We start from the raw sequence: 1120000 nt of genomic DNA, 5'->3' as shown, positions 1-1120000 counted from the left end.
CATTTGCAGCAGTTTACAAGACGAATATTATGGAAAATCTATTACGGCTTCCATTAACACAAACATTTCTGCTCCTATAATTTAGTGGCCAGGGATCACTTAGCTGTCTAATCCATTCATGGAGATGCTGAAGCAGAAAATATCAAATGTGTATGATGAAATCTGAAATGTGTTTGAAAAATGAGTCACTCACCAGAGAGACTGAAACATCAGAGAAAGTCTAAATTTATGTCTACAGCAGCATGTTTCCTTCAGAGATTTGATTCAACATTCTTGCATCATGCTACTCAGGATTCAAACACCTTCTTAAAAATAACATCCAAGCATTTTTTTAAGCACTTTCAAGGTACCCAAAGCACCAGATGCAGAGCAAAGCAGAGCGGGAATTGGAAAAACACCCTCTTTTTTATCTTTTTTTTTCTTCTCTTTTCTGTCCAAGTCAGTCATTACGCTTCAGTCTGCTTCTCTCAGAGTCTGGTGTGAAACTCCAGCAGATAAAACAACCATGAAAACACAATCGTTTCATTTCAAAGATTCAAAGATTGCGGTTTAAACGAGGGATCGTGTGGATTAAACGTAACATTCTGTTCAAATTGAAGCATTTTACAAACTTTTAAGACTCGACACATCCTCCATTCAGTAAGGACGGACTCAAAGATGAAAGTTTCCTGAGCAACTCCTCTCCAAAAAGTTTCAGAAAACCTATAGATGATCAAAGTCTTGGTCAAACTTTTAAGTCAGGGTTTAAAACTTTGATGTGAGGGCATCCTGGTGGCTAAAGGCTCTTGAACACTGGCCATATGATCTTAACGTAGAAGTCTGGCGGGGAGCTTTGATGCACAGTGACGCCCCTTTTTTCTCCCCGGTCTGTTTTTCCACTGTGTACGTTCGAATAAAGGATAAAGCATCTGAAAAATACCCCTATGCTTTGTTCTGCTTTCCACTGAATCCTGAGCCCTCATCATTATCCAGCTGTGCTTCTACTCTGAACTACCTTCTACTGTGGTGATGTCTACTTCCCACTTGTGCATCATCTGCTCCATCTCAAGGTCTAATTCACAAACCATATTGCACCAAGCGCAAACACACTCATAGTGTTTCACAGCTCCGTACAGTGTGCTCTTGTTTTGCGTCTAATTATGGAGATAAGCTGTTTGCACCCACTCCTCCAAGAGTTCAAATCTGTCCTCATGTAATATAGATAATGGAGCTTCTTACAAGCGTATTGTGAGGCTGGCTCATGATAGAGGTGAAACAAATTTCACCAGTTATATCAAAGCTTCTTCCCCGGAGCGAGCCAGGAAGAGCAGCGTGTTCAGATTAAAAATAAAAACCTCTCGCCCCCCCCCCCGTTGTGCCGAACAGCCCAGACTGTCTCCAGACACACATGTAGGAGTGTGCCTGAATGTGCCGGGGTGAAGCCACGAATATGAATATATTAATGATAGTAGTGTCATAGTAATATAAACAAAATGTATGTTCAGAGAGGTGATATTGTCATGATCACTGGGAAGTTTGAGCGTGACACCACTTATAGAAATTGCAGCGCAGTTACCACCAACTCTCATGTGATGGTAGAAAGATGTTACCTAGCTGTGCATGGCTGTTAGTGCTAATGTTTGTGAGTTAGGGTTAATTTGCACAGAAAGGGACCAACTCTTCCCCAAAATAATGCATAATAATCCCTTACTTAGATATGTGCAAATTGCAGCACAGAGTTGTTATTTGTTGTGCAGTGCAGTTTCATATGCATTTAACCCTTTCTGTGTGCTTTGTGAATTAGGAAGTGCTTTCGGGGCCGCAAAAGCTTCGTAAGTCAGGCCCTCTGTTTTCCTCTGGTGTGTAACCAAAGTGCAACATAAGTGGAGTTGAAGACAATCCCGCTACTTCCTGACATTTCTTACTCTCCTCCAGCCCTCCATGAGTAGGCTGAGTGCTCACTAATCCTCTTACTGAGTTTAAAAAGGAACTTAATCAAAGCACATCAACACTTTTTAATGAATCGTTCTGACACAAAGAGTAAGAATGTAGCCATGGTGTGATAGGACATATATGTATAAGTACATCTTTGATATGGGACCACCACTGAGTGTAAGATACATGACGCGTCTTAACATCCTTCTGCTGTGTAAAACTGAAGCCAAAGTACCCTTGTGATGGGCGCTGGTGAAGCAGGTCAGTAGGGACTAGGGCTGGACGATTAATTGAATTTTTATTGTGATTTTGATTTTGGCTTCTCACGATCATAAAAAAATTCTAATCGAAGAAAAACGGTTAATGTGCCGCACGGCGCGGCATGGATGCAAGTTCCTGCGCTGTAAAAGCACCGTGAATCCACCTGTGTTGTGTGCGCAGCGGCAGTAAGCATGTGACGTATGTGGATCAACAAAACGTGGAGTGAGCGATTTAAAAACATGACAGAAAGATAGTCTTTGGTTGAAAAGAAAGGTCATCTGGAAACATTTTGGCTTCAAGTTGTCGGATGTCGAGCAGAAGGAAATTATTTGCAAAGTTTGTCACGCTGTCATGTCTGCACCAATAAATACACAATTTTTGAAATCAATGAATAATTGTGTTTATTAGTCGTGATTTCAACATCTATCAAAATAATCGTGATTATTATTTTTGCCATAATCGCCCAGCCCTAGTAGGGACCTACATGATATTGAGGTCACGCCCCTTTTTTCCAGAACAGGCATTTGATTTGTTGATAAACAGCACAGATCCCTCAGGTCATTACAGCCTACAGTGTCACAGCTTCTTGTGTTGATTTAAAGCTCACACTCACAGTTATGATGAGTTCAATGACTCTTTTACTCGTGCTGCTGTTCTGGGGCACACATCCCCACAGCAGCCTTATTCCAGACAGAGCTGTCAATCATGGCATCATACTCCTTTATTATTGCATCTAACAATTAATTAAAACTTAATTGTTAGAAAAACAAACACTTGGAAATAAACCAGCTTTTTCTTTTTTTTTTAAAGTTATATTTTTGGGGCTTTTTTATAGAGGAGAGAACAATTGATTGGGTAGGAAACTGGTAGAGAGTGGGGGAATGACATGCAGGAAAGGGGCTGCAGGCTGGAATCGATCAAGAGCCACCCACTACATGGGCTCAGGACTTAACCATTAGGCTAAAGCTCCATAAACTAGCATTTTGAGAACTAGCTATAATGACAGAAACCGTGTCTGAGAAAAATTTGAGGTGCAATCTGATTTTTAAGTCTGACCCTTTTCCTATCTGTTAACATGGAGGAGGCAGGCTTTATGACTGAACTCTAATTGATTTGGTTTCAGTTTTTTGGATTTCATGTCGTCCTACATTTTAGAACCCTAAGTGATCACACACAGCATGAGTTTACACACTTAAAAAATGCGTAATGGGTGTGCTCTTACCTGCTGCGTGGCGCCCTGTTTCCTGTTTGTGGCTGTGGTGGTTGTGATGTCGCTAATCGAAGGGGCGGAGTCAGAGCGGTTGCCTCCTGCTGCAGCACTAGACTGCGGGGTGATGGAGGAGGAAGGCATGTCGCCGACCAGCCGTGCGCTACCGTCCACTCTGATGTGCGGGTGCCCCTCGGCGGCCATGTTGAGGATTCGAAGGCCGTTGTAATAGAGGCCAGACAACTGACCCTGGAACATTCCGGTGTTTCGCTCTCCCCCACCCACGGTCACCGTTGTCTGGCTGTTGAAGATGGTCAGCTGGCGACCTGCATGGACACACGCACACACGCACGCACGCACACACGCAAACACAAAAAAACACCACCACAGACACACACCAGGAAGGAAGACGAACGGACGCGCAAATCCAGCCACACGCACAAACACACCAGTGTCCACATTCGTGCATACACACACACACAAGAGTGTTTGAGTGTTACACAATTCACCACCCCCAAGCCATGGTGAGAGGATGGGACAGAATAAGCATGGCAGAGCAAATCGAAGCCGTGGAGAACTGTGGAGAGGGCTGAGACTGAGAGAGAGAAGAAAGGAGGAGAAGAAGAGGAGAAAAAAAAGAAGAGGAAGAGGAGGGAAGTGGGGTGAAGAGGCTGAGAAATTGAGGAGGAGGATGAAGAGGCAAAGAACAGAAGGACGAGGAAGCGGTAGCAGATGAGAGGAGTCAGAAGGGCCCCGAAGAAGACGGGGCTGACAGATGGTTGCTATGGTGATGGCTGTGCGGCACGACATTGTATTTGAAGGAGCGACAGACAGGCAGACAGAGAGACAGAGATCTAGAGAACTGTTGTAACAGCCCTATGAAGCATGCACAGGTTATAAGCTCTAGCACTGCTCACTGTTAAAGGGACTAGAGGCTAATTTAAGGAGCTCTGCTGAAGTTTAGAAGGAAACTTTTACATTTTTACAAAAAAGCATTGCTCTATTAGTCACTTCAAATTTACATACTTCTTACATGTCACAATACTTTGCATTAACTTTAATTTGATGACAATATAATCTTTAGTAAATGCTTTATTTTTTACAATTTGATAATAAACAGAATTATTTACCAGCTTTAATAAAGCATCTTTTTATCAGTACTCTATTTTCTGATTTATTCACATTTAAATCTCCATCGTCCCTTTAACCTGATATTATCAGATACACACTAACAAGATACGTTCACAGGCACTACAGTTTACACAGTATTACACACTACAGCTGCCCAACTTTTAAATACTTAGTTATGGATTTAGATTTTTAGATGTTAGTTGATGGTGCACAATAAAGTAAATTCAACTGCCTTCAAGTTGTATTTTTTAAGCTGAAAGTTTTAAGGAATTTTAATCAGGGTTTTTACCTTTGTCGAGTAGCCAATCGTCAACTACTCGACCGAGCCGATAGGGGATTCGCTGTCTGGCGATGGCCAGGCGCTCGTTATCAATGTTGCCTTTAATTTAGAGATGAAAACACAGTAGTAATTACGCACATCCAAACGTGGTACAGGAGCTGGATACAAAAAGAACAGCAATGAAAAGAAAGTAATGGTCTGCTCATTGTTAGTATGTCACTGCGTTACGGTAAAGCTTGAGGAGAAGAGGAGCTGAATTCAGGATGTTTCCAGTGAGCGGACTCTTACTCTCTGTTCATTGGGTTTAATTTAAAGAGACATTTCAGGGGTTAACATCTGCAAGAGCACAGGGAAATAATGTTACAGCTGCCACATACTGCCTAAATGACTGACTGAGTTTAGAGTTACAGACAGAAGGAACCCTCACACACACCTCACAACAACTAGCATTTAGCATTTTAACTAACTGGACCTCATTATGTTAAAGACTACTAGCTAAGATTACCACTTTAAATATAAAAAAAGAAACAAATAGAAAAACAAAAGACAAAAACACTTTTTTCTTTTTCTTATTTTTTCTCTCTAGTTAAACATTTAACTCAAAATAAGACATTTTTAAATTATTGTTTGTCCAAAAATGCACCAACTGTTATTATTTTCTTTTATGGTGAGAAAAACATCTGACACCTGAATTAAATGTTTTCATAAATTACCTTTAACACTATTTAACAGGCCTAACATGACATAACTGACTAGTATACAACCTATTGTAAAGAATGACTTTCTCATTTTATGGTTTAAAAATTCATGTTTCATATCAGATCACACATGTTTCATTTCAAACACAATAACATAAAACAAAGCTGCAGTTATATTCCTCATTCTCAGTGTTTAAAATAGACATTGATAGGAACACTGATGTGGTTTCATCAATCAGGAGGGTGGGTTGATTTGGACTAAGGTGTAGTTAGCTCTGTCCCAGGAGACAGACAGTGCTGTGATCTGGTGGGTGAGTGGGTGAGGTTGGGCTAACGTGGGCGGGGCAGGGCCTACCTGAGGGGTAACGCTCTATGACGGGCAGGTCGTCCAGTTGGAGGGTGGCGTTGCCTCCGCTGCGGGTGAACCGTACTATGTGGTACTTCCCGTCGTTGACAAACTTGGCGCTCTCCTCGATGTTAATGTCGTCAGTGCCGACATTAAACACTACTCTAATGTTGCCTTTGTCCTGAGGGAGAGAGGAGACACTGTTGGAGCTTTTCATGAGGCTTATTTAATTTGATCATTTAACATTTATTGATTGATTTTGATTAAGGAACGTATTAGATTAGGTTTGATTAGGGTTATTAGTTAGAATAGCGGAGTATTTGTTAATTCTTTTAACTTGATAGAACTTTTGTTTTGGCACTGGGTGATGTGTAAACATGTCAGCAAGTAGGGGAAGGTGAACGATGATTCTTCTTATACCTGGTTTAAGAAAAAATGATAAATCGGCTGAGCATCGGTATTGTCTGACACTCGCCCTGATGACAGATATCATCTTAGAGGTGAATACGTTGACATTGACTGAGGGCAGTATTTTTCACAGTTCAGGTTTAAGGTTTCTTATTTAGAACCTAGAAAGTAGTGGTGTTATGGATCAAAGCTGATATGTGATCCAATCGGATTATTTCCCCATGTTTCAGACTGCATGTAATCCCTGGATCGATGGAGAATGTATCATCAGGGTGTAGATTCAATGTTGTGCCACTAAATGTTATCTAGCTGCATGGAAGACTATTATACACTACCAGTCAAAAGTTTGGACACACCTCATTCAGTGTTTTTTATTTATTTTAAATATTTTCAACATTGTAGATTAAAACTGAAGACATCCAACTATGAAATGGTTTTGCTATAATCTGGATTACAACAGTAGTCAAATAGGACTATCCATTGTGTGCTAACCCTACCCCTCTGAACAACACAACTAATGGCCTCAAACACATTAAGTAGGCAAGTCATTCTACAAATGAACTCTTGACAAGGCTCATGTTAATTAGAAACCATTCCAGGAGACCACTTCATGAAGCAGACTGAGAGAATGCCAAGAGTGTGCAAAGCTGTCATGAAGGAAAAAGGGGAATACTTTACAGAATCTAAAATATAAAACATATTCTGCTTTGTTTAACACTTTTTTGTGAATTAAATAATTCCATATATGTTCTTTCATATTTATAATGTCTTTGGTATTAATCTACAGTGTTTCAAATAATTAAAATAAATACAAACCCTTGAATGAGAAGGTGTTTCCAAACTTTTGACTGGTAGTGTATATTATTATTGGAATAGTATTAGTGTGCATATATAGTGAAGAAAATGGAGGTTGTGATACTATTAAGATCTATGGAGATGTATTTTGTTTGTTATGTTGTTAGAATGGACAGTTTGAGTCATGGCTGGCTAAGGAGTGGAAAACTTGTATTTGAAATATCTTTTGATTTTTAAGCAAAGATGAAAAAACCCCAGAAAAACAATCCAACCTGCAACAAAAACCCAGATCCCATCTGAACTATGAGGTTTGTGATCCACTAAACCACTACAAGGAAGGTAAGACGGGAGATTTGGTGTTCCAAAGATATAGACAGCATGTCACATCAGGACAAATTCACAGTGCAAAATACATGAAGACAAAATATGATATATTCAAATCAATTTGATATATGTAAAAGTTTTCCGGCTTAAATGTAATGATAGCTAGTTTGAGGACCTTATGTTCTACCCTAATGTAAGGGTTTAGCTTTTAGAAACACACAAACAAAAGAAAAACTGTTTTATCTTGTATGAAAAACGAAAGCGCTAAATGACAGCCCTGTTCACTTTTAACCATCATTATCTATCTATTTAACCATTTGAGTATTGATTGCAACAAAGCAGTCATTTGCAGAGGTGTTTGTTGAACTGTGAGAGGCTGTAAACTGTTATTATGAAAAATGAAAAAAAAAAAAATTAAAGGTTGTTTTGTGAATGTGTGTGATTTATTTTGTGCTCATTCCATGATAGTGTAATGAGGGGCTGAATGACTTTAACAATATCCACTAATGTTTTTGTTGTGAAGATTAAACTGGGTCTCTGGCCCTGATGTGGAAATCAATGCCAAGAATATAAAAAGCAAAAACAACTTATTTGAGAGAAACATGAGTATCTGAATCAGCTTTTTTTTTAAGTAGTATTTTTATTTTTGAGGCTTTTATACCTTTTATTTAGAGAGGATAGGACAGTGGATAGAGCAGGAAACTGGGACAAAGAGTGGGGGACATGCGGGGAAAGGGGCTGCAAGCTGGAATCGAACCTGGGCCTCGTGTGACTTAACCATTAGGCTAAATCTGCGCCTTAAAGCGGTATTTATAACATTGGAATCGCCGCCTGCTAAGATTTTCTCAGTGATAGCATCCCGACTTATAAGTACAGAAAGACAGAACATAGAGAGAAATAAGAGGAAGACAAAGATCTTTGATTTTGTTAAAAATGTACTGATAAAGTTCACATTTTGATATTGCACACAATCCACCCTCCTGGTGCCTCAGTGGCTGGTTAGAGTTCATCTTTGTTTGTTACCTGATGAGGAAAAATACTTTGCTGCTTTTACCCTTTGATGCATAAAGTGACTATCTCTGTGTTTGTGTCACATGGGCTTTGCAGTCGTAAGATTAGTCTCCGGCAGGTCACAGAACCGACTTAAAAGCACTGCTGCCTGTTTTCACATCACCACATGAGTCAGGACCAAAACACCTTTCAGGTATGTTTCAGTGGTTTAAACCTACAACACCTCTCTGATCACTAGAGAACACTCTGTTAGAAATACATGGTATGAGAATAAAAGGGGGTGAAGCAGCTTTAAGCTTTGTTACTCATATCTGGATCGACTTCCTGACTTTATCAAAGGTGCTCTAACTGTTGCCAGATTATAATCCTCACCTAAAATCTAAAATGCCTTGTATGCTTTCAATTTTTAAGCTGCTCTTATCATCTCTGTCTTCATAATCTGTCTCATTTGTTTCAAGCTTTGAATGTCCAATGTGTATAAATAACTTGTCCTGTCTTTAGAGTCTTGGGGAGAGCTACGACATAAGCAAGAGATGTTATGTAAAGCCTGTTGTTGCCTCAGACGGAGCTGTGCTGATTCCGATCGAATTGCCTCGAGTGACGTCAGCCTGTCACATCAGTGCGTGTCAAAGACTATGAGGAGTATGTTGAAAATATCGTGGTGGTGGAGCATACGAGACCGCTCCTCTCCACTGCATGAGGCCACTGACATTGTAACACACCTGAAGCTCTGTCAGAGCAGTGTGTGGGGTAGAAAGTGAGGAATAGAAAAGATGCTGCATCACTTTGACCCCTCTTTTGTAAAACTCTGAATCGACTGTGAGGTTCTGTTGGACTGCAGTGAAACAGAACTAACAAAACTGTCTGCTTGAGGAGATGATGGGTCTGTTAGATGCTGTGTGGTATATTGTGGGAAATATCTAAAAACTCATTCTTTGTTTTCTTTGTAAATAAATTGGATAAACCACACAGTGTTATGGTTACAATCAGATAATAAAGATACTAATTCAGGAGCTGAGATCAGTCATTTAACGAGGTAAGATATTGAATGAAAAGCATGACATGGCGTTATTTTAAATGAGTTATAAGATATATGATTTTCAAGGAGGAAATGTATCTGACCTTGGCTTTTAATATCATGATGTTTAGTATTTGTTGAATGCAAATCATCTACAACCTTATCTCCTATTAATGTCATAAAGAAACATCCAGGTTTGAGCGATGGCTTGTTCTGCCATGACTCTGCATTATTTGATATTCACATCTTATTCAACATGTCATTAAGTTAACTGCTGATGCATCGATGGCCATTCTGTTTGATGTTTTTCAGCTATAAGTTTTCCATGACAGCACATGATTATGAATGATATAAGTGTAATTTGTCATTTCCTTTGGACTCGAGTGAGCACCATAGACTGTTTAACCCTCCTGTTATGTTCATTTCTCTGGAACAGCAATAATGTTCCTGGGTCAATTTGACCCGGTGCATATTCAATTATCCAAAAGTGTCAGAACCCCAAAAAACCCCAATACACATTTTTTTATATCTAATTTTTAACTCCATTACTAAACATTTCAATCAAGATTTAGTCCACTGGTGTTCTTTAATTCTCACCGATCATGGTTCAATGAGGATAACTCACTTGTTTTTCATTAAAATTAATGTTAAAACTTTTTAAAATGTACGTTGGAAAGCCCTAAATATAAATACAATAGTTTTACATGACATAGATTTTTGTTTGTGTTATTTCACATTTTTATATATTTTTATTTTTATGAAGTGATGTTGATAAATTAACATGACACCTCTTCTGTCACATGCTGCCCAGATTTTTATGCTGCATTTAGCTGGTTTGGAAGGCAAATATTGCCTAAAATAGACTGTTAAAAGGGTCAATTTGACCCGCAACATAACAGGAGGGTTAATTAATGGACGTAGTATCCGTGACGTCACCCATCTATTTCTGAAGCGGGGTTTTGAAGCCAATCGTCGGCGGGAGCCATATTGGAAATGCTGAACGCAACCTAACTGTTGTTGAGCTAGTGTGACGTAAAGAGGCGGAGTTTGAGCCTCCTAGCCAACATCTACAGTGTTCCCGCCTGTCAGTCAAGTCAGTCATGTCCTTATTTGGGCAAAAACTCGTATTCCTAATATCTTCTGAACTGTCACGTTATAATAATAAAAAAAAAAACCCTTACAGTGTGTGCCGATAGAGAAATCAGCTACTCAGACTGAAGCTGTTTTTTGAACCAGGCTGTAAAAATGTTTATTTCTGCAGTAAAGATTGTCTTTTTTGAATGGGTGTGTATGGGGTTTTCGGTGTTTCTGCAGCCAGCCTCAAGCAAACGCTCAATAAACTGCAGTTTATAACACTTCCGCATGGGCTTCATATTTTGAGGGTGAGGTTGCCGCTTGATATGTACTTACTATCTGCAGCTGAAGATAGTCTCCGAGACCAGCTGCACTGTCCACCCGCAGCAGTATGGCGTGTTTCTGCTGGGTGCTAAACCCAAGGGCGAGCCTGTCTGCTCTGGTGCTGGGACGCTCATTAGGGGGCCACGTGTAAACCACCAACCCTCCATCACGGCCGAAGATGTATGTGGTGCCAGCTGGTCCAGACAGAAACAAAAAATGAATTACAGGCACATCTGTACGTCGTAAACAGTGCTATCTATCACCAATAATTCCCAGCTACTGAAAACGACACCCAGGGCTTTTATTTCCGCTAAATGTTCAACACTAAACAGACATTTTGATAAACTTTAATAACACAACTTAAATGTCACATTTGAAAGGCCTTCCACATCCTGCTTGTTCCTCCTACACGCTAAAAGAAAAAACAGTATTCCCCAGAGTACTTAGTTTCAACATTGCTGCAGGAGGCTGACTGCAGCGACTGACTCACACAAATAACAGCTTATAATAGTTTGACTCACTGTGAGATGACTGAATAATCAGCAAGTATCTTAGCTTGAAGGCAGCCGAGGATAATTCAGTGTCAGAGCTTGAAAATGTTTACAGGACTTTATTAAGTGTTACAGAGAGAGCAGAGATAACAGTAACCCGACTTGACTCAGAGCAGGTGGTATGAATCAGAATCAACATATGACAGTGCCCCCATGTGGTCATTTTCATGTAGTGCAGATAACAACGCTTTGAGTGTTTGAAATCATCCAGTTGCATGAGTTTTCAACCTGCAGTTCAACACTAAGGTAGGAGTTAGACTTTGAGCAGTGCAGTCATCTTCACTTCTGAAATCTGTCTGAGAGAGGAGAAGAGAAGCAAGCACTCACCGTCGTTGCATAGTGGCCCAGCGTACGAGGTCATACTGCAGTCACAGGTGAAGCCCTCCCACTGCTGCAAACACACGCCCTGATTTGAACACGAGTCCTCCTGACACGTCGTGCTGGGACCTGCAGTGACAGACGTAGCGGGGTGGGAGGGTGCGACAGTTAGGAGAGGTAGTACAGATCTTAGTTTCTTTTCTGGAGCCCAGTGTTCAAAACGACATACCAGTGTATTACTGCTAATTTTGCACCTCATTTCCTTATCACCTTTTTGAAATGGACGGGTACACTCCTGTGCTTCAGTGGTGTTATTATTAGTAGTATTAGTAGATACTCATCGTGGTATTAGGATTTGATGGATACAGGCTCCAGCTTTTTATGATTTATGCCAGGTTCAGACAAGAGGCGGAAGTGCTGCTATTTGCAAATCCCTGTGCGAGCGGTTGTCCGTCTGTTCTCACTGGAAGAGGATTTTTCTGCAACACTCACAAGCCTTTGTTCAGCTTCCTCTCCCTCTTCTTTAATCCCATGTAAAGCGCATATTCATCCTCATCTCCATCCCTGTCTGTTTGTGTGTGCTACCTCTCTGTCTCTTTGTTTAACTGAGGATATGTTATAAGAACAATCATCGACAGAAAGGAAACATTTCTGATGAATAAAGTGGATAGGCAGGCTGAGAAATGTTTTCATTTGGAAGTCAAATTTAAGTGCTGTTGGGAGGAAAATCAAAAAGATGTTGCAACTATGAGATGTATTTTTCATCAGACCCTTATCATTTATCTCTCATTTATCAAACTTGTAGTTTTCAATACATAACCAGTAGTGTTTTCATGCCAGATTTGCTCATGGCGAAGAAATCTTAGAACAGACGGCCAAAGCATCGCTGCAGCTGGCTGCAGAGCTCCAAGGCGCCACGCTCCCTGTCTGAGCCACCCGATTATGGGCGCTGAAGGAAGGAGGCGGCCCTTCAGGGCTCTCCTGCCTCCTGTCTGAACCCAACGTCACACTGGCAGCAGATGCTACATTATCTGTATGAACTAAACTGGAATCTATGTCACTAGGTGAAAAGAGTCAACTGAGGAATGCATGCAGGAGGTGAAGCTAGATGAGTGGGACAAAGGACATGAAGAGGTGTTAAACATAAGAAGGCAGAGTTATGTTTAAAGGCCTTCATCTCAATACTCCCTCCCCAGCAGTCTGTCACAGTTCACTCCCTGCCTCGTGCTGAAAGCACACAGGAGGAGAATGTCAAACCTTGTTTCTCCTTCGTTGCACTCCTCACTTGAGGCGTGGAGGAGAGGCTGTGACATGATTCACACATGGAGTATTGGAGTTGAGGTTGGGAGTCAGTAGTTGGGGTTAGAGAGCATGCTGCTGGAAGGTGGTGGAGCGGTGGTTAACTAAAGTCAAGCAGTGATGATGTCACTAATGTGATGATGTTACTACAGTGGCTTGGGGAGGACAGGTCACCTCTGACCTTTGACTCCGGATCACTGGGATCCACCACACAACACTGGACACCACTGGGTAGTTTTAGCACACACGCATACATATATTCACACACACACAAACTCACGCACGCAAACTCGCACGCATTTTTTCCCACGCTCGTACACGAGTCTCACATGCTCACACAAAGCGATATACCTTGCAAGTCAGCTTTCATCAATGTAACTTTTGTCAGCCAAACAAAAAAGCAAACAAGCAAATTAAGTTAGATGGTTAGTCGATGCACACGGATGCCTGTGAACTGCTGAAAGAGTGGAACAGACAGAGAAAATGTGCAGAAAGATTGAGGAGGAGATGAAAAATAAAGAAGGTAACATTTACATCTAATAGAGCAGAAGCTGGGTTAGTGGGTTATCTGATAACAGAGAGAATGAGTTCAATGAAAACTGAAAGAAAAGGCAGCAGGGACACGGGGACCAGGACAGATCTTACAGCTGTGTCGTCTGAGTGTTTTGCACCTCACCTTCACAGCCTCGCTCTACTTGTCCCATGGTTGCCAAGGCATCAGCCAAAAGGTCAGGGAGGCGGCCGTTTAGATCGACTGTTGCCAGGCAACCTTGAAAGCCTTCTCGGGAGTGGACGAGCTTGGGCAGGTCTCGGTACATCTCTTTGGAGACTCCCCCGATGTAAAGATCACCTGATGAGGAGTCACAGAATGAGTGGCAGCTTCATGAACCAATCACAGGTCAAGGCTGTACATGTTCAGCATTGTTAAGTCAAGAGTTTGATATTTCAAATCACTGACAACTTTTCATTTAGACAGATAGATTCATCAAAACATACTTCACTAATCCCTTAGAAAATTCAGGTTACTAGTATCTTACAAGACACATAATACATCTGTCATCTCTTACAGCACCCGCTGTCCCTTCTCCTCTCTTTGTGAGACCCAATTAAAATCCTTACAGAGCACCTGAACTGTAAAGATACACTTAAACCTTGATTCAGCAAAATAAAATGTTAAAAAGTGTTTAATTGTTGTTTTTTTAAACTAAAAGCAAAGACTTGATACAAAGATTAGCTGCTTTTTCGGCCTGCTTTTTTATTAATTATCAAAACAATTTATCTGTCATTAAATTGTTTTAATCATTTTTTACAGGCGTGCTGATTAATTGAATAGTTTCACATTAAGAAAAGACATATTGTCTTTATTTCTGAGTTATATAAGAAAATTAAAACTGCAAGCAGATATGAGCGGGCCCTTGCACAAGCACTGCCTGATGTGCAAATTTGGCTTTTAAGCAGTGGAAAAATCATAGCGTTCCTCAGGGATACAATAGGGCCTCGCCGCCACTGCGTGTCAGTGCTTGGGCCCTAATTAAAGCCACTGCTATGAGTGTTGTATCAAAGCTTCTGCTAAAAGATGGTTAGCTGGCTGTGTTGAATACTTGATTCTGATTGGTCGAAACCCCATAACAACCGTGATTGATTCTCTAAAGCAAAAGCAATGCTAAGGACAACCTGATCACACACGTCATATCAAATCATTTCACGGTAAGGAGTCCGGCACATTTTACCTCTGCCTGTTTACACTGTGGCAAAAACATTTCTGTACCAGGACTGCTCTAGGGAGTGGGGAAGTAATGACAGTTAAAGGCACAAATATGGGAGCAGTCTTAGGGGCGACTGGACCAAAACCAACTTTGATAGGGCATCACTACTAAGTAACTTAAGTCTTAAGTGGTAGCGATAATAGCATCAATGATAGAAGTTGTGACATTAGAAGAATCAGAAGAATCTAGAGCCCATTCTAAACAGATCATCCACTTCACAACTTCTTTGTGGACCAGAGAAACAGCAGCAGTTGACGGCTCATCTCTCTGCGCTACAGGACTGAGAGATACAGAAAATCATTCATCCCTGCAGCCATCAGGCTTCATAACTCTCTAGCCAATGGGAGATGAGCTGACAAACACTTGAGTTACTCATTTTATGTGATTTTTATCATTTTTATCTGCCAGACACCTGAATTTCCCCCTTGGGGGATGAATAAAGTACATTCTATTCTATTCTATTAGCCTCATATATGTTTAGAGGTGTCAAACTGCAAAGCTCAGAGAAGAAGGAGAGCTGAATGAGGACAGACATGCCAACACAAGTATTCCTGCAGATGTGTCCTTCACCTTCTCTGACGTTACCTTCAACAGAAATGTTCACTTCACTGTGAATTCTAACAAATAAGCAGGCTAATCTTTCACCTGACCATGAAACTGAAATGTTCAGTTAAATGTTAATTTGTCCTGCAAGGTGGCTGATCAGTATCTGTTGCCATGGAAGCATTACCCACTGTGAAATCAGGGGGGCTATGTTTTTGCTGTGAATCAGATGCAGTCTCAGTGATGTTACCCATCAGTCAAGGCTGACTGAGCCTCACTTTAGACTGATCTAGAACTTGTTGTAGTCCGTAGCCTTGCAGTGTGGCAAACAGCTACACGCCCTCCAGTCTGTCAGATCAGGCACACCGCTAATCAGTTAACTTATGCAGAACTGTAAGCCTTCACATAATTAAGATAGATGGTTTCTGAAAAAAACTAACCCCCAGACAGTCGTCATAAATAGAGAAATCTGCCATTAAGACCAAAACCTTTCTTTGTACCAGGCTGTAAATGAACGTATTCATGCTGTAAAATTGGGCATTTTAACATCGGTCCTAAAAGGGCTTTCTTGGCTTTTGCAGCCAGCCTCAAGTAGACACTTTGGGCACTGCAGTCTTTGTTTGTTCTTTGGCTTTACTTATATCACCTGAGGTTGTCGCTTGCTGTTAACAGGAGAAAAACATGTTGAAAATCTCTTTTCTGGCGCTTATAAAGTTCTCCAGATGACAAACCTTCTGGTGGATAAGGCCCCATAAATATTACGGGTGCTTACATTTTAATTCTTGCTGGGTTTAAATAACAAAGGGACAGTATAGCTTGATAATAAGTGCTTTAGAGGTGCTGGTTGCTTTCTACTTATCCAAAAAGTATGTGAAGTTCAAAAAGATGTTGAACTTTCCCTTTAACTGTAACTGCAATCTGTATTTACTAATACTTATGCAAAATCAGCCGCATACAAAGCACGTTACAAGTACATATGGGGTGTATTTGTACAGTTATGGTACACACTGTCAACTATGTGCATTCCCCTCCCCTGTTCAGTTAATACAATAAGTTTGCTGAATTTGTGCATACCCTTCAGGTCGAGGTTCTTAGCTCCCATGGTGGTCTGTGTGGTGACTTTGGTGTCAATCTTGACCGTGTGCAGATTGTTAGTGTCCCTGGATATGTGTACATTATGCCAGTGGTTGTCATTTAGGGGACTGTTAGAGTTGCCTTTGATCAGATGTGCTCCGTTGCCAAGGTCAGAGATGTAGTGTAGGTAGCTAGAAAACAAAACAAGGAAAGAAGGGAAGCGCAGAGGGTTTAAAAAAATGAGCGAAAAAAAAAGGAAAATCAACTGCATTCATAAGTGAAGAAAAACACAAGGTCATACACTCCAAGGCATTACACTCACAGTCTGTAGAAATATAATTATAAGAATAGAAAAAAAGCTTGAGTTGTTCTTTATTCATGTTCGAGATTTCAGCCTCACAGTCAAGAATTTTTCTTTTTATGCTCTCAAGGACGATGTTAACTATGAATCCTCTAATGGCAAGCTGAAAATGTAGCGTCTTACAAGACAGATATCACTGTAAACACTTATTAAAGCAGCATTTCAACAAACTTCCCATTCATTAGATTGTTTTTAATGTAAATACTTCAAATCTAAAGAGATAACTTTGCACTTATGTACTGGAGTTATGTAAATACCACACAGCGTGCTTATCGAGCTCACCCTTTAACCAGCTCTACCACTATGAAGTCATTCCCGTCTCCCCTGTTGTAGAGAACCAGGCCGTCGGGTGACGTCGTCTTGAACTGCATGAAGAGATGCATGGAGTAGTAGGCCTGCAGCGTGGGCAACGTGACAAAGCTGGAGCGCGAGCGGAAGGTGACGGGGTCCGCCACGATGCTCTTATAGCCGATGACAGCATTGAGCTCGCAGTAGTCTATGTCACCGTTCTTGCACAGGTCAATGTAAGGCATGCCGTTCAGCGTCAGTCCCTGGAGGTGGCCGATGAAATTGGAAGGTACGGCCGGCATGAAGCGTTTCTCTGTCACAATGCCTGTCTCCACATTGTGGAACTCCAGCTGGGTGTGGTCGCCCGCCATCTGACCTGGTGGTGTGGGGTAAACTTCAGAGATGAGGGCTACGGAAAGTTGAGTTTCAAGTGGGACTTTTTAATACTAGAACTAAAACTGATCTTGATGCAGATTAAGACACTTGAAGTATTTTAATGGAATGTTAAGACCTGTAGGGAATGATTATTTTCACTTGCACAGATACAGATGTTCTCTAAAAGAAGAAATAATCCCCTTTATGTTGGTTTTATAACATCAAATGAATAATCAGCCAACCAGCGGTTAAAAAAATAATCATATGAAGCATTGAGAATCAAAACAGACTTCACAGACACACAACTGAAGGATCTGGGTGGAGTCTTTTCATGGTGATTATGGTAAAAGAAGCACAGGTTAATGTGCTGTGGTTACCTTCAACAGGCTGCAGGTCGTCCACAGTGAGTTTGAGGCTCTTGCCACGCCGGACTACCCTCACCGTGTGCCACTCATTATCATTGAGGCCCGACCCCGCAAAGATGGTCTCTGGGCCTTTACCTACACATAGCCCAGAGCACCATTAACACAATGCACAGAGAGGTAAAGAGAGACACATAGAAGGAGAGAGAGAGAGAAAGAGAGAGAGATCCAAAGACAGAGACAGAAAGAAGAAGAAAGAAGAAGAAGAAGAGGCCAGGCAGGTTGATTTTTAAATTCAAGGACAGAAAGGGAGGAAATGGAGGGAAGGAGCGGAGGAAGAGTAGGAACCATACACATCCTGGGGAGACAAACACCTCAGCATCAACACGCTCTCACCACACATACACAGACAGGTCTCTTTGCCAGCAGGACAGATGATGTGACACAGACAGACAGACATAAAGATTAACATAAATGGATGCCATGGGCGCCTAAGATGGAGACTGTGAGTCACAACAGGCCCACGCTGAGACAATCCATCTGTGGACAGATCACACTGCCATGATGACCACCTACTTCCCACACATGCACAGACAGCACATCGCACCCCCTTGACTCCTTAAACCACCCCCACAGCCCTCCAACCTGCACACATTTTCACGTCTGGATCTTCTTTTTGATGTCGCGCAATACCGAAGAGCGCCTCATGATGGCAGTAGACACACAGCAAGTACATGAGAGAGCTCTCCAAGGTGCTGATGTGCAGCAGAATGAAAGAAGCTGAGCTGTCCCTCTCATGATGTCTCTCTCTCTGCCAATCTACCCGCTCACATCTCTGCATAGTTGACTGCACACATTTGACAGGCCGACTGTTCCCAAAACCTCAGCATCCCCTTCCTGCTACTCGCTACAAGCACCCCACCAACCTCGAAAACAAGAACCCACCATCCCACACCTCTCTCTCAAACACACACACACAGTCACTCCCTCTTCCTCCTGAGCCCTGTTGGTCTGAGCAGCCTCAGTGAGTCTGCAAACGGTGACCTATAGGAGGTAATGATGGGGGAGGTGAGAGGGAAACTGACCCGAACGGATTCTGCTGCAGAAAATGTCAAGCATGCCGACATCACTCATGGAGGCACGCAGGCAGCCACACACAAACACAAAGACACACACAGGTAGAAAAGCAGAAAAAGGATAGAGACGTACCGGCAAGCTCACACGCAAGTATAATTAAACGGATATGAGGAGTCAATCAAAATGGATTAAAAGCGTGTGTGTGTGTGTGTGTTTGCAGAGCAAAAGGAGTGTGTTTAGTGTTCAGAGAGGACACAGGGTTCCCCTGAGGAGACTCAGCTGTGCTCTGGGCATGAGCATCTCATCCTGTTACCATGGATCACTGCCTAACACTGAGTGAAGGAGAGAATATGTGCATGTATGTGTGAGTCCATGAGTGTTCCTGCATTCATAACCAAATAGTCAAAGAGCAGATTGATGCAAGAGATAGAGAGAGAGAGAGAAAGAGAGAAAGAGAGAGAGGCACGGATCTGTGTCAACCTAGGAGCAGGGAGAGGCAGGAACAACACACAGCAATAAACAGCCAGACAGACTCTCTCTCTCACACACACACACACACACACACGAGCACCTATTTTGGGTCAGTGCTAACAGCGCGCTGAGCAGCATGGTGAGCTCCAAAGGGTCAGCTGACAGTCGGCGGTCTGCGCTGTTAAACCGAGAGACGACAAGGCGAGACAATCCAAACAGACGGACAGAAAGAAAGAGGATATTTGTTGCAGTGGAATGAAAAAAACAACAATTCACATCACATGACATAAGCTACTGCAGATTATAAGAGCAGGATAATGAAAACAAAATGACAAAAAGCGTTTCATATTTCATTAGCTCCAAATAACAAATGGCTTTTCTGCTGGATAAGCCTCAATCTCTCCCTTGCTGAGGCTTTTTATTCCACTGCTGAGTGGACTGTTTCAGCGGCGCCTCACTGTTAAATACATTTTTTTCCCTTCCCCTCTCGAATAGAAGATGTATAATTTATTGTATGCACATGGTGTGCCAGAAAAGTGCCTACTGAAATGTTCATTGAAACAACTGGTCTAAAATTGGCCAACAGGCATGCGGGATAGCAACAGCGCTGTGTGGCTAGTAGAGTTTCTATGGCAACTGCAGTCGTCCATTTCAGCACCTTCTTCGCCGTCACACAGCATTCGTCTCTCTTTCTCTCCCTCTCCCTCTTTCTCTCGTTTCCTCAGTGGTCGTGACAGCGAGAAACTCCACGTGAGGGAATTAAACTTCATCAGGGATTCAGCTCCACTCACAGCACCATGAACAGAAACACACACACACACACACACACACACACACACACACACACACACACACACACTCAGTCGTTCGCACATCCACAGAGCACACAGATGAGCAAAGAAAAGAATGCAGAATGCACACTATAACACGCTGAATAAAACACTGCTGTGAAATCCCTCATGTACAGTTGAGAGAGAACAACAAGTAAACAAAGAAAGCAGCCAGACAGGAACGGGGGGATGAAGGTGCGACGGGGAGGAACAGAGGGATAACTCGTCTTTTGTCCGGGCATGAAGGAGAAGTAATTACCCTGCAGCCTTTAGTCACATTCATCCACCAGCCACCACTCTTTACACCTCATTTTACCTGAACGCTCTAAACTCTTGTCCTCCTTCTTTTCTTTTCTTTCTCCTCCCTTCAACCCCCACCATCCTCTCTTCCATCTATCCTTCTCTGCTAAAATGGCCGACCTGGAAAACCCTGGCCCTCAGCAAAAAATCGCACCACTCCTGTGGCGAAGCTGAACATGCAGAGACACCTCACACACACACACACACACACACCCACACACACCTATATATGCACACAGACACACGGTACAAAGATATGTTGAATAAGGGATTACGATCAGATGGGCTGACAAGACAGAGAGTGAAAAATAGTCAGACACACATTTATACACACACACCCACACTCTTAGGAGGAGGAGGAGGAGCAGGGGGAGGAGGAGGAGGGAGGGGTTAGGTGAGATGGAGGATCACTTACTGGCTGTACAGTTTATCCTGATACAGTCTGGAGGGAGAGCAGAGCAGAGGGTTAATGCTGCACACACACACATACTATCCACGCCCTGGGGACGCACACATCGACACACCCTGCACGCGTACGTATATACAAACACACACTGCTGAGAAAAAACACACACTCTCCTCCAGGCTGTGCCTAGTTTTATCCTGCAATAGTGTGCAATTTCTGTGATGTGGATTTTTTTTTTTTTTAGCCAATAAAAAGTCAAATCTGGATGAAAGTTGGTGAGCGGTGTGATTTAACAGTTGCATGCTAATGAGAGCGGTGTTTTTCCCAGCGTGAGCAGTGTGCTTCTCGGCTGCTCTGGCCTGAGCGACAGTTTCAGCCACCGATCAAAAACCACCAGGAGACCGAGATGGGTCATGTGTGTCGCTTTGTCTGGTGACAGCGAACACATCCCATAATTTTTGTCGCCCATCCAGAGCACAAATCTCCACAAATGGTTTGGAAGATTCAGCCCCATTATTACACATAAACTGTATCTATTTTTTTTTTTTTTACCCATGATGCTTTTGGTGTGTCGTGTGGCGTCAACCGCAGAAAAGACGTGGCTGCAGACAACCAGAGACCAACACATGCACCCCTCTGTCAACCTATGTGTGTTTCTTATCAATGTTCTTGTATTGATGTGTAAGCAGGAACAAGCGAGGGTGTCAAAGTGTGCTGCAGATTCGTGTCTCTTCTGCAGTTATGTGTTGCATTACAGTGTTTGTGTGTGTTTGTTGAAGGTGTTGGGGATGCACAGGTCCACTGGGAGTGAGCAGAGAATGCAGCTTTAGGCTTGACCCTCTGTTCAACATAGAAAAATGCAACTAACCTTCAGTTCTGTACATTTGTATGAGTGAGTAAGCCTGACATAAAGTCTAACCTGATGTTAAAAAGAGTCTCATAAAACCTGTAAAATCAACCTCTTTAACACTAAAACAGATCAGCACAATCATCTGTTTTGTTTTCCAAGATCAGATTTTTTTTAATCTAATTTCATTTATTTATTTATTTTCTATTTTTTTCTAACTTTTTAAACATATTAAAAAACAAAGACATACAGTGTGTAATGGGGAAAAATAAAATAAACAAATAAATATATAAATAAATGAATAATAAACATATGTGAGGAAACATATCAATAGGAAAAAAAATAGTTGAAAAATGATTTAGAATAAAAAAAAGTTAAGGAAAAAATGATGTATATATAGATAAATTAGAAATAAAAACAATTACATAAAAAATTAAACCTTATTTGACTATATATCCTTTTGATGTAATTATATAGGATAGAATAAATTTTATAATCTCATGTCAAAGTGAATGATAGGTTACACCATTCATGTTTAGGGATATTGAGATCATTTCTGTATGATCCTCAAGGTTTGCCCTGTTTTCTACTCGTGAGACCAGGGGTGTGTCCACTTTTTTTTTTCTGGGGGGAACAACTTGGGCACTGGCTAATTCAGGGCAGCAAGACGTATGTGTACGCACACCATGATAAGTAGCAATTATTAACCTTTTCTATTTCAGCTACTCACCTCTGGGGCGCTAGTTTAGCTTGGTGGTTCAATCACATGGTGCCTATGTACACATGGACAGAAGCTATAGTCCTTGAAGCTGGCTCAAGTCCTACTTGTGGCTCTTAAGGTGCTTATCAACTGCAGGAACTTAGGACCTTTTGAGGGACTATGATTGTTTCGACAGCAGGAACCAGGGTCTAAATTTTGTTCTGGGTAGTTAATCTCCCCCTGAAAGGTTTCTTGCTTGTCATCCCCCACTCTCTGCTCCCTGTTTTCTACTCTATCCACCGTCATATTCTTTGAATAGAGACATTAGAAGCCCCCCAAAACTACTTAGGTTTATTTTAAACATCAGAGTATCCTACTGATGCTGTATTCATAAGTTTCTAACTTTAAAAGGTAACAAAATAGAGCGGCAGTTTTCTTAGCTTAACTCTTTAAGGACTCAAAAAGAAGATGCGTGTCCAAAGCCACACTTTGAAGAACTTACAGAAATAATTATCTCCACTGAATGTAAGAAAGTCACTAGCAGCCTGTTCCACCACAGCCCTATAACAAACTTTCTCATAGATCCCACCTTTGAAAAGGTAAATAGATGATCTAATAGGACACATTTTTGAGTGGCACCCCTGGGGGGGCAATCAGATTTTAAGAAAGGGGGGTAATTCACTCTCTGGACACACCCCTGGTTTGGATGCTAGGAAGAGTAGTTGTTACTGCAGTAATACCTCAAGAGGATCCAATGTAAATAAATGAACACATCTAGCAGGATTATCAGAGTTAACGTTACAGCGGTGATATATTATTAATCAACATTTAATGACATTCCGAAGCGAGAAATAGCCAAGAGGCCATAATGAGCTGCACTCCCCTGACATGTAATTAAAACAACACTTCAGATTCTCCATGTTTGCGTGCTTGTGTGTACCTAAGTTGACAGTGAGTCGGACACGGCCCCCATCCAGCTCCAGACGAAGGGTGTCTGCGGAGTTACGAGATGTGGTTGCCATGAGAACGCCATAGGCCCGCTGGGAGCGAAAGCGTAGCGAGACGTCCTCCGCCTCGGTGTGCATCGCCACAGGCAACTGCACCTTCATAAACTTACTGCCGTCGTACGACAGGATAGTTGCATCTGTAGAGGAAGATGGAGGGGTGGAGATAAGACAGAGGGAAGAGGGACGGAGGAGAAAAAAGGGGGGAGGTGTGGGAAAAACAGAAGAAAGATTGGCAAGGAGAAAACTCATGAAAGAGGTAATTTGACGTAGAGTGAGTCAGATTTCAATTTAAGGAAGTGTATTACAGCGGACTACCCTCCTCTGTTTCGCTGCCACGTCACGCTGAAACTCAAAACCTGCTTCTTACAAAATTAGCCCACCACTTAGCACCCTTAATTCATCATCACACCTCACAAAAGAGCGAGTAAAAATAGCCGCAGCTGGTTGGCCGGCCCTATTATCCGGTTAAATCAGAATGCACGGTCGTGAGTGTGTTAGCCACCAGTCGCTGACACCCCAGACCCTGGAGTCATAATGTAACAAGCTCAGGTGATCCCGCTTTAATGTCTTTTGCATACTCATTTGCATATTCATAATCTTCTCTCCCTGCTACCTGCTGGGGCCAATCCCCGACCACTAAACTGTTTACCTCCGAGGACCTTGTTTTTTATTGGCCAATTACATCCACAGCTAAACACACTCTTCATGTCTCCCTGCCTTTATCTCTCCCTCTTCTTCTCTTCTTCCTCCTCCTCTTCTTCTTCTTATATCTCCCCACTCCATTCCTCCATTCGCTTTCTGTCCCTGTTTCTGTGGGAGACGGTCGGAGCCGAGGCAAAAAAAAAAAACAAGAGAACAGGAAGAGAGGGAGGCCTCATGAATACTGATGAGCTAAGGAGGGAAAGAGAGAGATAGTGTGTATGTGTGCGTGCATGTCAGAATAAGTGAGTGAATTTAAGTGTGAACAGAGGAGGGTTTAGTAAAGTGAGAGCAAGGAAGGGGGGAGAGAAAATAGGGACAGAGCAAGACGGAGAGAAAGAAGGGAAGGAGAAAGAGGGAGGGAGGGAGGGGAGAGAGGGGAGAAAAGCTTCTGGCTAAAATGCAAATGAACCCTCATTAACTTGAGGAAAAAAGGAGGTGGTTGGCCTGTTATATCACAGATAACATAACTAACAGCCACACATACGCCCGCCTGAGCACACTCAGACACACACACACACACACACACACACACACACACACACACACACATGCACACATTTCTGATAAGGGAGACAGCTGACTAAATTTTCCTCACCACGGCACCTGACTCACTAACAGGCGAGCAGAGGGAGAGAGGGAAAGTATGGAAGCCTGTTTATGCCAAAGCAATGCTCACTGGTGGTGTCGTATCATGCACCACATGTGTCATACAAACAGAGTAACAAGTTCAGGGATAAGACTTGAGTTTTTCTATAATTTAGGCTTTGTTTATGATCCAATGAGAAGACCAGATGCTCGTCTGTCTCGGCATGCTTTCTAACTTTCCTTTCCTGTCTGTGCCCGCGGTTTGATGTCGTTGGATTGTACTGAAGACACTAATATTTAAAAATAGGTAAAAGAATATGCTGTTTTTGGAATAAGTGGCATTAACTAAAACAGCTGGTCGTTGCAGTACAAAAGCACATTTGATTAGGACTTGTTGCACTAAAAGCAGCAGCGTTATGGTGTATTTGGGATGCACTCAAATTAGACTACAGGGTATTATTAAAGTGTTGAAGAGAATTGTTTTTATTAGCAACAATTGAGGGCTTTAGAAGAGATAAGAATATCATATTGGTTTTATATTTTTGTGATTTTTTCAGCTATGGAAAAATAAAACAGAAGACTTAAAGCTCCTGTGATGGGCTTTTGTTTTGGGTAAATGTTAGCGCCCCCTTTGGACAAAGCAGTTCCTATACTCCCAAGGGCGAAGTTAAAAACCAGAGGCGACCGGACCTTTGCTGTCAGGGCCCCGTCACTCTGGAATGACCTGCCGGAGGAGATCAGGCAAGCCAAATCCTTGTCCTCTTTTAAATCTCTTTAAAAACACACTTTTTTAAATGTGCTTTTATTTCTTTTCTCATCACTGACTTTTAATTTCTGCATGTTTTTTATTATTGTCTTTTACTTAAAGCTGCTGTGAGGAACTTTTGTTTTGTATCAATTCTGGCGCCCCCTTGTGGACAAAGTGATACCTCTTATCTCTTGTCCTAAACATGCAAATGTAGTGTTTTCAACAAAAACCTCGTCCTGTTGTCTTTTAACAGTCAACTTTATCAGGCAATGTGATTATTTTTCATGAAACATTAAAATAAAGTCTGTTTCTGAAGCGAGATGTCCATCATCTGGTCTGGCACCTACCCCCTCAGGGCGGTTTCAGGCATTAAAAATGACAACAGAGAAGGTGTCAGTGTTGTTGCTGATGGTCTTGTTTGCTATTGAAGGTCATAAAGAGGCATCGGTATCATTTTCAGACAGTTTCTCAGCCAGTTCAAAACTCCTCACAGGGCCTTTAACCCATTTTAGCTCTCCTTACCTTTGTCATGTGCTTTAGTGTTTTCACTTGCTATGTCTTGCACTCTTTAAAGCACTTTGTAAACATGTTTTAAAAGGTGCTATATCAATAAAATGTATTCTGATTATTATTATTACTACTATTCAATCTAAAAAAAAAAACGGCTGGCTGCATCACTCATCACAAATTTTTGCCTTCAGAAAAAAAAAAGGCTATTTCGGCAGCATGCAGTTAATCACTTTGTCTGTTACCTACCCCCTGGCGCTAGTCTCAGACACTAAAAATAATTCAATATGAATAGTCAAGCTTCACGCTGATGATCTTGTTTGCTTGAGTAGATCATAAAAAGGCATCAGTCTGTTCCATAACCAGTTAAAAACTACTCAAAGGAGCTTTAAAGATGTCTATACTTTGTCACCTACCCCCTGGCGGTAGTCCAAGACACTAAAAATAATTCTATATTAATAGTCAAGCTTCACGCTGATGATCTCATGTGCTTAAGTGGATCACAAAAAGGCATCAGTATGAATTCCAGTTTGTCTTATAACCAGTTAAAAACTCCTCAAAGGAGCTTTAGAGATGTCTATACTTTGTCTGTCACCTACCCCCTGGCGGTAGTTTCAAACACTAAAAATAATTGAATATAAGTAGTCAAGCTTCACGCTGATGATCTTGTTTGCTTTAGAGAATCACAAAAATGCATCAATATGAATTCCAGTACGTTTCATAACCAGTTGAAAACTCCTCACAGGAGCTTTAAAGATGTATATACAGGGAGAGACCCCTATAACACTCCTTGTTTTCTAGTGAGAGATTCTGCAGGAAGGAAACTAAGTCTTTTTGGGCTTGCCATCTTTTGGACTATCTCTATGTGACCCCACATTTCTTGGTTGACAGTCGTTTAATATCTCTGCTGCATTGATAACAATTATCTGGAAAATTTGCATTTGTTGTTTGTTAATCTGGTCTGCTTCTATGTCAATTGGTTCTGGACGATCACTGTGTCTCTCCATCTTTCATCCCCCTGGCGCTTCAGTTGTGAGCGACGGCTGGCCTCAATTATGAGGGGTACACATGCTTCACAGAAAAGAGGTGCTGTAATCCACTGTTGTGAATTCATATTGGCATACAAAAGCTGGACCCTTATATAGGATGATCCCACTTTTTTAGGTGAACATCAATGAAAAAAAGCAGTATTGCATAAGAGTCAATGTAGTAGTTTCTAATTTTGATTCAACGTCTTGTATGCAACAGAATTTTCAGTTTAGATCTCTTTTTTTGTCTCTTAATTGATTAAGTAGCTTGTTATTTTGGCTTAATTATCAATTATAATCACCATGAGGTGTAAGCAATATTAGCTTTAGTTATAAGTGATCAATATGATCAGGGTCCACCATGATTGACTAAGACATTAGTGAGGGTTTGCCTGAGTATGAAAGACTTTTGTCAGAGATGAGTTCAAAATAAGGGATAAAAAAAGATGAGAATTTCCTATTTTTAGCAGGAAAATCGAATGTATTGTCAAGCTGAGGTGAAAGTTGTATTTTTCAGAATTTAAATCCATCTTTCTTTATTCATCTGTCAGGAACGAGTTCCCACAGAGAAACCAGGACACCAAGCAAAGAACCCTCCAGTGTGAACACCAGCAAGAGAGCATCAGCAGTGTTAAGAGACGTGCAAACACGTCGCAAGAAATATGTGTGCCACCGCTCCTTAGAAAATAAAAATTCATCTTGGAGCCGGAGCGTGACGACCATCTTTGTTCATTAAAGAAGAGAGAGAGGGGGAACAAAGGAGAGAGTGAGAGAACGAGGGAGGAGAGGAAAAAGGGAGGGTGAAAACCGCAGGTAGAAGGCGTAAACATGGCCAATCACTCTCTCCATCTGCTTCTCCATCTGTGCTTCCTTTAATCCACTGTAGCACCAGTTAGTGACCCCTCAGTGCACACAGAGAGGGATGAAGGAAGATATAGAGGAGAGGAAGACAACGCTGACAGAGAATAAGAGAGAGGGAGAGAGACGGTAGGTACATTGGTATGATAAACATACACTGCGGATGTTTGTCCTCCGAAATAAAAATTTCATATCAACGCCTTTCAGAAAGTGTGTGTGTGCATGTGTGTGTGTCAGTATCTCCTGTTAGATGATAGTACAATCATCACTTGAGACGCGTCAGCAGTTGTGGCACAAACAAAATTTCTTCTCTTCTCCTTGTCTGACTCCATCTCGCCTCTTTCAACAGGCCTGTATCAGTCCCTCTGCCAATCTTTTTACCTACTTTCCATTTCTCTATCTCGGCCTGAATTCATACCTTTTTTTTCTCATAACTCTCTCTCCCTCTCTCTCTCTCTTTCTCTCTCTGTCAGATTTTCTTTCCCGTCTCCCATTCCTCCTCATCTCCTCACCTGCTGTCATACGGCGGTTCCAGCCTAGTGGTTCCACCCTCCTCTGTCACAGCTCCTGCTCCCTGCTTTCTGCACATTTCCTCCCCCATCGATTCCTGGTCTCTACATCCAGAATAGTCCGATAGTCCTGTCTGCAGCTCAGCTTCCTCCCCCCACCTTCTTCTCTTTCACCTTCTGTTTGATCCTCTCCTTTCCCAGCCTCCATCTTAACACCCTTACGTTCTTTCAGGCTGGGAATTTGTGTTATTTTTGAATTAAAATAGATACAGCCAGAGATAGAAAAGCTGCCCTATTATTACATCTCGTTGCTGAGCAAGCTGTCTGAGTTTAGCTGGCTTTTATTTTTATTATCTATGTTCACATATCACCACATTCCCTTCTCTCTACCTCTTTATCCTGCGTCACTTGTGTAGCTAAACTTACCTGAACTCAATTTGCATTTCCCTTTTATTTTAGATACACTTTAATCCGCTATAAATTTTTATGAGTGTACCTTTTAGAGCATATTAGAGAAAGTACTTTGAACTGATCTGTTAGGTTGAGCTTTGCAGAAAAAAACACATCTTAAAGGTATAATGGATAAAATTTAACTGCTCAATATAACTGGTGATCATAATATAATTTCACGAGTTATTTCTGACTTTAAAACTACAGACTCTCCACCCCACACCATCTGTCTTCTGTCATTCATCCCTTTGGCAAAACTCAATGTTCTGAAGCCAAAAAAGCAAATGACAAAGCTGTCAGAGTGACTGTTTTCTGCATCATGGCATGTTATTAATTTTCAGAAAATGTGCCTGTTTAGTGACTGTAATTAGCCAGCTTCCTAATCTCTATTGTTAAAAAAACGTGAATCCAGCATCTCAGCTATAATTACTACAAAGGCTGTCAGAAGTCGAGCTGAGGTGTTACTTCTCCTCAACCTCCCCGCCGCGTCTTTCTCACCTCTTTCACAGGAGCGTCCCAGGTACCCCGTCCCCGAGCAGTCACACACGTAGCGGTTCCAGCCCTCCCTGCAGATTCCGTTGTGCTGGCAGGGGTTGGACAGGCACTGTTTGGGAGGCTCTCTGGAGCACGAAGGCTTCACTCCCACCGCCCGCTGAGCCTCAGCCAGACGCCGGATGTCTTTGCTCTGCCCGTCCACAAACAGGTCTCTGATGCAGCCCACATAGCCATAGTTCAACAGAGCCGTCCACACCTGAGGAGGAAGTGGCTTGTGTTTGAGTGGGATCACTGGCAGGGAATTGAACCATGTTTTGGAGCGTTTGGTGCAAGTCTAAATCCAAATGGGTAGCTTTTTGTAGCCACAGTTGAAGCTATTTTGATATATTTTCAGCTTAAATTATCTTTCGATCTTCTTACAGTTCTTCTCAATCGCTTTGGTTCATTTCTCAGGTCAGAATTGAAATTGTCAAAACTACTTGTTCAATCTTCACATCATTGCGTCACTTGTGCACATCAAAAAAGCAGTTTCTCATTTCTTTAAACAAGTTGCAAATGCTTTGGTACATCTATGCAAATGATTATGTACAAATCTCTGCTGTTTCCTACATTATCAAGTGCTTATGTCATGTTGATGAAAATGTATTATAATGGGTCTCTGTTGAATAGTCTCGCCCTCTACAACATTTAGGCATTAGTTCATCGCATAAGTCTTCACATGCAAAATGGTTTAACATGTTGTCAGAACATGTCAGTCATATTTCTGTACATTTCCATCAGACTTTTTTTCTAAATCTTTCCTGAATTGGTAAATTGCTCCCAGGTGAATCTTGACTTTCTCTAACGAAGGCCCAACAGACAGGAACGTCAGGAGGTGTAGGAAGACTGCACTGTAATTCCTACAGCACTGCATGTACAGTTTCCGCTTTGTTCACATTTCTACTTTTGTTTTTTTGTTTTTTCTTTGTGCTATGCAGTGCTGTCCTTTTCTTTCTGTTTTGCAATGACACAGTCTGTCAACAAATTAAAGTACAAACAGTAAAAGCGTAAATGTGAATCTTGTCCAGTCTCTTGCAATCAATTTCCCACATACACTAAGGTGTAACTTACAATTTATCTGTCATCTGTCATCAGAACTTTAGCCATAGTTTACATCAGAACGTCCCTCCAGAGTACACTGTTATATTGACAACATGACTAAGCAATTTGACTGTCTTATCCGTACACAATGACACAAGGACTCGTCATCCTGATGGCACTGTCATGTTCATTGACACAGATATTTACTTTTGAGAGATGGACAAAGGATTTTGAGTGAGATACTGCAGAAATGCACTTACTGTTCTGCAAATGTCGAGGATGATTCGAGAAATGTACCAAAGCGACTGAGAAAAACTGTAAAAAAGTCTCATTTGCTAAATGTTCCAGGTTCATTAGTACCTCAGGCTAAAAAAATTTTGCATTTAAATGTTCTTTTTAACTGTTCTACATGTTATTCTTCAAATACCAATAACTAAAGTTGATGAAATGTGTCATCTATGCACACATTTATGTATATCAGCTAGTATTTAAATGATGTTGTCCCTTCATAACTTATTGTCCCTCCTACAAAGGTTCAAAAAAATTTGTCTTATTTTGTCTGTCAAACACCAAATCTCACTGGAATTCTGCAGGCACAGAGAAAGACTCTAATACCGGAATTAATACTTGACACATTATTTCAATGATAGGTAAAGACAGTTTCCAGGTATCTTACATAATATCATTTAATTGGAAAAGATGTGATTTGATGGTTCACAGACAGAGAGCTAATTTAACATGGAGGGTTAGAGTTACTCAATACTGACAGTATATCAAGCATGGCTGCAACTAATTCATTATTGATTAATATGGCAATTATAAAACCATTGAAGATAATGAAAAATGCCTCTTTGCCTCTTTGAAGGTGACTCAATTTCATTTATTCCTCCACCAGCATACCAAAACAACAACACTCCATTTATTTCATGTAAGATAGCTGGTCGCTAGAACCATCAAATGTGAAAGTCTTGTTAATAAATTTATCACCTGAAGCTTTTCTTTACATATTTGGAAATCATACTTGTTGGTACACACACCTCTGTTGGGAAGATGAGTCCAGCCCGGTCTTCAGGTAGCCCCCCGAGGTACAATGTGTCATCCAGGTCCAGGATCTCGCTGTCTCCAGGCGCCGTGTACGCCGTTCTTACACTGTTCACTGAGATGGTTCCTGCGTTAAACAGCGAAGACATGAAGACATTCAGTTCGACTGTAGGTACCACCTTCATTGTGAACATCCTCATCACAGTTATGACTATCATCAACATCATTGGCATCGTCATCATCACTCCCACGGTTTGTACTCCTCATCGTCATCACTCCCACGGTTTGTACTCCTCATCGTCATCATCACCTCTTCTTTGTGCTATTATCAGAATCAATGCAAATCCAAAACTACACCAGCAACAGTCATTTGGCAGTGTTAGTAATAGTAATTAGTCACTTTCAGATATTTCTACAAACTATTTCTTAGTTTAGCTGAACAAACAGGAACACTGACTGCAAACTAAAACCTGTACCAGTGCTGTACTTAAGTTGCACAAGATATACTGTATATTGTTTCGCTTTGATGTGTGTATGTGCAAGAATTTGACCTGGAACAACACGCTGCTACTTTTAAGGTGCCTAAGGCAAAATAAAAAATGCCAGTTTTACTTCTTCCACAGTTAATCCACGGGAAAAGCCGATCTTATATCACGTTAGACCTTCACCAGATGACGGAGTGAACTGACCGCTGTGCATGCAGAGTGTGCGTCACATGACTGTAAACAAGCACAGGATGCTACTGCCATCATAAATAATGTCAGCTGGATGCTCAAGGCGGGCGCTCAATTACGAGAGGCGGCTTTTCAGTACGTATGTGTGCCCCGTTGTCAGCAGCAGCTCGTCCCACTGCTGGGTAAAAGCTGCAGCCACACATGCAGAGCTTTAAGCGGAGCAGACATGCCGCCAGTGTTTACTTTAAGTGTCTGCACCTGGAGCGCATGTACAGCGAAGTGTTGTGCAAGTTGCAAGCACCACAAGACGCTGAGTCGTCGTCTTCATCTTAATAAGTTACAGTCACAGGGTTAATAAACGCTAATTAATAAACATTTAAACATTGTGGGAAACAGTTGGTGACATAAGTAACACAACCGTGACACACACACGTCTATTTGTGAAGCTTTTTAGAAACGTGTCATCCCACTGTTTTCTCTTTCTGTGTCTGGATTGGAGCTGCTGTCAGGAGACTGGAGCGAGTATGGTGAGAGTCTGAGCGGGGTTTGTTTGGTAGCAGAAAAAAAGAGCCTTTAAGTCTGAAATAATACAAATACGACTGTCATTTGTTGATTCTAAATGTGTACATGAAAAAACACTGAATCTATGCTATAATATATCATTTTTTTGCAATATACACCACAGAATGAAAGGCTTTCACTAGAATCCATTACTCCAATGACAGGTTAGACGAAATATATCCCACTGTTAATCCTAAGTGTCCCAGTCTCGTTAGACCATATGTTCTGGTCTTGCCACTCCATGGTCAATTTCTGGTCCTTAGAATTTGACTGCCTCTTAAGCCCAACCCACTCACTGCCATTTTTGGGGTGATGCCTGTGGACACTCATGCCACAAATGCACAGAAGAAGGCAATAGCATTTAGTAGCCTCATCCCTTAGAGACTCATCCTAAGGAATTTGAAATCTAATAAATCCCCTCCCTTTAGAAGATTGGTACATGAGTTGCTGTCTCTGCTCCAACTAGAGACATTTTTTTTTTAAGTTATATATTTTTGGCCTTTTTGCCTTTATTTGATAGGACAGCTGAAGAGAGACAGGAAATGTGGGGAGTGGAGAGTGGGGGAAGACATGCAGGAAATGGTCGAACAGCCAGGAATCGAACCGGCGACCCCTGCGATGAGGACTGTAGCCTCTGTATGTGGGGCGCTTGGAACGCTAGGCCACCAGCGCCCCCAACTAGAGAAAATTAGGCATACACTGAGAGGTTTCCCTGCCACATGTACTGAAGTATGGTCTCCATTTGTTGAATTTGTAAAGTAGTTGACTCTGATGCCTGCTGATTGATGCCCACTTGGTTGGCCTGTTTGCTGCTGTTAACGATGCTTATGCATTGGATCTTTATTTAGGTTTTTAATTATTTTCCTTTGGTATATCTGTGTTTTGTTTGACTTGCCACTAATCAATAGATGTAATATTTCTATATTTCACTTAATGTCAGATTATCTTCTTTCAAATTTGTTTTATTACCATCTGTTGTCTTGTCATTTTGTTTATTCTGTTTATTCCTCTTCCTGACTCTTCTTCATTGCTCTCTATTTAGGGTGTGCTCTTGGTCCGGGGGGTTGGGTGGTGTTAATGTGGGATATTGTCTGTACAAGTTCAATTTGTCGGTATGTGTGTGTTTATGTTTATATGTTGTATAATCTCAAAATGTCATAAATAAAGTAAAAAAAAAGAAAAAATAAAGAAAGGCAATCACAGTGTTATTTTTACTTGTATCTTTGAGCCCTAGTTTGTAGACCAAATTTGTTAATAATCACAAAAGTAATACTGATGAAAGGGACAAAAAAGGGTGCTGTGTGAGTCTGTTTTATGTATCTACCCATTATAACCATCAGTTTAATGGGAAATGTTGCTTTAAGCATGAAAAAGAGGCAACAAACTGCTTTAATTATACACCGGACTCAATAACCCCAGTTTGAATGAAATACAGACAGCAGGCAGAAGGCAGTTGAACAGCCTTGGTTTGCCGGTGCTTACTATAAAATGTTGAAGTACAATCTCGCCCACTCATTACACTCCACCTTCTCCTTTTCAACCTCAGTGGTCAAGGTTAGCATCAGTGTAGAGAGAGCTGTGAGAGTACCTGAGCGCCCGTCCCTCTGGAAGTCCACATGATACCATTCCCCATCGTTGACCTTCCTGTCAATAGCCTTGGTCTTAGTGGTTCCCGAGCCCATGTCCAGCAGCAAGTACAGGTGCCCATCCAGCATCTCAATGGCGAAAAAATCCACCTGTAAATCAAACGCATACATCATCAGTATTCTGTGGGAAAGCAAGGTCATGGCGAGCAATGAAAATGCTAATTATAGCAACAAGTTACAAAGAGGTGACTTGGCTCCAATTTGTGTCCACTTGTTATGTTGTGCTGTGTTGTGTTGTTGTCCTTCAGTGGAGGCTGCTAAATCTACACATTTTAAGAATACTCAAGAATTTTGGGATCCCAAATTTTCAAACACAACCAGGTAATCGTTAGAAGAAGAACATCACAGGCACAATTTGCATTCATCTTGGATTTTTCTTAAATGAAGTTCATCACGTCTGTGCCTAAATGTCACACAAGGTTTTGCGTTCACTCGCTAAATTCAACCGAAATAATAAAAAGCACTTATAGAATACTCATGGTTTCCAGAGCACGTGTCTTAAAGCTGGCTTATCCTCTGGGGACACCGTGGGGTTTGAATTTGTGATTTAATGGACACATTTCCATGAAAGAAGTGCATTGTTTACACCTAAATACCAACAAATGGCTTTCCTCTCAACTCCAGCTATACTTTATATTAACCGTCCTGCTATGTTCGTTTTTCTGGAACAGCAATAATGTTCGTGAGACAGTTTGACTTGGGGCATATTCAATTATCCAAAAGTGTCAGAAAATCCCAATACACATTTTTTTAATGTATTTTTTAACTCCATTATTAACGATTTAAATCAAGATTTAGTCCATTGGTGTTCTTTAATTCTCACAGATCATGGTTCAATGAGGATAACTCACTTGTTTTTCATTAAAATTAATGTTAAAACTTTTTAAATGTACATTGGAAAGCCCTAAATATAAATACAATAGTTTTACATGACATACATTTTTGTTTATTCTATTTTACATTGGAATTTTTTATGAAGTGATGTTGATAAATGAACACGACTCCTCTTTCGTCACATGCTGCCCAGATTTTTATGCTGCATGTAGCTGGTTTGGAAGGCATATATTGTCTAAAATAGACTTTAAAAAGGGTCAATTTGACCTGCAACATAACAGGAGGGTTAAGTGCCATATTACAAATGCTAACAGCACTAACTATGTTAATAAGTGGAGCTGCTTTAGGGGCTTTAGAGTCTGTTTCTGTGTGTATGTGGGCGTACGTTAAAAACATACATATCCTATTTTTACCTTGAGTGTTGGAGGTGTTCTTGGGTCCTTGCGTTGTTGCTGTCGGGGTTTACCATGACTGAAAAGCATCAACCCGTTGGGCTCTGTAGTCCTGAAGTCAAACGAGATTGATCCCGCCTTCTTTGCCGTCCACTTGCTCAGCGCCACAAAAGACTCCGGGGTGTCAAAGGTCACAGGGTCCAGCGTGGCTACACTCTCGCACTTAAAGGACACCACTCCGCTCACCTATAGAAGAAGAAAAATAAATGGCTTTTTAAGCGGATGTCCAGTGAAAATCAAGAGCAAAAAAATGCCTCCTTTGTAGTCTGGGAGTGAATTAGAGCCAGTTACTCCCAGCTGTGAACTGCCTAAAAGACAAAAGCTTCTGGCTACATCTCAAATATATAATCCCATTTACTTAAAATTCCTACAGCATAAGCCTTGCAGAGCCTGACAGGAGGTTATGATACAAAACAATGCCTGTGTTCTGTGTATAAGAGGATAATGTGGTGTCTGGCTCAAATTGTACATGCTGTTTAAAGTGCATACCTTCATCTTTGGGTCTCCCTGTTTCGCCAGTCTAGACAGCTCCAACCGTACATCATTGTTCTTGTACACCACCTTTAGGGGACAGAATTGAAGGGAAAGGAGGGGAACGTTATTTCCCTCTTGGAATAAACAAATCAAGTTTTTTGGCTCATGTTGGTCAATAGATGTACTATACTTCTATTTTGAGTTTGGTGCAGAAATGAACTGCTGTGACTTTGGTATTTCGCACATACAGTATGTAAGAAGAAAGGAACAACAGTATGACAGGCTTTGATTAACCTTTTTAGATGCCAGGAAAATAAGAACGCTGTGGAAATGAAAAAAAAAGGGGGTGAAACACTTAAAATATAACACATCTCTGAGCCTTTCAACCAAGAATGTCTTTTTTTTTTATATAACCAAGTGTTTGGTATTTTTTACATGAAAGTGACAACCTTAAGACAAGCAAGCCACTCCAGCCTCATCTTTTGATAACTCCCATTTGTCCCTGCCACTTGCTTGATCGCCTTTTTCTCTCCTCTCTTTTCAGTTTCTCTCGTTCCTCTCCCTGACACAGTACGCTCTCTGACTGAGCAGCGTGAGTGTAAAGGGCCTGCTTGTGCTGAGCATTCTGATGTCGAGAGGGCCGAGCACACACAGGCTCCGCTTTATTAATACAGACCTCTTTCTTTGACCTGTGAGCTACTTAGCAGCACTATAAAAAAAATCTATCTTTTTTGTATGACATGTGCTGTGTGTCTGTGTGTGATAATTGAATAAAAAGAGCTGCAAGTGTGCAAAATTGGGTTAGTGTGTGTGCGTGTGCGCCCATGTTGCATCAAATGCACCAAATTGTTACAGTTGTGATCGTTCATGCACGTGATTCATTGCATACATCTTAATTTGCTCACGCAGATTATCACATCATCGTATTAAATATGTAAATGTGCCAGTAGATGGGGTTCACTCTGACAGCGGCAGCCTCGTTTAAACACCATCAGTCTTAATGAAGCAACACAGAGCGCATTCACCACTGATACAGATAGCTCTCTGTTTGGCACATCATCTGTCGGCTTGTTTGGTTGTTTGTTTATGTCTCTGTGTGAGCCCGTGTGAATGAAAGCAAGAGTCAGACATCGTGTGCATGTAAGGAGCGTGAGGGTGTATTTGCTTGTGTATGTGTATGTATGTTCATTTTAGTTTAAAATGTTTTGTCTTTGTGTCTTTTTTGTAAATCTATTTTAGCATCCATTTTCCAGCATACGTCTGTGTCTACATTCTAAGTGAGTGTTTATGTGTGTGTGTGTGTGTGTGTGTATGTGTACTCGTGTGTTTCCATGTGTGTGTCATGTGATTTTTTTTTGTTTTGTTTTCCAGTGTTGTGGCCCATTTCGAGCACAGCGGATGGATGGAGCATCTCTGTGGCGTAGCTAATTAGCATGTTAGTGCTTAGTGCTGTATCTACTCCCTCAACGACACTCATCACTGATTCTCTCTGATGCTGTGGAGGCTGTGTGTGTGTGTGTGTGTGTGTGTGTGTGTGTGTGTGTGTGTGTGTGTGTGTGTGTGTGTGTGTGTGTGTGTCTGGGACTGTTTGTGTGAGTCTGCCAAATAGAAGCATTCTGTATGTGTGTGTGTGTGTGTGTGTGTGCGCTTTATAAAGTAATGTGTGTGAAATGTTTGCGTGATGCGTGGCGGAAAGGGGAAAGAGGAAGAGAAGAAGAAAAAATGGAGTGATATAAATAGAAAAGGATTTCTTGAAACCTGAGAGTAAACAGGAATCTGTGCGGTACGAGTGTATGAACCACGTTAGTACTAGCAATTGGATCATATAGTAAAAAAAATATTATATCGAGACAATATCTGAGGTTTATTCAGTTTGGATTCTGTCAAAACTTATAATAATTCTGAGAATTTTATTATGAAAAATCAACAAAATGAGTCGTCAAAGATGTTCTACATGTCTGCAGAGTTTGATATGATACGATGCAGGTTTGACTGATTTTCACATGATTTATGAGCATTTGCAATTTTAATATTTAGAATGTATTTAACCCAGGAAGATGCGGTAATTCAGTGCCATGCTCTCTGTCTCAAACATATTAATACCAAGCGGCAACCTCCGGTCTCAAACTATGAAGCCCATGCGGAAGTGTTATAAACTGCAATTAATCAAGAATCCTCTTGAGGCTGGCTGCAGAAACACCGGAAACCACATAGACCCGAATTCAAAAAAGACAATCTTTGCAGCATTAATAAACATGTTTACAGCCTGGTTCAAAAAACGGTTTAGGTCTGAGTAGTTAATTTCTCGACCGGCACACACTGTACGGGGGGGTGAATTTTTTTCTAACATGATGGATCATTAAGATTACAAGTTTTTGCTCAATTACGGACATGACTGACTTGACAACCAGACGGGAACACATAGCTGTTGGCTAGGAGGCTCAAACTCCGCCTCTTTACGTCACACTCTGCCTGGTTGAGTTCTGCATTTCAAATATGGCTGCCGCCGTCGATTTGCTTCAAAACAGCGCTCAGGAACACATGGTTGACGTCACGGATACCACGTCCTTATTTTATACAGTCTATGATTAACACAGTGCACTGACACTATAATGAAGGCATAAAAAGTGTGTTCTTTACACACGTTAGTGAGTCAAACATGTATCCCACCTCTTTGAGACATCCCATGAAGTTATTGCTGACGGGAGAGCCGGGCAGGTCAGCAGTGCTGGGACTCCCTCCCACGTAGAAGAAGTCGTCAGAGCCCAGCATGGTGTAGTCCTCCTGGGTGTAGCCCGTGGTGGTCAGGATGCCATCCACAGAGATGGTCACCTACACAACAAAGCACAGGGAAAGGACACGCTATATACTCACACCAAATCAGCGCTAAGCGCTAGCTAGGCGCTGACCAGCCAAATTAGCCCCCGTCACTCTGGTAACCAATGTGTATGCGTTGTGTTGTTGGGGAGAGGGCCTGATTGGTTTGGGGAATTGGCTAGTTGTGCTGTTGTTGCTGGGAGTTTGTTTTGGTGTGGTTTGATCAGTGTGTGGTGTGTAGTGTAAATGAGGAGTGCTGCCTCTTGCCTCTGCTGGTGTTGCTGCGTTTTACAAATGTTGCTATAAACGGCAGAAATGCCACTCGCTCCATCTGCCTACAATTAATAAAGCACTCTGCGGCCGGATTTCCCACCCTAACTGGAATCAGACTATGTGGTCTGCCTGACAACAGCAGGAAGTCTATTGTATAGAATAACAACTAGATGCTGTGTGTGATTAATAAAGATTCTCTGATACCGAAAAGCTTCAGGGCCACCACTGCTGGATTGAGATTGCACTCCTAGACTTCAAAGTCTGATCCTCCTGTCACTGCGGTGTACTGACTACAAAACCAACACAACTTCTGCATTAAGGTTAGACTTGTCTTCTGTGTGCGCTAGTTCAACTTTTATATAAAAGTCCTCCTCCTTGTGTCTCTGCCAGAGTCTCTTAGCTGCTTTATCTTTAAAATAGAAAGTGACAACAAAACTAACAACAACTTTCCTTAATGCGCTACCTCAGGTGGCTCTGACGCTGGTGTTCTTCTAATTTAAACAGCCCATTCTGCTGTATAATAGCCCATATGGGGGCTTTTAACTTGCACTGGTTGCAGACCCTGTCACACGTAATTCACAGTTAGTGGTATTTTATCACCCTGATATTCTACAGTACAATGCTAAGGTCTGTGCTTTCTCTCTGCAGTCAGCTCCCTCTCACTGGAGGTTTCCCGGGCGAGCTCGCCCAGCCAGGCAGGTGTTAGTAAAGTCTCCGCAGGCATCTTCATGCTCTACAGTTAGTGTTAGTACTATTCAGTTGTTAGTAGTTGTTAGTTGTTGCACTGCTGGCAGCCACAGTCATGTTTCTGGTGTCAGGCCAAGCTGTGTTAGGTTACTGAGGTTAGGGTTTATGATTGCAATGCTGTTAGTATTTGTGATGATGTCATGTTGCTGTGTTGTTAGGGTGATTTGTGATGATGGTGTTAGTTAGTTAGTTTGTGGTCTGGGGGGGTTTGTTAGATCATTGAGTCTGAATGAGATGACATATGGACCGATACACACACATTGATGTACACACACGCACAGGTGTTAGATGGGTTACGGCTCATTCCACACATACACATAAATATATAAACATGCAGCCTGCTCCTCTCTGGGCATGCAACCACTGGCGAAGAGGACACAGTAGATTAAATAAAAGAAAAACCCAGGACTGGATGAATCAGAGGCACCATGGTGAGCATGCAGTGGCAGAGTGGAGGACGCAAAATCAAAAGAATAAATAGAAGGGAAGGAAGGACCTCTCTATCCATTTAGCGGACCAATCAGAGAGGGGGGGGGGTTCTTTGTCACGCCATGCAGGAAAGGGGGGCTCGCTATTCGCGTGCAGGTGAGGGATGAGCCAATCAGTACACGCCTACATGTCACAGAGAGATGGGGTGAAAAAAACGGTAGAGAAAGGGGGAATTTAAAGAAAAAAAGTGGTTGGCAAGGAGGGTAGGGACGGGCTTTTTAAGCATAAAAGATTACCAACCGCATTATCCTTTTATTGGTTTAGTTTTGAGGTCTATGGCTCAAAAGGAAATAGACACGGGGCAAACCCAAACTAAGAAACAATTAGAATGATATCTACCGAACAATGGAGTTTGTTTACCATAGCGTGTCCAATGCCTGAGTGCTTTGTAGGAGAGGGGGAGAAAGGAAAGCAAAAAAACTGTGAACAGAACAACTTCGGGAACCAAAAAAAGGAAAAGCTAGAAGGCCTCTGGTGAGGTTAGTAGGTTGGTTGGTTGGTTGGAGTGGTCTCGCTAGGAGAAGGGCACAGGTTAGGTTAGTAGAATGAATCATTCCATGGATGAAGGTTAGTTTCACTAGCAGGTTAGTAAAGTTAGTAGTCAAGTTAGTAGTACAAACAGGCAAACGGTAGAAGGCAGGGCACAGGTGGGTTACAAGCACCTGAGTGCTAGTGTCCTCCTTGATGTTCTCTTGCTCAATCGCTCTCTCTCTCACTCACTCACTCACTCACTCACTCACTCACTCACTCACACCCACACACACAATTAAAAGATCACTCACCTAGAGCAGAGAGCAGGGCTGGTCTGGTGGTTAACCCACTGTAAACTAAGACCAAACCTCAGGTATTCTCTTCCTACCACAGCATCACTGCAGTTGGACAACAGACCACTGACCGTAGCCTCTACATTGATTAGTTTCTTGCTGCGGACTAAAGTCTTTTCTGCTGCCCACTGCCCCCTGAAACATCTGCAACGGTCACTGTGGTTCACCAAAGTCAGACACACATGAGATCTATTTCACAGGGACTAAAAGTAATTTAGTTTGTTGTTTAAATCTGCAGTAATCTCTCATCAGTAAGCATGTTAAACTAAATAAATATAGAACATATATAACATAAACAGACAAAAATGCTGAATAATGCTTCAAAGAACAACATGGATGTAGCGATATCTCACTAGACATTTAAAAATCTGCACATATATGAGACAATCGGTAAAATGAAAATCAACTCGCTATACCGTTTTTGAACACTAGAGGGCGCTCATTGCCGTCTGAAGCCAAACATAAGTGTACAAACATGGCAGCAGTTAAATTCTTTCCAATGATGACGCGCCGCCAGTGTTTCCCACACATAGACGACATCTGAAGTGGATCTACAAACCATTTAAGCCTTTTTTCCTTTTCCATCTAAGATTCCTAATGCTCTATTGATAAACTAGCGGAAGACGCCTCTCTCGTTCTACTCCGTGCATACACATCCCGAGTACCATCTCCACACCTCTCCTCTGCAGGTACCAGAGAGGGAGCGAAAGAGGGAGAGAGAGAGACGTAACAGACGTTAAAACAATGAAAGAGCTTATCCTTCTTTGGGGTGTGCTATTAAAGCAAACATTTTTTACTGTCCGCCTTAAACTCGTCTTTATAACTTTACGAAGGAGAACCTTTCAAAATAAAAGCATGTCTATCAATTCAGAAAGTAACTAGATGTGAGGCAGTAAAAAGGCAGAATAAAAGCATGATAAATAACAATTTTATGAGGCAATCTCATCTGTAGGGCTTGGACATAAACTCAGTTACTTTGACACATAAAAGAAGCATGATAAAAATCCTATAGTTGAGCTTATTGTTACATCCCAAAGAACAGAATCTGTTTTAAAATTCTTAAGTGGTTTAAAACCAAAAGTTCAATCCTCACATGTTTACTTTAAATGATAAAAACACTAGGAAAGGTGGAAATCCTCAAATTTAGCTTGATGAAACAGAAAATTGTTTAGCATTTAAAGCTGAAATTTGGCCTAGAAAGAAAAAAATGATACTTCCTGTAGATCACTTATCATTAACTTCAATCTGAAGCATGCTTCAGACCATTCAAAGCCTACCCATGTTGTCTCTATGCGCTCCCTTTCAATCTGCCTCCTTTAAGGCTGTATCATAACCCTAACAATCTTCTTTCCTGCTTGCTTACTCGGTTCCTGACTCCTCCATCCCCTGTTTCTGGTTACCTGTCTCAGGTTGCGGGTGACCTTGACGTCGTGCCAGGCGTTGTCGTTGAACTTGCCGTTGACAGGCTCCACCAAGGCCTCGAAGGCCCCGGAGCCGAGATTGATGACGAGCGACACAGCACCGTTCTTCAGTGCCAGGTTGACGTAGTCGGCTGACTTGCCAGTGTGCAGCATGAGGCCATTGCGCTGCAGCGTCTTGAAGGAGAGTGTGATTTCATCGCTGCTGGACTGGATAGGGTTGGGCGACAGGTCGTAGCAGAAGTACTCAGAGCCCTTGAAGGTGGCGACATACTCCTCCCGAGCTGAGATGGAAAAAGAGGAGCGGAGGAAGGAGGAGGAAGAACAAAGTAGTTTGGTGTCATTTTCTGTTGTTGAACATTATGATAATGATTAGTACAAACCAAGCTATGTAGCAGCTTCCCACACTGCTCTTCACAATATGCTGAAAGATGATAAAATGGTGGGTGTTCATCAGAGCCAGGCAAGTAAAACATAGCTCTGCCGGGCCTGGTTAAATTTGATTTGGATGTGCAGCACAAAACATATTGTTTAAGATGCTGCAAATGTTGTTACTGTCAAGCAAAGCCTCACTGATGCCAGCACTGGGAAGAAACACTTCCTTCCATACCTCTAATCGTACCATGAAGTGGTGTGTAAACAAGCTTTGATCACTCATGTGGGTTGCAGATTAAACAGTGTGGATGCAAGAGAGAGGGAGAGACAGTCGTGAGTCTGTAGCTTTCCAAACTGGTTATGAAACCTGCCATCCTCTCTTTTGAGAGAACAGCTGTGCTGGCAGTCTGAAGTGATGTGGTCTTGTTTGACAACATGGCTCATTTTGTGATGTTCAGCCAATGCCAGAATATGTGTGTGTGTGTGAGTATGTATGTGCACTAAGAGCACAGGTGAGGAAGGTTTTTAAGGACGGGTGAAGATGAAGATGGAGAACAGCACCTTGTAAGCATCCTGGCAGCTAAAGCAGGCGGGATCGGCCAATTAGAATTCAGAATAACAGGCAGACAGCCAATGGCGACTTACCTTGCACACCCTCAGTGACCCCCAAGGACACTAGACCAAGGTTTGGCAATCCATCATCCTTAAGCTTGCACTCTCTTATCTACTCTACTCTTACAGGAGTGCACAGCCGCATACGCAAGGCCTGCACCGGAACAAATACGCACACCTACACACACATCTGCCTGCAAAAAGAGATCATAGTATTGTGCTGGCAAGCAGGGGTGACATTATCTGTCTCCTTCGCACCCATCCCCCCATAAGCATCACCCTTTCCTCCGCTCTGCATCCACTCTCCTCACCACCATCCCTACACCTCTTGCACCTCCCCTACAAGCTTCACGCCACCATTCCTCCCCCTGCACATATCATTGCCCTCCTTTTTTTGTTGCCCTGTGGAGCCTCTGGCACAACCACTGCCTTGTAGTTCACGATAATGAGGAGAACAGAGGGGAATTTAACACGCACTGGGTCAGGCTGGAGCAAGACAGACACTTGGTGAGGAAACGCTGGAGAGGATGGATGGATGGATGGATGGAGGGAGGGAGAGAAGGGTGGTGGATGATTGCCACGTAATGAGTAGACTGAAGTGTAATAGCTTATTAAGGTAGTGAGAAGCAGGGAGAAGAGCGTTGAAATGGAGTTGGCCGCACTCGAGTGAATATAACAGAGAGAGAATAATAATAAGTGAGAATATATCACAATTCAAATAGCAATTGTGGCAAATTGTCTTTCTTTGCGTCTGCAGCATGAAAAAAAAACAAAGTGTGAATGCCAATATATGAGTGAGAAACAACAAGTTGCTTGCCAGCATGCGTGTGAGCTCCCCCAAGTGTGTTTCTTCCCTCCCAGCATGTTAATTAAGAGTGTGTGTGTGCGTGTGCGTGTGCAAGTTTGCACTCAAGAAGTGTGTATGTGTGCACGGACGAGCAGTATATGCTTTTTATGTGTGCATGAAATGTGTGTGGGGGTGTGGGTGGGTGCTGGTCTCTGTAAATATTGGTGTATTGCTGTCAGAAAAGCTATTACCAACTCAGGGCCTCGGGCTAGTCTTTACTGAGAGGAGTGAGAGGGAAGGAGGAGGAGGGAGACGTTGAAAAAAAAGACACACAGAAAGAAAGAACAGCCGCAAATGCTAACACAATCACACTGGCACACACAAGCAGACATGCAGACAAATGTAGATGAGGAGGCGGAGGGAAGGAGGGAGGGGGAGGGAGGGGGGGGGAGAGTTGTTCACAATGGGAACACACGCAGCCGTCCAGCAGCATTCTAGCAGTAATTTACAGAGGTGCCATTAGGTTTCAGTGTGCTGCTCCACCATTCTGTTACTAATTTACAGACATGTCATTAGAGCAGACAGGAGCACATAAAGCATCTCTGCATCGATCTGGGAGCCCTGGCCTGCAACAACAACAGGCGTATACGCACACAAATCAGGCAGGAAAATGCATATTGGGTGACACAAACACAATGAAGGACACGTGTCCTGCATGCCTGTATTCAGCAAACTCACACACACACATACACACCTATAAAACACATGCGCGCACACACACAAAGAGGGAGAAACACGCACACTCTCAAGTGGGCAGGTTGGAGTGGATCTGTTGTAGCTCAGATTAATGGAGTGAGTCAGTATTAGCTCAGAGTAAACAGTGAGACAGACACTGACATACACACCACATGTCACACTTCATCCTGTGGAGAGCTCTGTCGATCAAAGCGAGCGAGCAGGAGGAGGAAGAGGAGGAGGAGGAATGGATGCAGAGAAAAGAGGGGGGAACTCATATACAAGAAAGGAGGCTTCAAACCTGTAATGTTTTAAGAAGCTTGCAATTCTCCTTCTATCAATTGTATTTTACTGATTGTTCATTGTAGACTGATTGCATGTTAAGTAGTGATTTAATTATGCTGGGTTAATGATATCTTTTTATTTAAGGGTGTGAGTAACTGGGGCGCTGTTGGTGTAGCGCACACTATGTACAGAAGCTTTAATCCTCGTCGCAGTGGTTGCTGGTTCAACTCTAAGCCACATGCATTTGCTGCATATCTTCCTGCACCCTCTACTCCCCACATTTCCTGCCTCTCTTCAACCGTCCTATTCATTAACGTCAAAAATGCCCCAAAAATTACATAAAAAAGGGTGTAAATAACCCAGTTTATGTTCAAGTTTTGGAAAAGAGATGCCTCGTGAAACAGTTATTAATGAGGCTTTTATTTTGCTTCTTTAGCCGCCTTGCACCCTAATCTCTTTATTTCCTGGTTTGATGACAAAAGTGAAGAAAAGGCTTCGCACATCTACTTTGTGGGACACGTGCGTAGGAGAGGAGTGAGAAGCTCACAAAATTAGAATTACAACAATCCTACACACTGTCCAACTTGCAAGAAAGAAATTCTAATGGCAACATTTCGGTACTAGACCTTCATCAGGCAAACTTTATGAGCTACAGCATGTTTGCCTGATGAAGGTGTATGACCAAAATGTTGCAATTAATTATTTTGTTTGCAAGTTTGAACAGTGTGCCAGATTCTTTCAAATCTGAGTTGATGACAAACGAGCTATAATTTTGAATGATGCAGCTTTTTTTTGCAAGATCAACAGTGTGCCGGATTCTTGTGATTCTGAGTTGATGACAAACATGCTTTTATTTTTAAAAGGGTGCAAAAGCTTGTTCTGCTAGATCGTTCCTGGAGTGAATGATACTGCTTTTTTTTTTTTGCAAATTAGACAGTGTGCCAGATTCTTGTAATTCTGAGTTGATGGCAAATGTGCTTTTATTTTGAAGGGTGCAAAAGGTTCCTCTGCTAGATTGTTTTAGGAGTGGAAGTAAACAACTAAATGGCGATTACAATTTTAAAAAATGTTCCATGTATTAGCACCCCTCCCCCACCCACCCAAGAGGCATAAGCTGTCTGCTGCGTCTCTCTGTTACCTGCAGAGCGGGTGTGGAGACTTGTGTGAGGAGTAGAAAGAGAGAGAGAGATAGTCCTCTAGGTTTTCACATCCTGGACAAACAAGGTTGATGTTGTTCTATTCTATTCTAGATCACTGATGACACTCATACATGGAAATAAACCAAACAAACAAAAGAAACAAAACAAGAAAAATGTTAAAACTGGTGGGCCAGTATATTTTGGCTGTCTGCCAAGGTATCATCCATGTGTGGGAAACTCTGGTGGTGCATGCTCAACAAACCGGAAAGTCTTCACCTGTTGCTGCCATGTCTGTAAGCCTCTGTTCGGCTACAGATGTAAGAGACGTGATGATGACGTCAAACTAGAACAGTCAAGGGCAGATATTTCCATTCATTGTTTTATCTTGCTGATTTGAATCGCCCCTTTGTGCTCAGATTTTTCTACTGTACTGGGAGGTATCATTGCATCTGTAATGTAAATTCTAACTGCTTTCTATTGCTTGAAGGGTCTTCTTAATGAAACTTAACAGCACATTAAATACAGTTGGGAAGTAATGGAAAGTAAAAATACACCTCTCCAAAGCATATTCATTGTATTGCCTGTGCTGTCTGTTGATTACTCTTGTTGCTGATGTCTTGCTGTAGCCTAATTGTTCTCCTTTATTCGACTATAACTGCAAATATTGTTTTTATACGCTGGCCTTTCATATGCTAGAAAGACTTCTGTCTGTAGCCCAGAATGATACGTTGATTAAATAGTAGGTAACTTGACAGGAAATTAATTGGCAGTCAGTCCTGAATGCAAAGTTTTCCTTTGTTCTAAACTCTCTTTCATGAAAGGGTCTTTAATGCATGTCAATGAGACCACCTCATTAAATAGAGGAAAGGGAAAAAAGCGACAAACCTCAAACAATTACGAGAATATTTGCTTCGCTCTGAAAATCCTGAAGCTTTTTATCATATTTTGTGATCAGTTGTGTAATTGTTATTATTTCCTATTTCCAGTTAATCTGTTGTTGCTCTGAATTCACATTTAGTTCTACTTCTTTATGGGTATGCTTGTTGTCGTGTTGTATGTACAACAGCTGGTTAATCAAAACAAAGCATTTGTTTTCTTGTGCTTCTGAAATAAGAGAGTGTGGTGCATTTTGTGGATTTGTATGATCAGGAATGGATCACTTTAAGATTTTATACTTATTTCCTGGAAAGCTCAATCACCTCCCACCTTCACCAGATTGGATTAGAGACACAACGCATTTTCTTAAATTTGAAAAAATAAAATACACCTTGAAGGCTTTTTGCACAATTTTAGCAAGATTTGGACACCTTTTTAGAATATTATGACAGCTTAAAAGTCCCTCTGAATAGAGATGAACAATAGTGGAGTAGAAGGGTGGATGATGATTTTTTTTTTGCAATTTCAATTTCAAACTTTTTTTTTTGTGTTTATTTCTTATTGTTATTTATTTATTTTTTACTAATGTTTTGTGTTACTTCCCCTTTTTTTTACTGCTTCAAGTATATGTTCAATTTTGAAAAAAAATAATGATTTTCTCATCACAACATATACTGTATATGTCTGCCATTTTTGCAATCTTAGATTGACCACACATGAGATAATCACATAAGTAAGATCTAGGCCATGGGGTTGAAGGGAAGGCTGGGATGGGGAGGGGGATGGGGATGGGGAGGGGCATGGGAGGGGAGGGGAATGGCAACCTTAAATACTGATGACAAACATAAGAGCACAGAACTTTCTGTGCCAGAAAGGGTATTCTTTTAAACTGGATTACAGACAGGGTCCCTTCCAAGGTACAATGGCTGAGAGTTATACTTGAATATGTCCCACTGGACTACTTAACATGTAAACTACATTCCAGAGACAATGTTTTCCATAGAACATGGGAACCCTGCCTTGTATATAATGGGCTAAATGTTTCCACTATTCTTACAAGGGGCTTTGTGCTATAGACACAACTTTTTATTATCATTATTTTTTTTTTATTTAAGTATTCTTTTACTTTATTTTCTTTTACTATATTAGACAAGCCTCCTCACTGTCCATTTTTAAAACTCATCTTAAAACCCATTTTTATTCCTTGGCTTTCAACCCTGCATGAGACTCTGCTCCTGTTTTAGTGTTTTATGGTTTGTTTTTATTTATTGTTTTATTGTTTTTATTGTTTTATTATCCTGTGTTTTAATTGTTTTTATGCCTGCGTTGTTTGTCTATGAGCCAAGTGTATGTTTTGCTTGAACTGTTAAAAAAAACTAATAAATATAGATTTTTTTTAAAACCAAAACCTTAAATACTGTAACCAAAATACTGCAGCAGCTGGTCTATGATTTAAAAAAGTATTATGGTGAAGTTTATACAAAACACAATAAAAAAGGCATCATTTTTGCTTCTAGGACAATAACAGATCAAATAATTAAAAGGATGGAGAGAAAATGATGATATTGATAATCTTAGTTGCAGGCCAATGCTTCTTTTTCTCAGCTTTAGCTTGAAAAGAGATCTTCATCATTTAATCACGTTAGATTCAATTAAGCCACTAAAGGAAGAGAATGAAAGGAATGAGAGAGAGAGTGAGAGTGGAGAGAGGTGGGAAATCGTGTGCGATATGAGCAGGAAAAAAATACAATATGTTCTGTATTAGCATGGGGAAGAGGAGAAAAATTAATAACTATAGAGGCAGAGGGGGAATATGGAAAATGTAAAGATAGAGGGTGATTGGCATTAGACTTTGAAGGCTATCACTAAACTACTTCTCCTAATGAATAAAGCAGTCTGCAGGGAAGCAGCAGCAGGGAAAGAAAGAGAGAGAGAGAGAGAGAGAGAGAGAGAGAGAGAGAGAGAGAGAGAGAGAGAGAGAGAGAGAGAGAGAGAGAGAGACAAGAGACAGAGAGAGAGAGGGAGGGAGAGAGAGAGGAAGAGAGAGAGAGAGAGAGAGAGAAGAGAGAGAGAAGAGAGAGAGAGAGAGAGAGAGATATCTGATGGTTGATGCTACTGGGACCAGCTGCAACTGTACCGCCTCTTCGATGATCAAACACCCATCACATGGATTTTTTTTGGTGTGTTTGCGCGCATGTGGTGTGTGTATGTGTCTCATATGGCTTTGTCTCTTCCCATGGGTCTCCTCCTCAACATTTTCACACACTAATTTCTAATTTCCATGGCAACCCAGCATCACAGAGGGTGGTTACGGCGGATATGTGCGTTTGGGCATGTGTGTGTTTCACTGAGGGGGGGAGACAGGAAGAGGGACGGGGAAGGAGAGCGAGGGAGAAGGGAGGAAGAGTGATTGAGTGAACAGTACATTATCATGGACAGCTGTACTGAATCAAAATGGCGGATGGAGGCTGGGAGCACATCAGGGGAGCCTACATTATACAGCACCTGATAGAGGGAGCAGGGTGGAGAAAGAGAAAGAAAGAAGGGAAATGGAGGGACTCATTGAGATGGGTGACACAAAATGGAAGAGAAAAAGGGGTGGAAGGATAGAAAGAGAGACAAGGGAAGAAGGGAGTGGCAGAAAGAGAAGGATGGAGGAGGTAAAAGGGAAAAATGCTGGGGTATCTAAATCCTAGTGTAGCAAGCCTCAATCATGGCAGCCTTGTCATTCTGGAGATAGCACACTGCAATTCCACTGCACCTCGTTTTTAGCCCACCATGCAATTCTGCTATCAGCTTCTCTCAGACTGTCCACACACGCACACACACATACATTCACACATACGGAATAAACTCAAACACCCTGCATGAAGGCATCCCTCCTTAATAACAGACAGGTGGATTAACTATGCACTCATACAGTATACAGATAGATGACCAATGTGGGAAATGTATGTAAATGTATGCTAACGTATGCATAGTCTCTATATTAAGTTAAAGTGTGAAAATCCATACAGACAAGTTCACTAAAAGGCACTCAGACTGCCGTTTCCATCTCTATTCAGTGATATACAGCATCTGGCTCGGAAAGCGATTTCACTATCACATCACTGCCAAGGGAGCAATAGTGTAGAGGAGGATATTACTGTCAGGACACAAGTGACAGATTGGTGGTCGGCAATGTAGAGCTCTTATTCCTCTTTTTGTTGTTGTTAAATTGAAGGCATTCATTCCCCACACAAGATTTACGCTTTAAAACATCCAAGACGAGCGCTGGCAAACGTGGTGTGTGTCTGAAAGTTCAACCTGAGTGGATATCGCTGCATCCACAGAAAAATGAGCTGGATGCATGAATCAGGAATGCTTGTTTCCTACAGTTTTTGGTTTTAAAGAAGTGCTGGTATGTTTCAATAATTTGTGTCACTGAAAAGATCAATTATAGATGCTTTATTTACTTGGCTTCAGGGCTACAAGTGACAGTTACTCTCATAATCTATTGATCTGCTGAATGGTTAATTGTTTTGCCGACCTTTCTATTAAACAGAGGACATTGAAAATACCAGAGAACCTCATCAAGGCCAAAGGTGATGTTATAAAATGTCTTGACCAAGCGGCAACCTCCGGTCTAAAAATATGAGTCAATGCGGAAGTGTTAAAAGCTGCAGTTCATCGAGGATCCGCTTGAGGCTGGCTCCGGAAGTACCGGAAGTCACATACACATGAATGGGGAAAAGACGATCTTTGCAGCATTAATAAACATGTTTACAGCCTGGTACAAATGATGAGTGTAGTCTGGATAGCTAATTTCTCGACGTCCTCTCACTGTGAGGGTGGTGAATTTTTTTCTAATTCGGCAATTTCGAAGATATTGAGATTACCAGTCTTCCAATGAGAGGCACAGCTGCCTGTGGGAACATTGCAGCTGTTGGCTTGGAGGCTCAAAGCCCGCCTCTTTACGTCACACTGGCTCGACAGAAGCAATATGGCTGCTGCAGCCGATTGGTCTCAAAACAGCTCTTCAGAAACAGATGGGTGACGTCACGGATACTATGTCCATATTTTTTACGGTCTATGGTCTTGACTTGTAAGTCAAACAAGTGACAAATCGAACAAATATTGATTTGACAATAAACTTATGGAAATAAATTGAGTTAAGGCTCCGTATTGAGAACAACCTTAACATGTTGCTCATTATTTACATAGAAGCTACCAATTGTTTACCAGTTTATTTTACTTTCATCTAGTTATTAGAGGATAAAGTACTATATATTTAATTTAGTCAATTACACTTGTTTACATTTGGCTGTAAGTGTTATTGTTTGTATTCATTAATAGTGCCAAAAGAGGCAGCTAAATGTGTGATGCTAATCCCTAATGGGAAATTGAAGGGTATCGTAACATATGGTATAGTACATTATCATATGGCATGGTATCGTATCATATCGTCTCTTATCTTATCAGTTTGTATAGCTTCATATTGTATCGTATTGTTTATATTGTTTCATATCATATCGTATCATTTCGTATCTTATCGTTTCATATTGTTTTGTTTCGTATAGCTTCATATTGTATTGTATTATATCGTTTCATATCGTATTGTATCATATCGTACCTTATCGTTTCGTATAGCTTCATATCGTATTGTATTGTTTTTTATATCGTATCATTTCGTATCGTAACGTCACCTGTCACGCCATATCATATTGTATTGTATCATACTGCATCATACAGTATCATGTTATTTCAAACCATATTGCAATGTATTGTATCATCCGGTATTTTTATGTACTGTATGGTATCATAATGAGTCATAATACAATGTAATGCACTGTCCTGTGTGGTTTCTTTATGTATTGTATCATAATGTATCATATCGTATTGTTTATCTTCAATTATAGTTGCAGCAAAAATCAACTGATGAATAATTGACATATCTATCAGTGTAGAATATAAACCCATGGTTGCAGCTTTAAACCTCAGAAATTGATCTATTTTAGTGACATAAATAGAGAAACATTTTAAAACAGCATGTTTCAATATAATGTCTATATATAATAATGACATACAACCTTTCATGATTCGGTAAAACAAAAACATAACATAAGCAGAAATGCTTTTACCCTTTTAAAGGGAATTTACTTGGGACACAATTATAATTTAACTGAATAATCTCTTACATTGTTAATCCCTTTGAATTAAGACAAAACAATGGACAGAACACGTCCTGCCTTTGTGCTTAATCATTTATTTCTTGTCCCTTTTTGTTTCTTTTATCTGTGCTCATCTCTCCCTCTCAGTCTGTCTCTAGCTTGAATTTGGCCTTCTCTCTGGTACCCAGGGAAACCGGCTTGTTTCCATGACAATGTCTGCAGGCAGAACAGTGTATTTGTCTTAAGCTGGATAAGATCAGAGTCAGTTTCATCCGTGTTAGACACACACACACAAATGCACACAGACACAGGCAGGCGTGCACACAAGCACACATATACATACATGGTGGCACATATGCACGCAGAGTGTTGAAACACAGCGAGTGGAAAATGCGAATTTGAGCATACATAAAGCCAAAGTGTTCTGAAACAATGAGGTTAAATATAACTACGCAGACTAATTACAAAGCTAGGATTTGCATGGGTGTTGTTCGTACACACAGGCTGCACTGTTACACGCGCGCACAACTAATGAAAACCCTTACAGCAGGTTGTTAACAAATAACAGGATCATAAAGCCCTCTTTTCATAAAGGTAATGAAATGGGCTTTTAATGAAAGCTGTGGCTATTTCAGTTGTCGGAGTATTGCCAGACAAGTACCACAAATAATTAAATGTTCCTGCACAATACCTGTGACTGAAAGTGTGTGTTAGCTTGTTCACGTGTTTGTTCATGTTCTGGCAAACAGCAAAGAAATGAACTTCAAATGCCAGATGGGGTACTGGAGTGAAACGCCAATTGGGCCACTACCTTGAGCTCCGACGCAGACACAAAGGAAATTGCTAGAACTGGTGAGAGGCAATTGCAGCCTCGACTAGATTGTTTCTTTCTAAAAAAGGGTGTGTGTTTGTGTGTGTATGTGTGTTGGATGAGGCATCTGCATCTCTGATGAATACCATCCTGGCTGATGTGAGACTGTGTCATGTAGGGGAGCCCAAGGAGAGATGCAGCGCTCCTGCTGAGAAACGCTGCAGTCTTATCTCCCTCCCTGTCTCCCTCTGTGTCTCCGACCTTCTCTTTCCAAACCTCTTTGGCATTCCCACTCTCTGAAGGCGCTCCTATCTTTCCTCACCATCACTTTTCTACACTCCTTTACCCTACCCTGCCCACCCCTCCTCCCTCCCTCCATCCCTCTCCCTCATGCACCCAGCCTCCGCTCTATCTTCTCCCTTCATCCTCTGTAAATGGGGAGTCCGTTTGATGTCTTTATTTTCGAGGCGATTACAGGGTGCATCGGCTTTGTGTGTTCCTATTAGTGCTTCTGTGAATGTGCAAAAATGCTAATGTGTACACTTGCTAACAGGATGGTAATTGCATACAATTACCAATAAATGTATACATTTACTTGTGGGATTGCTAAACATTTCCCATGGTGAATTCGGTAACAGTGCATCTCCCTGATAATACGGGGTAGGGCTCTGTATGTGATGCTGTGACTTTCAATACAAGAGCTGCATGGGTGTTAAGCATTAATGAGTGCTGTTTTACGGCATTATAATGGCTGTTAGCAGGAGAGAGGAGGCAGAATTAGGGCATTACTGAAAAGGGTTTATCTATAAAAATTGAGTATTTTGCAATGAAAACTTTGTTGGAATCAGTGCTGATGGCCACAACAAGCACAACTTGGTTTTAACAGTTTTTTTCTGTTTCAGCTCAAGATGTGATGCTCAGAAGCCAAATTCATGGCAGTCAGTCGGCAGGCGGCCAATCACCAGACACATGCCTCTTAACACCAAGTGGCTCTCTCTCACCTCGAGTTGGGTGCTGCTCACTTGCCTGCTTGCTAAATTATGTAAGTCTTTTAATATGTGCTAAGGCTAGTTTGTTTTATAAAAGGTATTTCATTGACCATACATATATATATATATGTACACATATATTGTATATCCAAATATATTGATTCATTTCAATTAATCAGTTACATTTTAATCTTCCTACAACTATTTTTATATACATATATTTTGGGACATTTTTGCCTTTATTTGATAGGATAGCTGAAGAGACACAGGAAACATGGGGAGTAGAGAGTGGACAAGACATGCAGCAAATGGCGGACCGGCCGGGAGTCGAACCGGTGACCCCTTCAACACGGACTGTATGTGGGGCGCTTAGACTGCTTGGCTACCAGCGCCCCTCTTCCTACAAATTAAAATGTTTTAAGTTATATATTTTGGGGCTTTTTTCGCCTTTTTATTGACAGGACAGCTGAAGAGAGACAGGAAACATGGGGAATAGAGAGTGGGGGAAGACATGCAGAAAGTTTGTCAACAACCTTTCTGATCGGGGTGCTGGGGGCCTTGCAGTCTACGCGCCCCACATACAGAGGCTACAGTCCTCGTCGCAGGGGTCGCCGGTTTGAGTCCCGGTCGGTCGACCATTTCCTGCATGTCTTCCCCAGCTCTCTACTCCCCACATTTCCTGTCTCTTTTCAGCTGTCCTATAAAATAAAGGCGGAAAAAAGGCCAAAAATATAACTTAAAAAAAACCAAAAAAACAACCATTCTGATATTGACTTATCAGTTTCTGGTATCAGTGTCTCAAATATGAGTTTTCAATATTTTCCTTGTCATAAATGCAGGGGTGGGGCCACACTTTTTGGACTGAGGTAGCCAAACTGAGGCACCAAATTTAGCAGGAGTGGGAAGAAGCATGTCTTTAAAAAGTAACGCAACAGAGTGGCAACATTTAAATCATTTCAACTTAAATATTTAAGGACAAAAGTCTCTATTTAAAATACTAACAGTGGGAGAATATGCAAAGCTGAAATGCAAAGAAAGCTGCTAGCAGCCTGTTGCAACACAGTTCAAATAGTTCATTTCAACCGAAGACGTACCACCTCTGACAAGGCAAGTAGCAAGTCAATGTTTAGGATGTGGGGGTGGTCAATCAGATTTGAAAAGGGTGGTGTACAGCAACCCCTCAATCCCTTTATGAAGAGAATGTATCATTATTTATTTGCTCTTTAAAAAAAGCAGGATTACTAAGCAGCTAATCCTTAGAACAATCCTATAGAGGAAGAGATCATTACTTGTGACCCTTATAATCATGAACCCTGAAATGTAGCATATTTGTCCTTTTTTACTTTTCTGAAATGGCATTATTAACAAACCCAAAATATGTCTCATAATTAGGTCTAAGTGCCTGTTTTTTTATCTCAGAATAATCAGCCCCTTGTGTGAAATGTATTATTAGGGCTGTTAGATGATGATGAGTAAGAGGTAGGAGACATGCTGTACTTTGCTGGTACCGACTGGTTCCTCTTGTCTTGGCGTCTGCTACCACTCCCAGTCCCACATATGGTGGAGTCAGCATGGTCCTCTCAGTGTGTGTGTGTGTGTGTGTGTGTTTGTGTGTGTGTGTGTGAGAAAAGCTCGGACATTTGCACGTAGGGGGAAACTGTGCGAGAGAGGTGAAGGAGCAGGAAAACAAAGGAGATAATTTGAAGAGATATTCAAAGAGTGAGACACTGAACATGTGTGTGACTGTGTGTGTGTATCCTATGTGTGCGTCCATCTGTGTATGTGTATGCCATAAGACAAAGTGTTAAAATGAGCTGCTTTGATTGCCGACGCTTTATGAGTCACAAGTGATGACTCACAATCCACCTCCCATGAACAGGCACTCATGCACACACGCGCACACACACACACACACACACACACACACACACACACACACACACACACACAGAGACGCACCTCGTTCTCTTTCCTGCTTCATCCACTGACCGTGAAGAATATGTGCAGGCAGCCTTACTCATGCATATTTACACTGAACACACACTCACTCACCTACTCAGCGGCCATTCTCTAAAGGTTATTGTGTGTGAGTGTGTGTCTGTTTGACGGTCCGTTCACGTAAGCGCGCGTGTGTAAAGGTCACTTCAAGCGAGGCGGACCACTTGTTTATGCTGTGCACAGATTGTAGGATGGATATCAAGAACACTTGAACATTTAGACAAACAACAGTTATTAACAGGACAACCTGCCTGAAAGCTAAAAATAAATATATAAATAAACCAAACGAGCATCGCCGCCAATTACGCACGAGAGCCGCTCCTCGATCCTATTCAGAACCCGCAATCACCCATTCACCCAGAACTCGTCATGGTCTATTCTTGGCCAGACACAGAGAAGAGAAAGGGCAAAATCTGCTACTTGGCTTTAAGCACATTTTCCATCCAGATTATTGCTGCTCAATACTTTTCAGGGAGTAAAAAAAAGGAAAAAAATCCATTTCCCCCTCTTCCTTTGGCTGCTCGATACTTATGAAAATCCAATTTGGCTCCCTCTTTTCTTTCTTCCCTCCACAATTCGCGCATTTTCACCCACTCAAAGTGATTAGTGATCTGTGGGTATCGTTTCCAGGGAGAGTGATAACTGTGTTTTATGGAGGAGGGGAAAGGTCCAGGGCTCCCCATCAGGGCTGATGTCCCCCGGAGAATGACTGGGCTGGGAGGGCAGACGGGAGCACCGCTGTCCCTTTGCAGATACAGCCAGTTGCTCTACATCACAGGAGAGAAGACGACTCACTTTATCTCTCCCTCGCTTTCCTCCCTACTCCCTCCATCATTCATTCCTTTAGCTCTCCTCTCGCAGGCACACTCGCTTTTTCTCAATTTCTCCGGCACGCACACTCACAAGCGCACGCACGCACACACACACATGCTATATATCTTTCTAAGACACCCCTCCCCACAGCCAATCCGCCCCCTCAAAGAAACTCATTTCAGCTTTGCGGGCTCCTCAAAAAGCCTCTTTACGCTGAGCTAACCTAAGCTAGGCTTCGTCTGCACCATTTGACAGCCTTTACATCTCAGTATGCAGAGCAAACACACACGCGCGCACACATCCACCGCCTTTTCATGCGTACAGTTTGAGAAAGAGACATCAAAGGTTTAAGAAAAATAAAAGAAAAATAACTCAGCCACAGCTCTACATTCAACCTATCACAATCCAAACATCTGTAATAGTGAGGGCATCCACTATACACAAATACGCTGAATACATTCTGTAACAGTGCGAGAGACATATGTTAATACATGTCGGTCCTTAAGTAGGTGATTTAAAATGCTGAGCATAAGCCAGATGAAGCAATTAAATTTTCACTGCCACCTGGATGATTCACGGCAGACATTTTAAGGCAGGAACTCAAGCACTAGGAGTGTACTTAGCAATCAAAACACAGCAGAAAAGCTCCAATAGAAATATACTTGTCAGAGTAGAGATGTCTCCCTGTGATAGATGGTTGAAGACATCATTTGTGCTCCATTCAAGATATTTCTATCCGCCGGCTTTCCGTTAAGTAGCACATTTTCACTGAATACACGTGGGGGCCCGATCACAATGGGAGACAGCCGTCATCATGTCCTCTGTCATCCAATCAAAGAGCACAATAGACGCAGATCAGCGTGTCACGGTCAGGCCCGTCTTCATGTGGGTCAATCAGTGTATTCATCAGCATCATGCAGAGCCGGCTGATTCCGCAGCACCTACCTTCAGATTTTTCAAAAGCACAGTCGGCCCGAGCCCCCTGATCGTTCAGACACATGCTCACACACACACATGCATGAACAGCTTACCTTACAGTAAATGAAACATTCCAATTCAATGTCAGCCACCAAGTCGTCAAATACAGCAGCTTGAACAGAGGCCCAGTGCCACAAAATATGATACTGTATGAACCACTTTACTATCCCTCCTGAATGTTTGTATTTGGCCTGATGTCTGCATATATGAATCAGGTGATGTAATATAAAGACCTGAGGAGGATTTTGAATGTGCTGTACTATTGGATTTTTTAGATGACAACTTTAAACAACTGTGTTTGTTAAACCATGCCTTGTCTAAATCCAAAATGACTCCAAACAGTAAAATTGATGTTGTTATGCCTCTCCTTCTCTCCTCCCCAGTTATAGTGCCAGCTAACTTAGCAACAAGTTAACCCTAGCTAATCTAAAGGAAGCTGTGGGCTAGCTCGGGCTGTATCTGATGGGCCAAGTGTTGAAAAGGCCTGATTCATGTATCCAGGGCTCTATCTGATAGCTCAAATGCTTGCAAACTGACTGTGAGCGTATGGTGCGTTTTGCTGGCTGCTACGGTGTGCATTCATTTTTTATTATCCTTTGCATTTCAGACAGTCTTCAGTGTAATTGTGCATGTTACTATAGCAATAAGGCTATATTTTTTGTATGCTTGAGGTAGACACTGGGGGCTATGGATGGATGGTTAGCACCATAGAGTGAATAATAAATGGACGTAGTATCCATGACTTCACCGATGGGTTTCTGAAGCGCTCTTTTGAAGCCAATCGTCGGAGGGAGCCATATTGGAAATGCGGAAGTCAACCTAACTCCTGTTTAGGTAAAGAGGCGGGCTTTGAGCCTCCTAGCCAACAGCTACAGTGTTCCCACCTGTCAATCAAGTCAGCTGTGCCTCTTATTATGGAAAACTCATAATCTTAATATCTTCGAAACTACAATGTTATGAAAAACTGCACCCCCGTACAGTGTGTGCCAATCGAGAAATGAGCTATCCAGACTACACTTGTTTTTTGTACCAGGCTTTAAACATGTTTATTTCTGCTGTTAAGATCAGCTTTTCTGAATTGGTGTGTATGTGGTTGCTGGTACTTCCGGAGCCAGCCTCAAGCGGACACTCGAGAACCTGCGGTTTTTAACACTTCCACATTTTCTTTGATTCTCGGAGCCGCTTGGTTAGAACTGACACTGGATTTTCATCCTGGACACTGGGGTTTAATTCCTGAGCAAACAAGTTCATGATGATCTATCTGGAGAAGTTAATGTTTTAGTGTTTTTAAATTACTAATGTTAGTCATATGACTAGCATTCGATGTTTTTTTGTTTGACCTCATCTTAACCCAAATTATGTATATTTTTTCCCACCATGTACTTTTGTTGCCTAAACCTAATTAAATAGGAACTGCTCAGGAATGTTACATCTTCCACAATAATTTATTTCAGTCTATCAGTTATAAAATGGGAATTACTTTCCAGTAAGCTCTTGATGCTGCTTTATTGTAATTGTCAGCTTGGCTGCTTTAGTTTAGAAGTGTTACCTTGACGCTGCATGTTTATTAGATCTAGCCTGGAGTACTTGTCCCAAAGTGTTGCTACAGTTGTACCCATAGGTTGTATAAACCATGGTCCTAGTCTCAGTGACGTCATTCATTGGTTACTAGGGAGATGATTTGAAGCCTGTTGTTGGCTGGCACCATACTGGAAATGCTGAGTCAACCTAACTTATGATCAAAGCAGAAAAAGGCAAAGGAGAGGAGCTGAGGCAGGCTTTTAGCCTCCTTTAGATGTGCCTGTCTGTCCATCAATTTAGCCATGACCCTAATTATGTGAAACTCTTAGTGTTTGTGGATTTGTGATGAAAAACATGTATTGCATATGACTTACCTGAACTTGATTTCTGCACCAGGCTGTACACAAGTTTAATGTTTCTGTCATGTTGGGCATTTTACCACAGGACCTGATAGGGACTCCTTAGCTTTTGCAGCCAGTCTCAAGTGGATACTCAAGGAACTGCAGATATTTGCGCTTCCACATTGGCTTCATTATTTTAATAACAGAGGTTGCTGCTTGGTTGAATCCAAATAGTCATATTCTGAAGCTTAGGGCCTAAACAAAGCTTCTGTATTCAAAGAGTTGTGATGAAACCTGCATAAAAACTTGAAGCTGACAGGCTCTAAATGTCAGCATCACCATCCATACAAAAGTTCAAATCATCCAAAACAGCCCATAAGCCATACACGTGATAAAATCAGGGGTACCTCTGAGCTTTCCTAAATTCACAAAGGGTGGTGTCCCAAACAGTGAAAAAGAGAGCAGGAACAAAGGAGGACAGACAGAAAGAGGGCAGGAAGAGAAAGGAGGGAGGCATCGTGAGTTTGTTCACCAGCGAACAATTTGAAAAAGGCAGAGCATAAGAGCTGGTGTTTGGGGATGTGTCCAAAAACACCAGACCACTTTGGGGTTTAGGTAAAAACAGCATTGCTTTCATTCACAGAAACATCTGTTCGGATTCACATGTGCTTGTCAAAGTATGAGCAGGAGCCCATGTGATGACGAGCGACAGCGAAACGAGACATGCTGGAAGCCAATGAGATAGCCAGATTCACATGTGCTCACCTCAGTGTGAGCAGGAGCCCATGTGAGGACGAGCGATGGCGAAGCGAGACATGCTGGAGGATGAATGTGGATGAGTGTTCCTGTGAAAACTGCCACAGTCATTGATCCGAACCGTGATGCAAAAAAGCACACATGCACACATACCGGTATGTTTGCACCGTGCATACACACACTCCAACGCTTCCATCCCCTCAATCGAACTCTTACACACAGATGAGAGAGAATGAAATGAAGTGGAAGAGTAAAGACTAAGTCAAACCATCCGAGGAGTCAGTCGGTCAGTCGGCCCTTAGCTCCGTTCCCATGACCTGCCAAATCTAAGCCAGCCAAGCGCCGTCAAGCTGCAGCTGCCTACACCCTCCCATTACCCCCTCCTACATCAGCAGTCATGATAATAGGATTTATCACGGCAGAAGTTGCTCTCAGGCTCATCAGTCCCTTCAAAAAGTAACCTTAAAGGACGTATCTCATTTGATATTATTTAATTGTTCTACTGCAAAAGCCAGAGTCATCCATTTCAGTTTAAATTAAAACTGAAATTTCTGATGAGACCAAATGGGACCGTTTTAAAATGAAGAAATCTCAATTACAGAACTAAGAAAAAAAAAAAAAAAAACTGACCTTGGTTCAGTGCCTAGAGAGACAACTTCCTCCAGCGCCAGGTGGTGATGAAGTGTGGGAGGGATTCAGGGAGTTGTGAGTGTGGGAGTGAGGAGATTGAGGGGGGGGGGGGATGATGGTATAGCAGAGGACAACAGGAAGTGAGGTAAGAGGAGGCCATACCTTGGTCGCCAATCATCAGGTGTGCCAGACCTTAAAGGAAGACAAGAGCACAGTCAGCACAGCAAAGGATCATGGGGTGTGAAGTATGTGCTTGTGCATGTGCACATATGTGTTTTTGGGTTCTGTCAGTGGCATGCTGATGAAGGCTAAAGTGCTCTGTGTAAAAGTGTGTGAGCATATGTGTCAGTTTTCTACATTACTGTGTATTCCTACAGAGAGGGGGGGGGGGGAATGGCTTTGAAGACACTTACTCATCCCGGGCAGTGATCCTACGCACACACAGGTACGACACAGACGTTTGCACACAGCACTGAACTACTAGATCATATGCAGAGCAGAATCTGTGTGTGCTTCTGTCTTTTTTAATCTGGAGTCCCCTTCAGATGATTGCACATGGGATGTAAAACTTACCAGCCATCAGCGACCAATCCCCATATACCCACAAAGACCCACAAACATTTGCACTGGCTACCGTGAACAGTATTTTCACTAAAGAAGAATAGAAAAGAGTGAGAAAGAAAGGCTGAGAAAAGAATGTGGAGGACCAGACTTGAAAGGTAAAAAAATATGATGAAGTTGAATAAATTCTACAGTAGGAAAAAAACAAGAAAGGCATGAGGGAAGAGCAGAGAAAGAGATTTAAATGCAGGTGGACACAGACATAAGAGTGAGAAGGACAGATAGACAGACAGACAGATAGATAGATAGATAGATAGATAGATAGATAGATAGATAGATAGATAGACAGATAGACAGATAGATAGATAGATAGATAGATAGATAGATAGATAGATAGATAGATAGATAGATAGATAGATAGATAGATAGATAGTGCAACCTACCTGGAGTGTAGCTGTGCTCTGGAAGGGTGTTGCGGCCGAGCGAGGAGAGAGAGAGACAGACATTCATTAACATGCATGCTAAGCCCTTGGGTTACCATGGCTACTTACTGTACATGCACACCCGTCCATTGTTACCAGGGTAACATACATGCAGAAAAAAAAAAAAAGAAGAAGAAAAAAAAAAACCTACACAAACATCACAATGGATACCATGCTGCACTGGTAGCCAAAACTGAGGTTTGTTTATATATATATCTATATATCTATAATTCTATAGATAGATATATACGCACACAGCAGCATTATAAAAAAAATGTGTTCTTTGTGACTCCACATGTGTGCATATACACTTATGTAAGCACACACACACACACACACGCGCACACGCATTTCCACCCATGTTATCTATACAAAGGGTGGAGGGGGTGTGGGGCAAAAATACACGTTCCTACCTGGATGTTTGGATTCAAGAGCCGCTTTACCCCAGAACTTACCTTGCAGAAGCTTCCTCTCCCCAGAGGCCCCCGACAGATAGCATGCATTACACACACACACACACATACGCACTCACATTCAGTCCCAGGATTTCTCTTTCTTCCACACACACACACACACATACACTTACATCGACTATGGCAGTAATAATGAAGTAGGGAACATGTAGGGATGTATCAGCAGTGCAGAAAGAGGACGAGAGGCATGCATGGTTCAATATTAGGATGTGTGTGTGTGTGTGTGTTTGTGTTTGTGTGTGCTTGTGAAATGGTGCCTGTGTGTATTCTGAGCTGGTTCATCTGAGTGTTCCCTTTTCCTCTGCCCTTGTGCTCGTAGCATGGCAGAAACAGGTGGAGCCATTAGCATGCTAACAGCGATTTGCCCTCAAGGACAATGCAAGCCAGGCCAGGCCTAACAAGCTAGGTTCACTCTGCCTTCACTGCAGGGCAGAGCAGCTTAGACAGTAATTATATTTACGCATAACCTGATTCATACTCTGTTGACTTTTTTTTTCTCTTTCTGAATATCCTTAAGAATATTTATTTGCACACGCAGAAAGCTTGATGTGCTTTGAAAATAAAATCTCCTCACGCTGGTATAAAGACTGTGTTGTTCTTTCTTATCACGGAGAGAAAAAATGCTTACAGTATATATTACTTCATAAATATTTCTTGTCACATATCTGAAAGAGTATTGTGAGTAAAAAAAGATCATGTAAAAGCCTCGGAGATATCCTGTAATTGTAAACGTGTATGGAAAATAACACAGCCCAGCCGGATTGCTTATTTCTGGCTTCAAACGCTGTCCTGAGGATCCATTTTTTCCTCCAGCAGAGCACATTCATTCTGTATTAAAGATTCATAACTGGGTTTTTTTTCTAATTTTCAGAGGGTTATAATTTTATCTCAGAGCTTTATTGTGCAGCTTCTGTGAGGTGGCGGGGTTCAAAATAACAATAATTTCAAGGTAAGAAATAAACCTTTATTGCCAACTCTGCCTGACTCTCGCAGAACAACCGCACAGCCTGGACTCACACGGCTGCAAATAATGATCTCCCCATTCACCAAATAGAAAATTACAGCTCCATCAAACACAATCAACGTTTTACAAAGCCTTGGGTGCTATTTACATATTTTTCTTTATCTAAAAAGGGAATTTAGCTTCAGCTTTCATCCCCTACTCCCTTTACATGCACTGAGTTTTCACTCAGATACAACCTGTGAGTCTCCAAAGTCTGGAAAGAGATTCCTTCTGACACACTATAAGGAGATATGGGATACTCACTGGTATTGACTGATGCATGGATATTATTCAGCCTGCTGTTGGAGCTTTACCACTGAGCTGTTATCTTATCAGAGTGAAATGAACAACAGTGTATGGAACCAAGAAATATATAAACCATATAACAACACAGCACTCCTGTCATCTATCATCAGATCATCCTGTTTCCAGAGGATTAGTTTTAGAACTCATAGAGGTCTACATCCAGAACCAAGGATTGTTATTGCACTCGTCTAGCCATGGCTTCACCTGCTTTGCTGAAAAAGCCTCATCTTAACTGGAAACGCTCTTTACCTTGAATCTCTTGCCTGAGCTAATGTCCATGAATTACTGTACTATTACTCTGGGCGAGTTACAGAAGAGAAGACACGGAGTAACCTTTTAAAACCAGCCATTAAGCCACTCTCAATTACCACCATCTTAGAAGCGTTACACTCTAAACCCCTGCACCATTTTCCACCTTAAAGTGTGAAGTGTGAAATCTTAGAGAGAAAGAGGAAAAAACCTGTCCAAAACATCACACGCATACAAACAATCAAAAAGGGGAAAAAGCTACAAGGAGTCTTTATGTTTCTTATGTCATGTCACCGCCAAATTAAAGACAAATCACCACCTGTGCTCTAGCTCAGGGGTTCCCAAACTTGTCAGCCTGTGACCCCCAAAATATTGGTGCCAAAGACTCGCAACCCCCCACTGTCCCTGAAAGTGATTTAATGTGGATTCATTTAGCTGGTCTGCAGAAAATTAGCCTACCTATATGACCATGTGGCTGTGTTTCCTGAGCTGAATTAACCTACTGCTACTGATAGGGCTTGGCAATAATTCCATAATGATGTGATTTTTCTCAATATAAATATAACAAATGCGCGATAAAATTCTATATAAATAAACATGTCATTACAACCCCCTACCACTGGAAACGAAGGGGGCGCTAATGAGCCTTAAACACTAGCTGCCACCCAACATTAGACAGAAGAAGACAGCATAGAACAGCCAATCATGTCACAGGTTGAGAGGTAGGCGTGGCTTAAAATTGTTTGGAGCGGAATGTAAACACAGCTGAAACGAGTGACACTGAGAAAAACTCAAAACCTATCAGCTCAAAGCAGAGTTGTTAGTCTGACACTGTGTCGACTCTGCGTTTACTATTAACTTAATACACTTCATTATATATACTTTCAGGATGAGGGTAAAGGAAGAGCACAGAGACAACTTCAGCTGTGCAAACACGTTAAACGTCCACTGCGATCATCTTGAATAACCGTGATGCATTCACTGCACTGTGGGAAACAACATCACTGCCCCTAACCCTTGGTAATCTTAAAGGGGAGAGCACAACTCAAAACAATACTCTACTAAACTGATACACAGTACATCATTTGATATATCTGTGTTGTAAATTTAAATCAATTTATGCAAATTCTCTCAACCTGAGAAAAAAAAGAATCTACAAACTAAAACTTCACAAAAATCTCATCTTACACAAAAGACCTGCTTCCTGTTATTACCGTGAGAAATGATGGATTCAAGAAGCTAATCAGAAAACTAAATCCAGATACAAGAGAACAGACTGTTTGGTTTCTTCAGCTTTCACTCAGCCTCTGCCTTTAAATGAAATAATGATTTGATATTTATCATAATTATCGATATCCACTGATATTAAATATTTTATCATGATAACATAATTTTCAATATCACCCAGCTCTAGATACTGATGCTTTAATAATTAACTGTTCACTAACCCTAAACTTAGGAGTCATCTGGAAAAAAACAGGCAGAAAACTCATTACATTTTCTATTTTCAATGTTTTATTTCAAGGTTAGCTACTATTTTTGTCAATATTTTTTCTATAATGGGTAAAATGTACTATTTTGAGATAACTTAAAAAAAAACCTTCTGGAAGACATCTCACGACCCCCTATTTGTGTTTCCCAACCCACACTTTGGGAACCCCTACTCTAGCTTATGAAGAGATGTGTTGTCATTTTTTGCCATCAAAAAATAAAAATCAGGTATGTGAACTTGCACATTCATGTGCTGTCTCTCAAACCTGCTAAATCCATTTAATGTTATAATTCCTATACGTTCTGGCTTAGACCAAACCCTTGAACATAAATAATCTTTGTACAGAATACATAGCAAAGAACTTTCTTCCATTATTCAGCTTGATGGCTGTTGAAACTAAAGAATAATCTGAATTATTCTGGTGAAATATGTGAGTTTTTGAAACATCCCTCCTTCTCTTTTCACTGAAGTCAGGCACACAGATATCCCATGTGAAACTACGACTGTCTCCCAATGTTTAAATAGGAGAACTCTGAATTCAGCTCTTGTTCAAAACTGCCAGAGATGTGTGAAAAATGAAGAAAGTCTAACCTAAAAAACAAAATACAGCCAGAGGAGAGAGAGAGGGAAGTTACTGACGTCTGTATTCGAGTCACCCTCGTGTAGGACTTGAGCGTTATTTATCCTCGTAACTCTTAAATATCCATCATAAGTGGACCCGAAGATAAGTGGACCCCCTCACTGGAACTATTTTATAAGGCTACTACTGCTTATATCGTCGGCCATTACCAGGAAAAATAGCGTTTGCATTTGTTCTCCACAGCCACACTTGGCATCACTCACAATTGAAATGTGAATCTGTCTGTAAGAATATATAACAGCCCCTTAAAAGGTCTAAGTAGCCTCTTGATAAGCGACCAAGTGCCAGTCCCAAGCAGGTAGTGTGCATGGAGAGAGCCTTTCTATAAAATGTCTGCACACCTCGCATTTAGCCTGCACGGCTACACAGCTCGCAGGTACCTCAGTGGTGATGTGACTAATGGTGGTGCTGAAGCCCGCAAGCTGTGTGAATGTTTTCCTCCATGTGCTTGTATGTTTGTGTTAGATGTGTTTTTGTTCAGGTGTGCGTGTGTCAGTGCTGTCTGTGTCTCCCACTGTGATTCTAACCAGCAGCAAAACAGCAGACTGGATTAGACTGGCTTGGCTCACACATAATCTCAGCACAGCAGCACTGAGTCTCTGCAACGAGCTGATCATAGCTTCACCTGACACTTCCTGGATGTACACACACTCCACTTGCAGAGGAGAGTAACGGATCAATTCATCAAATATGTAGGTTTATTTTTGAGGTTTGTACAGGAATAAGTGAAAATGTCTTAGGTTAGTCGTTAGAGCATAGTGAGATCTTTAAGTTGCTTACACAGAAAGATAGTCACTTCACTATGATCATTTCATTCATTTTCAAAGCTAGAAGACTGGAGTGTTTGTCATGTCTGCTTTTAAAATGTAATGTCAATCAACCAGATCTATTCATCTTTGAAAGAAAATGTGAAGAATTTAACTGTTTTGTCTACAAAATGCCACAAAACTACGCAAAGAAACAAACGGTTTATAACTTTAGGGACGTGCGTGTTTAATCGACTAGACAATTACGCTGTCATCAAATATTTCCATTGCTGTAGGCCTTAAATGCCAATCCTATGTTGTGTCTAGTAGGGATGGGCAGTGATTTTCGAATGTTTGAATGTTGGAATGTTCGATTATTCGTTCACTTGTTACTTATATTTCTTATTTTAAAAGTACAATTTTCAATAGTTTTACCGGTGCCTGGTTGTAATACAGTGTTCCCGTCAGATGGTGGCTATATAGCGTCTTAAAGCTGTTTGCTAACCACATTAAGTAACAGAAGAAGAAGGATGCTAACTGCATTAAATAGTAAAAGAAGAAAAAAACATTAGCGACAGTCAAATAATCGTCGAATAGATGCCAATGGTTATCGAATAATATTTTGGCTAGAAATGCCCATCCCTAGTGTCTACGCTGTAGCACTGCCATCCCCTACTAGCTGGGACTGAAGCTACCATTAATGGTTACTGCCATAGTGCTCTAAAACTCTGGTACCTGGATGTAAAGCACATGTAAAGCTTTTTTTTATATATATATATATATATCTATATATATATATAGATATATATATATATCTATATATATATATTTTGGGGGGGCATTTTTGCCTTTAATTGATAGGACAGCTGAAGAGAGACAGGAAATATGTGGAGTAGAGAGCGGGGGAGGACATGCAGTGATTGGTCGAGGCTGGAATCGAACCTGCGACCTCTGCAACAAGGGCTATAGCCTCTGTGTATGAGGCGCACGCTTAGACCACTAGGCCAATGGCGCCCCGTATTTTGATCTAGAAAATAGAAATGAAGTTGTCCGTGTCAGGTTATAGTGGCACATGACAATCGTACCCAAGCAATACATAGCCAACACAGGCATGTACATGTTAAGCTGCAAGAGGGACCAAAGGCTAGTTGTGCTAATATTAGCATTACTTGACAAACCAATTTGACATTGTTTCTCTTGTTAAATAAACTGTGCTCCATTTTGACAATTTTCTGTGTTTTTACTTTTAGACTAATTATTAGTCAGAGTTTCAATGTCCGTTTGAACAACAAGGAAATTAGATCCTTTGTAATATCCCTAATGAAAAACTTACCTAAAAGGGGAAATGCCTCTTATCATTTCCCAGTAGGTTCTTGATATATATTTACATATATCCTTTTTAGGTTATATTTTTGGCCATTTTTGCCTTTAATGTATAAGACAGCTGAAAAGAGACAGGAAATGTGGGGAGCAGAGAGAGGGGGAGGACTTGCAGTAAATGGTCAAGGCTGGATTTGAACTTGCAGCCCCTTCAACGAGGCTCTGTATATGGGGCGCAAGCTTAGACTGCTAGGCCAATGGCACCCCAAAAAGATATTTGTAAAACTATATACTAAAACATAGTAAAAAGAGACAAAACCACTGATTTTAGAAGCTAGAAGAAGGGAGATTTGTAGCCTTTTCGCTTTTTAAATACAACGCCAAACCTGGCAGTAGTTTCCACAAATAATTCATCTACACATTGTTTACTTGATTAATGGTTTCATCCACAAAACTGTACAAAATTACTCGGTACAAAGATTTCTACTTGATCATCATAGAAATCAAGTAAAGCAACATTTCCTCACATTTTTGTAAACAGAGGAGAGAAAGGTTGGGCAGTTTTACACTTAAAATGTCAGACTGAAAAGTAACAGTATTTTTCATGATCAATTTATGTTTTAAGGAGAACAAAAGTAGTACAAAATCCAGCTTCCCAAAATTGTAAGAACTGCCTCTTCTCCTAAACTCAAAATGATGACATTGGATTGCTTAACCATCGTTTTTGTCTTGTTCTTCCTTTTTGTGTTGTCATTTTAGGATGCTGTGTTCTACAAAGCACTTTGTAATATTGGTTCCAATATGTGCCATGTTAATAAAATTTATTTCTATCATTATAAAATTCCTTAGTTATCAAAATATTTGCTGAATTCCTCTGCTAAGCAGCTAATCACCTGTCTCTGCAGCTCTACAACACTTATTTATTATTTCTGGGCAAATTATTCAGCACTAACGCACCACCGGCTCCAATCCCCACCTGCTTGGGAAATCAAAACCAGCACCTCTAGGCTGACTGTCTAACGTGAAGAATACACATCCACCACTTTTAACATGCAGATACAGTAGACTCTTTTGGCAGACAGGATGCCTGAAGGCGTTAACAGCTGGTTTAGGGCAGTGAGAAGCCCAGGAGTCCAGGAGGAAGAGGAGGTTGAAGCTGTGGTATGGGGAGGGAAGGGGGGGGCAGGGTGAAAGAGCGAGGACATAGAAACACTCCCGGCATGAGGTCTCCTTATTAGTCCTGTCTCCATGGTAACCCAGGCCATCCCACTATCCGCTAAATGCTAGGGTGTGATATGGTGGGTGGCTGAAGGGAGGTGTGATGCTTACAGCGGTGCTGGGCGGGGTGTGAGGTCAACTTGGTGACAAACTGCGGCCACACAGCAAGGCCACTCAGCCTGGTTTGTCAGATACAAATCTGAGTCATAAAAATATCAATCACCGAGGTATCGCAGAGTGGTACCATGGGTAAAAAAAAAAAGACACGGGTTGAGAGTGCTATTGATTAAGAATGCAGATTTGCTGCAAATGAACCAAACGACACACACAAGTGAGCAGGGGAAATGAAAGCATTTGCAGTCGTGGCCATAACAAGGTAGCTGAGTTCATTAAGCAGCTGTTTCATTTTGTAATGGCCATCATTACAATGCCCTGTGCTGTATATTGGCACTTGTATTGACCAAAGGCTTGTTTGACAGTGTTAAACGAAGGTAGTCTTTGTCGAGTTCAGATAACAAATCATTTGAGAAACAGCATTCACCTTTGCAAATTCAACGTTCTATTTTCACATCAGGACATTTATAGTCAAATTTCTGCCTGTTTGTAAAGTGCAACTAACAAGAGACTGTTTCCTCCTCTATAATGCAAATCCATCCTTAACAGACACTCACACATACTGTACACAAACACAGCATCTTAACAGGCTGCAAGCTGTTCAAATAAATGGCAGGCGATAGATTGTACACACTTCATTTCAACGCTCTGTGCATTGTACCTGTGAAGGCCATCTAGAATCAATGCAAATCCATTAACACAAGCAGCCAGATGTCAGCCATGTAACAACCACTGATTTCCAGCCTCTCAGCCAACTTCCAATTAAAGTCTCTCAACGCGAGCCAACAGCCACATCCATAATGGATCTATATGGTTATTGTGTTTTGCCAAACACACCAACTGAGCCCTTCCAGGCTTTGAAGCTGCAGACAGCCAGGTAAAGCTTTTCAGTCAATTCCAGGAATTTGTCTCAAATCTTCACACTCATGAGCTTGAATGCAGCTTGAATCAGGTTTTTAGCTCCAGTTAATCTAAATTGTACGCACTTTTAACTCTTTGCTCTGAAGGCACATATCTAATGGCTTCCATAAAAAATCAACCATAATCAGTAAGCATGTCTTGCACTGTATGTGAAGGCCGTTGGTCCAAACACAGGAGTCGAAGGCAGCTGTGAAGGTGTGAATGAAAAATAGATGTCTACACTGCAGCACCGGTGTCTGGAGTCGAACTAAAGTTCATGTGCTTGTTAGTTTTCACGTGTATGGGTGTAGGTGTAAAGGATGAGATGTATATGATGGGTCAGCATGGTTCTGGGCCTTACCTTCGCTGCAGTCTTTGCCTTGGTAACCAGTGTCAGAGCAGTCGCAGACAGCCTGGTCGTTGACCACACTGCACACCCCTCCGTTCTGGCACTGGTGGTCCGGCCCACATCCAGCTGTTACCGTGACGCCCTCTGAGCTGTCCAGCGTCACCTGCGAGCCATTGATGCTCACCGCCGTGATCCAGCCACGGAAAGAGGGATGTTCCCGAACAGAAGGGGACGTGAGGCGTAGCGGCGAAGAGTGAAGCTCCGGCGTCACCCCGCCCATGAAGGTGTGGCTGAATACAGTCATATCTCTTCTTTTGCTCTTCACTTCCGCCCATCCCTCCATTCGTCCATCCACCTCCAATGAGGTGTTTTTCCATTCCCGCTTGACACGCACTGCATGCCAGTGCCCGTCGCTCACCGCCACACCCGACTGAAGCTCTGCTGGCTCAGCACAGAAGATGGAGAACCTCAGGCGGAGATGGCCTTTCAGAAGAAGCAGTTCCAGGAAGTCGCAAAAGCCCTCATCGTCCAGGTAGAGCAGCAGGCCCTCCTGGCTGTGAGTCCGCAGGCTGAAGCTCAACACGCTCTCGCAGCACGCATTCCACACCGGGAACCGCCCCCACTGGCTGGACACGCCTCCAAACTCCAGGACCTCGCCTTGGGCATGGCCCCCCACACTGCACAGGCACAGCCCCAGGAAGAGTAGGGGGGCTGCCGCCCAAACACACACTGCCATCACACTCATACACACACTCGCTCTCGCACTCACACACACACACGGGAGGAGGTAGAGGCTAGAGCTGGGGTGTTCCCTCTAGCCTACAGCTCATGGTGACAACTGTAGGGCACTTCTTTGAACACGTTCTTTGTATCTCAAGTGTGCCCTGTTTCTTTAGGGGTCCTCTTCACAACAGGAAGTGACTAAACAATGAGGAAGGGGGTCAAACTGCAGCCCCCTCCGTCTTTCGACAACTCTGGGAATCTTCTCCTCCTCTATGTCGTGTTTGTTTCTTCTCTGGAATGTTCAGCGTCTTTTCTCCATTCAGTCTTTCATTCTTCACTTCTGACATATGAGACTCCAGGTGTGTGTATTTGTGTGTGTATCTGCAGGAGTGTTAGATACGTGACGAAAAGGATGCAAACTCCATCTTTGTGCCCTAGATAGGGCCTTATCCCCCATGAAGGCAACTCCCCACGGAGTACGTGTGTGTGTGTGGGAGTTTGTGGATCACACATTGGTAATGGAGAGAAATGACCCCGCCATAGCTGAATTTTCTCCCCCTCTTTCCTGTCTTACTAGGGCAAGACTTAAAGTGTGTGTGGGCCAATATGTGTGTGTGTGTGTGTGTTTGTGTGTGTATGTGTGTGTGTGTATGTGTATGTGAGTGTGTGTGTGTTTGTGTGTGTGTGTGTGTGTGTGTATGTGTGTGTGCAAGTGAGGTATGTGTGTCTCTCACTGCCACGTCATCACTCTCTCCAGCGACCTACAGAGAGAACAGAGATGGCACAATCAACCAGGGTCACACACTCACACAACACACGTAAACACCAATTCAAACTCACTCTCTCTCTCTCTCTCTCTCTCTCTCTCACACACACACACACACACACACACACACAGACACATACACACACAGTTATTCTCAAATTACTCTCTCTCATGCATTTTGTGCACACACACAAACACACACTTCATTATCACATTTCACATTTAACAGGCCCAAATAAAGACTGTCTACGAACAAACAGAATACATATAATAAAACCTGGATTCTATACCTCCACACAGCCCACACAAAATGACTTAAGCTAACACATACTGTGCAGTGAAAGCACAAACAGCACCTCCTCAGTCGGGCTCCCATCATGCCGCAGGAACATTTTATAAGGAGGCATACCTGCGACTGCCAACATCACATTAACATATTCTATCACTTCATGACACTTGACATTATTCTGAAGGAGAACCCTGAAGCGACTACCTTTGTTGTTTTTTTCACTTTTGCTTTTTTTTTCATTTTGTAAATGGAATTATTTTTGTTGGCTCCTCGCGCCACCTTCAAGGATTCTGTTCATCACAAAGAGCGCTGCGGCGGATGACTCAAACCGCCTCGTTTTATCGAATTAACGCTCCAGAGCTCGTTTTCTAACAACTCAACACACACAACACAACACACACGCATCCGAAAATGTACACACTAGCATTACAAAAATCACACTAACTGTAAAGCAACTTATAGTTTCTTCTTCGCGACTCCAATCCTTGGAAGAAAAGAAGCGACATCACAGTTATTGATAGACGGGGTGAATGACTGCGGTTGAAATATCGATTCTCGATTTGCGGCCATACCTCGTCTCCATTTTTCCTCCTACGCGCCCTTTACTTGGTTCAGTCTCATCACCTGCGCCGTCACTACACCTTACTTGATACGGTAATTACTTTTCCTTATTCCTCAACCCCGTAACAGCTTCAATTGACACCTTTACACCGCGCGTAAAGGTGATGTGACAGCCTCGCCCCGGCGAATTAAACAATAACCCGGGCAGCGTTTTTATTCCTCAGTGCGGGCACACACACAGCTTAGGAAACCAACCTACCTCCAGCACATCCTGTGGCTCCGTGGCAACAGTGCGGCGCGCAACTCATCGATTTCCCTTCCCATCTGAGGAGAATCTGAGAAGCCGCGAGAGAGGAGAAAGCACCCGCGCGCCTGGTGGTAGATAGAGCCGGTCTACCGGACAGGGACAAAATTATCACAGGCTCGCCTCCGGGCGACAAGGTGCTATTGGTCTCCCCCTCGAACGCGCGCTCACTCACTCTCTCTCTTTCTCTCTCTCTCTCTCTCTCTCTCTCTCTCTCTTTCTCTCTTTCTCTCTTTCTCTCATGCGCTCTCTTTTCCTCTCTCTGTCTGACTCAGTGTCTCTCTCTCTCTCTCTCTCCCCGTTCTCTTGAGGAGGAAAAGGTGCAGTCTGATGCTCTCCGCGAGACTCGGCAGAGGGAGAGTCACGTGGTCGCAGAGAGAGAGAGAAAAAGTGTGTGAGTGTGTGTGCGTAAGTGAGAGAGATGGGGAGGATGGGCGGGGCCGCGCGCTGCTGCAGCACCTTGGACAGCGCGCACTCACCGCCCCGCACGAAACAGAAACGCAATTACCGGAGGCAGAAAATAAGGCGAGAAACCGGGCTAGATCTGAATGATTAAATCCGTGAGTGACGGTGAAGATGGCCTTTACCTCTCTTGTGCTACAAGAACGAGTGTAAGGAAGAAAGCAATTCGGTGAACTGTGGGGGGGAAGGATACAGAGAAAGGCCGTCTCAATTTACAAATCTTTTTCACTCTGTTTGTTTCTCTCACTCACTCAGTTACACACACACACACACACACACACACACACACACACACACACACACACACACACACACACACACACACACACACACACACACAGCATGGGACACACAATTCACCTGACAAGTCCCACAAAGTATTTGAACACTGTTTAAGGACTACTCAAATGGTCTGGCCTCTTGGTTCACATAGCAATAGCTATTTTATTTTATTTATAAAGCACATGTCATTACACGTAAGTTCAATGTGCTTTACATGCAGAATTAAAAAAAATTTAAACATTTTTCCAAACAGAATAAATAAAAACAGAACAATAATAGATACACCCAACATACATCAGACACAGCAATCAAACAAACAGCAAGTGTTGCTGCACGCATCCAGTCAAAACAGTCATTATATCATTCATACGCTTGAGAAAATAAATATGTTTTGAGTCTTTTTTTTTTAAAGTGGAGACATTTTTTATGGACCTGAGGTCAGCGGGCAGTTTGTTCCAAAAATATTGGACCACGGTAACTAAAGGTCCCTTCACCGGACCTTGATTTGCCTCTGGGTACATTTAAAAGACTTCCACCTCCTGACCTAAGGATACTGGTCGGGTCATACACTGTGAGCAAGTCAGAGATGTACTGGGGAGCTGAACCATTGAGTGCTTTATAGACTAATAATAGGATTTTGACATCAGACAATCCTAATATTACAACAGTGATATTGAAGACAGTGTTGTAGCATATTCTGAACAAAACAGAGTCTGGCTTGATGGTCTGAGTCTCGTTTAATGATACAAAACACTCTGCTTTTAAACAATTCACAACAGCGTCACAATCTCGCCCTGGATGCAGAGCCGGCCCTGACCGACTTGGTGCCCTATACGAAAGATTTCAATTGTAAGGAAGAAAGCAATTCGGTGAACTTTGAGGGGAAGGAAACACAGAAAGGCCGTCTCAATTTACAAATCTTTTTCACTCTGTCTGTTTCTCTCACTCACTCAGTTACACACACACACAGCAGGGGACACACAAGTCACCTGAGAAGTCCCACGGTTCTGTTCGTCAAAAGTATGTAAGCTTTATTTGGAAAGACAGTTTGGAATTTGAGATAAGGTTAAAATATATTTATATTATTTATATTGTAATTATTTACATACAAGTTTATGTAAGTTATTATTTGTGTATGTACGTTGTTATAATTATTTCTGCAGCGTCATCTAGTTGGGACCAAAACATGTTGAGTGTACTTCTGTGGTTCCAATTACATTTACCTGGAGCTCGGTCATCCTAGCCTCTCATTGGTTGGTGCTGTGACATGTAATTGAGTGACAAGGAAGTGTTGATGTTGTGTCGATCAAGTGTGGCTAAAGTAAAGTGCTCTTGCGAAAGTTATCCGTCTCCATCCTGCTGTTTCTTATTAATAGAGTGATCCAACTACCACACATCGAACCCTTACTTTACAAGTATTTGAACACTGTTTAAGGCCTACTCAAATGGTCTGGCCTCTTGGTTCACATCAGATAATTCTAATATTACAACACTGATATTGAAGACAGTGTTGTAGCATATTCTGAACAAAACAGAGTCTGGCTTGATGGTCTGAGTCTCGTTTAATGATACAAAACACTCTGCTTTTTAACACTTCACAACAGCGTCACAATCTCGGCTATACCTGACCTGGATGCAGAGCCGGCCCTGACCGACTGGGTACCCTATAGGCAAGATTTCAACTGGTGCCCCTTGTATTGTAACCAACTCCACCAACAATTACATCACATATACACTTAAAGACACCTGACATACAGCTTTATGTTTTACACGTTTCCTTTAATTTAAAATGACCTCTAAAAGAACATTAATAAAATGGTAATAACACTAATATTTAGCAGGAAAAAATAATATAATTTCAAAATACAACATGTAATAGTAGTAGAATTTATTCAGTCGTTATATAACACAATCATTTTCACAGTACAGACACTTTCAATAAAGCAACAGTAATGTATTAAGTGATGACTGAAAAGGCATAGCTAGAAGCAAAATGCTTATTTAAAGCTTAGCCAACATTTTCTATCTATTTAAGCTAACAGCTTCCAAAGTGTCAAGAAAACAACAAAAACAAGTAAATCATGAACACTTATAGACTTCAAAGACTGCTTTGGAAACCATTTTTTTTAAACAAAAGTGATTCACAAGCTTTTAAATGTATACTGGCACCACTCAATTTCACCCAAAATTGTATTAGATAAAATAATATTATCTTTCCTATTATCGTAAAATTTTCTTCCTCATTCATTTAGGGTGCAAGCAGTGCCCCCTATGGGCAGCCGTGCCCCTACCATTTGCCTATACTGGCTATGCCACGGGGCCGGCCCTGCCTGGATGACTTCTTCATCTCCCGATGACTTAAAAAAAACCATCACATCCTGAAGGACTCATCTCACCCAGCCCATCAACTGTTTAAACTGCTGCCCTTCAGAAAACGCTACAGGTTCATCAAAACACACACCCTAAGATTTATGAACAGTTTCTATCCAAAAGCCGTCACCACACTGAACTCCAAACTGAAAACTCATCCCCTAAATAAAATACAGCAACAAGGTTCAATAACTATGTGAGTAACTATGTGCAATCTGGAATCTCTTTATTTTTTATATTTATTTAACTGCACACATTGGCAATGCATGTATGGTTTAATGATGGAATGTTGTGGGTGCGTGTCTGAATGTGTATTTAGTCATTATCTGTTTTTATATGTATGATTGAGCCTGGTTCTGAGTGCACCTTAATTTCGTTGTATGTTTTGTGCAATGAAAATAAAGAATGTTGAATCTACATGATGGTCTCATTGAACACCAGGTCAATGTTAGGCAACTTCTTGGTCCATATAATCAGTGGTGGTTCTAGACCCATTTTACTGGGGGGGCCAGGCTGGGGCCAAGGGTGTTGTCAGAGGGACACATTCAACCCTGACAGAAGAGACTGAGAAGGGCGAGGACCGGCTGAGAACAAACTAGCAAAACATCAGTGCATCCCTATATACTAGACATATATACTACTGTGTGCTATATCAAAATGCAGACTGACAGCAGCTGTTTGGCTGTTTACACTCAACATGAGTCCCTTAGCGCTCTAAGGGACTGGAACCAAGTGCCACACGCATGTGTACCGCCTGTAACATAGGCGCGATATAGAAGCTTTTTTTATTGTATAATATTTGTTTGGTGTGGAGGGGGGGCCACAGGGGGGTCCAGGTTTAGTTTTACAGGGGCACTGGCCCCTGTTGGCCCCTCCCCAGAACCGCCACTGCATATAATATCACATCTCCCAATAAGAGTTTCATGCATTTTAATAGTTGTAACAGCCATTTAAAGAAGGTATTGTCCTGTTGCAGTGTCACTGAGCCCTAGTCCATAGAAAAATGTTTTCCAAATTTGGTGATGACAACCTTTATGAAAATGTTTGCCTTTGTCAGAAAGGATTGTTTCCCCAGTTGCAAGTATATTTTTTGAATATCTTTGCCAGGGGAAAATCCCCAAACGATGAAGGGTTTTTATTAAGTCATAAAAATTGTATGTTCATAAGGGGGCATTTTAGCCAGTTATGTGAACATTCAATCAGTGTTGGGGGTAAATACTCAGTTGCTGTTTATTTCAGCCACATAGTCAGATCCAAGTCTTGTGAAAATTCCAATCAGCCTTCTGACTGCAAAGTAAAGCTGAAAACCACCTAATAGAGTGTATACTCACACAGAGTTTTGTATAAGCTAAATTATGTGGTAGTCATAGTTGATAGCCTAGTGTTGTGGAATTTTTACAGTCTCATAAATGTAAGCATGTTTCACACTTGTATCTTTCCAGCCTAAGTGTCTCTTAGTATTAGATTATGCAAAGGCCTGCTAGGTTAAGCTTCAGGGTTGCATGCTATTCAGGAGCAAGAGTAAGCTTCCTTCTGTTTAGTCATACATTCATTCTGCATGTCATCAGACGCAGCTGGGTGATAAGCAAGACAGGGTTACTTTGGTAAACAAGGCCCTTCTTCCAGCTACTGTTCATATCTGTTTTGACAGATAACGTGTCTCCAGGCTAGAACACTGTCCTTCTACAGATTGTTGTGTAAATCATTGTCTAGGTATGAGTATCTAGCTTTAGTGTCATCTTTGGGGATAAACACCTCGCCAGAAGGATTGTCTGTCAGAACTGACTTGGCATTGCACTGCACTCACCTGCCTGTGTTTTGTTATGTCATTTCTCCTCTACATAAACTATTTCAGTGTAAGCCATCAGAGTCTCCTGAGTCTTCTGTGTCCTGAGTCAGGTTTATTGATGAGTTCCACCACACCTAGCTTCTGTTCAGGTTCGCCATCCTCAACAAAGGGGCCCAAGCTGACCAGCATCAGTTATTGTTAGTATTGACAACCTCATACAACCCTGCTTAAATAGAAGGAACTATCCCTTTAACATAGTCTATACTGATGCATTGAGATGTCAACAGCCTGTTGTTTTTCCTTACAATCAAAGACTACTGAAAAGTTAAAGATAAGGTCTGAAAATAAGCGCAATGTTCCTTTAACTTGGGTTCCCAGAGCTCCAACCTCCTTTAACACTTCTGGGGTGAACTGGAATGCCAAATGTGATCCTTAGACTGAGATTGTAGATCCAAGTGTCTGAAGTGAGCTTCCTCTGTAGGGTCACTGGTCTCTGCCTCAGAGATAGCCTAAGAAGCTTGGCCGTCTTGTGGGAGCTGAGTAGACCTGCTGCTTCTTCACATGGAAAGGGGCAAGCTTAGGTGGCTCAGATATCTGATTAGGATGCCTCCTAGGCTAGAGAGGAGACCCCAGGGAAAACCCGGAGCTCGCTTGAGGGATTATGTATCCCATCTGGCCTGGGAACGCCACCGGATCCCCCAGGAGGAGGTGGAAAATGTTGCTGAGGAGAGGGGACGCCTGGGCGAACTTGCTTAGTTAGCTTCCACCAATGTGGGAGCAACAGATATGGGAGGAAAACTGATGAACGAATGGATGAATGGACAAATATCACACATGAGTACAATGACCAAGTATTGATAATGTGTGAGACCTTGGCAAGCAATTTTATCCCCTATGACACTTCACACAAAGAGCAGATTTAGACTAATCTGTAACATTATTAACTCATTTTCAACACTAACTTATCAGCGAGTGCTGTGCCACAGTGAAGTTTGAAACACTTTTTAAAAGGCAGAAACCTTAAGCAGAACCAGACTCATTGGGGGACAGCCATCTGCCTAAACTGCTTATTTGATTCTTGTGTTGCTTCAGGCTACACAATCCATTGACTGTACATTAACAAGGACAGCACGCTTCCATCTCCGCCCATTTTGAGGAGTGATGCCAACATGCACGTCACTGCTGTAGACAACCTGCTGCTGTGGACGTTCCAGACTCCAGCTGATACAGACATGCTGGACTCCAGACGCAACGGCTGCTACTACTACTACTACTACTACTACTACTACTATCTGTCTCATCACCATCATATCTCTCTCTCTTTCTCTTAATCTCCTCTATCTCTCTTTCCAACTCCAACTCAGACAAGGCAGATGGCTGTCTAACATGAGTCTGGTTCTGCTCGAAGTTTCTGCCTGTTAAAAGGAAGTTTTTCCTCGCCGCTGTAACTAGTTAAATACTGCGGGGTGCAATGGTGGATTAAGATGAGATCAGACTGAGTCCTGTCTGTAAGATCTGTCTGTAGGATCTTATCCTGTCTTGGTGTTGGGTCTCTTTTAATAATTTAACAGAGTACGGTCTAGACCTGCTATGTTTGTAAAAGCGTCTTGAAATAATGTTTGTTGTGATTTGGCGCCATGCAATTACAGATTGATCGATTGATTGATTAAACATACTGCCTGATGGACATTGATATATATTGTGCCGGTGGAGCAAAGGCATACACTGGTAGAGAGGTGGGACTGATGTCACACCCCTTACTCTTTCTAAAGCATGCATTTGACTTACCAAAAAACATTGTGCAAAAAGCAGAAATAACAAGCTGCAAACATACATTCAATATTTTGGAATTGTTGTAGGTGTTTTTCATTACATACCCTCTCTGAATTGGCAGCACGTTTGCTCCTGTCAGCCACCTTACAACATACATAGATACGAGTACACTCTGGGGTTTTTTTTAAGGGAAGGGACAAGCTGTTTCACCCAGCTCAGAGGTGCTCTCTCTGGGCTCCTGGGGCCATCTGCTGCTGCTGCTGCTGCTGCTCCTGCTCCTGACTCGCCCTCCCTCTGCTTCTGACTAGCCAGCACATCTGCTTCCTTCATTTCACCATGCTACACCACTCACCTTCATCAAGTGCTGGAGCTGAAGGAGGAAGAGTAGTAGAGCTGGAGCATTGGCATCGGAAGGCAAGGGGCCCTCTAGTCAAAAGAACAACCCTGACCTGATCGCAGACACGGCGATTCAAAATGTACTCTACAGAAACGATGAATGGAGTCGCATTCAGCACTTAATGATGTGAAGCCGTTGACTGCACACACATACATCATTCCTGTTTTAGCACAAAGGCTGTCAACTTTATCTGTGTCTGTTTGCAGGGGAATGTACAGTCTGTGCTAGCTGTTTAGTGCTATGATATATATATATATTTTATGTAGGTTTTCACTCCAGCACGGCGGGTCTATACTAGAGCAGCAGGTTTTATGGTCGTGTAGTAGTATATCATAGGAGCACACAGCAGGAAACAAAGCCTCAAATTGATTTCAGCAACTGATACTAAAGCGGAAAAATTGGGTTGACTGTAGAGACCACCGCTGGGATGAAGACTGGAGGTCTGAACATGCAGTGCACATGTTTTAGAGGGAAGAGGAGAGATACAGGGAGGAGGAAGAGGAAGAGGAGTTACTATGGAAACTATCTCAGCATCAGCACCTGGTTTCCCATTGGACTGACCACCACCACTCCTAAACCCCCTCCTGAAACTCTCTCCTCTCTTTCCATCCCTCAATTGCCGGGCCAGGCTGACCTTTTAGACCAAATGGCATTATCAAATAATAACATTCTTGCATCTCCTCCGCATGCAAAGGAAATCAGCAGGAAAAATTCTGGAAGGAACACATTTTCAGCAAAGAAGGAAGAGTATATTTGAGGGTATACAAAGATTCATTGCTGCTATAGAAGATTTCAACAGGATGGGAAATGAGGAATTGAACAAATAGTCATTTTAACCTGGACGTGTTGCAAAAACATCTCAATGATGTCAAGTTACTTTCGTGTAATGAGCCATCCCATTGTGTCATAGATGTTAAAAAAGCTGCACGTCAGTATTATAAATAACAGATGACAGAATGACGGAAGGATGCTGCTGCACAATGACTCACAAAATTAAAAAAGCAACACTTTCAAATGCATTTAAATAAAGTTGGAAAGATGTTTTGATTTTGGGAACAGGTTGAAGAAATCTAATAAAACAGGCTTTTTTACTACTTGAATTAAAGGGTTTGTTTGGAAGTTTTCAGTGTTATGTCTTTCGATTTCATTTAATTGCATTATAAGCGCCTGCTGGTGTTGTTAATGTTCTGAGTCTCAAGGCCGCAGATGCAATATTTGTTGTTCATCTGGTACCAGTGCCGTCATTCAATGTATTTGGTTGACGTGTTTGCTGTATCAGCTTGTGATGCAAATCAGCCACCAGTCCAAAAGAGTTGTTTGATACTGATACTCATGTGAGTGTTGGAAATTAAGAACACATTATGTATTGATTACCATCGGGACATAAAGATCATTTTAACCAGCATAACAAAAAGTGTATCTAAATCTGACTACCAACCCCGGTTTTAAGATGAATTATCTGGTTTTCAATGGGGTCCAACACAAAACATGCAATGCAATACAAAAGACACAAACACATTCAACAATACATACAAAGGCTTTCATGGACCAACCCACCCACACATTACTCCCACAATGCTGCTTCATTCACACAATGTAAACAGAACTAGATACAACAAAACATATTACTCTAAAAGCAATAATATAAATAGAAGTGATATTAGTAGCAATACAAATGGTGATAACAAAGTTAATAAGCATAAGCCTCACAGTTAAAGAGGCAGGGAGACATTACCATTGAAAGCGGTGGGAAGGTCTCATAAGAAAGGGAAACAACGATGTTTGGACAGGATATAAAGAGTCGACTGTTCTTAAATTCTCTGGCAGTTAGGAGCTTTGAATTTAAAGGCATGTCTGCCAATTTCTTGATTGGTTTTTGGGACATGGAGGAGAGGTTGTTGGGTATGTCTGAGAGGGTTTGAGGATGTGCATGGTATTGGATCTATGAATACATTTAAAGGTGCACTTTAAAAAGTGGGGAAGAAATCGTGCTTCAAGGGGTAACCATAGACCATTTAATAAATGGATGGATGTAGTATCCGTGACGTCAACCATCTGTTTCTGAAGCGCTGTTTTGAAGCGAATCGTCAGCGGGAGCCATATTGGAAATGCTGAACTCGACCTCACTTCTGTTGAGCTAGTGTGAGGTAAAGAGGCAGTTTTTGAGCCTCCTTGCTAACAGCTACAGTGTTCCCTCCTGTCAATCAAGCCAGCTCCTCTAGATGTGGAAAACTTGTCTTGATATCTTAATATCTTCGAAACTGTCACGTTATTAAAAAAAAATCACACGTACAGTGTGTGCCGATAGAGAAATTAGCTATTCAGACTAAACTAATCTTTTGTACCAGGCTGAAAACGTGTTTATTTCTGCTGTATAGATCAGCTTACTTTGAATGGGTGTGTATGTGGTTTCCAGTTCTTCTGGAGCCAGCCTCAAACGGATCCTCGATGAACTGCAGTTTTTAACACTTCCGCATTGGCTTCAATTCTCGCTGCCGGAGGTTGCAGCTTGGGGGTAACCAGTTCAAAGTTTTATACAATGAGCAATGATGAGTTTGATAAAGACATCTCAGTATAACTCAACAGAAGCTGTTGTAAACAACATTGAAAGGTTGACGATGAGCTTTAAAGTATTTTGATAAACAATTCCTGCATAGTCAAGTATAAGCAGCACCAGCTGAGTACAATTCTGTTTCATATCTGAAATGTGAAACACTTTTAGAACGACACAGTTTGCTTTAACAGCAGCTTAATTTGTCAACAATTGACTCAATGTGTGTTCTAAAGGAGAGCGGTGGATCAATCCAGAGGCTGAGGTACTTAAAGGAAGTCACAGGTACGAGGGATGAACCATCAGTAAGATAAATGGACAAGTTTAGTGAATAACAGAGGCATGATATATTCCAACAGCTTACAGAAGAACTTTTTTAGTGTTTGGGAGAAGAACGTCAGTAATTGAACTGATCTGATTTATAAGATCCGAGGTTTGGGGAGCTTTGAATTTTGAATTTTGAATGCTGGTCTGGGAGCTAACTTTAACATGCATAGTTTTAGGGGCGCTGTTGGCCTAGCGGTCTAAGTGCCCCACATACAGATGCTATAGTCCTCGTCGCAGACGTCGCCGGTTCGACTCCCGACCGCTACATGTCCTGCATGTCTTCCCCCACTCTCTACTCCCCACATTTCCTACCTCTCTTCAGCTGTCCTATCCATAAAAAAAAAATAATGCATAGTTTTAATTCAGCTTTTTTTGTTTCAGTTTTTTTTTCAGGGCTGTCAAAAGATTACAATTTTGATTGTGACTAATTCCAACATGTCAATAGTTAATTGCGATTAATCACATTTTAATCACAAGTTTAAAATTCCATTATTTTGCATTTCAAAACACTTTTTAAGTCAATTTTAACCATGTGAAGCAACTCTTACCAGTGTCAAAACAAATAAATGCAATGAAACTTTTAGATTTATTATTCAGTTGCTGCACTGCTACACCAGTGATCTAAAACCATGACTTAAGCCTGGTTTATACTTCTGCATTGACTTCATGCCCAAGCTACCCCAAAGTGGAATACCCCCGAAAAAAGCACTACAAAATGTGTGCATTGGAGTCTCCACTTTGCGTTGTAATTGTACACATTAACGCTAGCTGGCAGTGTGATTTCTATGCTCAGTAAATCGTCAGTTCCTGATCCTGTTACATTACTAAACTGTTTGTATGTGCAGACATATACAGTGTATTTCCCAGCTGTTAAAATAATAATAATATTAATTTTATGGCACTAGAATTAGAGGAGTGTTCTGTATTGGAAAATTCTCGTTATAAGAACATCTTTATGTCGAACAGCTTTAATTGCATCTCAGAATATTTGCAAAAGATGTTATGAATTCGGATTAAATTCTATCACTACTGCAGTTGCTCCTTTGCAATGCATCCTGGTTGATGTAGGCACAGAAAGCTCTTCTCAGTCAATATTCCCTACAGTGACAATTTACAGCTTTAGTTGACTACATTTACCTTAAGCGCTAAACTACATCGACATAAAGGGTAGAAAAAATCCTTTTCATCACTCAACAATTACACTTCATCATGTGGAGACTTTTGCAGCAAAGATGTTCTAAAAATATATTCACACTTGGAAAAACAATCCATTCTGAGAAAGCGCTCGCTAGATTAAAACCCAGTGACGGATATCTTTTGTGCCCTTTGTGGGAGTATTGCCAGAGCCTGATAAAATCACAACAGAGGACATAATTATCTGCAATAATTCTGAAAGATTAGCCCATGAACTTCAGGTAACTTTTGTTTTTTTTAATGGATGTCCAAATGAGACTTCCTTGTAGACGATTAAGATAAAAACGAACAAAATGGTCAGACATAATGGAGGCCTCATTCAGCACGCTGCAGAGCAGGTTATCTGTTTCTGCAAGAGCCATCAGGGCGTGATGTGATGCATCATCAGTCTGTAAGAGGCACGGGGAAATGCATTATACCATGAGCATTTTAAATTGCTGCGACTCTATCAGCCAACATTAACCGTGACAGATATGGGCCGCCTCTGATTGCATTAGTCCTTATTGAATGATGAGGAAAAGGAGCTCCGGTCTGTGCATTCCTCCATCCACGTTTGCTCTTCCCACTTCCCTGCTCCCTTCCTGCCTCTGACAGGCTGACAGCAGGCACTGACCCCTGACTCTTTGCCTACTCAGCAGAGAGAAGGTCACTGTGTATGTGTATGTGAGTGTGTGTGAGTATACATATTTTCTGTGTGTGTGCGTGCAGGAGCGCTTGTGTACGGGTTGTATGTGTCTGAACTGCCAGCAGAGAGAATATACAGCCAAAAATAAAAACTCATCTGTCAGCATCCAGCAGGGGTGTGTGTGTGTGTGTCAGTATGTGTTTGTGTGTGTGTGTGTGTGTGTGTGTGTGTGTGTGTGTGTGTGTGTGTGTGTGTGTGTGTGTGTGTGTGTGTGTGTGTGTGTGTGTGTGTGTGTGCCCATATTTTGTGCTTGCATTTATGTCAGTTTGTGCGACAGTGTTTGGAGCCGAGCTTGAGACAGGGAGGTTTACCTAGTTTGTGCTGCGAATGGTGACAAACGGCACAGAGGGTTGGTGAGAGGGAGAGGGAGGAGCTGCTGGTGCCTCATGCAGAGAAATATCAGGTTTTTAAACGTTGATTTTATACAAACAGTGGGATTATATTTATGTAGAAGACTGACTTGTGGTTTCAAACACTGTACTTACACAGTGGGGGGAGCGTATGATTATGAGGGTATGAATTTGTGAGTCAGACACCCCTCATTCACACAGAGAGGGTGGTCTCTGCTTTGTGCAAGCCACAAATGTGTATCTGCGCTTGTGCATAAGTGAGTTAGTGTGTGTGTGTGTGAGTGCGTTTGACAGGCAACCACCCTTTTCTAAATGAGATTAAATGGGAGGTTTGTCTCTAATCGGGTTGTAATGAGTTTCTGTGTAGCTCATACATTCACTAATTCCACTTGCCAATAGCGCAAACAGCCACGTGCGCATGTGTGTATACGTATGTGTGTTACTGTGTGTGTGTGTTTCCAGGAGAGGTCACCTCCCTGCAATCTTACTCTCATTTATAACAATAGCACTGACCTGTCCTCATCAAAGGATTGCAATTTCTGAACACAAATAACATTAGTGCATGTGCACAAGCATGCACACACTGATGCCCACACACATGCTCTGACACACACACACACACACGTATGCGCATGCACAGGGGAGCACAAGAGCAAGTGTGCAGTCCATCTGTGTATAGATCTGTGTGTCATTAGAACTCTCAACAGGCATTAGCATTGATCATCTGACCGGCAGATGGAGAGTGACCGACAAGAACCAAACAAAGCTAGTCTGGTTAAGTGTGTGTGTGTGTGTGTGTGTGCGTGTATGTGTGTGTGTAGAAGTTAGGAGGAGAGGTGTGTGTACATGTTGACTTGCTTACATGTGTGGCTAAACAGAAAAAAAACACTGAAGATCCATAGTTCATTAGCCCTCGCACCACCGATTTACGTGTATGTGTGTGTTTGTGTGTGTGTGTGTGCAGAGCTCTGTGTGCATCAGAATGACCATAAATCTCGACTTACGAGCTGCTGCTGGTCGTCAAGGCAACACAGTCACACTCTGCCCGCAGCACTCCATGCCCTACAGTAAGGGGTCAGAGGTCAGAGTGGTTTTGTGCAGTGGAACAGGATTTAAGAGCGGATAATGAACAGAGGAACCAGTAACAAGGAACACCATCGCTGCCTTTTACCTTTCACATCCCACCTTTTGCCTCGTGACCTCCTAAATGTCACGAAAGCTTCCCTCCAGCACCCTTCTGCCTGCAGCTACATGGACCTCACAGAGAGAGGGAGGGAATTCAATGAAGTGGATGCAGCTGTATACCTGACCACACATACAGTACTATATACACACACACACACAAAACACAAGTAAAGCAGGCGTGCAAAGAATGGCTGAAAAATATGCCAAAATCTAAAGATCAAAGCTATTGGACATGTTATAGCAGGAAATGCCAGTGTGTAAATAGGAAAATGAATAATGGCTAAACTCCATTTAACCGCTTAAAGTACGGAGTGCTGGTCATAGACTGCATACAGGAGGTAAAATACTTGAATTGGAAATGAGGCAAATGAAGCAGTTGCAAAATGAAGCCTGTTTTTATGAAACAAGATCATAAAATAACCCGTGATTTTTTAGATTAAGTTATATTTTATGGGCTTTTACCAAGAGGCAACCTCCGGTCTAAAAATATGAGTCCAATGCAGAGTTGCTAATAACTGCAGTTCATCAAGGATCCTCTTGAGGCTGGCTCCAGAACATGTTTACAGCCTGGTAAAAAAAACGAGTGTAGTCTGGATAGCTCATTTCTCGATCGGCACACACGGGGGGTGAATTTTTTTCTAACGCAGCAATTTAGAAGATTCTGGTTCTTCTGGTTCCAAAAATTTGATTTTGTGGCCGCCAAAATTCCAGACATGAGGCTTAACAGGGGTATTTAAAAATGTAATGGTAACCAGTCCACCAATAGGGATACAATGCAGCAATCCAACACATTTTCTTCAAAATTCCCCAAATATGCTTCAGCCTGGTTCTTCAAGTCTAATGGCAATCACCAAAATGCCAAGCTTGTTCACTTAAAGACAGCTTTTGTTTATGATAAAAGTACTTCAGGACTATGGGCTGCTTTAACAGCTGAGGGCATTTCACAGGATGTTGGATGCAGAAACGTGCTCCAATTCAGCCACAACAGCCTGAGTGGGGTTGAGTACGGATCCTGGACGGTGGCCTGGCTTGCAGTCGGCGTTCCAGTTCATCCCAGGGCTGCTGGATGGTGCACACCAGTTCTTCTAAACCCGACTTGGAAAACCATTTGTTTATGGATCTTTCTTTGTGTGTATGATGGATCTGTTGTGTTGAAACTGGAAAGGGCCTCCCTCAAACAGTTGCCACAGACTCTATTCTGGGAACCGTCATTGTATGCTGAGGCATTAAGAGTTCCTTTAATGAAAAACAGCCCCAGACCAGAAGCACAGCAGATACAGTTTGTATTGATCACACAGGCACACAAAGTGGCCCGTTTGTGTGTCTGTGTGTGCAAGTATGTGCACTCCGGCCATGCTGAAGAGGGGGATCATGAATTAGGAAGTTAGGGAGAGGAGGGTTACTATGACAACGGGGGGGAGGGAGGGACGTTCCAGGTGACAGTGAGATCGTTGAGATGCTAATTGTCCATTTTCAATCCTCCATAAAGTTTAACAGCCTCTCTGCCTCCACATGTTATTCTAACTCAGTCACAGAGTATACCTCTGGGATGTACAGCTATTCCCCTCTCTCTCTCTCTCTCTCTCTCTCTCTCTCCTTTTTCATTTATAATGACATCCCATCCTCCCTTCATCTCCTCCTCCTCCCTCCTGCCAGACAGAGGGAGGCTGTGTAAATATCATAGACGATCCGGAGCATATGTGTGCGTCTCTCTTGAGGCCATCCAACACCTGATCATCATCCTCTCTTTCCATCCGTCCTCTCTTCCCTTCATCCTTGCTTTCCTCCCCTCTCCTCTCCTCTCCTCATTTCCTCCTGTCCAAATTCATCTCCCTCTAAGTTTCCTCTCCATTTTCTCCTTTCCTCCTCCTCCTCCTCCACCTCCTCACTCATTTCGCCGCTGTTTATCTCCACCGCCGCTCCCTCCCAATGCACTGTGTTTAACCACTTTGTTCCCCTTTAAGATAAAGATAATTAAATCAGCAGCTAAATGAGAGAGAGAGTGTGCTGCTGGCGTCACCATGCTAGCACTTTGATGTTCTTTTTGCAGCACGATAGCATCAACATCAACTCATCAGTACCCAAACTACTGTTGCACACTTACACACAATCATGCATATGTGCACAATTTATGCATTCACACCCGGCGTTCCACCCACTGCCTCCCTCCTCCTCCTACTCCTCGCCCTCCTCTTACAGTACGCACAAAGACAGATTCGACACGCTAAGCTCTACTGTCTTAGCTCCCATTTCCTGTCATCCAACCACGGCATTCTTTACTGTTGAGCTCACCCACTTCCCTTCCTCCTTTCCTTCCCTCTCCAGACCTCTCCATCTCTCTCTTTCTCTAATCTTATGCCGCTCTCCCTCGCTCTACCCCCGCCTCCTTTCTTTCCCGATCAGCAGGTTGCTAGGCAACTGTGCTCCATTGATCTAGAGGAGCACGATGACAAGCTCCTATAACTGTCATGCAAACACACACACACACACACACACACACACACAGAAACACACACATGAACACACGTACACACACACACATACACACAGTTATTTGAGATGTCTAGTAGCACCTTTAGAACGAAGGCGTCCTCGCTAATCTGATAAGGACAAGGAACAAGGGGAGAGAGGGAGGAGGGACAGAGTGATACAAATGACAGAAAACTAAAGAAGGAGGAGGAGGAGAGAATGGCTCTTTAGTTTGCTTACCTACTCATATCCTCCCTCTCTTACATCCTCTTTCTCTCTCTCTCTCTCTCTCTCTCTCATTCCCTGTTTCTTTCCTATTGGATTTCCCCTGTAACCCCTGCCATCCCTGGAAAACAATTACCTTCCTCGCCGGCCTGGTTAAATTTCCAATCTGACCCATCACACAGTCACGGCCATCTCATCATCGCGAGCTGCAAACTGGTTCCATTCCATTTGCGCCTCCACTTCAGCGCATATAACACTTGCTGTCACAATAAAATGAAACAAAAGAGGCGACGGTGGGTGAGAGGAACAGCAGTAGAGTCTGTGAGTGGTAATAAGGCCAAGGCTGTGGTATAAAATGGAGGAATGTTTATTTAAAGTTAATGCAAATGTCAGTTTTTGTCTATAAACACTGCAGTGATGGCCCATCATGCTTGGCCTTTCGTTATTATTTTTGAATGGCTTGTTGAGCTTGTTGATATTTTTAAAGGCACTGTAAGGAGTTTTTAACTGATTTTGAAGTGGTGTCACTCATGCTGATGCATCTTCATGACATACATAGTAAAATGAGATTATCAGTGACAACATTGGTTATGTCTTTGCACAGAATTCTTGTGCCTGAGTTTGGGATGGATTTTCTCAACAAAAAAAAGCTTTGTCAATATTCAGCATTCCCCTAGGTATGGTGAAGTTAGCAAGCAGAATGAGGCTAATTTTCTTTTTACATAATGTTTTGTACTCACTACTGATACCAGAGCAGGGTTAGCAAAAGACATTTTCTGTTGAAGTGTAGTTTTAGATCATCAGAGAGGCTAAGATGGCTGCCGTGCATTGTCTCTGAGATTGCTGGAATCTGTCTCAATCTAACTAAACTCTGTTGAATCCTGTCTTGAGCTCTTAAAAACTGCTGCCGAGGGAATCTAGTTGATTTTGATCTACATTTTCTCTGGGCATTGTGGACTATATTTCAACAACTACTGAGTTTGTTGCTGTGGTCAAAGCTGAGGCGGTTTCAGGTCTACTAGGCCTCTGACAAATGACAAATCATGCCTCCTAACCATGCAAAAACCCTGCCTGTGAGGATGATACAACGGTTACAATGAGTGTTCTCTCCCAGTTACTTGAACAACAGAGATAATTCTACTAAGAGATGTTACTTCAGCAACAGGAAAACTTCAAATGCTTTATTCAGCTGATCATGGATGGAACCAACAAAAGGCTGGATGGAGTTATCAGAGATGTACAGGAGCTGAAAACCAGCCTGGAATTCACTCAAGATAAGTTTAAAGAGATCAAAATGGGACACAAGGAAATTGAGACAAAAATAAAGTTACTTGAAAATAACATTACAAATTCAAAGCAGGAAATGGATGGAATGTTTACCAAACTGGACTACATTGAAAATCAGATGGAGAAACTCTACAACCAGGGTTTTGTTAGCTACAAGAGCAAAATGGCTATGAACAGGTTTGAATGTTTTTGCCGGTGTGTGAATGCTTTAATGCTCACCGAGGACAAAACAGTTAACTTACATGCTCATTTACATTAATTGGGACACCATGACACACATCATGACACCAGGGTTGTGGCAAGTAGTGTTAAATTGGTATGTCTGACCGTCTTTCGTAAGCTAACTAACGTTAATAAATGAGAAGAAAAGCTTACAAAATGACACCTATCTCTTAGCTAATTGTGATCTTTGAGTATATAGACTTAAACAGTGAATAATTTGTTCTAAGGAAAGAAAAGAACATACCATAAACTGCCTCTTGTCCAATTTGATTATTTGGTCTGAACAAGCTTTTGTATAATGATTATTGGAAAGCACCATATACTGTTAAGATTAGCAGGATGTTCAATCAGCAGCCAAAGTGAGTGTGTATGCAATTCTGTGACTATCAGCTGACTGTTCTCATGGCCAATCTTTCAAACCGCTTTAATAAAACTACGAGGCAGGTTATAATAAAGGGAAATTAATGAATTCACTCATAAAGATGATTCAAATAATTTAAAGCATGAACTGTAATTTGAAAGAATACCAAATAATCATGTTTTTTAAGAATTAATTTACACTGTGTGCTATATTTCTTTCTTGATGTGTGATGATTTAGTTTGACAGAAGCTTTGTATCAAATGTAAAGAGATGACACATGCCAAAGGAACCTGCCATGACCATGAGCTGTTGTGTCCTTTTTCTTCCAGAGCTTCAATGCCATTTCCCTGTACACACATTAATACACTGCATGTTACAGTGCTATCAGCACTGACTAGGTGCAATATTTTCTGAACCACTTTCTCAGAAAATAGCTTATGCATAATCTCTTCTCTCAGACCTAGTTAAGAAAGAGTAGAAAATAAAATAAGCTCTTCACAAGGTTAGGGAGCAGACAGAGGAATGGTTCATTGAGATAAAACCTCGAGGTGCATCAGGAGAAAGACTAAAAGCACAAACTAAGGATGAAAAATACTTTATAGACAAATGAATATTTTAACCTGAAGTTGTTGCTTTTTGAAAAGAAAGTGATTATCTCTAGGGACCATCAATGTGAGTAGGAACCCAAGTGCTGTTAAATAGTGTTGCCAATTAAATGTTTTGCACAATAAAGCAAAGCTTAGACCCTTTTTGTGGCAAAAAATAAAAAAAGATGAAAAGCAATAAGCCAAGAGAAATTCATCCTCTGGGGACCATTAATGTCTGTACGGTACTTGCACCAACATATCTGGCTTATATCGTGATGTATTGCAGATTAAGTGAAAGCTTTGAGTTACTGACGGAACAAGAGTAACAGTCCAGTAAGATCATTTCTACGTGTTTTGGATTTATCCTCGAGGGATCACGAATGCCTGTACAAAATCTAGTGCCAATATTTCTTGCAGATACTGAGATGTTTAGCAGAGTAAGACAGAGCTCTGGCCTTCTGGTGGCACAAGAAGGAAAGTAAGAGGATTACCATGGTCATAATGATTCATCCTCCTAGAACCATGAGTGTCTGTATAAAATTGTATGCCAGCGAGTAAAGTAAAGATTGAGATGTTTGCGGCAGAAGTTAAAGCAAAGACATGTTGGTAGCAAAAAAAGTAAGGAGGGAAATTAAGGAAAGTTTAGTGGGCACCCAAAACAACAAGGAGAGGAGTCATCCTCTTGGGACCATGCATTTCAGAGATGAAGTACAAATCAAGCAAATGCTTTGATTTGCTGGTAGAGGAGTAACTGTCCAGCCAATGATTACGAAGATTTTGGGATATGTCCTCAAGACACCATGAATATCTGTGCAGACTCTAGGGCAAGTCACTCTCACAGATACAGAGATATATTGAATAAAGCAAAGCTCTTTCGTACTGACTTCACAAGATGTCAAGTCACAAGAGTACCTAAGTCATAAGGATTCATCCTCTGACAACCATGAATGTGTGCACAAAATGATTTGCCAATCAATGCAGTAAAGGGGAACATGTTTGCAGAAAATACCTGTTAAGCTCATAAGAAAGTTTAGCTGATATACAAAATCATGGGGATTCATCCTCTAAGGAGCATGAATTTCTGTGCAACATTTTTTGCCTATCACACAAAGACTCGTGTAGTTTGCAGATGTAGTACTGATTAAGTGAATGCTCTGAGCTGTTGGTGACACACGTCACAACAGTGGAGGACTACCAAGGCTGTGTGGATTCATCCTCTAGAAACCAAGAATCTCTGTACAGAATCTTATGCCTATCAATGCAGAGGACATCAAGATGCTTTGCAGATAAAGGTAAAGCTATGACTTGCTGACAGTATGGACAAGTCAGAGGACTACCTAAACCCACAGACTGTATAAATAATGGACGTAGTATCCATGACATCACCCATCTGTTCCTAAGCGCTGTTTTGAAGCCAATCTACGGCGGCGGCAGACATATTGGAAATGTGGGACTCAACCAGGTAGAGTGTAATGTAAAGAGGCGGAGTTTTAGCCTCTTAGCCAACAGCTATGTGTTCCCGACCGGGAGTCAAGTCAGTGATTTGCTTATTTGGGAAAAAACTTGTAATCTTAATATCTTCTGAACTGTTGCGTTAGAAAAAAAATCATCCCCCGTACAGTGTGTGCTGATCGAGAAATTAGCTCAGTAGAGCCAAGCCGTTTTTTGAACCAGGCTGTAAACATGTTTATTAATGCTGCAAAGATTGTCTTTTTGAATTGGTGTCTATGTGGTTTCCGGTGTTTCTGCAGCCAGCCTCAAGCGGATTCTCGATGAATTGCAGTTTATAACACTTCTGCATGGGCTTCATAGTTTGAGACTGGAGGTTGCCGCTTGCCTAAACCATATAGATTCATCATTTGGGGAAAACAGATGTTGATACACTACTTTAAGGTAATGTATTCACAAAGCAAGCAAATATTGATAATTTCCCACAGGTGGGAAATAATACTTAGGAATTACAGTGCTAACAAGGACTTTGTGGGATATTTCAACAAAGGTAATGTAAAAAAAAACATCAACAGAGAGAGAGAGAGAGAGAGAGAGAGAGAGAGAGAGAGAGAGAGAGAGAGAGAGAGAGAGAGAGAGAGAGAGAGAGAGAGAGCAACTAATGGTTTTTGTTTCAGGTCGGAGGAAATGAAAATGACTTTAATTACAGCCAGTGGGAAGAACAACAATTTGACTGAGTGAGACAAAAGCACAGAACTACCACCAAGGCCCTTCAATAGACCAACTACTACAGCAGATAATTACACCTGCATATTAGATATGTCTGATTTAATTTTCAGCTAGGAAAATGTTGTATGGTTAAAGGTCAGAATAAAAACAGCAGGTGACAGTATTTACAACCAAAAACAGACAGAAAATGTTAGTTTCCACAGCTACCAGCAGCCAGTCTGTCAAGTGTCCGTAGCAAAATGTTCTCTCTCCTGCCACTGTGACAGACTCCCTTTCATCATTTCAAATCAGGCCTCTTCACCTGCCAAGCTCAACATATTCTCTGACAGCACAATTTTTCTTCGTCAGCTTCACGCTGTTCCCTGCTTCTAAATTCAACACATTGTTAAGATCAGAAAAGGAATCAAATGGAGAAAGAAAGAGAGAAAAACTTTCATGAATTCCCAGTCTGTTACACCTCATCTCAGTTCTCCTCCCCCACTCCTGTTCTGTCTCTGACTTCAGTAGAGACTCCAGCAGCTTTACGCTGGCTCCTCTCCAGCAATTATCTGGTTGGTTTCACTCTGACGCAACTCAGACTCTACTCATCGTGTTCTTCGTCATCAGCTTCTGCTTCCTCTGTTTAAGCGAGGCTCCCTCACTGACATCCACTCCCACTCATCTTCAGAGTGGGCATCTGATCTAGCTTTGCACTATTTCCTCTCTGGCTCTGGCTCAATATCTGCTCCATCTCCTTCTTGGTTCTTCAGCCAGATTGGCGCCAAGATGGCCTCTTTTAGGAAATGGATATGACTCCACTTTGACCCTGACCCCATTTTGAACTTGTGCCAGCTGTCCACCAGTTCTGGCTTCTGACACATCTCTGCCCTTAAACCTTTAACTCCAGCCCATTTCCTCTACAGTCCAAAAGTTATGGAAGCAAATGAGTTGGACTTTCTTTGGTTTTCAAAGTTCTGTCTGAATAACATTAAGACAGCCTGTTTCCTGGTCATCTCTCAGCCATGTTAGCAGTGTGGAGCAGATGGCAATTGATAGCAATGTCAGTCTATGAAGTAAGTTTGGCCACCTCTTTGGTCCTGACTGACATCTCAAGAACTATTACGATCAAAATTATGCACCAACATTAATGGGTTTTGACAACTACTGGATTGACTGGGCTTCATGGTGGTGCAGTGGTTAGCGCGGTTGCCTCACAGCAAGAAGGATCCTGCTTTGAATCCTTCTCTGCGTGGAGTTTACATGTTCTCCCATTAGACTGTATAATTAATGGACGTAGTATCCGTGACGTCACACATCTGTTCCTGAGCGCTGTTTTGAAGCCAATCGTCGGCGGAAGCCATGTTGGAAATGCTGAACGCAACCAAACTTCTGTCAAGCTAGTGTGAGGTAAAGAGGCAGGCTTTGAGCCTCCTACCCAACAGCTACAGTGTTCCCGCCTGTCAGTCAAGTCAGTCATGTCCTTAAATGGGCAAAACTCATAATCTTAATATCTTCTGTTGCTTTAGAAAAAAAATGAATCCCGTACAGTGTGTGCCGATAGAGAAATGAGCTCTTCAGACCAAAGCCGTTTTTTGAACCAGGCTGTAAACATGTTTATTATTGCTATAAAGATCGTCTTTTTTGAATTGGTGTGTATGTGGTTTCTGGTGTTTCTGCAGCCAGCCTCAAGCGGAGGCTCAGTGAACTGCAGTTTATACCACTTCCACATGGGCTTCATATTTTGAGACCGGAGGATGCCGCTTGGTTCTCCCTGTGCATGAAGGGCTACTCTGGCTTCCTCCCACAGTCCAAGACATGCTTTTAAGGTACATATTAAAAATGCTATTTGCTTAACATAAGCATCTTACCGTGGTAATAGAGTTTTTTTATGGTTCTCTGTTGATTTTGTATGCTGAAAGTAAGATCCCTCCGATTTTGTCTGCTAGCAAATGACAGAAAAATACCAAAATCTGCTTTGTGGTGGGATGTACAACCAACAGGATAAGGAACCCAGAACTAATTTCCCTATGTGCATCCGAATAGAAAATCAGAGCCTTTCAGGGGACAAAGTGGATAAAGGCAATGAGACATGAGACATCAGCAGGAAGAATGAAAAGAATAAGGGTCCTTTACACTCAGTAATTTGGCCTGACAAGAGGTAGAGGTTCAAACCAAGCTAAACAAGGCCTGGTTGGTCATTCTTTAACTAAATGGAGATACAGGCGATCAAATCAGACTGCAATAAAAAAAAACTGTATTTTACAGTGTCTGATTCAATGGGAAAAGGTCAAGTAAAGAGAAAGTACAGTGAGACAGATAGTCAGTATTGGATTAAGTAAATACATTTATTCCTCTCTTGAAGAGGCGCTCAGATAACCCTTGATAGTATCTTGTGTTTTTAGCTAGCTACAGGCATTTTGGAGCTTTAACACTTGACTGCAAAATGTGGGTGTATTTGTTCCCCTTCCAGTGGGTCTGACCCTTTGATCTCTGTCTCTATTAAGATTTTATTAGCATGCCATCATCAGCATTTACTTTAGCATTAGTAGCTTACACTTTGCCCACATTGCCCAATAGCTTGGCCTCAGACTCTGTCCTTCCTCGATAGTTCACATCAATGTATCCTCTTTCAGGGAAAGTCTTAACCTTAAGCCTTCTAAAATACCACTTAGATGTGGAATACATGTCATTTCTGCTTAAGGATTTCCATCACTCCAAATAATGTAGCACCAACCTGAGCTGGGGTAATACTTATTGAATGGCAAGGGCACAGCGAGACCTAACTCTGAAGTTCAGAGAAAAGCAAAAAAACTCATTTTGAATAGTTTCATATTTTCTCTTTAAACCCAAAATCTGAGCCATTCATACTTTCAAAACGCAAAAACAATAATCTGTAATACCTCTAGAAAAACGATTTCTGCTCAGTGAACTAGCCCAGCTGGTAAACTCCTGCACCTCTGCAATTTATTGTATTTATTATTTTTTATAAATCATTATTTTTGAATTTCACACATCACGTCGGCCACCGCAAAGTGTCTGCCACTTAGGATTACTAAGCCTATGAGTTTTTGTTCTCAAGGAACCATGCATGTGTGTACTGCAGTGTAGTGCAGATCATTATGGTAGACACTGAGGTGTTTCACAGAATAGGTTTATGGTTTGACTTACTGGTAACATAAGAATAAAATTACAAACAAAATCATGAGGATCCATCTTCTGGGAACCAGGGGCGCCGCCAGGGATTTTGGGCCCCATGAAAAAACATCACATTGGGCTCAATCACCAAAGGCCACAAGAACCTTGTGCAACTGCTGTAACCACATCTCCAGGATCCAATCGACTCAGTCAAAGCTTTACATAACTCTACCTTTTCAGCTGTCTTGCCTCTTGGAGTCAAATACTTACTATATGACTGTCAAAAATGAAGGATTCCCTGCACACAAGGTGACTGATTTGCCCCTTCTTTTATTATGTTTTCATGGCTTCATCATGGAATCAAACCGGGGAAACCCATTTAGTATAATTACCTTAAACGTAGTTCATCTCATTGTGGACATCAAACTAGCAAACAGGTTGATTTTAACCACTCAAAGACTATATTAACCTTTCCTGGAGAAAAACTGGATGACATACTGTCGCCCTTTCTCCTCTCTCTCCTTTCTTTCCCTCCTTTTCTGTGACCCAGACTTTGTCTTTCCAGAGATTTTAGCTGCCTTTAGTGTACTGTGCAACTTCTGTCTGACTGCGTGGCACAGCTGATTAGCGACTCAGGCTGGGCTGTACCATTTCATGCTGATACGGGGGAATAATATGAATTTGCCCAAATAAAGTAGAGATCTCTGATATACATTTTATGAAGTCATGTATATTTATCCTCCAGGGATTGTGAGTGTCTGCATGAAATCTTGTACCAATAAATTAAGTCAATATTAACATATTGTCAGGACCACAAAACTGGCCTGCTGTTAGCACAAGAGGATGACAGAGGACTACCAAATCCGTTCGGGGTTCATCCTCTGAGGAGCATGAATGCCTATAGAATATTTTGTGCCAGTCACTGCACTAGATAGTGACGTGTTTAGCAGATGCAGTTAAAAGTTACACACGCAGGTAGTGTTACAGGAAATGTATGTAAATCCAAAATTACGAGGATCCACCTTCTAGGGACTATGAATGCATAAACAAAAATTGCACCAATTATGTTGACAATTAGAAGATGAAAAATTGTGGTCTACAAAAATGTCAGATATCACAAAAGTCAAGCAGAAACTACAAAAGTTGTGAAGGGTATATCCTCTGGAGAGCCATGAATGCAACTATAATATCTTGTGCCAATCAATTAAAGACATTTAGATGTTTTGTAGCCTAAGATTAAGTTTAAGTTTAACTTACTGGTAGCACAAGAGTCAAACTAAGTCAACAACAAAAATCAAGAGGATTCATCTACTGGGGACTCTGAATGTTGAATCAAAATCTTGTTTATGATAAGATGTTTCACAGGATAAGGCAAAACCCGGGCCTACAAGGCAAAAGTCTGATCACCAACAAAGTCATGCTGATCTATCCTCAAGGGAGCATGAGCGTCTGTACATACATAATTGATACTACATACATTTTCAGGACAAAATAGTGCTTTGGCCCATACATGGCACAAGAAGGTGTCAGAGAACTGAGAAAGCTGTTCAGGGTTCATCCTCTGGGGACAATTAATATCCATATAATATCTTGTGCCAATTAATGCAGTACACACTGAGCTGTTTTGCAGAATAAGTTTAAAGTTCAACCTGCTGGCAGGATGAAATTAAACTTAGATGGCAGAATAGGAGGATTCATCTTCTGGGGACTCTCAATGTCTAATCAAATTCTTGTGCTCACTTAGTTTATGATAAGATGTTTCACAGGATAAGGCAAAACCCTGGCCTACAAGGCAAAAGTCTGATCACCAACAAAGTCATGCTGATCTATCCTCAAGGGAGCATGAGAGTCTGTACAAACTCTTCAACCAATACATGAAGTTGATACTACATACATTTTCAGGACAAAATAGTGCTTTGGCCCATAAATGGCATCAGAGAACTGAGAAAAGTGTTCAGGGTTCATCCTCTGGGGACATTTAATATCCATATAATATCTTGTGTCACTTAATGCATTACACATTGAGCTGTTTTGCTGAATAAGTTTAACGTTCAACCTGCTGGCAGGATTAAATGAAACTTTGATGGCAAATTAGGAGGATCCATCTTCTGGGGACTTCGAATTTCTAAATAAAATCTTGCGTAAATCAATGTAATACATGAAGATGTTTCACATCTTGCATTCTCACACATTATCCATGCCACTTATGCAGCTTTTCTAAGCATACATCTGATTTAAAACTGGACAATCAAACAGACAGGAATGCCAACAGCAGTCGCTTTTGATCAGTCTCCTCAAACACTTCACGGTTCTCACTCAAACATGCTGATAAAGTTATAGACTTTGCTGAAGCTTGAGGAAGATTTAGAGTATTAGCTTACATTGCTGCGACTAGACTTAAGCCTTATTTATACCAATTTTGCGGGAAAATATCTCAAATCCCTTCAGCGATGTCAGCTCCAAGTGTCGAATACGCATCTCAGTAGTTAGTCACCACATGCAGGGGGAATATGAAATGCATGTTGAATGATTGGACACTTATTAAAAAATTTCAAAGGTTACAATGACCCCAATTTAGACTTTTAATTTATATAACTTAGAGATTAAAAAGAAGCAATGTTTTACGGCACTGCTGACTGAGGTTTTAGTTTTTAATATCAGTCAATGAGGAAAGTAGCCTGTGGTGCATTATTATAAAATAAATTAAGATCAGCAGTAATCTAATTTAGGTGTGAAAACCCCTCGTTTTGCAAGAAAATGAATGTAATTGATAGTTCTCTTTTCTCATTGGCACAGAAAACCCACTATAACAGAGTCTACATGGCCTCTGCTTCTTTCATTTTGTAGGAACCAGCTCAGTCAAAGACCATGACGGCAAGTGATGACTTCTGTCTTGAGAGTGTTTATGTCTGCAGAAATGTGGGCTATATATTCAAGCTTTTAATACATATAAGGTTAAGCTTTAATTATAACATGAGGCACACATTTTTGGGGGCTTTTGTTGCAAAGACAAAGGAGGTAACAGCGTTCATGATGTGTGAAATGTTAGCATCATCTCTATTATTACACCTACAGTGTCTGAAGACAAATGAAGAGTGTCTGTCATGCCAATGCGAACATGATTCTAATTCTATTATTCCGAGTCAATGCTTGTGCTGGTCTAACATTATTACAAATGAGGTTTAAAAACTGAGCCAAAAGAGATAATATTGACTCTCTAATAATGACTTTCTTATCTTACAGCCCTCCACATCATCATCATTATTAGTTGATACTCTCAGAATAGAATCTCATTCTCAGGCAAGTACATCAGCGCTGATAGATGTGGCTGCATTCAGGGAGAAGTCTCAGGAGTCATATGAGCAGTTCAGGATCAAACAGTGTGAGGCCTCACAGCCCAAAATGGCCCACTCAGCTCTGTTCTCTACATACACTGGACTGTTATGGCTCGCCGGGCCCATTCCTCACAACAGCTGCTGAGATGGAGTCAGAGGTTCAAGAGCCTCTTTTGTGTGCAACCACTGCTGTGGGAGTGAGTCAATACAGAGGAGACCTTTGGATGGGTTTTCCGGACCTCAATCGCTGCAGGAGAACAGCTAAATATTGGAGGTTAGTTAGACGATCTCGCAGGTGGAAGGCGGAAAAAAAGAAAGTCTTCTACCTTAAAAAACCTCTCTTTTGAAAGCGAGGAAAGAAAAGGTTAAAGATATAAAGACCATACAAGGATGGGCTGAAAGAAAGGAACCGTCGCTCCTGATGTTTACACCATGTGCACTAACATAGAAGAATTGATTAAGCTTGGCAGAGGAACCGCTTATGTATTGTCAAACCTTGGCTGGAACAATCAAACTCAAATGAAGATCTGGATGTTGAAAGCTCCACTCAGCTATGCACATTAACTGGGTTAATGAGAATACAGCCTTGGCACCAAATACAAAGGACTGAGAGGAGAACAGACACATTCTCCTGGATTTATTTTAAGTTTTAACAAGAAAACCCACTCAGAGCAGGATGGAACTGACAAGAAAACAAACAAAAAGAAGGGAGTGTAAGCTGTCATAACGCGAGGCATTGTAGTGTTATTTTTGTTGAAATTGTCTTACATCCAGAAAGTAATCAATATTTGGGATTGTTTGAATCTTGTTCTGAGGAGGTCCAATCATTTCAATTTGCTCCAATGAAATGATTCCGTTGAAGACTTACCTACCTGTCAACCCCTTAACCTGCCATTAACCAGATTAATAACATGACAGCTCCCAAAACATGAGGCCAAAATATTTGTAGCTCCCATCAATCGGCTTGGTGAAGTAAAGGTTATAAACCCTGCCTCCGCCATATTCACAGATAGGAAATGGGTCAAACTATTGCATCAAAATTCATGTCAAATTTAGTATTCTTAAACACAGTTTCTGTTATTATACTTAGTTGTTATCATGCTAATTTATGTCAACCTTTTTTTTCTGAGATATTTAGTTAATTTATTAGTTCATTAGTTATTTGACACTATAAAAAGATGGGTATCGCCATAATTGATAGCATTTTTGACATATGGAGCTCCTGTAGCACAACTCCTGTGCATCAACTTAGCAGAGTGGAGGAGAACAGCAAAAGGAAACATAAGCCTCTTACACACTGCAATTCCGCAACAGTGCTATAAACAAAGTTCCGCCATTACTAAGCTTTTTACTTAGATATGGAGTCCCTGAGCTCCGTTGTCTCATAGGTTCCTGTGAGCTGCTGTAGACGTCCTGCTGCTGTGGACGCTCCAGACTCCAGCTGATACGGACGTACTGGACTCCAGCGGCAACAGCTACTGCAACAGCTACTACTACTATCGCTACTACTACTACTACTACTACTACTACTACTACTACTACTACTACTACTGGTCACATCACTATCATTGCTCTCTCGCTCTCCTATTCTCCTCTATCCCTCTTTCCAACCCCAACTCGGTTGAGGCAGATTGCTGTCTAACATGAGTCTGGTTCTGCTCGAGGTTTCTGCCTGTTAAAGGAAGTTTTTCCTCGCCGCTGTAACTAGCTAAATACTGTGAGGTGCAATGCTAATGGTGGATTAAGATGAGATCAGACTGAGTCTTACCCTGTCTTGGTGTTGGGTTTCTGTTCATGATTTGACACAGAGTGGTCTAGACCCGCTATGTTTGTAAAAGCGTCTAGAGATAACGTTTGTTGTGATTTGGAGCTATACAAACAAAGATTGATTGATTGATTGATATAACAGCCTGAAAAGGTGTAATATTGGTGTCCCACTGTGTGATTACACATCACATTACGGCTTTGTGGAAGCATGAGAGGCACAGCAAGAGCATCACATACGCACACGCACTCAGACATGCATGTACACACTGCGCTGTAGAGCCCAACTCAACCTTCTTCCCCCCATTCCGCCTTATCAAAACGGGCACGGCTAAATCTTACTGGTTTCTTAAGTCAAGTTATGAAAGGGCGCTCCTCTGATTTGGTGTTGTACTTTCATGGAGTTGATCAACTAGCAGGCAGCAAACAGAAAAAATAGTTGAAATGAATGCAGCAAATGTCGATTGATATTTATTCTGAAGAGGGGGCAAGCTCTCAAAAATATGAAAACACTGGTTCCAATATTACCCATACTGCAATTCATTAACAGACACTTGACGGACCACATATGGTAGACGCACAACTTAACACTTCCAATTTGTGAAATAGGTCTTCTGTTCAACAGGTCTATCAGCAAAAGAAGATCTAAAGGGTGCTAGGTTAGCTTGGCAGTTGAGGTGCGCCCCATGTACAGCAGCTTTTGTCTTAGTTGCAGCAATAACAACAACTTAAAAGAAAAGCTCAGGGTGCGGACTTAGCCTAATGGTTAAGTTGCGCGCCCATGTAGCGGGTGGCCCAGGTTCGATCTAGTCTATGGCCTCTTTCCCTTATGTCAATCCCCCACTCTCTCCCGGTTTCCCACACTATCCACTATCCACTGTCCTCTCCTCTATAAATATAAAAAGTTTAAAAATTCAAAAAAGACAAGCTATGTTGCTTGATATTCTTGAAGAACAGATATGCCTTCTCTGGTCTGACTCCCCTTCTTGGCAGGTCCCAAACGTTTCTAATCCTACACAAGGTTTGCTAAGCTAAAGGCATACAAACAGCTTTGATGTCAGAAAGAAACCATGACTTGAATTAAAACAACGCTGTCACGGTGATGAAACCTTCATCATGGAGGAAATATTTACTTCTTGGTCAGTTTCAGGGAACAGCTGTGGCTCTTGTTGAAGTAGGAAACAGCAATGTTGACTGCTGGGATAAAAACAGAAAACAAAAAGTGGTCTCCAGTGGCAAAGTCTTACTTTGTTTTCGTCTACACTTTGGAGCTCTCCCTACAGAGCTGAGGATTACATTATTCCACTGTTTCCACAGGCTGTTTAGAACTTGTTATGTTGAGTAAACTAACTGATATGGACGGTTTGTGGAGTGCCCCTTTAAATGTAAGAAACATCTAAATATGTTGTTTTAAAGTCAAACACAGATTTTTCTGAATGAATGAAGAAGAAGAAGAAGAAGAAAGGATAAATCTTGGAAGCGTCTGGGGAAAGAGAAGAAGAGGGTTAAAAGAAACTGAAACTGCGCTGATGTGGAGAAGGAGGCCTGTGAGGATAAATTAAGTAGATTTAACACGTACAGAGTGTAAGGACAAATACTGATGGAGGGAGACACATGGGGAATGTCCTCTTCATATAGATAATGACTTATTTGATTGGGTGTAATTATTGTTGTGATAGAGTGAGATCAGGAATAAAGGGTGGATTACAGCAGATTAATATGGATTTTTCCAAGTCATTTAATTCCTGTGTTCTGTATTAGAATTGAAAGCGTAAGATTAATGTTAGAAAAACATTTTAGTTTTTTATTTAAAGAAGTAAATTTGTGATTTTTTAAAAATACAAATATTTATTTACATTAATTTGTTGTTGTTCTTCTTCTCATTCATTATTTTACATTCACTGCAATATCTCTACCGTCATCTAGATGCTAAATTGCCAAAGTGAAAGCACTTACAGCATGTTTACTGCAAATAAAGCTGATTTCTCATAACAATTACAAGTAGTTTATTGAGGAGATTGCATTTAAGTCCTTACATTTCTCATCAAAGTAAAAAGTTCTGTATTTTCCAGGAACAGCAGAAAACAAACATTATATTATATCCCATAGAAATGTGCCCCTGTCAAAGACAAATACTGCACATAAGGTCAGCCCACTGGACAGTTTGTAAGCATTTTGGTGTCAATCCACACAGTAATGAGACAACAATCATGTTTACCATAGGTTTAAGATATTTAGAGCAGGATTTAGCCTGTAAGTACACTTCTGTGCAGCTCTGTGGAGATTTATGCTTCATGTAAATAGCTCATAATCATTTCACAACAAGGAGCATTTTCAGAACCAACTCTGATACGTTTCCACTGAGTGTAATGACAGTAATTCAGCCCATTAATAAGAGGCTACAAAAAGTATAAGAATATGGTTTTGATTGCAGGTTTAAGGAGGATTAATCAGTTTTTTTATTGTAAGCATACCTCACACTTGTTTGTTTTTTTAACCATCTAACATTTTTATCCTTCATTGATGCGTCATCGTCTGCATATTATTTTTTTATTATGAAGAGGGATCTCAAGGACAATTAGCTTAAGCCATAACTAACAAATTGCTTAACAAGCTCCATGACTCTGTACTGATTTTAATATTCCTTTCTCAGTGAAGCTTAGCTTTTTGTGATTCTCTCTTCTTGGGGTCCCCCAGGGGTCTATTCTGGGTCCCCTCTTGTTCACTCTATCCAGTGGCGCCGTATAGGGGGAAAAAGTTAGGATGATTCTAAGGGCCCATGACTGACAGGGGGCACGAAAATAATAATAGAAATAATTATTCAGAATAAGGTCATTAAAAAAGCGGTCCCGTTGTCTTCATAAAATGTTTACCCCATATCGGCATGAACTGGTACAGCCAAGCCTGAGTCGCGCTAATCAGCTGTGCCACGCAGTCAAACAGAAGTTGCACAGTGCACAAGGCAGCTAAAATGTCTGGAAAGACAAAGTCTGGGTCCCAGAAAAGGAGGGAAAGAAAGGAGAGAGAGGAGAGAGAAGAAAGGGCCATGTCACCCAGTTTTTCTCAAGGAAAGGTTAATATAGTCTTTGAGTGCAAAATCAACCAGTTTGCTAGTTTGATGTCCACAATGAGATGAACTATGTTTTAGCTAATTATTCTAAATGGGTTTCCCTGGTTTGATTCCATGATGGCGCCATGAAAACATAATAAAAGAAGGGGCAAATCAGTCACCTTGTGTGCAGGGAATCCTTAATTTTTGACAGTCATACAGTAAGTATTTGACTCCAAGAGGCAAGACAGCTGAAGAGGTAGAGTTATGTAAAGCTATGACTGGGTCGATTGGATCCTGGAGATGTGGTTACAGCAGTTGCACAAGGTTCTTGAGGCCTTTGGTGATGGGGGCCAATGTGATATTTTTTCATGGGGCCCAAAATCCCTGGCGGTGCCCCTGACTATCTCTGGACTATATAGTACTTTCTCTTGTTTTCTGACCACTGAAAGCGCTTGATGTCACAGCACATCATAATACTTATCTTGCAACCCTAACGCTTCCCTTTGGTCAAATCATGCCAAGTCATATCTGCTTTTTCAAGTTTCCATTGCTATGCAGATGACGCACAACTATATGTCCAGTTTAAGGCTAGTATAGAGCCAATATATCCTTCATTTTCATTTCACTTAAATTAAAGATTGGATCTTAAGACCCCCTGAAGTACATTAAATCCAATTCAGAAAAAACTTTAATTATCCCTTTTGGTCATAGAGCTTTCGTTTTTTACTCTTCTCTTAAATCTTGGTGCCTAATCTAATTCTACTGAAAATACAGCTTCTAACTGAGGTGTTTCTTCTGATTTCTTTTGATGTCAAGTTCACTAGGTTGGTACACTCTGGCTTTGTGCAACTGAGGCATTTTGGCCAACATCAGGTCATTCCTTTCATCTGCACATGTAGAAAAGGTCATCCATGCTTTACTTTCCTCCAGATTTAACTGGTGAAGCGTACGTAATCTGGTATCAGCAGGCAAAATTTCTAAAAGCTGCAACACAACACAATGTTTCTTCCAGGTTTTAAACACGCATTAGGAGAACCAAAGACAGCACATCAATCCTTGCTGCCCTTCACTGGTTACCTGTGACTTTAAGAACTGATTTTACTGCTTGTTTTTAAAGCCTTGAATGGTCAGGCCTCTTCTTATACATCATCTATCATCTGCTAACTCCCTTCTTTTATATCCTATGTTTTAGATTTGATTTATTTTTTGCTCTGCTGTCAGTTTGCTCCACTGCACCAAGTTTGGTTTTGGTGTCTTGAACACTGAGGGTATGTTTATGGCAGATGTGTCCTCAGCAGTATTTTTCAGCCCAGCTGTGGATGTAAACAACAGATCTGCCCCTTTGTAAACAAGAGGCTGGTAAGACATAAAAGCTTTGCTGACTGGCTTCTTTTTTGAGGAAGAGGAATGAGCACGGCTGCTGTTCATGGGGCTTACATTACAGGCCAGACTGTCGCTGTCCACTTTATGTGGTTCTGAATCAGTGCTCACACGGCATGCATGAACTGCATGTTATTTTAGAGAACACAAAATGAGGGAAATAGAAACTCAGCACCCCCTGGTGTCAGGATGGAAGCCCATTTTCCCTGTGTTGTTTGTCTGAGCTTATGTTTTAATTAGTGCAAAGGCATGAGAAGTGCAGTCTTTGGGAATAAATAAATGGGTGAATATAAATAGTACATGTGAAGAGATCTGGGCGCTCAGGACAGGTTCATCAAGAGGTTATTTAAATCACTAAACAGAAAATATAATTGTTTCTTGGGCTCAGTGGAGGGTTTTCCCACCAGAAGACAAGGTCACATTAGCACTTCTGTAATGTGTTATTGTCACTTTTTTTTTTTTAAACTTGTGTTAGCTTATTATTTTATACGTCAATTACAAAAACACAAAGAGTGCAAGGTTATAAATATATCTACACTGCTTGCAAAATAAATTCTGGCACAGATTAAACAAATCAATATAAAGTAGTTTACTTAGGAAGAAGGCATCTTTATTTTTTTCTTTCTATGGAGCCAAAACGATGACTTTAATGTTTGGTATTGAAAATAAAATTTGGCATTGAAAACACACCATGAAACTGAAAAAAGAAACATTGGCATGGAAACACTTGTACTGTAAAAACATTGTAATGTCATCAAAACAGGTATTGACATTGAAAACGTTTCACTGAAGTTAAATCACAGACATCAAATGTTATAGTTTTTATAACGTATGCGTTCCTCACATGCCAACCACCTGTCCCCACCTCACAGAACCAAGCACCAAACCTGGGGGGACAGAGCCTTCTCAGTAGCCGCCCCCACCCTCTGGAACTCACTCCCCTCCCATATCCAAAACTGCTCTGACCCTTCAGCATTCAAATCTCTTTTAAAAACTCACCTTTTTAAGTTAGCTTTTGTGACTTTTTGTGATTGTACTATTGTTTTGTTTGATCTGGTTTATTTCTTTTTTGCTTGTATTGATTTCAACAATTGTACAGTGTCTTTGAGTTTTTGAAAAGCGCTATATAAAATTAATGTATTATTATAGTATTTAATTTCTAGAATTTTTTGCATTCCAATATGTTTATATATGTATATATGTTTTTTTGAAGGCATCTTTTGTTATAGGTATTATCATTTTACCAAGTCAAAAAGAGAAGGATGCAAAATAATTTTCCAAAGTAGGTTCTTTAAAAAAAAAAATGTACATGGATAGGTGCCATTTTTAGTGTTTTGCTTTTGACCATTTGCCCTAAAATTAGACTATACACTGAAATAGCCCACAACACCCAGAATGGTGGAATGCTTTCAAAATAAAAGCACCAAGCTCTACAATCAATGCTGAGAGTGATTGAAAATAAGCTGGGCAACTCAATATCACTTTAAAGACTCATAATTTTGTCACTGGCTTCTTAAACCCCAGGTTACATGTTAATACTGTTGAAATACACGGACGGTGTTAGGAAGGTGCGTTTTATTTTGAAAGGTGCAGAGCGGAAATCCGTGTAATTACGTAACCGACGTGACTTGACAACTTTGTCCTGGAGGCAGATGTGTAATTAGAGCGTTTTACGAGCGTTACACACACTTTACCTGTCAAAACCGCGCTACTGCTATTAACTATGATGTTATGATTAACGCTGTAGGCTGACTGATACCTGTCAGTGTGAAACATCGCCCTCTCGTCCGTGTTTAAGCCGTCCTTGCTGCCCTCTGTTAGCATTAAGCCTCATGATGTGGGTCTTCGGATACGGGTCCCTCATTTGGAAAGTGGACTTTCCGTATGAGGAGAAGAGAGTCGGCTTCATCACAGGCTTCAGTCGTCGGTTCTGGCAGGGCAGCACCGACCACCGGGGGATACCTGGGAAAGTGAGTGTTCATAATGTTACTGTGTTGGCTTGGCAATAACAGTAACTAATGCAATGTTGCACAGAGAGTTTGAATGGATGTAGACCTAAGAGTTGAATGTGTGCAAGCAGGGTGTTAAAAAGCTCATCTTACTGTGAGTAGTGGGCTAATGAGACAGTATAACTCACTTTAAATAGCTTTAATAATGACATTGGAGACAGGTGCGTGGTAGTGGGGGGAAAAGTGGGACTGGCTACCAAGGGCCCAAGTGGGGAGGGTGGCCCTAAATGGTCTGAAATAAAATGTGTTCCTACTTTTCTTTAGTTATAACTGCAATAAGATAACTAAAATTGTCTGAATAAATAAACATACATTCAGAATTTCTTTCCGTTCAGTGAGATGAGCGTCTCATGCCTAAAGTGGGGAATTGTCATATTTTCACAGCATTAAGTGTGGCTGAATCTGATTGAAAAGTAAACTGTAGGTTTTTAGAGTTTTATTTGACTCCATGAGGTTAAATTATTCCAAATAATGCCCCCTTGTTGTTATTCAACAAGTCGCTTGGCTTCAAATAATCTTGTTTAAAGAGGTGGACAGTCTGAAGGTCAATATTATGCAGTTACATTTGGAGAAATTGTAAATATATATATATATATATAAAAATTGATATGTAGCTTAGATTTGAATCAGTTAACCAGGAAACCAGATTTTTTTTCTAACAGGGCAATTTCGAAGATATTGAGATTATGAGTCTTCCGATGAGAGGCACAGCTGACTTGATTGACAGGAGGGAACACTGTAGCTGTTGGCTAGGAGGCTCAAAGCCCGCCTCTTTACGTAACAATCGCTCGACAGCAGCAATATCAATCAATCAATCAATCAATCTTTATTTGTATAGCGCCAAATCACAACAAACGTTATCTCAAGACACTTTTACAAACATAGGAGGTCTAGACCACACTATGTCAAATTATGAACAGAGACCTAACACCAAGACAGGGTAAGACTCAGTCTGACCCCACCTTAATCCATCATGAGCATTGCACATCGCAGTATTTAGCTAGTTACAGTGGTGAGGAAAAACTTCCTTTTAACAGGCAGAAACCTCAGGCAGAACCAGACTCATGTTAGACAGCCATCATGCCTCGACTGAGTTGGGTCTGGAAAGACAGATAGAGGGGAGTAAGAGAGAGAGGTGATAGTGATGAGACGAGTCGTAGAAGCTGTTGCCGCTGGAGTCCAGTACGTCCGTATCAGCTGGAGTCCAGATCGTCCACAGCAGGAGGACGTCTACGGCAGCTCAGAGGAATTTACGAGACAATGGAGCTCAGGGACTCCAGAAAGGTCTATGGTTAGTAACTTTAATGGGACAGGCAGAGAGTCAAAGTAAGTGATGAAGGGGTTGGGGGGAAGAGGGTGAGCTAGGATCCCAGTGTGTCAGTGTGCCAGTTCCCCCGGCAGTCTAGGCCTATAGCAGCATGACAAAAGCTGGTCCAAGCCTGATCCAGCTTAACTATAAGCTTTATCAAAAAGGAAAGTTTTAAGTCTACTCTTAAATATGGCTTCCACCGACTCAAAACAGGGCTTCAGAAACAGATGGGTGACGTCACGGATACTATGTCCATATTTTATACAGTCTATGGTCTAAACAAAAATACGCAGTGTGAGATTGTTCGATATTGTAATGACTTTATGAAGTTGGAAAAATGTACCAATAATGTTTCCATACGACTCATATCTCTCCTTGTGTTCTTTACAGCCTGGTCGAGTCGTGACACTGGTGGAGGATCCTGAGGTAAGAAAACCCCCTCTGTAGCAACTACAAAGACCCAAAAGCCGCTGAGAGGCTGATCTTGGGTCTAGTAAACTGTCTGACGTGCTAAAGCAAAAAATATCTGATCCAAAGAAAAATATGTCTAACCTTTTATTAACTAAAAAAGATAATCAACATTTGATAAAGTGCACAAAAAACTGATGAAGAAAGTGATAACAGTGATTAAAGAAAATAGCAGTCAACAAAACATAAAGCGACCCGGCTCACCCCCTCTCTCCAACTCCAACAAAACAGTAACAGGTGGCTTACATGAGTAGAATTTCCACCCCTAACACTTCACCAAGCCGCAACCTCCGGTGTCAAAATATGAAGCCCATGCGGAAGTGTTATTAACTGCAGTTCATTGAGCGTCCACTTGAGGCTGGCTGCAGAAACACCGGAAACCACATACACACCAATTCAAAAAAGACGATCTTTACAGCATTAATAAACATGTTTACAGCCTGGTTCAAAAAACGGCTTCAGCCTGAAGAGCAAATTTTTCTATAGGCACACACTGTACGAGGGTGAATTTTTTATAATGCGACGGTTCAAAAGGTATTAAGATTATGAGTTTTGCCCAAATAAGGACATGACTGACTTGACTGACAGGCGGGAACACTGTAGCTGTTGGCTAGGATGCTCAAAGCCTCTTTACCTCACACTAGCTCGACAGAAGTTAGGTTGTGTTCAGCATATCCAATATGGCTCCCGCCGAAGACTGGCTTCAAAGCAGCGCTTCATAAACAGATGGTTGACGTCACCGATACCACGTCCATAATTTTTACAGTCTATGGATAAAATAGGTGCCGGTTCATTTTTGGTTCCTTTTTCTCCCTGACTTTTTTAAAATAGATTTTTAGGTGGAGAAAACAAATAATAAAACACACATGAAGGACGAAACGGAAACACATAAGGAAATAAGAAAAATAATCACAATGCTGACACTGATTGAAGTGATGAAATGTTCAGCACCAATATAAATGAGTCATACAAACAAAACAAACATAATCTGTGGATTTTTGGTTGCTTAATCAACTCAGTTCTTAAGCTATTGCCTTCTCCATCCAAAACGAACATAACACATTTTATCAAACTTTTTATTTCAATGAATTCCTCGCCATTAAGATTGGTTACCACAATTAGGTGGTTGTCCCTTAATAAGTGATATTCATCTTTATTATATTGATTAATTTCCTCATAGTGGCTGGTAATGTGTGTTTCTATCCGGTGACAGGTTCTTTGGCTGAATAACAAACACATCAGATATTATTTTAACAGTAACTAAAAATGAATGGTCATAATTCACTGTATTATCCAGTGTAATTATGAGAGAACATACACACGTGAGCTAATAAACTAATAATGGAACTAGTCAACAGCAAGGTACTGCAAATGAGATTCTGTAACGACTCCACCTACGTTCGAGTTGTTTTTTTAAGCCACATACGTGCATGGCATGAGTCAAAAACACGTGCTGACCAAGGTGAGGAAGACTGTACCGCTCACTACAGAAGATAATATCTCACAGCGCTGAAACAAAGGAGAGGACAGTGTATTGTTTTCTGACCTTGGTTGAGAGATAATTTGTCGCAGGTGATGGTGAGGCGATAAAGCGATGCAGAGCGAGTCTTGTAATGCAGCGAGAACATGGAAAGCATCTGGAAAACATGTATTTAGAGGTGACTGATGAGTATCTGAAAGTGTTAGTTATACGGTGGAAGGAAAACCATTTATCGTCTTTCTGCAGCAGTCAGGTTCTGATCACAAACAGAGGCTGCAACTACAGATTATTTACAGGAAGTAGTGACAGGGACTTATTAGAGTGTGTAACGTTAGAGGAGATGTGCTCAAAAGAAAGCCTGTATAATGAGGAAAATATACCATGCTGCAATTACAATGGTCAGTATAGAATCAGAATCAGAATCAGCTTTATTGGCCAGGTATGCTTGAACACACAAGGAATTTGACTTTGGTCAATAAATCTATAAATATCAAAGACTGACGCATGTTTTAAACACAGGTTTACAACATGTTTCCTCTGATTATAAAATAAATCCAAAAGGTAGGATTTTTTTTGTCGCTACTTAAAGCTAGGGTTGGTAGTCTCGGAAAACCAGCATGAATTTGAATGTAGCTTTTCCTCATGACTCCGTCTAACCCCTCCCCTCCTCCCTCGGAGCTCCTCCAAAACGACGCCCCCCCGCTCACATGCACGAGCGCCGCTGATTCTCGACCATATGATCGTGACTGATTCAAAACCGGTCCTCACCAAAACATTATCATAGTGAAAGTTAAAAACACAAACAAACATGGCTGCTGTTAGTACTCACAACTATCATGCTAGCATTATCCAGTTGTACCGGTGACACGATGTCAGGAGAAAAGTTATAACACATATAAAACTGTAACAACTCTACTGTTTGTTAAATGTGTTCAGTGTAGATGTTCTTAATTCCTACAGTGTTGACGGTCAGTGAAGGCATCAGGAGAGGTGTAGAGTGTGCGAGTGGGAGTGGGAGAGACAAGAGAAGTTTTTCATTAATTCAAACATTGATTGTTGTTTTGTTGGTTGGCGTGATCACGGCTGACAGTGACCGGTTATTAAAGCTCAACGTGTTCACGAATCGGCTCGTCATCACTACAGCGTCCGGACGGACGCTACAATAAATATATATTTTCTGTAGGATTTACTGAACGTCATTAATTATTCTGCTTGTTGGTGAGAGCTTTTTAGACTCTGATCCGGACTACAGTCCTGAGCAAAGCACCTCATCAGGTCAGAGGGGACAGGCCCGAGGACGAGCGAGAGGGGCAGTAAATAGTGTCAGGGGAAGGCAGGCAGGAGACGGGGACTCGGAGGAGTGCACGCCGGGGAAATGTACGCGCAGGAGGAGGGCAGAACGGCTGGACGGGATTTGATTGGTTTAAAATTTGGGGAGCCAAAACACGGTGATTGGTTAGTGTTTTCCCAGGTTTACTCTGGCTGTAGATAGCAGTTTTTTTCACTCTTTTTTAGGAACACATCATGTAATAATTGCCATCAGGACATAAAGATCATTTTAACCAGTATGACAAAAAGTGTATCTAAATCTGATTACCAACCCAAGCTTTAATTGGCTCCAGTCAGTCTAGGGGGATGATTATTTATAATAATCCCTCCTAATTTAAATAAATAATAAGACCCAACACTATTTACTGTGTACGTTACATAAGTACACAGACAGAGTAGATCAAACATAACTGGCCTCATATAAAATTGTAATGTTTGAAGTGTTTGCTGTATGTTTTTTGTTGATTGTTACTGTTCTGATTTTTGTTTTTAACTCTGTAAAGCACTTTGAATTGCTCTTTGTATGAATGGTGCTTTATAAATAAACGTGCCTTGCCTAGAAGTAGCTGAAAGCTAGTTTTGTCTTCATCTGACTGCATCATAATGGAGTGAAGGGGTACTATACTTACCTTTGTTCACACATGCTGAACAATAAGCATTTTGTTTTAGGACATTTTTTGTGAAAGTCAGGCAGCTTCCATTTAAGAAGTTATACTTCAGCTGTGTTTATCAGCAGTCCCCAAAATATATCAACGATAATGTAATTTATTATGCAGCTGTTCTTAAGCATAGCAAATAGTCCCATAACCCCCAAATAATATTACCAAGTAAAGTTTTTAATTATTTGAGGCCTGAAACTTTTTGTTTGAATATAATCATAATAAGAATCTTTATTTATATAGTACTTTTCAAAACAGGGTTACAAAGTGATTTACAAATAGGAAAGAAACTTAAAGACAATAAAGGAGAAATGTGAGGAAGACAATGAAAAAGATAAAATCATTTAAAAAAAAAGCAATAACCTGCAGAGAGGTGACAGCAAGAAGAAATGACAGAAAGGAAGATAAAAACAAGCTAAGACAAGAGGTTAAAATAATCAATGTTGGAATACTAAAAACAACAAAATATAAAAGATTCAAATAATTAAAAGATCAGAAATATAAAATATAAAAATAAGAAGAATATAAAGAGTAAAAACCAGTGATACTGCCTGATAGATAATAAAACATCTGAAATAAAACACGCTCAGGTGACATCTCCTGTAAAAGTGCATCTATAAAAATGTGATTTTAAAGGAGATTTAAAAGAGGTGGCCAATCTGATCTCCTCTGGGAGGTTGTTCCAGTGGGTCGCCCAGTCACCTTTGGTCCTCAGCCTCGACTGCGGGGCGGCGAGAAGGGCCTTGGCTGAGGACCTCAGGGAACGACAGGGCACGTATGGAGTGAGGGAGAATGAGAATATGTCTACATTGATTAATCAATTATCCACTCCTGTCGTTTTAATTGATTGTATGTTCTAAAAACTGCACCTACAGCTGATCACAAACTATTGGGATATAACTCGTTCAATAAGCAAACACCTTCACTGGTAATGGCCTCTTCTTCCAACTTGAAGAAGGAACCCATGGTTGTGATAAGTATTTGACATTTTCATATTTCAGGTATTTTTTACAGTAAAAATACCAGTTTTTACTCTATAATTCTATGCCTATAGCATGGGAATTAAATGTAACAGGACATTTCAACACTTTCCCAATTATTTACCCTGAAATCACCATTCAATGCAAAAGTAAAAAAAAAATTCCATTCAAATCCCAAATAAAAATATTAAAAAATAATAATTAATGTAGCAAAATTCCCTTTTCCCAAAGAGGACCAATGAACAGTAATATTTTAGAAAGCCAAGAAAAAAAGAAAACTCTGCTATTTTAAACCTATAATAACTTTTGTTGATGACTTATTTTCCTTGAGTGACTAACAGACAGAGTGACTAATCATTTCAGCTCTAGTAACTATCTGCAGTTACATAACAATCAATCACACGCCTTTCTATATACAGTTTGTCGCTCTGCATTCACTCCACTGACGTCAAGCTACCACTTCTTCTATGACTCACTCTCTCTCTCTCTCCGCAGGGCTGCGTTTGGGGTGTTGCCTACAAGCTTCCGACGGGTCGAGAGCAAGAAGTGAAGAGCTACCTCGACTACAGAGAAAAAGGTGGCTATCAGGTCATTGAGGTGACCTTTCACCCCCGTCCACCTCTCGCCCCTCCACCCAGCCAGACGCTGCTCTACATCGGGTCCGAGGACAATCCTGACTACCTCGGCCCTGCCCCTCTGGAGGACATAGCCAACCAGATCGTCAGCTCTACTGGTCCAAGCGGGAAGAACACAGAGTATTTGTTTCAGCTGGCTGATGCTGTGAGGACTATTCTGCCTGAGGACTCAGACAAACACCTGTTCTCTCTAGAAACGTTAGTGAGAGAGAGAATACACAACGGGCAGGAACACTTGAACAATCAAATAGGCTGATTTTAATAAGTGAAGGAAATTAACTTGATGAATTGAAAACCTGGCCGGATCAGTCACAGAATCTCAGGGTTTGAGGTACAGATGGGGCCACTGGAATATTTGGCAGGTTCAGCAAAGAAGTCAACACTCTTTTTTCAATACTACTGTAAAGAAATAAACAAACTACACTGCACTAAATATGTGTTAAAAGCTGCTTCAGATTTAGAAGAATGACTACTTAAAAGGTACTGTACCTAGTATGAAACATACATGCTGAGTCATCTCATTATGCTGATGTTTTCCTTTCACATCAATCAACAGTACAATGACAGGATGGTTGGATTAATCAATGCTGAATGTTCTGGGTGACTATCTGCATTCAGTGATAACAGATACATTTTTCATCATTGTTAGAACATTGGGTGCACTTCTCTCCCACAGCTACAGTGAATTATGAGCCCACACACAATTAGAACCGTGTCAATTTTGTGAAAAAAATTGGATCCCGGAGAAATTTTGGCAGATTTAAAGCACTTGAAAACTTTGTTTCATAAGTTATTTGTGAAAATTAAAAAATTCATGAGCTACTAACTGAACTGCGCGACCAAAATTTTGTGTGTGTGTGTGTGTATGTGTGTGTGTGTGGAGTTGGTTGCTGTCAGTCCAACACTTTGGCAAAACAACTGGAATTGCTTCAACAGCAGTTTGATGGGTAGGTATTATTTTGGTTTGGACAGTCATTGTCTGCCAAACTGGATCCTGATGTTCTATGCTCAACTAAACAATAAAAACAAGTCTGTATATTAAATGAAAAGAGCTTCAGAAGTTGTGCCATAATTTATTCCCTGGATAATATAAACATTAATTTGGAATAAGTCCAAATGGACAGCATACCAGCAAAACTCAGATAAAGGCATTCAACTCAAACATGCTGTAATGAGGTCTTATAGGGAAATGTGATATCGCCAACATACTAACATAAGAGAGTGAAGATGTTATAAGCTTCTTTGAAAGAAAATAAAATGTTAGCATAGTCAATAGATTAAATAAATAAATAAATGTGAGCACGTTAGCCCATATACAGTACATGTTTGCTTCAGACTGTATAAAACAGGGGCATCAAACTCATTTCAGTTCAGGAGCCACATACAGCCCAAGTTGATCTGAAGCCCTCTCTTTAAGCCCTGAAACCTGCTGTGAACACACCCAACACACAGGTTACCCATTCACCTGACACAGAGTGTAATGTTTACTGCAAAAGAACAGATAGATTCTATTAATGAAGAAGGTAAAGTTGACTATTTTGGACCCCTCAGCTCCAGCATGAACACTCTGCCTGCTGGACAGTGTTGTATACAGGGGTGTAGAGCTGGTGTTAGTAGTTACTGGATCATCTTATAGTGCTCTAAAAAGTCTTTATGACTCTCAACCGGGTTATGCAAACAGCAAGTAATCTATTTTCTCACTTTGAGAAAAAAAGTCCTCTGGACGGCTGCACGTTTGACACCCCTGGTATAAACCCAAAGTTGATAGTCACTGTATTGAAAATTCTGTCTTAAACACACGTGACTTACATTATATTGACGTTGTCTTCCTGCACTGGAGATTGCTGTCTGATGTTAGCCTGTTGAATTTAACATTTAACACAAAAGTTGTCAGAAGCCATATTCAAACACACACACACAGGTGTCACACAGAAGAATGGGCTATAAAGACCCGAATCATTATTGATTCAAGGCTATAAATGTTAATTCTGCTGTAAAAATGGGTATTGAAATGCTATCCAAATGGACACTTGACGAACTTGATTTTATTGCACTTCTTAATTGGCCTCATTTTCATACACTGAAGGTTGCTGTGTGATGTTAGCCTGTTCGTTTTAGTATTTAGCACAAAGCTACGCATTATTGTAGCATTTGCAGATGCTAGCAGGGCTCCAAAATATACACTAAAGTGAAATGTCTGAGAGGGTTTCTTGACAGATATGCTTAGCACAACTCCACATTTTGGGTGTGAGCATGATCCTCTAGTCTGAATCTACCCTGTTCATTTCACAAGGTCAACATGACTTAGCCAACACTTATCATCATCTTACCTTACATCCACTAGGTTTGAACCACGTGGGTGGCGGATTAAAAGCCGTTTTTATAGTGGCAGCCATCTTGGTTGTGTCCAAAAATCAAGCATATGATTGGACAAGGACAAAAACGAGGAAAACTACACAGCACGAGGTGTGGCAGCCCTTCCAACACTTTCCATTTACAGTCTATGTTCCCACTATGGAAACTTGGCAAATTTGTAAGATGAGAAGATTTATAGGTAATCTCAAAGGTAGAAAAGGTGATACCAATCACATGGAAAGGCGACAAAAGGTTGGTAGAGCCTTGAATAATCAGCTTTATAAAATAGGACTTAAATACTATGGAAGAGGATTAGAGCCACTGGAAAAAATAAATAATTAAAGGTCAAATTTGTTTTTAATTACTATTAATCTGAGAAAAACGCCAGAATTCTGAGATTAAAGTCAGAATTCTGGGATTAAAGTTCTGGCTTTAATCTCAGAATTTTGACTTTTTTCACAGAATAATAATAATAATAATAAAACAAAAAATTTAACCTTAATATTTTTTTATTTCTCTGGTGGCCCTTAATCCTCATCCGTAAAATACATATTTTACACAGGAAAATTAAATGCAGTAAGGTTCTGAAGCAATCTGTAATGCTTTCAAAAACTGGACCTGCAAGTCAACATTTCTTATGTAACATTTTTACTGCTGAGTCACTTACAGACATGGTCTCCTCTTGTTTTCTTCTGTGTCTATTGAAGAAAAAATCGTTCTAAATCTGTACGTGGCTCATAAATGACAAATTAATTCATTTAAATTTTAAATTGGTTTATAAACCCCTGGACTTAAATAGATCATATTGATATCAGCACTATTTCTGTAGATTTGAACTACCCTGTGACCATGGAAGTAAATATTGTTACCCTGTTTTTTACTAAAATAATGCACACATCAGTCAAGCAGATGGCTGTTTAACATGAGTCTGGTTCTGCTCGAGGCTTCTGCCTGTTAAAAGGAAGCTTTTCCTTGCTGCTGTAACTAGCTAAATACTGCAAGGTGCAATGCTCATGATGGATTAAGATGAGATCAGACTGAGTCTTATCCTGTCTTGATGTTGGGTCTTTGTCAATAATTTAACATAGATTATGATCTAGACCTGTAATGTTTGTAAAAGCGTCTTGAGATAACGTTTGTTGTAATTTGGTGCTATACAAATAAAGATTGATTAGTGATTTATATGTTTTAACGGGAAATAAATATCAAGGTCTGGATTCTTTTGACTTTTTACACTTTTTTTCCCTCTCAGCATGAATTAATTTGCAATGCCAGTTCTGGGAATCCACAATTTTGCATTATTAAAAAGACAAAAAAGAAGACCACATACTCACCCATCTGCAACCACTTACCTGTGTTTATTGACTGTGGCCTGAAGCAACATCTGTACAACATCTGTACAACATGTGTGGTACAACACTTACCTGAGTGACACATTTCTCTGTGTGCAGGGCTGGAATATGCTGTGTGGACAGGTATGTTATGTTAAGTGCTTTTAAATAATGAGTATCTCTGACAAACATACAGCATACAACGCTCATTCTTCTCCTTCAAAATAAAATACACATCTCTTTATAAAGGATGTAGTGAATTTAATCAACAGTGAGGAACTACTGTACAACATTACATATTAAGTAGCACAGAAATATGATAGTGATATTACATCATGTTATACATGTTATTGTATATAACCTTATATATGCTTATGAGTAGTCAATTATGTATTTATATCAATAATATTATATATGATATAGTTATTAATAATATATATTTACTGAGTCAAGTTACTGTAACAAGTTAAGTCCACCCAATGAAGGGTTAATAACATCTTCTGTAAGTATTGAATTTCATATTAAATGTTGAATTATATTAGCAGTATGGTTATGCAATTTAAGTTTGTATATGAAACTATGTTTTTTTTTTTATTCATAAATTATATATATTCATGTCATCACATATAGTTGACTTGTATTTATAAAACTAAATAGAGTTCCATTTCCTCCAGTCTTATTTTAAAAACTTTCTAAAGCAGGTAAAGTGAAACTCAGTACTGAGAAATTCTGGTCTTTAAATATACAAAGGTTTCTGGCAGATATAAATATAGATTTTTTACAAGAACAAGAAAAAAAATACACCTGAAGGGTGGTTATCTTTAAAGCAAAGTTGCCACCTTTGGGGCTGCAGAGCTGCTTGGCGAGACAAAATAAACCCACCAAGTAGGTTCAATATTTGACATCCGTTTTTTCCCAGAACTGTTATTTCTTTTGTGCTTGGTTTACTGAAGGCCAACATTGGCTGTGAGGTTCCAGACGCAGGGCTCTCAGCCACTGCCACAACATTTGAGGTTATTTTAACAGGCGGCACAGAAGACATGAGTTCCAAACAGTGTTAAAAAGTTAAACTGTTTCTGTATGGTCTGGTCAGACAGTCTGTAGAGGACGTGACAAGGCAGCTGGCTGTCTAGGCGTAATAACAGGGTGACACGAGAAGGTCTGTGAGCACCAGCAGCTGGTCATCTGTGAAGCACTGGCGGTGCTCCTGCCAGTTATCATGGTGGGTGCGTCTGAACTCAGAGAGGGTCTTCTTTACCGTCAACTTGAGATTAAAGAGAAAAACAACAATATAAACACATTAGATGGATTAGAGAAGAATTATTGTAAATCAATGACTTAATGTATATACATCTATGCAGAGCTAGCATATTGCTATACACCACAAACTGATGCAAGCCAGATACAGATTGCAGAACTCAGATTTTACTGTAGAAATGTAATGGTGATGTGTAACTGAGGACCTTTACTCAAGTTCTGCGATTAAGGGCCTGTTTCCACTAACAGCGTTTTTGTGCAGGCAGCACCAAGGACTTCAATTTCAGAGTGCTTCTCACCAAAAATGACTGATGCTTAAAAGGTATGAAAAATATTGATACAGCAATCTATCGCTGATATAGATATTTCAACTCCTTATATCGATATTTTAGTAATAATAAAAATTCGCATTGTAGTCGAGCTGGAACTAAAATACAACTTAAGTATTTAAAAAAACAATAAAGTGGAAAAGTTGTTTTCAATCAAATAGTTTTGACTTAATTTGTCCTTTCAATTTTGAGTAATATTGTGTGATTTACATCTACGCCATCCCTATTATTTTCTTAGTTTACTGTGTAGAATTTTGCAATATATCACAATTTTGTGATATCATGATGTCGTGATACGTCGTATCGTGACCCAATTATCTTGATGCGTATCTTATCATGAGGTTCTTGCCAATACTCACCCCTACCGACGCTGGGTGACAAAAGTCTTCTCACAACACATTCATTTCCCTTTGTATTGACAGCTAAGTCCACTTTCATTTGCTCTGTATGCTTCATATTTACTGATGTTGAAGGAAATTTTATTTTAATACAAAGTAAAAACAATGAAAAGGATTTTTTTTCTGGCATTAAAGACAGCTCAGACCAGGAAGTTGTACCATCCAAATAAACACCAGGATTGCTATCTACTCTGCTATTGTTGTTGACGATGATGACAGCAAAAGTCACGCCTCTTCTTGATTTTGATTGGTCAGTGACATTGTGTGGGGCCACAGTTTTCATAGTTTCACTTATGTGAAAAGGATAGGATAGGCACTTTATTGTCATTGCAAGGAGATACAACAAAACTTAGTTTGGCAGCATTTCCATACAGCAGTTTTCAATCTATCTTTTAATAAATACAATTTAAAAAAGTACAACAAATAAATATTTACCTATATCAAAACATAAATATATAAGGGAAAAGGGAGCGCAGTGAGCACAGCACCAAAAACACAGATGCCTGTGATGTTTTTGCTGAATGCTAAAGCTCTGAAAATGCTAAAATGCTGAATTGCATTGTTTTTTTGCAGAAAATAGGTGCTAATGCAAAAAAAACCCTGCTGTTGATGGACACAGGCCCTTGGCATTATTCGACTTGTCTGTACCCTTTCCTTCCTTTCCTGGAGTACTTCTGTACAGTTTTGAGTAGAGGAAGTTAGTTTATTTGGCTTCTAAATTCTTTATAACAAGGAGGGAGGAAGTTCATAAACTTGAATGGCTTAATCAGAAGTTGCAGCCATGCAGCCGGAGCTGTAACCAAAAAGCAACCACAGAACACTTTTATTCACATTGTCACATTTGGAATTTTACCCAAAAGTGCATTTCATTAATTTGTCTGCCAGCAGACGTAATTTATTTCACATTTTCGGAACTTCATTGTAAACAAACAAAGACAAAAAGGTCATAAATCATGGACAAAAACATTTACTGTGCCAGAGGACACTCCAGTAGATACATATCTTACAGCTCAATGTTGCCCTCTTTTCCAGACATTTGAGATGAAATAGCAAACTTAAGCTATACTATACTAAATATATAACTATATTTGAGTATTTTAAATATGTGTACACTTGAGCATTACAGGATTTTGTAAGTTATGAAGTAAGCAGATATTTGCTCAATCTGAAGTTATTTGAATCTGCAAACCTCAACAGACACCAAAGATCTTTTGTATCCAGATTTCTGAATGTCATATAAAGATGTGACGATGAACTCAAGGCCATACTTTGCTTTAGTTATGTAAAGCACCAGTATAAAACACATGAGCTTTATTTCCTTTGAATTTGGTTCCAAGAAGGCACGTCAGCGCCTCTACTTTCTCTGCAAGCTGAGGAAAGCTAGAGCCCCTGCCCCCATCATGCGCGCCATCTACAGAGGCACCATCGAGAGCATTCTCACCAGCAAGATCACTGTGTGGTACGGGGCCTGCACTGCGTCCTGCCGAATGAACCTCCAGCGCATCATGAGAACAGCTGAGAAGATTGTTGGTGCCTCTCTCCCATCCCTCCATGATATTTACTCTTCCCACTTCACCCGAAAAGCCCTGCGCATAGCAGGCGACCCCTCCCAACCGTCTCATTGCCTCTTCAGCCTGTTGCCATCAGGAAGGAGACTACGCAGTCTCCGGGCGAGAACCAGCAGACTGAGGGACAGTTTTATCCACAAGGCAGTCAGGATGCTGAACTCTCTCCCTGTTTTGCCCCCTCTACCCATAGTGCCCCCTTTACTGACTTAACCCGGCCACTGACCCCCCCCCCAAATCAACGTTGAGGCCTGTCCTCAGGACAGGAGTGCACACTCACTTTGATTTTAAATAGCACTATAGCAAAGTTTTTGCACTGTTTTCAACTGTATTTTATTATTTTTATTAGCTTACTTCTTATCCTTTTCTAGCTTTCCGTTTATCTGTTGTTGTTGTTGTTGTTGTTGTTGCTAGGGTCTGAGAGAGAAACGTAATATCAAATCCTCAGTATGTCTGGTGCATACTACAGTTTATTTGACAATAAAGACGACTTTGATTCAAAACTTTACTTAAAGCATATAACAAATTATTTTCCCATATTCTTTAAACTGTATAAACTTTATACCGGCCTCCTCAAACACAGCATCAAGCTTTTCAGTTCAAGAGGAACTCTAATGCTCCATCATTGGAGGAAAGATTTGAAAGTGTTGTTTGTGTCTCACTATTTAGACATTCCCATTAGAGTCTGCAGTAAACCCCAGCAATAAAGAGGATGCTGATTGTTCTTTTTATGTTGCTTCATTTGTTTTTTTTTTAGGAATAAAAAGTTAAGCGCTGATAACAGCCTTTGGAGAGAGACACTTTCTTTTCCTTTGCACCCTCAGGTTTAACAGTGGAGCTGGAACGAGGCCGAATATTCAAAACAGAAGAGTTTAAAGTTGGCGTTGATTAACAAGGAATTCAACTGATGATCGATATAACCAAGGAGGATTTCATGACTTGAACGTTAAGTTTCTTTAATTTACACGATGGCCTTCAAAGGAAATGATTCGATTTTAAGCAGGTAGAGAAGTAGCCTGTTGCCTGACAACCTTAACAGACTACAGATTAGTCTGCCTGAGGAAACTAAGACATTATATCCTTCTTTATATCCTGCACAAAATCCTCCATTTTGCAAGGAACTATTCTTTTCTGTAGCTTTGGTAGCAGACTGAGTCATTCATCTAGTTGCAAATTTATTTTTTAACTGTGCTCCATTGTATTTTCTTTCTCATCTCTTTCACTTTGCAGCAGGAGAAGCGCTAAATTATCATCATCAGTGGCTCCCCATCACTGTAATGTATTATTCAAACTCTGCACTACGGATTACATTGTATGTCTTTTTCATGCCTGAAGTGAGACCAAAGACACAATTTTCTCCTCAATTGGACAATGAAATTGTGTTCTTTCAGCTCACACTGTGTTGAGTGGGATGTTTGTGTGTATGTATGTTGTGGATGTTTGAGTGTATGCACCTCTATAGGCTGAGGGTCATTGAGATGGTCGCTCAGGTCCATCAGTATCTGTGGCATCCAGTCTGGGACGTCGTAGGGGCTCGACAGGATGCACGCACTGAGGCCTAGCACTCCAGCATGGCGCCGCACCAAGTCTGCACACACAAACACACATTTAAACACACATTCAAACACACACATGGGAGGTAGAATTGGTCTTAGAATTTCAAGGTTCACAATTCCCCTGGGATAAGAAAGGGTAATAGGGCAAGTATTACTCTGATTGCCTCACTGTGTTATTTTGACGTGCATGTTTTCTGTGTGTGTTTGTGTGTGTGTGAGAGAGAGAGAGAGAGCAAGAGTGTGTACCTGTGGAGGACAGCTCTCCCCTGGCCTTGGGGAGGGGAGTCTGACTCAGCGTCTGGAGCTGTGTCTGCAGACTGGAGTCCAGGGGGAAGAACTGGCACTGCAGTAAACCACTGAGGGTGGTGCCTGCCATGTCCCTCACCTACAGGGGGAGGAGATCAGGAGGCAGGGAGGGAGGGAGGGAGGGAGGGAGGGAGGATGGGAGGATGGAATGTAGGAAACAAGGAGGGGAGGAAGAGAGATATTGAAAAAAAACCCAAATAGAGACCAGTGAATAGCAGAACGGACAAATAAAGGATGTGGTGGAGAAGGGGAGGCAGGTTTAGGGTGAGAAAAGCTTCTGTGATTTATTGAAAGAGGAAAGAAGACACACAGGAGAGAGGAGGAGAGGAGGAGGAGGGATGCTGAGTTGAGCTGAGGTAACATTCACTTGCAGAACATCGCCGCCTTCCTGCATCACTTTGCATAAATTATGAATAAGAGCTGAGTGACGGTTGATGCATTGAAATAGACAATGAGACAAAGACAACTTGTCCAGCAGCTGTACACTTGCTCTGTTTACAAAATATGAAGAGAAGCAACTGTTTTCTGTGGTGGAAAAATAAAAACGGGTGAAGCCTGGAGCTTATCGATTTTCACCTTCACACCCAGTTCAGTGGGAAAAAGGAGGTTTAAAAAGCACATAGAGCAAAGTGAGATGTGGGGAAAGAAGTCGATGTGAACAGAGATTTCTACGCTCCGTGTGCAGGGAGTAAAGTTCGATTTTATTGCACACAATCAACACTCATGAACAACAAATAAATGCAGCCAAAAAATGTGTTTCCAAATCATATTTGTGGAATTAGTTTGATTTATGCTGTTATTTTTGTACATAATAACCAGCTATGATAAGTGCAAGACAGCCGTGGTGCTCTGTCAACTCCCCTGTAACCACAGAAGAAGAGAAAGGCACCAAAACAGGAGAATAAATTAAAAGCCGAGCATTGAGGTGTGGTGTTATTTTTAAGCAATAACCGTGAACAGAAAGAAGGGATTAAGATTTAGTGAGGGGAGACTCGGGGACAATAAGTGGCCATTTATAATCCTGTGACTCCTCTACCTTACAGAGGGGCGATGGCTGTATTAAAGCCAGTGTTTTGCTGCCTTTTTCTGCATACATTACCTCGAGCTGTTCATCAAGCAGCAGCTGCATTACGAGCCCTCGGATGCAGAGAACCTCAGCAGGCACACTGAGCAGAGTAAACAGGTTGTAGAAAACCATGATCTGGAGGTAGGTCAGGACTGAGAAGCGGGCATGCCATGACCTGCTGCCTGCCATCTAGAGTAGAGAGGTAGAGAGAGAGAAACCGCGAGAGGTTGGTATGGAAGCATCTATTGTGGATACAAGTTAATTTGCTGTGAACACATGATTAACACAGAGTGTGCACCATAGATTGTATAAATAATGGATGTAGTATCCGTGGCGTCACCCATCTGTTCCTGAGCGCTGTTTTGAAGCCAATCGGCAGCGGCAGCCATATTGGAAATGCGGAACTCAACCAGGCATAGTGTGTCGTAAAGAGGCGAAGTTTGAGCCTCCTAGCCAACAGCTATGTGTTCCCGTCCACGAGTAAAAAATTCACCCCCAGTGCAGTGTGTGCCGATAGAGAAATTAGCTACGTAGTCCCAAGCCGTTTTTTGAACCAGGCTGTAAACATGTTTATTAATGCTTCAAAGATCGTCTTTTTTTAATTGGTGTCTATGTGGTTTCCGGTGTTTCTGCATCCAGCCTCAAGCGGATTCCTGATGAATTGCCGTTATAACACTTCCCCATGGGCCTCATATTTTGAGACCGGAGGTTGCTGCTTGGTGTGCACATGCTTTAACGAAGATAATGTTTCTGTTGTTATGCTTCTCCGCCAGTTCATCAAGTTTTATTTTCACCTGTCGTATAGTGAAAACATGAGAAGCCATGCTGTATGAAGGTGCAGCAGTGCTTTGAGCTAAAGGTAATATATTAACATTCAGAATAAGCATGCTTACGGGGCACTAGTGGCCTAGCGGCTTAGGTGCGCCCCATGTACAGAAGCTATAGTCCTCGTCGCGGAGGTCATTGGTTCGACTCTCAGCCGCGACCGTTTGCTGCACTCTCTCCTTTCCACATTTCCTGTCTCTCTTCAGCTGCCCTATCATTAAACGCCCAAAAAGATAAGCGTGCTGACATGCTTAAGCTCAGCAGATATGTTAATTGTAAGAGGTCTAAATAAGAGGTGCAATGACTGGTCAGTGAAGTCAACAATAATTGATGACATAATTAGTTGCAGATGAGTTCAATAGTTAATAAGTTGGTGACATCATCGCGTTGGTTTTATGCTGAGTGGGGATTGTTTTCTGGAGTTGAACAGCCGAGGAGTGAGACATCTTACATTCTTATTATCTTTGGTGAGAGTGGCACATGTGAATTAGCAAAAGGGGTGCAACGGGTAAACAAAACATAGCAAAAGAAATAAATAAGGAGTGAGATATCTTACTTTCTTACAACCTCTGCAGAGTGAAAAGCGTTAAAAAAAACATGGCAATATGGCGCACAATGCAACACCATCGTGTGTTAAAGTTTCTTAAGTCTTGGGTGCCATTCGCTGAGTGGTCTAAGCATGCGCCCCATGTAGAGAGGCTATAGCCCTCGTCGCACAGGTCGCAAGTTTGATTCCAGCCTCGGCCATTTACTGCATGTCTTTACTCTCTGCTCCCCATATTTCCTGTCTCTTTTCAGCTGTCCTGTCCATCAAAGGCAAAAAAGCCCAAAAATAGAACTTAAAAAATAAAAAAGTTTCTAAAGTCTGGAAGCATTTTACTATCAAAGAAGAGAGTCGGTGCAAGATCTGTAAACCAGAACATTCTTATCATAGCAGCACGACAGTCATTCACAAACATTTGAAGAGAAGGCACTTTGGATGTCTCACTTTCAAACGTCAACAGTGACATTCAGCTTAACAGTCCAAAGTTAGAGGCACAAGTTTCACATTTTCAGTCCCTTGCTTTAATATCTTTACCTTATAACACTTCATATTTTCTTCCCCTTCTCATCAGAGTAATGTTTCATTTAAAAGCTGATTGCTAAATCAACACCATTGAGTAGTTGAGCAATTTATTACACGATTAGTCAATTAACCGTTTCAATGATCAATGACCTGTGGACCATGAAAGATATCACTAATCACAGCCTTAGTATAAATAGCATTTATCTACCATTTCTGTCCTCTTGAACTATATAAAGTTAACATAATGATATCAAGGTCTCACATAGTTGTTTTATTGGCATGTATAACAAATTCAATATTTTAGCTGTAATATTTATTCAATATATTTATATTGCAACATTTGCACCCTGCGCTACCTCACTTACTGTTTTATTTATTTATCTATTCACTCCATTATCCATATGTAGTTTAGTTTTAGTTTAACTCACAGAGTCCACTCTTTTCTAGTCTGTCCTCATGTTGTTGTTGTTTCGTCCTGTTTTTTATATTCTGTGTTTGTTGTCCGTGTAGTGCTTGTCTGTCGTTTTATTTGCATTGTGAGAAGTGAGAAACGCAATTTCATTCAGCTGTATACAAGCTATCCAGATGAATGACAATAAAGTTTGACTTGACTTGAAAAATGACACAACAGAGTGGCAACATTGAAATGTTATGCTTGATACTTTGAGAACTCATTAAGATGTTTCTCCGAAAGGTAACTATCTTAATGTGATGTCAATAGGGACGGCAAATCAGATTATAGGGAGCTATGCCATCCAAAGCCACTCCTTGTGAACACACTTGCAAGCAGGTTTATAAGAATACATTGTCCTCCTAATAGTGTTGAGGCATGCCAGGTCATAAACTTGGCCAAAAAAAGAGATTAAAACTCTGATCTGATTAAAGCACTATGAAAAAGGTTTAAACTTTATACTGAGGATGAATGTCTGTATTAAGTATCACTGCAATCGGTCCATTAGTTAGTGAGACAGTGAAAGCCAAAAATGTCAAGCTGCTGTTTGTTCCCGAGGAAAAGTTGGGAATCATCCAAATAACAAACTTCTGCCTCTGGAGAACATAAATGTCTGTACAAAATGTCAGCCACTGAATAGTTGTTGGGATATTTCAGTCTGGACCAACAGATTGACTTTACAAGCAATCCAGACCCGCCGCCAGGTATCTGAATATATGAGACTGTCAGCAGAAAAATGCAGCTCTTACATTTCTAAGTAGATTAAAGTTTAAGTGGCAACATCCAGAGCTGTATTAGCTGTAATAGTACTAATAGAGACAAAAGAAGAAGAAGTAAGACTAATAGAAGTTGAGTCTTAAGTGCTAAAGGACACAGAATGCAGTGACTTTACAGAAAATGTACCAAAACCCAAATCAATACTTAAATTCATCAAACTATAAATAAGTTGATTGACAGTCCCACTGGATGCCTCCCTAACAAGCAGTAACCACAAAGTTATTTTAGATTTAAAGCTTTAGAGGTGATACTGGAAGTTCACATATTTTACACTCAAAATAGGCTAGCTGTTTACCCTTACTTTCTTGGTAGGCTATTTACTTACAGTTATGTAATTGTTAAGCAAGTATACTTTACGACGTTCACCATTTTACTTTAACCTTAGTGAAGTAACATTAGCTACTTAGCACTAAACAGGTCAACATTTGTAGATATCTGTTATAAAGCTGTAAATATTTTTTAAAGATCACTTTTCCCCCTTAAGAATCCAGCTAGCTGTGTACCACTGCTGCTATTGATAATGTGTTACTTTCTTACAGTGTTTTGCTAGACAAATGTTAACTGTGTCCACCACTTATGTTAGGCTTGTTAGCCATCTAACATTCCCTTATTCGCTTTATACTCAAACATAGAGGTAATAAGTAACATAAAAAAAATATACATAAAAGTATATCTATTCTGTTTTCTTGAAGCACCAGGATGGCCATTTCCCTTTCATGTTTTATAGTTAAATTAAGCTAGCTGTCTGTTAGCTCTGATTTAGAACACAACACTGAATAAGAGAGGTATTACTGACTCATGTTACTATTACTGACACATCAAAAAGTGACTGCATTTCTTTCTTTCTTTCTTTTTTTTTTCTTTTCTTTTGTGCGTTTTTGCCTTTATGACAGGACAGCTGAAGAGAGACAGTAAACATGGGGAGTAGAGAGTGGGGGATGACCATAGACTGTATAAAATATGGACGTAGTATCCGTGACGTCACCCATCTGTTTCTGAACGCTGTTTTGAAACCAATTGGCAGCGGCAGCCATATTGCTTCTGTCGAGCCAGTGTGATGTAAATAGGTGGGCTTTGAGCCTCCTAGCCAACAGCTGTAGTGTTCCCATAGGCAGCTGTGCCTCTCATTGGATGACTAGTAATCTCAATATCTTCAAAATTGCAGCGTCAGAAAAAATTCACCCCCCTCACAGTGAGAGGACATCGAGAAATGAGCTATACAGACTACACTCATCTTTTGTACCAGGCTGTAAACATGTTTATTTCTGCTGCAAAGATCGTCTTTTTCCCATTCATGTGTATGTGACTTCCGGTACTTCCAGAGCCAGCCTCAAGCGGATCCTCGATGAACTGCAGCTTTTAACACTTCCGCATTGACTCATATTTTTAGACTGGAGGTTGCCGCTTGGGGATGACTGGCTACCTCTGCGACAAGGGCTATAGCCTCTGTATGTGGGGCACTTAGACTGCTGGGCCACCAGCACCCTGAAGTGACTGCATTTCAATAACTCTTACACAACATGAGATTTTGTTCCTCTATGTTGAAAAAAATGAACTTAAGACCTACCTTCTTCGTCTTGCTTTTACCTGTGTTTTTTTCTATCTTGTCTTACATTACTGTGTATTTCCTTATTTATTTCGTTTTGTCTATTTTAAAAGTAATATTTTGTCTTATTTTAATTTTTTTTAAATACATATATATATTTATTTATTCATTTTATTTGTATTTAATTTATCCATTCATTTATAACTAAATCAGAATCAGCTTTATTGGCCAGGTATGCTTGAACACACAAGGGATTTGTCTCTGGTAAACTGTGCTCTCTTTGTACAAAGGCATAGGAATAAGGCATAGGCATAGGCATTAAAATAAATATAATAATAATAACACCAACTATAAACACAAAAGAATAACAAATAGGTATGACTACACAACTTTAAATAAATAACGACAAATAAATGTAATAACTGACTGGGGTGTTTTTGTGTGTTTACTCTTTTCTATTTCACTTTAACAGTATCACTATTTTATCTATGTCTGCTTTGTGTTACATTCTTCATATATGAAAAGAGCTTTCCATATGAAGTCTGATTGATGGAGTCTGACATGTGAGCTCACCAAACGATGGTTGCTTACTCTGAGTGCATTCTCACAAACAAAACCCACAGCAGAGAGATACTGTAACCGTCACAAAGTAGGCAAATTAAAATAGCACGGGTTGTTTTTAGTCTAACAACACTGTGGGCAGCATTAGGCTCAGCTCACTGACAGCAGGCAGGTGGGGCAATGTGAGTGTGTGTGTGTGTGTGTGTGTGTGTGTGTGTGTGTGTGTGTGTGTGTGTGTGTGTATTTTAGTGTGAGCATATTACCTCTTCCAACGCGGCCAGAACCAGAGGGATGTGTTCAGGATACAGCAGGCCCTGGGACATGAGAGAGAGACACGTGCGTGCATCCTGCTTCATCTCATCATAGCTCTCATCAATCTCCACCGGGGCGATCTGCAGGGAGAGAGAAACAGAGGGAGAGAGGTAGGGAGACACACAGCAACGCACCATTTTGAGTAAATGAAGAGAGAAATTGAGTTTAATGGGCAAGTAAGATTGAGTGGGTAATAATGCTGCGCTGGGACCTGTGCGTGCATGTGTGTGTGCGTGTGTGTGCGTGTGCGTGTGCGTGTGTGTGTGTATGTGTTACCTTGAAGAGTAGAGGCAGGAGCTGTAGTTGCTGCTGAACAGGAGTGGTGAAAGTTCGCCCCGCACTCGCCATCAACCATTTCAACACTGCAAAACACAATCACACACATCAACACACACACACACACACAGGGCATTTTGGGTCACTGCCAAATAATAAAAAACAACAGACTTGGCGCTGTGACCTCACTGCGTTGAACTGCTAATAAAACACAATCCATCATGGTTTAGTATCTAATGATTTGGATAATTTTCTAACAAGATATTTATCTGAATAATGGAGATTAGAGCCGTAACTGGAACTGAAAGAGCAACAATGCACAAACGAGGAACAAGAAAACACATTCAAATGTAGTCTTGGTTTGTCATGCTATGAAATAATAGGAGGCACACATGAACACAGCAAGAAAAATCTCATCCTGAATTAAATATGTGCTCTGAAACTGTGTAGAGTTGATTTTCAGATCATTTCTGTCTCTTCCATACACACCCCTGACCTCGAGGCGGGGAGGGGATTGAACGCCTCTTTATTTTCCTTTTTGAAAGTGTAAACACTTTTCTGCAGCCTTCTCTCTCTCCTCCACCAGAGATAGAAATCTGGTGTATTTTTCTGATTAGTGAAAGGACTTATAGTTGTTTTTGTGAGTCCCTGAAAGTTACAAAAACAACCAAACATTATTTAATAGTAGCCTAGCTTAAAGTGCCTTTAGTGGTTTTCAGCTATTTAGTTTTGATTAAAAAAAGTCCACACGTTTAAGAATATCAATGTGGAGGATTTTCTCTGCAACCTCTACATGGAAAGACAAGTCTCTGTTGAAGTTTGTGAATGTAACCAACAACAGAAATTGACCCCCAATCAAATTATATAGTTAAAGCCGGGGACAGAAACCTTCCCAAATTAAACCAAAGCTGCACAGTTAAATATCACTAAAAGGTAAGTGATGATAGATAAAGGAAAAAGGAAGTGTGCTTAAATCCAAAGTTAACTTCATTTAATTGATTACTTGCTAGCCTTGGAACCCATCAGCTACTGTCTGACAAGGAACCTGCGAAAGACGGCCAAATTTTCAGGCCTTCTGTTGTAGCCAGCAGAGAGCAATAAACAACTTCCAGCCATGATTTTCATTTCTGCATCGTTTACGGTTCAATAAGCAACCTTAGACAACAGTATCTGTTCGCAGAGCCAGAGGTCTCAGTTTCAGGACCACAGTTCTGAGGCCGGATCTCTGTGACTCTCATGTTATTGCAACAGTTGTGGTTAGGTCAAGGGTCATGATTAGATGCCAAATAATGACAAAGTTACAAATTAAAAATAAGTACAATAGACACTAAAAATGCAGTCCTTAGCGGTCTGATGCACTTGGTGGTGCTGTCAGAAATAACAACTGTCATTGAATGGCGGTCCCAGGAATGCAGTCCAGAATCTGCAACCTCTGGGTCTGCAGACACATGCTACTCACATTAAGGGTGACCTTGTGTCCAGATGCCAAATTTTACCTCAAGACATCATCAATATCAAAAAGTGCTCTTATTTCTTGGTTTATAACATCTCCTAGAGCAGGGGTTCCCAAAGTGTGGGAGAATACCCATTCATCTATTTCTGTTAAGTCTCAGTTTCACTGTAAATAGTTACACAAGGGCTTCAATCTGGTTTATGTCAGCAGTACAAACCTGAAAAACAGACAGATTCCCTTGTGGCTTATTTGCAATTAAGGGTTTAAGTTTGCATGAATAACAACACCATGATGCATATTTGTAAAAAGTTATATTTTGTCAGGAGAAGAAGAAAACTTCTAAAATGCTTATTTTTGTAGTGGATGTCAGATTGATAATTTCTGATGCATTTAAGGAAGTTGGAAATTCCAATTGCATATACTAATCAAGAAAGGATTGTTGGTTGCGTTTATCTCTTTATACAGGTAAATGTAGTCAATTGAAGACTTGTGCTTTTACAGGGTACTGTGAGTACACTTGATTGGTCAAGAGCCATCAGACTACAAACGAATTATGAATGGAAACCAGAACACTGTCCCTCACTAAAATCCCAATCCCCCCATACAGATTCTACAATTTATCTGAGAGTATCCTGTAACTGAGAGGGAAACAAAACTGTCTCAAACACAAATGATCACTACACTGTATGTTCTGGACAAATGTTAATATTGGAGACACCTCTAAAATATTGACTTAGACTCCTTCCCATGGTGTTTTTTTTGTAAAAGGCTTGAAAACACACCCTTGAAACTTCTCTTCATCTACACCTCACTACCTTTTAAAGTAGATTTTAAAGGTGAAATCAATAAGAGCTCACATCTTCCAGCTTGTTTCATCTGTCTTCAGTGTGTCAGTCTATTTCATCAAGAGAGCAAGCTGTCCTAGTATATATATATGTTTTTTTTTCTCTCGTCTCCCCCACAGTCTATCCCCGGCCTACACTATGTCAGTTTACATGCTTGCATATCCACATTCTGACCCGTCTTGAGCAGTTTGACAGCCTGGGTGCGCTCGTCCGTCTCCTGGGTGTTCTCCTCGTGGACGTGATTGTGGATCTCCGGCTCCGACGTGAGGGGCTTGAGCCGCTCCAGGACCCGGGTGACAAACTCTGCCACGTGGGGGGAGGAGGTGGGGGCGGTGTGGGGCAGGGCCACGTCTATCATAAAGATATAGGTCAGGACACTGGAGAGGGGGACAGAGGGATGAGGGGAGGAGAGGGGATAAATGGAGGGAGGAAAAATAAAGAAAGCAAGAGGAGAAAAAAAGGAGAGATAAGGAGGCTTAGAATTTAAAATCCAAACATTGCAGACAAGCTAATTAGTTTAACCTTTTAAACCTTGATTGTTTAATCCAGGGGAGATAGCACAGAGTTAATTTTGTACCTTCCAATGCGCTCCCTGACATTCTTATACACGTGGGTGAGTTTGGGCTCCAGGTACGCCAGCAGCCGGTGCAGCAGCTCAGAAACTCTCCACTGCTGCTGGGCCAGACCTCCCTGAAGCACATACAGCAAACTGACAGAGACAAACAGACAGCGGGGCAGGGGGTGGGTGGGGGTGGGGGTGGTGGTATTGGGGCACAGAGTGGGGGGGGGGGGTTGTTGAGTTACTGCAGTACGTCAGCTCAGGTTACTACTGCAGCCTGAAATCAGAAACCTCAGAAATGCTGCTAGACATAAACATATACTCTGTGTGCGTGTGGTTAGTCATGCACATGGACACACATACCTGGCGTCCCTGAATGAGCCGCCTTCTCCGCTCAGAGGGCTCTCCATCAGTAACTCCAACAGCCAGTGGAGTTTCCTGGGGTCCCTCCCCTCCTATTGGACAGTGAACAAAACAAAGGAGAGGGCTTTATTTCCTGGAAGTATCATTTCTGGTAAACAACATGTATTATTTACAAAACCTAATCCTTACTCCCAATGCAAACACAAAAACAGTCCAAGCTTTATAACTGTAGTTGGTCTTTTGTATTAAAACCATCATTTTGTGAACATTAAATAACCTCCTATAAAAAGAGGAGGGGGCCAAGTAGTAGTAGCTGATTTCAAACCAAACTCTATGTCCTTAGCTAGACAAAGTTATACTTCCTCCTGCAGTATAACCACGGTTGTTTACAGTACATATAGAGAGCAAATTTTTGAAATGTCTCTAGTATTATTGAGAAGGTAAAATATATCTGTTTCTGGTTAAAAGGACTACAAGCTACAAGCTAGGTGCTAGCAATGTGGCAGTACTAAGACAGCGATTAAGCTAAATGCTACATGTGATGGAATTCAGCAACAAACTGGACACTGGACACAGAAGACTCAGGAGACTCGGACGGCTTACATTGAACTAGTTTATGTAGAACTCGATCGAGGAGAAATAACATAACAGTACACAGGCAGGAGAGTGCAGTGCAATGCCAAGTCAGTTCTGACAGACAAATCCTCAGGCACGGTATTTATTCCCTCCGAAGATGATGCTAAAGTTAGATAACTTCTGGAGACAGTAAGTCGGCCATGAAACATAGATAAAGACAGGAGCAGGGGGAGAGACCTTGACTACTACCCGACACTATCTCACCCGTCACAGACTACATAGGAATCAACTTGACATTGAGACAGAAAGAATACAATCTTACATATATATATATAAGATTATGAAAATTCCACGACACTACACTGACATGCCAACATCCTCGAACTTAAACAAACATGCCGAGGTTCAGTTTGTGTTACGCTTTCTTTTATTGCTAACTCAATTTAGCATGATAGACTGTTAAAATAAGCTAATTAGCTGAGCATTACTGACTGAGCTTCTCTATTACCATGTCCCTGCTAGAACATTAAGATCGTCTGGTCAGTTGCTATTGGTTACTCCTAAAACAAGGCTTAAAACGAAAGGTGACCGAGCCTTTGTGGCGGCTTCCCCTGGATCTGGATCAATTGAGGTTTTTAAATCCTCTCTTAAGACACACCTCTTCTCCCTGGCTTTTAATCAAGGTTGAATGGACATCTAGCATAATTTTAATTACATTTTAATCTATCTTATCTTATTATATATTTGCAATGTGTTTTTGTATTTTAATATTGTATCTTAGTATTGTATTGTATGTTATGTTTGTCATTTGTGCTGCTTTTTGATCTGTACAGCACTTTGGTCAACCCCGGTTGTTTTAAACGTGCTCTATAAATAAAGATTGAGGTGAGGTGAGTTGAGTTGAGCATTAAACAATGATGTAAACCTGTTTTTAAGCTAATGAAAATATGGTGCTAAAGCATTGACTGTATAAACATAGGTGCAGTCTCAGTGACGTCACTCATTGGTTTCTAAAGCAGATTTTTGAACCTCAAAGATGGGGGTCGCCATATTGGAAATGCTGACTCAACCTAACTTTCATTCGCCCTAGCAACAGGAAAGAGGCGAAGTGAAGGTGGGCATTTAGCATCCTTGCTAACAGCTACAGTGTGCTTGTCTGTCAGTCAAGTCAACCAAAACTAATTATGCAAAACTTGTGAGTTATATAAAAAAAATTCCCCCTCTGTAGAGTAGAGTGGAAACTCAAGGAACTGCAGTTTTTGGCACTTCTGCATTTGCTTCATTTTTTTAGCACCCAAGATAGCCGCTTAGACTAAATCCAAAAAGTGGACAAATTAAACATTCCACTTGATAATAGCAGCAGATAAAAAGTCGACAGATTAAGACATTATTATTTATCTTTACACAAACATGCATGTTTGTACAATCTTTTATGATAATCTCTTCAATAGCTGTTGTAATATTTCTGTCTCAAACAAACAGGTGGAGAGACACACTGTTATCCCCAGAGCCATGCTAGATGCACACACAGCTCAAGGTAGTGAGGAGTGTTTGTGCTGAAGACAGTGTTTTCCAAATCCAATTTTCACTCAAATGTTTGTTTTATTGATTTTTAAAGGTCTGATCTTTCAACACACATGACGTAAGAAGGTTATTGTTTCATGAAATGTATTTGCTTGTGATAACCTTGAATTATTGTGCAAGATAGTCTCTTTAATTAGTGTACATTTTGTTCTTTTGATCATTGAATAGACATATTACACGCTCTGACCCTGGACTGTATAAATCACAGGCTTGGCATATAAAAATATGTATGACACTAATAAAATAAAAACGTTGCCCCTTCATAAGTCGATAAATTCCCAGTTTTCCTCCGTGACCCAGCAGCTTTGTAGCATGTTGAGTATTTGTATGCATGTGAGACACTCACACAGGCAGTAGCGATGCAGGTGCCCCAGTCTGTGTAGGTGTCCACTGTGATGTTGGTCAAAGCTGTTCTGATCAAAGGGCACAAAAGCTTCCACAGCCCGTCCACCTGACCAAACACACACACACGCACACACACAATAATGAAAGTTTTTATTAATATTGACTTTTCTTATCAAAAAGTAGTGCAGTGTGTGTTTGTCCCTGTGTTTGTGTGTGTATGTGTGTGTGCAGTACCTGGCTGAAGCTCCAGAGTTTGCTGCCCCTGATTAGTCCTGCAGTAATCTCACACACACAGCGCTGGGAGCTCTCATGGGGATCGCTGGCAAGCTGCTCCAGGTGAGGCCATAGTAACGGCAGGAACACGTCACCATAGTTACGAAATAGCCCCTGTCAATCAAACAAAGAGCGTTAAGGTTTGTTGGACGCAGAGGAACCATTCGTCTTTTTTTATACCACGGAAAGACAGATTACAGTCATTGGTTTGACGCAGGGAAACTGTCAGCTGCCTGATGGAAAACAATGAATCACAGGAGTTGATGACACAAATTCCACCTCTACGTTGCTCAATTCAGCCTTGGCTAGCAGTGCTATGCTGTGTCACTTCTTTGTTAAAGGTTGGCTGGATCGATAGAGGCTGAGAGTATAAATTGCACCTTGAAGAGGCAGTAGCGTCGTGGGTTGAAGCTGTCTTTTCCTTTCCGATCCTCCAGAGAGAGAAACTCTATGAGCTGGTCGATAAACTCCGTGTCCGAGAAATATTCAAAGATGATCTTTTCACCCTGAGTGACAAAACAGACAAGCAACAAAATGTAATAATAGCAATTTTGAGGCGGGGGAAAGGATGTTTTATGTTGTGTGAGCACGCACCTCGCTCATCTCTTCATACTGCAGGTCATCTTTTGACTTTTCAGAAGCCGCATAGATCATCATTTCCCTGAGGAGGAGTGAGAGACAATGAAGAGGCAACTGTGATTTATAGATAACAACAAACAGAGAGAATATAGATAGACGCAGACTGTCTTCAAATAAGCAGCAAGGATAAATGAATGATTAAAAAGTCTGTTAGTCAGCAAGCCCTCCACCTATACATCAATTCTTCTATCTAGGCCAAACAGTAAGCCGTTCAGTCAGCGTTATCTAGGCCAGGCTGTGACAGGAAGTCACTTCGACACCCTGCTAGTTATCCAGCCACCCAGATCAGTCACAGATCAGTCAGTCAGACACAAAGTTAGCAGCAAAGCCACAAAGAGAAGCATCAAATCAACCCGGCAGTTAAGTCAATCAGCTACTTAGCTCCGTCCAAGCAGGCAGTTAATCAGCCTTCCAGTCCCTGAATCCACTCCCTCCTTCTCCTCACCTCGGCCATGTGTAGTACCCGGTGTGTGTTTTCTCCACAAAGTGCTGAGAGTCCCACTGCTCCTGACTCAGAGGGAGGTTGTTGCTGTCGTACTGGAGCCAGCGGTTCCCCTCATGATCGCCGGCACACACACCCTCTGGATCCTCTACACCACCTGAACACACACAAACAGAGTGCAAACACATTCAAAGTTAAACATACATTTTTCAGCTCCTGATGACCTCCCTTCAAATGGGTCTAATACAGCCCAAAAGCTGGAATCTGTCACCAGCAAGTACACCAGTCAAAGCATTAATTTCTTATCATAGTTTATTATTAATGATTACACATCATGAATAATTGAGTTTGTTTGGATTAATACTACACTGGAGGCAGAAAAATGCATGCCACACTCCAAGACACAATTCCCTAAGTGGATACTAAAGTGAATGGTATCTTATCTTGTTTCATTGTATAGTACTATCCTGGATCATACCCTGTTATACCATACTGTATCAAATCGTGATGGATCAAATCACATTGTATTGTATCATACAGTACTTTATCGTATTATATTGTATCGTACTGTATCACACTATGATGGAACGGGTCATGTCATTGCATTTGTATAACATGTATAGTATCATAAGGTACTGTTTCACACTATATTGTATCTGCAGTATTGCACCGCATTGTATCGTATCATATCATGTTGTATCATATTACATTGTATTGTATCGTACCATGTTGTATTGTTTCATACCATATTTTATCGTATTGTACCATGCTGTATTGTATTGTATTGTATTGTATTGTATTGTATTGTATTGACTCGTATCGTATTGTACCATGTTGACTTGTATCGTATTGTACCATTTTGTATTGTATTGTATCATACCCTATCCTACAATGTTGATATTCATCAAATCGTACCATATTGTATCATGTCATACTATGTTGTATTGTACCTTATCGTACCAGGCTCTATTGTAGTGTATTGTATCATATTGTATCGTAAGCACCTTAGGCTGCATGCGTGAATGTATGAAAGGTGCTATATGAATAAAAATGAGTTGAGTTGAGAGGACCATGTTGTATTCTATTGTATCACATTGTATTGTACCATGTTGTATTGTACGGTAATTGTATTTTACTGTATCGTATCGTATTGTATCGTATCTTATCGTGATGTATTGTATCGTATTGTAAGAAGTTGTATTTTAACGTATTGTATCGTATTTTATTGTATCGTTTTCAAAGAAGTTGTATTTTAATGTATTGCATCGTATTATATCGTATTGTAACAACTTGTATTTTACTGTATTGTATCTTATTGTAACAGGTTGTATTGTATCGTATCCTATCCTATCGTGATGTATTGTATTGTATCGTATTTATTGTATCGTTTTGTAAGAAGTTGTATTTTAACGTATTGCATCGTATTGTATCGTATTGTAACAACTTGTTGTATTGTATTGTATCTTATTGTAACAGGTTGTATTGTATCATATTGTATCTTATTGCAACAGGTTGTATTGTATCGTAATGTGTCTTATTGTAACAGGTTGTATTGTATTGTATTGTATCCTATTGTATCGTATTGTATCTTATTGTAACAGGTTGTATTTTACCCCATTATACCATATTATATCGTATTGTATTGTATTGTATTGCATCATATTGTAACAGGTTGTATTTTACCCCATTATACCATATTGTATCGTATTGTATTGTATTGTATTGCATCATATTGTAACAGGTTGTATTTTACCCTATTATACCATATTGTATTGTATTCTATCATCTTTCTGTATTGCTATCATGTAAGGATAAAATATCAAATAGCATATCTACAAGAGAGTGAAAAATGTGTGACTATCGGAAATCAGTGTCCCCATCCCATAAATTGTAGCATTATATTAATTACTATTTTGTCTGACCTTGGCAGGGAATCTCTGTATTAAAACCAGTATCCAGAGGGAAATGTCATTCTGTAACTATGGGTGAAGGTGTGTTTGTGGTGACTTAGTATTGTTGGTTAGCTGCCCAAGAAAAGAAAAAAAATCTGTTTTTATACATGGATAGGTTTAAGAAATATTTAAAGTTTCAAGTTAGCTTTGAGTTAATAAGAAATAAGCAATAAGACCATGTATTTTGGTTGTTGTTAACATGTTGTGAAACTACCACACAGTGAGCCTTCATCATGATATTTTGTCTCATTTAAATTTGAAGCTGAAGTTTCAGCTGATACTGCATTAGTAGCTGCACTGAGAGGAAGCCATACAACTCAAATTACTGAGTTGCCCTTCAATAATTAATGAAATTAAGTTATACACTGCACACGATAGCTAATTCATGATGGTATGCTTATACTCACTGATATCTGACGGCTTCACAACTTCTTTTTTTGATGGTCTTTTCAACTGTTTCAGGATACCTGCTACCGCTGATATCGCCACCTATAGGAGAAAAGATTACGCAGCATTAAATAAAAATAGAGCCTCTCTCTGACATTGCAGCTTGTCATTTCAGTACCAGTGTTAATCCAGCTTTGGATTGTATTTCTAAAGCACACACACTTCTTGTGCTATGAATTGCATTGCTCATTGTGTTTAGCTACTAACATTAGCCTAATTAACACAGGTTTCTCAGGTCTTCGGTAATTGTTACCACCAACTATTTTGTCCTCTATGGTTAGTAAACCATGTTGTGCTTTTGTGCCACTTTGCTCAATTGTAAATGGAAAAATGTAATCAACTTGACCTTATACCCAAACTCAAGGCGTAGCTTTTGTTCAGCAGAAGAAAATAGCCACAGCCAGTTTCTAAAGATACACTTGATTGCACTGTCAATGCATAACAGAAATGGAGGATCAACTCATAGCTGGAAAAAATGTAAATAACATCCAGAGGGTGGTGTCAGCTCCAAGAAAAGATTGTAGAAATGAGGTATCAAATCTTTTCCAGAGATATTTTGCTTTCCCTTTGTAGAGTTTTACAAGAAGCAACAATCTAAAGTCACAGCTTGACTGACATTTAAAGATGTACCTTTAAAGACGTAAACCTGGTTTAGGTTCTGAGATATGTAACACCATGTCTGAATCAGCGTGAGGCTTGTTCCTTGAAGCCCTGTGCCATCTCAAATACTTCCCTTTAACCAGTTGACCTTTAATCCAAACACAAACAGACACACATGGCACACAGACAGGCGCAGACCTTGCGTATGCAGATGGAGTCATGTGTGAGGCTCTGTGTGAAGAAGAGGACAGCGTCAGGTGGTAGCGGGTGATCTTCTCTCAGCTGGAGAGACAACAGGTCTGTGGCCATGTGCTCAAACTTCCAGGGCCTGAAACCCCCAAAAAACACACCCAAGAAAAAACATTTTTGGTACTCAAAGACAAGATCATGACTGTAGTATCCTTTCTCTAAACATCTGTGGTGAATCTTGGCTCTAAAATCTTGAGTCTCTGTTTCATTTTTTTTTTTTTTTTCTTTTTTTCTTTTTTTTTCTCTTTTTTTTTTTCTTCTTTTGGTTTTTTTTTCTTTCTTTTTTCTCCTCTTGTCTGCATATATATTTCTGGTTTGTGTCATGTTTGTCACAAACTGTCAAATATTAATGCAATTTATTCTTGCAGCAAAAGAAAAGAAAGAAAACCTTTTTCTTCTGTGCTTGTGACTGTGTGCATGCAACCATCACCATCCCTCTTAGAACTCTGGCCTATCTTTTATTGACAGCTAATATCATGTTCTGTAAAAGAGGGAGTGAGTCTCTGTTTCAAACCATGTTTGTTTTTAAAGCAGGTTACAATCTTTGAAGCTGGAGGAAGAACGTGTCTGCATTTCAATGACAGAATAAATATACCTCACACAGCATATTCCAACATTTACTATACATATTTACAAGGCAAGTGCACACACACATATCTATAATGAAGCGTAGGCAAGAAAACTTACAGGTCACGGTCTTCAAGGCAATCCAAGAGATCATTGACCAGCTTCTCATATTTTCTGCACAAGAGAAAAAGAGGCTGTATTCAGGAGTACTCCTACAACTTACAGTACCAATGGTTATATAATAGAGAATATTGTGAGCTTAGCTGATGCTCTGACTCTTTTATAACCTTGAGAAAAACTGCATTAAAAGTGAATGAAAGGAGAAGAAACACCTACGCATGTTTATATTCCTACCTCGCTGCTACCACGTTTCTGATTCGCTGACGTTGAAGCCCCTCTTTCAGCTCCTCTACAGACGGTGCTTCTAAACAAAGGGTTGGATTTTCGGACTCAGCGATGCGATTGGCCACCTCTACACAACTTTCAGAAACCTAACAGAGAAGAGAACAAATGTGAGCTTAAAAACATAAAAAATGTGGCCACAATCGAGACAGTAAATGGGGACTTCTCTCACAGTGAAATAAATCCCCATGGTGTCGTGTTGGCGGTGGATCCTGTCAGTGATGTCATCCAGCAATCGACCGATGGAGGGCTCATCCAGGGTCATGGTGGGAGACAGTCCACAGCGGACCAGGGCGGGCCACACAGCCCCGACACAGTCCCAGTCTCTCATACCGGCCAGACAGACGCCGCTGTGTATCCCCAGCAGGCAGTAGAGAGCGCCCTGTGCGACACAGACACACACAGACACAAAGGATGAGGACGAATGACAGATTATACTGTATTTAACATCTGCAGCATGGGCAGATCTACAGTAATGGAGGATCCCAAACATTATTCATTAACTTTGTAGACTACATGGTATCACAACTAGTTATCCTTTCCACTTTCTGACCCTGTTGTACATCCGAACTCAGCAGGGATGAGCTCTTGCCTTGTCGTCTTTCTAACAGCTCTATTCCTACTCTTCTCTCTTATTTTTCTCTTTCCTTTCCTATCATGGTGTGTGGGTATGGCGGGATGTGAGAGCCAGCATGGAAGGAGGTGGTTCCAAGATACCGTACTTAGCTTTTAAGCCTCCCTGAGGTGTTATGGGCCTAAATGGACAAAACACCGGTGAGGGAACATGCCCGATGGATAAGCCCCGGGGATGTGCTGCACATCTATCTTCATTTATCTTCATACTTGGGTGCTGGGGGACATTAGGGGCCATGTATGTAGGATATGTATGTTCTGGTTTTTGTTTTGTTTTTAACTCTGTAAAGCACTTTGAATTGCTCTTGTATGAATGGTGCCTTATAAACTCACTTAACTTGCCTTGCCTGTGTAGCTTATAGGTAGAGTATAAATATTGGTATGAAGGTGTAATAGGATAGGTTGCTTCCATAGACTGTATAAAATATGGACATAGTATCCGTGACGTCACCCATCTGTTTCTGAAGCGCTGTCCTGAGGCCAATCGGCGGCGGCAGCCATATTGCTGCTGTTGAGCAATTGTGATGTAAAGAGGCGGGCTTTGAGCCTCCAAGCCAACAGCTACAGTGTTCCCGCCTGTCAATCAAGTCAGCTGTGCCTCTCATTGGAAGACTCGTAATCTCAATATCTTCAAAATTGCCGCGTTAGAAAAAAAGATCAACCCCCGTACAGTGTGAGCCGATCGAGAAATGAGCTATCCAGACTACACTCGTTTTTTGTACCAGGCTGTAAACATGTTTATGTCTGCTGTAAAGATCTTCTTCTTTGAATTGGTGTGTATGTGGTTTCCGGTACTTCCGGATCCTCGATGAACTGCAGTTTTGAGCACTTCCACATCGGACTCATATTTTTAGACCGGAGGTTGCCGCTTGGTTGCTTCACTTTATATTAGAGCGCAAGTACCATGTGTTTACTGAAAGAAAGGGCAACTGAACATTTGCTTCACACTTTGATTAAAGCCGCAATGTGTAATTTTCTAACTGGGGTAAATTAAGAGAGTACAGGGCAACAATGTAGGATGTAGACTTTCACGTCTGAAGAAAAATCAGTTCAACTATAACAAACTACAAAATGCATGTAGGATTAAAAGTAACAAGCGCATGGAGGTCGATGCAGCCGTTTCAGCACCATGGACAGCGGTCATTATATGAAAGCCCAGGGCAACAACTGTGATTGTCACCATGTATTTGTTTGTCCTTGAGTGTGTGTGTGCTTGTCTTACCTTAAATTGCAGCTGTGTGTCATTCGGGTGTTGTGGTGAGAGCAGTTGGAGAATTCGGGGGATCAGGTCTCTGTAGGAGAAGGTAAATGTTCCCACAGCGGCCATCAGCACATTCTGGGCCTTGCTACGGACCTGTGTGAACATTAAACATGTGCACACACATGTGAACAGATGCACATACATATAAATCCTTAATTAATTCCAAGATTTCTCAGGTAAATGGGAACCAGCAGATGTTGTGATTTAATTTTTATTGTACATTTTTCCTTGTGTGTGTTGTCAGTCTTACTTGGCTGTAAGTGCTGGTCGAAAGCAGCAGCAGATTACAGAGCAGCTCCTGATGAACCACTTTATATTCACTGCCGTCCACCACCAGCTTCCTCATCTACCCGCACAGAAAGGCAATTTTTAGAGCATTATAGAACCTCAGACTTGTCCCTTAAAATAACACAACACATTTTATTTCATATGCATGTTAATTACTGCTTCATCTGTGACCCTGCACAGCGTGTGGCTTTATGTGTTTTTCTTGTTATTAGAATAAAGAAATCTACCGGCACTTTTTCCCACAAGACCAAACTGAATAAAACAAAAGAAACAAACAGGTACAAAAACAAACATAGAGGCATAGCACATAAATTAGAATAGGACTCATCGGATATTGTCTGACTTTTTGGTACATATTATCAACTTGAGCAACGAAGATGCTTAATGCTGTGTCACCAGTCTGTGTTCTGATTTGCTGACTCACTGGAATGCATCCCAAATGGTTGATCTGACGCCCATTCAACTAACAAGCATTTCAAAAGTAGTTTTCTTCTTCTCTCCATGACACAGATATCAAAGCTTACATTTTAACTTTTTACAAATCTGCATCATGATGTTGTTGCTTTGGCCAACTTCGAACACATGAATTGTGGGTAAATCACAATAAAACTGGTTTCTTTTTTGAGGTCATACTGCTGAGTGAAGCCTCTATGAAGCTTATGTTTGTTTTTTTTATTTGAACTAAAAAAACAGATAATAAAAATTTGGAAAAACATGAGTACATAAGCATAAAGTGCAGAAAGCAAACTTAAACATCTGCTAACATTCGTAATAAATATAACACACGCTGTACATGTGTAAAAGGGAGTAGGGTGAAGCTTGCTATTTACAGCGAAACTGAGACCCACCAGAAACAGACACACAGCTGTACGGGTATGTAATGTACCAAAAAATTACCGCACTTATTTTATAGAATTATCAAGAAGGAAAACTTTTACTGTGCTTTATCACTTCTCAAACTACTCACTAGGCTGTAAACAGGATTTTTCGCTGGAATGTAGCTATTTATCACTACATTATATCCGCCATGGTTTCCCACAGCGATATTATCATCATCAAAAGATAGATATAGGATCCTCAGGGGATCTAAAGTTTAAGTTTAATGCATCATAACTGGATAATTTTGCTGATGCTTATAGTCCTTCAAGTGACCAAATATTTTGTAATGGCTTTGTTTTTTTTACTGGCAACCAGCCATAACTTAAGCATGTATGTAAAAATGTTTGTTTATTTATCTATTTATTTATTTGTTTGTTTATTTTTCAAACATATTTTAATATCATGTTCTTGACCTTGTATTTGGATTGTGTGATAGGTTTGGGTTGGGATTGTTGAAAGGGTTTGGGGGTGGGTCTGGGATTGTGGTGGGGAGTCTTTTTTGTATTTTCAATGTATTCTTTTTTATTACTACTATTACTATTTTTGTGTACAGCAAAAGAAAAAACAGGAAGCTGTGGTTGCATCCCATCCCTGTACAAAGGTTCCCAAGTGCAACTTCAATGTGAGACATTGCCAGAGGAGATCAGACTTGTAGAATCAGTCCCTTGTTTTATGTCATTACTCAAGACACATTTTTACAGAAAAGCTTTTATTGTGTGATTTTATTTAATTTTAACTCTGTTTTTAATGGTCTGTTTTATAAGCTTGCATGCTTTTTAGTTTTTATTTCATTTTATTTTGTATCGCTCCATTTTGCTTTGCACTTCTTCTTGTTTGTATTGCCCACTGTGAAGCACTTTGTTACCTGTATTGAAAAGTGCTATATAAATAAATAAAATAAAGAATTATTGAACTTTGAAAACTGTCTTTGTTCTATTCGTAACATTTGGTGTAGATTCACTTTCAGCCATACGTTCACCCAGCAGACCTTTTACAAAACCGCCTCTACTTTGCCGGCACTAAACAACCGTGTGCATTGTTTTTATTTAGCCTTTCTGGGAATCCCCTGTCATAACTCCTGGCCCCTCCAGGGGTCCCCTCCCACCAGCTTGGGAATCACTGCCCGAGCACAAAACCTGAGAACAAGAGTGGATGTTCTTTTTAAAACTTTGTGTGCATTGTTTAGCTAACCTCGTGCTGGAGCAGAACCCGGTCGATGAGCAGAGCTCTGATGTGCTGCTTTTTCCCAAGGAGCTGCAGAAGCAAAGCAGAAACACTCAGATCACCCTGAAACAGACTTATTGATACTGACAACAATAACTTTCCCTGACTCACCCTGTTTTCCATGGACTTCTTAACCAGAGTGAAGCTTTTCCAGCGCGAGTCAAACTCCCTCTTTTGAGTTCCTCGGAAAAACATGAGGTCACTGATGATCTGTAGTCAGGTAGAAAGACAGAAAGGACGCGGTGAAACCTTTTGCCAGCCTACCTACCGCAGGACGGAATAATAAGATCCCTAACATGAATAATAGAAAAATCACAAGGGCTGGACACCTTAATGATGACAAAGAGTGACTTTGTGTCATCCTCAGAGTGCTCCAGGATGTGATCTGGATGGAGAGGAGTGGATGCAGATTAATTATGCTTCACATTTCAAACAGAGAGAGGAGTTAGGAGTGTTTTTGGAGTTAACGTCTTCACTCACGTAGCAGCAGTCTCATGGTTTGGCAGATGGACTCTCTGTAGTTCTCCCGTGAATCATCTGGAGGGGAGGAGACACACAGACGTCCCGTATGGACACAGAATGCAAAATGAGCGGCCTTATCGCACGCTGAAACTGATGAGGGAGCTGCTGCTGCTTCTGCTGTGTGTGCTGTGTGTGCTGCTTGTTTGTGTGTTTTCTCTCTTACCATACTCGACGCCTATATGCAGCTTCATCTCCCCAAGATTGACCATGGAGGGCACGCTGAGAGGAAACAAAATGTTCGGAAAGAAAACGTGATAAGCCTGCAGGACAATGTGTGTTGCTTTATGTGAGTGTGTGTGTGTATGTGTGTGTGTGTGTGTGTGTGTGTGCGTGTAGCTGCAGGGACTCACAGGTCAGATACGTGTGGTCCATCCAGAGGGGGCAGCATGCTCCCGGCTCCAAGGAGGCAGTGCTGCACGATGGCAAGACTCTGCAACAGCTCCTCCCTGTGAATTAGAGCACACGGTACAGCTTTTTAATTGCACTCTGTGTGTGTCCATTATGGGGTTTCAATATTCCTGCTCTTTAACCCATGGAGCATGCTTCCCCCAAGCCTCTTTTAAAGTAAAAGTAACAAGTTGAGTTGAAGTAAAAGGTTAAGTTAAAAATATAAGACTTGTTGACATTCTTTGTCTCTGGTTCTTTTTCATGACTTGTCTTTTATTCCCCCAGTTGGACTTCGGAGAACTTGCATATAATAACTGGGCTGTAGCTATATTTCACATATTGTATGTCATTTTATCTTTAAGTGACAATTTTATCACATCTCAACTGATATAGCAACTAACTAACTAACTAACTAACTAACTAACTAACTAACTAACATGTTTAAAAAATCCATATATGATTACATTATATTTGCAATGCATACTTTACTCTATTTAAAGCTCCTGTAAGGATTTTTTTGCCACTTAAAAAACAGCCTGAACTTAATACTACTGCTTCTATATGAGTAACAAAATCAAATGAGACGATGAGTATGCAGACCGACTATCTCTATATAGTTTTTTTTTTATATCTGATGCTGCTGCCTGAGGGTTGGTGTAAGGCAAAGTGATAAACAGCATGCTGCAGAGATACACATTTGCACATCAAAGGAAAGCAGTATGAGATATTTTGTTTAATAAACAGTATTTTCACATGTACAGGATAAACCAACAAAAAGATAGGATTTACTTTTTAGTTTTATCCACAGGGGGTGCCATAATCAACCCAACCAAAAGTTTCTAATAGGAACTTAAAGTTAATGCTGCCGCACACGGCCTGCTGCTACGGCCGTGTCAGATTCCAGCTTCTACAACTACTACTATCCGTCTCACCACTATCATCCATCTACCCCTCTTTCCAAGCCAACCCGGTCTCAGCAGATGACTGTCTAGCATGAGTCTGGTTCTGCTCAAGGGTTCTGCCTATAAAAGGTATATTGTCCTTGCCGCTGTAACTTGCTATATGCTGCAAAGTGCTCTGATAATGGTGGATTAAGATGAGATCAGACTGAGTCCTGTCTGTAAGATGGGACTGGATCTTATGGTGTCTTGATGTTGGGTCTTTGTTAATAATATAACATAGAGTACAATCTAAACCTGCTCTGTTTGTAAAGCATCTTGGGATAACATTTGTTGTGATTTGGTGATATATAAATAAAGATTGATGGATTAAATAATTTTAGCAGCTATTCTAGATTTAGTCTCAGCCTTTAGATGGAAATAACTTTGAGTTTTAGTCACATTTTAGTCTTTTTTGACTTTTATAATTCTAGTCAAGTGTTAAGTTGACAACTCAAAACATTCTAGTCTAGTTTTAATCAATAAAAACTAATCACATCCAAAACTAATTCAACTAGTTGATCATAAATTAGTATCAAACATCAACCAAATCCCTGTTTTTACACTTTTACACTTACATTGGCTCCTAAATTAAATGCATACTTTTAGTCTTATAGAGTTCCCCTTAGAATCTGTATTACTGGTCAATATTTTGGATGCTAACTGGTGTAAAAACCCCAAAGAAGAAGAAGAAGTCGAAGAAATAAAGCTCATATGTGCAACAAAGAATTCTGAGGCCAAGGTTTCACTTTTATGACACATCTTGTATCATAAAAATCCCTGTATGGACATTATAAAAAGGATAGAACCAGATTGTAACCAAAAGGGGTCTTTAAGTTGTGAAGACTTTGTTTTTCCTTCAGCTTACTTCTATTTTTTGGTTGTTTACAGCTAAGACAAAGTTAATAAACTGTAAGATTCAGACCTCTTTCTGTCTTATGGAATCATTAACTGGAACTTCGACTTTAAATACTTAAGTACAATTAATGTCAGATACTTTAAGACTTTACTGTAGCATCATTAGGAGTAGCTAACTTTCCCTTTTAACAAAGTCATTGTCTGGTTTGCTACTCAAGTACGGCGTTAGGTTTGTCAACACTGGCTTTCTAAAAGAAGCTACCTTGACTCATCTGGTCTTAAGTGGCTATATACAACGTTCCCCCCCTTGTGATCCTGGTGAGACTTCATCACAAGTGCTACATATATTAAAATAAGATATCATCATTCAGCTTGGATATGGGAAAATCTAATTTATCAGTGCTGAAATGCTAAAGGTTTCTTTCTTTTGCTCGTGTGTTTTGCTTGTTTCTGTTCAAAAATGTTACAAAATGAGAAACTCAGAAAAAGGCGACAGCACACCTGCTCATTGGCTGTTCTCCAGAGACGTGGCTCTTGATTCGCTGCAGCTCGGGGTGCAGGAGGTGGGACAGCAGCTGGAAAACAAAGTTCTCCTCCTCCTGACCGGGCACGTGCCAACAAACACCCAGAGCTGCCACATTTCCAGCTCTGCCCCAGTCCTGCAGAGGGAGAGAGGGAGAGAGTTTTTCCACTGGAACAGCTGGCATAAACAACCAGCACAACCACAAATCTGTCTCGCTCTGTGGTATGGAAGTATTTGTTAAGGGAAAAGAACACTCAATAATTGACAGAATCAAACATTTAACACAAAAAGAATCTACTGTGTGGTGACAGATTAATCTAAAATAGTACCTCTAAGAGAAATAAATAGAAAGGAAATCAAATCTGAAGAAAATACAGAAGCAGGGACCATGAACTGTAGATAAAAAGGAGTCAATATTTGAAACTGTGCTGAGAGACAAAGGTGTAATTGCTACCACCTACATAAAAACACAAACATACTTTCCCTGCTCTCAAAACAATTTCAAAGTTTTGAAAAGATAATCTTCCAGAGAAGCTTTTCTCTTTTGAGAACAGAGAGAAACAGCAGGGAGGGCAGGCAGCTCAGCTTTGTTTCCCGCTGCCTTGAAGAAAAACAGAGACAAGCTAAACATCCTTGTGTTCAGCCTCTTAGTAGGGAGTTTCAGCAACTTTAAAATGAAGAAATCTGCACATTCATTCATTAAATAAAAATAAAAACGTCCAGTAAAAAACAGAAATTTGAGGCTAAATCCTCATATGGTCAGATGTAACCAGAAGGTAAATGTTAGCAAACAATATAACTGACATTAACATATAGCTGTTCTAACTTCAACACTTTTCTCTGTGTATGCTACTCTTTGCTAACCAATCAGAGCTGCTCATGTAATCATATGCAGTTAGGACATAGACTATATAAGAAGGGGTTGTAGCCTCAGGGTCAAGAAAGCAAAGCTAACGCCAGAGTGTCTTCAAACTGCATTCTATCACATGGCCAGCAGGGGGGTCTGGTTTTATGGATGTCTATGAGAAACTTTTCCTAGACTCACTTGATTTAATAACAGAAAGGTTCCAAATAAGTAATTAAGTAAGTAAGTAAGTACATTTTATTTAGTATAGCACCTTTCATAGAATAAAATCACAAAGTGCTTCACAGAAAAAATATTCAATTTAAAATTAAATCATAAAAAATAAATAGGGGTGCTGGTGGCCTAGCGGTCTAAGCGCCCCACATATAGAGGCTATAGTCCTCGTCGCAGGGGTTGCTGGTTCGATTCCCGGCTGGTCGACCATTTCCTGCATGTCTTCCCCCGCTCTCTGCTCCCCACATTTCCTGTCTCTCTTCACTATCCTATCAAATAAAGGCAAAAAGCCCAAAAAATATAACTTTAAAAAAAAAATAATAATAAATAAATAAATAAATAAATAAATCATAAAACAGTAAAAGAAGCAGACAATAGCATAATTAAAACATTAGTCTGTACAAGGTGAGTCGAAGGACTGTTTGAATAAATGTGTCTTTACAAGTTTTTTTAAAAGTGACAACAGAGACAGCTGAGCGAATATTTACAGGAAGAGCGTTCCACAATGTTGGTGCCAACCAGCAAGCCCTGGTCAGAAGACCAGAGTGACCCACTGGTGAGGTAGGGGTGGAACAGGTCTACGATATATTCAGGAGCCTGACAATGCAGGGCTCTATACACAAAAACAAGAACCTTAAAATTAATCCTAAATCTAACTGGAAGCCAATGTAGGGAAGATAGAATTTGAGTGATGTGAAATGTCCGGCTGGACTTGGTCAACAGCCTTGCAGCAGCGTTCTGGACTAATTGAAGACGATGGAGGGACGACTTACTGAGGCAGGTGAAAAGTGAATTACAATAGTCCAATCGGGATGAAACAAAAGCATGAATGATCATTTCGAGTTCAGGATGTGACACACAATGTTTCGTAAATGGAAGAAACATGACCAGGACAACTGTTTTATGTGGGGATCGATATAACTCCAAGATTTCTGAGTTTAGACAAGTGTATTTATCAAGCATTCTTTCATGTAGACTTAAAGCTCCTTTGAGGTATTTTGGCGCCCCCTGTGGACAAAACAGTCCCTTTAATCTCTTTGCTTTTTAAAGTGGTGTGAATGACAAAAAATATAATCCTGCATTATTTATAAATGTATCAATTAGTGAGAATCTGTACTGTGGAAAATGTTAAAGAAGGATGTTTCCATAGCTTGCGGTTAATCACTTGACATGACACCTACCCTGTGACAGCGGTTTGGAACATTAAAAATAAACACACAGAAACAATCCACGTTGTCAAAAATGGTCTGGTTTGCTCTTTTAGGTCATAAAAAGGCATCAATATTCATTTGAATGTGTTTAATGACCAGTTAGAAAACCCCTACAGGAGCTTTAAACAGCAGATAAAACACTGCATGCTTTGGAGTGTGGCTTCTTTATGATCGCCTGGTTTTTCCCACAGCAACATGGAAAATGTGATGTTTGGTCTTTAGCTTGACTCAGGAGGGTTCTGCTGTTTATCTTTACAGCTAGTATTTTTTGTGTTAAGCCTGTTTTTTTTTAATCCAAATTAGCATCATATGTACTATAGCAGTACATTACAAATTGCTAAGAGCAGGTTCTAGTGTTAGCTGATAACTGCTCCTCTTCCCTTCTACCCTCTGCTTGAAATAAAGTCACTAACATGGCGTCTACTGGCTCCAGGAGACCAGAATGGTTATAGTAAAAAAAAAAAAAAGATGGATAACATCAGTTTTCATGCATGAATGTATGTTATAGTTTTGAGTAAAGGAATAGGGTTTGTTGTTTTCAATATCTGATATTTTTCTCCATATTGCATATACGAGTTGATGCGTTTACCCGTATAGGGAGGTCAGTATCAAATCCTCCAGGGGTGCTGCGGTACTCGGTGGGATATATGAGGGACAGAGAGCGGAGTGTGTGCTCCAGTAGATTGCAGGCGAGTGTGTATGCTCTTTTACAGCGCAGACGCACGCACACACACAGGATCCGTTCCAGGTCCCCTTGGTATTTTAACAGCTGTTCACCATCCACACGGGTAACCTAAAAACAACACGAACGAACACACACACACACACACACACACACACACACACACACACACACACACACACACACACACACACACACACACACACACACACACACACACACACACACACACACACACACACACACACACACACACAGGCATAGACATAGGCAATTCAGTGCAGAGTTGTGTCTTAAATATTGAGGTTATCTAGTAAATCACAGCATCTGGCTCGCTCCCACTCACATTAAGCTCCCAGGAGTAATAAAACAAAACAGAGAGGGTATCAATATGTTCTGGTTAACGACAAAGCTCTTTGATATTTATGACCATGCAGGGTCCACACTGCAAAAAATATCATTTTGTCATCACTTTTTCTCATACAGTGTTGCTTTTGTGTTCCGGTTTTTCTACAAGTGAAAATCTTCCTCAGTTCTAAAGCGTTTTATTTGATCCTGGAGTTTCATGGAGACTTATCACAAGTAGAATAGATGATAAATCTTCAGTAGCAGTGAGGGAATGACACCTAACTCCAAAATATTCTTAACACAAAGTGATCTACAAAAGGATAAAGTAAATATCTAAACCCTAGAGGCTCTCTTTTCAATCAATTTGCGATTAAATAACATTTTAAGACAAGAATCACATCAAACACATGAGCAGGATTCATATTTTTGTGAGTGTTGAGACACTCGGGACTTGTTATATCCTCCTCTCACCTCAGAGAGCAGCTGGAGGTTCCACAACAGCTCCTTATCCAGCTCGTCTTCACCCTGCAGCTCCTCATCTATACACACACGAGCACAAAAACACACACAGGCAGTATGAGGAAGCTGAGTAATGTACTATATTGCTCCCTTGACAGAATGAGCTCTCACAGCTGAAGTTGGGGTCATTTCGGGATTTCAGCAGCGCTAGCAGCCTATACCAGAGCATCCACTGGTTGTACTGTGGTTAAATTTCCTGAAGAAAGTCATCTCTTTCTCTGGATGACTGTGACAACTTGTTTTTGCATTTGAAGCTAACATAATATCAATAGCCAAATTAATTATTTATAACCAAACAGCTGCAAAAAGACATGCTCATCAGCCTTAGCTAGCTAACTCTCTTTTTTGTGCAAGTTACTGCAAAGAGCTGCTAGCGTAACTGTTTTGTCAGAAGATCATAAAATAGAAAACAAATCTTCTTATTGAAAATGAAATATAGATTGCATCTAACCAGAAGTGCTTTAGTAGTAAATTAAATACATAATACAGAATATGCAGAGTTATGAATGATGAATAAATATAATATAATATAATATAATATAATATAATATAATATAATATAATATAATATAATATAATATAATATAATTTAATATAATATGATATAATATAATATAATATAATATAATATAATATAATATAATATAATATGATATAATATGTATCTACATGAGTGACTATTGACTACTGCTACAGGTACGTACAGGCTATGAACAGGCTATGACTATATATGGTTATGGTATACATCAGACTTTATGTTACTATCTATATTTTTATACCCACAAATTCAACTACAACAAATAGAAAACATAAAATAATAGCTAATAATATATTTCTCTCTGACTTACCTGAAATAAAGGTCGACATTCGTCAAACTACTGCTTATTTTTTATTTGTCACAATTAGCAACTAACTGCTATAACCATCTGTTACAAGGCTAACTTCAAAAGGTATTACTCTCAAATAATTACCACTTACAAAAGACATTTTCTTCCTCACTCTGAGGGAAATGTAATCTAGTATGTGTTATTAAGGAAATGTAGACTTGCTTCTGTACTGAATACAATGCTGCTGGTACTACTAAGAATTTTTTAAGCATATATGCAGTTTGCAAATGTAAAACACTAATTCTAATGTATGACTAAAAACTACAACTATGACAAAAGACTAACTAGTCCCCACTAGTGCTTTTATGCAGCCTAAATGTACACACTGTACAGTATCTACTATACTACACTGTTTTGCACACACACAGTGTGATACTGACTGTCTGTAATGTGGAAAATGACGCTGCAGCAGTGAGGTACGAACAGACGGAGAGACTCAGCAGGATGACACTGCAAACACACACACACACAAACAAGCACACACGTTTTGATGCCAAAGAGGAAGCATGAGAAACCAGATCATGACACTGGCAGAAAAACAACAACAACAGAAAAATATGACATGTGACATGAAAGCAAAGAGGCTGATGAATAAGTGAACATAATTTTTAACGTGAAATAATTCCTATGTAATGCATGATGAAATTCACAAATCAACAACATGCTACAGTAAAATGTGTGAGGTGGAACAACAAATATAAGCAGTAATATCTGGTTAACACAGAGACACATACCTTCGCTGCAGCTCTGCACATGTCAGCCACCATCCTACCCGACACACACGTCTCGAAGAAGTTGGAGGTGGCGAAATTATAAACTTTCTGCAATGCCATCTGACACAAAAACAGTGTTTGGCAAGTTCAGAAGAGACATCAGATTTTAATAATCTTCAACATTACAACTGTTAAGATTATTATTATCATAAAAACAATATAATTGTTTGTTTTTTGTTCTTAAAGTGTTAAAAATGAGAAAGTGTATGAACGTTTGTTATGAGGGCCTCTAAGGTTAGCAGTCTGTAATAAAAATTAGATTTACTAATGTTCTGGATTACATAATTAATGAACTTATAAGAGCTGATGTTGCCTTAAATTTAAGGATGCACATCTGAGTGTTTAAGTGTTTGACTGTGTGCGTTTGTACTACCTTGTATATCTGTTTGGAGCATTGCGTAAGGATAGTGCTAACAGTAGACGACAGGCCAAGCTCCACCAGGCTCTCCAGATGAGTCTGGGTATCTGTCTCCATCTCGTCTCTCGTCTGTTCCAGAGTGCTGCTGTCTATCAGAGCGAAACACCTGCACATGCACACATACACACACACAAACACACACAGGAATGCACTTATAGACTTGTCAGTAATGAAAATGTCAACAAATGGCGTTAAAGTGAAAAAACAAGAAGAAGACTGTTTTACATGGCCGGCAGAGCCAGTCATGCAGACATGTGGGTTTCAAACAGAAAGAGATACATTCAAATGTTGACAACGAGGCTTTACACAGAGACAGTTTGACTTGTTAAATTGTCTCTACCTGTCCAGAAACTGGAGAACGAAGTCTTCAAATTCAGCTGAAGCAAAACACAAATCTTTTTCAATCTGATGGAGAGAAACAGAAATGAGGAGTTAGCGTATGTGTGAAACATCAAGGACTCTTAATATTTTATTTAGTACATATTAATATGTAAAGGCTTATTTTCAAATCAGAACATTTTGAGGAAAAGGGAAACATTTGAAGCTGAAGTCAGGGAACAGTTAGCTTGGCTTAGCATTAAGACTTTTCAAAATTGATATTACCCGCCTACCAAGCCCTCAAATTGATTTTAAAATTTAGCTTTTTGTTTTCAAGCTCTGAATGGTTTGGCCTCAACTTATATAACTGACCTCCTGAGCCTTTACTAAACCTCCAGGCATCTGAGGTTCTTCTAACATGGGTCTCCTGGCAGTTCAAAATATAAACTAAAGTGCGACCACGCTTTTAGTGTCAAGGCCCTGTGTCTTTGGAACAGCCTCCCCCCTCAATCAGGGCCGCCCACTTTGTCGACTCTCTTAAGATTCGCCTCAAAACTTCAACGCTTTTATATTTTAACATTAGAGTCCTCTAACCCCGAATAGGTTTCAATCCCCAATGATGTGCTTTTCCTTGTTGTTTGTTTGTCTCTTTTTGTATGTATTGTACATCACTTTGGTCAGCTTCTGCTGTGTTTTTAAATGTGCTTTATAAATAAATTTGACTTGACTTGACTTGACTCTAAAGCTTTTAAATATGTCTGTTTATTTAATCTTTAAATAATCTGGAAACAGAAACAATAAGCAGTTTTTTTATGTTTTTTTGCTCAGGTAACATTCTCCTGCTACTAGCCTCTACCCAGTCAAAATAGGTGCCTCCGTCTCCAGCCTATGAGCTACGCTTAGCTAACTGGCTGAATAATTATTGAGCAGACAAACAAGTGGTATCTATCTCTCAAAACTTACAGGCAACTCATTTAAGAAAAGAGTAGACAATCTTCAAATGATTAATGCACTTCAGGAGTTTAGCTTCACCAGTTCCTAGCTAAAAGATCTCCTGTTAGCTGGATACTAGCCTCAAAGAGTCAATTAGAAATGGTTTCATCAACTTAACGAAGTGGTCAGCAGATTTCGTTAGCTATTAAAATCCTAAGACAAGCTGTTTTTATCAGTTTCAGTCTTTGTGCTAGGCTAAGCTAACTGGCTAGTTGTTCACTGTGAAGTGAGGATGATATCAAACTCTCAAAAAATGTCTGAAAATTCCTCTAAGAAAAAAGAGGTTCAACAGTTTTTGACCCAAATGTAAGAATAGGAGTTTTACTTTACTCTTGCCCAGCTAACTATCTTCTGCTAGCTGGGCTAAAACAAACTCACTGTGGCTTTTAGACTGAAGTAAATCTTCTTCTGTTAAAGAACTACTTGCCATTTTTTTTACTTTAGCTGTAACTAATGTAAAAAAAAAAAAAAAGAAGTTCACTTTTGGTGTGCTGGCTGGTGGGAAGATTTTGTTAGCTTTAAACTAAATAAAGCTAATTGTACTCTGTTTACACTCCTTGCTAAGCTAACAGACAGCAGAACTACTGTACAGACATGAGAGTCGTATCGGTCTCACCAAAAATACATAGCACAAGATTTAACATGTAGAATTTCACTTATTGTGTTTACTGCGTCTCATTCATGATTCAAATGTTGATGCTTGTTGTGAATGTACCTCTGTGAGATCGTTGTATTGGGAAGGAGCAGACGAGCAGTCCACTAAAGGCACCAGAGTGGTGAAAGTAGCAATGAACTGGAAAGTTATCTGAAAAGAGTGGCACAATGGGAAACAGATTAATTTACATCATCGGACATGATCAGAGCCTAAAGTTAAATAATCTACCAGATGTCATAGGAATAATTTCTCCAAATGTATTCATTTATTCTGAGTTGATGGATTAATTTAGTCAGGAGACATTGAGCACACCGAGAAATAATACCAATCCATTTTACAATCCAAGCCGAAAGTGAGAACTGAAACTCAGTAATTGCAAGTTCTCCAAACTGAGATATTCATTCCACTTTCAGGAATTATTAATAGGATAGACCAGAGTACGCTGAGAGGGAACTTAATCAGCAAGAGCTGAATTGTCTACTTGTCTAACACTTCCTCTTCATTACTAATCAACACATCCATTACTCACCATGCACTTGCTGAAGTCATTGGGGTCGACACCTGGCAGAGAGCCCATGAGCAATGGGAGCACGTGTGCACGGCCCTCTGGATAATGGTTGTTTGGGGAAACCAGGCTGCGAGCCATGCCGATCATGCAGCTGAGAGTGGCGGTGAGGGTGTGCGGCTCCGTCAGGGTCTCCATGGCTGCATAAGTCCTTGAATGCAAGGAATAAAAGGAGGTGAACAAAATGTACTGAATGTTTCTTTTTTTAGCTCTACCTTGATTTATTTTTTTGAGTGAGTTGCACAGTTTCACTTTTTGTATAACGCAGGGACGTTACTTCAAATCTCTTTCAATTTTCACGTGAATTTACACTGTGTTCATGTGTCTTAACTCAGTGAAATCTGAACACACAGACCACGCTGACCACTGACACCCCACCGCCCCCATGAACAGATTCATACCATCCCTGCATTGTCTGTCCCACTTCATCATCTCATCCCGTACTGACTCTCTGACTGCTGATGACATTATAATGCATATTGCATTGTATTATATAATTATCTTTTCCATATTATATTATGTTATATTACATTATTATCGTTTACTACAACTCACGGTCATATTACATACCCATATTTATTTTATTTATTGCTTAATCTGTCATTACCAACTATAATCACACCATGTCAACCTGTCACTACTGACTCATTTTTAATACTGCCTGTAATTACTGCTATTTAATCTAAATTCCATTTAAAACATTGTATATATCTAAAATTGTATTCAAACTTTATTTATCTTTTTTTTTTTTTACTTATTTTATTTTACTTATTCAAACTTCTTCTTGTTTGTACTTATGTCTGGGTTGCTGTAACAACTGAATTTCCCCCCCGGGGGATCAATAAAGTAATATCTTATCTTATCTTATCAACACATATTCTTATATTAAGTGTTCCTTAACACTCCATAATTTGTGTTTCACTTCCTGTGTTAATCGGTCAAAGAGATCAAAAAAGTACACTAAGTGTAAAAAATCATGGAGTATAACTGTTACGCCAAAATGTTAAGGTAAAACTTGAATTCAGTGTTTTTTTACTTCTACTTTTTGTTATCCCTTGGTGTTTTCTTTTTAACTGAAATTTTTTAGCTGATTATAATATATAGTTTCTTACATTTGAATATTTTGAAGTTATGCAATATTAAAAAAAAAATTGTATTATTTATTCTCCATCTTTTTGTTTTGTTTTTGTCACTCTTTGTGCGCTATTTGTAGAAAAAGTGCTTTATAAACATTGTTTGCTTGTTTTATTTTTATTTGTATTTAATTATTTTTGGCCTTTTTGCCTTTATTTTATAGGACAGCTTAAGAGAGACAGGAAATGTGAGGAGTAGAGAGTGGGGAAAGACATGCAGGAAATCATGCAGGGAATCGAACCGGTGACCCCTGCAAAGAGGACTGTAGCCTTTGTATGTGGGGTGCTTAGACCACTAGGCCACCAGCGCCCCATGTTTGTTTGTTTTAAACCAGTCTAACATGTCTAAATGCTCAAAGGATACATTGCACACATGCAAAGCAGACGACTAATTTAGCATGCATTTAATGATGCAAATTAGCCAAAATATATAAATACAGGACACAAAATTCGGCTGAAATTGTAGTCCATTGCTATCAAACTGACTCATTTTTTAAATAAATTAGGTTCCAAAATACCCCAACTCGTAGGTGCTGTAGTTTCAAAACTTAAAGCAAGAATGCCTTCCAAATCAAAGGCAGGAAAGCTTGATCAAATTAAAAGATTCATAGTATCCATGAATTTGTAAAGTACATACAAAACTATAATATCGCTCAACCACTTACTTCTCAAGTACAGGTGGTATGACGAGTTCTGGTGTGAGCAGAGCGAGGTTCTGTAGAGCGTAGGCTGCGTCTGTACTCCCAGTTTTACTGCAAATCACCAGAAGAGGGCAGTAAACACACAACAACATGCATACATCTCCGTGTTGTCAACAATAACACACACACACCCCCCTCAAACAGGCAGATTAACGCTGATGACCTGTCTTTGTCCAGATTAGGGATAACTGTCGCTGGAGGTCTCTGACTCGAGGTCGTTGGCTGATCTCACTGGTAAGACTCAGCAGGGTTAGGATTTGTTAGATAACAGATTGGCACCTAAGCAAATGACGTGTTACAAGGTCAACATCCAGGACAAGGTGATAAGATGGATTGTAGGCCAAACAAGATACAGAGAGGATGATAGTTAGGTCCAAATAAGTGAAACAAGGGGCTAAATTACTGAAAAAGTAGAGGTTATATTCATATTTGTATATTATGTACTTTTATAATTTGAATTTCCCTTTTGTATAATAACCATTTGAGTTAATCTTATTTTCATATTGTGATTTCAAAGCAATCTGACACCAGAATTTCATTTGTGATTGTTCTATCTCACACATAATTGCTTTAACTTCATGCCAAAGTCTGTATTTTTACACAAGCACAACCTCCCTATACAACAATAGAGCCATGTAAATTGTGTGGTGATATTTCACTTAAATAACACACTAATTTTTTTCCACTTTTCAGCCAAAAAGTTATCTGTGACATTGAGCAGAAAAAGAACAGTATTGATAAAATGAATCTATTTGTGAACTCAAATCTGGCTCCGAAGACGGAGGCTCTGAGACAGATTTTGGTCATTAAACACGGGTTAACAAGAACACTGATTGGCTCTGACTGTGCAACACAGCGCTCACACCTTCTCCCACAATGACACCTATGGTTTCTAAATCTGCCTGAGTGGAAATATTTTCTATTGGCCTTCCCACACATGGTCTTTGTTTTAAATGTCATCTTGCATCCTATTTTCACAGACTGGTTGCTCTTACAGACTTATGCTAAGAATACATATTTAGAACATTTATTTTGGTACATCTCTTTATCTCTCTCTTCGGTTAATCCTTTTGTTGTGCTCTTACTTTTCCCTCTGCGTAATATTAATCGTCTTTAATAATAATTAGTTTTATCCTTGTGTTTTTAAGGCCTTTAACACTATTTTAAACCATAACGACCTTGGAGATGAAATGTTTACTTTACACTTGACGGAGCCTCTGATTTTACACATGAATTATTTTGTTACAGCAGCCACCCTCTCCAATAGTTTGGATACCTATCTAAGCATTCTAAGAAGTCCCTATAACAAAACAAAAAATTTCACAAATCATAGATTTTTTTACTTTTTTTTTTTACATCTGTTTCGCCTCATATTGTGAAATTCAATCTAATACTAAACCAAAAAAGGTTATGATAATATTGCATATAATAATATATGATTAAGAAATTCTGATCCATATAAAACCTATTATAGGAGTCTAAGGGGTTATTCACTCCCTCTCTAATCAAAGTGTGTTGGTTCAAACTTCTAGACTGTATATCACTTTTATTTTAACTTCTCCAAAGAACGGGTTACTAATGGTTATAATAACCCCCCCACAAACTACAGATAATGTTATTGTACTTTTGTCTTTGATTGTGCCTGATGTAAATTCCACAACAAAGAATACATTTTTAGTACATTTACTTTGGCACATCTCTTTATCTCTCTCTGCTGTTAATCCTTTTATTGTGCTCTTACTTTTCCCTCTACATAATATTAACCGTTGTTAATAATAATTAGTTTTACCCTTGTGTTTTTAAGACCTTCAACAGTTTTTACAGTCAGCTTTAAAGGTGCTATATACATGAATAAATAAATAACCGATGAATTATGCAGAGTTACTGTAGAGATCCAGCTGTTAGGGGAGCAAAACACTTTGAAACACCGGCAGATATTTGTATTTACATGCACAGTGTACATCATAAATGTGAGCATATATTTGTTTGAGTAACTGTATTAATTTGTGTAGATGTGGGCTTATATAAGTACACTAATGTTAAAGAAATAGATTATTTAAGACTCACCAGATGTGGAAAATCTGAGATTGTGTTTATATAATAGTAAATTTGTCTGATTTTTATTGATTTTCTAATTTTCAATAATTTCTTAAGTGTGTTTTATGTCCTTTAAAATGTGTATTTCCTCATATTTACCTTGACTCTAATAATACCATGATCATTTTATCACCTGTCTGTTGTCTTTGCTGCTTTGTTGAAACACTTTAAAACCATGACTTTGAAAAGTCAGTGCTGCTACTAGTTCAAAACTTAAGTGCAGTACCTGAACATGGCCAGCAGAGCGGCGCCAATGAGACTCTGTGTGAACTCCTGCAAGTCCTCATCAGTCAGCCTCTGACTCTCAGGAACCAGCGTGATCCAGCTGGGGCCCGCATGCCGCTCCCGGTGCACTCTGCGCACAACACTCGCCGGGAGACGCTGAAGCAGACGCATGAGACGAGACTACACACACACACACACACACACACACACACACACACACACACACACACACACACACACACACACACACACACACACACACACACACACACACACACACACACACACACACACACACATTAAACATCAGCGTTATCATCCGGAGACAGATTCACACAGTCTTCAGTAAACAGATCTGTGATATGGCTCTTTTCTCCGGCAGTAGTGCACTTCATTATAGCGTTGTTAGCGTGCAGAGAGTCTGCAGAGTCCTGAATGACAGGTTATAAATCAAAGGAGCGTGACAGGAAGCAGCGGAAAAGTGATTTGGCAGAGTGTTCCGAGTGTGTGTGTGGGTGTCTACCTGCCAGCGACCATGATTGGAGGGATGGAAGAAGGAGGCGATGCTGTTGAAGAGGCAGGTCAGCTCCTTCTGCGCAGGGTTTCCAGGTCCACCCTTCAGGGACACAACAAAAAACAACCTTCTATAAACTGAAATTAAAACACATTTTTGATGCATTTTTGGGCTAAAAGTGTGCAAAACGTGTACCAGAAGAGCTGTGATCCACAACACCAAGTGCCCGATGTCATAGGAGTTGGTTAGGTATCTTGGTGCGATCATCTGACTGACCCCGACTGGCAGATTCAAACTGCGCAGGATCCTTGTGAAGATCTGCACACATACACACATTATAGGGTTTACCTCACACACAACCAGGCCAGCAGCCCCAGAATAAAGACATTAACAGACACTCTCATACATCCACATAATTCTTCTAATGACTCACTGTGGGAATATAAGGTGTCCAGTCTACGTATCCGATGTTGTCGTTGGCGAGGCGAGCAAACAGGTTCACCAGGTGCTGCGAGGAAACACCAGACAAACATTCACAGAGAAGTCTCCCAGGAGTGAAAGCTGTTATTATAAGAGATATGGTGAATGTGACAATTTTCTGAGACAAATTTGTCAAAGAGGAGGGGAGCAGAGCCAGGTCGCTATGGCTCTTGGAAGTTGCATGAAAACAGAGCAGAAGCAGAAATGGAAAAAGCAATCTGCATGCTGAGTGGAAGCTGCCAATTCTCACAAAATGTAAATGTTTCAATCATCAGAAGGTGAAGTAAAGTGTGTCAATCCAATTTACTCCATTCATTTCTGCATTAACTGGAAAGCTGTGATCCTCCTCTGTGTAAAAATATCCACCATTTGGTTGTTGTTGCAGATTAAAGAGGTTCGGAGATTAAGGTATGAATTTTTATTCATTTCCATTTGAAGTAATTTTCAAGCACAACTTACAAACCAGAGAACTGTTAGTACAATAAGGTGGTGAAAAATCCAAAAAGTGTTCTGAGAATATTTAGACACTTGAAAACGGGCTCACTTCCTCAGTTCCTCTATTGGCAGATGGAGCCTCCAACAAATACAACATCTGCGACTTAATTCCTTCATTTTTCTTTCTCCTATTTTTTTGAAATGATTACTTTTTCCAGATTCCTCTCTTGTAGTAACTGGTTATGAAAGCTAGTTAGATTGTACAGTTAGTGTTTTTATTGCTCGACAAAACTTCACATGAAAATAAAAAACCTATTTCAACAAAAGGAGGATACGTGAGACATTGTGCGTTCAGGTCTATGGCTGTGTCTGATATCACACTCTGCTCACTACATAGTACACTACTAGGGGAATTCACCATATTGTACTGCTGTCCAAAACTTTGAGTGAGAAGTGTTATGACTTTTATTGTGAACTCATGTTGGATGGTCACCAAGCAAGCAAAATGTACTTTTACCATAGAGTGTATAAAATATGGACATAGGATCTGTGACGTCACCCATCTGGTCCTGAAGCGCTGTCTTGAGGCCAGTCGACAGCGGCAGCCATATTGCTGCTGTTGAGCGATTGTGACGTAAAGAGGCGGGCTTTGAGCCTCCAAGCCAACAGCTCCAGTGTTCCCGCCTGTCAATCAAGTCAGCTGTGCCTCTCATTGGAAGACGCGTAATCTCAATATCTTCAAAATTGCTATGTTAGAAATAAATTCATACCCCCTACAGTGTGAGCTGATCAAGAAATGAGCTATCCAAACTACACTCGTCTTTTGAACCAGGCTGTAAACATTTTTATTTCTGCTGTCAAGATTGCCTTTTTTGAACTGGTGTGTATGTGGTTTCTGGTACTTCCGTAGCCAGCTTCAAGCGGATCCTCGATGAACTGCAGTTTTTAGCACTTCCGCATTGGACTCATATTTTTAGACCGGAGGTTGCCGCTTGACTTTTCAGCATTGCCATGTAATGGAAAGTGATAGACAGATAGCGCACAATCTCACATTAAATCTGATTCTTCTGGGGTGCTGGTGGCCTGGCGGTCTAAGGGCGCCCCACATACAGAGGCTAGTCGCAGAGGTTGCTAGTTCAACTCCCGGCCGCAACCATTTGTTGCATGTCTTCCCCCACTCTCTGCTCCCCACGTTTCCTGTCTGTCTCAAGCTGTCCTATCAATAAAGGCGAAAATGCCCCAAAGATATAATAAAATATATAAATAAATAAATAAAAAAGATTCTTCTAATGGAGGAAAAAGATTCAAATTAAGAATTTGATAATAACAGAAAAGTTCATATTTGGTGGCACTCTTATAAAGTGTAAAGGATTTTGTTTTTTCAAAGTATAGTTAAGTTAATTAGATTTATTCTTAAAAACAGACTTGAGAAACTTGAAAAGATTTGGCACCAACTGATCTCCTATTTCCAGAGCTGAAATAATCAACTTTTTGTACATTGTCAGGTAGCACTCCTTGAGAGGGTTGAGGGAGGGCGGAGGATGGGATAGTTATTGTTCTATTGTTAACTCTATGATGAAGACAGTTTTGCCTCATGATAAGGAATGAATAATCCAAATTAATGATAATGCAGTCTGTGAGATCAGGCCTTTGAATTGCACTGTTATATGAAAATTGAATGTCCATGTGGATGCTTTGTGGAGATCTTGTTTTCCTTAATAAACATATTGAAACACAAAGTATAGTTAAGTTGAGGAACAGCTAATGCTGTTGACAAGCAAAAGGCCGTGGCATGCATAAAGTATGCATGATTCAAACAAATGAGTTGAAATGAATAAATACGGTTTCAATGTATCATTAAAAATACTGTGTTCTCCCCTTTGTTTTTTAGTTCTATTTGAATATATTGTAAAGCTAGGCTCAGTATAATATTAGTAATCACTATAATTCATGCCATTTTTATTGATCCCTGGCCGACTTTGAGCTGCATGTTTTAACAGTGCAACACTAATGACGCCATTATCAGCATCTGGCAATAATGGACAAGTAGTGTCCGAGTTAGAACACAATAATTAGACATCATCACCCTCACTAATCCACAAACAAATTACTAGTCAGTAAAATGTACTATAAATAGTGTCACTATTTTAGGCCCTAAATGCCGACCATATGTTGTGTCTAAGATGTAGCTCATCCGGGGCTGTATCTCTAATTCTCTACTACCCGGATGTAAACAAACACAGATGACAGATGGCATCTCGTAGCACGTTAAGTTATATTTAGACTGGTTAGCTGGCATGTAATCACTAGACCAGGGCAATGTGTAACCAGCACAGGCATGTGAACGATAATCTGCAAGGAGGACTGAGGGCTGGCAGTGTGGTGCTAGCTCTGCTAACCTAAGGCACACTTAGCAAACCATTTTGACATTGTTTACCTAAAGACTCTGTGATCCTGTGTTTAGCCATATCATGACTTTTTCTGTCTTACCTTGTGTCTAGTCTAATAGTCTTTAGTTAAATTTGTATTAGCGACTTAGTTAGTTAGCCTCAGAACAGCTGATATTTTATTGTGCCGATCATTATTTAGTCCACAACAGAGATTTCCCTGAGTAGAGTAGTAGTGGGGATTAGTGAATAAGTGTTTGATATCAGACACAGCCTATATCTTCGTTACTCACCCCTTCCCAGGTCGGCTGATTCTGCACCGATGTCCAGATAGTCATCAATTCATCAAACCAAAGCCTAAAAACACATGCACACAGAAACACCATTAAATGGACACCCGATGACGCAAACACACACCTGAAGCTAAATTCCCCTCATCTTTTCTCCAATTCCCCCAAAAAATAAACTCCCTCCCTCCCTCCTTTGTAGATCCTGGGTGAGAGAGAAAAACTGAAAGGGGAAAAAGAGAGTATTAAAGATGATGTATTGTGGAAACTGTGCAGAAACTGCTGATGAGTCCAAGACTTAATCCAGACAAATAGCTCATGAAAGAGGGAATACACTGAAGAATGCAGTGAACGCTGTGAAGAGGCCCTTTAGCTGGAACACAACCATGAAGGGTGATGAAGAAGAGGGGCAAAGGTTTTTCAAGGAAGCAAAATCTTAGCAGAATGAGGAGAGAGGGAGCACTGCTTACGTAAAAGGACAATTACTCATTGAAACTCTCCTTCCTCAAAAAACTCTTTAACAAAACACAGACTTAAAAAAAGGAGATCAGCTGCTTGCCACTTTTTATGCTTCTTCCACTTTCACCTTCCAGGAAAGATGATCTATTCGACTTCAAAAATGACTTGGAGAAAACCTTTGGGAAAGATAGATGGTTTATGTAGCCAAAGAAGAGGTTCTTTTCTAACTGTGTCATCTTCCAAGAGAAATATGATGGGTTATGTAATCTCCCTTATTTCACAGCTCAACCTGTGATCTTTTTTTTGGGGGGGGGGGGGGCTACTTTTTAGTGTCCTTTTGGCTTTTTGATGTTTCTTCTTGCACGGCAGAAAATGTTAATAAATGAAAGTTTTAAAAACGGATGCAAAGGTGTAGGAGCCTCTGGAAATGTGGCTTCAATTAGTAAAAATGTCTAACACGACACACATGCTGTGAGTCATAAATCCAAGCAGAAAAAAACTTTCATTTTCATAAAAACGAAACAAAAAAAGCTAAGTTTTCTGAAGACTTAGTGGGCGTGGCATATCACATTCTGATTGATATCATGGACTGTATACAAAATGGATATAGTCTCAGTGATGTCACCCATTGGTTTCAGTAAAGGTGTTTTGAAGCCCAATGTTGGCGGTGGCCATATTAGAAAAGTTGACGCAACCTAACCTTCGGTCAACCCAGAGACTGTCAGGTGAGTCGGAGAGTTGGGCCTTAAGCCTCCTGGGAAACAGGTAGAGGCGGCTGTTGATCAGTAGTAGTGTCATGTCGCCTTTCAATCGTAAAGTCGAGGGTTTGATCCCCGGCCGCTCTGTCCACATGCCGAAGTGTCTTTTGGCAAGAACTGTCCCCTGGTGGCTGTGCTATTGGTGTGTCAATGGGATCAGTCAATACTGATGTATTGAAAAATTCACCCCCCATACAGTGTGTGCCGATAGAGAAATTAGCTACATTGAGCCAAGCCGTTTTTTGAACCCGGCTGTAAACATGTTTATTTCTGCTGCAAAGATTGTCTTTTTTGAATTGGTGTGTATGTGGTTTTCAGTGTTTCTGCAGCCAGCCTCAAGTGGATTCTCTATGAATTGCAGTTTATAACACTTCCACATGGGCTACATCATTTGAGACCGGGGGTTGCCGCTTGGTGTCAATGGGATTAGTTAATACGGATGGGCTTTACATAGCAGCCTCTGCCATCAGTGTATGCATGTAGGGTAAATGTGAAATGTAATGTAAAACCACTTTGGCTGGTCAGAAGACTAGAGAAAGCGCTTTATAAACACAATCCATTTATAACGCACCTAGCTGTCAGTCACTTCAACCACTTCCACAATTATGCAAATTAATGTTTAACTCTTAGCTTTAATGCAAGCAAAACAGGTCAGAAAAAACATAGATGTTAAGAATAAAGAAATGAACCATTCAGACCAAATCTGTTTTCTTTTTTGTACAAGGTGGTAAACAAGTTTAATTTGCTGTTGAACAGGCATCTCAAAATGGGTGTTTAAGGGGATTCCTTTGCTTTTGGGACAAGCCTCAAGTGGACACTTGAGGAACTGCAGTTTTTTGCACTCCTACTTTGGCTTCCTTTCCCAACACAGGGGGTTGCCGTTTGAATGATATCTACCAGGCTCTGCCCACAACAACAGCTCATCAGCTTTGTATGTTTTTTTTCTCAAGGCTACATGTAACACTGAATCAAAGCTCTGTAGCATTGGTTATACCTCTATCATTCTCAAGCAAGATGCCCAAACTGATGCAAAACACAGCAAAACTGATCACAGTTCTTTACATCTGGGTATGTCAATGCTTGGCCTGCAGAAGAAGTTGGGTGTAAGTAGTCACGTGATGTTGTCCTGTGATTAGTGTGTGGATTTTATATCCAGATTTTAGAATAACAAGCCACAATGAAAACTCAAGTTCAGGTAATATAACAGGAAATATATTGACCGTAAATGAATAATGAATAGAAGCGTCTGTCTGCTGCTTTTTAAGTGCCTCCTTCTATAAAAATGAATTCCACATTACACAGTCAAAGGCTATTCTGGATTTGGGTTTCTGTTGACTCTGATGCTATAAGAGCCTGAAAATTAGTTAAAGCATGACATACACTCTCAAAGCAACAGATGACTTCATTTAAGCAAACTATATTCAAGGGTCATTTTTCATTCCAGGACCAAAAATGGCAAAAAAAAGTAACCCGTCTTACCTTCCCCAGCCTGCAGAGATTGTTCTATAAATAAACAAAAGGGAGCCTTTGCTAAAACTTCATAAACCCTTTATGTTTGCTTTGGCTGGGACAAGCCGCACTTGGCGTATAATCTTATTTCCTAACAGAGCCGTTTCAGTCACTTACTGGAAGCCCTGGCTGTGCTCCTCTGGGGGCATGATGGTGGGCAGAAACAGCTCCATGTTACTGATGGCCTTCTGCATGATCACATCAAACACGCACAGCAGGGGGCGCCACTCATCCAGCATCTCCTGAGTGCAGGATGCGGGGAAATACCTGGGAAAAGGACAGGCATGAGCACAAATAGACACAGGCAGGTGAAGACAAGCTGGATATACAAACACACACACACATAGATCTACAGTACACAACTGATCAAAGTAAAACATTATCCTGTGTGGTACGAATGACATGATCACAGAGGATGAGACTTACAGTCTGCAGCTTTTGATCAAAGCCTTCAAAATGTGGTCCACTGAGCTGCAAACAAGCAGAGAGACAAGGTGTGTAGGTGTTAGAGAAGTTATACAGCTTTTACTATCAAGTGAGATCCTCCACTGACAAAACGTAAACATACATGCTGCAGAATTCAATTGATTGCTTAATTTTTGGTCATTATTCTTAGAGCCCAAAACAGTAGAAAGGTTCATAAGGTTCAAGGCAACATCTTGGTTTGACTTGTAAAAGCAACAGTGAAAAAATGAGAGACAGAAAACAGAGCGACAAGAAAATCCCCAAGTATAAAAAACAGGACTATATTTGGCATCCAATCCAAACGGTGTCTCTCTTCAAGGTTTGACCTTCTTGGCCCATGGACTTCAGGACAACATCACACATTAGAAAAGCTTTCTGAGGCTCTGATGAAGGTATGTCAATAAACCATTATACCAACCGTTGTTAAGCCATGTCTAAATCAGTGACTGTATTGTGTAGAGATAGACAGATATGTTTTTTTCAGGGCCAACACCGATACTGATTATTAGTAGTCAAGGAGGCCAATAACCGATATTTGGAGCCGATATTCATTTGCAGTACAAGGGGAAATATTGGCGTCAAGATTTTGAATAATACAAACTCCAACACTTAACTTCGTTTAAATGCCTTTGAGCATATGTTTATTAAACAGCTTTTCAGATTTGCAACATGTTAAAGGTTTTTTTTATCTTAGACAATAGACATCTTTGTTTTAAAATTCTAACAAAAAGTGCAGGGAGCTCCCAGGCTCAGCAGCATGTCTTATAAAGTCAAATGAAAACTTTAAAAAATAGATCTCTAAATTTTTCTACATTGAATAAAGTTTTCCAAAATGTCAATATAACTGAAATGTTAATCTTTCACTTGTCTTTGTTTTATGGGGGTATTTCAGTTTTTTGAAGTGGGGTTGTATGAGTTTTAAATCACTAGTAATTGTAGGAGCCACAACAGATGATGCTCAGCTGGTCTCCTGCCGTTTGTGAGAAACTGCAGGGAGAAATGGAATACAAGCTAGGCTACGGTTTCTGCAGACGGTGTCATTTCTGCCATGTGACTTAGCAAATTTTGAAAGATTCCGACCCGAGCACACACTTCGGTTTAGTTGTATGCTCTACTTGGAGTTACCTGGTGGTGTGGCTGCATCAGAGCCAAAATAACCCAGTTTTAAACTGATCTCTTATCGGCTGTCAGATTTTTGAAAAAGGCTGATGCAGATATGCGTCAAAATGCTGAATATTGGCGCCAATAATCAACCCGGCTGATAATCGGTCTATCCCTAGTATTGTATTTAATCTCAGGTGTCACTTTGAACAAATCTAAATTAAATTGTACCATAGAGACATATTTAGAAATTCATAGAAAGGAGAGTAGTAAGTGATCTTGTTAGCACTTCATGGTGTCTTAAAGGTGTTTTACAGACACGTTGTTAACAGCAGTGTCTTCTTATTTCTTCTGATTTCCCTAAACTTCAGTGGGTCACCAAATTTCAGGTGGAAAGCTGACAATAAATTAAGAATGTCATGCTACAGGGTACAGGAGAGCAAGACTGAACTAACTGGTGAAGAAGGCCAGCTCAGCTCAGTCCTGGACCCTGTGGAGGTAGTGGCTGACAGGAGAATTATGGCCAAGCTGTCGTCTTTGATGAACATTTCTTTTCTATTCTTGTTGAAATTATTGATCCAAGATGGCTGCGCGCATGGACGCTGCGGCTGGTTGCTCCGTCGTTAGGTGCATTGTTTTTGGCACCTAATGAGGACTGCACCTTTCAATTTCGTTGTACTTGTTGCAATGGCAATAAAGGCATTGTATTCTATTCTATTCTAATGTGGACGTTTTCAACCTTTTTCTGCATTGTCATTGGGAGATAGAAATATTCAAGAACACCTCTGTTTTTGTTTTTGAAAACAGAGGGGAAAAAAAGCTCATAAATATATCTGTACATGTGGACGTAGCCTCCGTTAGCCTCCATGGTCACTTAATATATCTTAAGTCACCACGTAGCCAGCCTGAATGCATCATATTGAGTCTGTGAAGCGTGCCCAATCTGCTCAGTTGATCCTGAAGATATACTGAAACTTCCACCAACAAAAAACAGCTTTTCTAAATTTTTGATCAGGCATTCATTTAGTCAGCTCCAGTGTCGCGGAAGTCTTCTAATTCTTATTACCGTTGGACAGAGATAGGTTAGCTGTTTACCACTCTTTAAGTCCTCAGATGGGTTTTCTGGCTGCTGGTGGCTGTTTCCATTTTTAGCATACATACATCTCACACTGTTAAAGCCTCAAAATAAGACTGAACTGCTTTCTTGAACAAGACTCAAGTGTTTCCAGACACATTCTGGACCTTGACCTAGATGTCCTGTGTATGAAACTTCCAAAGACTTTCTGACATTACTTTCTCAAGTGATGAGGTTGTTTAAATGGCAGCCTTCCACATGGCAGAGGGTAAGTGACAAATCCACTTTACCAGGTCATGTGTCTTGACATCAGTAAACCGGTGTTGGCCCAGTGATTTTTTACCAACAAGGTTTATCTCATTAGAGGAAAGGGTACAGATGAGCGAGAGAGCCAGGCTAGCTGTTCCCCCTGTTTTAAGCCTTTGTGCTGCTGGCATCAGCGTCAACTTGAACGACTTAAGAGTGTCATGAATCTTTAAATCTATTTCCAGCTGAAGAAAATAACCAAAAGGCCAAACTTTTTAAATTAATGCCAGATATCTATGACCATGTTAAAAAAAAAAGCCCAAATTAAAACCATTTAAGGTATCAGAAGTACAAACACAGTGAGCAAACACAAGTCAAAATGAACATAACACTTCATACTTGGGAAACCAGATGAGTCCAAGGTGTTCATTTTTGGAGTAGACAACCCTCTCGTGCAAATCGTAGAGCGGTCGCCATGGCAACTCCAAGTCTTCCCTTGACAGTAGTTCCTTCTTCCTGTTTTTAAAAAAATTAAAAGAAGTCAATTATCAACTGTGCGTCTAGTTCAAACCTTTCAAAATAAAAACCTCAGGCAAGAAAAAGTGACAGTGATAATGTTGTGCTGAAGTGAAAAACCACAGGGTGTCTGGAAGAGTCTGTAATCGCAGGAAAAATGAGTCACTACCCAGCAGAGCCGCACTCAACATGATGTCTGACAGCCATCTGACATGTGTGCAAACACATCATTGTGACTCTATGTGCTTGATAAAGTATGAAGGGAGTGACAACTGCAGACGTTGGTAATGTGCAGGTGCAGACTCGGCTGGTACAACATACTCACACAGTGTTATATTTGAAGGGCTCCATGTAAACAGTGGAGAGCGATATCTATATATACAACTATATTAATATCCTACGACACACAACAGCTAACGTTAGCATTTGGCCACTTTTTTAGCTAACATTACTGTGTTACAGTTGGAATTGTGGAAAGTACCTTTAAGACATACTGTGCTGCTGAGTTACTTTAGGAGCATTGTCACTACATGACGCTTTTGTTTTTGTCTTTGAAGTCAGTTTGAGCGTCTCTATCGCGGTGGATGTTTACCCGTATCTAAGCTCCTGCTTTCATTTTGCCTCTCTTCTCAGCAGTAATGTTAGGGGTTTGTGTGGCTTCTGTTTACTCATGTATGATAAACAGTGTTGGACAGTAACAAAGTAAATTTACTGTAGTACTGTACTTAAAGGTGCTGTGAGGAACTTTCGTTTTGTATCGATTCTGGCGCCCCCTTGTGGACAAAGTGATACCTCTTATCTCTTGTCCTATACATGCAAAAGTAGTGTTTTCAACAAAAGCCTCATCCTGTTGTGTTCAACAGTCATCTTTATCAGGCAATGTGATTATTTACCATGAAAACAGTCAAATAAAGGCTGTTTCTGAAGCAAGATGTCCATCATCTGGTCTGAAACCTACCCCCCAGGACAGTTTCAGGCATTAAAAATTACAACAGAGAAGGTGCCAGTGTTGCTGCTGATGGACTTGTTTGCTATTGAAGGTTATAAAGAGGCATCAGTATCATTTTCAGTCTGTTTCTCAGCCCGTTCCAAACTCCTCACAGGGCCTTTAAGTACAGTTTTTGAGTATCTGTACTTGAGTGTTATTTTTGGGGGAACGTATTACTTTTACTCCATTACATTTAGAAGACAATTATTCTACTTTTGACTCCACTACATTTCTATCAATGCTCTAGTTACTCACTACTTTAGCTTTGAAGTCAGCTCATGAATTTCCTTCTCTTTTCTGAAATCTGATCCCTAAGACAGTAAAATGTTTTTGTGGAGTTCTGTTTGTCTCAATGGTTTAGCCGTACCTGTATATCAAATACAGAGCAAATTTCACCCAGATCAGGCAGTTCATTTAGAGGTGGTAATGATGGATACAAAGCGTATTGAGCAATGTAACATTTGTTTAATTCCAGATGACCAGTGGTTGGAGTAATATAGCTAATGTTTTTATTCCAAGTGTATAGGTTTTAGAGATTTCAAGTAATTGTTTCAAAATAAACATAATGTAACAGAATGTACTCCTATGTATTCTTGACTGCATTTATTTATTTTGAAAAAACAATGTTTTGAGATATTTTAAAAAGTACTTTGAATACTTAAGTAGCTTTAAAAGCAAGTACTTCAGTACTTTAACTCAAATAATATTTTGACTGAACAACTTTCACTTGTATTGGAGTAATATTTGACCTGCAGTATCTCTCCTTTGACTTCAGTAATGAAGCCCTGTACTTTGTCCACCACTGATGATAAAACAGTGGCCGCACAACCAGGCTTTGAAAAGTCGATGCATAGTTTATGATAAACAACAAGCCCTGTCAAAACCCCAGCTACTGTGATTGTCCAGTTTTAGCTAGCTTCTCGGTCTACACGCTCTCAAAAGCACAGTTTACCAAGAAACAACGCCCCAGACTCTCACAGTTGGTTATAGTGTTACAAGACAGGCCTACCTTTGGGAAGATGAGAATTTCGAGCTGAGTTTTTTGTGCTAGCTAACACCACTAACTACTACAGGTGTCAAATCGATTCTGTGATACATAATAAGTTCTTGTGTGATAAGTGGTTGAAGCTAAACAGCTGATTACTACTGTACTACTGTACACAGTTTAAGTTTTTTTTAAATACATGAACACCTGTTGTTGTGTAGTGTTTTAACTTAATTGTGCTTGCCTTGTACATCTACTGACCTGAATTTCAATTCCATACCCAGGAATCTTATTTTTCTTTAATTTCATTTTTTATTATTTGTTACTGCTCCAAAAAACATTAGCCCCTAGCATTAAGTAACAACCCGCCTCTCTCCCAAAGCAGCCCTAATCACAGTCACTTGGCTTCTCTGTAAAACGTTTAAAGATCTTATCTGAGAGCAAACCGAGCTTTGAGTTACTCTAACACTTTCATTTTTTGATTTTTCAAACACCCTGTTAAGCTATTAGATTACACAGTAACTGCAGTGCTGCTGATGACTATTTTACAAGCTTTGAATCCCTCTGAGAAGCTTAAAAAAAGCTGTCTTTGTTCTCTGTTACTTCATCTTTTTGTAAGATCCCAATTTCAGATGAATAAACCCCCCACAATAGTTGTTAAAGAGTCCCAGCCCTGAAAAATATGAACATTTAACCATCCTCAGATTCCTCCCGTCTCCTCTGCTCTTATTTATCTATGAAACAGAGTCTCATTGGGGGAGATTGGGAGAATTTGAAAAATGAAGCGGAGACGAGTCAATTGGGGAAATGACAGTGAAATGTGAAGCAAGACTATAAAAGGAAAACGCCTACAGAGACCTGATGTGTGATGTCGAGTATCAAATTCATCTCTGTGCTGCAAAACCTGGCACTTCATATACGCTTAGCCCAAATCCTTCTCTTTTCATCTCATGGAAAACACTCAGTCAAATGACATCGACATTAAGGTGTTGTTTTGTGAGTGATGTGGAAATCATGGAAACAACTGGAGACAAATGGGAAGTGATGAATGAGAGCATCTCAGAGACTTTTGGGCAGATCCTAATTGTGTGACGGGTGTGATTTGTAAGATAGATGTGAGAAAAGAAGGGAAGTTTGGTCAGGGCTTAAGAAGTCATACACAGTGTTGAACCAGAAAACCTCACTGTCCTTTTTAATCACACAGTGTGTGTATGTTATTTTTTATGAAGTGATTTCGTAAAAAACTTTAAACATGTACTCTACTACAATTCAGGAATATTCTACAATTTACACTGATTCTATTATCCTTAAGATACAGCCGTTAGAAGTAGTCTAGTTTGTGCCCCTTATATTTAGAGAAAGTGACAAGAGTCAAACCTCGAATGCATGCGGAAGAACTTTAAATTTGGGCCCTCTTGCACTGGACAATTCACACTGACCCCCCAGATATATTTCGTGACCCTAGGAGGTGCCTTGAACCCTAGGTTTGGAACCACTTGATTTAACATTTGATGTGTACATAAAATAAACAATATACATGGCTGTTTTAAATATTTGTTTCTGATTGGTCAAAATAGGCTGTATATTAAATTGGATGGCATAAGTGTTAACTGACTGTGAAGCCAAAAGATTTACAGCTCCCCTTACTGACTGGCTGTAGTATAGGTCAAAACCCCCCGCCTCCCCCATATTAACAGATGGAATGTAGTTCAAACTTTAAAGTTAAAATAAGTAATATAAAGTATTATACATTTTTATCAAACATGGTTTCTGACATTATATATAGTTCTTATCATGCTGATTTATGTCTAAATGCTCATGTTTTTTTCTGAGAAGTTTAGTTTTTAATTAGTTATTTGAATTTAAAAAGATGATCGATTGACAGCTCTGTTTACAAAGAGAGAAAAGAGACGAATGCAGCAGCATGGAGGCGAGGACAGAGAAATTTAAAATTGAGGACAGTGCATAAAGTGAACACTGAAAGGAAACAATACAGGACACAGCAGTGTTTCAGGATTGATAAATGGAGAAGAAATGTCACAGAAACCTGGTCCTGTTTACCTTCTTTTACTTCACCAATAGTGGAAACAATGAGGTGCTGGTTAAGCTTAGTGGTTAAATGAGGCGCCTCATGTACATGTAGTCCACAAAGCTGGTGATAATGTATTCTGAGGTGGTTTCTGTAGCGTAGGAACACCGTCAGGTTGAGTCAAGACCCCTACGTACCTCTTCCATTAGCCACTACAGTTTGCTCACGATGCATCATCTCATACTGAAAGTGTTACCATCTTTATCACCCACAGAGTTTCTAAGTGGTGTTTGTTTGATCATCCAGTCCTCACAAACTATGACCTAATCTTCAGTGATAATCATTTGAGTTTTGTAACCATCTCAAAACACGAACATGCAAATCAAACCCTTAAGAGCAAATCATCAGACAGGAAAAATCTCAATATAAGGCAGCACTGCAGGCTGATTCAACTCTATATTTTTCTCAAGATCTTGTGGGACTGTGAACTGTGTGAGAGAATAGCCACTGTAACGTCAGTCCTGGTTTACAGAGAACTGTTTTGAAGAGCACACACAACTTCGAAGAGACATCTATTTTAGAGGACTGTGCAGTTTTCATGTTTGTTTCTGCTCTTTTGAGTGCTTTCTGAATCACTTACTCCAGTCTGCGGGTTGTTTAAATAGCAGCATTCAAAAGGCCAGCGAGGTAAGTGAAAAATCCACTTTAGCCCGTCACAAGTATTCACATCATTATACCACTTGCAGCACCCACTGTTTACCAACCAGGCGGCTCTCTGATCTCATTAAAGGATACCAATGTACGCAAGATGCTGATGCTGGGGTGTCCAGCTTTCTGACGTCAAGAGAGCCCGATGGAAAAAACTAGGACTGAAGTATTTCTTCGATAATTTATAGCCATACAGTTAATTCCCTGCACTGTAATGTGTTTTATAACCCTTCTAAATATTCAGATGCAGGCAACTAAGGCATGTTTCTTTCCAGCCACAGTCCAGCTCCTCCTTGGGGATCCCAAGGCTTTTCCCAGGCCAGATGGGAAATGCAGTTTGGGTGTGCCCCGGGATCCACAGGGACGCCTGAACCACCTGAACTCACTTCTTTTATTAAAATGAAGGAGCGGAGCAGCAGTACTCCAAACTCCTCACCCTGCCTCTGAGGGCGAGGAGCTCAGAAACCTGCAAGTGTATTTCGTGTATAATGCGTGGCGCACTCACTTGAGAAGTTGAATCAGCAGCTTAGCGTAGGTCTGCATCATGTGAGGCTCCAGGTTTGGTAATGTGACCAACTCATACAGCAGCTTGATGAAGAGGATGTGGTCCTCTTTGCTGAATCTCCGGCCGTACAGCTTCAGAAACCTGAGTGGTCAGAAGAAGAAAGGAAAGAATATAAATAGAGAAGTTATTTTGTATTTGTTATCAATTCAGGTACCTAGACTTGAATATTTGAAAGTACATGTTTTACATCAAGTGCCATTGTGATAAAAGATACTAAATGTTTTCAATTTCCAACATCTATGTACTAATGTGATTGTTGTACTGCCGGACTCATCACACTGATGGAGTCTTAACCTCAAAACAAGCTGAGATAATAGCAGCTCAGCTCGCAGCCCCTCCAAATGTTGTGTTTATCAAAGGGTGTTGATTCTGCGATCTTCTGTTTTTTCCCCACTCATTATTTAACTTTAAAGCTCCTGTGAGAAGCTTTTCGTTAGCCATGAAACACACTTAAATTTAAATTGATGACTCTTTATGTGCTACAAAAGCAGAAGAGACCATCAGCAACAAGGTTTATTATTTCTACAATGTAATTTTTAACACTTGTAACCTCTGCCGTGGGGTAGGTGTCAGATAAAGTGAGTTACACCCAAAAAAAGAAAAAATTACCTTCAAATGTACAGAACAAAATAAACAAAGGTATAAGACATAATGCGTCCACATACTGCATCCACAAGGGGCACAATTGACATCAATCAAAAGCTCGTCACAGGACAAGCTTTTAGCTGGTTATAAAATTAGACTGAATTTCCAAGTAATGTCTCCAAATGACTCACAAAAGCAAATAAGCTTATCAGCAAGAACATGTACTATTTTTTCGTGGTAATGTCAATGCGTGTAGCCGGAAACCAAACAGACATGAACAGGACAGGATTAGCAAAAAGATAAGCGGTAACACTTTGTCCACAGGACGGGTGCCAAGGGGGGTGACACGAAATATAGTTCCTTATAGTAGCTTTAGAGAATTTAAAAAAAAAGCTTAAATGTGTGATAGGAAACCCAAATTGCTGATATTTAGCTTTGACTTGCTTTACTCTTTCTGCTAGCACCACACTGTGTTTGTTTGCTAACATCAAATAATAATTTGGGGACCCTTGGAACGGAGGTTTGAGGAGTGAAAGGAATGAGTTTTCTCGGATAGAAACCTCAATACATATTGACTGAATCTTGTGGAGATAATATGATATCTTAATTTTTTGATTGTGTACTACCCTGTCATGTTATTTTATTTTGTTTTATATATATATTTGCATAAAAGATGGCTTTTGGTCTGAGAAGAAGTTTGTTTTAATGTTTAAGGTTGGTGGGTACTTTGGTTGTGAGGCACACATCAATTTGTTGTTTTGTCACTAAAATGTGTAAAAAAAACCAAAAAAAAACAAAAAAAAAGAAAGCTCAATAAATGTATTGATTGAAAAAAAAGAATAACAATTTGACAAACAAAATATTTTTTGTTACTTTAAAAAAGTATTTACTTCTTCTAGCCATAATATTCATAATTTTGAAAAAGTTGTAAACATGTTTGTTTTTCTTTTTTGGGCGTGGGAATAAATAATGTATCAGATCAGAGCACTGTCTGACCGGTGTACCACTCAAAGCCAATATTTTATTTGGGTTGGTACCAAAGACATTCCTAATTCAAGTGGCCACTGATCGCTTCCTGCAGCTAACCCACATCTCATACAGACTGTGCATTATGCAGCCTCACTGGCCCACTTTCTCAATATGAGACCTTGACTTACCTCTCTGACTGTGTTGATGCCAAGAAAAAAGTTGTTTAAAATACCATTTTATTTCAAGTTAAAGGCCAAAACACACGCTCTTTGAAGGCACCTGGAGGTTTGTCTGGAAAGGCCAGGTACACCACATGGTCTTTACATTACTCCTGTCACAGATGCATATTTCTTCATTCCCATTCCTACACGTACAATCTAATATTGAGTATTTGAGTCCACAATTGTAATTTATTATAGCTGTGGCCACCTGCAATGACTCACTGCACATTGTATTTTAACATAAAAGCCCTTTGACTTGTATTAAATCACTTTAATGAAGCTTATTTACTATGTTTCACTTGTTACTTTACCAGAGAAATATTTTAACAACGCAATGAGAACAGTTCAAACTCTGGGTTGGAAATTTTTTTGGACTGCTTGCATTGAGGACTGAAAAATACCACTTCAGAACCTTCAAACATGACCTTATAGTCAACATTTGAGAGCATTGTTTTTGATCCTGAGGAGTAACTGTGAGATTAACATTGTTAGTCTTGCTCCAGCACTTACGAGAAGAGTTTCCTGGACCAGAAAGCGACCCCAGGCCACAGCTCCCTGAGGAGGACCGCTCTGGACAGGTTCGCTTTAATCTCCGCCAGCAGTTCCGTGGCCTCCTGGTCCAATCGGTCCGCGTACGGCAACAAACCATTATACACGATCTCCTTCTGGGGCATGAACCCAGCCATGTCCCCCTCAACAACCATGGTCTGGACACTTCTCTGCTGCTTTGCTCCGCGCGTAAACAGGGCGCAGGAAAACGACCCTCTAACAAACTCTGTGTCTTCTTGGAAGGGCAGTGCTGTAGTTAGTGCTCATAATCCGCTGTGTTCAGGGCCAGGACGGAAGACAGGCGATCACAGGAGAAAGTGTGTCACGCTAATTGAGCTGTGTAAAGCCCTGAGAGCAGGCAGGTAGAAAGCCAGGCAGGTAGAAAGCCAGGCTGGTCCACTCTGACCTGCTACGTCAGGCGCTGCGTACTTCTCACCCACGTAACAGATATCCACCTGCGGCTGGCTTGGTGTTGTTGAGTGGTAAAAGGTGGCCTGAACATCACAAGGAATAATAATTATAAGTTTTAAATTTAGTGAAAGATATTTCTAATTAAACACTCTTAACATGATAGTTGTTTTCTATAATATAATACACTTTATTATCTCTGTTTTCTCAAGATAATTAGTTAATTTTACTTATTTTTCTAATTATCTTGAGATAACAAGCTCTGTAAATAAGCAAGTAAAATAAGTTGCGATCTTGAGAAAACAGAGAAAATTAAATGTATGTAATCATGTCCTTTTAGGGCAGGGGTGTCAAACTCATTTCAGTTCAGGGGCCACATACAGCCCAAGTTAATCTGAATTGGGCCGGACCAGCAAAATCATAACATAATAACCTATAAATAACAACAACTCTACTTTTTTACCTTTGTTTTAGTGCAAAATAGTACAAGTACATTCTGTAAATGTTCACATTTAATGAACAATCTTTCTACAAAAACAGCTGTTTTATTTTTCGCCATGATGAGTCTCATAGTGGGGCCGAATATTTAACTCTTTAAGCGCTGAAACCTGCTGCGAACACACAAAAGACACAGGTTTCCCTTTCATCTGACACAGAGTGTAATGTTTACTGCAAAATAATATATATATATTATAGTCATGAAGACGGTAAAGTTGACTATTCTGGACCCCTCAGCTCCAACAGGAACAGTTTGCTTGCTGGACAGTGTTGTATGCAGGGGTGTAAGGCTCGTGTTAGTAGTTAGTGGATCATCTTATAGTGCTCTAAAAAGACTTTATGAATCTCAACCGGATTATGCAAACAGCAAGCAATCTATTTTCTCACTTTGAGAAAAAAAGTCCTGGAAAAAAAGAGCCGCTCAGGTGTGCTCCATCAGCACTATGATTTTATGCGACCCCTAGAGGACAAATTTGAAATAGTAGTTACTTTTATTAAAAAGTTGCAGTAAATGTCTTCTCTGTAATTTTTTCACTTTGCAAAGTACTTCCACGGGCCAAATTGGAACCTCTGGCGGGCCGGTTTTGGCCCGCGGGCCGCATGTTTGACAGTCCTGTGTAAACAAGTAACCTCAGCTAATAGGGAAGGCCTATTAAAGCTGGAGTTGATAGTCAGGGAAAACTGCCCCTTTAAAATACACAAACCAGGCTCAAATAGATACATCTTTTAAATCTATTCTTGTAAAGTCATTGTTCATTTATTTGTAAAGGTTATGGCACATATCTAAAATGTTTGTTTCTTTAAAGTTGAAAGAAAATCACATAAAAATGCAGCCTGCTCACGCGCTACAAGAGGCACTCGTCTCGTGCACTGTACTCGCTGTGACCTGATGAGCAAACTAAAGGTAAGAAACGCGTGGTTACTCTACTGATAGCTATTGCTAGAAGGAAGCTGGAGATGGGAAGAGGACTCACCCTTGAACTACAAATCCCAGTGAAGCTCCCAGTGGGTGCGTGCAGCTAGGTAACCTTCCTAATAATAGGATGATCTAATAACTGGATTAATTACCCTCTGCTGCTCTACTGACCCACAATGACTGCCGAGAACGATGTGTACTTTGTGAGTCAGCAACTGTGTCTATCTATTTAACTAGCTGTCTGTGTGTTTATACATACGTCTGACTGACTGTCTGTCTGCCTGTCTGTCTACCTGTCTGTCTGCCTGTCTGTCTGTCTGCCTGTCTGTCTGCCTGTCTGTCTGCCTGCTTTTCAATACCAATAACAAAGTGCTTCACAGTGGGCAATAAAAACAAGAAGAAGTGCAAAGCAAAATGGAGCGATGAAAAAAAAAAACCTAAAAAGAATGCAAGCTTATAAAACAGACCCTTAAAAACAGAGTTAAAATTAGATAAAATCACACAATAAAAGCTCTTCTGTAAAAATGTGTCTTGAGTAATGACATAAAACAAGGGACTGACTCCTCTGGCAGGCTGTTCCAGAGTGTAGGAGCCCTGACTGGAAACGCCCTGTCCCCTTTGGTTTTCAGTCAGGTCCTTGGAACAGCTAACAGAGCACTGCCAGAGGATCTCAGACTGCGTCCAGGTTTGTAGGGGGATACAAGCTCAGAGATATAGAGAGGGGCAAGTCCATGTAGTGCTTTAAAAGTCAGTAAAATAATCTTAAAATCAATCCTAAAATCAACAGGCATCCAGTGTATGAGCTAAAATGGGGGTGATGTGGGCACATTTTTTAGTTCCTGTTAAAAGACAAGCTGCTGCATTTTGAACTAATTGGAGACAGTGGATTGATTTCTGGCTAAGACATGTGTACAAGGAATTACAATAATTGAGACTTGAGATAAAAAAGCATGAATGAGTTTCTGTAGATCTTTAGCTGGCATTAAGGACTTGACTTTAGATTTCTGAGCTGATAAAAACAAGACTGGACAACTTTTTTCACAGGAAGACTAGCAATCACTTTGTGGAAGCCAATGTGGATCCCAATGAAGAATAAAGCGAGACAGTTTATAACAGTATGCCTTTGCAAGCTAGATGCTATTTTAGAATGTATATGACTGAACTCAAATTTGCCAAAAATGAATAATTATTGTCCTTTACTTATAAAAGAAACAGGTTATCCATGTCTATCCTTGAATTCTTCTGATGATAGATAAGAAGGATAACTTGTATTTTTGTAACACTTTTTAAATCAGCGTAACAAAGTTATTGAATTAAGCCAGGCTGGTCATTACATTGTCGAACTTTAAAACAAATGCAAGAAGATTTCATTAGATTGAGACAGAATATAGGAAATAAAAAATAGTTTAAAAGGAATAAAAGCACAAACCCTCACATGTAATTATACTCCCCACCCAGATACAAAAGGGAAATACAATTTTAAATGGGACTCGCCCAGATTAAAATATTTAGGAACAAACCTTACTAAAGATATGTCGAAACTTTTTGAAAATAACTATGGACCCATTAATAAAGAGATCAAATCTGACATTTCTAGATGGACCCTCCTCCCACTAGATATGAGTAACAGAATAGAAATAATTAAAATGAACGTGTTGCCACGGCTTCTTTATCTCTTTCAGTCATGCCTCTAGAGGTACCCCAAAAACAATTTGATGAGTGCAATGCCTGGATCTCAAGGTTCATTTGGAACAGTAGAAGACCCAGGGTTCAGTTCAAAACACTGCAGCTGAAAAAAGAGAAGGGAGGAAGAGCTTTACCATGCTCACAAGATTATTACTATGCTGCGCAACTGAAGCCCTTGGTATACTGGTGTGCTCCAAATTATGAATCTAAATGGAAATACTTGGAAACTACACAGATAAAAATTCCAATACAATCTGTAATAGGAAATAAAAGCCAAGCTGAAAGACAGTATATCTGCTTGAATCAATGGACTTTGTTTACTCTTAAAATATGGTTTAAAGTTTTGAGGAAGTTACAAATAGAGAAACAGGCTCGGGTCTTGAACTGGGTAGCATACGATCCAGATTTTGAACCTGCTAGATTGGACGGGGGCTTTAAACAGTGGGCTAGGAGATGAATAACTTCTTTTTGTACCCTCACCTCAAACAATAGATTTCAGAGTTATGAATCAATTTCAGACACATTTGGACTGGAAAAGCAAGACTTCCATAGGTACTTGCAAGCCAGAGATTATTATAATAAAGAATTACAAATCAAAGAGGAGAAGGAACACAATATGATTTCTATATTTCATGATGCATACCAAACAAAAAACAATAAAAAGTTGGTCTCAAGACTATATGAAAGTATACAATCCTCTAAAAATCACTCTACAACATACATTAAACAAAAATGGGAGAGGGAGTCAGAAATACAGATATCAGAAGAGATCTGGATGGAAATATGTGAGACACAAGCAACCACTGCAAACTCAAGGTCATTGAGAGAATTCGGCTGGAAGAATGTGGTGAGATTTTTTATAACCTCTAAAATAACAGCTCTGCAAACAGGTACACAAAGCCGAGGCCTCTGTTGGAGACAATGTGGTACATCTATGGCTAATCACTATCATGTTTTTTGGGCCTGTCCGAAAATCCAGCCTTACTGGAGAGAGGTGGCTACCGAGATAAATAAAATAATAGGGGTGGATTTAGATTTTTCTTTTTTTACTTTATATCTCGGTAGAACACCACAAACAGTCCTACAGAAAGATAGATACCTATTGAAGATACTTTTGGCAAGTAGCAGGAAAGCTATAACTAGAAAATGGTTGCAATTAGGTCCCCCAACAGTGGACCAGTGGTGTGGGATCATTAAAGAAATCTACTGTATGGAGAGACTTACTTATGTTTTAAGACTTCAATTGGAGAAATGTATTGAATGCTGGGAAAAATGGAATGTGAATGCACCTTGAATAGTATGGCATATGATGTAAGTGTAAAAGAATAGTATGTTCTTGACTGTAACTCCCACGATGATCCCATGTTATTTGTTCATGCAAATACATAAAATAAAAAGTGAAAAAATAAATAAATAAATAAATTTAAAAAATTAAAGGAATAAAAGATTATGCAAGAAAATAGAAGCTGAGGAAAGGATGGAAAAGGCTCCCAGATAAAAAAAAACACGCCTCATGAAGGGACCTCTTTGCCCTCTGACCTCCTCAACTCTTACATTACTGTGCCCCCTTCCATCCATGTAAATCCCTTTACTTTAAGCCCATGTAATTCTCTGACCACTGCATACTTAAAGCTGCAATCACAGCCCAGTCTGGCTCTCATAGCAGCAATAAGGTCTCGTTGTCAGGGCTGAGAGCGTAATACAGGAAGCCCCTTTCAGCTGGTCTGTTATGGGCCAATTGCTGCAGCTCCACTAAGACCTTTTTTTTCTTAAGCTGCCTGATTGCATAAAGTGACCACTTTCTCAACCCCGGCTGCTTCCACCTCGCCACTAGTCTTCCTGTTGCTTTTGCAGGTGGTTGCAGCTCATCACAGCCTGAGCAGAGTGCCCTCTTTAAGACTATTTCCAAGAAGACAGAGTGACTTTAAGATCCCAGAACTGAATGTGCCTTTTACTTTGCGTAGAAGAACTTTACCCCAAGTCTTTATCTGTTATACATTCCCTTAGATCTTGTTACTTTTAGGTCTTCTTTCTGCGTCACAGACAAGAGCACTAACAAGCAGCACCTGTTTTCCCTGTCTCCACCAATGACCCGCATCCAAAGAGAAACATCTTGCCTGTCCCTGTTTGTTCCTTCTCGTTGTCATGCTTTTTTTTTTCTTTCAGATATCTGCAAAAAAGGGAATTTGTTGGTGTGTTTGTACGGGCACAGAAACACACATCTGCGAGATTCATTATTCCACAAGTGGAGGCTACAGATGGAAAATATGATTCAGGACGATGATGATGCCTCTCTTTGACTCAGCAGGGAGACAACCGAACAGAGAAAAAGAGAGAGGAAGAAAAAGGGGAGGAGGAAAGAGAGAGAAAGAAAGGACATAGAGGATGATCCTGTTGGAAGAAGTTTTAACATCCCACTGTTTCACTTATTTTTACTTCAAAATCTGCAGAAATCAAGACAAACACGTCTTAAAATATACCCATATTGATCCTCTCATTTTCATCAGGGATTAACGGGGGTGCCAGTTTTCTCGCTCCAAATATTTTGGGAAATTCAGGCAGCCAATATGAGTGTGTATGTTAATGTGTTTCTATGTGTGTGTGCATGATTTTTGTGTGTCTTTCAGCTTGGTGAGTGACAAGTATAAACGATGTGTCTGGGGAACCTGCATCGAGACGTCAACACAGACACACACACGCGCACACACACACACAGTTCCACATTTCCTTCCATCCAGCTGGGTTTCTTGCTGGGAGATATGCAGCCCAGCTCATCGCCAGACAGACGGGTAATATATGGCCCCCGCTCCTGCGTTACACACACACTCACACACACACACACACACACACAGGGACACACACTCTCAAACAAATACATAACCACATTAGGACTTTCTGCAGAGCTGTATGCAACTTCTTCCCTCACATTTCACTCTCACAATCTTCGTTTTTCTTTTGGATGCTTCCAAAATAAATAACTTGAAAGCTGCACCGGACTTCAAGGTGAGAAGGAAACAAGGAGACAAGGAAATAAGGGAAGAGAAAAAGGCGACAGACATTCCATCACAGCCCCCGTGGAGGTGCTGCACGGAAGAGCCAACCAGCCGTGATTTCTAATTGCAGAGAAAGGCAGAGCAGCAAGAAGCACGCAGGTATGCAAGGTTAATTCCCTCTTCATCTTCTTCTTCTCCTTTATCTCCTCTGCAGCAGTTCTGCTTGTGTTGTGCGCTGGTGTAGCAGTATAGTAGCTATACTTCATGGTGACTGCATATGTGATTTATGTGTGAACAGGAATGAGTCCGCTGAGAGGTTTCCCCCTGGTTCTGATATTGCTACAAGCAGCAGCTGTTTGTGCAGGTACCACATCCTCACAGAGGCACATAGAATATCTGCATTTAAATATGTGCAGAAATCCTTTTTTCACCATTATTAATACTGATGCAGAGAGTATTAAATCTGACACTGGTCAACTAAACTTGCACCTTTCCTGCAGGTGTGGGTGGTGCAAAGGTGGACAATGTGTCGTCACAAATGTGTCGTCATCCATGTGACGAGCTGGTGGGCTTGCTAACAGAGATCCACGGCCTGAGGATTGTGACTGGGAACCTGCTGGAGGATTTGGACAGAGTTGTAAGAGTCGTATATAATCTGCATTCTGGCGACTGTTTTACTTGTATTTGATACTCTTCCTAAGTTATATTTTGGGGCGTTTTTGCCTGTATTAGATAGGACAGCTGGAGAGAGTAGAGAGTGGGGGAAGACATGCAGCAATTGGTCAGGGCTGGGAGTCAAACCAGCGACCGCTGCGACGAGGACTGTAGACACTGTTTATGGGGCACACGCCTAGATCACCAGGCCAACGATGCCCCCGTATTCGATACTCTGATGCTGCTTTAGTTCGATAAATAGGAAGTGAACTTTAGAAGAAATAGAGAATTATAGATGATATATTTATTTTCTTTTAAAGGAGAATTAAAAAATGTGAAAATTTTTGGTGCTGAACTATTCAATTGGCCCGTTAATGGCAACATTAGGCCCTTAAATGGTCCAAATCTGGCCCTTTAATCATAGATGAAAAATAGAAATATGAAAGAAGAAATGATAACACACAATAATGTGTTTGAATTTACAAGATATTTCTTTTGTATTTAGGCTTAGTAGTTCAATTATTTTTTATTATTTTTTATATTTTTTTATATTATTTTTATTCTATCTTATTATTTTTAAACTATTTTTGTTTTTCCTGGTATTTATTTAATCGTATTTAATTAATTTATTTGGTTTAAATTTATTTTATTCCATTTTTAGTTTTAAGTATTTCATATCACATTCATCTGTTTTTTTATGTCTCCTCTCTTTTGTGGAGCACTTTGGGCTGCATGCTTGAATGTATGAAAGGTGCTATGTAAATAAAAATGAGTTGAGTGTTGAGGTCTGTTGGCAAGCTAAGAAACACACAGCAAATGGATTGAGGATGATGAAACAGAAGAATCATGCTACAAAAAATATGAACTCCTTCTCCAGAGTTAAACAGATACATGTGTTGTTTGCACATGTAGATTGTAGCTTTAAGGTTCTGACATACATAGACAAAATTAAAAAGGAAACTGTCCGATCCCTTGGCACTTCACACTTTTGAAAAATGTCTCTCTTTAAAAAGTAATTACAAAAGCCAGTTGTGCACTTCAACATTTCACCATTGCGCAAGGAGACAGTTAATGAGAAGGCTGTCTAAAACTGCAAAGAGACTTTATTGTGAAATCTGTCGTCTCTCAGTGCGAGTGGAACAAGTGGACTAATAAGTTCTTCTGGCAGGAAACTGTGGTTTGTGGTGGATGTCTTGGTAATTTGGGGGAAAAACACAAACACAGGGAAAACCATCAGTGTTAAAATGTTGACTATGAATCAGCTCACCCCCATTCAAGCGTAATTCAATGGGTTCAGTGTGCTACACAGAGCAAGAAAGAATGACTTTAGTGATTTGATAATGCTTTTTATGTTTTTGTGTTCTCTCAGTTAAAAGAAAATGAAGACATGCGTCTCTATTTGGCTGAGCTGAGCAGCAACAACACCAGCTGGAGCAGCAGCAATGGCAGCCTGAGCGACAGACACAGAGGTAGCGGCCGTGATGATTGGCATAGGGATGGCCGTGACGATGGCCATGGTGATGGCCATGGTGATGGCCATGGTGATGGCCATGGAGGAGAGGATGGTGATTTTAATGACCCAGACATGGACAGAAACGGGGAGGTGTGGTGTGTTCAGGATGGGCGAGTGTACGATCAGGGGGAGGACTGGGAGGAGGACAGCTGCACCTCCTGCACATGCAAGGTCAGTGCTGAACAAATGTTATGCAAGTAAGATTTAAAATATTCAAGGTGGGAGGATGCCTGACAAGCTTCTGATAAGATTGTTAAAATTTACATGAAGGGACAGAGGAGTGAAAAAGACCATTTAAATCAGGGGTGTCAAGCTTATTTTTAGTTCAGGGGCCCCATACAACCCGATTTGATCTAAAGTGGGTTGGACCAGTAAAATAAGAGCATGATGACCAGAAATAATGACAACTGCAATATTTTCCCTTTGTTTTAATGCAAAAAAAGTACATTATGAGCAAAAAACGCTGTTGTATTTTTTGGGGGTGGAAATTGCAGTAACTTTTATTTGAAAATTGCAATTTATGTTGTCTTTGTCATTCTTACATTTTGCAAAGTCATCCTATGGGCCGGATTGGACCCTCTGGCAGGCCGGTTTTGGCCCGCGGACCGTATATTTGACATCCCTGAACTAAATTGAGTTTTTGTTGGGGTTTTTCCCCCTGCAGTTACTTCTTTGTTTACATGAACACTAATGATTGTTGTTTTATAATTATTCTTATTTAACAAATGTGGAGGCAGCTATAAGTGCGCAGCTTTATGGTCAAAGAGAAATGTCATTGTAGGGTCAAAAGATTGAACTGTATTGTGTAATAAAGTGTAGAATCGTGCAGTCCTATATCGTATCCCACTGTTTTATAACATACTGTACCGCATGATACCATACGGCATGTAACGTACCACATATGGTATGGTAAGGGCGTGAATATATCTGTCTCGTACCGTATGGAACTCTATCGTATCGTATTGTATCGCATTGTATCGTACCGTATCGTATTGTATTGTATCGTATCGTATCGAAAAGTATCATACCGAATCTTACCGTATCGTATCGTACCGTATCATATTGTATCGTATCGTATTGTATCATATCGTACTGTACCGTATTGTATCATATCGTACCGTATCGAATCGTATTGTATCGTATCGTATTGTACCGTATCGTGTTGTACCGTATCATATTCATATCGTACCGTATCATATCGTATTGTATTGTATCGAAAAGTATCATACCGTATCTTACCGTATGGTATGGTGTCGTACCGTATCGTATCGTATTGTATCGTACCGTATCATATCGTACTGTATCATATCATATCGTATCGTACCGTATCATATTGATATCGTACCGTACCGTATCGTATCCTATCGTATTGTATCGTATCCTACAGTATCGTATCGGATCATACCGGATCGTATCGTACAGTATCGTATCGTATCGTACCGTATCATATTGATATCGTACCGTATCATATCGTCCCGTACCGTATCGTATCGTATCATACCGTATCATATTGATGTTGTATCGTATCATATCGTATCGTATCATACGGTATCATATTGATGTTGTATCGTATCATATCGTATCGTATCGTATCATACCGTATCATATTGATGTTGTATCGTATCATATCGTATCGTATCGTATCGTACTGTATCATATTGATATTGTACCGTATCGTATCGTGTCGTATCGTATTGTACTGTATCGTATCGTATCGTGTCGTATCGTATCGTATCATACAGTATTGTAACGTATCGGACCATATCGTATCGTATCGTACAGTAGTGTATCATATCGTATCGTACCGTATCAGACCATATCGTATCGTATCATATCGTACCGTATAGTATCGTATCATACGGTATTATATCTTATCTTATCTTTATTTATTTATTAATTTATTTTGGAATCACATGAATTCACAATTATAACGATTACACTGTTATTTGTCATCTACCTTATTTTTATATATATTTTTATGTACATGTATGTTATAAGACCAAACTGAAAGGAAACAAAAAAGAATAATAACCGAATAAGAGGTGTCTGTTTCATGAGAAAATAATAAATACAAATACTTAAATACACAGAAGAATGTTATACACAGTACACCATCAAATCAAGTGTTTAAATGTTTTCTCCTCGTCTTTATTTATTTTTTAAAATCCTGGAACAAAAAGAGGCCCTTGACGCTCACTCCTCTGTTTTTGTTTAACCTTACAGGATGGGTTTTCATATTAAGGGGAAACTCACTTAGTCGCTCTCATGCTGATACTTAGATTGAAAGATCAATTCCACTTTCAGATATGAGAGCGGGATCGATCCCCTCATCTCATTCTTGGCGAGACGGCAAATAAGCATATTTTCCAAAACGTGAAACTTCTGTTTGATTTATTAACCTGTTGGGGAGATCCCAAAGTTCAACTTTAATCCAACATGCTTTCATTTAATTCTAAAGCTGCTTTTGTTAGTCTGTATTTCATCCTCCACTCTGTGTCTGGTTCTCTTTATGAAACATCATTAGTTTTAGTCAAGGGTGGATTGAAGGAGAAGCCAAACGTATTATGAGTCATGACAGCAAAAAAAAAGGTCTCCAAGGACCAGTAAACATCTGGCTCAAGCTAACCTTGACAGGCTAATGCATGGGCTAATTTCTTGTGTTTGTTTCTCCACCTTGAGCAGAATGGAAAGGCGGTGTGTAAGCTGATGTCTTGCCCTCCTGTTTCCTGCCTCAATCCCTTGTTTATTGATGGAGAGTGTTGCCCTGTGTGTCCCGGTGAGTGCAGTTTGTCTTCAATTAAAATGCACACTAATTATAATGCAAATATGAAAGAGTTAAAGTAGCAGTGTATGTCTCTGTATGTTTTCAGATAATGACACTGGTTGGTCTCCGTGGTCTGAATGGACATACTGCTCTGCCACCTGTGGACGTGGAGGTACGCAAAGGGGTCGATCCTGCAATGGCATCATGCCGTCCTGCTCTGGCCCATCGGTTCAAACGCGCAGCTGCATGCTGGCAAAGTGCGACCGCAAGGGTAGGACATCACTCTGCATGCCTGATGTGTCATGTCTTGGTTGCATTTATTTTAGTGATTGATTTAGAACAGCCCGTCCAAGGGAATGATCGAATATCCCTAAAAGAGCACAAATATGGAACTTCAGACGAATGGATTCTCGAGATTGTGATCATAATTGGAAACATGTTGCAGTTCTGCGGATGTATACACAGTACGGAGCTGTGGTGGTGGTCTGTGCTGCAGACTTTTTCAAGCTTGGACACTTTACAAACTTTCTGTGTTTGTTTCATGTCTAAGGTCGTGCTGACGGAAACTGGGGCCTTTGGTCCCCTTGGTCTGCATGCACGACTACATGTGGAGACGGTAACAACACACGTGTTCGTCTCTGCAACAACCCCCCACCGCATAAGGGGGGCAGAGGGTGCACCGGCAGTGCCAGGGAGATGCAGTCCTGCAACAATACCCTCTGTCCGGGTGAGTTTCTGTTGACAAATGCACAAACAAAGCCCCCTGTTAGAATTAATGTTTTACGTAATGTGTTTGTCTTAAGTTGCTGGAGGTTGGACCAGTTGGACTGGATGGTCACAGTGCTCAGCATCATGTGGTGGAGGCCTTCTAAGTCGGGAAAGGGAGTGTATGAATCCTGCCCCACAGAACGGAGGGAAGCATTGTGCTGGAGATGCTACAGACTATGACTCATGTAACAAACAACCTTGTCCTATAGGTAAACCTAAACCCTCTACGCAACCTCAGGCTTAACTGTGTATGCACACATTATTCTACAAGTAGCTTCACATGCAAGAGAGAAACCTAATTCCTTTTTTAGTGGTTCAGCATGTTTTGAAAAAGTAATGGTTTCAAAAAGCACATCCTGCAGAACTTCCTGGGCCTTTGTCCAAGGACAGAAAAGACAAATGACTCATTAATAGTTCCTCAGATAATCACGTTACCTTTAACCTAGACTTGGATTATTTGCATTTTGACTCATTCGTTTGTGTTTTCAGACGTTTGTTTACAGTCAAACCCATGTTTTCCGGGGGTGAATTGTACTTCACATAGCGATGGATCGTGGGAATGTGGGCGCTGTCCCCTGGGTCTGAAAGGAAATGGCACCCACTGTGACGATGAGAACGAGGTAACAGTGTTTCACTGATTTTTGTCCTAACTAGCTTGTTGTAGCTGCTGTCAGCTTATCTTGCATTCTATGTTGACTGAGCACCACTGTGGTCCATGCATTCATGGTCCCCAGAGGATGATCCCTGCAACCTTGTTGATTCCCGGACTTTATTTATAATAAGAGCACATCAAAGTCTACGTGCATGCCCTTTAATATACAGCAACATGTAACAGATGGCTTAGCACAAAGTGTTGTACAAGTATTCATGGTCCCCAGGATTCAAGGTCCCCAGAGGATGATCCCTGAAGACTTGTGGATTCCCTGACTTTATTTCTAATAGGAGCACATCAAAGTCTACAAGCATGCCCTTTAATAAATAGCAAGATGTAACACATGGATTAGGACAAAGTGTTGTGCAAGTATTCATGGTCCCTAGAGGATGATCCCTGCAGCTTTGTTGATTCCCTGACTTTTCTTTAATGCAAGTAGCAGGATCATGTTGTAATTTTGAGTTGCATCCACTGGATACAACAGAACTTTACTCTGGTGCACATTTATGTTCCCCTGAAGAGTTCTATCATTAAGTCAAAGTTTCGCTCTGTTTTATACTCTACTTTATGACCAAAAACCTGCCAAATGGAGGATTTTCCCATCAACCTCTGCTGAACTTTGTGTTTACTGCCAACCAGCAAATGTTAGTAAGCAAACACATTGAATCAACATGTTGTATAAACATGAAACCTGCTAATTATCTGCATGTTAGCTTTGAAGTTGTAAGCATGTCACAGAACCTTTGTACTGAAATACATCTTCACAAAGGAGCGTGCATTCTTTTCAACTCTTGGATTTACTGTCTGTGTCTTTTTTTCAACATCAATGACACGCACTATAACTCACAAGTCGGGAGGAAACTTTCCAGATCCCTAAAGTGTCTCCCTGATCTTCCTCTGATGGCTTTAACACTTCATGTTGGACGTGAAAGCACTGATTGTTACAGCGTCCATGTTGAAAGAAGCAAATGTTGTGACACCTGGCAGAGTGAACCAGCTCTTAATCATCGCCTGTCATGTCTTGTTTAAATGCAATGCTAAATTGCTAGCTGTACTTAGTAATGGTTTAATTTGGTGTGTCAACTCTCTGCAGTGTGAAGTGGAGGGTGTATGTGTAACACAGTGTGTAAACACAGACCCCGGGTTCTACTGTCTGCCCTGCCCTCCTCGCTATAAAGGCACCCAACCATACGGCCTCGGACTACAGGAGGCCCAGAAAATCAAACAGGTGCGTGCTTTCATTCTTAGATGTTGTATGTTTTATTTCTATTGTGTCTTTAACTACTTTCCTCTCTATGAACCTCTATAACAAATCTCACCTGTATTTTCTTTGTAGTTGTGTGAACCATATAATCCCTGCAAAGACAACACACACACCTGCCACAAGTATGCTAATTGTGTGTACCTGGGCCTGGCATCTGAGGTTTTGTACAAGTGTGTGTGCGCTGTTGGGTTTGCAGGCGACGGCTCCTTGTGTGGTGAAGACTCAGATCTGGACGGTTGGCCCAACAAGAAATTAACCTGCAAACAGAATGCAACCTATCACTGTGAGAAGGTAAAATAATAATAACAAAAACAACAACCACAGTAATAACAATATCAATAATGCTAATAGTAACAACAAAAATGAATAAATGATAAACAACAATAATAATTACAACAATAATATAAATCATGATAATCAAAATAATAAACATGAAAATGGTTTGATGTGAATTTATATAATAATAATAATAAGAAGAAGAAGAAGAAGAAGAAGAAGAAGAATAAGAATAAGAATAAAAACAATAAGAATAATCATAAGAATAAGAATAATAAAAATAACAATAATAATGATAATAATAAGAATAATAAGAATAAAAATAATAATACAAATAAAAACAGTTATAATAATAATAATAATAATAATAATAATAATAATAATAATAATATTAATATTAATAATAAGTATCATCATCATAAAGAAAAAAATAATGAATTTGCTGTTTTCTGGTTTGGTGTGTAAAACCATGTTCTGTTTGGCTGCAGGATAATTGCCCTATGCTACCAAACTCAGGACAGGAAGATCTGGACCGGGACGGACAGGGAGACACCTGTGATCCTGATGATGACAATGATGACAGACCAGATGAGAGAGTGAGACTGTAACTTAAATATGGAGAAATCTTGTAGAAACAAGGGCTGAAAACAGGCTAATATTCAATAAACCTATGGGTATGTGAGAGAATATATATATATCTGTGACAGGACAACTGCCCGCTGGTATACAACCCTCGGCAGTTTGACTCTGACAGAGACGGGGTTGGAGACCGCTGTGATAACTGCCCGTTTGAAAGCAACCCGCTGCAGACAGACACTGATGAAAATGGAGAGGGAGATGCCTGCAGCATCGACATCGATGGAGACGGTAGGAGCTGCTCACTAAACCACCACTGAAATAAGCTGTTATTCATCCAATTATATCAGTCTTTTACAGAATCCCATGAATACATTTTGAAATGAGACTTGTAGGTTCTCAATATGTCCCACAAAAACATGTGTTTGATACAGTAAGTCACAGCTTCATTGGGACAGAGCTAAAAGGACAAATGCATCCAGTCGTAATGAGCACTACAGACTGAAATATGGATTGAAAGCATTAAACCGAATACTTCCTTGATTTATGTTGGTTTGTGCATCTTGATTTTAGTGAGCAATAAAACTGTACAAGCACAATTAAATGTTATTTATCTGCTGTGTCTGTGTTTTTGTCTCTGATTCCAGATGTTCTGAATGACCGTGACAACTGTCCATATGTTTACAACACGGACCAGAGGGACACAGACCTGGATGGCGTTGGAGATCAGTGTGACAACTGTCCCCTTCTACACAACCCACTGCAGGTTGATAAACATTTAACAAAACACCAGAATCTTTGGAGCCCAGATCAGAAAAATGTCCTGAAAAAACAATGGAGATCAGCCTCACAAAACATCTGCTATGAGGTTCCTTTTTATAACAGGCCATCAATCAAGGAAATATTACCGGAACATCTTGGAAGTCTGTGCTTGTTATGCCGAAATAAGCACAGAGACGTCTGATTTAACATTATTTATATACCTTAACAGTCTGTTGTGTGTGCGTGTGTTTTCAGCGTGACTCAGACAACGACCTGGTGGGCGACATGTGTGACAACAACGAGGACATCGATGAGGATGGACACCAGAACTCTCTAGACAACTGTCCCTACATTCCCAACAGCAACCAGGCCGACCATGATAATGATGGGAAAGGAGACGTCTGTGACCATGACGATGATAATGATGGTATACCAGATGACCGGGACAACTGTAGACTGGTGCCCAACAAGGACCAGCTGGACTCTGATGGTCAGTTATTCTGTCTTATTTTTCAAGATAAAATTAGAAGAAGAAAGTGTCACTTGTACTGATTAACTGTATATAAAGACTGACGACAGCCAAAACATTTTTGAGCTCCCCCTACTGAATGGCTAAAGTATAGGTTATAAAGCCAATCTCCTCCATGTCAACAGATGGGAGATGGGGCCAACTTCAGTAAAACCAAAACACACATTGCATACATTTTTCTCAAACATGGTTACATTTTTGCTTCAACATATTTATTTTTCATCATGATTATGTATGTGCAATTGTTCTTTGTGATTCTGGAATATTTAGCTTGAATTAGTAAATACAGTGCAACACTGTGATTGAGAGCTCTTTTGACTAATGGGGCTTCAGCGGCCACTGTGCCCCTGGTAAAAGGGGAACAGGGAAACATGGACTAGGGATAGCAAAGTGGCTTACAATACAATGCATACCATATGATACAATAGGGTACAATGGTCCGCCCCGCCTCCACTGCGCCAGTTTATCAACTTCCGCTCAGTGGACTCCATTAAATCCACAAGAATATCTTCCTTTAGAAATTGCAATGTACCTTTTCACCATACTGCCTTTGGGCAGTCAGCTTTTTCTGTGAAAGACACAACTCAGTGGAACACTTCACTGGAGGATATTGAGAACTGTGAATCTCTCAGCAGCTTCAAAATCAAACTGAAAAGTCTGCTAAAGGACACACAACACTGCAACCACTGATTTAATACTTTTAACTTGAAATACAGTATTGTGTGTGTGTTTGTGTGTGTGTGTGTGTGTGTGTGTGTGTGTGTGTGTGTGTGTGTGTGTGTGTGTGTGTGTGTGTGTGTGTGTGTGTGCTTGCGTGCGTGCGCGTGCGTGCGTGCGTGCTAACAATGTGATGTTTTAATTGTGACCTGCCAATTCATTTAATTTAGCTTTAAGCTAACTCAATGCATCAAATTGTGACATTTATGTTAAATATTGTACATGGTCCCTTTACAAATAAATCAAATAAAAAAATTTATAAAAAAATAGAATACATGCAATAAGATTGAAGTGTTAGGATACATACAGTATAATATGATATGATATTTGATACCTGATCCATGGCCTATACATAATGATAATACCACAATACAGTGATTCTAAAATAGAACAACCATATGATGATACATCAAGACATCTCATTAAGGTAGATACAAATGCCCTTAAAAGGTAATGAGTCAGGACGAATATACACAGATGTACATGGAGCCTATTTAACATCTGGCAACTGATGGAAACTAGTCTCTTGGCTAACTCTGGCATATTTACAGAAATGTTAATCAATAAGCATTGACAAATGTAAGATTTAAAAAATAAAAGTATTAATATACCCAATCCCTACTGTAGTCTGTTGTATTCATCATTAAGTTGAATGTTTGGTATATGCTAGATAACTTTTGCGGGATATCGATATCGGGTCCATCAGCCGATTCCTACAGCACAACATGTCAGCGCCTGTTGCAGGGATATTTTGGCTTCACTTATCTACAAAGATGGGGGCCACCGTCCATCTTTATATACAGTCAGTTCTTGTACTCCTAACAAAATTACTTAAAGTCCAACAATAAGAGCGAAACAGATGGAAACGTATGATTCATAATTTGCTGCCTCATGGGGAAGATAGTCTGTCAATTTATGAGAAATGTATTTTGCAGTCATGCAGTTAAGTCTTTTGACCTTCAGTCCAGTAGGTCTGCAGTGATCCAGGTCATATTAATGTTGGACATCAGCATGAACCGTTTACAACTCCCTGTAGTAAAATCTATCAAAATAAAAGATTCTAGAATTCATCCACTGCTACACAAAACTTACTTCCTACATTTGCACTTTGTCACTACTTATATTATTTCCTCACCTTCTTGGCAAAACCAGATTCCAGGGAATCCTGTTGACTGAATTCCCTTTTTTTTTAATTCCATTCGCTCTGCAGGTGATGGCAGTGGAGATGCATGCTTTGACGACTTTGACAATGACAGTATTCCAGATGCGCTGGATCCCTGTCCGCTCAACCAGGATATCGGCTCTACAGACTTCAGGAAGTATCAAGTAGTCTTGTTGGACCCTAAAGGCACCACGCAGTCGGATCCTCTTTGGGTGATCCGCAGCCAAGGCACTGAGCTGCTGCAGGCGGCCAACTCTGACCCCGGCATTGCTTTAGGTAAGATTCAACAACAACAACAACAACAACAACAACAAAAAGAATACCTCCGAATTTTGAACCTTAAAAAGAATATCCATCTCTTTAAACAGGATATGACAAGTTCAGCGCGGTAGACTTCAGTGTGACATTTTATGTCAATACAAACCGAGATGACGACTACGCAGGCATCGTGTTTGCCTACCAGTCCAGTCGACGCTTCTATGTTGTCATGTGGAAACAGGTTTGAATTCTGACACATCACACTATTATATGCCAGTAGCGGTTGGTAGTGGTTCTCTATTATTGTGAAGCACTTTGTAGCCTCCTTCAGAATAGTGCTATATGAATGAAGTTAAAATGTAAGAAAATTCTCACAGACCTGAGAAGAAGCTTCAAGACAAGTGGATTGGTCACTCTTAAGAATTGAATCAATTGTTTTAAAAAGAACACAGGGATTATTTAAATTTCTTGAAACAATATCAGAGAAATATTTGGTCTTTTCAACTTTGACAATCCTCTGATATCTCCTCCAGCTATCTTTAAGACAGTCATACGACGCCTGGAGCTTGTCTTACTTCCATTTACGCTCAGCCACCGTACACTGCTGTCTAGCTGCACGAGTAATGTCATTTATCCATGGCTCAGACTTAGGTTTGGGACGCATGTTTTTTTGTGGGGCAACAGCATCAAGAATGGTGGTAGAAGTGGAAAGAAAAGATGAGGTTAAATCCTCCGTGTTCAAATAAGTGTAAAAGTAAATATGAAAAACAAACATTTAAATGATTTGAGAAATAAGAATTGTACACCTCTTTGTGCACATCAGCAGTCCTCTACTACTTTAAATAACCAACTTCACCTCCACATCCCTTCTTCCCACGAGCACAGGTGTCTCAGGCTTACTGGGAGACAAAGCCGTCCAAAGCTTTCGGCACAGCTGGAGTCTCCATCAAACTGGTGAACTCCACCACGGGACCAGGGGAGTACCTCCGCAATGCTCTGTGGCACACCGGAAATACCAGACACCAGGCATGACTCAGCATATTTATATATGACTTTATATTCTGCTCATCAAATCTCACTCAACTTGACTTATCTTGAAAATGTCCTCACATAACCTTGAACAGACCATCTTTAATAAAACCGGCTCAGTAAAGCTCAGATACTGGATTAATGTTGTCTGCTGTCCTAACATTGGCGTGTTTGTGTCTGTTTCAGGTCAGAACTTTGTGGCATGACCCCAATAAAATTGGCTGGAAGGACTACACAGCTTACCGGATGCACCTCATCCACAGACCAAAGACTGGGTTCATCAGGTACAAACACTGACTTTATAACTTTTAGAGTTTTGAAAGCTTTTATTACTGGATGATCATGATCTAACTATGATGTTATTTCCAATAAGATTTTTAAATTAAGCTGGCTCTAAAATATCCAAAGTTATGTTGGAAAAAGATTATTTTCCCTTCTGTTATCTGGACAGGCTTGCTCTAGTCAAGACTAATTTCTGTTGAAAGGGATAATCTCTAATAAGTCTTTTGATACGTGAGCATGTAGATGTCTTTCAGCCAAAGTATTTGTTGCTCGGCTGTTTTTTCTCTTTTAAGTCTGAATTTGTGATCTGAGGTTTAGATGTACCAACATTTAAAGTAATAACGACAAAGCTTTGCTCCACCAAAGTGAAATATAACCACTTTAGATTTTACCTTTACATTTGATTTTACCTTTAAATTTAAAACTGAAATTCAAAAGTGGCTTTAAAGGAAAATATCAGGGGTTTCATTTGTTTAAAACACATCACCTTGGGTGTGGGTTTGGCGTAATAGTAAAATCGTCACTCAATCAATCAATCAATCAATCAATCAGACTTTATTTATAAAGCACTTTTCATACAATGACATTGTAACACTTAGTGCTGTACATAAAAACAACTTATAGAATAAATTAAGAAAAAAAAAAATATATAAAAATAAAAAGACCCCCCCATCCTAATCCCAACCCCACCCCCGACCCCAAACCCACCCCACAATCATGTTAAGAACACAATATATGCAACAACAATAATAATAACAATAAAAATAAAATAAATAAAGGAAAAATAAAAAATAAGTTGCTGAAGGAACTGAGGAAACACTCTCATGATATCTTAATGAGGAAACACTGGAGGTAAAATAAGATGTTAAAACTCAACACAGGAAATTAAAATCACCAAAATAAAATAAATTTCTAAGACAATAAAACACTAAAATATTAAACCATTAAAAGAAAATAAGATGCTATACCTAAAAATAAATAAATAAGATAAAATAAAAAGTGACTAAAATTTGAACTAGATAATAAATGAATAAATAAAGTAAGGTGAAATAAAATGTGCCCGTATAGCGAGCGGCCTGGGTTCAATTCCAGCCTGTGGCCCCCTTACCGCATGTCATTCCCCCCACACTCTCTTAGTTTCCTGCTCTATTAAATGCCCTCTCTTCTCTAAATAAGGCATTACCTTTATACAGAAGCGTATTGCATTCACATGAGAAAAAAATAATTCAATTACAAGAAAAGTTTTTGGAAAAAAAAAAAAAATCTGCTCTATTTTTCTGAATTAACGACATACCGCTATATTAAAATCCCATTAGCACCTCAAGGCCACACAAGGAAGTAAACATGCCCCTGTTGTTCAGTTTAATCCAGTTTTATTTTGCTTTGGGTTTAGAACATTGGGAGATACTAGCGTCTCTAAGTAATTTGTCAACATTACGCAGGCACCTGAGGACTTTGCAGCTGTTGATAACTCATCCATTCAGAAAAACTGAGCACTTTTCTCGTAATTCCGAGATAATTAACTTGTTAATTAAGAAAAACAGAGCAGAATTATTTTTTTCTCATGTGGATGCAATACACTTCTGTACCTTTGCATCATTCTCCTGGGTTGTTTGAAAATATTTGGTAATTGTCTACCAGTTTCCAGGCCACCACAAGTTTCTTTAATTTCTGAATAGCATGAAAATAAACTAAAGGACTTCAGACAACTTAAAGGTGTCTGGAAATCATGTCTGTTTTTTTTTAAAATATATGTAACAGACTTTTCTACACATAAAATGTAAACCTTTTAAATTAATCTTATTGTACAATGAAAACAGACTTGATTTTTATTGATGATCACAAATGTAAAAGCAGGTTTAAGTGATTTATTTTGTTTGTTTGTTTGTTTGATTTAAAGCTAAATTGCAATAATATTTCATATGAATGAATTCCTATTACAATATAGTTAGAGCAAGTTATTTCACACAATTCTGATGCCCTTAATTGCCGGTTTACTCTTTCGCAGTATATGGAAGATTTTAAATCTAGTTTCTGTATCAAAATTATTTGGAAGTAAGCAAGGTGATGGCTTAGGGAACAACAACTAATAAAGATCCATCTGATGAACTATTTTGACACTTTTTTAAATGGTAATGACAAACGTAGATAAAAATTAGTTTAGATATTTCAATTGCTAAACTTTTTGAAAGCAGTAAAAAGATGCAGCAAGTAACAATATCAGTTGCACTTACTGTCACTGCCAGCAGGGGGGGACAACATGTTGCACTGCAGGTTTATTTAAGAGATTAAAAACAATATTTTTATTTTTATTTTTTTATGGAAATGTCACACTCCAAAGACGGATAGTACACATTAAAATCACAAGAAAATCTTCACCATACATGTGATTTGAACTAAATGAGGTGAAATATGCAAAAATTGTGACATAGCCCTTTTAAAGGCACATTAGAGGCTCGGTTAGTACCACTTCAGTTCATGTAGCTTTAGCTGGAGCAACAATCTGTTGGATAACTTCTTATACTTGTGAAAATCCCATTCAGGCCCAGTTTTTTAAGAAGAAAATTTGTCCTCAGATGTCCTTACACCAGAGACCATCATCAATCTCTAGGAGTCATTATATCACAACTGTGTTATTCACTTTCAGTGTTGTACTCTGTTCTCCTCAACCTGCCACATCTACTTCTACTTCATTGTACTTCTCACTAATGGACTTCTAAAAACAGCCCCAGGCAACGTGTTCTCTCCCTACTTTTTATGAGCAGAAAAGTATCAGTACCATTGTGAGGTTTCAACACTGAGAAAAACCAACGGGAAAAGAGAACAAAACTGAGACGTGCAAGGCCCAGTGGTTCTGAAAATACCCTCACAGAAATCTGTCTTTGACGTGGCAAGCAATGCTTGTGTTGAATTCTTGATACTGAATGATTGTAGGATGAAGGTATTCTTATTGAATGTTACACTGAAAAGAGGCTCCTGCTCTTTGTTTGTGAAGGACACACGCACATTGGTGTTTTGTTAGTTACCATGAACTACTTTTGATACAGCTCTGTTTGACGTCATGTTCTCAATTTTAGACAGAAAGAACACATTAAAACAGGGAACAGGAAGGGAAAGTACAAGCACAAAAAAATCCAGAAATGTTCCATGCATTAAGATTTGTCCGCAAACAGAGATGCTTCTCCACACAAATTAATGTGGCATAGCATTTGGGCTGCTTGTCTAGTTAGTTCCCTCCACATTGCAATTAAAATGTCTTCAGTCCATTATTATACAACATAGATATTTGACAAGAGACGATTTCATAACTATCCCTCACCATTTTTCATGTAACTCCAAGTCTTGATAACATAAACAATACCTATAAGAGAGTGGATTTAGATTGTTTTGTGTTTGTTTAACAGACTGCCTAAACCAGGGGCGTCAAACTAATATCTGTTCAGTGGCCACATACAGCCCAAGTTGATCTGAAGTGGGCTGGACCAGTAAAATTATAGCATAATAACCTATAAATAACTACAACTCTAAATGTTTCCCTTTGTTTTAGTGCAAAAAAGTACATTCTGAAAATGTTCCCATTTAATCAACCATCTTTCCACAAAAACAGATGTTGGATTATGCAAACAGCAAGTAATCTATTTTCTCAACAAGCGCTGATCAGGTGCGCTCTGTCAGCTCTATGATTTTATGCGACCCCCGGGGGACAAATCTGAAATAGTAGTTACTTTTATTGAAAAATTGCAGTTAATGTCTTCTCTGTAATTTTTTCACTTTGCAAAGTCGTTCTTTGGGATAGATTGGAACCTCTGGTGGGCTGGTTTTGGCCCGCGGGCCGCATGTTTGATACCCCTGGCCTTAACAGTGCTTAAAGTTACCCATTATGACATCAAAGACAGTGGTCATAACAAGCGGCAACCTCCGGTCTAAAAATATGAGTCAATGCGGAAATGTTAGAAGCTGCAGTTCATCGAGGATCCGCTTGAGGCTGGCTCCGGAAGTACCGGAAGTCACATACACATGAATGGGAAAAAGACGATCTTTGCAGCATTAATAAACACGTTTACAGCCTGGTACAAAAGACGAGTGTAGTCTGAATAGCTCATTTCTCGATGTCCTCTCACTGTGAGGGGGGTGAATTTTTTTCTAATTCGGCAATTTCGAAGTTATTGAGATCACTAGTCTTCCAATGAGAGGCTCAGCTGCCTGCAGGAACACTGCAGCTGTTGGCTAGGAGGCTCAAAGCCCGCCTCTTTACGTCACACTGGCTCGACAGAAGCAATATGGCTGCCGCTCCCGATTGGCTTCAAAACAGCGTTCAGAAACAGATGGGTGACGTCACGGATACTACGTCCATATTTTTTACAGTCTATGGGTCATAATTGTGTAAACAGAAATTTAACCAACTAGTCCAAAGGTAAGAAAATAGTCATATAAAGTCTAAATTGAACATAACCAATAAAGGATAGCAGGTTAACTATGTTATATTGGTTTGCTGAGTGTGGCTAAAGTTAGCAGAGCTAACACCAGCATTCAGTCTGCTTTGCAGGTTAAGGCCACATGCCTGTCTGGTTATGCATTGCATAACATCTGTGCTTGTTTACATCAGGTTAGTAGGGCAATACAGCATCATAGCAGTAGCTCTTAACTACTTGAGCTACAGCCCCAGCTAGAGGCGGGTAACTGTGCTACAGCTTAGACACAACATTTGGCCTGAATCACAGGCCTACAATAATACAAGTATTTATAATTCCTTAACCGACCAGTAGTTCTGGTGCCGACTTGCGAGGATGACAATGTTTAACCTTACAGTCAACTAAACACTCACACATACCTATGAGCAGCATCTTATTGTTGTTGCCTGCTGATAATTTAAGCAATTTACATATTTTACCTGTTTTATTTTGCTGTTTTAGGACGCATGATATTTTATGAGATTATGTTTTTACTTAAAGCTCTTGTGAAGAACTTTGGGTTTGTATTGAATGTGGCGCCCCCTGTGGACAAAATAGTTTTTGCTGATCATGTCCTAAATGTATGAAAGGAGTGTTTTTCACTAAAAAATCTCATCATTTCTTTTAAAAGTCAAACGTTTCACATATCTTGAATCTTTATGTTTTTTGGCAGTGCTTTTATTACACCTACCCCACTGTAGCAGCTTCAGACTTTAAAAAGAACTGTATAGAGATAAACAGTTTCCTTGCTAATTGTCTCATTTGCTTTTTTAGGTCATAAAGTGGCATCAGTATTAATTTCCGTTGGTTTCATAGCCCGCTAGAAAATTCCTCACAGTAGCTTTAACATGTTATTTTATCATTTCCTCCTGCTACATACATACAATATCATTTCAAAAGTAAGAGCAGATTACTTCTTTCATGCAAAACTTCTAACATGTTCTTTCCACTTTTGATTTTAAATGGAATATACATTGGTGCTGCTATTGATTGACAGACGGCATCTCTCAGTTGCCAGCAGTTCTAGCTGGTATGCACCCATGGTAAAACAGTAATACATGACTAATACCTTTGCAGGGTGGTGGTGTATGAAGGCAGGAACATTTTATCCGACTCGGGGGCGGTGTATGATCACACCCTGGCAGGAGGCAGACTGGGACTGTTTGTCTTCTCTCAGGAACACGTCCTCTTCTCAGACCTCAGATATGAGTGCAGAGGTAAGACAGTGACTAAATATTTCTACTGATAGGAGATGGAAGAAGAACTCTATCCTTTAGGTATCTGAAAACACTAATACAACAATGTGAATATTCTGCATTACAAGTTAAGTACAGAATCAGGGGTACCTTAGTAAAAGTTAGGATGGGTCTAAGGGCCCATGACTGGCAAGGGCCCTAGAAATTATTATAACACTTACAGTATCATAACGGTGGGGCCCAATCCCTGTTAAAGCCTGTTTTAACCACTATGGGTTGGTTTTTGAGTCAAGTGGCTAACCCAGAGGTCAGATTATGCATAATCCCTCTTGCTGTTCTATATTCATATTGAATGTAACACTAATATTTTATAGTTTGTTGATTGACCTTGTGGTTGTACACTTTAGCGTGATCATACTCTGTATTATAAATTGGATTTAATTTGATGTTAACCCTCCTGTTATGTTGCTGGTCAAATTGACCCTTTTTAAAGTCTGTTTTAGGCAATATGTGACTTCCAAAACAGCTAAATGCAGCATAAAAATCCGGGCAGCATGTGATAGAAGAGGTGTCGTGTTAATTTTGTAAAATAAAATAAACAAAAATCTATGTCATGTTAAACTATTGTATTTATATTTAAGGCTCTCTAATGTACATTGAAAAAGTTTTAACATTAATTTTAATGAAAAACAAGTGAGTTATCCTCATTGAACCATGATCTGTGAGAATCAAAGAACACCAATTGACTAAATCTTGATTTAAATGGTTAGTAATGGAGTTAAAAACTAGATTTAAAAAAATGTGTATTGGGATTTTTTGGCTTTCTGACCTCCTATGGTTCTGACACTTTTGGATCATTGAATGTGCCCCGGGTCAAATTTAATAATACCAGTAGTTCAGAAAGTGATGTTGTCCTTTGTGAACCTGATACCTGAAATGCCCTGCTTAGACATTGCTTTTATGAAAAACATGAAATAATGTTAGAATTATTGATAAATCTCAATCTGCAAGTAGTAACACCAGTTATATTAATGAGGATGGGTAAACTGTTACGTATTCCTCTCTGAATTGCTAGGGATTAGACAAACAAAGGAGTATCATATGGAAATATGTAAGTACAAGCACAATAGTTGGATACATTTAGTAAATTACTTTCCACAACAGTTAGAAGTCACTGTACCTCTCTCCTCCAGCAATTGCAGATCAGTTCCTCTTATCAAAGCTGATCCTCTGATGATCTGTGACCTTTCTTTTTGTCTCCTCAGATAACTGAAGAACCCACCAGAGAGCCACATACATTTAAGAACATTTCAGCTCAGCTAAGAGAGAGAGAGAAAGAAAACTACGCACCAGACCCAGGCCTTTATTTTACCACAATAATCCATTTCATCCTTCAGCTATCAGCTTTTTTTTATACCACAGCATTAACTTCAGGCTGCTATCTCATCCCCTGTATATTACTGTAAGACTCAGAAGTAACTGTATTCTAGTGACAGTTACCTCTTTATACTTTCATTTGCTTTACTTTGAATGGTTGTAAATATTTATTTATTGATGCCAGATGCCAGATGTGAAAGGATGAAAGAGGAGGATGTACTGCTGATGGAGTAAGTAGAGCATTGTGCAGATGTCTGGTGGTAACTTATCAATAAAATACTTGTTTTTCACTTGTTGTTTTCCTCCCTTTTTCAAAATACTCCACTGTACAGCTCACGTACTGCTGTGGAAACGTGGTCTGTATCGCCTTCTAGTGGTGAAAGCACTAATTGCATCTGGGAAGGAGACTGACAAAGGCTGGAAGGTCAGCAAAGGTAATAGTGGAAGAAGTCATCATGTCATTTTAATATACTCATAAATTGTTAAAAAGAAGGAACAGCAAATTATAGATTCTACAATATCTACAATAAATATACATTAAAAATGAAATAAAAATCCACTTTATTTAGATTATTAGATTAGATTTGATTAAATAGTTCTGTAGAACATCTGTACTTTAAGTATTGCATCAAACACTATTTATCATAATGTGCTGAAGTGCCCCTTTAAAGGTGCAGTGTGTAGAATTTAGCAGTGTTTCGCTGAACAGAAAGAAATGGAATATAATATTAATAAGTATGTTTCAATGAGTGTATAATCACCTTAATTAGAAATGATTTAGTATTTGTTCACTTAGAATGAGCCTTCTATATTTACATAAGGAGAGGGACCCCTTCCATGAAGGCCGCCATCTTGCTCTGCAACATTTCTACAGTAGCACAGAATAAACAAACTATACACCTTGCACATTTTTTTTAAATAAAGATTACTTGATAAAGAAAGGATCATATATATTATGCATCACAGGAGCTTCTTTTCCGGGGGTTGAGCAATAACGTTATATATTCCCCTTTCTACACTCTGTACCTTTAATTGTTTTTTTTATTTGTATCTTTATTTGGAATGGACAGGTAGATACAACAGCATAGCAACAAAAGTAAAAGCAAAAAAAAAAGTCCTTCCAGTTGTGTTTGTTTTGAGTCCAGAAAAAACACGACATCAGCCATCCTGGAATAAGAGTCCAAAGAAGGTAAGGAGGTCATAGACCATGTATCAGATTTTGTTCATCCATTATGGTGTCCACTCTTCTCTGATAACTTAAATTTCCCTGCAATTGTGAAAAAGAAACAATAATGGTGGATACAAAATGACCTCCTATGGACAGACCTGACAATTTGCTGGGGATAAACTCTGCCAGATAAGGCTCACTTATTCACCTAAAGAGAACTCTGTTACAGTTTAATTAAAGATAGAACAGTGTACATGGAACTATGATCAGGAACCAGGGTGGTCGCCTGCCACTGCTGTCAAAGAAAAAAATCGTCAATAACCAGACAGAAATTGTGAGATCAAGTAAAAACTGCTCTTTTGGGTGCAACAAATATAATCCAGTTGTTCCAAATTTGGTCAAATTTGTCCATTTGGATTCTTAATTGATAGGTCAATTTTTCCATCCTAAATATCTCAAGTTATTCCAATCCAATCATCAAGGGAAGGCTGATTCAGGCTTAACCATCCCCTTGTAATTGTTTTCTTACTTGCCACCAAGAGTAATTATAGCAGCTTAATCTCGTTTCTATGTTTCCAAAATAGATACACGGCCCAAGTACAGAACATCAGTGTCGTGGCCAAGGGTGGCACTGGCACCCCTTGAAATCCAATTGGCCACCCCAAAATCCTAAACTATGATTGGCTGTTTGCCTTGTCAGAGATGGGGTTTCTGTTAATATCTATAATGTGGGATGAGTTAAAAGGTTGACAGTAGATTTCTTTATTAGTGCCCTCAAATGTGACTTTGAAAAAACATCTTTTGTAAGTCCTTAAAGAATTAAGCTTAGAAGATTTATGCCACTTTGTCATGTTTTTTTTTTAAGTCAAAAGGAATACAACAACTGTTTAATACTTTAATGAAAGTAGGTTATGAAGACGGAAAGGGTAAAAGTTATTTATTTGTAAATGCACTGGCCACCCCTGCCTATGTGAGAGCCTTAGTTGGGCCACCCTGGTCAAAAAGTTCTGGACACGTACTTGAGTGCTAAAGACCATGCTCAGGGATCCCTTTAATTGTTTTTTTTAACTATGTAGAAAAAAACCAACATTTTTACAAGAAGTGTAAGAAAATGTAAATATTGAAGTAAAGTCCTCATAATGAAAAGTAAGGTAGTTGTGTTTTATAACAGGATACATTTAAAATAATTCTGTAGTATTTATTATTGATGATCCTAGAAAGTAAATTAATTGTAAAAAATATATTTCCTAACTGATTCTAATTGTTCTGGGTTTTTATTTCAAGTTTTGTGTAAGTTTTTAAAAGGAAAAAGAAGTTGGTATGCTACAGAAATAAATCTGGGTTGACCTTGAGCCTCGAAGAAAATAAATCCTTTGTAATGACTCAAAACAGAGAAACCTGTTAAACCAGTTTCAGTGGGAAGCGCAGACTGCAGTATGCACTCACCTGGCGCGGTGAGGGGATGACGTCACCACTGCCCTCTCCCAGTGAGATGTGAAGAATGAGGAAGAGAAGTCCATCCTCTGAAGAGAGGAAAGAAGTCATTACCTCAGTAACAACAAGCTCTTTGTGACATTAAGTGAAGCTGCTTCAGTGACTTTTCTGTTGTGTTATTGCTTGGTGTGAACTTTGGGGAATGTCGCGCGGCTGTATGTCAGATTGGTTCTCTCAGTTTGTAGAGAGACACCATTCAGCGCTGAATTTTACTCTCTTAGTTGTTGGTTACATCCTCTACCTCATCATCGGCGCTGGGATTTTCTCCGCCATCGAGCTGCCGTACGAGCAGGAGCTGAGGAAGGAGTTAATAGAGACCCGACGGGACTTCCTGAGCGAGAACCCCTGTGTGTCCGATGAGCGCCTCGAGGAGCTGCTGGCCCGCGCGCTGGAAGCCAGTAACTATGGAGTGTCCGTGCTGGGGAACAACAGCAACCACAACTGGGACTTTGTGTCGTCCCTGTTCTTCACCAGCACCGTCCTGACCACGACAGGTGAGGTCCGGGACACAGGTGTGCCCGTTTCTGTTCAAATGTAATCACTAAGTGAGAGTAAAGTAGCCTCATTCGACAGCTTTTCCCCCACATTAGTTCAATAAACATTTTAACCCTCTTGTTACCCTCAAATTCACCAACATATTTTATCATTGGGGTCAATTTGACCCCAGCAATTTAAACCTCTGGAAACTGTTTATGTTTCAGGTACTTGATGGTTATTTTAGGTTATAAAAATGTATGTTATAGTGACCTCAATATCATCCAAAACAGCTAAAACAAATGTGTGATGTGTAATTTTTTTTTTGCAGGAAATTGGAACACATCAACATTTTAATTTTATGTTTTCCCAGTTGTCCCTATTAAATGAGGAATATTCACAAAATATGAAGCCAAAAAAATGATGTAAATCATTAATATAGAGACGTTAAACATTGAATGGGTTCCAATTGACCCCAAGGATAATAGGACGGTTAAGACAAGTTTGATGCCTGTAGCTATAGCTCTGTTGCGGAATGACCTTCCTTTGAAGGCACACTGAAATGCTCTGAGTCAATATGAATTAATGAAAAAAAATGTCCTGTATCATAAAAGTATCTAGCCTTCTGTTTACTGCTAACGATATTCATTCAAAACCAAAATAATAGCCTTTAAAACGTAGTAAACACTAAACAAACTTGCAACTAAACAGCTAAAACAAATGTGGGTAAAATGTTGAATTTTGTTGTTTTATACAGCTAAAACATCCTGGGGTCAACCTGACCCCAAGTAACACCGATGTGTGATTTTTTTTGCAGGAAATTGGAACACATCAACATTTTAATTTTATGTTTTCCCAGTTGTCCCTATTAAATGAGGAATATTCACAAAATATGAAGGCTAAAAATGATGTAAATAATTAATTTAGAGACGTTAAACATTGAATAGGGTCCAATTGACCCCAAGGATAATAGGAGGGTTAAGACAAGTTTGATGCCTGTAGCTATAGCTTTGTTGTGGAATAACCTTCCTTTGAAGACACACTGAAATGCCCTGAGTCAATATGAATTAATAAAAAAAATGGCCTTTATCATAAAAGTATCTAGCCTTCTATTTACTGCTAACGATATTCATTCAAAAACACTAAACAAACTTGCAACTATACAACTAAAACAAATGTGTGTAAAATGTTGAATTTTGTTGTTTTATACAGCTAAAACAGCCTGGGGTCAAATTGACCCCAAGTAGCAAAGATTCTTAATTTTTTTTCACAGGAAATTGGAACACATCAACATTCTAATTTTATGTTTTCCCAATTGTCCTCATTAAATTAGGAAAAGTCATAAAATATAAAGCCAAAAAAATGATGTAAATCATTAATATAGAGACGTTAAACATTGAATGGGTTCCAATTGACCCCAAGGATAAAAGGAGGGTTAAGACAAGTTTGATACCCGTAGCTATAGCTTTGTTGTGGAATGACCTTCCTTTGAAGGCACACTGAAATGCCCTGAGTCAATATGAATTAATAAAAAAAATGTCCTGTATCATAAAAGTATCTAGCCTACTCTTTAAAGCTTTTGATATTCATTCAAAACCAAAATAATAGCCCTTCAAATGTAGTAAACACTAAACAAACTGAACACTGAACAGATAAACGGTATACAACAATCTCAGGTGTAATATGCTCAAAGAAAAACATTTAAATTTTAATTTAAAAGTTAAAGCTGCTGTTGGTAGGAATGGTGTCAAAAACGATTTTTCTGCTGGGTTTGGAGAAAATGTCATAATACCCATCAGTACTCATCTGTAAGTGATTAATTTGAGATTATGGCGAAATCTCTGTTTTCTAATGCCTATGTATCAAGCAGTGGTATCATTCCCCTTGTTCCTGTTATCACGGACCAATCGGAGCTAATCTCCAATCCTCTGTTGGATTGGTCAAGTGGCCGTCCCGCTACGTCGCCCTGATTGGCTGGGAAGCCACTACTTCCTCATAGAACGCGCACAACGATCTTTTGTGGGCGGGGTTATGACAGCAGAGAGGGGAGGGGTAGTGTTAATATCACGACTACCAACAGCAGCTTTAATAAAAAAAATGTCCAGTATCATAAAAAATTTCTAGCCTACTCTCTTTACAACGACTGATATTAATTAAAAACCAAAATAATAGCCTCTAAAATGTAATAAACACTAAACAAACTGAACTCTGAACAGTAAAATGGTATACAACAATCTCAGGTGTAATCTCTCTAAAGAAAAACATTTACATTATAATTTAAAAGCTAAATACCAAACCACCATTGGCATCCAAACCAGTAAAATAAACAGAAAAATCCTGCTCACAAGAACTGACTGAGGTTTACAGAGAACGTTTATCCCTTTAACACATAAAAAATGTACTTCTGATTTTCAAAATCTGCACAAAATCATCAATGCACAGTGACAATTGAGCAGCCAACTACATGAATAATCTGTAACACATAGTTTTGAATGAAGGCGCTCTTTCAGAAATGAAATTTCACGCCAACTTTGTTACAAAAAAAAAGCAGTTCATCAACTACTTCTATAGAAACTTGCTTTGGCTACTGTTAATCATTTTCTATTTGGAATTATTGTACACACAAATCTTTGTCAATTAATGTCCGTTTATTTCTGAGGAGAGGCAGAAAGTAGGGGTAGACAGACATGCAGGGATGCTGATAGGAGTCAAACCAGTGACTGCTGCAACATGACCATAACTTCTGTGTAGAGGGCACATGCTGAAACCACTAACCCCTCAAATTTCATTGGCCACTCTGAAACCTCCAACCATGATTGGATATTTGCAGGAAGCAGGAAGTTGATTATTCATATGTGGGTTTTGGGCATATCATTAACCAAACCAAAGTGTCTTTCCTCCTTCCCTTTAAGAGCCAGGTGATCTTGCTTTCTTAAATCTCAATACCGTCATTGCCTGCATCACAACATGCATGCCTGACACTCCTACCTGGACCACTCCCACCAAGTGTAAACACCCTGCTAGCCCCAGTCTCCCTCTTTTTCCTCAGACAAAGAGACAACATTTATACCTGAGTTATTTAAAAACTGACACTGGATTGTGGAAACATTGATGAAATTTAATTATCTACTTTCATCCAACAACTAAATCTGTAATAAACCTTACAACAATACCACAGTTTGAGACCAACACGCCCAAAATAGCAATGACAGCTGCACTGTGGGTGTATAATAAGGCACTATATCTATAAATATTGAAATATTAGAAATCTGTTTTGCTACTTTTTGCAAGTTAATAGTCAGAATAGATATGATGAGTGATATAAAAGAAAGATAGAACAGCCTGCTTTATACCACCCCTACAAGAGTCTGCACCACAGTTTGGTCATGAGCAAAATATATTTACTCTGGTAACAGTTTAATGCTTTTGAAAAATATTTTAACACCCTGTCTGGATAAAACTGTTGCACCACACAGTAGTGGTGTAATGAGAACTGACACCCTTGAAGCTCCATAACACACACACTAGTTAACCTCCCAAAAGGAGCAAATTAAACCCCGCAGAGCTCAGGCCTTCAGTAAACACAAGGATATGGAAGGCAGTACTACATAAATAATTCATTTTGCTCATTATTTATTAATGGATTTAAGATTGAGTATGAATTGGATCTGATTGGTCTTTCATAAGAAGACATGCTGCTTCGAATGAGCATCTGTTTTTCTTTCCATCTGTGTAATTATTGTTCTGTGTGTAGAGCTTCACGGCAGCTAAGTGGCTCCTGGAGAGGAATCCCACCTCAAATTATACCCCTGTAATCATCCATATTCACACAGCTGCCACTTTTCGCTGACGTCATGCTCGGGGTGGGAAGCTCAGTTGCTAGTTTAGAAAGTGGTATGCTGTGATCTAAGTTTTAAGTCACATAAGTTTTAGGGAATTTGTCCAGTGGTATTATAAAATACAGTTAAAGGTGTAAAAATTGAGAGAAAATTGCTCGTATTTGAGATAAAACATCACATTTAATAGCCCATAACTAGGTCAAACAAAAGAAGACATAAGCATTCAACACTTAATAGCTTGTGTTCTGTTCACAAAGAAGTAACTAAAACCTAATACAACTGGTAGTCTTACTCCAAAAGCATCTGAAAATAAGGCAAAATGTGAAAATCAGGTCATAAATCAAGTTAAACAACAACGACTAAATCAATCCATCCATCCATCCATCCATCCATCCATCCATCCATCCATCCATCCATCCATCCATCCATCCATCCATCCATCCATCAATCCATCAATCAATCAGACTTTATTTATAAAGACCTTTTCATACAATGACATTGTAACACAAAGTGCTCTTCATAAAAACAACTTAAAATAGAATAAATTAAGAAAAAGATCCCACCCCCAGCCCCAACCCTAAACCCACCCCGCAATCCTAAGGTTAAGAACACAATACATGCAACAATAGTAATAAAAACAACAAAAATAGAATAAATAAATGAAAAGAAGTCTGGGGAAACGCTCAAATAATATCTTAATGAGGAAACACTGGAGGTAAAATAAGATGTTAAAACTCAACACAGGAAATTAAAATCACCAAAATAAAAGAAATGTATAAGATAATAAAACACTAAAATATTAAACCATTAAAAGAAAATAAGATGCAATAGTTAAAATAAATAAGTATATAAATAAATAAAATAGAATAAAAGTGACTAAAATTTGAACTAGATATTTGGAGTCAAACAAAATCTAACATTAGCATTGTGCCACATACTAGCGTGTATTTCTGTTAGCTTGGAAGCTTCAATTAGATAATAAGGGATGTGAAAGCAACTGAAAACACTGAGAAAAGCAAAATTCTGGGGAAAAATGTAGGCATATATCAAGTAAAAACAGAATAATAAATGCATTACCTCTGTCAAACAACAGCTAGCATTAGCATTCAGCAGCTTGCTTTCTTGTATTACCATTAGCTAGGAAAATGTAGCTGTTAAACTTTGGAGAGACAACAGGCCTTGTTTCAAAGTGTTGTTACCTGCTAGCTGCCATTAGAACAACAGCTAATAATTGTATTCAAACACTAAATAGCTCAAAATGTGTTAGCAAGGAATTTATACATTTCCTATGATATTTTTCCAATCATGTTTTGTTGTGTTTTTCAGGTTATGGCCACAGTGTCCCACTCTCAGACGAAGGGAAGGCCTTCTGCATCTTTTACTCCATCCTGGGAATCCCTGTCACCCTCTTTTTTCTCTCCGTCGTGGTTCAGAGGATCATGGTCCTGGTGACTCGACGTCCAGTGGAGTACTTCCACCGCCGATGGGCCATGTCTAAATCGAAGCTAGCTGCCATACATGCTACCTGTTTAGCCCTCATCATGACCCTGTTGTTCCTCATCATCCCCGCCTCTATCTTTGTAAGCATGGAGAAGGACTGGGACTTTCTGGAGTCTTTGTACTTCTGTTTTATCTCCCTGACAACCATTGGCCTCGGGGATTATGTCCCTGGAGAGACCCACAGTAAAGAAGACAACCCACACCCACACCTCTACAGACTGGCCATTACAGGTGGGTAGAGGGCTGAATATACTCCAAGGACTCAGCTATCACGTTACTGCTTATGAATAGGAGATGGGGTTAGCTTGATTCCTGGTTGCAGTTGGAGAAAATTTTCAGTCTGATGTTCTCGCTGGAAACTGACATTTTTTCCTTTCCAGGTCAATGGGAACCAGATTTGGATCAGCAGATATATGAGCTAAATGCTAACATTAACATGCTGACATTCACACAATGACATTACTAATGTCTCAATGTACATTTATTATTGTTCTCCTTTAATGCAGCCATAGTCCAACATTTGAACATGCTAACATGTAATAATAAAAACAATTATAATACATTTTATTTAAAAGTGCCTTTCTCAACACCCAAAGTCACTTTACAGAAAGATTCAAACACAATAAATAAAACAATGCGATAAAATTAATCAAAAACAACAAGTAGAGTAACACCAAGTTAAAATGAAGTAGAGAAATCAGGCAGAGGATGCAGTTTGAAACAGATGGGTTTTGAGTTTTGATTTGAAAAGGGGTAGTGAGTCAGAGTTTTGGATGTCTGGTGGGAGTGAGTTCCAGAGTTGGGGAGCAGAGCGACTGAAAGCTCTGCTCCCCATGGTGCTGAGACGGGCAGAGGGTACAGAGAGGTGGAGGGAGGAGGAAGACCTGAGGGAGCGAGAGGGGGTGACAATGTGGAGGAGATCAGACAGAGTCAGGGGGGCCAGGTTGTGAATGGCCTTAAATGTATACAGGAGGATTTTGAAGGTGATTCTGAGTTTGAACGGGAGCCAGTGAAGCTGCTGGAGGACTGGGGTGATGTGGTGAAAGGAGGGGGTTTGGACCAGCTGAAGTTTATGGAGGGATTTGTGGGGGAAACCGAAGAGGAGTGAGTTACAAGAGTCGATACGGGAGGTGATGAGGCTGTGGACCAGGATAGCAGTGGTGTGAGGGATGAGAGAGGGGCGGAGACGATTGATGTTGCGGAGATGGAAATATGCAGACCGGGTTATGTTATTGATGTGAGAGTGGAAAGAAAGTGAGCTGTTAGATACAGGAGAGACTGAGGGGAATGTCATCAGTTTTACAGGCATTTGGTTTGAGCTAAAACATTGGAGTAATTGCAATGTTGATATATTGATAGCTCATCTTCATAGTATGTGTAATTGGTTATAACACTTCATATATTTCTATCTAAGAGTGTTAAAAGTACAGTATGTAGTATTTTCAGGCATGTAGCATTTCGTGACTTGGTAGAAATAGAATATAACATTCATAAATATGTTTTAATTAGTCTATATATTATCCTGAATTTGAAAACAATTTATTTTTTAAACTTAGCATGAGCCCTTTATATCTAAATGGAAGCAGGTCCCCTTCCATGGAGGCTGCCATCTTGTACCACCATGTTTCTACAGTAGGACAAACTAGTAACTTACATGCTTGTGTTACAGTGAATGGCTGCATGAAATACACAGGAGGACAGCAAAGAAAAGTATAGTTGTTGTTGTGGGTGAAATAATTTATATTGACAGACATTTTTAATGGGTATTGGAGGATCATACTTATCATGCATCACAGGAGCTTTTTGTCTTCGAAGGCCACTGTCGCTTCACCGATGGGAGGAGTGAGCAAGGGAGGGTTTTTAATCCAGAATTTGACCACGATATATCGCTAAATATTCCCATTTCTACACACTTGGAAGACAGACAGAACACCATAACAACCTGTGTTTGTGTTACAGTCAGTGTGTGTGCAGTAAATTACCACAACTTCAAAAAGTACAGTAATTTATTGTAAATTACACATTGCATCATTAATTATACCTATAAGGCTTTGCAAATTACAGTAACTAACGGCCAAGATTTTTTAATGGTGAGTTTATGGGGCAATTTGCGGTAATACTTTAAAATCAATAGCAAAGGCTAACAGTGTAGCATGACAAACAAGGAAAAAAGGTTGAGAATAATACACATAAACATACCCCTGAAGAGTTGGATTGAATTTCTGTGATGTGTTCATGGTACTGCAGGTCCTTTCTTACAACATTTCTTGCAGACAAGTTCAAACTAATCAAAGACTTACAGCTCCTGCACCCTTTATTCACTGACCAATCCTTGTTATGATTAGTCACACTGGTCTGGTCTTTGTTTAATCATGCTGCTTATATTGTGTGTTTGTTAATGTGTGTTTGCGTTTCCAGTCTACCTGCTGCTGGGCTTGGTGTTTGTCCTGGTGGTGCTGGAGACGTGCTGCGAGCTTCCCCAGATGAAACGTCTCAGACAGAGGTTCTGCAGGGAGAATGTTCGGGAGCTGGATTCGGAGACCACCAACATCATCGACAAGGATCAGATGAATGACCAGCTGACCGACGTCTCAGATCACCTACCCGTCATCCCCTCTGTTTCAGAACAAGCTGCGTCTATGCGGAAGGACAACAAATCTACACCTTACACCTCAGCATCAGGGTCTGTTAATGGGAAACTGAGATGACAGATTATCTGGGATTAATTCTTGTGAAGGGTTTGGTATAAAGACTTGTGCTCCATTTATGACTGCTAAGGACATCCCTCTGCCTTAATGTGTATATATGAGTATGTTAGGAGTCTGGGCACACTTTGGTTGGGTAATCTACACTAAATCTGAGTCACTTAATCGCCTTAAAATGGATTCCTTTTCTCCAGTGCCAACACCAACAGGCATTTTTGGCGTAAAAGCAGGAACCACCCACAGACTATCAGGATCAGGATGGCTTTGTTTGTTCGTTCTTCCCCCTTGTCGCTCCATTCCCCGCAGATAAGACCCAGATCTGTGACACAGAGGAAGGGCCGGGCCCTGAAACGGAGGGAAACCCTACAAGGTTCCACTTCCTGCCAAAGCCTTGGTGTTTTAATCCCACAGGCGGCACAGTTTGCTCCTGGATGATTTCACACTCCCTTTGTGTGGGTTATACAATCCATGGTAGTATTTGCATGGGAAATTTGCCTTCTTGGAAGTACTAAAGATGTACCAGGAGAATGAGGCGTGAATGTAGCCCTGTTATGTGTAAGAATTCCAGTAAGAAGATGAAGCCATGGTAGGAATAAACATGGTTTTCTTCCTGGTTGGAACAAGTGGTTATTGGACTTCAGATCCAGCTGGAATGTAGAGATACACTAAGTTTATTACAACAGGTACACCTTGTTACAACCGAGAAGCCTAAAACATGGGGCTAATATATTTTAATTGTCTTAAAATCCTGTTATTGATATGAATTTATGAGACTACATTTTAGAAACCTGTCAGTAAAACAGTGCAATTCATATTTATGTTCTGACCATGCAGAGGAATCCAAACAGGGATCAAAACGTATCTATAACAGTTCCAACAATAACTCTACTTTATATAATTACATGTATAATATAAAATTATAAAATTCATAAACTTAAGCTTCACTGCAAGGCTGATTGTTACCAAGATGTGCCTAATTAAAGGTAACTGAATGTATTTCATTGGGGTAATCAAAGTGCAATGTAAGCCATACTACCACTAGAGGGCAGCACTTTCATATTCTATGCAAGAAGACAGATTCCATAAGCTTTATTGTTCTGAGGAATGTATCCGTCATGCTGCTTAAGGGAGTGTTTTTTAAAAAGGAATAATTACACTGCAAGAACATGTTATTGTTACAACTGGAGGTGAGGGAACATGCTGCAACATGTTGCAGGTTTATTATATTTTGGCACGTGTCAAAGTTTATAGGAGTGCTACACTCAATGCAGTGTATGGTGAATGTCTTGAATGTCAGATTTGTTATTCGGTGGTAGCATATCAGCTTATAAATGGGTGCAAATCAAAAGAATGTCTTCCAAATGTCATTTTTCTGCTGTTATTTTCTGCTTGTTTCATAGTTATAAACACAATTTAGTTTCCTTGATTAAAATCATCTCAATAATGCAGCAGGATACATTTTTAACTCATTATTTTTCCATGTTGTACACATGACCAGCACATCAAGCCTTTTATATAAACCGTGGTTACTTTATTTAAACATTATTATATTCACATCATAATTCAAGACACAAACATGCAGACTGATGTGGGTGCACACATTCAAGCAGGCGTTCTCATTCACACATTCAGGCACACACACACACACACACACACATACACATACACACAAACACAGAAATGTCCTTCAACCAGGGAAGCAGAACTCACTCCCCTGAGACAGAAAGTTTTTGTCCTTCTGAAATGTCCTTGAATCCACATGAGCTATGGGACTGTTGTTGTGCAGCAGACTCTGACCTTTGACCTCTCCACAGAGGCTGTAAAGTGTAAAGTTGACTATGGTATTCACAAATTTTGGAGAATAACCTTCACTGATGTCCCCCCCCCCCCCCCCCCCCCCCCCCAGTGTAAAACCCTATGTGTTTATATTATCTGGGGTTGTTTGGAGCAGCGGGGCCATAGAGGACGCAGGCTAATGAGGAAGAGGATGAAGAGCAGTATTGCCATGACAGTGACTATGGAGACGTAGCCAGCGTGGGGTAGAGGGGGAGTGTCCGGAGCCTCAGCTGGAATCATGTTGGTCAGGTTTAGCATGTAGCCCAACGTCCAGCCTGCTTCACTGCCTTTTATCTGCACACAGACACAAAGAAACAAAGTAAGTCCCACAGAAGAATCCAGAAAGAACTCTGGTACAGACAGGGCACAGAATCAAATGAATGGTTTCATATGCAAATGGTGTCAAAATAATGAATAGGGAAGACAAGCTGGAGGTTTTTTTTTTTGGAGTCGCAGAGATTACATACTTTAATTTATCATATATTTTTTTTAGCGTTTTTTTTAAATTAGTTTCTACTCACAGCATTTCAGAAGACACATTTACATTAAATCAAAGTTATCATCTTCAATTTAAATTCCTAACAAAATATTTGCACATGGCTTAAGCACACACATTTCTCCCCTTAAGTCTATATTTTTGCTCATGGCATCTACAATGATTGTTTAACTGGTAATGAACCCGACTGGCAGGCTTTTGACCTACACAAACAGACAGGACCATTAGCAAAATGATTGACATTTTCTGTATAGTAATTTCTTGTATCGATAACTGCCACAAAGGGGCAGATGTCAAACAAGGTAATTTACAGCAAGTAGCCTAAAGAAAATCTATTAAGATTTACATTTGACTGTTAAAAGAAAGCAAAATTAGATTAGTTTTTTTCATGAAACACTATGTACACATTTCCAAAGCAGGATCAGCAAAGATTAAAAGGTATCTGGGCTGGCAAGACAATTTAAGAGAAACAGCTGAATAAAAGAATAAAAGAGAAACTGCTAAAACAGATAAAATCAGTAAAATAAATAAAACAGTGAGTTAATAAAAGAGAACCATGAATAAAAGTAGATTAAAAATAAATGTAACATCGTGAATAAAACAATATTACAGAAAGGCCTTTTGATAAAAATATGTTTTCAGCTGTGATTTAGAGGAAGATACTTTTATAAACCAATCTATGAAATACTCCAAATTGTACCTATTTAAAGATGAACTGATTATAATGTGTAAATTATTTATTTGGCTCAGTCCTCTTTTTTTTGTCCAAGTATATATCAAGACTACCGAGCAAACATTTTCATGATACCTGTGGGATATGTAAATGGTGATTCTGATTGGCTGCCAGCTGAACGGTATCATCCAATCAGATTCAAGCGCGGCAAATACAACCGGAAGCTTCATCCTCCTCGGATGATATCCAAATAGTCCGACTTTAGCATGTTTCTAAACCTTAAAAGTCGGCTCTGGACGGTTTTTCATTGAAACTGAAGGTTAAGTTCAGGTCCCTGACGACTTCTATGAAGAAACTCCACTTATTATGGTGAGGGGCCAAGCTAAGTACAGTGTACAGATAAGTCCTGTGCATCTGGTACTGTCAATCATGCTAGTTATGTATTAGGTCAGTGATGCCTGTAAGCTAACTTTGCACTTCACTGCAGTAAGGTAGGTATTCAAGCTTGTGTAAACTTGCATTTAGCTGGAAGTATTCTGAGTAATTACCACTGTGCACTCACTGGTGATGAATCTTAAAAGGTTTGAAATGTAATTTAATGTTGTAGCTGGCCTAATTCCTTGCTAAATTACAACAACTCCATATGAAAAAGTGACGCAGGTCTCCTACAGCTGTTAATGTGAGGTTAATGTTTGTTGCTTTGCTTTGCTTTGCATTATAACTTTGAAATGTCAGGTGGTGATTTGAACAGATAAACAGACAATCTCAATTTCTCTTTATAAGGTGCCTGATGAAGAGCGAGGGAAGAATTCAAGACAATAATTGAAGAGGTAAGTGTAAGAAAATGTTTCAAAAACAGTCCATTTCAAATAATGTGGGCTATACAAAGCATTAAATTGTACATATATGAAAATATTTTTCATTATGTAAAACATGGCTGACTAATTGTTAATTTTGCCAGTTGTCTAGGAAGAGAAAAGGGCATGGCTCGTTATTGTGGCAGAGATACAGCACAATTATTTAACTGCACTGATGATTTATTTGTGGGCCCTCTGTGTCTTAGGAGGCAGAGAAGGTTGCATATTAATCACATGGATGGTGGTCCAATTTTCCAGCTCCTTCTTGTGTCGGTTCGATGCTAGGGGGGTTTGATTTGGTGAAGAAAGAGAGGCAAAGTGCTTTGTCTGCAGCAGTAGAGTTGAAAATTTCAATATATTTATTGGAAGGTTGTTCATTTTACTCAGTATGCCCATTGTGTTACATCTAGATTTGCAACAATTTATGGGAAATTGCAACAGACTTGTTGCTTCACAAAGTTTAGTAATCTGGGCGTAGAATAATTATACATTAGAATCCGAAAGCTGTTGGTGTCTTGCTAAATTTCCATCTGAGGCATGTGTTGATAAGATAGTACATAAGTGAGGCACTCATTGAAACATACATGTTACCTAACAAAGGGTAGGTTTGTGAGTTGTATGTCATGTCCATGTTTATAGTGTTGGAAGATGTTGTTGGTATTTTTAAGCAGAGAACCAACCGTTTTTTTGGTACTCCAGCAAAGTCATTGTAGTGATTTGGATTCTTTGAGAGCTCATTTCAGAGTTCAAACAGCATTCTCTTTTCTCACTGTCTAACCATATTTCCATTTACTAGAACATCCAATTCCTTAACATAACCGTCATTGATGGAAATGTGTATCAGGGGTCTTGGAATGGTGTAATGTTTTGACGGTGTTTAGTGGATAACTGAGTTTGTCCTTTCATAGAGAAGTTCAATAATTTGTTTTGCTAATGCTGTTGAAATATGTAGGTTAAAGTGAGGTATGAAGTGCTGAACTCCCAGGAGTTGAGTGGTTGGACAAAGAAACGTTGATGCAAAGTATGAGGTACATGACCAACTCTTCAGATATACCTTACTTGGAGAAAATGCATAATTTTCCTTAGCTTTTTAAATCAGATGATGTCCACAGTCTCTTACTAGTCAAACACAAAATGTCCCTAGAAGGATTGTAATCAAAGAGCACATATCACATTTATACAGAATGATAAGGATGTGCAGTTATTGAGCAATATTACACAACAGGTAGTGCTGCTATACTGAATATCGGCACGGCAGCAGTTCAGTCAAAGACAGTCACAGCTGTAGTGATTTTCAGCACGACCTTAGTGTGTTATTATTTTTGTGCAGCATTTCTACAAGTAGCAACAAGTATTTAAAGGCCTTTGAAATGACACTTATGTAAATATTTAACAGACAGCTGTTACACACAGCAATTTCAATCTAAATTTGGACAGTCATTTTTTTCCATAACTGTCCACTTTGAAACACTTTACCAACTAAAATGAAATAAATCCCAATAATAAAATCAAAAATATATAAATATATATTATATATATATATTGGTGTATTAAAAATATGTATTGCTGTCTTCTGGCATATATTTTTTTATATCATCATGTCTGTGGTGTTATGAGGTTTCATGTTGGTGAATGCGAAGTATACACAAAGGCTCAACTGGGCACAAAATTCAGAACACTTAAAGCAGAGTGATACATACAATTAAAAGTTTGAGTTCTGTTATACTCTATATCAGGGGTGTCCAAAGTACGGCCCGGGGGCCAATTGCGGCCCAAGGTCCATTTATTTATGGCCCCAAGCTTCCATCTTAAATTGTGTTATTTATAGCAAAGAAATTAATCACAGTTTCTTTCTACAAACAAAACTAAAGTCAATCCAGAAACGTCTCAAAAAGCTTCATATGGACTACCTGTCTAAAACCAAAGCTCTGGGAATTCTGCAAGACGGCAATAAAGAAGAAACACAAGGACTCTTAAAGTTGACAAGTTTTCAAATTCATGTTTTTATCATGATGTGAAAATGTTCTTGATGAACACTAAAACTTCAGAAGACACAAAAGAGGACACAAGACAAGATCAAATTATAAAATTGTGCAGAAAAGGCACAATTTGGTGCATCAAAAATGTTCAGAACTCAGGAAAGTAATTATATAGTTCTTAAAATGTTGTCTGCTGGTCAGAAAGGTCTTAAAAAAAACATGAAAAAGAAGTGTGATGAAATCTAGATCGTGATCCTGCCATAGGAAAATAATGATACTAAATATTAAATAAATATTTCATGTATAACTTTTAGGATTCCTAAGTCTCAGTAGGAGCCACTGGCCCTGAGATATTCTGACAACATCATATGTGGCCCTCTTTGAAAAAAGTTTGGACACCCCTGCTCTATATCAACACTCTGTTAACACTTCTGGGCCAATCAGATTGCCGGGAAGGAAGTATCTATTGGGTAACGGCCAATACGACATGATTGAAATCAGGAAGCCGTAGATATTAGGTGTGTGAGACAGGAAAGGAGTGGACTCTGATCTACTGACCTTTCTGATGAATTTAATGTCCGAGTAGGTCTGTGAGGTGAAGTTGTATCCCTCTGTCAGCAGAGTGAGGAGGTACGTGCCAGAAAAACAGTACTCTGCCAGATACTTCACCTTAACGTCGGGATGCTGCTGTATAACCTGTTCAAGAACATGCAGCGATAAAATCAGTGGACAGCATGTGCAGGCCATGGGCAAAACAGGAAAGTAGATAAACATGGCAGAAGTATGTAACTGATGGCCATAACTGACCTGACTCCAAGGGGTAGCACAGTAGCGTGTTATCTTTTCCTTGACTGTGTCCAGAGGAATGGATGTGTCGGTAAGATTGAGGAAGTTCATCACAAAGTAGTAAGCAGAGAAAGCCTACAGAGAGAGAGAGAAAAGGAGAAGAAGAGATGAATCTAAAAGACATGAACTTGTTACGGTATCCCTAACAAGTTAATCATTCAGTTTATAAATAGTAAGTTCTAATCATAAGACAGTGACACACACCTGACCTGACTTCTGACCTCACTGACTCAGACCTTACTTGTCTGTAATTTGCAAGTAGCTGTGAGGCTGTGAGGCCAGGATTAAGTTTAGCAGTGACATGTCTTTCCCCCATCAGAACAGCATGTTACGGATGAAAGTTACAAATAATTCCTTATTTGAAACAGAGCATTTTACTCATGAAGACATGTGAAATGTGCTAGTAATTGTGAATGCTCTGATGTCTTTATACTCCTTCCTGAAAATCATACTGATACCTAGATTATATTGTAGGCCAAAAAGAAATCCCCCTGCTATAAGAGTGACAGAAAAAACAGATGGATATAATTTATTTCAGCTGTCTACTGTGATGCTTTTATGGATGTGACATAATTGCTACCATTCTTGTAAGGCTAAGTACACTGAGGGAATCCTAACTTAAAACAAAGGGAGTTTGAAATGAGCCAATCTAACGTTAGCAGTGGCTCACAGCTCCTGTTTAGGGTTGCAAAATTCCAGGAATTTTCAAAGTCGGAAACTTTCCATGGGAATTAACGGGAATTTATGGGAATAAATGTGAATGAACCAGGAATTTACTAAATTGACATATATGCTATTCCTCAATCACATGCACATAGCACACTGCTTACTGCAGGGCCCTCTACATGCACTGTGCATTCCTCCATCACATGCACAGATGATTTCTAGAATCCTGGACCACACTTTTGATCCCAGAGCACAAATCTATTGAAGCCACACATTTGAGCCTGTGGACTACACAAAGTGAAGTAAGTTTTGATCATATCATGTGGTAATATATATTTAACAAATTTGATGTATGGTACTAATGCTTAACTTACAATTATCATATGTATTACTTTGGATGGATGTCTGCTTATAACAAAACATATTTATGCTTGGATATGATACCTTTCCGTTCAATTACCCTCAATTCTCTGTTAATTCCCATGGAAAGTTTACAATTAGGAATATTTCCAAAATTTCCCAGCTTAACTTCCCATGGAAATTTACCGGAAACTTTCCACCATTTTCCACAATTTTTGCAACCCTACTCCTGTTATACAAAAACATTCAAACATTTTTTTGAAGTTTAGAAAACTGTTACCATTTGTCTTAACTTTAGTTTTAAAAAAAATAGCCTAAACCCTGTAATGGAAACCACAGAATACTGACATTTTGCTAGCTTGGTCTTCTTCTTCGCCTCAAACAGTGGATGCTAGTTGCACCTATAATATGTGTACTATATAATTGCTGTTCAGCAATTCAGAAGATACCCAAGAATGTGGTCAAACAAAGGAGGCTGTGTTTGCATGGCCATATATCAAAACAACATTCAGTATGCATGGCTGAATGTAAATAGGAATACAAGGCATGTAAAAACTATCTGGCAGTATTTTCTTTTTCGAAACGAGGGCAACAAACATTATATTCTGTGAGGGTAAACATAGTCAGTGTTCCCCAAGACACTGTGATACATTACCCCAAATGGCCCTTGCAGAAGTGGCTGGAAGACCCCATTGAAAGAGCATTGTCTGTATCTGCAGTGAGTAAAGTTGAAGATGTTTTTGACCACTGCCTGGCATTTAAGGAAGTTTCCTTCCCCCATTTGAATGAAGCTCTGAGGTGGCCTCTGGGGTTTCCTGTCCGACACGCAGGGGCTGTTGTAGAGGTCTGAGTAGTTCTTTGTTGAGTTGTAGCCAGGGTTGAAACAAGGATCTAATATTGCATCTGGACCTGACTAGGAGATAGAGCAAGATAAAGAGGTGTAAGCCACAGAGAGAGGGAGGTAATTAGATTGAATGCCGGTATCGTTTCAGCACATCATATCTCTTATAATGATTGCGTCTCAAATTAACTCCAATTGGATTTGAACTGAATAGCCTGACAACGTTAAAAGGGAAAATAGTATCGGAATTTACCTGCGTCTGGTGTGCCAGAGTCAGTCGTATCGCTTGGTCTTTCCCGTAGCACAGAAAGCTGTGAGTGTAAAGGTTGTAGTCGTTTCCGTAGAGGCGGAAGTTCACAGAGTTGCTGGGTGACTCTGACCCGTCATATTTATCTGATACAAAGCTAATCTGAGTGGAGGCCCCACCAAGGTCAAGGGCCCCTGTGGTTTCCAAACCCTGCGGAAGATACAAAAATCATTGTACTTAGTTCACAGCTGGAGCACATGGATTGATGTGTATGCCTGGAAAATAGATCAACATCGAAAAGTGGAGATGTTCCCGTACCATTTTCTCCTTTGGAATTCAGTACCTAGACTTGAGTACTGGCACCAAGTACCCCTCCCATACTAGGGTGGTACAAAAGATTGCAAAATGTTGGTGGAGAAACAGTAATTGCTGACATTTTGCTAGCTTGACTAAAGTTGCTCTCTCTGCTAGTGCTAAACATGTGTAACATTGTAATTGTCACATGGTGGGATTTTTTTTTTGGAGGGAGGGTGACTGCTTGTGTTACTGAACAGCATACTTACATCCCAGATTCAATTTGTGGCCAAGTTGTATTCAGTCTGGATTGTACAGTTGTTTGTAAGTATTTTAATGTTTTTTATCAAGAGAGGAGATGGGGGAAGTCTGAAGGAGTGAAAAAAAAGAAAGAAAAAAGAGTGCTGCTTTTGTCTAAACAAAAGACAAGTTTGATTTCAGTATAAACCTGTTGTAATGAATAATTGTATGTAAAATGAAATGTGAAGAATGTGTTTTTTTTGCAACACTCTGAAGAAAAAAACCACAAAAATAAACTTTCAGGATGTGGGTAGAGGAAGAGCACAGAGACCACTTCTGTTGGCCGCACTACAACTGAACACTAAATAAGTGTGATGCATTCACTGCACTGTGGGAAACAACTTCACTCTGCCCGTAACCCTTAGTAATCTCAAAGGGGAGTGCGCAGCTCAAAACAATACTCCACTAAACTGATGCACAGTTTACAATTTGATATTTTTTTGTTGTAAATTTAAATCAAATTATGTAAATAATAATCCTGGGGAAAATAAGAGTCTACAAACTAAACTTCACAAAAAATCTCATCTTACACAAAAGACTGGCTTCCTGTTAGCACTGTTAGAAATGATGGATTCAAGCAGCTTATCAGAAAACTAAATCCAGATACAAGTTAACAAACTGACTGGTTCCTTGAACTTTCACTCAGGACCAAAAATCTGCCTTTAAATGAAATAATGATTTGATATTTATCGTGTTACTTATTGTTATTAACTGATATGAAATATTTATTGTGATAACATCATTTCCAATATCACCCAGCTCTAGCTGATCCCAGCATCAATGTCAATAAGCTACTTTGAGTACCATGAAAAGCGATATAAAAATCCTATCAATTATTGTTATTATTATTATTAATATCAATACCAGTACTAACAGTGATACCAATATTGGTGTTGGATTTGGGACAACTCTTTCTATAAGTGGTTAAAGAAGCTCAGACCTGTTCGAGGCGGTCATCCAAGTAGTTGACTGTGACCCATCCGAAGGCGCCCTCCTCCTGTCCGCTCAGGATTCTCGCTCCTTGAAAGGAGAAGGGGGACATTTGCAGGGCTCCCTCCACAGCTCTAAAGACCTTGTCTGACGCCGAGCTGTTCTCCATACTGCACACACAACTCAAATTTATTAGAGTGATTCCCATCCATAATTCAGATCAATACAGCAGCCCATAAATAATGAATAGACCGTGTCCCGTATAATGGATTTGACAGTAACACATTCACTGCTCCGGCAGTTTAGTTCATGTGAAGATAAATCACGAAACAGGCGGATGGAAAAGGCTACAGATAGCTGCACTTTGGCTCTCAGAGCAAGCACATTACACTATAAAAGCTGAAGATACACTAGAGTCAGCATGAAATGGCATGCTGTATTACTGGGTGCATGTTTTATGTTTGATTGTGTGTATACATGGGCCTTACTTCAGTAGTCTCATTCCTGCAGTGGCCCCCAGGTAAAGAGGGGTCTCGTGGTGTCTTCTCTCAGGGACCCACTGCTCGGCCTCCTGCATGCACACTCTCAGAGACTCCGCTGCTTTTTGTGGAGCTGACGCATAGCTGGAGATACCCGGACCTGCAAAATGTCAAGAGTTTGGAATATAATAAGTGCTTTGGGATCAGAGATGCTAGTACCTGTTTAAAATTCATGAACTGGCAAAGACATTTGTTCTTTGAGAAGGAAGCTTGCTGAAGATGTTATCAAGGTGTCTGCTTCCTGCAAGTTCGTCTGATCTTCTCCCCCTGAAGCTAGTGCTTAACTTGATTTATTTGAGCCTCATGTGAGCAAAATTACACCCAGATGTATCCTTGATTGGATATCCAGCATGACCACGTACCTTTTACCTGCCTGGTTGTAGGTTTTAACATCTCAATTACAGTTTCTGTGTTAAAAGATACGTCTGCTGTTGTTCTATTTTTCTCTGACTCTTCACAAATATCATTAAAACACCAGAATTATTGCTTCGGGTCACAACTTCCTGTATCCAGTTTGCTGCTCGACTAAAACTTCAGTCTTTAAAAGAACCTCTTAAAAGATATCGCTTCATGAGGAAGGCTCAGTCAAACATCTGCACTGCAGCTTTAAGCAAACCTTGCTCAGAGGGGCATGTTGATCTTATTATCTGCGGGAATCCACTGTCTGGTGCTGTGGAAGTGCTCCGCTTTAAGCCTTGATAACCCGAGTAAATTACATGAAGAGACAGGCCGGCACACACAGACTGTGCTTTGAGAGGTAAAAAGCAGTTTTTGAATCAAATTAGTGAAGAGAATCTCACAGAGGGAGTCAGGCTTATAGACCTGTCTATTAAATTGTGTGCATTCAAAAGTGCTTTTATAGTTCTGCAGGACCAGCTGGTGCATTTAAAAGTTGCCCTGAGGCCGAGGCATTTCAAACAGACTCATTTGGATTTTCAGAAAAAAGCATAACTCAACTTTACATGTAAAGCCAGGAATAGTATGCGCCACAATTGAAACAGGTGTTATGTTGTTAGTAATGTCTTTAACAATGTTTTAGTAATGAGCAGATGGAATTTTGAGACATAACACTTTTTATATACGCATCCTTAATGTTTGTAAAATCAGTATAAGAAGGGTGGAACAGTGGATATTTTGTAATATAGCCCATGCCCATTATATTACTGTCACTACACAGTAATAATACATTGCAGTTTCGTGGATACTTTATGACAGGCAAGCAAGAGGGGGACAACTGGTATTTTTCAACATGATGAGCATCTTGTATTACTGTTGAATTGCAGGGTAACAGTGTATACTCAGTTGTACACCCCCCACCTGACCCCACTCCACAACCACCACAAAAACTTCCTTTAAAGATGAGTGAATCAATCACTCTTGTATGACAAGATCCTCCATTCAGGATTGATTAGCTTAGCTTAGCATAAAGAGTGGTGATGCGATCGGTCTGTCTAAAGATGGAAACAATTCTGCCACACTTCCAAGCCTAATCTATGGAAGAGGATTAAGGCCAATGAAAAGATATAAACATTTGAAGGGCTGGAAAGCAAAAAACTTATTGCAAGGTGTATTTTTTTGTAATTTACAATTAAAGTCAAAATTCCGATTTTAATATCTCAGAATTTCGTCTTTAATCTTGAAATTCCGACTTTAATCTCAGAATTCCGACTTTGATCTCAGAATTCTGGCTTTATTTTCAGAATTCCGACTTTAATATCTCAGAATTTCGTCTTTAATCTTGAAATTCCGACTTTAATCTCGGAATTCCGACTTTGATCTCAGAATTCTGGCTTTATTTTCAGAATTCCGACTTTAATATCTCAGAATTTCGTCTTTAATCTTGAAATTCCGACTTTAATCTCGGAATTCTGACTTGAATCTCAGAATTCTGACTTGAATATCTCATGATTCCGACTGTGATCTCAGATTTCTGATTTAATCTCAGAATTCCCTCTTTAATCTCAGAATTCCAATTTAAATCTTGAAATTCCAACTTTAATCTCAGAATTTGGGCTTTAATTTCAGAATTCTGGCTTTAATCTCATAATTCTGTCTCTAATCCCAGAGTTGAAGAAAAGGACCCCTGAACAACACTGATTTGCTCGCCCACCCTCCAGGATATATACATTTTATTTCAGTGGCCCTAATCCTCTTTACTAATTTAAGACGTGTTTGATCCAATTTGTTTACTTTAAAATAAAATAATAAAACACTAATTGTGCTAACTGTTTCACTTAAACTGTAGGATGATTATGAGTAAACATAAACTATCCTGGGCTAATTGCTAGCTTGCTTCTGCCTCATACAACAACCCTTGACTGAACATGTTACAATCTATGTGGTGAGTGTTAGCTGCTTCAATCCTGATTTGACTGATGGAATCTCCTAAGTCATCGACAAGGACCACCCAACACAACGTTTTAGCACTTATCTTCTGTAAAAAAGGGAAGGAGATTATGAACATCTTACCCAATCCGTTTCAAGAACTTATTAACATTTACAATTTAACACCGGCTTGATAACTGATTAGAAACTCAAAACCAAACCCTCTTTATTGGTCTTATCACACTTTCAATACGTTGCTAGCAGATTGATGAGGGGCTTGTTATCATTATGACTGCCATTAGGTCAGCAGCCATAAAAGTATGGTGACAGTAATGTATTAGGATGTTTTGATATTTACTGTATTTAATGAGAACATGCAATGAAAACTTCAGCATTTAGAGCAGCCAATAGAACAACAATTAACTATATTTAGAAATTATGAATTGTTTGTTTCAATTTCTTTCTCTGTTTTGGTCCTTATGAATTAAATATTTGGGTTTAGTATTCTTCAGATGATACAAAAAAAAGTATTTACAGACCCCACCACGGTTTTGGGAAAGGGGCATTGTCATATTTCAAATCTGTGCTAATATTTTCAGGATTTAGGCCAAACATTGTTGCTGAAAGAATAACAGTTATTGAGCTGAGATGAGTGTTTACCTTTGAGCTTCAAACTTAAAATCAAGCTTCCTTAAATATTTGCATTGGTATGCATTCGTTGCTGTGTGCTTAAACAGTTGTAAACATTCAAGTTAGAGTGATGTGTCTATACCTTTGACTTTGCAGGAATTCTTCTGCTCAACTCTTCCAGTGTTGTTATCCTTCTCTGCCGGCCACTCGTAGATATACAGAGCTGTGTGGGAGGAACCAGCGTCCAGCACGATTCCATACTGGAGAGGAGACAGAAGGGGAGGCGGGGGACCAGTTCAATGCTGGGGGGAATGCAACTCAAACAGAATCAACATTGGATCATTCAGTGTGAGGATTAAAAAGCTTTCTGCCAAACTGCCTTGAAAATATGAGGTGCTTCTAAAACAGCACCTTAGACGCTGTGCAGCCTCAAACTGGGCCTGCTGCATGTGTGACTAAAGTGGTGACTTAATGTTCTCGTCAACATCCAGCGGCCTTATTTGGTAGTAAATTCCTAGAACCAGTCATTCAGGTTGAGGGTCATATTGACAAGAGAGACCATATTTAGCTCGTGGACTTTGCACAGAGATCCCTCTGTACCATGTGAACACGCTATAACAGTTTTACATTTTACCTCTAACATACCTTGTACTTTTGGGGGAGGGGCCTGTTCTGCAAAACTGCTACCGTCACCAGGGCAACAATCGCTATGACACCAATCACAGTGATGATGATGGTCACCGGCATGTGCCAGGGGTTCTTCTCTTTCATCTCTGAGAGCGTGGGCGGGAAAAAACAGACAGACAGTCCAGACAGGAAGGAGAAGCAAGAGGGGTTGCCGGGGCAGGGGGGGGAAAAAGGAGGGGAAGATGGGGACACATTGGGAAAAAAAGAGTGAGGGAAAAAAAAAAAGTGGGGTGTGTTAGTGCGTCTTGCGTCCAGATGTTGCTGATGTCGCAGCTTGTGTGTCTTGAGGTATGAGGTAGAATCTCTCGGGGGATGTTGCGGAGAGTGTTTAATTGTGTTGTTTTGTAACCCGGGACTACAGATGGATTTCTGATTTGGAATGTCTGAACTCCCGCCAAAGCTGCTCATTGATTCTTGAGGGGGAGATGTTGTTATTTCAGCCTCACGTTTGAAAGGGAATTCCACCAAAAGTACTTAGCTAATGCTGAAAGATCAACAAGATTACCTCTTTGGAAGATGATCAAAAGGAGACCAGCTTCACAGTCATTATTATGGAAATAAGCAGAGTGTGTGCTAAACAAGAGAACAGTTGGCTCCAATCAGAATGATGAGCCGAGGCCTATGGTTAGGGTTAATGCTGCAGTTATTAATACCATATCCTGTTCCAGGTCTTATTTTAATCTAGGACATATACATATGCTACTATTTGTTTGGTTACAGCTCCCTCTTAAGTACTCATTGAAATTCCTCTGTTTACTTCAGGGATTTATAACACACACAAACACACACACATGCATGCACAAGCTCATATATTCACAGTTTATAAAAGGACAGAGAAGGGCGTTACAGTGTCTGTATTCACAGGACTATTGTGAGGGAAAAGACTGATGAATAAGACACCACACACGCACACACACACGCACACATGGTTGTTTGAATATTACCAGGATAAGTAAACCGGCAGACTCTATCTAGGTGCACATGACAGCTGGCAGAGTACACACGCATAAACCTTGTAGAAACAAACCCAGAATGTAGAGAACAGCACACCTTTCAGGAGAGCATAAAAAGGCACACACATACACAAACACACACACACACACACACACACACACACACACACACACACACACACACACAGCTGTTTTCTGCAGCAGGACCTGCAGCAGTGATAGTAAAGCTAACCTTTGTCTACTGTGGGAAAACACACACACAGACTGAAACTTCCAGCGAGCTAAAGCAGCGAGCAGCGAGCGGAAGAGAGTACTTACCTCTGTTGTCTACTTCAATGAACTTACCACTGAGAGGGGAGGGCGAGAGAGAAAGAGAGAGAGAGAAAGGGAGAGCAAGGGGAGAGAGAGAGAGAAAGAGAGAGCAAGGGGAGAGAGAGAGAGAAAGGGAGAGCAAGGGGAGAGAGAGAGAGAAAGGGAGAGCAAGGGGAGAGAGAGAGAGAAAGGGAGAGCAAGGGGAGAGAGAGAGAAAGGGAGAGCAAGGGGGGGGAGAGAGAGAGAGAGAGAAAGAGAGAGAGAGAGATATGGGGGCTGGGGGGTGGAAGTGGAAAGGAGAGGAAAATATGGGGAGGACAGGAAAGGAAAGAATGGACAGAGGGAGGTAGCAGGGTGATAAGATGAGGAGAGGCTTTTCCGTCAGGGCTGGACAGAGGATCAGAATAGAGCTGTGTGTGTGAGTGTGTGAGTGTGTGTGTGTGTGTGTGTGTGTGTTTCTAGTGGAACACTGAGTTTGGCATTTCCTCCTCAAGCTGGGGCAGCACAGCCGGTCTCTATGGAGACACTAAAGTGCGTTGGTGCGTGTGTCGGTGCACTTTTGTGTGCATGTGGACCCCCTTAAAATGGACTCTCCTTCTCTCTCTGTTAATTAATGAGAGCCTCTCTCTCTCTCTTTCTCACTCTCTCTCTCTCTTCCCTTCTCTCTCTCTCCCCCTGTGGGATGTGTAGGAGGGAGGGGGAAGTGGGGACTCCCTTGTTTGGCTGTTTTTTATTACTTGCAGGCTGTGATGTCATCTGTGTGACGGATGGAATCCCCTGCTTTTCTCCGGGGGCAGTGTGTGCGCCAACAAGTGTGTTTTTTAGAAGAAAAGGGGGTTGCCTAAGAGCTCGCGACTGCCTGTGCATGTCCGTGCGTTGGTGTGTGCCGATCCAAAACATGATTCGCCTGCAAATTTGCTTAACCATTCTCTGTTACATTCTGTCACTACCCTCACTCGCTGCAAGCATGTAGATACATGATCGCACATTTTTAAACATGCACCGGAGACCGTCAGCGCAATATTTATATCACGTATCACTCCCTAACTATCCTCCTTGGAGGGAGCTGTGTGAGTCGAAGCCAGCAGTGAAGAAACACACACACCAGTCAGAGTCACCAAAAAGTATCCTGTAATTGTTTGACCATGTAAGCTCTAAGGAAACAACCAAAGTCCAAGACTGTATTTTCCTCTCTTTAAAACATCACTAAGGGGCAGTTTGAACCAGATACAGTTTGGCACTTATCCATTAAATCAGGCTGTTTATTTATGCAACATATATTCTACAGTTTCTGTCACCTAGCTTAAGCTTTTTGTCTTGTTTATAGCTTGCATGCATGTGTCGATGCAATCAAAGTCAGTCAGAGCTGATTAATTAATGAAACAGTTCAAGTACATATGCAGAATTCCCTCCAATAAAAAATCTAATATTCAAACTGAATATTAAACATTTAAAGCACCACATGCCACCCTTTTATAAATTTGTCCATTTAGGTAACAGACATTGACACAGTTAACCACAAGTCCTCGTGATGTCACAAGTTGAGTTACCAAAGGTCTCTTCTACCACTTTGGCACAGGCGTTACAGAGCCTGGGTGGAGCTGTGCTAACACAGGAAAGAGACAACTACCAGGGCTTACTGTCAGGCTCAGACATCTGACATTCAAACAAACAAGCCACAAAACATTCTTGGTTTAATTCTCAACGTCATGTTAAGGCACGTCCACTCCGGCTCCGGCTTTTGTTACGATTTGATGTATGATCCTCGATGACGACAGCGCAAATTACGCAATTAAAATAGCCTTAAGATTTGAAGTGACTCTGGAGGTGGGATTTATGTAGTCTGACCGGTACAGTCGAAATTAAGGGGCCGATATTATGATATTGGCAAATATGTTTGCAATATGTTCGATATGATACAGAAAACAACCCTATGAAAGGTCTAAAACTGCTGACATGCACGTAAGGGTGATCTGACACTATTGTTTACAACACTCTAGCACTGTGTGACCATCACAGCAACATTTGATGACATTAAATAACAGTTTAAATATTATTGAAATACATTGTTAGGAGTTGCTGACTGATTTTGAAATAGCCTCACTCTTATGCTAATGCCTCTTCATAATGACCAAGATTTCTTTACATTGAATTTTAGCACCTGTGTGCTTCCAAGATCTTCTGCAGAAAAATCAAGCTCAATATTCAGCACTCATCTAAAGGTGGCTATGTTTTTTAACTCTTCTGGCAAAGTTTGGCAGTGAGCAGTAAGAGACTGTGAAAAAAATACCTTCAGTGTCAGCTGATCTTAGTCACTGCGGTGAAAATATTTAAACTTTTGGAACACCACTGTGCTGATCAGTGTCACTTCTTCATCAACCAATCAGAATCAATAAGAATGAGAGGCAACAGTGGCAGAGCTCTATACAGAGGAGATACTGACCACCACAGTTTTTCAATATCTGGGTCTAAGGCTGCTGCTAACACTACGATACGAGTCTTATCACTTGTTTTTATGTTTTCTACTTAAAAAGCCACTGACTGAAATGATGCATACAGACTACTTTAAAACAGTCTTTAATGGTCACTGCTAAGGGAAATGGAAGCACTATGGGACACTTTTTTTAACCTTTCAACAGAGAGTGCTGGTGAGAAATGCTCGGAAATTGGGGTTGTAGGCACTGCCAGTACAATAAAAAACATAAGTGGGCACAGCCCTTTAGTCAGCTAGCAGGAGAAGGATTTTTTTTCCTTTATCTTCTAATCACGGCGGGTGCTGATGACTGATTAGCAAAAATACACGAGTTTTCCATCCAAGTGTTGTTTTAGATGGAGAAACTCTGCAACCACGGCTTTGCTTGGTAAACAAGCATATTAACGTTGCTGCAACAGGTAACGTTAAACCTTTTATAAACTAGCTAACGGTAATAAATCAGAGTTTACAAAGTTTTGTGATTGTTACATCTCAGTCCACACTGTGTAGCTAAAAAATCAAAACACTACCTCCTCCTTCTCAACATGTTTAAAATTATCTTGAACAAAGAGAGGAAGTGCTAAAAAGATCTGCATCTTTCATTTGCTTCCAAAGCAAATGCATCGATGTGCAAGAGCCAAATTTTTCCAACAGTGGGTGATGGTGCTTATGGGACATCTAGTCATCTTCACAAAAAACGCTACCATATTTGTTCAAAGGAGTCACCAGAATCAGCACCACATGGAAGCTCATCTGGGTGCCTGTAAGAAATTAATGTGTTTACGATAGCAACTATCTATTTGTTTATTTTTAGTCTAGCTCATACATTCACTATATTGGTAGAATTTACATTTTTCTAAATTGATATCAGTTTGAAAAATCCTAAATCAGTCAGATTATTAGTTTTTTATTTGTGATTGAGCAGACTTACGATTAAAAATGTAGAGTTTTTGGATAAATAAACACAAAAAGCAAATGAACTGTTGATGCAGCTCAGATTTATGATTACTTCCAACAAAGAAAATCTATTTTCTTTAGCTAGTCAATAAAAGTTAGATAAACAATAAGTTTCGCCAGAATAAGGAAGACGGTAAATTTGAGTTTCTGACTTTTTTTTTTGTAGTCTGTCGGGAAACGTGAGGTCTTTATATTTAAGCACTGCATCCGGATCAAAGCACGTAGAAGGCAATACTTAGAGGAGGTCCAACCACAAACTCTGCCAGCATGACTGTCTGCCTCTCATCATACAAGGCCAGCATCTTGCTTCAGTGGGATCATGGGATTCATTAAGGATTTCCTCGAAGGCGTGCGACCACAATGAGGCAAGAATGAAACCACATGGGCTTTCCACATATGTGTACTTGTTTTACAAGTCACTGACATAACTTGATTTATACTGTCAGTACTCTGAACACTTGTCATCGACATCTTAAATATACGAGAACATCTGCGATGAGCCCGCCGGTGCAGTAAATAACAAACTTTGACATTAATGAATGACTCCATTAACGACAGCTGGCTCCAAAAACAAACTCCAGCTTCATCACAGTGGAAATAAAAGTCTGTTAGGGAACGGTGGAGAGCTGTAAAGGTGCCTTGTACTGACCCAAAGCCCACCCTTCCTTCCAGTCATTGTTAAGTTGTTGATAAGTTTTTTGCAAGAGACAGAAATATCCTGTTTCCAATCAAAGCCATTCTTTTTGCTTTCAGTTCAGAGGAAAAAGTTGTTGCATAATGTGCAACATTTGCTGATGACGATGCTGTTGGCAGCGGACTAAACCGACACAGACACACAGTCACAAACACACATATTGAAACAGAAAACGGGGCTTACCTGATCAGGAAATTAAAAGCATGAGATCACAAAGGAACATCAATGCAGACTGGAAAACAGGCTTGCAGGCAACACAATAACAAAACACTGACATCTGGACATGCATGGAATTTATGGACATTATGCATCCCCTAATGATTTCAACTACAAACCTAACCCCAAATACTGGACCAGTAATTCAATCCCAATCCAGAACAAAGTCTTTACCTCATAACGGCTCTGTTGGACAGCAAGGACAAACAAAAATGACGTCACTTCACAAAACTTTTATCAGCACACGTATAAAGGCCCATACCTGTAAACACATTCATGCAATCACTTTTAAGTGTCTATATGAGGACCATTTAAACATACTTGGACCAAAGTGTTTCATTTTTGGACCCCCTCTGTAAACACATATGCTAAGTGATAAGGTAAGGCCAGGATGACTCAAGCTACAGCGTGATTGAAGATAGAGTGGCGGGGAAAAGGAGGGCACAGGAAGACAGGAGGGGTAAACAACATCTGCTATCACTCTGCGACTCTGTGCTCCATTTTTATGAGTTTAATGCAAATATTTGAAGCATTTTAATAGAGTTTTTTCACAAGACACATATAAAAAGTATTTTATATGCTACTTTTATTAGTCTGGAGAGAGGTCGGTGAAAGAAAGCACTTAGATGCAAGACTTGAGGTTTATCATGAACTCCTGTTGCCGGCAGTAGAAGTGAGTGTTGTTTAGAAGTCTAACAATCCGGTCATTAACTTTAAAGAGAAAAGAGTTCAATAACTTTGACATGTAGAATGTAACAAATTCTTATTGCGTTAAAATGACTATTGACTACTGACATCTCACACATTTGCCAACTTCTTTGGCTCCATTTCTTTAGAGTCCAACTTTGCAAAGATCCAGCTGTAATAGATTTCCTCAGGTCATTACACAGAAAGTTATCAGCCCTAAGTCTGCAATGATTCATAGCCATGTGAACTTTTTCCCAAAGATCCATGCACCAGTATATTGTTTCCCCACTTTCTAGGAGTGAAACAGAGCAGAGTCAAAGCAAACTACCTTGTTGGCTTTGAAGAAATGCCATCTATCTAAATGAACGTCTATCTTGTCCTCATTTTACACAGCCTGATAAAGCCTGATAAGAGCTTGATAACTGTGTTGGTACTGCCTATGGTGCTGATTGGCTAATCTTCAGTCCCGCAGGGCTCATTGATTGGGTTGTTTTCCACCAGACAAGCTGCTGTTTCATGTCAGAATGACCAATCACTCAACACAGTAGACAGATATAAAGGTCTGCACTCATCCCTTAACCCTTTAAACGTCTCTGATGATAAGGTCTATGCTTTAGCCTTAGATTTTAAATTCCTATTGAATCAACGTTTTGTTTTTTTATTGGATGTGTTTTGTGTTTTGTTTTTTTAACCTTTATTTTACCAGGAATAGTCCCATTGAGATACAAAGTCTCTTTTACAAGGGAGTCCTGGCCAAGACAGCAGCATAAAAAGTTTCACAAAATAGAACAGGACAAAATATATACTAACAAGTAACTATTACATCGATTTATAAATTAGCAGTGTTAAGCTCTAAAACATGTGCACAGGCTGATAAGATGATCCTTTATCCTAGTTTTAAAATCCTCCAATCGAATTAAACAATCCAGTTTCAGGGACCCTGAAGCTCAAACCAAGAAGAGGGAGCAAAGACATTAAAAGCAATTTTACCAAAGACAGAGCGAGTCAGAGGAATGACAAAAATAAATTGTCCATGGGACCGAAGATGACAGCCACTGACGACTTTAGGAGTCAATAAGGAGCACAAATAAGACGGCAGCTCCTGGAGTATGGCCTTATAAAGAAAGACATACCAATGCTCAATTCTTCTGTTGTGTAAGGAGGACAAGCCTACCCCTTTTCATACAAGATACAGTGATGTGTGCAGAAATCTAAACCAGAAACAAACCGCAATGCAGCATGGTACACAGAGTCCAACATTTTCAGAGAGGCTGAGGAAGCATGCATATAAAGAACATCACCATAGTCAATTACAGATACAAAGGTTGCATGAATGAGCTTTTTACGAGCAGCAAAAGAAAAACGGCGTCTGTTTCTATAAAAGAAACCCAACTTCACCCTCAGTTTTTTAGTTAGACTCTCAATACGACGATTAAAAGAAAGATTTTCATCTAAGAGAAAACCAAAGTATTTAAATGTTGGGACACATCTGATTTCCTCATTTGTGGAGGTGAAAATCTTAGAGTCATTTTTCACCGTCCACCGTGTTGATCAGCCTTCATGCACCAGAATGTGTCCAATGATGACATTGAAATTATTATGTCAGAGTTTTAAGGATCCGTCCTGAATTCGGGGGCGTGTACCAATTTTGCATCCAAGTAAATGCTGTCTTGAAATCCTTTGGGCCACTGCCCCTTGACACAAACAACTCCCACAAGTTAGCAGTTCAAGATGTCTCTAACTTTGTTTCAATGTCCTTAAGATCAATGCAATTGGCTGTTATAGATGGCAATCAGTGTCTGCTATTATACAAAGTCTTGCACCAGCTTCTTCTTTATTTTTGGTTTGTCAGAGTTTTAAAGGTCCATCTGGAATTTGGAGGCTTGTACCAATTTTGCATCCAAGTAAAGGCTGTCTCAACATTCCTTGGGTCACTGCCCCTTGACACATATACACCTCCCCCAAGTTAGCAGTTCAAGATGTCTCTAACTTTGTTTCAATGTCCTCAATACCAATGCAATTGGCTGTTATGCAGTCATGGAAAAAAGTTTTCGGACACCCTTAAGATTTTACACAATCTCAAATATTGTCATGAAATATTTGTGTTTCAAGCATTAGAAAGACATAAACAAATACATATGATACTTTTTTGGTTTATTGTTTACAAGAAAAACTAACAAAGATTAATTATTGACAGTTTCAATATGTCAGTTCTCAACATTGTCGGTATTAAAGTCAAGAAATAATAGAATGTGTTCAAAACTGAACAAAAAATAAATAAACCTGGCTGTGACTGTTCTAAAAGAAATTGCACTAGAGTGATTATCAATGCAATATTTGGGGTGTCCGAAAACGTTTTCCCACCACTGTAGATGGCAATCAGTGTCTACTACAAAGTCTTGCACCAGCTTCTTGTTTTGAAAGGGTAGTATTACGGATATGCACATTCAATTGCCTGAACAATGAAGTGTTGTGTCGTCACCCTGGCTAGTCAGCAACGTAATTACAAGCCACTTAAGCAAGTTACCACTAGCCAAGGCTGCAACTCCAGTTAATGGCGACTGCACCAATGCTATAACCCTTACTACCTGGATGTAAACAGACACAGATGACTCACGGCATCCCATAGTGCTGCACAGTATGGAAGCATTTTGATGTAGAGATTGGACAAAGGGTTGTTTGTAGGCTGTATCTGGTTAAGCTGGCGCATGGTCACTAAATCAAAGCAGTGTGTAGCCAACACAGGCATGTGGCCGTTAACCTGCAAGGAGGATCAAAGGCTGGTGGGTGCTAGCTCTCCTAACATACCACAGATTCTGTGATCCATTCAAGACCAGGAAAAATAACTTTGCTTTGCAGAAAATGGTAGAGCACATTTAAGCTCTCATTCAAACAAAGATACAAAAAACACATTCACAGACATACAAGCAGTCCAAGTTACACAGCTTTCTTGTTGGCCTATTTTGCCATATGTGCACAAAGATGTCACAACTGTGGAGTTCTTTACTGGCAACATGTTGCAGTCCAGCTTGGTTCTTGTTTCCCATTTTTACGACTACTGACCCAACAGAGTCGCCCTCCCCTGCTGATCTGAAACTGGGCTCATAAATCTCCTGAGTTAAAGAGATAGAATAACAAAAGAGAGGAAGAGAAAGAGAAGCAGAGGAGGAAGGAAGAGTGCTTTGAATCAGCACATACTGAGAGGGTTGTTTCTTTACACTCAGCCATGAGTCAAAGGGTGACACAGTTGGAGATCGACTCTGTGGTTTCATAATGACGAGACGGCGAGGCAACAACGTCCCTGTATAAGGCAGGTCTTACATTTGTTGTGCTGCTTTTGTGGTTCGCCTCGAACAAGTCACATGTCCATGTTTGGAAAGAGGAAGGCGGTAGAGCAAATATATGACTTATGTACTTGGGCAAAGTCACCACAACACTTCATACAACAGGTGACATTTTCAAATAACGTTACACACAGTTGGCAAATTTTAAGAACTCAATTCACAGTTTATGAGTAAGGAAGGTTATGATAAAAGATACAAGCAGGAGGAAATAAATAGGATGTAAATAAGTACTTTGGTGACAAAACAAGGAATTCATGGGTGAAATATTCAGGGCGGGTTAAAATGTACTTGGAGCTGCAAAGTGATTACAAGCTCAGCTGTGGGAAAACATGTTATAAAATGTCAAAAATCTTAATACAGATACACTTGAGTACCTCAAAACTGTAATTGCCTATTGAGTTGTTTAGATGCTACAGCTTGGGAGGCATGCTCTAATGCACAAAACCAATAGTTTAAATGGAAAGCTCCTTACAGTGATGGATATAAAGTGGATACCATGAATTCTTGTTTTCAATTATGTACTTGAGAGTCAATGGACTGTTATTTTTCTCTCTAGCGCCAAAACACTCATGCAAATCTACTCACAAAAACCGACATAGCGCCTATAAACACATCTATCCCCCCACCCAACAAACACACACACACACACATTGTGCCTCTGAACAAAGTGTCCTTGAGTTGTCACCAGGCTTCTTGCTGCAACTTGTTCCAGTTAATCAGGAAACTTTTGTTTGTCCTAAATGTTGAAAGAGACGATAACACACTTAGTGGTTCTATAAATATTCTTTTTCAAACTATTGTGAAAGGGGATCGTCTGCTCCTTCCTGTAAAAAGGGAACCTCTGTTAGCGTCATCCGAGCAATGAGAGGAAGCGTCTCCTGCAGCCACAGGGAAGTGATCAGTGCAGCCTGACCTCACCTAAAGGAGACACTGATACTAACCCCGGGCAGTCTGCCCCGACCTTTAACAGGAAAACAAAAAAGTAGACATGCTGAATCATTCTTAGAAATTTGCTGAGCATCCCGAAACTTTAATTTTTTACTGACAATGATGACAACACTGATTTACTGTCACCAGCATGGAGAGTCAGTTACTTTACTCTGAAACTGTAGACAATATTTCAGCAACTTCACACGTGCAACTCTTTTGTGTTCCTTTTTTAGGTGATTGAAATAAACATTTTAGGCACTATTTTTTTCACCTGAGATGAAACTGAATGAAATTGATTTAGATGCCTCTGTATGAGCTACAAAAGCAAACAAGACCATGGGCAAGGAGATTGATCATTTCTACATGGTATGTTTAAGGCTTTTAACCATTTCTTCAGGTAGGTGTCCAACAAAATGAGTTACAGCATTCCCCCGAAACATCCTTTGTTTACATTTACAACAGTTAACATTCACAGACAGTGTTGCGTTTAACTGTTATTAAAAAAACAGGAAGAAATTGTTGAAAGGAAAAACTTGCTACTTAGGTACATGGGGTGCCATAATCAACTCAAACTGAAATCACCTCACAGGAGCTTTAAATGACCTAAAAGATTGTTTTTAAAGGCATCAAAATGATGACATTACAGGGTCAAGTCACAAATCAGTCACACAGCTTTAATTTGATTCTTCTTTATCTTTGAGAAGCTGTTGAAAGGAAGCTGGGTCCATCTCTAGCAGCATACAAAGTTATATCATCAAGATACAAAAAATCCACAACAGACAGGCAGACACCAACATTTGAATTTTCTAAAGACAAGTTCCTTTTTCACTTGGTGGAACTGACCCTTTTTTTTTTTTTTTTTTTTACCACTTAGCATCTGCTGTGTCATTGTGAAATGTAAGACTAGTATCAGTCCACAAACCAAACCAAATGTGATTTTTGCTATAGTTTTTAGAGCGTCCAAACAATCTCGAATTATAGCTGACTAGCTTGAAATCAAACACAGATCAGATGACCAAAACTACCTCCTGGTTTGGCTGTTTTCCTTTCACACAAATTACCGGAGGTTAATAGAATTTTGTCTTTGGTGCTGCCCTGAAGAGTAAATTACCATGTATGAAATTCAATTACCTCTGCTTGAAGTGGAGGCAGGGACATACTTTGGACCTTGCAACCACTACTGGGTTTGTGTGAGTCTTATCCTAAATAATCAGATAAGGCACCGGCCACTTTTTATAAGCAAGTTTGACTCTGTGTACAACTTTGGGATTCCCCCAAACAATCTCAAGTACAGGATGACCCAACAGCAAATAACAAACCTTAGTGGGTGTATACGAAATCAGATAGTTTACCAGAAAGAGTTTAGTCACCCTGATCAAAAAACAAAGAAATAAAAAAATTGTTGTGCTCTCATGTTTGTGGAACTCCTCTGAGATTTCTGCTTTCACACCACTTAGTGATGCTGAATGATGTTTCATGTCCTTTCTAATGTCAGTCATAGTGTAGGTTATATGGGAAATTGACTCTTGAAAACATATTCAACCCTCCTGTTATGTTGCAGGTCAAATTGACCCTTTTTAAAGTCTATTTGAGGCAATATCTGCCTTCCAAACCAGCTAAATGCAGCATAAAAATCTGGGAAGCATGTGACAGAAGAGGAGTCGTGTTAATTTATCAACATCACTTCTTAAAAAAAACAAGAAAAAGAATTGTATTTATATTTAGGCAATGTACATAAAAAAAAGTTTTAACATGAATTTTAATGAAAAACAAGTGAGTTATCCTCATTGAACCATGATCTGTGAGAATTAAAGAACACCAATGCACTTTATATTGATTGAAAAGGTCAGTAATGGAGTTAAAAATTAGATTTAAAAAAATGTGTATTGGGATTTTTTGGGGTTCTGACACTTTTGGATAATTGAATTAGCCCCGGGTCAAAATGATCCAGGAACATTATTACTGTTCCAGAGAAACGAACATAAAAGGAGGGTTTACATTGAGCACCATAAAGAAAAATAATCATATACATAACATTACATATTGAAGCTGTAATACATACATGATATACATCCCAAATGTAAGCACATACAATTAAAGCTGTGCCATATACTGTACTATTGTAACATCTCAATCTACATGAGACCAGGTTTTCTAATTATCTGAATCTTCTCCAACTCACTGACAACTAAATAGTCTAAAACACATCATACAGGTGGATGTGATGTCACTAATTTTGCCTTATTACATGCGCTTTCCTATTCAACAAACAATGCCCACTGATCTGCACACAGGAAATGCCAAAAGGTAAATACCACTCACCCTGTCCAGGTATCATCAAATCAACGAATCATACTTCAAATGTCAGATGCAGTTTCAGCAGATGAAATCACTCTTATGACCCTGCACACGTATCCTCAGTCACATGCCTCTTGCACATAAACTGCTATAAATCCCACATGATCTCAAAAAGTGTCCACCCAGAAGTGTGCCACTGTGTTTACCCACAGCAACATAATCCCACAAACAAGAAACAAACACACACACACAAAAACACATTGGAAGCACCTGCTAACGCCGCACACTCCACACATGTTATAGAAAAGTCACACACCTGCCCCACACTGCTACACAGCTGCTACATGCACCACAGCAAGTCACACAATCAGAAGAGAACACACACACTCACCTGACACTTGACATGTACTGTACGCACTTGTAGTTCATCCCTCTGCCGGGTCAGAGGATTTCCTGCTTCTCTGTGTGTGTGTGTGTGTGTATGTGTGTGTCAGTCATAGCAGTACACCTACCTCTTTGTGCAGACATGGGTTCTCTCTCAGCAGCAACACAATGCTCTTTCTATTCTTTGCCCCTCTCTCACTCACTCTCTCTCCCCTCCTCTTTTACTCTCTCTCTCTCTCTCTCTCTTTGGTAACACAGCTCTCTCTCGGCTCAGTCTAACGTTTTTCAGCACCTCCTTTCACATACACTCGCTTTATTAGGAGAAGCAGAGCCTCCCTCCTCCCTCCCTCCCTCCCTCCCGCTCAGCCCACTCCCCTCCTTCCCAGGCGCCTTTAGCTTTGCCTTCTGTTTCCCCCTTTTCTCCTCCTCCTCTCTCTCTCTCTCTCTCTCTTTACACCTCTGTCATTGTCTTGAACGCCGACACTCCTCCACTCATTCCTCCTGCCTTTCCTCCTCTCCACACTTTCTGCATCTCCCTCTTATTCTACCTCAACTCTCTCTCCCGCTCTCTTCCACTTGTGTCTTTTTCATCATTTTTCCTTCTGCCTCTCTTCCCTTTTTTGTCATTGGCTCTGTCTTGTAAAAAGTGGGTCAAACATGAAAGCAGCGTTAGATCTGGATGGGAGCTGGAGCCGAAGCTGGAGGGAAATTAGAGAAAAAGCAGCGGGTGAACTCATGCCTCCCGCTGAAATCCTTGACACCTTGTTTTAATAGATGTAATCTAAACTCTGTGGGGAGAAAAACGATCTCTTAATTGCTCTACTGAAGTATTTAACCCCAACACGGAGCTCTAAAGTTAACTCTCACAGGCGATTTTACAGGATCTCCAAATTAGGACAGTTTAGAATGATCAACAAACCTTGAGTTGGAGGCTAAATCACTGACTCTTCTACCTGTGTGTTGTGTTTCTGTGTGTTCTTTTTTCCCACAAGGCTGAAACACAAAGCTCTGTCTGTTGTTGGTCACAAGGGGAGTTCGATTCACATTCACAAACAACAGCTTACACTTTAACCGCCACTGTCAACCACCACTGCTCCTAAGCCCTGATGCTAAGCATGAGAAAAATCTGCCACCGTCAGCTGAAAACACTTCATATATGGGTGTGAACAGTGTGCATGCTAATGCCTATAGCGCAATCAGTACAAATGGTACAGAGCAATGTTTTGTTTTATTAATGGAAGACCACAGACAGAGATATTATTTTGCCCTGTGATTTTTGTTTTCCTGCTGTGATAAAAAACAAAAACACAAATTATTATGACAACAATAATCCTCAATTAACGATATCCTAAATGACATGCAGAATATTTCCTCAGAGATGTAAGTAATGTTCTATTGTTCGGCTTGAATCTGTAAGCGCTCCATCAGTCTGTCAGTGACAATGAAAATCATCATTAGTCATGGTGAATATCTATCTCTGCTGTGGTGTGCACTGTGAGAGGGCAGAGGAGGTTACTGCCTCTGGTACTTAGGCTCAGAAAGCCCCGCTTTAAAGCTACCGTGGGCAATCAGTTCAGAGGTATTTGTTTTGTTTTTGTTGGGATCTTCCGTACATCTTCTCGGCAAACAATAAAACAAAAGCTGTAGGAAAAAAAAGATCTGGTATCTGTGAGTGTTTCAGGTCTTTAAAAAGTTATTTTTCATCATGTCATCACCTGCCTGCCTTCCTGTCAGTCTGCTTGTGTAATCATAGGCGATTACAGCCATTTTCCAAGAGCTAAGCTACTGTGTTTGTACAAGAACAATACAAGGAGGTAGTTGTAAGTGATTAGCAATGACGATGCTGGGCTCCTCTGCGGTCTCTCTTACTGGACTTAACTGGACGCTGTAGTGGCCTACACCGTCGTAAGAACTATATACAGTATCTCACAAAAGTGAGTACACCCCTCACATTTCTTCTGATGATGATACACAAGAAACAATTTGCTAAAGACAGCAGACTAAGGACATGGATTACTGGAACCATGTCTTGTGGTATGATGAGACCAAGATAAACTTATTTGGTTCAGATGGTGTCAAGCGTGGGTGGCGGCAACCAGGTGAGGAGTACGAAGACAAGTGCGTCTTGCCTACAGTCAAGCATGGTGGTGGGAGTGTCATGGTCTGCCGGCACTGGGGAGCTACAGTTCATTGAGGGAACCATGAATGCCAACATGTACTGTGGAATACTGAAGCATAGCATGATCCCCTCCCTTCAGAAACTGGATCACAGGGCAGTACTCCAACATGATAACGACCCCAAACACACCTCAAAGACGGCCCTGCCTTGCTAAATAAGCTAATGGTGAAGGTGATGAAGTGGCCAAGCATGTCTCCAGACCTAAATCCTATTGAGCATCTGTGGGCCATCCTCAAACGGAAGGTGGAGGAGTGCAAGGTCTCTAACATCCACCAGCTCTGTGATGTATCGCCATGGAGGAGTGGAAGAGGATTCCAGTGGCAACCTGTGAAGCTCTGGTGAACTCCATGCCCCAGAGGGTTAAGGCAGTGCTGGAAAATAATGGTGGCCACACAAAATATTGACACTTTGGGCCCAATTTGGACATTTTCACTTAGGGGTGTACTCACTTTTGTTGCCTGTTGTTTAGACATTAATGGCTGTGTGTGGAGTTATTTTGAGGGGACAGTAAATTTACACTGTTAAACAAGCTGTACACTGACTACTTTACATTGTATCAAAGTGTCATTTCTTCAGTGTTGTCCCATGAAAAGACATAATTGAATATCTGCAGAAATGTGAATGGTGTACTCACTTTTGTTAGATACTGTATATGTGCGTTGGAGTGTCCATGTCACTCTGCAATAATCCGCCCAGCACGCTAGTTAGCAGTGCAATTCCAATGCTCATCACATCGCCAGTTTCCAGTTCTGCTACATTTTCTGCTTGCTAGAGCCCAGGCAACCATAGTGACTGAATCTGAGCACACTATAATGGAATCAGAGCTACAGTTAATCATACTGCAATTATTGCAAAGAAGAAAAGAGAGAAGACCTTGCAGGGGATGGAATGTATGGCTGCAGGCGACAGGGGAATTTTTGGGCACGTTTGGTACGAGCCAACTTGGCAAACCAATCACATGTAGTTATATTTTTAAGCACGAGCACATCAGTCTATGTATGTACATAGGCTTCTGTGAAGGTAAAGGTCTACTTGAACCTACAGCTTATTCTACAGCGTAGATTCAACGCAAAACTTTAAGTCCTGCTAAAGGCATGTTTTGGTAGGAAGATTTCAACATTTTTGCTGCTTGGAAAATCTGGGTTGAACAAACCTTCTACACCTTTAAGTTCAGGTTAAGTTTAATGGAAGAATCGTCCCTGAAAAGTATCATAATATTTAGATGGCGATATTTTAGCGATGTATAACTAACAAGCAGGGCTGTACGATAAATAGATTTAATCGATTCATTCGCATTTTTGGTATCAGGCAATTTAAAAAAAAAAAAAGAAAGAAAATCTAGATTTTCTCCGTAACCTCCTCTGCTGCTTTTTTTAACTTTTTTTTTAATAAAAAAAATTGCAACTTTCACCGCAATTTTTTCAAAAAGCAGTCGCAAATTCAGGCATTTTGGGCCACAACAATCACAAAAAAATCCTGCGAAATCCTGGAGGGACTGTCTAATACTCACGTACGTCAGCTTTTGCCTGAAACGCTCCATTTTGGCTGCTTTGCAGAAAATGTCTGAGGCCAGCCATTTTGGTCCATGCTAGCTGACCATTATACATTGGCAATTGTGACATTACCTTGCTGTTGTAATATCATGTACAGCGTATAGTTCTGAGCCTTCATGGAAGGTCTTTATAGATGGAACAGCTCCAGGTTTCAGTCATGATCCAGCTTGTTCTGGCTTTCTTTACAAAGGAGTCATCAGTGAAGCGGTGGACACAAACTGCTACATTGTAGCTATTGTTGCTCTAAAAACATAAAAAACAAAAAAAGAAAACTTACAAGCAACTATTGCGATATACTGAATCAGCAAACTGTAGAGTGGAGGAAGAAGCTGAGCAGTGAAAATGAATTTCCAGGGAAAGGAACCTCCTTAACATAGAACTTTCAGCTGGCTGTGAACTTGAAAGAGCTGCTTGGTGGACATATCTTTCAACAATGTCCTGGCAGGACGGCAGAGCATGACGTCCAAACTTCTCAAAAATGAGCTGTTCAGAGAACGGGGAAAACACGCCCAGGGATAACGCCAACAACTATGTATCTCTTGTTGTAAAACTTAGCTGAAGTTTGGTATTACTTTAAAATTAAAATGATCAAACCTACAGTGTGTTGCCTCCCTGCTGATTCTCTTGTGAGTGCCTCTCCTTTTAAGATTTAAGGACTAAAAGCTGCCTCTTTTCATTTTTGCCATTTCTCTTTGGGTGTAGATGTGAGGGTGTTTACTGTCAAGTCATTCTCCAGAGCTCTCTTTCATCACATCGGCAGTTTTACAGTACAACTGCAATCTGATATGCATCTCCCATAACGCAACAAATATCTCACTGAGATATCATTCTGACATCATCTCTGCTGCACAAGAAAGGTTGTACCAAAAGTGACTGCAGTTTGACCACTTTGAATAAAAGCATTACCTCTGAATTCACCATGTTAACAATACTTTCACAGGTTAAACATCTCAGCACAACTCACACAGGGAGGGAAACTGATCAGTCCAGTGCAATTCACTCAACATTTTCCTCCTGCTTCACTGCATCACGATGTGCTGTCATGACATCTTTTAATCTTTTTAATTCCCTAAGATCATTCTGTTTGCACTTTTGGATTTTGTAAAACCACACTCTTTATTCTTAAACAAGCAAAACATCAATATCATAAATAAAGTTCCTGCTGGTATTGTTCAGATATTTACCTAATGGGACTGACCTCCTTTTTTTATTTAAATATTAGAAACTTGTAATTTATTACGAAACATTTGTTTAACTATGGGCCAACATATGATGTTGTCTGCACATTCCTTTATCATCACCTTGAAAGGTAACAGTAAAATGTTACCTGAAATCAACCTGAAGAAGCTGTTGCAACAAGAATAGTCTTCTTTTTTTTTCTTTGGGATGCGTTTCACAATCCACGTTTCCTCATTTTACGAATTGCTTACTGATGCAACATCTGACACTTCCTCCGAGTGTTAGGACGGAAATGCCAGTCAGACAGACAGACAGAGAGACAGAGGCGGAGAGAAATTAAGAAGGTCGCCAGACAAGGCTCATGACGTTTGCTAACCCACATATTTAATCATCAATCACTGAAACACGACAATGAATAAATCAACGTTTTAATTCCGTGGCCTTTCTGCCTGAGTGGCGCCCTGAGGGCTTTTAGTCAGAGAGCAGCTGGTTAATGAAATACAACCACAACAACAATCTATCATGTGTAATGCCTGAGCTATGTACATTATTCAGTTCATATATATCTCCGCTCAAATAACAGATTTCAACACGATGCATAGCCAGAGCTTGTCCTTTAATTTACTGAGGTTTTGTTGATGGTTATAATCAGACAGGCTACAAATACAATTAAGGCAAGGCAAGGCAACTTTATTTGTATGGTGCATTTCATACACAAGGGCAACTCAACATGCTTTGCATTAAAAGATTAAAAGCATTGGAAACATTCAGACAAGCATGAAAGAACACAATTAAAATGACAAATATAGTAAAACAGAAAAGAAAAGAAAATTAGAAATATGTTAAAAATAAAATTTAAATTTGCATTTAAAGTGAGTTAAAATAAGCTAAGATAGGAAGGCAGTGGCAAATAAAAAGGTCTTAGTCTTTGATTTAAAAGAGGTGAGAGTTGGAGCAGACCTGCAGCTTTCAGGGAGCGTGTTCCAGATATGTGGTGCATAATGACTAAACGCTGCTTCACCATGTTTCATTCTGACTCTCGGGACTGAAAGCAGACCAGTACCTGATGACCTCAGAGGTCGAGATGGTTCATACGGTAGCAGCAGATCAGCAATGTATTTTGGGCCTAAACCATTCAGTGCTTTATAAACCATCAGCAGGATTTTAAAGTCCATTCTCTGACACACAGGAAGCCAGTGTAGAGATCTAAGAACTGGAGGGATGTGATCTACTGTTTTGGTCCTTGTTAGGACTTGAGCAGCAGCATTCTGTATGAGCGTCAGTCATCTTACAGGACAGGGAGTCCTGTAAAGACCCCGTTACAGTAGTCTAGTCTGCTAAAGATAAATGCATGGACCAGTTTTTCTGCATCCTGCTGAGACATAAGTCATTTAATCCTTGATATATTCTTAAGGCGATAGTAGGCTGACTTTGTAGCGCCCAAAAGAATCCACCCCTTGAATTGTAATAATCTGGCTAAATCTGGTCAGCCCTTTTGCGGCCCATATTTTAAATAAATCGTCTGTCATACCCAAGCGTGCCGGATACGGCCCTGGTGGTGAAGCTTTCAGCAGTGTGACTGCCCCCTGGTGGCTGGCTGCAGTATAGGTCAAAAAATCTGTCTCCCCCATTCATTTGAATGGGGGAGCAGTCAAACTTAAAAAAATAAATACACGTCGTACGAATGTTTCTCACATCCATATGCTGTGGTTATATGTAGTTAGTATTTGACTGTTTTGTGTTCAAGGCCTCTTTTTTCTGAAAAGTTTCTTTTTCGTTAGTTATTAGAGTTTAAAAACGGGGTTTTACTTCCGGGTTTCCTTTGATTCACAGCCGCCGTAGAACGAAACTTCAAAGGGCACACAGCGTCTTGTGACGTTACGCTGTAGGGCGGAGCTTATTACAAAGGCTTCACAGGCTCTGGCTGCACAATGGCGGCGCCCAGGAGAGGGATTTTTTGGCTTCAGAACTGTACAACGGGAAGAGGCGGAGCAACACTGTCCATTTTTATTTACAGTCTATGGTCATACCTGGTATGAAATCTCTATCTTCTATCTATCTTCATCTACTTTCACAAGATCTCCTTTTGAACTGAAAGGGAGACTAAGCTGAGACTTTTTGCAACTTTTTTCTGGAGGCAAGAATGAGAAACAGGAGACATAAGCTATAGTCTCATATTGATTTCAAACAGATCTCATTGTTGTCTAGGAGACATAAATGAAACACTTTTGAGATCTCCTTTCTTTTGCTATGGGGATCCCTGTATTCCCCTCTCTGTGACTAATTTAGTTTTGATAGTCACGCAATACTTAGTGACCTGCTATGGGAGATAAGTTAACAACTCCCCAGTGTGATTTCTGGTTCAACAGCCTCCTGAGAGCTGCTGATTAGCACCCTTTGCATGTTGCTGCTTGGCCTTCTGCTGAAACCTTCTTGCAGTTTCACAAACAAACATAAGCATTGTTTGCTGTCTTTGGTTAGAAAGCAATACCAACCGTTTCTATTTTTTAACATAGCATTATTACAAAGAGCAGAGTACTTAACCAAACCGCTGATCGAGGTTGTGATCAGGTGATCGTAAGAGGACATTCAATATGCAAGAGAGTAAAGAGTCCTCAGTCAAAGATGCTGTGTGACATCATCAGATTTGTGCTGAAGGGATTGTGAAGACATCATTTTCATGCGACCTGCATTCAAGTGAGTTTATATATCGTTCTTTGAAATGCAGTGTCATCTGTTGGCCTCAGGTTATAGGTAGGATCAAACTGTTCCCTGGCTACATCACACACCTGCCCCAATTCAGGGTTTCATCACCTGCCTCCTCCAGTCGTAAACAAATGCCTCGTTTTCCCTCCGAGACCTCCTGTTTCTATGCAAAGGATGCAACTCTACAGTGTCTGAGTTTTCTCCCACATGCATCTCATCATAGAGGCACAACAACTAACTTTCCATTCCCCCCAAAGGCCACAGCAGCAGAAATACTGCAGAGGGCGAAATGGCTATATGGAGAAAACAATTAGGCAAGGTAAAGGTGGAGCCTTAACAATAATAATAATAATAATAATAATAATAATAATAATAATAATAATAATAATAATAATAATAATCCCTCGGGGTACAAGAGGGCTTTTGCCGACCTTGTCGGTGCTCGGGCCCTAATGAAGATGTCTGTTGGAAATGTAGCAATAGCAGTTGCATCGGTCACTTTGCTGCTTCGGTCAAATAGAGGTCAACTCAAAATTCACAAATAAAAAAAGTAAAAAAAATGTTCAGTAGCCAAATATTCGCAGATTTAAGATTACAGTGATACACACAGATACTGATTGCAGTGTTCCTAAAATTTGATTTTTGGAACCAGAATGAAAAAATACGGTTTCATATGTGCCTTGTTTGTAGATTGTACAAAAATATGAACATGCAAAGGAACTCGGAAGTCTTTTTTCTGAAAAAACACACATTTCATAAAGAATAGTTAATAATACATTGAGTTGTTCAGCACTAAAATGGGCTCTATTGTTAGAGAGATCTACAGTCAGCTTTTTCAACCTAAAGCTACCACAAGCAAAATAGAGAGTGAGTGATAGTAGTAGATTGAACCAGAGATGAAGTAAAGAGAGAGAGAGCATTGTTAGAAAACAAAGTGGTAGGAGTAAAAAATTTGATATTTACCAAGTGTTTCACAGCGGTTACCCTCCAAAGAACTCATGCCAGCAACTCTGCACAAATGTGCAGGAAGGTGCCAGTTTTAAGTCACACTTCTTCTTCTTCTTCGTGCCTTCTGTGTGTCTCTGCTCCGCCCTCCATCACAGCCACTGTGCTGCTAACTATTCTCATTCACAAGTCACCAAATACTGACCTTTTTTCGATCCTTTTGGCATCCAATAAGGACACACATGTTAGGTCTATGTCTGTCCCAGATGGACTGAGAGCAGAGAAGAGAGAGACAGCGACGCTTTATGTTCTCTATTGGTCCTGCGCTTTAGATTATTGCTGAGAATATTGTAAACTATAGTTTAACAAGCTGCATGGTGACACCATTTGAAAATGCCAGGAATTGTTACCTGCATAGTTATCAGCCCAAATCTGGCTAAAACGTCATTTTCCTTGCTAGTCTGCACAAAAATTACCAGTCCGTTAAAGAAATTATTAATACTTTTGTTACTGTAGGCCCGAAATACCTGTTATATGTTGTGTCTAAGCCGTAGCCCAGCCATCCCCCACTAGCTAGAGCTACTGCCATGATCCTATAATGCTCTACTTGTATGGAAATGAACACAGATGACAGATTGCATCACATTGCATGAATTGTTTTGGAGTGTTTCTATCTAGGAAATGGAGATAAAGTTGTCTGACAAGACATCATTTACCTATGATGTCTTGTCTTGTAGCCATTGGTCGGTTAGTTTGAATTTAAATTTAAATTAATTTAATTAAAATTTCTGTTGAAACAACTAGGGAACCCTAGTGATGGGCCTTCACTGTTTTTGTGAGACCAGTTGGTGGAAAATGTTGTTTCTCTGGACCCAACTTAGAGATAGCTGTACAATTATTTAGAAGAGAAACATCATAGAGAGTTTTTTCCATCTGTTTTAAAGGCTCACCATAGTGAAACATATTGATTCCCTCTTACCTGACATGCCCCTTCTCATATCAGTCAGGAGAGACAAATGTACTGCTGGAGTGAGGAGACGACTGGACAGAGCTGCTCATAAAGCATCTTGGCTGTGGCTGTGCTCTCCTCCCGTTATGACACATGCCTCAAACGGACACATGCTGATTGCTGATTCAAACTTTGCTTTTATCCTTCTCCTCTAGCTGGAGGCCTCCAGGGCTCTGTGGTGTCAGTCCTCCGCCTCGCAGTCTGTGTCCTGATGCTGGTTGGCTGTTGAACCCAGATGTGCGTAGGACTCTCACAGACTACCGGTAAGCACTTTGTATCAACACTGAGGGCAGAAACCAAATGGGAAGATTCTCCACAATGGTTTCTTTGTTTCCCAGTTAACTTAATATGTCAATAAAAATGAAGACTTATTTCTCAGCTTGTTTGCCACAGACAGAACAAAAAAATGGTGGGCTCCATTTTCATTACAGTCCAACATAACACTTTTGCCCAATTCACACGGTAAAATCCAGGATAGGCAATCCACAAAATTATGATAACCACATAAAGTAGAAACCTAAAGAATCCATCAAATATACATTATTAAAAGATACAAATCACACATAACATAACAACATACAAAAAAACAATTAGAATGACAGTACACTTCACATCATGACCAAGCTGTTCCCCCCCTCCCAGCATCTAAACCCGGTTGCCATCATTGTGTGGTTTCACACCAGACTACGATCAGCAACACTTCATGTTGTAGTCCAGCTTTGTGTCTCTCTGACATCGTAAACATTTGATGTAGTTTGAACCCTGTTGTTAATTATCTTAATGTGTTTTGATTCCATCTTTACAGATTTTTCTAATTACGTTCAGATGTTTAATAGTTTGCTTTACTGGGCTTCATTAAAACAACTCCAACATCGACAGTGTTAGTCAATAAAAATACTGAACGAAATCTATAATTATCAATTATAGGCCCATAACTAACACCCCTTTGCTGGGCAAGATACTGTCCTCAAGCAATGATTTAACTGTCAGATTTGGATGGTGGCCAGTCAGGTTTTGTTGCAAACAATAGCAGATGCTTGAATGGTTTCGGTTGTGGTTTCATTTATTTGACTCGATAAATAATAGTTTATCGGTGGCCAAAATTAAGCAGAGATTTAAAAGTTAGTGCTTTAAACATCTTCCTTTGTATCCTTAAGTCAAGAAAATAACTGTGGTGTCCCTCAGGGTTCAGACTGGGGCCCATTACAATTTTGACTTATATAATTCTTATAGTTCTAAGAAAGCTAAGGCTTGGGATACACTGAAACTGATTCTGACCTGATTTTTGAGTCGCAAAACACATTTTGAAGTAGTTTGCTGTGCAGTGTACACTTTACAGAAACAGAATTAGATCATTGGGCTATGGCGATTTGGTTATCGGACACGTGTCATTTGCTCCCTGATACTTTATCATTTTTTGTTACCTACACTGAGATTTTGTTTCGACTTTCAATTGTTATGCTATAAGAAGCTCCACTGAAATTCTACTAAAGCCAAAATGAGTAAATCCTACAGCAGTCTCAGTAAAGTCAATCTCAGCTTCAGTGTAGCCCACGATAAAGAAGCTAGCGAGACGATCCAGTGCAGCATCTACTAGCGTGGAGCCATTAACACTTGACATGCTAATGGTGAGCTTGAGTGAACTTAACGTCCCCCCTGAACACTGCCCTGGCAATAACCAATACTGTGACATCGCATACCAACACTATCACAGAATGGAAACGTCTCTCACTGCTCACAAAAACTCAATTAATTATGCTGTTAACAAATGTGTTGTTAACAGGGCTAGGACACCCTGATGATATGCTTTATGTATGATGTGAGACGTCAGAACAGCCATGGTATTGGATAATAGGCCTGGCATACACCATGCGATTGAATGTATCAATGTATAAATATCACATACTGTATGAGAATCGACCAATATTGGTTTCAATGGCTGACGGCGATACTTAGAGAGCAGGTTGGCCAATAGCTAATGTATATAATGCAGACATCACCTTGTTGTTGTTTCGCATTTGATGGAATATAACATTTAATATTCATAATACTCTCTTTTGAATACAGCGGTGCAAATTTTGTTGCATTTTTGTACAATGACAAAAAACAATCTTTTCTATTTTTATCTTATAACAAATGAGAAAACTAAATTGCTGAACTTTAATGAACATTTTGTTAAATATACAAATGGCTCAGTAATATATGTTCCATGTCCATGTTAGGCTTAAGCAAAAAGGGTATTCAGTCTTACCATTTTAACTCAGGTGAAATCTGGCGTTGGCACCAGGTTTATATTTCAAGTATAAAAATAAACAGCCTTGCAACATTTCCAAAAATGCCTCGTGTGGAAGCTGTTATTTTACCCTGCTGGCGTTTAATTGTTCCCTTTCCATCTAAGTTTTATTTTTATACTGCTGATCAGCTGTTTCACCCGAGCTTTCTCTGTGTTTCCTGAAAAAGAAACTTGAAATCTTATTAGCCTGATGGAACAAGGGAGGAATAGGATAACGCTTGTAATGCATTTTGGGGGCATTGTGTCACGTTAACATCCCAGTAAGAGCTGTCTGATTGAGTTATGCTAAGACTTAAAGCCTCTGTTGAGAATGTATTTAGAGTAGCAAGATGCTGCGCTGTGAAAGAGAGGAGGAAGAGAGTGTGAGAGAACACATTTAACAACAAGTCTTTATCCAGCCCGTGACTCAGTGATGTGAAGGAGACAACAGACAGACAGATAGATAGACAGGATCTCCGGTTCATTCTTAAGATGCTGTGTATAATGGTAGAGACTCCATGTCCTACCCTGTGCCTGTCTCTATTCATCACACTAACTATACTGTGGAAAGAGAGAAGAGTGTGCTAACATGGTGAAGATAATATCTTTGCACACTACACTTTTGTAGCATACATTATAACTGAAACACTTGGATCTTTCTTTTCCTTTTTGTAGTTACAGGGTTAAATAATTAGCTCTAGTAGCATGACCCTGGATGGTGAGATCCCTCAGTTGGTTGGTCCACCACATTCCTCCAGAAGAGTGAATAACTCAGCAAGTATAGTACAAATTACTATGACATTATTTTTCTCATTCATGTTTCCCTAGATACAAAGTTTAGTAAAACTGAAACACTACTGGTTCAATACTCCAGACCTAATAGATCAGAAGAAGGATGTCCAAGTCCAAAACTTGTTTTTTTCCTAGATTTCCTGGATATCCTGAATTCTCAGTCCCTGGTTCTATATTTTGGGTTAGATGTTTATATGATATGTATCACAGACCTACCCAGCACAGCGCCAATGTATATGAATAGTTCCAAAAATGACAAACCATAATTCTAGCAACAAGCTAATTCCTCTTAAACCTTTCTAAAACTACACAATCACATTGTTTTGTATCCATCTCGGAGCATTATGTGCACTATGGCTTTACTGGCCACGTTCTCAACAGTCTGGCGTCAATTCAGTGCCAAAAATCTGTGCGCATAAAACCATTATCAGTGCGCATTGAGACGACTCTGTGCGCTCGCGGTCTCTAAGTACACGCTTGCTGTAACTTTCTATGCCTTCTAAGCGCTCGACATTGTTGAGTATTGGCACTCTGGGGGCGGGCATTGAACAGACCGCCCCGCAACACCGCCCCCCTTTCTGATTGGTAACTTTAAACGCCTACTGTCTCCAGGTCAGAGCCAATCCGAGGCACAGTAGGGCGGATCATCATGGCGGCATAATTCGAGAATTGAGTTGGATAAAGTTAGAATTCAATGCCCGACCCTAGATTGCCAAAACTCAGCAAAGCCAAACACGTAGAAGGCACAGAAAGTTACAGCGAGCGTGTACTCAGAGACCGCAAGCGCGCAGAGAGTCGCCTTGAAGCACGCTCATAATGGTTTTATGCATGCGGATTTTGGCACTGAATTGACGCCATACAATAGAGCCAACGTAGAAGAAGTAGCACCTAACATTATCTTGTAGCCCAATACTAATTAGCTGTTTAACAATTGCAATAAGCCCACATGAGACCCCCAAATAACTGGCTTAATACATTTGTTGTCATGGAACTCCCATGTTTTAATAGGATGTCATTTCATCTAAGATCCATGGTGGGTCTGATAGTGACACACTACTTACGCTACAATGACGTTAAGTAACCCTTATATAACAACTTATCTTACATTCCTGAAACAAAAACTTGATTCTGTAGATTTGGGACAAGAATGCAAGTCTTGCCAGGTCCGTTTTCAGGAGGAGAAGAAAACAACCTCTAACTTCCCAGTGTGTTTGCTGAATGGAGGTTGGATCGATCAGTTCTGATGCATTCCAGGAAGTTGGGAAATCCAATCCCTGACTGGCTTCTACTTCTAATACAGCATAAACAAATTTGTTGCTCAAATTGAACATTTTTGATCTGAAACTAAATTTGAATGCAGATACATGTTTATAGAGGTCAGTACATTTTTGTCAGATTACTGGCGATGGGATGTCATCATTGGGGACTGTGCTCCACCATATAGACTGTTTTTTTAGCAAGCGCAAAAGGCTGCTTACACATGATTGGTCAATACTACTCATACTAAAAACAGACCATGCAGATACAGGGTTTACATTTTGATGTAGTTTCTGTAATCTACATCTCTCTGTGTGGGTGGAGATGACTCACTCGGGGACATCAAAGTTTGGTCATCTTTTATTTAGAGTAATTATCAGATTGAAATAAAAAATTCACCAAATTCTGGTTTGGTTTAAGACCAAATACCTTCAAACAGTCTTTCCCTTCATCTTCAATTGTACTTCTTAAGCCTGGTTTTTACTTCTGCATCGAATCATTGGCTTAGCCATACATGACTAACATGGTTCATGACATCAAAACTTAACCCCAGCAGGTTAGCATTATCATTGTAAGCACATCGCTGTGCTTTTGTAAAGCCTCAACCGATTTCACCCAGGTAAGGTATTTGGTAGTGCTTATTTGTCTGTAGAGTCGGGGGAATGGCACCCTAGTCTTTATGAAACTTGGTGGGATAGTGGAGAAGGGCAGAGAATGATGGTAATACATTTTGAAGCAGATTTGGAACAAGCGCTAAAAGCTGATCTGACTCATGAAGAAGAAATAACTTTAATTGATACACCTAATGAATCATATTCAGACATATAGTGGTTACACTTGCAGTTTTGTGTACCATAAATGGTTAGACCACTGGCCTTGGCGGAGATCTGTGCCGTCTGATTGGCCTGATAGTTAGATGTAAATTCTGATTGTCTTTCAAATAATGTTTTTATACATCTATGCATCAAGATGGAATAAACTTTTAAGTTTTTAATAGATTTGCTTTTATCAAGTGTGAGAAAAGTGATGTGGTACGAACAGGATTATTTGTAGTCCCAACAACTTAATGCTTACTAGGGTTGATGCTTAACCGAGCATCGAGTACTGATAGTGTGCTCAAACATGCATGTTTCTTTCTGTTCCATTTTCTGTCAGGTAGAGATAAACAACGGGTGGTCTCTTTCTACATTCAGCCATCAGGTTGGTGTTTAAAGTGTGTCTCAATGCAAACCCTCTGAAGGTGTTCCGCCCTGCGAAGACACATTCAGCGTGTTAAACAATATGTACGCCTCTTTAAGTTTTGTGGCTATGCAATGTCATCAGTTAAATGGATTGTGTTGCTATGGAAAATAAAGCAATACGCCTGGAAGGAAAGGCATTTAGTGTTATTTTTGCCAAAGGAAAGTTAATCAATAACTGATTGTTAACATTTCCAAAGATCGATTAAGAGGGAAGCTTACAATTTGCATCCCCAGTGCTAAATGAGACATTTGAACTCTCATTCCCTCTTGGAGACGGTGAAAGTATTGTGACCACGTGTGGAAAAAAAAAGTAAGAGACTTTTCTTGACATACTCGGTATAATGAGAAATTAGTTTCCAAAGCCACACATGAAAGCATCTCATCAGCGGGGTCAGTGCTGGGGCCACCCTGCTGATAAATGGCTCATGTTCCATATTATATCAGAAAAGAAAATGCATGCCTTGTGCAAGGCAAAATATAATTAGTTTAGGGGTCAATCATAATAAGAGAGTCAGTTAGGGTTAATACATAATTCATGTGACCTCTCCACTCAGACTGACCTTTTTTTGGGCTGCAGCCCCTCCTGCTGAGGAGTGTTACCATGGTGCAGAGTCTCAGAGGAAACGGAAAATATCAACAAAGAGGCTTTTTGTCACTTGGGTTTTTTCTGTGAGATAAAAAACATGATTGTTGGGCAAAAATAGCTCAAACTCACTGCTCCCTGCTATCGACTGGTGGCTGACAGGTTTACATTTGGAAGTGTGAGTTTCAGTTTTTTTGTTTTTTCACACCCTGAAAGAGGAACTTATTGGCTTTTACTGTAATTATGGAGACATTTCTGAAGAAAGCTCATGTTCAGCTGACAGCTCTTTGTCGTAAACAGAAAGTCCAGATCATTTAGATTTATGTGGGGGTGAGCTTCCTTTCTCATGAAGATGAGTACCAAGTGAGGAATTATTTCCCCCAAACATGCTTGCACAATATTCTTTCATTTCAACTAATTAAAAGCTCTAGTGAGGTGTTTTGACAGTTTCAAAGAATTACCAGTGAATAACTTTGATAACATTAATCAGCATCAAGACGCTGAGTCATAGTTTCTACTATGCTGATATGTAGGAGTAATTGCCTTAATCATCATCTATTAAGCAGCGTCAGCATTTGTCACTCAATGACATCATCACATTTTTCTTCATACAGATAAAGAAGAGATACATAATCAGTATGAGTAATACAAATAACAAAAATGATGTGATATGATAAGGAGAGTTTGCCCTCTTGATAAGTACAGCTCTTCATTTGCATAAAGGTTGAAGTGCACTGCCCCCTGTTGGTGTGAACTTGTCCTGAGCTGAAAAAGAAATATACCTTTATGTCACATGACCAGTGCGATGTAAGGTTACATTTTAGATGTTGAATGTTGCTTTGGCGGAAATGTAGTTAAAATATCTCCAGTAGGGATTTATTTCTAAATCTGTCTTTCTTTGAACAAAATGGAACTGTTCCAACAGATGTTGCTTGAGATGCTAAAACTGAACACATTTGTTTCTGTGCATGTTTTGAATTAGTTTGAGGTCCCTTTGTGTTCTTTATGTGTCTCAGGGTATTGTGGTTTTAATCAGTGAAACGTCATCTATTGTCGTGTATCCACCTCACTGTTTTTCCTCTGTTTTTGCTGGTGTTTAATCCCACATTTCATACTCTTCTTTAGTATTCTTCCTCTCCAAGCAATTTTTGTTTGAATAAAAAGAATTGCATGAAGATGAGCTGACAGAAAAAGTTCAAAGCTCTCCCAAAACAATAACTGAGTGCCCTTATGAAACAGTTGTTCCTTGCTTCAATCAACAAAGTTTAGGGCTTTTTCTGGCCATTAAAAGGTTGAAATATAAGACATACTTCAGTATCAATCCTTAGGAAGTAGTACAGTCCACATTTGAGGTAAATCCTGAAAAATTGGTTTTGTGAACAGATAAAATAATAAATGCTAGCAAAACCAATTTAAGTGTCATATCTTGACAAGCTTCACAAATGGTGACCCTACCCATTAATGCGTATATGAAAGATGAAACAGATAGTCAGTGAGCCAAATGACTGCAACAAATATTGTTTCGATGACCAAGAAATGTTTTGTGTATTAATATTTTCACCCAAAAATGCCAAACTCCTCAAAATGTTTGCTTCCCAGCTCTTGATTTTTGCTGCTTCCATGCTTCTATTTGTTGTGCAAGATTGTACAGTAAACAAAGCATCTTTATTTTTCAGAGTGATGGTCAGACAAAAAAAAAACGTCATTTGTATACTTTAATTATTTACAAAAGAATTATATAGATAATTGTCATACCATCGAAAAAAAACAAAACAAAGTTTGATCGATCAATAGTAGAATCCGACTTTACTTTTGTGAAATTGGGATTCTGGTAATTGCAGTATATTGGTCCAGCTGATAGTCTTAACTAAACCAGATATTTACACCCCTTTTCCGCTGGTTAAAAAGCTTTACAAAGCAAATTAGTTCTTATCCGGACTTTTAAATCAACATTTCAATTGACAACTTTGTTCATTTTATTATTAAGTAGTCATTTCATACAGCTAATTTTTACTATTTGCTAAGTTTCTCAAAATAATAGTCAACTAGTTGACCGGTCGTCATGTAAGAAGGATGCAGAAAGAAAGATTCGAATGATGAATGAAAATTATATTATATATTATGCGACCAGTTCAGGCACTCCGGGTAAAGTAGCAAAGTAGATATGTTCTCATTGTATTGCAGTATAGCTAGTTTTAAAAGTACAACCAACATTATACCTTGGCGTTGGTGTCATCTTCAGGGAAGTACTTCCATACATATGAATGCCGAGCCTGTTTGGCCAGAACCCTTTGGCCGCACATCAGAGTCATTACCTGGTGTAACCCCTATTGATCAGTAAGTGGATGGAAGATGAAAGATTCATTATTAAGGTGATTTCAGCAGTAGTGCCAGAAACTGAAATTTGTTCCAGTTGATGTTACTGAATATGAGTCCTTACTGGCCTTGTGAGAGAAAACGTAGTATCTGTTGGTTTTGGCCTCCAGGGCAGACAAAACAAAGTATGTGAAAACATCACCTTGAGCTGTGAGAAACTGTAACAGGCATCTGTCTTTGTTTGGTGACATTTTATGGACCAGATGATTGAATTATTAATGGATGAACCAATGGGGGATCCATTAATGACTGGGAATGCCAGCTGATTTCAGGTCAGGGTGTCATTAAGTGTTGACAGTGCTTTAAGAACATGTTATTAACAATACCAGTTATGGAGAATCTAGTCTCCAGGATGTATCCCAAGTTTAAGTGACAGTTGAAATAAAACATGACCATCTGTTGCTCAGTGACATCTTGTTTCTTCCCACTATGAAAAGACGTCTGAAGAAAACTTTCACTGACCCCTGCAGCATTTTCAGAAGAATTTAATATTGCAACTTGCATTTCAAAGACATAGAGAATCCAAAAAGGGGATGGACCACCCACAGAGAGAGCAAAGGCAAAGAGCTGACGTCCAAACAGCTCCTCTTGATACTCTTTCAAGGACGGGTACACACAGGAGAGAAGCCATGGAGGGGAAAAAAGACTCAGCTTATTTTGTTTAGTCTCTTCTTGTGCTTCACCTCGCATCTCCCACAGAAAGCACGCCACGACACAACCAATCACTGCACAGCTCTGCGCTGCTCAGCAACTTTCACAATGTAAGCACTTTGTCATGTAGTATTTACATACAGCATCAACAGAACGACACTTCTCACTGAGGATTAAAGCAGTGCTAGGTCAGATTGTTCCAATTGTTTGGATTAAAGTTGAAGTACCAGATAGATGGGGGGCTACTGCAAGTTTGACAATCAGATACTTTCCTTTTGCTGAATTTATCATTACGCACTCGAATTTGAGACATTCTGCTTCCTCCTGTTGACTTTTGTGATGAACAAACTCAACTTTGAAGCAAAACATTGATAACTGAACATGGATAGTATGATGTATTTTTGTAGCTGTGGCATTAAGCAGGCACTGAAGCACCACATTCATATACTGTGGCTGTTGACATTACAGGACTCCTCTTTGAATACCATCCTGTATTAACTGTGCATCTGACACTTAGTCATGAAATCATACCGTCTCTACTGCATTAAGCCTCCACATTAACCTCTCTCAGGATCAACATAGGGTTACTCTACTTTTCCATGTCTTAAAAAAGTACATATGGCACCGATTTGTGAACAATCTCTTATCTATGTTGTAAATAAAGCAATAACCACTCTCTTGAATATTGCAGGTTCTTGGCGAAAGGCTAAGTTATATGTGCTTTTTAATGTGCAGTTGTTATAACAAAATACTTTAGTTGACTACAGACAAAAGGCAGACTGTAGCAACGTCACATCCATGTTAAATGCAGTTGCATACCACTTTTTTGTTTACGGTATAAAACCACAAAACCAGTGTAATGGTTTCTTAAAGACTCTGTGATACATCTTGGTGTGAAACATCTGCCTGAATCCATGTTGGAAATTGACCCCTGTGATGTCACTTCTCTTCTGTTGCATAACTTTAAGGGCTGTGTCGACCGACGCCATTTTTCTTGCTGGCAGCACCTACTTTTATATTTAAACTTATCTTCAATGTTGCGGCACTCTCAGTTAAAAACGGTTCAGCTTGAGGGGTGTCGTCTAAGCGTGCGCCCCATATACAGAAGCTATAGTGCTCGTCGCAGAGGTCGCAGGTTTGATTCCAGCCTTGACCATTCACTGCATGTCCTCCCCCACCCTCCACTTCCCACATTTCCTGTCTCTCTCTTCAGCTGTCCTCTCCATTAAAGGCAAAAATGCCCAAAAAAAATAAAAAATAAATATATATATATATATATATATAAAAATTGTTCAGCTTGTGGAACACCACTGCACTCATCAATGTCACTTCTTGATCATCAACCAATCAGAATCAAGAAGGGGCGGGACTTCTGCTATCAACTTTGTCAACAGCAATGGCAGAGGTCTAATCGTAGGAGGACATCACCCCACTCGTTTTTTGAAGTCCAATTTCCAAGTATTAAGCTGCTAACAATTCGATGACAAGGTATCAATGAAGTTCTTTACAATTTCGTGTGAAAATGACAATGAATTAAAGCAAATATGATGCATACGGAACATTTTAAAACAGACCTATCAGTCACTATTAAGGGAAGCGGAAATGCGGCGGGACAAGTTTGAGGTCGTTGGCGCTGCCAGTTAAAAAAAACAGCTTAGTGGACACGCCCCCCTATGGCTGAAGTGATTCAATCTTTTTATCAACAATATTTCCATTGGAAAGAGTATCACATTCGTGATGGGCATGTAGCTTGAGGACATTGAAAAAAGTTTAAATATCGCCTCTAATCTCAGATAGAAGTCATGAACAAACAAAGCATGGGCTGTATGTTTACATGAAATCAAAACATTCCTATCATGTTCTCCAAACTCAAGAATGGAATGTCATCAATACATAAATACATTTACAATAACTACAACTTTGAAAAATATTAAGAGGTCAATTCAAAATAACACTTATTAAAACACTTAAAGTACATTATTATACAACAAAACTGAAATGAGAGACCAAGTTTGACACAACACTTCATGACAAAATAATTATCATACATGATGTGAAATATACATTATTAATCTAACTTTTTTCATTTACAATTTTCATCCACAGACATACATTATATTACAGCGAGGATGGAGTCTCAGTTAATGGTAGGACAAGTGCATAGCAAAATAGATCATTTGACCGAGTTAAAGAAACACATAAAACTGACAGCTTTAGAAAACAACATTAAAAACCATGTTTAAGGCAAATCTCGTCATTTAAAATTGGCATAGTCTGAGAAAATGTCAACAAAGTCTTGTACCACCCTGTAGCAGAAGTCATATTGTTCCTGTGTGGGGAAGCAGACGACAACAAACAGTTAGGTTTTAGGAACAGGAATTTTCAGCTTTATTTCGGCACTTAAATGTATTTAGGATGACTCCCACTGGTTCTTACCACAGTTTGGACCATATGAGGCCTCTGCATGCGTAAACTCTTCACAGTTTGGAACACGTCCAGCAGGCCTTCTGCTTTGACTCGCTCCAAGATATTGCTCAGTGCAATGAACGTACCTGTTCGCCCTGCACCAGCACTGCAGCGCAAACAAACACAGAAACTCTCAGAAAGTCAATCAAGCCTACACAAAGCTGAAATATGCAAAATACTGCGGTAAACCTTCCTAAATATGATAATGCAAACCCAAAAAAAGCAAAGATGTATGCCTAAAGGAGTGATTTGTAGCTACCTGCAGTGAACGACGATGGGATGGTTCCCGGACTGCTGCTGCTGTCTCTGCACCGAGGCAATGATGTCGATCATGCCCTTCCCCTCAGCCGGGATGCCGATCTCCGGCCAGCCATGGAAGTGGAAGTGCCTGATCACCCTTGTCTGCTTCTCCTGTGAGAGGAAACGCACAAGCAGACAAAACATCATTATAGCTTTCAAATGTGATTCATTAGCAACATATGAAGGCGTAATAGCAGGTGCAATGTCAGTGTAGGTTAAGTGTGTAGCAGATGAGTGATGGACTGATGGGTGCTGATTCTGGAGAAAGGGATGTGCGGCAGAGCCTCTGAGAGGTGATGTGAGTCGAATATAATGAAATATAGGCTCCCACCTGATAATCCCAAACACATCCTGCCAAACACATTTACTCAGGCAGACAAAGATTTTTTTTTCTCAGGAAGACAGTTATGTTAGAGCCTCAGTTGCTTTTCAAGGCTATAGAGAGAGATGCACTTGAAATTCATTCATGTTGCTTTTAGTATGGGCTAAAGTTAAAGGTTAAAGAGGTCAAATTGACCATCTGCAAAAATCTTCAAAAAACAACCTTTTTATTTTCTTTATTTGTAACTCATAAATAACCCCAAATGTATCTTACGAATCCTAAGCTTGGGCTGCACAAGTGGAGAATTTCTCAAAGAGAAAGCATAGCGCAACCATCGACTGTATAAACAATGGACATAGTATTCGGGACGTCACCCATCAGTTCCTGAGAGCTGTTTTGAAGCCAATCATTGGAGGCAGCCATATTGGAAATGCTGAACTCAACCAGGCAGAGCGTGACGTAAAGAGGTGGAGTTTGAACCACCGAGCCAACAGCTATGCGTTCCCGACCGAGAGTCAAGTCAGTCATGTCCTTATTTGGGAAAAACCTAGCAATCTCAATATCTTCTGGACCATCGCCATAGAAATAAATTCACCCCTGTACAGTGTGTGCCGATAGAGAAATTAGCTACGTAGGGCCAAGCTGTTTTTTTAACCAGGCTGTAAACATGTTTATTAATGCTGCAAAGATCGTCTTTTTCCGGTGTTTCTTCAGCCAGCCTCAAGCGGATTCTCGATGTTTTGCAGTTTATAACACTTCCCCATGGGCTTCATACTTTGAGACCGGAGGTTGCTGCTTGAGCGCAACACCTGTCCTGGTTCCAGTGCATAGTTATGTGACAAAGTGTGCAGAGACTACTTTAGTAAAATTAACTGTACTGAAAGTTTCTCACACCAGTTGGTGCATCTTTTCTTGCACCCTGCCTCTTATCTCTACTGTCTTTGTAGCATTCATACACTATTTTGGGTGAGGAAGGGCGTTAAACCCGAGACATAGAACCATCGATCTGCGGCTGCAAACGTATGAACATCCAAAATAGAATGCATCAAGATCATTGAAAGTTGAATGCTCACTTTTGCTAAGTATTGTTGCTACTGAATGGCCAGGTTGTTTTAAAAACAACATTTTTACTGGTGAAGAAGGCTCAAAATATAGAATTAATATAATTGTATTTACTACAGTAAACAAGACTAAATCTTGCGAACCTACAAAGGTTATTATTTTAAAGACATTACTGAAGCTGCCTGAATAGGTTGAAAACTTTTGAATCAGGAGAAGGTTCTCAAGCAGAAAGTTTTTCTGCACAGAAAAGGTCATTTTTCTGTGTGAGGAGGGAAATATATTACACTCCAATTAATGTCAGGCAGAGAATAGTATGCCAGGCTTCTTTTTTAGGTCAACATTGCATATTTGGGTAATAATGCATGAACTAATACATATTAAATAAATATTCAAATCTTAAAACTGCAGTAAGAACTTTGTAAGGCAGATGGCTGTCATAACATGAGTCTGGTCGTGCTTGAGGTTTCTGCCTATTAGAAGGACATTTTTCCTTGCGGCTGTAACTTGCCAAAGTTGAGATGAGATCAAACTGAGTCCTGTCTATAAGAATGGACTGGGTCTTATCCTGTCATGATGTTGGGTCTTTGTAAATAATGTAACATAGAATGCGCTCTAGCCCTTGCTCTGTAACTAACAGAATATCTTAGGATAGCATTTGTTGTGATTTAGGCGCTATATAAATAAAGATTGATTAAAGATAGATTTTTTGGAAAGCTTTCTGTTTGTATGCCCCTAAGCTGTGGAACTCTCTGCCTGTGGACATCAGAACAGCGAGCCCTCTGGGTGTTTTCAAAAGTAAACTTAAGACTTACCTTTTTAATCTAGCTTTGAATTTGGAGTAGTTTATTTTTAGCCCTGGACTGCATTATTATTATTTTTCTTATTTGTTCTTATTTGTCTTTTTATTTTAATCATTATTATTTTAATCATTGCTTTAACACTGATTTATCTTATTTATAAAAAATATTCATTTATTTATAAATTTAATTATTTATTTATCTATTTATTGATTGTGTTGATCTGAGTTTATTAACTCTACCTTATTTTTAACTTTTCTTTCCACTCTTACTTATTTGATAAATTTTACTGTGTCGATTTTCAAGTATTTTCTTTTTAATCATGCTTTTTTTAATCTTACCATTGCTGTTGTTTTCTGTCTCTCTGTTATTCTGTAAACCACTTTGGGCTGCATGTTTTTATGTATGAAAGGTGCTATATAAATAAAGTTGAGATGAGTTGAGTTGGTTTGTGTTGATTTTGGCACCCCCCTGTGGACAAAGAGGTGCAACTAATCACTTTGCTGAACTTTTTTTATTATTATTATTATTTTTTTTTTTTAATTCAATTTATTTGTAAAGGGACCATGTACAATATTTAACATAAATGTCACCATCTGATGCATTGTACCAGAGTTAGCTTAAAGCTAATTTACATCTGCAGTCCCTTGGCAGGTCACAATTAAAACATCACATTGTAAAAACACTTGCTTGCACTCACACAAGCGCACGCGCAAACACGCACGCGCACACACACACACACACACACACACACACACACACACACACACACACACACACACACACACACACACACACACACACACAATCAAACAAACAAACAAACAAACAAACAAACAGTATGTATATCTTGTCCTATCTGTGAGAAGATCTCTTTAGACGGTTATCTGATCTGACACCTACCCCACTCACAGCGACTTCAGGCATTAAAACATTCATTATAGTATTTGTCAATCTTGTTGCTAGTGGTCTTATTTGGCCTTTGTAGGCCACAAAGAGGCGTTGGTGTTAATTTCAGTCTGTTTCACAACCAGATGAAAACTTCACATATGGGCTTTATGGTTTAACACATACAAACACCCAATGAAACACTACCTTTTTCACATGAGGAGCGTCAACTGTAATCTGTCTTTCACCTGAGTAACTGACATATATATTCCACCAACACTCAAAGTCTACAGTGAATTCAGTTAAGTGACCCAGTAATGATTTTAAGTGAAAGCAATCTAACTCTAAAGAATAAAAAAACATTAAAACAGTGATAACAGAGTCAAATCAGGAGAGCCTATAATGACTTTTATCCTGACAGGCAAATGTAATGAGGTGTTGCTGCACCACATAATGTCTGCGTGATAGTACATGGTGATTTGCTTACCGGGACAAAGGTGAGTACCAAGTCTCGTAGGCTAAAGGTGTCACACAAAGTGTCTCCCTTCAGCTCTACTGTGTAATCTCCGTATGTGACTGTGTCCTCTGTGGGCCAGTAGTGGCAACATTTGTCCTGCAATACACACAAATACAGTGTTAATTTACAGCTTGAAAATAAAAAGACTTGCATTTAAAATTGTGACATTTACATCTTCAAACACAGTTCTGGCTCATGGCTGGTTGTAATGGTTTATGAAGCCATCAATCATTGCACGCTTGCTGTCAGCAGCTTTCACAGCTTACCTGCTCCCTCTCCTGGAGCTCAGTGAGCATTACAATTGAGTGACATTTCCACTCCCACACCATCCTCCAGAAATCCTCCACTGTGGAGGTCAGAGGGCCTTGGGTGGCAATGAAGTAGTCCTTCTGCCTGTAGCCCTGAGACACAAAAAACACACACACGCCTTTGTTCAGCTTTATATATCCTGTGTTAAGCATTTGCAGGAACAGTTATTGACTGTTGCAGATGCGTAGGCATAAGGTCAGGAAATCTACTTACATCTATAAAAGATGCGTTGATGTAATCGGTGAACTCCTGACCTCTTCTCATGGAGAGAATAACTCTGTTGAAGTCATCTGAAAGGAAAACAAAACAGGAAACTCCTAAAAAACCTTCAGAATAAAGCAGCTTGTGGCATGTTCACAGATTATCAGGCATACAAAGAAAAAACTAACATATATAAATGCAGCTGAGCACAGGGCTCTCAAAAGTGATCAACAATATAACATGGAGGCCACAATCTATTTGAAGTCCCCTTTTGTCTTACATGGAATAATTTGCAGAACTCTGTTCTTCTTCATGTTGGCAGGAAGGTTCCCCGTTCTCATGTTCTCCTTCATTATTCGCATGTTAGTCAGTTTCTGGGCAGATGTAAAAAACCAAAAAAAAACAGAGTCAAGCCTGTGACTGATCACCATGGTTCTTCTCAATGATTAAAAAAGGAAAAGTAGACAAAAGTGCAAAAAGAAGGAAAAAGTAAACAGTTGTTTTGTTGATTTTAAACATGTTTTGGGTTGAAGCAACAGGATCTCTGTACATGTAGTGGTAAAATGAGAGGAATATGACTCGTATCGTATACCAGTGGTGTCCAAACTTTTTTCAAAGAGGGCCACATTTGATGTTGTCAGAATACCTCAGGGCCATTCTCTCCTACTGAGACTTAGGAATCGTAAAAGTTATATATGAAATCTCTATTTAATAACAATTATTTTACATTTTTTCTGAATAAAACAGTAAGTAGGTAGTCCTCAGTTCTCCACAACCCGCATAAACATTAGCAAACTTTATCTTCTTCTGGAGGAAAATGTTTTTCATTAGGGTCGGGCAATGTGGGAAAAATATTGTCTCATTATTTTTCTATGGCAGGATCACAATCTGGATTTCATCACACTTCTATTTCATGTTGTTTTTAAGACTTTTCAGACCAGCAGACAACAATTTAAGAACTAATTAATTCTTATCTTGCATTATGAACTATTTTTATGCACCAAATTTTACCTTTTCTGCACAATTTCATAATGTTGATCTTGTCTTGTGTCCTCTTTTGTGTCTTCTGAACTTTTAGTGTTCATCAAGAACATTTTCACATCATGATAAAATCATTAATTTGAAAAACCGGTCCCCTTAAAGGGTTCTTGTGTTTCCTCCTAATTATATTCTTGCAGAATATTCAGAGCTTTGGCTTTATAGTAGTCCATATGAAGCTTTTTGAGACGTTTCTGGATTGACTTTAGTTTTTTTGTGTGCTTGAAAGAAACTGCATATGTACAGATGATTCAGAATGTGATTAATATCTGTGCTATTAATATCACATTTTAAGATGGCCATAATTAAGTGGACCTTGGGTTGGGATTGGCCCCTGAGCCATACTTTGGACATGCCTGTCGTATGCAATGCTCACTTTACCATCTGGAATTGTTTGTTAGGCCTATATATATATATTAAATATAAAACAGTTGAATTTTAAGTCATAAATACAACAATTATCAAACTTAGAGATGTAACACCTTGATGTTACAACTAGTTAATATAAGTATAATGGAGATGAAAAGGCTTTGAAAGCTCTAATACAACTGTAATGCTTTGTGCTTGTTTTTTTCAGTTTCTGTGTTCAAGTGTGCAGGGACTACTTTTACTTATTCTTCTTTTTTAATGCTGAAAAATAATTTCTGTACACACTTTTTTTTTCAACCGCATTGAGCATTACATTTGGTATAAGACACTCTTTCGATACCTTTAATTTCATCCAAAAAGTGGGCTGCATCCTTTACACTGATGCCATCCATATACCACTTTAGTTTACAACTACTACTATCTGTCTCACCACTATCATCTCTCTTTTCATCTCCTCTATCCCTCTTTCCAACTTCAACTCGGTCGAGGAAAATAAGACTGTCTAACATGAGTCTGGTTCTGCTTGAGGTTTCTGCCTGTTAAAGGAAGTTTGTCCTTGCCACTGTAACTTAAATAAATACTGCAAAGGGCTCTGCTCATGGTGGATTGAGACGAGATCAGAATGAGTCTTACACTGTCTTGATGTTAGGTCTTTGTTAATAATGTAATATAGAGTATGGTCTAGACCTGCTATGTTTTTAAAAGCGTCTGGAGATGACGTTTGTTGGGATTTGGCGCTAAATAAATAAATATTGATTGATTGATAAAGATTGACATAAATTGCATAGAGAGGTATTTTATTATGTTATGGTATTTAACCAAAAAGATGGTGCACAAAGAAGTGGGCAATCGTTTAAAGGTGTAAAGGACTTTATACATAGTGAGGCCACTTTTTAATGCTTTCCTCCTCTGTAAGGTCTTGATCATGCTTTAGAAGAAAATGTTTGTAAAATATAAAGTAAATAAACCATGTGGAGTTCTGGTTCGATTAAAAAGACTGCTCAATTTAAGACAACAAATGACCAGCAGAGGGGCATGTCGCGAGTCACAAGCAGTGGGTCTGTCTGGATATGACAACTTTTAACGTAGGCTGGGCTTAACTACCGTACAAGAAGCTAGCAACACAGCGATAACAGGTGGTGCTAGAAAGAGCTACACAACTGCACATTGCTGAATGCAAAGGAAGTATTCACGCAGGAAAAAAGTTTAATTTGCGTCTTATTCAGGTATGACTTCTATTACGGTTATTAACTTGAGAAGTATATTTCTTACTTTTGTTTTGTAACAAAACTGGTATTAGGTTAGAATACATCTTTTATGGATATGGGATATGAAATAAGAGTATTGTACCTTAAACTCCTCCTCTAGGCCCACCCGGTCACCGGTTGCAAAGGTGTTGTGCAGTTTGTGCAGATGTCCTTCGAGCGACGACACGTCCAGCTCCGTGTCTCCATAGAGGTAGTATTCAAGCAGGGCCTGGTAGATGAATGAGTACTGCATCTGTGGAGGGGACACACACACAAACAACACTATGCATGAGCACATTTGAACACCTACAGATGACTGAAGGAGGGTTAATTGACACATTAGCTGTCAAGGTTCAGTGTTATATCCTGTTTCCGACTCACATCTGTCTGAACGAGCTGCGAGCGCTGCTCTCGTATCTTAGCGACGAACCCAAACACGTCAACTTTCTGCTCCGCGTGCATCATGTCGATCATGGCGTCTATCACGATGAAGGTTCCTGTCCTCCCAACACCAGCGCTGCAGGGACACAAAACAAACCACAACCCTCAGCTGACACTGACATGTTAATGGACAACAGCAGTGAAACAAAGGGACATCTGTGCCTGTAAACACATGTACTGCTCCAGTCACTCCAAATATTTCCAGCCATAGATGACAGCGTGTTTTCCAGCAGACACACAAAGGAGATACTCAGGCTGAAAAATATTTATCGTCATGGAGACTAATTGGAAAATAAAAGCACCAAGGGAACAACAACATAACAAACAAGCATTCTGGTACCTGCAGTGGACAACAATAGGCCCAGAGAACGGTGGGTTGACCGTCTTGACCTTTTTGAGGAACTTGAGCATGCCGATGGGAGAGAAAGGAACTCCAAAATCAGGCCAGCTGGTGAAATGAAGCTGAGTGACAAGCCGGGGAGTCTTAGCAACATCGCTTGCTTGCTGCTTAGAGACAAAAACAAAGGGAAAGAGCACAGACGACATTTTAACAACACCTTAAATTTCCCCAAAAGCGTAAAGACATGAATATCTGAGAACACGCAAAACTAGTCAAAGCTGAAGACTGAAGTGAATTGTTTCTCAATATATTTTTATTTTAAGACTTAAAAGGTTCCATCTGAAAATGAGCATATACCAATGCACAACAAATATACAATCCATCAGCATTAACTTAACAATGTAAATCAGCAAAAGCAGTGTAATTATAAGATTATTAAACTCACAAATGAAACTTGTTATAGATAATTGTGACTGACTTCTCATAGTCCCTCTGTAGTACCTGATTGGCCAACACTTTGGGAACAGTGGGCTCCAAACTTCAACTATTATGAAGAAATGTAATCTTAAAACCAACTTCCACAATTTTCAATTATTATGGCAATAATTAATGTTTCTTCAATAATATCTACAAACGCATAGGAGTAGACTTACACACATTTCAGGGCCGATGCAAATGCAAAACTATTGATGATTATGTTTTCCTTCATTTTGGGTCTTTAAATTGTTGAATAACGTCTCAACAAACATTATCTAAATGATGGAGTCGACCTCTTTTTTAACCCATCAATGTTTGGTCTACTCTGAACTGAAAAATGTTAAATTCTGAATATAAACTGAACACTATATAAAGGTTGAACGGAGAACACTTACAACAATAATACATTAGAAACAAGGTGATCACATCAGTTCTGTCCTTGCATCTTTGCACTGGTTGCCTGTTAACTTTAGGAACTTTATGTTTTATTCATTGTTTTTAATTAAATGGTCTGGCACCGTCTGATTTATCAGATCTTGTACAGCCCAACAGTACTTCCTGAGCACTTAGGTCATCAAACCAACTGCTCCTGGCAGTACCTCGGTTCCAGACTCTCTACTCGTGGGGACAGAGCCTTCTCAGTGGCGGCCCCAAAGCTGTGGAACAGCCTACCTTTCCAGGTTAGAGCTGCACAGTCTGATGAGCTCTTTAAAACACTACTGAAAACCCATCTTTTTTCCTTGGCGTTCAGTCCCAGTTAAGCAAGAATCCTTGGCTTTTTACTTTTTTTACTCTTTTTATTTCCTAAATTGAGCTCTCACTATTCTTTTATTGTTTTTGTTTATTGTTATATATGTGTATGATTATATTGTTTCTTAATCACTGTACAGCACTTTGGTCAACTGAGGTTGTTTTTAAATGTGCTTTATAAATAAAGCTTGACTTGACTTGACATTGCCTTTAAACACACTTAGCCTATTTAAATGACTAACCTGTTGATCGTTTGTTTAACAGCTGCTGCTTTTAGTGTAACTGTACCATCAATTTGCATATCGCCAGCTTTGCGGACTATACCCTTTTTACATGGGGCACATGATATGACTGCTGATCTAAACTGGTGTCCCATTTGCATTGATCCCTCAAAATTAAAGTTTGATAAAGTCAGCATCTGTTCTGTTTCCGGCTATTGTCTTTTTACCCCCCCAGATTTCAGATCAACCTATTTTATTTCACTTTATCTTGCGTTCTCCCTTTCCACTGATTGTGTTCTTTAACTGAGTGATATCGTCCACTATGTATGTTTGTGATGAATACAGTATTTTTCTTGCATTTGAAGGGCACAATCTTTAAAGATTCTAAATTGGACATACTCGACTTGTTTCTGCTCAACACAAGTGCATACAACTCTGACTTTTCTTAGGAACATTCTTCAAAATAGAAGAAGAAAGAGATACTGGTGAATGAGGCTCACTGCCTTGGAGTAACACTTCTTTTTCCAATGTAATTCAATGCTGCTACGTGTTTAGAGAATGTTCTCTTTGGCTTACTATGAAAAAGGAACTAAATCGCACAGGATACAAAAGGTCTCACAAACACCGACCACATTTCTGTTAATTCACAATCCCTATGACCTACAAAGGTTTAACTTCTTGAAACTCACATATTGTACACAGAACTTGCGTATGGTGTAATCCACGAGCACCGTGAAGTCCTCTACAGCCACCCTCACGTTCCCATACGTCCAACAGCCCTGATCCGGCCAGTACTGGTTACACTTGTCCTGAGGGAGACAACAGCCATTATTTAATGTATTAGACACTTAAAAAAAAAGGACTTTCTTTCAACAGACCAAAAAAATAAAGTGCAAAATCACACATGCTTCAATTTCACAGCCAGTGAGTCCATATTAGTGTAAGTGAGAGAGGTGAATCCACTCAATACAAGACTCTGAGTGTGATTATGACACTCCCTCAGAGGACCTAATTGCACATTATGTAGCCATTGATTTTAGCCCATCCACATGCTGATTTTAATCTTCACCAATTCTCCTCCTATTGATCTTTTGAGCCGTGTTCCCTTGTTCAGTCAATGAGCTCTGGTTCACATGCTTCACAATGAAGACAATTTAAGTATAGAAAAGAGATGTCAGAGGGGAGATTACAGGTGTGAAATGAATGGTTTAAATTAAAGCCCACGCTTTCACCTCTGACCATTACCAATGACGTCTATTTGAAGCAATTTTCTACTTAAATCTCTTTGTGTAATAGTCCATTAATCCTTACGCAGAGTACAAGACTTAACTGCAGAAGAAACACTGGCGTCTTTTTTCTTTTAAATATAACACACTTCTTCAAGACACATGTAAGAAAATGGCCAAAAGAATCACTCACTTCTTTCCTTTCTTTCAGATTTGTCAGCATGACAATAGTTGCTACTTTCTGCTCCCATATCATCCTCCAAAAATCTGCTACAGTGTCTTCCTTGGGACCTGTGGAATAAAACAGATCATTGGTTATTACAATTACAAATCAATTTTAAAGACATGAGGCTGATTATCAACCTAACTCAACTTTATTTATGTAGCACCTTTCATACCTAAAAACATGTAGCCCAAAGTGCTTCACAGAATAACAGAGAGACAGAAAACAACAGCACTGTTAAAATTATAAAAGGCATGATTGTAAATAAAATACTTAAAAATAAAATAAAAATCAATACAGTAAAATCAATAAAATAAGTTATAGTGGAAAGAAAAGTTCAAAATTAGGTAGCAATAACAAGATCAGATGAATACAAGAAATAAATAGATAAATAAATAATTAAATAAGATAAATACATGTTAAAGCAATGATTAAAATTATTATTATTATAATAATAATACAAATAATAATGCAGTCCAGGGCTAAAAATAAATTACTACAAATTAAAAGCTAGATTAAAAAGGTAAGTCTTAAGTTTACTTTTAAAAACACCCAGCAAAAATCAAGTTACTCTTAATTCAACTGTTCTTACCTTGTGCTCCAATGAATTTGTTCTTTTCCGTGAATCCCTGACAAAAAGGAGCATAAAGTCAATTAAGAATTGTACCATAAGGTCCCTAAATGTGCGATAAACAGAAGTGCATTGACATTTCCTGCATATCTGGTAACAGACTCTGCAGTGACATTGGTACCAACAACCAGTATTGCGTGAAACTATGTAAACAAATATGAGAAAACATACTGACATAAGAAAGTAGAAGATTGTAATTTTCATCGAGGCAGAGGTAGTGTTGCCATTTCACAAAAGAAAGAACCAAATAATGGAAAAACAGGAAAAAAGCACTACTCACATCAATATAAGAAGCATTCACATAGTCTGAACAGGGATTTCCATCCAGCTGAGTCAACACCACTCTGGAATGATCATCTGTTTGTGAAAATAACATTGAAAAGTTGAGAAGATTACAGTGGAAAAACACCACACACAGAGTCTGTACTCTGAAACAGTAGATGTGGAGGACTGGGAGTATTAAAGAAATAGTTCCCCTTTCTGAGAAATCTGTAAATCTTGCAGATTAAGACAAGAAGAACAATATTCTTCAAAAACCTATGCAGCAAATTGTCTTTTTAATAAGGTAGAAACATTGCACAAATTTATGCTCTTGAGAAGTTCTGTATACAATAAAATATCGAATAATACGAACAGTCTGTCGTTGCAGTCTGATTTCACACGAAGCAAGCAACACTTAGAACAGTAAAATAACATTTTCAACGTTTCGGTAAATTAATTTGCTTCCATTTGTTTGACAAAAATGATGATATCCCTGTAATGTCTGAATGGTAAATACGAAGCAACAGCAGCCAGTTAGCTTAGCATAAGGATTGGAAATAATGGGCCAAAAGAAAAAAATTAAGAACACAGAATCTGTCATAATGCTCAAACCTTAAATAGAACAAAAACTATGTCCCTCTTGTGTTTGATTGGTAAATATGAAGCTACATCCACCAGCTTAGCTTAGCCTACCAAGCAGACTGATTTTTTTCTGGGAGGAAAGCTAAAACCAGCAAAAATCCAGCAGCAGAAATGTCCCTGAGTTTCACTTGGTTGCCTGACCATAGACATAATCTGCAGTGGTGGACAGTAACGGAGTAAATTTACTGGAGTACTGTACTTAAGTACAGTTTTTGAGTATCTGTACTTAAACTTGAGTATTATTTTTTGGGGGAACTTATTACTTTTACTCCACTACATTCAGAAGGCAATTATTGTACTTTTTACTGCACTACATTTCTATCAATGCTCTAGTTACTCACTACTTTAGCTTTGAAGTCAGCTCATGAATTTCCTTCTCTTTTCTGAAATCTGATCCCAAAGACAGTAAAATGTGTTTGTGTAGTTCTGTTTGTCTCAGTGGTTTAGTCATACCTGTATATCGTGCGTCTCCACGGTTGAACATGGAGCAAACACAGAGCACATTTCACTCAGATCAGGCAGTTCATTTGGAGGTGGTAATGGTGGTTATAATTCTCCACCTGAGCACCCATGGCCATATCTTCAGCCCGTGTTAGAGGTTTTTGAAAGCGTGTTGAGCTATGCAACGTTTATTTCATTCCAGATGAACATTTCAAACTAAGTTGTCTGTGCTTGGAGTAACCGAGTTGCTGTTTTTATTCCATGGTATAGTTTTTAGAGATTTCAAGTAATGTTTTCTAAATAAACATGATGTAACTGTATTCTATGCATTCTTGACTGCATTTATGTATTGTGAAAATACAATGTTTTGAGATTTTTTAAGAAGTACTTAATACTTAAGTATTTTTAAAAGCAAGTACTTCAGTACTTAAACTCAAGTAATAATTTCACAGAGCAACTTTCACTTGTATTTGAGTAATATTTGACCTCTCTATACTTTGACATAAGTAATGAAGCTGTTTACTTTGTCTAACACTGATAATCTGGCACATATCATGTTTAAAACATCTCCGTGTGACTTCTTATGCAGACGATATGAGTAATATATAAAGTGTTTGGAAGCCATTTTAATTAAACGGTTAAAGCCTGCTCTCCCACACTCTCATAAAACATTTCCAGTCTCTCTTCAGCTGTCCTATCAAATCAGGCAAAAATGGCCCAGAAAATTACAACAAAGAAATATTTAAGATGTTAATTATTTTTAGAGATTACAGTGTTTTTTGTATACGTGATGGAAAAAAACAGAAAGCCTGTTTTGGTAACATGCCTACTGTCTTAAATAGTCGGCAGGTTTTCTTTTACATTTTGATTTAGACAACAAGACGGGTATTCCTCTGAAGTCTTAAATATGAAGCTAAAGTATCCACTAAGCTCATTTTGCCATTACGGTTACAGCAGTAGGGCAAAGCTAGCTTTTCCAAAAGTTAACAAAATCATCAGTACTAACTTCCTCGTATCACTGTTAGCTGCCTGGGAACTGCTGTCTGGTGCAATGCTTCCTCAAAATATCTATTTTTCCTGTTTTTCAGCACATATGAAGTAAATGAGATAAAAGGTTCTATTTTTGTGATCTTTAGAGGTTCTGGCAGGGATTTAGGTTTATTTTTAACAGAGCCAAGAAACAAAAGAAACCACAGAGCCTGTCTTCGTACTGTAAAGTATGAAAGGACATCAAAGGAACAGACTGACCTTTTAAGAATGTACTATATAAGAACATTATGTCTAACTTAGCTTAGCAAAGTCTGGAAGCAATAGGGGGAGTTGGCATTTTCAAAGCTGCAGCCAAACATTTGTTAATCCGATGTGAGAGTGTTATCGATCTTTCATCTAAACCTCAGCGATGAAGATAGCAAAAGTGTCAAACTACTCCTTTGAGAATCACAGTTAATTGGTTTTAAAATAATAATAATAGTGATACAGATGAGACATAAATGTGTGACAGGAACTTCCACCATAAAAAGTAAGACAGGTAAGGAAACTGTGTGTATGTGATTCACTGTGAATAAATGCATGAGCCGTGGGGGAGGATCTACTGTATCTGAATTGTAAAAAAAAAAAAAGAAAAGAAAAAAAAGATCAAGACACGTGAACACACAGGCAGGAAACTGCGAGCTCTGGGTGTGAGTCAAAAGAAAAACTAGTTCCTACAGAACAGAAAGTACACTCACATGGGAGGATGTTGGGGTATCTGTTCTTCTCCTTGTTGTCGTCCTTGTTGGCCTCCTCGTACGTCCCATGGGCATTGCCCCCAGGCAACGACTGCAAAGCACAATTAAAGTTTAATTCTATAGCTCCCATACTGAAAATCAGCGTGACTTTTAAAAACTCATGTGCATTGTGTTGCTTTACGTATGTCTTTGTTCAGCTTTAATGTAGGCACTTCCTCTGCTACCTATACAGTGAACAGCCCTCTATTAAAAGCAGGGAACCATAACTTCCTCTCTCTCTGGGATGACGAACCTTCTCAATAAATTCATACCTGTATGCGTTACATGAAGTCTGAGTCATTACTTTATCTTGACTCAGATCCTCAAACGCAGTCACAAATAGGAAGAGGGGTATTTTTTATGCATATGATATGTGTCATGGGCAATGTGACACAGACTCTATATTTCCAGTAGTTTTCCTGAATTGAAATAGACACACAATGATATTCTGTCTTTCCATGAAGTTGTTGTGGGAAAATCCTTTAAATCAAATTTTAGATATTTTACAAGGAGTTTTGTTGCCAATGTCAAAAGCACAGCACACGTCAACTGTTTGGGCTCAAGATATCTAAAATGTATCAGAAACACAATGACTACTTTTATCGTATACAATCCCAATGGATATACCTATTTTACAGTTTCTTACTTACATGAACAAAACCAGCTTTAAAAATATGACCATTGCTGGCCTTGTATTTCTAATGAGTTTAAATTAACACAACCTAAAACAACCTTTATCAAAACAAACAAAAAGCTAAACAGAACGCAATCATTCAAGTTTGAACAATCCTATAAACAGTGTGTATGAATGAGCCTCAATTGGAGATTTTTCAAAGCATTTTCATCATGTCAGGTACACTGTAAGACATTTCAAGCTGGTTTAACTTGAAAATGTAAGTTCATTCAACTTCAAAATGAGCCTTGTCTTAAATCCAAAATTAAAGTTCACAAAGTTGATTTAACTATAATGTACTAGTTGTCACAATATGGCAGTTTAAGTTATGTATGTTAATTAACTTTTGATATTTCATTAATTCAACTTTACACTGCAAGTTAAAACAATGAATTATATAGTTTTATTGTAGTTATAAAACTTGTCTTACCTACTTGAACAAACACACATTTCTCTGTTGTTTCAATGCAAATTTCAAGTTTTTATTAAGTTAAAATAACTTCATCAATTTGTTTTTAATTGTCTTTATAAGCTAGGAGAATTTCTGTTTCTAATTTTTTTTTAACTTAGCTGCATCAGTTATTTTGACAAATGATTGTAAGTATGTATACCAGTAGGCTATGTTAAAATCCACATACCACCAAGCATTATTGACCATGCAAACTAGCTAGTATCAGGTAAAACAGAGATAGCTTCAAAGAAAATAATATTGTGCACCCTTTTAGGTTTTTTTTTCTTCATATGATACTATAATGTTAAAGAAACCAAACCAAAAAGGTCCTGGGCAGGATGGTGGATGAAGAAGAATTGGCTTAACTTAAAAGCCTCCAACCTTTCCATTCACTAAACTATCAACAGCACTACATGCATACTCCTACAACCAAAGGAAACATGTAAAAGAACATAATAGAGATAAAATAAATTAACCTTAATAAATAGATATAAACATATATCAAAATCCCCTATTCTCGCTTCTTTTGTTCTTTTATTTTTTAAATTTAGAACTTGAAAAAGCTAGTTCATTGAACATGACAAAATATCTAAATCGTCCAAACAATTAATTCTTGCAATTTTTACATTCCAAAACTCATATAGCCTAGTTCAAAGTCTAAAACTTCCTCAGGCTCTTTGAGTTAAAGAAAAAATGTTAATGGATATAACTAATTGGGGCTATAATGTTTTACAGTGTACCCCCTTTTGAAACCTTAGTATTGGCCTTTATCAAGTTTCCCTCTAAAGCTAGTGTGATAAAATTCATACCAGTACAAATTATTTGTTGAAAAACCCCTGTGCGTTATTTCTAGCTTTCACCAATATTACACTCTGCCAGCACAAAGTGTTGATGAATGTTATTGCCTCATGGAAATTCAGCTGAAACCAAATAATTTGGGAGCTAATTGGTTAGAATGCATACTAGCAAATACCACAATTGTAACAACATCAATATTAATACTCTAAACACAATGACTTAAGTCTTCTAACACTTTTATCCATGTAAACACCACTACCTGCTGATACCACATTTTAGGCATTATTAGAGGCTGTTATCAATACTTTTATTGGTGTCGACATTGCACCAACTCTAACCAAAGTGACTTTAACCAGTTGCCCATTGACACCACCTCTTACTCTAACCTCTAGGTGCAGAGGTGCGTATGCTTACATTGTACTCCTCCCTGAAGAGCTTGCCATCGTCAGCAGAGCGGAGCCGGTACTCCTCCTCTAGGTGGTCAACTGAGATGGGTAAGTAGGTCTTGGAGGCCGACGGGGATCTTGGGAGTAGGACCACCGTCTGTTGCTCTGTGAGGAGAAAGGTAAGTGAGTTTATTATCCCTGGTGGATTGATTGGGTTGAATGTTATGGAGGGGGATTTTTAGTGGGTTAATGAAAATACTGATTAAACCTTTAATTGATTCAGTTATTGAATGACTTACGATGAGAAATTACTTCGAAACAGGATTGGGTTTAATTAAATCAGGATTTCTCAATGTGATTTCTCAAGAGCATCTTGACAACAACCCCTGTCCTGTCCTATTCCAAATGTGTCTTCTTGGTCTACTGAGTTTTAAACATGATTAATTATATGTGAAAGTGGGCTTTATGTTTCAGTATGTTGGGCCGATATTGCATTATAACTGACTCTGAGGAGCAGACACTCTATTTGTCAACCATTTACTCTAGGCTATATGGATTTATTTATTTACCTTTGGATGTCTATTCAAAACATAAATCCATTATTTAAAACTTTCTACAACCACTTTACTTTGCTATCATTTTGAACTAACACTTTTAACCTTTAACCGTTACTTTATCCAACTTTTCAAACACTTTTAGAAAACTCTACGCGATCAACTTCAACCATTTAGTCATTACTTCATGCTAACTACCAGTATTCCAACTTAACTCTAGGCTACTTGAGCTAAACTTACAAACTGTTAACTTTATACTTATTAATTATCAACACTTAGATGATACATTAGCTTAATAACAAACCTTTTATCTGTGTACCTCTTCAAACTTTACTTTTAGCTGTTGTTTTCTACATTTATCCATTACTTTAAGCTCGGTCTACTCAAACTATTTCCTTTTAAATTACCAATTTTAGCTGTTGAGCCATTATTTCAAGCTTACTATTAATTACCCCTATATTCTTGCTAACTGGCTATTTTAATTTCAGGCTTTCATTTTATGCATTGATGCAACTGAACTCAACTCAAACTTTATTTATAGAGCACGTTCAAAACAACTGGGGTTGACCAAAGTGCTGCACAGATCAAAAGCAGCACAAATTCATATTTTACTTTGAGCCAACTATTTAAGCTATTTACTCTTGATAGCTTTTAAGCTAGTTCAGAGTCTTTCCATTACTAAATGTTAATATTCATACTTTAGTTTCAACCATTTATGCATTACTTTTAGCAAACTTTTTCACAATTGATCAAACTCTGATTGCTAGCCAACTGTTTTTTCAAGGTTCAAGGTTGATTTTATTGTCACCAGTCACATTTAAAAACAGGAAGGAACGAAACACATTACTCAGCATACAGAATAGATAACAAGCTAAAAGTAGACTACAAATAAAGAAATAAATACATAACCTCAAGACTTCAGGAAGTAAATATAAAAACGCAGTATGGCTACAATTTGCACTGATATCTTACAAGTTATTGAAATCTGGCCATATATTTCAAAACAAATGCATTTTAAAGTACATCAAACGTTCAAATTTAGTTTCCATTTGCTCTTGTGGATCTTGTTGAAAAATACTGAGAAAGACAAATTAGATACGAACTCACTACTGTGCCTTTAAGTGCATCTTTTAAAAGACCAAAATGAATCACAAACTGATTTCAAATCTTATATCATGTTTGTGTGTGCTTGCGAACACCTTCATAATACTAAAAATAGAAGTTTGAGTATGAAATCACCAAACAACAACAGGTGTTAATGAACCAAGGGACCCTCTTCCAGCACCCTGTTGGCAAGTTTATGAGTAGAAACCTCTCCGATGCACCCGGCTAGACATTCGGTTAGAGTCAAAATGGAAGTTGGAAAAGTACTCGGAGGATGTTAGTAACACGACGCCCCTGATACCGCCACCCTGTATACCTAACCTGGTGGTATGGTGGTGTATAACGACTCAGTACTGTATCCACACTCTAAAACACAACACATATCAAACATATCACACATTAACAGGCTCATAAAGGTGAAACAAAGCTGTCATAAAAGGGAAAAAAAACATTTTGACACTTGTGATAAGGGAGGAGTTACTGTGCTCAAACATAACACTTCTTTCACTTTTGTCAATCAAAAAAAAAGTGTTAGAGGATGTATCTTTAACCCTTCTTTATCCATAACAACCAGTTTTTTAAAATCTTGATTATACACTGTAATGCTTCCCAAGTGCAGCAGACTATAAGAGTGAAAGTGACATACTGTTTAATGACCAGGTGGACACTGTGTATTGTTAACCATTACACCCTGACATTCACTCCATGGTTTTTACGGTTATGTAAGGTTATGCTGTGTGTTTTCTTGCCATATATCCAAGTTACATTCCAATCTCCAAGAATACAACCTGCCATTGTTATGTCAGATAAGAAAATGCTTCCTAAAGAACACTTACAGTCCACAAGACGCATTGCTTCCTGTAAACTCTGATGCTTCTGTCAGCGTACTGAACACACATCAAAATGTAGGTGTAACTACCGCAGCTAAAAGGGCTGTGACATCTCCTCTCTCTGCAGTTTAAGGTATATACAACATTTGCATGCGGTGGGACAAGGCTATTAATTGTGGTGACTGCATGAGTTACATTTTGTCTTGACATTAACCACAGGAAGTCTATCAACCATGCAGATGTGGACAACCTACACAGTTCACAGAAATGGTTCCTTTTATAGTCTAGTCTACTAACTACTTTCTTTTTCATGTTTCAGAAAGTCTTCTGTACATCTTTACACTGTTTATTTTCAGTACCAGCTTGTTGCTTGCATAGTTTACAAACTACCTTGCTGTTTCTCCTAATGTCAAATTAAAAAACAACATTACCTTGTTCCTCCAGGATGCCATTTGGTACCTTCTTGTCGACAGTTGTGACGACTGCTTTCCTCTGGTTTTTTAACCTGGCAGCAGAAAACACAATAAAGTCAGTCAGCAAAACATATCATGATGACAAAATTTGATTTCATGTAAATATCAGAGCTAAACAACACAGAGAATCTCCCAAATTAGCCATAAATAAAAGACTACATTTCCTACCATCTAAAACTTGAGAAGCTATTCTTTCTCATTAGCTGATGTCTTGCAATAACAGAGTCCTAGTCCGAATGTGGTACAGAATTTCTCCTCCGCTGTCCTCTGTAGGTCCACTGTTAGAGCCTGTCTTCTTCTCACTAAGCATGAGAGGGAGTCAGCTCGCAGCACTTCCTGACTTGAACTCCGCCTCAGTGACTAAAGGAGGAAGTGTTTGTCACCCTGAGCTCTGCCCCCAGGCCTGGCCCGCAGCCAGTCAGCGAGGCCCGGGGAGGAGGGGAGGGTGAGGAGGTGAGGTGAATGCAGGGTGGGAGATTTTTTTATATATATATATTTTTTTTTTACCTGAGGAAGTACCAGGCTAGCAGTGCGATGATGAGCAGCAGTAGGGACAGGACCAGCACGGTGGGGAGGATGTGTTGGCTGGGGGATGTAACGTCTTCTGAGGAAGAAGGAGAGGCAAGAGCCGGGGGTCAGGGAGCACCGGCAACAAAGAAGCAGGAAGAAGGGGGCAAGGCCGGCGATATATGTTTGTGTATGGCTTCATACATTCACGTGATTATCACAAAATCAATACTACATGCACAGCAATGCACCACACGTGTTCTCCTTAAGTCACAGGCCTGATTTAATAACTGACTTCAGCAGTATTTTGTCGACAGAGATAAGTATCAGATCACAGAAAATGAGCGGCTGTGAGAGTGCAGACTCAGCCAAGAGTCACAGCCACACAGCCGGCTATTAGCTGTGTTTATAAGGACGCACAATAAGCCGTAAATTACTGTCCAGGGCTGCTGAGGTTCATTGTGATATGGTAATAACAAGGCTGCAGAAGAGGGCTATTATCACACAGATGCATGCACTGAGGTAGAAGATACATAATCATCATTTCTCAGGGAGAGGTGGTGACAGCAGAGGGTTGCAATGCAAAATTTGGTTGCTATCTCACATGCTTCAGTGTCGCTCAATTCTCACATGTTGAGGTGCATTGCTCATGTTGTTGCCCTTACCTTTTGTTTGGTTGCCATTGCCGGTGGAATTGGATGTTGTTGTGGTTGCCACCAAAAACAGAAGTGGGACCATTGTGACTGCGAGAAAACAAAATGACAACGGATATTAAATTTAGCGGCGGACATGTTTGCAAAGTGAAGATTCATGAGAACACGCTTCGCTGGATAATATCACCATTTAGGGAGCACAAAAGCTATTGACAGATCTGAAGCATATTTCTTTATTGGGTGACTGTTACTTTCAGGAATGTGCACATCGGCGCAAAGTTCACTGAGACACAATGGAACAACACACTCATATCCTGGTCATTCATTAGCCCTGTCATAAATAAATAAAATGTGTAATGCCTAACATGACCACAAGGAGGCAGAATAATCCAGTATTAGGGAAACAGGACTGGTTGATATATCATGCTGCCTCACAAACCCATTGAGAAAAAAATTCAAGGATAACATCCAGCCCAGGGGAGACCAAACGAACCAATATCATTATATATTTATATATATCCAACAACTTTTAAAAATTTTACTCTTCAATTTTAAGTAAAGGAATGAAGTTGTCACATTTGTGGTAATGTGGTTTGTACAAAAAAGGAGTGATGATGTTTCTTTTCTATTTTTTTCCTTATTATTTAGATTTTTCAAAAATGCAAGTACACAGAGACAAAAGACACAACAATAACAGACATAGGAAAGAAAAGATACAATATAATAAAGGACACCACAACACTGGACATGACACTTAGGGGGGGTACATGATAATTCATAACCAATTCATGATGGGTGAGTTACGGTACACAACAAAACATCTAGGAGGCTGAATAGTTGATATAACAGCAGCAGGTAGACGACAATGAACTTGACCATGATCACAAATAAATACAGTACAACGCTCCTAACCCAGACCTCTCCTGACAATGTCCCAGAGCCCACTCAGACCTCGGTCAGAGTCTTTTAAGAGACCAGCAGCTCTCTCCATATTTAGCAGGTCAAGGTAATCCTCCATCCAAGAGTCCTTCATGAAGCATGCTGGCTTTCGCTCCTTCCAGTTAAGAAGAATCAACCGTTTAACTGAAAGGCACCCGAGGGCCCACATGCGTGTGACAGCAGGGCTAGTTTTAGTCTGGGGCTTTTAGCCCAAAACGCAAACAGAAGGGGAGAAGGGAAGAACAGTGTGCAAAATTCCTGTCATGACGGCATGCACTTCTGACCACAAAGACTTAACAGCAGGACACTCCAATAGCAAATGTAGTAATGAGCCACGACGGTCACAGTTAAACCAACATAAGAAAGAGGCATTTTCAGACATCTTCAAGAGTCTTACCGGTGTAACATAGGCTCTACATAAAATCTTCTATTTTTACCTACACATTGAGAGAATGTACTTTTTATGACCTCACTTTTCAAGATTAAACGAATATCCACATTTTTTGTATTAACAGAAACCTACATATGTGAGTTAAGGACATCGAAAACATGTGTCCACAGGTTACACATTTGCGACCCTACTCAATGCATTGCATCTTATGACTCTAACAAGGCATACATTCATGCTCAAGTCAGTGTAACGTCAGATTGTGCAGAGACTCGAGGAAACGCCACTCTGAGCTGATAACAGCTGTCTTCCTTCAGCTGTTTCCGTGGCAATGCCATGCTGATAAGTGTGATTTCCAGGACATAGCATGCATGTGCGTGTGTGTATGCCTGGGTCTTAGTGCACTATATATTAGAAATCACATCACACAAAGCCTTGCATGTAACATGCATGACATCAAATTAGGAATGAGGGGGTTAAGCAAAGCTAAAGTGGAAGCATCAGATCATAGGGAGCAGGTAGCAAGGGGCTTAACACCTACACCCTCATGCTCTGCTCTTTGCCATCACATACACACACACACACACACACACACACACACACACACACACACACACACACACACACACACACACATACGTTGCATGCAAGCAACAGAAGCATCATGAGGTTTGTCCAGGAGTCTCAGCTGAATGACTCGGATCATTCCCTCATTTTCTCCAGGCTGAAGAAAGCGAAGGAGTGAATAGGAGCATCCCTGATCGATTCCTCTGTTTGAGCATTCAGAGAGGGGGGTTCACATCATATTGATTTATGCACCTCTTTTTCTTTTGAAAGCAATTCGTGAGATTTGAAAACCAATAAGCCTTGAGTTTGGAAGGTGTTTCTTTTCTTTTTTCTTTGTGCACAAAAGCATTCAGAAAGTTTAATTTCGAGCAAAGAACGAGCACAGAGCTGCTTTCACATCCATAATAAAGAACAGTAGGGTGTGCTTCGTCTCCTCAAGTCTGCAGGTGTGTGTGTGTGTGTGTGTGTGGGTGTGTTTGTGTGTATGTGTGGTGCAGCTGCGGTGAAAATAAAAGCCCAGGCCAAGTGCATAGTCAATGAAGACACTGTGTGTTGAAGCCTCCACGCTGTGCCGCAGTGTCCTGTAATGTGTCCAGGCAGGACACCGGAGGAATGTGGAGGCAGCGGAGCAGAGACACTGACTGCAGCAGGGAGAGAGGGAGCAGAAGGTCCAGGTCAATAATATTTCCTGGAGCGATTAATAAACCCTGACATGTCCACCCAACCCCCCCCTCCTCCATGGGGGAAGACTGATGAGAGAATTCTAATGAGGGAGGAGAGGAATATGCTACCTCCCCTCTTCTCCAGCTCTCATCCCTCTTTATCCCTCGTCTTTAAGGCTCTCTATGCAAATGTCACAAGCTTGGATGAGGGGGAGGATATTGAGCTGAGTTAGTGCAGTGTGTGAATCCTTTGGGTCCTTAAGGTTTTGTGATGTGGAAAGTAGAGTTGTTCTGATACAGATACTTGTATCGGAAATGTCTCTGGTACTGCATAAAATGCTCTTATGGGAAAAGGCGAGTAAGCTAGTCAATACACTGATCCGATACCGTAATTTATTATCCTCCCAGAACAGTAACATTTCTTCCTCTCCAAAGCAGAAGCCTACAAAGCAATAATATACATTATGGCTGCCACTAGTAATGAATGGTTTAAAGATTTTTTGGTAAATTCTTATGTTACGACAGCAAACAAAAGCAGTGCAAGAGTCGGGGCACCGGTTTGGCCTGGTGGTTGAAGTTGCATGCCCAATGTGCAGAGGCTGTAGTCCTGAATGTGGCAGCTAGGATTTGATTCCAGCCTGCGGCCCCCTTCCTACATGTCAATCCCCACTCTCTCTCACTCTTCGGTTTCCTGCTCTATCCACTCTCCTATCCTCTCTGAAGAAGGGCATACAAACACTCCAAAAAACAATTGGAAAAAAGAGAGAGCTAATCAAGGAAGCAAAATGTTAGCAATTATGGTTTCCTATCACAAATGTGGGCAATTACAAAAATCTTGGGCTGTGAAGTGCCCTGCACCCCCCACCGTTCTGCTTTTGAATGATTTTTCTGTGCTTAAAATATCTAGACCTCGAAAATGTACATTACTCGCTTGCCTAACACAAGCAAAAAAAAAATGCTGGCCCTACGGTGGAAATCACCACATTCTCTGTCAAGATCTCAGTGGCTTAATACGTATTTTGATATAGCTGTTATGGAGCCTTTCAGTGGCCAAGATGCACGGGGCCACAGGAAGCACTATCTCATCCTGGTTAAAATCCATAACTAAGATCAAAGAATATGTCTAACTTTATGATATAACTGAGCATTATCACGGTACCACTTGACCATTTCCTTTTGTTGTTGTCTTTATTTTCATTTACATTCATATTATAAATTATGTCATTGTCACCATTCACTTCCTTTATCATTTTGAATACAATATTCCCTGTTGTTATCATACAGAGATCTATTCTGAGGTGAGGTGGGTTGGAGTGGGTGTCGCCATACCTTGTTTTATTTTTTCTTTGTTTTACTTTATGATATGCCTTGTCTTATCCCATACAGTTGATATTTCATTGTGCTGCATATCTTTAAAAGACGTAAAATTTGATCGCAAGAAGACCCCAAACATTTTTAAAATACAGTAAGTTGTAATTAAGTGACTAGTTAGGACAATTACAGCTGGCAAAACGCATTCATCTTTGAATCAGGATTTTCTCAGTAGCTTTCTTAGATACAGAAAGTCGGGAAGGGTTGATGGCTGAGCTACTGCTAACACTGGCTAACCTTGTTTTAAGGTGCCTAGCTTGTTTTTAGGTGAAGATTTCTTCAATGTAAAGAACAACCTTTAAAAAAATTCTCGTTGTTGTAACTCATATAATGTTATCAGATTCAAAAAGATTAAATGATTGTAAATATATTTTAGCTGACACTAGCAAGTAATTTTTAAGATCCATCAGAATTAGCTTCTTTCGGAAAAGAAACCGTGAGGTGCTACCAAGAAGTAATTATTAGCCGAAGCTAACAAAATGGCAGCAGTGTGCATACTTGTAATGCATAAACAAATGAACAAACAAGACTGTCTTTTTGTGTTATAAAAGATTAAAGTTTCTTAAACTACACATTGAAGCAGTGTTATGTCAATGTTTGGGATTTTAGGTCAAGGTTGGCTGCTAAATGAGCTGCAGCTAGCATTAGCTAATCGTGTTTCCGGATGTCTTGTTGGATTCCTCCAGTGTATTGACCCCAAGCGGCAATACAGGTCTAAAAATATCAGTCCAATGCGGAAGTGCTAAAAACTCCAGTTCATCGAGAGTCCGCTTGAGGCTGGCTCTGGAAGTACCGGAAACCACATCCACACCAATTCAAAAAAGCCGATCTTTACAGCAGAAATAAACATGTTTACAGCCTGGTACAAAAGACGAGTGTAGTCTGGATAGCTCATTTCTGGATCAGCACACCCTGTACAGGAGGTACATTTTTCCATAACACGGCAATTTCGAAGATATTAAGATTACGAGTCTTCCAATGAGAGGCACAGCTGACTTGATTGACAGGCAGGAACACTGTAGCTGTTGGCTAGGAGGCCCAAAGCATGCCTCTTTATGTCAACAATCTTTCGACAGCAGCAATATGGCCGCCGCCGATGATTGGCCTCAAAACAGCGCTTCAGAAAGAGATGGGTGACGTCACGGATCCTACATCCATATTTTATACAGTCTATGATTGAGCCCCAAAAAAAGTTCACCGATGATGTAAACAACTTTAAAAAGTATACATGTATTTTAGATTCCACTGGTACTAAGGGGGCACCTCATATCAGGAGAGTGCTCACTTCTAGGTGTTGGCACTGTGAAGTTTAAATTGCATCAGAACATTTCTTGTGGAAAATCCCTCTTTGTGCAGTTTGCAACACTGAGCTGTATGTACAGTGTGTCTGTTTGTGTGGCTCAACAGGAACTCTTTGCACAGTTCCCACAGCTAACCCTCAGGCTGTGTCTTGTGGTAAATTGTGCTGCAGCATTTTGTAAGAATCCCCTTGTTCCTGGCTCCCATTTCCCCCTCCATCACCTCTGGGGATGTCACACTGTCACGTTTTAGCCTCCAACCTCTCTTGCATGGTTCAACTACTCCTTAGGGACCTTAGGCTGCTTTTCCCATCTTGTCATTGAGTTGGTCGCCTGCCTGACCTCTTCAGCATCTCAGAGAAGATAGACAACTTCCTTTCCTCTGTCTTCATGGGGCAGTATCCCTTACAGAACTATAAATAACCCTACTTCCTTTTCCTTAGGGTATCTAATCACTTTCCCCCTGTTTTTAATCCACTCTCAGCATAAAACAGCTGATAACACCAATCTTAAATTAGACTGCCAGCATTAGTCATCATTTAGCACCGGTCAGATTCTGGGCAAACGCCTATCACATTATGTGTGTGCCCTCATCTGTATATTGTCCTTTCTCCATTTAGCACTCCGAGACTACTCACCAACCACCCGCCATGATGAAAATAGGTCATGGGAGATGTCAGCTTCTGAGAAGTTCTAAGGCGTCCTTATTTTGTGATAGGAGACATTTGCTAGAAGCCTTGGGGGAATGGCATTGTTCGGACCAGCTAGACAGAAAGTTATTTAAGTGGTGTGTGTGTGTCCTGAGTTACCCAGGCATACAATTTGCCCTGTATCACAGTTGGTCAGGGTGGTCTTGGGCTGCTGAATGAGAGGCTTCAGCTGTGTTGACAAGACCTGAGCTCTAACACTGCTTTAATAAGAGTAAGGCAGAATACACTGTTTCACACTGAGTTAGCCAAATCACATCGCTATCCTTTATCTTGTTTGAGCCGCAATACAGAAATGTAGCAAAATGCAGAGTATATTATGTGCTTTTTTTCCTACAAAAGTTTTGACCTTTGAACAAACAGTGTACTTTTTCCAGATAGTAAATCTCTATTAAATAGATAAAAAAAATTGGAAGGTTACAGGAAATGGGGGGGATGTGGCTGGACTTCAACTTGGCAGTGGTTCCCAAACTTCTTCACTGCGGAGCCGCACTAAAAACTATTTTAAAGGGGGAAAGCATGTTAGTATTTTACTATGTATATACCTTGACTCAATTATCACGTCAATCTTTGTTCACAGCCAATCTTTATCAGTATTTGGGACAACAAGTAACAAGAACCTGCTCCTGAAGAATGCCAAATAATCTCTGAATCTCAAATCACACAGTTTCTTTTTACTCTATAAACTTACTTGTAAACAGAAACTGAAGCACTAGTATACAGACGTCACCACAGACTGTATCATATGTCAGGAATAGAGTCCCATCCATAGACTGTATAAATAATGGACGTAGTATCCGTGAAGTCACCCATCTGTTTCTGAAGCGTTGTTTTGAAGCAAATCGTTGGTTCCAGTCCCTTAGAGCGCTAAGGGACTCATGATGAGTGTAAACAGCCAAACAGCTGCTGTCAGTCTGCATTTTGATATAGTACACAGTAGTATATATGTCTAGTATATAGGGATGCACTGATGTTTTGCTAGTTTGTTCTCAGCCGGACCTCGCCCTTCTCACTCTCTTTTGTTAGGGTTGAATGTGTCCCTCTGACAACACCTTTGGCCCCAGCCTGCCCCCCCCTGTAAAATTGGTCTAGAACCACCACTGCATAACTGCTGTCGAGCTAGTGTGACGTAAAGAGGCGGGCTTTGAGCCTCCTCACCAACAGCTACAGTGTTCCCACCTGTCAATCATGTCAGCTGTGCCTCTCGTAATGGAAATCTCCTAATCCTAATATCTTTGAAATTGCCGCGTTATTAAAAAGAGAGAAATTAGCTATCCAGACTACACTAATTTTTTATACCAGGCTGTAAACATGTTTATTTCTGCTGTAAAGATCGGCTTTTTTTAATTGATGTGTATGTGGTTTCCGGTACTTCCGGAGTCAGCCTCAAGCAGACACTCGATGAACTGCAGTTTTTGACACTTCCACTTTGGCTTCAATTCTTACGACCGGAGGTTGCTGCTTGGTCCTATCATGTAGATTTTAATGCTATAAAATTTCAGATTAATGTGTCCTGGTTATCACTAAAAATATATGAAGCAATACATATAAAGCTTGAGTGTTAAGATGAATTAATGTCTTTAAGTCTTAACCCTTGGGAAGAAGTTCTGAGATGAATCGAATAATTTAAGGGTTTATTTCGGTTAAGACAAGACCAGTTGTGATTCTGTGTCCGGTGGGACAGTAAGATTCCGCAAGTTACAGACTTCAGAGCAGTGAAGGGGGCTGATTAATTATAATAATCCCTCCTAATTTAAATAATTAATAAGACCCAACACTATTTACTATGTATGTTAAGTTACATAAGTACACAGAGAGAGAGAGTAGATCAAACATAACTGGCCGCATATAAAATGTAAATGTTTGAAGTGTTTGCTGTGTGTTTTTGTTGATTGTTACTGTTCTGGTTTTTGTTTTTAACTCTGTAAAGCACTTTGAATTGCTCTTTGAATAAATGGTGCTTTATAAATAAACTTGCATTGCCTTGCCTTATGCACAATCTGGTATATCAGAGTTTTAAAAATCTTTTTAAAATAGTTATATTGGTATCAGCTCTAAGAAATGTAAGTATTTAAACTTCAGTTTCATGTGATGTGATGCTGTAAAAGGCAGCAGAGGGACTGTAAGACACAGTTAGTGGTCTGAAAGTAAAATATGGCCTCCAAAAATCTCATCCATTTAGCTGTAAAAATTCTGCACTTATTTTCTTTACCTATAAACATCAGTAAGATGATTTACTATGCGTTTTTGGCATCCATTTGCCACATAAATAAAAACCACATAATCAAAATAATATAACAAGATTGATTTTAACCATATCACAAAGCCATGTATTCTGCCCACACACTGTTTTTAACACCTCAGGCTCTGTTATGTCCTCATAGAGGCTTCCAGCACCTGGTATGCACTGAGTGACTCATAGCTCTGTCTCTACTGATTACGACCTGCCCCCTCTGATTACCTGCATACCTCACAGAACGCAAACACTAACATTGCCTCACACACACACACACACACACACACACACACAGACACACACACACACACGCACAGATATCAGTGTGCAACATTACGCTGACAGACAACTCACAAGACAAGCAGACAACTCTATGAGGCCTCTCTTTTTGTTTGTTATTGCTGCTCCAAACATGAGAAATGCAGTCTGGGAATTCTTACTCAGTGCTGTTTATAGTGCAAAACCAAAAGCTGATATATGTCTTTGTTTTGTTTTGGGGGATAAGCTCTCCCTCTCTGTGGACTTGTTTTTTTTTCCTTGCGCTGTGCTTTCCTGCTTTGTCATTCTTTCAGGCTGTGCTTAAAAAAAAAAATCCCTGAAGTGACATAATGACACCCCTGCAGCTCTCCTCTATTGTCTGTCTAATTAGCCCCAGAAACCTCACCATCAGAAAGAACAAGCTTGTTACAATTAGGAGATAAGACAGAGAAATTGGCCGCCTCTGCCTCTGACAGGAAGCGCAGTGTTCCCTGGCATCGTGTGTCTTCCTGCAGACGACGAAGAAGCGCTGTCAGTTCAGTTGAATGTGGTTTCTCTGGGCACAGAGTTTCTCTGTCTCTTCAAATACATCAGCTGGGGATTTTGGAAACTGGATGGTGGGCGTAGGGGCGACTTGACAGAGAAGGAAGCAGTAGGTGCATTGTGTCCTCTGAGAAAAAGGCTGCCAGATTGTTTACTGTTAAGGGTAGATGGTGTTTATTACTGGAACCTGTGAAATGTCTTATTAGAGGAAAAACCAATAGCCTAAGGGCTTTTGTGCATTTTGTCTCTCCTGTTTTTTCAACTTATTATTTCTGCCAAATACTGATGGACCTGATTATAAAGGTCAGACAGATTCTTTTAGACATTTTTGTATGTCTAGGAAAAAACAACTGGCTTTTGGATGACAGTTTTTGGAGCTTTTTGGAGAATTAGATGAGAGCTTTGATATATCTCTTGTGTCTTTATGGCAAAAATTAAGTTGACAGGGCACCATTGGCCTGGCGGTCTAAGTGCGCCCCATGTACAGAGGCTGTTGTCCTCATAACAGAGATCGCTGGTTCGACTCCCAGCTGCAACCATTTTCTGCATGTCTTCCCCCACTCTCTACTCGCCCCCCCAAAAAAAAGTGGTCCTTCACTGTGGTCCATGGTATATCTAATGCCTTGGAAAATTATTTGTACCCCTCTCCTGACTGATACCTTTCAACGATGAGATCCCTCTGATGCTTTGGAAGCTCTCTGTGGACCATGGCTTTTGCTGTAAGATGCAACTGAGGAAATGTCATGAAAATCCTCCTAGAACAGCTGATCTTTATTGGGATTAATCAAAGTCACTTTAAATTATGACATGTGTATACTGACTACTATTTGTCATGAGTTTGAATGTGATTGGTTAATTCTGAACATGGCCACATCCCCAGTTTTAAGACGGTGTGTACACTTGTGCAACCACATCATTTTAGTTTCTTATCTTTTATTCTTCCCCCTAAAAAAAAAACATTTTTTTTTCAATTGCGTATGAAGCATTGTACTCAAAGTCAGCTTCTACAGCATTGATTTTTAACATTTTATTTTCCAACATGTATTCCCCAGCTTTACTGAAACAAAATCACAGATCACTTAAGTGCAGTGCTTCTGTTCTGTTGGATTATTTGATCTGGAGAATACTGAATAAAAGAAAGTAATAGTGCTGTATCTCTGTTTGACCACTGCAGGAAGTGAACAAGTCTGCGTTTTCTATCTGAATAGGTCGTCCTCTAGCATCATGTCTCTGTCTCTGTGCTCTCTGCCTGTAGGGAGCTACAGAGTGTAAACCTGGCCGGGTCAGCTATTTAAAGGACAGTGCACTACTTTCACAGTGTTGACTGAGAAAACGAAGCTGGGGAGTCAATGTGTTCACACAGATGTGCATCTGCTTCCCAGGCAGTGTAGCCCAGATGGACAAGGTGATGATCAGTGTATCAAAATATACTTCCTGTATAAAGAGACTATACACTTTGGACCCACTCTTCATTTTCTATCCTTGTTAAGATTTTTTTTTAAGTAAACTGTGGAAAATGTCAGTATGTATCTTATATAGATATATACTGCTGTTCTTCACAATGTGTTTCCATGGTAACCTGACCAGCAGTACTGCCACTGCTGTGGCACCTGTGGGATGTTGAACACATCAGCTTATCAAAAAGGAAAAATAGAGAACCCAGCCTGCAGACATGCAATGAAAGCCTGAGAACTCATGTCAGTCAAGCCTTTTGTGAGAGTTAACGGTGGCGCTTGGTAAAAAAGTGTGGGCCGGTATAATATCAAACTCACCTAGACAGAGTTAAACACACCAGTTCTGAAAGCCCAGTCAGCATGTATCATTATTAAGTTAATTGTTCAAACTCTGAGAGACAAGATATTACCCTTGTAAGGCAAGGCAAAGCAACTTTATTTGTATAGTGCATTTCATACACGAGGGCAACTCAATGTGCTTTACATTAAAAGCATTGGAAACATTCAGACAAGCATAAAAGAACACAATTAAAATGACAAATATAATAAAACAGAAAAGAAAAGGAAAATGAGAAATATATTTAAAGTAAATTTAAAATTTGCATTTAAAGTGAGTTAAAATAAGCTAAGATAGGAAGGCAGTGGCAAATAAAAAGGTCTTAATCTTTGATTTAAAAGAGGTGAGAGTTGGAGCAGACCTGCAGCTTTAAGGGAGTTTGTTCCAGATATGTGGTGCATAATGACTAAACGCTGCTTCACCATGTTTCTTTCTGACTCTCCGGACTGAAAGCAGACCAGTACCTGATGACCTCAGAGGTCGAGATCGTTCATAAATTAGCAGTAGATCAGCAATGTATTTGGGCCTAAACCATTTGTACCATTGTAAGGTAGCCTGAGGTAGGTGGAGGTTCTTACACTGTGTTTCAAACATCAGATATCAAGTCGCATCGCACAACAGCAATGGATGCTTGCTGTCCATGCTGTGTCTGTCAAATATACACTTCTATTACCACATGTCAAACAGCTGTGCACGGGAGACCAGCTGTAGACGTCAGGGATGGGAGGGTACTTTATAAACAAAAAACAGGACTGCCCCAGGTGTAAACATAAGACAATGCTTCAATCATGGACATGGATATTATTAATGCACCATCTCCACTTTGTTAAACCAGTTAATAATCTCTTAAACCAATAAACATCTCCATACTTGACTCATCCAACACCGTGGCCATCTTCCACGAGCTGGCTACGACTTAATTAGGTTTTTTGTAGTGAAATGAGGAGATATTATACGCTTAAGTCCTCATCTGAACATCATGAATTCCTCTTTGTGAATTCCTTCATGAGCTGCTCGTCCATACAAGCCACAAATGGAAAATAGAAACAGGGTGTTGGAGTCAAAACAGAACATCCAACACGTTGCTTCACGCTGCTTCACTCACTGCAAGTTATGACACTCAAATAGAGAACAATGTGATCTAACTGAAGCCTTTGCTGATGCTCACTCATGTCGCACACAGATAGGACATGGTGCAAGCTATACTCCTGCTGAGCAAAGGCTATCTTGTTAGTTAATTCTAACCTATTGTTTACCTTCTATCAGGCACTGCTCATGTTTTGCTCTGCCTTCCAGGGTGTTTTCATAGGTTGACAGTTACTTCATACCACCAAATATGACCCCAACTAGGTTAACTTAGCATCCAGCCAAAAACATAGGCTTGTTGCCTCTTCATCATAGTGCCCTGTGAACCAGAAAACCATGGATCCAAACTGTAGTAGAGGAGGCTCCTGGTCTGTTGGTGCCTAAACTGCACTTCATGGAGTAAGTGTTTCCATCTCTTAAGTAACTTTCTGTGGCTGTGTTTCCTGTGCTGTTATGAATTTACCTACTGCTACTGATGCTTTTGATAATTATTTTTTTTTTTTAAAGTTATATTTTTGGCCTTTTTGCCTTTATTGTATAGGACAGCTTGAGAGAGACAGAAAATGTGGGGAGTAGAGAGTGGGGAAGACATGCAGGAGATGGTCAACCGGCCGGGAATCGAGCCGGCGACCCCTGCGACGAGGACTCTGTATGAGGGGCGCTTAGACCGCTAGGCCACCAGCGCCCCATGCTTTTGATAATTAACTGTTCAGTAACCCTAAACTTAGGAGTCATCTGGCAACAAAGAAGAGCAGAAAACTCATTACATTTTCTATTTTTAAGGTTTTATTTTGAGTTGAGCTACTATTTTTGTTGATTTTTTTTTTTTACTAAAATGGGTACAATGTACTAATTTTAGATAACTTTATAAAAAAAATCTGGAAGTCATCTCACAACCCATCATTTGTTTCTCACAACCCCTCAGGGGATCCCAACCCACACTTTGGGAACCCCTGCTTTAGGCTTTCAATATCAGGAGGAATGTACCAAATATGTCGGAGTACAATTTAAAAATCCTTTCTCTAATATCCTTGTCATTCTCTCTGACCACCCAACTTGAATACATTGAGGCATTAATATCACCAGGGGTATTGGTAGTATTGTCTCGCTCTGCAGTATCTTACACTAGCGTTATCTGTAGCACAATAGTACGGAAACATCTCTACCTCTGCAGCACTTCTCTCCACCAATCTGGGTTCCTCCCCTCCTGCGCTCCCAGCATTGTCATTAATCAATTCCTGCCTCCTTCCCAGGGCGCCCAGACGCTGTGGCAGTGGTAATGACCTTGGAGACCTGCTGGCTCTGCTCTGCAGCGTCAGCCCTCTACGTCTATGGGAACAAAAGTAGCATCTCCCACCGGAGACCTCAGCTGAATGTGTTAGAAAACTCATACATGCTTTTGTATGCTAAATTTGTGTTTGTATGCAGGAGAGGAACATTAACTGAATCAAAGAACAAAGAGACACCATGTTAACCGATGGCTGGAAAAGGAGAACTGTTGTTGGTTGCCATGTTGAAACCAAAACATCCTGTTGACTGAGACATGGCTGCTACTGCGTCTGACCTACAAAACCCTGTTATTATAGCAGTCCTCTTTGGAAACAAGAGCTTTGAGCTGCTGCACATTAGTTAAGAATAACACGCCACTAGATGAGGAGCGATTATTGATAATCCTCTTAAAAACATTCCAGCCATAACTGTAACATTTGAGAGCAGCCCTCATTTGGCGTATGATAAAATTACTTCAGCTTTCAGAGCATTTAAAAGCGACTGTCACATTCTGGTACCGCATGTAAACCAAGAGTTTAATTAGTTGTAAATATTTACTCCAGTCTGCCGTCTTCACTAACAAACACCACATCTGAGCACACACTCAGTCGGCTTGTTGAGTGTCATTTAGTCTGTGTGTGTGCAGTTAATTTTCCGAGGCGCCAGCAGGTTTTCAAACACTTCCCATGCGCAGAGTTACAGCTTACACAACAGGCTTGATCCATAAGTCTCTGCATCAAATCTGCTAACAATTGGCATCCAAATCCCTGGAATTACACACACTTGGGGAAGCACACACACACCAGCAAGTTCACAAACTCTTCAGTATGGATCTACAGAAAACACAACGTCTGTTTGAGAACCAACTTGCCAGAAATCATTCCACCAGTGGTCCATCATCCACAACATGTGTGTGGGGGCAGGGGGGGCAATCTCTCCATGAGGGTCTCATCATGTCTCCCGCTCCGGCTAACACCTCCTGACCTGACAGCATCCAACACCAAAGCATCCATCTTTCTCCCACTCTGACACCTCTGGGATTTACGTCCTCCCCCATTTCAATTATTCAGAAGCAGAGCAATTACGAGCTGGAGTCAGAGCCGTCGATAGCCGGCGTAATGCGTGGCAGCTGGGCTGAAAATGACGAAGGCGGCGTTGTGACACTTCTCGTTATCATCCACAGCTCTGTGATTACCAGCACTCTGCTGTGAGCAGGCATTAGTGTGAGAGGCATGTAGAGGGGAAAGTAAGAGAGAAGAGGAGGAAGAAGGAGAGAAGGATTGGTAGTATTTCAGGGTGGAAGTGTGGAAGATGTACTGCTCCACTTGTCTCAACATTAAGATGAGGAAAAAGTATATTAACATACATTTGTAAACTTCAAACATCATGGGGATTTTGTTCGAGGAGACAAGTTAGAGCCATAAAGCAGTAAGCCACAAATAAACTTCTCCTCCTGCCTGCCCACACAATCTCAATCACAGTACTGTTGCCACACAGACCAGGAAGTGGATGCTACAAGATGCTACAAGAGCTTGAGATGTTTCAACACGACTACAACCTTTTTTACTTTCAGTCTAAATTGGAAACAGACATTTCAGTGATTGCCTGTGAGTTTTTATCGAGTAGTTTTTGAGCAAGTAGTCTGATTCTCTAATTACATCAAAAACCACTTTGAGAATCAGAATCAGAAATACTGTATGTATCCCGGGGAGGGAAATTTGGTATAGCTAGCTGAAACTTCACACAGGCACTTGATAGCTTGTTTAAAAACTCAAATATCCCTTTTAGCTTCTTCTTTTTAAATCAGGACTTATTACCTGTAAATCCACTGATCTATGCATATGGTGAATGGACTTGTACTTATATAGCGCTTTTCTAGTCTGTCTGACTATTCAAAGCACTTTTACACTAGTCACATTCACCCATTCATACCCATTCACTCACTGATAGTAGCGGCTGCTACAGGGACCATCAATGTTAGCTAATCTCATTCGTTCACATGCACACACCTCTGAACAACAGAGGGAGCAATTCAGGGTTCAGTGTCTTTCTCAAGGACACTTCAGCATGTGACTGCAGAAGCCAACCTTCCGATTGACAGACGACCGTCTCTACCCACTGAGCCACAGCCACCCCATATGAATATGAATTGGACAAGACCACGGTTAATTTAAAAGTGCTAACATAGCATTTGCATCTCACAAACTATATCCTCTATGATTATAAGCTTCTTGAATTGCTGTCAGATAACATATTTGCATAACGCTGCGACAATAAACACAACAATGACTGCTGGTCTTCTACAGATTATAAATATGTCACTCTTTTGGAGTTTGACGGTCAATAAAGAAGGATTAAACTGATTAAAATATCACTCCATGCAGTCTCATTACAGCTGACTCAGATGGTGTCAGGGAGCCGGGCTTTAAAAAGCATTACAACCAACCAGACTGTATCCCCTGAGAGGATATATGGCTCATATTTATGTCACATTATTCATGCTCAGAATAACTGGAAACTGAAGAATCCTGTGGGACAAAAAAACTCTAACTTGCTTAATGAGTTATAAAAATGCAGTGTCAGAACCTGTAATTATCACTCACCACAAAGCTTTATTTAACATTTGTGCTGATGCGGAAAGGGGCTAAATAAACGGGATCCTTCAGGAAAACCAACCCCAAAAGAAAGAGGTGGACAAGAGGGGGGGGGGGGGGGGGGGTTCATACACAGAACCCTCATTTTCAGACACAGAGACACACAGGGAAGACACAATCTATCCCCCCAAATATATCCCTTCATTCCCTGAGAGAGTGATAAGGAGGGCAGTGGTGGAGAAACAAGTGATAAGCACTGCCACAGGAGAACAAAAAGCCACTTCATTCTGGGGGAGTAAGAGAGAAGGAGGAGATGTGGTAGCAGAAAGGATGAGTGAACGTCCCACGCTGTGAGGTTGAGGAGTCTGCCTGTGCTGTCGTGCTGAGATAGAGCAAACCTGTCTGCTCTGTGCAGACGCAGGCCAGTAAAACCCTCATGTGAGTCTTTAAAAAGAGATATGAGGACTGCATGTTGGGCTTTTCTGACATGTCCTTAGACTGTCTGCACGAGAAGTGAGGTTTCACTGTAAAACACCAGTGGGTGCCATGGCAAAACAGCAGCGTCACACGGAATCTTTCAAAATAAAAGCCCCATTATGCTAACTTAGTGTCAACAGGATTTAAAAAACATATTTACAGCATAGTCTTGATTCACAGATGCTGAGGAGGGATTAGATTTAGGGATTAGCTAATGACGTTGGCTTTTGATACTTATTGTGCAGTTTGATTGTTGTGGTTGTATCACTGCTAGTCTGATTGAATGTGAAGGAGACCGTCCACATTTGTGTCTCTAAACAGTTTTTAGTCTACTCAGGACTGGAAGCATTTCACTGTGAAACAACAAGCTCCTGCTAATCAGTGGATCATAAACTGTGTAGAAACATGGTTGACATTGGCGAGGAGCTAAATAAGAGCTGCTCCTGGTATGTGCTCCGTGCCTCAGGTTAAGGTTAGCCTACAGCTGGCAGGCAGCTGCTACAGCTGTATGTTGCTGTTCCTGTCCTTGTCAAATCTGCATTCATTTTTGCTAACTGATGTTTTGCTTACCTGCAGATGCTTCCTGATGCACTCATAAGGTACTGTATCAATTGTACATGTTGTATTATACCAAGCAGCAACCTCCGGTCTAAAAATATGAGTCCAATGCAGAAGTGCTAAAAATGTCAGTTCATTGAGGATTCGCTTGGGGCTGGCTCTGGAAGTACCGGAAACCACATACACACCAATTCAAAAAAGACAATCTTTACAGCAGAAATAAAAATGTTGGGGCGCTGGTGGCCTGGCAGTCTAAGTGCATCACGTATAGAGGCTATAGTCCTCGTTGCAGAGGTCGCCGGTTCGACTCCCGGCCGATCGACCATTTGCTGCATGTCTTCCCCCACTCTCTACTCCCCACATTTCCTGTCTCTCCTCAGCTGTCCTATCAATAAAGGCAGAAAAGCCTAAAAATATATCTTGAAAAAAAAAATATATATATATATACCTTAAGAAATAAACATGTTTACAGCCTGGTACAAAAGACAAGTGTAGTCTGGATAGCTCATTTCTTGACTGGCACACACTGTAGGGGGGGTACATTTTTTCTAACGTGGCAATTTCAAAGATATTTAGATAACGAGTCTTCCAATTAGAGGCACAGCTGACTTGATTGACACGCGGGAACACTGTAGCTGTTGGCTAGGAGGCTCAAAGCCCAACTCTATACGTCACAATCGCTCAACAGCAGCAATATTGCTGCCGCCGCCAATTGGCCTCAAAACAGCGTTACAGAAACAGATGGGTGACAACATGGATACTACGTCAATACTTTATACAGTCTATGTATTATACACTTCCACACCTAGATCACATATGGGTGGGGCATGGCAAAACCACAGTGTCACATGGCATCTTTCAAAGTAAAAGACCCATTATGTTAACTTAGTGTTAACAGGCTATAAAAACAAGTACAAACATAGACCTGTAGGCTAAACATAGTCCTGAGATGATCGTCTTGGACTTTCTCAATCATTGCAGAATCACTTTCATTGCCGTGATCCTGGTGATGTTTCAGTGTATCAATGTATCCTGTAATGTAACATGACACAATTGCCACCCCTAGTATCTTGTTTTTCTGCTGTAGTATTAATTCCTTTATTATGTCAAATTCTTGGCCCCTGTCCAAACGCCCCACATACACACACACAGCTCATTTCCCTGTCTTTGCCACTGGGCTTTAGCCTGCCTTCAAGGGGTAACTGGAATGTGAAGCACAGTAATTATGTCACCCAAACCCCAACCTGACACATTTTTCACAATCCTCTTTTGCAGGATCACGGCCCCTGCTGAGCACATTATGAGCCGCACTTTGTTGATTAAGATTGTGTAACCCCGTTGCCTGAATCCTGCAAAAATATGACTCATTTAGTGGAGCTTTTGGCACCATACTGAGCCTCATTGTCTTCCCTCCTAAGCTGCCTTGTTACACAAATGAGTCGAAGACCTCTTGGAGACCTTGCTACCCTCTTTGAAAAGGGAAGTGCAACATCCAGAGTTAACACACTGCAGACAAAAGCTTTGCAAGACAAGCCCGCCACTAACTGGTCCTGACAGAGGCACGGAGGCATGACAGGCCATCAAAAATCATGGGCATGAACACCGAGGGGGTGGGAGGAGGTGACGACATGTTTGTTAGCACTAAATTTTAACAACAGAGATGTGTTGATATTTAGGCCACAAAGATAACACAAGGATCAGAATGTCAGCTCTGCTAATGTCGTTAGCTTTGAGGCTAAATGTTAAACATTTGACGGATTTTGATATGAGCTCAACCAGTGTGTGAAAGCCTCCTAATACCCCATCAAAGACGGTCAGTCAAAAAACTTTTAGCCAGCCAAGTTTTCATTTGTCAAAAGTTACAGAAAAAATAGCTTCAGACTACATCCAGGTGCTGCATCTTGTCTGCTTTCTGTCTGTTAGATCTATCTTTAGTGTTACCCGCCTTCCCTCTAAGAAGTTGGCCTTCTGGGAAACATATGCATATAAAGTTGTCTGCAAGGCTCGTTCTGGAAAGTAAGTCCATGGAGTCCTGTGTGTGAGTTTAACATAATGTACAGCAGACACACTAAACAGATGCTATCCATGTGTTGTTGAGTTACAGTAGTCGGCAGAAAGTCGGCTAAACTGAGAGAGAAGGCAACCTGTTTTATGAAACTTTACTGAAATATCTCAACAACAGTCTTCACTAGCTGGTTTGTGAGCTTGTTAGCAGGGCTTTGGCCGACTACACAGAGCTGAGTGTTAAAGCTGCAGTCTATCTGCAGTAAAGAAGTGTCTTTAATTTTATAACACTGGTCTTATCATATTTTAGCTTCTGTTTTTGCTGGTTTTATTTTTCCTCTCTGCTTTTTTCAGATTATCTTTAATGATTTAAAATATCTTTTTTTAATGTTTCTCTTCTGCCCTTTCACGATGTTTAAATTTGCGTGTGAAGCCCTTTTATTCCCGTTTTTTAATGAAATGTACTATATAGAAAAACCTGCGTTGCCTAAAGAAACAAAGTGGCAACCTCTGGTCTCAAACTATGGAGGCCATGCGGAAGTGTTATAAACTGCAATTCATCAAGAATCCGCTTGAGGCTGGCTGCAGAAACACCGGAAACCACATAGACACCAATTCAAAAAAGACGATCTTTGCAGCATTAATAAACATGTTTACAGCCTGGTTTTAAAAAACGGCTTGGCTCTACGTAGCTAGTTTCTTTATGGGCACACACTTTACCGGGGGGTGAATTTTTCATCTAACGCGATGGTTCAGAAGATATTAAGATTAGGAGTTTTTGCCCATATAAGGACATGACTGACTTGACTCCCGGACGGGAACACATAGCTGTTGGCTAGGAGGCTCAAACTCCGCCTCTTTACGTCACACCATGCCTGGTTGAGTTCAACATTTCCAATATAGCTGCCACCGTCGATTGGCTTCAAAACAGTGCTCAGGAACAGATGGGTGACGTCACGAATACTACGTCCATTATTTATACAGTCTATGAAAGAAACCAGCAGTCACAAACTACAGTACGGTGTGATGATGTTAGATGGTGTTAAGAAAAATGTTAGGTCTCCCCACTGGTTTTCTTTACACTGTGTCATAGCAGCATGCAACACAAACCAAGCATCATCAACAAAATAATCTAGATTGCTATTTGAGCACCTGACTGCTCAGGAGCAACACAGCGCAAAGTTTTACACTGTGATTCCGACACCCTGTTTCTAGTTTGCCCATGTTGCCTCAAGAGGTTCATTCATGAAGTTCAGATGAGAAGTTAGTCATAAACCTCCTCATCTCCCTACAAAAAGGGACAGCTAGCTAGACAGAGACCGGAAATGCGCTCAGAGTGTCCAGTGAGAAAATGTTTATTGATTTCAGAGCTGGACAGCTTGTTTAACAAAGTGGAGATAGAGGTGCATTAACAGCATTCATATCCTTCAAGGCCATCATGTTTTTTGTTTATTGAGTGCAATCACAGGAAGTTAGAAAATACTCCTCCATCTCTGATATCTCCAGTTAGGTGATAGCAAACCGTTTTTTTTATATGACCTAACAGAAGTCTACATTTCATTGATGGATGCAGTATGGACAGCTGGCATCCAATGCGACACATGTTCTGACGCTTGCATGCAGGTAGGACACACTGTAACGTATTCAGCATCATTTACATCACGGCTTTGCTGTAATCATTATCATAAGCTTGCTTTATACATACATACATAGTAAAATTTATATTCTTAAGCCTTATCATAATGGTTTATTTCTATCTGACGCACCACTGAGCTAACTATGTTACTGATTACATTCTCCTTCACCTTTGGAAATCAAATCTCTCTATCCTCCTTAAAATGCATGTTTTTCTATTTAAAACAACAAAATAAACATGTGACAACTTCTTTACAGCTCCATTAAACTACAGACTCTTGGTCGTCTAAGAAAATCTTCAGCTGTGAGCTTTTCTTTTCAGTTTGGTGGACAAAACTGCTGAAACTCCAAGGTTGGTGTAGAAGAACATTTGATCCCAGGTCTATTTAAGGTAGGGATTAGAAATTCAATTGTGGAAGCTAGGATGGGACTGCAGCACTATGTGATGTACAATTACAATGAAGATAAGAAAACTTTGGGAAAAGTTGTGAGAGCAAAACAACCTTCCTGTATATGCTTTGATGGAAACAAATCAGAAGTTCATTGAAAATATCCGGTGTTCTTTTCCGCCTCTACAAAAACTGGAGCTTCTCTGCCGGTGACATTTACACTGTGATGTGGGTCACACTCTTAATAAAAGCTACAGTATTTATGGATAGTTCCCTGTGTGTGTGTGTGTGTGTGTGTGTGTGTGTGTGTGTGTGTGTGTGTGTGTGTGTGTGTGTGTGTGTGTGTGTGTGTGTGTGTGTGTGTGTGTGTGTGTGTGTGTGTGTGAATGCATGTGTCTGCTAGTGTGTGTATGTGTGTGTGTGTTTCTGCAGTGTAAGCACATGCTGTCCTCCATCTGCTGTTTGATAGAGACTGTTTCCTTTCCTGTGCAGCCAGCCAACCAGCCAGCCTTCCTGTAGCGCTCCGCTTTACAGAGGAAATGGGAGCAAGAGTGCCACACACACACACATACACACACACGCACACAAAAAAAACCTGGATAAGATACGTCTACATGCAGACACATGTGGACAAAGACTTTACCGCACAATTTAAACACAAACACTCTTCTCCTCTCTGTTTCCTTCCATCTTAGACTTTAAGATGTAGTCTCTCCCTCCTCCATCCACCACACTGTATGTTCCCCTTTGTCCTCGTTTAACACGGTCAAACACCTCCACAAGTCAGCTGTGTGGGGACTGAAACACAACAATACATCCGATTGTTGTGAAAAAGGAAAGTCAAAGGTCGCAGAATCTGTAAGCGTTACATTAACGCAGTGAAATTCCTTGAAGCTGCTGAGCTTGAGTAGTAATAACACGATAACAAGCGAAACAGGCAGACTTGGTGTAAAGCTTTTGTATAATCGACGGAGAAAAATTTAACAGAGAAAGCAAAAGTCACCTCAGTTGATGTTGGACACTCGTTCCATGTTACAATTTCACTCCCGTCTCTGTCTGCTCCCAGTTATGAAAACTTGAAAATCAACTATTCTCGAGTTTATCAGTACAACTATTGAGTCTCGTGGCACTACGATGTATCTAGAGACCCAAAGATAAAGAGTGCAGAGAAGAAATTTCTTGAACACAAGCAAAGCAAACTCTGGTTCCTGCTGCTGCTGCTGCTCTGGGTCAGTCATCCTCAACCTCCAGCTGTGGCCGGCAAACCACCACTTTATTGCCAATTAGGTTAGTTAAAAATAGAGATCCAAGATTGAGATTTTGATTGAAATCAGCGAGTTAAATGCTACTTAGCAAATTTAACGAGGTGAAGTGATGATGTGTTTAAGGTCAGTAAAATGACTGTTTGCCAAAAGTGAATAAAAGATCATCAATATAGAAATACTAGTCCTATTAAAAACTTCCTGTTGTCTTATCTTTCAACAGAAAAATAGGAAACTAACAATAGTGGAATATATAAAGACTGAGATCGTTAACCCTCCTGTTATGTTCGTTTCTCAGGAACAGCAATAATGTTCCTGGGTCAATCTGAAACAGGGCATATTTAATTATCCAAAAGTGTCAGAACCAAAAAAATCCCTATACATTTTTTTTTAAATTCATTATTAACTCCATTACTAACCATTTAAATCAATATTTGGTGCAATTGTGTTCATAATCTTCACAGAGGATAACATATCAATGAGGATATCTCACTCGTTCTTAATGGAAATTCTTGTTAAAACTTTTTTAAATGTACACTGAAATACCTAAATATAAATACAATAGTTTTACATGACATAGATTTTGCTTATTTTATTTTGAATTATTATTTTTTTATGAAGTGATGTTGATAAATTAACACGAACCACCTCTTCTGTCACATGCTGCCCAGTTTTTTGGCTGTTTTTATATGTTGATTTCACTTATTAAGCCAAGCAAAGATGTTTCATACCAAAAAAAAACTTCTAACATTTTTTTTTTTTTTTTTTTGAACTTTAAAAAGGGTCAATTTGACCCACAACATAACAGGAGTGTTAAGAAGACAGAACCATAGCAATCCCCATCTCTTGCCTACTAATGCAGTGTTCCAATTTTTTTCTGCAGGTAGGTGAAAGTATTTTCAAGCACCCACTTCCCATCACCACACTCACCGAGATGCCAAATAAACTACAACATGCAATCACACACTTCCTCTGTGAAAAAAATCCTGCATCTTTACAACAACTTTGAACATCATCTGCAAAAAATATTCAAATTAAAGCCCCAGTGTGTGACGTCAAACTGAAAACCAACCATCCTCTGTAACAAAGGTGAAAGTGCAAGTGACACAGCCACATGCAACTTCTAAATCTCTCATGTGTGGTTGGCCCGCTGTTGGTGGAGGTCAAGCCAGAGCGAGGTCACACTTTCTTGTCTTTGTTTGTTTGGTGCAGATTCATCGTCAGCCTTACAGTTACCTGATACTCGGTTCACAGAATTGGCCGTGCTTTCCTGGCAATGCAAAACGGTGTGCATTGTTTTTATAAAGCCTTGTCACCCTTCCCCTTTCATGACTCCAGCCCCTTCCCTTAGAGGTCATGCTATGACTGGCCTAATACATCAAAAACTGTCACTCTTTTGTCTTAATTATGCCAGCCAATTCAATGTCAAAACCATGCTTTCAAGATAACACCCACTGAATACATGCCTCTATAATGGCAACAAAAGTACAATGTTTTGTATCAGGGGAATGGCAAAGCACTGAAGTCTCAAGTTGAGGCTCAGATTATGAAAAAACAATAAAAGCCTTTACGTAGCTGTAAATTCAAGTATTGAAAGAGTAACAAGTACACAGTACAGTTCAATACAATAGCTGTGTTCACAGACTTAAAATCATCCATTCAAACAGTATTGCCGCTGGAATTCTGAGTAAGCCAAGTAAGTGCAGTTTCTACTACTGTCACCTACTGAGCTTTTCCTCTGTTCTCACTAATGTTTCACACTTCTGTCCCACTTCCTGTTTCTTTGTTATTTTTCTCTAACAGAGAGCAATCTACAGTCATGACTCTAAAATAAGGAAGTGACTGCATGCCAACAAATAAGTCTCAACAGAAGGTCTCTAAATATACCAAGAAAATGTACAGCTCTTTGAAATCAAAGTGTGCCCAAGTAAAGGATTACCAAAGACTCCTCTTCTCAGCAGATATTACCTGGATGAGTGTAGATTCAATGTATGCTGATTCCCAAATCCATAATAGCAGGTCACATGGTGCTGTCAGAGTCCAGTTGTCACATCTTTGCGAGAAGTCGGACAGAAGCTGGAGACACGAATCGGCGAAATCGGTGGTTCTCAGTGCTTCAGTTTCAGGGTCTCACTGAACAGCAGCTGGCCTGAATCCTTGCAGAGCAGTGCTGCAAGCCTGGTCAGCACCTTTATTCAAACAGAGAACAAGAAAGGACAAATTAAGAACTCGCTGGAGGGTGAGGAAGGTGTGATGCAGTTCCTGTGTAGTGCAGAAATGCTATGTGGCAAGAAGAAGCGAGAGCAGTTTACAGTAGAGGACAGCTTCCCCAAAGGACCAGGCTGTGAAGTAATTAGCTGAGCCCAGAGCATTGTGACACAGCATATATAGCCTCTATAGGTTACCCTTCATGAATAAAGATAACACTTTGCTTTGGAGGAAATGAAGAGGGGTGTATGAAGATTCTCCTCATCTGTAGTAGAGCACAGAGTCTGAGAAAGGTGAAAGGCAGATGGTCATAAAATGTAACCTTGTGAAGAACAGTCCTGTGAGCACCTCTTGTTGCGCCCCCATGACCAAATTAACGCTATTAACCCTTAAGTGGTTTTCAATCAATCAATCAATCAATCAATCAATCAATCAATCAATCAATCAATCAATCAATCAATCAATCAATCAATCAATCATTATTCATAAAACTCTAAATCACAACAAATGTTATCTCAAGACCTTTTACAAACAACCGGTCTAGACCGAACTCTATGTTACAGCTTTAACAAAGAACCAACAGCAAGACTGGCCAAGATCCAGTCCCATCTTAAAGACGGGACTCAGTCTGGTCTAAACTTAATCCACCATGAGCAGAGCACTTTGTAGCATTTAACAAGTTACAACTTCCTTACAACTTCCTTTAACCGGCAGAAACCTCGAGCAGAACCAGACTCATGTTAGACAGCCGTCTGGCTGGACTAAGTTGGGGTTGGAATGGGAGTAGAGGGAGACGAAGAGAGAGAGTTGATAGTGGTGAGACGGTTACTGGTAGTTGTAGCAGACTTTTAGGCATGGAAATGGTGATGGTCTCATTTGCTGTGAGACGCTTTTGGTTTGTGCTGATTTTGGCTCCCCCTGCGGACAAAGCAGTTACTCCTCCTTTATAAATATAGGAAGTGTAAGAAGTGTTTTCCTCCTACTGTCTTTTAGCAGTGAAATCTATCATTCATTGAGAAATTTGCAGTTAAAATGTAAACATAACCTGTAGAAGAAGCATGCCTGATCACGTGGTCTGACACTTACCCTGCGGCAAGGATTTCCAACATGTAAAAAATGCTCTACAGAAAAAAATATTGTTGCACTGGTGGTAATATTTGCTTTTGTTGGCCATAAAGAGGCATCAGCATTAACTTTAGTCTGTTTCATAACTAGTTAAAAAAAATCCCCACAGGAGCTTTAAAGCAGTCTGGAGATTTAAAGGAGTCCTTTAAGGAGTGAAATTCAGACTATTAATCTCAAATCAAGCAGCCAAATCCACATGCACACCACTTTATAGACATCCTTATTTGAAAATGACAAAATAAATGAGTCCCCCCTGATTATAAATCTACTGACAGCAAAAAAAAAAAAACATCCGCCCAGATTGGAGGTTGTTTCACAGATTGCCTCTTTCTGTCTTGTTACACGGGAATATGTATTCATTTGATCCTTGAAAGGACGTCCTTGGATGTTTTTTTTCTGTACTGTTCGGGTCTATTTATATGAGAAATAGTGTGCATAAGCTGTAGTAGAGATTGCAGTTTGGTGCCATCCAATAAATAATCCCTGCTATTACCCAGGGGAGCCCTGAAAGGAGGGTAAAAAAAAGAGGACAAGGAGTACAATTTATCTACCTGAGAACGCTGAGCCGCCAAAGTATCTGTAGGCAGGGCTCTTCATTGTGCGTGTGTGTGGAAACCTTGTAAGTACGGCTTTACTTTAAAATGGAGAATGCTGGTTGAGAACTTGAACCGGCAGATGATGCTCTTGTGAATTACAAAGTAATTCTAAAAACTTGCATTGACATTCCTACAAGTCTTTGCCTGCTATGCTCTTGCAACTTTTGGAGATACAAGGTTTTCACCTTGCCAGCAGCTGGGAGCGTGCAGAGTGGTTGCTATGGTGACACTCTCATGTAACCATGCAGGAGTGAGGTACTAAAGGGGGGTTTCTCTCTCTTTTTTCCTGTTTCTTACAATAAATAAATGGACACATCTCCCCCGTCTCCTTCCCTCTTTTTCCTCCCCCTCCTTCTGGAGCTCGATGAAAACAGGCAGGCAACATTTGCTCCCTGACATCCTGGAAAATGAGGTGTCATGCTTGAGGATTTCCATGACAGCCAAATAATGGCACAAGCAGAGTCCACGCTCAGGGGGGAAGAATGGAGTGGAAGAGACCATCAAAAAGAAGAAAAAAAAAACGGATATGTTTAATCCTGCAAGATGAAGTTTCAAATTCACACCCAAGCTCCATAGAAAGCACTGCGAGGGAGTATTTCAAATCATATATCATCGCAAAGCTCATAAATAAATAAAACAAGGTCTGACAGTGTGGAATCAGATCAAGCAAACTGTTGAATAATAGAGGAACCTGCCTGCAATGCAATCGGACGCGGCGCATAATGCTGGAGAACATCGAGCAGCAAAGTCTGAAAGCTGCTATATCCAGAATTTGATTTGTACGTGTAAAATCCACTTATGTCCCTTCAGTGTGGAAGAAGACGCGTGGTCCGGCTTAAAAGGGCCACCATTCATGCCTCCTAACAGCATCAGCAGCAGGTAGAAGGCACTTGAAAAGGGAAGAAAAGATGGATGAGGTGAGGAAAGTAGGAGGGTTTCACCAGGTTTGTAATAGTGTGTAACTGGGACAGCTTGGCATTTTCCAACTCCTGGATCCTCTCAAACACCCACTCTGTGCTCAAATAAGGTAACTTCTAGCCCCAGATAACCAAGATGGCAGTGGTCAAAGCTGATATCAAGGCTTCAAAAAGGCACAGGATGAAACCAGTTGGCGACAGTGTTTCCCCTACCATTGACTAGGCATGGCAGCCAACCATCCCAATGAGAACCCCATCATACATACACAAGAGACTTACATTTTTTTAATCATTATTACTATTTTCTATTTACCATTGCCATATATGTGCTAATTTGGAATAATCATTGTGTTTGGGAGTCTATGTGCTGCCCCTCCCTGCTCCAAGCTGATTCCCTTCTGACAGTGCTGGTAATACAGACCCCATATTGTATTAAAAAACAAGAATTAGTGTGTCCTGAGAACACCGCTTTTAATGGATTTCATGTGTACATCAAAGTTTATAGAAACAAGGCGTCATCTTCACTGATTCTTCAACCTGGCCTCTCCAAGTTGGAACTGCTATATCACTTAAAATGTTCCTCAAAACCATGAAAAATGAATTGCAGCATGGAGTCATGCACACTATGCTCATGCAGAGTTTGCACCAACTTAAGTTGTGATATTTCTAATTTTTGCAGTTATTTGTGTTCAATAAACACTCTCCTTGTTTAACTTGACCTTTACATGGATATTACCAAACAGAAGTCTTGTGTTGCTCAAGAAATAAACAAAAATGTTAGCAGGCACAAAACCTTTATTGTCCTCTTGCCACTGGGCCTGGAAATTTCTCTTAGTGTAGCACTGGGTGATGTTTCAGCCTCATTTTTTGACTAAGATTTTTACCAGCCAACTGTGCCTCCTCAGGTTGTACGCTAACTATGAATTAACCCAGTCGAACAAGAACACATCCCTAAGGCACCTTTTATATGCTAACCTATCTTTGATAACAGAAGCTAAACTCCAATTTGTTAAGAGCCACTAATACACCCACATTATTGTGTTCTTTCAGAGTTCATTCAACAGAAAAACAGGACCTGTCACTAAACACATTCACATAACAGAACAGGAACGGGCGCCTGTTCAAAGCTATCTATGTATCACACTTCCTAACAGTCACACAAATATTACTACAGAGCATGTGATAGACCAAACTGTTCTCACTTCCAAGTTGTCAGTTTCAGCAGCTTGGTTAGAGGCCTGACGCGTCAGAATGTGACTCTGAAGGGTCATTTGTGGATGCTGTCATCTGGCTTGTTCTCTTTATGTGGCATTAAAGTCAGGTGGAGTAGAACACAGAGCACATTAAATAGATTGGAATGGTGGTTGGGAGAATTGGATGGGTCAAACCAAAACATCCCAGAGCTGAGGTTCGGTTCTTGAGGTTCGTCAGTATTCACTATTTTGAAAAAGTAGCATTCTTTTCAACTTGCGTTCCTTTATTGCATCATATACGGTGCTTAGTCAAGGTAAGGTAGTTATCTGATCAGCATATGTGTGTTGGTATCAGTTTAAACCAATCACGTAGCTTTGTTTTGTAACCAGTGATGGGTTTGTAGCTGTGGCCACATATTATAAATCGTTGCACATTTATAAGTCAATTAATGTGAGGTTATTGTCAACAAGCTTGACTTTGGGGGCGCTGGTGGCCTAGCAACTAAGCGCCCCACGTTTAGAGGCTATAGTCCTTGTCGCAGAGGTCGCCGGTTCGATTCCTGGCTGGTGGACCATTTACTGAATGTCTTCCCCCACTCTCTACTCCCCACATTACCTGTCTCTCTTCAGCTGTCCTGTCCATTAAAGGCCAAAATGCCAAAAAAATATAACTTTAAAACAAGATTGACTTTGAGAATCAAACCCATGTTTTTCTTAATTATCATTGACTGCTCTGATCTACAGTATATTCAGGTGTTGTGGATCTATTTTGCTAACTTGAGAACTCAAGTTGGAACTAGCTGGGGAGATATTGTGCAAGATAAGTGAGGGATTAGTATTGAAAGTATTGCCCACTTGCAGTCACGTGTCCACTAATCTTGTGACTGAAGCAGATGATAACTCACACTGTTAGCTAAACACAACAATCGCTGGATTACGAAAACAAGTAGAACTAGTAGGGCAATAGTAATGGCTGCCAGTTCTTCCGTTCTGTGGCTGTGGTCCACTTCTGCTTTCTTTCATTTTTTTTCTGCATACAAGCTATATTAGCTTTGTTTCACCTATTAGTACACCCCACTGCACCCCACTGAATACATAGATTACAGTCTACCACAGGGAATTTGTGGACCAGAGTAAGTAATACGTCCCTTTTGCTGTCCAGGCGGGGGCAGGTGTACATTGTGAAGCCAGATCCAGAAGGTTAATAGTGAGTATGCAGATTACAATTACTATAGGGTGAGAAGGACCCCAACACAGAGCCACGTTGCTCCTCAGGTTGCTATCACATCTGGGCCTGATAACTGTCTTAAGACAAGCTTGAGATGGGAACTAACGTATTTGCCGAAGTGTCAACAGGCAGAGGTACCAGATTCCTTTCTGCAAATTGATTTTCAATGAAATGTATGATCTTGCTGGTGTTGCTTTTGCTGTTGAGAATCAAACACTGTTATAGGGGTTTGACCAATCAGAATCAAGAATTTAACACAGCAAGGTAGCAAAAACTGGGCTGTTAAAGGACCAACTTTATGGCACGTAAATGCATTTTCATTTGTCTTAAAGTTGCAATACTTCATGAACAAACATGGGCATAATGGAAAGAAAGAGAGAATGTTAAAGAAGAACAAAAAAGACAAGAGTTTGTGGTATCTTCAAGATTAAGAGTAAAAAAGAAATCCCTAACTAAGTCACAGTTTTGGTGTTTGTGAAAACAAAAAAGGAGTGTGAACGCTCGGTGTACAATTAGCATGAAAACATGAGGTGCAAATTTGCTTTGCAATCAAAATGGACACTTTTCACAGCAACATAGCACACAGCCAGCAAACAGAACTGACACTTCATCTCTGGCAGTGTGTCAGATCTCTGCAGTGTGTCTGCGTGTTGGCAGATTTTCCAACATGTGCCCTTCTGCAGGTGTAAGACTCAAAACAGCCACGGACTCAAAAACACAGTTTCAACAAAACTCTCGTTCAGATGTTATTCCCCTGGACAAGACTGTTAGCTCAGCTGAAAACACATGGAGCCAAGGTGACGAATACCAGCTCAAAGGCAGGTGGACACCTCATGCATTTATGTGCACACACACAGAAACACACACTTGGCTCTTTGACTCCTCCGCCTCTCCAGGGTTGTGGTCAATCAGATTACAGCATCATAGCGAGATCTCTCAATGCACCAACACAAATCCATTTACAGAGATAAGCTTTGAGGGCAACTGCTGTCTCTCTTACTCACACACACACACACACACACACACACACACACACAGTCACAGAGAAGGAAGTCACATCAACCACTGAGGGGACATCTGAGTTGCTATCAGGCCCCAGCATCCCTCCAACATTACCCTGTGTTTACAGAAGTCCTCTTTGACCTGCAACTGAGCGACACTTCTAAAAACACAGTGCCTCCATGTACAGTTCAGGACCTCGCCAGTGGGTCGGATGATAAATTTAAATAGTTATGACGGGATTTACCCGATGACGAAATATAAAATGTATAAAAAAATTTTTTTTCCAATGTATCACTGGATGATTGACATTTTCTGTCTCCTAAACTTTAAAATAAATCAATCTGTTATGAAATATTTACAGTGTAATTTATGTTAAGAAGCTACATTTCAACACCACCTCATTTAACAGGTATGCTTTATTGAATTTGTGATTTACACTGCAAAAACTCAAATCTTAGCAAGTATATTTGTCTGATTTCTGGTCAAAACATCTCATAACAGCTTATATAAGTCACATTAACTTGACGAGTCCAGACTTAAAACTTATTTCAGATATTTCAAGCCCAAAACTATCCTTCATAAGTTCCCTTAAGTACGTATTACACCTTATTTCAAGACATTTTTCCTGCTCCAGTCGCCGATATTTATTACACACAATTCAGGCCTTATTCTTGGCCTGTTATATCTTAAATCAGGATATATTTCTGGACTTCTCAGGTTAATATTACTTATGTTAAATGGTAACAAGATATTTTGACTAGACATTAGACATTTCAGTTTTGATTAATGTTATGCATTGTTATGAGTTGTGAACTTATATTATCCAAAATGTCTAATCCTCGCTTCTGTATAACCCCAGGAATATCAAAAATCTTGTCTGAGCCAATTTTGTTTCAGTTGGCGCTTGATCATTAGGAAAAAAATAAATGTTAACATCAGAAGTAGTGGACAAAAGTTAGCTAAGGTAAAGTATCTTGCAATTGTTTCATTTCATTGTAGTGAAATGATATAGCCTGAACCAACATTATGATACATGAATAAAAGTAAGTGAAGATGACTTTAGTAACTTTTATTATTTCTGCCTGAGTCACATGAGCTGGATGTTCATCTGCCCTCTAGCCTTTTAACAATTTTCTTGTTGTTTTTGTAAAGCACCTTGTGACCTCTGCTCTTGCAGGGTTCCCACTCTTTTCCAGAGATCATTTTCCAGGACATTTCCAGGACATTTTCATTGATGATCAAGCTGGTATGACAGTCTAAATTTAGTTCCTAATTTAGTTCCTAAATAGTCTAATATGTTCCTCTCGGTGGAAGTCTACATTGAAAGACATGTAGTCTATGGCTATCAATGAAATCATCTCTTACATACTTAAAAAGGATGGCAAATTGATAATAGAATAATGCAACCACAGATGTACAGCACTTCACTTTATTAGTGCAACCAAGTAACAATGATGGGCAACATCTCAGCTTTCTCTTTTCTCAAAAAATATAAAATGAGCTAAGAAAAAAACAAAAGAGCCTGCAAAGGAATCAGGAAGCTGCCTTATTGAAAAAATTAAATAATAATAATCAGAGGATCAGTGCATTAATGACCTAAATAGAACTGAATGACAAAAATGGCCTCAAATGTTTCTCAACTCAACTCAACTCAAAATATACCTGCTGTATCATGATATTCATCTGGTGGTCGATATAAAACAAAGCAAACAAGCACGTTTTTTAATTTGAGTTACCGTAAACTCTGAAAAAATTGCACCGGTGTAAAGACGCTCTCTGTATTTGAAGATCTCTCAGAGATTTAATAAAATGTAAACTGTCTTCCTGCACGGCGATGTCTATTATGATCAGCGATGTCTATAACGTTTCTGTGCAGCTGTGTCGCTCTTTGTGTTCTGTTTGCTTGAGTTTGGTTCTGGTTCTGTTTGCTTGAGTTTGATTCTGGTTCTGTTTGCTTGAGTTCGGTTCTGGTTCAGTTCTGGTACGGTTCTGGTTTGATTCTGGTACGGTTCTGGTTCGGTTCTGGTACGGTTCGGTTCTTGTTCGGTTCGGGTTCAGTTCTGTTTCGGTTCTTGTTCGGTTCTGGTATGGTTCTGGTACGGTTCGGGTTCAGTTCTGGTACAGTTTTAGTTCGGGTCTGGTTCAGTTCTGGTTTGGTCCTGTTCTGGTTCGGTTCTGGTACGGAATATTTTGGTTCTGGTACGGTTCGGGTTCAGTTCTGGTATGGTATTGGTTCAGTTCTGGTTCAGTTCTGGTTAGGTCCTGTTCTTGTTCGGTTCTGGTACGGTTCGGTTCTGGTTCGGTTCTGGTTCAGTTCTTGTTCGGTTCTGGTACGGTTCGGGTTCAGTTCTGGTTCGGTTCTGGTCCCGTTCTGATTCGGTTCTGGTTCGGTTCTGGTACGGTTCGGTTCTTGTTCGGTTCTGGTACTGTTCGGGTTCAGTTCTGGTTCGGTTCTGGTTCGGTTCTTGTTCGGTTCTGGTACGGTTCGGGTTCAGTTCTGGTACGGTTCTGGTTCGGGTCTGGTTCGGTTCTGGTTTGGTTCTGGTTTGGTTCTGGTTCGGTCCTGTTCTGGTTCGGTTCTGGTACGGAACATTTTTGTTCTGGTACGGTTCTGGTTCAGTTCTGGTACGGTTCTGGTTCAGTTCTAGTTAGGTCCTGTTCTTGTTCGGTTCTGGAACGGTTCGGTTCTGGTTCAGTTCTGGTTCGGTTCTGGTTCGGTTCTGGTTCGGTTCTGGAACGTTAGGGTTCTTGTTCAGTTCTGGTACGGTTCGGGTTCAGTTGTGGTTCGGTTCTGGTCCAGTTCTGGTTCGGTTCTGGTTCGGTTCTGGTACGGTTCGGTTCTTGTTCGGTTCTGGTACGGTTCGGGTTCATTTCTGGTACGGTTCTGGTTCGGGTCTGGTTCAGTCCTGTTCTGTTTCGGTTCTGGTACGGAACGTTTTGGTTCTGGTACGGTTCGGGTTCTGTTCTGGTACAATTCTGGTTCAGTTCTGGTTCAGTTCTGGTACGGTTCTGGTTCGGGTCTGGTTTGGGTCTGGTTCGCTCCTGGTTTGGTTTGCTTGAGTTTGGTTCTGGTTCTGTTGGCTTAAGTTTAGATCTGGTTCTAACCCTAACACTAACCCTTACCCTAACCCTAAACCTAACCCTAATCCTAACCCTAACCCTAACCCTAACCCTAATCCTAACCCTAACCCTAACCCTAATCCTAACCCTAACCCTAACCCTAATCCTAACCCTAACCCTAACCCTAATCATAATCCTAACCCTAACCCTAACCCTAACCCTAACCCTAACCCTAATCCTAACCCTAACCCTAACCCTAATCTTAACCCTAACCCTAACCCTAATCATAATCCTAACCCTAACCCTAACCCTAACCCTAACCCTAATCCTAACCCTAACCCTAACCCTAATCTTAACCCTAACCCTAACCCTAATCCTAACCCTAACCCTAACCCTAACCCTAATCCTAACCCTAACCCTAACCCTAACCCTGATCCTAACCCTAACCCTAATCCTAACCCTAACCCTAACCCTAATCATAACCCTAACCCTAACCCTAACCCTCATCACAACCCTAACCCTAACCCTAATCCTTACCCTAACCCTAACCCTAATCCTAACCCTAACCCTAATCCTAACCCTAACCCTAAACATAACCCTAACCCTAACCCTAACCCTAATCCTAACCCTAACCCTAACCCTAATCACAACCCTAACCCTAACCCTAACCCTTATCCTAACCCTAACCCTAATCCTAACCCTAACCCTAATCCTAACCCTAACCCTAACCCTAATCACAACCCTAACCCTAACCCTAATCCTAACCCTGACCCTAATCACAACCCTAACCCTAACCCTAACCCTTATCCTAACCCTAACCCTAATCCTAACCCTAACCCTAATCCTAACCCTAACCCTAACCCTAATCACAACCCTAACCCTAATCCTAACCCTAACCCTAACCCTAATCCTAACCCTAACCCTAACCCTAATCCTAACCCTTATCTTAACCCTAATCTTAACCCTAATCCTAACCCTAACCCTAATCACAACCCTAACCCTAACCCTTATCCTATCCCTAACCCTAATTCTAACCCTAACCTTAACCCTAACCCTAATCACAACCCTAATCCTAATCCTAACCCTTATCCTAACCCTAACCCTAACCCTAACCCTTACCCTAACCCTAACCCTAATCACAACCCTAATCCTAATCCTAACCCTAATCACAACCCTAACCATAACCCTACTCCTAACCCTAACCTTAATCCTAACCCTAACCCTAAACCTAACCCTAATCACAACCCTAACCCTAACCCTAATCCTAACCCTAACCCTAATCCTAACCCTAACCCTTACCCTAACCCTAACCCTAATCCTAACCCTAACCCTAATCCTAACCCTAATCACAACCCTAACCCTTCTCCTAACCGTAACCCTAACCCTAATCACAACCCTAACCCTAATCCTAACCCTAACCCTAATCCTAACCCTAACCCTAACCCTAACCCTAATCACAACCCTAACCCTAACCCTAATCCTAACCCTAACCCTAATCCTAACCCTAACCCTAATCACAACCCTAACCCTAACCCTAATCCTAACCCTAATCACAACCCTAACCCTAATCCTAACCCTATCCCTAACCCAAACCCTAATCCTAACCCTAATCCTAACCCTAACCCTAAACCCTAACCCTAACCCCAATCCTTACCCTAACCCTAATCCTAACCCTAACCCTAACCAAGAACCCTAACCCTTATCCTAACCCTAATCCTAACCATAACCATAACCCTAACCCTTACCCTAACCCTTATCCCAACCTTAACCCTAATCCTAATCCTTACCCTAACCCTAATCCTAGCCCTAATTCTAACCCTAACCCTTATCCTAACCCCAATCTGAACCCTAACCCTAATCACAACCCTAACCCTTATCCTAACCCTAATCATAACCTTAACCCTAAACACAACCCTAACCCTAGCTCTTATCCTAACCCTAACCCTAATCCTAACCCTAATCATAATCCTAACCCTAACCCCAATCCTAACCCTTACCCTAACCCTAATCCCAACCCTAACCCTAACCCTAACCCTTACCCTAATCCTAACCCTAACCCTAACCACAACCCTAACCCTAATCCTAATCCTAATCCTAAACCCTAACCCTAAACCCTAATCACAACCCTAACCCTAACCCTAACCATAACCCTTGGATTAGGCTAAGAATGGTTTTGCAAAATAATAAATGCACAAAATTGGTCAATTATAAGGCTTCTCATAAAAATACTGTACGTAAAAGGATTTTCAACACAAACCATTAGTTTTTGCAAAGTTAAGGTAAAATATACGGCTACAAAAGATCCTAAATTAGGAGCCATTCCGGCTCTTCTTTGGGAGCCGAGTTAAAAGAGCCGGCTCTCTGAAAAGAGCCGAACTTCCCATCACTAAAGCACATGCTTACTACCATTTGCACTCTTAGTTTCCCTTGGAACTATTTGTATTGTAGAACGTATCAATGTAAATACTTCAGACCTGTACCATAGTGATAAACAGATCTTCAATTTGAATCAAGTAAATACCACTTGTATACTTTAAAACAGAGGGTCATTTCATTCCTTGTGGACTCAACATGACAGCATTTATACTTTTCAAGTAATGGATCTTAAACGCTTTAAGAAAATTAACACTAGCAAGACTCACATATCCCTTCGAGCCACTAAATGGTATCATAACAATGGTGTAGTTGCTGTTTTGTAATGACACAGCACAATTTTATAATTTATTACAAATGTATTCAAATTATTTCACGGACCCCCACGCTATGGTTCGCGGACCCCCAGGGGTCCCAGGACCCCACTTTCTGCCTTGTACAAAGAGAGCACAGTTTACTGAAGTCAAATTCCTTGTGTGTTCAAGCATACTTGGCGAATAAAGCTGATTCTGATTCTGATTCTGATTCTGATTCTGAGAACAACTGAGCTAGAGTACGGTAATTGAGCTCTCAGCCTGCAGAGAAAGTTGTGAGGCACAGACCCCCAAGCTCTCTGCCCGACTCCGCTGGCCACACTTTAACTTAAATATAAGACTCTTTGAATAAAAAGAGCACTCTACAAGGTTAATGTACCATAAAACATAAACAATATACCCCCGTTTTCTGTGAATGCATGATTATGAAGTGAAGGAGAAAAGATGTGAAAAAAGTTGCGCAGTGTCGCTGTCTTTTCCAGCACAGCATGCACTCACCATGCAATGAATGGGGATGTGTTTTGTTAATCGGGTCAGGTCGCACGCAGCAGTACTGGAAAACTGGTCAACTGTTTTCCAGGTTTTCCAGGTTTTTCCAGGACTCGTGGGAACCCTGTCTTGAGAGGTGCTCTGTAAATAAACCTTACTTACTTACTTTACTTAATTACTTACTTTACTTACTTACTTTCTTTACTTACTTACTTACTTACTTTACTTACTTACTTTACTTACTTACATACTTACTTACTTACTTACTAACTTTACTTACTTACTAACTTTACTTACTTTACTTACTTACATACTTACTTACTTAACTTACTTACTTTACTTACTTACCTACTTTACTTACTTACTTACTTACTTTACTTACTTACTAACTTTACTTACTTACTTACTTTACTTACTTACTTACTTACTTACTTACTTTCTTTACTTACTTACTTACTTTACTTACTAACTTTACTTACTTACTTACTTTACTTACTTACCTACTTTACTTACTTACTTACTTACTTACTTTACTTACTTACTAACTTTACTTACTTACTTACTTTACTTACTTACTTACTTTCTTTACTTACTTACTTTACTTACTTACTAACTTTACTTACTTACTTACTTACTTACTTTACTTACTTACTTTACTTACTTACTAACTTTACTTACTTACTTACTTTACTTACTTACTTACTTTCTTTACTTACTTACTTTACTTACTTACTAACTTTACTTACTTACTTACTTACTTACTAACTTTACTTACTTACTTACTTACTTACTTACTTACTTTCTTTACTTACGTACTTACTTACTTACTAACTTTACTTACTTACTTACTTTACTTACTTACCTACTTTACTTACTTACTTACTTTACTTACTTACTAACTTTACTTACTTACTTACTAACTTTACTTACTTACTTACTTACTTACTTACTTTACTTACTTACCTACTTTACTTACTTACTTACTTACTTACTTACTTTACTTACTTACTAACTTTACTTACTTACTTACTTACTTACTTACTTACTTACTTACTTTACTTACTTACTTACTTACTTACTTACTCTAGGTTTTTTTCACAGTGAACACAACACTAAATTACAAGCTTATACTATGTCGCTCTATTGACCAAGAGGTCCCTAAGGGTAGAAATTACTAATAGGGTGTTTGCATATGACGTCATTTCCGTTGCGTGGCAGTGACGCGAAATGCAGATGGGGGTCAGGAAGTGATTTGTAGCAGTCTGCGCAGACACATAAACACAAGAAAAATGCCTACGGTTTGCCTTTTTTTTATTGTTTCCCTAACCGATAAAACAGAGAGAAGTTGACAAGTGTTCATCATGAGAACGACAGTCGTTGTTGAGCACCTTGATACCCAGGTCGTGGACCCAACAACTCAAGAAAATTGTGAGCCTGGAGGCTTTTGAACGCCTTCATTTGCTTGGTGGTGTAAAATGAAGTCTGGAGGACGAGGTAGTTAGTGATGTCAATGGCAGACACATTCAGAAATAAGCTTGGGTCAGTTCGAAAATCGGAAGTCCTCATGGGAGGAGGATCTCTTCCGGTATCGCTGTCTTATTACGGTGTCTAGAGCAGCACAGTACAGGCTTTCCTCAGTTGCGTCCATTCTGAAATTTACTTCCTGACCCCCATTTGAATTTCACACGTCACTGGCATGACGTTATTGCAAACAACCTATTGTGATTCCAAACGTCTTTTCACCCCATAAAAAATGACAAATACAGAACAATTCTTTCTCAGGCAGCAGAGGAAAATATGAGAGCGTGACTTTTTTCTAAATGAAGCTTAATGGCAAATAATGTGATGAGCAGTAATGTGGAGGTGTTACATTTCTAATGACAAGGCTTTAATTACAATAGAGCAGCAGCAGCAGCAGCAGCAGCAGTAGTCTAGCACCTGCATTACACAGTGTGAGAGAGATGTAAAAGTGAGAGGAGTGATGACTCTCGCTGTGATTTATGGTGTTTACAGGCAAACCTGAAAGGAACAAAATCAGCCCTGAGATGAAAACCGCAGCAGCAGAAATTGGAATAAATGGCACTGCAGGAGAGAAGAAAGGGAAATGCACACGTGTGGAGTTTACGCCTTTATGATCAGGTGTGAATAAAACCGTGTCCTTAAGGAGCTTAATGTACCACAGCGAGAGGAAAGACTACAACAAGGACTGTGACTCCCTCCCCTGTTCACTTCACTCACAGACATACTGGTGTATCTTGGCATCAGGGGTCTACTGAGAACCGCTGAGTGGCCGCTAGCCAAAACAAGCAGGATGCGAGTGTGATAATATCCTATAGCAGCCCCTCTAAACTTGGCAATCTCGGTTATAATCAAATATCTGGAAATTTCATAGAGGAGTCCAGGCAGGATCATTTACAGGCAGTCTGCGTATGTGATAGAGTACATCAATACTTTTATTCATTTAGTGGGAAGCTAAATGAGAAGCCTGATTTAATACTCACCTGTGGCTGTCTTGGATCAATAAACTACAGAGTGATGCACTAAAGCTCTGGCAATATAGGAAATGACCAAAGCCAATCAGAAAAATAAGTGAGAAAACGCTGCTGAGGACAGGTGCAATTACCCAGAGGTGGTTCAAAGTAAAGGCTTTTATAAGATCTCAGGAGCGTCATATCTCATGTTAACATCTTCTGAAATTACTTTGATAGAAGATTGAGTGCAAGCGATTTTGCAACCTTCCAATTTACTGCCTTTGTCCAGACTGAAATATCAAAATCTCTCATTTAAAAAAAACTAATGCAGGATCAAACTCTTAAAAGTCACAGTGATCTACTCATCTCACATGTAGCTCTATCATCAAGTCACAGTGTCAAGTATCATTCAATACTTCAAGTTGTTATTTGGGGCTAACCAGACTGTACATAGAATGGACAACATGCCTTCATTTCTGTGCATAGAGCTGAGAGACTGACATCACATCCTTTCAGGTAACCAAACACACATTTAGAGCATAAACATTATTAAGAGCAAACTCAAGAGCTACCTTTTTAGTCTCGCCTTTTACTGAGTTTTATTCTTAGAACCGTTTTATTTGTTTATTTGTTTATTTATTTTTTCATTTTTTTATGTATCATGTAGTTCAAATTTGTGTCACTTTTTATTCTATTTTATTATTTTTTTAAGTATAGCATCTTATTTTCCCTTTATGGTTTAATATTTTAGTGTTTTATTATCTTAGTAATTTATTTTATTTGGTGATTTTAATTTCTTGTGTTGAGTTTTAACATCTTATTTTACCTCCAGTGTTTCCTCATTAAGATATCATGAGAACATTTCCTCAGTTCATTCAGCAACTTCTTTTTTATTTTTTATTTTACTTTTATTGTTTTTATTATTATTGTTGCATATATTGTCTTCTTCACCTTAGGATTGTGGGTGGGTTTTAGGGTCGGGGCTGGGTTAGGATTAGGGTCTGGGTCTTTTCATTTTAAAATTTTTGGTCAGCACTTTGTGTTACAATATCATTGTATGAAAAGCGCTTTATAAATAAAGTCTGATTGATTGATTAAACTTACCGATAAAACACTGAAGATTTGACAGAACGTTACAGAAGCCATCGTTTGTCAACAGAGCTGTCAACCAATCATCTTTTTAAAATCAAATAACTTATCAAAACTTAACTTCTCAGAAGAATTAACACTTGGATATAAAACAGTATGATACAAACTAACTGAAATGACAGAAACCATGTTGCAGAAAAATGTCTTTGACGTGTATTTTAATTTTATAGATTGACCCATGTTCCATCTGTTAGCATGGGGCAGGAAGGGTTTATGACCTACGCCGCAGTCAGTCAGCAGGGGGAGCTCTAAATCTTTTGGCTTCACTGTCAGTCAACACTTATGACGTCCATTTTAATGTGCAGTCTATGGGGCTAACCACTTATGTTAAAATGCTAATACGCTAAACCCAGATGGGGAACATACTAAACATTATCCTCACTAAACCTCAGCATGTTAGCCATATCATTTCAGTCATCTTAGCATCTTGACTTTTAGCTAATTTTTCCATTCAAACCGTTAAATATCAGTTCTCCTCTGCTCACTTTGGCGGCCATTACAACAAGAGGGATTACAAGTTAAGCTGCTGGTAGCCTGTTTTTATATGCTTAACTTGTATTTTGGTCATCCAGTTTTTTAGTTTCCTCAGACCATTAGTTTTTTCTCCTGAGGCCAAATCTTCTACAGATGTCTTCTCCAAAACACAATGATTTGGCAATAAATAAAGATAAAAAACTGAAAAAAGCAACTTCAAGTTGAAAACAAGATTCTACAATGTTATCTTCTGACAGTTTTGAGATCCATGAGCTTTGTTGTCGCTAACTTTAGCTTACTCATAAATTCTTCATATGGTTTTATGGTACAGCTTAACCCTCCTGTTATGTTGCGGGTCAAATTGACACATTTTAAAGTCTATTTTAGGCAATATATGCCTTCCAAACCAGTTAAATGTAGCATCAAAATCTGGGAAAAGAGGTGTTGAGTCAATTTATCAACATCACTTCATTAAAAAAATCTAAATTTTAAATAAAATAAACAAAAATATGTCATGTAAAACTATTGTATTTATATTTAGGGCTTTCCAATGTACATTAAAAACAGTTTTAACATTAATTTGAATGAAAAACGAGTGAGTTATCCTCATTGAACCATGATCTGTGAGAATTAAAGTACACCAATGGACTAAATCTTGATTTAAATGGTTAGTAATGGAGTTAAAAATTAGATTAAAAAAAATGTGTATTGGGTTTTTTTGGGGTTCTGATGCTTTTGGATAATTGAATATGCCCCCGGGTCAAATTGACCCAGGAACATTATTGCTGTTCCAGAGAAATGAACATAACAGGAGGGTTAAAAGAAGCAATAGCTTGGCTCAAAAATTAATTGGCTGGAAATATTTTCATTCATCTTCTCAAAAAAACTCAAATCAATGTACGTTCATAGGATAAAACGTGAGACTCATGCAGGCTGATTTTGGAGTTTTGTGCTATTGAGCCTCAAAAAAAGGTATGTAGTTAGGAATGAAAGTAGAGCTTTGTATTTAATGACCATCTGATTAGAATTTCTGTGTTAGATAGAGGCGTTCTATTTACCACTGTTGGCATGCTTCCACACTAAACTAAGAGATGATCATGGGGAACCATTGTTCCACCTAAACAACAGTGTGCTAGCATCGTCATTGCTCGCACGTTAGCATGCTAATATTTGAACATGGTGTTTTTGTGTTGTATGAATTTGATCTTGACTGCATGTTGAGTTGTCTGATGTTGTTGCTAAGGCATTAAAAAAGAAGTTCATTATATGGAGCCGTTGATATTTGATGGAAACGTAAGAAACGTAGCAGCTAAAATCAAATAGCATGCTAACATGTGCATGTCCTCACACCTCTTTTTAAACATATTCAATTTTCTTACACTCCGGCCTCGTGGTTTGGCATTAAATTATGCAATTTATGTTCAACAGCAGTAAAATACAAGACCAGTCAGGACAGCCTTTCAGTCGAGCTCACAGTCCCAAGACCCAGACATGACTTACAGCTGGCCAGAGGCTTTAATAAAATCCACACTTCATTATAACTCCAGCATGTAAAAACAGACATTATTCAGCTTTTCATCCCACAATCCGATACACCCCCCACCTCCCCCACTGATGGTGTCTCTCTTCCCTTCCTCCTCTCACATCCTCTCCCAAAGCTTATTCTCCCAGGAGCCGCTCAGACAGAACAGGGTTAGGATTAAACAAGTCCCCAGCTGAAAATTCCCTGCAACACTTAAACTGCATGAACTTCAGCATGGTTAAAATTCATGGCAGAGGAATGGTGGTATTCCAGGACAAGGCATGGTAAAAAAAATAAAAAATAAAAAAATCAGACACCACTCTACACATGCACGGTTGCAAAAAACACTCTAATACACAATAGACTGACATTAATGGCCGAGTAAAGAAACATGTACACCCACACAAAGGGGAGAAACATGCCCTGTGGATTTCTCAAGCTATCTGTGTGTATATCTGGCTGCAGCCCAAGGCAACATGTCTTGTCTGTCTGCACAACGTTGTCTGGGAACAGACACGATTCACACGTTGGAGAGAGAGAGCCTTAAGACGTCTCCTCTTGTTTCACATGGAAATGGCGAAAGAAGGAAGTGGAGTGAGAAATCAAAACACAAATGTAGCTGTGACGTAACATGGGACAATGCTCTTTCTGAGGAGTGGGTTTATTTATCCATCTCAGATTGTTGCTATAGAAAGGTCAGGCAGGGTATCAGATGATTGACACGTATATCTACAAAAAGACAGGCTGTATGATTAATAAAACATGAAAAATCCCCTCTTGTTCCCTAAATTCTTTGGCTACTGGTCAGAAGAGTTATTTCATGTCTTTGTGTTTGTATGACACTGACTCAGAGGCCATACTGTCCACAAGCAGGAAGAGAAACAGTTAGATCATATCCTGTGTGTGAGCTGGGTTTTACGGCCAAACATGCGGGGGTCATAAAATTAGCCTGACTGTGAGAACTAAAAAGAGACAGAGGGTAGAGATTGAGAGCAAAAGGACAGACTCAAACTCCCAAAAAGAGAGACAAGGGAGGGAAGGAGCTGAGCCCACTTCCTGTCAGCTGTGAAAATTCTGGATACACCAACGTAGATGTCATCGTTAGCTAAACGCTGGCACAGTCTGGTGGCATATTAAGCCAGATTAGAAGAGGAAATGGCACATAAAAACGGCATATTCATGAGCAATGACCTAGAACATTCATCGTGGATGTGTCTTACACTCATAAGCCAAGTATTAGTTTTCTAAAAATGACACAGCCTGTAATAAATATTGTGAGAAAAAAAATAGATTACAGCTGATTTAGACCAGTGGCTCATTGGCAGAAATAAACATGCCAGCAGAAGCACATGGGAGAAAATATTAGACTGAAAAAATATGGAGACGACTTTTAACTCAGTAACTTAATATTACCGGGACAGATATGAACAAAGTGGCCTATTTAGCTGTATTAGTATACTCTGTAAGCATGAATGTAAATAAGTAATTAATCAGAATTCAAGATTTAAAAGATCAATATGCAATTCATTCTGATAATCAACAAGTTGACATTTAAAATTTTGCATCCTTTGTATGGTTACCAAACATGACTCAACGTGTTGGCCAGATGGACTGCAGGGTTTCCCACACATTGACAACACCTGGGCGGGCCGCCCAAGTATATTTAAGGCTGCCTAAATATTGTCACCGACCATTTCTACATTTTGCTTTACCCACCTCAGATTGTCACCACACCCACTGAAACCATTGTTTCTCTCTGCCCTTCATGTCTAATAACATAAAGTGCCTGACACATGCTCTGCTACTTAGAGAGACAGGGAGATCCTTCAGTATGTCTCTCTATAGTTCATGCATTGATTGAGGAGTGGCGTCCCATGTTAAATATGAACCTTCTCATACCGCTTTTTTAAAAGTTATGTGTGCTGTCAGTGTCATTCTGCTCTATCTTGGTTTTGGATCATTGAAACGCTATGTTATAACCAGCCTTGTCCACACATGGATCACCCATTGTGATAGCTTAATATTGAGTGGAAGGTTTTGAAACAAGAGCTGCGTCAGTTAGACATCTCTATAAAACTTTATGTTGATGACTAGTGTTAAAAAGGTCAGACACAAGCAGGAAAGAGACACAGTCGGAGGAGGCGGGGCAGGACACACGGCTGTGTGCATAGCTGTGTGTCAATTCGGAAAGATTGATAACACCTTTCAAGTTTAACGTCAATTCAGATATTTTGGCGACTTGAGGTCAGCAAAACATGTGGCTTTTGTGGCAAATTTTGAGTGGTTTCTCTTTTTTAGACATTTTTTTCCTCACATCACTAAATCCTAAGGGAAATATCTGGCTCTTCGTCCTTTTTTTAAGCTGCTTAATCTGCTTTGTGATGCTGTAGTGTACAGTGGGTTTTTAGCCAATGTTATTGGCTAGCTGTTGTTGCTAAACATAACTCTTAAAAAAACAGCAAGCCACGGCAGTAAGGCCATAGACTGGAAAATGGGTGGACACTGAAAATTCTTTAGCACTTTGGTAAAGAGCAGCTATGCAACTTATTTACATGTAAAATTACTGATAGCAGCTTTAAAATGTATGTTGCGATTGATTGCTGTTGTCTGGGATACTACCTGTTAGTATCTCGACTTTCCAATGGTATGGATCTCACTGAAGTTAACAAAGCTGTTACAGTAAGACATCTGGACCATTCTGTTATACTTTTAATCAACTTTAAGTTAGTACATCATACATCAGTTGAGGCAACTATGATATTCAAACTACAGTAGGACCACCGCATCAACTTTGAAGAAAGTATCCCTGCAACAGGAAGCAGAAGCTCATAGGAAGAGCACCCTTTATGCTTAAATCAACAGGATATGGATGATTTACAGTGAAACATCCAACGGCTCAAAAACTACACTGGAAACAAGCTTCTTAGACCTCCTTGCAGCCATCTCTTCAAAGGCATCGCTTCAGTTGATCTGCAAGCAGGGCAATGCACGCGAGTAAATACTGTAATCTAGTCATCAGAGAGAGGGAGGGGAACTTGCAACCCCCACCCTGCCCTCCTCCTTCCAGGAAGAAGTCATGTAAATACTCTGCTGTATTATCATCTGGTGTGTAACGTGAAACATACTGAAGGCCCGATGGCTACAGCCTGGAGGGCAAAGGGATCCAATTTGTCGATGCAGTGACCACATTTCAATGTTTCTAAAAAGGACAGTTACGATGGAATTACATCTCTTGGTTTTCACAAACAGGGCGAAAAAAATTCACCCCTCTTCTTTCCAGCATTTTGATACAATTCACCCGTCCAAAACCAGGATTGATCTTGGATTGCAAATAATCCAAGAGCTTAGATCTCTTTCCAATTAGTTACAGCAACCAGCAGGGAAATCATAATTTGAGGAGCTCAAGCTGTGACACTCCATCTTTAACAGGTATCAGGAAATTGTCCATTCAGCACATTGTCTACAGTAGCTGCTTCAGTCAGCTCGCAGACTGATGGATGGCCGGTCACACTCAAGCTGAGACACCATTGATTTTCTACATATACAGAGCCGAAGACTGCTGATTCAAGATAATGTTACATTTTTAAAAGGCTTTGCAGTGATATTCTGGTGATAAATTCAGCCAATGAAAATGATGAACGAGCTCAGGCGACATTGACAGGTGGGATTTATTTTCAAGGCATTGATTTATTTGTCTGGATGATGTGAATTATTTATAGTTTATCGTTAATATGTTCCTCCGCTTCTGGTGTTTTATCAAGATTTCTTAGACTAATAGATTATTGATAAGGCTGTGGAACTCTGACCATCATGCAACACTGGGTTTCCTTGGAGAGTGTACAATAACTGAACTTCCATTTAATGACAATCTAAAATATTAACCACATCAAAGTTCATCACATCGATTTACATTGCTTTCATTGATCTGAAACATCAATGTTCTTCCAAACCTTGCTTGTGAATCAGTGAAGACGTACAGCGTTAGTGATATTCTGATGGCCTTTATCTTTTTACAGCTCACAAAACTGTCCAAAGTTTTGACCATGCTCACACAGAGACAGCTAAAGACACACCTTTTTTTCTCTGTACTGTGCTTTCATTCACACCCAAACACAAGCTTTTCACAAAACATGAGTTTCTTTGACAGGAAAGATGATCTGAGAACTGTCTGGAAGTTCCAGTGCTAAAAGTGACGGTTGACAGTACTGTTTTATGCAACTTTGCGTTAGCACCAGAGGTGAAGACAAAGTGACAGTCCACATACACACTCACACTTCACACTTTTGTTTATTGACTGCTGTTTTGAACCATCAAATTGGGCAATACGGCTGCCACAATGTTTTGTTTTTCTTTTTTGGGGGGGGAGGGCTTCATTTTGGCTGGAGCTAATCTTGGCAAACTCTAAGTCAGCAAAGAAAGACAGGCCATGACCGAGTTAGTTCATAAATTGGTGATGTTTTAAAGGGATATTTCAGTTTGATCGGTGGACACAGCTGAAAGGCATGTATCCCTGCTCATGCAGCGGAAGAACACAGGTCTGCGAGGTGCGGCCCGAAAATAGTGCCAAAACAAAGGGGGTTTCTGATGGCAAACTGAATAGCTCCAATTGTTTCTACTGGTGCATGCATTTGCACCGTGATGAGTGCCTTGACCATATTTTCTCAACTTTAGCGAAATTATGCGAAATAGGCGGCCCCTGTCCGCAGAGAAAATAGCCTAGCTTTCCTGCTGGTCCTCTGGGAATTTTCTCATTAAAGGGGAAGAGCTCACTGGCACTCATTGTGGCTAGCAGGAGCAATAGTGTACTGTAACTCATAAGATCCCACTTCAAAAAAACAGAAATATCCCTTTAAGACTACCAGAGTTCAGAGAAAGTATGATAATCTTTATCAATGTAGCTAACAGTGTGTGGTCAACACATACACAGATACCAGCTGATGAGTGCTAGCATAAAAAAATAAAAATAACAAGATTTTTCTTCTGTGAAAAAACTGGAGCACAGCCTTCTTTGACTGTCTGTCATTACAATTAAACACACTAAGAGACATATTTGGAATTAACAACTCTCCAACAGGCGCCAACAACACAAACAAAGCTCAAAGGTCGAGTTTAGTGGCTTGAGTTAGCTTACCTAACACCTGAGACAGCTAGGCTCCTAGCTATGACTCAAAGCTGCTACACTATTCATTTTGATTAACTTCCAGGCATAACATGTGTAATTTGAATAAGTGGGCGATATTAAATTGAACCCTCTGTAAGGGGTCATATTAAGAAAATGAGGATTACCAACCAAAACCATTTTGTGTTCATGAAATGAGCAGGTTAAAATTAGGCCTATTGAGATTGACTCTCTTTTTGACCCTGCCCCCAGTGGTCATCTGAAGAACCGCTTTTTTTGGCACTTTGGTTTCATTTTCAACCACAGAGGTTGCCACTTGGTCTTGAGACATGCTGTTTTATTCAGTTCACTGAGCATTGACACTGTCTTAGTAGCTTCAATCCAGCGGGTACCTGTCTGGGCCGTCACTGAAGAAAGAAAGATTGTGGTCTTGTCAGAGAGTTGTGCTACCTGTCTCGGGGATTACTTGCATGGATCATTGCAGAGAGCTGTAAACAAAAGGCCCATGTGCTCAGCTCTGGAGGGGAGATAAGGAGATGTAGGCAGGGCTGGTGGTAGAGGGGAGGGGAGGGGGGGGTTACTGATCACTGTGCCAAGCTAGCAGCTGCGTGATGGATTTCACACACATGTACTTCTCTACCTCTGCTTCCCTTTGTGTCAAACAGAGAGAAAAAGAAAAAGAGCCCCTTCTGAGTGCACCATTTTGCCATTTGTGTTGCGTTTGCCCCCGCTGCATGTCGTGCATGGGCGGACAAACACACCCCCTTAGTCCCTCCCCCATATCCCAGCATGCTTGACACAGGCCTGCAATTATTCCGCTGGTCTCAAGCATGACAATTTTCACGACTAGAATGGAAACAAATGCACGATAAACAATACTCATTTGCCTCAGAAATAGCTGGTTGAATTCAAAGTGGGTCCACTTTTGTATCTGCTGAATCCAGTAACATGACAACCCTGCTTTGTCTTGCGCTGCTATCAGAAAACCACAGCATCTTGGCAAACACAGCACACAAAATCTGAACAGGATATTGCCTCCCTAGTGACATAAGCCGTAAGCAACCCCTCCTCCTTTTTGGGAACCAGTGACATTACACAAGAAAATAACAACAAAGATGCCATGTCAGCCTCTCCGGAGGGTCAAAAAATATGTGGATTAGACTGTCATTAATACTGAATCGGGATTATAGCAATCCTGAGGCCGCTCTACAGCGACAGATTACTTCTATCCCAGTTGCAGCAAAGAAAGACAATGGCTCTTTTTGTTCCCCCAGAACTGACAGTACCGCGCAGTAACAAAGGAGGACTCTTTTCTAACAGGGTCAGGAGTGATTAGACAAGCGGCAAGCCTCGCACTCTATGGAGGGGCCCTGGATCCCCCAGAATCCACCACAATCAGACTGGATTTGTCCGATTAAGACCTGAACAACCCCAATTAGCCTATTGGTTTAGTTAAATGTTGTGAAATGGGTTAAAATAGCAGAATTGTTTCATTGGTACGAGCTAAACAGACCAGATCTTTGCAGATTATGCACAAGTTATTAATTGTAATTTACTGTGTAAGACATGGCACCAAACCCTTTAGACATTCTTGCATGGGATATAATGGAAACCTATCCCTTACAGTCATTGTAAGGGATGTTGTGGGTTTTTTACAACATATATTTGAATATATTGCTTTTTAGTCATTTCATTTTTAAGTTTTTTTATGTTAATTCAAAGTAAGAAACATAAAAAGAAACTGAAAAGAGGACACAAAGTCTAGGGAGGGGATCAGTGGGACTGACTGTACCCAAGAAGTAAGGACTGTAAAATCTGAAGACTCAGGAGGCAGGGGTTCAAGAAAGAGAGAGGAGTTGAAAGGAAACACAGATCAGCCAGCGTGACCTGTCCTTGCCCCTCAAAAACAAATGACATCAGAGTAGCTGCCAATCAGCTGACGAGACTCTGAGGGAGGCTGTTAGAATTCACTCCAGCTTTTCTCTGACACGCTGCCATAACCCCATCAAAAGGAGGAAAACTCACTGCAGTCGCACATTGGATTGGTGAAAACTCACATAATGTTTCAATATGCGTCACTGAGACTACAGTAATGACTAATGAAGATGTTTTCAGTGCATACACAGGCACAGTCTGGTAACCCTTGTGTTAAAAGCCACATCTTTTATCTTATAACATTGAAACAGAAGGTTTCTGTTAAAAATATGAACAATAAAGCATTTATCTTGCCTTTGTTCCTTATGACTCAGTATGCTAACTAGTAAGCACCAAAACATGGATATTTTAAAGCGACCTAAATATCGGATTTACATATTTTGCTTTTAAAGAAGTTGTAACAACACACTGGACAGGACTATTGCTCAGGACATACAATTTTAACCTCAGTCTTTTGATATTTTAATATCATGTACACTTTGAAGCCCACAAATTCAAATTCAGATCATTCAAAAGTACTGAAACGTTTAAAAGTTGTTTGGAGGCAGCGTTTCCAAACAACTCACTAAGCTAACGTAAGCTAAATTAACTAGCAGGCTACAGCATTTCTTCCTTTTAGCACAATCTCATATTTTCTGTCAACAAAAAAATCAAAGAAAAAAGTTAGTTTTTTAATTGGGGACACCAGTTAAGATCAGTTGTAGAGGAGGCACCCAATGTTTGCGGCTATAGTATTTATCACACTTGTCAGAGTTTGGTTCTGGGCACCGACAGGATTTGGCGCATGTCGTCCCCCACCCTCTCCCCACAATTCCCCAAAATATTCTCTTAGGCTGTCTGATCAAATAAAGAAAAAAAGTGCCAGGAAACCAAATTTTCAAACAACACTCAAAGCTAACATTAGCTTAAATGCCTAGTTAGCTTTGGCTAGCTCCAGTGGCGTGTCCAGAGGGACATGCAACTGGATGAAATCCAATTGGCCACCCCGAAATCCTTAACTATGATTGGCTGTTTGCCTTGTCAGAGGCGGGGTTTCTGTTAAAATCTATAATTTGGGATGAGTTAAAAGGCTGACAGTAGATTTCTTTATTAGCGCCCTCAAATGTGACTGAAAAAACATCTTGTCCTTAAAGAATTAAGCTTAGAAGATTGATGCCACTTTGTCATGTTTTTTTTTTTTTAAGTCAAAAGGAATATACAACAGTTTAATACTTTAATGAAAGTAGGTTGTGAAGACAGAAAGGGTAAATGTTATTTATTTGTAAATGCACTGGCCACCTCTGCCTATGTAAAAGCCTCAGTTGGGCCACCTCGGTCAAAAAGTTCTGGACACGCCCCTGGCTAGCTCACTCTGTGATAGTGTTGCATAAGTACTATGTAGCTAACACATTCATGCCCAAGAACTGGTCCGTAGACAGCATTAGAAACAACACACTTAGCTAATGTTAGCTTAAATACCTTGTTAGCTATACCTGATACAGGGCTCAAAATCATATTATGTTTTCTATGTTGCTGTCAAATGCTAAATTCAGAACCCTTTAAAGTATGAAACCCTACAACAGTCATCTGGCTAAAGTGTTTACAATTACCTCACTAAGCTAACATTAGCTTTAACAGCTAAAGAGCCACAGTTGACAAAAGCTACTAGGTTTCACTGAACTTTGCCAAGCCTGCTGTATCCAAGGAAGAACAGGGTGACTTTAGTTTAACTTCTTAAGGAAGTCAGGGTAACAGAGTCAAAAAATGTAAGAATCATTGTAGCCTCATGTGAGAACAAGTATCTGAACAGGCAAACTAACAACAATTGAGTAAATGTTTGCCTTCTTCATGTAGCACTTCAATCTAAAGACTGTTCCAGCTGAAATAGCTTAAATAACTATTTTTAATTGTTTTCAGTAAGTTCCTTCTTTTTATGAATGTGAATGAACACGGTAATCAAAACTGGAGAGGAAGTCGTTCTCAGGGCATCACACACTGCAGGGTGTTGACAGAAAATCACTTCAAATCTGCAGAGCATCCAAAGGTCAAAAGCATTGAAGTGCACTCCTGCTAATCAACCTGACTACTGTTCCAGAACAAAAGACTGAAAGCCTTGTTTAATAGGCTGATGTATCTCTTTTTGTAGAAAGTCAACAGATGTTTCAAAGATCAAACCTTGAGTGTTTAGAGATACTGTATTGATGCTTTTCCCACACACTGTCAAGAGGCTGTTTAAGTGCCTTTTCTCATCGTCTCATAGTCAAGTCCTTACATAAAAACATCTGAAGTATCTCAGAGCCTTCACATCTCTTAAGTGCTTGATTTGTTTGATCTATTGTCAAAGCAAAAGAGAGTGGAATACAGGATTGTGAAAAAAAAAAAGAAAAGGGAAGAGCACCAAATTATCTCACTGGAGAAGAACGAGGGAGCAAATATTTTTAGTTATTAGTGACACAATCAACTGATCACTTCAGCTGATATTTCCACAATGATAATCGACTCAAAGGTAAACTCCTCTCCTCACATTGCAGCTCTCATCACCCCCCAAATAAATACTCCAAAACAAATTACACCAAACCCCAAATATAACCACACAGGCCCACCCATGTCATCTCTATGAGCTTCTGTGCTTTGAGTGAGGAGATCCCTGCCTCCATCATCCCAGCAGGTTCTAAAGAAACCTAATTGAACACATGCAAATGAAAAAAAAAATCCTCCACATCACGGGGGGATGGATTTATTTTGGCACGAGAAACCAGAGCTGCTGTTGTTTCATCTTCCTCAGTTGTGGTTGTAGTTTGAAGTAAAGCATACACCCAGCCCCCCTTATTTTCTCCTCTCCCTTCCCCCCCTTTACATGTTTCAGCGATAACCCATTACAGGCACAGGAATGCAGAGTGAGACGTGTGGCCTGGAGCATGTAGGTTTCATATCAGACTCCACGTTGATATGATAGTAACAACATGGGTGTGGAGGCTATAAAAACAAAACCCCTCAAGCCTCACCTTCCTATATTTTTTTATGGAGCTGATGGAAAATGACAGCCACGTTGGCGGATAACGGTATCAAGCTACTGCCGGCAGACTAATGAAAACAATCAAGCAGAGCCGCAGGAGCTCGAGCTGCTTTCAGGACAAAAGTGCACATAGCTGAAGGACCTTCTGCCACCACACATGAGAAAACAGTGAGCAGCCTGAGCTGAACAGGGTTGAAAATGGACTCCGACTAGCCTGCACTAATGAGTTTTTGCCTTGAGAGTGAAGGCATCTCATGGACTAACTAAGCAGCTAACTAGTCCCCCGCTGTGGCCAAGCTGCTGGATGTGATAGTCTGTCATGAACTGGAAGCAGTAGAGAGCTGTTTATTTATTTCCTGCAGCAGTTATTTTCTGAAACTCAGCTATCCGTTATTCTATTTGTTGCTGCCTGTACTTATCCTTACCATCCACTACTAGCTGAAGCTACTGCCACAATATAGATATGCCTATAGGATGGAGTTGAATTTGTATGCATCTGGTTAAACTGTCATAAAACCACCAGGCGTGTGGTTATTAACCAGGACAGGAACCCAAGGCTGGAGGTTCTAGATCTGCTAGTTTCAGCCACTCTCTGCAAACCATTTGACATCAATTACCAGCAGTTTGTGATCCCCTGTTTAACCGTGTTGAATACATTATGCTCAAGGTCTTTTTTTTTTTCTTAATTAGGACATTTCTTGCCTTTAATGATGCTATAGGTGAAGAGAAACAGGAAACATGGGGAGTAATGAGTGGGGGAAGACATGCAGTAAAACTTTCATATCTGAGAGTGGAACCAGCAACCGCTGCACCACGACTATAGCTGTATATGTGGCTGACGGTTAAACCTCTATTCCAATTGCCACGCTCTATTTCTGAGCGCTCCCATACCTTTAGAGAAGTTGGTTAGTTGGTATTAAAATTTCTGTTTGGACTAAGAAATGAGTCGCCTCAGGACATACCTAACTACAACCCTTTCTTCCTTTCTCTGGCTCCCATTCTCCATGCCCTTTCTGTCAGGTGGTTGTGTTAGTTAAGGAAGTTTCTGCCTGTAAAGAGGTCACATGCTTGTTCGTTGGTAGATTAATGTTGGATATCTTTAATTAATATAACAAAAGGGACAGTTTCAGCCTGCTTTCACAGTGTGAACACTGTAACTTTAACTGGGATAAGACGCAGGGGTTTGATTAGCTGAGTAACTCAAGTTATGATAAAAAACGTCACAATACAATATGAAGCAATACAATGCGATACCATACAAGATAATATGACATACAATAAAATATATGGAAGCTAGGACACTATGATATGATACAAAAAGACAAACGACATACGATTCAATGCAACATGGTATGATACAAATCACTGATTGATTATATCATCATACAGCATCATATAATGATACACCAGGCACATGTTTCAGATTAACTGAAGGTAACCAAATGCATCTAAAAGGTAAGCTGCAAGATTAATGTCATTAAAATCACAGCCCTGAGTCTCAAATTGCAAGGGAAATTGATGTGAGTGAGGTAGTATGTAAGGGATAATGTATGGTTAGCATATAGTTAGGGGAAATAGAATCCCTACAGGGTCAGACAAGACCCTGATGGGAATTATCCCGGTTATTACCCGGCTACTAACTCAAAATACAAACACGTTGGCAAAAAAACTTGATTAAAAGATAATTTTATTGAATTAAATTAATTTATGTATACGTCTTTTTTTAAAAGTACTCAGTTAGTGTTCCATTACGTTGGATTCTCATCTGCCTGTTGCAGTCGATTTAACATTAAACTGTCCTCATTCAGCTCTGCTTCTTTGAGCTCTGCGGTTGACACCTTTAAAAATAAACAAGACAAATGTCACAACTTTGAACACTGACGCTATCATCACCACCGCTCATGGTTTAAGTTTACTTGTAGCGATAACACGGGACTTCCACCAAATCCGTGTCTGATCAGTGTCCTGTCCGTCTCCAATCCGCTGCGGTCCGGCTCCGTGCTCTCTCATCCACAGCACGGAGCAGGACCACCGGACAGCTGGAGTCATGTGATCAAGGTTTTCCCGCGGCAATCACCGAATCAAGGATGATCCTGCTCCTCTCCTCATCCATGTTGTCTTTATCAGCCTCTGAAAACCTCTGACCTATAGACTCAAGGTCTGGTTCCATTCAGAATGACATTTTGTTGTCATAGTTAAGTTAAAAACGTTTTAACGATAACACAGAGTGTTTTATTCTGAAAATTAACCGAATGTTTTAATTTTGTTTTGGTGCCTGACTTCCTGTCCCACTCTTTCTGCTCTGTGCTGAATTGATGCGACGTGCTCCGGCATCCGGCAAAAATAGAAGTCTTGTGTATCTGATCCGTTGCGTTCCCACGAGCCGGATCAGAGACGCAGCCGGAACGCAACAGAGCGGATCCAGTGCGGGTTAACACATTGACTAGAATAGAAATCTATTAAATCTGGTGCCGTGACTGATCAGAGACGGACCGGAGACAGACCGGAGACGGATCTGGTGGAATTTGGCCGTCAATAACTAAAATTTGCTCTCGCCTGCTCTGCTCGTTGCTAGGAATGCTGGAAAGGATCCAAGATATAAATAACCATGTTGTTTAGCCACCGAAACATGCATTTTAGCAACATTGTTTTGATGCGAACGGAAGCCAACGGTCACACCTAACTGTAAGGTCTATGTTACAAAGAAGCAGTTGCAAAATGTGTGGGAACTCTTTTCCGTGGATTGATTTGACATGAAGTTTGATCAGTTTGCCTCTGGTGTTGCTCATGTTAGTGAAAGTTAATAACCATTGTCAAGGGGTTTGACCAATCAGAATGAAGCATTTTACACAACCGGAAGATCAGTAAGAAAGCCGGGTAATAATGATATAGCAATTTTATGCAACAGTCAGGGTGACAATACTATTTTATTTGTATAACTTATTGGGTATAGAGCAACTGTAATGACTGAATTCCCCCCCCTGGGATTAATAAAGTATTCTCTGATTCTGATATAGCTGAATCAATGTTTTTATCCTGGTGCCACATCACTACAACTTACTGTATCTGATTGGCTGATGGACAGTTTTTTGCACAGGCATGACTTTCCATGTGCCAGATTGTTTTTATCTGCTCCCTTGGACACAGCAGAATCAACTTTTGCTTCAGATCATCAAACACATCCCGACAAGTGATCTCCACACAAACACAAAACAGGTCCCTGTGTAGAGACTAAATCCCAGCATGCAGCCGTAGCCTCTTCTGTCTGGCTCCTCATCTTACACTCGTTCATCCCGTGCGGTCATAAAAAAAGAGTGCAAATGAGGGAGTGTCTCAGATAGTTCAGAGAATGAGGCGTTTCTCCTCTCCAGGGAGGACAGATCTGATGATCAGATCCCTTCCTGTCTCCTTTTTGAGCTCCTCTGTGCGGCACACAGAGGGAGCATTTTTCAGCCTCTAATGTCAGGCATGTGTCACACTCGGCTGCCCACAAGTTTAGATAAAAGACACAAATATGTAGAGACCAGAGAGATTGTGCACATGAAAAAGGTAAACAAGGAAATGTGCGACTGATTACAGGCAAATTCCATGTGTAAAAACACACAATCTCAAATCCTTTTTCTGTGCAACACTTTCAACAGAAACAGCACCTTGAAAAATACTCACAGCCCCTGTAACTTATGCCATATGTTCTCATGTTATAACTGCAAATTGAATGGGTTAGAGGGAGGGATAACATGGTATTTAAAATGATTTCCAGATAAAAAATGTCAGTGCATTTCATCTTCCAGACGGATGCAACAAATGCCTTCAGGTTAAATTTGCTCCCAACAGATGTTTGATTTTCGGGCTGCTTTTTGGATTGCCAGTCAAAAGAGAAAAGCCCAAATAAATCTACTTTAATTTCAGGTTGTAACAGAAAAAACAGGTAGCGGTTAATGAAAATGCACTGCACATCTTCAAAAGTATTCTCCAAACCACGAGAGCAACAGAGCAGGAAGTGGTGTGATTTGAAAAAGAAAAAAACACAACACAGATACATAAATGAGGGCATCCAGTGAGTCTGTTTTCTAAAGCACCCGTGTAATTTCTAGCAGGATAACAAATTAGTCATTGTGCACAAGATGAACCACACGGAGGTGAGGAGCCCCACAGGGGGAGACGCAGACTCCCAGCATTAAAAATACATATCCTGTAATGTATATTTATTCTTCTGCTGTGTTTGAGCTCCAGATGCAGAGAGAACAGAGCAGAGAGAGAGAGAGGATTCAAACGACTTGTAGTTCAACAGCAGTAAATGGACGTTTGTGTTCAGAGTCGCCCACAGACTGGGTTTGGCCTACAAAGAGAAGCTCTGTGTGATACTCAGCCCAGAGACACATCATTATTATGATATCCGTAAACTCTCCTGTCTCTATGTCTAGGTTTTTCTAGGCGCAGCAGAGAAAACAATAATCGATAGCTGACTTTGAAAGCTGCTCCTTTTGGCGAACGCACAACTGTCTAACTGTACCAGTAAGACGTGTGGGCGGGAAACAAGAGGAACCAGGCTGTTAGCACATGTTGCTCAATTATCATCACCGTATGTTGCTAGCATTGCTTCCAAGAATTGTGGTGTATTAATGAAGGAGGTTATCAACAGCTCCACAGTGTATGATGTTCACTTTCTTCATACCAAACTGTGGACTCGTTTTGCCTTTCTTAATGGTGCCATGCTTATTTGAGTGGGAGTCCTTTTTCTTTTCACCATTTATTGCTCCAAAGCAACACATTTTCATCAGATTAACAAGGTCAGTAACATCTTTAAAGGTCACATATTATGCAAAATCGACTTTTTAATGGTTCTCTACCTTAAATATGTGTCCCTGGCATGTCTACAAACCCCCGAAAATGAAAAAAATCCATTCTGCCCCTGTTCTGATTTCTCCATCTTTCTGTAAATGTGTGCTGAAACGAGCCGTTTCAGTTTTCAGTGGTTTTTTTTACGTCAAAACACCATCCGGCCTGTAACGGAAGTCAGAGCTTGGAGCTTGTTCAGCCCATAGACTGTATAAAATACAACTTAACCCCTCCTTCGTTTTTCATTACCTGCACACGTGTGCTAACAAGGAGCTTAGGAGGGAGGCATGCTAGTTGTAGGCTGTCTTAGGTCGGTTTTACTCCCCACGTCTGCACATTTGAAGATCTAGTGGAGGATTTTTATTTTTCATGGAAAAGTGCTAGCGCTAGTTAGCATAGCCACATAGCTACATGTTTGTAGCTGTGTACCAAGACACACGTCTACATACTGACAAATAAAACAGCAAGAAACACTAAATCTGTGACCAATCCTTCAGAAAGGTCCTGCTGCAGGCGCCTCTCCTTCAGGATCAGATTCTGGATCAAATTCAGAGGGTTGAAGTAACGCGGGTCTGTGAGCAGCCGCGTATATTCAGCCAATATGTAAACATTAGATCAACGTGCTGGACAGCCGAGGCCACATCCACTTCCTGAGGGGGCGTGGTCAGAGAGCTCATTCTCATTTAAAGGCAAAGACACAGAAAACAGCCTGTTCTGAGCAGGGCTGAAAAAGAGGGGTTTACAGACATGCCAAAATCTGATTGCTCAAAAAAGTGTTTTTTTTTAGCAATAAACTTTAAAGACATGTTTTGGGGACCTCTTAGACCAATATATTTTGATGAAAAAGAGCATAATATATCACCTTTAAGAAAGAAAGAGTGTTTTTCCATACATTTTAGTGCAAATTGAATGATACTACAAACTGTATAAGCTGTGATACACAGTTTTTCAAAATTATTTCAAATTAGCTGGTCATAAAGTGTAAATAGTGTCACTGATTTGTTGGATATACCCATTTACTGTATACAAATAGGGATGACAGGCCTCTGTCTCTTCCCACTGTGAAAAAGTGAAGCCAAATTCCATCTCAATGAACGCTGACATATTGTGCTATAGCAGGGGTTTTTTTGGCTCCAAGGCACGCATAGCAGGCTGGAATCTGGTTGTTGAAGACATAGACCTGATGCCTCTCCGCTTTCACTAATCGAAGGACAGATTTAACTAACCAATAATACAGCAAAGCTCCCTCAGGTCAGTACAGTCTACAGGGTAACAGACTATTTTGTTGGTCTGACACAGACACTCATAGTTAGGGAAATTCCAAGAGTCTTGTGTTAGTGTTCCTCTCGCCGTTCCTCCTTCACACTGCTTATCAGGTAAAGAACGCTGCATGAGACCGCATTTGACAACAGAGCCATCAGGCAGCTGAACATACAAACATTTGAAAACAGGTATCAGAGTTTACATCGCCATGTAAACTTGTATTACAGGAAGCCTATGAAAGCAGCAACGTCATGATACCATTTGCACATGAGTATTATGTTCCAAGTCAAATAGCCATGTGCTAGTGGGACGACGACAATAACAACCACAGTGGACTACAGAGCTGTTTTGTGTGCTGCTGACTCTCCTGAATTTATTAACAATCCTGCAGCAAAGTTAGCAATTCATGAGTGTATGATCTTGTTTATTTGTACTCGCTGCTCTGTTGAAGAACACCTTTATCTGTAGGAGCAATGTGTTCTTCAGTATTGTTTCATTATGAAGTTATACGGCCAACTACTGGCCTGGCATGCATGCTCCAGCATTTCCAGTTGCTTTTGTTGATGTGTGTGCAACATAGACTATATAAAATATGGACGTAGTATTTGTGAGGTCACCCATCTGTTCCTGAACTCTGTTTTGATGCCAATCGATGGCGGCAACCATGCATAGTGTGACGTAAAGGGGAGGAGTTTGAGCCTCCTAACCCATAGCTATGCGTTCCCGACCGAGAGTCACGTCAGTCATGTCCTTATTTGGGCAAAAACTTGTAATCTTCATATCTTCTGAGCCGTCACGTTAAAAAAAAATCCCCCCCCCCATACAGTGTGTGCTGATCGAGAAATGAGCTACATAGGGCCAAGCCGTTATTTGAACCAGGCTGTAAACATGTTTATTAATGCTGCAAAGATTGTCTTTTTCCCATTCATGTCTATGTGGTTTTTGGTGTTTCTGCAGCCAGCCTCAAGCGGATTCATTCTAGTTTGAGACCAGAGGTTGCCGCTTGGACACGGATAATTTTCGCAACGTTGTCATAAGGAGATAAACTTTTTTGTATTCAACAGGGCCGTTCTCATGTAAACAAGGCCTTGAAATGTAGTTTGGTTTAAACCAAAGCTGAAATGACTGCTCAATTAATTAATCAAACAGTATAACTATCTTTGGCAAACAATATATTTTAGTCATTTTTTAAGCAACGATGTCAAACATTGGATTGTTCAAGTTTCTCTAGCTTCAAGATTTCAAGTTCAAACATGATTTTTGATCATGGCTCCTTACACTGTCTGGAACTGAGATGGGATTTCCCGCCTTTTTTGTCGACAAAGCCACCTATCAATTTACACGTCCATCGAAAGCTGCAAACCCAATCTAAATCACTTCCTTGAAACTTTATTTCCCTACGTAGACAAAAAGTTTTGGGGTGTTCAGCTGCACCAAGATGATGTCCTCCATAATTTAAAGATAACTATGTCCCATTGCTACGAGTGCAGAAAAAACCTTCGAGTAAAAGACAATTAAGGAGGAGAAATTTGCTTAAAATGCAAATAAGCTGCTGATTATTCCTTCCCTGAGAAACACCAGAATGCTAAAGCTAAGGACCAGTTTCTCGTGGAATTTTGCATTATTGATATTTTTTCACATTTATATTATTGCTCAAACAGTTCTTCGGTGAGAAAATATGGAAATAGTGTGACCTACATGCATGGCCCTGTCCTCCAATTTTTAGCTCACACTTCTGTAAAAAAAAAAAAAAAACACCAAACAGCTCCTTATGTTTGAATCTGTGCTGGCATCAAAACAGACTGTAATTATGATAAACAAATATGCCATCATTGTAAGTGAGTGAAAATGAATGGAAATGGATCTGGCATTGTCTGTGGCTGAGCGCAGAAAAAGGCTTTGGCAGTGTTTGGGAGAGTGTTATCCTCAACAGTTTGCTTTCCCAGTGGGGAGACATATTGTGGGACCAAATGCTGCATGGATTAGCCACACAAAGTAGCTTCGGTTTGTTCTGAAAGATGCTCAAAATTGAAATAATAAAGAAAGCATGCATGTGAGCCTGTGACGACTTACGCCTGACTGTGTTTTCATACATAACATAACACAGCATAGCATTTAAAGATTAGATCTCCAGAGCTGAAGGTCAGCATAGCAAAGTCATGCTGTGTTGCATGTATTTTCTTACACAGATGAATCAATGCAATCTTGAGGAGGACAGGAGGAGCAGGACTGTTATATCACCTTCTCAAAATTATTATTGATGGCTCTGAGGATTATTTTCTGACCGGCTATAAAACTTGTTTGAAGTGCACAATAATATTAATCACATGCCAAGGCCTAATCAAGTATGAGATATGAGAATTTTATTAAAGCGTTGACATCTGGAACAATGTCTTTGATCAATTTTATCCGAGTAGAGAGCCCCATAAATCACAGAGGGTCGTTACAGCAGGCATAAAATAGTCCCTCTGCATAATGAACGAATAAATACACACTGGCAGCCAATTAGAAAAAGTCTCCCTGGGTAAATGTGTGATTTTTGTGAACTCAGAGTACTGTCTGTGTTTTTGTCTTATTCAGACAGATGAGCCAAGATATGTCACAAGTTGGAAGGACATAATTACCACACTATATTCACCAACACAGCCTTGCCTCGATTTTGCCCTGTGGTGTCTTGCAGTGTTGAGCAGAAATTCCCATGTGGGGAAAAAAGTAGCTCCCTATGGACCCCAATTACACATGAGATGTTTCTGAACTGCCTCTAGATACCTCAAACTGCAAACAAGGTAAATCCAGACTCGTTCATTATGAATTTTCAGTCCCTGGAGGTTTGAAATTCGTCAAACTTCCCTCAAGCTGAAAAAGCTTTTATTTAAATCTGTGACATCATCATAGTGTAAGTATATGGGATGAAGGGAAGCAGGAGAAACATTACTGTGTAAATTCAGGGCACCTAATAACCTCAGCATATCCTCAGTATATGCACCAAGCAAGCAATATTTATTTAAAGTACCAAAGAGGATCCATGTTTGAGGCTGCAATCCAGGTCTTTATACCACACACATCCTGCACTTAGGGACCACATCACTTTAAGCTAACCTCTATCATCTTAATGCTGACATGCTAACAATGATAAAACCAACATGGTGATGTAGCAAGTATAATATTGAATCTGTTTGCGTTGCTAAGATTTAAACATTAGTAATACAAAGATCAACTGAGACTGACAGGCATGCCATTAGATTTATAGTATGGGAGGAATAAAAATGTAACAAGGTGATGGCACTGGATTTATAAAGTTGATGGATCCAAGGTACAGGGTGTAGAATACCGCACACTGTACCTTTATATACTTGATTCTGATAGTGACATTTAGCAGAACAGACTCAGAAGAAATGGAATACAATATTCCTAAGTGTGTTTAAATGTATGTATAATTATGTGAATATGAAAGTTGTTTTGTTTTTGTTATCTCAGAATGAGCAGGAGCAGGTCTCCTTCCACGGAGGCTTTAATCTTGCATCGCCATGTTTCACCCGTAGCACAGAACAGAAAATCCAGTAAAACGTTTTTTTATTTAGTACGTCGGTTGGAAGACAAAGAAGAAGAAATGAGTGGTTGTTGTGTGCAAAAGAATTTGTAATGAAGGACATTTTCAGAAGTAAAAACTTGACGAATGGAAGATCAAACTTATCATGCACCCTCGAAGGCCACCGTCACTTTGCCAACGGGAGGAGTGAGCAAGGGAGCGTTTCAATCTAGAACCTGACCTCCACATATCACTAAATATTTACATTTCTACACACTTTACTTGTAACACAGCTGAGTGATTAGTAAGAAAGCTGGGTGTAAATATGATAATAACTAGGGATGCACTGATCCAATCCTGGTATCTGATATCGGCTAGATCGGACTCAAAAAGCTAGATCGGACATCGGTGACAAGGGGCCGATATATAGTGCTGATCCATATGGCAGATCTATTCATCTCAGTTCTATGCTTTTCTGTGTTTACAACAGCCATGTGCGTCTCCTACGTCGTCAGCGCCGGCCGGTAGAGCATGATGTAGAATAACTACAGAGACTCTGCAGTTTAGGTGCATGTCACGCTTCTTTTGCTAACAACTCTGCCAGAAACTTGCAACATGTGCAGCGCTAATGTTTCAACAGATGGCAGTCGTATTGAAAAATATAATGGGAGCCCAAAAGAAGAAGTTTAGCCGACTGCAAAGAAGCCAGAAACCTTCGTTTAATGGATTCAATGTGTGAAAAAACGGACAGGTTATTGGATTTAATTGTTCCAAATCCTTGAAATTAAGGGATTCCAGCCTCTGTTTTAGCACTTGGAACCCAGGTACGGTTCACCATCAAGTCAGAATAGCCTGAAGTTGCCAAAACATGATTCTATCCTCACATTAAGGATTAGAGATTGTTCAATCAATACCAGGATCGGATCAGCTGGTATCGGTATCAGCAGATACCAAAGCCCAGGTATCGATATCGGTATCAGGACCTAAAAAGTAGGATCGGTGCATCCCTAATAATAACCACTGGCTAGACCAGTTGATGAAAAAACATCCTCTGTCTCGCTCAGTGGTCACATTTATACCAGACGACAGCCAATGGATTCTAAGATGAGGTCTTTCCAACTAGCAGCCGGTCATAAATCATAGAAGACTAAGTATTGTACAAAAATCAAACACACTTTCATCTCTTTGGGAAAACATTCATACATGTATGATTTTTCTTTTTATCCATCAGTCTCTTGAGTAAAGTTGTTTGTGTTGTCTTCTAATCTCGACCATTTTTATTTTTATCACAGATATTTTTCTATCAGACAACAGCAGCTGAAATTACACCCTTGAACACTGACAGGAATTCAATACTATGAAGTATGTCCAAGGCTCATCCCCCCCATCTTACCCCCTCAGCACACAACATGCCCCAGACTACCTCTAACCTTGGCCTTTACATCATCCCTGACACCTCTTATTATCGCCCCATACATTAGCGCTTTCTACTCTTGCCCTGAGTCTCACATGCACATCAGCATGCAGGTTGTCATGTCAGCTAACCTCTGACTGAGGGCTCAATGCTGCATCTAACATGGCTCATTTAGACACATTCATCACAGTCAAATAAGGGCCGTAACACTTTAAAGCAACCCATAAAGTCAGAAGTTAAAAGGTGCTTTTGATGAAGAGATCTGAAGAGGCTTGCCGCGTCCGTTCCTTTTCAGCTCAACATGAAAAAGGCAGACATTGAATTAGCGATTGTAACCGTCACTAGAGGCCTTTTTGATGTGACAAGAACACTTTTAATAATCATGACTCTCAGGAATAAAACTTAGATGATAAAAAAAGCAAGGTTAGATTCCCTTCGTTCTGTATGCAGTGAGTCTACAGTGAGAACTTCAGTGTTAAAGCTGTTTTTCTGTTTTTATTTGATGTAACGATCGAATAAAATAAGCAGTCCTTCTCAATGAGCCGTGTGTGACAATGTTTACTGGAGTCACCCCAGTGCCTTCAAACTGCATCGTATTACAGAAAGCACAATGAAAATATTGAAGCACTGACATGATGATCACACACAACTCCCTGTGTGGCAGCAGCAGCCTTGGAAGAATGAATAGGAAATGGGCTGCTTTTGTCGACATCCATTATTCATTAAGCACAGCACTCCTCCATGTCAACAACCTTTGTAGTGACACAGCCAAACCATTATTTTATATTTCTCTCTTTCACTCACTTTACTCCCTTTCAACAAGACATACCCGGCTTTCATTTTAGTGGTATAGTTCTTAAGAGCCTGTTAACTCTCAAACATCCAACACAACACTCTATTATGCAACTGTATTTGATTTAAAAAGATATGATCCGACACTAATGTTTTCGAGCTGCACCTAGTGGTCATGGAATTTATGAGGTGTAGTAAAGAAAACTCTCTGCATGTGCTGATACATAGCACAGAAAGAATGTAACAAATGCAACACAAGATGGGCCAAGGCCTTGATGTATCTCTCAGCCAGTCTTCAGAGTTTAAAGTGGTGCAAAAATGAGGGGAGATAATCACTCATTCAATGCACCATTGCCTTATGAAACACTGTCACAGCCTGCTGCTTGGGAATCAATTAAAAGCCACTTACTTACATTTTTGTATCCATGCAGGAAAATTGAAGAGGAATATTCTAAAGGGATTTGGATGATGTAAATAATATAATTACCCTCTAAAACTAAAATTGAGTATGAAGTACATTCAAAATTTATTGTATGCAATTTTGTGTTTGCGATAAATCCCTAGATGCAATCACAACAAAGTCCCATTCAAAATTTTAAATGAAAAGTGCATGTAGGGGGCGTGGTCTCAATAGCCCTGCAGTAAGCAGTGTGCTATGTGCATGTTATTGAGGAATAGCATAGATATTCAACTGTACTTGCATGAAATCTGGTTGTTTTAGTCAGAATTACGCTCAAATATATTTTCCCCAACTATATTTAACTTTGAAAATTCCCGGAATTTTGCAACCCTAACTGTAGCACACTAGCTGACTTACTTCTAACAACTGGCATAGATATAGACAATGTTAAAAACAAATGTGAGGTGATAAGAAACAGTATAGGATAGACGGCCGGAGCTGTTTTAGCTTTCAGCTGGTCCTGACAGAATGAATAAATAACATGAATGAATAAATGCTTTAGTCTGTAGGAAAACACATGTAGTTTCATGAATACATGTTTAGTAGTGAGCCTCAGTTTCACACTTTTTGCATCATCTTCCAACTCCGGAGACATTATCATAAACATCAAGCTCTCCAGCAATGCGTGGGTGTGACATTTTGTGCTTGTAAGATGACTTTGTTACAGATTCACACAAAGATCAAACAAATAACCCTCAAGGAAATCTACAATTACATCACAATCTTTTCCTCTGGCCTGCCAAGGTGATGTTAACAAGCCTGTGCGTCTCCCCCTTCCCTGCCTCTCCACAGAAAACCTAATATTTGCTTTTCTTAGTCATTCAGTCAGACAAAATGAAGTGGACTGAAACATGTTTAAATCAAGAGCTGGAGATGTTTGCTTTCACTTCAGTTAAAATCAGGCCACATAGCAGAGGGATTTAATCTCCTCTAGGCTCCGCCCTGCTGTCCCTGAGCAGGTCACAAATTAGGTTGAAATAATTTGACCTAAAATGTTTTAAAAAGTCATACGAGTTCTTATGTAAAACCACATCTGCCACCGTGTGCCCTTATAAGCAGCTAATGTTAAGTACAGGAGTTTGTGTGTCAGTCTGTTTGCTTTATTCCACTTTATCTACGAGACAACGGCACACAGATCATAAAGGTTTTAAACAATGTGATCCTCATAAGACAGCAGAGGTCACATCCCACTCTCTCAAAATCTTTGTCTTTTGAGAGCTTTGTGCTGCACTTTGTAATGTGCTCATGTAGCGACTGACGGAAATACAATGGAGGAAATATGTGTTGCCTGGAGTGGCGTATACACCCATATGACTACTGGGCGGCTGTATTAAAGTGACATCATGCAGCTCTTCCCATGGGCTCCTATTTAAACCAGAATAGCTTACTTTACTGGTTCTAAGCCTGGGGTTTGGGATCCCAAAAGAGGTCCAAAGACAAGGCACAATGATTACTTGGAGGACAACATTTTTATCCGTCATGAAATTACTTCTTTGCTTATGCATTGATCTTGAACACTTTCAACTGGGAAGAGACAATCCAGGGATATGAAAAGCCACTGCATGTGATGTAGTAGACACCGGGAAATTTTGAAGGTGTGATTTTTGATCATCCTTTTTATTATTTGTGGCCAAAAATGCTCCCTCTCATCAGTTTTCCTCCAGAGGCTCCAGCCTTCAAATTTGTGGGCATACATCACAAAAGCAACATGGCAGAGTCTGGATCCGATAACTATTGGAGACTTAATAGTCATACAGTGAGTCAGAGAAAGAGCTGCAAAACCAACATGGTGCAGCTTTATTCCTCAGTGTTGAGGAAGGGAAAAAAAGGAAGGTAGCTGGTAGAAGCAGAGGTCTAAGTACTACCTGTTGCGATTTGGAAACATGATGTGTGATGATTAGTTTGAGCCATGTTGTTGGTTTGCCCATTTGCTGAGCCAGGGCTGTGTGTAGTCACACTGTTTTTTGTTAGTTTTTTTGGCTTACACACAATTACCAGACTGTGTGAGATTATTGCTAAATGTCTCAGTTTGGACTACAAAAAAAACACCTTTAAGAGGTCAAAGTCTGGATTTAGACTTAAAATAATGGACTTCTTTCAGTAGAACAGACTTAGCTGTATTTCCAAATTCCAGTAGTTCACAATAGTTCATTCTAGGGCTGCAGCTAGCTATTATGTTTCTTATGAACTAATCTGCTAAACTAACCAAACAAGGACAAATATGTGTCTTTTGAGGCCGACACAGGTACCAGCTTTAGAGGAGAAAACTCACATTTTTTCACCACGCCCTAACGAAGACTCTGGGAGGGTTTTTACAGGTCAGCATTTTTCCTGATAGTTGTAGATTTTAACGAGATATGCCCTGAGCAAATAAAGGCTTTTGAACATGAACATCCATGACTCAAGCGGGCGTGCTGAAGACAGCCTCTGTGGTTTCCTCTTCATTGATACGTGCATTTATCAGCTGGAATGAAACAGACTTTTTCTACCTGCATTTGGCACCAAGTTTGAGGCAACATGACTCTACAAAGGTACTCAAACCACTGCTTCAAAAAATTTATATATAATTGAAACACTAATTAAAGAGTATTCAATATTATAGGATGTTATAAATCAATTTCAGAGGTAACCATATCTGCATAGTTGTGACGCTTTTCAACCAAGCGGCAACCTCTGACCACGAGAAATTAAGCCAAAGCAGAAGTGCTAAACACTGCAGTTCCTTGAGTGTCCACTTGAGGCTGGCTCTGGAAGTACTGGAAACCACATACACTCCCATTCAAAAACACCTATACAGCAAAAATAGAAATGTTTTCAGCCTGGTACAAAAAATGTATTTAATATGGATAGCTAATTTCTCTATTGGCACACATTGTACAGGGGTTAAATTTTTCATAACTCGGCAGTTTAGAAGATATTAAGATTACAAGTTTTGCATTATGAGAGGCACAGCTGACTTGAATGACAGACGGGAACACTGTAGTTGTTAGCAAGGAGGCTAAAAGCCCACCATTTTACCTCATGGTAGCTTGACGGAAGTTAGCTTGAGTTTGGCATTTCCAATATGGCACCCGCCGACGATAGGCTTCAAAACAGCGCTTCAGAAACAGATGGGTGACATCACGGATACTATGTCCATTTATTATAGAGTGAATGGTATCAACAGTTGCTGCAGACAGTACTGAGGGGTATGTGGAGTCTGTAGCATCATTAGTTCTGTAAAATCGTGCTACATAAAAAAATAAAACATGCACCATAATTATTTGTCTGCCACGATATCAGTCGTTGATATATCTGTCCATTTTACTCATGACTTTCTGTATTTCTGGTTTTAGGTTAAAGCGAAATTGCGACTCCACTCATCCTGAAGTTCAAATCACTGCATACAAGGTCTTATTTTGTCCAAGCACAAGTCAAAACCTCCAGTTATCACAGTTAACCTGGACTTATCAAATGCTGCCTTTCTGACCCTCCTGACTGCTCAGTCAATACTACAAATATCAGCACAGAGAGGTGCAAACCAAGGCAGGTTTTCTATTGATTGTGGCACTTTTCAGGAATGACAGATTGATCCACTTTAACTCCTCAAAAAAAGAGGTATCTCTCTCTCTCTCTCTAGTGTCTCTAGTGCTCGACTTTGCTTTTATCACAGAGGAGCAACCCACAGTGCTTCTTTGAACAGATGGTGGGTGAGCAATGACGCATCTGAAAAGGGAGAACCTTGATCTCTGTCCAGCTGTTTCAATACTGCAGCAGCCCAGTGTAGTCTTAAACCCAGCTGATAGTAAACAAAGACAAATCTTGGACAGCTGGAGTTTGTACATATATCCATCAGGAGCCAGAGTGAGGCCTTCCTTGTCTTCCTCTGTGGCTGTAACAGAGAGACTCTCAGGGGGGATGTGTGTGTGCGTGTGTGCGTTGGTGAATGAGAGGGAGGGCTGCAGGTAGCAGTTTGCACAGCTGTAGACTGTCCCCACAGCAGCCATGTGTTTATTAGGGCCTCTTCAGATGGAGACACACCCTCTCTGTGTCACTGAGGTCCAGCCTCGCTGTGAAGCTACGGGGCTTTCCAGCTCCAGCCTCCAAGAAGGAATCAAGACATCACTTACATACTTCATTTCTGCTTTACTCCGTTTCACTCTCACTCTTGCTCTCCTGAACCTGTTTCTAATCAGAGTTCAGACTTCCCTTTTCCTACTAAAAAACGAACCCCCTTGCATTTCTTCATACTTGTGTGGGTTTTGACTCCAGTTTCTCGGCTTGGTGAGGGTTAAATCCTTATCTCCACTCTCTGCTTGGCTAATAATACGCTTTATCATTACTAAATCATTTAAGCATGATGCCAAAATCCAAAGGCAGACTGTGGGGTGTGCATTCTGTAGCTGCAGCCGCAAGCACAAACAGGCCTTCGGTTGCAACATGCTGCAGCGTAATGCGCTTTAGCAAGCCTCCACCAAGGCAAGCAGAAAAACAACAGGTTGAGTACGAATGCTGTTTGCTATCAAAAGAAAGATCTCTCCGGGACAATTCTTGTGTCTAATTCATGAACTCTTATTTGAAGGCTGGTTGAGATTCTGTCAGCCAGCATGATATGTAAAAAGTAGTGTGTCAGACCACACTCATCTCTTGTTGTCTTGACTCTGTACCAATTAGCTCCTTCTCCGCCTACTTGAGAGGAAAAAGCATGCTTTCGAGCCAGTTTCTTTAATGTATTCACCGCCCAGCGTGTCTTCTCTGAGTGAAAATATGAGTTTTTCCAAGATTCAGAGGGAGGTGGCAGATAAACAGAGGGTGGGCGAGCTGCAGGGATTATCTCCAGGCGCCCGTTTTTGAGGTTTTTCAAACCCAGCGAGCTGCGAGAAAACTTCAGGTATGCACAAAGCCTCCCTCCCTACCTCACTGTGGGTTCATTAATCACCACATCTGTTTGTTTCTCTCTGCACACCCACGCTCAAATAACACGCACCTCACCAACTTTCTAATATGCCATTTTACACTTGAACTACAGCGGAGAAAACACCAGAAAAGACCATCCTGTAGTGTCAAATGTAGAGTAAAAATAGCTACAGCAATTATAAACCTGTTGAGTATTTGCACCATTTGATTAAGAGACACAAGTACAAACAAGCTCTCATTTCTTTGATAAATTAGTTCTCCTGATGAAATATATCATAGCTTGCAGACACAGTTGTTATTCTCCTCATTTATATCCAAGCAGAGATTAAACCTTCAGCGCAGGTTTCAAACACAAGCATGAAAACGAACGTGATGAAAGTCAAATCAATCTGCCTCCAGCACTCAGCAGTCAAACGTTATTTCCTCCTCAATCCGAACACTTTCTCATTTGTCTTCGGCTGGGTAAAGACTATTTGTTTGTTTCTTTGCATTCTCATTAGCTTCTGCCACAACAATCGCCGTTATTCCCACAAACACAACTGTATAATTGGATAGGAGGAGTTCACAGTGTAACATCACAGACAGACACAGGCTGAGACAAAAGAGTGAGTCGAGACAAAATCAAGGTGAGGAGGACTCATAGATCATGAGGCGGCAGCATGAATACAGAATTAAAAAGCTGCAACAGTCAAGCCAATAAACATGAACGGACATGATTTGGAGGCCATGAAATCAAAGCTCCATTAGTTTAAATGGTTTGTTGAAGGCCTCTGCTCACATGACAAGTTTAACATGTTGGGTCTGAACATTAAAGCTAAACCAGGGAGAAGTCAGGAGTCAGTGACTTGCTGCCTCTTAATATGTAAAGGAACAGAATGGATCATTGTTAGCAAAAACAGCAGGTGACGGCATCATGGTAACATATGCATAGAAGAGGGGCTGACACGCAAACACAGCTCACGTAGGTTCACATCAGTTCATGTAGGCCTGCACACATAGCCTGACATGCAGCGCCGCACAAATGTAATACACATCAAAACAACAGAGACGACAAGCTCTGTGATTGGTCAACTGGTAGCATCGTAGTTTCCTGCATTTACAATATTTCCTGTATCGCACCTACACAGATTCAGCCGCTCTTCCTTCCATTTCTCCAACTTCAACATAGTGTGTTGGATTTCGTTGCCATGATTTCCTGGCAAGTAAGACAGGCAAGTAATGCAGCAGAACCAGGAACTATGTTTAGGTGGAGTATTGCTGAGCGACAGAGACTCTAGAGCTCACGACAGCGTACGCCTCTACAATGTAGACTCAACACAGAAGTGTAAACCAGGCTTCAGTGTCAAGTTAGTACTTCTACAATGATGCAGGACAAATTTCATATTTCCAGGAGTGCCAGAATCTAAACTTTCTGCATTCTCCTTTTTTTCACATTAGGTGGTGTCAGTCTGCCGTATCTGGTCTTGTCACATAGATCACGAGAGCTATTAATAGGAATTCAGCATTATCTACAGTATAAGCTAGTGTTGTAGTACTCAAGACCGGTCTCGAGGCCACTTATTTAAGGTCTCGGTCTCGTCTCGGAATCGAAAGCATTTGTACTCGGTCTTGTCTCGGTCTCGGACTGGGCGGACTCTATATTTTATATCAAAACTGGTCGAGACCACCACTGATGCACTCTGTGTCCCTGTCATTACTGTGATTAGAGAAAAAAACGAAACTTAAGGAGTCAAAAGAAAGGCAACAAAGACAAAACAAAACATTATTTGTTGCTGTCAATAGTATTCAAAGCAAACGTAAATAAAATAAACAGAAGTCTTTTATTTTGTTAACTCTCATAATGATATTTCATTGGTATATCTGTATATGGTCTTGGTCTTGGTTTTGTCTTGGTCTGCCTTGGTCTTGTCTTGGTCTTGGTGCACTCTGGTCTCGGACATGTCTTGGTCTTGGTACAACACTAGTATAAGCTCATTGATTCTCCATCTTGTCATGTCAGGGCCCTTTATACAGTAACAGCACAGCATTATCCATCATAATCTGTCACATAGTGCAGGTTCTATTATTAGAACATGACAGATAAATCAGTTGGACGATATTTGGGTCGATACTGTAACTGCCGACATCAATCTATCATATAAATGTATTTATATCAGGAATTATTTTTATGGTTTCTGTACTGAGCATATAGTAACGATGTATCTGATACCTGAATCTGTGTAAAAGCCGATACTGAAGACTGAACAAAACACCTCTATATTATAAACCTATTTATGGGCATGTAATGTGTCAGAGAATTCAGGTCGGAGAACTTTCTTGTATTCTGTAGTTTGACCATCAGAGAGACAATAAATAAGAAACGTACCTAGGAATAAATGAGTCCACACACTGGTGTATTCACAGATACTTGTTCCAGTATTTAAGGATGTACTGCAGGTTTTTACAAAACTAGCTTCAGTATTAGAGTATTAGGACAGCTTATAATGCAGAAAACAATGCTTGTTGTTAGTTTAATGATGTTGTTTGTCTAGCTGAGTGTGCTTAGACTCTTAATACTCTTATCACCGTCTGCTGCACGTGTAACAAAGAATAACCAGGGGCGGTTCTAGACCAATTTTACTGGGGGGGCCAGGCTGGGGCCATGGGTGTTGTCAGAGGGACACATTCAAACCTGACAAAAGAGACTGAGAATGCTGAGGACTGGCTGAGAGCAAACTGGCAAAACATCAGTGCATCCCTATATACAAGACATATATACTGTGTACTATATCAAAATGCAGACTGACAGCAGCTGTCAGGGGGGTCCAGGTTCAGTTTTACAGTGGCACTGGCCCCTGTTGGCTCCTCCCCAGAACCGCCACTGAGAATAACAGCTGATCAGATGGTTGACCCACATTAGAAGTGTTTGATAATGTACAATGATGTAAACTATTGGATAAATAAGTCATGTGTTTCAGAATGAAGGCTTCAGAGTTTAAAAAAAGTTGTCAATATTGGCTGCTATATTGGTATCGATCGATATCAGTCTCAGAAATACATTGGTCAGATTTGACGTGTAACAAAAGTTAGCATAAGTATTTCCTCTGTGAGACTCTGTTTTTCACAGTGATGCCTTAATTAAACACTGCCAAATTCCACTCTCTTGTTAATGGTCAGTGAAGCACAGTTTCTACGGTGTCTTGGTTCATTTAACAGCAGTTGATCTCCCCTTCCCTTACTCTGCACCCTGCCATAGACAATCTGCTACAGGGATGCTGATCTGTTCCTGATCCTGACCTCCGACCTCCCAGAGAAAGAGACCTTTTCCTGTGGGAATTCATATTTTGTCCAATGAGGATGACATTAACACCCGGGACATCATTAGAGTGTATGCAAGCAACCACATGTTACAGGAAGAGACAAACAGGAAATGTTCATCTGAGCAGATTTATCCATGATACCAATAAAGCCTATGTTCACACAAATAATAAAACTGGCTTATCTGCAGCCAACATAGATAAGCAATCAAAATTATAGTATTTAATATGATTAATTCAAACGACAACACAACAGATAAAGGAGGGAAAACAAAAACCAGGAGGGGAGATAAGGACAGAAACTCCAGGCGCTTGTTCTATTAACCCACATTGACGCACCGGTTGGTGTGTATCACTGCAGGTTGTCAAACAGAGCGCCTTCAAATTAAAATCACACGATAAAAAACAACTTAGGTAAGATGAGGACTGTCTGATGTGCCACATCCAAGCCGAAGCTGAACGTGCACCTGAAATGCTCCGTTCAGCTGAAAAAATCAACCGTGCGTTGCTGTGCGTAACGGACAGGTAACGCGGTTGTATATGTGACTGAAAAATGACAGAGATTTTGACGTTCACCTCGCGCCACATCATGAGACGAGGCGCAAAAAGACAACACAATGACATAAAGAGATCTTCTGACTCACCTGAGTGGCTTCGACATTAAGTCCAGAGCGCAGATTGTGTTGGAAAAGGCGAGGCGATGCTTCAGTGTTGCCGCCTGTCACCGGGGAAGGAGGAGTTTGTGTTTACTCCAACATAACAGAGCTGGCTGTCAGCGAGCACACGGATCCTGTTGGTGTTGGGCGAAAAGAGGGAGCCACCTTCTGGACATGAGCTTTATTACAGCATGAGCGCCCCTTATTATGAGATGAGAGGACCTGAAGTGTTGCACTGCCTTTAATCATTTTTAATTGTAGGGACAGGGGGTTATATGGTGGCCCTGAAGGATAAAACAAGTTTACAAAAGATGTAACACTTTTACAAAGTTGGAGACAAATTTAGGCAAGGCAAGCCAAGTTTATTTATAAAGCACCATTCATACATTGAGCAATTCAAAGTGCTTTATAGAGTTAAAAACAAAAACCAGAACAGTAATAATCAACAAAAACATACAGCAAACACTTCAAACATTAACATTTTATATGGAGCCAGTTATGTTAAATTTACATTTTGGAAAACATTTTACATTTTATTAAACAAAATTACATCAGCAAAACATTTTTTACCAAGGCCAAAACAAATTTACATTTAAGAAAACAAATTTAAAAAAAGATGAAACACTTTTACCATTTCTGAAACAAATTAACATTTCAATTTTTACGGAAAGGGACGTACCAAATACTGGAAGTGATCTGGAAGTGATCGAGTGAGGGGTCATTTAGTTTGTTTCGATGGAGAGAAACCAAACGGAGATGGACATGGTTCACATATTAGGACATCCTTGGGTCTCAGAGTGAGGTGTCAGACCTCAGCTGAAAAAAGCATCATGTCTCCAGAAAAGCTCTGTCATATCTCCACAAAACCTTCATCATGTGTCAGAACTCAGATGAAACGGCCTCAGACCACATAGCCTCAGGCTATACGGAGTCAGGCTAAAAGGAGTCAGACTTAACAGTAAAATTGTCTCCAACTTTGTAAAAGTGTTTCATCTTCTGTAAATTTGTTTTCTTAAATGTAAATTTGTTTTGGCCTTGGGAAAAGTGTTGTGCTGATGTAATTTTGTTTTATAAAATGTAAAAAATGTTTTCCAAAATGTAAATGTGTCTCCAACTTTGTAAAAGTATTTCAACTGTTGTAAATTTGTTTTGTCCTTCAGGGCCACCGTAGGGTTATATGATGTTTACAACTTGACTAGTTGCTACAGTAAAAAACAACGATATCTTTTGGTGAGGTGCTTCTCAATAATAACATATTTCTATCACATTATAAGGCCCCCCTGATAGAAAAAATATTGAGATTGAAGTTTTAAGAGACTAAAGTCATTAATTCAGGATAAAATGCAATAACATTGGTCTCTTATTTGCCTGTATTTTATTTCGAAGAGCTAATATTAGGAATGTGGAGCATCTTGTGAAGTTATGATTATTGTTTTAGCATATGAACACCTCATTGTCATATGAATCAGTGTTTTAAATTGGTTGTGCAAGAAACTGAGCCTGTTATTAAGATGAGCAGGCAGCTTGGGCTTCCTCAGCTCACAAGGTGATCCATGTTCCTCAATTTAGTTCAGGCAGCTGGCTGTCCTTCTGTTAGCCACCTAAATGTTATTTTAGCCTGTATATAGATCAACTAAAGCCTGTCTTCATGACCTCTTTCCTGCTTCTTTCCAGTAACACTACAGCTTTATTCTTGTATATTTATAAGATCTTTATTTTAAATGTAACTCTATTCTCGAAATGAATAACTTTGATCTTGTACATTGAGAAGTTTATTGTTGCAAATTTACGAGTTATTTCTTGTGAATTTACAACTTTATTCTCGTACATTAATACCTTTAATTTTACATTTTTCTCTTCGACTTTTACGTAATATTATGACTTTATTCTTGTAAAAGTACAACTTTATTCTTGACATGTCAAATTTTTCAGTCCCTTGTTTTGGCTCTAATCCTCCGTTGTAAAGAAACACTGAAATAAAAGTTTATTCCTAACTTTATCATTTTTTTTTTTTTTATGTAACTAGCTATTCAAACTTAACTTTATTATTTTAACTTATCTAAAATTATAAACCGTTAAAATGTAATTATTTCAACCCCCAGCCCCTTTCTTATCTTCCTTTAATTAAAAATTGAAAAAATATGTTATCCATTCATTTTTCTCCTTAAAATTTGTGGTATTTTTTTACGTTTTCAAAACATATTTTATCCTTTTTTTGTTTTCCATTTTTATGTATTAATAGTCTTTTTATGTTTTTTTTTCTTTATAAAAAAAGAAACATTGGTATTTCAAACAGTAATGAAAATATCATTTTGACATCAAGAATAAAGTAAAGTAATACTGAAAATATCCCTGACCTCAGACAGTAGGCAAATAAAAAGTTATAAAAAACACGAGACATTAAAAAGATTAAGACTTAAACAATGATGCTGTTCTCTAGCTTCTTCTGCAGTCGCTTCCTTTTGTGTCTGTTAGTGGTGGTGTTGGTGTTAAGATGTAGCTCTTCCTTCACATTATGACCATGTCTTCTGTGAAATGATAACATCCCCCATCAACGTTTTCCTGCTTCATTGATGACGCAGAGCCCCACACCTCACTCTTCCAGTAACATTTTATAGAGCAGCTGGTCAATAAGTAATCTGCATTGTGTTTTATGACCACACAGTTTCAAGAACAAGACTTTGAATCAAAGCCTGTGAATGTTATTCCTTCAGAGTTGGCTTGTGTTTAGACACTGAAAACATACGTCAGATTGATCATAAGTGTCTTTTAATGCATATAAGTCCTGAAGCTGCTTTTTTCTGCAGAGCTCAATCATTTTTCTTGTCCAGAAAGTATCAATTGACCCCACTGCACATTCAAACCACAAAAATAACTCCATCATTCAGTCTGATGGCAGTTTATGTCATAGTTATCCTCTTGAAAGTGTTGGCAAAATCCTTGTCCTTTCCATGACAACCAGCCCTATTTTTTCCTTTCAAACCAAAGGTCAGAGTCATAATCAAGAGATTTTACAACCAGCAGTCCACATTTCACTCCACCCCGGGCAGGTCACCCAGACACAGATTCTCTGGAGGATCACAGGGACCCAGTCTGCCTCAGAGGACGCTGAGATTTATGTTCTACTAACACTACTGGAATACTTGCGATCATGCCGTCCCTTATGAAGATTCTTTTTTTCATCTCCAGTGCATCGTTAACTGCTTCAGCAGTTGTAATACTGTCGTACGCCATGACAGCAGAGTGGAGTACGACAAACCTTGAGTGCTCAATACCAGGAAGTGTCTCCTTCAACGGGACTGCTGTGGTCCGGCTGAAGCTTTTTCAGGGGGTTATAGTGAGAAACTTTTGCCCCTTGTTTGGCGGTACTGATCGTTTTGAAGGTAATGTTCGAACTATTTCAAAGGACACGTTCACCCAAGTTACTTTTTATTTTCTTGCTTGAAGTACTCAGTCATGCTGATACTGTAGATTTCACTTTACCGAGATTCCTGACTCCAAAAGACAGAGCTGAAAAAAATCTCTTTAGATAATTCAACTGTCTTCATAGGCTGCTAATGTTACTCTTGATCATCTTAAGTGCACACTTCAAACTGCTCTCACATGGGAAGATTTCCAATGGCGGAAGGTCCAAGGAACAGATATCTCAGGACATTAGAAAACACAAGGAACCTTACAGCAATACTCAATAAAACCACTAGTATACTACAGTTATAGTATAAATACTAAATCTCATAACAGCAGTCTTCTTATACTGAGTTTGTCTGTGTGTCTGTGTGTAGTGTTCCCTAAGTTGGTGGACACAGAAGGTCCCTCTGCAATCCTGCATGGTTTGGTTCTCGGCTTGTTGGCCGTGTGTCTTCTGTGTTCGGTCTGCAGCATCCTCATCTCTCTCTACAACAGTGTCAGTAACCCTTATGAGACCTACATGGGGCCTGTGGGCATCTATGTCTGCAGTTCACTCAGCGGTAAGTTATGATAACACTGTATCTATCAGACTGTATTCCATGTACTCATGACCTTATCTTTGATATATAATCAAAAAAAAGGATATGAAAATCTGGATGTCCATCGGGCTGTATTTCAAGTCAACACAAGTAGCAACAGTCAGACAATAGCAAACATTAGCATATTGCTTAATATTTCTATTTAATAATGTTACATAATGATATAAGGCAGGGTTTCCCAAACTTTTCAGCCCGTGAGCCCAAAATTTAGGTGTCAAAGTCTTGCGACCCCCACTGTCCCTCAAAGTGATTTAATGTGGCTTCATTTAGCTGCTCTGAAGAAAATTTGCCTACCTATATGAGCATGTGGCTGTGTTTCCTGTGCCGTTATGAATTAACCTACTGCAACTGATGCTTTTGATAATTAACTGTTCACTAACCCTAAACTTAGGAGTCGTCTGGAAAAAAGAAAGGCAGAAAACTCATTACATTTTCTATTTTCAAGGTTTTATTTCAAGTTTAGCTACAATTTTTCTGGATATTTTTTACTATAAATGGGTAAAATGTACCAACTTTTTTATTGCATTTTTTCAGTATTTCTTTGTTCAGCACAAGGTAACAAATGGGGAAAAACATCAAGTGAGGACATTGAGAAATGCTGTATGGGTGACACCATTGTCTTAATGGGAATAAAATATGTAAAGAATATAATATGTAAAGAATATATATGTAATGTATTAGTATTAATCTTATGTGCTTTAGCAACAACATGTCTTTGTTCATGCCAATAAAGCCAATTGAATTGAATTGAAAAAATATATAAGTAATACAAAACTAACAAAGAGAAGAGAAAAATAAATAAATACAAAAAAGTAAATAAAAATAAAATTATAATAAAGAAATAATAATAATTAACAGTACAAACAAAAAAGGGAGATAAACATAAGAAAACAAGGTAAATAAATAATAATAATAATAATAATAATAATAATAATGCTTTAATGCTTGATTTAACCATTATATTGCACGCCTATACTGTGAGCAGCACAGGTTTGATTCCTTTCCCACATGTCATTCCCACTCTCTCCCAGTTTCCTTCTTCTATCCACTGTCCCCTCCTCTCTGAATAAAGGTGTAAAAGCCCCCATAAATACAACTTTAGTATTAAAGTTAGCCCATGAGGAGTTAGCACATTAGCTTGCTCACTAGGTAAGCTAACATTGAAAGCCTGTTTTATATTTCTGTATCAAATCTATGCCATAGCATACACCAGAGGTTCGCATAGCCATGTGCCTACACAGAAGCCTACATACATATCATGTCATCCGCCTCCTCAAAAATGGAATTAGGCATAGAAACAATGCAGACTGTAAGCTCTGTGATTGGACTTCCTGCATTTGCAGCATTTCTGGTATCGCTGCATGTCCTCTGACTACACTGATTCAGAAGCCAACCCTCCATTTCCTCTGACGTCTTGTCTCTTTGCTATGATTGCTGTATGATCGACTGCTTCTCAACATTTATCGACTCCAGCTCTGACATATTTTGTCTAATGTTTGATTATCAGCTGTCTTATAGGTTTTTTCATCTTGCAGTATACATGAATCCATGAATTAACAGATATTTGTTAATGAGTTGACAAGCCACTATTACTGTGCTGCTGTCCCCCCCACATCTGCAGGTTTTAGTGAAAGCTGTGCTGCTAATATGTAAGTTTACTTTTGGCAACAATGTAAAGGACAAAGGGGGAACTTGAAGTTCTCAGCTTCTCCTTCTCATGACAAGCTCTAACTTTGGAGACAAAAAGGCAAAGACAGGGCACCGGTTTGCCCAGTTTAGTGACATGGCAGGGGATATTCATAATCCATATTCTAATTCCGTTAGCGAGACAAGATAGGACTAAGATGTTGGTGGTGCTTAATCAGACATTCAAAATCCATGAGATTTTCCCTCACTGTGTGTTTAATCTGTCAAAATACAAGCAATGCATTCCTGTAACAGAACTAAGAGTAGAGAAACAGTTACTTTGTCACTTATCTCCAACAAGTGTGCCACACGTACAAATTCCCACCGCAACTTCTTGCTGTGACTTTCCCCTGCTCCTCTGTTGTCTGCATTTCAGAGCTTCACAGGTTGTGTGGGCTAACACAAGAAATGTACACTGATCCAAACACACATACACACATACAGGAATAACAGCCACCACACACAACTGTTAAGCATAATATTGCTGCAACCATTTCATTGGGATCAGTATTTTATATGATTAGTGTTCAGCCTTAAATTGATTAATGATTAATCAGAAACAGTGAATGGCTTTAGTTTCTGAAGTCTGTCCAGCACTTCTGTAACCACAGACACAGTTAGGGATCACGGTAAAAGTGCAGTACATTTACTTAAACATTACTTACATTAGGCTGAAATGTCTTGTGGGTTTTTTTTGACAAAAACTTCCAAAGCGATAAGGGTCCAAATAGACTGAAAACTTTCAGACATTTTCCAATTAAATCTAAAACAGCTGCCAAAATTAACACAGTTTAGCTCTGCTGATTGGACAGGTGCCCCATGTACAGGGACAACAGTCCCAGACACATCAGTCCCAAGCTTGACTCCAGCCCCCCACTGTTCATTGCACATCCACCCCAATCTTTAGTGGGTGCTGTGAAATAATCATGCTCCATTCTTATATTTTAGACTTTTCTTTTTCTCTTAAACTTTCTATTAGACTTAGACAACACAACACAAAACGAAGTAGCCATTAGACTTGATCTCATGCACAAATATTTCGTAAAAAAAATAATAAATAAATAAAAGGTGTCTAAGCTTGAAATAGAAAAAATAAAAAAAATAAAAAAATAAAAATGAACAATAAAATACATACAAAATAAATAGATCAAAATATAATATATTAAAAACTTAATTAATAAATACAATTATTTAAAATAATAATAATTAGAATAATCAAAAAGTAATAGGAATAGATATAATACACTTTAAAGATAAATAGCCAAATAAATAAATAAATACAATTAAATGATAATGTATATCACAAATTAGTCCATCAGAAAGTCAACTGAAAAGAGATGAAATAAAAAAATAAAAAAATTCCCTAGCTTGAAAAAAATGAAATTAAAAATGAAAAATAAACAAGAAAATCTGTACAAAATAAATGAATCAAAATAAAATGAATAAAGAACATAATTAAATAAATAACAGTTATTTAAAATAATAATAATAAAGTAATAATCAGTAGAATAATCAAAAAGTAACAGGAATAGATACAATACACTTAAAAGAAAACTGGATAAATAAATAAATAATGAAATGAATAGATAAAGGAATAAATAAATAAATAAATAAATAAATAAATAAATAAATAAATAAATAAATAAATAAATAAATAAATAGATTAATAGATTAATAGATCGAATAGATTAAATGATAATGTATATCACAATTTAGTCCATCAGAAAGTCAACTGAAAAGAGATGAAGCAACAGGTGCCTGGCTCATCTGGAATACATCGGTTTTTAACCATAATCTTTCAGTGATACCCGCTTGATACTCAGGGTTTTCCTTAACCAGGAGGCTGAGATGACCTTCTTCCTGAACCAAAAGCAGGACCCTCAGCAGTGCTGCATGGCCACTATACTCCTCACCCCCTGGCAATATTCCCAATAGGAAGTAGGAGAGTTTAAAGCGTAGTTCTATACCCAAACAGTTTTAAAAAGAATAGTTGAATACCTTTCCAATATGTTACTAGTTTTGGACAGACCCAAAATATATGTCCGATCAGGCCACAGCCCCTCCAGCACTTATCTGATGATCTACAAAATGTGGATGTCATCAGAGGAGTATCAAAGAAATCTCATCCTAATTTTCCAGTCAAATGTTCTCCAGATTGTTTTAGACTGTTCTAATCCTTCCCCTCTTTCCTCCGCAGCATGTCTGGCTTTACTGGTCCTCATCCTCTATGTGGTGAATGTTCTTGTGACCACCATGCCAGAGAATCTGGTGCAGCTCTTTGCTGAAGGTATTCCAGCAGAATTGAGGAACAAGACGGCAGAGATGCACGTAGGATACTACATGCTCATCCCTTACATCGTGCTCTCTATCGGCGCCATCGTTTTGATCTACTCGTACGCCCATGCTGCCTACACACACAGGAGGGAGCAGCAGAGGCCTACTGAGGACGCACCCAAGGAGATCATGATGTATTAGTGGACTGGACTTGGGATGAAGGGACTTTGGAATCTCTTTCTTGAGTAATTTACTGTGATAGAGAATGACTGACGGAAATTGAAAGATGTATAGCTTTTGAAGATTCAATACAGGACATACCTTTATATTTACAACAGCTTTTCACTCTGAGCAGCACTTTTAGTCCTTTTAGATCTGGTTTAATATGAAGTTGTCACATGTTAAACTATAAGTTAAAACAATACGTTTGTAAGTACATTAATCAGAAACCCTCTATTTATTTTGTGTGAAGATAATTTACTAGCTGGATCAGGGTGAGGAAAAATTATCATTTTTAAAAAGATGTCATTTAAATATGTCTTTTAATCATTAATACATCAAAAGTGTCTTTTTAATCAACGGCTAATGTAAATAAACATTTGAGATATGAAAAGCTGGATCTTAAAATAAATGACACCTTACCTTTTTCTGTATTTCTGTCATTTTTGAGTTTCAGAAGAAGACAAAATGAAAGGTATGAAGGAAAACAGACACAATACTCATTTACAAAAGGTCAAATTCATATTCACAAAAGATGTTCAGGCTGTGTTGAAATTAAAGTGAAAGAGGTGAAGGAAAACTGGGTGAGGCACAGTGGGATGATTGGTCTCTTCTGCCCTCTATCTCTGAGATGACCGAACAGCCTTTTCACGCCAAATTGAAGTTTACATCAAACGCAGAAATAGAAAACAATCAGCTTATTTTCTGACTCGTTCCTCAGTCATGACTGGCAGTTTTTGTTGTTGGTCCATTTTATATTTTGGGATCTGGAATTGCTCCGGCTGAAAACTCCTGATCAAGGTTTAGGCGGAAAACTCCAGTGAGTTATAACCCTGCTAAAAGTCAAACAATGAACTAACACACACTGTTGGAAACAATTGGCAACCTGCCCCACTGGATTTTCATATTCCACTGGATTTAAATTCATTCATATTGTGTGCTATTTGTGAAGTGTCTTGGAGTTCTGTGAAAAGCGCTATATAAATAAAATGTATTATTGTTATTATTATTATAGTATGAGGCTTTTTTTAACTATTGATATTATAATTTTCATATTTATAATTTCTGGGTCCTGTTTTTAATGTACATTTTTGATTTATTAGGATAAAATATATAATATAATATAATCTTGATAAGGGGGAACTAAGAGCTCAATGAATGTTATAGCTGTGAGGGACCTGGAGAAGAGTTTTATCACATATTACAAGAAGAAGAAGAAGAAGAAGAAGAAGAAGAAGAAGAAGAAGAAGAAGAAGAAGAAGAAGAAGAAACATACTTTATTAATCCCCGGGGGGGGATTACATTTTTCCACTCGTGTTCTATTTTTTGGTCATGCTACATGCACAGTTTTGTGTATATACATACAATTTTATGCACAAACATGCAGTGGACATGCACTTAGGGAGATATGTCAGAGTGAGGATACTGCCATTAACCAGTGCACTGGTGCCTTGCTCAAGGGCACCTCTGCAGTGCCCGGGCAAGTGAATCAGCACCTGTCCAGCCACCAATCCACTTGCCAAGCTTCGTCAATGCTGGGACTCGAACCGGCGACTCTCCAGTTGCCAAGCCAAGCCCCTATGGACTGAGCTACTTACTGCCGCCCTTACAAGTAATAGACAAAACAGAAAGCAGAGAATTATCAATTATCAGCAACAATGTTGGTACATTGAGTACCTGAGGTTCCCATAGGTCTTGGAAAATTGTGTCCTTGGTGGACACTTCTTCCCCCAAAAAAGTTTGACCACCTTAGAGACACTTTGACCAAAACGCCAAACGCCACACGCCTGAGAAAAATGTATCAGTCCATATGATTTGAAGCCACTGGAAGCCTTGGAGGACTTTTATGACAGTTGGGCACTCAGGGGACATTTTTGTACACCATCAAATTCCACTGCCTATGTTAAACTTAGGGACCATTTTTCCTCAGTGGGGGCTTTTTATCCATTGGAATAACACTTGTCTGCTAAAATAGTTCACTGCCATTGTACTCTCTAGGGACACTTTCGTCCTTTTAGAATGCTTTTGTTCTCCCAAGATTTTACAGTTACCGTGTGCCTTATACTAATGTCCCTGGTTAATGCTTTTTGCACCAAACATTTTTCAACCATCGGGTGCCCAGGGGACACTTTAGCCAAAATATGTCACAGTCACTATGCACTTTCAGGAAACTGTTATTCTTGGTGGAAGCTTTTTTTCTCTTTAAGAAAATTCAGCCACTGGGCATCTGCACAACACTTTTGTCCACCTAGACTTGAAACTGTGAGACACTCCTCCACCAAAAATGTCATTGCCGCTGTGCTATCCTGGGACACTTGTTTCCTTGGTGAACCTAAGAGACACTTCAGTCTAGCTACACGTTTGTCCAACAATACTTTACCAACAACAGAAGGACTCAAAGCTATCTTATGTTCATCAAAAATCACACTGCCACTATTCTCTTTTTGGAGACTCATGTCCTTGGCTTTTTGTCCCCAAATAATTTTACAGCCATTGGGCATCCTGGGGACACTTTAATCCTTATGAAATTTTGCAGACACTGAGAGCCATAGGGACACTTTTGTTCCCTCTATCATTTTACAGCTGTTGGATGCCATTTGGACACTTTTATGCTCATGAAATTTGGCTGAAACTAGAAGCCTTGGGGACACTTTGTCTGCCAAAAACTTCCCACTCAGTGGGCAGCCTTTTGTTTTTTAAGGTATATTTTGGGCATTTTCTATTTTGTTGGATAGGACAGCTGAAGAGAGACAGGAAATGTGGGGAGTAGTGAGTGGAGGAAGACATGCAGCAAATGGTCGGGGCTGGGAGTCAAACCAACGTCCATCACGATGAGGATCCTAGCCTCTGCATATGGGGCGCGCTAAAACCATTGGCTAGGGCAATGGCGCCCCTCATTGGGCATCTTTCGAACACTTTTGTAGTCCAGATATCCAGGTTTCAATGCTCTCAACACACTTGTATGTAGTTCAACTATTGTGCAATACTTTTGGCAAACTATTTTAACTGCTGCTAGCCAGCTGTCCGTTTCAACCATTAAACCATGACTTCTAGCTTACTGTTTAGCCTTTCTGCTCTCAATCACCAAGACATTTCTGAGCGCTTCAGCTAACTTGAGGTGATATTTTCTGACCAAATCAAATAATTTCAAATGAAGTCATCCAATCTAAAGTCATTTAAAGTGGTGTTCCCTGACCCATGGCCAATGCAAAAGTTCCTCCTTGGTGAATAACACACACATTAGTGAACTTATCATCAATTCATTGCTCATGGTAGGGATGGTGCTGCAGTTGGGCTTTTTAAGTCCAATGATGCATTGTATCTTAACAGTATCCACTTCCATGTGGGATCATCTCGGAGAAGCTTTGATGAGTGATAAACATTTATTACAGCCTGTTGATTCAAAGGATTAGAAAAACAAGCAAAGCTGACATATATAGTAATTGAATCATAGCTTGTTTATCCTGTAGAAGCTGAGATAGATCTCGAAGAGACAGTCAACATCTATTGTCTCCCGGATCTTCAGACGCTCTCACAGCTGTGATTCACATGACTGTGTTGACATGAGAGCCGGGGTGAAGTGTCCTGTTACCGTTTCCCGTGTCCCATCACTCAGGGCCTGAAGTCTGTTTGGACATGCCCTTTGCAGCACCTCTCAGCCTCGCAACGCCTTCTACCTGCCTTCAAAAGAACCACTCTACCTTCAAGTCTCACACTTCAAGGGACCTGTAGAAGGACGCAGCAATCTGCTCGGTTGGGGTCCGTGTGAATCTGTATTAAATTTCTCAGGATGCATGCTTTCTGCGATGAATCAAAAGCATCCAAGACCTGGCAGAAATCCCATTAGCAGAGTGGAAAGCTAACTATATCTCACAGAAGTGAAAAAGAATCAAACTGGACTCTTCTGTCTCCCTTGTCATCAAGCTTCTCCAGCCAAAACACTCATGTTACATCCTGATGTCTCCATGCAGATGTGACTGCAACACAGTGTGAAGCCAAGCACGGTGTTCTCTCAAGGGGAGGCCATGTTAAAGCTTGTTTTAGTGCAAAAGCACCTGCTGTGACATTGAAAATCTCTTTGCAGCACAGCACAGATCAGTCATTAGAGACCACCTCACTATTTGTATTAACCCTCTGAACTTTGTCACTGATTCTGACCTCAGACTGTCCTCTAAACTGGAAGACATTCAAGTGAGAATTACTGGAACTTTTTCAACTTTTAGAATTAAAGTTCCTAATCAGTTAAAAAATATCATCCACACATATCTTGAGCAATCCCATTTGAATCATTATAAGAAGTTAAAGCTCCCTACAGCTAGGCTGAAGAGCATTTTGAATCGATTTAGTATTTCACAATTATGTTTAACAGCCACCAGAGGAGATATTTGACTATTACAATCACCTTCTGTGTTCACTGAGGTGTGGAGAAGCTGAATTACCATTGAGAGACCCTTCTCACCGTTTGCTGTGCAAACATTGATTGAATAAAATCAGAGATGGCCACTAATCTCTTCCTCTCTGCATACTCTCTGTCATTTGGCTCTAGAGATTGGATAAACCCCAGGATTATGCAGAAGCCCTGAGCCCTGACCACTCACTCTGTGTGATAGGATTAAAGACGAAACTTTTGTACCTGTGAAACCTTATCCTCAGAGGTCCCGCATTACAGAGGCTTGTGAAACAGACACCTCCAGCTGCAGGGCAGGGGTGGAGGGGAGGGGGGCACACATTCAGCCCAGTAGAGTCCATACCAGTGGGGTATAGCAGGCCAGGGGGGGAAGGGGTCTGGTGTTCTGCCACCTATGAGAGTTAATGTCTTGTTGACAACTGAGAGCTTCTGGTTGGTGGATATAGGTAGTTGTAGGAGTGTCCAAACATTTTGATGAAATCTTCCACACATCTCAATAAACAGATACATCAAATCTTATATTTTAAAAAAGAGTACAAAGAAAGGCACAGAGGCAATAAAATCAATGACAGAATTCTTCAGAGAACATACCCGAGTTTCTTAATCTTTACACTCCAATCATGCCCCAAAGCCTTTTTATTTGATGTCCTTCTCACTGCTGAGTGACTCCTAGTTCTGTGGCTACAAGAAAGGTGCGTGTGTATCTCAGGGTGTGCCCCAGTTATATTTTCCCATGATGTAATGAACAGTTATGACACTGTTATTGACCCTTCCTTGACAACATGGCATAGCAACAGCTGAGATACAGGGCACTGCAATTTTACACATTATGCTTACTCCTGTATACTGTCCGTTTTCTGCTATCATTAAAGTTGTACTTCATTCTAGTCTATAGACTTTAGATTTTCTACTTGTGCTAGTGTTTTACAGTTTACCTCCCTATACTATATATTGGTTTTAGTGCATTATGATTTTTGAAACCAGTCACGCTGAATTGTCTTTTTAAGGAGACAGGAGATGTAATGAAAAAAATGTAAATGATAATTTTTTCATAATGCCCTCAAAGGTTTTACTCCTTCTACTCCTTTTATATCATCCCTCTATGATCAGTATTTTATTTTATGTTATAATATGATACAGTACAATATAAAAACAACACGACAAGAAATGAAACGATACAATACGATACGATTCGATACGATACAATACAATACACTACAATACGGTATGGTACGATACGATATAACATGATACGATACAATACAATACAATACAATAAGGTACGGTACGGTACGATATGATATAACATGATACGATACAATACAATACAATACGATACAGTACGATACGATATAACATGATACAATACGATACAATACAATACAATACGGTACGATACGATATAACATGATACGATACAATACAATACAATACGGTATGGTACGATACGATATAACATGATACGATACAATACAATACAATACAATAAGGTACGGTACGGTACGATATGATATAACATGATACAATACGATACAATACAATACAATACAGTACGATACGATATAACATGATACAATACGATACAATACAATACAATACGGTACGATACGATATAACATGATACGATACAATACAATACAATACGGTATGGTACGATACGATATAACATGATACGATACGATACAATACAATACAATACAATACAATAAGGCACGGTACGGTACGATATGATATAACATGATACGATACAATACAACACAATACAATACAATACGGTACGATACGAAATAACATGATACAATACAATACAATACAATACAATACGGTATGGTATGATACGATATAACATGATACGATACGATACAAGATTACAATACGATACAATACGACATGACACACATATGATACAATTCAATATGATACGATATAACATGATACGATACGATACAAGATTACAATACGATACAATACGACATGACACACATATGATACAATTCAATATGATACGATATAACATGAGACGATAAGATATAACATGATACAATTCGATACCATACAGCATGATGCAATACGATACGATACAATACAATACGATACGGCACGGTACGGTACGGTACGATATGCTATAACATGATACAATACGATATTTGAATAAAATACGACACGATACGACACAATATGATACAATTCAATATGATACAATACGATATAACATGATACAGTACGATATGATATAACATGATACAGTACGATATGATATAACATGATACAATTAGTTACGATATAATATAATATGATACAATTCGATACGATACAACATGATTCAATATGATATGATACAACACAATACGACACAATATGATACCATACCATACTACACAACACAAAATGACAATACGATCAGGCACGATAGTTGTGATATGACTTGACACTACACAGTAGGATAAGATACGTACCGTGTCTAACCCTACTGTGTAGTGTTGTGTGTAGTGTTAGGTCATATAATATAGTATCATATAGTATCATGTTGTGTCGTGTTGTAGAGTATCGTATAGTATCGTACCAATACTATACAACATGACACGTTATAACATGACAAGATACAACAAGACAAGATACAACAAGAAACGATACAACATGACACGATGCAACACAACACCATACAACACGAGACATCACACTAAGATTCCATTCGATATGAAACGATACAATACGATACAATACAATACAATATGATACAATCCAATATGATACGATGTTATGTGAGTCAATTTGGTAGTATATGACTTGGTACAATAAGCTTGCTTATGCCCTTTAGCTCCTTATGCCATTATTCCCCCATATAGAAACTTGTCCTGGACACGTTTGTTACATATATTCAGCACACAAATTATATTATGTTATGTCTTTATCCAGTCAATGTGAAAGGCATCCCTGTAATTGACTGCATGTTGCACTATACTTTGTCTGGTAGCCTTGAAGAAAATAATTTATCAATAATTTAATTTAATTGTTATTAGTTTTAACTCCATTTGATAAAAGAAGGGTTTACATGGAACATGTCTGACAGAATGAAACATGGAGTTGGCCGGTACCTGCTGTACTCATGAGGTGCTGTTGCGCTGTACCCTGACTGTGTGATATTGAAAGGTAGGCAGGTTCCCTACTTATCTCCATCATTAATCTTAATTTGTCAGTGAAGGCGGAGGGAAGGTGAGAGGGAGGAGGAGTAGGGGGGGCTAAAAGGTAATTGCACCCCTGCTGCTCCATTATGGTGTCATTCCACTGTTAACACAAGATAAGATCTTTACCTGAAGCCAATTCTCCACTTTACCTAGCTGGGAAAGAGAGACGGAGAAATAGACGGAGAAAGGAATCCCACAACCACCGACGGAGATGGAGATGAAGATGGAGATGAACTGAACTAATCAATCTGTGCTGAATCTTTACTACCAAAGCTGTGGTTAGAAAGAACAAATAAATCTACATCTCCTGCTAGATGATAGTTTACAGCCAGAGAGTGATGGATGGATGGATGGAGGGCAGAGCACTTTCTCTGCCCCATGCTGCTTGACACCATTGTTGATTAATGTGCTCCTGATTGGCGGTTGTGATAGATAGCAGTGGGTGCGAGGCGTAGGGACACAGTTAACCTACTGACACAGCACAGAGTGCAGCTGAATTGGCGCCATTTGACCCAGACACAGAAATAACAACGAACATTAACAACAATAAAAGAGCATTGTTAGAGGAATACTTACAAGAGTTTGACAAATCTTGAATACTCTACATTTAAATTCTAGCTGCACAAGTTTGACAGACATTTGAGGAAAATTATTAAAGTTAAGGAGAAACTACAAAACTACAAATCTGAATTTATGCTTTCTTATTTTCTCTTTAATACAAAATACAAGTTACAAGAATCACTTTGACTCATGAATGAGGCACAAACACCTTTTTTTAAAGCTCCAAATACTCTGAGGCTTGGGTAGATCTGTGTTCCAACAGTTTTTCCTCTGCAGGAGAGCATCTGAGCCTCACTGAATCAAAAATCTGATTTATTTTTTGTCATTCAACTTTTTATTGCATTTTTTCAGTATTTTCCTCTTCACCACAAGTTGACAAATTATCCATAAGTTATATAAAACCAACAAAAAGAAAATAGAAAAAAATACATATAATAATTATAATAATAAAATGAATAAATAAATAAATAAATAATAAAAATAAATAAATAAATAATAATAAAGATAATAATAAAATAGCATTTCTAATTTTCTCGGTGATGTTTAGAAGTTAACACATATAGTATTTCATGTCACAATATTACATTTCATAATGACGTTCATCAGACATAGAAGACAAATTAATTGCACATCGGATACCATAGTCACCTTCTCCAATAATTTCCAAATAAGGACTCCATATTGATCTGAATACTTTAGTGTGATTATTGATTCTGTAGATAAGCTGTTCAAAAGAAGCTATCCTGGCCAGTTCGTCTCTCAATTTGCTAAAACGGATCTTCTCTTTTAATTTCCAATGCCTAAAATCTGATTTCTATCATTCTATTTAGATAAGAGACAGATATGTTTTGTGCACTTATTTTTAAAGTTGAATGGTTCCTACTCAGTTATGTTTTTACCTGCTGGTTGACCATAGTAATGGCACCTTTGTTTCTAATTAGAAAAGTGTATTTGGATAACTGTAAACTGTAAACTTGTCCAAATTTTTCTCTTTATCTGATCATTTGATTAAAAACTTACATGTTTTTTATTTGTATAGTTATTCAGAATTTAATCCCAATCTACTCTAGCACAAAATATATCACACCCACAACAGATTCAATCTCTCAAGAAGGATTTCTCTGTGAGGTAGTTACTTGACCTTTGCACCAGGGGGCAGCGTTCAATAACCAAACCACCAGACTCAAACAGATACAAAAGGACTAGTTGCATTTATTGTAACTCAGTAACTCAGAACAAATTACTAAGTGCACTTTGTGTTAACTTTGAGCTTTTGATGTTTTCTATGCAGTTACCAAAGATACAACATTAAAATCTCACTCCCCGCCAGAATAAAATACGCCTACTTTGTAATTTATTTCACTTGGTGTTTCCTTGGCTCATCTTTGTCAGCATGAGATAAAAGCTTTACTGCAAGGGCAGCAGCTCACACTGTCACCGAAGTGAGACACGTCTGTTAATCACAGAGGCAATCAAGACACAAGTTTTTCTACAACCCACATGGCCATAAAACTGCAGAGATTGCTGCACTTTGCACCTGCAGACAGCACATATAAATCCTAGTCTGCCTTGTAGCATACAAAAGCCTCCTTGAAACAAAAAACAAAACACCATTCTTTGCAAGAAATGTAATATATATTCAGAAAAAAGTGTGGTTCTTACATAAAAATGATCAAAGGTGTTGATGTGTATAGGCTGAGGAATGCTGCTGCATATATTACATTAATACTGTGCATCATGTCGAATGAAAGCTCTCAGCGCTGCATGTCATCAGCTCCTGTCAGGGTTCTCACAGCGTCTGACAGCATTGAGTGTCTCTTACAGAAGCCAGATGGGGAGAGGTGCAAGCATAAAGTGCATCAAGTGCCCCCCTATTGAGCTTTATGAACGGATTAAAGGATTTGTAAAGCTCTGTCATAAGGCCGTCAATCATTGTCGCACCAGCTCGAAATTTACGCCGCTGACCGCAGAAAAAAAACCCTCAGGGACTGTTGTCATAAAGAGAATAACTTCATCTGTCAGGACGTTCATCTCCACATCAACACCTTGAGAAATCAAAATAAGACAGAGAGATTGAAACCATGACACAAGACACTACAGTTTACAACAGTCTACCTTCAGGAATGTTGTAGTAATCCAACACCTTTACACCTCCACTCTGTACATCATCAACTTTTCTAGTGTGTGATGCAAAGTCTTAAAAGCTGCCTGTCTTTTCTACTAAAACAGAGGGTCTTTGAATGGAGCAGAATTTGATATCAGCCTCCTAAATAATCCTGCATATAAGAAACAATGCAGCCTCTCTACAGGAGGCGATGTTCAGTGTCATTCACATCACACATGGAGACATGCTGTCTGACTGCTGCAGGCCTGTTTGCATGTGTATGAAACAATTTGTCAGCCTAAATAACCAGCTGACCCCTCGCTCACCACAAACCTGGCCTTCCTCCTAGATACGCCTGGATACAACCTGGGTGCTGTTTAGTAGTTTTAACCTTCATTTCATTGCATTTGTGATAACATTATACTTACAACTGTTAATGCTGAGATGTGGGAACTTATGGTAATGTCCATTAAGGAAAGAAACAACTCTGGTAGACATTTTATTTGTAAGTAAAGCTTAAAAAGTGATCGTACCAGACTCTTGGTTAAACTGTTTCATTGCACAGGAAAAATGTATGTCATCATTCAAACAAAAACTTTCTCTGTACATTTTATTATTGATTATTATTTGACCTTTTCTTTTCTGATTGCACCAGAAATAGGATCAATGGAGAAATAAAAACACTTATAATGATAATACTGCACATCACATGATGAATCAAAGCTAGTAAAATGAGCCTTGAGTGGATTTGACAAAAGACAAAAAATGTAACAAATCAAAACAAATCATGAATATGAAGTAAATAAATAATCAGTTAAATAACCACCAAAAAAACAAATGTTGCAACTCAGATGTTTGTGATTATGTGTGTGTCTCTTTAAATTTGTTGATATGAATCGGTCACAACAGAAACAACAATTTTTCCTTAGCTGCAGATTTCCTTTTCCAATTAAACAATGATTTTTATTTTAAACCTATAATTCATTTAGCCTCTTTCTCAACCAGACTTGTTTTTGTAGTCTTTTTTTTTTTTTAAATATCCTCTAAACCAGGGGTTCCCAAAGTGTGGGTCAGGACCCCCTGAGGGGCCGTGAGACACAAATGGAGGGTCGCGAGATGTCTTCCAGATTTTTTTAAAAATTTTTAAGTAATCTAAATTTGCCTCGTTTACCCATTATTGTAAAAATATACACAAAAATTGTAGTTACATTCTAAATAAAACCCTGCAAATAAGTACATTTCATTAGTTTTCTGCCTTTCTTTGTTGCCAGATGACTCCTAAAGTTAGGGTTAGCTAACAGTTAATTATGTAGGCAAACTCATTTTGAAGTTGAAGTAAATGAAGTATGAAGCAACATTTAACCACTTAGAGGGATAGTAGGGGTCACAAGTCTTTGGTACCCATATTTTGAGGGTCGCGGGCTGAAGAGTTTGGGAAACCCTGCTCTAAACAACAAGTGTTTTAATTCAGTGTTATCTTTTTATAATAAAAAAAAAGTTCCACTTTAGAGCCAAATAATTTGGTAGTAATGTTTGTATTGATTGAATAGTAACAAGAAACTGTTGCACTGAAGATGTAGAAGTGGAACTACATTTTAGGTAATTAGGGAAAAAATGTCATTGAAGGTACAGTGTGTAGAATTTAACAGTATTTAGCTGATCAGACTTGGTAGAAATGAAGGAAAATATTCATAAGTATGTTTAAATAACTGAATATAAAAACGTTTTTTGTTTTTTGAACTATGAATGAGCCTTTAACGTCAACATGGGGCGGGTCCCTTTCTATGGAGGCTTCCACCTTGCACTGCCATGTTTCTACAGCAGCACGGAATTAACAAACGAATAACATACATGTTTTTTTTTTTAGAAAGTGGCGACAGGAAATGTATTGGTTGAAAGATGAGGAAGAATAAGAAGCAGAAGAAGAAGAGAGTGAGTGTTGCTGTGCACAAAATAATTTGTATTGATTGACATTTTTGATGGTCAAAACTTAACAAATGGAGGATCATACTTATCATGCATCACAGGAACCTCTTGTCCTCCAAGGCCACCGTCGCTTCAATGATGGAAGGGTTGAGTAGGACAGTGTTCAACCTAGAATCTGATATCACCAAATATTCCCATTTCTGCACATTGTACCATTAAAGCTCCGGTGAGAAACTTTCAGATTTTGTGGATTTTGGCGCCCTCTGTGGACAAAGTGGTAACTCAAATCTCTTTGCCGATCTTGTCCTGTGTGAAATAAGTTATTTCGTAACAGCAAATGCCACCCTCCTTTATTTCCTTTATTTATTCAAATATGTCACTCATCAGAAATCTGAGCTATTGACAATTTTAGTAATGCGGGTTCAGACATTATAAGTAACCATATCTAAATAGTCAGTAGTTATGCTGACGGTCTGGTTTGCTTTTGAAGATAAACTAGAGGCATCAATTCTAATTTCAGTCTGTTTTAAAACCAGCTTAAAACTCCTCACAGGAGATTTAAATATCACCATAGAGCACTGGAAAGCTTATTTTTATCTTTGTCATAATTCCTTCAAAAAAGAAAAAGTCAATGATTTTTTACAAGACTTTTTCCGTATTACACTCTGTGTCTTCAACACCATGTTCCCTCTCTAAAAATCCCATGAATACATCTCATGCATAATTGGATTGTCACCATTAAAGATACAAAAGTGGAATTAGTGGAGATAACACTTGCAGACATTTCTTCACCCTTAGCGTCATCTCATCACCTCCTGCTTGGTTGTCAACAAGGAGAGGAAGAGCAGAGAGAGAGGGAGAAGGGGTGCGTCTGGTGGGAGATGGATGGGGGGGTGGGTTAAGGGATCACCTTGCCAAATCCTCCGAGAAGGCCTCAGCTTGGTGCACTTAGCGTAGCAGCGGCCGGAGCCAACACGTAGCAGGGTGTAGCTCTCCCTGAGGCGACACTCAGGCCCCGGCCTCCCTGCCATTGTCATCTGTCCGTCTCTCAGCCTCTCCATCCAGCAATCTGCCCGGAGGAAACTCACTTCCTCCCTCCACATTCTTACCCCTCCATTACCCCGGGAGGAGCAGGGGGAAGTCGAAGGGGACTCCCAGGAAGGGTCAGGGGGTATCAGTGTCGGAGCCTTAATGTTGGGTCATGGATCATGGAAAAATAATCACATAGAATATATCATTTAATGATTTGTGTTTGTGTTTGTTATAAGACGGCGTATAAGGGCCTCATAGAAGTAAAAGGAAATCTAAAATTTCCAGAATGGAGTTTTAATTTTACAAAATAAAATGCTAATTTACAAGAAAGGTTTTAAAATAACAAGAAAGACATCTCAAGACAATAAAGTTGTGATATCACATGGATACATGTGTAAGAGATTACAGTTGTGGTATGAAAATAATTTAGTTGTGATATTATAAGAGAGATGTTTATGAGAGAGTAGTCTTTATTACAAGAAAAGCGAAAGAGAAATAAGTCACGATAGTATGAGAAAGAAGTTGTAGGCAAATAAAGTTGTGATGTAACAAGAGTGACACAGCAGTGTAACAACATTAACTGGCTTAGACGAACTGTTGAACAGAGGCTTAAAGATCAGTCTCTGCAAAAGTGGCAAGGTGAACTGGATAAAATGACATCATGGGATTTATATGTACAATTTAAACAAGATGTAAAACTAGAAAAATATTTGTTATTTGAAACCCACAAGTATAGGGCTGTCTGTGATTTTAGAACGAATAACACCAGGATCCCGAAGGTCATTGGAAGGTATAAAGGCCTGGATAGAAAACAGAGGATTTGTAATCTCTGTAATGATGATCGTGTGGGTGATGAGTACCATATTTTGTTTGAATGCAAGAACAAAAGCATTCTGAATAATAGAAGGAGGCTCATACCCAGGTATTATTTCCAACGTCCCTCTGTGTTTAAATTAATTCTGCTTTTGCAATCAGATAAGCCGAAAGTTATCTGTAAATTAGGGGCTTTTCTGAAGAATGTCCTTCCTTTGTTTAAGTAAGATCTGCTACTTCAACCACGCTGTGTGCCATCATTATATTGTTTTGTTATTTGTTATTGATGTTTTGTGGCTCCATACCATGTGATCATGGTCTGAGCATCAAATTAAAATGAAATGAAATGAAAATGAAGTAGTGATATTATGATAAAAGAGTGATATTACAAGGATAAAGTTACAATATAATGAGAAGAGGTTGTTAGAAAATAGAGTTGTGACATTTTGACTACAATGTTGTGATATAACAAGACTAAAGTTGCGATATAATGAAAAAGAAGCTTTAAAAAAATTAAGTCAAAGCAGATATTATAGCATGCTTAAAGCTAGAGAAAATAAGATTCTCACTCCAACATTCGAATGCACAGTTTATTGAAATTTGGAGACCCTTTCTGAACTCTGTACACAACCTTTAAAACCATGATTCAGATGCAGCTTCACTGTTTTTCATGTTTATTGTTTTTGTTTTGCTTTTTGTTTACCTTGATATCTTCTTTAACCTAAAAAGCAAAACAGTAACACAAGCTGTTGTTGTAGGTCCATGCTTCACTTACTTACCATGTGCAGTTAATGGTTCTTTTTTTTTTCCCTTTGCACATGTCTCTCACTTTGTCCCATGTAGATGTGACTGCGAACTGCGTTTGGTGTTTAAATATAACATCCTCAAATATCAGTGATTGATCAGCACTGCGCTTCATGTATACCTTGTTTGTATATATATATATTATATATATATATTGTATATATATGTATTAAACGAGATATTATGAGAAAGGAGTTATAGGAAAACAAAATTGTGATATTAGAAGAATTAAGTTTTAATGGAATAAAACAGTAAAAGAAAAAGAACTATGGTGTGATGTTACGAAAAAGTAGAACCCTAATCATAGTAGTTGTGTGATCATCTTACAATTTTTTTCTGTTATGAATTATTCCCCAACTATTTCCTCTTGCTACTTTATTTTCACGATAGTCTTTTTTAATCACCTTATCTTGTTATAATTCAACTTTTATTTGTAATTTTTCTCTTTTCTCCCTTTTATGCATCATAGTTGTCTGTTCGTTCTATATTTAAGTCTTTTTTTGGTTAAATTTATCACTCAAACTTTACTTCATCTTATATCTTTTACCATTTCCCAGTCTCGTACCTCATTTTGTTGCGCAAGATGTGCAGTTTCTTATACTTTAACACATTTTCAGGAGCAGTGACTCTTTAAATGTTAGCTATGTCAAAACATAGTTTTTATTAAAAGCATCAAAAATTAAAGAAGCACTATTATCTGGCATATAACATTTGAACGAAGGCTCAGTTGGACAGAGGATGCGTATGGTTAGAGCTGGTGGATCTGTGGCAGTGATAAGTGACAAGATGCTCACACACCTCACTGAATGGAATGACAAATATGTCATCATCTGGAGACAGGGTCTCGCCAGGCCGTTTCAATGAGTGCACCCATGTCAGGGTGATGTATGGACACAGTAACACAACCTCGGAGCAGGCATGTGGGGGGAAACGCTGTGCTGCCAACCAGCCCCTCAGATCCTGAGCTGAAGAATAGGGGCCACATGTAAACATTTGAGACCTGCCAATCATCCTTTCTTTGGTGATTTATAACCTAACTGGACACTTTTACTGCAGCAGTTCGAGATGAGCTGAATCAAAAGTCCTGTCAAAGTTGGAATCAGACTAACTTTTACAAAAATGTTCTATCGCAGGTTGAAGAAGATAAGAGATCAAACAGTTCAAACCAGAGGTCAGACTCTCTGCTTTTAACACTATGGATTACACCTCCAGAGGTTTGTCCGACAAAACCCTGCCCTTTGGCTGGTTATACATTTAGTGAAGCTCTCAGAAAGCTCGTCCCAAGTCTCTTAATGGAAACGGCTTGGGAACTCATTTGTGAGGAAGAGCAAGAGAAAAAAACACACTAAGTCTTGGAGGAATTTCTTCCCCTGGGGATCTTTAAGTGATGTCCTTCTCCGCTCAGTCATTCACAGAGCTGAAACTGGAGAACATGACTGACACTTTGAGTTTCTCACTTAAAGCAATGGGTTTCTCTGAATTCAGGGGCGTGTTTGAAAGGGTTGGTTCACATTAAAAAAAACTTGTCACTTGTTGAATCTAGATAGGCAGACACTTAGATACTTTAGGTTTTATTGACCTGAATTTTAATCAATCTGTCTCTGAGGTTTCTGCCATAAGAGTGTAAAATAATTTAATTTATGTTCTTAAAAGTTTGAATACTAATATTTTTTAAATTTCAACCCAACATCCAATTTCCAGAAATAGTATGTCCTCATTGCTTTGAATAATATGAACAACTTTATGTGAAATATGTATTAATAACTATTGTAACATATCTGAACTATCTTCGGGGCCTTGACCAAAATTGACTTATACCCTAAAGTGGGGAGATAGTCAGGACAATTTTGGGCCCAATTCTCCTCTCATGAAAAAAGTCAGCAAAGTCCTGTTTTCTTTTATAGTTCCAAGGATTAGATTATCCTGTGAAGTGAGTTATGTTAAGAGTGAACTTATGAACTTTCGTTTTGTGTCAAACTTGGCGCCCCCTGTGGACAAAACAGTACTTTTTTAGCAGTACGCCTTTATTCTTACATATTGCACCTTGAAGCAGTGTAATATTGGTGTCCCAGTGTGTGATTACACGTTCCATGGGGGCGTTTTTTTTTATTGTGCAAGTAATGTGCTTTACAAGAAGTGGGTGACCAAGTGACAGGGTAGCGAATAAGAAAGTAAAAAGGCACGAATAGGAACTACATATCGACAGGAAAGACAATCAAGTAATTCAAATAAAAACAAAGGAAAATATGAAAAGAAATAGCATTTGAACAAAATAAAGCAAGAATAACATAAAAATGATACAAAAGGAAAAATATATATATTTAAAAGATTAATAATAATAATAATAATAATAATAATAATAATAATAATAATAATAATAATAATAAATAAATAAATAAATACATAAATACATAAGTAATGAAAAAGATAAGGCTGAATGGCAATTTTCATAACTTAGGCAAATGGGAATAAATTGGAGAACAATGATGTTACCTTTTCATTTCCAGGGGTTACTCAACATTTTTGTGTCTTGAGAAAGTAAATGTATGTGTGAGGATATGAAAGTGAGTGCATATCTTGTGGTGGGTTCCAAAAATGAAAAAAAAAAGTAAAAAGATGTCTACAACTAAAGGGAAATAAATATTTATTTTGTTTTAGGTGCTTATCGTTAACATCTGTTTATTATCCATGTAAATATGTGAACTATGAAGAGAGAAAAGGAGAAAGGGAGATGGAGGAATGACTTTTCCCGCCATTACACCTTTGTGTTACACATTGCAGACAAGGTGTAAATTTCCCGCCTTGAAATAGCAGTATGTAAGTGCCTACTTATCGATAATCATGGCAACAGTTACTTACACCAAATATAACTTTAAAAAAGTATTCATTCTTCTAACTGATGGTGTTGATTGCTTTTGGAGGTCATAAAGAGGCATCAGTATTCATTTCAGCCTGTTTTATCTCTGGCTAAAAATCCTCACAGGAGCTTTAACTGAACTAACAACATAGCAGCAGGGGAGACACCCAGTGTGCAAGCGTGAAATTTTGTATTATTTAGGCTTAAGAATAAGAACCATGTTCATAAAATCCTTTTACAGGAGTCACTGTTGGTGAGCAGCGTTTTAAAGCTAGAAAATGAGTAAAATAATTTGTGGAATAAAGTCACATTTACATATTTTACTCTACCTTTTCTTATCTGTTTTTTTTTGTTTTGTTTAGAGTACATGTTCAAGAGAAGTCAGTGCCACAACCTGTCCAGCAGAGGTCCTTCTTCCTCCCTCCAGTCAGAAACCAAAAACCTCTGTCACCATACCACAGCCTGATCGAGACAGAGGATCCTAGCACACAATAAAATCGGAGATGTATGGGAACCATTGAGGGAGAAATGTCTGCTGTGATTTATCCCAGCATGCCTTTCCCACTTTACACTCCGACATGTGAAGATTTAAATGTGAGATACAGGTGAGGGGATTTAAGATGACCCTTGCAGACATGATATGAAATATGGGAACATAAATGTACATTCTGTCAAATGGGTAAAATATCATATGGGTATCACACACTCTTCCATACAGCGGACCCCTGCTGGCGTCTGGAGCAGAGCCCAAACTCTTATTCTGGGACTATTTGCCCTCTGTAATCTGGCAAAGTGTACTCATGATACCCCATAAATACATTTGCGTATCATTGCCTAGATAAGCAGAGCTGTAAACCTATACAGTGGGTGATTCCAAACATTATTCCTTGTGCTTTACAAATGCTTTCTAATCCTTTAAGTGTGACACAAACAGTTTACAAAGGAATGCCTCTTCGCTGTGCTTAAGTACGACCCGCTGAGAGGAGAGTTCTACTTGTTAGAAGATGTCAAAATAATCAGCTCAAACTGTTCAGGAGCTGGCATGGCCTCAAATGGCTGCACGTTGTGAATGACAAAGCCTGAGTCTGCAACCGGGGTGCAAAACAACACCACAGCCTTATTCACACATGCATGACAATTTTGTTTTTCTCTTAAGTCATATTTTTGGGCTTTTTTGCCTTTATTGACAGGACAGCTGAAGAGAGACAGGAAATGTGGGGAGTGGAGAGTGGGGGAAGACCTGTGCAGAGCCGGCGACCTCTGCGACGAGGACTATAGTGGGGCGCTTAGACCGCTAGGCCACCAGCACCCCCTGAAAATTTAGTTTTAAGGAGTGGCTGCATGAGTGAATGAAAACAGACTCATTTTCCCCCCTTGACTCCATCCAGATTTTCTTCCTGCCAGCCCTCTGGTAATATTTCTGTAAGAGGTCAGGATGTGTTGATGTGTGAACACAGCAGATGATACCCCAGAAAATTCACCATAAGCAAGTGTGAAGGGTGATGACATTTACTGTGTCTCCTGCGACCAGTGTGACATTTGTGCAGGTAAATGAAGCTGCCACATACTCTCACTGCTCACCGGCATGTTCTTTCCCACTCATTCATCAATACTGTGAGTATGATTAATTACATGTAGCATTGAAATAAAGGCAGGAACTGTCATCACAGCTACAGACCCGTAATGCTTTGCCCCGCCATGCAAAGAAAGCCATTTTCTACCATCACCTTATCCTTTAGAACTTTCTTGATAATGTTGCTCTTTTTTGGACATCAGAAAAAAAAAAGAATTGCCATGAATAAAAAATGCAAATATATTGTTAAGGCCACCTTTTTTGAGATAGTCACTAATTTGGGTTGTTTCCTTTTTTAAATTTCTTATAATATATCTCTTCGAAAATACACCCTCATATTTTAAAATGATGTATTTGAAAGCGTTTTTTGTTTGTCCACTCCCATGTTGATGAGAGAATTCAAAACCTGAAAAATGTATTTAGAAAAGATGAAAAATGTGGGATTCATTTACCATTAATCAAACAATTATTGGATAAAAGCCAGATAGACATACTTTATAGATGACTTTGTGGACAACTTAAAGCTACTGTGAGAATTTTTTGCAAGTTATGAAACAAACTAAAAATTGATACTAATGCCTCTTTATGACCTTCAAAAGCAAACAAGGTCATCAGTGACAGGACTGACACTTCTTCCAATATTTAATGCCTGAAACAGTTGTGAGGGGGTAGGTGTCAATCGTGTACTGAAGAAACGGCCCTTATTTTACACTTTCCTCATTAAATATTCACAATGAACGATACTTTTGATTGTAAAATCAGCAGGCTGAGGACATTACTTAAGCATATATTTTAGGATTGATTTTAAGATTCTTTTATTGACTTTTAAAGCACTACATGGACTTGCCTCTCTCTATATCTCTGAGCTTTTATCCCCCTACAAACCTAGTCGCAGTCTGAGATCCTCTGGCAGTGCTCTGTTAGCTGTTCCAAGGACCCGACTGAAAACCAAAGGGGACAGGTCTTTTTCAGTCAGGGCTCCTACACTCTGGAAGAGCCTGCCAGGGGAGATCAGACTTGCAGAGTCAGTCCCGTGTTTTATGTCATTACTCAAGAAACATTTTTACAGGAAAAGCTTTTATTGTGGGATTTTACCTAATTTTAGCTCTGATTCTGAGAGTCTGTTTGATAAGTTTGTAGGGTTTTTAAGCTTTTATTTTTTCATTTTATTTTTAATCGCTCCATTTTGGTTTGCACTTCTTGGTTTTTTTTGCCCACTGTAAAGCACTTTGTTACTTGTATCGAAAATTGCTATATAAATAAAGTTTTATTATTATTATTATTGTTATTAAATAGAGGACAGGATAATTAAAGACTGCTTTGTCCACAAGGGGAGCCAAAAGTGACACAACCAAAGAGTTCCTTACAGGACATTTAAAGTTTTTGTTTTTTGTTTTCAACTGTTGAAAAAAAAGTTGCCTGCCAAAATTCATATTGAAAATGTCAGGAAGGAAGGAAAATAACAATAGCACCCCTGTTGTCATAGTGGAACCAGCATTGTCACTGATTGTACAAAACAAAATAAGAAATTGAATACTTATAAATCATTACTGTCTTTGCAATGAAATCTTTGCTAATCAAAATGCAAATGATGTAACTTTACAATATATCAGTCCTTGGAAAAACGTATAGAAAAAAAAAAGTTCTGTAACTCCCTGCAGGCTAGCCCTGATATTTTACACATTTCTTGCAGTACAGCAAAGCACATGTGGATCTCCAGCAGTGTTGACTGTAAATAAAAGTCCAAACCTGACCTGCAGGTGCTCTTCCCTCTAGCAACTGCTGAGGAAGAACAGATTGTGGGAAGTTCTCATTTTGTTCCTAGAGGTACAGTATATCTGAAAATATTTGAGCTTAATGTGAACCAACACTTACATTTCTCCCTTGGATTCAGTCTTACAATCAAACATAGCATCTATGTCCCCTTTCAAATCAGCTGATTAAACAGGCGTTGTACTTTACAATCACAGATAAGATCAGGCTCTGTTGAAAAATCTTGAGTTATATGAGACATACTCTGGCAGAGTGGTCTAATAAAAGATGCATTGTCTGTGAGAGCAGCCTTTTTTTCCTGACAGCTGGCATTAGTTTGGCTTCGGATCAGAAACAACACCGAACACCTCATCAGTCACTAGAGCTGATTTCTCCTGTGCACCATTTGTTAGATTTCTCTGATTTATTTACAGCAAACTTGGAATCTGATTTTCACGACTCACAATGAACCCCAGGACACGCACTAGTGGCTTTCATGCATCTGCAGTTAAAAACACATTTGATCTTCGCATCCATTACGTCCATAAGCAGCTGAATTAATCTGAGGATCATTTTAAACGCTCACTTATCTCTGAGGTCTGTGAGGGCACTTTAGCAGGTGGCCCTTTTTTATTAAACCTAAACGCCTGATGATTGTGCTCTTCATTAAAAGCCTGCGTGGTAATATGGGCCCGAGATGATTGCCCCTGTGCTGGTTAAATATAGTGGCTGGACGAGCCCTGTGCTGTGCTGTAATGAGAAAAGTCAATAGAGTCGGGGCTATTAGGCTGTCAGCTCTCGTACCATTACACACCATTAAAAACAGCACAACTCTGTGATTCATCCTCATTATATTTATTGGATAGACGCTCGACTCTAATTGTAGAAGCAGGCCAGCCTCTGCATTGTGTCATCATTTTCCAGGAAGTCTTCTTTATTAGATAGTCAATGCTGGATCTACTAAATGAGGACTTGATAAATGCAGACTACTTGAAAAAAAAGAAGGTTACTGGTGTTTTGGGAGAGTTGATAAGTGAAAGTCTTGAAATGAGGTGATGCAATCTGCAGTGTTTCATCTGTTCATTCATTAAGAAAGGAGTGCTAAAGTGTAAACTCAGTGTGTGACCCATACAAGCTCCCAGTGTTGACATGTACGCAGAGGGCAGTGTGCCTGGTTTATTCAGCAGAATGAGAACAGAATTAACCACTTGTCACTCCCCCCTTCATTAAATTCTTCCTGCAGTGTGACCCAGGTCCAAATTTGACACTCTGTAAAAGTTTGCCTTAGTTTAAAACTTTCAGAATCAAATCAAAATCAAGGCCATCCACAACCTCGCCCCCCCTGTATCTGTCCGATCTCCTCCACATTGTCACCCCCTATCGCTCCCTCAGGTCTTCCTCCTCCCTCCACCTCTCTGTGCCCTCTGCCCGTCTCATCACCATGGGTAGCAGAGCTTTCAGTCGCTCTGCTCCCCAACTCTGGAACTCACTCCCACCAGACATCAGAAATATTGACTCTCTACCCCTCTTCAAATCAAAACTCAAAACCCGTCTGTTCCAATCCGCTTTCTCTGTTTAATTTCGAATGCTTCATTTTTAACTTAGTGTTACTCTGCTTGTTGTTTTTATTTATTTCATCGTGTTATTTTATTTTATTTTATTGTGTTTTAACCCCTCTGTAAAGTAGCCCTGAGTGTAAAGAAAGGCGCTTTTAAATTAAATGTATTATAATTATTATTATTAAGACAGGACAGCAAAATCCGACCCAACATGCCCAGACGCTAGAGGAGTCCTGTGATGGACCCAAACAAAGCGTCTTCTGTCTGCTCATTTGTGAAGGTCATTAATGTCTAATCGTATTCAAATAGCTCTTAAAGAAGTGTCTGAGGAGCCCACCGGTATGCAGATGCAGGTCAGGGGGGGCTTGCCCTCCAGGACATGTCCCAAGGCCGCTGGTTACTTTGCAGGGCCTCCTGGTTTTCAACCCTTGTAGGCCTGCAGACATGTCATGGCCCATCACCCTGCAGACAGACAGGTCCCTGGCTGGGGTCGTCCCTGGCAGTCTGGCTTGATAGCTACTGTTTGCCCCCCCTCCCCTATTGTGATTTAACTGCTGGCCACAAGTCCAATTAGCATAATGATAAAAGATAGTGACACCTCCCTTTGAATTCTATCAGGTAGCCTGAAAGCAGAGTGTAATGAAAGGGATAATTACACAAGTTATACAGGGAGGGGCACTGACAGCTGCACAAAGCTATCTGGCCGAGGCCTGACCCACCTAATTAAGACGCTGTCCCATCAATCTTGATGTCCCTGTCAGAGAGTTGGTCCCCAATTTTAAGTAAATAGAAAAGTGTGTCTCCTAACAAATCTTTGGACTCATTTAGACAGGAGGTTTGTGGAGGGTAGAGGAAAAAGTTATGGATGAATGACTAGCTATGAAATATACAATACCAATTGACATAACCGTCCATTAAGAAAAGAATCCAGAGTCCCCAACCTCTTATTAGATCCTTGTTAAATCTACTGGGTAAAAATTAGAGAGACAAAAAGGCATAATGTCTGAAATGGAGGGGAACTTATGATACAATTAAATGACATACATTACTTTGTTCTATATGGTGTGTTTTGTCTATAGCTGCATAAAGGTCTATAAATGGACTAACATGGAGTTAAAACCAACAGAAACAATAGTCTGTTTAAATTGTGAGTCTGCTACAGCGCTTTGCTGTTACTTCTTCGCCATAATGAATCAGTAACAGGGAAATATTGGTTTCACATTGCATTAGAGGCACGACGTGTAAACGCACAGTGCTGTTCCATCCTGCTAGCTCAACGTCTCTGATACAGCCTCTGAAGGCAGATTATCAGCGGTACGCCTCTGTGATATTTACGTACATGGCAAGCCCTAAATGAAGCCTAAAAGTCCTGCTTTAAACTGGCTATTTAAAAAGGGCTGTTAATAGAAGTATGTTTTTGCTTTCTTGCTGTTGTGAAAACTTTAGAAAGCTGTTCCAAGCTGAAAAAGTTGGGACGTATAGGAAAACAGGGCTCTTCAAATCACAGTCTGACAGATATCACGAAAAGGTCCGAACAAAGAGAAAGAAAACTGATCACATAACTCCTCTTTTAAGTTATGTGTTATCTGTTTCTTTAAGAATTGATTTTAAAGTACTTTTACTTGTTTATAAAGCTCTTAACAGCCTCGCTCCACCTTACATCACTGATCTCCCGTCATTTTATGTTCCAGCCTGATCACTGAGGTCCTCGAATGCTTCCCTTTTAAATGTTCCTCGTGTGTCTCACACAAGCTTTCTGTTTTTACGCCCCTAAGCTGTGGAACTCTCTGCCTCTGGACATCAAAACGGCGAGCTCTCTGGGTGTTTTTGAAAGTAAACTTAAGACTTACCTTTTTAATCTAGCTTTTAATTTGGAGTAGTTTATTTTTAGCCCTGGACTGCATTATTTTTTAAATTATTTTTATTATTATTTTAACCATTATTATTTGAATAATAATAACATATATTTATCTTATTTAATTATCTATTTATTTCTTGTATTCATCTGATCTTGTTAACGCTACCTTATTTTTAAACTTTTCTTTCCACTATTACTTATTTTATTAATTTTACTGTATTGATTTTATTTATTTTTTGAATATTTTATTTAAAATCATGTCTTTTATAATTTTACCATTGCTGTTGTTTTCTGTCTCTCTGTTATTCTGTGAAGCACTTTGGGCTGCATGTTTTTATGAATGAAAGGTGCTATATAAATAAAGTTGAGTTGAGTTGAGTTGAAACTCCTTATCTTTTTTTAATGTATTTTAAGTTTGAAGAAGCTTTTATGTCACAGATAAAAACATTTTCTTCCCATGAAAGAGTTTAAATTAGCAGGCCCCAACGTTGTGAGGACCACTTTTTGTTATCTTTATCTTTTGCAATTCACTCTCAAAATGTTTTACAAGGGAGAACATTTGATGTCCTTGCTCTCTTACATACCCGTCTATTTCTTCCTCTTACACAGGGGCATGAGTGTTCACACAGTCTCTTTTTTCTTTGGATAATACAGTGCTTCCCTCTTGCTGTCTTAATGATGCCTTTGTGTTCCTCAGATCATCTGAGTCCTGTAAAAACCTATTTTCCCTCATGGTGAATGAAAAAGGACTCTTTGTCAAGTGGGGGCATGTCAACACACTTCTGTGGATGTTGTCGGCCTCTCAGCTGTGCTGTCAGCATCAGTGTATGGTTGGACCCTCACAGAAAAACATGCTGCACGTGTGTGTGGTTGTGTGGTTGTGTGTGTGTGTGTGTGTGTGTGTGTGTGTGTGTGTGTGTGTGTGTGTGTGTGTGTGTGTGTGTGTGTGTGTGTGCATCCATCCTGGATTATGTCACAGCTCTGGAATGCCGTCACATAACAAAAGGCGAATAGACTGCGTTAAATGAGTTAGAGCCACACTGCACTTGCTTGTTTTTATCAGAGAACACAGCACGAGTTACAATGGCAGACTGAGAGCGTTAACAGAGGAGCTTTTGCAGCCGGGAAGCCTGTTTCCCCAGACAGGGTGCACGTCTTGTGTTTATAGTTGACACACAGGGCTGTTTGGGGTTGATAGACTCCAATACCAGAGTCAACACTCAGCACTCGCCGTGTGCTGATGTTTGTTTGAACACTTGTTGGGCAAATAAGCATCTCCTTTCAGTTTCCTCGGCTGCCGCTGATAAAACAGGCTGGTTAACCTGAACTTGATTTATAATAATAATAATAATGCATTTTATTTATAGGCGCCTTTCTTGACACTCAAGGTCACCTTACAACATTAAAAGAAACAGAGTTTAAATAACAAACAGTAAATGAAATACAATTTTAAAAGTTTTAAGTGAATGGACAGTGGATATATATCTATATTTATTAACCCTCCTGTTATGTTTGTTTCTCTGGAACAGCAATAATGATCCTGGGTCAAATTGACCCAGGGCATATTCAATGATCCAAAAGTGTCAGAACCCCAAAAAATCCCAATACACATTTTTTTAAATCAAATTTTTAGCCCCACTACTAACCGTTTAAATCAAGATTTAGTCCATTGGTGTTCTTTAATTCTCACAGATCATGGTTCAATGAGGATATCTCTCTCGTTTTTCATTAAAATTAATCTTAAAACTTTTTTAATGTTCATTGGAAAGCCCTAAATATAGATACAATAGTGTTACATGACAGAGATTTTTCTTCATTTAATTTTATATGTTTATTTATTTTTATTTTTATGAAGTAATGTTGATAAATTCACACAACACCTCTTCTGTCACATGTCGCCCAGATTTTTATGCTGCATTTAGCTGGTTTGGAAGGCATATATTGACTAAAGTAGACTTTGAAAATGGGTCAATTTGACCCGCAACATAACAGGAGGGTTAATAACTGAGTTCAATAAGAAGAGGATACACTGAATTCAATGTGATTGTTCTCCCCTCATTCATCTTATCTTTATATAAGTTTGACTACTCATCATGGTCAGCTTTTTTTGCACTCAGAAAATAACTTCAATTTCAGAGTTTTTTTAAATTAATCTACCGGAATATACTGTTATATAATGGTTGAAATTACTATGATTGTTTTCTTACTAATCACACAGCTGTATCAAACACTTGGTCCTGATTGGTCAAAGCCCCTTAACATCAAGTATTAATTTGTATAATTTCACGTCTTCCTGTTGACAATGTGGAAAATGGTTATTTTCTAAAAGAACGGGTGGGGGAACATGGGGGATATTTTTAATACTAGTCTCAATTTATTTGGAGAGCACAAAATTTCCTTTTTGATAAAGCTTATAGTTAAGCTGGATCAGGCTTGGACCAGCTTTTGTCATGCTGCTATAGGCCTAGACTGCCGGGGGAACTGGCACACTGACACACTGGGATCCTAGCTCACCTTCTTCCCCCCAACCCCTTCATCACTTACTTTAACTCTGCCTGTCCCATTAAAGTTACTAACCATAGACCTTTCTGGAGTCCCTGAGCTCCATTGTCTCGTAGATTCCTCTGAGCTGCTGTAGACGTCCTCCTGCTGCGGACGATCTGGACTCCAGCTGATACGGACGTGCTGGACTCCAGCGGCAACAGCTTCTACGACTCGTCTCATCACTATCACTTCTCTCTCTTTTACTCCCCTCTATCTGTCTTTCCAGACCCAACTCAGTCGAGGCATGATGGCTGTCTAACATGAGTCTGGTTCTGCCTGAGGTTTCTGCCTGTTAAAAGGAAGTTTTTCCTCACCACTGTAACTAGCTAAATACTGCGATGTGCAATGCTCATGGTGGATTAAGGTGGGGTCAGACTGAGTCTTACCCTGTCTTGGTGTTGGGTCTCTGTTCATAATTTGACATAGTGTGGTCTAGACCTCCTATGTTTGTAAAAGCGTCTTGAGATAACGTTTGTTGTGATTTGGCGCTATACAAATAAAGATTGATTGATTGATTGATTGAAAATGTTTGATTAGTGACCAACCATTCACCAGCAGAGAATGGAAGATGAGAGAAGAAAAACAACGCATGAAAGAGACGTCTAACAAATTGAACAAAACTGACATAAAGTAACCACAAACCTCAACATGGTGTGGAAGAGGACCGTGTACAGGTACTGCTGTTGTCTTGATTTTAACATGGCTGAAACTGTTCAGTTTAATGTTAATTTGAGCCGTAAGTCTAATAAGAATGCCGTTGCCTTGTCAACTTGTTTGTACCTGAAGCAGGTAGCCAGGCAATGAGCAGTATAATGTACCGTGAGCAGGATTCTATTTGCTCACTATACATTATTCCTAACTATAACAGTGGACTTCATTTGAATAGAATCTTCCGTAAATATAGTTTGAATTTTAAATGTTCTGGAAAGTAAGTTAACTTCATCAGATCTTGAAATCAGTTTTTTTATTTTTAGGAGAGTCAGAAAAACTTCTAGTCTGTATCCTAATCTGTGACATTTCAACGTGATCACAATTCCAGACAGTAAGAGACTGATAGAGGTGAATGGTAATAATATTAACAGCTGATTGTGGTATAATTACATGCTTAAGGGGGTGATCAGCTTATCACGGTATTACATCTTCTTGATTAAAGCAGTCTAAAAGTCCTGCTTTTCACTCCCTTCTCTTCAAGATGATAGCAGACTACCCTCAGAAGTGAGCCGGGCCTTGAAGTGCATGCTGGGATTAGTGGCCAACACAATAGAAGCATTTGGAGGGGGTATGCCAATCCCCTTTTGAAAGGCTATCATTTAGAGCCTTCAGCCATAGATCATCTGCGGCTTACATGGGAAAACTTAGGTAAATGTTGATCGGGCCCATTATTTGACTCTCTGTGAGGGGTACGTTTGATGGTTTAGGCCGGGGCAGGCTCCAGAGGTCTCTGAGGCACAGTCTGTACCCCCTCTCCTGTCTCTCTATTGGTATGCATCCCTCATAATAGAGGCAGGAGGTAGGGGGTCTCATTAGGGGCCGGGGAGTGTTGTTTTGGAGGGGGGCAGTCGATGAATTCCTCAGGGCAGATGCACCAGCGTCACACAGGATTGAGACTGAATAATGCATCATGGGAGCCACTGAGACTCATAAAAAAAGGTTAATTCATCTGTTTTTGCTCAGAATTTGAGTCTGAATATTTGATTTTAAAGCCCTATTCACACATGCAACACAATCCTGAACATTTTGTGGTGTATGTGTAAACCAAAACAGCTTTCCAGGGCACTTAAATTGAAATTGTAACTTTGTAAATAAAGCTGGAACTTTATAAGAAAGAAATTATAATTACATGCTCTTAATCTATTAATTAATTAATCTATATGTAAATGGCATTAAGGGCGGTATCCTAAGTGCAGGCAGCTGCTTGCACTAAAATGAGAAACGTGGATCATCTTGTGAAGTTATAATGTTGGTTGCAGAAGCATATCCAGGTTGCCTGTTAGCCTTCCCTTCTTCAGAATATACTCAGTATTCAATTATTTATGAAACCTATACAACAGAGATGATCCACATTCCTAATTTAATTTCAAGCGGCTGACTTTTCTTCTAACCCTTAGTTGAAAATAACTACAGATGAACCACAGATTCAAGTTAAAGCTTTGGGGGCGCTGGTGGCCTATAGCGGTCTAAGCGCCCCACATACACAGGCTACAGTCCTCGTTGCAGGGGTCGCTGGTTGGATTCCCGGCTGGTCAGCAATTTCCTGCACGTCTTCCCCCGCTTTCTACTCCCCACATTTCCTGTCTCTCTTCAGCTGTCATATCAAATAAAGGCAAAAAGGCAAAAAAAAAAAAGTTAAAGCTTTGTTCCCCTGGATTTGTGACTTTATTATCTTGAATTCATGATTTTGCCTTCGACAACAGGGCCTTAAAACTTGTTATATTTTCCTGCAGCCCTGTGGTAAAATTTCTGAAAGAAATGACTGATGACGCCTATATCATGCAACTGCAAAGAGCTGTTTCTAAAACTTTGCTGCTCACTTGCATTTTGTTTTCCACTCTTTTGTTGATACCTTGGACACTTTTATTTACCTGAGCATTGATACAAAGGCAAAAACTGTCATTGTAATGTTTCTGTTGATTGGCCAACTATTTTGGATCAGTTGTAAACATGACACAGGGATTACTGCAGTGTCCCTTCACACAAGTCCCTGCTCCTGGGAACTTTGAAAAGTTTCAAGATTTTTCAAGAAATCTTCAGAAGTAGGTGTCTTAAAAAGGGCTTCGAAGTTCTCCAGGTGGGCTGCATCTTTCCACAACAGGGACTTCATCTGATGCAGCGCCCATGCTGAGAGACATCTTCCTTTAGAACTACTCGCAGTGACTGACGAGTGGTGCAGAGGTAGCTATTTTCAGAATCCCCCCGAGTCCCCTCACTTCCGTCTTTCCACCTAAAGTCCAGGCTGCAGAGAGTAAAGCTGATTCCCTCTGGGCATCTACTTCCTCTGTCATCTGTCACCACTTCCTGTCTGTGAGGAGCAGGTAATGACAGCATGCAGGTGTTGCTGGCCGGGTGGTATCACCGCAAGCGTCTGCTGCACAAAACACCATTTCCCCCCTAGAAATGCTGAGATACTGTAACTTTTTAGTTTTTCAGAGTATGTCTACAACTTATTCAGCCAGCAGTAATCACCGTGGTGAGTTTTAGTGAGCCCCGACAGGTCAAACGCACCATTATCTTAAAGTGGTCCCTGAAGCGAGCTAAAATGATTACATATTGGCCATTACTCAGATATTTGTTCTGCTGCGCTGCACATAGAAATTGATGTTCCATGAACCCTGGATATTGTTCTCATAAGGTCATGGTTTGGAATTTCGTGTAGGTGATGAATGGCTGCAGATTTATTGAGAAGCTTATAAGTAAGCCTTTCACTGTGCTGGGTTTATCAGGGAATATAGTTATAAAAATAATCCACTGTGATAAAGACTTCAGAGTAGATTTTTTGAAATATTTTCTTCACACATTTGATTCCTTTTTTCATCACAGATGGTTTGACGTGAGTCTGAATGACCCATAACTTGCCTGAAGCCTCACTATGTATGATGTGAATTTTCTTCTCCAGCTTCTCAGCGGTGTGTAAAAACCACTGCCATGCTTTGTTATGACAAAGGTCACGGATAACGGATGATCTGCCTACAGTGTCCTAATGTGAGAACAAAGACTTTGTCAAAATATATTCCAGCGACAGAGCGAGTGGGAGGGATAAGTTACATTGTTTTGGGGATAGGTTTTCCAGACAGAGTGATGTGAAGACAGGCCCGACCTGTGGATTTACTGGGACTCGTTCTAGTCCGTTAATCCTCGTATCTCTTTGACTCTTTCAGCAGGTTCCTCCTCATGAGCTCTGAAGTGGCTGCCCTTCCTGTGCTTGCCTATAATTCTGTGTCCTGGTACCCAAACTGACTTTTTGACCTTAAAAGATCTCATGAAAGATTACATTAGTAAGAGAATGATGTATGTTACAGTGGACGGAAGCTATTGATGTTTCATGTTCCCTTTTTATAAAAATTCTTAAAACACCAAAATCAGCTTATACATTTTGTTGGAAAACTCAACCATAACAAACCTTTTTGGAAATGTTATCCCCTTTATGCATTTTCATATTTTATTGTAGTCTTCTGATTTGTTTTACCTTTTATTTTTTTCCACAACAAAGAACTAAGCTTTTGGGGTGCTGCTGGCCTAGCGGTCTAAGCGGCCCACATACAGAATTCTACAATCCTCGTTGCAGAGGTTGCCAGTTCGAATCCCGGCCGGTCGACCATTCCCTGCATGTCTTCCCCCACTCTCTACTCCCAACATTTCCTGTCTCTCTTCAGCTGTCCTATAAAATAAAGGCAAAAAAGCCCCCCCCACCCAAAAAAAAAGAACTAAGCTTTAGAGATAAAGAAATGTCTGTACAAAAACTACAAATAATTGCTTGTTGGGAGCAAGCGACAACCTCTGGTGTTGAAAAATTTAAGCAAGTTCATAAGTGCAACAAACTGCAGTTCCTTGAGTGTCCACTTGATGCTGGCTGCAAAAGCCAAGACACTCCATTAACGTTCATGTTTAAATGCTTATTTCATAAACAAATGAAACATTATGGCCGCATTGTAGCTGTGAACAAGGAGGCTAAAAATCTGCTTCAACGCCACCCCTTTACCTCTTGCTGGGTCCACCAAAAGTTAGGTTGAATCAGCAGTTCCAATGTGGTGACTTCCTCTGTTGAGCTTCAGAAAAAAAAAACCTAGCTTCAGAATCCAATGGGTGACCACAATGAGAATCCTCTCATGTGTTATAGTCTTTATTGTAGCATGGAATTTTTCATGTATTGGAGACTTTCAAAATTAGTTTGGGTTATTTAACCCTCCTGTTCGTTTCTCTGGAACAGCAATAATGATCCTGGGTCAATTTGACCCAGGGCATACTCAATTATCCAAAAGTGTCAGAACCCAAAAAAAATCCCAATACACATTAATTTTTAAATCTAATTTTTAACTCCATTACTAACCATTTAAATCCATATTTAGTCCATTGGTGTTCTTTAATTCTCACAGATCATGGTTCAACGAGGATAACTCACTTGTCTTTCATTAAAATTCATGTTAAAACTTTTTAAATGTACATTGGAAAGCCCTTAATATAAATACAATAGTTTTACATGACATAGATTTTTGTTTATTTTATTATAAATTTTGATTTTTTTTATTTTTATGTAGTGATGTTGATAAATGAACACGACTCCTCTTCTGTCACATGCTGCCCTGATTTTTATTCTGCATTTAGCTGGTTTGGAAGGCATATATTGCCTAAAGTAGACTTTGAAAATGGGTCAATTTGACCCGCAACATAACAGGAGGGTTAATGCTGAGTAGCAGGCCTCCTTTTATCTCTTAGCGATTAATGTCCTGTTTTTCCCACCAAAAAGTCTCATTCTGCTTTCTTTTATCAGCCAAATGTATCACTCATTATGATTACAGTTGTTTCTCTTCACTATGCTGTTGATCGTTGTGTCTGACACCTACCCCCCTGCAGAGGTTACAGACAGAAAATACAAAAAATTAAGAAGTACATTTTTCTGCTAATAGTGTATTTTACTTTTGTCAGTCATGAAGATGGATCTCTGTTCATTTAAGTCTCTTTCATGATTTTTTTTAAACTCTTTTAAGGAGCCTTAAGAGTAAAATAGGACAACTCCTGTCATAAAGGTGTCTCCATGTTTTTCACATGCTCTCAACAAGCGAGCAGTCTACACTGATCTGCCTTCTGTTCTGTATAAAATAATCCATATGTCTGCTTGTCCAGAGAGGGGATCCCATGCCGTTACCGGGCCATACGTCAGGCTTTTATGGGCCTCGGATGGGGCATGATGAAACTGAATCAGGTCACGCCGATTGATAGACATTCTCCTCAGCTATCACTTGCACACACAATCCTTTTAAAGTGCACCGTAGAGAGGTTCACCCCCTCCTCATGACTGTATAGTTACAGCCGTATAGCTTCCCCAGAAGCTGTCATCATATTGTTCCCTTAAATGTTTAACTTCCTCAAGAGATTGAGCTGTAATATAAGAAATTATCCCTGTAATGCCCGCTGACTGCTACACACAGATGTGAGATTTCAGGGTAGATCCTGACCGTAATCAGCCCCCCTGTGGCTGAGCTATCATGTTCTTCTACTCAGGTCAGATGCCTTGGTCTCCTTTTTCATATTACCCCTTAGATTTGTCTGCAAGGTAGTGTTATATGGGCTGTGGAGAATTATTAGGCTGAGGACACATCTTTTTATTGTAAGTCCTGAATGCTCTATAAAGCAACAAACTGCCCCACAAAGCCTCAGTTTCTACACATCTTGAGATAAAGTCTGCAAAAACCTGCACATAAACTTCCTTTAAGGCAGCTTTAGGAGTGAAAAAAGGTTTCAAGTCTTCCTCCAGTGGCACTTTTATCAGTTTGGGAGATCTTGCTTAACAGCTACTGAGAGTAAAGTTTCTCACTTGTCGCTGCTGAGTGCAACTCTAGCCAGCAGTGATTCATCACTCCAGTTCGTGTCACTCACTTCCTAACATGGACAAGCCTGCAGGTCCCGCACTGCAGACAACTCATCTCTTCACGTTCCTGGATGTAATCTCTCGGATTTGATATCTTAATTTCAAAATATTTGTTAACAGAGGCAACATCCCAGTGTGCATAGATAGCTATTGAGAGATTGAAGTTTGTTCACTCCCTGCAGGTGAAGAATATGATGCACAGGAAATACCCTTCTCTGCTCTGTATAGTTGGCATCAGATGACTTCCTGGTGTATCTAGTCCCGTAAAGAGAAAAGGGATTAAAATAATCCAGTTCTTCTCCTTCAATTATGAACCACCCTTGCCTGGGAGGGATGACCTTTGAGGCTGAAACCCATCATTATAGGTTTAGCCCACCAGGCATGTGTGGGGACTGTAAGGTGGCCACCCTTATGCTGAGGTATTCTGCTGGCCCTTCAGCCCTGGAGCCAGAGGCCCCTGGAGCAGGTAGAGCAGAGACGTGGTGGCCTGACTGATATTCATGTGGGCCGGGGTAAGTGTGGCCTTCAGGCACTGTAGGGCACTGAAGCGTTACATTTCAGAGAACTTAGAGGGCGGAATCGAACTTGGAAAGTCAAACTATTTACTACGCAGATTGTAGTGAGATAATACATGCTAATATTTCAGATTTTGTATGGGTTCCTTGAGATAAAGACTAAACAAAAATACTCATTTTTTCCCACTACATCCAGGGTCGTGTCTAGACTTTTTCAAATGGGGTTGCCCACTGACTTATGCAGGGGTGGCCTGAGATATGTGTCCACACATGAATGAATAAAAAAATGTATTTAACCTCTCTGACTCCACTAATCTACTTCAACTACTATCATTTAAGTTTCACAAAGATGTTATAATCCAGTGTCAACGTTTCCTACTGCAACTCAAAAATCAAGTATATCATAAAAAAGTAAAACATTTGTCATCAGTTATTTAAGAAAGTGAAATCTTAATATATTCAAGCCTCATTACATGTAAAAAATAAATGTCAAATCAAAGTTTACAAATATTTCATTACGAGTTTTTGAATTCTTATGAAAAGAAGCAACTTTCTCACCATATTCAAAATATTTGAGATGCACTTATTATCTAAGCTTCATTCTAGAAGGGCTAAAAAAGATCTTTGTCTAAAGTCACAATTTAAAGTACTTAAAGAATTGATTAAAGAAACTCCAGCACGCTGTGTGCCAATAAAACATTTTTTGTCAGTGTTAATAATACCAAAAATAAAGGTTTTCGACAGTTTAAAAGTGTGCAAGAATTTGCTTGCAATTTTGTGATGGCCTGATCCCTCTCTTAAGCACCTGTCTTATGAATCTCCTGTTATGTTCGTTTCTTAGGGAAAGCAATAATGTTCATGGGTCAACTTGACCCGCGGCATATTTAATGATCCAAAAGTGTCCGAACCCAAAAAAATCCCAACAAACATTTTTTTAAGCTCATTATTAAATCCATTACTAACCATTTAACTTATTTCATGTTTTTAAATGTACTTCTAAACCTTCCTTTGTACTGTCTTGTTGTGTCCTTACTGTCTTGTTGTGTCCTTACTGTCTTGTTGTTAAGTACCAGTGTTCCATTCACCACATCAAATTCCTTGTGTGTGCGAACTCAATTGGCAATAAAGCTTTCTTGAATCTTGAATCTTTAAAATCAATATATAGTGCAATGGTGTTCTTTAATTCTCACAGACCTGCAATGCAAATGTGTGAAATGAGCCATTTTCATTGTATACGTTGTTTATGCTAATAAAGCAAAATAATACTTTAAATTTTTTTTTTTTTTGATTTCTGAACTTTAAAATGAGTCAATTTGACCCGCAACATAACAGGAGGGTTAACAGTGTGCAAGAGTTTGCCTGCAATTTTGTGCTGGCCTGATCCCTCTCTTAAGCACCTGTCTTATGAAATAAATGTGCAATATATTTACACTTTGATGTACCAGCGAAAGAAAATGTGCAACATTGGCATGCAAAGAGAGCTACTAGCAGCCAGTTGTAACACAATTCAAAGATTTGATTTTGACACAAGCTTCGAGGCGGGGGACATGCCACCCCTGGCCACCACTCTGCACGCCCCTAAACTAATGTCTCTGGTTGTTTTTAATAAACATGTATAAAACAAAAATCTAGGAGCCAATAAAATGATAATAAAAACATGCTTTTTGGCACCAAAAATTCACAAATTTTCATGTACAAATTGTTCTTGGTGAAAAAACAACTCAAACTTGTAACCTAAGCAAAAGTAGATAACACTCCACACCTGTGTGATATTCTTCTTCTATTCAAAGCCTTGTTATTGTTTCAACACTGGGTGAAAAGAAGAGTAGAGGATTCAAGAACTGACAGAAATAATAAGAACTAAAAGACCTCTTATCGTGAAGGCTTTATACTCCATTCACTGGACATGATGAGGATTTCAACAGAAAACTTGTTGCTGTGAGAACCTGCTGCTGTATGACAAAAATCCTCTTTGTCTTCTCCACAGATAATAGAGCAAAATGTGGCCTGAGGGAGATAATTTGTTCCCAGATCTTCAGATGGCAATATTTTCATTTGAGCCCAGGAGGGGATCTCTTCAATTGCCAGCCTCCATTGTGTTCCAACAAGGGGCACGAAAGTCTTGTCAATTAATTTTTCTTTTATTCCAGCCCACGGAGCGCCTGAGTGATTTCAATTATACACCAATTAAGAGGTGTTTCCTTTTATTTACAGGCTTTGATTCCGTGCAGATCCATATTGTTGGAAAGTAAGACAGGAGCGGGGTGTTAAATCACTCGAACATTTCCTCCTGATTCATGTTTTCTCCCCAATACTAGGCTTTCTGTGTGTGTCCCCCGGGTCACAAGCACAACAAAAGGACATTACATGCTGTCCCAATCCAAAAAAACAAAAAAACAAATCCCATTACCAGGATTCACACGCGGAACCGGCTGTGTTTTGCGTGACAGGATTTTGTGAATGGATGGAGACAGGTGGAATATGATTCAGCAAACAGGTTAACATCAAACACTCACAGTCTGAGTCAGGTCCAGCCCAGACAAAAAGCTGAACTTGTGAACCTGGTGGAAGTAAGTTAAAGGTCTGATTGCTTGTTGAAACGGGGGGATTGGAAGTGACAAGCGGAAAATGTCTCTGTCTTACACACTTTACTGCTTACAGCCACTTGACTTCAGATTTCCTGACAGGCCCGAAAGATTTAATACAAGTTTATGAAGTGGTGTCTGGGGCTACCAAAAACATTTGTAAACCTAATCTGAATAATTTTGTGGCATGTTTTGGTCTTGTTGAGGATCTTTAAGAGACATAGCCTACAGAAACACCTTATTTTTATCTAAAATCTACAAAAAGGGAGTTAATGTGACTTTACTTAATTTCTAGAAGTCTCATGGTTGGCTATAACGATGTCAGTATGTTAAATAAAGCTGACAAAACAGCTGTTTTACTAGTAAGTGACCCCACAGAGCACTGTTAGTCGCAAAAGGAGATTAAGAGTAATTTTCTTCATGAATATATAGATAACTTTTCAAAAACAGGGCAGTTAACATACCATAATAAAACTTAATACGTTAGAGTAAGTGTAAGTAGTTCTACATTGGATTAGTTATAGAGAGGGAAAATGACACATTGACCTCAGTAATGGTGTTAAAATAAAAGGACTTTTATTCAAACATCAACATGAGTTTAAATAATACATAAAAAACACAATTTAGTCTAAAATACATGACGTTTCTTCGTATGAAAATAATTTCTGTACATGAGTGTCTTCTTTTTTTATGAAGACACGAAGCAGCTACAATAAGTATACAAAAAACTGTAGAACAATACACAATGATAATTATCTACAATTAAACATGTTTGCTGTGAGGTTTCAGACAAACTGAGATATTGGATATTCCTTTTTAGGCTCTGAAATGCTGTTTTTCTCACGATTAGGAGGGAAAGCTTGGTTCCAAAAATGAGGCCTACCCAACCTGACTATGTCAGAATTACAGAAATTAAGTTTAGAAATGTGAATGCCAACTTGAGTGATATTTATACTACTTTTAAAGGCTACACCTCGGTTCCTTCCCGGTTGTATATGAGGTTATTAACACTGAAATGGTTGGAGAGGCTCTGTACTGATGTGTAATAGTTCATTCTGTTGTTTTCAGAATTCAAAGGGGTGATTAAAGTGGGTGAGTAGGAGCTCAGTCCGGACATGCCCCCCTCTCTGCTCTGACTCAGTCCGCCGTGATGCACAGAGCCGAAGTCCCGTTCTCCTCCACCTCCTCCTCCTCCCCGGGTCACGTCGCTGCCGCTGCCGCTGCCGCTGCCCGCCAACAGTGCATTAACGCTGGATACAAAACTGCCGTAACACGGGCTGTGCTCCGCGGAGGGAGACGGCGACGACTTGTGCTCCGTGGAGGCCGGGGAGCTGTGCAGGCTAGGCGGGGAAGAGCTGAGGAGGCTGGCGGTGTCGGAGAGCTTGTTGCTCGGGCTGTCCTCGGACTTCACCGGGAGAGAGGTGCTGTCAGGGCCGGTTATGTCCGATCTCCTCTTCCTTTTTCGCCTGAAGTTGCCGTTGTCAAACATTTTCTCACAGTTTGGGTCGAGCGTCCAGTAGTTCCCTTTACCTGCAAGACAAGAAAAAGGGTTAGAATTAAATTCCCAAGTTCTCCAAGCTGCACATGGAAATTTTAACTTTACACGTGTAATAAAGACAACAACTGACACTTGTTACAGTTTCATTTACATAAATTGCACATTTTCAATTAAAGAATCTTTGAAACATAACATGTTAATATATTCATCCCAAACTCACCAGGGTCATCCTCGTCCCGTGCCACTTTTTTGAAACAGTCGTTCAGAGACAAGTTATGCCGGATTGAATTCTGCCACCCAGCTTTGCTCTTCTTGTAGAAAGGGAAGTTGTCAGCCACATACTGATAGATCTGACTCAGGGTTAACTTTTTATCCGTGGCGTTCTGTATGGCCATGGCTATCAGAGCTGAGTAGGAGTAAGGTGGTCTGACCATCTTGAAGAGCTCCTGCTGACTGGATATGGACAGCCAGCCCAGGTCTGCTCCACCAAACCCGGTTGGAGGAGGCGGTAAGAACTGCCTCTGGTTGGAACCGTATCCAGACTGGATGTAGGAGGTGCCGTTGTTCCCAGAGAGATACGGAGATGAGTTGATGCCAGGACCGTTCAGCCACAGGTAGGGGTTCGCGGACGGTGAGGTGTACTCTCCAAGGCCGTAGTTGGAGGGGTGTGTGGGCGGCCTCTGAGGGTGGTGGTGGTGCAGGTTCTGTTGGTACACACCGTAGTTATCGCAGTACACGGCCATGTCCAGGAGCTCTTGCGCGCTGTGGTGCTGAATGGGGCTGGTCTGCTGGTTGGCTGGTTGGTGTCCAAAAGTGTTCATAATCCGCACCGGACCTAATTCCCAAAACTTGATTTCAGAGTGAGTCTCTCCCTCAGGACTGAGCTCAACCTCAGAGGGAGGAGTATTTATGCGCAGCGCGGAGACGCTACAGGTAGCCCATTGAAGAAAAGTTAAGACATGGTCACACCCCTCTTTATGTCCCACTACAGAGCCACATCTCCATATCAATATGCATCGATACCACATCTGACTGCTGGCCGCGTGGTATTTCAAGGTAGGCCTATATTTTCAAGCAAGGCACGATCACACTTATATTGCTCGTGCGTAATTGCGCATTGGAGCTGGAATTGAAAACGACAGGAAATAAGTTAAAAACAAGTTAGAAGGAATACCAATGAAGACAATGCGAAGGAAAAAATACAATGACAATGTGATTAAGTACATATGATGCTTTATTAAAGTTAAAATAAAACAAAATCATTTTATTTTAACTTTGGTAAAGTTGGTTAACTTAGGTAAATGCAGGGTTAATTGAGGGCCTCTACTTTATCAGCACAACTGCTCATTGTTGTAAAAAAAATAAATAATAATTATACACCCTAATTTAAATAGCACGATTAACGTGTGTTTGAGCACTGATTGTGAGCATGTCAGAACTTGTTGAACTTTCTGCATCAAAGTGTCAAACCAAAACAACGAAGAGCCGCGTGCGCTTGTAAAAAGCAACCCTCTCTAAAAGAAATTGATTTAGTAATAAACACTTTAGAAGTGCTGCAAGTTTAGTGTCAACAAGTGACTCGTGGCTCGCAGAATTTTTTTTCAAAAAGACCTGACGGATTTGTCATTAAGCTTACGTCATCCACACACCGTTTTTTTTGTTTTCTCTTTATCTTTTTATTTTACAAAATGACATTTTCACAGGTTAACTTATTCCAACTTGATGGATAATAACTTAAAAAGAGTTATTAGAAATTACAAAAAAATACCAATACTTTTTGTGACAATAACTGTTAAATGAGGATTTGAGGATGAGAAAGTAATAGGATTACTTTTACTAAATCCCTTAAACATGCTTCTTGGATTCTGCAAGTAAGAGTGGAAAGAACAATAGGCTTACTTTCATTTTTATTTTTTCTTTAATCTTCATCCCTCTGTGGAGTTCATTTTAAAGGCAATAACCTGCTAAAAGTGTTTTTCCCCGAACAGCATGACCCTGGTTTTTAGAGCCGACCTCTGGCAGGCAAATGGTCCCAGTTTCGATTGCAGGGAAAAGGAAGAGACACCAACAATCTACCGATACTTCAGTCTCCCTGTGTGGTTTGTACAAGTCTCTATTTGAGTGAATTATTAAAAAATATCCTCTAAGATTATTATTCTGCGTTTTCCAGTCGATGTTGACAAAACGTCATGCACTCCTGTAGCGTTTGGAACATATAGTTATGCCACTAACGCTCAGGTCCGTTTATTATTTGGAGTAATTGAGTAGTCTCAGCTGTCAAACCAACAAGTACTGTTTTTTACAGTTTGCTGCTGGACTCCTGCACTAATCGGCACAAAATTCCTCCTCTCCATGACCTTGATGTAATTGTTTGGCTCGGAGGTGTTGTCCCGACCACAGGCCGTACAGCGGTGCAGTCCACAGGGGGGAGTGGCATTTAACCCCCACATGAAAACAACACAACCTGTTAGGTGTCTAACAGCCAGTACAGCTAATTACTGCTGACTGCTGAGTGGACTTCTGAGTGTCAACCAAACCCAGCAAAGACTGTCTGATCCTCCTCAGAGTATAAACATTGTTTTATATAGAAATGGTCATGCATTGATACATTATATTCTCCCCACGTTTTCCCATCATGTTGAGTTCATTTCTTTATTTTTCATTGAGATTTTGACTTGGTGTCAGATCATTATAAATCACATCCTCAAAGTTAGAAAAGTACAAAACAAAATAGAAAAATGTTGATATTACCTTTTTGGATGGGCAACAGCAGCAGAAGAAAAAGAGATCTTGAGAAACAACAGCGATGGTCTTGTTCTCAAAGGTAAACCAGCAGTGGTATCTTCAAGATCTTGAGAAAAGGACAATAGAGTTGCTGGTTGGCCTAACGTTCTCAAGCGCAGGTCCCATGCACTAAGGCCACAGTCCTCTGAGCAGCGGTCACTGACCATGACCCTTTGCTACATGTCTTGCCCCACTCTCTGCTCCCCCTCTGAAGCTGTCATATCTAATAAAGGTACAAGGAAAAAAAGAAAACTAACTAAATAATGAAGAGAAAACTGAGTAAATAAAATGTATGTCTGCATGCCCACTCTGGGTCTCCGTAGAAGATATCTTAAAATCCTTGCCCTGCAGGTGAATGATTTAATAATTTAAGATTTTAAAGTTGTTTGAGGACTATTTAATATTTTCTGTTATGCTATCATCATATATGTGTCAGTTCTTTCCAATTAAAAATAAGCAACAAATAAAAATCAGGCCTATTGTGGTTTTTAAGCAGAAATAAAAACACATTTTCAGATTATGTTAAATGTGGCTTTAAATGGCAACCCTATGGCCCCTGTCTCATATTAAAGTATTAATACAAAAATGCTGACTGTGTATGTGGGGAGGAGTGTTTCTCTCTGTGTGTGTGTGTGTGTGTGTGTGGTGGAGGTGGAGGTGGGGTGGAGGGAGGGGGTCCTATTGTTGCCCTGCCATGTCTGTCTTCATCCCCTGTTTCCTCAAGCTTTTTAAGGTCATGGGAGCTTTTCTCTGGGAGATCGAGTCAATCACGGTGGGGTCAGAGAGGCACCGCCACAGGCCCCTTCAGGCTGAAAGCAGATGAGAAGCACTGCTGCAGGTGAGGGGAGAAGCAACACTCCCCATTATTCCTCCTTTTCAATGTGAATCAGCACTTTTTGATTTTTTTGGGATTAAGACTAAAAAACTGTCTGAAGTCATCAAAGACCCTCAGGGTGAATGAGGCCTGTTCCAGCGTTGGCTTTAACCATATTTCCATGAGTTTTTTTATCACTTTGAAGTAATTACCAGACTAGTAGATTTACTTAAAGCCAATAAAACAATGAAAGGCAGAGTAAATTAATTCTGTGCAAACTAAATTATCCATTAGTGTATTGAAGGGCTTTTCCTGCTCAAAGTCTCCCTCCAGTGGAGGAGCAAAGAACAACAGATACCACAGTTCGACACTGCTCAAAGATGCACCGTGATTCAGAGTGTCATGACTAAATAAAGCTGCCCGGTGTAGGAACTCAGCTCCTCATCAACTCTCTGACTGAGCAGGTAGAGATTAAAGACACTTGGAGAGTTGTGATGCTAAACTTGGCAGGCAGATTGACTGTCTGGCCTCGGAGGATCATTCCTTTCTACACTCACCGGTCTTTATTCTTCAGGATGCTGAAGACAAATCCATCGCAGGACACATTTATTTATTTATATGGGGTTCTCTTGCTGAGCTTTGCACTTCTCTGCGGTCCAATTTTTAAGAGTTTAAAGGGGTGAAAGATTTCTTTTTTGGAACTTACTTTTCTTAAACTTTTCAAATTTCACATCCTTCAGTTCTTTAACAACTTTGAGCAGCAAGTACTTTGCAACAGAGGGGAGAAAAACTTCCTTTTAACAGGCTTTGGCATTAAATTTGTTCTAAGCAGAACATTATACTTCTTATTAATTTTGGGGGGGCATTTTTGCCTCTTGGATAGGAAAGCTGGAGAGTGAAAGAAAATGTGAGGAGTAGAGAGTTGCATACAGCAATGGTCAAGGTCCATTGGACCTTTAAATGTGTCAGTAAAAATATTCAGTTTGGAGTATTTTTAAAATAAAACGTGATTTTTTTCATGACTGTAATTCACACCTTTAAGGTACTGTGAAGAACACTGTATTGTGGCGATTTTGGCGCCCCCTATGGACAAAAAATATTTTTCTGCTCTTCTCCTTTACTTGTGAAAGTGTTTGTTCATCAGCAAAATGAATCGCTTATTGAGACCCTCTGCTTTGGAAAATGTGAAAAGTCTGTTTCTGTGGTCTGTAGTTTGTCACTTGTCACCTACCCTTCAGTGGCAGTTTCAGACCATTAAAACAAGTATATAGAAAAAGTCAGTCTTGCTGCTGATGGTTTTGTTTGCTTTTGTAGGTCATAACGAGGCAGTAATATTAGTTTCAGTCTGGTTCATAACTTGCTAAAATCCCTCACAGGAGCTTTAACTCACATTTTGCTGCTGTCAGGCTGAAACCTCATATCTCCAAAACTGCAGCATTTCAGGAAATAAAAAAAACTATGCTTGGGACTGAAAAGGGATTCAGTCACTCAATTTTTTTTTTTGAATGCTCTTCATTGGCTGACATTTTATAATGCCCACTAACAGGAACTAAGGGTGACCAAAACCATACATTTTTGAATGAATAAATAAATAAATAGTATGGAGGACTCTTTAGTTTAATTTAGACAACCTTCTTCCAAATTTCCACTTTTGTTGGTACATACACATCTCCAGGAACTCATCCACCTGTGAGACCTGAGGTTGAGAATATTTCTCTTGCTAATTAGATGTTCCTCTCTGTGGAGTCCCCTCTGACCAATTACTGTTCGGCCCAGACAGTGCGTGTCCGGGGGCTCAGGAGGCAGCAGCCCTGCAGACAGCACGCAGACTGAGGGAGAAATACAACCAGTATGTCCTTCTGCTTCACTGCTCCTGGTGGCATTAGCTTAATTCGCTCCTCCACTGGGGAACATTACCACCTCTACACCTCTGCTGATTACCTCCTTGGGGAGATCAGATGTGACTGGTCTGTTAGAGACAAAATCAGATTTAGCTTAGAGCTCAGAAACACTCTACCTGCTGTTTCTTTCTGGGTTTTTTTCTTATGTAATAAAACTTTGCAAACTCTGAAGTTAAACTCTAAAATTCAACCACCCATTTAAAAAAAACACTCCTGCACTTCACTGCTGCAAAAATAGTGTTGACATTATTTGATGTAGCAAGGTACAGCTGCTGGCAAGGCTATTAACTTGACGTAAAAATGATATATTCACAAGCAAAACATTTATGTCGCTGTGGAAACAACTCATCTGGACAGTGATGGTGCAGGCAGGGAAACACTACCAGCTCTGTCCAGATGAGGGCAGCATAGCTTCAGACATGATACATGCAGCATTACATACACATATACACTCAAATCTCTATAGAACACATTTATATGAGGAGAAATATGACTAAGAATAGAAACTAATCAGTTTGTTGTTTTTATTCCTGCAGATGTGAGAAAATATAGGTGCTGTGAAATTTGGCAAGACTTTGAGGTTAACATTAAAGGTGCAACCTTTCAGAGACTGTATATAACTCAACTCAACTTTATTTATAAAGCACCTTTCATACATAAAAACATGCAGCCCAAAGTGCTTCACAGAATAACAGAGACAGAAAACAACAGCAATGGTAAAATTATAAAAGGCATGATTATAAAAAAAATACTTAAAAATAAAATAAAATCAATACAGTAAAATTAATAAAATAAGTACGAGTGGAAAGAAAAGTTGAAAATAAGGTAGAGTTAACAAGATCATATGAACACAATAAATAAATAGATTAAATAAACAATATTTTCTTTATAAATAAGATACATAAATGTTAAAACTATCATTAGAATAATAATGATTAAAATAATAATGATTAAAATAATAATAAAAATAATAAAAAATAACAAGAATAATAAAGATAATACAAATAATAATGTAGTCCAGGGCTAAAAATAAACTACTCCAAATTAAAAGCTAGATTAAAAAGGTAAGTCTTAAGTTTACATTTCAATGCAGTACCAATGGGCAGGATTGCTATATGTGTTTGTATGCATACTGCTGGTACAAGTACATATGTGTGTGGTAGATGGAAGAAATACGGGGGTGCAGGATTCATTTTTGTGGCTACCTTTAGAGTTTGGGGATTTTTTGGATATGAGGTTTGGGGGTCACTGAACCCTGCTACATTTAGACCTATCATATTTTTATTTTTGTTCATTTCTAACTTAAAAAGCATTAAAACATACATTAAACAAGAAATACTAGTGTCTTAGGGTGTGTAAGGTGAATTTGATTAAATATTTCTGCAAGTTAAATGAGGATAAAAACATTTCTTATACATTTTTAGCTTTATGTTATGCATCACATCACAATAATGATACATTAATCCTGCTCTGAAAAGGTCAACAAGATGCCAGTGTATTTAAATGTCACATGTAAGCTTGGGTGTGTGGGATAATTAATCATATTTTGCCATTTAACTGTCAAAACTGCCCTAAATGCTGTACATTTTCTCAGAGACCTAATCAGGACCTTTTTCTTCTGTCAGTGGAAACATACAATAAACAAGTTTCTGATGTGTTCATGAGAAATACTCAGAAATACCAACATGAGATCAAAAAGACCAAAATCCTAAGATGTAATAAACCAGCTCAGATCAATATTCTGCTATCGGGACAGCATGCCGATGGCTTTTCACAGTTATTGCCATGTGAAGCCGAAAGTAGCCGGAAACTCTGCTTCCTCATCACACCAGTCCTCCACCCCAGATCTCGAGGTAACGTTTCCTAGCAACACATCTCAGGGACTGCCTGGGGAAACCCTGTGCTTCATAATAGCCTCAGCTAATATAGATCACCACCACTTGGCTCCCTCTATCAAACCAGGATAATAAGCCTGTGTGCAGAATGAACATTTTGTGTTTAGTGCTGAATGCAGCACAAAGTAACACGCCTGCTAACAGGCTGGGATGTAAAACACTGACCGATCCCCTCTTCTTTAAAGTCCAGTGTGGACTAGTCTGTGTGCCTGTGAGCTGTGGTGACAGCAGCTCCTGATAAAAGAGTGATGAATGTGTGTGTGTGTGTGTGAGGAGTGCAAAGTTGGAGGCAGTACAGAAAAGCAGCAGTTAAGTGTTCAATCAAAGGCTCGGCTGCAGCTCACAGTGCAGGTGTTCACTGGAGGTAATTTTGACAGAGTAGAAACGTGCTCAAAGGACGGTCAGCTATTAGTCAAGTCTCACTTTTGATAACACAAAGACATACCATACCATACCATACCATACCATACCATACCATACCAAACCAAACCATACCATACCATACCATCTCATCTTCTTCCTCTTATCCAGGTCCAGGTCGTGGGGGCAGCAGTCTCAGCAGGGCAGCCCAGACACTCCTCTCCCCAGCCACTTCCACCAGCTCTACTGGGAGGATACCGAGGAGTTCCCAGGCCAGCTGAGAGATATAATCTCGCCAGCTTGTCCTGGGTCTTCCCTGTGGCATTCTCCCAGACATGCTTGAAACACCTCCTCAGGGAGACGTCCGGGAGGCATTCTGACCAGATGCCCAAACCACCTCATCTGGCTCCTCTCGATCTGTTGGAGCAGCGGCTCTACTTTGAGCCTCTCCCGGATGTCTGAGCTCCTGGCCCTCTCTCTAAGGCTGAGCCCAGCCACCCTGTGGAGAAAGCTCATTTCACGATCTTGTTCTTTCGGTCACAACCCACAGCTCGTGACCATAGGTGAGGGTTGGAACGTAGATTGACCGGTAAATTGAGGGCTTTGCCTTTTGGCTCAGCTCCCTCTTCACCACAGCAGACCGGTACAGGGTCCGCATCACTGCAGACGCTGCCCCGATCCGTCTGTCAATAACACAAAGACATTTGAAACTTTACTAACAACTCAAAATCAGTTTGTGTCAGTAACTTCAGCAGATCTCAGCTGCAACTTAAACTTAAGCCTTTTATAAGAAAGCAGTGAAATTTCCAAAAGCTTGAGGTGATGTCATCAAACGCAAGTCTGGATCACCAGGTGGGCAGGACTGGTATCTTTGAAGTGTTCCTGTGCTGTATCCACAAAGACAGATACTTCAGGCCTTAGCTTTTAAGTCAGGCACTGTCTCAAAATGTCATCTTCTATATTTATTTATTGTGGTTGTATCAAACTGCTTTCAATTCATTTTCTTTTTAGTTTTTTTTTTGGGCACTTTTGCTTTTATATGACAGGATGACTGAATCATGACAGGAAATGTGGCGAGTAGAGAGTTGGGTAAGACATGCAGCAAACAGTCGTGACCAGGAGTCCAACCAGTAAGCACTGCAATGAGAACTGTAGCCTCTGTACATGGGGCACATGCCTAAACCTATACAAGGCCAACAGCACACCACTTCCAAGTAACATTCACACTGAAAACTTTAGAAGTTGAAGCAAGCTTAACAAAGGGGAGTTATTTATCAGTTAGATCAAAAAGTCATTAAAGTATACTGGTACATTGCTAAGCTAACCACAAATCTGAATACCCAATTTCAACACACAACAGGTAGCTGACGCTAACTCAATAGTTTGTTGACCTTCTAACTGGTAGTTTTGGTCATAGACATATGAAGAGTAGACGCCGCTTGACCGCTACTACCTATTGGTGCTGACGAGCCGTGGGGCCGCCATCTTGGTCCGGTCACCCGCTCCACTCAATGTAATCTGTTTGGCAGGCGCAATTAAGTTCCATAGGACAGCTGAAGGGAGACAGGAAATTGTGGGGAGTAGAGAGCGGGGGGAAGACATACAGGAGATGGTTGACCGGTTGGGAATCGAGCCGGCAACCTCTGCCACGAGGACTGTGGCCTCTGTATGTGGGGCGCTTAGACCGCTAGGCCGCCAGCGCCCCTTGTATTAATTATTTTATTGGTCAATGAAATACATAGCCATGTTACCCACCCTGTCCAGGAGGTAAAACAGCATTTATTTTGCGCCAGGGCCTTAAAAGAGCTGAACCCGGCCATGTTAGCGTCCTCTTTTGTCAGACAAATCCTCACAAATCTGGGGCCATTCAACTGTCTTGTATTTAAGAATCACAAAGCTACAAGTCTTCCCATCTGAGAACCTTGAACCATCAAACAAATACCACTTTGCTTGACTGTGATTAAACTGATGAATCTTTTATCTAAACAGCTGAAGATTTTTTTTCCAGTCACAGTCAAATCATTACTTCTGTCACTTCTGTGTAATGTTTATGCAGCCTAGACAAAAGTAGCTGATGTAATTTACTCTAATGACTAAATTGAGGTTGACATGAAATAATTCTAGAGTATCTTGTCCTCAGTGCCTCGTTTGTTTATGTTCTTTAAAAGACTGAATGAATATTCTTTTATGATTGTTAATCAGTTTTCACGGTTTAGCTCATATTTCCGTGAAGTAATGCTCATGCGTGCACATCACGGTAACATGCAACGCCCGGTCTGTCATGAACACAATTCATTCAGTGGGTTTGCTGAACCACGCAGTGTCAACCCTTCTGAGATAGAAAGGGGCCTCATGGTTCTTGCATGACACTATCTGTGATGGATACACAGAACACTCCACTGCCATGCTGACATCCATCGCCTGCTGAAGAGGCTACATGTTTGTCTACCCGAAGCTGCAATAGGCAGCTGTACATTCATGTTTTTACATTTGAAATAAATGACATGGAATAATTCACAGGCTGTCATTTAAAATAGGAATTACAATCCCATTTAAAGATCAGTTTTTATGCATTTTCCTCTTTATCAGACAGTGATTTTTTTTACTCTGGATGCTACTCTTTCATGGCATCCAGGTGGCATGGCATCCTATCAGGTAAGTTAGGAAACAGAGCTGCACTGCTATACGCATTTCACATGTCCCACTCTCATAACCATCATCCAATCACGTCTTTTTAAACCGGGGAAATATCCCATCTCTCCCTCTGCCTGTCAACGCCTCTGCTGCCCTGCATTCCTATTGCTGCATATTCTTTTATCCCCACCGCCACCCCAGCATCCACCTGCAGGCTCTGGGGTGTGTTCAGTGTGTTTTGCTCATCACTCCAATAGACTGTATAAAATATGGACGTAGGATCCGTGACGTCACACGTGTTTCTGAAGAGCCGTTTTGAGGCCAATCGTCGGCGGCAGTCATATTGCTGCTGTCGAGCGATTGTGACGTAAAGAGGCAGGCTTTGAGCCTCCTAGCCAACAGCTACAGTGTTCCTGCAGTCAGCTGTGCCTCTCATTGGAGGACTCCTAATCTCAATATCTTCGAAATTCACCCACGTAGTGTGAGCTGATGGAGAAATGAGCTATCCAGACTACACTCGTCTTTTGTACCAGGCTGTAAACATGTTTATTTCTGCTGTAAAGATCGGCTTTTTTGAATTGGTGTGTATGTGGTTTCCGGTACTTCAGGAGCCAGCCTCAAGGGATCCTCAATGAACTGCAGTTTTTAGCACTTCTGCATTGGACTCATATTTTTAGACCGGAGGTTGAAACTTGATCACTCCTCAATGTCTCCATGTAAACTTATCTACAGGGAGTGATGAGGCTGGAGCCTGGGCACCATATGTGTAAAATGTATTTGCTGCAACAATAAACAATTCAAACGTGAGTTGTCTGACTGAACTATGTTAGTGTAACTTAACACTAGCATTTTAGCATAGTCACTGTAACTATGTTGGTATGCCAACATCAAACTAAGAGGTGGAATAATGTGCTTTCTTAACTTCTTTGAAATTAGCATGAACAATCTGAGCATGATAGTGTAAAGAAATGAACAGATACCTGTAGACTCTGGAGTTCAATCTGAAAATGTTCTCTCTCGAGTTATTCAAAGATTTATTCATACCAACCATAACCCTATTCCTATAAGCTAACATGAATTATTCTTGTTCACACATTTATTTGAATTCAAGCAACAAAAAATGAGTGTGAATATTAGAGCAGCTCACGCCTGAAAGTTATGTTTTGGGAGTGTCTGCCACATTTACATATTAAAGACACTGATAACTTAGCCCATTACTTGTAGCGAGTTTCCATTTGGGGGGCAAAACAGATACCCCACTGACACTGTGATTGGATTTATGCACACTGTTGATTTATGGAAATATTCTCCTCTTTTATAATGTGAAGGAGACATTTAAAGAGAAGCATGCACATTTACTGCCTCCCAGCAAATGAAAGTGTGTCAAGAGGGAAGGAAAATATACACATTATTCCACACCGAAATGACAAATGGGACGTGGATAGAGTGCGTTGTAAATACATTTTACTCCTGGTGAGACGGAGCTCGCTCACAGCTTCCTCCCCTCCTACCCCACCAAAGCCTCTGGAAATCCTCTCAATTAAAGCGATGCATTTCCCTCTGCTTTGAGGAGAGAGAGGGTGAAGCATAATGCCGGAGCACAAATCACCGAGAGCCTATTGAAAAAGCTGCCAGTTAACTATGTAATATTACCTCTGCGGAAATGCTTCACCCTTTATCCCCTTTCAATTGCGAGGCTAGACATCGAGTGTGCTCTGGGTGTTCTTGATAAGTGAATTATGTCATTGATGAAACTTTGTATTCCCACCTCACATTTGAAGGAGAATAAACTTATCATAGTGATTAAATAAGCAGGTAACAGTTTCCATTAAGAAAGTATTGGACCTCTATTTGTACTTTTCAAGTTTTATTGTCTTACTACACTACATGACAGAAACTTTTCAATGCCTGAGTCAAAATAAATCATTTAGATAGATCTTGACTAAATATAAATACAAAAAAGCTGGAACTCTGTGTAAAATACAATTTGATAGTGTACGAACCATTTAAATGAAACAATGAAACTGAAATATTCTATTGTTTTATTGAAAATGAATGCTTATTTATTTCCGTTGAGGCAGATGTCTGTCTAACATGAGTCTGGTTCTGCTCAAGGTTTCTGCCTGTTAAAAGGAAGTTTTTCCTCGCCGCTGTAACTTGCTAAATACTGCAAGGTGCAATGCTCATGGTGGATTAAAATGAGATCAGACTGAGTCTTATCCTGTCTTCTTGGTGTTGGGTCTCTGTTAATAATTTAACATAGAGTGGTGAAGCGGCTCAGATTGTAAGGTGCTGCAGAGACTAAATGGGGTCGTGCTTGCCGTAAATCAAAATCAAAGTCTAAAGTAAGTTTTATATTTATTAACAAAACACTCAAAATCAATACCAAAAAGGATCGAAATAAACCATGATGATGACAATGACAGTGGCGGTCAACAAAAAATACTCAACCCCACTCACCCTCTTTGTATACCTGCCGCCACCCAACTGAACAGGTACTTAAAAGGTTAACTACACCCATGAACCCAAAACCGGAAATGAAGTAAGCAATAAAAAAGATAATAATCATGATTAACGAACAAGACAGAAAATCAACATTATGGCCCCTACAAGTGTTCTAGACCTGCTGTGTTTGTAAAAGCGTCTTGGGATAACGTTTGTTGTGATACAAAGAAAGATTGATTGATATTTTAATAATTATGCCAGCAAAATGTTTCAGTGACAATGTAAAAAAAACAACCCTGTTGAAACCATCGACTGTCTATGGTAGAAACATCTCCAAACTAATGACTGGAAATAAAAAGGGCATTCCAGAGAGGCTCTCAGAGGTAAATATGGGAAGTATCACATGGGAAAAAAAATGGTAGGAGGACCCAAGTGCAGATTCAAAATGAAAGGTTCTAAAGGGACAAACAAAACTTACCTAAATGTCCAAAATCTAAATCCAAAAGGAAGTGTTGGGGAAAACACAGGCACACAGTAACACAGAACACAGGAGAGACATACGATGATCCATCACAGGTGTAGAACACAGGACACAGGTGAAGCAAATCAGGCCAATCACAAAGAGAGGGAAACACACAATGATACAAGGGTAGGAAGTAAAACTAAACTGAAAACACAGGGATCAAGAGCTACAAAATAAAATAGGAAACACAAGACAAGACAAGAAAATACAACAAGATACATGGATCACTAAACACACAAGGGAGACAAAGGATGATACAGAATAAACACAGGGACCAAGGCAGGAAACACAAGGAAAATACTAAACTAATCAACTCATGACAGGATGAGATTCATCACTCTGTGAGAGACTGCGTGAGCAAATAGTTCAACCAAAGAGCTGATTTACATTTGTACTTTATTACCATATTATAATATTAACAGGCTCACAGTACGGTAGCCTTTCATTTGAAGGTTTTGCATCTGCACCTTGCAACTACATCAGTTATTTATTATCACTTTGAGTTTTACCTGTTTAGCAAAATACTTTTTATAATAATAATCTAAAAGAACTCTTATTTATTATCTTTATATGAATTTGTATTTTTCTCTCTTACCTATTTTACTGTGTCCTTTCTTTACTGTACCTTTACTGCTTCACTAAAAGGGGCTGTATAAATAAGGTTCACTACAGGGTTTATTACTCTCACAAATATATTGGACTGAGGTCTAGACTCTAACTTTTGTGACTTAAGGATATTAGCGTTGTTTGTTCAGAGGCCATTTCTGTGTGGCTTTGCCTTTATGTTTGGGGTCATTATCTTTCAAGGAAATAAATCTTCCAAATTGCACCCAACTTGCAGTCCTCAGCAGGTTTCCTTCTTGGTATTTTCAGTGTATTTGCTGCATGCTCCACTCTTCTTTTACAAACCCTCCTTTGCTGCAGAGAAACATCCCCAAAGACTGTCGCTTGAATCCACAGACATCACAATGTGCTGTCATGTTCTTCACTGTGTCTTTCTTGCCATTGTTATCAAACTGCTCTTGCTGAATCAAGGTGTCTCCAACCTTAGCCATAAAACCCCAAAGTCCGACCAAGCAGGTTTACAGCTGTTCTTTTTAAATATTAGACCTCATGGTACTTGGTTGTAGTTCAGTAAGCTTGTCACAGATTTGTTTGTTACTTTGTATTCATGTCAGGACATTGACTCAGCAGCTGGTGCACCTTCTAGTTATAAGACAGTGTTTGGTTTGGAACAGTGCACAGATACTTAAAAAAAGAGACATTTTTTTCATAGAAAAACACCCAAAATCTCACTCCAAGGAAAGCAAAGGTGTGAATCCTAAAATAAATGGTGGCTGAACTAATTTAGCTGCTTCATTGTCAGGGTCCTGGTGTTGCATGCTGGTTCACTGTCATAACTTACTCTGTAGCTTCAGTGGATCTGAGACATTGTTATTAGTCATAACGCACCTGTGCTTTTTGTCAACTATTATTATTATTTGTTCAAACTGAGATTGATTTTCAGAGAACTGTTTGTAATTTGGCTTCTGTCTCTTTAATCAGACCAGATCAGGAAGATGCCTAATACTTCATAGACACTTTTACAGACACTTCATTTAGAAGTTAATGCTTCATTTTGTACTTTTCAAAAGATGAAGGCGCCTAAATTCCCTTGAGTTAGCAGCTTGTAACAGTAGTCTTCTCTAAGCCCACCGCGAATGCGTCTCTCCCGGTGTAGAGGTTTTAAAAGTGACCCTGTAAACTGGAGACCTCCAGTTGAATGTAACGGTGTTTGTGGAGTTTACACAGCTGTTGAAACACAGGGAGTTTTAGGATTCAATATCCTCATCAGATAAGTATTTAATGATCGTCTAAAGACGATTATGAGGGATGCATCCGGCTGAAAGTTGGCAGTTAACAGGGTCGCTGTGTAAACCAAAACACCGGCTATCTCTGCCACAGCTTTTAGAGTTAAAAAGGATTTTAGAGCTGTGTTGAAATGTCTTTGCTACACGTGCTTATCTCCTCTCACGTGTTGATTCAGTGAATCCATCTGTGATGAAAAATATAGAGTTCTGGGGGCTAAAAGACCCTAGAACTTTTGGTCGAAATGCACCTTTTGAAATATTTTGAAGGGGCTGCTTAAGATAACCACTTAATATTTTCATTAAAGTGCATAGTCATCAATGCACATCTGTTCTCCTCATGTTTCGCCAAGCTTCATACATGGAGTTGATTTAAAACTGCAAATTTCCAGCTGTACGATTTTCAAGTTACCATGTAACAGGTCGAACTCCCATTAGCACTGAGCTGAGGCTGTAATGAACACCATCATGTTTCTGTTATTGTAAGCAGAGTGTGGTAGCGTACTGTGGCAAAGGTAATGGTCCTTTGAGAGTGTTGGAGTGGTGAAGCCTTGAGAAAAGAGAGAAACCATAAGAGGAAATAACATTGGTAGGATAGTAAACTTGCATTTTTATTACATATTACTTACTCCATTTATTTGTTTTTGGAGAGCAATTTATCATCTCGGACAGATAGCACACGGCCATATGAAGGTCCTATAGAGTACATACTGTACCATGTATTCAGCCGTGGGGACATGAGTACGACAATGATCAGTGCTCAGCAGGATTAAATGGATTTTTCTGTTTGAGTATGCAGATGTATGTGGGGAAAAAGAAGCTGAAGAAGTTTGAAAGGAAGAAGTCTGCAGATTAGAATCAACATATAACCTATAAATCGATCATTTTTTAAAAGCTTTGCCAATTTTTTTATTAATTTAGGCTCTTAAGGTTCTGGATTCAGTTGCAAATAAAATAATTTAAATTTGTACCTTGATTTAAAGAGTAAGCATTGAATTAAGCAATATTACAAACATTGTAATAAGACATTTTGGAGTCTAACAAAATATATAAAAAAACACTCATGAGCTGCTGTGAAACACGAGGTCTCTGATGACGGCGTCTCCCAAGTACAACACCAAGGGAAAAGATGTCATTCACTGTTCCTAATTAGGACGACTGAGCTTTATATAAACCCCAAACTTTCTTGTCTTGAGATGTTAAAAAAAGCACCTTCAAACAACAGATGCCGAAGTTTGAGCATTTCTCCTCAGGCAGACACCCACTCACAAAGTGTCAGCAGAAAAGGGGAGCAGAGGAATATGAGCCACCTGGGGCAGAGACTTGAAAAAGGTCCTACAAGCTGGTAAGGGGCCCGTAGACACATTTACAAAATGTGCAAATGAGGGTGTGGAAATTGAGGGTTCAGCAGCAGTTTTCCAGCAGCTTTGAGTCACAAAAATAACAGATGGAAACTGGTAAATAACTCAAGACATGTTCAATTAATGAATTAGTTTTTCTTAACATGGGAGGAAAACAACGGATAAAGCTGGCATGAAAATCACAGGATTTACTTCCATTTGTTTAAAATGATCAAACTGGCTGTTTGAGGATCAGCACAGTCTGCAGCTTCTTGCTTTAAGCGCCACAGGAGCCACAATTGTCAACAGAGCAATCAATCATGACATCATACCCCCTTTTTATAGCATCAAATAATTAATTATAACTAGACTATTACAAAAATCAGCTTAAGAGGAATAAACTATAATGACAAACAGTATTTGCAAATGTACTTGATTTGCAATTTGATTTTAGACTTGATTCATGTCCCATCTGTTAACATTGAGGAGGTGGGGCTTATGAGCTACAATGCAGCCAACCAGTAGGGGGAGCTCCAAATGTGTTGGCTTCACCTTTGAGAGCGGTTATGTCATCCATCTTTTTTAAAAAATATATATTTTTAGGCTGTTTAGCCTTTATTTATAACATACTTTTACTGCAGAGCCTTCCTGGATTTTATCTGAATTTTTTTTGACTTTATTTTATCCGTCTTAAGAAATATATATATTTTTAAAAGTATTCCCTTAGAGTTGTTTTAGGTGAATTTTATGTCTTTAAAATACGTTTTATTTCTTTATCTTGACTTGTGTGTTTTTATGATCTGCCTGTTTTATTTTGCAGCCCATTGTAAAGCACTTTGTTACCTGGTTTTTCAAAAGTGCTCTGCAAATGAAATTATTATTATTATTATTTATTTGATTGGACAGCTGAAGGGAGACAGGAATTGTGGGGAACAGAGAGCAGGGGAAGACACGCAACAAATGGTCGAGGCCGGAAGTCGAACAGTCGACCTCTGCGATGAGGACTGTAGCCTCTGTATGTGGGAAGCTTAGGCCACCAGCGCCCCAGTCATCCATCTTTTTATCCAGTCAATTTTTCAAATCCAACCTTGTGGTGTCCAAATGTAAACAAAGGTTTGTATATTGAAAGAGTTTTCAAAAAGTTTGAAAAAAAAGGAAATAAATGTCAGTTGAGGCAGGTTACTGTCTAGCTTGAGTCTACTTGAGCCAGTGGTGTCTCTCCTATAGACCTGGGTTCCCTGCAGAATTGGGTAAAACCCAAAGTCACAAACCTTGGCGTCAAAATGGACAGCGATTTTAAACTTAATAAACAAATAAACTCAGTAGTTAGTATCATCTGAGGTTTTTATCCAAAATTAAATCTTTTGTATCTTTTAATAATTTTGAGTGCTTGACCCATTCTTTTATCATGACCTGTTTGGACGACTTTACACTCGCGTTAACCAGGCCTGCCTCCCTCCCTCCCTCGCTTATAGGTAGTCCAAAACGCGGCTGCTCGCCTTTTAACAAGAACCCGTAAGTATGAGCATATCAGCCCCGTCCTCGCATCCCTCCACTGGCTCCCTGTCCATTTTAGAATTAGTTTCAAGATTTTAATGTTTGTTTTTAAGTCACTAAATGGTCTGGCACCTCAGTACATCTCTGACCTCATACACATTTACGCCCCCTCCAGAGTGCTGAGGTCTGCTGATCAGATGCGTCTTGTCGTGCTTTTTCAGTGGTAGTTCCTAAACTGTGGAATGAGCTACCCACCCAAGTCAAAATGTCCCCCACCCTGGATACTTTTAAATCACGTCTTAAAACTCATTTTTACTCCTTGGCTTTTAATACAGCATGAGAGTTTGTGTTGGTCTCTGTTTGTCTTTTAATTTACTTTATTTTAAATTTTACTATTATTTATTTCTACTGTTGGTATTTGTTGTGCAGCACTTTGGTAACCTTGTTGTTTTTTCAATTTGCTATATAAAAAAAATGGATTGGATTGGATTGGATTGCTTCTGCTCGAGGTTTCTCCCTTTTAAATGGAAGTTTTTGTTTTGAAGAGAAAAAGAAGAAACAGCATGTAAACAAAGCAAACATTTAGTATGTTAATCCGGAGGTTACCTCACAAGGTTTAATCACTTTTGTTGGTATTCACTCCACGTTTGTAGTTCTTTTTTTTCCAGTTAAATATTCATACTTAATTAACATTGGTCCCATATTAATTAGTTTGCTTAAATAAGCGAACACTTTATTGTAAGAAACATTAATTCATATTTGAGTTGGGCAATTTTGGTTATTATGTAATAGTGCATCTTATGTCCAGACAGCATGTGATGTCATGAAAGTGTCCCATTTCTCACCTTTACACCACAACACTGCATGCCTGATACTATAGAAGTGTGTCAGGGTTCAGCACTAAAGCTCAAGTTCTGACATTAGGATATCATTTTGACTTCAAAACACATTGTTGTCCTTGTTTATTCTATTTTTATGCTGATATTGACCTTTTTGTTCAAAAAAAGTAAAAGTTTGTATCAAAGAAAATGTATGCAAGAGTGATCCCAGAACAGTGACGTTTTTCCACCAACTAATGCACAAACATATTACTGAACTAATTAAAGTGAATTCAATTTAAAGCTGCGGCACAACAGATAATTATAAACTAACTTAATGGTACAAACTTTAATCATTAAATTGGCGTCAAAGTATATTAAAGCCATCAAGCATAAAAAACAAAGTTTAAACTTGTCTTGCCTGAGTGTCACAGACAACCAATCAGGAACTTTGAAACAACAGAATTAAACAAAACCTTAAAAAAAGATTAAATTACTCACTTGATGTGTTATTAAGCAGCAGCAGTGTGGAGAAACCACTGTTTTTTAATAAAGAAGTTTAAGTATGAGCTTCAGGAGTTTCCATAAAAACAGCATTTAAAATGCATATAGAAGGACAAAGCTGGCTCCTGTGGTTTGTTGGCTCATCTTCTCAGCTGAGCTATTCTTCAAACGTGGGTTGCTTACCAGATTCAGCTTGGGAAAACGAGAAAGGATGGCTTGATGCGGGCACATTATGTAAATGTGATTGCGTTAGTCTATATGGAAGTCATTCTGTAGAGTAACACATACTGTGTGGTGGTAATGAAGAGACTGGTGTTGATGGCTGTCACTCAGAAAGCCGTATAGATAACATCCGCATCTATTTCCAGCATCTCTGGAGGTAGACCGCAATAATGAGGCAGACGCAGGATTCTTAAAAATACATACATTTGAAAGTTTATTCAGAAGTCATGTCAGTAGTGAATCAGGAAAAGTCAATATTACTGAAATCCAAGGTTACAGCAAATCTAGGACAAGGTCTGAACGATGATAATGCGATAGGAGTTAGTTGTATGTGCACTCCAAAAATGTCACCAATAAAATCCATGATCCAACTCTGTGAAGTCCCTGTCAATTCAAAACCTACCAGCCCTTTTTTGTTTCATATAAATGCCACTTAAGCTAATGATACGTTAATACAAAAAAAGTCATCAAATCACATAAAAAAACAACCTGAAATAAAATAAAATCCTATATACAAACCTCTGTACATAGTGGGAATATGAAGAGAAGAGGAATTATTCTTTAATGAGCTCTCGTATACTTGAGATTTGGCCATTTTTGGAAAGTCGGCGGTCTAAGCTTATCTGTGCGACAGTCCTGATAAAGTCTCCAAGTGGTATATGAGACAGCGCGTATAAATTCAGTGACTACTCATGTATGCAACATGCTCCCTGCTGCAGACTGCATCGTCGTCAAACTGAAGGCGACACAAGAGAAGAGAAAAAAAAAAAAGATGATGATAAGAAGGGGCGGGCTGCAGTGAGGTATTCATCTTGTCAAGCTGGGACAGGGAGCGAGGAATGTGTGGGTATGAACAACTGCATCTTAGAGAGGGGGGAGCGTTTACACTTGATGTTGTTTTTTTTGTCGCGTTGTCAGTGTGTTGTTTGGTCCTACTGTCAGAGTCTTTTGTTCACTGTACAATTCCTGAATCGATGGAGGCCTGTTTCCTGGTGGTCTTGGGAGGAGGTGGAGGAGGGGTCTTGCTGGGCAGAGGAGGAGGAAGATGCTGAAAATAGAAAGCAGAGCTACCTTCAATTTGTCATTTTCTCACAGGGACAAAAAAGTGCAGTCACTCTTTGATTGATTGATAGATCTTTTTTTACAGGTACTACACAGCAAGACAGTATTCCATCCAGTGTTATACAAGAGGGGTCCACTGATATTGGTTTTTCAGGGCTGATACCGATACCTATACCTTTGGAATCGATATATAGAATATGGGTAAATGGTAAACGGACTTGTACTTATATAGCACTTTTCTAGTCTGTCCACTCAAAGCACTTTTTACACACTAATCGTCGCATTCACACATTCATACTCATTCACTCACTGATGGTAGAGGCTGCTAATGTAAAGAACCATCAGTATTAGCTCATCTCATTCATACACATTCACACAACACTGAACTGCTGTGACTGCTGGAGCCGGGATTGAACTGCCAACTTTCCGATTGATAGACAACCGACTCTACCCACTGAGCCACAGCCGCCCCATATGGACTTGTCATTGGACTTCAATACTAACCACTATAGATTCCTATTTTTATCGGCTATGAAGGTGAGTTCATATCTCTAAAGTTGTTAACAGATTCCATAAAACAAGAAAAAGTTTGCAAATTTTCCCATGAACATTTTGATCTTGTTTGCACAGGTTGTTATCATGTGTGCACAAGATAAATATGTAGCTACCCAGCCCAAAGGTGGCTTTAAGTGACCTGCTATGCTATCGTTTTCATCAGAATAAATGTTGTGTGGAGCCCAAAGTGAATGTTTGTGCCTCAGAGGGTACACAACTGCTGCCTAAGCAACTTGTTAGCTTGTTCACACAAGATCAAAAGTTATGTTTTGGGGCATTTTTGCTTTTATTGGATAGGAAAAGTGAAGAGTAACAGGAAATGTGGGGTGTAGAGAGTGAGGGAAGACATGCAGCAAATGGTAGAGGTCAGGAGCCAAACCTGCAACCGCTGCAACGAGGGCTTTAGCCTCTGAACATGGGGCACTACTTAGCCCTCTACACCAACAGCGCCCCAGACAAGATCATAACTTGTGCGCAAGATCATTTTCTTGTCCATCACCTTTGTGGGATTTCAGGCCTGCTGCTGTTAAACAATTATTGTTAATTGCACTTATATCAATGGGGTCTGTATCTGCTCAGATCTTGGTGTGAGTGCTAGGAAGGGTGAAAAAAATTGCAACACCTCTTACTATTATCATATTAAAATATTTATTCAATCCTGATTGAAAAATTAAAAATGTCTAAGTCATTGTGTCCTGACCTGCTCTTTCTGACACATCAGAGTTCACAACCAGAGACGACTTACAAGCAGTAGTGCTCTTCAGTGACCTCACCCCTTCCTCCCTCAAGGACTACAAGTGAAGAGCAGCTGTCACTCAGTCTAAGAACATCTGCTCTCACTTCACTGCTGTCAGTGTGCTGCCACTCTGCGAGCAAAGGCTGCGTTTTACTACCCGTCCACGGCGCTGTGACAGCGGATAAATAAGATTAGTTAACCGAGTGGCGAGGCAAGAGGATGGGCGAGCGAAGACGCCGGTGAGTGTGGAGAGACGAGCCGCTGATTAACAGCAGGGGGGCTCCTGATGGATGTGAGAGGCAAAGTAATCATCCAATCAATCACGTCTGAGCGGTGGGCTGGCTGGAGGGGGGGGAAGCATAAATAACAGTAGGATGGACAGGTGGGTGGAGGCCGTCACTGCTAACTGACTGATGTCTACACTCTTCTGTGGCACACATTACCAAAATGAGGCACAAATGCAGAACCAGCACAGTGTGAAACATGAATAGACACATGCAGACGTGAACGTGTGAGCACTTTTCCACAGGAGGTATAAAGGTAAAAGATAGAGGAGGCGGCTAACCCCGAATGTCAAGAGTGTGAAGCGGCCTCTCGCTTCATTAAAAAGTGCCACGCATCATTACGGAGCTCCTCTCAGCCCTAATTAAAACACCTACCCTATGATGTGGCGGAGGTGGTGGAGGCGTCGTGGGACTCGTCAAGTCCTGATTATCTAGCAGGTTGCCGTAATCAGCCGTACTTCCTTTCACCGGCAGTGGAGGAGGGATTTCACCTTTGTCGGAGAGCCCCATACCGTTCAGCTCCAGACCTGTGAGAAAGGGCACAGTCGTCATTATGGGCAGTGCTGCTGGGCCCTGAAACAGACTATTAGGTCATTACGAGTAATCATGTCTAATGTTATAAAGAAACAAGACTTCAAGAGGGGGCCGTTTTACTCATTAGGATCAATGCAGTTATCATGAGCGGACTGAGTTCAGTCCTATGACATCTTCGATGGCTAAAAAGAGTTTGATTTTTGGCATTGTAAGTGTAAACCATAATGTCTTCAGAATTACCTTCACCTTGAGCAGCATCTTATATAACATGACTTTGATTGATTCAATGCCATAAATGTGACCCACTTTCTACCAAGTTTTACCTTCTACTGTAGGTCACTTTATCGGCTGTCTTGTGATAGATAGTGTCGCAGGGCTTCTGGATTTAGATTCTTGAACAAGCATAATTTGTCATTATGCTCCTGATAGTTGCAGGCATGATACAAACTGGACCATGGACAGTGGTTTCTCTGAGGTCAGACCCACAAAAACCAAACGAGTTCCAGAAGACCTTAGAGCCTAGTATTTCTATAACTTGAAAGTAAAGCTATAAAAAATATATAAATATACATATATATTGTATCTATATTTTTATGTATACATACACATATATTCTGTGTATATAGATAATGTATATATATATATATATATATATACCCCCCCAAAAATATAAAATATATATATATAAAAATCTATAATGTGTATATAATCATATTTCCCTGTATATATGTATACATATATATCCACATAAAATATATATGTATATATAATGTATATATATAAATATATATCCACATAAAATATTTATATATATAATGTATATATACATACGAACACACATAAAAAATATATAAATATACATATACATTGCATCCATATTTTTATGTATATATACACATATTTCTGAGTATATAGATAATGTATATATATAAATGTTTATATAATGTATAAACACTTATATTTCTGTGTTTATATAATGTATACATATATATCCACATAAAATATTTTATGTGGATATATATGTATACATTATATATCATATAATGTATATATATAAATATATATCCACATGAAATATATATATAATTTATATATATACATACACATACAAACACAAAAAAATATACATATATACATAAATAAATATATATACACATGAATAAATATATACATAAATACATATATATATGTTCATATACTTAACTCCAGCCCTAGAGCAGTGCACAGAATGACAGCTCACCAGCTGAACCTATCAAACTTCTTCAATATAAAGTAAGGGCACATAATGTGAAAGATTTTGTTCTTTATTGTAGGAGCTAAAAAAGTTAAGATGCTTTATAGTAAAGTTCTGTCCTATTCAAAGGACAGCATCCTTTGTTTTTGGAGACTGACCCGTGCAGTCACATAAAAGTCAGCACACAATGGCCTCTGTTAAATTGATTTTCCACCCAGGCCCCTGACTTTATAGAAGTGCAATAGTGAATCGATGGCGGGCCTCTTATGAGTGCAGATAATTATACAAGAATCCTGGGACTGAGAGATGCTGGAATGAAAATGATTCTGTCAAATACCGATGTGCACCCAGCATCTCAGGTAGAGATGAGAACAGTTTACACCAGTGCACAAACTGTACTCTTTATATTACTCTTTCTTTTTGCTTATGAACACCTCAAACACACTGAGCCCATTATGTGTGATCCTTTTGTTATCCGACAACCATCTGCCTGGGTCTAGGCAGATGGCTGTATAACATGAGTCTGGTTCTGCTTGAAATTTCTGCCTGTGAAAAGGAAGTTTTTCCTTATCTGTAACTTGCTAAATGCTGCAAAGTGCTCTGCTCATGATGGATTATGATGAGATAAGACTGAGATGAGACTGTCCAACACAAGTCTGTTTTTTCTTGAGGTTTCTGCCTGTTAAAAGGAAGTTTGTTGCTAAATGCTGCAAAGTGCTCTGCTCATGGTGGATTAAGATGACATAAGACTGGGTCCTGTATGTAAAGTGGAACTGGATCTCACCCTGTCTTGATGTTGGGTCTGTTAATAATATAACAGAGTACAATCTAAACCTGCTCTGTTTGAAAAGCGTCTTGAGATAACATTTGTTGTGATTTGGCGCTATATAAGTTAAGATTGATTAATTCTGTCAGCAACCATCCCAGTGAAAAGAGATACATTTAGAAGTATGACTGATGCACTGATAGCTTTGAGTTGCTCTGCCATTTAAAAAAGTTTAACTAACAAGCTACACAGCGGCTAGATTTAGGTCACATAGAGCATCTTCTTGTACACCAATGTACTGTATCTGTAACAGTGATGCAACAAAGTCAGGGTGAGGCAGAGAGGGCTTGTTAAAGCTCCGGTCCAAAGATGATTCAACAGCAGCCTTAATGAGAGGAAAGTAGGCTCCTTCTTACTGGAAACAGTGTGCAGGCTGAAGGAGAGCTTGCTCCTGGGTGTGATGGGTGGTGGTCCTGGTGAGGAGGAGGGGTTGTTGGAAGAAGAAGACGTGGGTCCAGGGGACACAGAGAGGCGGCGGTCCACACCAATCTGGTTGAGGACTTGACTCCGGGGTCTCTGAGGCCGCAGCGGGCTGATCTATGTGCAGAAAAGGGGAGGCATAACCACAGTCAGAGAGTGAATCAGGACCGAGAGCTCGGAATAAAACATTTTAAATTACACAACAAGTCAATAAACAGAGACGGGTATAACATTTACGGTGTGGCAAATGAGTCCAGTGGATGATAAAATATAACAAAGGATCAATAGAGGATCATTTAAAAGAGAAAAATAGGTTTCATATCTCCTTTGGGACTCGTATGTGTGTGTGTGTGTGTGTGTGTGTGTGTGTGTGTGTGTGTGTGTGTGTGTGTGTGTGTGTGTGTGTGTGTGTGCGTGCGTGCGTGTGAGTGTGTGTGTGTGTGTGTGAACACATATCGAGTACACTATTTGTATTCCTGAAGGAGAAACCGTTGGATAAATGCGCTTCTTGGTTTGCACTTTTTTAATGTGTGGCCACAAATCATTGTTTGCATGCAGGACAGCGCTCCCCCAGCTTTATTATGGCTGAAATTTAAATATAAAAAGATATGTCCTCTGGGCTACTCCACTGCAGGCTACATTAACAAACAGCTTTGTAATTGGCCAGCCTGAAACAGCCAGCCACGAGGGACTCACTGAAAATAACAAAACACTTTAGTCAGGGGCTCTTTTTTTTTGTCTTTTGGAACACTAAAACATAAAGTGGAGCTTGTATTGAGGCTATAAAAGCTCTTTCTTGTATTTGTGTTTTCTTACAGCTTCTTGGGGGGCTACCAGAGACCTCTGGGTGCTCTACCCTTGACCCCCTAGGCAGGAGGCTTCTATCAGGAGCCAGACGGCTCCACAGCTCCCAGGGGCCTCTTTTGGATCCCATTCCTACTCTTATCTTAATGCTGCTCGTCAGGGAGCATTCCCACTGGGCATGCAGTGATACCTGAGACGTATATATAGAGAGGAGGGGGTGCTGTGGGGGGAAGATATGTAGAATGCAAAGAGAAGAGAAGACAGGAGGTGGTAGAAATGTGATGCTGAGAAGGGAAATGTTAAGACAAAGGCAAAAGTGTGAATTACAGAGCCCCAGAAGTCCCGCAAAGGTGATAATTTTTATTCTTAATTCATTACAAAAGGTCCACCATCTGTTACACATTGCAGGCCGTTGGGTAAAGTTGTTCCAGCACTGATCCACCCTCTGAGACAGTAACAGAGGTGGAATGGGGGGCAAGACGGCGGCAATGTGTAGCGTCAAAGCACTCTGTGTATGTGCTCGTCTGACTGCGTGTGATATGACGCTCCCGCAGTTCCTTTACAAGCCGTGGCTCTTACGCTTCCACAACGCCGTAATGCGATGTGGAACCACACACTGGGACACCAATATCATGCTGTTTCAGGGTGCAATCTGTAAACACAAGGCTGTAACGATTAGGGGTGGGAATCGAAAACCGGTCCGACTTAGAACCGATTCCAATAGATAAATTCCATCGGAATTGTAAACCTCAAATGTTATCGATTCTTCTTAACAATTCATTTCACAGCACAACGTCACATCACGTTGCTGTACGTTGCATTATGTTGCATTACGTCACACGCTCTGCGACGCAGAACTCCTTCAAACATGAAGAAAGATGGAGAGGAAAAGCTTCCACGTCTGGACTCATGCAGCTGAGAATGAACCTGTTGTTCAGTATGTTCAAGTTGAATATGTTCATGTTCAGTCTTGTGCAGACATAATTTGGGAAAAAATAAAATGGTTCGTTTTGGTGCGGAAGACTGTGTAGAACTACTTTTTCCCCTAAAAAAAATACTCAGGAATCGTTAGGAGAATTGATAAGGAATTGGATTGATAAGCAGAATCAACTATGGCATTGACACTGATAAAATCTTATCAACTCCCACCCCTAGTAACGATGGTGGAAATCTGTAGAATTGTATTCTGTAAGAGGCAACTGAGAGATGTGATGTGAGGAGGAAACTCCTGAGTCAAAAAAGAAAGGATAGTAATTTTGGGAATATGTTAAATGGAAAGCTGAGTAACTCTTTGAGGATCAAAAAAGGCATTGTGTTACTCCAACACAGAGTCCAGCTCCCTTTCTCTATCTTAATAAGAACAATATAAAAGTAAGCTGAGCTATTTGTAGCCTATAAAAATGACATCTATAATAATTTTCAGGATGGTCAAAAGTAGAAAATTGGGTGTAAAATGATGATAAAGTGAAACCCAGATATGATTGTATACTGTACACTGGGTAGTGGGTATATAGACATTATATGTGTTGATGGATTTTTCTGAATGAGTAGCAGAAGCAGATGTTTTCACCCTGAGGGGATGATGGAGGACTAAAAAAATCTGACTTCTGTTCCTAAAAGACTGAAAAGGACTTAATTTGCAAATCTTGATGATGTGAATCTTCCAATCAGCCTTTTCTTTATTGGAGAATACAGGGCAGTGTATAGGGGAGGAAACTGGGAGAAAGCTGGGAATGGGACTGCAGGCTGGAATCAAATCCGGGCAGCCTACAACTTAACCGTTAGGACAATCCTTCGCCTGATACAGCCTTTTCTGCAAAAAAATAAACTCTAAAATATAGAAGAGAAGGAGAGCAGGAGGGTACAGATCTGCCTGGGAAAGTAAGTAAAGGTAGGTAATGTGCAGATTTAAAAAAGAATGGAGAGAGGAAGCGAAGAGGAAGAGCTGCTTTGGTGCACAGGTCACTTTTCAGTACCGTCTCTGACAGAATGACAGCTTCAGCCGGCTGCAGAGGGATTTCTGTCGTCTTCATCTCCTTATCGAAGATCTCCTGGTGCTTGCTGTTCCTCTTCTCCTTCTTCCTGTCCTTGCTTCCTCTGTCAGGCTCGTCGCGGTCCAGCTTGTCCTGAGACTTGGTGTGCAGCTTCTTTGGCAGGAGCGGCTCCAGGGCGAAGCTGAAAGAAAGAGAATAACAATAAAGGTCCAATCAAACGAGCGTTCGTCTCGTTCTTTTGGCTGCACATCTGACGCCGCTGTATTAATCTTTCACTGGATGGAGATGCAAGTCTGAGAGTTGTGTGGATGTTTTAATTTTAATACAGCCTGCAATGAGCGTTGTACTTTTATGTAATGCACCGACTCATGCCAGAGGAGATGCTGAGCACTCCTCCATCAGAGGCAGCGTATGAGCAAACTAGACAAGAGTGTTTTCTCTCTGGTTTATAACAGGAACACAGTCTTCATGAACTCAACTAAACAGCATAGTTGATTTTCTCTCTCTGTTAGATCTGAATCCTGAGACTGAGATAGTGAAATAATGACAGGGTGCATCACAAGACAGGGATCCAAAACCAAGCAGAGGAAGATGCATGGTGTTTTATGGCCTGATGAACAGTAAACAAAGTGTTACCCGTCTGAGCCGGGCCTGGAGGGGGAGTTGTCAGAGGAGATGGAGGTGACTGAAGCCACAGACAGCGGCCTCTGGGAGGAGGGCATGGTGAAGGAGCGCACCATGGAGTGAGGACGAGGCCCCCGCCGTTCATCTGCTGTAGGCTGATGAAAAACAAGAAGAAACGAAACACAAAGAAATCCGTTAAGAGTCAATGAATGGCAAGTAGCAGTTTCATTGTAGGTAAATAAAATGTGCTCTGAGTAGTTTGCAACAACATTGCTCTTTATTGCTGTATTTATTGACTGTAGAAAGAAATTGATGTAGCCCCTGTGACCTCAATTATAACTTTATGATTCTTTGACTGCTGGGTATGCTGTTTGAAGCTTTATTTACCAGTGACTAGAACAAAACATTTCAAGAAAAGATGCTGAACCTGGATATGTCTAGACTATTGTCATAGGAAAACACAATTAAAGACATCTTGACTCAAAGCAAAATCTACCAAGACAGAGTCTTCCAGGCTGTGTCACATTAGTGCTTGTTAGGGCAGCTTGAACGATATTCAGTAGTCAATAAAATTTAAACAGAAAAAACATACTGATATTTGAGAGCTGATATCAGTAGATGAGCAGTGTTTTGTGGAATGAAGGCCTTCTACCTCAACTTGACCCTCAAACACTCCAAAAGAAAGTCATAAAATACTTCAGTCATGCAAATTACGTCACTCATGTGTGCTTGTTTTATTTCAGCAGCATAAGCATCCTCTCCAACTTTTGCTGCACTAATGTCTCTGCTCTGTCCCCGTTTTCCTGCCGTGGGCGGGGCTTATTCATTTGGTTTTCAAAGTTAGCTTCCACACTGCCAGTGAGAATCTATATAATACAAGGCTTGTCTTTAACTGCAAGCCAAGCGTGTCTCGGACTAAAATAAACAGCTTAACGACCTTGTTTAAACAGGTATAAAATATAATGAACAATTAAACTTCCTGTATGGTTTTCAAAGTAAAAGCCCTGTCTGTTTTGTCCTTTTTATTGACTGCCCTTGTTTCACACAATGCTTTTATTCTGGCTGTGTATCCTGGACACTTGCGAAGCTCGTCATTTGCTCCATGCTAAACTTTTTCTGAATTTCACCTTGTGAAGTCAATGCGGAAGTGTTAAAAACTGCAGTTTGTCAAGTGTCCACTTGAGGCTGGCTCCGGAAGTACTGGAAACCACATACACACTAATTAAAAAAAGCCAGTCTTTACAGCAGAAATAAACATGTTCACAGAGTGGTTCAAAAAATGAGTGTAGTCTGGATAGCTAATTTCTCGATCGGCACACACTGCACGGATCGTGATTTTTTTAATAACGCAGCACTTTCAAAGATATTAAGATTATGACTTTCCATTGAGAGAGGTATATCTGACTTGATTGACAGGCAGGAACACTGTAGCTGTTGGCTAGGAGGCTCAAACCCCGCCTCTTTACCTCACACTATTTCGACAGATGTTAGGTTGACTTTAGCATTTCCAATATGGCTACCACCTATGAAAGGCTTCAAAAGAGGGCTTCAGAAACAGATGGGTGATGTCACGGATGCTATAATAATCATAAGAATTTACAATGCAAAGGGTAAGATTTGCACATAAATCTGCATGTAGCGAATTAGTTCCAACTCCTAGCCTGCTTTTCCATGTTGATGGACAGTTAGCATTTCCAATATGGCGACTGCCATCGCTGGGCATCTAAACGTCTTGGCAGACACCCATGAATGACGCGGCGACGCCACAGACACCATGCTTTTAACACTGCGTTTATATATCTATTTTATTTCCTATTGATTACTCCACATTGTCCTTGGCCCTGTTTGTTTTATGTTCATTTAAAACGTAAAGTAACTCATCCATTTGTCTGTCGTCGCAGCTGCTACTGAAATGATTCCAAATAATGTACAGTCCAGGTTATTGTAGAGATGAATGTGGAGAAACATCAGACGGAGATTTTCTCTTGGTTGTATAAGATGTCTGATAGCCTGAAACTTGTTCCCTTAAGCTTTCATGAAATGTTCATCAAATATACTGTATATATCTTTTCAGTGCAGTGGCTAGCAAACAGTGAAGACTTGAACTAAGCCGCCACTAATTATTTTCTTTAGAAAAAACTTCTGAAATAGTAGGTCAAAGTGTCAATGTCTCGATATAGAGCTGTTCGGTTTATAGTGTTTGCTTTGTTTCATTACAACATGAGGTGAGGGATTCTACAAAAGGAGACTGGGAAATTCAATGAAGCCAATACACAGTTCAGAGCTCTGAACATAACAACACAATCCAACACAAAGTTAGAAGAAATATAAAAAGAACTTTGATGGTGCTATTATTTTCTGTACTTTTGGAAAAAAAAGAGTCTGTAAGAGGAAAAGAAATTTGGTGACAGCAGCTCTAATAATGAATCCGTCTGCATTTAAAGAGTCCTCTCGAGCGGAGGAAGAGGCCATCACATAACTGATAGGATAACCTTATTATCACATCCTGGAAAGTGATGGCTATTCTCTCCTGAGAAAGGTCACCAACCTCTCCCTTCAAATTGAGCGAGGCCTCCTTTACCTCGGGCAAAGATGGAGGGAAAAGCTTGGCTGAGCATCAATTAAATCCGTAAAGGAAGTGAGAGATGGGAGGAAGTCCCTGGCAGCTTTCTCCTATATGTGAGCTGACTTCAGCTGAAAGTTAAAGTCAGGCTGACATGCTAAAGAGGAGTGGATTTGAAGATTTACTGTGAGGGGTCTGGAAACTCAAAAAGTGGATTGTGTTCATGTAATAAGTTCTTCGATGTGTCATTTTAAGGTAATGATTGTTGCCTGTTAGGTGTTGAGTCTTACCCTGAGTTTTATCATGTTCAATTTCTGTATATTCAAAATAGGTATTTGCACAGAGAGGTACATCTTAAAAAGAAACACTGCACTCTGCAGTTAGCTGTACCACTCACCCACACCCTTTAAATCCCTGTGGTCTTAACTAATCTGGACATAGATTGAAAAGTAGAACTGAACTGTGAGGATTTTGACATAGGTATAGAAGTGAAGTGATTCCTGTAGCTTTACTGAAGGCAAGAGAAAGCTGTTCATTTAGTTTCTTCATTAAAGATTTAGCCTGAATAATGTTTTTCTGCGGCTCAGAACATCCTGTGTCCATTTTAACACTTCAATAGTAAGAAGAACAAGAAAATTATTTTTTAAGATAGAGAAAAAGAAAAAAGTATGGGTGAAAAAGTACTGCACCAGTTTTATAACTGATGTGTTAAAAAAAAGTAAAGTTGCATCACTGAGCAAACATAAGAATAAGAAAACCAGACTCTTAAGTACTGGATTAAATATAACACAATATAATGTAGCATTATAAAATCCAATCCAATATTTCATTTTACTATTGGGTACCATAGGACAGGACGCTGTAAGACAGGATAAGATGAAATGTAATACGATACGAAACAATAGGATACAATATAGTTAAACAAGGTACCGTATGTTACAAAAACAAAAAAGTATGGTAAGATGTGAGAAAATGTGAGAAAATATGATAGGATATGTTAACCCAAGACCAAAGAAGACAAGACAAGACAAGACAAGACAAGACACAAAAAGACATGACACAACACAACGCAAGAAGACAATACATGACACAGCATGACAAGACAGGAAGACACGACACAACACGACACAAGACAAGATAAGACGCGAAAAGACAAGACACAAGGAGACAAGACTGGACACGACACAAGAAGACAAGACACAGTGTTATAAGACAGGAACACGACATGACACAACACAAAAAGACAAGATATGACCCAAAAAGACTTGATACAACATGACAGAAGAAGAAAATACATGACACGGCACAAGACAGGAAGACACGACACAAGACGACACAAGAAGACACAAGACAAGATAAGACCAGACACGAAAAGACAAGACACGAAATGACACGACACAAGAAGACAAGACTGGACGCGGCACGACATGACAGGAAGACACAACATGACACAAGCCAAGATAAGACAAGATAAGACACGGCACGACACAACACAACAAGACAAGATGAGACATGACACAAGAAGACAAAACATGACACAATACGACACAAGACATGATAAGACATGAAAAGTCAAGACATGGCATGACACAGCACAAGAGGACAAGACAAGACACAAAAAGACATGACACAACACGACAAGACAGGAAGACACAACACAAGACCACACAAGAAAAGATAAGACAAGATAAGACACGACACGACTTGACACAGCACAACAAGACACAACATGACACAAGAAGGAAAGACAAGAAAAAACACGACACAAAACGGCATAAGACATGATAAGACAAGAAAAGACAAGACGAGGCATGACACAAGGCAACACAAGAAGACAAGACGGGACATGACAAAAAAAGACATGACACAAAACGACAAGACAGCAAGACACGACACAAGACAAGATAAGACACGAAAAGACATGACACAACACAAGAGGACAAGACACAAAAACACACAAAAAGACATGACACAACACGACAAGACAGGGAGACAATGCATGACATGACACAAGACAAGAAAAGACAAGACACGGCTAAACACAACAAGACAAGACGAGACATGACACGAGAAGACAAGATAAGACACAACGCTACACAAAACGACACAAGACATGATAAGACATGAAAAGACAAGACACGGTATGACACAACACAAGAGGACAAGACAAGACAAGATACAAAAAGACATAACACAACATGACAAGACAGGAAGACACGACACAACACGACACAAGACAAGAAAAGACACGCCACAACTTGACACAACACAACAAGACAAGACACAACATGACAAAAGAAGACAAGACAAGACAAAACATGACACAAAACAGCACAAGACATGATAAGACACGAAAAGACAAGACAAAGCATGACACAACACAAAACAAGAAGACAAGATGGGACGTGACACAAAAAGACATGACACAACACGACAAGACAGGAAGACACGACACAAGACAAGATAAGACACGAAAAGACAAGACACAACATGACACAACACAAGAGGACAAGACACAAAAAGACATGACACAAGAAGGCATGACACGAAAAGACACGACACGACAACTTGACACAACATGAAACAACATGACACAACATGAAACAACATGACACAACATGAAACAACATGAAACAATATGACACAAGAAGCCATGCCAAGACATGGACAAGACACAACACAAAAGGCAAGACACTTAAAGTCGCGACATAACACGATACAAGAAGACAAGACAGGACATGAAAAGACATGACTCAACACGACAAAGACACCACACAACACGACACAAGAATACAAGACAAGACACAAAAATACATGACATGACAAGTCAAGACATGAGAAGACAAGTCAATACATGCTATTGTATGATTGATACAATATGATAAGATAAAATTTAGAAAAATAGATAGGATATAATACTATTTCTTATCCCCTTTGGAAAGTTCTTCTTGGATTTAAGTGCTGCACTTTACAAAACTATAATGAAGCAATACAATAAAAACCCAGCAATCTAAATTCAAACAGAGAAGCACTCACTGATGAAAACCACAAACAACAGATAACATATACTGTATAATCTCCTTAACTGTATTGCGTATGGGGATGTCACTATTATTACTACTTCTTGATATATTTCAAAGACACATATACAAGTTACGTTTCCGATCCCGAGCAATCTCCGGTTAACACACCACAAGAAAAAGCTGCAGGTTCCATTAGTGCCAGCTGCAAACTTCCAGACTGCAGCCCGGTGCACTTTTCATGTAACAGAAAGGTCACAAACAGACAAAAGCTCTTACCAGGGTCTTAACTCCGTACTGCTTCTCCACCTTCTCCCGCAACTGCTTGAAGCAGGCCTCTAAGCGGTCGTGGAAAGGCCTCAGCGCCTCAGTGACCTTCTCTCCGTGGATGCGAACACCTTCGGCGAGGTGCGGGATCTGGTGGAGGTGGGGGAAAAAAAAAAAGAAAACAAGCGTAAGAAACCTTTATGCAACATGCCCTGGAGAAATAAAGAGGCTGGATGTAGGTTCTTCTGATATCCTTCATATCCAATTTAACACATGTAACCTTTGACTTCTTTGTCACGCATACCATGCATGAGCACGAGTCTGAGTGCACACGGAGGAATTCTCACTACAACCTTAACCAGGTGGAACCAACATTATTTAAGAAGGCTGTTGCCATGACACCCCTTCCTCCCACCACCACCAACAGCAAACATCCTAACAGGTAAATTCAACAAGGTGATGAGGCAGCGTTGACAGACCACATGCAAACATCTTCTGCTTGTGATGGATGTTTTCCTCTCAAACTTTGACGCAAACACAGACGCAGTGCACCCTTTTCTTGCTTCCTCTCACACTGTAGGCAGCAAATTCTAAACTGAGGCAGCTCAGGTAGACAGAAAGAGAGAGAGAGAGAGAGACGGAGACAGAGCGACTGAAACTGCAGAAAACTAGTAATTAGGAAACCCCAGAGCCACAGTCGGTGTCAGCAAGCTCTGCTGACTAAACCTGGCAAGAAGAGGAAGAAACATCCCTCGGGGTGCCTGCAAATTAGTTTTTTTTTTTCTTCTCTTCTGGTTGAAATCACAGGTTATGTTTTTGTTTTGCGGAGCAAGGTGTTTGAATGCATTTTGCCAGCTTTCTTTCCGAAAAAGGCGGTGTGGAATCGCTCAATAAATCAGGAGAAACCAGCAAAGATGCTCAAGTCAGAAGTGGTGAAAGCCAACCCTTTCTTTCCCCATGGCAACTGTGAAAACGTTCCCTGACTCCCTCACTGCTATAAGTGAGAAATACTGTTCAAGTTAAAGCTTATGCATTTATGCTTATGAATAAGTAAACACAGAAAAACAAACCACATTAGAAGGGGTTTAATTCAAATGTTGTATCAAATTGGTCGCAGTCAGAATGGTGCATTTGCACATTTCAAATCTGCAGAGAGCATCTAGTGTCTCCTTTTTACGTACAGTAGCTTTTACAGCTAACAAATTCACCTCAGCCCTGAGCAAATGGAACAAAAAGAAGCCTCTCAGAGTAGAAAGAGGTGTGTGAAGTATCTGGCAGAATAAGCAGGCCAGGGAAGACTCTGCGTTTGTGTGTGTGTGTGCTAACCTCCGATTCCCCGGAGACTGCCCGCCTTTTTTCCTTTCCTCTGAGGGCAAACTGGCCCCTCACAGCGGGCTACAGTCAGAGCTGACTTCACTCAGCTGGCAACCAACATCAATTCAGTTTTTCGTGATGCAAGCTTTGGCAATAATCTCGTACGGTGCATGTTTTATTAACGCACGTTTCAACATGCAGTGGGCTTATTAACAAGGAGCTACAGGAGCACACATCTATAAGGTTACTGATTGAAAAGTCAGACACCCTCAGGTTTGCGGCCACGTGTAACACACTCTACTAATAGATTAAACAGCATACTATAATAGGACAAGCACAAAAAAAGAGCAGATCAGCTGGAAAACAGACACAGAGTATGAATCATAGTGTCAAAAATCCAGGATTTTTCACTTTCATTTACTGTACTCTGCTCCACAAATCCAAAGCTCTGGCACAGAAAGATAAATGAGAGCAGGCTACAGACACCCTGCGAGGATTTCCCCTGATATTGAGCACCTCCATCATCACCGCTGGGACCTTTTTGGGGAGAGAGGAGAGGAGAGGAGAGGAGAGGGGAGCAGAGCAGCAGGCTATGAGAGAGAAAAGGTGAAGGAAAGAGAAGACGAAAGAGGAAGAAGATAAAGGAGTTAGGAGAAGGAGGAAGTGAGTTGGGTGAGGAGGGGGGCGAGTCAGAGGGACTGAGTGTTGTGAGACAGAAAAAAAAACAGGGAGAAGAAAACAGCGAGAGTGAAAGCGGAGGCAAGATTCACGTCTCCCAGGATACCCACATCTTTTTTTAGACTGGAGGATGATTGAGAGCGACTGAGTGGCGGCATGGCAACAGAGTTCTGTTTGTTGGCTGCGCAGAGATAAGCTCACAGAGGAAGACACTTAGGCTCAAGGTTGCTAACACACATTCAGTGGTTTAATAACAGGTGGCAACTTTTTTTTTCTTTAAAAGTTCCTCTTCTGCAGTAAAACAGAAAGGACAGCTGTGGAGATGTTACATAACGTGAGGAAGAGGTTAAAGCTGCTGCTGGTAGGAATGATGTAAAAATGTAACTTTTTTTCTGCTAGGTTTGGAGAAAAGGTCATAATACCCATTGGAACTCATTAGTAAGTGGAGTAATGTGAGACTATTGCGGAATCTCTGAGTTTTCCAATGCCTTTGTATCAAGCAATGTTTTTATTCCCCTTGTTCCCGTTATTACAGACCAGTCATAGCTAATCTCCAATCCTCACTTCTTAAGGGGCGGCCCCTACTACATCCTCCGATTGGTTATGAGTCCGGCACTATCATGATTACGCTTGCTGATCTGCTTGGGGGGGGGCAGCAGCTTTAATATCAGTCAATCACAGATGGAGGCCTGAGGATGCACTCTTAGAAAACTACAGGTTAACTTACAAAGAGTGACGATGCATACTGCAAAAATACATAGGATTAAAAAAAGTGCAACATTCAGTATGCACTATGGGTCTGATTTTCTGTCTTGCTTGGGAGGTCCTGGAAGACCGGCAGCCCCTCCATCAATCATGTCTTTCTTCAAACTTAAAGCTACAGTAAGGAACTTTTGGTTTGTGTTTTTTGGCGCCCCCTTGTGGGCAAAAATCATTTCACTTATCTTATCTTGTCCTATAAATGTGGAGGTAGTATTTTATTTAAAAATATATCATCATGGTTCCTTTAACAATCAAATGTGTCACTCCAGGGCGTAAAATTAACTTTTGCTTGGGTTTTATTCTTGTGTGTTCATTTTTGTAGAACCGAGGTTGGCCAGCTTCGTCAACTTTCCAGTTTTCTTTGAAATGTTGTATGGTGACATTACTCCGTTTAGCTCTCTGTTCCTCTTCTTGATCGTCTCCTGCCTCCTTTGTTTATCCTTTTTGTTGGTGGTGGCTTCATGCCGGGAATGTGCTGCCATATCTTCCTTAAAACGCTCTTCCCACCATGCTTCTTCAAGCACTGGGAATAAATAGAACTCCAGTAGCTGACATCATTCCGTTCCAGATGTACCAAATCACAACACAAGTACAGCGCGACAGACGGTCAGCAGAAATGGGCGAAAGTATGAAAACAAAACCTCACATGCAATAAAAACAATTTCCATCGGCCACTGGCGGGTGTGAATTTTACACCCTGTGTCACTCATTGAGAAATTACAAGAAAGACAGTTTTTTGAATGTCCTCTCAGTCTGGTCTGAAACCGACCCTCTCTCAGCTGGTTCAAGCATTCAAAATAACAACATAGAGATTGTGAATCTTGTTACTGATGGTTTCATTTGCTTATGTGAGTCATACAGAGGCACTATTAGCAATTTTAATCAGTTTCACCGGCAGATAAAAACTCCACAGGGTCTGATAAGAACACAAATTATATCCAAGATGTGATTTAGCATTGTTAAAATAAAAGTGTTTGCAACCTTTGATGTCAACAAACAGTGACACATGCCACAAGGGTAGGTGTAAATAAGTTACCAGAGATAAACTGGCACATGTTAAAACAGCAGTAGTTCTGCTACATGACTTGGTATTTTCATTAACTGCCATTGTGCAATAAAGTGATCAAGTATAGGCTTCAATTATTGATGTGTTTCTTTTGGATTCTTTACGTTCTTTTATTTGGGGACATCTGTGTCATTAATTGATAGGTAGCCAAAGAGAAACAGCAAATGTAAGGAGTGACCGTTGACCGTTTTTATGTGGATGACACCTCCTTCTCCTCCCATTGTAAAAAGTAAAGCCAAAATACCACCCTGATGGCATTGACATATTGTGCAGAAGACATGTGGAGCTAAGGCATCCACAGACTTGATCTGATGGTAATGAACCTTTCAAGTGCCTGAAAATTCAACACATGTATCTGCATGGTAAGAACTGATTGGTATGACGGAGAGCATGTTTGAGAAATCCGACTTGTGCTCTAGTTTTCTAGTTTGACCCATGTTCCATCTGTTATAATGGAGGAGGTTGGGTTTGTGACCACTACTGCATTACCACCAGAGGGAGCTCTAAAAGTTTTGGCTTCACTTCAAGAGCTGTTGTGCCATCCATATTTTTATGCAGTCCATGGGGATGATGGTGCAATAAGGACTCTAGCCTCTGTATACAAGTCAGGCGCTTTAACTGCTGAGCTTAACTGGCACTCCGTATGTTTTTTGTATAAATCCAGCCGTCATCATGCGCAACAATCTTAAGTCATGTATAGAGCCACATGATTACAAATGTCAATTTCTGATTGGTGATTGGCCTTTTGCCATTGATCGTTATATTCCAGGCGTCTCCACCTGCTCTCAGCTGAGAAAAGTAAAGCCAAATTATCTACACCATCTTACATCTTGACCTCATTTGGAGACAAACTTAATCTCTGTTAGGTAGAGATACACCAGTGGAGTCGCAGTTAAATGGCTACACACCAACAACTACGGATTCAGTTTCTATGAGTGTTTTTAGACCCTTAGTGGCCAAAACCAGTTTAGTGCAGCTTTGAATACAAGGGTAAATAATTAGTACTAATAATTAGATCTCATAACTTTTTAGTGTAAAATAAAAAAAGCCAATCATATTTGATGTGATCTAGAAAGTATGGAGGCTATTGCCCCATTAGGATACCTTCAGATTGACGTTTCGTTATGAATACACATGAGGGATGACATTTCCTGTTTTAATACCATCACTGACTCTAAGAGCCAGTGCCCAGTGAAAGGACTCCTGAGCCACAGCTTGTAGTGTTGGAGGACGAATTACCTTTGAGAAGGCTGGTATTAAGGCTATGATGACATATTAAGACCTTTCATGGAGGTCAGAGAGGTCTCGGAGGAGTACACAGCCAGTGATAACTCAAACAACCTCTACTATAAGTGTAATAGGTGGATGATAAAGCTTCAATCCTTTATCAAAAGTAAACATAGAGAAAGAGAGTTTGTTTACCTGCATATGAATATGTAACTAGTCACAATTAGATCTTTTATTTAATTAAAAGTCACTGGGCTAGCTTTAACAACTTCTGTTACCTAGCTGTGTTAATTACTTGAAAAAGCAACACCAGGGGGAACGGGATCCCACACGTCATATTGAATCATTTTGTGGGAAAAAATGTTGCTGATTCACCTCTGCCTGTTGACACTGTGGCAGAAATATTTCTGTAGCATTCAAAATTGGTACAAAAAACATTACTTTTGGTCTCAGGCTGGTCTTAGGTGCTGGTGAATAATGACAGTAATGCAGAGAAGCAAGATCCTGTCCTGTAGTCTAGGCAACAGCTGCAGAGCTAGTGAGTGCATGAACACTACAAAGTTACTTAAATTATAAGCAGAAGTGTTCATAGCAAGAGTGTTAAAAGTTTTGACATTTGCCTTTAAAGGTGTGTCAACTGCAAAGCTCTGGAAGAAGGAGAGCTAAATGAGGACAGAAAAGTCAACATACAGTAAAAGAGATTTTTTTTTGTTATTACCATCTGTTGCCTTGTCATTTTGGTTATTTCTGTTTATTCCTCTTCCTTAATCTCCTTTGTTGCTCTGTATTTAGGATGTGCTCTTGGTAGGGGGGGTGGGTGGGGCTAATGTGGGTATTGTCTGTACGAGTTCAAATTGTCGATGTGTGTGTTCATGTTTATATGTTGTATAAACCCAAAACTTTATAAATAAAGTAAAAAAAATAAATAAAAAAAGGCAACATACATTGAATATTCCTGCAGAAGACCCATTCACTTTGTCTAAATTTACTTTCAATGGAAATGTTCAGTTAAATGTGATTTTTGAACTTATATAATATTCGATCAAAATAACTGATTATATGCATTCAATAAGTTATATTTGGTGGTTTGGCCTTGTTCTGGGAGCTCCCTGTCCTTTCATGTGCCTACATGGAATGCCAAAGCCTGAGGTTGGGAGAGCACACCTCCCCTCACTTTCATGTGAATAGATGGAAAGTCAAGGCAGGGAGAGCATCAGCATAGAGCTCACCCTGTTGGGATTCTAATCCTCATAACCACCTGCTCACTACACATTATCCCTTTCATGAATGAGTGCATCCTTCTGCAGTGAGGAATTTGAGGTACTAATTTAGGCCTCTGTCTCTATGGACTACTAATTATAGATAGAACAGATACTTTATATTTGCCGGGGAGTCTTTTACGACACCTAATTTCCTGATTTCCAGTAGCTCATTTCCTCTCTAATTACTCGACGAGGAAGACAATGTGTGCTCATTGGAACCGTTTAGTTTGTGCACCAGAGCAGACTTGCCTTTATTTGTCTCACTTTAGTAGGATTCAAGACGAGATAAACAAGCACGCTGGCTTTGGAGTGGAGGCAGCTGATAGAATTTCATGTCAACAAATCTGACTAAGTCATATCTGTAAAGCTCTCTGTGCATTCCAGCTTTCTTTTTATGACATGCAGCTTTCATGATCACACCAAACAACTCCATTGGAGTCGTTTTCTCCTCTACTGGAGAAACATACCACCATGATTTCAAACTCTTAAAACGTTTTAAACCTGGCAGAGCTGTTAGAGACTGAGCTTCTTGTTTATATGACATGGGAGTACAACAAAGCTCCTGCTAATTAGTACAGAGCGTTGGTGGAGGATCATTTTCAAAATTGCAGTGTGATTTCGAACACTATTTTGGTCCGTCCCAAACCTCAAAACTGATGATGAAATGGATTTGGCTCCTGCTATCTGAGCATCATTACAGAAGGTACACAAAGCTATGAAGGAAAAGTGTCCTTAATCCCATTAACACCCTAAGCTTTTTCTGTAAGATGGTTTTATAAATATCTGATAGGTGTTATAAGTATTCCAACATTGTCGGATATAATGCATGTGTGATACTCACTTCTTTCCAGGAGTAATGACGCAGCAACACGTTTATTTTTAGGTTTCCCTCAGCGTCTTTGACATCTTTTACTTCACTCAGACGTAGCCTACATTTCCCCCCTTGTTCACATATCTTTAAAAATGAATGAAAAGTGGAGTAACAAACTTATATAGAAAATAGTGATTAGAAGAAACAGAAATGCTCTGCTCCTACAGTAAAATATTAGCAACTGGAAGAGATCAAGCCTAAAACAAAAAGAAGAGAGGCCCATAACGTTGATGTGTTCCTGTGTGAGTCATTGTACTGCACGGAGACGAAAGGTTCCACAAACAAAAGAGCCTAACTTTTCACATTCGGAGGAGTTCTTCCAGAGATGCAGAGCACAAAGTTGACCTATTTTACTACAACAGAGTGAGGAGAAGCCATCGCAAATTCAATTAACTTCCCCTTTTTTTCTTACTACTTGCAAAAGGACGCAGATAGAGCTCTTGTATCTGTGCTGGATTCCAGGGTGAACCGTAAGGTTGTTTTTTTGGGTATTAAAGTGACCCCTGGTTCACAGATGTAGAGTTATAGGGGAGTGATAAGACATAACTAGATTTAAAACCTGCAGTGCAGCTCTTCTGAAATCCCAACGGGAGGAAGTTTTTGCAAGATAGCCAGGGGTCTATTAATCAAAGCTGAGACACAAATGAGCTAAAGACCTGTTCAGTTGTATAATAAGCAGTTAAACACTACATGTTGTGATGTATTCCAACAATGTGTGTGTGCATTTTTTTGTCTGCTGTGTGTGCACTTCTCTCGGGCGCAGGGAGGATGCAGAGCTCGCAAAACCGCCAGCGCTGATCTCTGGCTGTCTCTTCACGCAGCGGAGCATCCGCCCTAACTTCAGAATGTTTGCTTCAGCACTCTCCCTCGCTATTATCTCCACTGAACTCTTAACGGCTCTTTTCCCCCCCGCTCTCCTCAGTTACTGTCATTGGACACTCTTTGCAGTGCACTCACGAGTTCTTCAAAGCATATTATATTTTCAGCAGTAACCTTCGAGAGTGACTTTATTTTGCAGCAGCAGCAGCGGCAGCAGCAGCGGCAGTGGTGCTTTAGTTAGGTGACAACATTTTATATATAAATGCCACAATAGAGAGAATAAAACAAGTATCCTTCAGACTTCAAACTCTCCACTGTGTATATAAGGGACTCTCAGATGTTGTAACTCCGTCTGCAGGGACTTTAGCAAAGTGCTGCAGGATCTTTATTTAAAAAGGAAGATGTACATTAATCAACATCTAACAGACATAAATGCAGCTGAGTTAGCTGAAAGGCGAGGTTCACTGTCAGACCCCATGTCTGATGTTGTTGGGCACCCTTGAAGAAGTTTTATAAAGTTCTACACATTCAAGTCTAAATTAAATACTTAAATAAAGGGCTGCAGTCGAAAAAACTTGAAAAAAATCTGTGACCAATCGTTCCGGAAGGTTCCTGCTGCAGGCGCCTCTCCGTCAGGATCAGATTCTGGATCAAATTCAGAGGGTTTAAGTAACGCGGGTCTGTGAGCAGCTGTGTATATTCAGCCAACATGTAAACATTAGGTGGTGGACAGCCAAGGCCACATCCACTATCTGAGGGGGCATGGTCAGAGAGCTCATTCTCATTTAAAGGCACAGACACAGAAAACAGCTTGTTCTGAGCAGCGCTGAAAAAGAGGATTTTAAAGGCATGCCAAAATCTGATTTCAACGGGTTTTTCTGAGCAATAAACTCAGACATGTTTTGGGGACGTCTTAGACCAATATATTTTGATGTAAAGAGCATAATATGTCACCTTTAAAGGAAGGTAGAAGGAGATAAGATTTTCAGTTTCTGTTGAGTGAAGTGGGGCCAAAACAAATTCATGTTACTTATCAGGAAGATTGAGTGTCCTGAGAGGCTGAGTGATGTGAATTTATGTTTTAATGTCTCCAATGGTATTTCCAAGCAGCTAATCTTCCTTTACTTGAAACAAGCATGAAATTTCTCTTGAACAATGACATTTTTGGCTTTGTTTTACAAACTACAATGTGATGCTTAAACATGATCTCAAGCACTCTAAGGATTCTAAAGATAAACTTCAGTCTCACCTGCCACGCGATAAAGTCCTTCAGTTTCTCTATCTTGTCCAGGTCTTCTGGGTGTTCCTGCATGTACTTATCATTGAAGAAAGCCTGGTGAACAGAGAGACAGAGAGAGAGGAGACACCAGAGTGAGAATGTTGGTAAGACGGGAGGAAAAGAGGGGGGTAAATTCAGGTCATAACAGACGGGAGAATCTGAAATGTGGAGAAGTTTGTGATTCAAAATAAAAAAAGAAGAAGAAAAAACAGTGACAAGACAAGTGGGGGTTCAGATGAGAAATGTTTCGTCAAGGCATTCGTCTCTCCTCCACCACCTGCACTATTTCTCTGAGATGAAGAAGTGACCTTAGGGCGAAGAATTCACGTCAATCCTCCTCTGACTCATACTGCGCCGTTTTATAAGACCAATATGAACCCATTTCAGTGTTTGATATACGCCGGGATACCAGGACATATCCAGGCTATGACTTTTTTTTTTTTCATCAAATACGAGGTTAAAGGAGTTTTCCTTTCCGTATATTTTCCTGCTGAGTTATGATGAAGATTGTGACTCCAATAAACCAGCAGTGAGAACACTGAATTGAGCCAACAAGCAGGGTTCAATGTAGATTGAGTCGAGTCCTTCAGAAGAAATAAATAGACCCTGCTTTATAACTAATGATGTGAAGAGATAGAATGTGATTCAACAGTCACAGGTGTAGAGTGAAGACTATAGAGTTTGATTGAATGAGAACTTTAACGAGTCTAAATGTGCATGAGACTGATCTGATTTCAAATCATGAAATCAAACCTGAGATATATTTATCTGACTCTGTTATAAATAAACTCTGACTCATCAGTGACCGGAGATGTGTGTTATAGGATTTGATTTGTGTGAGTCAAATACAACTTGATTCAATATTCTTCTCAACAACATAAAATGCATCAGAAAAACCTGATTTAGATAAGCAAGTAAGTAAGTAAGATGTATTTATAGAGCACCTCTCAAGAACAGAGGTCACAAGGTGCTTTACAACAACAATAGAAAAACATTAAAAGGCAAAACAGAGATTGCAAATACATACAAAAACATTACATAAAAACAGACAGATTAAGCAAAGGCAAGTCTAAACAGATAAGTCTTCAACTGCTTTTTGAACCTGTCAACAGTGTCCACAGTTCTCAGTTCAACAGGGAGACTGCTCCAGAGTTTAGGACCAACAACCTGGAAAGCAGAGTCCCCTTTAGATTTTAACCTGGTACGAGGCACAACCAATAAACCCTGATCAGAGGACCTGAGAGTCCTGCTGGAGTTATAAGGCTTCAGCAGCTCCCTGATGTAGACTGGAGCCTGACCGTTGAGCGCTCTGTACACAACAACTAGCATTTTAAACTGGATCCTACATTTAACTGGAAGCCAGTGCAAAGAGTAAGGAGTAGTAGAGTTGAGAAAAATATTCTAATCTAATTAATTTTTCTATGATTTAGAATACAAAATATAATACAATACTTAATACATAGAAATAACAAACTCTGATAATAATATTTAGCATTTGGTGCCTCAAACTATGTCAAACTGAGATGCAAAAATATAAAAATTCCCAAAATGAGTGGCTCATACATCACAGACCTGATAAGCTGATCAATGCGCTAACATAGACATTTACCTCCATAACAATTACTCATTAAGTCTTTTCAAAGTTAACAGAAGATTATTAATCTTCACATCTCACTTGGAACGAAACACACTCCCCAAAAAGAATTTCTAAAGCTTTAAGAAAATAACACTAACAACTGAGATGGAGAAAGTAGAACATAGACTGTATACAACACAGGGATGAAGCCAGTCTGACATTACCCATTGGTTTGTGAAACTCTCTGGTTAGCTTTTGGGCTGCTGGTATCTCGGTTTTTGGAAGTTGGAGTCGACAGTTTTTGGACAAAAAGATGGATATCGTGGCACTGGTGGCCTAGTGGTCTACACTCCCCACATACAGAGGCTATAGTCCTCATCGCAGAGGTCTGAGGTTCGATTCCAGCCTCGACCATTTACTGCATGTCTTCCCCTCTCTCTGCTCCCCACATTTCCTATCTCTCTTCAGCTGTCCTATCCATAAAGGAAAAATGCCCCAAAAATATAACTTAAAAAAAAAAAAGAAGGATATGAATTGCTTAGTCTAAATCGTTGTTGACAGGCTGTGATGGCAGCCATTGGTCTATCACAGATATGAAGCATATCCTACTTTATTGGACATATTACTGTAAAGTACACCATTATTACCAATTTGAATTCATTCTGTAGTAAAAAATGTCCAAATTAGTTATTGTGAGCATTTTATTTGACTTATTTTTGTAACCAGTGAGTATCTTTTTGATGATCATTAAAATATATAGTTTAAGGGTGCACATTGGCATTATTTGGCACAGGCTGCATCCACTTCCTTTACAGTCCATGAGATATACAGATTTTTAGACAATATTGGAACAAATCAAGAAATGCATTAATACCTTTTCATAGTTGGTAAAACCTCCCATGACAGCTGGGTCCACGATCCCATTCAGCAGCATGGAGAGTGGGTTGATGGGAAGGTTGGAGTCGTTAAGATGCCTCTGCACCATGCTGCTGATCTTCTCATTGGTCAGCTGCATGGTTTCCATGGCGTTCTCCAGCGGGCTGATCTCCTCCTGCGCAGGGTGACAAGTGAAGGTGTCATCAAGTATCAGCTGCACTTATTCACCTGTTTCCACTTTATATGCACATACATCACTTATGCCGCTGTGGTCGCAACAATCAAGCAGAAACATTTATGTTCAGCGACCTGAGTGAGGTTATTAGAAGAGGGGCTTAGGAACCTTTAACTACACACATAAATCAAGCCGGATAGAAGAGCAATGAATCATTTTCCACTGCATCCATTCATAAACCTGTAACTGTCAAATGATGATGGATAGTGTGTTGGTGGAGCAGGATTTCAATTCCCATGTCAACAAAAATATGATTGGCAATTCTGAGAAAAAATGAATAAAATACTTGGAAATACTGTCATTAAATCCAACTTCAGCTCTATGTGTGGGCAATCTCATTACTTTGAATGAATAACACCACCTCCCTCCTTCCAGTGTGTGAGTAAGAATTTAGAGGAAACATGAGTGGATTGTTGAGTAAATGTCAGACTCAGGCGCTCAGCCAAAAAAGCATAAAGATGTTGTGCCAGGGAGACAAATCTCCAATCTGTGTCGGTATAGCCAGCTTGATAAAAAGCACTGTCAGATGGACGACTTTAGCACAATGATTCTCAGCCCAGTCATTAAGCTTTAAATGGGGAATGTGACCTCGGATAACTCGGCCTCTCCTCGGCTCATCTGGAGGGCAAGCTGCCCCTGTATGTTCCAACCCGGCCTGAAGGAAGAGGTCTCTGCTTTCAATCAGAGCGGCAGAGGAGGAGAACACTTCACAGGAGTTAAGGAGGGGTTAATTCTTCAGAGTGAAGTGATTGTGCAAAGGATGGAGCAAGCAGAGGGTGAGCTAAGAATCCAAGATGCCTGCTGCTTGGGTGTCATGAGGTGGTGCATTTTTGCTGGCTATGCATGCAGATTGTGTAAACATAACTTTATAAGCAGAGGAGGAGCAGGAAATACCCGTTTCTACCACTTTGACACATTACAAACATGACTCATTGAAGTAATTATAGACATGTTTACAGCCTATGAATCTACCTGCTTTTTGCCAGTTTCACATGCTGTTGATAATAGCCACACTGGTCTGAACAAAATACATTTTCCCCTTTAAAATACATCTTAAAAAGTGGAATCATCTTATGTTCAGGGTCTACTTTTTTAAAAACCAGCACCGGCCAGAGAGCTTTCTGTTTTTACGCCCCTAAGCTATGGAACTCTCTGCCTCTGGACATTAAAACGACGAGCTCTCTGGGTGTTTTTAAAAGTAAATTTAAGACTTACCTTTTAAACGTAGCTTTTAATTTGGAGTGATTATTTTTCATTATTATTCTAGTTATTTTAATCATTGCTTTAACATTTATTTATCTTATTTAATTTTTTATCTATTTATTTCTTGTATTCATCTGATCTTGTTAACGCTACCTTATTTATAACTTTTCTTTCCACTATTACTTAATTTATTAATTTTACTGTGATGATTTTAATTTGTTTTTAAGTATTTTATTTATAAGTGCTATATTAATAAAGTTGAGTTGAGTTGAGACCAACATACATTCATGACAGTGCAGTAAAGCACCTGATTATTTTACTTAAACACGTCACATTTACTGACATAGGGGGACAGAAAAAACAGTGAGACCTGAATGCTGTCAGTTCGTCAGGTTTGTTCAGCAAAAGCAACAGGAATACACCTCTTCATTTATTTTAGTAGAATGAGAGGACACAGCCAAACTTCTGCCCAAGGAAGATGGTAAAAAGGTAACAAAAGTTGATGCAGAAGATTCTTTAGAAATGTATATCGCAATGAGTAACAGGAGGGACGGGGAGGACTCAGCCACGTGTGCTGGCTCTACAGATGGTACATTAAAACAATGAACACAAACGTCCTTTCTTAGACACTTAGGGCAGTGGTTCCCAAAGTGGGGGTCGTGAGACACCGGTTGGGGGGTCGCAAGATGACGTATAACATGTTAATATTCAAAGTAATCTAAAATAGGATAATTTACCTATTACTGTAAAAATATAGGAAAAAAAATAAATTTATATTTGAAACCTTACAATTATAAAATGTTTAATTTGTTTTCTGCTTTCTTTGTTACCAGGTGACTCAAAAGCATCAGCACATGAACACAGCAACATGTGCATGTAGGTAGGCTAATTTTAAGTAGACCGGGTAAATTAAGATTTAAGCCTTAAAGCTAGATTGAAGCTAACAGACGCACACAGACTCACCTGTGTGTCTGCCTATTGAACAGTCCACTCACTGCTACAGTCCAAACATGAAGATAACTTGTTTCCTCAAGCCTTTTCGAAATTTCTATTAAATAACACTGTGGTTGTTTGGCTGTTGTGTTCTCAAGTCTCGTTCTAATGTCTGTTTTTGGATTGCCCTATTAGTGCTTGCCAATTACTTTGAGCAACGTTTCACAACCTCGAGGGACAGTGGGGGTCGTGGGCTGAAAAGTTTGGGAACCCTTGACTTACGGGATATCATACTGAATAACATGTGCTTTATGTTAGTCCAGTTGGTTCAAAATACCGCTGCTTATATTCTTTTTTTTTTTTTTTTTTTAAGTTATATTTTTGGCCTTTTTGCCTTTATTATATAGTACAGCTGAAGAGTGACAGGAAATGTGGGGAGTAGAGAGAGGGGGAAGACATGCAGGAAATGGTCGACTGGCCGGGAATCGAACCAGCGACCCCTACGACGAGGACTGTAGAACTCTGTATGTGGGGCGCTTAGACCGCTAGGCCACCAGCGCCCCTCGCTGCTTATATTCTAACAGGCACAACCAAGTACAAACACATCACTCCTGTGTTTTTTTTTTGATTGATTTTAAGATATTATTGATTACTTGAAAACTCTAAATGGAGTTGCTCCAAAGTATTTAAGAGATGTTTGACCCCCTATGTGCCTAGGCGTGCTCTAAGATCAGTGGATGTAGCTCTGCTGGATGTTCTGCTGGATGATAACTAAAGGTGACTGGGCCTTTTGGGTTAGAGCTCCAAGACTGTGGAACTCACTGCCATTAACAATAAGACCATCCACATCCATAGCTGCTTTTAAATCGTCTCTCAAAAACCTTCATATATAAGAGGGCTTTTATGAACCCTGAAATCATGGCTGTTTTTCGGTCTTCTGATGTCCTGTTTTTCCCGTCTGTCCTCTTGTTACTGTTTTCATTTGCTTTTTATTGATTTTCTTTTATGCATTTTTGTTATGAAGCACTTTGTAACTTTGTTAGGAAAAGTGCTTTATAAACAAAGTTTATTATTATATTATCTCCTCAGATAGAAACTAACAACGGAAAAAAAGTTAAAAGTGTCTGCCTGAGCAGAGGTTTAAACAACCGAGTAAAGTCTGGTGTGGAAAAAAAACAAAAGACAAATGCAGAGTGATTTATCTGAGAATACTTAGTCAGCTTTTTAGTGCTTGGTAGTGCATTTCTTTTTGGAGCAAACTAATGAATCTCTTATAGGAACAGGCAGGTGACTCTAAGCGATACTGTAAGCTGCTATTGTGCTACCACATAAATTACTGTACTCACTTACTTCTCCTCACTCTCATTTTCAATGGAAACAGGGACAACAGAGTAGCATTTTCATTAGTCAACACAACACAGCTAAAATAATGCATTTTTAATGTGTTTTCAGTCAGATGGAGGAGAAATGTTTCCATTCCAGCTGCTACAGTAAACATTAAAGGAGCTTATTGCAGTCTGACCACCCTCTTATCAACAAGTTTCCAATACAGCAATCCAGGTAATTCTATTAGAGGAAAATCAACAGCGAGCGAGTTCTGAGCTCTCCTCTCACTGTGTTTGTGCTGTGTGGCTGTTTTCAGTGGAAACAGGCTTTAAGGAGTGCTGGCTGGATCAATGTAGGCCCTCTGGCAATATGAGAGAACGTGCCCGCTGGTTAGTCTGGGGAGTGGCACGCCGGCGTCCACACGCCTGTCTATACAGCTTAAGTGGACAAATCATATCGATTGCCTCTGAGCAAGGCTGCAGATCCTTATCTGATTAGGAGGTCTGCTTTGCTCTCTCTCAAACACACACATGCACACACGCGCACACACACACACACACATACAGGCTTTTCATACTCACTGTGGAGACAGACTTGACTTCAAACCAGCGCAGAATGCCGGGAAGTTTGTATGCGGTACTGTAGGTGGTCCTCTCGATCCACATGTTCTGTTGACAAAGTGACAAAGACGGCAAATGAGAACAGCGCAGAAAACAACTGATAAACACTCAAACAAATAAACTCACTGCTGTTTAAGTGCCAAACAAGCTTGAAGACTTGTGTCCACTACCTCCCTTTGTTGTTGACAGATCAGTTAGACCGGCTTACATCAGAAATAATAAAATCTAGTGTGCTCTTTTGCATCATTGGGCAGAAAATATCTTAAGAAGGCAACATTCTAAAACCTCTGCAATAAGGTTTCAATCAAACGGCAACCTCAAGTTGAAAAATGAAGCCAATGTTGAAGTGCAAAAAACTGCAGTTCCTCAAGTGTCCACTTGAGGCTGGCTGCAAAAGCTGAGAGAGCGCCATTAACGCCTGAGTTAGAATGCACATCTTGATTGCATTAATAAACATAGTTACAGCCTGGTTCAAATCACTGTTTTAGTATTGATAGCTCATTTCCTGTATTCCTTCACACTGTATGGGTGTTAACATTTTTCATAACTCATCCACTTAATTATTTTAAGGCTACAAGCTTTGCATAGATTTGCATAATTAGGGGCATGGGTTATTTGATTGACAGGTGGGCAGGTTGTAGCTGTTTGCAAGGAGGTTGAAAGCCCGCCTCAGCTCCACCTCCAAATTTCCCTACGGGGACAATAAAGGACATCGTATCTTGTCGTATCATGTATCATGCATCATGCATCATGCATCATGCATCATGCATCATGCAGCAGTTTATGAAGTCTATGGACACAAGATTTAAAGCTCCTGTGAGAAACTTAATCGAGCATTGATTTTACCTCCCCTTATGGACAGAGCTATACCTCTCTCTTTTACAAGTCCCGTCTATTTTCAGGTAGTGATTTTGAGGGCAATGTTAAAAGATGTCTGTTTCTGTAAATCACTATGTCTATTAAAATGAACTGTAAAGAAACACTGAATCTTAGTTCTGATGGCCTTGCTTGCTTTTGTAGCCCATAGAAAGGCATCAGTATTGAATTCAGTTTGTTTCATAACCAGTAAACAAAACTCCTTACAGGAGATTTAAACCTTTTCTTACTATATTGAAATGCAAGAAAAATACCACGTTAATTTAATTTGAAAATTTTGATTTTTGCACCCTCTGTGGACATAGTAGTACATCTTTTCTCTTCCCTGATCTCGTCCTGTACATGCGTAGGTGGTGTTTACTGACAAAAAAAATCTCAACATTTTCCCTCTTAGCTGAGGTACAACTTCCTTTGGATTGTGTAACTTGGTCTGTGCAATGTTAACCCCTTCTCTGACACCAACCCAGAGAAAGCAGGCATTAAAAATACCTATCAATCAACCAATCAAGATTTGTTTATATAGCATCTTTCATACAAACCAAATACCTAAAGTAGGCTTTACAGCAATTGAAAAACAAGAAAGGAGCAGAAGAAAAACAATGGCAAGACATAATAGGGGGAAAATAATAATAATAATAATAATAATAATAATAATAATAATAATAATAATAATAATAACAACCAACAATAAAATATGTGTAATTAAAATAAGTTAAAGCATCAAAATACAAAATAAAAATAAAATAAAATAGAGACCCATGCACACCAACAATAAAATATGTGTAATTAAAATAAATTAAAGCATCAAATTAAGAATACAAATAGTTAAAACAGATTTAAAAAGGGTAAGGATATGTGATGGGGCACCGCTGGCCTAGCAGTCAAAGCGCGTACCCCATATAAAGAGGCTATAGACCTTGTTGCAGAGGTCACAGGTTCAATTCCAGCCTGCCCATTTACTGCATGTCCTCCCCCACTCTCTACTCCCTACATTTCCTGTCTCTCTTCAGCTGTCCTATCGATTAAAGGCAAAAATGTACAAAAATGTAACTCAAAAAAAAAAAAAAAAAAAAATGTAATAATAATACGTTTGTTTTTGTGGCTCATTAATAGGCATCAGTGTTCATTTCAGTCGGACGTAACCTTTTTAACTCTCCTCACAGTAGGTGTCAGATAAAAGAGTGTGCTTTAGTGCATACCTTCTGCTTCTGTTGAAGCGATGGAGAACTACACAGTTGTGTACATACTGACAAATTGAATAGGTTTGACAGAAACAATATGTGTAGCAGTAGGTATCCATCACCTCTTTGTCAGGCTGGAAATAGTTCTATCAGTTTGTCAACATAATAGAGTGAATGCATCATCCTGCTCTGCTTCAATCAGACAGAGGACAGAGGAAAGCATTGATTAGTTTTAATTTGTCGCCGTTGTCACTGTCTGCAAAAATATGAAATATGTCAAAACAAAATTTATCAGACGTACTTAAAATCAGGAGTAAAAGATGCACCAGGCGAATAATTTTGGATTGCTGTCGATATTCTGACTAACTCTCTCTCTTCATGTCGGCAACCACTTCTTCTATCCTTTAAAATAAAGTAGAAAACAACTCCTTTGTATCTCTCCTCTTTGGAGTAACATCTTCAGCTTTCATAAAAGAGAGAGAGATCTGTTTTGATATTGATTTGCTCTGCTGGAAAAAAAAATCCCACAAGACAAGAGTGTGCGTTCTAAACCTGCAACAACAATCCAGCTGCATCTTGTGATGAGTAGCAAAACAACAGGACTAACAAGCAGCATTTAAACAGATCACAATGAGACTCTTATTTTCAGGTTGGATTGAATTGAATTTCCTGCATCCTCACATACAAGAAGACCAAATCTATAACCCCAATCTAGACGGATCATTATTCTCCTGATTGGTATGTTCTTGCGTAGTACAAATGTTTGGCCCTGTTAGTGGAGCTGAGGTACTTGTTCCTAGCAAAATCTTTTAAACAAATATAATAACTGTGTGTGTTTGTGTGTGAGAGTGTGAGCGTAAGTGAGAGACAAACAAGAAATCCTTGTTATGTAATGTATGTTTACCCATTCAAGGTATGATTCATTTGTCAAAACTAAAACATGGATTATAAATAAACAGGAACAAAATCTCTCCAAACACAAACTCTGCTGCTACAATTTCTTGACATCTCTGTCAAAGAAAAGAGAAGTTGTTTGTTCCAGCCTTTCTGAAACGCTCTGAAAATCATGTTCTGTTGCTAAAATCTTTAGGATAAATGTTGCATTAACTCTTCGATTATCTACAGTATATATTAATGACTTTTTTGAATACTCCAAATTAAGACCAATCCCTAGTTCTGAGGTGACAAATTGCCAAACCACGCCAGGCTGTTTGCATCTGGAGTATTGAAGTACAGTAGCATTGTGACTCTAGCCATCATCCGAAGCTGTAGCAACAGCTAGTACCTGGTGGCTGCCTTAGAGCATAGATAAAATATTTGAGCAGCACTTTAGGCCAACAATAATAAAAATATTAGCTGTTGCTTAACTGACGAGTAATTCTAGACTAGCGAGGGTGACGACATTTAATTGTATAGTTGACAAAGCATCTACATCAGGGGGTGTCAAACATACGGCCTGCGGGCCAAAACTGGTCCGCCTGAGGTTCCAATCCGGCCCGTGGATGACTTCCCAAAGTGACAAAATGACAGAGAAGGCATTAACTGCAATATTTCAATAAAAGTAACTACTATTTCAGATTTGTCCCCTGGGGGTCGCAAACAATCATAGTGCTGATGGAGCGCACCTGAACGCCACTCCGGGAGAATATTTGCAGTTTGCATAATCCAGTTTAAATTCATTTACTTTTTAGAGCACTTCAAGATCCAATCAACACTAAAGTTTTCGGTTATGTAAACTTGTAACAGCAGGAGCGGTGGATCCACCTTTTTGGAAAAAAGGAGCCACATATGTGCGTGTGTTATAGGTGCGCTCTGTCATTACAAGCACTAGCACTAGCACTACACCCCTGCATACAACACTGTACAGCAAGCAAACTGTTCATGCTGGAGCTGAGGGGTCCAAAATAGTCAACTTTACCTTCTTTATTATTTTAATGTATCTGTTCTTTTGCTGTAAACGAAACACTGTGTTGCCGGTGACTGGGAAACCTGTGGGTTTGGTGTGTACGCAGCAGGTTTCAGCACTTAAAGAATATAGTATTTGGCCCCACTATGAGACTCATCATGGGGAAAAATACAACAGCTGTTTTTCTAAAAGATGATTCATTAAATGTGAAACATTTTCAGAATTTACTTGTACTTTTTTGCACTAAAACAAAGGGAAACAGTTTGAGTTGTCCTTCTCTATAGGTTATTATGTTATGATTTTACTGGTCTGGCCCAGTTGAGATCAAATTGGGCTGTATGTGGCCCCTGAACTGAAATTAGTTTGACACCGTGATCTACATCCTTACTGTTCAGAAGTGGACGTAGCGTTTGGGTCTCAAATTAAGGTAATGTGGGAGTGCCTTAAACATGTATTCTTTCTAATGTCCATCTGGAGGCAACTCCATTGGTTTAAAAAAAACAGGGTCTGATTTAATAGAGGTCTATGAGAAAAAAACTCTTCTTCTCCATTGACTAATTAACTCCGTAAATGTGTTCTTGATATTTCTTATGGTTTCAAATTCTAGTTTCAAGTTAACCTGAACACACCATGATAATCATTTCTTGAATTAATATCCCAGTTTTTAATAGATGATGAAGAAGGGTATACATAAGTTTAGGGTAGAGCTACATCATAGTTGACATGTCACAGTTGCCTTTCTAATATGCTGTACCAAAGGGCTTGAGGAAGTAATCCCTACATTGTTAAGGTAATTTTTTCAAACCAAAGATACCTCCGGTCTTACTTTCAAAGTTACCAAGGATCACAGATGTGGCTTGATAACCAAGGATAAGGCTAGCGTAGCTTTACCAAATTTAGTTAATCTTAAGTCATAAAAAACCCAAGATGGTGACAACAAAGATACAAAATGAAGGCTCAAAACAGCAGTTCATAAACCACAGGGTGACACCACAGTGGACACATCCTTTTCTTATTAACAGTCTATGTTGAATACCAAGTAGCCTTCAGGTTATTTTTAAGAATTCAAACTGGCTTAATGCATTTTTCTTTTAAAAGAGGAAGAAAAGTGTGGTCACATTTTCTAATGTAAGCAATGAAATGCAAAACCTTGATGGACAGGCAAAGGTAGGGTGTAGGAAAAAAATCAGCAATTACCGCAAACTCGTTGTCAGGATCCTTCTCTCCCTTCCTCACCGGCCTGGAATACTGGAATTTATGGACTTCATTTACTGTGTAGAAGCTGGGGAGGGGGAAGAAAAAAAAAATATCAGCACCTGAGTAAATTAAACCTGTTATGGGCAATCCTCAGCTTGATTCAAAGGTTGATTGCTTTGCTTCAGGTCAAACACAGGACAGGCCTCCTGTAGGCAGGCTCTGGCAGGAGCTGTGGCATTTAGCATGTTGGTTTTGACTACCTGTCGAAAGCAGGGCCTCGTCTACATAGTAATTAAATTCAGATTTGGGTCACACACATCACTGGTGACCCCTGAAGTTGGTCTGACAAACCAGACACGTAGAGAGGCAGCAACATACCTGACTGTGGCACAGGACTGGCAGGGATGAACTTTGGCAAATCAGGTTAATAGACTTTTCACACTAAGAAGATGAAGTGTGTTGCAAAGTGGCTTTGGGAACAGCTGTCTGGGCACACACATGGTCTCTGATATAGACACATTACTTCCTCTTTTTCCATCTTTTTATCTGTCTCTCTCGCAGACAGAAATCTGTTCACACTCTCCTGGGGTAATGAATATAGATCTGTTATCCTCATACAGCATATTGGATTCCACATTTCTGAAAGAATGCCATATGGTTCATAGATTCTGGTTAGCTTTTATTAGCAAACAGTAATGAATAAAATATAAAAGGGAATCAGTGCTGTTCAAACACATTGCCCTTTTATGTTTGCAGTAGCGGCAGTAAATGTGTGCAGATGGTGTGCTGCTACATACTACTGCTAATGTTCTGAAATAAACAACAGGTACACTTAGCTTTGGTACGATGGTCCTGAATTTGAAACATAACAACCATTTAGCAAGAACAATGACATTTCACAAAACAAACCTCTCACTAAACACAACATTTCACCAACAACACTTTTTTTTGGTTGCCAAAAGTATCAACATAAAAATCACAGTTATCCGGAGGCACATTGCTAATCAAGGTAGAACTAGCATTAGCTGATAAGTTTGCGTTAGCTAGCCTTTCCTCTCTTTAGCAGCACACTGATGTCAATGGAAGTCTCCTTCTGGATGAACAACACATGGTGACAGTATTTAAGAGACTCAGAAACATTTTACCAAACACAATGACATATTAGGAAACACTTTTACATTTAACTTTACACATGAATTCAGAAAACACTCCTTTTTTTTTTTTTAAGTGTTTTAGTAGTCTTTGTTTGGTTTACCAAAAGACTGTAAGGAGTCTGCTGTTCATTTTCAGTGTGAATATATTTTGTTTACAGCCTGTGTTTGTTAGCCAAAATTAGCACCATAGTTACAAAGGTACTAAGGTACTAAGAATGGCAGATGAACATTGCTAGCACAGAAATTAACACCAGCGAAGTGTTTGCTAACCCCTTACTTCTTTTCAGCTGCACTTAATGTGAACTTTTGGCTCAAAAGAGAAACCAGATCACAGCAAGGGAAGGTCCAGGTGGTGGCTTGGGATGGCTAGCCACTTTAAAATCATTAACTATGATTGGCTTCTTTTGTCAGAGATGGGACTTGAGCTAAAATCAACTTAGTAGCTCCCAGAAGTTCTTCTTATGGAGCAAATTTTCTTTTGTTGGTACTTTAAATCGTGGCTTCAGACAGCATCTTAAAGTCCTTAAAGATTTGATAATTTTAGAAGATGTAAATATTGCCATTCTGAGGTGTTTCTTTTTAAAATTAAAACATTGCAAATAGGGATATGACCTCTTCTGGATACTTAAATGTTAGTAGTCAAAGTAGATATGATAAGTCTAGGTGGAAATGGGAAAAAAGTGTTATTTATTCATGTGTGTAAGAACACAGACTTCATACAACCCCTGCAGATGTCAGTGCCCCAGACAAAAAGTCTGGCTCCGACATTGCGCACAACAAGATTTTACTTCTGTATTTTGTTGTATGTTTTCACATTTTGACTGTCGGGGCCAATGTGCTTTTCTGATGGGGTTTATACAGAAATATGGTCTGAGGACTTTTTGACGCATTTTTTTGAATACAGACGATCCCTCCTGTGCTCGGTCACAAAGGGCAAATACGCTTTTAACTAATATAATGTGACCACCCCCAAATTAGCTGAGAAAACATGGTTTAAATCTAAAAAAGCTGAGCCTCTGAGTTACTCATCTAATAAAAAGATTAATAAATCAGCCGCGTTTCCCCAATTATGCCTTCTACATGTCATTAGCTGGCGGGCTACAGGTGATTCACTGGCATGGTGTGGACAACGCAAGGTCAGAAGCAGGGGTGGGTGTACTGCCTGCTGCTTTTGACCCTTTAGCTCAAACAGCTCAGTCTCATTGCTATGCATAGTTGATCTTTTGCAGCAAATGAGAGAACAAATAAGGGAGGGAGAGATAGAGGGAACCACGTTGAGAGCTTGAGGAAGAGTGTTGGCAGAGAAAGAGAGAAGGACAGACAGTTGGTGTGGAACAATCCTCTATCGCTATATAAACACGTCTGTCTAATCTAGGCTATTAACAGAGTTACACATTCCAATCAGACACAGTATGCAAACAAGCCAGCAGGCTGCTGCAGGGAGGATGTGACCACCGGTGCAGGCTTGTGATAAGATCACAGCCTAGGTATATTTGCCTAAAGGTTTTTCCAGGTAAAAGTCTTCTTTTAATTATGTCCGGTGATGCGTTGGGTGGCATATCAAAGGGAATTTGCACAGCTGAATGCTGCGGTGGGGAGGGTGATGGCTGGCGTACAGATTGGGCAAACAAGAGGGAGTGCAGGGGCCCGCACTGTTTGCTGTGGCCCCGGTGCGCGACACAAAGGCATTAATGATGTCAGAGGAACATTGTTGTACTTGGCACGGTGACTAATAGCAGATGGCTGGCGCAAGTTAATAACCCAGAGTACAACAAGAAGGTCAACCGCTGTTTGTTCTATACAGACGCACATTTACATGGAGATCTAATCACTTCCTCCACAGCGGTCCACTCTAAAAAATGCTAATGCACTTTTGCTTGTCATCCCAGTTTCTGTAAATTGTTTTTGAGTGACTGGGGAGAGTAAATTTGGCTCCCTGTATTGAAATCATGCTGAGTGACTTTGAGTAACACACTCTGTAATTGTAAAGAAATGCGTATGTGTGTTTGTGGGTGTGTGGAGCAGGGAAACACAACCTACCTCACTATTTGTTCAGAGACAGGCTTGTTCTGGAACTTGGCAGGCAGGTCCAGGATGGGCTTCACTGTGAAACACTGGATGTCTTCAGCAGAAACATCAAGGAACTTAACCAAGGGGTTGAACTCAAATGAATGAAATACAATTCAGTCCTTATGATGATTCTCTAACACTCTACACAGACTTCTGATAGCTTCAAATTCTAAAACACAATCTTAAAGCCATACGTGTCTGACGGTTCCACAAGCTGAGGCAATTATTTTCTGTACATTGCAATTAAAAACTAACGAATGAAGTCATTGGAGTTTTGTATCATATATGCTAAACATTTAGTCCAAAGCAATACATATCAGTGAAAGGCAATTACTGGAAAACACAGTGTAAAGGCAAACTTTAAAGACAGAAGGTTATATGCTTTCTCATATTCCAAACATAGATGTAAAGTAACAATGTTAGAAGTCCATGCTAAATGTGTGCAAATTTTAAAATCGCTAGGTATGCTTATGTTGTAGTAATCCCTGAATATGTGTCAACTGCTCAAAATGGTCCGTTCTTAAAATATCGTGAGATCTTCACGAGAACTTCACAGGACTTGCTGAAATGATGATGTCATATGCTGTTTTTGAAACTGTCTCTACTGTACTAGTAGTACTTACTAATTTGCCCAAAAATTCAGTATGCAGTATGTGAACAAGAGCTAAATCTGCAATATGCCAAAGTTACCTGGATGTCATATGGATTTGGGAAAATTTCTCAGTATGCAGCGGACCAGTCTCCCTCGTGTACTGTTTCCCACAATGCACTGCACTAATGTTAGGCTTCTTCTTTTTTCCGTATATGACGGGGGGCCCTCTGTTTTTAGGTTCTGTGAAAATTATTAAATTCCATATAAACCACTTCTTAACTCTTTTAATCATATGTTGATGCTTAAGAAGCAGTTTCGCTATCAGCTTGGCATTTGTTTACTTCCGCTTTCTAAAACCGGAAATCCAGCGACGCCAGGCCCTGCATACTGCAAAACAGATCCAATAGAACAATCATACTACATACTAAATTCAAACCCAGTATGTAGTACGCATTGTAGGTAGTATGTAGCAGGTGGTTTTGAAAACAGCCAAAGGGTTTGTGGAACAGGGTGCCTTAAAGAGACAGCAGCTAAAACAAAGCGTTTCAGACAGAGGCTGAAATAAGGGTTTTCTTAAACACGAGTTTGAGAAAAATAGGGATTTTCATGAGCTGTAAATCCTATATCGTCACATCAGAGGTACCAGAAGGACAGTATAAAGCCTGAGAAACAACATAATAGCCCCTCTTTAAATATCGTTGTCATCCCAAAACGTGAGCTGCTTCCTGTACACTGGTGTGACCAATTATACAAATACAAAATTTTAGGTCATCCAGAGGTGATGGCGTTGACTTGATCACTGAAGAGTTTGAGCGTGATGACAGCAGTTCCAACTCTAAATCAATCTCAGCAGACGGAAAATATTTCATTCTAACTGTGCAGGGCTTTTAGCGCTCGTTCTTTGGTACACTACACTGGTGCACGGTGACACTATTAGCTCTGCAGCTCAGTTTGTAGGGCATTTAACTCTTTGTTAAATGAGAGGTCTATTTGGCTCATTTTCACAGGTTTAGTGGGACCAAAGGCAGCAAAATCCTGTTTGTGAATCAGGCACAGAGTCTTACATAACAGTGCAATGTAAAATTATACTCAGGATATCATAATTATCCCAGTTGCTGTGAATTTAATCACCTTGTTTGGGATTTTCACAAATTGAGTGTAATGTAAAGCATTGCACAGTATTAATGTGTATAAAGTATAATTTTTCCTAAGAATGAATCCTCAATTATTCTAGAAGTATGTATCATCATCAGTGAAGTGTTGTAAACACATTTCCTTTCATTGGGTGGGCTAATAGTTTTTAACATGGCAGCTACAAAAAAAATATAAAAAATTTAAAATTTGAACAATCGAAAACTGCAAAGTCAAACTAAAAACTCTCTGAATCACTGATTAGTTCTGAGGATACATTGTCCAGAAGAGCACTTTGTGTCCTCGCTGGGCGGTGTAGTCGTCTTCATCTTCTCTGCGTTGGGAAACTGTGTGAGGAGTCGTGCTTCGAAATCCTCTCTGCGCTCGTACTCCTTCCCTCGGTAGATGAACATTTTGTTCTAAAGGACAGCAAACAAAAAAACAGTGAGTCCTTGGACATGTACATGCAAGCAGAGACAAGATGATTGGAGCAGGTGCTACTGCGCACGCATTATGTGGACACAAAGGGTACATGGTTCATTTTTTATGAATATGGCAGTATTGGCAATGTCATTTCATAGACCATTTCACAAGATGAGAACCGGAGGCAAAAACCTAATCAAAGATGGCTGTAGGGACAGACATCGGACAGGGACAAAATTATAACATAAAAGAAAAGTTACATGGAGGAGAGCGGCTTTGATTTGTAAATCGACTTGGCCCCGGTGCTGTGGCAGGGTTACAATACATTATCATAATCTCCATTTTAAATACTTGGAAATGAGGGTGACTGAAAGTTCTTGGCACTGATGCAGCCATTAGTCAGTCCCAGCTGAGTTCAGAGTGAGCTTGCTTTACAGAGGGACTTCTGTTTTTGCTGACTGACAGACTGGAAAAGGGCTACTACCGTTTTGCCAGGGGCTCTTCCGCAAACTACAGCTGCTGATAAACTGTCTCCGAACCAGTGTGAGGGTTCAGGCATTTTCAAATCAGTGTTGTAAGTCACCAGAGGATTGGCTCTCTTCACTGTTTTCTTTTTGAAACCTTCAAGTCTGCCATCAAATTTGTGTTCACTAGTTTGAATCAGTAGCTTTTTATTTGCTGTATTCACACGGAGGCCATTTTTCTCTCATGTTTCACTCAGGTTGGTTAGCTTTAATGCTATTGTGATGCACTACTGTATTCTATTGTTATCTGTGTAGATGACAGGAAAGACAAAATCATTAAGAAAATCTAGAGGGACACATTTTAAGTAAGTATTTTTGGGTTGCCACCTTCTAAGCAGAAAAATAAAGGACAACCCCGGCAGTGGGGGTGCACTCTGCAGGGGCCCGACCACAAATGGCCTAGTAGTGGGGTGGGGCACCAGTTGTGGTAAATCATAATTAAAACATTGTTTTAATAACGTATTAGTTAAAGCTTGAAGTACTTTATAACACACTATTTTTCAAAAAATATCTGCAAACATAAACGTTGTTTAAACTTGAGTAAAAGCTTACAAGCTAGTTAACTCCCAGAGACATTTTCTTTCCAATTTTGGAATCACTGAATATCTTCTGATTAAGTTTGTGTCCACAGTCTGAACTGTTGTAGCTGAGGTTGTGCTTGACTGTGTGGTACACATGTATCAACTCAGCTGCTGTGACCTATAGGGGAGTAGGATGACAGATTTGTAATTAAATAAACAGTCAGGATTTTATAGTATTTTTTAAATTATTCTGTCCAGTCTGTCTTTTTATTGTTTTCTCATGAAATCATGAACGGTACAATCAATATTGTATTGAATAATTTTTCTCATTGTTTTGATGAAATGTCTATTCTTGATGTATTGATGAGAAATAGCCTATCTACGAAAAATATGAAGTGAAACATTATGGTGAATTATTAGCAAAGACCCGACATCAAGACAGGCTCAGTCTTATTTCATCTTAATCCACCATGGGTTGAGCATTTTGCAGTATTTAGAAAGTTACAGCGGCAAAGACAAACTTCATTTTATCAGGCAGAAACTTGGAGCAGGACCAGACTCATGTTAGAGGGCTGTCTGCCTCGACTGAGTTAGGGTAGGAAAGAGGGATAGAGGAGATTAAGAGAGAGGGAGAGAGATGATAGTATGACAGGAATCCTACATTTACACAACATACAAACAGCAGTCTGACATTTTAACTGTGTTTGATCTTTCCAGCGTTAGGATGACGACTGGGGAAAATGGCCGCGATTTAAAAAAAGTTAACTTAAACACCATGTACACAGCTTTATATCAGGATCTTGATATAATTGAATACTCTTTTTATGGATTTTTTGTTGGTGAAAAAGTACATTCACTCAGAAGAAAATTACACATAAAAGGTCTGGATCTCCACAAGACCAATCATTCCAGACATATTAACGGTGCACTCTCTCATCTTGTTGCTGACATGTAAACATTGTCCATTTCTTTCAACATCTTCCTTCTTGGCATCTTACCCTATGGGTTAATTGCTCCATGTTATATATTTCAGTCAGCCTTTGAACCATATCCTTGTAATGGCCTTTTTGCAGGCTACAAGATTTTTAACGAGCATCCGTCCTCTCTTAATTCACATGATTCAGGTAAACCAAAGCCCAGATCCTTGACAATACACTTGTGAATGTTAAAATTTCAGGATAGAGCCAAAAGTTAAGCTATTTTGGGGGATTTTTGCTTTTTTTCTTTTTTTTTTAGACAGGATGGCTGCAGAGAGGCAGAGAATGAAATTTGAGGTTTAGAAAGCAGGGAATGACATGCAGCAAAGGGTCATGGCAAGGAGTGGAACCATCGGCCGCTGCTACAAGGGCTTTGGCCTCAGTAGATGGCGCATAGCCTGAAACCACTAAGCCAAACCAGTGCCCCAAAAGTCAGGATCTGGAGGAGTACAGCCATTTTTAAACTTCCCTCTTTCTTCACTTCACAATATATCACACCCAGCAGTTCCTTAGCTCCTGCACATCTCAATTCCCAAATTAATTAAAGGAATTGCAGACATGAAATATGCCTGGGGGCCATTTTCAAATTTGCTCTGACAGATACGTTGACAAAAGCACATTGATTTCCAGAGTCATTCCATCCCACCACAGGAGGATCTGCCTGACAATACAAAGCTGCATTTTCAGCTGAAGAACAAGTGGGAGATCATTCATCATGCAGCGGAGGACGTCCAATCTCTTCCCATCGCTGTGTAGTCTATGCTTATTTCTAAAGAGCAACAGAAGACTCTCATTACGTCTTTGAGGATTCTGGTCATGTCTACAGTAATTTCAATGTTAGGACTCTCATTGTCATTACCCGCAAACCTACACCGGCTAGCTTTGGCGGAGAAAATCACTGTCATTGAGGAAATAATTTATGCAAAAAAATGGCTTTTCTTTCTTGGCTGCAGGGTAAAAAAGGCAATTTCATATTACTGAGGGACAAAGAGGAAACAGTTTACAAGACTGCAAAGTTATTGAGTTCAAATGAAACACACGCAGCCTGGTTTTAAGCTTCTTTGACATGCTTGTAGCAAAACGGAAAGACATATAATGACTAGGGAGAAGAAAAATCACAAGGTTTAAAAAAATGCGTGAATTAAGAAATACTTCCTTTAAGTCTCCTGCAGAATTAGATTTAGCAGACACAGGGGTGATACAGAGGTTATCTTGTTTATCTCTAAAAACAAAATAAGTTGTAAGGAAAGAGTAAAGGATGAGTGCTCCTAAAAATGCATGAGCCAGGAACGTTCCTTCATCTCCTTGAGTGTGCTCAGGGGTCCGTCTGAGGAACATCCAGACTGATAGAACATGACAGCTCATGTCGGAGCGTCTCTGGATGTGGTGTGTTAGGATACATATTTCAGACCAACTTTCACACAAAACCTCAGCCGCTCTTTAAGCTGAGCGCTCACAGGAAACTCAATGCAGGGATTAAGTGGAGTTTAGGATTGATAGGGAGAGAAGGGAGAGGAGGGGAAATACGCCGCCTGGATGTAAAGCAAGCCAGACAATTGCAGAAGAAAACTGTCCTGAAGATTCTTGAAACACCTTTAATGTGTCAGAAAGCTTAAAGAAACTTTGAAGGAATATGAGAGAAACTTCTTGACAAGGTTTTAAAGATTTCAAAGGTCTAAATGATCACTTCACATTAATATTCTGTGGCTGTCTTTTCAGTGCTTGCTCTGCTAATAACAGAAATGTTTAGCAGTATCAACAGATTGAAGGCAACAAACAAAAAACACTTTTTGCACCAGAGTACAAAGCAAAGAAGAAAACTGGGATCAATTTCTAACTCATGTACAAATATCCAAACAAATGACTTGATTTAGAGCATTTTAATTAGCAAGCACCCCTGTGTCCAAGAAAATTAACAACTAATACATCATAAGCAGTTGAATTAAGCACTCTTGCATAAAATCCATTCCTAAGGGGGGTGGGTACAAAACGCCTTTATTCCAGTATTGATTTTCTCACATAATTGACTTTCCCCTGAGGACACAGCAGTGCTGCAATAGAAATAACCATGCTGAATGTGAAGTAAGAACACTGCTAACTATATTCATCTTAATGACTTACACATAATCAAAAATGTCCCTCAGATGTGAAAAAAGTAATCAGGAATTTTTCCTCATCACAGCGGAGTACATCAGTGGGGGCGTACAAAATAAAAGCCCTTATAGCATATAGTAATTATTCTGATCATATAATTTATCTCATGAAAGCAACCCATAAAAGCTGCTTTAATTTATTAACAAGACAACATGTTCAGACACAAGAGGTATATGTTCTATATCTGCCATTACATACAGAGAGGGAGAACAAGTGCAGCCGCAACAAGCTGATGGGAGTGAAAATGGCATTCTGATGATGGTCCAATGACAGATGAGGTGTCAACATTGTTCTTTGTTTTTTGTGTTCACAAAACTTATTCCAGTTAGAACTCGTGCGTATAAAATAGAGACCGATATTTGGAGCTGATATTCATTTGCAGTAAAAGGCAAAATATTGGCATCAAAATTTTGAATAATACAAACTCCAACACTTAACTTTGTTTAAATGCCTTAAAGCATATGTTTAATAAACAGCTTTTCAGATTTGCAACATGTTAAAGTTTTTTTTATATCTTAGACAATAGACATCTTTGTTTTAAAATTCTAACAAAGAGTGCAGGGAGCTCCCAGGCTCAGCAGCATGTCTTATAAAGTTCAATGAAAACTTAAACAAATAAATAGCTCCCTAAAGTTTTCTACGGTAAATAAAGTTTTCCAAAATGTCAATATAACTGAAATGTTAATCTTTCACTTATCATTGTTTTATGGGGGTAATTCAGTTTTTTTGAAGTGGGGTTGTATGAGGTTTAAATCACTAGTAATTGTAGGGGCCACAAAGGATGCTGCTCAGCTCGTCTCCTGTAATGAGAAACTGCACGAGAAATGGAACACAAGCTAGGCTACGGTTTCTGGAGACGGTGTCATTTCTGCCAGGTGATTTAGTGAATTTTGAGCAAAAATAACCCAGTTTTAAATTGATCTCTTATTGGTCTTCGGATTTTTAAAAAAGGTTGATGCCGATATGTGTCAAAATGACGAATATCGGCCGGGACGATTATCGGTCTATCCCTAGTATAAAATATTACAACCGTATATAATATAATGACTATTTGACTTTGCCAACATTACAAAAAACAAAACTCAAAACCAGCCAAGGGACACGAGGAGGGAGGATCGTACATGGGATCCGAAGATTCTTATTGTCCAGCCAAGAATGCAGGTTCCTTGGTGTTTTATTAAACAACAAAAAGGGCTTCTTTCAAACAATAGGTAGTGTTTTGGTGCTCTCACATCTCCAGGTAAAAAAACATTCACCTTCCCCAGTGTCCACCCCTCTTGTCTTATCTGCCCATCTATATACACGTCACCCGGTGCAAAACTATCAACCTATAAAAGTGATGACGAAAAAACACCTTAGGCATCAAACTTAAACCTATATTTACCTTAAATGAAATAACAATAAATTAATTAATTAAAGAAAAGATAATCAAATATATGAAACAACGTAATTAGCTATAATATTAATATATCTGCATCTTTGCTCATTAAATCTCAGCTTTTCATACCCTCAGGTGTTCAAAAACAACACATAACAAAAAATACAGCAATAAGAAAAAATAACAGCCTTAATGTTTGTCTAGCTTTTCAATTTTTAGTCCTTTACTTATCTATCCTCCCTAATTTGGTCTGTCTGTTTTGTGTGTTTGTTTTTATTTTATTTATTTACTTATTTATTTTTGTTGTTGTTTTTTGTTTTTGTTGTCTTATGTAAGTATTGTGAGGTTTTGGGTGGGAGGGACTTGGGGTTATGGTCGTGAATAGGCCAGTAAAATTGTTGCAATATGTTGCATTGAAATGCGGTCATTTGTGCACACTCTTTGTACCTAACTTTTTTTTATACTGTCAAGCTTACATGCACTGTACTATCAAAATCAATAAAAAGAATTGTGAAAGAAAGAAAAAATAACGGTAGTCTCATCGGTACCAGCCATTGGTTATCTGTATTGGCTACAACAAAACCCCTATGCTAAATATCTTGCTTCAATATAACAACACTGCCTTGCTTTCATTCTTTGCCTTTCTTTCTTTGCTTATAAACGTTGATGAGAAATAGTTAAAGGAAAATAGTACTAAAATAGAGGCTAAAAATAACCCTCCTGGGTATTGTAACTGCCTATAAGGACTATAGCTTAAGCAGTGCTCTGAATCAGAGAGACAATAAAACTGTTAAATTAGGCGCAGATTCCTATTGGAAAAGCCACCCTGCCAAACACTTGCAGTGGCTATTTCAGGTAAGGTCAAACCACCATCATAAAAAAGAGCTTAAATCCATCCTCAAAGGCTGTTTAAAAAGCCGGTTAGATTAGGCCAATGTGCAGTCTGCCCTGTCTGTAATGGAATTTCTGCCCTGCAAGATGAAAGGGGTTAGGCGGGGCATATGGAGATCACAGGGAAGCAAAAGACCCCTGTGAAAAGGCTGTTCTTCATAATCGAATGAAAAGAGGGTATGATCAGGGGATCACTGTTCTTGGAAGTGGACTTTTACATCATCTTATTCCCCGAGGACTTTAAGGGAATTTAGCGCGTTGCTTGTGAGATAAAAACAGCTCAAATCCCTTTTAGACAGGAAAAACAACACCTTCAGCAGCTTGCAGATTAGAGCCTATAGACAGCTGTAAGAGGGAATTTATTAAAGGCAAACAAAAGGCTCCATCAGCACTGCTGTTTTCCTCTTATGCGGAGGATAGCTCCGACCTGATATAAATGCTACACAACACTTCCTCCATCAGTTTAATATTCTGTTTAAATAAAAGCTGATAATGTGGGCAGAACAGGGCACCCTTCACAGACAGAGAGCAGAAGAAGCACCTCAGATGCTGAATAAGGCCACGAGGAGATATCAAACGGCTGTTAAACACATATTAAATTTGTGATACGCTGCGATCAGATTGGCACAAGACCAGCCAGGACATTTAGAGGGGAAATACAGATGAGTTCAGGTTCAGCAGCCAAGAGTATTTTGTAAGTGGTTCAAAATTGATTTTTCAGTTTCTTCAAGTGGTCATATTCATAACAATCTGTGTGCAATTTATGGTGATCACTTCAGAAATTGGGATATAGCTGTATGGTGCTATCAGCTGCAAGAACGTTCAGAGTAACGGTTCAAATAAGCGTAAACCTGAATGTTTGGGTGTTAGCTGTTAATCTAAGGTTGTCATGATTCCAATATTCAAAATGTAGGCCCAATCTCAATGTCCACCCTCAAGCACTCACTGACTTTAGCCCTGTTTCCACCAAGCAGTTCAGTTCAGTTCGTCTCGGTACGGCATGCATTTTGTGGCGTTTCCATTGACTAAAAATGACCAAGCCGTACCGTCCCACTTTTTGGTACCCTTCTGTTGGGGTGCCAGACATACCGATCCGACTCCAGAAGGTGGAGCTAGAAACACTGCAGTCCGTTGATTGGTCGAAAGAATCGTCATTTCCCGTGCGACAGCAGTAATAACGAACAACACATAACCCCACCATGTTTAAATCTCTAGTGGACTTTGGGAAGATAACTTTTTTTGTTTGGAAAATAGCGTCAAGAGACAGTGTTCCATGGTCGACCGCAGAGGTGCAGACTTTCCTTGCGATTTTCTTCCTTGTTGCATTTATTAGCATTTGAGGCGTATTCCTGCTATGTCCGTGAGGGCTTAGGGCTGTCCCACTGTCAAATCATCAAGTTTGTGAGGGATCTCTCATAGACTTTTTGAGCCCTTTATGTCCCCTTTCCGTAAATGGGCATTTTTGCAGATTTAGCACAAGGGAATTACCAATAGTTCATAGCATTGTGAGGTGAAACACGGGATTCCCTGGGGAAGCCCGCATGCATGGAAAGGTAAACGAGCGCCGTAATATTGAAATAAAAAGAAGTGCGACAGTTAAAAAGAAGCATGAAAGTTTCAATGAAATTTAGGTTTGCCTGTAAGTATACATAAATAAAGAAAACAGCCATAATCTATTTATCTTCACACACGTGTATACATTATAATTTGATCCTGAGAATGCATACTAGTTTAGTTTTTTATTAAGATATCAAAATATTATTTAATATAAAAAAAATGTCTCCATACGTCACTGGCCCGATTTGCATAATCTACCCGGGACTTCAGCCCGCGGTCGAAACGCAGACAACAATGGGGGCACAGGAACCTTTTAGTTCCAGGGAAAGTAGTTCTTGGGGCTAAAAGACCCCGGAACTTTTGGTCTAAATGCACCTATAATAACATAATTTCCATACCAACCGGGGTGTTGTTTTCTATGTTACATGTTCTATTAATGAGCTGTTATATCTGCCCATAATAGAAAACCTAGATGCCAATACTGATATATCAGTGAAAGGCTCATTATGTAAGATCATATCGATAATTTAAAGACAATAAAACAGGTATCAGAGCACGTGGACTGATTGGACTGATCCTGTGATAGTTATAGGCCCATATTGACCAAAAATATCAGTTAAGAGATATTTGGGGACCACAATGTCTGCACCAAAAGTTGACCGATATATCAGAGAAAGGCCAATAATGGCTGATAGTATCTACAGTTTCAAAAGATAATAAAAAAGGTACAACATTCGTGCTGGTTGCATACATGTATCATACGTCTATATCGGACAATCTCATCGACAAACTTATATCAGTCAAGTTTTGGTGCCTAACTCAAAAAGGGGTGTTAAGCTGAAGTTCAGGTGATGGAGTTTTGGACTGTTTTTGGTGACCAGCAGATAGAGTCAAATACTGCAATATCCTGTGTGCCGGACACAGGCATGGATTTAACATGAAGGAGAAATTGACCAGGAAGGAGGAAATAGGAGGCTAGGAAGGTGAGAGAAAGATTGTGTTTCATTCACCGCTCTCTATATTTTCAACACCCTTACTTTCCCATACTGAAGGGCATCTGTCCAGCACATTGTTCTGGCTCTATAGCCCACACATGATGGACCAGCTGCTGTGATTCACAGTTTACTTGCTATGAGTGAGTAAGTGAATGGAAGCCAGACCAGGTGGGATGCTGAACAAGTGAGTCCTGCCAAAACAACTCAAACCCGTGGGAGCGAGACGTGTGAAACATAAACGTATCGACGGCTGAGACTGAGAACACGGAGAGCACTGGTAAACCTATCGATCATCTGTTCTGACAAGTGGCTCACCCACTCGGTGCTACAAGCCATGTGAAGGGTGCTGAGAGGTAGCGGGGGATGTGTGAGGATGTGAGTACTCACGCGTAGGAAGGAGGGGAAGCCCATGCCGTAATAGCCGACAGCAAAGTAGTCTGGTTTGGGCCGTATCACCTTCACTATGTTCTCATAGAACTGGGCCTGCTTCCTCTGTAGGGAGATAAAACACATCAGGGTCATGGAAATATTCACACTTATTCTACTGTGATACTTCTTACTGATTTATTTATAACAAACCTGTGCTTGCTCAATTCTGATCTTAGTACACCTTTTGTGTCAGCTCTCTTATTCCTTGATTATCAGCTTGGCCCAAATAATTTTGGGGTAAGGAATTTTAACTGAAATAGTGACGAAATTATTAATGAATTATCTAATCAAAATATCAATTGCTATTTACTTTAACCACTGAAAAATACAGTTATGAAATTCGATTTTATAGAAAAGAAATCCAATATTTGCTGATTCAAGCTTTATACATGTGCTTTTTGTCCTTTGAAAATAATAGACTTGAGTAAATTTTTTTTGGCTTGATAACGAATTGTAACACAACGTATTGTAACAGAGTGTATTGTATCATATAAGTATCATATCATATAAAATCGTATCAGAACATATCGTATCATAATGTATCATATCGTATCAGAACATATCGTATCAGAACATATCGTATCAGAACATATCGTATCATAATGTATCATATCGTATCGTATCATATCGTAACATATCACAACGTATCATTAGGTAACAGTTCGTATCATAACACGTCGTATTGTATCACATCCTATCGTATCGTAACATCGTATTGTATCACATCATATCATATCGTATCGTAACATATCGTATCGTAACATATCGTATAATAACATATCCTATCGTAACATATATCATAACATATCGTATCATATCACAACGTATCGTATCGTAACATATCGTATAGTAACATATCATATTGTAACATATATTGTAACATATATCAAAACACATTGTATCGTATAATAACGTATCGTAACATATTGTATCATACCATATTGTATTGTAACATATCGTATCTTAACATATCGTATCACATTGTATCATATCACAACGTATCGTAATTGTAACATATCGTATCGTAACATATCGTATCATAACATATTGATCACATTGTATCATATCACAACGTATCGTAATCGTATAACATATCGTAACATATCACAACGTATTGTATCGCAACATACTGTATCATAACAAATCGCATAACATATCGTATAATAACATATCCTATTGTAACATATCGTATCGTAACATATCGTATCATAACATCGTATAATAACATATCGTATAATAACATATCGTATAATAACATATCGTATCGTAACATATCGTATCGTAACATATATCGTACCATATCGAAATATAACATATCGTATTATAACATATCGTATCGTAACATATCGTATCGTAACGTATCATATTACAATGTATCGTATCGTAACATATCGCATAATAACGTATCGTAACATATGGTATCATACCATATTGTATTGTAACATATCGTATCACATTGTATCATATCACAACGTATCGTAACATATGGTATCATAACATATTGTATTGTAACATATCGTATCGTATCATATGGTATAATAACATATCGTAACATATCGTAACATATCGTATCGTATCATAACATATCGTATCATAACATATCGTATCATAACATATTGTATTGTAACATATCGTATCGTAACATATCGTAACATATCGTATCATACCATATCGTATATAACATATTGCATCGTAACATCGTATAATAACATATCGTAACATGTCGTAACATATCGTATCGTATCATAACATATCGTATCATAACATATCGTATCATAACATATCGTAACATATCGTATCGTATCATAACATATCGTATCATAACATATCGTATCATAACATATCGTATCATAACATATCGTAACATATCGTATCGTATCATAACATATCGTATCATAACATATCGTATCATAACATATCGTAACATATTGTAATGTAACATATCGTAACATATCGTATCATAACATATCGTATCATAACATATCGTATCGTATCATAACATATCGTATCGTAACATATCGTAACATATCGTATCGTAACATATCGTATCATAACATATCGTATCATAACATATTGTATCATAACATATTGTATCATAACATATTGAATCGTAACATATAGCATCGTATCATATCATATGTCACATCGTATTGTATTGTTTTGTAATGGTTAAGTTGTATCCTGGAGTGAATTCAAACAACTTTAAATTTCCTCAGCAGGTGCTTGGTGAACACAGATCATTTTTTGTTGCTGCCATCATCTCAATGAGCTTTTCAGATTAAATAAAAACAAAACAAAGCTGAAGGCTTCTTTTTCCTTTCTTAAAAGGTTGAATCATCTATCCTTAATTAATAGTTGTTGTGTATTGATACTCTTTATTCTCAATAGACTCGCTCATATTGAAGTAAAAACAAAGTATCATCACTTACCAAGGATGCGCTGAGCTGCTCAAAGTCAAACATCTCATTTTCATACTGTTCAGCCAGCTCTTTTCCTAAAATGATGGCCTCCTCCCACATCTATTGGGCACATAAACACAGACAGTTAGTAAATTAATTAAATATCAAGATTCAAGCTTCACTTGGGCACTCTGTATTCAGCCAGCTGAAAAGAAAAAAAATAATTTCTCCCAGGCAACAGGGATCAATTTGAGCTCCTTTAAAAACAAAAAGGAAAGTATTCTTATTATATCAATACTATTCTGTTCTTTCTTTGATCTTACAAACTCACACACAAACCCCATCCCTGTTGGGAATAGAGGATTTATTATAGTAAAGCGTTTCCCCCAGGAACTGGTCCAGCATAGTGGAGTGTTGTCACAGATAGACAGGAGCCACTCAGACATGTTGAAAGGCTTCTAAGTGGCTTCCTGATGGACCAGATCAAGCCGGACTGATCTGGGCCAAGACTGGAGGTGGACTGAGTCCAGACTGCTACTCAGATGAGCCTGCCATCAGATAGAGTGGTGATGGCAACACCATCTGGAGGACTCTGAGAAACTGTCCTCTGTTGATACCCCCCTCCACCCGCCCCCTTGGAGTGTTGATGTCTTCTCACAGCCACTGCAACACTTCCCTGATCACTCTGGGCTGTTTGCGTCTTTAGCCAAATCTATTCCAATTTGCCGTCTCCTCGTCCGTATTGTGCTACAGAGGAAACACCGATGGCTGCACCCAAACACTGATGGCATATGAAAAGCCTTGGGACTTCATCTCCAAGAAGCTCTAGCTGAGGATCTGCAGACTTATTCCAGGCTTTAATCACAGGATGAAATCAGATTTGTCCTTTTGGAATACATACAGAAAAATTTAGAAGAATACAACAGTAACAAGGTCCCTCACAACTGGAACATTTTCTTTATGTAGGGGAAGGCTTTTCTTCACATCACAACGGAGAAGAAATTCGAGAATGTGGCTGAAGTGGTTTGAAAGAAATGGAAAAAGATGGACAGCAAGAGAGAAAAGAGGGGGAAAAAAAGGTTTTTATGAAAGGTATAAGAACACAAAAGAGCTGCATTAGTGCTTGTGTGGTCTGATATGCGCCTTCGTCCCTAAGAGCATAGGCTAAAGGAAGAGGATTATTTACAATCCCCATTCTGCTGGAAAGGAATATAAAACTTCCATTCAGCAGCTCTTCCTCTACACCTAAATTCTCATGCCAGAAAAGGTGTTTAACAGAGATGTGGATATCCAAAAATAGCATCCCTTGATTTAGGGATTTATCATGATTATGGCCAATCGTCAGTGTGTGTGTGTGTGTGTCTCTTACCTTGCCCTTGTCGAAGTAATTGATAATCTGCTGGTAGAGCTGGTCCTTGAGCTGTCCTTGAGTGCTGGCCTGGTAGCCATCTCGCTGGGTCAGGTGGGCCGCACATTGCTCATCTGACCACTGTAGAGGACAAGTCGGCAGCGACGGCAGGGTCCAAGAGTCAGCGGCGGGGTCGACGAGGGGCGATACAATAAAGAGGGAACAAGGGGAACAGGTGACAAGAAATCAATCACTGAGTTAGCGCCAATGCAAATGTGTGTGATTTATGCATGATTGTTTTTAAAGCTGACCACATTCTGGCAGGGCTTCATGTGAACTTTGGATATGGACAATGAAATATGCATGGATACATATTGAATGGCTCAGTCAGTGCAGCAATGTAAGATACTTTTTGTGGTTACTTCTCGCTGTTACTGTTTTTGTTTCAGCTTGCTGTGCAGACCTTTGTCAAACTTTGCTTTGCAGCACTGAACTCCTTTGAATACACACTGAGTGGTCTTAAGACCAGAAAAGTGTATAAGTACAGCCAATCTACAGTATGTGCACAGTTTATTTCTGGGTCACAGAAAGGTGGTATTGTTTTGATCACCCCAAAGCCTGAATATATGCACCCTTATAAAAACTGCACTGCAGTTCCCAGTGACTCCCTACTTAAGTAATAATTTTACTTTAACAGTGTGGTTCATGGTGTTTATGAATAGGATGATTTTTGCAGTGAGGATTTTTTTGAAGCATAAGAAGATGTACTTTATTAATCCCCATGGGGAAATAGATTTTTTTTTTTTAACTCTGGTGTTAGATCATGCTACACACATAGTCTGATATACACACTAATACACAAACAGCAGCCTATGAACATGCACGAATTATAGAGATATTAGAGTGAGGAGGCTGCCATCGGACCAGCGCTACCCGATCAGTTGAGGGTTTTGTGCCTTGCTCAAAGGTACAATGGCAGTGTTTAGGATATGAAACGTAGCGAGCAGGGAGCAGGTGACGAGGACTTTGGCATCTGTATATGGGGCGAGCTTAACCGCTAGGCCACTGGCGCCCCAGCCATGGACGTATTTTCACTCACTTTTACTTTCATTGCCACTTCACTTTAACTTTTCACCCTCTTATTACTACTCTATCTTTGACGCTTGTCTATCTTTTTTCTAATGCAATTATCTTCCTGATAATAAATAAAGCCCCCTGAGCAACAGTTGATTCTTGATATAAAAAAACAACTTATTTTAATCATCATTTTTTACTAAGCAAAAGAAATGTGCTTTAAGCGTGCCCCCCATGTACAGAGGCTATAATCCTCGTCACAGCGGTCGCCAGTTTGACTCCCAGCCACGACTGTTTGCTGCATGTCTTCGCCCACTCTCTACTCCCCACATTTCCTGTCTCTCCTCAGCTGTCCTATCAAATAAAGGCAAAAATGCCCAAAATATAACTTAAAAATAAAAGAAAGAAATGTGTTGACAGCATATGTTCGATTCAGTTGAGTCATGCAGCTCTGTAATATTATTTCTTTAAAAAAATCTGCTTGATTTTGTAACCAATAACAGACAAGAGAGAACAATCTAGAAAACATGCGTCTAGATTTCCAGAGTGTCTTTTTGTGCTGACCACATCCTCCATCATGCACTGTCTTTACCCTGCATGGAGAATAATGAGCTCTCTGACAGGCAGTTGCAGTTTGGCAAGCAGGGAGATGGACAATCTGATTGGCCTCCGTGTCAAGGAAACACAGTCTTCTGTGCCAGGCCAGGACTGATTCATTACTGGACGTTTTTTAATTGGAGTTTCTATGGTATTGTGAGCAACCTGAAGAGTTAAGATCTATGAGGCAAGTCATACCAAGATGTTTCTGAGGGCCACATTTGAATAGCAAAGCTGGGGAATTTGAATACCACCGTGCTGGAGATGGGTGAGAAAGTAATTGCTCTGCACATTGTTGCCATGCCGTGGCATGAAGAGGGATGCTGGCAGGCTCTGGATCAGGATATTGATTTCTTTACAGCTGGGCTGCAGCATTTACATGCTAAGAGGGATCTGCGTTGTTATTCATGGGTGGCTGGTGAGGCTGCATCGACAGAACTAAAGTGCTGATGCATCTCTGACAACACACAAAGTGCTGTAAATTCATCAAGTGCTATTATGCCGCCACTGACACTCTGCTGGAGGAGTAATTATTACCACAGGAGCCAGTTTTTACTCCATAACTGCTGCTGGATGCAGAATTATGCATCCATCATTCACGCTGGATCAAGCTTGCTTTCACGATCTTGTGTTTGGATACAAGGGGAGGACAGCCACTTCATAGATTACATAGGAGAGATTATTGCAGAAGAAAGGCTTTCTCCCGGCTCTGCTGGAACAAAATGAACCAATTTCCAGGACACAATAGTAGAATCCCTCTCTGATACCTGATCAGGAATGCCGCAGCTGCCAGGAGACGAGCTGTATTAAAATAATAATAACAAAAACAACTCTTGCAAATGCTGCTGTGACTGTTCAGCAAGGAAAATGTGATTTAGTCACAGCCTGCCCACCCCCCCACCCTCGGGTTGGGACGCGTACAAAGGCAGAAACAGACAGATATTTATGCAAATGTGAGATGAGATGTTGGATGTAACCATTTGGATAAAAGGTAGAGAGGGATGACACCAGATTCAGGCTATACCAAAGCACGGCTAGGAATAGACACCGTAGCTCTTTGTGTGGATGGGGTGTATTTTCGTCAGAGATAAAAAGCTTCCAACCGAAGAGCAAAAATAAAGAAGTGTGATCTTAAAAAGCTCTCAATGCTTATAAAATACTTATGCATTGAATTTTAGATATAATTGTGCTAAAAGTGTGGGAGGAACCTGCCTCTTTCCACCCCAAAATCAGAAATGCTCCCTGCGTGCGTGCATGTGTGTGTGCAGAGGGTTCTCCATTCCCAGCTGACGCAGAGAACAGTAAAAGTAATCTTAGGCTGATGTTCTCCTCTTTTTTTAAGTACTACGTCTTTGCGCCCCCCCCTCCCCCCCAAGAGATAAAATAATAACCGCGATTTTCATTGACTACGCAAGCATGAACAGGACGCTGCTCAGCAAGTCTGCCCTCTCAGCAGACCTCTCATGCCACGCTGGGATTAAAAGGGGTGCCGCCCTATCTCTCTTAACACATTCAAATCCACAGATACACACTTTTAATACCTGAGGTGAAATGCCATCTGCCTGACAACAGCTTCACTGTGTATTTGGGTTGTTTGAACTACTTTACCGAGTGTGTTTGTGCGGTTATTTGCTGTCGGTGTTGTGTCTGTTTACCTTGAGCAGCTTGGCGTGAAGCAGCAGAGTGTACGCAGCCTCGGTGTAGTTGTCGCACTCTTTGTGGAGGTCACACAGCTTGTACAGGTACCTGGCAGGAAGTAGCAATGATTTATGGGTTATGTCAGGACGGGGGCCTCTTGCGCTTTTAACAATAGAAAGAGAGTTAACTTCGGCAGACTGATGCATTCTGACAGATGCTTTTTGCTCAAATAAAGCCTGACAGACAGACAGACAGAGAGACAGATGGAGGAGGAAGAGGAGGAGGTTGTGCAAGAAGAAATGCATTTTAACAAAATCTAATATTTTATCCGGGATCTCTAGTGACGTGCAGCTTGGTGGAGAAGAGCCAGAATGTACAAACAGAAGTCTTTGGTATGTAAAAATACAGCTCAACTGAAAGTGACAGCACAGAGTTGCACTGAATTGTACCTAAGCAGCGTGTGTGTCTGTGTGTGTGCGTGTCTCTGTGTGTGTGATTTATTCTCACCTGATGTACATCTCCTCTCTGTCGATCTCCTTGTAGAAGTTCTGAAGAAAGAAAGGAGAAACACAATTATGAGAACAATGCTGTTGTGCTGTTTACAGAGTGATGCGCGCTCACACTGTGCTGCTTCATTTTGCCTTGTATGTTTCACAATGGGGGCTTATTGTCACAAGTCTCTTTCTGTGTTTTTATACTCAGAGATTAGTGAGATGTTTTGTGCACAAATACAGCTCAGATTTTTTCCCTTCTACGCAGCTCCACATGCATGTAAAGGCTCAAATACAAAGGGGATCGGCACCCTTAACTTTGGAACGAGCTCCCAAAGGAGATAAGGCTTGCAGAGTCTTGGACATCTTTTACGTCTCTTCTTAAGACTCACTTTTACAGACTGGCTTTTAAGTGACTTCACTCACTTTGATTTTAAATTGCACTTTAGCAAAGTTTTTTTGCACTGTTTCAAAACTGTATTTTATAATCTTTATTAGCTTATTCTTTTTAATTTTAGCTTATCTTTTTCAAGCTATTTCCTATGTTTATCTGTTGTTGTTGCTAGGGTCTGAGAGAGTAACATAATATCAAATCCTCTGTATGTCTGGTGCATACTTCATTTTTTGACAATAAAGAAGACTTTGACTTAATTTTTTTAAGATGGATTTTTATTTTTATATATTTATTTTTATTTGATTTAACTTATCCATTTGAATGTATTTATTTCATGAAATATTGTTTCATTATTTCCCTTTTCATTTTTTATTTTATTTAATTTTCCCTGATGTGGCGTAGTCTTCTTCTTAAAACCATTTTCTTTGTCCTTAAATACTTTTTCAAAATTGATCTTTTTATTTTAATTTAATTTATGTATTTATTTTATAATATTTGTTGCTGTTTGATAGTTGTTAATTAATCCATAATCAATAATTATCTAATACAATCTGATATACTGTATATGCAATAATTTGAATGATGAATGTTGTGTGTTTTTATTTATTATTTATAATTCTCTACTGTTTGTATGTTTTTATGATTGGGCTCTACTACTAACGCTCTTTTTCATACATCTTTTGCACTGGTAATAGTTTGCTATCATCTTCCTTGTACAATGAACAATGACAATAAAGATATAATCTCATCATATAAAGTTATGAGTCTGTACATGGTGTTTTATTTTGAAATTGATTCCTGATTCCAGAATCTGATTTCCTGTCCAGGTCGATTTGATCTGGTCTGTTAAGCTTGACGCATGATGGACGTTGGCTCTATTGTAACAGACTTGGCACATACAGTATCTTTGGATGGATCTGAGATGTGCTGCAGCGCTCATGGTACATAGTGCACATGTTTGTTGTGGAGTCAAGGGTCATTCTACTAAATGAGGCACTGATTTGATGCTTCCGTTTTTGGATCCAGTGTGGCAGAAAGTCACTCAAAGAGATTGGATAGATAGTGGGAAAGCACGAAAAGACGGGTTAAAGCTGTAATTAAAACTCAGGATTACTATGCCAAATATTGAATTCTGCACTCTAGTTAAAGCTAAGTCAAAACATTAGCATTCTTTTGTAATCAAAGGAAAAAAACTTGACTCTAGTTTCATTTTTACGTACTTTCTAAAATAAATAATTTCGGCAGTGTCACAAACAAGCGGCAACCTCCGGTCTCAAACTATGAAGCCCATGTGGAAGTGTTATAAACTGCAATTCATCGAGAATCCACTTGAGGCTGGCTGCAGAAACACCGGAAACCATATAGTCATGAATGGGGAAAAAGACGATCTTTACAGCATTAATAAACATGTTTATAGCCTGGTTCAAAAAACGGCATGGCTCTTCGTAGCTCATTTTTTCTATCAGCACACACTGTACAGGGGGTGAATTCTTTTCTAACGGGACGGTTCAGAAGATATCAAGATTACGAGTTTTTGCCCATATAAGGCCATGACTGACTTGACTCCCGGTCGGGAACACATAGCTGTTGGCTAGGAGGCTCAAACTCCGCCTCTTTACGTCGCACTATGCCTGGTTGAGTTCCGCATTTCCAATATGGCTGCCGCCGTCGATTGGCTTCAAAACAGCGCTCAGGAACAGATGGGTGACGTCACAGTTACTACGCCCATATTTTATACAGTCTATGGTCACAAATCAACTTTCTAAAATACGTCTCGCAGCACGTTGACCTAAAGTCAAAAGAAAAAGCCTGATGCCTGACATCCCGTCTACGTAGTCAGACTGCTCTCTTGACTGAATCTAAAAAGTAACATTTTACACAACTTGGCAGAGCTCTGACAGAACATGACTCAGATAAATGCTGAACAGAGGCCACGGGCCCGCGGTTCACTGCCAGCAGTTACGTGAGACAAAATTGACATTTCTGTTCTCCCTGTTGAAATGTCACATCACAGAGGAGAGGCGTTTCAGGTGACGCTCTTTGATAACATCTTAATGCACAGTGACATGTGGAGGTGGCTGTTTTTGTTCCTTTTCAGTGAGAGGCCTGTCATTATGCTCACGACATTGACAACATGAGCCTAAGAACAGTGCTTTGCTGTTCATTATAAAGACCTCTGTTGATATCTGATGTTGGAGTGATTGGCACCTTCCTCTTGTTTGTTGAGATACCAGAACAGAAATGTCTCCCATAAAGCCTGAAACGTGGATCAGGTGTTAGCCAATATGCTCCTGCTGCCAGTTATTACTACAGCTGGTATTAGAGGGGCTGGTTTCAGGTCTATTATCGTGTGAATTTAGCAAATTAGGATTAAGTTAAGATTATTTCTTGGCTCATACAGGACTTCAGAAGAGAAGCTGAGCTGCCAACTTGTTAAAGGTGGTATCTGTGAGCTCTTTTTAGGGGGAGAAATACAAGACAGCTGCCACTATGGACACAAAGGTTGAGAACCTCATTGGATATAAAGCCGACAGACAGGAGGAAAGTCAATTAAGAGGGATTTTCCAGCCGTGCAAAGCAGGCACGTGAGTTTGTCTTTAGACCAGCAACATCAGTGCAGTCTCAGCGTGTGACACCTGACCATGTGGACAAGCAGTTTCATTGCAGTTATTTTGTGTTCAGTTAAACATGATCAAAATGTACAGCAGGGGTTTCCTCTGTGTTCTTCCTTTACCCACATCCTCAAAGTATATTTAATTAACCCTCCTGTTGTGTTGCGGGTCAAATTGACCCATTTAAAAAAATGTTAAAAGTATTTTTTCACTATGAAACTTCTTCGGCTTGGCATAATTAGCATGAACAACATATAAAATGAAAATGGTTCCTTTCACACATTTGAACCCCCCTGCATGTTAATATTACATAGATACTGTTCATGGGTCAATTTGACCCTGCAGTCAAAGTGGAGGCTAAAAGGGGTCAGAAAGGTCAAATACTAAATGTTTCTTTGCAACCGTGATACAGATTTCACCCCAATCTCTTTTCAATGTACATTAAAAAAAAGCTTTTTTTTAATAAAAAACGAGTGAATTATCCTCTTTGAACTATGATCTTTGAGAATTAAAGAACACCAATGTACTAAATATTGATTTAAATGATTAGTAATGGAGTTAATAATGACATTTTTTGGGGTTCTGACACTTTTGAATCATTAAATATGCCCCGGGTCAAGTTGACCCAGCAACATTATTGATGTCCCTAAGAAACGAACATAACAGGAGGGTTAAGTGTTTTAAGTTTATAGTTAAAGCAGAGTAAACACAGTGTCAGACTAACACTCTGCTATGAGCTGGTAGGTTTCGCGTTTTTTTTCCAGTGTTCTCATTTTAGTTCTGTTCTAAAAATGCCTTTAAGCCCGCCTACCTCTTACCCTGCAATATGATTGGCTGTTCAATGCCGTCTTTTTCTTCTGTTAGAGTTGGGTTGGCATCTAGCATTCAAGGCATATTAGCGCCCCCCTCCATTTCCAGTGGAGTTTACGTTTACAGGTAGGATCATGGGTAGGATGACTGGACCAAGATGGCAGCCATATTTCTTGCGCCCCAGCAGCCAATGCGGCATCTACTCTTTATATGTCTATGGATCCTACGTCTTATCCTGCAACATGATTGGCTGTTCAATGCTGTCGTCTTCCTCTGTTTAATGTTGGGTGGCAATTAAGGTTTTAGGACAAATTAGCGCCCCCTCCCTTTCCAGTAGTTGGGGGGTGTAATTACACGTTTGAATATATCTTTTTTTCCCGAACATTTGCTATATCTATATTGAGAAAAATTATAATTATCGTTGTGGATTTATCGCCCAGCTCTACTTTAGATTGATAATTTATAGATGATTATCAGCGTGTATAGGGGGCAAAACAAGGCTGATCCAAGTGTGCTTATTCCCTGCTGGACTGTGATCTATAAAGGGAACGTTACATGCAACTGTGCGTACGCTTTAGTAGATCTGATGTATTTTTTGTGCACGCCATTTTTAGGTTTTTGAGGTACCTTCAGTATTCTAATCTACATCCTGTTGTATAAATGAGGCTCCTGGTTTTTATAATTAGGGATCTTACGAGCACATTGACGGTGCAGCTCATGCGGTTCTCCTTGTTCTCGTCGTGCATGATGGTCCTGTAGTCCAGCAGCCGCTCAAGCAGACGGACCACGAGAGTGACGAAGTTCTCGCCCGTCTTGGCCAGGTACTTGTGCTTCCTGCAGTGCTCCAGCAAACTAGTGGATGTACATTTTGAAGAGAGAGAGTCATACACACACACACACATACACACATAAGGAGTACTTCTTCAGTGAAAATGTCAGTCTTCAGCTGCTTTCTTTTTCACACTGAAGCAGAGTTAACATCTGACTGCGCTGAAAGTAAATACCACTGTGGCACGCTGTGATCATCAGCACTCTGTGATTATTTTCAGGAGTGCCATGTTGCAATTAACATTATCTAACTTGCGAAGAGGCTGGGCCGTAATCCTGCCCATTAATCAGCACTTACATTTTCTGAAAGAGAACTTTGTACTGCTCGTCTCCGCGGCCTCCCTCCACCTCGTGATCCAGCTTGGTGATGATCTCGTTCTCAAACTGCAATTAGACGGAGCAGGCGTAAATAATCAGCGTGGCTAATTTTTCAATTCATTAATGCCATCTCCCCGACTCTCACTCTCACTCTCTCTGCGCAGAGAGGATCCTTGCTTCCACTATAATCGTGTCTCTCTAGTAGCTCAGCTGGTGTTTTCTGTTTATTATTAAAGATTTATTTTAACTGGATAAATTTGGTTAGGAGGCAGAACAAGCTGCAGCATGAGACATATCCTCTTTGCTTTAGCTCTGCTGTAGCTGTAGCTCCTGACAGTGATGCATGGACCATATTCCTCTCATATTTGGATGAAGCAGCTGTATAAAAAGCAGCTTTTATTGTCCTGAAACAAAACAATTTTCACTGACTTCTTGATTTTCTCCTGCACTGACCATTCACAAGAAAACACAGAACAAGAGAGGAGAGCTAAGTCAGGGAAGATATAAAGGTTTCTCTCTGATAAACCAAGGATTTATAACACACATGGATACAGACAGAGAGCCAGTGAAAGGAATTTTATAGGCTTACAGCTTTAAAGGGGTCTGGTCAAAGTGAAATTGATCACATTTCAGAGCAAGAAAGTGCCATTCATCTTCAAAGAACCAGAGGCTGAGGAGCACTTTCAGAGAAGGGGCTTTTGGTTAAACTACAACTGTTTTCTCTGGACTACAAGGCCAAGCAGAGATATTTTAAAGCCTTTCTGCTGCTTTCAAATTTGATTCAAGTTCAAAAAGCATTGCATGCATGAACATCACAAAGCTGTAAACTGCCCGTAACATCTCATGGCAGAGGAGCTGTGGCCAAACGGATTTCCTAATGTGGAAAGCTTGATTCTGCACTTTAAAGAGGAATTACATTAAGTTCCTCTCACCATGGATGTTTCAAATCGCAGCACAACAAAAACCAGATTTGAAGAATTACAAGAATGCCTAAGGCTATTGAGCTTTCTCCCCAGACTATCCATCCCTCTGCACTGTTTACCACCTTCTTTGATGCCCCATGCAAGCTCTCACTGCTCCTCAATAAAGGATTTTAGTTTATTTCGTGTTTCAGAGGAAAACCAACCCGCTGGAAGCTGCACGTGAAGTGGAACTCGCACTGCATCATGTCGAAGAAGATGGGAATGGTGGCTTTGCGCAACTCGATCTCCGGGACGAGCGTCATCTCCAGGATCGGGCCCACCATCTCTGGGATGAATTTGATCTTGTGAGGCCCTTTAAAAAAAACACACATTTTTTTATTTTTGTATGAATTCACAAATTACATGTAGACTTCTATGAAATAAGAACTACATATTGATACTAGGTACTTTGGGTTGTGGAAAAATAAAGATAATGGGAAGCGCTTCAAGTTGCAGTTCCTCGATTGTCCACTGGAAGCTGGCTTAAAAGCCAAAGAAACTCCATGCAGCCCCATGTTAACAGCCTTGTTTACGCTAGGAATGAGCATTTCAAGCAAAAATATAAGTTGATAGTCACTTGGAACTAATCAGTTACTCTACAATTATTCAAATAGTCACCTTCTGGGTGCCTCACTCTCTGTGCATACGTGTTAGATACTCATAACATTCTAATTTTACCCTGTAAAGTCTGCATTTGACCACAATTTTGAGAGTATTTTTTAAAGAAGTTCCACACAGAGCTCTGTTTCTGCAAATCTGACGGCATCACACCTATTTTACGAGCATCTGGCACAAAGGATGTTTTTTTTTTAATTTAATGATGGTTAGCCATTTAGCGGTTGTATCACACAACGATCGAGCCCTTGTAAAAATAAAAATAATTTAAAAAATAATGATGAGATAATGGTCGCTGTAAGAGCCATATTCATGTTCTTGGGTCAAGCTGTGAACCACATTGATTATTGTGCCACTGGGTGTCGTTGTCTTGTTGATTAAGGGCACAGGTATATAGGTACGTCACTGCCAAGGTATCAGATGTGTGTCTTGACCCGGAAGAGCATATGGTTTTTGACCGCTGTGACGGCAGGCGGCATGGAGACACCGCGGCTGAATTGTTTGTTTGTCTAATCAATGAAACTGTTGGATGCTGTTATCACTTTGCATGGTGATGCAAATAAATGGATTGTATTGTGCTGCAAACCAGAGTTACGCCTGAAGAATTGTTATTGAAAATCTACAGCAAACTGTATCGTATTGACTAACATATGACAAGTACAGCGCGTCAGCAAGCCATTCCCGGGAGTAAAACAAAACACATCGGCAGCTTTAGTATTGGACTAAGTTTCTATAGTCGCATAAATGATTCATTTACGCTTTTTGTTTCTAACCTATTTCTTCACTCATAAAAATTGTTAAAGTGATCAATCTCTTTATCACTCATCTGTTTTAACGCTAGTAAGGCTGTGAGTAATGCATAATTAGAAGCGTGGCTAATTTGACTGAGAGGTGTGGCTGATGTAATTAGCAACCAAGATTTATTTGCTCCACCTATTTACTGTGTCTACAATGGACAGACCGCCCCCTCCATTATAACAGATGGAACATGAGTCACAGTAGAAAATGTAAATATATGTCAAATACATTTTTTATCAAACATGCTTTTTGTGATAGCAATTAGTTCTGATCATGCTGAGTGATGTGCAAGTGTACAGAGAAGTGAAACTTAATAAGTTGTTTGATGTTACAAAGATGATTGATTGACAGCTCTGTTGGCAAATGAGGCACCTGCAGCGTTATTAACTGGATAACCCTAGTAAAGAAGAAATGTGTGTTTTAGTTTGTAAGTCTCGCCGCCCCACCAGCCAGGTCGCTTTCATGCATGCCTTAGCTCCACCAGTGCAACATGTCAGCACACATTGAGGTAGTATTTTCGCTTTATATCTCAAAACGAGCAGAAACAAAGGGACGTTCCATTCTAGTCTAGTCCAAAAGACAATGGTGTTGCATGTTTCTATCCATCCATCCATCCATCCATTATCTTGACCGCTTATCCCGTTAGGGGTCACGGGGGGCTGGAGCCTATCCCAGCTGGCTTCGGGCGGAAGGCAGGGTACACCCTGGACAGGTCGCCAACCTATCACAGGGCTAACACAGAGAGACAGACAACCATTCATGCACACACTCACACCTACGGGGCAATTCAGAGTGAGTGCATGTTTCTAAGTTAGGTCAAAATTGGTTGGAGTCATTGTCCTCCATTGTTGGGCTCAATGACACCTCTTCAGAAACCAGTGTGTGACATCACTGAGACTATGTCCTTATTTTGTATCGTCTCTGATCAGTCCTTACAAAACACAAAACCTCTTTTAAGTGCTGCAGATTGAAAAGCACCTCTGCAAGTCTCATCTTATCAGAATTTTTTTTTGTGAAAATCATCCAATAAATAACCTCAAACCAACACTTGAGATGGAAAATAGCAGTGGGCTCATTAAAAACCCAGTGAATGAGTCAATCTAATCTGCGGGAGAGCTCTAATTAAGGGATCAGATGGTGTGGGTCAAAGTGATGAGACTTCAAGGGAGGCACAGGTGCCAAAATCCGGGACTCCAATCGCTGAACAACAATCTCATTCCATTGAGACGTGACTGCTGATTCTGTCTCTTCACACAACAAAAAGCTAATTAACACATGATTGTCTATATTTAGATGCTGGTGTTTGCTGGGTTGCCTTGTGATGAGTGGGAGCGTACTTTGCTGACAGATTATTGTCAACATAGTAAACAACACTTTAATTTATTTAGTAACCAGTTAGAAGCACAAGTGAACAAATTCAATGCAAAGAGTTAGTTGAATTACCTAGGTTGTACCACATATCCCTGATTTCAAAGCCAATCTGTCTTCTCATGTCCTGGTACCTGAAACACAGAGAGGATGAAAGGTTAGGCAAGCTATAGTCAGAATACTGCATACAGGAACAAACGACTTGCTTCATTGATTTAGTAAGAAGATCTTGTGTAAATTGAATACATGCAGTACAATACAGCTGACTGTTATGAAAGGTGATGTAGCATTCAGCACCTGATATGTCGAGAGGCCAGAATCAAACTCAGTCAATGTTGCTGCTTATATATGAAAATTTCAGCCACAGATAGGGTTAGATTAAGAGAATGAGCCAAAATAAGAGGAAAAAGTTAACTGTACACATAAGATAGGTTCTACAATGAAGGGATTTCTTCTAGTATTTCAGGTAAAATGGGATTGAAATATATGGCACCTTGTATAAGTATTCAATTCCCTTTAAATATTCCATATTGTCCCATGATACACCCTGGAATTCATGTGGACTGCTTTGGGTGTTTTAGAGCTTAAAGCTCCCGTAAGGAACTTTGACTCTGTGTCGATTTTGGCGCCCCCTGTGGACAAAACTGTATCTGTTACATCCTGCTCATGTTAAAGTTCAGGCATTAATTACAGTGCTATGTTTAAAGAGGGGGTATGATGCTTTATTCACGGCTTTTTATGGTCTTTCTGGTACCTCTGTTGTAACGTTACATGATTTAGAGCTAAAACGCATTGTTTAAGCTGCTGTCTCTTTAAGGCCCCCCTGCTCCAATCCCCCCCATTCCTCTGATGGCTAGCCCCCTGTTGGGGGGGCGGAGCTATGGGCAGACTGTTTCTTTGCTGTTCTTCTTTGCCAGCAGCACATATGAACCAGTTGGGAGATCCTTATGCGAGGACCTCATCATTTCAGCAAGTTTAATGAATATCCAGTGAAGATCTTGCGGTATTTCAAAAACTGAACTTTTTGAGCACTTTATACACAAATTCAGGAATTACTACTAGATATGCTTACCGAGCAGTTTGGAAATTTGCACACATTTAGTATGGACTTTCAACTTTGTTACTTTATATCTATGTTTGAAATTGAGGAAGCATAATTCCCCCTCTTCGAAGACAGAGTATGTATGTTTTCCCTGTGCTTGCATGGGTTCTCTACTGGTACTCCAGCTTCCTCCCACAGTCCAAATACATGCTCAATAGGTTGATCGGTGACTCTAAATTGCCCGTAGGTGTGAGTGTGTGCGTTTGTCTCGGTTGTTAGCCCTGTGATGGATTGGCGACCTGTCCAGGGTGTAACCCACCACTCGCCCAATGACAGCTTGGATATGCTCCAGCACCCCCGCGACCCCATACGGGATAAGTGATAAAGATAATGGACAGATGGATGTTTGAAGGCTGAAGAATGGAGGAAAAACATCTACTGATTTTGTACAGTCTCGAACTACCTCCCCATGGAGATCAGATTGGCAGACCTGATGTCCTCTTTTAAATCTCTTTTAAAAGCACATTTTTATAGATGTGCTTATACAGGAGATGTTATCTGAGTGAGTTTTAATCAGATTGTGGATGTCTTTTATAAGTAGCCGTGTGGTAAGCAGGATAACCTGTAGTGACTGAAATACATCTCTTTAGGGCTCCATACCACTATAAAAACCCATTCACTATACATCCTCCCTTACATAATGAACACTTGGAACCAATTCACAATACCCTGTCGACAGTGAGACATTTTTTTGTCTTTCTCTTACAAATATTAGCTATTTCCACTTTGCAAGATTCCTGTAGTCAGCTGGCTGTCAGCTCCGGTCTTCCCTCCGCTCTGTGTTTGGATTGGAACCCACAGCAGGCAGAGATCAGACAACTTGCAGCAAAGTGTTTGATCAGACAGTTTTTGTGTGCACTAGTTCTGTGAGGTTGTCTTTAAGTGTTGAGGGCCCTTATGTAAAACAAAGATTTGCAGTTGAAGCTGAAGGATCACTCTCATCCTGACTTTCTGCCTGGCTTCTTCTCCTTTTTTCTTTTTTTTCATACGAATGTGGGCGTATAAGCTGATCAGCTCTGCCACGTCTGGGTCATGAACCAATCTTCACAGCAGCTTGGAGCCCGTCCCTCTGCCTGCCACACAGAACCAGGTCACTGAGAGGACAAATGGTGTGAAGTGGAAAGCATGAGCAGAAGAGAGGCAGACGGGGAATGATGGAGGGACTAAAAGGAGTGGAAACGGTGGGCATGGAGGCAGAAAGCGAGACGGGCTCTGTGAAAGTGATCACATGAAACAAAAGTAATAGATTTAGTTCTTTGAAAAGTGATTCAACGTTTGATAAGAAAAGAGAGTAAGTTCAAGCCTGAAATTGTTTTAAGATCAAGCATATAGAGGAGAGAATAAAGATAGCGGTCCTCATCCTTAGAGAGATACTTCTGACCATTTTGACTCATTTTCCAGTGGTCTGTAAGAGCTCGCTTTAGCCGCCCCATTGCATACAGTGAAACAGTCAGATGTGTTTTTCTCTGCTGGATCACCATGGGGAATAACTGCACTGAACTGTAATATTTTGGTTCACTTATGAAGCTGTGAAAAATCCTCAGCCTCTGCTCTAAACCAAACTCTGTGACTGTGGTGCTGACAAATCACACGGAAAATGAAGATAAAGTTTCTTCAAAAGTTGATGGATGGATCAAACCAAACTGTTCTGCTTTGTTACTCAATGTTAAAGATGTAACGCTGAGGCATTAATTTAGATTATATGTCAAACATTGCCTGATTATAAATCAGAAGGCTGAGTTATCAAGAAAAAGTGTTGTTTATAATTAATCTCTCCAACCTGTGAAAGCTGGCTAACTTCTTATAGATGTACTAATCCAATTCAAGTCAGTAGAATATACAGATTTTATAAAACAGCTGTAGGCAAGCCCTCTATAACAATCCTGCTCCCCATTAAAACCAAAGCCTTGTATACTACGAACAACTATGTTTTACTTGGTGAATGTTCCAATGTTATGTATCGCTAAAATTCTGACCTTAAGCTAATGTTAACTACCCATATGTCTACCAGGACCACACTATTGTTGACCTGAAATTAGTTCTTCTTCATAGCTCTCAGAGTGGCTTCATAGGGGGAGAACAGTGTTACCTTCTGTGTTCTTGTTCTAAAGTTGATTTTTTTTAAATTATTTTTTTCATGGTTTTGTACATTATGGTATCAAATGATGTATAGGCTGGTGTTCTAAGTTATACCAATCCTGTATTTAGGTTATCTTAGAAATATCAAACCCAAGCAGTATTTGTCTATCTTGGTCTATCTATTTATTTCATATCTCAAATTCCTTGGAGGGGCATCTAAAATAGAGATAGGAATCACAGGGTAACTCCTGATATGATACAATACGATAAGAAACAATACGATATGAAAGGGTATTGTACGGTACTGTTGGGTAGGGTACGATACAGTACTCTAAAGTACGTTATGATACAGTAGGATACAGTACAATCTATGCAATATACGATACGATACAACAACGCGATACAATATGATATGATGCGATATGATATGATTCGATATGATACAATACGATACCATATGATACACTACAATACGATACCATATGATGAGAAACGATACAATGTGATACAATACGATATGATTCGATATGATACATTACGATACCATATGATACAACGCAATACAACACAATATGTTGTATTGCGTTGAAAGGTAACAGCTCTCTGAGCATGGAGCTGAAAGGTGGGTGAGATTTTAGAAGATTTTCAAAAGCAACAACTTAGGGATTTGAAAAGTTCAGCTTCTAAAACCAGAGTGATATCAAAATTCCCCCTTCTCTCTGATGAGGGAATAGGAAGAAATACAGAAAGATTTAAGAAAATGATTCAATAAAAAGGCAAAAGCATGTAACTTAACACCAAAAGAGGATTCCAAACTTTGTCAAACACCAAAGATTTAAGTCAAACATGTGCCAACCAGAGGGCTGACCCACCAGTGCGGACTCTGCTAGATGTTTGAAAGGTTGGGTGTCACTGTGAGTCTCCATGTGATGAATTTGAATTATATATAGTTTGTTCAGGTGAGGTAGGGAGTCATTGGTGTCCTAACTCAAGATTAAAACAACAACAACATTTGTAGGGCGGCTGTGGCTCAGTGGAAGAGTTGTGTGTCTCTCAATTGGAAGGTCCCACTGTTGACGTGCTGAAGCGTCTTTGGGCAAGATGCTTACCCCAAACTGCCCCCGGTGGGTGAATGGAATTAGTCAATACTTATGGGCACCTCACACAGCAGCCTCTGCTTTCACTTTATGAATGTGGTGGGAATGGGTGAATGTGACATGTAATGTAAAAGTACTTTGAGTGGTCAGAAGACGAAAGAAGGTGCTATATACACATAGTCCATTTACTATTTACCAGTCGGTGTCATATTTACAATAATTGTATCGCATGACTCAGGACAACGATGTATTGCAATATCGTTTTTTTATCCCACCCCTGATAAAGCAGGACGTGGTGTAAAAGTCCTTCATCCAGCTTGTGGAACTACAGATGAACTACGTCCGACCCCAGCACTGATTGATCGATGGAGCACAATGATGGCGAGACACATTGGCATGACATCATCCTGAATTCAAAAGAAGACAAGAGAGATGCAAGCGCAACGCCTCCCTTGACCCGTAATCTTAATCCATTCTGTCTCTTCCGCCCCGTTCTGACAGTTTAGAGCACCCTGGAGCTCGGATGGAATTCTGAAACCCAATTGATTGTTTTGCCAATATTGTTCAACGGCAGGATAATGTCTTTGGACACAGAGGAGAGAAGCATTAAAAGAATCCTTAACAAACACGCTGCGTCATCTCTTTGCAGCTTGGCCTGGTCAAAACTATTTACCATATTTAGCTGTCAAATGCGAGGATTAATCTTTAGGCGGGGAATTGGCAAGGTTGTAAAAATGGAAATAGACGCCTGCCTCTATAAATTACTGCATGCAAAATAAAACCCAGAAAAGGTGATGCATTTTGTTTTATATCTTTGTCTTGGCCTCTAAATCAGACTTCTATGTGCCACAGGCGTATTAAAATTCACTTTGGCACATGCCTTGTGTATTTTTGTGCTTGTTGCATGCATGTGTGCCAGTTTGAATACGTGGCTCTGTGTCTACATCTGTGCATGCAGAGACCGCTCAGGAGGCACCATGTCCTCATCTGAGGCGAGACAGATGCAGGAAGCTTTTCTGTCACACTCCTGCAGTCAGCCAGACAGGCAGCTATGACTGTCGGCTGTCAGGACCTACACTGCGTACTTGTCAGCTGCGGGGCGGAGAGCTCCTGGAGAGGTTAACTAAGAATAACGTGTCCACAGAGGGAGCAGTGGTGCTGTGGATCTGTGGCTTTTACGAGCTGTTGCTGTGTAATGCAGCTGGGTCAGGGGACAAAGATTAAGCTGAGGAGGAGAAAGGGGGGAAAGGGTAGTGGAGGCATGAAGTGATACAAACCAAAATAAAGAGAGTGGAAGGTAAAGACAGAGAGAAAAGAAAATAGATAACAAGTGATTGACAAACTGCAGCCTGTACGATCAGATGGGATGTGATCAAAGCCAAGTTTGAGATACTCACTAAGTCTGAAAACATGATAATCCTTCTTTATGTCAATCATGTGCGCATAGGACAATGACATTTCTGCATGCTCTTTCATTGAGGTCTCTAAGTGAACACGTGGCTGGCTAGAGCTTCTCTTCATAAACAGTCCAGGGGAAATATGTTTCAAAATTATAACCCCAGTTTCATTAGAGTTGGGATGCCTTGTAAATGTGGATATTAACTGAATGTGATGTTTTCCAAATTATTTAAAGCCTATCTGTGATAGAAAATGGTGCAAAGATAACATATCAAATACCACGCACTGAGTTCCACTACAGAGTCGTACAGATATGTGGTGGAGTTCCCCAAGGCTCAATTCTAGGGCCCATTCTGTTCTCTCTTTACATGCTCCCCCTTGGTTTTATTTTTTTTTAAAAACATGTCATCTGCTGCCATATTTATGCGACCGACTCCCAAATCTATCTGACGCTAAAGAGAAATGATAAGAGATCCCTGATACCCCTACTAGATTGCCTGAAGGATATCAAGGCATGGATGGCTTTTAACTTTTTAAACATAAATGAAGATAAAACTGAGGTTATGGTGTTTGGACCATAGACTGTAAAAAATACAGACGTAGTATCCGTGAAGTCACTCATCTGTTTCTGAAGAGCTGTTTTGAAGCCAATCGGCAGCAGCAGCCATATTGCTGCTGTTGAGCCAGTGTGTCACGTAAAGAGGCGGGCTTTGAGCCTCCTAGCCAACAGCTGCAGTGTTCCCACAGGCAGCTGTGCCTCTCATTGGAAGACTAGTAATCTCAATATCTTAAAAATTGCCGAATTAGATAAAAAATTCACCCCCCTCACAGTGAGAGGACATCGAGAAATGAGCTATTCAGACTACACACATCTTTTGTACCAGGCTGTAAACATGTTTACTAATGCTGCAAAGATCCTCTTTTTCCTGTTCATGTGTATGTGACTTCCGGTACTTCCGGAGCCAGCCTCAAGCGGATCCTCGATGAACTGCAGCTTTTAACACTTCCGCATTGACTCATATTTTTAGACCGGAGGTTGCCGCTTGGTTTGGACCCAGACGAGCCAGGGGTGTCTCTCTTATAGACCTAGGTTCCCTGCAGACTTATGTAAAACCCAGAGTCACAAACCTTGGCGTCAAAATGGACAGCAATTTTAAACTTGATAAACAAATAAACTCAGTAGTTAAAACCAGTTTTTTATCATCTGAGGCTTTTATCCAAAATTAAATCTGTTGCATCTTTTAATGATTTTGAGTGCTTGATCCATTATTTTACCTCGACCCGTTTGGACTACTGTAATGCACTTTACACTGGCATTAACCAAGCCTCCCTCGCTCGCTTACAGGTAGTCCAAAACGCGGCTGCTTGCCTTTTAACAGGAACCCGCAAGCCTGAGCATATCATATTTAGAACTAATTTTAAGATTTTAACGATTGTTTTTAAGTCACTAAATGGTCTAGCACCTCAGTACATATCTGATCTTATAAACATCTACGCCCCCTCCAGAGCACTGAGGTCTGCTGATCAGATGCGACTTGTCGTGCTTTTTCAGTGGTAGCTCCTAAACTGTGGAATGAGCTACCCAGCAAAGTCAAGATGGCCCCCACCCTGGATACTTTTAAATCACGTCTTAAAACAATTTTTTACTCCTTGGCTTTTAATACAGCATGAGAGTTTGTGTTGGTCTCTGTTTGTCTTTTAATTTACTGTATTTAAAATTTTACTATTATTTATTTCTATTGTTGGTATTTGTTGTGCAGCACTTTGGTAACCTTGTTGTTTTTAAAATTTGCTTTATAATGGATTGGATTGGATTGGAACAATCAATTAATCAATACTCGATTAATTGTTTACATCCCTAGTTTCAATGTTTGTATTGTTGTCTTTGCACTTTTTTCAATTAAAGATAGGCTTCAAATGATTTGCAAACCATCCAATTTGTTTTTTATCAACATCAACATTATCAAGTCTAACAGAATTGGGGTTTCATTTTCTCAATTTATTCTCATTAGTTAGACCAAAGTTGTTCTTTGGGTCTGGAAACACAGCAACATTGCTACACACAGATTTACCTTCACCATCTTAATCACAAATCAGTAAAGACATTTCAGACAGCTTGTTTTGGTGTTAGAGTTCTGATGATGATACATTTGTTGAATAGCTTTCAATGCAGCCTGAGTTAGTAGTTTCTAAAAGTTACTCTGTTGGACTAATGCTTAAGTCTTTGTACCTCAATATATGTCCATAAGGACAAAATGACACTGGCACATCTCTTGTAAGTATGAGAAGGAAATGAGGATCACACAGACACCAGAACTTAACAAAGCAGCACCGGGAGACAGGTGTGACGCAGGAGGAAAGCTGATGTCGAGCTCTAAAGAGCCGTTACTCCACACCTCTCTGATTTCACCTCTCTGTTCTCTGCTCCCGAGCGCAGCGCAATAATTGGTATTGCAGGCAGCGCTGACAGTTCATGCACCAGCACACAGGAAAAACGCTATGCAGAGAACGAGAGGTAAAAGAGAGAAGGTGAGAGGTAGGTGGAAGGAGACAGACATGGAGACAGAGAAGGAGAGTGGGCGGGTGGAAGAGAACCTGACAAAGCCTGAATAATATCCCCGTCGCTCGCTATGGAAGCTACCTGGTTGAGTCTGAATGACATATATATGGAAATGTCAAATAAACAGCGTGGAGATAGCATGGCAGAGATCAGACCCCGTTCTGTGTTTACTTCATGAATGGCAGGTGTTGTGTGTGTGAATCAAAAAGCAGTATTTTTTCAGGGAAGGCTGACAAGTCGAGACAGTCAGAGTGGGGGTGGCTGTGAACTGTTTGTTTACTGTGTTCGGAAGCTTGTGTGGGAGCATATCATGGCTGATAATAAAACCCTGACCACCAAGGAGTCTGGCTGTGACGTGTCCAGTGTGAAGTATGCTTTAGCTACCAAATGAAGATCAGAGCATATATTGTATGCTCGATGTCTAACACATTGTGTCGCATTATAAGAGTCTATAAGAAATACTACTGTAGATGAACAGCTTTTAATAGATACAGAGAGTGGAAGAAGGAGAAAGGTAACAGCTCTCTGAGCATGGAGCTGAAAGGTGGGTGAGATTTTAGAAGATTTTCAAAAGCAACAACTTAGGGATTTGAAAAGTTCAGCTTCTAAAACCAGAGTGATATCAAAATTCCCCCTTCTCTCTGATGAGGGAATAGGAAGAAATACAGAAAGATTTAAGAAAATGATTCAATAAAAAGGCAAAAGCATGTAACTTAACACCAAAAGAGGATTCCAAACTTTGTCAAACACCAAAGATTTAAGTCAAACATGTGCCAACCAGAGGGCTGACCCACCAGTGCGGACTCTGCTAGATGTTTGAAAGGTTGGGTGTCACTGTGAGTCTCCATGTGATGAATTTGAATTATATATAGTTTGTTCAGGTGAGGTAGGGAGTCATTGGTGTCCTAACTCAAGATTAAAAACATGGCCGCCCTTCTACTCACTTGTGGAAGATCTTGGCTCGCTTGTCGCTTGAGAAGTTCTCCAGCTGCAGAGACTCCTGGGTGAGGAAGGCAACGGCCAGGTGGAAGTAGTTGTTCCAGAGCTGGGACACATATAGACAAGAGAGGCAGCAGTGTTAGAAGAGTGAAGAGTATTATTTAACATACATGACATGAGAGAAAAAAATAATGTTGTTTACTCATCTTTCACTCAAGTAACAAAGGCTCTAACAATGAGAATCCTAAATGTTGAAACATTCTCTCTCTCTTTTCATCTCCCTCTATCCCTCTTTCCAATTAAACTCAGTTGAGGCAGATGGCTGTCTAACATGAGTCTGGTTGTGCTCGAGGTTTCTGCCTGTTGAATGGAAGTTTGTCTTTGTTACTGTAACTTGCTAAATACTGCAAGGTGCAATGCTCATGGTGGATTAAGATGATTTCAGACTGAGTCCTGTCTGTAAGAGGGGACTGGATCTTATCCTGTCTTGATGTTGGGTCTTTGTTAATAATTGAACATATAGAACAGTCTGGAGCTGTTCAGTTTGTAAAATCATCTTGAGATAATGTTTGTTGTGATTTGATGCTATACACTGTGTTCCAAATGATTATGCAAGTTGCATTTTTGTGAATATTCAAAAAAATATGTTAGTTATAGTCATAGTGCATATATTTCTTCAAATGTGTGGTTGGAATTATGCTTTTCAAAGTACGATGGTTGTATTTTTGAATAAATGCAGAATCTGCAAAAATGAGCGTGCCAAATTATTATGCAAGTTGGTGATAAGAGCATATAACTTGCGAAAATTAAAAACTAGGCACCATTTTAAATGTTCTATTGATTTAAAATAATAATATTTACTACAACTGTATTCAAGCTTCAACAAAAAACAACAGTTTTCTTTAAATTTGTATACAAAATAAAAATTGTAATGTCTTTGAAACATGTCAAATCTAAAGTGTTTCTCTAATGTCAAATATAACCTTGTTTTCATTCAGTGAGGGTCAGAGGTCACTGGTAAATACATTTAGTGAGGTTTCTGATGACATCTCTGCTGACACTGTGAGCTGCACCTTGTATGGCTTTCCAAAGATGCTCTTTTGGGCTGTATTTCATGCCATCACTGTAAATGATCTTCTTTATTATTGACCACAATATTCACAAAACTGCAACTTGCATAATAATTTGGAACACAGTGTACAAGTTAAGATTAATTGATTGAAACATCTCGTCTGTGAAGCTGCAAATCACTACTGAACCATACAAATTTATCCTAAACTCACACATAAAACTTGATTTCAAAAGCCAATATTTGGCTTGTATTTTCACTGAAGCAAAGAGTATTGACAAATATAAAATGTTTTTTTGCTGTCAGCTGGGAATAAGGTGTTCTTGTTGAAAAGATGGATGATGTATGTGAGAAAATCTTTTTGATAGTTCTCTAAAATGTTTTTTAGTTCACTTTTGTGAGGGTAATATAAGTCGCAAAAAAAACACACAAGCTATTTAAGCTGTTAAATACTGTTTAAGCTACAGCTGTAAAAACATCTGTTTAAGTCAATGTAATTCTGTCAACACAACTTACTTTCACACCTCAGAGCTGGAGTCAAAAACAAGAAATCCAAACACTTAATTCATCAGCTGTAAAGAGAACACCATGCTCTGTAAGCCTAAATAAAAAGCTGTTAAATAATCACTCCATAAAGGCTTTAAAAGCTCAGAGTAATTGTTGACAACATTAACATTTTTCCATATGTCATACATTGACAGAGCAGACACAGAGTTGCTTTTTTAGGAGGAGAGGCAGGTTAAAATATTCTGAAATGCACATCAAATTGCTGGCCATTACTCAGTAATTGATGTTCTATCTCCACCAGTTTTGTGCCATCTGCCTTTGGTATTATATTTTTTTCCCTTTTCAAAATGTCCAGCAAAGCTGCATATTTAAAAAAAGGCCACAGTGTGAAGCAGCAGTGACTTAAAAAAAAGCCAACCAAATCTTTTCCATAACTGCTGATAGAAACATTTTAAAAAAACACAATCCGACTAAAAGAACATTGTCTCTGGGAGGTTGGGACGTCTGGCATCAAGGCTGTTTCAAAGAAATAACAGAATGAAAGGGAAGCCTTTGAAAAGTTTAGCTCTTACCTGTAGCTCAAAGTTGGTTTGATCCAGAAACTTCTTGTTCAACACGGCTGCATACTGATTAATGGCCCGCAGGAAGACTCTGAAAAAGATAAGAGGATAAGTCTTCTCACTGATCAAATACGTTTTTCTTCCACATTATAATAAAGGTATTTATATTCCAAAGCTTCTAATTACATCTGCTTTAGTTTGCCTTTCAGACAACTCTGTGCATTCCCACTGAAACTACTTTGTAAATCACAAAGCTCTCAGGAAATTCACATTCAAACCTCACACAACCTCTCCCAAATAACGAACGCAACCTCATGTTGAACATCCAGATATTAAAACACGGCATTGTAACCACATTGTGAAAGGTAATTTTGCATTTTTATTACAACAAACTGACTTTCCTCTACACTACTTAATACATCAAACCATTATCATTTATTACATATACACAAGATAGCATCTCTAGGACACATTTACTGGCTGAAAATGAAGATTCAGGTTCTGCTTTTGTTGTTATTTTCCATTTGAACTTTTTAAATATATTCTTCAGGGACATCTTCAAAAAGGAAACAAAGACACATTCATTTTACTTAAGGAGAAAACACTGTGTACCATTAAAAGCTGACAGCTACTTTAAATCAGCAAGTTAACACAACAGTACAAAACACAAAACATGTTGTACAGTTATTTCTTTTTTTCTTTTCTATATGATATGGCATGATTGATGTAGTTATGATGTTGTGCATTCAAAGTGTTCCCCTGAATGAGTTCAAATCTCTGACCTAATTGAGCGCAACTGCCTTTCCTAAACGAGCCTCTGTCATTAGTGTGCTGTCCCTTTAATGTGTTTTACATGCTCAATTTGCTCCCTTATTTTGTTCCTTTTAGACGAATATTTTGGGGCTTATGGTGCTTGATAAATAGGAAAGCTTGAGAGAGACATGAAGAGTTTTTTGTCTTAGGGAACTTCTTGGTTGAATAAATGTGCATTTATATATTTTTTTCATATATAGGCATCTAAATAAGAAAAACTCAACTCAACTTTAAAAATGAAATTGATGAAAAAAAACAAAAAAGAAAGTTTTACAGCCACGTCGATTTTTCAAAAAGTTATTTTTGGCACATTTATGTCTTCATAAGTTCAAACAGCGAAATAGAGAGGTGGTGTGGTGGATAGAGAGTGGGAGATGACATGCAGGAAAGGGTCATGGCCAGAAGTCTAACCAGTGCAACAAAGACTGCTGATCAGATACGCAAGACTATTATATTTATGAATGCAGGCGCATCAATCAACACCATAGACCAGGGGTTCCCAAACTTTTCAGCCCTCAAAATATAGGTGCCAAAGACTTGCGACCCCCACTGTCCCTCAAAGTGATTTAATGTGGCTTCATTTAGCTGGTCTGCAGAAAATTTGCCTACCTATATGAGCATGTGTCTGTGTTTCCTGTGCCGTTATGAATTAACCTACTGCTACTGATGCTCTTGATAATTAACTGTTCACTAACCCTAAACTTAGGAGTCATCTGTCAAAAAGAAAGGCAGAAAACTCATAACATTTTCTATTTTCAAGGTTTTATTTCATGTTTAGCTATTGTTTCTGTCAATATTTTTTACTGTAATCGGTAAAATACATTCTGGAGGACATCTCACGACCCACCATTTGTGTCTCGCGACCCCCCTGGGGGTCCCAACCCACACTTTGGGAACCCCTGCCATAGACTGTTCAAAAAATTTAAGTAGTATCAGTGACGTCACCGGTCTGTTCCTGAGTGCTGTTTTGAAGCCAATCGTTGGTGGGTGCCATATCGGAAATGCTGAACACAAACTTCGTCCAAGCTAGTGTGAGGTAAAGAGGCGGGCCTTTAGCAGGGTGCCTGTCTGTCAATCAATTCAGCCATATCCTTATTTGGGCAAAAGACATAAGTTTAATATCTTTGAAAATACTGAATTATAAAAAATTTCACCCCCCATACATACATGAGTGCCGATAGAGAAATTAGCTGTTCAGACTCAAATCATTTTTTGAACCAGGCTGTAAACATCCAGCAATCCAAAACTCCAGCAGTTCGAGAGCACAGAGCCGGACCGCAGACAGACCGGATGCGGATCTAGTCAAAGTCTGGCGTTACTGAGTTTTTACTATGGGTGTTAAGATAGTTTGTACAGGATCTCATTAAGGTTGCACAGGGTAAAGTAACCTAAGTTGACCTTGTACAGGTATTAATCCACAGCATTGTGAAATACCATAGTATTAAATAAATATATATATCATTACACTGATTTCATTTTGGTAAAGCTAGTAAGAAAAAACAACTTGATGGTGATGAATTCTTGATGGTGATGGATTCTTGATATGAATGAGACATATAGCTTTTAATGTAAAAAATCGAGCACATTGCACCATGCTAAACTAAAGGCTCTACATTTTGCAGTTGACCTATTTGCACTAGATTCATTGAGTACCAGCGCAAATTAAACTCAGGGAAGTGAAACTGAAAGTATTTTAAAGATATAGTAAGACAAAAAGAGACCCATTAGTGGTTTGTACATCCACAAAGACTTAATCGTTTGACCTTGTAGGAAAAATGAGCATCCCAAAGAGGTGAAACACAGGTTGAATCTTTCTCTCTGGCAGACAGAAGAAGAGGAGCTTCAGGCACTTCCCAAAAAAACACGTGTGATGAGTAGACCTTAATGAGAACACTGTCTGATGGGTTAATCCACTCTGATGTTGCAAAATTAAATGTTAATAACTTAAGTGGCATGAAGCTTTTAGAGAGGAATTATGATTGCTACTTACAGAGTCAGAGGCCCATCCGCTATTTAACTTCACTCCCTGGTTGAACCAGCTATACAACAATGTGAGGACAAATCTTAGAGATTTACCCACAGAGGATAGAAAAGTGAACCTTATCATGAGTGCAAAAGAAAAAAAAATCCAGCAAAGCACATTCAATAATCTGCTTTACTTTATTCAACATCACCTCAGGTTCCTCTAGCTTCTAAATCTCAGCCCCAGCTTTAGTTGGTATGAGTATTCTTAAACTACTAACCACTTAACAAAGTGTGACAAAGGATGGTTAGAGGCAGCATATAAAGATACATAAGAATGTGAGGTGAGAAAATCGCAAGGTGAAACAAGGACAGTTGTTATGCCACCTAAGTGGATTGCATCAGGGTTTCATGAGCGGGCAATAAAGCAGCATTAAGATGTAGCACTCACGTAATCAGCACTGGCAGGTGAGCAGGCGTCTGCCGCATGGTGAGATCCAACAGAGCCTTCTACCTTTTGTCATGGCATAAAGTAAACCCTGTACTTAAACTGGGTGTCTCTTTGAATGAGCACATCTTTATACATCACTTTCACTTTTATGCGCATCATCATTGTCATTATTGTCATGTACCACTGAGTTCAATAACATGCCCTATCTTACCGTCTCTATTTGGTGCAATACATGATTTTGCTACCGCTTAATATCACTGCTGCTACTGTCATCAATGCCATCATTTCACACTAAGCTTATTTGTTGCCTTTCTTTTTATACTTCTATTGATATCCTTCTTTAGGCACAGTTTCTTTTTATTGAACCTTCATTCACTTCCTATTTTATTATGCACGTTTGTATTTCAAGCATATTCAATGCTCTTTTTGTTACTCAAAATAATACAATTTTAAAGTACTTTATCTTATCTTTTAGATGTGTGGCAAAAACTGTGTTTCCACCAAATGTACTCACAGCTTTTAGTACCAGGATCTTTTTCAGGAAGGTTCTTCCAGGCCATCATTTCCTATGCTTTTTCTGCCATGACTAATGAGGTCTATGCTGCATTAGGTGTATTTTGACCAAGAGTTCCGGGGCCTTTTGAGCCCCAGAACTACTTTCCCCGGAACTAAAAGGTTCCTGTGCCCCAATTGTTGTCTGCGCTTTTTTGACCATGGGCTGAAGTTCCGGGTAGATTGTGCAAATCAGGCCAGTGACGTATGGAGAAAAAACATTTATTAAATAATGTTTTGAAATCTTAATAAAAACTAAACTAGTATGCATTCCCAGGAACTCCCTCTGTGTTTCAACAACTGTGTAAACTCCACAAACACTGTTACGTTGAACCGAAAGTCCAAGGACCTTTGAAAAGTACTACCCCCCAAGCAGGGGCTTTTCAGGGGGGAGATTATCTACCCCTGAACTAAATTTAGACCCTGGTTCCTCCGGTCGAAACGCATGTAGTTCAGGGGTAAAGTCCCTAGTTCCAGGGTAAAGTTCCTGCGGTGGAAAAACACCTGTTGAGGCGAAATTGACAGCTGCTACTTCCTGAGAGCATTTTAAGCATTCTAGCATGATATGGTAACATAACTGGACAGCAAAGTACTTGCTCCTCTAACAGTCTTCTGTATGCTACGAACAATTAACCAATCAGAAATGTTAAGAGCTACAAGTCCCACTTTTAAAGTCCCTGCCCTTTTGGATCGTACTACTTCTGCAGCAGAAACCCTTTTGAAAGGCTACGAAAGTAATTTCCGCAGTGAAAAGACAATAAGTACTTCAAAAGTTCCTAGTAGCTGAATAAGGTTCCTGCTGTAGAAATGCAACTGATACTTGGATAATAAGGAAATAAAAGTTCAGAGCTGCATATCCCATTCCAAAAGTCCCTGCTTTTATGAAAGTGGTACCACTAGAGCAGACCTGGTCCCTGCAGTGGACATCCAATTAATACTTCCAAAAGTCCCCGGTAGCTGAATAAGGTTCCTGCTGTAGAAATGCAGCTAGTACTTGACTAATCATACATGTTCAGAGCTGCATATCCCACTTCAAAAGTCCCTGCTTTTACAATAGCAGCACCTCCTGAAGGGGGACCTCTTAGAACATGGTCACTGCAGTGGAGTATTTCAAAAGTTCCTAGTATCTGAAGAAAGGTCCTGTAGTGGAAATGCAAATAGTACTGAGCCAATAGGAAATGTTCAGAGATGCATATCCCACTTCAAAAGTCCCTGCTTTTACACACAGGAGTACCTCTGGAGCAGGGAACCTTTTGGGGGGCTTAGAACCTGATCCCTGCAGTGGAAATCTGATTATTACTTCCAAAAGGCACTTGTATATGAAGAAAGATCCTGCAGTGGTAATGCAGCTAGTGATGGCGGAGATATTTTAAAGCCATACAATATTCATGTCCCACATTTATCTCCATTGCTGACTAAATGCTATCTGGGGCCAATGTGTGCTACATATTAAAAGTCACCTTAATCATTAGCTGGAAAGGTTAACTGTCATTTAACACCTTTGGATAAGTCATTAGAAGTCTATTTCTCTGGCTCTGTGGCCTTAGCGTAGGACACGCTCTTCTTAGAAAGCCTATTACCACCATCCTGTCTACACGAGCACAGCCCCCCCCCCCCTCCTTCTACACACCTCACTCAATTTTCTGCAGCTGTGAACATGTCAATATAGTTGATACGCTTTGACACTAGACTAATTCCAAAATGTGTTTTCATCCACTGCACCTGTGGGCTTCAAATTATTATTGCTAAACATTTAGTGATCATTATTTTTGGTTTTAATTACTACAAATTCAAAGGGGAAAATGATTTGTTTTTAGAATTACAGAACACAAGAGAGTAGTGATGTCATGATCAAAAGCTGCGGCCGATGCTTTATAGTGAATCAGAAGAGCCGGCTCGCATTGAGAGAGAGCCGGCTCCCAGTTTTTTCCTTTTCGCTGCTTAGCTCTCAGTGCTCAGCCCCAGCTCTGCTCACAGCTTAACTTTGTTTTGATTGGTCAGTATGGCGGCCATGCGGCCAATCACATGTGAGGATATAGGATACAGGTGATGGAGGGGAGGCTGTGTATCGTGGCTACATCTGTTCCTTCTGAGAGAGTCCTCTCGAAGACCGAGCAAATACTCACGGAGGAGAAATCCGATCAGCCCATCCTAGCTGAGGCATCTGATTTTTCTCAATGCAAGACTGCACTGAGGAGATTAATAATGTTTGGTTCTGGTTCTGTTTGCTTGAGTTGGTTCTTGTTCTGTTTGCTCTAGTTTGTTTTCTAGTTCTGTTTGCTTGAGTTGGTTCTGGTTCTGTTAGCTTGAGTTGGGTTCTGATTATGTTTGCGTGAGTTTGGTTCTGGTTCTGTATGCTTGAATTTGGTTCTGGTTCTGTTTGCTTGAGTTTGGTTCAGGTTCCGTTTGCTTGAGTTGGTTCTTGTTCTGTTTGCTAAAGTTTGTTTTCTGTTTCTGTTTGCATGGGTTTGGTTCTGGTTCTGTTAGCTTGAGTTTGGTTCTGGTTCTGTTTGCTTGAGTTTAGTTCTGGTTCTGTTAGCTTGAGTTTGGTTCTGGTTCTGTTTGCTTGATTTTGGTTCTGGTTCTGTTTGCTTGAGTTTGGTTCTGGTTCTGTTTGCTTAAATTTGGTTCCGGTTCTGTTAGCTTGAGTTTGGTTCTGGTTCTGTTTCCTTGAGTTTAGTTCTGGTTCTGTTTGCTTGAGTTTGGTTCTGGTTCTGTATGCTTGAATTTTGTTCCGGTTCTGTTTGCTTGAGTTGGTTCTGGTTCTGTTTGCTCTAGTTTGTTTTCTGGTTCTGTTTGCTTGAGTTTGGTTCTGGTTCTGTTCTGTGGATATGTTTGCAGTTATTTGTGCAATAAAAAAGTTTTAATAAAATACTAAACAAAATTGGGCAATTATAAGGCTTCTCATAAAAACAGCGTATGTAAAAGGGTTTTCAACACAAACCATTAGTTTTTTCAAAGTTAAGGTAAAATATATGGCTACAAAAGATCCTAAATTAAGAGCCGTTCAGGAGTCGAAAGAGCCGGCTCTCTGAAAAAAGCTGAACTTCCCATCACTACAAGAGAGTCTGTTTTCAGTCTTTACTTTAATTCTATTTTGAGGAGCTGGTCAAAGAGGCGTGTTTTCTCATGCATGGTATTCTGAGTTGACAGTCACTGTCTTGTACTGTTTAGTTTTTCTGTGTGAGTCTCAGCTCAGAGACCACAAAGGGAGATTTACTTCAAGCTGCTTTATATCGTTCACAAAAACATAATTTGCATCATCCCTAATGGAAAGACAATAAGGAGAATAGTTAAAAAACAAACAGGGGACCTCCATTGGAGAATGTGTTTTCATTACAAATGTTCTGGTTTAAATACTTAATTTCGCTTTGACAAAAATATCGATTGGATTCGTCCTGAAACAAGAAAAACAACAACTTAAAAGGTGCAGCTGAGAAAGTAAAAACTAAACCAATCTTCTCCGGTTATTTCTTAGAAAATAAATCAATGAGACTACTGAGCTAAAGAGCCTAACCTGCAATTCACAAACTCCAACAGCTGCTATAATGCTCAAGCACGTGTTCATCAGCTAATCCAAGTTAAGCTATCTCACATGAAAGCAGACATTACCAGTGAACCCACAGCTCCCACTGCTGGGTCACACTGGGAGAAAAAAAAGAGTGAGATCAATACTCTTCACAGCTTCTGGCTAAATATCAGCTCAGCTACAATCAACCTTTCCTGCCTGATCTGCCTGATATACAGCGACACTCCTTCATGCTTCCACTACAATTGGTTGATGATGCACGTTGATGAAATCTCCTGTGCTATCTGCGTGACTGATCCGCAGTATTTGTACAGTAACCTGATATGCATAAACATGCTTTTTATGGGATGCTCTTCCTCGTGTTGCAGCTGATGTGATAATGTTAGCTCTGTTACCCAGATGCCCCATTTGAAGGCAGCAGTCTGGCTGAGCTCAGACGTATAATGGGCTTTAACGAACAGACAGGACAGTTCCTCTGTGAGCACATCCTGACATTAATTAAAGTGAAAAACTTAATGAGGCGGATGAAAATAGACTATACTTTCCTTCACAGTGAGCTCTGACTAAGACACTCCAAGAGGCTGTTTCACACAAGATTAAAAGCATTCAAAGCTCGTAAATATCTTCTTTTCTGGTCTTAAACGTGTTCAAAAATCCTCCTGCTTAAGACATAATTATAAAGTAACAATAACTTTAATCAGCCTTGTTTCAGTTAGTTCAGGAGGAATCTTTCATAATATCTAATTACCGTTCAGTGTAATTAATTGCTGTATTGATTTCAGGGACTGTTTTTTGTGAGCGTGCATTCAAACTGAACATTAACTAAATATAATTCAGTCTGTGTTGCGGCTGCTCTTTTAAGCTTGCATTATTAACACAGCCAAATGCCAGGGGGAGGCTGCTTGGCTGCCTTGCAACATCTGTGACGGCCGGTCATTCCGCTGCAGAGCGAGAATAAGATGCTCACATACAAAGGGAGAGAGAGAAAAGAGAGTGAGAGACAGTGGCAAACCACTTTTTTATAACTTGATTTCAATGACGAGCATGATGTTAATGACTGGGGAAATTTAAGCTACGGCTATAAATGTAATCAAAGACTCATCCGACGGATTTAGTGTTTGCTTTAGGCCTTCAGCTAAGACATCAAGGATTTCTGGGGACACCCTAGGAATTTGTAATTCCTAAAAACAGTCTGCCCTCTCCATGATCTCTGTTTTTTCTTCTTTTGAATTTCAGCAGGGAAATCAAGGTAGCTCTAATCATCTCCGGATATCACAGGCGTCCTTATTTTCTGCTTAGGGAGACAAAAAATTACTTGAATATGCTTGAAGTTGTTAATTAGGCAGTCTAAGAGCAGCATAGCACATCCTACACAGTAAGACTCACTTTGACATTGTATACATATGGCATCATTATGATAAATATGCTCCATCAAACTGTCAGTGTCAGAAAAATCACCTCATTACAGCTGACTTATGGCTGTGCTGTACGTTTACTTCCCCGCTTGCACAATAAGGGGATTTACTTTTTACACCTTGGCTGCTCTTTATTCATTCTCTTCTAATCAGCTAACTTCCTGCAGCTGCGCTACACGGATTGGAGCTCACTCTGTTGATCTGCACCGTAGACACATAGCATGTATGCTAATGAAAAGTTATCGGCACATCATACTTGCTAATTGAGTTCAGAGAGCATCCCGGATAATGATCGGGATATATTTGCATACGATTGCTGAATAGCTGGCGTAGCGTATCTGCCTGTGCTAAGAGATAAGGCAAGGTCAGAAAACCTTCACTATCAGCCCAATTTATTCAATTAGATTACTTTTATTCCAGACACCTGATCTAATATTAGATCACTTTTCCAGTCAACATATTTTCTCGTGGCTGTGGGACCAAGTTTCCTGTAGTGCTGCTGAACAACAGTGTGGCATGGTTGAAATTTATTCCAGCTTTCCCAGATAAGCTAGGTTGTGCGAATTTATACTGAGCAGAGCACCCCAGGGAGCCCAAAGGGAAGCTGTAATGACTCTAAAATATCATAAAGGTGAGTCAAAGGACTCCTCTCATCAGTTAGAGCTTTCCATGCACAGAGAGGGAGAGAATCGCCTCCCTTTCTCTCTTCACGTTGACATTTTAACCACTTAGCATAAAGAGTTCTTTCCCATGCCTTTCTTTATGGTCGCAAATTTATGTGATGTTACAAAATACACAACTACTAGTCATAATAATCTCAAATAAAGTTCTATTGATTCTGTTAGTTCAACGTTGATGCACAAAAGAATTGTCCCAAAAATTGGCTCCTCTGTCTTCTGATAAGCATCTAGTTTTTTCTAAGTGTCTAGGTATTTCAGAGGATGAGTTACCACTTTGTCACAGGAGTACTGATCAATACGTAGGTCAATGCAGTCAATGGATGAATAACATCATTGTAATAGCAGGGTTAAAACGTTTGTTGCATTTTGATGTAGATGACTTAGATGGAAATTAGGGGTGGGAATTGATAAGACTTTATCAATGTCAATGCCATTGTCGATTCTGCTTATCAATCCAATTCCTTATCAATTCTCCTAACGATTCCTGAGTATTTTTTTTAGGTGAAAAAAGGAGTTCTACACAGTCTTCTGCACCAAAAGGAACCATTTTATTTTTTCCAAAATTATGTCTGCACAAGACTGAACATGAACATATTCAACTTGAACTACAGGTGGACCTTATTCTTGGCCATGTGAGTCCAGATGTGGCCCCTCAAGCCTGGATGAAAAGACTTTGAATTTGGAGAGGAAAAACACTTTTCCTCCAGGGGCCATCGCGGAGGTATTTTACCCACTCTCTGTGCCTCATTTTCGGCTTCATGAGTCCGGATGTGGCCCATGGAGCTTGGAGGAAAATACTTTGAATTTGGAGAGGAAAAACGCTTTTCCTCCGGGGGTCATCGCAGAGGTATTTTACCCACTCTTGGTGCCTTATTTTCGGCCGCGTGAGTTCGGACTTGGTCCCTCGAGCCTGAAGGACCACGTCCGGACTCCGAAAGGGGAGAGGTAGGCTGGTGTTCGCTTCCCCGACGCGAACATGTTCACATGGGCTGGGAAATGAATCGTTAAGAAGAATCGATAACATTTTAGGTGTACAATTCAGATGGAACTGATTAATTGGAAACGGTTCTAAGTCTGATCCGGTTTTCGATTCCCACCCCTAATGGAAATACATGCCAAGAGGTTATAAAGTAACTTTGAGTGAGGTGGCATAAAAGACGTGTCAGTATTAAATGGAAAAGATATCATCTCTGACTGACCACAGAGGCTTCTGTTCCCCTATTTGCCATCCAGAGCCAGTGCAAAAAAAAAAAAAAGCTGCAGCTCCTTTGACTTGGCAGCAACCGGCAGTGTGATGCCAGTGTCAGGGCTGAAATGTGCTCGCTTCCTCCAGCCTACAAACACAGAGATCTGAGGTGTAACAATGACAGCTTATGCAGCTTTTCATCCAGGCTAAGAGTTAGAGTAGAGGTGAGCAGATTGCTAATGAAGGCAACAGCGGCTCCAAATGATAGTGAGGAGCAAAACTCCCACTTCCTGCAGAGGAGTCAGAGTGTTGGCGAAGTTCATGTCGCACGATGGATGAGAGATAATGAGGCTTATTCAAAGTTATCAGATGAATCACTTACCATTTAAAGCAGATTCTAAACTTTCATATTTTCTATTTTTTACATCTTTTCAATACAAATGTTACACCTGGTGATAACTGGAGAGGGAGGATGAAAAGCAGATGGAATTTTGGACCCAAGGTTTTCTTTTACTATTTGTGATCTTTAGATGAAGATAACGCCACAGTTCATAATGTGGGACTGTTTTTTAATGGGGGTCATACCCCTGACAGCAGTTACAGTCAGCATATTACAGATGATTATATGCAGACTGACATATCAGCAGACTGAAGTACATGTCATAGGCTTCCCTTATTGTCTATGTTGGTTTGCATTTAAATTCCAATTTAAAGCTCCACTAAGGAATTTTCAGCTGGTTATGAAACAGACTGAAATTAATATTGATGTCTTTTTTAATACTAGGACAAGAGCAACAGCATGACGCTTGACTTTTTCTATATAGCAATATTTAATGCTTGAAACAGATGCTGCGGGTCGGTGTCAGGCAAAGTGATAAAGTGATTACAGACATATTTTTACATTTTCAACATTGTAAACTTATGTAGGATGACATTCTCGGTGAAAGAAAAAACACAACTTACTCATTAAATGACAAAATTGGTAAGGAAATAACAGGTACGACTTTGTCCACATGGGGGCACCAAAGTTGACAAAAATCAAAGTTCCTCTCAGGAGCTTTAAACAGACATCAATGTGGATCAAAGACTAGATGATAAATGGATGACGTCATTCATTGCTGGCAGTTGCCGTATTGCAAATGCTGACTCATCCTTACTTCGGTCAATCTAGTATGATGCAAAGTCGTGGAGTTGAGGCGGGGCATTAGACTCTTTGCTGACAGCTACAATGTGCCGGCCTGTCAACCAAGTCAGCCATGCCCTTATTTGGCAAAACTTGTAAGTTTAATATCTTCAAAAATAATGAGTTATAAAATAATTCACCCCCCGTACAGTGTGTGCAGTCAGAGATATTGGCTATTCGGGGCAAAAAACGCTTTTAAGCCAGGCTGTAAACATGTTAATTTTTGCTGTAAAGATCATGTTTTTTTGAATGGGTGTGTATGTGGTTTCCTGTGTTTCTACAGCCGGCCTCAAGTGGATGCTCGATGAACTGCAGTTTTTAACACTTTCACATTGGCTTCATATTCTAAGACCAGAGGTTGCCGCTTGATGTGAACTCCTGAAACTGGACCACCCTCGATCCAAAGACAGAAGTTCCAGGGTTATCAAAGTGTAATGAGCACTCTTTGATTAAACAGCGTTCGTGTCATGTTATGTTCGGGGATGAAGGACAGAAATGAGCTGCAACATTTTCACAGGGTTTCCAATGAAGCCCCAGAAATGTACGTGATCCTTCTTTAACGCTAGGTAGAGAAAAATGTACTTTCACAGAATACAAATTCAGGGTCACGACGAAAGGACTGGCAAAGAAGTTAACTACTGCACAAATATGAAGTATTTTGATTCCTTTGTTCTCTCGTATTCACCTCAGTTCTGCTCCTCTGAAGTTATTTCACAGCAATGGTTACTGGGTACACCACAGAAAAAGAATGTGATGAAAAGTAAACTACTGCAAAAATTTGAAGAGATAGATTTCAATTCTTTCATCTCCAATCTTTCAATAGCAGTTGCTCCTGGTTTTTGGAATTTTGGCCTCACATTACTTTTTCTACAGCTATGATTATAGCTACTTTGCACTTTGAGTGTGCGTGAATTGCAAAAATCTTAAGTGTTTTATTTACATTCTTTTTGCAGCAGTGTTTATCTGTCGTAGTCTTTTTGCTTGAGCCTCTGATCTGAATACTTCCTCTGGGAGCTCCAGTGTATTATGTCCAGCTGACAGATAGTTTTCCGCACAGTGAGCCACCCTGCTGCCTTTTGATAATGACTTTGATAAAACCATGTGGAGGGAAATCAAATTGGATGTTATCGCGCTTCAGGGGGCACTATTTAAAGGCCAACTGACAGCGAACAATCACAGCCGCTAAAGAACACTGCACTCTGTGGACAAAACAACAATAACACGCCCGGGCATCGGCTTATAGTCGCACTGAAACACACTATGTGACAGATATGAACACAAACACAGAAAGTAGGAGGCTCTGACTTAGTCTGGGATGGGGTTCTGTTTGGCATTTACATCCAAGCTCTTTGTTTAGGTCAGGAGCTTAAAGTTAATCTTCCATTCTGCATACATACCCAGACCTGTTGGCAAACAAACACCCATACATCCAGCAGCAGCTGGTGATGCAGCTCAGCATGCAGAACTTTGTCATGAGCTATGTTTCACAACCGTCCCAGTGTCCCTTTGTGGAGCTGTGTCTTAATCTCATTATTGTAGAATTAGAAATAAGGGTTCCAATGAACCAAACTCCAGAGAGAGAGCAGACAACTGTCACTGCATTAACAAAGCAGCACAGAAGGAAAGTCATTGAAAGGTCAGGCTTTTCTTTTCAGCTCTCAATACAGAAGAGAGAAGAGAGGCTTAGGAAGCATTCAAAGGAGTGTTCTTATTGTCAAGCATGTCCGTCAGCTTCTCTCTTTAATTCTAACAGTGAGTTTACAATGAAACTTTCACATAATTATACCCAGTTACCTGTCTACTAAGTACACTTTACTTAAACCTCAGACACAGACTCAGTCACAGTGATGTCAACCATTGGTTTCGAAGGTGGTAAATTCGAGGTGCTATGAAGCCTAACAATGGTGGTCATCATATTGAAAATGCTGACTCCAACTAACTTTTGGTTAACCTAGAAACAAGAAAAAAGATGGAGTTGAGGCGGGCCTTGAGCCTCCAGGCTTACATCTACCAAGCTCCTGTCAGTTAAGACGGGAGCAAGGCCCTAAATTATGCCCAATTATGCAAAACTTGTCACCCAAATTTCTTAAAAACAGATGAATTATGAAAAAGACAAACCTCCCAAGAGTGTGTACAAAAAGATAAATGGGCGATATAGACTAAACAATTTTTTAAACCAGGCTTTAAACATATTTATTTCTCCTGTAAAACTGGGCCTTTTGAAACAGGTGTTAAGGGGTTCTCCTCTCCATTTGGAATCAGCCTTTAGTGGACATTTGAGTTTTTTGCACTTGTGCAATATGTCTGTGAAGGTTCTCAGTCATCCAGGTCAAGGTCGTTGGAGTCCCATGACTCATTCATGTGACTCCAACGACCCACAGCTGACCCATCACCCTAACGACTGTCAGAAACTAGGCTAACGACTGACAGGAGGTACTGAACGACTGTCAGGTGACAGGAGAACAACTGCCAGGAACTAGACTAACGACCCTACTTAGGACCCTTTTGTGACTATTTTCTAGCTCTTCCCCAGTCTGGTCAGAACTGAAGAAGCCCTTTGGAGGAGAGATGAAATGTCTTCAAGAATTTCTACAAGTCCAGTTGCCTTAGGGATCAAGCTTTGGATCACTTGTGCATTGGATTCATTTTTGATCACTGAAAGTTGTTGCTTGGCGTAAACTAATGCTGTCTATTACAACAGTCTTACACTACACTGCATTACGTTCAGGTAGGTGTGACATATAAACCATCATTGTTTGTTTGTGTTTTAACATTTTCAATATCTGCTGGATGGATGGAGAAGGTTCTCTAAGCATATCTGGTGTGACCTCAAATGTTAAAAAGTCAGCCTCTTTAGAATTAAAAATGATATAAGGGGAAGTTGTATGGTGAATGGGTGGTTATGCGAACTAGAATCCTGACAGGGACCCTGGCACCAAGCTAAGGGGTCCTGCCTTATCTTGTTAAAGCATCTTCCAAATGGATCATACAACTCACTTGACAATAACCACAGAGTACTTTAAAAAGCACATTCCTTCTGGAGAGTACATCAAATCAGATATCCAGAAGCCCACAGGCTCTGTGTATTCCCTTAGTGGGAGGTGAGTTGCACAGGGCCAAACATGATCACAACATTACTGACAGTCTTTCCACTCTCCATAAGTTGCTCTTCCTTCCTTCCTTCCTTCCTGCCTCCAGACCTGCCCTGCAGGTCCTGGATTAGTCATGGAGACGACTCCAAACGGCAGCCATCCAGTTTCTGAAAGCCTCCCCTAATGAGTCTGTGAGGGACCGGTGGCATGGGTTATCCAGTTAAAGAGCTGCCTCTCCTGCTCATCTGGGCTTTCATCTTTTTCATCTGCTTGCTGGGCTCTATGAGAACTCCCCATTTCTCTCCATCTACTAATTATCAGCGCCCATGGAAACTTCAAGTGTTATTTAGGGAAATTAGCATACTTTGAGAAGATCATTTGATGCATGCTAAAATAATGTATATGATGAGTTCAATCATGTGTTGTGAAGGCATTAAAGCAGGGGTGTCAAACTCATTTCAGTTCAGGGGCCACATACAGCCCAAGTTGATCTAAAGTGGGCCGGACCAGTAAAATCACAACGTAACAACCTATAAATAATGACAACTCTAAATTTTCCCTTTGTTTTAGTGCAAAAAAGTACAAGCACATTCTGAAAATGCTCCCATTTAATGAACTACCTTTCTACAAAAACTCTTGTATTTTCTGCTATGATGAGTCTCATAGTGGGCCGAATATTTTACTCTTTAAGCCCTGAAACCTGCTGCGAACACACCAAACACACAGGTTACCCATTCACCTGACACCGAATGTAATGTTTACTGCAAAAGAAAAGATAGATTATAATAATGAAGAAGGTAAAGTTGACTATTTAGTGGATCATCTTATAGTGCTCTATCTTTATGAATCTCAACCGGATTATGCAAACAGCAAGTAGCCTAATCTATTTCCTCACTTTAAGAAAAAAGTCCCAGGAAAAAAAGCGCCTTTCAGGTGCGCTCCGTCAACAATATAAATTAATGCGAGCCCTAGAGGACAAATCTGAAATCGCATTTACTTTTATTGAAAAATTGCAGTCTTAATGTCTTCTATGTAACCCTTTCATTTTGCAAAGTTTTTCCGCAGGCCGCATCTTTGACACCCCTGCATTTAAGGGTGTGATACAAATATGAATATAATAATGGGACGATGAAAAAACAGCTATTGGGTTTTTATATATTAATTCAACTTTTAGACCTGGTTTTAACCTTTAAAATGTGTGTGATTTAAGCAAAAATTATAGAACAAGACCTCATTTGTAGCGTTTCTGTTTTTTCTTTTCATCAAAAAGTAGAAATATAAAATAGTCAAACTTTAGAGTGCCAGATATGTAAGAAAAAAAAATGAAATGAAACCATATTATGGTATTTTAAAAACTGAAATGTTTGAAGATATTCTCTACATTTTGGATTTATTCTTAAAATACACACACAGACAGAAAAAAACTCTACTTCTTCCAATTTATTCATCCTAAGAACTGGAACTGGTGCTGAAATTTCTTTATTTTATCATCTCTCTGATTTAATTTAATCATCATTTTTGCTCTTATGCCAGGCCCTTATTATTTCCTTAGTTCAATAGCTAATAAACTAGGAGACAAAAACACTCAACACTTAATTTTTTAAATACCCACAATTACAGCTGATCAAACAACAGAAGTTTAACTCTTCTCTTCTTCTTCTCCTCTTTTAGTTGCTGTGACATACACGGGTGCTTACATGTTCCAGCTTACAGCAGAATTTGATAAGGGAATCAGCAATAAACATTGTTTAGACTGATGATATTGATGACAGCAATTCAGCACAACTCTAAGTGTAATGGGCTCTTGGAAAGTTTTGAATGGGAGCACATTTAGCTGGGTATTCAAAGCATTCAGCAGCTGTTGTCTGGTAAAGAATGTGATGCCGAGCTTTTCCTCCCGAGAAGAAAAAGGCAGTGACTTCAGTTCTTATCCAGATGTCGACTTGAGCTAATTTAAAAATCGTTCTCAAGAAAAATCAAGGTTCACCTAGAAGGCACTTGTACCACTTAAAAGCAGACATACAGTTAAATCAGGTTTTATGTTTGTTTTCATAAGAGTTTCAAGGTACTTTCACATAAAGAGGGGACTAAGTTGTTGAGTACTAACTTTAAGTTCTTAATTTTACAGCTAGCGTTAGAAGTCAAAACTTGTTTAATTTAACTGTAATTCTGCAACTAAAAGAACAAAAATAGCAACAAATACATGAATTGAAAAGTATGTGTCTATCTATGTCTTTGCTGGAAGGAAAAAATTGAAACTTTCAGCTTAACACAAACAATTTTCCCTATCATTTTAAAAGTAGTTCCAGTATATCAGTGTCAGTAGTAGTATTGGTATCAGCCTGTAATAATGCCTAAAAGGTGGTATTGGATATCTGCAAGTATCCCAGAGGGAGATAATAATAATGAAGCTCTCAGCTTACAACTATATTTTGCAAAATGATTTCCTGTCATTGTAGATCAAGTTGTTGCAATATCTGTACCAGTCCCTGTATCTGTATTGGTACTGGTATCAGTATCTGCCTCGAATATAGTTTAAAATGTGTCATTGAGCATCTGCTTTAAAGCCAAGGTGCAAATAACACAGCTCTCAGCTAACCACAACCTTATTTGATAAAAAGTTTCCATGCCATTGTAGATGAAGTTGTTCCATTAGCTATTCCCATATTGGTATTGGTATCCCTATCAGTATCAGTTTCCAGTATTGCCTAAAAGGTGGTATTTGGCATCTGTGAGTGTGCCAGGGGCAAATAATAAACACTACTGCTAAACACAACCTTAATATACAACATTTTACCTTGTCATTTTTGATGAAGTTGTAGCAGTGCTCATATCAGTATTGGTGTTTGTATCGGTATCAATATCAATATCGGTATCTGCCTCGATAATTCCTATAGGTGGTATTAGATATCTGCAAGTATGCTGGAGGGAATTTAATGAGGCTCTTAGCCTACCACAGCATTCGTTTGAAAAATGGTTCCTTGTCGCTTTAGAAGAGTAAGTGATTTACCAGTATTGGTATCTGTATTGGTATCTGCCCCCAATAAAGCCTAAAAGGCGGTATAGGATACCTGCAAGTATGTCAGAGGGAATTTAATGAGGCTCTTAGCTGACCACAAAATTATTTTGAGAAATGGTTTCTTGTCATCGTCGATGATAAAGTTGATACCTGTACCAGTATTGGTATCAGTATCCGTCTCCAATAATGCTTAAAATATGGTTCTGGGTATCGGCCAGTATGTCCGTCAATACACCTATTGAGCACTGTGACCAATTAGCCGTTATAAATAGAACAGCATTCAGTTAATTTTTAATTGTTAGTAGAGTGTGTAATGTTAGGCAATGCTAGCAAAATGTTATCAGGTGCATTTCTTACAAGTATCAGTAGGTCTCACAGTATCGGCTTATACTCAAATCTAGATATCAGAAAAAATACTGGAGAGACAAAAAACAGTGACACAGTAGATCTCCCATTTGAGAGAACAAATGCAAGCCAAACCCTTCTGCCAATTAGCTGTTACCATGAACCCATGGCCTGTTTGCATGGGATAAATAGCAGACAGTGGCTAGCCATCCTGATGCTGCTGTCCTCTGGGCAATTAGAGCCCATAAATCCATTTACAACCTGGAGGAAGTAAGAGGCGGTGGGTGGAGAGGAAGAAGTGGGTGGAAACGACTGCTGCTACAGTTGATGCCCATCTCATTAGCGGTGCTATCGTAATGTGTGGACATGAAAGGAAGCGTCTGCTGCTGCTGCTGCTGTGGGTGGCTATATGTGAGCTGAATGTGGCATGTGTGGAGTGCAGGGAAAAAAGTTGCTGTAGCGGAGGGACTGAGGGATGTTCAAGTGGGCCTGATGAGGGATTCAAAGTAAAAGCTCCTAAATGTGTCAACTGAGTGGTGACGTTGCACTTTTTTTTTGGACTTCCATAAGAAACATAACAGACTGCAGTTATCTTAAAGTGCCTTAAAACGTTTCATCTTCTTGTTCTTCAGCCTTACTTCCATTGATTTAATTTTCCTGTTTTCGCCCCACAAGATGACAAAATTAAAACAAGCTCTAGCAATGTAAATGCACTTATATAACAGGAAGAAATGCTGGCTCTGGATTGATGCTACAGCCTCTGAGAAGTGACAATCACTTGCCGCTGCGCAGGCAATCAAAGACTGCACAGCAAAAGAGCATGACGCATGTTCACAGCTTGCATGCTCTTAGATGTAAAACTTTTATAGCTCTCTCTCTCTCATGGGACGGATGAATGCATCACCTTGAGTTCTTACACTAAGGGCTAGGAAACAACCAATCAAACACACACTAATGGATGGCGAGACACAGGAGAGTTTTGTTAATTTGCGGCAGAGCTATCACCTGCAGTTTCCAAACAGACTCAAGTGTAAAGACTGGGAGATGACTAAGACTTTGACAGGCTTGTTTTTCATTGAGTTGAGCGATGATTTAACTCCAGCAAGAGGCTGAAAAGCGCCGACTGGAATGCGGAATGAATCTGGCGGCTGTCATAAACAAGAAGACAAAGGGTTCAATTGTGGAAGATTCTGCTGCAGCAAGGGAAATGACACACTGGCCTGGTCTGCAAGTCAAAACAAAACATTTCACGCATTTCACATTATTGGAGTATGAACTGCTGGGAGCTCATCACATCACTAAAGCTGCTCCATCAAATACAGAATCACAGTGAGAGCTTGTTAGTCCATTGCACGCACAGGGGAGCATAAGTTGTATTTGTGTGTGTTAAGAGTGTCTGAACTGCATGTTGCTGTTCCCTGACAGTGCAGTTAAGGCTCCAGCTGTGCAGATGTGATTAGCCCACCTGCAGGGCACATAGGAGCACTATCACCAAGCTCCGCCAATGTCTCAGCGTTGTGACCCAGGTGGCTGACAATGTTTCCAAGGGGGGGGGGGGTCAGATGAATATCAAGAGGGACCTGCCTTGTAGCAATCAAACGGACTGATGAAAGCAATACAGGCAAAATTGAGTAGCAATGCAATCTCCAGTCAAATCTCCTAGCAAGTGATGATGTTGGAATGGTTTCGGAAAGAGTGGGCAGGTTGTTAAACTGCTCACAGTCTACTAGGACCTGCCTTTATAAGCCAAGCACCTGCTGTAAATGGCCACTTTAAAGCTTGGCTCTAACAGAAATAGCTCCAGGTACTCTGTTGAAATGTGAAGAGTCATGTTTCACCAATTTTGGTGCTTCTATTTTCTGATTCATTAACTATTTCACACTACAAAGTCTGTATATCAATTTTGGGTGATACTGCTTGTGCCACAGTAGTCGTATAAATATCACAACATCTAATAAACTGCCTGAAGTGATGTCACCTGGGCCAAAGCCATTGGGGCTGCAGACTACAGGTTTGTACATAAAGAATGAAGGGTCATTTCATATATTTGACCTCTTTACCACAAGACCGATAATTATGATGCTTACAGGTCCACACATCACAGATTCTCTCCTCACTTCAGCTTGGTTCTCCTGTCACCCCCTACTGCAAGAATCTTGGCATCACCTTTGATAAAGACCTTAACTTCAACCAACATATCAAAACCACAGTTCAGTCTTGTTTCTATCAGCTACGCAAAATCTCTCAGATCAGACCCTTCCTTTCACACCATAACCTAGAACCTTGTCATCCATGCATTCATCACTTCCTGATTAGATTATTGTAACTCACTCTACACCTGACTAAGCAAGCACAACCTCTCAAAACTCCAGTTAGTCCAATACGCTGCTGCCAGACTCCTTACACACACCAAGAAAAGGGAACACATCACACCAATTTTAGCCTCCCTTCACTGGTTGCCTGTGGGTTTTAGAATTGATTTTAAGATTTTAACTCTCACTTTTAAAGCAATAAATGGACTGGCCCCTGGGTACCTAAGCGAGTGTCTATTAATGTATGTCCCCAACTGCTGCCTGAGATCCTCCGGCAGGTCCCTCTTGGAACTTCCAAGGGCGAAGTTAAAAACCAGAGGCGACCGGGCCTTTGCAGGCAGGGCCCCGTCACTCTATTGACCTGCTGGAGGAGATCAGGCAAGCCACATCCTTGTCCTCTTTTAAATCTTTTTTAAAAACACACTTTTTTAAATGTGCTTTCACTTCTTAACTCATCACTGACTTTTTAATTTCTGCATGGTTTTTATTATTGTTTTTTACTTAACTCATTTTAGCTCTCCTTTGTCTTTGTCATGTGCTTTTGTGTTTTATCTCACTATGTCTTGCACTCTGTAAAGCTCTTTGTAAACATGTTTTTAAAAGGTGCTATATAAATAAAATGTATTATTATTATTATTATTATTATTATTATTATTATTATTATTATTATTATTATCATTATTATTATTACCATCATCATCATTATTATTATTATCATTATTATTAACACATACACAGACGAGACTCTGATTTACTTAAAACAGTATGGTCCTTTAGATTCTTTACATCAATGATAAGGGTAAGTTTATAACTCAGATTCAAACAAATTTCTTTCAATTAAACAAAGAGAAGATCGGGATTGCTGTATTTTATAACAAGAGGAATATAATGAAAGTTAGTGTAATGCAAGGGCTACAGAGACCCAAGCCAAAAGTCTTTGTTTTTTGTCTCGTCTAAAAGGCAAGAAAGCACTCAGAAAACAGATCAACATCTAGATCAAATACTGCCAAACCACGCTGCACTAAATGCCACCTGTCATCCGTGCTTGCTTACATCCAGGTACAGTAGTATGGCATTATAGAACTATGGTGGTAGCTATTACCTGCAGCTACAGCCACAGCTGGTGGTGGATGGCTATACTACAGCTAAGTAGATGCCAAGGATGAACAAAAGGGAAGAATGTGTGAACTAAAATTGTAAAAATCTCGTATATTGTTGGATCATTCAAGATTTTTTTACAGCCGGTCATGAGAGGGAGAAGTTTGTGGACATACAAAAATCACAGTGCCCTCTTCCTGATCTCCAGGGACTTCAACCAGTTATTTTCTACATAGCTTATTCTGTCTTCTGTAAATACTTTCATTATCATTATTTTCATTGTATTTGTATTTATATCTTATTAATTACTTCTTCTATTAATATTATTTGATATTCTTTATTATTGTGTATAGGAGCAACTTTAATGACTGAATATCCCCCTGGAATAAATAAAGTACTTCTAAAGCATGGCTCTTTGACCACAGTTCACACCACATCTTGCACTTTCAATAATGCATGGCTGCCAAGGGGGAAGGGGTTCATTTTGGATTTAAGCTGCTGAAAATTGAACTTAGGGTTTTTATTTGACAGCTGTTGCTGTTCTATTGCATAATTGAGCACTGCAGCACATTCCAGTACATGTTTCTTCTAAAAAGAAACAAATGGGAACGTAACAAATTCACAGGAAAAGCCTTAAAAAAAACGTTTCTACCCCTGACTTTATCTGACAAGAGCAACTAAACAGTAGCTCTTGTCTAAACCCTTTCACTGCAAAGAACATTTTTTCTCTTTTTCGTATTATTTTTTTAACAAAAATGGAATCAGGCAAGGTTCACATTAATAAAACAGAAGACCGCAGCAGCACAACAAGCAACAAAGTAAAGAGATGCTGAGACTAAGTTTGGAGATTAGCAGGAAGCATACACCCAGGCATCCATAATTCATGTGATTGTTTGCGGCTGCGCTGACTGCTCATCTGATTGCTACACTGCTGAGGCCTTGTGTCGATATTTGCATGGAGAGAAAAACATTAGAAAACACCCTTACCCACTTCTGACTGCTGTTCCTTAGCAACAACAGGGTAGGGGTGTAAAGCAGAATGCTTAATGTGAGTGTGTGTTTGTGTATGAGCTTGAGTGTCCAGTAATGTCGTACTTACTTATTTTGCATCATGTTCATTATGACCCAGTCAGAGGGGTAGACGTTCTTCCCGATGAGATCTTTAAACATGATAAATGTTTCCATTAGGAAATCCTGTAAGAGAGAGAAAGTTTTAAAAATGAAGACTGTTATTTTTCCACCTCAAAGATAAGAGCAGAGCTGCATGAACAGTTTGGAGTTTGTGGCTTTCAGCCAGAAACAGCATTTAGATAGGTTTTTTAAGTCAAGGTGACTCATATATTTTCTTTTTGCAGGTGGCACTTGAACCAATAACTCAGAGTGATTCTAACGCTGATATGTAGAAATTTAATGCAATTGCCTTCCCTCTCAAAAAGAAACTATTCCTGATGTTTAGATAAAAAAACAGACATGACAATAGATAACAAAGTTCAGTTATACTATGAAGAGATTCTCATTCCCATGTCCTTAACAAGAAATTCTCCCTCCTCAACAAGAAATGAATACTGGATGTATCATCAGCACCCTAGTTTAGATAACACATGGGAATAAACCACTTTCCATGTTGGCTGCACTAAAACCCCCTGACTCACTTTCCTAAGGAAGATAACCAGATGATCTGCTTTGGTGTGCTCTGGTTGTAAAAATAAGAGATTATAGTAAACATGTTCCAAAAAAGTTTGAACCTTGCGTACATGTGCTTTAAACACATTTAAAATAAAATGTTTCAGTGCTTACTTAGGAATTCATTGATTAATTTTTCTTTCTTTTTTTTACATGTTTGAAATAAAGACATCAAATCAAAAATCTAAATGTTGATAAAAACAAAAACAGATTTTGGTGGTTTGCAAATAATTTAAATATTATTCAAAAAACTGTAAAGTCAATAGAGCAAATGATGAAACCAGAAAAAAGTAGTTTAATAAAAAAAACATATGCTCATTTTATATTTGAAGCCAGCCATAAGATTGAAAAACGTAAGGACAGGAAAAACAAAACACTGAAGAAGTTGTGTAATATTAAAAAATAACAACTGGAGGATCATCTCTCAACTAATTAAGTTAAGTTGTAACAGGTTGGTCACCTGACTGGGGATAGAAAGGGCAATCCAGAGAAGTTGAGCCTCTCAGATGTTATGATTGGAAGGGATTTACCACTCTGTGAGAGACTTTGTGAGCATATAGCTCAACAAATTCATGATAACCTTCCTCAGTGTAAAGTTGTAAAGAATTTATCAGCTATGGTTAATAATATCATTAAAAAATGTAGACAATCTGGAGAAGTCTCTGTACAAAAGGGACAAGGCCAAAGAAGAATACTGATCTTTGTGCCCTGTATTTAAAACAGACATGACTCTAAAGTGGAAACCACTGTATGGGCTCAAAATCGCTTCCAAAAAACAGCTGTCTGTGAACACATTGGTGATTCAAACATACTCCCATATCTTGAAAATAAACTTGAAAATAACAGAGGCGACATTTGAGCATGGACTTCCTTATATGGTCAGAGTGTCACTGCATTAAAACAGACATGACTCTGTAGTGGAAACCATGGCATGGGCTCAAAATCACTTAAATAAAACATTGTATGTTAACCATTCACTGTATATAAAATGGACGTCATCTCGCTCAGTTTGAAGTGAGGCTGCCACAAAAACTGCTCCCCCTAGTGGCTGACTGCAGTATAGGTCAAAAACTCTGTCTCCCCCATTCATTTGAATGGGGCAAGGTCAAACTTTAAAAAAGTAAGTACATGTCATACGAATGTTTCTCACATCCATATGCTGTGGCGATATGTAGTTATTATTTGACTGTTTTGTCTTCAAGGCCTCTTTTTTCTGAAAAGTTTCTTTTACGTTAGTTATTAGAGGTTAAAAAACGGGGTTTTACATCCGGGTTTGCTTTGATTGACAGCTGCCACAGAGAGAGACTCCGTAGGACCTCGGGACGGTATGCTGTAGGGTGGAGCTTGTTACTGTGGAAACACACAAATGCCTTACTGCGCAGACTCTGGCTGCAGAAAATGTACAAGATGTCTGCGCTCTGGAACAGGACATTCTGGCTTCAAAACCGTACAATGGGAAAAGGCGGAGCGACACTGACCATTATATATACAGTCTATGAAGTGAGCCAAAAGTGCTTTAAACATATTTCCAGAAACTTGAAAATAAGAGAGGCAACTGGGCATAACGTGTTTTCTTTACCACACTAACACTTCAGCCCAGCCAATAAGGGTGGATTCTGGTTGATGTTTATATTGTTTCTTTAGAGTGAAAGGAAAAGCTTCATTGTTTTTATTTCATGGTCATGAAGCAAAACTTTCAAACATAATTGCTTTTTTTCCCACTGCAGAGACAGCTCAGCATGTACCTTTTAAACTTCACAGCCTTGAATGAGCACAAAGTCTTCAACCACCTCCAATTTAAAAATTACGGCCTTTCTTCTTTCATTATACATACTTTGTTATTTCTGAATCTATTTCTAGCTATGGATGTTTCATTCCTGGATGAATCCTTGGGTTTTGGGGTGGCGTGTGCTGTGAAAAACAAAGTCCATTGGGCTGCAGCCAGTTCTGAAATGTGAATATAGCTCATGCCAGCTTTGGGAACAATAAATCTGTGGAAAACTCCAGCTTCATCACAATGATTGTTTGTCCGGCTGTGAGAACGAGACAGGAGGGCTGAAACAAGCCTGGTGGACTATCATGAAGGTCAGATATTAAATATTGATTTCTCACCTGGAAAATGTAATTAATGTCTCAATAAGGAAAAAAAAATATGTGGGCAAAGTTGTGTCCTTAACTGAACAACTTGCATAAATAAGAAGTAATCCTGCTAAACCTGACAGGGCTTTCATTCATTTATTACTTATTAAAAAGCTCTATGTGCTGCAAGTGAAGCCATAATCTCTGCCTATTTAAGATTATAAAGCTTTACCTGTAATCTAAATCAGATTCCTTCCTGTCCTAAGCAGCTCAAAAGCTGTTTGCTGGGGTAAAAAGCAAACAGTGGGATTTTCTTACTTGACAGAGAGAGTAACATAATGCTAATCTGGCAGGAGATACTAAAGAAAAATCGCTCTGAGGGGCGAATTATTCAGAGCTAAAATCCATAACATCAATGAGATTTATCCCTCCTCCACAACTTGTTGGCTGCAGCGAGTGATCTGCCTCCCTGAGGAGTTACTATCATGAAGAGTAGAGTGTACACTAAAATAACTTCAATTTTATACCTTAATGTGGAGTTTGAAAGTTCTCTGAGCAGATCTGATCTAACTTTTGATTTCTCCTAATAAAAGTGCAGGATCAGACTAAAATATGGGCCTGCGTTTTAAGTTATTACATGAAAATGTAGCCTGGAGTATCTGATCCAGAGGACATACTGATAAGGTGTACTCACCACCACATCACTCCTTATCTTGCCAAAGGTGTTGATCAGATGAGCGTAATGATAGTCCTCCATCTGCCTGAGCGTGGCGGTCATGCTGGCCACGAAGCTCCCCTGGAGAAGAAAAATAAATGGATTCAATACACAATCAGGTTCAAATTGAAGGATGAGGATGGAGTGACTCTGTGCCTGTGATTTTGATGGATACTGACTAGCTGAGTTGATTGGATCTGAGTGCTGAAGCAAGGCCCGGCCTCCCAGGTTTGGAAAGCCAGGCGCCCTCTCTCAGTGGCTGATCTCATTAACCTACTGCCCTGCACTCCCCAGCTCTTTGTCTCCACTGATTATAATGTCTGTGAGGTCCCTGAAGTGCTGTCTTTACTTTGCAGAGCGCTATCCTGGCTCTGGTTGGCAGGCTGTACATGTGCTAAGGAGGGCAGATAAGGGGAAGAAGACATGTGGAGGGCAGGATGGAGAGGGATTTGCGCTGCCTGTAAATTGACATTCCAGTGATGAGTGTGGACAAAGGATGAGACAAAGAAGAGCAAAGAAGTGGGAGAACAACTTCAAATGTAGTGATATGGAGCTCAGACAAGCCCTTCTTAAGAACTTGCATGACTGGAGTTTATCCTACTATTGGCTCAAATTCATGGGATGAAAAGAATTAAAGCTCCTGTAAGGTTTTTTTTGTCTGGTTATGAAACAGACTGAAATTAATAATGATGCCTCTTTATGAGCTGTAAAAGCTAACAAGACCATCACCATGACTATGGACTATTTCTTTATGGTTATTTTTAATGCCTAAAACTCTTCAGTTTAAGACAAGTGACCAGCCAGGGGGGCAAATTGGTGAATTGGTCACAGGCAGTGGCTACACTTCTGCTTTGAAACTGCACATTGCTGAATGTAATGGAAGTCAGGAACACAGTTTTAACTTTTTTTTCGATTCATGGAGCCCCCAAAAAGAGACTGCCTCTATACTGGTGTGACTTATTGTGTGGATCTTACAGTTTATTACTATCTTTCTCTAGCTAATCAACTGGAAACAAGATAATACTAATAATGCAACTAGTGGTTTAGTTTATGGCTGCTTGTTATGGCACAGAGTGACAGTGAAACTCATTTATTTCCACATGAAAACTGTTTTACCATAGAGTGTATAATAGATGGACGTAGTCTCCGTGATGTCACCCATCTGTTTCTGATGCAGTGCATTGAAGCCTATGGTTGGCGGTTGCCATATTGCAATGCTGACCCAACCTAAGTTATTAAAAAATTCACTCCAGTACAGTGAGTCCTGATAGATAAATTAGCTTTTCAAACCTAATCCTGTCATGTCTCCTTACTTCAGTCTTGTCTTTCATGTTTGTCATGTCCGCTTTTATTTTGAAGTCATGTCTCTCCTCTCATTTCAGGCAACTTTACTTCCTGTCCTGATGTTCTCCCTGTGATTGTCATCTCCGCCCCTCATTGTTTCCACCTGTGCCCCATTACCTCCTATTTAAAAGTCTGCATCTTCCCCTGTCCTGTGTCAGATCGTCTTTTCTCGTCAGTCATGAATGTGCCTATACGGAATCTCCAAAGCCAAGCCTGTTTCTTTGTTTTTCCCTTCTGGTTGAGTTCCAAGTTTTTCCTTTTGCTACTTTGTGGACGTTTTCCAGCTCAGCTGTGAATTTATTGTTGTCTTGTTTTATTTACTACTTTATTAAAGATCCTTTGTTGTCAACCTGAAAAGAGTCGTGCTTTTGGGTCCTGTGTGCCAAATCCGTTCTTGAAACAGGCTGAAAACATGTTTGACTGCTTCTTTGAATGTGTGTGTATGTGGTTTCCTGTGTTTCTGCAGCCAGCCTCAATTGGACACTTGAGGAACTGCAGTTTTTAACACTTCTGCATCAAATTTATGACTAGAGGTTGCAATTTTTTTTTTTGAGATTTTATTATCTTAACAAAAATAAAGACTACAATCTTAAAAGTTGAGATTGGAAAAAACTGGTTGCTAATATTTTTGCTAGCTTTGTCTACCGTTGCATCCTCTGCTAGCAAACTACTGTTTGTTGTCTCGATTTTTAAAAGGGTAATTACTAGAGGTAGCTGTGATATAATCAGATCAATATAGTGTGTTATTTGGTGAATATCATATACCTAATCTTGCAATTTAAGCAGTATAGGTGGCTTTTTAAATATTGGTATCAGTATCAACACAATTATTGAAAAACAATGATGACAAAAACATGATGATATAGGTGTAAGCTTTAAGCTCTTATAAAACAAACAAGATGAAATGCAAATTAGGAATAACTCTCAACAACAAGTAATCATTTGCATAAAATACTTGTCAGGAATGAGAGCACACAGGCTGATCATCTGAATCCTCCCAGACAGTTTTACCTCAACCAGCTAATCAAAGGAAAATGTATCAGAAGATAAGAGAAAGTAATTAAAACTGCTTTGTCACAGAATGCATGGGAGCATATCCTGATGAATGAGTCTTGGGTCTGATAAGAATTTAGATGTGTGAGCATTAAGGGTGTCTGTCTACCTCCAATCCAACAACTACTGGAGTCGAGCATCATTTCAGGGATGATGCTGACCTTTTCCACAACTCAGAGCATACATCTTTTATGAAAGATAACATAAGGAATGACCTATGAGAGACTGATGAACAGATTTTCTTCCCAATCTTGAATCAATGGCGTCTGTTTGTTGCATCTGAGTTAACATGATTGTGAGCAGTTTTCCACAAGCGAGTATCATTCCATAACACGGCTTAGATTGGGACTGTACTCCAGCCGGGGACTACCTCCTTTAAGTCCGGATGCTGTTAGTGCAGCCCTGATATAACTCAGCTGCTTCACGGTGGTTAATCCGCACACTGCACTCTGTTTCGCTGGAGAACCTCTCCTTGATTTGTAATTAGGATTGACCCACCAAAGCAGAGCAGAGCTGACGTGACGCTGCACACTCACATTCACTCTTACCTCACCTGAACCTCCACTACACAGTTTTTCTCTGACGTCTACTTTTTGCTGGTGCAGTTTGTTTTTTAAAGAAAGGTTAATCATCGTCATAATTATGTGGAGCTGTGATTGCTAACACCAACAATATCATGCAAAAAACACCAAACAATCACTAATTCAAATATCTTTTATTCATGTGTCACACCCCTCTTCTTTCTTACAACACGTCGTCGCACTGATGACAGCTTCCCTTCCCTCTCCGTAATGCTTCACAGAAACCAGTGTGACTCATGTTAAATGAAGACTCTTTCATCTGTGAGGGCATGTAAGCCCCAGGAAGAAGAAGAAGAAGAAGAAGAAGAAGAAGAAGAAGAAGAAGAAGAAGAAGAAGAAGAAGAAGAAGAAGAAGAAGAAGAAGAAGAAGAAGAAGAAGAAGAAGAAGAAGAAGAAGAAGAAAGAAGAAGAAGAAGAGAAGAAGAAGAAGAAGAAGAAGAAGAAGAAGAAGAAGAAGAAGAAGAAGAAGAAGAAGAAGAAGAAGAAGAAGAAGAAGAAGAAGAAGAAGAAGAAGAAGAAGAAGAAGAAGAAGAAGAAGAAGAAGAAGAAGAAGAAGAAGAAGAAGAAGAAGAAGAAGAAGAAGAAGAAGAAGAAGAAGAAGAAGAAGAAGAGGAGTTGGGGGTCCTGTGCCTTGCTCAAAGGCACCTCAGCAGTGCCCAGGCAATTTAACTAGCACCTCTCCAGCCACCAGTCCACTTGCCAAACTTTGTCCATACTGGGACTCGAACCGGCAACCCTCCAGTTTCCAAGCCAAATCCATATGGAAAGATACTGCCGCCCCAGCCTCAGTTCCTTAGCATTACACACTGACGGCAAACTTTGTTGGAGCCTGATTAGAAAGAACCAAAAAGACAAGTGTGTGTAAGGTGTTTAAAGGGACATGGTCTTACTCTTTTAACTAGGGAACAAAGGATGGAGATACTTGATTACAAGCATCTGGTTTAAGGGAGGTTAGTAGAAGAAGAGTTATAGTTCACTGGTAAAAGAAGGATTATTCAGAGAGAGGTTGTTGAACTCGTCTTTCTTCATTAAAACTCTTATTTCCCAGATCCTCAAGTGTAATTGGCATAAGGGCGTGCAATTCCCCTCCCACTGGGCAGTCACTTTATTAATAAAAAGAAGCTTCAAAGCAGGCAGCAGTCTTAAGAAGTCATCTGCACTTCCTTCACCGCGCAGACTAGAGAGAGACCAGATCAGCTGGAGGGTATCCCGAGTTCGTTCATTCTTTGTATCTCTTCAGCTGTGAATGAATCCTCAAGATAAAGAGCCTTCATAGCAAACTTTACATGCTGTAAGCTTCGGTGTGGGACTTGCCATAAGGCTCCAGTGCCTCTTACAGTAGCATAAGCCCCTTAAGCTCACTCCCAATGTTCAATCAAGGCTGCCAACAGCATGGGCATGCATACGCCAATGTTGCTATTGCTGTAATGTGTTGCTCATGAATGAATCTTAAGCTCCAAACAAATGTAATTGTAGCCAGAGGCGGTAGCGTGAGCTGGCAAATCCTGATGGCAAATTAAATAGAGGTAAAGGGATCTAGCTTCCTTGATCCCTCTTTGGTTTTGGTTTCAGACTTGAAGACAGACAGAGGATTCCCTCCCAGAGCGAGGGATTCATATCTTTGCCTGTGCAGCGATTAAGAGCTACATGTGGAACAGGAACACATGCCACAGCAGCTGTTAAGGAGGAACGCGAGAATTGGAAACGCAAGGCATGACTGTAAACGGGAAAAGTTCAGATCTCCCACTCTGAGTTGAAGGGTGCAGAGCCGCAGCGTGTGATGGCCCACGCTGTCGTGCAGTGAGTGAGTCCTGAACCAGAGGAAGTCCAAAGGTCAAGTGGTCCTATCACGGTTCACCTCTCTTTTATATCTCTGGAATATAAGTCTGGCACTGTTACCATGACGACATGCTTATTCATTTAATTGTTTTCCAGGAAAAGCAAAAAATGGAAAGGAAATTGAATAAATCAGGCCAAAAAGAAGGGTTCCCTCACTCCACTTTCCTTATTCTGGTTGAAGTGTGTGTGATTAAGGTGTTACTCTCTGAGGAGTCTCTGAGTGTGGTTGCAGTCCAAGAGGGAGAGCCTTAAAATAATCTGTTACCTCCTTACCTAACAAGAATGAAGAAAAATAAATAAATAAATAAAAACAAATCAAAAAAGGAAACTGGTGGGGGAACAGAGAGGTTAAGAAACCTTCACATAACTATTTATTTTTCAATTTTGAATGCATGTTGTGTTTTGTTTGAGCGTTGCTGAATTGATTTTGATTATACCAAATATAAAAGTTTCCTTGTGCTTGGCGTAAATGTGACACACAATCCCTAAAGAAATAAAACCACATTTCCACCAAAAGTACCAAGCTCTTTCCTTGTATTTAACCTTTTAAACATGTTATACATTATTTTAAGCAGCCCTCTACTAACTGAATTAAAATAACATGGGCAGACAGGGGCATGTCCAGAGTGCTGTTCCGGGGTGGCTTCGCCCCTCTTCAAAATGTTTTAATTGGCTATTTGCTTCATCAGAGGTGGGACTTACATTCATATCAACCATTTGGACTCTGATACTACAGGCTGATAGTAGTTCTCTTTGGGTTTCTATAAAATACAGTTTTATTTTGTTTTTTCTTTAAATTGTGACACTTTTCCTATTTACTTTTATACCTTTTGTTGTGTTATTTATTTTGCCAAGCTGTTACTTATTAAGGTTAAGAAAAATTAAACACAGGAAAATAAATGATATATGCACCATTCACTGTTAGTTGTTAAAGTTGATATGACTGTGAAAAATGTTTTTCAGTGTTATGTCAATCAATCAATCACTCAATTACTCAATCACTCAATCAATCAATCAATCAATCAATCAATCAATCAATCAATCAATCAATCAATCAATCACTCACTCACTCACTCACTCACTCACTCACTCACTCACTCACTCACTCACTCACTCACTCACTCACTCACTCACTCACTCACTCACTCACTCACTCAATCAATCAATCAATCAATCAATCAATCATTGTATCGCACCAAATCACAACAAACGTTTACTCAATACGCTTTTACAAACATAGCAGGACCATACTCTATGTTAAATTATTAATGTAACAATATTAACAAAGACCCAATGTCAAGACAGGACTCTATGTCTTATCTCATCTTAATCCACCATGAGTAGAGCACTTTGCAGTATTTATCAAGTTACTGGGAAAACTTCCTTTTAACAGGCAGAAACCTCGAGCAGAACCAGACTCATGTTAGACAGCAATCTGCCTCGACTGAGTTGGGGTTGGAAAGAGGGATAGATGGAGATGAAGAGAGAGAGAGGTGATAGTGATGAGACAGATTGTTGTAAAAGTTTGGCCACTTCTGCATGAGTCAGTTCCCCAGATGGGCCACCCCAGTCAAAAAGGCGGGATCTGCCCCTGAATGTGGGAACTATGATTAGATTTTTAATAGGTTCATTACTGTTAACAGAGCATTTCTACTGTCCTCTTTTTGTGTATTGCTGCTGTTTCTTATTTCTGTGTTTTTGTTTTTTATATTGTAAATTTTATTGTGAAGTTTGCATGTGTTCCCCCCAGTGAGAGCATTTGCTACCTTGACCATGGCTAATAGGGATCCAAATAAAGACAGAAATTGAAAGGTTCCTCCAATTGCTTTTTGTCTGCTTTTCCACTAACATCCAAAGAGAGTTCTGAAATTTTCACTGTATCTCCTCTAAGTGGCAGAAGATTAAAAACAAGACAAGAGACACTAGATGCCATTAAAAAACGGCTTCAGATATTTCAACATGACAGAAAACATTTACAGGGTGCAACTCCCAAACTCCCAATACTCTTGGAAGGTACTAATCCCTTCACATGAACCCTTTGGGAGTTAAAATATAGACATTAATTAAATCCTGGTCCCTGTGGTACTGAATACTTTATAAAGTTCCAAGCCCCTGGTAAAAGTTCCTATGGTGAAAAAGCAGCTTTAAGCAACTTAGCTAAAGTCTAGAGCCACTCAAAGACCTTAGCGAATCCAATCATTGCTGTATGTTCAAAGAAAGTGTTCAAAACACAACATCCTTTCCACTGCTAGTAAAAAATAATGTACATTGCAGTACTTTTCAGTACGGTACACGGTTTGCCAAAAGTCTTATAATCCAATTCCTCTTTGCTTTCCCCCCACTGAGATAGCAGACACATAAATTGCAGACATAAAACACCCACACTTGTCAGTGATGATACAAAATGATAAGTGTGTGAAACTTCAATTTTCAAGCACTTTTTTCTGAGTGCCCTATCCGGTGTTTGTCAAGTAGAAATCAGTGAATAAATAAAGAACAAATAAAAAAAAAGTCAGCTACTTGAGGCAAAGCTCATGACCCCGAAGACGAGGACTGCAAGAAAAGTAAGACAGAGCCGTTTGATTGTTTACAAGTCGAAAACTCTCAAGTTGCATCCTGAAGTCAATCATTTAATGAACAACAATTGAGCTGTCCATCTGGAGACATATCTCCAAGCCAAACAACCATCTACTAAAACTTTACAGTCGATATCCATCACAGTGTCCAGATGCTGAAGATTTCCGGAACATAGCCTACATATCCATCTTCTGTTGGAGCGCAAATGAAGCAGAATCTTATCGGAAATGAAAAAGCGGTGATTAGAGGGCAGGGCCAGATCCATCATACGCCGCTCTCTTGCTCACATCTCTTTGATAATTCATCTCACTTTAGCGCCTGACAGCAGAGAAGCCGGAATTGATGTTTGCTCTTGTAGTGAAGGGGTCGCCTTATAAACACAGCATTGTTCTGAGGCTTTAATTAAGCGGATGGGGAGATGGCGTGGCGGTCTCTGGAGGGATGCACACCAAGCCTCAAACTGTCTCTGGAGGAGAGAAAACGGAAGAAGAAAGAAATGAGAAAAGAAAAAGGGGGGAGGAAGAAGAGGGTGATGACCAATAGGGACTTAAATTCCTCCCTTACTTCTTTCTATTAGCTTCAAGGCTGATGAAATATATATTTGCTGGCTCATTATGACCAAAAACCACATAAGCAGAGGGAAAACCTCCCCATGGCCAGTGAGCCGGATGAAGACACTTCTTCTATGCGTGCACAATAGATCCACACTGAAGTTACACAGAGTTTAAGTGTGCAGACAAAAATCTCCAGGGGGAAAAAAGAAGAAGCATTGAATATAGGATGAGGGGCTTAGCTGGAAGGGGGCAACTGCGGCACACAATTAGATCTCAATTTGTATTCTCCTCACTTTGCCGCGTCACTCAGGCAGAGCTTATACTATTGTAAGAGCTGAGATTCAAGAAATTCCACTGAGGTGATTTGTACAAGGAGAATTCAAATTAAGAGGTGAAATAGTGTAGATAGGAAAAAAAACAAGAGACGGGAGAGCTTGAAATAGCTGTCAATCAACCACCTTGGATCGTCCAAAGATTCTTCTTCTTTTGCTGCTGTATTGTAAAACACAGCTGGGTGAATTTGATCTTGCATAAAACATCTCTTCAATTGCAATTTAATCTTAAGACAAACACTTTCAGTTCATCAGCTGGAGTGCAGCCTTTGTGTGAATTTTTACAGTGAAACTGAGACTTGGTACTCACACTTAAAGAAGCATGCATATTTCTAGAAATCTGCATCATGATCTTGTTTTTCAGAAAACTTTCAACCTGTTGATTGCAATTTTATCTCTAGAAAATCCCTTTCAATTCGTCAACCAGAGTAGCCTTTGTGTGACTATTTACAGCGAAACTAAGACTTAGAGGACATACCAGACAAACCATGTTTCTTTCAGTAGTCCAAATCATGATCTTGTTTTTCAGAAAACTTTCAACCTGTTAATTGCAATTTGACCTCAAGAAAATCACCATCAGTTAGTCAGCCTTAGTGCAGCCTCTGAGTGAACTACTATTTACAGTGAAGCTGAGACTTAGTGGGCAGACCTGTAGAAGCATGCTACTTTCCAGAAATCTGCACTATGATCTTGTATTTCAGCAAACTTTCAGCTGTTAATTGCAATTTGATCTCAAGAAAATCACTTTCAGTCAGCCAGCCTTAGTCCAGCCTCTTTTACCTACTCCTTGCAGTGAAACTGAGACTTAGAGGACAGACCAAGCATGTTTATTTTCGTAGTAGCAAACTCAACCTGCTAATTGCGATCCTACCTCAAGAAAATCATCTTCAGTTAGTCAGCCTGAGAGGAACCATTGTGTGACTTTTAAGGTGAAACTAGGACTTGGAGGACAGACCTGACGAAGCATGCTTCTTTCTAGAATTATGCATCACGAATTTGCTTCTCGGAAAACTTTGAATATGTCAATTGCAATTTGATCTCTAGAAATTCACATTCAGTTAGTCAGTCAGCGCGCGGCCTCTGGGTGCATTACTTTTTACAGTGAAACTGAGACTTACTGTTAAGAGATGAACAGGCGATACCTAGCTATACTGGAACACTTTAGTTAGTTTTCATCATTGCAATGAACCAAGGAATAATGGCGTTAATTTTGCCAACACATCAAGAGAGGAAAATATTAGCTTTTTGGTCTGAGCACCAGATGGTTGTTGCTTTTTTTGGGAGTAATAATGACTAAATTCAGTTGTTTCGAACTATTATACAGTTTATGTCTTATTGCTTCACTTCCTAAAGCCTAAATTCTCCTTTTACTTCACGCACTGCTATCACACACACACACATGCACCAACAATGCCAGGAAAAAACAAAGACACCGGAACGGCAGCAACACTTGAGCACTTTTCACACAAGCCTGTCAGAAGAAGGCAGAGCTGACACATGTGAGGTACTTGGCTGCTGCTGCAGGACTCAACAGCGAGCCCACTTGGCTCCGACATCAGGCCAACAAGGTGGCAGGCAGGCGGGTCAGCCAACGGAAGTGAGGGGAGGACGTGTTCGCAGCCAGCTGAAAACATTCACACTTCATTTTCTGTCTTCAGCAGCATAAGGGGTAATACATTGTGACGTCCAAATAAACACTTCAGAATACATAAGGATAAATAATAACCATGGAGGACCTGGGCAGCCGGCCATGAAAGTGACCTGTTATGCCATTCACTGGGACAGCAATCCAACTTAGACAGGCTTCAGGAAGCACTTTCACACTCTAACACATCAAAGCACAATACTTCCCTGAACAGACACCTTAATTTATACAGGAAACCCCATTGAACCAAGGACATTTCTTTCAAAGAAAAGTCTGGGTGCCCAATGCCAAGTACACACCGCTGAAAAGAAAATAGATTTTTCTGACCATTGCCTGGTGAATGTGGCAGATTGTGTGGATGGACTGGAGCATGACGGGGAGTTTTTTTTATGGGTCAGTATTGCATTGTCATGTCTTGAAGCCATAACACTCTGTCCACATAACACAGACCAGTCATTATCAAAGGTCAAAACCAGCTTAAAATATAGTGGCTGGAGGCAGTTCACACTTTGAATTTGCTGTTTTGGTGGTCACCTGGCCTGAAGCAGAACCCCAATTCAGACCTTTCTGACATTTCTGTAAAAAAAAAAGAAAAAAGGTGGATATGGGGATAAAAAATCTGCTCAAAACAAACTGCAGATACCCTGCTTTAACCCATAAGAGTATAAAATGTGGATACACTAGCTGTTTGATTAAAGGCATAAAACTATTGTTGTAGTTCAGATGCCCGGTTATCATACTGTATTTTATTAACCGGCTTTCTTACTGATCTTCCAGTTTGGTAAGATGCTTGATTTTGATTAGGGTTGCAAAGGGGTAGAAAATTTCCAGAAAGTTTCTGGTACATTTCCATGTTAAATAATTCCAAATTTGAAACTTTCCATGGGATTTATGGGAATTAATGGGAATAAATGGGATTTATGGGAATTTATGGGAATTGAGGGTTACTTAATGAAAAGGTATCATATCAAAGCATAAATATTTGTTTTGTTATAAGCAGACATCCATCTAAAATAAAAATCATCTGTGCATGTGATGGAGGAATGCACAGTGCATGTAGGGGGCGTGGTCTCAATTGCCCTGATTGAGGATTAGCATAGATATTCAACTGTACTTACATGAAATCTGGTTGTTTTAGTCAGGATTATGCTATAATATATTTTCCCCAACTATATTTAAGTTACCTATTAAAAGCCAATCTTCAATTTAGTAAATTCCTGGTTTATTCCCTTTTATACCCATAAATTCCCGTTAATTCCCATGGAAAGTTTCCAACTTTGAAAATTCACAGAATTTTGCAACCCTAATTCTGATTGGTCAAAACCTCCTTGACAACCCCTTAACATTGGTTGTTAACTTTCACTAATATGAGCAACACCAGAGGCAAACTGATCACAAGTCATGTCAAATCAATCTGCCGAAAAGAGTTCCGGCATATTTTGCTTCTACTTGTTGACACCATAGACCGCAAGGTGACGTAAAACCGTTAGCTTATGTTGACATCAAAACAATGTGGCTAAATCGCTAGTTACGGTTAGCATGCTAATGTGGCTGGCTAAGCATTAGCCTGCTAACCTGTCCAGTATTCCTAGCAACGAGCGGAGCAACTACTGATCGCTATAAACAAACTTCAATCATGAGCGGTGGGGATGATAACAGCAGGGTTAAAAGCTGTGACTTTGACCTCTACTTTTAAAGGTGGATAAGAGCACGACGCGAAGCAGAGGGATCTAGTCCACCTTTAAAATTAAATTAAAGTAGTAAAGTAAATAGAATCATAACTACCAGCTAACCGTTCATTATCCCTTATATATCCACCTATTTCAACCCTTAACATTTTTTACTATTCTACTCATATGACTAGCAATGCACATGTATTCTCCTGCAGGCATCCCAATGATTTATTTCCATCTACTTTATCCAGACATGATACATTTTTTGTAGTCTCTCATTTCCATGGATTTTAAACCTTTTAAAATTTTGATCAAATTTCCCCCATATAAAGCTGACATGACGCTATTCCTGTGCCAAGCTTCACTTTTGTTTTAACCTGTCTCATCCTCTCGATGCTTTTTTTGGACAGACTCTGCGGCTCTGCTTTGTACACACGTTTGATGAAAAGACCAAAAGACTGCAGCAGATGGGGACAGACTCTCGCTGACGTATCTGCTAGGCACAATTTCAGATTCTCACTCTGAGACTTGCTGGGGCAACGCTGCTGCACGGTAGACACATCATATCAGGCTGTCAGATGAAATACACACACACAGGCACTCACATACACACACACACAGAAAACTTTCTCTCTATATCACGATTGCAGAGAGATCTAAGCTACAATAAATTGACAGCTCTCTTCCCTGTCTAGTAATGTGTCTCCATGCACCACACTCTAATGTTCTCTGTGTGGATGAATGCACTCACTATCCCAGAGGACAGACTGGAGTGGCAACAGTGAGGGTACTAAAAATGATAGCAGCATACTCATGGTATCCGTAAGAGTCGTTTTTGAATATTTCACAAGATAGATAGATAATTTATCATGTTAAATTCCAGTAAATTGGGACAATCCAGTTATTGGGTTTATTTTTAAATGAAAACAAATTAAGACATTAGAAAACAAGGGAAATTCAAGGCGTATTCGAATAGCCATATTTATATACTATTAAGTATACCAGGAAATAACTACAATATCTGATTACATGTTTTTTGATGTAAAGTATGCCAGGAATACCAGGATGTCCTACTATATTGGATCATATTTTGCAGTGAGCAAGACAGCATCATGTTTAGGTAATTCTTTCCCAGAATCCTTTGTCCAAAGGAAGATCTGTCTCATTGAAAGCACATAAATCTGTTTTTCAACTTTATTAAAAGATGTCAAATCTGAAAAATGTTGAGTTAGAAACATAAAATGCATTTAAAAATGTTGAAAATAGCTGTAGTTCAGACACCTCCTTCCCCCCTAAAATCTTGTTTAATGCAGGTTTCGTGTATTGTCAAATTCTTGTGAATCGTCTCCAGAGATTTCAACTGCTACATTAAAGCTGGGGTTGGTAATCAGATTTAGATACACTTTTTGTCATACTGGTTAAAATTATCTTTATGTCCTGATGGCAATCATTACATGATGTGTTCCTAAAAAAATGCTATCCACAGCCGGAGTAAACCTGGGAAAACACTAACCAATCACCGTTTTTTGGCTCCCCAAATTTTAAACCAATCAAATCCCATCCAGCCGTTCTGCCCTCCTCCTGCGCATACATTTCCCCTGCATGCACTCCTCCGAGTCCCTGTCTCCTGCCTCTACTTCCCCTGACTCTATTTACTGCCCCTCTCGCTCGTCCTCGGGCCTGTCCCCTCTGACCTGATGAGGTGCTTTGCTCAGGACTGTAGTCTGGACCAGAGTCTAAAAAGCTCTCACTAACAAGCAGAATAATTAATGACGTTCAGTAAGTCCTACAGAAAATATATATTTATTGTAGTAGGCAGTAGGTACTGCCTACTACATATTGCGTTTGAATTTAGTATGCAGTATGACTGTTCTGTTGGATCTGTTCTGCTGTATGCTGAGCCAGACGTCACTGGATTTCTGGTTTCGGAGGGCGGGAGTAAACAACGGCCGAGCTGATAGACAAAACTGCTTCTTTAGCATCCACTGATGATTTAAAAAGTTAAGAAGTGGATTATATGGAATTGTCTAGTTTTCACAGCACCTAAAAATGGATTTCCCCAATCCAAAAATAAGACAAAAATTAAGAAACGGAACAAGCGCTGTGCATTGTGGGAAACAGTACTCGAGGTAGACTAGTCCGATGCATACTGTGAAATTTTCCCAAATCAGTAAACATCCGGGGAGTTTTGGCATACTGTATATTTTGCTCTTTTTCACATTCTACGTACTACATACTGAATTTTGGCCAAATCAGTACGTACTGCTAGTATAGTAGGCAGTTTCAAAAACGGACTTTGTCTCAAACTCTTTGTCTCCATGCAAATCCAGTCATGGCATTTTCGCCTTTTATTGGATAGGACAACCAAAAAGAGACAGGAAATGTGGGGACCAGAGAGTGGGGTGAAGACATGCAAACGACAAAGGCAGGGAGTCAGACCAGCGACTGCTGCGATGGGGATCACAGTCTCTGAGCATGGGACGCATGCCCTAGTCACCACGCTAACAGCACCCCAAAAGAATATTTTTCTTACAACTGGTGCCAAGTGTTTAACAATGTTTTTCCTATGGTGGATTAATGTTGGATCTCTGTAAGTGATATAAGAGCAGGGTCTAGACTTGCTCTTTTTGTGAAGTGCCATTAGATAACTTTTGCTATGATTTGGGGCTCTATAAAAAGAATTCATCGATGAATGATATTTATGACAGTCGAGACCATTTTGTGGTATTGAACGGGGAATCTTAAAATGCCAGCAGGCAATGGATGTGAACTTTTCTTAGACCACAGTCTTGTGTATACTGGACAAGCAGGGGACAGGGACATCAAATACACGTCCCCCGAGGGCTCTGCTTTGAGGTAATGAAATCGATATGAGAGGAGAGCCACTCCAGTGACTTCTCTGCTGCCACCGGTTTATCCATCTGAGAAACAGTTTGCTTACACAAGCAGATCACTGAGCAGATTCCAATAAAAGAAAAACAGCAGCTCCTAGTCTAAACCCCCACATACAGCAGACACCCTCTCCCAGGGGACTTTTATCCATTAAACAAATGCCATTAACCCTGGGTTCAATTCTCAAACACTTGCCAAGCATGAAGATGCTCCAAGGTTAAATCTTTACAAACATTATTCAGCTTTGTTCGGTGTCAAACCTGCAGTTTGTCATCGCCTCGCAGAGAGATAACAAGGCTGTGGAGCAGACATGTTACTTAAGAACAAGAAGCAAGTCCCATAAAAAACATGCAGTGAGTGTGAGCACGGTGTTCAGCACCCTCGGCGAAGACACAGGGTTTTTTATGTCACGTTGTAGGAACAAGATGAGGCGACAGGGAAAGTGAAGACTAACAAAACCCTCTATAACTCAGCCACGGCAGAGTTTTTCTCAGAGAGAGATAAACAAGGGACAGAGGTCTTATAGATTAAAGCGTGAACAGAGATTCGGCTGTAAATCAGTCACGTCTCCATTATCGTTCTCGAACATTTTTTGGGACTATCTTCCACAGCTGGATCAGCTGCTGCCCTGCTGCCTAAAATTGATTTGTGTGCTTAGTAGTCACAGAGTTGTCAGGTATTCCTGCTGACAGATGCTGGTCATAAACAAGCTACAAACCCTGAGGTGTTTGGATTTGGTTGGATTCAAAGCAATAAAATCCAGTATTATGGACCATCATCATGAACACTACTGGACTCAGCAGACCTTGTAATCTCACACTGAGACATTGGCAGCTGAGCCTATAATTGAGTCCCTATTTTTGGAAAAAAAAGTCTTGTTCTTGTTTACCTATTGCTGCAACTTTATTGACCTGTTTTGGTTTATGGTGATCTCTTCTGGTCTTGTACATGCACGCCTCTGCTCAATGACTTTATATAGTTGATACAGCTGACCATGCGTCCTTGAGGTTCATTACTAACCATGAAGCCTTGACTCGCCGTTGTGAGTTGCACTCCCAGGTTGAAAGGCCATTTGTGGCAACCCTTGAGCTGATAAATTGGTACACCTTCATTTAGAAGGTAATTCTTGGTCATCTGCTATCACACTATTTATGTGTTGTTATCACACAGAGAACTTCTCCGTCCCAAAAGCTCAAACAGAGCTCAGCCGAGAGTTTATCGCAGAGACCTGGGGAATTTGGTGGCAGTGTTCCTCCTGGCCACCTTCTTCCATCACTCTGTGGTCCAGTTCCGCTGCTCTCATGCTCATTGTAGGTACTTTTGGTAGTTAACGTTTGGCTTTTGGCAATACTCTGAGCTAGTCATCTAGACATCACAGTTTGGTCCCAGTCAAAGCTGCTCACATCCTTGTGCTTGCCCATTTTCCCCGTTTCCAACACATCAAAATGTTGCTGCCAAACATTAACTACCCACTGACGGGAACCACTGTAACAAGATAATCTGTAGTTTTCACTTAACATATCAGTGGTGATAATGTTTTCAATGACGGTTGTATATTCCTGAATACAGAAGCTGTGTGATGTGATGCATTACAGTTTGTGTTACTGTAACTGCAAGGCTTTATTTCATGGCTTTATTAACATAATACTACTGCTTCAAATGTTTCTATGTACATATTATTTCAGCTAAGGAGGATCTGAACTGCTCACAAAGAACACTGTTGTGGCAGAATTAGAAAGGACAGCACTTTTCAGCCTATTTAAAACTAAAACTCTGACCACAAGCTGGTCCCAAAAAGATTAGCTTTGCAAAACAAGTCAGTATCGTGATCTAGCTAGGTTAAAAAGAGAGGCATTACACACACTTGAAAACTCTGACTTTGAAATCAACAGATCTGATTTTCCCTTCAAAATAAGGGTCAGTATTGGCAAGAACCTCATGATACGATACGCATCACGATACTTGGGTCACCATACTATAGTATCATGATATATCACGATATCACAATATTGTGATATATTGCGATTTTCTACACAGTTAACTAAGAAAAAAATAGGGATGGTGTAAATGTAAATCACACAATATTACTCAAAATTGAAAGGACAGATAAAGTCAAAATTATTTGATTGAAACAACTTTTCCACTTTATTGTTTTTGAAATACTGAAGTCATATTTCAGTTCCAACTCGGCTAAAATATGATTTTTTTTATTTTTACAAAAAAATCGATATTTAGAGTTGAAATATCGATATTACATCTGAGGTCAAAGTATCGCGGTATATTGCTGCATCAATATTTTTTCACACCTCTACTTCAAATGTGGCTTTCGCACCTATTTCTACGTTTTTCTGCATTTTCGCCACTTTCAGGCTAAAAGCTAATGCTAACGCAGCACCCCCCAGTGCTTTCAGTTCTTTGTGCTATATTCTGCCAATCACTGAATGTGACTAGGGTGACCCAGCCCAACCATGACACCAAATGCATACCTTATATCTGTACGGTTCCCCCAACTTTATCGCATAGTGATTGGATATTTATACATGGGAGGAGTTTCCTAATCCCAGCGCACAGACTCACAGGCACACTAGGGGTGGGAATTGATAAGATTTTATCGATGTCAATGCCATTGTCGATTCTGCTTATCAATCTAATTCCTTATCAATACTCATAACGATTCCTGAGTATTTTTTTGAGGGGAAATAAAGTAGTTCTCCAGTCTTCCGCACCAAAGGGAAACATTTCATTTTTTCCAAAATTACGTCTGCACAAGACTGAACATGAACATATTCGACTTGAACATACTGAACAATAGGTTGACCTCATTCTCGGCCACGTGAGTCCAGACGTGGCTCCTCGAGCCTCGATGAAAAGACTTTGAATTTGGAGAGGATAAACGCTTTTCCTCCGGGGGTCACCGCAGAGGGATTTTACCCGCTCACGGTGCCTCATTTTCGGCAGCGTGAGTCCAGACGTGGCCCCTGGAGCCTGAGGGGAGGCGTCCGGAATCCCAAATGGGAGAGGTAGGCGGGGGTTTGCCCTCCCCGACCCGAACATGTTTAGATGGAACCCTTCTCCACTTCAGCCCAACGCGAATCCCAAACTTCCAGGCCGAGTCGACAAATGCTTCAGCATATTTGAGGTATTTGCACCTAGGAGTTCTGCGTCGCACAGTGTGTGACGTGACGTGACAGGACGTGACGTGACAGGACGTGAAGTGACGTCGTGTTGGGAAGTGAATCATTAAGAAGAATCAATAACATTTGAGGTGAACGATTCCGATGCAATTGATCAATTGGAACCGGTTCTAAGTCGGATCCGGTTTTCAATTCCCACCCCTAAGGCACACACAAACAAACAGCCAATTTTGGAGAGAAATGTAACGCATGGAAGCTTATTATAGCAAAGATAAAAATACCTCAATTCACTAGCAGGTTATTGATCCGTGAATATCACACTGAACAGTGCAATATTGTATTGAGAATTGCAGCATCCCTAAAATATAGTGCAATAAAACTGATGAGAAACAGGACAATGTAAAAAAAAAAAAAAGATGCTACAATGTTATTTGGAGAGAATTATTGCTGAAAGGAGGAGAGATTTTGTCTCCATAAAACAGCTTTCTTTCAAAAAAAGGTGCTTAAATGTTTCATCTCACTGCCGTTCAAGAAAGAAGAAAGATGCCCAATTGGGATTTAAAGCTGATTTCTAACAGATTGTAAAAATGTCAGATTCATATGACATAATTTCTCTATCTCTGCCACTTCTGTAACTAACAAAGCCTTAATTTGACAAATGGATTTAATCTTCCTCCAAAATGCCAGTTAGCTCCCCTCAGCTTCGACTTTCAGGGAATGAGTCAGACTTTACCAAATCTTTGACTGTGTGATGTTTATCTGCTGGTTCACTGGCAATCAGAGGTTATATAAAAAAAAACAAAACACACACACGCATAAATGTAGAAACACAGACACATCCAAGCAGCAGCAGCTGTCTTGAGAGCTGCAGCTCATTACCATGGTACCTGAGGCTTAAAGACGGACTCAGGGTTTCCCTGTGAGAGAGTGAGGGTGAGCCACGTCTGCGAAAACATCCAACCAGCCATTAACAAGTCCACTTCTACAGGATCAAGGCTTTTTAAACCAAGAGTGAGACCCTCCATTACTCATGTTGTTCACTGAGCACTATAATGGGACATGACAAATCAAATGTAGGAGAGGGACAACAGAAGGAAGCGAGAAACTCCCTCTTCTGCTTAAAGAGTTTTTACCACTAATAACTAACCGAAGACAGATGGATAAAAACGAGATGAAGATTAGGCGAACAAGCAGATGGAATCTTCCCACACAAAGAACAGAGCTGATGCCAGAAAGTGTGCAGACTTTGAATGAAACTTTGAAGGTTGATACACAAGACGATCATTCTTCAGTGGAGACGCTGGGCAACAAAGCTATGATTTTTTAAGTGTCTTTCTGGAGACAAACACTGCTATGCTGTGATGAAAAATGGAGCCTGAGCAGATCCATTTAAAGTTGGAAATCAATTCCTCAGCTCCTGACAAAGAAAGAGAAGGATTCTTGATGTGCTTGTGTCGTCCGTTGAAGTGAGGTCCCTCACCGAACTGCTGTAAGTGATGACGAGGTAAAGAGATGATGCATGAACCTGCCAGATGTAGCCCAAAAAAATTCTCACAGCAGTACTTTCTACACTGCAACCTTCCTCTCTCTCTCGCTCTCTCTCTCTCTCTCTCTCTCTCTCTCTCTCTCTCTCTCTCTGTCTCTCTCTCCCTCTCTCTCCCTCTCTCTCTCTCTCTCTAACTCTCTCCAACGCTCCCTCCCCCTTGTGCTTAATCTCTCTCTCTCTCTCTCTCTCTCTCTCTCTCTCTCTCTCTCTCTTTCCCTCTCTCTCCTCACACACACTCAGTTGCACACACGCAGAACAGCGGAGAAAGCCGGAGAGGAGAACTGCGTCGGCTGGCGGCACGATGGGGATATTCTGCCTGCGTGGGCTCTGTCGCTGAGGCGTCCGGAGTTCAGCCACCGTATGTGTGTGTGCGTGTGTGTGTGTGAGTGAGTGTGTGTATGCATGCATGTGTGTGTGTGAGCGAGTGAGTGAGTGAGGGAGTGAGAGCCCCTGTCGGAGTCGTGCTGTGAAAGGAAAGGGGAACAGAGGAGAGGAGGGGAAAAAAAGAAAGAAAAGAGGGGAGTGTTGTCTGGAACCTCGCGCCTCTGGATGAGCGGACGCCGATGTGCAACAACTCCTCCAACTACTGCTACTGCTGCTCCGCCACCTCTACGCCCATCCTCTTAACTTCTGCCATGGCATAACCTCCTCTTCCAGTTCGCCTCTAATCCACCAGGGAAAACGGGCATGCATGGGCACAAAAAGAGATCCAGGCTATCGCGTCCTACTCGTCAGTAATTCACAGTCTGAGGTGAGTCACAGTTTCTTTCCTCTGTTTCACCTCTCAGTCTGCAGCTGCACGCAGGAAAGTCACTTCAAATAACCTCTGTAGGAGGAAAATCTGAGGGGATCTGCTGTGCGCTCTGTTGGGCTGAGCCTGGGATAAGCCAGGAGGGAATGTGTTCCATGGAGATTTCCCCTTTTAGTCGGGTGATCAGATATCAAAGACGTGTGGTAGATGACAGGAGGTAAATCTCTGATCAAATTTAAGCTCAGTTGTCTGTGATGTAGAGAAGTGGTGGAGGGAGCTGTCAGGCAGCTGCTTTGGAGTGTGCTGGGAGTTTTTTTTTTAAAGGCATTTTCCATCAGTTTAGAAAACTTTCAACATGAAAATTTAAAATCGAAGGTAACGTCTCACATCTCCTGGTGGATTTTTTTGATCTAGATTCAACCTGACTTTCTTCGCTACAACAGTGCCTCTTTCAAAGCCTTGCATGATGCTGCATTTCTTCTCAGTTTTGCGGCTGAGTGAGCGTTACATAAACACACTGATGTCTAAAGCAAGAGACAAATTGCAGAATTGTTGCATGTAAGGAGGCAGTGGTGTTTGGAAGCTTGCAGCACAGAGGAAAAGGTAATGAGAGCTGAGCGTCTGCAGCTGATCAAGGACCTTAACTAAAACACTAATCTAGATTAATAGACAAGCCGAAGTCACAATCTCCTCACAGATTATTGGAGCATGTGTTTGTGTGTGTGTGTGTGTGTGTGTGTGTGTGTGTATGTGTGTGTTTGAGGGGGTGAGAGAGGAAGCATCAGTTGCCTGGTACCCTCTCAACATCTCCACTGTCCTTCAGTCGCACAAAAAACGTGTGTCACTCCCACTCTTCTCGACAAATCTCCTGCCATCGCTTCTCTGTGTGTCTCCGCCTCGGTCCTATCTCACATCAGCACTCTGATACCATCTCCCCTCTGCTCTATTTCACTTTCTGCACTCACCGAGAGGAGGAATGGGGGGAAGCAGTTGAAGATAAAGAGAGAGAAAGAGATAGAGAGGAAGTGGGATCAAGATTTTAAGGGGTTCTGCAGGGGAGGGTGCTCAAAAGTGACACATACCTGCAGTCTCCGCCTGATTTATGGTGTGTAAATGCAATGAGACTGAATTACAGGGCAGGGATGGAAATAGATTGACATGTTCCCCTTTTTGCGTCACCGCCTGTCTTCCTCTAACCTTCCTCTGTGAGCATTGGGCAAGTCCGCTCAGGAGTGATGGACGTGAAGGCCCACCGCTTCAAAGCTAATCTTTATTTTTAGGAATCAGAGATCTCAGTCTGCAGGGAGGAAGAGGAGGAGGAGGAGGAGGAAGAAGAAGGGCTGTTCTGTTACGTATGCACACACAAGAAAGGTGCACAATCACTCCAGATTACGCCTGCAGGATATGAGAAAAATATCCAACGTGCAATGACTTTTAAATTTATGATAGCGACACAAAGTGCAACATTTAAGACTGCATATGAGCTACAATTAACGGTTTCTCGCTGTTCCTGATTAATGATTATGGTATTAGTCTCTGTGACATCACCAATTGGTCTCTGAATAGGCATTATAGAGTGTAAAAATAGTGTTGCCATATTGGAAATGCTGACTCTAACTAGCTCTATGCTTTCTAGAAACAGGCATAGAGGTGAAGTTGAGGCCACAGCCTTGGCTCCTGGCAAACAGCTCCTACCTGTCAGTCAAATCAGCCACGCCCCCAAATTAGCTGTATTATATTCCAATGGTTGAGCTATAGAATAATTGTACCAAGTTGTGGTTTGCATGTTGTTGAAAGGATAGACAATGTGTAATCCAAGTGTACTTCAAATATGGCCACTATTGGTCCCAAAGACCAAGATTGTGACATGGCAGCTTAGGGATCAGTAACTTTTGGTGACTTACATTGTCTCAGTGATGTCACCCATTGGTCTCTGGAGAGGCATTATGGAGTCCAAAGGTGGTGGTTGCCATATTGGATATGCTGACCTCCACTAACTCTCTGCTTTCTAGAAACAGGCATAGAGGTGAAGTTGAGGGCACAGCCCTGCTGCCTGGGAAACAGCTACTACAATGTGTTACCAAAGTGGACTCCATATATGGTCATTTTTGGTTCCAAGATGGCGACATGGCACCTTAAGGTCCAATAACTTTTCAAATCAATCAATCAATCAATCTTTATTTGTATAACAAACGTTATCGCAAGACGCTTTTACAAACATAGGAGGTCTAGACCATACTCTATTTTTAATTATTAACAAAGATCCAGTCCCATCTTACTGACAGGACTCGACCTTATCTCGTCTTATTCCACCATGAGTATTGCACCTTGCAGTTCACCAAGTTACAGTGGCAAGGAAAAACTTCCTTTAACAGGCAGAATCCTCGAGCAGAACCAGACTCATGTTAGACAGCCATCTGCCTCGACCAAACTTTTGGTGAATTTCATTGACTGCAGAAAACGTGGATGCTGTCTAACTGATGTCATCCATTAGATTCTGTGGAGGCTGAAAGATGGCGGTCTCCATATTGGAATTTCAGACTCAACTTCACTTTCAGTCAGTCTTAACATAAGCAAAGAGCTGAAGCTGAGGCAGTCAAACTTTGGAGCCTAATAATGGTGTCCGCCATATTGAAAATGCTTTCTCCACCCTACTTTTGATCATTCTAGAAACACGCAAAGAAGTGGCTTTGAGGTGGGTCTTAAGATGCTTGGAAAATAGCCTCTTATTATGCCCAATTACTCATAATTCTTAGCCCTAATTCAGATAAATGAGCAACCAATATCAAAACCCTTTTTCGATCCAAGTTGTAAACATGTTTTATTCTACTGAATGAACAAGGGAATTAATGGAGTTTCCTTGGTTTTTGGGAGCCAGCCACAAGTGGACACTCAAGGAACTGCAGTTGAATGCCACTCTTTCAACTTATTTTGTCAACATCAGACCCTATGTTTGCAACATTTCTCTCCTGAATCCAAAATAAATACAAAAACATTTTTCTACTTCAACCTCTAAATCGACATCAATTCATCGGAACTTGGACCAAATAATCAGAGCTTTTCTGATCAATACACATCTCCTCTGACTCGGCAGGAACCTGTTAAATGTAGCCTGGTTTGTCATCAGATGGGTTTACATGACCAGTTTTTGCTACAAAAGCAATAAACCACCCATTTTATTCGGATTACAATTCAAATCAAATCTGCAGTTCTACTCTGATCATGATCAAGTGCTTTTGTGTTTATATGACTCATATCTATTCAGATTAGGCCATTTTACCAATTCGGATCTGATTAGAAGTGCTCATGTAAACCCACCTATTGTTAAATGGATGCAATTAAAATAAAGATGTAAACATCAGCTTCTGACTTTTATTGCCAATTGGCCCATATCTGTCTACACAGTAAATATCGGCTGACGACATTCAACCGACACATGGGTACAGAACAAAGTTACTGTGATCTCTTGTACAGGCCTACTCCCAGTGCAGAGGTGCATGGAAACCGAACAGTAGAACAAAGCTACAACAAAGCATTTCCTAATGGATATGTCCCACACAAAAAAAGAAACAGTGGAAGGTCGTTTTTGTGATTTTGTGTGTGTGCAAAACTCAGAGTTTCTAAGGAAAATGGTGACTTGGGCATTTGCCTCCTGTGGCCCCGCTCGTTGGGAGGGGATACTCATTCATCCAGAAAACAAATTCACACAAAAGAATGTCTTGCTCTTGGAACAAACCAGATGTTATTCTTCGTGTGCTAACAGGATTATTCATTAAGAGTCACATTTTTTCCCTGGGAGCCTTCAGACAGCGCCACTCCAGGTACACATGTGAGTGTGTGTGTGTTTGTGTGAGTGCTTTTGTACATCTGTTACATACAGAAGAAGTCTCTTTGCACCTGATCCCAGCTGGGTTTTTATTGTTGTCAGTGTGCTCTGGTGTGTGTGTGCGTGTGTGTAAAGCATGTGTTCCCTATTGCTTTGCAGTAGGGGCTCAGTCAGCTGGGGCTTCGACAGACCCAGAAGCAGAACTGAAGAGTTGGATGTTTGCAAGGGAAAAAGAAAAGTCTACAGACATATGGAGTGTCCTTTTTCATAACGTTACAGCTCCAAGAAACAATCCCTTCATCAAGAATTAATTTGATTGTTCTCTTATTACATAATAACGTCCAACAATATTTCCCAGAGCCCACGGCAATGCTTTCAAAATTTTTTCTTCCATCAACGATTCTAGTGTGACAGATATTCAATTTCCAATTACATAAAGGAGAAAAAATAGAAGCAGTTCTTACATTTGAGAAGCTTTACCCAGCAAGAGTTTTGTACTTTTGCTTGGTAACTGTCAAACCAGTCATTGATTAAACCAGAAGTGCTGTCAAATGAGAGTCTGCGGGACGCCTAATCATTTCAGCCTTTATCACATGTGGCTTCAGGTTGTGGAAAATAACATTGTGACTATTTTTTGATACAAATAATGGTCTCAGCAGTGGGAGGTTTAGATGAAAGGAGTGACTATCATGCCTGATGATGTGTTTAAAATTAATCTGAACCATTAAAGATGTTGTATGCTGTTACCTCGTGTAAACAATCCAAAGTTGTGATTAGATTTGGTGTTTTTGAACAGAAGACATTCTGGTGTTTTGTGTACCCTTGTTCATTTCCTTACTGAACAAATGTTCTTTAAGTAATTTTCAACTACATTAAACCCAGCATCGTTTTTATATCCATTAAATATCTGGTGCTCTTCATGTTGTCTTCCTGTGCCGGGGTACTTAAGGCTGTTTTTGCTTATTAAAGCTTCATATTGGTCATTGGAGTCATGTCACATTATTGATAGTTCATCACCAATGACATCATTCTATCTTATGGCCAGTAGGGAGCGACTTCACTTGTTGCAAAAGAAATGCAATAGTATGAAACCAGATTGGAAAATGATCCTACATCTTAAATTATTTCTCAGTAGACATTTTCCTCACAAGTTCATGCTTGAGTTTCAAGTCTTCTTCAATGCACCTTGATCTTCATTCAATGGATTATGGTCCTACTAAGACAAAATAGCTAAAGCAGTGTATATGCTTTAAGGCATAGCTGGCTGTGATTTATGTGTTGCTATCACAGTGTTGACAAAGATAGAGATGTAACAATGAGTAACCAAACTACTACAATGTGGTCACAACATATGGTCTCAGAAACCAGGATGGCGACAGGTATCTTGAGGATCATTGAGTGTCTTCCACTGACTGTATAAAATATGGACATAGTCTAAGTGACGTCATCCATTGGTTTCTTTAGACACAAAGATTGGGGGTCGCCATTTTGGTAAAGGTCACTCAAATTTCACAAGGAAAAAGGTGGAGCTGAGGGAGGCAGACACTGAAGCCCAATGTTGGCATCAGCCATATTGGAATTGCTTTCTTCACCCAATCTTTGTCCTTTATATAAACTGGTGAAGAAGTAGTTGTGTGCAGGTCTTGGGCCACCTAGCAAGCAGCCAAAACACCTGCCTGTCAGTCAAACCCGCCACGCCACCAAATTGTCTAAAGTCTTAGCCCCAGTACAATAAATGAAGATAAACTAAAAAGAAAACTCAACCCCATCATCAATAGAGAGATCAATCATTCAGACCAAAAGCAGGTTTTTCTACCAGGCTGTAGTCATGTTTTATCAATGGGCATTTTAACATGGGACCCATTGGGGTTTCCTTGGCTTTCAAAGCTTGCCTCAAGCCTCCCTTGTGCATTGGCTTCACTTTTCATCACTAGAGGTTGCAGCTTGATGTTAGTTAATGGTAAAGTCTACTTCTTTTGTACAGCTTATGGTCATAAGAAAAATTTTAATGCAGAGGACAAATACAGAAAGGGTCCAGCTCCAAAAGGATAAAGTTTATAGCACTACAATCTTGCTATCTTTTGTACTTGGAAAATTTTGCATGGACAGAAAAGTGACATGCATCTTTGAGGGGATTTTGGTCCACTAGGATGAGGACTGAGCGATCAACAAATCATTATATGTTTCAAGCAAACAGTCAGTCAAAAGTTACTCAAACTGTCACTCAAATCAAACTGTCCTGGGAAAGACTGTCAGCCCGACATGTGTTTGTGATTTCATGTAACTGATTGGACTGTGACAGGTCTATGTTCCATCAAGACTTCACCACACAGAGGACAATCTTACTAACACTATGGATTATTGGAATTTGTCTCTGGGTTCAGAGTTGCTTTCCTCAGTCTCTACTCCTGCTTTACCTGTATGGCTCTGAAGAGATTCATCTGCACTGACAGAATGATAGATCTTATCAACAGCACAGGGCGGCTTTCTCTGTCCCTCTCCCCCAGGGTCTTTTCCTCTATTTGTACGTGGATCCTTCTCCATGACTTCATCGTTCCTCCTCATCACGATCCCTGTCCCTTTCACTCACATTCAATTATTCTTCATCCAAGCACAGCGAAAACTACATCCTCTCTCTCTGCACCTGTTTATTCTAGTCTTTCCCCTCTTTCTTCCATCATAGTGTGTGGCTGTGTGCGCGTGTCTATTTTTTCTCTTTGCTAGGGATGACTGGAAGGAATCTGAGAGCAGCAGGGGACTTCTCTAGTTACCCATCAGCTTTGAAACCTCAGCATGTCTAGAAGGCAAAGAGAGGAGAGACACCAAAAGAGAAAGCAACAAAGGGAAAGAGAGCTAGAGAGAGAGAGGACAAAAAACGGACCAACAAAAAGAAGAGGCATATTATGTTCTGTAGAAAGACGAGGAGAAGAGAAGAGGAGAGAGTGATCCAATGCATTCTGATTAGAGCAGGCAGCCTCTGCAGCAAACATCCTTTCCTCAGGTCTGATCTCCATGTAGCCTGTATGCTCACTGACGCACAGTTTACAGGCTTCATGTGAATTCATTGAGCCACCTGGGTCAAGGCATTGAAAACAAAGCCTACAAAGTACAGAGAGTGAGGAAACAAAGAAAACAAGGGCAATTCAGCAGGGACAAAGTGAGTAAAAAATAATAAGGCCTGCAATGTCCGTAGGCTGCAGTCCAAGGATGAAAACAGCAGCAGACTGACACAGAGTATAACAAGTTGTTTCATGATCGTCACTTCTAGCAGCATACGCAATGAGGTTGCACAAATTTACTAAGAATGAATACAGTGCACGCTCGAGGGCTCAATGACAGACCGTTAGCCCATATATCTCGTACTGACTCCAGCTTTTCTGGCAGTATTTCCCTAACATATTCAGAGCACAACCAGAAGCAGCACAAACATGACGTTTAGAGAAATGTATAAATATATATATGTGCAAGGCACACACAGCTTTTCACTTAATGCTGTGCATATGGCAGAAACTCAACATAGAGGGGTATTTTGAGTGCTCCGGATTAGCAGCAAATCTGGATTCAACCTCTCAGAGTATTAGACCTTTGACTTTGAGAGAAGCAAGTTTATATAAATATTCAATTCAACTGTAGTAAATAATTATAAAGGTTTAATAAGATTCCTTATTTAAAGATAAAAACTGGACAGTAGTACTTAATTGCGCAACATTGTTCGCAACAAGAGGTTTTTATTAGAACCTGACTGATATATCTGATGGCCGATATCACTGGAAAGATATCATCAGGTCGATATCTGTATTAGTGTTCAGTTTTTCCACTATATGCTAATGTAAACGCTTTGTTAAATAACATGTACTTTATTTATTCCTGATGTAGATGTAGTTCTCACCAGAACTTGACTGATATCACTGTTGGCCGATATCACCAGGCCGATATCTGTATTAGTGTGTACACTTTCCAATATATGCTAATGTAAATGTTTCGTTACAGAACATATACTTTATTTATTCTTGTTGTAGAGGGTAGCCGTTACCAGAACCTGACCAATATCCCTGTTGGCCGATATAATCAGGCCGATATCTGTATTAGTGTTTTTCCACTATATGCTAATGTAAATGTTTTGTTACAGAACATGTACTTTATTTATTCTTGTTGTAGATGTAGTCGTTACCGGAACCTGACCGATATCACTGTTGGCCGATATCACCAGGCTGATATCATCAGGCCGATATCTGTACTAGTGTGTTCACTTTCCAATATATACTCTAGTGTAAACGTTGTTACAGAACATGTACTTTATTTATTCCTGATGTAGATGTAGTTCTCACCCGAAACTGACAGATATCACCGTTGGCCGATATCATCAGGCCAATATCTGTATCAGTGTGAACGTTTTTCCCATATCTGCCAATATAAACGTGTTTTAACAGAACATATATTTCACCAATCCTTGATGTAGATGCTGTTTCCACTCAAACCTGACCGATATATATTTTTGCCGGTATCATCATGCTGATATCTGCATCAGTGTGTATATTTTTCCACTAAATGCCGACATGAATGTTTTGATAAGGAACATGTATTTCACCTTTCCTTGATGTAGATGCTGTTTCCACTTTAACCTGACAGATATATATGTTTGCCAATATCATCAGGCCGATACTTTAATCCGTGCACAAATTATTCCAATACATGCCAATGTTGTTACAGAAAATGATACATTGAACAGCACTTTTGGTGATAGTGCTATCATTACATAGATTATCTGAGAGAGGGCTTCCTTGTTACAAAACCTCTCATGGATCAAACCATGTGCCACACTAGTTATCAGTTAATAATGCATAATTATGTTAAATATTTGTGTTATTCTATTTATTTGAGAATTAAGTACAGTTGTACAGTCATACTCATGCAAAATAGATGGATAGATAGACAAGGTTGTCATTCATTCAAGCTAAAATTGTCTCTCTATTGGCCCCCATAATGATCCCATCTAGATTTTAGTATCCGTATTCTTCAAAAAATGCCTATATCAGTCAGTTTCTGCCAGTACATGGATTATAAAGAGATAGGATAAATGTTTCCTTCTCCTCTGACTTGGTTTAGGAAATTTCATACTGCACTTTGAAACAAAATCTTCCTGGTTTTAGTCAATCCAGTGACACGACACACATCTTATAAATGGGGCTTTGCAACGGCACACTGGTCCATGATGACTTAGCAACAATTACTAGAAAGACAATCCCTTCAAATCCCGTCATTTCCAGTGCCATTCCATCTTACAGCATTAAGCTACCATTAACTGACAAAGGATTTGCTGCATTCGGTGTCGGCCTAATGCACTGCACTGCTGTTATCCCTCAACGCTGACCTGTACAGTCAATCACTTGGCTATATATACCCTCACATCACGCCCTGGGAGCATGGGTGCAACCAAGCCTGCTTACACAGAGCAGTGTGGAGACGGACAGAAAAATAAAAAAATCCCACAATAAACCAGCACCAATAAATGACCCCGCCATAACAATGGAAAGTAAACTATGAGTCTGAATGTTTTTTTTTTTACACTGCATAATCAGGGTGCTCTTAAGAGACAGATCAAAGGACTTTTCAAAACACTACTAAGCCCCGTGTAATTATGAGAGGAGGCTGACAGGAGAGAGGAGAGGAAAACAAAACACAAGCAGATAAAGCTGGATTACAGTAGAGTTTAGAAGTACTGTGACTGTGATGATGCTGCCACACTCGAAATGTTGAGCTGTAATACCGTAAAACTGCAGCAATAATAGAAAAGGAATTTTTTCTACTGATCCTGTTGCACAAAGGCAGACTTGAACGTTGAAGTTGTCTATCATACTGGAATGAAATGCTGGCTGCACAAATTTCCCTGTGATTTTTAATTGGCAAAATATTTTGTGGTTGTGTGGTAGTTTTTGATTGGAAGGCTGTAAAAGAGCAGGCGATTTTGAAAAAAATCTATTGACCCCAAAAGTTAATAACTAACTGAGTCTTTAGTTAAGAGAACACAGAATCAATATTATTTGGGGACTACAGGGTTTCAGGAAGGGCTGGGAGATGAGCAGCTTCCTTATAAATAGTTACCTTTTTGTAGGTAACATACTTCCTTTAGTTAACGATTGCTTCAATACTGGGCCCCACTGCCCCCCAAAGAGTTAATAACCAACTAAATTTCTAATTAAGAGAACACAGAGGCAATATTCTTTGGTGGCTACAGGATTTCAAGAGGGGCTGGGAGCTGAGATGCTTCTATAGGTGCATTTCGACCAAGAGTTCCGGGGTCTTTTAGCCCCCAGAACTACTTTCCCCGGAACTAAAAGGTTCCTGTGCCCCCATTGTTGTCTGCGTTTTGACCGCAGGGTGAAGTCTGGGTAGATTGTGCAAATCAGGCCAGTGACTTATGGAGAAAAAAAATTATATGAAATAATATTTTGAAATCTTAATAAAAAACTAAACAAGTATGCATTCCCAGGAACTCCCTCTGTGTTTCAACAACTGTGTAAACTCCACAAACACTGTTACGTTCAACCGAAAGTCCCAGGACCTTTGAAAAATACTACCCCCCAAGCAGGGGGTTTCAGGGGGGAGATTATCTACCCCTGAACTAAATTTAGATCCTGGTTCCACGGGTTGAAAAAAACACAAATACAGGGGTAAAGTCCCTAGTTCCGGGGTAAAGTTCCTGCAGTGGAAAAACGCCTTATCCTACTTTCAGGTGACAAACTTCCTTTAGTTGACGATTGCTGCCATACTGAGAGATGAATTATCAACAATTGTCTCCTCAACCCAATAATAGAGAAACCTTGTGATCAAAGCTCATGTCAACACTGTATAAAGCAGTTTCTTGTTAATACCAGTGTTTCTTTATTGGCCTTTGGTGGGGCTGTGGTGGCTGCTAGCTGAGCTGCAGGTAGGGTGCTGCGGTAGAGTACTCTTTGAAAGGAAATAAAAATAAAAAGAAGAAAAAGAAAATGGTGCAAGGTGGAGGATTAGCAAACAGCAGAGAAAAACACGTGAAAGATGCACCGTTGAATCCTTTGGACAGCTCCAAAAATTAAAGTGAAAGTTAAACATTGCACTAGCAGCAGTGAACTCTAAGTGTCTCAGTAAAATGCTTCTCTGCGTATTGTTGGCATGGAGACAAGTCGTGGTATACATGTGCTGACCCAACCAAAACATATAGTGAAGGAATAACAGTTCGGGGGCCACAAATAGGCGGCCAGGGGGCTGGGTGCGGCCATATGTGACCATATGTGCAGTAGATACTTTGTTTTACTTGGCTGTCTTTCATGTTAAATTGATTGACAATGTTTTGTAATTCCTGTGAAATGGATTCAGTGCAGTCAATAAATTCTGAATTTCTTCAGTGACACAGATACCGTGGTGTATCGTGGATGATATTTCTTGCAATATATCGATTATCGCAGAATCGCTGTATCGTGATATTATCATTATCGTGGGCAAAATATCCTGATAGTATCGTATCGCGAGGGACCTGGTGATACCCAGCCCTACCCGAACCTGATTCAACTGACAAATTCTGAGTCTAGTGCTGCCACAGCCTTAGACATTGTCAAATGCTTCACTCTAAAACATGAATGCATGACTGTAACAGTAGCCACTCTTCAGAGGCGGTGTGGCTGCAGGGGGTTTGCTCCCATCCAGCCACATGAGCATTAGTGAACACAGCCAGTAGTGTTTGGTGATAAAGCCTGGCTCACAGTTGGAGTGCCAGTTATTCCAAAGGCCTAGGATGGGGTTGCATTCAGAGCTGTGTGATGACAAGTCAAATTCAGGCTAAAAAGCATCACCTCCTGAGTGTGGCACTGCTCTGCTGAAACAGGAGTGAGTATTTCAGAGCTGTTTCCACAAGTTGGAGAGCAACAACACATCTAAATAAGCATGTGGACTATAATATTTGATTAAATACTTTAATTAACAGCCAGATAAACACCTCACATTAATCAAGAGAATATTTAACTTCTGTAAAATAAATTAGGAGTTCAATGAAACTACCTGTTAAATGCTTGAACAAGAAAGGTTGTTTATGCAGCTGTTGCTAATTGACATGTACAGCACACTCCCAGTGTTTAATCAATTCACTGGTTTTGTGATGCATGCTTTAATCAATTCACTGGTTTTGTGATGCGTACTATATTAATGAATTTTCCCTTCGGTGGAGCAGGAGCGATAAAACAAAATTAGTCAGGCTCAAAGTTAGGGTAAACACTCAATCCCCAGGTTAAACCAGGGCGCTGAAACTTTCACCTTTGAACATTTTACCTCAAGCAACCTAAGTTCAATTAGGCAACTGCCATTCACAGAGCTGCTGACTCATAGACCGTTTAAAATATTGCACGTAATGGGGACTGATTTGGAAATTCAAGGTGTGTGTGCCATTAAATGAGCATTCCAGTTCCATTAAAGAGTAATGAATTGCATTTTTTGCAGCAATCTGGATCGTCCTTGAGAATGCTGAAGCTTCCAAAAAGAAAAGGCTAAATTAGCAAAGGAAGAAGAACCAGCTGTGTTTGACAGGCTCTCATTATGGTAAAATGCTTTAGTGTCCCATGAAAAAAAAAGCCCAAATAATGACCAGTAGTCTCAGTGTGTCAGCCACGTGATCAGTGCTACTAAAACAAGGTCAGTGGGAATGTGTTCCTCCATGTTCACTTGACCCAGTGAGGTTTGGTTGGTCCTACTGGGTAGAAAACAGTGGGTCAGTTCACTTCACTAACTGGCTCCTAAATAAAAATATAAGAGATCACATCCACCCTAAAAAAAAGAGGGCAGTTGCGTGATGAGTCATGCTGTTTATGTAAGAGGCTAAAGGGGTGGTGTTTCAGCCGGAGGTGAGATACGAGTGCTGCCACAATCGCCCCGGCCTGAACCCAATGGGTAACAAATGAGATATGTGGAGCCAGGGACACATGATCAAGCCTGCAGTGCTGGTTTGTCAAAATGGATCTACTTTAAATGAGGATTATGATACAAAAGTATGTGAGTGTGTGTATTGTGAAGCCTGATTGTGTGGATATAAATTAATGAGAAAACACTGTTGCTGTTTGGGGCTGACAATCAACATCCAAGTCTCAGAATTTGACGCAATACCACAGCCAGATATTAAATAGTATTTCACACGAATGTAATGTTACGTTGAATTTGGTCTTGGCTTTATAACATATGAGATTTCAACGACCTAATTTGGAGGTGCAATGTAGAGTAACAGTTTGGGGTCTTACTCAAAATGTCAGCCTTTAAACAAACATGCAGAGGACAGGGGCAGTGATGGACTGGGAGAGCACAGCGAGGCTGGGGAATAGATAATAGTCTGGGAAGAAAGGTCACATGGTCAAACTGTCAGAGGAAGGGAAACAGCAGTCTGTCTCCAACTGAAATGGAGGTATTTATTGGCTAATTACTGGATTAAATTATGCCCAGCAAAGCCTTAATCATTCACTTTACATTGTGTGTGTCACTCAGCTTTAACAGCTCAATCAACCTAATGACTCCAGCTTCAGGAGTCATTAAGTGATTACACATACATACAAAATGACGGAAAAGATTTTCAAATGTAAAGCTGCTACTTTGTGTTTTCACTATTTACTATACTGTGTTTATATTTTATGCACAAACGTTGTAATTTTTTCTTCGAGTATATCAGCGGTGACCAGGGAAGAAATAATCAAGATTTGAAAATATTGGTAATTTTCATGAAACTAAGTATTAGGGCCTGTCTACATTCATGGTTAACATAAACATACTTTATTAATCCCCAAGGGGGAAATTAAATTTTTCCACTCGTGTCCGTGGGCTGCATGGTGGTGCAGTGGGTAGCGCTGTTGCCTCACAGTTAGAAGGTTCCTGGTTCGAATCCCCGGCCGGGCGGGTGCCTTTCTGTGTGGAATTTGCATGTTCTCCCCGTGCATGCGTGGGTTCTCTCCGGGTACTCCGGCTTCCTCCCACAATCCAAACACATGCTCAGGTTGATTGATCACTCTAAATTGCCCATAGATGTGAGTGTGTGCATGAACGGTTGTCTGTCTCTCTGTGTTAGCCCTGTGATAGGTTGGCGACCTGTCCAGGGTGTACCCTGCCTTCCGCCCGAAGCCAGCTGGGATAGGCTCCAGCCCCCTGTGACCCCTAACGGGATAAGCGGTCAAGATAATGGATGGATGGATGGGTGTCCTTTTATTTTTTTTAACATGCTACCCACACATAGTTTGATATAAATACAATCATGCACAAACATGCAATGGACATGCAGTTGGGAGAGATGACAAAGTGAGGATGCTGCCATCAACCAGCACCAGCTGGCAGTTTAGGGTTCGGCACCTTGCTCAAGGGCACCTCGGCAGTGCCCAAGCAAATGAACCAGCACCTCTCCAGCCACCGGTCCACTTGCCAAATTTCATTCAAACTGGGACTTGAACCGGTGACCCTCTGGTTCCCAAGCCAAGTCAAATCCCTATGGACTGAACTACTGCCACCCAATGAAAGCAGTTTTTTTGTGCTGATATGGAATGTATAAATGAAGAGTTCATTTGCAAAAACAGGTAACTCTGTTTTTATACATTTTCAAAAAAAATATTTCTTTTTGATATAGATTCCTAACAAAGTGACATGTTCAAGATACCTCTAATAAGTAAAGTAATTTTGAGTTAGTCAAAGCCACCCAACGTCAGTTGATTGATAATACCAAAAGCTAGTAATAGAAAAAGTATGATCATTGAAACATTTTCTAATTTTTTAAAAAAGTGATTTAACTGTTTTTGCAAATGAACTCTTCAAATGTATTTTTTAAACAACCAGGAAACTAGTCACTTTGGAACATCCCAAGCCAGTTGTTAGCAGAAGTCACATTGTAGTCACATTGAAGTCTTTGTTTTCGATTGGTTGGTAATGGATAAGAGAGACTGATAGTACCAGGAGTGTTCACACTTTGAGTGCTGTGTAAAAGAAATGCAGTGAACTGGGTTTTTGGGCTTAGGAAACAAAATGCTAAGCTACATTTGTTTTCTACAGACAATAGGCACTGCTAGTATGTAAAATGACACTAGTGCAGACAAGCCCTTACACTTCATGCATAGAAGCATTTTCATAAGTGAACCTCAATAAAATCAATCAATTGTTTAGTTCCGATTTCTACTGCAATAAGCCTGTATTTAGCTTTAGCTATTTTATAGCTTACCTCTCGGAAGAATACCTTATCTTTTTTTTTTGTTGCTGGCGTTTTGTGTTGCACTGCACTAAAAAGTCATTTTTTTTAACTTCAGTCATTTCCTGCATGTTGTGAATCAAACATCTGCCGGCCCAGCAGAAAACTGCCATCTCTTGCCTGTCAATGTGTGCATGCTGTGCTGCTCTCACACACTGTTTTCAGCGATTCTACTGAGCGGTGTTTGGACATTTTCAGGGGAGGACCGTCAATCTGCCACACTGCAGGGTCCGTCTGTCTGTAATGGGATTCCTGAGTTTCAAATAGGAGTTCTTTTCCCTGAAAAACTTCCACGCAGAGTTTGTATAAACAAGACAGCAGTCCAAGTCTAAATGCCAAAAAACAGTGATTTGTAGGGGAGAATATTAACAAGATTTTAGGACCCCTTTAGAAGGCAAATTGTGGAAGCACGTTTTATAGAAGAATTGCTGAATGATGATGCTAAAATGCAAAATTGGCATATTTACAGATCATAGATGAGAGATCCAACATTGAGACTGTGATGTAATATCTTATTGGAGATGGACACAGATTGGGGGGGGCTTGCTTTCTCCAAACAGAGCCAGTAACTGGGGCTAGAATTCCACAATTCAGAGCCAGGGAGATGATGTGATAAGACAGTGAGACAAAATGTCCACTCTATGGCTCGGAGGTAAGTAAACAGACATTCACTGTTGAAAGAGACCAGTCAGGGCAGATAAACTAAGCAGGACAATTGTTCCATCTGATTTAGCATCTACATGAGCACATGGAGTTGTGGCGTATTGTAAATCAGTAGGCAGAAAAGGAGTACACTTTCCCCTTTGAGTATCAGAGGTAAAAAAAGCAAAGTGCTGACGCTGTGTCATACCTTTGGTAGCTGAGAGAAAACTATTCCTCCTATCTTAGCTTAAAGTATATATTTTCTGTTCCTTATTTTCAGTCTATTTAGAAAATGGAAAATGAACCGACGCCTTACTCACATACATTACAAGAATGCAAATATGCTCCCAAATAGGCTCAATTTCCTATTTTCACTTTTATTTATTATCTCCCAGAGAAGAAGGTCAGAGAGTGGAGAGTCCTGCTGAACCCGACAAATCATTGAAGTGAACTGCAGACCGCACAGAGCGTCTTCCAAATACCCCACAGTTTAATGCTACTGTTAAATAAGTGCATTTATATGCAAGTGTGTGTGTGTGTGTGTGTGTGTGTGTGTGTGTGTGTGTGTGTGTGTGTGTGTGTGTGTGTGTGTGTGTGTGTGTGTGTGTGTGTGTGTGTGTGTGTGATTGAAGTGTCTGCAAAGCTCCCATACAAACAGAGATAAAAATGCTCATCATGAGTTCACAGATATTTGACGGAAGGGGGAGGGAAGAGGGGGAGGAGTATCTGGGAGTGTTAGATGCTTTCACTGGCAATGATAAACGAATTTAAAGTGTGCTGAAATTGGAGTTATTGGTTTCAGAGGGAGGAAGATTAAATGCATCATGGAAATGTGCTTGGATTATTTTCAGGGCATGCTTAAAGTCTTGCAGTTTTTAGTAAATAAGTACAGACAGATTGAGAAGCATAAAAAGTGCAGTAAAACTTATTATCAAGTGGAAATAAAAGGGTTTTCTTCAAGATTAGAAATACTGTATTGGCATTTATACTTTTAAAACTTTATACTGAAGGACATCACATCATCAATGTCAAATGTAGGACGTGTAAGTGTAAGTTCAGTGTCAAATGCAACAACTCCAGTTTTACCATTTCCAAGGGAAGTGACTTTATATGTTAATACATGTTTAATTAATTCACTGCTTTAAATTTCATATTTGCTATGCTGTTAGCATGCATAATGACACCTGTCTGGTAACAGCGTTTTAATATTCATTAAATCACACTGCAGGTACCACTCTTTTTCCCCAAAGCTTACAGAATGTGTGTTTCGTCAAGCAGGATGTAAATGTAAGGCGAGGGGTCTTTGTCAAAGCCATTTATTACAGGATGATTAACACCAATTCTCTCTCTCTCTGCCTCCTAGGAAACATGGTGAGCAAGGAGGGTGGCAAATGCATGCTCACCAACTCAGAGTCTGACTCGGAAGCAGCGCCCCTGCCCTCCGACTCGCTGGCGCTGGAGGTGAAGTATTCCCTGGAAGCCAGTCGACAGGTGCGGAAGAGAAACAAGGCCCTGCAAGTGCGGTTCAAGGATATCTGCGAGGCGCAGAACGAGCAACGGGAGGCGGAGCTGCAAGCGGCGGGGAAAGGTGGCAAGCCGATCTCGTACAAAGTGGCGTACCGAAAGTACATGACCGTCCCTGCCCGCAGATCCATCCCAAATGTCACCAGGAGCACCGGCGTTCAGACGTCACCTGACCTGAAGAAACGCTATCAGACCTTTCCTTTTGAGCGCAAGAAAGGCCACACCTTTAAACACGTGGCGGCTGTGGAAACTTATAAAGGTCAGAATAACGGTTTTGCCATGGAGGTGAAGCAGTCCAAGGCTGCTGAGCAGGGTTTAGATGAGGAGGAGGAGGAGGAGGAGGGAGCCTGTGGGGGGAGTGGAGTCCGGAGGACCAGGGCTCTGCTCCATACTAATGAGTGCATTGCCACAGTGGAGCAGCACACTGCACCTGATGGCCTGTGCTCTGACGCTCTGCTGCTCGCTTGCTCTGCAGACACAGACTGCCTTGCAGACACACAGAGAGGAAGTGGAGCCGGAGCACAGGCGGAGTACCAGCTCTGCAGTGTCCCATCCAAACCCCGGACAGGATTACAACACAGAGAGGCCGACACGGACCGTTTGACCAGGAGGCAGCTTCTGAATCTGGAGGAGGGCTCGTCCCGGACCCTGCCGGACAGGGCCTCCAAGGTTACGGGCCCCATCGCTTGGAACTCTCTCACCCAGGTGGAGTGTCTGGACAGTCCATCCGTGCGGAGCAAGAGGAAGAAAGCGCTGCAGCTCAACGGGCTGCAGAGTGAAACGCTACCACGCGCCGGCAGAGGCTGTACAACACAGGTACAGTGCCACACGGGACAGTTATCTGCCCGGCCTCTGCGGGGCATGGACGAGCCCTTGTCACCCTGCAGCGCTGGTGGAGCTGTTGGGGCAACGCCTGACCAAACACTAGACGCCTGTAAGCAAATAGTGCCTATGAATCAGGACGGGGAAGTTAAAGCACAGCTCCAGGCCATGGAAAATCTCATCAGCTCGAGCCAGGAGACCATCAAGGTGCTGCTGGGGGTCATTCAGGAACTGGAGAAGGGGGAGGCCCACAGAGAAGGGTAAGATGGCTCACTTTTACATTTACAAGTTTCACTTTTTCTCTTCCAATTCTCCAGATGTCCAAATATTGAACACCAATCCAATTCAAGTTTGTCCTTCCTCCCAAATCTGAAGTTTGAACATTTCACTGCATTGAATTAATCTGAATGTTGTTATGTCACTCAGTTTCTCCTTGACATTCTGTACAAAAGACTGAGGTTCTGGCACACCTTTGATAAACTCAAAATAGCGAACATGCTGAGTTTCACAAGGACACCGACAAAGAAACTGTCGATTTCTGCAACCTGTTTAACTTAATAAGGTCTGTATTTGGACCAGTACTGATTAGGTGAATAGGATTCGTGACTTAACTCTGATGTCAAGCATACACCGGGAAAAAGAGAAATGTCATGCACCTATAAATCAAATTTGAGAAAAGGGCATGGCGTTCACGGGGAAAATCAGCCAAACTAAGCACATTCATGATTCAGCATGGACAGAAAAAGTACCCTCTTGATGAGTCACATTATTTCTACATCTAAGACACAAGCTTGTATGTGTGACACCAGTTCAGTGCAGCCCTGACTGAACCACCCAGAGTGTTAAAAGGAGATCACAGTGGCATGTAGCAGGGATAATACCGGCTACCTGATGTTCCCTGCAGTGCTATTACAGCACAATGTCCTTTTGTAATGATTTCCCTCCAGATATGACAGGGCTGCTGCAGAACTTATTTACAGACAATTGTCTCACTCAATTTTGTCCGGGGGGGTTCGATGATCCATCGTATGAAAGACTGCAGCTATGAATGCTGCCATTTAGCCACATTCAACCAGAGGGAGAGGAAATGACAGACATGAAACTGATTAGGGCTCAGTGTTTGAGCTAGGAGCTTCCATTAGGAATGTTAAGTATACTTTAAATACCTCTGAATACTGGAGCTGAAAAGCCAGCATCCATCCAAGGAGGACATCAAATCATGGAGAAAAACTTTCAAGTTCTGTTATTCACAGATGTTCTGATCCAATTTCTCCCCTGTTGATACCGATTTGGATACCACAACTTTAGCATTGGCCAATAATGAGTACCCCTTCAATACTGGTGCAATTAAACTGTTCTTAATAGTGCTGGAAAAATCACTGATTGCTGACTTTTCACTAACTTTAAATTATCCATCACCACACAGTTTTTGTTTGTAATGCCTGGCACACATTACAGGATTCTTCAAACCTTCACACATTTAGAGACCACACACTTGATGACAACAAAAGACAGATCACACAAAATCTCTCTCTTCTGACCTTAAAGTGTGTGGTGTGCCCTACGGAGCACACCACACACTAACCGATTCTTCAGCAGAGTATCAGGTTCTTCACGCCCAGTATTCCAAATCTCGCGTAGTAAAACGTGACTTTGGTGTAAACAAACATGGCGGATGAACAGGAACAAGCAATGATGATCGTTTTCGGCCTCTTACTTTCCGAAAACACACACAAAAAAGAAAAACGATTATGGAAAAAGTCATGGAGACGGCGGGAATGTGGGCTGTATGCATTACAGCGCGAGTTGTATTCATTACAGCGGTGAGTTTTCGCTGGCGCCATGTTTTTGTTTGTTTTTACTTCCTCTTCCGTCAGTGAGCTGAGTCAGCTCGTGTCTTGATTGGCTTTTGCTCTGGTACACGTGACATTACACACTGTGCTTGCTCGGCTCCTCTCGGAGCATCCCACACACTACAGGATTTCTAGTCGCAAAAATTGAACATGTTCATTATTTACCATCTCTCCTTCTGAGGCCTTCCGAGCGGCTCCGATCGGACAAAATCCCTCTTAGCACACCCCACACCACAGGAAAATCAGACACGATGTCATTTGCAAACATCAGATAATCGGCCCTTTGCTGGCTTTGATCGTAAGGGGGAGATCAGGACAAAAATCAGCCCGATTATCCTGTAGTGTGTACCCGCCTTAAGTCAAGATAAATTAACTAGTTTATATTGGCGGCTTATTAGTAATGGAACCTGGTTTGTACTAGCAGTAGGAATTATACCAGTTTCAATATTGTCACAGGTGTAACTCTCTGAATGACATGAGCTTTGCAACATTTTCAAAACTGGTTCAAACACATTTAGATTTGTGTACACACAAAAGGGATATTTACTTACCCCAAATCAAATGCAGCCACGCTGACAGAGTAAATCAAAGTAGCATTACCAAGTGACCTGCCTGTCAACGTAGACTGAACCCACATGTCCGTCTAATTTACTTGGACACTTCAGAGCAGAGCCATGCGCATTAGCCAAAAGGCACTGCTTCCTCCTCATTGTATCAAGCTGGGGTCAATGGTTCCATGATTTAATTTTGGCTCACCAGTTAGGTAGACTTGAGTTCTATCCAAGTTTGATGTCAGCAGATAACAGCAACATCAAGAGAGTATGCTTGCTTGTAGTGCAGCCTTTTAGGTAGTTCTGAGGCTTTACCATAGGAGTTATGTAATGGAATGGCTTGTTAGGATTTGAGGAACAGTATCCGATGCGATACGGTAGGATACGATGCGATTCCATTGGATATGATACGATAGGATATGATACGTAACGTTACGTTACATTACGGTAGTATATGTTACAGTATGATACGTTACGGCACGTGTCAAACACAAGGCCTGCGGGCCAAATGTGGCCCGCCACGTCATTTTATGTGGCCCACGAGAGCTTAAGGCTTATGACTGATTATTTAAAAAAAATAAAAATCTGCGCTAAAGCGTGCATTGACCATAAACTACATCTCCCACAATGCATTTCCATTATGTTACCAGCAAAATGACGGCATCCCGCCAGGACAGTGCAGCATACCCACAGCGGTATTTACTGCAGTGACTACAGGTTGAGTCTGTACAAGTGCATACAAATTACCCCAAAATGTCCAGGAAGAGAAAAGTTGATTCAGATGGCAGTTTCAAGACAGATCGGAAGGGTAGTACATGTTTGTACTTCAAGGTGAAAAACCGGTGTGTCTTTTGTGTCATTAGGCAGTGTGGTTTTCAAAGAGTACAATCTACATCGGCATTTTGTCTTACGGTTACAATGGGTAACCATAATACTGGTGTGGTCCTCAGTGAAAATGAGTTTGACACCCGTGCGTTACAGTATGATACATTACGATTTGATACGTTGCAGTTTGATATGTTATTGTATGATATGTTACCGTACGATACGTTACCGTATGATATGACACAACACTACACACAGGGATGCAGGAATGATTCAAAAGTTCAGACGAGTTAGAAGCTACAGAGTACTGAGAGCTCTGGTCTCATACATATTGCCCACTCCTAATTGGTATATCCGTTGACTGGTATACTCCCTCATACTGGATACTGAATATTAGTATGTGAGGCAAATACTGAAACTGCTTTGGGCATTTGAACAGCTCTTTTCTACTGCTTAAGCAAAGCCTGCGAGTGACATTTCATAATTTGCCTTATCCAGCAGCACACCATGTTTATCCAGTATGTCCAAGGCCTTTGAGAAAGCCATGGCCTGTGAAAAAGTCATTTACTGTCCAATGGTTACTGAGTATATACAAAAGCACAGCAGATAGTATCTAGCCCGCTGAAATAGAGGAGTGTCTATCCAAAGGGATGAGGCAAACAAAATGGTCAATTTGTTGAGTGAATTGGAAAGGCTCTGCACTCAGATCCCAATCTGCCTCGACCAGCCCCATGCTGAGGTACAGAGAGAAAATCTATGCAATCAATGACATGCCAACCTGAGGTCCAAAACGTGTGGGAATTGCACGCACAAATACACCCCTTTCCAGATTATATCCAAGGAACAGTTTCTAAAGTTTACAAAATCAACTCTAAATACCAACTTGACTGACGACTGGATAAACTCCTCTTCATCAGGGACAGATTTTACACCAGTTTGCATTACACCATCTAAAAAGGCAATTATCCGCCTTCAATCTTGCACAAGGCGGCCATAATCTCCTTATCTTCCAACTCGTAAAAATGTGTTGTGAGTGGAGGGGTAAGCAAACATGTGGTGCAGCATTGAGAGCAAACTTTAGCATGTCGAGAAGCACATCTGGCTCATCTGATGTGCCTAAACCGGCAGGTGGGAGAGGAAAGAAGGGAGTCGTGTAGAGACTTAATTTGTGACTGCAAATTAGTGACTACTGTTTAATGGTGCCATCTGGTCCAATACAGAAATAAACAATCACATTGTGTTGCCTTGTGTTAATTACAAAAGCTTACATTGACTTAAAGTCAGTGAGCAGAATAAGCCTCTTGTAATCCATCTGAGCCAAACTCAACCTCCACTTTTTCTACAGCACGGTTCTTTTCTTCCTGTATATATATTCCCATTTTCAAAGTTGAGTCAAGCAAAAAAAAATCTAATGCTGCTTTAGTCACAGTACATTAGCCTTGAACTCCACTTACATAAATGTCACTGACACAACAAATAGGAGCACCCACAGGCTATAGGTGAACCATGCGTCCAATTACATTTGATATATAACTTCTTATGTTATATGACGTTCATTTTTCATCTAAGGAAACGTAACACTGTGCATTCATCAAAAACTTGTGGTTGACATGACACGCCGCTCAGGCACAAATTGAAATTCGATGGCTAATGTGCTGAGACTGATAAAAACACAATGCGCCTGCATGCACAAAACACGTGCACAGAAAAAAACATAACACTGGAAGAAAGGCGATGGTACTCCTGTAAACTGTAGAACCAAGATCCAATTCAGCCAAGGTCTAAAAGTCATTTCAGCTAGGAACTGGATAAGTAATGAAGCTTAAAATTTCACTTTTATCCCCCCACCTGATCCCCTGATTTGTGTGACCTCAGGAGAATGACACCAATAGTGTGGAATGGGAAAAAATGAACAAAAAATGTAATCAAAAGATTCTCAGTGAAAAGAAACAAAAAAGTCCTTCTTTTGAGGAGACTTGTGACGACATCCTCACTGACCTCAACTACAGAAACCATGAATCCTAAGCTTTAGTTGATATTGTGAAGAAACCAGAACCATATCAAAGCTGTAACTTCAGAACCAACCCTGACACCATACCTATTTGGCCTCTAGTTGACAGGAATCTAATGCAAGGGCCTGAGTTTCAAATTTCTCTATGAAATTAATTAAAATCAAACATTATCAAAACTTTTTTCAATACCCTGGCAACAAAAGTTAAACTCAAAGGCTTGCAAAATAAGACAATTTCCTTTTTTCAATCAACCTGCAAACAATGCTGGAACAGAAAAGGTCACTAAACACACCAGCACTGATACACTAAGATTTTCCTTAAATAATGTAAATTTTAAAATTATAGAATATTCTTCTGATTATTGGTACTCATCCAGAAGAAGTGTGTTGTAGCATTACTTATTGTGCAGTGGTGTGAATCTCACAACCCCAACAGTCCACAGGTTGGGACTTGGGACTTATAGAAAACAGAGACTAGGTGACATCGCTGTCTCTCTCCTCTGCTCTCAGTCTGTCTGCAACAAACATTAATATAACACTTGCATCTTCATGAAATGCCAAAGGGACTACACAAAACCTAAAAAAAAACCTATGAATGAGGAGAATTAGCGGTTTGGAGCACAGCAGTGTGGCTGTGACTGAGGGTGGAGGTTAGACACACGTGGCAAACAGGAGATAGCATGACTTCAACTAAAGCGGCAATCTCCAGTCTAAAAATATGAGACCGATGCGGAAGTGCTAAAAACTGCAGTTCATCGAGGATCCGCATGAGGCTGGCTCCAGAAGTACCAGAAACCATGTACACACTAATTCAAAAGAGGCGATCTATACAGCAGAAATAAACATGTTTACAGCCTGGTACAAAAGACGAGTGTAGTCTGGATAGCTCATTTCTCAATCGACACACACTGTAGGGGTGTTGAATTTTTTTCTAACGCGGCACATTCAAAGATATTGAGATTACGAGTCTTCCAATGAGAGGCACAGCGGACTTGATTGACAGGCGGGAACACTGTAGCTGTTGGCTAGGAGGCTCAAAGCCCGCCTCTTTACGTCACACTGGCTCGATAGCAGCAATATGGCTGCCGACAACAATTGGAATCAAAACAGTGCTTCAGATACAGATGGGTGACGTCACGGATACTACATCCATATTTTATACAGTCTATGCTTCAACTTCCATGTTTATAAGCTTTTTCTTTAAGAACTGACCAGGACTGCCAAGATCCCCAAAACTCAGAACAATATCTACCAATTTCCTACTGAAATAAAGATGGCTGAAGTGGGAATCACGAGTTACAATGAAGGGCAAGGCTGTATTCTGTATCTAGCAACTGTATTGAAACTTCCCGGATTTTGCGAGTAGATCTTATCAAATTGCTGGCACTTGAGAAGTTTAAAGCATTCTAACTCGCCTCAGGTCCAGACACTCATTGCATTGAGGCAAGCACACACTTATATCTCTCAAGGCAATCCATGCTAAGGGAATACATTTCAAAGTGACGTACTTCATAGTACGTTTGCTATACACATCTTTAGTTGGTGAATCCAATATCAAAAAGCTCTAGAGAGAAATATTGCTGCATCATCAGCAAATGTTGGCAGGCTAGATCCAATTGATACCACTCATGGGCTCTTGTTCCTAGTGTGTTTATTAACACTGTGTATTGAGCATGCCAGTGTACTTCATCTACACAGTGAACTTTGGGGGGAGCTCACCTTGCCATACACAGGGGGGTAAAAAAGTGCACAGATTTACTGTTAATGACTTTTTTAGCTTTGATCTCTTGGGAGCCTGAAGAACGATGCGTTACCCCATTTGAGAAAGAGCTTTGATAGGACTTGAGATAGACTGGTTATTGATCAAATCATCAAGGTTGAAAGTCAGAACAGCCTTGTGCTCCCCCACTGCACTGCCCTTTAACCCCCTCTCCAATGGGAAGCACCTTTAGTCCAATCAATCTAAAAAGCAACCTTCAATTAAACTTCCTCATATCACAGCACTGATCTTCTTCTCAGACACTCCTCTTTACCTCATTCTGGGACAAATTTTTAAAATTACATATTGATACCAACACCTGTAATATACCTGTCAGACTGTATACCGTGGAGAGAAATAGATAAGCAGTGGACATTTATGACAGCAGTTTAATTTCTATTGGTACCGCACCTTATGGGCAGCATGACAAGAGTCCCTGAGAGAGATTTGAAAAATGTGTCTCTTCAATAGCTTAGATGAGAGACGAGAAATAAATGTGAAAGCATATTAGCTTGAATGATGATAAAAAATATGGCGGTTTTCCCAGCAATGCTCGTTTAAGAAATCCAGAGTTATGACAGCTCACCACTCCTATGGAAGGATGCTCTTTCTTGCTGCTATTAGTAGCAAACGACCACTATGATTTCTGTATTGACCCCAGAAACAATGAGCCTGAATGAAAAAGGTATTATGGGGCTCAAAGGCTCGGAAACTAAAAATTCGATAGCATCATCTCTCTTGAGAAAAAGTGTCCCCATTACTTTAGATTATCCACAGACAGAGGAAGGGGGAGGGGGCTGTTTTTGGAAAGACACCTCCCTGTTCATTCTTTTTAAAGTTGTTTTTTAGTGCTGTGAGCACCAAAGATTGAATTCCATTAACCTCCATTATAATGGGGTGAAAGCAGTCATCTCATGAGGAGATTCCTCCAAACTTTGTAGAATGAGGCCGAAAATATCTTGACACCTCGGAACAACTAGAAAGACTGTAATTTGTGTGGAGTGACATTTCAACATTGAACAACCTATTTGCCGCTTTAAAGTCAGTTCAAAGATTTCAAACTTCTCATCTCATGTGATTCTCAGGATATTTGTCTAAGACAAAGTCAATAAAATAAATAGCTTCTGACCTGCTTTAATCAAACTGAGAGTAGCTTTAGCAGGATGCTGGTTGTTTTTGTTGAAGTTAATGCAGGCAGAGAATATAGCATTACACAAGACTGTACTTTACTTAGCAGTTTCAATACTATCCATTTGTGTTTTTTGAAGTCTGGGCAAACCTGACACTGGTTTTTATATTAGCTCATAATTTTTTTCCTCATTATTTAGAGCTGGTTTATCATTACTGATGCTATCTTTTGGGTATAACTGACTGTAAAGCTCAATGATAAATTACTTATGCAGCACTTATTCTCTTTGTATATATATATTTCTTAAGTTATATTTTTTGGGCTTTTTTGCCTTCATTGGATAGGACAGCTGAAGAGTGACAGGAAATGTGGGGAGTAGAGAGTGGGGGAAGACATGCAGGAAATGGTCGACAGGCTGGGAATCGAACCGGCGACCCCTGCGACGAGGACTATAGCCTCCGTACGCAGGGCGCTTAGAGCGCTAGGCCACCTGCGTCCATCTTTACGTATTTTAAATGTTTTAGAAATGGTTTGGCAAATCATGTCTTCAGAGGGTTACTAGTAGAGCAGTGTTTCCCACACAAAGATGATACCGGAGCGGGCCACTCAAGTGTATTTCCCCACCCAATTTCCTACTTTTTAAAATCTTTATTAGATCACCATATGCAATCAATGATTTAGTCGATCTCTCATCGCCTACTGCCCCTCCTGTCTGATTACCTTCAGATCTTGACACATGCTCTGCAGGTTATCAGAGCGAGAGATGGAGGGGTTCTATAGTTGGACCGGTTGATTGAAGTGTGACTACTCAAGATAAATATGAACCTTCTCATGCTGCTGTTTTTAAAAGATTTGTGCAGCTGGGTCGTGCCGATGTCATTCTACACACTCAGTTTTGGCTTGTGGGGAAAGGAGTTGTCATTAACAAAACTGGTCAACACGCAAATCACCAGTTCTGATAACGGAATAGAAAGTGAATGACTTTAAAATGCGAGAAACACAACTCTCTATAGCAGGTTAGTTGTGTTACTTTGCGTCTTTAAAAAATGTGCCGCTAAAGCAGTTTCATTTGGAATGATGGTTACAAAAAGACTAATACTGTGGAGTGTGGAAGATGGACTCCATGCCCACCTTTGATCTGTGGCTGGGAGAAATGGCGAACACTCTGCATCTTGAGAGACTGAGATTCCACAAAGAAGACAGGGGAAGTATGTTCAATAAGATTTGGGACCCTTTGCTAAACTTTCTTCGTGGCAAAGATTAATATTCTGTGTCATAACTGCACCATCCTGCTGAGAGTATGTGTCTTTGCTTTTTCACATTTTTGTCTATTGCAACAGACATACTCTTTTTTTTTTTCTCCTTTTGGGTGGGGGGAGCGGGGATTGGCATTTATTTTTAGGTTTGCTGTTTTTTGTTAAGTCTGTATTTTCTATGTTTATAAAAGCAATAAATATATTTTCAAAAAAAAAAAATGTGCCGCTGACGAATGTCAAAGATGAGACACATTGAGAAATTACAGGAGGCGGGGGTGGGACACACTGCTCTGTGTATAAAGGTTAGAAAGCTGTGTGTAAGTTGAAGGACAAAGCACAGTTGATATATAAACTAACCTAATAATATAAATATTAGATGGATGACATATAACCATATGGAAAGAGTAATTTATTTTAATATTTAACCAATGCTTTGGGTGGATGCACTCATTATTTTGGGGGTACTGTGGTACAATGTCATTCAGTAGGAAAGACTTTAAAGAGCTAATATTTCTTAAGCCTTGCACTGGTGTTGCGTTGGTATTGGCCGCTTCACAAATTCAGGTATGGAAATTGGCATTTAAAGAAAATATGGTATCAGAACACCTCTGATATTTGGTAGCAGCTCTGTGTGGCTCGATTAAACCACTGAACAGTGAAGGAAAGGAGTTTATAAGGGACAATGCATGGGTGAGCAAAAGCTACAAAAAACAGACATAGGTACCAAATTTACAAGCCTGCTGTCTGTTAATGGAGCACTGTTGTTCATCGCCATAAAACTCAACCATCAGAGGATTTCCATCTTGTCCATGTCACTGGTAAAGTGAGTCAACAGTATGTCCATTGGAGTGTGTTCTAAATTAGGTAAAGACATGGTTACTGTCGATCAATATACCCATTTCCACATGTTCATCCAATAAGAAAGCCATTGAGCCTTTGGAGCATGTAAGCAGACGGCCCCATTCAAGGCCATCACCTGGTCTTAAGCTGCCCCGAGGGAACAAGGGATCTATAGCGTCGATACATAATGTCAAAAGGCATGGAAAGATATAAGGACGCTCAGGACATTCTGTAATAGAATATTGATGCATTGGATTTGGCCAATCAAAACTGGCAATGAAATTAAGATGGTCCTGGTTTGTAAAGCCAAAGCACTGCAGTTCTGAATAAAACTGTCAAATTTTATTCGCTTAGAAAAGCCATTTATTTTTCAAATGCTTTTTCAGCTTTTTCAGGTAATAAATGCTTCATACTGAAAATAACTCTGACTCCTGCTTTACAACAAAATGGATTAATCATTGTGAGTTTTCTCTTGTGTGTAAAAAGGCTTGGTATTGAAAGGAATAAAGAATAGAGGATGTTACATTGGGTACTAGGAAATTGTGTTATGCGTTTTTTCTCAACCTATTACTGCTTCATGTGAACATTTGTTACATAATTTTTAGGTAATGAAACAATCCTGGCACCAGTCCCTTGCTTAAAAACGTATGTACCGTCCAATGCAGCCCAGAAACTCATTCTGAGAACTACTTTGCCCTTATGTGACCTCCAATCGGTCAACCGCCACTAATGGCTGACACCCTGCTCTCCCTGGTCTGGCTGTCGGACACAGGCCACTCAGGAGGGCAGTGTGACTCCTCATCGCCCTCATTTACTCTGGCCATGCTAACGAGGGACGACAAACAAGATGTGAAAAAAGGGTGTGAGGGGAGAGGCTTAACGAGTCCTGTAATTACTCATTCAACGACTCTTATCTTCCCTGCAGACTCTCCTATCGAACTGGACAGGACACGGCCAACTGCGACACGTGCCGGAACAGCGCATGCATTATTTACAGGTTAGTGGCCATTCCTCTTCAAAGACACGGTGATAAAAATGTGCCTCATCCCTCTTTTCCTTGAGGGAAAGTGAACAGGAAGCTAAAGGACGTTAGAGAGGCTGGGGGGGGTGTAAGACTAATGTGGATGCTGTTAATGAGCACACGGGGACGTGTGACATTTACACACCTCATTCTCTGAATGTATACGTCTTTACACCCCTTCGATTCACTGAAGGTTGTGCAGCACGTGCAGTATTAGCTTCAGAGACAAAAGGGCACAAGTTGAAAGCGGAGATGATACGTTCTCTAGACTGCGTGAGCTGAGGGGGCATTAAAGGTGAAATTAATTACCATCAAAACACTGTTTGACAACATAACTGTGTACTGTTTCAGAGCCAACTGAGCCTCTGCGTACTCTCAAATTCAGCTCATTTTATTTGACAACCAGGACAGACTTGACTCTGAAGTCATTAGTCAACCAAGGTAGACAGCTCTCTCTCTCTTGATGAAATCTTGGCTGCCTGAGTGTGAATTTGTTTGTATACATTATATGACACTGAGACAATAAGTCAAAGAATTTTTTCATCATCAAAAAATGCAGTGGCTTCAATTTTTTGGGAACATTAGGTATTTTATGGATTAGAGTGATAAAAAAGTCTGACGCTTGCTCTTCAGATGTGTTGATTTGCTATCTTTTGAATTTCTCCAGTTTTTGGCCGCTTGGGCCCTCAAAGGTTTTGAGGGACACAAGTCATTACATTCATGATATTTTTTACCTCCAAAGAAATAATAATTAATAACAAGCTTACTTATGTATACTTAGGATCAACAAATATGCAAATTTTGTCCCGTGAGTCTGAACTTGAGCACCAACTGTACTTTGAGGCTGCAGTTTTTAATTTTAGGATTATTTTGGGGCTTTTGATGCCTTCATTCAGATGACAGTACTGTGGCTGACATTAAGCAAAGGGCCACAGGTTGTATTTGAGCCCCAGGCAGTGTACTATAACCTCTGCACATGAGGTGCACCGTCCATTTAATCACTGAGCTAAATTTGTGCCCCAGTGTTACGGGTATAACATCATTAGAGAAGAATTGGAAAAATCCCATTTTGTCCTGATGAAGTTGAATGAAAAAAAAATGTAGTCACCCAAATTATTGTGATGCATTCTCTAGGGAATGCAGTGGTTGGTGCAGTTGCCTCAAAGCAAGAAGGTTGCCAGTTCAAATCCCAGCTGGGGCCTTTCTGTGCGTAGTTTGCATGCTCCCCCCTAACATGGGTGGTTATTGTCCAGATACCACTCTAAATTAACTGGAGTGTGAGTGTGTTGTCTGTTGAAATGTTAGCCCTTTGATTGGCTGGCGACCCTGCCTCTTGGCCTTGCACAGATAGAAGAGACACTTCCCCTCCAGCAAACCTGAACAGAATCATTCAACAGTATAGCAAATTGATAGATGGATCCCCTGGGGACCATGAATGTCTGCTTTTAAGCCTTGATTCAGTAGAAAATACTGTAGACAGAATAGAACACTAGGAATGGGTGGAATAATATTTGGCAAGGGGCTATGGGTCAGAATCAAACCCAGGCTGCTGCTTTGTGGACCATAGCCTCTGTACATGGGGAGCAGGATTAAATCACTGAGCTTAGATGGGGCCCCCAGTGTTACAGGTACTGGGTCATTAATGAGACTAATTTTGAACAATATCACATTTTGGTCTGATGAAGGTTTAATGAAACAAAAGGCGCGTCTTCACAATTTTTACGGATGCATCCTCTGGGAACCATGAATGTCTGTCTGAATTTCAGGGCAATCCAAACATAAGTTGTTGAGAAATTTCAGTGTATGAATCTGTTGGCCAGACTTACACTACAATCCCTGGAGTGGGGTCAGTGTGCAGTCAAAGCTGGAGGTCTTGACACTCTAACAAAGCCTCTCAGGTCATGAATCCTCCGTCAGGCTTGAGCCCACGCTTTCAATACACAATGACACAACAGCGACAGTGAGATGTTTGTGCTATGCTTGATTGCATGAATCTGCCTGTGTGTGCATATGTGAATGTCACGCTGGCTTTTATTCTCTTTGCTGCTCAGAAAAAAAGTTTGACTCCTACAGTCATAAAAAAAAACAGGAAAGGAGGATGGATGAGAGAGACAGGAGATTTAAAGAGTAGGAGGGTGAGAGGCGATCAATAAAAGGGTTTTTAGTGGACACTGCTGTTCTACTCGGTCGGCATTTCACCCCCAAAGAGACATTTAAATCATTTTCTATCCACTGCTCTCAATAACTGATAAGCTAGCGGGCAAACTTCAATGGGCTCCGGAAAATGAAGGAAAGAGGAATAGTTCTGTTTTTACTGATAACTGAGCTGAAAAATAGGCATAGTTTGGTAAAGAGTGTATTTAAATCCAAATGGCCTGCATAGCTGCTAGATGGACAAGAGTTGTTGCTTTTATAACACTTCAATGGCAGCAGGACTGAGTGAGTTTAGTGCACATGGAGAGCAAAGATGGCGTGGTTGATGAGTTGAGTGATGGGTTAAAATGAGTGTGATAGTGAGGGAGGTAGTGGAAGCCTTTCTGTTTGAATCTGTCAGCTTCATGTTTCAGGTTAACTCTTGACTAAGGGTGGGAATCGAAAACCGGATCTGACTTAAAACCGGCACATTGCTTTCCCCAGTACATCGAAGCTTGGGGTTCGCATCGGGCCGAAGTAGAGAAGGGTTCCATGTGAACATGTTTGTGTCGGGGAGGCGAACCCCCGCCTACCTCTCCCCTTTCGCATTCGGGACACTTTCCCTCAGGCCACGTCCGGACTCACGCGGCCGAAAATGAGGCACCGAGAGCGGGTAAAATACCTCCGCGATGACCCCCGGAGATAAAGCGTTTTTCCTCTCCAAATTCAAAGTCTTTTCATCCCGGCTCGAGGGGCCATGTCCGGACGAGAATGAGGTCAACCTATGTTCAGTCTTGTGCAGACATAATTTTGGAAAAAATAAAATGGTTTTGGTGCAGAAGACTGTGTAGAACTACTTTTTTCCCCTCAAAAAATACTCAGGAATCGTTAGGAGTATTGATAAGGAATTGGATTGATAAGCAGAATTGACAATGGCATTGACATTGATAAAATCTTATTAATTCCCACCCCTACTCTTGACCACTGGGAATGGAGGGCTACCTGTTCTTCACTTCCACAGGCCTTCCTGACTAAAAGCAGGCTGACTGAGCAAAGATGGCATGGTGGATGAGTTGTGTCATGGGTTAAAATGAGTGTGATAGTGAGGGAGGTAGTGGAAGTTCTTCAGTATGAATCAGCCAGCTTCATGTTTCCGGTTAACTCTTGACCATTGGGAATGGAGGGCTACCTGTTCTCTGCTCCATCAGCCCTTTCCTGACTAAAAGCAGGCCGACTGCTGTGCCAGCTTCTAACCATCCTTCCATATCTGTGAGAACAAACAGTGTGATGACACGTCTAAATTTATAGAATAACAGCTTTTCCAAAATAAGGTTCATCTTGTCAAGATATTCTTGGCAGCACTGCTCGTACCTTCACACATCACTGGTGTGTTGGGAAAGGTGTTCCATTTAAATATCCCAAAGACAGGAATTCTTAACAAGGGTTTGAATAATGCAAAACACAGACTGCACTAAAAGCTGTGATTAAGTTTGCCCATTTGGATTTAAGCCAATTATAAACACGTGTCATTGAGTTCTCGGAGAAATCCATCTTATCTTGATCATCTGTGCTTGACAATCTCCACAGAAAACCGACACAGACAAAGTCAAGTCCAATTTGTCCCTTGACTTGGTCGCTGCTGATCATCCCCACACGGTGACAACCGTCTTCAAACAAGCGCTATATTAACATCACAACTCCACATTTGGCTTCCCAGATCTGCCACAATCAATTGCAACACCTCATCTGCGGAGGAAGTGTAGAAAAACAGAAACTCAATACCAAACAGACGGCCTGCTTTTTGACAAACCTTGCTGGCGCCTGGCAGGGTTTCAACTTGATAAAGGGCAGGAATTTTTGAACAGTGAGATTTTTGAAATTTGTTAAATTGATCTGAGTTCTCCTTTAAAGCGCCTCACTCAGCATGGTGAATTGTGTTGATTGGACACAGAATCAAATATAGCAGTTGTATTCACACAGGCAGCAGGATTAAATGGCAATCTAATTAGTTAGATCTCCATGAAAGCAACCTCTCTGGAGGTGGAGGAGCACAGGAAAAGAAGGCAGGGAGAACACAAATGGAACATCTGAAGAACAGCTGAATATCTAATAGAACTTTACAGGTGAGTACGTTTGGGTTTTTCTGTGCCACGGCCAAAGTCCTAACTCTTCATTTATGATGAAGGTGCTCTCATGACCGGAGTGGACATATGGGTCCATAAATCATTTTAACGCGGCACAGTCAGGAGCCAGCCATGCACTCCTCAGAATAATCAATTTGTCCAAGAGTATATGGCACCATCTCAGAGCCCATCCTTAGCATAACACCGGCAGCAGATCAATAGGGTGCTGTAGTCCATGGGCAAGGACTTCAAACAGAATACACAAGCTGCTGTAGTCTTGTCCTTGTCTGGTCCCACTTTCCTCAATTTTTGAAACATCTTGAACTCACTCAGGCTCTCTTTTATCCTCCCTCTGTAACTTCCACGTCTCTCTATCTCCCCATTTCTGCAGAATATGTTATTTTCTGCGTACAGCCCGTTGAAATGAACCTGTGGTTGTATGCTTGATACAATGTGCAGCAACAGAACAGGCAAGAAAGGGATGAAAAGATTACTGTGATTTATTCCATCTTGCCAGGTGATGTAATATCTGTTACTGAGGATGTTAGGGAAGAAAAAGAGTTTTCAGAGAGTTAGCTTGAGAGACAAAAAAAGCGAGACACGAAAGGAGGAAGTGAAAACACAGAAATCTGAAGGGGTTTGAAATGCATTCCACTTCTTTCGAGGCCGTTGAGTCGTGATGCATCTTGCTGGAGAAACCCTGTAATCTCATTTTCCTCACATTGCACTGATATGAGCTAATGTGCTGATCAAACAGAGAGATAGATTTAAGTGGTGGTGATTAAAGGAGATGATTGGTCCCGACCACAGGGTCTCATTTTTCACAATAGACTGGAGTTATATCCAGTCATTCTAATTTCGCCAATAGCCTGCACTTCTTGCGATTAAATTCAAAAGCTGCAGCCGGTCATTAAACTAACTTATCGTAAAACATCTTTAAATAACACCATGCAGGGAAAACAGGTGATAAAATAAAAAGGAAATAATAACAGAACAAAGGAGCGGCCATTTAAAGCGAGGGAATTATCTCCGATCTTGCGTACGACGCTGTGAAAATCAATTAAGCGTGGCTAAAGGCTAAAGAGCTGATTACATTATAACATATGGAAATGATTGCCCCACAGCACGACTCTGCTAGGGGAAGATATCTCTTTTTCGTGTAAGCATAATGATCTTTTCCAACATGGTGGCACGCCAGTTACCATAGCTACAGGATGAATCTTCTTGTAGGACAGACAGTGTGAGAGGGGGACAGTGAGGACAGTCAGGAGGAGCACATTAACACTCCAATGGGGAAGATAAGGGAACATAAAAGAAAGCAAGGGGGACTCTGTGAAACAAGGAGACAGAAAGAAGGGGAGATTAAGACTCACAGACGTTTAAAGAGGAGGAGAAAGGGAAGGTAAGTCAGGAGAAATAGACAGGGTTCTCTTTTTATTCAACTTTATGGAGTAGAAACACGAAGGGAGAGGTTAAAGACCGCCAAGGTCCAGAGTGCCGTCTTCAATTTGTTCTGATCCAACTACACAGTCAGGGGAGTGGCAGCTAGGGGACAGGGAAATGCCAACAACGCTTCAATTTTCGCTTTCAGCAGAAAATCTAATGTGGAGTGACGCTGCCGTGGGCCCTTGACAGTTTAACAAGGAGGTGCTGATAACTGGACCGGGCAGAGACTAATAAGCATGTTCCAGAGATTAGATTATTATCTTCTTCACTTTCTTTTCTCTTCAGTGATGTTTTCTCATTGTGGGCCACTCTACCTCTACTTTTTATCATTCTTCTCACAGATAGATAGCTGTGTTTTAAAAATTATATATTTTTGGGGCATTTTTTGCCTTTAATCGTTGGGACAGCTGAAGAGAGACAGGAAATGTGGGGAGTATAGAGCAGGGGAAGACATCCAGTAAATGGTCGAAGCTGGAATCGAACCTGCGACCTCTGCGTTAAGGGCTATAGCCTCTGTATATGGGGTGCACTTAGACCACTAGGCCACCAGCGCCCCGAAAGGTGTGTTTTGATAAGAGTATTAGATTTAAAGCTTCTGTGAGGAACTGTAGGTTTGGGTTGATTTTGGCGCCCCCTGTGGACAAAGTGATACCTCTTATCTCTTGTCATGGGTATAGTTTGTTTTTAACAAAAAAAAACTCACCCTGCTTTAGTGCAACAATCGAACATGTCACTCAATGAGAAAGACGTGTGCTGCTGACCTCTTGGCAAGGTCACTCTGGTGAAAGAGGTCTTGATCTCAACCATAGACTGTGTAAAAAATGGATGTAGTATCCGTGACGTCACCCATCTGCTCCTGAGCGCTGTTTTGAAGCCAATCGACGGTGGCAGCCATATTGGAAATGCGGAACTCAACCAGGCAGAGTGTGACGTAAAGAGGCGGAGTTTGAGCCTCTTAGCCAACAGCTATGTGTTCCCGCCCGGGAGTCAAGTCAGTCATGTCCTTATTTGGGCAAAAACTCGTAATCTTAATATCTTCTGAACTGACGCGTTAGAAAAAAATTCACCCCCCGTACAGTGTGTGCCGATAGAGAGAGAACATGCGTAGGGCCAAGCTGTTTTTTGAGCCAGGCTATAAACATGTGTAAAAGATAGTCTTTTTTGAATTGGTGTCTATGTGGTTTCCGGTGTTTCTGCAGCCAGCCTCAAGTGGATTCTTGATGGATTGCAGTTTATAACACTTCCACATGGGCTTCATAGTTTGAGACCGGAGGTTGCCGCTTGATCTCAACAGGTATTAATGTGTTAATTAAAGGTTAAATACAGTTAAAATAAATAAGCTTTACTGCAGGAAATTTATAAAAAGCTGTTAAGGCAGTTTGAAGGTAATAACTAAGACTAGCACCCATCCCCCATTAGGGGTTTCAGATGTTAAAATTACCTATAAAAGGGGAAATATTCAATCTTTATGCTGATGATCCTCTTGTCTCTTAAAGCTCATGAGGAGGCATCAGTATTAACCTAAGTCTGTTTGATAACCAGCTCTAAACTCCTCACAGGAGCTTTAACTAGAGTGAATTTTCAGCTTCACAAGCACAACTCTGGCTAAGATTAAACAAACAGTCAGCAGGAGTTCTGTTGTGTTCAGAGGATTCCATCTCCAGGTTGTTCAAATATGTTTAATGAGGATTTTGGGCAGTGTGTTTAAGGATTTAGTTGGAATACAACGCAGCAAGAGCTTTTTATAAGCCTGGCAAAACACTGAGACAGAGCATTAATGCACTAAGACTGTTAAAATGAAAGAGCATCAACATTTTGATAACTGAATATGTATTAAAACTCCTACATCACATATTTTGACAAGTGGTATGATTATTTTAAACAGAGGTTGAACTTGTCATGTGATGAGTGTAATCCTGTTTTGGCTGGAATACGGATGTATAAACAAGAATTCTGAACGTTGCCTCAGATGTCAGTCCAAACTTTTTGTCTTTTGAAAATCTTTTCATCACTTTTATGTTTGGCTGAGCATCTAAGCATTGGATCTGACAGCAGCAAGACAGAGAGAGGGAGCTGTTGGCATGCAACACAGTTGAAGCACGAATTCAAGACTTGAAATGTTCAAAATGATTTGCAGAGCAGCAATTCAAGGGTTAGGTAAATCCCCACTCGCTGCTTTTTCCTCAAGATGTGAATCTACAGCAACGAGTAAAACACATCACCGGCTTAGAAATGTGACAGAGGTACTGAAGGTAAACAGTGACTGGTTTTATACAAAAAAATGGCAGCAATGACAGTTCTCTGCTAAAATAACACACATATGTAATATTTACCTGACAAGAAACCTCTGTTTTTATTAACGTCTCAACTGTCAGCAGGATTGGTGAATGCATGGTTATACAGATATGCTTAGTCCGAATGGGTTGTTTGTGCCTGTGTCAAACAAGAACACAATTTGTGTCCCATCTACTACCATCAGCATGACAGCTATGATGGCATCACTCGAGGAAATGTCAGTGGGGATAGTAAGGAAATACAAAATTATGGGTTTTAAGGTCCATCAGGAGCCAAACTTTGATAAAAAACCGGACCAAGAGTTTAACAATGGACAGTGATACCATGTAGTCCAGAGGTGTCAAAAGTATTCACATGTATTACTCAATTAGAAGTATAAATACTAGGGTTTAAAAAGACTTCTGTAGAATTAGAAGTATCAGTTCAAGCGTTTTACTGAAGTAAAAGTGTAAAAGTACTGGTTTCAAAACTACTTCAAGTATAAAAGTAAAAGTAAAAGGGGAAAAAATGCCATTGAAAAAAACATTTGTGTGTATTTGGACTAATTTTTTTTTTTTGGGGGGGGGGGGGGGGGGTGTCTAAAACTGGCATTAAAGTGTTTCTATAGAACATCTTAAGACAAATAAAATAAATAACAGGAGAGTATTAATAAAGAAAATCAGCAAATGTGGGTCTTAGTTGTAAAACATAGATCATTTAAAGGCTGACTCTCACCTCTGCAGCTCAATCAACCTCCAAAGCAAGGTGCTTTTGGAAATGAGAGAAGCTTATTGGCAAACTTGAAGGTACATTCAGAACTGTAGAAGGGACTAGGAGTGAAGTGAAAAGGCAGTTCATTTGTGTAATAGTAGGGTTGTAAAATCCTCTAAATATTTCTCCAGACTACAGTAAAGGAGGCTCTGTTCTTGGCACCTGCTGCTGCGAACCTGGCTGCTGATTTTTGGAATCAGCTGTTTGCCAGAAAGACTTAAAGGGGACATATCACGCTTTTTTCATCAATATATATTGGTCTAAGAGGTCCCCAAAACATGTCTTTAAAGTTTATGCTCAAAAAAACACTTTGAAATCAGATTTTGGCATGCCTGAAGAGTCCTCTTCTTCATTCTTCATCAGAACACTCTGTTTTCCCTCTGACCACGCCCCCTCCGGAAGTGGATGAGCCTCGGCTCTCCAGCACGTTGATGTAATGTTTACATGTTGGCTGAATATACACGGCTGCTCAGAGATCGCGTTACTTCAGCCCTCTGAATCTGATCCTGACGGAGAGGCGCCTGTAGCAGGACCTTTCTGAACGATTGGTCATAGATTTAGTGTTTCTTGTTGTTTTATTTATCAGTATGTAGACGTGTGTCTTGGTACACAGCTACGAACATGTAGCTATGTGGCTATGCTAACTAGCGCTAGCACTTATCCATGACAAATAAAAATCATCCACTAGATCTTCAAATCTGCAGACGTGGGGAGTAAAACCGACCTCTGCCAGAAAGGCAGCAGGACCTTTCATGAAGGATTGGTCACATATTTAGTGTTTCTTGTTGTTTTATTTGTCAGTATGTCGACGTGTGTCTTGGTACACAGCTACAGCTACAGCTATGAACATGTAGCTATGTGGCTATGCTAACTAGCGCTAGCACTTATCCATGATAAATAAAAATCATCCACTAGATCTTCAAATCTGCAGACGTGGGGAGTAAAACCGACCTCTGCCAGAAAGGCAGCAGGACCTTTCTGAAGGATTGGTCACAGATTCTGTGTTTCTTGTTGTTTTATTTGTCAGTATGTCGACGTGTGTCTTGGTACACAGCTACAGCTACGACATGCAGCTATGTAGCTATGCTAACTAGCGCTAGCACTTATCCATGATAAATAAAAATCATCCACTAGATCTTCAAATCTGCAGACGTGGGGAGTAAAACCGACCTTTGTGTTTATTAAGACAGCCTACAACTAACATGCCTCCCTCCTAAGCTCCTTGTTAGCACACATTTGTGCAGGTAATGAAAAACGGAGGAGGGATTCAGTATTATTTTATACAGTCTATGGGCTGAACAAGCTCCGAGCTCTGACTCCGTGACAGACCGGATATTGTTGTTACGTAACAAAAACACGGAAGTCTGAAACGGCTCGTTTCACACACATTTACAGAAAGATGTAGAAATCAAAAAAGGGGCAGAATGGATTTTTTTCATTCTCGGGGGGTTTGTAGACATGCCAGGGACACATATTTCAGGTAAAGAACCATTAAAAAGTCAATTTTGCATGATATGTCACCTTTAAAACAGGATGAGTTTTAGTAAAGACAGCTGAACTAGTTTCAGTAAAATGTTAAACAGACTGAAATTACTGTGCTTTTTATAGGTGTTTTAAGTCAATATTATATATAGGTGACATCTCAAGACGTTTTTCAATGTCTAAGCACGAAAGAGTTGAAATGACCAAAGGAAAACAGTTCTTTTTTGTGCAGGGATTATAATTTGGTTCAAGGTACAGACTGTTTTTGATAAGTTTAGTAATAGCTTTGAACGTATGTAAGAAACATCACAACACAAAAATCATAATAAACTGTTTCATCTATCAACTAATGTAATTTTCAGTTTTGATTTCAGGTTAAAAATTCAAACAAAAGTTGAGATGCTGTGTAAAATGTTAATAAAAACTGAATCTTAATAACGCATTAATGGTGCCTTCCCAGATGTGTAAGCTACTAGTACCATGGGCACCCCACACTATCATGGATGCTAGCTTTTAAAGTGTGCGCTGATAACAAGCTGGATGGTCCCACTCATTTAGAGCAAAGAATGTGGCATCAATAACTTCCAAAAAGAGATAAGATAAGATAAGATAAGATAAGATAAGATAAGATAAGATAAGATAAGATAAGATAAGATAAGATAAGATAAGATAAGATAAGATAAGATAAGATAAGATAAGATAAGATAAGATAAGATACTCCTTTATTCATCCCACAACAGGGAAATTCACAACAAAATTGGCAACTGTGTTCACAGACAAAGATTTTTGGAAGTGATTTTAAGCCCATGCAGTGATTTGCACTACAGAGTCATGTCTGTAGGCAGTGCCGCCTGAAGGCCCGAAGATCATGGCCATCGAGTATTGTTTTTTTTTTTTGCCTTGTACCTTTTGTAAAGACATTTCTCCAGGTTTGAAATTATTTGTAAACCATCAAAGTCTTCTTATATCAACACATGAGTAACTGATACACTTGTGTGCCTATTTCAAAAGGAAGACAAATCTGTGCTCTAGAGGACTTAGCAAAAAGTGAAGTGGATTTACACTGGTATAATTACCAGTCTGTGATTTATTGCTAAAAGCTGCAGTGTTCTTGGCCCCGTGTAAAAGCCTGAGTCAAACAAATGCAAAGTGCTGACTGTCTGGTTCAGCACCTAACACTCGCTTGAGTCACTGTCAGACACCCACATTTACATCTGTTCTCTTCTAATCAATGCCAACTGCAATGTATATTATCATAAAGAATCCCTGATTCTACTGTAATGCTTTCAAAGCCCTCTTTGTATGGCTTGAAAATTATTATTGGGCTGTTTTTGGCTTGCCACAGACAATTATCTACACTTCCAGCTCACCTGTTGTACTTACCATAATTTCTATTTAGAAATTCTACATAAAAATGTAGATTCTGGGGTGCTGGTGGCCTAGCAGTCTAAGCGCCCCACGTATAGAGGCTATAGTCCTCGTTGCAGAGGTCGCCCATTCAATTCCTGGCCGGTCGACTATTTACTGCATGTCTTCCCTCACTCTCTACTCCCCACATTTCCTGTCTCTCTTCAGCTGTCCAATAATTTTTTTTAAAAAAGCCCAAAAAGCCCTAAAATATAACTTTAAAAAAAATTGTAGATTCTGTTTTTTTGTGTATAGAATATTTGTACTCCTAGAGGTATTCACATGTGAGAAGGCTTTGGTTTATTGCTGGAAAAAGTCTGTCAGGTGAGGAAAAGCTGGTGGATCAAAGTGAGCCATAATTACGTCTTGACTCCCACAGGCAGTAATTTCTTAACGATTTATTTAGCTCTCTGAAAATATATCTACAGTAAATGCAAGACCAGCTTACAATCTGATCTAGGTAAAAAAAAATGTCAACTTCAGCAACAGATCTACATAATGCTGATTCATGAAAACCAGTCAGTGCTACAATTTCCTGGGATGCATCAGCAATGGTTGATCTGACCTCCATTCAATTGACAACCATTTTTAAGGTGATTTTCTTCCCCTCTTGAGGACTGAGCAGACAAAGTTAGCATTTCTACTCATCGTGATGTTGTTTCAGCAAACTTAAGGCCTGTTATTTGAAGTAAAATCACAAGAAAATCTGTTGTTTTTTGGGTTCATACTGCTGAAGTCAGCCAGAGTGAAGCCTCTGTGCAACTTACTTATTACAGTGAAACTGAAACTCACTGCAAAAAGATGAATGGGAATAACTCCTGGGGCTGTAATGAACCAACAAACTGTTGCCTGTATTTTGCATACATGTGTGGATGACTTTTGCTTTCTTTCTTAAAGTTGCTTCTCAAGTTGCTATAAACAATGCAGTGAACTAAAAAGGAAGCCTTGTCTTGAGGTCATTGGCTACACTGGAAAACTGGAAGAAATTGGGCATTGTTCTCAAAGGCACATATCAGACTAGCCAAGGGGCAAAACACTTTACAAACCATGACCGACATCCCATGCTTATATTGATGGAGTTTTATTCAATGTACGGAATTTTTTTTAAACCAGTTGCTCTCTAAAAAACCCCAAGGAAAGACGTCTTAGTGTTGCAACAGGTTATCATCACAGAGGCCATGTATTTCAGTCATAGCAGGCAGCTTACAGCCTCCTCTCACCTTGACACTGCATAAATTCTCCCAGCAGTAAATTGCCGGACAAACTGCAGTATTCATGAGCCGGATCCATTATGTAAGTCTGTCCGTCAGAGTCCCCACCAGCCCCGACTCAGGCTGGTGGCTGGAGGAAGCTTTAGCAGATTAAAGTCCCTGCACACTTACCAGGGCTGAGTCTGTAATCTGAGGTTTCACTTAGCAGAACCTAGCAGTCAGATGTGCACAGGCGTGGGATTACAATGACGGCTGGTGCACATAAATCCTTTTGCACCCTGGGGAACTGTGCAGTACAACAAGAAGGAAAAGACTAATGTGTTTAGGGCTGTGTGGGTAAAAAAAAAAAAAATCCTGCAAATTAAATCTTCTGCATCCTCATTACCTTTTAGCTGATGTTGTATTATCAAGCAAGAACCACAGCAACAAATTCTAAACAAAATCCAGAAAGGCTCACATCAAAACCGACGCTCTGATCTCAGTTTTAGCAAAGCAAATGATCTTTGGTTCAACACCCCCGCCAGTGACCCAGCACTCCTACTCGCTGGGAAAATTACTAATGGGCTTCCCTCTCGCTTTATGAATCACAATAAGAATGAAAATCACGCAGGAAGAAAAAAATGACAGCAGAGGAGGCAGCAGCCAAAGTGGGCAGCCGGATGCCATAAAAGCAGCCTAAAATTTTACTGGGAATATGTGAAATGTAGGTCGCCTTAGCAGCCTGAGCAGTGCTGTGGCAGATGCCTGGGTAAGGGTCAAGTGGCATTGGGCCAAATGGTAGGTGCTTAATATGGCAAGAGGGGAATACACAGCAGCAGTTAAATGTGTCAAGTGTGAAAGAAGCGTGAAGGGGAAAGAAAGTTTAGTGGTTTCAGATTTGAGGAAGGAAAAATTAGAGGATAAAATGTATGAAAAAGAAGCCTGAATTCAAGAAATGACGGCCTAAATTGACAGCTACAATTTGTAATATGGATGGGGAAGAGTCCAATGACTGGTGAAAGAACTGTATGACCCCAATGAAAATGTAACATTCACTCAATCTTTTGCTAAAAACTAGGCGCTGGTGGCCTAGCGGTCTAAGTGCTCCACATACAGAGGCTATAGTCCTTGTCGCAGAGGTTGCCGGTTCGACTCCCGACCGCTACCATGCACTGCATGTCTTTCCCCCTCTCTACTCCCCACATTTCCAACACTCACTGGTTGCATTTTCAGAATGCAGCACAGATCAGGACCGCCAGACAGCTGGAGTCACGTGACCAAGGCTTTCCCACGGCAATCACTGAATCAACAATGATCCTCATCCATGTTGTCTTTATCGTCCTCTAAAAACCTCTGACCTGTTGACTCCAGGCCTGGCTCCGCTCATCATGATGACGGTTTGTTGTTGTAGTTAAGTTAAAAATGATCTGACGATAACACAGAGTGTCTGGATGTTTTCTGTTTGTTATGGTGCCTGACTTCCTGTCCCGCGTCGTGCTCCGGCATTCTGCAAAAAGAGAAGTCTTGCTTCTACAATTCTACAATTCTACAATTTCATTTAGCAGACGCTTTTGTCCAAAGCGACGTACAACACAAGCAAGAATTTAGACTGGAGGGAAAAACCTTAGTAAGTGCGAGAAAGTGCTTCAAGATGATTGGCCACAGGTTCTGCCATCTAGTGCCAAAAGAAGTGCCAGGTTTTTTTTGTTTGTTTGTTTTTAAAAGATAATGTAGCCACAGCTATTCACAACAAATATTTCAAGTCAACAATATCATTCAACATTCAACAGCATTCAATATTCAGTGCTAAATATTCAATAAGAGCAAGGTTTTAGACCTTCTGATTCATTCTACCCCTGAGGACAAAGAGGAGAAGGGTCAGGTTGTCTTATCCGGAGAGCTCTGACCTGCCGGATTAGAGACGCAGCCGGAATGCAAGGAGTGGATCCAGTGGGAGTTAACACATTGACTAGAATACAAACCTTTAAAATCGGGTGTCGTGACGGATGGGAGACAGAACCAGACACAGATCTGGTGGAATTTGGCCCTAACTGTTCAATTTTTTATGCAATAAAAATCCAAACACTGTTGTTATTGTTACTCAATGATTTATCTATTTTGCTCTACTTTACACATTTTTCACAATAGAGCTGTCCTCAGAGAAGGACTGTTCCAAGGTGACTCATGGAAAGACAGCAGCACACGGAATAGTAATATACAAGAAGTTGAAAATTCTGCACTTAAAATGCAACACCATATTCCTCTGATATGCCTGCATGCAGCAGTTAGCTTCTGTTCAGCTGACAGTATGTTTCTCTGTTTCTTTACTGCAGTGTGGAGCTGGACTTCAAGCTGCAGGAGGACAAGCTCCAGCCGCTGATGAAGAGGCTTTGCCCAACGGACGAAACCCACTTCCCTCCCTTGACTTACCCCCAGGAGACCTTCACCTCCACCCCCAAACGCAAGTCCAAATCAGACTCCAAGAAGCACGCTCGCTGGAAACTTTGGTTCTTGTGAAACCACAAGACTGGCTTTTTCATCTGCTACCAATGCACAGGATTTACGTGTCGTCCATATTGTTTGGGCTATCCATCATTCTTCTGTTCGATCACACTGGCTACTTGGCTCTTTCTTGAATTAATGGAAAGTTTTCCCATTGGATACTGATCCCCTTTTTCGGAGATGATAGGATGTGTAATGGGACACAAGAGTGGATTCCATGGAAAATTTGAAAAATGTCACGCTTACCAAAAATGGATTCAGAGTTATTTTGAACTAATTCCTTCAAACAGGGTGTGAAATTACACCAGGGAAACATATTCGGAGATCAGCAAGGTGAGGAGACGAATTTGATTTCCCTCTGTCTATTTGCATATATTTTTCTAGCCGACGTCTTCGGGGATTTATTCTATGATAATGGTTCAGCGATCGTCACGTTTCTAATCACCAGTTGGACTTCTCCTCAGCAGCCTCCAGGAGAGGCTGGCAACTCCACCACACTCTGAGGTCTACAGCATATCACAGTACTGCAAAGCACAATTAACACTGTTCAGGATACATTTTCCCACAATATTTCAAAGGAACTATTTTGAGTATTAACTCACATGTCTAGATCACTTACTAACCGTGACAGATTAAAGACTTTCGATTTATGTAAAGAAGAGATGGAGAGGAAAAGAAGTCAGAGATGTTTAATGGAATTCTATGATCAACTTTCTATCCATCGCTAAAATGTCTCCTTGAATCAACTGACTTTGAAGTAAAGAATGAATAAATTACACTTATTTTCTTAATAACATTTGCAAATTAAGACATCAATGTACTTATTTTCTATATCAATATATATCTATATCATTCACTTTAAGGTTTAAGGGAATATATTTATTTGAGTGCTGTGAAGGGGGGCTGCACATTTCAGCTAGAGTGCAAAAGTCGTGAATAATTTAGGACTCTTAAAATTGTTCCATACATCAAATAAGTTCTGCTAATCTACAATTCATAAACTCATTAAACCTAAAGAAAGGAGGGAATCCATACAGTCTAAATGTATCAGTATGAAAACGTAGAGTCTTCTGGCTCAACCCAGGAGAACAGTTAAAAATGGTTATTCTTTTAAAGGGATAGTTTGGATATTTGACAGTAGGGTTGAATAAAGTACTCTAACATCATTACCTTCAGTGGTTGTCGGTCAGCACTACTCTGTTTGGAGAAGCCGTGCTGAGGAATGACATGAAAGCTAAGCTATGTACTGCTGTACACAGGGCTGTGAGAATGATGCACTTATACTTTTCAAAAGGAGTTCCACTTAAACAAACACAACATCAGTTTGTGTGTAAGTCTGAAATATTAACAACAAGCATATAAAATCAAATCTCAAAGCACTTTTGAAAATAAGTGACAATGAACAACAAAGTAATAATGCAAAAAAAATTCAAAATAAGGTTTTTAGCGAAATAGAGTATCTGTATTGGTATAAGTATAAGTAACAATATCAGTATCTCTATAGACATCTGCATTGGTATCAGTATTGGTATCTGTATAGGCATCAAATCAGTATCAGCATCTGTATTGGTACCAGCATCTGTATCAGAACCACTATTGGCATTGGTATAGGCATCAGTATCAGTTATGGTATCAGTATCATTATCTGTAATGGTACCAGTACTGGTATCAGTATAGGTATCAACATCGGCATCTGTGTTGGTGTCAGTATCCATACTGGTATCAAATTTGGCAAGGGTATAGGCCTCAAATTCTATCAGTATTAGCATCTGTATCGGTACCAGTATCAGTATTGGTATCGGTATAGGCATCGTATTAGTATCGGTATAGGCATTGGATCAGTATCGGTATCAGTATCGGCATCCGTATCAGTACCACTGTTGGCATTAGTATAGGCATCAGTGTTGCTTATCGTATCAGTGTCAGTATTAGTATCAGCATCTGTATTGGTACCAGTATCAGTATAAGTATCTGTATTGTAGGGGTGAGTATTGCCAAGATCCTCACGATAGGATACACATCACGATACTTGGGTCACGATACAATAGTATCACGGTATATCACAATATTGTGATATATCGTGATATTCTACACAGTAAACTAAGAAAAAAATAGGGATGGTGTAAATGTAAATCACACGATATTGCTCAAAATTAAAAGGACAAATGAAGTCAAAACTATTTGATTGAAGACAACTTTTCCACTTTATTGTTTTTGAAATACTGAAGTTGTATTTTAGTTCCAACTCGGCTAAAATGTGAATTTTTATTATTACAAAAATATAGATATTAAGAGTTGAAATATCAATATCATATTGGAGGTCAAAGTATCACGATATATTGCTTCAATATTTTTTCACACCTCTACTGTATTGGTGTCAGTATTGGTACAGGTCTCAAAATTGGTATCGGTATAGGTATCTATATTAGTAACAGCATCAGTATCGGCCCTGATCTTCACAATTGGTGCATCTTCAAAGATTACACTGAGTGCTGTTGAGTGATAATAGAATCTGACAGCTGGCTTCTCCAAACATGTGTAATGGTGACCACTGACCACGCACACTTAATGGGAGGAATTTCAGTACTCATTGTTCTTCATACAACCCTACTTTCAAAAACAAAAAGGAGCTCTTTCTTTAAAAGGACAGTTTAGGTTTTTTTAAATGGGGTTGTGTGACCAACATGGTGATAGTAAGTGTGCCACCCACAGCAGAGGCCAGTAAGCTCAGCCTCTTAGTTGAGAAGCTTGACGGGGTACTGTCACTGCTGCACACTTCGCAATCTGTAGGTAACGTTAATTAGCTTATTTTAAAATTAGCTTATTATGTGGTGCAATTGGCCCTGTCTGCAGCCGTGTACAGCCTAGCTTTTGTGCCAGTTCTCCAGCTAGTTTCTCAACAAAAGGGTCCAAGCTGACCGGCATCTCCCTGTGGTAACACACTTACCATTGACAAGTACCTCACACACCTCTATTTGAAAAACCCAACTATCCCTTTCAGTCACAACACCAAGCAGAAAAAAGTCCCTGCTGGTTCTCAGCGCATATTATCAGTTACAGAAGATAGCTGTGATTGTATTGCTGCGGGTGTTCCTGCAACAGCTACTCAAACCAAGCCAGAAAGAGTGAATGTGCCACTTCTGATCACAACCAGGGCTCCTAACAGTGCAGGGTGGCAGGCACTTAGCCCTGCATGCTTTTTACAACCCACCCCTGGATTTTGCAGGAACATTTTCTAGCTTTTAAAGAGACCGTTTTTAAAGAGAACAACAATGAACTGTCCCCCCTTTTTTTTAATTACTAGCTCCTGCTCATTGCTTCCACATCCATTTAGCTGTAAAGTAAAAACTCATGTAATTCCATACAGGGATCTAAGACTATGTACAGCCTAAGAATATTTGCTTTTACTATATATAAATATCTGTTGTATAGCATCAAATAGGGCTAATACCATTTTAATGAGCGGGAAAGCAGCCAATATCTACAAGAAAACAGCATTATGCTAAAAGACGCCTGCAGGAGCAGTACAACAAAGTCACTCTCAGAGCCAAAAACACTGCCTGAAAGACAGGAAGCGCACCTAAGTGGTTTTGAGGGCATAAAAGAAACCGTTTATCTACTTTCACAATCAATACCTTGCAGACTACTTGAGATCACTGGTTTGACCTTCACGGGCTCCAACATGCTGCTTTCTGTTGGCTTCATGTGATTCACACCATCACTCCTGTACATGGTTTCTTTCAGTAGTTACGCTGTAGCATCAAGAGAGAACTAGATGTTGATCTGTACCTTAAAGAAGTGCAATTGATTTATTATGTGCAATACTGTGTATTTTATACTGTTTTTTTAAAAAAGAGAAAAAAAAATAAAGATATTTAATATGCAAAATATAAAAAAATAAAACAAACATCTACAGAGCTCTCAAAGGCTAAAGAAGGCTGGGTATCATTTGTGCAGAAAACAGAGTGCAAACAAACAGGATGCTTCTTTCATTGAGGACATCACAAGGTCAAAGGTCAGCTCATGCAAAAAATGTTGGGAAAAAAAAGATTGTTTTTTTTGTTTACCTCTCTTAGTGTTTGAGCGTAAGCAGCACTTTTAATTAGATTCACCCCTGACTGTGAGGTCTGAATTATCCGGTGTCACGGTCAATGCTCTCAGCAAAACAAATACAATACAGTTTACGTCAGCTGCATTCAGACGTCAGCAGAAAACTGACACAAATACCTCACACCTGAGGCAAACAAACTAGCACAATCTGAATTGCTAAGCACTCAGCGGTTAGTGAGTAATTTGGTTTGCTTGTTTTTTCATAATATGGGTAAGTCAACCGTGCAATGTAGGGTCTCATTTAAGTTAAATCTGGATATTCCGTATGCAAAACCAATCAAGTCTACGATCTTTTGAAATGAAAAGCAGAGAGATAAAATTGGAAATCCGACTAAATCCGTCCTGCTTCTCTTTGATGTCGAAGTGTGGCACAACACGAGAGCAGACTCCACCAGAGGGATAAGCAGCTAAGGGCCTCCAGTGCAGGAAGTCAACCTGCCTTCAGAACCTGCGTCTGATCCAAAGCTTATACTCACAGCACATTTCGTGCCCCAGTCATCCTCGCTTTAATGCTGCCTTTTGACTTCCAAGCACGTTTCCGCTTTGGGCCTGTACGTGCACCTGGTGGATGTTGGCCTCAAACACCATGAGGTAAAGCAGGGACAGAGCTCTGAGTAAAAAGCCCCAAAGCTGCTGAGTAACAGTTTTCCGGATGCAGGAAGCTGCAGGAGACGTTTTTGCTCCAGGGCAACACCAACCCCCTCTGTCCTCTAACCTGTCACAGGGCCATCTCCACAGGGCTTCCCTCAGGTGGATGTTTACAGCACATTGCTGATGGTACAAACAAAAAAAAAACCCAAGAGCATCTTCACATATTACACTCTCAAACCCTTCAAACGCAGTCCTGTGCGGTTTGAAGAAGACGAGCAACACCATGTGAGTCCCAGTGGTTTTCACACAGCGTGCGCACGCCTGACATGAGCTGTCGCAGGGTCACTAAACCCAGGAGGATGCTCAGAGTCAGAGGCAGACTATCAGCACAGGAGAGGAGAGCAGAGGTGCAGCGAGTGAGTGATAAGTGCATGTTGGAGGCATTATGATGCAGTGCCATATCTCACTATGCTTCTTCTCTGAGAGAGCTCTGCAGCAGTCTGGCTGGCAGGAGAGAGAAAGAGAGAGGGGGAGAGGTAGAGAGAGTTGACAGAAAGGGAGAGGAGACGCTGAGAGGAGTATAATGACAGGTGCAGATATAAAGATGCAGAGATAAGGAGAGTGATTGATACAGACGGTCATAGATAGAGGAGGAGATTCTGATCTGAACGGACGTCGCAGAGATGGCTTAGTTACAATATGTTCAGTCAGTGAGTGCACACAGCAGAGGCCACGCTCCAGCCCCTATGGCTGGTCAGTCTCATGCTGTCAATCAATAATAGAAGTACTCCCCTTGCAGCTTTACACCTCATTCCATCTCTACACAGCGGAGAGAGCCCCAATGAAGCATTGCAGATAACTTGTTGACAGTTAAGCCTCAAAGATACGGTTATGAAATACTTCTTAAAGACTTCAAACAACCCAGATGATAAGACTTCTGTCTGGTGATGTGTGCATTTCCAGATCTGATGTTTTAGGTTTATCTGAGTGCTTACAAAATGTGGAATCTCCAGTATGTATAGATGTGGCCAATGCTCAAGCATTCAAAAGCCTGGTTTATACTTCTGCATTGACTCTTGGCAGCAGTGGCCGACCAACGTGAGCACAACATACTTGTGCATCAATACTCCGCTGAAACGCTTGAGGGCAGTGTGGTCTCTCTGACAGGTGGGACACCTGTTTCCGTCACCGCTACGTTTGCTGTTTGCTTTTTCACAACGATTCCAAACGTGTTATGTGAATTTAGAGCGGGTACATATTACTGTTAATCATTCAGCAGTGATTACAGGGAATACACAGCTGATGTGCAGCGATTCTGGAATTGCTGCAAATGAAGGAAGTACAACGCCAATGAGCGGACCAATCACAAGGCTTGCAATCCTCATCCATTTGGTGCGTAGCTACATTTTGGAGAAGGTGCACGTCGGTTACAGCGTTGATTTGATGCAGAAGTATAAACCATCCTTTAAAGGTGTCATATTATGCTCTTTTTCATCAAAATATATTGGTCTAAGAGGTCCCCAAAACATGTCTTTAAAGTTTATTGCTCAAAAAACACTTTGAGATCAGATTTTGGCATGCCTGAAAACCCCTCTTTTTCAGCCTTGCTCAGAACAGGCTGCTTTCTGTGTCTGTGCCTTTAAATGAGAATGAGCTCTCTGACAATGCCCCCTCAGGAAGTGGATGTGGCCTCGGCTGTCCAGCACAGTGATCTAATGTTTACATGTTGGCTGCATAGACATGGCTGCTCACAGACCCGCGTTACTTAAACCCTCTGAATATGATCCAGAATCTGATCCTGACGGAGAGGCACCTGCAGCAAGACCTTTCTGAACCATTGGTCACAGATTTAGTGTTCTTGTTGTTTTATTTGGCAGTATGTCGATATGTGTCTTGGTAAACAGCTACGAACATATAGCTATGTGGCTATGCTAACTAGCGCTAGCACTTTTCCATGAAAAATAAAAATCATCCACTAGATCTTCAAATCTGCGGACGTGGGGAGTAAAACCGTCTTTTGTGTTTATTAAGACAGCCTACAACTAGCATGCCTCCCTCCTAAGCTCCTTGTTAGCACACGTGTGCAGGGAATGAAAAACGGAGGAGGAGTTGAGTTGTATTTTATACAGTCTATGGGCTGAACAAGGTCCGAGCTCTGACTTCTGCGTCTACTTCTATTCCACATGGCTGGAACCTTAAAGTGGTCTTCCTATTCATGTAGATCTGCAGTGCATATTCTAAATCTTACACTGCAGTGAATTAAATTCAAGGTCAAAAAGAAAGAACTCCGCAATTCCAGCAGGAACAGCCCCGAAATGCTTCTTTCGCCATCCCAATGTAAATGTATTCACAAGGACTTGTCCCAACCCGAGTGAGGGTGGACAGGAATGTTAAAAGAAGCAGCCATCTAGGATGTCCTGCAATGCAAATGTGTAGCAATTGCCATGTCGATGTCGCCAACAGGGGTAGCACTGCAGTGACAATACACAACAACGAAAAAAAAAGACCCTGATGCCCGCAAGCCGTCACTGTGGTCACTCTCATCAACATTCTGTGTCCGGCATCGCCAGGAGAGAGGAGAAAGGAAAGAAAAGAGAGGAGAGAGACAGAGTAGAACATTAATGCATAAATCTAAATGTAAGAGGGTGCCACTCAGAAGAACAAGGTCGATGGTCGGCTGCAGTGGTATGTGAGCTGCGGTGCGCAATCTGCCTGCAGAGTAGGCTGCAGAAGCCACAGGAGTCCCCTGATTAGAAAGCTATGACACTTCCTGCGGCAATAAATGGGTCTCATAGCTGTTAAAAAATTCACCTTATTGATCATTAAAAATTGATTCAGTGATTGTATAATGTAAAGCCTTTGAGTCAAAGTCCCACAATGCTTCAGAAGGACAAGGCTTTGATGTGACCTCAAACTGTTCTCAGGAAAAAGGACACTCTGTGTACTGATGCTCAAAATTATGCAGTTCAAGTACAGTGGCTAGCTGCCTATAGAAGCTGCGGCTGACAAAGGCAGAGGTCAGCGGGGACAATAAAACTGTATAGAGGGAGTGCGGTATGGTAGAGGACGACGGTAGCGCATGTATACAAAGTAGATAGTTTCAATAATGGCTATAGCGGGTCATGAGTAGAGCAGTTTCATTAACCAGAAAGGACAGCAGCATGCTTTCACGCTGTTCAAGAGTCACTGCTGGAAGTATATAACACTATTTCACCCCCAACTCAGCAGGGATGCTCAAATAGATGCACTTAGTTTAATAAAGCAGAGAGGGTGAATGCACATGCTGCATTTATGAGTGCTGATAACCTTTTTCACAAAGTTGTTGATTATATAGATGTTCCTATATCAATCTTTCCCCCCTGATACCAACTGAAATATGTAGCCTAATGGCTGGCACACATTACAGGATTCTTCAAACCTTCACACATTTAGAGACGACACACTTGATGATAGCAAAAGACAGATCGCACAACATCTCTCCCTTCTGATCTTATAGTGTGTGGTGTGCACTGCAGAGCACACCACACACTAACCGATTCTTCAGCAGAGTACCAGGTTCTTCAATATTCCAAATCTCGCGTAGTAAAACATGACTTCGGTGTAAACAAACATGGTGGACGAACAGGAAGAAGCGATGATGATTGTTTTCGGCCTCTTACTTTCTGAAAACACACACACAAAAGAAAAAGAATTATGGAAAAAGTCATGGAGACAGCGGGAATGTGGGCTGTATGCATTACACAGCGAGTTGGAGGTGAGTAAAAATTGTATTACATTTAACTTGGAGAGATGGGCTGTGCGTGTCAGCTCGCTTCTTGATTGGCTTTTGCTCCAGTACACGTGACATTACACACTCTAAAAGCGTCCCATACACTACAGGATTTCTGGTCGCAAATATTAAACATGTTCATTATTTACCATCTCTCCTTCTGTGGCCTTCCGAGTGGCTCCGACAGGAAAAAATCACTTCCCACACCACAGGAAAATCAGACACGATGTCGTTTGCAAACATCAGACAATTGGCCCTTTGCTGGCTTTGACCGTAAGGGGGAGATCAAATTATTGCTCTTCAATGGCAGTTCCTAGCTACAAACCAGTTTAATCTTAGGTTGGATAATAAACGTCAGTAAAAGAACGACCATAATGTTACTAGCATAAGCTAATATTTGACTTTTTTTTTTCTGGTACTACACTGCTGTTGTTTGCTGCTGCTCTTAAACAGTAGCTACAGTCAACACATTATTAATGTGTAAGTTAAAGGAGGAGGAAACAAGTAACATTTTGCGTAGTATAATTAATATTCGGAAAACAATGAATATGAAATTTTGCTAGCTTTAGCTAATATTTGACTTCATGGGAGTACCATGCTGTTGTTGTTTGCTATTGCTCTCAAACAGTAGTTCCTATAAACAGTCATTATATACCTTATTTATGTGTAGGCTGCTATTTTTTTGGGAAGAGGATACAAGTAAAAATTGGGGTAGGACAATTAATCTCTTGAAAACAATGACTGACATTTTGCTAGCTTTAGCTAAGATTTGACTTCAATTGAGTACCATACTGTTGTTGTTTGCTATTGTTCCCCAAAAGTAGTAGCTAGCTAAAGTCACAATATACATTGTTGATTTGTAGGCTAATTTTTATGAGGACGAACTAAGAATGATTAATGGTCACAACGAGGCATTAACTGGGACACCTGCTAATAGATCCTAAATCAGGGGTGTCAAACATACAGCCCATGGGCCAAAACTTTCCCACCAGAGGTTCCACTCTGGCCCCCGGGACGACTTTGCACAGTGAAAATTTTGCAATTTTTCAATAAAAGTAACTGCTATTTCAGATTTGTCCTCTGGGGGTCGCATAGTGCTGATGGAGCGCACCTGAACAGCGCTCCAGGACTTTTTTTCTCAAAGTGAGGAAAGGGGGGGTTTAAATACAAGGGGGAGCTGGTAGATTGTCTATGTTTAGAGCATCTTTTTTCAGATAGTGGTTCAAACTCTCTGAGCAGGAGCCAGGCAGGACCATGAGGAGTCATGAGGAGCCCTGTTATGAAAATGTAAAAATAGAAGCACTAAATAGTGTAGAAGTGGGGGTCCAGGACCTCTCTAGGTGGCTGGGAGAGAAGGGTCAACAGGAAGGTCTCTGTTTAACTCACAGTTTTATTAGCTTTACACTACGTGGAGTGATAGGAGGTGGTGATCTATTGTACATTTCCCTTCACATCTACAGTACATGTCTTGTTCAGTGCATCGCTGAAATACAAGACATAGAAGGAGATAAAAATTAAGGAGCACCGAGACTGTCTCTCTTATATAAAATTACTTTACTGCAACTTTGAAAGAGAGGAAGTGTGTGAGAGAGGAAGAGTAAGAGGACACAGGGGACGAAGGGATGAGTGCTGCAGACGTATTATAGCGCAATGACATAACACACACACTCACAAACACACAGGATGATTAGTGTGTGATAACTCAGGGTACTGTTGGCTTTATTAAATCACTCTCTGTTGGTATAGTTCAGTGACGGGTAATAAAAGCAGATAAGCTTCCATTTAAACAGGTGATGCTGCTTCCTGCTGCTCCCCAGATGGAGAGGGTGCTGTGCGTGCATGCACAAGCACACGATAAATAATTATGAGCATGGGGAGGAAGGACGGTAAACAGTTAGAGTATCAATATAATCAGTCCGTATTGTATGACTCCCTGTTTCCCAACTTTGAAGTCAAGAGAAAATGTCTCCCTCATCACTTGGCTGTATTCAAATAGGCTGTAAAACTACCTTTAAGTGCCCTCAGAGGATTCTCTGTCATAAAACATTGCGTAAAAACTACATAAGCTTATTACCTGAGGCTCGTCTTCAAAGTCACATCACATGCTTGTGCAGCTCTAATAAATTAAAGCATCAACAGGAAGTGATAGGACATGTCAGAGAATACAGAATTTGGCATTCCTCAGACTCTCTGAACTCATGAAAATGGACGACGGCTCGGTCACGCAGGCAGAAAACATCTTTATAAGACAAGTGAGGAATGCTTTAATTGTAACTGAACACGAGCTGAATGAGAGTTTGGAGGAAGGATGCTAACAGCAGTTTAAGACAGGGGTGTACACTGATTAGATTGCAGTGTGGAGCCTCAGAGATGTTTTAATAAATGAGGGATCAAACACACAAACAAGTAAACACACACCCACCCACACACACACACACACACACACACACACACACACACACACACACACACACACACACACACACACACACACACACACACACACACACACACACACACACACACACACACACACACACACACACACATACAGCACAATCATGAAACAGCAAAACAAAACACACACACACATATTGGCACAAACAGCTGGCTGCAGACTGATACCAGCAGATCAAAGAAACTCTGAGATTGAGGTTTTGTGAAAGCTTTCTGCCAAGGTAGACTTTACCTTTAATGATAGCTTTGGAGCAGATTTGGAGCTGCACAGGGCCTGTGGGAGTTAAACTAGCTGCGGAACAGGAGCTTCCAAATTGGAGTGAGTGTGTGTGTATACAAGTGTACGTGCGTGGAAAACAAGGAGTGGAAAAAGAGAGATTGGAGGAGAATCAGTGTACAGCTATTAGCTGCAGGGATCAAACAAACTTACGATGTGAGGGGAATCTCTGCCCATGGAGATGACCGTCCTGTTAACTGTCCTCAGCAGCTTCTCCATGATGATCTGGATGTGCCACTGGGTGGGACCCTGGAAAAAAATACATGCATATGTTAAAGCCACTGACTTTATATAAAGATTGGCAACACATCACCTCTTTCGGTGAACAAAAGTGAGGCTAAAACACCCTCCATGACGAGCGCTGACATCTTGCGGCGGTGGTGTTTTTGGAGTGAGAGATGGAACGAGCCACAGTTCCATCTTCCTGCCTCCTCAGCCGCCAAATACACATTTAACTCACTCATTTAACAACAAAGACCCCTCAGATTGGCAAAGTCTGAAGTGTAAACGCTTCTGGAGTCAGTTTGAAGTGGACACATTTTGGTTTTTTTAAATATATATATATATATGCTTTTGGGCATTTTTGCCTTTATTTGATAGGATAGCTGAAGAGAGACCAGAAATATGGGGAGCAGAGAGCGTGGGAAGACATGCAGGAAATGGTTGCCGTTGGGAATCGAACCGGCGACCCACGCAACGAGGACTGCAGCCTCTGTATGTGGGGCGCTTAGACCGCTAGGCCACCAGCGCCCCAATGTTCGTGGATTTTAACCAAAAATAAGACTTGTTTATGTCAAAGAAATATATTTTATTTTACACTATCCATTTTATTTAATAAGAAATGAAAGCATATGTTTTCACTGCTCTTCAAAACTTGGAATTCTCGAGATACCATGAAGATTCTTTTTTTTGCCTGGAGACCTGACAAGTATAACTGATGAAGCTGGAATGATTTATACATTGCACATTCTCGCTTTTGGAGGGGTAAACACCCATGGGGCACTCTCACATTTATCATAAGTGGGACAATTTTCCTTGGACTTGCTTATTAGTGAGTTAGAGTGAGCTGAGCACTGGGCTGTTTTCCACTCTCTCTACCTGTTTGTGAGGGGAATCTTCTAAGCAGGCCGAGCTCTGCAGCATCAACCTAAACTTTCAATAATTTACACAGCTCTTACTGCAGTTGAAGAACTGGTGCACGCCTCGTTGTGCACACACGCACACACAGTCGCAGAAGAGCGCTGAGGGAGAATAAACTATCTGAAGAGAGAGTTTCTGATACTGCCTTCCAACGCTGCAAGTGTGACACACATTTTATGTGTGAACCAACAGGAATCCCAGGGCTTTTTTTTTTTCTGAGGAACATCCTGCCCTGTTTAAACTTCTTACAAAAAATAGTGCGTGACGAAAAAAGTCTGCATTTTCTTTTTTTAACCGAATATACAATCTTTTCGTTTCTTTAAATTTGTGTGCATGTAAGTGTGCGAAAGTGTTGCACTGCAGCAAAGGCATGAAAGAGAGCAAGGCCGGGGGAGCAAGAAGCAAAAAGACAAATAGAGAGAGATCCATAGACAGATGGAGAGAAAGGGGGTAGAATGGAAGAGAGAGGTAGAGGAAGAGGTGGATAATCCCCTCGCTGAGTGGAGTGTGGGAGGCCTGGCCGTGGTGATCAATGTGGAGGGCTTGAGAGGGCCTGAGGGAGGACATCAGGAGTTTGGCCATGGAAAAGGATGAAACACACTTGTTAAGCGGCTGAGTGTTTTAGTGTGTGTGTTTTCGTTATCATGTCTGCATGTGAGGTCTGGGACCAATGCCTGAGTGTGAGGGAGAGGGGTCTCTACAAAAAATTTCTCACAGTTACTAAACCAATATTATGATGCTTGATTGGTCGATTGCAGACTTAAATTTCAGAACAATGAGCATTAAGTCCACAAACTCAATTCAAACAGGCACTGCACTACTGGACATTTTATCTGGGCTGTAACTGTGAACAACTTCATCCAGACTTTTACCTTCCAGCCCTCTTTTGAAATATTCACACGATGCCTGTTTCAGCTTATGTGTGAATGCAGCAAGGCAAGGCAAGGCAAGGCAGCTTTATTTGTATAGCGCATTTCATACACGAGGGCAACTCAAGGTGCTTTACATTAAAACATTAAAAGCAATGGAGACATTCAGACAGGCATAAAATAACACAATTAAAATGACAAATATGATAAAACAGAAAAGAAAAGGAAAATTAGAAATATATTAAAAATTACATTAAAATTTTCATTTGAAGTGGGTTAAAATAATCTAAGATAGGAAGGCAGAGGCAAATAAAAAAGTCTTAGTCTTTGATTTAAAAGAGGTGAGAGTTGGAGCAGACCTGCAGCTTTCAGGGAGTGTGTTCCAGATATGTGGTGCATAATGACTAAACGCTGCTTCACCATGTTTCGTTCTGACTCTAGGAACTGAAAGCAGACCAGTACCTGATGACCTCAGAGGTCGAGGTGGTTCATAAAGTAGTAGCAGATCAGCAATGTATTTTGGGCCTAAACCATTCAGTGCTTTATAAACCATCAGCAGGATTTTAAAGTCTATTCTCTGACAGACAGGAAGCCAGTGTAGAGATCTAAGAACTGGAGTAATGTGGTCTACTGTTTTGGTCCTTGTTAGGACTCGAGCAGCAGCATTCTGTATGAGCTGCAGTCGTCTGATGGACTTTTTAGGGAGTCCTGTAAAGACCCCGTTACAGTAGTCTAGTCTGCTAAAGATAAATGCATGGACGAGTTTTTCTGCATCCTGCTGAGACATAAGTCCTTTAACCCTCGATATATTCTTAAGGTGATAATAGGCTGACTTTGTAATTGTCTTAATGTGGCTGCTGAAATTAAGGTCTGAGTCTATGACTACACCAAGGTTTCTGGCTTGGTTTGAACATTTCATCATTGCAGATTGGAGCTGAGCAGCAGGTAAAAGTCTGAAAAAATAACCATCAATGAGGGGCCGGATGATGACTTCCCATTCCTGGCATTATACTCTCCACCACTTGCCTCTGTTGGCAGTATCATGTTTCCTACTGCTGTTTTTGTATCGCATACATGTCTCTATGCATGATGTAGCAACAAACACAGAAAAGAAACCAACTCCTCCTGCATGCACTACCCAGCTGCCCCCACTTTACCTGGACCAAATGGAATACATCGAGCTGGCGGTGTGCCTGACACAGATAATGTCCTGCTGTGAAGTACATGTGTGAATGACAATTTTCTGGAAGTATCAGGGGGACCAGAATGTCCTGCTATGATGTGGAAAACATCAAAAGGTATGAGTGGAAGGAGCTCAGTGTAAAGTAAATAAATCGAAGTCATTTAGCATGTAAATCAGCATGTATGTGTTTTTGACTGGTCAGAAAACGTAAGCACCAGGACTTTGTAATGGGAATTATTATAGACCATTTTAAGGCCGACATCCCGATGACGTCGCGGTATTAGCTGGAAGCAAAGATAAGCAATACTGGAGTGACCCAGGAGTCTCAACTACAGGGTAGAAGGCGTTATAGGAATCTTAAAACGTCATCTCGTTGGTTTTGTCATGTGCAACAAGAGAGGAGGTAAGCGTAAGTCCCGTCAAAATTAAACAAAGAAAATAACAAGATATTATAAAAAATACTTGTGTGTGCAGTGAACGTGTCATATAGCACGTATTCACGTTTGTATGGATGGATGACGTTATGTGTGTCTGTGTGTCTATGTCTGTAACTTTGTGTTTTTTGCTGCTGACTGTCTTAGCCAGGTCTCCCTTGGTAAAGAGATCTTTGCTCTCAATGGGACCAACCTGGTTAAATAAAGGTTAAATAAATAAAATAAAAATGTATATCAAGGGTTATAATGACCCTCTGATCAGAAATTGGGGAGGCATTGAGAGGAATATTTGGATTCTCCATATCGTTAACTTTTTTTTAACGTTGGCTTCATTAGTATAACAAAACAGAGTGAAGTATTTATTTGTCCTCCTCACATATAGGCTTCTAAGGACACTGTTTTTTTTCCTATTAGTTAAATGTAAATGTGCTGCTATTCCACCTTTGGCAGTGCTTACAAATTATCCATCTCTGAGCGTAGAGGTCGGCCAGTCTGCTCTGGCTTATCAATTTTAACTTATTCAAGTAACACTGGGTCCAAGTCAGTGACCTTAGATATTCGGAGTGACCCACCACTGTCGAACCAAGCCAAAAAAAAGTTTCTAGCCAGTGCTTGTTAACATGTCCAGATGATAGTTTTGCCTCCAGCTAAGCCCCGCCCTTCGAAAAGTGTCACACCATTTACTAGGGATGCACCGAAAAGTTTGGCCGAAAGACTTTTATCACCAAAACAACACGGCTAAAACAGAATGTTGTGATGACGCTAGCAAAAAATGTGGCCAGTACGCGCTTGTCTGGATAAGGGCCAACATGTCTGCGTCTGTTCTTCCTTTAATTGCAGCACTAAAGCGTCTTCTAAGCAAAGAGGTTGAGACGGACCACGGAGTGAAAACAATGAAAAGTAAACTTGTAGAGTCTGTCAACACGTTTCACTGAAATCTATTCGGATCCTCTGCACTTCATCACGACTGGACTTGATCCACGTTATAAAGATCATTACTTGGATCTGGGAATAAAGCAGCTCGCACGAGAAATGATCCAGGCCATGATGGATGCAGAGAACCCGCTTGAAGACGGAGAAGCGAAACAGCACAGGAGAAGGAGAACAGAACGCAGAAAAAAGGACTCGTCTCTCTGAACCAGATGAGGGGCATGCACCCTCGTTGTCTGATATGTTCAATGAGATCCTTGATTTTAGTGAGGTTAGTACACAGTCATAGCCATAAAAGCAATGGTAGGGGAGACCGGGGACAGTTGTAACATTTTAATCATTTCTGTCTATAACGTTGAGCTCTTTTAACCCAGTGTGTCCAAACTGCTATTCAAACTAGCTGCAACTAAACTGAGCATGTGCAGAGTGAATCAGGTGATGCCTAACTTGTTCCTGATTGAAGCAAGTGCAAGTGTTACAAGTGACCCGTGTTACAACTGTCCCCGGTCTCCCTATTTATAATTGGCATAATAATTTATTTTGGTGTTTCAGTTTCGGCCAAGAATTTTCATTTCGGTGCATGCCTACTATTTACTAACACTAAAAGGGTCTGTAAACAAAATTAATTGATAAACTGAATTAACTCTGCCTCTGAACACATGGTGCTAAAGCAGAGCTCATCTCTCTTTTGCTGGAACACAGTCATGGTTCTGAAAATGGCCTCCAGCCATTCCGAGCAATGAATTACTGAGAGCAGCCAACTCTACAGGTGAGTAAATTAACACTGCTGTTAAATGTGTTCCTTCCAGGGCATGTGGAGCAATAAAATAAATCAAGAACAGCACACTGATTAGTAGCTATTCAGTGAAATAAACACAACTGTGCTTCAAATGTGCTTAATCCCCTTGTTACGCTGCTGTTTGTCCCAGAGGTGAGAAAAAGAAAGAACACAAAGCTGCGCCTCCTTACCACGTCCTTCCTGTAGAGCACCTCGAGGATGTCGCTGAGCAGCTGGCAGCAGGCCTTCAGCTCCTCTCTCTTCTCCAGGTGGAACTTCAGCTGCTCCGTCATCAGCGGCAGGAGGATCTCACGGCAGTCTGCGGGGACACCATCAAAAACACACAATCACAACGGTGCTCTACAAAGGGAGCAGATAATGGATCCCAAACAAGGCGGTGCAGCATATGCTCTCGACACAGTCTCGATGAAGACGCATGCAGCTTGTTAATGGTTTCCTAAGAGCTCGGAAGATTAAGTAGAAAGAGTGTACAGAATTAATTTATTTAAAAAGAAATCAAAGGTGGGAAAGCTCCAGAACTAGCTAAGAATGGCTTTATTACAACTGCTCAACATTAAAGACAAACGCTAATTAGTGCCATGATCATTATCAGAGAGAAGCCAATTAAAAAAGTGTTTGAAATATGAGTCTAAATTACCCAAAACAATCCCTTTAAGATACTGTCCACTTTTTTCTGCCTTTTAATTAGCATTTCACTAACTAGCAGTCAAAAAAAAACACAACACTTGAGCAGATGTTGACAGTTAAGAGTTACAGAGAGGACAGACTCCTTTTTTTCCTTTAAGTGATTAAACATGCAGGACACCTTGATAAGCCAGAAAGGATTCTAATGGAGGCTATAAAATTGACATATTTTTTATTAAACCCTCTGATTTCAAAGCCCAAGGACAAGAATTTCTGTTGGGTTGGCTTTGGTTTTAAATAGAAGGATGGGAAGTAAACAGGGGTTAAGTGACTGCTTAACATATTTATGCACCTTCTTTCTTTTTCGCTCCTTTCCTCGCTGGAACTAAATGTTCCAGCGTTGATGGCCTAACTTGATGAAACACTGGTAGAGGAAGTTGTCCATTCGATAACCCTGCTGATGTTTTGGCTCTCGCTGCTCTTATAGATCCAAGGAGGCCGGCAGGGGCCAAGTAGTATTGTTGGTATAATAAGCATTGCCAATACCTGGAGCGTGTATTAGGAGAGACTTGGTCTCTTAAAAGTGGTTATCGTGATTGGGTTATGGTGGTCACTGAGGGCCATTTAGTAACTTGTCAGTAAGGCAAAAGCACTGGGGTTAAGGTGCTACTGGAGAGGAGGGGATGTTCCTCAGTGCAAATGTACTTTGCGTTTGATTAAATATTGGAGGAAAGATTGCAAAACAGATTTCTGTTCATGGCCACATACGACTGTTATAAATACAGATTGATTACCTGTGTTCAGGAGTAGCAAAGAAAATTGTTTTCAAAACAGAACACTCAAGCCCCCATGCAGTGCACTTAGTCTCCCTGTCAAACACAATGCTAGACTATTGACATCAACGTCATTTTATGAAAGAAAAAAAGAGAACAACAGAGAAGCAGCACAGTGAGTTAGAGAACTCCCAGGGAAAACAGTACCCTTCATATAACAATCACTATAATGGCAAGGTGCAGATACACTGCTGCTCTAAATCGCCACGCAGATATGGATTTCCATTTACAATCAATACAATCTCGCTACTTTGCAGATAATGAAAGAACCTTATTAACCCGAAATGGGCACAAAATAAAACATCAGTCATCATAACAAACTCACACAAACAGAAAGCTTTGCCAACTGTCAATACTGCTCAACCCTGAATGACAAAGAGCAGGATGTAAGAATAAATAAAGGGCTTGAACTTTCATGACCTCTCCATAAATAATGTATAGAGGTATGAATCATGAAATTAATCAGTGTTTGATATTCTCAAACCCCTTTCTACAGGACCTCCACTGAAACAGTATTGAGTAAGTCCATGATGGTGGATGAAGAAAGAAAAAGCTTTCATGCCTTGATTAGAAAAATCATGCACACAATGGATTTGTTCACCGGTTAAATGCCTTCCTAGCCGGAGAAGCTGTATCCATTTCACTGTCACTATTACTGGAATTAACCATAAACCATTAGGCAGCATTTACACACAGAGAAACTGTAATAAGAGGGTAATGAAAGCATTACATAGCAATTAGCAATTCAATGAATAAAGACTTCTGGAGATTTTAAATTTTCTTTTTTAATGACTGAGGCATTGATTAGTTCATCAATTACACAATAATTCTCAACGAGCAATCGGGGAAATATCGGACTGCTGCTGGGCTCTGTTTGAATTGCTTTTAATAATCCTGATGTAAAAATATTTACAGGGAAGCTCCTTCATAGACTAGGATCTAATTATAGAGTTCAAATGATACATCTAAGCAATGATCTTGACGACACATTTAAACTTGTTTGAGAGAGTTTTTTTCTGTAATAGAATCAAGGAAATTAGAACAAAAACCTTAAAAGGGGGTAAAACTGTGAGATTTTATAAATAACATCCCAGGAAAAAAAGGAATGGATGAAAAATGAAGAGTTCATTTGCAAGTACAGATAACTCACAAATTAAAAAAATGATTCAAAAAATATTTTTTCTATTAGTAGGTTTGGGTATTATCAGTCAATTGAAGTTGAGTGGCTTTGACCAAGTAAAAATTACATTAATAATCAGAGATACCTTTATTAAAAATCTTTATTAAAAATATATATATTTTTGGGAAATTTATAAAAATGGATATATCTGTTTTTCCAATTGAACTCTTCAAATATTCAAAACATGTTTGCATTATATTAAATTGTGAAGAAAATGTTTGAAAAGGTTTGGCCTAAAGGTAGAGCCACATGTGAGTTATTACCCAAATCAGTCTATCCTTTGAAGATCATGAACAAGTTTCAATACTTATAATTTCGTCTCTCTCTTTGGCTTGATGGTAGTGCACGAGGAAAGGTAATATTGTGGCCAAATTATATGATATTCATGCCTGAACTTTCATTAAAGTGCTTGCTCAATTTCACAGTAATTGACCTATTACACTGGAGATTTGTTACATGTTGAAGTAAATGGGTGGCACAGGATGAAAGGTTGAGCTGTAATCTGAATCAGAGGGGTTTGCTCTTTGGAGAGGGGGGGGGGGGGGGGGGGGGGGTTGCTCAGAAATGTCAAGGTACTTTTTTCTGTATTCTGTATATCATCTTGTGTGAAATGGGGTGAATCAAGTGTGTGTTTGTTGTGACAGGACAGAGCAGGAAGTCATCAAACTCAGGGACACATCCTCTGAGGACCATGATTATAAAGTGTAAACTTACAAAGAAATCCAGCCTTTAGGTCCTTTTTGACCAGAAGTTCCAGGAACTTTTGGTTTCACTCTAAAGCAGTTCTTAAAGCCATGGCATGAGATCGACAGGTGTTTCAGTTTGAAGCGTGACCCTGTTAACTGGCGACTTTCAGCAGGATGAACCTCTCACAAACGTCTTTAGATTATCACTGAATACTTCTCTGATGAGGATATTTTAACATTTTATAGAAAGACTGAACTAGGATGCATTACCAAGGACTCCTTCCCTCGACAACCACTGACACCTGCAGCTAAAAGTCCCTAGTTTACAGTCACTCTTAACACTGCAACACCAGGAGCTGACAAAGATGCATTTGCTGTAGGCTCAGAGAAAACAACTGTTACACAGTTATTAAACCCACGGCGGGGGAAATAAAACACTGTGGTCACTCGACCAATCAGGAACATTCAGCATTAAGGTGCATTTCAACCGAGAGTTCCAGGGTCTTTTAGCCCCCAGAACTACTTTCCCCGGAACTAAAAGGTTCCTGTGCCCCCATTGTTGTCTGTGTTTCTACTGCGGGCTGAAGTCCTGGGCAGATCAGGCCAGTGACGTATGGAGAAAAAAAATATATATTAAATAATACTTTGAAATCTTAATAAAAAACTAAACTAGTATGCATTCCCAGGAACTCCCTCTGTGTTTCAACAACTGTGTAAACTCCACAAACACCGTTACATTCAACCGAAAGTCCCAGGACCTTTGAAAAGTACTACCCCCCAAGCAGGGGCTTTTCAGGGGGGAGATTATCTACCCTGAACTAAATTTAGACCCTGGTTCCTCCGGTTGAAACACATGTAGTTCAGGGGTAAAGTCCCTAGTTCCCGGGTAAAGTTCCAAGCGGTCGAAATACGCCTTTAGAGGCCCTGCCCCCCATAGTTCCTGGACCTTTGAAAAGTACTACTCCCCAAGCAGGGCCTTTCAGGGGGGGAATGAATTACCCCGATATGAATTTAGACCCTGGTTCCTGCTGCCGCATCATGCATAGTTCTTTAAATGGTCCTTAGTTCCTGGGGAGAGATCCTGCAGTTGAAAAGCACCTTTTATTTCATTGTCGTAGGAATGGAGTCATGTTAGCAAAAGTCAAACTGTGTAATTGTAGTCTAGTTATTTTAATTTGGACCCAAATACTGCACAAATCCACCTTGCTATACCTAGATCCCCATTAAAAATAACTGTACTCTACCAGGGTCTACTGTGAGTGTACTTGTATGTATTTTTAGCAGTGTTGATTTCTTGTCAGTTTGCCAGACTTCAGGTTTGAGGAACTCTGATGGGACAGGCTGCTCTACAGTACAGGGAGTATCCACATAAAGCTTCCCCTGGCAAATACCTGAAAAGACATTTCTGGATGTTAAAAATCTGCCGAGCCAAGTGTAAGCTATAGCCTTCACACAAAGTGACAACCATGTCCACACTGGAATATTTTTGGTGCTGTGGAATCGAGCACCAAGCTATCTGCATGATACAGCTTAAAGCAAAACTGTGTGTTTCTTTGTGTGTGTGTGTGTCTGTGCTATGCAGCCTCCCAGGATAGAACACAAATCTGCTATCTGAGGGCGTCTGACATTGTGGGGAGTTTAATACCTTGTTTTTACGGGAGGGGGGGGGGGGATCTTTCTCTCTCCTCCAAACTCTAAATACAAACACAGATAGTGACACCCACACGCACTTAGATAGCCATAACTATGTAACTATATACACACTTGTACACAAACACACTAAAAGCAGGCTTGGAGCGAGACAAGCGGACTGGAACTATCAAGCCAGGCCATGAGCGCCCTCCTCAAACTTTCAGTGCAAACAGATTTTAGACGCTACACTGATTTTCCCCTTTAACACAGACCAGGAGAGAAGCTGACATATTAGTTATTTCACAATGAGCCCATTTGCAAGTGATTTATGCGTCGTCCTGCTCTCTCCTTTTACTTCACAAACAGTGAAGGTGACACGACGCTTCTCCTCCAAAATGGAAAACGAAACAATAAACTTCCCTCCTTTTTCTAAGTTCATTAAGTCTTCCTCTGCAGCAGGGTGTTGCATATGCATACCAATCGCATTCAACACACTGCCTTTCAACCCCTTAAAGGTATAGATGAAAGAAAGCAGAGGAAGGGAGTCGTGTTATTGTTTAAAGCAGGAAAAAAAAAAAGCACATTGGGACTGAAAGTTATAATGTAAGACATGCTTTTACACAGAAATGGTTAATATGTAAATCACTGTGCAGGCTTCAGGACAGAAAACACCTCCATCAGTGAATGTATTCAATGCATAATGATGAGCGTGTAGGGACCACATGTTGGGAGTTGAGTGTCTAGTGGCTAGAGGCTTCTTACTGGGCATTCATCGTCTCCAATTTTTCCAGGGACAATTCAGTTCCCTTACAAATCTTTCAGGGACCACCTAGGGATCAGGATTTATTGAACAATGAGTCCCTGAAGAGCAGACTCTTAAAGGAGGAGCTGATTTGACATCTTAAAAACAGTTTGTCTAACTGTTAAGGCCACTGCTGTGTTTATTATCAGCAGTAAAACAACTTAAAGTGAAGCTCTGCTCAATGCTGATGCTGATAGGACACTTGAACCGACCAATTAAGTCTCTTCATCGTAGTTTTTCTACATTTTTTTAACTTTAAAGCATCTAAAAAGGCTAGAAATCCCAGATTATGGAGCTGCTGCAACAACTAAGCAGCAGGTTGGTCCATATCTATGTCCGAACAACAAGTCTTCCTGCTGATCAGCAGCCCATTCACAAGCACCAGGGAGGCTCGCCTGCCCACAATTACACCAACAGATCAATAGTAATGACCAGAGGACCACACACTGAGCCCTGCCCTTCAATAGCTGCTCAGTAAACTGGCCAAAACACCAATCACATGATTTTCTCTTGCCAAAGTGTAAAGGACTGCATCATTAACATTGGAAGGCAGAGACATTTACACTGTGTTAAGTTCAATATCAGTTGGTATTCAAAAGGGCAAACATCTCATTTCACCCTGTCCAAATTCCATTTCATCATCCGTGTTTTGTACATTCATGCTGAACTGAACATCTGCTGATGCATGAGGCACGGCGCAGCCATGCAAGTGGATAATTGTTGTCCACTTCCTTCTGTTAGTAAACTGCTCTGAGGCATGTGTTGTGCCTGCCAGCCACATTAAATCACTTTTGCTGTTTAATTAGGTTAGGAGCTTTGCATGTAATTTACCAGCACGAAACGCGATGTGTGTGAGAGAGAGGGTGTTTGTCTCTAAATTAGGACCTCACCCAACATGGCCTCAGAGAACAGCTTCGTCCAGAAAAATGACTGACTGAGAAATTGTCAGGCTAGCTTGGCTGCAGACGCAGACATGGGTACAGATTCTCATGAGCCATCTCTATAACCCGGCCTTCCTGTCTGATGATATAAGATGCCCTCCCCACGATACCATAAGATACAATGCTACACAAGTTTCTGATATACATTACGTTGCGTTACATTACGTTGCGTTACATTACGTTGCAGTAAATTACGCTGCATTACATTACATTGCGTTACATAATGTTGCGTTACATTATATTGCATTACGTTGCGTTAGGTTACCTTGCATTACGTTACGATGCGTTATGTTACGTTGCGTAACGCAGCGTTACGTTGCGTTGTTACATTGCGTTGCGTTGCATTTTGTGCGTTACATTACGTTTTGTTACATTAAGTTGTGTTACATTACGTTGTTACATTACGTCGCGTTGCGTTACATTAAGTTACATTACGTTGCAGTAAATAACGTTGCATTACATTACGTTGCATTACATTATATTGCGTTACATTATGTTGCGTTACATTACTTTGCGTTACGTTGCATTACGTTACCTTGCGTTACGCTACGATGCGTTAAGTTACGTTACATTAAGTTACGTTACGTTAAGTCACGTTACGTTAAGTCACGTAACGTTAAGTCACGTTACGTTAAGTCACGTTATGTTAAGTCATGTTATGTAACGTTACGATAAGTCACGATACAATATGATACCAAAGAATACAAGACAATATGAAACATTACGATACGATACATTACAAAATGGTAAGATACAATACTATACGATACTTTAAATAACGATATGATACGACACGATACATTACATTATGATACAATATGATATGATATGATACAATACAATACAATACGCAACATTACAATACGATACAATGCTATATGATAAAAAATGATACGTTACGACACTACACGTTACATTAAGATACGTTACCGGAGAAAGAGGGAGGGAGATGGACAGAGACAGAATGCAATGAAGAAACTAATGGAATTAAGTATTAACATAGATGCAGACATGCATATTATATTTTGCATTGCGGACACATTCACTTGGTAGGGATGCCTTCCCCTGTAGCAAAAAATACAGACACACTCCATGGAAAATAATTTAACTTTTCCTCAAAGACTGATTGAGAAGCGTCTTTTTGGCTGCACTGGACTGATTACAAAATAGTGTTGCAACTACATTGGCATAATACTGAGCTTTCAGTTAAAAACGATAAATTCACAGAGTGCTGTCCATGGACAGTGCTGCTCCCCATTTAAACATCAGTCGATGACGACGAGGCCTAAGGTCATTACGAAAATTAAGTCCATGCGGCTGCCTTTGACTTTTATAGGCAGGAAAAACCCTGATACAACACGGTTTGCTACGGTACGGTTTGGCTTGTTTTGGTACGGTAAGAGCAGGAAGTCAAGAACAGGAAGTACCTTATTGACACACTTTAAACAAAAGGGTGAAATAGTAGAGGAGTTCACTGAGACTTGAAGACATGGTTTATGGGGACTCTGATATTCTGACACGGACAAGTCCATATGATTTTCCAAGCAGGGCTTCTTCAGTCTCGTAGAAAACAAAAGGTCTTTCCACTACAACTCACTGATGACCTTTCCTGTGCGCTCACACAGGGCTGCTGAGGGGTGGCAGGTGGTGTGTATGATTGCCTACATTACTGCACCGTGACCAAAGGTGCATGCACCGAAGAACTGTGAGTGTATTTTGAGTGCGGGTGCAAGTGTGTTTCTGTGTGTGTACTCACCGTGATGAGTAAAGAGATCGCTGTGGACGATATCAATAAGACAATCTAGCTTCTGTTTCACCAGGCGACCCAGAGGAACCTTTAGGATGAACTCGGAGAACAGCTTGCTGTAGAGACAGAGGGAGGACAATAAAGACAAAGGTCAAACTGATCAGGCATTTTTGGGCTGCTTGACTGCTTCCAATCATGAGCCATCATCCAAGACACAATTAAAGGTCCTGTACACCCACACTGTGGCTTTTATGATACTGTGGATGTAACAATATATAGGATAAGGAAATTAAGATTTGTAAACCCTCCTGGCTGAACTGACCTCAGAAGAACTCTGAGGTCAGTTATCTTAAATACATGACGTGAATGATGAAAAAATTGAAGCTTTGAGCGACAGCAACAAAAATGGCCTTCATCCTAAGGTAAGATGTCTTGAGATTGAAGTGCCTTAAAGTATCTGTAAGGATCCAGTAAGAAGGACATACAATTATGTTAGCTTGAAAATGAAGAATTTCACAAACAAAGTCAGCTGTTTCTTTTTGCCATTTGCAATTTTTTCAAGGGATGGTGACAGTTAAGATATTTGAAAAGGTCTTCAAGGTTCTTATTCCTAAAATTCTGAGAGTTCTAATATCTTTTAAGAGCAGCCCAAATCAAATTTTGGCAAGTAAGATCTAAGCTGCATTTGGACAATCACATTTAAAAATCACATTCCTACTGTGTCTCAAGCCGAAAACTCCAGCCACTCAAACAGACTTGGAAGTGTCTTTTAAATCACTTGCAATGCTCTACAAACCCAACCATGTCAAATCCAGAGGGACTCAAAGCGCATCAAAGTGGCTGAGCAGAGTCCCTCCTGTCTTTTTGCTGAGAATTATTTCTGCAAAGTATTATTTCTGCAAAGTACACTCCGCAATGTTTTTTTTTTCTTCCTTGAATGCAACTTTACAGAACCATTGTGTAGTGGATGACATGATGGATTCTCCTGGTTCCACTTTGTAAAGCTGTGTCCACTGAGTATGCAGCTACTGGTGCCTGAAGTTACTGAGTCACCACAGCCAACAATACAGATAGGTTGGTGACGTTTCTTTGCTTTATTATGATATGACATCAGTAGAGAGACAGGAGGAGAAAGTGGGATGATATCAAGCGGCAACCTCCAGTCTTGGGAAATGAAACCTATACGGAAGTGCTACAAACGGTCTCTCCTCAAGTGTTCAGTTGAGGCTGGCTGCAAAGGCACTGGAAGTCAAGTAGACACCCATTCTAAAAATCCAGCAACAATAAACGTTGCAGCCAGGTACAAAAACCATTTTGGTCTGATTAGCTCATTTTCTATTCTCACACACAGTACCAAGGGTGCATTTTTTCTTTATTACATCATTGGTTTTGAAGATATCAAGGTGCAAGTTCTGCATAATTAAAAGCATGGCTGACTTGACTGTCAGATGGGCACTCTGTAGCTGTTAGCAAGGAGGCTAAAATCCCATCTTAACTTAATTTTTGCCTCTTGCTAGGTAGCCCGAAGGTTAAGTTGAGTCAGAATTTCCGATATGGCGACCACGTTTAATAGGCTTCAGAACAATGCTGCAGAAACCACTTGGTGAAGTCACTGGGACTACTTCCATGGTTATTCAGTCTACGGATGATATGCAGCAAAGGGCCAAAGGATGGGTTTGAATCCAGGGCCCCTGTGTAGTTTTTTTTTAAAGTTATATTTTTTAGGCATTTTCACCAATAATGGACAGGACAGTTGGGGAGTAGAGAGTTGGGATAGACATGCAGCAATTGGTCGGGGCTGGAGTCAAACCTGCGACCTCTGCGATGAGGGCTATGTATATGGGGCGTGCTTAGACCGCTAGGCAAACAGTGCCCCGGGCCCCTGTGTTGAAGACTATATCATCTAGATATTGTGTTCTACCAAGAGGAAACCACTGGTGTTGAAAAATGAAACCAATGAGGAAGTGCTAAGAAAAAATGCAGCCCCTCTAGTGTCCACTTGAGGCTGGCTCAAAAAACCAAGGGATCCACATTAGGTCCAATGTTATAATGTCAATGTTTACAGCAAGATTAAATATATTAACAACCTAGTTCAAAAAACAGTTTTGGGGATGTCGCTTAATTATTTATTCATACACAAGGTACGTGGTGATGGAATTTGTAATAACTCACCTGATAATAATATTGGGGTAGAAGTTGTACATACATTTGGCTAATACCCACATAGCAAAATTGGTCTGTTAGGTCAGGGCCAGATCTGGCGTCAAGCCGGCACTGCTGGCTGACTGCTGGCATGGCAAGTGGTATGTCAACCGGATGTGGACCAGGTCTGGCAATGATGCCATTGTATATATGATGGCATGCCACATTTGGCCTGATTGTGGCCTGGTTTATGTGGCCCAGATCTGTCCATGCCGCATCTGGGCCGATTAAGGTTGAGCTTGTGATTAAGCTGGCCCATTTGTGGGCCGTCTCTTGCAATTCTTTGCGGTATGTTGGCCGAGTCTAAGTGTACTGTGGGCCAGTACCGGGCCAGACCAATTTTGCTATGTGGGTAAGGGGCATGACTGTGATGAAGCACAGGTGGGTGTGTTGGAGTTGTTTGACAGAAAGCTAAAAGCCCATCTCAGAAAAGTTAGGTTGAGTCAGGATTTCCAATGTGGCACACCCTCTTTGGGATTAAACCAATGGATGATGTCAGAGACCACGTCCATGTTTTATACCGTTCATAGGGTTTATCAATGGAGCTGAGCCTCTGCTACAGAGTGCAACTACTCTCTTTTTGTGACTTGAGAAAAAAAAGGAAGTTTCTTTAGTCTGAACAAAGACGAAGATCCCAAGAAAGTTTTTAGCACTGACACGCGTTGACTCTGACTAAAGCTAATTTGGTGCCTTCTTTACACCGACCTCCTCCTAAGAAGAGACTAATCCGCCCAAACTAGTAAAAACACCAGTGTGGGTGTGTGTAACCTTCACCTCCAAAGGCTTCAGTAGCCTAAAATGTTGCTTCTCTATTTCACGGAGTTCTTGTTCTGAAGGATGTTTTCCTCTGATGAGTCATTTTCCTTAAGACACTCAACATGTGGCTCAGAGAGATCAACCGATGAGCATTCAACAGTTCAGAGCCGCAGAGATAAATCCACAATCATGTACCAACACATAGCTGACAGTTTTTTCCTCCTCAATGACGAGGCTGACTGCTTGTTATGCTGGCAAGCCGAGGCTCAAGGAGGAGAGAAAAAGGTTCTGGCAGGGGATGAAACACCCCCGCCCCCGAGGCTTCAATTTAGTCGCCTCCAGCTCAGCCGCTCAGCCAGGTTTGTGCTAACAGCAGGAGCAGCTGATGCCACCTTCGCTCAGGCAGGGAAAAGAGCCAGGCCTGTGATTAACAGCTAAGTGAATGGTTCATAAAGGAGCACAGCTTTCAGAATTAAAGTTCAAATCAAAAGCTTTGCTCTTGCCAAAACTGCAGGAATGATGGCTGATGGTGTAGCATTGCACTGATTATTTTGTGGTGTCCCCTCACATTATTTCTAGAGTTTGAATTCATCTTTAGACCAGCACAGCTCAATAAAAAGTTCTATGTGGCTTTAACTTCATTGTGAATGGCAGTTGGGACCAATGGAGCCCGACAATCCAGTCAACATTTCTCTTTACGATAGTGCTTTAAGCATGCCAACCCAATGAACCGGCTAGGTATTGTTTTACTGCGTTTTAGCTATTTAGCTGGTTGTGGTTCTGTTGGTTTACAGCAACAGACTGCTGGGGGGTTACAACTTAAAAATATATATACTTCATATGCAAGATTTAACATTTTTGCTGGACTGAAATGAAAAAAAATCTGCGACCGAACTCTAGAGCTAAGAAGGTGATGTTTACCTCTAAAATAGTCATACTTGGGAGCTGTAAGAGCAAAAGAGAGAAGTGACACATGGTGGGCACAACATGCTTCCACCTCTGACCGAAGAAGCCCACTGGAGTCTGGCCATGAATGTGGTGGAGTGGACTGGAGGCCAGAGGCAGGGATTGGCGGATCTGTGTGGCCCTGAATCTGCTTTGAAAATGGCAGCTGCTCCGGTGCTGGAGCTGAACAAACAGAAGGGGCTCCTGGCTGAGCGCTTACAAACGAGCAGGCAAAGCCGTTTTCAAGGTGTAGGAAACACTGACATGTTGTAGCGCTACTTGTGCCAGTCTTTTAGGACCAAGTGTCAGGAGTGTCTTAGAGGATTAAATGCTGCATCAACAGGTTGTCCAGTTTACCCAATGGGAAGTTTTTCATACAGCCTGGTGGTGTTAAACAGCTTTAGGTTGTAATGTTGAAACTACACAGATGCCAAGTAAGGATGGGACTCATTCATTTCTACTGATATTGGAGCCATTATCGAGACTCCTTAAAGATCCTAGTCTTGATGGATACCATTATCAATACTTCTCTATTCTTTAGTGGAAGGATGAGATTTGTTTTTTCAGTGATTGGAGATAAATTCGAACATGGTTTGAAAAGTCCTCAGTAGTTTTAATGGTGTATGATAAGTTGATATGAGCTTGTGTTAGGAAGATAAACAGATTGCAGTTCCATCTGGAGTTTCTATTTCTTAATACTGGGAAGACAAACAAATGTATCCTCCAAGAAACTGTTCTATCATTCAAGTTTCTCACCAAACCTTTTTTTCTCTTGATATCAAGATGACAAGATAAGAGATAAGATATTACTTTATTTATAATTTACTACAATGACAATAAAGTCTTGTGTTTTATGACAAAGTGACGCATTTTGGGATATTTTCATGCACAGTGCTAATATGCTTAGCCATGGTGGTTGTGTGCCCCGCCCCCAACCTCCCAACAAGAAATTATTTTGAGACATAAATTACACCATCTTGTGATCCTCCTCATCCTCCTTTTGTTTTACTTTGGTATATTGTAGCCAAACCTAACACTTCTGTACTTTCATACCAGTCGGCTGGCAATATAAGACTGTAAATGTGATTCAACTCAAGATAAACTCTACGTATAGCAGCGTGGGAAAGCTCAATCGTTGTAGATTTGGGGGGTTTAAAAATTGCGGACTAAGTCCTGACTGGAAATGGGTTTACATCCCTATCCCTAATGTTGCTTGCTTGTGTTGTTTATTCGTTGTGCTCATCTGTTGCTCAGTCTATACGTTGCCTCATTTGAATTGCATGAAGCTAGTTCAATGATTGATAGTCACTGTCTGATGCAAATATGTACAGCACTGTTAAATGTTGTCCTGTTGTGTCTGCATGTGTCTCCTTTAACATTTCCTTATTGTTGCATCTTGATTGTCTTGCTCTGTGTATTTTATGTCCATGGACACTTTCTCAAAGACTTTTCTTTTCTTCTATTTTTTGTTTGTTTGTTTGTGTTTTGGTTTCTCCTCTACCATCTTATTTTGATCTTGTTTTACTCTATTTTATCTTTGTTTAATCTTGATCTTTTTAGGGAGACGTGTTAACAGACGTGTTAATTAATATGCATGGTCCTTTTAAATAATAAATAAAATAATAATAAGAATAAAAATGCCAAGAAAGTGAGTGAATTCTTAGGCAGAAAACTAATCTTGGTCTAACAGTTCAAGCTTTATACCAAACAAACTACATTTGAGTAAAACAATTGCATGCAATAAAAGTGCTAACTTAATTTTTTTTGAGCGTTGACCCAACTTTTATTTATGACTCAATTCAGCGCAAAATGACTTCAGTTTGTCAACTTGGAAATGTTTTCAGACTTTAGTGGGTGTTCATATTATTTCCTCAGTGATGACATTCCTTTTTTCATCATTATTTTGATACCAGCACTACTCTGTGAAATGAGGTGTCTCCTCAGGAGTGTTAATACTGAAAAAAAAGGACTTAGCTCGTTGTATCTGTCTCATCTTGTTCTGATGGATGTAGTAGCTAGGTGATGACACACACGTCAGCTGTATTCAGCTAACATCGCTTTTTTCTTTAATGCACTTCTGGCTATATTTTATAAAACAAGCGTTTCTTCTTCAACTAGAGGCTTTGGTAAGCTTAATGTGTCCTTCCTATTTGTATCACTGTCTGTGTTCATATTTCATTACACTCAAATGTTGAACCATAAAATGAATGAAACATTTTAAATATTAAATTTCAGATGAAAAAAGGTTTGCAGTGGAAAAAGCTTTCACCACATACTTGTCAATAAATGTTCCATGAATGAGGCCATCCTGTTTTGTTTTTGTGATGTGTCCTTTCAGCATAAAAGATTAAAGACACTAAAATGGGACAGAAACCAAGGACGGGCCCAAGAGGCATTTATCATAAATGCACAAAAATATATGGAACTAGTGTGAAAGAGTTACTCAGCTAAAAATGATCGTCCATCTTGATTCTGTTATCTGAAAATGAACCCCGGCTGCCATGTATTTTCCTATATGATCAATGTTTGTATCAGCTATATAAAAACAAGAATAAAATCTCTCAAAATATCTTAGTTTGTATAAAACTGGAAAAAATATTTTCACTTGTAGATCGCCATTGTTCTTTGCGTCGCAATGATGCGTCACGGTAGTGACGTCATTTGGTTGCAACAGTCTGTTTTCCTCATGCGTGTCAGCTGAAGCATGTGATTCATGGGTGCTCTGTGAAGCTATATTCTGGATCAGACTGTCTGTACAGTGGCTGACTGCCCTCGCTGAAAAAGTCATCATCAGAGAGGATAAGATCCAGAGAATCACTGTCCTCCTGAAACTGTTCTTCAGCTCATTTTCACAATTAGCAGCATAAACGCGGTCTTGAGTAATAAGTTGGTGCGCATCAGCTGGCCAATGTACCGCTGCATCAGATATGTGTTTTTCCATCTGAGTTGCAACATCACTCTTATTTGGAGAACACTGTACACTGATCGGGGGACTCGTCGTCAGCTTCCTCCGTGATCTTGGTAGTGGTCGCGGTCGTGATCGTGCCCGATGGTTCGCCATCATAGTCTACATCTGCAGGTGCGGGATGTTGACATCCCCGCAGGAGCACATCCAGCGTCTCCTGCCTATGGCATTTCCTTGAGCAGACTTCACTCTTTTCCCGTGGGCGTTTTGTCTGTTTCTGAACGAAAACTGACGGCACAGCATTGGCTTCAGTCTCCGTTTATAACTAGCAGCACCTGTGAGCTCTTTCACCAGCGTGGGTCGGCTAAATGCATCAAATGCATCTGGAGTGAAGGGCGAGAACATAGCCGCCGGTCCTTCGGAAGTTGTGTACGTCCAAAAGCAATTTCCCACTCCTTTCTTCTCTTTTTGTCTCTTGGAAAGGTGTGTAGACTTACATCAGTCCCCTTATTTCCCTTCGACTGGAAATTACACCCAAACGCAGCACAGTGTGGCATTATTATGGTTTTCACGCTCCTGAAAGCCAGCGAGTAAACACGGCGAAAACCAGAGGCTTGGCAAGACGCAACCATTACAAGTCATCAACCCAGCTTGCATTGCGCTAGTAAAACAATGGCTGCGCTCGTAGGTTAGAATATGTGTTCTAAATTTCGCTCTTTAAAGAAATAACAAGTCTTCATGTCTATTTAACAAAGCATTCTAGTATGAGACAAACATTAAAGCAGATTTATGCCTATTAGTCCCCACAATCGGGGTTCCTTTTAAATATTGTATCAAAAAACACCTTTGTGCCGCATAAGCATACTTAAAGAGTCATGCATTTGAAGCTAAGCATTAAGCTATAGTAGATGACACTCATGGTAGATGACATTAACTGAAATGGACACTTTTGTGGAGCAGTCAGTGGGTTTCCAAGGCAACCTGGGCATGTCTAACATGCCACTGAATGTTGAGTTGTTGAATAAAAACAGAGAGAGGTGAAGAGCCAGATAAAAAAAAAAAGTAGTTGGTGCTTCTGATTCTTTACGGCAAAGAAACATCGCATTATCTTGTGAGAGATACACGGAAAAGGAAATGTCAATGTAGGCAGAATCTTAAAAAACAGAAACATTAAAGGCTTGAGCTTCTGTTTTACAGGAAACAGACACTCAAGTCTGATGTGGAAAACTTCCAAACATTTGCTTTAATGAGCAGTGGCGTTGCTCTTCAGTAACTCTATGTCTGTTTGAGAAAACCCACAAAGAGCGGTATGATCTGCAGAGGTGGTGAGCTCTTCTTTAGCACTGACTATTTGTCCCTTAGATTATAATGGTCTTTTCGTCGGTGTCATAATAACAACTAAAGGGAAGGGAGCATGCAAGTGAAAAGATTAAATTACCTGAGTTCCTTTGGATCAAAGACCAGCTTGACATCGTTGACGATGGTGGGGATGTACTTCAGTGCAGCACCCTGTACCAGACAAATAAAAGAAGCAAATTATCTTCAGCTCTTATTTAATAATTTCAACCTCTTACTGATATTTTGAAGAAATCTCATTGATTTTATGTAAAACAGTAGTAAAGTGGAAGTTTTCTGCGTGTTGTGAAGTGTTAATGTGTCTTATGGTGTGATCAGGCTTGCACTACCCTTCTTTCCTGAGTCACTAACGAAAAAATGTGCTTTATAAGAGCATAAATGAGGAAGTATGCCACAAAGTTTGTCTTCTGTGAGCAAAAACAAGAAACAAATGTAAATTTCATCCTAAAAAATGTGTACTTTTTGAGGAATATTGTGCTTAATTTGTTCCCAGTAACCTTGTCTTAAAGCTCCTGTAAGGAATTTTTGGTTTGTGTTTATTTTGGTACCTCTATTAATTTTGTCCTGTGTATAAAAGTTGTGTTTTCCAAGAAATAAAAACCCTCATCCTGCTTTTCTTCGATCTGTTAAACAAATCCCTCACGGCAATTCTTAGCCATCTTTTAAAAAGCATGCTCTAACTCAGGGGTTCCAAAATCTTTTGGTCCGCATCCAACAAAATAATGTTGCAAGAGACTTGAGAACCACATTATCCTGAGGAGGTTAAATGTTACTCACAGCTGCATGCAATAACTAACAGGACAATCCAAAAACCTGTAGTTTATTGTACTTTAAAGAAGGCTAGAAGCAGGAATCAAGTAGTCTTCATGTTTAAGCTATAGCAGTGAGTGGACATACAGTGTTTGATAAGCAGGTATCCACATGATGTTTATGTGCGTCTGTGGCTTTCATACTGGCAAAAAGCCGAACATGCTTCATTTAGCTGATGTCATGTGGCTACAAAAGAAAGAAGAAAATGTATCTACAGTTGTGCTCATAAGTTTACTTACCCTGGCAGAATTTGGGATTTTTTAGCCATTTTTCAGAGAATATGAATGATAAGAGAAAAACTTTTTTTTCACTCATGGTTGGGTGAAGCAACATTTTTATCAAACAACTGTGTCTATTCTTTTTATATCATAAAGACAACCGAAACTACCCAAGAAACCATAAATTATGCCAGGGTATGTAAACTTATGAGCTCAACTGTATCTGCGTGCTTTTATCTATAATTTATCTACAGTTTTTGTATATACTCTATTTATGTATACTATATTATTATCATTTTTATTACCATTATAGTCATTATTATTAAAGTTATTATTATTATTGTTTTAACAACATTTATGTATAATATTTATTTAGTTTTCTAAGTATTTCTCATATTTCTCTGATCTTTTTAACTGACTTTCAATTTTGCTTTCTGCCCCGACTTATTTTATTTATTCACATAATTTTATTCTATTGATTTTATTTTATTTTGAAGTATTTTTATGATTATGCCTTTTATCATTTTACCCATCTCTTTTGTTTTCTGTCTCTTTGTTCTTTTTTTTAAGTTATATTTCTTGGGCATTTTCGCCTTTAATGGACAGGACAGTTGAAGTGAGACAGGAAATGTGGGGAGTAGAGAGTGGGGGAGGACATGCAGTAAATGGTTAAGGCTGGAACCTCTGCGACGAGGGCTATAGCCTCTGTATATGGGGCGCGCGCTTAGACTGCTAGGGCAACAGCGCCCCTTTCTCTTTGTTTTTTGTGAAGCACTCTGCATGCATGTATATATGAAGGGTGCTTTATAAATGAAATTGAGTTGAGTTGTGCAACAATGAAAAAATATAAAATATCGAATCATTCAAACTTTTTTTTGTTTTTCTGAAGGCATCTTGTGACACCCAAAATCAGTGTTTCGCGACCCCCTAAGGGGTCCCATTCCCTATTTTGGGAACCACTACGGATTCGAACTCATGCAATGTGGACCTCTGCCCCCATATCCTCTTTTTGTAGATCATATAGAAGCTGTGTGTTTCATAACCATAACTAGTTAAAAACTCCTCACAGGAGGTTAAACAACTCATCCATCATCTAAAGCGCTTCTCCCATTCAGGGTCACGAGTGCCTGGAGTCTATCCCAGCTGTCATTGTGCGAGAGGCCGGTTACACCCTGGACAGACCGACAGCCTTTCCCATCAGGTTAAATAAATCTACACAGAAGACCTACTTCACAAGGGCACAAGTTTATAAATCAACCCCAACTCCTTCCAGCTCTCCACCTACTGTATCACTATTTCTTCATTTACTTCATTCAGGCGACCTGAGGGCGGAGGAGGGTGTGGTGTTAAACTTTGTAATAAATAACCCGGGAGCAAAAGGAGTCCTCGCCCTTTGTAATGATCCTTTGATAGATACAGCCAGATGAGGTTTACATTCACCCATCGATATGATGATGGAGTCATCAGGAGCGAGCGCCTGCTGGCTGATTACACAGCCATCCATTAATAATGGGAATGATTAACCAGGCTGACACTTCACTCTCTCACTGACTGCTGCTAAACACCGACCAAGGTGGGTTGGGGTTGTTTATACAACATCTGTGCAAATTAGCAGCAGTGCCAGTCTGTCGCATACAGGTTGATTAGCCTTACAGATGTAGAACGCTAGAAGTCACCGGTTGCAATCCATCTTTTGTTGTTGTGAAAAGTTCATATCTGAAAGTACGTGAGCGGTAATTAGGAATGTTTGAATACCTCGGTTCAGACTTCAGTTTATGTTATTCAATGAGAGATTGTTCTTTAACCCTCCTGTTATGTTCGTTTCTCAGGAACAGCAATAATGTTCCTGGGTCAATTTAACCCGGGGCATATTTAATTATCAAAAAGTGTCAGAACCCCCCCCAAAAAAAAAATAAACATTTATTCAATCACATTATTAACTACATTACTAACCATTGAAATCAATATTTAGTGCAAAAATTTTCTTTAATCCTCACAGATCATGGTTTAATGAGGATATCTCACTCGTTTTTTTATGAAAATGAATGTTAAAATCAGAATCAGAAATACTTTATTTATCCCGGGGGGAAATTCAGTAAAATAAAAAATGTGTGCATGTGTGTGGGATTGGGGTGAAATATGTCACACAGCTGCAAAGAAATAATTAGTATTTGACACTTCTGACCCCTTTTAGCCTCCACCTTGACTGCAGGGTCAAGTTGACGCACAAACAGTATCTTTTTCTATAAATGCAAGGGGTGTTGCAAATATGTGAAATCAACTATTTTCATGGTATATGTTCATTTCACCTATTAAGCCAAGCAGAAGAAGTTTCATACCGAAAAAATAGTTACAATTTTTTGTTTATTTTTAACTTTAAAAAGGGCTGATTTGACCCGCATCATAACAGGAGGGTTAATGCATTCAACTATATATTCTCTTTATCTAGACTCGACTGATTCAATATGAAAGACTGCATCTTAACCATGATTTCTGGATTGTGGGTCAACAGTCATGACCTCCAAATAATATCCTGCTGTCATCACGTTTCATCTCAACATATAAAAGCCCCTTCATATGCATAACTCAGGAAAGTTTCTGTTAAGTTACCTTGATTAAGTTCAAAAACTGTCTCTTTTTCATCAACTCAAACAACACTAGTACACCCCTGAAAATTCCTTTTTTTAACTGATTCCTTTTGTGTTTTTTGATCAGAGCAAAAATTGCCACTTTTCCAGAATTAGAGTGAATCTTTGAAATCTAAGTGTTGCCTAAGTTCAATGTCTCTTTTTCAGTCAGTCCAAAATTCCTCCTGGTTTTAATCAATCTTTTAGTGAGAGTCTCATTTATTGGTCTTTTATCTGCTTGTTCCACAAACTTTGAAGGTAAAAGAAAGACAGCTTTAACTAGGGATGTGCTTGTTTAGTCTGCTGAACAATTAAACATAGTCACCCCAGCTAACATTGTCTCTCTAGCACCAGAAAAACTAGTCAGTCAAACAAATGGCTACTATATTTATGTCTGTGAGCTGGAATGATGGTCACATGATGTGTCGAAGCTGTCGTACAGCCACCCGCCACTAGCTGGAGCTACAGCCCAACATAATGCTCTACTACCCGGATGTAAACAAGCACAGATGACAGATGGCAGTATTTTGATGTAGAAAAGTTGAACATGTGCTGTGACAAGTTTAAGGCCAGACATACAGCCTGGTAAGTACCCCTTATATTTGTAATTGCATTCAATATTGCACACTGAGCTTATTCAACGAATAAATGTATTTGAGTTCACTTTGTGATTTGATTGTATTACAAATCATTTATTCATTGTTTTAAGGGTGGGGATGTTACGGCTGTATGTTTTGTTCTGTGTCCCTCCCCCTCTGTCACCTTCTCTGCAAGTGCCTCCTGATTGAGGCAATGAGGTTCACCTGGCTGTGGGCCTTTAAAAGACCACAGTTGCCTGCAGTCAAGGAGAGGCATTTGAGTTGGGGACTGCTGCCCGTCTGCCTCTCCTTGTTGGGATTCCTGTGTTCTTTTGTTGTGTTTGTGTTGTGTTGTGTGCTGTTACAGTATTGTTTAGTTTCAACTTCGTTGAATTGTTTAATCCTTATGTGTTTTTATATTAAATCTGTTATGTTATGTGTTAAAAGGTGTTTTGTGGTTTATATGGCTTCATGTGTTGGATAATTGTTAGACCCACAGGTCCGGGGCATAACACTGGTATTAAACCATTCAACTGGAGCAATAGGTAACCAGCACAGGTTCTGCATCTGGAAATTAACCTATAAGAGGGATTGAAGGCTGGTGGTGCTAGCTCTGCTAGCTGTAACCACACTCGCCAAACCGGTTTTACATTGCTAACCTGCAGTGATTCTGTTTTAAGCCATGTTAAATAAATTGTGCCTATTTGGCTGATTTCTTTTTTTTTATTTGAATTTTTTTTATACTTTTTGGGGCTTTTTTCCTTTATTTGATAGGACAGTGAAGAGAGACAGGAAATGTGGGGAGTAGAGAGCGGGGGAAGACATGCAGGAAATGGTCGACCAGTCGGGAATGGAACCTGCGACCCCTGCAACGAGGACTATAGCCTCTGTATGTGGGCCGCTTAGAACACATTTGGTAGATTTCTGAGTGTTTTCTTACCTTTACACTAGTTATTTATGTATTTTAAATATTTATTGCACATATAATGTTCATGTGCATGTTCAATAACATGCGCCAAGATATAACAGATACAATTCCATAATAAAATTAACCCCTTAAATGTTATGTGCAGGAAGAGCCAAAAAAACCCTAACAGGCTTGTCGAGTGGCCCTCCATAGAAAATAATGAACTTTAGACTAGTTAGTTTGATGGAATTGGAATTTCCGTTCGAGGGAGTAAAAGATTAGTCGCTTTGGAGCATCCCTAATGTTGTTCAAATCTGTTCTAAGATCATTGGTTTGAAACACACATCTTAATTCCTTTTGTGTGCAGCAGATCATTCAAAAAGTATTCTAGCTTCTTCTGTATGGGAACTTTTAAGTTAAATTCTCTGGTGCCATCAGGGCATCGTTATGTTTCACCTTCTTGTGTTTACCCCTTTGAAATTAGATCACTAAATGCTCTTTAGATTTTATACTTCATTATAGAATTTTTAAACGTTTCTCAAGACTGATCCTTCCATTGTTTTATTCAGTTATTCTATTCATGCATCAGTTTTTTCTCATGTATGTATAATCTATTGTTGTCTGTACATCATAGTATTTAATTATGTTGTTATGTACAAGCTGCTCCAAAGCAGTTGCCCATAGATTAATCAAGTTATCTAGTTATTTGAATGGAATACTGATTTGCTTTAAACTCACTAGAAAAAGCTTTGGTGTTCACCTGCAGGCATGCCCAGATGTTTATTATGACTCAAGGTATGATGGGGCTGCTCATTAGCCTACACCTGCCACATCTCTCCCAGTGAGGGCGGACTGGGGAAGAAGCCTGTATTCCTCGCTTTCCTGCCCGTTCCTCTAGATCAGTTTTTAATTTACTGACAGTAAAGCTAATATCTCACCCAATTACACAGCAGCTGACTCCTAATTGACTCCTGAGCCTCTCTTATGGTTGAGCGTGCACATGGATCTACTGTAGGTGTGCCAAGGTGCATGTACACTGTGATTATGTTATCTCTGGAAGCAAAGGTGGGTGCATGTGAGCGTGTGTGTGCACATGTGGCAACCTATGAGTGCACAAAATACTAAAAAATACACTGGTGTTTGTTTCAAAAGTAAGTTTGGGGTCAAGGACAAAAGGATGGAAAAAACACATGAGAGATTAAGGAGGAGGTAGAAATAAATACCTTGAGGAGCAGCTAAAGAGCAGAAGGCCAGAGGAGCCGCAGACCACAGGACAGTCAAGGAAAAACGAGAGAGGAAAAACACATGCAGAGTAACAGACAGACAAGAGAAAACGACAAAGAACAAACATACATAATATGGAGATGCCGGAAAGACTTAAGATGTTTGGGCTGCACACAAAAGGTTTTACATAACAGCTCTTTTGACTGACTAATAATACATCCCTCCTCCTAGCCTATGAATAATAAATACAGTATGTCACCTTGAAGAGCATTTAAATTCAATCTGAAGTGCCTGAGACTCCCTGGTGACAAAGAAACAAATGATCCCCTGCCGAGGACTCAAGCTCTCTCTTTATACCTGTACATGAAGTATTCACAATGCTGAACTGTAAAGTTCAAGTCCTCACATTGTGTTTATGGATAACTGTCCATATATATAACACTTTTTTTCCTCTTTTGTGAATTAAAAGGTGTACCAGACTTCTCTATGGTGTCACTTTTGGATGTTTACGTAGAAGTGTGTCAGGAAAAAAGCAATTAGCTTAGCATGTGTGGAGTTACAAAATCCATTTATACAATTATAAGTACTCCTACAAGAGCATATTCCCTGTGCACAGCATTGTCACTCTTTATAACTGGGTGCAGGTGATGACAGGAATCATCAAAATAACTTACAATTGCCTTGTTTGAGCTGGACTCATTTTGGGCTCAGGAATAATCCTCAAGAACACAACTTTTTACACATTCTCTGCTAATACAAATGCAATCATTAAGATTCTATGTGTAAATAAGTTAATTTCAAAGTGACTTTTCTGATTATTTTTCTACCAATTATGTTTAATCTTAATGCTAAGCTAGGCAATTTTTTTTAGCAAATTCCAGTTTTATTGCATAGCATTCAGATGATACACGGATGTACAGTAACTAAAGGTGACACGACTCGTATTTGAGAATATGATGTGTTAATATCAGAGAAATCTTTCTGATGTTATTATGTAATACTGGGCTTAAAGCAGGTGATTCACTACAGTTACTACTGCTCTGTTTTCACAGTCTGACTGCAGCCTTAGTGGCCAGAGGGCTTCAATTCATGTAAAGTGTAGTAAGACAGAGTGTAGGTATGAGATATTGAAACTTTTGTTATAGTATGAAAAAGTGAACGACATGACACTTCCCAAAAAGTGAAGCCAAAACCTTTAGAGCTCCCCTTAATGACTCCTCCATGTTAACAGATGGGAAACGGGTCAAACTTCAAAATCATAATACAAGTCGTCGATGTCGGGCAGAAACCTTGTATCTCCATATTACATAATTTTAATTATTTTGCATTAATCAACGCTATTGATGTCATTTTTTTAGTGTGAATGGGCATTCTGAAATTGAACAGATGAAAAGTATTTAACAAAACTTGTGGTTCAATCTCATTTAATGTGTAGTAATAGGTTTTTTTTTCAAGCGGCAACCTCCGGTCTAAAAATATGAGTCCAATGCGGAAGTGTTAAAAACTGCAGTTCATCGAGGATGATCTTTACAGCAGAAATAAACATGTTTACAGCCTGGCACAAAAGACCCTTGTAGTCTGGATAGCTCATTTATCGATCGGCACATACTGTACGGGGGGTGAATATTTTTCTAACGCAGCAATTTCTAAGATATTGAGATTACGAGTCCTCCAATGAGAGGCACAGCTGACTTGATAAACAGGTGGGAACACTGTAGCTGTTGGCTAGGAGGCTCAAAGCCCGCCTCTTTACGTCACAATCGCTGGACAGCAGTGATATGGCTGCCGCCGCCGCTTGGCCTCAAAACAGCCCTTCAGAAAGAGATGCGTGACGTCCATATTTTATACAGTCTATGGTTTTTTACTTCTTGGAAAGAAGGAAAGATTGAGATACAAGGTTTCTGCGTGACAGGGAAGAGATAAAAGACAAATAATTTTTTCTTAAACATAGTTTCCGCCTTTATAAATACTTATCATGCTGATTTGCTTTCAAATATTAATTTCTTTAAGAAGAGTAGTATAAGAAGTTATTCAATGCTACATATGACACTGGGTTCTGATTGTTTCTGATTTTCGGTCTATGGAGAGATCTTTGTGCTACATTTCGTTGTATGAAAAAAGTGTTCGTTTTTTTTATCAGATAAAGTCTGATTCATTTATTCAAAAAGGGTCCAACACTTTTAGAGCCATTAAGCTTTCCATGACGAGGAACCTCAAACGGTCACAAGCATCTGTTCTGCTGCTGGCTGTACCTACTTGAGGAATCTCGGCTGTTTTAAGGGTTACATTAAATGTGTGTTTTGGGTAGCAGGAGGTGTTTGATGTCAATTCCAAGGCTCTTGCATCACCAGTGCAAAATGTAGGGATATTTTGGCATCACTTTTGTGGGATGTGTTGTCCATCTTTATATGCAGTCCCTCTAACACAAATGTCTTCAAGGCAGTGATTATTAGGAGTTCCAATGAAGTTAAGCTCTGTCCATTTAACATCCCTTCTAAGGTTTCTTATTTAAAAATTTGATTTTATGTGCAGCCCGAACAAGGTCACATGTATAGAAAAGAAAAAGACAGGTCAGGAAAATCTGCGCAAAGGTGCTGAAAACATACTTTAGGAAACCTTTCATGTATACTGCATTAGTTCAGCTCTAAAAAGACACATGCATCTACAGTGAGAGAGCATCTCATCCAAAGAAAAATCACAGCAGATTTGTTTACTCTTCACACAGCAGAAGTTATTTACTTTTCACGCTGCAGCACATGTTTCTCGGAAACTGAGGCTGTTGGTCTGGTTTGATCGTCAACCTACCTTCACCATGCCAGTGTTCTCCGAGTTACTGTTCATCATGTCGTTAAAGGAAGTGAAAAGGTTCCTCAAGGACTCCACGAAGTCGGCCTCTCCTTTGTTCTCGTACAGCCTGCGAGGAGATGAAGTGCAGCGTTACATTGGCAGATGATCACAAGGCTGTTGTTGTGTTTCATCCCTGTGTAAACAGCATTTCCGTCTGCAGCGGAAATGACAAGAGTTTGATGATTTTTCCCTTTTTAAATGATTAAAAGCAGCCAGCGGAGTGGCCTGTGTGTGTTTTATCAGTACAGATATTATTGGATCAGAAGCAGACATCACTCTTGCTGCCAGCCAGATTAGCATTTAAAACAACACAACAAGACCCTGAAGCACCTGCCTGCTGTCATGCCAGAACAAAAATCAGAAAAATTAATGATCTATGCAAATGGACGGCTCTTGTAGGAACTTATACGAGGAAGGAAGCAGAAAGGGTTCAGTGACTCTGCTTTCTAATCTGCCTGGGTCCTAGTTTTACTAATGTGGCTTCTGCTAGCTGAGTTATGTGGAGCAAAAGCTGCCCCAGCGACTGTAAATACTAAAAGCCAATTATCGCACAACAATTGCCCAAAAAACTTTCCCGATTTCAAAGTGCATCAGAACACAAAGCAGGACTTCCTCCATAATCCTCCCAAATATGCAAATGCATTTTATCCCACTTGCAGAGCCCATAAATCTCCACAAACTGAGTACAAACTGTAAATGAGCCATGTTGTACTCGCTGCGAAGCAATTAAGTGTGTCAACATTTCATATTTGAGAAAACACAAATCAGGATTTCAATTTGAATGTTTGAAAACACACAGCGAAGCAAAGGGAGGCCCATCTGAGAGGGGTAAAGTGTTCAGATTGCTCCCACTGGATCAGATTTCACACGCTTTCTTCCAGAGAGCCGGGTTTTATGTGGCGCCACAATCTTCCACGGGGCTGCGGGTATTACACGATCCGGGATAGTCACTCTAGAGGGCTTACAGGAATCGTGGGATTAGAGGCATCCATCTCAGGGCTCCCGCGACAACAATTACTTAAAGCCGCTTCTCACCTGCAGCAACGAGGAGCAGAGTGAGCTCAGGATGGCCACAAGCTGCTTCAAATCACAGGAGGAAGAGGGAGGGGGGGGGGGGGGGCTGTGTGATTAGAAGGCCTCTGCCGTTTCGTAGAAATGTTCCACTGGCCCGGGATGAAAAGCTGAACACACGCTCGTGTAGCCATGGCACCTTTCATTTAGAGCTGCCTGAACCACTTCCACAAAAGGAAACATTAGAGTTTAGAGTTTCAATCTGTGAGTCAAAGTCAGCGACAGGAACAAAAAAAAAGATATTTCTGGCAACCGACCAAGGCAGATGCTTTAAGGACAACAAAACACAGATGGACGATTCATTCAAGGTTCAAAGTTTTAGTGTTTTCTATGAGTTGGAGGAAGCAATTTATGTATTTTAAAAAGAAAGTTTGGACTGTAAAATCGGGCTGCACGGGGGTGCAGTGGGTAGCGCTGTTGCCTCACAGTGAGAAGGTTCTTGGTTTGAGTCCCCAGTTGGGCAGGTGCTTTTCTGTGTGGAGTTTGCATGTTCTCACTGTGCATGCAATGATTCTCTCCGAGTACTCTGGCTTCCTCCCACAGTCCAAAAACATGCTCTCGTGGTTACTTGGTCACTCTAAGTTGCCCGTAGGGGTGAGTTCAATGTTATGCTAGCTGTGCTCCTCCTGCTCCTGTTCACTGTGCCAGACACATTAAAACATGCTCCTCACACATCACATGATTTTAAAACATGTATCTACTGTATTACTTTCTGTCTGATCTTATACATATAGTTCAGAGCAGGATACACTAACTCTCCTCTCTAATGTATTTCCTGCTTCTTCTTCATGTCCTCTTGTTAAGTGGCTTTTTTCTTTGTATGACTTGCATCACTTTCATGTGGGACTACAGACGGAAAGAAGCAGCTCCTTAAATCTGGTGCAACCATCTTTTCATTCTCCTTTGTCTGAATGATTAATGTCATCGCACATTGTCGCTGTTAATTAAATAAATCAAATCAAAGGGGCGGGGCAGGCTGCTGGTTGTGATGGTGGTGGTGGGAGATGATTTACTGAGTTATTTCAGATTAAAGATGCTGTTGTTGAAGTGTCTGAACAGAGGTGTGGCTGCTTCTTGTAATTTAATTTATTTCAAGTTGATTTTTTTTGTTGTTGAGGGAAAACATCTCATGTTGAAATGTTAATGACTTATTTGTTACACAGAATTGATTTTATTTGTATTCATCTCAAACAAAGTAACTAAATTACTTTTTTCTTGCAAATGAAGCTTGTTAAATTAACATTTTGAAATGCACTGATATTTTAAGGATGGCGTAAATCTAGTCAGTCTGTGAGCTGGTGGGTGATTGGATGATGGGTGGGGCTCTTAAATTAATACCATTTACCTTTTTATAATACAATTTATGCAGCAATTTTTTTGGTGTGCGATATTAACCCATATATTCCAAATGTAAAAGCTTTTCTTGCATGCTTGAAAGTTGCCTCATAATCACAGTTTTTTCCCGATAAGCCTCTCACATATTTTTACTTTCAAGCCAAACTTCCTTGACCTCCAAATATCTCATCCTCTTCTCTTTCTCTTTTCTATTCATGGCACTATATGGCAGCGTATTGCGTATGCTTTCAAACCCGCCCACTGTTGCAAGAACAAACAAATCCATGAACGAGGATGATAAAAAATCAAACAAAGCTAACTGGATGGTGTAGATTTGATCAAATAGTCGGACATGTCTCAAAGTGCTTTAAGACAATCTTTGTCTTTAAAATTCAGAAATCTGATTCAGGATCTTTAAAGACTATAGAGGATATTCTTTTCAAATCAAACATTTCAGGTGGTTGACCACACCTGCCACAAAGGAGCATGTCAGTCTGCACATGTGCTAAATGTACAACTCAGGTGTGGTTTTCATTTTTCAAACATTCTCCAGACAAAGATCAGAGAAAGACTGTAATTTTGCTCTTGTTTCGTGGCATCAGCTAAGTAAGCCGACAGCTCATACTGTCATTTATTCAACATGTACAGTTCTACAAGTGAGAGCAACGCTGTGGTCTCACAGAAGAGGTAAAGGACAGCGTGTCCTCTAGACATCGGATAGAAAACCAATCAAACTCTGCACACTCAATTAGACCGGGATCATACATCAGCCCCTCAGCCGCCCACAGCTTCATTCTGTGGCTCTACAACATTATCACCACTTCTGTATCCTCACAGGCAATTAAAAATACAGACGAGGACTTTACCTCACTCGGAGAACAGATCCATTTACCTGATTCGACTTCATTAGGAAAATCAAAACACAACGCTTCCAAAAAGTATGAGGAGTGCCTGTTTGAAATATAATCATCTGTGTGTACTTAACACTTTTTAGAACTACTTTGTGACACTTCCGTATGATACTGATAGCAGTGAGATGCCTGCAACACTCATTTTGTCACCTGTAATTTAGCCGCCGTTTTCCCTGTACAGACATCATGAGTATAAATATATATTCAAGGAGTTAGCGCACACAAGCTAAAAGTCCTGCTCTTTCCAATGCACAATGCTAATGTTAAGTGTGCTACATAGGCTGTAAGTAAGACATGGATGTAGTGTCCCTTTTTCATTAACTGTTAACCAACCCTACCCTCAGGAGTCATCTGACAACAAAGAAAAGCAGAAAACTAAAGCAGGACTTCCACCAGATATGTGTCAGGTCCGTCTCCGATCCACTACAGTCCGGCTCCGTGCTCTCTTGTCCGTCAAAACCCACCAGCTTTGTTTTCAGAACGAAGCACAGAGCAGAACCGCCGGACAGCTGGAGTCATGTGACCAAGGTTTTCCCACTCGATCTGCTCCGTTGAGATTGATGTGTTGTGCTTCGGCATCCAGCAGAAATAGAAGTCTGGCGTGTGTGATACAGCGGGCTTGGACCTGCTGGATCTGATACAGAGCCAGAACGCAACCGATTGGATCCAGCGGAAGTTAACACATTGACAAGGATAGAAACCTATCAGATCCAGTGCTGTGACAGATCGGAGACGTACCAGACACGGTTCTGGTGGAATTTGGGCATAATTAGTTTTTTATTTGCAAGGTTTTATTTCAAATTTAAATATGATGTTTGTCAATATTTTTACAATAATGGGTAAAATAGGCTATTTCAAATTACTTAACAATTGTATTTTTTTTTAACATTCTGGAAGACGACCCCCCTTTAGTGTCTCGCGACCCCCCAGGGTGCCCCGCCCCCCACTTTGAGAACCCCTGCCTTAAGGAATACTCTGCTGTATTGTCTGTTTGACTCAAATTGACTCTTCATCTACAAAATGAGCATCTGACTTAATTTTGCAACCACTGGAGTCCCCCTGCTGGACATGAGGAAGACTGCAGGTACTTAAACACTGGTCTTATATATATTTATGCTACAGGCAATGTTCACTTCTAATCTACAGTGCAGTCACACACACAGTGTGTTACATATCCCTCTATTTATGATGATATATTGATTTCATGTGTGCATCTGGACATACTGATTGAAAAGGACTCTGGAGCGGACGATGAACTTGAAGATGTACTCCAGCGCCTTCATGGCCTTCAGTAGCTGCTCTGTCAGCTTCTCGGCATGCTCCACGTAGTTCTTCAGCACTGTGGTCAGCTTCCTGCAAACACAACCAAATAAATAGTCTGAAAAATCTTCTTATAAAAAATAAATCAGGATGAATTTTTTTATTAAATGTCTTTGGTTCTTTTGTGTAGGAGGTTAATGAACTCACGTGTACGCCAGCGTGGCGCTGAAATGCTTTCGAATGTAGGTCTCCAGGACAGGGTTAAAGTGCTGGAACTTCCTGTCCGCTATGAGCCCAATTATGAACACCTGTCAGAGAACAAAGACATGTCCATTAAAATGTAAACCGCAAGGCTCATTGTGGGGAGAAAAAAAGGAAAAAAAACTGCCTGTCTAACTCAATATGCTGAAATAGATTGGGAAATTAACCAAGATTGCATTTGAGCAGAAAGCCCATTTTCTCTCAATTCTCCAGCCTGCAGATAATCTAGGACAGCCGACAACACAATTTCTCCCTCCTTTGCAGAAAGAGGAAACTGCGCTTTGGAGATGAACCGCATGCTGTTAGGCGAAGGCTACGGTTGAATACTTTGTCAACTTAGTTGCCATAAAGACTTAAATTATCTAATACAAATCAGAGCAGTCTGATTTCTCTCGCCTTCCTCTCGTCTGCTGGAGGAATCGAGTCCTTTAGCGTTACTCAAACAACATTAATGAAAACGCTTCCCCGCTGATACAAAATTCATGTAGATTCATGCAGATCCTAAATCACATAAGATGCAGGGCGTTTCCACCTCCATATGAAGAAGACAGGCTGAGAGTGTATTTACAAACAACACGATATTTGAACACTGACACTGACATCAGTTTGTCTCTGTAATCCAGCCTATAGGATGAAAAATGACAAGGTTGTAAGTTCACCCGATTCTGTTTACTTATAAACTTTATTAATCGTGTTATATTGATTTTGATGATTTATTTATTTCAACTACTAGTTTTTATTATTTGTCTGTTTTCTTGATATTTTGAGTGCCTTTATCTACAATTGTATCCTTATCCTTTTTTTATTTATTCATTTTAACTTTTTATATATTCTTATCATTACTTTGATGCATTAACTTTTTTTTTTACTTTTAATTGTTTAAATTAAATATATTTGATCATGGTTAGTGTGCATTTGTCTCTACTTCATAATCCATTATTTTATTCATTTATTATTATTTTTTTCTTGATTCAATCACTGTAAAGCACTTTGAATCGCATCTGATTTGTATGAAAGGTGCTATATATTCTGATATTTTGATGGCATCCAAATTTGGTAGATCATCAGATAATTACTCGGGGTGGGCACCTGTTGCTTCATTTCTTCTTGGTTGACTTTCTGATGGACTGATTTTTGCTCTATATCACATTATTATCATTATTCATTTTTACGTATTTATTTTTCTTTAAAGTTTATTGTATAAATGATATTATTATTCTAATTATTATTCAAAAAAAAAAAGATTTATTATTTTACCTTTTTTTATTTTTTTTTGCATGTACAGTATTTATATATTCCTTTTTAGTATGTTTTTATTATTTTTCATTTATTTATTTTTACTTTTGGACCATGGACTCTTTTTTTAATGAAATATTTGTGCATGAGATCAGCCTTTGCGTCAAATTGGTTGCATTGTTGTTTTTGTGTTGTGTTGGCTGAGTCTAATAAAAATGTTTTTTAAAAAAAGCTGCTATATAGATTGTGGATTGTTTGACTGATGACTTTTGTTCTGAAATTCATGATATGTTGTCATCTTTTAGAATTCTGTGTTGTTTGTCTGAAACTTTGTTGGTACATGCTGCTGCCGCTCTTGGCCAGGACACACTTGTAAAAGAGATTCTTAATCTCAATGTGGTTTTCCTGGTTAAATACATTTAAATAAAATAATAAATACAAATATAAATAAAGCTTGATTGATTGATTGAATCTTAATTAATGAAGAGCATGAGTACAGAAATTTGTATCCCTAAATTTTAAATTCAAGTCTTTGCTTTCACTCAAATTAAGGTAACCCCATGTGCCCAAATTCTTGTGGACAGCCCTGCAATGATGTGTTTACAGAGGTGTTGATGCATTTCCCTCTGAGGCTTACCCCTGGCTCACAATCAACATTCCTGTTGGGAAATGAAGTGTGTACCTGCATGCTTTTAAACACTTCCTGGCACTAAACATATCTACCCTTTGCTAGGCAAAGAGGGTTGTGTGCTTCAGTTGATATGCTTTTCGAATTGGAACTTGAGATTGAGCAGAAAGCAGGGACAAATTATGCACAATTTCTCGTGCTACTTGCCTTTGAGCTCATCAGATACAAAAAGAAAGCAATCAATAACCCTTGCTGTTTTAAGGACATGTTTGAGGTCTGAGACTTTACATGATAAACCAAGCTATGAATGTTTTTAGTTATTAATGTTCACACAGCTAAAAAAAAACAAAAAACGCTTGTATGAACTTTTAGAAAGTGTTGCTTTTGTTTTCTTACCAAGGCGTCGAACACCAACGTGTCAAAGGTGTTACTGTCAGAGTTCTCCATCATGATGTTGAAGAGAGCATCCAGAGTGTCTTGAAGGAACTGGAATAACAGAGACATAACATGTTAATATTGATAGGGGAAGTCTGGGTCAGAGTTCAAACATGGGACAACTGCTTTCATTGCATTTTAAATTCAAACTGAGTCAAATTGACCAACATTTTTCTTCTTATAAGTATTTTTTCGTCACGTAAAGAACAACCACACATAAAAAAAATCCAACAACAAAATGAGATTTATCCTGCAAAAGCAAAAGAAACAAAAAAAGCACATGTCAACTGTCAAACCAAGTGAGGATCTCAGTAGGATGTTCACACAATTGTTCACCCAGAGTGGGAAGAAGAGTCAGCAGCACAGCAAACACCAACAGTATGTGCTGAAAAATACAGTATATCTCAATAAAGCGAATTATTTTGTACATTCTCAGGTCAGATAAGGGTATTCAATTCCTTGTGGTATTCAATTTTCCCAAATATTATGATAGCGAACACGTTCAATCTGAACCCACATAACCTGTATGGTTTAACTAACTGACAAGTGAGCTCCTACTCTGACAGCACTCCCCATTACACACCCTTTAGTGCTGGTAACAGGACCTATACAGTCCTGTGAAGACAGCAATAATTTCCCTGTCAGCAGTACATCAAGAAAACTCTAACTACATACACACTCTCCTTCTCTGGGAGAACATGCTCCATTTACCCAGCCAATTCTGAGGCAACGTGAAAACAGATGTAAAAGTGTCGGAAACAGAGATATCGTTCTATATACTGTGCTTGGTCTGTCATCTCAGGATGGATGAGATTCATCATGTAGAGACGAGAAACAAACACTGTTTCCAGATACAGGGTTTAAAGCACAATTCAGTCTGAGACAGGGCAGACGGCGAGGAAGAGACGTGGGAGGAGAAGCCTGTTCAGTCGGAAAATATTAAAAAACATTGCAGGAAAACCTTTTTGTGCATAATTTCTATTACACAGCATTGTGACGATGTAAACCCTGATGATTGATTTTTTTTTAATGAAAAGAGGAAAATGTTGCCTAATTAAACATCAACAGCATGAGAGCGCTTTTAAAGGTAATGCTGTAGTGATAATAATCCCTACCCCCCCGTGTTTTAATGAGCCGATCCAGCTGTGTCGTACACATCTATCAGACCTGATCAAACCTTGCAAGGGTTGAGGACATTCTCATATACCCTGTAATCCACCTGAACTCCAGCAAGCGCATGCAAAACTTTCCCCAGAGAGTGATTTATTCATCTGCCCCATGCTGAGCACTTAAAGGGCCGGCGTAATGCTCCTGACAGCAGGTCATCTCCTCCCCCGTCTGTACGCTGCGTGTGTTGCTGCTCACTGTAGACATTAAAAAAAAAGAAACTAGCAACCTGCTCTCCCTCTGACAGGCAATGAAATCATTTGTGAAACTGCTGCCAAGAACATTTGGCTTTCAAGAACACTTAAGATGTTGACTGCATTGTTTATGTCACCAGCTGTTAAGACTTTTTTTTTTGCTCATTGCCAAAAAAAAAATGAAACCCTTCTTCAAGGATACAAAAATCAAAAGATTGCCCCAGTTAAAGCTCCAGTGAGAAGTTTTTAGCAGGTAATGAAACAGACTGACATTAGATTTGATGACTCTACATGACCTGTAAATCAAAACCAGATCATCAGCAAAAAAAAAATTTAATTACTAAAAATAATGTTAAATCCTGCTGCTGGGTGTTTGTGTGTCTTAACTTCAATCTTACTGTCATCTATATTTTATTGTTTTTCTTTGCATCTTAAATAAAGTATGCAAAAACATGCTATTTTGTCCCTTTTGGCACACTGTAGTTAAGCCAGCACAGCATCTTCCTGCTTCCAGATGCCGCTATGATTTAAAATTATGACACTACTGTGCTTCTGAGACGCATATTCACTTTAAAAAAACTCCCAGTTGATGAGTTAAAAGGAATATGCACTTTGTGTCAGCTGGAATTAAAATGTACTTTGAGTCCAAGCTACAACTTTCGAGCTAAGCTAGTCAGACTGATGTCAGCATAACAAAAACTAACAGCACTGTTTTGAAGTGTGCGAATCACAACTGTCCTGTGAGTAAAACTATATCAAAGAAGTTATATACAGCGAAAGAACGGCAGTTGACTGCAGGTCAGTCAACATTGTGGAAGACTTCATTGCATTCATCTGCTGCCCAAATCAAGACGCTGGAAAGACTTTCTTTACATTGTTGGTATGGACTTAAAAATTGTTCTCTCAAAGAAAGTTATTATTTAAATTAAATAATTAATATTTAGTGCTTTTTGGCTCTGTTCTAAGTGCTCCTGGCCCTTCCATGTGCATACATGGAATGCCAAAGCCTCAGGCAGGGAGAGCACACCTCCCTCCTCTTTCATGTGCGTAGCATAGACTGTACATGGACGTAGTATCCGTGACGTCACCCATCTGTTCCTGAGCGCTGTTTTGAAGCAAATCGACGGCGGCAGCCATATTGGAAATGCGGGACTCAACCAGGTGGAGTGTGACGATAGAGAGATTAGCTACTTAGGGCCAAGACGTTTTTTGAACCAGGCTGTAAACATGTTTATTATTGCTGCAAAGATCGTCTTTTTTGAATTGGTGTCTATGTGGTTTCCGGTGTTTCTGCAGCCAGCCTCAAGTGGATTCTTGATGAATTGCAGTTTATAACACTTCCGCATGGGTTTCATATTTTGAGACCGGAGGTTGCCGCTTGGTGCGTACTTGAAAAGCCAAGGCAGGGAGAGCATCAGCAAAGACAAACAGGATACCAAAAAAGAACGGGCCCCAGTGACAACTCATACCTATAAGATCAGACACAGTGTGAAAAAGGAGGAGTTACGTTGGAGGCGAGACGCAAAGCGTTCTTCGTAGGAAGCAGGAAGTTTGCTAAATTTTTAAAATGCAAAATAATGGAATTTAAAGTGCAGTTAAAAATGTGATGACTCCCAATTACCTATTGAAATTAAGCTATTTATCAGATTAAAAAATGCACAATTTGACACCCCAACTTTAATGAGTATGAAATGATGAATTATTATTATTTATTAAATCATTTTCCTGCTGTTGTTTTTTGCCTGTGTGTAAAATAAATGCAAAATCCAATTTAAATATTTAAAATAACTGGTGGTACATTTTTTTTCTCTCACTTTATTACCTGAGTTTTGTTATAATAAAGCTCTTACCTTGACCACTTCACCACCCTCCACCTTCATCAGTTGACAGAGGTTCTGCTGCAGCAGGCTGGTGTTGGAGCGCCACTTCAGCAGGCCCAGGAGGTCAACTGAAAAAGAAATACTAATTATTATTACCACAAAGCATACCTGTACGTTTGCCCTACTGAAAAGTTCAAGTACAATGGGTGGAGAGATTAAGAGGCAGGAAGAAATTAAACTTGGGCTTAATTATTCTTTAAGATGCCCAAAAACACCTCAGCTTGTATATCTCACTGCTACTGCATTATTCATTCTATGAGGTCTCTCCCTTTAATCATGAACAATAAATTGAGGAACAGCATGATGAATCAGGATGCAATTAATTACACTCAAGGGACCCCTCATTCAGATCATCAAATTTGGGAGTTAATGATGCCCTCATGTCTATTTATCAAGGCATTGTATACATGCTACTGCGGCTGTGTGCACAACATTCAGACCTTTCCTCAGGACTAAAATACCATCTTTTAAAGGATATTATCCAGGTGGACATCGGTCAGTTTAGAAGCTAGTTTCACTGACAGTTATGATCTAGATGAGTTTAACAAACTGCCTGTGAAACATGTTTATGTGTTATTCTGACTCTGTCAAAGGAAGATCTGTCAAGTCTTAAGAAATACAACCTGGGGGGTAACTATCCCAGGGGATGTATCAGGGTTATCTTGTGTTGAGCATTTAGATAACAAAACTCTGTCACTGATGCATGATTATTTTTCTTTCCATTTAAATAGTGTCAAACCTTTCAGAGGAGCAAAAATAAATCCAGGCATAAAAAAAGTTAAACTATTTAAAAAGGAGTCACAAATCACAAAAAAAGTTAGAGCACAAGGAAGGGTCCTGGAATTCAAGCCTTCCAAGAAAAAGAAGTCATCCTCAAGTAAACATGGCTTCCTGTTGCCTAACCTGAAGCCACTCTCTCTATTTTGCCATGTCAGACCAGCTGTGTACGAGGGCAATCAAGCCTGGTGACAGTGTGATTGATGCCTATTATTTTAAAACCTGACAGCCCATCATAGTTCAGTCACATCACGACATCTAATGTACCAAGGATCCCCCCTCCTAGGAGAGAAAAATTGACAGTTAAGCGCCTCAGAGGGACAAACGGAATGAAATGGGAATAAATCAACAGGCAGACCAGGCTGCTAAAGGCCACACTGTGCGCAGCTTTTGGGAGTGTGAGACTGTGTGTGGGGGAGTATGGTCTGGGTAGTCATCACAAGGAAATGCTTTTAATAAATAATATCTGACCCATTGTCAGGTGTTAGTCTTTAGCGGACGGATGTCCCTGACCTCAGCCCTGACTTTGACTGGAGCAATGTTTGGAAGGTGGGCAAACAGTGCTCCAGTCAAAGTCCCAACCATCAATTAATACATTTTAACTTCACACACAGGACTTATATGACCCCTCGCAGACTCTTCAGCATGAAACTGAAGCCAACCCAAATTGCACTTTATGTCCACTAGGTGTAACTGGTACTTTTGACTACATGATATGGGAGTGTCCTGGTGTGGCCACCTTTTGGAATATGGTAAAGGTAAATTTGTCCCTGTTGTTACACGTGACTACTGGCTGTCCTAAAAGTCGCTAGAAGTCGATAAATGACATCATCACTTAATTTGCATAATTTAATTGTGATAGACGCTGCAGGAGAGACATGTAACGTTGAGGGAGAGACAAAAAGAGGTTAAAAACACCCTCAATATGTTGATAACTACACTTAGGAGCCTACAACAAATGAAAGTAAAACGTGAAATATTTCAACCATAACATTTTCTACATATTTATTGTATACAATCTTCATTAACAATCTAAATGGACCAAAAAGAGACCAGCGGTGTCTTCGTACATGCGTGATTTGCAGTCTGGATGCTGAGGGATGAACACCGCCTGCTCTGAATGCAGCCTAGGAGGGACACACGGCAGCATCCGCTGTTCGTTGATAAGAGTTAGAACGAAGTATGCTTTTACGTCAGTCTCAAAAAGTCTCCATTTAACACCAGAAAAAGTCGCTAGATTTGTTGCTAGTCGCTTTTATGAAAAAGAGTTGATAGAGGGGTCTGAAAACTTTCTAAATATAGCGAAAAAGTCACTAAGTTGGTAACACTGATTTCAACACCGCTTGACTGCTTGCGTAAGCTGTAGTGAACAGGATACTATATTCAGAGTTTTACTTTGAAATATGGCCTGATTTCCCTCTAGAATTTCATTGTCATCTTTCAGTTCAGTTTCTGATTTAACAAGATGGTGTGAAATGTTAAGTATCCTATGTTTATACCACTAAACCAACCCTGGAATACAGTGATTTTAATTGATCTATATCTACAAAGACCTGCATTTAGAAATCATTTCAGCTTTCCATCCTTAGTGTTTTACCCTCATGTTATGTGTGTTTCTCTGGAACAGCAATAATGTTCCTGGGTCAGTTTGACCCGGGGCATATTCAATTATCCAAAAGTGTCAGAAACCCAAAAAATCCCAATACACATTGTTTTTAAATCTCATTTTTAACTCCATTACTAACCATTTAAATCAAGATTTGGTCCCTTTGTGTGTTCTTTAATTCTCATAGATCATGGTTCAATGAGGATAACTCACTCGTTTTTCATTTAAATTAATGTTAAAACTTTTTAAAATGTACATTGGAAAGACCTAAATATAAAAACAATAATTTTATTTGAATTTTTTTTTTTTTCTATTAAGTGATTTTGATAAATTAACACAACACCTCTTCTGTCACATGCTGCCCTGATTTGAATGCTGCATTTAGCTGGTTTGGAAGCACATATTACCCAAAATAGACTTTAAAAAGGGTCAATTTGACCCGCAACAGAACAGGAGGGTTAAAGGAAAATAACCACTGAGTGAATACTGTGAATTGATTTTGCAGGAAAATGTTAAAGCATAAATGAAAGCTGGGGAATAATCAAGGTTTAATTTTGTCATTGCCAACACACCTCCTAATGCAAAATGACTTCACATCAACATTTAAATGTCTGTTTACAGTGCATCCTTCCTGCTACAAGCTTTTCTGGTCCTAATAGCTTTTCTTTAATACCAACAGCCTTGTATTTGGTTATGAATTTTAAAAACGCAGGCTTTTTTTCCACCAGCATGATGCAACAGCTGCGTCACGTTTTTTATTATTAAATATTTTTCTCCTTCCAGCCAAGGTTGGAACAGGATGTTCATACATCTTTCACACAGCCAGCTCCTCTCCCTGCTCGGCTGTCATGAGATCTCTGCTTCTCCTGCAGCCTCCGTTTAGAGAAGCACACAGCAAATACCCTGGGACGAGCCAGCAGCCACTTCACACCAGCTCCCTGTGCTGGGAGACCGCATGCATATATCCAGCTTAATTAAAAAGAGCGTTTCATCTCAGATGTGGGGATCAGGGATGAGGTGTCATGTGTGTGGTACAAGAAGTCTGTTGCAAAGGGGGCATTCTCTTTTGCCTGCGAGTTAGTCATCAGGGGAGACGTGTTGGAGATAGCCAGTGAGGCTGCAAGGAATGTAACCAAGCAGATGGTGGTGAGCTGTTTAGGGGAGGCTTCATGTTGAGCTGCAACAAGCTGAGCTGCCACCAGATGAGCTGAAGCTAGCTGAGCTGCCACTAGAATTAGCTTTACTTGTGTCTAGTCAAGGGCACCTTTGACGTACTAAGCCAGGCCGTAAAAAAATGACAACAACTGTTACAAGCTACTGCAGCATCAACTAGAGATATAAATAAAGACACCAGCTAGCCGAGCATTAGAGGAAGCGGGCTGGATGTCTCAGGACTGGAAACACAAGGCTGGGTAAGCCCTCCTACGCCAGTCTAGCCTTACTTGCTCGTGAGCAATAAGGACAGGTTTTGTTTTCAGTTCAGTTTTTTTGATATGTTGGTCTCAACAAAAGTTAATAACTGTTGTCCCCAAAAGTTCATGGGTGTGAGTCGGATGTCGAGTCTCTTGGCATCTTCTTAGCTGCTGCCATTCACCTGAGTCTTCTTGTGATGTCATTTAAAAGAAAGAAAGCATCCACTCTGTGCACACCTTTAGGAGCAGTCTGTTCAACACCATAAGCAAAGACCAGTGACTTTCTAACCTGACTGAAACATTATTTTTTCCCCCCGAGAGAACAGCTTCAAAACAATGTACAAAAAAAAATAAAAGAATAAAAATAGAAGAGGAACCTTGGACTTGCTTATCACAGTTAGTAGAATACAGACTATAAAAATAATGTTTCAAGGGGATGTTTTGCACTGGTATCCAAGGGGGGCTCTGTATTGTCCATTTAACGGAGCAGAGGTATATTCAGTATCAGCAAGGACAAATGCCAATTTCACATTTTTACAGTTGATTACTAGTTTCATATAAAGTGACTCAAGTGGCACTTTCAAGAACCCCAGGTACTATCCACCATTTTTATTTCTCTCTTGATAAATTTCAGGCGACTCTAGGGATGTAAGAGTATATCACAAGACAGTAAAAAAATCGGTACAAATAAGGGTGGATTAAAATCGATTCAAAAAAAAATTGTATTGCAATATTATTTTTAAACAGTAGAGGGCGCTATCTGCATTCCACTCCGCTTGTTCAACATCATTAAGTCTCTTGTGCTGCTGTCTCGTCACTCGCTGAGTTGAGCATAACAGACATGGCGGCAGCAGGTGAAGACCTAGCAGTTCAGGATGCACCATTGTGTTGCAAGTCGAAGGTATGGCAGCTTTTTGGCTTTCCCTGATATTCCTTAAAAAAACATGTAAATTCCAAGCCAGGAACATAAGCTGCACTTTTTTTTATTTGAAGAGATTTACCTTATTAGTTTTAATATTTAATACTTTCATTTGGGAATCGTTCACTTTCCATTTCTATATAATTGTTCTGAAATTTTCTAACAAGGTCATTTTTAGGTATTTTTGCAAGGGACTAAAAAGCAGTGAGCAGTGATTCGAATCAAATCATGGCTTCAGCGGATCCTTACATCCCTAGGCCAGGGGTTAAAGAACTTTTTGGAGCCAGGGACCCCTTACAGGTGAGAAAATTGTAACGGATTAAGTAAATTATGTGTCATAATCAAAAGCTGCAGCTTAGTTCTGGTTCTGTTTGCTTGAGTTTGGTTCTGGTTCTGTTTGCTTGAGTTTGGTTCTGGTTCTGTTTGCTTGAGTTTGGTTCTGGTTCTGGTTCTGTTTGCTTGAGTTCGGTTCTGGTTCGGTTCTGGTACAATTCGGGTTCAGTTCTGGTTCGGTTCTGGTCCAGTTCTTGTTCGGCTCTGGTTCGGTTCTGGTACGGTTCAGTTCTTGTTCGGCTCTGGTACGGTTCAGGTTCAGTTCTGGTACGGTTCTGGTTCGGGTCTGGTTTGGTTCTGGTTCGGTCCTGTTCTGGTTCGGTTCTGGTACGGAACGTTTTGGTTCCGGTACGGTACTGGTTCAGTTCTAGTACGGTTCTGGTTTGGTTCTGTTTCAGTTCTGGTTCGGTCCTGTTCTTGTTCGGTTCTGGTACGGTTCAGTTCGGTTCTTGTTAAGTTCTGGTTCGGTTCTGGTTCGGTTCTGGTACGGTTCGGTTCTTGTTCGGTTATGGTACGGATCGGGTTCAGTTCTGGTTCGGTTATGGTCCAGTTCAGGTTCAGTTCTGGTTCGGTTCTAGTTCGGTTCTGGTTCGGTTCTGGTTCGGTTCTGGTACGGTTCGGTTCTTGTTCGGTTCTGTTACGGTTCTGGTTCAGTTCTGGTTCGGTCCTGTTCTGGTTCGTTTCTGGTACGGAACGTTTTGGTTCTGTTATGGTTTGGGTTCAGTTCTGGTACGGTTCTGGTTCGGTTCTGGTTCGGTTCTGGTTCAGTTCTGGTTCGGTCCTGTTCTTGCTCGGTTCTGGTACGGTTCGGTTCGGTTCGGTTCTGGTTCGGTTCTGGTTCGGTTCTGGTTCGGTTCTGGAACGGTTCGGTTCTTGTTCGGTTCTGGTACGGTTCGGGTTCAAATCTGGTACGGTTCTGGTTCGGTTCTGGTTCGGGTCTGGATCGCTTCTGGTTCGGTTTGCTTGAGTTTGGTTCTGGTTCTGTTGGCTTAGTCCTTAATCCTAACCCTAACCCTAATCCTAAACCCTAACCCTAACCCTAATCCTAATCCTAACCCTAACCCTAAACCCTTACCCTAATCCTAACCCTAACCCTAACCCTTATCCTAACCCTAACCCTAACCCTAACTCTAACCCTAACCCTAACCCTAATCCTAACCCTAACCCTAACCCTAATCCTAACCCTAACCCTAACCCTAACCCTAATCCTAACCCTAACCTTAACCCTAATCCTAATCCTAACCCTAACCCTAATCCTAACCCTAACCCTAATCCTAACCCTAACCCTAATCCTAATCCTAACCCGAACCCTAACCCTAACCCTAACCCTAATCATAACCCTAACCATAACCCTAATCCTAACCCTAATCCTAACCCTAACCCTAACCCTAATCCTAACCCTAATCCTAACCCTAACCCTAACCCTAACCCTAATCCTAAACCCTAACCCTAACCCTAATCATAACCCTAATCCTAACCCTAATCCTAACCCTAACCCTAATCCTAACCCTAATCCTAACCCTAATCATAACCCTAATCCTAACCCTAATCCTAACCCTAACCCTAAACCCTAACCCTTACCCTAACCCTAATCCTAACCCTAACCCTAACCCTAACCCTAACTCTAACCCTAACTCTAACCCTAACCCTAACCCTAACTCTAACCATAACCCTAATCGTAACCCCAACCCTGATCATAACCCTAACCCTAATCCTAACCCTAATCCTAATCCTAATCCTAACCCTAATCCTAACCCTAACCCTAACCCTAACCCTTATCCTAACCCTAATCCTAATCCTAATCCTAACCCTAACCCTAAACCCTAACCCTAACCCTAACCCTTATCCTAACCCTAACCCTAATCCTAATCCTAATCCTAACCCTAACCCTAACCCTAAACCCTAACCCTAACCCTAACCCTTATCCTAACCCTAACCCTAATCCTAATCCTAATCCTAACCCTAACCCTAACCCTAACCCTAACCCTAACCCTAATCCTAACCCTAACCCTAACCCTAATCCTAACCCTAACCCTAATCCTAACCCTAACCCTAACCCTAATCCTAACCCTAATCCTAACCCTAATCCTAACCCTAACCCTAACCCCCCTAACCCTAACCCTAATCATAACCCTAATCCTAACCCTAACCCTAATCCTAACCCTAACCCTAATCCTAACCCTAATCATAACCCTAATCCTAACCCTAATCCTAACCCTAACCCTAATCATAACCCTTATCATAATCCTAATCATAACCCTAACCCTAACCCTAACCCTAATCATAACCCTAACCCTAACCCTAACCCTAATCCTAACCCTAACCCTAATCCTAACCCTAACCCTAACCTTAACCCTAATCCTAACCCTAACCCTAAACCCTAACCCTAACCCTAATCCTAACCCTAACCCTAACTCTAATCCTAACCCTAACCATGACCCTAATCCTAACCCTAACCCTAAACCCTAACCCTTACCCTAACCCTAATCCTAACCCTAACCCTAACCCTAACTCTAATCCTAACCCTAACCCTAATCCTAACCCTAACCCTAATCATAACTCTAACCCTAACCCTAACTCTAACCATAACCCTAATCTTAACCCCAACCCTGATCATAACCCTAACTCTAATCTTAACCCTAACCCTAATCTTAACCCTAACCCTAATAATAACCCTAACCCTTATCATAAGCTTAAACCTAACCCTAATCCTAATCATAACCCTAATCCTAACCCTAACCCTAATCCTAATCCTAACCCTAACCCTAATCCTAACCCTAACCCTAACCCTTATCCTAACCCTAACCCTAATCCTAACCCTAACCCTAAACCCTAACCCCAATCCTAACCCTAACCCTAACCCTAACTCTAATCCTAACCCTGACCCTAATCCTTACCCTAACCCTAATCCTAACCCTAATCATAACCCTAATGCTAACCCTTACCCTAATCCTAACCCTAATCCTAACCGTAAACCTACCCCTAACCCTAATCCTAACCCTAATCCTAATCCTAACTCTAATCACAACCCTAACCCTATTCATAAACCTAACCCTAATCAAAACCCTAACCCTAATCATAACCCTAACCCTAATCCTAACCCTAATCATAACCCTGACCCTAATCCTAACTCTAACCCTAATAACGTCAAAGGATTTTCAACACAAACCATTAGTTTTTTCAAAGTTAAGGTGAAATATACGGCTACAAAAGATCCTAAATTAAGAGCCGTTCGGGAGTAGAAAGAGCCGGCTCTTCTTTGGGAGCCGAGTCAAAAGAGCCGGCTCTCTGAAAAGAGCCGAACTTGCCATCACTAAAGCACATGCTTACTACCATTTGCACTTTAGTTGCCCTTGGAACTATTTGTATTGTAGAACGTATCAATGTAAATACTTCAGACCTGTACCATAGTGATAAACAGATCTTCAATTTGAATCAAGTAAATACCACTTGTATACTTTAAAACAGAGGGTCATTGCATTCCTTGTGGACTCAACATGACAGCATTTATACTTTTCAAGTAATGGATCTTAAACGCTTTAAGAAAATTAACACTAGCAAGTCTCACATATCCCTTCGAGCCACTAAATGGTATCATAACAATGGTGTAGTTGCTGTTTTGTAATGACACAGCACAATTTTATAATTTATTAGAAATGTATTCAAATTATTTCACAGACCCCCACGCTATGGTTCCCGGACCCCCAGGGGTCCCAGGACCCCACTTTGGGAACAACTGCCCTAGGCAACACATTTAATTATAAGGCTGGAGATATACTTGCTGTTAACTACCAGTCTTGATTTGTTGCATTGGTTGTACATGTTCTCACATGAAAAGCAGAGGTAGTGTGGAGGCAGAGGGGATGTGACAGTCAGACAAGCAGCAGGGACAACAATGGCGGAAAGCTTGAAAGAGAAGCTGATGGATCAAGTCAGCTGTTCTACAAATCTGTACAATGCATCTATGTCTTGAAGTTGGGTCTCTGTTCATAATTTGACATAGAGTGGTCTAGACCTCCTATGTTTGCAAAAACGTCCTGAGATAACATTTGTTGTGATTTGGCGCTATACAAATAAAGATTGATTGATTGATTGATCTATGCCAATGAACGGCAACAAACATGCTTGTCTATTGTATTGGTGAATGTGGAAACCTGCAGAATTACATGGTAACAAGTCTGGGACTGTTACGGAGGAAAATGTTGTAAATACTGAGTTGGGGGGGCGGTGCTTACGGTGTGTTCTGTCCATCAGACATCAGTCGCCTGAGCTGGGTCAAGAACACCGACAACCTCAGTGACTTCTTCCTTATCTCTGGTTTACATTCCTTAAATCCAGTAGTTGAATACAGCCTGAGCTCTCTGGTGTGCCCTCTAGAGGTATCCTCCAGTAAGACACAAAGTGCGTAGTCAAGTAAGTATACAATACTTGTACGCATACACAGTCAGTTGTGTATGCGAACTCGAGATTAAACAGCAGGTATATCTAAAGCCTTACTCATTGAAATTGTACAATGAGTTTAAGAGGGATAGATTGAGTGACATAGTGAGTGAAAGAGCTGTTTGGGTCAGAGCTTTAAAGAACTTCATGGTTTTAATAAAAACAGAGAGGCTCCAGTACAGCCAGAGTCAGATCCACTCTGCTTCCTTTATTAAAAGAACTCAAACCTTTTCCTGGAGCTTTGGCGTGGGATGATATATCCCTGGGGACACACATCTCCCCCCTCACACACACACACACACACTCCTACCTCTCTGTTTAATCAAACTCAGTGTGCAGTGACGAGGCAGTCTGATCCCCGAGCACCTATTGGGGCCTTGCAAATTACCACCACAAAGTTCCAGGTTAACATCAGCAGAGGAGCTGCTCTGTGAGGACTGAACGTGGCACCATGACACACTGCTTCGAAATGGAGATTTCTTCTTATTTGTTACATATTGTTCATACGCAGCTTAGATTAGAGACTGAGAGACTAGCATTACTTAGCCTACTTTAGTGTAATTAGTGTGGGCAGGTTCTGCTTCTGTACAGAGACTCCTCATCAGCTGACATTGTGTCTACTGGCGCACACACGACTGTATTTAAATGACAACTTACACTGCAGACTAAATCTAATAAACCTTAAAAGGAACAGAACTGTGACGCCCCCTCTTTCACATTACACAAGCAAGCACTGCTTTAATGACAAAACTCTCCTGGGATCCACAGTGACCTCATCACTGAAGCTAAATTGACATTTATTGTTACAGAGCAACAAAACCAAACTTCAACCTCTTCCACAATCCAATGCAGGTATGTCTTGACAGCAAAGACGTACCTCTGGGTCGTGTAAGGACTCCACATTGGTATGGTAGCAGGTAGAGAGAGGATTTCTATTCAACATCGATGCAGACAGAAAGCTTCTGCTTTTCTTTAAAGTTACTGTCAGGTGAAAATCCTGTTTTGAAAATGTCAGCAAATCAAGATCTCAACTATAAGTTTTTTGCTCTTGATACAAAAACTGCTGAAAAGTTTCATAAGTGCAAAAAAAAAAACTTTCACAACTCCAGACATTCATATTGAGAAAGCAGAGATGCTAAGCCCAACTACCTGAGGTGAATAAGATCTCACGCTGGGTCCTTCATAAAGCTTTTAATTACATCCATTTAATGTGATGAAAAGGTCTCAGTTACTTTAAAGCAAGGGTGTCAAACTCATTTCAGTTCAGGGGCCACACACAGCCCAATTTGATCTCAAGTGGGCCAGAACTGGGGGCACCTTTGGCCTAGCGGTCTAAGCGTGCACCCCATGTACAGAGGCTATAGCCCTCATCACAAAGGTCGCAGAATCGATTCCAGCATCTGTCATTTACTGCATGTCCTCCCCCACTCTCTGCTCCCCGCATTTTCTGTCTCTCTTCAGCTGTCCTGTCCATTAAAGGCAGAAATGCCCCAAAAAAAAAAAACTTAAAAAAAAAAAAAAAAGGGCTGGAATTGTAAAATAATAACTCACTTACCTTTAAAGAAAGACAAGTCCAAATTTTAACACACAGTGTTATGTTTACAGCAAAACAACAGATTGATTCTAATAATGAAGAAGGTTAAGTTGACTATTATGGACCCCCCCAGCTCCAGCATGAACAGTTTGCTTGCTGGACAGTGTTCTCTACTGGGTTATGCAAACTGTAAATATTATTTTTCCTCACTTTGAGAAAAAAAAGTACCGGAGCGCCATTCAGGTGCACTCGGTAAGCTGTTTGATTGTAGGACAAATTTGAAACAGCAATTACTTTAATTACTGTAATTTTTTCACTTTGCAAAGTCATCCCGCAGGCCAGATTGGAACCTCTGGCTGGTCGGTTCTGGCCCACGGGCCGTTTGTTTGACACCCCTACTTTAAAGCAGCATGTCTATCTATTCCAAATGAAGGTCTTATTCTCAAAGTTTGGACATTCGTCTTCTCTGTGATATTAGATTTGCACATACTACATCAATTGCTGGGATGTAGGAACCTTTCAAAACTGCTAAATATTTGGGACCCCCTCTAAAATGAGATGACACATCTCAAGGAGTTTATCCTGATAAATACTCTTCTTCTTCTTCTTCTTCTTCTTCTTCTTCTTCTTCTTCTTCTTCTTCTTCTTCTTCTTCTTCTTCTTCTTCTTCTTCTTCTTCTTCTTCTTCTTCTTCTTCTTCTTCTTCTTCTTCTTCTTCTTCTTCTTCTTCTTCTTCTTCTTCTTCTTCTTCTTCTTCTTCTTCTTCTTCTTCTTCTTCTAAATAGAGTCTAATAAAGTCATTACTCCAATTACCAGTTGCAAGCATTGACTGTATATAAAGATGGATACCATGCTTAAACCTCATCCCACTACCCAAAAAGTGAGGCCATAATACTCCTAGGCTAATTGCGGATTTGGGGCAAGAGGCTCAGCAATATGGATCTGCTCTCAGAGCCATGGTATTGATGCTCTGCCACTTAGGCCAACCAAAGCACAGTTCATTCATCTTCAGAGCTGTCAATCAGAATGGAGCTACACATTTTTTTTAGGATTGAATAGCTAATTAAAATGAAAGTTCTCAAAAATAATTTATATTGGGAGGTGAATCAGCATTATAAGAACTAGCTTTGATAAAAGAAACCGTTTTTGGAAAAAAAATAATTTTTGACGTGTATTTTGATTTTAAAGTTTGGCGAATGTTCCATCTGTTAACATTGAGGAGGCCGGCTTTGTGACCCACTGTAGACAGCAGCACTCAATCTTTTGTCTCTGCTTTTGACAATCTGTAATGTCATCCATCTTTTATAAGAGTCCTTGGTCTCCTGGATCAACTATCAATCAATCAATCAATCTTTATTTATATAGCCCCAAATCTCAACCAACGATATCTCAAGACACTTTTTCAAACAGATTAGGTCTAGACTGTACTGTATGTTATATTATTAGCAAAGACCCAACATCGAGACAGGATAAAATCCAGTCCCATCTTACAGACAGAACTCAGTCTGATCTCAACCTAATCCTAAACCTCACAACATTTAGCAAGTTATAGCGTCAAGGACAAACTTCCTTTTAACAGGCAGAAACCTTGAGCAGAACCAGACTAATGTTAGACAGCCATCTGCTGAGACCGAGTTGGGGTTGGAAAGAGGGATAGAAGGAGATGAAGAGAGAGAGATGATAGTGGTGAGACTGATAGACTCACTGTATTTGCCATGTTTGAGAGTACACAGTCGTTAAGGGAACTGACCCATTACACGAGGGACATTTCTGGTGCACTCACTCTCAAGTTTACCACAAGATTAAGTGGTCTCGAGATAATACGCTAAAAACTTCAGGGTGGTTTTCAACCTCACTGAGGGTCGTCTTCGATTCCTCATGATGAAGTTTTTTCTGACGGAATCCTGCCGTGTTAACATAACCAACAGAAATCCATGAGAATAAGATCAGGTGTGATATAGTTGGAACAAAGTTACGTTATCCTTGACTTTACATGTGATGTTGTAATTTAATAGACCCCTCGTCATACCTTATTGATATTTCCTGAAGCGAGGATTTACGGCTTCAAAAGGATTATATCATAATTAGCAACTGATTCAAGGTTGAAGCAGTTTCTTTCGCAAGAATGTAGAGGAATTATTCAGTGAGTGTTCTGACAGTCCTAAAAGGATACAAGTGCTGGACCACAAACACAACATTGATTTGCATCATCAGTTCACTCAGATTATTTCCTTCCTCCCTGCCCTTGCTCGACTATTTAACATTTTCTCTGCGTTACCGTGAATAAAAACATAAGGACATGATGAGCTCCTTATTCACACAGGGTGTTGCTTTGAGCGAGCCAAACAATTAATTTCAATTTCCGTCAAAGCTAGCCTGCAGTGAATGTGTCCCTTCTTTATTCTCTGCCGCTGTTTGAAAAACACAGCAAGGAATGAGGAAGCTTTCATTTTGGTTCTTATTAAAACAGTGACTCAGTCTTGCATACAAAAAAAAAAATCATAATAATAATGTGCAACACATCAAGTGTAGCCGCAAGCCGAGCAGACATTCGGGATGGCTCGTTTTAGAGTAACTGTGAAATCAGAGCTGGGAGCTTTTACCGCTCTAATATAGAAGACACACGTAGAAGCGTTGCGGACACAGTGGGGAAATATCAACATGTCCAAGAGGGATTATAATGAAGTCTGCTGGGGGAAAATGAAAGGCAGAAATCCTGAATCCAAGGACCAAAGGGCAGAGATTAGGATTGCCTTGGCCTAATAAGCTTAGATCTTCTCAGCATTGTGTTAAAAAAATAGCTATTCCACCAGATTGAAAGCCGTGAAACAGCAAAGCTTTTACCCACAGCAAAAATGGACAGAAATCATGTCACTGTGACTGGTGGAAGGTTAAAGAGGAAGCACCAGAAGATTAGGATGGATGAAGAGCACCCTGCTCTTCCATGTGCAAACGTGGAACACCAAAGCCTGAGGCGGGGAGAGCACATATCCTCTCTCTTTCATGTGCATACAGTACATGGAAAGCCAATGCAGGAAGAGAATCAGCAAAGACCTCCAAGGTACAGAACAGAGCGGCCGTCAGTGACTACATATGCCGCTGGTAAAATCAGACAGAGCATAAAAAGAGGGATCTTGGGTTGCGGTGGGTTGCAAAGCAGTTTGTGAAGAAAGAGGCAAGGAGAGCACACCTCCCCTCTCTTTCATGTGTATACATGGAAAGCCAAGGCAGGGAGAGCATCAGCAAAGACCCCCATGGTACAGAACAGGGTGGCAATCAGTGACTATATATATTACACTGGTAAAATCTGACACAGGGTAAAAAGAAGGAGCTCGAGTGGAGATGGGTTGCAAAATGGTTCATGGAGGAGGAGGCAGGGAGAGCACACCTCCCCTCTCTTTCATGTGCAAACATGGAAAGCCAAGGCAGGAAGATAATTAGCAAAGACCTCCAGGGTACAGAACAGAGTGGCTGTCAGTGGCAATACTTATGACACTGGTAAAATTAGACACAGGGTGAAAATAAGGAGCTGGGGTGGAGGCGTGTTGCAAATGGTTTCGTGGAGGAAGAGAGAAGTGTAGACAGACTAAAGCAGTTTAAATAGGGCCCATTTTGACATTCGCCAATTGGGTGCAAAAAAAATTATTGGATAGGCTGTTAATTGGTGGCTTGGGTGACTTTGTGGCCTGCCTGAACCAACACTTTGCGCAATTAATAAACAGTGACTTTGCATGGATACTCTGTTTTTCAAACTAAGAGGCTGATGCCCAAAGCAGGAGTCAACTTAAGTGACCAGGTTGCCAAGTTACACACACAAAAATGTTGGTCTTCTGTAGCCAAGTTGAGAATGATGATTGCTTAAAATGCAGTCTGTAATGAATGTGAGTGTGTGTGTGTGTGTGTGTGTGTGTGTGTGTGTGTGTGTGTGTGTGTGTGTGTGTGTGTGTGTGTGTGTGTGTGTGTGTGTATGTGTTTTTCTAAACATGCAGAGATCAAGTACAAATGCCCAATAGGAAAAAATCTCCTTTTCTAACCAAAATTACAAGATTGTATGTATGTTGCATCCTTATCTGTTTGTCCCCTTTCTCTCTCCATCCTTCATCCTTCTTCTCATTTCTTCCCAGCTGTTTGCTGGGACATGCACAAAGTCACACAGCAGTGTTTAAAAATCCAGTTCATGATGTCAGTGACAGAGGCTTTTAGAGTGGGCACAGCTGCCTTGTGTTTTATCCAGGGATTTTAATGCTTTTGTGTTTGATTAATTTTGGTCTCAATTGTTAAATGATTTCATCCTGTTAGTGTCTATTAAAAATGCAATTGTTTTAAGGGTTATTTTGAGGTATTTTATGTGATTTTGATGGGTCAGGTTGTTGGTTATTGTTGATCCTTCATAGAGCTGCTTTAGGATGGGAGCATGGCACATTAGAACAAGCTAATTCATGAGGAAAATATGAGAGTTAGGATGAAATAAAATTGGTTAAGGATGATGAAAATATGAAGAACTAATGCTTTGAAGGATAACTTATTTTCCTATGTTCTGCTGGAAAAGTTCACACAAACAATGGATGTTGATTGTATTTTCTTACTAGCGGGCTAGTCTGCACTGTGTTGGTGTAACATGTATTTATGGTTTTAGCATTCCTTCCTGTTTGGATTCCAGAAGACTTTAGTGTGTTCCTCCAAAGAGGCAAAATTCCAGCTTCAGAATAGAGGCACTTTGCGGGGGAAAAAAAGGTGAAAGAATAAAAAAAAATTAAAAGCAAATTAAAGAATAGACCATGTTACCGTTCTGTGTAAGCTTGGTGGAGCAGACTAGTGTGGCGATCTGGAAGGAGTCCTTGCTGATGGTGCAGTTGCCCAGGTTCTGGGTGCTCTTCCCTGTGGAAGAGTATCCCTTCTCCTCAAGCTCCAGCTTGGTAGCAGGAAGGTTCAGGTACAGAGACGAGTCCTCCAGCTTCTTTGCCTCCGCCTAGACAGCAAATGTACAATTTAAAACCAAGGCAGTTCAGGAAGCTTGATGAGTTTGCAGAATAATTTAATTCCATATCTGCTGTTTATGATTTAATGAAGTGTTTTGTTCTGTTACTGCTATTTCTAAGATGCATTCTCCCCTGTGTAAAGTGTATAAAACCAATGAAACAGTCTTTTAATGTTTTTTCTGCCTGTCGTCGGCTTTGAGAGTATTAACTTCGCCAACCTTGACTGACAAGGCTAATGCAAAAAATTAGAGGAAGAAAAATCAAACTGGAGGATTTTTTCTCACATTAACTTTTTAATTAACATAAATGAGAACCATAACGCAAAGGTATCATTATACAAGGGGATTTTAATTGGAAAGTAATTTCATTTCACTGTGGGGGTTGATACGTGCCAACTACTGTCTATAGAAGGCAGTGAAGCTATAATTATGGCAGTTACTAATGAAACAGGGCAATTTTTCACCTCATCCCTGTTGCGGTCATGCCAGGAACTGCGTGGGCCGACAGCAACAAACATACCAGAACTTCAAAGAGAGGCTTTTCACTGTGTGTGGGATATTTCACTTTACCTTGTACACAATGAGATCATGCTCGCCGTCCCTGAGGGTCGTCCCGTCGTACCTCATCAGCTTCACGAAAGACAGGGCGAATATCTTCTCTGATTTGTCTTTGGCTGTTAGGAGGAAGACAAAAATAGAGTGAGGAAGACAGACAACAGAAGGTAATCACTCTTTGTTTACATGAGTGATTAATTCATACATTTGGTGTTTGTGTATATTTGCAAACGATTACACCAATCTTGTGTGCATCTTCAGGACATATAAAGACAACACGAGAGCTGTTAGGAGGCAGGTTTTGATGCAGTAAACACTGCTGCAGAGCTGACTTTACAACAAGTCATTTGCAAACTTGCAGACAAATAAAACTGATAATCCCAAAAGTAAATCTCAGCACTTCAGGCTCTGAGTCAGCTCCTGAGTTTGCACAAGAAACTACTGTTCCCCTGTGATGGCTGTATTAATGCTGTGACTGGATTAGTGCCTGCTTTGTTTACCTTCTCCCCTTAAATGAGGCAGAGAAACACGTCATTCTGAAACAACTGGGGATGCAGGGATAAATAAAATCAGGACTGATAACGATTCAGGTGTTAAAAATATCAATTCAGGCCAAAGCCAATTCTAATACTGATGATTGTCCTCAACTTAACTGTTGTTGCTTTTGTCTGTCTTCTTTTTGTTGTTATTCATTTCCCAATCTCTGCCAATTACCAATAAAAACGTCTTTAAAAAATAGAAGTAAAGTCATTTCGGCCTTTAATATACTATCTTTGTGTGAGCATATATTCAATAATACCAATCTCTAAAACAACCTTTAATTTAATCATTTCTCTGTCTCTTTTTAAAAAAAAAAAATAACAATCATATCAAATTAGAATCAGAAACTCAGTAACAGTGGTAAGAAAATCAGGGTGACTCATGATGAGCCGTGATAAGCTATGCTATGAAATGATGACAAGACATGAAAAGACAATACATTACTAGGGGATAGTATAGGTTAAGACTGGTAGGGTACAATAGGGTATGGTGAAGGAGGTGAGGGTTGGGTAGGGTCAGGTAGGGTAGGGTACAGTAGGGTAGGGTTAGGTAAGGTAGGAAAAGGTAAGGTGGGGTAGAGTAGGGTAGGGTCAGGGAGGTCAGGTAAGGTAGACTTGGCTAGGGTGGGGTAGGGCAGGGTTAAGTAAGGTAGGGTGGGGTGGGGTTGGACAGAGTAGAGTAGAGTAAGGTAGGGAAAAGTAGGGTGGTGGAAGGTACGGTTAAGTAGGGCAGGGTAAGGTAGGGTAAGGTAAGGTAAGGTAAGGTAGGGTAGGGTAGGGTAGGGTAAGTTAAGGTAGCATAGGGTAGGGTAGGGTAGGGTAAGTTAAGGTAGCATAGGGTAGGGTAGGGTAGGGTAAGGTAGGGTAGACTAGGGTGGGGTAGGGCAGGGTAGAGTAGAGTAAGGTAGTATAGAGTAGGGTAGGGTAAAGTAGGGTAGGGTAAGGGTTGGGCAAAGTAGGGTAAAGAAGGGTAGAGTAGAGTAGCGTAGAGTAGAGTAGAGTAGAGTAGGTTAGCGTAGAGTAGAGTAGAGTAGAGTTGGGCATAGTAGAGTAAGGTAGAGTAAAGTAGAGTTGGGCATAGTAGGGTAATGTAAGGGTAGGGTAGGGTATGGTAGGGTAAGGTAAGGTAAATTAGGGAAGCATAGTGTACAGTAGGGTACAATTTCTTAGGATATAACACCTTATTTATAGCCTATGGTAATGATTGTAGATACAACAATACTAAGATAATTTAAAATTTGCAAGACAATAATTCCATGATTTATCACAATATTTGACAGAGTAAAGCATACAATATTTTCCTTAAAGATACTGTATAAATGTTAATAGCCTCATCATGAGTAGTCATGAAGAAGTAATGAGCTGAGCCAAAATTGAATCTGTTTAGCATGTATTATTATGTTAAATGTCAATACTTGGCATCACTGATACAGTAGTTGTATTGCACAAGTCAGGACAACGATATACTGTATTTCTGCACTGATAATTTGTCCCACTTGTAGTAAGAAGCAATACTCAGTCTTTAAGAAGCTTAACAAAAACATTTGTCTTTGGAAAATAAATACTGCCATGATGTGCCTACAACTAGATGAAATGCTGAAATAATTATAACATATTTCTTTTAAAAGATCTGAAAAAAGAAAGTTCATTAGGTTGAAAAGGGCATCATTGCGCTTGATATTTTTACTGATATCAAAACGACAAGGCTTACATTGGATATCATGTCTCCACCTTTTGTTAGCACGTGTTTACATTCGATCTCAAGGCTGCTGAAGTTGGAAACACTCTGTTTAATCCTGCTAATGTGGAGACAAGATGTTCCTCGCTTGTGTGTAAAAGCACACAAACACGTGTGGCTGCATTCGGGAGCCGATGAGGGGCAGCGCTGCATAAACAAGCAGGAGAGTTATGACTTTGTCCTGTAACCAGGCGTTCTGATAGGGCAGCGTATATCATCATCGCGGATCAACAAGCTCAAATTTACGTGCAGGGAGTCGTGATTGATCGAGGTATCTTGCGCATTCTATCTGCATAAATCCCCTCATTGGTTTGCTGCCTGCAGCCTCGACGGTGAATAATCGCTGGGCCGGCTTCAGAGGAACCAGTGGAGGGAGAACACTGTATGCATGCCACCCAGTTCAGTGAAATGCATTAATGGCTTCCCATGGAGTGCAGAACTCTGAAAATATGGCAGGAGGAAGGGTCACTTTCAGGACAGAGCTACTTTTTCATATCAAAGTCAAGTTCATTTGGAAAGTCTGCAGACTGCCACCTCTGAGGTGTGCTGTCACTTCAGATTTATATCGAGTGTACTGTGCCACATTTTCACAGAACCCCCTCTCCCTCTCTCACCAGGTAGTGGCATAATGACGGATGAAACAGACGGGAAAAGGTGTCAGCGATCTCTTACAGTCACGGCGGTATCTGTGATAGCAACCATCAGTCTGATGAGGCTCGACAATGTCAGAGTGGTAGTCTGATGCAGTGTGTTAAAGCCGGCCTGATTCTGAACCAGGGGGGCTGCGACGCTCAGCATATGAGCTGTGGTAGTGGCCTTGATGAGCAGCTCTGTCACTCTGTGTTTCTAGTGAAAGTTCAGCGTTCGCTGGGAGCAGAGGAGGCGGCACGAGGGACACGAGCCGATGACGCAGAGGCAGGACGAGTGAGAGGACTTCTTTTGACATGCTGTCTCTGCTTTTCTTTCCTTCAATATGGAGGTAAAGCATTGCCAGCACAGCTGTGACATTATGTTCAGAGGTAGTTCTGCCTTACGAGGATTAATATTGAATATGTAGTGACAGGACAGTTTTTGCACGTGTAAACATCCTCGTTTCACAAACCGGCACTGAGCTATTTCTTTCTGAGATGAAAGTTCTAGTCTGACACATGATGATAGCTAGAATAAATTGAATCAGTTGGCCCTCTTATTTTCCATTACTGGTAAACAAATGATGAAGCAAAATGTAGCACAGAGGTAACAGCAGCAGCTTCTGGAGCTTGCAGGCAGCATGAAATTGAAGAGGGTCCATGTGAAACTAGAGGTTAGCTTTTCAGTGCAGAAACGACAGCAAGTGGCTGCAAAAATTCACTCATGGGAAGAAAAACATTCAGTGTACAGGGGTATAAATGACCAGGTGTCTCTATGATTTAACACATGTACTGATGGGAATGCAGGGAATATGTTATGCTCTAATCCATACAATAAAGCTGTTATATCTTTCCTTCTTATCTCAGTCATCAATTGTCAGCAGCAACTTTAAGTTAGGCAGCATAAGCATGCCCCTGCAGTCCGACAGTCACTTGAGGTGAGCCAGCCTTTAAAGAAACCGTAACAGCGAGATAACAGCAAGCCGCAGACTTTCAAAGGCTTGTCTCGTAACAGCATTAGCTGCAGGAGCAAGGTGCCGAACATGACAAGAAAACTCTCCAAGTGGATTATAAGCCAGCGCTGAGCTCTGAGACCTGACCATTTCCTCCCAAACCACCTGCATGCGAGTGAGAGGCAAACAGAGCTGAAGGATTTTGGGAGTGGATGATGACAGCAGCTGCAGATTACTTTACCAGGGGGAGAGGTTTACTTTCCGGTGCTGACATCTTCCCAATTTACCCTCCGTGCCATATGAATAGATTGCTTAATAAACACACCTGTCGTGGCTTCTAACACCTCTCAAAAATCCTTTTCCCTGCAACACTCCTTCTGCTGGAGGATTGGTCTGCACCATGTGGTGGGCAGATGGTATGGCAGAGCTGCCAGTACCAGCCCCCCCCTTGCCCTCTACACCCCCAAAATTAAAAGGGATGTTAAAAAACAGAAGGACGTACAACTTCACATTCAGCTACACACACTGGTTACGATGAACAAACGAGTCCCCTCAGGCATTTTTCAGATCCCAGCTGTAGGCTCTGACAAGCCACTCTGTGAAGCTGCTTTGTGCAGGGGGCAGACTAATGCGTCTGATTAATGTGACAAAGGGTGAGCTTGGAAGTATTTGTCACCATGCAACACATCTGCTTGGATTGGATATTTTCCATTATTTGGGGATGTGGATGGATTTGCAGCCAACTGTGCAGCTGGTCATCGAGAATACTGATCATTCACACGATGGCATTTGTACTCACAGTCCTGAGATGAGCGGTGACGGAAGGTGAACCGCAAGTGGCTCCGGTTCACGTCTTCAATCGGGATAGCGACCTGTGAACAGTGACAAAGACCATATAACACACGTACATACACTGATATGTTGAGGACTAAGGGGGAGAAAAATGAGTCCGAAATATTATCAGATAATTAGAATAATAACCTTAATGTTCATAAAACTTTTGTTAGTGCTTAGGGAATTAAAGCACAGCAGAGATTACTCCACATTTTGGCCAATTTTCAATGTTTAGAGAACCAAATAAGTACTAGTTTGATAAAAGGGCATGATATTAGATTTATCATCATTTTAAAAAGGGGTGGGATATCAGGTTTTATGTCACTGAGAGTATTTAAGTAAACTCCTGAGGATCTGGATAAGAGAGAGCATGTGAAATGAAAAAAGTAGAGGACCAAGAATGGCGCCTTGAAGTACACCCCCGTAAAATTTGTTATCACAGACTTAGATCTGGTTTGTCTACACACAAGGTTATTTTAGACAGGTATGAATGTAGGAGTTGTGGGGAAGCTCCATTAAATGTATAAAAAGATGGATGAGATGACAGCTCCCCAAAACTGAAACCAAAAAATGTGGGACTGGCTGCAGTAAGGGTTTTAAAGCCTGCCTCCTCCATGTAAACAGATGGAACATGGGGCAAAATACAAATCAAACTTTTTCTTTTCAACATGGTTTTTCAGAAAATGGGGACTTGATTTCAACTCAAGCAGTGATGACTCAGACTTGGACTTGGACTAAAGCATTGTCTGCATTTGGACAGAAGATGGAGAGGAGGACCCAGATGAGTAGGGGACTTGGACTCAGGTAATGAGGGCCTGATTTGGACAAGCACTTGGGTAGGGGGGACTGACTCATTGTAGGAATCAGTTAATAAAGACTCAACTGAAACTGTGACTTTGGTAATGAGGACTTGATTTGACTAGGAACACAAATAATGGGGACTCGACTACACTGGGACTCAGGACATTGGTACTTGATTTGGACTCAAGCACTGATGACTCAGACTTGGACTTGGAGTCAAGCATTGCCTGCATTCAGAGGGGGGAGGGGAGGACCCAGAAAAGTAAGGGACTAGGACTAAGATAATGAGGGCCAGATTTGAACAAGGACTCGGGTAATGGGGACTGACTCGTACTAGGACTTAGTAAGGACTCAACTGTCTGATACTCGATTTGACCAGAGACCCAAGTATTGGGGACTCTGCTACACTGGGACTCAGGAAATGGGTACTTGATTTGGACTCAAGCACTGATGACTCAGACTTGGACTTGGACACAAGTATTGTCTGCTTTCAGACAGAAGACGGAGGGGAGGACCCAGAAAAGTAAGGGACTTGGACTCAGATAATGAGGGTCGGATTTGAACAAGGACTCGGGTAATAGGAACTGACTCGTACTAGGACTCAATTAGTAAGGACTCAACTGAGACTTGATTTGAACAGGGACCCAAGTAATGGGGACCTGGACTCTAACTTAAGCCCTGGGGATTCAAGACTAGACAACATTCACTAGAATAAGAGTCATTGAACTATATTTAACTGTTAGTCTGCTTTGAACTAACACAATAAGCTGAAACACTGTGTTCTGTCCCTGCTATTTTAAATGTAAATCAACAGTCCATGGTTCTGAGAGTCAATTGCTACTCCAAGTGACATCACCAGACCACGAGAGGAGGTGAGGACGAGTCATCCATCTTAGTATACAGTCAGTTGGAGTTCCCTTAAGACTAATATTGAGGGGATAATTGTGCTGTAAAGCATGGGTAATTAAGGTTCAATGAGCTACAACTCGCCAACCCACTGGTTTAAGTGTCATTGAGTCCATAACTCACTACCTGCACATATGTCCTGCTAACCCATTAAACATTTAATCCTCAGCATGCTTAGTATTCATCGCTGTCTTTCTGTGCTTCAAAGTTTCATGTTTGAATATTCACTGACACCACAGACTTCATTCTACAAATTACTAGTGATGGAAACCTGTGTTGTGATGAATAATGGATTGAACAGTTATATCAAAAGGGTGGTATTTCAGTTAAGGTTGGAAATAATGATTAAAATATGAACAAAAAAAGAGGAAGTAGAGAGGAGATTGATTTCAGGAGAGAGAGAGGCACCTTTATTGTTTCAAACCAACGCGGCTGCTTGACTTGGTAGTAGATGACAGACTTGTACTCATTGATGCCGTCATCTCCAGCTCCAGGGAAGATCACACTCTAGATGAAGAGGAAGAAAACAGACAGATAAAGTTAGCAAACAACACAAGATGTTATCTGGTTTCACTGTCTTAGCAGAAGTTCCAGTCACAGGAGCAAAATCCTGGTGGTTGAGTTTTTATCAGACTGTCAAAACATTAGCACACTCGCAGCATGGGGAGAATTGACTAGCACTTATTTCATAAAATGTAGCCCCTCGGGCACAAAGCCTAAATCTAGCAGAAAGGCTTTTCAAAGCTGCGGTGCACTTTATGCAAGAGCACCTGCCTTTTGGCTGCCAATCTCATGACAGCATTGTGGAAATGGGAAATAAATTAGAAATTAAATATTTAAGAAGGAGGGCAGGAGCCTCCATGAGGTGAAAAGTTGAGGGGGAGTCAGGTGTGACAGAGCGGACCAGCTGGTGCTGATGGATGCAGCCATGTAAATTGGTCCTCTTGTGCCTCCCCTGAGTTTCTATGATGGGTCAGAGTGCGTACGTAAAATACTACGTGCCCCTCTGAGAGATTTGGCACCACGGATGGAGTGACAGTGGATGGCACACATGCCTTGTTTGTTATTGGGTCCCAGCCCCATCTCCTTCCTCCCCAGCTTCCCCAGCTGACTCCCTGGTCTGTGAGTGGGCTTCTGCTGAAATACTCCAACACTAATGGCTTCCGACAACCAGCAATTATGAGGAATAACAGGCCCCGTCTTCCCCAGTCACGCTGAGCAGATCCGGGAGGGGGGCAGGTGCTCGCTCTGGCAACTTTGCCCCCTTCGTCTAAGTGGCCAGGATTCGTGGCAGCTCCAGAGTTTGAGGGAGACAAGATGGGGGAAGTGGCTGAAATGTAGCCATAGGTGAGATGGGTTTGTGAAGGTGTGCTAATAGGCAAAGGTGATAAGAAGTCACCATTTGGCTTCTAGCTGCACAAAATCACGGATCCTTTATGAGAAAGAGGAAGGACGGTGAAATCAAAAGCACAGAGGAGAGAGGAGGGAATGAGAAGGCTGAGGCAGAGAGAGTAAAATCTACAAAGTGAACCTTTTATGAAACTTGCCTCTAAGTGAGTTATTACATTCAGCTATTTTCAAGTGCTTAGAGCATAGAGGCTATTTTATTCAGTTTCATAAATGGCCTCATATAAGAAAGAGTTTTTTCCTTTTGATGAAGCTGTTTCTTTAGCTCCTTTTAGGGTTAGCTTACATTTCTAAATCAATCATCTCGCTGAAACTGCCTCAGACATCAAACCAGCAGACGGGGATATGATATCTTAAAAAACAGGATTTCCTTTTAGACAATTAAAATCTGGGAAGAAAGAGGCAATTTAACCAATTAGAGACGGCCCCAGTAGACCTGAGCTGAGGATCTCTGTGTGAAATTTGCAAGAGAAAACATGGAATTTCTTCTTCTACAGAGACAGATGGGATCAATGTCACTTGATCACTGTCAATAGCTGTCACTGATTCCAATCATTACAGTCCAAAGGCTCCGACATCTTCAAGCCCATCAGTTAAATGTTATCTGACAGTGACTGAGGGCGCTGGAACCTCGCTGGAATTAAATGTGTTTCACCCACCCAAAAAAATCTGAAGGTGTAACGATCAAACATGTCCGCCAAAACAAACACAGGATTGTCGGAATGAGGGGGAGAAAGAGAAATCATTGTTTTGTTGATTTCATCATGAAACATTCAAAACTTTACTTATAATAAATATAATTTTGAGTTGAAAAAGGGCAATGAAACAACATTATATCATTACATATGTCACTGATACACCGTGTTCCAAATTATTATGCAAGTTGCATTTTTGTGAATATTTTAAAAACTATGTTAACAGTCGTTTTGAAATTTGTTAGGAAGTCAGATAGTGAATATATCTCTTTAACTGTGAGGTTAAAATGATGCTTTTCGGCTGTATTTTTAAATAAATGCAGAATCTGCAGAAATGAATGTGCCAAATTATTATGCAAGTTGGTGATAAGAGCATATAACTTGTGAAAATTAAAAACTAGGCACCATTTTTAATGTTCTATTGATTGAAAATAATAGTATTTACTACAACTGTATTCAAACTTCAACAAAACAACAGTTGTCTTTACATTTGTATACAAAATAAAACTGTTAGTCAAATCTAAAGTGTTTCTCTAATGTCCAATATAACCTCCTTTTCTTTCAGTGAGGGTCAGAGGTCACTGGTAAACAGATTTAGTGAGGTTTCTGATGACTTCTCTGCTGACTCTGTGAGCTGCACCTTGTATGGCTTTCGAAAGATGCTCTTTTGGGCTGTATTTCATGCCATTACTGTAAATTATCTCCTTTATTATTGAACACAAGTTCTCAGTCGGGTTGAGATCAGGTGAGCAGGCAGGCCAGTTCATGAGGCGATGAACTATATTACAGTCTCTATCTGTAACACAAGAGATGCATGACAAACTATACTGCATTGAAAACAAGATGCAGCTATCATTTTCCTGTGCTCCATCAATAACACGATCAAGCATCATTTCTATTGTCACACACTGAGAAGTGAAGACCACTGCTGTCTTCTGCTTCTTCAGAAGTGCATTTTGAGCTCCAATCACCACTGAATTCTCCTCAGCCTGCTGAGCCAAATCACTGATGAAGCCTCTCAGTCTTAGACTAATGTGTATAATTGAGGCAGCCAAGGGGGATAGTCTCTCCTCTGATTTTCTGTTTGCAGGAGGCCTCTCCAAGACCAGGGTTCTGTCATCTCTCCCATCAAATCCCTCCTAAATCACAAGTCCCTGTAACTTCCACCCCCTCACCCCTGACACACACTTGAGCTGAGTGTGGGCATGAACGCAGTAACTCCCATTTGGACTGTAACACAATTGCCTTGCAAAAAAACATCAAACCTAATGCAAGATGGCTGCACACTGTGGCCCCATAAATCAGGTCAGAGTTGAATCAAAAGTTGCATCGTTAAAACGGAACATTCACACGGATACGTGAGCGCCAACTCCCACAGACACACACCTCCTGCCCCAGTTCTGCCCACGCACTGCTGATGTCCAACCTCTCATATCCCCCATTAACTGACAGCCTCCGCAGAGCAAGAGGCAAAGTCAAACAGAAAAAAGGCTCACTGACTAGAGAGACATAAAACACATGCTGTGTTGGCACATTAGACACTTATGAATGGAAGATTACTGAAAAAACAGCAGAGATGTTCTAGTTGTGAAAGTCAAGGCTGATACCTATTCTGGCGTTTTGAATATTAAATTCTGATCCTGATGTTTGTTGCTTAACTCCTTTTTAATTTTTTAGTGCATTTTTTTCAAATGAGCTACGTGATACATAGTCCGTCAATAACTTTCAACTTTCAAACCGGCAGCCACCAAAATGATGGTGTGCCCTTTTTTGGTTTAATTTTCAGTAAAATTCAAAGCTGATGGAAACTTTCTGTTTGTGTCGATTTTGGCGCTCCCTGTGGACAAATCGGTATCCTTTAATCTCTTTGTCAAACTTACCTGTCCATCTATCTATCTATCTATCTATCTAACAAATAAATAAATAATGATCCTGCTATCTCTTAACAATCAATCGTATCACTCATTGTGAATTTTTGCTGTTGAAAATGTAAGCAAAGTCTTTTTATGTTGTAATTCCGTCAACTACCCAACAGCAGCAGTAACAGGTAGTGAAAACGGCAATATACAAATATTCAGTCTTGTTTCTGATGGCCTCAATTGCTTCTGTAGGTCAAAAAAGAGGCACTGGTATTGATTTAAGTCCGTTTTATAACCAGACAAAAACTACTCACAGAAGCTTTAAATGTGTTAAGTCGATACATTTTTATTAAGGCCTCAAACAGCTCTGACTGAAATGAAAAGTCTTACTTGCTGACCAACAACAGAATATGATTTATTGTTCCGAGTACTGCATATTTCATCAAAATAAATTTGCAACATTTGAAAACAGCTTGTAAGTGAACATGCACAGAGAGGGAAAAAATATACTTCTTAATGTATCAGCAGAGGTAAAAACAACCCAACAGGAAAAGCTGATTTGAGATATTTCATCTCTTACAACCTTCAAACTTTGCTGCCCATATTTCTGTCCCCATACTTTGGTCTTTAACCGACTTTGACAATGATGAAAGCTGATACCTGCAGCAGTGAGGCAAATTTTAAGCCACTCAATCAACCATAAAGCACCAACAGTGCATTCTGTCACTTCTGACAGGCGGCAGAGGCACAAAGTCTGGCCTGTGTATCACACTGCTTTATGAGAGTCCTGGTCAGTTAGGCAGTGTGCTGAGCTGTGTGAGATTAAAGAAAGCCTGGTAAATCACAGCGTGTCCCAGAGTCTATAACACTTATGACCTAAATGCTGAGACTGAGCTGGAAAAGGACCAAAGAAAGGTAAGTTAAAATCCCTCTGGCGTACCTCCAGTTTCTTGCCGTCCTCGTCGTAAACAGACATGGTCACCTCCACGTTTTTGGGCGTGGTCTTGCTGCCCTTGTCAAAATCCCCCTGGACCAGGGTCACGTAGATGTCATTTCGCACATCACCTTTAGGAAACAGACACAAATTAATAAAGAGGGAGGAAATACTTACTTTACAGTCTCTGAAGGGCATTCATTTTTTAATCCATTCATTTTTAATAGATGAATATCACTGCATAACTCATTTAATTTCAGGCAACATAAGTAGAAACTATATATTTTATGGCTGATGTCAGTCCATTAAAAAACTAATGCCTGAGTAAAACCTTAATGAAGTATGTCATGTTCTTTAAAGTCTTTAATAATAAATCACTGTCAGAATAACTGTGTGCAGGTAAAGATTTTAAAAACGCTTATTTTACCGGGCATAATGATCTCAGGAAAGCCCATCTTCCGAGCCACAGCCGTCGATCGGTCGACAAGGTGAGGGAAGTCCTTCCTTATTTGATGGATGTCTCCAGGGAGCAGCTTTAGAGTCACCCACAGGCCTGTTGGCGTGTTCAAGGCAAAAAAAAAAAAATAAGAGTGGAGGGAAAACGTCAGGAGACGACAGTGTGAGAAAACTGCCCTCAGGATAATACTGAAAAGAAAATGCTTCATGTTGTTTTCTGTTGTCAATGACATCTATTCGCTCCAGGGCAAAATAATGAGTAGAGTATAGCTGCAGGTATTGTATGTGATTAGGAAACATGATAATTGTGGAGGTAAGTGTGTGTGTGTGTGTGTGTGTGTGTGTGTGTGTGTGTGTGTGTGTGTGTGTGTGTGTGTGTGTGTGTGTGTGTGTGTGTGTGTGTGTGTGTGTGTGTGTGTGTGTGTGTGTGTGTGTGTTTATGTGTGTGCGTGTGTGTTTATGTGTGTGTGTGTGTTTCCGTGAGTAGTTATAAAAAATGTAAAATTAGAATGAGAAAAAAAACAAGCACCACAATCATGTGACTTTAAAACCCACAAATTAAAAAAGTTAAATATCACTGAAAAAATATTTAATTTTTGTTGATACTTGTATGTGTGAACATTTAATTCCTTTGTGTACGAATACTGCTCTCTCAGTCTGTCTAAATGGAATAGCTGTAATTGCAAAAATAAAAAGGAGCCATCTCTGCTGATAAGAAAATTAAACTAATGCAGACATTTAAAAAAACGCAGTTCCCCAAGTGTTCACTTGAGGCTTACTCCAAAAGAAAAGAAAACCCCATCAGAGCTCATATTAAAGTGCTTTTAAAGCAAAATTAAACAGGTTTACAGTCTGATACAAGAATGGTTTTGTTCTTTAAAAGTCTCTCTTTCTCGTCTCCTCTGCCGATTTTCCTTGAAATTAGTTTTGTTTAAAGCAGCTGGCTAACAGATTTAAGTCCTCCAAGAAGAAAAAAGGCTTACCTCTTTTTTACATTTATTGAAGAATTAACACTTTATATTTTACTGACACATACAAAAAATTAAATCAACAAAGAAAGCCATTCAGGCCCAAAAAAGGACCACAATATACAAACACACAAAGTGCTTCATCATTCTACTAGCAGCTAGCTTACAGCTCTGTTAGCTATCAATTGACAGATTTCTAAAGTGTAAAAACAAAAAAACTGAAGAAATGTATTCCTCTTTTGCTTCTACAACATCTACAATAAAATGTGGTACTTATGAACAAAAAGTGTAACAGGCTACAATGCTGGAGCTAATTTTTGCATGAGGAGAAGCAGCAGAAGTCTGACCCCATAACACTGGAGTAGCGCTGGCGTAAATTCAGGCTCCTTCAGTGCCAATGATGCTTAATACAAGGAAGGAGCAGTACAGAAAACGATTAAATGGGATTTTTTTTTTTAAATACTTGTGTAACTCATCTGTTTTGGTTAAAATAAAAGCTAAGAGTTAATTAATAATAGATTCCTGACTGGTTCTTCAAAGAAAGTAGGCAAACTCTTTGACACTGTGATCGTTGTTGGTGTGGTGTTCCAAACCCAATAGGTTACCACTTTTTAGCTTTAAAGTTAAAAATAGAACTCAACGCTTTTCCCTGTTTAATTGCTTAAACCAGTTAGATTCTATATACAACATCCAACATCGCTATAGCCAAGATATATCATATTATTGTTTCAAGCCTCTTAATAATCAATATCTCAAGCTATCAGTGTCCATTGTTCATTTAATTGTTTGTTGTGTGTTATTTTTGTTTATCCTATTATTATTCATCTTTCATTAAATAAACGTTTATATCATAGAGAAGTTGTCTGTATACTCATTTAATCAGTAGGTTTAGCCCCTGCGCATGTGTAGAACTCACGACTTCATGATTTCAATTGATGTCAGATGATTTTTAGATATAATAATAGAGATCAATCAAAATTATTAAACGTAATCAAATCTAATTATCAAGGTAACTAGATGAGTGAAATGTCCTCTTACCGAGGTGGTGCCCTAATAATATGAGGAAAATGTATATGAAATTTGAATTCCATATTTGATAAATTTTTTTAATATTTTAATATCTGACAATACGCTACAGACAAAATTAGGGGCGTGGCTGTTTTGACTGGCTGGTGGCAGCATTGTAAATGCTAACCAGGCAGTTAAAGGCCCATGTCTACTTCACCTTTTGGGTGTTATCTGTATAAGCCAAAAGTGAGATGAAGTCAGCATTTCCAAGCTGGTGATCCTCATCTTTGGGCTGCATAACACCTCTTCAGGAACCAATGGGTGACATTACTGAGACTAAGACATTCATGTTTTATACAATATAAAAAAAACTATAGACTTCAGCTGAGATTAAAAAAATTCCACTCCTGGCACTAATATTTGGAGGAAACAAATACTTGGTACACTTAAAGGGGAAATCTTTACGAAATAAACAAATAAAAGGTTGTGTCACCATGCAAAATTAATGTTGAAGTCCACAACACTTCTTCTCCAGGCACATTTTCTTTCCATATGTGTAAGTGACATTTATGGTAAAATATTTAAATCGTGCACTTATTATGAGACTTAAATAATTGGTCTTGGGGAACCTGAGGGTGTGACGTTTAGAAGAAAACTGTGCAGCTTGGAATATCTGGAACAAAAGGCCTTCAGGGGTCTTTTATGGGTCATACTCCCCGACAGATTAGACTAGTAGTTGCACAGATTTTTCCTGGGTTTGGAGGAAAGTTTCTTTTTCTGCAGAAATTACACAGCGTGCAAGCTTCAGCTCTGCAGTCACACTTACTTATAATATTCTCTGAAAGTAAAAACAAAGCAGAGGAGATACATATTTTTGAACAAGACTGAAAATTTCCTAAAACGAGGAATCCAATTAAAGCAGCTCTGGCTTCAGAGGCCAGCAAAATGAGTGGTGCTTGTTAACCCCAAAGCTTTATTCACTTTCACTTTGCAGGCTCCATATTGTTATGAGTGGCACATCTCTGGGAAGCCGCGTTGGAAGCCGTTTGATACGAAGCCGTGACCGAAACAGCTGCTCTCAGTGCTCAACTGTTTCTCCCTGTGTGGGCCGGAGTAGACCTGACATTTATCCAAGTACATCTTCATCAGGCGTGACAATACCGTGCAGGCTGTCATGTTGCTCCCCTCCCCTCCCAGCACGAGCCCCACAGACGACTTAATGTTGTTCCTCTAGCTGCAGATCGCTAATCACTGATAAGGTCTAAGTCTTTGCAGAAGGCTCACCAGCGTAATTAACAGCTGGATTACTTGGATCCTGTAGTCATGGAGATGAGGGCAACTATTTATAGTAGGAGCAGTGCTTTATAGTGGGAGCACTTGAAAAAGAATTAGGTTCTGATTAGCAAGATGAACCGCTTTAACACCATGATGGTATGTTGGGGGTCATAGTTCTCTGTATGAAGGGACTAAAATGTTTTATAAAATACTTGGTGGTTCAATTAGTTGAATTTGGGCTTGTTAAGGTACCCCAGTTTACCTATACATTATGGTCCTAAGACAAAAGATATCTTTTTTTTTTCTCCATACGTCACTAGCCGGATTTGCACAGGAACCTTTTAGTTAAAGGGAAAGTAGTTCTGGGGGCTAAAAGACCCTGGAACTCTTGGTCGAAATGCCCCTTAGGCTTAAAACTTTCCTCTTTGATAAAGCTTAGAGTTAGAGCTTGCTCAGGCTTAGACCAGCTCTTAATTATGCTGCTATAGGTTCAGACTGTATGGGTAACTGAAACACTGGGATCCTATCTTTCCCTCTCTCTCGTCTGTCTGCCTGTCACTTACTGTAAATCTTCCCGTCCCATTAAAGTTACTAACCGCGGACCTCTCTGGGAGTCCCTGAGCTCCCTTGTCTCGTAGGCTTCCTCTAGATCTCTGCTATAGACGGCCTGCTGCTGTGGACATGCCAGACTCCAGCAGCTGCCACAACTACTACTATCCGTCTCATCACTATCATCTCTCTCTTTCTGCATCTCCCTCTATCCCACTTTCCAACCCAATACACGGTCGAGGCAGATGGCTGTCTAACTTGAGTCTGGTTCTGCTCGAGGTTTCTGCCTGTTAAAAGGACGTTTTTCCTTTCCACTGTAACTGTCTTGATGTTGTGCCTTTGATTATAATATAACATAGAGTAGGGTCTGGACCTGCTCTGTTTGTAAAGCATCTTGGGATAATATTTTGTAGCATTTGTAAGTGCATGTGTTATTGACAGCTTCTTTGTGGAGGCACTTGTTGCTTTGTGCTTGTCAGTCCCTCTCTCACTCTCTTTTTTTCTTCTTTCTCTTTGAGCCGTGTACTGTTCATTTCAGTGGCTGTGATTGTTCATATTTGGTAATTGTGCTGAAGTGTTGAAACAGATTGGTGGTTCATTTCCCAACATATTTCAAGTTAAGTAAATAGTAACAGTAGTATGTTGTTTCCTCTTCATAGGCTGTTCTTTGTGTGTGATATTTGCACTGTACCTTGGCCTTTGTGATTGACTTCTTTGGCGGTGATAACTTTGTTGATGACAGTCTGGAGGAAGTCGTTCTCCCCCGCCACCCTGGGTGAAAAACGTGAGATGTTCAGCTGCTTGTGTCGAATGGCATCATCCAACGCTAGCCTGCAGTATGCACACAACAGGCGAACACCACGGAGAGGAAGACATGGCAGAGAAAGAGGCAGAGATGGAGGAGGAGGAGGAGGTGAGGAGAAGGGGAGCAACAAAGTGGTGGTTGTGAGGAGGGGAGTGGGGTGAAACAGACACAGAGAGATAAAGAGAGAGAGAGAGAGACACCAGAGAGTGATGCGAATACCGTGACAGACACAAAGCCGCTTGTTAGCAGTTAACAGTGAGGCAGGATGGGTAATGAAGGAAACACACAGAAAAATCATCGTTTAGGAAATGGTGCCGAGTCAGCGTTTACAGCTCCACTGACGCACTGGGAGGCTTGACCCAGTCTTAAATGTTTTCAAAGCTGGAAAGCAAAGTTGTAGCAGACTTCAATAAAAAAACATCAACTGTAGTTTAGAGAGAAAGCGAACTACGATACAACATAAATCTGAATGTGTTCTACTGCATGGGGCTTCAGAGGTACACAGTTCAAGATGGACTGTACAAAAAGATGGATGACATGACAGTTCCTTCAAAAGTGCTACCAAAATATTGAGAGCTCTCCCTTACTAACTTGCTTCAGTGAATGTCCCACCTCCCCCATGTTAACAGGTGAGACATGGGGCCAAACTTTCAAATGAAAATGAGCATCAAATAAAATGTTGTCAAGCATGATTTCACTCATCGTAGTTAGTTCTCATCATGTTGATTTCAAGGTTCAAGGTTCAAGGTTAATTTTATTGTCATTCAGTCATATTTAAAAACATGAAGGAACGAAACACATTACTCAGGTCCAACAGCATACAGAATAGATAACAAGCTAAAAGTAGACTCTACAAATAAAGAAATAAATACATAACCTCAAGCCTACAGTAAGTACAATTTTAATTTGTGTCAAAGCATTAGTTTGGTTGGAAGATGTACTTTTAATACCTTTTATGTCATCTAAAAAGTGCACTGTGTCCGATGAAACAGTTCAATCAAAGCGTCTGTATAAAATGCTTCAAGAGGTATTTTATTGTGATGAGGTGCTATAAGAAGCAAGCAGCCGGTATGCTGCACAAAGCATACTGGATATTGGCAGACTAGGCTAACAGTGCCACTTCAAAACCCCTTATTGGGTTATAACCATGAGTTTAAAATAAACAGTGGAATCATTTTAGGTTAAATAAACATTTTAGAGTGCTGGTTTGATTGGAAAGGCTTCTAAATTTAAGACAAGCGACTGGTGCGACTTATACTCCAGATTATAAAACCAATAGTTATCATGAGTAAGTAAATCATGATGTTAAACTCAATCATATAGCATCAAGCTATATGATTGGGTTTAACATCATGATTGACAAATGTTGCTCTTGTGGCGCTGTGTGCACCAGATTAGAAGAGTACAGGAGAATCGGCTGAGGGACATGTAAAGAACACAGGCACAAGATTCCCCAAACTTTATATAATAATAAGTGCCCGCATCAGACCAACACAAGAATATGTTCTGCTGAGGACTGTGTTGACCTGAAGGATCATTCCTGTCCTACTAGTAAGTTAAGTGTGTGTTTTTAGTATGGAAAGGACCAGGGCACCAGTACTGAGGTTACACCAGCCAATCCTAACTGCGCACACTCTTGTTTCAAATCCCCAATGACAGCCCCTGCATCGAGGGGGATATTTTGGCTTCACTTTTATGCGATGGAAGGAGCTGGAGACGTGTCATCCATTTTTTTTATCCAGCAGTGATTGATACAGAGTAAGACAGGTGATGAACAAAGCAAAAGGAAGAAGCAGATGTGATCTTGGAAGCACCACGTGTGGCAACTGTGAGGAAACTTTGTAACGTAGGACTCTGAAGAAGAAACAGAGAAGCAGAAGAACAGCATGGAGGACAGTGGTGATATGAGGCAGTGGTGGAATAAGTGGTAAAGAATCTGAGATCACTCTTTCCAGATCAGTGAAATTTCACCAGTGCCTCTAACCTTGATTTCAGCACCAATCAGAGCAAATGAAGTCAAAATGAGAGACAACAGAGGTTCACCACTGGATAAAACATTGAAGGATGACAGGAGGAAGGTCATGCAAATCACAAAAATCAGCCTCATATCATTCTGATACTTCTGAACGATACTGGATCTGATTTTTACAAAAGAGTTAGACACTGTGGGACTTTCTGTCTATAAGCTCATCATGAAATCTCACTAGGACGCAATATCTAAATGCCAGTTGGCTGGATTTCTTACACTACACCATAGTCAACGCCAACTTTGTCTCAGCTAATAACAAGACAGTGACTCTGAAGAGTAAGAGCAACAATTTCAACAGGATTTCAATCTTTTAAGCTGCTTCCATTTCAGTTAGGATACCAAGAGTGAAGCCAGATTACTTTATAACTTTCATACAAAAAACTTTCTTAACGACTCCCTTGGTTCATACTTTTGCTGGCTTTGAAAGCGCGTGATATAAAATCTCGTGGAACTGTAATTTCAAAACTTCATTAGCTAAAAATTCAATGGCAACTATTCACCCTCGGACATAAATAACCCCTCATAGATCCAGTTCCTCTCCTCACACTGGAAGGCACTAATTTCCATGATTTACGCCCACAGATAAAACCTCTAAGTGAGGTGATCTAGCAGCTAAACTGCCTGAATGTGAAGCTTTTCCAATTATGCAGGAAATCACGTTAAGGAAAAGGTTACTCTGGCTCTGTACGCAGTCCTACGAGAATGGCAGCAGTTAATGAGATTGCCTTAATTGAGTCAGCAGGGAATAAGGAAGAGTCTCCGTCTTAAAACCTCGGCTAATCAGGTGTCAAGGATTTGAGACAATGCAACAGCTTTGTCTTGAACATACTGCAGAAATAATGATAAGTGTGAGAACACAACTGTATCAAATATGTAGCATTATCTCCAGACTAAAGGAAGTCCTTGCTCCTGTTTGTGTAAGTGTGATTTATTTTGTGCAGCTCAACAATCCACTTACGGCTGAAATGGGATAAAGTGCTGTTTGTCCTCGTCGTCCATTTTGCCCGTTATGATGTCAGTGACATCCATTACTGTGGAAAAACAAGGAGAGAGAGAGAGGGTTAAAACATTCCCAAGAGCTGCAGAGTATATCACGGCTGCAAAAGAGACACAAAGAACAGAATTTTAAGGTGACATCTGGGGGTGACAGCAGCAGATGTTGGCTCTCCTTCAATGAGCACTTGTAAGGACGGACTGAACATCTTGTATTTGCCGATCTCCGGTGATTAATATCTCCTTTTGCTCGATGATGTACGGATGCTTTTAAGGAGTGTGAGACATCATTTATGTGGGCTTAGGGGCGCAAAAGAGAGCACTTCTGAAAACACTTCACTAAACCCAATTCTTTCAATAGTTTCAACCACAGTTACATCAAGACAACAGAGCGTGCAAACACACAAAGTCTAATCTGACACGGTTTAACCTTGGCCTTTAATTAAGTGAGTAAAAAAGAGGGGAAGTGTTTGTGCTCGTCTCCCTCCACTGGCTACCTTTTCCATTTTATGATTTGATAGTTTGTTTTTAAATCTTTAAATGGAGTAGCACCGCAGCACATCTTTGACCTCCTGCAAGGCTACACCCCCTTGAGGTCTTTGAGGTCTACTAATCAGCTGCTTCTTGTGGTCACTATAACCAGGCTGAAAACAAGGGGTTACCGTGCCTTCTCTGCAGTGGCCCCGCAAACTGTGGAACAAGCTGCCCACTGATGTTAGATTGTCCCGAAGCTTACTAAGTTTTATATCACGTCCAATAATGTATCTTCAATCCATGGTTATTAACCTATCATGAGAGTTGTATGGTAGCTGTATTTCTCTGTTCTTTTATTTGCTTTTGTTTTGTATTTTTAAAGTGTGTTTATGTGGTTTTGATTATTTCTGTCTTGTGTTTTATTATATTTTTTCTCTGTTTTTGTGTTTATACTTGTGTTTTATTACTACCAACATTATTTAAATCTATTTTACAGTTTTTGTTTATAATATTTTTTAAGTCAAGTGTTGTATTATTATTACTATTTTATTATATTGGACTTTTTTAACAGTGTTTTTTTTATCATTTTATAGTGTATTGTGTGTTTTATTGTGATAATAATAATAATAATAATAATTATTATTATTATTATTATTATTATTATTATTGTATTAATACTATTATTAGTGTAATTTTAGTATTATTATCCTTGTTTTTGGTATTATTATTATTATCATTTTAATAATTATAAATATGTTACTAATCTTTAAATTGTTATCAGTGTTGTTATTATTATTATTATAATTTGAATTGTTATTGTTATAATAATTATTATTATTATTAATAATGTATATATTTTTTACAGTGTTTTATGTTCTGTATGTTTTGACTTTTTTTACTTCATTGTGCAGCACCTTGGTTGACAATCGTTTTTTAAAAATGTGCTACATAAATAAAGCGGATTGGATTTTGTCAGCACCTTTACTTTTACAAACAGGCTAGTAGTCAACCATCAAAAAGTGTTACATTCAGTTTATGAGTCTAAAAAAGTAAGATTGTCAAAAATCAGCCTCTAACCCGCCTTGTGCCACCACAATGATGACAACATCCAAAGATAAACCCTCGCAAATCAGTCATTTACCATCTCTTCAAGTGGCACTAGGAAAATAAGACATTGAATGAGGGGTATCATTTTCTCTGTTGGAGAACCGCGGGCAAAACGCCAATCTAATTAGTTTACGATACGCCTGGCAGCTCGCCAACACGGGATAAATCAAGCTGTAATTTCTCTTTCTACTTCCAGCGGGATATCTCTGAATTTTAGCCAAATATATGAACTCATCCAGGCAGAGACGTCGGCGTGGCAATTCATATGGGTTGTAAGGAAAACAAAGGACTTCTTCTAAGCTTAGTAAGGGAGTCATGCAGATATGGGGCTTCATAGTTATGTGGTGTAAAGAATTACAACTCAACCAAAGATTGCAGAAATATCTCATCCCAGCCAAAAACCCTGAACCGCTTTATCCTACAAACTAAAACTGTGCTGCAGTGTGGGCTTCAAATACAGCTTCTTATCAAAGAAAGAACAAATAATTAGAATTAGATTAGTAGATTGCTTCATGCTCTTTGAAGAGCCCCGTCACAGGTTTTAACTTATCAATGTGTCAGATGTTTTCAGAAACAACAGGTTATCATGGAAGTCTCCGTGTTGTCTGCTTTACCTGCGACTCCAAAGGGTCGTCTCAGGCCTGATGTCAGCTTCTTGGTGTTGTTGTCTCTCAGCTCCATGCGCCCGACTCTGACAATCTGACACACGAAGCTGATCTTTTCTCTTTTCAGATCTTCACTCCCCAAGTCCTGCAGAGGGATAAACAGAGGAGGGATGACAAACAGCTAATACTGTTGCCTTGAGCCCAAAATTAGATGTGTATTCCAGCTAGAAATCACACCAAGTTATTACACTGAGATTGCAAAATTTGGGGTAAATATCCCCGGGAAGATGAATATTGATTTAAAGATTCAAAAAGCAGCAGAGTTGGGATGTTGCACAACAACTACTGATCAATTAGAAGGATTTTCTTTGGGTGAAGATGAGTATGTGCTAAGGGCAAACTTCACCTCAGATTGCCTCTACAACAATTGTGATTGTGTGTACAGATTCATTTCCCGAGGACAATACCATCCAGAGTCGGCAAAGTGCTCCCAGTGGGCGCACACTGACCCTTCTGCCCTTGGGCTTCCATTAGATAGAGGTGACTGCCTTGGTAAACACATACAGCGAGCCAGGCTCTTTCTGAGAGAGCTCAACAAATACAGGCTCTGCAAACAGGGTCCCACATGCCTCATAACATGGCTGAATAAACAGTGGACGACCACAGGCCAGCAAACACACACATACACCAACACAGGGATACACACACACAGGCTAGCAAACTCACCGTGAAGACCGCTCTGAGGTTATGAAGCTGGTCTATGTCCTTCACCAGACCTGAGCTGGACCATTTCACCAGGTAGTTTTCACTGTGACGGAGAGAAAAAAGTGGGATTTGGATTATGATCTGTCTCACATCTATGATGCATTGCACTAAGGCAATCAGTTGCATTACAGAGGCTTCTTTAAAAGCTGCAGACGCTTGAATGTTAATCCTGACACAGATCCGCTTGGGAAACAAAATGCATGACTGATGTTGGATGCATTCCGAAAGCCGAGCTGCTCCACTCGTGATAATTTGCTGTCAAAATCCTGAAACAATAGCAAAGCCCTGGAAAGGAGGCTGCACTTGCTGTGATCACGTTCTTCCAGAGTATTTGTGTGTGAGTGTGCTTAGAAGGAACAATTTGAAGGGATTGGGTTTCGTCTTTTTGTGTGTGTGTGTAGGAAACATGCTGATGTCAGGGATGGATATTTCAAAAATGGATGTAGTATTTGGGGCGTCACACATCTGTTCCTGAGCGCTGTTTGGAAGCCAATCGGGTGCCAATCAAGTCAGTCATGCCCTTATTTGGGCAAAAGTTTGATATCTTCCAAAATACCCGGTATTAAAAAAATTCACCCTTCAGCCCATAAAGTGTGTGCCGATAGAGAAATTAGTTATTCAGACCTAAACCATTTTTGGACCAGGCTGTAAACATGTTTATTAATGCTGCAAAGATCGTCTTTCTTTAATGGGTGTGTATGTGGTTTCCGGTGTTTCTGCAGCCAGCCTCAAGTGGACGCTTGATGAACTGCAGTTCTTAGTACTTTCACATGGGCTTCCTTTTTTTAAGACCAGATGTTGCCACTTGCTTCTAACGCAGACGCGGTAACCAGCACCAGGACGAAGTGCTGCTAGTAGCGTCTGTCTCTGCCTTTATGCCGGTGTTTCTGTGACGCAGCAGTGTGGCGTGTATGTTTACAATTTACAACCATGCCCAGTCCCTGCTATTGTTCTCTACGGCCCAATCTCAATGTCCTCCCTGAACCCTAAGACCTGAGCCCTTCTTGACTTAATTGACATCACCTGGAATGTGATTGAGGGCAGGTGACTGCAAAGGCCCTAAACTGTATAACTAGGAATGGGACGGCACTTTGCAACTTGTCACATAACCTGCATGATGTCATGTAGCTCACCATACCGGCATAAGGAATTTCTTATTTCATAATTTTTACTTTCCTCAAATTCAAGGCGCTTAAGGGACCGACTGACTGACTGCCTGCCATGTGATTCAGGCTCTTGCCGAACAAACTGCTTAACCACAAAAGTTTAAATATATAAATATATAACTATAACATATAAATAACACTGTATATACACATATTTAAAAACAATAGATTTAGGCTGGTTAAGACTGTTTTCTACATTTATACTTACAGGCAAACTTTATTGTAATGCCAACATAGGTTGCATTGTCCACGCTTCTTGTTTACCATCTCTCTTTTTGTATTTAATGTTGGTGTTGATTTACCCTTCCATGCTTGCAGGCTTCACAGCACAATACTAGGAACTATGGGTGATTCCCTTACGCTAAGTCTGCAAAAATGCCCACTTGAGGAAAGGGGGCATAAAGGGTTTAAAAAGTCTGTGAGAGATAACTCACGGACTTGAAGATTTGACAGTAGGACTGCCCTAAGCCCTCATTAAACTTGGGCCTACATCTTTAGCTATTTAATGCAGTTGGCACTCTTCTTCTACAGTTACATAATGCGGTGAACAGCTTTAAGACGCTGGAGAGCCACCATCTGGCAGGATTACCGAATTTCAACCAGGCACTGGTAAAAACGATGAAAAATAGTACTTTTAAAGTGAGATAATACTCGCATTAACTCTTTGATTTTTAATAAGTGGACCAATATACAAGCTTGCGAAAATCATGACCCGTCCCTAGCTGATGTACCACTTCATTTAGAAATACAAACAGTGTTTCAGCATGAGTTGTTACCACAGTAGTTAGTAGAAAAGCATCTTTACTGTGTTAGCTACACTCAGATTTAAAAAAAGGGGGGGGGAGTCCAGAAAAGTAATTTTTTTTTCTGTTTATATTCCAGCCGGCAGTTCAAAGCAAAAGAAAATCATCTTCACAATTTTCCCCAAGCAACAGAGTGAGCATTAATCATTTATTTGTAACACAAGCAAAGGAAAAAAGTTACAACCACAAGAAGCAATAACAGAAAGTGAAAAGAAGGTGAATCTGCACCCATGAGATTACCTGATAAATTTGGACTCGACGGGGTCGTACAGAGACATGAGAACCTCTGCGTCCTCACCGATCTTACACACCACATTCTTCAGAGTCACAAAGAGGGCGAACGCTGGTGTTGAGGCGAACTTTGCTTGCCTGGTCAGATCAATATTCTGCTTCTGAGACTGTCGGAGGGAAACAAAGATATTGAATTCAATATTGGGCATTCTTCCACAGCTTTCAGTCACATTCAGCAAGACCTCGAGCCTGTTGGGTTTGAGCGATGAGCCCGGGAGAACGACAACATCAGTGTGTGAAGAAAGAGATGGTGAGCGTAGGTGTGGCTTGCAACTGCACACATTGGATTATTGAGCATCAGCCATGGCCTCTGTATCCTTCTGGATATTAAACAAGTGAAGAAGCAGGATTTAACAGTGTCTATAAATCTATCGATATTCTTTTTATGTATTCTGGGATAAAAAGCCTTCACAGTCACTTGATCTCCAGAGCTGCATCTACAGTAAAAGGCGGACTGATTGCGTGTTACCCTGGACGCCCTTCAAAAATATTCTGGGGCCGGATCATAAATATTTATCACACTGACCTGGACACTTTCTTATTGCCCATGCATATGCAATAAAGACCTCTGGATGAAAAGGTCACACAAGATGAGACCACATAACTGCAGGGCACTTAGCGTCTGGCACTGCTACATGCTGCCAACTGACATTCAGGTGAGGTATGCTACTGATACGCCAAAAGAAATAGACAGGGGATCTGGCTGAGAGCCGGACGTTCTGAAGCAGTCAGGTTTGTTTGTGAACCGAGAGGGGCTGAAGTTCTGTACTTCTATTTTGCACATGCCAAAAACTCAGGTCTCGATCGAACAACAGAGGCTTTGTGTGTTTTCCTGGCATTTTTCCCACTTTGAAGTGCACTTTGGTGATCTGATTGATATCGTTCAATAATGCGAAGTTGATGCTTTGCAGGATTAAGTGAAAGACACTTTTTAAAATCAGAACGGCACAACGCTCCCTGGACATTTTATGTACCCTTGTGATTGGCTTAAGGAAAGCTGTTGAATGTAACTATGTAAACAAGCACATCTTAATACCTTAATATTATTCATATGTAAACCTAATTATAGCAAACATGTGGAGGGGTTCCGGGGAATTTTAGCCACCAGAACTACTCTTCCCGGAACAAAAAGGTTCCTGTGCCCCCATGGTTAGGCGTTTTTCGACCAGAGGAACTTTACCCCAGAACTAGGGACCTTACCCAGGAACTACGTGCGTTTTGACCGGTGGACCCAGGGTCTAAATTTAGTTCAGGGGTAGATAATCCCCCCCTAAAAAGCCCCTGCTTGGGGGGTATTACTTTTCAAAGATCCCAGGGTTTTTGGGGGGCAGGGCCTGCAATGCTGAACATGTCTGATTGGTAGATTACCTGCAGTGTTTTTATTCCGCCCGCCATCCACAATGACATCACACACATCTGTGATTCACTTGATTTCTCTTTCTTTCATTTGTTCTATCTTTTTTGTTTGTGTTTGTACTTTAAAAGAAAAAAAAGCTCTAATTCCCTTGATTTACCAGCTTGTAACAGTAGTCTTCTCTCAGCCCACCGCGGATACCTGCCTGCCCGTCTGCTTCCATGGTGTCATCTGTGATGTGATGAATGGCATTGGTCTTTATTTTACTGCCTCTACTGGTCTGGTGGTGTAGTGCATTTACCTTTTTTTCCCCTCCATACGTCACTGGCCTGATTTGCACAATCTACCCGGGACTTCAGCCCACGGTCGAAACGCAGACAACAATTGGGGGGCAGAGAACCTTTTACTTCAGGGTAAAGTAGTTCTGGGGGCTAAAAGACCCCGGAAATCTTGGTCGAAATGCACCGGTTGTCTACATTTCGACTGCGGGCTGGAGTCCCGAGACACTTATGCGAATCAGGCCAGTGACGTATGGAGGAGAAAAAAAAGTAATTGCACTACACCCCAAGACCAGTAGAGGGCAGTTAGTAAAAGACAAAGGCTATCCAAAAAAGATAATGCCATAGAAGCAGATGGACAAGCCGGTATCATTATGAGCAAGACAACAGTTAGCCTGTAACCATGGAGGAGACTCAGCTCGCGCGGCTTTAGATATGTGGATGGCGTGTGTAATAAAGACACTGCAGGCAATCAAATCAGACATGTTCAGCACTGCAGGCCCCACCCCCAATGTCCAGGGACCTTTGAAAAGTGCTACCCCCCTCAAGCAGGGAGTTTTCAGAGGGGGGGGGGATTAACTACCCCAGAACTAAATTTAGACCCTGGTTCCTCTGGTAGAAAAGCACATAGTTCAGGGGTAGAGTCCCTAGTTCCGGGGTAAAGTTCCCACGGTGGAAAAGCACTTTTATTGTTAAAAAAAAGTGCTATGCTAGCATTAATCCTGTCTTTACCTTTTCTTCTTGAATCCGGTCTTCGATTTGTTTGGAGGCTGCCTCGTGTGCTCTGAACAGACTGACTGTGCTGGTGATCTCTGGGTCCAGGATGTTTCCATCTTTGTCTCTGACCACCAGATCCAGATCCAGGTACCTTGATTAGAAATGGGAGACAGGTAATGAGTACAAGAGCCTGATAAGATGCACAGCACACATTGTCCACACTAAGCTGTGAGGTAAATATTAAAGTTTCACTCTTTTCCTTCAGAGCTCCCCCTCCACTCTTTCTTCAGTGGAGGGAGTCAATGCATAACACAGCGTGCTGCCAGCATGCAGTCAGTGTATTTCATCAACCTCATCACTCCATGAGTCTGCAGAGGCAAAGGCCATTTCTCCACCTGGCCAGAGGTTTAAAGTTTCATCACAGCAGCAGAATGGAGCTTCACAATTTTCATTTTCTGACCGATTCTCCCCGCAGACGCAGCATGACCTGTCATTTCCTGTTGGAATACAGTAAGGTGTGCTGGAGTTTAATCCCCCCGGTTTGTCCTCGAGCTGAGTGATGACCTGTCTCTTTCTGACAATGACTGACATTGGTGACCTATTCCAACAGGAGACTTTCTATCATATAGATATGAGGATAAGAGGATATAAGCTGAGGAGAGGGATGGAGACGGATAAGAGCCTCTAAGGAGATGATCCTCACTTGTTGCCGTAGTCGATCTTGGAGGTGACTTTCTGTTTGAGCTCAGAAAGCTCGTCCTGTGGGAGGGTGCCGGATAGGATCTGAGAGCGCCACTCGATCAGGTCGTAGATCATGTCACGGACAGAGTTGAACATCTCACGTTTGTCCCCCTGTAAATGAAAACAGTGATGAACATGTGAACAGCTTAGAACAGTGTCTTATGTATTGTCTCCATGCCTGCTCTATTCTGTACTCCAGGGGTCTTTGCTGCTGCTCTCCCAGCCTTGGCTTTTTATGTATGCATATGAAAAGGAGGGGAGGTGTGCTCTCCCCATCTCAGGCTTTGACATTCTACGTACACAAATGGAAGGGCAGGGAGCTCTCAGAACAGAGCCATACTGCCAATTATAACTTGTTGCAAGCAAATAAAAATTGTCTTTGACAAAAGTATTCCAGATTGGTGAACCATTTGCCTAGCGGTTTAAGCATGCGTACTTTGGCATTCCAAGTACGCAAATGAGAAGGCTCTCAGAACAGACTGCCAATTATAGATCTGCATGCAAATAACAATTATCTTTGATAAAAGTGGTCCTGATAGGTGCACCATTGGCCTAGCGGTTTAAGCATTTGTACTTTGGCATTCCACATATGCACATGGAAAGGCAGGGAGCTCTCAGAATAGCGCCATACTGCCAATTATAACTTGTTACATTCAAATAATAATTATCTTTGATAAAAGTGGTCCAGATTTGAATGCTGTTTGCCTAGCGCTTTAAGTGCACGCCAAATACACATAGCCTATAGTCCTCATCACAGTGGTCACTGGTTCAATACCCAGTCTCTATTATTTGCTGCATGTCTTCCCCCACTCTCTACTCCCCGCATTTCCTGCCTCTCTTCAGCTGTCCAATCCATCTATCAGTGAATGTTTTTACTCAGGATATATGTTGAGGAAAATATAACTTTAAAAGTCTGTTTCCGCAATTTGCTGTTAATCACCTGACTGCTGCTTTAAGTCCTCTGATATTCAGGCATTGCATATCTCCCCCCAAAAAACCACATGATATATCATGTGTATGTAGGTCTGTCTTTGTTTGTTTGTGCGTGTTTAAAGGCTTTCTCACCACATATAAGTCTCTCCATATTGTAGCCCACTCCCGCAGTGTTGTTGTAACCTCCTGAACCAAGGGCAGCTCAGTGGGAATGACCGTCTCCTTTTGCCTGCAGAGAAAGTGAACAAATGTCAAAGATTTAGTGTCCTTTCTATCACATATGCTCAACACTGAGAAAGTGTTTCTCTTAAACAATGTGTATTATTTGTGATCACATAAATTTTGTCATTTTGCTGCTTGTCATAACATTTTATTTAAGACTGTTTGGCAAAAAACAAAAAGTAGTTCAGTTAAATTTAAGGACTTCGACACTTCAGGGTTGTCCTTGCTTGTCTTATGAAACAAAATAAGAGAGGACAGATCAAACCAAAACAGCACCACAAGTTTTTGCAACAACAGACTCACTTGTCACATCACATCAACCAAAAATGCTAGCTTAAATAACCTTAGAGGTCGTCTGAGTGAAAGTTTAATTCCAACTAGGCATCAAGCTTCTCTGTAGATTAGAGATGAGGACAAACTTTTCAACTATCCATGTCTTACTTGATTTTTGATTTTGTTCTTATTTCTATGAATTTTCATGTATCATTTTATCTTCCATATTCTTCCTCAACCATATAAATAATTTGAATAGGAGAATAATTAAGCATATATGCGTGTAAAACTAGCAGCAATCTTTAAGCTTGTGGAACAAGAATTGCAGCTGAAAAGTTGTTACTGCAGCTCTGCCACTCATTTCTATGAGTGAGGTCACAGTGGCCTTTACCTTTGACCTAGGGCTGGACGATATGGCCTAGGAATAAAATCCCCAATTTTTTTTTTTACAAAAAACTCAATTTACGATTTTAATAGATTTTGTGTTCTTCTCCTGAAAATAGTAATAAAAGCAGTATAACTTTCAGCTAGATGTCTAGTTTGAAACAAAGCAGTACAACTTAAAGAGACTTAATTTTCCATCTCATGAAAATAATCAATTCTTTGACTGTGACATTAAGCACAATGAACCAAAACTACTTCAAAAAAGTAAAAATAAAAGTACCTTGTCTGGAAAAAAAAATGTGTCTTATAGAATTAACCTCCTTGAAAACTAAATTCTTTATGCTATTGCTGAAAAAAGATCAATTTCCCCATTTGGATAGATGTAGGGCAAATATATCTTTTATCAAACTTTACATTTTTGCAGATAAATAAAAGTGTCTCCTATATCCCTGAAGATATATACAAATAAAGTAGAGTGCATCAAATGTAAGCAGAGGTACAGGACAAAAGGTGTGTGGTTTTTATCTTACAACATACTTTTTTCCTTCAATATTTATATATATACAGTGGAGTAGGTTACAGAAAAAATCTAGATTCTTTTTTTTTTAAATCGCCTGAAACAAAAAATGCAAATGAATCAATTAAATCGATGTATCGTACAGCCCTACTTTGACCTCTGCCCTGGGTCGAACTAGCTAGCAAATTCAAACCTAGCATTGTTTTGAAGATAATATCTAATGGGTTTACGTGCACATTTTAAGAGTTGCGCCAGTTGAAATAGCTCCAATGTAGGCAGATTTTATTATTTGAACTATGACCACCAAAGTCTAAACAGTGAAGCTTTTATGTCTATCATAAACAACGAGATAGGACACACGAGACAGATGGCAGAGGAACGATTCAGAAGCATAATACGAGTTTGTATGTCTATATATTTTTGTATATATATTTCTGTATGTATATGAGTATATATATATTTTTTATTATTAATATTTTTATCACACTTTTATCATTATTATCAATATTGTTACTTTTACCTTTATTTTATTTATTTTTTCCTTATGTTTTATGTTAAAGCTGGAGTCCCAAGTGTGGTCATTGTTATTTGTAATGTCTGTTCGACATCAACAAATATGTTAATACAGCTATTATTCTCTCTAATATCTCTACTTGTATTTGTTTAAGATTGTCTTAGGTTAACAGGATTTTTGTACCTTGTTAAAAAATCTAATCATATGTGCACTGTTGATGCCACTATACAAAAGGCGCTCATATATGTACCTGTTACCATTATTGTATAATCCTGTGAATGCTAAGAAAAAAAAAGAGGACAAAAAAAAAAAGAAGAAGCATAATACGAGGTACAGTTGATATTTAAAAACTCCAGGAGGAAGAAGCAGAGATGTACAAACCCATTGCCCTCGACTGTGGCCTCTTTCAGGTGAATATAACAAGCAGGAAATACGCCCTGGAGGGAGGGAGAAATCACAGTGCAAACATTAAGTTGATTTTATTGGGTCAGCAATAAAAATGCTGCAAAACAAAGTCTGTGAGAAGAGACTTTGATATCTGGTATACGAGTGTGTAAAACCGCTGTGTCGAGGTCACTCACCTTTTTGGATTTCCTCCTCAGCCTATGCCCTCTGTACCAGTCTGAAGGAGAACACAATTATATAAAATGTAAGATGACTAGAAGAAAGATAAATGTGTGCTCAGATATCCTTTTAAATGGTTCCTTGTTCTATTAGTTTACAGTTTAGTGAAAAACACATTGATGAGGAGTGTGGTGCTGCCACTTCCAGCACTTCCAGCACCATAAAGACTATTCCTTTATTCTATTACTGTGCACTCAGTGAACACATGTACACACATTTGACAGAACAACACCGGTATTAGTGATGACAGGAAAACACATTGAGGTGTCAGCTTCAATCATGTGCATCATCAGTAAGCTTGTTCTCACCTTCATATGTCTCAAGTATGTGGACTGTGTCTCCAATCTGCAGCGACAGTTCCTCCTCCCCCCGGGCATCATAGTTATAGATTGCTGCAGAAAGAGGAGAGAGGACAATGTGAGGAGGAGGAAGAGGTGGAGGAGGAGGAGATATTACAGGGGTTGGAAAAAAAAGGCAATAAAGCGTTTGGCTCCCTTGTGGCGCTAATTGTGTGGCATCGCGATGTGTAGTAGAGGCATCACACATCCACAGGATGTCCACCCACGCAGTGTGACACTGTGATGGCTGGGCCTGGCACCACTGAAGCTGTAATATCAACACATTTTGCCACCCACTGAAAATAAATCAAGGATGATGGAGGATGCCAAAACAACAATAATGCTAGAAGAAAACAGATTCCCTCACAATTATAGAAAAAGAAAAAAAGATAATAAAATACAACAACGGTCCAAATTTTATTTTGTGTTCTACAATCTCAAATCTAGCTATCCTTGCAATATATGCCCCTGGGTATGGTGGCCAACTTCTCAGACAATCCAGTGTAGCTAGCGAGCCAAGAATCCCTTTTCTGTGTGGAGCATTGTTCACTGTCCAATTTGTAACTTAGGAAGTAAAATAAACAACATCATTTTCCAGCTCATTACATTAAAAATAGCACCCATTCATCTGTTCCTGTTGAGTCTGAGTTTCACTGTTTCTGATAAGTCTCAGTTTCAGGTCGAAAGAAAATTTCAACTCTCATTTCTTGGGTCATTACTACACTCTACGGACTAGCCTTCATTCTTCCTTTTCTGGTGAGTCTCAGTTTCACTGTTACTGGTGAGTCTCAGCTTTAGATCAAAAGCAAATTTCTCCCCTCCTAATATATCTGCAAGATAAACACCGTAGTTTACGGTTCATTACATTAAAAAAAACTAGCACCCAATTATCTGTTCCTGGTGAGTCTCAGTTTTACTATTACCAGTGAGTCTCAGTTTCAGGTTGAAAGCAAATTTCAACCCCCCAAATGTGTCTGCAAAATGAACACTGTCATTTCTTGGGTCATTACTACACTCTCCAAACTAGCCTCTATTCTTCTGTTTCTGCTGAGTCTCAGTTTCACTGTTTCTGACAAGATTCAGTTTCAGGTCAAAAGCAAATTTCAACCCTCCAGACATGTCTGCAAATTAAACATTGTCATTTCTTGGTTCATTACTAGGGGTGAGTATTGCCAAGAACCTCACGATACGATACCCATCACGATACTTGGGTCACGATATATCACAATATCACAATACTGTGATCTATTGCGATATTCTACACAGTAAACTAAGAAAAAATAGAGATGGTGTATATGTAAATATCACAATATTACTCAAAATTGAAAGGACAAATTAAGTCAAAACTATTTGATTGAAACAACTTTTCTACTTTATTGTTTTTGAAATACTGAAGTTGTAATTGAGTTCCAACTCGGCTAAAATGTGAATTTGTTTTGCTACAAAAATATCTATATTAAGATATTTTTTCACACCTCTATTCATTACTACAGTCTCCCGACAAGTCTTCATTTTTCTGTTTAAAGTCTCAGTTTGACTGTTACCTGTGAGTCTCAGCTTCAGATCAAAAGCAAATTTCTACCCTCCAATATGTCTGCAATATAAACACTATCATTCTTGGTTCATTACACCCTAAGAAGAGCTAGTAGTCCAGTCAGTCCCAGTTCCACTGTAAATACTAAGCTACACAGAGGCTTCGCTCTGGTTTACTTGCAATAATCGGTCCTGAAGTTGGCCAAAGTAACATCATGATGAAAGGAAATGCCTGATTTGTCAGGTCCATCCCCAACAGCAAAAGAAGACAACTTTTATAATACTTGTTTGCTGAATGGAGGTCTGATCAGTAACTTCTGAGTCATTCCAGGAAAACTGGAAACGAAAACACTGATTTGTTTTAAGGACACAGCATCAGGAAGATGTGCTGCTCAAGTTGAATGATTGATCCAGAACAGACAGTTAGCTAACCTTCCGTGTCACATCTGTTTAGAGATAAGTGAACTGTTGTCAGATTGTTGATAAGAGCTGTATGTTATTACCACAGATTTGTATTTGCCTGCTCTCTATAACAGACTGTTGTTCCTGCATGAGCCTACTGATACAAGATGAGTGTGAAAAAACAGACTAGAGATCTGCTCTAAAAAGAAATACTCAATCAGATTAAATCAAATAAGCACACCAACAAACAGAGAAAACTATTGAGGTAGAAAACATAAATCTCCTTTGCAAAAGTTGAAACTCTTATCTTTGTTGACAGCATTAGATAAGAGGCTTTTCTTTTCCGATCAATAATGCAGCTCTTTCCTTGTAGATCTACTGATATAATAGAGGCTATTCTCTAGCCCCACCCAGTCAACATTCAGCATAATACATCTATTGTCAGCGCTCGATCAACATGTCAAGGTCATATTAGAACAACAATAAAACCCTGACTGTTGACACATGTTCTCTCAATCAGAGGGGGGTGAAAAACATATCGCTGTCAAACCAGCCATGACCGACACCTGTCTGGGAAATTCTACAAGCCTGCTGTACACACACATACACACACATTAAATAAAACCACACACACAAAATCTTCACACAACCCGAACTCTGACAGCATGACTGGCGGCTGTGTTGAGAGGACACCTGCAGGCAGAAATGTGCGTGTGTGTGCATGTGTGTGTGGGGGTGTGTGTGTGTGTGTGTGTGCGTGCTCATCTTGTAGTGGGAATGCATGCAGAGCAGCTTCAACAAGAGGTTTCCAGAGGTGAATGATGGCTTAATTAAAAAAGGCCCTCGCCTCAGGCAATGGAGCCTTCACAGCATACTGGTGGCACATCAAGTGAATCCAGTGGGTTCTCCCACTACTACCTGCCATTGGAGGGGGCGATTATGTTTCATTTCTGTGTCAGGTGACACACAAAAAAAGCTCTTTGCTTTATTTTGTTATAACTGAACTCAAAAGTTGGTGGATAATCGGTGGAAACAAAGAATTCCTTGCTTGTAGCTTTTGGACCTGAGATGAAAAGTTTTATGTTTTCTTTTTCCCGAAAGGACTCTCTCCTTTAAAACAATATCTGAAAATAAATAGTCATTGTTCTCTATGTTTTAGTAATCTCCTTTTTTTCCTATCCTGCTATTGTTTTAGATAAATCCAAGCCCCCAAAATATCTATAAACTAAATTAAAAAACGACTGAAATATACTGATTGATATTTTGGTTGCCTGATATTATTCGACCAACATAGTGCTTTCCGTTTGGGATGCCCAGTTATTACAATATGAAAACCGTGATTTGGACATGGTGTCATCACTTCATATGCCCAGCAGAGGGAGCTCCAACTCCTTTGTTCATGCAACTCCCAGCACTGTCTGCAGCACACGTAGCCGAGCACCAGAGGTGGTCTGTGTAACTGAGAATTTATGACCATGTTGCATTAAAAGCATTGTTTGGTTTTTTTTAATTTAGGTTGTTTGAGATACTTGTAAGTAGCAAAAATATCACCCTCTGGAAATGCCTGCCAGCTCGACACCTGAATTGAGAAACCAGCCCGAGCACTGGCATGGAAGCTAGGCTATAAACCCCTGCTGACAAGGCAATAACTTAGCTAACTTAAGAAAGTGCCGCCCAAACACTTATGTCAATTTAAGTGGGCGCTATATACAAAAAACTCAGTGGTTTACTTTCCTGTCAGAAAGCTGCTTTGTTTTGTTTGGCACAGTTTCATGTAAGCGACACAAGCTTGTTCCTTCCTACTGATAAGCTTTTAAAGTTTGCTGGCCTCGAAAGGCACAAAAAATGCAACAACACAAACAAAAGTAGTGATTCGACGGGGCGAATGATAGTAATGTGCACGTTTAGTTGAACAAGCCATGAAAAATCATAAACCTTGTTAGTTGGCTCCAGAATAACTAGCTTGATGTTGACCTGAAATGCCAGTCCTAAGTTGATGTTCAGCCACCTGCCACTAGGCGGGGCTGTAGCTCCAATAAATGGCTACAGCCATGGTGGGATTATACTCAACTACCCTGATGGAAACAAGCACAAATAGGGGATGGCATCTTGGCAGTATTTTGATCTAGAAAACAGAGATCAAGTTGTATTTAGACTGTGTCTGGTTAAACTTGTACATAACCATAGGCATGTGGCCTTTAACCTGCAAGGAACACTGAAAGCTGGTGGTGCTAGCTCTGCGAATGGTAGCCAAACCAATTCAACATCTTTACCTGCAGATTATGGGATCGGTGTTGAAGTGTTTACATACACTGTGTTCATTTTGACAATTTATGTATATATTAAAAACTCAGAAGGCTTGTTTGCTAACATAAAAAAGTGTGTCTGTTAAGGCACAGAAGGATAGTCCTCAGTCATTACACACAATTAACCTGGCTTTCTTAACAGAATACCATGACTTTTTCAGGCAAACTGCCCTATTTCACTTTTCCTCTTCTTCTTTGACTTTGGTGACTCAGTATTATCAATTAAACTTGATGTGATATCTGTACTAGCTTTATAAACAATCTAGTAAACAACAATAGTTTCTTACCTTTAGACTAGTCTGTATTTCAGAATTTACAATTCAGTTTGAACGAATAGGAAATAATTTGCTTCAGAACATCTACAGCCAATGACATGCCATTTACTGTGGATACAAGTGCACAATCCATCTTAACACCTCTATTCCCTTTTCAGCACATAAGTATCCTCATCAACTCTTATATTGGTGAATTTTACTTCTCTAAACCAATATCTGTATCACTCTCCAAAACCCTTTGACGGTTGGGCTTTAATTTGGAAGTCAGAGCTAAAAAATGTACAGACAGCAAATAAAAAAGTTCTTAAAGCAGTATTTTATGTTATCTTACAGCTATAACTGCTGCTCTGATGACAGAGAATCCCAATTAGCAGCACAGTAAGATCAGATCAGAGAAATCTTGTAGAAGACGGTGTAATTACGTGCAACATAAGGAATCTTATTTCTCAAAGAGGCCACAACTGAATAAGCTGAACAAGTTTGTAATTTGGCATGAGGATATGTCTCAAAAATAATGACTCCACATACAAAACCATAAGAGGATGAGGTCAGGGGTTAAGTAGACCCTCACAGATAACCAAATTGGAGACATTTCATGGGGCGTTTGCTTCACAGGACCACAAAGATGACCGTGCAGTTACATAATACTCCTCTGAGAGTCTGTATCTGATGTTGACCATGTAAAGAGTGTGTTATTTAGCTAACAAACACTTCAACATTTAGTGGATGAAATAGAGAAGCCTTGTTCAGTCCTGTGTGTTGTTATCAAAGTGCAAGTGGGAACACACGAGCGTGCCTTTTTTTTGATCGCCAGAACAATCCAACAAGCGCAGCGAATTCACCAGAACAGGAGCCATGTACGTGCTGACAATGGAACAAAGACCCCAGGAAATGAATTCAGTGGTACCACACCGACACACAAAAGGTTCCCCACAGGGTGAGAAAGCAACAAAACAATCAAAAGGGAGGTGGGATCAATCTGTGCGCGGCCATCACAGAGCAGCTGGCGCTCGATTAAACCATCATTAAGAGTAGCCAGAAAAGTCTGCAAAGCCGTCGACTGCTGCATCTGTGTGTTTGTTTGGAACTGGGTCACGGGTCCGGCTGACTCAGCGTGTTACCCAAACGGAAGGTGCTAAGAGGGATCAGCCCAAACAAACAGCTCTGATTAGAGACACAAAGCATCATATTTCATCGGGAAATGAAAGACTGCCCCTGTGCTCCCTGCCAATGAAACTAGGTCTCATATCAAACTAATGGGAGCACAGAGAACACGGGGAGGACTCTCTGTGGGCAAAATCACAAAATGAACACTAACGACACCCTGGGAAGATGCTGAGTAAATGACAAGCATCAAACACAATTCTGACATGTGGGGCAATGATGGTGCGATTTCACGCAGGAAAGCAGTGGGATTCTGGTCACGTGGGGGCTGAATGACAGCTCTGATTACTCATAAAACCTGTATTTGCATACCCGAGGACTAACTGATGTCAATTCGGGAGCACTGAGGGGGAGAAAACCCATCAAAAGGAAGGAGACGAAGAAGAAGTGGACGGCATGCAAATGACTTTGTATGAAACGTGATAAACAGAAGCATCATTTGCAGCGGGCTCATTATCAAACATAACCTCTTGCATAAGGATGTGGGAACTTAGAGCATTATCATCAGAGGAGAGGAGTCAGGAATCAGATTACAGACCCATCCACTTAGCCTGCGCATGTCTACGCCCTCTCTACAATTATAAGCAGCCTCGTCTAAACACGGGCCTGATTGTAATTCCACACTTTAGGCTCACTAATAACCTGCACTAATCCACGCAGACTATAACATATCATTACGCTCAGATGAGAGTACAGTATGCTGATGAAGGAGGAGCGGAGGGTAGTGGAAAGAAGTAAGAGACATTTGGAAAGAGGCACAAGCTCCTGATGATTTGTACAAAGTCTCTGTGGGCTGTGATGCCGCAGAGAGAGCCAGCCAGGAAATCCCCGACAAGAGGATTCTCCGGGAGGAGAAGGCAGAGGGGAGTAGAGAGGGGGAACTCTCCGTCTGGTCTGGCTGGGCTTTTGAGGAGCCAAACAGGCAGAAAATCCTGCAAAGTCGAGCAGCACAGAGAGATTACATCAAGGGTCCTGTGTCCAGCGATGACATCACATCAGGAGCGACTCAGTGTTAGGACTTAAAGCTTCACGGATCTGGCCCAGGGGTCAATTTGCAAGTGAGGGAAATGGTGCAACCTCTTTAAAACATAAGAAGAGTCTTGGTACATTAGATACTCACCTCTAGCACCTACTGGTCACTGGCAGTGTGCTTCAGGATAAAAAAAAGTGTGAACAAGTGTTTTTATTATTTGCCAGGGTCAAAAATTAGGTGGTAACTTCCAGGTTTTGCTGGATTTTAAGTTATTTTAATCATTTTAACAGCCTCGCTCCTCCATACATCACAGATCTCCTGTCATTTTATGTCCTGGCTCAGTCACAGAAGTCCTCAAATGCTTCCCTTTTTAATGTTCCTCATGTGTCCCACATAAGGACGGGACAGGGAGCTCACTGTTTGCCTCTGGACATCAAAATGGCGAACTCTGGGTGTTTTTAAAAGTAAACCATGACATACCTTTTAAGCCCTGGATTGCTTGATTATTAATTTCATCATCATTATTCTTATTCTTAATATTGTTGTTGTTTTAACATTTATTTATTTGGTAATCTATTTATCTTCTGTTTTTATCTGATCTTTTTAACTTTAACAATTTTTTTTATTTTGATTTCTACCCTTACTGATTTAATTGATTTTACTGTGTTTATTCTATTTCATTATGACATATTTTTTATGATCAACATCTTCATTCTTGTTTTAGTCTTTTATCATTTTACCCATTTCTGTTGTAATTCCTCTCTCTTTTCTTCTGTTTCATACATTCAAAAAGAACACAAAACCAAAAACAACAGCAACAGATAAAATGTCACAAGGCTAAAACAAGATAGAGGAATGTGATATGCAATAAAAATTAAAAATACAAATTAAATAAAATCAATTAAAATAAAATCAATCAATTAAAGGCACTATGAGGAGTTTTTTAACTGGCTGAGAAACAGACTGAAACTGGTACTGATGCCTCTTTATGACCCTCAAAAGCAAACAAGACCATCCACAACAACACTGATACCTTCTCTGTTGTCATTTTAAGGCCTGAAGCTGCTCTGAGGGGGTAGGTATTAGAACAAATGATTGACATCTCGCTTTAGAGACACCCTATTTTGGCTGTTTTCATTGCAAATAATCACATTGTGTGATAAATCTAAATGTGAAAAGACAACAGGACGAGGTTATTGTTCGAAGGCACTTATTTTGCATGTACTGGACAAGAGATAAGAGGTATCACTTTGTCCACAAGGGGGCACCAGAATCAATACAAACTAAAAGTTCCAAACAGCAGCTTTACATAAAATCAAATAAATACTAGAAAAATAAAATACAATAAAATAATAAAAAAAGGAGATGATGGAATAAAATACCATGAATTAAAATGATGCAAAAACTATGGTCATGATAGTAATAAAAGTATTAATGCAGTCCAGGGCTAAAAGGAAATTACTCCAAAGTTAAAAGCAAGATTAAAAAGGTAAGTCTCAAGTTTATTTTTAAAAACACCCTGAGAGCTCGCTGTTTGTATGTATGAAAAGTGCTACATAAATAAAGTTAAATTTTAGTTTGAGTATCACATGTAGTTTTCTGGCATATAAAGATATCAACAGCCACAATTTCCAGTGAGAAAAAATGTCAAATAAACAATATTGGTCAGAATATAAGAAGGTTTATTTTTCCCTGATTGTCTTATATCTGTGCTGAATGTTGTCAGGTTGTCAAATTTGCTCAATAAAATCAGCATGAAAATATTTCTCTGTTATTTTAAAAGAATGAGAGAGAACTTAACCAAACTGCAATTTATGTCAAAGAAAGATGCTAAAAAATCTGACTGACAGGTGATGGAGGGTTAATGATCAGCTGGAGTGTAATATGCACAGTGTGCAGGCACGGCATTGATTGGCATTACAGTATCCCAAAACTGACCGGGATGAAGTGAAGTTAAATTTACACCATAATGGGTGACAGGAGGGACGGGGATGATTCCTGCTTGTGCTGGCTTTATAGATACACAGTAAACTTTATATACAAAGGTTAAAAGGTAGAGAATGAGGCAACTTTAAGACAAAGCCAGAGTATGTTCACGTATGAGTGACAGAGCAAGAAGTGTTGCCCGTGAGACAATAGCCGTGTACAGTAACACAGAGCAGAGAAAATGAATTTAATCCAGAGCTTAACTTGAATGAGGAGTACAATACGCACACAGCAGACTCAGAATGCCCTTTTCCATGCAGCAGGACTGAATACAGAATGATTATTACACTACAGCTGCACTATAGGTCTCTGGGGTAAGACCAAGGAGTCAGCAGAGAGGTAACACACTCATACACACACGTAACACACATTGTCTGCTATATTTTCTAAAAAGGATATATGCAACTATAATTGACTAGCCCAGGCAGGCAGACGAGATCTGACTGTAAAATGATAAACCTCTTACTATTCAAGAGCATGAGAGTACATAACTACATTATACATTTGACCATATAAATCTAATATAACACAAGTAGTAGATTCAACGGAGGGCTTATTCATTTTGAAGCATTACCTGACTGCAGTACACAGTACGGTAGTATCTCTGACACGTATTATGTTAGGCTCAATTTATAGGAGACACATTTCTATGTATGACTTGACTGGTGCTCCAATGGTGTGGATTCAAATTTTCAGACTTAGGCCACAGTTCTCAAAGTGGTTCTAAGGCAGGGTGTAAACATGTGACTTTCCGATGGTCCATATCCAACATTAACATGTATAGCATCTTGAACTAAGCTCAAAGAAGTAGTGAGTCTTTTAGAGGGCACGGCTGCAGTGTAAAAAAAAAACGTACCCTAGTCTGACATAAGCCTGTTGTAGTCATTTGTATGGTACAAATGTGTGTCCAGTGTTGCAGGTGTAAGCTGTGTTTTCCTGATGAGGCCTGCTGGTGTACGGACTTGACTAGCTGCAGAAGGCTCTGCTGCTGTAGTACTGACAGGTGGTCTACAGGGATCTGCCAAGTGCTGTGAGGGTAACAGGAGGAATATCGGCCTTGGAGAGGGCAGACAGACGTGGTCTTCCTGCATCTCTTCCTACATGCTCTCTACAGATTCTAGAGTTCTCTGTTGGATTCGCAATGACACTGATGCACACTTAAGGAAGGGAAGTCTCTGAAATAAGGTTCCCACTCATTTCAGATACTCCAATTCAGTATCAAATCAATGAAGATTCATCAGGGTTTAGCTGCGACGATTAAAAGAGACAAAAGTAAACTAACTATTTTAAAGAGCTTGTTTTGATTTACAAACTTAAGTGTTGATTTTCATTAAATGTTACAACAAAAAAATTAGCGTCATTGTGATGCAATGCAGTGAGCTGCAGAGATGCATTGAGATGTGGTGAGATGCATTACATGCGTTGCGAATTGGTGGGAAGCAGTGTGTTGCATTGCAGTGCAAAGCAGTACAATACAATTGCCTCTTTCCATTCAGTGCGATGCGAAGTGGTGCAAAGTGGTGCGGTGCAATACGAACATTAAATGCTACAAAAAACAACGTAGCATCATTGTGATGCAATGCAGTGAGCTGCAGAGATGCATTGAGATGCGGTGAGATGCATTGCTATGCGCTACACTGTGCTGCTTTGCGTTGCTTTGCGTTGCTTTGCGAATTGGTTTGAAGCAGTGCATTGCAGTGCAAAGCGGTACAATGCAATTGCCTCTTTCTATTCAGTGCGATGTGAAGTGGTGCAAAGCGGTGCGGTGCAATATGAACAACACAATACTATAGGATTTGATGCGATGCAATTCGACGGGATGACATGTGGTGCAGTGCGATGCATAGCTAATGAACTATTTCTTCATCAGATAATCAAGTTATTGTTTTCTCTGTGATCCTTCAACATAAATGATACACTTGAATGTTATGTGCTTGTGAAAGCTGCTGATTTTTGTACCAAACACATTGTTCACAAAGTCCTTCAGCTATTATTGTAATTTTGTGATATAACCCCCACAGTTAACACTCAGGTGTCCCTGCAGCATACCAGTTCTCATGGCAAAAAGTGAAGAGAGAACACAATCCACTAACAGTGGTAAGAGCCCTGAGGAAGACTTGAAGGCTATGATTCAAAACAATTGAGAATGACTCAAAATAATGAGATTGTTTAATGGAGTCTAAGGATAATTCAAGGACTGGGAAATTACAACAATCCCCATTCCCCCTTAATTATTCTCTGCTCTTAAGAAATGAAATTAATTTCAAACACTGCAAAAGAAAAAAAAGGCTAATAGTATGTTATTAAGACAGTGATGTAGCCCACTGAGGTTTGGCTGAGACATAATAATCCATTTACTGCTGCATATAGTCTGCAGCATGCACGGTGAACACAGACAATCAACTCTACAGCATGTTTGCAACACTGAGACGGAGAAAGAGCTTTGTCTGTGACGTAAAAGGCAGGAGAAACATGATAATTAATTTCAAGTCCCTCCCTAATAGGGCCTAATAAGAGGTTTAGGCGTTCAGACGGAAGCCTGATGGTTCTAATTTAGACACAAAGGCAGACAGTGAACCCAGGATTGTAAAATACCAACAAAATAAGCCCTTTTCCTCTTAAACCAATTAAATACAACAGCCTTTTAGCTTTATATGTGGTTGGAAAGTGTAGATAATGCTATTGTAATTAACCTGAAATTAATTTGACAAAGAGGAAAGCCCCAGGTCTGTCTCTCGCTCCCTTGTTGGGCCAGATTCCTCCTCCTCCTCCCTCTTCCTGGAAACAAGCAGGAAATGCCACTTGAGATATTACTGTATCACAATAGATGGGGCCTTTCCAGTTGGCCAGGAGGAAATACTGTTGCTTTTTATGACGACAGGAAGATTAACAATACTTCATCCAAAAAGAAAAAATTGAGTAAACAAAGAAACAGAGCACTAAAATAATGAACTGTAAGGGAAAACAGGCAGGTTTGATGCACAGAGACAGAAGTGAGGTAGAGAGAACGACAACGTGCCAGATCTACATGCCAACAGCAGTAATACCTTTTGGCACAAATTCCTGCCATGCGCTGAGCTCCAACGCAGGCCTCAGGGTGCAATCTAACACAGGCTAATAACTCAGCTTTCACTGCCTCTGCAGGGCCCTTTAATTGAAAATCATCTTCCTGATACAACTGGGAGAGACGGAGCAGAGCCCAGCTCATTACAGAACACTGCATGAAGGCTTTTCACACAGAGTTTCTCACACTGTGGTCTCAGGTGTTGTTTGTATGAGAACAAGAGTACCAGCACTGGTTCTATGTGACCCATGAATCCAGGTAATAAATCTTAAATAATATAAATTAGGACATAAGTACAGACAAGATTTTCATCTCCTGCTTTTTTAACCATAGTAACATCAGAGATTAGGCTGCCCCTTAAAATGTCATCATTTCAAATTGTAAGTCCACGCTTTGTCTCCCATTTTTAAGTCCATTCAATATCTAAACTTTTTTCCATCCACTACAAGCTAGATAAAGTTACAGAAACAGCATGTCAGGCTGTAGACTTTACAAGACTCGTCTATAAAGAGCCCCTCTACGTTTGTGGTTAACATGTTTTTTTTTTCTGTTAGCCGCATTATCTGCAGAGTTAACTCACATACTGGTTCAAAAATAACCCATGTAATAAAGTAGTTTCACATTAAAAACCTGTGCTTCTCTGACCATCTCCAAAAGACACAGGAATTCAGGAGAGACTGGAAGTGGAGTAACTTCTAGCTTGTGTAATGGTGCTCAGCTAGCTTGTTTTTCAAGTAGCACTCTTTCCATGTTAATTCTTTAAAATCATTTTACCCAGGGCTCTCATATCTCCATAACAAAAATAGCAGGTAAATAAAACCCATAAAAGCATTGAGTAAAGTTTCCTGCTAGCTTGTTTGACAGCGCTCAGCTACTTTGTTTAAAAGGTAGCAATTTTGTCAGTGTTCACTGTTTTTAAAGGTGTTTCCCCAGGGCTAATTTCAGAGGAGGTACGACTTAAAACAAATGAACTCTGTAATTAAACAAGTATACATTTAACAAAGCAACTTTAAAAAATAAAGCCAGTGCTTGTCTTGCTGCCATCATCTTCAAAAGGCTCAGGAAATCTGGAGGGTCTTGAAATTATGTTGCTGCTAGCTAGGGATGGGTACCGAATTCGGTACTTTTATAGGTACCGACCGAATTCCGTCGGTACTACCGAGTACCGACTCACGTAAAATCAAACAGTACCATGTTTCGGTACCTATCCGCATCCCTGTGACTGTGAGGGAGTGGAAGAGGAGGCGAGTTTCCATACTTTCGCCCTGTAATAAAGTCAGAGACTGACCGGGTGGACGTCTCTGCTCTCTGCATCTGCGCGGGAGCGCGCCAAACGGAGCCTGCAGCTGACGGGCGCACGCACTCACCGTGAGGCAGAGCTGCGAGGATTCAGTTTATTTTATACAGTCTATGTTTGAGACGGACTCTCTCGCTCCGACTACCTGCCCTGTTTATAACCGTTCCTGTGTGCGTGAATGCCCAACAAGTAAGTTGTGTGTCCTGTTATTATAAAGAGACGGAGAACTGACTTTTTCCCGTCTGCAGCATTCACGTGTGTTCATTGATAAACTCCAGAAAGAGCAATTAGACGCCACGAGTCAGCTAATATATCTAATCACCTATATAATTCTGTTTCTGTTCATTTCATGTTAAATTAAATAAATATGTTAAATTAGACAAATTTGAGGGTTTTTTTTAAATTAACATTTATTACCACATAAACACACAAAAGTACCGAAAATTAGTACCGTTGAGTACCGGTACCGATTCCCAGGTACCAGGTATCGGTACCGTATCAGTTCAAATGTGAAAGGTACCCATCCCTACTGCTAGCTTATTTGACAGTACTTTGCTAGCTTGTTTTTATCATTATGACTCCCTTCTTTGGTCAGAGTTCACAAGAATTATCTAGAGCTCTTGTGTTTTCAAAAACAGATACTACTTTGGAAAATATTGGGTTAATGCTCCTGTTATGTTGCGGGTCAAACTGACCCTTTTTAAAGTGTATTTTACGCAACATATGCCTTCCAAACCAGCTAAATGCAGCATTAAAATCTGGGTAGCATGTGACAGAAGAGGAGTCATGTTAATTTTTCAACATCACTTCATAGAAATAATTTTTTTTTAAATAAAATAAACAAAAAACAATGTAATGTAAAACTACTGTATTCATATTTAGGGCTTTCCAATGTACATTAAAAAAAGTTTTAACATGAATTTTCATGAAAATCGAGTGAGTTATCCTCATTGAACCATGATCTGTGAGAATTAAAGAACACCAATCGACAAAATCTTGATTTAAATCTGACACTTTTGGATAATTTAATATGCCCCGGGTCAAATTGAGCCAGGAACATTATTGCTATTCCAGAGAAACGAACATCACAGGAGGGTTCAGCATTTTTGGGTCATAGATCAGTATTTTTACTACATTTCTTTAAGAAGCTCAAGTCAGGAGGAATGGAGTTGCTGCTAGCTTGTTATGCAGTGCTCAGCCAGCTTGTTTAAAGGTAGCAGTTTTGTCAGTGTTCATTATTCTTAAAGGGTTTCTACCCAGAGCTAATTTCAGAAAAGGTTTCCATAACACATGGACAAAATAATTAAAGCTGGTGAAATCCCAAATCAGAGTGGTCTGTAACTGAGATTGTGCTTGCCTAATTAACGTTGCTCAGTTAGCTTGTTTCATTGAGATACCTTAAGTGTAGATTGTCTCCAGTATTTTAGAAACAGCCAATATCAGTATAGTATCTTTTCCCAAAACATAACCAGCTGAATAAGAAAGTTGAGTAAAACCATGAAAATATATAAATATTGAATCCAATAAGAACAACTAGGGGCTTATTATTGAACATCCAAATCTGAATTGACTGACAGAATTATCATCCAGCTACAGCCCAGATGTGATGTATTGTATCTTTAGTAAAACAAAGCAACCTGATCAGAGTGTTGTTTTTTTCCCTTCTACGTATGAGTACACAGCATGGCAAAGTAATTTGGCAGAATCCACACAGATTAGCCTTTTGCACAGCAAGAAGTAGCTAATTATTTCCTGCCCTCTGTTCCATCTCTTGTGATACGAATGCTAATGAGTGCATAATTACCCTCAAATATTTGAAGAAATTGACTCAGCAAGTTTACTTTGAAGCCTCTTTTGGTGGCACTTGGCACAGATGTGATTGCACTGACAAGCAAGTGATACACTACTTGACCTCCTCCAGGTGGCTTCTTCTGCATGTAGTGGTGCAAAGTAGACGAGTTTCACAGGAAACGCTTCTGACTTGCTGTTCATGCTGTTGTTTATAGTCATATTAGGTTATACTGGGGCAGACTCAAGTGATGTTGGTGAGAAAAAAGGAAGGTCCACGAAAAAAGGTTGTCTGTGGTCCCTCTGAAAATTGAAAAAACTGAAAATGTAGCCGAAAAAAATACCATGTAATACTAGCTGGGTATACCTGCATAGATTATTATGCACAGCCTTAAAACGTTGGATGTAATTGCTGGAATGAATTACAGCACTTAACTTCCTGTGTAATCCACTGAACCTCTTTGCCGCCCACAGAAACAGGTCAATTCACCCAGAAGGAAAAAAAAAAAGCACAATCATTTGTCCTTGGTGTCCCACTGCTGACATTAACTACATCTGTACTGGCCCTGTGATAACAAAGGAGCACAATTTGAACATGTACGTAGTGTACCAGCCACTAGACTCTGGTTTTTGAATACATTTTTTAAATGGATAATAATGACAGATATATGGAAAGCCTGAACCTGCCTTTCAAATTAACGATGGCTTCATGTTGGCTGCTTCTTCTTATATCTGCAAACAGACTATAACTTCAATTTGTCAAACATACCGACAGACCTGTTAGTCCAGAAGCTTCAGAGGGCAACTAAAAAACTGAAATAGTAATAATAGCCTCCTATTAAATGTGATATTGTTAACTTGAGGTAGCACAGGGTAAAAGTGAGCTATGGCAACATCTCACAGTCTGCAGCAAACAGTATGCATCTGATGATGTATTTTTAGGCCAGGTTAATCTGTGGTGGGCTCTGCAGAGTCATGTTTATTTGTTTACTTTCGGTATCACATGGGTTACACAACAAGGTCTTAGTTTGTGGTTTCATACCTGAGCGTCGAGTGTTTCATTTCAGTTGTTGGGGGGGAGGGGGTATTTTTAGCTCCTGCAATGTGCAAATGCATGGTTGTACAGTTCTGACAAACAAGTTTAGAACGTGAGAAAGCATTCATATGTCGGTGTCTGAATCACGGTCTATATGGAGTCACACTTTCTGTAAATTTTGAATCTGTGGGCAAGTGACAGTGTTTTGGTGGTCAGAAGCATTCTGGTTTCCGTTCCGTGTAGAATCATGTACTTTTGTTTCAGCATGAACTGGTCATGCAGTCTATGTAGAAAGACAGAATACATCAGTCGTAATGACATTCCAGCTCCCATAAGTAGTCATCTAACAAGACGATTTAGCTCTCATCTTAGAAATGTAGCCAGCAACATTGTTGCTCGTTGAAAGTAAAAATTACAGAAAAGGGAAATCACCGAAATGTAGAATCTTACATTAGGTTTTCAAAGAGCAGTGGCTCATTGGGTAGAGTCGGTTGTCTCTCAATCGGAAGGTTGGCGGTTCGATCCCAGCTGGCTGGCATGCCGAAGTGTCCTTGGGCAAGACACTGAACCCCAAATTGCTTCGGCTGTTGTTCAGCAGTGTGTGAATGTGTATTAATGAGATTAGCCAATACTGGTGATCCCTTACTATATAGCCTCTTCCATCAGTGAGTGAATGTGGTGTGAATGGGTGAATGTGACAAGTAGTGTCAAAGTGCTTTGAGTGGTCAGAAAGACTAGAAATGCGCCAACTAAATGCTAACCCAGCACCAGAGTAGGATCATGATAACAGAGCTAACACCGGACAGGAACGCCACATTGGAAGGATTTCACCTGCTGTTGGAGGACAGGATACAGGAGAGCAAGACTGAACTATCTGGTGAAGAAGGCCAGCTCAGTCCTGGACCCCGTGGAGGTGGTGGCTGACAGGAGAATTATGGCCAAGCTGTCGTCTTTAATGAACATTTCTTTTCTATATTCTTGTTGAAATTCTTGTACTGTACACCTTTTTGTTTGCTGCTGTAACTCCATGAATTTCCCCATTTTGGGACGAATAAAGGAGTGGAGTAGCTTATCTTATCTTATCTTATCTTATCTTATAAGTCCATTTATCATTTTCCAACTACAATGAAGTTCTGAAGCAACTCATGCCCCAGCCGTTCAAACAGAAGTTTAAATTCCAACAAACCAACTTGTCTACATGAACGAAAACAGAAACAGTTCAATTTAAACACAATTTGTATCACCCGGCTAAACACAGTATCAAAGAATCCAGGGGTAAACAACGTCAAATTGTCAAGTGTGGCTAGCACTTGCAGAGCTAGCACCACCAGCCTTCAGTACTCATTGTAGGATAACGTCCACATGCCTGTGCTTGTTACACATTGCTTCAGTCCAGAGTGGTTATATGCCAGTTAAGCCAGACACATACACACCTACATACCTTATTTCCATTTTATAGATGCCAAACTGCGCCGTGCTATGAGATGTTTTTTGTCACTTGTGCTAGTTTACATCTGGGTAGTTAAGTATTATAGCATTATGGCAGTAGCCATTGCATCAAGCCACAGCTAAGAAACAGCATATGACCGGCAATGACTAACGATAACAAAAATAATTTGTTTAGTAATCCTTGACAAATAGGCAAAAATGTGTATTTGAAGCAAGCGGCAACCTCCGGCCGCAAGAATTGAAGCCAATGCAGAAGTGTTAATGACAGCAGTTTCTTGAGTGACCGCTGGAGGCTGGCTGCTGAAGTACTGGAAACCACATATACACAAATTACAAAAAAGACGATCTTTACAGCAGAAATAAACACACTGTACAGGGGTGAATTTTTTATATACAGCGGCAATTTCTGAGGTATTAAGATTACGATTTTTCCATTACGAAAGGCACAGCTGACTTAATTGACAGGTGGAAACACTGTAGCTGTTGGCAAGGAGGCTCAAAGCCCGCCTCTTTACCTCACACTAGCTTGACAGAAGTTAGGTTGACTTCAGCATATCCAATATGGTCCCCGCCAATGATTGGCTTCAAAACAGCGCTTCAGAAACCGGTGGGTGACGTCACGGATACTACGTCCATTGTAGTCTATGGTTTATATGTAATGCCATCATTGGCCATTACTGATTCATGACAAAATTCTTGTTCCATTCCTCATCTATTTAAAAAAAAAAGTCTCTCTGTACTCTTTCCAAACAAAAGGAAAACTGAGGGGTCAGATACATCAGTGAGACAACTTCATATAATCCATAAAGGTTGATAACAGAGTTGAGCTGCCACTCACTGAAATCTCAAACTGCCTCCAGGGCCCACCAACATCGGAGCTGTGAGGCTTTGACTTTATCAACTATTTAGCCACAAACACACACGGTACACACACACACGGACACACACACACACACAAACACACACAAAAGGCCATTTCATCAAATGCCAACTCCACTGAAAGGCTGCCTCTTGCTGCATGTGGCAATCCCTCGCCTGTCTGCGACCACAATCAATGACTGACAACTCCATTACAAGTCTCCGAAACAACCCATGGGACATTTTAAAGGTGAGGAACGCAACATTAAAATGGACTGCACCTGATATTAATGTTGACATTTTTATAACCTGAGGAGCCTCGGAGTTGTTGAGCCGCATAATTCCTGCTATGCATGAACATCAACATCAGGGATTAGACAAATCTGAACGTTACGGTATAATGACAGGAAAACATTAATAAGGGAAAGTTTACACACGCAAAATAAACACAGAGTGAAAGATGTATCCAGCTTCTCAGACTTGTATAACAGCGTGCATGTTGATCTCCTTAGCAATAAATAAACCCCAAGTCATACCTGCCAACATTTTACACTTAGCCTGTGTCTTCTGAGGTGCTTAGGAAGTAAGTTTTCTAAGGGGAATGGTCCTTCTAGCCCACGCTTGACCCACTGAAACAGACAGGTCGTCCAGTGTCTGCTCACCCACTGGCAGCCTGGCACGGCCTCAGCTCAGCTGCAAGCTCATCACTCTGGTAGAATAAAGCCTCTGCCTGAACGGTCAGTTAGATGTAGTCAAGAATACTCAATGCAGACTGAGTTTACAGTCTTGTATTCCCTGCCAAATCTTTCCTCTTGTTTTATTCCAAGACATTAAACTTTGTTTTCACAAAGTAATTGGACTGTTTATTCTGTCCTAAGCTTCTGTCTACTTTGAAGAATAATGCTTATCTAAGGAAGGAAATGCTTACTGATGTTTACGGCTGAGTATCTTAATGGCACAACTCACATTAAGAATTAAATATGCAACATGAGCATGTAAGGACATGTGACATAAAATATGAAGTAACAAGGGATTGTAGCATGGAAAAGACATAATGGAAACACGGTTTCAATGTTTTAGGCTCGGGTATCAGTACAAGTTGCCTGTTGAATAAAATGATAACTAAATATGAAACACCCAAATCAATATGGCTTATCGTCAATCTACTTAAACTAACACCATGAGAGTTTGGATCAAAGAACCTCGGAAACATTGTTTTTTTGTCCTGCGAGGATATGTTCCTCTGGTCAAGATGGCCAACATCTTTCTATTTATTTGGGGGTTTTTTTTGGTGAAGCTAGCAGTCAGCAACAAACGACTTCCAGCCAAGACATCCTTTACTACTCTACTCTGCTGCACTGTTTACAGTCTAATAAACAACTTGAGGAGCAGCAAAGGAAAGGAAAACTCACCCCTCCAGGCATGTCTACAAAAATGAACGCTGTGATTTCTTGGTTTGTTACATTTCAAAGAGGAGTGCCAATTCATCTGTAACCAGTGAGTCTCAGTTTCACTGTAAATAGTAAGTTACACAGAGGGCTTCAGTCTAGCTTACATCAGCGTTATGAACCTAAAAAAAATAATCCTGTTTTTTTATTTTTTTAACAGTATGTTTATTGAGTTTTTGTGTCATTTCCAAAGAGACACAATTAGAATTAAAGAAATTCTAAGGAAAAAATAGTAAAAATATATATACATACACATGCACATATATACACATATATAAAATGGGGAACATCTATAAGAATACAAGGGAAACAAACAAACAAACAAAAAACCTTAATTACAAAATGTTACAACATTATTATTGTCTGTATTAACTAAAGATAACCAAAGGGAGTACATTGCCATAGATGATTTGTTACTCACAAATATTCTGTCCGAAAACAGTTTCTGCAAAAACGACCAATATTACAGACATTGCCAACTCTTTCCCAGCCTAGTTCAATATGTGTGACAAATCCTTATCCTGAAGAAAATTAATAAATAGGCTCCAGATACCGTCAAATAATTCTTGTTTGTCCTTAAGTGTATAACGATGGCCACAATTCAAAACCTTCTATCTGCATATTTTTCTGATTTGCGGATTTCCCTTTAAATGATGAGAACAAGGAAGGCTGCACATTTTCAGTCCGTCTCCAAGGTAATCCCACCCTTCATTGTGACAGAAAAGTCACTTGACCAAAACCTCCAATCACTTTTGCTGGGAATATTTTGAGGCACAACACCTCCTATCTGCACATGTAAAATGTTCAGATAGGAGGGTTTGCACTTTGGCCATCGATATGTTATCTTTTCCAGAGCCAAGCACAGAGACATTTAATTAAACCTAATCCTGTTTTTTTGATTCCCCAAAGGATAGCCCATTTATCTGTTTCTGGTGAGTCTCAGCTTCACTGTAAATAGTAAGTCTCTTTTGACTTACTTGCAAGTAATGAGTCTCAAGTTTGCTGAATTAACAACATCATGATCAAGATTTGTAAAAAACAAAAAACAAAAAAGACAACTACAAGCTTTGTTTGGTCTGTACTCAAGAGAAGGAGACAACTACTTGCAAATGCTTGTTTGTTTAGTAGATGTTAGAATTATAAGTTCTGAAGCACCTAAGCTCCGCACACACATTTTTAATTATATATAGAATCAGAAATAAAGATTCTGTTTGATTAAATTATATTTTCAGATATTTTTCCCCATTTTCCTGACTTTCCTCTTTTTCTAAATCCAACTTTACACATGCTTAAAAAACTGAACCTGGACTGGTTTCTGATAAAGTGCTTAAATAACACTGGTTAATATTTCTCTCTAATTTCTTTCTCTCTTCCCCCCTTTTTTTTTTGCTGCCTTACATGAAAGCAAGCACTTTGCCTCAATAATACATGGGGAAATCACCTAATTTAATATTAACACAGGAGGTTTAATTGTGGCGATAATCATTGTTTCACTTGAAAGTCTTTTAAATTGAAAGTGAAGTTTATGAATATGAACCAACGACTTCATGCAACCTATTAACTGCTTGCCTGATACAGTATGACAGCTTAAAGGTCCTCTTATATTAATTTCATCCTGCTGAATCTAAATTATGTAATAGCACACAACTAAATCAGTGACCTTTGTGAGACATTGACGTGTTACACCCCATTAGCCATCTGTCAAGCCAGCAAAAGCAGCACAGCAGGACTATTCTCAGACAATGCACAAGCTGCTTGGCATGGCCACAATCAATACTGAGGGAACCAGACACCACCCAGCTGAGCAGAGGAGCAACAGGAATGACCCACATCAGTCACTTACAACATACAGCGTCATGGTACATGACCAACCAGAATGTATGCGTTTGTAGGTCCTTTTCCCTTCTGTGTCTCGCTGTGAAGAAGAAAAATCACAGTCTATTGTAATCCTAATGGAGGTCAACTCATGCGTGTGTCATCTTTCACTACAAAGACTCTTTGTAGAGTTGAATTGTGTCGTGGTCTGAAAAAGTCAACAGTGACAACCAATCTTGTTACTTAAACACCTCCATGTTTGTATCACACAGTTAACTATGTATGTAGGGAAGACACAAGTAAAACTTCTATCCCATAAACACAAGGCTAAGTTGTTCGCAACCACCTCATTTTCTCCTCCTCAACCTTTCGCACGACAGCAACACTTAAACAAGATGTAGTAGTGTTGCAGCTTTGTCTTGCTGCTGAGCCAAGAAGGAGTAGTGTGGAACCACTTAGCTATGCACTGATTAAATAGGCCAGCTGTCATTTGTCTTAGCCACCATCACACAGCAAGCCACTGGGAGCTGTACTATTAGAATTGCCTCACCAAGCAGCGCAGCCCCATGGTTAATATAGAATTCTCTTTCAGAATGAATAATAGCAAAGTCATACTGACCTCCAAAGAAAGAAGGAGGAGGATGACGGCCTAAGTTTGGACTTACACTATTCTTCCACCATATCTAATTAATGCCCAGACAATGAAAGTACTAGGGTAGTCGCTCCTCCTTTTATTAGCTTGCAGCTGTGCAGGATGATGGTTCTTGAGATGCACAATTGAATTGGTTGTGTTGGAGTGTGGTTTTGCTCCTCCTCTCATCACTTGTTCTTCACAAGCATTACAAATAGCTGTTTCCAACACTTCAAAATCGTTCCTTATAGCATGTAGGAGCTTGTTGTTGGCATGCATCAGCTGCCATTGATTACACAATGTCCCTCTGTGTTGATAAAAACATTTCCAGGAAGTTTAAGATTGTAAAATGGTGCATTATAGCCTCCCTTTACTTAAAATGCTGCTTATGTTTTTGTTTTTTGTTTTTTTAAAGAATCATAGGCATATTTAATAAATTGCATAGTGCAGTATTTAGCTCAAACAAAAAATCATACAGCTGGCATAAATGCTAAATACTTTGCTTGTTATCTTGATGCTAACACATACACATACAGTGTATTACCATTAAAGGTGCAGTTGGTAGGAATAGGGTAAAAAACGATACTTTTTTGTGCTGGGATTGGGAAAAAAGTCATTATACCCATCTGTGCTCATCAGTAATTGAAGTAACTTGAGATTATGGCGAAATCTCTGTGTTTTCCAATGCCTTTTTATCAAGCAATGTTATTATTCCCCTCGTTCGCATTATCACGGACCAATCAGAGCTACTCTCCGACCCTCTGTCCTGATTGGTCGAGTGGCAGCCCCTATTACGTCGTCCTGATTGACTGGGAAGCCGGCACTACTTCCTCAAAGAACTCGCACAAGAAGTAGGGCGAATCTGGTGGAGAGGGGTAGTGTTGACATTTTAAATCTCTCTCTCCGAACTGATGTTTATATCACAACTACCAATAGCAGCTTTAATAGTCTAAAACAACAAAATAATAAACTTTTTTTTGAAAGTTTGGTTTTTAAAAGCATGAAGTATCAGACTAATCATTTCAGCATATCAAGCCAGTTTCCCTCTCTCTTTTTGTGAAGTGTCATTATAAATGGGTTATTTTATCATCCCTGGATATCAGAAGAAAAAAATATATATATTTACTGAAAACAGTGAAAATCCACTTTTTAAGCTTTTACTCATATTATGCATAATATATTATGCATCCCAAAAAAGCCAAATCTATAATTATTTGTTTAAAAAAGTATTTAGATGTCATATTAGTACTAAATTGTTAAATTACAACAGAAAAAAAAAATCGATATACTATATCTGCCACCATATCTACAATTTTTTCCCTTCTAAAATATCATGTATTGGTTCATATTGGTCAGCCTTCACTATTAATCAAATATAAGCATTAACTAGCAGTAAAAGCTTAAGTGGATCTGTTAATAGCACAAAATTAATCAATTAACTCACTTAAATAAAGGTTAAAAAAAATAAAAATAAATAAATAAAAAGAGGGCAAATAAGGATTGTTTTCTATCCAAATGTGAACCATTAACCATCAAGGTGTAGTTTAACATGTACAATAGAGATATAATATCAGTGAGTTAAAAAAACTGTAGGTAATGTTGGTTGTCCTTCGTAACTTTTATTTTATTTTATTAGTTCTAACCATTTTACTGATAGTAATGAGACCAGTTTCCTTCAGTCATTAGTCATTAAAATGATTAATTAACATCCCCAGATCTGCAAAAGCCACCTCATATTTCTTCATAAGTTCTGCATTCCTGCTCAATAAGTTCTGCACTGTTGTCTTGAGCAGGGAGGAAAAACTCGAACAGAATGAGGTCCCAGGTGGAAGGTGTATTCAGGATTCTGCACACCAGCAAAATACAAATATTCTAAAGCCATGCAGCACAAGCTCATAAATTGGAAATAACGGTGTAAACTTAGCAGTCGGGGTGCAGGTGATCACTCAAGAGAGTTGCACACTTCTCACAGTAAGCGCCTAATAAAAACACTTGCATTCCTGTTACCGAACATAAACACACACATATTGGTCACTAGACAAGAGGCAGAATGTGTGAGACTACAAAAAAAACATATCAAACTCTAGCTGTGTGGGTGCTTTTATTTGATCTCCTCCCTCTGCTTCAAACATGAATGACTTCTGTTGGTGTGCTTTTATTTATGAGCAAAGGTGCAGGGTGGATCATAAATACCATCTGGATGTAGCAGAGACCAAACAAAGATGGAACTGTTTGCTACCCTCCTAAAAAGACAAAAATACAAAATACAAAAAAAACACCCTTCTTCTTCTGCTTGTCTATGCAGCATCTCCTTTCTATTAATCAGCTGCTTTATTTTCCCTCCAGTAAAAGCACTCTTGAATTGTGCCAGCTCAGCTTTTCTCTCTCGGATGAAGTTTAAACACAGGCAGAGAGAAATCAGGTGCCTCGTTGTAAAACTTGACTGTGTAGTTAATATTGTCGAATGCTTTGTTATATCAGAATTAATGGTTATGATATTTGGCAGGGAATGCAGCAGTGACAAGAGCCACATTTCCCCTCCTTCTTTTCATATTTATTATGCCTTCAACAGATGAGAAACAGAGCGTTTGCTAAATAAAACTCAGAGAAAGTAACTCTGAACAGATAAAACAAAGAAACAAATTGATAAAATGTAGTTCTTTCAACAAATAACCTCAGCCGAGGCAAAGAGAGATGGTTAAATACAAGATAGAGAGTTTAAAACACATGGTTAGAATTTATGCAGACAACAGCAATCCTTTTAATTGCAACCATATCAGTTAGATTACTACACTTTACTGGGGAGGGATTTTGAAGATGGTTTTTCATGGATGGGGACGTTCTTTCGTTACTAGGAGTTGCAATTTTGTAGGTAGGAGATGGTTTTTCTGTGATGGGAGTTGACTTTTCAATGAAAGAAGAAGCGTTTTCATCAATGGGGGATGGTAGTATATTGGTAGAGGTGGTTTGTAATGAGTGGGGAATGTTTTTTTATTGGTGCGAGATGGTTTTTAATGGATGGGAATTGGTTTTTCCTTGGTAAGAGAAGGTTTCTCATTGCTGGAGGATGGTTTTTCACTAGAAGGAGAAGTTTTTCATTGATGGAGGATGTTTTTTTACTAGTAGGAGAAGTTTTTCATTGAGGGAGAATGGTGTTTTTCATTGGTAGGAGAAGGTCTTAATTGATGGAGAATGTTTTTTTTCATTGGTGGGAGAAGGTTTTCATTTAGGGAGAAGGGTTTCTCATTGGCAGAAGTTTTTCATTGATGGAGAATGTTTTTTCATAGAATAGAATAGAATAGAATAGAATAGAATAGAATGTTCTTTATTAATCCCTAAGGGAAATTCATTTGTTTGGCTTAAAAATTATAAAAATCACATAAAAGCAAGTAATTCAGTGTCTATCAACTCATCTCCCATTGGCTAGAATTATGAAGCCTAATGGCTGCAGGGATGAATTCTGTATCTCTCAGTCCTACAGCGCAAAGGTTTCCATTGGTAGGAGATGGTTTTTAATGAATGGGAATTGGTTTTTCATTGGTGGGAGAAGGTTTTCATTGATGGACAATGTTCTTTCGTTGGTAGAAGAAAGTTTTCATTGATGGAAAATAGTTTCCATTGGTAGGAGAAAGTTTTCGTTGGTAGGAGAAACTGCTCTACTGTCCACATTTCCTGTCTCTCTTCAGCTGTCTTATCATTACAGGCAAAAATGCCCCAAAAAGTTACTCAACAAAAAAAAATTCATTCTTGATTCCGTCATCACAGCAAGGGGCTTCACATATGGAAACTTTTCTTTTATGACTTATCAAAACCAAGAGAATACCAAATAACACCAGCAGCATTAAACCACACAAAACAATATCAAAAAAGAAAAAGGCAAAAATTGTCAGCAAACAGACTTGGGCTGCAATATTCATTCCTGGGTGGCCCACCAAGGTATCACCTGTGTGTTGAAAACACAGTTTTTTTCATGGATGGGAGATGATTTTTCACAGATCCAGTAAGCTTTTTCATTGGTAGGAGATGGTTTTAGTATGCATGGGGAATGGTTTTGCAGTGGCAGGAGGACTTCAATAGATTAGAGATTGTATTTAATCGAGAATAGAAGCTATCTATTGGGTGGGAGATGTTTTTTCATTGGTAGGAGATGTTTTTTTAATGGATGTGAGATGGTTTTTCATTGGTAGGAGAAGTTTCATTATGGTTGGTGCATGGTTTGTCATTGGTATGAGATGGTTTGTCATGGGTGGGAGATGGCATTTTATGGGAGGGCGATGGTTTTCATCTGGTGCAGGGTGTTGGCTATTACAAATTCCATATGACCTCAGTCTTTAGACAGACCGTCTGTGTCTTTATTTCCTGCTCCCAATGTGTCACTCACCGCTAACCTGTTCCAAATGAGAGCTGTGTACGGTTGTCAGTCCTGTCGGCCTGCAGTCTGTGTCACACAAGTTTTAAATATGAATCATAGCCACGCCAGAGCTACTTCTTAGAGCTCCATGTCCAATCGTTGTCTTAGATAGGCTTCCAGTCTGTGATTTATCCAACAGGAAATGGCATTTCCTCTACACCCAACCTTCAACTGTTGTAAAAAAAAAAAGAAGTGATTGTCCAAATATATTTTTAACATTTGTATCATTTTGTTTGCTGCTCTGGAGTTTGGTTACATTACATAAACATGAATTACAAAGGGAAAGTACCAAGTCATGGAAAACATTCCTCATGACAGCACATGTTCTCAGGGGTAGTTTAGTATAGTTGAGTCTCAACAGCGACATGTAGATCCTTTGAATAGTCTTGTGCTAAGTGCTCCCTGGTTTGCTTTATCTAGAACTCTCTGTAATATCTTTTAGGATCACTCCAATGAAACAGAATTAATGAGACAACACTTGAAATCAGCATCAAAACATAGTTCGGGTTTATTCATTCATTAATTCATTAAGGAACCCAAAGATGCAACAAAACATTCCCTGGGGGGCTGATAAATCCCTTTTGACATGCCACAAGGATAAACAAGCTTCAGAATCTTTGGTCCCAATGAGTTTTGCAAAGCTGGTTGGCATTTGAGTGGATAAGAAAATGAAATCAGCTTGCAGGCAAGAAAAGAACAAATATGTTTATTTGACACCTACAGATTCACTCTTCTATATAATACAGAAACTAGCAGGCGTTGAACCCAAACCTCAACTTCCATTTGAAAGGAGTCAATAACTTTCTTTCTTTGCGCCACTGCCTGAGGAATCCCAGTGACTTCTGTTGATTCATCAGACCAGCCGAGTTAAATCCAGGCTGATGGGAAGCATTCTGAGCATGCCAGAGGAACCCAAGACATTGTTTGGCAGAAGAAGTCAAGCTCTTGCTTCAGGGTAATAATTATCTTTGGAAACAATGTAGAAAGCAATAAAGTGTGTTGCCTCTGGTGGAAGAAAGATGATTCTACATGCATTGAGGACATGAGTTTCTGAAATGCTTACATGCCAAACCTTGTTCAAAAGGAAGCCATATGTCTGACAACACAGAGAGAGGCTTGTATACAAGTCAAGAAAGGAATCATTCAGGCCTTTTTATGTATGATGAGTTATTGGTCTCTTAACAGCACTGAGACAAAGTTCTCTTACCTTTAGTCTAGTCAGTCCAAATTTAAATTTCCATTTAAACGACTATGGAATAAGTCACTTCAGAACATCCTGAATCAAAATAAGCAGGTTGCCAATCCTCCCTTCACGTAGGGTGGGGCAGTACGGGCAAAAGCATATACCGTGACAACTCTTATAAGATTGATTTCTACTTATGTATCTTTTACTTTGGGACTGGGATCCTATCTCACCCTTCTTCCCTATTACTTACTTTTACCCTCCCTGTCCTGTGAAATTTACTAACCATAGGCCTTTCTGGAGTCCTTGAGCTCCCTTGTCTCGTAGGTTCCTCTGAGTCACTTCTGTAGATGGCCTGCTGCTGTGGACGGCCTGCTGCTGTGGACATGTCAGACTTCAGCGGCAACAACTACTACTATCCATCTCATCACTATCATCTATCAATCTCTTAATCTGCTCTATCCCTCCTTCCAACCCCAACTCGGTCAAGGCAGATGGCTGTCTAACATGAGTCTGGTTCTGCTCAAGGTTTCTGTCCATTAAAGGAAGTTTTTCCTTGCCATTGTAACTTGCTAAATGCTGAAAAGAGCTCTACTCATTGTGGATTAAGAGGAGATAAAACTGAGTCTTACCCTGTCTTGATGTTGGGTCTTTGTTAATAATACAACATAGAGTATGATCTAGTTCTGCTATGTTTGTAAAGCACCTTGAGATAACGTTTGGGTGCATTTCGACCAAGAGTTCTGGGGTCTTTCAGCCCCAGAACTACTTTACCCTAAACTAAAAGGTTCTGTGACCCCCATTTGGTTCTGCGTTTTGACCGCGGGTGCTGAAGTCGCGGATAGATTGTGCAAATCAGGCCAGTGACGTATGGAGGAAATAAAAATTACAGGCACTACACCACCAGACCATTAGAGGGCAGTAAAACAAAGAGGAATGCCATTCATCACAGATGACACCATAGAAGCAGACGGACAGGCAGGTATCATTGTAAGCAGCACAACAGTTAGCCTGTTAGCATGAAGAGACTCAGCTCGCGCTGTTTTAGATGGTGCTATATTTCATCACAGATGGATTCACTGAATCAACATGTGAGAGGAGATAAGCGCGAGTAGCAAAGATGTTTCAACACGGCTTTAAAATCATTTTTAACTCAAAATGCTGTGGTAGAGATCCCAGGTGTTTTGGTTCAAATCGCGACCCTGTAAACTGAAGACTTTCAGCCGGATGCATCCCTCTTAAACGTCTTTAGATTATCATTAAATACTTATCTGATGAGGATACTGAATCTTAAAACTCCCTGTGTTTCAACAGCTGTGTAAACTCCACAAACACTATTACATTATGCTGAAGGTCTCCAGTTTACAGGGTCACTTTTAAAACCGTAACACCAGGAGAGACACATTTGCGGTGGGCTGAGAGAAGACTACTGTTACAAGCTGCTAAATCAAGAGAATCACAGCCTCTTCTTTTGAAAAGTACACACACATACAATAAATATAGAACAAATTAAAGAAAGAGAAATCAGGTGAATCACAGATGTTTGTGATGTTATTGTGGACGACGGGCAAAGCAAAAACACTGCGGTTAATCTACCAATCAGACACGTTCAGCATTGCAGGCCCTGCCCCCCAGAAGCCTGGGGACCTTTGAAAAGTACTACCCCCCTAGCAGGGGCTTTTTAGGGGGGAGATTATCTACCCCTGAACTACTATTTCGCCCTGGGTCCGTCGGTCAAAACGCACGTAGTTCCGGGGTAAAGTCCCTAGTTCCAGGGTAAATATTCCTCTGGTCGAAAAACGCCTTTTGTTGTGATTTGGTGCGATACAAATAAAGATTGATTGATTGTAGGTTTATCACAGATAATATATGGAAATTCAAGAGGATAAAGCAGCTACACCCAACGGAAATTTAATCACGACTATGATGGTCGGTAAGGTTGAGGCGTTGAGTGTTCATTTGGAAAAGGTTGAAGAGTTTCACTGAACTGTTTACCTAACACACTCCTACAAATCTCTGTCCTGTAGCTTAACATAGTCCATGCCCACTCCAACAACACATAATGGTAATGCATAGGACAGGTGAAGAGAGACAGGAAATGAGGGGAGTAGAGAGTGGGGAAAGACATGCAGCAAACGGTTGTGGCCAGGAGTCGAACCAGCAACCCCTGTGACAACAAAGTACGGCCTCTGCATATGGGGCACGCTTGGACCGCCAGGCCACCAGCGCACCTAACTGTCAGGTCATCTATCACAACATTAATATACGTATATCTCATCAGTCACACAAGATTGACTGAACCTGATATGGTGGGTTCAATGAAGAGTTTGTCTGATAGAGTTGAAGCTCCTCCGCTGGTTAAATCTTGGTTGCCATACAGCGAAGCATAGCAACAGAGAAAGAGAATAAAGAATACAGATTTCCTTTCTTATTAGGAGGGAAGTGACACAAAAATAATGTAGTTTAATTTCCAATGTAAATTACTGCATTGTGCTAACCACTGTGAAAAGCCTTGCTTCTCCAACAACCATCAAACACTGTCCCAAAAATGAGCTGGTTTTACCCCGGTGTTATCACTGCTATTTTTCTATTTAAGAAAACAGCAGCATTTATTATTAACACTGCTGTGAAAAGACTAAAGCAGACGAGTTTTCTTCCCTGCAAACAAAGCCATGGGTCCATTATGTGCGTGGTGAATGGGGTGGCAAAAGTTTGGCTGGGAAAGAAATAGGTCCACAGTGAGCACTGCCAGCGTGAGAGATCTCAGAGAGTGCTCATTAGCTCTTTTTGGTCAACACATGAAGTATTAAAAGTGCAATGGCTGTGCACCCTACCAAGGCTGTGCCGCAGTGATGTGGCAGCTGACTGTCTTTCTACTAATGACTCATCCTCGCTCTGCATTCAGGGAGCCCCGTGGGAATTCTCTCAAAGATTTTTGAAGAACATCCACTTTCAAGATGTAATAGATAGTTCTGGCAGTATACCAAGGCAATCATTTGCATCAGAGTACCATACTCCTTATACTGTGATATACAGTTTCATGTGAAAGTGGACTGGGCTGTACACAACAGAGCTAATTTTAAAGATGCAGTGTGAGACGCCAATCAGAGCTTTAATAACCTGCATAAGAACCCCTCATAGAGCCACAAACCCCTCACTCTTCACACTAATGCACACACAGCTGAAAGGGGCTCATGTTGTGGGGTATATCATACACATTCAATAATGTTATTTGTTGCCATGACATCAAATGATTCTGGAAAAAAAAGTCAGCAATTTCCTAAAGTTGCTGAGTGATCACATCCAAGATGATTCAGGGAATCCCCAGAAAAGTCATAATGAGTTCACTGATGCTATTATTTTAGGTGCTCAAGCACAACACAGTGAATGTGCTTTTAACCATCCAATACTCAAAGTCCTACAAAGGTGAAAAGGGTCCTCTCCAATGGAGTGTGCTTGAGTTATCTCTGCCTATCTTGCATTTATCGGGCTGTTTATAAAGCTGTTTCTACTTTCTTTGTAAACAATCCATCAATTAGTCACGTGAAACGGTAGAGATATAGATCTCTATATTACTAGAGTATTCCTAGTTTTAAAGCTCCTGTGAGAAGTTTTTAACAGATTATGAAACAGACTGAAATTAACACCAATGCCTCTTTATGACCTACAAAAGCAAAAGAAACCACCAGCAGGGAGATTTATAATTCATTTATAGTCATTTTTAATGCCTGAAACAGTCACTAAGGGGTGGGTGTCAGACAAACAGATTAACAGAACACTATTCAACAATTTTTGAAATATATTTTCAAATAAATATTCACAGTGAGTTACAAGACAGAGGGTTGAGATGTGTTGTCATAAAAAACCACGAACATACGTACAGCACAAATAGATAAGACGTTCTACTTTGTCAACAGGGGGCGCCAAAAACCACACTAACCAAAAGTTCCTGGGAGGAGCTTTAAACAAACTTTTAATACTGGTGTGATAAAATATCCCACAAGTATATTAAATACTGTAAAAAGTACTATTTTAAACATAACTTAAGTATATAAAACAATAAAACTATTTAAAAAAAATAACAAAGCTTCAAATTTAAAGAAACAAGACAAATTTGCTCTCCAATGACAAAATTTGATGCGGATAGAAATACTGATAGCATGGGGCGCTGGTGGCCTAGCGGTCTAAGCGCCCCACATACAGAGGCTACAGTTCTTGTCACAGGGGTCGCCAGCTTGATTCCCGGCCGGTTGACCATTTCCTGCATGTCTTCCCCCGCTCTCTACACCCCACATTTCCTGTCTCTCTTCAGCTGTCCTATCAAATAAAGGCAAAAGGGCCAAAAATATATATCTTTAAAAAAAAAAATACTGATAGCATAACATTAGCTAGCTTGGACCACCGTTGTGCTAGCAGTCATCTGTTGCTGTCTGTCAACTTATCTGAATGGAGTTCTTCTTTGCTGCTTGAAAACCCTGTTGCTAATAGTAGCTTTAATATTCTTTTTTTCTTTGCTTTGTTGTTGTTGTTGTTGTTGTTGTTGGGTTTTTTTTATTTTTTTTTTGGAGGGGGTTCCTCTGTCATTTTTTTGTTGCCTATAGTTTTTATCTTTCTTTCTGCATGTTTTGTCTTTGTAAAGCACTTTGTGACTGTTGTCTGTGAAAAGCGCTATATAAATAAAGTTTACTTACTTACTTACTTACTGTGCTGCTGTAAATTAACCTGCTGCTACTGATGCTTCTGTTAATTAACTGTTAACCCTAACATAAGAAGTCATCTGGCGATAAAATAAAAGCAGAAACTATTTACATTTTTTATCAGCATAGCTTTATTTTTATTGGGGGCGGCAGTAGCTCAGTCCATAGGGACTTGGCTTGGGAACCGAAGGGTTGCCGGTTCAAGTCCCAGTATGGACGAAGTTTGGCAAGTGGACTAGTGGCTGGAGAGGTGCTGGTTCACCTGCCTGGGCACTGCCGAGGTGCCCTTGAGCAAGGCACTGAACCCCCAACTGCTCAGGGTGCGCTGGTTGACGGCAGTATCCTCACTCTGACATCTCTCCCTAAGCATGTTCACTGCATGTGTGTGCATTGTATGTATATACCAAAAAAACTGTATGTGTAGCATGTCCAATATAGCACGAGTGAAAAAATTTAATTTCCCCCCTGGGGATCAATAAAGTACCTTTCTTCTTCTTAAAATTTAGCTACTAGTTTTGTAAATATCTGTTACAATAATGGGTAAAATATGCAATTTTTAGATTACTTTGAAAAACATTCTGGAAGACACAATCCAATTTTAGTGACCCCCGGGGGTCCCGACCCAAACTTTTGGAACCCCTGATGTAGAGAAATCTGTGTTAATAGTACACTTGTTTTTAAAAGAGCATGGTACAAACAGATAAGTGAGATAGCCTATGTGATGAAAAGATACTCTTCAGTAAACATAGGCTGACTGATATTTGTGTAAGTACAGTGCTGAGCAGGCTTTGTTACAGCTTTCCAATTAAACCCCCTTACAACAGAGACACTATTTATGTTTCTGTAATTTAACTTTGTGGTTAAATAATCCCCTGAAGGAGAGAGTGGGATCTAACAGGAACAGAGTTTCCAGGCCAGACTTTCAAAGCATTTGAGGAAGTGACAAAAAAAATGGACAACAATAAAGGCTTTCTCTGAGCAGAGGACATGGCGGTAAACACAAACGACAAACAAACTAAGCATTTAAAAGTCTTGAGTTGCTTCTTAACTAGGTAGTTAGTTTGAAGCGGAGGCCCCATAACACAGGAAACAGCGCTATAACTAGGCGCGCCTCTAACAATTCCCAATCCACGCGCACACGCACACACACACACACACACACAATCCTCTTCCTCACAATAGACACATTCCATGTTTTGCGTTTCATGCAAACAAGCGGGCAAATTCCACACATTTGCATCCTCACAATTTACACAAATCTGACACAAATGTATCAACCACAGGAAGAACAATTAAGCCGGCTACTTTCTGATCTCAATCCTTCTCCAACTTGTTCAATCTGAGCACACACAGCTAGGCTCAGCTAGCGATGGAGCATGCAAGTTTTGTTACGTACCAACACCATACTTTTCCTTCTTTGTCGGCACCCAGCGAGACATTATCCGTGTCGAGGCTTTCCCCGAGTTTTCGTATATCCGGGTAGAAAGAGTCCAAATGTGACCTGTTGGTTTTTCTGTGGACTTTTTTCAGTTTTCTCTGAGCTTTGGGACAGGACTCCGAGCAGCCATTTTCCACCAGTGACAGGACGCTCCGCAAGGGGGAGGAAGGGAACCCAACTTTTTCTCTCTCCTGGTAGGCGTTCATACAGTAAACTCAACTCCCACAGCTGTTTATACTGAGAACAAGCTGGAGAACTAGTCGTTTTTATCTAAATCTGCAGCAGCATTTAGTTTTCAAAATGATATAAACTGGTGTAGAAAAAACTATGGTGTTCACAGCCCACAACACAGGGAGATAATGTTTTATAAGGTAGTTTTTGCTCTTTAATGTTAGTTGTGAGTTGTATGTTAGACTTCTAATAACTTTTGGGCTAATATAGATTTTAAATGACAACTTTTTAAACTTAGTTAAATTTTGTTATACTAAGCAATGGGCCTATTTAGACAAAACAATTACCCCCAATAACAAACATTTGTACGAAGAGGATTAGGGCCACTGAAAAATAATTCAATAAAATTAGGTGCTATATATTTTTTTTTCTGATTAAAGTTAGAATTCTGAGAAAAAGTCAGAAATCTGAGAAAAGGTCAGAATCCAGATTTTAATCACAGAATAATAATACAAATTGCACCATATTTTTTTGTAAGTGGCCCTAATTCTCTTCTGTACAATTCTGACTTTAATCTTTGAATTCTGACTTTTTTTCTCAGAATTAAGACTTTAATCATATAATACTGACTTTTATCTCATAATTCAGACTTTTTTCTCACAATTCAGACTTTTTTCTCATAATTCAGACTTTTTTCTTAGAATTCTGACTTTAATCTGAGAATTCTGACTTTTTTCTCAGAAATTAGACTTTTTCTTAGAATTCTAGTTTTAATCTCAGAATTCTGACTTTTTTTCTCAGAATTCTGAGTTTTTCTCAGAATTCTAACTTTAATCTCAGACTTCTGACTTTTTTCTCAAAATTCTGACTTATTCTCAGAATTTTGACTTTAATATTAGACTTCTGACTTTAATCCCAGAATTCTGACTTTTTTCTCAGAATTCTAACTTTAATCTCAGAATTCTGACTTTTTTTCTCAGAATTCTGACTTTAATCTGAGACTTCTGACCTTTTTCTCAGAAATTAGACTTTTTCTTAGAATTCTAGTTTTAATCTCAGACTTCTGACTTTTTTTCTCAGAATTCTGAGTTTTTCTCAGAATTCTAACTTTAATCTCAGACTTCTGACTTTTTTCTCAAAATTCTGACTTATTCTCAGAATTTTGACTTTAATATTAGACTTCTGACTTTAATCCCAGAATTCTGACTTTATTCTCAAATTCTGACTTTAATCTCAGAATAATGATTAATTGTTTTTGTTTTTTTTCACTGGCCCTAATCCCATTCTGTATTATCCTCCTCCGTACATTTGTTATATAACATCTAGATCAAATTTCAACACAAATTAGGCAATGAAAAAATCATACTTATATACTTACTGTATAAATATAAATCCTTATACTTTACACTGTTTTCATTCACTGGGGAGAAAAAAACAGGATATTTTTTTGCATGTCATATGACACCAATGACTCTCCAAGTGTGTTTTTATGCACACAATCAAAGACATAGAGATGCAAATGGAATTACAATTTTCATTCTATAGTGTGACTCTTCGATAGTTGACTGAAAATTAATAAAGGGATGTTTTTCACAGATGCAGCTGGAGATTTCTGGCCTGTCTAGGAAAGGGAATCAATGACAAAATAATGTTCAGAACAAAAAGTTAAATCTGAACTAGGACTCTTGAAGACATACATATAGAGGTTTGATCAATGTTAATATAAAAAAATAGTCAACAACGGCAGCGTGAGTAAAAGGGGGTCACTTGGCGCCTCGGATTTGTAAAAAGTAGCTAATGTAATAAACTTTTTAAATTATAGTATTTTATGGAGATAAGCTGTAGAGATGATGCCCAAACAGTGATACAGTATGATAAATAGGAAAAACTTAAAATGTAATAAAGTGAAAAAAATAATATTATTATTCTTTTCTTTTTTTTTAAATAATACTTTATTTTTATAAAGTTAATTATTAATCTAACTTTATTAAATAACAACACTAATACCTAAAAGCTACAATTTTAAAGCTCCCTCTGGTGGCTGGCTGCCGTATGGGGTTTACAGCCTGTGTCCTCTACTGCAACAGATGGAATATGGGTCAAACTTGATAATTAAAATACCCACTGAATAACTTTTCTCAGACATTCTTTCTGCCATAGCAATTAGTTCACATCATGTTAATTTATGTGTAGAAGAGTATTTTTAATCAGATATTTTATGTTAAAAATTTTAAATGATTGACAGCTCTGTTTTCTAATGCAGGCTCTTGCAACATTCTCTGGAAAACATAACGAACACTCACACAAGAGTCATTGAACTTTCTTTAGTAATGATTCTGTGATTCAAATCAACACAAGAATCCCTTCTACCGTGGGCTTACTGACCTGAGGGATCTTTTAACATTTTATTAGGAAGTTAAATGTGTGTTTTGGTTAGCCTCAGGGGTGTCACGTCAGTCCCAACAAGCCACCAGCAGGATCAGTTCTGCGCATGCATGAACACAATATGTCAACACTCATCAAGGTGATATTTTGGCAGGAAATGAAGACCTGTTGGACATTCTGTATGAAGTCAATGGTTGAACCACCAAATTGAAATTCATATGTTCTATGTGCACTGCCTTTAATGCTCAATAGTGGTGCTATAGCAGCCTCACTAAGCCTGTAATTCTGAGCAGAGATGTTTCAAACTAATAAGAGTGGCTCTCCAAAGCTGCAGGTGATAAATGCAATGCATTTGACAAATTTCCCAGGAGTACACACTTCATTCTACTCCTCATGTTATGGCTCAAATGTTGGATTATGTGGTCGCATATTATACTTTGAATAAGTCTCTTACGCTGATGACACAATGCCCCTCTTTGCTCCAGTTTCCCTCACTTGTTATGTTGGAGTCTTGCCAGCAGAGGGCGCAACTGTTTTCAGACAAACCCTCATCAAAAAAAAAAAGCATCCACAGTATCTACTTTGAACCTCTGTGTAAAGCTGGCCTTGCTCAATTGAGTTTTCGATTTGTTTTGATGCTATCACTGAGGCAGAGCAGACAAAAGGCAGCAATTTGCTCTACATCATTTCATATTCCTCCAGCATATAGCTTCTCAGCTTGATAAGGTGTCTTAAAGCAAGTCACAGCAATTGATATTGAAAATATCTCTGTCTTATCTCCACCTTTGAAAGACATTCTGAAAATGTGATTTCACCAAGTGGGACTGAAGTTGCTTTGAAAGTGAGACATCTGGGGACTTTTAATCCACTGAGAAACACTGAAATTCATTAAACATCAAAGCTGCTGCCAATTCTTTTATGGAAGAAGTCGTCTCTTCACAGGTCTGTGTGTAACTTCCTCTCAAATCTGAAGCAGGATCTCACTCCTGCTGGAGGCAAGTTTCCTCTGTCTTTTAAATACCCTTCACTCATGCACTCTGGAACATCATGTGGGTCACAGTTAGTTATCCAAGAGGACACTGGCCCTGTTTTTTAAGAGATCCTTTCAAGAAGTCACATGGCTTGGGAAGAGTCTTGAGGACAGAAATGCATCATCATCAGCCACCGACCACGAGATCACAGCAGAAGAAACAGGAGGAATTCAACAAAGAGGATTTCTGAAGCGGTGAGTGACTCATGGAAAAACATTGGTAATCTGCTTGTTAGTGATGCTTGATCATTCTTTCGAACGCCTGAATGTCAGAAAGTTTGATTTGCTCTTTCAAACTCTGCATGGCGCCTCTGATTCCTGCAAACCCCAAAATTAGATGCTCTGATAATTAAAACGCTGAATGTTAATGCGATCTTTGTCTAAATGGAGATCTTGTTACGTCAAGCATTGCATCCACAAGTGTTTGTTTTTTTCTCTTCACTCAGTCCGCCCACCCCTTTTCTCTGTCTCCCTCCATCTCCCTCTCTGGGTTGGATGTTGAGGCTTGTGCTGAGTAACTCTTTTGTTCACCAAAGCATCTCTCACATTGCTACATGCCTGACTGGAGACAGTACCCACTAGCACCTAGTTTATATCAAGACAGAGAGTGTTTACTCCCTCAGCTGAGGAGAATGGGAAGTTGGAAGCAAGTGGGAAAGGATGGTTTGTCTGTAGCTGGTAAGTAAAAGTGTCAGGAGCACTTTGGAGTGGTTCAATGAAAAGCAGCAAGATGGAGAAAGAATTATCTCTTATTTCTAACTGTACTCTAATGCTTTCTCATAACAGATCTGTAACAAATACCTCCAGCATTCTTCTACCTACTTATTCCTTGGAGTACATTTCTAGCATGCTTCATGCTAAGAAGTAAATGAGCCAGGGGGATTTTCATTGATACCTCCAGTCCAAAGGGCTTGAAACTCGAGAGCTGCGAACGGTAACCTGAGCTCCGCAGACATGACTTTCCGTAGGCCAGCTGCCCACCTACGAAGAGCACCGAGCTGGAGGAAGTCTGGAGATGAGTCCTCCTGGGAGAGCTGGATATCAGAAGGGGAGGTTTTGCCACAAGTTTCTCACCCACCTCGTGCACCCAGACCCCAGAGTGCCATCGAAGGTGGGAACCTAGACGGCTGGTTGGAGCACCTCCAGAGGATGCAGAGCGGCTTCCTCATAGCCCCAGTTCACAATCCTGTTCCTGCTTTCAACGATCGGACGACTTCCATGCCAGTACTCGGGAAAGAGACGACCGGACGTGCTTGGATTCCGTCCTTCAGCAAGGGTTCATCTTCATGCGGGAGTCAGAGTTTGTGTGAGAGTTCACTGGGCAGTCAGGAGTCCCTCCAAACTGGGTTTTTTTCCCGTCCGGAGCGTAGAGGAAGCTGGGAGAGAGCTCATATCATGCAGGCCCCAAAGAAGGAACAGGCTCATCTCAGTTCTATTGCTCCAGTTAAAATTGGTTGGCTGCCGATACAAAGAAGAGTGGTGGTGACTGATTCTCGCAACCAGAATCAACTTTGGGACCCCTCTGCAAGCCAGGTACACAACAATGATTTTGTCCACAGTTTTTATCCTTGAATCAACATTTAGATAAGACATTTTGTAAACATTTATAGGAATAGAGACAAATCTTTGTCATATACAGTCAAATCTTGTTCATTTGAGCACATATAGGCCTCTTCACTGTGATAGAAGTTGTACTTTAGAGTACTGACATTTTTTTGACTGAAAGAATAGCATTTGTATCTCTTCTGAAGGGTATCAACCTCATAACACAGACCTTTAATAAAACAGCTGAACCAATTTACCCAAGGTTTAGCACTGACATCATCCCAGGCTATATGATTCAGATACTTGCATGGCAGTGAAACAGTCTTCGGCTAAGTGCTGTGTAATAGAGGTGATGGCGCATTGTGCCAGGGGAGGCAGACTGCAACATACACAGTAACACAGTGAGACATTAGTAGTCAAGTCTCAGTTACCAAGAGAGAAGGCAGAGCTCTGGCTCTCTTTGAAAACAGCTTATTCTGCAGGAACTCTTCGCCATCTCCGAAGGTGTCTGGCTCATTTGAAGCTATAGTGGCAGAAACGGTGCCCTGTGGCCTGAGTCAGTGTACAGACAGAGACATTTCAATGGCCCTGTTGCCCAGAGAACTGATGATATGGGAATCAAAATTGATAAGTTGCCATGCCGTAGCAGAATGTTAGCTGAAAAAAGATGCACAAAACACATCTCTTACTTCTCTGATCTGGAGTAAAATGAAATATGAAATCAAAACATTTTGGGATTTTCAGAACAGTCTGAGTCAAAGTTGATTTAATTGTTGAGTGGTCTTGTTTGGAGAGATTACGTTAAATAAAATCGAAAATTAAGGGGGAATACCTATAAATTAATTTGGTATTTGAAGAAAGTAGCTATCTTATGGCTGGTCACAGAGTTAGTTAAGCTTAGTGGAAGACAACAAGCTAACAAAGAGAATCAGCTAAGTAATCTTACATTTCAGTATTCAAATTAGCTGACAGGGCTACTTTTTAAAAGAAGCTAGTTTGCCAAAGCTAGCTGGTGAGTGCTAACAACATTAGCTCCATCCATCTAAGTAATATCAGTATATCATCTTATCATAGAAAACAAGAAAGCAAATGTGTAAACAAATGAAAATAAGCAAGATATCACATGTCCATTAAAAGTATTTGGTATAATTTGTTACGTTAGAAATACAAGCAAGCTTGTAAATGAATTTCTTATTTTAGAGAAAGTAAGCTAACTGGCATTAGCTTTAGCCTCACACTTATCAAGTGAGTTTAGCACAGACACACCATGTGAAAGTACGTTTGTAAGATTTGCACAGAGATAGGCTAGTGTAACCTGATCACAGCCTCCTTGAGGAGCTACGTTTTGCTATCAGCTGCTAACGTTAGAATCATAGACTGTATAAAATATGGACGTAGTATCCGTGATGTTACCCATCTGTTTCTGAAGCGCTGTTTTGAGGCCAGTTGTGAGTGGCGGCCATATTACTGCTGTCTAGCGATTGTGACGTAAAGAGGTGGGCTTTGAGCCTCCTAGCCAACATCTACAGTGTTCCCGCCTGTCAGTCAAGTCAGCTATGCCTCTCATTGGAAGACTCATAATCTCAATATTTTGAAATTGCCGCGTTAGAGAAAAATTCCCCCCCTGTAGAGTTTGAGCCGATTGAGAAACGAGCTATCCAGACTACACTCATCTTTTGTACCAGGCTGTAAACATGTTTATTTCTGCTGTAAAGATCGGCTTTTTTGAATTTGTGTGTATGTGGTTTCCGGTACTTCCAGAGCCAGCCTCAAGTGGATCCTCTATGAACTGCAGTTTTTAGCACTTCCGCATTGGACTCATATTTTTAGACCGGAGGTTGCCGCTTGGTTAGAATTCCCTAATTATGTTCAATCTTCACATCTTACTCACAGCAACAACAAAAAAGCTAATACAGATGTGTTTTTTAACACTCAAAATATAAGATGTGGATTAGTTAGACATTGGTGTTGGTATTTTTACCTTTGGACATCAACTAACCTATAGCTTTGATCAGCTTCGTTGAGAAGCTCAGCTAGCTCAGCTAGCTACTGCAGATATCATTAGCTATCTACCCTTACAAACATGGGAGTGATATCAACTACTTATCTAACTCATGGTGAAAAAATAATGTAAATACAAGATTGAACACGCTGAGAAGTTAGTCCTGAAAGTGTTACTATGTTTTGTCAGTTTGTGCAGTGGCAGGCTTCTTTTATGCATTTTCAATCCTTTGAAGAAATAAGCTAACCAGTTGATAGCATTAGCTTTGCAAGATTTCTATCAAGCTCATGTAACTCTCAGCAAAATGGAAAAAACATAATGAAAAACAATTTTCTGTGAAGAAAAACATTTTTAAAAGCCAGAAAATTGCTTTTTGATGACTTCTTCTCTGCTACTGTGCCTCCTTTACAGGTAAAATTGAAACAACCCATCACTCCAACATTTCAGAAGAATCGAGGAGCAGCCATCCATCCTAACGGTATGAAGACATCCAATTTGTTTAGTCAGTCGACAGTCACTTTTACAACAGCTGTGTATTCAGATGAGAGAAGTAAAAAATACCCTCCTAATTTCCAAAAATGCACAATTATGCAAGTGTGGTTATTATGTAAGAGTCCCAGGTCTACCTTAGAGCAATAATTAGAAACAAATTAAATAACATACAGCAGCTCTCTTATATAACAGAAAATTCAGGGACACACAGGGGTTCTCTTTCAATGTAATGTTTAGTACATGACCAAAGTGAGAGCAAATATGGCCACAGGGTAACTGCAGAGGTCTGAGTTAGCAGAGGCTATACCTGCCTCTGATCCGCACCGATCAGAAGTGTTACCCCTGTCCTCTTTAGGTGCTTTTCGATCAGAAGTACTCATAACTTTTAGTTCCAGGAATTTTTCTTCAAGGAAGTAAATGACTCCTGAGGCCCTTTGTTGTCTTAGTTCCCACTGAAGTCCCATGAAGATTATGCAAATCAGGCCAGTGATGTATGGAGAAGCAATAAAAGTAATTTCAGTACACCGCCAGACCAGTAGGAGGCAGTAGGGGTTTTCATTTATGGTTGGTTATGATATTTCAAAAGGAAAGCTCAAACTAATGTGAGGAAATCATATCAATGTCATATGATAATGTAATCCCCTGTCCTGTATTTGAATCCAGCTCATGTCACTCAAAGGTGGCAGACCTTACCACCACACAACAGTGCCACCTGCCTTGTTTTATGTATTTTTTATTTCATCCTTGTACATACATCGACGCACAAGTATGTGGTGCTCATGTCTGCGTTGACCACTGCTCCATGGGGGCGACGCAGATGTATAAACCAGCCTTTAGTCAGCAGTGCTTACCACTACATTGGCATCCCCACTACCACTGCTTACTAATTGGGGTTCATAGATTCCCCATTATAGTCTGACAGTTCAAAATCATATTTATTTGTGCAGTGGGAGAATTTCAAACATTAGTGTTAAGGGTTTATTTACTTTCCAATTCAGTCTGGGTGTTTTAGATAATGGCTCAAAACTCCAGTGGGAGGAAGCCACATCACTCCTGCTCTAATTGGGAATGGCTTGGCCTGGATTAGACTGAAACTTAAAACCCTTCTGTTGAGTGGTACAAGAACTATCTACCAAACTATCAAGCCACCTCAGAGTGCTTACTTGTTTAGGCGCATTTAGATTTCATATTAACCATACAAAATCTAGGTCAACACTTAACTCTCAAAGACCTTGACAGCTGCCCACGGCTTTCCATTGATACCACATTTGTCTCATTCAGCCTATTTAAAATAATTTCAGGTGAGTCTGGTATCCCCACAGATGATCTAGGTCTTTAAGAGTTAAGTTGGAGAGAGCCAAAACACTTTCACTCCAAACAGGAAGGCTTTGGCTTGGATTGGAACCCTTAACTCTTCTGCTTTGAGGCAGCAGTGCAAACCATTAATCTAACAGGATAGATGGGGTTAAATCTATGCTACTCATTTGTGTGTGCGTATACAGTGTCTTCATGCCACCCCACTGCAAAGTTTGTACCCCAGTTTGGCCACCCCAATCACAAAAGTCTGGCTCTGCCCCTGCTCGCTGAACGAATGGATGATCACTTTAAACATCCCCTCTCTCTAAAAGCAAAGACAACTTCAAGCAACTGGTCTTCACTGTTTAAACACAGTATTTAGGATGGATTTCGGGTGAAGGAAATGGTGTCGTTAAGGCTTGAAAATGAAACAAATTGAGATTTGGATGGTCGACAGATAAGGAGAGATGCAGGGGAAGGAGCCCTTTAAATCTCTGAACATGTCAGCTCTACACTCTCTGAGTTTGATCTGAGGTTTGATCTCTCAACCTCGTCCTTGTTTACACATAGATTATCCTGGCGGGGCTTGGGCAGCTTGTAGAAATCAAAGCAATCTATCCACAGCAGTGACTGGAACAGCGATAGAAAGTGCTGCTGGTTTTACAAATGTAAATCTAAGAGATAACATCATACGCTGTTCATCAATGGAATGTGAGGGTATGCTAAGAATTGTCGTCAACCATCTTTGTATGGTCCAAATTTTAAAATTTCCTCCGGTTATTCTGAGCCATGTTTTGTGTGCATGTTGAATCCTGTTCAACAACAAATAATAACTGAACAAAGAACAACTTGTGGCTTTCTACATGACAGAAAATATTTCCAGTGATGCCCCAAGAAAAATAACAGACTGTTTGCTTGTCAGCTGAACGAGTCATAAATATTCAGATTGTATCACTTTGCAGGGAGTAATAAGAATATTCAGGTGCATGTACACAAAATATGCATGGGCAAAATCCAAATGAAGAACGATCAACAAGAAACAGAAACCTCTGTGCAGGAGAGCATCCAAGTACTCCTTGTTTTGATGCTTCTTGTTCTCAGTCTGTTTAAATCCACAATCTAGCATCTGAAACGACGCCATTTGAAATTCAAACTGCAGTTTTGCAAGAAAGAATTGACTTGGTAACACTCCAGCTAGCAAATTATCCCACCTCTTTCTCATTCTTGTTTTTTCTTCCTGTCTGTCTGTCTGGTTGTTGCCGACAAGACTTGGAAAAGTAGTTTTAATCAGACTTTGGGTTTCAGTGTAGACACTCGGTGCCCTCTCCCTCTATAAAAGTCACATTTGACAAACTTGAAATGGCCCAATGTTAATGAGCAAATGATAATAAATTGGTTCTTCTGCTCCAAGGGTTCATGTTTAGACCGGCTGGCCAATTTCCACCCTGCTCACATTCACTATTTAGATAAAACTCATGAGGAAGAGGAATAAATTGGAAGGGTGGGGACTTCAGAGGGTATTTGCCATATGGTCTGGCTTCTTTATTTCCCTCTGGGATATTAAGGCCTGCTGTTGATTCAGAAAAAAAAAAGGTCATTTGAGCTCTGCTAGTTGAGGTAATGAGAGACGCCATTTAAGGCAGGGGGGGTCAAGTTGGTGTGGGGCCTTTTTACAGAGAGGACTAAAATGTATAGAGATGGTAGAAGGGGGAAGAAAATGCTAAAAGAAGAAAGAGCAGAGAGGACTTGTGACAGCTCCAGTGACTCATCCTTTTGATTTTTTAGGATGTAGTCACATTTCCAAAATGAAGCAATTTCGACTTTGTGTCTTGTTTTCTGCCTTGAAATGAATAATAAAACACAGATTATCCACTCAGCATTCAAGGGTTATCCCAAAGTGAAAGCCAGTCGCCATGGTAACGGCAGCAGGTGGAAATGCGGCTAGGCGGACAGGCAGTCAGCGTGGCAATAGAGAGTATCAGTCAGGGCTGAGAGGCAGACCAAGTCAAGTCCCTCTGCATCTCCTGGGGGGGTAAGAAGCGGAGAAGTGGCTCCGGGGCGGTGCAAGACTCACTTTACTGTGTCAACGTCAATTATTGACAGTGTCAACATTGCCGCGCAGTCACAGGAATGCACGACTTGTTTCTGTGTGTGTGTGTGTGTGTGTGTGTGTGTGTGTGTGTGTGTGTGTGTGTGTGTGTGTGTGTGTGTGTGTGTGTGTGTGTGTGTGTGTGTGTGTGTGTGTGTGTGTGTGTGTAAAAGTGAGAGGGATAAAGAGAGGGAGAGGGTTACGTGTTGTGAGAAGTGTGACAGTGGATCACTTGTTTTGCCTTGATACACAGATGGAGAGTTGGAGAGAAGTCACAGCAGCGGCCCTGACACTCGGGGTGTGAAGACGTGGCAGACACCTGATCAAGGCTCTCAAATATTTAAGCAGGTAAACAATGACATGTATAGAATGATTGTGTTTAACATTGCAATAATGGAATATCTTATATGTTACTGTTAGGGACTGCATTCTGTGTTTGCCTAGATGTCAAATGGACTCTTCCAATCTTTTCACTCTGCTTATTATGCTTTTTGATGTGCAGGCCTGAGTTTCCAATTTCCAATCATGGCAGACTAAGTCTTGCAGTGTTGGTTTGGAGGTACACTCAAAAAACTTTTCAATCCAAAGGCCTCCTTTGTTAAAAAATAACTAAATGCACTTCTAACCAAACGAAAATGTTTCTACATATAAACGAATATGTATCATTTGTCTTCATGGTGATAGTGGAGTGTAAGTTTGCTTGCTTCCTGGCAGGGGCATGTCAACAGGGGTGACCCAATGGTGGAGTGGGCCCCCTTTTTTTATTTATTTATTTATTTTTTTAATTACTTTATTTAGATTTTTCAAAAATGCAAGTATACAGAGACATAAGACAAAACAATAACAGACATAGGAAAGAAAAGATACAATATAATAGGAGACACCCCAACACTGGACATGGGGGGGGTGTAGATGATAATTCATAACCAATTCATGATGGGTGAGTTCAGGTACACAACAAAACATCTAGGAGGCTGAATTGCTGTTATAACAGCAGCAGGTAGACGATAATACGGAAGAGTCTCCTTGCAGAGGACCATGAACACAGATAAATACAGTACAAAGCTCTTCACCCAGAGACCACTCAGACCAAGGTCTGAGTGGCCGATCAGTCTTTTAAGAGACCAGCAGCTCTCTCCATATTTAGCAGGTCAAGGTGGGCCCCCTTTAAACCTGACCTGAGATCCTGTGATTGGCTATTTGCCTTGTCAGAGGCAGAACTTTCATAAAAATCAACAATTGAGGCTGTGTTGTCACACTAGTGACACAAGTATTTGTCTTGGCAATTCAATGAACCATATGTTATTGTTAGTACTACAAATTCAGCACCCATGGTGCTGAGGCGTGACGGTGGAATGGTTAGAAGTCCGGCAGAGGTTGAGCAGAGGGAGTGGGAGGGAGTGTATTCATGAAGGAGGTCGCGGAGGTAAGTGGGGGCCAGGTTGTTGAGAGCTTTGTAGGTGAGGAGAAGGTTTTTATAGTGGATGCGGTATTGTACAGGGAGCCAGTGAAGTTGGATGAGAACAGGAGTGTGGTGGTCAGATGATTTGGTGCGGGTGTTAATCCGGGCGGCCGAGTTCTGAATGAGTTGCAGTCTGTTGGTGAGTTGGTGGGGAGTCCAGTGAGGAGGGCGTTGCAGTAATCGATAAGGGATGTAACAAATGAATGAACCAGGATTTCGGTGCTGGATTGGGACAGTGAAATTTTAGGAGTAGAAAGTGGGGGTTGACATACAGCAAAGGGTCCTGTCCGGGAGTTGGACCAGCAACCACTGCAATGAGGATTGCAGCCTCTGTATATGGGGCGAATGCTAAATCCACTGAGCTAAACTCCTCAACAACTTCTCAAACACAGTCTAACCATCATTTAAGGGAATCATAAATGACAGGTTTATCGGTTTATGATAAAGCTGTCTGAGGGATCAAAGATGAAAAGATTTCAGATTGAAGACTTTAAGTTGAGAAAGAAAAATAAAAGAAACTCGCTTCAAACTTCAGGAGTGGCTTAACGAACTACAGAAAGAAGATAACAGGTCGGAGCCTTCATAAGCTGCGCCTCATCAGAATGCCGAAAGAGTCACTGAAATAATAAAAGAGTTTACTCATGATCTGAACAAAGACAGCTGACTGATGTCAGACTTCTTTGCTTTATGGAGCGTTATCATCACAGATGTCAGGGTCTGTGTGCCTCCTTCTTGCCATAGAGTTCACTCAAGGCAATGCGCAAAATTAGACATTTTGTACAGAAGACAAACAATGTCTCCTTGTTGCCAAGATTAAACAGGTCTAACAGGACTGAATAGCCTCTAACCTTAATCAACTCTCAAAGCCTTACTGTCGTAACCTCTTTTTATTTGAAAAGTGGAGTCGGATCTTGTTGAAATTTCTCACAAATCATGTTAGAAATGGCTTCACATCATTCCTCTATAAAAACTAATTCTGCAAAACCCTGATATATGAAGGATCAGGAAGGTTTCTGCATTGCAACGCTTATTGTCAACAAGGTAATATCAGCACTTGTCCATGCTTCATAGACACCATCAAAGTCCTTCAACCTGACGATCCAGAGTGTGAGCTTTATTTGCGTCTCGGTGTATTGAGGATAGAGTTTCATTGTGATTCGGTGAGGAATAAGTCATGCCGTGTGCTGCCTTTGCTTGCTGCTGCTTCTATTGCTGCTGGGGCATTCACTGTGTCAAGCATGGGAAGAGTCATCTGACTAAAGAGAGCAAACACTAAAGCCCCGAAGGAAGACAAGACAGCTGACCTGCTGTTGAAATGAAGTATTAGAGAGATGTCTCACTGTCAATACCTCATGGCGTTCTGACTGATGTTTTCTCTGCTTTATTTTTTTGTATTTGCAGCTTGAAAACACGGGCAAGATGAGTGTACAGCAAGTGTTTTACTGTGTTGATTGATGACTTAGCATTCAGCAAGGGACAGTTACATCAACAGTGGGGCAAGGCTGGGATTTTAAGCATAATTACGCATATTTATGAAGTAAGAATCTCTTTTATTCAGGTGCCAGAAAAACAAAGCTCTCCAGCAAACGAAGGCGACAGACCAGTAGGCTGGACGGCTCTGAGGAGAGGCTGGAATACCAATAGAGGTTCAGCTTTCCCTGGAGGCAGTCACTCCACCGAGACCAGCTTGGACCCCAGTGGGAAGTCCCGTCTGATGAAAACAAGCAGCATAGAGCACCTAAAGCACACTCCTCTGCATCAAATTACCGTTGCTGATTTCTGCAAACCACCAACTCTGCTTCAGGCGACAAGCAGTACAGATACTTACAAGTCATACACTCCTTTGCATAGGACGAGTAGTGTTCAGCCCTTAAAGGCGACAGCCCCACTTTGCAGAACGAACAGTAGCTCTAGTGTGACTACAATTGTCCCTCAGAGCAAAGCAAGCTTCTCCTCCATCACTATCTCTTCCAGGAAGGTGTGCAGATCGTCAAGTTTGCCGGGTTCGGATACCTGCGAGAACTCACGTCTGTCGCGCGAATCATCTTCTCCGTCCCGCTCCGACAAGTCCATGGACCCCAACTCGAGGCAAGTAACTGTGCAGAGGAAGGCCACAATAGTTAAAGTCACAGAACAAAGGATGGTTTCAGGCCCTGTCACAAACACGAACAATGCAAAGACACCGCCTGATAGCCAGGCTTTGGACACAGTCGTCCGAAGAAGAAAGGCTACGATCATTAAAGTGACAGAGCACAGGGAGAGCTACACTCCAGCCAAAGCGGTGGCAAGTAATCCAGAGTATAGACACAGCTACACAGAGGGATCCTACAAAGGAAACAGCATATTGAATCAGGGAAAGCATTCAGAACTCAATGCTGCACCTTCCCACTCCCATCAAGATTCCACCAAAGGGCCAAACTCTAAAGTATCACCAAATCCATCCACTTTAGAACAAGAGGAACACAATGGAGCTCTACACAGATCCACTCTGAGTCTGTTTGTGAGCAACCCCCTTGCTCTAGCATCACCCGCTCCCTCTGAGGTTTCTCCCAGGGCTGTTGGACACAGATCGGACAGGCCGCAAAGACCACAGAGCTGCTACGGCAATGTGTTTGGACACTCCGCACCAAGCAACAATGATGTGACACAACCAGTTGCCAGGAAATGGAGCTTTGGGCTTCCACTGGAGACCGAAATCAACCCCACAAAATCGGACAGTGGTGGTTTCGTCAGCCCTCGGACGGCGGCGGCGAAAGAACCAGGTCAGCTAGAGGCGGACACATTCAAGCCAAATGGAAGCGAGAAAGACGAAAGACTGCCGCCAGAGAATGCATCGAGGAGAGCGTCCCCCTGTCTAACTCTCATCAAGGCCCCTGGTAAGGTTTCTTTTTTCTCTCTGGTATTTTTCTTGTCAGCGCACAGGCTCCCTTTGTCTCTGATCTCCATTTTCAAAGGATGGCGATGTCTAAATATACTCTTCCCTTGTGCCGTTTGTGTGTTCTAGCTTGAAGTTATTACACACACTTCAGGGTACTGGGGCTGAACCTCTCAGGTTTGATACGTCTTTCAACTTTGATGTCTTATTGATAGGCGTAATTACATTGTATTGTGCTTCCTTTATCTACTGCCTCAAGTGCATATGATACCGCACCAATGTCAAATAGCATCACCAGGTTGCCGAGGCCCACTGGCACCTACAGACACTTTCTCATTTTCACCTTCTTTCATTTTCCCACGCTCCTCTTTGCATGCATAATCTATTATGGTCCCCCTTTTCACTGAAGGCACATGGGAGGAGGAGGAGAAATCACAAGCTGCTAAACATGATGAAAATAAGGGACAAATGTGTGAGAATCAATGTTGGCATGTCGATCCTGGGTGGCAGCTGATACATCTGGGAGTGTTTCTTTGTTGTAATAATATTTAAGGGACAAAAATATGTTTTACAATAATATTGCAGGGATCTACTGGCCATAGGGGACAAAAATAAAATCTCTCAGAGCTATCTTTAAGTGTGAGTTCAGAATTATGAAAATTATAGCATTTGTGGTTCATAAATTTGAACTTACATTTTTGGTTGCATTAATTTATGTGCCTCTTTAAAGATCCTATAGGGAGTTTTTGAGGGTTATGAAACAGAAAGAAATTAATACCCATTTCTTTTTATGATGTAGAAAAGTAAATAAGGCTATTAACAGCACGATTGACAATTTCTATGTTGACATTTTTTAACGTCTAAAATTGGTGTGAGGGGGTAGGGGTCAGCCTACCCCCTTCACATCAGCCTACCAGCCAGCTCAAGAAAAATACTTTTTGTCAATATTTTTTGGGTGACACTCTAAATCAATTTCTGGATTTTCTTCTACAGCTAGATGGCTAGTTTAGCTAATTATAAAGACTTGACCCAGTGGCAACTTCCTGTCTAAAAATATGAGTCCAATGCAATTTTTTTCTAACATAGCAATTTCAAAGATATTTAGATTACGAGTCTTCCAATGAGAGGCACAGCTGACTTGATTAACAGGCGGGAACACTGTAGCTGTTGGCTAGGAGGCTCAAACTCTCTTTACGTCACAAATGCTCAACAGCCGCAATATGTTTGCCGCCGCTGATTGGCTTAAAAACAGTGCTTCAGAAACAGATGTGTGAAGTCACGGATACTACGTCCATATTTTATACAGTCTATGGACTTGACACATCAAAATGCTAGCATGGTTCTGTTGATAGCATCGAGTAAAGAAAAGGCCACTTTCCACCACCTGTATAGCTTAAATTGTATCATGTGGATAAGTCTTTACAAAAATCCATTTAAATCATGACTTTTTGTGATTTTACCGAGGCTAACATTTCCATGGCGTTGTGTAGTAACTTCCCCGAACCATAGCTTGTTACCTAGCATCCCTGTGGTGACGATAATTTAATAAAACATGTTTAGTAGTTAGCTTTAAAGTTGCTAGCTCTAAAGTAGCTTGGAATCTGTTTTTTTTTTTTTTTTTTCTTTGGTCTTTTTTCCCTCTGCTACTAGTCTGTATGCTAGGCTACGCTAATGGTAGCTTGGCATTAGCTTTGTAATTTACCTAAAAATATAAAATTGATATTGATGTAACTCTTTGCAAGACAAAAATAAACATTTTTTTTAAAACTATACATTTAAGTTTAGGGTAAGCCTTCATGGAATAAAAGCAAAGATGTACTCCAATATTTTGGAGGAGGTACAAGTTTCAAATCAGGAGTTCATGTCGCAAGCTAAGATGCTTTGGCTAACAAATAACAAACAAAGTTAAAGGTCATATGTAGCTACCTGGCTGTCCCTTTTTTTATTTGAATTAATGCATCTGAAATTATGACTTGAATATTTTTGCTTTAAGTTTGAACCATAGAGTATAAAAAATGGCCTCAATATAATCAAAATGGATGTGTTTTTAAAAATTGTATAAATTCAGTTTCACTTTACTGCTGCTGTAACAAAGGGCATTTTAATATGGGGGCTAATTGGGTTTCCATGCTGTAGTGGCATAACCCCAGTGGACACTTAAGGAACTGCAGTTTTTTCACTCCGTAATGATTTCATTTTTCAACACAAGTAGTTGCCCCTTGGTTTGAACTCAAGTGTTTAAGCAGTCAAGACTGTAGTCCATATATTTGGGACTCAAATCTGACCCAGATCCAAGTTTCTAGTTTTAACAATTCTCTAACAGTCCACAAAAATGCTGCATGTTTATATGAAATGGCTGAAACGGTCAGTTTGTTTTGGAATACTGAGCTTTTAGGTGAGTACATAATATGTAGACAGAGTTTTCTGTTAAACAAGTAAGTCTTTCATTTCATAACAGCTTTTCTCTGTGTGACACCATTAATTATTCTTTAATCACATTCATTAACTGTGTCTTCAGTTTAAAACAGAGTCCTTTAGGGAGCATGATTTAAATTCAAAGATTGATATAATCATCCTCTAAATAGGAAATTATGAGATTGTTTTAAGATCTGCCTGTGGTGTGCGACAGTCTAACGGTGGCACAATATCAGCCAGTGTCACTATTTTTGTAACTCTTCAATAACATCAAAGTCCTCTGACTTTTCAGATCCTGACTCAAATCAGTCTCCAGAGGAAGTGCTTGCCCTCAATGCAGCTGCCATCATAGCAAATATCAAACTCCAAAGACAACTCAGTAAGAAGAAGACTCCGAATGGAAATTCTGAGAAGGACTCGACTGCATCACCTCAGGGAAATACGGGTATTATTACTTCTGTCTTCCTCGCTTATGTAATCATAATTTCTCACCCAGTAAAACATTGATCTTTGGAACAATTACCTGAAAATATTGCAAGCTCCACACTTTGTTTCCAGAGCTGCATCTTTGACAGAATCAATAAGCATACAGGGAAATTCTTTGGCTTTTACAGACTCTGCTTATTTGCTCCACACTAAGAAGTAATATGTCAAGGCAAAGCCAGAGGCTTGAGAGGCCAAGCCAGGTGTTAATGAAATGCAAACTATTTGATTTCCTCTGCCTTTTTAGTGACAGATAAGGGGACATGTATGAAGCCACATCTAGATCAAAGCCCAGTCCAGGATCATGAACAGCCTCACGCTGGGTCTGCTCCAACAAGTCCGGAACCTGAAAAGTCCCCTGAAACTATTTCTCTACAGGTGAGTTCAGATGTAGGTTTTAGTGACTGTGAGTAGAGATGAAAGACTTATCTCAATCTCTTCCTGTTGTGCAAAAATGAAGCCAAATACCCCCTGCAATGGGCATATATTAAACTGGTGATGACATTCAGAGCCAGAGTCTGCACAGTTGGGATTTGTTTTGGCGGGCCCCGATACTATGTCCCACCCTTTCTGCATACAAAAACTCACATTGAACTAACTGATTGAAAAACAGCAGATCCCTTTAGGTTGGCACAGTCAGGGTTATTGAAAGTTCAATAACTTTGTATGTTATGTTATTGTTTGTTACATTTCCTCTCCCTGTTTTCTTCTACTCTGCTAATATGGTGCAAGAGCCCTATTGGCCAACAGAGCTGTCAATCATGACAGAAAAAATAGTAATTTTCAAGTTATATTTTTTGGGCTTTTACACCTTTATTGATAGAGGAGAGAACAGTGATAGTGTAGGAAACTGGGAGAGAGTGGGGGAGTAACATGTAGGAAGGAGGCCGCAGGCTGGATTCGAACCCGGGCTGCCTGCTACATGGGCGCGTAACTTGACCAGTAGGCTAAGTCCCCGCCCAAATGTTCAATTTGTAACCTTTTAAACATATTAACAAGACAAGACTAAGAAAATCAAACAAGTGCTCAGACGTATGTAATGAAATTAAATATATATATACTGTAAACATACACTGTACATGTATCATTTTTAAAAATGAATAAAATTAACAAATAAGATAATAATACAATAAATACAATTATAAAAATGATTTAAAATAACAAAATAAATGAAGAACAAATAAATAAATTTGAAATAAAAACAATGTCTAAAAATCCCCATACAAAGCTTCTAATGACGTAGTGTACTCTGGGGTGCTGTACATCAAGTCTGCAAGAAGAATAAAAATACCGTTTTGTATCCCACGTCACTTTCATCCAAGAAAGTAAGAACCGCCTCCAGATAGCTGGAATCAAATGATTAATTAAAACGAAACTTATGAGAAATATGAACGCTTATAAATTAGCTCAAATCATTTTTATAAAGTTGACCTGATCTTAATTTGGATTTTAAAGTTTAATCCAAGTCCCATCTGTTAGCATGGAGACAGGTGTTATGACCTATCCTAAAGACAGTCAGAAGAGGGAGCTCTAAATGTTTTTCACTTCTCTTTTGATCATCCATCATTTTATACAGTTTATGCTAATAATTCAATGACTGTTTTGCTATGTTAGCATAAGGGCCAGAAAAAAGTGTACTGACTTTGAAGTTTACCATGGGATTCCTCAGGGCTATATTCTAGGACCACTTGGATTTGAAATGTTTGAAATGGGGTGCTTGAGCTTAAATATTTTGTCAAGAGGAGAAATCTGTTTCTGTTTTTTGGCAGGAAGCACTACAGAGGTCCAGACCAGGCTTCATCAGTCGCTCCCAGGACAGGATACAAAAACTGGAGCGGAGGGCACAGGAGAGGAAGGAGCAGGCCGTTTCAAGAGGCCCACAGTCAGATGCTGCTCCAAGGCAGAGGAGAGTCCGCATTTCCCGAACCATCTCTCATAACGGTATCGCGCCACACTGCCCATTGTCTCATTTACAGCTGCAGTGGATGTTTGCCACATGACCAATCACACTCATACAGACATAGAACAAAGAGCAAGGGGAGGGATTCAGCCACTATGTGTTGTTTTATCAAAGCTCATACATTATACAGTATTTTTACATCTTTATTTACTTGATTAGCTACTTAACCCACTAAAACCCAAATGCTGAGTGAGCAGGGTGCTACACCACAACTACTCAATGACACCATATTAAGGCTCTGCCTGCCTATAAAATTGAGGAATTAATCAGATGCCAATCTCCTGTCTCCTATCACCAAGTCAAAGCACCTTACCTTGGGGGACAGAGCCTTTGCTATCACTGCCCCTGCTCTCTGGAACTCTCTCCCTCCACACATCCGCAACTCTGACTCACTCCAATCATTCATCCTCAAGACCTACCTGTTCAAAAAAGCATACAACACATGACCTCTAGGACCGCCCCAACTCTGTCCTTGTTGTTTTAATTTACCTGTTTTATTTTTACTTTTATTTTATGTAAAGTGACTTTGAGTATTCAGAAAAGCGCTATATAAATCCTTTGAATTATTATTATTATTATTATTAGTGTACAGCAGTGGAATAGAAAAGCTCAACACAACTTTATTTATAAAGCTACTTAAAGCTGCTGTGAGGAACTTTTGTTTTGTATCGATTCTGGCGCCCCCTTGTGGACAAAGTGATGCCTCTTATCTCTTGTCCTAAACATGCAAAAGTAGTGTTTTCAACAAAAACCTCATCCTGTTGTCTTTTGACAGTCAACTTTATCAGGCAATGTGATTATTTTTCCATGAAAACAGTCAAATAAAGGCTGTCTCTGAAGCGAGATGTCCATCATCTGATCTGACACCTACCCACTCAGGGCAGTTTCAGGCACTCAAAATGACAACAGAGAAAGTGTCAGTGTTGCTGCTGATGGTCTTGTTTGCTATTGAAGGCCATAAAGAGGCATCGGTATCATTTTCAGTCTGTTTCTCAGCCAGTTCAAAACTCCTCACAGGGCCTTTAAGTACAAACATGTAGCCCAAAGTGCTTTACATGACAACAAACAGATACAAAATATGATCAAATCATAAAAAATAATTGATAAAAAAAAACAAAAAACAAAAAATTAAAGCTTCAGTGAGGATTTTTTATCAGGTTATTTTAACAGTTAGCTGTCACTGAGTGAGAGGCCAGATACACCCTTGACAGGCCGCCAGTCCATCACAGGGCTAACATTGAGAGCACCCACTGGAACATATGGGCAATTTAGAGACACCAATTAACCTGATGAGGTGGCCATTGGACTGTAGCAGGTAGCTAGGGTACCCAGAGAGAACCCACACATGCTTGTTGGGAACATCCAAACTCCACACAGTGATTTGAGCCAGGAACCTTCTTGCTGTGAGGCCTTCTTACACATGTATGGGACAAAATAAGCAAAGTCTGCCAGGTCCACAGGGGGCACCAAATTCAACACATTCTGAAAGTTCCTTACAGGAGCTTTAAAAAAGTACAACACCAAATTAAGGCGACATTTTGACTTTCTCTAAAAAGTACACCAAATCAAAAGAGTGAGAGCTTTCCATTCTGATATGGTGATACAGGGAGTATGAATCCTGAGGGGCATAAAAACAGAAGTTAAAGAATAGATTAGATAACATGAATTACCTGTTCAAAGAAAGAAAACAAATGTGTTTTATGTGGAGTGACACACAGAGGCGGCTGACTGAAATGCAATAAAAAGTACAAACTGTTTTCATGCCAGCTGTCAAGAAAAAGAGAAAATAACACTGAGCACACTGAGCTCAGCTGTGGCCAGAAACAATAAAAGTCACATCAAGTTTGATTCATCACAAAGTGCTTTATTGTGAATGTATTGTATTGAAGGGTTCCTCTATTGAATAACAAGGTTTACGAATGATTGCAGGCATCAAATTCGAGCTGACCTTCAAACATCATTAAGCTCTCGGTGCAGTGTTCATCCTGATGAGATTTCCATTCAGAGATCCTGGCTTCACAGTAAATAATCAAGAATGATTTTTAGCTCTTTCTGCCCTCTACTGGTCAAGATAGGAAGATGCACCGATGGGTCAAATACAGCTGTGGAAGAAAGATTTAAACCACTTAAATCATGATTTTATCAGTTTTGAATTAATGTGTGTATATGTCTATAAAACTCAGAGTCTATTCTTAACTATGCTTTTTGAAAATGTCTTGAAAAGATATTATAGACAGTTGAATACATGTATTCTGGGAGATTGCAGGTGATTCTGAGGCTTTTCAGTCCCAAGCACCAGAAAAGCTACATTGATTTACTGCTTTATGTCAAAGATTTCAACTCACCTAGCATTGTCTATGTGTGTGTGTTTGTGTGTGTGTGTGTGTGTGTGTGTGTGTGTGTGTGTGAATGTGTGTGTACATGCCTTTGTTTCCAGATAACCTTTTGAAACCCAGAGATAAAGCCATTGCTGGGAAAGAGATGCAGCTCCGATCTAAGCGGTGAGTTCTATCTCAATCTCCATCTTGGCATGCTGTCTGAGGCTTCTGCTTTGTGGACAGCAGGTTGAATCTTATCTCGTGTATTTCTTCACACGTGAAGGCAGAGCAGGTATCAGTGACATCTCCATACGAATCAAGCTTCTGTTGTTTCTCTGGCAAGAATTTGACCACAATTACTATTTTCTCCTTATCTCCACACCTTCCTCTCTGCGTTCTCTACGTTCAAATGTTAGACATGTTAATTATGACATTCGGTAAAGTATTTATAAATATAATCAATGAATAGTCATTAATGGCTGAAAGGACCTATAAATACCTTGATTCTTGGTTGCCAACTATTGTTGATGATAATAGTTTTGGTCCTATTCTTAATTGCCCACTTTTGCTTTATTTAATGTTATTGCTTTGATCTGTTTTTACTGTTATTAATCTATCTATATTATTTTTGTTTACACTCAATACTTTAAAGGCTTTTATTTAATGTTATTGCATTGATGTGTTGACTGCTTTTATCTTTCATTGCTTTGTTTTTTTTACTACTTTTATCTTTTCTGCTGTTTCTCTTTTAAATTCTTTTAGGTTATTTTGTTGCTTTAATCTCTTTTATTTTCTCTGCTTATATCTCTTTATTAATATCTTCATCTCTCTTTTTTGTTTTTACTTTCTGTGTTTGGGTTTATGACTTTTTTAGGTTATGCATTTTTTTTTTTTGTGTGTCTATCTCTTGATTTTATTGATATGGTCTCTTGTATTGCTTTTATCCTTTTTCATAAATGCTTCAATTTCTTTTTTGTACATTTTTTTGTGACTTTTTCACATTACTGCTTTGATCTGTATCTGCTTTGATCTTATTTTGTGTCCATCTCTTTTCATATCTTTATGCCATTTTATTGCTTTTACCATTTGTTGAATGCTTTGATCTCTTTTTGTTGTTTCAGAATCTCTTAATTGCTTTCATTATCTAACATCATTGGTCTTCTTGGTGTCTATGTTATATTGTTTGGGTTTAATACATTAATTTTATCATTATTGAGGTCCTCTTTTGTTGTATGTGTTCTCTATCATGTTTGCTTTCCTCCGCTCTACTCTTATGTTTACCCCTCTGTCAAAGTACTTTATACTTCCTTGCTTTTAAAGGTGCTGTATATCATTGTTATAATTATATAACTCTTGTTTTTTCTTCATCAGCAACTTGACCGACACTTTTAAAAGGCTTTAAATTATGATTTTGTTACAGAACACCTGCAGAGGTGAAGAAGAAGAAAGAGGAAGAGAAGAAGAGAGAGGTGCTTTTGACCAACAAACAGCGAGTTGAACTTTTTAAAAAGGTAATCATTTTATCCTTTTGTCCAGACATAGATGACTATTAAACTTAATAACCTTTAGTTAAGCACCATTAAACTACATGATTTGATATTGAATCTCAGTTTTATTATTTTGAATATATCAGCCTGAATTCGGGGGATTTATATCATGAATGATGCAAAAATACATCTTCATGACTCCCATATGATTAAATGTTGCAAGTGTAAAACTAGCATGAAATGTTTGCTTTTAATATTTCAGTGTGTAAACATCAAATAATTTCAGTGAAGAGAGAAAACTGTAGTTCAAGGGCCCATACGTAAATAAAACAAGATGATGTCAACACCACTAGCACATCTTACATGAATTCAAACTGAATAATTCTTGAATGCAGAAAAAAGGAAGCAGAAACCTTATCCCCGTGGAATCACATCAAATAACCTGAGAACAGCTCGCCAGTGTTAACAAGTCCTCTAACGAGCCTGAGACACTGAACAGAACATTAATTGTGTATATGACCCACACGCAATTGAGCAAGTAATAACACACCTTTCTCTTACAAGCTCAATTAAACCGTGCAAAGGTTGAGACATTTCGCAGTAATGGCCAACACTAAATGGCTGTAGCAATAACGCTGCTATTTCTGTCCTCACAGCAGTGCAGCTGCTGAAAATAATGGCTTCACAGTGCGTACCAACTCCATCATGGTTAACTGTTGAGTCGGACGTATGAGGTGAAACTTGAAGGATGTTTGGAAAAGTTTCAACTTAAGTGATTGTGGATGTAGTTTTGTTTTGGCTGACAGGTTGACTTTGGTACAAATTAATATAACGAACACACAACTGAGCCGGATGTGTATTCTCTGATTAGCTGTCCTTAACATCTTTACGGTATATGGACTGTATGTATATAGCACTTATTCTTGTCTACCTACCATTTAAAGTGCTTTTACATTACACACCACATTCATACACTGATGGCAGAGGCTGCTAGGTAACTCACACACTACTGGCACAGCAAGTGGGGGCAGTTTGAAGTTGAGTGCCTTACCCAAGGACACTTTTGAATATGGACATCAGGACCTGGGATCGAATGTTGGCCATCAGTGTTAACCCTTTTTTTTATTGAGTATACAGTGAATGTTTCTTCACCTCATTTTTAAAATTACATTCTCCACAAAGAACATTAATATGCTATGTAGCTTTTCCATTCAGACCTGTAGGACCTTGTGAGGAAAGTGAGAGACAAGAAATCAATTTTTAAAGTCTGGCCTAATTTTTTTCTCTCCTGTAGTTAGGGCTTAGTAGAATATATATTCAGATATTGAAAAAAAAAAAAAAAAAGGTGTAATGAAAAGTGTTTTCTTCCAGTTCAAATTTCTTCATGCACTGTTAAGACAAGAAAGGTGTTTACAGTGTATTGTGTGCAAACAAGACTTTTTAATTGCATTGATTGTTTTTGATCTAATTTTATTCTGGTAAAAATATAAGAATTAAAAAAAATTCATATTGAAAATATCTTTTTTTTTTTTTAACTTGTTAAGTACATGAAAAAGTATTATTGGGAAATTTAGATCAAAATGTAGAAAATGTATACCCCATTTTTTTGCCCTTGCTCTTCAAGGCTTCCGAAAAGTTTGATAAATCAATCAATCAAGCTTTATTTATAAAGCAGCTTTTATACAAATCAAATGCAATTCAATTGCTTTACGGCAATTGAAAACAAGAAGGAAGCAGAGATAAAATAATGGCAAAACATATTACAAATACATATATATATATATTTTTTTTTTTAAATAGAGACTTATGTACACCAACAACAATAAAATATGTGTAATAAAAATAAGATAAAGCGTCAAATTAACATTAAGAATATAAATAGTTAAAATTAAAAAAAATAAAAAGAGTTGAAGATAAAATAAAGTCTAAAAATATCAATAAAACTGAGTAGATAAAAAAAACAGATTCATAAAATTAAAATCAATATGAAACATTATAGTAATACAATTGTTAAATCCTACATAAAAGCCAGACTGAATAGATACATTTTTAGTTTACGTTTAAAAGTCTCAATATCTCGGGCTCCTCTCAGATCCTCCGGCAGGCTGTTCCATCGTCTAGTAGTGTCTAGTAGTGGCTGAAGGCACCATCACCATAAGTTTAATAATGTCATAATGGGAAAACAGAGGTGGACTCTAATGTGCATTATAGTGAGAAATGTAATAATAAAAGAATACAAGCCAAAAAGTATAGACAAAATGAGTCCAAAAACGAAATCCAAAACGTCCAACAGAAAACACAGGGAGCACAAAGTAAAACACAATGAACACTGGAGAAGGGAAATGCAGAAACCAAATACACGGGGTAACGAGCAACAGGTGTGGACACAGGACACAGGTGAAACTAATTAGTGCAATCAAAATGGAGGGACACACACAAGACCAGGAAGTAAAACTAAACCACACACACAGGGATCAAAACAACAAAATAAAACAGGAAACATAATAGACTAGAAACAAGTGAGAATACACACACAAGGAAGACAACACAAGAGAAGGATCACTATGAAACAAACAACCAATTCAGAATATAAACAGGGATGAAACACAAGATAAATCTACAAAATAAAACCAGGAATCAACACAAACAAAAGCAACTCATGACAGATACAGTAATTGTGAGGTTTCAGGACTATTTTGTAATTAGCATTCCTTACTTGTGTACACCATTATAAAAGACTTTTTAAAATGTGTGTTGCTGCACTGATTAAATACATCTTAGGAAATAAACACCAGTAATGAATATCTGAAGTTCTGTTTTAATACTTGAGCTCTGAAGGGATTTTTCCAAGCTTGTTCCTGCTTCAGAGCAATGTGTTTCGTCTTCCACCAGAGGTCGCTGTAGCCCAATGTTTGATTCTCTCTTGCACTTCTGACACCAGTTGGATTAGAAAGCCTGATCTTTGTAAATAAAACTGCATTTCAGCGTGTGTCTTGGGGGCTGTTAGTCGTTATGTATTAGTTAATAATTATCACCCATCATAAAACAAAGTTTTATTTGCAGTAGGAATTTGAGTCCCTCTTCTTGCAGCCCACATTCTCCCTCTCATTATGGACAGAAACTGTGAACAGTGTCATTGTGCTGAGTGTATGAGGCCTGTGTTCCTCTTGAAACAAAAGGCCCTTCAGGGGCAGAGACAGCTACAGTGCAGTGCCACCATTCAGTCAAGATGCAGACAGTGTGTGTGCCTGCGCACAGCTGCTCCACCCACACGGCTGCTGTGGCAGATAACGCATGGAAGAGGGGGGGCAGGGGTGATGCCAGAGATCTGACAGGTCCTGAGAGGGGAGCTGAAGACCTGTAGATTGGGAGTCTGAGGATGGCAGGGATGGATTTCACTTCTGTAGCGTACATTCCAATGTGAAGCTGGGAAATATGGTCACAAAAAAATGTCACATGGAGGAGTGTAGTTATTTATACCTGTCCTGATTTTAAAAGTTAGTTTCAACCAAGTAATTTGACTGGACAAAAGGCATTCAGTGATTGCTGATAAAGAGTAAACATAGACCACACCACCTTTTATCTCCATTTATAACTCTGCCTCAGGTGTTCCTAACACTTCAGCAATATCACATGAGAGGGGGTGAATGTTACGCCGAATATCAGCACTGCTTCACCAAAAGCTGGTTCCACAACTTTACTGTGAGCACACTGTTGCCAAGAAACCTAAACTTCCTCTTTCCCTGGTAACACTTAGTAGACCAGCTTCTATGAATACGTTCATTTATCTGTACGTATTACACAAGCATTGAAAAAAGAACCTCTTGTGTGATTCAGAGGCCCTAGCTAGATTAATCAAGAAAAGTTCCAGTGCTGTTGTACAAATCCAATTCCACAAGAGTTGAGACACTTTGTAAAATGTTTGGGGAAAGGAAGAGGTTCATCACTGTGAGAGATCGGGTGAGGAAATAGTTAACCAATTTCAGAGTAATGTTCCTCTGCATAAATTGCAAAGAATGTGAGGATTTCATCAACTAAAGTGCATAATATCATTACAAGAATTTAGGAATCTAGAAAAATCCCTGTACAAAAAGGACAAGCAATAACTGATACTGGGTGGCCATGATCTTTGGCACAGATGTGACTCTGTAGTGGAAATCACTGCATGGGCTCAAACCCTTGTTGGACTATGGAGACCAACTTTTTATGAATGATCAGTTTTATAGAAATTAGATCCTGTATATCACTGTGCTTTGCGTTTTATTACCAGTTGCAGCTATCATGTACATCACTGTTCCTTATACGCTGTCGCACACCATCTATCTTTATACGGTCATAGACTCTCTCACTGGCTGGTTTTTATTTATAAATCTATTCTTGGACTTCTCCCTGCATACTTGTGTGTACACATGTGTAGAAACCTCAGCCGATATGGCCTGCGCTCTCAGGACATCACACAGCTGCAGGTCCTGAGAGTCAGAACTGAACTGGGCAAAAAGGCTTTTAAATTTTTAGCACAGTTTACCTGGAATGATGTGCAGAAGGACTTGAAACTGACACATCTTGAAACTCTGGGGGAATTCAAGTCAATCATAAAAGACAAAGAAACAGACTCCATTGGATCTTGTGATTGCATGGTGTAATCATGTGAAACTTTGACTGTATTTTATTTGTGTTGTTTTGTGTGCTTGTTGTGTGTTGGAACCTGTTTTGTGCTGCCGTCTTCGCCAGGTCACTCAGGGCACAAGAGGTTTTAAATCTCAATGAGTCTTTTACCTGGTTAAAAATCACATCCAAAAGCCACTGTCTATGAACACAGTCTGTCCCTGCATCAACAAATACAGATTGGAACTGTAACATGCAAAAAGATAACGTATGTAAACATGATCCAGAAACTCTGGGGACTTCTAAGAGCCTGAGTCCGTTTTAGACAGTCTGTGGCAAAGTGGAAAATTCTTTTTGGAAATCATGGACACCACATCCTCCGCTCTAAAAAGGAGAGGGACCACCCAGCTTTCTGTAGATGAACACTTAAGAAGCCAGCATCCCTGATGGTATAGGGATACACAAGTGCCCACTGCATAGGTAGCTTACACATCTGGGAAGGCAAGATTAATGTTGGATGATATATACAGGTTTCGGAGCAACATATGCTGCCATTCAGACAACACCTTTTTCAGGGGAGATCTTACATATTGTAGCAAGACAATGCCAAACTACATTCTGCATGTGTTACAACTCTGTTACAAGCTCTGTAGTAGAAGAGTCCAGGTGCTAAACTGGCCTGCCTTTAGTCCCAACTTATCACCTATACAACAAAGGAGACTTTTCAATTTCATAACTCCAGGAACTGGTCTCCTCAGTTCCCAAAGGTTTGCAGAGTGTGGTTAAAGAAGAGTTGATGAAACACAATGATAGCATGCCCCTGTCTCAACTGTTTTGAAACATGTTGCCGGCAGCATTTGCACCATTGGCATCAATTTTCAATTTCACCATTTGATATGTTGTGTTTGCATTATTACATATTGTTTTTAAATAATTTGCAAACCATTAAGTTCTGGTTCTATCTACATTTTTAACAGTGTCCCAACTCTTATGGAATTGGGGTTGCATTCTACAGTATATCAGCACTCATGGCATGTCTCTTGTCCAATCAGATTGCTTGGTCGAAACCAAATGATGTTTAAAGTTTATTAACATTACATATATAATGGGGCGCTGGTGGCCTAGCGGTCTAAGCGCCCCACATACAGAAGCCACAGTCCTCGTTGCAGGGGTCGCAGGGGTCGCCGGTTTGATTCCCGGCCGGTCTACCATTCGCTGTATGTCTTCCCCAACTCTCTACTCCCCACATTTCCTGTCTCTCCTCAGCTATCCTATCAATTAAAGGCAAACATGCCCAAAAATATAAATCAAAAAAAAAAATTACATATATAATGTTACAGCAAACATTCTTTTATTTTTTTCTCTCTTACTATGTTTCCTTTAGCCATTATCCTCCAATGCCAGAGATCCATCTTACTGTGCCACACATCCACAATCACAGACACAGTCATGCACCACACATCATCAAACACACACACACACACACACACACACACACACACACACACACACACACACACACACACACACATAACCATAGTCGGTTATTGGAATGCCAAGACATTTGAAATCTGTGCCTGTCATCATTGTAGTTGTCTTCCTGTGTTCATGTGTCTGTGTCTTTGATTATTTTTTGTCAGTCTTTTGTCAGTCTTTTGTCTTGCAAAAAAAATAAATAAAAAAAAAACATTCTTTGTCAAGATTGATCCAGAATCACACAGTCCCCCAAACCTACTGTCAGCAGACTCTTTATTTCCACTTATTGTATGTAAATGGAAACATACAGATAAACACACAAAATGCTAAGTAGCTGGTCTGTGTTGAAGCAGGAACAAGTGTGCAGGAAAATGTTATTGTGCTGCTTGGCATCAGTCCAGTTCCCGCCAACTCCATTGTGGAGATAGCTGTGTCGGTGGAGCGGAATAAATTATAAGATAATCAGAAAATAATAACCCGATGCTGCTTATTAATGAACTATTATATTCTGTTTGTGGACTCACACTTTATAATGTGCCGTTATACTGTATATCAGCACGGTTGTGATGCAGTATATTGATGTAATGCAACAGGCTGCCTGTTAATCACACCTGTGCTAATATTCAGTAAAACAGCACAACCTCATTGGGTTCCTCTGTTCTGTCCTAAGTCCTGTAATCATTTTTATTTTTGATTTCTTGTTACAGAAACTGTTGGATCAGATTCTTCATAGGAACACCCGCTGACTGACAGACACCAGATGAAGCTGACGACATTGTAACAGATGGAAAAAGTGAACTTTGACCTTTTGATAGTGCCTTATATGAACTGAAACATCCTGCCTGCAGATGTCTGGTCAGACTCCTTTGTTTCTCCCATGTACAAGCATCTAAGTTACAGAGCACAACATCTGTTTTTCTTAAAAAAAAAAAAAAAAATCCAGGGCAATCTTTCAAGAACTCAGAAGGATATTCAACAACACTTAGCCAAGGTTTTTCCAGAATCAAAGACTTCTGTGCCCATCTGAAGGAAAACAAAAAATCTGATACCCTTGGGAAAAAGGTTTCCTGAGGATTAAAGAAGTTTTGTTGGATGACCTTCTGGGTTTCTGAAAGATTGCTGTAGACTTGTCTTTTTTTTTTTTCTAGACTTGAAAAACAGCTGCTTATCTCCGGGACTCAGATGTCCTCACTGCCCTTGTGGTGTGCAATTACAAACGAAGATGGTCAAAGAGAGTGTACTGAATGAAATCAACATCCTGCTTTTGTTGTAATCTTACGTCAAATCAAGCCACATAAACGCATCTGACCCTTTTGATGCAACATTGCAAACCGGTAATGCATCCTGTTTTTACTGCGTTATCTTGTTTGGACTTGATTGCAAATTGCCTTTCTTTCCATAATGAGATACAGAGTAACCCCTCGCTGCACGACACCGCACTGATGTCCTCACGCAGTCACTTCCACATGATCTCATGTGATGTGAAGCAGTGATAGAAGACAGAATCATTCATTATGCTTCACGGGGACTCATCCAGGACAGCCCTCAACCAGTCCTCATTATACAAGCAGGAAGAAGAATCCTGAAGAGGGCTCTGCCATCATCCTCTGCCAGCTATTAGCTGTAAGATGGAGGAATGTGACCTCTTCTCACTGGAAATGCCCCGTTAATGGACAGGGTGGATTTTGAATGGAGCTTTTGTCTCTGTCTTTGTCTATGATGGACTGCAGGCTGTCATTGCAGATTTAGATTTGTGTGGCCTGATCGTCAGAGTGGAACTTTAAATTGAGATGGAACCAGGCGTAAATCAAAAGTGAGATGCGTGAATGTTTATTTTTGGAACAAAAGACAACAGAGCAGTGATTGTTGTCACCATTCATAACTGTTTATTTTTTTACTTATTAGCCTTTAATTTGGAGTTAGTTCGGAGTCCAGCTGTTACACCATCCATCTGAATTTACACTGATGTTTTGGAGTTGACCAATGATTGCTTAAAACCTCATCTCAAGTTAGTGCACATGAGCAGTATGTGTGGTTTTTATGGTTTGATATTTTTTTGAATGTTATGAATGGTCAATAATTCCTACTTTCCTTCTTAAATTCATCATTTTTGAAAGATAAAGTAAAATAAAACATTGTGACATTACTTAGAAATTGTTCTTCTCCTCATCAGACTCCACTAAGATGGATAAGCATTGAAATGTAACAAAAGATAACGAAAAAATGGATATTGTTTCTGCAATATTTTTTGTGTTTTATAGTCAACTTGTGATAAGAAATGTTACATTTTCCCCACTAATGTGAAATTTTCCCTTCAGTCTCTTAAGATAAGCAGGGGTGTGAGCAGAGGGGTGGCATGGGCCCCCTTTGAAAAGTGATAGGCCACCCCAGACGCCTCTCCAAACTCCTAAACTTTGATTGGCTATTCGTATTGCCAGAGGCAGGATCTATGTTGAAATAAAGTATTTGCACTGTGTTGCAACAGCTTGCTAGTAGTTTTCTTTGAATTTAAACGTAACACATTTTCTGTTGTTGGTACTTTCAATTGTAGAAAAATGCAAAGGGAGTCATTTTTTTTTACAAAAAAAGAGAAGAAAACTTAATGTAACATTTTGTCAGTAGTGTTTAGTGTGTGTGTGAATGTGTGTGAGATAATATTTGTAGATCAGAACAGAATATATCAGCCAGAGAGTCAGAGAAAGAATGAAGGGGACAGGAGATCTTTTATAGCCTGAGTGCAGCATGCCCAGGTGCAGCTCATCAAGCTGATAACTCCCAGCTAGGACACGCCCCCTGCAACATAGTTTCCAAATCCGGACAGAATTCAGTATGTAGTAAGTAGTATGTGAACAAGAGCAAAATCAGCAGTGTCTACTGATTTGGGAACATTTCACAGTATGCATCGGACCAGTATGCCTCGCGTACTTTTTTCCACAATGCACAGCGCTCTATGTAAACCACTTCCTAACTTTTTAAATCATAAGTGGATGCTAAGAAGCAGTTTCTCTATAAGCTTCACCGTTGTTTACTTCCTCTTTCCGAAACTGGAAATTCAGTGACGTCTGACCCAGCGTACTGCAACACAGATCGAACAGAACAGCCATACTACATACTAAATTCAAAAGCAGTATGTAGCAGACAATACCTACTGCCTACTACATTAGTAGGTAGTGTGTAGCAGGCCGTTTCGGAAAAAGGCCACTGTGGCTGTTTTTGAAACCGCGCTGTGCATTGTGGGAAACAGTACCCGAGGGAGACTGGTCCACTGCATGATGAGACATTTTCATGACTCAGTAGACATCTGGGTAGTTTTGGCATACTGCAGATTTTACTCTTGTTCACACACTGCATACTACATACTGAATTTTGGCCAAATCAGTATATACTGGTAGTATAGTAGACAGTTTCTAAAACAGCCACAGGAGTGGCCTGGTGGCAGCGTCGTCACAGCAATGTTTTGATACTAATGAACTTTAAACAATATGACTGTGTGCAGGAGACTTTTTACTTTAAATTGTGACTTTGGTCAAACATCTTTTTAAATCCTTAGAAATAATCTTAAAAATAAATTTGTTGGGCGTGGACTTGGCCTAACGGTTAGATCACACGCCCATGAAGCAGTTTGCCCGGGTTCAGTTCCAGCCTCTGGCCACTTTCCCGCATGTCTTTCCCCCACTCTCTCCCCTGGTTTCCAGCTCTATCCATTTTCCTCTCCTCTCTAGTAAAAGGTGCAAAATCCCCAAAAGATTTAACTTTAACAATAAATTAATAAATTAATAAATTAATAAATTAATAAATTAATAAATTAATAAAAAAGTAAAAAATAAAAATTAATAAATGAATGAATAAATAAATAAAAAATAAAAATAATATGTTGTCACTCTGTTAGGTATGACGGGGGATATGGGCTGAATTCAGGATGAAACAAATTGGAGATTTCAGGAACACAGCCATAATATAAAATGTAACCTTTGAATGAGATTACAACCGAAACAGAAGAGTTGTATATTTAAAAAAATTAAAAAAGTACAAGAATGAACTCATACATTTATGAGATTTAAGTTGTTAATTTATGGGGGAAAAAAAGTGGAAAAACTCAAATTTTTGATTGATTTACAAGAATAAACTTGTAAATGAAGTAGATTAAAGCCATTAATTAATTAGAGGAAACTTGTAATCTTGGAAGAATATAGTAATTTGATGAAAGAAGCTGTAACTACAGGCTATATGATTCATCTATATTTCAAATAACATATAATGAGAGCAATTAGAAGGGCAGCCAGACAGCTGCCTGCACAGAAATGAGACATGTGCAGGAACTATAAACTTAACTCCTTACTTTTTTCTTATAAATGCATGACATCATTCTCGTATTTTTGCGACTCAATTCTTGAAATTGTGTGTTTTTATTCTCTTAAATGTATGTATTCAGACATGAAATTTCAATTCTCATCTTCCATAATGTGGCACTAACACTCCGTCATAGTTAAGTTACTTTTTACAGTTCCAAAATGATACACAGGAATATAACATCTGTGTGATGCTTTGCTGTTGGCAGTTAGAGTAGATATGAGTGGTAACAGAAAGGGTAAATGAATGATATATCTCATGCCACCCACTGAGACACTGACCCCACTGAGTCAAACGTGTTGATTCCAAACTGCATTGACAAATAACAGAAATAAGATGCAATAGCTCGGGTTTTCACTGTGTTATATCTGTCCTGGCAGCCAAATAAAAAGGCATATTTTACTGCCTGCTCTTCTCTGCATCTTATCGCCTTCCTCCAAACATTCCCCTGGTTCTTAAAAAAGAGCAAAAGATCAGCTCTTTGTTCCGTCCTATAGTCGAGTTTCTGCTAAATCAGCATGCAGAGAAATACTCCTTTTGTTTGCGTTCATATTTGATCCTGAGGAAAGACTTTTGAGAGATGGAGTTTTCTGAGCATCTTGACACAAGGCTGCACCTCGTATATCCTGTATATTTTAAATAGTGCAAGACTGTGATTGGATGTGCTCCTGTGACCTTAGGGCTCCATGCTCGGGGCACAGTGCACTTGAAATGCTGATTTTTCTCTCCCATCGCTGGAGAATAAGGGCCTTCAGAAACCCAGTCTGCCGCATGAGGACATCTGCCTGTATTCTCCTCTGCAGTGGATGGATATGTGGAGCAGTGCAGAGTGTAACCCACACATTGACGAAGGGCATAATTGAGTTGAGCCATGGCCTTTGAATGGGACTGCATGTGGGTCCATGTATAGTCACTTTGAATGCATAACAGTGCCTGGATGACATCTTCTGCCTTGAGAATCTGGCTGTCAGTGAAATATAAGAGTCCAAGTTAAGTCCCTTTCTGTTGAAACAGATAAGGCGAGTACAACAGATTACTTTGGACTTGGAAGTCTACAGTTCTCTCACACAATGCTGCTTTTTGTTTACTCTGACAGGAAGACAACATGATAATAACATCTGTGTGTTAGGGCTGTGCAGGCTAGATTATTCAAATTTACTCACAGTGTGGGCTGTTACAGTATGTGAGCACCTCGGGCCGTTTCAATAAAGCTTCAAACAACTACTCAAGGGCAAAACCGGAAGTTTTATTATTGTATTTCAAAATAAAAGCCCATACATTAATCTTAACATGCACCTTTTAGGCCAAATTATTGTTAAAATGTTAAAATTGTTTTTTATTACAGCATAGACATGCAACGTCCAAATCTCTCTTTGTATTTTGATAACACAATCCTGATAGAGGGTCCATTTTTTACTGTTGTGTTAAAATAATGGAAATTAATCACAGCTTAAGTCAAGTAGTTATGCCTATTAGATCAGGGGCAGAGCCAGACTTTTGAACAGTGGCCCTGAAGGGAAAAAACACAGCAACATTTCACAATAAAAACCTCAGATGCTACCACCTTATACCACCTAATACCACCACCACCTTATACCACCTTATACCACCACTTATGGATATTTTTTCTGGGGCGCTACCCACACATTAAGCTGTGTTGCTTATTCCATAAATGCATAATCCTTACTAGTTTTACCTCTTTGTAAAGGTGACTAATCAGGCTTTCCAATGATATAAAATACAAAACGTATTGGTATTACAGGGGGAAAACAATTGACTGAAATAACATTTCCAAACTTTTTTTGAGGAGTTTATATATATATATAAAATATATTATTATTATTATCATCTCGTCTTTAATTCCTTCCAGTTCAGTTTAAAATTCATGCAGTGACTCAGCTGAGTAGTATTACTAGAAACAGGAAATGACGTTGAGCTGTCAGGTTCTGTCCAATCAGAAACGAGTATTGTCCCTACCCTTTCTGTTTTGTGAACTGTTGCTGTGTTTTGTGTAATGTTGTCATGTTTCCTGAAATGTAGCTGTGTTTTGCCCATAAGGGCCACCATACTTTTGTGACTAGGATGGCCGTACAGAGGCACAGACCTCTGCAGGGGTGGCATGAAGTCATTGTGTTCAAACCAAGTGGCAATCTCCGGTCTCAAACGATGACGCCCGTGCGGAAGTGTTATAAACTGCAATACATCGAGAATCCGCTTGAAGTTGGCTGCAGAAACACCGAAAACTGCATAGACATGAATGGGAAAAAGACGACCTTTGCAGCATTGTTACATGTTACACAATGTTACACAACATGTTACACAATGTTGCAATTAACATGTTTACAGCCTGGTTCAAAAAACGGCTTGGCCCTAAGAAGCTAATTTCTGTATCGGCACACACTGTAGGGGGGTGATTTTTTTTTTATCGTGACGGTTCAGAAGATATTAAGATTATGAGTTTTTGCTCAAATAAGGACATGACTGACGTGACTCCCGGTCGGGAACACATAGCTGTTGGTTAGGAGGCTCAAACTATGTCACACTCTGCCTGGTTGAGTTCAGCATTTCCAATATGGCTGCCGCCGTCGATTGGCTTCAAAACAGCTCTCAGGAACAGATGGGTGACATCATGGATACTACGTCCATTATTTATCCAGTCTATGGTTCAAACACACACATAGATAGCTATTATTTAACCCTTCTACATCCTTGATTTATGTCTGTTTGGAAGACATATAATGACTGAATTTATATATTTATGACACATTTATATTATGTAGTATTAGTATATAAAGCAATAAGCAAATGTGTATGCATGTATGATGCATGCATGTATGTGTATATACATATGTGTATGTATATGTATATATGTTTATGAGTGTATGTATGTATGTTTATATACGTAGTACTATTATATAAAGCAAGTTAAAGGTGCAGTTGGTAGGAATGGGGTAAAAAACTATTTTTTTTTTCTGCTGGGTTTGGAAAAAAAGTTTTAATACCCATCGGTACACATCAGTAATTTAAGTAATTTGAGATTATGGCCAAATCAATTTCAATGCCTTTGTATCAAGCAATGTTATTATTACACTTGGTTCCCGTTATCATGAACCAATCAGAGCTACTCTTTGACCCTCTGTCCTGATTGGTCAAGTGGCGGCCCCCACTAGGTTGTCCTGATTGGCTGGGAAGCCGGCACTACTTCCTCATAGAACAAGTATGAGAATTAGGGTAAATCTGGTGTGGTGGGGCAGTGTTGACCTTCGAAATCTCTCTCCAAACTGATGTTTATATCACGACTACCAACAGCAGCTTTAATTATATATATATATATATATATATTAATCAATAATGGAGAAGGGGTGGGATTTAATACGTTGTACTTCTTCCCGCTCCTTTTCAGATATGTGAATATAAGTCATAGTAGTGAGGATACAATTTATTATTATTATTATTATGATAATTATTATTATTTTTGCATTCTTTATAACGTTTGTTTTTTTGGGGTCTTTTTGTGTCTTTAACATGTTCGAAATTAACTCTATCAAATTAAATCAAATCAAGAAAGTGCATTTTCATTATTTTACGGGCTTTTATTTTGAAAGGTAAACCGGTGTATGGACCTGGTTAATTTGCGTCAGCCTTCTTCTGCTCGTTTAATTAGATCTGAACTCGGCTCTAGGACCTGGCGGAGGGCTCCATTGAAGCACATGGTCCCCACTCATAAGACAACACTTCTCCTCGGTAATTGCTCTGGAATTGGTGTCATTCCAGCCGGCGACTGAGACAGCAGCGGTTTGTGGATGTCTAAATGTTTTCATCCCTCGCGCGCTGTTTCCACTCACTTTTTCGCGTCATGCAGCTTCAGACCCGGACACCTCTGCAGGGGGAAAGTGCACGGAGCTGAATCAGCTGTCGTTGGGATTTCCTAAAAGGCACCCCTCATTTACTCTATCAGATTTCAGGAAGTGGGTTTTTGTATTTTGGTGGGGTGGCTCGTGCGCATCAGCTGTTGGAGGACTGTTGGTTGTATGATGGTTGCGCTGCAGTGAAACACTTGGCCAGTCTCGTCCACACTTCAGCCGGGTGTCATCATGAATCCCGAGAGCTGGAGTCTGAAGTTAGTTTTTTTGGCAGCACTTCAGGCTTTTTCTGTCACTGTGTTGGTATGCGACAGCGTGCTTCCCCGATCCACGGAAGGTAAGATGCTCCAAATTCAAAAAGACCCGTGCGTAAAAGTATGAAACGTGACTAGAAATTTAAAGTAAAGCTTTATTATGAACCTTAGATTAACCTGTCAGCATCTGCATGTTTATTCTCTTTATTCTACCCTGCATGTGTCTCCCCTTCAGCTCGTGTGAGTGCCTGTACAGTGAAAGCATTTGTTACTACAGCAGACTTAGATCTGTTTTGGGTTAAATAAAATCCTCTGTTGGTACACCAGACCTACAGATCTGTAACACATGTTTGGGCAGAATGAATCATCTCCAGTCTGCACTGTGTTTCTTTACACACAAAGTCCTCTCACACATACGCCTCTCTGCAAAAAAAGAAGAACATAGAATTCCAAGCTTTCAGCCCATTTTACCTCACAGGAGAAAAGAGGAGACGCTTTATAATTGATGATGCTGAAGCTGCTTTTGGTAATCAGTGGTAGCACTTGAGGCATTTCACAGGCGCTTGAAGCAAACTTCACTTTGTCAAGGCACTTCAAACATACTTCAGGGTTTAAATTATGGATGAACTCCAGGGCTATTTTCGTGGCAAACATAAAATAAAGTTGCATTGTTGGTTGGAGCGTAAGCAGTTGAGTGGATTTCTTAGAAACTTGTATTATGGACAGTTTATTTGGATCATTGCATCCAGACATCCACACATGAGCAATAGCTGCTTTAGAGCTCTGGGAACATGTTCAAAAGTGGTGTAAGGGAGTGTTTGTTCCAATCTGTTTTTGCAACCCTTGGGGCGATAGCTCATGACATCTCAGTCACCAGTGTTGCATGCCCTAGGTGATGGGCTCTATGTGCAACAGTGGAGATTAGAAAAACGGAGTGTAGGCGCTTACTGATATACTTTGACATCCAAACACGCTGACAGTCACGGCACATACAGAAGAATCATGGGAATTAATTACCAGCAAAAGTGAAAGTGAGATCCAAGCATCAGGAAGTCATTCATTTATTCATCAGTGCTTCAGCTTCATCAGACGTTAGCCTTGATGCGTCTGTTCCCATGGGTTCAGACTCATTGAGAACCACCTTCTACACATCATGTATGTGTGTGTGAAAGGACCTACTCAAAGGATGGCAACCTGTTTGAGGAATTCTAGCTGAGTCAGATAGATGGATGAGGAAAGAGGGTTGAGAAAGTCTTGGACAATGCAAATCCAGTGGTTTGACCTGCTGGGTGATTGTTGACTCCACGCAATCTCTAATTCAAGTGGCAATCTGAAGACAACCTACCCACTGGGGAAAACAGCTAATATTTCTAGGCTTCCTGTGAAAAAGGTTATTAGATGGGAAAGCTAAGATTTCCTTGTTCTTGCACAGTTTGACTTTGAACTTAAGAATCGAGAATGGCGTTGGAACCTAAGTGATCTACACCAATCTTTAAAAGCAGATTTCTGCGCATATATTGCAATGAACAGGGTTCCCACGCGTCCTGGAAAAACTGGAAAACCTGGGAAACAGTTGACCAGTTTTCCAGTCCTGGAAAACACCTGGAAAATGGGAGAACAAGTAAACATTTGTGGCCATTTTTGTCATTCAGATCTATTTAGGTCAATTTATGCACTGATCCTCTGATTATTATTATTATTTATTTATTTCACTAAGGCAGCTTCCAGAGTCTTTTGCTGGCTCTTTTGTTTTTAATTTTATAATTTTTGAGAAAAGAGAAAGCTGAGATGAGAGTTGCCCATCATTGTTGCTTGGTTGCACTATAAAGTGAAGGGCTGTACATCTGTGGTTGCATTATTCTATAATCAATTTGCCATCATTTTTAAGCATGTAAGAGATGATTTCAATGATAGCAATAGACTGCATGTCTTCAATGTAGACTTCCACTGAGACAAACACATTAGATTATTTAGGAACTAAATTAGGAACTAAATTTAGACTGTCATACCAGCTTGGTCATCACTGAAAATTTCCTTGAAATGTCCTGGAAAATGATCTCTGGAAAAGAGTGGGATCCCTGAATGAATTGTAAAGACAAAGCTAATTTAAAGTTAAATCTATCAGACATAGATATTTTTTTTGCCATTAGGCTTGGGTTCCATTCTGGAACTGGTTCCAAATGTATCATATTTGTGGAATCGAACGTGCTTTTCAGTTCTGCTTTTTGGTTCCTAACAGTGGCATAAATCTCTCATGATTAAACCTCATTAAGAATTTTGCAGTCCACAGAAAGTTTTCCTCATCTGCCAGGACTTGCTGTGTTGCCGTAACATTACGTGTTACGTGTGACGCAGCATGTCAACAAAGTTGCAAGTAGAGGATCATGGCGGACCGCAACAAACCAAAGTTTGGCCAAGCTTCATGAAATCTGATGATAACAGCACGAGGGAGGAAGCACGTCTATTATGACACTTACTTCAACACGGTGTTAATTTGAGTGACTGCTCTGTCTTTGATGTGCTGCAGCCTCAAATCCACACTCAGGCGTGATTGGCTGAGCCAACTTGGACCTAAAGCCTGACCCTCATGAAAAGATTTTCAAAGTCTAATCAGATGTTACAGAATGTGAGAAACCACACACATGACAACAAATAAGGTACCCATACATGAACATACTCTGGTATCTGGCCTGTTTCGTTTGTTCAGAAACTTCAGAAATCGTCATGGTATGGCAGTGCTGCTGTGTTACAGAGTGCCACAGCAGATCTAATAATCGAGCTGGGAAAAATTGATCATGGGATGTGATTTTGTTTCATTTCATACATGGAAAAAAACCCAAAGGACCTCATGTGATGGAGCTTTGGGTGTTAAAACAAGGAAACTCCTATGTTAACTCTTATTTAAATATAAATTAAGTTTATTCTTCCCATAGAAATGTCTTCAACAAGTTTTCTTTTTCTTTTCGGGATTCTGGATTTTCAGACCTGCAGACAAAACTGATAAAATAACAGGGCGCTTGTGGCCTAGCGGTCTAAGCGCCCCACATACAGAGGCTACAGTCCTTGTCGCAGGGGTCGCCGGCTCGATTCCCAGCCGGTCGACCATTTCCTGCATGTCTTCCCCCACTCTCCAATCCCCACATTTCCTGTTTCTCTTCAGCTGTCCTAAAAAAATAAAGGCAAAAAAGCCAAAAAAATATTTAAAAAAAACCAAAACTGATAAAATAACAGACAGAGTTTGTTCGTGTGCATGTACTTGGTGATGACAACCACGGCCCATCATGCTCAGCAGCGTGCCATAATTTCACAATCTCTATAATCTTTGGAACCATCAAAGAAAATCCAGCCTTTGCAGACTTTTGTTCGAAGTTGGGGAAGATTGGTGCCAAAGTTGCGGGACCAAAATTGCTTTGGGTGGCGAGTTATTTTCCCTGATCAAAATAAAATCTTAATGCATCAGTCATGGTACAACATTTAATCTTAAATGTAATAATAGTATGTTAATCCTCTTGGAAATTCAGGAAAAAGGGCATGTATTTGCAGTTTCCAGACTCTAAAATGGGACTTAATGTCTACTTCACGCTGACCATGTCTCAAACTTTTTTTGGACTTTCATTGAATCCCCCACATTCTTCTCTGCACACTTAACAGACTAAAAGATTGTTTGATTAATGGAATAATTAGTTGCAGCTTACATCATGTAAAAGCGCAATGACTGGGACTCATTAGTGCTCCTTTTTATGACTCTCCCTCTGCCTCCAGACTGCACTTTTGTCTTTGCTGTCAGGAATTCAAGGCTGCTAAGAAAAGATGGAGCAGCTCAGCGCCATGCAACGTCATGTTGGCATCCATATTTCATGACACCCTTATTTGAGCTCCCTTGTCGTTTTTCCCTCCCCCTGTCTGTCTTGTGCATGTTGCTGTCTTTGCCGGGGATGGTTTGTGAATGATTTCCTCCGATGGTTGACACACTTAGTGTCAGCCAGTATTTACTAGCCAGCTGTACTGCTTCAGCCAACATGACTCTCTTACCCTCAAGCGATGCGTGCAGCTTGCGTGCTGCATGCTCAGACAAATGAAAACTGAGCTGAGAATATATTTTTGGACTGTAGTAAAACATTCCTTTAGCGAGCAGTGTCCTCCCCAAGAGAGACATTATCACTGCGATGTGACCCATCTCAAGTCAGAGGCATTTAGTATCTTTGCACTTTGAATGGATTCAGATCTTCCAGATGAGTGTTTGGGGATAGTAAGGACCCAGGAGGCTGGTAAGAAGAGTTGGCTCACGTACGGTTGTGCATTTAGACAGATTGATCAACCAGTTGCTGTTCCGCAGTGGGGATATTTATATAGGAAGGGGAAAATATCTGGACTGCGCTCTTGTGGCCTGACCCTACATGTGTTGTATTAATTTCGTCGTTGGACTCAAATGACCCCCCCCCCCACCCAAAAACAGTTCAACACACAATGTTGAAACCTGATCTTGGCTCTGGACTTTCACACCCAGACAGGTCAGAGTCGAGCTCAGCACAGCTCTCCCAGAGCGTCCTTACTCTTGTCTGGTCAGAGGGCTCAGCTGGCTCGGATATCTTCTATCTGGGTTCATTCAAGTTTCACTCCATCGGTGTTTCACAAAAAGTCATTGACAGTTAACCCCTTCGGCTCTGCTCCACTTCCATGAAGGCCATCATCTTGCACTGCCATATTTCTAGAGAAGGAGAAGGGAGTGGTTGTTGTATGCGAAATGATTTGTATTGAAATAAGTTTTTGATAGTAAATACTTGACTAATGTAGGATCATACATATCATGCATCACAGCAGCTTCTTGTCCTTGAAGGCCGTTGTCCATGAGGGGTGATCAAAGAAGTATTTCAATCTAGACTCTGACTCAAGTGGCAACCTCCAGTCTCAAACTATGAAGCCCATGCGGAAGTGTTATAAACTGCAATTCATTGTGAGAATCCGCTTGAGGCTGGCTGCAGAAACACCGGAAACCACATAGACACCAATTCAAAAAAGACGATCTTTGCAGCATTAATAAACATGTTTACAGCCTGGTTCAAAAAACGGCTTGGCCCTACATAGCTAATCTCTCTATCGGCACACACTGTACGGGGGGTGACATTTTTTCTAACGTGACGGTTCAGAAGATATTAAGATTATGAATTTTTTGCCCAAATAAGGACATGACTGACTTGACTCCTGCACGGGAACACATAACTGTTGGCTAGGAGGCTCAAACTCCGCCTCTTTACGTCACACTCTGCCTGGTTGAGTTCCTCATTTTCAATATGGCTGCCGCCGTTGATTGGCTTCAAAACAGCGCTCAGGAACAGATGGGTGACGTCACGGATACTGCGTCCATTATTTATACATTCTATGATCTGACCACTAAATAAGGCCATGAATTCCCATTCCTATACACTTTACCATTTAGTGGTAGCATAATGCTAACGAAAAATTTCACAGAACTGATCCATCGCCAAAGTTTCAGTCAAACACATGGATGTTTTTTGACTGTGTCAACTTAGTCTGTATATTGCCTATCTCATTTTGCTGTCAAATTTATAGCCAAACATTGTTGTGGCTAACAAAGTAGCAAAACACCTTGTAGCCAAACATCTACTTTACTTTTAAGTTCTGGTTTGATCTCCACCAAGTCCTTTAATTAAATTTGAGTTTATTTGATTGGGACAATGCACATTAATCAACATTTCAACAGTATGCCTCAATAGCTAAATTTCATCCGTAGTCCTAAGGCAGGTACTCACATAAAACATAAAACAAGTTTTAAAATTACAGGATATCACGAAACAATTAACACGACATTATAAAAACAGAATGGAAGGTGAGGCCAAAGCCCCCAGGAACGGACATCAAGTGAGAAAACAGATTATTCATGAGTACATGACTGGCTTGTTTTTAACCAATGTTTAACTGTTTTTCTAAAGGTACAGTAGTTCTCAAGCTCCCTAATGTACTATGTACTAAATGTCTCTTTAGCTCAAGTTGTTCAAGATGAACTTGCTCAAAGTTTGCTAGTTTCTCAAGGCTACATATGTTAACTCAAAGTTTGTTAGTTGCTTAAGGCTATATTTGTTCGCCAAAAGTTAGTTAGTTGCTAATTTTTTTATACAGAACTGGGCAAGCGATATTTTTTAAGTAAACCTGCACACATTTGATAGATTTGTAGTGGAAAAATATTAAATTATGGAATGTTAACTTTGCTATATAACCAAGAATACAGCTTAAATCACATCAGTAATTGATTATTTGGCTGATATGGCAGCAGAATATCAAGCTGTAATCACAAAATAGATGTGTTCTTATCTCATAGAGTTTTTACAGTGACCATCTAAGCAGTCTTCTGAAATCATTCTCAATCATCATCTCTTTCACATGGTACATTTCTTTCGAAATCATATCTGCACCTGCCTTTTTAAAATCAAAGATGAGTAGGGACAAGTAATCAGGATTTAGTTTGAGCTGCAACTGTCTCCCCTAAGATTTAAAACATAACATTTTGTGCCTTGGCACCAGATCATCCATTTTCCAGCCTGGTATACAGCATTTATCCATCCACCTGCCTATCGTCCAACAAGAAGGGAAAAGCAGTGATGTGATTCCTAATGGGGAGATGTGTTCTCAGAAAAAGAGACCGGTCACCTCCCACCTGGGTGAGTTTCTAACAAATTGGACCAAATGAAGTTCTGCTGCTGCCAGTTGCTTTGTCTGCTTCTCTCTGAGTTTGGTTCCACAGGCCGACCTGTGATGTATTTTTAAGTGAAGCGGAGCGAGCAGCACATCAAATAGGTGCAAAGTTTTAAGGTACAACTTTGACCAGTCCTAGATTGTTAAAAGTTTGGATTGGGTGTAGTGTTTCACATACTCAAAATGGCAGTTTTTGATTATGTTGTACCGCTTTGGGCTCAAGCTACTGCCTCAAATTTCAGATTTTCACTATTAATGTTATTATTACTGAAATATTGTTCTCTGTAGAGTACATTTGTTCTTAGCCTGTTTTCTGAAAACAAACCATGAACAGTTTTTTCACTTCACTTACCAGTATTGGTGTTAATGAGGGCTTACGGGTCAGGATAGGAGAGATCCTTTTAATAAAATGAATTTAAAATATCTTTAGGAGATGAACTCTCTTGACTTGGTGTGCATGGTAACATGAAGAGTGGACTAATCCAGCAATACTTGGTTTAAAGGTCATAGCTTTGGGAAGTGAAGAAAGTCTACATTTATAGCATTAACCCTCCTGTTATGTTAGTTTCTCTGGAAGAGCTATAATGTTCCTGGGCCAATTTGACCTGGGGCATATTCAATTATCCAAAAGTGTCAGAACCCCAAAAAATCCCAATACACATTTTTAAAAAAAATCTAATTATTAACTCCATTACTAACCATTTAAATCCAGATTTGGTCCATTAGTGTTCTTTAATTCTCACAGTTAAACTTTTTTTTTATGTAAATTGGAAAGCCCTAAATTTAAATACAATAGTTTTACATGACATAGATTTTTGTTTATTTTATTTTACATTTTGAATTTTTTATGAAGTGATGTGATAAATTAACACGACACCTCTTCTGTCACATGCTGCCCAGATTTTTATGCTGTTAGCTGGTTTGGAAGGCATATATTGCCTAAAATAGACTTTAAAAAGGGTCAATTTGACCCACAACATAACAGGAGGGTTAATGGATATCTGCAGGGTGTCAATAAATGCTCATGTTAGGGTCTGTTTACATCAATGTCAATTTCAGAGCGTATTGGCACATACTGTTGCTAGGTTATGAAAGATGTTTCACGGCACTTCCACCTCATTTGGGAATGACTGCTATGCCCGTTTTAAACTGCTTTATACTTGCGTTTATTCAAGGCCATCATAAAAAATAAGTTAAAAAAGAATTGTAACCTGGCATAAAAAATTTACCCTAAAAAACAATGTTGAAAATGTTATATTCAGAGTCTTGCCCTTCTTGATTTTGATTGGCCGATTAGGGACAATTTTAGGGACTAACCCTAAAAACTGATCTGCATTTGTTTTTGTAAAGGAGATAGGCGTGGCCACCACAAAAAACGCAGTTTGTGGACATAGGTCCTTACTGGTCAGGGAGATGCAGAGGCACTAAAAGCTTAGAACAAAAGTTGCTTTTCTGTCTTAGTAGAGAAAATACATGCAGACACTTTTCCAATTCCTAGACATGTGAATGAAGCATGGATCATTAAATCCAAGAGCAAAAATTACTTATTTTCCCTGAATGAGACCTCCTTAGATCTGTATCTGCTCTCAAAGTAAGAAAAGTTAATGTTTCACATTTTTGTTTGATGAATAACTTTAATGAAATGAGTTGAAACATTAAAACATTTCACCCTGTTGATACAAGTTACACAACTAATTCAGTTTCATCAAACACTGAAAGTAGTATTTGTTGTTTTAAGCCTTAAGCTCGGTGCCTTTTTAAGCCTTTATCTTCTCTGAGGTTATTATAAGCCCCCCCACCTCATTTAACAAACTTGAAAATCCTACTCTGGAGCATTTCTTCTCTAGTTTTTCTGTGTTTTGAAAGCAAGCCAAACATGTGCTTCCCATGACAGAGGAGTTTCAGGGCACTGCAAATGTAATCCATCATAGAGACCATATTTACAAGCTTTCACACAGTTTTACCCCCAGACGCTCTTCCTATCCGACCTTTTTTCTTGAGGCACACATGCTCAGCGCCAGGGAACGCGCACGGCAGCTTGGGAGGTGTTGCGGTGTCACTCGCCAGGGGCGTAACGTCACCGGTTCTGGGACGACATTAACCTCCTGCTGAGCCAGGGGGGGATTTAGCTAGCAGGACCATCTATTTCCCATAAGGTAATTATGTGCTGACATCGGGCTGGTTGACAGTAAAAGAGTCTGGTGTACAAGGTGGGGGTAGAGAAACAGAGAAAGAGAGAGAACAAACAAAGGGGCTATTTACCCGCAGAGGGATCCCAGCCTGATTATGACCCTAAAAACATTTCACACCTTAAATTCAGTTAACTTTGCCACACTGCTACCTTGTTATATTTGATTTAAGAAGAGCCTCCCTCCCCTCTGTGCAGACTCCTATTACAATGATGTCACCCAAAGGTTTCTACGTTTCCTAGTTAGACCCTCAGGGTGTTGACTTAATGTCCCTAAATGGGTCAAATGTTTACTGTAGAGTCAAGCTAAGATTACCAGGCACTTTTCACCCTTGCTCCCTTATGAACCCTGAACTGTGGCTCCAGAAAAAAAGTCCCAAGGAACAAGGTTGATCAATCTAGACCAGGGGTTCCCAAAGTGTGGGTCAGGACCCCCAGGGGGGTCGCAAGACACCAATGGGGGGTTCGCAAGATGTCTTCCAGAAAAGTAATCTAAATTTGCTTATTTTACCCATTATTGTAAAGTATAGACAAAAATAGTAGTTACATTTTAAATAAAACCCTGCAAATAAGTACATTTCATTAGTTTTCTGCCTTTCTATGTTGCCAGATGACTCCTAAGGTTAGGGTTAGCTAACATTTCATTAACAAAAGGATCTGTAGCAGCAGGTTAATTCACAACAGCACAGGAAACACAGCCACATGTACATGCAGGTAAACTAATTTTGAAGTATGAAGCAACATTTAACCCCTTCGAGGGGGTCACAAGTCTTTGGCACTCATATTTTGGGGGTCACGGGCTGAAAAGTTTGGGAACCCCTGATCTAGACCATAGTTTTTGTTATATTATTTATAGAGACTCAACATTAATCCACCACAAGGTAGCAACTTAGAGCAGTGGCAGGGTAATACCTTTAACAGGCAGAAACCTTGCGCAGGGCCAGATTCATTGGTGGGCAGCCAGAGAGACAGAAAGAAGATACGATGATTAGTTGGAGAATAGGATATTGATACCTGCAGCCAAAATCTAAGGGTTGGGGTTAGCATAACATTTGTTGGGTTTCTTTTAGTATTTGTTACTGGTGGCTGCAAGTTGAAAACTTTCTGCCATTTATGTCCCTGCTGCTTCTCGCTGGCTTCCGTGGGGGGTTTCTGCTTCCTGTCTCTTGTATTCCTTTCTCTTCTGTTGTCTGGTCATTAGCCATGAATCTTAAGTTTTGTGCTCTACAAATATGTTGACGGTAATATTGAATTTATCCTCCATGTAATCAACTGATGCTATCAGAAGGTAACATTTTTGCCACATGGTCAACAGGAAGAGGTGAAATCATAAACTTTATGAACATGCTCACTCCTTTTCGTGGATACGATTGATGTGATGTGTGATCTAGTTGTCCCTACCATTGCTCTTGCTGTTTATAATTAATAACCATTAATTACAGGGTTTTGACCAATCAGAATCAAGTATTTAACACAACTGGATGACTAGTAAGAAGGCTCGGACTTTACCCCCAATTTAAAAACAGCAAATACTTTCTATTGAGCATTATTTTATTTCTCCATGGACTTCCTCATTAATACCTCGGCTCATCACTTCTGAACAAGTCAATTAAGTTTTTGCATTGCACGTCCACCAGATCAAACAGATTTAGGATGTGTCTGTCTCTTGGACATCAGATGGGCAATTTTCCCGTCGGCTAAATATTTAAACGAAAAAATGATGCATTGATTAATGGAATAAAGAAGTCTCATTTGAACTGCCATTTCTAAGGTGATTGAACTGTCAATAGTGATTAGTCACTGGCCTGGAGAAGATAATAAAGGCGAGAAAAAGAGACACTGAAGTACACCCACTGCTTTTGTCTCCAAGGTCATTCATAAGAGTGTCTGCATGATGACTCGTCCTCCCAATGTATCATTCATCACACTGTGCCCAATCACCATTCTGTTTGAATTAGCATAACTTAGCCCCCCTGATTGGGGATAAATTGATTTCGTGATATGCCTGTCAATCACAGGTTATTAAATTAACAATAGCCATAAACATCCACCAAGTTGTTCCTCATGGGCTGATGTCAGGACCAATTTTGGCTTGGAAACTTTGCTGGAACATTTCCAGCAAAACAAGCCAGTGCTCTGATTAAAGACATCCACCGAGTCACAATAAAAACAGCCATGGATACACACACTTGATGGAGACGAAGTGATCACTTTATTAGATTTGTTTGGTCAGGAATACACCTCCATATGGAACCAGGAAAGAGCTGCGTGTTTCATTTTCTTAAACCTTATTTGTTGTGTCATAGTTCTGGCTGAAACCAGCCAATTTAAAGTCATCACCCCCCTGCCCTAATTAATCCCACATGCTCATATTTCCAGCTCATGTCCGTTCGGAGGTTTCAGTAACTTAACAGTGTCCATTCAAGTCAAACAATGCTGGAATCATCTCAAGCGTGTTTCCTTGTTTTTCGCATAATTTGGGGGATTTTGTGGTTCAAAAAACTCAGTCAAACCACTAAAGATGTTGTTTTTCATTTTCAATCTGTCATATTTTTTAAAATCTTCAAGAAGGAAGTGATTTTTAAGTGTGTCCTTGTGTGCTGCAGGCAAGGGTGACTTCAGCTATGAGTGCCCTTCATTGATGTGTGCATGTATGTATAGGCTGTATCCCATCTCAGAGGACGTGCACACATGTCGAGGGCATGGCCTCATCGAGTGTGCAGATGAAAAGAACAGCACGCCATTTGTGTTGGAAAAGCAAAGATTGTTATGAATACGTTATTTCATGGTTGCCTGTCCAGGAGGGAGTTGTGAGAAAGCAGGCTCTGGGGTTTAATAAAGCCGAACAGTTGTTGGTTTGTTTTGGGGGAGGAGAGTGAAGGCTGGAGGTGTGGGAGAGCAGTCAGAGAGGACGTTTTGAGATGTGCAAAGAATTGAGGAAGGTCATCTGGTCCCTTGGAGCTGGAGCTAATAGACTATAGGTCAGAGGTTTCGTGTGGAGGGCTGATTGGAATAAAGAAAATTATTCACCAGAAAGAAACGACTTAGCTTACCTCTAAAGACAGCAACCTTTTTTAGGATTTAACATGAATGAAATGTTGTGTTGCATCACAGTAAGATGTCTTGAAATCAAAAATGTTTTAACCAATTTGTTCTTATTGCTGAGCAGCAGAGATGGGGATTGAAATCTGGTTCCACATTTTTTAAACCTGAAAATCAATAATGTTTGAGCTTATCGATTCTGCTATCAAGTCTCATGTGTCCTATGATGTGACTTAATGTCTTGAGTCGATCACGTCATTTAAATCAAATCACTGGTGTTCAAACCAAGCGGCAACCTCCGGTCTAAAAATATGAGTCCAATGTGGAAGTGCTAAAAACTGCAGTTCATTGTGGATCCACATGAGGCTGGCTCCGGAAATACCAGCGCTTCAGAAAAAGGTGGGTGACATCACGTTGGTTAGTGAACACTCCTGTTGAAGCCATTCTTGGCGTTATGTTTCTTGGAGCCAGGATTGACCAACTGGGGACAAGATGATGGATGCCCTGCCACATACCATGCTTGCTTTGGATTTAACTCTATATGGACCAAAATGTTCAAAATTGATATCACACTCTATCAGAGAAGACTGGAAACTAGCAATTTAGACCTCTAAACTGAAGCGTTGCAGCAACCCATGTTTAAAGGAACTCCAAATCCTAATTGAGGAACCTTTTATATGCTTAAAAATCTTTCCAGGCAAAGTCATTCAAGGAGCTTTTACCTGCAAATCCATGCTAACTCTGAATACACTACTCTTCATTATTGAACTACACTGTGTAAAACAACCAAACAATGGCTGGACATAGTAGAACTTGTTGTTCTTTCTTAACAACATCACTAGGGAGAGCAAATTTTATTACCTTATTCAGTCATAGGTCTGTATCACATTTCACCCACACGCGAAGAAACACAAACACAGTCAGGTTTCCACACACACACATTCATACAACCCTCCAACCTAGCACTGGCTTTATTGAGGCCATATAAATGGCACAAAATCTCTTTGTGTACACGGGAGCATAAAGGGAGCCCATCAGGGCCAGAACTCTGCTTTATTAAGACCTCTGTTTACACTCTCCTTTATTGAACATATAAATAAGGCTCCAAGTTCTGGTGCCACTTTTTACCGCTCCCTTAGTGCTTCTGGTGGCTCTTGTAACAGTCTAGCTAACAAAATCCACTTACACAGTCCAAACACAGCAGCCGTGCCACGCTCCAACTTTACCAAATGTTTCTCCCAAGCACACAGAGAGGGAAAAAAAATAAGGGCCTGCAGACTGTTTCCACTAATATATTGCCATTTATAAGCGGGAATTAAATCTTATTGCACGCCATATTCACGAAATGGTTATTCAATTGTCGACTTTGAAGTCAGGGGAAAAAAACACAGGCCTGGTTGTCAACCTTGTGTTCAAAGTTGATGTGAAAAGACGATAGCAGTTCCATCTGTGTGTGTTAGCCTCATAAGTTGGCTAACCACAGTTTGGAATTTGACCTTTTCTCAGTCAGAATTTCTCTGTTTTTTTTCCCCTCATTTGTTTTGGTATCCACCCGCACTTTTCACAGAGCCTGTCATGGGTTCCCTTACTCAGCATGCCCACCTCGCCTCCCCAGATGGTGGTGTGGTTTTTCTAGGGCTAATGAGGGTAAGATGCCTCTCCCTGCTGCTGAATACGTGTGTGTGTGTGTGTATATGTGTGATGCGGGGTTGTCCTTGTCAGAGCCTGCTTCTCATCATCAGGCTGGTCTGCTGGATGAGGACTGCTGAGCTGGTCACCTCTGGCTCTCCGCTATCAGCTGGAGCCGCTCTGTGATGGACTCCAGAGGAGGAGGTTTTCCCCTCAGAGGAGAAGCAGAACAAAAGCTCAGCTGGGGAGGACTTGGCCTGGTGTGGGTTATTAATGCCGGATAATAAGCAGACTCAGCAATTTAGCTGGGTGAGTCAAGCGTAGAGAGAATGACAGACGGAGAAGCCTCGAAAGTGCTGGTAGTAATAATAATCTGTGATGAGTGTGTCCCCTTGAGTGTGTTTTATGTTTATATTTGTTTGAAATTGGATTCAGAATTAAGAAGTTACAAAGTTCCGTGTTCAAAACAAACCATAAATTATGCTCCAGACCACACGCAGAACTCCTCACAAGTTCACTGACATCATCTTCGCACTAAATCTGTTTCCCTGCTGCTTGGAAACGCTCGGTGGAGCATCAGTGGAAGAAAACAGAAAACAGGCAAACATTTGATTTAGGATGTTTGCAACATAACAAATGGTTCCAGCAACCCCTGCTGCTTTAGTGAGAGACCCCGGCTCTGAAATAGCCTCCCTGCTGTGGGGAGCTTATTACTACAGGGAACGCTGTTAGATATGTCCTCTGGTTACTCACTATTTCATTTGGGCTCTCTTAGATCATATTATGTAATATTTAGAGAAACTGCAGCTATGTCAGTGGGTTTGCTTGGGATGGTGGGAGTTTCGTGCAAGGAGGGATGTTGGTATTTCATTTATGGATGATTATATCATTGAATGACAGGCAATACGTCCAAAATCCAAGAATTTCAGCTAGCCAGCTATCACCATCTTGGTTTTCGGAAACCTGAAGTGACTATTTGTGGACAACTGGGTGTACACACATTGCTGTAGCATCTTACGCACTGTAGTTTTGCAACACTGCTGGAATGGAGTTCAGCCATCACAATACAACATGATGATGCTGAACTTTATTATAAAAGAATCATAGACTGTATAAAATATGGACGTAGTATCCGTGACGTCATCCATCTGTTCCTGAGCACTGTTTTGAAGCCAATCAATGGTGGCAGCCATATTGGAAATGCAGAACTCAACCAGGCATAGTGTGACGTAAAGGGGCGGAGTTTGAGCCTCTTAGCCAACAGCTATGTGTTCCCGGCCGGGAGTCGCATCAGTCACATCTTTATTTGGGCAAAAACTTGTAATCTTCATATCTTTTGAACTGTTGTGTTAGAAAAAAATTCACCAACCGTACAGTCTGTGCCAAGAGAGAAATTAGCTACTGTAGCCAAGCCGTTTTTTTAACCAGGTTATAAACATGTTTATTAATGCTGCAAAGATCGTCTTTTTCCCATTCATGTCTATGTGTTTCTGCAGCCAGCCTCAAGCATATTGTCGATGAATTGTAGTCTATAACACTTCGGCATGGGCTTCATAGTTTGAGACCGGAGGTTGCCACTTGAAAAGAATGTGCCATTAACTCAAAAATGTATTAAGAGAATTAGGTGTGTGTGTCATTAAATCAGTGTCAGTCATTGGGTGAGTGGAAGATGTTTGAAGCCTGTTGAAATAAACTACGAAGATGGCCGAAGCCAATAAAAAAAACCATTTGGCCACATGGAGAGACTGCCAGATCTTAAGGGAGACTGGCCGTGAATTCCCAGGTGTGGCAAAATCTGGCTCACCAGTGACCAACAGGAAGACAAAAACAGAACCAGAACCAGAAAAGGAAAACAACAAGCTAGCCCTGTGAGAGCTGTCACATGACACATTGAATCCTGCAACAGCGTTCTACTGGTGTCTCAGTGTGGGAATCCACATCACAGGCTGTATGATAAATGAACTGAGTCTCTGTGAGGTCGCCCATTTGTTTCTGAGGCAGAGCTTTGAAGCCTATCATCGGCATATTGAATGCTTTAATGACTCAACCTGACTTTGGTCGATCTAGTATGACGCAAAGAGTCATACTAGATTGAGTTGGCTCTTTAGCCTCTTTGCTAACAGCTACAGTGTGCCCACATGTAAGTCAAGTCAGCCATGCCCTTATTTAGGCAAAACCAGAGTGGCAGTATTTAAGAGCCTTGTGTCTCTAGCATGGTTGGCTGGTTAATCACAAAGTCACCACACCCCAAAGCATATTGGGAACATAGTGAACTTTATTCTAAATGGGACCATTGTGTCTCAAAGGAACATCATTCTGCAGTAAGAGAGACTTGAGCTAGCTATAAACCCAAAACTCAGTTGGTCAATCTGTTTTTATCTGGTTTGATACAATCTAAATTATTTTTGCAACCTGTAGAGTCTCCCCCTGCTGGCAGTTAGAAATAATGCAGGAGTAAAGCTCATAAAACTTTGAGTACTGGCTTTGCTTTCAAAACCTGGGGCTATGTCCTCTTCTTATACACACTCTATGGTTAATAACTCCATGTTTGAACAGAGAAAGGAGATAAAAAGCATGCTGGGGAACATTGGAGTGTTTGAGTTATCACAGCAGCAGCAAATCCAGTCTCTCTTCACTTCGAACTCTCCGTTCCTGAAGAACTGAGAGTGGCAGAGGGGGTGTTTACGGTTCCACCACATGGGCTAACGACACTCATTGCCTGATGTGTGAGAGTGCTGATTAGTGCTGTTGTATTCACATCTTAATGGAAGAGGAGACAGGCTCCATCCTATAAAGGGGAGGGGAACATATGTTCAGGAAAAGCGAGGATGCGTTTGAGATGGCATTTTGTCAGCCTCGATAATTGTTAGTTATGAAAAACAAAGGCATTCAGAGGACATTATTTGTGTGCTGAGACACAGAAAGGCCATCAAATACAAATGCTGTGATTCTGTTTAAGTGATACTTTGTATTAAAAGGCAGCTGCACTGTCAAGTTGTTTCCTGAGGCTGTTCATGAACCCCTGGCTCGGGCCTTTAATAGCAGGGAGGAATTCATTATCGGTGCTGTTTGTGGAATATTAGTTAAAGAATATTTCTTTTGTTTGTCTCCGTTGAGATGGACTTCTATCGCAGATACTAAAAGGATTGAATAAAGGAGGAATGCTTTGAAGTTTTCCGTGTATTCTCATTTGGTATTAATTTAATTTCTCTCTTACAGGGAATCATGTGGGCACGAATGTTCAACACAGACCAACAGCAAAGCAGAAACACTATGGGACCACGGTACCTCTGCAGCGTGTTGAACGAGACTGGAAACCAATTAGCCAGCTCAAACCCCAGGTGAGGAATAATACTTCAAAAATGATACACATACATTGTTCCCCAGAGAATACAAAGTGTTTTATCTTGGACAATTAAAGGCGATCTCTTTCCATCACCATTAGACCACAAGTCCGCACACATGACACTGTGTATTCCTAATTCAGGCATGCATCTTGTATACATTCATGTGCTGCAGGTTACAGAATAAGTTGACCCTTGACCCCCATCACCTGCAGTAGGAATTTCACATTTTTGAAAGTTACCAGCTGTCATAACAGTTAGAAATGGAATCACCGCAGAGAATTTTAAGACTCAGAAATTTAATGTTTTTCGAAATTTGAACTCTAGAAGTGTGGATTTATTGTGACAAAGCAATCCATGTGAAATGTCAATGGTAAATGGCCTTGTACTGATATAGCGCTTTTCTAGTCTTTCTAACCACTCAAAGCGCTTTTACAATGCTCGTCACATTCACCCATTCATACCCATTCACTCACTAATGGTAGAGGCTGCTGTGTAGTGAGGGACCATCAGTATTAGCTTATATTATTTGTTTACATTCACACACCTCTGAACAACAGTGGGAGCAATTCAGGGTTCAGTGTCTTGCTCAAGGACACTTCGGCATGTGACTGCTGGATCTGCTGGGAATCAAAGCGCCAACCTTCAGATTGATAGACGACCGATTCTACCCATTGAGCCACAGCCGCCTCTGTGTAAATACTATACTTATGGCTATGTAAAGAAAATACTGTATATTATATGGCAGAATACAATATGGCACAATACAGTATGACACAATAAGATATTCTAAGATATAATATGATACGACATGAAACAATATGATAAATTACGATATGTTGCAGTACGGTACAATTTGACACAACACTATACGGTATGGTACAGAACACTGGACATGACATGATACAAAACGCCATACAAAACACAAAATGATATATGATTTGATAAGATACGGTATGGTACGGTACAATTCAACACAACACGATACAAAACGATATGATACAACACAACACAACGCGCCCAACGTGACACAATGCCAAACGGTACGGTACAATTTGACAAGATACAATACAATAAGACTCGAGACGTTATGTTACCTTACGTTACGTTATGGTATGGTACAGTATGGTACAGTATAATATGACACAATATGATACAATGCGGTACAAATCCACAAACCACAATTCGATACGGTACAGTACACTACAGTGCTGATCAAAATTTGGAATCCTGGAAACACTTGCATCAAGCTTGCCGAAATGAATTTTGAAGTGATCAACAAGAATGGTGGAGCTACTCATTACTGAGTCATTTTTTGAAACCTTTATTTTTGATGGTCTTAAACTTTTGATCTGCTGATGAACAGCCTATTTCAGTTTAATTGTTGTTTGCAATAATTTGCTTGCTCAAATTTTTTTTTGTCTCACTCCCATTTCTTCTTTTTGCATTTTGAGGCTCTACTTAGAACCTTTTTAAGATCCAACAATGCACAATTTAAATTTTTGCAATTTTTCAACTGGTTGTTAAAATTTTGATATGCTACTGAACAATTCAACACAACATCAGAATCAGAATCAGAATCAGCTTTATTCGCCAAGTATGCTTGAACACACAAGGAATTTGACTTTGGTAAACTGTGCTCTCTTTGTACAAGGCATAAGAATAGGAATAAGAATAAGAACTACAATAAAAAATAAAATAAAAATATAATAACAATAACCTTAGCTATAAATACAAAGAAACAACAAATAGCTTGACTAATATGTACAGGCTAAAATAATATGATAAAGTGCAGTGGTGAGTTGCAGAGGTAGTTTTACATTATAAAATAGAAGTTAAATAATACAAAAAATAGAAATATGGAATTCTGCTTGAGAATTGTTGCATTGTATATCTACATGTATATTTACAGAGAGTATTTATCTGACAGGTATGACACTGTTATGGTTTAGTGTTCATCAGAGTGACAGCCTGGGGGAAGAAACTGTTCTTATGACGGGTTGTTTTGGCGCTCAGTGATCTGTAGCGCCTGCCGGAGGGGAGGAGTTTGAAGAATTTGTGTCCAGGGTGTGAGGGGTCAGCGGTAATGCTCCCTGCCCGTTTCCTGGCCCGGGACCGGTACAAGTCCTGGATGGGGGGCAGGTCGACACCGATGATTTTCTCTGCAGTCCTTATAGTCCGCTGCAGTCTGTGTTTGTCTAGTTTGGTTGCAGAGCCAAACCAGACAGTGATGGAGGTACACAGAACAGACTGGATGATGGAGGTGTAGAACATGATCAGCAGCTCCTGGGGCAGGTTGAACTTCCTGAGCTGACGCAGGAAGTACATCCTCTGCTGGGCCTTTTTTCTGATTGTGTCTATGTGGGAGGTCCACCTCAGGTCCCGGGAAATAGTGGATCCCAGGAACCTGAAAGAGTCCACAGTAGACACAGTGCTGTTCAGGATGGTGAGGGGGGGGAGTGGGGGGGGGCTTCTCCTGAAGTCCACTGTCATCTCTACCGTCTTGAGCGGGTTCAGCTCCAGATGGTTCTGACTACACCAGAGGGCCAGCTGTTCCACCTCCTGTCTGTAAGCAGACTCGTCTCCGTCCTGGATGAGACCGATGACGGTGGTGTCGTCTGCGAACTTCAGGAGTTTCACCGAGGGGTCTCCTGAGGTGCAGTCATTGGTGTAGAGGGAGAAGAGCAGTGGGGAGAGAACACATCCCTGTGGGGCGCCAGTGCTGATGGTCCGGGTGCTGGATTTGATGCTCCCCAGCCTCACCTGCTGTCTCCTGTCCGTCAGGAAGTTGGTGATCCACTGACAGATGGAGGCCGGCACTGTGAGCTGGGTGAGTTTCTGGTGCAGGATGTCTGGTATGATGGTATTGAACGCAGAGCTGAAGTCCACAAACAGGATCCTAGCGTAGGTCCTGGGGGAGTCCAGGTGATGCAGGATGTAGTTCAGACCCATATTGACTGCATCCTCCACCGACCTGTTTGCCCGATAGGCAAACTGCAGGGGGTCCAGCAGTGGGCCTGTGATGTCTTTCAGGTGGCTCAACACTAGTCTCTCGAAGGACTTCATGACCACAGACGTCAGGGCGACGGGCCTGTAGTCATTGAGTCCTGTGATGGTGGGTTTCTTTGGGACTGGGATGATGGTGGAGCTTTTGAAGCATGAGGGCACTTCACACAGCTCCAGCGATGTGTTGAAGATCTTTGTGAAGATGGGGGCCAGCTGCTCAGCACAGACTCTCAGGCAGGAGGGGGACACGCCGTCTGGTCCTGGAGCCTTCTTGGTCTTTTGTCTCTGGAAGAGCTGGATTACCTCATCTTCACAGATCGTCAGCGCAGGTGGGGGGTCAGAGGGGGGTGGGGAGGGGCTTGTGGGGGGGCCAGGTAAATCAGAGTGTTCGGGTGTGGGGTGTGAAAACTTGACACGACACGATACGGTACGGTACAGTACGATGTGACAGGATACGATATGATACAATACTGGACATTGTCCTGTCCCCTACATTATTTGGGAGGCCTTGCAGACCTTCAAACCTAGTCCTGATTTCCCTGAAACTGGGCATGCACACTCACCCTGCTGTTCTGGATTGCTTTCATCAAATTGAACCAGGGAGCTAGGTTTTTACAAGCTGGGTTAAGCTGGTCTTAATGAGTATGCTTTTGTTGTTGGTTAACTATAGGGGGCATGAGAGAAGTAAAACATTTTTCCACAAATTAAGATCCTAAATCCTTGCTGGTTTCCTTAAGTGTATTGCACAGGTCCAAAACAATATCCTCTTTAGTGGCTCCAACTCAGCATTGTAGACTGATCACAGTCTATGTAATTATACCACAAGCTTATAATTAGATGTCTTCCTAATTTCTCCTGTTGCCTCGCTCTTTTCTTGAAATGTAATTTTCTTTTCTCCTCATTCAGTGTAGACTTGAATCAGCACTGCTCATAGAATTTGTGTTTAATCCGTGTTAAGTAATTTTCGTGAAAATGCAAATCACGCAGCAGAAAACCCCTTATTACACTGCATAGTATATGCATTGAATCTTCTCACACGTCACAGCCAGGGGTCAAATAAGTTAAAGGAAAAGAGCAAAGGCAGAGGTAGCAACTGAAGCTGTGCAATATCTGCAGTTTAGGAGAGGGAAAACACTACACAACCCACTGGAACATTAATTAAATGTTTGAAATCTGGCATCCTTGGCTGTGTTTGGTGTTTAATCCCAGACTGTTTCACAAAACCAAACACATGGCTGCCAGGCAGACTTAAAAACACAGCTTGTGTTCCCAGGTGGTGTTATTGAGTCAATTCATTTGTGAATTAATTTGTTCTGGCCTTACCAAACAGAGACAGTGCCACAAGGTCTTTTTGGGACATTATTACCTCGGAAACAAAACAAATCCTCAGAAGTAGATAATGTTTGCAATGTGGGTGAAACTAAGGGCTAATTTGAATGTATTACTCCCATAATTACAAGCTGAAACTTTCAGTGTACTATCTTTATTTTGCATGGAGCTATAAATGGCTGTTGTCATTAACAATATGCAGAGCAAAGGAGGTCATAGCATGCATAAAGACGGCTGTCTGAACAGAAAACAGCAGTGGATTTAGTCCCACATGGCTTGTGCAATGACACTGCCTAAAACCTTAACTGTTCTGCTTCCACGTCCTCTTATGATCCACTACACATTCTTCTCTACGGGGGGTGATGGATGACTTAACCCAGAGCGGCGCTCCTTCCCACAGTTGACCCACATTGAACTATATGTGTAATGTGTTTGTGTGTGTGGTTGCCCTGCGATATGAAGAATGTTAGATTTTTTTTTTGTGTTTTGAGTGGGAGCACAAAAAGAGGGAAGAGGTTTATGTGATGACATGTGGATGAATATGTGTGTCTGTGTGGAGCGTTTGTTGCACGGCACGACTGACAGCAAAGATGTACGACTCAGTAACACTTCATCTGACGGTAAGAGAGACACAGGGTCGCTCTCAGTGTTGTAACTCAGGGGTGCGAAGAGTGGAAGCTTTCTGCAGAATTAATGTCAAATGGACTAGAAACATAAAGCTAATCCTCTCGGCTCTTGTTGTAAAATACAAAGACGCTTCATAAGGGTTTCTGACTCCTCTCATCTATTGAAAACAGTCATCTTGCATGTTTTCTCACGGAGTGGGTGGCCCCTTCACACTCTCACCAGGAATGAAATCTGCTTTTATTTCATTGCCACACATTGTTTATTTTGTGGAAATTGTAATCATGCCCAAAAAAATCTACCCCCTAAAAATCACAAATTTGGGAAGACCTAGTATGACAGGCGTTTTAAACTTAAAAGAAACCCTAGCTCAGCATTTACAAGATTTGAACTGTTAGCCAACTTATTTTCTGAAGTCTCCTTCTCCTTTAAAACTCATAACAGAGCAGTTGTATGCTAAAATCTGTGTTTCTGTGACGCTCTTCTTTGTTGGACACAAGATGTCTAAAGGGTCTACTAGCAAAGCTGCCGTTAGATTCTTTGATGGTACAACGGCCAACTTTCTCACTACTAAATAAGGGACAGGTGTATGGTGCCATGGTGGGGTGAGCATGATGTGTGAATTCAGGGTATATTCATATTCTGATTCAACTGGAAATGCAGTGTGTATATTCCCTTTAATCCTTACTGTATCATTATGTAACCTCATATGAATAAAGCTCAACGAAACCACAATTTGGCTCTTTACATCAAAAAACAGGTCCCATATGAAACAAACCAATTTAGCCCAATACACGGGATGTCCTGGCTAATATGGGACAGTTTGCAACCCTAGTTAGCTGACCACAGATGACTCCTCCTTTAAAAAAACAAACTGACACAAAATAAAGCCCCTTTGCTGCTACAAGCTTTTAAGCTAGCTTGTTTTTAGGTAAGGATTTCAAAGTATACAAGTTTTTTTAAATAGCAATATTATTCACAGAAATCTCCCTTTCACATCCTGCTAACCTACCTGAGTTTGTGTGTCACTGTTTCTAAGATTTAAGATATCAATAGGGTCTGCTAGCAAAGCTGCTACTAGCTGTTTGAAGGTACTAAGCTAGCTTGTTTTAGGTTTCGCTATTAAGCATAAACAAGTTTTTTTTAATTGAAAAGTTATAGCACAAGGTTTATTAGGTTTGCCAAATTATTCCCAGAAATCTCTTACTTTTCAAATCCAAATAACCTACTAATTAAAAAAACACCCAGCTGAGCACTTTTATGTTAAACCTGTGTGTTTGTGTGACACTGTTTCTAAGGTATAGAAGATGTCAAAGGGTCTGCTAGCAAAGCTGCAATTAGCTTCTTTGAAGATGTTCAGCTAGCTTGTTTTTAGGATAGGATTGCTTCAGTGTCTATTATTCACTAAGTGTATGTTATTAGCTTAATTACTGCAGAGACATCAACATCTTAGGAAAACAACAGCAAACAAATATGTATTTCAGTGGGTAAGAAAACAATACAGTAGTTTGCAGGGGAAAGGGTCTGTGTCTAGTGGAGCTAGCTAGCTGTCATTTACTGGCTAACCCAGCTTACTCAAGTCCTTGAACATGTAAAATGATAAAGGCAAGTATTTCAGTGACAACATTTGAAACATTAAGAAGGCATATTAATAATGGGAATAGCCAACTCTTCTCAGGTTGTTTTTTTTGGCTTAAAATAGACTGAAATCAAAACTACTTTTTTATTTAAATTTGAACTACAAAAGCAGGATCATCAGTGAAAGGATGGATTATTTCTACATAGTTATTTTTAATGTCTGAAATGGCTGTCACAGGGTAATTGTTGGATGAGATGAATGTCTGCATACAGCTGAAACAGCCTTGTTTTGACATTTTCCACAACTCAAGAAATCAGGTTGGGATTTTTTTGTCACATAAGGACAAAATCAGCTAAAAGATAAGACACACCACTGTAGCTACAAGGCTTGCCAAAGTCAACACAAACTTAAAGGTCCTTATAGGAGCTTTCAATGCCCAAATCCAGTCAACTGACAATATTGTGAGTTGTGTAAAGCTCTTCAAGCTAATACTGAAACAAAAAACCAGAGCAATCATTTTTCAATCAGAGAGCTCCCTCCCTGACACCAGAACGAATCTTTCTCATCCTCTCTCCTGTCTTGTTGTCTCCACAGAGTCACCCTGCATCGCTGAAGCTCCTGATTGAAGCGGAAGGTGAACAGCTGCTCTTGGCTCTGGAGAAAAACGAGTAAGTGCTTTCTTCATTCATACTTGGCCTCAGCTCGGAACTGAGTGCCTTTCTAGATTACAAATGGGCAACATATGCACTGCCCAGGGGCTACAGCTGGGGCTGCGGCCAAGTCGTGTGTCACATTATAAAAACCAGGGGAGGCAAAAGGAGGAAGTGTTTCTCTTTTCTTTTAGCTCGGGCATGGTTGTGCTCTCTGCTCTCTGTGCCGAATCAAAGACTTGAAAGACAGAAACTCTCGAAAACATCAGTCGGACATTGATGAAAACCGACATCTCCCTCCTTCTTCTCCTTCTATCTTTTCATTTGATCTATTGGCATAACACAGGGGAGAAGGAGGCTTTGTTTGAACACAGCACACACTCCTCGCTGTGTATATTAACACACTGTCAACACAGCGTCAGTCAGGAAACTGACAAGGAGGGGGAACATCATTTGGAACAGATAAGGCTATAGTTTGACGGAGATGCAGCGCTGGATCTGTTGGGAGGGAATATCTGTCATCTTTGCATTTTTACACAAGGCCTGACTGAATGCGGCCGATTCCAGTGTGTTTCTAAGAAGACTGGGACGTGATTGATGGAGCAATATGTTTTCCATCCAGCTCTGCTGCCACACATGAGCAACCAGGAACAAGCAGAGCCGTCTGTGAGATAGAGAAAAGAAGAGAGAGAGGAAGCAAACAGAGAGTAAGAGAGAGAGCGGATGGGTTTTTATGTCAGAGTCAGCCATGAATCTCACTTGTTTCCCAGACTTAATATATGTAAATTCCACCTGCAGACTGTGGGACAAAGCTTTCAACACCAGCGACCGCAATTTTACGGCTTACCTACTTTGAAAATATTTTGATGGGAAATCACACTTGGTCTTTCTGTCGAATAACATTCCAGCTCTGCACAGGTGGGGATTTTGCAAAGCTGACTTGCAGATTGTCAAATTTTTCAACAGGCCCATTTATAGCAGGGAATTACGCTCTCTTACAGTAAAAACATTTCATTTCGAAATGGGGGAACTTAACTTTCCCCCCGTGATCGGCTCAAGTGGAAAAACAACCTGCATTCCCATGAATCGCCTGCATGATCCTCATCCAGCACGGCTGTCACAGTTGTCCCGTAGAAGTCAATGTAAAGTCCACAAACAGACGCTTCTAATGAGCGCGAGTGTGATGGAAAGACTTTACTCAAACAAACCTCCACACTTTTCCAAATACTAACCTGTCAGGATTACTCTCAACACTTCCACAGCCAGTCTGAAGAACACGGTTTCATAACTGGCAACGGTTGAATTTTCATCATCTGCAGATTCTCACACACTTCTGGGATACGTCAAAACACTTCTTTTTAAAAAACCCAAATAGAAGCTACTTTATGTCATGCATGTTTGACAAGACGAATCAGAAATGTGGATATTTTTAAGAGGATGTGTGACTTGTTGAGTGAGTTACTCTGCGGATTAGAACTGAACCTGCTGTGCTGACATTAAGTGAGGGTCCTTGTCTGAGGTTTCTGGCAGACTGGCTGATGAAATCCAGTTGTTCAAACACAGCCGGCATCAGTGGAGGAGGAATAAATGTGCTTCAGAGTGAGGTGATTTGAATTAAAGCCGGAGATTTATTGTTGTTATACGAGGTCTTCCTTAATGAATATCGCTGGGGAACAAACACGAACGATGCAAGCTGCACAGATTAACTCGATCATTTCTGTTGCATTGAGACCATGCATTTGTTTTTGAACTTACATCATCCCTGCAGTGTAACAGAGAGTTGTAGGGTCACCTTGTAAAGAAGATCTACATGAACAAGTTTAGCAATATTCTGATATTTCTAATTGATGCAGAAAAAAGTGAAGGCACCGGCAATCAAAAGACCAAAGGCAATACAAGAAAACACTGTTGCATTCTTAAACGAGTCTCTCAAGTCTGGCTGACTGGTTTGCTGATTTTGAGACGTAGAACTTTGACATTTGAAGGTCTTATGTTTATTCCTTCAGCTTGATTCCTGTTGTAACAGAGTTGGCTAGTAAACAAAAAAAAATCTAACCAGAAAGCCGAGCCAGCAGCTTTAGGGAGTGAGAAACCTCCCTGATGAGACTAAACAAAAAGTTAATGCTACAATCAATCAACTTTGTCCCCATTTCATTGTGAAAACTTGAAATCTAAGCAAAAACAAGACAAATGTAAATCTCAGAAAATAATATTCTTTAAGGGAATTGAGATTTTTTTCATTTAACATCCAACATCAGCAGTTTATATGCTGAGTTGTCATACCTACAGTCAAAATTTGTTGTAGAAATCTAAAACTACTGACTTCATGTTATATTATTTCTCCATTTGGCATCTATGTAAATAAAATAGAAAGGTATCATTTTCTTCTGTGTTACTATCAGTAACAATGTCTAATAAAAATATTAGCATGTTAGCACTGTAATTGTGAAGTTTTTCCCTGTAGATATAGAGAAAGGGATGTTGGGATAGCTCAGTCGGTAGGGCGGGCGCCCTTAAAACAGATTCTTTAGTCAAAAACCATAGACTTTAAAAAGATAAGCGGGGGGCGCTGGTGGCCTAGCAGTCTAAGCGCCCCACATACAGAGGCCACAGTCCTCGTCGCAGGGGTCGTCGGTTCAATTCCCGGCCGGTTTACCATTTCTTGCATGACTTCCCTTCTCTCTACTCCCCACACTTCCTGTCTCTCTTCAGCTGTCCTGTCAAATAAAGCCAAAAGGACCAAAAATATAACTTTAAATAAAAAAAAAAAGAAGATGGACGGCACGCAGCTTCCCAAAAGTGAAGCTTAAACATTTAGAGCCCCCCTGGTGATTTGCCACAGTATAGGGCCCAAAGCCCACTCCCTCTATTACAATACATGGGTCAAATTAGAAAAATGTTAATTTACAGGTTACATTTATTTTCATTTTGGGTGCCGGTTTCGGCCTAGTGGTTAAAACGCATATCCAATGAACTGAGGCAATAGTCCTTGAAGCAGGCAGCCCACACTGTGGCCCTCTGCTGCCAATTCTGTGGCTCCAACAGCTCAGATAGCTTCAGTGCTTGCCTTGGCTCCCAATCAATATGTCAGGGTTTTGGCTTCACTTGTGACAGTAGCAGGAGATGGGGGCGCGTTGTCCATGTTTATATGCAGCCAGTGTTCTTGACACATTGGTGGTGGATAGTGGGTTCCATTTCTGGCCTTCACCCTTTTATGTATGACAACCCCGCACTCTTCTCCCTACAATTCGTCTTTCTTCAGCTGTCCTACTTTATGAAGGCATGAAGCCCCAATAGAAGTCTTGTCTCATGGGCTTCGTTGACAATGTACCCATCATGGATAAGGTTTTGTGGGGGAAGAGGTGTCTGAGGAGACATTGAAGGCTGCTTTTGGTGGTTAATCCCTGTTTCCTACTCAGCTGATGAGCAGTATTGTGTCTGTACTAGAGATGACATTTGAAAAATGTAAAACAGAATGAAAGCCTCCCTTAAAAATACAAATCTAGTGTGTTTGTGAGCCCAGATGGAGCATTTAGTGCTGTGTCTGCTTCATGGCTCAAACCAAGACAGAGGCAAGGGATACACATCTGTCCGGCAGTATCCTCAGACTCCTTTCGAAAGCAGCCTTCTCTCTGGATGGAAAGGGCACATGGTGCCCAGAGCAATATGTCAACTGTGAAATTTAAGTGGTACTTGATATTATGGCTCAAAAGATGGCTGCCTGGGAGACCATGCCAGAAATGCTGCAGTTTATATGTCATGGCATATGTCTTTAATTCTATTCGATCTCTGTGCCGTCACTTAGTGGCTAAAGATAAGCGTAAACATGAAGCTATTTAAAACTTTTTCGCTCATCTCTAAAAAATTAGTATTCATGTGATGGAGAAAGGAGTGTAAAGATGGACTCATAAACAGCAACACATGAAAAACATATTCATTATCATCAATTTGGGCTCCAGCATTCAACAATTCACCCAGTAGAAAAAAGCATGTGTTGTAGACAATTTTCATTTTAGCTACTAGTATTTTTCTCAGCAGTTTACCTCTGATCATTTAGCTCTGTCTCGCTCACTGGAGAAGAATCCGTGCAGAAAAACCAACAGTTAATAAATCCCTGAAGGCCATGCTGATATTAAAACACTTCTTTTAATGAGTAGTTTGATTCCAATGTTCAATGCCAAACATATAAATCTTACAATTCTGTGTCAAGAGGTTTAGTCAAGGTTTACAGATCTGAAGTAAAAGCTGTACTTTCTCTTACCTTGCTATTAAATAGCAGCATATAAAACTACCTGATTGAACCACAGGTGGCTATTAAAAGACCTTCCAGACTAGGGCTGTCAAAATTGCTCCAAAATGACGTTCGAATATTCGCTCTAAAAAAATCCCATAGGTTCGAACCATTCGAATATCTATATTTGCGCATTATGTCAATAACAGGTGGACAAACTAATACAAGGAGACATAACTACTTGTATATGTATTTTTATTTAAGATATAACATGCCTAAAACATACCTACACATTACAAAACAAGTAAATGACCTAATGGTCTATACCGAAACACTTTGAAGACCGGAGACCTCTCGCTCGCTCGCTCGCTCGCTCGCTCCCCTCTCTGTGCGCAATGAGCTGAGTGAGTGCTGAATGAAGCATATTGGCTTTTACCGACGCTGGTCCCTGTAATTCTTGGATCAGTTGAGCTTGTTGTAAAAAACAGAAACACAGCCACTCCTTTGCTTCCTTTGTTTTCTTCTCAAGGTAAGACTCTGAACCTTGGCCTTTCAAAAGTATGGACAGTGTGGGTGTTCGTGCGTGAGCACTTTGTCCAGCTTCAAAAGAAAAGACCTATATACAGTGCATCCATTCTCCATTACTTATTGATGTTTTCATTTCTTTTCACACAAGTGGAGCCATTCACACACTCAGTCCCTTTGGCTTTGTTGGAGGAAAGAACCCCTAAAGCTTGTGTGCATCTACACCATTGGGAGCAGTTGTTGAGCTTTGACCACTGGGTATAGAACCTCTTCTTGCCAAGCTGTTCGAGTCGCTCTCACTGCTTTGTGGCTCTGTGACTATGAGGCCTCCAGGCATATCAAGATGAGTCCCAAGCTGAGCAGGCAGCATGCTCTCCATCCCTGTTTTTATCTTTCTAATGGACTGCAGGATCACTAAGCGGAGGCCTGGGGCTCGTCAACTGGGTGGAGGATGTCCCTGGTTGTGTGCATTGGGGTCCACCCTGCTCATCATGTTGTTTGGCCCTAAACATAAGGGGGCCTTGAGGGTTGGCTATCCATCTTTTGGAGACTTTTCATCTTTGTGCTTGGAGACTAAGAGACACAGAGAAGCACATTTAATCTAGCCTTTTCCCTTGACACTAGGCAGGCAGAGGTTTCCTGAGTTAAAGGCTTGGCTGCAAACTTTTTCTATCTCTCTGGTGTTTGGAAGAACAATAAAACTCAGCCTGGAGAAGATCCAGAGACAATTTGTCCCTGTTTGTGTATTGGGTTTTCGGGATGTTATTTGACTCCATATCTCTGGCTTGGCTGTGACCTGTTGCTTCTCGCAATGAAGACGTCCTCGTGTCTCACCGAAAACACTGACAGGAAACAGGCTCTCCTGGGGGATCTATACAAACAGAGGGTTATAGACATCGCACAAATAACCAACCCTTTCTGCAGGAAACACATCTGTGAGACCTCCTTTGGAGAGTTATTGTCCTTCGCTGCTGAGCCACACAAGGATTGTTTGAGGAACGTCAAACCTAGTGGTAGTCATGTCAAATTCTACCTATTGTGAGTACACAAAGAAGTGTACCAAATCCATTTCCCGGTTACTGGAGTGGTCTCTAAACAAGATAAATCTTATTTTCCTTTACTTCTTGCTTAAATCGAACCATTTGAAATGTAGTAGTCATAGATTTGATTCACTCAAAAATTGTTGGATTTTGTTTATAGCATGGCTTTTAGGATTGAACACATTTTTTAAAAAAAAGTGTGAATAATGATGATACTCTACCAATTAAATCCAATTTAGTGGTAAATCTGTCAGTAAAAGAGTGTTTGATTTGAACACACATGACTAGCTTACCATTCTTATTCCCACAATCCCAACCCACTATCCATTAACTCATTTGGAGTGTCCAGAAGTGACTTTCAATTGAAGCCAATTCTTTCATTACTGCTGGGGATGAGTTTGTGCTTTGTTGACTGCACAGTTAAATGCTGTCACCCTCGCTCGTTGGTACTAGTAGTTGGTTAAATGAACAATAACCAGTGGTGGACAGTAACAGAGTAAATTTACTTGAGTACAGTACTTCAATAAATTATGTACTCCTATATAGTCTTGACTGCATATATGTATTGTGAAAATACAACTTTTTGAGATATTTTAAGAAGTTCTTTGAATACTTAAGTATTTTTTAAAAGCAAGTACTTCAGTACTTTAACTCAAGTAATAATTTGACAGAGCAACTTTCACTTGTATTGGAGTAATATTTGACCTGGAGTATCTACACTTTGACTTAAGTTATGAAGCCCTGTGCTTTGTCCATCACTGATAATAACTAACATTTTTTCATCAGTGTAGGCTTGAAATGCCTGTTATATGGTGTCTCTAAGCTGTAGTGCAACCTCCCACCACAAGCCTGTAGCTGTACCTGTGGTAAATGGCTGCTGTTATAATGCTATAATGCTCTACTACCTTGATCTAAACAAGCATCGAGGACATATGGCATCTTGTAGTGCTACATGGTTTGGCATTAACGTAGATTAAGTTGTATGTAGGCTGTGTCTGGTTAAACTGGCATATATCCACTTGACCTGAGCAATGTGTAACCAGCACAGGCATGTGGACCTCAACTTGCAGGGAATGCAGGGAAAACTGAAGGATGGTGGTGCTAGCTCTGCTGAACTAAAATGACATAATTTACATTCATTGAATTAATTATACTCAACTCTGTATTTTGGTTCTAGCTTTGCTAACCATAGCCACACCCAGCAAACTAATTTGACATAGCTTACACACATACTCTGTGATCCATGTTGAATTAATTGTACTCAACTCTGACTGTTTTCCGAGTGTTTTCTTACCCTTGCTCAACTGAGACATTACAGTTATTTTCTCCAGCTGTGCTCATCCCAACAGATGCTTTGTTGTCTTGGATACATGCTGCACCAAAATCCCTGCATCCCCTTATTGAGCCCTTGACTGGGAACAAGAGGAAAAGGTGATCACAGCGTAGGAAATGATGGAGGGTAGGAAGTTTAAATTATTAAAGAAAGAGGAAGAGATGAAGATAAAACTGGAGATTTGAAGTCTCCACTCATTAAAGCTTGAGTTGCTCCAGTAATCACTGAGGAGATAGCTTCTAATTAGCGCCTCACTCCTGATTATCTTATCTGACGCCAACTAGTCACATCTGGATCTACTGTCAGAGAATTATCAGATTAGAGAGTCTACTGGCTATGATTAAAAAAAATAGAGCAACAAGGATGGACTCAAAGTGGTTAAGCGAGAGTATGCAGGCATACCCTATAGAGGAAGAGCACAAACACCCTCCTAAGTTACCAGCAAGAACAGATATACTCACATATATGAACACATGCCTTATTCAGAATACTTGTAAGAATGCTCATTTATTTTCGCTTTACTGCCTGGAAACATAAACTTTCCTTTATCAGCGAAATTCGCTAACTCTGTGTTTTAAAATTCTTTACAACCACAAACCTTAATTCCAGCAGAAGGATGCACTGAGGTTAACTTCCCCTTTGAATCTGTCAAGTCAACCTTGTGGCTGCAGGGCCATGATATACTATGATTCATTAGTTTCAAAGACAAGCCATGGAAATGGGCTTGTCTCCGTCCTGAGCCGGCACCTTTTAACTGCTTCCTTCAAAAGGGAATTTTTTTTGGAAGCAGCTGTCCTCTTTTGAATTACCTTCTCAGAAGCTCCAATTATTTTCAAGCTCAGAGCAGTAATTAATAATGTGGGTTTGCGACTCCATGTTCCTTATTAATTAGGAAGCGCCTGGCAACACTGGAAAACTCAAAGAGAGGCTCGCCCCTTCTTTTAAGGATGTAGAGGAGTTGGATGCACATGTAAGCTGTGCTTTAAAGTTCTGTTTTTGATGCATTCTTAAAGGTACAAAAGCCTAGGATTGTGGAGAGAGACAGGAAGGAAATGTGTGGAGAGAGTTTAAGCTGACTTGGACCAAATCATGTCAGAACTGGGACTCAATCCTGTGACCAGTGGGACAAGGACTTTGGCCTCCATACATGGGGCGCCTGCTCTACCAACTGAGCTAAAAATGCTCCCCAAATTGTTTTATTACTCATCCGTTTTGATATCTAAACTATAAGTTATTCATTTATTTGCATATTTAGTGTCATGGTTGATTTGACTAACAAGTCGGTGTTGTGGTCAGCACCTTTAATATGGCAACTACTATCATTTAGCTAATGAGCAGTTTCTATAACAGTCAGTTAGTCGGAGTAAGGATTTCCAATATATGGACTTGTACTTATATAGTGTGGTGGAAATCTGGAAATGATAGTCTCAAACAACAACAGTTTGTCTTTGTCAAGTTTATTCCGGCCTTCAGTAAGCTTTGCAAAGCGGTCAGATGGCAGAGTGATCTAACAACCGAGACAAGGTCTGCTCAACTGACCCAGAGTGAAGATACAACACGTTACTTATTCTCTTCAGATAATAATATTAACACATCATTGAGCATCTTCAAAGAACTGTAAGACAAACAAGAGAGTTTCTTATCACCTCTTGCTTCCTGGTCACCTTCCTGACTTCTCACCTTATGGTCTGCTCCTCAACCATGGGAACAGATAACAATATGCAAATCACAGAAGGTTTGGTATGTGTGAATGTTTCTAGCTTCTGATCAAAGCAAGAACAACATACTATCATGTCTGTATTTTTCCCACCACAATAGCACTTTTCTTTTTTTTAAAGTTATATTTTTGGGCCTTTTTGCCTTTATTTTATACCCCTGCCACGAGGACTGTAGCCTCTGTACATGGGGCGCTTAGACCGCTAGGCCAGCAATGCCCCATATAGCGGTTTTCTGTCTGACTACTCAAAGCACTTTTACACACTACTCGTCGCATTCACCCATTCATACCCATTCACTCACTGATGGAAGAGGCTGCTATTTAGTAAGGGACCATCAGTATTAGCTAATCTCATTCGTACACATTCACACACTGCTGAACAACAGCAGGAGCAATTTGGGGTTCAGTGTCTTGCTCAAGGATACTTCGGCATGTGACCACAGGAGCTGGGATCGAACCGCCAACCTTCTGATTGATAGACGACCGACTCTACCCGCTGAGTGACCATTGTCATTGAGCTCCTTATCACAAACCAACCAGTTCCACCACTTAGACTAGGTTCATGTTTTATAAAGACTATGATTTTAATACATTTCAGATTCAGTGCTTCAATGGTGTTTTGAGTCTGATATACTTTCATCACGAAGAATCTGAGAAGGTCTCGTCAAAGATTTCTTAATATCTGGCAAGTTGCAAACTTCTACCAGCATCAGCCAAAGTAGTTGTGATCACACAAAACTCTGTTGTGCATGTCTTAAAGTCAAATATATGGTATGCGCATAGAAATTTCCCCATTCAGCAGATGAATATGAAAAAACAACAACAGAGAATGATGAATGTGCCAACTCTGCACATCCATCTTTCTGCACAGTGAAGGTCAAACATCGAAGCCCCGATAAGCAAAACACTTTTCACAGGAATGGATGACTTCTTCACGTAGGAAACCAAAGAGAACGACCAAAGACTGAATAATAGCTTGTTAAAAAGACCTTCTGTGCAGCGATAGGGGTCTTCCCCTCTCGACTCTGAGCCTTTTTCCAGACAGACCACTGGGGTCTCAGGACTCCAGCTGCTAGATCTATTCCTCAGCCTCCCTCTGTTCGCCACAGAGAACACAGCCAACCGAAACCCACTGTCAGCAGCAGAGACTCTCTGGAGGACGAGCCATCATTCAGAACTTACCTTTTGAACACAGCTAATGCATGGTACTGCAGAAAAAGATGCTTTTTTTGTGATAGACATTAGTGCAGGTTGGGTTCCGCAGTCTAATGTATCTCCATTAAAAATACACGTACAGTGTCTGCAGGTGGAACACTTGAAAGCTCCAGTCTTGTTATTTTTAGATCTCTAAAAAAGCCCCCCTTTTCTTGCTTTATGAACAAGCTGTGCAAGATTTGGTGTTAAAGTAATAATCCAAAGGCTGAATAGAAACCCATTATATTCTACCTGTAAATGGCACTCTGGAGTCTGAACTGGTAGAAACAGGCGCCTTTGTGTCCTTAAAGATAAGATTACATCACAGGTTATGAAGAAAGGGGATTATAAAGGTAGGCTGAGTCCACGTGTTTCATTTTCAGACTGGAATTTCTTTCCTTTTATTGTGAATAATGTAAGGCTTTTTATAGGAACCTTTATTGCTTGACATTTCAACATATTCCAGAAGGCTAATACAGTGAAAACACACATTTCCTTCTTTTTACAAAACAGACTCCTTCTTCTGAATGTTGAAAGAATTATTTTGCTTGACTTCATTACAGCCGTGTCTGTTTTTGACTCACTTGAAACTGTTTATACCAAAGAAGAACCCCTTGGATTGCACCATGTGGTGTGACAGAGCAGCATGCAACTGGAATTTCATTTTATTTTAAAGCTCCTGTGAGGAGTTTTTATGTGGTTATGAATCAGACTGAAATTGATGCTCTTCATAATTACTAAGAAAACAAGACTATGAGGATTCAGACAGATGATTTCTTTCCCACCAAATGTCTGAAACAACTGTCAAGTCAAAATTGACACAAACCAAAAGTTCCTCACAGGAGCTTTATGTTTTTGATGTTTATTTTTGTGACTCTATTCATACTATTGTCAACATATCTGTAAATATAGAGATCTGAAATACCTACACAGCATGATATCACCTTACAGAAAAAATCATTAAGCTTCATTCAATGTTGGGTCCACACACTGGACTCGAGTCAGACTTGAGTCCTGAATCTTTAGGACTTATGACTCGACTTGGACTCAATCACTTGATGAGTCGGGGTTGGACTGTTACACTAGCATTAATTTGGAACATCGTGAAGAGGACTTGGATTTATTTAATGATAGACAAGGCCTTGTTGTTTTTGGGAGTTTAACTAATTTAGGCCCATTTCCAATATGGCGACCGCCAACGATAGGCTTCAGAACAGCGCTTCAAAAACCAATGGATGACATCACTGAGACTACGTCCATGTTTTATACAGTCTATGGCAAAAAATCAGAATAATAGTACCTGTGCTGCAGGTGTTTTTGAGTTTGACACCTGCAGTGATAAAGCCACTAATGGCCCTTTTCCCCTACAAGGTTCCAGCCCTACTTGACTCGACTTGGCTCGACTTGACTCGATTTGGGAACTTTTTCCACCAGCCCTAGTACCGACTCACTGTGGGCGGGGTCGTCACAACACAGCTGCGTGAAACTGCGTTCACGTCATTTTGAATAACGACACAAACACAACAATCACAAACAATGGAGGACATGGTGTACTTGCTGCTCTGTCTGTGGCTTTTTGTCGCAGGCTGAGCGAGAGGAAAGTAAAAAAAGAAAGAAGAAACTTTGCGTGCAGACATTGTACAGTACTGATGTTGTTTTTTAAAAATGGTGTTTTTGATTCCTGTGTTGGGCGTCACGTTCATGACTCTTCGGTGACGACATTTTCTGACCAATCAGTGGCAGGCAGTCTGTCAACGTCCCTTTTAGTATCGGCTCAGCTCGCTTGGAACCAGAGCAGAGCAGGTACGAAAAACTGGTATCTGACACGAGGTACCGCACCCGCGGAAATGCAACACAAAGCGAGTCGAGTAGAGTAGAGCTAAGACGGGGCGGGTGGAAAAGGGCCATAAGAGAGCCATGGTGTACATTTATACACTGGACACAGCACAGAAACTTCATTGATAATTTAAATCACCAGACAGACAGAGAGGATCATTCAGAATCTGATGTTTATCAATTAAATGTGTTTTATAGACACATCCAAAAGGTTCCAGACAATCATCCATGGTTTATATTGTGTGAACAGTTTGGAGTGAATAAGCGGGCCTACTTCTAAATCCTCAGGTAATGGGGACTCAACTCAGACTCAGATAATGGGATCAACTCGGGCTCAGACTGGGGTAATGGGGACACGACTCTTCTCTGCTACTTAAGACCCAACTTGTCCTTGTCTTGGTGAACTGTCTACCGCACTGTCTTTGTTATGATACTCTTGCCCTTGAGTATGTATCGTTACATGCCACAGCACATTACTGTTATTAAGAAGGCCTATTTTTCACATGTTGACTTGTTGTAGGCACATTACACTGTCACAATTTGTCTCTTTAATTAAAAAGATTTCATCTCATAAATAGATTTCAAAGCACTCACTGGTGCGCTTCCTCATGCTCTCTTCACGGTTTGTCTGCACTTAGTTCTGGAAATTAAAAAGACAAATCAACAAGGTGCTTTATTCACAGTGTGCTGTGGATTTTTCACTTTGGGTATACGACTACAATAACCCAACTTGGCGACATTAAACCTGTTACAGTGCTGCCTTATTTTGTCTTCCTGAAACGCTACAATCATGTCATACTTGTGCTTTCTGTCGACTTGGGGGAAATAAGCAAGCAAAATGAAATAACTTCCTCCAGGGCCTCGTGTTTTTGCCGAAATTCAGCTATTAAGGAAGAGCACAAACACATACCCTGTCTTATATATTTGACTTGACTGCCTATAAGGAATAACACAATTTGTTTACAGCCAGTAAACAGAAGCAGAAGTGCAGGAAGAGTCATTTGAATATGAATTGCACGTGAAAAGATGGCTTTATTAGAGGTTCTTTGGGATTTTGGAGCACAGAATTTAGTTTCAGCATCAGTAATCCGAGTCCCTCAGCCTTCATCTCCCTTTTGTTTGCTCTTTTCATCAGATTGTCTGCCTTTCTGTCTCTCTGGCTCACAATCTCTCCCTTTCACCTATTTAAGCAAACTTTCTCCATAAATTTTTCGAGTGAAATCTCATTTTCTCAAGGCTCGGGGTGCCAAAGGGAATAAACAAAAGCAGCCAAAAGTTTTTTGACCTCTTTTGCTGCTGACTAAAGATAATCAGCGCAGGCTCAAACTTCTGGCTTCCATCCTCGCTCTGACAGACAGACAAATTTGCCAGAGTTACAGTGTGAGTTTGTGTCAGCCCGGGAGGGAACGCTCGCTCTACTTGTCCTGTATCCTGTTCTCCTCGTTCTCACACTTAACTGACCTTCCTGTGACCAGTCCTCCCTGCGTGCAGGGTCAACGGCTGAGCGAAGACGCTGCGCGTGGTCATCAGTCAGACGGTCAGATTAGGGCTGAAGGAAGCCTGTCTCTTTCAGCTGATTTGGGAGTTTTTTCTTCTTCTTCTGTTGCTCTACATGCAGAGCAGTGTCCTTGCAACAACAAAAAAAAGAGTGTTGGATTAAGCACAAAAACAGCATCCGCTCCAGTTGACTAGCACAGCAAAACATACTGCAACTTCAGTTGCTGTTCTTGCCCTAAAAGGTTACGTTTCTGCTGCTGAGCCTCTTCAATATATATATATATATTTCCTGTAATTTTCCTGCTTTTACAGTTATTTAAAATAGCCAATCTGCACATGACTCAATTGGAAACCTGTGTAGGAGTTCAAATGCTTCTTTCATCACTAAATTTAACTTGGTGGTAAAAGGAAATGGTGTAGAGAAAGTCAGGGACCCGGGGCACTGATTCTTCCCCGTCTCCATGTCATGCAGAAAAAGCAGATGCTTTTGGTTCCCCATCCCACTCGTCATTAAGGTTACGCATCAGAGGCCCCTCGGTGCAGAGAGATGGACACACAGGGAGAAGGAAAAGATGTGTGATGACTGGATTTGAGGTTCTGGTGTTTGTGCTTTTGTCAGATGAGGTGTGAAAGCCTCCTTTTTCTGTCTACCTGCCTCCACGTCTCTCCCTCTTTACTTAGTTTCTCAACATCAGCAGCTTCTAACAACTCCCTGTTGGCATACCGGACACCACAGGGTCTCATTAGGTTAGCCCTCTTGTGTTCCTCTTCGCTCACTCTCACCTAATCCCTCCAGCTGAGGCGACAGGAGCGAGCTGCCAACAACAATAGGAGCTGCCAGGGTTTGATAAAGAGGCTGTGGACTGCTTCAGGGTGCAGGGACCCCAAGTTCAAGACAGAGTTTCTAAAGGGGTCAAAGGCAGGTTGTAAATTCACAGAGGGTTAAGCAGGAAACATCATTTGTTGACGCATGAGCTGAGAGAAGACCTATGGGCTGTCCTTAAAAAACAACAGAGCATATATTTAGCTGGCAGGAGTGGATCCAGTTGCTGAAGCAGGATTATTGCTTCAGTTTTGGATGCTGAGGGTGTTTTTTCTTCAGATTTTGGGGTTACAGCAACCTGAATGAGGGCTCAAAGAGTAGTTACGTATTACGTGTACTTATTTAAACTTTGATAAGATAAAGTCTGCTACAGTCCCTCTCCAGCATGTTTCCTGATTTTTATGATACAACATATATTGCTGAGTCATCTCCTGGCAATGTGGACTAGCTACAAATTGTAAAGATATAAAAGCTGATAGTAGACATACAACCATCAGCTTCAGCTCTTTTATAATCCTCAAAGTTTGCGTCAGGGCCGGGTCATGACACCGACATGACCTGATGTTGCCGGAGCGTCCTAGTCAAAGTTCTTACCCGAGTGTTTCTTGGGGCCTAGTCTCCTTTTCCTCCCAAAAAACATCTATAAACTTGATTTGAACTAAAAACTGGTTTATATTTTATGGATAAAATATCTTCTGGTTTTCCCTCTGATGTCATCCAGCAGCTCTGTCTGAACTCTGATTTGTGAGTTTAATGATGAATAAATGTGTTTACTTGTTGCCACCGGCTATTTAGCTCAGTTTCAGCTCAGACTGCCTCCCAATGAACATGGCCCAGACCATGACTGACAACTGAGGCTAGTTTACGGGCAGGGATACACAGCAGCTCTGTCCAGGACTTTGGCCATTGGGGCAATAGAGACAGCAGGGTTCCCACGCGTCCTGGAAAACCTGGAAAACCTGGAAAACAGTTGACCAGTTTTCCAGTACTGGAAAAACACCTGGAAAATGGGAGAAAAAGTAAAATGTCCTGGAAAATCACATATAGTCCTGGAAAATTATTCCAATCATGCATTCACAGAAAACGGGGTGCAAATGGTAGTAAGCATGTGCTTTAGTGATAGGAAGTTCTTTTCAGAGAGCCGGCTCTTTTGACTCGGCTCCCAAAGAAGAACCGGCTCTTTTGACTCCCGAACGGCTCTTAATTTAGGATCTTTTGTAGCCGTATATTTTACCTTAACTTTGCAAAAACTAATGGTTTGTGTTGAAACCCCTTTAACAGTGTTTTTATGAGAAGCCTTATAATTGCCCAATTGTGTGCATTTATTCTGTTACAAAATCATTCTGACCCTGATCCTAGGGTTAGGGTTATGATTAGGGTTAGGGTTATGATTAGGGTTAGGGTTATGATTAGGGTTAGGGTTAGGGTTATGATTAGGGTTAGGGTTAGGATTAGGGTTAGGGTTAGGGTTAGGATTAGGGTTAGGGTTAGGGTTAGGATTAGGGTTAGGGTTATGATTAGGGTTAGGGTTAGGGTTAGGGTTATGATTAGGGTTAGTTTTAGGGTTAGGGTTAGGATTAGGGTTAGGGTTAGGGTTAGGATTAGGGTTAGGGTTAGGGTAATGATTAGGGTTAGGATTAGGGTTAGGATTAGGATTAGGGTTGGGGTTAGGATTAGGGTTAGGATTAGGGTTAGGATTAGGATTAGGGTTGGGGTTGGGGTTAGGGTTAGGGTTAGGGTTAGGATTAGGGTTAGGGTTAGGGTTAGGGTTAGGATTAGGGTTAGGGTTAGGGATAGGGTTAGGATTAGGGTTAGGGTTAGGGTTAGGATTAGGGTTAGGGTTAGGGTTATGGTTAGGGATAGGGTTAGGGATAGGGTTAGGATTAGGGTTAGGGTTAGGGATAGGGTTAGGATTAGGGTTAGGATTAGGGTTAGGGTTAGGGTTAGGATTAGGGTTAGGGTAAGGGTTAGGGTTAGGGATAGGGTTAGGGTTAGGGTTAGGGTTAGGATTAGGGTTAGGGTTAGGATTAGGGTTATGATTAGGGTTAGGGTTAGGATTAGGGTTAGGGTTACGATTAGGGTTAGGGTTGGGGTTAGGGTTAGGATTAGGGTTAGGGTTAGGATTAGGGTTAGGGTTAGGGTTAGGGTTAGGATTAGGGTTAGGGTTAGGGTTAGGATTAGGGTTAGGGTTAGGATTAGGGTTAGGGTTAGGGTTAGGATTAGGGTTAGGGTTATGATTAGGATTAGGGTTAGGGTTAGGATTAGGGTTAGGGTTAGGATTAGGGTTAGGGTTATGATTAGGATTAGGGTTAGGGTTAGGATTAGGGTTAGGGTTAGGGTTAGGATTAGGGTTATGGTTAGGATTAGGATTAGGGTTAGGGTTAGGGTTAGGATTAGGGTTAGGGATAGGGTTAGGATTAGGGTTAGGGTTAGGATTAGGGTTAGGGTTAGGGTTAGGGTTAGGGTTATGATTAGGATTAGGGTTAGGGTTAGGATTAGGGTTAGGGTTAGGGTTAGGGTTAGGATTAGGGTTAGGGTTAGGATTAGGATTAGGGTTAGGGTTAGGGTTAGGATTAGGATTAGGGTTAGGGTCAGGGTTAGGATTAGGGTTAGGGTTAGGGTTAGGGTTAGGATTAGGGTTAAGGTTATGATTAGGATTAGGGTTAGGGTTAGGGTTAGGATTATGATTAGGGTTAGGGTTAGGGTTAGGATTAGGATTAGGATTAGGGTTAGGGTCAGGGTTAGGATTAGGGTTAGGATTAGGGTTAGGGTTAGGATTAGGGTTAGGATTAGGGTTAGGATTAGAACCAGAACTAAACTTAAGCATACAGAACCAGAACCAAATTTACGCAAAGAGAACCGGAATCAAACTCAACCAGAACCGAACCAGAAACGAACCAGAACCGAACCAGACCCGAAACAGAAGCGTACAAGAACTGAACCGGAACCGAACCGAACCAGAACCGAACCGAACCAGAACCGTTCCAGAACCGAACCAGAACTGTACGAGAACCGAAGCTGAACAGAACCGAACCAGAACCATACCAGAAACGAACCAGAACCGAACCAGAACAGTACCAGAACCGAACCAGAACCGAACCAGAACCGTACCAGAACTGAACCAGAAACGAACCAGAACCGTACCAGAACCGAACCAGAACCGAACCCGAACCGAACCGAACCAGAACCATACCAGAAACGAACCAGAACCGAACCAGAACCGAACCAGAACCGAACCAGAACCGTACCAGAACTGAACCAGAACCGGACCAGAACCATACCAGAAACGAACCGAACCAGAACCGTACCAGAACTGTACCAGAACCGAACCAGAACCGAACCAGAACTGAACCAGAACCGAACCAGAACCGAACCAGAACCATACCAGAAACGAACCAGAAACGAACCAGAACCGAACCAGAACCGAACCAGAACCGAACCAGACTTGAACCAGACTTGAACCAGACTTGAACCAGAATCGAACCAGAACAGAACAGAACCAGAACCATACCAGAACAGAACCGAACCAGAACCGAACTCAAGCAAAGTGAACCAAAACCATAACCAAACTCAACCAGAACCGTACCAGAACTGAACCAGAACCGGACCAGAACCATACCAGAAACGAACCGAACCAGAACCGTACCAGAAACGAACCAGAACCGAACCAGACCCGAAACAGAAGCGTACAAGAACTGAACCGGAACCGAACCGAACCAGAACCGAACCGAACCAGAACCGTTCCAGAACCGAACCAGAACTGTACGAGAACCGAAGCTGAACAGAACCGAACCAGAACCATACCAGAAACGAACCAGAACCGAACCAGAACAGTACCAGAACCGAACCAGAACCGAACCAGAACCGTACCAGAACTGAACCAGAAACGAACCAGAACCGTACCAGAACCGAACCAGAACCGAACCCGAACCGAACCGAACCAGAACCATACCAGAAACGAACCAGAACCGAACCAGAACCGAACCAGAACCGTACCAGAACTGAACCAGAACCGGACCAGAACCATACCAGAAACGAACCGAACCAGAACCGTACCAGAACTGTACCAGAACCAAACCAGAACCGAACCAGAACTGAACCAGAACCGAACCAGAACCGAACCAGAACCATACCAGAAACGAACCAGAAACGAACCAGAACCGAACCAGAACCGAACCAGACTTGAACCAGACTTGAACCAGACTTGAACCAGAATCGAACCAGAACAGAACAGAACCAGAACCATACCAGAACAGAACCGAACCAGAACCGAACTCAAGCAAAGTGAACCAAAACCATAACCAAACTCAAGCAAACAGAACCAGAACCAAACTTAAGCAAACATTAACGTCCTCAGGTTGGCATTGAGAAAAATCCGATTTCTCAGCTTGGATGGGCTGATCCGATTTCTCCTCCCAGTAAGTATTTGCCCGGTCTTCAAGAAGACTCTCTCTGAAGGAACAGATGTATCCACGATACACAGCCTCCCCTCCATTACCTGAATCCTATATCCTCACATGTGATTGGCCGCATGGTTGCCATGCGGACCAATCAAAACAAAGTTCTGCTGTGAGCAGAGCTGGGGCTGAGCACTGAGAGAGCTAAGCAGCGAAAGGAAAAAACTGGGAGCTGGCTCTCTCTGGATGCAAGCTGGCTCTTCTGATGCACTGTAAAGCATCGGCTCTCAGAGCCGCAGCTTTTCATCATGACACATCACTAATGTGCTTAATCTGTGTTACAATTATGAGGGGGCCATGGACAATTTTCTCACCTGTAAGGGGTCCCTGGCTCCAAAAAGTTTCAGAACCCCTGCTCTAGCTAGTAGGAGTGCAAACTCCCGATAGTGAAAACAAACGAAACAAAAAGAGCGACACAGAAACTCCACGTTGTAGACATCGCTGATCATAATAGACATCGCCATGCAGGAAGACATTTTACATTTTTTTATTCTCTGTGAGATCTTTAAATACAGAGTGCGTTTTTACACCGGTGTGATTTTTTCAGAGTTTAACTCAAATAAAAAAACGTGACATTTGCTTTGTTTTATATCGACCACTTAGCAGGATGAATATCATGATTAAGCAGGTATATTTTGAGTCGAGAAAGTTGAGTTGAGAAACATTTGTGGCCATTTTTGTCATTCAGATCTATTTAGGTCATTAATGCACTGACCTTCTGATCATTATTATTATTTAATGATTTCAATAAGGCAGCTTCCTGATTCATTTTCTGGCTCTTTTGTTTTTTTCTTAGCTCATTTTATATTTTTTGAGAAAAGAGAAAGCTGAGAAGAGATGTTGCCCATCATTGTTACTTGGTTGCACTAATAAAGTGAAGTGCTGTACATCTGTGGTTGCATTATTCTATTATCAATTTGCCATCATTTTTAATCATGTAAGAGATGATTTCATTGATAGCCATAGACTACATGTCTTTCAATGTAGACTTCCACTGAGAGGAACATATTAGACTATTTAGGAACTAAATTAGAAAGTAAATTTAGACTGTCATACCAGCTTGATCATCAATGAAAATGTCCTGGAAATGTCCTGGAAAATGATCTCTGGAAAAGAGTGGGAACCCTGAGACAGTGTCAGCCTCAAGATGCTGGAGACAAAACCAAATTCACCAACACCATCAATTTTGGAGTGGTGGTGTGCTAAAAATGCATTCTGGCCACCTTAGTAATTGCTCAATCTGGAGGGACTTGGTTTGGAGTGCCAGTTCATTTCTACTGCTGCTTATACTCCTTCACTTCTGCTGATGTGCCATTGAGCAAGGCACCAAACCCTCAACTTCTTGGCAAGCTCATACGTGTGCATTATTGCATGTCAAAAGGATTCTATTTCTGCATGAGTGTGTATTTCAGCCTATGTTTGTGTAGCATGATTCAATACCAGAGGAAAAAAAAAATCAAATTTCCCCTTGGATGTGGATATGCTGTGACTTTTAACCCCACACCCTTTTTCTATTTCAAGAAACACATTAACTGGCAAGCATCTGTGATTGGATGTGATTTGATATGACATAATACACAACACGATACGATAAGAGTTGATACGATACAATAAGACATGACACTATATGGCACGATCGGATACAATAAAATACAGCATGATACAATGCTTTACAGTATGTTACCATTCATTGTGATACATTGCCAAATTAATCTGATACAATGATACTATACGGCACGATCGGATAGTTACAATATGTTATTATTCGTTGCAATAAGACACAATGTGATACCACATGATACGATGTGATACAGTACAATATAGGGATGCAACAATCCTACTTTTTAGGTCCCGATACCGATATCGGTACCTGGGCTTTGGTATCTGCTGATACCGATATTAGCCGAGCCGATCCTGGTATTGATTTAACAATCTCTATTCCTTAATGTGAGGATAGAATCATGTTTTGGCAACTTCAGGCTTTTCTGACTTTGTAAACCAAAATAAAATAAACATTTTTAAACTGACAGTATCATTATTCAAGACATTATAAATGTGTACCAACAGTTTGGTGAGTTAATCTTCATAACCAACTGATATTACAATTCAACTGTAAACCTCAGCAGTGGATAAGAGGAATTAAATATTCTGTATTAAAAAAAATGCTTCAAATGAGAAATTAAATAATATGTCAACGTAGTGTTTCCATAGAGTGTTTCCCACAGAAGTACTGTGTACCTGTGGCAGGGAGAAGGGCTGTTAAAATCATTGAATGCATTATTACTCTACCCAGCTTTGCCCTTATTGTTTCCCTTCTCCGTGTCTGATATTGTGACAATATTAATCAGCAGCACATTTTATAAAGACATCCAAATCACACAACTCGCGTTTCTGTAATCTTTCTCTTGATAGATCTGCCATATGGATCGGCACTATATATCGGCCCTTTGTCACCGATATCTGATCTAGCTTTTTGAGTCCGATCTAGCCGATACCCGATACCAGGATTGGATCGGTGCATCCCTAGTACAATATGATATGATGGAACACTTAATCATCAGCATATCGTCAGTTTTTCTGGATAAAACCGTGGCTGGATTTAAAATTAGTGCTGTGTTCACATTTTTTCCTTTTGCACAGATCAAATATAATATACATTCATACAATATATGAGAGTTGGATTAATCCCACCCTGTCACTTCAGGCAAACAAATCTAGTTTGTACAAATTACCTGGTGTTACTAACTAGTCTACATTTGCCTCTCATGGTGATTTATCTATGAAAACCTTTTCCAAGAATATAAGACTCAATGTATTCCTATCAGCCAATTAATTTATAAGTTAATAAATGATTTAGTCGAAGTGCCCAGCACAAGAGATGGAGTAATACTTTCACTGTTTCTGTACAAAATGCAAGTTAACTGCTTGGTTAACATTAAAAATGTAAGTGATAGGAAGCTACATTCAGGGTCAGGTTAAAATGTACTTAAATCTTTTTTTATGTTCGGGGAAACGTGCACTGAAGACCTCAGAATTTGTACACTCATAGCTATCGCTTTGATCTTGCATTTGCAGGTGAATATGAACTAACAAGCAGCTTTGTACATGAATGCAAATCAAGCACACACCTTCTCTGTATGCTCAATGGGTCATCCATGCAGTAAAAAATGAACAAGCTCCAGCTGTGCGCTCCATCTGTACGCTCTGGCGTTTGATATGATGTTTACAAACACTCTCTCAGCAAAAGCCAATAATGTTCCACTTCCTGGTTGCAGCAGCTGAACAACAGCAGGAATATTCCTTCCAAGAATCAATGGACCAACCACGAGCATGTTGTGAATGATTGAGGAGTCAGCGGTCAATTTCTGTCTGCTTTAGTTTTCAGAAGTCATACTTAATAAAAGATAGTAAAGATTTATGAATGCAACTGGCCATGTGTTGAAAATGCATGAGAATCCCAACCTTGCACGTTCCACTAGTTATTCGTTTTCTTTAAATAAATTAATTGTTTTTGTTCTCCCCTCTTCGTCTGTAATCCTGCATCCTTTTCCTCCTGTCAGTCATCCCCTTAAAAGACACATCCATGGAAAATACATCAAAGGTAGACTTTTACTAGAAAGAGGGAGGACATCTCTCTCTCTGACACAATCACAGGGGTGAGAGACATGAAGGGAGGGAGAGTGAATTTGTATTCAGTCCTTAATTGTTTGATTTCCCTCGAGACCTTGCGAGATGGGGGGAGAAGGGCAGCGGAAAAAAAGAGAGGAGGGCGTTCAAGTACAGGCAGATTTAATTAATTGAAATTCTGCTTTTTTTTTCAGACGAGCATTTACCTCTTGAAAAGTACGATAGGGTTGATTGTTTGAAGTTCCCAAGTTGCTCATTAGTTCAAGCATGAGGTTGCAATGAATATAGATGCAGGGCCTAAGGCCAGTTCTTTGCAAACCATTTGGATTAATGGGAAAGCTCAGAGCTGTCGTATTAGCATGACCCGTCCTGGAAATGACTTTGCATTCACCCGTTCAACTGTGCCTCTTTGCATTCTCAGCCAATGGTCTCCTCAGAAAATCAACTGTGCTTAATAAAGATGCAAAAAAATTGACAGTGTGATGCTATTACAGTAATTCTTTTGAGCCCCATTGTTTACAATTGAAATGTATCCACTAGGGATGCCACAGTTCCCAATGTAGAATTGAACAGTGCAGCACAGGTAATTCAATAAATGCTTGTGAAATGCAGTATTTTCAGTTTTGTGATGAGTAACTTCAATGCAGGAAATTTCTCTCTCTTGAAGTGTCTGCATTATGTTGATTCTGTTTGTGTATGCCTGTGAGTCCATGCACTGGGATAAGAAACCACTCCCAAATATTAAATCATTACGTGCTAAATATGCGTAGCGTCACAGTAGGCAGAGTCATTGCGGTTACATCATATTTATTTAGTCGCACTGTTAGCATTACTGTTGGCGTTTAGCCTTAATCAAGCAAAAATGCGAAAAAACTAGTTAAAAAGTTGAGGGGATGTTCTACAAAACTAGATTCAGAAGTAGGAATCAGATCTGTTGCTTCTTATGTCAGAGTTTTCAGTGACTGTCTTAACCTGGCTAGCTAACCTGGTTGAGACTTTTTTCAGTCTCTTGTCATGACCAGGCAAGGTTCTAAGTTTAAGCTTTAACCAAAAAAGCAATGTCCTTTTGGCAATTATTACCTCACAATGTTATTTGCAGGCAGATTAGATCCTCAGCTAAAATAATATGATCATAGAAACATCTGAAACTGCAATTGTATGTTATTAAAGCCACGAAATGAAGCCGGGCTGTTACGCTAATGTCTGTATACATCACATCCATAGACTGTATAAAATATGAACGTTGAATCCTTGATGTCACTCATCAGTTCCTGAGCACTGTTTTGAAGCCAATCGGCGGCGGCAGCCATATTGGAAATGCGGAACTCAACCAGGCAGAGTGTGACGTAAGGAGGCGGAGTTTGAGCCTCCTAGTCAACAGCTATGTGTTCCCGACTGTCAATCAAGTCGGTCATGTCCTTATTTGGGCAAAAACTGGTAATGTTAATATCTTCTGAACCATCGCGAAAAAAATCAACCCTGTATGTTTTTTGAACCAGGCTGTAAACATGTTTATTAATGCTGCAAAGATTGTCTTTTTTTGAATTGGTGTCTATGTGGTTTCCGGTGTTTCTGCATCCAGCCTCAAGTTGATTCTCGATGAATTGCAGTTTATAACACTTCCACATGGGCTTCATATTTTGAGACCGGAGGTTGCCTCTTGATCACATCACATAGCCTCTCCATTCAGTTAGTGTGCACATATGAATTGCATTGCAAATTTATTATTTGTATGTAATCTAATATACCAGAAAAGTGTATAAAAGGAAAAACATTGCTAAAGTAAAATAGAGAAAAATTGGAATTATATATATATATTTTTTCTCTGCTTCCTTTTAACTTTGCTTAAAATGCCTGAGAATGGAATACCTATAAAACACTCCAACGACCCTAGGTTTTAGAACCATCCAAAAACTGAGGTAAGTTCTGAACTGTGGGCAAACTATAATTTTGCATCCCCAGTCCCTTTTGAAAGGAATAGTCAATTCTAATCAGCAATATTTCCACATCTGCTGACAGGCAGAAAGACACAACAATCAAAATGATAATTTCTATACCACGATAAAACATGAAGGTCTTCTTTTCTTTAATATAGTTAGAAAATAAAGAGTGACTTTGTTTCAGCCTTTCTCACAGACCTGGCTGAAAAACTATCCAAGGCACTATTTGATCAAAGAGTAAAGTACTTCCCTCTAACTTGGGTTTAGCAGTCCGTTTATTTGTTCAAGAGCTTGCAGAAATACTTCAGGAAAACAATTCAGTCCCCTAATGCCTTCCTGATTTCAAATGTAGAATGCACCGAGGGTTAAGTAAGTAGTTTAGGAAATCAGCCGGAGAGTGTTGTGGTTTGCTGATAGTGGTGAAGGAAAAGAATGTGTTGCTTGATCTATGAGCCGTGAGCCTGTGTGTGGGGAGCACCGACACGATCCACATGCTGCTTATACCTGCATGTGAACAAGCTCACAAACAAGCTCCAACACAACTGTGCATAAATCACAGCCAGGCAGGAGTTTGGTCACATAAGCAGGGATACACTTTCACACTCTCCATCGCTCACACATCCTTGGAGGGTACGGCGCGCACACACAGCAGGTACTGAGAATGATGAAGAGGCAGAAGCGGAGGCACGTTCTCTCACCGTGGAGGAACAGAGGCCCCGGGGGCAGATAGGAGTAGAAAGCAGGATGAAGGATCTTCCCTCCAGTGATCCACAACAACAAAGGCGATTTGAGAGACTGCTGCTTCGGCACACGGGATAATTAGTTTCAGATAACAATGTCACTGGCCCATGCCATGAAGAACAACAAACAGCAAAACATCCACCTGGGACAAACTGTCAAGCTTTTATTTATTTCCTACAATTTAAATGTAGTTATCACTTCCTTGTGTAAAGGCAATAAAAAGAATGCTTGAGCCCTGTCTGCACCCAGCCTGAGTGGAGCATTTAGAGTCCACATTGTCTTTGATTAATCCTTTAGGAATGTGATATCATGAACAGTACAGTTATGGATGTGTTTGAAATAGGCCCTTTTTCCTGTCGTAAACCATGAGTGATCGGCTGGGACATTGTTCTCACAGACAGGCTTTGGCGTGTGCGAGCATGCCTTTGGGTGATAAACACTGGGGTGTAAGTAACACATGAGCGCCAGATGTGACTTGACGTAACATGGCGATAAGTGACAGCAGGCAAAGGAACAACATCTGACTCCAAGTTACACTTCTCCTGTGGTTGTAGTGTTGGTGGTCATGCCTTTGTGGCCACGAGCGGCCCGTATGTCGAGATAAGTTGTAAAAACATGAACAGCATGAGTTTTTGTTATTCTATCAAATTTGCATTGTGTATGTCAACTGGAATGTCTTGACCGTGGAGCAGCAAGAGACAAAGTGTTGACATAATATGATGAGGCAGCAGCATGTGTGCCTAATGTGACACAGGAAGCAACTGTATTAAGGGACAGCTGAATGAAAACGAGGCCTCATACCTTAAAGAAATGCTGGTCCTTGCACTTTTTAAGATGACCCATGCCATTGTTCCAAAACAATGGAGGGAATGAACATTCACCATCCACTTTGACCTGCTATAAGCTTTCTTGATGGGAAAGAAAATTTCAGCCAAGACACGTGTTTTTTTAGAATTTGAACAAGATATCAAAGCTGTCCTTTTCCTAGTAAGGACAGACCAGATCATTGTCTACACAAAAAGATACTAGAAGTTGTAATGTCGTTAACAGCCCATCTTTAGCCACTGCCTGCCTCTCCATGTTTCTCTAACTTTGCATACCTCAAAAACCATTCATCAGATGACTTCACTATTGGCGTGAGTTTGCTTAAGACTCAGAGCAGTGCAATGCTGTATTGATAATTCTCGAGAACTCTAAATGTAGCACTCTCGGGGGGCTAAAACAGTTGACCTTTCCCAGTGTGAACACACCATAGACTGTATAAAACATGGACATTGTCTTTGTGTCTCTTTTGCTATGTTCACACTGCAGGAAAAAGTGGCCCTAATCAGATTTTTTGGGGGTCAAGTGACCAGGTCTGATTTTTTAGAGGCAGTGTGAACACTCAAATCTGGCCCAAATCAGATTTGATGCACATTTGATACTTTCACGTCACTTTATAGCGACACGTCACAATTCTGCGCGGCGGTAGCCTTGCAAAAATGGAGGATAGTGTAACACTTATGAAATTAGTTTAGAATCAAAATGTGTGTCATATGGCTCAATAATAGGGCTAGAGGTCCGCCTCTGGACCTTGGTAGGAAATTAACAAACACAAACAGCAAGTTCAAACAGCTGTATTGAAATATGATAACGATATAACAGAAATCCACTTGATACTTGATAGCAACGATGGAGCAAGTCAATGGAGTGTCCTGCCAAAGGAGTCTCAGGGAGAGCCGCTGACAGATGAATTTAAAGTTGACCTCAACATCCGGAAGTTTTTAATAAACTCTGTCTCTGTGAAACTATTAACGATGCACACCCACCACTCCTGACTCCGTGTCCGCGTCCACATAGACCTTTCAATCGTATTTGCGGCCACAGCTCCACAAAAAGCCGAAACAAGCAATTTGGCTCTCTTTGTCTTTATACTTGACCTCCTCCACACCTGGTCATTCATTCTCCGTCTCCCACTGCACAAAAACTTTGTAACAAAGGCGAAAATGCTGACTTCCTCCATGTTGACGTTTGTGAAACAGCTGCATGTGACGTCATTGTTACTGTTCTTTTGCGCATGCGGGGCAGTTTGGAGCCGCAAACAGTTCACGCTAGAATCGGATACAGGTCACATTATAGATGTTAATGTGAACAGGCAAACAAAAAATCTGATCTGAGCAAAAAATCCAAATTGAGCATTAAGCCTTGCAGTGTGAACGTAGCCTTTGACTGCCTGAATGGGAGGGTGCAGACTGGTGCAGACAGATGCAGAAGTGGAAAAACACCAAAACAAACATGGCAAGCGCTCCAGGAGAACTCCTGTTGTTCACCACAGTAGCCAATTCAAATTACCTTGTAGAAGCTATTCCTGATTGGTGGGCCACAGAAACAATGTAGAGGCTTTTTAGCTTCCACAATCTCAGGGTTGCTGGACTGAAGAATGACTTTAGTATACTGGAAACGTATAAAACATGCTCTTCATTATAGGGAACCGTTACTCCTCTTTAAAGTTATCCATCTTAAGAGCTCTCTTGAGGGCTGTGATGCTTTGTGAATAACTTTTATCTTTACCAGGATTTTCTAGTCTTAACCTTACGGGGTAATTCTTAGAAAGTGTCATGATTCTAAGAAATTTCATAGGATTTCGTCACCAGGAGCAACTCTTTGTACTCAGGAGGAATGGTTTGCGGACCATCCAGGTGTCCTATGTGTCCTCTATGAAATCAAAACATTTTAAAGTGCTGAATAAGAAACTGTATTACCTAACTTTTGATTATAAGTAACAGACTTGTGTATCTCAGTGTAGTCCACATCGTTATCTTCTTACTTTATCTAAGATTCATGTTGCATTTATATCCTAATTCCAATTATCTCATCCATTGTTGGGGTGGTATTCATCATCCTGTCTCTATAATTGGGGTCCTGTGGAGTCATCAATCACACAGACATTGCACAGTGATGACACTTTATTGATTTCATAGGGCATGCCTGGGCTTAACCACATCAATCTCTGGGTGACAGTCACTGCAATTATTGCGTGCCACTGCTACTAATGGCTATTTTGTTTGACCATTTCATTGGCCAATTAACCACCCCAAGGTGCCACACAGGTGTAAAGAATCACAATGAGGCTCTTATGATGAGTTCAAACCAGGACTCAACCTGCTTTCTCCTTGTATGAATAAATCACACTTTCATTTTTATGCTTCCAACAGAATTCTTGACACTGGCCAAAAAAACGTTTTTTTTCCCTCTTGTCGTGTTGGACAGACTGCTGGTCTTGGTGCCAGCAGCGCCATTGAGCTGCATGTTAGCTCGCTTCTGAACATGGCAGCTTATATAAATAACGTCAAAACCATCTGCCTTGCCTTTTTTTTTGCCTTTTCCCCCCTTCTTCCTCCCTCCTTCTTGAGCAGAAATCATTGGCTGGCATGCTCTAACGGCTCTGTTCATGACATGCTTCATGAAGACTGGGAGTTGCATTGAGCTTGGGGTAAGCGGGGGGAATTCTGCTTCTCTGCTCTACTTGGCACTGGCCTGAAACACTGCCTGATGTCAGACAGATCACAGCCAGGAAGACTGGCCCTCTTCCCTTGCTTCTGGAAAAAAAATGTTACTTACACTGAGACAAGTTCTTTTGGCTTGGGGGGGGTTCTGCGCCATTGTAGGTTTTTCATGCACATGATCCCACTTTTTCCGAATGAATCTGGGTTCTTGCCACTTGCCACATAAAAGCAAAAGGACATTATTACTACCACATTGCCTCACAAGGTCTCTCCTTTGCAAAGTAATGTACTAATTGGAGCTCCTAGATTAGGTTTTATGAGAAACGCACTTCTTTGATGATGATTTCATCTGCTCTTAATGTTTTTATTTACATCTGTTCTAAATAACTTTCCGTTACAGAGACGGGCTTACAAGTGCAAGAGAGGTACCGGCACTGGAGAGGCTTAATGCTTGTCTTCTCTTTCATCATGGTTAACTCTAGGATTTGTCAACAAGTCCCTGATAAGGTTGTCTGAGTGTAATGAGACACATCCAAGCCTGTGACTTGGAAATCTCTCTGCATTGATCTTGCTTGTTTTCTAACAATGATAACGGAAGCCAAAGTGTCAGAGGACTTATCATAGAAGGTCAATTGAGGATACTCGAGTTGTATATTTCAATAAAGGAAGTGTGTGTACTCTTTGAAGTACATCCACGACTGACAGGGAACATGTAAGTGCTAACCTTTTCGTCTGCGCAATTACACTTACAGCATGGTTGGATATCCTACAATGATATCCTGCAGAGCTTGAAGTTGGATCCCCATTTGTGACTAGTGACCAGAAAATTGACTTTTATTTTCCGCTTACTGGAGCAGAAATATGCCAACAACAATGGCAAGCTGGCTGCACTGTTGTGTACATGTAACTGTATCTTAAAGCCTCTTAGCAACAGTTCTGGGGGGCATTCTTCTTGGCTTTCAGTCAGATTAAATTCAACATTTTGCCTTTCCAACCAAATTTGATCAAACATATCTCCAGTGGGGTAAGTAAGTAAGTAAGTAAGTAAGTAAGTAAGTAAGTAAGTAAGTAAGTAAGTAAGTAAGTAAGTAAGTAAGTAAGTAAGTAAGTAAGTAAGTAAGTAAGTAAGTAAGTAAGTAAGTAAGTAAGTACATTTTATTTAGTATAGCACCTTTCATAGAATAAAATCACAAAGTGCTTCACAGGAAAAATATTAAAATTAAATCATAAAACAATAAAAGAAGCAGACAATAGCATAATTAAAACATTAGTCTGTACAAGGTGAGTCGAAGGCCTGTTTAAATAAATGTGTCTTTAACAGTTTTTTAAAAGTGACAACAGACAGCTGAGCGAATATTTACAGGAAGAGCATTCCACAATGTTGGTGCCACCACTTCAAACGTACACACTATAAGACAATCAGGTGTTTGTGGGCCCTTTTTCCCCCCTTCAGACAAAAGTCGTCCAAGTTTTGATTTTTGGATGATTCTTTAGATGATCTTGCCAGATTCTCTTGTGGTGAGATGTGTGACAACAGTGCTTTCACTTCCCTAGATCTGCTCGAAAGACAATCAGTTTAAAATAAACATTAAACATGTTCAGTATCTACGATCTGATATCTGGTTGTGTGGTGGGAACCAAGTGGACAGTTGAGCAAACACTCCGTCGATTGTCACATGTAATGGAACGATATCCAATCAGGAAGAAAGGTGACTGAAGCTGGCCACGATAGCAAGAGCAAAGAATTCAGCTAGATAGACGTCAGAAACAGAGGACCAAGAAGACAATATATCCTGTGAAAGGTATCACAAACAGACTGACAGGTAGAGGAGTGGAACAGACATTGCTACCACAACAGAAGCAGCCAGCAATGTTTAGCTTGACAACCATCCAAGAGATTTAAGGAGATTTCAAGTGATGAGAGTCAGGACTCAAGTTGTTAGTGGGTTGAAACTGTTAGTTTGTGGTGTGCTGTGTGGGCCACCTTGTTTCACTCCACACACTATAACATCAAAACTGTAGAGTTAGTCATTATTTGATGTCATGATGGAGGTCTCTCACATTATTAAATTTTTTTTTGGGGGGGGGGCTTTTTCACCTTTTATTTTATGGGACAGCTGAAGAGAGACAGGAAATGTGAGGAGTAGAGAGTGGGGGAAGACATGCAGGAAATGGTTGCGGCAGGGAATTGAACTGGCGACCCCTGCGACAAGGACTGTAGCCTTCAAGATTTTACTACCTGTGTAACTTCTGCTTTGCTCTCGCTCTCTCTTACACTTAAGTGCTTCGTTGTTGCCATCACAAGTAACCAGAACATGTACAATATTGTGTCACAATGAAGCGGCTAAGCTGTTGAACAATAAAGCCAATGTGGTAGTGTTAAAAAGTGCAGTTCCTTAAGTGTCCACTTACAAAAGAAATAAACATGTTTATAGCCTGGTACCCATAATAGTTACGGCCTATATAGCTCATCTCTCTTTTCTTACACACAGAGGTCCAACTGGTTTATAACTCGTCCATTTTTAAGATATTAAGACTAGAGTTTTCCACAAGCGGCAACCTACGGTCACAAACTATGAAGCCCATGTGGAAGTGTTATAAACTGCAGTTCATCGAGCATCTGCTTGAGGCTGGCTGCAGAAACACCGGAAACCATATAGACACCAATTAAAATAAGATGATCTTTGCAGCATTAATAAACATGTTTACAGCCTGGTTCCAAAAACAGCTTGACTCTATGTAGCTAATTTCTTTATTGGCACACACTGTACGGGGGGTGAATTTTTTTCTAACACAACGGTTCAGAAGATATTAAGATTACGAGTTTTTGCCCAAATAAGGACATGACTGACTTGACTCCCGGACGGGAACACATAGCTGTTGGCTAGGAGGCTCAAACTCCGCCTCTTTATGTCTCACTCTGCCTGGTTGAGTTCCCCATTTCCAATATGGCTGCCGCCGTTGATTGGCTTCAAGACAGTGCTCAGGAACAGATGGGTAACGTCACGGATACTACGTCCATTATTTATACAGTCTATGGTTTTCCATAATTAGGCACAGTAAGGGGCGTGGCTGGGTTAACTGACAAGCACGTATTGTCGTAGGAGGTTAAAGGCCCGCCTCCTCCCACCTCTTTGCCTCAGGTTGAGTCAGCATTTCCAATATGGTGGCCTCAACCATTGGAAACCAATGCGTGAGGTCACTAACACAACCTCCATGTTTAATGCAGTCAATAGTCACAATCAATAAAAAACTCATGTTGCAGTATCGTATAAAAACTACTTCCTTCTGCATGATTGCCAGGTGCAAAGTTTGACTTTCAGAACCTCTCTTTCAGGTCAAATGCACTGACAGAGGAGACCTCCCTTTTGCTGTTGATTGATTGGGCACTGCCTCCAATTCATCAGGCCTGTTGCAATGAATATGTCTCAAACCCCACAACATTTACTTAACATGCATGAGAGCGGAGGAAACACTACATTGATGATGCCAAAGCTTGATTGGACTTGTTGATAATTCGCCAAACACATTTTTTTTGGAGTCTTTGTGCTCTCAATGAGACCATTCAGAACGAAGATCTCTTTGAATGTGAGCTATGAAATGTATGTCCTCAGGAGAATGTATTCTATTTAGATGAGGCGCTGCGTAAATCCTTGTTATTTCCCTATACAAAGACGGACAGAAGAGGCTGACAATGATGAAAAGAGATTCAACAAGCAAATTATAATAATTTGATGCAGAAGAACAGAATTGGCATTTAGTTGCTGGCATTCAGGATTAGATTGAAGTGACTTCATTGTATTTCTGTCTGCTTTGTCAGATCTACTGACAGGCTATTGTGAGTCTTTTCCCAAATCTAATATATTTCCTTTCAAAAAGTGATTTTGTAAGTTTCAGCCGGGAGACAGCATGACAAGATGTAAACATGATGACTCTAATTATAGTTATTTACCTGTCTAACAGAGGCTGAGATGTTAACAAATATTGCTCTGTCTGAGTTTTAAGACAAGTTCTTCTTCCTGTGGCAGAAATCGTACCCATATTTACTTTCTGTTGTGACACTCTTACAGTTGTGTGTTTATTCAGTGGTTGTTAAAGTGTCAGGATGCCTGCACTCGGAGCAGGTGAGGTGTTAACAACCGTTCCTTTTGCATCCTCTTGTTGACTTCTAGTGCCTCTGCTAGATGCCAATAACCTGTCTGTCAGCCTGAGCCTTGCTGGTGGCCTCTCCCTTGGGTAATGCATTTAAAATGGGGGGCAAGACCCCCCATTGCCTTCCTTCCCTAATGCCTCATTAACTTCCTGCTTATTGATAAACAGTGAAGCTGCTGCTGTCATGCCGGGCTGAAGGTCTTGGAATTGAACACATGATGAGTTTGGCGGGTGGTACATTGCGGTGCGTGGATGAGGTGAAACCATAAGTGTTGTGAGCTGCCAGTTGGAGTGCATTGGATTTTATGATTTTCTGTGAGTACATTAGCACTTCTGGAAGTTGTTCCTCTGCATTTTTTTAGCCATATGTACCACAGATTGTACTTTTAGTTGGTTTTACCACATTATAGCTCCTTTAAAGAACAATAAGACACCCTTCCAAGTCTAAAACGATAGCCAGGTGTCAATTTGAACATTTAAACGTCAGTGAAAAATCCTGTTGGATTGCCAAGGTAGAATAGTCCACTTGTCTGTGTCAACGCAGACATGGCTACTACTGGCTACTGATACCTACAGCATATAAATAGCTCTGCAGAAAAGGACTACTTGTCACTTTCCCCTACTTTGACAGAACTTCAAAAAGTGCCATACATGATACATCCTTTCGTCTACATGCGTTATGCCATGCACATGAACAGGCTGTACACATGTTTTCAAAAATACATCATACTAACAAAAAACAGACATTGCACAGATACTGATGATAATCTGCTTCCGATGGCCAATACTTATAAGATCACCATTAAAGTCCTTTTTTTTTTGCCTTTAGTATCTTAAAATGTGTAGTTTCAGCCCACCCAAGGGAAAAAAACACCAAGATAAGAAGGGCAAAGATGTGCATATATTAATATTCTATATTTACCACACACAATAAACAAAGAACAGTCCTGACTTGTGTAATGGAAAACTTTAAGACAGCTTGTTTCTTGAACCTTTTTGTAACCCTTTGTATTTGCTGTGACTGTTTTCACCTTCTCTTTTGCATGTGTTCCATCTGATATTGGGGTTTTCAACAGTCGTGCTCTCTTGACCTGACCATAGAACGGTTTGAGCTAATTTGACTTATCTCCTGGAGCAGGAACTGATGATTATAGGCTCTCACACTCTATACTATGAGAGGAAGCTTTGTTTCATCTTAGTTTTGTCACTCTCTGCAGACTGCACAGCACTCTGTATGACAGTCCCCTTCTTTGCAAAGAATAAAACGCTCAAAGGAAAGTTGGTGTTTCAAGTCTTTATTTCAGATCTCACCCAATTAAAACACTCTCCTGTTGTCATAATTTTGTTGTGTTTTTCACCGTGAACCCGAACACTCCCGTGCATACAACAATGTCATTTTTCCTGTCTAAGTCTTCATCCAGCCACTAGACGTCAAATTGAGCATACTCACTGGACTAAAATCAGAAGTCTTTATGTCTTTGGTAAAACTTATGTTGCTGGTGTTGTTGTTGTTGATCAGTTTGTGTAGAGATCACATTAATCAAGGTGGATAGAGATATGTCTGCAAAGTAGCAGGGACTCTGGACACTTCTAAATGCACCATAATCTGGTGAAATCTTAAGTCTTCTACCTCAGGAAAAGCTGGGTTAGGTGCTGTGATTTCAGTGATGTCTCTTGGACAGTGTAGTTCCCAGATGCCTGTTGAATCTGCACCAAGGCACTCGTCATTTTATTGCCGCCAATGTTAACTGGGGCAACCACTGCTTGATATTTCAGCAATACATCTGCTCTGTGATGATGACTTTGCAGGTGACTAGTGGTGGTTTTGAGAAACTTGAGGACCTTCTTTCTTCTCTCAGAGTACTTGCAACACATGTTTTGCAAGTTGCATGCGTGTCCCTCCTCTAAAGTTAAGAAATGCACATAGTGACGTCTTCATCTGATAAAATTGTGTTATCGGAAAAATAAATAATGCAATACTCCCTCGACCGGCCTGATAGCCTATCAGAAGCCAAGAGGCTACTTTTTTTCTTTATACAGTTATTGTTGAAAACTCCAGCTGCTTGATACTCAAGTAAGCGTTAAAAAATGCACTTGGGAGAAACCAAAACCAGGTTGGTTATTCTCTCAGGTTCACAGACTGGTGACATTTGCCAGTGCCTTTATTGAAGTATACTAAGTTTTGATCATATATTCCTGGCAGTGACTGTAACCTCATTGGTTGAAATCCAGCCACAGCTGAATGTGCATGTTCTCTGTCAGAGTTCCGGAGCAAGACACTCATTTTTCATAGATAGTCATAAAGAAATGGCAGCATATGGATGACACATGGGGTGTCTGCAACATATTTTTATACCCACACTCTCCTGGGGTGCTACAGGCAGGCAGAGGCAGACGCACTCTGTCACCACACTGGATTGTCAGTTGTGGGCAGATGTTAAGGTTGTGTCCGACCGAGAGCGCAGACCTAATTAAGACTGAAGAAACACATCATTTTATTTGGCTCTCTCCACTTTGGCCTCGCTTTGATCCAATGATTATTACCAGCTCTTTGGCTCAGCAGAGGAGTGGAGGGCGGGGAAGCATTGTGTCTCATGCTGACAGATCCCAAACAAAATAACCCCCCCCCGGTTGTTACATTTGACACTCCCAGCTGGGTTGTCAGCGGTGAGGTCAGTAAGAGAATCCAGCTGCCTGCTGAGGTTTGTTCCTCTGCTGTGGATTAGCACCAGCCAACCATCTGCTGATGTCCTGTAGTGCAGTACTGTACATGCACTCGCTGTTTGTACAGTACACATAAAGCCACAGACACTTGCAATCCTCACTTGTACAAATTACAAACACAAAAACACCCGCTGGAATAATCAACCCAGCAGGGGTCTGTGTGGCTCTTTTGGATCTGAACTCATTTGTTGATCTGTCTGCTGTTGATCCTCTAACTCCCTGCCAAGTGTCCTTTACTTCCCCAGAGAATGGAGAGCAATCAGTAATCTATGTAGGTGACAAGAGGGGCAGCCATGATTGATGTAGAGCTGTGACGGTCAAGAGGTCTTTGCAGTGACAGGGTAGAACAGGTTGATGTTTTTGTAGTGCACAAACCCCCCAGATTTAGTCTGTTGATGGTTAATTTGAGTCGGTTTCATAACCAGCTAAAAATATGTCACTGTATGTTTAGGCATACCCATTAAATCTCCCCCAAAATTGGAATTTGTGCCCAACTTAAAATTAGCCTTGTATACCATAGATCCCCTTCCATTGTAGCACAGAACGGACAAACTAGTATCCAAAGCTTGATCCGTAAGGCAACTGGACTGGTAGAAATTCTTGAAGACGTTTCACCTTTCCTCCGAAAGGCTTCTTCAGTTCTGACCAGACTGGGGAAGAGCTAGAAAATATAAGCCTCTAACAGTCCTGGGTGTGTCCAGGTAGTCACAATAGGGTCCTAAGTAGGGTCGTTAGTCTAGTTCCTGGCATCTGGTGAGTGGTTGCGCAAAATTAATTGGAAGTTAAGGAAGAAGGAAGTAGTTGTTTCACACAAAATAGTTTGTATTGATTGACATTTTTCATGCTAAGAACTTGACAAATGGAGGACCAAACATACTATGTATCACAGGAACTTCTTGTCCTCAAAGGCTACCTTCTTTTCATCGATGGAGATGGTGAGAAAGAGTTTTTCGATCTAGAATCTGACCGCTAGATATCGCTAAATATTCCCATTTCTACACATTATACCTTTAACAGTGTGCCAAATGTTGGTCTAAGTGACTTTTTATGTACCAGCACTGCACACAGATGGAAGCATAGACCGTATAAAATATGGACACAGGATCCATGACGTCACCCATCTGTTTCCGAAGAGCTGTTTGAGGCCAATCGGCGGCGGCAGCCATATTGCTGCTGTCGAGCCAGTGTGACATAAAGAGGCAGAGTTTGAGCCTCCTAGCCAACAGCTACAGTGTTCCTGCAGTCAGCTGGGCCTCTCATTGGAAGACTCGTAATCTCAATATCTTTGAAATTGCCGCGTTAGAAAAAAATTCACCCCCCTCACAGTGTGAGCTGATCGAGAACTGAGCTATCCAGACTACACTCGTCTTTTGTACCAGGCTGTAAACATGTTTATTTCAGCTGTTAAGATCGTCTTTTTCCCATTCATGTGTATGTGACTTCCGGTACTTCCGGAGCCAGCCTCAAGCGGATCCTCAATGAAGTGCAGTTTTTAGCACTTCTGCATTGTACTCATATTTTTGGACCAGAGGTTGCCGCTTGGATGGAAATCAAAGATAATATAGATTTTTGGTCACTGAGGAGTTTTTCCCCCCCCTGTGGTAAAAACAGCCATCGATATTGTTGATTTTAACAACAGGAGGTAATGGCGATGAGGATGAGACTGCCAATCAACAATTGCAATTCTTCCCCTTTGTTCAACAAATCAGCAAAGCTCTTCTCTTTTGAAGCTAAGCAACCTAATAATGTTGGCTATGAATCAGGATCAAGAAAAGCTCTAAACATTGAAAACTTAAACTCTACAAGTAAAGAGCTTCATTAAAAGATACGTTCCCATGGGCCAAGTCAATTTCCATCATGTTAAGGAAATCTGTTTTCTAGGTGTCAAAAAAATCAACTGCTTTATAGGTTTGAAAAGTGTACATGAGGGTTACCAGTTTGCCAGTATCAATGTATGCTTAAATTCAAAACAGTCAAAAAGGATTTCAGTGTTGGCCCAGAGCCACAGCACAACTGGAAAGCATAAAACTGTCTACAGGAACGTCTCAAACCAAACTCTTGTTCCATAACCCACTTCTATGCTTTGTCCGCCCATATGTTCAGAAAGAAAAGAACATAACAAAGTAGCATATTTAACGTTATATTGATGTAGGAAAGAATTCTTGGGGAGACAGCAGAAAATGCATTTCCTCTGAGGACAAAATACAGGAAGAGCTTGAAGGTTCCTTCCTGCCCGTGAAATATATTAAAAATACCACAAAGTTCAACATACTTGTACATCTCCTTGACAACTTAGCAGCTCATTCAGCAGAGGAAGACCATGAGATGTGGTTTAAGGCTTCATGGACAAAGTAAAGAAGGAACTGTCAGAACACAAGAGCTTTTAGATGCATATTTTCCAGTTGTGTATATAAGTCTGAAGTAACAATGCACAAGTACTTTCTTATTGCACTGCAACTGAGTTTTCAGGTTTTTACACTTAAAAATAACTTTTTAATAAATATCTGTGCTTCATACTGCTGAGATTTTCTAAACATGCATTAGTACCTCAGGTTTGATGGGAACTGTTGAAAACATCAAGTCTGTTTTTTTGTTTTGTTTTTTTAAACTTTCATTTTTATTTTTGTTTTATATGAACAAATAACATTGAACAAGTGAGGTCTAGGACATTACATTATGATCAGTAAAAAATAAATTGAAACTTGAGCATTATAGACAGGTACAGTACCCAACAAAGGCATTCAGACAAACAGAGAAAGTTAAGAGTCTTTGTGGTTATAGCAATCCCATTTTCCCCAGAGTGTATCCCCCTTCTCCTTTTGAAGGCAAAGAGCAAAAGTCATTTTTTCCATACTGCGAACAGAGTCAATAATGTTTTTAAGCAGTTTAATGGTGGGAGGGTTCTTATGAAGCCAGCCTTGTGTTATTGCTTTCTTACCTGCAGCAATAAAAATCTTCAGAAGATACCTGTCTCTCTTTCTGAGGCCTTCAGGTATTTTACCGAGGTACAAAAAAATGAAAGAAGATTCAAATGATATTTCTAAGGTCTCCGAGATTAAGTGTTCCACACCTCTCAGGAAAAGCTGAAGGAATGGACAAGACCAGAAAACATGAACAAAGTCAGCAGAAACTGCTCCACACTCCCTCCAGCAGGAATACTGTGGCCCGCTTGATTTGGACTTCTGATGAGGGGTAATAAAAAAACGAATGACATTCCTCCAATAGAAATCTCTCCCAAAAAATTATTTGTGGATGAGGATTGAGTTTGCCATATTTGAAGCCACATTTCTTCGGATATCACAATGTTAGCCTCTTTTTCCCAGCGATGTCTTATATAAGTTGTTGTGTTCTTGTTCCAATAATGCCTCTGACATCCTTTTGAATTATAAGCATCTATGAATAGTTGTGTTACTTTTGATGGTTCGGCATAGTCAGGAGCTTCCACCTCTTTATGAAAAAAGTGTCGGATCTGTAAGTACCCATAAAAAAAATCCTCTTTCCCCAGTTCCTATGTCTGGCATAAATCCCCAAAACTCTTTAACCTTCCTTTTTTAACATTAAGACAGAAAGCAGCGATGCCTTGCTTGGTCCATTGTTTAAACCTATGATCCATTACTGCTGGGAGGAAGCGTGGATGAAACGCTGGCCAATGAAGTCTGTTTTGAACCTAAAAGAAGTGGATAAATGCCCATAGAAAAGACAATAACATTGCATATCTCTCAATGCTTATTAGGAAGAACCAGTAAGGTTTAAGTCAAAACCGTGCTTGCATGACAATTTCCTTCCAACTGGTTTTCACATTGAACCAAATATAAGAGTTTCTGTATTTTTTAGACTAAATCCAAAGTTAGAATGATTTAAAGGTCCAAATAATAAAGAACATGCTTTACTTCCCTCTACTCATTCAGAAACAGAAAAGCCTCTGCATTTCAGCAGCCCCCCCTACTGGGAAACATAACTTCTTCAAGGTGATTTGAATCGGCTCCTGTGGTGGGGTAATGACGAGTGATTTGTATAGGCAGGCATGCAAAACCAATCCCACTTCTTGAGAAATTGTCCCTCCTATTACACTAATGTGGTTTAGCTGTGGTGTTGCAGAGTCAAGGTGTCAAAGTTGAGAGCCAGACACACCTACTGCTCCGTTATTTTTAACAAGCTGACTACAGGTGAGGCTTATTGAGGGCTTACCACATAATGTTGCACTCGAAAGGCAAGAAAGTAGGATTGACACTCAAATTCTAATGTATCACTCACAGACTTGCAATTGCAACAGCGCCTTCTCCTGTTCCTGGTCAGGATCAGGAACATACTGGTAGAGGTTCCCCTGAAGTTTATGACAAGAAACATTTGGCTTGGCACTGGTTCGGGTTCTTCTGGAGCGCTCCCCATGTTTGTTTTGGGGTTTTTCCACCTCTGCATCTGTCTGCACCAGTTTGCACCATCCTCCTTCAGACAATATTGAGGCAACCAATCAGCGCAGCGCCTCAGTTCATAGTATCCTCGCACATCAGATCCCTGCATGGATAATGAGGTCAGAAACGGAGACTGTGCAGATCCTCCAAAGAGTCTGAATTGAGATGTTTTGCTAACTGTATTTAAAATTGTGCTTAAAAGACAATTTGAGTTTGTCATCTCCCAAATATTGCCTGGGGTTCAGTTAGCTTTGCACCAACATATAGGAACACTCTCCAGAAGGCCACTTTTTACTTCTATACTATGAGTATATTTCAGAGTGTGTACTTTCTCAGTTATATTTCAGTGATAAAGTTGTCTCCACTACAGCATGGCAGCCATCCAAACCCTCAAAACATCATGATAAAAAGTGTTGCTTCCTTAAATAACCCAAAAGGCACCGTGAAGCTCACTGTAGCCATCTCTTCTTTAACATTCCGTCCTTCAATATTTACAGACTTTCTGTCAAAATATGCATAAAGGTCAATTTCTTTATGAATAGAGGACATACTGAGGAGTTATCACTCCTTCACTTCTTATTGACTTAAGCAACAGGGGGCTTTGGACCAATGAATATATGCTGCTCTTTTATCAGTTCCTTCAGAGTGTAGCAGAAAAGACAAAGCAACGCTCAGTTTGCCTGCAGCAGAGATTTTCCATGTTCATCATTCTTAATAGACATAAACTGTAAATGGATAATTTGTTAAGCTCTGATAGTCTCTCTGTGCTGTTATTGATTCTGTCACTAAAAATGATTTCTTCACTGTTATTCTGTCAGCATAATCCCCATGTCCCATTTATTCCTAATCATATACGCCTGTCATGCTCATTACCTGCAACATGTAAGCTAATTAATGCTGGACCGTATCACATGGAATGAGTTATTGACTGATGTGGAATACTTTTTCATGGTGCATATATAAAGAAAAATCTTTCATAGAAAAAGCGTCACAGAAACATTTTTGAATCAATACTCTGCCTTGAAGCCAACAGCTGCTCAATTCAATATTTGCTCTCCTGAGGCAGGGTTCATTTTCTAACCAAATCAAACAGTTTACTTACAGATATTGTGAATGATTTTTTAAGAAGAAACCCTGTCAGGTTCACTCACTTTTTTTTGTTTCTCTTTCCCAGGGGCTTGTTTGCAAGTAACTATACAGAAACCCATTACCTGGAAGATGGCATGGAGGTCACTGGCTCTCACAACTTCACGGTATGTTTTGAATCGCCCTTATCTCATTTTTTAAATCAGGCTGAGGATCTTGAATCTACATTTTTGCATCCTCAGTTAAAAAAACATGTCAGCTGCTAGTGAACGATAAAACTGTTATTGATATTAAACTTAGCTGGGAAAAGGACTTTGGTGTTCAGCTTGAGGACCAGACGTGGAGTAAAGTTAAAATAAAAAGTAAAAATGAACAAGTAAAAATTACTTGTTCATTTAAATCACATGAAACACAATATTAAATAATCAATAAACTACATGTGACTCCTGAAATATGGAGTAAATATGACAATTTATGCAATGCTCTGTGTCGCAAATGTCAGAAACAAGTAGGCACTTATTTTCACTTCATGTGGTCGTGTCCATTGCAATTATCATTCTGGTCTCCTGTCCAGACTGAGATAGAGAAATGTATTGGCATCGGAACAGAATAAGATCCAAAGCTGTGTATTCTTGGCATTAGCTCATTATCTGGTCCAAAGGCTGAACTGCTCAATATTATGTTGTACACTGCCCACCTTTCAATTTTACGAGAGATTATCCCATGTACTACAAGGAACCCTTGATGACTTTATCAAAAAGTGGTCCCCCCTCAGTGTGTATCTTGGCCACTAGTGGTTATCAATTGCCTGCATTGGAATAGACTGAGAATTATTGTTATTATTATTTTCTTTTTTCGACTTAAATTAATCATGGAACATTTCAATATCTCCCACTTTAGTATTTTTTTCTTTTTCTTTGTGTTTTTCTCCTTTTTGTCTGTCCTTTTTTGTAATGTGCGTCATGATTTCATATGAAAAATGAAATGCTATAAAAAAACAAAAACTTTTCAATCTTTTTGTTTTACTTTTATTTGTATTTATTTATTTATTTACTTATTTTTTGTCCGATATCTCTCCCCTTCAATTTACATATTTACATAGTTATCTATTTACTTATTTTTGCTTATTCCTTTTTCTTACTCCCTTAAATTTTGAACTGACAATTTTTCAATCGCTCCAAGATCCATTAATACTACCATATTATTAGTTATTCTGCTGTTCCGAGTCATGTGTTCTGTATAACGTTGTCAATTCTTCTGCACATCTGTCTGTCACGAAAATCCCAAATAAATTTGTGATATTTATTTAAAAAATAAATGAATAAATAAAAAACATTTCAATCTTTCTATTACACCCAGTTAGGACGTTAAAAAATTAATGTCTCAGCCAGACCTTCCTATGAACCCTCTGAGATTGGTCATTCTTGCACACTTAGACGCCTAGTGTAGGTGAGGGGACCCATTTTTTGTTCTCTCCCAGAAGATTCATATTTGATGAAGTAAAGGGCAAACAGAGGTTGAGAAAGGGACACAATTCTACAGAGCAGCCCTTTTATTATGGATTAGCTTCAAACTGTCTTAAAATATGTTTTTGCTGCACAGATCTGCAAGAAAATATTGAATTAGTGAACATCAAAGTGCACTCCAGAAGTTACTTTGACAGTGAAATATTCAGCAACTATGCTTTCATTTAAGAGTTTAGTCTCTCTGTCTGAGATGCATCTATGAAAGTACGACAGCTCTGAGAGGATGAAGTGTCACTTTTTGCGTAGAAATGTACAAATATGTCCCATTTTTTTTTGTTAATGAGTCAATAACTGCATCGAGTACATTCTCCATGGCATCTATTCCAATCATTTACATTGGTTTTCTTCCAATTTCTTTTGATTGTCTTTGGTGCTGTGATATTTTTCATCTTCTTAAGCTCAGTAGGATTCGTTGCAGCAAAACATGTCCTGCTTCAAATACAATGGTTCTCTGAAAACATCTTCCATGGATCCATAAATAGCCCTCTATTGAAGGGTTTTCATTTTAAGGTACAGCAGTGCTGTTAGGAGGCTGCATGAACAGCAGTGCACTGCAGTGGAAAAAGTATGTTGTGCATCCTCATGTGGAAAGGTTTTCCATGCATCAAATCACACGCCTACTCACAAGATTCCAAAGAATTGATCATTAACAGTTTGAACAGCACACATCTTAATGTCTTGTTGTTGTTTAGATGCTCAGGAAGCAGGATAATAGACAGCATGTGAGGTCTGTGTACAAAATGTCTGTCCTACTTATGATGAAATCCACAACAGATAGGATTAATATAAATCATAATGGCCAACCTACACAGTAAAATGAACAATATTTTCCAGAGGGGTTTGCAGAGAGAGGGGAGCTGGACAATGATCAGCTGGGCTTGGCTGCCGTTCCGATGCATAAAGACAATAAAGCAGTTGTAGTTTATAGGTCCAGAGTGGACTCTGAAAACCTGATATCACCCAACCCAAAATGCTTAGAATGATGGCTAGTCAAACTTGGGATGTGTGCTTATGTTGACTAAACAAGTAAAGGGATAGTCCAGTTTTTTTGAAGTGTTGTTGCATGAGGTACTTATCAATAGTGTATTAGCCACAGGGGATACTGGTCAGGTCGGCCCCTTTTTTGAGCAACCTACTAGGGAACCAGAGCAGAGGGTAGGCTACCAACTGCTACAGACGAGGCCAAACCAATCCAAATACTAATGTCAGTGAAGGTTTACGCTCTTGGTAGAAATTTTTCAGTGCTTTACTTTGCCATCAAAAAGGCCAATTTGCAGGAAACTCACCAACTCGAGTGCCCTGCTGTGCTTACGCTGTTATTTTACCCACTTTCCTCAAATTTTAAAAGTTAAATCAGAAATCAAAAAACCCAATGAGTGCGTGTCTTCAAAGCAAGTCTCTGGTTCTCATTTTTTTTTCAATGCTTGATGACACAAGCCATGATTGGCAGGATGTTAACCTTATCAAAACATACTGTGTTAGATGCTAAAGGGGAAGACTCAGCTGAAATAAACTCTGAAGCCAATACTGCGTGAAAAGTACTTAATAAAACCCTGCTTAAAAAAACAATCTATGTCATCAACTTTGCTAGTTGGTAACAGAAATACTCGCTGGTTAAACTAAATATTTTTATCATTGAAGGTCCCAAAATGCCTGTCAAACGTTGTCTTTCAGATGCAGTGCAGTCGCCTGCCACTAGTTGGGGCTGTAGCTCCAGTTAATGTCCACTGCCATTATGCCATAATTTCATGATGTAAACAAGTTGATACATGGTGTGGTTTGGCAGTTTATTGATCTTGAGAATGGAAATAATAATTGTGTGTAGGCTGTGTCGGGTTAAATAGGCGTATAGCCACTCAACCTGAGCAGTTTTTAGTCAGCACAAAACTGAAGCCTGGTGGTGCTAGCTCTGCTAATGTTCGCTACTCAGCAAACCAATTTGGATAATTTATCCACAGACTCTTTGCTCCCTTGTGTTTGGCCACGTAAATAAATTGTGTTCACTTCTGACTTTCTTCTCAGTGCTTAGCAACTATAGCTGCTGCGCTGCTGAACACCAAAAACGGGTATATCAAGCATCGCTGACACACAACCAGCTCTTTGATGACTCACCTCTGTCATTTTAACCCTCCTGTTATGTTGTGGGTCAAATTGACCCTTTTAAAGTCTATTTTAGGCAATATATGCCTTCCAAACCAGCTAAATGCACCATAAAATTCTGGGCACTATGTGACAGAAGAGGTGTCGTGTTAATTTATCAACATCACTTCATAAAAAATAAAAAATAAATAAAAATGTAAAATAAAATAAACAAAAATCTATGTAATGTAAAACTATTGTATTTATATTTAGGGCTTTCCCATGTACATTGAATGTTTTAACATTAATTTAAATGAAAAACGAGTGAGTTATCCTTGTTGAACTATTATCTGTGAGAATTAAAGAACACCAATGCACTAAATCTTGATTTAAATGGTTAGTAATGGAGTTAAAAATTAGATCTAAAGAGATGTGTATTGGGATTTTTTGGGGTTCTGACATGTTTGGATAATTGAATATGCCCCGGGTCAAATTGACCCAGGAACATTATTAATGTTCCGGAAAAATGACCATAACAGGATGGCTAAAACAAAACGAGAGTTCAAGCCTAACACAACTTAAAAATGGGAAGTACTGTCACTCGTTTTAGCATGTAGATATTAAAAGATTCTCATTATTTCACTTAAACCAGGGGAATCACATGCCTGAATAATGTAAAATGCTTTAGTTTCCCAGAGCTTGATATGAGGTCTGCATAGTGTTTTTTTTGTTCTTGCTACAACCCAAAAATCTCCTCAAATGGAAAAAGGAAAAACGTCTAACATTTGAGAAGCATGAACCAACAAACTGGTGTCTTTTTTTCAAAGTGTACAAATTGAATGATAACCTTGTGGTTTTCTATTAACAAGCTTATAAATTTTGCACTTGATTTATGGTTGGATTAAAGCTTTAATAGATAGCCCAAAGGATCACTGCCAGTATCTACCTGCTTAGTGTCTTACCAGCTTGGTAACTTACCAACATCTTCTGATCTCTCATTCCTCTCTCATGACTGCAGCCAGCTCTTCATGGGAGGGTTTTTTTTCTTCCTGGAAACGACCAAACCTTTCGAGACTGAGCCGTTCTTAATTTATTTGTCCTGCCGGCAGGGAGGAGACTGATCCAGTGATCCAGGAAAAGGGATCTAGAGTTGTGTTTGTTAAAGTCAAGGTACTGCTGGGAGTGACTTCAGCGTTAGTCAGCCCTCCCTTGGTTCCCTCTGTCTATTTTGCGTCCTCTCCCTTTCACATTGAATCCAATTCTACATCAACACATTAAATGAATGCCATGTGCTGCAAGAGAGGCATCTACTGGGAATATGAATCACCATCATTGGTATTAAAGAGTTAACTTGGAATAATAATAAGTGCAGAGCTATGGTAAACAATGTAATATTCACACCCAGGGTGGCCTCCCACAATAATCTGGGTATTAGTTATTAATCTTCCTTATTCCATATATGAAGACGTAAGCACTTTTCACTTGCTGCAGAATCCTCTGAAACAAAAAGTCTATTCATATCCTGCATATCGATGCATCACCGTCATGATCTCATCAAAGAAACATGAGGTGGTAGCATTAACTCAGTGCACTAAATCCAGCGCTGCCTCTCCCCGTAACACTCCAATTTCATATTTCATGTAATGGGCTGTCCTTTCTTTGCACCTTTTGCCTCACTATAATGGATGGGTCTCTCTTAGTGCACCTCTAAGGTACAGATATGGAAAGTGGCCAGCGAGACGAAGGCTTTCGAGGGTCTGTTTCTCGAATGTACTCTGAATAAGCGACTGCGTTTTTTTAGTGGGTTCAGATAGCCAAATCCATATTTCAAATTCGGCTCTAAAAAATTTATGTTTCTGTGCTACATGACCGTTCTGCAAGCTAAGTGTTGGAAAAAGAACACGAGCTGCTTGGTTCATATTTCCTGGTACAAAAAGAGTCATTTTGCTCTTTTTTGTTTGCAATATGAACCTGCTTTAAATTTGAAGTCTTCAAACAATTTTCCTCCCAATTCGTTGCCATGGCTAATATGGTTACCATTTTATGCTAGTTTGGCGTAAAATCTCTCATCATTTCCTCTGGCATTTGTTTTGAAATTCTCAATATTGCTTTCGGGTATTTTTAAAGCAGGGGCGTCAAACTCATTTCAGTTCAGGGGCCACATACAGCCCAAGTTGATCTGAAGTGGGCTGGACCAGTAAAATCACAACATAATAACCTATAAATAACGACAACTCTAAATGTTTCCCTTTGTTTTAGTGCAAAAAAGTACATTCTGAAAATGTTCACATTTAATGAACTGTCTTTCTACAAAAACAGCTGTTGTATTTTTCGCCATGATGAGTCTCAGTGGGATGAATATTTAACTCTTTAAGCACTGAAACCTGCTGCGAACACACCAAACACAGGTTTCCCAATCACCTGACACAGAGTGTAATGTTTACTGCAAAAGGAACAGATAGATTCTAATAATGAAGAAGGTAAAGTTGACTATTCTAGACCCCTCAGCTCCAGCATGAACAGTCTGCTTGCTGGACAGTGTTGTATGCAGGGGTGTAGAGCTAGTGTTAGTAGATAGTGGATCATCTTATAGTGCTCTAGTCTTTATGAATCTCAACCGGATTATACAAACAGCAAGTCATCTATTTTCTCACTTTGAGAAAAAAAGTCCTGGAAAAAAAGAAGCCGTACAGGTGCGCTCCGTCAGCCGTTTGATTTTATGCGACCCCTAGAGGACAAATTTGAAATAGTAGTTACTTTTATTGAAAAATTGCAGTTAATGTCTTCTCTGTCATTTTTTCACTTTGCAAAGTCATTCCGCGGGCCGGATTGGAACCTCTGGCGGGCCGGTTTTGGTCCGCGGGCCGCATGTTTGACACCCCTGTTTTAAAGGAACAGTTTGAGATTTTTTATAAGTGAGATTGTATGAGGCCAGAGAACCTTCACAGTAGCTAACAGACAGCATCAAATTTACCAAATAAATTAGCAAAATTGAAGAAAGTGTGACTCAAACACCAGTGTTAGTGTACGTAAAAGCTAAGCTGAAATATTTTTCAGCTTTTTACTTCACCGTCAGAACGCCACTATTCGCAGATGCTACACATGTGTTTTTCTAGTGTGGTAAGATTAACCCTCCTGTTATGTTGCGGGTCAATTTGACCCATTTTAAAGTTCAAAAATCAAAAAAAAATTCTTAAGTATTTTTTCAATGTGAAGCTTCTTCTACTTGGCTTAATTAGCGCAATCATCGTATAGAATAATTTATCAACTTCACTTCATAAAATAAAAAAATAAAAAAATAAAATAAACAAAAATCTAAGTCATGTAAAACTATTGTATTTATATTTAGGTCTTTCCAATGTATATTAAATAAAGTTTTAACAAGAATTTTCATTAAAAAACGAGTGAGTTAGCCTCATTGGGATTTTTTGGGGTTCTGACACTTTTAATCATTAAATATGCCCCGGGTCAAATTGACCCAGGAACATTATTGCTGTCCCTAAGAAACAAACATAACAGGAGGGTTAACCATGTTGGCAGTGGTCTGTTGAAGCTAGGCGACACATCGCTAGCACTACCACTAGCTTCTGTGCCTGTTCTGTGGCTGGTTTCTCTATAGAGGGGCCAAGCTGATTGGCATCTCCTATGCGTAATACACTTACTATTGACAAGTACTTCATACAGCCACACTTCAACAAAGAAAGGGAGCTTTCCCTTTCAGTTTCTCCCCTGTGCACTTGGTTGATGCTGCTCATGGTAGATTAAGATAAGATAAGCTGAATCTTGTCCTATTTTGATGTTGGGTGTGTGTAAATAATATAACAAAGGGTACAGTCTAGACCTCATTTTGTAAAGCATCTTGAGAAAACGGTTGTTAGGAATTGTGGATATATTAATAGAGAATAATTGCTTGATTGATTTAAGTTGAAGTATTAATGGTTGATTTAGAAGAAGCAAAAAAACAAGCAAACCTGGAGACGCTACAATGAAGTATTTAATCTTTATACAGTTGTTAAGGTAAGCTGTCCACATAAAGTACACAGCAGCAGATATGATATCAAGTTAGCAAACCTTTGGATCTAAGCCTCTCACAGTCCGGTAAACAAAGATCTGTGAATCTCTTTACTTTTAAGCTCTGTTGCTCTTCTCATTCTAATAAATGCCCCTCAATGTTCCCCAGTTTTCTTGCTGAAATACGCTGCTTGATTGCCGCTCCTATTTCTACTATGAAAGTAGAGCTTGCTGCAACCTTTTAATGTTGTGATGGTGGGAGGGAATGAGAATTAAAATTCAATACTCGATCCAGATTGGAAGATTGCCCATTAACCGCAGCTTTATTTGGGGACCAAGAGTGACAGATATTTAATCATTGCTTCTTTAAGTAGCTCATTTGAAAAGTGATAAAACTTTAATTGAATTTATGTCTTATTGCAGCATCGGTGTGAATAAGCACTGTGATGCAAGGCTTATGCAAGGCAAAGCAAAGTTGCATCAAATACCAGAAGCTTATTTTGACACTCAACTTGCTAAATCAGCAAGTTAGCCACATCCAAGAAGGCCAAGCATAGACTTTTATTGCCTTTACTCTATATTTAGAGGCAGCCAAAGAGGGTAGGTAAACTCAAAGTTCCTTGTTTTCCAGATCAGGGTGGCAGAAAGGGGCCACTGGTCAGACCTCACCTGAGCGAGGCCGTCTAACTCTAGCAGAGCGGCTGTTTTCACTCCAAACCAGACACTTCCTCCCCACCCTCTCGCTGCCAGGCCTGCTTCAATAAACACAGGCTTAATTCACTTTCTTTACTCCCTGCTGCAGCTTGACAGGTGGTCCATGAATGTGGGTACCTGGGAAAGCAACAGCAAGTGAAGGAAATGGGAAAATCTGCTCAGACTTCAGTCATCATTAGGTTGCGGTGATGGGCTTGAACAGCTCCTGCTTACCCTGAAAAGACTATTTCCCAAAAGTTAATTCCCTCATACTTCACACGTATCATTTGGGACTGCTGTTGTAGAACTATGCTTAAACTTTTGACATGTTTTGTTTCACACGTCTCGTGTTCCTGTTTTCAAATTTCTTTTTTTTGTGTGTGCTCCCTCAGGTAAACTGCTACTACCACGGCCAGGTGGAGGGTCATGCCAACTCGGACGTCAGCCTCAGCACTTGTCGAGGCGTTAAGTAAGTGCATCAGTCACTCTTTGTTTTTGATTGGTAATGCTTCCATGAGATAAAGCCAGAAAAAAATCAATGCGGTGAACTATACCAGAGGCATACTTAGTTTATAGAGACAAGTTCAAGTCAAGATTTATTCAAGTCTAATAACACGCCCATCCATTCATCAGCCAAACCTGCTTCTCCTTGAGGGTCCCTTGGGGCTTGATCCAAGCCCAGCTGCCATTGTATAAGAGGTCTTTTACACCCCAGACAGGTTGTCAGTCAATCACAAATGAGCACATTAGACTTGCCAATTAGCCTAACCTTTGGACTTTTGAAAAAAAACTGAAGCACCAAGAGGAAACCATTTCAGGCACATAGAGAGCATGCAAACTATAGTCAGAAGACGCCTAACTCGTAGGTGAAATTCATATCCATACTGCTATGATAGGTCTTGTAATGCTTACCCGTAAGTCTCAAGTCCTCAATGGATTTGGACTTGGTCTCACCACTGATCTCAATACAATTAATTATTTTTATGTAGTTGACTGCATTGATTCTTGATTGTAATCTCAGACAAAAAACACTTTGCGTTTTGCACTGTTGGTTTTTTAACCTCATGAATTTTGTCCCATGATCTTCTATGGACGTGCCTGTGACATTGACAAGACAAGCAAGTTAAATCTATGGATATGTGAGGGATGATGTTTAATGAATGGATGGCTACACAAATTAGAATCCCATCAGGGTGAGCAAGACGCTGATGCAAATGTCAAACTTTGAACATTGTTGCTGTCATCAATGCCCGCTTATGGTTTAAGTAACTTAGTAACCTGCAACTTAGAGACGCACTCACAAGCTCTCTGATCTTTTCCCTGTCAGAGATGGATGGGGCCAAGCGGCAACCTCCGGTCTCAAACGATGAAGCCCATGCGGAAGTGTTATAAACTGCATTTTATCAAGAATCTGCTTGAGGCTGGCTGCAGAAACACCGGAAACCACATACACACCAATTCAAAAAAGACGATCTTTGCAGCATTAATAAACATGTTTACAGCCTGGTTCAAAAAACAGCTTGGCCCTACGTAGCTAATTTCTCTATCGGCGCACACTGTACGGGGGTGATTTTTTTCTAACACAACGGTTCAGAAAATATTAAGATTATGAGTTTTTTTCCCAAATAAGGACATGACTGACTTGACTCCCGGACGGGAACACATAGCTGTTGGCTAGAAGGCTCAAACTCTGCCTCTTTACGCCACACTCTGCCTAGTTGAGTTCCGCATTTCCAATAAGGCTGCCGCTGTCGATTGGCTTCAAAACAGCGCTCAGGAACAGATGGGTCACGGATACTACGTCCATATTTTATACAGTCTATGCTCAGCACATGGGTCATGTGCCTAACCCTAACCCTAACCCTAACCCGAACCCGCTAAGCCCACTATGCCCGAGGACTACAATACTTAACCCTAGCCATAATCAAGTCCAAGTCACTCGTGATTGTCTTTTTTTTAGAAACGGTACTAGTCTATAAGGGAAGAAATATGAGCTGCGAGGCGACCATTAAGATGTAAAGCAAATCTGAAGCATCTTTGGAGGACCTGCTGTACTTGTCATAGTTGTGAGCTAGTTCTTCATTCAAAAGGAACAACTAGTACTAAAGTCTGGTTCTGACTCTCAGGTTTTGAGACTAAATAAAATGCTTCAGGGAATGGAGTTGTTGTCTAAACTATTAAAATGTTCATCAAAACTACCATTACAATTCCAGGTTGTAATAACACGATGTCTCCTCCAGTTTTTGTGTAAGATCAGGTCATGAGGCAGCCAAGTCCGAGGAATGACACAACAGATTTCTTCAACATGAGTGAATGCAGGAAACATGTTTTTCGTGCTGCTGAAAAGCTGTAAACTTGATATATTGTAAGGCATTCCGATGTGAGAGATTTCAGGGTTGGAAGCACTTTGTTTGCAGATGTCAGACAGGAATAATGACTGCGTTAATATCACTGGAAACCAACAGGAATGTTTTGATGAACCAGCCAAACATCTTCACCTTCTGCAGAGTGTTTCCTCCTGATTGTGAATCCCCTCGCTGCTGACCTTGGTCTTAATATTCATTTATTTATTCCTGTTTTTCTGCAACCTATCCCGGGCAGTGACAGATTCACAGAGCTGTTTTGACTGAGAGCCCACATATTGCAGAGCTCAGTGAGACAAATTGATCTTGGTTTGGGTTGGCACTGTCCAGGATTTGGAAGGGGTTTATGAGTTCATGCGATTGTGAACATTGTGCAAGGGCTTATGAGAATCGCACAGTTTGTCCAAGCTCACAGCGCGAGGATGTCACGTTAAATTAAAGAGAAGAGGCCACAATGAAAACACAAGAGGGGTGAGGAAAGAGGAAACAACGGCTATGAGCTGAGGAACCAAGAGATACTGTTACCGCTCCATCATCAAGTGCTCACTCAAGGTTTAGCCACTTTTACCTCACCTTATGATCAGTTGTATCATCTTTCCTGGTTATGTTAGCATGTTGCAATTAAATCAGGACCACTTCTTTTTCAGCCAAATGCAATATCAGTGTTTGGATTCAGGAAAAAGAACTAGAAAACACCATCTGAAAGGTATTTTTCATGCTCTTCTTCCTCTCTCTGCAGGGGTTTCATATCTTTGGAAGGCAAGTCCTACGTACTGGAACCATCTGCCGACCACTCTGATGGGACTCACTGGATCTACTCAACTGAACACCTCAGTATTACTCCTGGCACCTGCGGCCATGATTTCAACATCTCCTCTCCTATCGAACACACAGACAGGAGTCCGTTCACAGCTTTCAGGACGAGGGTAAACCTTTCTGCTTTTTGCCTCAAGCTGAGAAGCTCCAGTATTTAAGATTTGTCTCTTCTTATAAGTATTTTAGGAGGTTTTTTTATATGCTTTCAGTATTTAGTAGAAGGAAGGGATGAGACAATATCAAAATGTCTTGGTACGATAATGTCATGATTACAAGTCCATGATGCATTATTTATTGTGATATTTAAGAAAAAAGACTTATGAAAACTTGGAAAAAAATGCTATTTATAGTTCTGAGTAGCTTGTCCACTCAACCATGGTTGATGCTCTGTGTAACTTTAGACTTTGTCTCTCGGTTTACCATACTCGTAATCCCTGCTGCGTAGGACACCACAATCTGGCAATCTTTTTTGTTTGTCCGTCAGCTTTTCTTCTTTCTCACTTCTTGACACGAACAAACTGAAATGCTTCCACACAGCAGATTTAAAAGCTACTGGAACATCCACAATTTCAAAACCATCTCTCTATTGTCCCTCTCCACTGTAGCCAGTTGGTGCTTTTCGACTGCAGGGACTTTCCCAAAGAACTAAGGTGCTTTTCGACAGGAACCATTTAGTTCCTGGAAGAGCAGCTCTTACTTTTCCAGCAACTAAATGGTTCCTGTGGCCCATTGTTATCTGCGTTTGGACTGTGGGCGGAAGTCCAGGGAAGATTATTCAAATTGGGCTAGTGACATTTGTAGAAAAAAAATTGGTAATTGCACTATACCGCCAGACCAGATGAGGGCAGTAAATAAAAGAAAAAGGCCATCCAACAAAGATGACGCCATAGAAGGTTGGGATGGACAATGATTTTCGAATATTCGAGTATTCGTTCACTTTGTAAAAATCGAAAAGTTACATTGAATATTTTCTCCTTTTAAAAGTACAAATTTTCAACGTTTCCACCAGTGCCTGGTTGTAATACAGTATTCCCGCCAGACGGTGGCTATAGAGCATCTTAAAGCTGTTTGCTAACTGCATTAAGTAACAGAAGAAGAAGAATGCTAACTGCATTAAATAGCAAAAGAAGAAGAAAACATTAGGGACAGTTGCAGCGATTTTTTCCGTTTCTGAATCTCACACTAAAACACACGTATTTCCAGAGACTGAGCATGGCTATAAAATGTGAACACACACGCCACGGCGTGTCACAGAAACACTGACATAAAGGTCGAAACAGACGCTGTCAGTGCCTGCTACTAGAAGCACCTCGACCTGCTGCTGGTTAACGTGACTGCCACACAAATAGGCCGTTAACAGGGCAGGTGTGTGTGTGTGTGTGTGCGTTTGAGGGGGGGGTATTATTTGAATAATCGCCGAATAGATGCCAATGATTGTCGAACAGCTTTTGGCTTGAAATGCCCATCCCTAATAGAAGGCAGCAAACAGGCTTACTGTGGCATCCTCATGTGCAACACCACAGTTAGCCTGTTAGCATCGAGGCAATTCAGCTTGTGTTGATTTGATTGTGCTTCATTGCATTACAAATGGATTCAGTGAATTAACACTAGAAAGAAGTGTTACTATGGACTATGGTCTTTGTAGTCCCACTGAAAGAAAAACTACACTTGCCATGAAGAGCAATCAATTCCTACTGTCACAGGTCCACGTTGTATGGAGACACAATACTATATTGACGACACTGTGATATTTACAATACCTTTAGATCCCTAGTAGAAAGTCAAGCAATAGCAGGAAAAAGAGAAGGATGAGGGACAGTCATGAATCCTAGCTTGACTTCAACTGAGAACATTTCAGCTTGTTGCCATCTTAAAGGCTTTCTTTAAAACATCTGTTTATTTTTAATAAACAAATCAAGTCTCTCAAAAGAAATGTTCATTCAGTGCTGTTTGGCAGAACAGACAGAGGGTTGTTTGAAGCCTTTATCGTGTGTAGATTAGCAACTGAGCTCTGTAGGAGTTCAAATTAATCAAACATGTGTTCACTTCAAACAATCTGTTTGATTTAATCTTACATATGTAAATGTGATCTACACTTTATATGTAGAAAAGTCTGCATAGCTGTGTCTGTTGTTGGGTTAATGTTAAGATTGAGGCTAGCTTTAAATGTCACACCACTATTAGCAAGCTAAAAGTATTTTTAGTATTTTGCTATCGTGATCATCCGCAGCCTCACTCTGAATACAAGCTCTTGGAGAATGTCTGTTTTTAGTGTCATACAGTGAGAGTGGGGGCGTTCATATGGAGCTCTCAGTAACCATGAACCCATTTGAAGGCGCCTCATAATTAATAGCTGCCTGTTTGTGTGTTATCCGTACAATGACAACCCATTTGTGGTTGAAGATAATGGATGGCCCGATAATGGTAGATGTTTCTCTCCATCTGCGCTCATTTCATTACCTGATGGGATGATGTTTACCTCCTTCCTGCAGCTCGTCTATAAAGTAAAGCAGGTGTAATCAATTAGTGTCATTATTTCATCCCTGAAGGCAAAGTGGGGTTCATGTTTAAAACCGTATAACCACGTAGACGTTTAACATGCTTCTTTATTTAGCCCAACCTTCGAGAGGTTTGTTTTTTAATTCCTTTGATTCTCACTCTCAAAGCACTTGTCATAAATTTCCTTCTTTTTAAGCTAATTCAGCCCTTTGCCTCTGCTGTTTTTTTCCCAAATCAAATGCTTCACTTGGTGTTCTTTTATCACAACATGCTCCAAAAAGAATGAGCCAAAAAAAATAAATCCTCTGGCTGAAAAGAAAACCGTTTTATTTGATTTTATTATACTTGCTTGTATTCAAATTCTAACTGCAGTGAATTTAAAAGATGTCCAACCTTTATCCTTTTATGCAAAAAGCATATGAATTGTAGATTTTGTTCCTTGTTAACTTCCATCTGAGGGTGTACAGGATTGATCCGGAGTGTATGGAGCAGGTTTATAAACGCCTGTGGAAAAGTATACTGACCTTAAAGAAGGAACATTTGCTCTGAAGTCAAGATCAGACAGCAGGTTTGTACATCATTCCTTCAGTGAGGACCGTACATCCAGATTTAAGCAGATTGCACTTTAGAAACCCTACCTTGAAGCTCACTCTGCACTCTGAGGGATGAATCAGAAGGTCTGTGGTGGCAGTGGGTCTCTATCTTTAGGGGGGATGAGGCTTTAAAGATGGTGAGCCTTGATTAGAGAAAAAACTTGGACCCTATAGTGATCTCTATCTAAGTGGACGAACAAGTCTGATTTATCAGGTCAATACAAAGAAACAGAGATAGGCGGTGTAAAAGATGAAACAGATGTTCTAGGACCCAAAGGAGGGACAGCACATGCATCATAAATGTGAGGTACTTTCCATTTTCTTTTTGCAATTGTTTAATCATTTTAATAAGGGAACATTGAGAGTGTTTTACAGGAAGGAGGCCAAACATATGGCTGCCCTGGCTGAAACATACAGTCCTTAAGCATTGTTTGTTTTTATGTATTCATGAAGTAATATGATTGCTGTTTTTCCTGACGTTTCATTTTGATCTCTGTTGGTGATTATAGTGTTGGCTTCAGTGTAGAGTGCTGTCATTAAAGCTGAAAGGATTCATCACAGCATTGTGGCTCTGATGATGCCACAATGCATAAGTTCCAACATGCAACCAAAGACGGGGAATATAAAGAAGGAATAAGCTTGTTCGATGATTGATACCAGAATGAAATATATAGTTTCATTGCAATGGAAAATCAGTTTTTCATTGTGCTCTATCTGATCACAATGTCCCCTTTTGTTTGTTTAAAATACAAGATCCCAACCCCTCTAACACAGCAAGAGATGTCAGACATAGAAGGGAAAACATCTCAACTAAGTGGAGACAGATGTGGTTTATATGGGAGGTGGTCAAACATGCTAATCCCACAGGTGATAAGAGAAAATGAAAACAGATATTTTCAAGAAATGTCACGTGTGACTTGTAGAGCTGAAGGTTTATGTCAGCTGGAAAGAGAAGGTGCATCAAAAAGTGAGAATTTGCAGCAGCAACTCGGCACAGGGACGCTGAGGTGTGCTGCCGCCGCTTTGATAAGCTGCAGTGTGCCCTGCTTGAGGGTCTTGAGATAAAGAGGCGTGTTGGCAGAGTGCCACTGGATGATGAGAGTCAGATGTGGAGGAGAAGGGAAAAGCGATATGATGGCTGGCTGACAGAAGCTGCAAATCAACGACATGAGTTCCTGAAAAGCCTCTATTGTCACGAGAAATCTGAATGCCTAAGATGTCAGACCTAAGAACAACAAAGGCAGAGGCATGTTTAGATCCTTATTGTTTTGCATTGTGAAAGCGGAATGAAGAGGCAAACCTGAGCGGCAGCCTCAGGTGCTGGAAATGAGGCTGATGTGAGAGTGCAAAAAAACTGCAGTTTCTTGAGTGTCCACTTGAAGCTGGCTCCTAAAGCCAAGGAAGCTGTGTTAAAGCCAAGTGGCAACCTCGGATCTTAAAATATGAAGCCCATGCGGAAGTGTTAAAAAACTGCAGTTCATTGAGTGTCCACTTGAGGCTGGCTGCAGAAACACCAGAAACCACATACACACCCATTCAAAAAAAGACGATCTTTGCAGCATTAATTTACATGTTTACAGCCTGGTTCAAAAATCAGTTTAGGTCTGAATAGCTAATCTCAAAGATATTTTGAAGATATAAGACTTACAAGTTTTGCCTATATAAGGGCATGACTGACTTGATTGACAGGCGGGCATCCTGTAGCTGTTAGCAAAGAGGCTAAAGGCCCGCCATTTTACCTCACACTTGCTCGACAGATGTTAGGTTGAGTTTGACCTTTCAAATATGGCACCCGCTGATGAATGGCTTCAAAACAAGGCTTCAAGAACAGATGAGTGATGTCACAGATACTACGTCCATTTACTATACAGTCAGTCTGTGGTTAAAGCTCATATTGAAATGCTTGTTTACAGCAGTTGTGCAAAAGTGTTTTGGACTCTTAATGTACAAGGGATTAATTATTTTATAACTCATTCATTTTGAAGATTTTAAGGCTAATAGTTATGTATGATAAGGCATAATTGGGGTGTGGCTGATTTGACTAACAGGTGTCACTTTGCAGCTTAGTGCCAGACGACAAGACCGTAGCCTCAACTTTACCTCTTAGCTAATAAAGATAGAATACAATTTAGATATACAATATTACAAATGGAATTCAGATTAAATAGCAGTAATAACAGGCAGTATTAAAAATGTTTCAGTAGTGACAGGTTGACATGGTGTGATTATGGTTGGTAATGACAGATTAAGTGATATAATAAATAAATATGGGTATATAGTATGACCGTAAGTTGTAGTAAACAATAATAATGTAATATAACATATGATATAAGAAGATAATTATATAATATAATGTAATATGCATTATAATGTCAGATAAGATAAGAGGTATCAGCATTTACTACATGGCTACTTCCGGTTTTTGGCCTTCAATGGGTGACGTCACTGAGACTACATCCACTTCTATGGGCAAACATAATATACATTGTAATATATCATATCTGAATCAGATTGTATATGGCTTAAAAAACTGCCAGCCTTAGTTAATTGTTGAGTTTAAGCTCTTAGGTTTTACTTTTGATCTTTGAGAGCAGTCCTGTGGATGGCGAGGAGAAAATGTAATCACAAACCTCCATTATTCAGTTTTCATCTTGATCCACACCTGAGCCAGCTCCATTCTCCTAATGAAGAGCGTGAGATTGGCTTGAAAGCTCTGAGGCTCTTAAATTCTCCTCCACATATAAATTGAAAGAGAACTCAGCATGCTGTGATGTATAAAGCAGGAACCGAAGGACAGGGGAGAATAGCTTTGTTCTAGCAGTTACTGAAAAATATTCACATTAGCAGAATTTTCCTTTTATTATTTATGTACTTGAATTGGCTGCAAGAAAAATCCCCATAGGTAGTTTGCTTAAAAATATGCCATAACTTGTAAGATTCCATCTTGACCAGGGGTAGTCTTCGCTGAGTGTGTATTTGTGTGTGTGTGTCCTCTCCAGTGGCCTCCCTGAGACTTGGTTATCACCATAGGGGGCATTTAGCGCTCACTTGCCCATCCTGGCTTATCTATGGAGGAGGCAGATAAGAGCAGAGAGGATCCAGGCTGCCAGGCCAGCGAGGATAAAGAGGCTCAGGCTGAAAGCCGGCCATACTGCGGAGGCAGAACACTTAGCCAGCAGGATAGTATAGGATGTGAGTGGGTGTGAGTGGAAAGACTGAGATTGTGTGTGTGTGTGTGTGTGTGTGTGTGTGTGTGTGTGTGTGTGTGTGTGTGTGTGTGTGTGTGTGTGTGTGTGTGTGTGTGTGTGTGTGTGTGAGTGTGTGAGTGTGTGTGTGTGCAGGTGAGGCTGCGAAAGTGAGTTGCTTCCCCCATATGGCACAAGAGCAGCTTCATGGAGAGAAGTCTGCTTTTGGCATGAAATATTGCTCAGGTGTCCATGGTCCCCAGGGGGGATGAATATTTGTTGATACCAATACTGATGGTTCTGTCATGAGGTGGGTATTTTAAACTGTCTTGTATTATGTTCAGGTCAGAGTCAAAACCAGAGTCAGATTTATTACCAAGAAGGTTAACACACTCAAAAATGTGCCTTTGTGTTTTTGGTGCATTGTGTAAATACAGGAATTGAAAATGAGAATGATGCACAAGTAAGCAGCACTACTTCTACTGTCAAGACATGAATTGCTCATCACGTACAGGAGCTATAGTCCTTGAGGTGGGCTGCCAAGGTTTAAGTGATACCTGTGGCCCTTTGCTGCTAGTTATCTGCCACTTTCTCTTCTCAGTTTCTCACTTTATCCACTGTCATGTCCTCTGGATGAAAGCATTACCCAATCTCACCAGCCCCTTCGGCATTCCTGCATTGTCATTTGCTAGCAATTACTAATATTCACTATATAATCACTAATATTTTTAGCTTTGTTGTTGATGTGAGAGATCCAACAGGGACTATTGAGTTGACCATGTTAATAAGGGACCCTATAAGTATTTGTTTGGTTTTAATAGGTCCTTCTGGAATTTGTTACAGTTATGTCATTTTGTGTTTCGAAATCGAGAAAGTTAATGTATTTTCCTGAGTTGCAGTATTAATTTTGCAGCTGATGTTGACATGTGATTACATGCGCTGTGTTATTTACACCACTAGGTGGTGCCTGTGAGTCAGGAACAGAGCAATACACATGCGTTTTGTGAGAAGAAGAGTTTCATATTGTTCGTTGTTACCAAGCGGCAACCTCCGGTCTCAAACTATGAAGCTCATGCGGAAGTGTTATAAACTGCAATACATCGAGAATCCGCTTGAGGCTGGCTGCAGAAACACCGGAAGCCACATAGACATGATAGGGAAAAAGCCGATCTTTGCAGCATTAATAAACATGTTTACAGCCTGGTTCAAAAAACGGCTTGGCTCTGCGTAGCTAATCTCTCTATCGGCACACACTGTACGGGGGGTGAATTTTTTTCTAACGCAACGGCAGAAGATATTAAGATTACGAGTTTTTGCCCAAATAAGTACATGACTGACTTGACTCCCAGTCTGGAACACATAGCTGTTGGCTAGGGGGCTCAAACTCCGCCCCTTTACGTCACACTCTGCCTGGTTGAGTTCCGCATTTCCAATAAGGCTGTCGCCGTCGATTGGCTGCAAAACAGCGCTTCAGAAACAGATGGGTGACGTGTCAGATACTACGTCCATATTTTATACAGTCTATGGTTGTTACTGAAAGATGCTGTTAGCAAGAAGCTGCAGTGTTCTGTGAGCAGCCGGAGAATATGTGGAAGAAGTTCAGTGAAGGTAAAAAAAAAGTTGAGACGAGTGAAAGTCCGTCCAGCGTCCGACTGTATTCTTGGCTGCAACATTGATATGTGTTTTTATTGCCAAGCTGTGGGAAATACTTGATTCTGATTGATCAGAAACCCACAACAACGTTAATAAATTCTGAGTAGCCAAAGTTGCACCAGGGACAACCTGATCACACACATCATATCTAATCAATCTGCGTAAAGGAGTTTGGTGTATTTCACCGCTGCCTGTTGACACTTTGGCAAAAACATGAGCTTATATTCGTAATTTTAAACAGACTGCATAAAATATAGACGTAGTATCCGTTATGTCACCCATCTGTTTCTGAAGCGCTGTTTTGAGGCCAGTCGACGGCGGCAGCCATATTGCTGCTGTGGAGTGATTGTGACATAAAGAGGCGGGCTTTGAGCCTCCTAGCCAACAGCTACAGTGTTCCCGCCTGTCAATCGAGTCAGCGGTGCCTCTCATTGGAAGAGTCGTAATCATAATATCTTTGAAATTGCCGCGTTAGAAAAAAATTCACCCCCCTCACAGTGTGTGCCGATTGAGAAATGAGCTATCCAGACTACACTTGTCTTTTGTACCAGGCTGTAAACATGTTTATTTCTGCTGTAAAGATCGTCTTGTGTATGTGACTTCCGGTACTTCTGGGGCCAGCCTCAAGCGGATCCTTGATGAACTGCAGTTTTTAGCAGTTCCGCATTGGACTCATATTTTTAGACCAGAGGTCGCCGCTTGGTTTTAATAAGTTGGCTAAATTACTTGAAGGACATTTTAAGATCCAGCTCTTCTGTCCTTGCCTGGACAGGTAAGAGCATCTCTAAGTTTCTGATCACTATGTTTATATGAATTAGGATCCCTTCAGGGTGAGATGAGACCCCGATGTGACCGATTATTTAAATTAGTGCTTCTGATTAATTCTACCTGCTCTAAGGATAAATGACAAAAAACTAATTTAGGTCTGCATAAAGAGACTTATCACATCAAACGCACTTCATTTCATGATTAGACCCAGCGGCTTTTATTCAACTCACATCCCCGTACTCAAATATAGAACATCACAAATAAAGTCACTGCAGAGTTTTCACATAATCAATATTTATCATATCAGTCTTTGAATTTTCAAAGAAAAGCACCAGGGTGAGTGCTTTATTCTTTGTGCTTCCTACAGTGCAGGCAGCATTGTCCAAAAAACGCTGATTTATTAGTTAATAAGCCGGTTCCTTTTAGAGTGCTGTTATCAGAGGTCTACGTGACCTCAGCAGCTCTCATTGGGTCGGACCGTGAAGTGTGTCTGATTGCTTTGTGCTGATTCTAGTTTCTGCAGCCGTTTGTGTGGAGTGTAGCCCAGGTGAAAAGCTTTATTGAGTGGTGACCTGCTAAATTTAGGCTGCCTTTTCCAGAAAGTTGCGGTTAAGTGTGTCCTCCTAATGTCCTTTTTTTCTTCTCTCTCTCCTCTTCATCATTCCCGCCCTTTTTTCCTCTCCCATTTCCTCACCTCATTGTCACTTTTTGTCATATTTCTTTTCCCTCTTACACCCACTTTTCCCCTGTCCACTCCTTCTCATTCACCCATGCAGCACAAACGCCATGTCCAGACTACGACCAAGTACGTGGAGCTGATCATCGTGGCTGACAACAGAGAGGTAAGCATAGGCCGCGCAACCTTGACCTTTTCTGAATCCTGCAGGAAAAAGGCGGAAGGGGTTGCATGCTTTTCTGCTCTCTTGTCCCCTTGAGACAGAGATAAGATGACTCTAGCATTGCCTTGTTTTCGCCTCTGATGCGCCCACTTACTCATCTGTTCAGCTCCAGCTACAACTCTCTGCATACATCATCACACCACTTGACTCACAAATGAGATTCTTTCATTTTTCTGTGCTTTGAATTATCTCAAGCCTTAACATCTTAAAGAGCGCAAAGAGAGGATAGTATTTCGTGCTGGAATGAGACATATATTGTAGGTCAATGTCACATGAATAAGTGCTGGGTATATAGTAAGACAAGGTGGCTGAGGTTATCTCTTTTGCCTAAGCTTCCATTGAGGAGCTCTTTGATGATAGCAACCGCAGCAAAAGCACCACAGGAATTAACATGACGGCTCCAGGACACCCCCGCGGAGACATTTGTGGTGCTGACAGAGTTATTAAGTCCCAAATAATGTCTTTGATGATAATAAACATTCAAGAGGGTGGATCTCCTCTATTTCTCCTTGCTTTATTCTCTCCGCTGGTGTTGTTCAGTTTCAGAAGCAAGGCAAGGACATGGAGAAGGTGAAGCAGCGGCTGGCCGAGATCGCCAATTACGTGGACAAGGTAACAATCAAATCAACAGAGGGATTGTCGTATAGGAATGTGATTTATTAGAGGTCACATCAAGCTTGGTGAGACTTAACCGCCCTGTGAGCAGAGGCTGATTGGATTATGAATGGATGATCAATTCTATAACTGGGCAGAGAAATCTTGTGGGACTGCATAATAAAACAAGCAGTGGGTGGTGGAGTAATAAAACAAAAGTGAGAAATGATTAATTCATGTGAAAAGGTGTGTGATTAATACCTGGTGATTTCTTTGAAAGCACTATTATATAGAAAATATGTTTTAATGTGTAATGTACAGTACGGGGGGTTAAAGAAATTAAACTTTAAACCACATCTCTCCCCCTCCCTCGCCTCCCACTATAGTTTTACAGAGCTCTGAATATCCGTGTGGCCCTGGTAGGCCTGGAGGTGTGGAGTGATGTCGACAAGTGTCCCGTCACGCAGGACCCCTTCACCACCCTGCATGAGTTCCTCGACTGGAGGAAGGTCAAGTTGCTACCTCAGAAACCGCACGACAACGCCCAGCTGATCAGGTAGATCTGTTCTTCTAGCATAGACATGTAGAACAGCCTCAAAATGCATAACACTATTTGAGATGTGTTATTCTGACAGGTATAGAGAGCATAAAATTTGAGAAAAAGGACCTGGTGGATTTGGAGTTGGTTTAATATTTTGTTCAAACACAATAAAATATGATATTTTGTCATGTGAAAGCTATTTCCCGTTCTTTGAGCTTCCCTCAAGGTGCCCTGCAGCGAGGATATTTCATAACCCACATACACGGCGTTACTTCAGCGAAACAAATTTGATTTCCTACCTCATAAAACATCCAGAAAAGCTTTTTGAACCAGTCAAAGACACAGGCTTGCTGTGAAAGCCTACTGTGATGCTAGAAAAGAGATCAGAAATGCTAACAAAAAATACACACCACTCTCTGAAAGGTTTTTTATCTTGGTTAAATGGAAAAGTGTGTGATGTTTGTTACTGACTAAAGATTTTACGTGGAAAAAAAACACAGGCTTTCTGTAGAAAGCTGAAACCTGCTTGGTTGATGATAAAAAAAAAAAATGCTAACAAATGATGCTATTGAATGCTAAAAGATCACAGTGCTAACCAAATCACTTAAATGCTGAGAGAGTAATTATCATTTAGCCTGAGAAAGAAATGTTTTAGCTTTACAGTAAACAGTAATAGATTACGAAAAAAGCTATTCTGTTACATATGCTAGTAGCCCAGTGACTAACAATGAGAAAGGGTTGAAGTTATTTGAATAAATGTCATTAGCACAGGTAGTTTAACTGTTCAAGATAAAGGTGGTCCCTTGACTGGTCTGTTTGCCATATTCATCTCTTTGTTGGTTACTCCACCTCTCTGCTTCTAGTAAAGTAAGGTGTGTTAGCATTTTGCTAAAAGTACCACATCTGAATGTGTTATGAAAGCGCTACTAGCTAGCTACTTATGCCTATTATTAGTAGGGAGACTGAGGACAGTTGTAACATTTCACTCCTTGGATTTGAGATTAAGCCATGCATTTTCTGTTTGTGTTGCACAGGCATTTTCTAGGCCATTTATTAGCAGACACTTGAAGCTAGTTTGTATAGCAGTTTGGACACACTGGGTTAAAAGAGCTGAACGTTATAGACAGAAATGTTAAAATATGTTACAACTGTCCCCGGTTTCCCCTACCATTGCATTTATGGCTATGACTGTGTGTTAACTTCCCTAAAATCAAGGATCTCATTGAACATGTCAGATAACGAGGGTGCATGTCCCTCATCTGGTTTAGAGAGACCAGTCCTTTTTTTCTGCGCTCTGTTCTCCTTCTCCTGCGCTGTACGCTTCTCCGTCTCCAAGCGGGTTCTCCGCATCCATTGCGGCCTGGATCATTTCTCGTGCATGCTTTTTTATTCCCACATCCAAGTAATGATCTTTATAACGCAGATCAAGTACAGTCGCGATGAAGTGCAGAGGATCTGAATAGATCTCAGTGAAACGTGTGCTGACAGACTCTAAGAGTGTACTCTTCATTGTTTTCACTCCGTGGTCCGTCTCAACCTCTGTGCTTAGAAGACGCTTTAGTGCTGCAATTAAAGGAATAACGGATGCAGACACGTTGGCCCTTATCCAGACAAGCACTTGCTGGCCGCGTTTTTTTTGCTCGGTGCATCCCTAATTAAAATGCCTAATGTCAATATGGTGCGTTCTATTTGATCTCAGAAGTCAGAAATTGCCAGTTGGATATGTCATCCAAGACATCTCCTGATGTTGGAATTCCGACTCAGAAACTTAAAAGAACTTCGGTAACCACAAGCTTAAAATCCAAGATGGCTGCTCCCTGCATCAACTGTAAAATAAAGCTGTACTTTTGATAGTGCTTATTAGTCTTGTTTTGTGTAATTAAACCAATCACACAGATAGTATTGTGCAAGTTCTATCTGTGGAGATGTCATGTTGCTTTTGTGCGCAAACTACTGCATAGTGTGTTGATAGCACCTGGTATTATATTTGATATATATATATATATATGTATATATATATATATGTATATATATTTGATTTTCAATAGAATGTTATCAAAAATAACCGTTATCAAAAATAACCGTTTTTGATGAGGCTTCGTCAATGAAACTGTCATTTTTTTGTCTTTTTGAAGAAGTTGTGCTTAATAATTCAAAATACAAGGGCAGCAAGCCCATAAATCTTATTTTGCTACTTCCCCATAAGCTTCAGGATACTCCCTGCTAAATTTCATAACTGTAAGACCATTTATGCAATTATAGTACTTGTATATGTGCATTGACTTCATGTAGCTGAAAGCATTTTTCCAAAAAAGTGTTTTTTGGGTCCCCTGACCAAACAGCCCCGAGTTGGGAGTGCTCATTACCCTCTTGTGACGTCCCAAGGTATAGGCTAACAAAAATAATAGTGAAAAAAAGGTAGCAACAACAGTAGCAATAGTTAAACAACTTTCCGACTATGTTTTCAACTCATAACTGGAAAACAGTCAACTAAGATGTGACACCATTCCCGGCTTCAACTTCCGACTTCCGATGTAGATGGAACGCACCATTAAACATCACTCTACAGAGCCATTATTAGTCAAAACTTGCCTTGGGACTTTTACTTTGTCACTTAAAAAGGATCTCAGTTATGTGATGACGTCTGTTTTCTCTCCCTTTAGTGGGGTCTACTTCCAGGGCACCACCATTGGTATGGCGCCCATCATGAGTATGTGCACAGCCGAGCAGTCAGGGGGGATTGTTATGGTATGTATATCTTGTAAAAACACCCTTTTTTCCATCCTGTCCAATTGAGCAACAAAGAAATTCTTGCTGTGCCTTTTAGAAAAGAGACCAGACTTATTCCATCATTTCTTCTTCCTGTCCCCACCTCCGACTCTTTGCTTTGGTCTCCCGACTCCCTCCCTCTCTCGTGTCTGACATAATACTCTCATATTTCTCCCCTGGGTCTTTCCTGTAAAGGTTGAGCTAAGGATTCCATATTTGATATTAGCTTCAAGACACACACATCATCGGGTCTTTTGCCAGGAAAGCCAAGGGCACGCATGGTACCCTTCGTTTAGTGCAGACGTATCAGAATGTGTAATGCATACATGTGTGGAAATCTTTACTTCCTAATGAGGTGCAACAAACGAGTGAATTTAAGGTTGAACCGCATACAGCAGGCTGAATGTATGAGTATGTCATAAATGATCACTCATTACAGAACTGCAACCCTATACTATGAGCACAAGTATTAGCTGTATTAGCAAAATCATGCTATTATTATATACTCTGTCTGTGTTCTGTGGTTTACAGCGAGTCCCCAGATGGTTCCTCACTCTTGTCCAACCAGATGGTAAAGTGGGGACTCTGTCATTATGATAGAACTCTACATACACGCATACATCAGGTCACAGACATAAAAGATTAGTCTCTAACCGCAGACTCTTCTGCTGGGCAAATCACGACCCTGTTGTCTCAGTTGTCTGTCTTCGTTTACAGAGTACCTTTTGAACTCATTAGCTTCCCCTTGTGGGTCTCATTGTTATCTTTCTAGGCTGTTAAATCCTAAACATCCATTCCAGAACCATCTGGGATCTCTATTTACCAGCCCTGAATGCTACATTAATTTCATTGGTGTGGTGAAACAGAACAGACAGTGGCATGACTCAACCTCTTAAGCGTTTTTAGCCTCATCAGTTGAAGGAAGGTGTCTGAGTGTTAACAGAAAACAGAATCAGAGAGGGTTTTTTGCTAATCCGTCCTGCACGGTCGGATCATGGCAAGTGCAGACAGCTGATGACCGTTGCTTTCAGGAGCCTCCTGCAGAGCTGCACATCTGTGTGAGCTAGGCTTGCAGAATGCTCCTGAATAATGCACGGTGACGGAAGACTCTAGAGGCAAGATGCTCTGACGCACAGCTGTGAATCTATGAAGAGATGATAGATTCTGTTTTTGCAGTTACATTATTTATCCGGCGTCCTCATGCGTTCATGTTTTACACACCTTGCAGGAAATCTCCGCACCTCACCTCGGCCAAAAGCAGTTTTCCCCTGTGTGTCACTGTAGTTTCTCCCTCGTGCAATCCTGTAGCTCTGTTTCAATTTCTATCACAATTGCCAAATTGTTCTGTGTTTTTCGAGCTCTCCTTTGAGGGTTTTCTCTCTGTCAACCTATTTGCTAGTCGGACTCAGAGCGTGAACACGTCTTAATTTGTGTTGATGAAGCAGCACATCTGGCTCAGGCAAAATTTCGCAGAGCAGTCTGAGGGTGACAGCATGCAGTCTGCTGTTTCATTTCTTACTCTGGTGCCACAACGTCAAGCAGATGTAATGATCTGATTTGCCAAAACCCAACAGCATTGTTTGTTAAATCTCAGTATTAGCCATTGCACTCACTTGTTTTGAGTAATGCTTTTCCAGTGAGTCCTGCGGGGAACCACAAGTTGGCTTACATCAAGTTTTTATTATTATGCTATTTTCCTTGGAGTATGTAGACAGAAAAGTCTGTTTTTAATTAGCTATTGTTTGCTGCACCAGAACTGTAAACTTAGCAAATGTTATTATATCTTCTAACATCATGTCTAGCCCAGAAATAAACTTGAGGAATCGGTCTCCCTGAGTAAAGAGCTTTTGTATTAAATATTCTCGTAATAAAAAGCCAATTCACTTTCTGCATGACTGATTGTTCTGTAGGACCATTCGGATAACCCCCTTGGCGCTGCAGTGACTCTGGCCCACGAGCTCGGACACAACTTTGGAATGAACCACGACACGCCAGAGAGGGGGTGCGGCTGCAGGGTGACAGTGGATCGAGGAGGCTGCATTATGACTCCCTCCACCGGGTGAGTCACATTTTTCTATCATGACAATTAAAAGTCAAAACATCTTCGAGACGGCTGACTCCATTAGAAATGCATCATCTCAAAGTGAAACCATCATTAATTAAATTGATTTATTAACTCATTAAGTACAGCAGTGTATCTAAAGAGATCCAAGATTGTGATCATATGTAAATATTATTCCACATGCTCACTATTTGTAATGAATTGTCTGTCCAGTGGTAAGCAAATAAAGCTGTGGAACTGTTGAGCCAATGGGTTTAAGGCAGATTCAACAGCTGTGCTAATGCTCTGAGGCAATATGACTCATTCTGGATGGGATGCAAGTGGCTCATGGTAGTGCATGGCCAAAACAGTTCAGTAATATGTATCCTGACACAGACTACAGTAGACTTTCAACTGTGCAGAAATCTGCTTTTGCATCAACAACACAAGGTTATAAACTAGTTAGGCTTAGACTGCAAAAACTAAAATATATAAAAATCCCAGTCAAAATATGTCATTACACTTTAAATGAGTCACAGCCACCTGACAGGTCCAGAAACTAAGTGCATTTTGAGGATTTTAAAGCCACATTCTCTGCACGTCTGGATTGGATCTGCAACCAAACAGGATGGCAACAGACTACAATGGACAATCAGGTCTGCAGAGAAAATTATGAGAACTGACCTGCCCTAAATTCAGGACTTTAACTGGTTACAATTACTTAAATATTTGAATTTCAGATGTTTTTACATAGATAGCACAGTAAACATGAGTGAACTTCTGTGTATGTGCCATACCTTTCCAATAAAGCTGACTCTTGCTCTGAAAGTAAGGCCTGAATTGCTTGAGTGAGTACAAATATCTGCTAATACAGCAAGCAAAGTTATCATTTGATACATAGGCAGATAGTTTTACTCATTACAAGCAATTCAGTGTTAACTTTTAGCATTTCATATCTTGGAATACGATTTTTTCTGATGTTTTTTAGATCAGTGTGACTTATATTTGTAGTAGTGTGATATTCTACATTTGTGGATGCAGCAATGACACAGTGGCTTTTGGAAGTGGTTTTGAGCCCATGCAGTGACTTCCACTACAGAGTCATGTGTCTGTTTTTTAACACAGTGCTGCCTGAGGGCTCAAAGATCACAATTAAGAAAAGGAAAAATATGACAGTGTTGAATTTCTTTTAAGTTATATTTTGGGGCATTTTTGCCTTTATTGATAGGACAGCTGAAGAGAGACAGGAAATGTGGGGAGTGGAGAGTGGGGGAAGACATGCAGCAAATGGTCGCGGCTGGGAGTCAAATCAGTGGCCTCTGCGACGAGTGCTATAGCCTCTGTATATGGAGCTTGCATTGACCGCTAGGCCAGGGGTTCCCAAACTTTCCCATGCCAAGGCCCCCCAAACAGCATTAGCTTCTGGCCGGGGACCCCCTTTGCAAACCTACAGACAATGCTTCAAAATATGTGAAGAAACATCAACTTTTATAATGTATTTTCTTACTTTCATTCACTTTTCAATAATTATTACATTTGTTTAGCCGAGGAAATGATTAACAAACGTGTTGTAAAAAAAAAAAAAACATTAGATTCTATTTTTTTCCCATTTTTTTTTTGCAGGATAGGTGTTGCAATCCACACATTGTGCAAATGTCAAATAAGTCTACCTAATTGTGTTGCATTCAATTAGGTATCAGTAGAGAATAGAGAAAACTGTGGATTTTAACATCTTAAGTCTTGTTGTAGACTCAGCAAAGTGAAGGGATATCCTTGGTGGAAACACCAAAAAGCTCTTCCAACCCAAGGTTTAGTGGTCTGTGGGAGCCTAAGATTAGTGTTTATGCTGGAAACATCCTTTTGTATTTGGTTTGGACCAGACCCATGAAAAACAGGGTGATACTATTCTTGATTATAGACACATAAAACAGCACAGAAGTTAGGGGAGATTTATATTTACCCCTGATTGAGGGAAACCTGGACAAGGACTGTCCTAAAACTGGAAACAAGATAAACACATAAAAGAGGTAATAAAAACAGTCGTTTTTATCTCTTTTTTTCCATTCTCTGTCTCACAGCCAGTTAGAGTGATTCTATTATTTGACACAAATGCAACTTTAATGGTAGAAAATCTCTCTGTGCTGGTCTAATAAATAGTTTAATACCTTGAAATCTGTGTAATACGCTGCTTATGTATGACAAACTTGCCCCCTCTTCACTCAAATCGAAATCTCAGGTGGTATTTAGTTGTACCAAATATGGTACAAAAAAATCTGCATGAATTTTTTGTTTTTTGTTCTCCTCTCTGGAGGGACTGTTTTTTTCCTATTACAGCTGACAAAAGACAGTCTTTGGTTTCAAAATAATCTCTACTCCTTTTAAGTGCTCTAGGTTGCTGTTCTGCTGTTAAATCTAGGATTAAGGAAGCAATACATTTGAATAAGGATGTTTAGGAAGTCTTTATTCCTTCATTCTGCTTCCTTGGTTAATTCCAGGTCAGCAGCATACACTGTGCCTGAGGCAGTACAACATCTCCCATGGGTCCAGCTCAAACCCCACGCAGTTCCACGCTTTAAAACGCCATGTGGCTGCACAAATGGGCTCTGTTGCAATCACCTGAATGTTGTTCATCACCCAGCAGCTACAGTTATTTGTTTACAGCATTCACTGCCATGTTTTTCTAGGCAAGCCACCAGCTCTATTCAAAGCACAATGTGATTATACAGAATGCCTCTTCACAAGGCCAGGACTTGGATGAGTACAAAAGCCCCAATGATTACCAGCCCCTGCATTCAGTAATTGAAAGTACTTGCAAAACTCGCCCACACTCAGTCAGTGAGGGAGTACCTTGTGGTGTTCTTTTTCCCCGGTCTTATTTATCTGTCATGTTGTTCAAATACAGCACAGGAAACTCTTCGTTGTCACTCTTTTATGCAAAGATACAGACACAATGAGCTCTCCTGGCCTTGCTCTGGCTCCAGGAATAGAGTGGACGAGATAATAAGATCCAGTTCATTGTTATTAAACTAGATTTAGGGGGGTCATGGGGCGGTGGTTGGGGGTAGTAAAGCTACACGCTGTCCCATTGCCAGCTGCACATCTGCACCGAGCACTGCTTGTTTCCTGCTCGCATTGGTCACGGCCAATTGTCGCATCCCCCTCTCCATCCATCCCTCCATCCCTCCATTAGATTATAATGAGAACAGGCTGGTGTCCCTCATCTTTCGAGGTTTTAGGTCTTAAAACACACACACACACACACACACACACACACCCACACACCCACACACACAACAACAACCAGGCTGCTGCTTGATACTCATAGACCAATAGAACAGGGTGATACAAAGTCCTGCAAACACATGCAAAAGAATCCATCTTCCAGAGAACAAACAGGAAGTCAACAGGGTTCTATACTTGGTCCACTTCCCTCAGTTTTATTATGGTGCGTTTTGGTTTGATGTTCTCTTTTAAGACCCGTTAACTATTGTAGCTGTGCCCTGTCTAAATACTTTGTTATATGAGACACAAATGTGGCTGTATACAAGCGTTGCTAAAACTGGTGCCTCTTTTGTGGTGTTCAGACAAAAACGGACAACAAAGAGGAGAAATGTTAAAATGACCAAAGAGAGTCAGACTTCTGAGTTATAGAGCCCCGAGATTCCTATTCAAACATGAATGTGAACCTTTTTGATGATTTAAAGAATTGTTCATCTAATAGCTGGTTTCAAGATGTCTGCAGATGATACTATAATTTATATGTCTAATAGACCTATCATTACTAGAACTATGTGTTCTACTATGTGATGACTGGTGTCAAGATGTATGCAGATGATACCATAATTAATCTGTCTGGCAGACCGATTTTTACAAGAAGTGTGCATCTGCTGGCTTGTCCCAAGATGTATAAAGATAGTACCATAATTTTAAGGTCTAATGGAGCTATATTTAAAGACTTGTGTGTGTCAGATTGCTTCTCTCATGATGTTTGTGTGCTTTGTGGATACATTTTCTCAAGAACAGTGCATCTTATGGCTGGTCTCAATACTTATGCAGATGATATAATAAGTTATATGACTTGTGGACACATTTCCACAAGAGTTGTGTGTCTGGTGATAAATCCCAAGATGTATGCAGATGATACCTTTGTCTATATTTATCTTAGACCAGCTTTTACAAGAATTGTGTCTGATAGCTTGTCTCAAGATTTATGCAGATGATACCAGTTATTAAATCCAGTACAACTACATTTAAAGGAATTGTGCATATGATGGCTTGTCCTAAAGCTTGGGTTGGTAGTCAGATTTAGATATACTTTTTGTTATACTGGTTAAAATGATCTTGTGTCCTGATGGCAATCAATACATAATGTGTTCTTTAAAAAGAGCAAAAAAAGCTGCTATCTAAAGCCAGAGTAAACCTGGGAAAACACCAACCAATCACCGTTTTTGGGGTCCAATTTATGAAACCAATCAAATCCCATCTTGCCGTTCTGTCCGCCTCCTGCGCATTCATTTCTCCGGCGTGCACTCTCCGTCCCCTGCCTCTGCTTCCCCTGACTCTATTTACTGCCCCTCTTGCTTGACTTCGGGCCTGTCCCCTCTGACCCGAGGTGCTTTGCTCAGGACTGTAGACCGGATCAGAGTCTAAGAAGCTCTCACCACGGGGGCTCTGACAAGCCAAAAAATAATGACATTTAGTAAGTCCTACAGAAAATGTATATGTATTAGATGTATTATAGCTTTTCTCCTGATATTGTGTCACTAGTACTTTTGGATAATGCTAGCATGACAGTTGTGAGTACTAACAGTAGCCATGTTTGTTTGTGTTTTTAACTTTCACTATGATAATGTTTTAATGTTTTCTTACCGCTGAGTGAGACATGAGTTGACGTAGTGCAAAACACAAATGATGTGCTGAGGACCGGTTTTGAATCAGTCACGATCATATGGTCGCGAATCACCGGCGCTCGTGCATGAGAGCGGGGGCGTTGTTTTGGAGGAGCTCCGAGGGGAGAGGGGGAGGGGTTAGACAGAGTCCTGAGGAAATGCTACATTCAAATTAATTATAGTTTTCCGTGACTACCAACCCTCCCTATGCGTCTCAAAGGTCAATTTTTACCAACATTTTGTGTCTGATGATGTATGCAAACGATAGCATAATTTACATATCTCACAGACCATTTCTTTACAAGAAATATGTGTCTGATGTCCGGTCCTAAGATGTATGTGGATGATACAATAGTTTTATTCTGGTAAAATTTTACTCAGCACAAAAAAGTTTCAGCTTTACAAAGCAAGGAGAGATTTACTCTTTACTCGGGGATCAAGATTTCAAAAAGTTCTACATCTTTTTCAAATTTCATGATGATCAAATGTAAATCATACATTCATTATATGAAAATGAAAACAGCCATTTGCCATCAAAGTCAGTCATCCAGGCTGAGATGGACAGAAAGACTCCGGGGTGCATTATTAAGACATGGTTCAGCCACTCATCGGTAAGACCCTGAGTAAAATGATGAGTGCAGTGCGTGATCGTCTTCAGACAGAGATGTGATTTATTTCCCTTGTCATAAAATAATCAGGAATCACAGAAAGTGAGTCACAGTCAAAGGCATGCGATGGAAATGTGACCCGTGCCCCACTGAAGAACAGGAACTCTCTACTATGCCTTGTTTAATTGGGTCCATAGGGAAATCAATGTGAAAACACTCTTCAGTATCTACATGGTAGGCCAGACTGCCTGGCACCAAAGGCCACGGCAGATCATATCACCTAATGTCATCGCCTGAAGCCTAGGCTGTACATGAACAAAGGAAGCTGTAAAATGAATATTAAATGTGTAGTGAAGCCCTGTGGTTTTGAATTACTCAAGGCAAGTATGAAATATTTGTCAAAGTTAAAGCTGTAACAGTCAGGTTTGAATCCGCTTTTGTTCACATTAGTGCCAGATGATCAAGGTCTTTCAGAATGTTATAAAACAAGGGTAGGGTCAGCCAGTGTTTTCACATATATTTTATTTTCTCTACTAACGGTTTCAGGGAAATGTTTTGGCAGATGCGTCACTGGAAAGGCCGGCAGATCTGAATCATAGCCTGATCAGTGTTTTATGGCTGAAAAGTTGTGACAAACTAGCTGTGCAGGATGTTCTCTATGGTCTGTGTGATCTGAACCACAAGGACAGAGCAGCTAGGAGGAGACAGCCCTGCCCAGATACATTTGGGTGAAATGACTCAGTTGATTTCAATGTGATACTTTGCTTTGAGAGGATTATAAATGCTGGTGGAAGAAAGGTTCAATGTATGAATTATAATCTGCAGCGTAATCATGCGTAAACACGATCTTTCAGAGTCGGTCATAGAGCATTGAACAGGAAACGTGTGAACAGCCTGCAGTGCTTTTGTAGAGAGATCTTTTTGATCTCTCAAAAATCTTTCCCCACATTTTTACTTTCGTTTTTAGTTCTTGATCCAATGACCATTATGGGTTTCTGGAAATGCTTCCTCACAGTCAACACAAACACTTAACCACATGCATGTTCATCTCTACAAATTAGGATATCATACAATCAGTTATCTAAGAGTGAAATATAATGTGTTCTACTAAACTCAATTTTTTCTTTTTTTTCAAATATTTTTATTGGCATTTTAGTTTTATTACAACAACAATTTCAATGAACACACACACACACACCCACACACACTCCACCTGCATAAATTCAAAAGTGAATGTACATTTTTGAAAAAATAAACACAAATAAAGACATAAATTATATAACATTGATCCCACATTTTTCAGGTGAGATCTACTGTCCAGCTTCCATACGGTTCCCAGAAATGCGCGTAATCCTTCCGTTTCCCTTTTGCAATATATGTCAGTCTCTCCAGACCAATACATTGTGAAAGTTCCTTCATCCACATCGTCATCCACATCGTCATAGAGGGTGCCTCCAAACTCTTCCAACACAATGCAATGGCTCTCCTACCATGTAAAAGTCCAAAGTCCAGTAATTTGGTCTGTTTCTGTGTTTGTACGAACTCCGCTGGGTAAATTCCAAGTATACACAGTTTAACATTTAGAGGGATATCAATATTAAACGCCTCTGACAGACAGTTGATTACATCTTTCCAGAATTTCTGGATCTTTGGACATTCCCATAAACAGTGAAGGAGGGTTCCTTTTTCATTTTGACATTTGGTGCATTTCAAGCATTTTTCTATTTTAATTGTGATCATTATGGATCATTATAGCTCAAGAAACTAGAGTGGTAAACAACAGGGATGGCCGCAGCCCTGAGAAGATTGTCTAGAACAGTCGTTTGCAGAACTTGAGAGAGCTTCGCAAGGATTCAACTGAGGCTGGTGTCTGTGCATCAACAGCCACCATGCACAGACATCCTCAAGATAGAGACCTCAACTGTCGCCTTCCTAATATCAAGCCACTCCTGAACCAGAGATAACCTCAGAAATGTCTTACCTGGACGAAGGAGAAAAATAACTAGATTATTGCGCATTGTTCCAAAGTCCTCTTTTCAAATGAAAGTCAATTTAGCATTTTACTTGGGAATCAAGATCCTAGACTTTTGAGGAAGAGTGGAGAAGCACAAAATCCAAGGTGTTTGAAATTCAGTGTGAAGTTTCCACAGTCTGCAATGATTTGTCATGCCATGTCATCTGCTGGTGTTGTTCCACTGTGTTTTATCAATCAAACCTAACACAGCTGTTTAGAGCACTTCATGCTCCCATCTGCTGACAAGCTTTACAAAGATGCTGATTTCCTTCTCCAGTGGGACATAGCACCTGCCCACAGTGCCAAAACTTCTACCACATGGTTTGATGACCATGAAATTACTGTGCTTTAGGGATGACCACAATTAATCGATTATCGATTAATTGATTGTTAAGAAATTACTCGAAACACACATTTTTGTTATCAATTTTCCGTCACGTGGAACAAACGTCATGTGGTCTCATATTACACTCATCTATCAGGGAGGTGTTTAAGTTTAAAGCATGTTTCGATGTGAATCAGCTGTTAAAGGTGTTGCGCACAGCGGAGACGCTCAGCTGGCAGCTGCGGCTGTGCGTCAGGTGTCCACGTGCGCTTTTTAAAAAGAGAATCAATACAAAACTGCTGCCAACAACGACCCGGACACAAAGGTTGACAGCTTTAAACAGGATGTTTCCCACCTTTGGATACGAAGGCAACAGACAGGTGGGAAATTCTGGTACGCTACGTTTACAGACCAGCAACATCAGAGCCGTCTGGGCTTTTCTCCAGCGGGACTGATTATGACCCGGTTGCGCTCCCGGCTGACACCTGACCGAATACACATGTTTATTTTTCCCAATAAGAACGAGTCGACAGAAAACTGGACACTGTGAGTCTGAAGTACTTTTCTGTTAGTATTATGAGCCTTCACTTTATAAGATTATGTCCACGCAGAATATTTTAATGACCCTGATCGTTGATATTCTGCGTGTCAAACGTGTGCCCGTATTCAATCCCGTCAGTTTTATGCATTTTGTTGCTGTAAAAAAAATAAATTTAGGGGGAAAACAACCTATTTGGCATTGTTTTTGACGTAAGAATAATAATGTTTTTTTTATCAATTAATCGATAATTGATCGTTAACACTTTCAAAAAATTGATCACGGAAAATACTTACAATGTACATCCTACTGTGCTTAATTGGCCAGCCAAGTTGCCTGACCTGAACCCTGTAGTAATCTGTAGGATGATTGTCAAAAGCAACATGAAAAACAACAGAACCAAAAATACAGATGAGCTATAGGCTGCCGTCAAAACAACCTGTGCTTCAATAATAGCTGGGATGATCGACAAGCTGATCTTTTAATTATAATTTTGAATTTTGAATTTTCTTATCTCTCTTCTAACTTGTGATTAAGACTTGTCTCCCAACTCTTCATGTTAAATGTAGTTCACAGCTCATCTACTCCTTTGTGGTAGACGAAGAGGCTGTATGGCATTTAACAGCCTTGAGCTGAGCACTACAATCACTGTGTGGGGCAGATCATATGGGCCTGTAATAGATCTGGGAATGATTCGTTATCACCAGACCTCCCACAGATCCATTAAAGCCTTGTTTTGCCGTGGCTGCAATTTAGTCCCAGTGATTGCTTTGTGCACTCTATCTATCAACCATCAACTGAAGAACGTCTGATGCTGAAGAGCCAGCTGTCTAACCCCCGACTGCGGGTAAGAGATTCAGAGAAGAACGCAGAACTGATCTGATACTGGAGCACAACACAAGAGGAAAAAAGAAAGAAAGCAGGGGGAGATGATCATTGCTCATCCTTTGTAAAGCCAGAACCAGATGAAAACAAGCCCAAAGGTCACAAAGTCACACTGGGTCTCTTCTTTTGAGGTGGTGGCCCAGACTCCCACGGGGTGAGTGGTTGTCTGGAGTATGTTTAGTTCGCCATGAGCCCCAGATGTGCCCACTGTTGCTGGCCCTGGCTGTTTCGCAGCCTCGGGGAGTGCAGCTGCTAAATGCCATCCACTGTAACTCATGGATGCCTCTGCCTTTCCACAGCCATTATTCTTCCTCCCAACTCCAGACCGTTGCAGGGTAGACCAATTATTTCTGTATTGCCTCTCATAAAGAACAGCTGGATCCTGAGCCACACATGTATCTTCAGGTTATATATACAAAAAGAAAAAGCAGGGATGTTAGTGTTTGTCATGGATTGCATGGGCTGGAAACCAAAGATCAGGGCTGAGTTCATGGAAATTGAATAAATGCAGCAACTTGAGTGAGCAATTTTGGCTCTGGCTTTGGGGGCAAAGAGGAAATCAACAACAGCAGTTACTAAGGAAGTGGCCCACTTGTTGAACAGCAGCCTTGACAGCTGTTGATCACAGCAAGATCTTTAGGGGTGCCGAGAGAGAAGGAGGGGAGCAATAATGGCTGTTATTTCAGCTTTTCCTTATTGCTATTTCCTTTTGCCATTTCATGTCATTACAAATCCACTCTGATCTTTCGCTTTAATCCAGAGGGTCTAGGGATCTGCTTGGCTGTACCCCACTTCACCTAACACAACCTTTTAGCAAAAGCATTGATGTAAGAGAGCTGTGGGGTATGTGTTTTGGGAGAGGGGGGTCAGCAGCAGGAGCTGATGTAAGCCGCCTCTGCACAGGATGAGAAATCAGAGGCAAGCCGTGAATGAGGTCATGTCAAAACATTCACAGAGAGCCATGACATGTTTAGAGCTGTTATAGATGTGGAACCCAATCAGAGGAAAACACAGTTTGAAAGAGTTGTCGACATTGAGCCGCATTGAATGTGTCCTTCCAGGAAATGGAAAAAGTCTAAAGAGAAAGAGTTGGTTTCGCAGAATTTGAAGTGATTCAGCCGATGGATCAAGTTTAAGGCCAAACGAACTTAAAAGTCCACCGCATTTACTCCCATTTATCACTCATTGAAACAGCTTAATGAACTACATTCATCCGCAAGCAAAGGACTATTATATATCACTGCATGAAGCCACAGTGTGTATTCTGTGCATATGTTGAATGCAAAACCTCCCCTCGACGTCAACTTATTGAAATAGTTGGTATTATAACCAATTCTGCTGCAACCAGACGTGTTTACAGTCCTTTCAGAACTGTCATTTTCATGGCCGCAAACGCCTCATACGATATCTAGCCAATTTCCCTTGCTGTCATTCACAACCCCAATTCTAAAAATGTTGGGACAGTGTTTGAAATGTTAATAAAAACAGAATGTCATGGTTTGCAAATCAGCCTGCATTTAATTGAAAATAGATAAAGACAACAAATCACCAAATGTTGGTTCTCAAATATTGCCTCACTAAACATATATACTCGTGTATACTATGCTCATTTTAAAGCTAGGGTTGGTAGTCACGGAAAACTAGCATGAATTTGAATGAAGCATTTCCTCAGGACTCTGTCTAACCCCTCCCCCCCTCCCCTCGGAGCTCCTCCAAAATGACGCCCCCACTCACATGCATGAGCGCCGCTGATTGACGATTATATGACGGTGACTGATTCAAAACCGGTCCTCACCAAAACATTATTAGTAAAAGTTAAAAACACAAACAAACATGGCTGCTGTTAGTACTCACAACTGTCATGCTAGCATTATCCAGTTGTACCGGTGACATGATATCAGGAGAAAAGTTATAACACATTTAATACTGTAACAGCTCTACTGTTTGTTTAACATGTTCAGTGTAGATGTTCTTAATTCCTACAGTGTTGACAGTCAGTGAAGGCATCAGGAGAGGTGTAGAGTGTGCGAGCTGGAGAGAGGAGAGAAAGGCAGGAGAAGTTCTTCATTCATTCAAACATTGATTGTTGTTTTGTTGGTTGGTGTGATCACGGCCAACAGTGACCGGTTAGTAAAGATCAACATGTTCACGAATCGGCTCGTCATCCCTACAGCGTCCGGACTGACGCTACAATACATACATTTTCCTGTAGGACTTACTAAATGTCATTAATTCTTTTGCTTGTCAGAGCCCCCGGGGTGAGAGCTTTTTAGACTCTGATCCGGACTACAGTCCTGAGCAAAGTACCTCATCGGGTCAGAGGGGACAGGCCCGAGGTCGAGCGAGAGGAGCAGTAGATAGAGTCAGGGGAAGCAGAGGCAGGAGACGGGGAGTGCATGCCAGGGAAATGTACGCGCAGAAGGCGAGCAGAACGGGATTTGATTGGTTTCATAAATTGGACCCTAATGGTGGTGATTGGTTGGTGTTTTCCCAGGTTTACTCCGGCTGTAGATAGCGGCTTTTTTTCATTCTTTTTTAGGAACACATTATGTATTGACTGCCATCAGGAGATAAAGATCATTTTTACCAGTATAACAAAAAGGGGAACTAAATCTGACTACCAAGCCCAGCTTTAAATGTAGTAGCAAAGTTCATAAAAAGTTGGGACAGGGAGAACAAAACACTGAAAAGGTTGTGTATACTCCAAAAAGAAGCTGGCAGAACATCTTCAACTTATTTGCTGATTTACGACAGGTTAGTAACATGATCAGGCATAAAAAGTGCTGAGAAGCTGAGTCTCTCACAAGTAAAGATGGAAAGAGGTCCACCACTCTGTGGGAGACTGTGTGAGAAAATCGTTTGACGATTACAAAATCATGTTCCTCAGCGGGAAATCGTGAAAAGTTGGGATTTCATCATCTGGAGGATATAGTGTCATTAACACTTTAAGATAATCAGCAGAAATATCTGTTCAAAAGGGGCAAGGCCAAAATGAATGGGGAAGGCCGTAAATGCGTTAAAAACAGACATGACTCTGTATTGGAAGTCACAGCATGGGATCAAAATCACTTCAAAAGAAATTATCTCACTGCTGCATCCACAAATATAGGTTAAAACTGTACCATGCAAAGAGGAAAATCCATAAAAATCTGTTTTCAACCACACTTTTCCAACTTTCTTTGAATCTGGGTTGGAAAAAAATACATTATAAACTGAACATAAGGCATGTGTTTGGTTTATTCTGGACTTTCCTTGCTTCTTAGAATTGGTCACAACTCTAAAAGTGACACTTTTACATCATAAAATCATCGAAACGAATGCCTAATAATAATGCTTTACGAGTACCCTGCGTCCACATGGCGCAGGCCAGCTGTTGGGTGGGTTGTGCATGTTAAAAGAAACATTTGAGGATCCAAGTTGACCTCATGTTGTCTCATGCCTCCACTCATCCATGTGCACTGAAAACGAGCCCAGATTTAGTGTGAATATTACGTACAGTCTCACCCGCTCTGGCCTTGTTAGGCTGAATTTTATGGTGTGGGTGGAGGTATTAAAAAATCTCATATGGTGCTTTATTATCAAGAGCCACATTGAGAACACAAGATAAAATCTGCACATATTCAAGCACACTCCTCACAGATACACACACTGTCATCGCACGCACTATATTATCACAGAAAAGCTCAATAAAGCCACATGAGGTCTGTAACAAAGCTCTTGGCAGACAGAGCCCTGGGCGGTGTGCTTTCCCCATGGAGTAGACCACCCCCTCTGTCCGCTCCAAAAACAATATTAAAAACACGCCATCCCTGATTCTCCCAAATTTATGGGTGTTGCAATTCTTGCGAAGGAAGCACTTTTTAGTTTAAGTTTTATGATCCCCTGTCTCATAAAATATGCCTTATCAGATCTCCCTCTCTATATGGAGGGAAGTATCAGTGCTGTTTGCATGCTGATGGAGCTCTGGAGAGGCTCTTGTGGTTAATTGATTTTGTGATTAGCAGCAATTAGCACTGATTAAATCAGACCTAAGAGGACCCCTTGCAGGAGATGGGGGTCTTGATCGTCCTTTTTTCCATCTGTCTCCTCTTGTCACTCACAAATATTTTTTTCCTCACGCAGGTATCCTTTCCCAACTGTGTTCAGTAGCTGCAGCAAGAAGGACCTGACAGCCAGTTTTGAAAAAGGCGTCGGGATGTGTCTGTTCAACATGCCCGAGGTCAAAGTGCTCTACGGTGGACAGAAATGTGGCAACGGCTACGTGGAGGAGGGAGAGGAGTGTGACTGTGGGGAGCTTGAGGTGAGAGCGCTTCAAATTATAGCCAACAGAATGTTTTTGTCTGAAGAATTCTCTTCTTTTATTCCCCTTATGAAATCACAAAAATCTCTTCCATTTCTCTTTCCCATAAATCATTGTTAATTATGTTCCCCACATTTGAGGAATGAAATAAGCAGAAATGCTAGTGGGGGGGTTTCTGACAGACGCATGGCACAAACCCACACTTCCTACAGTGAAAACAAACACTTCTACCCACTTTCAAAAGCCTGCACGCAGCGCTCTCATAACGCAAACACTGTCTCGAGAAAATGAGCTTAAAATTGTGAGCGTGGATTTATTCTTTCTGTGCACTGAAGAGGTGTTTGATTGTGATACAGTTCTCTGGGAGGAAGCGTCACTGACAGCTTCAGTCCTGTCGACTGTTGAATAATTTAAATCTGTCTGCAATGGTGCACACATGTGTGATGGTGTCACACTGTGTTAACAGCTGCGACCAAAGGATGATAAAACAGTCATCCATGATGCAACTGACAATGAGCTAAGACAGGCTGACGGGAACAGGAAGTATAGAAGAGACTTCTCGTGATCTGGTGGGATCTTTTGACTTGCATAACAGCCTACATGAAAGAATGCCTTGTTGTCTTTCACGATTCATCTACACCTTAATGATCAGCGAGGATTTTTATGAGCGGTTCAGGCTTCATCCAGGGTCAGGCTGAAAGTGGCCTTGTCCTTAGAAACAAAGGACCATCCTAAGCCCTGCAGGCAAGAGCCAGCAGCTCTGATAATAAAGCTCTAATCAGAGCCCAGCGGCCTCATGCCAACCCAGGCCAGATCAGAGTGCTCAGACGGCACCTCTCCTCCACCATTAAAAAGCCTCATTAAAAAGCCTGCGTCCCATTCCTCACAATCACAGGCTACTTCTTTTCAATGTGAATCCTCCGCCTTCCCTCTGGCCCAGGGGACCATGGGAAAGGCCCTTAATGGTTTTCAGGCTGAAACAAGTTCTGGTAGGCCCATCATGTCAGCTGTGTCCCCTGCCAGCACCATCCATCTACCTCCTCCCAGCTCTCGCTTCCACTCAGTTGTCGAGTCTCTTGCAACGCGACTTAATGGCAAGAGGGAGAGGGAGCTGACCTTGGAGGTTTCCGGACGGCCTGACTCTGTGTGAGATCATACATGCACAAACAGACGTTCCACGCGTCTTCGCCTAGCCTTGATTGACTCTGTATCAGAAGGCAGCGAGTTGTCGATTGGTGTGAGACACGGTTCATGATAAAAGCTAACACGAAACAGATTGGCCTTCATGGTGAGATGGGAACTGTTAGAGGGAAGGTATGTCATGGACTGAGTGTCTCTCTCTCTGCTCTGCCAAAACGGCTTTTCAAGAATGTTTTAATATCTTTTGTTAGGATGAATAAAAATAAATTCTTAAATAAATATTCATGACAACCCCCCATCACCTTCTATTATTGAAGAGTATGCTAAAAGCTAAAAAGCAGTGTTTTTAAAGCCCTCACTTGTTGGAAATGTTAGTGTGTTCAGTTTTTGCCAGATTTTTTTGTGCAGTATTCCACAGTTAAGTACAACCAACAGCAGGGGTGTGTCCAGGGAACTGGCCTGGGGTTGCAGTGCACCTCTTGAACTCTGTTTGACCCCTCTTGTTCCACCCAAACATCCTAAACTATGATTGGTCTTTGGCCTTGTGTTGAAGTAAACTATTTGGGCTGAGTTGCAACAGGCTGCTTGTTGCTTTCTTTGCATTTCAATGTTGAAATGTATTTTGTTAGTGCTTTAAATTCTGACTTTGAACCTTTAACTTCTTTTAAACACCTTACAGAGTTAAGCTAAGAAGACATATGTTTTACTACTCTCTTGGGAATTTCTTAAGTGGTGACAAAAAGTGTAAATAAATGCTATTTATTCTGGAGTTTGCATGCCATTAATTGCATAAAACATGGGCGTAGTCTCAGTGACATCACCTTTTGTTTCTGACAAGGCGTATAAATCCCAACAATTGCAGCTGCCATATTAGAAATGCTGACTCAACCTAACTTTCAATCAATCTGAAAACAGGTGAGGCACTGAAGTGGGCCTTAGGCCTCCTAGTTGAGAGCAACAATGCGCCTGCTTGTCAATCAAGTTAGCCACGCCCTTCATTATGTAAATGTATGCACAACACTTAAGGCTGATTTATACTTCTGTGTTGCATCGACGGCATAGCCTACGTTGGAGGTCCATGTAGCTCCTGTACCTACGCAGAGGCCTACGCATGTAGCTGATGTAGCTCCTCCAAAATGTAACTATGTGTAGAATCGACGCAGACCGCAAGCCCTGTGATTGGACCAGCAACATACCAGCTGTAGATCAACATAACACGCTCTGAATCGCTGTGGAAAAGTAAACAGAGACCGTGGCGAGGCCGGAAGCAGGCAGCCGACTGTCAGAGAGACCACACTGCCCTCAAGCGTTTCAGTGGAGAATTGATGCGTGACACGGACACATTGACGCACAAGTATGTGGTGCTCATGTCCACGTCAGCCCCTGCTGTGTAGGGGCAACGCAGAAATATAAATCAGCCTTAAGCCATAAAAAAAAACGATTGCTAAGAGTTACAGGGCGATGGTTGGCCTAGCAGTCCCATATACAGAGGTCACAGTCTAAAAATAACAAGAGCTAAAGGCTAAGCTAAAAATAATAATAATTTTGAGTGTGTGTGAATAATGAGATTAGCAGTTCACACAAAAAAGACATTGTTAGTGCCAGGCCGTGAACAATAACTCTGATGTTAAAATGAACATGTTACTGTGTGTGTTAATGGATGTTCTTTGTCTTTTGAAGCTAGCTTCTAGTGGACACTTTAGGAACTGCAGATTATTGTACCTCCATGGTGGCTTCATTTCTCAACATCAGAGGTTGTCACTTGGTGTGTGTGCACACATACTCCATGCCACCCCTGCTTAAGTGAGTGACTCAATTCGGCCACCCCAGTCATTAAAGTCTGAACACGCCCCTGCCCATAAAAGCTGCTAGTACTCTGGGGTCTGTTATTGTATTTCAAAGACATTTTGTTTAGTCATTATTTTTTATACCAGTTATATAGTGTACTTTACACCTCACTCATGGTTCCAGGGGTCTGACTGAACTGTAAGACTTGTCCGAGGGAGACATTGTTTTTAGAGAACCAGAAACTGCTGCTTCCTTCCCTCTGTCAGGTTTCTTTAGCTGCTACAAACACAGTCCTGCTCAGGCTGCATCCCCTCTGATAACAAAGCCAGAGCTCTTGCTCTGAGGTGGAATATGACCTCTTTGTGCTGAGTTAATTCTCTTTTACCTTTGTTCCCCCCCTCACTTACAATCCATTCCTCTGCCTTTCTTCTTTTTTCCTTTCTCTCCCATCTGAAGGAATGTATGAATCCCTGCTGCAATGCAACTACCTGCACCCTGAAGGGAGATGCTGTTTGTGCACACGGACAATGCTGCCAAGATTGTCAGGTACAATAACAAATACTGATTAGCCTGCTATGATTGATTTATTTTTAGATGAAGATACTTTCTGTGACCTGCTCCTCTGAGTGACCCACATCCAAATTCAGCATCGTGAAGGAAATGTTGATTTTTCCAAATCTCCTTTCAGCCAAAAATAAAAGGATGTTTAGCTAAAGCTGCGTTTCCACTAAAAATCATTCAGATTTTTTTTGTTCTGGAGGCTACTTCTGAAGGGGTTAAAACGTTCCTCCATCCCACTGTTGTGTAGTTCCTCCAAGATTTAAAGAATAAGAAATTAGACCCAAATTAGACCCAAAAGTTCTTGTACTTTCAGAAATCCTTCAGCTTTGGGGAGTAAAATAAAGTTCCTGGGACTTTAATGTATACTGAGTTCCTCCTAAACTACACATTCCTTGAGTAAAAACCCTTCAATTGGAACATAAGGTGCATTTCAACCAAGTGTTGCGGGGTCTTTTAGCCCCCAGAACTACTTTCCCCGGAACTAAAAGGTTCCTGTGCCCCCATTGTTGTCTGCGTTTCGACTGCGGGCCGAAGTCCTGGGTAGATTGTGCAAATCAAGCCAGTGATGTATGGAGAAAAAAAACGATACTGAATAAAATTTTGAAGTCTTAATAAAAAACTAAACTAGTCTGCATTCCCAGGAACTCCCTCTGTGTTTCAACAACTGTGTTAACTCCACAAACACTGTAACGTTCAACTGAAAGTCCCAGGACCTTTGAAAAGTACTGCCCCCCCAAGCAGGGGCTTTTCAGGGGGGAGATATCTACCCCTGAACTAAATTTAGACCCTGGTCCCTCCAATTGAAACGCACGTAGTTCAGAGGTAAAGTCCCTAGTTCCGGGTAAATTTCCTGCAGTGGAAAAATGCCTATAGCTGTAGATTTCCTATGGGTCTTCATCTCACTGACTTCCTCTTGCTGTCTACATTTGGTTGTAGCTGAAGCCAGCAGGAACTCCATGCCGTGAATCCAGTAACTCCTGCGATCTACCTGAATTCTGCACCGGTACCAGCCCCAGCTGCCCCTCCAACGTCTACCTACATGACGGCCATGCCTGCCACAGCGTAGACGGCTACTGTTACAACGGCATCTGCCAAACTCATGAGCAGCAATGTATCACACTATGGGGTCAAGGTACGTGAAAGAGAACCCCTCCCTACTGGCTTACAGTATCCATGAACGGTCCAATGTTGGTCTCCAGCCCTGTAATGTGATTTACTGTGTTAATGTAGGTGCAAAGCCGGCTCCAGGAATCTGCTTTGAAAGGGTCAACTCAGCAGGAGACCCCTATGGCAACTGCGGCAAGGACTCCAAAGGCTCCTTCGCCAAATGTGACGCACAGTAAGGCCGAGTGTTCCCATGGAAACTGATGAAAGCGGTTAATTGTATGTCTGTTGTAGAATGCAGTGAAGGTCACACACTGCAGTTATTCTGTGTAAAGAAAAAAATCTTTATGACCAGTTTGAGCTCAGCCTAACACTCTTATTCTAGTAGAACTTTATTTTTTTAATATTTGTATGATTTCATTATAGTTAGAACAAAACAGAACAAAATACAAAGCTCACATTGTTGTGTGTACAATGCATTTTTTCAGACACAGACATACCCAGGTCGTTATTGTAAATGAGAATTGGTTCTCAATTGACTTAACTGGTGAAATAAAGGTTAAATAAATAAATATGTCATATCCCCCCAATACAGAAAATACATAAATTAATAATAATAATAAAAGAAAATCTGATATTATTATTATTACTACTACTACGACTCATAATAATATGATTAATAATAATAATTATGAACAATAATAATAATAATAATAATACAAATAATTGTGGATATTATTACTACTACTACTACTACTACAACTACTACCACCACTACCACTACTACTACTACTAACAATAATAGTAATAATGACAATAATTATAAAAATAATAATAATGATTTCTGATATTACCACTACTACTACTATTAACAATAATAATAACAATAACAATAATAATAATAATAATAATAATAATAATAATGATTTCTGATATTACTACTACTACTCATAATAATAATAATGATAATAATGATAAAAAATATTATTATTATAATAAGGTCTGATATTATCAATTTACCAATCTATCAGACTTTATTTATAAAGCCCTTTTCATACAATGGTATTGCAACACAAAATGCTGTACATATAAACAACTTAAAATAAATGAATAAATAGATAATAATTATTATTAGTGTTGTAACAATAACAACTAATAACAATGATAACAATTATTATTAGTAGAAGTATTAATGAGTATTAGTAGTTGTAGTAGTAATACATTCAATAATAATAATAATACATTTTATTTATATAGCACCTTTTAAAAAACATGTTTACAAAGTGCGCTACAGAGTGCAAGACATAGCGAGATAAAACACAAAAGCACATGACAAAGACAAAGGAGAGCTAAAATGAGTTAAGTAAAAGACAATAATAAAAACCATGCAGAAGGTAAAAAGTCAGTGATGAGTTAAGAAATAAAAGCACATTAAAAACAGTGTGTTTTTAAAATACATTTAAAAGAGAACAAGGATGTGGCTTGCCTGATCTCCTTCGGCAGGTCATTCCAGAGTGACGGGGCCCTGACTGCAAAGGCCCAGTCCCCTATGGTGTTTAACTTCGCCCTTGGAAGTTCCAGGAGGGACCTGCCGGAGGATCTCAGGCAGCAGTAGTAGTAGTAGTAGTAGTAGTAGTAGTAGTAGTAGTAGTAGTAGTATCCAAGTATAACATTTATAGGCAGACTTTTGACCCCAGAAGACAAATAAAGGGTGACAATTTTATGAAGAAATATTCAAGTATTAGTATAGTGAGTTGTCCTCAAACTCCCATAGATTCCTAAAAAGGGTGTAAAATATTGTTTCCTTTACATGTTACTCAGCACTATTTGCTTCCACTCTGAGGACACTAGCCTTCTAACAGCGTTTGAGATCTGACAGCAAATAATCCAGAACAGGGTTCTAGATCTTTAGAAAGAGCCTTTCATGGTCCTTAGGACTACACTTCTCATTTCATGAGGCATAAAACACAATATCTCCCAAAACCACATTGTTACTGTGCTTACTAGGGCTGGGACATCAGTGCTTGAGACAGTAATGGATAGGAATCACTCAAGCTGAATCAATTTATGAATCAGGTAGTTGTTTAGTGATTAAAGGATGGAACTGGTTTAACTTTCAATATTTCAGCAATTGCTACTTTCCCTGTGTTATTTCATGGTGATTTGCATACATATAAAAAGGGTGTTTTTTTCAGTGTGCTGTAAATCATCTGAGGTATGGTTACAGACATTAATTATAACAATACATAAATAATATGTCTTGTTGCAGATGGACTCATTTGAGGTTATATAGAGGCATCACTTCAGTGTCAGTGTGTTTCACAACCAGTTTAAATCTCCTCACAGTGGCTTTAATTACGGAAATTAAACCCTGGCCTTTGAAACAAAGAACCTTTTCTTAATTGTCTTACACTTGAAAGACTAAAGTGTTCTCACTTTAATAATAACAGTTTGAACAAAATAAATTATAATTAGTTGTAGCCGTAACTGAATGTTACAGAGCCAGTTTGTGAAATACGGAAAGTTCCAGAACCTCTCAGGTGACGCTCTGAAAAACAGCACAAACAAGCTGCCTGTTCGGCTCGTTCCCTAATTGGACAGCAAGACTGAGAGAAAAATAATTGTGTATTTACACATTTGGGAAAACAGTGACATGTTAGTCAATTATCACATTGTTCTTCTCGCTGTGCTTGCTTCTGTTTGCAGAGATGCTAAATGTGGTAAAATCCAGTGCCAAGGAGGAGCTAACCGTCCAGTAATTGGTACCAACGCTGTTTCCATAGAAACAAACATCCCTTTGCAGGAAGGAGGGAGGATTCTGTGCAGAGGAACACACGTCTACCTGGGCGATGACATGCCCGACCCCGGCCTGGTGCTGACGGGGACCAAGTGTGGAGATGGAATGGTGAGAGGATCTTAATACAGCTGGTAGAGACAAACATGGAACACACAAATGTACTTTTAACTTAATCACATGTTTCATTTTCTTCTAGCTTTACAAATGATATGTTTTGAATTGTGGAACCTTGTAATGGACTTGTCTAAATTGATTATGATTGATTCTCTTCTACATTTTATTTTTAATGGGGGCTATGAAATGATCAATATACTTTAATTACGATTAATTCCATTTTTAATGCATCTTTAAAACTCTATTATTTTGCATTATTAGGTCCATATTAACAATGCAAAGCCATTCTTACCAGTTTCTTAATGCAAGTATATGCAATGAAATATACTTTATGATCTTGACTTTTAGAATAGTCAAATTAATGCTTCACTGCTTCACCAGTGTGGTCTAAAACTGTGACTTAGAGGTAGGAAACAGCTTCAAAGTGCTGTCCAGTTATCCCAGTTAATGCAACAGCATTTGCACTTTCCAGGAGTTCCAGTATAGTGGCTTTCTCTGTTTCATACAGGTCATGTATGCATAAAACTCTTGCTTGATTGTGACAATAAAGCTCATAGCTGGTCTGCATATGCCAATCTGAAGATGTCCAGATTAGACCCATGCCTTCCATTGTGTTGTCTGGCCTGTAGTCAGTTACGACCATTTAGCGAGCACTGTAGTTAACTTCTTTGATTTAGTTTAATCTACAGGTCTGTGGCTATTCATACACTGAAACTCTATCTGCTTTTTTGATGTGGCTGCCAGCTGACATCAGTCTGACTTGTTACACCTGCAAGCTTAGCTCGAAGGTGGTAGTTCAAACTCAAAAGAAAGAAAGAAAGAAAGAAAGAACCATGTAGAAGGTTTTCAGATATTCTGTTGATTTGACGATCTGGATTTGATTTGATTATCATTCGTTATTGCAAAAATTGACAACCTTACATTTTTCTTCCATACAATTATTACAGCAACCCAAAATTAAATCAGTTCATGAAAGCCTTGTCAACATTTTTTAAGCAAGCTGTCAGACTTCTAGCATAGGTTTAATTATTTAAGTAAAAACACAGTTACGTTGCATTTCCAACATAATTGGAAGTAAGAGTGGGAAAGTGATATCAGGTGACAGGCTCTGACTTAGACGTTCTCCAGGGTGTGTCCTCCAGTCATTTTGGCCCCACACACTTAATTGACTTAGCATTATTCAGTCTGTTTGGCATCTTTCAGAGGTCATCAATTCCTTCAATGGTCACTCCAATGATACAGTTAATCCATTTAGTTGAATTTACTTCCCTGTGAGCCTCCACCCTGAAGGAGGATCCTGCCTCAGCCCTCATCTGTCAAAAGCCCTGGCATCACTGTGTGTGCCGGTCGCTGCCAAGTTCATCTTCACTTTCAGTCGGGGTGTATCAGGGTGTGGAGCCTCTGAGGCGCCCACAGTCTTGCCTGCATCATATAACGTTTAGTTTTAATACAACCCCGGTGTTAACATTTGTGCTGTTTTATAGCTGGAGTGTTTTTTCTGGGGCAAAGTAAAAGGAAAAAGAAAGCTGAATCTTTTAGCTCATTTCCCCTCAAAACATGAAAGGGTTTCAAATATTACTCTTAGCTCTTTGAGCTCACTCCATCAACTTTTAATTTCTTTGTGTGCCGCAGATGTGTCTGAACCGTCAATGCCAGAACGTCAGTGTTTTCGGGGTGCACGAGTGTTCGGCAAAGTGCAGCCGTCGAGGGGTGAGTGCTCATTTTTTCCTCTCTGTTTCCTCCTGTTTCTGTCTATCTGTTGTTAAACCCTGATGCGATTGCTCTCTATCTCGACCAGTCCCTCACTAGATGAGCTGTTTACCTAAGATCTCACTCCCCTTCTCACACAGAAGCTCATTTTGTCTGTAATTTGCTCAAAATTCCCAGTATACGCCGGTTAGGGAGCCATTACGCAGCCTGGCAATCAATCACCATGGTGGCTGAAAGGTTCAATCAATTAGACATAATGGCTTCATTCATGCTCAGCTTTGAGTGCCATTCATCATACTCTCAGGCAGTCGTCCTTGTCCCCAAAAACTGTATTGAAATCTGAAGGCCAGGCTTTATTTGGCCAAACGATGACACACAGTTTGACTTTGAGAGAGGGGGGCATGGGTTATTGGATTTTTCTTAAATGCCACCCGACAAACGTCTATGGGTGGGCCTGTTTGAGATGAAAAATGTGGCTTTGTGGTATTACTCTTAAATTCACTGGTAGGTCTCAGAGGCTTTGACTGTGACAGCTAAATCAAAGCGGCAGAGGAAACAGCTTTTATTGTCTCTTAAAGTGAAACATCTCAAGTTATTATACGGCCATATTTGTTTGTCTAGTTCCAATTAAGACATATCTATAAAACTGTTAGGACAGTTTTACTCGCAGAAATAAAAAGATGTTGCTCCTTTAGGAGACAGGGCAACCCCGCATACGCAGATTAGATCAAGATGTTGCCTTGGAAAGAGGCCCTCACCTGCTCCGCATTACCCTGCTGGGAAATCCTTGTAGGATTTACCATTCCTTTCACTCGGCAGGACAGGAAGACAAGGAACGGGAGATAAAAATGTGGAATAAGGCAAAAAAGAATCTGGTTTTTATATCAGATGGTTTGAAAGTGCGGCCTTGCTTGTGGTTTAATCTGAAAACTCCATACAGCACAAAGAGGATCTGCATCAGTATTTGTATCCTGTTGTGTCTAGTGTTACAAGAGACACAAATATGAACTAAGAAAATATAGTTTTTATCAATGGTGAAATCTGTTTATGTCACTCCAGAACGGCTTTTGAATTTCTGTAGATTGATTACAGTAATAACTAGAAAATAATCAGTAGATTAATCCACATTGAAATTAATCATTAGCTGCAGATCGGGTGCTGTTATAGTCAGCATCCAATTTCATAACCACAACTCATTTGTCACCATTAGCAAATGCACTGTAGCCAGATGAGTGCAGAAGCTGCATATTAACAGGGTGTACTGTATGGCATATGCTCAAATGTTGCATGAAAAAGACAAGATGATGATTGCAATTTGGGCTCATCTAGCAGGTAATTGCCCTGTCAATGTGCTGCAGGTGTGCAACAACAACAAGAACTGTCACTGTGAGGCTCACTGGGCGCCACCCTTCTGCGACACGGCAGGGTTTGGAGGAAGCATGGACAGCGGACCCATTAGATTAGCAGGTAGGTCAACAGTAACAGCTCCACTTTACCTAATGGTTGAATTTATTGTTGCTTATTACAAGGCTGTGCTGAATTCTCAATTCTGAGTGGCCTTCTGTTTCTTTAAAGCAGACCTCCGTTAGGAATAAAAGACGATTGTAAGGAAGTAGACTAACTGTAATCATATCAACCCTCCTGTGAAAAAAGGAAGTCTGTTAAATTCAACATTAATATGTGGGCGGAAAAGAGAGAAAAAGACTTACACAGCAGAAAAAAGGCCATAAAGCACAAAAAGCTGACAGATAAATCAACAAAATTAAAGAAGGCATGTGGAGTAAACACCAAACGGAGCATGGTATGGGATGTGACAGTGATTTGGCAGAAAACACCAGTGAAGTGTGGCTGTGATTCTTTCAGCCCAGTTCATCTTGTCTAACACAATCAGTGGAAATGTTTGCTCTACAGCTAAGTAGACTCCAGAGTTTGCCATTACCATGGAGGCAGTTCCTACCATAGACTATAAAGGACGATTATTTTTTGTTAGAAGAAGAAATTCAATCCTTTTTATATCAATGTAACCATTTCTCAGTATGTCAAGTTGCTGTTCTCTTTATAAGTATCTGTGTAAGAAACAGTCATGTTATTTCATTTTTATTATTTCATGAAAGTTAAAGATTTCATCAGTAAGGGCCTGTGTCCACTGAATGCATTTTTTGTGCTGGCAGCCCCTTTTTTCCACAACACCAATGCACAGTTCACTGTTTCCAGTCCTCAGTATTTAAAGTACAAAAACACCCTCAGTTTCAGCCTTTTTGTTTTGTTTTGTGCTCCTGGTTGAAAAGAGTTCCACTTTTAGAACACCGCTGGGCTCGTCAATGTTGCTTTCCCATCACTGATCAATCAAAACCAAGAAAGGGCGGGACTTCTGATATCAACCTTGTCAACAACCCTGGCAGAGGTCAATACAGAGGATAAACTATCCACACTTGTTTTATCAAGGTTACAATGCTCAGTTACAGAGCTGCTACTAATGCTACGATAGGATTTCTATTAAAGTTTTTTGCGTTCTCGCTGAAAGATTTCCTGGAATAAAAGCTAATATGAAACAAACAGAACTTTTCAACTGACACAGACTTAACTGTCACTACTGAGGGAAGCAGAAGTACTGTGAAACAACTTTTATAAACAGGCAACAACAGGTGCTTGTGGTAATGGGCGCTGTGGTTAGTGGACACAGGCCCTTACGTCCTTCATTAATTCATGCAGAGAAACAGAGTGACTCTTTTTTTTATGTTTTCCTCTCCAGAGCTATTTTCTTTCTCTACAGAAAACATCAGTGTGACACTGCAACATTAAAAAACATAAAACAGGAATGTAAACTCTTTAAAGATACAACTTGGTTTGGGAAATATACCAACTGGGCTAAAAAGACAGGACAGGTATTTATTACAGATCCTATTAGCTGGTAGTAAAAAAGTCATAACCAGGAAATGGCTGAACAAAGAATCCCCAACAATCAAGGAATGGAAAGAAATTATTCAAGAAATGTATTGTATGGAACAATTGTCTTTCTCACTAAGACATGCAACAAAAAAAGGTGAAAAATATTGGAAGAACTGGACAACTTATATGAATGTGTAATGATGTCTATATTTTCACATGTTCTGCTGTGGAAAATGCCTTGTTTGTGCTTCCTGTGGACAACCTTGAACTGACAGGACCTTTAAGGATTTGAAAGAAATTCTCAGACATTTAAGAACTGAACATGCATGCTGTTGAATAACACAGCTAACCACCCCACTTTTTGTTTGTTTGTTTGTTTGTTTGTTTGTTTTTCTCCTCTCAGTCCCTTACTGTGGTATATCATGTCAAGCATTTTTACTCGCTCATGATGATGACCCTGTCTGTCTGATGTTCTCAGTATTGTTTGTAAAATATTTGTTAGAAAACAAGAAACATTATTCCCATGTGTGTTTGTGAGCAGACAACAGAAATCTGACTGTGGGCATCCTGGTTGCTCTCCTCACTGTCCTTGGAGCTGCTCTGATCATCTGCATCAAGAGAAAAACCCTCCTTGGCCTGATTTCCACCAATAAAAAGAACCAGATAGAGAAACTGAGGTAACTTTTTTGTGGAAGATTGTAATTATATCATTCAAAAATATCAAGGAGGATATATAATTCATTCTTTTTAATTCCAGATCAGTGAGTGCTGCAATCAGCGGACCCTCCCCTCCCAACCAGCGTCCGTCGGTGAACACAGCGTCTCCGTCTCGGCCGGCCCCGCCTGTCCCCCACAGCGCCACCATCTTCAAGGTCACTGCACCACACATCTTAGATGACAGGCCAAACTCCAAACACACACAGATTAGACATCTTAAGGACGGTATCTGACTCAAACAAATGCATCACCAGCACGCTGTAATACTCTCCACAAATCATCCACATCAGGATTGACGTGTTGTTTTCACACAAATGGCAGCTCATTCAAATCCAATTAAATCTTCCCCTCTGTTTGTAGACATGAGGAGGAGGTGATGATAATGGAGTCAGTGTGTTCGTGACACTTGAATACATTTCTTGTCATTAACAGCTGCCTGTTAAGACCGAAATTGATTTATCTGCATATGAAGAATGTTTACTGGCTGCTTACTTGAGAAATAGAGTCATCCTGTTGCTGATAATTGCAGGAAAGAGCAGATATTTTCCTCTAATTCCTGCATGCCCGCGTGTCTTAACTACTTTATTACTGCCTTGACATGCTTTGTAATGGGAAGAGGCCTGTGATCGATCGCTGAAATGAGAGCAGCTGTGTGAGGATTGACATTTGGGCTTCATGGTGGCACACAGCAAGTTAGGGGGAAAAAGCTGTTATGCATTAGCAGGAGTTTGGTGTTTCCAGTTAGCCGCATGTGGTTTTCATTTGGGGTCAACGGTAAGAAGAGAAAGGATGTAAGGCTGTTTGATGTCAGCACAGTGCAGGTGAGGTCATTTTCCAGGCAGAGCGAGCTGTTTTAAAGCGCTACGTGCGTGCTTTGTGTGTTACATTGTGTGCATGCACATCTGGCTGAATCTATATGCTAAGCAGTGTCATATTTTGGCTCTATTCTCTGTCTGATCCGCCTCACTCAGAGTGTGTGTGTGGCCTTTTTTTTAGCTATGTCCACCTTTGATTTAGACCCTTTGATGGGTTACCTGAAGAAGAGTTGGGAAAGTGTGCAAGGGGAAAAAAGGGAGCGTTTGATTTATACACCTTTGACAGCGTCAGGAAGACCGGCAAAAGGAAGAAGAGAAGGTTCAACATGACTGTTTCTGATAGGAAGCAGACGCTTTCCCTTTCTGACCGACTCTTCTGTCTTTCATCTATTTTTTTCTACAGCCTTCCCACCGGGGGCCCGAGGCAGTGCTCCCACCAGTCCCCTACCCCTCCCACCACAGCCTTCACAGACTGCCCCAGTGCCCTCCGGTTCACCTCAGCCACCCTGTCCCTTTGTCTCTCACCCTGTCCCTCTCCCCTGGCCCCATGCAGCTAAGGCCTCCCGTACCTCCACCTCACATCCACATCGCAGCCCGCGGGACGCCGTTTCGCAGCGCGTTACGCCATAACTCCTGCAGGATGGTCATGGTGAGTGAGTCTGACACTTTTTATTTGATGATGTTAACTTGCTGTAATTTCTCCGCCGGGCCTGGGTGAAACAGTGTTGTTCACTGTACCTTCAAATGGCTGCTTTCATGGTTCTTGTATTTCCTATATACTGCATGCCTGCTGACAGTCCCATAAAATAACGAGGTTAACCCAGGAGCTAGCATCACCGAAGCTAGACTTCAATTCTACAATACAAAACCACCACATAAATATTGAAAATGGAGCCAGACTTTCAAAGGAAGGGGGGGAGGGGACGGGATTGATGAAACAGCAACTGGAGTGAGCAAGTGTGTCCAAATATCGTAGGGTGGTAAATTTGCTGCCACTGGTATTCCATGGAGTTTAGCTCTGGCATTGCAGGCTGTCAGAGTTGAGGGGAAGAGAAGGCAGAGGTTCCTGCTGTTAAATCCCTCTAACTCAGTGATTCTCAAAGACTCTTATTTGCCTTTAATCCGGTTTGACTTGTACACTGTGGGCGAGTCAGACCGAGAGACTCAGAGGGAGAGAGGGGATTGAAAAGACGGAAAGAAAACATGGTAAAAAAAGATAGAGAAATGTTTCAGATGATAAATGAAGGAATCAATGTTTCAAAGAAAATCAATACTAGAACTCTGCTGGTATATCTTTGAGCCGAAATGATCAGCAAATGTTGGCCTAATGAAAATATATTGGTTCTGTGTTTTTTTGGTATGAGAAGGTATGCAACTTTTTATGAAACATTTGATTTACTAATAAAGATCATAGCTAAAAGGCTTAGATTAGTTCATTGTGAGATGTGTTCAAATAATGGAAGATTCAAACGCTGAGTAAGTGTTGATAAAAAGGGATCAAATAATAGGGGTTAGGGTTAGGAGGGTTGAGAGTCTAGGGATGGAGGAATGAAGTACTGAGGGTAAGAACTCAAAGATGGGATGAGGGTAATGCTCAAGGGGTCAAGGAATAAGGGTAAGGGTTGAGGGATGGAGGGTTAATAGTAAAGAGTGAGGGATTTAAGGTTGAAAGGATGAGATAAGGGTTGAGGGATGAAGAGCTCAGGAATAAAGGGTTGAGGCTAAGGATCAAGGGATAGAGAGATGAGGATAAGGAACAAAAGGATGAAGTGAAGAAGGTACTGGGTAGAGGGATGAAGGGATGAAGGGATGAAGGGATAAGGTAAAGGGGTTGGAAGGTTGAGGGCAAGAGGCAAGGGATGGAAGGTTAAAATGATGACATAAGGAGGATAGGGATGATGGCAATTGTCGAGGCATGGAGGGTTGAAGGGAGGGGTCAGAAAGGGTGGAATATAAGGATGGAGGGTTAAGGGTAGGGGCGAGGGCTGGAGTGTTATGGGTGAGGGTCAAGGGATGGAGGGTTAAGGGTCAAGGGCAAGGGATGGAGGGTGCAGGGTCAAGGGCAAGGGATGGAGGGTGCAGGGTCAAGGGCAAGGGATGGAGGGTTAAGAATAGGGGACGAGGCATGGAGGGTTACGGGTAGGGGCTAAGGGATGTTAGTTGAAGGGCAAGGGTTGAGGGAGAGAGGGTTAAGTATAGAAGGCGAGGGATGAAGTTTGAAGGGCAGGGGATAAGGGATGGAAGGTAATGGCTAGGGGGCAAGGGATGGAGGGTTGAAGGTAAAGGGAAAGGGATGGAGGGTTGAAGGGAAAGGGAAAGGGATGGAGGGTTGAAGGGAAAGGGAAAGGGATGGAGGGTTGAAGGGAAAGGGAAAGGGATGGAGGGTTTAGGGTAGGGGCCAGGGATGTAGGTTAAAGGGTAGGGGTTGAGGGACAGAGGGTAATGGCTAGGGGGCAAGGGATGGAGGGTTGAAGGTAAAGGTAAAGGGATGGAGGGTTTAGGATACGGGCCAGGGATGTAGGTTAAAGGGCAGGGGTTGAGGGACAGAGGGTAATGGCTAGGGCGCAAGGGATGGAGGGTTGAAGGTAAAGGTAAAGGGATGGAGGCTTTAGGGTAGGGGCCAGGGATGGAGGGTTAAAAGGCAATGGATGGCGGGTTATGGGTTGAGAGATGGAGGGTTAAGGGTAGGGGACAAGGAATGGAGGATTAAGTGTAGGGGGCGAGGGATGGAGTGGAAACAGAGGAGGTTTTACTCATAAAGACCATTATAATCTGAATTCAGTAAAGAGCACTCCTTTTGAAGTTTAGTTGATAGGTATGTGTTCATGAAGGCTGAGGGACATTGCAAGTCCAGTTGCCTTTTCGTATCAATCTTAATTACCACGACCTGGATGACTGAGAACCTTCACAGACAGGTTTGGCTGAGTTGCAAATTTCTATCTGCTTCTCTCAGGGTGCCATTAAAAAAAGTTGTTCTGCATAAGTATAGCAAGTTCTTTCCTTTTTAGAATGCACACTATAGTTCCCCAAAAACTCCATTTAGTTTTACACCAACACAACAAGTGAAGCACTGCAGCTCTTTGTAGTTTTTCAACGTTAGAAAGTAACTTTTCCGTCTCTTCTTAGTGTCAGGGTGTGAATTTGAAAGTGAAGCCTGTTGGCAGCAGACTTCACCAACAGTGTCTTTAGCAGCTGTTTGGCAGCTCTTAGATTTTGACAAAGCCCTTTTTTCTCCCCTTCGCACTCAAAGCTCTCTGCTGGGGGTCTGGAAGTAAGGTCTAAAAGGAGAGCTTTACCTGATGGAGACAGAGGATTTTTTTTAGACAGACTTGGATTTGTGAGATGTGGGTTTAAGTATTATATGTTGGAGCTGAAGTGACACTTGGTGCCGTTTCACTGAACTACCTTTTGATACTTTGCTGATATTTTTGGATAGAGCTCAAGTCGGCCATGTGCAGAACACTATAGGCTATCAATATGATTCAGTTCACCCAGTCATGGAAGATGGCTGTTCATGAGGAGTCTGGTTCTGCTTAAGTTTTCTGCCTGTTGAAAGAAAGTTTCCCTTTGCCAAAGCCTTGCTCATAGAGGTCTTGGTGCCTTTTGAAACATCAAGAGATAATGCTTGTGGGGATTTGTCTTTATATACAAAACAATGACTGTTTGAAATCGATGGATTGAGGAAGAATTAGTGACATTGTGCAGAAATGAGCAAATAAAAGACTTGTGCTGCATTACAAACTTCATGTTGTGCCTATGTTTTTTAGTGAAAGCATTTCATGTTGACATAATAGTCATGATCTAAATCTGCAGACCTAATCCCACAGGTGAGTAACATCTAAGGTTTGCTTGTTTGGCGCCTCTCTCTCTTCTGTTATAAGAATAATAATAATGCATTTCATTTATAGGCGTCTTTCTTGACACTCAAGGTCACCTTACAACATTAAAACAAACAGAGTTTAAATAATAAACAGTAAATAAAATACAATTTAAAAAGTTTTAAGTGAATGGACAGTGGAGTTGTGGTCAGATGGAGTAAGCCAGTCTAAACAGATGAGTTTTGAGTTTGGATTTAAAATGTGGGAGTGAGTCAGTGTTACAGAGGTCAGGTGGGAAAGAGTTCCAGAGCTGGGGAGCAGAGCGGCTGAAGGTTCTGCTCCCCATGGTAACAAGGCAAGCAGGGGGGACAGTGAGGTGGATGGAGGAGGAGGATCTGAGGGTGCGAACGGGTGTGGCAGTATGGAGGAGGTCAGAGAGATATGGAGGGGTGAGGTTGTGTATGGATTTGAAGTTGAGGAGAAGTATTTTGTAGTTGATCCGGTCTGTGATGGGGAGCCAGTGGAGCTGTTGCAGGATGGGTGTGATGTGGTGGATGGAGGCGGTGCGTGTGATGATACAGACGGCTGAATTTTGAACCAATTGTAGTTTATGGAGGGTTTTGTAGGGGAGGTCAAACAGAAGGGAGTTGCAATAGTCCAAACGGGAGGTGATGAGGCTGTGAACAAGAATGGCAGTGGAGTGGGGAGTGAGTGAAGGATGGAGACGGTCAATATTGCGTAGGTGGAAGTAGGCGGACCGGGTGATGTGGTTGATATGGGAGGTGAAGGAGAGGGTGCTGTCAAGGATGACACCCAGACTCTTAACTTGATGGGAGGGGAAGAGGGACGAGTTGTCGATGGGAATAGAGAAGTTATGGAGTTTTTTTAGTGTAGATTTTGTGCCAGTTGAACCAGGATTCTTCTCTTACAGAAGAAGAAGAGGAGAGAGCTAAATGAGTCCAGATGGGGCCTAGGTAGCAGGACTTTATCATCTTAGTCTTTTTTAGTGAAGTTTAAAACCACATGTCATGTTCCTCTTATCGCAAGCTGCATGGGCAGCGCCGCCCCTGAAAGAGCGCTCATTATCTGACTGAGAGTGCCATCTGGTGGACACTGAGTATTATTTAAATATATTTTTTTGTCTGTCTTTCTTTCTCCAGGAGTTGGAGAAGCCAAGTCCTCCTCAGAAACCCCTCCCAGCTGATCCAAGGAGCTCTCGTCTGGTTCGTAATCCCTCTGTTCTGCAAGGGCCTGCTGCTGTTTGTGGCCCTGCGTCACTGCCCAGTGTACCCCGACCTATGCGTCCTCTCCCACGTCCAAACAGGTGAACTTCATCACCTTATCACATTCATTTAAAAGCAACATTAAAGCTTGAATCACTCACTGACACTCATTTTTCCTCTCCCTTCGTTTAGACCCAGTCCCAAGCAGCCTCCAACACTACCAAAGCCTTGCATAATCGCCAACGTCAAATACAGCAGCTGAGACTTTGGCCTGAGGGGGACATTGTTGTGATGAGAGACTTAAAAAAAATGATTTTGCACTATGAAAACTCTGAAAACCTTAAAAATTGGCGGCTTCTCTGAGAATCAGGAGATCTGCCGTGTCCCTTTTTGGTGCTCTGTCTCAAAACGGTGCTACGAGTCTGAGCTCAGGTACATGTAAAGTATTTATATTCTGTATTTATTGCCACGCAGTGCACTGTGCCAGACACTTTTACTACACGGTAGCAAAATAGAATTTTAAATTTGTGTTTTGACTCATTTTTTTTTAAATCAACTGATGTTCACCGAGATGAGTGCAAGGAGATTTTTATAAGTAGAAAAAAAGCAAATCTGTGAAATTGTGATTGCAGGAATGTTTCTGTGAAATGTCTTTTAATGAAGGGAACGCTTGTCATTCTTTTTTGGTTTTGCTCTGTAAACTTCAGGAGGAGTTGAACAGAGTTTGTGCAATGACTTCAAAGAACACCTCTCGTCTGTATTTGGGAGCTTTCTTTTTCCTGAAGGTTAATACTCTGGGTAGCAGCAGCTTTGAGCCAGTCTGATATGGCTTGAAACAACCACAGAAAACCACCTAGCTGCAGCTGTTCTCTCAAGTTTTCTACGAAAGGAAGAGACAGTTGAAGTTCAGCAGCCTGTTGCACCAGCTTTGTGTAAGTTGTGTCTTAAGTTAGGGTGTAAAGTTCACCCTAGACCATACGTTGAAACTAGTTAGTTTGTAACTTAAGTTGTGTCATTGTTTGGTTACACCACAGAGATGTAAGGTTCATCTTAACGAGTAGACCGTAACGTCCAAACTAATCAAAACATTGTCGCAGATATGACACTTACACTTGCAGCAGCCAATCAGAGTAAAGCACCAATTTTGATGCATTATTATCTTTCCTGTTTAATCTTCTCGGAACTGACCAACAGCTGAAACAAACTAAAGTAAGGCGATAAATATAGCCTAAAGCCTTAATCCAGTGATTTTCAACCACTGTGCCGTGGCACACCAGTGTGCCATGACCAATTGTCAGGTGTGCCGTGGGACATTATCAAATTTCACTTAATTAGTCCCAAAAAATATGATTCATATACTAGAAATAATTTGCCATGTAGTGTGTCTGTGCCTGCAGTGTGGTGACTGGCGGAGTAATTAAATACTTATCAATGTTCTGACCTGCGCTACCCACCCACTGAGTGGCAATAAAGCACACTAATGACCTTGTTAATTTAAGACAATAGAATAAATGATGCCCACGAGAGACGTATGTGACAAGACATGGCTGTACAAAAGCGATGGATAAATATTCAAAAAGGAAAAATGAAACTCCAAACTGGGCCCTGGACAAAATTCTAACCTGGATGAAGAGCGTATTATGGGTGGTGGACAAGGCAACTTTTATGAGAAAAACTACATTGGTGTCTGCGAGAGCTCTCAAAGCTAGCTACTTAGTAGCTGAACTCTTAGCCAAATCAAAAAAGCCACACATGATTGCAGAGATAGTAATACTACCTGCAAAAGCCATTGTAAACGAGATGCTTTGCCCTGACACAGTTAAAGAAGTACCCTAAGTCCCTCTCTCAGATCAATAGAATCATAAATTGAGAGACTAAATGTGTCATTTTGTAACATTTTTGGTTGGTGGTGTGACTCTGGATTTTCTTAATGTAAGAAATGTGCCATGGCTCAAAAAAGGTTGAAAAACACTGCCTTAATCTATGGTGTGTGTATAATAACAGTGACATTGAGTGGTAAAATTATCAATTACAACATAGGTTAATACGCAGGAGCGCAAATCTTGGTCATCATATTTTCCAAAGGATGTAATTTCTCACGGATATAGCGTTGCCAACGTAATATAGCCGGGAGAACCCTCTGTATCTCCTCATCCTCTAAATTATCCCACCTTTCAAAATGACGCGCCATGGCAGCCAATATACTCTACGGAGGACTTTACACCTTCTAGGAGCCAAGTGTAAGAATTACGTTGCAACTTAGGCTAATGTTGGAACTATCTCAGCTGGTGCAACGCCCAAAACGTTAGTAGAGTGTAAACTCCATCCTAAATGAGAAATTACGTTCAAACTAGGCTACGTTTGAACTTACACCCAGTTGGTGCAACAGGCTGCAAGTGTCTCCATTTATATTTTTTAAAAAAGGAACTGAAAATTATGCCTGATTTTCATTTATTTATAACAAGCCCTGAGAAGCTTACTTAGTGGTTGCGGGGTCCTGTGGTGTGAGCTGAGCGTGGATCCAAAATGAGGCAGATCAAGGAAATGCTCATCCTGCAGAGAGCCTCTGAAATATTGCTCTGCTAAAGGTCATGTGTGTTCTTATTATTTCCCTGTGTGCCTGTCTATGCTGACGACTTTGGTGTGGATAAGTCATGAAATTAATGAAGACTGTCAAGGCGATGACTGAACAGGCATCATGGAAGCACTCACTGTTCTATAGAGTTAACGTGTGGATTGGAAAAGGACATATGCACTTCGCAAAAAAAACTGTCTTGTAGTTATTCATTTTGTAGTTTTCTACCTTTTTAATTTAGCTTTTGCGGACATTTTTGAAGCCATTCTTCATGCCATATACAAACCCTGCAGAAAACAGATGTCTTGTTTTTTAACTATGTTTCATTCATCAGAGTGTATGCAGACTTATTGTTTGTCTGGAGTGCAATGCAGCATATGTATATTCTCATCAAAGCAACGTTTCCTTTAAGCACAGCTTTTGTTACGAATACGTTGGCTGACTTTGTTACTTTTGATACAGTTCTCTCTTTATAATACTGCACTAGTTGTACATGCCTTGCCTTGTTTATATGCTTTTTTCAATGCTCTCTGTGTGTCCATGAACAAACAGGCGGTCACCTGACTGCACATTTTGTCCATTGTATTTCTCATATGTTGTGTTACAGGTGAACACAATTCCATGGAGAATGCTTTTTTATATAATGATTGTTTGATACATCATATGTAAAGAAAACACTTAAAATGTCAGTGTTTAGTCATCGTATTTTGAACACTTCAGCAGTATTAGTAAAACTGTTTTTCTAACACTGTCAATTAAATGTGTTTTTTATTGTTATACTGATATTTTACTCTTGCACAGCCTGCATTTTTGTCCAGCACAACAAAAAAATGTTAAAACCATTATTGCTTTTTTAAGTTTTTCTTCATGAGCTCCACTTTTAAGCAAAGATATAAGCAAAACAACTATTCATACTCAATTTAAAAAACATTCATTAGCTTCATAACCACTAAAAGCAACATTTTCATTAAGATATTTTTCTTTTCTTTCATACTTGAGCCAAATTGCTACCAGATTATTAAAAACCCAATACAATATTGATTGCAATATAACATACCATAGAAGTCTTTCTATTCAGTTGGTTATTTCAACAGTCGTGAATGTTAAAGCAACTTCATGAAGGCTTTGTAAGGGTTATAATTTAAAGCTCAGGTAGAATTGTGTGTTCACTGCGCACCTGTCAGGATCATAGACTGTATAAATAATGGACGTAGTATCCGTGATGTTTCTGAAGCGCTGTTTTGAAGCCAATTGTCGGTGGGTGCCATATTGGAAAATGCTGAATCAACCTAACTTCTGTCGAGCTAGTGTGAGGTAAAGAGGCGGGCTTTGAGCCTCCTCACCAACAGCTTCAGGGTGCCAGCCTGCCAATCAAGTTAGCCATGTCCTTAAATGGGCAAAACTCATAATCTCAATATCTTCTCAACTGTAGCATTATAAAAAAATTCACCCCGGTACAGTGTGTGCCGATAGAGAAATGAGCTATTCAGACCTAACCGTTTTTTGAACCAGGCTGTAAACATGTTTATTTATGCTGCAAAGATTGTCTTTTTGAACTGCAGTTTGAAACACTTTTGCATGGGCTTCATATTTTAAGACCGGAGGATGTTGCTTGGTCATTATTCACTGACTCTAAATTGTGCCGTCAAGTACTCTTTATTCACAGAGCACCTTTCTAAACTCCAGTTACAAGGTGCTTTGTATGAATAAAAAAAAAACTCAACCCTAACCCCTAACCCTTAACAACCCAGGGGCAATTTTGGATCAGACCTTTATTGGGCCTCAGCTCCTACAGAGATGATATGGAAAGTTCTTTGCAAGTGTTCAAAACACTTGTTTCACTGATTCAAAGATATTTCTGTCCCAAGTTTCTTTATCACCCAGCTGTGTGAAATACTTAATTCGGACTGGTCAACCCTCCTTAACAATAATTATTAATATTGAATGAAAGGAGTGTAGCCTACTAATAATCTAATTTAAGATTATCCATCCATCCATCCATTATCTTGACCACTTATCCCGTTAGGGGTCACGGGGGGCTGGAGCCTATCCCAGCTGGCTTCGGGCGTAAGATTAATTGAACTTAATTCTTCCTGTTGACCATTTGGCAAAACGTCGGTAGACAACATGGAGGATATTTTCTTAGCCCGTCTTATAAGCATGATACAGCATACAGGATGCTACTTAATAACGAGTCATAACATCATGTAACCTAGCAAACCAGAAGATTAAACCACCTGAACGATGGAACGCTAAAATCTTGAGCTGGTGGAGAAGTATGTTTAACTTGTAATATTTATTTTTTTCACGTAACTGGCTTGTTGTACTTGTACTACTTCAAAGCTCAGGTAAGTCACTCATTGCTCTGTCGTTTCGTGTCGGTGACATGCATACCTGACATTTGGATGCAACCAACTGTAGAGGAAAACGGGGGGTTGCCTTTTTCAGGTGTGTAAAGGAATGAAGATATTGATTTGCAACAGTTTACTGTAATGATATTTTGATTATGAGAGATATTTACAAAATACCTGTCAAATTAAAACATCTGGTTCCATCTACTGTTTCAGGGGGGCTATGAAATGTGGGAAAGCTTCAGCACCCCTCAAAATATCTAAAAACGCCTTTGATAGTTAATACATTTTAGTGCCTATATGCAGTTAATAATTCAAGTTTTCTGTAGTTTTTGACATTCATTTCAGTTTCAGCATTCCCACACATTTTCTACAACAAATGCATTTCTCAAGTTGTGACTTCAGATAGTTATTTTAATGTGTTAAGCAGAGGGAGAATCTTCAACACAAACTTCATTCCACTGCCACAGGCACGTTTGGAAGGGTGGCCAGGGGTGGAACGATTCCCCTTGAAATCCAATTTCATAATTGCGGCAGTTTAAAGCTTTCCACTGAGAAGGGTGGTTTATGTGTAGACAGTGCCCTCTGCTGGAGCCCCTGCAGATGTGAGTGGGGCGACCTGTGTATTATTATACTGGCTAAGGAATTGGTACCAATCTACTGTCCCTGTTGTAGGTGACTGGATCACGCTTTGCGAAAACACATGAATACTTTTCTCAGCAAATATATCCATGTAGCTCTTTTGAAAGAATTTCTGAGTTGAATTCCAAACTCTTTTGTGATGTTCTGCTTTGTGACAGTTAGCTTAATGTTTTCTTTCTGTGTTTTGGTGTTTGCTGGAGCTTATTACCACACAAGTACTTGTGAGACACCTAAAATTCCTCTGTGATTACCAGAATAGTTGGCGTCCTGGTGCCAGAAGATCATTTTTATGGTTAATTACAAAACGCAAGAGAGAGTCCACACCCGTTCTACAGATGGATATGAACAATCTCAGGCGCATGTAAACGCCATATCCTGAAAATAATCAAAACCAGTATAAGGCTCATTACCAGGATGAAGTATATGTAACACATTTGCTTTGGAAAGTGCTTTAAATTTTAACTTTTCAAATCAAATCAAATCAACTTTATTTATATAGCACTTTACACACAACACAGTTGATCAAAAGTGCTTTACAACAGAAAATGAGGAAAACGAAGAGAAAATGAAAAATAAAAAACAAACAGAGGGAGCGAGAGGGAAGGAAGAGTGGTAAGAGAGCAATATAATTAAAAATGAAATTAACAGTAATAATAACAACAACAGTAATGACAAGAAATATAATTAACAGTGCAGTGAGTATCTGAGCCAGTGTGGTTAAGAGTAGTTAAAAGCTATCTTTTGACCTGATTTTCTTTTTTTAGTCCTTAAAGAAAGTTTTGAATGTTGGCAAACAGTATTACTTTTTAAATTCAATGAATTACACATAGGAATATCACATCTGTATGATAGTTTAATGTTAATGGTTAAAGTAAATATTAGTTGAGACCATAGACTGTATATATTATGGACAGCGTTGCTTCGCCTTTCCCCATTGTACGGTTTTGAAGGGAGTTTGTGTGTGTCCAAGGTAAAAAGCTTCGCCCCAGAGCTTAGCGTCCCAAGGTCCTACAGAGTTTCTCTCTATGGCAGCTGTTAATCAAAGCAAACCCGGATGTAAAACCCTGTTTTTTAACCTCTAATAACTAACGTAAAAGAAACTTTTCAGAAAAAAGAGGCATTGAACACAAAACAGTCAAATAATAACTATATTATTATTATTATTATTATTATATGTATTATTATACATATCACCACAGCATACAGATATGAGAAACGTTCGTATGATGTGTATTTATTTTTTTAAGTTTGACCGCAGCCCCATTCAAATGAATGGGGGAGACAGAGTTTTTGACCCATACAGCAGCCAGCCACTAGGGGGAGCAGTTTTTGTGGCAGCCTCACTTCGAGGCGAGCGAGATGACTTCAGTTTTTAATACAGTCTATGGTTGAGACAGACAGGGTGATTGATTTTAATTGTTGTACACCACCAAATCATCATACCACCCTTGCAAAAGTCGGTGCCCCAGTGGGGCCGCCCTTGTCAAAGAACCTGTGGACACGCCCCTGCCCACTGCCTGCTTTACAGAGGATTATCCGCCACATTAGTGAAGTGTCACACTTATGCAGACTTGAGAAAAGGAAGCCACATTTTGAGACTATTTTCCGATTTAATACCTGCCAAAAAATGACGTCACAGCCCTCCTTAATACGCGATGATTTTGCATTGAAAGAAGATTATGACAGGCCAGTGGGCACGGCTCGGACTTGAGGCATGAAGCAAATCAAAACACGTGTGAAGCCACGCTGGGGATAATTACGCGCCGGTGCGCACTACACTTCAGCCTAGCCCCGAACAGGACAACTTCAGGCTTTCACAGCCTGACAGATAGGCCTTCAGTTTCATAAAGTAAGCGAAATAGAAGAGATCATGTAAGTTATTGATTAGATATGTGCGACTAATAACCGGAATGGACCAGTGGTAGAGAAACCTTTGCGCGCTCTTGTCCGGATTAACACATATATGCTGGTGTCATGTCGGAGGAAAACAATTCCGCGGAGGTTGACATTCACCCTGAGAGTGAGGAGTGTCCTGCGGAGGATTCATTCGGCTTTGGAGATGACCTGGAGTTGAATCAGTTTGATGGATTGCCCTTTTCCTCTCGTTATTACAAACTACTAAAGAATAGGAAGACTCTGCCAGTGTGGAAGGTCAGGCACGAGTTTGAAGATGCTCTGGTAAACAACCAGTTGCTTGTTGTCTCTGGGACGGCCAAAACTGGGAGGAGTACACAGGTAAGACTTGATGAATGACATAATTATTGTAATTAGAAGGGCGGCTGAAAGTCTCTGGGAGGTAAATTTTATTTAAAAGGAGTTTGGGGTTATTTTTCAAGAGAGGTGCTTCAATTTCCCTCATGAAACTTGATTTCAGATCTAGGTTGTGAGCATGTGGTACAAAAAATGATAAAGAATAAAGCCTCTCCCTTTTAGGTTTCCAATCTTTTTCTCTGTTTAGAGACATGTTGACTTCCTTCAGACTGCGCCTAAATACCAGAGCATAACCCAATTTGAATGACTTGCATTCAGTTGTCCACCACATGCCTGGTCCAGCCCTTTCAGCCTTTATTTGATTATAATGTGGATTTAACCCTTTTATATTGTTTTTTTTTTCTCACACTGTCTCTCTCTTTTCTGATTCTGTGACATGGATCTGTTCCATTATGTGAACTTGTTGTGTGAACATGCTGTCCAGCTCAGCAGATGCTGTTTTCACTCTGAGGCCGTCCAAGCTCCTGACGGTCAGGCTTCACAAAGGCTTCAGCAGGGGTGTTAGGGGACCTCCTGCTGCTAAGCCCTGATCCGCTGAAGCCGCTCCGTGCTGCCAAAGCAATTTTGCATTATGAGCGATAACACCATGCAATATCTCCTGTCACTGTTTGTTTTGCTCTGTGCTTAAACAAAAGTTGCTGGTACAACCCTAACAGGATGCACAATGTGAAAGGAAAATGTTTATTGGTTAATAAGCAGAAGACTTACAATAAAGTGTTAAAGGGTGAGCAATATTTGATGGTGATTCTCATTTCAGATTCCTCAGTGGTGTGCAGAGTTCTGTCTGTCTGCTCAGTACCAGAACGGCAGGGTGGTGTGCACACAGACCAGCAGGCAGCAGGCTGTAGATCTGGCGTTACACGTGGCTGATGAAATGGACGTCAACATAGGCCATGAAGTGGGTTACACCATCCCTCAAGAGACCTGCTGCTCCTCGGATACTGTTCTGAGGTCTGTTTTCAAGTCTTTTTGATATCATCCACAAGGCCAAACCCTTTCCTTTACTGTGTCACTGAAACTGAAAATTCAAGCTGAAGAGGCCTTATGTCATACTCCACAGAAAACTACCCTCCTTGTGTTTCTCACAACATGCCAAAGTCTTCACTGGTGTGCTCAAGTGTGTTAATCAAACGGCAACCTCTGGTCTCAAAATATGAAGCCCATGCAGAAGTGTTATAAACTGCAGTTCATTGAGTGTCCTCTTGAGGCTGGATGCAGAAACACCGGAAACCACATACACATCCATTCAAAAAGACGATCTTTGCAGCAATAATAAACATGTTTACAGCCTGGTTAAAAAAACGGCATGACAGTTCAGAAGATATTAAGTTTACGAGTTTTGCCCATTTTTAAGAACATGACTGACTTGATTGACAGGCGGGAACACTGTAGCTGTTGGCGAGGAGGCTCAAAGCCCGCCTCTTTACCTCACACTAGCTCCACAGAAGTTCAGCATTTTCCAGTATGGCACCCGTCGACGATTGGTTTTAAAACAATGGCTGTTTTCGAAACAGTATGCTACATACTACCTACGAATGTAATAGGTTGTAGGTAATGCCTACTACATATTGCATTTCAATTTAGTATGTAGTATGAGTGTTCTGTTGGATCTTTAATGAAGCATGCTGGGCCAGACGTCACTGGATTTCCGGTTTCACAGCACATAAAAACTGAGTTCCCCTCGTCAAAAAAGAAGAAAAAGCAGAATTAGAGCTGTGCATTGTGGGAAACAGTACGCGAGGCAGACTGGTCCGATGCATACTGTGAAATTTTCCCGTATCAGTACGACATGCGGGGAGTTTTGGCATACTGCAGATTTTGCTCTTGTTGACTTACTTTCCTGCTACATACTGAATTTTGGCCAAATCAGTACGTACTGCTAGTATAATAGGCAGTTTCGAAAACAGCCAGTGTTCAGTAACAGATGGGTGACGTCACAGATACTACGTCCATTATTTATACAGTCTATGGTGTTAATATGCTGCTTTACCCATCTGTAAGGCTTTATTTTTGGCTACTGGAGCCATTTGATGGATCAAAAAACGATGAATCTGCCACATGAGCAGCACTTTCAAACATTCATCTGACTTGAAGCAAGCCTGTTAAACTTCTCTCTCAAAAATGAGAAAAGCATTCCTCGTTAAAGATAAAAGTTACCATGGCTTAAAACAGCTACTGTTTGCTGAAGTTAGGACACTTTTCATATGTGTTGCAATGACATTCACTTTTCTGCTTGTGTGACCCCTCTCTACTTGTGCTACTGTTACACAATACTTACTCTTGAATAAACCTTTCAGTGGTTTGATCTGAAAAGTAAACAAGACGTAAATCCCCCCCCAAAGCTCAGCAGGACGCTTTTGGGCTCTGGCATTAACATTCCTCTCGGCTGATCCAATCACAGTTGGACAGTTCATGCAACATCAGTTCACACCTGGAAAATCAGTGCAGTAGTGGCTCCTCGTTTTAAACTAATATCACACTGTTATTGGCCTCCAAATAATTGCTTACTTCTGTCTATACAAAGGTTGTCAAATAAGTTCACAGCACTACAGAAGAGCCCAGGTCACATGAGATATACGCCAAGTTATGATACGATATGCTTTATTGTCACCCTGGAGAAATAGGTAAAAACATTTTTTTAAAGAAGTTATAACTAGATTGAATACAATACGTTCAGATTTCCGCTTGGAAGTCCAGATTTAAGTGCTTCAAGCTCTACTGTGTCGACTGTAGTGTTAATCATAGGCGTTTCTAGCCCATTTTTGAGGGTGCTGAAGCACCTCTAAATTGAATCCCAGCACCCCTGAAATTTTAGATTTTTTTTTTTTTATGTATATCCTTTTTAACAAGATAGAAAAGTTTCAAAACCATACAGTACTTGGTTGATATGTAGTATTTTAACAACAAAATACAGCAGCTCCACCACGTTTTACATGTTGTGCATTGCATTTCTAATGAAAGTCCAAAAATGAACTCCAATGTCAAATTTTGGTATTTTTGGTACTCACTATGAGGGGCTGGTTTACTCCAGAAACATACATACAGTTTATGTATATGTTGAGGAGCTGCTGTATCAAAATGAGTTGTCTTTCCCAGAAATTAGGGTTACCATATGTTTCTTTTATGATTCCAATCCATTTCTCTTTTGCTGTGGCTCAGCATTTAAATCACCTTTATCAGATTTGATGGTTTAGTCACAGACTTTCCCAAAAAGTGTTATACTTCCCTTTCACAAATGTGGGAATGAAATTGCATTAAAATGTACATAACAGTGAAATTTATCTTGCCCGGCTCAGCACCCCTAAACAGCCGATCCTAGAATCGCCTCTGGTGTTAATAAATACAAACATTGAAAAACAAACAGAGAAGCTCAAATTAAAGGAAACAACTTATATTGCACAAGTTTGTATATGTGACCAAGGCCATCTCCAAATTGCTGCTGTTGGGCTGAAACCTTGTATCTCCAAAACAACTATGTAAAAACAACAAATTAAAAAGTTTTTTTATCAACAAAACACTGAACAGAATTCATGTTTTATATTTTGGGCATTTCTGCCTTTAATGGATAGGACAACTGGAGAGAGACAGTAAATGTGGGGGAAGACATGCAGCAAAGGGTCGAGTCCAGGAGTTAAACCTGCGACTGCTGCAACGAGGACCATAGCCTCTGTTTAAGGGGGGTGCGCTTAGACCGCTAGGCCAACAGCGCCCCTGTCCCAACCTGTTTTTGTACTTTTCATTGGCTGAATTTTATTAATTTCCACTGGAGGGTTAACAAAAACATGATGTTTTGAGAAAATAGATAAATAATGAAATATGGAGATACAAGGTTTCTGCCTGAAATGTAGTCCAGGCAGTTGGACCTTGTTGCTTTCTCAGTGCATTCTGAATGAATACCAGATATTTTTACACAAAACCAGTGCTGCTTTCAAGCTAGAGTTTCTATTCTATTTTCAAAAGTGACAAAGTCATGTCCAACAATATCTTCACGTTAACCCCTGTGGTCGCTTTCATCACTCAGGTACTGCACCGACGACATGCTCCTGAGAGAGATGATGTCGGACCCTTTCTTGGAGCACTACGGAGTCGTCCTCATCGACCAGGCCCATGAGAGAACGGTCAGCACAGACATCCTGCTCGGTCTCCTCAAGGACATTCTGCTACAGAGGCCTGAGCTCAGAGTGGTGGTCCTCGCCGTCCCCCCGATGACCGATGAGTTGCTGAACCACTACGGCAGCATCCCGCTCATCAGTGTACAGGTCTCGTCTCCCGCCGAAGTGGTCCACAGCAACAGCAGCAGCAAGGACTACTTCTACTCTGCACTGAGATTGGTGCTGGAGCTGCACCGAACCAAAGAGGGTGGAGATGTTGTCGTGTTTTTGGCCTCTGATGACGTAAGATTTTAAACCCTGTCGCCTTTTTTAAAAATTGATTTCCTTAAACTAAAGCAGAGACTGCTCAAAAACATACTCCTCATTTGAGTTGATTGTCATTCTTTCTTCAGGAGGTTCATTGTGCACACGCCATCCTTCAGCGGGAAGGCACCAGGCTCGGAGCAGAGCTGGGCCAGATGGTCCCTGTTGTCTTGTGTCCCATACAGGGACGGTTACTTCCTGACCCGACTGAGCAGCCAGGACTCTCCAGGAGAGTTTTCCTCTCTACTCACCGGGGAGAGGATATGTGGCTGGCTACAGAGTCCATCAACTTTGTCATCAACACAGGAGTCCAAAAAAAGATGGTGGGATATTTTTAACAGACAACCTTTATTAAGAATCCACCTGAAACTGGCGATTTGTTTGTAAATGACACATGGTTTTGACTTTTTAGGTGTACAACCCCAGAATAAGAGCTCACTCAGAGGTACTGACACCCATCAGCCAGTGTCAGGCAGATGTACGGAAGCAGCTCTCTGGACCAACAGGTATGTGTGACAATGCGTGAGCTTGAAACATGAGAGAAGCTGCGATCTGATAATTTCCAAAACATCCTGGAATCTTTACATTAATGCTGAAGGAACAACATCAAGATCAATCATAAACATGTTTGAATGTGTTTCTTAGGTAAGTGTTTCTGCCTGTATCCAGAGGACAGTAAGCTTTCTGCAAAGAACCCTCCACAGATCCTCGAGTCCAACATCACACCAACAGTCCTTTTCCTAAAACGCATGGAGATCGCCGGCCTCGGGCAGTGCGACTTCATCGACAGACCAGGTAGGAGATTACACAAGTTCACCATTGACACATTTTCAAACTCAAGCTGCTCATTCCCACACATGACATCATGTTCCCACCCTAATATACAACCAAAGAGGTAACATGGGAGGGGTCTTTTTTTTGGCTAGAGGAAGCTTAGTCCAGAGGAAGCCCAGTGTTTGCTCTGCGTAGCTGTTTAGGCCCAGTCAGCCATGATTAAGCTGAGCCGACAGGACCCTGCTACTAACTATTGTCTGAGCTCTGCACCACCCTAACGCGAACAGAAGAGGCTACAAGAGGCCAGCTCATTAGTGATTATACAACATGTCTCATTTAGGCAGCACCAGACCAGCACAATGAAGGGGGACCAGGGGCCAAATGTACTCTGCCTGCTCCACTCAATATTTCAGCACAATGTGGCATGGAAGTGACTTACCCAGTGTTTCAGCCCAATCATATAAACTCGTCGACCAATGAGTCATTTTTGGATACCATCACCACTGCTGAGTCCTACTGGGAAATCGCAGCATAAGAAAATTTGATTCTGCATTGGGAAGTTATCTCATGTTGTTTAATTCCTCATTGCAGATCCTGAAGGTCTCATGCAGGCGTTGGAGGAGCTGGACTACCTCGCAGCTTTAGATGACGACGGCAACTTGTCTGAAATGGGCATCATAATGTCTGAAATCCCTCTGGAGCCCCAGATGGCCAAAGCTCTGCTAGCATCCTGCGAGTTTGACTGTGTGAGCGAGATGCTGACCATCGCAGCAATGCTGTCAGGTACAAATGCTCAACTTTAGCTCACAATGGAAGCTAGACTTCTTTCAAATACCGAAGATCATGTAAAAGGGGTTGTTGATGCATCATGTGAGAAGTTGTTGAAGCAAGTTTAAACCAGATGGACTCACTTAAGTTGACCTTCTTGTTTCTTGTTGTGTTTTTTAGCACCAAGCTGCTTCCTGAAGCCGTCTGCTGGCATGAGCCACGAGGCAGTCCAGTGCCAGAGAAAGTTCCAGCACCCAGAGGGAGATCACTTCACCCTTGTTAATATCTATAATGCCTTCAAACAGAGCCAGAGAGAACAATGTAAGACACAGCTGATGAAACACAACCAATCTGCTTCCAGGAAAGTAGTACATGTTAAAACATGATGTATCCTCCCTGCCGTTTTTTTCTGAATCTGTTTTGAATAGTCACAAATCAAATCTTGACTGCACTCTGTCCCTGACAAGTTGTAGAAAATTTCAGGCCAGCCTGCCTCTGATATTATCCAAAGTTATCTTCACAAATGTCCCGTACAGCATGACGTTATCTCGTCGGATGGAGGGTATCTTGGTAGGAGGGGGGCGGTGGTGTCTCAGGACATAAAAAGGGTGCCGTGATAGTCAGTGTTAGGCTTACAAGATAGCCAAGATGGCAACCAAAGCATTGTCCAATACTATAAGGTTTTTTGCTTTTATATCAAAGCTTCATGCTGTTGGGTGTATTATTGAATGAATGCAAAAAAAATAACAGGCTCTCAAGCTGAGAGGAGTATGAAGCTGCTTCTTTACATGCATGAACATGGCATCAGTCACATGATATAAAAGTCAGTTACCCTGCCTTATTGCAAAAATGTTACTAGAGGACTGACAGGGAAAACCCAGATCAAGTTGCAGTAGAAAATTTGATTGCCTAAAATGTTTGCAAATTGTGCATGTGTGAATACAGCTTCTTGTAAAACCTAGTGTCATCATGCAGAATGACTAACTAATTTAATATATAAAATGTTACTTTTAATGTAACAAGATGACTGGTAATCAAGGGAGTTTATATATATATATATGTAGCATGTAAAACAGACACGTCAAAGGTTCTGCATACTCAAACGAGTGTTTTGAGCTGATATGACCCTAATGCAATTTAACACTTCAATGTTAGCTTAAATATAGGCTTTATATGAGAAATGTGCAAAGAAATATATTCATGTCATGGATTGAAATAGGCTAACTCCTCTTGATATTTGTCCTAATTCTTGGAAGACGAAATCTAAAAATCAGTAAATTGGTGTAACCCAAGTCGTGACGTATATATTATATATTACCTTGGATTGAAGCCACTCCTTAGTCATTTTACCGTCCTGTCACTGTGGCTCTGTTTTTCAGTTTCAGTCTTGCTTGAGTTTGAGACAATAATCTATTTTGCTGCACCTGGTTCTTTTCATTCCCAGACTTCAGCGCCAAAAAGTGGTGCCAGGACTACTTCCTGGACCATTCCGCCCTGAAGACAGCCGAGGCCATCAGATCTGAGCTGACCGACACCCTCAACAGGATCGAGCTTCCCATCTCCGAGCCATCCTTCGGCACCAAAACGAACACCCACAACATCAAAAGAGCTCTGTTGGCTGGATTCTTCATGCAGGTTCGAAGAGAACACTGTCAGTTTAAAACCGTCAGCCTCTAGCACCCTCCAAGTTTATATTGTATCTCCTACTCTTAGATCGCACGAGATGTGGATGGCTCAGGAAACTACTTCATTGTGACACACAAGCACATGGCGACGGTGCATCCACTCTCCTGCTACGGGGCTCAGTCCCACAAGCTGGGACTGCCAGAGTGGGTTGTTTTCCACGAGTACACGCTGTCGGAGAACAACTGCATGAGAACAGTCTCTGAAATTTCCCCTCAAGTGTAAGTCAGCCCTTTTCTTTAGCTCATTGCTCGTCTCTTCAAACATCTCTGTAGTTGGATATCTTGATACAAAGACCTCATCAATGGCATTTTTCATACTCCTCCTTCTGCTTCAGGTTCATTCAAATGGCACCAGTCTACTTCTTCTACAACCTGCCCCCTAGTGAGAGTAAAGACATACTGCAGGACATGTTGGACCTGGACGGCTCTAGTAAATGTAAAGATGAGACACAAAAAGCCTCGACGATGAGCAGTAGTGCCGACGATAGCTGTGCTGTGGCGACACAGACGTACGACAGATGTGTGATTCAATGATTTGAATTTCTAACTGTGAACATCTGGCCTGTAATATCACCAAATGCTCCCAAGTGTTTGTAGTCCACCTTATTTTGCTGGTCATTTTTGGACAAAAGCAGCTGATTTGATGACATGTTGACACTTTCACATGATGTTTTTGTAGCAAGTTGCTTGTTGTGTTAAATCAATTGATTTTTTTCAGTTGTGGTCCAATACAGCATTCCTAACATCCTTGTTCTTCAATATTTCTTCCTTGTTTTGCTCACTTCCTCTAAACCCTGTCTGTCTGAGAATGTGAGGTCTCTCCTGAGAGATGACTGTTAGGATTGTTCGACATTAATGAGCAGAAGAGGGGCTGCAGACGGATGATGTGTTGCTGTTCTCAAAAGGGAGTGAAAAACTTGAATACCTCTTGTGCACAGAACCAGGACTGACCGATTTAAAGAATTCTTCCATGCATTTGCAAGATGAGTCATTATTTTTTACTTCTTTTCATGTTTCTTTTTTTATTTTGGTTATATTTTTTGGCCTTTCTGCCTTTTATTTTATAGGACAGCTGAAGAGAGACAGGAAATGTGGAGAGTAGAGAGTGGGGGAAGACATTCAGGAAATGGTTGCCCGGCCGGGAATTGAACCGGCAACCCCTGCGAAGAGGACTGTAGCCTCTGTACGTGGGGCGCTTAGACCGCTAGGCCACCAGCGCTCCATCTGTTTCTTATGCAAAGTTCTCCTTATCAGAGATGTTCTCTTACAGTGGAATGTGAAGTTATGAGACTTGGAAGAATTAAACGTTGACATGCCGAAAAGTTTTTGGAGACAACGATGAAGAAATGCAGACACAGATTTAATTTATTGACAATCAGTGGCAAGAAATCCAAAGAAATGCCTGGTCAATTTATGTAATTTTCACAAATGACTTCTGTTTAAAAATATGTGGAATTGGCTTTCTACCAAGATGTCTTGAAGGAAAATTCAAATATGTTATTAGATTTTCAGGCGAATGAGGCATCTGTTAACGTAAAAGGTGTATATTTAGTAGTCTAAGCTTGTAAAAAACACGAGTTAGAGCTAGATTTATATTTCTATTCACGATTGTACTGCTATATCATTTTGAAGTATAAACAGAATGTGGGGATTTTTACCTTTTTCGTAAAGTTAAACACTAATCGGTAAAAACTGTGTCACTAAAATTCCCACAAAAAGGAAACCTTCACTGCCAAAATGTAATAAAGTCAGGTTTACATCACTGACTATCTTCTTTAAAAATACAAAAGCATTTCTTTTACAGTCTCTTTACTGAACCATTTCAAAAGTATTCATGTGTAGAAACATGTCTGTTTATTTGGGGGCTTCACACAGTAAGGTATTCTTTGAGTTTGTCCATAATGGCGGGCATTCTGTCCGCTGGTATCAGCATCACTGTCCTGAAAGGTTTCATGGGGACGTCATCGAACGACCACCTCCCGCTCAGGCAGGAGTCTGCTTCGTCCTGGACCGAGTAATGGAACTTCATGATGGCTTGCTGAGAGGAGAAAAGAGAGAACGCTTCAATGAGCAAGAAACTGGCTCAGGTAGGAAGGTCTAACAGTTCACATTTAAAAATCTAAACCTAATACAGTAGTTCAAAAACATGAAGCATTTAAAGCTCTTGGTTGCATTTACCTCGTAAAAGAATTCCTCCTCTGCATTCACGAACAAGTACTCCTCTTTGGGAGCGCCTCCTCTGGCTGGAATAGTCTTGCTCGCCTCTTTGCAGGTTTTGCTGATCATCAGACAGTAGTGACATCTCCCACTGGGCTTATTCGTCCTCTGAGCTTCAGCTATTTCATCCCTGAAGGACAAAATAACATTAAACTTTAAAAACACACATTTCCTTCCTTTCTTCCATAAACAAGGACAATTTTTATTTAATCAGTTCATACCTCGGAGACTCAACAAATACTCCTTCATAGGGTTATTATTTATCATGTGTGCAACATTTTCTCAGTACCAGAATGAAATATTGAGTGGAGTGTTAAAATACAAGGTCTTTCTTTTTTCTCTTTTAAGAAAAATATCATCTACTAAGGAGAAAATAAGTAGTTTGGATGCTGCTTTTTCAAAATACTCAGTGTAAAATGCTGAAAACTTATCTGCCCTGTTTCTAAATGTAAGCAGACAGATTGAAGGTAAGAGATTGCTAAAAAAAAAAAAAAAAAAAATGGAGTTAAAATTGAAAACCAGCAAAGCAAACCACGGGATCAACAAGTCTGGAGGTAAAGAATGTCAAATTGGGGCGTCGTTGGTAGGGTTGTAACGATACATCGCAAATCGGTTAAAAATCGATACAAATAAGGGTGGATTAAAATCGATTCAACATAATTTCCATCTGGATATTATTTTCAAACAGTAGAAGGCGCTATCTGCATTATACTCTGCTTGTTCAACATCATTAAGTCTCTTGCGCTGCTCTCTCGTCACTCGCTGAGTGGAGGTGTTTGAAGTTTAAAGCATGTTTCGATGTGAATCAGCGGAGACGCTCAGCTGGGGGCTGCGGCTGAGTGACAGGTCTCCACGAGCGCTTTCTTTTTCCTTCGCTGCAGGACTGATTATGACCCGGTTGCGCTCCCGGCTGACACATGACCACGTTCACATGATTTTTCCCAATAAGAACACGTAGACAGAAAACTGGACACTGAGTCTAAAATATGATCCTGTTCAGTTCTCCTGTTGCAGTAAATCCACATGTTGAAGTCTGAGTCTTCACTCTATGAAGATGCGTCCACGGAGATTATTTATAAGCCTGCTCCTCACGTTGATATCCAGCATGTTTAACATTTTGAACACCTCAATATGATCTGAGCTGTTTAATACCGTCAGTTATATACATTGTGTCATGAAGGAAATTTTAATTTAGGGGGAAAAAACGCATTTGGCATTCTTTCTGACATGGAAAACTTTTACGTTTTTTTAATGATGAAACGATAATTGATCGTTAACATTTCCAAAGATCGATCAAGGAGAATACTTGAAATTTACATCCCTAATTTAAAGAGATTTACCTTATTTGTTTTAATATTTAATACTTTCGTTTGGGAATCGTTCACTTTCCATTTCTCCACAATTGTTGTGAAATTTTCAAACTGCTGAAAAAAAGTGTGCAGTGGTTTTATTTGAGTTACAACACAACTTAAAAATGAAAAAGGCTTAATTTGTTTACAAAGCAATATAAGAGAAAGATATATATTGCAACTGTCCATATCTGAGAATTGAAATTAAATTTAATTTTGAGTTCAATCCAGTTTTCTTGAAAATCTTTAGAGAATCGTATCGTGAACCAAAAATCGGGATTTGAATCGAATCATGGGTTAAGTGTATCCTTACATCCCTAGTCGTTGGCCTAGTGGTCTAATGGTGTGCCCCCATATACAGAGACTATAGTCCTCGTCGCAGCAGTCTCAGGTTCAACTCCCCATCTCTACCATTTGCTGCATGTCTTCCCCCACTCTCTACTCCCCACATTTCATCTCCCTCTCCCGCATCCCTATCCAATAAAAGGCAAAAATGCCCCAAAACATAACTTATAAAAAAAGTGTCAAATGAGTTTGTTGAGTCTGACTAACCACCAGCATTTAGCCCTCCTAGCATGCCTACAAGACTTCTGAGGCCTTCTTTTCCATCTCTCTTATTATCCCTAAACACTCTTGCAGCAGTTTCTCACATTTTCCCACTAAAGGAAACACTAAAGACGACAAAAAGGGAAAAAGGGAAACTTACTGGAGCTGTTTGTGCAGCGGGAGGGCGATCTGTGGAGGGACGTTAATGAAGCGCTCGCTCAGCAGGAGCCCCACAGGCTTACTGGTGTCACCAAGGATCTCTTCCAGCTGTTCGGCCATGCTGTGGGTAGAACTCTTCTCACACTGGTCCAAGATCAGCTCCTTTACCTCCTCCACACACTGCACACCCTGATAACAGAATCACATATAAACAGACATGTTGTTCAGCTGGAAAAATCTGAGTAAATGTGTGTTGGAAATAGGGCTTCAAAGATGGTGATTGCAGCTGATGTTACCTTTCTCTCTGTAAGGTTGAGCATACTGATGAAGCCGAACACTTGATCGGGGTCGTCATCATCACTGTCCTCAGGCACCTCAGCTTGCTGGGACAAACGAAAGAAACAAGTCACAACATGTTAGCGCTGAAACTCACTCAGAAAATCTGAGCAAAGATTCAAATGTTTCAGTAACTCACCTTGATGACGCTCCCGACATGATTCTGTTGGATGATGATGTCGGTCATCTCTGATGTGTTTACATGCGCCTTCAGAAAAACCTGAATCCCAACATGACAGAAGTGATCGGTGAGGCCGTGCATTCATTAAAAATGAGCATTATAATGTAGAAGTAGAGAATTAACAGTGTGCCAAACCTGCTGTAGAAGCTTCTTGACGCCATTGTAGTCATTGTGTGAAATGGTGTGGGCTTCGAAGTCCACAATCACCTCCTGTGTTAAAAAGAGCAGTCAAAAATAACACGTCAAAGTTCTTTCTTGACCTCTAGTAGTTTTTATATAATTTCTAAGTATATAAGATGTTTTAGTTGAACTCATTGACGATATTGACATACATTGTACACCTTTCAGTAAAGCTTGTGAGGAGTTTGTGTAATCTTTTAAATCTCCTCTTAAGACCCATTTTTACTGATTTGCTTTTGTGAATTCTTCCTTTTAACCACTGTTTACTTTTATTTATAATTATTTAAATATTTTATCCTACTAATTAATTGTTTTAATTTTATTAGATGATTTTATAAGAGTATCATTTATTTATTTTTATTCTTTATGTTCTTAATTGATCCTTTTCCATTTTCTATTTTCTCCAAAGTGATGTCTTCTTCTTTAAACCTTTTTTATTGTCCTTTAATGCTTTTATTTACTTATCTTTAATGTGCATTCCTAACACAAAAATGAAAACGAAAGGGGACAGGGCGTTCGCAGTCCGACACTCTGGAACCATCTGCCTGAGGAGATCAGGTCTGCTGAGTCAGTGAGCTCTCTTAAACCCCTTCTTAAAACATACTTTTATCGCAGAGCCTTCCCGGATTTTATTTGACTTTATTTTATTTTAACCGACCTAAGACATATATTTTAAAATAATTGTATTCCTTTAGAGTTATTTTAGGAGAATTTTGTGTCTTTTAAAATATGTTTTATTTCTTTATCTTGACTTGTGTGTTTTTATGAACTGTCTGTTTTATTTTGCTGCCCATGTAAAGCACTTTGTGACTTGGTTTTTGAAAAGTGCTCTATAAATTAATTATTTTTATTATTATTTATTTGTTGTTGTTTTTTACTCTATAACAGTGCTTTAATGGTCTACTGTCTCACCGCTTCACTCTTTTTAATTTGCGTTTATTCTTTAAAATATTGTGCATTATATTTGTTTTTTGTATAATTAGAATTCCTACATTCCTCTCTCTCTCTCTGTCAAAGCTTCATCTTATCATCCTGCCATGCTTTGCTTGTTTTTAATCCTCCTGTTATGTTGCAGGTCAAATCGACCCTTTTAAAAATCTATTTTAGGCAATACATGCCTTCAAAACCAGCTAAATGCAGCATACAAATCTGGGCAGCATGTGACAGAAGAGTCGTCGTGTTAACTTATCAACATCACTTCATAAAATAAAATATATAAAAATGTAAAATAAAATAAACAAAAATATATGTCATGTAAAACTATTGTATTTATATTTAGGGCTTTCAAATGTACATTTTAAAAAGTTTTAACATGAATTGTAGTAGAAAATGAGTGGGTTACCATGATCTGTGAAAATTAAAGAACACCAATGGACAAAATTTTAATTTAAATGGTTAGTAGTGGAGTTAAAAATTAGATTTAAAAAAATCCTATTGGGATTATTATTACATTTTTGGATAATTGAATATGCCCCGGGTCAAACTGACCCAGGAACATTATTGCTGTTCCAGAGAAACGAACATAACAGGAGTGATAAAGGTGCTATACAAATAAAATTATCATTGTCATTATGAGGTGGATTTTGGCGCCCCCCGTGGACAAATAATGTATTGTTATGCTGCTAATCTCTTTCTGCACATGTCTGATTAGAGGTTGCTTATAAAATTAATTAATTATCTTTAATTCAAACTGCCTAACATGAAGACAAATGGCTCTTTCAGCTGCATGCTTTGCAACACCTACCCTGTTGCATGCATTAAAAATAATTACATACAAGTAAGCGTAAGTTTACCCAATAGACTTAAGTTAACTTTAACATTCAAGCCTCCTTTCATTGACTCTGCATGTCAATATTCCAGTTCATTCTCAATCCTGAGACAGCCGCAGTTAATAGTTTTAGCAGCGTCCTGTTACCATTACACGACAGCTGAGTTAGCTAGTAGCTACCTAGCAAGGCCATGCAACTAATCCTCCTTCAGAGTCCCGTCTGCTCTTTTACCTCATTGATCTCCTCCTCCGACCCCTCGCTGTCATCCTCCCCGGACTCATCCTCATCATCCTCGGGGTTCTCATCAGAGCTGATATCATCTTCCGCGGGGTTTTCACCCAAACCTACTGCTCTCCTCTTAGCTGAAGAAGCCATGCTGCAAACAGAAACACACGTTGTAGTAGAAGAGTGGGCGGGGCGAGGGATACAGAAGAAGAGCCGTAGAAGAGAGCTCAGGAAACTGGCACTCTGGAGGCGCCATTTTGGATCCAAATGTACACGGCTTTCGGAGATGGGGGATTTGTGGCTCTTTGAAGAGAACCGGATCTTGAGGAGCCGTTCCTATCAAAGAGTCGTTCATAACACTGGCTCTTTGGCTCATTGATATATTTATTTATTTCTTAGAAGTCAACCAGTGGTAACTCGTTTTTATCAAGGAAACAATCACTGCTAGCAGTAATAAGATACGATTTGGATCAGACTAATTCAAACTAACACATCCCACCAATATATATATATATACTCTGCTGGTGGGAATTATTCTGAAATATTGATTATTGTTGGAGCTATTTGTTTATTTTTTTGTATTTAGTTGTTTATTTAGTTTGGAATAAATAAGTAGTATTAGTTGTTAGATTTATCTAAACTTTTCTTTTTATAACTCATTTAAGTTAGATTTTGGGGTTATATTTTTTGCTAGTGATTTGTTTAGTATACTTAGATTTTTTGTATATTTAGTATTTCTTTTGTTTGTTTTTGTTTCTTTAGTAATTAGGAACTGTGGGCACCTGAGGCTAAATAGGTAGGTAGGTGGCAGAGGGCCGGCATGCACCCGGGTGGGCCTATGGTTTTTTTTTTACCAGCGCAATAGAGGCAGCAGGAGCTGTGATTTTCTTTGTTCCTTTTGTTTGCTTGCTTGCCATCAAAATAAACCATTGGAAACCGCTGAACTTTTGCATGGACATTAGACTTCTTTTGCCTGCGTACATCACATCCCCACGGTGCATCAGTGACCCTTTGATTAAGTTTAGTTAAAGTTTGAGTTTGATACTTTAATTATTCTTTGAGTTTTTTATGTCAAATGGCCGCTATAATTATAATTTCATTTGGCATTGTAAACATTCCATAAGTTGGTGCCATATCCCCATGCTTCAACAGTGAGATCACTATTTTGAATTTTCCCTCACCTAAAAACTTTGTGACCCTATAAAAACTACGCAGGCTACAGATAACTTACATGCAAAACAAGTTTACTGTAAAAAATCTTCCACACAAGAACATTTTAACAATACAGAAAAAATATGTAAAAATAATAAATAAGAATATATATAAAAATACAAATAAAACTAGAATAAAAATTAGGACATTATAAAAGATTTTGTAAATATTTGTAAATGTACTTATTTAGTTGTATATAAACGTTGTAAGATATGCTTATTTTTACTTCTTTAATTTTAATTGCTTATAACTTTTTAATAATTGCTATTTTATAGGCTCTTGTTTGCTTTATACTATTTTGCACTATCCACTTTGCTGCTGTAACACTTAAATTTCCCTGTTGTGGGACGAATAAAGGATATGTAATAAAATGTGAATGCAAAATTGTACTACCCCACCTGGTGTTTCTACACCTGAACTACTTTACAAACAGGAACAGTTGTTCACGTGAAGGCAGCGTGGGCAATCTGCACATAAAAAAGGCTCCCAAATGAACGGCTCGCAACTGCGAATCGGTTCTCGTCGTTCTGCATTCTTCTATGCAGTGGTCTGCTGGGGAGCAGGGAGCACAGACAGGGACAGGAAAAGACTTAACAGACTGGTCAGGAGGGCCAGTTCTGTCCTGGGCTGTCCTCTGCACTCCATAGAGGAGGTGGGTGAGAGGAGGATGTTAGCCAAGCTGACATCCATCATGGACAATCCCTCTCATCCCCTGCATGAGACTGTGGGGTCCCTGAGCAGCTCCTTCAGCAGCAGACTGAGACTCCCACCCTGCAGGACGGAGCGCTACCGCAGGTCCTTCGTCCCATCTGCAATCAGACTGTTTAACACCAGCACTACTGTGTCCCTTTAATCATCTGTTCTCATCTTTCACTCCACTACAAGGAAGTTACTATGTGACTTGGCACATTCACAAATAACTACTGTATCCATCTGAATCGCACTGCTCTTCACACTGTGTATGTTTGTTTTTAAATAACCTGGTGCAATTTGTATCGTGCAATAACTTAGCTTATCTATTTATCAGATAGAAGTGTACATAGTGTGTATATATCTGTAATAGTTTCCATATTTTATTTTATTTTATTTTATTTTATTTTATTTTATTTTATTTTATTTTATTCTATTTTATTTTATTTTATTATATTTTACCCTTGTAAATGCTAATATTATTGTTATTAAATTTTTAACTATGTTAGTACATTGTTGTATTCCCCTGTCCCGTGTTGTAAGCTGTTGTCACAAAATAATTTCCCCCAACGGGTGACAAATAAAGTATATTTTATCTTATCTTAACTTAGCTTCACTTAAAAGAGCCGTTCAAAAGACCGACTCGTTCACGAACGTCACATCTCTATTTCGGACTGAGAGCCGCAACGTAAGCCAGTCGCTGGTGTTAAAACGGAATGAACCATTTTAGAAAGAGGGGTGAACAGTTTTTAAAACTGTGCTGTAACTCACTTGAAACATTAATAAATACATATTATCATTTTACACCTTAACTAAAAGACAGTGTTATTAACGAATAAGAGGCTTTTGGATTTAGTTTGATGTTTAAAAAAACAAAAAGGAGATATTCAATGATGTGTTGTGTCCCCTCTTCTTCAATGTGTCTGGAAACGTCATGCTGCAAGCGGAAGAGACAACCCCAGGTACATGACTTTCGTGTAACATTATGTTACTATCAAGTATTCTGTGTGGATAATGTCATTTTGCCGAAGGAGCAGTGTAAATAAAATGCTCTTTTGCATTTGGCATTATGACTGACTTTAATTTAAGCCACGGTTGTTGTAGCTAACCTCTCAATGAGTGTGTCTTGCCAATGTAAACAATAACACTCTACATAAATCAGGCTATACCTTCATTAAAACTACTACAGTGAACTGGAAGGTGTTAAATCATTGCTGTTAATTTGCTCCTTGTTTCCAGTAAACGTGACTCAACAGTATTGTTATCAGCACGTTGCATGTGGTTTGTCAGTTTTAGGGTGTAGCTTGGATTGCTGTGCCTTCACACCCTTTGTGGCTTGATTATTTGAAAGCTACATTTATATCTCACCCTGTGGTGTTTAGCTCTATTTCGTCTATCCTGTGTTTTAAGGTCTTCATCAGGATCAGGATGCATGTACTGCTTCTCAAAGAGCCAAGAGAGGGGGAGTCTGGACCTGATCCTTACATTAAGGTAGATGCACTTTCCTCGAAATCTACTTGTTTTTAAAAGTCCTGCAAAAAGCTTTTTTTTGTTTGCTTCCTGCTGCAAAATTTTAATGTAAATCCTTATTTCCATTGCACAGGAGCTGGCCTCACATGGACACAAAGCAACCCTTATTCCAGTGTTATCTTTTAAGTTTGTCTCATTAAACACCTTATCAGATAAGGTAAGCGTCATTTTTACAGATTTGAATAAGTGTTTCTTTTGATTTAAGTACATTTATTTATTTTATTTATTTATTAGGATCCCCATTATTCCACATTGTGGTTGCTAGTCTTCCTGGGGTCCACACAACAAAACAAAACAAAAAAAAAAAAATATTTAAAATCACACATTATCCATAAAACAAAGATGCAATAGCAGCCAATTATAAAAATCAAGAATGAAAATGAAAAATAAACTAAGTATCTGAGCAAATAAACGATGAGTAGCATTAAACTACAAATAATGGAAACAAAAAACTAATTGTCATATACACATGGCACCAAAAATTTATAAAACAAAGACTTTCAAAACAGTGATTACATAATAATGTCTATGAGGAATTCATCAGCATTTGTTTAAGTGACTTTTTAAAAGTAAAAGTTTATACTTTTTGTGACATGGATCTGTTGTTTGATGTCCTTTTATGTCAGCTCTTCCAGCCAGAAAAACATGGAGGTCTAATCTTTACGAGTCCAAGAGCAGTGGAAGCTGTGACAATGTGCTTGGAAGCTGAAGAAAGAAGAGAAGGTGAGGAATTTATCTATTAAAACAAACTATCATCACACCCTGTACCACATTATTATAACAGAATTTATTGAATTCTCAACAGTTTTATTTATTTATTATCTATTTCAAATTGTAGGCACTTTTATTCTACTTTATTTATTTATGTATTTATGTATTTATTTCAAATTTTAGTCATTTATATTCCACTTTATTTATTTATGTACTTATTTATTTATTTTAAGAATAGCATCTTTTGTTCTTTTAATGGTTTAATATTATAGTGTTTTATTATCTTAGAAATGTGTTTTCTTTTGGTGATTTTAATTTCCTGTGTTGAGTTTTAACATCTTACTTTAACATTTTTTTTAACATTAATTTATTTATTTATTTCAAATTTTAGTCACTTTTCTTCTACTTTATTTATTTATGTACTTATTTATTTATTTTAAGTATAGCATCTTTTGTTCTTTTAATGGTTTAATATTTTAGTGTTTTATTATCTTAGAAATGTATTTTCTTTTGGTGATTTTAATTTCCTGTGTTGAGTTTTAACATCTCATTTTACCTCCAGTGTTTCCTCATTAAGATATCATGAGAGCGTTTCCTCAGTTTGATCAGCAACTTCTTTTTCCTTTTTATATTTTCTTTTTATTGTTTTTATTACTATTATTGCATATATTGTGTTCTTAACCTTAAGATTGCTGGGTGGGATCTTTTTCTCAATTGATTCTATTTTAAGTTGTTTTTATGTACAGCACTTTGTGTTACAATGCCATTGTATGAAAAGCGCTTTATAAATAAAGTCTGATTGATTGATTTCTGTGTAGAGTATTCTCTCTACTGCTATTAATCTATGCCATATGACTTATTCAGAATGGAACAACTCTGTGAAAGACAAGTGGAACATGAAGTCCATCTATGTGGTTGGGAAGGCGACTGCTGCACTAGGTGAGTTATTGTACCTTATAAAACACACTTCTTCCTTTTACTTCTACTCGTCTGTGTGTGTGTTGTGCTTGTTATGAACTCCTCCTATCTCAATGCTGATGGCAGTAAAGTGTGGCAGGCACCAGGTGCTGACAGAAGTGTGTGAGGTGCTGTACACAAGTGACAGTTTGGTGTGAGACACGGTAAATATTTGCTTTTTAGAAGAAAAAAAACGAGCAGGTGTAGCACCTGTCTGACGTCTGCTTCCTGATCCTTTTGTTACAGCTGTGTATTTATTAATTAAAATAATTCAAATAAATGTAAATATGTAACATTTTTACAATTTCTTACAGATATATTTATTCTGTATCTTTATAATTCCAATCCTTCTCGTGTTTTTTTTCCTGCAGTACAAAATCTGGGTCTAAACCCCTTAGGCGAGGACACAGGGACCGCAGATGTCCTATCACGTGTCATCATTGAACGTATGATATGATAATATACTTCCACATTTTTCATATTTGAGTTGAACAGAAGATTTATGATACCTCTAATAACTAATTTGACCTTATATTTAATTCTCATCACAGGAGAGGACACAAATATCCCCCCTCTTTTTTTCCCCTGTGGCTCAATCAAAAGAGAAGTGTTGCCCACGGCGTTAAGAGAAAATGGTAAGCTTTTTTCCCTTTGTGCCTCACGGTATAAGCTCAAGGTGATAGAAGTCCCTCTGGGGTTACACTAATTATAAAATAATAATTGTGCTACCTTTATCACTGTGGGGATCTGTTTCTTTTGTTTCCAGGAGTGCCTCTGGAGACGCTGACTGTCTATCAAACCTCCGAACATCCAGATCTGGAGAAAAATCTGAAGAACTTTTTCAAAGAGCAGGTAAAAACTCCACTCCTACAGTTGAGTGGAACAGTTTGAGTACACTTTAGAGCACATCTTTTTAAATATAAAAATGAATATCTCTCTTTACATTTTGCAGGGCACACCAGCCAGCATCGCTTTCTTCAGCCCTTCAGGAGTGAAGTTCTGCCTGGATGTGGTGCGGAGGCTGTCGGGTGAACAGCTGACTCAGATAAAGGTACAGCTGACTCATACTCACCGTGTATGCGCACTACTTAACGCAACGCCAGTTCCCTCTGACAGCTACTTCTACTTCTTTTATTCCCAGTTTGGAGCCATAGGGCCTACTACAAGAGATGCTATGACAGCAGAAGGCCTGTGTGTGAGCTGCACTGCAGACAAACCTACACCAGAGCACCTGGCTGCTGCAATAGCTGAAGCTCTACAGGAACAACCTGCAGGCTCTTAAATCCAACCACTTTGTGTTCTCTTTGCTGTTTAACTTATGTGTACAGTCATCTGTTTTCTTCTGAGGTTTTTCTGACTTTTTTTGCATGTACATATGCTGATTTGCACTTTAAAAGTAGCTTTCTGTGACTTAAAGTTTAAAAATGTGACTTAAAGCTCCTGTGAGGAACTTTTTAGATTGCATAGATATGGGCGCCCCCTGTGGACAAAGAATTACCTTTAATCTTTCCCCTGATTTTTTCTTATACACACATTCATTGTGTGTTTTAACCAAGAGTCTCATCCTGATTTCTTTTAATACAGGAAATATTTAAAAAAGCAGTTTTGGCAGCGTTCACTTCGTCCGACACCTACCCTGCTGCAGCAATTTAAGACATACAAAATACCCAAATAAACCCCATCAATCTGTAGGTGCCGTGCCCGATGCTGCCATTATTTGTGCTGGCCATGCCTAATTTCTATTCAAACCTAATGTGATTCAGCATTTCCAGCGCAAAAAATGCCCTCTGCGTCAGCTGATTTTTATCGCAGCTCTCTCATTTGAAAAAAGTTCAACTTTTGGATCACCACTGCGCTCAATAATTTCACTTCTTAATCACTGACCAGTCAGAATCAAGAAGGGGCGGGACTTCTGGAATCAAATTTGTCAACAACAATGGCAGAGGTCCATACGAAGGAGAAACTTAATCACACTTGTTTTTTAGAGGTACAATTTCTGAGTTTGTTGCTTCTAATGCTATGACATGATTTGTATCAATAGTTTTTATAGTCTATAGTAAAATGCCATTGAATGAAAGCAAGGAGGAAGTATGAAGTATACAGAGCATTTCAAAGCAGACCTAATGACTAGGTATGAAGTTAAAATTCTTGACATGTAAATTACATAATTTTCCTAAAAAGCAGTGAAGGACTGAAGGCCAAACCCGACTTTAGGGTTTTGGTGGTTTAGATGCTTAGAAACACTGGATATGTTTTGGAAAGCCAAAATACTTTCACAAACAACCCCTTTACCCCTTCCAGCACCTCTCAAATACACACACACACACACACACACACACAAACACACGCCCCGCTTCACTACTTAGGAAAGCGGAAGTGCCACGGGACTACTAGCAGCAGCAAACGCTGGTGAGAAGCGCTCATAAATTAAAGTCTTGGGCCCTCCGAGTGCAAAAAATGGCGTCAGTGGACACGGCACCTTATTCTGATGGTCTTGTTGGCCTTATAAGGCCATAACGAGGCATCAGTATTAATTTCAGTCCGTTTCATAACCAGCTAAAAACTCCTCACAGGAGCTTTAATATATTCTATTTATGCTCAGTTTGTTCAAGGAAGTTGAGAATGTAAGATTTGTTTTTGAGAATAAACTCCGGCCAATGTGATGATTGTTGAAGGCCTGATCATTCATTGCAAATCACCCAAGTGTGTGTTTGTTTGTTTGTGTGTCCTATACAAAGCAGGTGTTGGCAGTCCTTGACTGTCATTGTCCACATGAAAGCAAAACGTTTCACCTTCTTTCCATAAGTCAACAACCATCCATTTAAAACCAATGAAGCATGCATCACACATCTACTCAGATCAGTCAGACTGAGCAGTTAGAAACAGTAGGTACTGGTTTACTTTTCACACACAGCTGAGGAAAGTGGGACACCTCTAGAGTGTCGCACCTTTAGATGGGTGTGGAGAAGCTCGGCGGCAGACTATAAAGCTGCACAGTAGTGTCTTCCTCGCAATCATCTTAACTTAGAATAACGGGGGGACACAGACACCACGATGCTGACTTTTATCCAGCTGATCACTTTGCTTTTTTGGACGAGCATTAGCTCAGCTGATGCAGAGAGACTTTTCCACAGGAGGGATCATTCTGATGTGCTGAGCGACAACTCGCACCAAGCTGAAGTCATAACGGACAAGAACTCAGCAGAGGTAAAATCTCCTACTCATTCGATGTTTGACCATAGGAAGCATTTAAAGTAATCATGTCCTTGTGTTTATAGTTATTTCTCTCCAGATATGGATTCATTAAACCAGTGAATTGGGAGGAGGTCCAGTTTGAAGACTCCTTCACCTCTTTTACGGAAGACTTCCTGGATGACTTCCATGATCAAATCCAAGAAGGCTCCCCGGTGCATCGTTCAAGAGATTCCCCTCATGTCGATGATCAAGGAGGTCACACCAGTTTCACAGAGAGTCCAGCGTTTATTTCAGCACTTGAGGAGTTTCAGAAGGTGTCCGGTCTGCCGGTCACAGGGGTGTTCGATGAGGCCACAAAGGAGGCGATGAACAAACCAAGGTGTGGAGTCCCTGACAAGGAGATTGAGCTAAACACTCACGAAGAGGAGAACAATAGCAGCTCAGAGATTGAGGACAGTTTTGGTGACACTGAGGATAACACCACGGCAAGTAATGCAACCAGTGACGGTACTTTTGAGTCTGGAAACCCCTTTGGAGATGACATATTCAATTTTAACGACACAGAAAGTGTTCTCTCAAATGACACCAGCAGTAATTACACAGACGATTCCACCGCATTTGATCAGATTTCAAATCAAACCTTTCAAAATGATTTGAACACAGAGACTCAACCGGTAAATATCACCCTGAGCTTAGATCAAAGCAAAGCAGTGCAGCGCAGGAAACGCCACCTTGCCACTCTTGTTGCCAAAAACAGGCGGAAGAGAGATTTAAGTGAAACAGGCTACATGGCCTTCTCTAAGAGGGTGTTGAAGTGGAGGCTGATAGGAGAGGGCTACAGCAGTCAGCTGTCCATTGAGGACCAGAGGTACATCTTCAGGCTGGCCTTCAGGATGTGGAGCGAGGTGTCTCCGCTGGAGTTTGTGGAGGATATACGCTCCCCACTGGAGGACGTGGATATCAGGCTGGGCTTTGGCACAGGTAGGTGTGACCGATACTCCTGGCAGAATATGTGGGTATTATTGGATAAAAATGTAGCCTCAAACAACAGATCAATGTCACTGATCAGCATATCTAAAATATCTTAAAACAGAGGTGGGAAGCAAAACAGTCTTTGACTTAAATGTTAAGCAGGAATAATAATTTGAAACACTTTTTGCGTGTGTTTCCGGCCTTGACTGGGGAGTGGCTTCATGGGAAGGTATGCAGAGGTAGAGGCCAGACTGTGGAGGTCTGCAGCTAGACTGTCTTGGATAAGATTGCCTCTGGCTTTGCTTATGTTAGTGAAAGTTAATAACCGTTGTCAAGGGGTTTTGACCAATCAGAATCGAGCATCTTACACAACTGGAAGAGCAGCAAGAAAGCCTGGTTCAAAAACTTGTTTTCCCAAATACTTGCACAAATGTGACAATTAGGGGCGGGCTAAGTTGACTGACAGGCTGGCATGCTATGGTGTTTTGCCAGGATTCCCTAATGCCCACCTCAACTCCCCCTCTTTCTTTTTTTCTAGACAAAGAGGTCTAGAAACCATTTTTTTAAAAACACAAGTAACTTGTTTGCAGAGAAACTGAAACCTCTGCTTAAAATGTTTCCTTAAATCTCACACAGGACGCCATCTGGGTTGCAATCAGAGGTTTGACGGCACTGGTCAGGAGTTCGCCCACGCCTGGTTCCTGGGTGATATCCACTTTGATGATGATGAACATTTCACCGGTCCTAACGCTGGCAGTGGGATCAGCCTTCTCAAAGTAAGCAAAATACAGATGGATCACATGAGGAATAAACAATTAGCTCATTCAATCTCACAATGATTCTAATTTCTGTCCATTTCTAGGTGGCAGTTCATGAGATCGGCCATGTTTTAGGTCTCCCTCACATTTACAGAAGTGGCTCTATCATGCAGCCCAGTTATCTGCCCCAGGAGTCCAGCTTTGAGATGGACTGGATGGACAGGAAGGCCATACAGCATCTCTATGGTAACAGCTCCATCTACTGGATACACACAAAGAGAGGGACAAATAGAGGTTTATGTACATACTTAGAGCAACAAACTGAAACTATTTGCTGTCATGTTTTTTGTGTCTCAGGGGGCTGTAAGGGTCGATTCAGCGCTGTGTTTGATTGGATCAGAAAGGAGAGGACGCCCCATGGGGACACTGTCATCCGCTTTAACACCTATTTCATGAGGGGCGGCTGGTACTGGCTGTATGAGAACAGGAACAACAGAACACGCTTTGGGGACCCAGTGGCGCTGCAGATTGGCTGGCGTGGTATTCCCACAAGCGGAGTGGATGCGTTTGTGCATGTGTGGTCCAGGAAAAGAGATGCTGTTTACTTCTTTAAAGGTATAAAAAAATAAGGAAATGAGATGCATTTTCATAACATAGATCTAAATGTTTATAACATGAGTGTTGTTTTTGTGCACAGGCACTCAGTTCTGGAAGTACGACACTGAGAATGACCAGGTGTTCAGACAGGACTCTGAAGGTAACCGCTATCCCAGGTTTATCTCTGAGGGTTTCCCAGGAGTGTTTGGTCCCATTGACACAGCTTTTTACGACAGGAAGGAGTCCCGCATCTACTTCTTCAAAAACACCCTGGTAAGCAGACTCTTTCTCCTCTTTTTTTGAAAAAAGAAAAAAAGTAAGGCTGAGCTCAGACTAGACGACTTTTAGATGTTAAAGGATTTCAAAACCATGGGAGACCATGCACATAAGGACAGTTCTGACTGATTATGGAACGTTATTAACCTCTGAACGCACACACTAAGAGGCAGCTAGACCAACACTGTACGTTTGCGGTAACAATTTCACAAAGTTAATTCTACACACACGTTATCTCACAGAAAACCATGTGATCGAACGTGACGCAGAGATAAACAGGGAGGATGATCACTGTCCTGGTGTGTGTTCTGTTTTGCAGCAAAAAAACAAAAAAAAGGAAAAGAATATGGGTGGGAAAAAAAGCTTGACTCTGGGTACAGTTTTCTTTACGTTCGCTGTCATGTTTGTCAAGTATTTGATTTCCGTGTAGTGTCCAAACTTGAAAGGACAGACAATCTGCCCAAAGATGACTGGACTCTGCTCAAAATAGCACAACACCTATTTTACTGTCCTCCTTTTATTTGAATTATTTCATCCAAGATTTGGCTTAGAAACTTTCTATTTACTATTTAGGTGAAAAACCTTAAAATAAAGGAAAACAGACAAAAGAAATACCTGCATCAAATCATATGAAAATGCAACACAAGCACATAGCTAGAACACCACAAAGTGTTCACAGTTTTGGTAAAGAAAGCCAGTAAGGTGACAATTTTAAGAATTAAATCACAGCCCCCAAAGGCACCCCAAATTTTGCCCAGGGCCCCTCTAAATTTTGGATCCAGCCCTGGCCTTAAACTATACTTTCGTTTTATGATTTATAGTCCAACGATGTAAGTTTGTAGCACTAGTCAGTACACAATAGGCAAAGTCTCAGAGAGAAGAAAGCCTAAGCTGATTCACTTGTTTCTCAGCTTTGCATTCCTGCAAACAAACCCACCTCCCGTCCTCTGTGATTTGTTTGTGTGTCGTAATTAAGTTGATTTCCACATAAGAGGCCAAACAATTATCTGTTCAAACAGGTGTACGCATTCGACGTGGAAGCCAACAGCTTGGCAAGAGGCTTCCCCAGAAACATCAGAGATGTTTTCCCTGCAGTGGAGAGTGGAGACCATCCAGATGGCAACATTGATGCTGCCTACTTCTCTTACACCCACAATGCCATCTTTCTACTCAAGGGCACACGCTTCTGGCAGGTGGTGGGCAGCCGAAATCGCTGGCGCCGGCCTTTTCTGCCACGGAATGGCCTGCTGCCACACAAGGAGGTGGATCAAAACTGGTTCGACATCTGCAATGTTCATCCCACGGCGCTCAAACTAACACGCTGAGGGTGCTGAAGCAGAGACTCATAAAACACCACCTTACTCACCTGTTGTTTTACATGTTCAGACCCCAACTATCTACTTTTCTTTTGTAATGTTTATGTATAATTTAAGATCTTAAAGACAAAAACTTGCATATTCTGTTGGCTTTTATTTTAAACAAGAAGTTCTATTATTATATCAGCTGTCTGTCTCCCTCTTAGAGGCGCCAAATGAACATTGGCGAGAAAGAAATCCTAATGGACCTTCCATAATTAAGATATTTAAAGCTGGAGAATAATCTTATTATAGAATATTTGCTATTTCTCAATTCAGACATTTATTTTTACTTATGGAAATAAAAGTAAGTGCAATATGTAAAAAAAATGCTTAAAATTGCACACCACAAGAAAAGGGGATGATTGAACTGAAGGAAAGGCTAACGGTTATTGATCCAGATAACAGTTGCAGTTTTGTTGTTGTCTATAAGGACAGTTGAAGAACCTGTTATCACAATCCTGCAGGTTCTCTGCTGGTGGTTTGGTGACAACTGTGCACTCTCTCTATTTGCTTATGTCCTCTGTCACCCCTACATCCATCACCCTGTGCATCCAATCACCGCTCAATAACAAGTGTCCACAAAAATACTGCAAATAATTCCCTACAGTGTAATAAAGCAAAACAGTGAACATAAATGTCTCCCGCATTATGTTAAATAATCATATACATTTCATGTAAGATGAACTGGATTCAAATCGTTTGCAGAAATATGCTCAGGAGTGTTGTTGTTGCAGAGTGGTGAAATCAATGTCTGTGGTGTTTACCGCCCACTTAATGACATCATATTTTGAATTCTTCTGAAAGCTTCAAGCTTACAGGTTGTGACAGGTTGTGACGATTTCAAGTTAGCTAACGCAGTTTTTGATTAACCTTAGCAATGTACTGGGACGTAAGTCACTTTGTTGTCTATTCTTTTGTTCCTCCACATTGAAGTGCTGACTCAACCAAGCTTTTGAGAGGTGGAGTTTGGGTCATGGCTTTGTTGCCTGGCAAACAGCTACCAGGCACCTACCTGTCAGCCAACCTTCACTGTATATACAAATGATCAAATGAGCCACAGAAAAAACTTGGGACCCAACGGAAACTCCTTGGACTTTGAAGCTAGCCTCAAGTGGACACTTAAGTAACTGCATTTTTTTGCACATTCCCACGACAGCAATCTTTTTGTGACCAGTGTTGCCAACTTAGCAACTTTGTTGTTATATTTAGCGAGTTTTCAGACCCCTCTAGCGACTCTTTTTCAAAATCAACTAGCGACAATTCTAGCTACTTTTTTCTGGTGTTAAATGGAGACTTTTGGAGACAGACATGAAAGCATGTATCGTTCTTACTCTACTCAACAAGCAGTTGATGCTGCTGTGAGTCCCTCCTAGCTTCATTCAGAGCAGGAGGCGTTCACCTCTCAGCCTCCAGACTGCAGATGTATCACGCATGTATGAAGACACCGCTGGCTGATCCATTTAGATTGTTAGTGTAGATTGTATACAATAACTATCTTGAAAATGATATTGTTGCAAAATGTAATGTTTTACTTTGATTTGTTGTAGGCTCTTAAGTGTAGTTATAAACATATTCAGGGTGTTTTTTTACTCTCTTTTTGTTTCTCCATCGACGTTACACATCTCTCCTGCAGTGTCCATTATTATTATCTAGCGACTTTTATGACAGCCAAAAGCTACTTTCCTCATTGAGGAGTTGGCAACACTATTTGTGACATTATGCTCAGGTAGGGCAGCTCAAATATAGTTATCATGTTTTACTGCTGTGTTCCAGGTTGTGAGTCGTATATCTAACCTGAAGTAATCTGACAAATCGTGGTCGTTTCACAACTCCTTGACTGATAAGCAGTCACAAAAACAAACATAGTGGATATCAGGGGACAGATCATGAGAGAAGAAATGTTATGAACAGGTCAAATTATTGTTATAGATGACTAGTTTGAATGTGCTAATGTTTATGTTCTTGCTATTTTCACATCACGGTAGCTAGGTAACAATACAAGGTCAGGAATAAGGTCTGTGTACAGAGGCTTCAGTCTGCAAAGCAGCAGCCCCAGAGCCTCGGCCCTTTGCTGCAAGTGATCCTAAACTTTATCTTCTCCTTTTATGACTCCTGTCCTCTCGTTACGGCGCATGAAGCCAAACTGGAATCGAAAGATGATGTATATATGTTCTTACATGCATGTTTAGCAGCATAAATATAGCCAGAAAAATGACAGCATGCACCTAGCATATCAAAAGCTTGTTTTTTTTAGATACTGACACAGAAAAAAAGTGTTAATTATCATGAATTCTGCACAATTTAAATGTATTTACAATACAGGTCAATTCAAATGTGTTGGATTGCTTCTTCTTTGTGCATCAAGTTGCTGAAAGGGATGTGTAATTGTTGCCATATCCACTACTTTCCCCCTATAATAATGGTGGAAGTGGAGATGCCAGGGCGCTAGGTCCAAAGGATTCATAATAACACATCTGGACTGAATGTTCGGAACAACGACTTCAATCTTGACCACCCTCAGAAACTCATACTAATAGTTTCCAATAGTTAGGAAAAATATGATTTGACCTGGAAAACATGATGATATGAATCCTTCCAGAAAATCCATTCAAGTCCTGGTTCATCCATCGCAGTGCAACATACTTTAGAGCTGGTTTAGAAGAAAACGGTACACGCCCCAGAGGTGGTGGAAAATATCGTTTCTTTCAAACCTCTCTCATTGTAAGAAGTATGGTTAAAAGATTTACACAGTATCAATCAAAAAACGGCCGATTGAAATTTAAATTGAAGCAAAATGATTGAAAAGCGGCCTCGCCTTATTTCTTAATACTGTCCTATTTCATAGCAATCACGCTGCAAAGAAACAGACATTGATCCAGTAATCGATATGTTACTTGAACACTCTTATTAATTCAGCTCATCTGCAGAAGATTAAGCTCCTGGTGGGCCGTAGATAACTAGCGTAGTGCTCCAGGCGCTCCGTAGGCTATATTAATAAATTGAAGTAGAAATCAATTGCAGGCAAATAACAAAATGTCACGGCAAGAAGAGGAACAGGGACGGATGTCATGAGATGGTGAGTTTGCAGAATGAGCTCCTGTTCCTGTGAAGCAGACCTGTTTAATTACTTTTGTATAGAGGCGTTGGATTTGTGAAAAAAGGGGCTGAACATGAAAATTTCCTTTTACAAACCTGTAGACTCAGGAATTGTTACTGTAATGGACTGTTTTAATATTTGAATCTCGTGGTACATTGTCGATGTTAGGGATGGATTGTTGCATTTAACAGTGCATCATGGGCACAGAGGATCTCCTACAGGGAGAGATCCAGACTCTTTTTGACTGGAGTTGCTGCACTGGGGCAATGACTGATGGAGGAGTAGACACACACACACACACACACACACACACACACACACACACACACACACACACATGCATGGGATTTATTTACCCTTTCTGACTTAAAATAACAAATCCATATTATAAGCTCATGTTTACCAATACAAAAAAAACTAATGAAAATAATGATGCTTATTGAATAAATGAATACATAAATAAGTAAATAAATAAAAAACAATTATAAAAATAATAATTATTATTATGAATAAAGACTTATCCTAAATGACAAAAATGAGAAAAACTAAGTCCTAATGAAGTGATAAATAGTCTAAATAATGAGTTAAAAAGTTAGAATTATGATCATAAGTCATAATTATGAGGTTAAAACAGGTCAATATTATAGGATAGATGTCTAAAATATTGATAGTAGGTGAAATCAGTGAGATAAGTTATAATTATGGGGTAGTGACTCAAAAATATGAGATAAAAAAGTTTGAATTTAGAGATTAAAAAGTCATTATAAGATTAAAGAACAGGCAAAATCATGAGTCCGTGTGAGTCATAATATGAGATAAAAAAAAAAGTTAAAATATGAGCTACGAAGTCATAATAAAGATGTTTAAAACTCTAAATGATGTGCTGGGTTTAAAAATGATAATAATGGCCCTCTCAATGGCCACAGGAGCTGTACACCTGTGTGCTCTGACATCATCAGGCTGCTGTTGAGCTCACAGCTGCTGCCAATTAGCAATCAGTGGCTTCTAGTCAGCTGATGTAAATGTGTCTTTATCCAGAAATTGATGTAGCACAGGTTTAGCCTCTAAGTCTTTCAGTTTGCGCTTCAGTGAGCAACGAGAGAGATTATGGTTTTGTACTGCTTTTATTTTTCGAAGTCAAACTACAGACTTACCTGCTCCTGTGTGTGAGTCTGCTTCTGGGTGCTCCAACCTAGCTACCAATAGAGCCACCTTTAGCCATTATAAAGGCATTGAAAGTACTTAGATAAATGCATTTGTTTATTTCCCTCTGGGTATGTTTGTGACAGGGCCCTCTTTGTTCAATTTCACTTTGACATTTATAAATATAAAATTATTGCAATATGCATATGATCCCTCCAAGTCAGATAACTACTTAACATTCTGTAATTCAGAATGTTGTCCCAGTTGTTTTGCGTCTAAAACGCTACAAATGTTTATTTCTGCAGCACCTTGCGGTGTCTCTAGTTGACATCTCAGCAGGAATAATTGATAGTCTAATAATAAATCCAGTACATTAGATGATTTAGTGCAGTCTAAGCTTATGATCTGTTTGTTTATCTCATTATGAAGCCCCATACATCTCTTTCACCCCAGAGTTCCTCACACAGAGAAATCCAAAGTACAAACTGTTATTCACACATGCCAGTCCCCGGCTGCAGCTCCACACAGCTCAATGATCTAACAGTGAACAGTGATCTATTGAAGCTCCCTCCTCTCTGCACCGCGGGCCTCTTTGGATGCGACTGGGATAAATGAGATCAGTCATGCTGATGGAAGAAGCAGCCCCAGAGAGATACACAAACCTGTGTCATGGCACAGGAATCCACATGGGAGGCACTTTAGAAACAGGAGAACGGGATTCAGACTCCTGCAGCACATTTTTTATGACACAAAAAAAAAATCACCCAAACTCTGCCAAGACGTGAGAATAAGTTGCACTGCTCTTGCCTCATTTCTTGTCTCGGAGCAGTGTGGGAAAACATAGGAATGAATCACTCCTAGTGTCATTTCCACTGAGTGTCATACAGGAGTGTGTCTTTGTGTGCGCCACGGGATTAACTCAATAAACTGCTGCATTTGTAGATACAGTAATGTTGCGTTCAAATGTATCGTCTTTAAGATTCAGCCTTTCAAAGAGATCCTTATTGTCACGGCACAAATCTCAAGGGTTGAATTACCAGCATGTTCAAGGATAAAATCACTTTCAGTGTGCTCATGGAGAGAGAACATTTCCTGGATTTCCACTGTGATTGAATAAATGTATTTCTTCTGTGAGTATCGCCTTGTGGGGAGGATGTTGAGCGGTTGTTCAGCTTGAGTTGAGATATTTTACCTTTTTCATTTTATATGTCATAATATTCACGTAGTATAGAGAACATCCTTTATGTGATGGTCTCTTACTGCCATTGTAGATGGAGCGAATGAAGTGAAAACTTCATCAGGAAAAGGTTCAAGTAGTTCTATTTCTTCTTTGAGTTGTTTTATTTTTTTTTTATCATCAGTAGTTGTGGAGAGCACTCATGAGGTTGGAACAGATTCATGCACCCCATGTCCTTATTTCCATCTCCTTTGATGCTAACTCACCCCTCACTCACTACAAACCACCAACCGAAAATGAAAACCATACTTTGTCTGGTCTCTTTTAATAAAAGTTCACAGTTTAGGTTATGGATAAAAACAGAAATTCAACCAGTTCATAATTTAAAAAAGAAAGTATTCTCACACTAAAGCCTTAGGTTGGTCCCAGTTTCCAACTCTATCCCCTGCCCTCTCTAACTAAAGGAGTAAAAAGCCCCAAAACAAACTAAAAACAACCATGACAGACTCAATAAATGCAACTTACCCAATCATTCAACTCTCTTTCATGACTTTTGCGATACATTTTCATAGTGGACAGATATTTGACCTAAGACTGTATAAAACATGGACGTAGCCTCAGTGACATCACTTATTGGTTTCTAAATAGGGGCTCCCAAGCCTAATGATGGGGGCAGCCATATTGGAAACGCTAACTTCCCCTAATATACAGCTAGAATCAGACAAAGAAGGGGAGCAGAGGCGGGCCTTAAAGTCTCTTGGCTAACAGCTACAACCATAGACATATAAAGAGTATGGACGCCGCATTGGCTGCTGGAATGAATCTCTGCTGTCAGTCCAGTCAAATCACCCACGCCTCTACTTTTACCCATATATGGGCATATGTTGGCCTTTATAAAATCTTGACATATAAGTATAAAAAAAATGTCTGCCCCCTTAAAGTAATTAGGAATGAAGAAATAAGCTAAAGATGCAGACTTTTATTTTTGTTCCAGTCTATAAATGTGTTTATTTGTGCTGTAAACATGGGCATTTTAACCATTGACTGTATACACAATGGGCGTGGTCTTAGTGACATCACCCATGTATTTCTGAAGAGGTGGTTTGAAGCCCAATGTCACCATATTGGAAATGCTGACTCAACCCAACTTTGGGTCAACCTAGAAAAAGGTAAAGGAATGGAGTTGAGACAGGCCTTAAGTGTTCTGACAAATAGGAACAATGCGCCCTCCTGTCAAACAAATCAGCCACACCCCTAATCATGACTCATAATGCAAAACTTGTAATCTGAATATCTTCAAATTTAGTATAATGAGCAAAATTAGCCGTTATTTGTACCAGAATGTAAACATGTTTAATTGTGCTATACAAATTAACATTGTAACATGGGTGTTATAGGGCTCCATTAGCTTTTGTAGCCAGTCTCAAGTGGACACTTGAGGAACTGCAATTTTCCACACTCACTTTCAACACTGAAGGTTGTTGCTTACATTTCACCAACAATCCCTCAATAAAAACATATAGTACATTTATTCAAAATTGCATTATCATGAAGTTTACCCCCCTAATTTCATGGGGCAGGTTCCTTAATACTAGATCCTACACTTCCCAGATTACATCTTTCTATCAGACCCTTTCTGCTTGAAAAAAAACCCACACCACCCCAACTACCTGACTCAAAATGTTGATTCTTGCTTATCAAAGTGTTTATAAATGTGTTGTCTGCAGGGCAACATCATATTGATTGAATGACTCAGGCTATTAAGACTTTAGACAGCTCCGACTTAACCACAGAAGCCACAATTGTCCTTCACACAGGCTGCTAAGGAGTACTCCACATAATGAGCAGAGTCTTAAAATATGAAATGATCTTTTGTAACAAGTGCAACTAAGAGGAGGAGGAGGTAGAGAGAGAAACAGCAGGTGGAAAGATTGTATACACGATTACACTTATAGTGTTCTTTCCATTCTCATGCCTTCTTATGCTTTCTCTCAAGTCCTTATATGTGCAGAGCAGCACTCTGTTTTCATTAAATAGCACATAGAAAAGCATCTATAGGGTACCCACTGTGAAGTCTGGACTAAGTGCTGTAAAAAAAATTTAAATGCAAAAACATAATGTTGTGCCTCCCAGCAGTTTGAACTCATCTTTCATAAGAGGCCAGTAGAGGGCAACCTCGACACACAGAAGTTAATTAAAAAGCTCTTAGTGCCGCTGTGCAGACCCTCACATGGTCAGTGCCAACTTTTTATGGTATATTGATGTTTTTATTTATTAAATATAGAATATTTCACATGTTTATGAGCATCTTTGACATTTTATCAACCCCAAACTGTATTTAATGTTTCACTGGAGCAGCTGGTCTGCAATGCGACAGGGAGTTTTGCAGAATCTGCTATTTAGAACCTCTGCTCATCACAGCTTCTTCTGAGTGTCTTGGTTTTGTTGGTAGATATTTTTTCCCCTGTGTGTCAGTGTGACATCTCACTGTGTTTGTGGATGTGTCAGGTGTATTTTGAGCGTGGAATAAGCAATGGGAGAATTCTCTCCACTCACTGAATGTGTCCCATGTTGTCAAAAGACCAACTGCGGAAATGCTGACATGTATGTGAGTGTGATTTTCTTTCAATGACAGGTTATGGTAATGCATTTACCTGGGTGCACACACTCTGTATTCTGTGTTTGAAAAGGAATTTGTAGCTGCTGCCAAAGAATTCTCCACCACCCCCCGGGGGGGTAGAGTGCGGATCAGCATTTATTCTGCAGTAATAAGCACGGAATTCAGACTCTCCTGAAAAGAGGATTTTGAGTTAAAAGTTGTTGTGCGCATTAGCTCTGAGTGGCATCGTTAACAAGGCTGCGGCTTGTTTACAGTGGTTCAAAACTCAAGCAGTCTCTCACCTCGTGAAGCATTCAAATGCATACACATGTGCGCTCCTGCAGGAACACACACAGATGTTGTGTGTCCCTCTCCCTCTTCTTTCTTTGCCCTCACGTAAAGAAGTTGGGATTAAAAGAGAAAAACACTGACTGATGCCTTCACGACTGCCTCTCAATTTCACATTCAAATCAATATTTCAAAAGCTCTTATCATCAAATACTTTCCAGGCAAAGTGCTCCTCACTAAGGATCTTTAATGTCAAGGAGAGGTAAATAGGATTTGGAATCCACAAACCCCGGCTTTCATGCTCTCATTATACCGCGGAGAAGGAGAGGCACTGTTTTTTTGTGATGTGAACTGTGTTAGTCTGCAGTGAAAACACTATTTCAGACACAGAACAAGCATATTTATGACTTTTTCTCCCTCCTTAGTTACACATGTAAGCAGGAGTCGCTATGCCAAATGGAAATAGTACAGTAATTACACATGTTCTCTTGAGAATAGTCCATGTATCACATAGACTAATTTGAATGAGGAATCTAAATCATGCAAGTGTAATTAAGCGTTGTGTAGCCTCATGCATAATGCAGCCTTTAGGTAGAAGGGACTAAATACCTGGTAAACAAAACGCGGGGGTGTGGAGGATGATGTGTTTTTCACACAGGAAATGAAACTAATAAAAGCACCCGCTCCTTTAATTTGTTCCCATCAGCACTCGGAAGAATTTCTCCCACCAGCCTGTCACACGTTGAACCTTGACCTTTGCCCCAGGAGGACTTTTAGAGACAAAACAAGGGGGCTTTCTGCTGATGTCAGTCTGAGTGGCAGCTGCAGGTCAGTAGGGGGGAGGGACGAGGCTGTCCCACGCATGGCCACACAGAAGTGACAGCCCGAACCCCGCTTCTTCGGATTTGAGTGAAAGGGAACGTACGTGCCATTTTCAAGTTTTTTGGCGGTTTTGTTTACTTGACTTTGAAGGGGTCAGAGCACAAAAAGCACACTTTGTCCTTTACTCCTTGTGATTTTTGGGGCACTGTGAAACAGCTTCACAGGGACTCTTTCTGACAAAAAGTCCTTCCACTAAAACAGTGGATAAGAGTGTAAGATATTCAGAATACAGATATACCGTTAAGACAATAGAAAGGCCTCTGCAATGTCTTCTCAAATCTCAAACAAACCTTTAAAACAACTCAAACTTTTTGATTGGTCGGATTAAGAAGCAAGTGAGAAACTTGTCATGACTGGTTTGTATTTAGTTTAGCTTTGTTGTTCAGAAAGCCTATTTCATTTCATCCTTTAGTATCCTCATGCTCCTTACTTCTTGGTTATGTGTTATTTTTTTCCAAGCAACAACCACCCTTTTCCAAAATGAGGCCAATGTGGAAGTGTAAAAATCTACAGTTCCTCGAGGAGGCTGGCTCCAAAAGCTAAGGGAACCCAATTAGCACACATGTTAAAATGTTAATTTTAACAGCAGAATAAATATGTTAACAGCCTGGTTCAAATTTGATCATGATATGACTGGCTCATGTCTTTACTTCGGTGGACTTTTTTTGGTTATAACTTTTGTGTATTGAAGACTTGCATATTTGGGGACGTGGCTGGGTTGACTGACAGGTGGATTTTTCCCTTTCTAAATTGACTAAAAGTTAGGTTGAGTTAGCAATTCCAATATGGTGGCCGCCATAGACATATAAAGAGTAGACGCAACTTGGCACGCTGCTACCTATTGGCGCTGACAAGCCGTGGGGCCGCCATCTTGGTCTGGTCACCTGCTCCACTCAGTGCAATCTGTTTGGCAGGCGCAATTAAGTGTCAGCGCATTTAATCAATCATAACTCGCTGAATACTAAACTGATTTTCATGCAGGGGGGTTTTCTGCAAACTTCATACATGTAGGTATGATACAGGATACATGATTCAGGGTATTTTAATATTCATAGTGGGCTTAACAGTAATAGAATATTCTGATATGTGATATATGTGATGTATGATAGGTATTTTGCCGCACAGTGCTCTGGCATCTTGAAGTCTCTGCTGCTTTAGTTTACGTTTACAGGTAGGATCATGGGTAGGATGACCGGACCAAGATGGCGGACGTACTTCTTGCGCCTCAGCAGCCAATGCGGCGTCCATACTCTTTATATGTCTATGGTGGCTGCCATCATTTAGCTTCAAAACGCCTCTTCAGAAAACAGTGGTTGACATGGCTTTTTTTCCCTCCTTAATTATTAGGCCCACACTCATTGTCTTCACCTGTGTCTTGTTTGTCACACCTTGGTGTATAGAGAAAGGAAATTGGACACAAATGCAGACAGCAGAGATTCATTTTAACAGGAAAACTTAAAGCCAAATCTAAATCTTACGATTAAATACAAAGTCCAAAAAAGAAGCAACGCTAGAGCCACAAAAAGACAACACAGAAAGTTTTGCTGCATCAAAAACAAACTGGTTTGGTTTGGTTTGGTTTGAACTCATTGTTGTGTTTTGCATTGTGTTTTTTTTCAATAAACATATATTGGCTTTTATAATTTACTTTTTTTTTTAATGCTTTATTTATAGTTTTTCGTTTTACAAACAAGAACATTTATTCCCTACATCCGCCCATATTATCCACCAACCCTAAACCTAGAGACAAGAGTGACAAATGAGTGATAAAAAAATAAAAAAATAAACAACACAAAAATAAAACAATAATAATAATAATAATAAAAGTAAATGCAGTAACAATAATAGCTAGTAAAAAATATCTGTAGACTAACAAGCAAATACTTATATAATAAACATTGTAAAAAATAAATAAATGAATACAGAAAATTATTTTGAGGGTTTTTGACAAAATTTGCGTTTCTTTTTTTTTTTTTTTTTTGAGTTTTTGGAACCACTTCTCTTTCAGTTTGTTTAGTTTAGTCTATGTACATTTTTTTTTTTACAGCCATTTTGTTATGGAGGGTGACGTTGGGGGTCAATACAGACTGCAGTGGAATAATACTTAAACCTCTTTTAGTAATCTAGTCCTTCATTTAGTCCTTCAGAAGTCACAGTATTGTTTTCAAGTTAATCCTTTCAATAAATAAGTACATGGCTTCTGCGGCAGCTACAGAGCTCCTATATTTAATTTCAAGCCTATCTTATTTTGGATGAATGACAACAAGTCCCAACTCTGACGCATCTCGCAAAAGATCTAACATGCTGCTGTTACCACCTGTCAACAAAATTACCAACATCTAATGAGCCCCTTTCTTCCCCTCTGAGCCTCACAAACACACCTGCTTATCAGACTACTTGTAAATTCACAAGCACCAAACAAGAAATTTATGAAGTGGTTGAGTATCAGGGTTTGTTTTTCCTCCTCCCCCTCCTCTTCCTCTTCCTCGTCCATCTCTCTCTACTGTGTTTGTCTCCAGGTCCAGATCCTCTAATTTTCTCCTCACCTCAGCTCCCTCCCTCTCCCCTCTCTCTCTCTCTACTCCTCCCTCCCTTTTTTCTACCAGAGGAACAGATGGGGTTTAACTCAAGGGGGGAATGATGGTTGGACGTGAACAGTGCCTTACTTAAACAGGGGGGAAGGGTGTCGCTCTCTGTGTCACATACATGTGTGTGTGTGTTGTGTAGTGTGTGTTTGATTCCAGGTTTCACTTTCAGCCTAAGATTTGACTGAATGACACTTGAAAAATAACACCAATGATCAACATTCAATCATTAAAAACTGACAGTATATGGAAATTTGTGAAACATGAACTAGTCAAATTTGACAAATGGAAGTAGACTGGCAGACCCGTACGTTCAATTGCTTGGTGATTTGACACGACCACAAAACAGGGAATGGCTGGACATTTAAACGTAACACATAAGAAAAACCAAGTGTGTAAAGTAAAGGCAAACTGAAGACGTTTAACCCTCCTGTTATGTTCGTTTCTCTGGAAGAGCAATAATGTTCTTGGGTCAATTTGACCCGGGGCATATTCAATTATCCAAAAGTGTCAGAACCCGTAAAAAATCCCAATACACATTTTTTTAATCAAATTTTTAACTCCATTACTAACCATTTAAATCAATATTTAGTCCATTGGTGTTCTTTAATTCTCACAGATCATGGTTCAATGAGGATAACTCACTCGTTTTTCATGAAAATTAATGTTAACATTTTTTAATGTACGTTGGAAAGCCCCAAATATAAATACAATAGTTTTACATTACATGACATAGATTTTTGTTTATTTTATTATTCATTTAGATTTTTTGATTTTTATGAAGTGATGTTGATTAATTAACAAGATACTTTTTCTGTCACATGCTGCCTAAAATAAACTTTTAAAAGGGTCAATTTGACCCGCAACATAACAGGAGGGTTAAGTCCTTAGATGCCTATACATTTGTGGTTGTTCACTATTGCAATCGTAGAAAAGAGGGTGGCTGATGCCAACGAAGCTCACATGAGCCCATAGGCTAAAAAAAGTTGATGTCCAAATATTCCTGTCAGTGCCGCCCCAATTTGTAATCCATCCATACAACTTTGAACACATGCTATATGATGGTAACCTGTGTCTTGTCCTTTCGTCTGACAGCATTTAACCTCATCTGTCTTCGTTTTTGTTGATGGTAAAATTAGTTCTTCTATTCTGGCATCCGACGACACAACAAGATGACATTCTAAGACTCTTGTGACTCCTTCTTCACGTTGGCGGAAGCCATATTGGAAATGCTGAACTCAACCTAACTTATGTTGAGCTAGTGTGAGGTTAAGAGGCAGGCTTTTAGCCTCCTTGCTAACAGCTACTGTCTGTCAATCAAGTCAGCTGTGCCTCTCATAATGGAAAGCTCGTAATCTTAATATCTTCGAAAGTGTTGCGTTACGAAAAAATTTACCCCCTGCAGTGTGAGCTGATCAAGCAATGAGCTATCCATACTACACTCATTTTTTGTACCTGGCTGCAAACATGTTTATTTCTGCTGCTTTGAATGGGTGTGTACGTGGTTTCTGGTACTTCCGGAGCCAGCCTCAAGCGGACACTTAAGGAATTGCAGTTTTTAAGACTTCCACATTTGCTTCAATTCTCACTTGCCTCAAAGCTCAATCCTGACCCACAGCCCATTGCCACACATCATTTCCCACTCTCTCTTCTCAGATTCCAACTCTATGTTACAACCAACTGTTCTATCTGTCTCTATAGGTAGAAAGAGCCTCAAAAATACAAGTATAAGTGTTCCAAACATAACAAGCCAAAAACAGTCGAATGCATCATTTACTTAAATATTTGCAGAGGAGCATGTAAAAAAAAAAGCCGTTTCTGAGGTGGGCTGTTACTCATTTCTTGGCTTGGAACAGTTTCAGGCATTAAAAATTAGAATTTAGAAATAATCAATCCTGTTGCTGATTTTCAGTCTGTTTCATGACCGGCCAAAAACTCCTTAAAGCAGCTTTAAATAGCTCACAACAATGACTAGAGTCATATGGCAAGTGGAAATAACAAAATTAGCCACTTCTTAGAAGTTACCTGAAAACGATGTCATCACACCAAGTAAATAATGATGGCCAAAACTCCAAAGTAATGCCTCGCAGTCATGTGGAACAGGCTGGTGTGTTGTCCTCACTCAATCTTGTGAGGCCTTCAGCTCTTCACATGCTTGCCGCCCTTAACAAGGCCCCCAAGCCCACACAGAGAACAGGCTGCGCTCACACTGGACACAGTGAATGACGGCAACTCTCACCCCCAGATTCTATTCTAGGGGAGCTTTGCAGAACTCTGACATGTTTGCTCTGCGAGGACAGACAAAGCCACACTTTTCCATCCTGTGAAAACAACAACAAAATGTTGCAATGAGGATTTTTAAAGTTAGATTTCCCAATTAATTGTTCAGCAATCTTCCTCTTCCATGTTTCTTTTTCCTAAACACACATGTGACAGTATCCTGCGTTTATGAAAGATGCATTTCCAGGCAACACGAACAGCAGGATAGTTGTTTTGCAGCCTTCCAGCTGAGACCAGTGTGAAAATAGACCTCTGAGTTGTTCTTCTCCAAACAGCTGCCATTTTTCATGAGTGTCAGCTGAGGACTGTTTTTCATACATCAGTGTCAGTGAGATTATATTACGTTACAACCTCTGGCGGGTGTCTGTAACGTTTTTTTTTTTTTAAATGCACCGAACAGTACATTGGTAAAATAACTACTGCATGCTTTTCACATTGAAGGATATGGTATGTATTCTAACCTATGCTGCAGGAAGTGCAGCGTGTCAGCCATGAGAGAATTATGTCTTCAGAGAGGAAGCTCTCTCCTGCTCTGTGTTCATGCATTACATTTTGGATCACTCAATAGGCAGGAATCTCGCTGCGAGCTGGAGTTTGGGCTTTGGCTCCCTCCCATGTAGGTCACACCTTATTATGACAAATTTAAAAAGTTCTCGCCATGACTCTCTGTTTGGAAAATGAGAAGGAGGTCCCCTGTGTGCCTGTGTGTCACGGATTTAAACGGCACCGTTTCACCTCCTTTTTCTGGAGCATTTTGTTTGATCTAAATGAGAATTGGGAGAAAGTGGAACAGCTCGTGAAGGAGCAGTGAGAAATCCAGACTGACGTTGCCACCTCCTAGCCCTGAAATTGTGCGGAGTAGTTGTGCCAGTCTCTTTGTTTGGAGATTAATGTTGCGTCAGTCACATTCTTTGTATGAGGGACACCAGCCAAACTGCATGGTGAAATCTAGCGACTCTAAAAAACACCCATTCTCATGCAGAGGAAAATAGGAGAGCGACATTTTGGAGAGAATCATAAATTTATCTGACATGCATGGGCTCCTGCTGTTATGAGCTATTGATATTCTGCCAGTCAAAGCTTGCCATTTGTGGCATCATCAGCTTCTGTGTTTTAACTTTGTATGTAGGTGGAGCATTACTGGGTTGTATTGAGCGGCTGCACAGCTCGGAATTAAGAGGCCCCCTCTTACTCTCGCTTTTTTTTTTTTTCGTTTCTGCAGGCTTTGCTCAGGGGCATGACACATTTCTGAGGGGCTTTGGATCCCCTCGCCAGATAATTCCTTCAATTATTCAATGGTTGGCTGGCAGATGAAGTGAGGCCATGAATAAAGTAAATCTGTGGGCCTACGAGCTCTGACAATGCAAACACACTATTAGCACTCATTTCCTCTGCTAGTCCTTAAAGATCCACCAGTGTCTTGGAAATTGGTGCAGCTTAAAGGTATCAAAAAGTACACATCTTCTTTTTACTTAAAGCTACTGTAGGGAATTTTTGACTTGCTATGAAACAGAGTTAAATTTACAATGAGTTTCACTTTTTCATAAACAAACAAGACCATCAACAACACCAACACAAAACGTATTCAGAATATTTTTTGGAGGCTGAAACCACAACGGAGTAGGTGTAAGGCCCGATAATTGACAGCCTGCTGAAAGAAACCCTTTATTAAATTTTCAACAGCAAATATTCACTGTGAGTGATATATGGCTGTTAACGGCAGCAGGAGGAGATATATTGGCTAAAAACATTGTTTACACGTGTACAAGACAAGAGTAACAAAGAGATAAAAGGTATCACTTTGTCCACAGGGGCACCAAAATCAACACAAACAGAAAGTTCCTAAAAGGAGCTTTCAGAAGGTAGTTGCTTGAATGTAAATCTGGTTAAAATACAAGTACTGGTTTAACTTTTATACTACAGTAAGAATGAAAAAGTACAGGTACAGTACAATTTAAAGAATGATAACTTCAAATGCATTTAAAGGGACGATATGAAAGGGATGATTTAAAGTGAGCAGGTTGTGATGCTAATGTGACAGGGTGAGCAATGTGTAATCACATATACATTATCCCTTCTGTTACAAAAAAAATATGAAAAATGTTTTTTTTGATTTGAAATGTATTTGTTTATATAGCTAAATAAATAATCCCTCCAGTTCCACGGACGGTAACTTTTATATACCAACAAATTATTATCGGCCTACTTGCGGGATGAATTAAAGGTGCAGTGTGTAGAATTTAGTGGTGTTTGTTTTAGAGCAGATTTGGTAGGAATGGAATATAATATTCATAAGTATGTGTGAATTAGTGTATCATTGCCTAAATATAAAAATGGCTTCGTTTTGGTTAACTTCTAAATAGCTATTTATATTTACATAAAGAGCTTGTTCCCTTCTATGGAGGCCGCCATCTTGCAACAGCCATGTATCAACTGTAAGAAGAAGAAGAAGACAGCGCCCGTTGTTGTGTGTGAACATTTTTGACGGTAAAAAATTAACACTTGGAGAATCATACTTATCATGCACTATAGGAGCTGCTTTTCTTTGACAGCCACCATAGCTTTACTGACGCAAGGGGTGAGCAGTCGCTAAACATGCCCATTTCTACACACTGCACCTTTAACATCAAACTGAAATGTATAATCATTTATAATTCCCATCAAACTGAACATTTCCAGTGAAAGTAATGTAAAAAAAAGCTGAACAGGACTTCTGCTAGAATATTTATGTTTACAAATGTGTCCCTTAACTGGCTCTCAAGACCAGCCTGAGACAGAAACTAAGGTTTTTGCCAGTGTTAACAGGCAGAGGTGGAATATGCAGGAATGCTTTCCACGGATGGATTTAATGTATCTTGTGATCAGGTTCTCCCTGGCGTTGCTTTTAAAGAGACTTAATCACCGTTGTCACAGGGTTTTGACCAATCAGAATGCAGTATTTAACACAGCCACATAATTAAGTGATGCAACGTGTCATAATTTGGTTCTAATGTGCAAATCAGTCAGATAGAGAATGTATTTCCTGCTCTTTGCTTCTATTCATGAGGCCACACGTTTTCTATCTGGGTCACCAACATCACATCCACGAGACACTTCTTCATCTTTATTCCGTCATCTTGATATGTCATCATTTTCATTATGTTGTGTCACTCATGCACGTTATGCACTGATGGGTATCCAATCATGTTTTCTATGAGTTATCGTCCCATCCATTCAGGTTGATATTGGTAGTGTGGGGAAAGATGGTGCACCATTATACAAAAATGATCAATAAGTCCCTTCAAATGCATCACAGCTAATGAAACTAGTCTGATTGTTTTTAAAGTACATGTATCTAGGTTAAAATTTAGTTAAAATGAGTAAAAGTAAAAGGAGAAAAGAATTGTACAGTAAAGTACAGACACTTGAAACCACATTAGGTTCAGTAATGTATTAAAGTAGATTGTTACTACCCACCTCTGGGCGCTTCAGGCAGAAGCTGGTGATTGCATGAGTTTGCCTGCAGATCTCTCCAATCTGAACACCTGAATAATATGCAGGCCCAAAAAGCAAAGTTAGGCGGGGGGGTCAAAGCACTACACTGAATCCCAGCCAAACTCTTGTAGGAGGGAGCTCTATGTCAGGTCAGCTCTAGGGATCTTTCTTTCATCCTCTGCAGAGGTCTTTGTAAAAATCAGCCGTGTACTTTTGCTGTTCTTGCTCATCATGACTTAGAAGGGATGATGTTACACCCTTCGAAAACAGAGAGAAATACACGTGTGAGTGATAGAGAGATGTTTCATCATGCTGAACTTTAGTTGAGAGAAGTTGTATCAACACATGACGGTTTACACATCAACATTTCAAGAAGGCAGGGAGTTTAAATGACACACCCTCTTACAGTCACAAAAGCATACCTGAAATATTGTCACTTTATGATTAAGCACTTAGCAGTCTAAACTCAGGAAGTAATCACAAAACTTAGCAAAGCACTTAAAGGTGAATATATAACATAATATATCATATAATTCTACAGGTTTTCCTCCGTGACCTTGCAGGGGCTCCATTCACACCCACACATGCACTTTGATATTCTCACCACTTTATTTGAACTTATTTTAATTAAATACTATTTATTTATTTTTTAAAATACTTTATTTATAGCTTTTTCAGAAGAGATAGGACATTCAGAAGGTTAACAAAGAAGAACATACCCCCCTCCTCCATCCCATTCTACAAACAAACAAACAAACAAAAGATGAAGCAAACAAACAAAAAAGCAGGAAAACAAACAAACAAAAACAAAAAACACACACATCATCTGTGTAGCACTCTAAACTACATATTGCTATGGTCATCCTTTTGTGCAATTACATTGTGTGATTAAAAGGCAAAGGCATTGAGGTGTCATGCGGGTCCTCTAAGAGCCATGATGTAGTCAAGGAAGGGCTGCCATATCTGTTCGAATCTGGTTGTTTTGCCCAACAGCTCATATCTGATTCTCTCCATATATAAGGTACTGGAGAATTATGTAAGCAAGGCCTCAAAGCAGGGCAGTCCCTCCCTGTTCCAAACTTTTAGAATCATTTTTTTTGCAAGTACCATTCCATACTGAATTGAGGAGGATTTCCAATGGCTTAGAGCCTCCAGCTGTTGCGACTAGCTGAGAATGGCTGTTTCTGCATTAAATACTATATTTAAATGAGGAGAAACAAACAAGAGAGGTAACATAATATTCCATCAGCAATAACTGTGGTCAAGTCAAGAAGTGTGAAACAGCTATCACATTAACAAATGTAAACAACTTCTATCACATAAATCTATGTTCTTAATAGTGCCTTAAAGTGCATTAAACATGCCATAATGTAGAGCTTCTGCATCAGTGCATTAATCCCTGTGCAAAAGAAAATTATCATGCTATTTTGTCCCTTTTAGCACACCATAGTTAAGCCACCACAGCATCTTCTTTCTTCCTGAAAAATATGGAATATGGAAAAATATGGATGATGGAAAATAATGACACCACTGATCTCTTGAATGGCACATTACACTCAGAAAAAAATCCCAGATGATTCAGTTGACATATAAAAATAATATGCACTCTGTGTCAAACAGAGCTATAATACCACAGGAGTACTACCACCTTCCAGCTAAGCACACAGGTATTGCCAATCAAACTGATGTCAGCTGACAACTGCATCGCAAAAGCCGGCAGAGCAATATTGTGTGTAAATCACAGCATACCTGTGGATACATTTAAATTTAAGAAGTTAACTACAGCGCTAGTTAAGGGGGTGGCAACTTACCTCAGGTTTGCATGTGGAGACCAGTCATGTGCCTGACTGCTGCTTAAACAATAGTTTCATGCATACATGATCTGTGTGACATGGAAAAAAGCACTGTTGAGTATTGCTGTATATTGTTAATATGGAGTTAAATGGAAGAACAATCAAATTTTAAACACACAATTAAAAATGTGACTAATCACGATCAAATATTGATATCTACTAATTAACTGGGATTTAAAACATGTATTTTTTTACAGCATAACAGAGCAAAACACGTTACAATGTGCACAAATGAGAATACACCTTCCATAGAGCATAGGGCTTTACTCTACACCATACAGATGTGCATGGGCTCCTCTCATACATACATACATACATACATACATACATACATACATACATACATACATACATACATACATACATACATACATACATACATACATACATACTAGTGATGTGTCATGATCAAAAGCTTCGTCTCTGAGAGGCGATGCTTTATAGTGAATCAGAAGAGCCGGCTCCCAGTGTTTTCCTTTCGCTGCTTAGCTCTCAGTTTTCAGCCCCAGCTCTGCTCACAGCAGAACTTTGTTTTGATTGGTCAGCATGGCAGCCATGCGGCCAATCACATGTGAGGATATAGGATACAGGTGATGGAGGGGAGGCTGTGTATCGTGGCTACATCTGTTCCTTCCGAGAGAGTTTTCTCGAAGACAGGGAAATACTCACTGAGAGGAGAAATCGGATCAGCCCATCCAAGCTAAGGCATCTGATTTTTCTCAATGCCAACCTGCACTGAAGAGATTAATGATGTTTGCTTGAGTTTGGTTCTGGTTCTGTTTGCTTGAGTGGTTCTGGTTCTGTTTGCTTGAGTTTGGTTCTGGTTCTGGTTCTGTTTGCTTGAGTTTGATTCTGGTTATGTATGCTTGAGTTGGTTCTGGTTCTGTTTACTTGAGTTTGGTTCTGGTTCTGTTTGCTTGAGTTTGGTTCTGGTTCTGTAACCTTAACCTTAATCATAATCATGACCCTAACCCTAATCATGACCCTAACCCTAATCAAAACCCTAACCCTTATCATAACCCTAACCCTGTTCATAACCTTGAACCTAACCCTAATAGTAACCCTAACCCTAATCATAACCCCAACCCTGATCATAACCCTAACCCTAACCCTAACCCTAACTCTACCTTGGTTCTGGTTCTGTTTGCTTGAGTTTGGTTCTGGTTCTGTTAGTTTGAGTTGGTTCTGGTTCTGTCCGCTTGAGTTGGTTCTGGCTCTGTTTGCTTGAGTTTGGTTCTGGTTCTGTTCGCTTGAGTTGGTTCTGGCTCTGTTTGCTTGAGTTTGGTTCTGGTTCTGTTTGCTTGAGTTTGGTTCTGGTTCTGTTTGCTTGAGTTTGGTTCTGGTTCTGTTCGCTTGAGTTGGTTCTGGCTCTGTTTGCTTGAGTTTGCTTTTGGTTCTGTTTGCTTGAGTTTGGTTCTGGTTCTGTTTGCTTGAGGTTGTTTCTGGTTCTGTTTGCTTGAGTTTGGTTCTGGTTCTGTTCTGTGGATATGTTTGCAGTTTCTTGTTAAATTGTGCAAAAAACAGTTTGATTAAAATACTAAACAAAAGTAAGAATGGTTCTGTAACAGAACAAATGCACAGATTCGGGCAATTATAAGGCTTCTCATAAAAACACTGTAAGTAAAAGGGTTTTCAACACAAACCATTATACTTTGCAAAGTTAAGATAAAATATACGGCTACAAAAGATCCTAAATTAAGAGCCGTTCGTGAGTAGAAAGAGCCGGCTCTCTGAAAAGAGCAGAACTTCCCATCACTAATGCATAAAACATACTAAACTCATAGCAGTGAAAAAAATATTACAATGTATATGAATGTGTATTTCCATCCAGATAAAATGTATCATGACCCATAGGCTATAGGTTTTCCTATGTGAACAGCCAAGGGCTCCTCTTATACACACACGTATGATACCATATTCATAGCAATGGAAATGTAATACAATAAATAAAACTGCAAATTCAGCTTCGTTTGTGTTATTTGAACCAGTTACAGGTTGTCCTTAGCCAAATAGCAGGGTCTCTGCTCACGCCTACACACGCTTTACTGCTGTTTGGTAAATTTATCTTTATTATCTCACAATGCTATTGTTACATCAACATGCTTCAGATTATATCTCTTTTCCAAATTCTGATCTCAGCAGTAACCTCATCCTCCTCTTACTCAGCGCAGTCAAGTGTAGGACAAAAGCAGAAAGAAGGGGGTGCTGCGCTCCACCCTAATGAAGTTGTAGGTCTTGCTCCTTGCCGCGCTCTGTTGGAGAAACAAAGCTAATCATAGTGAGAGCGGCCCCAGACTGTTACAACAGAGGGACCAGGTGCTTGTTCTTTTTTTTTCCTCTCTCTTCTTCCTTCTTCTTTTTTTTTTTCCACCAAGCACCTGCCTTTAACCATCTGCACCTGCTGTCTGTAATAAGACGAGGGTGCAGCTCTCACAGCACTCCCTGGATATATGATGGGATGGCTTGGTTGATTGTGATGATGCCTCAAAGACCCACAGTGCACACACTGGTCTCTTATCTCCCCCATAAATCCTCCGAAAGATAGAGAGAGAGAGAGAGAGAGAGAGAGAGAGAGAGAGAGAGAGAGAGAGAGAGAGAGAGAGAGAGAGAGAGAGAGGGAAAAAAATCTGACTCAACACTGACCCTTTTTGTAGCCCTGACAGGAAACAGAACAGAGGCGTTTTCTGTCTTACATACAAGACTAAACCAACACTGTGCGCACAGAAATCTTTTAGATCACTTTTACATGGGTTTAGGAAAACCCAGCCACTCTTTTGCTCCTGTGTCGTCCCCATTGTTGCATGGTTATAATCTCCACAGTAACAGACTCCTGATGTATTTGGTTCATGGGAAGGTCAAGGACGAGTTAAAAGTCCCTCCCTCTGTCAGCAACAAAGCTTGTGAAACAGGACAAAAACTCTGAGTAACTCTCAGCTGCCAGCCGCACCTACTGCTGGTTAAAACATGTGAAATCTTATATTTTACTCAACCTGGGTGATTTTGATGTTCAGAATCATGTTTAGGTTAGATTATTACTTAGTTACTTATCAAGTACAATACATTTGTTGAAGTGTTTTGTAGCAAACAAAAAAACTTGAAAAGAATGGCAGCAACTAAACAATCATACTTGATAAACACACAATACAATACAATATTGGGCAGTATAACACAATATATTACAGTATGACACTTCACCGGGGAGTTCGGTTCTGATTCACTATATCCAATACGTTGGGTTATGATTAAGCGGCAACCTCCACTCTAAAAATATGAGTCCAATGTGGAAGTGCTAAAAACTGCATTTCATAGAGGATCCGCTTGAGGCCGGCTGCGGATGTACCAGAAACCACATACACACCAATTCAAAAAAGCAGATCTTTACAGCAGAAATAAACATGTTTACAGCCTGATACAAAAGACAGGTGTAGTCTGGATAGCTCATTTCTCGATTGGCACACACTGAACGGTCAGGGGGGTGAATTTTTTTCAAAAGCGGCAATTTCGAAGATATTGAGATTACAAGTCTTCCATTGAGAGTCACAGCTGACTTGATTGACAGGCAGGAAGACTGTAGCTGTTGGCTAGGAGGCTCAAAGCCCGCCTCTTTACCTCACACTAGCTCAACAGCAGCAATATGGCTGTCGACGACGATTGGCCTCAAAACAGCGCTTCAGAAACAGATGGGTGACGTCACAGGTACGACGTCCATATTTTATACAGTCTATGGTTATGATAAATTACAACAAGCTACAATAAGTTATGTTAGGTTATGTTAAATAACGTAACATTACGTTAAGTAACATTATGAAACGTTACACTATCATACGTTACGTTTAGTTATGTTATGTTAAGTTCTTTTACGTTGTGATACGTTATGTTATGATACGTTATGTTATGATACGTTATGTTATGATAAGTTGCGTTACTTTTATGTTGAGTTATTTGAAGTTACGTAACATTACATTAAGTTACATAATTATAAGTTATGTTGAGTGAACTTAAGTTACATTATGTAACATTACATTTGGATACATTACGAGTTATGTTAAGATACGTTATGCTACGTTAAATTAAGATGTTCCATCGGGTCATATTATGTTACGATACGTTATGTAACCTTCCGTTACGTTATGTTACATCACGTTATGTTACGTTACGTAATTTAACTTGTATTGTAATGGATCGTTACGTATGATGCTGCCAAGAGTGGGCAAATCATTATAGATTTGACAAGTTCAACCAACTCTGCAATATCAGTCTATAATTGGCACTTAATTGAAACTAGAACTTTTTCAAATGGCACAAGCTTCCACGTCATGCTTTGATGATGTCTTTCAGATTTTTCTTCATGTTTCAGGCAAATTATATTCTTTAAGATATGGTTGTTGATGTACTTTGATATTTATGGTATAATACGCTCTTGATCCTAAGCCTATTCGCCTTGAATGATATATTGTATCAACCTTTCTTTTAATGATTATGAAATACAGAAACAATGTGCATCTACAGAGGTTATAATCCTGATTAATTTCATTAATATAGCCTATAATATGTTCAAGAAGTGAATGAAAATAGGTCCTGAATCAGTTAGACAGAAATCTGATGGATATCTTTACTGAACTTTTAATAAATTTTTTTTTTTTGTCTTTTCTTTTGGAATGACATTTAAACTTCTTTTGGCAGAATTTTGGTTTTCACCTTCAAATCGAAATACTTCACCTTTGACTAAAATCAAACTTGTTAGTCATGAATAATACAGCTTCATCTTTTTAATATTGGATACAATTGAAGATGAAACTATGGGCGACCTAGACTTCATTCTGTCATCAGCCTTTTCTTTGATGTGCGAGGCAGAAAAAGCCATGCACCTGTAGGGGAACATAAGAGGGTGGTGGTGGTGGAAGAGAGGGGACAGCACAATGGTGGGGAGTTGGAGGTGGTGTTGGTGGAGGGTTGTGAGCGCCCGCCAACTTCCTTGAGTGTCTATCCACCTCAACCTGCTGCCGCTGCCAGCATTGCCGTGCCAGACTCTGCTCCTCCAGATAAACAAATGCTGGACAAATTTCTCTTTGTTAAACCTGTGTCGAGGGCCGCATAATAATGAAGGCTGGTGCTGCCAGCGCGTGTGTCCAGCCAGTAATGATCCTCCTGTCTGAGAGGACAATGAGGAAAGAATGTATTCATAGAGACAGACCCCTCTGCTGCTCTGTACATTCTTCCTCCCCGGACTGTCTTGGCTTTGGCATTAATGCGCCTTTGTAAACACACTAGTCCAGTCACTCTGCATGATTATCCTTGACTGTATTCATGGCAGATCTTGGAAGCAGCCCAGGGCATCATTCTTACCATTCTTATTGTTTTGGCCTTGACTTATCACTCATCTGACTCTGATACCACTACATGGAGCCTTTCAGCTTGTTTGCATGTGCTCAAAGTGTGATCGTTATAGCCAATGGAGACAAAATCCATAATAACCTTCTGACTATGTAATTTGGGGTCTGGTGCAAATAATAGAAAGCATCTAAAAAAATAAGAAACTTATATACACCAAAATGTTAAATATCTTCTTTAAAGTTTTAATACAATTTTGTGATAATGGTGCGAATTTGATGTTAAGCTTTTATATAAGTTAAGAAAACAGTGCAATTAATTCCATGAACCAATCAAAACAATAGTTGCTCATAACTTAAAACAATATTTATAGCTAGCATTAGCATCCTAAAAATAGACGATGAATGACTGTAAGTGCTGAGTGTTGACCACTGCAGTCTGTTTTATCTTCAGGAGCTTAGCTGGGGCGGTCAACAGTTTTTACTGGCAGCAGGTGTCAAGTTTTGGCTCGCTATCTAGCTAGCTTACAAGCTTGTATGAATTTACCAACCAAGGCTTAAAGCTGCTGTTGGTAGGAATGGTGTCAAAAACGTTACTTTTTTTCTGCTGGGTTTGGAGAAAAGGTCATAATACCATCGGTTCTCATCTGTAAGTGAAGTAATTTGAAACTATTAAGAAATCTCTGTGTTTTCCAATGCCTATGTATCAAGCAATGTTATTATTCCCCTCGTTCCCGTTATCACGGACCAATCAGAGCTACTCCCCGACCCTCTGTCCTCATTGGTCAAGTGACGGCCCCACTTCGTCGCCCTGATTAGCTGGGAAGCCACTACTTCCTCATAGAATGCGCACAACAATCTGTTGTGGGCGGGGTTACGGGAGCAGAGAGGGGAGGGGTAGAGTTGACATTCGAAATCTCTCTCCGAACTGATGTTTATATCACGACTACCAACAGCAGCTTTAATGTTTATTCAGAAAATAATGCATTCAATTCTATGAATCAATATTAAGAATACTGCCCGTATCAGCAAATGAAACAGGTGTCAAGTTTTGACTGGCTCACTAGTTAGCTAACTAGCTTGTTTTTAATAGGGTGTTGATAAGCTCTGATACCGTAAAACTACAATGAATGGCTGTTGATCACTGTTGATGTAGGTTTTATTTTTTTGCTTTCAGTAGTTTAGTTGGGGCAGTCGAGCGTTTTTATTGTTTGGTGTCAACTTAAGTCTAGCTCACCAGTTCGCTAACTAACTTGTTTTGAATTGGATGTAGATAAGCTTTGATATTTGTTCAGAAAATAACACAGTAAATTCCACAAATCAATAATAAGAATAGTATTTTATCAGCAAATGAACAAATCTTTACAACTAGCATTAGCATACTCTAAAGCGATAATAAATGGTTTGTTGCTTAGCTTCGTGTGGACCACTGTTGTCTAGTTTTGTTTCAGGAGCTTAAGTTAAGTTTTGGCTAGCCAGCCAGCTAAGGTTAAAGACTGTTTATGTTAACTCCATTGTTGTGTGTGGGCCAGGCACATGTCAATCAAAATTTGATTAGCCGCACCCTCTTGGTCTTAGAAATTGGTGTTAATTATAATGAGCTGGGGTTTTCCAAAATGTATAAAAGATTGTTTTCTTTCAGCTTTCAGATACAATGCATCAGATTAGAAATATGTTTAAACAATGCTTTACTATACATGAATCTGGAGAATCTTAGGAAAGGGATCAGTCTTGGCTTTAATACAGGGCGCCTCCTTATAACCACAGCAATACAGCATTAAGCTATCCTTTTTAAAAATCCTCATCTTAGTAAAAAATACATCTCTGCTATTCTCTGTGGACTCTACCTAATTATGCATGGAAAATGTCTGAGGGCTGTGGGGGGAGGAGGTGAGAAAGGCTGGCTAGTGAAGGACTTTGTGTGGCTTGAGTGCACGGCTGAAGGCAGCTGAAGTCTACTTTGATAGCTGGCAGCTAGATCTCCTAGGTCTAGATTAAAAATTACTTTCAGAATGTAAAGCATCATTACGGCTGAAAAATTGGCCGGATCACAAGGTTGCTGTGATAATGAGTATAGGAGGACAAGGTAAAGCTCTGCAGTAAGACATGGATTTACATGTGAAGCATATTTACTTTTCAGGGATGGAAATAAAAAAAAGGGGGGCACTAATTTCATTTTCTTGGGGGACGAGACCTTCCAGAGGTCATATCCGAATAAACAAACAAGATGAATATAGGATTCACTTTCTTGTGGAAAATGCAAACATGCAAACCCCTGGCCCGTGAAAAAATGCAAACAGTCCGAGAGGAATTGGTCATTTGAAATTCTTGTTTTTGCTCCACTCATGTATGCAATATCCTCTTTGTCAAATATGCATGTAATGGGACCGTGGAGAGAGCTAACACTGAGCACCCTGTAAAAAAAAGAATGTCTCTAGCTGTTGCATAGCAGCCATGCATTTGATGAATGTTCAACACCATGTTCCTGGAGAGAGAAATGTGTTGGGCACTAATAGATTTATAGTGTGTTTGTTCACCAACTGCACATTCAATTATGTCAATTACTTCATCAGATTTTATTTAAAAAGTACTAAACTTACAGGCTGTACACTTATTTTAGATGATATAGTGGTGTCAAAAGTAGTCTTTTTTTTAATTCAAAGCTGAACTAAGCATTATTTGCATTTTAACACACGATCAAAAGGCTATGTGTAATATGAAAGAGCCGGGACATAGGCAGGAAATCAGACAATAATCACCGGAAAGAGGTGTTCCTTTTAGCTCAATGGTTTTTCTTTTACACCCTTTACAGTTTTGTTTATATTAAGCAGCCAAAGCAAACAGCTGTTTCCAGCAAGACAAGGTCCATTCACCAACTTTTAAACCCAAATTTAGCAAGTAGCTAGGGAATCTAGTGACATGTTTGCAGGTACACTTAGATATTGCCTTTAGCAGTTGGTGAAGACTAAAAACAGAGCTAATAGGAGAGTGAGTTCATGACTTAGTTCAATTCAATTTAATTCAAAAACTTGAATTATTTGTCCCGGGGGGGGGGGGGGGCAATTTAAGGCACGTATGAGCGACAGTATTGTACACATATACACACATATATGCACATACATACATACATATATATACATATAGATAGATATGTGTATGTATGTATGTATGTATGTATGTATGTATGTATGTATGTATGTATGTATGTATGTATGTATGTATGTATATATGTGCATATATGTAGCACTTCCATTGCAACAATATATTCTTATCAGCCTACTTGTTGGTGGAATTAATATTCTTTCCACATTTGTTCCTCTCTTCTTCTCTTCTGTGCTGGCGATGGGTCGTTGACCACAAATTTAAAGTTTTTCAAAATAAACTTGGTAAAAATATTCGGTTTACCTATTTAGAATGCTAATGAAAGCTAATGTTTGTGCCACAGTGTCAACAGGCAGGGGAAAAACGTGCCAGAACGTGCACAATATTGTTTTTTTTTTGCCGATATCTGATCCGCCGATATTTTACAACTCATTTAGCCGATTACTGATACCAATATATTTTTTGTCCGCACACCTAATTGCAGAGATCATCAATTATCTTCTATTATGGTGACACTCTTATCACATTTTTTTAATGTAATATTAATTTCTTGTGCAAAATAAGAAAAATACTTAAAATTGCATATTTTATTTATGACAATTGCTTTCAAACAAAATTCATACAAAAAGATACATTCTACTTAAAACTTGGATGATGCTCTCCCTGAGACAATCATAACAATCCCCACAACCAGGGTAAATTTGGTCAATTTCACATTTGACATAGTAAGTAAACCTAACCTCTGTTCACAGGGAACATGTGAAAAGTGCAACTGTACAGCAATTAAACCCAAATAAAAAAAAATGGTTTACTCTTTGACAGTAAATGTGTCTAAATCAGTCAGCTACATGTACCTTACAGACTGCTGCTTAAATTCAAATATAACTTAAAACATGAGCCCAACATGTGTGCAGCAGCCTATTATTTTATCAGTTAATTATATTGGCGGATATCAGTGTTTTGGACGATGTGCCCATAATAATAATATCGTGCAACCCTAGCCAGAACCCATTTCTAAAGGGTATTGATTTGATTTGACATGGCTGGTTACTTGTCTCTTGAGAATTAATCACTGTTGTTATGAAATTTTGACTAATTAGAATCTAGTATTTAACACAGCCTAGTAAGAACTTATTTAAAAGAGGAATGAATATTAAATCCTATTTTACGCCCAAACTCAGACACACCAGTGCCTTAAGGTGTCATGGTTGTCTGTCATGTTCCCTATTGTGTCATTCTGGTCTTGTTTCCTGTTTTATGTTAACGTGTCTCTCCCTCTTTTTCAGTTCCTGTCCTGTTTCCCTCCTGTGTGATCACCTGGCCCCTCCCTAATGTGTTTCACCTGTGTCTGGTTACCTGCACTCCCTGCCACTATATATTCTCTTTGTGTCCTCTCACTTGGTGCCAGATCAACTTACGTTTCGTAGTGTTCCAGCAATTAGTCTTAGTATCAACTCCTATTGACCAGTTCCGATTCTTCGTTTTGACCCCTCTGCCTGCCGTTTCTGTACCTCTGCCTGATCCTCTGACACCTGGTGACGACCTTTTTCCGTAATAAAGACCACGATTTTTGCATAAACGACTACTGGTGCCGCGCTTGAGTCCTTCCCCTGTCTGTGTCGTGACATAAGGGAGTAGAATAAGACATGCAAGTGTAATATCTAAAGGGTTATTTTGAAGATAAGATTAATAAATGCAGATTTAATAACTACTAATTTTTCAGAACAGTCCAGTTCCATTTTTCATCATATTTTGTGAAGTACTCTATTGGATTTTTATTGATGCACAAACATGTTTTTCGTTTAAATATTTTTTTATTGAGGTATTAATAATAAAACATTCAATGTTACAGATATTTTCCTCCTTTTCAATTAAATGAAGAAACACTAAATAACAAACATACAAGTCAACAGATGTAGTGAGTAACACTAAAAGAAAAAACAACAACAACAACAACATAGATGAAAAATAATACTCAAAACCACCCACCCCTCCTTACCTCCACCATACCCACCTACCCTGTCAGGACTTTACTTCCTGCCACTCCAAAGGTAGCCATTAATGTTATATCATAATTAGTTTAGTTTGTTTTTTCAATATATTGACTATATTGAAGAAGGGAAACACAAGTCTTGCCATATTGCCCTAGATTATTTGATAGCAAGGGCCAAATTCTCTCCATATGACAAAAATGTTTTCAAATTAAAAAAGGTGTCAGCCTGTAACCCCTGAATTAGCTTATTCTGCATGCAGCTGGTACAGGTTTTAAACAAGTAAACTAACTAAGGAGAGTTATCAGTAAGTATAGCTTTCTTATGAATAAAGTACAATATGTATTGCAAGACTTCTTCCTGACAAACAGTGCATGAAAAGTACAGCAAGAAGTCACATAAGGTTAAAAAACTCAAGTAAAACTCAAGTAAAACTCAAGGGTGGGAGTATCACAGAGGCCATATACTCCCACACTCTTCACCCCAGGGATCAAGAATTAGCATTGTTATTTACGTCATGCTCGATGCTGTATTTGTAAGTTAGTTAAAACCTGAAATTAAGAATTGGAAATCTAAGGTCACATAATTACACATGATCAATTGTTAAATAAGATGCCTGACATCTGATCAGCAGCTGGCCGGGCTTCTGTTTCTTAGAGACCAAAGCTGTTTTTATAACGACCGTATACAACCGACCTGCTGCTGCTGCTGCTGCTCCCTCAAATGACAGGCGCTCTGATTTAGTTTTTTATTGCTGAATCTTACTCCGGTAATGAAGTTGGGACTGTTATGTTTCTCTCATTACCTTTTCATTAAAGATATGCCTAGAAAATGGGGTTGCCATGGCTACCGATGGCTCCATGATGTCTCCGAGCTGTGTGCGGAGCTGCATTGTTTACTCTTTTGCCAAGAGTGCTGTCTTCAATAGAAAACCAAGACTTTTTTTTCTTCTTTTCCTGCGCCTTCATCTTTTTTTTTTCTACCTTTCTTTTATGGATCAAACAATGACCTGCAAATAGAACATTCTTCACTGGTCCTATTTGTTAATGCTGAGAGGTTTCATTAGCTTGCTCATTGCTTCCCAAAATGATAGCTGATGCTAGTTGGTGGAGAAAAAAAAGGTAATTTACAGAATGTGAGTGGTAATTTACACAGAAGAGATTAAAGAAAATGGTATGGAGTCATTTTGTCTAAATGACAGTTGGGCTTAATGTGTGCAAAAGCAATGGCAGTTTGCTTGAGCATTACCTAGTGAAGGCTTGTCAGGATCAATTTAGAGTAAACTACCTCACAGTGTTAAAATATATGCAAATAAACAGATAAATAGAATTAAAACTAGTGCAGTATATAAAGTGAAATAATAAATGTGCATAACTTTCATAGATATATGCAAAATGCTTATATGCAACAGAATATGTGTAAATTTTTAATGTGAAAAAATGCTCAGTTATATGTCAATACTATACATGAAAATCTTCATTTGCAACAACATATGTGCAAAATTTAATGTGTAATAGAAAATGTGCACAACTTTTGTAGATGTGCAAAATTTCACATGCAATATGAATATACACAGCTTTGTAGATGCACAAAATTTAATGTGCAATAAAAATGTACACAACTTTTGTAGATGCACAACATTTCACATGCAATAAAAATGTACACAACTTTTGTAGATGCATAAAATGTCATGTGCAATAAAAATGTGCACAACTTCCCTGGTTGCAAAGAATTAAATGTGCAACAATATACAGGGACAATTTTCACTGATGTTCAAATCTTTCCCGTTCAAAAATATATGTGTAAAACTTTCATGGATGTGCACAACAGTCATGCAGTTGTAGATATGTTAAATGCTCATATGCAGCAATACATGAGCTCAACATTTATGTGGAAAAAAACATGTATTTTTTGCAATTTTTTACTTGCAAATTTCCCTTTTCAACAATATCCCTGAAGAATTTTGCGTGCAGAAAAAATTTGCACAATTTTCATAGACGTTTAAAGATTCAGTGCAGGCATTGGTATGCAAATTGGTCATGTTCAATGATATATGTTAAATTTTGATGTTAAATAAAACAGTTTTTATTTCTAGTTGAATTCCGTCATTGTCGGACAGAAACCTTGTATCTCCATATTTTATCATTATAATTTTTTGCATAAATCAATGCTACTGATTAACATTATGCTTGCAAGTAGGAGTTCTAAACTTTAATGGAAGCAAAGTATAGAAAAAAAATGAGCTTGGGGTTGAACCTCATGCAGTGTTTAGTTACGTGTAAAACATAGGGTTTTTTCTACTTCCTGGAAAGTAGAGGTTTTTTGAGATAAGAAGTTTCTGCATGTCATGTGCAATATTAAGTGCAAAGTCTTTATTTACAAGAGCATATGCGTGACTAAAGTGCATGAATTTACACTGATCAGCCATACCTTTATGACCACAGGTGAGAGAGTCACTCTGATAATCTCTTTACAGTGGCACCTGTCACTGGGTGGGGTATGTGGAGCAGCAGGTATATAAAGACCAAACTTCTCCCTGTGATAAATACAGTATTTGTAATTTGATTCTGACTGTCCAGTATTGGAAATTGCAATTGACATCTTTTTTCCATTCAACTCTATTCAATTATTTTCTACCATACATAACATTTTAGGAGGATTCAAAGCCATCCATCATTCATTCTTCTTATCCAAAAGGAAGCTTTTGTATCAGATGTAACAGTGATTTAAAAAAAAGAGGCTAAAGACAGAGTCCCAACCTTTCCTCCTCATTCATCAGCTGCGTTTTCCGAACCATTAGCCCTGTCATTGCTTCCTGTACTTTTCATGTCTGCTGCTGGCTGGGCTTCACCCTCAGTACTGTGATTAGTTCAAGCAGGATGCCGCTCATCGATTTTGCTCCGCTGGGGTGTAAGTTAACCCTCTGCCAGCCTTTAATTGCTTCTCTTGACTGTTAAAGCAGCGCTCGGCTCCTGTGGACAAGAAAAAAAAGAAAAGAAAACAAGAAACAGAGAAGCCTTAGATTGAATTTGTTTGGAAAAAATATGCAGGAATCCGCCTTTCAGGGAACCTTAAATGCATCAAATTCTATCAGGAAACAAACTTGTTTTGCTTGTATCCAAGAATAAGGTGTTTAATTGAATGTGTTACCTGCTGGCAGCAATTACCGTCATGCCGAGAGGAATGGATAGAGACAGAAAACAGATGAAAGAGGAGGATTGTTTGGTCTCTCTCTCTCTCTCCGTTCCTATCCAGCTTATTGTGTTTCCTGCGAGTAACATTGCTCCTGCGTGATTGACAGAGACATGATAGCTGCGGTAAACAAAAGGTGCAGCATGTACACACTCAGATGAGCATTGAATGGGTTTTCGAAAACAATAAATCATAACTCGCAGAAATGATGCCCTGAACCTCATTTGAATTGCACTGCCGTTAGATCTCTCATGATGCAATGTTTCTTTTCCTGTCATAAAAAGTGATTTAAAAATGAGTTATAAGGCGGCTAAGAGAATATGCGCCGCCAGTAAGTGTTTGAAGTAGCTCATCCTAAGTGCTTTATTGTTCTTAATGAGCTCAGGGTTCATATTTGTTCTGGGGTTTTTAATTATATATCAACATTACATCATCAAGCTTATTAGCTCAGCTGCTCAAAGTTAATATTTAAAGTTGAAGTGTCTCAATATTTGTGCAAAATGCAACACTTTGTGCAGAGACAACAAAGAAGATGCACCTGCAAGAAATCATAGAGAAGAATGTTCCTCATGCGCCCCACGTACAGAGACTATAAATGAATCAATCTTTATTTGTATAGCGCCAAATCACAAAAAACGCTATCTGAAGACGCTCAATGTTAAATTATTAACAAAGACCCAACATCAATACAGGATAAGATCCAGTCCCCTCTTTAGACAGGACTCAGTCTTATCTCATCTTAATACACCATGAGCATTGCACCTCGCAGTATTTAGCTAGTTATAGCGGCAAGGAAAAACTTCCTTTGAACAGGCAGGATCCCCGAGCAGATCCAGACACGTTAGACAGGCATCTGCCTCAACTGAGTTGGGGTTGCAAAGAGGGATAGAGGAGAACGAGAGAGAGAGAGATGATAGTGACAGGGTAACCGCCAGGGATTTTGGGCCCCATGAAAAAATATCACATTGGGCCCCATCACCAAAGGCCCCAAGAACCCTGTGCAACTGCTGTAACCACATCTCCAGGATCCAATCAACCCAAACGTGACATTAAAACAGACTAAATCACTCAATGCTTCAACCTGCCCAGCATCCAAAACAGACTATAGGCTGTAGCTTATGTAGCTTAGCTAGCTTTGTTTTTATAGGCTTTTGTAATAGCACAGATAGAGAGAGGGAAAAAGAGATTCCCACAGACCCCCTTCAATAATGCTAATTAACATGCTACGTTGCTCACCTTCTTGTTTAAATCTATGCATAGTCACTTCAATGGTCTTAAGTCTGTCTTTAAGAAGACCATCAAAACTTCCATTATTGCAATATAGTCAGGAAGTATAATATTTTAAACATTGAACATTTTCAAACCTACACTGACATCTGTCTGGTTTTTAAAGTTTTAAACGGGCTTGCCCCTCCATCATTGCTCAAATTTATTAAAAAGAAAACACAATATGATGAATACTAGAGCGCAAACTAGAGGAGACTGTAATGTACTGAGATGTAAAACCAAATTCAGCCAAATGGTAGTGTCTGTTAGAGGCACACAGTCCTGGAACAAACTACCAGCGCACATTAGGGAGCTTGAAAACTACTGTACCTTTTAAAGAAACAGTTAAACATTGGTTAAAAACAAACCAGTCATTTACACATGAATAATCTGTTTTCTCACTTGATGCCCGTTTCTGGGGGCTTTGGCCTCACCGTCCATCCTCTTTTTATAATGTCAAAAACATTGTGTATGTAAAACCTGTTTGTAAGTCACTTCGTGTAGTGTCCTGTTAACTGTCTTGTGACATCCTGTAGTTTTAAAACTTGTTGTTTTATGTTTTATGGTAGTACCGTCCTTAGGACTTTGGATGAAATTGAGCTATTGTGCCAACTCCGGCATATTTACATTGAGGCATACTGTTGAAATGTTGATTAATGTGCATTGTCCTAATCAAATAAACTCAAATTAAATTAAATTAAATGGGACAGGTAGAGTTAAAGTAAGAATAATCCTCATCGCAGGTTTGAATCCAACCTGTGGCCCTTCCCGCATATCCACCCCCTCTCTTTCCTCCCAGTTCCTGACTCCATCCACTGTCCGATCTCTCAGATAAAGGCACAAAAAGCCCCAAAATAAATTTGAGAAGAAAAAAAAAAAGAACCCTCTTGCCAACGCTTGTCAATGCCAGTAAGGATTGACGGGATTGATGAAAATAGACAAGCAGGCGTATGAAGCGTCATCACCCATGATAAAAGATGGTGTCTAAATTTAACACTGTGGGATATTCTACAAGTGAAAAACATGGGCGTAGAATTCATGCTGCAGGAGGTACTGATGGATTTAACTCATCTATCCATGGCACAAACAATTACTCCAAATGAGCCAATATTTGCCTGGAAACAACACCTTCTCTCCAAAGACAAACATTTGTAAATGAGACTAATGCATTTTATCAACATGTTGACAGCAGCCCAACAATATGGTTATGAGGCCCCTCATAAAGGCAGCCAAGCAAAAACTTCAATACTTCTCTAAACGGCCCGTTTGGTTTTCTTCTCCTCGTCATCATTTGAATGCTTTTTGAAGGTCTTTAATTTGCATCCTAATGCCGTGCCCCTCATTCAATTTAATTTACAATGCAGATACAGACGCGATAAGTGTGACGGAGGTTCTTTTCACCCGCAAGACAAGGAAGGGAGAAAAACAAAAACCAGGGAAAAGAAAATAATGTTACTTTTTTACGTGCCTCATGTGAATAGAGCTGATGAAACATTCATACTAAACAAAAAGCCATTCAGCATCAGCAAGTGTATTATTAAAGAATACATGTGCCAGCATGAAATAATCATTCCACACGCTGCTCAAAGATAGGGAAATTTCGAATGCATCTACTGTACAGCTAATCTGCCCCTTGTTTCATGACTTGTTTATCTGCTTTTTCCGCTTTGTGTCGACATGTTTGCTGAGCAGTAATTTATGTACACAGAGTCAACATTAGAGGATGAAGACAAACAGCACATTTATGGAGAGCTGTTCTCAGGGCTGGCACACAAATGACAATGGTGTCACAGGAAACAGATTGGATTTGGGCTCAGGACACTTTGGGCCCTTTTCTTTTCTTTTTTTTTTGTTCCAGCGAGGGGTGCAAAAGTAGGTTGCAGTGCTGGGGGGGTATGTAACCAACCCCCCAGGGCGATGACAAAAAATATGGGGCACTCTCTTTCTCCTTCTCGCTCTTGTCTCTCTCTCCACTCATTATATCTTCAATTATCAAGTCAGGAGAGAAACTCATTATTTTTGGAAGTCAGTGCCCATGCTAGTGTTCCTTTTGACACAACACAAGAGAGAGGGGAGGGGGGACACAAAGTCCATTTGCAGAGATTTGAATCTCTTAATAGCATTAGCTAATTGTGAGAATAATCATGTTAAAATTACACGCAGAGGGGAATATGATTTCTCTATTTTCACTTTTCTGCTCCAGGAATGAACTCCACAAAACCATCCTGTGCTGTGTGTGTTCTTAGAGAGCAGGGAGTAATTACTGGTGGTTTATTTCAACATTGGATGCAGCGCTTTTAATTGACAGCAGGGCAATTCATGCAAAGCATGACCAGGCTGAGCAGCACGTGACCCACTGCAGGGACCGTATCTGATTTCATTATTAGCCCCCGTTTGACTGGCTTAGCCCTCATATGTAGCATGAACACCTTTACCCTTGGGTGGGCTTGAGTTAATTACTTCAGCCCATAATGCCTGAGATACCACCTAATAAGCATGGAGTGTTACAAATTATGATGCTCAGATTAGCTGCTGCTTACTCCCAAAATGAATGCCTGAATCATTTCAGTGTTTACTCATGAACAGGCTTTAAAAAACACCAAAATATGGGGCTTGTTTGGTCTACATATTTTTAATTTCTCATGCATTGGAGTGTTTGGGTTCTTGACAGATACAAGGGTTAGGAACCTAAATTAATCAACCCTACTAAAGGTGTAGCTTTTGGTTGTATTTGACCATTTACAATAACCAGTAACTAGTGACTGAAATGGCCGGGACCCTTAGGAAAGCTTAGACTAAAGGCAAGGAGGGAACATTGTTCCTACTCAGATCCCAAAAATGTATACAATGGCTTATATACTGGAGGTTGCATATAAGAAAAAAAAGCATGCTAAATTGATATCTATTTAAAACTTATTGGACATGTCTAATAGTCCATGAAAATTAAATGTATCTGTTTATTGACTGAGCTAACTCGTAAGTAGTAGTCAATGCTAATATCACATCCCTTTACGGCACATCTTCCAAAGTCCTCCATAAACTGCAATACATTCAGAACTCTGCTGCACGCCTCCTCACCTGCACCCGCTCCCGTGACCACATCACCCCATCCTCAAACATCTTCATTGGCTCCCCGGCCCCTTACTGCATACAGTTTAAAATCCTCCTCCTCACCCACAAAGCCCTCCACCACCAGGCCCCTTCCTACCTCACTGACCTCCTCCACCATCACACTCCATCCCGTAACCTGCGTTCCTCACATGCCAACCTCCTGTCTCCACCTCACAGAACCACGCACCGAACCTGGGGGGACAGAGCCTTCTCCATAGCCGCCCCCAGCCTCTGGAACTCACACCCCTCCCATATCCAAAACTGCTCTGACCCTTCAACATTCAAATCTCTTTTAAAAACTCACCTTTTTATGTTAGCTTTTAATTTGTGAGTGTACTGTTGATTTGTTTTGTTTAAAATGTCCCTTGCTTGTATTGATTTTAACAGTTGTACAGTGTCATTGAGTTTTTGAAAAGTGCTATATGAATAAAATGTATTATTATTAATATTAACAGCACTGGCATATCTGTATCGCCACTCCTATTTACAGCAACAAGCTGTTTATCAGTTACTTTTCAAATTAAATAACACTGTTACAATTGCAGAAATTTTAAATGGAGTTGTTACCTGTTACTTTCTGTCTAATGGTCAACAATAACATAAGATTAATCATCCAATTTGGTGGCCAATGTTAGCACAGTAGCATCCTGCTGGGAGCAAGAATATCACACGCATTGAAAACACACACTATGGCAGATTGATCATTCAGGTCTGAGCTTTCTGTCTCTGAAATATCTGCTTTCCCTCCTTGAGGTAAAGGACAAGAATATAGGGATGAGTTGTAGTCACTGTCTTCCACCAAGACTAGTTCTAATTTCCTGAAGCAGCTAACCAAACAAACAGCTTTAACTAAGCTAGCGCTGCAGCAGGGCCCAGGTTTAGCTAACGTTAGCTAGGCAGATGAAGAAGGAGCCACTCTATCCAAAGAGCTAAAGCTGGATTTAAAAACACCACTAGCTCCGCAATCAGTGGTGACTTTGTCGCCATATTTAGCGAGTTTTCAGACCCCTCTAGCGACTTTTTCTGGTGTTAAATCGAGACAGATATACAATAAACATCTTGAAAATGTTATGGTTGAAAAATGTAATATTTTACTTTGATTTGTTGTGGGCTCCTAAGAGAAGTTATAAACATATTTAGGGTGATTTCTAACCTCTTTTTGTCTCTCCCTAAACAACACTCGTCTCTCCTGCAGTGTCTATTACAATTCAGATTATGCAAATTAAGTGACGTCATTTAGTGACTTCTTGCTACTTTTAGGACAGCCAATAGCTACTTTCCTCACTGAGGAGTTGGCAACACTGTCCACAATCTGTAAACCAGAGAGTCAAGATTAAATAGACTGATAGTGAGGAATGCTGTTGAAGACATACTTCATAATTCAATAGTTGAGTCTGCTGCTTTAAGAGAGCTAATTAGCAAAATGCAGCTGAGATGAGAAGCAGTGTACTCTAATTATCGTACTGCAGCAAAAAGAAGTAACGCTAAAGTTACTTTCCTGAGTAGCTCATTTGCTTTTTAATAGTAGTTACTGGTAATGTTAACTGAATACTAATTGTCAATAACTTGCCTAACACTTGCAAAGCACTTTATCACAAACTTTGTGATGGATGGATGTTTTTCTCTTCATTTCTCCATTATGTGATCAGGCTGTTTTAGCCAATGTCTAAAATGTAACATGAATCATTCTAAGATCGTCTGATTAACAAAACCCTTCATCAGCAGCTGTCTGACGTTTCTAATCTTTCTATCTATACTGCTATCATCCTCTGCAGGAAGCAGCACACACTGAGTTGGCACCACAGTCATGGCAGCTACACAAGATAGCAGAACACACAAATTGCAGGCTGGATTTGTCTACAGCCAAGGGGAAGATCTCATACGGGGAATTACCACTCACCAAAGCAGCGTTTCCTGTTAAAGTGTATTTTATCTCTACTGGCTGCAGGTATGTTGGAAGCCATCGAGGGTCTCGTCAAAATTAATGATAGTCGTACAGTTTTACGATCAAATTACTTTTTGTTGACCTGCAAGTTTCTCTGATTTTTACATAGAATGGAACACACATCATCTTCCTGAGGTCTCAGCAGAGAGAAGATGGCAGACCCATCATCATATCAGTGTGCAAATGGAGGAAGACGCAAGAGACAGTGGGGGTAGAGTGGTTACAATCACAGGTAAGACATGCTCCTTGGTAATTATCCATCAAAGTGAAAATATACTATTTTTGCACCAGGATAACTTTAGCGCTACATGCTAGTTCCTTCAGTGTGTATGATAGATACACCATGTGTTTTCACATTAGGCCCTGTGATTCATTCTATGAGTGGGGTGGACTCAAAAAAATTTAGAGGGCTTTTCATAGAGCGCAAAATTTGTGTATGCCTAGTGCGGGATGCGTCATCCAGATTTTTGTGATGTTTCCCAAAAAATGACACACTCTAAAATATCATTGAGAATACCTACAAGATGAAACTGTTGTCATTGTTGAGTCAGATTTTGTTTTTAAGTTGACAAGGTAAGTGTCACCGACTGAATCGTGATTTCACTTCCTGGCTTGATTTTTCAACTTTCTGTTGGTTTTAACCAGAGAGAGTGTATTCAAATTGACACCATATGAGAATTTTTGCCTTGAGGCTAGAAGATTTAGAGCTCCCTCTGGTGACCGGCTGCAGTTTAGGTCATGAACCCCAACTCTGTAAAGTTAACAGATGGAACAGAAGTCAAACTGTAACTTTTTCTCAAACTTGGTTTCTGTCATTATAGTTAGTTCTTATGCTAATTTAAGTCTAATTTTTATTTTCATTTAACCTTTATTTAACCAGATGAGACCCATTGAGATCAAGACCTCATTTACAAGGGCAACCTGGCCAAGAGGTCAGCAGCACACGTCAAAATAAATAACACAACTCAACAGCATGGAGCATCTATACAGACAGTATGTAGAAACAATCAATCATTTAAAAGTGCAACTAATTTGAAAATAAAGTGCAATTTGTGATTACAAAAAATGGCATTTAAAAACACAGGCACTGTTCTGGGGTCTGTCTTTCATTTAAGATGGAGCCAAAGGCGTCAAGTGAGATAAGATCTGACAATTTCAAGTCCTTCTGGAGTGGATTCCAAGCAGTAGGAGCAGCAAAATTAAATGCTCTCTTACCGAACTCTGTCCGAACACGGGGAACACACATTTGTAAAGTGTCACAGGAGCGCAAGGCATAGTGGCTTTTTGATCTTTGTAGGTAAACACATATATACATTGGGACCAAGCCAAGAAGACATTTATAAATTGGACTAAGCCAATGTGTATGCCTGCGTACACTCAGGGATGGCCAGTCAGCTTTGACGTAAAGTTAAGTGATGAGTGAGGCGTGTGCAACCCGTGACAAACCTCAGAGCAGAGTGATATACACTATTTAAAGACAACAAACATTTAGCCTCCCAAGTACAACACATCACCATAATCTATAAGAGGCAGGAATGTTGCAGAGACTAAAAGTTTCCTCGCTCTGAGGGAGAAGCGAGATTTATTCCTGAAGAAGAAACCTTGTTTCACCTTAAGTTGGCTGACTATATGAGTTTTAAACGAAAGCTCCCGGTTAAAAATAAAACCCAAGTATTTATACTTAGTGACAAGTTCTATGGGTTTCGCTTGTGAAGTTACGATCAAGTGTTCATCTTTCTGACAAGTTCAGTTTTAATTTGGTATTTAATTTTGAAAAGAGTGGATGCAACGTTACAACTGACAGCTCTGTTGATCAATGCAGGCTCCTGCAGCGTTCTGTACCGGATTAGCAGAGTAGAAGAGGAATGGTGAGAGAGAAGTAGCAAACACTAACACAGGAGTTAACTTTCCAGAGCGTCTGCTTCAAATCAACAAAAGAATCTGCTCTGCTGTGGACTGTACTCCCCTGAGGGATCTTAGATGTTTTATCAGTACTTTTATTGCCTGTGTTGGGGTAAGCATCGTGGTTGGGACATCACTATAGGCCAGGTGACTTCTGGGCATGCCTTGGTTTCACCAGCTCAATATGTCAGCGCCCCGAGGAGGCGGTCTTTTGACTTCAAAGCTCACAAAGAGCAGAAATGAAGTGCAGATGAATTGCGTCTGGTGGCCTCGAATGAAGTGACGTTGACCTATCTATAATACAGTTAATGGTTATAACATGATTGTTGTCCCTAAGCAACAAACATAACAGGGGGGATAAAAGATCCTTTTTTCCTGTATTGTTATTCAGGTTTTCAATGGAAATTTGGGTCCCAGTTCATGCTTTATGCTGACGGCATCACTCAGTTTTTTGTCAAATTTAACAAAGCTCCTCAGGTTGAGCAAAAGAAGAATTATTAAAACGCTTTAAAACCCAGTTTCCGATCAAGAATCAGCCAGCAACCACATAGAAATTTCCACATTTTCTGAAGACCTACAACTAGCACCTCAATAATTTCTTAACAGAGCACCCGAACAAGGTACTGCAGTCCAAATAGCAACAGTTACCTGGAATAAATGAATGCTCTGTGCTCTTTAAGTGTGTCTTTAAGTGCTTTAGTTCAAGTCCTTTGTCACTTAGCGAGGTTAAGTTCACATTTACTGTCTACATGTGCAAAATTACACAGTTCACCATCGTGCGGGAGAGGAGGGCCATTTCACGGTGATTAGGTGTTTCTCGGGTGGTGGGTTTGTGACTACACGTGTGGGTTGGCATTTGGGGGGGGGGAGGAGAAAACTTGAGACAATGCTCCACTTCATGAGCACACAGTGTACAGGAGCCCTCCCACACAGCCTTTGTTAAGCCCTTTCGCTCTTGAGCTGGCACTTCAGCCTCCCTGAGCCCATTGACTCCCACTGGATGCTCACCACTGTGTTTCCTAGGTTGAAATATATGGGTGCCTCTTTAATACTGTAACACCCGTATCCGTTCCTTTCACACATGCCCCCCGCTCTGCAAAACTGCAGCCAATACAATTTAATCCCATTTGGTAGGCAACTTAAATTCATCCAATTTCACAGATTAGGAGTTGTGGTCTCTCTGAGAAATTTAGCTTTACTACTCGTGTTTCGTGTGCTTTCATTTTCTCACACAAGGGAAGCACATAACAGGGAGAATGTGCAGTGAATTTAATACATTATTCATGTGTCTACTTTTTATCTAACCTTTGCCTCTTGAATCTGCACACTAATTTTCAGGAAACCCATATAAGCCATTTTCATTTTGGTTAGATTTTCTATTAGTCGGGCTTATTTAGCCCCTCGCTACAGTTTCTATAACAACCATACATCATAGTGCAGCTGGAGATTCCCCATAATTAAACTGCATGTATGAGCGTTCGGCGCTAATGGTATGCAGGCCTTATATATGTGGTATTTGCTTTTAATTACAAAGTTAAAACTATTCAACAGATTCCAGCTTTAATGACACATTAATGAGTATGCAAAGAAGATTGACTGGATTAACCATGCCATCTTGTTGTAATTCCTAACATTAAAGTGTACTGGATAGTTTGCATGATGGTAATTTCATGTCAAACAGAAGTATTTTCCAATGAAAATCTTTTATTTTGATCTCTCTGCTGAAAACTTTCCATTTCTGCAGTTGAAAAGCAGCAGTGTGAAATACAATAGTTTGATGTAGAGGTCTGTTTGCTCCATGGGAATTGAGGAATGCAGTAGTTCTTCTAAAAGTGAAACACAAATAGATGCACACTGGTAGTAGGGTAAAAGAAATAATAATAAAAATAATAATAAAACAACAAAAACCAAAAGCCCAACCTCTGACAGCAGGAATCAGTCTGTCTTATGAAAAGGAACAGCCATGGTTTTAATTTACCGACTGCATTAGTCGGCTCCTCTCCAGCCAAGCTTGCTGTTGTCTCGTTGGCAGCAGCAAAAGTTATTAATGGTGCAATAACAGGAGGCAAGCCTGGGCACAGAATATTTTATTCTCTCTCAGATTGTGTAATGATTTCCACAAAAAAAAGGGGGGGGGGGGCTATTTCTCATTGTGTGTGTTTTTTATTTTAATGGAGAGACGAGGGGAGGAGGTGGTGAAAAACACTGGCCCTTGGGTTAATAGACTTATATCCCTCCCAAACTGAGAATCAAGTTACAAATGTTCTACTTCAAGAGGACTTATGAACCAGCCCTTACTTTATTGTGTGTGTGGTCAGACATCAATGTAAACAAAAAATGTGTGATCATGAATCTAAAAAAGAAAACTGGCACAATGCATGTGAGATGTTACATAAAGTAGGGGGTATTTATAATGCATGAATAATGTAAGAGAAACCTTAAAGCCACTGCAGCTAAAACCAGCAACAGCCTTCCTGCTGTGTGATTTAAGGTCCTACGCACATGACAGCCAGAATCAAAAAGTATTTAAGTCTCTATAATGTTTTCTATATTGGGTTTAAGTGCATTGCAGTTAGGCTTGGATATTTGTTAGGTATAAACTAAACTCACATTAGGTAATGTAATGCTTTCATTTTGGCTTTACTGTCTTAAGCCGAGGTCAGTGTTTCCCAAAGTGGCAGTCAGAAGATGTCTTCAAACCCCTAAAATATGAATGATCATAAATTGCATATTTCATACATTATTATAAAAAATAAAAAATATTATTTGATGAAAAAAATGCAAATTGAAAATGTTTCATCTATTTTCCCTTATTCTCTGTTGCAACGTGACTCCTGATGTGATTATGCCAGATTAATAAAAGCAGCAGCAGCAGGCTAATTTAGAGCAGCACATGAAACACAGCAACATGTTCCCAAACACAGGCACATTTTCTACCAGCTAAATTAAGTGTCGTGGGCCTTTGTTTTTGTTCTTTGGTCCATTTTTGGATTGGCCAATCAGTGTATGCACGCAGCTGTGAGCAATGTTTTATGCAACTCTCTATGCCTGTTTTGATAACAAATGTGCTCTTATTTTGAAAGTTACATGATTTAATAAAACAGCTATAAGAAGAATAACAGTTAAGAAAATCGTTGACGTACTAGTACCCCAGTGATGCATAAGCTCTTACGTTGTCATAACCTTAGAGAGTGAGAATGCATGTTAGATTATCGATAGCAAAGGGCATTCTGAAAATGCTGTAACTGTCAAATTGGCAGGCCATCATTTATGTGTGGGAAAAACTGGTGGTGTATCCTCACCTGAATTATCTTCATCTGCCATTGATGTGAAGCATGAAATGATGAACAAGAGATCAAGGATAGATAGCTCCCCCTGCTGTTTGAGAAGGGTATTAATATTATTTTTCATCTTGCTGATTTGAATGGACTTTTGTGTGTTGATTTATAACAAGCTACTGTATTTATTACTAACATCAAGCGATAACCTCTACAACATTCATTACAATTGTTAAAAGATCCTGAAGTTCTGTTTGTATTATTGTGGCAATTATTTAAATTTGACCCCAGGCTGTTTTAGCTGTATATAACATAAGACATATCAACATTTTAAACACATTTGTTTTGGTTGTTTTGGATGATATTGAGGTCACTATAACCAAGGACACTTCCGCATGTGACTGCAGGAGCTGGGATTGAACCACCAACCTTTAGATTGGGATATAATATTTCCAGCCACCATGTCTCTAAAGACATTCAACGATGAGTCCTGTGTCATATGTTTTCAAAACATAGAAACAAGGCAGGGCCGACGAGAGCTTGACAAACTCGCAGCAGTTTTATGTTCTGTTTTACAAATAAAGTCCTTCTAAATGCTTTAAGATGTGTTTATGCTTGAAATATATTTTATTTAAAGGGTTATTTAGGTAGTCAACAAAGAAACCCAAGGATAAAAGATGTTAGTAAATTTGAGGGTAACAGGGTAACATTTTCAACGTTGGTGGTTGTTGCTAGCTGACCATGGTTGTCATTGAGCTGCAGGAGTTTAGTGAAAACACTGGATTATTTATTTTTGGTGGCAGGTGACAGCTATCACATGAGAGAGTTTAGCTAGTAACAATACAACACTAGCTAACAGGATAACTATCTATTAGCATTAAGCTTGACGCATGGGACGAAATAGTGGCATGTAAGCTAACGTTGCATGTACATTCTAACTGCTGACTTTGATATGGACTGCGAATATGGACCCATCTCTCTTGTTGTGTTGAGCTAGCTAGATGTCAATCATCTGCCCCACACACACAGTCTTCAAAGATGATCTGTAAAACAGCAAAATGTGCTGTTTTTTGACAGTTATGTGGTTTATGTCCATCCAGGTTTTTGTGAATGCTTCATGAGACCTTTAACTTTGAGGTTCTTCATGCACCAAAGCCAAACTTCTCGAGGCTTGAAGATGCTTTATGCTTGATCTCTTATCATGGAGCTTTATAACTTTTGACACAAGAAGTTCAGCAGGCGGTTTCGTCCGTGACCTCGTGCTTTGAACGGTGCTGTTTGCGTTCTTTTAGCTTTTATAAGGCCAGCTTTGCAGGTTATGCTTTTAATCTCTATTACAGGCTCGGCGTGATCTGTGATTTATGCGGTTTAAAAAGCATTGATTGTCTGAGAAGATCAGGCTGCGGAGCAAGTGAGTTGATTGCAGTATCAAAACAACCTACTCTACTGACATTTCCTCTTTCTTTGCTAGTGAAAAATAAATCAGGCTCCACTTTGGTGTAAAATAAACAGATTCTAACCACCTACAGTCAACTGAACACTCTACTTTCTGGCCTCTGAGTACCAATTAATAAACATTGAACCCCCTCCTCTTGTTTTTTCCCCACAGGCCCTTATATTGATCCCATGCATGAGCCTGCAGCGTTATCACAAAACAAATTGCGCGGACTTGAATTTGACAATCCCTTTATGAGGAGTGTTCCATTGATTTCTAGATGGTGGCTCTGTTTGGCTCCTTCACAGACAAGAAGGGAGGTTACTCACTGAAAAGACACAGCACTGCTTATTCCAATGACTTTATCGTGTTGTTATACTCTTGCGTCAGAGTTTTTTTTTTTAACTCAGATGTACGGTAAGTACATCTTCGTCCATGTCTGAGCCCTGTTGGGAATAGCACCGAGTTGTGACTTTTCCGGAGGATACAGCGTGTCAGCGAAATCCATCCTGCAGTGTGAGGCTTGACACTGCAGTGACAGCACAGCAATATTTCCCCTCTTGTTTCAGAACAAATTACCAGCAGCATGACATCAGAGGGCTCATCGTGCACACATATAACACCACTTCCTATCCCTTTGGTCTGATCCCTGGGAGGAAGAACAGCCTCATAACCACATACTCTATGAATTTTTCATTGTTTTTTTTCCTGGGTTATTTGAATAAGATCAAAAAAGTGTGGGATTAGTGTCACTTTACATATATATATATATCAACCGTGATTGACTAGAGTTGTTCTAGTTTTCATTTTTTCCTGGCTCCATGAACACCTTTATCAAAGCACTTACATATCTTATCACTGTGTTCTTCCATTGTTCATTTTAAAAAGCAAGAAATGGTCGTAAATAAGACAGCAGTCTCTGTAGGTTTCTCAGCACGAACAATGCTTATCCCAAAGCACTTTCCATTACCGTCTTGACAGGTAGCTATAAGCCGCAGATACAAACATGGTTTGAAAAAAAAAAAGGCTAACAGAAGACAGAGCACAGAGTCTAATCTTGTGTGACATTGTGTGTCTGCGAGGCCACCAGACGCAATTCACCTGCAAGGTTAAGAGTTTATCCAGAGCTCTGAGGTACACTACACATGCCTTTCTTGTTTACTCTCCTATGTGCATCAAACGGCCGCTCCAGACCACTTTTCATCCATTGCAGAAAGGTGGCATTCCTCTCTGTGCACTCCCGTCTTTTCTGGAAGGTTCTGAAGAGGTCTGTTAAAAGGAAAAAAAAAAAAGGAGTGAAAGAAAAAAGGTCTTAGAATTCCTACTCTGTGTGGCGCAAGAGTGCGTTTTGAAGGGGAGTGCGTTTTGAAGGGGAGTGCTGTCATGCATCACACACTGGGAGGAGCACGGGCATGTACAGGGCTGGACTCATCAAATGGAGGGAGTTACTCTGCAGGATAGGGATCACTGGGTGTTCATTAAACTTCAACATTTAAACTTGTGCACAAAGAAAATTCAAGAAACCTGAAAGGACTCCATGTTCCCCCCCATCTCCTCCTCCAAACCATCCTCCTGTACAGTTCCACCTGCTTCTACAACATGTTATCTGTTAATAACAAGGCCAAACTCACACGTATAACCACCACAGCTTCTCAAATAATCAGACTCCCTACACCTAAACTATCTTATCCCACTCCCCTTAGGATGCAGATACAAGGCCGACACTGGTTGTTTTTAAATGTGCTATATAAATAAAGTTGACTTGACTTGACTTGACCCCCGGAACAGTGTGTGCTGATAGAGAAATTAGCTACGTAGAACCAAGCCGTTTTCTGAACCAGGCTGTAAACATTTTTATCAATATTGCAAAGATCATCTTTTTTGAATTGGTCTGTATGTGGTTTCTGGTGTTTCTGCAGACAGCCTCAAGCGGATTCTTGATGAATTGCAGTTTATGTGTTTATTAACACTTCCGCATGGTCTTCATATTTGAGACTGGAGGTTGCCGCTTGGTCTAAAGTCTAAAAGTCTAAAGTCTAAATCTCAATTAGCAATAATGTGACATAAAACTGTTAAAACGTAACCCAAAATGTGTGCAAACTCCTCCACTTTTCTTGCATGAACCGCAGTTCAAGTTGCAAGAAGTCATTATGCAAGCCCAGCTGATATTCTGCACCTATTTAGCATATTTCCAGCTTGCCTTAATATGCTGTGCCACCCAGTCACTCTGGCTTATTTGTTTTTTAAGTCCTGCAGACTTTGATGTGGCCTGTAATCTTGTTCTCTCTATTAGGATATTCAGATTGAAGCAGAGCGTAAATTAATGGAGAAGCTCTCATCCAACTCTTCTTTTTTTGTGTGGAATATTTTGAAGCTCCTAATTAGATGAATGCATTTATTTTGTTTCTGGAACAACTACAGGGAGGCTTCTGTTTAATCTCGGCGGGCCCCCTCTCGTCCTGCTTCTCCACCCACTCACCAGATTGATTGTATCTAATACCAGACAATGGCATCAATGAATTGAAGTACTTTCCCCCCTCTCTCTCTCTCGGGTAGACAAGAAAGAGAATCATTTGCATGCAGGTGACACGTTCAAACAGGGCAAGGTGAGATGAATCAAAATGCAACTTAACAGTTTTTTAATGCTTTGACTTAATCATGCAGCTTTTTTTCTGTCTGCCTCTTATCCAGTCGTATCCCATTTAAAAATATTCAGGATTGATTATGAAGAAAAACTCTCTGCTGATTCACTGCTTCTCTGTAAATTTGCTGACTTCAATTGAATTATGGAGAGATTTTATGTGTATTAAAAAAAGTCTACAAGAGAAACAGCTCAACCATAAGCCAAGCAGACTTTTTCTTTTATTGATTGGCTCTATATGCGAGTGCTTCCTCTTCAGGATGCTCTTAAGCTTGGACATATTGTCTTACATCCCCATCCTGAGCGTGGTCTGTAACCACAACATACAACCAGGAGGCAACACAAGACTGTACGGGTCATCAAAGAGAGCAAGATTCATGACAGTGGAGTATTGATCCCTGAGGAAATTTAAATCATGTTAATAGGAAATGACTAAGGTGGCCCTACAGATGCCGGACTATGGAGATTAACACGATTGCATGTGTGGTTTGTGAGAGAAAACATTGATGAAGGTGAAGTGCTGAATGTGGTTTACTAAATAAAAGTGATCAGTCGATGTAGAGTTAAAAGATTTATCGTGCTTTTGTAGAGTAAAGGAAAAAAGGAACAGCTGTTCCTCCCTCTTGTGTGAATGGGTTGGTGGGGCATCTCGTGACATAATAATGCCAGAGCCTTATCTGGCATTATTAGTAAGGGACAATGTATTCAATGTATAGTGAATGGGTGGTTATGCAAATTAGAACCCTGACAGGGTGAGCAAGACACCTCTACTTCCATGTCAGCCTTGGCTCTGCTCACCTGGTCAGGATTCTAATTTGCATAACAACCCATTCACTATACATTATCCCCTTTAAGCTTTGCAGTTGACTCACCTTTAAACATGACATTTAAGGAAATAGGTCACAGCTTTTAAAATAGTTATGACTTTATGTTGCCTGGATTGCAGGACAGGATCTTGCTCTACTTTTCCCTATCAGAGATGGTTGTGGGCCAGTAGCTCCTCAGGCTGCTCTCTCTGTAACTGTCATTATTTCCTGACTGTAAACCAGCCTCAGCCAGGAACTAACTTTTTGCCACAGTGTCAACAGGCAGAGGTAAAATGCGCCAGAACTCCATTTTGCGGATTGATTTAAAGGTGACATATCATGCAAAATTGACTTTTTAATGGTTCTTTACCTGAAATATGTGTCCCTGGCATGTCTACAAACCCCCCGAGAATGAAAAAAATCCATTCTGCCCCTGTTTTGATTTCTACACCTTTCTGTAAATGTGTGTGAAACGAGCCGTTTCAGACTTCCTTGGTTTTGTTACGTAACAACAATATCCGGTCTGTCACGGAGTCAGAGCTCGGAGCTTGTTCAGCCCATAGACTGTATAAAATAATACTGAATCCCTCCCCCGTTTTTCATTACCTGCACACATGTGTGCTAACAAGGAGCTTAGGAGGGAGGCATGCTAGTTGTAGGCTGTCTTAATAAACACAAAGGTCGGTTTTACTCCCCACGTCTGCAGATTTGAAGATCTAGTGGATGATTTGTATTTATCATGGATAAGTGCTAGCGCTAGTTAGCATAGCTACATAGCTACATGTCGTAGCTGTGTAGCTGTGTAGCTGTAGCTGTGTAGCTGTAGCTGTGTAGCTGTAGCTGTGTAGCTGTAGCTGTAGCTGTAGCTGTAGCTGTAGCTGTGTACCAAGACACACGTCGACATACTGACAAATAAAACAACAAGAAACACTAAATCTGTGACCAATCCTTCATAAAAGGTCCTGCTGCCTTTCTGGCAGAGGTCGGTTTTACTCCCCACGTCTGCAGATTTGAAGATCTAGTGGATGATTTTTATTTATCATGGATAAGTGCTAGCGCTAGTTAGCATAGCCACATAGCTACATGTTCGTAGCTGTGTACCAAGACACACGTCTACATACTGATAAATAAAACAACAAGAAACACTAAATCTATGACCAATCGTTCAGAAAGGTCCTGCTACAGGCGCCTCTCCGTCAGGATCAGATTCTGGATCAGATTCAGAGGGTTGAAGTAACGCGATCTCTCAGCAGCCGTGTATATTCAGCCAACATGTAAACATTTGATCAACGTGCTGGAGAGCTGAGGCACATCCACTTCCGGAGGAGGCGTGGTCAGAGGGAAAACAGAGTGTTCTGATGAGGACTGAAGAAGAGGGCTTTTCAGGCATGCCAAAATCTGACTTCAAAGTGTTTTTTTGAGCATAAACTTTAAAGACATGTTTTGGGGACCTCTTAGACCAATATATATTGATGAAAAAAGTGTGATATGTCCCCTTTAATATGATGTTTGATGGCGTTGTTCCGGCATCACTTTCTCGGTTTAGAATAAATGTAGGTGGAGAGAGTTAGCAGTCTTAACAGTTTAGCAGTTGACCCAAGATAGCAGGTTAGCATCAGAGAGTTTACAGACGATAGAGTCATAAAACGAAAACAGAAAGGTTGCGTTACCTTGTGGCGCTGTTCGGTTCTGCCGTAGTATAACAACAACTAAACTATGACTGTCACAAGTTGTCAGGGAGTCTTGATCAATCAGAATCTAGTATTTGACACAGCCAGACAATAACACTATATAACTTCTGTTTAATATCAGTTCAATAGTGACTATCAGACTACAACTGATTGGCTACAGGTCAAGGTCAAGAAAACACTGAAACTGGGTGACCTTTTTTCTGGTTTTGTGCACACTCTCCTTCGTACTGTTTTCCACCCTCACCCAGTTTCCATTCCCTTTCACTTGAAACCATGATAAAAAACAAACTCACTACAACATTTTTAAACTTTGCTCTGTTTTCAGCTTTATTTCTTTCTTCTTTCTTATAATCAAGAGCATCATTGCTTGCTTTGTGTGTATTCATTCTGTTAAGCTTTTCTCTTGATATCACTGAAATAAGGGCATGCTTTCACTTATTCTTCAATAAAGGATGAATTAACAGCCTTTGACACATCAAGAGGGAATTAAGCAGACCTCAAGGTTGACTGTGAGGTTTTTTGTTTGATATTTTTTGTGAAAAAAACTGATTTCAGACCCCTATGAGGCCGAGACACAAAAGTTTAGACTTTGTTTCCTTTGTGGAAAATGTTAATCATTGTACATACGTCTAACTTTACCATTTACACCCTAAATAAGAAGAACGGAAGCTGAGAAATAAAAGAAAATGTTCCAGTCAATCCCACTACCCTGCTCCACTTTCTGCTCTGACATTAAAACTAAAATGAGAATGACCTCATCATACGTTCAGCTAAATCATCATAAATGACATGATATTAACTCCACCAGACAGCATTTTTTCTTACTTGGGCACTTCTCCATTTTGCTAGAGTTTGTGCCTCTGTGCCCTTGTTATCTGGCCCTCCAGACTCTCCTCTCACTGTGAGGCAGAGGAGCAGAAAGATGGCAGTAATTCATTTTGTGCCACGCCACAGGCAAAGGCTCTTTCTTCCCTTCTGCCCATTACCTCCAGACCAGACTCCCCATCTCAGCAGGACACACCGTGCTCCCTTCCTCTCTGGCCAAGACTCACTGTACTCCAGGAGGGGGGGCTGAGGGTAGTGGACGACCCACTTTGGATTCTGTCTGTGCCACCCGCAATCATCCAAGGTACTCCAGTCCACCTCCAGGAAACACTGTTAAAAAAAATGGCTGCCTCACAGTCAGTACAGCAGCGGATGGTTCTTTTCTCTCACCTCTAAAGGGAACACACTTAAAAAAAAAAAAAAAAGCATCTGGCATAGGGACGTCCCGATCATTTCACCCCAATCATTTACGTCAGCTGTCATTGAGCACAATTTAAAGCAGGACACAAATGCGCTAGTAACTTGATGTAACTGTGTTCTGACTTTGCCGAACTGTGGGCCTATATACTTACGAAAATAATAAACCAGACATCGATATGGAACTCCAGCCATGGCTTAAAGCTGGGGTTATAGTCATATTTAGATACACTTTTTGTTATACTGGTTAAAATTATCTTTATGTCCTCATGGCAATCAATACATAGTGTGTTCTTAAAAAAGAGGAAAAAAAAGCTGCTATCTACAGCCAGAGTAAACCTGGGAAAACACTAACCAATCCCTGCCACCAGGAGCCAAATTATGAAACCAATCAAATCCCATCCTGCCGTTCTGCCCGCCTCCTGTGCGTACATTTCATGTTTGTTTGTGTTTTTAACTTTCACTATGATAATGTTTTGGTGTTTTCTTACCGCTGAGTGAGACATGAGTTGACGTAGTGCAAAACACAAACAACGTGCTGAGGACCGGTTATGAATCAGTCACGATCATATGGTTGCGGAGCAGCGGCGCTAGTGCATGTGAGCGGGGGCGTCGTTTTGGAGGAGCTCTGAGGGGAGGCGGGGGAGGGGTTAGATGGAGTCCTAAGGAAATGCTACATTCAAATTCATGCTAGTTTTCTGTGACTACCAACCCTAGCATTAAACTGCTGTCTCAACACTTCATTTCAGATACCGCCCTTCTATAGCTATACAGCAAATTTGTGATGACATACCAGGGGATTTAAAACAAGATTTGACTGCTGGCAGTTTCACAACAGACATTTGGAGCTCTGATGTTTGTCTTGTGTCGTTGCTAAAAGTAATCAATCGAGAAATTAGCTATTCAAACTACACTCGTTTTTCTTCACCAGGCTGTAAACATGTTTATTTCTGCTGTGAAAAATATGTTTTTTTCAATTGGTGTGTATGTGGTTTCTGGTACTTCTGGAGCCAGCCTCAAGTGGACACTCAAGAGACTGCAGTTTTTAACATTTCTGTATTGGCTTCGATTCTCGTGGCTGTGGGTTGCTGCTTAGACTTATACAGCAGAGCATGTAAAACAGACCAATTGCAAGTTTTAGAACACTGCTAGCTAGCTGGACAAAGTCAAAATAGATAAGCTGAAGACATCTTTTAGTCATTTGTTTACTTTAGTTATTTTTATTAACAAAAAAAAATACAAACAAAAGAAAAACCAATGACATTCAGCTCTTTTCTAGGAAAATACAAGTATCGGATTGGGAATTTGTGTCGGCAGATACCCAGTATTTACATATTGGATCATAATCGGGAAAGGCTGATCGTAATCTAGCATCTGTTTTTAAATGTTTCCAAGAATATTGGTTTGAATTGGACTTTTAATATTTTTTTTGTTGTTGTAACAAAAAAGAAAAGTGAGCTCAATAAGTTAAGGCTGTAATATCTCACAAAAATTGATCTGTCGTAGTGTTATATCTATGTACATGAGATGTTGTTCCATGGAGGAATGTCATGACATAAAAAGCTGTATCATTTGAACAAGATGTTTTTTATGTTAAATCAAGATTCTTACATGTTCTAACGAGGTCTTTTTACATTTGTTTATTTACCAGGGTTTTTTCAAGGAATTTCGAGGCACTTTGTCATCTTTTAAACATGCAAACTTGTGGCATAATAGAACTATTTTTTATAACAACACACTATTTTCCTTGTAATAACATAACAATACAACAAAAAATGCAATATTTTCATGTTAAAATGATGCTGAAAGAATGCTAACAAATTATAGGCATCACTGTAGTTGAAGAAAAAATTATATCACAACAGCCTTACGTTTTATCATTATGGGTTACTTTACATGTCGATTTAACTTGAAAATATCTAAAAAAAAAGGTGCAATTCACCCTATTAGAACATAAATCTTTTCATATTGTAATGTTAAATCTACTTTTTTTTGATGGGGTGGCAGCAATAAGCTTTAGTAAGTCTTTTTCAAAGCTATTTAGGTTGCTGGCAATATCCCAAAATATCTGTGTATTAAATTATGTTCAGTTGTTTCCTCTAAAACAGCTATGTCTGAGTATTTTCACAAGGTGAGGTATTCTCCTTTAAAAAGGTATAAGTTTCAATTACAGCGCAGTGTTTTTAAATGAGAAGATGCACATCACTGCTCAGATGTTTATGAATTTAGAGTGGCAGGATAGGGAAGCGCCTTTTTTTTTCTTTTTGCAATATTGCCACAAGACCTAATTTGCTCCTCTGGCAAGCATTTGAGTTTGTTTTTTTATCTTTATTTTGACATGTTGTTGTTCATGAGGAGAGCCAAAGAAATATCCCATTAACAGGCTCGCTCCTATCTGCCTACATAAATCACTGACATGGAAATGAAACTGTTCTGACAAACAGGGAGATGGAAAGTGGAATACAAATGCAGAAACATAACACACACATTCATCCCGCACCCTCCATTCCTCTATTTCACATAAAGGCACTCCAGCAAGTGGAACAACTTGAATTGACAATTAGGAATGCAACAAAAGTCTGAAGTGATTTAAAAGGGAAATAATTTGTCTGAAAAAGACACATATATAATCACATCTGGGTTGCATTCTCTTCCTAGGACGGCAGATTCAGCTAATCAAAGCAGCCTAAGTCGTCAATTCATTATCAAAGCATGACAGAGATTTGGATTTCTGATTACTGTGACAACAATTATATTTGTATTTACTTGTGTAAGTGTACATAATCAGGCCCTGGCACATTTAACCTGCCTAACAAGGCTAAAAATCTCCTTGCTAAAAAACTCCTTTTCTAATCCATCCATCCATCCATTATCTTGACCGCTTATCCCGTTAGGGGTCACGGGGGGCTGGAGCCTATCCCAGCTGGCTGGCTACGGGCAGAAGGCAGGGTACACCCTGGACAGGTCGCCAACCTATCACAGGGCTAACACAGAGAGACAGACAACCATTCATGCACACACTCACACCTACGGGCAATTTAGAGTGATCAATCAACCTGGTGATTGATCAACCTTTTCTAATCGCTTATGTGAAAACCACAAGCTAGTGTATCTCTTTTGTCATTATCAGCACTTAAAAGTCACCAACATAATTTAAGTACCTTAATTTTCTACAGTTGTACTCCTAAGCAACATATATTTGTCATAAAATCATAGAATTCCTGTTTACATTTAAGCTAACAACACTTTTCAGACAGAGGGAAAGCTCAGAAGTTACGTTACCTTACTTCTTGTTCAGACTGAATCCAGGGGTATCTTTGGCATGTTTGCTCTTCAGTGATGGACATTCAAATAACCTGATCACTTCTCTACTTTTATCATCACACAGTAGTCTTTCACCCCAAAAAAAGTAGTCTGTTCTCTATATGCGAGTGTTTACGTTGCATCAAATTACATTTACGTGACTCAGGAGTTTTCTGCCAATAAGTGAAATTCTGCCACCCAAAAAAAAGAAAGAATTTATAGACCCTCCTGTTATGTTGCGGGTCGAATTGACCCATTTTAAAGTTAAAAAATAATAATTAAAAGTATTATTTAGCATTTCTAATGTCACAGTGGATGAAAGGCTAGTGGTATTCAGAGGTTCCTTCAATCTTAGGTAATATCTACCATTTATCACAGATGACACCACAGAAGAAAAAGGACCGGCAGGTATCACAACAGATAGCCTGTTAGCATGGAAGAGACTTAGCTTGCGCTGTTTTAGATGGTGCTATATTTCATCACAGATGGATTCACTGAATCAACACGTGAGAGGAGATAAGACGTTTTAATACAGCTTTAAAATCGTTTTAACTAAAAAAGCCGTGGCAGAGATCGCCAGTGTTTTGGTTTATACAGTGACCCTGTTAACTGCCCACTTTCAGTAGGATGCATCCCTCATAAACGTCTTTATACGATCACTAAATATCTGATGAGGATATTGAATCTTAAAACTCCCTATGTGTTTCAACAGCCGTGTAAACTCCACAAACACCGATAGATTCAGCTGAAAGTCTCCAGTTTACAGGGTCACTTTTAAAACCGTAACACCGGGAGAGACATCACGCTGGGCTGAGAGAAGACTACTGTTACAAGCTGCTAAATTAAGTGAATCACAGCTTCTTCTTTTCAAAAGTACACACATATGCAATAAAGATAGAACACATAAAAACAAGTGAAAGAAAGAGTATCACAGATGTGTGTGATGTTATTGTGGACGGCAGGCGGAATAAAAACACTGCGGTTAATCTATCAATCAGACATGTTCAGCATTGCAGGCCCTGCTCCCCAAAAACCCCTGGGCTTTTTGAAAAGTACTATCCCCCTAGGGCTTTTTAGGGGGGAGATTATCTACCCCTGAACTAAATTTAGGCCCTAGTTCCACCAGTCGAAACGTACGTAGTTCAAGGGGAAAAGTCCCTGGTTCCAGGTTAAAGTTCCTCCGGTCCTCCGTACCTCTTGGAAATATCTTGTGTTGCCTATATTAGCATTAATTTAGAACTAAAAGTGAGAAAAGTTAACTTTTTTTCGTGACATATCGCATTATAATACTTAAAGATGTCCCGAAAATGTCAAATTTACGGAGACATACTGTAGATTACCTTGATGTTAGCTTCTTCAATGTATATTCAGCAACCTAACCACAAAATGATCTAATCTTATTCAGTGTAGTTCCTCAAAATTGTAATATGTGCTACAAAAACAACAGTGGATAAAATATGACTCACTCTTAAGCATGGAATCACCGGTCCTTGCCCCTTTTGTTCGAGATAAACTCACACATTGACCTGATGCTTGGACACAAGAGTGTGTAGCTCAAATCACAGCCCATTATTCCTCACGCCTCCCCAAGGAGCAGCTGACATTTACTCACTTAAATCTATCACATCCTCTCAGCACTCCTCTGGATATTTATCTCTATCTGCTCCTCTCTTGTTTTAGAGACTTTGGCCTCTAGCTTATACAATATGACCCAATGTCAGATGTGCTCTGGCTAAAGGGTGAGCTCTCGGAAGTCATGACTGCTAAAACAGACGACTGATGGTGCCTACACAGCCCATAAGGAGCTGAAACACTTAAAGAGACAGGAGTTATATTTCACTGAGGTCCAAACCCTGTGAAAGGCAGATAGAAAACACTCACTTGTGATAAGATAAGCTGTATATTTGTCTAATCTTTTCAGCTTTTGGTCATGTCCCGGTAATTATAACATCACTCCACAAAGTGCAGGTATACTTGAAGTAAATACTGGCTATGGAGAAGGCTTGATGAAGTGGATGATGTGTGTTTTTGATAGCATCCGTCATTAGCTGGAACACGATTCTCTTTTATCTCTTTTGAAGGTTAAGGGCAGTGCACGTAATTTGCCCGACTCATTATAAGACTTTTCAAAAGTAGAAATTCTATTTGAAACTGCTTTGTTTCAATCCGGGATTTTTCTTTTCTTGTTGAAATTAGAAAAATTATAAAAGTTGACCACCAACCAGAAGAAAAAGCACATTAAATCATCTCTGGTAAGTACTGTTCTTGGAGAAGAAAGATCCTCACAACACAGCTTTCAGCAGCAAACACAGAGGATTAAGTAAGTTTCCCTTTGAGAAATTAACTACTACACGGAGTGGAGATAAAAGAAGAGACAGAATAACAAGGCCTGTTTGCCTATTCAGAGGGTTTAGCCATGTATTAAAAATCATACCGTTAAGCTTGCTGACAGATGCTAATGAAGTGATGTTTACATTTTTGATTCGCTGCCTAAACAAAGATAAGACATGCTCTCGGAAAACAGCAAGCCCCGCAATCCAAACACATCCATTGAGCCTGTCACCAAAGACATGACAGCTTTCTTCCCTACTAACAACAATGAGCGACTCATTTCCATATTAATGAGAGGAAAGAAAGGCAAGTGGATGGTGGTGGTAGGAGGGGAGTGGAGCGCGGAGGGGGCGATGTTGCTTCTTGTTGTCTTGGCACCTATTGACAAAGTCTTCAAATGGGTTGTTAATGACCGGCCTGAAACACAGAGAGCAGCCTGTGGAGTAATCATATCAACATGTTGCGTATGCATATCATGCTGCGTACTGTTGCTGTGTCTCCTGTGCAAGTTGCTTTTGCATAAATGTTTGGCAACGTTACCACACATAAAACAGATGTGAACGCACTTATGTAGGGCCACATGTGTGTGTGTGTTTGTGTGCATGCATGCTCGCTGATCCATGAACGACACATACACACAGCACTTAATATCATGTACAATACGAGACATCCTCATCCCACAGGAAGCAGGCTTCAGTACACCCAAAGGGTAAATATAAAATTAGCAGCTCTAAAGCACTCTGGGATGAATCTACGGAAATACTAAACATCTGTTAGATCCCAGGGTATTTATTCCTAATGACCTTTAAAACAAATTGTTGTTAACTTGCTGTGGCAGCTAACTTTCTTCAGTCCCATGTTTATATTTTAAATCTAGGATTTGGACTTAAGTTAGACTTGAAAGACTTCTGCTGTGATTTTACCTTAAGGAGATCATGGGTGATTCTTTCAAGACAGTGAAAACAGTAGGAACATGCCTTCTTTGGTGTGAACTGTCTTTGAGGTCACTGAAGTTTGAAATAACAACTTAAGGGACACCACTTACAGAACACTGCATGAGCTTGGAGACAAAATTATTTGGATATATATATATTTTTTTTTTTTTTTTAAGTTAAAACTAGCAAAAGCTGTAAGCAGATTTAACCTGATGGTTAAGTTGGCGGCTTGGGCTTGGTTCTGCAACCCCTCTCAGTTTTGGCCACTCAGTAGCATTGAAAACAAGTTTTGAACACTGCATTGTTATATTATTCACTTAAGCTAATAAGGCAAATTAATTGGCATCTGTTGCTTGATCACAAAACCAAGGATTCAAAGCAAAAGCATTTATTTTAGGTAATGTTTCTAGAACTCAAGTCTAGATACCAAATTACTCTGTGTTAAAATACACAATGTACCGTCCTGGTCCGACCAGATCGATTATATTGTCTCCAAAATGGGAAAAGGAATAGCTATTTCAAGGAAATGTTCTGGATTTGTTCCACCTTCTGTCATGAAAGATGTTTTTAGGTCACTTGTTCTGTCACACATTGAGTACTGTCCGCTTATCTGGTCAAGTGCTGCTGAAAAACATCTAAAAGAACTACGAAATAGAGCTGCCAGATTGGCTCTTAACTGTTGTTTTCGTACTAATGTGCTTAAGATGCATAAAAGATTATATTGGCTAACTGTGGAGGCTAAATTAAAATGACATCTTCTGTCATTTATGCAAACTGTTATATGGAATAACACACCACAGTTGTTTTGTGATAGACTCAAATATTCTGGTTTTAATCATAGGTATAAGACACATCATGTGAGCACTGGTCATCTGCTAACACCAAGTCCTAGAACTAACTGTATGATGGAGTCTGTTATTTTTAGAGGTTCATCTGCCTGGAATCAACTCCCCACCAACATGAGAATTATCAGAAACAGATTTTCTTTTAAAAAGTCACTAAAACAAATGCTGATGAATTCCCCACAGACGTTATTATGAAATCACTGTTTTGAAAGTCTTTGTTTTATCAATTTTTAGTGCCGTGTGTTTGTGACAATTTTGTTTTTGGTTCCATTATTTTGTAGTTTAATGCTATTCATTGTTTATTTGCTCAGATACCTAGTTTATTTTTCATTTTCATTCTTGATTTTTATAATTGGCTGCTATTGCATATTTGTTTTATGGATAATGTGTTTTTAAATAATTGCTTTTCTTGTTTTTGTGTGGTTGTGTGGACCACAGGAAGACTAGCAACCACAATGTGGAAGCTAATGGGGATCCTAATAAATATGGTCTCCACCGCCTAAATCTGGCTTTTTAAGTGCGCAAAAAAAAGCAAAAATGGCCCTTAAGGTGCACAACTACACAGAACCCAGAAAAAAAGTCAGCACACTAAAAGTCCTGTACAATTTTTAATCTGGGAAAATAACACTGGAGCCCCATTCACCACTCACCACTGTCACCTGTGCTCTCAGCTGAACTGGTCCTCACTCCTCTCTTGCGGACAAACACTGGTTTCTATTCATTTACAAATCCCTCACTGGTAAAAACCCTGTTATATCTACCGTCACTAATCAAAATTCACAGCACAAAATGTAGCCTGCGCTCAAGTAACTTTATCAATCTCATCACACCTAAAGCCCGGACTTCCTTTGGCCGCACCTCCTTCCAGTTTTCTACTGCAAACGACTGGAATCACCTGCAGCAATCCCTAAAGCTGACCTCTCTCATTCCACTCACCACTTTTAAAAACTCATTACACCCCATAACTCAACATCACTGCACTTGCTTTTAAGTTGCTTTTAAGTCGTTCATATTTTTGTATTGTATTGTTCTGTCTCTAGGTTTCTCTGTATGTCCTCTCTGTTTTTTGTTTTGTTTTTATTTATTGTCATGCCACCTGTGTTGCCTTTTCGCCCAGGTCGTTATTGCAAATGAGAATTGGTTCTCAATTAACTTACCTGGTTAAATAAATAAATAAATAAAACAGACCAGCAATGAGCAACAGGCCCCTTTCAGCCAAGTTCTAAGTGTCTACCATGCCTACTCGCTAGCATCTAATTATGTCCAGCTTGCCAGCTACTCGTGTTAAGCAGATAGAAAAGCCTATGGGTTGATCGCTTGAGAGTTAATATGCCCCCCACATGCCAGAATTGGCACTTTGATAGCATTAAGAGTGAATCAAAAGAGCGAATTAGCTAAAAAGCTCTGTAAAGATTAGTGGAGCTGCAGATTTTGGTGAGGATTGTTGCAGTTATACGTAAGCCGTCACTTGCGAAACTCCTAACCATGTAAATATAAAATAATGAAGCATTATGTAAAACAGAAAATTTGGACTTGAGACTTAATTTGAACCCAAAATGGGACTTACATCTTGCAAAGACTTGAATTCACTCGGGGCTTAAAAACTCTCATTTAGCACAGAAGACCTAAAAATGTCTTTGCTCACATTTCCCAATATAATTTCACAGAACCAGAATTGCTAGGTCCCAACAAATACACTACTCTATCTGTATCGTTTGAATAATTCCTCCCACATTCTGTGTAGGTTTGTGTTTCGCTCTGGCATTTATTCTAACACTTGACTCTGAGAGGCTTCTCCTCGACATAATCTTCCAGTTCATAGTGCATGTCATTAGCCTCCTAAATTACAAACATCATTAGGAGAATTGATTCAACTTAGCCTCCTGGGGGGCTTCAGTCTGCTGTTCCGACATGGCGGGAGCTCATTTTGAGTGTGATGTCAATCCTATTTCACAAGTTCAAGCGGACCCATTGGGGGTCTGAGCCGTTCGCCCCCTCTTTATCCCTGTATGGTGAGGCCCCACCACCTCATTAGGAGAAAAAAAAGAGTCGGTGTGTGTGTGTGCATGTGTGTGTGTGTTCAGCTTTCATGCATGTAGGGCATGTTTCAGCTGCTGAATAGGGGGGAGATGGAGTCATTGTGGCACACTGACCTCTACAACAACCTCGATTGCGACAACAGTTTTAGGGGCAATGCCAGGGCATGCTGTGAAAACTATGAGGAAGACTACTAAAAGGTGAAGAAGACTACTACAAGGATGCTTATTTTCATTCTAGTTTCTTATTTTTGATTAGGGTTTTTTTTTTTTAGAGGCGTTTGTTATTTGGTCTCAGAAACTCTGAACCTGAAAGCTGTTTTCTTTCACTTTTTCTAACCTTATTTCAAAAGGTCTCAGAAAAGCGCAGCAAAATGTTTGACAAACGTTTAAAACATGCAAATGACTCCGAAGGAATCTTTCCAGCACTTAAATCTTTATAGATGTAATTGACTCTATTTGCTGTATGGAACATATGACTTTGACTTTGAAGGGGAAAGGGGTCAATACTTGGAAAAATGGGATTGGGATCCATGTACATTATGTAACGTGTCTGTATTTGTCTTTTCAGCTTTTATGCTGGAAAGATCCAGCCTTATTTGTTTTCCTTTACTACTCTTTATTTCATCATCAAACCACCCACCCAAATACATATATTACCAATCTAGTCAAGCTAAAATACATGTATTTTTTTTAACATTTGGATATATAAATGTATTTATGGAAATGTATGCAATGTTAAACTTTCATAACTCAACTCATTTTTATTTATATAGCACCTTTCATACATTCAAGCATGTAGCCCAAAGTGCTTCATGAAAGAACAGAGACAGAAAACGAAAGCAATGGGTAAAAAAATTATGCAAGACTAAAAAAAAATAGAGGAATGTGATATGAAATATTTAAAATAAAAATAAATTAGAATAAAATAAAACAAATACAAGGAAAAAAAAGATAGGATATTAAAAAAAATAATGTGTAAACAATGGTCATAAAAGTAATAATGCAGTCCAGGGCTAAAAGGAAATTACTCCAAGTTAAAAGCCAGATTAAAAGGGTGAATCTTAAGTTTAATTTTTAATTTTTTTTGCCAGTTCTGTTTATTGAGCAAAATTCAATGACATTGTAATTTGTGTAAAAGTTTACGTTTTTAAATTTTTCATTTAAACGGAGAAGAGAAAAAACACAACAGTGAGACTGGGAAAACGACACTCCTAACAGGAGAAACAAGGTGTATACATGAGCATAATTATATACCTGTAGAGGTCCATAAATACAGAATCACCTGCACATTTACAATATAAATATACCAGTCCCAGAACTCAAATAGAAAAAAAAACCCTTCCTCCCCAGCCCAGCTCAGCAGGAGAAATTAGCGCAAACAAATGTGGGAATACAGCAATGATGAAAGAAATAAGACACCTCTTAGTCTGGCATATCTCTAACATTTGAAAGAAAGGGTTGCCATATGTGATAAAGTTCACTTTTTAAAACATCCAGAGGCCATTCCATTTTGATGTCCAGAGGAAGAGAGTTCCACATAAGGGGATGGAGTAAGGTTAGATTGAGAAAAAGTCCCCCAAAATGTAAGCCTATCATAAAGAAAATGCCTCCTTTCACTGTGCCATGTAACCCCTTGTATTTTATGTCTCCTTGTTGTCTACTAAAACGTCATAAAAGACTGAGAAAACAAATAACTGTAACTTACCAAAAAATGGGAAACGTAGCTCCGAGCAGGTGAATTAAAACGGTCCCGAGCTGAGTGTGTGTAGGGAAACCCCTTTGGCAAGATTGTTCAGGGTGGGAGAGGAGTGCTGAGGGACTTGTAAGTGGCGAATTGAAACCAAATAATCTACGCAGACAGCATAAGCAATACATTAAAATTTGTTTGTGGGAATTGTATTGCAATGCAATGTGGTCCTTGCTCTCCGCAACAGCCACTAATTCCAGCCGATGGGAGAAACATGAATGGGGGGTGGTGTGCCTTCAATAATTCAGCTGGAGATTGATAGATGTATGTCTCCAGAGACGCCAGTGTGGATAGTGTGATGCTCTGCTCTCCGCCGGGACTCACCGTGAACTCCGCTTGTGAATTCGAGAGTATTGAGATCAGGGTCAGAGTTCAAGATGAGAAGGTCTGATAGAGCGTTACATTGAATCCCGTACCTCCTCACATGATGGGATAGCACAAATCCCTTCAATGCTCAAGAGTCCCCTTTATTTCTGTTGACATTTTTAATATTGAGTTGATTGGATGTGGGCTCCAGATCACATGGTTTGTAAAAAGAACAAACATTACACTTGCAGTAAAAGAGTTAAGAAGGTTACATGTTTGTTTAATAGTGATGACAAAATGATCAAGTGTTTTTTTTTCTGGCTTTGATTTAATTCTGAATCTTATTTCTGAAAACAGAATATTCTCAGAGCACAAATGAGCAGTGGGCTTTTTTTTCTGCACACAGATTACAAGCTTTTATGTTTCACAACATGTGCCTTATCTTTGCTAAGTCTCAAAAGAAGGGGCATGTAAAGGTCATTTAAATTATGTTACATGTATGTTCTTGCTATTCTTTATGGTGAGCTTTTTAAATGAACATGGATTGTCTTTTTGCAGATCATTTCCAAACATCAATAAACCCATGGCTGTGAGAAACAAGAATGCAATTTCACTGCATCTATTTTCTACGTTATTATCCCACCACAGGGCTTTCTCTTTGTGCTAAACGCCTCACACCCCCACATGTAAGCAGCGTACTGACGAGAAGTGGACAAATGTTGACTGGCGGATCAATACTGGAGCACACGGAGGCCAGTCAGACTACAGAAATGAAAAGTGGAAAATGGGATAAAGATAATTGAACTTGCTGAGCACCCTCCGCACGATCTGTTGCTGTCTGTTTGACCTCATGGAGTGACCACGCAAATCGCAGAGAAGAGACTGAAGATTAAATGTAGAAAGCCACAGGGTGTAGCAAGGCCTCTCTCTCCCAAATGTAAAAGCCCTTCATGGGTTAATGAAATGAAGTGAGTCAATTCCTTGTTTTGTGCAACAAGTTCTAGGTGAGGACAGTAAAAATCAATCATGTGTCATCTGTGACACCTTGCATTCACGAAAGCACCAGAGGTCACGCTAGCTCCTACGAAGCCTCATCAAAATCAATTTTGCATGGGTGAGTGCAGTGTGTTTGATGGTCGAACTGTATTTCTGAATTAAACTGTCTGCCTTGACAGAAGCAGCTGTACCACTTGCAGAATACTCTCAGTTGAGAAATCAAAGGGAACTTCAAGAAAAATCAATATCAGGTAGTCATGATTCGTAAAACGCATGTTCTGTGAAGAATGTCTCCCCGTACACGAAACTTTTCAAACCTAGTAAATCTCCACTTACAATCGAAGACTATACGCTTGTGTTCACTTGCTCACTTTAATCAGATCAAATCAAGACGTGCAGCTCGAAAGAGTGGAACACAAATATAACAAGGGGCCTGTACCGTCTGATTATTATGGTAAAGGAATACAAACATTTATAGATTATCCACAGACTTGAGCACCACCCACACAAACACAGTACTATGTGAAGAAGACATTCAAAGCAAATGTGTTGTGTTTAATTCCACGAATATGCACACAAACAAAACTGTTTTCTCACGTGTATCTGATAAAATAATCTTTCTGGGATTTCTTTTTACCCTCCCTGTTTAAATGGGAGTTAATGTATTAATCTGTTTGTGTTGCTTAAAGCTGTTGTTGGTAGGAATGGTGTAAAAAACTTTACTTTTTTTCTGTTGGGTTTGGAGAAAAGGTCATAATACCCATCAGTACTCATCGAGTACAGTAGTAAGTGGAGTAATTTGAGACTATTGTGAAATCTCTGTGTTTTCCAATGCCTTTGTATCAAGCAACGTTATTATTCCCCTCGGTCCTGTTATGACGGACCAATCATAGCTAATCTCCAATCCTCTGTCCTGATTGGTTAAAGGGTGGCCCCTACTACGTCCTCCGATTGGTTATGAGTCTGGCATTATCATGACTGCACACGCCGATCTGTGTTGGGGGGCTAAGAGGAACTCTGGTTGGGAGGGATAGTGTTGACATTCAAAGTCCCTCTTTCTGAACAGATGTTTACTCTTTGACTACCAACAGCAGCTTTAAGCGTGCTGTAGTTGATTGTATTTCATTTTCGTCTGCTAGTGACAAACTTTGTCTGTCGTTGGTACCTCACATGAAGTGTGCAGTGGGCTCAGCAGAGCTCTTTCAGCATTTTCCCTGCATCTATTTCCTTTTTCGTGTCGTCTCTTGCTCTCATGAGACGACACAAAAAAATTAAACTGGGGTGTCAAGATGCCTGAGTGTTAAAGTTATAATGTAGTATCTTTGTTTTATTATCTTTAGTGGCACCTGATGCAGTTAGTGGTGATGGTGGATGTGATTTTGGATTGCATTCACCCTCACATCCCAGAGACAAACACTGTTGCCTGTGTTTCTTTATTTTTTCTGTCAGAGTAACCCCATTTATTACGTGGGTGTAAAAGGGAGGTGAAATGGGGCCCTGTTGGCCTAGCGATCTAAGCGCACGCCCCATGTATAGAGAGGTCGCAGATCGCACATGCAGCATGTCTTCCACCACTCTACCCTGCACATTTCCTGTCTCTCTTCAGCTGTCCCATCCATTAAAGGCAAAAATGGCCAAAAATATAACTTGGAAAAAAAAAGGGAGCAAAACTTTAAAAACATTCTGCCACTCTACACACACACACACACACACACACACACACGCACACACACACACACACACACACACACACACACACACGCCTTTTGTCTTGAGCAGACCAATTATAGTGCCTCGATCGCCAACTGTGTTCTGCACTAATTTCCAACATTACTACCTACTTACGTATTCTTTACCTAACCCTCCTGTTATGTTGCGGGTCAAATTGACCCATACTAAAGTTCAAAAATCTAAAAAAATGTTAAAAGTAATTTTCCCTATGAAATTTCTTCCGCTTGGTTTAATTAGTGTGAACAACATGTTAACTGAAAATGGTTCTCCTCACACATTTACAACCCCCCCTGCATGTTTATACCACATACTGTTCGTGGGTCAATTTGACCCGGCAGTCAAAGTGGAGGCTAAAAGGGGTCAGAAGTGTCAAATACTAAATGTTGTTTTGTTATATCCTCATTGAACTATAATCTGTGAGAATTAAAGAACAACAATGTACTAAATATTGATTTAAATGGTTATTAATGGATTTAATTATAAGATTTAAAAAATGTTTATTGTTTTTTGGGGGTTCTGACACTTCTGAATCATTTAATATGCCCCTGGTCAAGATGACCCAGGAACATTATTGTTGTCCCTAAGAAACGAACATAACAGGAGGGTTAAACCACAGTCACAGTCTGTAAAATAATAACTGAGTTCTAGTCTGTGCATACCTCACTGCATCTCTTTTACATCCCTCATTGGAAATTTGACAGAAACATAATCCTCACTGATAAAAGAAACAAGACAAAACTTAAAGACTAAAACCGCTCAGAGACGAAAAAGTGCTCAACAAAGCTGCAGTTGAATGATATTTTTAAAGTTATATATTTTGGGGCTTTTTTGCCTTTATTGATAGGACAGCTGGAGAGAGATGAAATGCGGGGAGTAGAGAGTGGGGGAAGACATGCAGCAAATGGTTGCGGCCGGGAGTTGAACCGGCAACCTCTGCCGAAATTCTCCTCACTGTGTGTCCATGGTTTTCTTTGAAACCTCATCTTTGATCAATAAGTCGTTCCAAAGAAAGATTCGTGAAGATACAATAAGTGGCTCATGAACAGTAACAAGGGTGTCATTGTGTAGAGGCGGCTGTGGCTCAGTGGGTAGAGTAGGTTGGCGGTTCGATCCCATCACTGGCAGTCACATGCTGAAGTGTCCTTGGGGAAGACACTGAACCCCAAATTGTTCAGCGGTGTGTGATGATCCCTTACCACAGCAGCGAGTGAGCCATGGTATGGTGTGAATGGGTGAATGTGACAAGTAGTGTAAAGCGCTTTGAGTGTTCAGATAGACTAGTACAAGTCCATCCCATTTACCATTTAGAGCACCACAAATGAAAATCCATTAACCTTTAGTTTGTGTGTGGCTGGTAGAAAGATGGATCGCCGTTTAATCCTTGGCACGAGAAACCAAAACCAGTGGTGGACAGTAACAAAGTAAATATACTTGAGCATTGTACTTAAGTACATTTTTTGAGTATCTGTACTTTACTTGAGTATTACTTTTTGGGGGAACGTATTACTTTTACTCCACTACATTTAGAAGACATTTATTGTACTTTTGACTCCACTACATTTCTATCAGTGCTCTAGTTACTCACTATTTTTGCTGTGAAGTCAGCTCATGAATATCCCTCTCTTTTCTGAAATCTGATCCCTTAGACAGTAAAATGTGTTTGTGTAGTTCTGTTTGTCTCAGTGGTTTAGTCGCACCTGTATATCGTGCGTCTCCATGGTTGAACGTGGAGCAAACACAGAGCACATTTCACTCAGATCAGGCAGTTCATTTAGAGGTGGTAATGATGGCTATAATTCTCCACCTGAGCACCCATGGTCATATCTTCAGCCCCTGTTAGAGGTTTTTGAAATGAAGAATGATACGCATTGTTTGAAATGTTCTCCCTGTTTCCCACTCTGCACAAACATACAAACATTCACTGTCCAATGTAAGAAAGTGTGCTGAGCAACTTAGCATTTGTTTCATTCCAGATGAAGAAACTAAGTTGTCTGTGCTTGGAGTAACTTAGTTGCTGTTTTTATTCCATGGTATAGTTTTTAGAGATTTCAAGTAATGGTTTCTAAATAAACAGAATATAACAGAATTTACTTCTATGTATTCTTTACTGCACTTGTGTATTTTGAAAATACATTTTGAGATTTTTTAAGAAGTACTTTGAATACTTAAAGCTGCTGTGAGGAACTTTTGATTTATATCAATTTTGGTGCCGCATTGTGGACAAAGTGATACCTCTTATCTCTTGTTCTGTACATGCAAAAGTAGTGTTTTCAACAAAAACCTCACCCTGCTGTATCTAAACAGCCAGAATTATCACTCAACGTGATTATTTGCCATGAAAACAGCCGAAATAGAATGTTTCTAAAGCCAAATGTCAATCATGTGTTCTGACACCTACCCCCTCTAAGTGGTTTAAGGCATTAATAATGACAACAGCGAAGTTATCAGTGTTGTTGTTTATGGTTTTGTTTGCTTTTGAAGGTCATAAAGAGGCATCAGTGTTGGTTTGAGTCTGTTTCTCAGCTGGTGAAAAACTCCTCATAGTGCCTTTAAGTATTCTTAAAAGGAAGTACTCCAGTACTTTAACTCAAGTAATAATCTGACAGAGCAACTTTCACTTGTATTGGAGTAATATTTGACCTGGAGTATCTATACTTCGACTTAAGTAATGAAGCTGTGTACTTTGTCCACCACTGACCAAAACTATAACTACAGGACTGGAGCCTGGTAACAGTTTATCTCTCAGTTGTATGTTTTGGTGACTGGAGCATGTAAGATGATTTGAAAACGCTGAGAAAATAGGTCACTCATGGGGATAAAAACAAGATCTCTCATTTGACCACATCATTTTTTTTTTTAAGCAGAAGGTGTGTGTGTGTGTGTGTGTTTGTGTGTGTGGGGGGGAAGAGGAGGAGGAGGAAGAGAAGGAGGAGGAGGGGGCTTCTTCTTCTTCTTGGTTTATGTCATTGGTTTAAACGACCCAAGACCCCGCCTTGGTAGAACAGGAGAGTTAGACTCAGTGTGACTACAGCCAAAGAGAGAGAGAGGGAGAGAGAGAGAGAGAGAGAGAGAGAGAGAGAGAGAGAGAGAGAGAGAGAGAGAGAGAGAGAGAGAGAGAGAGAGAGAGAGAGAGAGAGGGAGAGGGAGAGAGAGAGAGAGGGAAAATAAAGCAGTGAAACAGTTAGACAGACACCTACTCGGCGTTTTACGCTTGGCCGTATTTGATAAACAAGACCGGGTATAACACACAGACTGTTACCTTCTCCTGTCTCCTCGGTCCTTTTGCTTCTTGTTCTTCCTCTCTGTGAGGAAGGAAGGAAAGGAGCTGTGTTTGTTTGTAGCGCGCACGGAGGATTAATAAGGTGGAATCTGAATTACTCCAAATCTTCACATGAAACATTTCTCCCCGGAGCGTATGATGCTGACGCCGCCACCGCCACCACCACCACCACAAGCGCCGACGTGTGCCTAAAAAAAGAAAGTCGGCTTCTTCAACTTGAATTCACACATCATTCCTCCAGGTAAGAAGACTGCATTTGCACGACGTTGTATTCAGTTGTTGGTGTGTTTTCGCTTGTGCATTGACTGGGGGCTGCCCGACCCAGGTCCGCATACACACAGCTCTGACCATGTGTGTCCACCTTTTACTGCGCCATGAAGATGAGGGAATGGTCGGGTGGTTGGTTGTACACACACACACACACACACGCGCACACACACACACACACACACACACACAGCAGAGCAGGGACGATATTTCTGACCCAAACGTGGTGTTAACTGTCAAATGTGGGTGCACTGATATCCTGTCTCACCTTTACATGTATTTGCAAGGGTATTCGGGGATGAATGCTATCTTGTTTCTGCACACAGCGAGAACCCCGAACACTGGAGTGTGTGTCGGTTAAAAAGAAAAAAGGAAGTGCATTATGAGAGTGTGTGGTGAGTGAATGGTTGTGGAGTTGTGTGTGTGTGTGTTGCGCTTTCTAGTGAGACTATTTGCTCATAAATCCTCTAATACCCAAACACTTGACTCGACTCAGTGAGTGTTTTTGTGGGTAAAACAGTGCAAGACGTCATCGTGTAATCTTCACTGCTGCTTCTGAGCGCGTGCATCTTTACCCCCTTTTTTTTTTTTTTTTTTAACTCAAGCCATCACTATAGGGTGCATTTGCCACCATAGCTGGAAAGTACCCCTGACCTTTGACCTTTTATTTGTTTTAGGCAACAAAAATGATTTCTCTAGTGAGGCTTTAAAGGAGCAGTTCAAAACTTCTCCTTCATCACAAAAAGCCACAAATGCTCAAAAGCAGGACATGAAATGCTTAAATTTTACGACATATTTCTCCCCTGAGGAATCTCACCTGAAAAGATTTTGTGGTTTTTAGTGTGAAGAGTTGCAGATCTGTTGCATTTGGAGGCTGATACACTTTAAAAAAGTGCAATACCTCATAACCATGTGCAATATTGTGAATTATTCCATAACATATCTTATTATTATATTCATCTACTACATGTGCAATCTGGCTTAGGCTAATTTAACTTATTTAATGTCTTTAAAAGTACTTCTTCACCGTTCTTTGTATAGATTATATTTTTATTTAGAATTTTTAAGGTTAGTTTTTAGGTTTATATATTTATAGTCCTTACTGTCTTGTTGTTAAGTACCAGTGTTCCATTCACCAGGTCGAATTCCTTGTGTGTGCAAGCTCACTTGGCAATAAAGCTTTCTTGAATCTTGAATCTTAAATCTTTAAAAAAAAAAGGGGGTTCTCTGTGGTGAAATACAAGTGCAACTGAGCTGTTTCTGGGGATACCCCATGTCTTGATCCCCCTGGAGGCTCCAGGATGTGACTTTGAAAACCACTAAAGAAGAATAATGGGCTGTTTTTTGTGTGGTTGTGTGTGGTTAGCTACGGAAGCCCTGAGCGAACATACATCTATACATTTCTTGAGTTTCCCGCCTCATGATCTTGTTGCCAGAGTTGAAGTCGCACAAAACAAATAAAACATTACTTAAGTAATGGCAGCTTGGCATGTCGGCTTATTCGGTTTTCTAGATCAACAGAAAATGATCAAGCTTTAGATAAATAAGTTGAGATCACGAGAAAACAAACAGAAATTTAATGCAAAACTAAATAAATAAAAAGTATGCTTGATCGGGCGTCCGTAGTTCCCCCTCTGACGCATTGTTACATCTTCTTCAGGTGAATTTGTTCAGTTTTAATCTTCCAAACTGAGGATTTAGCTTGTGTAAATTTGTCAGGGAAGTATTTCTTAAGCCTAAAGCCTCTGTTAGGTGCTGGCAGTGTATAAATGAGCTGCTAATTGCCACGTGTTAAGTTGTTAATTACACACACAGTTATTCTTACACATTATTGGGCTAATTAATTCTCTGATTACTCAAAAAAAAAAAAAATGACAACAGGACAAGTGTTGGATTAATGGAGAACGAGGCTCCTCTTAATATCTGATCACTCATCATTAAAAGCAGCGTCAGTCATTTTTTCTTGTTAACAGAGACGATTTCTGGACGTATAAAAGTCGAATCTGCTACAAAATAAAGGCTTCAAGTTGATCGCATTAGAGCGAAAGTAACAACAGGAGAGTTTGTTTCTTGTTGTCTCCAAGTTGAACTGAAGATGACCTTGTTAAAGCGTCTCTTTGTCTGTCTTATTGGAGCCCATGTGCGCGTATTGGACGAGGAAGGGGGGTGTGTGTGCCTGCAGGAGTATAAGGCCACTACAGATGTGTGCAGCCCGGACATCTGCTCTGTTGTCGACCATTGTCAAGGAAGCCGTTAAGATGGTGGGCAGCTTGACACGACAGGGCTGCCTTGTTTGGAAAGCTCCTTTTAAAACTGCTCCAGTCACAAGTGGTCATAACACCAAGCAGTGTGCCTTTTTCTTTTTTTTTTTAATCCTCACACGCAAGGTACGTTCACAATTAATCCAGCCTGTGGTGGATGTCTTTTTCCTTGGCAACAAACCAACAAACTTGGCGTACATAAGTTGAGATAGCAGTGTACCCCCTCCCTTCGCACACACACATTGTGAGACAGTGTTATCGTTCAGAGCGGAGATTGTCGTATTTCCACAGAGGAAATTGAAGAGACTCAGTTAGTCCGCCGCGTGAAGAGCCTGCCCTCTGCCATCCTCTCCCGCGTTGCCGAGCAGCACCCTATCACTCAAGGCAATTGAACGTCTCTGAGGGGACCTCTGTTAGCCCCGTGCAATATTTATTACCATCCATCATCCCAAGACTCTTGGCTGTATGGGTGAATAACAGTGGCTGCTAAGTTCTGTGTTAAAAAGTTCCCCTCGCCGGCGAACCATTAGGAGGGATTTATGGGAGCAGCTTCCCCCTGGAAGTGCTGTGGAAGCGAGACGGAGCATGTTTCAGAGTCACTGCTGCATACCCGCTGGGCTGGGGAGCCAAATATGTCATGGATGAAATTCTGCCTGGAACAGAAGAGCTGCCTGAGTTCTCTTTTTCACTTCAACTTTGTGCTTTTAAAAGGTTTTGGTGCTCAAATTCGTCCACTGGCGAGAGACTAATCTGCAGTTTTGATAACTGATTAAATTACTCAGCTTGAGTGCCAAACACTCCTGCCTAAATTAAGACCAAATGTCTTTTTTAATGAATATTATTTTGATTCCGAATAGTTTTATTTAACCTATTGAGTTATTTAGAAAATCTGATTCTTTTGGAATTCTACACTGTGTTTTAGGGATGGGCATTTTAAACCAAACTACTATTCGATACTCATTCGCATCTATTTGACAATTATTTGAATAATTGTGTGTGTGAATAACCCACACACATGGAGACCTGTCCAGTTAACAGCCCGTTTGTGTGGCAATCACGGTACCCGTCAGCAGGACGAGGTGCAGCTTGTATTGGGCACTGACAGCGTCTGACCATAGACCATATAAATAATGGACTTAGTAACGGTGACATCACCCATCTGTTTCTGAAGCACTGCTTTGAAGCCAATCGCCGGCGGGAACCATATTGGCTATGCTGAACTCAACCTTACTTCTGTTGATGTAAAGAGGCGGGCTTTGAGCCTTCTATAGCCAACAGCTACAGTGATCCGCCTGTCAATCAAGTCAGCTCTGCCTCTCATAATGAAAAACGTAATGTCTTTGAAACTGCCATGTTATGAAAATATTCACCCCCCATACAGTGTGTGCCAATCATACTACACTTGTTTTTTGGAAGACTATAAGACTTTAAAATGTTTATTTCTGCTGTAAAGATCGTCTTTTTTGAATGGTGTGTATGTGGTTTCCGGTACTTCTGGAGCCAGCCTCAAGTGGACACTCAAGGAACTGCAGTTTCTAACACTTCTGCATTGGTTTCAATTCTCGCAGCCAGAGGCGTCTGACTCGATCTTAATGCGAGTCAGGCGCATGGAGAAAATTGCCTCGACTGTTGCTAATGTTTTCTTCTTCTTCTGTTACTTAATGCGGTCAGCAAACAGCATTAAGACGCTCTATAGCCACCATCTGGCGGGAATAACGTATTACAACCAGGCACCGGTAAATACGATGAGAAATTGTACTTTTAAAATGAGAAAATTTTCGCAGTAACTCTTTGATTTTTACTAAGTGAACTAATATTTAAATATTTGAAAATCATTGCCCATCCCTACCGTGGTTTAAACCAAAGAAATTCTCTGTATAAGAAAGGTGCATGAGCTTCCAGTGTCATTACAGTAATGCATCTTACTACAAACGTACATAACATACTTCATAATCACTCGTTTTAATTCATACATGAACAGCACTATAAAGGCATAATATAAAGCAAATATCTCCTCATTTTCTTTGGTTCTTCGATAAGGATCATCTAATATGTGCATACTGTGCAACAGAGCTGCAAAGCCCAGCTCCATGTCCTTTAAATCAGAGTGAGCATGTGCTGTGGAAAAATTCGTACACCCGTGTGTTTCCAGTACCTCTCAATATCATCTTTCATTCTGCAGAGATTGTTTGTTTGTTACAGTTGGCATGAATCTGCTAGCGTGTGATGCTGTAGGGACAGAGCAGCTCTGTAAATGAACGCCATACCGCGCTTCCTTTCTAAGGTCAGTCTGAATATATGTTTTTAATTGGTCTCTGCAGACTTAAGACTTCTTCTTTATTGCCTCAAAAGTGTCTGCATGAAGTGACTGTGTTGGGCTTGAGGAGCCTGGGAGCGGAGCGGGTGTTCATCTGAAGAGCCCGGCGAACATGCTCATTATCTCCAATCAAAGGCGGGAGATTGATTCAGCTGGAAGATGGTGTAATTTTTAAAAAAAGAAGGTGGGATGTGAACTGATAAAGACGGTAATTTTTGCGGCTTGAGGTCAAGTTTGAACCGAGAGCTGCTGTATTCTAAGCCCTCTGGAGCTGCTCTCTTTTGCCTTCCAAACTTCCTCTGACCTTCAAAACATTGAAAAGTAGGGATGTCCCGATCCCGATCTCAACTATCGGATCAGAGCCGATCTGGTCGTTTTAAATTGATCGATGATCGGCATTTGAGCTAATAATCTCATCCGATCATTTACGTCTGCTCTTACTGAACACAATTTGCAGCTGAAGGCTAACACACAAGTGTAATTCAGCGTTCAGAGTTCGCTAAACTGTGTAATCATAATGATAAAATAATAAATGGGACATTGATGTGGAACTTAAGTCATGATTTAAATTTTATTGAAGAACTCACATTTGCACTGCCGGACAAGGCACAGACAAAACATCTGCTCTATGCACCCTACGGTAACTCCCCAGGGACATATAGTTCCAAAAAGGTGAAAACATAAACAAACACAGGACTGTCTGCTACATTAGCATTAGCAACCTTGCGTCTTCTCTGAATCGGCATGCCACTCCGTAGCTAGCGGCATGCAACCAGGTGTGTTTCAGTCTTGCTGTGACTCGCAGCCGGATGCTGCCATTGTGGATCACAGCTCGTGAGAGTTGCATTGTTGTTGCAGGGCCTCCTAGCCAACAGCTATGTGTTCCCGTCCGGGAGTCAAGTCAGTCATGTCCTTATTTGGGCAAAAACTTGTAATCTTAATATCTTCTGAACCGTAGAAAAAAATTCACCCCAAATCAGCTACGAAGGGCCAAGCTGTTTTTTTAAGCAGGCTGTAAACATGTTTATTAATGCTGCAAAGATCGTCTTTTTTGAATTGGTGTCTATGTGGTTTCCAGTGTTTCTGCAGCCAGCCTCAAGTGGATTCTCAATGAACTGCAGTTTATAACACTTCTGCATGGGCTTCATATTTTGAGTCCGGAAGTTGCCGCTTGGCTGTAATGCATGCACACCAGCTTCGTGGGTCTCATACAGCAGTGCTTATAAAACAGATATGGAGTTTTACAACGATGCTAGCTGGATTAAGTTGAGTGGAATGCACACGAGACATATTTAGTTGTTTTTTTAATTACTTATTTTTGTTAAAGGAAAAAAAAAACAGTGTGCAGCTCAACTCTCTTGTGCAACTATTATCTAGGCAAACACAAGTATCGGATCGGGACTCGGTATCGGCAAATATTCAATATTAAAAAATCTGTTCGGGACATCCCTATCGAAAAGATATCTCAAAGAAACCTTTTGCTTGTCATCCCATTTCTTTTCCTCCCTCTCTTTCTTGTGCGTCTTCATTTTGAGCACCTCGAAGAGCATGTGTAGATCAGATATTTCCCCCCCATCATCACTTACTCCCCCCTCCGCTACAATTTCACCCACAGTGGCGGCGATTGTATTTTCCGGAGCTGCACGGGGGTAAAAGGATAATTGGAGCTGTGAATGACTTTTTCATGGTATCGGGGAGGGAAAGTGGAACCCTGTGCCTGCGCCTTTCTCTGCGCCGTACAAAGAGACAAGATCCAGCGATAGATAGCGCTGGCATAAGAGATCTACAGTATTCTGTAGCACAAACAGATGTATTTTATTCAGAAAGCTCATGTGGTTTCAGCATTGGCGAGCAGACAGGAATGTTCCTGGAGTTATTGGATTGGATGTAAGAGTCACTCTGCTTTTATCTCGCGCCGCTCTACATTCAGAGGAGAGTGCAGCGGGCATGTAATAAAGTGGAAGTACATTGTCTTTCAGGCATGTAAAAGGTCAAAGAACTCTTGTACTTTTGCCCCTGTTGGCGGTGTCTTCCTGCTAGCATTAAGGTACGATGTCACCGGGCAGAGCGGCGGCACAGCAATTAGACTTATTAATTATTTTCTTACAACTTAATACTCTTTCATTTAATGCATATTAATTGATGTGCTCCCCGACTCCTCGCTCTCATAATCCACCAAGGATTTCTCAAAGGCAAGCACAAAAGGCTTTTATTATCTTAAGGAGGAAGTGGTCTTGTGGGACGTGGAGGGCCCCTGCTCTATTGTGTATTACATTATGAAACAGACGTAAGTGAAATGAAATTACAACGTATCATCGGCACGGTGAAGGATCCTGTTGAATAATTACCTCGGCAGGGCTATTGTTGTAATGTCAGACTGGTTTTCTTTTGGATGTGATGAAGGTGGAGGAGTGTGTGTATGTGTGTGTGTGTGTGTGTGTGTGTGTGTGTGTGTGTGTGTGGGGAGTAAAAAAAAAATCTGCTTCAAGGTTAAACAGTGTGAAGGCCAAATGTTTGGGGAGGCTGGATTAATTTCATGTCCTGTAATGTGATTTGCAATATCTCCTCCTCTCCTCTCCTGCCCTTGGTTTCTTTGGAGATGCGTTTGCCTGATGAGAGCGGAGGGCAGCAGGGGTGGGGTGCGTGGTGGAGGAGGTGGGGGTGGGGGGGGGGGGGGGCTACCGTAACTACCCCCTGCATTTATAAGTGTTTACAGGCCGACTAAGTGGAATTATGGGAGGTGATGCATGCTTACAAATTCCCCATCATTTCCAAACCCTCTTCTCATTACTGAATACAAATTCAGTAGATCTCCTTCTGGTCTCACAGTTGAGAAAAATTAGCTTCTCTCTCACACTCCACTTACATAAATACATACAAGGCACAAGCACAGGATGGATGGGGATGGGGATGGAGATGGAGATGGGGTGGGGGCGGTTTCAGGAAGAATTACCATGCAGCATTAATTGCAGGGCAGGCTATAAAAGAGGGAAGAAGACCACCATGACAACAGCGGCATGATCCCCTCGCTGCTCACACGGCCTTTCTTTCTGTACTCGACGCTTTATCGTGCAGTATCTGCCGCTTATCCATGCGTATCTCCGGATCAGCACAGTTAATGAATCCGCTGGCCTGCCTCGTCTTCTTGCAAGTTCCATGCAATACAGATGTCTTCAGAGATATGCACGCATAGCAGCATTAACATAGAGACATTTGGACCAAGCAGACGGAAGCCACAGTATGTGTGCAATATGAGGAAGTGATAAAATCAGTGATATAGGTCGGCATAGGTAGTGAGTGGGTGGGCTGTAGGTTTTTTCTTGGTGGTGGTGGTGTAGGGGAGAGGAGGAGGAGGAGGAGTGGGGGGGGGGGGTTCCTCCCTGCTGTGCCTACTGTCGTTTTCTCACTCTCAGTGCTAACTCACAGCTGACACGCAACAACATTAGTGATTGAAATAGAAAAGCAAAGCAACACCCCGTAGTGCCTTTATGTTCCCTGAAATCCTCAACAACAGGCAGATCCTGTAAGATTTCATTGAATAGGTGATCCATAATACCGCTAAAGTTTCCTCTGTTGTGTCACATAATAAAAAACGACACATGTAAGGATATTTTTAAGCTTTTATTCAATACAGAACAAAATGATTTCCATGGATTTGTCATACATGAGATGAATACTCTGAGGCTGTTTCACAACACTTGATAGCACACAGTAATTGATACAGACGCTGCAAGTCATGCAGCTTAAAGTAAATACAAACAGTCCTCTATACATTTTCTCACTCTGACATGCGGCCAAGGGAACTGAAAAAACACTAAAATGCAAAGTAAACTTATGTATAGTTTTTTATATTGTAAATTGTATCATTTAAATATGTTCTAATTCACCTTCTGTATAAGAACCAGGTCCTACTCTGTAGAATAATGTCTTGTGACTTTATTCTAGCTAATCCAGTCCAAGTCATTTTCCCATTTCCCCCTATTTTTACACAATTTTGGTACAGGCCCTGCATGTCAGTCAAATCAGCCACACCCCATTAAAAATGTGTAACATTCAAAATAGATGACTCTTAAAAAAATCACCTCTCAAGTAGTGTGTACAAATAGAAAAACAATAACAGTTTCCTTGAACCAGGCTGTAAGCATGTTTAATTTGCTGTCAAAATAAGCATTGTTAACATGGGCTCTCCTTGCTTAGAGCCACCCTCAAGTGGACACTTGAGGTATTGCATTTTTTTACACTTCCGCATTAGCTTCCTTCCTCAACACTGACGGTTGCTGCTTGGTGCAGACAGCTGTTCGCCTTTTAGAGCCATGTGACACCAAATCTTTTTATGTAACAATGGGGCAGGATGCACTTCAAAGTTTATGCTATCTCCAATCACGACCTGCCAGATAACATCTACCACTGTGCAGGAAACCCAGCATATGCGATACCATCCTAGCATGCGAGAATGCCCAAAAATGGGCCTACCCCTAAGTTACCAAACAATTCAGTGTATAAGACGCACTTTGAACCTCTTTGTTTGAATCTAAAACGTAGCTGCATCCCAATTACCCAACTTACCCAGAAAATGGCATTCCATAAGCAAGCAGCCACTTTGCTTGGCATAGCATCAAATACATAGCAGAGTGGACCATTGCAGCGCTGCTGTTCAATGCTTTTTCTCCATCAGTAGGTAGCATGCACATAAAGAAAACAGTGGTTTACTGTTGAGTAAGTAAACCTTGTGGGGGGCTGGTTTGAATGATAAGTGTCCTTAATTTAAGATAACAAGTGACTTGTGGAAGGGGTGACCCAAGTCTTGCCGAATTAATTGTGGAAAGTGGGTCTGTACCTCAAGACTCTCAAAGTTACTTTAGGCTGGGGTGCTGGTGGCCTAGCGGTCTAAGCGCCCCACATATAGAGGCTATAGTCCTCATCGCAAGGGTTGCCGGTTCGATTCCCGGCTGGTCAACCATTTCCTGCATGTCCTCCCCCGCTCTCTGCTCCCCACATCTCCTGTCTCTCTTCACTATCCTATCAAATAAAGGCAAAAAGGCCAAAAAATATAACTTTACAAAGTTACTTTAGGCTGAGCTCAACAACTATGCTAGCATGATGGCTAAATCAAATGGTACTAGAAAGAGCTACACATCCGCATAACAACTACACATTGCTGGGGTCGCTGGTGGCCTAGCGGTCCAAGTGCCCCACATACAGAGGCTACAGTCCTCGTCACAGGGGTTGCCGGTTCGATTCCTGGCCGGTCGACCATTTCCTGCATGTCTTCCCCCTCTCTCTACTCCCCACATTTCCTGTCTCTCTTCAGCTGTCCTATCAAATAAAGGCAAACAGGCCAAAAATATAACTTCAAAAAACAAAAAAAACAAAATCTGCACATTGCTGAAAACAATTGAAGTCTTTTTTGTTCCTGTTTGTCCTCTGAGAGCCCACCCCCCCAAAAAAAGACTGCGCCTTTATACCAGATTTTACGGTAATTAATACAGTCATATGGTCGGAAAACCAACCATTTGGTTCTGAACCCAACGTGTTTTTACAAGCTTAACTACACATTGTTGTATATTCAGACACCTTCAGCAGGCCCTGTACTTGTGGACAGAATAAACTGACAGCAGTTGTAATGATCTTATTTGTCAGTAAAAAATCAGCCCAAATATTGACCAATAACGATCAGTAGTAGGAAGTGGACGGGATTGAATCCAACACCATTCATTCTCATTCTCTTGCAGCAGTGGCATCTATTATAAAAGAGTGCTTTGAGACGAGGCTTTCACTGTGCAAAGACAGAGTGAAAGTTTCACACCTAGAGGCGACTGTCTGAGCTGGAGACAAATGTCCTGAAGAAGCTGATAGGTACATTTTCAGAGATAACTGTAAAAACTTTCAGAATAGCTGTCTCCTTCAGTGTTCTTTTTTTTTTTTTATCTAGTAGAAGTCCTTGAGAGGACATCAGTTTCTCTCCACTACTTTAAGCATCACAGGTTGCATCATCACAGCTGTAAATGACTCCAGCGGTGTGTTTACTTAAATATATGCAGAGTGGAATTTGATTTTCCTCTCGTGCTTTCTACGTGACTGTTGTTTCAGTGTAGGAAACACATGTAGACACTTCTTGTTTTTTCAGTTTGCATGCACTGCCTGCGTCCAGAGCGCTGATTTAGTGCTCCAGCAAAATCTCATCTTTTCCCCTGTTGAAGGAGAAGGGAGAGAAGTGCATACAAATGCTGCTCCAGGTGTCCATTGCAGCTTTTCTTGGCGCCTTAAAAACTCTCCCAGGACATTCATTGTGCAGTCTGCTCAGCACGTTTTGCATGCACATACTGTAGACACACAAAAGCACTTAAACAGTACTTTTCTTTCCTACAGTTTTCTTGTGATCGTGTTATTCTCCTGGTTTCCTGTAAGGCTATATTTCATTGATGGTGTCACTTTTTGTTGTTTTGAAGTGCAGCTGCAGTCTGTTGTGGCGCTGAAGTCGGTTTCTCCCACCTCATATCGGCTTTCTACTTAAAGCTAACGTCAGATTGTGTTACTGCAAAAAAAATGCATGCTCTCTCATTTGTGTTGGCGCCAAAATGAAGATAATTATTAGGGATATCCCGATCCCGATCTCAGATCAGAGCTGATCTGGACTTTTTTAATTGATCCATGATCGGTATTTGAGCTGTTCATCTCATCCGATGGTTTACGCCCGCTGTGACTGAAATCAATTTGAATCAGAATCAGAATCAGCTTTATTGGCCAGGTATGCTAGAACAGCTGAAGACTGACGCCTAAGTGTAAGTGAACATTCTGAGTTCACTTAACCGTGTATACATAAAATGATAAATGGGACATTGATGTAGAAGTCAATCCATGATTAAAGTTTTATTGTAGAACTCATCAGAAAAACATCTGCTCTATGCACCCTACGGTAACTGTCCAGGGCCATGTTGTTCAAAAAGGCGTAAACATAAACCAAACACAGTAGAGTCTGCTACATTAGCATTAACATCCTAATCTAGCAGCAGCTGCTGTTCTCTATACCGGCATGCAACCAACGTGTTTCGATCTGTCACTTCCAAGCGTCAACCCTCCAGTCTAAAAATATGAGTCCAAAGCGGAAGTGCTTAAAACTGCAGTTCATCGAGGATCCGCTTGAGGCTGGCTCCAGAAGTACCAAAAACCACATAGACACCAATTCAAAAAAGAGACAGGGCAGGTAGTCGGAGCAAGAGGGACCGTCTCAACCATAGACTGTAAATAAAAAGGTCTCAAACTTAATCCTCATGCAGCTCTGCCTCGCGGTGAGTGCGCACGCCCGTCAGCTGCAGGCTCCGTTTGGCGCGCTCCCGCGCAGATGCAGAGAGCAGAGAGAGACGTCCACCCGATCGGCCTCTGACTTTATTACAGGGCAAAAGTATGGAAAAATCGCCCAATCTTCCACTCCCTCACAGTCACAAGGATGCTTTCAGGTACCGAAACATGGTACCGTTTAATTTAACGTGAATCGGTACTCGGTAGTACCGACGGAATTCGGTCGGTACCTATAAAAGTACCGAATTCAATACCCATCCCTAAGTCTGGATAGCTCATGTCTCGAACGGCACACACTGTACGGGGGGTGAATTTTTTTCTAACGCAGCAATTTCGAAGATATCTAGAATACGAGTCTTCCAATGAGAGGCACAGCTGACTTGATTGGCAGGCGGGGAACACTGTAGCTGTTGGCTAGGAGGCTCAAAGCCCGCCTCTTTAAGTCACAATTACACGACAGCAGCAACATGGCTGCCGCCAACGATTGGCCTCAGAAACAGATGGGTGATGTCACGGATACTACGTCCATATTTTATACAGTCTATGCTCACTCCCAATACTTCTGTCTCGTAGCAGGATGCTGCTGGTGTGAATCACGCACTGTTTCGTGAAAGTTGTGTTCAGAGCAGCCACGGATTTAAGTCTGCTGTAATGCTACACACCAGTTTCCTGGGTCTCATACAGCAGAGTTTAAAACAGATTAGGAGTTTTACAACAATGTTGCTGGATTAAGTTAAATGTAATAAATAGACATATTTTAGTCATTTTTTAAAATTTCTTATTTTTGTCAAAGGAAAAAAAAAACAGTGTGCAGCTCAACTCTCTTACCTCTTGTGCAACTATTATACAAGCAAACACAAGTATTGGATCGGGACTCGGTATCAGCAAATATTCAATATTAAAAAATCGGATCAGGATCGGCACCAAAAAGCTGATCGTGACATCCCTAATAATTATGTGGAAAATGATCTTTTGTCCCGATATACAATTTGCAAAGGTCAGGAAGTCTTTAACATCTTGTGCTGCAGTACAGTCCGCCAAAAATGTGTCCTTGGATACTTTTAGTGGTACTGCAAGGCAACAAAATCCTACCCTACCCTTTCATCCAAAGCAGGCTCACTTACCGGTTACCTCGCAGGCTAAATTGTGGTTTATCTGCCAAGATTTAGATGTTAGAGAAATTGTGCTGCTGTGAAAACTTTCCAGGGTTCAACAGTTCTACCTCAAAGGTGTGAAAACACTCCACTTGGGGTCTTTGCACTTTAAAAAGCCTGCAAGCTGGACTTGCAGTTATTTATTTCCTCGTCTACCTGTGCTCTTTAACAACACCAACGCAGCCCTCTAGCACTATTGTGCGCCTGAAAGTACAGCTTGCCCGGAGAATAACAAAAGGACAAGGTCTACACTCTTCTACTTTTTAATCTCTCATCCTCTTTCGTTTTTTTTTGTTTTGGTTTTTTTTCATTCCTGCCTCTTTCATCCATCTCAATTCTGCCCCTCTCCACCCTGGTGAAGGTCTTACGGCTTATGTAATGTCTCTAAACATTTGTGCAGCATTAGGGGAAGTCAGGCATGCCAAAACTGTGCAAAACGTCCCTCTGTGCACCCCATCGAGGTGGGACAGATGGCAACCCTCGTTCCCGGTCTTGTAAACTGCCTGTGACAGGAGCAATGACACACATACACACACACACTTACACACACATGGCTGAAGTAGGGCAAAGCTAACTAAGGCTTTGCAGACAGTGGTGGACACAGTTGCTTGCACACAGATCATTCACATGCTTAAAGTCAACAGCATAAACACCCCAGTTTGCTTGTGTTTTTGGCTCCTAATTACAGCGCAGTGTTTATTGATTTTCAGATTGATGGAGTCGCACTCTTATGTTTTGATCCAGGTTGCTGCTCACCTGTAACAAAAGGCCATCAGATTCCAGCGTTGGATCATCCATCACCATGTTAAAGAAGGTGACCCGGAGTTGTTTTCTAATTCAGTCGTTAATCACAGCCTCGGCAAAGTGTCGGCGCACTTTCACTTTACCACCCCCCCCTCCCCTCCTCTCTTCTTAACAACTCTCTGGGTAGAGTCCATTACTGAGTAAACAGACAGTGAAAGAGAAGAAATGAATGAAGATGCCCCGCCGCAGAACCCCCAGAGGTGAGATCAAATGGCAAACCCCGGCGATGATGAGGGATGTTTATGGCCTGCACTCTATTAAGAAGAGGCTCTTCCCTGCTGGCGCGTAATGAACATCCACCTTGTGAAATTGTTGCTCCTTCCGCTGAATTACCGGTCATTTCCATCAAAATGTGCCCTAATTGCTCTCAGCAGCGAGTCGGAGGAAAAAGGGCCACTGATGGGGAGAATGAGTTTTAGGGTAACTTGGCAAGGTGACTGGCTTATGTGCAACATTAGGCGTGTTGATTTGAATAAATCTCCTGCGCCATATTTCCCCCCCTTTTGTATGTTAATGAAAGCCGGTGATGTCCTTCGAGGATGATATTTCAGGCCTGAACTCTGTTTTTTTTTTCTCTCTCTTTCTCTCTCTCTCTCTCTGTGCACACACGGTAACGCCTCCTCCAGATGTCCCCCACTGCGGGAGGCTGCAAGGCACATGCAAAAAGGCTCACCATCATCCATACACACACACACACAAACACACACAGATCATCTCTTGAGGGGTGGGCACTTGATCTGACCTCTTATGAAACAAGCCAAGAGCAGAGATAGCAGAAATAAGGCTGCTTGTGTGTAGTAAAAAAAAAAAAAAGAAGAGGGTTAAATAATGCTGAGAAAAGAAAGGGTAGTGCGTGTGTGTAGGGAGAAAAGGGAAAAACATCTCGGAAAGGAGAATGTTTTCCACAGACAATGTACCATCTGCACACGGCGGGGTGTATGAGCGACACCGGACTACTGCTGTGAGGAACTATTGCATTGTTATTAAATGGCTGTTGCCTCACTGGCAGCCATATTAAAGCCTCAGATCCTGTGCCTGATGCAAGGAAAGGAGGAGGAGGAGAGGAAGGGAAAAAAAAAAAACCAAACTAGTGTAAGCATCCAGGACAAGAGGACATGGTGTGCAGCTGCGATGGCACACTCTAAAACATGGCACTGCAAACTTCTTCAAAATGAAAAAAAGCCAGAAAAGAGAAGCTTTTTTTTTTTTTCACTCTGTCTCTCTCTCTTTTCCTTTCTCCTCTAACCTCTCTGCCTCCCTCTCCCCGCCCACCACCCTCCATTGGCTCAGCATCTTATGCAAGGTGCAGCGAGAGGACAGCTTTTTCAGGAGCTGTGTCTTCAGAAATGCAAATTTAGCAGCTCAATCCATACCAGGTCTTGCTGTGAGGGTCAGATAGACTTCTTTTTTTTTAACATCAAACTTTTTCTGTATGCACACCACGTTCACTGAAGACACTCTGCATCCCTCCAGCAGTTCATCTGCAAAATTAAATTAATTTTAGCCCTGGCTGTAAAGTCGCGTCTGTCTTTACATGGCCGAGGAGTCTGAATCCACTCTCGCCGTCGCCGCTTGTTGACTTATCATTGATGCTCCGTGCCCTTTGTGCACGCTGAACCGGTGGCGGAGCGAGTGCACGAAATGCCACTGAGAAGGAAGAGTTGATTAGCTCCTCTTGCTCTCTCCCTCATCTCATTCCCTTACACTCAGGGCACTAAAGTGACTCTTGAGATTGCGCACTCTGCTAACAGTTTTCTTGTTAACTTTCTTTGTGCCAGAGGTTATTAAAATTATGTAGAATTTAAATGCATAGTTGCTGGATTGTTGTCTCTCTTCTGCCCAGCTCTCTGTGTGGCTTTTCTCTGTATTGAAGGAAGAAATATGCATGAGAATTTTCTTTCCTATGAATATTTTTGACCCTGAATAAAATGTGGGTTTTATGACAATCATCCGGCATTACATTCTGTTAAACTTTAGTGTAGTTACATCTGGAGTGTCTATTCAGGCTTCAAGGCCAGAATTAAGTCTCACTGTAAAACTGTATTTTTTATCATTATTGTAAGTATATTATATTTTACATGGCTTACCTAGCTTAACAATGATATAAGGTTAACCAAAGCATCAGTACTTCATTTTCTTTTTTTTTTTTTTTTTACAATATTATGTGTTGGAACAATTAAACCTCCATTAAATGTGAGTATTGACAGTAACAGGGCTTTTCAATTTATCAATCAATCTTAATCTTTATGGCGCCAAATCACAACAAATGTTATCTCAAGACGCTTTTACAAACATAGCAGGTCTAGACCGTACTCTATGTTACATTATGTTACTATGTTACAGGGTAAGACTCAAGGCTGATTTATACTTCTGTGTCGAATCGACGACGTAGCCCCTGCTGCGTAGGGGCGATGCAGAAGTATAAATCAGCCTTCAGTCTGATCTCATCTTAATCCACCATGAGCATTGCACCTCGCAGTATTTAGCTAGTTACAGCGGCGAGGAAAAACGTCCTTTACACAGGCAGAAACCTCAAGCAGAACCAGACTCATGTTAGACAGCCATCTGCCTCAACTGAGTTGGCAATCTTCCAAGATCAGAATGAACTCTCAGAACCTGGAGCATAAGCCAATCATTAGACCTGGTGTGATGTGCTTCAGAGGACCAGACTAGCAGACTAATGATATGGTTAGCTGTTTTCATTATGGCAACAAAATCCAATTTATGGGCGCCCACAGTTGGTTATCTGTTGTCGTTTTATTTACACACTGCAAACAATGCAGGTTTAGAAAAGATGCTGAACAGAGACAAAATTTGACATACCAAAAAGTAATGTCTTATCTGTTTCACCACTTTGCTTTCATTAGCAGTGCTCGCTCTCTTTGCTTCCTTTCTATGTAACTCGACCATCGTTGCTCTTTCTATTTCGCTCGCGGCAGCATTGGGTTGAAAATAACACTGTAGTTCTATCTCTTCCACAAGTTTTGATACATTAAAAAAAATAAAATAAAAAAAATAAAAATAACACAGACTGTTTCATTTTAAAGCACTTGGTATTTAAAAGTATGACAGTACCGACATTTTTGTACATGGGGCACATTAGTTAACCATGGCGCTAAATGCTAAAACCAGTGCTCCCTCAATCTTACATACTATTGACACCATTCCAAAGATTGTACTACTATTATATGAAGAATGCAAAAGTCTGTTATGGCGACATTATTTCATTCATTCATTCATATATTTTTATAACTCTTGATTTTATGTAGTTTATCCATTTAAAATAAGTCAGTGTGAAGATATTGATTGATTTTATGTTAGTTAGAAGTAAGTGTTGATCAGCGTTCACCAGCTGTTTCATTTTTTATAAATAATGCATAAAAGGCACGACAAGACACAGCCTAGTCGTGCAGTATTTGATAAAGGATGGTTTCATGTCTTAACAGCTATGTGGACCCAAAACTGTCTTTACCCGCCCCTAGACATTTTACCAGCTACGAGTAAATGACTGGGTAGAAAAATAAAACCATGAATGAAAATTGAGCAATACTTTAAGAAATCTGGAGTCAAGTGACAGTCAGATAACTTTCCAAGGGCTGAATATTTCGGAGGCCGTCATCCTTCTCGACAGAACCTGACATTTTTAAAGGTCTGTGAGGAGGATTTGTTTGTGACAGCTTGGAATTACAGCGACACAGAGGGATTGAAAGAAAGGCAACGGATGGAGGGGCGGTGGGGGGATTGAGGAGAAAAATGGCTCCTGCTTATTTAAATGTCACTTCTACGAGGTGAATACGTAAGCTCTTCTCTTTTCTTCTCACAATGGAAAAAACATTTCCCTGCCATGTTTTATTCCGCGTGTGTCTCTCTCCGTCTTCCTGTTTGGCTCGGGCTGCGTTATTGGCAGCAGGCTTTAAGCCTTGTGAAGCTTTGCCAACATCTTGACAGTAACCACAAACCATTTAGTTGTTTGTTTTGTGTAGGTAGTGACTGAAGGGCCAATCACTTGGGCCCTATTTGGATTTGAGGTTTATGCTCGACTCTATGTATGCAGCTGCGGCATAAAATGCATATTAATTTTCTCCCACTTTCCGTCCAAGTGCAGGAACAAGGCAGAAGTAAGAAAGAAATCTGGGGGAGGAGAGCAGACGAGGAAAATAAGCGATAAGTGTGCTGCTCTTATTTCTGCATATGTTGAGTGATTTTTCTTATGTAACAACAGGTTTTTTTCAACAAAAGCGCTTATTTTGTGTAAGCACTTAATGTACTTATGATTGCACAAGGGGCTTTGCCTGTCGCTGACCTTTTTTAACAAGTATGAGGAGACAAAAATACACAATTTTCCCTCGTCCATGATAGTCAAACGCCACTCAAAGTAAAGGACTGCTGCCAGCCCTCATAGTGAGCTTCTAACAATACTAAGGAGGAGGAGGTGAAGGGCCTTCTATCTCTGTTTCCTTGACAAATAGCTGATGACACCGTTGGATTAAGTCCTCACAAGTCATGCCAGCAGCAGGAATCAGATGACAAGTATACCTCCGTGTCTACGTGTCTTAATCCGTTTCCTCCAGCTTCATATATAACCGGAATATTCATCCCACCGACGCTGCCTGCAGATGTCAATAAATAATGTGACTAAAGTGACGCCTGAGCTTGACAACTAGCTTCCTAAAAGGCATTTGCCCTTTTGCCTACTTCTTCATTTTGCCCCTGCTGCCATGACACATTTTATTGAAGAGCTGTCTGCGGGCGTAGCGCAAGGACTGGAGGCTATACATCGCCGAAGCTGCTTCTTAAACCTCCCGTCTGCACAAGTTCCCACAGCGCTGCCAAACACAGACTTTGTAAACTGTGCTTCTGCGAACACAGCATCTATTTAAACAGAGGCATTTCCCCATAATTAAACTAATGCATAGGAGAGTATGCCGGGGTGGCTTCCCTGATTAATGGAGCAATTACATAATCCATTACACTGAATTATGAATGTGCTAATGATGAGCTCATGTTGGGTAATGATTCCTGGAGTTTGCTTGTGTAAAATATGAAAAGAAATGCAGAGAGGAATGTCTGTGTTTGCAGATGTTCCTCTAATCACTAGGAGGTAAGACCAAAGGAGGGGAGGAAGAAACGTGCGACTTCCTATGGAGAGCCGCACTTCCACCATCACGGGTCATTGCTTCGCGTTGAAGAACGCCCCCCCGCTGTTCTCCCTAAGACGGCAAGTTGTGTTTTTAAAGGATCTCCTGCTATCAAATACCAAAGGCCATATAATTCTGAATTAATGTGTTATATAATATTTTGATGGGAACATAAAGAATCTAATTAAGAAGGCAAGAAAACGTCATAAAGGATAACAGTTGGCAACTGAGCTCTGAATTTTCTTGGCCAGATTATGCGGGCTGTGAAGCCATAATTTTTTGTTTATTTTCTTGTCTATTATCTGAGATATTCTGGACTTGTTGTGCAGCAGACAATTTGGAGAAAGCTCATATCTTCTGGTTGGTTTGGAAAATTAATCATTTATGTTGACACTACCTGACACTATAGTTGAATCTAGTAATTTTTTACCCTGTAATGATTGAGCTATTTGAGAGATTTGATAATATGGAATGAAGAAATTTAAAACATGGCATAGCATATACTGTCTGTTCTGATGGTCGGTGATATTATCTTCTTTTTTTAAACTTTGTTTATTAGAAGTTTTTTGACATAATTTGACAGTTGTGTTGAACTCTTGTAATTAACAGTGGCATGTAACAATAACAATAAGATAATAAAATCCTTAAAAAACAAGAAAAAATAAATCAATTCATAACTTGAATAAATTTAAAATAAAATATATTAAAAAACAAACAAAAACTTTATGATAATAACAATAATTTTCATTATTATTACAGCAATAATTAAGACTAAATCAACCGCAATGACAACAATGATACAACAAGGAAACAAATGAATTACTACACATAAACACATCTACACAAAAGTACACATACACACTGGTGGCCTAGTGGTCTAAGCACCCAATGTATAGATGCTACAGTCCTCGTCACAGAGGTCACCGGTCGACCAGTCCCCACATTTCCTGTCTCTCTTCAGCTGTCCTGTAAATAAAGGCAAAGAAGCCCCAAAAATATACCTTAAAAAAAAGTATACACACATACATATCTATGAAAAATGAAAACAATTGTTTATAACATGAGGAAATAGATTCCAAGGTGATGTTCTCTTAGTGCTGGTTTTGTATAACCAAAATTTCCAACCAGAAGTTAATGAGTTAAAAATGTAGCTGGAAATGACCAACATCAACCATTCTTATTTATTACACAACTCCAATAAGAAACTGAACAATAGCAATTCATTTTGTATAAACTCCCCTAACAATTTATCAGACAACTGTTTAAGTCTTTGTTTTTAAAAAGGCAACAACCATACACATCTTTAAAACTTAATGTAATTTGCACCAGAAGCATTTAACCTTTCAATTAAATGTAAAAGGCAAAGCTAACCCATATATAGATAAGGAAATGTGCAAATTCTGCTCCAGAAAAACTCAAATACTTTTAATTTGAAAGCTCATTTGTAGCCCAAATCTGTAGCCAGATTAAGAAATTGCCCACACCACATGGTTTAGAGGTCAACAAGATTTTGGGCATTAACTTCACTGGTACTAGGTTTTTACTTCAACTATACATTGTTTCTTGATGTCAACTAGACCTTGATTTTTGACCTCAACTCAATATTTGGCATTGATGTAAAGTGGACATTGGGTCTTGACCTTGACAAGATGTTGAGCATTGATGTGAATCATGGGATCACAATCCCATCTATCAGATGGGTTGAGACTTGAACTAGATATTGGGTTTTGATGTCAACCAGACAATGTGTCAACCAGAAGGTTTGGATTTCAACTAGATGTTGGGTCTTGATGCCAAGTCAATGTTGGGTTTTGACGCCGACTAAATATTGAGTTAGATTAAATGTTGGGTTTTCTCCTTAAAGTAATATACTAGCATAAAACATTATGTACTATATCATGGCAGTACCATGGCTAAAGAAAGAACCAGAACCTTTGGAATAAAGTCAATAGTATGTAAGATTGAGGGAGCACTGGTTTAGCATTTAGCTCCATGGTTAATGTTGAGCTGCACTGATATTACATTCGTCATTCTTCACAATCAACAGATACTCGTGTAATCCCAATTCGATGTTTATATCACTAAATGGAAAATTCCTTCACTTCACCAGCCCTAGGAAATGCTCAAAGTGGAGAAGAGTGTTGTGTTGTACATCTGCTAAGTGCTTTGTAATGTCTGTTATAATAGCTTAATTTTTCTAACACATAAACAACCATAAAATAAAGGTCATCTTAGTCCAACTAAAAGAGTAACAGGAGGGCATTGAATTTGAGGCAAATAGTGATTCCTCATTCAGGTGAAATTCTGTTGATAGGAGATACAGAATGAATACACCTGGCTCTTATCAGATGATAGTTTAAATAACCCAAATATTAAACCCAGTGCACCAGTCCTGTCTGTTTTTTTAAGTTGTGATTTTTGGCACCATTTGATGCTGCCAGTGACCTCTCAGTTTCTGAAATGTAGCTGTAGCATCCTATTTAAAGTCAAATAAAATTCTTTCTTTGACATGTCTATTATCTGCTGTCAAGAGGAAGTAAAGAAATAAAGTCAAGACGAAGAGTCAGTTTTTGCCATGTCAAAATCTCATGTCAATTTTTGCATCACAGATATTGCTTGTGGCAGAAAAATCCTAAAACTTGAGTATTTAACAGAGTTTTAACCCTTCTCTTGACTTATTCTGGGCTTCTGTGCTGCTGGCTCCCTCAGGCTATCTTTTTACATACACTGCAGACTTCTTATGGTCAGAAGCTGACCTCAGTAGCACAGTAGCACAAGCCAAACTTAGAAAATGGCCCCCTGACACTGAGACTGTCGGTTAAAAGTTGTACTTGGACACTAAAAGTACGTCTCTCTGCCAGCTTAATGAAGAAGTGAATGTTTATTCTGCAACTGAGAGGAAATAACGAGTCTGTATTCTCTGTTTGAAACCTGCAAAACAACTTAAAAACATAACTGTATCACTGAATGACTAGCAAAGCCATAATGTAAGCAATCCTGGCATTTATATAAGGTACATCAGTTCCTAATGCTTGCCAGTGTTACCATAGTGACATTGTGTGGGTGAACGGCATGTTCTAAACGCAGCTTATTTCCTAGTAGTTTAAACGGAAATTCAAATTCCGACTAACCAAATAGTCCAAAGGTAAGAAAACCCTTGGGAAACGCAGGATAACAGAGTCTGTGGGTAAACAATGTGAAATTGGTTTGCAGATTGTGGCTAAGGTTTGCAGAGCTAGCACCACCAGCCTTCAGCCCTCATTACAGGTTAACGTCCACACAACATATGTATGGGATGTGAGGCCTACAGTAATAAAAATTGAATTAAATTAGTTAATTTTGTAGGTTTTGTCATGATAACTATGGCCATGCATTTTCATGTTTGTTGAACCAAGTGGAGAGGCTGAATTATTTAAGGTTTAAAGGGTGCTATTGAGCCCATTTTAACTTAATATTTTACTTACAGTTAAAGCAACACAGAGAAACCAGTAGGAGCTAATTGTTGTGAGGCTGTCAACTTTGCTCAATAAAAACAACAGGTAATGTCTCCATCGATTTTAAAAGAATGAGACGAAACAACTACAATGTATGTCCAAGAAAGTCGGTGTAATGGCTATTTGACTTGGTCAACTTACAAAACTTAAATCTCAAATCAAAAACCGGCCACGGGGAACGGGGACAGTGGATCTTACACGGTGTCCAAAATATTGTCTATGTCCAGCCAAGTATGCAGACTTTTGGTGGTTTATTGTACAACAAAAAAGCTCCTCTCAAAACAAAAGGTAGCGTCTCTTTCAAATCTCCCGGTAAAAAAACATTCACCATTCCAGGTGTCCGCCCCTCCTATCTTCCCTGCCCATCTATATAGACGTCCCCCGTCTATCAAACTATCAACCTATAAAAGTGAGTAACGAAATATTCTAATACCCCTATGGCATCAAAGTTAATTACCTTAAATAAAATAACAATAAATAAATCAATTGATTAAAGTAAAAAATATGAAACAATGTAGATAGCTCCAACAGTCGGTAAAAAGGTAGTCACTTTTTTTATTACAGAAGGAGGGGGATTAATAGTTAGCAAGATTGTAACAGACGCGAGTGAATCCACAGCGAGCAAGCACGTCATAGATCGGCATTACAGTCTTCCATAAGTTGATCGGGATGAAATCTGCACCACACAGAGTGACAGGAGGGACGGGGAGGACTCTACTGCTCTGCTGGGTTTCTAGATGGAAATAAACATTGAAACAACAATGAAAACAAACGTCTTTTTTCAGTCACTCATGGGACATTATATGGTATAAAATATGCACTATAACAATAAATAAAACAAACAGTGAAAAGTTTAGACAGCTCCATAGCCCTGCATGTCTTTAACCACAGGTAAATTACATTAACAGGGTCTGATGGCTCTTCAGAGCTGAAGTGCAATAGTTGTTCTGTATTGATGACATTTTGGGGTATTACCAGCTTAATTGGCTCACAGAAAACACATCTACTTCAAACTGTAGTGATGACCAGCCAGAGTGATGATGTTTAAATGTTTCGTTTGACTAAACACGCACATCCCTAGTGGGTAATATTCGCCTGGATTTCCATCTTAGTTTGGCCCGTTAGCATGCAAGCATTACTGTGGAGGAGTAGCACTTTATCCAACTGCTGCCTGCATGGCTTGAAGTGGCACTGACACTTTGCTTCACATTGGTCTGTTATGCTCTGCCCATGGCTGAAGTGAAGATCTTTAGAAATACCACACTAAAGGAGAGTAACCCCTAATCTAACAGCCAATCAGACAGCTTTATTTTCATGCCTCTTGCAGACTGCCATTATTCTGTCACTTCTTTAACATTTATCTTGATGTGTGGATCCGACGTGCCTTAAACGGTTTCAGCACGCATCTTTACAGTTCTGTGCCGTTTTATAGCCTTTCTTCCATTTATGCATGAACACAATGTGTTGTGTTGAAGACGGAGCTCTACTGTGATCTGATATCCTCTCTTCTTGTCATATGGTGCAGTCTGATTCATGTACTGTCCTTCTCGTTCTTTATGAACTGAGGCAGATGGTAGCTGCTGAGGTCTGACTTTTGTCTCAGACTTTATGAGCACCAGTCTTGAAGTTCACAGCCACGAAACAGCTGATGTTTGATAAGGAGGTGCTGATTTGTATGTACAAATATATATCGTTTATGAATTCATTAACTGTTTAAAGAAGCCTCTGGAGAATAAGAGTTAATTGCAACATCAGATTTTAATTGGCTCATGTTTTCAAAATGTTGCCTTAATTAAAGACATAAGAACAAACTGTTTTCTTGAGAGATTTATTTCTTCGTACTCTCATGTATATCATAAACACGAGGGTATATATATAGATTGTTGGGAAGCTTTAGCTCTGTGTGCAACAACAACATCTTCTAGTCCATAATAAGCTCTGGACCTCTTTAACTGCAATGATTGACGTGTATTATTTTATAGCCCACAGTGTCTGTTTTTGAGCTCACCGCAGATGCGTCTCCATTAGATCTGGTTCATTTGAATTTCAGCATGTGGGTCCATTTGCTAAGGTAAACAAACCAGCCAGACTCCAAGCTTCCAGCTGAGGACATGTATCTGCTTATCTCCGATAGAAAATTTACTTTATTCCATAGTGTGAAGTCTCTTCAAGGTAACTTGCTGCAGTGTTTGTGTACTTTCAGAGGGAGAGAGAGAGAGAGAAAGAGAGGTGTACTGTTTGCTGCCTGGTGAAAGAAGCTTTCAACGCTTATACATTGATTTTTTTTTAGCTTGTTTCATTGAAACTGCTTTATGTGAAAAACAAAAAGTGTGTTCAGTTTTAAATGAAGCTGTAAAAGTTTGTGGAAGAGTGTTTGCCCTCCAGCAGCCTGGGAGCATTGTTTTTAAAAAATGGTCTTAAATGCAAAGAGGGAAACTTTGAGAGTTCCGCTAGTACTGTTAGTTTGTGTACAACACATGTATGTAGAAGTCCATCCAAGCATATGTTGGCTTTTCTTTTCTTTTTGTGTTTCTTTTGTGCCGCCCCATCAAAGCCTCTAGAGCTGTATTCAGACATTTTCAGGGTGAGGTTCACGTGTGAATGCACACTCTGCAATTTCCCCCCAACTTTCCTCTGAATTTTACCTGCCAGACCCTTTTTCAAGTTTTGGGGACATATTTAGATTTATCACAAACTCAGATATTAATTTTTTAGCAAGAACTTACAAATTATTGTTATCATTCCATTTTAAATAGTTTGAGGGAAATTTGTAGAGTCGTTCAGGTACCAATAACAGTACCGATACCAGAAGTTCTGATACCTTTTTATTTATTTTCCCACCAAAATGGTATCTGGCTTACAAAAAAACCCAAAACACTAGAGTGGAGAGCGAGGCCTAGTCCACAAGTGGGTTGTAATCTACACGCAGTTACTTTTGAAAACAGAGGTGAAAAAAAGTCCTGCCCATACGACAACACTAATATGGTTGAAAATACTAAGCAGACATAAGCATGCCAGACCAGTAGGTGGCGATAATGTGTCATCAGATGTCAAATCAAATCATAGAAGAAAATTGTGCACATGCGTATAGAGTGTCTGTACAGAGCTTGATGTATTCTTTGATGAATGATGTTGAAGTGCTAGGTTTCATCGTAAATATGCAATTAAACAAAGTACCGAACAGACGTACGCCAGTAGCCCACCAGCTAGCACAATACATATTAACAACAATTCCAATGCGCAAGTTGAGGTAATGATGTCAGCTTTTCCTAAAATGTTTGGTTTTTACCATCCACATGAGCACGCACAAAATGGTGTATTTGAAAACCTCTATTTTCTATTGCCTTAAACTCTGTTTGCGTGTACACGAAAAGCAAAAATGCACAGAAAAAGCTAGGTTTTCAAATATACTGACCTACGTAAAGACTAGGTCTGAATGTGTAAAGCAAAGCAAACAAAATTCCAGCTATCCATGTTTCTCAACCGAAATTTTTAAACTGCATAGGTATTACAGAGATACTTGTGATTGGTCAATATTCAAGTTTAGGTATCAGGAAGGAAAAATGGTATGTTGACATTTCCACCTGTGTGGCAGATCAGTCTGTAAAAATGTCTTTAATTTTATCTTCTTTGCTCTATTTTGGCTTCACTTTTGTGCAGTGGGAGGGATTGGGGACGCGTTGTCCATTTTTACATACATTAAATGAGTGGACTGAAACTACTTGGAAGAAGATCAAATTTAGAACTTACGACAAATTCTTGCAGTATAAAATCTAAACTATTCAGCTGCCATGGTTTTAAGAAACTGGGTAACTACCCCCTTGTCTCGTGCTCCTGATATGTCATTCATGTTGTGTTTAAGCACAGTTCTGGGCACCATTTCTGTTTCGGAGACTTTCTTCTGAAAGCCCAAAAGCCATAACTTGAAGCCAGCTTCTTTTTCTAAAAGAGGTTTATGTAGTGAAGGTTCCTCCCCGCTCACCACGCTGCCAGCAGCACAGCATGCTTTGGTCTTTTATAGTGGGCCTCTGGGCCCAGGGCCACCCGCTCTGCCCTGTTCTACTCGGCTGGCTGCGTTGGGCCGTTGTGAAATGTGATCAGTCAGCTCCATCAGGGTCTTTACGGACCAATCTCTGGCTGCACCACCCAGGAGTCGATGTCCAGGGATTGGTCGGAGCAAGGAGTGTTTTATGGCTCGTCGTATGATCGCTGGGAATGCGGCCATGCTGCCTTGTTGTATTGGTATCGCAGCGTTGTTAACCAGGTTTCTGCTCAAGCTTACATTGTACACTGAACAAAAATGACATGTTCGATGGTAGTGGGTTATGCAATTGCCTGTGCAGCAAACTGTAATGCTCCTGCACTTTATTTTTTATATTTCCCACTCTTGAAACCCTGCTCAGAGAAAGTCTATCAGTCTGTCCTTTTCAAGAGTGATTAATTGAACTTCCCTGACCTCTGAAATACTGAGGGTGAAACAAGTCTGCAGAATATGCTGCTATACAAACGACTAAAGAGAGATTAATTATGTTTGAGAAGTATCTATGGAAGATTGCATACTTTAAAGTGTGAGACGAGGGCACTGAATACGCTCTGAGCAGGCTGCAGACTTTTTGAAGCCACCTTTCAGGTCTACAGGGGGGAAGTGATGTATTTTTAGCTAAATATGACTTAAAGCCATAATGTGACCCCCTCTTGTATTCCACCGAGGCTACAAAGCAGCAGCTTTGAAGAGTTTAGGACTAGGAAGTGAACTTAAGATGAGCAAGAGTTTCTTGTACAAGAAAAGCAATCAGAGCTCTAAAGTTGTCGGAAGTTATTCTTTTCTTTTCCTGTGAGTTTTTAATATCCAACTTAGACTTGCTTATTGATTTCTTCCTCTCCAACATCCTAATCTCATGCTGCTTTGTACCTGTCTCCCAGGTTGTTAGGGTTTCTTCTCATCAATGTGCCATTGGGGAACAGATTTTATTTTTGGCAGGTACACATGCAAGGCTGTGTTCATGAAACATTGATAAATGTCAGCTCAATGGCCTCCTGTAATGATAAGGACACAAACAAAGGCTGCAGTTCGCGCGGCCAGGGCCAAATCGGCATTTTGTTTATCAGAGACGGAGAGAAAGAGGCGAGGCGACAGGAAAAGATAGCAAGCGTCAAAGCAACACAGTCGATAAGACGGAGAAAAGCACAGATGATATCACTGTCAAAGGTTGTGAGCTCTGGTTCTTCAGAAGCTCTCCTCCCATGCCAGTGCTGAGGCTAACAACAAGCTATCTAACCTGTCTGCTTTGCATGAAATCAACCTGGCTGCCTGACAGTATGCTGCTCTGTAATTAACCCACAGAAGCCCCAAACGGGCGGCCATTGAAAGGCGTCATTAACCTGTGCTTGAGAGGCGGCCGTTTTCCTCTGGCTACTGTGACCTGTGCTACATGGCCCCAATTTCTCAGTTTTCTGACTCACAGAGAGCTACACTGGCTGGAGACACAACTTTTTTTAGCCAAGGTTCAGGTTAGATGAAGGTTGATTGGTACATCGGTATGACATAAATAACTGATGTTTTTGGGATGTCTTTGCATTTTGATCACTTGATAATAAAACTTAGGCTCTTATGTTATGATTACTTTTGTCACCATTTTGCAACCAACAGTTCCCCATACAGTTCTTAAGATAACTAATGATGAAAATGAATTGGTGAGTAGTAGCCTTTACATCTTGATCTCTACAGTAGCATGAAAACCTTTATACAGTACTCAGTATTGTCTTAATTGATTCAGTACGGATTTCAGTTCATAGTTTATGTACAAGGATTAAATATACTCACTAATAAAGGAACATGCAATTTTTGCATTACGCATTACACAAAAGTGCTGAAATTATAGATGTTTCACAGATAGATATACATGCAGATTCAGTGAATGTTTTTTCGTAAAATATATAGTAAACATACATACGGTATAAGAAACAATATACCGAACGATACTATACAACACAATATGATATGATACGTTCAGATACGAAACGTTACAATACGTTACGTAATGATAGGTTAAGATATTTTACGATTCGATATTTTACGATTCGATACAATTAGATACATTACGATACAACTGATACGATATGATACATAAGATACGATACGTTACGATATGATACGATATGGTACGATATATGTTACAATACGACTGATATGACATGATACGAGTCAATATGACTGATATGATACAATACATACGTTATGAGACGATTGATACTATATGATATGATACAATATGTTACAATAAGACTGATACGATATGATACGATACATGTTACAATACGATTCAATATGACTGATAAGATATGATACAATACGTTACTAGACAACTGATACTATGTTACAATAAGCCTGATACCATATGATACCATATGATAAGATACGATTCAATATGACTGATACGATCTGATACGATAAGGTATGATATGATATGTTACGATATGATTCAATACCACTGATACGATATGATACAATACATTACATGACTGATACTATATGTTATGATACAATATGTTACAATAAGACTGATAAGATATGATACGAAAAGACATGTTATAATATTATATTGGCAACACCTATTGAATCTACTGACTCTTGTCAATACAGAGCCCAGGTATACCACATGGTGTATTCACACATACGCTATGTCCCGGAAATACTGTATCCAGACCTTTTCAAGTCGGACTGCTACTTAAATTTCCGAATGAAGTCAGGTGAGCTAATGCATAAACATCAAGTTAAAAGTCAGGAAAATTCACTTCATGCCTTAATATCACCCAACCTTTTTGCACGCAATTTTCTTTCTTCTAGCCAGTGCATTCTTTTCCAATCATTCGTTGAAACAGTAAGTTTAACAGCATAAACGGTTACATGCAAAAAAAAAACTGTTAGCGTTGAACTTTGCTTGGCTAGCCATGTTGTAACATGTTGTAACAATGCTCTGTGATTTCAACAGTAGTCCCTTCTTGTGTAACAGGGAAAGCTTAATGAGCTTAATGCTGTGAGGGATATGTGTCATAAACAGCTTTGAAAAATGTGGGGGTAAACTTCCCTGAAATGTTCCCCCAAACTTTCAGCAATGCGTATGTGAAAAGTGCTTACAAAGTGGAGAAATGCAAGTCAGCTGGTGCTGCACACACAGTTTACTAACCCACTTCCAGCTGAAGGTGACACAGAAGTCAAGCTTTTGTCAGGAAAGGACATGTAATTCCATGGCATCACCCTCCTGCCCCACCTTCTCATATCCCGCTGAAATTAAGTCGTCTTCCACTTGTTTAGTCAGCTTGATGTTTGAGCTGTATTTTTCACAGCATCAGCATGCAGCGTTGGGACCCAGGGGACTCAGGATCTGTTGGTTTTATATGTGTGTGTGTGTGTGTGTGTGTGTGAGGGTGGGAAAGAGAGAGAGAGAGAGTGAAAGGCCAGTCCCCAGTTAGTTGGAGTAGCCTGTATGTGTGTCATCTCCTGAGTGCAACACCAGCTTGGCCCACTTCTGCCTGACCGACTAGACTCTACGGCTCATCTGTGCTCTTCCCTCTTGTCTCTTTGTGTTTAATTTGCTCCCTCTCCTACTCTCTCCCTCTCTCTTTCCTCTGCCTTTGTGGGGCCCAGTTCTCATGCCTCTCCTCCACGGTCGGAACAGAAAAACCAAAGCTTCGAAAAGATGTACAACGTCCCAGGTGAATCAGGCAGAAAGTATTGGCTCACATCCAGCGAATCAGACAGGACCACCCAGTGCACATTCACAGTCACACAGCTCATATCCACACCAGCGTACGCACACATCTAGGTCAGAGAGTGAAGAGGGAAAGAAGAGGGAAAACCTTTAACCTACATCATGGCAGCTCTGTTTTCACAGGCCGCAGGGGCTCTGAGACCTGTGGTGGACAATATGCTCTCCCCCTCTAATCTATAACTCCAACACAGACACAGATGATACATAAAGCTTGACATGTAGGGATGCTTGTCAAACCTTTCAGCCTTTCACTCTGACAGTATTCTCACTGACTGGAAAGGATGGAGATTGCAGAGGCCTTGCAAAGTGCTTCAGAGAATACATGCTGTCAAATGTCAGGTAGCTGGAAAATACAACCTGAAATCTCACGGACTGCTGTTCTGATATGAGACAGGAGAGCTAATCCAGAGATGATATAAAAAAAATACACAGAGTTTAACTTAGACTGTTAAAAAAGATGGATGACATGCATTGCCCCAAATATTGAGTATATTGTTAGTTTTGGCATTCCATGTAGGCAGGTGGAAGGGCAGGCAGCTCCTAGAACAGATAGGTATAATATATTGCATGCAAATAATTAATTATTTTGAAGAGAGCGGTCCTGACTGAAGTGAAGCCAAAGCAATTGGAGCTCGGCATATTGACTGGCAACAGTATAGGTCCTAAAGCCCGCCTCCTCCATTTCAACAGATGGGACATGGGTCGAACTTTGAAATCAAAATACACCTCAAGTAACATTTACTTTAACATGGTTTCTGTCAATATGGCTAGTTTTAGCATTTTTATTTATACCCTAGTGCTAATTTTCATGAGCGGTCTAGTTATTTGATTTGATAAAGGGGGAGTGTTACGCCATGATTGAAAGCTCTATTGACGAATGCAGCTCTTGTAACGCTTCGATTTAGCAGAGTGGAGGAACGTGTAAGGAGATGTACAAACCATGCATGTATGCATCTTCCCATAATCATGAACCTTAGCCTTAGATCAACACAATAATCAGTTTCTCTATGAACTACATAAGCTTGAGGGATCTTTACAATAACATTGGTTAAGTTGATTATGTGTTTTGGATAGCTGCAGGGTCCAGAACGACGTCACTACTGGAACTCCATTGGGCGGTTTTCACTGCACAAGCTGCAAATGACATCACATGCACAATATTTGGCGTGGATATTTCTGCTTTATTTATTTATTCATTTGGTGGTAAGAGGGTGGATAGATCAGGAAACAAGGACACAGAGTGAGGCGAGTAAGGGGCCATAGTCTTGAATCAAACCTGGGCTTGCCTGCCTGAGGACCACAGCATCAACATATGGGACAGACGACCTATAGACTGTATAAATAATGGACGTAGTATCCGTGACGTCACCCATCTGTTCCTGAGCGCTGTTTTGAAGCCAATCGTCAGCAGCAGCCATATTGGTAATGCTGAACGCAACCAGGCAGAGTGTGACGTAAAGAGGCGGGGCTTGAGCCTCCTAGCCAACAGCTATGTGTTCCCGTCCGGGAGTCAAGTCAGTCATGTCCTTATTTGGGCAAAAACTTGTAATCTTGATATCTTCTGAACCGTAGAAAAAAATTCACCCCAAATCAGCTACGAAGGGCCAAGCCGTTTTTTTAACCAGGCTGTAAACATGTTTATTAATGTTGCAAAGATCGTCTTTTTTGAATTGGTGTCTATGTGGTTTCCGGTGTTTCTGCAGCCAGCGTCAAGCGGTTGCTCAATGAATTGCAGTTTATAACACTTCCGCATGGGCTCATATTTTGAGACCGGAGGCTGCCGCTTGGCACGAAATAACCACTTTGCAAAACCGGCACCCCATTTTGGCTTCACTTTTGTGCAGTGGTAGCGAGTAGGGACGGGTTGTCCATCTTTATATACAATGAATGGGTGGACTAAAACTACAATTTTTTTTTAGCATTAATTTGATCTAAAATACAAAATTAAGTTGTGGGAAAAGAAAAGGAGGGGAGGCCAATCAATCTTCCCCTCCTTTTCTCCCCATCTACAGATGAAGTCTCACTTCCTTGATCTGTTTCCAACCGATGAGCTTACACATTCAGGTTGAATGGTCTTCCCACTTGGGCACATGGGCATAGGTGTGCAAGCTACTACTGACAACAGCCTTGATGAAGACCTGAGTTGGCTGCAATGTGTAAGAGTGCTGCTTTTTTCAAATATATTTCACCTTGTAAAATGAAGGCATTTTAATTTCACTCAAATCCTACATTTTGCCATGGAGGGATTTTTGAAGGACAGTTACAGCTTAAATATTTGAACAGAATTTATTCTTTACTCCTGCAATTACCCCTTCAGAACATGAATCAAGCACAGCAAAACCAGAGCATCCAAACAGCGCCTGTATGTGATAACTTCAAAGACCCAGAAGCGCTTCATTCCCTTTGTCTTCAAAGTCAAATGCTAGTTTGAAAACCTTTTTTTTAAATACAAAAAGTTGCTTAAAAAGTCGTATTTGGCTGTTTTGGCCCAAACTGGGGAATCATGGAACATTTAGTAAACAACTTGATGCCTGCAGATGTTGTTGGCAGGCAGCTCACACTCAGCTCACACACATCACTGACTAACTAGGAGAAGGTGTCAGAGTGATGGAGACTATGGACACATCATCATCATCTCATGTGTGTGTGTGTGTGTGTGTCTGTGTGTGTGTGTGTGTGTGTGTGTGTGTGTGTGTGTGTGTGTGTGTGTGTGTACATTCCCTTCGTCCTGGGCCTTCCCTGCACCCGTGGCCACAAATGTCACTCCAGGCTGCCGCAGGCTCATTATGCCATTAGCTGCCTCAGGCTTCAGTCCATTTGCTGGGCAGGGAGTGTGACGGAGTCCTTTCACAGGGTCACCACTCCTGCTGGAGGCCGGTCAGCTGAGAGGTGTGTGTATGTGTGTGTGTGTGAGACAGAGAGAGAGAGAGAGAGAGAGAGAGAGAGAGAGAGAGAGAGAGAGAGACAGAGAGAGAGAGAGGGGGAGCATTTTCCTCACATTCTTCGACTGTATTTGACACTAATCATGATTTGGCACAGGATGTGAGCCGTGCTATGTATTGCAATCACTCTGTATATATGATTTGTGCTGCGGCACATTGTCTGTTGGGATGTCTTTTGCAGAGGATGTACAGATCAAGAAGATGGATTCATTGTTTGCTCTGCTGCTGAGCAATAACAGCAGTAAATGTAGCTTTTAAGCATAGCTCAGAAAACCTCCTAAATCACATTTAATGAGGTATCCATCTGTCATTTTAAGATACACACACTTTCTCAAAGAGGTGATGTTCATATATGTTCGTGCATGAGGGGTTAATCCATCAGAAGCAAGTGTTTATATGTAGCCGAAACCTTATTCCCTAGGCCCTTTCCCGCCCATCCATCGCCTGAAGACGACGACCGGCTTATTTTCCCGTGCATATTAAAAAAAACGCCTCGGGAGGAGACGGGGATATCAGGGGGAGAGAAGAAAAATTGGGAAGACAGAAAGTGAAAGTTAAAAAAAAAAGGAAGGGTGGGGTTGTCTTTTTTTCCCCTCCCAAATAAATGATTAACTAAATTCACCCCCCATTCCATTCCTGTTCGTTTTTGAAAGAAGGGGCCAGCTTTGATCTCGAGGAGCCCTTTGAAATGATCTGAGGAATGAGAGAGAGAGAGAGAGAGAGAGAGGACCGGGGTGTGTGTGTGTGTGTGTGTGTGTGTGTGTGTGTGTGTGTGTGTGGGAGGGGCAGTAAGGGGGTGAAGTAGGAGAGACAGGTACAGGAACAGCCACACCTCCCTGCTGCCTGTTGAAGGGAGCAGAGAGAGGGAGGGGTGGGGGGAGTTTTGGGATGATAGCGGAGGTATTAGGAGTTGTTGTGTGACGGAGTTGGTGGTGGTGTGTTGAAGTGAGCTGTTTGAAGGCCTCAGTGGGGATAGATTAGTCTCCCTTTAACCGCAGGAATCAGCGGTATGGCAGATGTCAATTCCCCCTCTCAAAAAACAGCAAATGGAGCTTCCCTTTTTGCACGTAAATCCCATACTTTACTGGCTCTGCCATGCTTGGTAGCCCTTGTAAGGAGCATGTTGCCAGCTGAAGGGGAGAGACACTCAGGCTTACTCCTCTGCATCTTAAAGCGTTTCTCCACCATGCACATATTCACTTTTCTTTCCTTCACAGCCAAATTACAAGTTGTGGCATTACATTTTCCACCTAATTTGGCCTGCTTCCTCTGTGCTTTGTTAGCTGAAAGCCTCTGTTTAATTCGCTTCACACCCAGAGTGCATCTGCATGTTTTTTGGGCATGACTCACCTCACTCACCTTCTATCTGTCACAAAAATGTGCCATCTCAGGCTGCAGATTGCATTTCCCATCAGCAAGGACACTGCAAGGGAACAAGCAAACAAATTCATTCTCCTTGGTGCCTTTTTATTTTGTTCGCTCTGGAAGCTTATGTGTGTGTCGGTGTGTTGGAGCTATAACTTTGGATGTTGTGCTGCAGACAAAATGCTTTTTTAATGTAGAGATGTGCCGCAGCAATAAAACTAAGAGGGATTCCTCTCATGATGGGGCAGTGAGTTAAATTGATGACCTGTAATTGGATATTTGTGAAATCACTTTAAAACACTATATCTGTATTAAAAGAGTTTGAATTAAATCCACTCTACTTACTTAAAGTTATTGACTTTCTGAGCTAGTGTAAAGTGTTGACTCACTGATTTGCCCAGGGGATGTAAACACAAGATTCATCAAAATACAACACAGTCAGTTTGTATTCTTTCTGGTGGATGATTCTGTATTTCCTTCAATACAAAATATTACCATTATATATTTTCAATTAAATGTAATGCAGGGGCCATCAAACGATGTCAGAAGATGTTGTATTTTTATTAAACTCTGTCGTTATGGGACAGAAACAATGACGGAGACTAGCCATAGAAATTTTAAACTAAAGGTGTATCACAAAAGTTACGATATAGCCTGAGGTTTTCAATGTTGATCAAAGACATTAGATAGCATTATACCCAGAGTATTACAATTAAGGAAGTAGAAAGTTCACTAAAAATCTCCTAGTGAAAAATTAATTTTGAAAATTTTAATTTTGTTCCCCTATGTTGTTGTTTAATCCAGTTTAACCAATAGTATACAAATGTCTTAAGCAGTTTTGTTAAATTTTGATATTGACATTATTACCAACATCTTTTGATGCACTATAGATGTTATCTATTTTTAAGCTAGGCTGCAGCTAATGGCTATTTTGCAAGTCAATTATTGAAATCATTATTCAAGAAATCTGATAATGAATCGCACAATTATTTAACAGTTCGTACTTAGTGATCAGCTTTTGAATTTAACATTACTCCTTTAAACTCCATTACATGCCAATAAAAATCTTCATTCATGTAAAACCAGTGTTTTGTTTTTTTTAATGTTTAGCGTGGTTAAAGGTTGTTCCACCGTTTCGTGGTAGGAGAGGAGAGAGAAAAAGAGATTTCAAGGAGAGAAAGAAGAAGTGTAGACTGAAAATGTCAAACTTGCATAGTGTGGCTTTAACTGTGGACTGTTGTACCCTCTCTTCAAATGTTCTCACATACCGACGTTTAAGCAAGTTTCTGTTTACAGATCTTGCAGGCAGCTTTTTTCTTTGCTACATTGGGTATACAATGCTCCTAGACTTTAGACATTTACGGTGTAATGGTGTTGCATTGGTCGCCACCATGTTGTACTCCATCATGTTGTCTGCCGCTTCCTGGTCGCTGTTTTGCACGTTCTAGTAACGACGTGAGATGTCTCACTCCTCAGTAATTTATGTCGCTGTGTTTTGTTCACCTGCTGCTTCAAGGTTGCTGTTTTGCATGCGGCATTATCATCAAAGATAGTATGGATGCAAGATGTCTCACTCCTTTACAGTTCAACTCTGGAAAATGATATTACGTCTGTACTGGATTGAAAACATGTGCGATGACATCACCAACGAATCATTCAATGCGTTCGCAACAATTTTAGTAGACTCTGTTAACGGATCTTGTACCCCTAGTGTCAGGGGAGGACTGTTTGGATAACACAAGACTAAAAATGTTACATTTTTATTGAATTATTACTGCAGTCTATACATTTTTATTTCAGCTCAAGTCTCCTGTTTAAAACTGGTGAGACAGGTGGAAGTAACTTGCTGTGGTTATGTGTTTTTTATGCTGTTGTTTAATCAACATGTCTGCAAAAAAGACGGTAAGCCAAATCCAATATAACATTACTACCAGTTTTAAGCAATGATTGACTCCTCTTTTTTCACCTCTTGTAGAAGTAGTCATTATTAAGTAAACATCTCCTAAATACTCCGGCTCATTAAATCCACAAAGAGGTGCTTTGAATCAATGACACAGCATGTCCTTGTTTTTGTAAGCAGGGAAACTCGGGTACTTTACCAAAGTCACCTGATGCTTTGAATTTTCCAGCCTGTCGGTTATTCTGTTGGAGTATCGGCTTAGCATTTTGGTTCCCATGAGGCCTCTGGATCCTCACTTTCATTAAAGTTGTTTGCAGAGTCTCTGGGCTTCGTCGCCTCATAAAACAAACTGCTATGATGAAAATAACTTAAAACCACACCAGCCCGACGCTACTCTGCTGTTTTATTAGCACACTCGCACACAGACGCACACATATACACAACAAAACGCTGTGTTTGTTGAGGTTCTAATGAGTCCCAGTAGCTGCGGTTTGATTTTTTTTCCCTCCTAATTTGACATGCTTCACTTGGGTTGGGTCCCTCTCGCTCCGCAGACCTCAAATCCTCCATGCAGAGGACTAATGAATCCTCTCCATGTACACAAACAAAGGACAAACAAAACAAGAAGGAAACACTCGCTTCCTCGAGCTTCTAATTGTCCCAAACACGTCAATCAATCACTGCAGCTCGCCTGAATCCAACTTCTTCCAGCTCACAAAAGAGTTATTACTCGCCCATGAGAGCAAATCAATCTCCAGATTCCAGCGTACCTTCACTTAAATATCAAGTTACGTCTACAACAGTTGCTTTTTCATTCTGCTCAGTGTGAGGACATTCGCCGTTTTACTTTCTGCTTAGGAAGGTGACATGGAGAACAATGAGTCGAGAGTGGGTCTCCCAGGGCTCTCCATGTTGAGCTTCAGCCGTAATTGAATTGGGGGCTTTTGCTGCCCACAGAAGACGCTGTGAGTGAATTGTCTCAGATAGTTTATAGGGTAATAAAGTCCCTCCACACCAACACCTGCCAGCTGCGCTCAGCTTTGACCAAAACAGTCTATTTAATACCTCCCGCTGCGCACCTGCAGCCCACCCTTAACAGCCAGCGCACATCTAAATCACTCAGACAACAGCAGATATTTATATTCCCTCTCTCTCTCTCTTTCTCTCTCTTGGATGCTTTTGAAACTTCTGATTGCGCTAATTAAAATCTTGACTCAATCATCCCTGCGTTGTTGACCCTGTTTGCAGGTTAGGATGCCGTATCTCAGGTCAAACGCAACAACTGCCGCCTCTCGCGCTTATCTGATCCCCTCATCTGCTTGCCTCAGCTCTGAAAAGTGCTTCCTCTTGTGTGCGCAGAGCGGCTCAAAACAACTTTCTGTCTCTGTTGAAAAGCACCGGCTGAGTGGGTGAAGAGTAGGTGTACAAATGGAATCAGCGGCGATCTAATCTGAGGCTTGTATTAGTCACATAAAGAGTCTTTTATACATTACAGCCCGTGTTTGCAGAGGTGAGGTGTCAGCATTGAGATGTAGTCGGTCTGTTATGTTAATTACATCTCAGACAAAAACTCTGCACTTTTTAAAATTGCTGTTATTGTCCAAGCATGCACGTCCCGTCTCTGCTTTTGCGGCCAGCTTTGCGTTTTTTTTTTTTACTATTAAGGAATCGTGCATTAACAGGAGTCAGCAGTTTTCGGCGCTGCAATCTCATTACATTTACAGGGAAGGGATGGAGAGCAACAAAAAAAATTAATTGGAGGCATGCGACAGTTAGGACAGGAGCCTGGGCAAGGGCGGAATAAATCAGGGGTCAGTTTGACACTTTAATGGCACTGGGGAGAGAGAGAAGTGGTTAACTTTAATGGGAGGAGATAGAAATGTTGAGTTACTTTATTTTCCCCTCTTCCTCCCCGCTATCAACGCACACGCACCCACTCATCCTGCCCCCTTCCCCCTCATCAGCTGAGCCCCTCACCCCTGCACTATTTAGACTGGGTGTGATATATAGAGTTAATTCAGCCCTCTCTGCGCAATAATTCATGCGTTTCATGCATTTAATGCCTTGCAGACACAGCGCAGGGAGGACTTGTTAATTTTCCTGCACACACACCTCAGTCCTGCTTGTCAACTCTACACAGCATCCCCACCCCCTTCTCCTCCCCGCATTGTCCTCCAACACACTTCTTGCATTTTTTTCCTCCATTACTTTGCAAGTTAATTTAGCTAAAGCAGTTCCACTCCCAGCAGTATTTCCTGCAGCATCAAGTTTCTTCTTTTTCTTCTCTTAAACTTGGCTCTTTTTTTTTTTCCAAGTCCATTTTCTCCTCTTCCTCCCCTCCCTTAAAGTGGACTCTCACCTCCTGGCCCCTTCTGGTCATGTCCTGCCCTCATCCCCATGCCTAAGTTCACAAAGGTCGCCCCCACAAGGAGCCGACCCCCCAAAACCTTCCCCGCTGACTTAAGCCTTGTGCTTTTATAGTTTGGGAGGGGGAAATGCCGGCTGCTAAACAACCAGTGAAGTGGCTTGTGCAGGGTAATGGGGCCCTGCTCTCCTTGCACTTGATTTAATTTGGGCAGACCTCTGTGTGTGGTGGGTGGGGGTGGTATGCGTGTGTATTCTTGGATTGTTGTATCCTTGTGGAGCAGATGGAAAGGGGTCACACCCCAGAAGACATTATGAGTTCCATTTTAACGTATCGTTTACATACAAAGTGGCGTAAACAAGGAGCTGTAATAATTTATTGATTAAGGCATTGAGATAAAATCGTCATTTTTGTCGATTTAAAAACTCAGAACTTAAGGAAATTCACAATAGATTGACTGCTATGTCTTTTGGCCTAATACTATTGGTCGATGCTTATGTTGATTTTAAGGATTTTTTGATATATTAAATGCATGGTATTTTGTCCCTTTTGGCACACCGTAGTGAAGCTGCCGCAGTGTCTTCATGCTTCCTGCTGCCACCTATGGACCTGAAATGATTTAAAAATGCAATATAATGGAATATTAAACATGCAATTAAAAATGTGATTACTTACAGTTATCTGCTGAAATGTTGCAATTAATTATGACTTTAAAAACAAAGTGTTTAACAGCCTTAACTATAGATATTCAGGAACAGAAGGCAGATCTCTTAGTACAATCCATGTGGACAAGGTCTGGTTATATTCAGCTGACCAGTACATTCTCTGTATGGGTCCCAACCATGCAACAACCTCTGGTCGCGAGAATTGAAGCCAATGCAGAAGTGTTTAAAAACTGCAGTTTCTTGAATGTCCACTTGAGGCTGGCTCCAGATGTACCAGAAACCACATACACACAAATTCAAAAAAGCCGATCTTTACAGCAGAAATAAACATGTTTACAGCCTGGTACAAAAAACAAGTGTAGTCTGGATGGCTCATTTCTTGATCGGCACACAGTGAACGGACGGGTGAATTTTTTCATAACGCAGCAATTTCAAAGATATTAAGATTACAAGTCTTCCATTATGAGAGGCACAGCTGACTTGATTGACAGGCGGGAACACTGTAGCTGTTGGCTAGGAGGCTCAAAGGCCGCCTCTTTACCTCACACTAGCTCGACAGACGCTAGGTTGACTTCAGCATTTCCAATATGGCTCCCGCTGACAATTGGCTTCAAAACAGCGCTTCAGTAACAGATGGGTGATGTCACGGATACTACGTCCATTATTTATACAGTCTATGGACCAAACTTTATCGCAGTCGGTAAATCATGTGCCCCATGTACAGAGGCAAAAACGCTGTCTGTATTGTCACCCATAGTGGTAATCAGGGATTTTTTTCCACTTTTATGTCGGTATATGGTGTAAGTCTTAAAAATACAATATCAGTCAGGTTTCGGTAATCATAATGTTGTGTAATAAAACAACCAAAAGCTGCAAAGTCTCCCATTTCAGAGGCTGGAACAGATCAATTTTTCAATTTTGACGATTAACTGTGTAATTAAGCACTATGGAAATAATTATACGCATATTCAAATGAAAACAAACTGTAGTTACAGGCATTTGGCTCTCGCAATTCAATCATGTCATCTAGAATTACAAGTGCAGCTCAAGCAGAAAGGCCTAATTAACCTCAATCTGGTACAATAACCCTCTTTCTCCCCTACATTTGTAAATTTCTGTTCAAAGACACCAGACCCCAGTTTTTTTTTCTCTCTTTCAGGGTTGAGCCGTGGCAGCCTTGGGTTTCTGCACAGTTTCAGACACCTTTTGCTCAGAGCAGCCAGCCAAAGATAAACAGTGAAGTGCGTTTTCCCTCCAGGCCTCGAACACAACAAGTAGAAAGTTGAAGCCGTCACCTTAACTTTAACATGGAAGCTATCTCAAGCAGAAGTTAGTGCAGAGGTCTGGTGTGTTCGTGGTCTGGCAGAGTTGCCGAGCACATTGTTTTCATTTATTTATTTTATTTCAGTTGGCGAGGTGGAGGTGAGTTTTTCCTTCTCTTTTTTCTTGTAGCAGTGGGAGGGAGAAAAAGGAGGTCACATTTGTTGGCAGTGATGTGGGAGTGCGCTTATACGAGTATGAGGGCTTTGTGTCAGGAGACATTTTGTGGCAGGCAGGAGAGAAAACCTAGTGCTGTGACAAGGGCTTTTCTCTTCTTTAAAAGGCGTGGCGACCTCCCTGACCTGCTGGGTTGAAATGGAGGACACTGCTGATTCACATGCTCTGATTGAAGAGAGGGAGAAGTTTCTGACAGCTACTAAACAAAAACAAAAAAAAAACACAAACAGGGTATCATATTTTTGTCACATGAAGAAAAAAAAAGAATGCGTATGTGTTTCTGTGAGGATTGTCCATCGCTGCTTCTCAGACAACACCGCTGACCTAAACCCTGAGGCGGTCAGAGAGTCTTCAGAGTGGATACAATCCCATGATTCATCCTTTTTCAGGGCGTTTCCTCCCCCGTTATTGAGGGTCGATGTACTGTCAGAGCCAGGGAGGAGATCTCATTCTGCTGTCTCTACACACACATCTTTGTGTCCTCTATTCACACATGACCATGGGCTTTAATGCATTTAAATGGCCTATCATGTGCAGCACTGGTATTGTATAACACTTGAAGCAGTTTGGAGATAAAGCTGATGACATTATATTGATATTAATGTTTTTTATTAAGCTCCTTTGATGTTCAGATTGTTGATAAAATTGTGCTTTGATTGCTCTCTGAGAGGAGACAGTGAACTGTAACAGATGACTGCTTGTAGAGCAAAGATTGGAGCGTTTCCATACTAAAAAGGATAAGTTGCGAAACTAATTGATAACCAATTACTTATTATTTAACTCATCATTCCGTTTCTGACCTTAAATATAAATATTCACCACTTTTTTATTAAATATTTTGGTAGTGGATTGAAAATCGTTGGTTTTTCGACAATTTGTCAGACGAAACAAGTCAATAATAATCATCTTGTGGTAATGTGGGGAAAAGTGATTGACATTTTGACTAATCTTGAAGCTAATGATGTTTAATTGGTTTAGAAAGTCATCATTAGTAGCAGCTGTAGGGCCTGTCAGATGGAGAGCCACGTGAAAAACAGATGGCTGATATATTCTCAGAAAAAGTTCAATAAACAAGGGCCTGTGTCCACTAACAGTGTCGTTTGCACAAGCAGCAGGGCTGGGTGATTAATCACATTTATCTGCAATACTGCAATATGAGCATTTGTAGTAAACACATCGCACCTAATCTTAATTTATCCAAATAAATAACATAAATGTAAGGGGTAATGTATGGTTAGCAGGTTGTTATGGGAAATAGAATCCCAACATGGTGAGACACGAGGTCTTGTCCTCCCTCAAAGGCTACATTGTTTTGATGGGTACGGTTTTACCTCATCTTACGGTCTATGGTGTCAGCAAGCAGAAACAAAATATGCCGGAACTCTTTTGCGCGGATTGATTTGACATGACATGTGACATTGCTTAAGTTAGTGAAAGTTAATAACCGTCGTCGAGGGGTTGGGACCAATAAGAATTCAATTCACAAACACAATCATTCACAAAATAATAGATTAATGAAAACAGATACAGTTTGAAACACAGTGGTCAGAGATCAAAGTTTTAAATTCTGCAAAAGATGGAATGGATGTCAGCTTTAAAGTCTGTTGGAGGGTATTCCACGATTTAGGGGCAATAATGGAAAATGCTGATCGACCCAGTTCAGTATTTACTCGGGGTACTTTCAGAATGAGCCAATCGGAAGAGTAAGTCTCGTAGGATCCACAATTCCAGAATCAAGAATCAAGCATCTTACACAATTGGAAGATCAGTAAGAAAGCCGGGTAATAATTAAAGTTAACAAGCAATTCTTTCTCACTCAAACATTTTTACATTGTACCTTTTGAATGGGGTCCATTCTTTCTTACCTTTATGCTAAGCTAGCTAGCTACCCTCAGATTAGATTAATTGGTGCCAGTTCTGTGGTAAAAGAAAACTGCTTAACCGATTGTTTCAACGACAGGTATAGTGTGAAACATCAGGAGTAGCAGGAAGTAGTGCAACAGTTCACAAATATCACAGTTCAGTATGTACCTGTAGCCATGATTTGGTTCATTTTGGTTAGGGATTTGGTTTGGCTTTCCTTTATGAGGAACTTCAACGACTTCCCTTTTTACGCATTGTCTAAAGTGGAGCATTGTCTGTTAAGCCTTGTAAGCCTAAGTTAGAGAGAGAGACCTGAATGACAAGGAAAGCTGTTCAAGCCCTTTCATCTTGTCTGTTGTGGCTGCCATGATGAACTAAGCATGCTGTGTGCTTCTTAACATTCTGCCATAGGCCATAAGTCACACCCCTTCTTGGTTTTGATTAGCCATTGAGGAAGAAGTGATATATATTTGTAATTGAGAGTGCTGTAAGCACAGTGAGGATGCTGATTTTGAGAAGGTGATGCGTAGGACAAAATATGCCGTCGGTGGACACAGGCCCTAAAGTGACAAAGCAGAATAAGAGCAGATGCTTGTTTTAGAAATATTGAAGCATTTAAATCATCTCACTCTCTGTTGCTGTTTCAAAGTACTAAGTAGGTCCAGCTTACTGTAATTTTGAATCTTGGAAAACGCCTCCTACTGCATGAAATTTTTGATGTATGAACCCATAGTCAGGGGCCCTTTAAGTGCTCTGGAGGCTAATGATGGTGCAAAACCTCAGTTATTTGTTAGCCATCTGTGTATGACTTCAGCGGTAGCATTAAAGCCATCAGTGAGGTTGAGTATTGCTGCATGTGGAGCTAATGTCGTAAAAAGTGTTTAAGGATACCCCTGATTTGTTTCCCCCTTGAATCTAAAAAAGCAGCCGCAGCAGAAACACAGCGATGGTGCAGAGATCACATTTGTTCGAGGAAATTACCGCGGCTGCATGCTTGATGATCTCTTGGAAAAAGAGGGTTAAAAAAAAAAACTCTGTGTAGCTGTTTAATACATATTAACAGACTTCTTCCAGCAGTAGGGGAGATGAAGGGACGCGCTCCATCTTTTGCAAGGAGCTTCTGCATCCCAGCTCTAATCAATTCAGGTAGGGCAGCATTATCAGTGGAGCTGCCACCGGAGCCGCGCTGCACAATAACTCAAGGAGGGCATCTGAGAAGTGTGTGAGTTTGATCCTGTGCCAAGGTGATGAATAGCTGTTTTTTCTCTTTTGTTGCCCATCAGCACTTTTATTCCGCAGTTAATCCGCCAGGCCCACACTGTAATTTTTCACCTTGCTGTGTGATTATGTGTGTGTGTGTGTTTGTGCCTGTGTGTGTTTGCGTATCTGGTTGTCAGTGGAAGGCTCGCTCGCTGTTTTGCTCCCTCGCTGTCGTACAAACACAAACGCCAACATCCGCTCTGCTGGCAGTGGAGGTTGATTTACTGCTGTGTGTGTGTGTGAGAGAGAGAGAGAGAGATAGGATTGACGTCTTGTGAAAAGTTATTGAGGTGTGGGAGTCTTATATAACATGTCAGCAGGACCCAGTGGGGGGAGTCACTTGTTACCGGGGTGTGTCAGGTGTTAAAGGGATTGTCATGTTGTTGCAGATAATACAGCTCAGCCTCTTGATTTACTGCACCAATGGAGGTGAGGCGCTCTGTTTGGACCTCCCCTGGCTGAAACCATGACCACACTGAGCCAGTTAAATATGAAAACTCATCTCTTTTCCTTCTACTCAGACTAAATGACTGTTTTCACACTGAGAAAAATGCTCTTCAGGGTGGATAAAATGACAATCCTTACCTTTAAAGGAGGTTAGGAAAATTTTGACTTTTTGAGTTTTAGAACCCTGCAATAAAGTCCAACCCTGACTCCTTTTTTATTTTGCATATTGCTTAAAATGTTTCATATAGAAACCTTCCAAAGCGAAATCATTAAACCTTATTATTTTATATGACTGTATTAAAGACTCTAAAAGCCAAAGAAACCCCATTAGAGTCCATGTTAAAATACTGCATTTACAGCAGAATTTAACATGTTCACCTCCTGGTACAAAAGACAGTTTTGGTCTCCACACCATACGATGCGAAACAATACCATTGGATGTGAACGATACTATACCATATAATAAGATACAATTCAATGCAAGCGATAACGTACAATATTTTATGATGCAAATGTTACATTACCATACGATACTAAACGATACTGTACCGTACGATGCAAACAATACGATGCATATGATACTGTACAATGCAAATAATACGATATCATACCATACCATACCATACCACACCACAGAGGTCCAAAACTTTTCAGCCCTCGACCCCCAAAATATATGTGCCAAAGACTTGTGACCCCCACTGTCCCTCCAAGTGATTAAATGTTACTTCATACTTCAAAATTTAGTTTACACATGTGGATGTGAATGAACCAGCTGCTACTGATCCTTTTGTTAATTAGCTGTTCACTAACCCTAACCTAGGAGTCACCTGGCAGCAAAGAAAGGCAAAAAACTAATGAAATGTACTTATTTGCCTGCTTTTATTTCAAATGTAACTCGTTCTGTCTGTATTTTTTTTTACAGTAATGGGTAAAATAAGCAAATTTAGATAACACAAAAAAATATGTAAATCTGGAAGACATGTCACGACCCCCCCATTGGTGTCTCGCGACCCACCCAGGGGGGTCCCGACCCACACTTTAGGAACCCCTGCCATACCATACCATAAGATACTATGGGATGCATATGATACGATATGATGCGAACAGTACGATACAAACAATATGATACCATATATTACCATACTATACAATACACTAAGATACCATAAGATGTGAACGATACCATACCATACATTACAATACCATATGACACCACAGAATATGCGTTAAGATGCATGGATGATGATTAATCCATCCTTAGATGTTTGCAATATTGATATAATAATAATACTTGATATTAATTTGCATAATTCAAACATACTTTCAAAATTAAAAATTTGACCTCAGAATATAAAAAAAATTCAAATCTAAGAATAAGAAAGGTACTTTATTGATCCCCAGGAGGGAAATTCAATTTTTTCACTCATGCTATATTGGACATGCTACACATACAGTTTTTGTGGTATATACATACAATGCACACACATGCAGTGAACATGCTTAGGGAGAGATGTCAGAGTGAGGATACTGCCGTCAACCAGCGCACCCCGAGCAGTTGGGGGTTCGGTGCCTTGCTCAAGGGCACCTCAGCAGTGCCCAGGCAGGTGACCAGCACCTCTCCAGTCACCAGTCCACTTGCCAAACTTCGCCCATACTGGGACTCGAACCGGCGACCCTTCGGTTCCCAAGCCAAGTTTAATTTTGAAAGTTTAATCTGCAGCAGAAAGATTTGTCCTACATTACCGATTTTTGCTTATTGTGATATCATTTGTAACTTCAAAGGCTTAATATCCCTCAAATCTGAGCAATTTACATGTTTTGCTTTAGCATTTCATTTTAAATAATTTAAAACAAGCGGCTGCATCTACATCAGCATCCACTCACAACATGTTCTAAAGTGCATTAAACAGTGTAAAAAAACAAGAGAATGTGGGCATGCAGATGCACAAAGAATTAGGACTTTTGCTTTCATACTTTTCATATTGGATCACTTTGAACAAGGTAGTGTATACATTGGTTTTCTACGCTTTGTATACATTAACCACGGCACAATTTACAACTCCTTAAAATTCTAGAAAGGGGAAAATGCATAGATGAGAGCAAACAAACCTGACTTAATACATGATGAAATGCAGTAAAAGTTATCTGAGGAATAATTGAACCTGCTGAGTGTCACACCTCACTAAATGTTGGCTGTAATAGCATGATTTTGACTCAAGAGGACACTGAATTAAATAGTTTGTAGCATGAAAGTTGCTCAGAAAGGCTAATGTTGATACCAGAGTACACTGAATGGAGACCTAATGTTAGTGGCCACATGTATTTATTTATTATTTTCCCAGGACACATCCAGCTGCTTATGTAAGATCTCTTGCAGTAAACAGGTTACGTCTCCACTGCACAAACTTCCAGTTAATAAGGCATAAGAGGGACGACCTGAGACTCTGTACTCAGCTTTCCACCCTGACAGAAACCTCCCCACCTCTCCCTCTTCCTTCTCCCGCTCTTGCTTCTTACACCAGCTCTGATTAGGGACTTGGGGGTCCTTGTGGTCATATTTTAATACTTGCCCGAGCACTCTGAGCCCCCTCCTCATACTCAGGCTCGCCACATCTCCTCGCAGTGGAGGGGCTCGCATTCCTCCAGAGAGCTGTTCTACATAAGGCGGACAAGGAGCACAGCTTCACGCGAAAGCCTGCTGAGACTCCACACCATTTATCTCTCAGCTGCAAGGTTGGGCCAGGACTAATTGACTGAGCTGTGTGTGGGTAATAAATGTGTATGTGTGTGTGTGTGTCAGTCCCTTGAAGCCTGGCGCATTAGTAGAGCCTGAGATGATAGGATGTGGTAAAAAGAGAGAGAGAGGCCAGCCTTGTGTTTGGAGCCCATCAGAGGGGGCTCGGATAAAACGCTCCCCTGTACAGTCAGTTATTGCTGCGGATCTCTAAAGTATGGCCGGTTAAACTGTGCTCAGGGAGCAGGCAGACCACACAGCAGAAGGAACTTTAAAGAAATGTTCTGGTTTAGTAGTCTTTGTAGTCTTTACCTTCATGTACAAGTTAAGATAATCACAGCAGAGCATTCATCTTAAGAGTATGTCGACGCCACTTCAACAAAGTCCTAGCAATAATAATAAAAGAGAAGCCATGTTTAGGATGTGTTTTGTCTACACTTGTTGTAAATATTTGTAAATTTACCACATTTTCTTGTGTTGACAATAAAGTGTTCCTCTGAGTTTTACAAGGCAAAAAAAAAAAAAAAAAAAAGTCCAAACAGGGTGAGCAGGACCTTGATGCAAAGTAAAGGGCCCCTACTCACCCTGAGAGTAATCACTATACATCATATCTAATGTAGTCAGCAAGTTTGGCTGTTGTGAAGGACTGTGTGTTGTGTTCACTGTACAGTGTAAATAAAGAACCTGATTTTTCAACATTACCTGAACATAACCTGAACACTATTACACTAGTTAATAAGCATTTTAGCTGTTACAAGTTAGGCTTAAGGTAACTCAACCAGCCCAAAGAAACCAGTGATCCACCCCAACTAAGATGTGGAACAATGTTCAAATAAAAGTTCTCTCTCCTTACTTTTTCCAGTCATAGTATTTCCTTCACAATGAGAATTGTTGTAGCATAGCCCATAGCATTAACGCTAACATGCAACCCAGTATAAACATTGCTGAAGCATGCATCAAATAGTCAACAAATAGCTTGGCGATTTTAAGTCCCCGGATACCCCCTTTCCACCAAGTCAGTTCTAGGGCTAGTTTGGAGCTACTGATACCCCTTTTGAACCGAGGCAGTTTCAGGGCCGGTTCGGAGCAGGCGCTCAATTGAGAAGCGTTTTTTCGTGAGTGAACCCGCTCCCAGCCGAGAAAACCAGTTCTAGAGCGGCTCCAACTCTTTGCAGGTCTAGAACCGTGAACCGCTTACGTCAGGGGCGGGGTTGTCAGGATCAATAACACAAACCAAATGTGTTTCTTCCATTGTCCTGCAGCGAATAAATAAAAGAGACTAATGGATTCCAAGGCAAAGCAGTGGTCGGCCGAGGAGACAAGCTGCCGTTGTCCGCCATCGTTGTTGTTGTGAGGGAAAGTTTGCGCTAGCGCTGCTGGGAAAATTGGTCACGTAAATCTGACGTCATGACGTGCCTCTTCCACGGACTCGAGCTGGCGGAAAAACAAGGTATGACTGATCTGGAACTAGTTATTTGTGTTTCGACCACCTAAGAACTGGCCCTAACCAGAGTAAATGGTTCCAGAGTATCAGAAACTCCTTGTTGGGCTAGAAGAAAGAACCGCTTAACTCAGGGGCTGGGGGCAGAGTGACCATGATGTGGTTCTCTTGTGGCCCTTGCCTGTGGAAAAGCAAGCTGGTTCTTAAATGGTTCTCAAGTTGAACCAGCTCTGCACTAGCACCAGGGCCACTTTAGTGGAAAAGGGGTAAAACAGGATCTTTTGCGAGTAGCAAGCAGCAACCTCCAGTATTAAGATAATAAAGCCAAAGCTGCAGTTCCTCTAGTGGCCACTTGAGGCTGGCTCCAAAAGTCATGGAAACCCATTTGGTGCCCATTTTTACAGGAGAAATAAACATGTTCCCAGCCTGCTCCAAAAAGATGGGACTTTATACACCATTTTCTTAATGTGTAACACCTGACTGACTGGGTGACTCCTTTCATTACTCGTCAGTTTGATTATATTACAGCCGAGAGTTGTTCTTAATTAGGCATAACTGGAGGCAGGGTTGATTTGACTGGTGGGTGTGTTGTAGCTCTATGCTAGGCGTTGGAATGTAGCATCAACTCCACCTCTTTGCCTGTTTCGAGATTAGCCAGAAGACGGTTGGAGTCAGCTTTTTCAACATGGCCACTGCCGTCTTTGGGCTTTCTTCAGAAACCAGTGGGTGACATCACTGAGACTACATCCATGTTTGGTATAGTATATTGGAACAGAATTAGTGATAACCCTGGTATTTGGTAAAACCACATAGCTATGTGGGGAAATCAAAAGTGATAAATGATACAGTTGAAGCAAGCAGGACAGGTCAAAGTTGAACCAACATGATGTTTTCTTAATTGTAATTAGTGGTTAGTAATAATACATCCGCTTGTGTGGAAATTATGTGGACCAGCCTGGAGGTTTGTCAATGTTCATGTTTCTGCACTCTCTTTCTTCTTTTTAGCGATGCTCAGTTCCCAGCAATTATCCAAGTGAGCACAATTTTGTCGTGATCGAAAGGATTGATGGCCAAGATCTTGGAAAATGAGACAAACTGGAATAATTACATTTAAGTGTTTCTGCCTGTTCGAGTTCCTCTCCTCGTGTGGTTGGGCTCAGACCTCGTGCTCCCTCTCTCTCTCTGTGTTCCTCTCACCACTCTGCTCTGGACTTTATCAACACATTGTTTGACTTGGCCTCCTCCCAATGTAAGCCCGAGTACAGCACGGAGTTGGCCGTCTCAGCGTCCACAGGGAGTGGGCTGAGCGGTGAGTCTGTGTGTGTGTGTGTGTGTTTGTGGGCACCTCATTCTCCTGGACCAGGAAGCTTTGAATCATGCCGTCTCTTCCTGGAAGGACCCAGAGGGAGCCGGGGCCGAGCAGGCTGGACCCATGCAGGCTGTCTGAACCAGAGCCTGGCCTTCTGCTGACACCGAGCTCGGGCCTTACCTCACCCTTTTGGCCACACCCTCCCTGCGCTCACCAGGTTGGCACGCTGCAGGCTTTTTCCTGCACTGGGAAGCTTTGGCTCGCAGTGATAACCCCGGCCTTAGAACTTTGAAAAACAAGGATATATCGATTAGATTAAAATAGCACAAAGTGGGCTTAGATTTCTAGCGCTGCCTTGTTTGTATATTCCAAGAGAAAAAATGTTCCTCACTGATGCAACAAGTGCAACCTTTCTGCCGTTTGAAAGCAGTCACTTTTCTCTCGCAGTGCTAAATATATGTGTGTCAAGCTGTCACCTTCCTACGCTGTCACAGGCTTTCGCTCAGTTCATGGAAATCACACACTCTCCCCTGCCTGCCTGCAGGGCTGAGGATCTGGCCATGTAAGCTGATATTAATAGTAGAGCTGGGCTGGTGCTGCAGGGTGTCCACACCTTCCTGTTTTCTCTTTCTTTGCCCTGGCCCCACGCTGACAGATTTACCTCTGGAGGAACTCCGGCATCTGAAAGGGAAAAAACGGCCTCCATTGTTCAAATGGGGCTGGAGTGGAAAGAAAACACAGACTCTTTAAGGGAGAATAACAAGGGGGTAATAATAGTGGGTCGCAATATTAATGGTATAAACAACCTTGTCATTGAGACTTGTGTTTGTTATTTCTAAAGGACATTTACAGGATGGAGGTATTTTTCCAGTCAGAAGTGAGTTTTTGGCTGAGGAGGGTTTTTCTCTCTCCGCAAAGCTGCAGAGTTTGATCGGAATCAGCTGTAAGAGGGTTGGATCTTGTTGTGAATTTTTTAGTCCTGCACACGCTCAGATAACTTTTAACAGTTGCCTCTTCTTACTACTTTTTTTCTGCTGCCAAAATCCACGGGGAAATTAAGTCAGCAGGAGAAGTAACTGCTTAGTTATCCAAATGCTATCTTAAAGCTTGTGTTTTTAGAGTCTTGGCGAGGGATTAGCGCACAGCTCACATCGAGACGTTCCATCCAAAACCAGCGAGGTTGTAGCCTCAACTGGGGGAAAAGATAAATACACACTTCAGACTTCATCTAAAGCTTTCCTGGATGGGATGAGATATAATTTGGCATCTTACTAAAAATAACCTGTTAGATAATCTTAATCTTTCCAGCAGTCCATCCAATAAAGATAAAAATATCCCCTCACTGCCTGTACTCCAACTTAAAACTAAACTCAGCACAATGAGTCAAAGCACAGTTTGTTCAGAAGGATGCAGCTCTGTCCAAATATTTTTGGATTTTCGTCCATCTGATAATGAATAAAATCTCAGTGCTTTAGCTGCGAGTTCTGTATTTTCACCATAAAATGTGCTTCAATTGGCTGTACTAAAAAAAACAAGTGGAATAGTATCAGGATTTATTGTTACATAATAAAAAAACATCTAAATCAAAAGACCATTCCCATCTGATCCTGCCTCCTTCTAATGTTTGTAGCTTTAAACTGTGACTCATATTATTTTAGTGTTTCATTAAAAACCTCAGCAGCTGTTGTTGTTCATCATAATTACAAGACAAATGTTGGAATCAGCTCAGGCACTACAAAGTGCCAGGATGGATTTATACTTGTGCCACTTTCAAACAGTTCCCTGCATATGTTTTCATTCAGGCTGTTTGATTATAGCAGAAATCCCAATCACCTTTGTGCTGTTGTAGTATGATCAGTTATTTTACACAGCTACTCTACCGTCTTGGCTCAAACTGGACTGAAAATGCAACAGTGTAGCTGAGAGAAATGCTGCATTCACATGGACCAAAAGTTGATATTTTAACGTACTTTCGTAGCTCCTTGACGCCTGAAAACAAACAAATTGTGTCTTCAATCATGCGTTTTATCAGTCTTAGTTTGGTATTCTTGTGCCTTCATAAGGTGTTGACTATTTGACGTCCAGTCCTTCCTATCTGACAACACTTTATAGGATACATTAAAGGAGACATGTGACAGATGAAATCAGTAGTTAGCTGAAGTAGGAAAAGAAGCAGAATTTCTTAATAACAAAATAATTCTGAGATGGATCCACACCAAAAACAGAAAATGTCTTAGTTGGTAACTGACCAAAGCTGTCACCAAATTTCAAATATTTTTGGCCTTTTTACCTTTATTTGATAGGACAGCTGAAGAGAGACAGGAAATGTGGGGAGTAGAGAGCGGGGGAAGACATGCAGGAAATGGTCGACCGGCCGGGAATCGAACCGGCGACCTCTGCGACTGTAGCCTCTGTATGTGGGGCGCTTAGACCGCTAGGCCACCAGCGCCCTGTAACTTTTTATTTTATCTTAATTTCTTCTTTTTCTTATTATCATAATTGCATTTCTATCATTTTTTTAACATTATCCTTTTGTTTTATTTTGTTTTTACTGCTTTATTCCTCTGAATTACTTCATTTCTTCCTGTTTTGTTAATATTCTTTAATCATTTTTATTGCTTTTACCCTTTTACTGTTTCCTACCAGTTTCTCATTACATGTTAACATTAATTGTAAAATTGTTCAACATTTTATTCACTTTTCATAAGATAAGATAAGATACGATATCCTTTATTCGTCCCACAATGGGGAAATTTAAGAGTTATAGCAGCAAAGTAGAAAGTGCAAAACAGTATAAAGCAAACAAGAGCATATAAAATAGCAATTATAAAAAAGTTATTAGCAATTCAAATTAAAGAAGTAAAAATAAGTAATGTCAGGCCAAGTTTTCTGATATCAAAGCACTGTGTAAACTCTTGTTTCAGAGGTGTTATATAAATACAGTAAGTGTAATTATTATCTCATACAGTTTAAACATAGGACCAAAATCTTGGTTTTAGGTGATTGTTGTAAATCAAGCATTTATATGAGGACTCAAAAAATGGTCGGTGCCCTCTGTACATTAGTTTAGCCCAATGTACAGAGACTACACTCCATGTAGCCCTGATTCATGTCCAATCTGCAACCCACTTTCTCTCCCAGTTTCCTTCTCCATCCACTGTCATATATTTTAAATACAGGCATAACAAACCAAAACTAAACTTTAAAAAAAATGGTTGCTGCTGCCTTTACTTGACCTGCATGTTGACCCTATTTGGCAGACATCTGGGGCTGTGAGCTGACCCCTAAACAGGTCAAATCCACTGATATCTGAAGGCTCTGACCTATAGATTGCTCTTTTCTGCACATATTCCTCATTCATGCTGCTTTAATAAGTCAATAAAAAGCCCTAAATGTCTCATCTGCACCATTCGCCTTTGTAAAAACTCTCTTCTACATCTCTGAGCATTGATGTTTCTCCTCCCTAAGGAGAAAAAGAACAGTCAGGTGAGAAATAAAACCCTATGATGTGGATTGAGAACATGTAGAGTATGGATTTTCCTGGATTTATCCGTCGCTTAAACGTTACATTGAGAAAATCTAGGCCTGCATTAGACTATTCCCTTAAGCACTGAGAGTTAACTGACACCTTTGGAAAGGTATTGCACATTCAATATCTCCTCTAAATGTCAGAACCTGCTCTGTGAAGCTTCAAAATAAGAGTCTCCCCTTCAGCGGTGAGCTCGAGGCTTCACTCACACTTCTTCACATCCTTAGAAAGTCTTACTGGAGCAGACCCGAAGGCTTAATGTCAGCAAATTAATTATGGATTCACCCAATTAGTTCACAAACTGCACTGTGTTCGAGGGAAAGTGATCATTCCCCCAAATGACTTGTCTCTTCAGTCTTTTTCCCCAGTGTGCTTTGTGCCTTTCTCAGAACCACGCGAGTGTGTGCGAGTTCTCTCCTGCATGTGTGGAGCGACACGCAGCAGGCAGGTAGCCTGACCTTTTTAATTATTCAATCTCTCTAACTCATTCACCGACACCTTCGCTCTGTCTCCAGTTTGACTTTTTCACAATCTCTCGCCTGTCCAAACATATTTCATCTCATCTGAAACATAAGGAAATTGTTCTTAAGCCTCCTCCAAACCACACAGATCTATGTCAACACATAAAGTCATAACTCCTTTCTTTCTCCCTCTGATCTGTAACCTCCCCTGAAAGTGTTTAATGAAGTACGTAATCACTGCTTTCTAATGAGAGTCTGTCAGGGGTGGTGCTCGAATCTGTTTACCAAACCAAATTATTTTCTTATTTCGGCAAAGTCAATTAATCACAACGGAGACAATTCTGTTAGTGTTTCCCTCCCAATAGGAAGATGGATTACAACAAGGCTGGTGTCATCATTAAATTTCATCCAATTACAGGGAGATGCTGTTGCAAATTAATTTAATTGACTTTTGGTTTTTCACATTCTCATAATGTTGGGTGGAGACTGAAATTAAGAGTGCAACTTATGATTGTTTTGTTATTGATTTCATCTCCAGACGACTTCTCATTAAAATAAAACAGAAAAGAATCACATCAAAGTACTCAAAGACAAAAGTGGAAACTCCAGATTGCTATTACTTAAAAAAAAAAATTATGGTCGAAAACATCATAATCTACAATTTATTATCATTAATAAAAACAAGGAAAATGCCAAAATATAGTAATTGAAAAAGTGAAAAAAAGAAATCATATATTAATTTGACTTTTATCTTGTTGGTTGCCAGATACAAAGTCTAATTTTGAAAATATAAACAAAAGCCTTATGTACTGTGTTAAAGCTCCAGTAAGGGTTTTCTTACTGGATATGAAACAGACTGAAATTAATACTGATGCCATAAAAAATGATCCACCAAAACAAACAAGACCAGAAAGTAGAGGAAAATTCATATCAAAGCCTGAAACCACCAGCATTGAACACTAGTGGAGCTATCATCCTCCAAAGCATTAAAAACCCTCGAAGGTATACAGTGTCCAGGGGGAAAAGATCTACCGTTATACCAAATCTGTCAAAATTATACTAACCTCATATTGAAAAACTTGATAGTTTACTAGTGAGTCCCAATTCACAGCTAGGATCCTTCAGGAAAAAAAAAAACAGTCTTCGAAGGTTCCAGCTTTTCAACCTGAAATCAAACCGTACGATCTACAGAAGAGTTCCTGTTTGTGTCACCAGCTGTTTCTGCCCCTTCTCTTTGGTAGCCACAGGTAGCTAGCTGGTTAACTAGCTAACATAACTTAACTACACCATCATTTTAAAGATAATTTCAAGTTATAAGCCACTTTCCGATTTGTCTCAGTTGCTAGTCAATTTAAGTAAAACTGAACGCTAGTATTTAGCAACGTATTAGCAAACCAGGGCTCTCAAGTCTCACGCATTGGGCGTGTGACACATAATTCAGCCTGTTCACACGCCACACCTTGTATTTCTCACACAGAGTGATTACTAGGACAATGCACACCGAGTTGCAATGCTTTTCCTTAAACTGTGGAACAGGTAGGAATCAAGTGGGTTTCCTGTATAGTTCAGAATGAGCTTTCCACGCACCAGCTAATCAACAAGAAAGAACGAAATATAGCTACCCAACAGCCAATCAAATAATAGCATCACTGTATCCTGGTAAAACAACGCAACAACGTTACGTTCCAAAGAAAGGATGCACATGCGCAATACAGATTGACCGCAGATTAGAAGACGCGGTCATTCTGCACCCCCCCAGAGCCCTAGCAAACTGCTTGAGACTCTGCAAACTTGTTTGAATTGACATACAAAGAGTCAGAGAACTAGGAAGAGTATGACGTACTTTGAGGTCAGCCACGTTTGACGGAGCCTTCAAAATGGGAAATACTGCTGGGATCTTCAAATGTGCCCTTTGAGGGATGCAGTCACTAAATTGGGACCTAGCTAATGTTTTAAGCTAATGTTTCAGGAAATGGATGGTTACACTTTTTTCAAAAAGGCTTTCCTGTCTAGTTTAAGGTTAGGTAAGAAGTAATATTACTCTCCTACTTTTACACTTAACACAAAGAAATAGCCAAGAGACGGATAGCACAGCATAGCATAGCATAGCAGGGCTCTCAAGTCTTACGCATTGGGCGTGAGACACACGCATTTCAACCTGTTCACACGCTCACACGCCACACTTTGTATTTCTCACGCACAATAATTACTAGGACAACAGCCACCAAGTTGCGCCGCTTTTCCTTCAGGATGAGTTTTCCACCGCACCAGCTAATCAAAAAGAAAGAAAGGAATATAGCTATCCAACAGCCAATCAAAAAACAGCATCACTGTATCCGGGGTAGAATAACGCAACAACTTTACGTTCAAAAGAAAAGGATGCACATGCGCAATGCAGACTGACTGCAGATTAGAAGACGAGATCTGTCTGTCACTCTACACGTTGTATCAGTACCAGCTGAGGTCTCTACTTTGTGTGTTTTAGTCTTCCTGCATTGTGCTGTGTTAAACTCAGACGGGCTGCCCTCCCCCCTCCTCTGCGGACAGTTTCAGACAGTGATCTGTGTGTGTTGCTGACATTGAGCAGAGTTTGTGGACTGTGATTGTGCTCACAGCTGAGCCGTCCTTGGGAGGAAGAGCTGGCCATCGCAGATATGGATTCATATATTTAATGTCTCGGCCGCCCGTGCACAAATGTTTCTCTTTCAATGAGCTGTGGCCCCGCAGGCAGGGAGTTTTATCGATCATCTGACTTTTAATGCCTCTTAAATATTAAGATTCATGTATATGACCTTTGTGTTTGGATTGAGAGTGCAAAATCCCTGCCTAAATACCCTTTCAGGCCCTGCTGGCTGCAATGTCGGCTTTGTTTCAGTGTTTCAGTGGAACTGTGGAGGGATGGTTCCCAGTTTAAGCTTTTTTTTTATTCAGGATTTGTGGGAAAGGTTTTTTAAACCAAGTTTTAGGACCACTGTCTCCTCCTATCTGTCTTAGAAAATGAGTGGAGCAGATCAGAAGGGAAGAGAAAAGGGGATAAGAATCTGGGAAGCTTTTCTCCCAGTATGGGTCTTGTTATCCTCTCTTAGCACTCTTTTTCTCCACTTCCCTCCCTCTCTGTCACTCTCACTCTTTATGTCACACACACACACACACACACACACACACACTCGCACACGGATACACACACAAGTAGACGGCCCTGGAAGAGCGCCTGGTGATTGATGACTCTGTGTGAGAGACCTCAGAGGCAGCAGCACTACAGAGAGATGGACAGATGAAAAGGAAGGAGGAGGAAAGGAGAGAAGAAGTGAAATGAATCAAGTAACAGGGTGAGGCCTCCCAGCAGCATGTTAACAGACTGCAGCCGCAGCGCTGCCTTGCTGGAGAGACATCCTGGAAGTGACCCGCTCTGTGAAGCTTCCTCATGTCAAAAATGACATTTTCAGACTGTGGGAAATGTTACAGGAAGAGACAAACATTAACTCTGGAAAACACTGTTTGGTTTTACATGATCATCCAAATTCGTGTGTGTTTTAGTCCAGGAGATATGAACGCTTAAGATTTTCACTGACAGTTTTAAATGTAGCTTTAGATCGTGTGAAGCTGCAACTCATGATTTACTCTTATATAGGATTACATTCTTTTAATTGATAGTCTGAACTACGGAACTTGAAAAAGGTGGAATATATGTCATATTTTGCCCAAACCATTGGCAAAGTCATCACATGTCTTGTTATGTCCCAGCAAATGGGACGGATGAAATCAGCACTAAATGTAAATATTCAGAGTTAAATCAATCTCAGCATTAGAGACTCTGGGTTGGTAAATAAGTGATGTGGTGTGCAGAAACATCTCATTTATATATATTTTATTTCAACTTTAAGTCTGATTACTAACCGCTCAACCACTTGTTCAATAATCTAAGAGTGTGATACTGACATCTAAGTGGAAGCTGTAGTCTGTACTGCAATATCTCTACTGTTCAATAATGTGTAGTGCTCTTTGTACACATTCTTATTACTTCATATCTGCACTTCTTGTACATACATTTTCTTAAACACTCTACCTTTTTTACTAACTGTTATGTGTCTTATTATTTTTCTTGTTGTTTTTTCCTTCATTTTTTTCTCACTTCTATTAATATTCCGATGTTCTTACTGAAATATTGTGAATAAAATCAACCGTAATGACTGAATTTACACCCGAGATAAAGAAAGCAGTTTTGATTCTGATTTTAAAAATAGGTTTTTTTAATTTAAAATAATATTTTTGGAGTGCTTTTAACTTCTCATAAGACATTTTCAGATATTTTTTATATTAAAATTGCTATTTTATTTATTTTTTATTTTACATTTTGAATTTTTTTTTTCCAATATTATTTTTATTGTTTTCTTTTTTGAGTGCAAAACGCTCACAAAAAAAACTGTTTTACTTCCCTTTAAACCCCCGCACATAAATAAGATAAAAAAAAATAAAAATCATATTGTTCTTTATTTTCTTTATTTTATTAATTTTACATTTTGAGCATTACGAAAATTGCTTTCTTAATTAATTAATTGGTTTTTTTCTGTTAGACTTCTTAATAGACGGGAAATGTGCCACTATTTCCCTTACTCTTTGAAAGTTACATCAAATGTTTTATGTATCTCATCTTCTTCTATCACCCTGTGATAGCTTGAAATGTTCTCCTCCCCTCCTATGAAAGTAAATTGTTGAATTTCTTTGTAGTGTGCATTTCTGTGTAGAACATACCTGTAATTCAAGAACACTGATAGGCCAGGATACCATTTCCGGTCTAATTGAATGAACTGGTGTTTGGTGAATTGCCATGTTCATGTAGAATATACTTGAACTGCAAATGTCAGGATTTCTGCACATTGAGAGCTGATGTTGAAGAAAGAGCAGTGTCACCTCAGACTGTTTCACATGTTTCAAAGACAGCACATGGACACTCGTTTTCAAACGTCCACCTTTTGCTGAAGCATAACTGGCCAGACCAGTAACACTCCGCCCTCCGCTCTCATTCCCATAATAAAGATAGTTGTTGTCTTTTCTTACACACTCTCTGCCTTCCTGTCCTCCCCTTCCTTCTCTTTCCTCTAAACTCCGACTACAAAGCAGACTTGGAGTGCTCTGAGTTCACCCCAATGCTTTCTGGCAGAGGGACATGTTTTCATGGCCTCAGCACTTTTTCTGAGAGAAGAGGCGCTTCTGGCTCGGGTCCTGGACTGGTGCGGTTGTAGCACTTGAGTTCTCAGTGGAACATTTAATCCCTGTTGTGTTGCAATAATTTTACTGTAATTCACTATGATGCTAATCCTCATTATGTTGCAGTGAAGCAATACTCCATTCACTAACAAAGTTAATGCAGTGATGCTGTGTTTGGGGCTTTGTTGAGATTCTGTGGACTTTTTAAAAAGTCTGTGTCATCAAATTGAAAACTTTTGGTTGATTTTCGCCTTTGTAACGCAGAGAATTTAACATTTTAAGTATAAAACTCCAGAGTTGTGTGCTTTGAGGAGACATAAGGATGTAAAGAAGTGACAGCACAATGTAAAGAGTTGTAAGGGAGCTAATGTGCTCCCCTCTGAGTAGATTTTAACTACCCTCTATTGGCCTAAATGTGTCATTACACAGCAGTCTGTCAACCTTCAGCTGCAGCACATCAGCTCATTTTGTCAGACGATGAATCGCCCCTCACGACTTCTATCACTCCTACTTAGATCAACTTTTGTCGGGTGAATAAGTAATTCTTCCCTCGCTCCCTTTTAAATCGCTTTCAGGGTTAGAAAAGAGAAACAAAAGGAGATTGCTTTTTGTCTAAGTCAAGACACCTCCAATGTCACAGCGATCAATGAGGAATGTGAAGAGTGACAAGTTTGATGGAGCTTCAGAGCCTTTTTTTTCGTCTGTGAAAGAAAACACACTTCAAACCAGGAGAAAAGTGGAGCTTTTAGATATGGAAGCTTTGTCACTTTTTAGAGCAAATGGGGCACTTTGTCACCACTGGTATCTGAGCTCCTGTGTGTGTGAGTGTGTGTGTGTGTCTGATGCACTGATTTTCAGTGTATCTCTCGCCTGCAGCTTCCCGCGCTCTTTGTGAGCGAGGGGCTGAGTGACTTTGTAGTCAAGGATTCTTTAATGCCTCGCCGTGTCACACCATTTTTTTCCCCCCTTTGCTTGTACATCAATAACGCCTGCACTTACAGGATGTGTGCATGTGTCTGTGCGCTGTGTTTAACCAGGCGTTTCTGTGTTTTTCTTCACCTATCTTGCAGGTGTATGTGCCGAGGCGGTATGCCCCGGGGAATAGTGCTTACAGTGCACTAGGAGTCTGAACCGTGTTTGTATTTGTGGCTGAGGAGGAGAGGTACTCGAGCCGTGCTGCGCCGTCCTGTGCCATCCTGTGTTTGACGCCATGTCGCTGACTGACAAACACAAAGTGAAGAGGCAGCGGCTGGATCGGATCTGTGAAGGTAAAGCCACGAGTGAGTGTGGCTATCCTGAACTTCTTTATCACTTTTTTTTACTGTCTGACTTTCTCTGCAAAAGCTGAACTTCCTTCCTCAGCAGATTTACAACTACAACCCTGAATTTTACACTGAATTAAACCTGATCTGAATGTGTGATATAGATGCTTTGAGACTTTATGTTATTCCCAAAGATGAAGAACAAATTCAGCAACTAATCATGTTCTTATTATCAAGCAGAATACTTATTTGGTGATTTTTCACGCCAAAACGAATGGATATCTTTAAATTAGCTAAATTGAAAATTGAAGGAAATGTTAAAATTTCCGACCACAACTTAAAACCTCAAAACTGTTTTTTCTAATACCTTCAAATTTGTGCATCTTTGCGCACCATTGGCCTATAACAGTCTATGCTGGCGCTCCATATACCGAGGCTGTAGTCCATTTTGCAAGTTACAGATTCAACCTCCAGCCACAACCTCTGGCCATGAGAAATGAAAAAGAAGAAGAAAGTACTTTATTAATCCCCAACTTTTTTGATCATGCTGAACACACAAAGTTTGATATACATACTCATGCACAAACATACTATGGACATGAACCAATGGAGAGATGTCATAGTAAGGAGCTGCCATAAATCAGCACCATCAAGCAGTGCGGGGGCCCACTCAAACAAACTAGCATCTCTACCACCACCAGTCCAATTGCCAAGCTTGGTCTTACCTTACTTGAAACTGCAATCCTCTGGTTCCCAAGCCAAGTCCCTTTGGACTGAGCTACTGCTGCCGAATGCCAAAGCTCTAAAAAATGCAGTTCCTTGAGTGTCCACTTGAGGCTGGTTCTGGAAGCACCAGAAACCACATACACACCCATTCAAAAAAGGCGATCTTTACAGCAGAAATAAACATGTTTACAGCCTGGTTCAAAAATCTATTTTAGTCTGGATAGCTCATTTCTCTATTGGCACACTGTACGGGGGGGGGTGGATTTTTTCATGACTTAGCAGTTTTGAAGATATTAAGATTACGAGTTTTGCACGATAAGAGGCTGACTTGATTGACAGGCAGGAACACTCTAGTCGTTAATCAAGGAGGCTCAAAGCCCGCCTCTTTACCTCAAGCTAGCTTAACAGCAGTTAGGTTGAGTTCGGCATTTCCAATATAGCAACTGTTGACAATCGGCATCAAAACAGTGCTTCAGAAACAGATGGAGACTACGTCCATTTAATATGCAGCCTGTGGTCTCCTCTCCACTCCCCACATTTCTTGTCTCTCTTCAGGTGTCCTAGCCAATAGAGGCGAAAATGTCCCAAAAATATAATTTTGAAAAAAAAAAAATCTGTATCTCCCAAATGATGAAATTCTACCTCAAAGAAAATGTGATTAATCAAAGCTGTAGACGTAAGCTGAAGAGTTTAAACAACACATAAATGTAACTAGTCCTCGACCAAATATAATTTTGTTGCTTTATTTTGTAAATGCTCTCTCAAAATATCCTGCTTTTATTTTCTTAACTGACACTAAGTGGAGCTCTACATCCCCCAGTCAACCATCCTTACAGTTATATTAGCATGACCCTGATCCCTATTGGTGATCAATCCCCATCGACCGCTATAATTTTCTCCTGGCACACAGCACATGTCAGATACTACAGTAACCAGTGTATAAACGTTGACCTCAGCAGCAAACAGTCCTCTGGCGGATGTAAATGAGATTATGTCTTCACTCTGGCCCCGTGTGTGTGTGTATGTGTGTGTGTGAGCTGCCGTGTTTGTTTGTGTAGGAGTGTCTGCTTTGTGACTTACGGTTATAGAGAGCATCTAAACATCTGAGTTAGATTACCGCAGGGAATTGAACGGTTTCTTTCCTGTCACGGCTGTTTGGAAGCAGCCAATTTTACACCATGAACTGCAGTGATTATTAGGCTTTCGGTTGTGGATTAGAGAGCGGTAGTGTTGTATTGAAGGGGCCTGTGGATAGAATAGAAGCCCCCTGCCGTGTGCAGAGCTACAAAGCCGGCACAGGCAACAAGGAATACGAGCCTCTGTGTGGGTGTAAAGAACTGTGTCTGAATCCGCGTGCGTGTGTGTTTTTTAAACCCACTTGTTTGACTTTGCCCAGCGCGTGTGTTTGTGTTTGTGTGTGTGTGTGTCTGTCAGACTGTGTCCTGAGGTAAAATCATCTCCTCTCTGCTGTCTGGGTCCCCGAGAGGCTTGTTAAGCTGCTGGGCCCTCCTGGAGCCAGCGCGGGGAGAAGCAGACATGACTGCAGTGCTGGAAAATGAAGCTAGACGCACCATTACCCCCAGTGCCAGCATATTTGTTTTGCAGCATGATGTAAGCACCTCGGTGATATGCACATAAAATAAAGGACATATGCTGCACATCCTGTAGCCCGGCCATAGTTAGGCTTAAGAAATACTTATCTAGGTTGATGTTACTGCTGTAGAAAAGAGACAGTGAGCGTTTTTGACCCAAATTAGTTGAGTATAGAATTGCATAAGGAGAATACGTTACATTATAAAAGCAATTATGGTAAAACATGCTAGAAATAGTCCATTAGAAGCCTTTATACATGGGAAATTTCTGAGCTGTTACCCCATTTTTTTCCCTCAGCCTTTATTATCCCCCAACTTTTTTTTCCCAGTCACTTTTCATTGTGTATTCAAATAACATTTATCTCACTTTATTACTGCATTTTTGATCTTTCAGATTCAGATTCAGATTCAGACAACTTTATTGATCCCAAGAAGGGCAATTCATTTATAGCTTACCATACCACAACCATACAACATTAAACATCTACAACACATCCATCACATATACATGCTACAAGTCACAAGTCAAGCACTGGGTCTGTACATGGGACTAGAGGGTCTGTGGAGGACAGAAATAAGTTAATGTAATAAATAATAACAGTAAGATACGACAACAATTAAAAGACACTTTAATCTCTTGTCATATCAATGTTATTTAAAATGACTAAAACGTTTAAAAGCCTGATACCAGATGGGATAAAAGATTTTGAATACCGATAAGTTCTCCTCACAGGTGCATATAAACAGCGAGCTGAAGGCATCAGTACAAACTCGGTATGAAGGACTTTCTAATCTTTGTCTGATATCCTAAATCCAGAAAACTAAATCTGTGTTTAACATTATTTGTTTATTCATCTTTTTCAGAATACACTACAAGTCAAAAGTTTGGACACACCTCCTCGTGCAATGGTTTTTATTTATTTTAATTATTTTCGACATTGTAGTTTAATACTGAAGGCCTCCAAACTATGAAATGATCTGGTTTTGCCATAATCTGGATTACAACAGTAGTCAAATAGGGCTACCCATTGTGTATTAACCCTACCTCTGAACAACACAACAGATGGTCTCGAACACATTAAGAAGGCAAGTCATTCTACAAATGAACTCTTGACAAGGCTCATGTTAATTAGAAACCATTCCAGGAGACCACTTCATGAAGCAGACTGAGAGAATACCAAGAGTGTGCAAATCTGTCATGAAGGGAAAAAGGGGGCTAGTTTACACAATCTAAAATATAAAACATATTCTGCTTTGTTTAACACTTTTTTGTTAATTAAATAATTCCATATATGTTCTTTCGTAGTTTGGATGTCTTCAGTATTAATCTACTATAATTAAAATAAATACAAACCCTTGAATGAGAAGGTGTTTCCAAACTTTTGACTGGTAGTGTATGTCCGTATGATTGTAGAATGTAAACTCCTCGTCTGGTTACTTTCCCTGAAATTCTCTGAAAAAAAACCCCCAAACAAACAGAAGAAAATTGTCAGTGTCTGCACAGTAAACATGTAGCTACCAACACGACCTGTTTAGTTTAGCTTAGCTTACTTTAGCTTAGCTTAGCACAAAGACTTGGAAGCAGCAAGCTTGGCTTTGTCCAGAGATCAGCCTGCTGCCACCTCGAAAGCTCATGGCCGTGTTTCAGCCAGGACCAGTTGCCAGGCAACCAACAGACACTTCAGGAAGTAACTGGTACTAGCCAAGAAATAGTCCACAACATAACCCTCCACTCTAGCCCCCTTCAAAATGATTCTTTATTTGTATGAATGGATTTGATTATAATTGGCAAATAATACAAAAAGACAGACCGCAATACTGTAATGTGACGAAACAACCTCACAAGAATGAGTAGAGTAAACAAACACTTTAAAGTCATTTAAGTCATCAAAATAACAGAGGACAAAAAAACTAATAGAATTCCTGCAGATAGTCAAGAAAAGCAATACAGCAACATTTACCGAGTTAACCCTTTGAGTTGTATTAAATGGTTCTCTTTCCCCGATTTTATTTTGTCATTCTCCTTCAATATAAATAAATGTGTAAAAACACATACTGTTGTTACTAAAATAATTGATTTGTAATATCTAACTTGGTTCCAGATAACATTGTTTCAGATCTTTAAAGCTCCTGTGAGGAATTTCAAGTTTGTGTTGATTTTGGCGCACACTGGGGACAAAACAGTACCTTTAATCTTTAAACTTTAAACTTTTTACAAAAAAAAAATGACTTAAAAACTAGAACTAGTCCTACTTTAAATCTAGGGTTGATAGTCAAGGAAAACTAGCATGAATTTGAATGTAGCATGTCCTCAGGGCTCCGTCTAACCAGCAGTTTCAGACATTAAAAATAAGTACATACAGTATAAATAGTCAGCCCTCACACTGATAGTCTTGTCTGCTTTTCTGGGTCATTACGAGACAGCTTCATCAATGTCAGTCTGTTTCACAACAAGTTAAAGACTCCTTATGGGGAGCTTTAAATATAAATACCACCAGGGACTATTCCAGGGGTGGCCATGGCGAGCTTGGTGACCCCAGTCCAAAAAATGTGCCTCCGCCCCTGAGTACCCAGCGATTCAATTATAGGACAGTGGCTGTTTTCGAAATCGCCTACTATACTGGCAGTTTGTACTGATTTGGCCAAAATTCAGTATGTAGTATGTAGTAAGTGAACAAGAGCAAAATCTGCAGTATGCCAAATCTCCCCGGATGTCTACTGATTCTGGAAAATTTCCCAGTATGCATCGGACCAGTCTGCCTCACATACTGTTTCCCATAATGTACAGCGCTCGTTCCGCTTTTTCTTTTCTCTTCTTTTTTGACAGGGGAACTCAGTTTTTAGGTGCTGTGAAAATTATTAAATTCCATATAAACCACTTCTTAACTTTTAAAATCATAAGTGGATGCTCAAGAAGCAGTTTCTCTATCAGCTCGGCCATTGTTTACTTCCGCATTCTGAAACCGGAAATTCAGTGACATCTGGCCCAGCGTACTGCAACACAGATCGAACAGAGAAGCTCTCAATGGTTCAGCTCCCCAGTACATGTCTGACTTGCTCACAGTGTGTAACCCGACCAGGATCCTTAGGTCAGCAGGTGGAGGTCCTTTAAATGGACCCAGGGTGAAATCTAGGTCCGGTGAAGGGGCCTTTAGTTACTGTGCTCCATCTTTTTGGAACAAACTGCCTGCTGACCTCAGGTCCATCATAACTGTCCCCACTTTTAAAAAAAAAGACTGAAAACATATTTATTTTCTGAAGCGTATGAATGATTTGATGAATGTTGTGACTGGATGCATGTGCAGCAACACTTGCTGTTTGTTTGATTGCTGTGTCTGAAGTATGTTGGATGTATCTGTTGTTTTTCTGATTTTCTTTTTTGGAAAAATGTATGTTTTTAATTCCCCATATAAAGCACAATGAACTTACGTGTAATGAAATGTGCTTTATAAATAAAATTGCTATTGCTATTGCTAGGTACTAAATCCAAACGCAGTATGTAGTAGGCAGTACCTACTGCCTACTACATACATTAGTAGGTAGTATGTAGCAGGCCGTTTCGAAAACAGCCAGTGATTCCCAAAGAGTAGGATGTGGCCTTCTAGTGGGTCATGAAGGTGTTGCAGATTGGCTGCAAGAATTGTAAAGTTTAAAAAAGCACATAGTTTGATGCTAAACAAATCTTTACATGCATATGGCCCATTATAGGTTTGGGTGGACTCTGGAGTGATCTTTAATCTCAAAACAGGCCAAAGCGGTCCTTTTACAGGGGGCTAGCTGCTTTCTGCTTTTATGCCAAGCTAAGTTACTGTTAATTAGCTCTACACTTTACAGTACAGAGATCAGTCTTTACACCAAACTCTTTGCAAGTGCTAATGAGTCCATTTTGATTAAAGAATCCTCATTAATTTAGACCAATGACTTCGCAGCAACGTGACAGGGTTTCTATAACAGCAGTAGAAGTTCACCGAAGGTCCATAACTCATTAAATTGAATAGTAACAATAAGGCGAGATCATTTTTCATATCACAGGTGGGTCGTTCATTGGTGGAAATCCTTCCTGGTTAGAGCTGCACTCCTCATCCAGCTGTTGCATTTGTGTGTGAATCAGACAGCTGAGGTAGTTAGTCACTCCTGAGGGAACAACACTTTGTCTGCTCTGCTGGGCACGCGCTCAAAGCCCACAGGAGCCGCACACAGAGACAGTAACAGGTGTTGCTGTGATGCATGCAGAGCTGCCTCGTGGTGAGCCTACCTGCAGACGTTCCTTCTCAAACACAGCCACACACACACACACATACACACAAATATACACACACACACTCGCTCTCCAGATGGCCATCATACAGGATCAGTGAATCAGTCCTCTGGCGGCCATTGTGAGGGCGTAGAGAAAAAAAAACAGCTTGTGATTTGTGATTTGTTCACGAGCCAACGACCAGGCAAAGTTGTCCCGTTGATTGCATGTAGCGGCGTGATAAGGCTGCCATGGCGATTGTCTCTGCATGGGGAGAAAACACACATGAAAAACGCAGGTAAAATCCTCACAGGGCTTATTTGGCGACTGTTGGGAGTAACTCATCTTAATCCAGGTTCACACTTCAAACCGGGCCTGCTGTTGGCAAACAGATACAGAGCAGATGAAGCCGTGATTCGTGCTGTCTCCCTTCAATCTCTTTCAACTGAAAATCTGGAGCGTTGTCTTTTAACAAAAAAATACGTCTGCTGATACACTCTCTTTGCTCCGTCCAACAAAGCCTTTTGCCTTTGTTTCGATTGTTTCCCCGACTCTGAAAAACATCTCCAAACACTTCTCCAACACCATGCGAGGTGTAAATTTTGATTTCTGTATCTTATATTCGTCTGTCTTGTTCATTCTGGCTGCTTAACATTGGCATTTGAGGGATCAGAAATGCAGTATCTAAGGAAACCCGTTGGGTAGATGACAAGGCTGATTAAGCCATTAAAGTCCTTGATATGTGTTTAGCATAATCTGGCCTGTCTGTGAATAAGGTGGCAGGGAGCTGGTTGCCACTGTTTCTATCAAAAGCTGCTAGTTAGCTCAATCAAAGCAGCTGCTGGGAAGCATCACATTTAATTCACCGGCATGAGGAATAGAGAGGAGCTCGCTCTGTTCTCCATCACTCGTTGTTTTTTTTTTTCCTGTTGTGTATCCCTCTATCTCTCACTATCTCTGGGGCGAAGAGATTCATTTCTGTCATGTGCACACATGAGGAGTGATCCACCATAGCGGGCCTCAGGTCCTTTTTTGTGTTCTCAGCTTAATTTGAGCTGCACCAATGTTAATCATTCTGCAGCGACCGGGCCGAGCGAGCGGCCGGGAGGGAAGGATGAAGACTTTTTTTTTTCTTCTCCTTGTTGCTAAGATGGTGTTGTTTTTCTTGTACACTGCAGCACTGTTCCCCCTCTGGGTTTGATTTGAGCTGCTCTAATCTTGTCAGATAATGTTTTAATCAACATCTGCATTTATTCATGTGGTGTTACACGATCACACATTATGGCTGCATAATTAAGAATCTCATTTATCTATATTAGTCGCTGAATAAACACAGAAGCAGCTCAGTAGCCAGTTGTTTTTTCTAGTGATGATTATATTTGCTTATCCCAGATCTGTACTTTAATTTACGTTGAGTGAACTTTAAAGTAAAGCTTGCATGCAGGGTAAACAATATAATCTCGTTTTGATTGACTGTCGATGTGAACATGCTGTCGCTGAGGAAGATATGAAACTTCAGTTGCGCTTGATGTCTGTCAAAATTCAGAGTTCTCAGTCAGGTGACTACTTTTAAAGCTTTCCCGTAATGTCTGCCTATGCTTAGAGTGGGATTTCATGTGTGTGAGTTATGGATTAATGCCTGAAAGAAAACAGAGGCAAGGTGTCAAACCTTGTATCCTTTTCATATGGATCCTAATGCATTAGGAATGAAACTACTTCATTTTACAGATACTAACGCCACTAATGAAACTGATAACATCTCAAATGGGTCTGTGATCCTTTGCAGAATGATACTCAAGGAAAAAAAGTTAGCATCCATCATAAGTTTTCAGAGTGTATTCTAATTCTGATTACACTCGTATCAAAAATTAGCTTGTCTGATTTTGAAATGGAATAAGTTCTCCTGATCCTAAGTGGGTCACACAGAGGGTGGTTCGAAGTAAAAGTGGGATCACACCAATAACTTTCCCTTCCCCCAGTTTACAAGTATGTTGTAGAAGTGAGTAACAAGTGACTGCATACTTGGCTCTTTTGTGGCATAGGTTTTAACAGTCATGTGACGGCTTAGTGTTTCAGGTCAGTTTCAGCACAGTACTGAAGTAAAGCAGCCGAAGTCTTCGTCTTTTCTATATATGATTTTTATGGATCCATGTTTTGAGGATCAGTAGCAGATAGGTAGCCTGTAACTGTCTCAGGTTTGGTTAATTCCTGCAATGTATTTGTAGTATCAAGGATTAAAACTGCCCTATTTGACAATAAGAAACAGATTTTTTTTTGCGGATTACTTATATTCGATATTCGTAGTGATTGGAAAACACTGCCAATTTTGGATTGCATTATACAGAGGAGCTTTATTTTATTATTGTACACAAGTGGTAATGTTCACTGATGCAAAAAGATGCCAATGCAAAAGTGCAAAAACTGTGTGTCCACTTGAGGCGGGCTCCACAAGCAAAGGAATCCCCATACCTGCTCTGTTTGGTTATATAAAGGTTAAGAGTTAGGGCCTGTGTCCACTGACTGCACAAAATAAAAAGAAAATTTCCCCAAAAAAGAAGCAAATATGAAGCATACAGAGCTTTTTAAAACAGACTTTACGGTCACAGCTAAGGGACGTGTAAGTGTAATGGGTCAACTTTTGCAACCTAAGACCCAGAAACCCAGAAAGTGCTGCTAGTGGACACAGGTCCTTATGCATACATTTCATGAACAGGAGGGCAAGTTGTAATTGTTGTCTCTGGATCAGCCCAAAAATGAGTTGGAGTCCACATTTCTACTTTCACAATTCTTTTTATTGATTTTGTGTATGAAAGTGCATGTAAGCATTGACAGTGTAAAAAAGTAGATACAAAGAGTGTGTGCACCAATGGTAGTACTTCACTACAACACAATGCAACAATTTTACTGGCCTTTTCATGACCATGACCCGAAGCCCCTCCCACCCAAACCTCACATTACTTAAATAAGGAAAAAAACAAAACAAAAACAAAGACTAAATTAAGTTAAATAAATAAAGTTAAATAAACATTAAGGCATTAAAGATAGATAGAAAGAAGAGGGGGAGAGAAGGGAGTCCACATTTCCAATATGGCGGCTGTTTTGTTGAGCGTGGTAATCTCGCTTCAGAAACCAGTTGGTGATGTCACCGAGACTGTGTCCATGTTTTATACAGTTTAACATTTTAAGGCTGCGATTAAAGAGGATAAAAATGTCATTGGTCTTATTTTACTAGATGAAACAAAACAACACGTTGTCGTCAGGTTTGTAATATAAAAGTCCAAGAGAGCATACTGACCTTTGTAAACCCTACATTAACAACACAGGAGATGTACATAAATGCCATATAATATTTTTAGTATGTCATACAATTACCCGCCTACATCTCTGTTTCTGACCACAGCTCTGTTGAACATATTGTAAAAGTGTCCTTTCGTTTAACTACACTCCATATCGTTTTTTCATCAGTGACGTGAAAGCAAATCTCATTTTCTGCACTCTCCTTTCTTCTCTCTCTCTCTCTCTCTCTCTCGTCTTCCCTCCCTCTCCTCTCACTCAGCTGCACACTCCTCGTCTCTCCAAAAAGCACGCGGGCTGTCGTCTCTCCCTTCTGTCTGCCCCATCTGTGATGCAGTATGGGCCACTGGCTTGATAATGATAGGCAGGCGGAGCGCGGGGCTGCGCACACAAGGCAAAACAGGGGGAACAAACCAACCTGCTAAAATGGAAGACAAAAGTCTAATCAGTTGCTTCACAGAGTCTACCAAAGGTCTCGGCTTGCTGATGAAAAGGTTTGCAGTAGCGGCTCTCGCTCTGCCCCGCGTTCCTCCCACCCGTGCGAATGTGTGACATGCTGTATCATAACGTGCGGAGATGCGAGGTGGTAAAGAGGCGGAGGACAGCGTCTTGATAACACAACAGATGTGAACCCCTTTCCAAAGCCATCGGCCCAGAATTAGTACCATGTGTTTTTCCTTTCCTCATCACTCCCCCCCTCCTCCTCTTCCTCCTTGTGCTTGAGCTAGAGCGAGGAAAGGCCCAGAGGCTCGTTAAAACTTTAATATACTGTACAATCACAGTAATTGAGTAGAATTTTCAAGTTCTTCCAGTCATGGTTTTAATTTATGAAGTCCCTATGAAAGTTTAATGGATCAGCAGTTGTAGAGTTGCAGCTATCTAAATCATTCTGCAGCTATCTCTGCCGCCACGGCCTGCCAAGTCCCGCCGTTAGCGTCCTGTGCCCTAGAAAGATGGCCAGATTGCTCCAAAGGCACGACTGTTGCTGGACGTCTGTTGAACACATTGTACCTAGAGGTCTTTTACAGAGCCGTGTGATTGGCTGCGAGCTAGCAAACTAAGTCTTGGCACCGATTCTGATGCTGTTGACCAAATATCCGCTGTGTAAGTTTGGGCTTTCTTTTCTTTTCTGTTGTATTATTCATGCTAGCAAGTACAGGGTCCCTGTTGCTTGATGAGTGTAATATAGCATGCTCACTTAATTATGGAGCAGCTCTCATGAGAGGCATATCAGAGAATGTAGACAAGATGAATATGGTACCCCAGCTTCTCCTGCTTATGAATAGTGGGAAATGCAGCAATTTGCATGGCTAGAGATATGATATGCCATATCCTTGTTTCAGTTTTAGCAACACAAGCCCAGCTGTACTTGAGATGTTTATTATTGTTATTAATATTTTGTCAGGAAGCGGGGATCTGAGTGACACACGGGCCTGGAAGGGGCTTATTAAAAGAAGTTATTGTCGACGATCGCCGCGGAGAGATACAACACAGTGATTAATGGTGTGTTTTACAGCTGACAAAAAAGCGCAGGGAGACTCAGACCTAGGAGGACAGCGCTGAGAAATCACTACAAGGAAATTGCTAGGTATGCTTTACCTCTAATGAAAGAAACCATCCTTCAGATGTGCATCATTCTGGACTGCCAGGGGCCATCGCGAAAATGAAACTGTTCTGATTTATTTTTGTTTTGACCTACTTAATGTTCCTCAATTAGGATGCTCCATTACGAAACAATCTGATTTCTGTTTTTTGATGTTATATCATGATTGCATCACTTAGGCTCTGAAATGAAAACAAGCTTGTTATTGCATTTCCCTTTGTGACTTGACAGGTAGTGGGGACAACATAAAGAGACACACTTCTGTTAAAGTCTCTTGTCAGCTCTAAACAGTAATAAATTTAGCTCGACTCAGTCACGCTGTCTCTGTGTCTCAGCTTCAGGAGAACGCACAAAAAAAAAAATGTCCTTGCTGCAAAAACTCTCCCTTTCAAACCCGTTTCCCTTTTTCAAACAAAAATAACTCAGAATATAAACAGGCATGTAGCCATCTAGTTGTCACAGTCCAGTGCAGTCCAATCATATCCCCTTCCCTTCCTGTCTTGTCCTATCCGACACTGTCCGTCTAAAAGGTAAAGTCAAAGCTGGCAGCCCACGCGTTATCAGCTTTTTTCCCATCACACACTTATCAAAGCTCCCTTTTTCCTCTCCTCCTGCTGCCATTTTTTGTTTACATTGCTCTTGTCATGGCAAGTAAACACCGACAGTTATCTTCCCGATGCCAACATTTCAGATAAGCCACATCTGGTCTGTTGTACATCTGGTGTGTGAGTGAAGCAAAGTGGAAGCTTTGTGAGGGGAAATAAGACTCAGCTGGTGGAGGTGCAGCTAATGCTGGTTCATTTCATGAAACCAGATTTTTCCAAGGCAAGCAAAGCACGGCCCTATTATGATGCTCTTTCACATGTGACAGTTTGAAAAGTGTACATATTTTTCTGCTGCAAATCCTGCTCCATGCTGACTTTAAAGCTCCAGTAAGGAATTTTTTAACTGGTCATGAAAAAGATTGAAATGAAGAGTGATGCTTCTTTATGACTACCAAAAAAACACCAAGACCACCAGCAGTTTACATTGTAATTTTTAATACCCAGAACCACCGAGGGGGTAGGTGTCAGACCACGTGATTGAGTTGCTCGATCAAGAAGCAGCTTTTCTTTGCATTTTTTTTTATAACTTAGATTTTATTGCATTTTTCATTTTAAGCACAAACAAAAGACAGAAGAAACACAAAAAACAAAAACATCAACATGATTGCCAGACTTGTAATATTCACAGTTTCCGATAAGTTCCACAGTCATAGGTTTTGTACAGTAAAATGGAGGTTAGTAATGTTTCAATAGTAAGAAGGGGAGCAGCCGCCACACACATCCTCTATTCCAAAAAATATAGTGTCCATTTTCCCACCCTGTAATGTACAAATCTTTTCTTAATCTTAGCAGGAAAGTCATTTTTTCTTTTTTGATTTCTTTGATGATTTCAAACCAATTTTGTACTGTGGGTGGATCTGCCTGTAACAATTTCCAGGGGATTTTTTTAGCAGCAATAATAAATATTTTTAAGAGACATTTGGTGTCTCCTGTTCAGTCATCTGGCAGGTCACCCAAGTAAAGAAAAACAAAAGTTAATGGAATTGACAGTCCCAGAATTTGTTTCATAATATTTGAAATATTTAACCAAAATTGTAGTAATTTTTGACAGTTCCAAAAAATACGTTGGTGATCCGCTCCTTCACTCCCACAGTTCCCCCAACATGAATGACTTCTAGATTATTTGCATTTTCAAAAGCAAATACTTACAGTAAGTAAAAAAAGGACAAAATCAGCAAAGTGACAAGATGTGTAATTTTGTCTACGGGGGCGTCAAAATCAAAACAAACAAAATGTTCCTCTTAGCAGCTTTAAATTTTAAGACAGTGATGGTGATGTGTTGAAAAATAAAGCAATTCTGGTGAACAATTTCAGCTAAATAAAGGTCGATAAATGATCTGGAGCTTCTTACAATTTAGGATTTTTTGTTTCCTTCCTTTATATCGCAGTATTTAGAATATGTTTTTATTTTTTGTAATGGTTGCTGAACAAAACAAAGATATCTTGCAAAAGTCTCAAATATCTGGCTTAGGATAAACTTTGGCAGCCATTTCTCCACTATTCTCCAATGCCTTATAAGCAGCACATAATCTAAAGTTGATTGTAGCCCGCACATACATCTAACAAAAAGAATAAAACAGCCACTTAATTTAACATGATCTGTTATAACTTGATTTCTTTTAAAGGCACTGCCTAGTAGCACGTTTTCTCATATCCTGTGTGTGTATCTGCATTTGTGTCCTCACGTTTGTCAATCTGATGTTGCCCAGTAGAGGAGGCTGTGAGTTCTCCATGATACAAGTGGAGCATCTCCTGGCCTCCTTCTAGTAGCCACAGGATTAAATCTGACCCTCATTAGTACTTGTGAGAACTGCCTTTGCAACTCTCCCCCTTCCCCCTCTCTCTCCGGAGACTCGCTCAACCAGCATGTTGGTCACAAGCTTCCCTGGTCCTTCAGGGGAGATCCATTCATTCTTAGAGGAATGCCAGCTGCAGGCAATTGAAGGGTTGGTAGTAACCACTAAGAAGTGCAAACACTGTTGCTTTACAATCCATGAATGCATCCCAGTGGCCTCAGCAGCATGCTGGCAGTGTACACTATCTGGTTCAAGTGATGTCACAGGGGGCAGTGGATTTAAGCAGGTTTTAGTTTGACGCTAATCCCCTTGTGGCAAGCGCTGTGGAGGAGAGGACCGTCCCTGCCAATGGCGTGCATCAACCCCATTGGATTACTCCGTCTCGTCCCCTCCTCCATTCTGTTGGCATTGTCCGGCATGTGTTTTTACCCCAATTTCTTTGCCCGCGCTGTTAGTTTGGGATGTAAGCGAGTGATGGCCAGCACAAGCATGATCCCTGCTGTAGAAAGGAGTAGAGCCTCGCCCTAAAGGTGTGTTTTTATTCTCTCTGAGTGTGTGTATGTGTGGTTTTTCTGTGTTTGTCATAATGTGCCTCTGTCCTCGTGGATTTCTAATGTTTCCAGGGCTGAATTATTTAGATAGGCCGCCAGCAGGGAGCTACATGATAGCATGGAGTTAAGAGTGAGGGGAGGGGGGATCTACAGCTGCAGATCAGGTAAAAGGGTACCTCATACCTCACCTTTTCTCCTCTCCTCTTCACTCCTCCCTCTTGATTGGGGGTCAGTGTAACAGGAGAGTTGAAACACTATACCAGGCTCTATTTTCCGCCTTTATAGCTCTTCACTCTGTTGTCTTCACTGATGCCTAACTCAAGTGAGCAGTCGCATTTTGGAGGCTCTCTGGGCCTGCGTGGTCCTGAATGGACAGAGGGCCAGAACGACAGAGCAGCAAGTCGCTGTCACTACTGTGGCACCATTGCAGGGCGTAGGAATTCTTTTCCAGTGGGAGACTGTGGAGGTTGGTATCACCATCAACCAAATCTTGGTGGGAAACTGGATCCAGGATCCCTCTACAGTCAGATCCTGCAGGACCAGCATTTCCAAGACATACTGAAGAAGAACTCTGCGCCTGATCTGAGCAATAGCCTCTACCTTGAACAAGTGATGGCAGGCAGGGCTTCTGCACCACCTCAGGATTACTACCTGGCAAACGCTACCCTATGTGGTGTGGCACCTGAAGAGTCAGGGTTTTATAGGGATAACCAACACCTGCGCAGCAGATCAGCCTCGCATTATGGGCCCAGCGCTGGGGGGGTGAGGCCTACCTGGGATCAAGGACAAGGAAGGGCCACACCTTCCGTGCTAGCTTCCGCTTCTACACCTACCCCTGCACCTCCGCCCCCTCCACCTCCTCCTCCCCCTCCTCCTCCGCCCCCTCCTCCCCCTCCCGTTCTTGAGCTGAGCCGTTTGTACAGGGAAACTCTGGCATCTAAGATGATCCCAGACGTCCAGCGTATTGGTGGCCGCTCTCCGTCTCCTGCACACTACGGGGTTCAGCCCCCTCTACCTATTTACGCCGCTGAGCCCTCGGCTCTCTCTCGCCAAGTTTATAACAATATCAACAACTTGTCTCTGGACACCCACCTGCCAGCTGCCACCAGTTCAGCGGTGGATCCAGCTTCTCTGGGAATGGACGGATTTCCCCCTCGAGCTTACGGAGCTGTAGCTTCCCAGCGGCTACCTTATGACCCAAATTATGACCCCAGCTCAGCAATGATAGCTGCCACAGCTGGAATGCCTCCTGGTATGCCTCCTCATCATCCAAGCGCTGCAGACCCCAAGAGGATGGTGGACCCTGCTTTCTTGTCTTTTCTGCGAGCTGAAGGCATGGCTGAGAGTACCATCACTCTCCTGCTGCAACATGGCTTTGATTCCACTCCGACACTTGGAATGATGGAAGAACACGATGTCCGTGCTGTGGCCCCTAATTTGGCCCAGGCCCGAATTCTGTCTCGAGTTGTACTTGGTTGTAAGACAGGCGGTCCAGCCACACGTGCCCGATCCAACAGCTTCACCCACCGCAACGACCTCTACATGCAGCCCCAGGGTTTGACCATGGACCCCGGCCTGATGCAGCAACCTCCCACCACCATCCAGACTGTATCCCCAAGAATGGGAGAGTTCCTTGGCAGAAGACCCAGCAGCGCTCCTTCCCAACACCTTTTGGAGACCACCACCTACCCAGGAGCACGTTCCCTGGCGACTGGAGCTTTTCCAGTCAGTCCCGGAGGATACAGCAGTGCTATGACTCAAGCAAGACCCCTCTGCATGGGGTACAATGCCCACACTGGTCTTGCGATGTCTGCTCTTGGACAACAGCCTCCACCAACTCCGGGAACCCCTGGAGCAGCACCTAAAACCTTCTCTGGCTCCTACTCCCCCATGGAGCTGATGAAGAGAGCCCCCAACCTTCCCCCGGCATCACCAGTAGCAGCTGCGAGTCCACTTCACAGCCCCCAACTTCTCCGGAAGGGGATCAGTGCTGCCCCTGAGAGTACCATCGTTGCGGCAACTTCTGCAGCCACTCTCCAAGTGCAAAGCCTTAACAACAACAAGATGGTTGGACGTCGCACTGGTCCACCCGTCATAGTTTCAACCATGACCACCACGCCTGACACAAGTAATGCCGTCTCCCAAATTCCTTACTAATTTCTTCTAAACTTCTTCCCTGTTGTCCTTGTAGCTGCTTTGTTTTCGCCTAAGCTATTAGTATAAGTTTTATTCTTCCTGATTCTGCTTAGCTAGAGATTAGATGAATATTGAGTTTTATTTCAGAATGTGATAAATACTTTTGCCATACTACAAAAAAAATCACTCTGACAGCCCTTTTGAATGGAGGAGTAGCATGTAAGATGCATCTGACAAGTTAAGCAGCTTAGCTCCGAGAGTTTTTTCTTTTAAATATTCAACTGTTTATACATGAATTGCAACATGGTTGTGTCATTTGCCAGAGGGGATCCTGTCTCATCATCGAGATGAAATATTTCTCAACAGCAGCACCAGCAGTAGTTATTAAGGTCAACCTATTTCTGTGTGTCTTTCACTGAGGTTTGTTGTCAGTCGTTTTTCAGCTTCAGTGGGAGTTATTTTGTAGCTTCACCTTGCTTTTTTTGTTAAAGTTTGTTTGTTCATGTAATGGAATTTTAACAGAAAATGGCATAGCAATTCAGCATGGCTGTACACTCCTACAGCTCTTCTTTTGACAAGACTCTCAAAAGCACAAATTTCCATATCATCATTAGTCTGTAAAAGTTATTTACTTGATTCAGAGTGGCTGTCATTCTATTTTACACTGTACTCTCTCCTAATCAGGGGCTTAACTGCGTCAAATCCAATTACCCTAATTGGATGTTTGTGCGTAGAGACTATAATAGGTAGCTGTTGTTTCTTTTTTTATAGACACCCTGTTGTCACTTTGAAATTCTGGTTGTGTTCTAGCATTGGTAAAAGTTTTCAATCCATTTATTTACCAGTTTTCTAAACTTCTCCAAGTCAAGGTCACTAGGAGTTTCACAGTGTTGGATTAGCTGTGATTGGTGCTGCTTAGAAATAGATTTACATGTAGAAGAGTCACAGCAATGGAAGAAAGGTTATGCTTTTGAAATTCTTGCTACCACATTTTGCTTTTTTTATGATGCAGTTTCTACTTTTTTAACAAGACTTTTCTTTTAATATATTTAGTGTGGTTAACTTTAATTAGCTTACGGTTTAAGTGGCCTTTTTCAACTTGTTTGCTTTATATGAGTTTAATAAAAAATACTGCTGTAGATTTTTATGTTCAGCTGTAACAGAGGACTCTTTAGAAAGGCATCATTTCTACACATAGACACCTTGGTTCTGCCGTGATAAGTTGATACGTTCCCCTGCTGATGAGCTTAAAGAAGACTTAAATCCTCTAAACGTCATTGTAGTCGGGTAACAGTGCATCTTGCCTGCTTCTCTGTGCTGCTCTGCTTGTTATAGAGTAATGACTTTTATGAAGTGGCCTCTCTTCATGTGTTGTCAAAGAAATTTGCAGCGAGGTGCAAGATCCAGAGGAGGGGGAGGGAGCATTTAGAAGGGGGTACACTTTTAGCACAACAAACTCATTTGCATGTAGCTGACATTTGTTGCTTCAGTAACTTCATCTGATAATGGCCCTCGCTGCCGATCGTAAAGCATACTTCTTAATTGTGTGTTGCTAGGCAACCTAGGTTTTCGCTGGTAATCAGAGATAGATAATCTTCACGTTAAAGGAAAGGGAAAGAGTGGAGCCGTGCCTGCAGTGTTGTGCATTTATTTTGTGCACTTGTTACTCTCTTTTTTATTTCAGCAGCCATTTTCAGTTTGGAGCAGGAGGAAATCGAGTGAAAAAAATAAGATGTCGTGGAGCACTTAATGAAAACATTACTCTAAGTCTCTTTCCATCTCGCTCGCTCGCTCGCTCTCTGAACATCTCAAGAGATTGCTTCTCATTTTTGTGCAAAGGCTCGAGCACACCAGTGAAGAGCCTCTCTTATTACATGCATGGTGTTTTATGTTCAAACATGCATATTGATGAAAAGTTGACACATCATTCCTTTTGCACCCACTGAATAAATCGGTTGTTCTTCTAACACAAACCAGCCTTCTCTTATCATCTTACATCAAAGTGTAAATTTACACACAGCCTCTGACTGAAACATCCACATTTTTATGGAGTTGAAATCTTATTTATTCTCACAGTAGATTTTTGAAAGAAAAGATGTGAGCGGTGGGGAAATGAGTAACTCCTTGAAATTTTCATTTAAAAGGAGCTGGTGGGAGGGCCCTGTACGTGGAGTCCTCTCCACCAGGCGCTTTCTTGGTTGGCTAAAGCTGTAAGTACTGTTAATAATGGCATTAAACGGTTGAGTCGAGCTTAGTTGCAACAGTTCCCTTCCAGAGAGCGCCGTGCAGCACTCGCATTGGCCATGGAGTTGTCCGTCAGTGGCATCCCACAGAGCAGCACAGGTGGGTAAACCGAACTTCAGTGTCACGTGAGGCAGAGTAGCCAACCCAATCATTAGGGGTGTGATTGTTGTATGCGTGCTCGGTAGATTGACCAAGATGGAGGCTTGCATGTTGCTTACAAATACCGGCACGTGGTTTCCTTGTGGAGATAATCCTGGGAACATCTTCAGCTGTGCTTTTCTGGGCTGGAGAATTAGGAGATGAAGTGTTGGGGGCAGGGCTTCGAGGAAGGAGAGTGACAAGAACTTGGCAACTGCTTCCTTGAAGCCATATTGGAAATGTCAGCTCACCTGTTTAAGTCTGCTTTCTCTGCTTGTATCCACTCATTCCTGGCAGACCCCTTTTTCCTCCCTTTCTGACAGGAAGCCATCAGTGTTGCCGCTGACAGTTATGTAACCTTCTAGTGCATTGCTCCCGTGGGGGGCCTGAATGGGATTTTAATTTCCCAGCCTGTGTTTGGAAGGACATCCACGAGGATGCATGCCTAATGTGCTCTCAGCTGTCCTTGGCTAAACTACTTTGTTCAGGTGTCTGACATTGATTTCAGAGTACACTCTTGCCTGTTTTCCTCTAGCTTATCGGGAGGAAAACATTCCCTGTGTGTCAGTGAGGCCTTAAATTTTGTGTGAGGACACTACGTTATTTTGTGTGGGTGTTCTAGAAACAAGTTAGCGTCTGTTTCCCTTGCTCTGATTTCTCACCGTATGTATAGAGGTTGTGAAGTTCAAACGAAGAGCTCCCAAAGTATTTCTGTCGCATGATATATGGACGTGTGTGGGTTGGTGGAAGACACACAATGCTGCTGCCTCCCCCTCCCACTATCCTGCCACAGATGTCCCTCACTCAGCAGCAGGAAGTGTTTGTCTTCATCACAGGCCAGCTGAATGTGACAGCAGGACATGGGGACATGACCTTAAGTTTCCTTTATTTGTCTCTTTCTTCCTTTTGGACTTGCAGTGCATATTTAGTGCAGACAGAAAGTATGATAATGATTCCGACAAGACAACAAAGAGTTCCTGTGGCCAAAGAGTACAGAGCGTGACCTTTACGGGCAAGTCACCTGACCCTCCGTCAAACTGATCCTGTGTTTCCTTTGCAGAACTTGAGAGTGAAGACAAAAAGTAACCTTAAACTAGCAACACGTGGAAATATCTTCAGTTCAGGAATGACAGCAGGTCATAGATTTCCGACATCAGGCTTTGACTACTAATTAAATATCTGTTATGATGATTTTAAAGCTCCTGCGAGGAACTGTTTGCGCCGACTTTTGCGCCCCCTGTGGACAAACGGTACACATTTTCTGATTTTGTCCTGTACACGAAAAATCTTTTGAGAGTTAGATGTATCACTCATTGTGAATCTTAGTCATAGAAAATGTAAACAAAGGCTGTTTTAGCTATCACCTCATCTGACACCTACCTCACCGTGGGGGGGCCAGGCATATTGAATCACTTTAAAGAAATGATCACTCTGCTTCCTTATCGTCTTGTTTGCTTTTGTAGGTCATATAGAGGCACCAATATTGATCTCAGTCTATTTCGTCACTGGCTAAAAACTCCTTACAGGAGCTTTAAACATATGATAAAGCAGCAATCTTTCAGATATTTGCGTTGATCTCTTTGGCGACAACTGTGGCGATAAGTGGTATTCCCCTTTTTGGACTTCACTCCTGCAGTAAACCAAACCATTTCTTGTTGACCGCTCTAAACTTTATATTAGTTACTTTTTTTATTTTCTTTTACAAATTTTGGGGCTTTTTTGCCTTTATTAGATAGGACTGCTGAAGAGAGACAGGAAGGGTGAGGAGTTGAGAATGGGGGAAGACATGGAGTGGACGGTCGACCGGCCGGGAGTCGAACCGGCGAACCTCTACGACGGGGATTAAAGCCTCTATACGTGCGGCGCTTAGACTGCTAGGCCATCAGCACCCCAATTATTAGTTACTTTTTTAATCAGATTAGCATTTATTTTTAACACTTATTCTTCTTTAATCTTCAACTTGTTCCCTTAACTTGTTTTTATCATAATAAAATGTCCTTGCAGCCAAGCAGACTGTGGAGAAAACTTCCAGTTGTAACTGGCTGTGTGATGAACACCACACAATATTTTTCCAGAGTAGACTCCACTCTTATTTTTTAATATGAAATATTAAAATACGAAAAATGGTCTTGCTACTGATCATTATTTGTATACATTTGTATTTAAAAACATGTGGTTTATGCACACATGAGGGTCAGACGTGAGAGCATAGATTCATATTTATATTAATATTCTCTACCCAACGATTCTAACTTAAGTAATGATTAATAATTGGCACACTCCTGTGCATGCAGTGATGTCTTTTTCATGTCTAAGTCTTCATCCACCTGAGTGGGTTGTCAAACCAAGCACACTCATTAGACTAGCATCAGAAGTCTTTATGTGTGTTGTAAAACTCATGTCACTGACGGTGAATGTGTGTAGAGATCACATCATACATGGACAAAGTAGCTGATGAAATCCTCGGTCTTCTACCTCTGCAAAAAGGCCACGAAGTGCTGTAAATTCAGTGATTCTGCCATTGGTTGTTCTACTTTTGAGTCATCTCTGGTGAACTTTCAGCAGTTCTCAAGAAGTTTATCATATGTGGATAAACACAGACATTGTTTTATCTCCACATCTAAGTCCTGGAGTAAAACATCCCCCTGTTCTTCTTCTCCCTGACCTCGCTGCACACTGACCCTGTCCTCACTTGTTGTTATTGATGCAGTAATGGGTTAAAGGCTCTTATTGTGGAGGGCTAAAGGCTTACGTTACCTGTCTAGGAATAGGCTGAGAATTAGAGGAGTGAAATCCTACTAGCCATCTGTGTGTTTATGTGCGTGTAAGCATGGATCTGTATGTTCATGTGTGTGTGTGTTGTGTGTTTTGTGTGTGTGGATGCTACTATTCAGGCATCACGTGTGAGTGGGAGTGTGTGTCATCCCCTTTAATCCCTCTGATATGAATGAGTGGAGACAGACAAGAGGTTTCAGATCACATGGCAGCGGTCAGGGGTTATTATCTGGAAAGTAGCTGTGCGATGTAGTAGTGGGGTTAAAAATGCTCTTGTGTGATAATAATCAAATTTAGCTGATTTGGCATTTTATTCTGAAGCTGATCCTTTCAAATCAAAGTTGAAATAGAGCATTTAATCATCATCGTAATAGCTTAACTTTGAATATAATTTTCCGGTGTAAGTGCAAATTCAAAACAATAGTTACATTTTCCTGCTGCACAGTATAAACCTGAGCCATTCAGGCTTATCTGTCAATGTGTCTCCAGTTTCCCGAGAAGCTGGTAAATGTTACATGAACTATCTGCTGCTCCATCTCCGCTCGGCCTCTGTATTGTTTGTGTCTCTGGGGAAATATGGCCAGGAAAATCTATTTTTCCACTGCAGTACTTGTTTTTTATTTTTTCTTCCCAGAAAAAAAAAAACAAGTGAAAGAAAAAAGTGTTGTGGAGCCCCACTCTCTTTTCCTCTCCTCTCCTCTCCCTCGCTGCTTTCTCATGGTTGATCTTTCCAAACCATTGGTTGTGTTCACAGAGGGATTAATGGTTCTGCAAAGCCCGCCAACCCATGGAGGGAACAGGGCCTTTAAGCGAATGAGGAACAGCTGGTCTCCTCCTGCTTGTGACAGCTTGAGTGTTTCAGTGTGTGTTTGTTAGCGTGCGCGATAGTAGCAGCTGACCTCCACTCTAGGGTCAGAAATGTCATGGTCCAAAAGTGGACCTTAGGTCTTTGTTTTTCTTCCATTGACTGTAAGACTGCTGCTGTTACAGTACATGAGTCCACTGAAATTCTTTGGAGTTTGCATCACTTTGAATCTGTTTTTTAATCAGATGAATTTAAACTCTTTCAAATCTGATTTTATTTATGATTCATGTATGGGAAAACATTTTCAGCAGTTTGGAATCATTAAAAAGTGAGTTTCTGAACATCCGTTTTGAATGAGAGCGAGGGGAGCAAATTAAAAATGAGTATGGGGTTGGTACTCAAAGTTTCCATTAAAATGGAAATTGGAGTGCAGTTTTCTCTTCCACATATTGAAGGGCTATTTTTAAAAACATAAATCACGGGGGAGTCTTGTAGCAGATATTGATTAGTTTTTTGAGCAGCCAGTTGTGTTGAGCGTGAGAATTTTCACACACAAATACAATAACAATCCAAAATTGCTAGCTAGGTCATATGTGAGGGATAATGTGAGTGTTAATGCAAAATATAATCCCAACTGGGTGAGCAGGACCGCGGTAAGTGGAGGGGTCTTACTCACCTTGAAGGGATTCTACTGCGTCAACAATTTATTTTGATTCCAGGAAGAGAAAAAAATGTCATACATAAGAACTGTTTTGTCTTTGTGGGCCAAGATACTGGTGTGAATAAAGACACACAAGAGGTAAAAACTAAAGTATGTGTTCTGACTGGGAGCATTACGAACCTCATTTCCCCAAAAAAGTTAGGGCGCTGTCTGAAATGTTGATTGTTTGCAAATCATTTAAAGCCTTTTTTTTTTTTTAAGTTATATTTTTGGGGCTTTTTGCCTTTCTTTTTTTTTATAGGACTGCTGAAGAGAGAAAGGAAATGTGGGGAGTAGAGAGTGAGGGAAGACATGCAGGAAATGGTAGACAGGCCGGGAATTGAACGGGCGACCCCAGCGACGAGGACTGTAGCCTCTGTATGTGGGGCGCTTAGACCGCTAGGCCACCAGCGCCACTGAAAGCCTATATTTGATTCAAAATATTGCAAAGACAACATATCAAATGTTGATAAACATTTCTGGATCATGTTCATATATGGTTTCTGCTCTACATAGAACACGTAGAACCTGCATTTGTGGATGCAGCGACAAACTTTGTTCAAAGACCGTGTATTCAAAGTGATTTTGAGCCCATGCAGTGACCTCCACTACAGAGTCATGTCCGTTTTTTTTTGTTTTTTTTAAAGATATGTTTTTGGGGCACTTGCGCCTTTATCGGACAGGACAGCTGAGGAGAGACAGGAAATTTGGGGAGTGGAGAGTGGGGGAGGACCTGCAGTAAATGGTTGAGGTTGGAATCGAACCTACGACCTCTGCAACGAGGGCTATGGCCTCTGTATATGTGGCGCACGCTTAGAACGCTTAGCCAACGGCGCCCCAATGTCCGTTTTTAAAGGCCCGAAGATCACAGCCATCCAGTCTTGGTTTTATGCCTGGTCCATTTTTTACAGGGATTTCTCTGAATCTTTGAATGATTTTAAGTACTGTCGATGAAGATGTAATGTTACGCTGGGGAACATAATTTTGAAATTGCTGAACCACTTCCTCATCCAGTCTTTTAAAGAGTCAGTGAAAGTCTTCCCATTTTTACTTCTGAGATACTCAGCCTCTCTGGATTGCCCATTTTTATACCCAGTCATTTTGCTAACCTGTTGCAGACTAACCTCATTGACTGGGAGATGCATTTTATTGGAGTTTAAATTTTCAACAGCACATATCCACAAGATACAGGAACAAATAGTGCCAGGCCGAAGAGTTAAAAAAAATAAAATAATAAAGAACGATAAAATGTGTGAGTTTGACCGGCATGAAAAATAATAAAAAACAAACAGACAAATAGACAAAACAACAAACAGAGAAGAAAAATACCGTATAGACAATAAAAAATAATGCACAAATAATGAGAATAACAAAATATCAGTATTAACAAGACATTTTGGGCGAGTTAACAAGATGTCCATCATACCACTGTTAGATGCCCTCTCCCCAAACTTCACATATAGATATCTAATCTGCATTCAGTTCAGAGTCAACAACCACACCACAAAGAAAATGTCCCTATTCCACCTTTTTTTAAAACTTTTTGCTGGCATCAAACTTAAAATGAGAAACATTTTTTTCCCTTAAAAAAAAAAATATTGGGTTTTAATGTTTGATACGTTGTCTTTGCAATATTTTCAATTAAATGTAAGGTTTTAAATGATTTGCAAACCATCAAATTCTGCTTTTACCATTTTACTCAACCCATCTTTTGGGAATTGGGAAGTCCAGTGAGTTGTTTTCATTTTCAGCTCATATATTTGTTTTTTGTAGCACTTCAGAGATCTTTTGATGTTTTAACTGATATTTGGAGAGTCAATATTTTCCATATTAGTTTTGAAATGGCAAAAAAAAGAAACACTGCTAAGAGTCAGTAGAATGCAAAGTGAGGGAAGCATCCGTCAAGTTGAAGAGTAGGAAAGTGTCACTGTGACGCAAAGTCAGCTGATTAGAATCCAACTTCCTCCACGTTTGCCCCGGCCTGATCCCCACATGCCTAAAGATCACTGCTACACACTAATGGCTAGTTATGAGAGTGTGTGTGTGTGTGTTTAAGTGCCCCAGACCTTGAGTGTATGTGCCATCTTCTTGTGATGTTATGATTGGTGAGAGGAATCTCCCAGCTATTTCTAGGGATCACATTGTCATGTTTATTCTCCCAGCCTCCCTGTCCAGGTCTGTTTTGTTTACAGGGTAGCAACGATAGTGCCCGCCGCTTGCTAGCTGTAAGAATGGCAGCACTTTGATATAATCTCCCCAATTATCCGTTGTCAGTTCTGCCGCGTATTATTCCGCTCTCCATGGCAGCTGGGGAGGAGATTGGTTTTTGTGCACGTCTAACAGCAACAGCTGCATCCACTAAATCAGACAACTACCTCTGCACACCTCCCTGGTCCTTCTTTTTTTGTGTCTCTCCCTCCCCCCTTTTTTATGTGTCTCTCTCTCCCTCTCAGTGGTGGGCAGGTCACCCTGAATTATTCATCAGTGTGAAATGAAAAAGCTCATGGATATTGAATATCCCCTCTGAAGTGGTGGCCAACCTTGTGTGTGTGTTTTTTTTCCTCCTTCTTCTTTTTCTGTGTGGCTGAAAAGAGTAAAGAGCGGCGGATCTCATTGCCAGGGTATTTCAAAGGTTAACCGATTGCTTTACCTCGTGCACATATTTACTTTCTTCATGGTCTGCTGCCAGGGAGGAGGGGTTGGAGGGGAAAGGAGTATAGAGAAGAGGACGGTTGAGGAAGAGGGGTGATGAAAAGAATAGAAATAAAAGAAGCAGAACAGTAACCTGCGTTCCTCTGGACATTTTTCTCTCCTGTATCCACAGCTGATTCGCCGCCCTCCCTCGTCGCATGTTGTGAGGCCTGTTCCTTCCTGGAACGTGTGTGACTGTGGTTGTTTGTGGTCGTCCCGATCGACCGGTTGTCATTCGTTTCCCTCGCGGCCCACTGTGTTCCTCCATTGTCCTCATGCCTAGTCTTTTGTCCTGCGGTTTGATCTGCGGCCCGCGCTGCAAATCAATGCTACTGGGTGCCATTCACTCAGCTCAGCAGCCAGCAAACACAGCGGGGACTCTCTGAACGTCTCCCATGTGAGAACATATAAAACAGGCAGGGAGGATGAGGGGAAAAATGCTTCTAGCTCCGGAGCTCTTGTGTTGTTTTACTACATCCCAAAGACATTTTCGTCACATCAGAATATCTCTGCGTCATTAGTGTCTTTATTTGTGTAACAAGCTAGCTGACGACTGCTTCTCTGCAGGACAAAGACTTAAAAAGTCCTCAGTTCGCCGGAGAGCAAATGCTAAGATAATGAATAAATAAATACATAAAAACTACTCAAGGGGTGATTCCTCCTCCCCTGCTTGCTATGTTCCACATGCTAATAGGACACAGTGTTTTATTTGCTCAATAATATCCAAGAGAACAGCGCTGCATTAACCCCACGTCGCCCTCATTGGCCATTATGTTCCCACTGCTCTCGCCGTACCCTTTCAGTCTTTACAGTCCATTTTCCTCCATTCCCAGTTTCTACTGCAGCATAGACAATTACTCAGGAATCCTTTTAAGAGTATTCCCAAGGTGTGCAAGAGCACATGTGCCTGCAGGAAGCAGCCAGGGGTTTAACTGACTAACCTTTTCCAAAAGTATTCTCAACATATCGTAATGAGTGACAACTGCAGAGGGAGGCTATTTTGTTTTCCGAGGTATTAAGAAAGTCTCTTTCTTTGTCTTGTTGGAAACAATGTGAGTGGAACTGTTTTGCTTATTTGAGAGCATTGTGTTACTTGCAGGTAATTAAACCAACGCTTTTGTAAGAATGCATGCATACATAAACAGCTTAAAGATCCGCGAATACCAGATCAGCTGTCTTTGAGTCCTGTTGGTTGAAATTAATGACACAGATTACCTCAGTACCTGTCAGAGGGTGAGATATGCTAAGCATCACGTTAACATTTTGCCTTAGCAGATGATGTGTTATAAGCAGAGGAAATGAGCAAGCGTAAGGATGCTAGAGACTTTGACAAGGGCCAAATTGTGATGACCAGACTGAGCTGGAGCATCACCAAAACTGCAGCGCTTGTGGTTTGGCCCGGGTGGTCCAATCCAACAGAGGAGCTGGAGCTCAAATTTCTAAAAAAAAGCTAATGTTGGATCTGAAAAAAAGGGTGCATTGCAGTTTGTTGGGGCTCCGACTGGTAGGGGTGCCAATGCTGACCCCTGTCCACTATTGAAAGCACCTCCAAAAAGCACATGAGCATCAGATCTGGACCACGGATGAATGGAAGAAGGTGGCCAGGAGGAACAGAGCTTCAAGCTCATGGTGTTGGCTTGGCCACCAAATTCCCAAAGCATCCGTGGGATGTGCTGGAAAACAAATTTCAGTTCCGATCTTAGGCTTAAAGGATCTACTGCTAACATCTTGGTGCCAGATACCACAGCACACCTACAATGGTCTGGTGGACCTCTGAAGTCTATTAGGCAGGAAGTCATAATATAATGGCTGATTGGGATATTTCTTCACTGAGGCTGACTGTGATACCTGGACTTTGGTATAAGCTTATTATAGGGTGTCAATTATGTTATCCAAATAGGGCATTAGTTGGTGAAAGCATTCACCAACACCAGATACCATATGTGATATTTGTACGAAGACGATACTGATACTGATACTGATACTGATGCTAATACTGGTCCCAATACCGATACTGATACTAATATTGATACTGGTATCAATACAGATACCTGTACAGGTATCAACCCTGGCACTGATATAAATACTAGTACCAGTATCAACCCTGGGACTGATATAGATACTGGTACTAGAAGTGATATTTGTATAAACACAGATATTGGTACTGGCACCAATACTGGCACTGATACAGATACTGGTACTAATATTCATACTGATATCAAAACAGATACTGGTATGAGTATCAACCCTGGGATTGATACAGACCCTGGTACTGATATTGACAGTGGTATCAGTACAGATACTGGTACCAGTACCAATACTGGCACTGATACAGGTACTATTGATAGTGGTGTCAGTACAGATATTGGTGCTAGTACCAATACTGTCACTGATACAGATAATAATTCTGATATTAATAGTGCTTTTAATACAGATACTGGTACCAGTACCAATACTGGCCTTGATACAGATACTAGTATTGATACTAGTATTGATGCAGATATTGGTACCAGTATCAGTATATCCCTGGTACTCAAACAGATACTGTAACAACCCTTATAATAACTAGAAGCCCTCATACTCTAGATAAATGCATAGCATAGTTGCAAGTTTCAGGTGTTCTAGGTGACATATCATATGACGACAATACTGACTCCAGTTACTTTGACTTTGGGGTTACAATGAGTCTGTCCTGCCAGAGGAAGTGTGAAATATCATCTGCCAATGTGTAGGGAGTTGAATATTTAAGTGGGTGGGAGTTTGTTTCCATAGGGAGAAGAAGACATTCGGGTGGGGGGGTTGCGATGATGAAAATGACTGTAACTCTTCAGCAAAGTGAGCCTTAAAAGGCTGTAAGCGGACACCTCATAGTGTCTGATGCCTGACTCCTGGCTGACAAGACCTCGTGACCCCGCTGTATTTATTGTAATGGAGCACAGCTGGGCTGCTGCTTCTATGGGTTAATAGCCATGTGACAGCTTTCGAGGTGGGGGGGGATAATGTGTGTGCATGCATTTTATTTACTCGTGCACTCTGCTGAGTGGTACGCAGGGGCCACACTCGGGAGGGTGGGACTCTCTGCTGCGCCTCGCTTCTCTCTGCCAGGCCAGATGGCTTCTGTCACCGAGGGAGGAGGAGGAGCGATGGAAGGAAAAAAGAGGGGAAGGAGGGAGATTTGAGTCGCCCCTTAACAGCGCCAGAGTGGCCTGTCCCCTGAGTCCCCCACATCTGGAGACCACCTGCAGCTGGCTCAGGCCGCTTCCTCCATCCTCGTCCCTTTCCCTCTCACACACGCTCTGTTTTTCCAGATGGGGGAGGTGGTGGCGGTGGTGTGTTTGGTCAGGCGGGGATTTGTGCCTATATTTCAGCAACTTAAAGGAGGGAGTGAGGGATAGAGGGAGCAGTGATGTAGTGTTGGTGGCGTGAAAGCATTGCAAAATATCATTTTATTTTATAGCTGCACCAGCCTCCCAGAGTTGTGGCTTTTTCATACTTGTTATATATCTTCTTTTATTCCTCCCTGAGTAAAAATGCAGAGTGAGAGTGTTTCGCTTTTCTTTCCTTTCACTGTTGCTGCAACTGATCCAGAGGCCACAGGGGGGCTGTTCCTGCTTGGAAAATAAAGCCTGCTCGCCCTCCGTGGCTTCCCCTAAATAAAATACTCTCATTTGCATTCCCATGCTGTAATTTAGCCCTCCTTCTTTTCTTTTCTTTTCTTTTCTCTCTCTCTCTCTCTCTCTCTCTCTCTCTCTCTCTCTCTCGCTCCTTTACCATCTTTCCGTCCCTCATCCCTACAGCTTTTCAGACCGGGTCCTTGTGGTTCTGCAGGGATTGGAACGTGGGAGGGACAAAGAGGAGGGGAGGCAGAGAAAACAAAAGCAGAGAGCCAGTGTTGATTCAGGGTTGTTATCTGGACCACTGCTGAGGGGGTGGGGGGCTCTTGTGTACATATGTGTGTATTTCTACATACATGCCTAGGGGGGGTATTTACCCTGGCTGCTGCTGCCATGGCAGGTGCCTCTCAGCGGATAAACCTGGGCCTCCTAAATAAATATTCACAATGGGGAAATTAGAATTGTGTCACCAGATACTACAAAACTACTACTTTCTTTCCCTCTTTTCTCTACCTCTGCTCACACCAAGAGGGTCCAGCCAGCTGCAGATTATCCGTCTTACTCTTGCATTATCATCCATGTGCACAAAAAAGAGAGCAGGAAATGGGATTGATGCCTCGAAGGATGCTGAATGTTCGGTAAAGCTGTTGAGTTTTCCCCCTAGATTGTCTTTATGGTTGACATAAACAAGTAAAAATCCCAAAATGCATCCCTCCAGTCATTAGTGAGTTGTGTGTATGTCAACAAAAAGACAGAGAACAGTCCAGGAAAGTCCTAACTGCCCTTATATCAAGAAGGCAACATGCTTTCTAACTCGTCTTGGCCTGACTTTGTTTTTTTTCTCTGGCTGGCTGCAAGAAACTTTGCTCAAACCTGCTGAGTAAGCCTGTTTCGTTCTGTTTGAAGTCAGATTGCATTTATACATTAAACAAAAAGCTTCAAGAATAAATTTCTGGGTGCAGCAAGACCAGTTTTTGTGTGGTGGTGCCGAATACCGTCTCTGCTCAAGAGGTCCCAATTAGGGAGGGGTGTGATTAAATGTCTTTATCGTCGTTAGTCGGCTCCAGAAATACCGGTCAGTGAGACAAATGATTTGTATTTGTATTACTGTAGGCCCAAAACGCAAGCCATGTGCTGTGTCTAAGCTGTAACGCAGCCACCCGCCACTAGCCGGGGCTGTAGCTCCACTAAATGGCTATTTCCATGATGCTATAATGCACTACTACCTGGATGTAAACAAGCACAGATGGCAGATGGCATCCTGTACTGTAGCATGGCGCAGCTTGGCAGTGTTTTGATCTATAAAATGGCCAAAGTTATATGTAGTCTGTGTCTGTTTAACTCAACAGGAGCAATACACAAGCAGTTGTATGTTGACATACAGGAAGAACAGAAGGATGGCGCTGCTAACTCTGCTCACTTTAGCCACACTCAGCAAACAAATTTGACATTTTTTAGCCACAGATTCTGGGAGTGTTTTCTTACCCTTAGAATAGTTGCTCTGTCAGAAGTTAAATTTCAGTTTAAATGACTTGAGATTAACCGCTTTGGGATATCTCCTTGCCCCAATATGACTGTCCCCTTCACACTTCCACTTCACTTTTGAACATTTCCTGAAATTAACCAGGCGGGCTGCATGTGTGAACCCAAACCACCAAATTTTTCTGTCTGCCTAACTTTATCCGTAATCTGTCCTGCCACACTCCTGGTAAAATGTCTGTGCAAAGTAAGTGTGAGCTAATAAGTGGATACACTTGAGTAGGGTGATGATATTATTGGTGGTTAATGTAGTTTTGCTGCTGTGGCTTGCAGGGGCGTGTCCAGAACTTTTTGACCGGGGTGGCCCAACTGAGGCTCTCACATAGGCAGGGATGGCCAATGCATTTACAAATAAATAACATTTACCCTTTCTGTCTTCACAACCTACTTTCATTAAAATATTAAACAGTTATTACATTCCTTTTGACTTAAAAAACATGACAAAAGGGCTTAAATCTTCTAAGCTTAATTCTTTAAGGACAAGATGTTTTTTCAAAGTCACATTTGAGGGCACTAATAAAGAAATCTACTATCAGCCTTTTAACTCATCCCAAATAATAGATTTTAATAGAAACCCCACCTCTGACAAGGTAAACAGCCAATCATAGTTTTGGATTTTGGGATTTTCGGTATCACTACAGTTTCCATTATTGAGACCTCTCTACTCCCGTACTTTAATTAAAGATTCATGTCATCATTTGGCAGAATATTCATGTTTTGGCAAAAAAAATTAAAATTGTATTTTCACTCCACAGAAAAAAGAGCACACAGAACATGTTGGTTTAATACCACGGTAGTTATTAGCTCAAATAGTAGGTCTTTAAAGAGAGGTCCATTGACCTTTTTGGTAACCATCATCGTCCTTAAACCAAACATTTTTTTATACTATTAAATATATCAGAGAAAAACATGTGGGTAGTAAAATAATTGTAATTCACCACAAGAGAGTGGTTCAGAATGAAAAAGTTCAACGTAATAAAAATCTACTACGAAAGTTATCTGGTATTACCCAGGGTCTGTCTACCCCTGAGCTGAACCCCTCTGCTTGACCCAAGTCCAGCATCTGAAACAGACCCCTGAACCTCTGGTCTTAATGTGGTCAGCCGAAGCCTCGTCTCCTAACGGCAGGTTGGCTCACTCCACCATTCGCTTTCTTAAAATCCCTTTAAGTGCTTTAGGGGGATTTAACAAGCCTCTAACATCTAGCGTCCTCTCAGCAGCAGAGTTTCAGCGCTCACAGGAAAAGGGCGCTTACAGTATAATTAGGCCTGTTAAAGAAGAGGGCTCCCTCTCAACGCTAAATCCACACGGACTGTGAGGAGGTTCGGGGCCATTTGTTGGGTCCTCCAGAGCGTGACCGCCTGCTCTTGATGTCTCACTGTGCTAAAGGTCAGAGCTGTAAGAAGTCGGGCGGCAGGAGAGAGAGGAGCGTTCTGTGGATTTGAAATAAAACGTATTTTTATGCTTCAAAGGGAAAACATGAACTGAGGGTTTATTGCCTGTAAACATAGAACCGAAATGGTGTCAAGGATCATCATCTTATTTAGACTCTGACTTATTATGCAGAGAAATACCCTGAATATTACTCAAAGAGCAGTTTGGTTTGAAAATATATCAACCTGTACTTGTGAGTGTCATGACTTATTACAATGGTCTGTATGACTGCACTCCACTTGTGTTGAGAAATCAAAGAAAACAAATAAGAGAAAGCAGATAAATAAACATGAGGAGAATTAATATTAAACAAGGACTGACAATAAATAAATAATCCTTTGTAAGTACTTTGCGCAGCAGGTTGTGTCGTAATAAACGGGTGTCTAAGGTGTGGTTGTGGCTCTGCTGAGGGGCGAACAGATGTAGCCTTCAAAGCTGGTTTACACCCCGAGTCTAGCTGCTCTACATCTGAAAGAGGAAGTGTGTGTTTGTGTGTTTTTTTGGGGGGGGCCTGCTGTGCCATTCTGTTCTCATTAGTGTTTACTCGCCCCCTCCAAACATGTAACGACACGCACGTCGACTGCTGGAGTCAGGCGCGTATAGTTGTTTGTTCACACTAGGCCTGTGGCTGCACGAAAACTCATCCTCTCTGTCCTGATACCTGCTCCATCGAGACCTGCGATCCTCTGGACTTAGAAGCCGGTTATTGTGAGACCAGGCTGCTGCTTGAAGGGTGACATGCAAGTCTTGACAGAGGGAGTCCTTCAAGGAATCTGCTCACTTCTGTTCAAAGGAATCAATACATACTCAACTAGTCCTTAAGAAATGTTTGAAATATTTCAGAGTGAGTGTAAAGATCTCTAGATTTTTACTTGAAAATGAGTGGCGAGTTCTTGAGTTTCACATCCAAAAATCATATAACAAGCTAAATTAAAGGTTATTTCCAAATAAAAGAGGATAAAACTGGTGAAATACAGATCCATTCTAGATATCAGCGTCTCACACACACACTTTGTTGCTGCTTTAGAGGCTGCAAGCTGAGCTGCCACGAACTTAACACAAATTTTAATTAACTTACATCTGATTAATGAACTGCATCTGGTGTAATCATAAAGAATAAAACAGTCAAGATTTAGGGAAGCATCATTAAAACCAGAGACAGGCTGGCTGTTGTCACATTTATTTACTTTATTTATAACATACTTTAGATCTGTATTGAGTTGTCATAGTCCAAAACGCCACTGGTGGAGATATCTTTTGTTAAATTTGCATTGGAGCAGCTTCTATTCCGCTTCTATTCTTTAACAAACAGAGCAGGTCTCCTTACTCTCTGTTATATTATTAAGAAAGACCCAACATCAAGACAGGACAAGATCCAGTCCCATCTGAAAGGCAGGACTCAGTCTTATCTCATCTGAATCCACCAAGAGCAGAGCACTTTGCAGTATTTAGCAGGTTACAGTGGCAAGCAGAAGACTTTGTTTTAACCTGCAGAAAACTGGAGCAGAACCAGACTCATGTTAGACAGTCTTATCTCATCTTAATCCACCATTAGCAGAGCACTTTGCAGCATTTAGCAAGTTACAAGCGCAAAGAAAAACTTAATTTTAACAGGCAGAAATTTTGAGCAGAACCAGACTTATATTAGACAGTCTTTTCTCTAACCTTATCCACCATTAGCAGAGCAATTTGCAGCATTTAGCAAAGTTATAATGGAAGGTACAAGGTTCCTTTAACAGGCAGAAACCTTGATCAGAACAAGACTCATATTAGACAGTCTTATCTCAGTTACTTCTAATTTGAATCCACAACAAGCAGAGCACTTTGCAGCATTTAGCAAAGTTATAGTGCCATGGAAAACTTTCTTCAACAGGCAGAAACCTCGAGCTGAACCAGACTCATGTTAGACAGTCTTCTCTCAGTCTCATCTCATTTTAAATCCAGCATGAGCAGAGCACTTTGCAGTATTTAGCAAAGTTATAGTGGCATGGAAAACTGTCTTTAACAGGCAGAAACCTCAAGCAGAACCAGACTTGTTTTTAGACAGTCTGATCTCATCTTAATCCACCATGAGCAGAGCAATTTGCAGCATTTCACAAGTTACAGTGGCAAGGACAAACATCCTTTAATAGGCAGAAACCCCGAGCTGAACCAGACATATGTTAGACAGAGATCTGCTTTGACTGTATCGGGGTTGGAAAGAGGGATAGTGGGAGATGCAGATGGAGAGAGGTGGACAGAGACAAATAACAAAAACAACACATTCAGACTCACGGTAAAAGTACAGATGATGATGGTGAGAGTATGTGTACTATTTGCAGGAACTTCAAATTGATGATAATGAACTGATGTGTATATCATTTGGATGTGTGATGCTGTTCAGAGGATACTTTGTGAGGTGATTGTGAAAATGAGGCATGCTCATGTGAAAGTAATGCAGCTCAAGTTGCATGCCTGAACTAGCCCGCAGGCGTCGCTCCATTTAAAAAGAAAAACTGCTAAAATTTGAGATTTTTAGGGCCATTTAGTCATAAATGAAACTAGAAAGATCCTTAACAGACTGTCACCAATATCTGCTCAGCAACTGGTCGCACTCAGATATAATCTCCATCCACTTGACCCTTGTGACCTGTGGGGTTGGCTGTCATCAGTAGCCGTCCACAGAAACTTTTGCAGTCTTAAATACGCCTTCCATTAATCTTACTCCTTCCTTCTTTTTAAATATCCCCCACCTTACAGATCGCCTCTGTTCTATGCGAAGCTGTGATCTGCCACGTTCCATATTAACATATTGCTGTCAGTCAGCCCCCCCCTCCTCCTCCTCCTGCACATCCTCTAATGTTATTGAAGATAGAAAGATCAGAGGGGCAGGCGTATCCCCACACTCCATCAAGAGTGTGTATACGTGTGTGTATGTCTGGTCGGCTGGCAGGAAGTGGGGGCTGCTGCCTTTGATGGTCACACTCCCTCAGATGTGTCATTGGTGCAGACGGCTGCTGGGCCGACACGCCGTCTTCTCTCATTTTGGCTGAGAAAAAACTGCACAGCTGATGGTCACCTGAAAACACACACTTCAAGTGCACACCCACACACACTCAGGCATTCATTCTGCAGAAAAGCAGTGAAGTGGCCTCACACCGGGTAGTTCCACCTTCCCACTTTACTGTCAGTGATAATCGTTCCTGACGTATGACCGTGCCGACTCTTTGTCTATTGGTCGCGCCTGTCATGCAGCCAGTTAGGTGTGTGTGTGTGTGTGTGTGTGTGTGTGTGCATGTGTGTGTGTACTTGTGCATCGCCGTGCTCTGGCCGTGCTGCAGAATTGCAGGAAGGCTCTGGTTACATTGTTATTCTAAACAGGGGTGTTTTCAGCCGCTCGTCCTCGCAGTCGTTCAGCAGAGTGATCTGTCAGTCCTCTCCCCTCCTCACCCCTCCCTCCCTCCTCTCCCCTCTTCTTCCCTCCGGGGACCAAACTGTGAACTTAACACACTCGGCTCTGATGACTTCCCTGATGGTGCGAAAAAACAGCCAACTCTACAGCTGTAATGTTATTGCTGGAGCGGCTTGAATGTTGCATTGTTCCTCTGGTTTAAAATGTGTGTGTGCATGTGTGTGTGTGTGTGCAACATATTCTCAGCAAAGGGAGGGGAGAGTGTGTGTGTGTGTGTGTGTGTGTGTGTGTGTGTGTGTGTGTGTGTGTGTGTGTGTGTGTGTGTCACTATTCCAATCTCTTCCCGGTAACCCACAAAATGCCAGGGTGGGGTGAGGTTGTGGGGGAGGGTTTGTGAACGCGTGTGTGTGTGTAAGTGTGTGTGTGTGGTGTTTTGGGGTTGTGTTGAGGGTCTAGATGAAAGTGGAAAAAGAAGAGGAGGAAACCAAATAATCATGAGGGTGAGGGTGAGGGTGAGGGGGGAGGGAGGGGGGGAGAAGCTGCGCGCAAACGAAAGCAAAAGAGTCTGTGTAAAAAAAAAAGAAAAAAGAGAGAGGGGGGAAAAAGGGGGCAGGCGTTCTTAAAACACAGTGGACTCCACATCAGAAATAAAACATAAAAAAAGGGGAGAAGGAGAAGGAGGAGGGAAAAAGGGAGGAGGGATTGTGCTCAAGTGTGTTATGTGTGCCGATCCTATGAAGTGAACGCAGCCGGGGAGTAAATTGTGCGAGCCCGGAGAGCTCCGCGCTGCATGTTGGAGCTGGCACTTCTGATTTAGACAGGATTTTTTTTTCTCCTGCCTGCCTGCCTGCCGCAAGATTTTTCTCTGCCCCTCCTGGTTTATTAACAGCAAAGACAAAGGCAGGAAAAAAAAGAGCAAAAGAGAGAGAGACACAGATAGATGGAGAGAGAGAGAGAGAGACGTGTGAATAGATGTTGCGCAGCTGACAGCAGAGGAAGCAGCAGGGAGAGTTCCAGTCCAGCCATCGCAGCCTTTTCTTCCTCTTCATCTTCTTCTTCTTTCCAGGGAGGTTTTTTTTAAAGGACACAAAAGCGTCTCCCCTCCTCTTCGGTGAATTCCTACCATCCGATCAGCAGCCTGCCTGCCTGCACGCCGCTGTGTGTGTGCGTGGACGCCGCGAGTGTATGGCGCTTTACTCCCCAGCCCCTTAAAGGCATGGACTGAAGATGATGATGCAGCCGGGAGCTTAGTGAGAGCTCGCTCCACTTAAAAAAAAAAACACTCCTTCCCCTCACCAACAGGGCCAGAGCAAGAGGAGCAACTCCAGGGGAGGGGGGAGGAGGGGGGGTCGAAGGAAGGAGTGAAGGAGGAGGAGAGAGAAAAGGGGGGGGGGGTGTGTGTAACCTCCTTGGATTATCGTGGAGGGTATTCCACTTCCATTTTTTTTAAAATATTTGGTGCTTTTGCCCCCCTTCTCTTCATTCGCCTCAGTCATCTCGTGTTTTTCGCTGCGATGTGTAGTTCTTAAGCCGAAGAATGTGGAGGCAACATTTTCCAGGCAAGCAGCATGTTTCCTGTTTTCTTTTCTGGATGTCTAATAAAGTCTGGCATGTGGGAGGGAAGGGGGGAGGGAGTGAGGGAGTGAGAGTGAGTGTGTGTGGGTGTGCTGGTGGGTGTGTGTTGTGTGGCCGTGAAGGTAGAGGTGGAGTAGTATAGCAGTGTTGTCTATTCCGATGTATAAGCCTGTCCTGCTGCTGCTGCTGCTGCTGCTGGTGGTGGTGGTGCACTTGGCTTCGCAGCTTTTTTTTACTTCCTCTGCGTATTTTTGGGGATATGAGTGCGCGCTGTAGCTCGGGGCAACGCCGTAGAATAAAAGAGCGGGAAAATGAGAGAGAGGGCGGTGGGAGGGAGGGGTGGGAGGTCAGTGCCATGGATGCTGTTGACACCCGCTTTTGTCCCGGCTTGGTCCACACACACACACACACACACACACACACACACACACACACACACACACACACACACACACAAACACACAAACACACACACACACACACACAGGGCACCATTTAAAAAAAAACAGGCGTGTGCTCGTTCTCTTGGCAGGGGACGGGTTGGTGTGGCGGGCAGCCGGGTGGTGACAGGGGTGGGGCACCGGCAGCGCAGGACAAGTGGCCTTTGTGTGCTACTTTTTGGGGAAGTGAAGGGAGGGAAGGGCTGCCAACAAAAGGGTGCTTACACCCGCCTCACCTCCTCCTCCTTCTCCTCCTCTTCCTCCTCACCCCTTCTTCTGCCACTACAACTCATGCAGTGACCTCGTGCTGTCACTGGCAGATGAAGGGTCTGTGTGTGTTTATGGCAGGTTTTGTGTGTGTGTGTGTGTGTTTGAGAGAGAGGGAGGAAAGTAGTAAATGAGTAATTCAGCCTCAGTAAACTAGAAGTACGACTCTGGCAGAGTGCCATATGAAAAGGGAGGAAACTCCAGCAAGGAAAACAAAGTGTTGTTTGACCCAACGGCACATCTGTGCATTATGCCAAGTCCTCTCTGTTACTCCACAGTCAGAGCTGCTGGCAGCCTGCCAAAGCTGTGTGTGTGGGTTTCTATTCATTTGTTGCCACATCCATGCTTGTGTGTTCCTGTTGTGTACATGCAGATCTGTGTATGAGAACACTTTCTTCATGCTTTATTGCAACCATTTTTTCATAATGAGGAAAAGGTTTTGTGGCATTGTATTGTATTTTTAATTCAGTGTAGAATCTTCTTTTTCCATACCATTAGAAATATAACTTAAGTTGAGCTAGCTTCCTTCATTTTTCCTCAACTTTTTCCTCCACAGGAAGCCATCAGCTTGATCTCTCCACTAAATAAAATAAAACTCATTGCCTTGCTGAACTGCCAAAAACACGCAGTTTACTCACAAATCTAAATGGTTGTCAGTGAGGGTTTTTTTTTTCTGCATCCAACAAATTATCTTTGGCTGAGCACAGATGCCAAATTGCAGAGAGCACATTAGCAACACAGCAGCCAAGTTTTAGTTTGGGCTTTGGGCGAGTTATTTGGAGAATTATCATTAATTAGCTACAGCTGATATGATCAACTGCCAGGGCTGTTTCAAACGGCATAAAAACAGCACTTGGTTGCAATATTTATTAGTATGAGTGCAACAGGGATTAGTTGTGGATTCCTTTTTTTGCTAATAAACAGAGATAACAGTTAGATTTGTTGGCCAATTAAGCTGTTTTGCCAAACAGATGATGATCCAAATTATCACTCACAATTCCTGCAAGGGCGACTATAGCTCTGTCAAATTTGGTCAGTTGCATCCTAAGGCCCCTGCTATGCTACCTTGCACACTTCAAATGCCTGGGCCTTGCATGGTAGCTGTAGCTGACAAAACTGCGTTGCTAGCTGGAAGTCCTGGCTTACACGTGTCTCCCTGTTGCATCCAGAGCAATCATCCACTCGTGTAACGTTGTATGTTGTAAAAACTAAAACAACTTTATTTTGATGTTCCGTCAGTGTCACAAATCCAACAATTTGGCAGATGATGAAGGATTCCATGATAATAAACAAAAATCTAGAAAGACCAAGCGGCAATCTCCAGTCTCAAATGATGAAGCCCATGCGGAAGTGCTATAAACTGCAATTCATAGAGAATCCGCTTGAGGCTGGCTGCAGAAACACCGGAAACCACAGACACCAATTCAAAAAAGACGATCTTTGCAGCATTAATAAACATGTTTACAGCCTGGTTCAAAAAAAGGCTTGTCCCTACATAGCTAATTTCTCTATCGGCACACACTGTACGGGGGACGTTTTTTTCTAACACGGTTCAGAAGATATTAAGATTACCAGTTTTTGCCCAAATAAGGACATGACTGACTTGACTCCCAGACGGGACACACATAGCTGTTGGCTAGGAGGCTCAAACTCCCCCCCCCCCCCCTACGTCACACTCTTCCTGGTTGAGTTCCGCATTTCCAATATGGCTGCCGCCGTCAATTGGCTTCAAAACAGCGCTCAGGAACAGATGGGTGACGTCACGGATACTACGTCCATATTTTATACAGTCTAAGAGAAAGACACGGTAAAAAACTGTGCAACTCCAAACCAGTCTAGCTTCCACTGACTCCTCCCACTGTCTATGCAATACACAATCTTATATTAAAGAGACAGTGTCTTTTTTACATGCTTTACCACAACAATTTTCAACTATACTAAGGCTAAATAAATGTTTAAATAGTCATTAATAACCTGAAACACTACTTTGCCCCATACAGTAACCATGAAACAGGAAGTATTTTTTGGGGGGCTTAAAACACTTGTACAGTCATGAAACTTGGTGGACATGAGTTCAGTAGCAAAACTAGATGTGTGATATGGGTTTTGTGAGGGTGCATGGCAACATGGTTCAGTAGATCCCCAAACAAAACTTCAGCAGCCAGCCCCTGCAGCACACTCAACCTAGAATTATCAAATCTGGTGGGCTAATGTATTATGCCTAGATCTGCAAAAAAAAAGCCTCTTGGACTTGTATTGTTAACCCAACAGAGAGTCCACCGTTTAAACTAACAGCTGCAAGTGGGAAAAAATATAATAACCAAACCTGTTACAAAATTCACAACCCTGATACCCACTTTGAAACCCCCCCCCCCTCGCCCCTTTCCTGGGCAGTCTCCACAACTCTTGCACAGCCTCCTCCTGTTTGACTGGCTGCCTGCATTAACCAGCGGATGTGGGTCATGTTTCAGTGCTGCTCACAGTGGCACAGTAAATGGCTGTAACTGTTGGTGGTCAGCAGCAGCAGCAGCCTTGTTGTCAAGAAGGAGCCACCTGCAAACAGCAGCTTGGGGTTGCTAGGTAACCGGTGGCGGAAGATGATGATAGTATTGTGCGTGGCTTGTCTGGTCTCCCTGAACCACAGAAGTGACATCTATGGCCATTTTTCCTCCTCCTCTCTTTTCTTCACTTTTTATGTTCTTTTTCTGACCGCAACACAACTGCGTTTCCTTTTCACTTTCTCTTCCCTCTCGTCTTATATGGAGGCAACATAAAACCAGCGGCAAAGGCCAGCGGTAGGAAGAAAACTCCCTGCCTTCTCTCTCCCCTCACATAATGGAAACTCTGGCCTCATCCCCTCGGTGCGGCGCTCTGCTGCATCCTGCTGCTGCCAGACTCTGACTAAGTGTTGCTGGCTCAGGAACCGCAGCATCCAGCCCGGACCGAGGCCTGGTTCCACAAGTATTTGACTACAGGAATGATTAGAATTAAAATACTGATGACGGAGGGAGACTGAACAAAAAGAAAAACAAGTGGAAAAGTGATCTTATAAATGCAATCTAAATCAAGAAAGCCTTTTTAAACCAAGACCTAGATTTCCAAAATAAATTTCAATCTGACCCAGTTCTCAATTTGGACGATGGATGTGCGTTCTAATTGTGAAAAACGCTCTCCTGAGCTCACCACCCTTTATTCCAGAGACTTGCAATAATCTAATGAACGTAGTATCCAGCAGTGATTGAACCCAATGTTTAAGAATTATTCAAAGGCCCATTTTACCATCTGGAAACCAGTACGGCAAATTTATCTAAGCTTTTAGGAAGAAGAAAGAACTCCTTTTATAAGTGTTACTTATGCATCCATTATTTAGCAATCTGAACAGTGTGATTCAAGGATATACACAATGCAGGTCTAGAGAAATAGTTAGAAAGTAGAGGTGTTTTGATTTGTTGGATTTGGATCCAACCAACCCACATGGCTATCATTTTACGTCAATGTATGCTTCTTATAAGGCCACCGTCTCTGTATTTTAGGTGTAGCAGGTTATTAGTGAGAACGGACTCCCAGTTAATTATCGTTAAAAAGTTCTTGTGACTAGACCAGTGTGTCTTCTTTTTTTACCTTGAAATGTTTCAACTACAAACTTACAGTCTTCCTCAGAAAAGTCACACTTTCTGAATCTTTCAATTAAGATTTGCATTTACGTGCGCTTTATTGTTCACATTTCAAAAAGCAACTTCAGAAGCCATACACAAAAGCAAAGCGAAATTCCCCCCTACAGATATGTTTGCAAAAGAAACCTTGTCTTTTTTTTTTGTGGTTCATCACATCTAGGGCTGAGTATCGTTCAAAAATGTTCGATACCGATACCTTCATTTCAATACCGGTTCCTTAACGATACTTTTTTCGATACCAACTTTATGAAATCAATTGTAACAAAAAGAAAAACACTTTACACATTATCAACAAATATTGAGTGGTATTTTTCAGCTTTGTTATTTACATCCTATTAGTCACTCCTATCCATTTTTATTTAGTGGGTCTCAGTTTCACTGTAAATTGTAGGTTACACAGAGGCTTAACTCTGGGTTACTTTGGCGGTATGAGCCCAAAAAAGAAAACCTTTTTCTTGTGATTTACATAAACAGGTTTGCCAAAGTTATATCATACAGATTTGTAAAAAGTAAAGATGCAAGCTTCATTGGGTCCTTCCTCAAGAGGAAAAGAATACTTAAAAATGCAAGTTTGTCAAATGGACAAGCATAATTTGTGAATAGAGATCCAGCAACTGCTGAAACTATTATTCAATTAATCAATTTGGTCAATTTGTTAGAAATTCTTTTTCTCATCCTACTATGAATGGATTTTTCCTGTGTTTTAAAGGCCATGCAGTGAGTAAATAAGATGAAAAGCAGAATATATCACTGAGAATGTTAGTCACAGCTCTGGGTATATCATTACACAGACACAAGAGGGGGTGTGTGTGAGTAGATTTGTGTGTTACATGTATGTATTCCATTGGCAGGTAAACACTCGACAGCAGCTGTCTCTGAGTAAAAACCTCCCAAATCATCTCATCCACACACACGTGTGCACACACACACACACACACACACACACACACACACACACACACACACACACACACACTCACACACACACACTAGCAGCCTGGCAACAGTTTAGCAACAAGCAGAGGAAGCGAGAACACAGAGGAAAGGAAATGAGGGGGATTAATTAATGGAGGAGTGAAATTAAGAGCACTCTGCCTCCTGCCGTTTCTGGTGTACCCCCCCCCCCCCCCCCTCTCTCCAACGCTCAATGCTGCCCCCCTCCAGCTCTGGTTGTGCACATTTGTTGACATTTGATGCAGCGTAGTGTATGTCATCCCGTCTCTCGTCTCTGAATCCCCGGTTGTTTGTAGTCAGACAGCCAGCGGCCGTCGGAGAGCAGGCGCCAGAGCAGCAGCCTGCAGAGAACACGGCAGACCTGCTGAACACCGTGTTTTATTCAGTCGTCTCTGAATGAGCTGTTACAGGAGCTGTTCATACGAGAGAGCTGAGAGTGTGTCTGTCACAGTGGAGGTGTTTCAAAGCAATTTAATACCGAGAGTGTTTTTGATATTTATTGGTGTCTGTTATTTCCTCGCTCTGTGGAGAGACCTCTGAGACGGTGACAAAGCAGAGAGAAGATATTGAAGAAGAATCTGAAGGTGAAAGTAGTCAAATTCAAAAAGACAGTAAATATGGATTTTTTAAAAATCATTTGCTTGCTTCATGGACTAAAATATTTTCCATGAATGATGGCAAAAGAAGATCCCAGTAACTATTGATCTGGCAATTTGCAGATGAAAACAAATCAATTTGTACCAAAAATGTTGCACAACTTTAACCTTTTCTCTTCTAAGCTTTAATAGCAATTCACCTCAAATGTGCAGGTTAGAAATCCCTTTAAACTTTATTGAATCTGACTAAAAAGCCAAATTCCTTCAGGCATCTTTTTGTTAAAATTTCAATGTGTGGTGGTCAGCACCTTCGTCATGTTAACTTGCAGTGTAAAGTAATTTTTCTGGGCTGTTTACAACTTTATAAAGGAATGATAGCAAAGGAAGTAGAGCAGGAAATAGAGAGAGAGAGTGGGGAGTAACATGCAAGAAAGGGGTTGTCCGCTTGAAGACTGTGTCCTCTGCACATGGGGCACGCAACTTAACCAAGCGGCAACCTCCAGTGTTAAAGTATGAAGCCCATGCAGAAGTGCTACAAAACTGCAGTTCAAGTGTCCACTTGAGGCTGTCTGCAGAAACACAGGAAACCACATACACACCCATTCAAAGAAGATGATCTTTGCAGCATTAATAAACATGTTTACAGACTGGTTAAAAAAAGCATTTCTATCGGCACACACTGTCCATGGGGTGAATTTTTTAGAAGATATTAAGATTGCAAGTTTTGCCCATTTAAAGACATGGCTGACTTGATTGACAGAAGGGGCACACTGTAGCCAAAAGGCTAAAGGCCCGCCTCTTTACCTCACACTAGCTTGGACAAAGTTATGGTGTGCTCAGTATTTCCAATATGGCTCCCGCCAACGATTGGCTTCCAAACAGCGCTCAGGAACAGATGGGTGACGTCATGGATACTGCGTCCATTTCTTAAATACAGTCTATGGACTTAACCAAGCGGCAACCTCAGGTCTTAAGAAATGAAGCCCATGTGGAAGTGTTAAAAACTGCAGTTCATCAAGCGTCAGGAAACACAGGAAACCACACACACACACACCCATTCAAAAAAGACGATCTTTGCAGCATTAATAAACATGTTTACAGCCTGGTTCAAAAAAAATATTTTGATCTGAAGAGTTAATTTCTCTATCAGCACACACTGTCCATGGGGTGATTTTTTATAACTCAGCAGTTCAGAAGATATTAAGATTGAAGTTTTGCACATTTGAGGACATGGCTGACTTGATTGACTGAGGGGCACACTGTAGTTGTTAGTCAAAAGGCTAAAGGCCCGCCTCTTTACCTCACACTAGCTCGGACGAAATTAGGTTGCATGCAGCATTTCCAATATGGCACCCCCTGATAGGCCTCAAAACAGATGGGTGACATCACGGATACAGTCTATGCTGCTAAAGCACGTAGCCGGAATGTCTATATAATACTGACTTCATAACCACATTTAGCTAAGTTGAAACTATATGTAGAGTTTTTTTAACAAGTGATTATGGGCTAAATGAGGAAAAGGCAATCAAAAATATTGAATTCAGTTTGCTTTAATTTGAATAAGTCTTCCAGTTTCAAAAGCGAGTGTCACCACCTGAAGTCTTAAGTTTCATGAAAGTGAGGCAGTGGTTTTGCAGCAATTTGTTTCCTTAAATAGTTAGGTATGAACATGATACTCAAGGTAACTGTGCATTCTTTTTAAAATTTCCTGGATACACAATTGGCAAGTATCAGCATGGAGATAAGGTGATGGAAAGGGTGTCACGTATCCATCAGAACCGGGTGTGGTTGGTGTTGTGCAGCTGACAAACCCAGTGGTCCTGGTGAAGCCTGGTTTGATGTACATCCTGTCAGTTTAGCGCAGGGGGAGTGTCGCCTGTCACTTCCCTGCTATCCCTGCCCGAATAAATCATCTCCTCTCCATCAAAATCAGAATCAATCCGTCACGGGGGAGGACACAGGCGGCAGAAATACACTCACCCGGGCTCATGGAACGGCTCAGCAAGAGGGAATGAAAGAAACTAACAGGAAAGGAAAGACAGGATTGACAGTTGAGGTGAAAGGATGATGGAAAGGAGGGGAAGCAACTAAAAGACAAGTGAGGAATGATCGCAAAAGAGGGTGGGGAAAGAGAGATCAGACGGATGGAGGAGCAGATACATGGTGAGCACAAACAGAGATATATAGAGAAGAGGGGCTGTCAGAAGATGCTATCATACAGACAGAGAGATCTGTGCGAATACAACACTGCAGTGATACGCTGAAATAGAGCGGTGGAAGAGTCAGTGAGAGGGAGATTGAAAGAGTGAGAGACTGAAAAGGTCAGAGAGAAACCCGCTGGATGATTCATCGAGATCAGCCTGTCTAACTTCTGCCTGAGGGCTCGACGCTGCCTGGAACCGCTGCCTCACTCACAGCTCCTCTCACCTGCTCACCCACTGCTGTCTGTAATCTGTGTAAGCCACTAACGAGAGGCTTAAATGAGGCAGGGAGAAGGTTACAGGTGGTGTGAGTGAAAGGCAGTGTAGTATGCTGCAGCCTGGAACATCTCTCTGAATATTCTTGATACAACTATTGAACAGTATTGATGATGATGTGACTGTATAACCCAACTGCAGCTCACTTTTAGCCTATTTCAGCTTTACTGTAAGTTTACAATGATGTGAAGACTACGTCTGCAGCTAACCATTCATACATTTGTTTCTTAGTTTACAGATCAGTTGTGCGGTCAGTAAAATGTCAGAGTGTTATCAGTGTTTTCCCAACAGCTGAGATGATGTCATCACATTTCTTATTTAGTGCTCAAACTAACCAGAAGGGAAGTCACAGAGAGGAAAAAACAGGAGGAAATAAAAAGAATAAAAAGCTGAAATCAGAGAATATTGTTCCTGAGAAGTTCCTTAACCCTCCTGTTACCCTCAAATTTACCAACATCTTTTATCCTTGGGGTCCGCAATTTAAACCTCCAGAAACTGAGTGTTTCCCAGGTTTATGTGTCAGGTACTTAATGTTTCTTTGTTGACTACCTAAATAGCCCTTTAAATAAAATATATTTCTTGCATAAAAACAATGTAAAGCATTTAGAAGGACTTCATTTGTAAAACAGAACATCAAACTGCTGCAGTTTTTCATGCTCTTTGTCAAGGCTCTGCCTTGTTTCTATGTTTTCAAAACATATGACACAGGACACATCATTTAATGTCATTGGAGACATGGTGTGTTACAGTGACCTTAGTATCATCCAAAACAAATGTGTGTAAAATGTTGATATTTTTCATGTTATATACAGCTAAAACAGCCTGGGGTCAAATTGACCCCAAGGAACACAGGAGATTGGAACATATCAACATTTTAATTTTATGTTTTCCTAGTTGTCCCCATTAAATTAGGAAAATCATGAAATATGAAGCCAAAAAAATTATGTTAGTCATTAATTTAGAGACGTTAAACATTGAATGGGGTCCAATTGACCCCATGGATAATAGGAGGGTTAAATCAGCTGATTGATTTTACAAATTATAGGCGATTAATTAAAGAGACATCACTTGGCAATTTCTATGATTTTATTACAGTTGGAAACAGTTTTGGTTTGTTGATGCAACATGCCTTTTTCAATATCCCCCTGACTGTAGCCAATTAGCTTACCAGTGTTCTGAACTCTTACCTCTGTCCCTCTCTCTTTCTCAATATCACGCCTTTACTTTGTTTCTCTCCTCTTCTACTCGATGGGCCGATGTATTCTCCTACTGTACCTGTGCATGTCAGAGCTTTTTAATAACACGCTAACACGCTGTAACAAAGACGTGAGGGCTCTCAGTATAAATGAATTAATAATTAGACATACCATGATACACCCAGACAGTGCTGGAGAGGAAGAGAGAGGGAGAGGCAGAGACAACAAGACAGTCCAACAAATACAACTGAATGTGAACAAAAGTGAAGATGTGTGTGTTACATTTTAATTTTCAGACACAAATAAAACCTATAGTGAAAAATCATAGATGCAGAAAAGGGAAATAATTTCACTTCTCTTCCTCTGAGGCAGTTTGGGCAGCGTCTTTTTTGTTGCATTGAACTGACTATGAAACAGTGCAACAGTGCCACCACTACATCGGTGCAATGCTGTCAAATGACAAATTCACAAAGTGTTGTCCTGGGGTAATGGTGTTCTTCATGAGAACGCTCGTCATTGATAACGAGAGCTAGCATCAGTATTCAACATGCTGTCTATCAAAGATAGCCAAGTCACCAAGGCTCACCTTTTCTGCTCTGTTTTGCGACATGTTTTGGCCGGTGCAAAAATTAGGCACAGGAAGCCACCCCGTAATTTTATATGTAGGAAAAACCCTGGGCACTCTGTCCACTGAGGGGTGCAAAAACTAACGCCAGAAAAAGTTCCTCACAGGAGCTTTAACATCACCTTTTTAAAGCCAACTCCCAATTTGGTCTAGGCAGATGGCCGGCCCGTCTAACATGAGTCTGGTTCTGCTCGAAGTTTTTCCTTGCTGTTGGAACTTACTAAATACTGCAAAGTGCTCTATTCAAGGTGGATTAAGATGAGATAGGACTGAGTCTCAACCTGTCTTGATGTTGGGTCTCTGTTAATAATTCAATAGAGTGCGGTCTAGACCTGCTTTGTTTGTAAAAGCGTCTTGAGATAACGTTTGTTGTGATTGGCGCTATACAAATAAAGATTGATTGATTGATTGAAAGCTGGATGTGGGACTACTGATCAACACATCATGCTGTTAACTCAGTTTGACATATTTGGTTTGTAATTATGTCTGTTGGCTTGATAAGATTTTTTTCTGGCCCCTTGTGGCCAAATTTGATAATGCAGCTTTAAACAAGTGTCATGCTAAGTCTGCAAAAATACTACGAAACTCATCTCTTACTCCAAAATACAGAGCTGAACAATTCCCAAATGACTTCTATGTGTCAGGTGACATGCTTTTTTGCAAATTCTGAGCACTTTGTACTTATAGCACTTATTGGTACATTGTTATGTTACAACATTATATTTTGACTTGAAATACTGGGCAAAATTGTGCAATGATGTGTTGCATCAATACATTTAAGGATTTTTGTATTTCATTAACGGACATTTTATTCACTGACACAAAAAGCACACACTATATGGTGGTAAAAAAAAAAGCGTAAAGGGTAAAAAACAGAATTCTAAAAAATTAAAATGGAAAAAACGGAATTTGAAAAAAAAAAACGTATTTCATAGGGCCCTATATTTATTTAAAGTTATGTAAAACAGGATAGCAAGAAACTGGAACAAGTGTATTCATCTAATATCAGAACTCTTTCTATTGGTCGGTTCACACTGAACTATTTTGGGTGCTTAATGCACAAGCTGCCTCTCTTGCTCCCTCGCCAGTTTTGTAATAGACTCTTGTCTTAACCGCCCAGCTGCCTCCATCAATATTCAACATGCTGTCAGTCGCAGATGTGACACCGACAGCCGAGTCGCCACGCCTCACCTTTTTCCCCACTGTCGTGTGACCCGTCTCAAACCGCGAGTGTGATAAGCAGGCATGAAGCAGGGATGCTGGTTGCTGTTGTTTGTTGGCGGCTCGTGGGGAAAGAGGAGGGGGGGGGCATCTGTTTTGCTGTCTGTCAGTAGAGAAAACATGTCTTCCACCCTTTGCAGCAAAAGTGTGTGGAGGGTACCAGAGTCTGCGTCTCAGACCACCAAAAATAAGATGCACCAAAACTTGGGCCCTGCTACGTGCAATAGGCAGCAATAGGTTGATGAAGGCATGATGGGATGACACCTCCGCTCATGTCTTCCCTCCTGCTCTGCTGGACGGCTCTCTTTCTGTCTCTCTGCTGTCGTTTATGTGCTCTCTCGCTCGCTCTTCTTCCCCTGATATGCCTCCAGGGAGCTCTTTAAGCTAACAGGCAGTGTTTAGTCTGTTTTTATGCACGCTCATTTTACATTTTAATTTCACTCTTGCTGGTTTTCCTCACTCCCCTCCTCCTCCTCCCTCTCCCACCTGTTTGTTTTCCCACTGCTCACGTCAGCTTGTTTTTGCACCCACCACACAAATACGCACACACACACAACTTTCTCAATCTTAAATCTCTTAATCTCACCTTTATCTGCCCTAATCAGCCTCCTCTGCTGCTCTAATCCCACAGACTATGTCCCTAATGGGCCTCTCCTCTCGTTTCCTCTTCCTCCACCCGGCTCCTTATCTCGACTTTGGGATTCTGACGTCAGCCTAATCTTCAGGATCAATTAAGATGAACACACCTTTTCGAAAGAGAGTGATGTAATGCAAACGCTGAAACATCCAGGGATCCTGCTGGTTTAGGTTTCTCCTGCAGTGACTTTTGGCCTGTTTTGTCAGCTTGAACAGATCTGTATCTGCTGACTGAACGTAGAGATCATGACCTGTGTAGCATTAGGGCTGCGGCTCCCAGCAGGAAACACTTCTCCATCCTCTGGCTGACTTTCTGAGCTGCACGCGGCTCAGCTCTGAAGCAGCATGAATATTGATGCTCCTCACTTGTTAACATTGTATGAAGCAGCACTCGTAATTGTCTGTCTTCTCAGTGTGACACGTCTCCTTCAGCAGGGGTTGTGTGAGAAGGTCGGCCCGCTGGGGAGCGCGGCTTGGCTCTTCTCAGCTCTCTTCACTCTGAGTGAGAAAAAAGTGGTAAAGAGGGAAGGAGAAAGAGCCGAGCGCGGGGGGAAAAAATAAAACAGAATTGCGACACACACTTTGTTAAGTGCGCTGAAGTGCTGATGTGAGTTGGCTGTGGGTTTGTTTCAGGCTTGTAGCGTTTTCTCTCTTAACACTCTCCATTTCAATGATACATGGCTCTTTTGAGGCAGGGCATTGTTTCTAAAGGTGTCGCTCGCAGGTTTCTCCTCCTTTCGCTCCTTTTATTCCTCTGCTGCAGGTTTGCAAATGTAAGATCCTCTACCTTGAACTGAAAAACGAGAACAACCAAAGCGTGCTTGTGTTAGCTGTTGTGCATACACACGAGGGAAAACTCTCCTCTTTTGTATGAGCGAACGCACATGTGTGTATGTGTGTGTGTGCACCTGCATTTCTGGGTATAGTCCTGTTTGTATGTGATGTGAGTGTTTGGGTGCACTGAGACGGAGTGGATTCCTGTAAGTGAGGCTGTGGTCTAATCCACTCTTAAGTAGGTGCATTGATTTATTGAACAACACTTGGTAGTTCAGAGAAGCCTTTTTCTCTGCTCCATCCTAATCAACAAACCTGCATACACACACACACACACTGATAGCAGGTTATTATCATTTTCTACTTTTCAATGAAACAGTGAATTGACTCCAGAGTGTCAATAACAGTCTTTTGGTTGAACAGCTTGTAAAGTGCTAGTTGTTTTTCCTTTGCAGCTCTTTTTGGTATATTGTTTTTGATGTGTTTAATTTCAGTGTGCAGTTATGACTTGCAACATAATGACACTGTTGAAGCAATAATTACATTTAACAATAAAAGCAATATACCATTAGATTTCTAATTTTTACACCTTTAAAGCTGCTGTTAGTCGTGATATAAACATCCGCCACTCGACCAATCAGGACGAAGGATTGGAGATTAGCTACGATTGGTCCATTATAACGGGAACAAGGGGAATAATAAAGTTGCTTTATACATAGACATTGGAAAACAGAGATTTTGTGATAGTCTCAAATTACTTCACTTATTGATGAGTACCGATTTGGTACTATGACCTTTTCTCCAAACCCAGCATAAAAAAAGTAAAGTTTTTGACACCATTCCCACCATTGGCAGCTTTAAATCAACATTGTTATCCTCTGTAATGTCAGGATTTAGGCTGGGTGCATTAAGCCAACTAAACGATTTAACATTAGCATTGTCATGTCGCTTGTCCATACTAGAATCACCAACATATTTCATTGCTATAGGCTTGAAATGCCGGTCAGTCTGTCTTGTCTAGACTTATGCAGGTCACTGCCCCCCCCCACACAAAATCAACACTGAGGTCTGTCATCCTCAGGACTGAAACGCACACACTCACTTTGATTTTAAATTGCACTATAGCAAAGTTTTTGCACTGTTTTAAACTTTATTTTATTATTTTTATTAGCTTACTTCTTATCTTTTTCTAGCTTTCCTATGTTTGTCTGTTGTTGTCATTGCTAGGGTCTGAGAGAGAAACGTAATATCAAATCCTCAGCATGTCTTGTGCATACTGCAGTTTATTTGACAATAATGAAGACTTTGAACTTTGAACTTTGAACTGGTGCACAGCCTCCCTCCACAAGCCAGGGCTGTAGCTCTGTTTATTGAGTTACGACCTTATTATTGCTCTACTACCCAGATGTAAACAAGCACAATTCAAGGTTAAACTGACATATAACCACTCGACCGGAGCTGTGTAGAACTAGCAGGCATGTTGATGTTAACCTGCAAGGAGGACTGAAAACTGGTGTTGGTAGCTCTGTAAACTTATTTAACAATGTTTACCCACAAACACTGTGATCCTGTGTTTGGCCATGCTAGATAGACTGTGCTCAGTTTTGACCGTTTTCTGAGCGCTTTCTTACCATTAAACTAGTCGATTGATCAGTGGCAATAAAAAAATAAAAAAGTAGCGTTGGTTTACTAGTTTTCGAAATGCCAAACTATTTCAATTCAAAGAAAAAAAAAATCTTTGTCATTGCCCAAACTCAACACTAGCTTTTTTTTTTTTTTGCTGAAACTCAAGGACTTAGACATTTCTTAACCATTTTAATGCTTTTGGCACTAAAAATGAAATCTCAAAGAAAGAACTGCCAGAAATTCAGGAGAAGAAACTTTCTGCTTTGTTTAAAATAATAAGTGGGAGGAAAGTTTGTACCACACTTGGGTTATTATTAAAAATATTATCTCACATTTAACATAATCTTTCTTTTCTTCTCCTTTGTCTCCAGGTATTCGGCCCCAAATCATGAATGGGCCAATGCATCCGCGCCCCTTGGTGGCGCTGCTGGATGGGCGAGACTGCACCGTGGAGATGCCCATCCTGAAAGACTTGGCGACTGTAGCCTTCTGTGATGCTCAGTCTACACAGGAAATACACGAGAAGGTAAAAAAAACACAAACATGAACGCCACATAATGCTGTCCCTGTGCTCTGAGCAGCAGAAAGTTGGAGAGTTGTCACTTACTCATGCCTCAGTCTTCTTTTTCTATCACAGCCCTGATATGTGAAGTGTGTTATATTGGCTCTATACACACATGCCAGTTAAAATATAGCGGCTTCATTATGATTTAATGTCACTTTGTGGTACAGAGTGGAATGCCTACATCAGTGCCATTGTTCTAATAGAGAGTCTTGTATGGCTGGGATGCAGTGTAATTACATTGGCTTGTAGAGGCTCTTTTATTGCTTTTTATGCAGCGCAGTGGCTGCAAAACAATATACGGACACGGAGATGTGTATCACCAAAGTGCTATCTCTTCATCTGCAGACGGAGTGAGAGCCGCTACATCTTTCCTCTCGCTGTTTTTATGAAAATGGGACATATTAAAAACGCGGCATTTGCATAGAGATCAATTCAATCAAAGACCTTGGGCGGTGTGGAAAAGGGGGAGCGGTGAGCTTTTTGTTTGTTTTAACACTGCCTTATCAGGAGAAACATGATTGTAATGTTCACCTCGCCAGCATATTCAGCAGTTCCCAGTAATAACTTGCAGTCTAGATACCCAGAGGGGCGGTGTAGATTGAAAATGTCCAATCTCTTCTCACTGCTGCATGGATGCGGAGATGCAGCGCCGATAATTTCATGGAGTTTCGGTATGATGTTTTCAGGCCAGACACCAGCTGCCACACTCTCCTCCATCCAAACCACAAAGTACAGAAACTCATGGGAGAGGCTTGTCGAAGTGGGGGGAATATGAAAGTGGCCCGAGGTTATGTCAGGTCTTCTACCCAGTAATCCCTTATTTCCCGGGTGACAGAGGCATGATGAAGCACGTAGGCGACTACTGATCGAGATCCAGTTACAATAGCACTTCACCCAGACCAAATCCTGCATGCAGCACCTGCGCTCCGACATCACCATCCAAGGTCGGTGATCCTGAGTCATTCTCACAGCATTCATGTCTCATAGTCACATGTGGCGAGCTGGACGATAGCCCACATGGCAAAGAGTCAGCGTTAGCCTTTCACATTGAACACACTGCCCGGCCATTCATCCGATTTTGGGTGTTTAGATTATGAATGCAACTGATCTAAATGTCTTTTAATTGCTTATTTTTCCAAACCACATTCACAAAACAAAGAATGGACACACAACATTCAGGTTTCAGACCATCAAGTTTGTCCATTTTTGTGAACATCTTATCAAGAAATCAGCTAACTGTGTAAGAACTGGTCGAAAGAATTGTTCAGTAATTGAGGAAAAGTGCTCGTTTGCTTTCTTGCAGAGACTAAGTGCAGTATTTACCAAGGAATGACCAAGATCCTATTGCATGGGAGGTGGTGACTGGAGGGGGTTATTGAAAATACAGATATACATTACCCGACAATGGTTATTAATTCTGAATAGCAACGGTGACGCTAGGGACAGCCTGATAACTCATGTTACACATATCAAATCAATCCACTAAAAGGAGCTATGGCATATTTAATGTACTGTTACTGCTTCCCCCTGTTCCTGTTGACAACCTGACAAAAACATATATGAGCATGTGGCTGTGTTTCCTCTGCTGTTATGAATTAACCTACTGCTACTGATGCTTTTGATAACTAACTGTTCACTAACCCTACACTTTGGAATAATCTGGCAACAAAGAAAGGCAGAAAACTCATTACATTTTACAAGGTTTTATTTCAAGTTAAGCTACTATTTCTGACTTTTTTTTTTTACTATAAATGTGTAAAATGTAATATTTTTAGATAACTTTTGTCATTCAACTTTTTGTATCGCATTTTTTTCAGTATTTCTTTGTTCACCACAAGTTAAAAAAATATATATAAGTACTACAAAACCAACAAAGAGAAGAAAAAAATAATAATTAAAAAAAAATACAAAAATAATGATGATTATAAAAAAAATGAAGAAAACAGATTACTCACTTTTAAAAAAAATAAAAAATGTTTCAAAAAAAGTACTTTTTCTATTACTAGCTTTAGGTTGGCTATTATCAATCAATTGAAGTTGGGTGGCTTATACTAAGACAAAATGACATTACTAATATGCGGTATCTTAAAAATTTAACTTTATTAAAAATGTATTTTAAAAGGAAATATGTTTTATAAATTTATAAAAACGGAGATATGTTTTTGCAAATAAACTCTTAAAATAATAATTAACAGAACAAACAAAAAGGAAGATTAACATAAGAAAACAAGGTAAATAAACAAAAATTAATAATAATAATACATATTTTTTAGATAACATAAAAAAAAACCATTCTGGAAGACATCGCACGACCCCCCATTTGTGTCTCCTGACCCACACTTTGGAACCCCTGATCTCGGTCATGCGGATGGTGATTTTATGAAGATTGAAAAAATGACCTTAGGCAGCTGGCCCAGGTATCGTCTGCGTATGGGAAAAACTGCAATTACTTGCTAACAGTAATATACGCACATAGGTGAATTCATGCTAATGCTAGCTGTTGTTGCTTAGCTGTTCAAAATTCTTTGTGTATGAGTGATTTTCACTGTTCATTGTCTTTTTAGTGACTTATTAAAGGAAACGGAGCAAAATCCTACATTTATAGGAGTTTCAAACCTGGAACACAGCAGTACGTCACCACACTTGGTGTAACTTCTAAATATAAAGGCCACTGTGTGAAAATAGTGAGGGAACTGTGCTTGGAGTTGTTTTGTTCTTGATTTTCCATGCTTTAAAGTTTTCATGGGTGAGTTTTGCTGTAAGCTGTTTGATAAGGGACAAAGGAGAAGCTGTTTTCTCCTGTTTCTGGAGTATTTTAAGCTAGCTAACTGCTGCTAGCTATAGCTTCATATTTATGCTGACTGATTGAATTTATTAGCAATGATGTTAATCTTATGCAAGTCTCTATATCAAAGCGAATACGGATATTTCTTAAAATATCAGTTTGCTTTCATGTCCAGGTTCACTTGAGGGTGCAGCTATATTTAATATTAAAGCTGCTTTTTGAAGACATCTCTATTTTAATGCTGATGAAAAGATGTGATCAATACAAGTCATTCCTAAATGCTCAAAAGAACGGTTTTAAGCATTACATCGTCCCTGCCAGGTGGAGAACGTCTGTTTTCAGCATTACAACCACCGTTCATCCACAATACATTCACACTCACTCACTAGTGGGGTGACCTCATAGACATTAAATCCCTGCCAAGAAAGCCTCGGAGTAAAACACACGCACACAACAACTGTACAGTATATTCACCAAGTTGAAACTCTTGTCTCTCACGCACATGTTGGCCAAAAGGGAGGACTTTCTTCTCTGTAAGACAAGCCCGAAAATGATACACTTAAAAAGCAATGAGGCTTTGGTTACAGTGGAGAGAGGGGGCTATAGATTAAGTCAGAGTTTCCATTCAGATAATTCATTGCTCAAGCTAAAAGACTCCCTCTCTAAGTGAAAAACAACAGCCTGTTTGTGTGTGTTATAACTGCTTGTGTATGGAGCCTTTTAACCTTGAACAAGTATCTGGAAGGCCCGTCTGAGGCGCTGCTGTAATGAAAGCAATATGGAAATTCAGAGCTAATCTGCTAATCACAGGAAAGCTAATGCAGTTTGGCTGGAGGTAAATGCAGTGCTGTTACGTGGGCACAGCTGAACGGGGCTGTGGCTGATACTAAGGGAATAATGTAGATCCACATCAGACTGAATCGCCAGGTCACCTTGTACATGTCAAGTAGTAGAGGAGGAGCGTTTCACAGAGCCGCCTCAGGTGTCCGAATTCAGATTTCTTTTTCTCCCTACTTTTAAGAAACGTCTGTCTTTTGTTGTTTTTTGTGAGACAGAAGATTCTTTAAAAAACTGTCACTAAATACATCTTTGACAAAAAATGGGTGTGCAAGGTTTTGATAAGTTTTGATCATTACTGCTCTGAATCCCACAGTCCAACTAAATCAGGGCAGATATCTCCAAAACTGCAGCATGTATGACTCTTCTTCTCTGGATGAAGCACTTCAGGATGTAGCAGAGTAGTCCATTTATGTTAAAACAAGTTGAACATATCTAATCTTAATGTATTAAAACAGAATGATATGCTGTTTCTCATTATAGTTGCATTTTAGGGTCTTTAACATAATTGGCAGGGGCGTGCCCAGAGTGTTGGTTAGGGGTGGCTTGGCCCCTCTTGTGGACCTGGCCACCCTAGGTGCCAACCCCAAATATTTAACAGTATGTGGCTTTTTTCATTTCCAGAGGCCGGACTTACGTTTAATGAACTACTTGGATTGTGTTGCAATTTGCTGCTAGTAGATTTATTTGCACCTTAATTAGGGGTTGACCAATTACAGGCCTGGGCGATTATCAAGGGCTGATATTTGGCTGACTATCTATTTCATATTTCATTTTCATGATTCATTTTTTTATTTATAACATCAGCTCCACTTCAGATGTCTTTCCCACTCGGTCTGTTTTCACCATTCTGTCTCACCTAACGTCCCGTCAACAGCTACCACTGTGAAATACAGGACTATATGTTGCAATATTCGTACGACATCTGTGAGACACTTTGTTCAAATTAGGATTAATCAATCGACACAGAGAGTGTAAAAAGATGGTGTTAATTCATGTTTGGTTACACACATACCTCAGGCCCCCCTTGGTTAAGTCAGTCCCCCAGTTGGACCCCCCAAAAAGTTTGGACACGCCCCTGTTTGTTGGGTGAGCCACAACAAGGGGAATTCATTTGTCAATCTAATACTACAAGTTGGACACATGTTTCTACAATTCGTACGACTTCTGGGGCGCTGGTGGCCTAGCGGTCTAAGCGCCCCACGTACAGAGACCCACGAGTCCTCGTCGCAGGGGTCGCCGGTTCAATTCCCGGCCGGTTGACCATTTCCTGCATGTCTTCCTCCGCTCTCTACTCCCCACATTTCCTGCCTCTCTTCAGCTGTCCTATAAAATAAAGGCAAAAGGGCCCAAAATATATAACTTAAAATAAAATAATTGTACGACTTATTTCTCCAAGATCCTTTAACAAATATTGGAGTATGTTTAGACAGAAGGAGAGAAAACAGAGAAGGTAACAAACAAATAGCAAGCACAGATGTCAGATGTAACAGTAGTAGAATTGCATGGCAAGAATAGCAACTCAGTACAGTTCAGGTTTGTCTTTTTTTGGTGAATAGGTTCGTCTTGATTGGTGAAATGTCACAGAAGAAGCATTCTCAGGGTCAAAGACTTTATTCCTGTACTTTATTCCTTTGACCTGCCACATGCTATCACGTCTGAAGGTTTATCTGACAATCGGTTGCCACTTTGGCCTCTCCAGCCAGTCAACTGCTGGGATCCTTTGTCCATAAACACCCTCGGGACCTGAGTGCGATTGTGATGACCTTGCAGAAGTGCATCTACTCTGAGATAATGTAATGACTTGTTCTGCTTCAGCACAGGTCTGGAAAAAAATGTAAGTTTAAATGCTGCTGGTGACCATGTGACCATGTGATGTGTGTGTAGTTCCCCTCACTGTGAAATCTTCAGTGTTGTCTTAAGTGTCCGAAGTCATAGCGGACCTAATCATAATGGGGCTCCTCTGGAAGGAATGTGATCTTGTGATTGTCATGAGTTCTTTTTATGAAACAGATGGACAAATAGACATTATGCTTAGAGGCCATTCTGCTCTGGCCAAACGGCTGGACAAAGGGATCATAGAAATAAAGGCTTGATTATTTACTGATTTATTTTTAGAAAAGTAGATGAGAAACTAAGTTATATGCATGAAATACGACACAGAATATAAGATAAATCTACCACCCTGGTGTTTCCTCTTAGCTTTAATGATGAAACTGTGAAAACAAGTCTCCTTTTGTTAGAAGGGTTTTCTTTCAGCTGCATTGTAAGGAGACAATAATACACTGATTCTTTTGAAAACAATACACATCTGCTTATATCATGAATTTTGAAACAATATAAATTTAATTTGATTCAGTTCAGAGAGCTGATGTTGATATGAGATAATATATCTATGACTAGTTAGTTAATTTCAACTCATAAGAAACAACTCAAATATGATTTGACAATTTTATGACTTCACTCTCCCAGACATTAAGATAAAAACAATCTTTCCCTTCAAACAGAAAGGAAAAAAAGCATGTTGTTTCCAGTATCTTTTAGAGCAAAGAGTTACTCTTCAATTAATTTCAAATATTATCAGTGTAATGAGTCAACTCGTCCAGATCCCTGAGGTCTGCAATGCTTTAAACAGCTGTCACGGGAAAGTTGTCAACTATGCACCCCATGTATTGAGGCTGGTTCGACTCCCGGCCTGAGCTGCTTGTTTTCCCTCGCTCTCTACTCCCCACACTTCCTGTTTCTCTTCTAATGTCCTGTCTTATCGAGACAAAAAACGGCTGCAAAAAAACAAAATAAATAAATAAGAATTACATCATTCCTTGTCAAAAGAGAGCAGACCATTGTGTTTCTGAGACACGAAAGGCAGCTGGAGTAAACCTGCAATTTGCGGGTGAAACTTTTGAGGGCTTTCTTTTCAGTTTAATGTTGATTTTTTTTAAGTTATATTGATGTAGACCTTTATTTTGAAAGGATAGGACAATGGATAGAGCAGGAGACTGGGAGAGAAAGTAGGTGAATGTAATGCGGGAAGGGGCTGAAATTGAACCTGGGCTGACCGCTATATGCTATATACTATATACCAGGGGTTCTCAGACTTTTCAGCCTGCAACCCTTGAAATATAGGTGGCAAAGGCTTGTGACCCCCACTGTCCCTCAAAGTGATGTAATGGAGCTTCATTTAGCTGGTCTGCAGAAAATTTGCCTACCTTTATGAGCATGTCGCTGTGTTTCCTGTGCCATTATAAATTAACCTACTGCTACTGATGCTTTTGATAATTCACTGTTCACTAACCCTAAACTTCATCTGACAAAAAGAAAGGTTATTGTTTAGTTTATTGTTATACCCCTAGTTAATCCACAAATGTTGTTAACTTGCAGGTTCTCAATGAAGCAGTGGGAGCCATGATGTACCACACCATCACCCTGACCAGAGAGGACCTGGAAAAGTTTAAAGCTCTACGCATCATCATCCGCATCGGCAGCGGCTATGACAACATCGACATCAAGGCTGCAGGAGAGCTGGGTATGAACACTGAACATTTATTCCTAAAGTATGAAGGTATATGAGTAACAAAGGATTTTATATATAGTGGTTTTTGCTCTATTTAATAGTTTCAGAAATCTGAGTTTTTCTTGTCAGTGCAAGATCTAAGTAGACTTTTATTGCTTTGAAGTTCCCTTTTCATACTGTATTGATTTCTAAATGGGTAGAGTTGTGACTCATTGCCTGTTTACTAGCACATTTGGATATTTAAACTATGTCTTCATTAATGACATGATACCTCAGACACCAGAGATCAGATTGAGGTGGTTTT

General features: G+C 40.3%; 18 protein-coding genes and 2 long non-coding RNA genes across 40 annotated transcripts in view; 13 read left to right on the top strand and 7 right to left on the bottom strand.

Moving 5' to 3' along the window:
* nrxn1a (neurexin 1a) overlaps positions 1-74376 on the bottom strand; it is an 81933-nt gene extending 7557 nt beyond the window's left edge. Inside the window, exons 1-23 of one of the 7 annotated variants that reach the window (XM_034708150.1) lie at positions 73826-74199; positions 71240-72711; positions 62379-62396; positions 61537-61566; positions 42561-42862; positions 40676-40720; positions 38681-38842; positions 36026-36097; positions 35498-35722; positions 34193-34340; positions 31366-31496; positions 29252-29504; positions 23300-23503; positions 20822-20848; positions 17744-17866; positions 16986-17400; positions 16343-16533; positions 13636-13809; positions 11670-11789; positions 10804-10985; positions 5847-6018; positions 4803-4892; positions 3398-3708 (exon numbers count right to left, since the gene is read on the bottom strand). In XM_034708150.1, coding sequence (XP_034564041.1) covers positions 3398-3708; positions 4803-4892; positions 5847-6018; positions 10804-10985; positions 11670-11789; positions 13636-13809; positions 16343-16533; positions 16986-17400; positions 17744-17866; positions 20822-20848; positions 23300-23503; positions 29252-29504; positions 31366-31496; positions 34193-34340; positions 35498-35722; positions 36026-36097; positions 38681-38842; positions 40676-40720; positions 42561-42862; positions 61537-61566; positions 62379-62396; positions 71240-71972 — 4128 coding nt within the window. In that variant the 5' untranslated portion in view covers positions 71973-72711; positions 73826-74199. Of the gene's footprint in view, positions 1-3397; positions 3709-4802; positions 4893-5846; positions 6019-10803; positions 10986-11669; positions 11790-13635; positions 13810-16342; positions 16534-16985; positions 17401-17743; positions 17867-20821; positions 20849-23299; positions 23504-29251; positions 29505-31365; positions 31497-34192; positions 34341-35497; positions 35723-36025; positions 36098-38680; positions 38843-40675; positions 40721-42560; positions 42863-61536; positions 61567-62378; positions 62397-71239; positions 72712-73450; positions 73706-73825 lie in introns of those variants that run through there. The other 6 variants (XM_034708151.1, XM_034708153.1, XM_034708152.1 and 3 more) reach the window with 6 other exon arrangements.
* Positions 74377-108807: 34431 nt separating this feature from the next.
* chac2 (ChaC, cation transport regulator homolog 2 (E. coli)) lies at positions 108808-116904 on the top strand. The gene is made up of 3 exons (XM_034707110.1): positions 108808-109179; positions 110918-110953; positions 115939-116904. The coding sequence occupies exons 1-3, from the start codon at positions 109042-109044 to the stop codon at positions 116332-116334; spliced, it is 570 nt and encodes a 189-aa protein (XP_034563001.1). The 5' UTR covers positions 108808-109041; the 3' UTR covers positions 116335-116904.
* A 3151-nt stretch (positions 116905-120055) lies between these two features.
* On the bottom strand, positions 120056-183388 carry LOC117830207 (proteasome activator complex subunit 4B-like). Its single transcript, XM_034708231.1, has 48 exons — positions 183179-183388; positions 181260-181792; positions 178915-179055; positions 173583-173699; positions 170723-170767; positions 170414-170563; positions 167577-167640; positions 164415-164489; positions 164177-164299; positions 163991-164083; positions 163469-163647; positions 161110-161196; positions 159276-159462; positions 158807-158896; positions 157121-157185; positions 156736-156886; positions 156324-156422; positions 155970-156039; positions 154655-154722; positions 153743-153946; positions 150843-151000; positions 148509-148604; positions 148322-148377; positions 148117-148173; positions 147966-148021; positions 147748-147846; positions 147604-147666; positions 145496-145591; positions 145207-145338; positions 143524-143733; positions 143304-143440; positions 143070-143123; positions 142332-142461; positions 141494-141575; positions 139138-139291; positions 138648-138714; positions 138434-138559; positions 138015-138167; positions 137782-137886; positions 135276-135367; positions 134931-135062; positions 134528-134730; positions 132056-132141; positions 131731-131859; positions 126275-126430; positions 125116-125254; positions 124768-124901; positions 120056-121028 (listed from the first exon to the last, which is right to left on the bottom strand). The coding sequence occupies exons 2-48, from the start codon at positions 181451-181453 to the stop codon at positions 120894-120896; spliced, it is 5439 nt and encodes a 1812-aa protein (XP_034564122.1). The 5' UTR covers positions 181454-181792; positions 183179-183388; the 3' UTR covers positions 120056-120893.
* LOC117830208 (thrombospondin-2-like) lies at positions 182820-208319 on the top strand. 2 transcript variants are annotated; one of them, XM_034708233.1, is made up of 23 exons: positions 183216-183323; positions 186973-187595; positions 187793-187958; positions 188098-188163; positions 188300-188436; positions 189823-190137; positions 192649-192742; positions 192837-193001; positions 193281-193457; positions 193534-193707; positions 193988-194118; positions 195244-195378; positions 195487-195705; positions 196179-196286; positions 196398-196557; positions 196914-197032; positions 197284-197518; positions 199485-199712; positions 199805-199935; positions 200580-200720; positions 200910-201007; positions 206534-206673; positions 207918-208319. In XM_034708233.1, exons 4-23 carry the CDS (start codon positions 188100-188102, stop codon positions 207923-207925), a joined length of 2979 nt encoding a protein of 992 aa, XP_034564124.1. In that variant the 5' UTR covers positions 183216-183323; positions 186973-187595; positions 187793-187958; positions 188098-188099; the 3' UTR covers positions 207926-208319. The 2 variants fall into 2 exon arrangements, with proteins under 2 accessions (XP_034564123.1, XP_034564124.1); XM_034708232.1 differs by lacking the exon at positions 183216-183323 and adding an exon at positions 182820-183108 and having other exon boundaries at positions 186973-187958.
* A 2249-nt stretch (positions 208320-210568) lies between these two features.
* LOC117830209 (potassium channel subfamily K member 1-like) lies at positions 210569-220657 on the top strand. The gene is made up of 3 exons (XM_034708234.1): positions 210569-211185; positions 216331-216735; positions 218923-220657. The coding sequence occupies exons 1-3, from the start codon at positions 210834-210836 to the stop codon at positions 219210-219212; spliced, it is 1047 nt and encodes a 348-aa protein (XP_034564125.1). The 5' UTR covers positions 210569-210833; the 3' UTR covers positions 219213-220657.
* A 59-nt stretch (positions 220658-220716) lies between these two features.
* On the bottom strand, positions 220717-247242 carry entpd1 (ectonucleoside triphosphate diphosphohydrolase 1). 2 transcript variants are annotated; one of them, XM_034708024.1, is made up of 10 exons: positions 247092-247242; positions 233674-233801; positions 233171-233288; positions 230023-230173; positions 229545-229704; positions 228017-228220; positions 227578-227835; positions 225858-225971; positions 225609-225746; positions 220717-221339 (listed from the first exon to the last, which is right to left on the bottom strand). In XM_034708024.1, exons 1-10 carry the CDS (start codon positions 247105-247107, stop codon positions 221133-221135), a joined length of 1494 nt encoding a protein of 497 aa, XP_034563915.1. In that variant the 5' UTR covers positions 247108-247242; the 3' UTR covers positions 220717-221132. The 2 variants fall into 2 exon arrangements, with proteins under 2 accessions (XP_034563915.1, XP_034563916.1); XM_034708025.1 differs by lacking the exon at positions 247092-247242 and adding an exon at positions 234987-235064 and having other exon boundaries at positions 221099-221339.
* Positions 222407-285835, top strand: LOC117830081. 3 transcript variants are annotated; one of them, XR_004634724.1, is made up of 5 exons: positions 222407-222583; positions 222998-223044; positions 233185-233376; positions 256690-256797; positions 284956-285835. It is a non-coding gene; the product is annotated as an uncharacterized LOC117830081 (long non-coding RNA). The 3 variants fall into 3 exon arrangements; XR_004634725.1 differs by lacking the exon at positions 284956-285835 and adding an exon at positions 262015-262199; XR_004634723.1 differs by lacking the exon at positions 284956-285835 and adding an exon at positions 262011-262199.
* On the bottom strand, positions 267377-362508 carry ptprea (protein tyrosine phosphatase receptor type Ea). 9 transcript variants are annotated; one of them, XM_034708014.1, is made up of 21 exons: positions 362408-362508; positions 313073-313293; positions 289083-289160; positions 288418-288514; positions 287869-287942; positions 284978-285114; positions 282603-282693; positions 279812-279888; positions 279493-279529; positions 278871-278968; positions 278141-278260; positions 276004-276170; positions 275604-275739; positions 275326-275475; positions 272849-272942; positions 272581-272657; positions 272325-272459; positions 272029-272154; positions 268432-268583; positions 268143-268278; positions 267377-268035 (listed from the first exon to the last, which is right to left on the bottom strand). In XM_034708014.1, the coding sequence occupies exons 3-21, from the start codon at positions 289153-289155 to the stop codon at positions 267961-267963; spliced, it is 2052 nt and encodes a 683-aa protein (XP_034563905.1). In that variant the 5' UTR covers positions 289156-289160; positions 313073-313293; positions 362408-362508; the 3' UTR covers positions 267377-267960. The 9 variants fall into 9 exon arrangements, with proteins under 9 accessions (XP_034563905.1, XP_034563907.1, XP_034563908.1 ...); XM_034708016.1 differs by having other exon boundaries at positions 276004-276167; XM_034708017.1 differs by having other exon boundaries at positions 288418-288511.
* A 2267-nt stretch (positions 362509-364775) lies between these two features.
* On the top strand, positions 364776-371576 carry LOC117830251 (clarin-3). Its single transcript, XM_034708288.1, has 3 exons — positions 364776-365802; positions 366202-366387; positions 370310-371576. Exons 1-3 carry the CDS (start codon positions 365571-365573, stop codon positions 370585-370587), a joined length of 696 nt encoding a protein of 231 aa, XP_034564179.1. The 5' UTR covers positions 364776-365570; the 3' UTR covers positions 370588-371576.
* A 36285-nt stretch (positions 371577-407861) lies between these two features.
* On the bottom strand, positions 407862-411194 carry foxi1 (forkhead box i1). The gene is made up of 2 exons (XM_034707190.1): positions 408983-411194; positions 407862-408794 (listed from the first exon to the last, which is right to left on the bottom strand). The coding sequence occupies exons 1-2, from the start codon at positions 409788-409790 to the stop codon at positions 408232-408234; spliced, it is 1371 nt and encodes a 456-aa protein (XP_034563081.1). The 5' UTR covers positions 409791-411194; the 3' UTR covers positions 407862-408231.
* LOC117829610 lies at positions 408483-411621 on the top strand. The gene is made up of 2 exons (XR_004634644.1): positions 408483-410861; positions 411068-411621. It is a non-coding gene; the product is annotated as an uncharacterized LOC117829610 (long non-coding RNA).
* A 16912-nt stretch (positions 411622-428533) lies between these two features.
* On the bottom strand, positions 428534-732228 carry dock1 (dedicator of cytokinesis 1). Its single transcript, XM_034707590.1, has 52 exons — positions 732001-732228; positions 698259-698342; positions 697908-697948; positions 697708-697763; positions 695549-695645; positions 694446-694594; positions 693758-693893; positions 691343-691500; positions 689095-689176; positions 688378-688513; positions 686148-686220; positions 683047-683126; positions 678527-678652; positions 678106-678230; positions 673613-673711; positions 671463-671535; positions 666820-666923; positions 666057-666240; positions 650221-650318; positions 646971-647060; positions 644657-644757; positions 644414-644542; positions 639831-639939; positions 630744-630814; positions 622507-622613; positions 614223-614350; positions 608851-608946; positions 532929-533030; positions 529572-529666; positions 506848-506926; positions 504705-504805; positions 495600-495658; positions 492908-493056; positions 491762-491847; positions 491331-491487; positions 486836-486876; positions 486346-486436; positions 483041-483160; positions 481702-481791; positions 479231-479335; positions 469701-469842; positions 467671-467752; positions 464477-464561; positions 459278-459364; positions 454998-455174; positions 452518-452601; positions 443282-443419; positions 437432-437574; positions 436778-436976; positions 433934-434114; positions 431359-431510; positions 428534-429394 (listed from the first exon to the last, which is right to left on the bottom strand). The coding sequence occupies exons 1-52, from the start codon at positions 732041-732043 to the stop codon at positions 429299-429301; spliced, it is 5616 nt and encodes a 1871-aa protein (XP_034563481.1). The 5' UTR covers positions 732044-732228; the 3' UTR covers positions 428534-429298.
* LOC117829868 (inhibitory synaptic factor 2A) lies at positions 569943-597599 on the top strand. The gene is made up of 3 exons (XM_034707591.1): positions 569943-571180; positions 582070-582141; positions 597325-597599. Exons 1-3 carry the CDS (start codon positions 569943-569945, stop codon positions 597506-597508), a joined length of 1494 nt encoding a protein of 497 aa, XP_034563482.1. The 3' UTR covers positions 597509-597599.
* Positions 732229-734999: 2771 nt separating the features above from the next.
* Positions 735000-764617, top strand: c18h10orf90 (chromosome 18 C10orf90 homolog). The gene is made up of 12 exons (XM_034707589.1): positions 735000-735823; positions 736075-736306; positions 736415-737161; positions 739587-739653; positions 743306-743400; positions 746073-747390; positions 750097-750249; positions 750535-750665; positions 752057-752228; positions 754685-754748; positions 755986-756076; positions 762841-764617. Exons 3-12 carry the CDS (start codon positions 736583-736585, stop codon positions 762877-762879), a joined length of 2709 nt encoding a protein of 902 aa, XP_034563480.1. The 5' UTR covers positions 735000-735823; positions 736075-736306; positions 736415-736582; the 3' UTR covers positions 762880-764617.
* Positions 764618-770151: 5534 nt separating this feature from the next.
* On the top strand, positions 770152-898117 carry LOC117829572 (disintegrin and metalloproteinase domain-containing protein 12-like). Of its 2 annotated transcripts, none has more exons than XM_034707135.1 (23): positions 770152-770683; positions 787390-787511; positions 794647-794720; positions 835611-835689; positions 844224-844300; positions 846934-847120; positions 856485-856550; positions 857148-857219; positions 857588-857757; positions 860406-860490; positions 862422-862570; positions 875934-876111; positions 879496-879585; positions 880537-880732; positions 880831-880939; positions 883411-883609; positions 885248-885325; positions 886684-886792; positions 888756-888891; positions 888972-889086; positions 890150-890395; positions 894725-894888; positions 894980-898117. In XM_034707135.1, the coding sequence occupies exons 1-23, from the start codon at positions 770578-770580 to the stop codon at positions 895047-895049; spliced, it is 2877 nt and encodes a 958-aa protein (XP_034563026.1). In that variant the 5' UTR covers positions 770152-770577; the 3' UTR covers positions 895050-898117. The 2 variants fall into 2 exon arrangements, with proteins under 2 accessions (XP_034563026.1, XP_034563027.1); XM_034707136.1 differs by lacking the exon at positions 770152-770683 and adding an exon at positions 777233-777277 and having other exon boundaries at positions 894980-895316.
* Positions 898118-901854: 3737 nt separating this feature from the next.
* On the top strand, positions 901855-911015 carry dhx32a (DEAH (Asp-Glu-Ala-His) box polypeptide 32a). The gene is made up of 11 exons (XM_034707762.1): positions 901855-902590; positions 903384-903577; positions 906648-907020; positions 907131-907364; positions 907454-907547; positions 907687-907836; positions 908407-908598; positions 908764-908904; positions 910028-910218; positions 910297-910487; positions 910604-911015. Exons 1-11 carry the CDS (start codon positions 902330-902332, stop codon positions 910800-910802), a joined length of 2220 nt encoding a protein of 739 aa, XP_034563653.1. The 5' UTR covers positions 901855-902329; the 3' UTR covers positions 910803-911015.
* A 600-nt stretch (positions 911016-911615) lies between these two features.
* Positions 911616-917471, bottom strand: bccip (BRCA2 and CDKN1A interacting protein). The gene is made up of 7 exons (XM_034708302.1): positions 917237-917471; positions 915192-915266; positions 915015-915095; positions 914836-914922; positions 914541-914728; positions 912447-912615; positions 911616-912306 (listed from the first exon to the last, which is right to left on the bottom strand). The coding sequence occupies exons 1-7, from the start codon at positions 917378-917380 to the stop codon at positions 912136-912138; spliced, it is 915 nt and encodes a 304-aa protein (XP_034564193.1). The 5' UTR covers positions 917381-917471; the 3' UTR covers positions 911616-912135.
* A 2515-nt stretch (positions 917472-919986) lies between these two features.
* Positions 919987-925016, top strand: uros (uroporphyrinogen III synthase). 2 transcript variants are annotated; one of them, XM_034708767.1, is made up of 10 exons: positions 919987-920094; positions 920543-920623; positions 920736-920819; positions 921289-921385; positions 922238-922312; positions 922702-922776; positions 922882-922965; positions 923097-923182; positions 923283-923381; positions 923472-925016. In XM_034708767.1, the coding sequence occupies exons 1-10, from the start codon at positions 919993-919995 to the stop codon at positions 923610-923612; spliced, it is 924 nt and encodes a 307-aa protein (XP_034564658.1). In that variant the 5' UTR covers positions 919987-919992; the 3' UTR covers positions 923613-925016. The 2 variants fall into 2 exon arrangements, with proteins under 2 accessions (XP_034564658.1, XP_034564659.1); XM_034708768.1 differs by lacking the exon at positions 919987-920094 and adding an exon at positions 920116-920170.
* A 368-nt stretch (positions 925017-925384) lies between these two features.
* mmp21 (matrix metallopeptidase 21) lies at positions 925385-930110 on the top strand. The gene is made up of 7 exons (XM_034708766.1): positions 925385-925537; positions 925609-926506; positions 927134-927273; positions 927360-927501; positions 927613-927870; positions 927953-928125; positions 929148-930110. Exons 1-7 carry the CDS (start codon positions 925385-925387, stop codon positions 929451-929453), a joined length of 2070 nt encoding a protein of 689 aa, XP_034564657.1. The 3' UTR covers positions 929454-930110.
* A 144666-nt stretch (positions 930111-1074776) lies between these two features.
* ctbp2l (C-terminal binding protein 2, like) overlaps positions 1074777-1120000 on the top strand; it is a 67198-nt gene continuing 21974 nt past the window's right edge. The window contains exons 1-3 of the mRNA XM_034708329.1: positions 1074777-1076595; positions 1112367-1112521; positions 1119564-1119708. Coding sequence (XP_034564220.1) covers positions 1074777-1076595; positions 1112367-1112521; positions 1119564-1119708 — 2119 coding nt within the window. The remainder of the gene's footprint in view (positions 1076596-1112366; positions 1112522-1119563; positions 1119709-1120000) is intronic.

The sequence above is a fragment of the Notolabrus celidotus genome, chromosome 18 (assembly GCF_009762535.1).
Source record: "Notolabrus celidotus isolate fNotCel1 chromosome 18, fNotCel1.pri, whole genome shotgun sequence".
NCBI lineage: Eukaryota > Metazoa > Chordata > Actinopteri > Labriformes > Labridae > Notolabrus > Notolabrus celidotus.
This window is presented reverse-complemented; position numbering and strand designations above follow the sequence as displayed.

Excerpts from the sequence above, each read along its gene's own strand:
- dhx32a (XM_034707762.1), top strand. The coding sequence starts at position 902,330 with ATGTCGGAGGAAAACAATTCCGCGGAGGTTGACATTCACCCTGAGAGT. Across the intron at positions 907,837-908,406 it reads CGACTTCATCGACAGACCAG|ATCCTGAAGGTCTCATGCAG; the intron begins GTAGGAGATTAC and ends TCCTCATTGCAG. Across the intron at positions 908,599-908,763 it reads CATCGCAGCAATGCTGTCAG|CACCAAGCTGCTTCCTGAAG; the intron begins GTACAAATGCTC and ends TGTGTTTTTTAG.
- ptprea (XM_034708014.1), bottom strand. The coding sequence starts at position 289,155 with ATGGTCCCACTTCTGTTTTTGGTGGCAACCACAACAACATCCAATTCC. Across the intron at positions 275,476-275,603 it reads CGCAGCTCGTTCAGACAGAT|ATGCAGTACTCATTCATCTA; the intron begins GTGAGTCGGAAA and ends TCCCCTCCACAG. Across the intron at positions 272,155-272,324 it reads AGCTCCAGGAGAGGGAGCAG|GACAAATGTTGCCACTACTG; the intron begins GTAAGCTGTGAA and ends TGTGTATTGCAG.
- dock1 (XM_034707590.1), bottom strand. The coding sequence starts at position 732,043 with ATGTCTCGCTGGGTGCCGACAAAGAAGGAAAAGTATGGTGTTG. Across the intron at positions 666,924-671,462 it reads TCACCGCTCATCTCAGGACT|CCAAAGACAAATCAGAGAAG; the intron begins GTGAGTACAAAT and ends TCCTCCTAACAG. Across the intron at positions 504,806-506,847 it reads AAACCAACTTTGAGCTACAG|CTCTGGAACAACTACTTCCA; the intron begins GTAAGAGCTAAA and ends TATGTGTCCCAG.
- uros (XM_034708767.1), top strand. The coding sequence starts at position 919,993 with ATGTTTAAAAAAACAAAAAGGAGATATTCAATGATGTGTTGTGTCCCC. Across the intron at positions 920,820-921,288 it reads TAAACACCTTATCAGATAAG|CTCTTCCAGCCAGAAAAACA; the intron begins GTAAGCGTCATT and ends CTTTTATGTCAG. Across the intron at positions 922,777-922,881 it reads ATCACGTGTCATCATTGAAC|GAGAGGACACAAATATCCCC; the intron begins GTATGATATGAT and ends TTCTCATCACAG.
- LOC117829572 (XM_034707135.1), top strand. The coding sequence starts at position 770,578 with ATGAATCCCGAGAGCTGGAGTCTGAAGTTAGTTTTTTTGGCAGCACTT. Across the intron at positions 879,586-880,536 it reads AATGCTGCCAAGATTGTCAG|CTGAAGCCAGCAGGAACTCC; the intron begins GTACAATAACAA and ends ATTTGGTTGTAG. Across the intron at positions 888,892-888,971 it reads AACCAGATAGAGAAACTGAG|ATCAGTGAGTGCTGCAATCA; the intron begins GTAACTTTTTTG and ends TTTTAATTCCAG.
- entpd1 (XM_034708024.1), bottom strand. Across the intron at positions 230,174-233,170 it reads GAATTCCTGCAAAGTCAAAG|GTCCGGGTATCTCCAGCTAT; the intron begins GTATAGACACAT and ends GACATTTTGCAG. Across the intron at positions 221,340-225,608 it reads ACATTAAATTCATCAGAAAG|ATAAAAGGCAGTGAAGCAGG; the intron begins GTCAGTAGATCA and ends GTCTGTGTGCAG.
- chac2 (XM_034707110.1), top strand. The coding sequence starts at position 109,042 with ATGATGTGGGTCTTCGGATACGGGTCCCTCATTTGGAAAGTGGACTTT. Across the intron at positions 109,180-110,917 it reads ACCGGGGGATACCTGGGAAA|CCTGGTCGAGTCGTGACACT; the intron begins GTGAGTGTTCAT and ends TGTTCTTTACAG. Across the intron at positions 110,954-115,938 it reads CACTGGTGGAGGATCCTGAG|GGCTGCGTTTGGGGTGTTGC; the intron begins GTAAGAAAACCC and ends CTCTCTCCGCAG.
- c18h10orf90 (XM_034707589.1), top strand. The coding sequence starts at position 736,583 with ATGACTTTCCGTAGGCCAGCTGCCCACCTACGAAGAGCACCGAGCTGG. Across the intron at positions 739,654-743,305 it reads AGCAGCCATCCATCCTAACG|ATGGAGAGTTGGAGAGAAGT; the intron begins GTATGAAGACAT and ends CTTGATACACAG. Across the intron at positions 750,250-750,534 it reads ATCACCTCAGGGAAATACGG|TGACAGATAAGGGGACATGT; the intron begins GTATTATTACTT and ends CTGCCTTTTTAG.
- LOC117830209 (XM_034708234.1), top strand. The coding sequence starts at position 210,834 with ATGTCGCGCGGCTGTATGTCAGATTGGTTCTCTCAGTTTGTAGAGAGA. Across the intron at positions 211,186-216,330 it reads CACCGTCCTGACCACGACAG|GTTATGGCCACAGTGTCCCA; the intron begins GTGAGGTCCGGG and ends TGTGTTTTTCAG. Across the intron at positions 216,736-218,922 it reads CTACAGACTGGCCATTACAG|TCTACCTGCTGCTGGGCTTG; the intron begins GTGGGTAGAGGG and ends TTGCGTTTCCAG.
- LOC117830208 (XM_034708232.1), top strand. The coding sequence starts at position 188,100 with ATGAGTCCGCTGAGAGGTTTCCCCCTGGTTCTGATATTGCTACAAGCA. Across the intron at positions 197,519-199,484 it reads GGACCAGCTGGACTCTGATG|GTGATGGCAGTGGAGATGCA; the intron begins GTCAGTTATTCT and ends TTCGCTCTGCAG. Across the intron at positions 199,713-199,804 it reads TGACCCCGGCATTGCTTTAG|GATATGACAAGTTCAGCGCG; the intron begins GTAAGATTCAAC and ends CTCTTTAAACAG.
- mmp21 (XM_034708766.1), top strand. The coding sequence starts at position 925,385 with ATGCTGACTTTTATCCAGCTGATCACTTTGCTTTTTTGGACGAGCATT. Across the intron at positions 927,502-927,612 it reads GGCCATACAGCATCTCTATG|GGGGCTGTAAGGGTCGATTC; the intron begins GTAACAGCTCCA and ends TTTGTGTCTCAG. Across the intron at positions 928,126-929,147 it reads ACTTCTTCAAAAACACCCTG|GTGTACGCATTCGACGTGGA; the intron begins GTAAGCAGACTC and ends CTGTTCAAACAG.
- bccip (XM_034708302.1), bottom strand. The coding sequence starts at position 917,380 with ATGGCTTCTTCAGCTAAGAGGAGAGCAGTAGGTTTGGGTGAAAACCCC. Across the intron at positions 914,923-915,014 it reads ATGTCGGGAGCGTCATCAAG|CAAGCTGAGGTGCCTGAGGA; the intron begins GTGAGTTACTGA and ends CGTTTGTCCCAG. Across the intron at positions 912,307-912,446 it reads AGGAGGAATTCTTTTACGAG|CAAGCCATCATGAAGTTCCA; the intron begins GTAAATGCAACC and ends TTCTCCTCTCAG.
- LOC117829868 (XM_034707591.1), top strand. The coding sequence starts at position 569,943 with ATGGTGAGCAAGGAGGGTGGCAAATGCATGCTCACCAACTCAGAGTCT. Across the intron at positions 571,181-582,069 it reads GGGGAGGCCCACAGAGAAGG|ACTCTCCTATCGAACTGGAC; the intron begins GTAAGATGGCTC and ends TCTTCCCTGCAG. Across the intron at positions 582,142-597,324 it reads AGCGCATGCATTATTTACAG|TGTGGAGCTGGACTTCAAGC; the intron begins GTTAGTGGCCAT and ends TCTTTACTGCAG.
- LOC117830207 (XM_034708231.1), bottom strand. The coding sequence starts at position 181,453 with ATGGTTGTTGAGGGGGACATGGCTGGGTTCATGCCCCAGAAGGAGATC. Across the intron at positions 148,605-150,842 it reads GGAGAACAGCCAATGAGCAG|GGAGGAGCTGTTGCAGAGTC; the intron begins GTGTGCTGTCGC and ends TCTAATTCACAG. Across the intron at positions 132,142-134,527 it reads TGTCAAACTGCTCAAGACGG|TGTTGAAATGGTTGATGGCG; the intron begins GTCAGAATGTGG and ends TGTGTTTTGCAG.
- LOC117830251 (XM_034708288.1), top strand. The coding sequence starts at position 365,571 with ATGCCGTCCCTTATGAAGATTCTTTTTTTCATCTCCAGTGCATCGTTA. Across the intron at positions 365,803-366,201 it reads CGGTACTGATCGTTTTGAAG|TGTTCCCTAAGTTGGTGGAC; the intron begins GTAATGTTCGAA and ends GTCTGTGTGTAG. Across the intron at positions 366,388-370,309 it reads TGTCTGCAGTTCACTCAGCG|CATGTCTGGCTTTACTGGTC; the intron begins GTAAGTTATGAT and ends TTTCCTCCGCAG.
- foxi1 (XM_034707190.1), bottom strand. The coding sequence starts at position 409,790 with ATGTGGTATCGATGCATATTGATATGGAGATGTGGCTCTGTAGTGGGA. Across the intron at positions 408,795-408,982 it reads ACGGGACGAGGATGACCCTG|GTAAAGGGAACTACTGGACG; the intron begins GTGAGTTTGGGA and ends CTTGTCTTGCAG.